Here is a 1,032,106-nt window from a genome sequence, read left to right as displayed (position 1 = left end):
TCCTTGAAGTGGATACAAAGCAAGTGTATTCTACAAACAGTGAAAAATTCCCTTCCCAGGGTAGCATTTCTACACTTCAGAGGAAAAACTAAAAAACAGGTTTTGGTTTATAGACAGAATCCTCTCTGCTTAGTTTATACCCAGGATGTGATATGACAGAAAAACTAGTCTGTGTTTGCCTCAGAGACTTTCTGGCCATTGGATTGTAACCTATTATGTCCCACAAAATATAGATAAGGTGCTTAATGAGAATATGACTGTGGTGCACATCTTTCCTCATGCCTCCTAAATTCTCTTCAGGGTATTTCTGTGAGTGTGGGTCTATAAGAGCTGCAGAGGCTCATGTGTGGCTTTGCTGAGGGCTAATCTGCCTTTGTGACAGAATTATGCTCTAGAGCAGCTGTAGGAAATCTGTGCATTTGCATGGAGAGACAGAGAAAAGTTTGCAGGAGAGCTGTGAAAGCAATGTTTCTGCAGGTTTTATGTTTCAACCCTCAGCACTGAGGATAAAAGTGAGAATTACAATGACTATTTTGTGTGTTACTGAAGTTAATTCAGCATGGATCTCATTTGTCATAAATTGCACGAGTCAGACCTTTCAGGTCTGTATACTTATACATCTAAGTATATAAGGAGTTTTTCAAAAAAATTAATTTGACAGTGATTGTCCAAGTCAAAGCATCACAGATAGGACACCCCTTCACAGGATTTCAAGTGCTTGTTTTTAACAAGCAATTAGAAGATTAGTGTAGTTTCTCTTACAACCTGTGAAAGGAATGTGGTGGATTGTCCCTGTCTGGACACCAGCTGCACATCAAAACTGCTCCATCACTCTATCTACTGCTCTATAACTAATAAGTTTAGTTTATTACCAATCAAATCAGAGTAGCTTAGTAAGAAGTAAAACCAAAATGCCTTTCCCTACCCCTCTGCTCTCCCCAGGCTTTACTTTATTTCTGATTCTCTACCTCCTCCTCTCAGCAGTGCAGGGGATCAGGAATGGAGGCTGGAGTCAATCCATGACATTGTTTCTGACGCTGCTTCCTCCTCTCAGTCTTCCCCTGCTCCAACCCAGGTCCTTCCCAGGGGCTCCAGTTCTTCAGAAACAGACTGCTCCACCTCCAGCCCCTTCCACAGGGGCACCAGTCCTGACAACAAATCTCCTCCAGCATGGAGCCCCATCCCTACACTTCACCAGCCCAGCCATGACCCTGCTCCACTATGGGATTCCCAGGGGATCACAGCCTCCTTTGGACATGCACTTGCTCCACAGTGGATTCCTCCACTGGCTGGAGGTGGATATTTGCTTCACCAAGGGCCTCCACGGGCTGGGCTCTGAGGGACCACTCTGCTTCACCATGACCTTCACCACTGACTGCAGGGTGCCCAGAGTACTCCCTTCTCCTTCTCCTTCTCCACTATAAATTTATAAACATTGAAGCTATAGTCTGACCCACTCCAGGCTTAATTTCCAATGAAATAAGTTGCCCATAAGAGCCTCCTGACAAGATCTTGATCAATGTTAAACAGGGCTCCCTCTGATTGACTGGCATGTATGTAGTCAGTGTTCTTTGCACAGGGTTTGCTGGTCTGTGGAGCCCTTTTCACAACAGGCTCATTTAGGTTTTTTGTCTTTTTTTCAGAGCTGATTTAAGATCTTGTGCTGTTTCTAACTCCGATGCATGCATTCACTCACTTCTCAGCTTTGTACACTGATTCACCTCTTTATATCTTCAGCCTGAACAGCAGACTGAAAAGCTTAACCAGAAGTTTTTTATTTCAGCTTTGTGGTAATTCCATAAGAAGAAGTTCTTGAGCTGTAGCAGGGTGCTTAGGGCAGCTGAATAATTGCACATGGAATTGCTTCTCACTAAAATGCTCTAGTTCCATCTATAGAGATCAAACTGGTCTGACAGGAAAAGTCCCCTTCTCCAATCAAAAAGAATTCTCTTTTGTGCATTATAGGAATTTGTACCTGATGTTAAGCAGTTAAATAGTTTTCTGGTGGTGATATGTGATTGTTACCAGTAGCACAAGGCACATAGTCTGACCCATTGATGCTTGTGATACTAAAGGAGATATTCAGAGCACATACCTTTGTGATCAGAGGTCTTTTCACACCCCTAGCTCTATCTAGGTACTCTCAGCCACCTTCAGTTTATTTATTATCATTTCATTTCACGTCACCCTTCCTTTTCTGACGTGTACTTCTGAGCCTTTCTCCATGCTACTGTTCTCTGATGAGCCCTCTGCCATTACAGCTTCCATTCTGTCTTTCAAAATACTGTCATCAAACCCCTTTTATCACTTTTTTCTTTTTTATGTTCAGGACATGCTACTATCTCAAGTAAATAGAAAAAATAGCATAATCAGGAAAATACTAAGAAAAACATCCTCTATAAAAATCTGTAGATGTCACCGTATTTCCCTTTTCTTTGGAAATTTTACCTCCAGCTGGTGTTCTGTCTTCCTTATCTCCATTACAGGGCACTCAGAGAGGCCAGGGCCTCTCTTTGGTGTGCCAGTAAGACCCCTTGTATATCTGAACCTTGAACTTAGAAAGTGTTTGCCCTCAGCCAGTCCTTTGGGATTTATGGTGTCTTAGATATTCAGTCAGTAATCAAGAGCTTTGCAAGATCAGCAGTGTATAAACAACCAATGCTGTCTGGCCCTCAGCCTCTGTCCCTGCCTAGAAATCAAGAGTTACTTTGTAGGTGTTTTATATGGGATGAAGATGTGAAAACTGTTGATGCCTGAGCCAGTCAGGAGGACAGCAAAGGATGCTTCTAGCATTTTGAGGTTTTCTGTGCTGGTGATGGTGAGCTGCAGTCACAGTCAGAGGAAGTGAATTGTAACAGGAAAGGGTGAAGATGCCCAAGCGTATCTTGTATAACTTCTCTGCTTAGTTCCCTAAGAGAAGAAGATTCATTGTCTCAATTCATTAGCCCATTTCTCCACCTTTTGTAGTATTTAAAGTAATTAGTTAATTTCAGCCAAAGCTGACAGTGGACAGGATGTTCCAAGATGTCCAGTTCTAAAAACTATGATGACGATCAGTGACTGGATAGACAGGCAAGATCCAAATGCATCATACCACTAAAGAAAATTAATTATTCAGTTCTGTCAAATATGAACCCTTAAGAGCAGCAACAGACCATTTAGTAGCTCTAGCTTTGAACTAGTCCTAACTGTGTTGCCACTTACTCATCTCAGCAGGTGTGGAGCATTTGCTGGATCCGGAGGCACCCTGGGAGGCACGACACAGAAAAGCTGCAGTGAGAATATCGAGTGTGGGTGGAGATGCACAGCAGGTGCAGGACGTGGAACCAGCAGGAGCTGGGATCAGCAGCTACCACTGCCTGTAGACAACGGGTAGTGTGTTTGTGATACTTCAACCCTGGAACACTGAAGGAGAAATGCTTTGAAAGAGAAATCTCTTGAAGGAGAAATCCTTTAAAGGAGAAATAGAGTAAGCATAATGTTTCCTTAAATTTCATTGTTGTTACTACCGTTTTTACTGAGATTAAGCATCCTTATGCTTAGGTTTTTCTAATACCTTTGACACAAATCCCTTTGAGAATGAGATCTGAGAGTCCATCAATTAGTGGTGCTGAATTCTGCCTGTCTGGATCTTAATGTAGAATCAAATACTATTCAGCTATATGAGTTAAGCAAGTCTGTAAATGTTCATGATAGTAGGTATTCAAAGTTTGTAATAAATGTTTCACAAGATGTTCCCTTCTGGGCAGTCAGAAATGTATGGAGTAGGGTACACTTTAAAAGGATTGGAAAGTCTTCCTGTCCAGCCATATTTGTTAAATACACAGAACAGATAAGAAAGGGATTTGATAACTTGCAGAACAGCTTTTGCAATATAAGTTTATCTAATCTGTCACAAGTTTATATAACCCTCACTGTCCTGCAACAGAAATGATGCATGAAGTAATTCAGTTTTGCAATTGTTTTCAGAATTCATTAAAGTTAAAAAAAAAAAAAGGGAGAAAAACTGTTAGTGGCTGAGAGTTCTGCTTGCTTTCGTACAACTCAATGAAACTCTACCCTCAATTATCAGTTCAAATGAGTAGTTTGTGCATTTTGCCTCAAAATTAAAATGTTGGATGAGGATGGGACTCTCACTTTGTTTATACCTTGGACTAAAGCTGACTTCACAGATTTCATGTAAAATGAGATTATATAATCTTGTTCAATGGGTTTATTCTCTTGGGATATGGTAAACATTGTTATGATGTACTTTATGAAAAGTACCCTAATAGAATTATGCATAAGGGCATCTTACCATGAGATGTACAGTTTGAGAGTTCAACTCTGGACAAATTTTATATAAAAATTGCTGTATCCTGTGGCTCCGCAGGGCTTACTATGTAAAAGCTATATTCTCTTTTGTTTTTTTCTGTAAGCTCTACTCCATGTCCCCAAATGCTAGGTATCCTCCTCTCTCAAGCTCCCTTAATTAGATTAACGTCGTGCTTTCAACTGAGAATAATTTGTGCTTTTCTCAAAAAGTGTTTTATCTATCATATAATGTGTGATTTTCTTTAAACATAGAAAAGCATTCTCCTTTTTCCAACAGTATCTTCTAGTCTAATACGAAATACAGTTTACAAAGGTTGCCTTAGAAGGGTTCTCTAAATATTTTAATATTATTAATTTTCCCTTCAAAATTAGATTTTTCTGAAAGTCATTTTCATCACATTTATAAAACTTAAAATGACTGGACAATTAACAGTGTTTTAATTAGTACTTGTCCTTTTATAAATGAATCAATTTGTAAACACAATAACATGAGGAACAAACTCTTACAGACTGCTCCCCTTACTCCATTTGTATCTGTAATCATAAACACTGAGGGTCTGCCTTATCATACACATCAATCCACACATGTTGCCACTTACCCAGTGTGCTAATTAGAATGAGCTTTTCCAAGTAAGCAAACTAGTCTGCAGCTTCCAGTATGGATTTCCACTCACAGCACAGGCCAGGAAGCAGCTCACCACTTTGAGAAGGAACACTGGACTAATGACTTTTTGCTTTTAGAACAGCTTTGTAGGGTATTTGCTTTCAATTAACTTTGACATGTCTGACAACATTACCTTGGCAGTTTTAAAATCTCAGATTAAAATGTCAGTTGAATACCAATGCCACTCTTCAAATAAAAGCTTTCTCACTTTATTTAGAAAGGAATGACCAAAATATTTATGTTTATGTCCAATTTTTCTTCTGTTCATTTCATTTTGTTAGGAAACTCAGTGCCATGATGGCATCATGCTGCTCATGTTATTGTGTCATCAGTTTGATGAAGGAAAAAACAGGTGAGCCAACAAAAAGGCATGTATTTGAAATGCATTTTTGCTGATGTTACATTAATTTTAAATAAACATTTTCAGCTTCCATTTGTCACAGGCTGTTATGGTGTGCCAATTCTCTCCTTTCTCTGTTGTGTGAGCATCCTGCTGCTAGCTGACCCTACTAACTCTGCAGGTTTGATAGCAATGACCTGAGGATCATGTGCAGGTTCTGTTTCTAGAGATCTGGTCACATTTTTTCAATAGATCTTATAATTGAAAGGGATGGGATTGTGTTGCAAGACACCATAATATTTACTTGCACTCTTCCATTTATCAATATTCAACTATTTCCTTTTGGCTTTCAGGGTCAGATCATCAAAGAGCTGTAAATCCGAACAGCCTCATCAAACATAATAGAAAAAAAGATTGATTACTCAAGCTTCTGTTTAAATTACAAAGACAATTTTTCAGGGCTACTGCCCTCTGTTTATTCCCTTGACAAACTTTAGTCAATGAAGGGACACATCTTGCTCTCTAATGCAAACAATGACATTGATCATAAGGGAACAAATCTCAAATTAGAGAAATTAAAAAGAATATCAGCCGTAAACTGGTACAAACAGGGATTTTCTTCTTTTTACTTAGCAGCTTTCTTTGCTACCGTGTCTTCAGATAAGAATTGTTGTGTTGGATATTCCTTACTGTGGTAAGGCACTGCAACAGGTTGCCCAGAAAAGTTGTGGATGCCCCATTCCTGGAAATGTTCAAGTTGAGTCTGCATGGGGCTTTGAGTACCCTGGTGTGGTTGTAAGTGTCCCTGCTGATGTCAGGGGGGCTAGAACTAGATGGTCTTTAAGGTCCCTTCCAACCCAAATCATTCTAAAATTCTATGATTCTCTGATACGTTATCTGAAATATAGTATTATGCAGTATTATCTGTATGGTATTCCTCTGCTGAGGTACAGCTGTATCTAGACTGGATTTTTCTTCCCGCCTGTTCTCTTTGCAGTTTTCTAAACTACTCATTTAATGACATGCAAATGCCTGAATGTTTATTGCAGAGGAGGAAATATTTTATTTCAGGGGTCAGGGGATTTTCTTATTTTATTTTGTTGATTCACAATTTCATGTATGCATTAACTAAGAACAAACATTTTATTACCAGTTTGTTCCTTACCTGTTTGTTTATTAATTTTCAATTGATTTTGTATCTCAGAGGTATTTGCTTTGGTTTTATATAAAAGATACAGTGGAGCAATTTTCACATTATTTCAATTTTCTCTGGTCTATCTTTGGAAAAATCAATAAAATGAGGTGAAAATAGGGGCTGTGACTCACTGGCTGATATGCACAGAAAAATGGCACTTTGCAATGCATTTTTTAAACAACTATGTAAAGATTCCATACGGTTTGGTTCGGATTTGCTCTCTCAACAGATCTAAAACCCACAGTGACCACTGACATTGTCAAAGGGAAATTCCATGCAAACCAGAAGCCCACAGTATTTATTGCTGGAGCAGGATGCCACAGTGTCTCTCTTTCAGCTTCACTCTGCATTTCCGTGGGAGGAGTTTTCAGATGTTGCAAGCTGACACTGATATCCAAGATCTGAAAGCCTCCTTATGCTCTGGAAGCTCAGAATTTCTTCTGGCAGGTTTTTGTCCTGCTGCTTTGGGGAAGTTGGGCCTGGGGGCTGCAGGGTGGATTGGTGGTGTCTGCCTGCATCATCAATCCACCTACAGTGCTTTTGGAGCAATGTGTGCTCATTCTAAAAGTCACAGCCATACTTGGGGTGGTTTTAATATTGATGAATTTGCTGCTTTTCTTTCGGTGGGGTGATGAGTAATTTGATTTTCTTTTCCTTCAGTTGATAAAATGAAATGCATATTTTATGGCAAGGCTGTGGGATCCTTTCCAAATTGGTATTTTTCATCACAGCTCATTTTGATCCTATTCAGGAGCATGTTGCTCCTAATAAAACATTGACTTTTTTTGCCAGAGTATTTTCAGTCTTCAAAAAGGCAAATCCATTGGCTCTTGGCCACTTTTTAGCACAGCACTGCTTGCCCTTAGATTGCTATTCTGTATAGCATTGTTATTATCTACCATGATTATTGCTGCTTGGACATGAGACTCACTAGCTCACTATAGATGAGCTGTTTTGAGGGCTGTCTGCTACAGACTAATGTAAGATCTCTGACTTCAAATATTCTGCAGTAGTTAGATGTTTTAACCAAGGTTTTTGTTTTACCTTTCAAAGAACATTATGCTCCAAATATTAATGAACCCTGGATATTTTAACTTCTGCTTTGATGTCTTCAAAAATATTCTCCTTTCTGTTTCTTGATCTTGTTTTGGGCCTCAGAATGACTTTCCTCTTCATTACTCCCTGAGGAGGGTGAATTATTTCTTCATATCTGTCTTGTCCCACAGGCTCTTCCATTCATCAGGAATTCACAGTGGGCTTGTATCTCTTCTCCTTGATCCAACAACTAGACTTCCTGTAATTTCTCAAATTTTGCTTTAACGAAGTTGATTGCCAATCAAGAATGTAAGGACTATAGACTGATTAGACACATGGAGATCAGACCCACAAATACAAGTGTGCTTAAACTGTACTTGTATAATCAAGATATTCTGTGAAAAATCAAGTAGATCTTAGAGCAGCAGTGGCAATTTCTGTGAGAAACATTATATGAGCTGTTAAAAATGCTCCAGAACAGGGTCTGACATAACACAGCAGCTGACCCATCCTGCTCTTGTAACTTTAAAAAGAGATTGTTACCATTTAGGAAATAGAGCAAGAAACAAAAATTAGGTATAGCAAGATATCACAACAAAGACTTTCTGTATTGAATTAGATTCAGCATTAGATTAGATTCTTTGACTCCGGATGCATTTGTACCTGTTTTACTATCTGTAACAGAAGTTTTTTACTCATAGGTCAGGTTGGGATGGATTTTGTTCACATTTTCCCCTAGACTTTCAACATAATTTTAAAACCTGAATTCCATAGCAAAGGACAATATGCCCACATAATTCACTTCTTGGGCTCTTTATTCCCAAACTACAGACCAGCTTTCAAAAGGAGCAGGCATGCAGTTGCACATGTGCAATTATATATATTTATAAATTTAATATGCGCATATATATCCTGTAAGTGCAGGCTGTATTAAAAAATACAGCATTTACTGCTCCACCATTCCTCTCTTTATTCTAGCACATCTAGCATCTTCCACAGAAAAACTATGAATTTTTTAAAATGTCAATTTAAAAAAATGTTGATGATAGAGTACCTGTAGGTAACCATTACTATAACTTACAAAGTTAAAAGAAATTGAGTGACATGGAAAGTAAATGTAAGGTCACTGAAATTATTAGGGTAAGGCACATTGCATAGCCCCTCCAAATTGCAATGCAATGGTGCTGGCAGCCTCACAAGTGCCACCCTGGGCAATAAGATCTTGTGAACAACTTCTATAGAAGGAAATGGTTATGGCAGAAATGTAGCCTCTAGTTCTGACCCATGACACAATAAATTAATTCAAATTGGCACAGGGAAATGAGTTGTTAAAATGTGGGAGGCGTGAACCTGTTATTTTTAAAACAAGACACTGCATTTTATACCCATAACTGCCTCAACAATATCATAATGGTAGGTCACTAACTGTCAAGGGAACGCACAGAAAACAAGAAAAAAGGTGGGAATAGAAGGTTATGCTTTCCTGTTCTGACTGAATTTTTTATAGCCATCTGTGTTGGAAGAAATAATCTAGAGATTCATGGAGGATTGGAACAGGAAAATAATGAAAATACTAATACATTCTGGAAACTACTGAACTGTATCTTTCTGAATGGTCTTTTTATTTCCTGCCTATTTTCCTTCCTGTCTCAAGTTTCTATACTGCAGTAAGTATTTATGCTAATTAAGAGACAGGAATACTTATGTGTCTTTGAATCAAAGAGGATATTTGTGCAATGCAGGATAGGATGCTGTGATTTGTATTGGTTTTCCCTGCTGTAGTTTTACGTAGTTTTATTTTAGCATGATGGAGCCTTGGTTCTGATTTGAGTGCTTAGTGATAGACTGGGCTGAAAGGAGCTTTCAAATAGCATTACTCTTTTGTATAATAAGGGAATATGTCATGTTGACAATTTTGATAGCTCAGCAGGTGTTCCAGTCTCATGCTGTTATGGCAGAGGAAAAAATGCAAGTTAACTGCAGGTTCCCATTGTAACTGGAGTGTGTCTGTGAATTACAGTTAGTCCATAAGGCAACCCTAAATAATTTTGCTTGTGAGAAGAAGTATTTGAATGTTTATTGTCATTTTTCTTCTGTTCTAGTTTGTCATGCTCTTGTGTTTTCCTCTCTGTCACTTCCTGATTACAGAGTTGTTAAAGTAAGTCATGAAGTCTAAGCCTTCATTTCACTGAGTTATGGGGATGTATATACAGATTACAGTCAATATGGAAATTCAATAAAAAAAGCAATTACAGATAAGCATGTCTGCCAGCTTCTGCTTGCAAGCTGTAAATATCTGATCAGAGACTAATTTCATCTAGTGAGTCAAATGCTTTTCTTACAGTTAATCAGTTCAGATAATGTTTTTTGTAGGACAAATCTCACTACCCGAATGGAGGGAGAGAATTATTCCATTTTGACAAGACCTCAAACCTCTGCTTGCCATTTTCTGCTGGGTTTGGCTGGGTTAGAGTTACTTTCTTCATGGTGGCTGGCACGGGGCGGTGTTTAGGATTTATGCTGGACACATGATGATAAAACAGAGATGATTTTGTTATTGCTGAGCAGAGCTTATACAGAGCAAAGGCCTTTCCTGCTTTTGTTTTGCCGTGCTGGCAAGGGGACTGGGGGTGAATGGGAGGCTGGGAGGAGGCACAGCCAGGACAGATGATCCCAGCTGACCAAAGGGACATTCCAGACCATGTGGCATCATGCCCGGTTTACAAAGTGGGGGAAAGAAGTGATGTCTTAAGTTTTAGCTTTCATGTTTTTCAGATTCTGTGCTGCCTAGGGCCACAGTTCTGAGCCCCATATTAAGTGCTAGTAAGCTCTCTCCACAGAGTATGTAGACAAAACAAATCCTTTTCCTGCTGAAGACCATGGACAACTTTCAGGCCCAAAGGCATAAGCAATGATGGACTGAAGGGAGGAACAAGAAGGAGGGGACCTAGCAGCTTGAAGCTGTAATTGGACAATTAAACTCCAATATGCAAATGGACCAGAACTTATAAAAGTGTAAGATCTCATGACTGGTCTGCCATTTTGTGACCATTCTTAGTCCACCCTGGGTGTAGGCCTGGTCAGGCTCCTGTCCTGCCCAAGGTGGATCCTAAAGGCCTTTCAATAAATATCTGCTTTATTCTCTAGCTCTGTCCAGTCTCTGTTTCAGGTAAGCCTTCCCAAGGCATCAGAAGGAGGAACTGGGGGGACACTTGGGGTGATGGTGTTTGTCATCACAAGTCACTCTGATGGGGCCGTGCTCTCCTGGGTATGGCTGAACACCTGCCTGCCCATGGGAAGAACTGAAGGAATTCCTTATTTCTCTTTGGTTGTGTGTGTGGCTTTTTATTTCCCTATTAAACTGTTTTTATCTCAACTTAAATGTTTTATTTTAATTCTCCTCCCAGTTCCATCAGATTGGTTGGGGAGAGGAGGGTTGAGTGAGCTGCTGTGTGGTGCTTAATTTTCAGCTAGGCTTAAACTGTGACATATTTCCAGAGATACTGTAGAAAACTTTATTGCAAGAGCTTAATTCAGCTTTAGCAGTTTTGGTGATCCTACCATCTGCATTGTACTCTATTTCATCTCTATCTGAATTAAAGAAGGTCCTGAACAAGATCATCATCTGTGCATGAGGTTACTAGCAAGGACAAACTCCTAAGACTTTTGGTGCCAGTTCCAGCATTTGAAATCTTTATGTCTTCTTCTTCTGAGCTGAAAGCTCCTTTCCAAGTGTCACTCATGTCCTTGTCACTGCAGCATCTATTGTCAGGGAGCTCAGTTTGGGATTTCTCATGTATTTTGACACATGATATTATATAACCATATCTATGGGTTATGTAATAAATAAAGGGATTATTAAACATGTAGGAGCATGTAAGGGTGTTACCATTCCAAATTATTTAACAACTCACTACATGTTTTTATTAGCAGAATTTACCTAATATTAGTTCCATTATCTTTTAGAAATCCTTATCCTTCAAATACTGAATTTTTATTGATCATATTGCTTACAGCTCATTGTTTGCTTTATTTCAGTTAGGACCTTCATATCCAGTGTTGTCTTGGTTTGGCAAGACAGGTACCTGTCAGGGGAAGTTGGAGCTCTCCTTGGAATGGAGAGTGTAAACCGCCCCCCTCCAAATAATTATAATTTTGAAATTAGGGGCTTTCAAGCTAAAATATGGGAACAGGCATAACAGTTCTTTACTAAGAATATTAAAAATACAAATGCAGTAGTACAAAAAAACAAACAAGCAAACAAACAAAGGTCCTAGAAAACCCTGACAGAGTCAGAGTATGACCTGACACCCTCATCAGGGTGTTGGAAGCAGTCCAAATAAATCTTCCTGGAGTAACCAATGTGGTTCTGTGGAGCAGAGATGATCCTGTAGAAAAAGGGTTGAGTGATGATGAGGTGGGTGTGGTCTTCCTCTGGGAATCCAGTGGAAAAACAGCTAAATTTGTGTTCCTATATATCAGTTTTTATCTTAGAAATGTTTGGCTCTCCCCCCACTGGGTGGAGCATTTCACAATGGGATGATGAAATGTGTCATGTCGTTGGTGAGCTTTAATGGCCCATTAAAAGAAGATATCCTCCCCAGAGGGTGGACAGTGGTGGAAGAGCTAAGAAACACTGCCCCACCTGGTTTTAACAGCTGGCCCATTATCAGAAGGCATCTGCCCCCCTCCCCCCTGGAGTTACAAGAGATAAAGAAAAAACATCTCCCCAACTGCTTTCAACAGATGAAATAGAATACACTTCCTTTTTTGGTTACATAACTCAAGACAAGTGTATAGAATTTGACTGAATGTATAGAAGATAAATCTGAAAAAAACCCACTTATATGTTCTATGACTTTAAACTAAGAAGTGAAACTCAGCAACTAGTTGACCTTTTCTATCCACTTGTAAGGCAAGAAGTTATATTTCTAAGTAAAGATTTGTTTATCAAGGATGAAGTTGAGATTGAGCTCACTTGAAAAGAATAAAACATTTTTGTTTCTTCTTCATCCCACATGTTTATGGCTGGCTGCCTACAGCCAGAAGAATATTTTTTTTCCTTCTGAGCTTTTATTAGATTTGGCAACCAAAGGAATTTAACAGATTTACCATAAAAATTGCTGCCATTTATCAAAGAAGCTGACAACCATCTCTTAATGATATTGATAAGACTACTAAGAGTCACTGACCACCAAATGAAAATCGTGTTCTAGGAAATTACTGGGAAAACTCAAAAGCATGAAAACATTTTCCCTCCACACAGAAAGTCATTGATCAAAGCAAGAAAAGCCCCTATTCCATTTAAATGTATGCAAAGAAAAATAAATGGCTTTTCTTCTTCTTTTTCATTTTTTTTTAATCAGGTAATTTAATGGGTTGTTAGCTGTAAAACTGGCAGAAATGCAAACAGAATACTTTAACAAGTTCTGTGCTTGAAAGTCTCCAGTCAATTTATTGTTATCCTACAAGTCAGAAACCCATCCAAATCAGGACAAGCATTGGATGCTCAATTTGGGCCTTACACTGAAGCCTGCTGGCAGTAATTTATTTTAGCTGGCCCTTATAGAATTACTGACAGAAGGATTCTTTCCTTAGCTGTAACAAACAGAGCCTTTTCAGCAGTATATAGATAAATATATAAAATCCATTTCCTGGCTTGAACAGGATACAGAATCAGTTTTCAAATATTAATGCCTAAATTCTGCACAGATAGGCCAGTGTACAAACTAGGTATGCTTTGAGCACTTAATATAGAGAACTCCAAGTGAAAATTTCATGTACAGATGGTAACGCTGGTGTTTCTGCAACAAATGAATAGTTTCATTAACCAGCACACAAAGTTCATTCAGAAGAAATGAATAATATTTTCTTGATACATGCTACTAATGCTACTAATAGGTTTTCTAAGGGCTAATCTATGTTTAAAATTCAAATTCTCCATCATATGGAGCTATTTGCACCTTCTTGATCTCTGTTTGCCTGAGGAGAACACTGATCACCTCATTCAGGGTTAATGAAGTCAACCCATATAACTGGATTTCTCATGTTTGACAAAATTTTGAGGGGAAAAAAGCCCACTTTATGACAAGTTTTAATTAAAAAAAATCAAGATATATCAGAGCTTTTAGGGATGTATAAATTTCTCGACATCCTATCAGTACTAGTTTTTGCATCCGTTCATCTGTGTCTTGAGGATGTCTTTCTAATCTATGGACAAACTGTAGCTTTCTGGGGAGGGGGGTAAGGGTAGAACCATTAGAGACCAAACAAACAAACAAACAAACAAAAAAACTCCCCAACCCACACAACAAAAAATAACAAGATAATTGACAGGGTATTGTTTTACATTACTGTAAATAGTTTTTGTTCATGATCATTATCCACCTTCAAAACTTTTTCATCCTCCAGATAAGGGTTTTACTACAAGAAATGTTTCAGAAGGAAGACTTCAAATGGTTGTGGGATGTCAGAGTTCAAATGTCTCATGGTTTAGGATGAATGAGTCTTCACTTATAGGTCCCTTTAGGTGCTCATTTCTTCTCTACACAGGAGTTTGTTTCATTGGTCACCATGCTCAAAGTTTCCTTTATCATTATCCTGATCCATTCTTTTTGAAACCACAAACTCATTTCTTGCTGGTTTAACCTTTACAACCCCCTTTACAAGTTTTTCTTTACATAGTCCCTTTCTTTGTCACAGGAAGAAAGGTGTGATTTCTGTGGCTGTGAGTGTTTAGAACCTGATAAAGGTGCAGCAGCATTTTTGTCAAGCTGCTCACAGTCCCTACATCCCAAAAGAGCTGTTCCAACAGCAACCTTTGCCTTTAATTACTTCAAATGCCTGGAGGCTGATATAATATATTAGGCTTATAAACTAGATCAATACAAAGAGCTTCTCGGGGGGTCTGAGGAGCAGAAGATGTGTATAGTCACATCAGTCAAAAATTGTGGCATGAGAATAAAAGAGAGCTTTATGAAAGCTGCCAGTTAAACAGGATGATGCACTGGCTTTCCTAAAAACCACGAGAAGACTAAAATATGTCCTCAATAAAAGGAAAGACAAATCTAGACTTCGAAGGGAGCAGTGCACAATATGCATTTCGTCTTTGACTTTCACAGTGGAAACTGGGGAAGAAGATTGTGTTTTAAAATACTAATTTCCATAAAGTCATAGAAAAAATATGGAAAAGAAAAGAATTTTTCCATGATGAAAGAAAATTGTAACTGAAATTCACACACAGTTACGAATGCAAAAAGTTAATAATCAGTGGACACTGTTCAGAATTCTTTACCAAATTTCATTTATTCATAAATTCAGCCTAAAATACGATGAAGCTAAGAGTCTTTCAAAGTTCTTTTATTGCTCCTGTTTAAATAAGGAAAAGACAAGTAAAACATGTCATGTATATGTGTACAGATATTCAGATGTTTAATTGTAGAGCATAGATTATTGACAATATCTTATTCTTCAAAGAGATTTCTGAAAACAGACAGTTTTGTTAGTATGGATTTGAGGGTTTGCTTGCAAAGGAACCAAAATAAACGGAAGTTGCTTTTTCAAATGTTAATTTTTTAATGTACTTTGGGCACATTTTGAAGTAAAAAAAATCCTTATACTTTTTTTTTTTTTCTTTTTGCTAAAAAATTCGTCTGAAAATTTTTATTAGCCCTACTTGAAAAAATTATTCCCCTATTCATTAGTATTCACTGCTGGCTATTAAAATTTATTGATATTCATCCAACAATTCTATTAATGAAACATCAAAACGAGGAAGCTTGTTCATCTCTCATCCTCAGCCACCACCATGATTTCAGCAAGACTCAGTAGAAACTGGAGCATCAGTTCACACAGAACTTGTAGCAGGGCAGGGTGCAGAGGGGACAGAACTGATCCAAGTGCATGCAGTTGAGCTCTACAACCAGGGCCGTGACAGGAGCATGGTCACTGCCTTGCATGCTAAGGCTGGAGCTTGGAAGGAAAGTATCTGATTCAAGGGCTACTTAACTGGTGAGTTTCCCTAAAAGTGAATTTCTAATTAGAACAGTCAACTATCAATACTTTAAGAACACTGTGTAATTACCAGGTAAAATCAAAGATTTCAGGCATGCCAGAATAATTTGCTAGACAAGAAATTGAGAGAAACTTAAGACTGACCTTGTTTTTATTTCTTTACAATGTCATCTCATTGCTTGAAGCAGGTTTTCCAAATTCAGGAGAGATTATCAATATAGCTGCTACCAGGGATTCCTGTATAAGGTAGTTATTGACTGAGTTTTCTTTCTGATGAATTTGTTGTAGAATTAAAGCTTGAATCTGGAAAAGATTCATGTATATTGACACCAATATTGGCTCTGAGGAATTTTTGCCATGCAGTTTTGAGAGCTACTGCCATCAAGAGGCCCAAGTAATTTGTACTTATTACTAGAAAGTGAATGAAGATCACTTTGTATTCTGGCATTTTGTGTTCACAGAGTGCAATTTTACTAACAGGGCGACCTCTTCAAATTGTGATGTTTATCCACCTTTTCATTCAGTGCACTTCATGTCCGGGGTTGTTTTTTGCAGAGAAACACAAAAAACCAAAAGCAAGATTCATTGAAGGATCTAGATGAAATACAGAGTCCTGGAAAAACACTGTAGTTCCCTGTAAAATATGCAGGAAAAGACTAATGCCTCGGGATATGAGCAGAGCATCCATGCCCCATTGAATGGGATGAACACAAAAATTAAGCACCAAGACTCACACCACTGCTGCCTCTGCTACACAATATCCAGCCAGAGGGATGCCCTGGACTCCGACATGAAGCAAGAGGGCTACATAAAAAGGAATATATGTCAGACATGTTCTTGGATAAACTGTTCTAAGGAAAAGTATCTCCATGTCCCCCCTTAAGGCAAATGATATGTAGCTACTCAGCCACATTATCTTGCAACAAATATGTTACTACAGATTGAGAGGAGCCTGATCTGTGGCTGAATGTGAGGGGCAATCTGGCAACACCTCCTGGGTCTGATCTAGACCTGATCCCATCAGAAACTTAGAGGGTGAGGCATTAGCTGTGCTTAGGGGTAGACAGCAGGATGGTCTGACTGGGGTCATTTTGGAGAGCAGGTTTAGGGATGTGGAGAGCCTTAGTCAGGGAGGTACCCAAGGAGTCAATTTTGTAACTGTATGGTGACTGTCTGGGATGACAATCTATTTTCCACATGCCTTAAATTCCCCTTCTACCTTGTTCCAGGCACTGGTGTGGAATATAAACCCAAGACTTGTGTGTTTTAAGGTTTCAACATCACATCATGCAAGCCAGGACTGGCAAATTGCTGCCATTATCATTCGGAAGATTTTGCTTAATATTTCTTATTGCATTCCCAACTGTGAAGTCAGGAGACATAGCAAGGAATTCAAATGCACTCTTCATCCACCAGAGACACACTCGAGTGAATTACTAATCTCCCTAGACACCTGGAATGCAGATAATGAATTTGTATGTACAGCCTGATCATCCACCAGAGCAAATCAAACCATTCCTCACTCTGCTGTGGCAGGAGGATTTTAAAGCTCCTGTTCTGAAACTCCCCTCTTGCTATTGGCATGGCTGGATCCTCCAGAGCATTAACAGCTGTGCTGCCTTTCAACAGCCTTTCCTTCCAAAAGGGAATAGTGACAAATTCACTAACTCTGGGCTAAGCTGATAAAACATACAGGCATAAATGACAGTCCCAAACCATTCTTCAAATCAGCAACTGACTTACAATTCATGATCTAAAGCCCACAGGCTTGGCTGCAAGAGATTTCTAATTGTTGTAGATTTGGTCAGGCCTTCCAGCTTTGGGCCAGCACTGTGACAGGCTGGGACACCCAGATTTCAGTAAAAGGGGCACTGCAGCAACATCAACATGTACATAAGAGATATCACGTTCCTCTAGGGCTGGCAGCATCCTGCTCTCCTCACACTTTGAGTGATTGCCAGGAGCTTTCTCTGCCTCCAGCAGCAGCCTGGATCTTTGCTGAGATTTGCTCCCACCTGCAGCACACCAGGCTGTCCCCAAACATCCTTGAGTCATGCAGATGCTGTATTTTTGTGTTTATAGAGAAGCAAATTCTGGGGATGGCTAAAGCCATCTCCAGCAAGCACACAGTACTAGAAAGGGATGTTCTAGAAGTCCCTTTTCCTGTGCATGACTAAGTCTGGATGAAGAAGGAGGTGCTGGAAAACACCTGGCCAAAGAGGGGAAAAGTTCATGTTGAGAAGGTGGTGGAAATCTCCCCAGTGTGTTAAGCTTCAGAGTCTGTTGTGTCTGGAGAAACAAACAAGCTCACATCACCAAGAAACTGCTGGTTCCGCACGAGGCCATGAGCACACCTCAGTGTCAGCAGAGACTTGTTTGCACCCACAAGGGCAACGGCTGCTGTGAGCAAACAAAGCCTGCAGGATGATGCACATACATAATAGAAAAAAGCATCTTCTGGAAGTCTTTCCAAAATCTGACCTCAAAGCCACCGGTGTGGCAGTGCAGCCTGTCTCTTCTGAATACAGAGCTGGAGCTGTCTCCCAGCTCTTGCTCCAGCTGGCCAACAGCAACAAATATAAGACTGAATTAGATCACCTCCACCCCCTCTCCTTGAAAACGGAGTTTTCAACAGGGACAATGAGTTGTCCAAACTTTCACGTTTGCTCAGAAAATAGAATGAGGACCACTGCTCACAGTTCTTACCTTGCCTTATTGGTCCACTTTTTTATTGTAGAACACCATACTTGATCCTAACATTTCTTTTTTAACTTTCCAGCAAATTTGGCATCCTGAAATTTTATCACTGCATCACAAATGAAGTATCATATAGTTGAGGTTGTGGACAATCTCCTTAACATTGAAGAGATAAAACTTACAGGTTTCTCTTTTCACTATTTTTTTATATATTCTTTAAACATTTCTTTATGTTTCTTACTACTGATGTGTTCTTTGGCAAGGTGAGAACATTTTGTAGGTTATAAGGCATGTATGAGAACAAGAGAGAGAAGAAACCAGTAGTATTGTGGTTTCCTTATATCTCAAAGAACATAATTTCCTCTGAAACTCAGTCAAGACCCTGAGGGGGTGGAATGAGAGAGACATGATTAATAAATAACTTTAATAAGAATTTTATATTTACCTTTCAAGTAGCCATTAAAGCAGTTCACACAAAAGTACTTTTTAGTCTTCCCTTAAATTACCCATTTTTCCTCTGCTGTACTCCTAGCCCTGAGGTTTGAAAGGACTTTTACAAACCTATGGAAGGAGGGAATGTAGTCAGTTCTAGGGCTCTCTTTGTCCTTTTGCAGGTCCTTGTATTTGCCAAGTATAAACCAACAACTGGCAAACGTGCAAAGACCATCCATCTTCCACTCTGGATAAATCACTTGAAACTAAAGAGTGTTTCTTTGGTTTCCTTTTTTTAAAAAGATCTTACGCTAGCTTTTCTTTTCAAGTGTGTTTTGAACAGGAGGCCATCATTAGGGAATTCTGTATGAGTTTATTTTGTGTTTGTTTATCAGATTTTTTTGTAAGAAACTGCTAATTAATTGCTGATTGATAAAAATTAAATAGTCAGCCAGAATTCCCTGAAGCAGCAAGTAGCAGCTGAATCCAGTGCTTTGGGGAAGAAGCTTTTCCAGGGACTGCAGGTCTAATGAATAGATTGACACAGCAGGTCAATTGCCTCTGCTCATGTGGAATTTCGTTCATTGCTCTAACGCTGCTTAAACTCTGTGAAGGATACAGGTGCCTTCCTGTTATTTCTGTTCTCATCCACTCCAGTAGTTTGCTTCTGAATATGCCAGCATTTTGATGAAAATTTTGATTTTTATGTGATTTGTTTTTGCGGTATAATTTTGATTATTTGGTCCCATTTACGAAATGGGGCTAATGGCAGCCAGTTAAAAATAGCTGATTTCTACACTGTGACAAAAGATCTTCCGGGGGTACAAAGTTCACCTATTAATAAAAGCTTGGTTTGGTTTGGGTTGTTTTGTTTTTTTAATCCTTCTTCCCTCTTCAGTAGAATAAAATTACATTAAGCCATTCCTTTAAGTGGGACTCCATAGAGGTAGAAACCTTTACAAGGACACCTGTCCCTTTAGTGCAGAAATATCTGCCAAATAACATCATGGGCTCAACCTCTTTCTTTTCTGTTTGTGGGAAGTGTTTTGGTTTTTAGGATAACAATGGGAGGCATTGTTATCCTAAAACCTATTCAGCTTTTTATCCTAGATGCTATTCAGCTTTAAAAAATATATTCTGGGGGCACTTTCTTTGCCTCATCTACTTTAAGATTTAAATTCCAAGAGGACCTAATCATGTGCTAAAACCATGTAGGTACTTTGTGAATTAAGATGTAATGATGGATGTATTACATATGTAATTATGTTCTGATTGGATCAGGGCCAAGGTGCGTATGTATTTACTTCCAGATTTTTAAATTAGAGTGGATAAATAAAAGAATGATAAGGCGTGACACTTATTTAGAGGTGTATGGGTGATTTTTTTCCAATTTGGTAACCAGGCAAAAGAATATTTTCTGATGATCTGACCTGAAAAAAACTACTAAACTGTAACTCCTGAAATGGAAAGGTAAACTGTCTCCTACCTTTTTTTTTTTTTTTTTTTTTTTTTTTTTTTTTTTTTTTACTTTCAAATTTAGGCAAAAGTGTCACATCAAGAGAGTAAAAGAAAAAATTTCAATAAGTGTTAAGAAATGCTCCTCAATTGCATTGTAAAGTTATTTTTCTTGTTGACAAAAGATCAAAATATAGCATGAATTTATGAATAATTTTCATAAACTGGTATGGGCATTACTTTTGTAAAAAGTAGTGAAATAAAATTTTTACTACCAGATCCAGCTTTATTTTAAACCTACTCAGTATTTCTCACTACTAATCTTTTTTCAATTATATTATTTTTCTAGAATTTAAGCATTTGAAATTAAATTATTTGAAATTAAGTTTTTAAGCATCTACCACAGACTGAGTATTTTAATTTAATTTCTGTTTACATACTTTGCCCATTTTTTAAGATGCAGGTCAATGTAAAATAGACTATCATGATGACCTAAAAAAAAGGTTGTCATTTTGTTTTAGGTTTGAGTTTTTGTTTATGTTGCTCATTTTAGAGCCAAAAATAGAAACATGGAAAAATAATACAATGGGGATATACCTTTTCTTATCACTGCTCATGTATTTTTTACAGACTAATTATTTACTAAAGTTTGCCAGGTATATTCCCTGGAAAGTAAAATAAATAATAAAGCTAAGGAAGACTTTCTGCGGGGGAGCACATGGCCAGGTACACTTCATTTAGATCCAGAATTTACCATTTGCATCCCAAAATGCATTTATCTGTCAATCTCAGCATCAAAGCTCAGCTGGTGCAAAGGAACTGCCCAATAAAAAGTGAGGAAGAGCCAGAGGTGAGAAGGGCCAGATTGAGGATGACTTTATGGTGTCCATATTTTGCCTTTCCTTGGGAAGAATACAGTTTCCAAGGCTCACTTCTTTCAGGTAGAAGATTTGTGTATAACTTGGTGTCAGAACATCTCTTTCCCTCTTCAGGGCTGGTCCTCAAGGAAGATGGCAATGCATTACTGAAGGTCCATTAGCTCAACCAACAGTGAACCAGAATGTTTCTGGTGGGAAAGATATTCATCAAGAGGATGAAATCATGGGATTTTTTTCAGTTTGCTCCAATGAACAAGCAAAAGATGACATTCCCAGATTTCAGAGCCTGAGATTCCTCAGTACTAAATAGTTACTGTGTTTTTATTTGGTTGGGATTTTTGTCTCTAATAGAATAATTTTTTTTTCAAAACATAGAGAAGTTGTGGAGAAAATTACAGTTTTAGAAATTGCATTATGCATAGTCATTGTGGTGTTTGACTTCAGGACTTCCTCGTATGCTGCCCAGTGTAGAGCTGGTTTGGGAATGAATCTGGAGCTCAGTTGTTTTAGTACACAGACACTGAGCTGAGGATCAGCCAGGTGCCAAAGTGAGAGGAGTCACCATATGCAGAGAACATTGGCCCAGAAACTGGGACCTAGTTCTAATTTACCCACTGATGCTTTGAGTAGTCCTGGACAGATCGGGTAAACCAAAGTTTCCACAGGCTGTCTTTGGGATTGTTTTCTTTTTACCCATTTTCCAGCTGTCTGACTCTGGTTTATAAAAGCATAAATAACAACCACAGCTGGAGTCTCTGCAACTCGTCTTATTTTGAACACATATTCCTGAATAGCACAAAGCTCTCTGGAAATTAAAAGCCTACCTCTTCAAACAGGACATTGAAATTAATAAATATTTATCTTTACTCCTCTGTGCCTAAATTCCCCCTTTTATATTGAGACTAATACCACCTGCCCCTGTTCTCCCTGCCAGATCACACACAGAAGGAAATGAATTATCCTGGTTTGAGAACAGGGCTCAAATCACACCTGCAAAATGCAAAACATATGTTTTACATGCAAAGGAGTTCCTGGCCCTCCCTGTTTTAAAAGATGACAGTTGTTAAACAGGATCGAAATCTGGACAAGTCCAGCTCTTCAGGCTGTAGGGGTGGTTGTCCTGGCAGGTGCTGGATGTTGTTGCTTGAGGTTGTTGAAATTAGAGCAAATCTACTGACTTTGGCCTGGGTTCAGAGAAGAGGTTTCTTTCTAAGGATTTTAATTCTTGTTTAGTGACATGGCTTGATGAATTCCTGTTGGATACACTCTTTAAATCATGTCTTTGATAGTGAATGGTCTAAATAGAGCTGGCTGCAATGGTTCATGGAGAAGAGTTTTTAAGCTGCCTCTGGAGAACATTTGATGTAATGCTTTATTTCATCACCTCCTGCTATGAACCTGTGTGCTGTTGCAAGGACCAAGTAACAAACAGAAAAGGAGTCATTCTGCTGTCCTTAGCAAAGCTGCATGGCACTTCACTCTGAGGATCTAATTATTTTCAGAGTGAAAAAAGGACTAAATAAGGCTCTAGAGAAATACTTTACTTGTTTTAGAATAGAATGATTGCATGTCCATTTTGTTTAATGAGCATACTTTGTAAAGAAGGGTTTGTAAAGATATTTTATCTATCTCACTGGAGGTGAAAATTGCTGGTTAATTTGCAGAACAGATATTTGGGTAACAGCCATGTGATGAGCAATTTTTGTCTTCAGAAAGCTGAAGCTAGTAAAGAGAATTAAAGTTTTACAGAAGTTGCCTCCTTTGTGTTGTGAGGTTGCTCTTATTTAGACCACTCACATGTCAGGGTATATATGACTTGTATTCTCTCATTCTATACTTCTGCTTTCCAAAACAGCTACCCTTGCAGTCTGTAAAGTTAATATCTAATGGCTTGTCTTACTCTCTGCTAATACACAGTAGTGTTCAAGTAGTGCTGAGAGCAAGGATGGAAGGGACCACATCACTTCAGACAGTGTGGACAGAGAAAATAAATTCTGTTGTTGCCAAGCATCAAATGAAGGGAAGCAAATATAGCTGATAGCAGAATGGGGAAAAACATGTGTTCTGTTTCATTACAAGCTCCAGTATAAGAAATATAAAAAAATACACTTTTCTTCCTCTGAAGCATGATGGTTGGCTCTGCATATTAAGTGTATCTCCCTAAAGATTCTGGAAAGGCTTTTTGCAAAATCCAAATAAAAATGGTGCAGACCTAGGATCCTTTTAGATGTGCTATTAAAACTTGTATAATTTTTTTCTGGCCAAAAGAAAACAACTTTCTCTTAACTCTGTAATAGACAAAGGTCGGTTTTGTAGGATCAGATTTATGTGGTAACCATTGTTTTTACCTGAACTACATAATCTAGGAAGTATTCAAACCTACCTTGGGTTTGCCATCCTTCAGGTAGGTGTCAAGGGGATCATGATGCTCTGATAAAATTGATAAGTGGTGTTTGTAAACAAGAGACATGCAGGTGTATTTGCATGTCATATTCACATGCCTCTTATTTTGTACCTTAGTCTTAATCCCCAGCTACTCATGTTGTCTGTACGATTGTGTCCTTTTTCTGTCTGTTTTGGCATGAAGTGAAAGCTCCCTTTGCCAAAGGCCCTTGAGTGAAGGCAAACGAAGACACTAAGGCCTTGTCATCACCTGCAATATGGGCAGTGTCATTTCAGTTTCCTTCTCCTTCTCATCTTTGCTGGTGTTGCCCACTGTAAATAAGCAATGCTGATGGTAACTTTTGGACCACATATCATGCTTGGATCATGTTCTGGACTGGGACCATCTGTAGTTTCTATTAGTAAAAGATCTGTTTTATGCTGCATTTTTTTAGAAGTACACTCTTCAACCCTTGATATGGTAGCTCTTTTCTCATAGGCCTACCTGCAGCATACAGTGCTTGGGATGTTTAATATGCTATAGATTTTATCCTGATGCTTGCTGTTCTGTTTACAATCAGTTCATGACCATCAAAACATGTAATGAAAACATATTCAGATTTTCTGATTGTAACTTTGTGAAATTATTTTTCACATGCTTCAGATGTACTGCATCTGCTCCCTGCAGTTTTACAGTGCAGAGAGCTGCTAATAAAATGTTATTGTTAACAGTTCAGTCACAATATAAAATTATTACAGCTGTTAACCATTTGAAGATGTCTAATAGGTTTTTAATGGGTATTTTGGTACTTAACTTTTAATAGGATTTTTTGTAATGTATTACCTTGTAAAACAAACTGAAATAGAATGTTTTAGTTGTGGATGCTTTGGGTACTAGAATTTTCATCAGTGCTGCTTTGCAGCTACTGTCTTATTCTTTTAGGAGTATTGCTAAGAAGTTTTCCTAGGAAAAAAACCCAAAACCACAGCAACAACAAAATATACAATATTAGCAGTAAAATATCTGATAAAAACCACAAAGCTGCCATATTAGAAGTAACAAAAAGGGCTGGATCTAACACTTAGATTGGTAAGGCCACGTTGTGTCCCTATCTATACTCAGCCAATCAAACCTGGCAGCAGGATTTTGTCTTGTTAATATATCTAACCACTAAAGAAAAGGGCCAAAAATCTTGATTTGACTTTTGTAGCTGCCTGCATGATGTCAGCACTTTAAAAGTGCTCAGGGCCAGCTCCACCATCCTGCTGCTGGGCTGTCCCTCAGCCACCCAGCACATGTGGCACACGTGAGACCAGCCCAGCCCTGCACTGAGCTTGTTGGCCCCTCCAAGGGCAGCTGGGGCTCTGCTGCTGGGCTCTGCTGCTGGGACAGCCAGCTGGAGCCACTTCCTCCTCCTGGATTGTCCCAGTCTGCTGCTTTGTTGTTCAGGTCATACTGCCACGTTTTCTGTGTACCTCTCTGCTGCAGCCTGCACATCTGTTTCAGGTAAGCCATCTGAAAAGCTGTTATTGGTTATCTGCTTTCTGCCCAGGTGGTTGAAAGCTGAGAGATGTGGTGGCATCCTGCATCCACAATTTTTCATTCTGGTGGAATTCAGAATCATTACTTTTCTGGCAAAACGTTTTTCTTTGCATCCCGGTTCGGGCCAGGACAGGGTTAATTTTAACCCTGCCCTGGCTGGAACCAGGGCACTGACATGAATCACTGCACTTACATTCTTTATTTAATCTAAATAAGCACCATAAGTGGAATATTAGGTAAGGGTATCTTAGAAAACAGACAGATGCTCTGAAAATTAGATAAGGGACATGCCTAAAGAAGTTCAGTAATCGAAAGCAAATGTGTCAGATATAAGAGAGTGAAATAACAAAATGGAAAGGAGAAAACCAGGTGTAAATCAGTGAGTGACTTTCATCAGAGTGGGAATTTTTTCATAGGTATTTTCTTGTTGCCTATGCCTGACAGCATGACATAGGCAACGTCTTTGTGCAGCCTAGAAGTCTGAAAAACCTCACTCAGAAATGGAAATCAGAACCTTTTCTTCAAGAATGTAAACAAAACATTTGAAGTTTTGAAATTTGTTTATTTTCTATCCAAAAATATTTAAAGATATTCTTCTTGGATTCCCAAGTAGTTTTGGTTGAGGATAAATCAGTGATTTAGATTTTATTATTTTTAAAAGAAACACAATATCTATACACCTAAGTACATGAAAATTCTAAAGGTATCCAACTCTAGAATTTTTTATAATGCTACTAAATCTGTAAACTTCTTTGAAAATTACTGAAAGAGGAGAAGATTAATCCAGTTGACTTTTATGTCAGCTATGGTCTTGACAACAGAAGCAGCCATAACACAAGGATTGCAGAACAAGTATGGTAGTGAAGAGTGGGTACAGGATAAAAGAATTAGCCTTCCTTTGTGCAATCTCTATAAAAAACTTTCAAATATGATTCTTTGTGTCACCTGGAGATCAGTCTCTCAATGACAATTCTGTACTTCCATTTGACTTTTAAATACACAGTTACATTTTATATTAGTACTATCAGGTAACATAAATTCCATAATGCATTGGAAAACAAATTCCAAAATAAGTTTTCTTATTTCTAAGCAATGTCCCTACATTTTGTCTTAAAGATGATTTGGACCTCCTTTCATTGCAGTAATCCACAGAGATGTGTATTTATGCTGTGTTACCTCATGGCTCGGGGAAGAGATGCAGGCCCATAATGTAAAACTGAAATATATTGCTGTGGGTGGTTTTTAAAGACATTGATTTTTATTCACCATCTGTCACATTGGTTTGCAGCCAATATCCATCAATGAGCTGTGTGATTAATGAGGTATTGAGGAAGCAATAAACAATTTCACAGTTGTTTAACTTGTTGCTTTATTTTTCCTTTTGCATTAGTATTATCATCCTACAGCATCTGTTGTTAATGTTAAGCATAATAAATGTGCTGGATATAGCACACATTGCTATAAATAGTAATACTAACTAACAATACACCACAGACTTCTGAAAATATGAGACAAAACCTCTCTGCCTATAACTTTGCCGATTCTTCCCTCTCCTGAGGCTGTCCCAGAGCCTCATGTGGCTCCTTAGGAGCCAAGGAAAGCCAGCAGCATGTCGTGTACAAACACCTCAGCTCCAGGTCTGGACCCTGCCCTCTGTCTCCAGCTCCAGACAGCTTCAACCCAGCTGTTGGTACCTGACAGGTTATCCAAAATTTGAGCATCTTTGTCTAGTGAAGGTCTTCGGGCACTCCTCAGCAGAAATTTGCTGCTTATTCATAATATTCCAGATTTCTAAATTAATGTTATAAAATGCAAAAACACGGTACTTGAAATATATTTGATATATATTGATATAACAGCAAATAATGATGCAATCTTATTTGAAGTCTTGTTGATAACAGATGATATCCCTATCAAGTATGAATGAATGAATTTTCCATTGTGACTCCATGGGTCATAAATTACAAAATTATCCCCAATTGTCCGGCCCTGTTATTTTCCATAATGCCTTTAGTTTCCACATTGTATAGAGCAATGATCCAACAACAGCAACAATCAAATCAAATACTTCTGTCTTTGGTTGCCTCACCTGCTTTGCACTGCAGATGAATCACACAGATACCTCAGCGCTGCTCAGCAGCTTAAAAAATGTCAGCAAGGCTTTGGAGTTGCCATAATTTGAGGGATTTGGAGAATAACACTTGAAAATGTTTCCAAAGTATATTCAGACTTTGTGAGATTCATAAAAGCAAACAAACCTAAGATGACAGAAAGGTGGGGTTTTTTTGAAAGATGGCCTGTGAACTATCAGAATGTGCATCACTTTCTCAAACTAGAGGTGGAGTTAATCAATTCAGCTCTTTTATAACAATAAGTTTCTGGACTCCAAAATATCCTAAAAAGTTGCAAATCTACTTTCCATGGTATAATGTAGTTTTTATAGGTAAATGAAATATAAGGCTTTTGTGTCTGCAGCTAATGGGAATTTTCACAGTCCATCATATTTAGGAATCATCTTAACAATATGGTTAAGTACTGGCAAGTACTGTTTTTTTTGTCTCATCTCACAGAAAGCAAATGAAAGATTTGTTGTTTTGCATGTGTGCATGGGTCTGTGCTTTTCTGCAGTTCACTAACAAAACTAGATTCTAAAAATTTGATACCTAGAAAAGAATTTGTCTTCATATGATACATATGTTTCATATGGAAAGCCACTAGAGAATGATCTTTTGAGGGGACCGACATTATTGCTAATTGCAATCTGCTCCTTGAATTTTTTGAAAGACGGAAGTCTGCTCCACAGAAATTTCTTTAGAATAAAATTACTGCATTCCAGAAATTTCAAACTCGATAAAATCATGGAGGGCACAGGGAGAAAGTGAATCAGGCACTATTGATTTTCTGGCTTTCTCAGTAAAAGAGCAGGGGACATGAAAGGAAACCAAAAGGAGACCTATTCAAAACACACCTTTGGAAGTTTGGGATGTGAATGGTTCAGGCTGCAGGGTCTTGTGAAGCTAAAAGTTTGCATGGGGTTGTGGGGGACTGGACGAGCCCAGGAAAATCAGCTCCTGTAAAGTTCCTGAATACACAGAAGGCACACTGGTCTTCCAAGCCCTGGGACCCACGACTGTGCTTGGCACATCCAGCATGGTCATGTGCTCTCCTGTGTCTGTGTTCCCCTTCAGCCACTGGCTCTGGGACCCAGCTGGAGAAAGGGTATTGAGCTTCTCAGACCTTCAGAATCATCTGCTGTGGCCTTTCATTCTTGTCTTCTAGTAATTCTAGATTGCGGTGAAAAACAACGATACTGCAAAACTTCCAATATGCTAAAACATGATATGATGCCTTTCTCTTGTATAGAAAAATCTTACATTTTATATAAATGTCTAGATATTGCATATGTAGCCTAGGTTAAACAGCATCTGTATAGATGAATAATAATAGCTTCTAAAATTGCTGTATGAACATAGAAGCATTTCTTTTGATACGTTTAAGAAGTGTCCATTAATTTTACTTAGGTTAACACTGAAATGCAAAAGATTGTATGCTCATAACATTAGGTATGAAATTAAAATTAATATTTAGTTTAGTAATAAGGTAAGAAGAAATGCATAAAGATGACTCTGGTAATTAAAACTTCCAATTATTGTATCAAGCCTTTTCATTCCAAGTAACTTTATTGTACAATGTATTTAAAATTTTATGAAACTGCAGAAATTCTCAATTATTTAGTGTTTGTATGCTTTAAATCAGACCTATTACCAGAGTCATTTTTTTTTTTGTGAAAATCTGTGTTTGGAGGTGTAAAACTGCCTAAGCATGAAACCTACCCTTTGTGTCCATCTTGGAAATGTTGTGGTGTTGTGTTGGGGTTTTTTTCAGTTTTTTTGGGTTTTTTTTCCCAGGGAATATGTGGCAAGAACTTTTCCCAGTTGTGATTCAGGGCAGGGCTCTGAATTGCTTTCTGAATTGCTTCTTGTACCCTCCCCATCCCATCATCCAGTGACTATAGAGGAAATTATTCTCCTAAACCTTGGCACATGGATTAAGTTTTTCATGTGAATATGCCTTTGTGCCATTTTCATGAGTTACTCCACACCATACTTATATATTTCACAGGCTAAATTGGCTGAGGCTCTACTAGTGTAAGTCTGTAAATTATTATAATCAGGATTACTGCTGAAAGGTCCATGAATCCTTCAGAGCAGGACTTTCCAGCTGTGCTTGTTCAATGCCCATCACAATCAGTCCTGATTCTTGCCTGGAATTTTTGGGCACTGTAACAATACAGAAAGTAATGCTAATAGCCTTTGGCTGTTGTCTGCAGATGCTGAACCCAGGAGGAAAGGCTCTGCATGCAGGAAGTACTAAAATACCTCATTTTCCTAGGACAGCAGTGACAGATTGTTGAACTCAAATGTTCCCAGACCAGAAAGGCACAGAAAAATGCTGAAAAAACAGGGGAACAGAAATCAGAAACCAATGTGGCTGAAAGACTTTAGCCAGTTTCTCCTTTCCACTAGGCTGCAAAAAGTACCATCAGCGGTGGGATCCAGGGGACTTTTAGCAGTTTTCTACTATGATGCTGAGAGAAAAGACATTCACACATTTCTTCTATGCTTCATGGAAAAGTGTTTAGTGCTGAATAAGAGTGCTTTCTGTTAAGGCTGTTGCAACAGCTCCTTGCAGTCCTGCTCATTTAAATGTAGCCAGCAGGTAAGAGAATAATCCTTTCTCGGCCCCTTGCTTTCCTTGCCAGGTATGAAAAAAATAGTTAATGATACGTAGAATGACACTTCTGGTTGGATTAGCCAGAACAAACTGCCTCTGTTTCAAACCAATTGGCAGCTTTCATTTCTGGATCAGCAGAGGAAGTTCACCAGCAAGGCTTAGAATGTCAGCTACACAACAGGGGCAAAACACTCAAAAAGGTCAGAGAAAGTTTGCACATTTTTTAAGAGGGATTCAACCATTCTTGTCTCAATAACAGGACAGAAGATGGCTTCATTTTTCTCCAGGTTGTAGTACAAGTACATCAAGTACCTCTTCAAGCACTTAGGATACCTCTTTACTTTTGTAAGGTAGAAACATTTCTCCCCTTTTCATGGCTCTTGCATACCTGTGCTGTTCAGTATCTGCAGGCTGAGTAGCTTTACAAGAATCCACAGGAAAGCAGAAAACTTGCAAGATCAGCCAGCTCTGGGGCACCATACACCGTTCTGTGAGTGAACCCAAAATTCTGAATCACAGCTGTGGCAATAGTAGGTGAATTGCAAATCACTTTCCAGCATCCTGGTTTCACTGTTGTCTTTTAGAAAAGACATCCATTGGTCTCCGGCTTGAGACAGTTATGGAAAACAATGTAACTCACTTTCCAGTGGTTTGTACAAACTTATTTTTCATTGGCCACATTCATTTTCATCATCTCCAACTGTCCATAAATATCCAACCAAAACGAAGTTAGAGCTTCTCTACAAAGCTCAGACAAAACAGCTAAACAATACTTTGATCAACAAAGACTGAAGAATACCATTTCAAAATGTTTTATGCTCTTCAGTTTTTCTTTGTATAATTTTTTGTCAAAATATTTATTTCAAATCTGTTCAAGCAACTTATGAAGTAAAACGGAATCTCCTACTTGGTTACTTTTTTCCTAGAAGTTGTGATTCCAAAATCCTTGGTCTTCCATGGTTTCATGGCTGATTGACATGTTCCAGCTGCTGAACAAACAAAAATCACAACTGCTTCATTCTGTGTGATGCATTTTAATAGGAGCGTATTTTCTGAGGTTGTATGTTGTCTGGAGATATCAATAACATTGTTGGGTGTTAATATAGATCAAGAATCCAGCCATATGTTTTCTTGGTGTTTGTATTTATGGGTCTGATCTCATTTGCTAAATAGTCCAAGAGTAAATCAGTAGCAGATGATATAACTGCAGATCCTGAGTTGCTCTGCCATGTTCATACAAGTGGATGTCTCTGTTCCTGCAAAGACAGAAGCGTGCTCCCCAGCTGGAGACCTTTATGGACCAATGAAAACACCATATTTGATTTTTAAAATGTATATAAGGGACATAGAAAAAATATCCTGGCAACTGAACACCATTGAAATAAAAGCATTTTATTTCTTACAAACAAATCATTGTAAACCTACATCACCAGCTAGTAAACTGAATGAAATATATTTTCCAACTAGATCCTTTTTTTAAAGTATAAATTCTGCCATCTTCTTTCTTTTTAAAGGATGTTTATCTGTTATAGACAAAAAGAGCTGGAAGATTTTTTGCTTTGAAGATATATCCATTTTGTTTGCATGAATCCAAGAACATTTGGATCTTCTCAAGGCTACATCAAAGAGTTTATCATGTTCATGCATCAAAAAAGTAGTGATAGAGATGCACTTTTAAGAGCAAGGCCAGTAGCTTCATTTTTGTCTGTGTACTTGAACATATAAAGGGACTTTCAAAAGGAGGAAAAATTACAAGCAAAGGCAATTTTTCAATTTGTTGCTAAAATGACTTTTCAATTCAACTGAAAATTAAATACATCTATCTAAAATAAAGGATTCTAATTAGGAATAAAAAAATCCGATCAGCATTCTATGATGAAATTGAGCTTTGAAGAAGAGTAAACAATTTTTTTCCTTGAAACATGAAAGCATATTTCATCTTTCTCTTTAAAGAAAACCAAGATTTAATTGTCTCAGTCCAATCCATAGTCTAAAGAGGCCACGTGAGGGCAATCCTAGGATACCCTGCAGTATCTATCAAAGCAACATTATCCCATGTCCTCTGCCAACTCATTGTCTTGTAAAGACCTTTTACCTTTGATGCTTTTGCTTGAGAGGGTTACAGCCACTAATCTCCAAAGCCTCTTTTTTTCCCAAGAGAGACATCACACAAAATTGAGTAAAACATCTTAGAGGGTTTTTTTTTCCTCTCATTTTCCTTTCTCATCCATCATTCTCTTTCAAAGTCCTGTCAGTAGTATTTCCATTAGTGATGGGTTAGTTTGTTGGTTCAGGCAATCACTTTCAGTTTTACTATCTATTGATGTTAATAAGGAAGCATTAAACAATTGATCTCAGTTGACACATGAATACTGAGTGGGCAAGGGTTCTTTCTGACCTCTGTCTCCAATGCCTCATGTTGAGATCTCATGACCTTGACAGCAATGTGGTTGTGAACAAATTCTGCCAACTTCCTCAAAGTCTGAAGGAAATGCAGTCCTGGAAAGCTTGTCTATGTGCTAAAAGTGCTTTCCCAGTCCTTACAGTACTCATACACTGTGTTTGCAAATAGAAATGATAGAATTAAAAATTTGGAATTATTTGTTGGGCTACAATTAAATTACAGGACTTATTTTTGCAGGATATTTCAGTGGCCAAAATTACTAATGTAAGGGTTCTTTTAGTGCTTAGTAAGCACAATAGCTCACATTCTACTTTTAGCTTAGGAACCCCTAATCCACTAGCTGGACATACCTCCATTCTTCTTGTCAATAAGCTACCACTGCTACTCACTGGTGGAGACCTAAAAGCTGAGTAAAATGACCTGTAGTGTGATATTGGTAGGAGAGTTATCCTATCCCTATGTTTATGTCATGATGTCTGTTCATATCATCTCTTTGTTTGTGTGCAGAGATGAAATAATGCTATCATTACCCTCAGATCCACTCTAATGTCCTTTCATATAAGATTAATAAGGATTATTTTAATACACTTTTAGCTAAAGAAATTAATTGAATTACACTGCAAACTACAAAATCTAATACATAGCTAAGTTTCAGCTCTCCAGAGGATTGACTCCACTCTGATTAATGCTATAATTATTCTTGTTTTCCATTTCGTTGGGCACAGAACTTGTCACACATTAGCACAGACATGTAGCGTGGTGATAATTGGAGACAATGCATGAGTCTCAGCTTGTTTCACACTTTCTGCTCCAAATTGAATCTCTTTGTCTCCTCTGGAAAATCTAGATTCAAAGATCTAGTTCTGAAAATCTTGTTACTTACTACAAAGCTGCAGATAAATACCATTATATTCTTCCCGTCTGCATAATTTTTACTAATGGAAAAGTAAAATGCCATTGATGTTTTCGTTTTTCTGATTGTCTTCACTGCATTCTGGTTTCAAGACTGCTACCTGGTCATTATGGTTTGCCAGGCTACAGAAAAGAGCTATGTACAGTCACCCTGGCAGCATACAAGCACTTCTAATTTCTCCATCCCAATTTTGCAGTTTAAGGATATCCTGAGTTTCCCTGGACACTCCGAAGGAGGATTCCAGTGGAGACTGCTCAGCTTATATATGATGCTGTTTTCTGAGGAAGCAGCCTTGCTTTTTTGAGTCTTTTCTGATGCACCACCCCTAATTCTAGACACGACAATACTGCTGGAGCTGTAATTTCTTGACCAAACCTCCAAAACAGAGAAGGTGAAAATGCATACAGGTTGCAGATCAGTCTTTAATTACAAATACTTGATGGGTTTAGATGTTGTGGTCATGCTTACATGTGTTTCTCTGTCTAGTCATGACATACAGTCCTGGCACTGCATTCATGTGAGCACCAAGGGGTCCCCAGGAGCCCCCAGGCATTCACTGCAAGGGGAAAGAAAGTGTCCACATGCTCCAGGACTCCCAAGCAGAGATTACCTGGGAGGAAGGTGGAGTCTCCAAGGTACCTCACTCTCCTCTGTGTCCTGTTTTGGCATGTCATAGTTCCTTTTCTCATTCTGTGTGAAATTCCTGAAGGTAAAACCACAGCCTATTTTTCTGCCTCATAGAGACAAGGCAGTTTAACAGATCCATTTGCAGTGAAACACTGTTGTTAAGAGAATTTGGTACTTCAGCTGAAGCAGGTCTTGGACCTTTTCCACTGTCCTTTAATACATGAGAGTACTTAAGCTGGAGATCAGTCATAACTTCTGCTGGTTCTACACAAAGATCTTCGTCTGTGAGGTCAACTAAAGTGATAGTTTTATACAAGAAGCTCCTTTTAAGTATGCACTGAATTCTCAGCAGGAATTACAGCTTATTATGGAAGGTTAATATCACTTTGAATAGGGAGCTGGATTTGTGTCAAATTACTTGCAGAGTTTCAGACTGCCAAATACCTGTTACACAGGGATGAGCTTCCCTCAAATGCAACATGAGTTTATTTAGAAAAAGAAAAATCATTTGCAAAAACATTTATTAATACAAACCAGAAAAACTTAAAGATGTGATCTATATGTTCCAAGCTAGTAAACTCGGTAGTTATCCATTAGGCTTAAGTGTACCCAAGATAATGGAGAAGAATGCAGTTGCATCTCCATCTGTTTTGTGTGCCTTAGGATTCCACAAAATCTAACTTGGAACATATTTTTGGCACATAGTATTGAGAGTAAATAAAGAATAAAACCACTCCTAGTAATTGCTCGATGTTTGTACCTCCACTCTCTGTCCTAACATTGTTGTCATGGCTGTAGCAAGACACAGTATGAGCACACCCTGCAGGCACCAGTCTGGTAAGAATTACACCAGCTTCATAAACAGTTCAAGGCAGCAGTAAAAAATATGTAGCATTGTATTTGGCCTGAAAGAGTATCATGGTTTAACTGCAGCTGGCAACTAAGCACCAGACATCTGCTTGTTCAATCTTCCCCCAGCCTGTATGGGGGCAAGAAAATTGGGAGGGGAAATGTAAAGAAACTCTTCAGTAGAGAGAAGTTAATAATAATAATAATTATATAAACAAAACCAACAATGACAACAATAACGATGACATTAATTAAAAGGAAAATAGCAGAGATAAATAAAACTCTAGAAAGACAAGTGATGAAAATTAAAATAATTGCTCACCCCCAACTGACTGTTGGAAAGCCTAAGCAACAAACTCCTGAACAACCTTCCCCCTGGCTTTATATACACTGATCATGATGCCATATGGTCTGGATTATCCCTGTGGTCAGTTGGGGTCAGCTGTCCTGGTTGTGTGCCCTCCCAAGTCCTTGAGTACCCCCAGCCTCCTGTCTGGTGGGGTGGTGTGAGAAGCAGAAAAGGCCTCGACTCTGTTAAGAACTGGTCAGCAATAACAAAAGCATCTTTGAATTGACAACATTGTGTTCAGCAGAAATCAAAAACACAACCCCAAAACATCTACTGTGAAGAAAATTACCTGCACCATAGCCAAAACCAGTGCAAATAGTTGCCCAAAAGACTTTAATCAATCCAGCTACATACAACAGAGTTCTTGAGGTCTTGTATTTTTGAAGTCCGAAAATGAACTTCTTATGTGGATTGTAAGCAGTTTTTATTTAGTCATTGAACTTAATTTCATCTTCCATCAAAAACTATCAGCATGAGGAAAAGGCTATTGACCACATTTTACTACCCTCATTCAGGCTGAGTACTGGTTTGTCCCACTGTTTTCCTCATTTGACTTTACTGACCTGCACAAGAAGTAAGCGAATGAGCCCACAGCACTCCTGCACAAGCAGACAGGGTGAGACTCAAAGTCAGGGATAAGTTTACAGCCAGAGTTTTGAGGTATAACATGCTATTTCTTTTTAAGGTCAGGGATTTTTTTAAAATGAGCAGCATTGCAACATCTTAGTACTTTAGAATATGGTCTCACCTTCTCCTTCCCCAGCACAAATAGATTATGAATAAATCAATTGTAAAACATAAACACTGTTCTTTTTCATGCGTGTTTTCCTGTTCTGTTTGTTACACGTAAAGCCCATGGCTCCCACTTAGCTACGCTCATGCAGTGAAGATCGATAATGACATCAATTACCAAAGGACATTTACCCATCCAGAATAAACACATATTTGAACTTTTTTTGGCAAGCACTGTGAGAAGCATCTCTCTTTTAAATTTTCTGTACTCCCCTCTAAAATGTAGATTAATTCTGTGCAAAGATAATGACAAAATTAGTTGAAAAATGCCATTACAAGAATGTTTTACATTATCTAGTGACCCTCGCTCCTTAACTCGGCTCACAGTGATGTGTACAGCAGAGTACAATCCAAAAGAGGAGTTTTCAGACACTAGGACTCTAACTTTTCCTATCTGTTTTAGAAACATGCAAAAATCTTCTCTTGGAGCCTCTAACATCTTAAAGCACCATTTCAAGCCAGTGATAGCTGCTGTGGTCCCTCACTTCCCCCAAGTCACACATACAGAATGATAATCTCTTGTGTTTCTGCCTGCATTTCATATTACCTCCAGGTCCATACAGGGAAAATTCTCCCTGTTTGTCAAGAAAATAGATCTAGGTTATGCTTTCTGTGAAAAAGTGGGAGTGAAAGCAGTGGGAGAACAATGCAGAAGACAGAAGAGCTTTAAATTGTTTTTTGCAGTGGTACAGGTGTGTGTCAAGCCTCAGACATATCGTGACAAAACTAAACCATCCCAGGCTCAAGCATGGCTTTGCTCAGGGCACAGCAATCACTGCATCAGTGCATCAGTGCAGAGTCTGGCTTTAATATTAATTTTAAACTTTTTAAGACCCATGATGGGAAGGTTTTAAAGACCAGCCATGGAAACTTGCTTTAAATTGAATATATAGATTTATGACTAAAAAAATTGCACAGTCACATCACTGGTAATGTATCTTATTTGTTCCTCATTTAACAAAACCTTATAAATTCTAACTTTTCAGGACCAGAGACTTTTTACACTGTTTTATATAAACAATGTCTGAAAGATCAGTATCTGGAAGGCTTCACAAGTTTGGACAAATGCATGAAACCCAGAGTATTTCTATTAGATTTAGTATTTATCCAGAAACAGGTACCCAAGCAAGTAAATCACCTGGTTAGTGTGACACAGTTGTATCCTCTTTTATTTATTTATTTTGAGGGTTGCTCTTCACTCATTACTGCAAATGGGTTAACAAGGGTGACCAAACACCTCCTGTCAGTCCTCTGAAGTCCTCTGTTAATTCCTATCCCTTTTTAAGGCCCTCAGTATGGCAATCCACTTGCTCTTCCCAGCCAAAGTAATTGTGCAACACACTTGTCTAGCCACAGAACATCTGTGAAGAGCAGAATGGAATCTTCCTCACTCATGGAGGAGGGTCTGAGGAACAAATTGCAGTGGTCTGGCTTGTGTTGGTGGTTGATAATTCAGAAGTCATTGCATCGTGACCAAAGCAATCCTGTCTTTCAGATGTAAAATCACACAGGAGTGATTGCTATCCAAAACTGAGGACTGGAAAGAAAGCAGTGGGTTTCAGATTAACAAGCCTCCTCAGGTACCCTGAACATCCTGACTCAGTGACAAGGGAGGCTAAAAGAGCTCTCATTCAGAGGTATTGTCTGAAAAGCTCTGACAACATTTTCCAAGGTGACTGCCAGAAACCTTGAAGGATTTTTCAAGCTAATATATAGATATAAATCTTGGAGACATCTTTTGTGTTCTGTAAATAAATGCAAGAAACCCCTTCTTTCAGAGAGGAAAAACGTAGCTAGCCATTTATTTTTGGGTTTTGGTGGGTTTTTTGTTTCTCTGCTACTTTTTCTCACAGTAGGGTAACTAATGCCTTCTGGTGATCCTGTGGCAATAGCTCTGTGACAACAGCAAGATGATAAAGGTGAAGTCAGACATGGACAGACAAATAGATCCAGCTGCCTTCTCTGCTGTCTCTGTGTGTCACACAGCAGCGTGAGGCATCCCACCTGCCAGCTTACCTTCCCAACAGCATAGGGTTATACAGCATGACCACCCCAGGTCCAAGTCTGTCACTTTTCTAGTCAAAGATACATTGCTTGATCATTTTACACATTTTAAAGCAGCTCTTAGACCATTACATTGACCTTTGTTGACAATATGCAGACACTGGAAGACCAAAATCGAGTGAAAGGACAGAAGGATAGAAAAGACAAGATCCAGGACTGGATCCTCCTCATAACCAGTGATGGGAGAAGTGATGAACAGCTGAGACTCACTGCAGTTTCAGCTGGTGCTTCAACAGCTGAAAAAGTGGTGAAGAGCTCTTGAAAAAGGTGAGATGCTCAACCAGCTGCAATCCTTGTACAGGGGAGGACTGAGAGAATAATTTATTCTGTGGATCCACACCTGTCTTCAGGATACAACCTCTAGGAGCATCCTTCCCCAGATGCCATTCCCTGTTAGGAAATGGTCTGGAGGCAGAGCTGTTCTCTACAGCTTTGGCATTGATCCACACCTCCATGGGGCAGTGGATAAGACTTGCAGGAGGATGGCAGGAGCAGCAACAGGGACACTGTAGGACCAGGTGAGGTATCACACACCATGGTAGATTCTTTGACTGATGAAAAGCTTTCTCTCAAAACTGATTTCAATGTGAAATTCAGTTTTCAGCAAAACAGTAATTTTGTAAGTACTGTGTGTGTTCTGCAGGCAGATTTCATTTCTTTATTGCTTGAAAGAACCACTTAGAAGTTTAAATTTTCATAGCTAAACATATTCCTAGAATCTTACTTTCTGAGTGTTTTAACTGAAAAATATATTTTCCACTAGGAAAAAAAACCCACCCAAATCTATTTTTTCTTCTGTCTACTTAACTTCTATTTTGCAACACAAAAAGTACATTTATTTGCTTTTCAAGGTATGTCTAAGCATAAATAAAATAAATGCAAAATAGGACAAACAGAGTTTACCTTACTTACAAATAAGGCAGTACTTCTGCAAGAAAAAAGTCTTCCTTAGGTCCTATTAAATGCTATAAAATTGCCAACCACTCTGTTACCACTAAAGGTTTGGATCAGTTTTTTTGGCAATACACTTCACATTTTCCCTTAACCTTTAGACATGTGGATTACCCTCTGACTTTTCTTTTCAGAAGTTATTTAGATGCTGGATAGAATGACTGCAGTTTGCTGTTCTAAATGTTTCCATATATAGAAAATGAATCCATCAAGTTCTGATCTGCTTTCTCTCACTGTCTAAATACAAATTGTTTTTAAATTTTTGACTTTTTTTTTACTATCAGGAGTCCCAAGAGTTTTGAAGTCCTTTATCCACAAAGCAGGAATGTATTTCTCTGCACAAGGTGCACAGATGCTGCTGGCCAGGCCCTTGCTGTGAGTTATCAAGGCTTAGAGCACTCAGGCTGTGTTGCAGCAGTTTGGATTTTCAGCAACAGAATGATAAGGAGATCAGCCTGTAATTTTGAAGTATTTCTGTACTGCATAAGTACTTCACCCTTTTCCACAATTTTTCCATATTTACTGCATTGTTTCATAATTTTCCTGCCTCCTACTTTATCTCTTCCTCATTCTGATGCTTCCTTTGGTAGCTCTGCTTTTCCAACTATGCCTACAAATGCCTTCATAAACTTTTTCTCTCTCTTTCATCACAGAGGGCTCCAGGCAGCAGCCAGATCCAATTACAAAGCCAAAGGAAAAATACAGTAAGAGCTCCAATTTTTTCACGTAGGAAATCTAACAGAAATGAAACATCTAACCACAACAGGGCAGAAATATTGCTTGAAACGTGTTGAAACCTGACGCAGTGAAAACAACAGACTAATGCATTCCTTCAGTCTTAAACGCAATCCCAAGATTCAGCTCTAGCACACCACAGCTCTGTGTTCCCCAATTCCCCGTCCCAAAAGTTTAAAATCCTAATGTCTGTACTATGAGCCTTGGTTCACAAACTACACCTCCCTGATCTCAACCTGTAGCTGGCTTGGGGGGAAAAAAACCATCCAAAAAGCTTTTTGTAACTGAAGAGACTTAATCTTCTCTGGTTTCCTATTTTGGGGTGGCAAAGCAGTGTGATACTCTTTGCTATGTGTTGTGTTCTATATTTTGCAGTTATATCATCTGAGAAAATAGAAAAGCAACAATGAAGGCAGCAGTCACACTGCCTCTGATACAGCAAAGAAACAGAAATCCAGCATACTAATAAAAAATTACAAAAATGTGGCACAAGGGAAATACTCTGAAAAACTTTCTCTCTTTGGAGGGAAAGAAAGGTCCTTCAGGAATTTCCCGGTGTGAGCTCCAAGTGGCATCCTGGGAATCAAATTTCCCTCTCTGGCACAGCAAGGGCACATCATGTGCTTTGTCCAGGTTTCCCTTTCAGTGCAATCCATACCAGCATCAGCCCTAGAATAAATCATGGCCTGGTCACTCCATGGAAACATTTTCTTTGAAAGTTAGCACTGCAATTTCACTCCAGCAATTGATACTTGGCTTTGCAACCTGTTCTGGACAACTTTCACCCATAGTTATTGTTCCATCCCTTTTTCATTTTCTGCCCACCCAGCTCCTGCTTTAGCCAGCACCAGGGGGAGTAGAAAAACTTAAAAATTAGGAGAACTCCTCAGTGCCTTTAGATGGCGTTGCAGGCAATGGATGGATGTCCCTTCTTTGCCAGGTCAGCAGCAGGCAGAGCTCAGTCCTGCAGAGGTACAGGGTGGAGTCAGGAATCAAACTGCCTCCCCATAGATCTGGATATTGGGGAAAAAAAAAAACAACAACTGGGTCCTCATGAGGGAAGAAGACATATGGCATCCAATTTTACATCTTTTTTGAAAAACTGAGTTGTATTTTTTGTTGGAAATTTAGGTATCCTTTATATTTTCCATCTTTTTGGGCTTGTTTTTTTCTTTTCTGGGCAGTTTCTCATCAAAGAGTGTCCTCTGCGTCTGTTGTTGTCTTCTCTTGTTTCCTCTAATGGAAAGCTGCTCTGAACTCCCAGCCAAGATGGGGATAATAAAAACCTCCAAATGATCATTCTTTTCCTAGGTGCAGGTGGGAGCTCAGTGTACCAGCACACAGTGTCTGCTAATAATTTTATGGTGTGTGTACTGTATTCACATTTAAAAAGGTGGGATAATAATCTTCAGTGCAGTTTGTGGGATCAGCCCTAAACCTTGGAAAAATAACTATATTTGCACACCTCATAATACTGATTTGATTTGATTATTTTGTTAAATCAGAGCTGCTAACCTTGTGCTGCGCCTGAGCACTTGGACCCTGGATTACCACCAGAAATATAAGAAGAAATAGGAAACATAGAATTCTTAAAGTTAGCCATAAAGCTGGTTTTAAATAACGATAATCTCTAATACTACTTGAATATTATACAAGAACATCTCTGTATTGACTTAAAAAAGAATGCAGGACCAAAGAATACTGGTTCAATACCAGTTTATTCTTGCCATAACACATAGCTGGAAATACAGAGTATTGTTCCATACAAATAGATGGTTTGTAGCATTTTACTGTGGTGTCTGAGTTTCAGCTGGGAGAGAGTCCCAAACTACCACTGTGTTTTGGATTTGGAATGAGAATGGTGTTGATGGCACACTGATGTTTTTGTTTTCTGCTAACTTGTGTTTATTCTGAGTCTTTTTTTGTGTGTGTCTCATGCTCTGCCAGTGAGGAGGTGTGCAAAAGAAATTGGGAGGGAGCATAGCCGGGACAAGGGACCTGAGGTGATCAAAGGGATATTCCATTCCACAGAGAGTCATGCCCAGTACATCAGCTGGGGGAGTTGCCTGAAGTGTGGCGGATCTGAGCTCAGGAAGAGGTACCTGGCATTGGTCAGCGGGTGATGAGATTGCAGTGTGCATCACCTGTTGTTTCTTTTAAAATTACCATTATTATTATTGTAAATCACCATTATTGCTGTATTTTATTTTATTTTCAATTATTATATTGTTCTTATCTCAACATACAAGTTTTGCTTTAAATCTCCTGCCCATTCCACCAGGGTGAGGGAGAGAGGGGGTGAGTGCCTGCATGGTGCTTATTTTCCACCTGGGCTTGAAACCACAACATATGGTTAGATGAGACTACATCAGAAGAAATCTCTTTTTTGCAGATACTTATGGTCTATGGTTCTGTCTCGTGAATGTGATGATTTAAAGTTGTATCATGGTTTGAATTAAGAAAAAAATCTATCATAAAATCATAGTATTAAATACTAGGGAATGTTTACACCTCTCACAACTTTTGTACTGTCTTTCCTGTTAAAGGCATATTTCTCCCTGTCCTGTTTATTTGAGCAAAAATACAACTGTCTTCATTGCACTTTGGTCTCAGTTTTCTTTTACTACTCTTCAAGTCTTTGCTTTGCCTTCACAGGATTGCCAAAGCAGCACCTATGTTTGCAAAACCTGGATGTTTCGGGTGTTGTGCTGCAACTGTACTACTCTTCCCAGCAGCAGTGTTAGTACATGGTCCTCAATCTCCAAAATGGCACAGATGGAATTCCACATTTTGTACTTTAATTTTGCACTCCAAACTCAGTTACGCCATCTGATAAATGTCCAACATACCTCCATTTCAGCTCATATATAATAAATATAGCTTTAGAATAATCTTATTTTTTTTTATTTCTAGTAACAGCAAAATGAAAACAGCTTATTTGTAGAAGATATATTTCTTTTAGAACAGATATTTCATATATAGCCTCACTAAAAGGGATATGATGATAAAAAATACCAACAAGAGGATACTATTGGCTATAAAGATGAGGCAATAAGATGAGGGAGTTTTGGTTTCTATTCTTTTTTCCTTTTATTCTTTCCCAACAGAAGTATCATTACCTGCTTTCATTGTCTTGGAATTCTTTTTAATACCTGTAAATCATGGAAAAGAATTGCCATATTCTTTCCCATGTCCGATAATTCAGTGGCAACATTATCAGCACCTGGTGTTTGGTTGTTCCTGAGCTCCTGATTGCCTCTTGAATCACTTCAAAATTTAATTCTTCCACAAAAAGCTTATGTGTCTGGGAGACAGTTTTTATTCACTATTAAACCTCTCCCTGTAGTGGACACTCCTTGCTCTTCTGTAATTGAGTTTTTTATAATGAAAAGGATTCCTTATTTGTTCTTTATCAGACATAGACATGGTTCATATCCTCTCTTCCATGCACCCTTATAAAATGTGTTTATTTTACTAATCTTCCCAACCTAATTCATCTTTTTCCTCAAGCCATGGAAGTATTGCCTTTCCCCTTGTACTGCTGATTTCATGAGCTTCCCTCTGGCTTTAGAGTGTTTCTCATCCAGAGTTCAATTCTGATTCTGAGGGTTACAAGATTGCTACATGTCAGTCTCAGCTGATTTCCTGCAATCTTTATCAAACCATTATTTTTTAATCTTTTCCTACTATCTGTTCTAATGTTTTCTTTGCCATGTCCTTGCAGGGGTCCCACTTGGTATCAGTTTTCTCATAAACACCCCAAAACTTTTGGAAGACTCCAAACACTTCTAACTTGGGACCAATACTCCTGTCCTTATTCTGGATTCTCCAAAGAGGTTTTATTTTCTTCTGTGTCTCAACTGCTTTGTTAATTTTGCTCAGTTCCTGGTTGGAGCCAATCATTTTCCTGCAATACAGAGAGCTCAGCTGCAGCCAGCTCCCTCTCTCTTCCTGCTGTCTTTAACATTCTCATCTGGACCTCACAAATCTTCGTTCCTTTCCTTAGGGTATCAGTCATCCAGGAAAACACTGGCAATTTAAATAAACTTATCTTTAGTTCTTCAGAGAACCAATCTTGTATTTTATGATCAGTGAGCTTCATCGGAATGACACAAGGATTTCCTGGTGCCTTCCCTTAGACCACAGGCAGGAGAGCAGAGACAACAGCAAACCCAGTGGCTGCTGACAGCAATAGTGTTCACCACTCATCCAGGTCCCATTTCATTCTCTGCAATTACCCCTCCATGCCAAAAATGTGCCAAACTCCCAAATTCAGGAAGTTTGTTTCCTAGTCCTATTTATTTCACAGCTGAGATAATCTAACAGGTCCCTGGTTTATGTAAAGTCAAAATGCTGGATGTTCATATTCTCATGCATTATTTCCACAGCTCAGATTATTCAGCACAAAAAAAAAAAAGAAAAGAAAATCAAGTGGGTACATGAAGCTTTTTGTATTTTTTCCATTTAAATTTTCCTGGTGAAGGGCCCAACAATGTGCACAACAGCCAATTTGCAGGAACAATTTCCTTAGGCTCATCATTATTCTTATGTATATCTGCCCTGGATAACTTTGGGCATACCTGCAGCAATCTAAATATATATATATATATATATATATATATATATATATATATATATAATATGTATATAAAATTGTTACTGGTAAACAAAAGTCTAAGGACTGTTTGAAACACTGACTAGTAAATGCTTTTGCACAAGACTTTGTCCTATTTACTAACCGAAGAATTAATAACTCTGTAACTTAATGTATTAAAATTCTAAACATACAAAAGTCAGCAAAATGTAAATAAGCAAACAATTAAGAAAGCTGAAAGAGGAAGGGCAAGCAAATTTAAAGCAAATATTAAAGAATAACCTCACATTTATTAATTTTGTGTAACCAAAATTCAACTTAAACTGCACCACTTTGGACCTTGTTTAAAGTCAGACTGAGTGTGTGACTCTATGGCTAAATCACATTGAAAGAATTGTGCCCACTTATAAAGCTGGACTTGGATCTTGAAGCTAATGGAAGTCTCCATATTGAGTTTATTAAAGATGATGTTTAACACAAACAGGATGATGATCCTGTTGCACACAGCGGGGCTTCGGAGGAAGCCTCCCAAGGAAGGTGAGTTCCACGTGCCCCGGCAGAGGGGACTGTGATCTCTGTGATCTCAGTACCCAGGAGCTGAAGGTCTTCAACCACTGGGGATTGATCCTGCTGATTCCTCCACAGCTCCCACCAGCCAGGGAAATGCAGGCACACTGCCTCACTGCCTTGTTCTGTGTCCTCACAGAGGGCTACCATGGGTGTCTTAGCAAACTCCTCCACCCTCTCCAAACACGCAAAATACAACAGTTAATAGCCAAGAAAACAAAGGCTTACACTTAAAATCTATGCAGAAAAAACAACAACAACAACAACAAACAAACAAACAAACAACCCCAAAAAACCCCACCACACCAAAAAACAAAAAAAACCCCACACCAAAAAAAACCACAACAACAAAAAACAAACAAACAACAAAAAACAAACAAACAAAAAACCACCACCACCACAAAAAAAAAACAAAAAAAAACCACAAAAAAAACCCAAAAAACAAAATAAACCACAAAAAAAACCCCAAACAAAACCAAAAAAAAACCCCAAAAGCCCGGCTCTGGCCAAAGAACATCACAGGATGAGGCACTCACACGTCAAGGAATGAGGGCAGCAAACACATCATCTCTTGCATTACAGCATTTTACATCAAATCCTGCAAACCACAGAAGCTCTCTGAGCCTCCTTCGGGAGTTGTGGAGTCTGTGGATCTTTCCCATACCCAAACCACCTTCAGCTCTCCCAGAGCAGAGGGTGTCCTTCACTCTTCAGCATCAAAGAAAGCTCTAGGTATTTTTCTAATTTTGCATAACTTTGAGGAAGTCACAGAGAAATAAATACATCCCTGGCTTTATTTATTTCTAGTAATGTTTCTATTTTGCTGTGTATCATTCTTACCCATACACAGGCCTTAAAGAGTAAACACTTTCCTTAAGGCAGAATTAACTAAAAATAAAAGAGGAAAATATTTTTTAAAATACTTTTCTCTAGAGATGGTGATTTCTGAAAGCATTGCCTGCAAGATATAGGAAATATTCACTTTGCATTAGGTCCCACTAGGTTCCTAAGTCATATAAAGTCATACCTGGGAAAATATTCTTTCTGATGAAAATTAATAAACACTATGCCAAGACCTCTTTTTCTCTATTCTACAGACACACAGAAAATTTTATTTCTAGTGGTGAAATACACAATTTTCAAGAAGATATTGAAAGATCAGAAGAAATAAGGCAAATATTTTCACGGCTGTCTCTAATTATGCTTCCAATTTTGTATTTAGCTTTCCAGACTTGAGACTTTAGGATCCTAAAATAGAAACACATTAAACAAAATATGGTCTTTAACATCAATTAAAACACTGCAGTGCTAGAAAATGAGCAGGTTTGGGGTTTTTTCCTCCATTTCCTGAATTGGACAAAAAATTAACTAATATGGTAATATTTGTTTGTTTCAGGCAACATGCAGAAAAAGTGATCTGTTCTTACAACAACTTGGATAAAGTCCAGAATGTCTGATTTCCAGCTCACTGTAACAACACTCCAAAAGGCCAGCTGATTTTGATAAACACTAGTATGTTAATATTTATTTTCCATATAGCCTCATCTGCTGCTCTTTCGATGTCAGAATTATCTCAATGAACTGGAAACATTTTGTTTTGGTGCATAGGCATTAAACAATTCATATTGTTCAATTTCTAAAAATGCCTTTCCTGGTAAGTCAAGCCCAAAGATAACCCTATACACTAAACTTCAGGCCAAAACACTGTGTGTCAGTGCAGCCAGCTCACCAGGAGGTTGTGGGTCCCCTTGTGCTCAGGTGGTAACAGATCCAAGTGTGGTCCAGGCTATCTGCTGGCATAGACAAACCCCTCATTGTGCTCCCCAGCTCCCTCCGCTCCAGCTGTTGTCTGTCTTTTCCATTCAGACTGTAATCTCCTCATTGCAGGGCCCCTCCTTCAGCCCCTCTTTGCCTATTGCCAGGAAGAAGGAATCCCAGTCCCGGGATGGGTCTCTAGGTGCTGCTGTAACACCAGTAATAATAAAAGCTGCTGCAAATATTTTTCCAGATATTAAATCCGTAACAGGACTGCCTGGCATCTGTGGCTCCTCGGAAAGAGATGGACAGAAATGTCATATTTTGTGTTTTCTGTGGTTCTAACACTGCAGGGCTCGTGTCCAACCCATGCCTTGTCCCACCAATGTGACCAGCTTCCCTCACCTGTACTGGGGCGTGAGGAGGATCTGCCTGCCCCAGAACCTGCAGCCCACATTTCAGGACATTAATGCTTTAACCAAACAGAAGCATAGCATGTATCTGCCCCTTTTAGACTAGTATATGAGGAATTTTGTCCAGAATATGGCCTCTTCTTGCACCTATTTCCATTTCTCTGAAACTGTCAGACTCCCTTGAGCTTGCTGTCAGAGGAGAAAAGAAGGAAAGGTTATTTCCATTAACTTGCCACACATTAGTGTCCTCAGCAGTGTCAGCAAGGGCGCTGCACGGTGACCTTGCAAGGGCAGAGTGTGATACACAAACCAGCCACCAATCCCTACGAGAGGAGGCAGGCCAAGTGCCTCCAGGACTGGTTCTAGCTTTGCTTTTAATATGCACACCCAGCACCAGTTAGCACCAGTCTAATACCAGTTAGCTCTAATACTGTTGACATTACAATTGTAAAATTGCTAATACAGCTCAGCTCTGCTTCAAGGAATTCCCTCATGTGATTTTGGGGTTAAAGCAGCAAATTTGTCGAACTTTTTTTTTTTTTTTTTTTTTTTTTTATGTTACGCATATTGTGGAAATAGAGAAACAAAAACAACAGATAGCCAAGTACAGTGAGGGAAAGATACAGTGTGACCCTAAGTGGGCAGAGAAAATAAGATATTTGGCTGCCAGTTATGTGTTTCCTTCTCTCTACCTTTTACTGGAGTTAGACCATCTCACCTGTCTTTGTAGAAGTATTTTGAGAACAGTGGAGTGAAATAGCACATTTCACTACATATTTCAGTACATATAGCTGTGTATTATCAGTACTATAATTGTTTTTATAATTGCTATTTTTATCTACAGTAAAAAACCAGCATTTTGTTTCTTATCTCAGTACGTGCTGATGATGTAATCTAGTAGACTTATTATGATACTGATAAAATGAGACCTTCTGACCCCACTCTGCTTTGATGACTGGTCATTTGGCACCTCCAAATAGCATTGTTCAAAATTATATCAAATGAAAGTCAGTGTTTAATGCTGTTAATCTAAGGAGACAATTTGGAAACAAATAACCACAATACCTCAAAGTGATTATGACTACTGCATACACATAGTAACAGCCAGGCTGAATTCCGCTTGTATAATATGGATGTTCTTGTTCATATAATTAAAATTAAATCAGATTATGGAGATCTTAGGTTCACAGAGAAAATAAAATCACTGTCATGCAAGAAGTGGTCAGTGAAAATCAGTGATAACTAGAGCTACTTACTGCTTCTTCATGTTTAGGGTAGACTGCTGCTGAGAGCCTGCTGGGCAGACTGGAGGTGTTTAAATGCTCTAACGAGCAACGAATTTATAAAAATACCTCTGGAAGGTGAGTCAAAACTCATGATACAAATTTTTATAGCTGTAAGTGGGGCACAAAAAATAAAGAACTAGAAGGCTTTAAAAACAAACAACTACAAAGCGACAAATGAGTGAACAAACAAATAAGGGGAAAAAATGGCCACCCAAAACAAGTGACAGGTTAAGCAAGCAGGGAAGCAAGCATTTTGCTTTTAAATTATTTTGTTCTGATTAAAATACTGGTGGTGATACAACCACCAGAAAACTATTTTTGCAGTCTACACTTCAGTACAATTTCAGGCATTAAAAATCAAAGTGGAAAACAGAAGATTTGTGGGAAAATTTGTAGCTGAGTTCAATTTTGGAGCATTCTTAAGAGCAAGAAAATTGACCTACTGCAACAATTTAGTATTCAGTATATTTTCATGCCTCGCTTCTGGAGAGGAATAGCTACTTTCTGAGAAGAAGTACAGGAAGACTGATGTAAATAATTGCCAGATCATCTGCCCACATATTTTTTGCCAGCTCCTCTACCTTCTCCTACGTTCACCTGCTCAGAGGAACAGCATGATATTTACCTCATTTCCAAAGTTTTTTAAATTTTATGCAGCCAAAAAAATCCAATGGTTTCTAGAATTTCAAGTCCAATTTGAATTGAATTTAGTTCTTGCCTTTTTTAGTATTTTGCAACAGTGAGAGCTAATGGTTTGAAAAGCATTAAACCCATTTCCCTATGTGTGGTTCTTATATATTCTGCCTTGCTTAAATGACCTGTCAGTCTGGTGTTGAGTAAGGCAGGAAACAACCTTTCCTTTGCCCTCTTTGAGGCACTGCCAGGTGTGGAGGTGCTGAGTGCTGCACATTTGTATATCTGTGTGTCCAGCCCAAGCTCTGGCTGCCCTGAAGCCTGGTTTGTCCATTGGTAAGTGATGTTCTCTGCTTGACACTGGCCATGCAGTATCGCCAGAAGCACTGATTTGGTATAAGTGCCAACCTGGTGGGCTCATGCTGCCTCTTCTGGCACACCTTTGGACTCAGCAATCTCTCATTCTCACCCATGGAGAGTAATTCCAGCATGGAATTGGCAGTACCCATGTGCTCAGTTATAAGCCTCAGCATACCAACACTTAGCACCTCCTGACTTGCAAACTACTTTTTTTCTCTGACTTCTTTCATGGAAGCACCCCATTTTCTGCTTAGAGGTTCATCAGTGCTTGCTGCCTCCTTGGCTTTCAATGAGGCTGCCTCCTTGGCTTTCAGTCTGTAAAGGCTGATATTCTCAATGGTTGCAAGGAAGTCTACAAGAAACTGGAGAAGTACTTCGGAGAGACGGTCGGAAAAAAATGCAAATTAGTGTGTTAGTGTGACAAAAAGTGGTCCTACTTTTAGTAACAATTCACTTTTTAGTCTGTGCAACTGGAGATGACACTGCTGTTTCTCATTTTTGATTAACAGAAGAAAATATAATCAGAGTATTTATTCTCTCCATGCATAGTTCTGATTATAAAGAGCTGCAGAAGAAAAGGCAACAAATCAGACCTGTTCAACCCTGTCTGTGACACTGAAAAGCATGTTCATCTACAAGTGTCCATTCTTCTTACCTGTCACTCCAAGGTAGACATCGAGTGCTGGTATTTACTCAGTTCACTGACCCTGGAGAAGCTGCAAAATTTGATAGAAGTCCTTTTCTTCACTGATACCTAAACCTACAGTCAGTCCCAAAACTGGCTATTAATTACAGTGACCAGAGAAGGGACAAGCTCCAAAGACCTGTGCAGGACCTGCTACACTTACAAAGTTGGGTTTGCTATCACACCTACATTTGTGGAAGCTGCTGCAATCTACTCTACAATAATTAATATTTTGGAAGGACAGACTCATAAAAGGTGTTGTCCTGAGGCCTATGCCATGCTCAGAGCTGTACCTATTCAGGAAGCACCTCAACTGCCTTTGAGCTCTCTTTCTTTGGCCTTTAAATCTGTTCACAAAAAAAATGTGCAGCATAATTAACAATTCAGCCTTGGCACAGGCACGGAAGTTGATTAGAATGAACAGCAAAACCATCTGTGTGGTGAGCCAAATAACTTCAGCCCCTCACCTGTTCATGGTAGGGCAGCCCACCTATTTGAATTTCTTTCTCAATGATTTTACTGGCAAATTCTTCATCAATTAAGCCAAGTAATAATAGAATTTTGTAGTGTCATATGCCTAAAGATGCATCAGAAAGCTCAGGAAGTTCATGGATTTTAATGCTTGGTTTTCCTTATTGATTTAATTTTAATTCAATATGAACTGCTTAGCACTCTGTTAAGGGTCTGTGGCAGAGGGAGGGAAGAGAAGCAGTCCCAACTCTGAAAGTGTAGAGGAAGAATGAAGCAGATCAAGAGCTGACACCTTGGATCTGCAGAGGCTGCACTTCAAATTAGTCAAAGGTGCAGACGATGTACTTAGAGAAGAATGCCTAAGTAGAAATTCCTCTGAAGGCTGACCTGTCCTGTTTGGGCCATGTTGGTGAAGGTGTTGACTTTTGTTTCCTGTTTGGGTTATTTTAGCAGGTTACCCGAGGCTCTGAGGTTCTGTCTTTTCCCCATTTAGCAGCATATTTCCTAGTCAGTAGGAACCACCAGGCTCAGTTATAATCTCAGTTACATCTGTGTGTCCCAGCAGGTTCTAGCTAATAAATAAGCCCCAGCACCTTTCCTGCACCAGTGATTCTCCTGAGCACAGGGGATGCTACAGCTGAGGAGAGGCAGAGGAGCAGCTGGAGCAGTGCCAGGCTCTGCAGCCTTGGAGCAGCTGCTGCAGCCATGCAGAGGCTTCACCTTGATGCCAGCAGTGCTGAGAGCCTTTAGAGAGGCACTGAATGTGAAATGGGATTTTCTTGTGTCCCAGGGAGGAAAAAGGTTTTTGCATGAGAGCCAATGAGGGCAGAAACACTCTCAACAACACTCATAACAGAAATGCTGTTTCATGACACCACTTTTCACAGCAAACATGACTTGCTTATTCACTATCACACTCAACCCTTGCTACATGATATACTTTGCACCTTTTGTGATTTCTCTGTCTCTGCAGCTCCTGTACTGGTCCCATTGACTGAAGTGATATAGGTAGTAAAGGGTAATAGCAGTACAATAAACAATGGATATTAATCTCTCATATACTATAAAAGCCTTTTTCCTAACAGGGTGTGGAAAATGAGACAGTGAGGCCCCATCTCTTCACCTAAAGGAACAGATAGTAAATTTAATATCAGAGAAAGAGGAGCTGGAAAGTGAGAAAGATAAAGGAAGCCATAAACCAAATTTTTGCCTTTTATGGATGAAAACATTACAAACCCTGTAGCTTTATTAAGCTCTGGGGCCTACACTATAGAAAATGTTGGTTTAATGTTCACTCATGGCTTTTTTTTGACACAGCATCTTGAAAGGACCATGGCTGATAGGGAGCTGTGGTGATGGGATGCCCAATTGCTACGTGTGGTGTAGGGCTTCAAGGCTGGGTTTCCAGAGGCAAGCTCCAGCACTGGTACTCAACTCCTGGGGGGAGAATTTCAGATGCTCTTTTCCCCACTGCAGCCCCTCTTCTGCTGTAGGATTTCACATAAGGAGAGATGACCAAGACCTTGTGGCTTTTCCTGTTGTGCTATGAACATCCTTGACAAAAGGAAGTGGTTGGTTTGTCTAGACAAATCTCAGGGGATAGAACATGTAAGAGGCCCAGGTTTTTAACCCATTGTGAGGGTTGTGCCCAGCATCAAGTTTAGAATTTTAGTAGCTCAAAGGCTGGAAACTTTTGAGTCTTTGTTCACTTGATATGGCAAATGTTTCTGTAAAACCTGCAGTAAATCTTTACTAAGTGGTCATTTGCTTTAGCAAAGATTTTATAGTAATAGTTCTCTGATAATTCTGTGTTTTCATGATTATTACAACAGAAGGATTCAAACACAGACTCTGTGCATTTACCTCTTTCCTTTCTGTGCTCTGTATCTTTCAGCATCATGCACATGTGAGGAGATTCCCCCACAATGTTATGTCACTGTGCCCTTTCTAAGACTGCTGATTCAGGAGTGTCAGCATCATCTTCTCTTTAAATTTCCATTTATTGTGGACAGTTCCAACAATCTAGGCTGTATATTTCAAAGAATTTTCTGTTTTAAAATATATATTTTCTCTGTATGTGTATATATAATCTATGTTGTATATATATTCACATGTTTCTATTAATACCTAGTTACTTGTAATTGTTGAGAAAATGTCTGCTTTCATAAGAAAATGAGGGATTTCCCTGCCTTTTTGAATTCTAGAAATGTTTCCTCACATTACCATAATGTAAAAAAAGCTGAAAGATCCAGAGGTCATTTAAAAAATAACTTGCTAGACATTATACAGAGAACTAGTGTAGATATTCTTATTATAAAAAGAATCCCTAATTTTCTATGGTCTTGTTTAGTGTTTTAGTGTTTTCATAGCAAAGCAAGGCTAATATCACAATACTTCTAAGTTATTAAAACTGAGTTAATAAATCGTGCTTCAGAGAACTTTCTTTGGAAAAAAGAGAATATTTTTATCAGATTTTTGATTTTAAGGAAATACTGGTTACCATTTTTTGTGGGCTTGTACTTCACCTCTCTATATCTGCATTTCATTGAGAGAAAAAGGCACTGCTACCTGTCTGTCTGATACTGGGAGCAAAACAGTGAATCCATCTCAGAAATTTCTCTGTCTCCTGGATAATAAAACTGCTGTCCCCAGAAGTTTAGGATATTCTCTGTGTCAAGAATGATCTGAAATGTGTCCTCAGGGGTCACACTGGAAGGGAAATACTGCTGATGGAAAATTCCTGCTGAACCAGCTGCAAATATCTCTCTCTCCTCAAAAAATTTTTTGTTCTGACATACCCCAGCTATGGATGAGTCAATCCTAGTAATCCTAGGCCAATTTCCACACCTAGTAATCCTAGGGAAAGAAAAAAAAAAAAAAAAGAAAAACAAACAAACAAAACAAAACAACAACAACAACAAAAAAAAAAAAAAAACAACAACACAAAAAAACCCAAACAAACAAAAAAAACCCAACAAAACCCCACAACTTTGTAATTCCCTATTTAGCTGTGTGGATAACTGTGGAAACAGATGAGAGATGAGCTGGATCTCTGTCTGTGCAGATGCTGAATAAACCTAAGTGCAAGAAGAATATTTTTTGTGCTGGTTTGCCACCAGCAGAGGAGCTGCTGAGATGGAAGTGATGTATGTCCAGCAGTCCCCGAGTGCCACAAAGAGCTCTGGGGTGGACCAAGAGGTTGATGTTCCTGAGGATGAGACCTGAAGTTGCCCCCCAAAAAAACTCAGGCAGAAGATTTAAATCTGGCATGTATTTTCTACACTATTTTCTCATATTTCTAAATGAAAGTGGAGTTTAGGTCTCCCTTGGCTAGAAACAGGGCTGGGATGTGGGTTCCCACTCTACTGAGAAGCTCTCTCATGGCTCAGTCAGCATCTCCTGCACAAGGGGTTCCAGGTCTGACGCTGGCAAAAGGGTGTGCTTAGCTCAGCCAAGTGAGCAGCAGATCAGCTGGAACCCTGAGAGTCACTGCCATGAAACCCAAACTCTCTAGAGGTGAATTCATCCTCCTGGTCACAGCAGGATGTCCCACCAGGACTGCTGCCCATGGTGTCCAGTGCTGTCACCCAGAGGCTGGGGTTCTCAGGAGAATGTGGGCTCTGCCCTGGCTGAGAGACCTTTTCCTGCAGGGCATGGGCTCCCAGGTGCCAGGACCAGCCCCACTGTGCCTGAGCTGCAGACACCCACATCCTCCTGTGCATCTCAGTGTCTTGCAGTTGTCCCCTGCCTTGCAGATCATGGTGAGTTCTTCTCTCTGCTTTCAGAGCTCTTGGTCTTGCTCACTCTCTCCCTCTTTATGAGGGTGTTACCTGGGTGTTTTTTCAGAGTCTCCAGGAGGAGGTTGTTTACAAACATTCTTAATGGCAGCTGTGTCTTGGGACACCCAACAAATGTGAAATGGAACAGAAGAAATAGAAGCGTTCATAGGTTTTGAAAGAAAACAATGTCTTCAGGCAGAGCTCAAGCTAGGCCTGCCAGACAAGGTGCTTCCCAGCATGGAGAAAGTTTTTAGTCTTTGACTCCTGCTCATCAGCAGAGTAACAATCTCCAATTTTACTATGCCTATCAGTTGCTCCCAGTGATTCATCTTCAGTGTGAAAACTTACTGACTATAACTAGAAAAAAGCCCCATGGATTTCCTATATCCATCCAGACAGTGATCTCTGCAGAGAGCATTAGGTGGCTTCTCAAACCTACCTTTTCCTGCTTGAATCTACTTCTTTGAGAGACAGGAGAGCAGCTGAGGAAATAATCCTGGGGACAGAACTTGAAAATAATCTATTTTGTTCTAAAGGTTCAATAGCGGACTAGTCATATGAAAGCCAGGGAATTAGAGCTAATACCCTCACACATCTCTGACTCCCTTGACTCCTGGTGTGCTTTGATGTAAGAGGGAAGAGAATAAGAACCCAGCTACTCTCCATTTCAGTGACGCTATATCTAATCACAAGTAGCACACATTGGAGGCACAGAGAAGCCTTGGGGATATGCTGATCAGTCACCTGGTAAAAGATAATGACTCACACAAGGCTGTACTTGGAGTATTTCTCCTGCTTAGTCTATTGCATGTGCTGAGCATTTCTGTAATACATGTGAGGTCTGATTTCTCTCACTCCCTACAAAGTTTTTCATCTCCCTACAGTGAGTCTGTTCAGAGATTGCTCTTTGCTATGCCTCCTGAATCAAACTGATCTCCTACTACATTTCCTGAACACATACAGCTAAACAGACCACCAGGTAAAGTCAATTTACACAGTGAAACTATTATGAAACTCTGAATCTTGTTATGCAGTAGATGATCATCCTTGTTCCCAAGGGATGGGAGGAAGAATTTTCCCTTTTGTGAACACTGTGAGTAAGTTTGACTGGAAAAATTATCATGGAAATTAAGCCATAATTTGTAGCCCCTGAGATACAATTGGCATCATGTTATCACTTTCAGAATGCTGCACATTGATCTGTATACCTTCCTGTACAATTACTGCATTCTTTTTACAAATCAGGTGTCAATGATAGTTCCCAGAATTCATTAACGATGAAGAAATGATAGCATTTAACAAATCCAGTTTATTAGTCTGGGACCCTACTTTTAAAAACGTAATTTTCTTTTGTCTTCCTTCTCTGATGTGTCCTACCTTCTGCCAGGGACAACCCAACACTCAGGCATTCAGTTTCTCAACCTCTTTCAATATTTATTTCCAGATTAGCACCTCATTCTTGCCCTTCTGCTGTAGGATATGACCTTTATAATTCTACCTTTTGGGGTTTTTTTGGCCAAAGGTCTTCTGGGAAACAGATTGGGATTGATCCGGGTTAAGTTCATAATATTATTAATTTTAAAAAAAGTAGTTCTAATTCCTAGCTTGTTTTCCAGCACCAAGCAGCAGTGCAGATGAAGGGAGCATGTGCTGCAGCAGCAGGAACAAAGCACCTGGGAAGAAGTGAGAGCTCCCACGGTAGAGAAGGGCCAAGAACTTCTTTATCTCTAGGTGCAAAAACTAAAGAGTAGAATCTGGGGTTTGTGCCTGGATTGACAGAGAGAAATTAGTTTTTGCTTTCAGAAATGCAAGAGCCTGGAGTTGTTTCTATAACGAATGAACTGCTTAACTCCAGAGGATGTATAACCCATAGCTAAACATTTCTGATGCAGAGGAGACAGCAGGAAAGACATTTCAGATTTGTTTTTAGGCAGTATTATTTAGGACAAGAGAATAAACTGACCTGTTTTTCATAGAAAGTGTTCCAGAGCTTCTAGTGAAGAACAGGCTTTGTTTGTCTGAGAAAAACAGTATTTTATATTGATTTTCTTAAAATTACTTTCTTTCAATGGTGATGATTATCCATGAGGCTGTACATAATTGTACATGAGGCATGGTAATGAAAAGTTTAACCTTTCATTCAGCATAGTGGATTTACTAAGTCATTTCATCTTTCTAGGAAAGGGGGATGAATTATATGTATTTGTATATATACATTATCTGACATGGAACTGCCAAGCAACTTTTCACCTGCCTAGGAGTTCCACAAAGCTCCTTTGTGTCCATCCTGAAAAATAAATCCTGTTTAGATTTTGATATTTGGCATCAATTTCCCACTAGAATCTTGTTGGTTTTACCTGAAAAGTGCAAAATTCCTAACATTACAAAAATCAGCTTGAGGAGTGATGTCTTTGTTTTGTTATTTTCTTGGTACCTGCAAAAAATAAAATTGCAACTCTATTCTAAAGTCCAGAAAAAATTGCTTTCTTAAGGAAAATTTAATTTGCATATAAAATAGGTTCAACTCATAATTCTGCATGAATTCCAAACAGAAATGGATGCATTTTATTTTAAGCAAGACAATGCTGCTTTTATTTTCCTTTTCCTGAAAAATAACACTATCACTTTGTTTAGAGCAATACTACTGTAGATTATCATCTGACTTTACATAGGACAATTAATTTATAAAATGTAAGCCTTTCTCTTGATAGATTACTGGAACAAGGCTGTATATATCAACAGCTTGAATGCATCTAATAGCAAAAAATCAGTATTGGACGGTGTGAAAGGTGCAGTAAGCTGTGAATTAATGAGTGACCCACAGAAGGCTATGAGAGACTTTCATTTCTCAGTTTTCCTTACCTCAAAGAAATATTACAGAACCCTGCTCATTTGGTTAATGGAAAATTGGCTTAGTGGTTTCCTGATCTACCCCTTTCCCTCCTCTGCTGCTTCCAGCTTGCCTCAGGCTGGTAGTTAAAAGCCCTGTGCAAACACAGAGGTTGGGGCAGGCTGTGGGTGTCAGGAAAAAAAGAGGGAGAGAGGGAGGGAGGTAGAAGAGGCTATCTCAAGGATATGAGGACTATTTCAGCAGCTGAAAATGTTGCACAGAAGACTATGGGAGTGCCAGAAGAGTCTCCAATATCCTGCCCAAAAAAAGACAACCGTAAAACAGGCAAACTCCATCTACCTGCACTACCTCCTCATGAAGTAGAAAGACCCCACAGTAGCTGTTTCTGTCAAGGGGAATTTATTGGACTTCTCAATTTTGCTGTGAGTATATTCAATAATTCTGTAGAAATTGGGGAAAACTTGCAATTTAACTGGGAAAAATGGCAGATTTGTGTCGTGGTTTGAAGGGAAGTGAGTTTTTTTGGAAGTAGTGGGCAAACCAATCAGTCTTTGGGTCTGAGTACTGGCACCTTTGTTGGCCACTAAGAGGTGGACACGCCTCTGAGGACACGAGGGGTTAAAAGCCGGATTTCCCAGCAGGACTCTCTCTTTCCTGCTCTGCTTTCGGAGAGGGAGCGTCTTCTCCTCTCCCCTGCCGGCCTGGCTAGGCCGGGTGGGGGAGGGGAGCAAGGTGGGCCTGGCTGAGCAAGGTGGGCCTCGGGGTGGGGAACAGAGGGAGCTGGAGTGGAGCTGGTCCAGCTTCCATCTAGAATGGAGGGGTGGAGGGAGAACTTTGGAGGTGCCTTCCGTCCCCCTCCCTGTCCCATCCCGTTCCCCCCCCCCTTCCCCCCCCCGGTCTCGTCTCTCTCCTCCCCCCACAGAGAGAAGGTGCCGAGCTGGAGCTGCTTGTGAGACCTGCAGTGCCTGCGATCGCCTGTGCCTGACCTTGGTGGTGGGAGATAAAGCTTTTAACTCTTTCTAAGGCAGAAGAGAGTTATCCCTGGACGCTGTATTCTCATAGTTGGTGGTTTTAGAAGAGAGAGGACAGCCTGGGACCGAGAGGGTAATGTGAGATGAAAAGAAGCCCCTTCGATTGCCGGAATGAAGAGGAGTGGCCTATTGGGCCGGACTTTTCTTGCATAATGATAGCCATAGACGGACCCTGGACCCTTCTGACTATAAATAAGACTGTGTTTGGGTGGATGTTTTTGGCTCAAACCCAGAGACGTTCTGGCCTGCTTCTTGGAGCCCCCGGCCCCAGGGGTAAATGGGGGGGACCTGAGTCCCAAAATGAGAGGATGGCTGGTTTTTGGTACTTGGCCAAAACATCCTTAAAAAGAGCCCTGTTGCAGTGCAGGTCCATGGACGGCAGTGAGAGTGCTGGACATGGAAAGGAGGGTGTCACCCTGGCAGACTCCTCCAGGCAGTGCCATGGGTGACGTGGGAACACGGGATGGTGGACCTGTGTTTCCTGTGGGGGGGGTCTGTGGTGCGAGAGAGACTCCTCTCGTCCTGGATGGAATGTGGATTGTCTGAATTTTAAAGGATGATGATTTGGATTAGGAACCCAGGGTTGTTGAGGGATTAAGCAAGTAGATGAAGGTAATGTGCTGGAGTCAACTGAGTGAGCATGTATGGAATGGAATTGGGGGGAGGAGAAGCCGTGTTTTGGGAGGTTTTCTCTTCTGCTTTTGGGTGGTTGGGTTTTTCTTTCCTTTTCTATTGTCCATTGTTATGTAGTGTAATAAATTGTCTGTCTGCTTCAAGTATTAGGCCTGCTCTGCTCTGTTCTTGACCACATCTCACAGCAGTTCATTAGGTAAAATATACCCTCATGGGTGCATTGGCATTTTGTCTAATGTCAACCCATGACAATTTGTTATAAAACTTTTGGTGATTGAGTGTTTATTTTGGTATTTAAAAAAAAGAAAGAAAACTTCCTTTCCTTTTTGTGTAATATTGGGGGGGAAAAACCCTGCACTTCTGTGATCGACTCACAGGAGCTTACAAAATGAAGAATCAATAAACAGAATAATATCTTTTAAACAAAAACAGCTTCTAGGACTCATTTAACTGCTGAAACATACAAGTTAGGGCAATCATCAGCTAGACATGAGAAGATCAAAATAAATCTCAAATGCAGAGTCTAGGCTCTGCTGCTTATCAAGTAAAGAACCTTTTTGACACATGGTCTCAAGTCTGCTGTTTCTGTGGGCTGAGTTCATATCTCTGATGCCAACTTTCTCCTGTCACAGGCTGTCACATAAGTGAGTGAGTGAGGGACCTGTGCTGAAGATAGGATATGTCATCTCACATCCTCCTTTACACACACAGATGTCTCAGGCTTTTCATTTTTTGACACACAGTAATAATAGTTGCTTTCTGGGTTGTCTTTTCCCTCCTTTGACATGACTGAGTCAGTCTCCTGGGACCAAAGCTCAGCCATAACCTGCAGGAATTGGGCAACTTGGATCAATTCTTTAGGCCTTGAAGGACCTCAATTCAATTCTTTGCTCTTTGCAAAGTGGTGGGGAGGAAGTGGCAGATGACTGGTACACAGTTCATAAAATGAAGGAAGTAACATGTTTTCCCATCTCTTTCATGCTTCAAAAATAAAATTGTTTGTCCTGCCAAACACATAACAAATAACCTTGTTATCTGTGCTTTGCACAAATTGGTGTAGTCAGCTAAAATATATGATTATTTACCTATTTTTCCCCAGGGTTCAATGGGTGTTGTATAGTCAAAGGAAAATTTATTTTCAGGTGTCAATTATCATTGCCAAAAATTTGCATTTGTAAAACTAGAACAAAAGTACTCAGAAGAGGATGTGAAAAAACCCAAAAACATACACATGAAACACCCTGGAGAAGGGGAAAAAGTGAGGGATTTCGTAAAATGTAAGGGACGCTCTGCAAATATTGACCCTGGAAATAACACTGCTTTTGTGATGGGAATATCAGACAGTGGAAAAGAACAGGCTTGCCCATCATGTTATGGCCTACAAGCTCAGGTCGACCTCTGCCCACAAAGCTGTTGTGAAAATGCCAGCAATATAAATGTCCTTTGAGAGACAGGAGCCTGCTGTAAGCACTGTTGAGAAGATGACCTTTAGGAGCAGACAGACACCTCATTTTAAAATTCACTGTTTTGATTTTGAACTGTGACAAATGTTTTTTTGTTTTTTTTTGGTATTGACTCACACTTTTATCCATCTATATGCCAATAAGGCCTTCAGCTTGTCATCTGGATAAAACTAGAGTTTATGCAGCTGGAGTAGTCAGGCTAAAGTTTACCTTAGTGGCATGTTTCTGTCTGCTCTGTGTCAGGGAATGTTTTGTGGTTACTGATTAAAGGTAAATATTCAGTATGAGCATTTGGAATTTGTTTTTTAAATTTTTTTTAATTGTTCACTTTACCATGATTGAAAGTTACTTTCCTTCATGCACACATACCTCTGTGGTATAAAAATTTTGCTGTACATCAGAATTTTAAGCAATGCCCAAGACTCAGTTGGCATCTAACACTGAGTGTTAAGATCTATAGTCTAGTGCAGAGGAAATGCAGACACACAGAAACTATTGCCTAAAGGTAATCACATAAAAAAGGACTGATTTCCACCTTTCCAGTTTAAAACAGCTGTCCCTTTTCCTTTTAAATATTTTCAACTTTCTATAAGGTCTGTGACGATAGAGTATTCACAGACATCCTTATTCTTCTTCTAAATGTCAGGATACTTATTCTAAGAGGTTTGAAGCTGGAGACTGCAATGTGCATAAAATAATTTCTTTTTCAAAAAGGTAAAATATATTTAACTGGAAAAATAGCATCAGCAACCACTGCAGAAAATACATCTTAGGAATACACACACAAAAGCTTATACAGATTATTTATTCAACCAAATAGAAACACCTGGGTTGCATTCGTGATGAAAAACACTGTGGTCATGGAGGTTTCACTGGGAGAGTCTGCTTATCTTATACAGCTATTAAAAAACCTGGGACATTATGTGTGGATACCTCCCTGCCTTGACAAAGTATGGCAGATTTCCATCTACCTGCTTTCTTTCTAGAAAAGATCTAAAAAAGCTAAATTATAGGCTTTTGTAGCTGCATTAGGGATATAAAATTATCCAATAACAATTGCCAGTAAAACACAATAGAGATAAATGCAAGGCTTTCAGGCACTTCAGGCTGTGGGAGGGGGGAAAGGCTCTGGCTCAGTGCTATGAACCTCATTGCTTTGCCAGCCAGTCCTCACCAGATAGGAAGCTCACAGGTTTTCAACAGTTTTCTTTGACTTTTTTATCATCTGTACCTCATCCTGTTGCCAGTGCTGAAGAAGTGACATTTTAAATTTACAAATGAAACCTGAAAAAAAAACCCCTCTAATCCAAGACCTAAAGCTATTCACCTCCTATTTTTTATTTATATATAACTTCCTGGGGCACCAGCATAATTTTTGATTGCTGCTGGCTGCCCTCAGGTACCACATGATTGGACTATGTAAAAACTGGAATAGGGGAGAGTTTCTGCTGTGCTACCAGAGAACTGCCCTGCTACCTGCAGCCATGAAATGATTCCATGAGGAGCAAGTAAGGTATGATGGTGGGGAGAGAGAAGATTAGAAAGGAGACATCTGAGGAAGAAGACAGATGCAAAACAGTTGTTACTGTTTATTTCAAATCCAAATATTTGCTGCTTTCAACACTTCCTGATGCAGTTTTTCCTTATATCTCTGTGATTGCTGATGGGAGGTGACTCAATTTATTCAAGTGAAGGGTGTTTCTTGCAGTAACAGATGAGTGCTTATTAGAGGAAAAAACGGTATTTGATGAAGATGATCTAATTGCAGCCTTTCAGTACCTTAAAGGACCCCACAGGATGGAGAGAGGCTACTTATACTAGAGTAGGTAGTGAGAGGGCTAGGGGAAATAGCTTCAAACTGAGAGTAGGTTTAGATTAAATTTACAGAAGAAATGCTTTGATGTGAGGGTGGTGAGGCACCAGAACAAGATGCTCAAAGAAATTGTGGATACCCCATCCCTGGGAGCATTCAAGGCCAGGTTGGATGGGGCTTTGAGCAGCCTGATCTAGTGAAAGGTGTCCCTGCCAATGGACAGGAGTTGGAACTAGATTATCTTTAAGGTCCTTTCCAACCTGGCCGTTCTACGGCTTCCTCTCCCCAGGCTGGAACAAGGTGGAACTGCCAACACCTTGTGCATTTATAGTCAGCAGGAAAACTAGCAACCCCTCCTAGAAGAGTGCTGAAGGACAGAAAAGGGGACTGGAAGAAGAAGAGAAAGGGAGACTGAATGGGGCACTGTTCAGTGGGACAACTGCCTGGCTTTGTCAAGGGAGCTGAGTTTTCATCCAGGACAGGGAAGACAATTCTGCAGGGAGATGGTGTTGCCCATAAAGCTGCTGCTGCTGCACCCGCTTTGCTTCATCAGCACAAGTGTCCTGAATTTCTTAGCTGTTCTGAGAGTGGGGTTCATGTAATATCTATTCCTCTACATAGTCAGCATTCTTGCTTTGTGTTCCCTTTGTAATGCTGACAGCTGCAAACTGAACGTCTGTTGTTATTCTTGGCACATTTCCTCTTCCTTGAGGCACAACTCACTGTCCTAGAATTCAGAGGCTTTAATGGTCCCTGGTTGGCTTGGTTTTTATTGTGTTTGACGAGGATTTTTTTAAAAAATCACAGAAAACAATCTGAGTGAAAATGATCTTTTCCTGGTAGATTTCATGGTTTTACGAGAAGGGACTGAATCTGAGCAGATGATGATTATTAACACTCTGCTTCAAAAGGGCCAATGTAGCAGGCTACAGACAGGGAGGCAAGGTGCTCACAGAGAAGAATCCCAAAGGGTAAAAATATTTCAGGAGAAATGCTAATTCCTATACAAAGCAATATCAAGGACACAACATAATTCTGTCCTGCTGTGGAATAAAACTGGGAAAATGCCATAGTGGGGAATTAATAAGGACTGGATGAGGCATACCTGGAAAACCAGAAAATCCAAGAAAAGATAAAAAGGAAAACTTTGCTAGTAACTATATTTTGCTAGTAGCTGTAGTTGATTGCCACATGGAGGGGGTGAAATTAATTTCAGAGAAAGCTGCAATAGGTTGTCAAGTAAAACCGATGTAGACTAAAAGCATAAAAAAATTAAATGATGTGCTACATTTTCATCTATATATCTTTTATGAGAAAGGAAGAGAAAATAATCATCAGGAAGAGGATTAAACTGCCTTGAACCTATTAGCTTTCACAAAAATATTAATAGTGCTTGTTATTTAAAGGGTTGAGGAACAATGAGGAGGAAAATCCACACCAAGAGAGGAGAAAGAGCAGATTAAAGACTCTTTAGGTGAGAGGGATATATTAAGACTGAAAGCACACGATGAACATAGCCTTGATTTCTTACAGAACTGGCCAAACTATATGTGCTTGAATAATTATGATTTTTAACAACAACAACAACAACAACAACAACAAAACAAAACAAAACAAAACAAAAAACCAACCAACCAAACAAACAAACAAACAAAAAAAAACAACAAACAAAAAAACCACAAAAAAAACCCCAAAAAAACCCAAAAAAAGGCATTTACCAAAAAATAGTAACTGGAGAAGGAAAAATACTATAAAGAAAACAACTTTTTTTAAAGTGGAAGAAACTGGGATCTAGAGAATTACACCTTAGGCAGCATAGTTTTAGCATCCATAAAGACTAGAAGAAATTACATTTAAATAGTCTTAGAAATTATTTGAAATTTAGAAAATATAAACCTAAAAAGTGAGAAAAATATAATAATTTGGTATACAAAAGAGCTATCTAAATTAGGACATTACTCAACAATATGAAAATATGGTGATTATCTAGGCAGCCTGTGGGGGTAGAGCAAGACAAAAATTCAGTTTAAGTAGATGCAGAGAAGTGTTGAATTTTAGAACAAACTTACAAATGATAAATATGTTTGAGTAGTACCACTGGCAAGATAGGTTGTAGAATTTGCAGTTGCAAAGTCCCCAAAGAAGACAACCATCTGCCTTTTCCTACGTAAAGTTTGCTTTCACAGCTCCCAGCACTGAACTTGGTGGATGAGCAAGTTCCCACAGAGTGCCCATGCAAGGCCAGCTTTGATGGGTTGCCTCTGCCTGTGGCTGCTTAACTTTGAACAGGGAACAGATGTTTCATAGAGAATCTCTCTTAGATTTGAGTTGGCAATACTCAAACAGACCAAGGTCCACTGGGAATTGACTGGACAGAGGTGAGCCTGCAGGGGTTTCTGAATCTGCTCAGAGAAATTACCCTTGCCTGTCCTACATCAGAAATGGCCTGGCACCCCTACAGCCTGCTGTGCATGCCTTGAACTTAGGGACACTCCCAAGGGTGGTTGTTGCACATCAGAGCATCTCCTTTTTGATCCTGAAACACTGCCATCCAAACATACAAGGAGTGTTGCACAGTTCATCTACACAGTTAGAAATGAGACTGATCTAGAGGTTAGGTGAATCAATATATCCTTTAGAAAACATTAAAGAGTTATGATCTCTGACAGGTAAATATTCTTACCATGTATGAAATATAGAGGGTAATGGGTTTATTTTGACCCTGTTAAAAGAGGTGCCTGAGATGCAAGCAGAAAATAATAATTAAACCTTTTCAGCAGATTTATATTAATTTGAGCTCCTCCAAGGGAGGATAAAGCTGTGCAAGAAGTGAGCAGCAGCATGACACATATACAGTGATCAGGTCCATGACAGCCTTGGCTGTCTGGAGAATGTGCTGTTTGTGCACATGAGCAAAAGCTTTATTGGACCACTAGGCAAACTTCCATCTGGAAAATGGCCATGTAAAAGTGGAGATTGGGAGGGAGGAGAGATCTCCCAACACAGCACTTCTGACTGGAAGTGACTGAGCCTCTGACTGTTCAGTAAACCACATATTAAAATCTCTTTTATTAAAAAGGCAAAAATCCTCCTTAAAATAAGGACTTTTTGCTTTTTTTTTTTTCTGGGCAGCTGTTCCAAAACCTCACTAATCTCATGATCCACACCACTTTTGAATTTCTATCCTAAACTGACCATATTTTACTATTTCATTTGTTCTTTTTCTAGCAATGTCATTCAATTTTCATGGTCAGGGAGGAGCCACATCCTGTCTCAAGCCTTATTTTGCTCTATATCTGAGGAAAACAAGTATCCTTCACTTTCAGAGGCATACATAGCATAATAATCCCCGTGGTAATGCTTGAAGGAGCTGGCTGGACAAAAGAAGACTGATGCTGCAGTGTCACTGAAAGGGGTAGAGTGGTGATAGAACTTCTGGGATCATTCAGCTCTTCCTGGAGGATGTTATGAGGTAATTAATACAATAGGAGGGAATTTGGGCTGTGATTAGAGACAGAGTTTGAGTCTTCCCTGATACACTGGGATGAGGGGAGCCATCAGCAGTCCACATTCTGTGGCTGAAATCCCTTCAAGGACTTACTGGCAGGAATTTGATCCAATACCCAAATCCAGAGCAGCAGCTCTGTAATTCTCAGGAAGGATGCAGCGTGGCTTCAGGTCAGTGACTGGCCACCATTATTAACAAAGACAAATCAGTACAGAGGAAAAAGAGCAGTTCTGCCCTGCTCCTAATTCTGCTTTATGTCCTCTCATGGACAGGTAACAGCCAGGGAGAAGTCAGCAAAGAGGTCAGCAAGGGTCATTTCCATGACCCTTGGACTTCTCCTGCAGATAGGGCTTTTCTGTGTCACACTATCTAAATTGCTACAAGAGCTAGGCAGTCCCTTACTACATGATTTTTCATGAAATAATGTCAGTCTTTCTATTACATCTCACTCATAACTCTGACGAAACTAAGATGTTTTCATCTCTATCTCTTGCCAGCAGCAATTTTTACATTTCTGAAACTTTCACATTTGGCTGCTAAAATGCATTCCAAAATCTAGACCTAGATACCCACAAAAATACAGGCTCAGCCACAGAGCTTTGACTTCAGAGGGCTGCAGTCAGTTGATGTCTGAGAAAACAGACCAATTCAGACCAATTTTCTTATCAATGAGCTCTGCATAGAGCAGTCTGATTTCTCTGAACACCTTTCCCAGTACATACAAGACCATTGTTAAAGCAGTGAAAATATTAATCAAAAGACACAGGAAAAATGTTACAGATCTGGGATTTTTAAACCCTCTCTTCAAGCCAAAACTTAAACTTTATCTTAAAAACTGACTATATGTATTTGGACTAAGAGTACCAAGAGATATTTTTCTTATAGGTTGTTTAAATGGAGAGTTAATATGGGGTTTTATTATTTTCTTTTAGCCCTTGGGAAAGAATAACAAAATATATATACATGGAGAGAAGAAGCACAGCAATCTTTGCAGAGAGCAAAAATACAGAAATCTTTGCAGAGACATCATTTTTTCTCTCCATGTGTTTATTTTTGGTGATGTCTTATCTGGGTGACAGAAAACACAAATGACAAACAGCAAAAAGTGCAGAGACTGGCAGTTGTCTGCATGACATATGACAAGGTTTATGTAACCAGCTCTGGCTCATTTCTCAACCCATTATTCCAGAAGTATTACACACTGAACCTGCATGACCAGCATGCATTCAGATCACCTCCAGGGACAGAGCACCAGAGCTGCAAGCCACCAGATCAGGATGGCAGGTCAGGAAGTCAGTCAAATTGTGCTCTTATTCTTTCTGTGTGCTTCCAATTTCTTGTGAATGAGAGGAAAATACAATAATTCTTCAGTAATATGTGAATAAAATGGCATTAAAATTACCATACTCTTACCTGTTATGAGAAAGTAGAAAAGATAGGGGTTTTCCTTAATTTACCTTTTTTTTCATGAAGTAATATGTGTGCATTGCTATAGAACTTATTCCACCAGGGAATATACATAATCATTTCGAAAAGCTGAAAAGGCAGAGGAGAGATCTCGGCTGACCTACCAGAATCATAGTATCATTTAGGCTGGAGAAGACCTTTAAAGTCATTAATTCCACTGTTAACTCAGAATTGCCAGATCTACTACAAATCACAATCTAATAATGCTCCCAAGAAAGCATCCTTGAGATAAAGTATCAACAAAACATTTCCTGTGAAATGCAGTTTGTAGACTGACATCTGAAGAACAAGCTCCCACAATTACGCACTGCAATATTCCAAGGAAGTACTTGGATGTTTGGATAACTACTTGATGAAGAAATGCAAAAATCTGGCTGTATTTCCATCAGAAAGCTGCCTTATTTGGATGCAAATACAGTCCAAGCTGGACCCTGGCTCACAGGATTGTAAATAGCCCAAGTACTGGATCCTGATGGGAAGCAAAATTAGTATCATTCCATCCTTTAATGAATAAAGATGTTCAGGAAAAGCTCCTACATGTTTTGTAGGCAGTTGAAGGGCACACCCTGGTGCACTATGTGCTTTGTCATTCTCAGGCTCAACATAGTGGACACAGCCAAAAGTAGCTTAATGCTGGTCTCGAGGTGAGCCCCCTCTCCATCTTCAGCATAGAATACCTCATTATCTACAGACTATTTCTAGATTTGTACACTGGTGCCAGCACAGATAACAGCTTGAGAGGCTTTAATATTTTCAGATTCTGCTCCCTTAAGCCAGCTGCAGTGTGAAATGCAAATACAAGCTGGGTTAACTGTGTGATCCCTATCTGCATATCTGGCACAGTGGTCAAGGACTGTGGTTCCAAGAGCAGTAGTATTTTCAGATTTGTCCCAGAGCTGTTCAGCATCACTGAGCAGGTGGTGACACCACATTTATAATATTCAATTAGCATTAGCTTTAAACAGCAAGACTCAAGCACATGCCCCGGAAAAGCAAAACAGAATGACTTGCTTCTAAAGTCCAACGGGTCAGAGGAGGGGATTCCACCCCTCTTCTTTCTCCTGATGAGACCCCACGTGAAGAACTGTGTCCAGCTCTGTGGTCATCACCACAGGAGAGCCATGGACCTGTCGGAGTGGGTGTGGAGGAGGGTCACAAAAGAGGTCAGAGGGAAAGACTGAGAGAATTGGAGTTGTTCAGCCTGGAAAAGGCAATGTTCTGAGGTGACCTTACTGCAGCATTTCAATACTTAAAGGGGGGCTTATAAGAGAGATGGAGAAAGACTCTTTTAGCACAGCCTGTTGCAATAACAAAAGAGGTAGTGGGTCTAAAAGATGGTAAATTTAGGCTAGTTTTAGGGAAGAAGATTTTCACAATGAAAGTAATGAGACACTGGAACATGTTGCCCAGAGAAGTTGTGGATGCCTCATCCCTGGAAGAGTTCAAGGTCAGGTTGATCTGGCTGTCCAGAGAAACTTAATCCAGTTGGAAGATATCCCTGATCATTGCAAGACAGTTGGACAAGATAACCTTTACAAGTCCCTTCCAACCCAAACTATTAAATGATTCTGTGATAATGTCTGGGCCTAGAAGAGGTGTCGTATAGGCTTGGCCCACTAAAATTACTTTCCTTTAATAACAAAGGAAAAATCATTTATGTATATTCCCTGTCTTCTGCTCAAATCACTAATACAATAAAAAGTTGCTCTCTTGAATATCAGGCACCCAGTGGAAGAGATCCGAGATTCTCATTTTCTTTCTGCTCTCATTATAATTAAAATAAAACAATTGATCTTCTTCTAGATAACACTTGGACTTGGTTTTCTGCCGTAGTTTTATTGGATTCTTGAAAATTTTTTATCCTACTGTTGTACAGATGAAAATCTATATATGACAATCTTCCAAATTATTAGTATAGACCTCTATGTTTGCCCAAGATTGTGTCTTTTCTGCAGCTGAAATGATATGAAAAATATATGTGTAGAGAAAGCAGTATGAACTGTCAGTCATCTGCTAGGCAGAGAAAGCCCACAGACCTGTGGGCCTGGAAAATACTGTGTGAAGAATGAAATATTAGCTTTTGAGGTGGGGAGGAAGAACAGGTTCTATTTTATTGATGCATTTTCAGGTGCTGACTGATCACTGCTAAGCTTAAGCACATAAACGTCACAGGCACAGGGAAGAGAGTCTAAAACATCCCTGTGAGATTGCCAGCTCTGTATTTCCTCCCAACCATCAAACTCTCCATCAGCCCCTGACGCACAAGTTACTCCCAAATCCCTCCAGGGGTTGAGTAACCACGAGGTGCAGAAAATCTGCCAAGGCAGCTCCTGACACAGAGAGTAAGTACCAGATATATCAACGGGTTTGTACAAATATTTTTAATGTTTCAAAAGATTTTTGAAATTTTTCATGCACTTTCAACATGATGTAGAAGAACTGCATTACGTTATTCTGTGTTCTCTATTGTGGGAACATTGTGAGAACTGAAAAACCAGAGGATTTTCACAGTCTTGCAATTAGCTTACACAGATAGAGGTTTGAAACAGAGTTGAATTTTAGGCCTTGAAATATTTGGAGCATAGAAAGTTTCTGAGATACAAAAAATAGAAAACAAGCAACTATTGTATGATGTAGTGTGTATGTGCAGTGGCTTAAGTAGATGCTTGTAAGCTTTCAGCATTAGCCTATTGGCTAAAAAACCTTTAAAAGGTTTAAAAGTCTTTGTAACAAAAAGAACTTTGGCTTCTGTTGTTATAGCATGAGTTTTACCATCTTTTATGTCTCCACCTTCATTGAGACTGATAATGAAATAAAAAACTCATAAAACACCTCTCAGTTGCCCTATCCCATTACTAGAAATTAGATCCAACACTCTATATACCATTCAGACTTGTCCTTCAACAGATCTTTAATACCACTAGCTGGTGTACCTGCATCTGAGGAGGTGAATGGAACTTCTGGCCACCCCTTGTCATGGATTTTTTTAGATGACAGAATTACTCCAGATTTATGTTTTCTTTAAGGTCAAAAGGTTGTTTCCTTTTCACAGTCCTTTTGCCAGGGAACCAGTTGCTCTCTGCTCACAAATCTTTTGTTCTAGACCTATAAGAGAATTTGAACATCCAAAACAAACCTAGAGAGCTTAGGTCATCAAAAGAATCTTTTCCAAATACCTGGTGGGACTGAGGATGTGGTTCATGCTATAAAATGCTGCTGCAAAATGCTTGTGCAGTCCAGTTCTCTCACACCTAAGTTAGCAAGAACTGGGCTGCAAAAACTGGTGGTTCCTTACAGGCCCCAGTTAACAGAGGACACTCCTAGCAGCTGCCAAACAAGAGCTGTGCTGGCATTGTGGCTATAGATCCTCTGATGTGTATTTAGAAGGTTTTTTTGTGGGAAAAATCACATGAGAGAGAAGAATGACCAGGAGATGCCAGAGGCGAGCCAGAGCTGGAGAAATAATGAGTCATCATAACAACACTGCCAATTCTTTCTCTCCTTGCTGCTTTCTGACACAAAGGGAGCAAGCTCAGCACTCACAGCCCCCAAGAGAGCTGCATTTTGTAGTGGCAGTATTTCCCTCCAACACTGCAATTTTTATTTGGGAAATGGGCACCTCCCTTATTGCCAGTTTAAATGATGACTCTCTTCCAGCTCTGATCCCTTTCCTGAAAAGGTAAAATATTTTCCTCTCATGAGGGGAGCAGCAATGACACCATGACATCTGACAGTCAAAACTCAAGTGAAGAATATAACCTATGTTCTGGATCCCTGCTATTACAGCCAAATGCAGTATATCACTCCCTCAATTCAGTTTTTTTAAAAAATTTATTTTGAAACTAGTAAGGCTTCTCAACCTATTATTGACCTACAATTTCCCAGCAGGAGGCTATTAAGGGTTGAATTTATGCAACAGGAAGCAATCTTTTAATCTCTAGTCAGTCCTTTCAAGAACAAATTAAAATTACTACTGATAAGCCCCATCTTATCTTGATGAAACATTTAGGGATATGGGCAGATAAGTATTTCACCAATAACTATGCTGTAAAATTGTTTGCTTAAGAACTTCTGCTTTTGCTCAGTTTGCTGCAACATCCAAACAAGTTAAGGTTAAAGAATAATTTTGTCTGATTTTGAAATATGCTGCACAATAAATAGCCTTAATTTACAAAAGAGTTGGAATTCAGAGCCTTCTAGAAATTTGAGTGCTTTTAAATTGTCCTGCTTTTTGTTATTCAAAAGCCTGGAAGTGCATTTCTTCACAGATTTTCCTTGTATTGCTTGTAATTTTCTTTGCAGTGTTTTTTTCATGCTTCCTGTGCATCTGAAAGTCTGTCCTCTGGGATACAACCCCTTTACTAGAACAAGATTAACATCTGAAATTGCTCTTTTCCTGGTTCTTGCCCTTTAAGTCCTATTTGTCTGCATCACTGGTGCTGGCTCACAATCCTCCACTTGCAAATCCAAGGGAACGACATTCATCCTGCACTCCAACAAACCCCTGTAAGTGAGTTCAGGAGTGATGCTGTAGGTTCTGCTCACACAGATGGGAGCCTGGGCTCTTCCAAGGTCCATAATGCAGCACCCTCTGGTCCAGAAAGCAAGAGACACAGAACTCAACCCCACGGGCCAACCTTCTCAAACCTTACTTTGGGGGTAAAGCACCCAGCAGGTCACCACTTACCCTACAAACTGAGAGCATACGGCATGGACACTGTGCTATCCAAAAGGACGAAACTGTCATCAGAACCGGTGACAACAGCAAAAGTCCTTCTGTCATCTCTGTCTTGCGTCACTGGTGAAATTCCCAGTTTTCGGTGGTAAAGCAGGGAGTAGCTTTCCCTGCTCGTGGGTTATGGAAATAGATTGTGGATCTGAAAGGTAAGTGGTGCCCAGAGGAGAGTTTGCTGCCAAGGCTTTGCTGACAGGTGCAGGTACACCAACAGCTTCTGTCTGAACTCTGCAGGTGTCCTGCTAATATTCAGAAGTTGCCTGATAGGTTACTTCTGCTTCATTTAGCCTCTTTTAATAGTGAAAATCATTTATCTCTACTTAACATAATTCACAGTCTCTTTAACCTGACAGTGGTAATAGACACTCACCTGGCTAATCTTCATATAAAATTCCCAGTTTAGATTTTATTTATCTTCTATTTGTTCAAAATTTTTTAGGGAACCTGAAGGAAATTTCCACTGAAATGCCCTTGTGAAAGATAAAATGTCATTTCTGAAAGATAAACTACCCTTTTTTCAACTTTCAAACATTCTACATAACTCACATGTGTCATCTAATACAAATGTGATACTGGAATAAACATAGAATAAAAGTTAAAAAGGAATCTAGGCATAAAGTTTGCATCATAGAAAACATCTTTATGTTTGCAAAATAAAAGGAAAAAAAAAAGAAAAATGAAACTTCTCAAATTTCCTCTGAGAAAATGCATTAAAATCCAATCATCTTCACTTTTAAACTTGCCATGAAAAATGTCAACTCTGGGTCAGCTTTGCACCCTCTCCTCTCCTCTCCTCTCCTCTCCTCTCCTCTCCTCTCCTCTCCTCTCCTCTCCTCTCCTCTCCTCTCCTCTCCTCTCCTCTCCTCTCCTCTCCTCTCCTCTCCTCTCCTCTCCTCTCCTCTCCTCTCCTCTCCTCTCCTCTCCTCTCCTCTCCTCGAATCTCCTCTCCTCGAATCTCCTCTCCTCGAATCTCCTCTCCTCGAATCTCCTCTCCTCGAATCTCCTCTCCTCGAATCTCCTCTCCTCTCCTCGAATCTCCTCTCCTCGAATCTCCTCTCCTCGAATCTCCTCTCCTCGAATCTCCTCTCCTCTCCTCGAATCTCCTCTCCTCGAATCTCCTCTCCTCTCCTCCTGTTTCCCTTCCTTTCTTGGATTCCACAACAGAGCTGGTATTTCTCTTATCTCTGTTAGCCTTTCCCACATCTACACACATAATTTCCTCCCCTAACTCCCCCAGTCACCAGCTCCTGGTAGTGCATGTACCCTCCAAGTAATAATTCTTGCTGATCTTGGCAAGCCCTGTTGCTCCTCTGGCTCCTTTGAGTGCTCTCCAGAGCAAAACAGGCTGCAAAGCAACCAGGCTTGTACCAAAGCACTGCCCTATATTCTCTTTGCTATGCTCTTTGTTGCTGTAAAAACCAGTCTGTAAAATGTTATTGTCTATTTTTTCAATAGTGGCCATGAAGTTTATTTAGTTTTATAGAAGAAAACAAGTATTTTAATCTGCTTTTTCTCTTTTGAAAAGGGCTTCAATTTCATATTACCATTTTCCTCTAATTCGCTCCTTAAACTATTAGGATATCACAAAGCAGCACATTGAACCTTCTCCACAGCTCTGCTAGAAGCATTTTTTGGGAGACCAACAAAAAGGAAGCAGAAAAGTGATCCTAGAAATAGTAGGTATAAGAAAGAACTGCCCAAGAATGCTTTGCTGTGTCTTACCAAATAGAAAGTCATTTGACATTCAGCATTTCTGTGTTTGTTTGCCAGGACTCTAGAGTGCTTGGGAGCTCTCACCAGAGCAGGGCACTGCTGTGGGAGGCACCGTGCAAACAAAGGGGGAAAAAAGACACCTGAAAAGCTAAGTCACAGAATAAACCACTTGAGATCTGCACAGATGTAATTGCTGAACTAAAACCACTCATTGTTCTGTCTGATTTTGTCAAAATAAAATTCCAGCTGGTACAGAAGAACGTTTTCCTTCAAGGACAGCAGTGTGTCAAAGTACTAGGCATTAATTCATTTGGCAAAGTACCTGGCTCCTCATAGTCCAGACTGAACTGTGAAATCCAACTATTTATATTAGTATTTTTGCAATGGCTATCAACACAACATTATAAAAGAAACCTGAAAGAAAATTAAGTGTGACAGAAGGGTAGCACTGCTGTGGAAACAAATGTAAGAGTGACATCAAAAGGTTGCAGTGCTTAGTCTTGAGACCAGACTCCTTACAGGACAAATGTGCTACCCTAGCTTGCAGCTATGGCTCTTGGAGGCTGTGGTTTCCTACCTGTCCAGCAGCAATAATGACAAGAAATGAATGCCACTTATATTTGGTAAATATTATTAGGGGTTCCAGGTGAGGTGCAGCACTGAGTATTTAAACAGCTTGGTCTGGTTTGGTGTGGATTACTGCTTATTTCCTTGAGACCCAGAGCTAGAAGTGGGTGCTTAGACATTTCTTGTCCATCAAATGAGAAATTCCTCTTCATTTAGAGGAAGTTTTTGGTAGAAACAGAATCTTTCTTAGCCTTTTCTCCCCTTTTCTTTTTTCCTGCCTTCTTTTGCCTTTCACATGAGGATGCTCTACTCTAACTAGCTTTTTCCTGTAAAAAAGAAGAGATCAGAAAGGTTTCCTACATGCACAAGTGTGTTAGTGGCTGAATGCAAATTTTCTTGAAGGAGAAAACTTCTCAAAAGCCTTGAATCCACAGGTTAACTCTCATTAGTTATTTAAGCCTGTCCATTTGGCAGACACAAATCAAGAATTTAAGCCATTTCCTCTTCTATTTCTTTGTCCTCAGCCTTTAACAGATGACCCATCTGGAGTAAAACCAAAATAGTATCAATGTGTATAAAACAATAAAGAAAGGGTAAAGAAAAGTATTTCCTTCACACCTCCAGGGCAGCCCATAATACACACAACAATGACAGAGTACAGTCTTATACACACTCTGTTTCAGGCAACTTGTGGAGCTTGAGGTATGGAGCAAAACAGAGAAGGGTTTGGAGGTGCAAAAAGGTCTCTAGCAAGATATTTCAGTTTCTGACATTCCTCATCTTCTGAGATAAGCACTGAACCACTTTTTGCCTATGAAACGCTGACCATTATACACACATTCACTATCCATCAGTAGGATTGATGGTGATCTACAATCAGTGTTTTACTGTAGATCAATCATCACTGGGGGTTTTATTCACATGTGTTCAGTTAATCATATGAAAAAACTAGAAACAGTTTGGTTAGATTATACTCATCCTCTGACTCCAGTAAGAACACCATTCTAACTCCATGACCTGATTTCTGTATCAATGAATACATTCACTATTTTACTAAGTTTTGTTTTTAAAAGTCATTTGAAGAAAAAAAAATAATAAGAACATTATTTGGCTATCTTTATGGAGTTATTTGGGAATTAACTTATCATGACAGTATTTCATTTGCCAGAATTCTTTTCTTAGGTATTTTATAATTTCTCTGCCTGACTTTTAAGGGAATACAGCTCAGAGTTAAGTATAATATAAGAAATCACTGAGAAAGTGATTTTTAAATGAATTTTTAAAGGAATTTTAAATGTAATCAGGTTCTTTTACCTCAAAAAATCAAGAATTTTTTATATAGATTTTTTTTTTCAACGGTTAAAATAATTATCTCCACAAAGTGATCTGGACCCATGTAACCTAGTCCTCTAAACGGATTCATTTAAACCTCCCCCCTTCTCACAGCTGACAGAGATTCAGCCTAAAGGTGCTGTAGCTGTGTAAGGTAATTAAAGTCATAACACAAGATGACATCTTTCTTTCCATGGAATCGATCTGGACATACTACCATAAAAAGAGATCTTCAGAGCATGATGAGGAATCCTCAAGTTAACATAGGTGTCCTTACCACAGGGAAATGATAAGCTGAAGTACTTCTTTGGCTATTTCTCTGCATTATGCAATGCCCAGTTAGAATAGATAAGCTAGGATTAATTAGCAGCTGGAGTTATTTAACCTATGAGATTTATTTCATTTGAAAAATGAAGTTAGTTCTCTGGAGGGAACATGCAGTTATTTAGAAATACATGTGAAATATTTAAAGTGAAGTAATTCATCTGGAATGGTGAACATTTAATTTCTGTAATTTAGTCCTAGATTTGTAACTGTATGTTGTTTTATAGTCAATTTCAGGAATTATTTTATTTGACTAGCAATACGCAATAAAAACCTGAGAATGTTGAAAAGAGGCTGGTGCTGGAAAGAGTCTGGTGTGAAGCACAGCTGAAACTGAACCAAGTAAAATCGATAGAATCATGGAGAAAGACTCTCTGCCTAGTTAAAGTCAGAAAGTGGGATGTTGACTGTGACATCGGGGAGTAGGGGAGTCACCTCCTGGAGTCGTGCCCACGAATTACAAGGCTCTTTGCCCTCCATTTGTTTCCCAAAGTCTTACACACTCAAAATGCTTATACATAGGCATAATCCCAGCACCTTCCACTCCCCACTTCATATAAAATTAAGTTAAAAGTCCTTCACTCATGTGCAGTTCTGCTCTTGAATTGGGTCTGTGGTCGAAGGATGAAGTCAGGAAAGTCTTCATCACAATGACTTTTCTACCTTCTTACTGCTGGCAGGCCTTCATGACCTTTTGGCACAATTCAATCCCTCCTGCTTCGTGATCAATTAGAATTGAGTCCAGGTGCAGGTCATGGTTCTATTGGTTTCCATTTGTTATCGTGATGGTCCATCTATTTCATTTCCTTCCATAAACACAACTGAAACAAGAACATAATACCAAGAAATACATCATCTACCTCTAACTTAAGCATCTAATAATCATTAACTTATCTTTTGTTTTTCTTAGTTGTATCCTAATCAATATAAATTGCTTCTAACCCTTGGCTAAAATCTTAACTCTCTAAAATCATGACCCAAACCAGCTGTGACCTACCCCACCAGCAGAGCATGCTGGTGTAACAGTACTGGCTCCAGAAGAGTAACACTGGAGAACCAGCCCAGGAAATTGTTATGAAGAGCAAAATCAAAGGGCACATACAAAAGATTTTGTTCATTTGTGCTCTACAGCTTTCTGCGTTCAAAATTTTGGTCCTCCAGCTAACCCAGAAGATTCTAAATTCTGCAGATACCCACATTTTTTCCTCCAAAGACCTAAGTGAATAAAGATCTTTCAAACATGGTCAGAAGTCAACAAACATCTTTCTCATAACCACCCTGGTGAGATTTACTAAGTTGCCATTCTTTCATGTCTCATAATCATCTAGACACTGGCATTGTTAGAGCACATACAGGAGAAAGCCTTGCATACAAAAGGGCTACGGGAGATGGGAGATGAATCATATGCTGGAATCTGACTGTAAAGCTGGCTTCTTTTCTTTTGAAGAGGCAGAAATTCAGATGGCAAATACTTGAATTTTTCTACAAAATGTTCCCTGCCGCAGGTTTCTGGAATCCAGCTCTCTCATTTTTTTCTATTACACTGGAATATTGTTATGCTTAATAACATCTTTCTCTTTTAATGAATACTGCATGATTGAATAATTTCAACAAGAAAGGTTGGAAGAGATAGTCTGTATTGTGAGGCTAGTGCTTAAGAGGAATGTGTGGGTTTATAATATCTTAGCAGAGGAAAGAACTGACTCTGGGTCTTCACCTCTGTGCAAGGGCTGTAACCATTGGGCTGATGGCTGAAACTGTAGGAACAATATTTTTTAGCACAACCTTCCCTGCAAGGAAGAGCCTAGTGGGGAATTCCTTGCCAGAATGACAGGCCAGTACTCTGCTGAAGCTGAACTGTGTCCCACTGGCCCACTTGAAGACTGTTTTTCACTGGCTACCTTAACTGCTAGCTATGATAGATACCAGTTGTTGTCAGCTAACTTCCCCATGTGCAATTTAGGGGCCTTAAGAATGCCATCAGAGGTGATGGGTTCTGCATTTTAACCATGATGAGAGTGAATAAGTATTCTTGAATTTATTTTTTTCTTTTGGTGAATCATCTTCAGCTAATAATGAGGGTTTTGAACATAGCTGAATCTTTCCTGCACACTTCCAAGCTTCTGCTGGCACCCAGACAAGCATGCATCATGGTATTGGCACCCTGCTCCTGGCAGGAGGCTGGGACATGCGGACTCCCACAGCTGCAACAACCAAGAGTGCTCCAACCCTTGCTTGGCCCATGGCCATAATGTGTTTTTGTCATCTCTCTAGAAGCAATCTAAATCAGCTTCTAAATGTTCCCAGATTTTTTTTCCTCGGGAGAAGAAATCTGGTGGTGACACTGAAAGGCAAGAATCCCACAGGTTTCTCTATGTCAGCCTGTCACAAGGCCCTTCACCCAGAAATATTTCTTTTTTTTCTTAAGCTTTTAGGTGTCCTTTTTACAGCTTGAAATAATGTTTTCTATCAGTTCAGGTAGAATACCCTTATAGATATTTATCTGTTCTGTCCAAGGGTGAGATCTGGGGCTAAATGCTAGAGATAAAAAGGAGATTGAAGTAGCATGCACAGAGATGCAGCTAATACCTCTGAGCAAATGTCATGTTCACAGTACTCAGTGAAATGGCATTAGCCAGAGGAGTGTCTTTTCTCTCGTGTCCTCCCAATCATTCACTGTTGCCTACTCACTTGATATTCTTCCTATCCTCTCATTCTCTCTATTAATGACTCTGTAGCTAGGCAGAGACTTTTCATTGAGCAGGCACACACTTGGCAGAATATCTTCAGGTGGGATATTTACAGACAAGCTTAGATTAAAAAAATATTGCTGGTTCTAATGAAACATTCTCTTTCCTTTTACTTCATTCAAAACAAACATTCAAGAGACTGAAGTGAAGAGGGAGTAAGGAAACCTTCTGCTACCTATAAATCTTTAGGGGATTCCTTGAGATACTCAGTGTAGTTACTTAGAAAGTCAATGGTACATGAAACAAAGAAAATTTAGCTTACATCTGGGAAAAGACTCAGGCAGAAACTTAATATTTATCCAATTCAAAAGAAATCAAAATAATTCAAAACAGTTCTTTGCATTATTAAGCCACTGAGTCACTAATTTCCTCATCAGCAGAAAGGCAGCTCCTATGTAAAAGATGGCAATGAAATCAGAAAATTTGCTGAAAAAGGGGATCACTACTACCATTTCACTAAGGATATGGTACAGGTTTTCAGGAGGCCCATCCAGCTGAACAGTGCTAATTTGTAGCTGCTAAGACTCTTTTCATAGCAATATTGTGACAGCAGTCAATGTGAGCTCTCACATGGAACTGTGATTTTTAAAGCAACTAAGCCTTGTTGAGTGCATGCATTACAGCCTAACAATGCTGTACCTTGCTAAATGATAGGCAAATTGGTCACTCACTATATGGCATTAACAGGTTATGATCAAGGCTCTTGGTTATGAAATATTTATTTCTCCAGAGTGCATATCAGTCAAATTGCCATCACTTGAAAAAAGAAATTTAATTTGTCTAGACAAAAATAACCTCAAAAGCTCTGGGAGCTCTGAAGATAAACTCCTTGATATTTCTAACAGGCTTGAAGAAGAGGAGGAAAAATTTCTGCCTTGGTATAATTAGAATCTTGCCTTTTTGATCCCCATTTTCAAGCTGCTGTTCTTCAGGACCTGGTGAATTTGGGCTTTGGTCACAAGGCATACGTGCCTGTGTGCAAGCAGGAGCTGTAGATGTTGCAGGAAGGGATGTCCTTATCAGGTTTTGGAGAGTGCAAAGCAGGCTTGGGAGGTGGGATCCTGCAGCAGCTGGGGCCAGTGGCTGCCATGCTTATCCAGGTGGGAAATAGCACATTTCAGGGTTCCTGCTATGGAAAGGAAGAATATAGCCCAGCCCAGCACTCTGGAAGGCTTCCAAGTCCTTGCAGGCTGATAGGGAGGCACAACACAGAACGTGTGTGTCTAGCTTGGGAACAGGACAGCTAAATACTTCTGAGGTTCTTGCTGTGTTATAATATGCAGATTTGGTCTCACACAAAACTGTCTTTCCTGAAAGATGATGCAATTTTTACTTTGAAGCAGTTCAGCATTTATGAAGAATCATCTCTGATTTTAATGATCAGTGATATAAATCTACTTTTTAAATTTGATTTTCAAATTGAGTAATATTTTGTATTTTTAAAAACTTCCTAGTCAATCTTATTGAGTATAATTTCCCATTCTGTTTTCCAGTAATTAGTGAAATTAATATCACTTCATTGTGGGGTATGTCACTTCTGTGTAGCCTGGAACCAGAATGGAAAAAGAGGAATTATATGGGGCAGGGTAATGTCTGCTCCATAGGAGAAATTCAGATAGTGTAGTTGTCCTGCAATGCCACATGACTTCTCTGTCCAAATCCAGCCCAGCATGACCCAAATCTTGGTTCTAAGAACACATAAGAGGATCACTTACTCAGCTCAGTGTGAGTAAAAGAAATGCAAAAGAAATGGTACCCCAAGGGCTCAGCTTCACACCACTGTCGCAGCAGGTGCTGGGAAATCTGATAGACATCAGTCTTTTAAAATTAATTTATCCCCCTTCTGAGCTGTTAAAATGTGTTCTCAAAACAATTCCAGGCAATAATGATTTTACAGACAGAAATGTTGTGTTTGTTGAGACTGTAACTTATACCTTTTTGAGGGGTAAAAAGGAAAATGGACAGTCCTCAAGACAATTCAAAGGACTTTTTGAACTCGGAAAGAAATCCTTCTTATGGTAACAAAAGAGTTACTTTAGCATCTTCCTGGTTGTCATTTTTTAAGAACATTTCCTGGTTTAATTGTCATTACTAACTGGTTTTCAGTTTTTTTACCAAATGTGTGTGAAGAATTGCAAAGTACTCTCTATGCGTAGTAAAAGACAGTAAAAAAGCGCTGAGTTACAAGGGGCACAAGAGTATAAAGCAAAATTTTAGGGAAGCAAACTAGTAGAGCAAAGCTAGTATGATTTTCTGAAAGATGCTGTCATCATATTTGGTTGCAGCAGGGCATGCCTGAAATTAAAACTGATGAAGCAAATGGAAATATCAAATTAGCTAAGAATCGGTTCTAAACCCAAATTCTATGACTATTCCCAAGAATTTCAGTTAGAGTATTGTCTCAAAAAAGACTGGAGAGTTAGACTTTCGGCTAATAAAAACATGTGGGATGCTTCTGGGTTAGTTTTACAGAGCATCATAAAATAGTGGGCTATAAAACCAGCAGTGCATAATAACAGCTAACTGCAAACACTCTGCAGGCCAATATTTCTGTTTTAACTTTAGAGAAAAATGTGATTTCAAAAGTGAAGGAAACATCTATGTTTCTTCCAAATACCTCTAACTAGAGAGTATTTTATGTAGCAAACTACATTGGAGACAATAGCTTCTTTCATGCTACAGTAAGATAATAAACCTGAGTTTGAAAAAATAAATGCTTAGTCCTAAGATTATGATTTAGTAGGAATAGTCTATTACCCACATATAGCTTTCTAAAACTACTTTTATGTGATGAAAAAATGTATACAAGGGAATTCATGTTTACACTCCTACATTTCTCGGTATAATTTCTGCTCTATATGTTTGTCTTTTAGATGACAAATTTCACAGACCAGATCTTTTACAAAACATCAAATAAGCTGTTCATCTAAGTAAAAAAGAACAGTATTGTGCAGCAAGGAAAACTGCTGATCAGATTTAACTTTGGAAAATAGCGTGGCTGTTTATGCAGCTTGTAAAAAGTTGGTGAGATTTTATTTTTTGAAACAGTTTTGAGATACAGAAATGGGTCCATTTATGAGAAGAATCCCACTGGTGTCTGCCTATGTCAAATACTGCTACTATAACTTTGCTTTCCATTATACTAGATTTCAAACTTTTGTGTTTAAAGAGAAAGAATCCAAATATTTACAGGAAACAGGAAAATTGTATGCAAGAAGGAAACAAAATATAAAATAAATTTGCATTGACATATGAAACATTTGGCTAAACAAACTAAAAGTATGTCCACCTTTCTTTCTGCAGATGGCCCAGCCTTGCCTTGCTTGTGCTGTGGTCTGGTGTACATGACTGTACTAGTGCTAAAACCAGCTGCCTGTTTGAGAGCTGGTTTTCTTGGCATTAGGTACCAGAATTACCCAAACTGCAGTTTGCCTGCTATCCCAGGCTTTCTGTTCTGTTTTAGAGAAATCAGTTAGGTCCCTTGTGATCCAGCCTGCAAGCAATTTTCACTAACTTTGTGAAATGTCTAACGATACTACAGGACATGGCTTCTCTTTCCTGCTCTGCACAAGGATCATGAAAGGACCTCCCTTGTTCTCAGGGCACTGTGAGTAGAACTGGGAGGCTGTGCCCTGAGGCTTAGCCACGTGCTGGGTACTGACATGTCCCCAGTTTTCCTGTTCATTTCCTAGCTCGTGTGCAGTGTCAAGAAAATGCAGCTTCACAATGTTTTTAAAGTCATGCAGGCCAGCAGCAGCCTTGGTGCTTTCATGCAAGGCCGAGACTGGGCTGGTATCTCCAGGTTCAAAGCCCTGGGAGTGCAGCACAGAGATGGATGATATGGCTCTGCAGGGACCTGGGCAGCTGCAGAAACTGAAGCACTTTCTTTATATTCACTTATCCACTCAGCTTTAGCCCCAGTGCCTCAGATAAAGGGCACCTCTCTGTAGATTAAGCATCTCTGATAAATTTTCATGGTGGACATATAAGCACCCTGAAAGAACTCCCAGGCCTTGCAGTTCTTCATAAGACGTAACACTGGGATTTGTCTGTATTTGTTTGTGACTTCTCAGTCAAATCAACACACCAACTTTTCATCTATCAGGCTTCCAAAACTTCTCATTGATATTAAAATTATGTACGTGCAGGGTATATATGAAATCTCTGACTTGGATTTGTCAAAGCATTACAAAATAAACAAATTTCGTGTTAAGAAATATCAGTCTGTGTGAGACTGTTTAGTAAGAACATACTTCTCCACACTTTTTGTAGGGCAGAAAGGAACAAAGCATTTTGCCTCTTTATGTTCAGGACATTTGGATTTGACTTGATTGCTCTCAGACTTCTTTTACTAAAAGTGATTCATTTGAGAGGCAATTCAATCTTATATAAACAATATTTCATTAAAACTTGATATTTATACTTTTAATTTGTTCCAGACTAGCAGTAAAAGAAAATATTTGGAACTTGGAGATTGCCCAAAGGACCAAAATTTGGGGTTATAACAAGCAGCACTGCTTATCAGGCCTGAATTTCACACACATTGAGTGCTCTGAACTCAAACCAGAACTTCCAAACCAGTTCCTTACTGTGTGGCTTCTATAGGAGAAATTCCATCAGTTCATGGTTTACTCACATATTGGTCATTCTCAACCATCAGTGAGTTTGTGAACCTCCCTGCAGTTTTACTAGCATGACTGGATCCAGATGAACCCAGATCTCTGGCCTTTCCCATAATCTGCTGCAAGACCACCCCGTCAGAGCTTTCTGATTCAGCTGGTGCAGGGAACCAACACAAAAACCATTTCACAACACGAGGGGTGTGTGTATCTTCCCACACTACTCCTCACCCATCCCAGCCACTAACCAAACACTAGGTGTGACAGAAGACATCTTGTCAGCCACAGGTAAATGTGCTAGATCATTCATCTTCCTTGTCTTTGCAGTAGGATTACAGCTGTCCTCCTTTTTCAGTAGTCAGTGGAAGAATTAAGTCTTAGAAACTGGTTGTGTTCCTTACAGATTTCCAAAATAAACAAAATCTTGAGCAACATATCTAGCAACTTAATTCTCTTTTTTGTGTGGAACATCAATATATATATATATATCCAGTTATATTGCAGTCTATGCCAAAAATGTTAGCAAGAAGTGAAGAAGTCAGTAGGAGAAATTGTGTTGGATGAGGACAGGGACTGCTTCACTGCAGCAGTACCTCCATTTGCTAAAGGACTGATCTTGTGGGTGCCATGGCAGAGACATAGAGGGTTACCATGTGCTCATCTCAGTCCCATTTCTCAGATTTAGTGACACAGTAGCAGAGTCAGACATAAGCACAGAGAGAGTAAAAATAACCACTACCTAAGCGCAAAAAATAAGAGATTAAAACCAGCCTGTTTATCCTGGTTGATTTTTCAGAAATATGTAATTGTATCATTATGACTAGAATGGTAATGGTTTTATTTGGTCTGCATTTTAATTGGATGAGAGGCACATAGGAAATTCAGCTTCAGTCCCACCCTCCCCCCTGAAACGATCACCCTTACTTTATACAGCACCATAAAGCCTCTTGATGTGGTATTGCTCCCTTAACTGAGCTGACAGACCCATCTGTCCTTGCAATCTTCACAGTCTGCCTCCATCAACTCTCTTTGCATAGATGAAAGATCAAGTATGCAAATACATATCTATGGCACAAGCCATCAGTTGAGCTTTAGTTCTCATGAAGAGGCTAAACAATAGCACTCAGATCTTTGAACATCTGCATATTTTTAAAGTCAGCTCTGTTCAGTTCAGGACTGCCGCTTAGATACACCTGAAATTTCAACTTTCCTCAAAGAATCTGTTCTTTGTGTCCCAGCCTCAGACCACAAGCTCATTCCATACTGTGCAGCAAGTAAGCTTTGAGATCAAAAATATTTTGGTCTGGGGTCTTACTGGAAGTAAGAAGTAGCAAGTGAAAGGCTGTGTATTGCAGGAATCCAAACTATTCAGTATGTCAACACAGTTTGAAGAGCCACGTGTGCGTCATGTTCTTGTTTGCAAGCTAATTAGATTGCTTGTTTTGAAAGATGGATTAATGAATTAATCACAGGGTGCGGTAGATGTTTTTTCTTGGCATTCTGAGACAGATTTAATATAAAGTGTTTTATTTTTTTCTGTGTATGATTCACTTCAGAACTCAAAAACACATAAAACAGAAATGTGAAAATGATAACTGTGTTAAAAAATGAATGTTATAATCACAGTCATCTTTGGCACAGCAAGTTCTCAGTTATGTTATCTGAAACTGTAGATAGTTCAGCAACCATGGAAAGAGGGAATGATATGGGAGCTTTCTCGTTAAGAAATCAAAGCTGAATGGAGAAGGGTGTGGTTTTGATTGCACAAAATGTCAGACAGGTTTCTGGTTTGCAAATCTAAAAGCAGGAGTGGTTCACATTTTGGTGCTTTCTCATACTGCAGCATTTGTGGAATTTATTTTTTTTTTCTTCATTCAAATCAATTAAATTTTGGCAACTCCTAATATTGCAAAATTCACAGCCCCAAATTTACATTCAAAAGCAGAAGGCAGAGACTGGGATCTGGCTCAGCCTCTGACCATTTCTGGCCACTCGTTTCTGGCCAATTCACCAAGTCAGGCATTTATATGTGCACTTTTCACTTATTTTCCTGTTTTTCAGCTTCCCCATTCAAGACAACTGCCCACCTAATGGGTAGAATTATGCACATCCTTTTCATGGTGATCCAGCCTGCTGAGCACTGCATGGTGAGATCCTGGCCCTTGGCAAGCTGTGTGATTCTGAGCAGGACACTTAGCATGAACTGTGAACCACCTGGTCTTTTAACCACTTTGAAAAGAGGTGGAGCCAGATTTTCAAAGGTATTTACCTTCATTAATAAAGATAGATATAAATGTCCAAGGACAGAGATAAGGTGCCCCAGACAATATTTTAAAAGCTCCTGGGAAATTCTTGGGAACTATATCAACAGGGGTTAGAAAGCTATGCACTTATTAAAATTGCATAAATCAAACCTTTGCAAACGCAAGCTTTGTTTCCTGATCCCTTCTGTTTTCACCTTCAATTATACAAACAGTCCCTGTGCAGATACAGGATTGTGCAGTTCCCTCACCAACAACCTCATTTTTCATTCTTCTTCATTACTAAAACTGAAGAAATGTAAGATACCAAAGCTCAGACTGCAAAATCTGCTTTGCTGGTAAAGGGGACATTGTACACCCCACACACATCCCATAAGGTCATGCACTCAGTCAAGGAAGAGTCCCATATTTTGATTAGGAAAATAAGCATTTTTCTTGAATATTGATTAACTGCTAAATATAAATTTAGCAGAAATAACACACAGGATAACTGAGTCCTAATTATGTTTCAGAGCATGACTATACAAGTGTCTGAAATAGACATTATCAAAGCACAGTGATTGAACAGTACCAATAATCCATACCACTGCTAGGTATGGATTTAGTTATGCATTGCAATTTCTCTTCACACCCTCTTATTGTTTTAAGGCAATAAAATAGAGAAAGCTGTCACAGTCATCCATCACTTCCAAAAATCTCAAAATCATGCTTTAGTGTGTTTTATGGAGCTTTCACTGCTGCTGAGATTTATTGCATTGGCTGGAAAGTAAAATTGTCATTATTTTATGTTTTCAGTTTTCTGATGGTAAAAAACACTACTCTTTAGGATGTTGCCAAGTACAGTGATGCATTTAAAAACTCTATTAATACCCTATGCTCCCACCTGAGAGTCCAGACAGCTGATTTTTTCTTTTGTTTTTTGTAGATTAGCTAGTGTGTGATAGTGCTGCAATATGACCACATGACTATCAAGTTTACAATGTGGTGCTCAAAGAATATAAATCAACAAGTAAAAAACACTACTCTTTAGGATGTTGCCAAGTACAGTGATGCATTTAAAAACTCTATTAATACCCTATGCTCCCACCTGAGAGTCCAGACAGCTGATTTTTTCTTTTGTTTTTTGTAGATTAGCTAGTGTGTGATAGTGCTGCAATATGACCACATGACTATCAAGTTTACAATGTGGTGCTCAAAGAATATAAATCAACATTGGTCCTTGTGATGCCTTAAGTTTTAGCTTTCATCTTTTTCAGACTCTGTGCTGCCTAGGGGTGCAGTTCTGAGCCTCATATTAAGTGCCAGTAAGCTCTCTCCACAGAGTATGTAGACAAAACAAATTCTTTTCCCGCTGAAGACCAAGGACAACTTTCAGGCCCAACAGCATAAATAACAGTGGACTGAAGGGTGGAACAAGAAGGATGAGACCTCACAGACCTCACAGCCTGAAGCTGTAATTGGACAATTAAACCCCAAACTTATAAAAGTGTAAGATCTCGTGACTGGTCCATTGTGTAACCATTCTAAATCTGCCTTGGGTGTAGCCCTAGTCAGGCTCCTGTCCTGCCCAAGGTGGATCCTGGAGGCCTTTCAATAAATATCTACTTTATTCTCTAGCTCTGTCCAGTCTCTGTTTCAGGTCGGCCTTCCTAGGGCATCACTTGGAATAAAATATGCAGCTTTTATCACAGAACATACTGTACAGAATTGACAGGGAGGTGGATTTGCTGGAGGGGGCAGGGAAGGAGGGCTCTGTCACCAGCCTCAGCATCCCAGCAGGCCAGGTCATGTGGTGGGAGCCCCCTGCTACCCTCTGCCCATTGCCACCTCCCCATCCCCACCCCGAGTGATGGACCTAGGGCTGTGTCCCTCCCCAGGCCCTGCTCCTCCTGCTCTGAACCTCTGAGCTCACATTCCCAGCAGTGAACTCCCCTAGCTCTGCACAGCACTGGGACAGATGTCCTCTCCAATCAAAGTGATACTTCTAGCACAGGCTGTGACTTGCACTGGGAACAGGGATTTCTCCACGTAATGGCAATCCTAAGTGCCCTGGGTGCCCAGAAGGGTGGATGGACTCAGTTGTATCTTCAGTTTCTCTGTGATATCCTCATAAAACTTACTTGCATTTCCAGCATTACATTACTCCTCACTTGAGACAGTCACCCACACTCATAGGAAAATTTGGAGTGGAAGGAGCTCAGACCATCTTGTTAATGAGCACAGAGGACATGGCCAGGTCCTGTGGCTCCTGGCTTCTTCAAGAGCATGGTGCAGACAGAGGCTGCTCAGGAGAGCAAAGCAGAAGGAAGTGCAGTGAGTCAAAAAAGGCCCTCCCCTCCTTCTTCCAGACCCGGATTCCTTAGCCAAGGAATGATCATCTCTGCTCAACTTGCAAAAATGTCTCTTGTGATTAGGAGGGAGCATGCAAGAGCTGGGACTATTTTATTTTCTTCTGATCTACCTTTCTCAAGTGCTAAAGGTATGTCCTACCTCTTTTGTCTCCAGAAAGCCATTTGAACTGTTTGTCAGTGGCTTTTCCACAGAGCTGAGGGTTTCAGCAATAAATTGAGTTTGAGGGTATTTTGAGGCTCTGAGATCTGGAGCCTCACCCTCTGCAGCTGAGACTCAGCACACTCCTCCCTAACACTTTATGGGATGAAATCAGAAGACTATTTTGAGAAATCCGATTTCTCAAAACTGAGAAAAAATAAAACCTCAAACTCAAATGCTACTGAGTGCTCACTGTCATATTTAAAGGCATAATTCTGTCTGTTTGGGATAGAAAAACTGCAGGTGTCTGTACAAAAATGAGGCCATAAAGAGCTGGATAATTCTCTATCAGGTCTATTGCCATAGTTTTACAAAGAGCTTCTTTACTGCGTATCTGGAGTTCAAGAGCAGCTTTCCATCTGCATTACTGCAGAGTACAGTCTGTAATCTTTTCTCAGTCTCATATTAAATAAAAAAATAGAAAATTGGAAAACAAAAATGAGGTGGGCACTACTTCAGTGACTCATCTGCTTTTTAGTGTTTGTGGCTTTAAAAAGTTCTATTATCATTAGAATTTATGTGATTCACACTAGAAGGATGCAAAATTGCTTTTATGAAACCAGTTAAGGTACTCATTTTAATTACCGATACTAAAGGGGTACTTAGGTGTCTACTAATGGATAATATATTGGAAAGAAGAGTATCCAAATTATTTGATGAATTTAAACCATATTAAATTTCTCCTTCAATATAAACTGATCTCTAATTATCTGAATATTGTTTAAGATTTTAAAAGAAGCCTTGACAAAAGTGGAAGGAACAAATCCTGATGAAACCTAATCAAGGAAATGCCTTTAATATTAAAACAGATATTTCCCAGTGTTTTTGTAGAATAGGCTTCGTAACAGTTTTAGTTCCAATCCTATTTGAAGACGTATTGGAGTAAAGCAATGAGTTAGTTACCTCACCAGATCAAGCAATCACATCCAGCAACTCTGTGGGCACTGAAATAAAGATTGGAATTTTTTTTTAGCCTTTATTTGCTTGCACCCACTCATGAAAACTGGTGAAGTAAATCTCAGGTAAAGCAGATGCATCTGTTGCTGCAGGGGAATGCTATGCTGTACAAGATCATTTCTGAACTTGAAAGGAGGTTATTGAGGTTATTGAAGTCTGTGGATTCACTCCAACTCTTGTCGAAATCCCTCAGGGTGGCGCAGCGGAAATTGTACAGGCTCCTCATGCTCCAGTGCAGCAGCCTGGATCCATGAGAGAGTGGTAAATACCATTTGTCATCACTGTTTCTCTCATTACTCTTTTCTCCCACTTTTAGAGGAAAAAAAGGGGGGGAGGGGGAAGGGGAAAGCCTTGACAGTTGTGCTGCTTGCTACTGGAGGCTTTTCTATAAAGTGCTCTTTTTCCACATCAGTAAAAATTAAGATTCTCCCTGTTGAAAATTACTGTAATAATGGTGTCCTGGGGTAACTTTATGATGCTGAATTGTATCCCAGTCATCTGTTTATCCCAGAAATAAGTTCTTCCCCAACCAGTTGGGGAGGGGCCGCTTGAATCTACTTTCTAGAGGGACCTCTTTGGAAGTTTCCTCCCAAATTTGCCCTAAACCAGGACAAATTGGCTGTGTGGCATATTTTTCACCCTCTACTCTCTTGACTCTTTAAATAGCTTTTATTAGTATAATCTAATAGTATAATCCAATAGTATAATCTTCTTTATCTTGCTTCCCACGCACAGGAAAAAAATGTCATAGGCAACAGTGTTCTTATGCATTTATTAGATACTATGGTTATCTAATTTTATTACTGCACTTCTCTCTAAGCTTTAAAAAATGTAAACAGGCAATGTCATCTTAGAAAAGCTGCTGCAAACTTCCTGAGTAGTGCCCTATCTCCAAGAAAGCTCACTGAGCAGAACCATTGTAATTCAGCTGGCAGATATAGTAAAATCTTTAACCTGTAGTTTATATATGAAAGCCTTTCATGAGGATCTGACCTGGAAAATAATAAGGCTTAAGATTCCTGTATGCTCACGAGCTCAAAGTTTAGCCCCACCAAGTCAGACAATGTGTTGTGCTTCAAGTTGCAATTGCACTTAAAGCCTTTCATGCAACAGCAGGTAGGCACCTAATGCAGTTTGTCTGAAAGAGCAGCAGTTTTGTCCATGTTTATCTGAAATTACAGTCAGCACTACCAGTACAAGGGGAACCTTCATTAAAAGTGACTTCTTTTATTCCCACATCATAGATACGATGCTCTGCATTTCATAGATTAGTCTTTAACTTGCCTGAACTATCTCTCTTTTAAGAATAGTTCACTCATGAGCTGGGAACACTCATTCTCTGCCACTTATTTGGATATCACAGCACACTATCCACCAGTGGCTAAGGCTTTTACGCTTCTTGTTTACACAGATCACTTTTTAAATATCACTGCTGTTCACTAAGCTGTATATTCTATGATTAACACCTCTTCTCCTCAGCAATTAAGTAATTTAACAGATGACAGACATTACTGTACAGGACCACCAGACACTGAAAAATGAGGCTTACTTCAACAGAAGCATGTATTTCGGTGCTCATTATTGCCAGTGGTAGTCTTTCTTAATAGAAAGATAATGAGGCAGATTTTGTTTTCAATAAAACTGATGTAAATGCATAATAATTCTGGCACACCCACAGTGTGGTTCTTCCAGATTCACACAGTCATAGCTGGACTGTGTTTCTCTAGCAGAACAGAAGTCTTGTCCCTGTCTGGGTCAGAACAGCTGCCCTCAGCCATATGGCTGACTGCAAGCTTCTCTGATCTGAGACACAAGTTTAGAGATTTTTTTTTAACATGGCCCATTGTTTCTAAAAAATGCTTCTTTCTAAAAACAAATTCCATGTTCTCTACCTCCTCAATTGATAAGAAGTGACAGAGAAACAGGAATGCTTCTGGTAATCAGAAATCTGACTTCAGGCATACAAGCTGAATTGTCATTTTGCTACTAAAGTATGGAATTGTGAGAAAGCCCTTTACTGGGGCAAATCACTGTTGAAATGATACGTGGTGAAATTCTGCTTGCCATCATGCATCTTATCAATAAAAAAATTATGTGCTTCCACATGGATTCTTTTCTCTTTTTGACATTTAAAGTTCCATTGAAATATAAAGATGAAGCCAAACTTCTACTCTGGAAATAATTTACAAAGCAAATCCTTGAGTACTGTCACAGACCAATGATGAAGAATCAGTGCAGATTTTAATTTTTACAATTTTATACAGGTTTTTGCAAGATATCACTAAGAAATTATCTGGAATTATGGGTCACAATGACAGTTAAAGAGCAGAGATGTTGCAATGCAGTTTATTCAAATCTGCTTATTCCAGCAACTACTCTTCAGTGGCAGGTATGACTGTCCTGTGCAAATCACTAGTCATGAGTTTCAGTGGCAGCTTGCCTATGCAAACCCAACTGATCATAATCACTGCTTCCCTCCTCTGCAGTAGAAATTTGCACTATGACACACAATACCCAATGCTGTACACTGGCTACTATAATAAAAGTTAATTTGCAAGATGGTATGATGGTATGGGCTGCATTAATTTTCAACATGGCAAAACACTCACAGTTGGCCCAAGCTTGGGCCAGTGTTGTTTCATCAGCAAACTGAGCAAGGAAGTAAGTAATGAATCATATAAAAGGATTTAGATGACAAGTGTTTAGATTAGTCAGTCACAGTAGTCTGAAGGGATATCAGAGTAACCTAAGAACACAAAGCAGAGCAGCACAGTGACAGCTGAAATTTTTTGTAGCTAAAAAAAAAAAAAAGAAAAAAAAAAGAAAAAAAAAAGGCGGGGGGGGGCATTTACCGGGAAATATGGTAAAATTTATGTAATAGGTTAAATAAGGAACTGACAAAAACCAAACTGACAAAAACCTCCATGAGCACTGCCTTTCCCTGCCCAAGAATATTCCATGGCCTACTCACTATGGTACCCTGTGAAAATACTGGTTTACATTAAGTTTGTATATGACACCAAGTAGATAAGGGATTAAAACCCAAGCCTGTGATATTTCACTGAGTACTGTAGCAGCAAGCCCTTAGACTTTAAATTATATTTTTATGCAAGAAAAGAAAGTGCCTGTGGAGCAGCTGCATTACACAGGGTGCTGCAGCGGTCACTGCAGCACCCTGCTCCGTCACGGCAGCTCTTGCTGAGCCCCCGAGTGGTCATGAACAGAGGAGTGCCACATTCTTAGATCCTTTCCAAGACATGAGCAGGGTATTGCATTACTCAAGGCATGTTATGATGTGTGAGAAGGCACCTACTTCTGAGATCAAAACTAGAGTGGAGCTGCTCTCAGATTTGGGGCTTGCTTTAAATCCTAGGTCTACTTTTGTATCCCATCCAAAGATACTCCTATGAAAGTCAAAGACACAGAGAGATAAGGAGTAGTAGTAATTTCTCAAACACGATCCCAAAGGTCATATATATTATATACCACATAGGTGTTGCTAGAAGAGAGCCATCCTTTACAGTTATAAACTGTTTTTAAATTGAACTCTGACTCCCTAAACAGACTGATGTTTTTATAATCAGTGGTCAGAACATGAAATGAATGCAGCCCTAAATGTTAGTGTTAGATATGAAGAAATATTCAGAGGACACTCTGGGCTGCTGCTCTAAACAGCACAGCCAAAGTTCACAACCAACAGGAAGGGATAGAAGCAATGTGCACTGGATCGTGCCCTGGCTCCCCCAGGGAGTTTACACTGGTCCCTTTCTCTTCAAAGGCTGGTTACCAAGAGGTTTGGCATAGGACAAGCATTCAAAACTGTGTCACTAGTTACATGCAATTGTCTGCCACACTGTCCTCATTCACCTGAACTAAGCAAGAGGTGATTAAAATAAAAAGGGATTTTGTGACCAAGAACCAGAAACGGAGCAATAGAAAGACAATGGCAAGCATGGACAACTGCTTTGATCAAAAATACGGCAGTGAGAGAAACATCAGTAAGAAAAACAGATCTTAGACTAGTTTGCTCACCACATTCCCTCCCTGAAGGGATTTAAAGGTTTAAAGCACACACCTGAATTATTCTAACTGAAAGCCAATGTTGTTTCAAACAAATAGCTTGTAACCCACATAAAAGCTATTCAGATAGTGCAGCATCAAACAGGAGACCCAGCAGCAGACAATGAGCTAAACTAAGCACCCCTCTGAGAGCAGCTCTTTCAAGAGAGCCAGCTGAACAACCAAACTGCTGGGGATGAATAACATCAATGCTATTTATTGGCTTTCTTCAAATAAAGACTTCAGTGTAAAGAAAAGATTGAAGAGACAACTAAACTCTGTTAGAGTCATAATTAACAAATTATAGGTTCCATTACACATCTTGGGCTATACAACTCATGCAGGATAATGACAGAACAAGCTTTTTTTTCCACAAAAAAACATTTTTATTAACATTAATTATTAATTTTTATTTAGAAAATATTGTACATGAAATTAACTGAAATTCAGACGTGACTAAAATACAAAATATAAAAGAATGTGCAAAAGTATCACCATAGGCATAACCTACCATAAGAAATACAAAAGTGCCTCAAAAGAGGGATTACTCTTTTGTAGATGAAATTTGCAGAAACTTCTCCTGCTCTGCTTCAACAGCCACTGCATTATCACAAATATCAAGATCCTCTGCAGTAATCAGCACAGCTCCATTAAAATCAGTAAAATTATGCTGATTAATACCATATGAGGATGTGGAATAACTTAGCAAAACTTTCAAATGTCATGAAAAAGAAATGGCTATGTTTTTATTTTAATACTCAACTAGCTTAGTCACTGCCTTTGTCAGAGTGTTTATCAAGGCATCCCTATTCCAAATTCTCTCCTGTGGGATGAGCTGCATTTAAATTTATACTTCTTTCACAGTTATGAAGGCTTCTGAAAGCTTTTGCTATGAACATTAACTGTAAATTACAATCTACTTAAATGATAGGGCCAAAGCATGTAAATGGCAGGACAATAAATCTGTGAACACACTTGTGAAAAGTTCCTTCTCTTTAGCAAGCAAAGGATGCAAAAAAAAAAAACAACTAAAAATCCATGGTAGATTTTCAGCGTTGGACTCTCCTTAGTTATAATAACAGACAATAGATTTTTAAAATTTTAATTGATTTGCAACAGCTGAAATTTTCTCAAGGTAGCAGTAACATTTCCCCATAAAAACATGGAAATATAAACAATTCTTTCCAAAATATTATTGCAGAGACAACAGAGCAGAAGAACTAAACTTATGTTCATTCTTCTATTAAATGCAGTTCCTTATAAAAAAGTAAATTGCATAAAAAATAGGTCTGGAAGACAGAACTATGTCAGTATAAAACTTTGTAAAAAATATCTTACAAAAGAAGAAAGTGGAATCGACAAAATGTTTCAAACATCCAAGTGCACATCAGCTTTAAGATTTCGGGTTATACGTCTGAGATTTTTTAATCAGTTTTCTCACTATTTTTCTGTGGGATACATTTGTTGGCTTGTTGATTCTTGGTTTCTGGCTTCCTGCTAACAAAACAAAGGAAGCAGTTAGGGAAACAGAAAGACAAAACTGTTACTACTTGTAAGTGTTTGGGGTTTTTTATGCTGTTCAAGCAGTTGTCCAATAATAACAAACATACCAGAAACTGTAGAATGTGTTCTGCATTCCCTATTCTCACACTGTAAGATCTCCAGTGTGTTCAGCTTTGGCACTGGAATCCTACTTTGCTGCTTTTTTCCTGAGCAGGCATCAAAGCCTTATCTAGCTGTCCTGCAGTGACAGCAGAATGAAACGAAATACACTGCCCTCTATTAAAAAAACCAAACCCAACAACCAAACAAAAAAAACCCCAGCCTATTCTTACATTTCTCTAAACAGTGGGGCAACAGTTAAAATACAGCCAGTGACTGTGGGAGATGAAAAGATAAAATTATTTGAGTTTCTGCACAAAACTCACAGAAGCTGCAGAGTGGCCTAAGACAGAATTAACTCCAGATGTGCTTTCAAAGGCTGCATGAATTGTGTGAGAGTTATTCAGAAAATAAGTACTGTGCAATCTTGATTGCAAAACTTTGTCTTCATGCTACCTATTTACCAGCACACAGAGCCACTGTGGCCAGTTCCCAATTCCTCTGCTGACACCCCAATGCATTTGCTCTCTTTTCCAATATGAACATTTAAAAATGAAATTAATCACAAACCCTTTCACTCAAAACACTATAGATCAGTTTAACAAACAGTTACATATTTGCACAGGGAAGGTCAACAGAATTCAACTTGGGACTCCAAGAGGTAACAGGAAAGATGGTGAGGAGAAAATTATAGAAGCAGGAGAGGAGGAGTGGCTTAAGTTGCCTGAATTATTTGCCTAATGTTGCTGTGCACTCCCAAGCTATAGAAATGAATACGCACAGCACAACATTAATCAGCACTAATTATGCCCTTAACTTTGGTCTTTGGTCTAAGGCTGTACCAAGCCTTACTAAATTGTGAAATCCACAAGTTGATGAAAAAGCTTGTAACTGATATTTTACATGTGGCTATCTGGTGCTCTAGTTACAAGACAGCATCTCCTACCTCTTTCTTCCTTAATAACAACAACAACAACAGGCTGAGGAAGAGAGAAACCCCAGGTGAATCTGTCTGGGTGTGGGCAGGGGCAGTGTGGAGGTGAGATGCTGAAGAAGCAGTTTCCTTCCTCCTCTTCCAGCACACTCCGCACTGGAGTCTGGCCCTACCACTTCACAGATATTGATGTGAATTAGATAATCACAAGCATCCCAGACAAACTTAACATACTATTAGAGACTCTCTCATAATACAATGAGAGAGACACACTCAGACTTGTCATTCACAGAAATATTACTGTCATGACTAACTGGCAGGCAATATTTTTATTTCAGGGGACTGTGCTCAGGGTACAATTCTTGCCTCAGCCCTGGACTTCCAGCCCAGAACTGAAGAATTGTCTTCCAACATAAGGCTTCTGACAACTTCAATACTGAAGTACTTGGACCTTGTGCATATAAAACATGCACATTTAAAACAAAGCTACTTTTTAGTTTTTCCTTTTTCTTTTTCCTAAAAGTCAATGTACATGCTTGATACAGCCTTAAATATTTTTCCCATTAGTATCAATTTTTAAAATACTGTGTTATTTCTGCTTCCTAAGTGTTCTGGGCAACAACATACAATTATGCTTTTCTCTATCTTTCTCATTTATTGTTCATATCAAATTAATTAAACTAGAGTATTAAAACTTGCAATAGCTGGCATGAATATATGACTGTAAATAAAAGCACAACTGTTTTGATTTAAAAGCACAGCCAATAGCTGGTTTGAATAAAAGCATTAGGAAAAATAAATTATCATTCCAAGCTTTCCCCCCACAGCCAGAGAAACAGCTGACACAGCACAACTGATGAGGCAGAAATCTTTAGTAATGGGGATAGGAAATGTGAGTAGGCAACAGGGAATTCAAGTGGGATGGTAATTTCTGAAAAGGCAAAGGAAAAAAGTAAATTGATTTCACAACGGACTTTAATCCTATTTAAAACTATCCAGAATAAAAGGATATATTAATTAGTGGGCGTGGAGATACTGAACAGTTTAAAGACTGATTCCTTGTGGGCTCTAGAAAGTAGGCTTGGTGTTTTTGTGTGCCCTTCTCTATACTTCATTCAAATGTGGTGTAACCACCTCACATCACAGTGACCTTGCCAGAAGGACTTAGCATTGCATTTCAATTTCCCTGCCCTTGAAAACATAAGAATACAAAATCCAAAAAGCACACCCCTGTAGCAAGCCAAGATGAGTAAAAGAACACTAGGAACACTTGTTACAGGCATGTGGGTGGTTTTAACTGCTTGTGACTGACAAAACACAAAAAAACCCAATCAAGCAATCAAACCCAAACCTGTTACCTTTTCTACAGACATTGTAGCAATCCTTTTCAGTGACAAAGTTGTTGGCGTTGCCACCACAGCCAGTATATCTGAACACTTTACATGACTTAGTCTTGGTGTCATAGTAATAGCGAGGCACAGAAGAGGAACACAATCCTTCATCCTTTGGGCTGTAGCATAGCAAGGGGCCAGCTTGGGGAAAAAAGGACAAAGGAAGAAAAAGAGAGAGAGAGAGAGAGAGAGAGGGAGAGAGAGAAATTATTTAAATGTAATCTCTGTATGAGGCTTCTTAAAATTGACCCCACAATAAATTTTGTGTCTAAACAGCTTTTTCCCCTTGAATTGACACTATTATCAATGACTTCAGAGACTTTCTACATCTTATTCCTGTGAGCTGTGAATTCAAGAAAGCAACAGACCATCCCAGAACACAGTATTATATCCCATAAGTGAAATTCATCTGATTTCCCCATTTGTGGGGCTATACATATGACAGCTAAAATTTTACATACTCTTATTCCATATATAGGAATATAAGAATAATTTCAGTGGAACAACCTCTAAAGAGAGAAAAAAAAAGGATACAACTCTGCTATGATTTTGCCAGCAAATTCTGCTTGCAGCAAAAAGTACAAATCCAACAACTTTCCTCAAAAGCATGTTTCTTTTTGCCTCAACAAAATTTTTCCTGCTGCAGACCCTTTATCAACTCATTGTATGTGCAACAGAAGTAATTCAGCTTTCACCAAAGAAAATGCTGACAGTCTGTCATCAGCCACAAATAAGTGTCATCAAGTACTAATAAAGCTTAGGGCAGTGACAGCTTTTATGCATTCTGGTAGATCTTCAAAGAGCCTATCTTGAACTGGATATTAATCTGTTGCTGACACTAAAACTTAGTTAAAGCCACCTGATCATAATTACCACAATTCTTATTTAAAGCTCAAATGGATAGAGAGTGAAGAATCACATCAGACAAAACACTTTTGTCAGAAGCTGAGCTGTTAAGTGCCAAAAACCTGAGCTGCCTACCACCCTCTCCCAGGCCTGAATTTTAGAAAGGTGTTTCTGCTTTATCTTACACTACCACTTCCTTGAATGTGACTTCCACTATCTCTGACAAATCTGCCTCAACAGAGATCTTCAATCTTAATCTTTCCCTTCAGATACACCTCTACAGCTCTCTAGAAGCCAAGGAATTGGTGGGGTATAGCTGTGGGTGTATTTAAGATCTCAGCATTTTTGTTCTTCCAGCAACAGCTAAGACAACATATTAAAATTGAAGTGGACAATATAAACATCTGCTTTACACAAATCTTCAAAAAGACCACTGTATGGGTACTCAGAGGAAAATATCAAATGAAGTATCACCTTTATATCACTTTCAAACCACCTATTTTATTAAAAATTTGGAACAACCATTACTTTTTTCTGGTAGACAGTGGTCCACACAAGACTGCAAATCTCTGAAGTTGTTGCCATTTCCATAACAGCCACCATAGATGAATTCCTCACACCTCATCGAGCTCAAGTTAAAGGCATATCTTCTTAGATAACTCCTGCAAGGTCCTCCATCAGCCTCCATCCGGCATAACTTGGGCACTTCTGCAGAAAAAATAATTTCATCCTCTGTAAAGCAAACCCTTCATGCTTCACATACAGAACAACATGGTAGTGTAGGCAAAATGGTATTACTTCAGTTGCAGGCAAGCCCCAGTTTGTCCCACCTGCTTTTTACTGGAGGAATCCAATGCATTGATTAGCAAGTAAATGCAATATTAAATCCCATTTAAAATACTAATAGATGAATTCCACACATCATATCTGGGTCAACTACTCTGCATTTTCTGCTTAAAATTGTCATCAGCAAGAAGCCGCAAGAAGCGGGAGAGTCATCAGTTGGACTAGATCATCTTAAAGGTCTTTTCCAACCTACACAATTCTCTATGGTATATCGGGTGGGTGCAAAGCGTCCCGCAAAGCCAAGCAGCCTCCCCGGTGTCCCCTCCAGCCCCGCCACCCCGGAGCCCTCTGCGGCACTGCCCGTGCCTGGACTCACTCTTGATGGTCCAGCAGCTCTTCTCGCAGTCGTCGAAGGTGAGGAAGTTGTTGGCGTTCCCGTAGCAGCCCCCGTAGCTGAACTCCTGGCAGCTCTGCGTGTGCCGGTCGTAGTACCAGCGCCGCACCAGGGCGCGGCAGGGCCCGTCGTCGGGGGGCAGCAGGCAGGCGCGCTGCTTCTCTGCGGAGACACAGCCACCGGGGCTGAGGCCGCCGCGCCGGGGGCGGCCCCGGCCCCGCGGGGACCCACCGAGGGCCCGCTCCTACCTGTGAGGGGGCGCTGGGCCAGCGCGGCGCAGGCCAGCGGCAGCAGCAGCGCGGGCAGCGGCAGGCGGCGGCCGGCGGCCATGGCGGGTCCCGGGAGCGAGCGGCGCTGCCCGCTCCGACGGCAGCGCTTTATATGCACCGAGGCGGCTTCCCCGGGCCGCCTCCTTGCGCAGGTGGTGGGAGGGGAAGGGCTGATTCAGCGGGGCAGGAGGTCGCCGCTGATCCGGCCGTGCCCGGGGCGCGGAAGGCTGCGCGATGCGGGAGTCCGGGGGCGCGGGCAGCCCCGCCCCGCCGCGGGAGCAGCGGGGGCCGGGCGGGCAGCGCGCCGGGGCTGCTCCCCGCAGGGCTGCGCCGCCCAGAGCCGGGGGCCTCCGCCCCGGGGCCGCGGCGACCTGGCTGGGGTCCACCCCCGCCCCACTCACGTTACGGGATGATGCTCACGGAGCGCTTCCTGTAAATCACGGCGAATCCGGGACGGGTCACTTAGCGAAAGCTCCCTCTCTCCCCAAGTCGTCCTCGTCCCCCCCGAGGCCGCTCCCTGTTCGGAAGCTCCGGACGGAGGGTCGCGGAAAATCAAAGGCTGATCCAGCCCGATCGAGTAGAGGCTGCATAGCGAGTGCCGCCGAGACAAACCCGCGGCATTAATTTGCCTCTATTGTGTAAAACGCTGATGAACTTGAGAAAATCGAGGCATCGTCAGAGGGCTTGGATTCTGGGGAAACCCGAGGGGCCGAGTGGATAACATCTCTGGCAGTGCGAGGAGAGGTGGATTTCAGGAAATATCATGACCTGGTTTATTCTGTAGATTTTAGCCCCACCAGGCATTGGGGTGTGATCTGTGGGAGGAGGGGGTGAGCAGCAAACAGCATACTTTCCCTCACTAATCTATTAGACACATTGCATTAATTAGTGTTTACCCCAGATTGAATATAGTAAGAGAGATAAGAGTGGCTGCAAATTAGGTGTGCTCTCCATAGATAACGACACACTAATCTGATCTCCTATTGTTCTTCTCTGCTCCCTTTACAGTGACATTGGGCCTGCAGGCACTGCCCTCGATGGGTCCCAATTCAGGGCCCTGGAAATCTGTGGCCTGCAGGAAAGAAGCCACAGTCTATACGGGCTGTAAGCAAGAGGCACTTCAGAGCACCCTGATTATTTATTTGAACTGACTTTCTCTCCACAGCTTCTCTCCTTTACTTATGTTGTAGAGGATTACAGCCTAGTTTCCTGACATAGTTTTATTTTCCATAAAGGCAAGAAAGAAACAAGTCTAATTCTGAAAGGGTATGAATGGCACCTCTTTCCCTCCTTTTTCAGAACTGCTCATTTTTTCAGAATCTCCAGAAGCTAAAGGATAAGTGAATGCTTTAGTGACAAGAAAATAAACCCTGGTGCAGCTTGAGTCATCGCAATGGGATATATCTGCCATGCTTTAGATTCTTATAACTACAACTGTTACTAATGGGTGTCCTCATTTTTAAGGATTTTGTTCAGCTTATTAGGCAGAGCAGTTATATTAAATCTTATATTGCTACAGATGAAAAGAACCAGCAAACAAAAAAACCACATACTTTTTCTATTTCTAAAAGAAAGGAAAACATTCTCTTTCTAATATTGGGAAACTAAAGTGGTTTTAATATGATGTTCTTTAATATGTTGTCCTAGATTGATGTCCTTTAGTTTTCATCATTTTTTTAGAATTGCAAATAAGGAAATTTAAATGCTTTAAGCAATAGCAACAAAGTGCTATAATGCAAACACCATTTTCGATATTTTCCATTTCTTCTGTATACAGAGACATACAAATCAAAGTCTGAGTTAAAGCCACCTATCCATCAATGATGCTATTTAGCTTCTCCTTGGCTTTAACTTAGATCAGGTAAATATCTGTAAAAATGTATGAAGCACAATAAAAGCTAACACAGCTAGTGGTAGAAACTCCATTACTGACTGCCACCTGCAGAGCTAGTCATATCAGCAGACAGGTCAATGAAAGCTTTCAATTCCAGAGCTATGAATACCAAGTTCTTCCCAGCCTAACCGTGTCAGTGGTGTGCCAGAGCCCACCTGCAGCTCACTCGTGCACCCTGCACCTTTCTCCACCACATCACGTGCTCTCTGCCTCTCCACACCACAGTGTTTCTGCTCCCACCCACAGCCCGGGTCCCCTGAGACACTGGCAGGCCAGCTCCTTCCACCTGTTTTGAGTGGCCCAGGACCAGCAGCTGGTGGGGTTTGGGAATGCAGCTGTCAGTGTAGCTTATGGGAGTGCAGAAAGTGCATACCAGCAGCTGGGGAGGGGGAGATAGTAGCCAAAGGGAGAAGAAGAGAGACTGGTTTTAGTGAACTGGCTAAAGTAAAACGAATACAAGCATACTATAGGATCAGTGCTGGAGAAGATGTAATTCTTACATGCTGCTGACAGCTGTTTACATCTGATGAGTAGGGAGAGGAGGAGAATGGAGTATGTTTAATGGGAAAAAACGGCGGAGGAAAGAGGGAGGGCTAACTGCCTGTAAGGATCTTTGAAGTGGCAGATAACAGAGGGAATGCAAGCCCATTTTAATGGCCTGTAACTATGTTCAGTCTCAGGGGTCCTGAATTCTGCTTCCACTGCTATTGTAGGAAAACAGCTGCTAGGATGAGAGATGCTAGGTGCTGTACAAACATGCATGGAGGGACCACTCTGTTCCTAAAAGCATAGAACCCTATTTGGGATCTAGACCTCAAGACTATGTGCAACCACAGGAGAAGAATTTCCTAACTCCTTGCATCTTCTGAATGCATCAATTCCCTTACATTGAGTACTCCACCTCAACACCTGTCATAACTCCGTGTGTCCGGAGACCCTTGGTGCAAGCCAGGCACAATAACCCTCTTATGCAGAGTTGCAATTCTGCTTTGCAGACATACCGACCAAAAAGTGGCCGTGTCTGGCATTGGTGGGCTGGCCACCTGCTTGGGTACTTTGTATGGGAGTGTTTTTTTCCCCTCTCTAGCCCAGTTCATCTGTGATTGTAATGCACAGGTATTGAGGAATGTACCCATGCACACCACCTTCTTCTGCCTTAGCCGCTGGGCAGAAGAACACATATTCAAGGATGCTGATGGCACAGAGCACGAGTCATTTCTATGGCCTGGAGGTGCATGAGAAGGTGGTGCGGAGAAAGATCTCACCGCTGGGCCAAAAGCCCCAGCCGACCTCGCTGCTCTTGTCCCGCACTGGAGTTGCAGAGGGTGAGGCCGGGGAGGTCAGCACAGGAGGGTCTTCCAGCTCCCGGCTCCTGCTGGGACGGCCGGACCTCCCTGTGCAGCAGGGCCCGTGTCAACGCCCCGGCAGCGGGGCCGGGCCGGGCGGCGGGCTCTAATCCGGTTAGAGGGGATTAGCGTGCAGGTTTAAAGGCCGGAGCGGCGCGGGGAAGGGGTGCAGGCGCGCCGGAGAGGAAGCGGCCGCCGCCGAGCAGCGGGGTAACTCGGACGGCAGCGTGTGAGTGAGCCGGGGGCGGGCCGGGGGCGGCCGTCCCACAGCCCCGCCACCGCCCGGGGGCTCCGGCCCGGCGCCCTCGCTGCCCAGACGTAACCTTTTGTCCTCACTCCCAGTGCGCTTCGGTAGTGTAGACGATGCCAGCCATCAACATCGAGGACCTGAGCGAGAAGGACAAACTGAAAATGGAAGTGGAGCAGCTCCGGAAAGAAGTGAAGCTGGAAAGGCAGCCGGTGAGCGGGCGCGGAGAAGGGGCCCGAAGCTGCCCGGCGGGCGGCGGGGCCGGGTGCGGAGCGGGGAGCAGCGCGCTCCTGCCCGGCGGCGGTGCGGGGGCTCGGGGCGGCCAGGGGCACGGCGGGCGGCGGGGCTGCGGAAGCCGCTCGTCCGAAGAGCCCCGGCTGTTTTGGGACGGCCGCCGTTTGCACCGACGGGTCCTCCGCCGCTGTGGGTCAGGGGCCGCGGACGGCGCTGTCGGCACAGCACCGCTAGCACCGTGCGGGAGCGCCGGTCCTTCCCGGGGGTGACTGTGGAGCCCGGGGAAAGGAGCGCACCACCCCTGGGATAAAGCGCCCCGAGGGGCTGGCACGGGCCTGCTGGCCGCGGCTGTTCCCGGTGGATTTGGCACCCCTTAACTTCCCCTCCCCGTGAGTCCCCGGCGCCCAAGGCCGGCACAAGGCAGCCTTGCCAGGCGAGGGAGGAGCACGTCGCGCTCCGTTCTCCTCTTCTGTAGGCAGAACGCCCTGGGACGTGCTGGTGCTAGGGGAGGTGCTCCGCTGGGAAGCCAGGGACACTACACCGCGGCACTGCCCTGTGCCCTGGGCCGCAGCTGTGCCTCGGCCGCCCCCGCCCCGCTTCCTGTGCTGCGGAGTGCCCGGGCGGAGGGCAGAGCCAGAGCACCGCCCGTGCCGAGCCTGGCCCGCCCAGCCGTGTGCCAGAGAAACGTTAGACATTCACACCGAGCCTTCCTTCCCACGCGTGCTTTCCCCCTAAAGGTTAATGATATTGTACAATTTCTATAGACGGAAGATGTGCAAAACTGATCTTGAGCTACGATGAAACTAATATTATTTTTTCCTTTTTTTTTTTTTAATTTTTTTTTTTTAAATTCTGTATGCCCGCCGAAGCAAATTACACCTAAATAAACGCTTCTCGTTAGGACAAAAAATACATTTATATGTGGGAATCAGTAGCATTAGTCATGTTGATTACATTGAAGATCTAGGTTTTAGCCCACAAAATAGGAACGCCAGAGTTATGCTTTAGCTATGAGTTAGGTATCAGTGATTGTAGATGTTACACTATAATCTAAAGCTCCAGCAGTACTGAGGGCTTGGCATCCAACTAGTATAGATACCTATATCATCTCTCAGAAGGTTCTTAGACAACGGAAATACACTCTGCAGGATGTAAAATTTTTGAAATAATAATAATTAAAAATCTTGTCTACATTTTTGGAATAAACCAAAACCCTGACCACTTAGGAAAATGGATACTTTTCAGTTTTCCTGTACTAAAGCACAGACAGCATGCTCAATTTTACCAGAGCACTGTAACAGAAGTTTCACTGTGAGAATGAAATCTGTGTTGTAATTGCCACAGTCCCCTGTTACCTCTATGGGTGTTATGGGACAGAGAAATGCAGAAACCACATTACTGTTGGTACCAAAATAAAAACATCAGCCAAAATTTTCTTGACCCCCCCCTAACAACTTCACAGAATAAAAAGGAAGTGTCCTTTGGAATGAATAAAAATTTCTAAATGTGTAATTTAAGAGGCTTTTTTTCTTATAAGTGAAAGTGATCCTGGCAGTGCTGACTGAAGTAAAACAAACCCTGGTCCTTCATATACTTTGGTGTGCAACTTTACCATGGTGTTAGGTGCTCCAATTTGAATGAACAAAATTTGCAAGGCACAGAAGAACAAGACACATGTAATGGGATTTGTAGGTCCAGCTTCTTCTTTGCTCTAAGGCAGCTAGATCTTATTTTATGCACTGTTTAATTGGGAATTACATCTGTTCTTTCTGGATGCTTAAAGTTTGATTTTGCACAGGCCATGCTTTGGTTATCTGTGATACAGCAGGTAAATTCATTGGTTCTCTTGTTGTAGTTTTACCTTTGAAATAAAATATAATTAACAGAGGAAGCAAGGGGCCTTAAATTAGAAATACTAGTCACCTAGTGACCTGGCCAGCAGCTGGTTCCTGCTGCTGACTGCACAGCTGTACCACTGCAGGGCCTGCGGGTAGGAAGGGAGGAGGTGGGGACAGGGCAGGAGTGTGTCCTCAGGCATGTCAGGTATTTGAGCACCTAGGGACAGTTTCTGCTGACACAGGGAACAAGAGATGTGTGCGCACAAGGAACTTCAGGAGCCCCAGATGTTCACTTGTGCACTTGTGCACAGGCCCCACAGACACCATTACCACATGTGCTGCATGTGCTCCTGTGTCAGTGAACAGAAACTAAACACATTTCTTCTCCATAGGTGGATTCTATGAGGCTTACTTACATCAGTGCAAGTTTGGTATGAATGCTGTGGGAAGTGTTATGGTCTCATAACACAATAGGCTCTTTTATTAACCATTGTTTGAAATAACCCCAGGTAACCAGTAAATAAATTGTCTTTACTGGTTAGACTCTCATCATTGCTACAGCAGAACTGCAAAGTAAGAATGTACATTACCACTGAATTGCTGAATGTTTGTGAAAAACACATAAAAGCCATAAATACTTTGAAACTGAATTGAAAGTTACTGGCTCTGAAACTATTGACCATAAGGCATGCTGAGGGAGAGTGTGATCTGCAGCTTAATAAAACTAGATTGGCTAATTATGAACACAAGTTTAACTATGCAGCAACTGCTGTTCGGAGTGGTGTTTGAATTCTCAGAGATACTCACAAGTTCTGTTAATGTCGGGCTGTGAAAAGAGAGGAAGGAAGCTGAGTCTGCACGTGCTTAGTGCTCTGTGGGCAGTTAGTTTATGCTTTGGTGGGAAGGTGAATGAGAGAGAATGTAAATTCACGAGTTTCCTCCTCTGATGAACATTTCCCACGGTCATAACGCAGCCACTTTCCTGTCCTTTCCCTCGAGGTGTCCAAATGCTCCGAAGAGATCAAGAACTACATCGAGGAGCGGTCGGGAGAGGACCCGCTGGTGAAGGGGGTTCCCGAGGACAAGAACCCCTTCAAGGAGAAGGGAGGCTGTGTCATCGCTTAGGAGAAGGGACCCCGCGCCTGCCCCTGGAGCAGACATTCCTCCTGTACCCCTAGGGAGTCACTAGCGTGTCCCCACCGCCGCCGGTCCGTGTCGAACGAGCACAGGAGCGGATTTCTTTTTATTTTCTATCTCTCCTTCCAAAAATACAGAAACCCGCGCGAAAGCTGCCGGGCCCCGCGCCGGCCGCTGGGCAGGGCCGGCTGTGCCCGCTCCCGGCGCGGCCGGCCGCTGTCGCTGCGCGGGGCCCGCTCGCCACCCGCTTGTCGGTCGCTTCATGGCTGTTCGCTGGCATTAAAGAAAACCTGCCGTAACCCGAGAGCTGCCTGACTCGCTGCGGGCCGAGAGGAGCGGGAGGAGGGCCGGGGCGGGGCGGGGGCTGCCGGGCGCCCCGGGCTGGCTGCGCCGGCCTTTACCCGGCGGCGGGAGCGGCCATGGCGCTGAGGGGCGGCGGGCGCTGGGCGCGCCTGGGCCGGGCGCTGCGCGGCCGCAGCTCGGGGCCGCGGCAGGCCGGGGACACCCCGCGGCACGCCGGGGACACCCCGCAGCACCGCGACCTGCGGGACGCCCTCCGCAAGGTACCGGGGGGCGGGGAGCCGCGGGGCCATGGGACACCCGGCACCGCCGCCCCGTGCGGGCAGAGGAGCAGGGCAAGGGCAGCGAGCCGACAGAACGGCTCGGGGTGTGCTTAAGTAAGTAAAGCTCCCTGTGCCAACGGCAGAGACGGAAGCGTGTGCCCTGGCTGTGTCCCGCCGGGTGGCAGAGCCCTGCCCGCCGGGTGCTGCCCGGGCCGGAGCGGGCTCGGTGCTGCCGAGCAGAGCCCGCCGGGCACTGCGCCCGAACTAGAGGCGCACGGTGGACACATGATGGGAACCTCCTGCAAAACTAAATCCTAAGTAAAAAGGAAACGGTGTTCTTCTGGTAACGTAGCGTGTAAATTGAATGCCAAATGTCAACCTGCAAGTAAGAGTAGTGCTGGCGAGCTCTGCGTATGCCCGTCGGCGATGTCGGGGTCACCTGTAGGTCTCCGTGTTCTGCTCAGGGCACCTGCCAAGGCCGGAGAATCGGCCGGTTCGGCTGTAGGGAGCCCCGGTGTGGGGCCGAGCAGCGGTGGGAAAGGAACATCCACCTTTACCCTGTGAACCGCTGAGAAAAGTGCTGGAGCGCAGTGCCTTCTCCAAGGGCCAAACAGCGTTATTGTGGCCACCACATGAGAACAAACATACAGTGGGTTCAGGAGAAGGGAATGTAAGGGCTTACCTCACATTGGCCTGCAGGCAAGAGTCCAAATTCTAGCTGGTCGGGCAGTGCTCTGCTGTAGTTTTTTTAAAACAGTATGCTCTGGATTGCCAGATACCGACTTTTTTTACATGAGTTTGGAGCTATGCTGTCCTATCTTTGTGGACACTTAAAAAAATTACTTTCAGAATCTTATATTTCCCTGGATAAACTTATTTTTAATCCAAATTTCACCTCTTCTCCAGTTCACTGTGGACAAACGATAGTGGAGTTAATCCTGAGTCATGCAATGTTTACCTCAGGTTTGGAGTTTTTAGGCAATAACTTTCACATTTCCAGTGTTAAAATGTCCCAAACCCAATGTATTAATCAGGTTTTGTATCACTGAGATGTGTTATCACTGAGCTTTGGGAGAAGGGGGTGCCTCTTCTGTGTCACAGAAAAGAAACCCAAGCAAGAAGGGAAAGAGATGCATAATGTGTCACTTCCTTAATAAATTAATTTCATTACATTCCTGGACTCTTTGCAAAGGAGAAATAAGATGATACAGAAAGAACCAATGGAAGAAGCTGGAAATGAATCGTCCTCTCTCACCTGGATTACTAGTGTAGAATTTGGTAGCTAATACCATTATGTCAAATTTGTGCTGATTCTGTGTGGAGAGAGCCTTCATCTATCTGTGTATCTGCAGAGCTCCTCGCCTGATGAACTTGTTCCCTGGCATGCTGCTCTTCATTACCTGCCCAGGGACAACAACTGCATCAATAAAAAACTAGTGTCCTGAAACACAGAGGACAAGGCCAGACCTTGTGAAGGTGATGATCTGGAAGATTTTAAATCCCCCTTCTTTGTCATGGATAGGTTAAGGCACACATTGTTTTATGTCTCATCTATTTGCAGCTGTGTATTTATTGAGAACAGGGGAAGTAGCTGTATTAGTGTCTGCTAGTACAGTGTTTGCTGCTCTGCTGGGTGACACAATGCCTTTTTTTTTTTTTTTTAAACTTTCCCCTCCCATGTTTTTATGCCTGCCATGCCTGCTGAAGTGCAGATAACAGGATGCTCTACCTTGCTGGGTTCAGTGCAGATAGATACATCATGGGCTAAGAGAGAATGTGATGCTACATTTATCACATAAAGCCCTGTGATGATTATATTGTGGAATAAATCACAGTAGGCAGTATAAACCTGCTTTTTTCATTGTCCTGCATTTAAAAAATGCTTATGTAGCACTTATTTTAGATTTGCTCTGATATTGGAAGAAAAGAAAAATCACTATTTATATCAAATCCAGTCTGAAATTGTTCACACAAAGCTTCTAGCAATCAGTATTTGATTTGGCTTATCTAAAGCCTGTCCCCAATGACTTTAGGATAAATTGAAAAATGTTCCCAAAGTAATTGGGAGAGAATGACCATTCAGTATCTGCAAAACATTTTAAGTATACCTGTTATGTATTCTGGGGCACCCTTTCCAGTAGTTAAATCCAGATGTGAGTACCAGAGAAATCAGAGGCAAGAGCAGAGTAATTCCATGAGTAAGAACTGTGGGTTTTGTTTGTTTGCATTAATTTTATTTTTTAGTATGTTAAGATAACGTACTTTAAATGATCTATAATTTCCCAATTGTTCTGGGCAGGATGAGGAAGAGACTCTTATACTTCCAGGGGGCTGTTTTTAGCAAGGGTATTGAAATAATGCTGTGAGTGGTTTCCTTTACAACTTTATAGGTCACCACCCTTCCTCTTGGAAATTGAAAACGTAACTTTTCCTTAACTTGTTGAACAATGCTTGCAGTACACTGATATCCTACAGCTTGCTCCAGTAGTTTGTATAACTGATTTGAAGAAAAAAGGTTTAACTTATTGTGTGTATGTGTGTCTAACAGTATTCATATACATACAGAATGTATATGGGCTGTCTATTTGTCTTTTTCTCTGACATTAGTAGTAAGAAACTTTGGGAAATGGTGAAATTTGACATATATTTTGCTAGAGTTGCATGTAATATAAATGACATTTCATTTTATGCCCGGCGGTGACTGAGTATAGTTACACTCTGTTGTGTGTCTGTGGGATGAGAATTTCCCTCAGGACAATGAGACTCCACCAAAGGACACTGCTTCTTTGTTTGCCACTCTTGGCTTGTATGTCATGAGTTTCTGTTATTAATATAAATATATATATATATTTGCAGCAGTTAATGTCTCTTCATATTAGAGCATGCAGGATCTGAATTTAATGTCGATACTTCCTTTAACTTTCTGGTAAAATTTCTGTAAATTTTCTGTCAAAAAAATACAGCTCTTTCTGACTACCTGCAAAATAATGAAGGATGACCACTATTAACATTGGAGCACCTTGGAGGGAGCTGGTTTATTTATCAATTTAAGAAGTCATAAACCCCTGCTACAGGATGGTGAAGTTATAGCTTTGTTGGTATTACAAAGAATCATTTAAATGCTACTTTCTGACTAAGTTGGAAGAGAGAAAACATGCAGCTGAATCTGAACAATACATGACTGGTACCTGTAATTTAAAAACCTAATAAATCATACACCTGAGTTAAAAGCTTCAGGAAGAAAACAGTTAGATGTGACACTGGTAAGGCTCACAGATTCTGCACTGACTGCCCTTTTGTCTAAGGGAAGCAAAATGCATTCTCAGATTCTGGGGTATTACAGTACTCTTTTTCATCTTGTGTCTGACAGAAACATCATACAAACATTTAGGGGCTAATTCTCTTGGTGGTGCCAAGAATTTTTGGTAGCAATTTATCAGGGAGGAAATCTTTATAATTGAATTTTGTTGTTGGTTGGAAGAGGTGGCTGGGATACAACACTGTAATATGAGAGACCATCCAGTACACCTACTAGTGCCCTACCAAGAAGTAGGATGAGAGAAAAAAAGAAATGAGCTTCAGCTTATTTAGGCAAGTTCTGCAAAAAGTTTTTTCTCATAATAGAGAAAATGTCGCTTTCTCTACAAATGCTTCAATGTGTAGCAAAAGTGCAATAAAGGCACTTCTGTAATCAGCACTCCTTTTTGTTAGTTGGTGTCAGAGTAGTGCATACATCTGAGATTACTGTTGTTGTGTCCCAACATTGGGGTTTTTCCCTGACACATATCAATGTTAGAAAAAATTTCCACTGTACCTAGTTAGACTTTTCAGTGAACAGTTTTTAGTAGAAGTGTGCCTAGTAGATATTTTTGTGTCTCAGATCTAGCTATTATATTGCTTTATCATTGCCACATTTGATTAGGCAATACCATTATGCAATTATGACAACTAAAATTGTGTTTCAAAAAGCATTTTTTGACTGAGCAAACACCTGGAGTAGATACAAGTTTTGTCTGACTGTTCAGATGTGATGGTGGGGCCAGAGCTCCCTGTCATCCAAAAGGTTTGTCCAAGATCAGTGCCTAGATTGGCACACCACACATTTTTAATCTTGTCAGACTACCCTGGTTTAAAAGCATCTGCCCTCAGATCCTAGGAATAGCTGTACCCTCAGCACTCACTTTTTCACAAATTTTGGGATCCTTCCTTTTCTGCTATATTCTTGGATAGGGCAGTTGAGGGGGTTGTGGTTGTGAGCATGCAGGGACTGCCAAGACACTCACGTCTGCACAGAGGGGATTCATCTTTGCAGCTGTCTTTGGAAAAATGACATAAGGAGGGAGAAGGTGTTGGCTGGGATCGTGTGTATTCCTTCCTAGCTGGAGCTGCCTTCTAGGCTCTCATTCCTCAGGAAGTGGTTGAGCAGGGCTCAGCTCCAGGGTGGCGGGTTGGGTACACATTTTCTTAGTGTAATGATGATGTATGAGCTCTCTGCTTCAGCAATGAGGCTCCCAGATGTGCCAGCAGCTGCATAGGGTGGAGGGCAGCACATGCTTCTGCACTCCCTGGCAAACTTGTAGCATTTTTTAGATTTCAGTAAGTGTTGGCAAAAACTTTGTCATTGATACGGGGTTTGGATTTTTTGGTTTCCCAAAGCAAAAACTGTAGCCAGATGTATGGGACCAAAAGTTAATTAGTATTCAAATTTCTGAACCAGGTTATCAGCCTTGCTTTGTCTGTTAGGTTTGTTGCAAGAATCTGTGTTGAAGTGAAAAGGAAGAAACACAATGATTTAAACAGAAGCATGTCTAGATACTGACAAATTATTAAACCAGGCACAATTGTAGAATAAAGTGCATGCTCTTTTTCCATGGAAAATCAGATTTTGTAAAAATAGATGAGGGCAGGTATGTTTTATTATACAACGAGAGGCTGCCAACTCTTACATTGTAGGGTTTTTGCCTCCACTATTATTTTTTCCTCTGAGGAAGGGAAAATTTCATTTAGTTACTGTTTGTTCCCATATGTGGAGAGCACTGCAGTCTTCGGTACCCAGTGCTGTAGCAGATTGCAGCGTACTTTGTTGCCTGTGGCACAGCTTAATTGAAGGTACAAAAATTAACTGTGGTGCTCTAATTAATCAGTTTTAAGTACATGTATTTCCCATTTCAGCCTTGTGTTTTCCAGCATTAGGAAAATTTTCTGGGTTTTTTCCTTCTATAAGCCTACTCAATACTGGTTTAAAATCCCTTGGAAGCTTCTCTGGAAGGTGAGTTCTGGCCCCAGCTATATGCAACAGCATTGGAGAAATCCACTTTCTTTTTTCTTTTCAGTGATACATTCCAGCTGGCTTTAAGTGTCCTCTTCATCCAGTACGGTTTTTTCTCTGTGTGGGCTACATCTTGTCCTGCAGTCACCAAGTAAAGCCATTGGCTTCTGCACATGAAATGTGCAGTAAAGTTGGGGAGATGAAAGGTTTGAAAAGCTTAAGTCAAAATGATGTATTTTTTGTTCTTTATTTTAATTATCAGGGTATTCTTCTTCTAGAACTTTTTTTCTGCCACAGATTTTTCACAGGGTAATGGCTGTCTACTTTTAAACTCAACTTTTTCAGTTCAACCCCATATCATCATGATATGGCTTGTTTCCAGAAACAGTCTGATGACAGCTCAGAGCATGAAAGTTTCCATATCATCACTGAGACCTAGCCTCAAGTCCCATGTGCAACTCTTGTAGCTGGTCATTTGCCCAAGTGTGTCACATGATATGTTTGGCTGGGTAGCCAACCTGGGATATTGAGCAAGAGGTGCATATTGTACCCAAATACCAAACCTTCTGTATTGAGGGCAAAAGCCTTGTCTGTGAAGCAGAGAAGTGTTTTGGTAGCATCTGGGACATTTGCTATCTTGACAGGACCCCTTGCATAGCAGTGAGTTATATTTTACATAGATCTCCTAGGTGAGCTGCTAACTAATAATAATGTATGTTTTGTAGGAGGAGTGAGGGCTATCCCCTTGTTTCAATTAGTTTGAAAAGAAACACCAAACCAACCAACCAGAAAAAAAAAAAAACAAACCACCCCGAAACAAACAAACAAGACCCCCCAGAAAAAAACAACAAAAAACCCAAACCAACCAACCCGCAAAAACCCATCCACAAAGAAAACAATCCCCAGAAAACGGTCCTGCAAAACTTCCTGAAGACCTTTGCCCTGTGCTAGTGGTGCATCCTGAAAGAGGAAGCAGTAGGCTGCAGCTTCACTCTTTAGATTACTGGAGACCACAGGCAAGCTTGTAATAATGGATTTTGCTTGCCAGAAGAAAGTGCACTAAATAACTTTGTATGAGCAGGCAAGGTTAGCACTGCAGGGAGCATTTTCTGGCTGCTGTGTGGTTAAATCATATTTGTTTAATGGAGTTATTTTTAGCCTGTTGTGGTCTTTTAAGCCACATACTGCCTCTGCTTCTGCACCGCTGTCATCGCAGACTGAATGCTTGCCTCTTCTGCTGGGGCACCGAGCCTGTCAGGCCAGGCTCGCCACCACTGTGCTGGGTGATCCAGGCACATGGGCAGCTCCTGGCTTCTGCTAGGTTCTCCTGGCATGTATGGTGAGGGCTGGAAGCACAGCACTGCCATCCATCCTGTCAGTGCTGGAGGGACTTTATAAATGGAGGAGGGACAGCAGGACATGGTTTTCCCTGCCGCGTGCCATAGACATTCTCATCAGTGAGCTGCTGTGGCAGAGGATCAGTCTTTCCACAGCCTCTCTAGTAGGTAGCAGCTGCAAGCAGCTGACCTGCTTCTTTCACGCATCTATATTATCCCTAGTTCTGTCCAGAATGTGTTTCCACACCTCAGTCTCCTTCCCTGTGCCCTTCTCCTACCTTTCTGAGGAGTATTATTGGGAAACGATTGTCCATCAAACTTTATTTAGGGCTTTGCAAGAGTCTTGAAAAAGTCAAGGAGGGCTGTGACCTCCAAGCCCAGGAGTGAGAAGAAATGAGTAATATATTCTGAAAAACTCATTCAGGTGTGCTGAGGATGCATGCTTTGGGGGAACCAGGATGGAGATCTACATGTGAGAAGTGGGCAACTGCTCTTTGGACTTCGGACTCTTTTCTTTCACGTTTTTCACAGGGTGATGAAATGGATGTCTGCTCTTAAATTGAACTTTTTCAGTTCAACCCCATATCATCATGGAAAACCTTCCCCAGGTCCTCCTGGGGAGCAGCTGAGAAGACCTGCACAGGCTGCACGTGTGGCCAGCCAGGAGCTCGCCAGTGGGGTCTTGGCTGCCTTGCATCCCTGGTTTAGGAGTCCAGGTTTGGCAGCACCCACGTGTAGCCCATGGGTTTGCCCACCTCAGCTTTGCCTTGCATCTTTCTGAAGTACTACCTTGACCCCAGCAGAGTGTTCTACAATGCTGAGTTGCCTCACTGTGCAATCACTGCTGCCTGTGGTTTTGATTGAAACTAAAGAACAAATGTTGTTTCGAAGGCTGTTAGTTATTTGCTTTATTTATTGTTGATATGGAAAGAAAAGGAATCTCTGGTCTATTACCTCCTGTTCTAGTCCTTGTTGTGCTAATGTACCACTCAAGATTTGTCATTAGTGGTTTGTTGTTTATTTATTTGCTTTTTACAGTAAAGATCCTGTTAACTGTGTCATTTTTGGCTATTATAATAATAGAGCTAAGTTCAATTGCTGTAACTTGATTTAAAGGGAAAAAATGCTGCTCCTAACATAATATGGAACAGTTATGTCATAAAATCATAGATTCATAGAATGGTTTGGGTTGGAGAGGACCTTGAATGTCATCTATTTCCAGCCCCCCTGCCATGGGCAGGAACACTGGTCAGTAGATCAGGTTGCTCAAGGCCCCTTTCAACCTGACCTTGAACACTTCAGGGACAAGGCAACCACAACTTCTCTGGGCAACCTGTTCCAGTGTTTTACCACCCTCTGAGGAAAGAATTTCTTCCTAACATCTAATTTAATCTTGTCCCCACAGACTCCATTTAATCTTCTTAATACAAAATACCTTTTTCTTAGACAATTTCTCTTTCTTCTCTAGTAAATTAGTCTAAGCTCAGCTGAGGTATAACTCACAGGAAACTTCAGTAAAAATTTGTGTAATTTTTTAAGAATTCAGTTTATTGTTTCAAAATTCATCCACTTGCTAACAGTGTGCTGAAACTGTACACTGAGCAGTCTTTTAGGGGGTACTTAGAGGAGGTATTGTCTGTAGAACTGGTATGGTTTTTAATTTCTGAATTGCATGATAGAAGGTAAACATACAGGTGAATAATGAAAACTAATCTTTAATTGCTGTGAAGGACATATGTACATACTCTCAGTACCGAAATAATTCAAGTACAGTTTTTACTGTTGTGGAATGCAGTTATTTTAGAATGCAGAATAAAGTGGCAATTGCTAATGTTTCTGGGTAGCTGCTGGTACAATAGTACAAAATTCTGAGCATCAGCATCATATATTTTTGTTATTTTTCTCATTTAAATAATATACTAAGTTTCAGTGGAGAATACTCCAAACTGTGGCAGTGATTTGGGGGGATATTTTCATTGCTCTTTTCTGAAGAGAAATTAAAATTACCTGTTTCTAAAAAAATCTGAATTTATGTCTCTGTCCCCTCTCTAACCCTGCCATGGCATTTCCTTACTCCTGGGCAGGAAGCTACAGGTGCTGTTTTCACAAAACTTTGTCAAGACAGTTTCTAACAAAAACACTTATTTTTCTTACTGTCATTTAACATGAAGTGAATTTGTTGGCTTGATGCATTTCCCACTGGCAAGTATCCAGAGTATTTTTAATAATTCACAGCTGATAACAGCTCTGAGGCCATTTTTTGGAGGCTTCCCAGAGAGCAGCCTGAGCTCCTGCTGGGATGCAGGCTAAACCAAGGCTGCCTCCAGAGCCTAGACCTTTAGGGTTGCATCTTCAGTGGTTGAACAAAGTAGCCTGAGAAAAACACCAGTTCCATACATGAGACTTACTGTGCCCTTGCTGTCAGGAAAATAAGAGTTTTTGTTGTGGTTTACTGGTACTTCAGCAGGTGGGAAAGTTATATGGCTCCTTAATCACTTTACATCCCAAATGCCAATGAAATTCGGCAGGATAGATCAGGTGGAAAGATTTCTTTTGTGGCTGGGAATATTTGTCAGATGGCATCTGTAGTATGCAGTGCTAAATATTTCTACTGATAGAAGTTTTAGATCTTTTTGTAGTTGTTGTCCTAGTGATGGAAGTCCAAATGCTGGCACCCATGATTTCCATGTTTCTCATGATAAAGCATATATAAATAAGCAGACCAGCTGCTCACATACTGCTGAAACCTCACTTGTGTATAATTGCCAAACACTGCATGGATAACTTAAGGTTTAAATTACGGTGCCTACATAATACGTGTCTACAGTTCAAGTGTAAAATATATTTCTAGGGGCACAAACATGAGGAAATTGTTAAAGCCTAAGGAAGGGACAAATCAGATGGTTAAGTACAAAGCATTATTTGACCTGTCTTCAGCAATGTTTTAAGCAAATGTTAAATTTTGTGATCATTCTGTCACTGTTGGCTTGAACCTGTAAAAATACCTCTCCTTGTTCCAGTTAGCCCATCTAGGGAGGGATGACAATACCCAGTAATCAGTGCTGAAGCACCAGCCACTTGAGCAGTACTGCATTTCTCCAGCAGCTTGGCTTATGTTTGTATGTGCTAGTGCAAGGGCAGGTGTTCCCCCAATCCTCTCATGATTATACAATAACATGTGTGATTTTTTGCTAGCCATTTTTGACTGAAGCATAAAAGCTTTGGACAGGGCTTATTTAAATATTTGCAAAAACACACTGAATGGTCCAATAACTAAGAAGAAAATGTGGCTATCAGTATCTGGACTGTGTTTTTATTTTTTTTAAAAAAAGCCATACACAATTTATGGCTTGTGCAGTGAGGTTGTCTTTGGGGATTTTATCATTGTGTCATGCAAGGAAGATCTTGTTTTACTCAGTGTGGCAAACCTCACCTGGTAATGAGTCAGTTCTGTTAAGAAATTTGAGTTTTACTGAAAGGCACAGGAGCAAACCTGCAGAAATCATGGCTTAGTCATTCAGAATCTGCTTAACTTCAAAGGTAGCTTTGTATGTAGGCTGCAAAACACTTGGCCCAGTACCAGCTACAACAAACAAATCTCTGTGTTAGTATACTCACCACATATTTTTGCCAAGATCCATCAAAATACTTGAGTAACTTTTTGTATGTTCTTTCAAGTATTCCTCTGGGTGTTATCCAGTGAGCATTGCCAGATGCTATTACAGCCAAAAAGGTGTTTCACCACCTTCAACATCGAGGGCCAGCATCTTAGGATTTGAGCATATGGTATATGGCAATATAGAAGAGAAACATGAGCTCTCCTAGACAGGGTTCTGCCAAGTATTTTTTTACTATTGGTAGTTAGGGCTGTGTTAATCAATATAACAGAGGGAGAGAGATAATAATTACTGAGTAAGTAGAACATTCAGTATACGATTTTCTCAGAATTTGGTGAGAGAAGTGAAAAAGTGGTATTTTTGTTACCAGCATTTGAAAGAGTAAATGCTTATTTCTGTGGCCAACTGGAAGGCAGAAAGCAGCCATATATGGGCTGAAATTCTCCAAAGAATGTGCAATAAATAGATAGTTTGGAAGAAGGTTCCACAGGGTCTCAAGAACACAGCAGTCTAGGAGGGAGAGGATTCTATTTCCAGCTCAAGAAATAGTTAGCACCACGGGACTTGTTTATTTAGTGGGGAAAGAAGACTAAGAGGAGTAAGTTCTTGAAATAACAAATTCTCTCTTCATGAAACAGCGTACTAGTAAAATCATGGTCACAGGTTGAAGGCATTACCTTTCTATTGGGAACTGGTGTTTGTTTTGGTAGGGTTTAGTTTGGGGGGAGGATGTTTCCCGTTTGGACTCCCTCGTGAGGCTGACTGAGGTGTGTGGTGCCCTTGGCTGCATGGCAGAAGCCGCCTGTGCCAGGGCCTGTTTTGGGCTGCAGAGGTAGCAAGAGGTGGGCACGATCCAGCTGCCTCACAATGAGCTGGTGGGCAGCAAGAACACACCCGCAGGCTGCCCACCTTGCTCCTCTCCCATGGCCATGGAAATCTGGGACTTCGTGGGGTGAAACATCCAGCCCTTGTGCCCTGAAACCTGAAAGTGTTGCTGACTGTAGTGGCTGTACTCCAGGTGTGTTTTCTTGCAAAGGCTGGAAGGGAGCGCTGCAGCCTGGGCAGTGTAAGGACTGCAGTCAGGCAGCGCAGGACACTGACTTTTGGAAGGTGTGCAGCACTAGCAGTAGCACAGTCAAGAGTTGCTCAGGGATTAGATTTGGCAATATTACAAATTTTGGAAGAAGATCTGCTTTTCCAGTACATGTTCTGTCAGACTTGTGGGGAAGTCTAAATACAGACTGGACGTAAATGCCCTGAACAGCACCAACTTCCTTGAGAGTGTTTCAGGCAAAGGGAGAGGAAATGAATCTCTTCTGCTTGACTTTCTTGATCCTCTATGTGGTCATCGAGAACAGATCAACCTTTTTGCCAAGGTTCCTTTGAGGATAATCCCGATTTCCCTTCCTGTCACTTTTTAGAAACTGTATCCAAAAAGGTAACAAATGGGGGAAACACCCATTTTCATGGACCTTGGAGAGGCTTAAATTAGCCCTGATGGCCTGTTTTAGCAGTAATTGCTAAAAGAATTATTTACATTTGCCTCATTACATTTGTTGTAATAGTTGTGAGTGAGTGGAGAATAAGGAAATCCAACAGGAAGTGAGAAAATGAGTGGGCGTACAAATTTTTCCCTGTATATTTTTTTTCTTCTTGAATTACAGTTTTTAGGTATAAGTAGTCAAAAGTTTTTGTGTTGGATGCCTGTGTTTATAACTTGTACAATTTGTTTTCCAAATCTAGATCATTGACAAGGACATTAATCCCTTTGTGGACAAGTGGGAAGAAGAAGGACAGTTCCCAGCACATAAAGTGTTTAAAATCCTGGGACAGGCTGGATTCCTTGGTGTGGATAAGCCAACAGGTAGGCAAGTTTATTACTCCTGACTGTTAATAGTGATAGACTCAACACATTAATTCGCTTTTGCCTCAGGTCAAAGCATGGGTTAGAATTCAGTGCAAAGTTTACTTATATTCCTCAGTCATATACATGCTGGTTACCAACTCTGCAAATACACAAAATAACATTGTAGAGTACTTAAACTGATAGTCTTCTAAATACGAATGCATTTAGCTACATAACCTGTATTTAGCTATATAACCTGTTATTTTAAAACTAGGGAAATGAATATCACTTCAATTTTCAATGTAAAGTCTGTATAATAACTTTTTTTCTGGATCCAGATACGTATAAAATAATCCAGATCTTCATTAAAGAAACCACAATTTGTGGCACTGGAAGTGTTTTAAGATTGGGTTTATTGTACTTCCTGAACATACAACTTCTCCATCATTTCAAGGGATGAGTATGCTGTAATCTTAGGCCATTATCCCCTAGATTGTCTTTAAAATGCACTATTCCAGCCCACAGAAGCCTGAACAGAACAGGAAGCTCATGTCACAGAGCAAGTTTTTGTGTGTCTGTTTATACATGTAGGTGACACAAAAAGTCATTTCTTATTCCAAAAGGATTAGGAAGTATTTCTGCTCTTCAGCTAAGATACACGTTCTGCTATATTTTTTGTTTATATGTAATATAATATATTGTTGTGGTTGGGGGGGGAGGTGAATTTTTCTAAGGGGATGTGGGCAGTCCAATCAGTGATCAGCTTTTCTGCTAGCACTTGGATTGGTCACTCAGAGGTTTAGACACGCCTCTGAGGACACAAAGAGTTAAAAGCAGGAGTCTGGGGGGCTCGGCCTCTTTTCAGATCCTGGTTTCAGCAGAGGGAGGTGTCAGGCCTCCTTCCCCTGCCCGGCCACGAGGCTGGGTGGGGGAGGGGAAACACGTGGTCGGCTCAGGTAAGCCGGAGCCCCCGGGGGGGGGGGGAGAAGAGAAGGGACAGAACTGGAACTGAGCTGCCCCGTCCAGGATGGAGGGGTAGAAAACTGTGGAAGTGCCTTCTGTGTGTGCTCACCCCCCTCCCCCCCAAACTCTGGGAGAAGGTGCTCAGCCACGTGGGGGTTTGAGGAGCCTGGGAGTGCCTCCGCTTGCAGCACCCTGCTGAGAAGAAACTGTTAACCCTTGCTTGGCAGAAAGAAACTTTTCTTAGACATTGATTCTCATGACTAGTGGTTTTCAGAGAGAGGGCAGCGGCCTGGGACCGAGATGATAAAGCATGATTAGAAGGAACTCAATAGAAGAATGAGAGGAGTAGCCTTAGAGCTAAACTTTTCTTGCATAATGTCAGCCATGGACTGAACTTGAGTCTCTTTTAAACATAAACTGCATTTTTAGGTAGATGCAGCTGCCCTTGCTTTTGCTACAGTGACTGGCACTTAAAGAGTTGGAGCGAGCAGAGAAGAGAGGGGGAGGGTGAGGTGGTGCCCTCTGCCCTCAGGGCAGACCTGCTCCTGGAACCCCGGCCCCTGGGTGAAAAGGGGAGAGCTCGGCATGCAGCATCCTTAAAAAGCCCTGTATGTAGTTGTGGCCTATGAGACAGCAGTGAGAGCGCTGGACATAGGAAAAAGAGAGTGTCACCTTAGCAGACTTCTCCAGGCGGTGCTATGGGTGACATGGAAACACATAAGGGGTGGACCCGTGTTTTCTGAGGAACAGTCTGTGGTGCGAGAGAGACTCCTCTCTCCCTTGCTGAATTGAAGATTAGTTTGTTTTTGAGTAGTGATTGTTTGATCTAAAACCCAGGGGTTGGTCTGTGAAGAGTGATGGGTGGGGAGGTAGAAACTGGGAGAAGAAATGTTCTAAGAAGTTTTTATTTCTGTCTCTGTGTGTGTTTAAGAGTATTTCTGTCCCTGTTCTTATGTAATTAATAAAGTTTTAGTGGGTTTTTTTTTTGTTTTCAAGATTTAAGCCTGCTCTGCTCTGTTCCTGATCACATCCCACAGGAGTTGTTAGAGAAAAAACATATATTCATGGGTGCACTAACATCTAGCCAGTGCTAACCCATGACATATATACTTGTTTTCTTTTCAAATGCTACATGTTTAAGTCAGAATCCTCAGTGATTTTTTTTTACCCCCATTTTCCTATATTCAGGGCACCCTGAAGTGTCAGTGTTTGAACAGTTAAAGGCAGATAATTTTCTATATGGAGCAGCTCACACAACCTTAGCTATGCCACACCACATCATGATGTTGTTAAGGCACAGGATTCTGTGCAACAAATCATGTCTTTTTATCACTTAATTTCAGGGGAAATATTCCCTCTTGAAATGAACTCATAGTCTTACATTACAATGTGGAAGGTTGTCCCACAGCTGTTCAGCTGTTAGATCTCAGAGAACTGTTGGGCTGTGATTGTCTGACAAATCCAATTAAGTCTGAGCTGGTATTTCTTTACAGAAATGCTGACAGTTCAAGATTATGCATAAGATCTCTTTACAGGACAAATAGGATTACTGGGGGAGACAGAAAACCACTTCTACTTTCTGCTGTAATTGTTTGATAGGCAGATTTGAATTGCATCTCAGTGGATTTCCTTCACATTGCTGATATTTGTGTTGGTTGTAATAATGGTGCATTGCATGGCTGGCAGATTTCAATTCTTCCTTCTTTTATCATCTCAGGGCATGCACAGGCTTCAGCTGGGGTAAGGAACCTCAGTGCTGAAGATGCTGCACATAAAACATTACAGAGGTGGGAACTTTGTATAGTGCTCACAAAATAGCTGGACAAGAAATAATGGGAGTGAAATCTAGTGAAGAAGGGACTTGTGGAAGTAAAGGTGGCACAGAAGGTTACATGCACTGATTGCACTTGTTATACTTGTGTTTAAGACTATTTTAACTTTGGCTTTGATGTTTGTATCTAGCTGTTAATGTAATATATTTGATCTCTGCAGCAACATTTTATAAAAGATTTTATAACATTTTATAAAAACATTTTATATTTCACCAGTTTTTTATAAACTGGTGAAATTCTCAGCAACCTGTGATCCATGTCAGTTCAGTATTGTTGGGTACAGAAAGTGCACCAGCTCTTTGGAAGACACTGTCTTTGCAGCATTCAGTTGTGTCACCAGATCCAGCTTTGCTCTGTAATGGTGTAGTGCCACCAGGTACATCCTGAAAGTCCTGAAGGTCCTGAAAAATCGTGAAACTTTCTCCTGATCGTAAGTCAAAGTAGGGTGTGTAACAGCACAGTCTCAACTGCACAACTGCAAAGCCTGAAATTCTTTGTCTTCTACGCTTCTACAAAGTGCTTAGGCTTGCTGTATCAGTAGTGTATACTGTAAAATAAAATTAAAAGATCCACCTTTTATACTCTGCTCAGCCACTTCTGTGATTTATTTGCTGTTTGCAGAGGAAGAGAAGTCTTATGACATTTGAAGAAGCCAAGAGCAGCCAGGAGCTTTGGAGGGGTGTTGCAGGAGTTCTGAAGAAGGGAGATTAAATTGAGTTGAGAGCAATTGCAATGCAGAGCACTTGTGAGTTAACAGTCTGCTTTACTTTCTCTTTCACAAACCAAAATTATCATGCTGTATATCTTCAAATCTTGGTCATAAAACTTTTTTTTTTAAAGAACAGTGTTATTTTTAAAGTGAACTTGCTTTAGTAATAGTTGCAGTTTTGAAATACAAGTTTTATTGAACGTGTTTTCCAAGATCATTCTGTGAAGTATGAAGGGTTTTTTCCTGCAGAAATAATTTTGAAGCTTTCTAATTGGGCAGAAATGGGTCACAAACTTGTTATGCTTCGATAAAAGGAAACATCTGTTGGATTTCAGATTTGTTGAAAGTGGACTTTTTTCCTGTGTAAACACCATTCCCTTTATGAACAATGAGCTACTTAATGGGAGTCAGTTTTTTAAAAGAACGTGCCTTACATGTGTCCCTTATCACTGGAAACTTTCTCTTTGTGGAGAACTGATTTGGGGCACTATTTGTATTGCAAAGGCTCCATCAATTCCCACTGTATGCAGTTGTGGGCTACAAACTTGACAAAGCTTTTCCTGTGTATTTTTTTACACTTATTTATACAGTAGTTGATTCAAGTGAGTATTGGCTGTAGTTCAGGATGTTCATTGGAGGTCATGTAAACACTGTGGGTAAAGCTCAGTCATGTACCCATAATTGGAGAATTTTTGAGATCATCAGTAGATTTAACTTACTGTCTAGTCAGTTCTGTGCTGGAGAAAGTCTTCTCTTTGAACCATTTCTCTGCTCTGGTATTCTTTACATGACTTAAAAATAGTGCATGTGTTAGTATTCCTTAGGAAAAAGTTTGTATTCTGTTGCATTGCAAGATTCTTCCTACTAGTAAAATACATGGTGAAAAGTGAACATCATTTATGCATAAAAAATGTCTTTTTGCTCTATGCAAAATGTGTTTCACAAAATTACTTCATTAAGGATATAGAAGAAAAAACCAGCATTCCTATATACTTATTCTTCATTTATGTTTACTGTGTATTTTTCCATAAATTATAAAATTCTGAGTTATTGAGCTACTGCCAGTCCCAAAACTAAGGGCAGAAAATATTAGGGCAGGCAGCAAAAATATTTAACCAGTCTTGGTAGTTTGCCATTGTCTGTTTTGCTAAGGGAAGTGGGCAAGACATATTCTTTGAACTGTTTTATGTACAGATTAAGTGAGATACTGGCTTAAAAGCTGAAAGTATATATGTGGTTATTTGTGAGCTTATGATTTATGAATCAAAGCTTTGGCTGTTGCTAAATTTTAGGATGTGTTGCCAAAAATGCAGGCTCAAAATGTACTGTGTGCCTGCGTATGCCAACGCAGATGATTAAAAGTTGTTTTATCAGCTGATGTAAAAGCACAGGAATCCTGTAAAGGATGGGAGAGGAAGGTTTGTGGGAGGGCAATATCTGCTCTCCTGCATATTCACATGGCATCACTGTGAAACATGAGTGATAACAATGCCTGCTCTGGGTATTTCATTAGTGTTTACACTGGCAGTACTGTAGGAATATTTAGTGGAATGCGTTAGGATCTAGAAATAATTATGACAAGTTTGTCCAAATAGTAGCCTTCATTTATTACTGTCAGACACTTAGCAGTGAACTTAGAAGATGTGTTCTTATATATTTCAGGAAAATTAGGTAACTGTGTTATTATTTGCTCATGGATGAGAAAATGTAGTTCTACACTGTCTGTCCCCTGCCCCTACTGCTGGGACAAATGCCAGATTTGGGACTGGAGAAAGTAGTAATCAGTACCTTCTTGTCACTTCAGACAGAGAAGCATCTAATAAAACAAAAATAATGTCTCAAGTGATTGATTGCACTGCAATTGGAAAATGATACAATACCTTTCCTTCAGAAAGCCTGTTTATTACAGGTCTCTGTGTTGAATGTGGGGAAGGGATATAGATCTATACTATTCTCTGAGATGAATTTTGCATCTTAGAATGATGAATTTTGCTGATGTTTTCTTCAGCAATATACATTTCACTGGTAAAATGAGACCTTGTGAGAGTTTGGGCATGGAGAGTCACTTGAAAAGAGAGCATGGGGTTATATTTTCCCTTTCCTGTAATACTAAGCCTAGTTATTATAGAGAATGAGCATAGCAGGACCTGGGAGGAGTAACAACTGGACAGGAATTTAGTAGTTCAGGTGAAACGGGGTTTGATGATATGTAAGAAAGTAAATGGAAGATGTTCAGGTATTTCTGTGGATAGAACTAGGAGGGATATATTTGTCAGAAGTGAATTGATTTGTCCCAAACCATTTCTGTACAGCAGTAGTGGACCAGCTGCAGTGCTTGTTCTTGGTTTAGTAGATTGAGTTATAGTCAGTTGAATTCACTTCTTGATCTTTTTCCCACTTACAAAAGAGTGCAGTAATAGTTAATAAATAATAGGTGCACTCTAAATGTTTGCAAGAGAAGCCTTTCGTCCATGTTTTCAGGCACTAATGAACCGGTAAATGAGCACTCTCAAGTGTTTATCAGCTATTATTTATACCTGTTTTGCAATCAAGAAATAATTTTGATATGCCTCCAAAAAGCAGTAGACCAAATCAGTCAATGCGTTATATGAATCAGTTTGATGACAAAGTTTATGATGTGTGGCAGGGGTTTGGAGACCTTGATCAGATAAGTATAAGAAATTTCAGGTGCTTATTGGACCCTTTAATCTGGTGAATTGGATTGGAATGTCAGGAAAACAGGGTTTTGTATGTGTATATACACCTGAGTTCTGTGTAGTTGAGACTTCTTTTTCCCTCCTCCACTGTGAGGAGGGAAGAAGAGTTGTGAAATGCTGACTATTCAAGTTCCAACTAGTATCTTGCTAGTGCATGATGAAATGCAGCTGAAAATGGTAAGGGGGAGACAGTTTGTTTGCCACATTTCACAGATTATCAGAAATTTCTGATCAGCCAGGGGAATTAGCACTTGAGCTCAGCTTTGTTTTTTTCCTCAACTGTGCACATGACTTGGGAAATGGCTGTGCTTCTTTTCTTCATGGCTGGTTGGGAAATGCAGTGGTACCTCTGGGAATAGCTTGTTCAGCTATCAATAGCAGCCAGCAGAGAACTGACTTACTGAAGGACACACAGTCTTTGCAGAGGAGATAATCTTCCTTTAAATGTGTTGTTGATAGAGGGATCAGATTAGTTCCTGGGATTCTGCTTTTGTGCTTCAGATAAGGCAAATCCTCACACTTGTGGCTTGTAATGCAGAACACAACAGTACTTCCTGTAGTTCAGGTGTGCTTAGGGGTCAGACTTAGGGGGTTTTCAAGGAGATATATCTGCTAAAAATCTGATGTTCTTGATTTTATAATTGTGAATAAGAGAAGAATGCACACTAAAAAGAACAGTTGAATATATTGAAGAAATATGAAAAAATACAACATCTGAAAAGAATAAGGATTGAGACATTATCAAGTAAGACATACTGTCCAGGAAGTTTTTATTAGAGCAGTCTTGTTTATTCTTTACTTCTGTAGATCAAATAGCAAGACTGTCTCTTGACAAAGCTTGGCCAATGAATGAGCTTATACTAAAATAACCTGGATATTACAAATCTCTTTAATTTACACATAACTGTCTTTTCCCAGTCTCAAGATTCTTGACATCTGTCCTATGCATAAATGACATAGTTTAAAAGCTTTCTGAAAGTATAAATGCATCTCTTACGCTTACATGTCAGTACACTAATTGTGGTGAATTTGGGAAAATTATTTTTGTCAAGTGTAGAATTGATTCAGTTTTTCCCACTCACTTTTGCATTATGAACTGCTGGATGTGAAGGTTGATTTCTTTCATGGGGCTGAAGTGGGAAAGAACATTGTTAAACAGTCACTTTAATGTTGACATGGAAAATCTCTGAAAAGCTGTTGACTTGTCAACACTTGCAGATCCTATTTTACAAATTTTGAATGACATCTGTCTTGAAGAGGGGATTCTAAAAGATTGCAGTAAAAGTTTGTTATTCCTAGTTGTGTTTCTATTCCTAGAATTTGAGCATGATAAGTTGGAGGAGTCCAGACTGTGCAAGCCTGAATATGTGTAGCTAAATGAGGAGAAATGAAAAGAAGAAAAACCAACCAGACAAGAAATAAATATAGTTTTTGTTCTCCTTCTAACATTTCTAATCCCTGGTGACACAGTTCATGCAAAATCTCATTCATCATTATTAATCTAATCCCTGGGGATCTTGCATAAGGCCTTAGTCACTCCAGCATCTGTAAGGAAGTTCAGAGGTCCCTATAACAAAAAAAGTGCCTTTTTATACAACTGAGAAACAGGTCTTGTACCTGCTCAGGGCAGGAGATTTGGAACTAGATGATCTTTATGGTGTCTTCCAGCCCAAACCGTTCTATAATTCTGTAGAAAGGAGGACAGGCAAAGGCTTGGAGCCAGTATTTGTGAATCCGTGTGTGACTTGCTTACAGGATAAGTAGTGCACGCAACACTGAGTATCTTCATATGCTATGCTGTAAAAGACAAAAAGATGTCAGGGAAGGATAGTAACATAAGGAATTTAGCTCCTTGGGGCTCATTATTTCGATAAGGCTAGAGCTGGCCATTTATGGTTTTCTTATTTGATGGACTGGAACAAATGAGTTTGTAGGCAGAGATGCAGAGAACTGAAATGCGTGTTTTAGTCATGCTGTATTGTGGGGAATAGGTGTCATCATCTCACAATAAGCCTGAAAATTCCCTATACCTCATTATTCATCCTGAGTCTTATGTTTATACTGCTTTTAGCTCTACTTTGTATGATTTTTTACTCTCATTTAATACTGATGTGCACATCAGAGAGTGCATGGTATCTTCTACTAAATGAAGTAGGAAGTGAGAAAATTTGTTTTATACCCAAATAATTCTAAAGTCTATTAAACTGGTCTGAGAAGTGTTTGGATCCTACACTCTGGTTTGTTGGTGCAACCCTGTTGACCATCTTTTATAGGGTTTGTCTAAGTAATGCAGTGTATTGTAGATTTGAGATCCAAAAAATAAATCCAGGTACCCTCAGCTTCTCAGTTGATTAAGTTTAAAAAAAAAAAAAAAAAAAGAAGTTTTTGAAGTGCTGATACATTGGAGACAGGAGTGAAGGATGTTTTAAAACTTCAAAACTTGTTCTTCAGTCTGGATCATCTGACCAGTGCAAGACAAATGCTTGCTTCATTTATGGGGAGGCAAATGGGTATTTGGGGCCATCATAACTTGAATTGCATTATTTACTGTGTGCTTTGCTACTCTGAGGGATATGTAAATTCTCAAGTTCCCTGAACCAGAGGCTCAGGTGCATGCAATCATTCTTTCCAGGTGTAATATATACTCCATATGGAAAAGTGATGTTCTCTTCTGTGTAGTACTTTGTAATGACAACCATGATTGTATATACATTGTAAATTTTTGCATATATTGCATTAAAGTATATCTTATTTTATACATAAATTGTATATATACAGAGAGAGAATGAATTCGTGGTTTCTTTTCATTCCATTAAATCATAAAACCATAGAACACCAGTTGTAAGGGACCTCAAGGATCATCTGTTCCAATCTTTCTTCGCAAAAACATGGGCTAGACAAGATAGCCCAGCACTCTGTCCATCTGAATCCTAAAGGTGTCCAGCACTGGGGAATTCTCTGGTGAGACTATTCTAATAGCTGATTGTTCTCACATGGAAACTTTTCCTTTTGTGTATAATTAGAATCTCCCCAGGGGTACCTTGTACCCATTACCACTCACCTCCTTCACGTGATTCCTTTTACAGAGAGTCTCTGTATTTGATCGTCTTTGTGGCTCTTCTCTGAACCTTTTCCAGCCTGCCCACATCTGTTTTGTGTAACAGGAACCAAAACTGAACACAGGCATGGCTGATGAGTGCTGAGTGAATTGGGATAATGGATTCACTCTCTTTGCTGGTGTTGATTGTGCAGTCCGGCATCCTGCTGGTTTTCTGTGCTGCAGCAGGACACCACTCACTCACTGAACTTGTCCACTAGTACCCCCCAGGGGTCTTTCCACAGAGCTATTCCCCAGCCAGATAAATCCCAGGCCTGCTCAGGTAAGATGTTCCCTCTGCAGACCAGCATCACCATGCTGGAAGTTCAGTGTGATAGTCTTAATGGGTTTTGTTTTTCTGGTTTCCTGCATGTTTTAAAAGAATGGTGCAGAGAGCATCTTTTAAGTGAAACACACAGCACTCAGGGCAAACTGGATTGATGTTCACAGGGAAGGGGTGCACAATGCAATGTGAAAACAAAGAATGGGAAAGTAGCAAAACCCTGGGGCTCTGTGGAACAATATCAGTCCTTAGGGGTGGAAGGAGCACTGAGCAGGACTGGTGGGTTGGGTGTGCTGGGCAGAGTTTGTGGCAGTCTTGCTTCTGCAGTGTGATGCCAGTAAAACTGGAGTAGCTGTTTTGGTTATCTTGCAGCTGACCTTGCTGACAGAAACATTAGGAGGAGAGGTGTCAGAAGTTTATTGGGGCAGAGGTTGGAGACCAGGCACAGGATTTGGGAGGAAATGGGAAAGAAGCTGCAAGACAGGGTGAAGATTTGTTTAACACTTTTATTCCAGGTGTGTCTGGTTTCATGCTGTCATTTCAAAGCCATGATCATCTGAAGGAAATACAGTTTCACCCTGTTTGCAGAGGAAAAAAATAGGATAAATGTGTGTCAGTTTAAAAAAAATTGTGAAAAAATTGAAATAAAACTTTATTTTTAAAAATTATTTTCCTTTTATTCACTCAAGAAACCCAATAAATACCTTAATCTTTTAAGGTTTTTTCAGTAACATAAAGAGATGGGAATCTTTTTTGAACACAAATACTTATGAAAAGTATCTGTATTTGAAGTGTGGACCAACTGAGAGAGACAATGTAATAAGGAAAGTGTTCTTCCAATCAGCAGAATTGTACATACACTGAAATTTAATTTAATTTTTCTGTTTTACAGAAAAAGTTTTGAAGTGAGACCTCAATGTCAGGTTTTTTCTGTATTTTTTTTCTGTTTTGTTTTTTAAGCAGCGGCATGGGAGGCCATTTGTGATAAACAAAGTGCTTTGCAGGGCAACGTATTTCCTGAAGAATGTGTCTGTCTGTTCTTTGTACCCTTCCTGGGTGGCCTAGAATAGCTGATTTCTGTTATCTCTGGGGCAGTAGCTCTAGTTTTCCGTGAGTACAGCCCAGCTCTGTGGTCTTGCCTGCCTGGGAGATGCCTTCAGTGCTGGGTGGCAGAGCCAGGAACGTGGTGTGCCTCTGGAGGAGGGCAGGGACTTCTTGTGTGGGGCCTTTGGAGCACCATGACCTGTGTACATGCACTTCCCCTGAGCCTGAGAACTGGCAGGAAAGGGGCACTTGCCCACAGCCTCAGCCCCTTACAAATCAGCTTCACTTGTACAGCTGGAAAGGGAAACAAAGACGGGATTAATGAAAAATTTCCTTGAATGTGTATCACAGGGGAAGGTATTTGAGTTTTTTGTGGCATCATTTTATGCTTTAAAATTCTTTGAAGGTGACTTGAGTCAACATTTCTTCTGGTCCTGTATTGTGTGTCAGATGAAATGAATGGGACTGTTCTCACCCTTGCTTTATTATTCAAGAATAGGGGTCTCTCAACAGAGCATAAGATCAGTGAGTAATAAGCCTTTTGAAAGGATTTTTTGTTTCCTTTTTACATTATGCATAACCTGTGAAACTCATCCCGCAGCAGTCACAAGGAGCAAAGTTTAACAGGAATCCAGAGGCTGTTAAATAAATGTACATATAGTGGCACCATCCACAGTTACTACAGGGAGAGTAATTGTATTTCTGATTATTAGTTGCTCACATAGCAGGTGAATACATCATTTCACAGCTTCTTGTACTCTGTGGCCTCACCAACTCTCCCCTGAACTGCACATCTAGCACTGCTCATGTGCTGGGAGTCTAAGCCTGGCAAAAACATTCACAATACGTATTTTGACTTGTTCAGGATCCTTCCCCAACCCAAGAAAGGATGCCTTTAATTAATTAGTCACAGAACTGTAAAATTTGGAAAAGACGTCTTAGATCACCAAGTCCAACCATTAACCCAGCACTGCCAAGTTAATTTTTGCACTTTTGTCCATCTTTGTGTGTTGGAATGGTTGTGAACGTGATTTTTACAGGTCATTACTATCCATATTTATCTTCTAAATCTTACCAACTGTTTTCAGCCACCTCTGTCTGTGTTTCCCACTGAGCCTCATCTCTTTCTTCTTGTCTTTTTTCACTCTTGAGAGGATTCTGGTGGGTGCTTGTGTAATTTTTCTAACAACTTCTATTTGCTGCTTTTTCTATTTTGACTGACTTTGGAATGACTGAAGGTAATAAAAATATTTTGCAAAAAAAGTAACAAACATTTGGGTTTAAGGAGGGGGGAATCAGCTTTTATGATTAGATATTTTTGATATTAATAAACACCTCAAGGTCCTCAAGACTGATAATATTGAGGCTTTTTAATCAGCATAAATCACCAGCTGTGGATTTATTCTCAAAGTCAATGCCATTTAAGAGAAATTTAGAGACAGACTTTGTGTTGCGTGGAAAGCTTATGAAAGATTAAACTGCATTTTTTCCCCAGGCTAGTAACATGCTGTGTTTCCTTTACCTGGTCTTTTGTTTGTTTTTGCTCAATAATCTTTTTGTGAGTTATCTTTTGGAAGATAAATAGATTACTTTACTCATTCAGCATTTTAATAGGGTTTTGCTTTCCAAGTTTCTCTTCTCATATCTGAGCAGTTTGGGCTGAATCATCCAGTATCACGGAATTCCATGTTTACAGACCAAACCAAAAAGCCTGTGAATCCATTTTTCTGGCTTTTTGGGCTTTGATTGTTTGCTTGTTTTAGGTAGAATAATGAGGGAGAATTTCCCCCCCATCTTTATTTTCCCCCAAGAGCGATAGCATGGGAGCAGTTTGCTCTTCTGTAGCTTGTGTAAAGGCGCTGTTAGTTGAGTTTGTCACTCAAAGCTGGTCAGGAAATTCTTTCCAGTGTGTGCAGATGCTTCCTGTGCACAAGGCTGCTGTCATAATTGGCACATGATTAAAAAAAAAAAAATCACTCAGAGGCTGCTTTTTATTTTGCTTTTAACCAGGTCCTTTGGCACCATGGAGGGAGGTCAGTGACTGTGCTTGGGGTTGTTTGGAAGAACAAAAAGGAACCATGTAAAATTTTTATTTATTTATTTTTAAAGCCTTACCCTAATTCATATTCTGCTCATGGCAGGTTCTGCATTATTTTAAAAAGAGTAGTTATAGCAGCTGATACTTTTAGCAGTGCTGCATTTCAGAGGAGGAGATTTTGGCACCTTTGCATTCTGGGGCACATGTGAGCTGATCACGATGCATCGTCTGACCTCTTTGTGGATTGTATTATTCTTTTACATGCTTCTGCATGGGAAGGGTTGTGTAAGCTGGACGTTCTGGTTGTTCCTGTAAAACCTGTGGGCTGCTGGACCTATAAAGGAAACAATTATGCACTTGCTACCTTTGGACAGGTCTCACCTGGACTCCCTGGCACCACACTAATGAGATGCCTAGATAAACTCGATTCTCTCAAGAGTAAAGGCAGTTTCCTACATTTTCTCCCTGGGTCCTTACAACACAATGTTGGGAATCCCATCCTCAGTCTCTGCCCAGGTTGAAACTATGTGTCACCAGATCCCATAGCCCCAGAGGAGGATGTGGAAAGGGGAGAATGCAAGAGGAAATAAACACCAGGAAGAAAATTCTTTACATACAACTCATTTTGACAGGAAATGTTCTTCTCCTTCCAGCAGAACTTTGTAACCATTTTCAAGACACTAATTTCATTTTATTCCAATTTAGCATTTATTTCTAGCTACTGAGAATACAGTTTCTTCTCTCCTAGAAGATAGATGAACATTTTGGTTTTTGAAAAGTTTGCTTCATCATCAACTTACAGTCACCAGCAGATCTGTAATGCACATGAAAGATGCTATAAATGCTGCTAAAGATGCTGTAAGTTCTGCTGGATGGTGCATTTAAAACTAAAGGAACCCTCAGTTTTGGAGGTGTCCACTGAACACTCTGCAAACTGATTGTGCAAGAACTGGCCTGGCCTGTAAAGTCAGTGCTTTGTCTAATCCATAAGCAGCTCCAGGGATTTCAGAGTATCACCTCTTTGAGTAGGATGAGAATCTGGCCACTGCACAGATTCTGTGGTGCTGCCTGCTAAATTAGGGAAGGGAGGGAAAATGCCTGTTTTCTGTTAGGAAACTGGCAAAACAGCAGAAGATAATGAATTGGACTTTCTCTAAAGATATTTTTCAAGCAGTTTAGTTAGGTGCCTGAAACATAAAACATGCAAATGCAGAGGATTGGAAAAATCTTCCAACTTTGATCTTGCTAAAGGTTTAACAGGTTTTAATTGCTCCCAGGTTTCAGACAATGGACTTCGAAACAATCTAAGATGCAAAAGCTAAAATGACAAGATTATAGGAGATTTTTACCATTGCAGTAACCACTGTCTAGATCTATAGCATAGTATGGTTTCTGCAAGGAAAAATGCACAGCAAAGAGGGAGAGTGGAGAGGAGGACAGATGCTATGGTATACTTTATGCCTGCATGATGGGCACTAAGGAGGCCTCTTCAAGTCTTAGTCATAGTTTCAAGCTGTCTGGGATTTATGCTGAGTACTGTGGATAGGCTGTCCAGCATGGCTTTAAAATATTTTGCCTGGATTTGGGTAGATCTGTGTTCGTGGTGTGCACAGTCTTCCGCTGATGGATTTAATCAGGAGAAACTGAATAGAGAATGGGTATGTGGACATGGCTGGTGGGCCTGGGGGTTGAACCTGCTCCCTCTCCCACCACTCCAGTGAGCACTGTAATTAGCTTGTCTGTGATGGAAGGTGCAAAAAAAACCTCCAGCAGGGACTTTCCCTGTCCTGATGAGAGATGAAGCAGCACATGTGAAGGGTGGTGATCTCTAACAGTGGCTACCATCATCTCCTTTCTTGTCATTTGACTGAAGACACTGGTAGTGCTTGAAAGAAAAAAAATAGTTGATATTTTAACTTTATTTTCCCTTTGTTACACTATTTTATTTATTCAATGGGTAGTTGTGAGCTGTATTCTGTAAATGTCTCCACATGCTGAAGGATCTAATTTTGCATGTGGGAATACAGAATAAACTTTAGAACACAAAAGATTGCATGGAAAGGGGGCATTAATTATACAAAATTACCATCAGAAGGCAGATTATTATACAGAACATTCTTTTTAACATTATGAAGCAGCTTTTAATTTAATACTATGTCTGAACTGACAACACTCAAAAATAATCACAAAGCTTTGGAATTTAATTTCTTGTAAAGGAGTATCCTTAAAGGTAGTTGTTGAAGCATACTAACTAAGTCTTGGGGGAAAGAATATTTAAATATAATCTCTGCTGAATAATAACAAAAGGATTAATTGAAATGATTAATTTCTGGTCATAACAGAGCTTGGTGAGAAAAAGTGCAGTGGAACAATACCAGAGTTCTTCTCTGAGTCCCAAATATCCACAAGTTGTAAAATGAGAGCAGCCCTGCAGAGAACAACACTGCAGTTGGGGGTATTGGTGGATGAAAAGTTGGACATGACTTGGCAAATGTGCACTCGTAGCCCAGAAAGCCAAAAGCGTCCTGGGCTGTATAGAAAGCAGTGTGGCCAGCAGGTCAAGAGAGGCAGGTGATTGTCCCCGTCTCCTCTGTCCTTGTGAGACCCCACCTGCAGTGCTGCATCCAGCTCTGGGGTCCTCAGCACAGGGTAGATTTGAGCCTGCTGGAAGGAGTCCAGAGGAGGGTCATAAAGGTGATCAGGACAGAGCACCTCCCCTGTGAGGAAGGGCTGAGAGGGATGGTGTTGTTCAGCAAAGATTCCAGAGAGACCTCGTTGCAGTCTTTCAGTACCTCAAGGGAGCTTATAAGAAAGGTGGGGACAAGTTCTTCAGCAAGGCCTGTAGTGATAGTACAGGGAGTAGTGGTTTTAAATTAAAAGGGGGTAGATTCAGATTAGATGCAAGGAAAACATCTTTACAATCAAGGTGCTGAAGCCCTAGAACAGGTTGCTCAGAGAGGTGGTAGATGCCCCTTCCATGGAAACATTCAAGGTCAGGTTAGACAGAGATCTGATCTCGTTGAAGGAGTCCATGCTCAGCACAGGAGGGGTTGAACTAGATGACATTTAAAGGTCAAGCCAAAACATTCTATGATTCTATATAGTTAATTTCACAGGCATGCAAATGTAAACAAAAGCTTGCAAGGAAAAGGATTGTCGTTTATCTGATGTATTGTTTAAAAAGAAATAAGAAAATTAGGCAACAATTAAGAGGAAAATCAGAACATAACCTAGGCACTGATTTGTCTGTGGCTAAAGTTGCAAAATGAAATAGGCAGCAATGAGGTAAGACTTGTGTTTTGCAATTATCCCTGGCTTTGGAGCTGCACAAGCCCTTACATGTTTCCTTTTTATCTCTAATTATGGCAGCTTATTTTAAAAGGAAACAAAAAATAAAAAACTGAAAAACCAACCTGCTCCAAGAGCTTACACTTATGGGGTTACTACAGTGAGATGAAAACCCTCACATGGTCATAATTCTTTTTGCTTGTAGCTGGAGGCCACCAGTGTAACTAAGGGTATGATGCTGCGTGGATGGTGGGGGCCCATCTGGAGCCAGGCTTCACAGCTGGGAGATATGGCAAAATCTGGAGCAGAGCCAGAAAATTAACTCTAAATCTGTGAGTCTGGGCAGCTGATGAATGTGGGAGACAGGAGTTTTGGGATCAGGATGGTTTATGCTTGCTCTCGGAAAATCTTGAGGGAGTTACTGTAGATGAACCTTGTGGAGAAGTGTTTACCTCCAGCATCTCCCAACATCTCTGCTCAGCTTTGAACCACCCTTCCCACTCTTGTCTGTGATGTTTTTGAGTCAAGGTTGTTTGGGTTTTTTGTTGTGAGAGTGGTAAATTTCAGAAAAAAAGGGGAATGTTTTAAAAACATAGTAGAAAACGTTCTTGCTTTTCAGGTATCAGGCTGTGAAACCACTTGGCAGGGGTGGTTTTATTTCAGCTGACTGGAGAATCTGAAGAATGCCACAAATGCATTTTTAATGGTCAGCTGCAATTTTAATCATAAGTAACCAAATTGCAACCAATCAGGGCATCATTTACAGTGAAAAATATCTCAATGAGATGAAGTAATTCCAAAGTACAGGGACAGATGAAAATACCCACATTTAACATAGGCTTTAAACTCACCATGTTTGTGAAGCTGGTCAGTAAAATGCACAATCAAAACATTTTTGTATGTGAGATGTGTGTCATCTGGAAAGGACAGAACTGGAAGGATTACAGTCAAGATTGTTTTTAATTTGATCCTCTATTAAAACCTCATGTCAACATGTATCTTGTTCTTGTAACAGCATTTTCAACACTCAGGCTTCTGGCTGAGACTTGGATAATTGAACAGCGTCCCTTTTTCTTGCCTGTGTCTTTTTAGCTGCTATGGGGAAAATATCACCTTTCTTTAATTAACCTCTGTGCAATAAAAGGGCTGAGTGCTAGTTACTGGGTTCTGCCTCTGCTGAACACCAATGAGAACTGGGCACATATTTGTAGTTTTAGTTTTTTTAAAACTGAGATTGTAATGAGAGAAAAGGAATGATGTGGTAAACATGCTCGCTCTTTGTTTGCCTCCTTAGAACATTTTTCCTTGTTGGTTTCTAATAAAGCTTTGAAGCTACCTGGAACTGTGTAACCAGATCAGTCAGTCTGTCTTAGGTGTGTCTCTGCTGCAGCCCTCCCCTGTCTCCCAAAATGATGACCCTGTTGCAAAGCAGAGCAAGGGAGTGATGAGACACTGGTAAGTAGGGCTTGCAGTGATTTTAAAGGCAGCATCCTCACTGACTTTAATGAACCCTGGATTAAAGGGCAGGAGATGTTTAATGCAACTTCTCTCAAGGGAAGCTCCCTGAGCCACCCATGGAAATGTCACCCAGGGGATGGGCAGATGTCACTATGCCCCCTTTCTTGTCCAGAACAGAAGAGGTTTAAAAGTTTGGGCAAAGGAATACCTGTGGTGAAATAACATGCAATGCTACTGGTCTGCAGCAGTGTTCTTTGGAAGCAAGGGGGGGCACTGAAAGCTGGTTTTATGAAGCCGTTTGGTTTTATGAAGCCATTTGGTTTTATGAAGCTGTGTATGAAGCCATGGTTTGAGTTTGTTCCCTAGAAAAACTTCTTACTTTATTAAGTGCTCCAGTTCCTTTAATACTTTGGGGTATTATGAAGCTTAGCCAGATTAATTTGAGGTCCCAAAGATAACCAGTTCCTGAGTGTCTGAGAAAGTCCTTCATGGCTGAGAGGAGAGAGACAAGCATGGGTGCCACCAAGAAAAGAAATGTGGTGTGAGCTGAAGCTGTTCACTCCCTTGGCCCACTGGGGTGGCTGCATTTAGAGCTGCTCACCCAGCACACCCCAGCCTTTTTCCTGGCTGCAGCCCAAGGGCCTGGAGTGGGGAGCTGCTGGTGCAAAGCCTGAGCACAGAACAGGGGGAGCAGAGCACCTGGAGCTCGGACAGGATTTCCCTTTACATGATGACAAAAAATGCCACAATCTAATTATTTTGTGTTTGCTGGGTCACCAGGCAGAGTAGTGATCATCACTGATGCCATTAATATTTATAGAAAAAAATTCCATTCCATCTTCCACTTTCACTGAGGTATTTATCCTCACTGTTTCTCTCTTTGTTGTCAGGTTACCCACCTGATTCATTTTTCATCACTGTACACTTGTGGGCTAATGGAATGTAATATTCAGGTATCTGGGAGAAGAATTACTATGCTGTTTTTGAAGGAGTGCTTTTTTACTATATATTTTGCAGGCTGGTAATAGAGTGTTTTGGTGTTGCTTTGAGATGGTACATTATTATTGTTGAGTGTATTTTTTTTCTTTTGGATATATTATCAAAGCTTGCACTGGTTTGATTTTTCTAAGAAAATCTTTATAAATCCATTTTCAGTAGCTGTGCTTTGCATATTCATGCATTTATACATATTTTACACAGCTTTAATATGTTGAAGAAAAATCAGGGGTCAAGAAGAAGCTCATAGATCCAATTAATGAGTTCTACTAAATGCCCTTAAATCCTTGGTGCATTGGGAGTGGGACACAGAGACAACTCTCCTGATGCTTCTTTTCACTTATTCCTTCAAAATTTAATTAGCATGGCTTACTCACAGTAATTCTCAGTGAGTCTTTAAAGTGTTTAATTTGAAACTAATTAGACCAATTCCCTGACTGTTAATTACCCAGACCTGCAGATGTAGGAATGGTAGTGTGAAGACCTCTGTGTGAAGACCCTGGGTGCAGTTTTAATATCAAGTGTGTGATATAATCTCAGGTGTGACTGAGCAGACTTAGGCAAATCTCTCCAGCTTTCTCTGTACCCCTTGTGTCCTTTGGAAGAGGGAAGAGGGGAGTGACATAACCTCAGTGTTGTGCTTGGTGTTTGTCCTGCAAGGAGAACCAGGCCAGCCCCAAGCAGGGTTGTTCAGTCATGTTGTGTGAGGCATGAGTCAGAGTGGCAAGACACGTAGCTGGTGCAGATATGTGCATACATGTGTGTGTGTGTGAGGGTACATGGATGTTTGTGTGTGCATATGCATGTCTTGACACATCAGAAGCACAGAATGTCTCGAGTTGGAAGGGACCCACAAGTATCACAGGCTTCAGATCCCTGCCCCTCTCAGGACTATCTAAAACTAAACCACATGACTAAGAGCACCATCCAGACATGTATATCTTCCAGTCTTTAAACTGATGAACAGTTTTTATTTTGCCATAATTTTAAAGGGTGAAATAATTGTATTGCTTGTGGTACACAGTATTTTTCTGGGGCTCTTTCCTGACTAGATTTACAGATATGGGAGTCTGTGCAGGAGGTCTCGTTTTTCAGAGGTTCAGCATCCTGAAGTAGACATACTGCTAGTTGGAGATGCTCAGTTGTTAATCAGCAAGTGAAATTTCAGTGAAGCATTACAAACTCTTTAAGTTTTCCATTCCTACTTCTGGGCAGATGGGTATTACTGTAAGCTTGCAATAAATATGTCATACTGAAATTTGTAAACTGGCTAGATTGATTGAAGTGAGGAAGCTTGCTCATGCTTCATAACTCTTATGGTTTTGTGTAAACGTTTCTTAAGCAGTCTCAAATTTTCCTATGGAACATACACCTGAGTCTCTTTGTTACTTCAGTAAAGACGCAGAGGCTCAGATCTCACTCTTAGAGGAATAAAAGGGATTTTTTTTGTTTTGTTTTGGTTTTGTTTTTTTTGTTGTTGTTGGTTTTTTTTTACATTTTCCAAAACAATGCTGTCCATTTTTCCTGCTGGTACCTTGATTCTCACCTGAGACTTTAGTCTTGCATCTTGCTGAGTGTTTGGACATGACTTGTTAGTAGCAGATTTGCAGGTGTAGAAGCATTGCTGTGGTGTTCAAATCCTGCCCAGATCGTTGTTTTCCCTCAGACCTGCAACCCTACCAGGTAGCAAAAGGTGTGGATGGCAGAGCAGAGAGCCTGTCTGAGAAACCACCACGCAGCTGTGGGGTCTGGTCATGCAGCGAAGTACAAATGTGACTTTTCTGTCCATCCTTTGGTCAATGGCAGCAGGAACCCTGCTCCTGCCTGGTTAAAGTCAGGACAGCAGTAACTGATAGGAAAATACCAGCAAGATTTATTTCTGTGTGTTTACAGCTGTTGCTGGTGCAGTGGCAATAGGCATTCCAAATGAATTGCTGCAGGTGCCCTGCATTTTCAGAGACCATCAGCTGCTGTAAATCACAGTCATGCACTGTGGCTTTCATTGTTTGTTCTTCACACTGACATCAAAACCGTGCCTGCTTTCATGCTTGTCTCCCAGCCTCCCATTGCAGGAGGGAATAAAGGAGCAGTGCTGCCTCCTGAAACACACAGGAGATGAAGTGTACCTATTTTCATGAGAATGTTCATGAGGAGCTGCAGACTGAACAACTTGAGTCTGTAGTAGTAAGGATGACTACAGTTTCTGTCACCTTTCATATTTGGATGACAGTAAGATGACTTACTCAAGGTAAAATTGGATCTCCATGCACTTGCTTCCTCTAAATCCCAAGCAGCAATTGAGAATATTCTTAAGTAAGGTATCTTTTACTCCATTATCTATAATTAATGCAGTATACATTATTGGCTAGGAAAGCTGTGGTTAATTTGTTTAAAACTGTAGAAACAACAGAGCCCTTTTCCTGGCACATGGCATGTCTAGTGGCAATTACAAAACCAACCACACAAAAAATAACTTAGATCTGCTTTTAATTTTTTAACTCACTTTAGTTCCCTATGATATTTTTTCCCAAATATAAAATACTGAAAAAATACTATTTTATATGTTGCTGCAGACAAGTAACATATTTTATCTAGTTTAATTTGGTCTGGGTCTTGATTTATTTTTTTTTAGCCATTTGTTCATCAGCTAGAAAGACATTTTTGAGAGCTCTTGTTTGACTGTTGGAATAACTTCACTGTGATGCCGGAATGCTTCTGCCAATAAAAGAACTAAGGTCAGTAAGTAGCACTGAACCATGGTCTGCTGTCAGAATGTTGCAGTTATCCTTTATGTTTGAGCAGAATTTGATCCCATTCTTTGTTTTCCTGTTTCTCTTTGCTACGAGGCTGCTTTTCTTTCTGCATCTGTTTAACATTTGTGTTGCAGAGGTCATCACTATAATTACCAGTGAAAGCTCAAAAAAGGGAGAATCAATCTTTTCTGTTTCAGGGAATTTTCATCTACAACTCTTAGGACAAAAACTAAATTAACTGCGTATTTTTCTAACACTGAGGACAGGTTTGGAATGGAAGCTATTAGCTGGGCATGTCTTGGCCTGAAAGTTTTTGGCAAACTAATGAGGTCAAGGAAGAAATTAAGAAAGCTCAAAAGCATTGATCTGTAGGAACAATTTAGGAGTTCTCTAGTTCAGCTATGGAGTGATTAGAGTCATATGATTAAAGTGTAAGTGTCTGGCATGAAGAAGGAAATTAGGATCTGTTTATGACAGTGGGAGAAAATGATAAATATAGGCTGAAAAACTGCCAGCAAATGAAATGCTGAGATTATCACTTTTCACCAAAATTGGAAACCTTACTGGTGAAGACATACCAGTTGTATTGATGGAGAAGATATGCAGCTGGGACTCAGTCTTCTTGGACTTTCTGTAGAGGTTCTTGGCTTTCTTTCTCATTTCCTCAGGTCTTTAATCATCCTAAAGAGCATCTTTATAGATAAGACAGATATAAATAGGTATCTTTTCAGTGAATAGTGCAAGAGTATGAATAATGAAAAAAAATCAGGTTGGTATTGCTAATAGGCAATTTGTCTTCAGAATCTCTATACATTTGTTCAGAAAAGCTGTTTATTAAACAATTTCAAGCACACTTACAAGTTTGTTTTCTATTAGCAAACAGGCAAAAAGACAATTTCTGACTGCAAATTATTTGCTATACACATTTCAATCACATATATATTTATTTTATAAAAAGTTTTGCTCTATTTCTGTGTAATAAACCTGGCTTATATCATCATTGAAAATAGTGGAAAATGTTAAGTCATTTATCATGCTAATGAGAAAATAATTTCAACTGTAAACAGAAAAAGATAAGTAAGAAAACCATCAGTCTTCAGTTTTCATGCTGCTCCCTCTAGCTTGTTTAGTCACATTGAAGTTACAGAGTGTATGGCATGGAAAGAATTCTAAAGCAAATTTTGGGGAACAAACCATCAAAATTGCTGTCATTTTGTTCATATCTTTTGTTATTCTCCCATATAAAAGACCCAGATGGAGTATTCAACAGACCCATATGGAACTCCTAATTGAGTTTGGGTGTGGGACAGGAGGTTTTCCTACACATCTAATTTGGTGTCGCATTATTCAGAGAGCCCTGTTGGGATTGGTGGCACTTGTGTTAAAGAGTGTGTAAAGTGGCCGTTAAAATTAGAAAAAAAGGTAGCTTTAAAGTGGAAGCATACTTTTGTGCCACAAAGGTTCTTAAAGAGCTGGTGTAAATTTTACAAATTGATTTTGCAAAGTATCCTTCTAATAATTAAAAGTGGGGACTCACTGTGTTGTGCAGGGAGATAGCATAACCAGTGAAGAACACTGTAGTATGATTTAAAACAATCTGCCACTTTTTAGTACCGGTTATTTTGCAACTCTTCAGGCACTTGTGATTGTGTGGCTGAGGAATGGGGAAACAAACAGCCAGAGACAAAATATGCTTAGGCTGGAATAACAGCAGAGCTGCTGGCAGCACCACAGCCATGGCTGCTCCAGGAGCTGGAGATTCTCCTGCTGATGTCTGCTTGCAGATGGGCTCACACTTAGGGATACTCTGTTATCTTCAGTCCTCACAGTGGAACAAGGAAAATGAGAGTCCTCTCTGGTAAAAGGCACAAACCTTTACCTTTGTCTGTTTGGGGCTGCAGTCTCTGTAGAGCTGAGAGCCCTCACCCAGATGTTAGGTTTCTCCTGTACGTGCCCATTTCCCTGGAGGCCACCCTTATACCGGACAAGATTATGGGATGGCAATAAAAAACCTTGGTCTGTTAAAGCTGAGTTCCTCTGAGTGGTGGAGCTGAGTTGTTTCTCCAGTCTCTACCTGCCTCTGAAGAAGCTTTTTCTTACTATGTGCTTTTTCCTTAGGAGGAATCTCCAGTTAAAGCACATACCAAGTTGGTTATGAGGATTCATATTTCCTTCCATCCCTTACTTCATTGAATTAGGTTTAAAAATAAAATACTTTTATTCCTAAACTTCCTTCTCCTTTGTTTTTTGCAATGGTGAGCATCACTCTCCCCAGATGTCTGCCTTCCTTTCCACATGTTTCCCTGAAATTGTTCCTCTATTGTGCTCCTTGTTAATTAATTATACTATTCTGAGCTTCAGGGTTTCTTTTTTTTCTCCTTTGGCTTCTTTGAGACTGTGATAAAATCCCGTAACTTGTGTATCAAGAGACTTAGTCATTATACTTCTGTTAGTTATCTTGCAGCATCTACTTTGTCATGGAGACCAAAAACATCTTTACAATAGTAAATTGCAGGCAATGCACTATTTCTAAATTACTTTGTCCTTGTACACCATCCTCCTCCATGTCTTTTACTAGTTTCGTGAATCCTGCTGTCATCATTAGGGGAAAAAAATTTTCATTTTTTTAGTAAGTAGTAAGGCATTTTAAAAGAAAGTTCATAGTACAATACCAGGGCTTTATTGCCTCACTGGCCATTTATTTTGAAGACATATAAAATGCCTCTGTGCTTGTGCAAGGAGATAAGAAAATGAAGCTAGATGAATGGGTAAATGAAAGATAAGAAGTCCAACTGTGTGGCCTCTCTCTTCCTTAGCAGGAAAGGCCTGATAGCAGGCAGTGCCTTGTATCTCTAAGTGAAATCTGACTATCAAGAAAAGGGGAGGCAGCAAGGCAGTGTGGGCAGCTGAGGGCTTTTTGCTTAGCAATTGGCAGAGCACAGCACTGTTTACAGCAGTTGAGAAACTTAGCAAGAGGTCAGATTAAAAAAAATATAAAGTGAGTCAACAGGGAAACATTAGGAATAATTAAATTCCAATATGATTAGTTTTTATATAACCTTGTTGCAGCACATTCTCCATTGCTGGCAAGCTAAACAAAGAGATTTCCTGATCCAGCTGTAAAATCTGTATGAATTTGGTTTGGATTCTTCCATCTTTTCTGTTTGTAATCAACAAAACAATCAGATCAATAATGCCCATTCATCTTGCTAAGATATTCCAAAAACATCCCAAATGTGGGATAAAGAAGAGAAATCTTCGTTAACACAAGAAACAGGACTGAATGAAGCACAGTGCCCAAAGCTGTATTTACACTGATAAAGACCTTTCATTGAGGAAGAAATTAGGGAGCAGTTTCATCCCAGGTTAGAATGGAAAACACAAACCAGAGAATGGAATTTCTCTGAAGACACATCTTAGCTCTGGAAAGTTGGCATGGAAGGGTCCACTGAGAGATGGAAAAACAAACAAAAATCATATCAAGATTTGTTGTTTGATTACTCAAGCATATTCCTCTTCAAATAAGAGTAACTAGTTTCCTATATGTCTTTGTTCCAAAAGGCATATTTCCACAGTAAATCCTGGTAGTTCTTCTCTTTTCTTTAAAGTTTTAGCCTAAAGTTTTCTGGAAGCTGACACGCTGCACACATCTTTCCAACTGCAGGGCAAGATTAAACAGAATTCCAACAGCACTAACCACTCCAACACAAAGTCAGGAGCAAGCCAAATCTCACAGAGTGAATTGCAATTAAATTGCAAGTGGAAGACGTTTTCCAGTGGTAAAACATTAGTGTGGGTGACCTCAGTCTGCAGCAGCAGAGCTTCCAAACAGCAATTTCCCTAAAATGGTAAAAGGTTGGGGTTTCTTTTGTGGGTTTTTTTGTTTCTTTCCATGGCAATACTTCTAACACGTAAGAAAAAGAAAAGTGCAACAGGAATATGTATCTAGTCTTTCATGTAAACCTTCTTAAAATGAAGAGAATAGTGACATGGTTTGGTTTGAAAATGTAATTGCTAAGGTCTGTCTTTTAGCATGCTATTTAGGTGACTTTGTATTTGCTGCATTTTTCATGTCTTGCTTTAGTTAATTGCTTTCAGTCCGTACTTTATCAGTGCCACTCCAAAATTTAGAAACCAGGATTAGCCACAATGTGAGAGGATTTCGAACAGGAAAAAATTCTTTATTGACACTTGGTGGTATAAGAAAAACAGAAGCTCAGTCGTTACAGTTATACCATGTTTGCATAAATGAGAGCAAAATAAATAAGCTCTTTTTTTTCCTTTGTTTCTGTTTTTGAGACAGAAGATGTGCATTAATCCATGTTTTACTTGTTTTGTGTCACCTGACTTGAAGTGATGAGGCTGTAGCCTAGAAGATGCTGTGATCTTTTCCAGAGAAAAAAACTTATCTTACTTCCCCCTCCCTTTTTTGTTGTTGTTGTGGTGGTGGTTGGTTGGTTTGGTTATTTTTAATGGAAAGAGAATTTCAGCTTTACAAGTGAGAAATTGTTCATGTAAGTTTTCATTGTTTCAATGATGTCTAGCATGGTCTTAAACCTTATTGCTAATTTAGTGTTCAGTATTCAATGAACAATGTATTTGTCCTTTCCTCAACTATTTTAACCATAGAATGAGAGTTGAGCATAAACTGATATCTTTGGTGTAGGCTTTCTCATTCTTTATGGTTCTGTATAATGATGTAGTTGGGAAAAAGGAGGCACAGTCACTGCTGCTTTGCTGCTTAATTTGCTGTTGCCAGAATCACTCAGTTTGGGACTACCTGATGCTGAGAGATGCTATGCACTGGATTAATCATAATGAGTTAGCAAATAGTTCTAGTTCTTAAGGAGGAAAAGGATTTTAATAATGCAGTGCTGAAAGGATGTGCAGTACCTTCAGCACTTGAAGCTTATAAGTTGTAATACATTTATTATAATTTTGTCTGAGACATTGCAGAAGCTTCAGAATGGGTCACATTACAGATGCTTATTGATCACTTTGTTTCTTCATCATCTAGCTCTGCGCTTCAGTCATGCAAACATTGATGCCAAAGCTGCTTTGCACCCTTGAACAGCTGACCTGGCTCTTGTGCAGTTTATAGAGACAGTCTGAGTCAGTGTGGGGTTGATGTCTCTGATGTCTCTGAACGGTACTCAGAGATGCCTGCAGTCCCAGCCACCTCCTGTGTCACATGCTGCCCATAAATGAGGAAACAAATCTAGCCCCGCACCTCTTTAGGGTGCCTCTGAAATACTGGAAAGCTTATCAGCAAGCTCTTTGGAGATGTTGTTTAACAGTAACAAGGAGGTGGTGGAAAATGCTTCACTGTCTGAACAGAAATGTCCAGGAGGTGACACAAAACAAAGGATTCATCAGCACTCTTAGTCAGTGTGGCTGTACAGTGAGCTGTCTAACTGTGATAAAAGGTGTCTATGGTAATAAAATCCTCTTCAGTTCCCTGGCTTACAGGCCTGTGCTGCCCACTGGGGTCTCACGGCCACAGAAACCTGCAGTGATAGATGGATGCAGGTCAAAGTGAGGCAAATAGTTTGTGACTATTGAGTATCCTTCTAAAGTAGTGCCTCTTATGAGATGGAAAATTATGTAACTCAAAAACATGACATCAAAAACATCAAAAGAGCCTTAATATATTAAAATAATTTTCTGTTTGTGTGTTTTGTTTCTGGAGATTCTTACACTCCTTGCCAATAAATTGCATGGGATTTTATTTTTTATTTCAGATGTTTCAGTTATTCATTTAGAAACAGTACACACAACACTGTATCAAACAAAATCACCTAGTGTCTGATGGATGGTTGCAAGTGCTTTAAAAATTCTTTGCAATTAGATGGATCTAATGAAAATTCTATCATACAAGACCAATTAAAAAAATTAGTAATCATACATAGTTTTGACAAAAGCTTTTTCCTGCATGAAAAGGCTACTTTTCTCTCCCCCATCATCCCCACTTATTGTCAACATGAGGATGTGTGGGAGAAATAGGGGAAGCATGATGACTCTGGAAAGTCTGTGTCCCTGGGAGGTGGAAGGTGGAGAGGGCCCCAGCCTCCCTGCTTGGTGTTTTGTGTTGCTTAAGTTTGGGGTTTTTGTTTGGGTTTTGCAGGGTTTTTGTTTGGTTGGTTGGGTTTTTGTTTTGTTTTTTGGCTTTTTCTTTTGCTTGCTCAGGGGTTTTTTTGTTTGGGTTTTTTTTGTTGTTTTGGTTTGGTTTTGGGGGTGTTTTTTGTGTGGTTTGTTTTGCTTTGCTTGTTTGTTTTAATCTGAAAAGAAAGTGTGTTATTGGCTAGATTATTGAGCCATGAAGACAATAATTCTGGTATTTGGCAGTACTGCTAAGATTATTTTTTAAATATCTCCTGGAACAATTTCTTAATTTCTATGAAGAATTTTTTTTTCCCTCAATAAAAATTGTTTTGCTTCTTTTATTTTAAAATATAAATATTTTAAATTTGGTTTCAGGAACATCCCACAACAATACAATACATGTGTTGATTTAATATAATTTGCCTTTCAAAATTTCTTGGAGAATGCAATGAAATTTAATTCCTTTACAAATCTACTATGTGACCACATAGTCAACATGCTATTGCCCTGAGAAGCACATTTATTGCTATGTAACTCTAGAGTGATACTTTGAAAACAACAATTTGAAATAAAATTTGTTTTATGGCTACTTATGAAAAAGTCAATTACTGAGATGAGTAGTGAACCCTTCTTGGGTTCCTGAATGGTCTGTAAATGGGTAATATTCACAAATGGGAGACATCTGACTTTAGTCTTAAGTGTTAAATAGCAAGTGGTGCAAATGCATCCTTACTGTAGACTTTAATTTGCTGTGGCTAAATCTGCATTCTATTTCCACTGTAAAAAATTACAGCTGAACTTTATAGCAAAAGGGTTCTTATACTACTGAGTGCTAATGAATTCTTAGGATCATTAATTATAATTCAGGCAGGATTGGGAATCAAGGAAGGTGACAGGAATATTCTGGGAAGGAGGTTTTGCTATTTTTCAGATCTCGTCTCAGTCTTCCACAGATGCCTTTAGCCAAGTCATTGTTCTCTTTTGCCCTAGGTTATTCTCTGGGTGTGTTATGGACCTCAGCATGTCACCCTGGTAATTAGGCAGTTTGATGTGATTTTAATTGCAAACTGTATTATAATTTTATCTGGTCTGGAGCAGGGTGCTGTTATTCCCCATTGGAACAACCTGCTTTTCATTGGTTTGTGAGCTGATCTGTTACTGATTTCAGAATCAAATCTGTAAGAGGAAAAAGATAATTCTGATCAGTAATACTTTCTGGGAGGAGACAACATTGGGTGATGAAATGCTTCCAGAAATAATATAATACTCTGAGTAGAAGGTTCTTCTGAGGAAAATAATCTGGAGTGGGGAATTTTATTTGTGATATGCTTGCACTGTACTGAAAATCCTTTCGTTTTTGGCCAGTAGCACATACGAGGCACACCCTCCAATGTCAGCATAAATAAAAATAGCAGTGTAGTGTATTTCACACGGCAGATTGCAGTTCAGATTAGAATCCTGTTGTGTCAGCTCTTCTGCAGACAGAGAGGACTAATTTGTTTCATGATATGGTCTGGCTGATGAATCTTAAGGACAAGGATGCACACAGAATCATAGGCAAAAATGAGAACTGAGCCAGATATTTTTAGCTCTAGAACATAGTTGAAAATGTTTATCCACACTCCTTAAACCAAATAAAGGTTGTCAATGAAATTTTTTCTCCATTAAAATTATCAAGAACAGAGAAAGCATGGAAATGTATCAGTTTTACTGAAATACTGACTTTATTGGAGAAAATGATGGGAGCAGCATTGTTCTGATGTTGCAAAAATGCTTTCATTTTTTTCACAGAAGTGGTTTTTATTTTGATATTTCCTTTGTGTATCTTTAGAAAAACCAAAGTCACCTGACAGAAGCATACAATTTAATGTTATAAAAGTACTCATATTTTTTCCTTTTTATTTGAATTTTGTTCCCACTTTGAGATCAAACCCATTGCCTTTCTTGGAAAACTGCAAATTTGGGGTTTGTCTCCAAGAGCTCACCACAATCCATTGCTAAGATCTAGAAATACTCTTTTATTGCTTTGCTTTTGCTGACAGAAAGCAGTTTCAAAACCAGTCAGGTTCCTCAACAATCTCAAATACAGAAGATGGGCTCCTTTGGTTTCTGCTGTACTTGGGAACTGAAAGCTCTGGAGATGCTGCAGCAGCACGATGGGCTGTCCCACAGAGTGACGGGTTGGGAGCTGCCGGAGACGAGGAGCTGTGGAACTGCTGGTCCCAGCTCTGCCCACGCTGAAGGCTGGGTCTGTGTGCAGATGCAGATATGGCCAGCTGAAGAGAATTTATAAACAAAGAAATTACCCAATGACAGAGGTGTGCTCCTAGCTGCAGCATTACTTGATAGATGTCTCTTTAATAATCTGTTGCCCGTGGCTGTGCTGGGACTGTGTTGAGCTGCAGTGTGGCCAGCATTCTAGGATGGCATGTTACGTTTTTCTCAGTATCTGAGCCAACATCTCAAGGACTTAAGAACTCAGCCACTGGAAATTAATTTAGTCCTTTAGGTCTGTGCTGATCAGAAATTCCTGTGAAAACTTCCTGCAGTGCACTTCTGTTCCAAGTTTGGTGCTGCTGAACTAAAACCCCTGTGCTGGCCAGGTCAGCTCAGAGCATGTCCAACATTTATTTCATTATTCACTGCACACATGCTGAAATCCTCTTTTAAAAAAAGTTATTGAAGATTAACATTTTTCAAGTTTCTCCTCCCATGCCCAAAATTTCAATTCTCAAATTATAATTCTATTTGTAGACTGGAATTTTTGGAAAGCACAGTCTAGTAAAATTTATGTCTTTGGGTGTGACATATTAAGTGTCTAAAGTTTTTCATGTCAGACAAATGTGAATTTCCAACAAGCTATTTATTAGCTTGGACTGGAATAAAAGATCTTGTAGGGAAGAAAATTAAACATAGCTTTTAGCTGATAAATATTTAGCCTTTGTATTAAATCTTAGCATAGAAATTTTAATAAGTAGCAAATGTAATAAATCTCTAATCCTTAAATCACCTAGTATTGCTTCTCAGTTTAATTATTTATTTATTGGAACTCAAAAGAAACAGAATGATGTTTTTAATATTGGCTGTATACCCTGATACCTTAAAGAAATGAAAATAATTGGATGCCTTAAAGGAATGAAAGCAGTAAGTCTGCTTTTTGCTCATAGAGTGCTACAAACGTGAGTACTGTCATTCCTTTTCATCCAGCCATTAAACATTCCTTACAGATGTACATAGTTGTATTCAGTCCTATTACTCATCTCTTCTCTCTGTTGTGCTTAAACTGGGGTAGGTTCTTTGAGGTATCTGTCAGTTACCCATTGATAAGTCAATGCCCATTTTCTTTTCCTGTTGACCTATGGATGGTTGAATGTCTGCACAATACTGTCTATTCCTTATAGTTATTATCTACTTGCACAAAACTGCATGTTCCTTACAGTTAGTATCTACTTGTTCATTCACACTTAAGATCCTACTGGAAGAAAATTTGCTGTGATGCGGAGTAACGTGAACTTTTTGTAGGAGTTTGTGGCAGTTCATGTAAGAGGACAAGTCCTGAACAGAGGCACCAGCAGCACATAAAGGTGACATGCCTGCTTCATCCTTGTACAGGGACTAATTAGTACCTGTTCAGCATGAACAAATACATTTCAATACAGCTGAGCACCTGTTCAGACATTTTCTTGGGGGCACATTTTACATGGGGCTGACAGATGCTGAGGATGCATTTTGGTGCCCCTGAGGGCTGATGTACGGTTGTGTCAGGAGGACTGCAGTGGACACACGTGGTGTTGAAGGATTTGATGCAGTGGTGGCCTGATCATCAGAAGGGTGGCCACCTTTAAGCTGAAGAGAGCCAACATTCACTGCTGCATGTGCCTGACTCAGAGAATCCATGAGCAAAGTTCAAGATCACAGCAGGTGGCTGTGCAGGTGACTGGTAGCACTGTGTGTGCTCCATGTACGTAAGGAGGTTGGCAGCTGCTGCTGGTTGACTGATCTCAAGCAGCAGGCAGGTTGCAAAGGTGATATCCTTGAAACACATTCTATGATTTCTTTATGAGCTTGCCCAAAGAGAAGCCCGATGAGAAGTAACATGGCTTTTCCACTGAAGCTCAGGAAGGGTGACATTCAGCCTTTATACTTCTTGACTTCAGTTTTCTATGTCTTCGGTGTTTATTTAATTTCCTTTATACTTCTTGACTTCATTTTTCTATGTGTTTGGTGTCTATTTCATTTTCTTTATGCTGTGGCATTTAGTTTGACTGACATTTTAAAATGTAGAGTAATTGAGATCTGTGCTCTTTAACCTTAAAGAAAAAGCTGTAAGAGGGTCTAACTATTTCAATTAAATTCCAATTTCTTTGGAACAGATGTTGGATCAGAGCTGAGTGGGGGGAAAATAAGCTCCATTTAAAACTCTGGGCAAAATACAACTGAGGAGTCTGTGACCAGGGATTGCTTAAAGTTTTTCTCTGACTTGGAGCTGATGCAATATCTGGTGCCTGGGGCTGTGTGCATTTTGGACCTACTTTTTCCTCTTTTCTCTTTCAGCTACTGCATCTTTTACACTGGTAAGTTTCTTATATTGCCATTTTATTCTATTGTACTGGGCAGCTTAGCTTTTCCTTCCCCATAACATTGTGCACAATTTTGGGGCTTTGTGTGACATTGTTTTTGGAGCTCTGATAACCTTCAAAGTTTTATGCAGATGTGATTACTGACGCAATGTCAGTGGGTGATTCTGCTTAACCACTTAGAAAATGAAGAAAACTTGCACATTTTTGAGGGATGTTTTAGAAATCAGAGGGTAGCAAGTGCAGGTGTTGTCAACTTGGTGATCTAGAATATAGTGCTCTGGCTTTTTAAAGTGTCCTATATAGCTCTGAACCCTTTTGAAGTGTGTCCATGCTGTCCCTAGCTGGGACCAGGTCTGTGTGGTGCATTTATGTGCTCAGTGGCAGGCACTGCCAAGTTCCTCTGTGGTATTTTGTGGCGGTGTTATAGGAAAGTTTTTACCTTTACACTGTGTGAGAAGTTTCTCATTTATTTTGCAGTGTAGGTCTGTCTTAATCTAAAACAGTCCTAGATAGACCCAATCACCTGATTTGTCTCAGTAAATTCAGTTTCTGTGGTGGCAACTGTTCTTCTGCAGCAACTTCTGCAGCAAAAAGGAACAGAATACACTGCAGAATAAAGGACTTTTGCAGGAACACATATTTTTCATTGTTAATTGCTCTTGGGACTGTACTTGTGCTGCTAACCATACGTGCTTGAAAAATAATGAGAAACCAATCCATATTTTTCCTTTTCCAAGGGCTACTGGATCATGAGTGATGCTAAAAGTTTGTCCTTACCGAGGACAAGCAAGACTTAGTAAGTCCTTACCTGTCCTGAAATTTTTGGATAAAGTAGTATCTGTGAGAGAGCAAGCACTGAAGGTGATCACAATCTTTCTAGGATCAACCAAACAAAATCATGAAGCACTATAATTTTTCCTGGTTTGGGACAAACTTTCGTTCAGACTGAGGGAGTTTGGTGTCTCTTACTAAGGTAATCTGTTAAAATGAACCTTGCATCTGTTACAAGGGTCTATTTGTGTCTGGAGGTTTTTTCTGGGTGTTCTATTTTGTTTTGTTTTGATTTTTTTGTGAATTGATCTGGGCGGGGCAGGGGGTGAATAGCCAAAAAATACGTGTCATAATCTCAACAAAAGTGGACTCAAAGTGTTTCTGTTACATTTATTGAGAGGTTTTTTCCTCTACACCCAGCCAGAAGCAAATAACCAAGAGGGCAGGAGGTGTTTTCTGAACTTCATCAGTCTCAACTTTTCAGAATGGGTTTATGGGAAATTGAACAAGACAGAGAGTACATCCGTGGTAATTCTTTAAATTCCTTCAATATAAAGCAGAGGAAAGAAATTATGATATGGATTTCTGTACTGTCCTTCCTGATGACATTTGCAGTTACGTAGCTTCAAGGTTCTTTGTACTTCTCTGGAGCTGAAATTCCTGAACAAAATTTATGACAGGTGAATAAGGTTTGAACACTTAAATTTTGCTTCTGTTGATTTAAAATTGTAGGCTGTAATGAAAACTGGCAAATAGCTTTGTCATCCTTGTGTCAAATATGGTCTGTCAGACCTATCTTCAAACTGGGATTCTATTCATGCTTTATTTGTCTTTCTAGTCACCCAAAATGAGAGTACATACTTGTTTTTTTTCTTGCACTGAGGCAGATGCCAATAGTAGAGGTGATACTGAGTGATTTTCTTTGGTGTAGATACACTTCATCGAAACTTTGGAAACCATGTAAACAAACAAGATAAAATATATAAGCATTTCAAATGGTGTTTTGGATACAGCTGCATTGTGTTATCACCATTCCTTTATCCAGGCTCACTTACATTCTTAGTTCACTCTGAGGAACACCTGTTTCACCTTGCCTCAATTCGGTTACTGACCCTTTTCACCACAGATATTGTCACTCTCACTAACAGCTACTGGATGGGGTTCAGAAGCAAATTCCAAATATAGACACTTGTAAACTCCTACCAATTTTTGATTAGAGACTTCAAGCCTGTCTCATCATGGAACAGAGTCATATTTGAACAGGGATCTTGAACAAGTGGCAAGAAATGCTCTGGTCTTCACAAAAGTGAAAGGATTATATGAAAGACTTCAGCTTCTCATTTGCCTTTATGAGTCCTTTTTCATAGATTTTTCTCTGCCTTTGATCTTCTCAGCAGTGTTCTGTGTTACTTTTTGTTGCAACTGGAGATCATATCTTGCTCTTTTATTTGTAGTTTTGGACATCTTCTGTGCTGTCTGTCCTATAGTCAGAAAGAAAACTCCTGATACCCTAAGTTGTCAGATTTAGTAGAATGTACACTTGCGTCTCTTAAAAACAATGTTTTTTAAGATTCTCTGTGTTCAACTCCACTGCCTCAGTCTATAAACATGACATGTAAAAATTTCCTGCTCAGTGTAAAATAAGAACCTTTTGTGGGTTGGGAGTCTTGAAATAATGCAGTAGTGGTGATTAGTAGAAAAGCAGAGACCAATTTTAAAGGAATAGATTAATATATTGACCATGGTGTGGTGGGTTCACCTTGGCCAGCCACTAACTCACTCCCCCTCTTCAACAGGACAGGGGAGAAAAGACAGTGCCAAGGCCTGGCTGCCGAGGAAAGTGAGGGAGACTGGTCACCAGTTACCACCATGGTAAAAAAGCAGGCTTGGCTGAGGGAAAATAATTTTAATTTCCTGCCAATAAAGTAGGTTTGTGTAGTGAGAAGCAAAATCAAATAAAAACAAGATGTTCTACCATCCTCTTCCCCCTCTTCCCCTTCTTCCCAAGTTCAGCTTCAGTTCTTCACTCCTGACTCACCTACCTCACTCCCCACCCCAAGTGGCGCAGCAGGATGGGGATGGGAGGTTGTAGTCAGTCCATGGCACATCCTCTCTGCTATTTCTTCCTCCTCACACTTTTTCCTTCCTGCAGCTTGGGTCCTGCCCATGGGCTGCAGTGCAGAATCATTATTTATTCACATGTTTCTGTACTCTCTGCTTTGGGCCTTATATTTCAGTTGCTTTGTAAAAGAACCTGAGATCCGAGAATGGATAAGATATTGTGTTAGGCCATTTAACAGCTGGAAGTTGTGCTATTATCAACAAACTGTAACAATTTGAATATAGCTGAGTTGCCTCTTTCTATTTGTTTTCAATTATAAAAGCAATAGTGCATTAGACTTTCTGCCTAGTTTAATCTACTTTGTGCTTTGTTCTTTTAATTTTCTTGCAAATTAAAAATGGTAATGTAGCCAAACAATTCTCTAAAGGTCCCTCATCTCATTTTAAAGTAAAATGAAATATTTACCCCAGAAATGTTTGACATGTGAATATTTAAATATAGTTTGTTATTCTTGATGTGGAATTTTTTTGGTGTGGGTGTTTTCCTGTTTATTTTTTGAGGATTTTTTTAATGTTTGTGTGTGTGTTTGTTTGTATGTTTTGTAACGCAATCAAATCTGGAATTGATTTGGTTTCTTTCATTATGTATTTTTCATCAAAAATTTCACCAAAATTTTCACTTCTGTGTTAGGCATGGTGTTTGCTCTTCTGAATTAAAATTTGATTGACCTATTAGCATTACATCATAATACAGACACTTCCAGGAAGTGGTGTTTGTTGATAAGACTGGCAAATACAAATCTACTACCACCAATATATTGCCTTTTTTGCTATAAGAGTTTTTCCAAAAAGCATAAGTTCTGTTCCAAATAAAAAAATTGAACATTAATTCCATAAAACTTTTACCATTGTGACTGAAGCAGATGGAAATAAGAATAGCTTGGTGGTTTTGTCTCAGATTAAGAACTGAGTCCCATGACATGCAGGGAAATGTGCTCGGGCCAGCTCCAAAATCTCTGGCTGGAGTGCTGGCAGTGGGTTCCACTAGGAACTGAGGAAAAAAGGGAAATTTCTTTGGTGCTTGTAGCCATCACTGCCTGCTAATGCTATGTGTGACAGCACTGGCAGCCTGGCTCGGGGTGGAGGGCCACTTCTCCAAAGAGATTGGACACAACTGTGCTTAGCCCTGGCCTGACTTACCTGAATTACCAGGATTTAACAGCACAGACTGCACTGGCAAATCTGCACCTTGCTCAAGTATTCAGGGCTCAAAATGTCATTCCCTATCATTGTCCATCAAATCACATTTCTCCATGAAACTTCAGCTTCTTGGCTCCTGGAACAGAACTGATGAAAGCTTAAGTGTGGTCTGATTCATGGTTTTACCATTTACTTCTGCCCTTCCTGCCTCCATCTGTGGTTGTGTCATGCATTATCTATCCCCAGATTATAAAATCTTGGGATTTTGTCATCTCCATGCCTGGCTTCCTGCTCTACCTCCAGCTCCCAATGCTTCGTTCTGCTGCTTTACTCCCTTTGGTCAGAAATTCTTTCATTGTTATCCCTCTAAAAGTTGGCCTTTTGCAATATTTTATTTTTAAAGTGTGCTGCTTAGTAATTTATCTCAAATGGGAGCAAGAAGAGTGTGTTATGTGGTAGTATACAATGGATTGTGGTATGGACAAAGAATGTCTCTAAGCTGTGCACTTGGATAAAGTAGCCCTTCTTTGGGTCAGTTTTGTGCTTAGCATTCCTCCTGGGAAGTTACTTTGGATAAATCAAGAAACTAAGGCTTTGATCTGTGAAATTCAAGTGAAAGATGGGAAAATAAATGCCAGGCAGACAAAACTAAAGATAAAATCAGTAATAACAGTAGTTTGGGAATAAAAGTACTGACTAATTTAAAATAAAAAAAATAAAATTCTAATGAAAAGAACTTGTGAGGTGCCAAAACGGAGGTTATCTATTATAATTCTGCTATAAATCCATAACAAATTAACAAAATCTCTCTCATGCAAGATGCCTTTAAATAGTCTTGCCCATACATTCCCTACTTCTCCTCAGAGCATTTATTTATTGATGGGGGTGTGTGAAGGCAAGAAAATTAGATTATCTGTTCTGTTAAAGACATTTCCATATTGCTGTTGTTTCATTGTACTGCTTAAGCTCCAAGTAAGAACTTTTATTTTGTGTATATTTTTAAGAAACATTCTTTTCAAGCAAAAGTTTGGAAAAGAAGCCGTTTTTTAAATTCTGACAGTCTAGATGATTCAGTATGACCTAAGGAGAAATGTGTTTTGGAAACCAAACTTTATGCTTAGTGTTTCCTATTGTGTTTTCCTTTCAGCTGAGAAAGGATGCACAAAGATAGTTTCTGTGGGTTTAGGAAACAGATGATAGCATGCAAAGCCCCATGTTTATATGCACTGTGGTGTTTTGACCTTTATTTAATGGTGTTTTTTTAAAACTTCAGAGCAGGTCAGTGGAGGGGTGTACTCAGTGTTTGAGGTCAGCAAGTGAAAATGGAAGAGGGTCATCTGCCCCTTATTGTGTGTGAGAGGGGTGAGGATTTTTATCTATTAATTTGAAATTTTCTTAGCTGGTCTTCAAAGGAGCTAAAAAAAAAAAAAAGCAACATTATCTAATCAAAGCTGCTCGTCAACTAATGACATCAAGCAGTAACCTTAACCTTCACTTTCTCACCATATTTCCTTTGGACTGTAAGCTATTCAATACTAAAAATTACCTCATCCATCATAGCAATGTAGCCTTTTTCTGTGCTTCACTATGTAGTTGGTTTATCAGCGCTGGGCATGGGAATGAGATGAAGAATAATTGAATTCTTTAATTGAATTTGCAGATTGGACTGTGGTGGGGAGAGGGGGAGCAATGGGCTGTGCTGGCACCAGGCCAGGAGCCCAGGTTGTCAGCTCCCTGTGAGCCAAGAGTGCCTTAATCACTGCATGGAGCAGGTGCCAGGGTGTGGAATAAACGTGTTCAGTACTGTAGTTGTGTCTAACATGAATTTTGAGCTACAGCAATAATTTGGAATGGAAACATGACCCGCATGTGGTCAGGCTCCGTGCTGACTTGACTGCTGTGTCTGAGAAAGTTGACTGCATTGTGTGATGAGAGTGGGTGTCAGGTGTTATCATGGGGAAATAAAAGCACTTATTACCTTGTGGTGTGATTTGTTCATATGACCTTGCTGTTGGAAAGAATAATTTTGCCTTCTGGTATCATTTTCAACAGCATGTCACTTCTTCCTGCTGTTTCCAGTAAAAGTAATGAGGCTACTTAGGATATTCAGAGGTGACCTGACATGCACATAGATAATTAGAGCAGGTGTCATCCTCAATTCAATTCTCAGTGTTGTAGAAAATAATGTGGTATTGCTTTTGTGAACAGGAAGCTGGTAATTGTCAAATACTTAAAAATTAGCAGTTAAATTGCAGTTGGCAAGTCCTTGCAGTAGCAACATCTTTTGTTGTTGTTGTTTTTCTTGTTGCTTATGCCAGTCTAGAATATGAGAATCATAGATTTGTTTTTTTCCTCAGAATATGGCGGCATGGGTTTGGACTTCTCCTATAACATTGCAGTGGCAGAAGAGCTGGGCAGTATCCGTTGTGGAGGTATTCCCATGGCTATTGGAGTGCAAGCTGGCATGGCTACCCCTGCTCTCACAAGGTAATTTTCAGAAAGTTTGGTTTAGCCTAAAACTCAATTCTCATGAGCAGAAAAAAACAATGCTGTGTAGATTCACTTCAGTAATGCCTGAGGAAAGAACCTACTCCCTACTTCTCTCAGATAGTTTGTTTTAGGGAAGAAAATACTTTTTCTTTTTTTTTTTAAACCCTAGAGTTATATTAATTATATGTTAAAACATAAACCTTGTTGAGTAGTAGATGATAAGTTTACAAACACAGAATTTGGATGCCACAACCAATTAAAAAAAAAACTAATTCCAAAATCCAATTTATTCATGTTTGTCTTTTTTCTTATTATCCCAGTTAAGTAGTACTAAGGATGCATTTAGTTGTAATGATTAGGATCAGTCTAATTCAACTTTATAATTTCCTTGCTCTTTTTCCAGCTTTACAAGGTGTCAGTCCTAAACTTGTAGCACATATATCATGCTTCCTAAATGTGCCCATTCTAGACAATTCATCATTTTTCTTTTTCTGATCAGCTATGTCAGTGTTCCCATTTTAATCATTTACTATCATTCAGGCTCCTGCATTTTCATAATCTGATTTGTTGGGTTTTTTCCTCCCTCAATAAAAGTGACAGTTGCCAACTTCTTCATGTAGTAGTTTTGCAGGTATTCTGTGTCATAACAGCAGTTCCTAAAACTAGATGGGGCAGCTGGCTGATCCAGAATTTTGCCTCTGGAATATGGACACACCTAAAATTCTGGAAGATGAGGGTGGGAATTAAATTCTAATAATTACGTTGTAATCAGGAATTTCTCTGCACTAAACAGATATACAAGAAGGGATGTTTTACTCAGAAGAACATTTTAGGGATTTTTTGGTAGTTTTCAGGGGATTGTTGACTTTTTTCCTGAAAATGACTGTAAATCTACTGTAGAGTCTGGAATATAAGCTCTATTTCTTGACATCTGCTTATCCTGCTGTATGTGGGACTTCAGAGGTCTCATCTACAACAATTTTTTCTTAAAGTTTTCTTCTCCTTTGTGTAATGCACCAAAATCTTGCTAAAAGCATGGAGTTCAGTCTGTTGCAACAGTGGTTCAGCTATAGTCCAACTGAGAATAAGAATAGTATTTTATAAGACTTCAGACAGTACTACCTTGCCCCCGTGACAGCCTTTTATTTAAAGAAAATCTGTGGGTAAAAGAAAATGGAATTTTATTCCATTGCAGCATTTTTGCCTCCTGTTTCTCTGTTCTGCTGTAGTAAAACAGTGCAGTTATGCATATTTGTGCTAGTGAAATCCTACAGTGGAAGTTCTTGGAAAATAAGAGTGAAATTGTTGTTAATTTGATGAAATCCTTAATTGGATTTGTATCTGCATTACTGAATTTTTCCTCCACTGCTGAGCCGATTCCACTGGCTATTTATACAGTACAATGCCCCCCACACACAGGTAAAAGTGAAACTTGGTAATGGAAAGAGAAAGCTGGTTGCTACAGGAAATTTTGCCTGCGTGCATCTTTACCTCATGCTGTGTAGTGGGAGGGCCAACTGCTTGTCCTGGGTCATGGATGGGCATCCATGTCCTGGATGGTTTCTTTAAAAGTCTCTGTGCACTGTGGGGATTCTAAACATGCTTTTAGAGATAAGGCATGCTTTGCATCTTGACTGTGCATTGTTGCACAAATCAAACAATAATGTGGGAATCAACCATCAACCCCTAAAAGCCTCTGTAGCTCTTTGCTGGCTTTCGTGACTTTGTGCTTTGTTCAGCATTCATCCAGCACATACTGAGTGTACCCACAAACTAACTCCATGAATGTGATTCCTGTAATCCCCTAAGTGAAGCACTAGGACTTCCTAAATTTAAGAACTAAATGCAAAATGCTTTGTCAGCAGTGATCTGACCTTTGATGGTACGGAACCTAACTTCCTGCCAGGTCTTTCAAAGGCATTCAGATATAATACTTCCCTTGCTTGCTTACATATGGAGGGAGAAAGCAGCTCCCAGCTGAGGCAGTGAATGATATGCATTTCCCAGAGCTTATAGACAAACCTGCAGGGTGTCACATCTGTAGTGATACCAGATCAGTTTAGAGATGCTCATCTCAGCAGTAGGCAGTGAACTTTACTTTTTTTTTTGTTTGCCTGTTGTTTATAGGCAAATAGTAAGGATCATGAAGATTATTTAGTGGGAAGAGAGTGCTTTTCTATGTCATCACTGATTCTTTCTCCATCCTTGTTAACAGCATAGCTGTGAACTGATATCAAAAAAGTTAGTTTTACCATCTGATTTATTGTTTGCTATAAAGGAGAGAAGCTGCAGCTCACAATTAGAACATATAAACAGAGCTGTGTGGATCACAGAAGTGTTACATCTGTGTTTTGCCATGGTTTTACTTTTCTTTTACCCTCTAATTACAAGATTGTATTCCACTGAAATTTTAATCTTTGTTTTCATTACATTCCACCAATGTTAGTCATAATGTATGGAGTAAAAGAGGATGAACCACTTTTCATGCAAAGCAGTGTGTCAGAATCTCACCCTTGGGGCTTTTTTATTACACAGGTTCCACAGGATTCATTGACTATAGACTTGTGTGTGTGTATGGATACCAAATGCATAGAAATATATTTTATAGTGATGCTAAGGCTGCACAGTTAAACACAGAGGAAACTATCCTCTAGGGCATGGCCCCAGGTGGAAAGCAGACATGGTCGAGTCTGTCTCGAGCCAGAGTATGACCTCCTCAAAACCAGTTTTCTAATTCTGGAGCTGTTAAACTGGGAAGAAGTGGTGTTGCATTTGTGAAAACCTGAGATTTTTCTGGGATACCTTTCAGATGGGTAGAATTTTACAGAAGTGACATATTTCTAACACAAAAACTAGCAGCTGAGCAAGAAGCTGCCTGTCTCCTGCTGGGCACAGAGCCCCACCATGTTCCGAAGATAGTGTATCCCAACTTTTTTTTGATTGCAAAAGAACTTCTATAGACACATTTTTGGAAAGAACTGAACTGTTTCCTGGAACTCAAAACAAAGAAAGACATTAAACCAATAATATTATGCTAAGCAAAGTTCTTGCTGTGAAAATCCTTTGTTGAAATGCTAAAGGTTAGCATAGGTTTCAAGCATCAGAAGGCATTGCCAAAAATCACCACTATCTGCTTTCATAATCTGATTTTCCATGTTGTTGGTTGGGTTGTTTGGTTTTTTGTTTTATGTTGGTTTTTTTTTGACAAATGAATGTGCAGGTGGCCATACTTGATCAGGCCCCAAGGAAAATTAAAAAACAAAGTATGTTGCCTAACAGCCATGGGAACTTTGTTCCAGTATGCTGGAGGAAGGAGTAGGCACTCCAGACTTGCTTCTTGTCTTGATTTGGGATTGCTGCTGTGATTTTTCAGCAGGGACAGGACTAGGAATTGAGCTCCTTGTAGAAGTGTCTGCCAGATCCCAGTCTGTTCTCTGGCTACCCCATGTCCTTTGTGCCAGGGTTGGTTGGAGGGAATGACTTAGTCTTACCTTGAATGGCACTGCTCCTGTGGAAGTGCTGGGACAATGTTTTAGAAGGAGAGCCCAGGGAGCCTGAGGAGGTGAGTGGTGATGATGACCTGAGAAGCCTCACAACAAAGAAGAGGCTGAGGAGAAACTTGAGTTTATGGATTCCTGGACACATAAGATATTTCATGACCCAAGGAATTTTTCAGTCGCACAAGAAAGGTTCTTTGAGAGCTAAACTGTGAACTGACCATTCACACTGCAAGAAGAAATCAGTGAATGTTAATTAGGACAAAATCAAGCATGAAATGAGATATAGCATATTTTGAATGGATACAGTCTTCTAAACAATGGGAAAATAGCATGAGCCTCTTAATTGAACTTAAACACAGCCAAGTGAAATTTTTGTGTTAAAATATCACCAACAGTTTGCTGTTTCCCTTTTTATTTTTGTGGACATAAAAGAACAGCCGAGAAGAAGCATTAATGGACTTTACTGTGTGATTTCAATGCAGATGTGAAATATAAATAATTTAAATACAAATATTTGCAGATGGTGGCCATCACATGTCAAAACTTTTCAGTCACCACTAAAGTCTGGCAAAGAGATGGCACAAAATTCAGAAGATAAACAGAGAGCAGGTCCTCCATCATGGCTGGCTGCAGAGTGGTGCAGGAGCATTGAGGGGAATCCTCAGGGGTTAGGTTTATTTAGACCTGGAACTTTTAAAGCAACAGTCATAAAGAGAGGTTTTGGGCATCTAGACCACACATTTCTGTGGGAGTAAGATGCCTGAATACTTTTTAAAATTTCTTTGAAATGATTGTGACTGCACTTCCAGTGAAGACTCTGAATCACAGCTTTGGAGGGTATCTAGTCTATCTTTTGGCTCTGGGACAGCTTTTACTTGTCATAGGAAAATTGATCACTGTGTGTGTAGAACAAAATTTGTAACTAACTTCTGAGGAAAATTACCTTCGTAAGGTTTTAATATCCTTTCTTTTTCATTATGTTGTTGCAGGTTTGGTTCTGATGAGTTGAAAAGACAGTTCCTTGTACCAACTATAGCTGGTGATTTTGTGGCTTGCTTGGGAATCAGTGAAGCTGGAGCTGGGTCAGATGTCGCAAGTAAGTTAACATAGCAAACTGCCAGTTTTAGACAGCCTATGTTTTAATGGAAAGAATCTGTTTTTACTGACCCTTCGCTTTACCCTCTTCTTTGTAAGAAACAAAAGGAAGGAAAGTCTGATGTGGTGAGGGCAAAAAGTAACATTCCAGGAACCTAACATGTATTTCTCATGTACCCAAAACCAATCTATTTTAACATATTTGTCAGGTGAATCAATGGAGTAACCTTGTATAGGCTGAGCACAACAGATTAATGCAGCTTTTATGCTGGCCCCAGTTTTCTTCTAGTGTTGTCCTGCTCTGTCCAGGCTCACCACTGGCAGGAGCACTCCAGCACCTCACCAGATGCACAGCCACCATCAGTCATGCAACTCCAGATGCCCATGAGAGGGGACATAACCTCTTCAGCTGTGCTAGAACTTGACAAAGACCTCTCCACTGAATGGAGCAAACTACACAGCCACTCTGCTCTGAAAGTGATGGCATCACTTTCACAATGATTTCCTCTTGTTCATCCTTACCTCATCTAAGCCCCTCCTGTAATTCCTATGAAGCAAAAAAATCTCTCAGCTGGTGGTTGCCTTATTTAGAGCTACTGAAGAATTTGCAATGTCAGATCTGTTATCTTTATGATTTAGTTACTTTGCATGCAACTGTTTTTCTTGGTTTAGTGCAAGTATATGTTTAGAAACCAGGACAAATGAAACTGTTATTCTGAAGTGCCTGAGGCAGTAGAAAATTTGAAAAATTAAATCAAAACAGATACGGTAGGAAAAGTCTCCTTTGATGATGAATTGTGGACTTCACAGAAAAGGGAATGATAAGTGGCCACTTTTAGAGGTTTAGTTGTTGGACAGAATGTGGCGATGTTGAACACGGGTTCTTACAAATTACAGAGACATCTTCCTACAGACAAACTTACCACGTATGACAAACATATTTTATCTGAGGAGTCCTATATCCATCTCCATGACCAAACTCCTGTTGTTTTTTCAAGGCAAATAGATAAACATCCAGTGCTTGAGCAAGAGTGTAGTAAGTGGATTTCAAGAACATTAATATGGATAATGAAATAATAGGACTAAATCTTTCTGCATAATTTATTGCTGTTTTCCTTTCTGGACTAATTGAATTTATTCAAAAGAAAAATGCCATAATTTTAGTAGACTTGTTAATTAAATGGTACTTATTAATAATACTTAATAATTACAAATAACAAATTTTAAAATATTAAATTTCAATGTTATTTAAACTTACATTATTGCTTGTTATAATTTAAAGATTATTAAGATGTAAATAATAAATCTCATAATAGTAGTAATTTATTTATTTATTAAAGTAATTATAAATTTGAATTTTGCTAATGTAAGAAATACAACATCATCTATTTTTAAAAATGCCTCTCTAGTTTAATTAGATGATTATCAGAAAATTCTAAATAGGAACTTTTTTTTTGGATGCAATGTTCCAGATAATAAGTAACATAAGTATTCCTTCAGCAGCATCTTGTTTATCAGCTAGTTAAAGGGGTACGATACACTTAGATTAAGGCATTTAAAAACCAATTTGGAATCAAAGGCAATTATCTAATGAACTTATGCTGCAGCTTGGAGACACACTGCAGGATGAAATGAAAATACTTTTTCCCCTGTCCTGGAAGATTTGCTCCCTGATATAAATGCCAAATCCAGCTTACAGTGCTTCTGAAGGGCATTTAAATGGACAACTTAGGTATGAGCAACAACAGCTCGTGTTCTGGGTTGCACCAGTTTGCACCATCTCCAGGTGGACCAGCTGTGAAGTAGACTGAGCTGTGTCAAACTGCACTTGGGGCTCCCTTGTGTTGCTCCTGCTGTTGGGATGCTTGTCTCTAAGAGAAGGGACATAGCCTCAGTTCACGTGTGGAGGTTGGGGATGTGCTTCTGTCATGTGAGCCAGTATATTTTAAACAGACACAGAGTAAGATTGACACACAGTAAGGTATCTCTAAAATTTTTTCCTGCAGTTGCAAAATTACTGAAGATGATTTGAACACAGAAGACAAAAACAATGTTTACATGAGAATTGAAACTTGCCTCAAACTAATTTGTTCAGAATTCAACAGAACAAAAAGGACTGTGTATATTAGTCTAATACAACATTCATGTCAGTTTGAAGGAACACCTGTCTGCTTTCAAGTGTAGTTGTTCCATATTGTCCAAGGTAGTGACTGCACCAAAACTAGCACAGAATTGGCTTGAGAAGAAAACAGAACAGTACAGATGGTACAGAGAGTGTCTTTAATTTCAGGATTCTGGTACTACAAAGCATAAACATTTGTGTCTGTTTGAATTATATTGTCTTATTCTATCTCACTCTGATTCCACAATTTATAGAGTGTAGTCTGTGGGGACATCATGGAAAACATGTCCTCTTTCTTCATGTCCAGGTATCTGCAGCTAGTAACACTGTTCATGTCTACTTCTTTATCATAAATATCTTGCTCCATTTTGTCTCAGTGGAATCCAGCCTTTCTGCTTTTCTGGGTTGAGGTTGTCCTTTCTGAGCATAAAACCCCAGAATTTCACATAGTGTCTATAGTGGAAACAAATACATTTCCAGCCCTAGTGGAAGTATTACTCTCCAATGCATGATGTGACACAATACGTTGCAGACTTGTGAATCCTGTCATTAACTGTGGATTGTCTTCCACAGTCACCACTTTGCTATTAAAACATTGCAGGACTTAGCAATCACTTTTATTACTTTGTGTCTGAGTACTTGTACTTGCCATGTTGAATTCCTTTCTTGCTGGGCTATACTTCAGTTGTCTGTTGGTGATGTCTCTCAAGTTTGTGTCACAAACAAATTTAATTAGTTAGATTATTATTATTTTATTAGATTGTTATTATTAATAATTAATATTATTTATCATTAATAATAATTATTAATAATAATAATATCATTTAAAAGATAATTTATGTAAATATTCAGTAAGTTTTGTCCAGAGGCTGATATCCGAGGAGGGGCTTAACTAGTATCCCCCTGCACATCAGAACTTCCTCTTTTAATGTAACCTGATGCAATTTCTGCTTTGCCAAGTTCCTTACGCACACTTCCACTTTTGTCCTAATTCTCATCTTTTCAAATTTTAACTCATAGTTACCTAGTAGTGTCAATTTCACTTGCTTGGGTCGGATAGGATTTTTCTCTAGAAAATCCAATTTCATAATAAATCGGGTTAGATTTGAATAAGATAACCATGGATAAATTGAATTCTCTTTTCTTTCTAAATGTATTTTGAGGCTTTACAGATTGCCAAAACCAGCAATTTCTGTTTTCACTAATTTCAGTTTCTGTACAGTCTTTCTTGTAGGTGTTCTGCTTTGTCAACCATATTGTGAATCTGCCTGTATCTCCTGTGAAATATTTCTTTTTCTGAAGTATTATCTATATGACTCATTTTTTCCCCACCCTCTTTTCATTCCTGTGGCTGAAACAGTTTTGTTTGTCACCATAATCTTCTTTGATTTTGTTGGTTTTCATCTGCAAGATTTAACTTAGTTCAACCTGTTGAAGTACTTATCTTCTGACCTCTAAATTGTAGCTTACTTTCTTGACTAATCTTGTTCATTTCCCGCAAGTCATTTCCTGATTTTTGAAGTGATTATTCATTCAGTTAGACTTGAAGGTATTTCTTTAAAGTTTTGGGTGGTTTTTTTTTCCTAGGCTGATATAGATTCAGATTCAGATATATGTTCTTCATATTTTACTTTAAGGATGTGTATTGCCTATCTTTGACTGTAATACTGACTTTAAAAGTTGATGCCAACCTTACCCTTAGTCAAATCTATTTAGATGCATGGCTGGACTCAAGTGCAGTGGAGAAGAAAATTGAGGCTCAAGTACATGTGATTTGAACAGTGATGTGACCAGTCCTGGTTGCTTATATGGCACCAGCTGTATCATTCACCTCTGGTGATGCCTTGTGCTCTTTTCTAGAAGGGCTCCTCAGAGCATGCTGTGTAAGAGATTGCTAGAGTCAGTGGTGTGGGCCTGTAAAAATGAGTTATGGAGCACCCACTGAAGTAACCTTTCCCCAGAGCTGAGCTCTATCAGGGAAAATAATTAGTCAAATATTCCAAATTATCTTCATAGCCATATTCTTGAGTCCATTGGACCATGTAAATTGTTAAGTAGGTTTTCAAAGCCTGCTATATTTTAACATAAAACTTATGTATTGATTTGATCATCTTTCTTCTAATTAAAGAGAATCAATTCTTCACAAGATCATTTAAAATAGTTGTTTCTCAAGTGTTTGAAGCAAACTGTGAACCATTGAATCTGGAGTACTTGAATTCTCATTAGTAAGGCATTTGTTCTTTAATCTGTATTTGGGTGGCTAGGCCCCTGTGACGCCATGCCTGCAAGAACTATTTACATTTGTGGTAACATCACAGTGCTCATTGTTCCTTTGCAGACCTTCTATGGGATTTCAATCTAATCTTTTCAGTAGCTGTTCCACAACAACGGGATGTGTGATGTAAATCACTGTGTATGCTCCCATCCTTGTCACACCATTTCAGTATGGTCATATTTCTTATTCCAGCTCTTGTGTGTCCTTCTTTTATTATTTAGTCTCCATGTATATGAGTGTCCATTGTCTGTGTCCATGTATTCTGAGTGCCAGTACTTTAGATTACTTAAGCTTCTTGGCATTCATATCAAGTCCTTTGGACAGATTTGCCACAGTCCTTTATTGGGTGAATTCCTCTGTGTCTGCTGGTTTTATCCACATGATTACTTTCTCTTTCCCTTGCTGTTCATCATTATCAGCTAGTATATTCCTTTAACCATAGCTATATCCCATCCTTCCTTATTTTATGCCTTATACAATTTTCTCCCATCATTTTTTTCCTGTGCCTTCATTAACAAGGCTAATTTTCAGCCATGCTGACCTCAGTTCCAGTTTGTCTCCTAAATGAAGATCAGATGCTTGGGTTTGCTTTTGGTTTATGTTTACAGCCCTAGGGAAGAATGTGCATGTCCAGGCTGAGGTGATTGTGTATGAAAATGTCACCAGATGACTTAAACATGCCTGCCCACTGTACTTGGTCTCTGATTCCTACCCTCCAAGTCTATGATCCCCCTTCAGTGGATGGTCTCTTACGGATTTTGTAGTCTTGTTGGATTTACAGGTGCTATTAGGAGTGTGGTAGGGTTCTCTTATACCATCACCTACTTATAGCTGAATATCTTGGAAAGTCTTCATCAACGGGGTTCTTGTTGAAGAAGTTCAATTGCAGGGAAAAGAAGGGCAGCCCTTTGGAAACTGCTGAAGGATAAATAATAACTAATGATTCTCTCTGGCTGCCTGTTGCAGCTGGGGCTCCTTGCAGCATGATGTGAACTGTCACAGATGAAAATAAGGTTGTTTTCTGCCAGGGTGTATAAATAGCAGGTGTTTAGAACTCCTTCATGTCCAGACACTCATTGTGTTCAGACTTGGCCTTTAATAGTTTACCAGCTTTGAACGTATTGCAGCACCGTGGCCAACAGCATGCAGGAAGTGCATGTTGGTTTGTGTTTATGCATTCACAGGCACTGAGGCTTGTGTTTGTTTAAGTCATGACTCTGGAATTAATGGCCTCCTCAGGACTAAGGTGCACAGTAAGAGAAACTCTGATAGATCGCCTCACAGTGAAATGCTTCTGTCCCAAGGTTTTGATCACCACATTTATTCAGGAAGTTTCTCCTCTCATCCACTGGGATGAAGACTCCATCTAAAGGAAGGTGGGAGAAGTGGTCCTGTTTCCCTGGCTTGCCTTCCAAGAGTTGTCCAGACTGGTTTGCCTTATGGCCTGGAAAGGTAATAGGACAGAGGGGTATGAGGGAGAACCAAATTGTTTTCTCTCTGAGAGCAAGGGAGTGATCCTGCCAGTCACACCTGGACCAAAACACCGCTCCTTCACAAGAATAACCCTTCATTTGCTGTGTTCTGAAATAGATATCAAGACAACGGCTGTGAGAAAGGGCGATGAATATGTCATAAATGGTGGCAAGATGTGGATCACGTCCGGGAGCCAGGCAGACTGGATGTGCCTCCTGGCAAACACCAGCGAAGGACCTCCCCACCGAAATAAATCTCTCATATGTCTGCCAATGAACCTGCCTGGTAATAACACAGAACTCTTTGTCTTCTCATTTGATTTCATTGGTGTTTTTGTATGCCTAATGCAAGAAGGAAAGGTGTTTAACCAAAACTATATTTAGAGAAGTTGTTCAGATACATTTTCATGGCAATGATTCATTACCATATGAAAGTAGAAGGATAAAGAGTTTAGAGATTTCCAGTTTGGGAAATACCTCTCAAAACAAGCCCGATGGGCTTGCTGAAGAGAATTGCAGGGAGATTCAGAGTGTTTCATGGGTGTGCTGTGCTAAGGGATCCTTTCACCAGAGCACTACTACCAGTTAAATTACAAAAATATTCTGAGTTAAATGTGGGCTGGAGTGAAAGATTCAGATATCCTGGAAGTAGGGATTTGGTTTTGAATAAGACTAGCAATTCAGGTGAAGACATGGAAGAAATACATCCTGAGCTAAGGGTACCAGTTTCAGTGTCTGTTCCTGAGTAATCTGCAGACCTTGCAGAATGCACAACTGCTGTAGGCTTAAAGAACATCATCCAGAGAGGATGCAGTTAAGATTGTGCTGGTGGGGATCTTTTGCAGATTTGACACCTATTCAAAAGTTTTTAAACCTTTGCAGATTTCACTCATTTTAATATTTTAAAATATGCAACATAATGATTTATGCATTATAAAATATGGAGTATATTTAATATTTCATTTCAAAATTAATGTTTATTTTATGCAAAGAAACAGTTCAACAAAATTTAATATTTATTAAATTTAGAATAGTGTATATTAATGCATTTATATATAAAATATTTATGCACAGGGCTCTTTTGTTCATTTAATTCAGAGTATTTTACACATGAAATATGTGCCATTATTGGCGTTTCACATGTAGGAACACCACCATAGCAGTGAAGTGAAGGTCTGTATGTTCACTTAATGGATTAGGCTGATAACAAAACCCAGGTCTCCAGTTTTGCAAAAGAGGATGGTTCTCAAGGGAGCTTCTCAAGAGAATGTCTTTTAAGTGAATTTCAGCATGGAGTGAGTCAAGCAAGTGAGTTGCCTTGGGAATTGTGAGCTTCTACTACCTCTGCTCATGCAAGAGAGGCTTTGAATGGGAGCTCATGGAAGAGAGACCTGAGCTGCTTCACTAGCTGTGAACTTCATCCTTATTGAGAAGTGATAAGCAAACATGTAACTTGGAGCCAGAATTTCTCTGAATTTCCAGGTAAATTCACTTATCAGTCATTGGCGGATAGATGAATGAAGTCCTTCTTGTGATTTTTCATGAAAGGGTCAGAATGCAAATGCAGTCAGTACTACTTCTCTGAGATCAATCTTCCTAAAACAACAAAGCAGCTGACCCACAGTTGGTGGCAGATAAAATATATAGAAGTTGACTTAGAGGTTTTCAGCTGCTTTGCTTACTCCAAAAAGACATGAGTTGTCATAGCTCTAGGAAAGGGGAGAGGTTAGATCTCACAGCCTACACACAGACCTTCTTTACCTGCATTAAAGATATTTAGAGTAGAAAAATTGCCAGAGACACCTTAAGCTGATTTGCAGAAGGGTAGAAGTCTTCATAGGGATAAAACCTGTGCTCTCCAAAATGCATGTGTATTAATTCTTCTGTGATTATTTGCATATTTACCTCCAAACGGGTCACAGTACCCAGATTGGTGACCTTTTGAAATGAGGTATTAAGACTTTTGATTGTGCTCAGGGGGTGAGTCATATCAGAAGTGAGATTTTTCAGGAAGCTCCATCTGGTTTGATACATCCTAAGGATGTCTGTCTGCTGAAGATTGTGCTCCACGGAGGGCAGCAGACCAAGGCTGTACGGGAAGTGTCTGGAGGACATCACTGAATGATGCACTCTCAAACGTCTGTGGATGTATGTGTGTCAAAGCTCAAAAACAGCTGCAATTGAGAGCAAATGTCTTATGTCTGACTCACCTCTGCAGGCATCAGCCTATATGGCTGGGTAAGGAAGGATCTGTGGTGTATTTTTGCTAAAAATCTAAGTTGCTTTATATTTATATATTGTAGTAGACAAAAAAAGGGAGAAAAAGATTTCAAGTCAGAAAGTGAATTATTTTAATTTCAACAATTGGTAGTTTATTGGATAGACAAAGTAGGATTTGCTTCTTCTAATTTTAGGTATATATACTCTCTAATCTGGGCTAAAGCAAATCACGGTCCAGATTTGAGAGACAGTGCTGAATACATTTCTCATAAAGGAAATTTGGATAACAGCACCATGGATCCACAGTAGATACCCAAATTAGGTGAATACTCCTCATACAATAACAATGTTTTCAAAAGGCAGCTGACTTGTTCATATAATGAAAGAGAATCCAACAAGTTGCAAAGTGTCTGTTTGTATATAGACAAATGGCTTGCAGCCCTGATCTGGTAACTATTTGTCCTCTGGTTTGTCCTCTGAGTCCTCAGATAGCTTTAGAGGAGGTTGCAAGGTGGAGTTAATAAAGAGAAGGGAACCAGAGAAATAGCATGTTTCTTGGATTGCAATTTAAAATGTGTCTGTTTACATTTGTAATGACACTAAATGGTGTCAGGAGAGAGCAACTGCCTTTCTCTCAGGATAGAATATAGGAAATAAAAGAGATTGTCAGAAGGCTGGTGGAATGGGAGAAAATGAAAAATCCAAGGCACTTGGGAAGAACTGCCCAGGCAGAGAAGTAGCAATCCATCTCAGTGATACTGGTGCAAGTAGTTCAAATGCCTCTGTTAGAGTGATTTTAGTAGGTCAGATGCTTGGCCTTTTAAAATTGAGATTTGTGAGTTATTGCGTGTGATTTATTTAATACAGATGAACACCAGGAGTTATCTGGGCCCATAATTTCCACTGCTGCTGGTAATTTTTCATTTAAAGTACCCTTAGGAAGAGAAGGAAGATAGTTAAATGGACATTTTGATGCCCCCCATAGTGGCCAAAGAGATGATTATGTACGATTGTCTCCCACGGTGTAAAGCGTGTGCTAGCCTCAGAAAGGGCATCACATGAGGCTGATGCAGCTTGTTCTCCTTGTGGTGAGAACCGTGAATTAAGAGCAAGTGGAACTGGTAGGGCATGGCAAAGGGGGATGCTGCTGGACCCAGGAAAATTGAACACACGACCCGACCTGGAAGAATTAGAGGTAGAAATCATTTGCACATTTAGCTCCTCTAACCAAGTTTGTAAGAGCTTTCTTCAGTAGTTGTTGCTGTCCGTGGATCTGGGAAGTAAACAGGATTGATTTAGCAATATAATGACCTGGCAGCAGTTGTGCTTTCTTGATGAGAGTCCTTTTAAACTACCCACTAACAAGAGCAGGAAGTGCATCTTCGTAGGGGTTAGGAGCAGTGATTGCATAAAGCCAGTTGGCTTTAGACCATACATGATCTCTGCAACTCTCAAAGAAACTAAATAGCAATATTCCAATGGGAAACAATGTTCCAGATTTCATCTCGCCTTGTAAATTGCTCAGTGTGTGGTTATTTAGCTCTGTTTTTAACATGGAAACAAACCACAAATGCTTTTTTGGCTGACTGAGTACAAATTGCTGGATAATTTTCAATTCGAGAGTCAAAAAATTTTATACAGCTGTCCTGATTTTATTCCTGCATTGATCATATATCAAAGCAAGTCTTCCTAATACATAATCTGTTTACAGATTGGTTGGTGAAGAAAAAAATCTTAAGTGGAACTTGTGGAAGACTATGTGGACCTTGTTCTCCGAGCAGTCTTGGCATTTGTAAATGCTGTCAGTATTTCATCTCTGTGAAGAGGTGAAAATTTCCGTAACCTTATTTAGTGCAGCCAGGGAGAGTAAATTTGAAGGAAATGACTGCCAACTTCTTCTGCCTGCAAAACTAAAGTAATTTTCATATGGCTGAAGGCCTCCTGTGAGTAAAAGTTGAGATATCTGTATTAGTTCAGAAAGAGATGTTCTCTGACAGCTGTGGGGAACAAGAAGATACGAACAAGTACAGAGGGACCACAACAATCTGTGTGGTGACCAACCAGCTTCTACTGAGCCATGCCAGAGAGTAGTAGAGGATTGAAAAAGAATAAAGAGGAAAATAACAACATAATACCTCCTCATCACAAAGCTGGTTGGAATAACATGTACGTGAGTAGTAAAAAGTTTTGGTTTTCTGGCGAAGATACATATGCTCAGTTGGAGAACTATTTTGCTACATATATAGACTTGTCAGATGTAATTAATGTGTTATGCACAAATCCTTATGCCTGGTTGCTGTCCTCCTTTTGCTTTTGAAACATTCTTGAATTTCACCCTGAATATTTGAATTAGCTCCAGATCAACAGGGAGATAAAAGCTGAAGACAGAGAATTGCCATGAGAAAACAGTGGTTAAACTCTCGTGGCACCGTGGTAAGCCATGCTTGCGTCTGAACAACGGCAAGAAATAACTTGTAGCCATGAAAAAACAAACAATGGGAATGGTCCTGCCCAGTGTGATGAGGTAGCTGAACCCTTACTTGGCCAGACCTGAATGAACCAGGCTCATCTTCAACAGACCAGTGCACGTGGGGTCAGAGTCAGTGCTGTGCAGAGAGGTCTGTGGGGAAGCAAACCCTGCTCACAAACATACACAATGAAAACTCAGAGTGATCACTGCACCAGAAAAGCTCAGCTTAGGCTAGGAAGGGGAGGACAAATGAAGAAGGGAAGGAAGAGGATTTCTGTAGGAAATAGGAGGATTTCCAGATTTCCAGGAGGAGAGATACTCATAGCTGCAGCTTAAAAGGTAGCTCTGTTTTTGTCCTTACTGAATATTTGTGTACTGTTTTATAGCAGTGCCGGCGCTCAGCAAATATTGCCAAATTGAATTTCAGCATTTTGTTATAATGCTAGATAAAAATCAAACACAACAAATAAATATTGCATTGTTTGAAGGCCTGTGTGGAGTAAGATTATTACAACTAGTGAATGCTTATTATTTGGGGACGTAATGAAAAGTGGGACTTTTACATTTAAAGTTTCTGATTTGCTGGTTTAATAAAGTGGAAAAACCTTTTAAAATAGGATTTTACTCCAGAATACTGTTACGTTTCTTCTAGAGGTAGGTTACATTGTTGTCTTGGAACATACATTCACATCTGCAGACTTTTCTTTCTGAAAACATTGTACTTCTTCGTAGTGCTTCTGGTTTTTTGTGATCTTTCTCATACGCTTTTCTCTTCAGGCATTCATGTTGCTAAAAAGATAGACAAACTGGGTATGAGGTCATCGGACACAGCTCAGATCTTTTTTGAAGATGTAAGGGTCCCCTGCAAAAACCTCATCGGTGAGGAAGGAAAGGGTTTTACATACCAGATGTTGCAATTCCAAGAAGAGCGCCTGTGGGGAGTAGCCACTGGTAAGTCATCGTTGGCGCTTCTGCAGCCGGGCAGGCACACAGGGATCACTCTTTGCATGACTAACAGCACTTTCCTTGTAACTTGGGATGACCTTTCAGGATCTGTTTTTGAAATCCGTCACAGCCTCGATACAGATGACATTCCCTTTCTGTAGAAAAGCCTGAAGCAGAAAAGATTTTTTTGAGCCATCGCAGAGGCTGTTTTTGCCTTGTTTCTTTTTCTTGATGCTTCTCTGCCGATAAGAAAACATGGCCTCATGTTATGTCTATTACAAATATAGTGCAAAGGCTATCAAAATACTGGCATGAAATAGAAGGATAGTGACTTTTCCTGTAGTACAGTGAGTTATGATGCTTATCATGGATTTTAGAAAATTAACTTATTGGCTGCATAAAGAAGTGGCTCTTGCAGGACGTCAGAGCTTTTTTTTGCAGAACTGTTTTACCTCTGTGCACTTTGGACGTTAGAGGTATAGCACCACACTCCTTTCCCCAAAGTTATGTTTTCACAGTTTGTGTTACTCAGAACTCAGGCTGTACTCAAATCCATGTATTTGGGTTATATGGATTCTGGATATTCCAGGAAACCAGATCCAAGTCTGGATTGTCTATTTTCTGCCTGCAGACTTTCTCCCTACCCCGCAGTGTTCGCTTCTTCAAGTTAAATATGATGTGGTTCACTGTAAGAAGATTGGTCCTCTTTAGATTCCAGGGTTGTCTAAATAATGTCACTGTATTCATGCTCTTGTGCATTCCCTGTCTGTCACTGTCTGTGTGTGCCTGGGGAATTGAGCATTCTAAGAAGTGGTGTTTTGATGCAATGAACAAATAAAAAAGCACTCAGTTATGGGTTCATCCCAGACCAAATACTTTGGAGTTCAAATGCCTTTTAAAAAATTGGGTTTTGAGACGAAGTTCTTAGTTCAGCCTGAGATAAAAAGCACATGTGAGAGTAGTTTTAGCAAAGGGCAGGAGGCTACACTTGCCAAGGATGGCACTGCAGTCTCAGGCAAGCAGGAGTTGTGACCCTAACACTGCTTCTTCTTTAGCTGAGGTATATACAGACTGCAAGGATGTGCATTGTGCATTTTTATGCTCAGTTTGAAGTCTAAATTAAACAAACCATGAGAAGCTCTGCGCTGCAGTGAGACCCCTCCAGGCAGCAGAGTAGCCGGCAGCATTAGTCATGCCCCAGGCAAAAGTGACGCGCACTGACAGCATCACTGCACAACGCCTGGCAGGTTAGATCACTGCTGCTGAAACCACGGGCTGCTTGGTACTGTCCACTCTTGCACAACTGCCTGGATGTCATTGAGCTCTGCCAGGAACTGGAACACCAGGTTTCAATTCTTTTTTTGTCCAAAATAACGCAGCAGGAGCAGGTGAACCCTTGCCCTGGATGAGCAGCCTGGGAAGGGCATCTCTCCTCACCTGCTCTGGCCAGGCAGGGGCCATGAGGGAGGAAGAGTCTAGGAGCTCACCAGGGAGAGGGAGCTTCCTTCTGCAGTGCCTACTGTGTAAACCTTGCTGGGCCCCTTCGGTTTGCTTTTTTTCAGCTATCTGATATAAAATGCATAAAAGCACTGGCAGCAGGGATGAGACCCATGGTTTGGGGCCAAGCTGCAAACTTCAGAGATCAGCAGTTGTGGTAAACAAGCAAAACAGAAACCAGTGTTCAGTGTTCAGAAAGGGAGCCTGGTACTTGATGGGTGCAGTTTGTTGTACCACAGCATCTATCTGGAGCTGTTAACTTCCAGTCCTGCAAATGGTTTCACACATGTTCAATCATGACAGCTCTGCTGAAGGCTCACCTGTGAAACAATTCAAGTGCTTTCAGTAGTTTTGTGATTAGATCTGCATGTTTAATCCTGGTCCTCATGTCTGCCCCTCAGTGGGACAATTCTGTTCCTTCCCAGTTCATGACTGTGACATTGAAAATCATCAGTCTGCTTTTAAATGCTTTAGGGACCAGCCCTGGCATCCTCACTTTCACTGCTTCCTTTAACCTGGAAAAGGCAATTGACTGCCATTCTTGTCTGTTTTTCCTTTCAGGGTGTTATTTTGTTGTGTTTGGGGTTTTTTGTTCTGTTTCTCTTTGTTTGGTGGGGGATTTATGTATTTTTAATTTCAAGTATCACATGCTCTAGACTTCTTTTTGTTTCTTATCTTCCTTGTGGCCAGTATCTTTCTTCACCTTTTTTTCTTTTTTTTCTTTTTAAAATCTATTTTCAATCAAACAGGTTTAAAATACAAATGGAAAACTAACGTCCTGGAATTGCAAAATTTGGTCCCAGGTGTGGTCTCTTCTTCTGAGTGACACATTATCAAAGGCATTGGTCAAAGCCACTGTGTTTCTTGCTTCAAGGAAAGAAAAAAGCTGCCACGTGTCTCCCATGTTGTGACACTTGGTAAACACTGTCCCTTTGAGGACCTGTTGCACCGAACACCGGAAAAGAATGTTGCTATGACAAAAAAAGCAAACAGTTGTTTTGTGAATTGCTTAACTCAGAGACAAAGAGGAGGTTCAGTGTGCGTGTGAGAGCAGAATGGCACTTTTCTAATGACTTCTGCACTTTGCTCCTGTAACTTCAGTTTTATGAGCACCATTGAGTCATGGCCAGTAAGCAGGATGACAGATCCTTTGCATAGGCAACACACCGTCTTAAGAACCAGATTGCTCAGCTTAGAGCTCACTGTGTTTCATTAGAGAGTGATCAGTCACAGCCTAAGAAAAATGTATCAATTTCCTTTTCTTTCGAGAGGAAACATAGCAACAAGACAAAGTGTCTTTACAGTGGGCAGAAATTTCAAGTGGAAGAATATAAGTTGGATGGAGATATGAGGAAAAGATTGTTCTGCCTTTGGCAACTTCAATTGCTTTCACAACTCTCAGCTGTGTGGTGGGCCACACATTCCTTAGGCTGCCCTAGAGTAACATTTCCTGCATGTGCTGTCAGCTGAAACCCATGGGGCTAGGTTTGTCTGAGGATGAAGGGAACATTGTATAAAAGGAAGCAAATACACAGAAAATAAAAGGGGGTTCCCTGTTATGAATGGCATTTCTCTTTGGAAGGAAGAGGAGATGTTCCTGAAAACAGAAATTTATTTTCCTCTCCAGAAAGCCAGCATTTGGGTGACAACACAGTGTGTTAAGGCAGAAGAAATGAGGGCTCTTCTGAAAACTAAGCATTGAAGTTAATTGTATGAAAAAGGAGGGGAAAATATTTAGGTAATGAGAAAAGCTGATCATCCTGTGGAATGTGGAGACATCGTGTGAAAAATGGCGCTCTGTGGAAGGGATGGTGAATAATCATGGCAGGGGGAACTGGTGGGGATGCAGAGTCTACACAGGAGAGCAGTACAGAGATGCAATTTAAAAAGCAGTGGTCTTGAAAACAAGGCAGAAAGGTATGTGGAATCACACCAGGCTCCTCCATGGGACTGTTGTGTGAGTAACTTCCTTCTATGTGGTAGGAAAAGGGATTTCATGGTAGTCCAAGGCTTGGGTTTATTTTACATTTCACATTCAGAGTTTTGTGGTTTAGACTCTACATGCAAATAGATGTGGATATGCATATTTTGAAAAGAGAAAATATGTTCTCAGACAGATAGATTTGTGAAATCATGCCCTGCTGCTTGTCGTAGTAAACCTGGGTCCACATTTGCCAAACAAAACTCTCCACACATTCTGTACCTGCTGTTATCCCAGCTACATTGCAAGAGACTGATAGCTTTGTTGTTCACTTCAAGTCTGGTTTGCCTTGGAAAAGAAACTTTTCCCTTTTTTTTTTCTTAAAATGGGATATGTCTCAGTTTGCACAAAAAGAAGCAGCAAACGAGTTCTGTTTTAAAGCATCATCTGCTGCCTCTCTCACCTGTTTCACAGCAGTACCCTATTTTCATTCTGTTTCCATTAGGAGAATTTTTTTTTTTTTTTTTTAAGTCAATGTGAATGTTTTGTTCTCTGTGCTGGGATCTGATCACAGAATGCAGATGTAATAAGCAGTCTATTTGTGTTCCTTGATCTCAGAATAGGTTTCTGCCTTCTCCCTGAAGGCTTCCTTCAATTTATATTTCTACAGCATTCCTCACCAAGTACACTACACTGTCTGCCTTCAGATTTTTTTCCAGGATTTTAACAAACCTTCAGGACACAGGTAGCATCAAAAGTAGGAATTGCCAGAAGCTTTTGCTAGGGCCCCAAAGGAGACAGTAAGCATAAAATTTACTTCATGTTGGTACTGCTTTCTGTGACTCTCCCTCTTTCCTACCCCCTTCCCTTCCCTCTCCTCCAGGTTTTGGCAGTTTGGGGCTCAAGTGAGATAGATGTCTTCAAGGTACAAGGAGGTACCAGACTCTTCTCAGAATTGAGGCTTCACCCAGACTGAGTGTACAGAACAATTTGCTGTAAAAACCCTGATGTGTTGGTTGTACAATGTGAAAAGAACCCTTTTCAACAAGAAGCTAAACAGATCTGGCTAAAATGGTGTGTGGTTCTGTGCTTTGTTCCTTGCAGCCCTGACACCGATGGAAACTATTATACAAGAAACGATTGACTACACGCGGCAGCGGAAGGTGTTTGGCCAGCCTGTCCTGCACAACCAAACCGTGCACTTCCGCCTGGCCGAGCTGGCAACCGACGTGGAGCTCCTGCGCTCGCTGCTGCACCGCGCCGTGGGTGAGTCCCACAGCTGCTCCCCACATGTGCTCCTCGTCGTGCAAAGAACCTTGGCAGGCCAAAGGAGCACGGGGAGGTGATTTTCAGAGTGACTGCTTGTTTATCTTTTTTTTTTTTTTTTTTTTTTTTTTCTTTCTTTTTTTTTTTTTAGCTCTCTATGTAGAAGGCAACGATGTGACAAAATTTGCTTCCATGGCTAAGCTAAAGGCAGGTCGTCTGACCCGTGAAGTGACTGATAGCTGTCTCCAGTTCTGGGGAGGCATGGGATTCACCAGTGAAGTTCTTGTGAGCAGGTTTTACAGGTAAGGGAGTGATGCAAATACAAAGTGGCTTTAACTGAAATTTAGCCTCTTAAAAGTCCTATTAAACAATCACCTCCTTGAAAAGAGCACCAGCTCCTCACCAGTGTGAATGGTCTTGTTCCGCCTCATAGCAGGTCGCTGAAGTGGCTTGTGGATGCAAGGGCACCCAGTGCAATTAACTTCGGGTAGACATGTGTTGGAACTCACTATTCTTTTGCCGAGTCTTGTCTTTGCATTACAGTTGTGAAGTTTGAACTACCCACACGTTAGCTTAAATGTCAAATGAAAGAGGAAAACTCAGCATTTTCCCTGATGGTCCTCTGGTATCTGCCACCAGAAAAAGAGTAGGAAAAAGCAGGGGTAATTGAGAGTTACCAACCAGTGACTTTCTTTTCTCTTTGCTTTTTGTTTGCTCGTAATCCTGATTACAAGAACAGAACTTAAACCAAAAGCTTTCTTCTCGAATGAAAATCAGCTTGATCTTTTTCCCTGGATATGTGTAAAACAAGTTCCCCACCTGACTTCTGCAGTGGTCTGTTCTGATAGCAGTCTCCACCTGCTTAGTCACACCAGATACCCTGTGAGACATCCAAGAGACGTAATTGCTTCCAGAAAGTCATTAGATCATTAAAATAGTACAGAGGCCTTCTAGCAAATTAATTGAAGTCCCTTCAAATTTTAGTCTCTATCTACTTAAAGCTAAATTCTCCTTAAGGAAACAGTTTTTTGGTATCTGGCCTTAATGTCTTATATTTTGTAGAAGGACCAAAATTGACCTTGGATTCTCTTGAAGTAAGAGCTTTCTGGTCAGCCCTTCCATAGACAATACCTAATCCAAAGTTAGCCATATCAGTGTTTCAGTTAGTTGAAAGTTTTGGTGTAAAGTGAGAGCAGAACACTTGAGAAAATCTGCAAAAGCTTGTTTCTTGTTTGGTAGGTCGAGCTACTTTTTCTATCTTCAATAGCATTTTATGAACAAGAACGCTGTTGCATTAAGTCAAGAGGTCCTCAATATTTTTGACAAATGGACTCCTGAAATTTTCTTACAAAGGTACAGACTGCTTTATGATGGTAGTTTTAAGCCAACTGTCAATATGATGGTTCTCCTCAGTTATTTTTTTCACAGCCTTATTTTAACAGCTAATGGTCTCAGGTGATGGAGATGTTAAGCGCTACTGCAGTAGGCACCCTGAATAAAATGAACACCTGTCTTGCAGCACTTACTGTAAATGTTGTAGTCTATACAGATTAATGTGTACATGCTTTTACATAGCTTTAAGATCTTAGCCCAGTATAGTAGTGCTAACTGTGAGCAGGGCTTTTCTGTGTGGATTCCAGAATGGTTTCCAAGTCACATTTTTCCTTAGAAGAAGTCCAGAGTGTTTCCTGTTGGTGTACACAGTCAGCTGGCTAAAGAAATATATCTTTCTATCTCTAAAAGAAACATTGTTATAAATGAGGCTAAAGACAGTGTGATATTTATACTCTGAATTTTTCTATGAATCAGTAAAATTCCATCATTGAGTAACCAAGGGTCCAGGAAGGGACAAGGAGAGTTTTACCTAAATAAACAATTACACGTTCAAGTCAGAATCTTGTTAATCTGTAACAATAAGCAAAGCAGCAACTTCCCTAAAGCTGTTCTTTTTAGTACAGCAGTCTGAGTAACCATTCACGTCACTGTGATGTTTGTCCAGTAGCAGCAGTATAATTGCACAGCAGGACATCTAGTCCTAATGTACAAACATTTTTGTAGCATAATCTTTATGAAGTTCCCAAAGAAATGCTGGTTAGTCTTCAACACATCAGGCTGTTACTCACTCCTCAAAGAACACACAGCACAACGCATGGTTAGTGCATGGAGTCTCTGAAATTTAGTTATTAGTCAGTTAGAGATCATAAACAGAAACAGCACAAAACTGTTTGCCAACTTACCTTATTCATATCTGTCATTTAATCAGTAACGTTTTAAACTTTGTAGAACAATTGGCATTTCTGAAGTGCCTGTTCTCTAGAAGGCATGAAGAGAGCTGCTTCACCATGCAGGTGTCTATACTGAGTTAATTTTATACGTGTAAATGTCTCAGTTGTACAGAGTCTGAAAAGAAGAATAGGTTAAAAAAAAAAAAAAAAGCTTAGAGCCCAAATATCAAAAGGTTTCATAGAAAAATGCAAGTCAATATAAAACCCATAAAGAATGGACTTTCCAAGTATACCCTAATTGCAGGATTCTGGAGAAGGAAACACTAGCCTGGAGTCATGCTTCTTTCTTTTTCTCTCCCCTGTCTGAAAGGCTTTAAAGACATCATGACTTGGTGAAAATCAATTAGTGAACAAACTTGTCATCTGTATGAAAACCCCAGGTTTATGAGAGATCAGAGGAAAGAAACCTTTTTAGTATCAAGTTTATTGCAATTTTTCAGATTTCATGAGTTTTAAAAAAATTCAGGTAGTGATCCATATATTTTAATAGTAATTATATGTGCTTCAATTGTTATAGGAAGAACTTATATGGTCTTCTTAAAAGAGTTGGGTTTTTTTCAATTGTTACTAACTGCTAAACCATCTCCAACTGCTTCCAGTTCTTACAAGTTTTACTCTTGTGGGCTGTGATGGGAAGAATGCTATAATTTCTTTACTTGCTGCATTGTGAAAGACTCAAAAAAGCAGTAGTGAAAAATACTGGCTGCTCATGTGAAATAGAAGTGTAAGTAGCATTGCAAATGCATAGCTGCAGAAGAAAGAAATTTTCATTTTTCTCCTCAACTGTTGCACAGTTATTGCAATATGAAGGTCTATTTGTAATTGAGGGTAGTTGAAAAAACAAACTTCTGTATAATTATAAGTTGATTTTTTTCATAAGCAATGTATTTCTGTCTAGATTCTTTTTCTTCACATATTTAAAAAGTTCAAACACTTCATTCAGTTTCATTTTTTTGTCATTGTTTGTAGTCTTTCATTCTTTACAAGACATGTCTAAACTTGAGTGAGTCCAGACAATTTGGGAGAGTTTAATCAGTTTTTTTCATTATAGCATTTATAGTTGTACCAAACAAAATGAAACCTATCCAGTTCTGCTGACAAAAACAATTTGCTTTGAAGTCTGTAGCTAACTGCTGAGACAAGACTTAATACCAATTCCTGTCATCTGTGAAACGAAATCAGCAGTTTCCACCTCTTTCTGCAGAGGCTTTGAGACAGATGCCACTTTGACTTTTATGAGTACCTTGAGAAGGAACTTAGGAGATGAAGCACATGGCATCTACCTTTAAGACAGCAAATCAAAGCAGGTAACAGTGATGATTTTAAAGCAGAACTATGCTCTGCTCTCTGCTTTATGCTCAGAGCAGGCCCAGGTGATGCCCATTCCCTCATCTTGGCCTCAGAATGTCCGAGGGGGAAGGGATTGGGTGATGGGAACTGGCAGGTGTGGCTGTGGGCTGTGCCACCCTGGTCAGCCTGCTGCACTGCATGGCACCAGCTCAAACTCTCCTCTCTAGAACAAAGCCTCCTTCAGATTCTGCCTAATTTGGACAGCCTATAGGTAATCTAGCTGAGTCTGAAGATGCAAGAAGTCACAAAATACTAGGCTTGAGGGCTCATCGGTACATTTTTTTGAGAAAATTCTTGCCAGTAATAAAACCTTAAAACAGTTAAAACCTAAAAATCGTTGGTTATGAGAAAAAAAGTGTCAAGGTTTTGTAATCAGGTGCAGTTTGTGCTGAAAAGAAGCAGTGCATAAATGACCTGGGAAGCAGTGCTACTCTGAGCCACGCAAACCTTGGTAAGGATTTACCAATGGCCTTCTAACTATGGAAGTGGAGAGCAGCATCCCGAGGGACCACTGCCATAAAGCCAGGCTAGTGGGGGAAACATGGGCTTATGTCACCAAAACTCGCTTTCTTCCCCATCTGACTGGCATGGATCACTGCCAGAAAAGGGAAAGAAAATTTCTTTAGTTTATCTTGGCAGGAGTTTGAAGATTTGTGTAGACACCTCCATCATAGATAGTGCAGCAGGCTCCTCTCAGACTGTTTGGGAACAGAAGGAGCTTCAATTCAATTCCATATGGTTTTCCAGAGGAAAATGTAGTGTAGAGCAGCTGCCAGAGCAGGCTCAGCTCTCAGCTGTCAGTAGTAAGTGGTACTAGAAGGCACAACTGCAAACACGATCAGATTTTACCAGCTTGAAGCTACAGACAGATTTAGTGTGCCATGAGGGGCATACAGCATATTACAAGATCTAAAATTTTGCTTGTGCTGTGAATGGGTACCTGTCCCTGCTTTATGCATAGGGCAATCACACACAAGGCAGAGCTTACACTGGGATAAGGCCCTGCCCAGCCCCGATTTTCAGGAAAACTGGGACCAAAAGCTTTAGGGGCTGGGTAACAGATATGGCTTAGCTTGTACAAAACAAGGTCCCACTGTCACTCAGGGTGCAGAGGGGTCAACACCAGCCAACAGAGGAATGTTAGACTGCACACTATTTTGGATGACACTATTCAGAAATACATTTTCAGGCTGTAAATTAGAGGGTTCCTGATCATTAGAACAACTTTGTTATCTCATAACCTTCAAATTAGGGTAGTCCAAGATTAAAGGGAGCTTGATTTTTCTCTTTCAAGCAGTGCTTGACATATTTCTAAAGGCTGTATGACATGGCTTCTGTGAAGATGGGAAATATGATTTGACAAAGTGGATGACTTTTTTTTTCCTGTTGCTTCCTAACTAGAAGTTATTCATAACCTGGACTGAGTTTGGTGTTTTCACCCTCCCTCCTAAGTACAGTTTTTAATTTTAACATTGAAGAATTTTTTGCTTTTATTCATTAAAATTTGGATAAATATTTACCATTTATATCTCTTGATTTGGTTAAGTGAAATCTTACAACCTCCAGTGAATATTTCAGACACATGGGATTTCCTGAATGGAAGGAAACTCTTTGCAGGGAATATTTTATAGGGATAGAACACAACAGTTGGATTTCTCTCCTTCCTCAGATTAACTCTCACTCTCTAAAGAAAACAGCTTTCAACAACATTCAACAAGTAGCTAGAGGTTTGGTCCCTCAAAATGGCACCTTTACAAACTGCCTGGTGAGCTGCAGGCTGGTTCCTCATGGTCCTTGGTCAGGGGGAAGCCACCACAGGTTGGTGCTCACCTCAGCAGGGCTGCAGGTAGTTCAGGATGTGCTGCTCTGTCATGTGGCAACAAAAAGGTGATGCAGAAATCAAAAGAAAAATGTTGCTGTGTCAGATCAAAAGCCTTTACAGCAGGCTTACAATGTCTCTTACAATGTCACTTTCAAAGAGAATTAAATTCCAGTATTTATAAATATTGAAATATTTTTGTGCTTTATTAATGATGCATTGTAAAAATAAACTATCAAACCATAAGGATACATTAAATAACTGATATACAAGCTGACTTTACTATGTCCTCTTGTCCAGCTTCCTTACAGAGTTTCTGGCAACATAGCCAATCCCATGGTTTTGTTTTCTTATGACAAAAGCAAGTTTCTGTCCCAGAAGAGGGCTGTTGGATTAAAATTTTTTGAGTCTTTTGTCATCTTAATCTGCTTAAATTAGGGGAAAACCTGTCCTGTCTCCCGAGGAAAGATCAGCATTAGTCACCCGGCTCTAGATTCTGTAAGAAATATTCCTTATCTCACTCATAGAGACAAAAAAAAAATTATCACCAAATTCGTAAAAATACACACAAGCACAAAACATACAAAAGGTGTTCTGATTTTTTGAGATGTGTCTTTATATGTGAGACCTTGACTTGTCTGTCACACACACCACCAAAGCCAGAGTTTACCACTGCCTGTTTATAACTTCATATAAACAAGCCCCATGTGTCCAGGATTCCTGCTGCAGAGAGGGGATTTCTATTGACATCACAGAGGAGTTCTGAGAATTGTTTGCTGTTGCTACAGTGAAGATGCCAAATGCTGAGTGCTGGCAGGGGCTTTTTGCAGCTGGGCAAAGCAAAGACAAAGCTTGACACCACTAAGAACTAGCAACCTAGTTCCAGGCCTGCTGCCTTCAGCAAGGCCCATAGGAAGGTGGGGAATCTTCAGGTTACTAGACTTAGTTTGGAATTGTTCTGGTAGTTTTATTGGTGGTGGGTTTTCTTCTCCAAATGAGGTAAAATATTTGTGAGTAAAATTGCTCGAGGCTGCAGTAGTTAGCACTCTGACTAGCACAGGGAACTTAAGCAAAACTGTAAGAGATTGACTTAGTGATGGTAATGGCAGGATTTAAGTAAGTGTGATTAGAAATATCAGTAAGAATAAGCATTCTTGAAGCAACCACTAACATTTAAAGCACAGAAGCTCTATAGATGATATAAAACTATACTTGAATACTATACCACACTACTTGTAATATTATACTATCTAAAATTAAGGTAGTATATAATACTAATAAGGCTTCTACCAGATCTTACAGAGCCATTAGGAAAACCTGGATTGGTTAAAAATCCTGAATGGAGATTGTATCCTTTCTGTGCAGTTCTCCAGTATCTCGTGTGCTGGTTGACTCTTTTACCGCAGTTAAGCAGATTTAGGTGTTGCAACGCTTTTTGCTGCTGGCCCTGGAACAGCTCCCTCCCCTCCTGCAGTTCAGCTGCAGGCTTAGGCACCTGCAGGTTTGGGACAGGAGCTGCAGGGGCGTTGTGGGGAGCATCCCAGACCAGGAGCCAGGGGATGAGGTGTTCTGCAGGCACGTGGTGTTCGTATGCACTGTGTAAGTAATTCTGGGCAAGCTGTCCAGCAGAGCACCATCAGAACAGCATGCAAATGTTTAAATCCACCCTTTGTATTTCTGCAGGGACTTGAGACTGATGTCAATAGGAGGTGGCACAGACGAAACCATGCTTTCCATCATATGCAAATACATGGATATATTTCCAAGAAAGTGACGCATCTCCACTCTCTCTTGAAAAATAAGAAAGCAAGAGCATGGCTTGTGCTGCACACTGAAGGTGACAAGCAGCCACTACACTTCGAGCAGAAAACAGATCAGTAATTTTGCCATCAAAATGCACATCAAGGTCTTTCACCATTACCACTCTGTGTTTTCCAGTGTCAAATTTTTGTTGATTGGAAGCACCCTGAAAGCTTGCAGCCTTCCTGCATTCCATTTTTTCAGTGGGTTACTTAAGTTTTCCAAGGATGCATGCTAAGCATACAGAAAAGTGTATGTGTTCTTTAAGCAAGCTTCAGCTACACTTTAGAGCATCTAAGCTGACAATAACGAAACAGAAATACATGTGAATGCAAGCTATATAGCTTAATCTCATTTCAAAGTACAGCTTTGCTTTCAAGATGAACAATTATGTCACAAATGATTCCCTGCCCTAATCAAGCCCCAGAACAGTGCCTTTCCTCTCAATTACAGGCACCTACCTTTCACTTTTAGCAAGCAATCATCAAAATGAGCTCTGTCATCTTTGCCAAATCTGTATCAATTAGTCCACTCTGTCCACTCCACTCTGTCATGGAATTTTGGTGATGGGAGTAGTGTTAGATTTTTATTTGCAGAATTCTACAAACAACAGTTAAAGTGTATCCTGAGCTTCTGGAGGCCTGAACTTCAGCAGCAGTGTACCATGTTTTGTGCATAATTATTAAGAAAAATATTAAAAATAAACACATTAAAATAAAAACTGTGCATAATTACTTCAAGTCTTCCTAAAACAGCCACTTAAGCTAGAAGAGGCAGCCAGTATTATTGATTAAAAAAAATAAGAATTGTCCCTTAAATACAGCACCATTTCCAAAAAAATACACTGGTCTTCTACAGTAGAAAAAAATGTATATAAACAACACTAGCTAGGATAATACTACTACTTTATTTGTGAGTTCATAATTGGTTATTAATGGTAACACAGAATCCAGTATTTCTAGAAAAATTTTTCAAAAATTGTAGATACAATTTCAGTGTCTAGGAAACTTAATTTTTTTTGAATGTTAAACTCAGCAATGTAATAGCCTCAATGATTAGAAACTACTTGGTGAACCAAAGCTAAGTCTTCAAAATAAAATATTTTAGTGTGACTGCACCTCCAACAAATGCATCATAATATACTTTAATATAAAATTCAAAGTGTCTGCCATTGTATTTCAGACATTGTGCACTGTAGATTTAGGGACTATCACTAATTGAGGAGTAAACATATTAATGGTAAAAGTTCAGGTGATTCAGTGGAATCATTTCACTTTAAAATACTTTAAATATAAAGAAAACATTTGTACTGTGTCCATATTGGTTGGTCCCAATGATGAAAGGCATTTGCTTAAATGAGTAGATGTATAAACGTGATCTGTCACATTTAAATTAAAAAATAAAAATCCAGTTTTAAGTTACTTCTTGCCAAAACATACAGTTTAAGCTTCTTAAACATTATCAGATCTAACCACAAAATTAATTTCTGAGGGTACCACTATTACACTTGCTAGCTTCAGGCCAGCCTTTTAAAAATCCAAGTAAGATTTCTTTAGAAAGATCCACATACTCTCTGTGCTTTTACAACATAAATTACTATATGCCTGAAACTGGAGCTCTAATTTAGAGCATGGCCCAGAATGAAAAGCAGAATGAAAAAGAAATCCTTGAAATTCTGCAATTACTTCATTTTCAAATAACCATTGTTCTTTGAATTTTTTCAATCAGTTGTAAAAACTATTTTCCCCTACAAAAACCATCCCGCTACACTAGCAGTTTCTGCATATTTACAAATAATCCCCCCAAAACAGGGGATGATGGAAAAACTCTGATACATTAAGAAAACTAAATAACTTCGCATTAATTGTTAATGCAATTTACAACAATTTCACTGTGTTTTATCCACAAAATGTGCCACTTCAAATCACTGTCTTCATTAACTAAGAATACAGTTGAAATTAATCAATGTAAACCAGAGGTAACATGCATCACCTCAGTTTAATAATCCAGTATATTACAAAAAAAACAAATAATGAAAAGAGCATCATGTAGCATAATAGCTTTGTCTGGCTTCCTCTGGAGAGTGTTCTCAATCTGCCCATAGTTGCACCCAAAAGTCCACCCGTAGAGTCAAAATCATTCTCCTACATTAAAAAAAAAAAAAGCAAAGAAAAAAACAAAAAAATTGTTACTCTGAGAAAAGAAATACCCTTACAGCTCACTAAATATAGTTTTCCCTGTTCTTTCAAAGTTTCCAAAACTAAAATTATTTTAGAGGCAAAAATTAACCAGGAAAAAGCTTCACCCATTTAGCCAGTGCTATTTTTACTCCAAGCCAAAGAAAAGTGTAAGCAAAAAAGGCATTTTTGACTCCCTTATTTTTTGCTTCCTTCTTCTATTCTTGAATACAATTAAATATACAAGTGCCTTTTTAATGATACTAGACATTTGCTAATTGAAAACCTATACTCACATCTGAAGCATAAAGACCTTGGTTATGCCCTAAGAGTGTTGTACCTGCACATCTTACCTTTTTGAACAGAAATACTGATACTGCTGACAAATCAGTCACATGTTACAGTCAACAATAAGCTCCCAACATTTTAATACCCATGTCCACACTAAAAGGATGCTTGACATTATTGACTTCTAATCCTGACCCATTTTTAGAGAAAGCTAGTTATTCAATACTTACCATTTCTGATAGCATTTTATTCTGGTTTTTAACTTCTGTTCCGATTTCAATGGAAAGCTATAAAAACCCCAAAAGTATGAAAGATGAGTAATCAGTTAATACATAGATTAGAGAACCCAGTCAAAAATACATGACATGACTAGCATTTCTCTAGTGAAAGCAATACCTGATATTTTCAAAAAACAACATGCACAGTATTCTATCAATAACCCTTAAGGAAATAAAGATTTTTTAGCTGACTGGATGAGTCTGAAGAGTCACAGAAAGTACTCAACCCTCCTCTTCCCCTTTTCCAGCTAATGTCTTATTTGAATTATTGCATGGACTTTTAAAGACTCAAGATCTAGTCAAGTCTGAAGCAGCAATTACCCATTTCCTGGAACAACTGTTAAAACTGCTGGCACACAGCAGAGAACCCTGAGCATTGGTTTGACTCCAAGTGTTGCTGGAGTTGACACTTGTAACCTGCACACAACAGCTCTTTTGCCAAGCTGCTGCTGTGCTATAAACAGGACTTCATTCAGTGAGCTCCTGTAGCCCTTCCCTGCCTTGTGTCACAGAGCAGAAAGGCACTGCAGGACAAGGTGGAAAGCTGCACGGGCCAGGGGGAGCCAGTCACCATTCCATATGCTGGGCAGAAGCCTGAGACAGGCTTCTCAGAAGCTGAAAGCTTTCTCCTCAAGCCAGAAAATGAAGTCAGGTTAGGGCTGGAATCAGGGAGCATGAGACCAGGCAGAGCTGGAGCTGCAACATCACAAGGGTGATGCCAGAAGAGCCTTGGCTTAAAGGAGCTCTGGAGTTAAACAGGGGAAAACTGGCACTGAGCCTGACTCTTAGCAGCTATTCCTCTGTTATCAACAACCTGCTCAACTCCTGGGATGGAGGGAAATGCGCTCCAGGCCTCCATGCTTTGGATTAGCCAAAACCCATTTATTTTCACATGTCAAAACTTGAATCTCATTATCTCGTACTGATGCATTTCAATCAAGAGTGAAACTGATTTTACATGAGGCTTCTTGCAAGATTATGTGAAGGCTATTCCATATGCTGAGATTATCTCACTGCCCTAAAAGATGCAACTCCAGAAAGAACTTGGGGCACCATGAACTGTTCTGTTGACATACACAGATTTTGAAATGTAACATACCACAGCAGGAGACAAGAAATGAAATTTGGTAACAAAGGTCAAAGCTTTTTTTTTTTACCCCTTAACTTGCTCCAAAATCTTATTCTAAACCTGTTTAATTTCTTTTTGAGACTAAACCAATCTTAAGCAACATTATTAGCAGTAAGACTTCAAGTGTGTTCAGGCCTAAAAATTTCACTGGAATGTGCTTTATAAAACTATAAAATTTATAAAATTTAACTTTTAATAACAAAAAATCCACACAACTTTAATTTCAGAGCTGTTTTTCAGTTAGACTTGTTTGAAAGAAGTCCTCAATCTCTGAAAGGAATCAGAATCATCAGAACACCAAACTTTTCCTTCAGGAGATATTAGCATGCTATTTCTAAGAGCTGTTTTCACATTACACATTTTTGACTGCAACTCCCATTCCCCTGCACACACACACACCCATACACAGAGTTAAGAAGTAGAGAAAACTAGAGTGAAGTTGAGCCTAGGAAAAAGGGAAAGGTAGTAGCAAGGCATTTTAAGTCTTTTATTTCTCATTACCCTACTGATCTGACTGTCAATAAATTCATTTCCCCAAGTCGAGTCTGTTTTGCTTATGATGATAATTGGTGAGTGACCTCTTCCTGCCCTTATCTTGATGCATGGACCTTTTATTGTACTTTTTCCTCCCTGTCCATCCAGGAGTGATCAAGCACTTTGGTGGTCACCTGACATCCAACCAGGTGGTTAACACATCCCAGTTTTAAATGTCTAAGTCCGCTGCTCCCCCGACTGCCGTAACTGAGTGCGGTGAGTGTGGCGGTACCACTGCAGTTCAATACGCACCGATTTGATGGCGCTGACTTTAGTACGCAGGCTCTCTGTTAACCTGTCGTTCTCCTCCTCGTACACGCTGTAGCCACTGTTGGTATAGCCATAGCTCCCTGCAGCTGCTGCTTCACCTGCAAACACAACAGGCAGCAGTCAGAGCCAGACAACGCCACTGCAGCAAGTGTTCTGCATCTTCCTGGAACAGAGACTCGCACAAGTTAGCCTTCAATATGCAAATAAAAGAAAAAAAACCCTGAGGAATGGCTGTAATTATTTTTTCCTTGATAGTGTTTTCAGATGAGTTCTATGGAAATCAATCCAGACACTTCATGGAGATGTGAACAAAACATTGAGGCCAATACATGTGGTAAATCAAACTGAAAATAGGAAAGTTGAGATCGTTCTCTGTCAAAGAAAAATATCACTTGATCACACATTTAAAGGGAAACTATGCTATGATCACACGAGTTTCTTTATAAGCAAGACCTTGGAGCAGAAGCCAGGCCTCTGAGCAAAGCACTGCTGTTTCAGTCACCATTCTGCAGTTCTGTTCTCACTCCTGCCTTTCTTTTTGGGTGATGGAGCTTCAGGACTGTCATCCAGACAACTGAGTCAGCCCAGTATGAGGGGCAGAAGGAATGAAAGCTGCTCAGCCCCACACATTCACCTCCTCTGACCTCTGATAAAGATATCCTACAGACAGCAGCTGGACAGCAGCACGGGCACAGGAGAATTGGAGTCATGTCCACTCAAGACAAAAATCAGTCTTAGACCTCCAATCTAAGAATTGAAACCAGTGAAGAGACATAAAGACTAAGAAAGGCAGCTAGAAAAGAACTATTACAAGCTTTATGATAAAGACCCTACTAGATTAATTCAATTAATAATCCAGTTATAACATTAATAAATATTTAAATATAAGTATATATTTTCTTGCCTAGTCAGAATGGCACACTAAAATTGAATGCCTTTTAAATACACTTTAAAGCCTTTTGTGTTTGGGTGGATTTTTTGTTTTTGAGGAAAAAAGGAGAGAAGAGACACCAACCACATTCACGTTGACAGCTCTGTCTCAGGAAGCTTCACTGTATGCTTGGCATAGATAATATTAATATTTTAAAATAGAGCATTACAATTCTATTTTGATATTTTACATTTACCCATTAAGCCATCCTTCAGATCTAAGTAATGAAGATTTTTTCATTTGTACTTGTAAACTGCTACTCTGTAAGTTAAGCTAGACAGATCTTCAACAAGACTGAATCACAGAATCTTCTGAGTTTGAAGGGACCTACAAGGACCATCCAAGCCCAGCTCCTGGGGCTGCACAGGACCATCTTCACGAGTCACACCATGTGCCCGGCAGTGTTGTCCAAATGCTTCTGGAACTCTGTCAGGCTGGTGCTGTGACACTTCCCTGGGGAGCCTGTTCCAATGCCCAACCACCCCCTGGGTGAAGAACTTTTGCCTAAAATCAAACCTAAACTTCCCCTGACACAACTTCAGGCCACTCCCTTGGGTCCTTTCCCTGATCACCAAAGAGATCAGTGCCTGCCCCTCCTCTTCCCCTCACAAGGAAGTTGCAGATTGCAATGAAATGAATGTTTTTATTTCATCACAGTGAGTCAAGAAGCTTTTTAACCCTGACCTAAATTTAAAGTACCAATGCCTAACACAGAAATGTAACTAAAATGTTATGATTTATAGCCTCTGGGTTGTCCTCACTTTGTTGTTGTCTTTTTTCCAAGTGCATCTAACTACAGTGCTTCCTACCAAGTGACAGATGATTTTGATTATAAGTTAATATACCATACAGCTCCATGCCAAAACACCAAAACTGGGTCTCTTAAATGGACTGTGACAATGCAGACATGAACAACTGCCCCAAAGCTCTTCAACAGGCATAGCTGCTTATTTTTATGTCATAGGAAGCACAAGGGAGAAACCTGGCTACAGCTATTCATGGGAAGCACAGAAACTTCAGCGTGGCAGTTCTTTGGGCTGTTCTGCTACACTGCTCACTGACACATAACAGGGACATGACCAAATGTAACTGCAGGCTAAGAGAGAGGTACCAGGTGGCTGGTGATAGCTGCAGAGGTGCTGGTACCCACCTCCTATTTCCAGCCTATTAATTAAAAAATAGTTCTGAAGTGACAGCTAAAATGTCAAGGTAAAGCAGAAAATTTTACTGCAGCTGGCAACAGACATTTTGGTGTTCTGCTTAAACTTCCAGAAGATTTTTTTAAAAGCAGTTTCAGGCTGATCCTTAAGGCACTGTTTGCCAGAGATGGCCTAAAAGCAGGCATGCTCTTTCTTCAGAACTCCTTGCATAAACATCCATCCCCTCTTCAGAAACAGCACACAGCTGGGTGGCCTCCACGCCATCCGAGAGGGAGCTGTCAGTCCGACAAAGTGAAGGACTGAGGACCTACGCACTATCAAATGCCCACTTTTTAATCATAACTATCCTAACAACTCTCTGATTCACTAAGAAGCACTTCCACGATTTGTTTTATTTCATAAAAATACAACTGCACAATACAAATCTGAAGTGTAGGAGTAAATCTAAGGTAGTGTCAGACACACCTGGTTTAGCCCTAAATATTTCCTGGGAGGAAGCCCCAGAAGTCAGTCACACATTTCAGAGATGTAAACATCTCCTAAGCTTTACAGTGCCGTCACAGCACCCACATGGTTGTAGAACATGACGTGGGAGTTCAAAGTTTCCTTCTAGTCATCAACATGACTGCTGGCTGAAAAATGAGGCCTCAGCTGCTCAAAACACTCAGCAGGAACTCTGCAAGGATTTCTCAATTTGCACCAGATTATATCTGTAATAAATATATAATAGTTTCTTGGTTTTTTACTCCCTAAACATGGCATGAAATTATACAGAAGTACTTAAAAAAACCCCAAACTAACAATTTCTGCATTTGGAAAGGACTTGACAGAAGAGCAACAAATCTGCCTATCCATGGGAACACTAACTAGCTCAAACTAACATTTAGGTGTTAGAACAACTAAACAACAGCATAATTAAATGGGGCAAGATGATTTACAAGAGCATGTAGTGACAGGATAAGGGGGATAGGCCCAGACTGAAAAACAGTGGGTTTAAATGCAATATTAGAAAAGAATGTTTAACTGCGAGGGTGGTGAGCCACTGGAACAGGCTGCCCAAAGAAGTAGGGGATGCCCCATCCCTAGAAGTGTTCAAGGCCAGGCTGGATGGGCCTCTGAGCAACCTGGTCTAGACGAAGGTGTCACAGCATGGAGGGGGGTGGATCTAGATGGTCTTTGAAGTCACTTCCACACCAAATCCTGTGATTCTATGATAAAACGCAAACCCCAGCGCTGCTCCAGCCGGGCCAGAAGGAGAGGCAGAGGCAGGGGTGACGGCCTTTCCCAGCCAAAGCTGCCGAGCCCTGCCACAACCCGGCACCCACGGCCACAGCCCCTCACGGCTCCCCCGCCCCGAGCCCTGACAGGCGCCGAGCCCGGCCCGGCCCCGCCGCCGCGCTTACCCAGCCCCGCGCGCCTCATGGCTCTGCCCTAAGCTGCCGCGGGAGGAGCGGGACGAGGAGAAGGATTAAGAGGAGGAGGAGGATGAAGCGGAGGCCGGGAGCGCCGCAGGGACACGGCGGGGCTTGGCGGGGCTTGGCGCGGCGGCCGCGGACCCTTCACCCGCCAGCGCCACGACAGCGCTCCGCGCGCGGCCCGCTGGGTGCGCGCCGGGTGCGCCGGGGCCGCGCGGGGGCTGCTGGGGGCTGTAGTCCCGGCCCAGAGCCGTAACAGAGTGCCACGCCAATTAAACTTACGTGCTGAGAGGAGCTTTTCACTCCTTTTTTCCCCTCCACGGTTTATTTAGAAGTAACAGGCATGGCAGTGCAGCATACAGAAACTTAGACTGGAAACTTGAAGATTACATCATTATTTGAAGGATTTAAATTTTGTTTTTGAAGATAATTTCTCCTTCATTCTTTAACCCCTTGCAATGCTTTAGAACATATGGGTTTTGTCTGCTTATATAAAAGATATGACTCACTCTACACCAGTGAATTTAATTTATTTGCCAGAATGATACCAGAACGATTTATCACTATTCCAATGTAAAGCAAACACAACTGAGTTCGCTCACAGTTTGCTATTTCAAGTGTAGTGTCCACTGGACTAAAGAGGCTGAACTGCCTTTCCAACTACAACAGGCTGCCTTTTCTTTAATTGCTCTGGTGCTTGTGTTCTGGTAGGAACGAGGACCCTCAGTATTGGACCAGCATCTGCTTGCATTGTACGAGGTATACAAACACAGACCACAGCTCCTTCTTCAGTGAGCTTGCAGTACAACAGGAGTCTTCACCTAGGCAGGCAGAGTTGTAGAAGGAAGAATAAAATAGTTCTGGTCAATAAGAAGACCCACGGCATCCTGCTGGCATCCTGCTGACCTCCTGTGTCATTGCTGTTAGACACTCCAAGTCTCCTTTTGTAGTGTCATTGCTGTAAGACACTGCAAGTCTCCTTTTGCGAATAAACCCACAAATAATTGCAGCATTTCTTTTCTCTCCATTTGTGGAAGTGCATTTGAGACCTGAGTCTTGTATCTGTCCGACTTCAGGACAGACACTGAGAAGTTGCCGATTTATTTACTTCTCTGTCACCTCTGGATGCCTGTGTCTCAAACAACATTACAAAGAGTGAAGTTAGTTAATCCTGAAAATGACTGTTTATTTAATTTTTGGTAATTTAAGAAGTTTATCTAAAATTTCAAGTACAGCATCATTTGTACATCTAAAAGAGAAGAGGCCAAGGAGAAGAAACGAGCTGCAGAGCTGTCCCCCGTAGTGCTCACTGTGAAGCTAATCTCCATGGAATTCTGTGTGGAACTCAGCAATTCTTACAGGAATTTGCTAGCTGCCATTATTGATAACCTGAGCCTTGATTTACAGCAGTTCAGGGAAACGCATCAGTTGTTTCAAAGAAGGGGAAAGTGTTGTCACCAGACTGAAGCTCAAATAGGTAGCCCTTTGAGGTAAAACCATCTGAAGTTCACGGACATTTCTTACCTTGCTGGGGCAAAGAGGTCTCTTAAAGGATTGCATGCTTAGAGCAGCAAAATTTGGATGTTGCAAAATTTACAGAAAATTAACAGATTCTGAGAAAACCTACCTCCAGAGTGCTTTAGATTTGAACTAGGGCTCTGTTACGAGCAATGTTCTCATCATCACAATTTTTGAAGAAGGGCTACTGTGACAGTCTATACAAGTAATCAGAGAGTAAAAACTGAAGTTTTTAGGAGGCAATAGGAAATGCCTTTTCATAACAGCTGGCCTGACTCTCTCTCTCTTTGTTAGGTGTAATTTTATTTAGATTTTTGTTTTCATACACCATCCAAGAAAATAATTGCGTTTGGTGACCTTGCTCTATGAAAACATTTGTCTTTACAGTGCTTGCATATTATATGACACCTTTTTTTTCTCACATAACTCATCTTCCATTTTGCAGTAAACATAGATTTATACGTAGCTAGGTAAAATGTATCTCTCAACAAGGATTGTAGTTATAACTCAGGTTTAGGGGCTCATTTTTCATTTTAACTTACATTTTCTGTAAAATAAAATCCGAATTAACCACATATAAGGTGTTCACAACTCACAGTGTATAGATATATAATCTCCTTATGATGTGTAATAACAACTTCAGTCTATATGCAACTTATAAATATCACATATTTAATTCTACAGTTTCTTACAGAAAAGCATGCAAATTATTCTGTCATGATTAATGTTTCAAATCCATTTTAGTCATACTGAATTTATTTTTCTTTCGTACACTGAGGAAAGTTCTGTTGATCTCCTGGCATTACAATAAGGAAATCACGATTCCATCTCACAGCAGAGGCTGGACACAGGGGTCAGCTGGGAGTCATTAATATTCACTGTGTTTATGGTATATTTCCATGGAACAGCTTGTGTTCATGTTAATGATTTCACCGAACAAGCGTGTGAAATAAATACAATTTTCTGCTGATGTGATTAGCTGTACTGCTCTTGGCTTTCTGGCCCATTCCCTGCAGCTCCCTGCATGGAGACCATGCCCTGAGCTCCTCAGCCTTGCAAACCAGCTGTGCATGGGTAGCTAGCAGGTGTGGCTGCAGCTGTTCCATAGCATCTGCGGCTCTTCCTGCCAGGAAGCCTAAATGAGTAGTCAGCAAGTGGTTTTCAATGAGTGTCTCATCAACGTCTTGTTTACCAGTGACAGCATGCAGGAAGACAAAGCACATTAAAAAATTTTAAAAAAAGCCTGCAATCTAACCTGTCTTATCAATGCTTTTACAATTTTTTAATAGTAGCTTGCTACAGGTGTGTCATTGCCAGGGACCCTGCTGAGGCAATGTGCATGTCAGTCTCCTTTTCCCAAAATGTTAATGAAAAATTTACTGCTTAAAAAACCAAAAATTATGTCTTTTATAAGAGGAGCATTCCACATGTCCTACCAACTGTCCTATCAACTGCTACCATTTTTACTGATTCTGTACTGACTTCTACTGGTTTTCTTTACTGACTTAAATTAAACTAGATGCATACATTTATATGGCAAACAGCCCATAGGTTTTATTAGTTTATTACTCCATGACTCCACTGCAAAAGCAATAAAAAAGAAAAAATACCACAGGGAATCTGATTCAAACATCCTGTAAAATCAGTCTTCTAATACACAGCTGAAAACCCATGACTTTTACTAACATGATATAATAATGACATGATTTGAATCAAATTACTAAATAAGTAACAAAAATTTCAGGTTTTTTACATCTTTAAAAACCAAGTTTTTACAGTCTTCATTATTAACTTGCTACTTAAAACAATTATAGCTTGTGAAAACAGCCTGACTTATCACAGGCATCATGAGCAAGTCAAAAAGCAGATATCACATGATATAATGTTTTGTATCAAATAATCAATGTTTTGTTAAGCAGTAAGTTTCAATTATTAAAAAAAACCCTTTGCTAATTAAATTTTGATCCATTGTGCAATTAAATAACAGCTGACATTTCTAAATAAAACTAAAACATTATTGACAGAGAAGCAGCACAAAACGATGGACTCTTTTAATTAGCCTCAATATCTTCAAAAACGAGTAACATCAGCATCTTTCATCAGTATCATTGTCAATTAATATCTTGGTTTGTTCTAAGACTATTTAGCAAATGAGAACACTCAAAATGCTCCTGTTCCAACAAATCCAGCCAAATAATTTAGAACTTTGCTTCTGTGTTGTAAAATGACAAAACTGATAGTGGGCTTAGTATGTCATCATCCTTGTTCTTCCTGGTTGTATGCTCCAAATAATGTTGTCAAGAAAACCAAATACTGTGTAAAACCACACCTTCTGTAAGACTTTAAATGGCTGAAGGAGCCTGCTGTGCATTGCCGCCCAGACTGTCAAGCAAAGAATTAACCATCCAAGTTACCAGGGGAACAGTATGTGCAGTCGTCATTCAAATTCTTTAATGATGAGACCATATGTAAAACACTCCAAGTACCAACAAACCTGATGGTGTCACCCATCATGATGATTCAAAACTTTATTAAACACTGCCAAAGAGAACTGTGGCTGTTTCTGGTCTTAAAGTACTTCCATCATAGCTGGCACCTTCCTTCTGGAATAAGGACTCATTTAATCTCATTTTGTATTCTAACTATTTTTTTAATGATATTAAAATAAGACAGTTATCAAGCATCTGCCAACATAGCCTTTTATTGTTTTCAGAAGAAAACCAAGAAGATATTTACCTGGACAAAATTCTGAGAACTCCTTTAATCTTTTATAAAACCATGTTGCTGGGAATCAGAGAAGTGAGCTTCCTTGAATGTATGAAATTGTATTTATCCCTGCCTAGTCATCCTAAGCCTTTCCATACACAGATTCAAAGGGTCATTAACATTCTGTAGCTATAAAGACTTCCTATCTCATAGGTTTGCATGTGTACAATTACAGGTTGAAAAATCACATAAACCTATAATAAGATTTTACAACTCAGTAAATATGCTTAGAGCAAAATTTCTAGTTTGTATTTATATGAAGCTGTGGCAGAACACATTCCACACTTTTCTTGTTCCTGATTTCAGTATCTTCTCCATTTTACAGTCACAGTAGAAGTCCCTCAGGAAGCTTGGTTTGTCAGACACACATCAGCAGTGAGGAACCACCTGGGGGAAAGAGAAACAATATCTGTAGTTGCATCAGCAGAAAGTGTCTAGTGGGAAAATATCGTATTTTCCACCTTTCCAACACTTTTTAAATTTGTTAACAGTGAAGGCATCTTTCTTCTCACTTTGATATTAGTTGTATTAGGGAAATATTGAGCCTTATATTAGCTCATGCACAATATAATTTAATTATAATCATTATTTACTTCGTTGCAAAATACTGTGATTATTATTCTCTCCTTCAGTTGCTTTTTAGTATCGTAAACTGCTCTGGCTCCTGTTTGATTCTGCAGGAAACACGCCCAGAAATATCTGCTGTATTTTTATAAATTTATTGTCAGTGCTGTTAAATTACACCAAAATAGTGATGTTATGGACACAACAGCTGTCTCCCTCCTAAACTTCATTACGTAGGGCTAGAATCAAAATTTACTGAAGTCATGGAGAATTTTTGTATTGACTTTGGATCAGGCTATAAATTTTTATTAAAAAATCACCTCTGCTGATTCTTTGTCTCCCAAGTAGTGTATACTGTGTAATCTATGAATAATTCCAGTCATGATTTCTTTCTCTAATATTAAGGTTTCGTTTCTGATGTCAGCTTTGCCTGGGTAATAATGTCAGCTGAGTGAGTGATAAGAATTCAGAGCCATGGCAGCAGCCTGAGCATTAATAACTGTAATGTCTAAAGAAGAGACTAATACATTTAAAATAAAAAGTGGAAGTCAAAGTAATTTTTCATTTCAGTAGAAATATATGGGATGAATGGAGCACACAGTCCCAAGCCTCCGTAAGATGCAATTAAACAGTAATTTGGTGATTCGTGTTATGTTTATTTTGACCTTTCAAATATGTGGGAAAGGCTTTCACCAGTCAAAGCAGAGAATTCAATAAAAACAGAGACTTTGAGCACAATGAGTTTCAGTGAAGGGAGCACTATTTTGCAGACTTGCAGAGCATTTTGCTACAGGATATTTTGCATGTCAAATGGAGCAGACATCATGCTTGTTTCTTTGTCCAGCAAGGCAAAAGTGAGAATGTGAATCAAGATTCCTGGATATTGGAGCTAGCTTTGTTTTACCTTTGTGCTTGGCCACTAAAGAATGACTTAAGAAGAAAGAAAAACAAACTAGCACGTATTTCCTTCCTAAGAGAACTCTCTTCAGTTTTCTCACGGGTCAACAAATCATGCACAAACCAGTTTATTTGATGACTAATTAGAGAAGCTAATGCCTGAACATAAATCTGCAAAAGCTCTTGCAAACCACCTGTTTTCCAGAAAGACCATTATAAGCAAATTGCCCATTCAAAGCACCTTTATAAAGGTCATTTTCTTAGACTGTTGCATGGAAGCAGCTGGGTTAATTACCTGTGCTGGACAGAGCACAGTGCTAATGGGACGATGTGACTTCCTGTCCCATGGTGGCTCATTCTGAGTTTTCTTGTGTATTCCTACATAGCATTACACTGGGCCACAAGAATACATATTTAATTTCTGTATTATAATTGTTTGCTTGATGCAGTGTAGTAAACTGGAAGAAAGGGTAACATTGTTCTCCGCAAAAATGCCTCAATGCACTTCTAAAACAAAGCTGGTTTTACCAGCTACTGAAAATCTGAGCACGACATCTAACTTTTAATGAAACTAATAACAAAAATTGCATCATTTTTTATGGCATGGGATCAAAGACTGGCATAATTATAGTGTAGAAAAAATCACTATGTTTCAGAGTTAAAAGTTCATGGTTTTCTGTAAATGTAGCTAAAATCAAACTTAAGTTATATTTTATGCTACACCACGAAGAAAGATTCCATCTCCTGCAGACCATTCACCAACAGAAGCAATATGTACTTGAAAATAACTTGAAAAGTCATCATCACCTGTGTGGTCAAAAAGGACAGGATTTATGAGTTCGAATTAAATGATATTCTATACATCTATGCCACCAGATGCAAACCATGTACATTGACATAAACTGTACTTGGAAACCCACACTTGAACAATCACCACTATCCTCTGATAGTTTAGGGACCATGTTAGGCAAAAGGTCTGGAGATAGGGTTAAAGATTTCTACCCAATTAACTCCAGTTCAAGTGCACAAAACCTGCATCCTATCATGGATGGCTTGAGGTCTGTGGTAGATAAGGAGAGGCGCCGTGGAAGATATTGGGATGTGATGGAAAGGCAGCGGGACTCTTCTTCTTCTTCATCTCTAGAGACAAGCAAATAACATCTCTGTGGTATGTAACCTCTCTTAACTCTAGTAGTTTTCTACTCCTTACTAACTCTAACTAGACTCACCGTCCCCTTATGACATAGTGAAAGCCCCTCGACTATTTAACTCCACGATGTAAAGTAATAAATGCTATTTTGACCATCCACCCTATTGCTGTCAGTGCTTGTCTATGGCCCGAGTGCCCTGGGGGAGGCTGGGTCGCCGTGCTGTCCCCTGAAAACCAGGTCACCCTCCTTCTAGCAGAAAGCAACAGAGATCCACCAGCCCATGCCCAGTGGTGGGCTGCTCCTTGGTTCAGGGTCCGCAGCTGGTGCTTTGTTGTGGATTGAGTCCTGGCTCACAGCTCAAGGTCTGCTGGTCTGCTCTTCTGTCTTTTACTCTCAGTGCTGGCCTTGGCCTGCTGGAACTCCATTCCCTGCTCTTTGACTTGTGACAATTTAAGCAAGTCTCTTAAATACTTTTTCCTTTCCTTTTATGCTTTGCTAAGGAGACCTTATTCAGTTTGTCACTCTTAGTCAACACCATTTGATATGCCTGCTGCTCAGATAATCCTTGAATAATCTGTAATTCTTCACAGCTGAGTAAATATGGGTTGGTATTTATAAATCCTTTTACCTACAATCCAACTATTTAACTGGACCCACTTATCCAAATCTCTTCCCTGAAATACTGAATCAAGGGAAAGAGTCAGGCTGGGGTTTTCTAGAGATTATCTTTACTGGAAGGGTTCAGAAGGGATGGGGAGGACACTAGACACAACAAACTACTCAGAGTGATGTTTCTGAGTTGAATCCAAATGCCTCTGCTGGAAATTCACGGAGTTAAAATACAAATGTTAGTTTGCTAGAGCAGTGCTGAATGTCCATATACTCCACTGGTGTAATAGAAAATGTAGACAGCATATGAATTTCATATTCATGAATCTTTAGTTTTATAGATATTTCTTCTTTAAGTGAGATTGCTAGGATAACCTCAATCATTAAAATAAATGTTATTCAGTATGACTGTCTTTCAAGTTATGTATTCCATATGTGTGTGAAAGCTATGCTTTAGGAATTACTAAATGAAGTATACTAGTACCCCAGTTAGAATTCCTGTTTCCTGACAGGATACATGGTCAGGGATCTGGCTTCAAAAGCTCCTCTGATGGCTTCCTGCTCAGTGATGCCAGCAGGATAAACTTTAGACCACATTCCTCCTTCATAGGTCAGTATAGATCACAGACCACGGCAAAATTAGGGATGATTCTGGCCACATTATCATGTTTTACAAGATAGAGTTTTCTGTATCTTGACAAATCATAACCAACTATAATGTGACTGACTTTATATTAATCACAGAATATCCACCAGGACAGCGCCAAGAGTTACACCACATTCCTGAGAACATTGTCCAAATGCATTGTCCAAATTGCTTCAGGCTTTTTCCAGTTCTTAAAAAATTAGTAACAGAAAGAAGCCTGGAAAAACCAGCAAAACCAGACAGCAAAAGTGGCAGGTATGAGGCCCCTGGTTCTTGTGCCTGGCACATACAGGTCAGCTCCTCCTGTGTCAGATGTCAGACTGGAGGCACTGCTGGTGTGCAGTTGATTTGATGTTAGTATAACATATCCAGCAGGTGCCATGTGTGTGCAAGTCACTGTGTGTGTGCACATGGCACTGAATCCACTATATCCATAGGATATGACTCATGGTCTTTATTCATCACAGGAAACACAAAATATCCTGGGCCAAGTCTCAGAGAAAATCTTGGTGACCTGCCAGGAGAGCAGGTCTGGCTCTAATTTCTAGGTTTCTGCCTCCTAACATGGTGGTAAGTGAGAAGTGGACTCAGTGTGTGCTCACATGCTGCTGCTGAAGAAAGGGCAATATTTCCTCATTTCTTTTGCAGCACAAAGTGCAAACGACAGCTCAGAAAATGTTCCTAGAAAGTGATATACAGGATGGAGAGGGAGGATTATTTGATTCTAAACTTTGAGAATAAATTCTGGGATGGAGCCAAAAACATCTCTGTTCCTCTTTTTCCCTGTCACTAAAATGTTAATTTCTTGCCAAGGATTTTAAGAGGTTTATTTAATCATTTTTACTGATGTGCTCTAATGCCTTGAAGTGTGGCTTAGGAAAGAAAAGTGTTATTCATAGTCAGTGAAAGAATGATGTCCACTATTTCTGTTGCAGTAGAAAGGAAAGAACTGATCTATCATTTTGATTACTTGGGGAGACAGGATTCCTTCCTCAGAGTCAGTGGGAGAGGAATGATCCTTTTTTACATTACAATAGAGTCAGATGACATGGTTCAGCTTGTGTGTTTTATAGAAAGGCAGGACAGCTCTCCTAGATGCCTTGTAACTCTTATGACTCCTGCAGTATGTTATCCTACTGTGAGCACTAAATTTATGCCACATTTTAGCAACAAGGAAGCCATTTGAAGAAAAAATATATAGATGTGAAAATTAAACAGAAATACATGAATATAGCATAGCATATAAAATATGTATTTTATATATGTCTTTATATTTAAGTAGGATTACTTTTTTGCTAGAAATAATGTACATTTGATAAAAGAAGCTATATGCTTTGTTTTGATGTTGTTGCACTGGAATTTCCAGTTTTATGAAAGAAACACAGAATGTGTTTGCAAAATCATGTTCACACACATCACCAAACAGCTATATACAAAGAGCTTTCATGTGAGGCTCTTCAAGATCATGTTTTATTATGGAATAGATACAAATTCTGTGTGTGCACTTACTGGTAATAAAAATCTATTCTTAGGAATTGCATAATTTATGGAGAAAAAACCCATTTTAGGAATTATAAATAAATATTTGATATCAACCACTTTTTAACAGATTCATAAGAATTTTTGAAAATTTGGATGAAGACAGTTAAAAATAAGCAGATTTGTTCTATTATACACTATGAATTGATTTTTTCAAAGTTTTCTCTTGACCTTCCCTGCATCCCCCGCCCAGTGATTGTCACAAAGAGGAAATTCATCTCTCCCTTATGGCACTGCCAGCAGGGAGGGAAACAGCCAGCAGCATTCAGAAGGAACCCTGCACCCTGATGTGCTCACAGGTGCAGAGGTTTTGGCAGAACTGAAGACAGAAGAGCTGCACATTTCTCTGCTGTTTCAGGCTGAACTTCTTCAGCATCAGCTGGTCAGGGTGTTTTTGTTTGGGGGTTGTTTTTTTGGGTGTTTTGTTTTTGTAGTGGTTTTTTAATTGGGTTTTTGTTGTTGTTTTGTTTTGTTTTGTTTTAGCTTGTTTTGTCTTGGTTTTGTTTTTGGTGTTTGGTTTGGTTTGGTTTTTGAGGGGGGGGTTCTTTTTGGGTTTGTTTGTTTGTTTTTGGGGGAGTTGTTTTGTTTTGTGTAGCCTAAAAAGCTTAAAAACTTGCAAAACATCTTTCCCTCCACTGGTGTTTTATTAGGGCTTTTTTCATTAGCCACATGTCTGCAGGACACTTGTGGGAGTTCAACACCAATAAGGCCAGAAACCTTTTCAAATTCAACGACAGTTAGCAAGGGCTTGTGTTCAAATGGATTCAGGGACAGAATGCAGTGTCACTGGGAGACTCCTGGGGTAAGACTCCTCTCCTGGAGAAGTGATGGGGGAGAAGGGAGAGGGACCTCTTTAGACTGGAAGAAAACATGTGGAGGGGTAAAAATTACTTAAAGCCTTGTGCATGATCAGTACAAACACAAAAGCAAGGAAGTTATGCTGTGTAGGAGATGTGCTGAGGGAGCTGAGATATTCTACTGTCCCTACCCATCAGAATTCTCAAAAGAGGTTGAATCCTGCTGGACACTTACACATAAGGGATGTGAATATTGTAGAGAGCTGAAAATGAGAGTATGTTCCTTTAGGGGTGACATTTGCTAAGAGGTTCATTAGATGAGTTGTTACATCTTAACTTTCATGTTCTTCAGTGAACTGTTTTGTACAAAACTGGTTTTCAGGCATCTCTTATATGAACTTTGATAGCAATCAATTCTAGCCAAGGCTTTTAAAGTAGCCCAACTCACTGCCTTCAATCATTTAAGAGCTTTTTTTTTTCTAAGACTCTGGAGACTATTACCTTGAAGTCAAATAAAACTGTTTCCACTGTGAATGATCAGCAAAATAATTAAACCTCTTTCTGGGAGACCATAATGTACCAACAGTTAAGATTTTATTTAACGGAATACTAACAAGGATTTTAAATGACATTTAATGGATTTGAAAAGATTATTTTCTTTCCACAGCTGAATTATTAGTAGGTTTGTACTGAGTTGCAAGGTATCATTATTATTTTTACATCAGTAATGCCTTTCTAACCTCAATTAGCAGAAGATCAGAAGCCATGCTCTGAATCTTTCACTGAAATGCAATTGTCAGCTATGTAAATGACTTTATAAATATGTCCTAAAAATAGAAATGGTTTATGTAAATTAACCTGAACCAGTCTGAAAGATTGGAAGTATAAGAAATAACTCAGTGGTGTTGGGAAGCATTGAAAAGCATAACTTAGAGAATCAGCTGAGTTCCACCAGAGGCAGGAAAGGAGACCTTGCTAACATTTTCAGGAGTGCCAAAGATGGAGAAGGATATCTCTTCTGCTCACCCTTTTCCCTTGTAAAGTATTTTTTTCATTCTCAGAGTGTTTCCTCTTATGTAAAAAGAATCATAATTTCAAATATATTCTCACCAACTGGAAAAACTCTACTACAAATGGAAATAGATTTAAAATTAAGACACTAATGTTTCACACTCTTTAGTGGTAGCTGGCTCTTATAAAGATTTTGAAAGAAATATAAAAAATCTTTGAAACCTTTTACTTTGAATTATTTGAAAGCTGGTAGACTGGCAAAAAGAAATGTAAATCTTTTTCCTTCCTTCAAAAGTCCTGAGTGTTTGCTAATATTTGCCATTTTATCTACTATATTAAAGACTTATCATGAGCATCTCCTCTGAATTTGCTTTAGTCATTGATTTATAATTTCTCTTGTTGTGTCATGTGAGATGTGACTATTCAATGTTTTTCAGTAGGTTTAACTCAGTAAAATCTGCAATTGCTGCTCCTTGGACAGTTTTTAATTAGCCTGTGTTCATACCATTTGCATGGAATTTCTGACCCAAAAGGTATTAAGAAGTATTATTGACCTTAAAGAGCTCAGAAGTTTGATCCTGAAATGAAAACAAATGGCTGAAAGAGGATCCAAAAGAGGACCAGAAAGATGTCTGATGTGAAGCAGGTTCAGGTGTTAGGTTTTAGCTTGTACATATGTAATATTAGAGATGAAAAGATACACCTTCCTCAATTCTAACAGACGCATCTCTCCTCTGTGAGAAATAGTGACTCTGTCCTAGATGCTTTCTTGAAAGATTTACTCATTCCTTTAAACTATTGATTCAGAAAAGCTGAGAATTTTGTTAAATGAATTATAGTTTCTGCCAAGATACATAAAAATAGCAAACTGTAGCTGTTTTAGAAGATGGCAATTACAGTAGCCTTGTTAGGCCAGTGCTGCTTAATAATTATCTTTTCATAAAATATGTTTATCTTCTAACTTTTTTGTTAGCATTTTAAAGAAGTTGTCAGTTCACTGCTAAAATATGTCCTTCAATATGAAAAGTTCCTGGATAAGCAGAGTATTGCATCAAGTACTACAAACTATTTGTAATGTTAAATTTCCCTAAGTATCGAAAATCGGAGGGGACCCCTGGAGGTCAGCTGGTCCAAGCCCATGCTCAGACTCAGCCTGAAGGCTGCCAGGACAATGTCCTGAAGGGTTTTGAATATCTCCAAGGATGGGGATAATGTATCAATTATCTTGTGTCTCTTAATGGCTCTTACAAGCAATCTGAAAGCAGCCTTAGCATTTTTGAGCAAGCCTCAAGGACACTTTTGACTACTTCAGGGCTGTGAAATCTGCAATGATTACACTGCTGTATGGAGGGGTTACCTGAGAGGCTGGGTTGAGATTCCTGGAATCTAAGTGAACACACTGGGGTGGTTTGGTTATGTCTTAAGTTTAATATTCGCCTCCTACCATGTTTCCTATATTTCTTTGGGAGAAATCTGCCGACAAATTTCATAAGCAGTTATATTTTGTATTTGAATTTTCGATTGTATTTCCAGTCCAGCCTTTTTATCAAACACACAGTAGTTTGCTGACAGAATTCACTGCTTCATTGCAAATGCTCCACTTATCACCTGGTTTCTGCTGGGTGCTTTATCTGTTTTTTAGAAAATACTTAATCTGAGACACCAAACAGCTTTCTTAATACTGAGTATGTGTTAGTCAATATGGCAACAAATAGAAAGCTTGCACACATCTATTATACCAGAGAAATCTGGCAATCAAAAACTTATTTAGCAGCAATTTCTGGTAGCATCAAGAAATAACACTGATTGTAGGCCAGAGGATTTCTTCCATGTGAAGAAATAAATAGTCCTTAATACACAATTCTATTGTATATAATTTATTTTCTGCTTTTCTCAAACTTTGTCAGTTGGGTTTGTTGTTTAATAATGGCACATTGAGAGGGGAAATCAGGTTGTTGGGCTGTTTGTTTCTTAGCACAGAACTAGAACACCTTTTCTTTCATTTGACAGATTGGGACTTTTTATACTGTATGTATTGTATCCTAGCAGGGATGTGTCTGTTACTTCTCCCGTAAACACTTGTTTAATTGCCATCTCTTAACTACTACTACTAAAGATCCATGGATCACAAAGATCCTTATGGTCAGTGGAAGTGTTAGAAGTAAAGAACTTGCTGAAAACTTACATATTTTCACAGGCCTCCTACGAAATAAACCGGCAGAACTGGCGCACTACCCCAGTCCAAAGATTAGGGGATGAGGTGGAGTATGCTGTGGTTGTGTCAGCACTGACCATCTAATTTAACTCATTAGGGGTTATGTTCTCAGTTAGTTATGAGTATGCTGGTCTTTGAATTTGCACAAGTGTAATCCCTTGAGCTATCACACACAGAAGGTGTTAGCTAGGTGCTGCAGAATGACACACAAAGCAGGAGATGGCAATCCTGGACCCAGCAGCAGCAGTGAGGGTGCAACAATGACTGCACAGGAACCACAGAGGAGGCTCTGGGAGCAGCTTCTGTGCTCAGAAATAAAGGGCTGCATGTATTCCTATAGCTGTGACTTAGACATTCACGCAGTTTGCAAACCAACATATGCATGGCTGTGTGCACACCAAGTGAAAAGTGCTTCTGGGGCTGCTGTCAGGTCACTCACAAAAAACAAATGGATATCATTTAGTTTGACAAATACATTTAAAATGAGAGAAAAGCCCCAAACCAGTACTTGCAGAAGTAATAATCAAATTTTATTAATAATATTCTGAAGTAGTTTTATGAATGATTAAGGTCAGTATTCCATAAGGAAAAGGCAAAAAATAATTTTTTATGAAAATGAGCACCTCAAAGGTGATATATTTACCAATGGACAGTTGAAAGGTTGTGTAACTACAAGTGTACTAAGAAGGACAAGAGTCCTGAAAAACTACAGACAGAAGTAATTATAAACCTAGATTGTAGTACCCTAGACAGAGAAGTAAAAAGTTAATCTTTTCATCTATGCCGAATAAAGATTTTTTTACTGCTACTAGGTCAAAAAGGAAATACATTGTTTCCTCTGTTAATATTTAATATTTCACTATTTTACACAACAGAAGTATGCATAGATGTGTTCTTAGAGTCCACTAAATATTGGGGTTTTTTTTTCATTTACATTGTGTGGCTTTTCAGTATCTGCTCAGTGTTTGTCCAGTAAATTCAGGAATCATAGCTGATTTATTATTTGCATCTGCTCTGGGCTCAGGCTGCAAATCTCTCCTCTGTGGTTTACTGAACCATTGCAGTATGCTTCTTGGTGTCAGGCTTCCACATGCAAGGGCAATTAATCTGTACTGAAGCAATCTCAGAACATATGAGGAAAGTAGAAGGACATAAGTATTTCATATATGAGTATCTAAGTAAGTGTTTACAAATTATTTTGTCAGAAAGACCACTGCTTTCCTCAGCTGTAAATGTAAATTATACCTTATTTCTCTAGTTTTCACTACTTTTGAGGCCGTTTTCAAATATTTTGTAGAGTGTTAAATGTCTGCTCAGAGTGACCACTGAGTTTACTGCACACAGGGCTGCTTATGCATTATCACACATTGGAGTGTCTGAGTCTGCAGATGCTTGCAAGGCTGGAGCTGCTGTGGGGTGAATTGGTTCATCTGCAGTCCTTGTACAGGGCAGGTTGCAGCTGTGTCTGAAACATCTTGCAGTCCTAACAATTTCCTTCACATTGTATGAATAATGCAAGAAACTGTAGTATTTCTGCAATGCGGTATGAAATAAAACCCAAATGTTTAATTTGGGATATTAAAAAAAAAAAAAAAAAAAAAAAGGAGAAAAGTGTGCCTCTGAAAGAGGGATTTAGACAATATTAACTTTCAAATCCCAAACTGCAATTTCAAGGACCTCTCCACAGCTTCTGTCTCATAATTCACACACTTAAACTCCTATGCCCCCCAGTCCTCTAGACTCTTAAATCCTTCTACTCAGACCCAGAAACATTTCTGCTTGGACAAGGCTGACCTCCTCAGGATATTTCAATTTAGAGATCAGATACATAAGGCTTTTTGTGACTAGCAGCCAATACCCTGATGTGGCTACTTCTTTTGATTGCTATATAGAGTACTTAATCTCATATTACCACTCATAGATTTTATAGTGAATCTAATATCATTTTTTTTCACACCTTTTTGTGTTTTTATCCTTGGAGATATTTACTAGTAAGTGATTTTTTACTAAAATATCATTGCTTCTTCAGTAGTTTGAAATATCAGTTAATATACAACCTCACAAAAAGTTTCCTTCCTCCCACCTTTTTCTTAGCAATTCTTGATGATTTTGAGCAGTTTTTGCTCATGGGCTATAGGTATCATTTTTTGTTTTCTGGCTTGTAATAAGCTGAATAAAATGGGGAATAATCATTATGAAAACAGCAGATTTCAGTTATGAAAAAGTGAGTTGCTTAAAGAGTGAAATCTTAGTCACACTGAAGAAATCCTCTAGATGTAGAAGTCCCCTCATACATAGTCTTCATTCCAGTTTGGGGTGTATACCAGCAACTCACTGTGATAAAAAGTTGGGCTGTCTTGTATGTCTCAGGGTTTGAGAGCTTGTTTAAAAAAAATAGATGCTTTGAATAGTATACAAACAATACTTCAAAGTTTGATTGAAAAAATATCCTAACTAAGATCAACAACTACGTATCTTCTCACAAGTTAGAAATATACTTCACAAAACCAGTACATATTTCTCTCAGACACTAAAAGAGAACAAAATTTACTAATTTGGTTGAATCCACCACATTTTTCCACTTCCTTCTAACCAAATAATGTATTTCAAATTTGACAGCTGTCTATATTATGATCTTGAACACCTTCCAAAATCTGTGGGCACATAATAAATTCTAAGTGAAGTCTGACTCAAGGTTTTTTCCTCTGATAAATGTTTGTACCTCTGGGTACGGGAAGTTCTAAAGGTATGACACTTGTGAAGAAAAATGTGAAAATAGCTATTAAAAGTCATTCTTCATGTAACTATGTTTTTAAAAATCTGCTGTTTAAGCTGCCATATGGGTAGCCTTCACTTTCAAAAGAAATGTCTTATTTTCAGAAACAGAGAGGCATTGAAAAACCTTATAGAGATAGTGCTTTTGTTTTTTTGTCAGATGATTGACTCTAAATGGATAGTACTATTATAGAAACATCCTTGTCTAGATTTAAAATGTTGTAGAAATACCAGATGTTAATAAGAGCTCATTTTTATTTTTAAAGAAAAAAAATATTGTTATTTGATTCAGTTGAGAAACCATTAAAATATAGTCCAGCTTTTGGGAGTTTGAGATTTTGTCTATGTATATGTTTTACGAATCCATAAAATAGCCTGTGCTTTTCCTTTGAGCATTATGGTGCATGCTTGTGATTACTGAGCTTATTCTCTTTCTCATCAATGTGCTTATGATTTCCAAGGTGGGGCTATTAGCAAGTCATTAGGAGCTAATAGCAGGTAAATTAAATACATGCAGAGAGCTACATGGTTCTGCATTCACTTGGAACAGCTGCTCTAGAGAGGAAAAACGCAAGGCTTGAAGAACTCGCAAGAAGTAATATTGTGTAAGTTTAAAAGTACTAAGGTTACTATGCCACCAAACTTCTGTTTGGGCTCCTCAGCAGCTCTGTGATTTGGTCCCTTCCATCCTTACCCCTTCGGTGGTCACAGGCATTTGTGATAATCTGGTGGCTGTGTTGTGATTGCACTTCTTTTGCCACAGGAATGTGTGAGAAGGGGTTGGTCTCCTGACCATCTCCACCTGTCTAAAATTGAGACAGCTGGCTGTGGGTGAGAGATTCCAGGGCTGAAGGTGAAGCCTTAACCCTGTTTTATTTTGTTTTTCTTTCTATATTTTTTTTCCCTCCTGGATGTACTGCTTCCCTCTCTATTAGCAGAAAACAGTATGGGATATAGGACAAATGAGTTGTTGCCAAGTTTCATAACTTGCAGTCTGGACTAGATTTATCTGACTACTAGCTGATGTCAATTCTGACTCTAGGTTCTGGTATAAACAAAAATCACACAAAATCTGGACTCACATTTTCAGTGTTCACAAAGTTCTGTTGTAGCCTGAACTGAAGAGTAGTTTACAGCTTTATAGTCTGATTAATGTCTGCAGTATGTCCAAGTAGCGTGTTGGTGGAATATTATTGACAGTATCTGGTATGAGTTCTATGGATGCAGTAAGTAAAGGCACATAGTGTACAAATCACTTGTTCAGGCCCATTTCAAATGTCACAGGGAAAAAATAGAATAAAATTCAGAAACAGAGAGTTCCCATCTTTTACCAAATAATCTGAATTATCTGTGATTGGGGAAGAAAAACCATCCTCAAACTAAGTATTTTTTTCTGGACTGCTTAAACATACTTTATGCATTCTTTAATAAAACTGAAAGATGTTAATTTTCTATGCTTTCGTATCTTAAGATTCCAGTAAAAAAAAGTGAAGGTGAATACTGAACATAGTGTGAAGAGTTCAACTGAAAGCTTGTTAATGAGGCTTAATTCAGGACATTCTGCTAGCTGCCTTTTCATGAAGTTTTTCTCTCTTCTTTTTAGCTGACAATCCTCCTTCGTTAACCTCAACTAGGTATTAATAAAAAATAAAATGTAGCTTAGAAGTGTACACCCCATGATAATTCAGGCGTGCCGAGGTGTGCCTGCAGGGAGACATACATGCCCTCAGCAAGCAAAGAAGAGATCTGATTTCATTCTCTAATCAAAAATGACTTAGGATCCACTGTGGTTTGGGGCCTAATTAGATGATTGTTAATTGCTTAATGTGTTAAGGAAAAGTTCATGATACATAAGAGAATCTGCTGCTGCTGATTTCAAAACCCATGAGTAATCCTCAAGATTAGCAGTGGGACCATGGGTGACTCAGCTCCATGTAGTGTCTTTAAACACATTAGCAAAGCAAGAAGCTGATGAATTATTTGGGGAGAACTCAAGGGGACAGTGATTTCCTCTGTTGTTAGTCAAAACAGAGCAATAAATGTGGCCTTACTTTGATTTGGTGTTCTGGTATACTGCAGGTTTTCACTGTCTCTATAATCTTCTCCTTCCACATCTGCTTTGTGCTTAGCCTGCCAGCCATCAGCTAGAAAACATGTAGACTCTGGGTCTTGTCAAACCTGAGAGTGGTAATAAAGTACTGGGTACTTTGTAAGTCAAGAGGAACTAAATCAAAGGCAAGTTATGGTTACAGGAAATCCAGGAGGTGTGGCAGAAGTTTGTATTGACCTGGAACCTGAAGAGAGGAAGGGAGAAATCAGACGAGCAGAGCCACTGGTGCAAGTAGGAAATGGTTCTGAAGCCACCTCTGGATACAGACTGGTGTGGGGCAAGCATTGCCACAGTGACATTTAAGGAAGCAGAACAGACAATGTCTTAAAGAGGGAAATTTTCTTTTTTTTTTACATCCTTTTCTCATTTTGGAGGCAGAGATGCAGAAGGGTTTCCAGAACTAAGAGGCAGGAAAAAAATGAGTTGGGATCAAAAAAACTGTTGCCTTATGTAATGGTTGACCTTTTTACCTTGTCTCTAAATAAATTGTAATTATAATCTGACTTATAGAAGAAACAACTGTTCGAAACATAAAATAGCTGAATTCTGGTTTACAGAAATGTCAAAAATTATGCATTTGATGACCTCAAAACATATCTTTCAATGTTTTTATTATTTTACTAGAATTAAATACTTTTAGCAAAGTGCATCATCTTTCATGGGTGCATTTTTGATTTTAAAAATACTTGGAGTTGGAAATAAATAGGTTGCTTTTTCTAAGATCTCAAAGTGTGTTGGAGTATGTGCTACATGTGAAAGACCATGTGTGTCCTTTTGCTACAGAGCTCATAACAAAACACCACTATGTTATTTTCAAATCCAGAGGATCACAGAGACTAATGTTCAAACTGGACTACTTGAAATCAGCATGTACTTAGGTCAGCTCATTTATGTACTGTGCTGAAAATTAATTGTTGTAGGTTTTGTACCAGTATTGGACAGTATGGCCTGTTGCTGACATTGCAGAGCTGGTAAATGGAATTTTTTTATTTTTCTGAAGAATGGTATGTATAGCCTACTGAGCTCCTATGAAGGAAGCAGTGTTTTGCATCTCCATAGTAATTTTTAGTAGTACTTATCTCAATTGTTCGTGTAAACGATTTTGCTGTTTCTTCTGCTGTAATTTCTTCTCAGCATGCACCAATGGAAAATTATAATTTAAGGGTTCCTACTTCAAAAGATACTAATTTTCATAATATTTGGTGTTCAAATATTATGCCAAATATGGAAAATTCTCACCATGAAGGGTTTTACAGCTAACACAGTTACAGCTGCTATTCACAGTTCAGTCCAATCATTATCAGAAACTACAAATCCAAATTCAAGACTTCTCGCAGGTTCCTGTGAGAGCAGAACTTCATCGTGTACTTACCTGCTTCTCACCAACATTCTTGTAGACAACCCTCTACTTGAGCAAATAAGTTCTTGCTTGTTTATCAGCATGGGCTGTGAACCATGTTTTTTTCAATGCTTCCCCCTTCTATGCTAAAGCATCATCTTGCTGTAAGTAATCACCTGGGTTTTCTAGCTTTCTAAAGGTGCCTTGCTTGAAACCTCTATGAAGAAATGATTTTTCATTGTGCTCACCATTCTGTAACAAATGCAACCTCCACTAAAAGTGTTAGGTTAATTGTGCTCTCAGCAGCTGCTTCATCTGAACTGCACTTTCCCAGAGATCACTCTCAGGTTCATTCTATCACCTATGAGACAAAGAAGAGAGAAGTTCAAGAAATGAAGCAGTTCAAATGTCAAAACATATTTTGGCAAGGCAATTGTAACTGATTATTTGCAGAGTTCATGATCACTCTGTGGCCAGCAGTGGAAAAAAGCTACCAAGATTAATAATTTCCTCCGAACTATTCAAGATAAATAATTTGAACGTCTCTGGGAAAATCCCTTGTGGCTGTCTGTTTCAGTAAGATCTCAAAAGAATGGTGCAAGTCTATTTCACCAGAAAGTCCTCAATCTTACTGCCAATTGGGAAAAATCCAATCATATCAGGATAAAGCACCCTTGAGATTCATTAATGGCTGACAAAGCTGTTAGTGTCTGTTTAGAGTAGAAACATCTGGACTGTTTTGGTTTTTCAATGCAAAGCACTGAAAGCAGAGGTAACAGAGTCAGGTGCTCAGCATCTTGGCAAGGTAGTCCCATTAGGAGTGTGCGGAATCACTAATGGCTTACCTTGAGTCAGTAAACACCATTTTATGGTAAAACTATAAAACTTTTTAGTCAACATTATCTAGATATGCGTTCTATTGGTTGCAAAGTACAGGACTTGAAGAGAAGGTCTTGGTAGTCACAAAACTTGAGTCTCCAAAAATGTTTAAAAATACTCCAGATGTAACAGATGAATGAAAAGACGAAAAGGGGATGGGGAACAGGGGTGATCAGTGCAGTATGCAGCAAAATAAATACCCCATAAAGAAAATTCATACTGCATACAAAAGCAGTGCTCTGTTTCCATACCAAATTCTTAAACCTCAGGTGTTCACTGCCCATGAAAGTCATTCCAGTATTTCTAATCCTAGAACTGCTTTATACTACTGGTGTAAGCAGGGCTAGCAGAGGCCACTTAAGGAGCAGACAATGTTACGTAACTGCTCTAAACTAAAATAAAAATTCCCATTGTTGAGCACGAGCTGTGGACCTTGTGCAAATGCAGTGGGTTCTCATGTGGAAGTTTTGACCCCATCAGGAACTAGAAGGATATCGAGTGTCACTCTGCTAGTGGCTTGAAAGATGTCTAATTTGCCTTGCTTTACTGGTCCAACTCTTTCTTGAATTTAAATAGCTGTTTTCTTCCTACTTGCACAGTATAATAACAGAATAGTTGTGATGGCAAATTTAAAGACTAACAGAAGTAGGTTATTTATACTGGAGCACTATTTTATTAGTAAACTCAGCAGAACATATCAAATAGACAGCTGTAGTCCAAAATCCCATATACTCTACTTCAGTCACATCCTGGAGAAGTTGTTTTTCATAGAAATGTTTGTCATAGAATGATGAGTAGTGGCACATTTCACTAGACCAGGTTGTTCAGAGCCCCATCAAAACTGTCCTTGAACACTTCCAGGCATGCAGGACCTGAAACTTCTCTGGGCAACCTGTTCCAGGGTCTTACCACCCTCTCAGTGAAGAATTTCTTTCTAATATCTTTTCTAAATCTACCTTCTCTCAGTTAAAAGTCATTTCTGCTTGTGAATTACCACTACAAGCTCTTGTAGTAAGTTTCTGATTAGTTAGTAATAAAGTCATGATCCTTCATCCTTTCAGTTATGTGCTACAGGTGACAGAATATTTGGGGCGGAGGAAGTTATTGGTTTATTTGTTTTGCTTTGGGGATTTTTCATGCTTTCTGACATGTACCAGCTGAGGCATCTTAGAAATTATATTCTATTCAGAGTCTTAAAGGAAATCATTCAAAAGAAAATTGGTATTTTAATCTTATGCTTCTTACAGAATAGTGAATGTTTGTTTAAGATTCCTCATGGAAATTTAAGCAAATAAATATCTGAAGTGCTCCACAAACAAGAGCAAAGATAACAGGATTTCAGTTGCATGTAGGCAAATTATTTCTGTGCGTAATCCCTGCCTAAATAAATAGGCACTTGAGCATGCAAGTGATAATTATGTATGGTTATGTCTTGTTATCTAGCAAACCGTGTATCTTGCATGAGTAAGTGCATTTTGTGTGGGAGCATATTTGTGTAACCTCTGTAAAGGGCCTTTCCTCAGCCTTCCCTCAGCTCATGGGAGAAGGTTGATTTACCTCATGTTATTGAGTGCTTGGTACTCTCTGCAGCTTTTGCCCTTCTGATTCAATTTGCCTGGTTTTGATAATGAAGTTCCCATTTTTCAATACTTGCTAAAGAGGGGATTTTTCAGTTTTTATTAGGAAGCAGAGAAAAGGCAAAAGGAAGAATCAGAGGTTCAGGTTCTACAAAGCACTGAGGAGTCTCTGTAAGGACTTCTGTCTCTACTCAGGACAGCATCACCCTCCCAGGTCTGCATCCACATTGTAGTCCTGCTTTAATAAATGCTCTTCTCCAGCCTACTACTGGTTGTGAGCAATAACAGCTTCAGTGTATATTCTGCTTGAAGAGCTCTTGCTGTAGCATTTCATTACACGTGGACTGCCTAGATGCTCTGGAGTAATACTAGCCCATGGAATGTTTCCCTTGCACACAATAAAGTATAGGTTCTCAATCATGAAACAGATCCAAAGTTGATCTGTACTGAACTTCTCTCATTTGAAGAAAAAACTTTAATAATGTTAATGTTAATGCTTCTCAACACATAGTTTCAAATGAAATCAAGTGGAGTAACAAGTCCTCAAATAAGTCATAACACATACAGAGTAAAGAAAAGAAAGGAGAAAAGTAGGGAGTGGGCAGGTATGGAACCCACCTGTTCCATAAAGGAACAGGTGATTCTCCTGTTGCATAAAAGGACATCTGATGGTGAGCAGTAGGTGCTAATTCTCACACTTTTAAACCTTTTCTTTCATACTAGGCCAAATCTACTACAGTCAAAGAGTAGCATTAACTGAGTTGTGTTGTCGTACTTCAGCTCTGTGGAGAGGGACTGGAAGTCCTGGTGAACAAGAAGCTGTCCATGATCCAGCAGCACCCCTGTAGCCAAGGAGGACAAAGGTATCCTGGTGTTCACTAGGAAAAACATCAACAACAGGTCAAGGAGGGTGATCCTGCCCCTCTACTCTGCCCCAGTGTGACCACACCTGGAGTGCTGTGTCCAGTTCTGGGCTCCTCGGTAGAAAGGGGGCATTGAGCTCCTGGGACAGGTTGAGCAGCAGGCAACAAAGATGAATAAAGGACAGAAGCATTTAACTTACGAGGAAAGGCTGAAGGAACTGAGTCTGTTCAGCCTCGACAAGAGACAACTGAGACCTCGGCCATGTCTATGTGTATTGGAAGGGAGGGTGTCAAGAGGATGGACCAGGCTCTCTTCTCTGGTGCCAGGCAGGAGGACAAGGGGCAACGGGCAGAAACTGACGCACAGGAAGTTCCACCTGAACATGAGGAAGAACTTTACTGTGCAGGTGACCAGGCACTGGAATAGATTGTCCAGAAATGTTGTAGAGTCTCTCTCAATGGAGATATTCAAGAACAATCTACACAATCCTATGCCATGTGCTCCTGATGTCACTTGAGATGGGGGAGAGGAGGAACACCTTGAAAGGAGCTCCTATTGGCTCTGAAGCAGCATAACTTCCAGATACCTTTCTGTCTTTGACAGGACACGTTCTTCTAATTTATTTATGTAATAATTTGCCTAATTTATCTAATGATTCTAAAGTTCTAGGATCTCTGAAATGCAATTTTTGTCCATTTACAATAGGTAGAAACCAATGTAGACTTGGTAGAAGTTTTTTTACATCGATACTTGGAGTAAGTATAAGTCTTCTTTGACTTTGAGATACTATTTCTGACAGTTTACAATAAATTTCAGAGAAGTTAATGATTATATTCCTGCAGCAATCTCATACTATTTATCTTAGGAAGCATGAGTTTGTAATTTTGAGCCATATAGCCTTTGCGTTATCCATCCAGACTCTGTGCAGCTCTAGGGAATACAAAAATATTGGCCTTTCTATGGTGCCAAGATATAAAAGTATCTAACTGCAAAGCTGAAATAGCATGGATTTAACGGAGAGAAACATCTGAATTGAACTTAATCATATTTTAGACATTGCATTTGACCTGTTACTGTGCTTTATTTTAAACATTCTTCCTAAGTGATGTTTGTATTTCCCTGTAGGGTTTATTCAACCTTAAGTGAGGCTAACAGCACAAAAAGTTTTAAAGATCACTTTTAATCTTTATATAAATGTTTCATTGCTGTTCTATGAAGCCCCCATCCTATGGAAAATATTTCTTCTAACAATAACTTCTAACAATTCAAGATCAAATCCTAGATCGTTATAGCAGGCCTGGAATGAGTGCACAGCTGGAATGTGAACATCACAGAAATGTATATAGTGAAATGTCTGGAGGAGACAGAGGGAGCCAGGAGGCTGCTGCTGGCTTCTCAGCAGCCCACTTTGCATCCAGCCATGCCAGAAACCTGGGCACTGCTCTCTGAAGTTTCTGCTTGAAAATGCATGAGGCCTTGAGACAAGAATTCTTCTCTGTCTCCTGAACACTTTGCTTTACTGCATCACACCAACACCACTTGAATACCGGAGACTGGCACTTCATATTTTGCATCCTAGTAAAATTAATTGTTCCTGTGTTTGATTTCATTTCCTTGACTCCTAACCTCCAAGCAGAACAAGAAAAATTTAATAGTGTTGACTATGTAGGTGGAAAAGGGAGATTTATGTGGGTGGAGAAAGTCTTGAAATGAGCCATTCTTCTGACAGAAAACAAGAAAACACTTATCAAAAAAGTTAGTTCAGTAGTTTAATAAGTATTTACATATACTGCATTATAAAAAAGTTCGTACAGTGGTCAAATATGTCCTGAGTATTAGATTTTTAATTTCCTTTGATGTTTCTTGAGTTGAACTATCCCAAACAAACCTGTAACAACTTCCCCACTGGAATATAATTTCCTTCTGCTGTGTTACAGTTATTATTTCATTTTGCAAAAGAAACATCTAGCTGGAGAATGGGTGGAGGCAGACTGCAATGTATCTTCCAACATTTTGGCCAGTGATACATCTGCCCTGGATATAATTTGAGCACAGTAGAATTTAGAATTATGTCTATGCTGGAACTGAATTATTTGTTTTCCTTGACATCAATTTACTGTGTGATAAAATATGGAGCATAACTGTGCTGGTTTTCTGGATTTTATCTTCTTTATCCTCCAGTGCTTAGTTTCATTTGAAACACAGTTCTGCTACTGATAACCCTGACTGCAAGAAAAGCCTCCCACATACGCCTTTGTGAAGTATGACATCAGCTTTTATTAAAAGTTCAGCTGAGGAGAAAAATCTACTTTTTAGTGGAAACTGAAGGTAGTGTCTGATTTTTCCTTGTTGTTAGTAGCACCACAAACTATGTTAGTCTGGTCTTTCTATAACAATGTTTTGAGTTTTCCAGTAGCTGACAGATGATGCTTTCACCACCCCTTCAGTGCTGGAGCAAAACAGATGCAATTCATCTGTAATGTAAAATCAAATCAATAACACAGACTAATTTGGTTCAGAGTACAGCTGATTAGAATTTTATGCCTTTTCTGCATGAAAATGGTTAAATAGAGAATCTCACTAACAAAGCACTGGGGGTGGGGAAAAATTCTAGATTTATCATTCTTAAAGCTGTAAACTGAGATGTCATCAGGTCCACAGAGGCAGCAGCCCATTCGAAGACATGATGTGAGAAGACCACACCATGCTTTTCTCTTCTTTCTCTTATTAATAAAATATTTATGTATGTTTTCTCCATGTATTCATCCTGCCTGAAAATGGTCCCCCTTGGATCCTGGCCTATCTCGTGAAATATTGTCTTGTGGTGCTATTGCAAATAGGAGTGTTATCCCAGTGAAGAGTTATCCAAGATCTAATGGTTTAGCAGGTACCATTCCCTTAAATATTATTGCATCCACTACCACTGCTATAATCCCTCCCCCATGGTGCAGTTTTCCCTTTCATATTTAAAATGGAATAATCATATTATAAGTATTGTTTCCAAACTTAATTGGCTTAATTTAGTTAGTTTCTCATTAACTCTGCATCAGAACCTTGCTGCAGTACTGACTCTGGTATGCTTCACTTAATTACATTTAATGCAATCTCTTTGTGTCCCCAGAGGCAAAATAATACTGCAGCCAAAGACTCAAAATGAGTACAGAGGGCTGCTTTTGGGCAGGTCTAGAAGAACTGGACTTAAAGCATGTATTGTACCTACTGTTTAGTTCCCTATCTCTCCACTGTACTGCATGACCCCCTAACCTGGGAGCAGGAAGCCAATCCAATTTAATATGAAAAAACAGCTCTTTCCCTCTGGACAGCTAATAACCTGGTTTTGTGTGTGTTTTGGGTTTCCTACTTTCCTTTATGCCTGGTCTTTCTACATTCAAATGCTTGTTTTAGCTGAAAACTTGAGGTTTTTTGGAATATCTGACAAGGAGACATGGTACTGAGCACCTCCACAGAACATGGGGCTGTTCAGTAAAATCTCATTTCCACATTTAAGCGCTGTAATTGTTAATTTTCTGACAGTACTTACCGGAAGAGTCCAATTTATCAGTTTTCTTCCCATTTTCCATAAGCTTAAGTTGAATTCTGCCATTTCAATGAGTTCCTATGTTTACCACTATTACTGTGGCTCCATTTCCTATACAAAAAAAGGTAGTTTTTGTGCCCTGGGAGATATCCTGCTGTTTCCTAGGATACTTTTCACAGAAGATCAGAGATACCTCTTTCTGCAAAAGTAGTATTGCTTATTGCCCACAGGTAGGGTGAAAAGGGCAGAGAGCAACTGGTTTGAGCTGAAGACCTAGGGAAAAGGTGAGGAGCAAAACTGCAGAATCTGATGCTCTGGAAATTTGTGCCCATTTCTCTTTCTATGTCTCCATTTTAAAGCAGTGCCAGGTCATATTTGCCTATTTTTACTGCACAGGTACACACAAACACACACTTCAATAAAAGAGTCCTAAATGGCAAAGTATGTGTTCAAGTTTCACCGCTGGGCATGTTGCAGCAGGAGCTCACTGTGAATGAAGCTCCTCAGGAACAAAGCAATTATGAACAGTGAACAAAATTAGCATTTCCTCAAAACCATGGGACCTCTGCAAGCAGAAGAGATGTCAAGGCTAACTGGGGATGTGACTGGAGGTAAAGGGAGAATACAAATCTGCTCTTCCTGCTGGGCCAGATGCTGAGAGAAGGGTTAAGTTCCCTCTGCTTTGAGGAGTACATGGCTTCCTATCACATCTCACATGTCACTGTCCTCTATTTTTACAGGTGGCTTTCATTAGGTGCTAAAAGCCAACACAGGATTAGGTGAAAATCTGGTTAAAATCCCATTTCATACAGAAGAATCACATATTCCTCTGGATGATTCTGTAGTAGTTCCAGATCTTTTGCCTAAGCTTCAATTAGTATAGCCTTGTAATAGTAAATTTCACCCAGAAATACCAAGGGTTTAATAAAATTAGCTCTGTGGTTGTGTTGTGATGGACTCTAGGGATTTATAATTAAAGCTGATTAAGAATGTTCCAATTAAATTATTTTCTATTGGATTATGCATATTCTGCAGCATTACAATGTTTCCTTTTACTTTGCCCCAGGAGCCCAGGGAGGCTTCATGGAGAAGGCTGCTCTGTGGTGTAGAGCCAGCCTTAGCATTCAAGACACAGCCCTTCCCCAAAGCAGAAAGCCTAAAGTGTCAGCCCAGGAGGATTTGGACAAGGCTGCCAAGGCTGCAGTGTTCTTGGCTGTATGGAAGGAATCCAAAGGCAGTCTCCAGGAAAGAGAGGTCACTGTCATTTTGAATGGCTGAAATTAATCTTTTCAAGCCTCATTCTGTAATGACACTTTGCAACAGTCTTTCTGATGAAAACCTCTTATTTTTTCTTCTGGAATCTCAGACTTGTTTATTCCTGCCAACCCTCCTCTTTTTCTAATACACAGAGGAGTGGAGGCATTATCAGTGTCTTTAGCTTTTCTAAAATCTCCCAGGAAACATAGGAAATAGCCAGCAATAAAGACCAGCAGCTGTTATCACTGCTTTCTGTTATGGTAGGTGTGTAACTCCTGACACTGTCACTTTTAAAAGCCTACCTACCTTTTGCTATGTGCTTAGAAAACTTCTTTTAATAAATGGATGAGATTAGTCAGTAATGATTCTTGAACGGGGTTGTCTTGGATTAACAACCACTTTTCTACTGGGCTTTCTAGTAGGAATGGGGACTTTTAATATGCTAACAAGTGACTTAGAAATACAAGAGTTTGAGCGTATGGAATCTTACCATGCTCCTCCTTCAGAGGGCCATCATGTAATCCTTGCTTTCTTCAGGTTCAGTGGGGTCACTCCTGACCGTGCATCAGCTCTCAGAGTAAGCTGTGCTACTGTGCTGACACTGAGGACTAATTATGGCAAATAACCCCTCAAACTTCTGCTAGAAGCAAGGAACATTCACGCATTTGAAAGTCACTGTACTTGGATGTACTTTAATTATGCTCTATATTTGCATTTTTCAACATCAGCATCTCACTAATATCTCAGTTTATAGATGTTAATCATCTTTTTTTTTTTTTTTATGACCTGTGGCAAGCCAAAATTACAGCTGACTATATTCAGGTGTCTGGGAGCAGGTCCAATAATTATAAAGAATCAGTGCAGCAAGCTCTACTTATAGACATCAATCCAAAATAAATATAGAATATGAAAGAATTATGACTTTGAGAATTGCTGCTTTTAAAACTATCTAGGGAAGCATAATCTAGTGCTCCAGTGATAAGGTAATTCAGGAATATATTGCATGCTATATGGCTAAGATGAAGTCAGAACTTGAAAATCTTTTTTTTTTTTTTTCTTTTTTTTTTTTTTTTTCTTTTTTTTTAAATTAATCGTATTTTTGGAAAGAGAAATCGCCTAAAAGAAATCTTTAAAATAAGCAACATATTTTCGTTTATTTATTTTTAACTTACAAACCAAGATGTATGTGGCTGAATGTGGCTGAATCTCCTTTTTCATAGTCCTTTAAGAAAATATTTCTATGCCATCCTGAGAGAACTTCCACTGTCTTTTATCTGAGAGAAGATTTTAAACAAATTGAAATGGCTTAAAAAGTGTGGGAAGTATTACACAGATGTACAGAGGCAATAGTCAAAGTCATCCCAGTACAGCAATCATGCTTAAAAATATGCTGAATTTTAAGTGGTAACTTAACTGGATTAAGATGAAAACTGGTGTGTGGAGTGAGTTTGGAATGTACAAAGGAATTCCTAACCTCCTTGTACTGTTTGTACTGTAAGACAAAGTCACTGTCCAATTCTCAAAAAAGCAAACATGGAAAAAGAAACACTGTCAGAACTTTCTGCTTTGAGAGTTACTTAGCACAAAATGTTAGAAATCCTTCACCAGTAGGGATTTGGAATACACATTTGTTTTAGCTTTTCACAAAACTCTGGCAACTGGTCGAGGAGTTGCAGTGGAAGCAAAGCATGATGAGTAAAAAAAAATCATAAGGGCAAAGCCTGCCTAATAATATAAATAATTTAAAAGGTTGTTGAGTACATCATTATGTATTTAGGAAACTGGTTTTGTTATTAAAATATACTTTGCAATAATGACTGCAGCATTGCTACAGGAATATATTATCAATAGACTGATGATTAAACATAAAATTAACTTTAAAAAATTTTGGCTATTAAAGAGCAAGATACATCAGAGGATGGAGCAGATTACCAGAATGACATTCACAGTCATCTTCAATGGCAGTTTATGCAAAGACAAACCTATACAGTGTAACAAGGTAAATTGCAGTTTATTCACTGACTAGCTTCAGCAGGGATTTTTTAAATAAAAGTTTATTCAACTTAGATGTTTGGAAGACATCTCTTTTTCAGGCTGTTGGATCTTTGATATTTTCAATGTGCAGAACTGCATAGTAGTCATGGGTTTGCTCTTACAGCTTCAAGTACCTCCTTGACTATTTTTCTTTTAACATTTCCAACAGCTGTTAAAACCATTCAAGGGTTTTCTCTCCTTATTCAGACACTGAGATCAGAATTTCCACCCTGTCGTGTCTTTGGTTGTGTTTTTTGGGTTTTTTTTTTGTTTGGTTGATTGGTTGGTTGTGGTTTTTTTGTTGTTGTTGGTTTTTTGTTGTTGTTGTTGTTGTTGTTTTGTTTTGTTTTGTTTTGTTTTGGGGTTTTTTGGGTTTTTTTGGGATTTTTTTTTTTTTTTTTTTTTTTTTTTTTTATGAAAGGTAATCAGAGTATTTTGAATACCTTCCAGGGAGAAAATTTGGATATTTATGAGAACTCAGACGGAGCTGAGGATGTCCTCTCAGTAAATAAGTGTGGAAGGCTGTAGAGAAAGGAAAGGCACATAGGTTTGAATCAAACACTGTTGTGTTAAGCACAGATCAGCCATCAAGTTTCTTGAGCTCTGAAACTAGGAGTGGCTTTCATCTTGCTTAACTTCAGATATAATACTTTCCATCTAAGCTAATCATGCTAAGTTGGGTTTAGCAAGAATAGTCAAGAAAGGCAATTAGATAAACTCTTAGCACCTACTATGAGATGAGAAAAGTTGAGCCTGGCACTCCAGTGAGGAGGCTGGACTCTCTACTCCACTTCCCGATGTCTTTTGGGCTCAGGTTAATGTAGTCCAATGAATTACTGCCTCATTTTTGCCACCAAGTACAATTAGGCCCTCCCACGTGGCCAAGTTAAAGCTCTAATAATGAGACATTGAAATAGCCGGCTGTCCTGCCTTAGGCTGGTGTCCTCTGTCATTCTGTGAGATTACGCCTGACAAGTCTGATGTCTAAAGGACAGGATATTAGCAAAATAGCCTACTCTGCTGTGAGAGCTGTGACAAGGGAGAGGGATATTTAGATCCCCCTGATGTGTGCTGTGAGACCGACGAGCTGCACACAAATAGCACTCTGCCAGCTTTCTGAGGCATATCCACAGATCATGGCCTGAGCATGTCAACAGCATGTCAGGAGATTCACTGAACCAAAAATGAAGGCTCTGACAACAGTTAAATGTATGCTACAAGTGTATTTCTGTGCTCTTGACTGAAATATTTAAGCTCTGAAATACTGCCTTCTGCTTTCCCTAAGACATCTTGGGCAGCTTTCTCATGTGTCAATTATTATTTAATTTAGTTTTATTTTACTTTGCAGCCTGCGAATGCCTTAGTTTATTACACAGCCTTGTGTAATGTCCTTGGTGTATTGTTATGACTACTTTGCCTCCACCTGTATCTGATAAAAACTGCTATTCCATTGGGTTTTCATTAGGAGGGCAGTTTTTTCTTCTCATACAAGTGTTGGGCATTTGATGCAACAACGGAGAAAACTCGGAAGAGAACATGATGAGAGGCATGATGGTCTTTGTCTGCCACTCTTGGTATGTCAGTTTAAAGCTTTGTTGTATGATAAGGTCACAGCAGAGCTCTGTAACTTTCCATGTAGCATCAGTCATAGGACTAATCAGATTTAACTCCTTGCAATAATAACACATCTGCTGGAAAAATGTCTGACACATTTGTTCTTGTGTAAGACTGAACGGTGTTCCCAGCAACTTATGACCATTTGTTGGGATTTAAGCCCAGATGGAAATTAGGCACCACACAGAGTTCAATAATTAAAGTAACAATTGTAAATTATTATAATAATGATAATGAAAAAGGAAAAGCCAAGTGATGCACAATGCGATCACTCACCACCCACTGACAGGTGCCAGACAGCTCTTCCCAAATCCAGATCGGCTACCCCTCCTGGCAGCTCCTCCCACTTTATATACTAGGCACTTTCTGTGCTGTGGAATATCCCTTTGGTCAGCTTGGGTCACCTGTCCCAGGGATGCTCCCTTCCAGTTTCTTTTGCACCCTTCCTCACTGGCAGAGTATGAGACACAAAAAAAACCCAAAAACAAAACAAAACAAACCCCCCAAACAAAGAAACAAACAAATAAGTCCTTGACTTACTATAAACATGACAGCAAAAAATCAAAACGTTAATGTGTTAGCAACACCATTCTCATTCTACATCCGAAACAGCACAGTAACTAATAGCTAAACAGAAGAAAGTAATTCTACCCTAGCTGAAACCAGGACACTTTTACAGAGTTTTTATTCCCTTCTCTATCAACATAAATACATAAATACATGAATAATTAGTTGAGAAGGAAAAGGATTGTCTCTCTGAGAAGAGACTGGAAAGGCAAACACCTTATGTAGGCTCATTTAAGTCCTGCAGGATGTGAAGACAAATTGGTATGAATGCATAAAAATCTATATGGAAGCTAGAAGCATTTTTGTTTATTAGGGGCTAAATTTTGTTACAAATGTGAAAAACCCTGTCAGGATTAAGGAAGAATGGGAAGACAATGTCACTGTTGTTACCTTATATCAAAGAACTTAAAGGATATGGAGATGATAGCTCTAAAAAAAAAAAGCTTGAGGACACCAAAAAGAGACCATTCCATTTAGGAATAAGCTGTGAGAAGTACATGCTGTACTTTATCACATTAATAGCCTTAACTCACTTCTTACATTTAGACAGTACACATTATGGGTTATTAGTAACAGTAAGTTTAAGGTATCCTTCAGTCAAAAGCAGGACATCTTTTCAGAATTTCTATTTCAAGACCGAGTTCTTGCTGTGCAGAAAAAAAATCTGCTCAGGAAAACTGTTGGCACACTTATTACAAAGTTCATTAATTAAAAACCAAAAAAGTTCATTAATTAAAATCCAAAGTAAATAGAGAAGTGAGCACTTTGTGTCCTCAGATTACCAGCCCTTCTGTCCATGACTCCTGGAGAGAACCACACACTGAGTTATGTAATCTCTACTTTGAAGGCAGAAGTCACAGATGAAAACTTTCCTGTTTAATCAAAGAGTTGGAAGTCACGAAGGGCCTTGGAAGTCTGGAAGCAGGTTTTTTGACTACAGTGATAAATGCCTTTTGGTTCCTAATGTGTCATATTCACAGTTGAATGTAGTTTGATTTCTCTTTGCAGATTTCCAGAGCACAATTTTTGTATTTGTCACTGTCATAGCTTGGGCTCATTATATTGCAATCTAAGACAAGTACATCCTCTGTTTTGGAGGTCTAATTCTTCCCTTCATGGACACTTCTGGTAACTGGGGTTGCCTTGGGAAGAACCAATGGTTTTCTTTTCCATTTACTCCCATCTCTATTAGCCCTGATATTAGTCTGCTTTCTATACCTCTATTTCTCTAGAGAAAAAAAGTCTTATGTGTCCTACCTTGAATAGTACATTTTTCTCAAATAAACCCACACTCATTTCTAATCTTTGCAATTTTCCAGTTGTGCACACATTGAGTATTTTTCCCTTTTGTTGTATTTTCCCCCTTGTGTTCTTCTTGCTGCTTTCATCTTCTACTGGAAATTTTTAAATAGCTTATCATTAGTATTCTCTTGATTGCCTGAGATGTGTTTTTTGTCTTAAGTGACATGGAAATAGTCTCACCTTTTAGAAATGATACTACATAAGAAGGCTAAATGGGGATTTTCCCAATTGTAGCAGACTGGTGTTTTCCTGACTGCTCTTACACCTGCTATTTTACAATTATGAGGAAAAAAAAAATAATGTCCTTCTAGATAATTCCTTTCACTTGAATTATTAAACCTTATGTTGAAAATTATGCAATTTATCTATCAGGCAGTTTTCTTTATGCTGGAGCCCATGAGATGGGCATCAGTGACTTTACATTTCACACTGCATTACTCAAACAAGGGAAGTGTCTCTTGTGAGCAGCTCAACCTTCACGATTTTGCAGCAGTACTTTTAATGCCCAACTGGGTTTTCTATTTCAGTTTTTCCAGGAAATCTTTCCATTCTGAAGTTTTATTCCTGGCTTTATTTTTTCTGACATCTGATTTTATGGTGAGCTCCCCTTGGTGCTCTGGCGGTGACTGCAGCTCTCCAGCTGTCTGCTTCTCCTTTCCTCAGCATCCCATGGAGAGCTTCAGGCACAGCACTTAAGTGTTGCAGGTCAGTAATTTCTTACTACAAGAATTCTGAATGTCCAGTTGTTCCTCAAAGAATAAATAGAAGCTGGTCCCTAGTGCTTCAGGAGAGTTAATTTTTAATGTTTTCCAGTCCCTTCCCTGTTTGTCTCCATTTAAGCTGAGAGGCTTCTGTTCAGAACAAGCTGAGCCAGTCTCTCAGGTGAGACTTTGAGGATCAGTGTTTACCTTTTCATTTGAGAAGTGTTCTTCATTAACACAGTCCTCTGCTTGATTTTTAGTGTTTGGGATTTGGAGGTTTTTTTGCCTAACAAGTGTCGTGGAGTCAGTTATATGTTTTTGCTATCTCTTCAGAGCTCAATTTCAAATATCCATCTTAGTCCACAATTCCACATTTTCCCTGCATGACAGCTTTCAGAAGGGATGTTACATAATGATACATACATGAGGATGTACATGTCTTTTATGCATCCATTATGTTGCCTTTCAATGACGAATTACTGATATAGTGAGGATGTTACTCATACAATAATACCTATTGTAAGAAATTTATATTACATAGAGATTTCAGGTAATAGGTAATACCTAGAGCATTTTTGATACCTGATACCTGTTGCTGAACAATTTCAGCATAAGCGCTGAAGAAAAACATGAAAGATCAGTAATAAGACACCTGCAAGCCAGGTTTATTGGCAGCACTGTAACCTTTATGAGATATCACTGGCATTCTGGGCAGAGATGGTAGTCCTTACTATGTGCTGAACACAATGGGGTTTTACAGCTCATAGGTGTTACCTTAATGAAAGGAGTAAATCAACAAGTTAATTCTTCTATGATGTTATCATTCATCAGTCTCTCTTTACAGAAGGCTCATAGTGGTATTTGTTGTCATCACTAATCTTTGCCTCTGTCTGATGATTCATTGTCTAGCACCATTTTTTTGTCTTTTGTCAGTACATAAATTTTAGGAATGGATGAAAAATTCTGTGATGAATAAAAAGGCTAAATGTACAACAGTTCCCAAACAGCTGTTGAAAAGCACTCATGAAGTGTCTCATAAAATTCTCAGATTATCTTCTGATAATTTCTTTCATCCTTAGGGAAGCCCTTTACATCACATACACAGAGCATTTTGATTCCTTAGCATAGAGCTATGTTATTTTCTCCTTGAGCCCTTGATTTTTTCTTGTTGTGGTCCAGATCAGATTAGATAGAACAGAAAAATATTTGATGATATTCTTGCTCTAAGATCGATCTGCTTCTGAAGTATTCATAGGAACATCATAATGTAAGCATAAATGCACATGAACATTCAGATTTTTTAAAGAAAACTTATCCTAGAAATCTGATGAACTTCAGATTTTCATCTGATAAGCCATAAACAAACAGTAGAAAATCTTTCATATTCAATTTAGGCAACAGTTATAATCCAGTTTATTAGAACTGTAATTGTGTCAGAGGTAGAACTGTGCCATACACATAGATATAAGAGGTGGATGAGGTTCAAGAGCCTCTCAAATGAATTAATTGCCTGTATGTACCATTCAGAGATTTCTTACACATTGAGAAAAATCTACATCTATCCATCAATGGGAAAGGATTAAAAACCATTGAGTAAAATATCAATAGCTAGTAATCACATATACCCCACTCTTAATAAATGTACTTTCCTTGACTATTAGTTAAAATGAAAGAAGTAAGCATTGTGCCATACAAAGATACAATGTATTAAAATGTCATGTAAATGATGTACCTACATACACAATTTTGGGCTTCTTTTCAGCTGGTTTTGGTACTCCATGTTATGTGTGGGTGGCTGACTACAGCCAAACTTCAAATGAGTTTGATAATTCTTGTGTCTATCAGGCAGTCTGTGAAGCAACTATGGTGGGGCTGCTGACTCTGCCTTGAGTTCTCTGTGGGGAATTCCTATTGTCAATAATTCTACTTCTCAGCTTCATTTCTCATTTCTCCTCATTTTCCTTTGAGGTTCTCAGAATGGCAGAAGGAAACACCCAAAAATGATTCAGTAGGTAAGACTGAACAATTAAGCTGTTACTGTATAAAGAGACACCAAAGAAGCCCATCAATCCTTTATCCTAGTGAGATAACACCGTTCATTATGTTGCAAGGGCAATACGGCTCATTGGTCACTCATAGGTACAAGAGATTTCAGACCAAAATCAATTACCACAAAAAATTTGTTAATATTCAAAGGTTTTAAGTGTTTTGTCAAGCTCTTATTTTCTGTGGGTTTTCTGTTGTTCAGAGGTTACAACTGGTAACTATACCTTATAGAGTATCTTTATCTTATCATGTTGTTTTCATTTCATTTTTTCATGTTCCACTAAGTTAAATCAGTGTCCCTAGAAAAGCTTTCTCCTCTCAAAACCAGGGTGTGAAGAAGAGATATATTGTCTCACCAAGCAGTTTCTGATAATCCCCTTTGTTATTTATGCAAAGATGAGTACTCAGAATATTCAAATAGTAGCAACTGGTATCTGTCTTTCCACAGAAGGGCTTATTACTTAATAAGCTTTTTTTACTTTGAAACAACCAAGAAGAAGAAGTATGACAGGATAATGTTAGGTGGCTGAAACCCTTTAAAAATAAAAGAAATATAGTAATCAAATTTTTCTTCCTTGTTTTTTTTATGCAGTTTTATGAACATCATTAAGCTTTTATATCCATTGCAGATATTTTGAAGGGATCACAGCTATTCCCATGAATGTAGTAGATTCTGAGGACACTAAAACATCATGTGTTCTGGAAATACTGAAGTTCTGTTAACTGCAAAGAATGTCATTAGTTTTGTATCTGTGATTCTTGGCAAGCTGTGCTTCCTTATTCACTCCAATGTCAGAAATATCCAAACAATTAAGATATTTAAATAATGAGGAAGTGATGAGAGGAAGGGGGAAAGGAACAGAAAAGAGAACAAGCAAGGATAATAACTCAAAATATGTATCTATGTTAAAAAATTACACAGTGCTCTCTCACTATAACATAATCAGGGAGATTTTCCTGCTTTTAGGAAGGGCTGTCTTTTCACAGATGCAATAATAATTAATACATTTTATTTTCACTCAAAGAGGAAAAATATTTACAAATATATTTTTCATTCTTCTTAGTTATTTAAATATTTTTTCAACGGAAGACCTTTAGTGACTATACAGTGGCTCATTATTTACAAGATTGGTTTACCAAATGTTCCAAGACTATGGAAAGTAGTAGAACCTGGCTAATGAGGAAACCATACTACCAAAGCAGGAAGGGCTATGGAAAGCAGTCATTAGGAAAGGGAACTTCTGTGATAAATATCATAGCTATGTCAGCTAACATACATTTTGAGGTTGTCCAATGGATCTCCAAGGGGTAGTGAAAGCAAAGCTGCTATGGGAACCCTTTATCCCATCATAGAACCTTTAGGTCAAAGTTCATTCAGAGCCCTTTCTTGTTCCTAGAGCTCTGAATTAAGAAGAACTATGTATGGAATAAATTAGCTTCCAGAAGCCTAATGAAGCGTGGCTGTGACTTATTCCTTGATGAAAGATCTGATGGAAACATTGGTTAGAAGCCCTTGGCTATGCCCTGTGCTCCTGTGGCATCTTTCTGCAGAGCAGGGGCTGCTGCAGTCACAGGAGACTGGCCAGCAAAATAACAGTCTTAATACCTTAAAGGGGTGGAGAGAATTTCCAAAAAGTCACACAATGTCCTTTTGTCTGCTCCTTTTTATAAATTTTGTAGGCATTTAATTATCTTTGAGATCTCTGCCTCTTCTGATCAAAACTGGGCAGCAAGCTCAACAAAATATTTATCTAATTTTAATAAAGATATTACAGAGTATTAGGATTCTGGCTTTTGACTCTCTACAGTAAAATAAAACAGAAGTAAATGTGGTCTGAAGTCTCTCTTCAGCCTCTGCATACCTGACTGAGGCAGATAGTCTTATCAGCATGTTGACTGTGTATTTACTGGTCATGTGTCACTGGTGCCTGAAGGCAGTCTCACTTCACTGTAACAGATGATAAAACTTCAATTTTCACTGGACGTGCCCAAACATATCTCTCCTTTTCAAGAATAAATAGTTAATTTCTTCCAAAACAATGAGTGCAAATGTGATTATAGAAGTGCTGATACTGTCCTGAGAGATACAAAGAGTAATAGATTCCTCTGACAGGAGGAATTCTTTGCCGAATTCCTAGATAAATTCCAGGTTTTGGAAAGATTGGTAGCTGCACGTTAATCAATATAGGTATGTACCTCACCATGAGCTTGGATTTAGTGCTCCCTTAAAATTCATTTTGCAAAACCCCTTGAATCAAGAACCTCACTTCTCTTTCTTTCTGCATCACAGGTTGCTCTTGGAGATGACATCTATGACGTTCAGATATGAGGTGAAAATAAATACCATTTGCACATGTGGTTTGCCCTGTCTGCTGGGGACAGCAGGCTTGCAGCTCCAGGCCTATTGTCAGCACAGTGAGGTGGCCGGTCTTGCAGAGATCAGTGGGACTGGCTGGCTCTCCAGCAGTGCCAGATGAATTTGGGTTGGGAGTTCTGCTGCTGATTAAGCCTGTGGCTGTAGCACAAGGACAGAAACGGAACATCCATCCTTTCATAAAGGGACTGGAAATAGCAAAGACTTCAGGTATGAGTAAGAGCAAAAGAAAGTACTAAAACTGCTGGATTTTCTTTGGTGCATAGTTGCAGAAGAAGGACAAGAGATAATGCAGTGGAGAGTAGAAGCAGAGCTTTCGCCAAAAGAAGTCATCGCCTTTATGAAGACCAGGCTCTTTCAACACACTGGTATGCTGGTAAAGTCAGCTGTCCACTGATGCCTATTCTTCTACCATTTGTATTTGCTCTTTTCCCCTTAATGCAATCATTTATACATTTCCTAATCTCCTTTACTCAAAAATGAAAAAACCAGAGCATGTCAGTGTAATAAGAGAGCTGGTGTTATCACCAGCATAGATAGAAAAGGTTCTCTGAGAGTCTCAGGCCCTCTCAGGCAATATGGTTTAACTTCCCTTTATTTAGATCAGGACAGATTCTTCACAGCTGTTAGTCTGTAGCAGCAATTCTATTAATTTCAGAGGGGGTAGATTAATTCTTAGCTGTGCTGAACAATCACATACTTATCTCACTGCACTTAACATTCTTCTTCTTTTGTGTGTTTCACTACGTACAATCCCTCTCGGAGAAAACCGTGCTAGTAATACCACAACACAATTCAATTTGTCATATGCCATCTCCAATTACCAGAGCTTAGCAATCAGTCTGAGGGGTCTAGTTTGGGGATTTTTAGGAGATAGCACAAGGTCAGATACCAGAAGGAATGAAACTGCAGGTTAAAAAGCTGTTGTGAAGAAACCATTCCTGGAAATGTTTGTGTTGAAGATAATCTCATACAAAAGTTAAGACGTAGGGACTGATCTCTCCTAAAATGAACCTGAGATCTTGAAAGGACTTTCTGATTTTATTATACATAGTTATAATTAAGCACATTTCTGAACATTTGATGGCAGGAAAAACCTCTGAAAACATTTAAAATATTTAATATAAAGTTTCTTATACATTGTCTAGATAAGAAATTCCTTTTAATGAAAAGCATCAACTTTTAAACCACACAAACTTAAACCCTTTTCACATCAAGTTTCAAGTCAGTTCTTTCAGAAACTGCAAGAATTGGAGCATGTCTATCCAAATCAGCAATGCTTGGTGTGCTCCTTTGAGACTCCATTTCAAATTACTTTTCTGGACCAGAGTGTGTGCCATGGGCAGAAGAGCCTCAACATCCTGCCTGGGGTTTTTGTGTGTATGTATCTGGCTTATACCACAAAGCTTGTTCTAGAACTGCAGAACTTTTTTAAGGTAAATTAAAAGCTATTATTAAGAGCTATTATTAAAACCTATATTAAAAGCCAAATGATAGCTAGACATATAGATGTGCTCAAAGCCCAGAAAGGCAGGCATGCTGCCATGGTCAGCAGGTTGATGGAAGTGATTCTGCCCCTCCACTCTTCTCTGCTGAGATCCCACCTGCAGTGCTGCATCCAGCTCTGGGATCATCTCTTCTATGAGGAAAGGCTGACAGGGGTGGGGTTGTTCAGTCTGGAGAAGTGAAGGTTGCAGGGTGACCTTATTGCAGCCTTTTGGTACTTAAAGGGGGCTTATAAGGAAGTGGGGACAAACATTTTAGCAGAGCCTGTTGAGAAAGGACAAGAAGTAATGGTTTTAAGCTAAAAAGGGGTAGAGTTAGACTAGCTATAAAGAGATTTTTTTTACAATGCGGGTAGTGAAACACTTGAATGGGTTTCCCAGAGAGGGGGAAATGTTCAATGTCATGTTGGATGAGGCTCTGATCAAACAGATGTAGTTGAAGTTGTCCCAGTACCTTGCAAGGATGTTGGACTAGACAATATTTAAAGGTACCCTTCAAGCTAAACTTTTTTATGGTGCTATGAAATATCATGGATATGAACCACATCTATTTCTATAACAAAAATTTGATTAGATTTCTTGTCTTCTGCAAAAATTCTCACAGCTGTAATTTCATTTCACTTTGGAAGGAGCTGAGTTCCCATTTGCATCATCAAAAGCCTTACTTGATTTCTGATTCCAGCCCAGCACATGCAACCAGCTATCACCATGGTGCAGTGATTGTGCAGCCGACCTGCTTCTATGGAGCAGAGAGTAGCACAATAATTACCCTGAATGACAAAATAATTACCTTCCTATCTCGTATTTAATGACATAACATTAACTGAGGTCTCTTGTCACCCCTAAAAAGACAAATATTGGAATTACCTGTGTTTAATAGATAATATTGACACTTCCCTTTGCTGCATTAGCACTGACAGATTGTCTGTGGCATAACCTAATCTGCTTCTAAATGAGACAAATACTACAAGGCACATGACGTTCAGTGCAATATTTGAGTAACATACATAGCTAAGTTGACTTTAGTGCTTGTAGTAGTCAAGCTGACAGCTTATTTAGGGGATTCCATGCAGATCAGGGCAACAGGCAGGCAAACTTTTACTGCAGACAGACAATGAATATTCAACAAGAATCAACCACACATGAAAGATGTTGTAACAACAGGCCTTTTTAGCAGACACTGTATAAACAACTGAAAAACTCCTTAGGGAAACTGCTTAAAAAACTCCAACATGATGTCCAACAATTAAAAAGTGCCCAAGATGGCAGATGTCACATCTTTAGCACAGATCTGGTGAGTTATCAGTGGTGGTGCTGCTCTGCCTAAAACAGACTTTGCAAATGTGAACCTGGGTTCAAGGACGTATCATGGTTGCAGCAGGACATGCTGAACCCACAGGGAACCACAATCCCAGAGATGACCAGATCCTTCCCCACGTCACACTATATGAATTTGGAGTAAAAATGAAGACTTTTAATTTAGTATTTCATTTGTGGAATTACAATTACTTTGTATTCCATAGCTTTCTGCTATTCCATTTCTCCTATTATTTTTCTAGTAGCCCAAGCTTCTAAATTTAAATCTAAAGGGAATGAACATTAAAAATTAGTTTCTCCTTGAATTTTGCCTTTTCTCACACCCCCCTCACAAGGCACAGCATATTATAATTTGCATGAAGAGAAGAAATAACTTCCCATTCCACATCTCCTTGTCATGACCAGGTCACCAGGTCACCTGTGGGTTCATTTCTCTGGTAATAGAGTTGGATGCAGTAAAACAGCTTTGATAAAAAACCAATAATTTATTTATCTTTTCACGTTTTGAGAAGTTTTCTGTCCTTTACTCTCTCTGCTCATCCAATCCCTTTCATTCAGTCAGTCCTTACAATATCACCTCAAATGTGTTTCTATGCTGCCTTTATTTCATTCTCACTTACCACTGAATACCCACCTCCTCAGCATTCAGTTCAGCCAACACCAATTGTGTCATATCCTCTGGCACATATGATTGGGTTTGCTGTAGCAAAGTAATATTTTTTGGAAGAATACAGAAGACTCAAATTATAAAGCATTTCTGTGGTATGTCTGTGTTGATACAAGGTGAATGAAGACTCACTCCAGAAAAGCACAGTAGTTACCTAACCTGAAAAATACTTCTGCTTTCCCTCTATATTTAAAATACCTACTTTTAGCTATTCTGGTATGCTTTGACACCAGTCACAGAAAAAAAAAATTAAGCAAAGGAAAAAAATAAAATAAATTCTCCAAGATGCCTGATATGAATGATGCTAACTTCAGAACAGCAGCACAAAAATTGGAAAAAGTGTATTGCAAAGGAGATAGCTTGAGAAATTTCTTGCCATCACAGTGCTATACTATTTTAATAGTCTAATGAAAAGAGATCTCCCAGCAGCTTAGCTGCAGTCCCAAGAGAGGGCTGTTGTGAAATGTACCTGCCTTGTAAACCTAATGCTAAGTGAGCCAGGAAATGTCCTGGCCTTTAAATAATGACATGACAAGATACAGGGAATTAAACAGATATAAGGCAGCCAGGTTGAGTTTTCTGCATTTTCACCTGGGATCTTAGAGCAAGAATGGAAACCTTACACAGAATGGTAAAAATGCTGGTTAAAGTTTAGGAGTTTCATCTCAAAAACAACACAAAAAAGATTTTGTTTCTTTAAATTTAGGTAACAAAATTTCCAGACTGTACATATTCATCTAGTTATTACAAAATATTTTTCTTAACAGAGAAGCTGGGGAAACAGTGAACACCATGAAAAAACAACGTTTACACTTTGAAATCAAGCTTATTCTAAGTGCTTGTTTTTCACACACATGGAGATTTTCACTAGCTACCTAGATCTATAGATACAAGATGGAAAGAGCCTGTTTCAAAGTGGCAAATACTGTTCAAGAGACTGGTGAAAAATGCAGGATTCAGTCCTGGAATCAGATATTTGGCATCTGAATGAGGCTCTTCAGCCCTTTCATAGCTCTCATACAAAATCACCGCACTGTAAATTCCTGAAAGACTGTAGTCTTAGGACAAGAATCATAATGAAACTGTCTTATTAGCCAAATCAATATATAGAGATGATTTGAACTTAAATTTTAAAAAATCCTTTAAAATTATCCAGCTTCAGTGAAAATGTGCATTGACATTTAGAAGAGTAAGTTCTTTTTAATCAATATCATATTTACTAATGGTGACAATAGCTTTTGGGGTTACCTTCATTATGTGCAAGCTCATAACTTTTACGTGTAGAGACAAGATTCTCAGGTTTCTGTGTATTACACAGATGTAGATATGAAAAAAACTGTGCTGAAACTTTGAAATTCTTTTGCATTTCTAGTGCTGTAAATTAGACAATTCAGGAAAGAAAAAAAATGAAAGCCTTAAGCCTCTAAACATTTACACAGTAAATGGTTTGGCCATTGATCAAAGCAGCAGAGGTCAAAGGAAGAGCTGCAAGAACGCTGGTGGGTGTGTTAAGGACTGCACTTTTGTTGTGCTCTGACTACTTTTATGCTCTCTCTGAACATCATTAGCAATATAACCTTCTAGACTGAATATTAGGGACTCAGCTGACAGGGTCTGGCTGGAGTACACACAAAAACCAAAGCCTTCAAACCCATAAACCTGCCTACTGGAAACATACATCCAAAAAAAAAAATAAAGGCTTAATTGGCTTGTGGCATATATACAAACCAGCATCTTGGTTATCTGATACAAGCACAGAATATAGACACTCATTTCAGCTACTGCATGACCAGTTTTGACAGTGAATACTTGAGAAAATTGCAGCCCAATATTTGTTTAACAGAAGTTTAAATACCATAATAAATACCATCAGAAGTGTGCATTATTCATCTAGACCTAAACAATGATTTAGAATTTCTTATAAAAGCAAATGTAAACAAAAATACTTTCATAATCTACTGAAATCTCATAAGAATGGAGAGAGTTGTAGCTATATTAATATTGTATATTCATTAACTGAAAGAACAAAACTGACAGCCCTAGAGAGAGATAAATTTCCAATGAATCACTCTTTCAGAATTAAATGTGAAAATTAAAGCAATTAAATTATAAGCCACTGTAGCAGTATGCTTTGCCTGGAATGGGGGAAAAACAACTCAAACAACACTCTGTTTGCAAAGCTGTCAGTGGTGAATGGAGAAGGGGTTGTCTTGCTGCTTCTGGTGCTGAGTAATGCTGAAACCAGCCTGATTCAATTCCAATGTTAAGCTGACATTGAGGGGAAGATGCAGCAGAAGTGGTGAAGGACCTGATAAAGGAACCAACAATTGGTACTGTTGATAACTCATCTAAAAATGCTGAGCTAAGACAACTGGCCCAGAAAAACATGACTGACAGTCAATGACTTTGTACTACAAAAAGTCCCTTGTTAATGGTGCAGTCTTCTAATACACCCCTTCTGGGAGTGTGTGTGGAGATTCTTCCCTTGAGTGGGGATGCTCCTCAAGGTTATTCCTCAAGGCTTGGTGAAGGATTTTCCTATGGTTGGGAGTATGGGTGAGTAGCATCAATCTCTATTTAATAATTGGGTTTTCTAGCCTTAATTGCATCAATGTAACTTCAAAAATAGTGCACTAATTATAGCCACTTAAGCTGTTTACTGAAAGTAGCATCAATCTCTATTTAATAATTGGGTTTTCTAGCCTTAATTGCATCAATGTAACTTCAAAAATAGTGCACTAATTATAGCCACTTAAGCTGTTTACTGAATAATTCTGGTTATGATTTTTTTTAGTCTAGTGATTACCATAATAAAGCATTTATTTTTATATAAATATGTCTGATTTGTCATCCTTAATACTGAAGGACAGAGTTGTATGAAAGACAAATTACAGCTATACAATCCTATATACTCCTTTATACATAAAATGTTGAAAAAGTTTGAGTCTAATGCTTACTTCAGCCACACTTAGACCCCTGTCAGAGAAGGAGTTTAGAATACAGCTTGGAGGGCTTCTTTAATAAACATTGTCTGAAGCTTCTATTTCTGCCTTGACAGGCACCCAAACATATTTCAAGGCTAAAAGTTTCTACCTTGTAGGAATAAAAACAAACTGGCTTGCTGAGAGTGCAAAAAATTTTACTTCACAGTTTCTCAGGTATTTTGTCACCTAGGCTACAGCCTAAAGCTGACTCTCTATAACATCCTCTTCCCTGTGATTAGGTAGAGGCCTTTTCTTTGTCCATCCCTGATAAATCTACAGTAGTTCTACATAAGGCTAAATAACATTAAGAGAAGACGAAGACATTTCTTAAAACCAGATATAAAGAGGTATAATTTTCTTTTGTTCTTCCTTTCCTCCTTATCCATCCTTATAGCCTATCAGATTACTCCCTATTGCCACAGATATTTGTCAAAGTAATTCAGTCAGCCTTTTCTTTGCTTTCCAGTCTGCCTTTGGCACTCACCCCTTACAGACTCCAGACTCTGGAGGCTCCCCTTTTCCCTTAGAGTCTGTGCCATGTCTGTGCCATGAAGTGCAGTAGCAAAAAGGAGGGCTCCGTTTCATAACTGCTGTGCTCAGATTGCTCAGGGAAATGAAGAGTCTGATCTGCTGTGGGAGAAGATGAAAGTAAGAAAAGATGTGTACCACCTCCCTCATTTTGCAAACCGAATATCATCAGCTTAAAAGTGAAAACAAAAATTGAAATAACAAAAAGTGAAAGGTAAATTTATGTTGATATTCACTCTAACATTTCTCTGTAATTAAGCCACAATTGCTACTTAATTGCACTGACCAAACCTTACAATGAAACACAAGTTACTTAGATAAAAGTTATTATAATCTCAGTCACCTAAAAATCAATTAAAAGTTGGTACTAATAAAAGTATTAAAGTTGGTATTAATTAAATGTATTGGTACTGATAGATATTAATTCACATAAATGGAAAACAAACTTTGTGAGTTTCTGCTTTTCTGGGTTTTTTTTCTTTTTGCTTTATAGCTTTGTAGAGGGAAAATAGAACATAACAATATGGAATAATTATTATGAAGTTCTTTACACTTTCATAGCTTGCTCCTTTACTCTTTGCTTGAAAAGAATGTACTATGCTCTCTTCTGGCCCAAGAAAATAAAACTGCCAATTATTATTTATTTCATCCTAGAAACTATTTACCCGACCAATACAGCAATATGTAGTGAAATATAACCTACACTACAACCAAACAACTTCTATATTTACAAATAGAAAATTACCAAGCAAATTTTAAATTGAAGAGATAAGGTAAGAGGTGACATCAATATAAGCACAAGTTTTTAAAGGATTTTCCTCAAACTCAGGATTTTTCCTGCCTGCTTTTGCTCTGCATACTCCCCTGCCAATATAAATAGCAAAAGTAGACGTAAAGGTCAGTCAATATACTGGGGGAGCATCACTGATCTTTCCTTCTACATTTTGCTGTTGCTTGACAAATTGCAAGTGCTGAAAGAAAGAACATGAGTCATTATAAATACCACAGTGCATTCCAGGACATCATTTCATAAACTTTTTGAGTCAAATTAATAGAAAGACTGAAAAAAATCAGCCTATATTTCCTATTGGAATATTGTGATTTAAGCAGCCTTTGGATTAAAATAACACAGAGATGGTTTTGATTAAAACACATTATATGCAGATTTTTCTCCATGTGACATGTGTGGCATATGGAAGCCACATCTGTAAGTCTGGAGACCTACCTATCCTCCACTGAATTCAATGGAATAACTTTTCCCATCTACATCAATGGATTTTGTCTCTATATTTGTTCCTTACAGACCTTGTTTCATAATTGTGAGCTTATATTTTTTCAATATTTACATTTTCTATGCTTCTTTTTCCATTCCACTTTCTGCCTTTGAAATTCTATATGCCATTACTTCCCTGGCTCTACTCTAGAAACCCTTCTCTTGACACATCCTATTATCATGTTTGCTTTTTTCATACATCATATTTATGAGTGTTGATTATCTTTTGATAAACTCATGTAATTTGATCTTTTTCATGTTTGCTGTTCTCAGCTAATAAGCTTCTTCCACCTAGAGCAAAAATTTGTACTCTTAAATTCATGGCATTGCAGGCAGCATTGTTACATTTATAATTTCCATTATTTTTGCATTATGAGTCATCCAATTCCTGCAGAAAGATACTCTGATGTTCTCTGTATTCACAGTATCTTGCACCTTCTGTCATCAGCCAGTTTTGTTCCCTTATTTCTAATGGTCATTGATGAGAACAATAAATGTGCTGGATCACTATAGGATTCTGTCTCACAGACTCAGTTTTTCTCCTTGCTATGCTTTCTGCCTTTATTCCTTGAGGAATGCTAACAGCTGCTTCCTCCAGTCCACCAGTTGCACTTGCTTTTTGTGAGTGGAACCGGCCAGAAGATATCAGAGTCTTGGCTGGGGTGCTCTTCCAGAACCAGGTATCACAGAGACAACTCAGAGACTCGGATTCGACTCCCACGTTTCACATTTTTAGTTCAAGTGAAAGAAAGTGTGTTTATTCCTAGCACTTCTTTTTATTTGCTATCTCTTACTTTTGTTATTATATAATACAAGTGGGTTTTTTTCTTTTTGGCAGTCACAAGCACTGGCTTCATGTAAAGATTGACCTTTACTTCATTACTGACAATAAGCAAGCTCTGAATGTGTATTTGTTAAGCTCATAGATATCCACAGGGGCCTCATACAAAAATAGACTGTGGCTCTGGAAATTACACAGGAAGAAATAAAAAATGTAACCCAAAGTATTTTGATTTCCCTTGCTAATCACCAGGGGGAGGAACCCCTCTCATATCTTCTGGATAGAAAATCAAAGGCAACTCTTCACTTTGTATGTGAGAAGGTCATAAAAGCTGATTAACCCAGTCTGAAAGCTCTAAAATATTCAGGAAAAAAATTAAGACTGGGTGGTAGACTTCACAAAGCACTTCAAAATGGAAAATATAATTATACTTTCATAAATGCCAGTTTTGACAAAACTAATTTCTGGTTGAGAAAAAAATAAAAGCCCAGAACTCTGGAAATGTTCTGGATTTTATCATTCCAGAATGGCATACCTTAAGCTTTCTACTTGAAAACTGTTTTTAAAATTGTTTTTAAAAACATGTCTATTGTAAAATACTGACTATTTATTTTGACAGTTTTTACAGCTTATCTCAATTAGGAAAAGCTGGTTTACAACCAAGTCCAGTTTCCAGTGTCACTGAATCTGTAAACACATACCGAATCTCTTTCTTGTGTGAGGGAGGAACTCATAGAGGTTTTTTTGTTGGTTTTTTTTTTTTTTGTCTCATACCATCAGATGTCTTTTGGTCATCATTCCACTCGAAAACCATTTTCTGAAGCACTTCTGAGGTCTGGACACCAAGGCTGCCTTCAGCAGTCGTATGAGGCTGAGGCTGGAGATCCTTGTGGCTGCTGCTGAGCTTTGGAACCCGTAGTGTCCCACTGGCTTTTCATCTGCCAGCAAAAGAACCAGCTCTCCAAATCTCCTGCTATAACTGTATCCATAAGCACTCCTAACCTGCTTCCACAAGAAATATTTATTGGAAACTGGCAGTAAGGACTGAAAGATCTGAATTTATGACAAAACTGAGGACATTTTAGCACACACTTGCTCTTGTAATGCAGTTATGTAAAGTCAGGGCCTGAACTGTGGCTATAAAACAGCAATATTTAAAGGCATAACTTCATCTGCTCTTCTGTATGAAGAGTTCTTGGTGGAAAGCACAAAGTCACTGCCTGATGCCACTCTGACGAGTGAAAATTGGGTGCAGTCACACTTGGAGGAATTAAATTAAAAAATTGACATGCCACAAGCTTCTACACAGCTAGTAGAAAATAGGCTGTTAGCAGAAAGGACAAGCTGGAGATTATAAAGTCAGTCAAAAGTAAAAATCATTTAAATGGAACTGAAATTGTAGGGGCATCAGAGTATCAGCATTCATAAAAAGCAAATGCTCCTTTCTGAGACAGGTGCTTCCATAAGGAGACACTTTATGATAATGCTATGCTGAATTTAGTGCTCGTCTGCTTTACTGCAGTGCTTGGAACATACATCCTTTTGCTTACCCTAAATTAAAACAGATATTTCGTCTCAGTAATGTTTAATAGGTCCAAATTATTTAACGGAGAAATTAAGATCTGAAATACAAACAGTTTTCTGTTATCAGAAAGGGAAGTTAGGGACTTGCAGTATTGTTTGTTTTAATTTTTGTTGAGGTCAAAATCTATAGCTAAAAATATGCATTCATTGAAGCACAGTTTTGGAACTATGAACTCCTTGTTGGATTTCCATAGCCCACAGCATGCAGGAAATCAGATTAGATAATGGAAAAGTCGCTTTTGAGCTGAGAAAGTCTTAAACCTGTCAGCATTGCTGTACAGTGCCACCTAATGACACAGAGTGGTTCTCATGAGATCCATTCTCAAGGCTCTCATAGTAGTGGGAAGGTCTGCAAGACACCACAGTCAATAGTATATGGATCCTACAGATATCTTTAAAATGTGTATCTCCTCTAAAATGTATGAAAATACAGGTTCTTTACTCAATACTGTTCAGACATACAAGAAAAACGTATGTGCAAAAGGAAAGCTTAGGGATCTACTAAATGCACTCTAAGCTATAAGTGCTTTACTGATCTCTGGCATACTTGTGAAGCTGTATAAGATCTTTGGCAGCAAGGGAAACAGAAAATCCTCTTTAAGATATACAGCATGTTTTAGCTTACAGAAACAAAGGCTTAGGATAGAATATTAGCAAGGATACAGTGTCTGCAGGGGGGAAAAGGCAGATGTTTTATAACATTTGTCTGGGATACTGAAATTAGCTGTATTCAGAGACAGATGCTCTCCATTAAAAATGTGTCAGCCTTTTGGAATTCCTTTATTAACTTTGCTGGGAAATGTGTCACAACATCTAAGAGACTACCTCCAGGCCATAGCAGATAACCAGGATATTTTGCAGATATTTTGATTTGGTGTGACACACAATCAGTTATCAGTACTACCATCACCTAAGAAAACTAATTGACTTCAAAACTTTTGGGGGATAATTTAGTTCCTTACCTTGTTTCCTCTGGGTTCTATAATTTTGTTGACCATGAGAGAATACTTTTGTTGCCAAATTGGTCTTTCTCCAAGGTGTATGCTGTACTGAAATTCGTGCTGAATTGTGATTGCTTCCTTTAGAAAAATGTTTGGGAGTGGTTTCAAGGTTTTTAGTGTTCAGTTGTTCAAGCCTGTTTCTTCTCACAAAGACCATGTCTAAGGAGCAGCTACTGTGACTGCTCTTGCATTGGCGGGCTTCTGTCGCTACACTGTTCTTTTGTATTTTTCATTTCCTGTTTCATGTGTGCTTCTTGATATGAACTTCTTGCATGGCCAGGGTTGTGCACTGGTGTTCTTGCTCGACTCAGGGATGCAGAGCCTCCCATACATGACAACCATGTTGGAAACCCCTGAACTGGTTTCCAAAAACCAGGTGTATCTGCATGATACAGCAGCAGCACCCACCAGCAGCAGCTGCCCTGAGGTCACTATTGCCCTCTTGTGCAGCTTTGTACTGGGGTGTCTTGGTTTGGAAAGACAGGTATCTGTCAGGGAAAACTGGAGTTTCCCTTGGAATGGAGAATGTAAAAACCCCTCCCTCCAAATTATTACAATTTTGCAATTAGGAACTTTCAGGCAGAAATATGAGAATCCAAGCAAACAAAAGTCCTTGAAACCCTGACAGAGTCAGAGATACGACCTGACATCCTGCTGTGAGGGTTGGAAGCAGTCCAAATAAATCTTCCTGGAGTAACAGATGTTGTTCTGTGAAGTAGAGATGATCCTGTAGGAAAAAAGGGGTCCAGTGTTGGTGAGATATGTCTGGTCTTCCTCTGAAAATTCAGTGGAAAACTGGCTAAATTTGTGTTTGGGATTGCTGATTTTATGCTGATGGAAAGGCTTTGGTTCCTCCCACTGAGTGGAGCATCTCACAATGGAATGAGGTGATGTTATCAGTCATGTGAGAGGCCTTAAATGGCCCATTCACAGGGGATGTCCCTCGGAGGAGGATGGGTGGAGGAAGAGATAAGAAGGCACTGCCTTATCTGGTGTTATCAGGTGTCCCATTAACAGAAGGCATTGGCCCTCTTCCACCCCCAGAGTTACAAGAGATAAAGAACAATATCTCCCAACTGGCTTCAACAGATGGAAATAGAATACACATTTTTGGTTACATTTTTCAACCCAAGACGGGGGCCACTTCCAGAGCAGCTTCTTCAGCAGTAGTTGGTCTAGTTTCAGCATGACCTGTGAGCCCCCTCTGTTTCAATCCACGCAGTGATACCCATGTTAGCATTTTGTTGTAACTAGATACCACCTTGAAAACCTTTGAGAGCAAAATATTGTCTGCCAGCTTGTCATCTGATTAAATGGAACTGTTAAACTGTCAAGTTACATGTACTTAGAGGATAATAAGGTGGTAAATCAAGAGGTTAAATGGGTTTGTCAGAAACAAACACAGTCAAATAGGTTCTTTATAGGGTCAATAACTCAGCTGGAACTGTGTCAGTAGCAGACTTTTATGCATTTGGACCTAAAAGGAGCTGCTGGCAATGCAGCAAAGGGATCTGAATTGAACAGTCATAAAAACAGATGCACAGAAAGCAGTTTGTTGCAGAATTTGATGTTGAACTGGAAGACTGCCTCAAGTGAGGCTCCACAAAGGTCCCAACTGGAGTCACAACTGGTTATTTTCATCAGCAGCTTGTATAATGGAATGAAAGCCATGGTTTATAAAGATTTCATCTGGCACCAAATTCTAAGGAGGGCTTGGAAAACAGGCTCAAAAGTCACATGACATGGCTCAAAAGCAGTTAAATGAAATTCAGTGAGGATACATGTGAAGTGCTGTGCTGAGAAAAATAATGCTAATGAAAATCAGCAACTCTTAGAATCAGTTCCATGGATCTATACTGGTCCTCTGTAAAATTTTCCTCAGAAAAATTTTGCCCAAGTAGCTATACAGGTTGACTATGTATTGGCCATGTTGAAACAGGCTGATGCTTGAATTATTTGACACACATGTATACAACATTTTTTTTCCTCTAGAAGGAAACAACAATAAAATGCTCATTCTCAGTGAAGAATGAGGCCATAGCCATTATTTTTTTTTTGACAGTTCAACCAGGTCAGTATTTTGTTAGGTCAGTTTTGACAGAATCTGTGTGAAAATCACACAAGCCAACCATCTCATTTGGTGATCTTCCCCGTCCTTTTTTTTGCTATAATTAGAATAGAATAAAATAATTAAGGTTGGAAAATATCTCCAAGACCTTTGACTTCAACCTTTGATCAAACACCACCATGCCAACTAATCCACAGCACAAAGTAATTTCTTGAACCCTTCTAGGGATGGTGACCCCATCACTTCCCTGGAGAGCCCATTTCAATGCTTGACAAGCCTTTCCATTAAGAAATTCCTCCAACTTGAACCTTTTCTTCAGGCTATATCCTCTTGTCCTATCAAGAGCTGCCTGGGAAAATAGACTGACTCCTATCCTGCTACAGCCATCTTTCAGGTAGATGTAAAGAGAAATAAAGTCTTCCCTGAGCCTCCAGACCAAACAACTCCAGCTCCCTAGATGCCCCTATTTGACTCATTCTCTGGACCGTTCACCAGCTTTGTTGCCATTCTCTGGACACACTCCAGCACCTCAATGTCCTTCTTGAAGTGAGGGTCCAAAACAGCACTAGAGGTGCAGCCTCACCATAGTCAATAGTAGAGGATGATCAGTTCCCTAGTCCCCCTGGCCACATTATTTTTGGTACAGGCCCAGATGGCCTTCTTGGCCACCTAGGCACACTGCTGACTTGTGTTCAGCCACTGTCAGCCAGCACATCCACGTCCTTTTCTGCTGGACCCCTTTCCAGACACTCTGCCCCCAGCCTGCGGTGCTCCATGGGGTTGTTGTGACCCAAGAACATTCTTGCTTTGTTGAAGCTCAGCCTATTGACCCAGACCCTTCTGCAGATCCTTGCTGCCCTCCAGTAAATCCACACTCCCACACAGCTTGGTGTCATCTGCAAACTGACTGGGGGTGCTCTCAAGCCCCTGGTCCAAACCATTAGTGAAGAGATCCAATAGGACTGGCCCCAATACTGAGCCATGGGGAACCCCACTAGTGATCCACCACCACGTGGATGTAACTCCATTCACCACCACCCTCTGGGGCTGGATATCTAGACAGTTTTTAGCCCAGAGTGCACCTGTCCAAGCCATGGGCTGCCAGCTTCTCCAGGGGAATGCTGTGTGAGACTGTAGAGAAGGCTTTACTGAATTACAGATAGATTACATTCACAGGCAATTCTTACTCCCTTTATCACACTGATAATTGCTGCAAAGAAAATAAAAAGGAATTTTAAAAAAATTTAAAAATTAATTATTCACAGTCTTCTATGATTTTTTCCTGTGTTCTTTGACATCCAGGTCTCATGGAAAGTGATTATGTAAATGCCAAAGTTACTCAACAGTATTGGTTATGAATACGTTCTAGCTTCTTAACTTCCTCAGTTATTTCTTACAGTGGTTAGTGAGCCAAACTTGTAACTCCTTATGCATCAACAGAAGTGCTGCCCAAGTGACCAGCACTTCCACAGGCACAGCACCTACCGGGAGCACTAGGATTACACAAGCTCAGCTACATACAAGTAGAAGTGAAGGTTTCAGAACCTGCATTGATTTCACTTTCTGGAGATCACAATGAGGGTACTTCTGGCTGAACTAGAAAACACATGGGAATTTGGTTTATCTGACCTAATTTGGATATGCACTCTAGGGTGCAGAACACTGCACACTTTACTCCAATGAGACCAGTTTGGTCTTGTTGGTTTAAAGGGAATCCAAAATGGCTAGTTCAGACATAGATACTCAAAGCTGGGCAGAGATGAATCCTACCCAGGCAGACCTGGGTTATCTGTGAAATAATCAGAACTCAACTGAAATTTTCAGGTTCAACAATTAAAATATTTAGTCATAAATGGAGTATTTTTTTTAATGATTTAGAATCATTAAATATGGTTCCTACACATAAACTTACATCACTATAAAGATATTGTTACAACCACTGCATCATTTTGGTGAACAATATATAAATTGATGCTTTCATGCATGCTGCACTGTCCTGGGGTGACAGGACATTTTCATGCTTTGTATCCCAAATCGTGTTTTTTTTTCCTGTTCCCATGTGCCCAGTTTGTTTTGTCTATAGCTGAGCCCCTCCCCCGGCTGCTTGCTTTTGGCTTGCTTGCTGCTAGCTTTAGGCTGCTTTGCTGGCTTTGCTCTCTTGCTTTCTGCTTTTTGCTTGCTTTTTGCCATTTTTCTGCTTTTGTGTTTCCCCTTCTTTCCTTCCTCCCTTCCCTGAAGACATCGGACCTGCTTCGGGCCCTGATTCGGGAACATCAAGGGAACACCCCCCGGAGTCTGCACCTGAAAGAAGCTTTGGCACCCTCCCCAGCAGAGACTGCTCACCCTCTCTTGGACTGGTGAAAACATTTCTTGTCATCTCGGACTGTTTTTCTTGTGTTGGGGAGTGTTTTTTCGTTGTTTCTCAATAAACAAGTTTTTTCCACTTTTCCTCTGAGGAAATTCCTCCCGAACCCGATGGTGGGGGAGGGAGTTGTGGGGATTTTCCCCTAAATTTGTCCTAAACTAGGACATGCACAAAGAGTTGCCTCCCTGTTTTAATTGATGAGCTTTTGGTGCATTGATGAACAATCAGCCTTTTTAATATTTACTCTAGCCAAAAAATCTCGAGACATCACCTTGATTTACAAAGAGTGAAACTTCAAAAAGCCCTTTCTATGACTAAACCTTAAGACTTACAGGATACAGTAGCTCCCAAAGCTCCAAAGTTCTCTGTATGGAAAGTGATATGAAGGAAATATTTCATTTGATTTCACAAAAACTTTAAAACCACAGTAGTTTTTAATGACTGGCATTCAGTGGTCATGTTAGGGAGACCCACCATACTTTACATTAGTGAGTTCTCAATTCGTTTGGTAAACTGTTTCATATTATCTTGATTTTAATCTTGATGTAGCCAAATTACTTTGCTGGTATAAACTAAATAATAGTTCTATTGATAGACTAAAATCTGGTGTGAGTGTTTTCCATTGTTTTGTCTTACCTTCCTCTCCTTCTGTGCTTGCTTTTGAATAGAAAATGCCTATACAACCTTTTTATATATTCATTTTTCTTTGAACAGCAGCCAGTCATCATGGAGATTGACACTGTTTCAAGAAACTGTCTGTGGTTATTAATTTGTAAATGATTTTTAAGACAAGTGGAAAAGCTAGATAAACTTAATTTTCTTTGGCATATTGTGGTTTTTTCCACTGGCATATAAATGCTTCTAATCATCAGTTAAAATTGTTCATGCTTTTCATTCCTCTGTAATTACCATTTTCAAAATTAGACGTTAATAAATAAGGTGCAATAAAAGGTTAATGCAACTTTTTTGGTGCATCAGAGTACGTAAAGTCAAGGAGAAGGAAGTCTAGTGGGGCTGTGTCATTTTGTGTGATAGAAGTGGCAAGTGTAATTTCTTTTAGCAACTTTTCTGGTAGAAGATCATTCTGAAAGAAATAAAAGTATTTTCCTTCATATAAACAAGCTATTATTTGAATCAAACCGTCCAACATCATTACTATAAACACAATACAATAGAGTGCCATCTAATTTAACCAACTAATATAGCTAAATTGTGCTCATTTTGGAAATCGTATTGCTGCAGCATAGCTTACTAATTCAAGTTTAATTGCTTTAATTAATAGATTTAAATTTGGAAACATTCAAAGTGAGCGCTGAATCCTTTGAGAATTTTGTCAGTTTACTTCATGAATCTTAGTTATTCAAGACTCACTGAGACCAAACTTTAGTTACTTGTAATTGCCTTTTCCAAGTTCTGGGAGCTTTGCAAATGTCCACTGTAATTACATTCAGCTCAAGAGTGGGGAATAGAGGGGTATGGCAAAGCTACCTGTGCCCTGGAAATGGGACTGATCTTAGCAGACAGAGCCTGTATTCTTGCTTGTAACCATTTGAAGCAGGACCAGCTAATCTCCCACTCCATTCTGGGGTCTGATCAACATCATTACCAGCACCATGAAATAAATGTCCTGAAACCAAAGAGAAATTTTTAATGGGACAGCAAGAGGTCTACAATAATATCAATAAGATCACCACTGTTCCATACTTATTAACTGGGCTTCACAAACAAAAATTATTAAAATTATCTTTCTTGGAGTCCTACCATTTGTGGGAGACAGGAATTGTTGGACCAGACACCTGAATAATTCCCCAAAAAAGCTCAAGTGTCTGTTAAATAACAGCAAGTAAGATAAGTCAAAAATCAAGTGTGGAAAGCACAATAGACACTAGCTAAAGGTGGCTGGTGCTTATTGCCAGCTAGTGAAAGACCTGGCCAATGCCACAACTCTTGCACTTGTGTTGCGAGGTGCATCATCAGGAATGTAAAAGTCTGCCCAAGCACGGGCATTTCCAATGCTGAGTGAGCAGCATATCTCAAAAACTCACTGACAGCATTGGAGATTTTGTCCCATCTGGCTTGTCATCTCTTAGACACTGAGTAAATAATCACCTCCCCAAACCACTTTGACTTTCTTTTTGCCAAAGATTCTGAACTTAGTTACAGAATCACAGGATCACAGAATAAGACAATTTGTAAGGGAACCACAAGGATCATTGAGCACACCTCCTGACATTGCACAGGACTATCCACAGTAATCCACACCAAGTGCCTGACAATGTTGTCTAATTTACTCAATGTCTAAGAGATGACAAGCCAGACTGGACTAAATGTCCAAGAGAGGAATGGAAAGCAGGACACCACTGCAGGAAGTCAAAGAGGTAGCATGTTATTAAAGCAATCAATTTGATATTTTCAAAAAAGAAATAGTCAGTTTATTCCAAAATGAAAAAAGAGCTGCAAGATATTGCTGTTTGGGAAAAAATGGTGCTGGCCTTAAGTTTTGAGTAGGGAAAACTTCTTTGGGTAAGGACTACACTTCTGAAAATCTCTAAATGCTCTTCCTAGAAAAAGAAAAAAAAAATCTGTAAGAAGCTTTCCACACAGATATTGAAACAAGTACTAGGAAACCTGACTGATCTTAATTCTAATGTTTGTAAGAGAAGCTGAGGCCACAAAAGATGGACAAGCAGTTTCCTGTAGTCGCAGAAGGTGCCAGACCCTCAGAGTGATTTTTTTTTTTTTAAATCAACTTCTACTCAAACTGCATTTTGCTATAGAGCCTAAGGAATTCCTAACCTTGCTGATGGCAGGAGTCAGGGACAGCACCTACCCCTTCTAAACTAAATACAAAAGGAATATTTGCACTAGCCCTCCTTGAGGAGATGCAATTGATCTCCAGACAGGTTTATTTAAAACATAAGCAGCTTTTACTGACAAGATATCCTTCCCATTTGCTACAGCAGCAGTTCAAATGAAGAACTCGAAGAAGCTATCAGCTGTCATGGAAGAACTGTAAATAAGATCAAGATCAGAAGCTGTATTAATGAAAAAAAAGGGCTTCTTTCGAGTATGGAAACATAGAGAGCAACAGTCCTTCTGAACCTACTTGCAACGTGACAGTTTATGTACAAAATAACAGGCACTATGCTGAAAGCACAGGTGATCACCACACCACTCTGGTTTTGAGGAATGTTGCAAAACTATGGAGCAGACAAATAATGCTAACAGGAAATAATTTTATTTCTCTACCGTGTGTTTGAATGCACTGGTACAGTATGCATGTGGCTATTTATGCAACCTGTTTAATTAGTCATTTTGGTGATATTTGATTTTCCTGAAACTAAAGTAATCACACAATAAATGAGGCTGGACATATTGTTCCAAATAGATATAAGAGGACACAACTCTATGCTCCTTCCTATTGGCTGTTATAACTCATCATCAAAAGAAATTGTTATGCTGCGGCTTGACCACCTCTTTTTCATGTCCTAGTGGCAAATTGGATTATTATCAAATTTAGCTATTTCAATCAAAGTACATCAGTTGCCATTTCTTAATCTTTAAGATGCAATATTTTAGTAAAAATTATCTTGCTTAAATTCATATTTTATTGCATGTTTTATGATTTCAACCATCACTCTTGATTAAAAAAAAAGTAGGGTTTTTTTAGAACAGTTGCAATTAGCAAGAAAGACCTTGAGATGCATTAACAGTATTAGAACATCTCAATATTCACCAAGTAATACTAAAACAGAAGCAAAAAGGCTGAAAAAGGACAACAAGATTCTCTCCAAAATGTCTTGAATCTGAGGAAATAATATCAGAAAGGAAACTGACTGTAGTTATTGAAAACACAGGGTCCTGAAAATAACATTTGACAAACTTCTTATGCCCCAATGCTTCCTATGCATATAAATCCATTTTCATGAGTCAATAATTAATGGTTAGATAGTAAAGGTTTTAATAATGCAAAAATCCAAGAAGAATAATTGCATTTTTTATTCATAGTGAAAGAGCAGTGTGAGTCATAGAAATAACCTCTGGATGTCTGTAATCCAACCCTCCCACTTAAAGAGAAACTACTGGAAACTAGATCAAGACAGTTGTGGGTTTCTGTAATTATTGCTAATAATTTTTTCTGTCCCCTCATTTTTCCAGTACCATAGGAGAAAATATCACGGCAAAGATCAGATGAGTTAAAGCTCTACAAGACACAACAGACGTGTGTGGAAATGGATTTGTTGATTTGGTCAAGTGCCTTAAACACATGTACAGCTCTTACCAAATAAGCAAATCTGATCCTATTTCAATGCAAAAAAGACAAATATAGCAATTGATTTGTAATGAACAATAATTAATTATCTTTCATCTTTCACTGATGTAGATCAGGATTAACCATGTTATAAAATCAGTATCATTAAATATAGAATTTAGAGTACATCTAATTGTATTCTTTTTTGAAGAGCACATATTTTGTGGTAGAAGCTCTTCTGGATAAAATTCTGAGGTCTATGATGGAAAGTACCATCATCTGTTGGATTAGCATTATCCAGTTTCTCATATTCTTATGGCTTAGTGAAGCTAGAATTACTGGCTTCACTATTCAAATTAGTTTAGATTTGTTTTTATGGAACCATGTCTTTTCCTGAAAAGCTTTCTTCTTCTGCTATGAACCCATTCAAAATCAGATCATATACCTGTGTCTTGCTTTGCATATCCTAGCATCTTATGTCAAGAAAAGAGCTTTTGTCTTGTTAATTTCTGTTAGAAAATTCACATACAAAGGCACACTTCTTCCAAAATAGAACATCACAACATCCCAGCTGCATCACTGGGTCTTGTCTCTATTTAAAACAAAATTTTGATTCATCATCAATTTAAACAGATTGTGGGAAGTCACATTAAAGTGATTAAATCATATGAAATTCTAATTCTGCTATATGATATTGTTAGGGAACTTCAGCTTCCCTAAACTCAGTGATTTCATGCTTGTGCACTCTGGAAAACAATCTCCCTGAAAAAAATCAAAAAGGGTTTGGTTTTTTTTTAATTTATATCCAGTGCAGAGATATGTAGTCATTATATTATTTTTCTAAAAAAAAGGTTGCTAAAATGCAAAGAAGTAAAATGAAGGCTGGCATAACCCTGAAATAAAAAAGGCTCCTAGCTATATTGTGAAGAGAACTGTCAGCTTCACAAAGCCCATGAAATCAATCCTACAAGTTGGAAGTAAATGTTTTTAAGTGAGTAAATGAAAATATGGTCAGGAAATATGGTCCCTTTCATTACTATAAAGAGAAGAGGTAATTCTCACATTAGGCTGGTGTTATCCCACCCCCATCACAGTTTGTATTTCTGCTGACTTTTATTAGACATTAACTGTCAACTCTTGCCTAAATTCTGTCACATTCTAGAAGCTCTGCTATCTTCACACTAATTTTATCCTCTCTTCAAACTAATAAGATTTCCAGGAAACTCCAGACTCAAGAGTGATACTTACAGCAGAAGAGTCAAAAGTTAAGTATTAACCATTAGTCATGAATATTTAATGCAAGTGCTTTTTAAACTATTTTTAATGAGTGAATTCATTAAAGTGTATGCATGGATTGACATTTTACTGATTGAAGGCCACATTTAACTACTACTACTACATTTAACTACTGCGTCGTTTATTTATTTATTTCCTGATAATAAAAGGATAGTCAACCAGCATAAATATTTCCTGTATTCCATAGCTTCCAAGGGTCAGCAGAAGGAAGCTCAGAATAGTACATGTGTGCACGCTGCTCACCAAAATTTTTACTTTTCTTCTTTTTTACCCCTGTAAAGCAGAGCGACCACCTAGTTAACAAATCTATTTACAGAGGTACCTTTCAGGTTAAGCCTCTGAAGAGTGCTTATGCCTGAATATGAATATGCTAGAAGAATCAATGAAGAACTATGCAAATAATGGATCATCTTTAATTAAAGCAGAATAAAAAAAGAAAAGTAAAATTTTATTCAGTGTTCTTGTGCAAAGAAACTTGATTCTATGAACTGTAAAGCAGTTTAAAAAACTTCTTATATTTAAATATTTTCTCAATTCTCTTTCAGTTAGAAGATGTATAAATGTTTTTGGTCAGTTTTGTGGTTTGAAATTCTTTCTCTTTTTTCAATAGTCCAAAGCAGAAACATTAAAAAATGGAGATGATAGAAAGATTTTTTTTACCTCAATTTTCCTAAAAATGATTTTATTCAAGGAAATGTGATTCTACTAAAAGTGGGGGTTTGTGTTGCTGGTTTGGGTTTGGGGATTTTTTGGGTTTTGTTTTTTTCCATGGCAGAGGGAAATATTTTCAGGAAACAATTATGAAAAGATCTGATTAAATGAAATGTTTCTTGCAAGTCCACAAATTTTCCTTTGTAAATAAAAGACGATAGGTCCATTTGCTGTGCAAATACTTCATTGGCTTTGAGTTAATGAGTTCCCTCTGAGATATTCAGCAGGCACAGCTCTGCTTTGTGGGATACCTGGTAAATTTGAGTTTACCCTTTATACGCAGTGTTACCAGTGATGATGGAAGGTGTAGATTAGTGGAGGCACTGAACAGTAGGATTGTATTGCATGTCTGCATAGTTGTGCTGGTTTGGTGTGCCAGTGTCTCTCACACCAGGGAATTCTAACTATTTTACTTCAGAGGATAGCTGTTAACCCTTCACATTTCCTCATTAACCTGTATGAACCCTCTTCAGCCCTTTTGACTGAAGTCACTCTAATGCAAAGATGATCTCACAATTTGCCATTTACTTCCAGTATGATCTACCAGTAAGCTATGAACCAGAATATGCAAATCTGTGCCTACACAGGATTTAGGCAACAGGGCTGAGTCTCAGTCTCAGTTTGTCAAATTGATTGAATACTCAGAAAAAAAATTCCACACCTATTTATTGAAACCAAAATGCAAATTTACTTTCCCACTTAGAACTCTTTGTTCTTGTTTTCAAAAAGTGGATATCTATTTGCATAAATGTTTCCTAAATGAGTCATGAATATTCATGCGTGCATATGCCTCTATCTTGAAGGTTCTTGGGAGGCTGAGGGAGGAGGAAAAATTATTCAGCCTGAGACAAAATAAAATCATGTTGGTCTGGTCATGAGTCAGAATCTTACCAGACAAAAACAGCCAAAATGGTGGTAGGAGATTGTTTGGGAAACTGAAATTTCTTTTATGTGGATCATCATCTTCAGAAAAGTGAAGTTTCTCTGTAATCCTAAACAAAGATAACAACAAATTTAAAGCAGTAAGCTCCCACTTCCAACAATTTTCTTGCTCCTTTCTTTATTAGTCGTATGGAAAAGTTCTGAATACCCATAGAAGGCTTAAAGCTGGCCTTTCTCACACAGCTTTCAGCGTGGCTTCTCCAGAAACCAAAGGAGTATCCCTGGGGACCCACCACCAGTGTGGGGCTGTTCACACGCTCAGGCCTGGGCAGTGGTGGGTGTGAGCAAGCCCTGCTCTGGGAAGCACCTGACCATGCACATGTCTGTGAGATCCACTGAAACTCACAAACTCTTAGATTGCTGCACATCTGAGCTAATTATAGAATCCCAGAATGGCCTGGGACTGAAGGGACTTAAAGACCATCCAGTTCCAACCCCCTTACCATGGGCAGGGACACCTCCCTCTAGAATAAAGTGCTCAGGGTCTCATCCAACCTAGCTTTGAACAATTCCAGGGATGGGGCATCCACAGCTTCTCAGACAAACATGTTTCAGTGCCTCACTGTCGCCCTGGTTTTTCTGAGTTTTTCTAAAGCCTTCTGTTTTGTTCATAAGATGGAGTCAGTCTTTTAGTTTCTGCACAATATTAGGAGCCAGTTTTTCAGTTTCTCACGCTTGGGAACATAAACAAATCTTCTTGTTTCTGTTCACTGTCTTTTGTTTACATATTTACTAGCCTGAAAATAATGTTGGTTGACAGCTGGTCTGGCCAGTGGGGTGAAGGGGTAGTAACCCCAGCAGCCAATCCACAACCAGACACACAAATGAATAAAAGTTAAAGAAATAAACAGGTCACCCTCTATTTGGGGAGCAGCTCTTGCACTGCAGACCTCTTGCCTCTGTGTTGTCATTTCACGTGTTGGTTGACCCACCTCACCACCTTTACAGTAAAGAATTTATTCCTAATATCTAATCTAAACCTACAATCATTCAGTTTGAGTGAATTCTCCCTTGTCCTGTCACAAAATGCTCTTGAAATCTGTAAAGAAGTTGAGTTTCAGTCCATTCATCTGATTCAATTTTCTTTGCCAGTTTATTTTCCACTGGCTTTGTGAGAATGTTAGAAAACATTTAAAAAGTTATAAATAAAAAATGACTGATTTACCAACAGCATACTGACATACTCCAAATTTTTCTTAGTAAACATATTAGAATTGGAAATAAGCAGCTTCTGAAACAGACTATTTTCTTTCCTTGCTGTGAATTAAAAAAAATACATAAAAAAGTAAATTTGGGATTTATCTTTTTTAAAAAAAGAAGCTACATGCCATTACATGAACCTTCTCTAACTTCTCACAAAGAAAATTTTAAATCTATTTCTATATTAAGCATTTCTCTAGGGAGAGATTTGTATGCTGAAGCTTATTAATCATGGATGTCGTGGTGAGGAAAGAAAAAAGGGATACAAGAATTGTACTTGTCTTAGCTATGCCTGGCTTTCATATTACAAATTTTTATTTTTTTACTGAAAAAAAGAAGGAAATTGATCATAAAATTTCATTTTACTTCTTTCCACACAAACAGCTCTAAAGGAAAGGTTACTGTCAACAATGCCTGTAAGTTAATATGTTCCTAAACATTCATTGATCATAGGAATTATTCTGCTGTCAGTATTCATTCTTTGCATACAAGAGCCATCATATTTCAGAATATATTGGGTGCACAGTCCCCTTCTGTTGTTTTGGTGTTTTTTTCTTCTTTATTTTCTCCATGACTGCCCTGGATAAACACAATCTAGAACTTATTTTAATTTATTGTAAATAATTTCCCACTCTTTTCCTTTCCCAGCCATATTAAAGAGAACCCATTTTTTCTTTCTCAGGATATTTGTCTTAGTTGATAGCCAGAGTCCTGCTATGGTCCCATAGGTTTTAGGAGAGAAGAGAGTCTATCAAGAAGAACTGTAGTCAATGTTGGCATATCACTTTCCAGTTTATAAATAAAATTGGTTAAAAACAACTTTGTTTCCCTCTTTTTATGTAAAAGGTAGAAGGATGCTTTTCTCCTTCCTCTGTATTTTGCACAGTGCATAGGAAATTTCTCTATGACTTCAAAGCCTCCAGGAATCTGGAAATACTTGAGGAGAAGACAAAAGAACTATGTAGGGTTTGGCTAGGTAGGAATGGGCTCTGGAGATGCATGTCTGAGATGCATGTGCCTTTCTTTAGCCCATAAACTGGATAGAGCATTTACTAGGATTGAAGGAGGCACAGCTAAGCATAAGGGACTGAACATCCTCTATCCCCAGTATTTAGAAGAACAGAGCAGCATGGGGTCTTAAAGCTAACACTAAACTCTTATGTTGCATTTTGCTTTTGTGTAGCCTCATATGCTTTGAAAATGAGTTTTGGAGAAGTATCTCATTTTTATGTTGCATTTTGATCCCAGCTTATGATTAGAGGCTTAGAAAATGCAGCTACAGCAGAGAGATGCTTGCTAAAATGGCCCAAATCCACTGTAGATGAGCAGAATTTACAAATCTAACAGAGAATTTCCCATCTCTTCTGTGGAATGCTAGAGGAAAAAACCTATGGCAGGATCCTTGGAAACATATTTACAGATTATTTTTATAAGGCTACTAAGTTTTACAGCTGTTTGTTGTTTTTGGTTTGTTTTTGGGTTTTGGTTTTTTTTACATGCTTGTTCCTTTGCGTGTACACACCAGGGCTCCAGGTAGACTGAGGGCTCCCTGGGATGACCTTCTTGAGCCTCCCCACCACAGGTCCAGGGATCTCCCCAGGTCAGAACTGGGTTGCCTTTGGGACCTGAGTGCAGGGGATACATTCAGGGCCATAACAGCACATTTTCAAAAACTTTCTTACAACAAGCTCACTTCAGGCTCCATGGAACAATTTCATAACTAATCTGAAAGAGGGCTGAAACATCTCAGGGCAGCAAGAGCCAGCCAGCCAGGTCCATGGCTTTCTCCTGTAAAGAAAAACCCTATCGACCTTGAAAATACATTTTAAAACTAAGAATTAAAACTGATAAAAATACAGCTCAGGGCACTACACTTATAGGTGTTCCACTCTGGGTCACACTGAAGTTACAAGACTGTGGTGACAGTAACGCCTCTGTATGAATAACCCAAGAAGAGCTTCCTCACAGGAACATTTGGTTAAGTATTTGCAATATATTGTGGTCCAAACCGTACAGGACAGTTATGGCATTGATTTTTGTGAATTATCACCGAACATAGTAAAAACCCCACCAAATTATTTGTCTCACAGATTCCTGCCACATACAAATCAAAGTGGGGCTCTCTGTGCATCGAAGAAGATTGACATTTATAATTTCAGAAGCTTTAGAATGTACTTATGGGTTAGAAGAGTGTAGATATGCAATGAAACCTGTTTGTGTAGCAGTACAGGTTAATAGCCAGGGGCCAGTCACTGCCTGAAAGGAGAGAACTTACACAAGGGCCATGGACTTATTTATATTTCCACAACCTTCATCCTGAATTTTTTCAGGATCCTACAAAACTTCTGTTGGCCTTATCATTTCAAGGGACAGGATTTGTGCCCACATACACACAGATAAAACAACAGTTATCTTCATATCCCACATTCCTCCCAGAGTATCTAAGGAGCCTGGTAAATAAAAAACTAGTGGAAGACAGACTGGTTCCTTGCTTTGGCTGAAAGGTACCCTGCTATCTCCTTCTGTTTGATGACAGCATGTTCCCATTAAAGATGTGCTGCCAGAATTGACTTAGGTATGTGATTCCTGGTGTCCTTCCTCTGCTAGCTCTTCTAGTGCAGGTGAACTTTTAAAAATAACAGAATCTGAAGATGAGACCTTTACTGGAGATTTGCGTTATGGTTGGTAAAGAAAAGGTGGGAAGAAGTAAATACCTTAACTCCAGCACCACACCAGGAAAAGAGATACTTAGACTTTTATCTCTGCTTTTAGGATGTTTTCAAATTTTGTCCAAAGATTTTTAAAGCTGAAATCAGTGGCTTTGTAAGTTTTACAGACTTCTACAATTGATAGATCACAAGGACCATTTTTCCATCAGATGGCAGGTCACTGATAATACCTAGGGAATACTAGAACGGTAAATTTATTATTATAAAGATTGTTGTCCCTAAAGTGAACTGGAACAATAATCAAAGAAAGCAGTCCATTATATGTGCTTATGTTGCAGCATTTGGAAATTTCTCCTCCTTTCCAAATAAAAAATTAAACGTAGATATGCATTCATTACCATACATGTAAACCACCCACTTGGTCTCAGAGGCATTTTGGGACTTAGTTAAATATTTTTTGTCCTTGTTTTTGCAGGCTGCTCAAGTATAAACTACCCCTTTAAAAATATCATTATTCAGCACTAGGAGATGGTGATGCTCCATGGGCACATGGAATTGATTGGAAAAGGTTTTGAGTATCTACCCCAGACACAACTTGTGGTCCCGGATAACAGTTTTCAAATTTTGTCTTTGAAACTGGGCAAATACTTATCTCCTCACAAGAATGCCATTTAGCAAACTTTTTTTTTTCTAATTGTTGATATGATGTTAGGCTTGCTTTCAGACATAATTATTTGATAATGTTGTTGTATGAAAAGTGTCTTTGAACTGTTTGCATCCAGACAAAACACTTTAAAGGAGGAAAATTTCTTTAGAAATTTAATTTTAAAATTTCAGCAATAAGGGGAGGGGTTTTCCCTATAAAAATCTATGGCTAAAACAGATAATAATGCTTTTTCTAAAAATGTAACTTTGGTTAGGAACAAAAGCTGCTGTGTCTATATTGGGTAAAAATTATATGGGAAAAGAGCTGCAGAAACCCAAATCCTTAGTTGAACAGCAAGTGCAGAACATACCAAAAGAAAGAAAGAAGACTTCAAGCAAAGCCAAGAGGGACCTCTGTTGCAGTGATTTAAAACAATAACATTGTTTCAACAGGTATTTATAAAGGTAGAAAGAATCCCCTGACAGGATAAGCACAAAAATACTGTCAGATCTTTTTGGCTATAAGTGAGCAGATAGATGAGCAAAGGGAAGAGCTTAGGGTGGAGCTACTCCTGGTTTGGTCAGTTCTCTTAGAATAATCAGTAGCCAATTGCATCATTCTTACTTTAAATGAGCTTTTCCAAGTGTTTCGACAAAAAAGTGATATCCTTCCATGTTGCTCTTCTCTCCATGGATTTAACTCTTTTTTCTTTGCAGGTCATATTTTAGGTACATTCAAATCTGAAGAGCTTTTCCTTTTGGCACACTTCTTAGGGCAATTTTATAGATGTTTTTATTGAAGCACATTACTTAGCACATTATAAAAATAAAAACACTGAGTAGTATTCCATTCTGTGCAATGCCTTCCCCAATTACATATTCTTTGTATGCAAGGAGAGATTGATCAAAGCTGGACTGAGCCGTTTATTGTTGCTGTTATTTCTTCCTCATTCAGTGAGAGTTAACTTGACAAAATCCAGAAGAGTTCATTTTCTTTAGGTGGTTTGTTGACCACTTCATACTTATACTCTAGCTTGATCTGCGGTTTGCAGGCAGTTTTGCTGTGTATTTTTCATTTCAAAGCCTTGATTGAAACCAAGGTCTTTCTCAAGACATCCACAGTGAACCATTCATGGTTAAGAGTGCAAGTAATTGGGCAATCTGCATTTAAACAGAACTAAATAACCTCCCAAATTTAATAAAGCTTATATATTTTTGACATCTATAAATATATATAAGCTTAATAAAGTTTTAGAAGTTGCATTGGTTTAGTTACTGCAGAGGTTGTGGTATATTCTAGATATTCCATATACCAAATCTGAACATATGGCAAAGCTCTGAAATTCTTAAGTTGATATTTTACTCTGGCTGTGGAAAACGCAAAATAAGACTGCTAGGGGAACTATTAAAACTAAAGAACAGATTTATTCTCTCTTTCAGGATCTCTAGATAGATCTCTCTAGCTTTTTGGTAAGCTAAGGAAATACGTATTGTGTCACAGAATTTATCTCCCAAAGCCTTCATCTTGAATAGAGCCAGAGAGCAACCTCCTGGGAACAGTTTTCCTTTGGGGTGTGTTGAGATGCTGCATTCAAAGCTGTCAGCTGAGAGCTCAGCTGGTGAAGGCTTTTCCAGGAGTATCCCAGGAAGGAGCATTCGGAGGTACCTGCCATATGGAGCAGGAGGCTGAGGCCGAAGAGGTCTGTGTACTGGTGAGGAGAGCTACAGCTGAAAATGAGGCTTTCCCTCACTGCATGAAAAATACCAGGAGAGAAAATTGCTTCAGATGAGGGATTTGGAAGTGTAACAGAAGATCTGAGTGGGATTGTTTGGGCATAAAATTTGAGAACAAATTCAGAGTTCAGTAAAACATCCAAGAGCCAATGTACCATCTGCTCTCTGTAGCTATGTTCCTCCAAGAGAGAATTTGCAGGCCAGAAAGGAAGGAATCCACTTCTTTTGAGGGTCAGCTCTGGGCATTTGGTTATACATCACACCTGTGTGGATTTTTGTGTCCCACTACAGCCCCCTTCCCTCACCTGTGCTCCTCACAGGGGTAGAGAATTCGATTTGCTACCTGTGAGCTTGGTCCCATCTTGAGCAATTAAGTTAAAGTTACACAAGAGTATGAGTGACTGGAGAGATGCTTTCAGGAATTGTCTCAAGTTAACGTGATCTAGGAGCCCTCTCAAAGGCTGCAAACCGATGCCTTCCAGATGGTTTGAATTCCTTGTATGGCCAAACAGATGGTTTAAAAGTTCTTTTAGACAGGACATCATGGAAGAAACAATATTTGGGACTCTACTTCCTTTTAGTTTAACGTAGTTTCAGTCAGTAAGACTGAGGATCTAAATTCAGAAGTTTTCAATTAAGAAAGGAACTCTAGATGCAGACACAGATGTACATGGACATATTAATTTACCAGCTTTACAAGTCTTTACCAGAATTAATACCTTTATAACTTTAAAGTTATTCCACATTTTGGGGACCTTTTTTTCATTATTTTGTTCTCAAGATATAGCTCTCAGAATATTCATTGGTCTATGGCAGATAAAGTTTATAAAGTATAGAAAATGCCGTTACAAACTGATAAACAGTAGAGTAAATAAATGCATTTTCCATAAAACACTCCCTCTTATGACAACATCAGGGACCCTGAATAGTTTTATTAGGTTGTTTTAATAATTTATTATTTTTAAAATCAGAAAATTATGAAAGAAAATATCAATGCTTGTTTAAAGCAAAAGAAGAAGACAATGGAAGGATTTTTTTTAAACTTAAAACCTTAGATAGTAGCTTGTTAGAGAACAATGTCAAATGCTTTGTAATGGAAGCAATTCCCAGAACAAGGACTGTATCCTTTATGATACCATGTTGCTGATTCAGGACACCCATGAATATTACACATCCATTTTGTTCTCTTCATAATCCAAATACAGAAAAGCATTTTCAAATGCAAATTCGTGAAACTTTTTGAGAAAGATAATAGATATCAGAAATCTCACATGAACTACCCCTGTATCGTAAAGATGAGGTAAAAATTTGCACAGAAACTTCAAGAAAATTGTATCTCTTGTATTTATGTTTGCTCATATTCAGTATTTGTCTGTAACTGCAATGTCTAGATCTAGACTTCACAGGTATATTAAAGAAGGTGTTTTTTAATTGCCTAGAAATATTTGCCAAAGCAAATACAGTTATTTTGCACGTACTGTTGTTCTTGCTGCACAAAAGCAGCATCTCAGCATTACTTCAACATTTCTTCAAAACCCTAATTAGAGTAATTTCCTGCAGGCTCCTCAGCATGCTGAGCTTTCCTTGTACCAAATTAGCCACAGAGGTTTTTAGGATGTATAAATTGGAAATCAATGGAAGCTCCTGACCTAATTACTTTCTAAGATATGGACCTGAGAGTTTTCATGGGGGTTCATGACAGGATGTTCATTCTCAGTTTTCTCTGGGTGGATGCCAGTTTTAGAGGCAACACTTCCTTCTACAAACTGTATTTGTTTCAAAATTACAATCATTTACCCTTGTTTCACTCTTATGAGACTTTCCACTATTACCTTATTTCTCTCACCATTTTTCTAACATTTTTTGCTGTGTTATTTAAGTATTTCCACCTCAAAACATCATACCTCAATAGGCCAGAGATAAGCTTTGAAAAATGTGTAAAGCAAATACATTGAATAATTTTTAACATATCATCCAGTTCTTAGATATGTCTTACCTTGAAATAAGATTTTTTTTCTATGAAATATGTGTTTTGGGTGGGGTGCCTAATTCTCCTGTTTAATGCTTGCTGTTATGTCATGAAAACTCTCCCAGAACTGTTTGATCTGCAGAGAGAATTGAGCTAAGCCAGCCTCCACTTTGCTCCTACAGTCCAGGCAAACAGAAATTTGGGAAATGAGAGATGAGTGGAGACCACTGCAGGCACGCTACACAGGGATTGCAAGAGTACCACCCATGGGACACCATGACGTGGCCCATCCTAAACTCTTTTTCAATATGCCTTGGATCTTTACAAAAGCTCTTTCTAAAATCCTGGAGACAAAAGAGGAGTGGAATAATTGTAGGGCACAGATTAGAGATGAAGGCTGAGCACACTGCAAAGTCTTGATGCTCATATGAGGGAAAGAATGAGGGAATGCAAGGTTAGAAAGTTACAAATTGAAACCTTAACCTCCAACTAACACAAGTCAAAATGTGTGCACCTCTTCCACTCTTCCTTGTACCCACATCCCAAGGACCAAGTGTCCTTGTCCACTGTGTCAAGCACTCCCCACAGGTTTACCTGAGGTCCTTGTATTGCTTTTTCTATCCTTCCTGTCCACAAATTGTATAGCAAGTATTAACAATGAATCAATACCAAAACAGAGGAGGAAAGAGTAGAACAGATGAAAGGTCATCACATGGCACATTTTTTCTGTCAAAGATTTTTCTATCAAAAGAAAGTAGAGTTTTGTGAAAAGAGATTTAATTGTTCTATAGTGAGCACTTAAAGCCTTGGAGTGCTTTTACTCCAAGACTGCTCACGGATCCAATAAATCCCAGTTCATCATGCTAATAAAAGCAACAGTGTAAAATAAAGAGGCTTTTAAATATAACAGAATAATTATATCATATTAATAAAGGTTTATTTATCCTAAACAGTTTATCCAATTTTCTGTCAATTGACTCTTAAAGCTCATTTACCTTGAAAAGCTTAAGAGTGGTTGCATGTTTACTGCCTCTGGCCATGCACAGTACAAACTAGCACTTGGTCCTGTGAAGATGAAATATTCCTGCTGCCTTACATACTGCCAGTTTGAACAGAGAGACCAGCTATGACTGTTTGGTTATGATTGGTTTTCAGAAGCTGTTGAAGCATCTTATTTCACCAATTCCAAATCAAATTAGTGTTTAATAAAATTGAGCAGTGCAGCAGAGATTGAAATAAATTGAAAACTATTCCTAGAGTTTTGGCCTCACATAAGATATTGATTGCTTACAAAAAGTCTCATTGTATGCATTAAATCTCATGTAGAAGATACCGAGTGCAGTCTTTACAAAAATAATAAGTTTATTGACTACTTCTGCTTGGCAATCAATTTTAAAAAATGCTTTGCTGAATTCTTTTCCCTCATAGTGATTAAATACAAAAAATACAAAAATATTTTCTTGGGAGAGACAGGATCAAAGGCCAGTGACACTTGTGAAAAGTTTCCTCATCTAAGTGGGCTTTCACAGTCTGTGTTTATATGTGTGTAACTACGATAGTGGTTCTTCCTCTGACAACACCCTGTTAATATTACTGAGAGCTTGCTTGAAGAAAAATCAATGTATTTGTCTCTTGGTGTTTTGCCATGGACATATAATCACTAATCAAGCAGAAACAACCTGCCTCCTTTCAGTGATATGATTGTCTGGTTTCTGCTCTAGGCGGCAAAGAAATACAAATCCTTGATAAATTATAATCTCACTGAATGAAGCAATTTGTTACTGTTTGAGTAGTTACTTCTTTTTATGTAGGTAAATGCAGTTTGAAATGACTGTTTCATCTGACTTTAAATTTCCTCTAGCATTCCCAGTTCATATCCAAACCAGAATTTTTCATGCATTTGCATAAATAACTATTATTCTTCTTTTAATGCCATTACAAATGAGCTTTATAATATTTAATTCCAGCAGAGCCATCTGAAACGATCACATTCAAATCTATTCAGTCTCTTGGTAAAAATAATGGTGGGGTGTTTGGTTTGAATATGGTCAGTATTGTAATTTGTGTGTAAATAAATTCAATGCATTGAATATAGTAAACAGAAAGGGCTCATAAAGAGAAGACCAAATGATTGTATTCCTGTAAAATCTTGTTCTATCAGGAATAAGGTGATTCAATTCTGTCCTATTCAGAAAGATCCATGTTCCCTTTCATACATAATATCTTCAAACATTTCAAACACTTGTAGTATTTATTAGACAGTTATTTATTAGACTGTCTGACACTCTTGAAGCAGCAGGAAAACAGAATGAAACTAAGGAAGGAGCAGTGCACTCACTGCTGCACCCTCACTGAGTGCAGACTGGGCTGGTGAGGAGCTCCTCTGACAGCTGTGTTCAGTGTAGGTGCTCAAGAGCAAGAGCAGGAGGAGAAAAGCCACACCAAAGCTTTGAGACCTCCTGGGAGAGCTGCCAAAAGTCAGTGTGACAGTCCAGCCCACCCACTGATTTGGGAGGGGATGGGGACGAGAGAAGCCCAGAGTAAAACAGGATCTGAGGTCTCACTGTGCAGGGTCTCTTCTCTAGATACATCCCCACACACGGTAATGCAGGACAGTGAGGAAAAGGGATCATTTATCTCTCCTTTTATACAGTCTATTCAGTGCACTGGAGGGCAATAAAACTGCACAGCTACATTGGAAAAAAAAAAAAAAAGAGGGGAAAAAAATCAGAAAGCCATTCATTTCATGGGCAAATTATTCCTTTCAGGATTTTCTTAGGGTTTGGTGGTAAGTTTGGTCCTTACCCTCATCAGGAATCCCACTGGTTATTTGATGTGGATGTTGTGACTCCATGCTCTGGAGAAGGAAGGTGTTTAGGGAGCAAGAAGAAGAACACAGTACCCTTCTACCACTTGCCTGATGGGAAGAAAGGATGAAACCCAGGTAAGAAATATCCACTTTTTCCAGTTCTTGCAGTCGACATAAAAATGGAGGAATGACCAAGTGATTACAAACTTATTAATTCCTTAACCTGTTCTGTCCAGCAAAGACTTTTACTAATGATTGTTTTAAAGAACTCCTCTTTTGCTCATATATCCAAGTGATTTATTAGGAGTGTTCCTTTAACTGTGGAGTCTTGGATATATGTTGAACAGACAAATTCTGAAGCATATATTAATTTCACAGTCAGAAGACTCCAGTGGAAGAAGACATTTTCTAAACAATCAGGTGTTTAATTAGTGCTTCCTAGTGGATTTTTGTACATAAAGATGAGGTTTTGTTTTGTTTTGTTTTGTTTTGTGTTTTGTTTTGTTTTGTTTTGTTTCACAATGAGTGCATTAGGAGGCCAATCTGTAGGAGAGGCACAGAGTTCCCAAAGGCCTTGGCAGCACCATTGGAAAAGTGGGGTTGTGAGGTTGGCTTCTTCCTGAAATTTTCTTCCAGTTCCTTATACCAAAATACATTTTAAATAAATAGTTTATTTCCCCTCTTTGTTTCATTTGGGTTTTTTTGTTTGGTTGGGTTGTTTTATTTTCTTTTGTTTTCTTCACACACAACTTTTGTGGTTATTAAACAGTAAACACCATGAGATTATTTAAATAAAAAGTCACTAACTGCAAGATCTTGAGCTTCTCTTGCAACAGTTCTTTTGATGCTGGATATATTTATTTAAACATTAGGAATTCAAGAAAAAAACACACACATGACAGTACAAATATGGTACAGGGAGGATGAAATTATGTTGCTGAAGAATGTCATATTGAGGGTACCTACAAACAATTTATACAAAGTGAGAGAAATAAAAAGAAGTTTACACAAATAGAAATTAACATATTTACAATAAAATCTTTGCAATAATGTATGCCAGGTATTGTTCCCCACTGGCATAATTATGAAGATGTAGTAGTGCAGACTTCCATGGTAGTTAGCATGTCAGATCAGTCTAGAGCAGATTCACACTTACCACAGCACCTCACAAACTGCTGTAAGTGCATGAGTGCTCTAAACTCCTACTCAGAAAATGATTGAGGTTAATAGTGATCTGTGGTAATTACAGTCTGTGCATGTTTATTACATTTTTTAAGTGGGTATAAGGTACAAATTTAAAGTGAAAAGGAATGAAAAATCGGTATGGTGAAGGAAAAGAAAATCTGACTGCAAAGGCAGATTCTGGTAAACATCCCACTAAGTTACAATATCTGAGCCAGATATTTAATGAGCTGCTTCTTGTTCACCTGGAGTTCATAACTGAAATCCTGCTGCTTTTTTGTATGCTGAACTAATCTTCTTCCATTCCATTGCAGAGGAAAGACAGCAGGCAAAAGACATTGCACTTCATTATTGTAATTGACTGTTCCTTCCCATTATCATTTTCTTTCATTTTTCTAAATAGAAACAATGGAAGAGTTACATAATGGGGGAATTTAGCAAGTATCAGATTAAAGATCAAATTAGCAATTATTTCCTGACATTTTATAAAGCAGGCAACAGCTCCCAAGACATCTGAATTAGATCAATAGGGAGCTATTAAATTGAATGCACAGTTTAGTACATACTTATTAGCAAATTCTGAATGGCTAGCTGAATGGATGATTGTAGCTGTTAATGTACAGCGATTTCAGAATATAAAATACTTTTAATTAAAAATTACATCTTAATGGACCTTGGTAGAAGCACTGATTCACTTCAGAAAAATTATAAAAATGGACATGGCTAGTCTGCAGTTAAGTATTTGCAGTCAGCTTGCCTACAGGCTTTGCTGGAGACTTGGGTATCAGAGAATAATTTGTATGCTAATTTACAATTTCATTTGCTCCTTTGCCACCTCATAATATCAAGGTAGTCTTCACTAATTCATAAAGAATTAATTTCATCTTATCCTGAAAAATTAGCAATGTCTCAAATTCATCACAAAGTAGAGCCTGGCTATCTCCTCACCAACAAAATTATGGAGACTGCATAACAGATTAAGAGTTGTGTAAGCAGAAATAGCAAAACCAGTTATTACCAATATTTTGATTTGGCATTTTGAACTTTTATACTTTAGAATTTCCCACATAAGGTGGTTGCCATGTGCAATATTTAGTTGTACTGATCAGAACACATGCTAAATACATGAATTATTATTAGCTTTAAAAATGAAAGTTAATTAAAAAAACAATTTACTGTATCTCAATATGTGTAGCATATGTCTGCACACTGGAGAATCTAATACCATTTGTGCTTTCAGATCTAATCTAATGTTTGTTTAACAAGGGCAGATCAAAACTCAGAGCACTAACGTCTACAAGCTTTTACTCTTTCAGCCCAGGGAGAGATGAATGGTTTAATACATTAGTATTTTTCTTTTAAAATGCTGAATTTTAGTGCCTATCATGCAAATTCACTCTTTTTTTTCTCTCTTTTTTTCTTTTTTATTTACTGTGTTTTAATGTGTATGTATATATATATTGGGTCCAATAGTTAATCCATCACTGCTGAGTCAATCTGTCAATGCAGATAAAAGAGTAGCATTGGCACATCCATATTATACTCAGTCCCTCTGTGGGACTTCTTTGTGCTCAACACGTCTGCAAAAGTGCCTCTTAGGCACCAAAAATAGTAGACACCAGGCAGTTTTAAAATGCAAACCTATGTCCTATGGTATTATCAGGCCTCTAAAGGGAATATGCTTATTTTCCAGTCTGATTGTTTGCTACCTGTTAGAGAAATGGGATTGCCAGGTTTAAAACCTGGCAGCTTGTGATGTTTTGGGGCAAGGAGACAGAGCTGTGCCCTCTGCCAAGCTGGGGATGCCTCTGCAGGGGTCAGTGATGCTCCTGTTACTGATGCAGCAGGGCTAGAGGAGCTCAGCCTGCCACGATTCAGCACCAAACTGTCCTTGTAGAAATGTCAGTGAGAAAACCGTGCTGGGAAGGAAAGCTACAGCACCTTTACCCACCCACATGTTAATGCCACCACATGTGGTGTGTGCTTTTGTCACCTTACAAGGCTAAGAGGCTGCCCAGACACTTCCCCTCACCCCAGTCAATGTAGAACATCCTTAGGTCACTCTGGACAACCATTTCCATTTCCCCACACATCTGTTCTGCAGCCTTTGTAAAACTATCCGGGAACATTTTAGAATCAGCTGGGATGCATGGTTTATGAAGACACTCCACATGAATGGATTGATAAATCTCTTAAACTTTTGTGCTGCATATGATTGCATGTTATTGAGGGAAATATTTTTTCCTTAACTCAAAATAAATAATTGTAGCTGGAATCTGTAATTGGTCTTATCTGTAAGCTAAGGAGTTGCTATTTGAATGTTTTTTAACTTTGGTAAAAAATTCAAACAGGAATTAGGTGTTATAAGTAACAAAACTGTCCAAGTACCAGACAGGACTGGAGGCTCCTGAGCTCTGAAGAGGTAAGAGACTGTGACAGAGGATGACAATCAAAATACATTTCAGGAAGAACTTTCTTGACACCTGGGTAAGTTTTCGGCCTTTGAGAGTGCTGATCAGTGATGGGAAGTGAATCATTCCCTTCTATTTTCAGTGCTCTGTGGCAGGTTTAGGCAAATTTCTGTGGATTTACAGGTTTTGTTTGATCACATATAATTTCCAAAAATGGTGCTGAATTGAATTTAGTTATTATTACATTATATTTATTATTATAGTAAAAGTTTCTTATGACTTATTTCTGACCAACTTGACCACATATGTACCCAAATTTATTGACAGAATATTCACTGACTTCAGGAGCATCAAAAATGAGCACAGTTCTTTGTTTATATGTGTAGGACAAAGGCAAAAAGTGTGGAAATACTTGCCCTACTAAAATGACTTCTGCTGGTGTCTCTTCATGTGTGACATGCATGACATCTCTAAACAGCTCCCATAAGCAATATTCTAATTTAATGGCCATTCAGTGAAAGTCTCATATGGATCATGTGAGGATAATTAACAAAGGCAGCAGGAATTGATCTTTTACTATTACTACTCTAATATCAATGACAACATTTTTTTACTACCTGTGCTGTAAAGGTGGATGCTTTTGGAGAACATGGCTCATGACATTTAAAATCAAGTGCCAGCTCACAAATTCAAGATAGGTACCGTGCTAATTACCAATGTATTACACAGACAACTGTGTTGCTTTCTGGATGATGACATTTTATCAGATTTCTGTGTATGGCATGTCAATAAATATTACTTCTTCAGACGACTCATGTGATATATATAATCTGATATTTTTACAATTAAAAGAAAATTATGCTCAGGGCATGGTTCATTTTCATTGACAAGATGAAATCTTTCAAAAGATTTTTTTTCCACTTTTATGCAATTACAATCATCAAGCAACATATTACAATGAAAACTGGAAAAGAGGTCACAAAAAGTTATTTGGACAATACAACTTTAAAAGGCATGTCAGTTCCATGTAGATACTAGTAACTTCACAGCAATATCCCTTCAGTTTAAATCTAACCATATACTATAAAAGCTCAATGCAAAATAGCAATCAATATGCTGTGTTTACACAGCGAGAAAACATAGGTATTTTTTCTATAGAAAATAAGTAAATACCAACACCTTTGAAGTCAAGGATTTATTGAAAGTTCATAAGTAACAAAAGTTGGAATTCTGCTAGGGAGTCTTACATCTCATAGAAAAAAATAGCTGTAAAATATGAATTCTAAATAAAAGTAAGTGAATATTTGATAACTAAAATCTGTATTTGCTCTCTTTTCTTCATTTAATCATTTAATTTCAAACTTGTTCTTAGGGTTATTCATGCATTCAAGGAAGTTAGATAAAATCCTGAAAACCTCAGAAGTCTTCAAAAGTGAAAAATAAAGTTATGCTAAATCAGGAAACTTGGAATATCTTGGATTGTTTCAGAAAAATTAGTTATCATATTCAAAAGTATTGTTACTCTGGGTCAAGCCTATCTGCTTGCTTCAATAACCATGCTAATTGCCTCCTGGCAACAGTTTCAAATATGCCCAGTAGTATTTTGACAAATCCTTTTCTTCTTTGGTACCTGGCTTTGTACTTTGAGTTTTTTCCCCAATGTAGCTCCTCTGACTTTGTGAGAATTGTATGTTTTCCATAAATACAGCACAAGCCAGTCCTTTATATCTAAATTTAATTTACTTACTGAAGTTGTTTTATTTCACCTGAGGTATGAAAAAATCAGTAAAGTTTCATGCATCATCACATAGAAAGAAACAGCTGAATACAGCAGGTAAGGCTGATCTTTTTGAAACATTTCTGTCAAAGTATTCTAAATTAACCCAGAGACCAAAGTTCCACCAGTATCCATCAATCACAAGATAAAAATATCTTTATACAGCCTTTGTAATGCACCCTTCCCTCTGAATCATACAGAGAGCAATGGGAACATTGCCCAGTGCCTGGAGCAACATTTTGCTTTTACGCTCTGATATTTACCCCAGCGAATCCATCTGGCATTTTCTTTCCTTACCAAAGAAGGTGCCAAATATTTTGTTAGGAAGAAATCTTGTGTTCTTAAAACTTACAGAAAAAAGGCTGACTTTTGGTCTTTGGCCAGCTTGTGCTGAGTCACACCAGAAGGTTCTTGCTTTAAGTTCTTCAAGCAACTTGGGCCTTGGTGATTTGGGTTTTGCTCTGAGAAACCCAGTGCTGGTTCATGACTCCGTGGAGGGTGTACGGATGTCACTGCAAAGCTGTCCAGGTGCTATAGAGTGCAGAGGGAACACTACATATCTATATCTATATCTATATCTATATCTATATCTATATCTATATCTATATCTATATCTATATCTATATCTATATCTATATCTATATCTATATCTATATCTATATCTATATCTATATCTATATCTATATCTATATCTATATACACACACATATATGGGCCACCACTATTCATGTGCTCAGATATGCTCAGATCTTTGGGAAGAATAGTGTCTCTAAAGCATGACAGCAATGACACTTCAGAAATTATGCTGCCAGTTGGCGCTGAAGCCACACAATTCATGCATGATTGAATGACAAAGAGTCCACAGTCCACAGGTAAACAAGAGGGTAACTGATTTTTCATCAGCTTTCTGTTTGGGAAAATCACAGGGAGGGTATCTTTATAGTTGACCACAAGATTACCAGATTCCCTAGATTTCCAACTACAGCTTTGCTTATCCAGCACTAAAAAGCCAGTCAGAAGATAGACTTGGATGCTGAAAATGGATGCATGATATGTTTTCTGTAATTCTGTTCTACATAATGATATCATTAATACCTACATGTAGTCCTTTCACAGTTGTGCCCTACACAGACATAAGAACACTATTTTCTTTGCTGTTTTATTGCAGTTAAGGTAAAAAGAACATCACTTGCTGCTCAACCTGATGCAAATTAAATACCCATTCTGAACATAATGCCAACTACAGATCAAGTGTTTGCTGGCAGCACTAAAAAAGAACAAACTGTGTGAGAAAACCAAATTAATCAGTCCCATTTAAGGCATGTAATGAATATTCAGACAGGACTTGGGGAGCAAACAATACATGATGCTCCATCCAAGCATGCCTAAGACAAACGGATCCTATCTGCAGGAGAAAGAATTCACCTCGACAGTGGAGGCAACAGAAATCAGTGTAACAATCATTTGTGGAGAACTTTGAGGCAAGGGTTTCTAGGAATAAGGAGAATTGGACAGTGATAGTGCCTGAAGCAATAGTAAAGAAGACCAAAATTAGAAGCACTGAAGACAACTGGATGCTGCTGGAGGCCTCGTGAATCAGCAGACACTGATGTAAGTGCTATCCACAGTGAAGCCCTGTCTACCAGCAGGCGGAGATGCAGCTGGAGATCGTGGAAGAGCTCAGCTGGGGCTTTTGTGGTCATGGAAGAGAGGAAATGGTGCATGCACAACTCCAAAGTTTCTGACCCCCAAAAAAGTTTTCTGAACAATGAGAGCTGATGTGTAAAAATGTGTAACAATTTTTAAAAGATGATGATATAATTAATTGAAACTCAGCATACAAAATATCATCTCATATTCTTGTGCTGCTGTGATAAACGCCAATCACTCGCTTTTTGAAATTTATGAAAATTTAATAAAGAATAAAAATTGGTTACAAAAAAAATTAATACAATAATAAAAGTTCAAAAAGTTTTCAGAGACAGGACAAATAATGAGACAATAAAAGCAAAGAAGGTAGCCCGGGCCACCCAAGACCCCCCCCCCCTTCCAGACAAAGGCTAGAGGGAGAAGGGCCCAGAACAAAGAGAAGTCTTATTTTTTAAGCCTTCAGTTTATGACTATTCATATCTTACGTAAAACGAGTAATTTTCAGCTGTTTCTTGTCACAAAAGTTTTCTGTTAATTAAAAGAACGCATGAGAGCATACATCCTTGAGAAAGTTAGGTTCTGTGGATAAGAGGCCATAAATTCTTCTTCACTAGAAGGTTTAGAGGCCTCTGTAAGGTTTAGGGGCCTCTGTGAATGTTATCTCTGTGCTGAGGAATTTTTCTTCTTGAGCAAAAAAAATATAACACACATACACAGCTTCTATTGTACTATAACTTTTTGTTAATTACAAAACTACATTCACTACATTACTCTAATGTTAATATAGTATAACTTTTCTATCTATCAGATTATATATAGTAAATATCTGCATAGAGCCACACATACAATATGCCTTTTTCACAACTGCAGAAACGCTATTTGAAGAAATATTATTAGAGAAAAATAGCTTATATTTTTTACTTTACGAATGGCATTGCTTCTGTATAAAGTCTAACCTGGTTAGACAACCCAGTGCCATGAAAACCTATTAAAGACTGAAAGCCTGTCAGCCACCTTAAGGGTATTCAAATCTTTCTAATGAATTCCAGTCCTTTTACCTTTATCCTTTTTAGATGGTGCTTTTGGAGCAAGTAATTACAGACTTTCTTGGAAATGCTTACAAAGTAAGAGTCTCCTAAAGGTGAATAAATGTACTGTTCAATTCAAATTAGCATAGAAGGCTATCCGAGAATAAAACTCCCACCCTTAAGCAGGATATTAATTAAGTTTGAATTATCATGACATGTTAAAAAAACAGGGTCTTGAAATGGTTGCAGTAGTCTTTAGTAGTTTCCAGGGATCTGAGCATTGCAGTTTTCCATTCAATGCTCAGTATTTTTATTTGGAAGAATACTGTGAAATGTCTGTATGTGCCATCTGAAGATCATGTCCTTCCACTGCTAATAAATTGTAGTATTTCTGCCATCTTCCTATTAGGAGGCTTTATTATTGCAAAGTAACTGGAATAAAGCTTCCAGGGAGGAGGTAGAAATATTTATATAATCCCATTTCCACTACAATAAATTGGCAATTTATTGTCATATATGACCATTAATGAGGAAAATAAATAAATATATAAATCCCCAAAACAAACTATCATTATTTTGCCTTGTTAGTTACTGCAAAATAAGGAGGCTCTCAAGAAAACAAGGACAGTAATGCATAAATTGTTTTGTGAAGACATGAAAGAGCTTATGTAACTGGATGAAGTATGTGGATTCAGGGAGACATTTAAACAGGAAAATATACAGTGCAGAAAATGCTACCATTTATTGATAACTAATTATGGGCTTGGCTGCTTGACAGGATATTGGAAAGAAATCCGCCAGGAACATTAAAAGCTGGAAGTGATTTTGTAACACAGACATGTATAAAAAAATATTACCCTCATCTATTTCTCAAATATGTGATAAACTTTGGACACATTTCTGAATTATTTGCAGCACTGGTATCTTAGTTCAGACACCTAATCTAGAAAAATCTAAGTTCATGAGATTTCAGCTGACAAAGCATCTTTGTTCTCCTGTATTGTGGTGACACAACTGGCACCTGCCACTGGGGCAAGGCTGTAGCTTGCATTTGCTGGAAGATGGAGAGGTGCAGATTTAGGTGATTTCAGCACAGACTACAAATGTTTGCTGTGCCATTCTAAGCAAATATACTCCTTTCTGGCAGAATGGAGAAAACAGTGAAATTTATTCTATCTTTATCTACTTGGATTGCAAACTCTTCATACCAGGGGACTGCCATTTGGTATTGACATGCAGAAAAACGGCCATCACTTCCCTGATGGCTTTGAGGTGCTATTGTGGTTTATGTCCAGCTGGCAACTCAGCCCCACAGAGCTGCTTGCTCACTCCTCCCCAGGTGGTGTGGGGTACAGAATCAGAAGGGTGAAAGTGAGAAAATTTCTGTTAGGGATAAAAACATTTTAATAGGGAAAACAAAAGCTGTGCATGCAAACAAAGCAAGAAAAACAATTCATCTACTACTTCCCATGGTCAGGCAGAGTATCTGCAATGGAAAGGGTCCATTTATAGCACCAGCACATGGCACAGATGATGCTGGGAATGTTTTCTTCTAAAAGAATTAATACTTATCTGTCAATTAAAGTCAACCAAAGGTCTGCAGTTACACACATGGGCTATTTCATTCCTCAGCTAAACTGAACCCTAGCAAGACCACATCCCAGAGCAGCAGCCTGTACCATGTCTTGTGTTCTTCCTGTTTACAGAGCAGAAAAAATTGAGACAGAAAAGCCTTTAGTCCTATTTTGAATTCAAAGAAAGAGAATTAGTGAAGGTTAAGAGAAGTGATTGCCTACAAAATCCACAAGAGCATTCATCAAAGTGAGGCATCATTCTTATTCTGTTCTTAATGCTTTAATGATTAATTTATGGATATAACTTATTTCCCAGGACTGTCCTCTCTCTCTGCCCATCAGAATTCAGTCTTGTGTTCAAAGAAATTATTTTTCTCTGGAAAAAAAAATCCTCTTTATAGAATAGCAAATACTATTCACACTTCTTTTTAAAATAAAAATGTATAAATGCTAATAATACAATTTGCCACTATTTGGAACTCCATAGCATCAGCATTTTGGGGAAATTTCTTGATAAACACTGCATATATATATTAAACTTATTACTGGGCAAACCATTAATGGATTTTTATCTTGTGTGAAGTTGCAGTTTTTATAGACAAATGGGACTTTGAGCAGATTTGGGCACTTCAGAGAACAAAAGGTGAGTGAGGACTCCTGTTCCTGACTGAGGTGGTACAGAGGAGAGGCTTTGGGTCTTTTCAGGTGGGAAAATGTGGCTGGGCTGCCTACCTGTTTCTCCTGGGAAAATATTATATTTTTAATCTCTGCCACTTGAGAGAATGTGTTACTTATAAAAGATAAGCCATTCACTCCTTAAAAATACTTTGGACGCCTCACAGATGAACTTTCTCAGAGGGGTGTTCCCAATGGTGTCTTTGCTTTGGAAGAGGAGCCATCCATTAGTTCTTCTCAGTGCATTGTTAGCAAGCTCTGATTTTGGAAGTCAAGGGCTGGCATTTCCAGTGTTCAGCATGTGCACATGACTGCTGTAAGTTTATGGCACTGATGTCAACATTCCTTTTTTTTTTTTTTTCACTGATTCTTTCCCACAAAAGCCACAGGACTTTAGATTGGGATGCTGTTCTTTGGGATTTCTGCTAAAGGACATTGTGTGAATATGACAAGCCTTTCAGCCACCCAGACTAGAAGAGTCAGGATGTTGGTGATATTTCGCTTATCCTTTCAAAAGTGCTGACAATTTTTCACATTGTCCTTTCAATACTTTCCAAGATTCAGAGTGGGCTTGGAGAAATCTTATGAGAATCTGTCTCATACGTGTGCTGTATAAATGGAAGGAATTTTGATGAGCACATGAAAAAAAATTGAAATGAGATGAGATATGAATGGTCTTGGGCACAACACTAAGTCAAGAAGAAAGTGGCAATTGGGGCTAAAGAAGAGGAGAGTAAAATTGTTTCAGGACAGAAAAGGGAAAAACTGAGCAAAACAAAATAGTTGACCCAGCAGAGTGCGAACAGTAAAGTGGAAGGGGTTGAAATGAGGAATTCAGCTGAGCTCTTCCCTGTGGGTGGAAATGGACAGGCATACTGAAAATTTTGCACAAAACTTTCTCTTTGGAAGAAAAGAGATAGAATGAGAATAATCAAATACATATTTCTAACATTTAACATTCCTTTCCCAGCTCTCCAGCTGAACTGTAACTCTATTGATTCCTCCCCTAGGATATAATTCAAAATTGAGAGGATGATTTGAATTATTTTCAGTTTCTGTATTTCTACTTGTCTCATTTATATGCTGACTATAGGAAAGCTCTGAATTTTGAACACACTCTTTATTCTATTACCATTTGATCTGAAAAGATAAAATGGCTCATCAGTCCTCTCATAGTCAGTGACTCTAGCTAAGCAAATATTTTAAACTTTATTGTTGTTAATATAAGATTTTCTTTAGGTAATCTGAGCTCAACTACCAAATAGATCTTAAGAACTATGACATACAAAATAAAACTAGAATTCTATAGATGAAGGCAAATGAGACTCATCAATGAATGTTTTCTCTTTTTTTGAACTGCTCAATTGGCATTGCTCATGTAGGTTGAGATATGGACAATTAAGATGCCATGAGATCACTTTCTGCATCACCTGAGGCCCTCTGAATCAGGCCATGTTGATGGGGTATTTTCACCCTAGCCTACCAGGAAACATTTCTAAAAGTAAGGTCGGGCTAATTACGGCTCTTTTCATCTGAGCACGTAAAAACAGCACAGTGCAACACTAATAGCTTATTGTTAGAAGCAGTGGTTTTTCTGTGTGATGTTAGTACTCATCTAAAATAAAAATAAAGGACAATACAAAAACAAAAAGGGAAGAGAACCCTTGCAAAACAATTGGTGAATACAAATACATTCTCAGTCACCTCTGCAATAGCAATAGGTTTTAACGCATTCCAAGGTCTGAAAATCGAGTGTTTTTCAAAAGGGAGCTTTACAACCAACAACCTGGATGGAAAGACTGATCTGTATTTTGACCTGACCTCCATAACTTGATAAGGATTTTGTGTTACAGCAGCAGCGGCAGTAGCCTGATGGCTTTCTTTAGTGTTTTCCTAAAAAATGTAGTTGATGTTTGTTAATGACTTCCTCCCCAGAAGTTTAGGCACACCTTGAGCCAATCAGTATCTTTGCTGAGGGAAATGAAGGTTCCAGTTGCAGATAGGAAAGCAGAAAAATAAAAAGCATTGATACAGTGTAAGTCAGGATCTTACCACTTGTGCATCTTGTTCAGCACATAAACTACACAGCTGCACCCATTGGAAAACATCTAGTAATAAACAGATGTTCACTGCTGAAAAGGTTTAATTTTTTTTAAGAGTTTGGTTTCTATTGTTCTACCATTCTAATCTTCTTTGTTGTGAGATACAAGAAAAACATTCTTCACCATGAGAGTAATTTATCATTGGAAAAGGTTACCCAGAGAAGTTGTGAATTTTCCCTCATCACAAATATAAAATACTTGGATTGACAGGGCCCTAGATAACCTGACCTAAGGGCTCCAGGTGAACCTAAAAGAAGCTCTTGGAGCAGGGGGCAGAGAGAGTGGTAGGATGTTGCCTATGAGGCTGGTCAAGGCCATTAAGGCCTATTGGTGGCCTTGGGCTCCTGACAGATTCTGTAATGTGTGACATTCCTAAGAAAAATCTACCTTTTCAACTGTGAGTAACGTATCAATAAAGATACTGGGTCTTGGGTTTGGATTTTGTGGCAGTGTGTTAATTTAATCGGTTAGGCTTTCTATACTTTTGTACTTGTTGGGTTCCCTGTACCCCACCCCTCGATTGTTCCTTTGTTTAACTCACATGACTCCGGCACCTGTCATGAGGCACACTGTTAGCTGCCTGTCATTTCTCCCGCCTTTGTAAATCCCTCCTATTTTTCCCCTGATTAGTCCAAGCGATGTTCTATTACACCTGTATCCCCTGGCAACCTGCCCCGGTTGGCTGGCAGTGGCTGGCCACCCCCTTTGTCCCCACTCCGAATCCTTCAGACAAAAACCCCCCGCACCCCTCTCCCCCCGAGCAGTTTCGGGCTGAGGAGGTGTTTGCAATAAACCCTCTGTTCGTCTGAAATTGTTTCCTCCTTTCTTCCCACTGCCCGTCGGATCTCCATCGCTCGCATAAGCCCCTGCCAGGCAAAGAACCCACGGGAGTCAGTACTGCTTGTGAGCCTGCAGACTGACCCCATAACACTCTGTCGCTGTGTCTGGGCCAGCGGTGACAGAGCCCGTTGGCTCTCTGTGAGCACACCGACGGAGGATTTAGCCTGAAAACTAGGAAAAAATTATGCAGACATGAATGAACATGAAGTTTTGGGTTTTTTGGTTTGAATTATAACTATATTCTCAAACCAAGCCCCATGCAGTAGTGCCAGTGAATCTTTTACATAGCAAAAAGGAAGACTACCTAGATTCTGCCTTTATTCTGCCCTCAAAACTTTATGTGTTTAGTCAGGATACTTAAATGTAGCACTTCCACCTCTATAATTGACAGAGAGGAAGATGCATCTCTAAAGGAGATTCCAGTCCACCCAAGTTTTGGATGTCCCAAGGTAAGTTTGGAACGCATCCAGGCCGTGTGTCCTGTGTGGATTTCTTCATGTTTTGTGTATGACCCTTAGCTGTCTTTTTGTCAGGTATCAGCTTCCAAACACAGACATTTGAGCAATTGCTGGTGTGTCAATCAACATATCTGATACATAAGGTGGAGACCAGCTGTGTCATGTAGTCATTCTCCTGCTCTCCAGCTGATTCTTGAATTACAGGGCCAAGGCTAAACTAGTCATGTTCTTATTTTATTATCAGTTGCAGTAAGATTACATCTAGTCAGCAATCCCTTCGTGGCGTTCCTTAGCATTTTATGCTTTGCAAACCTAAAGGGAACATCTGGTTACTAATTTAGTTCTGCGTACTTCCATAGCCATTTAAAAACTTCTAAAGTGTACTAGCAACACTAGGGACACTCAGGAATGAATGTTGCCCGAGGGAAAATGTATGTAGTATAGAATCATAGAATATCTTGGGTTGGAAGGGCCCTTTAGAGGTCACCTAGTCCAACCCCACTGCAGTGAGCAGGGGCATTTTAGGCTAGGCCAGGTGCCCCTGAGCCCCACCCAATCTGACTTGTTTCCAGTGTCTAGTAGAGGATCAGGAAAAGATAATAGCAAAATGAACCCAGAACGTGGCAGAAACAATCTCCAGGTAGAATATGTTTGACCATTCTTACATTACAGCCGTAATTTTGTATAAAGTACCTAAACACAAGCTGGACTGACTCGGTGTCTGGTCTAGGGTTAACCTATGGTCAAGCAAAGGGCCTCAATTTAAGGCTTTTAATCTTAAATGCAAGCTGCTTTAGAAGGCAAACCCTAACTTTTCCCCCCTGTATAACACACAGTGTGAATGTGACTTACAATAACTCATAGTGTGATTCTTAAGGTGGTGTCATGCAGGGCCTGGAGCTGGACCTCAATGATCTTTGTGGCTCCCTTCCAACTCAGCACATTTCAGATTGTGTGATTCTAGGACACTAAAAGAGGGTGGGATGTCACTGTTCCTCAGTCTGATGGAATAAGTCTTGGCCCATATCAGCAGATGTCAAGTACAAATATCTGGGACTGCTTTTCTGGTGACAGCCTGGGGTCTAAAGAAGATGATTTGTATAAAGATCAGTGCATAAGGCATCTGTGACACCTCAACTAAATCTTCAGATATCTAAGAGTTTATAAATTTGTCAGGAGATAGTATTCTGAAGCATATTATTCATAGTCAGTGTTCAGAAGTTTAGGAATAGAAAATTACTTGAGAGCGTCAATAAGCTGAAATAATATGAAATTCATATTCTTTCTCAAGTCACTTAGCTTTCTTTTCCATGTTTTGAAAACCCTCAAGCAACCTCTCGTATTCATGTGGGTGTGCATCTCGTGGGCTATAACTGCACTGATTTTTCTTTGGAGTAAGCTGTTGCCTAGAAGCAGTAGAGGAGGAAGATTTGGTGGTTAAGCTTAAAGTTTCTTAGCTGGAGAAGACAGCCCACACCTTACAATTCAGGACCAAGAGAATCCCAGACTTAGTCAGGTAGAAAGAGCTGAGATAAAATGCTATGCTCATTTTGTTTTGTTCCAGAAAACAACACAAGTACATGTGCACATTTAGTAAGCCTCAAACTTAGAAAACACTTGAAAATTTTGAACTGTGTCACAGGGAACACCATAGAGCAGGAAAACCCCCTTAGTTTTAAGTGCAGGGAGGTATGACTTCTACCCAACTGCTGTTGCAACCAGAGGTTGTCCCTGCATCCAGTTTATGTATTTCTAACTAAAGTTTATCCCTGAGGTGGCAACCTGTCCCTAACCAGCGTGTCCCAGACTCCCAAATGTCACATGCACACAGCAAGGCCAGCTGCTCTCTACAGCTCTCTCCAGATCTGCCCCACCACAAGGAGTCCTGGGGGATCTACAGTGATGTTTAGTCAAAGGGTGGTTATCTGAAAGCAGGCAGTAACTACTTCCAGTTAGTATTAAATAATAAAATTATTAATGGTTTGTATTTGCACTGTAGTCATATACCGTCACATCATGAAATAAAGAAGCAATTCCAAACAAGCAGAGGATTTCTGAAAATTATGGAGAAAAAATCAGAACATTTGGAACAAAATACTTGGAGGAAACAAAACCTGAGAAACATTTGGAGAGAGTTTCACTCAATCTAAAGCTTATTTATTTTCCATTTATCCTGAAATTTAAACTCAAATTTAAAAGTTAAGATATTTATTCTGAGTTTTATCATCACCCAGTCAGTTTGGGTGACTTAAAAAAAGAATTTATCAGGTTATCAAAGTTAAAAAAACTGACCCTGAAAAGAAACTTTTTCCCCTTTACTAGCCTAATTCTTTTCCTATTTCAAATCTCCTCTCAGCCTAACCTTTACTTAAAAAATGCTGTTCTTGTGAGTCAGCACACTCTGCTGGTAGACCAAGAGAATGTGACTGACAAAGCAAAAAGATTCCAAAAATAATGCAGGCATGCAATTAAAATTTAACCAGTTGTATATTCCGAGAAAAGGAAACAAATCACAATAATATGCAACCCACAACTCTCAAACACAGCAGAGTTAATTCATTAATACAGTTTGATTCATATCAGTATACCAAAAAGGAGTTGGTTCACAGTCCTAACTCTGCATTGAGGACAACAGCTGTTTCAGAAGGAATTATTTAGAGGACAGAGTGTGCAGTGCTCCAGTGGGCCTAGGTCCAGCTATCATCATTTCATGCTTGAAAAAAAAGAAAGGAGCCTGAAGCATATCTTCAGACCCTGTCCTTGAATGTAGGGGGCTGGGGTCAAGAGAAAACTCCCTGAATCCAGCTGTGACCATGGGGCTCTAGTTCTGCTTCTGATCTCCAGTCTCCTGCACAAGGAAGATTCTTGCCTTTGGGAGCTGATGGCCATTGCTGTTCTTTGTGCTCTGTGTTCAGCAGAGGAGGAGACCTTGGTGCAGTGGAGCACCAACCATTGTCAAACCCACCCAGGAAGAGTTGAGTTTCCCGAATTTACACGATGAAATTCTGGGTAAATATTTGTTATTATCATGATGCTGTGTATTTTAAAAGCTGATAATAGTTTCACAAAGCATTGTCTCTGAAATTGCCAGAGATTTCTATAACGTCACCTTGTGTTTCCTGATTAATTTTGCTGTTTGACCAAGAAGCCCCTGAATCCAAATTTTTTTTTTGTCTTATTTGCTGCTAGATACTATATACTTATGCCACACTTTGCTCTACTTTGGAAAAGCTAATTCAGTGACATTAATCTATACTGAAAATTGTTTTGGAAGAGGCAATAGAGGAAAAGGACAATAACTGGGAATATGAGCTGTGTATGTGTTGTAGATATTCAGAAATTATTTTCTTATGTTATTTATTCTTATGCTTATTCTTTTCTTATGCTATTTTACATTTTGAAATTTATTTGCAATACTCCATCCAGAGAAAACCAAGCAATTCTATTTACTGTGGATATAATAAAACAGTCTCTTATTCGTACATGTCTGTCCTAAGTCCTAGCACACACTCTCTCCGCTTACTTCCTCTCCTTCCCATTTTTCTATGCCCTTCACGACACTTTAGATTCCTCTTCTTGTTTTATTGCTGAACTCAAAACGTGGTGGTGCCCACTCCTACCTGTCCCAAGTGGTGCCTTGAATGCCTGACCAGGCAGTGCACATAAGCCACAGACCTCACATGGCTTTCAAAGTGCAAACAATACCTATTTTCACAAAACCTTTAGGGACAAGATTATCCTACTGCCACAGCTGGTTGGAAACAGCCAGCAGGTTCAAAAATTAAAAAACAAAAAAGAAAAAAGCAGGAGCTGATGGACACACAAATTACTAAAGAACATCCATATTATGCAAGTGGAAATAATGACACAAATTCAAGTTAGTAGACTAGGAATGCTTTCCATCATCAAACGAAAGCAGTATTCTTTTGATTATATTTATTCTGTTAAGATATAAAAGAACTTTGGGCTATGAGAAGGAATTAGCAACTGATTTTAAAATGCAATAACTTTAATGTTGATTTTAAGTGCATGAACCAGTTGTCTAAGCAGCATCAACTTTCAATTATGTTTGGTCCGCAGCCAGCCATTGTAACCATTAACATTTTCCTGTTCAATCACACTGTCTGTAACCAGTCACTAATAAGAATGAATGAGACAAACCTTCCTTGATTTAGTTTCAAGGAAACTGCAGGAGTTCTGTCTCTTGAGAGAATTTCATCTATTCACCACCTGTCTCCTAAATGTGTTTTCTCAATTTTGGAAGACCCAGAAAATCTGCCAGTCTCTTTGCTTGGTTGTTTCTGTTCCTCTCATCAAACTTTGCATTTCTCAGGGGCTTTCCAATTAAATCCTCCTTGTGTATGCAACATATTTCTGCGAGGCAGACCCAGCCTCTTACATCCTGGACTCTGGTGTAAAGCTCCTCTGGAGTGAATAATCTTGGCGTCTGCTGGAACTTGCCCAATGGGTTCAACTACTTCCAGCAGCTGGTCCAGCCAGACAGTGTGGCGACAGTGAGGAGCTGCAGAGCCAGAGGTAACTGCAGAAGTATGTGTGGAGAAAGAGGAATTCCAACTGAAAAGAAAGCAAGGTTACTGCAAAAGGTGATTCTGCTCATAATCGTCCAATAAGCTACAGAGTCTCTTCATCAGTTTCATTCATTGTTAGTACCATTCTGGATTTTTGTTGTTGTTGTTTATATAGATATCTTCTCTCATCTTACACATATCACTTTAGGAGCCAAGAATAGAAGAATACAACAATATTACAGATTTCTGTGCTGGAGAGAGCACCCCTTGCTTGACCGTGGCAATGATTTCTGCTATAATTCAGTCATTTAGGCTTCATCTGGTCCTAATCAGGACCAGAAAACTGTATCATCATGTTTGTACTAAAGTGCCAAATTAACTGCAAAGGTGTCTGTATTGTTAATGTCACAAAGTTTCTCAACTAGATGAAATACTGGAAATAAAACATTGATTGGAAGATGGGTTACTCACCTCTGCTAGGAAAAGCTTACCTTTGAGTGTCACAGCCTCTTGACTCTTCAGTGCAACGGAATAAATAACACCAATACTCAGAAGAGAGGAATGAAGGGAAGAAAGTCATTTTCCCTGATGTACATGACAGCTCCTGGACATGCTAATGGTATTTACATGTACAGAGACAGCTGTATTCCGTGAACTAGAAAACAAATAGGCAAATGTGTATTTACCAAAAAATTCACTAGTACCATTTATCTTATATGCACTGTTTACAAAATGTCAACTATGTTTACATTTTCTTAAGCCATAAGACATAAAATAACAAAGGAAGAATGGAAGATGAAAATTAAGGAAAAAAAATAGCAATCAATGAATTGGAAAAGCCTTAAAAATTTTAGAAAGTAACAAAGAAATGTTACAAAAGAAGCAACCTTGTGCTATGATACGTACCTCTCAGTTAAAGGTGATCCAATGGGGAAATAATTTCCCAGCATTTTGGACAGAATTTTAATTTGTATTGAATGATTTATTGGTATGAAACAAACCATAAAACTATTCTCTGAAACTGTGAAGGTAAAGAACTGCTTCCATCCTACATCTCACTTTCACCTGTTTTAGAGGGGGGGGGAAATAAAAAAAAGAAAAGCAAAACGGAAGGGACTGTTGCTATTCACACCATGCTATATTGCAAACAAAATTAAAAACCAAAGATGTCATAGAGCAATCACACCAATCCTTCACATAGCTTTTTGCCAAATTTGTATTGATAAAGGGAATTCTTATTTTTAGGTTTTTGTTGCCACATACTGACATACATCAGCATGTGAACTAAACTTCTGCAGCAAGTGAATTAAATTGCAGATTTTGTGCTTTCAGAAGAAAGTTGAAGGCAGCTGTTAAAGAAGCTTGAATTATTATAATCCATATCAATTCATATTTGAAGGACTTCTGTTTCCATTACAATGACTTCTAAGAGTTTAATTTCAGCTACATCCTTATTTTGAAATAATCAAAATCTTATTGCAAATATAGTCTTCCTTGAAGTCAGTAATAATTTCAAACATGTGCAGCTTTAATGCTTGCATGTAAATATGCAAGTATAGTAAAATACAGTATGTATATAGTGAAGAGTGACAGCATACATTATTATCAAATGGATGTGATTCCTTCCTGAACAATCACTCTGAAAATAGCATCATTATAGATTATAAAATATCCAGATTATATTGATAGCTATGCACCCTTGATGTCTGTTCTCAAAATTACAAATCTGATCCCATCAGTCAGGGTTCATAGGAAGCTGTGGCATTTCATTTCATACATTCTCCTCTTCCAGTACACCACTCCTCTTCACTTGCTAAGACCCTGTACTGCATCTTAAATTTAATTAGCCATGAAGCTTTTTTAAAGGTAAGACTGAACCTTGCATCTGACAGGTTTTACAACCTTGAACATAAGCCCACATTTCCTCTCTGTGTATCTAGTGAATAATTAGCACACGCTGATCTTCATCAGTATGCTGTAAAGGGTCCCACACTGCCTTCTAATGCTAATATCCCTACATTATAATATGGTACTGTCTGTTTGCCTCTGGCTTTTAATTTCTTTAATAAAATGGTAATGCGTCATGTTTTAATTTTGTGGTTGTATAATTGTCTCAGGATGTGACTAGCAATTTCTTGACTATGATTTTTCATAGCAAAATGTACATTTGCTGAAAACTAAATTGTTTCTGAGAATCCTATAATCTAAAAAAAATGGGGAAAACACCAGAATATAATGTCGTGACCCTTTTTCAAAAGAGAATTCTCACTTTCCTCTTAAAAATTACTTGCTTATACAGCACAGTTGATTTATACTTAAAAAGCCATGTTTTAAGCCTATTGAAACAAGTTGCTTTAATACCAATGATTTGGCCTAAATATAGTTATAGTCAACCATAAAAAACATTTATCTCAGGAGTATCTTCAATTTTTCCTGTTCCAGCTGATGAATGTTAAACCTCAAACACTGCTGAATGGGGAGCCCTCTTTCTCAGTGAGCATTTTTCCTTACATTTCAAGCCTTCTTTGGTGTGTTTAATGTCATCCTTTACCCTTGCTTGCAAAGCCTGCTGTTGTCTTTAGTGTGACTGCCATGTCTGATTGTTGCCATCCTGTGCTTGGATTACAAAAGACTCCTGAATTTTTATCAGCTTGATTTGATGTCCAACCACCACCACCACCACCACTCCTGTTCATTTGACCTCAGCAGAGACCACAGACACCTATGGTCTTCCAGATGCTCTGAGTACTTTTATTTGTATAGATGGCATCACTGGAAGGTGTAACTCTGACTTCTTTTCTAAGTGAACCACATGTGCATGTGAGCCACAGACATTAAAAGCTGTTTTTTTCTCACTGAGTTGCAAGATGGAGCTGTCAGTGTGTGTTCTTCACCAGTGGTTACTGTGGAGCTGGGCTGTACTGCAGGGAGGGCCCGGACACAGAACCACAGGATCACAGAGTGGGTCAGGTTGGAAAGGATCACAGTGGCCCAACCTCCTGGCTCGAACAGGGTCATCCCAGCACACATTGCACAGATTTGTGTCCAGGTAGTTCTTGAATATCTCCAGTGAGGGAGACTCCATGCCCTCTCTGGACTTCCAGTGCTTGGTCACCCACACAGTAAAGCAGTTCACCCTCATATTCAGGAGGAACTTCCTGTGCATCAGTTTCTGCCCATTGCCTCTTGTCCTACTGCTTGACACCATCAAGAAGAGCCTGGTTCATCCTCTTGGCACCCTCCCTTCAGATACTGACAGAATGGATGAGGTCCCCTCTCAGTCATCTCTTCCTTATTCTGAACACATCTTCTCTTGTGAGAAAGATGCTCCAGTCCCTTAATCATCTTTGTAGCTCTTCTCTGGACATGCCCCACACTTCAGGCACAGCCTCACTAAGACTGAGTAGAGGGGCAGGATCACCTCGTTCATCTTGCTAATGCACCCCAGGATACCATTTGCCCTCTTGGCCACAAGGGCATTGCTGGCTCATGGAGAGCCCTTGTTCCACCAGGACACCCTGGTCCTTCTCCACAGAGCTGCTTTCCAGCAGGTCAGCCCCTAGTCTGTGCCTTGGGTACACTGTCTGGAAAAGTTTCAGATCAGGAAGAGGTGAGAAGAGTAACAAGAATATTATCTGCAACACTAAGTAATAGGCTCAGAGGTCTGTCAGAGAAATGTGCCCTGATTTCAGTCTACCTCAGCAAATGCACAAAATCACTCATTGACATAACCCTTGCCTCTTTCCCCAGACTTCACCATGTCCTCTAGCTTATTTTGCCTTTCAGAGTCTCTCTGACTCTGTGTCCTAGTAGCCAAACCTCCACTGTGACTGTTCATGTTGAACATCAAGGAGTAACCTTGAAAAATACAGCGGTAGGAATTGCAAGATTTTGTTACTAATTTAAGTGGATTGATTCAAAAGAAAAATAATCTGCTGGAGAATCAAAGCTGTTCTGACCCGCAAGACCCAAACTCTTCAATGTGAGGTACCTAAGCCTTCCCAAAGCTAGTACTTACTCTATCATCTGCTGTGTGTGTATTAAATTTAACTTTTCCAGTGTGAACTTCCTAAAGCATGACGTCTCATCCCCTGCGACAAAAATCTGAGTGCAAAATCTACAGAAACTTAGAAGTCTGAAATTGCTTACTGCCTCCTCAGGGCACATGTGTGAATGCTTGTTGATTTGAAGAATAGAAGACAAAACGCCATTAGGATACAGCTGACTGATTCTGTAGTCAAAATCTCGTGGTTTACAATGTGCTTATGTTTTCTAAATCAGCATCGCTGTCAGCAAGGAACAGCCATTTCAGCACTCAGTATAATTTAAAGCTGCCAAAGGACTTTTCATTGATGCTGTGGTTTCACTATGCCATTTTTAGGAAGCAGTTTCATTTCTGATTGTCCTTTTTTCCCTTGATTGGGCAGGGCTATTTCTGCTGCACTTAGGAACCCTGGTATTTTTGCTGATGTTTGGGGCTAATGCTTTACAACACAGTTCTCACAAAAATCCAGAGACCAAACCCCATTCCACCTGCAAACTCACCATCTGAAACTGGAAAATATTTTTCTATTTCTAGACCCCTTGCAAGCCTCTCAATTTTCTGTGGAACTGGTGTGAGAAAACCCCCTCAAGTTACCCAAAGGAGAATATTATGGAGGACTGGGCTGCAAATGGACCACCAGGAGACCCCTTTCATTGAGGAGTCTCACCAGGAGACAAGTCACCTTGAGGATTATCATGCTGTTGCCTTCTCAAGCATGAATGGATGATTAATAATTAATTGTGAAATTAAGCATCATCACCACCCTAGTTGTCAAGGCAATGTCTTCATCAGTAATGAGAGAAGTATTCATGGGAGCCCAAAGTTAGGCAGGAAAAGACTCTTGCCTCGGTGTCCCTGCTCAGCCAGTATAGTTAATTGCCGGAAACTCCCTAGCATACCCAATACTCACTAAGAAACCCAAAACAACAACAAAAGCAGTCATCTCCTCCTCCATAAAACATATCCCAACAACTTCAAGGGACAGAACTAAGGACAAAAAGCCTCAAGAAAGCTGAGCATACAAAATGTGCTGACTTTGTTAAAATAGAGCAGAACATGATAGGAACAAAAAACGGCTTCAGTGTGAGTGTAAGGAACTGGCTTATTTAGGGTAGAATCACTGTGAAACCCAAACTCCAAGCTGAAGGCAGGAGAGTAATGTTGGAAGGAGATTAATAAAATGAGACATGATTGCTCTGAGGCTTAGAAGGTGAATAATACATTAGGCAATTAAAAATAAAATTAATCTCACACATGAAACAAGGAAAAGCAGAAAGCCCTGAATGGCACTGAAAGTTAATAACAAAGTTCTCTGAAGTAGTTACATAAAGTTACATGAAGGGGTCAGAGAAGGTCATAAGCAGCCCTGGGAACTTCCATTTCACAAGAACACTTCAGGTTTTCCTAAAACGTTGTCCATCAGTGATGTTGGTGAGATGAAGCAGCAACTAATCCTTGACAAGGATGGCTGTGGTGTGGATGAGCTGGTGGTACATCAACCTGCCTGGGCAGTGGCCAGCACTGGAGCTGCAGAGAGAGGTCACCTGCTGAACACAGCCACAGGATCCACGCCAAACAAGGAGCTTCCTTCTTCTGGCACTGGGCATGGAGGCACTTCTTCTGCTAGGGGCACTTCATGGCTGCATGGCCAGATAAAAGCCCTTCCTGCTTCATTTGAAGCTCCTCATTCCTGGACCCTTACTTCCTCCTCAGTCACATCTGGTCACCTCTCTCTGTGACCCCCCCTATCCAAACCAGACTTTCACATGGTGCTGTTTAAATAGAAGGAAAGAATGGACGGATGTCAGAGAGCTAAGCAGGTGTATAAGCACCCACAGCAGAGAGGAAGGCAACCTGCAGAGGGGGAAAATGCCTGGAGGAGGCAGCAGGTGACTAGGGTGAACCTCTTTCCACCTGCACTTCCAAGGCACCTAGGTAACTAGCTCACTACAATGCCTGCCCAGAGGCTCGCACTGGACTGGTGCTGAACACTCTAAAACAAATAGAGTCCTGCTCCCAAAGTACTTCCAGCTGGAAAAAAATTAATAATCTCCAAAATTCCAAAGCAAAGCTGATGCTTTTAAAATATGTGGCTCAGAACAACGGGGCATTACTTGAGGTCATGATCTAATGATCATTTTTAAACATGGCAGTCACTAGACTTTACCACCTATTTTATGAATACCTAAGTTATTAACACCTGTTCATTACAACTATTTGCTCTTCATGCTCCATTAACAGTATGGATATCTCTCTTTATAGCAAACACATTAATGAAGGATCCTAGCAGGTGCTAGCTCTTCTGGTTCAAATTTCCCCTATATTCTTAGACAAAAATTGTAAAATATTGATATGGGGTGATAACAATTCTGTAACAGAGTGCAGAGGGCCATAGCCTTTTGCATTCCTGACTTCACTTTCACACAGTAGTCCTGCAGGCAACGTTCAGTCTTAGGACATGCAACTGTTATATAAAAAGTACTATTTTTTGTGTACAACTCGTCATTGTAGATGCTGACAGTACACAGCTTGACTTGCTGCTTTCTTCATTACCTGTTTTGTTGCTAGGAAACTTTTGAACAATAGCCAATACACAATTCAGCTTGTTCCTTCAGCGCAGTTGTATGGAAGAGGACCTAGGCTGATCATTGCTTAAACAATGCCCTCCAGTTGTGGGGTTTTTCACAGGGCACTGCTAGAAGCAGGGGATGTGTGCTATACAATAACATTGTGTATGAACAGTTGTCCCAAAGTGGAAGAAGAAGAAAGGCAGGATTCACATCCAGTTTGGATTTTTTGCACAGCAATCTCACTCGTCTGGAGAGTGAAAATGCATCTGCATTGTTCTTGGCCTCTTCATTTGGGCAGCACTATACATTTCATATTTCCATTATCTGGACTACAGTTTGAGGCATGGCTCCAGCCAGAATGACCCCTCCAGGGTGTGACAGTGCCCCTGCTTTGAAGAGCTGATAGTCTGACACTATAGTCTGACTTTTATTGGAAAATTATGCCTTTCTCTCCTTTTACTGACCTACTGAACAGAACTTGCCTGGTGATTAGGGAAGGCAATAAACCACTGCTAACAAGGAGGCTGTCACACTCTGTAGACTGGAGAGCTCTGCATACGAACTCTCAGCTGCAGTGTAATTTCCTAGGGGCACTGCTCCTGTGCTTTCCAGCCTGAGACACCTAAGCTAACAGGAAGATGAGCCTGCTGAAGAGGCAGATCCCCAAGAGTCACGAGGGGGTAACAATCAGGGACATCTTTGTGCCCCTGTTCCTGATTGTGGCCACTGAGAAAGGCAATGGCTTCATTGGAGAATTCACACAAACTCATAAATACAGTTAAATCTATCTTAACCGTTCTGTTCCTCAGATACTGTCAGTGATTTTATTTCATTCCTTCACATTTCCTGTGAAGCTTATTTAAATACTCGATATATGACTTGTGCTGTGAAACAACATTCAAAAATAGCTTTCAAAAAAGGACAGATTTTCTGCCAGGGTCACATATGCAGTGATGGCCCAGAAGCCATAAAGGCAATGTGGTGACACAGAGTTTTACTAAGTACTGCACTCCAGGAAAGTCAAGGAGGAGGGATAAATAAAAACAGGGTTTATCTGTCCCACAGATGTCCACAGGTCCTGAATTTTTTATTCTTCTAACGTTTGAGTGAGCCAGATAATTTCAGAGAGGCAGGATGGTGTGAAGCATTGGTGTGATGATTTGGGAAAGGTTTCCCACCTTTCTCCAGCACAAATCTTCAGACAGGTCAGAGATGTGGTGAACACTAAAGCTGACAATCTCAGCTGTGTGGTACTGCTTATTTTAGAGCAGATTTAGAGTACAGGATGTTTTCTGTCCCCATCTACCCTTTGCTATGCCAGTTCCATTTGACAGAGTTGTGTACCATGTCATTGGAAGTCCTTAACCATGCAGCTCAGAATATCCAAGTTTTTCAGCATCTATCCTGAGGTGCTCACCTATCCACAGAGGCTCTTTAAAATGCTGAGGTTCATTGTAGATGTTGGTTATGGATAAATGTATCCTTTACTTTTTCTGTCTCACTTTTTAATTTCATGCCATCATAACCGTAACATCAATGCTCATCATACATAAATTACATAAACTTTGAAATAGCATCATCAGCAATGTTTCTTTAATGTTCAGTATTTCACTCTGTATACCTTAAATTCTTCTGAAACAGATGTTGGATATTTTTTATGTTTTATGTCTCTGTTTAAATATTCATGTTGCATTGCCCTTTGAATTTGTCATAATTTGTATGTGTCTTCCTCTCAGGGAGTGTAATATTCCATTATCTTAATACATAATATTACCATTACAGCAACATCTCTATAGCAACATAACTTTGCTTCATGCTTTGTAAACCAGTAGTGTTTGCTACAAAACCTTGCAAAGTAAGATAACACAAAGAAAAGGAGGAATGAAACACAAGAATTAACACAAGAACCAGATGCTGAAATCCAGTATTCTAGAGTTAATAATCAGACAAGAAGATGAACACTAACCTTAGGGTATTGGTTTCATTCCATATAAGCTTTTCAAAACTGATTTTTTATTCTGAGTTGAATTTAGAACAAAATAGAAACAGAATTTGGATGAAAAATATATTCTGGCATCAAAAATTAAGATTTTTGTGGATATGAAAACCTGATATTACAGACCAGCTTGTGAAAGTATTTCAAGTGTTTTGCTCTGACTAACCATCCCAGCTAGGTCCGGTGAAGGCAGGGCAGCACAAGTGAGGATGTGCTGTACTATATATATTTATATATACACATATACAGTATAACATACACACACATGCAACAACAGAAGTATTGAATGAAAGGGGTTTTAGTTCAAATTTTGACATGAAGCAGGACCATTGCTAAGATAGGGTAAGATCACTTCCCTCAATCTTCCCTCACCACCACTCTTTTATGCAGTCCATACCAGTACAGAAGTACTCCATAACGGGTCTCACACCCCATTATCTCTGCAGCAAATTAACACTGTCAAGGAAAACATTAAACATTGCAGGCAGTTTCAGAGGACTCGCTTTTAATGGTTCAATAAGTACATCACAGTTTTATGTTCCTCTGTGTTTTGTTTCCTTTCTCTTTGATTTTCTTCTTAGTGGTAAATTGCATTTTCAATGTTACATTTTAATAAGCTGCTTTTTACAAATTAGTAACTTCAGGTTCCTCTGTGTCAGAGAAAAAGACAAAACCACCGAGATAAAACCATAGGTGTTTGAGCTGAATCATTTATTCTGAAGAAGTTTTTTCACCTGCTTGGATTGTTCACATTATATCTTAAAAAAAGGTGACTAGTGTAATGTGGATGTCAATAACAGCAATGGAGAGCACTTGAATGTTCCTTTTCTAAAAGAAACAGAATTTAGTCTTTAAACACAGGCAAATTTTTAATTCTAGCTTTACAAATCTAAAGAAACACTTTGGATGGTTGGTCAGAGAGCAGGATGTGGGGGCTGGGGCATTACTTCCCCCTAAGTTCCATGTGTTAAACATCTGAGACATGAATGGCAACTCTACAGCCTCCTAAATTGTCATCTGGATAACAAATGCTTCCAGTCCTGACTTCTGACATTACTTTGTCAGGATGCTTTATCAGGTTACCCAGGATCTGGGTTCACTAAAACACTTGGTCTCACTGTCACGTGTGGCAACACAGCTGTGTTGGGATGAAAGGCCATGGATGGTCCCAGCTGACAGATTGAAGGGGAGCAGCAATCTTCTTTGAGCAGCAAGACTGAAAAGAGAGGATGAGGCAGCAAGACTCATATCTTTTTTTTAGCTGTAGTTAAGGAAATTTCTTTATATAAGTCATTGCCTTAAATCACTGTCAACATAGTAATTCATTTCCTTCACGTATGAAACATATGATTAAATATCTCACCATTATTTTCTAATTGCTTATTAGAAGGTAAAAATTATGATTCCTTTTTTTAATCCTCCCATTTAATGAACCCTATCATTTTCTCAGTTGCACACGTAATTAGTGTAGCTCGATTTCATCTTGTCCTACAAGAAGATCAAACAAATCACATTCGGCGACATAACTCCTCCATTCCTCCAGAATGGTCTATATATACCTTACTGGAAATAAAATCAATGTAGGACTTATGTGTGAGAAAATAACTGTGTTTATTGCTTTTGTGTGAGAAACTTCAAATCAGTGTGGTCTGGAATATTAAATGCACTGTGCACAGGAGCCCAGACATTATACTAAATGAACAAAACACAATCAGCACATTACATTTCTAACAAAAACTAAGTAACAGCAACTTCCAGTGCAAAAAGACTTAGCATAATGATTTCACTTAAATATGTCAGGAAATGAAAGTGACAACTGAGTGAGTGCAGAAAAAGTCGATGTTTTACAAGGCCACTTTCCAGGGTTGGTTGAGGGCACTGGTGAGGCACATGCACTGCATGGGGTCTCTTCTAGATGGGATTACTGTCCCCTGGAAAGAAAGACAGCATGTCCCTGCTTCTGCTGTGATTCTTGTTAAGTATTCCTAAGGTCTTATTAAATATTCACATTTGAATATGATTGTGAAAACTGTCCTCACCTCAGATACTCCAGTGGTCTCCATATTTAGTGGGGAGATCTACAGGTGAAAATGAGCTGAGCTCCAACCATTGGTACAAAAGTCTTCAAACTATTTAAGCATTTTACTCAAAGTATCACGTGAGACCAGCCCTCACAACATAACCTCCAGAAAGAAGAATGTTTGCTTAATTAGGACCTACATGGATGCTACAAACTGAAGGATACAATTAACTTGTCTATCTTCTCTCAACCTGCATAATTTGTTTCTTTCATATTAAAATGTCTTATGAACTCCAGCTAGTGGCAGACAAAAGTAGAATCATAGAATTGCTTAGAATGGAAAGGACCTCTAAGATCATCAAGCAAACCTAACAGTACCAAGTCCACTAATAATCCATGACTCTAGGTGCCACATTTACACATCTTTGAAATACCTCCAAGGGATAGTGATCCCACTATTTCTCTGAGCAGCTTATTCTGGTGCTTAACAACCCTTCCCATGAAGAATTTTTTCCTAACATCCAATTCAAACCTCCCCTCATGCAACTTGAGGCTATTTCCTCTTGTTTCTGTCACTTATTTCTTGGGACAAGAAACCAACCACTACCTTGCAACAACCTCCTTCATAGCAACAAGGTCACCCTTGAGCTTCCTATTCTCCAGACTAGTTTGTCCAGGAGAAAACTGTGGGAGATGGTGACAAACTTTTACTGAAGTCCAAGTAGACACATACACAGAATTTCCCTCATCCACTAAAATGGTCACTGGGCATAGAAGAACAGATTGGTCAAGCAGGACCTGGCTTTCACAAACCCATGCTGGCTGGCTGATCCCCTACTTCTCCTGCACATGCCATGTGAAGGCACTTGAGATGATCTGCTCCATGACCTTTCCCAGAAAGTCAGGCTGAGAGGCCTGTAGTTTCCTGGATCCTCCTTCTGACCCCTCTTGTGGATGGGTGTCATGGGACCTCCCCAGTTAGCCAGGACTGCTGGTAAATGGTGGAAAATGGCTCAGTGAGCACTTCTGCCAGCATCCTTGGCTGGATCCCATCCAGCTCCATAGACTTCTGTGTGTATCTGCATGTTGCAGCACATCTCTGACCATTTCTCCTCGGATTACGGGAGCTCCACTCTTCTACCCACACATGTCTTTCATTTCATGAAGAGTTGCAGCCACAATTCTGTGTACAGCTGGGCAGTGCTTCTTTCCTCATGACTCAACTTTCAACCCATGGGGTCAGTCCACTCCTGTGCTTTTAGGATTTCCTTCTTGAAGAATGTCCAGCCTTCCAGGACTCTATTTTCATTTCCTTGTGGTTCAAGCAGAGCATATCCTGTATGGGCAAAGGTAAAGTTCTGATAAAAATCAGTCTTCTCAGCCTCAGGAAGGCAGTTAAAAGTAAAACTCACATAGAATTGTATGTGAGCTACATCCAGTCACTTTGGAGTTAAATTTCGCAAGTGATCCAGATTTGAGCATTGTAACTTTAACAGGAGCCTTTCTGATGACTGCATTGCATTCCCCAAAATCCTGAAAGATTTGCATATACACAAAATGATGCATTTTAACAATGTATCTTAAATATCTCAACTGTTTTAAATACGTGTGTTGTACCTGTGAGTTAATCTCATTTTAAATTTTAAGAAAGAGCTATAAACCTCTTCTGAATCACTGTGATGGTGACAATGAGCAATGAATTCTGAACAACCTTGTAGCTAGTCATTTTGAAGTTGCTTTGTTCCTCGCAGCATTATTTTAAAACCCTGGGAAGAGTGCTGCCAGCAGAGTGTGCCATCTTTCCATTCAAGCTGTGTGAAGATGGGTCCCAACCAAAGTTCCATCAGGGTATGTTTGCCTTTAGAAAGTAGAATGCTACCATTCAAGGAAAAATGTGGGAGAACTGTTCATAAAATATAGAAACTAAAAATATTCTCTTATTATTTTGTCGCTGTGCTGTTTTATATGAGACCCTCATTTAATTCACCAATTAAAAGGCATTTATGAAAAATATACTGTGCTTAATGTAGTGTGAGATACACCAGACTCCAATTTTACAGCAGGTTAATGAAGCTCTGAAAAGTAGTGAGATTCTACTGGCAGAAACAACAGAGTACACACAACACATTGAAAAATCAAGAGATATAAGCCAGCTTCATTTGATTTCTGTGAGCACTGTGTTGATTTTTTAAAAAAATATTGCTTTCATTTATACTTATATAAATTACAAAAAATATACACTCTATATTCTATATTCTATATTCTATATTCTATATTCTATATTCTATATTCTATATTCTATATTCTATATTCTATATTATGATGTATTATTGTACTTATATATCCTTATAAAAATTTTCTATTCTTAAATAGAAATATACTTTTTTTTGTATGTTATACTTCTGGAAACATGAAAAGTGAAGAGTGCAAAAAACCCATTTCCAAGCTGCAGAACTGATTTGGGGTGTGTATATAATTATCTAGATGCTCCCAGACTGAAGATCTTCTGTTTCTATTACTCAAAACATCAGAGCCTTTATCAGAACAAGGATTTGGGCATCATCTCAGTCTGAAAAGTTTTTCTTTTCTTTTCTTTTCTTTTCTTTTCTTTTCTTTTCTTTTCTTTTCTTTTCTTTTCTTTTCTTTTCTTTTCTTTTCTTTTCTTTTCTTTTCTTTTCTTTTCTTTTCTTTTCTTTTCTTTTCTTTTCTTTTCTTTTCTTTTCTTTTCTTTTCTTTTCTTTTCTTTTCTTTTCTTTTCTTTTCTTTTCTCCCTTCCCTTCCCTTCCCTTCCCTTCCCTTCCCTTCCCTTCCCTTCCCTTCCCTTCCCTTCCCTTCCCTTCCCTTCCCTTCCCTTCCCTTCCCTTCCCTTCCCTTCCCTTCCCTTCCCTTCCCTTCCCTTCCCTTCCCTTCCCTTCCCTTCCCTTCCCTTCCCTTCCCTTCCCTTCCCTTCCCTTCCCTTCCCTTCCCTTCCCTTCCCTTCCCTTCCCTTCCCTTCCCTTCCCTTCCCTTCCCTTCCCTTCCCTTCCCGCACCTTCCCGCACCTTCCCGCACCTTCCCGCACCTTCCCGCACCTTCCCGCACCTTCCCGCACCTTCCCGCACCTTCCCGCACCTTCCCGCACCTTCCCTCCCCTCCCCTCCCCTCCCCTCCCCTCCCCTCCCCTTCCCTTCCCTTCCCTTCCCTTCCCTTCCCTTCCCTTCCCTTCCCTTCCCTTCCCTTCCCTTCCCTTCCCTTCCCTTCCCTTCCCTTCCCTTCCCTTCCCTTCCCTTCCCTTCCCTTCCCTTCCCTTCCCTTCCCTTCCCTTCCCTTCCCTTCCCTTCCCTTCCCTTCCCTTCCCTTCCCTTCCCTTCCCTTCCCTTCCCTTCCCTTCCCTTCCCTTCCCTTCCCTTCCCTTCCCTTCCCTTCCCTTCCCTTCCCTTCCCTTCCCTTCCCTTCCCTTCCCTTCCCTTCCCTTCCCTTCCCTTCCCTTCCCTCCCCTCCCCTCCCCTCCCCTCCCCTCCCCTCCCCTCCCTTCCCCTCCCCTCCCCTCCCCTCCCCTCCCCTCCTCGAATCTCCTCGAATCTCCTCGAATCTCCTCGAATCTCCTCGAATCTCCTCGAATCTCCTCTCCTCGAATCTCCTCGAATCTCCTCCTTTGAAGTACTTTGATTCAGATGTCCTGGGCCACCCCACACTGATAGCTGTGTCTGGTTCATGGCCTGGTTTCATAAATGTGCCCTAACCATCTAATATTTGACAATGGTGATGCACTACAGGAGGTATAAAGATATAAAACAGTGACTGCTCAATAGAGCCTTCCCTCTTCGAGTGCCTCCGTTCAGACATAAAGAACCATGTAAAAACAGTTTCAAAATGTCGGAGCTCAGCCATTTCATGCCATACCCATTACAGAAATGTCCCTCTTGCCCCCTGCTGCTGCCAGGACCATTTATTCCCAGCAGCTGCTGTCTGGTGTGTTGATGGCCCGCTAGAGTTAGTGAAGGGCAGAGAAGTCAGGGTTTTATCACTAACAATTGCAATGTGATTTTTGTTTCTCAGAGGTCACACTGAGACAAGGGTAGTTATTTTCATGTGACAGGAAGAAGATGGCCATGGTACCTTTCTGTTTCACCTTTTGTTTGTTAAGTATGGGCTGATGTTGGAGACATAATATATGATGTGGGATTTGTCACTACTGCACATGGGTAAAGCTGCAATAAACTAATAAAGGCCATGCACTGATCTAATCCAAAACTATGGGATATGCAAACATCTTCCAAGGGTGGCAATCCATCCCCCTCTAGGTGATTTCAGTGCTTCTTCAAAACCCCCAGAACTTGAAACTAATTTCTACACCCAACTCATGTCTTGACAAAACACCCCAGTCAGCCAATGGTACATACTGTGTCTGTCATCATAAAAGACACTGGTCTACTCTAATTTCAACTCTTAAAAATACTTTAAAGACTAAAAGTCTTTTTAGAACCTCAGTGGAGTGTGACAGGAAGAACTTAGTAGCTTGACTTTTGTGGAATTTTTTATTAGACATTTATTGTCAGTGATTTCTTTTCCTATTGTAATTCTCATTACTATTTTCACACCACTTCAAAATCAAGCTTTCAGCTGTAAATGTGTTGTGGGTGGCTGATTAAATAATCTATTTTTACAGAAATTTTTATAATAAATCCTGAATCTTTATCTTCCAGGTACCAGAGAAGGACCCCCAAAAGACAGAAAAACCCCAAAAGAAAATGTATATCTTAAAAGGATCAGCAAGACAATCATTCAACCACCAACTCACTAATAAAACAAATGCTTTTATTATTATTCATGAAGGAGCAAAAATCCTGCTGTAAATCTGCAGACCTTGGTCTGCATCTCTTAGCATGGATCGAGAGGATAAACCTGCTATTTACAGGAATTAAGAATGGAAGGATCAGGTTTCACTTTATATTTATCCCTTACTTATAATTTAAATGATTGTACATCTCAAATAGACTTGCACAGGCCTTAAATAATGTGTGAACTATCCATGCAAATAATTTGTCCATTAAGTACAAGTGTATTTCCAAATGAGGGATAAATTTCTTTTTGAGTAACAGTTATACTGAGAGTCTTATTAAATAGGGAAAGTGCATAAATATGGTTAAAGTGCCAATACAAATCAGAACTGTAGAGGGGAACTAGGATACCAAACCATGACTTTGAACAGAGACTGAGGCAAAATCTAACCTGGGATTGAGATACACATTTTGTACCAGGCCTTCAGTCTGTGTCAGCCATTCCTACTTTCCTGTAGGTTTAGTCATTTGTGCCAGAACTTGTGCACAGCCATGGCTCAGCAGAGAATTGGTGAGATGACCTATGTGAACAAATATTTTTCCACATGGGATCACCTTGTTCAGAAATTAGATCCAAAGCAAAAAGGAAGCAAACTTCACCCTTTAAATCAAGAATAGATACAAATGCTTTGATGTAGCTGTTAGTGCATTCTGCTGGAAGTTTCTCAGTGATGATTAATAAAGAGAAAAATAAAGACTTCATAATGCTGATGAACACATAAAGAGGATAATATGTATGAAGGTGTTTTTTGTAAGCTCTTAGAGAAACATCCCTCATGTTACATGTAAACTTTAGTGGATATCTCTCAGCTACAAACTAGACATGCAGTACAGACTTCCCATCCAGCTCATGAAGGGTAGCTCATAATCTGTAGATGGAGAGAGCAACCAGGAGGGATGGTTGTTCAGGTATGATTCTGGCAAAAAGCAGAAAATGCCTCTCAAAGTAGAAGGTAACTGAAGTGAGAATGGCCATTAAATGGAGAAATTCATGGTCATTAGGGTAGAAGAAATGAAAGAAAAGTCTGAGTTACAGATTTCAGAAAGGGAAACACCATTAAACTTTAAGGATTTCTTTATAACACCTTCTCTCAATGCTAAAAGAAAAAGTTAGAAGAGAACAAGAATAATAAGTAACTATTACTAAAGGCAGGTGTTAATTATCCAGTTGTGGAGGGGCATAGGAAATATAGTACAAGATCATTTTGACAAAAAAAAATTAACAATTATGGAGTTCAGTTATGAGGCAAAAACAAAACGAAAGGCTGAGTACAGAGTTATAGCACAGCTGCTTGGAAAGGCGAGGAATAGAATGAGCTGCAATTAACACAAAGCATGACAAAAAAAACCCAAATAAACCCAAAACCCAAATAAAGTTAAAGGGAAGAATAAGATAATGATTTTCACTAAGATATTCTTCATTGAAAAGAGCACTATCAAGTAAGGTAGAATAATTTATATGTGGCAGGACAGAAAGACCTCATCTTCAAGTATTTAATATACCTGATTCATCTGGTTCTGATGACTTCATCGCACAATACCTAAAAATTGCTGGATAATTCTCTGCACTGCTAACAATTATTATTAGTTATTCAAGGAGAAATGTAGCGTTCATCAGCATAAAGCATGCTTATCTTAAAAAAAAATGAAAAAGGAAGAGCCAGAGAATCAAAAACCCTGGTATCAAAACTTCCAATAACCCAAAAAAATGCCAGTCATGATCCAACAAACAGTAAATCTCTAGGAAAAAAAAAGACAGAAAAAAAAATCAAAAAACCAACCAAAACCCAAACAAACAAGCAAACCAGGAAACAAATTGCAATCAACATTAATTAATCCACCATCAGACTAGGTAAGAATTGCCTAGATGAAGCTGTTGGAGAGTGAGTGGAAAGTCATCCCCTCAGAGCAACTGTGAATGGTTAGCTCTAAGAAGGGAAGACTGCATTTGAGTGAAGTCCTGCAGAGATCTCTGCTGCATTCAGATATCTTTAATATCATCACTAGTGCTCAGGATCTGAAGACATGACACCTTTGAGAATAGCACCAGTCATTGTGAAGATTGATCAAATCCTTGAAATCTGGAGATAAAGCTCTGGCAAGTCATGGTTCAGGAACAATGAGGTACTTTGTTTGATCCAGAAGAATTAATTGGACAAAAACCAAGATTTTGTCTGCTACACAGAAAAAGAGAAGGGAGATTTTTTAGAAGTGGAAAGCTGAATAAAAATTAAAAACATTAAGGAAATACAAATATAACCCTAAGATGAAACATCTTTGAGCCAGCAAAGAATAAAAGCCATTACCTCTGATCTGCTCAGAGCTGGTAAGGTCTTCTTTGAAGAGCTGAGTGCAGTCTGAGGAACTGTATTTCAAGAAAGATGTGGACCAACTGGACAAAATTCACAGGAGCACAGTGAAAGAGTAAAGGAAAGATTTGGTCTCAAAGTCCATAGTGATGGAACATTGAGCAAGAAAGACTGGGTTTAAAAAAAAATTAAATCCAGTACTAATTCTAGTGAAACCCTGGAAGAAATTCCTTAAAGAGGTAGGGAAATCTTACTTTTATGTCTTCTTGTCTCAATATTCATGCATTTTTCTCAAATACTTACCAAGAATGTCATAGATAGAGCATAGATACAGCTACAGATGACCCTTTGAGATCCCTCCAAGCCCTATATTTCTATGTTTCTAGGTTCTCATCCCTGGACAATTCCTTATAATGCACCTGTTAGAAACCAGCAAATGTTGTATTACTTTCAGTAATTTCTCCATCTTTCTCACTGTCATCGTCAGTTTCCAAAAAAAAAAAAAAAAAAATCCACTGCTAAAATATTTCAAGCTGAATTTCATATGAATCCTTTTCTTTAGCACTACAGACACCATGTGGTGCTGCTGATAACTACACAAACTCTCATAACACTTTGCTGTTAGGAATACATTATGGCAAGATTAAAACTGGTGAAGCTGTGCAGGTATATTTTATGTACATTTCTGCATGTCAGGAAAGGGAATTCTTTCAGCAACCAAGTAAGAGTGGAAAGAGAATCAAAGGTAGGAATCATTGTGTTTGCCAAGAGAGTCAAGTAACTACTGTTTGGGGTTATTCTGAGCTTCATCATTTACATGGCCAGAGGCTCAGTCAGTCCTTTCTTTTACAAAAAGCATTTTTCTATGACATTTAAGTTCTAAAGCCAAAAGAGTTTTACATATATAATTTTCTTAAATGCTTGGAAAAGAACAAAGTCACAGAGGAAAGCTATGTATTTTAACAACAAAAGAGTATTCTACCATTTTCATTGTTGCAAGTGCTTTTAACTCTATCATTATAACTTGATGCTGGATAACATATAGATCTCCATAATATGACTTAAAAACTGGAATAACTCCCTTGATTTGTGTTAAATGATTCATATGTGGAGATGAACAGGAAAATATTCCAGTTACCATATCTGCTGTCACTAGTTCCTTATTTAAATCCCTGTGATTTTCACTAGTCCATTACCTGTGAGACTGATGTTTTGTACTTTGCTAATATTTGTCATATACAGAGGAAAACCATATGCTTCATTCTCATTTATCTCAATTTTATATGATGAAAAGGGAAAAGATGACAAATTTATAAGATAAACAGAAAAACAAACATTAATGGAGACCTTTATGTGTGTGATATTTTTTTCTTCTTGAAGATAGACAGATTGGCTGCCTTTGAAGGTACATTAAGGTACCAGCAGTCACAGCTACAAAAATTGTGTTTGTTTTAAAAAACAGTCTTAGTCATACATCCCAACAGCAGCTGTGTTAATAGGAAAGTTGTGCATTTTAAAGCACAGCAGTTTGGATTTCAGTTCCAGTGAAGCCTGAAGACAGAGAAAAAAAAAATCTCTGCTAGGAAATACTAGTCCAATTGCTTCAAATCTGGCCTTTGGAAGTTTGCTGTCTTGGAAAGTGAAGGAACAGCAGTTCTGAAGGACAAATCTCTTTGTGTTCATTATCTGGTTAATCAGACAGCCTCATCTCACTCGTGGTTTCAATCATTACAGGCTGAAGAGGGCTGTTGCTGTGGCCTTCGGGGCACAGCACTCATAGCACGCCCTCATAGCTCAAAAGGCAAGGTTGCAGCAAGACTGCACACAGGCAACAGCAGGTGTACCCAAACTCCTTTTAGCAGAGCTGCCCTCCTCAAAACACATCCCTGCTCCTTTCTTCCTCCTTCAACAAAGGCTGCAGAGATTTTCCTAAAGTGTCCTAGAGGTCTGACATGAATGGAGGTGTCTGAAATAGTCTAGAAATGCCCCCTGTGCCATGTTACTAAAGGATTCAAGTTATTTGGTCTGGCAGAACATGGCCACTAAAAGGCAAACAGCTCTTTTGCTATAAATTCAGGCTAATTAGAGAGCCTTGGGCATCTAACCCAGCACACCACAAGCTTGTTTTCAGCTTTCATACTTCTGTGACCTTGTTCACATGAACCATGTGAATGCTGGTGCCAGCAGACAAAAGCAGGAGGGCGTGAGAAATCACAGAATCATGGAACTGTTTAGGTCAAAAAAGACCTCTAAGATCATTGAGCTCAACAGTTCAACCAGCACTCCAAGTCCAGCATTAGTCCATGTCCAAGTGCCACATCTACATGTCTTTTAAACACCTCCAGCAATGGGGACTCAGCCACCTCCTTGGGCAGCCTGTTCCAGAGCTTGATAACCTATTTTGAAGAAATATTTCCTAAGATCCATCTAAAACTCTCCTGGTGCAAGCTGAGGCCATTCCCTCTTGTCCTATCATTTGTAAAGTGAGAGAGGAGGCAGACTCCCACCTAATGCAACCCACTTTCAGGTAACTGTAGAGAGCTCTGGGCAGAGAGCAGCTTTACACTGAACAGAAGTGAATGTGGGATCTGGACATTTAACACAGTGTGCCAGAGCATTTGAACCTCTGCAGTGAGCTTACCCTCACAGCCATCATAGACCTATTTGCCTTGAACTATGAGTTTGTGCAATGGCTTTTCCCATGTGGCTGAGCCCCAGTAACTCCTGAACTGGTAACTAATCTCTGCAAGACCTGAAGGAGCAGCAGCTATGTCAGAGCAATAGCTCCTGAAAACACCAGACAAAGCACTTGGAGGAAGAAGGCTTAAATTAGTGACTTCATGGAGGTGTTTACTTCAGGAGAGTAACCAAACAACACAGGAGTTGAAGGCTGCTTTGCTTCCTGCCTGATGAAGGATGTGGAAGAACAGTTGTGGTGTTGGAAGAGGGAGGGCATGGACATAGATCAAGTGAACAGAACACACCTATTCATGTGATGGATGCACACCAGCTCAAAACCAACAGTACATGCACTATCAGTGCTAAGTACAGCAAAACGAAATGTCATAATTTAAGAAATAAAATATGTCACCAGAGAAGTAATTTTTAACTAATAAATACTATTCTTCAAATAAGTTTGTTGTTAATTCTAAAGAAAAATAATTTTGAATGGTTTTGAATGGAAGAGACCTTAAAGATACTTTAGTTCCAATCCCTCCTACATGTGCAGGGACACTTTTCACTAGACCAGGTTACTCAGAGCCTCATCCAACCTCGCCTTAAGCACTTCCAGAGATGGGGCATTCACAACTTCTCTGGGGAGACAGTTCCAGTGCCTCACCACCCTCACAGTAGAGAATATTTTCCTAATATCTAATCTAACCTACTGTCTCTCTCAGCCTAATGCTGTTTCCCCTTGTCCTATAACTATGTGCCTCTCTGAAAAGTCCCTCTTCAGCTCTCTTGTGGGACCTTTTAGGTACTGGAAGGCTGCTTCTAGAATGTCCCCAGAACTTTCTCCTCTCCAGGCTAAAATGCCCCTCTCTCAGCCTGTCTGACAAGCCTCTCCAGCCTTTCTCTGGACTCACTCCAACAGACCCATGCTTTTCTTGTGTTGAGGGCCTCCAGAGCTGTATACAGCTCTGCAGGTGGGGTCTCACAAGAGCAGAGCAGAGAGGCAGAATCGCTTCCCTTGACCTGCTGGCCATTCCTGGGATGCAGTTGACCTTCTGGGCTGCAAGCGCTCACTGACCAGTTGTAATTGAGATTTTGTCCACAGACATCTCCAATTCTTTCTCCTCAGGGATCCAGTCTTGATCCAGTCTCCTCCCAGCCCGTATTTGTGCTTATTGCCCCTCCCCAGGTGCAGGACCTTGCACTTGGCCTTGTTGAACTCCAGGAGACTCACATGAGCCACCTCTCAAGCCCACGAAGGTCCCTCTGGGTGGCAGAGATCCCTTCCCTCCAGGGTGTCAGCCCAACCACACAGCTGGGTGTGGTCAGTGAACACATTGGGTGCTCCCAACCCCACTGTCCACACTGCTCACAAAGATGTTAAACAGTGCCAGTCCCAACAGCAGCGTGGTTGTTGTTGTTGTGCCGGTCCCAACGTGGACTTATTGTTTTTTAACGTTTTTACTTTACATTTTACTGAAGTTACTTTTATTTTCCCCCCTTTTTTCTATGTCTTGAAAAAAAAAAAAAAGTTAATTTTCCTGGCTTTTTTTAGAAAGCACTCTCAAGTTTTTCTGTTAGTCCACACATCACTAAGGGGGTTTAATTCATTTTTGTACTGTAATTAAAGAACATCACCTATGGCTTGCTAAATGTATATAGTGGAGACATTGACAATGTCTACAGTAAGAATATATCACACCTTAATGTGTATCAAACTCTGTTGAGTTTAATACAATATATTTCCTGCCTGTGATTATGGAACACAAACATTTTTACTAAGAAAGAAAATTGTCCTAATCTCAATTAATTAGAGTAAGTTTCCCAGTGCAGGATCATGTGCTGGCATGGTGAAGGTTCAGAAAAGTTCAGTGTCACAAAGCTAAAATAAAAGAATAGACTTTAAATATTCTGGCAAGATTTTAACACTTTAGAAAAATGTTAAAGTATTCCTTACACTGTTCCATAACACACAGGATAAATGTTATGCCTTGCTGTCCTATTTCATGGAGACTCTGTTACAGTAATTCACAGATTTCTTCTCACTTTAGTCTCTCCTATTACCTGTGGGTTTTTAGGACATGTCCAGGCTTTCATTCTGTCAGAGAATCAATACATGAACAGGGCTCACATCTAGTCCACAAAGATGAGGTGCAACTATAGGTGATAAGATAAAAAATACTGCATAAAATTCCTCTTAATTTGAACAAATGTTTGAATTGATATGAAATAAAATATATATTTAGGCTTTGGAAATCTTTTTAATTCCTTTAAAATGAATAATGTTGATGTACAGGTGGAAATACATTTTGAAATATATTTTGGTTTGAATTACTGACATTTTTTTCTATTTTCTCAAATATTATGCCAGTTCTTTTTTCCCTTTTTGGCAGGCTGGACCTTTCTGAGAAACAAAATGCTTTCACAAACTTTTTGGATTGTGCAAAGTCTTCTTGTTTCAGTGAAAAAATATCACCCAAATCAGTTGCTTTGCAGAAGAATGCCCATTAATCAGACTTGTGGGGAGTGTGTTCCTGTTTTCCCTCCCCCTCTCCCTCCCTCCATTGCCTCTAGATGTTCTTTTGAGGAATTTCTTATCTGCAAATCAAAACAGAGCGAACGCCTCTATTTCCTTAAGGCCCTCTGCCTCTTACTTTTCTTTTCAAGTGGGATGAAACAGTCCAGGGATTGTGGCAAGTTACCACAGTTCAGTAAAGCCTTCTGTCCCATTCACCTTTTAAACTCTGGGAATGATCAGGTGTCCAAACATAGAAAGAGACATTTCTGCACTTCTGCTTGGTATCAAGACATAGATGATTATTACATTCTTAGAACAGGAATTATTCCCAAACTTGCTGTCCTCTGCAAAAGCCTGACACTCTGAAGGGCTAAATTTCTATCTGCAAAATAAGAGTGTGAGAGGAAAGGCAGTACCCTGTGGTGGAGGGGAAGAGCAGCAGGATATGCTTAACCCCTGCTGGTGTGGGTGGGAATGAGGTTTGCAGCAAGCACAGCCTTGACACCCTCAGCCCTGCCTCGCAGTTGCAGTCCCGCCCTCATCTTCCCTTTCAGGAGCCCAGCTAGGGCCCAGCCTGCAGTCATCACATGTTCCTCCCATCTCTGCTCCAGCATGTTGGAAATCCCCTCTCCTCCATCCCTCAGCTGATGCAGGAGCATCCTAATTCTCTATTTTGTCACTCCTAAATCCCACGGCAATCCCATGTCTCTCCCACTGGTGTCCGGCTCAGCTTTCTGTCACTGCCCAGGCATCTCAGCTGCTGCTCTCCAAGCCCCTCGTGCAGAGTGGAGCTTGGGCTGTGGTGCCTTATGGTGAATGTATCAAAGATGAAAACTTTGGACTTTCTAAAGACAGATTCTTTTCTCCTTTCCACCCTCGACATCTTTTCTACTTTGCTTTTAAAAAAATAGATGAAAAATAGGGTTAGATTCTCTGTGAATATGTTGAAAAACACAGCTTTCATTTTATTTCGAGCAGAACACCTAAAAAGATCACTCAAAAGTACTTTTCTCATTTTCTCAATTAGAACAGCTGAAAACTGGTTGTGCTGACCTACAGTGTTCAAGTGATATTTGGGTTCTTTCTCAGAAACAGATATTTAGTCCAGCAGGCTGCAGAATGTTATCAGCTGTGTTATACAGATGCAAGGCATTGCTACTGTGGTAGTGCAGGCTGAGAACACTAGATGGGCCCTGTGATCCAGTTCAGAGCCTCCACAGTTTTCTCAGCAAGTACAATCATGCCATATCCTTGCAGCCAAGGGGAAAAAAAACCAATGCTGGCCATCGGAAGTTACCACCCAGAACCACATCAAGAGCTGCACAAGTAACCATGATGGCTTTCTCAGCCTTTATAAGTAGGGAGCTACGTGGCACTCTCAGTCTCCCAAACACGGCAGCGCAGTTCTTCGGAAAGTTCCTCAAAAACAATTGGCCAGAGGTTTTCCCTGAACTTGGATACACCCTATAATACAGAGTGGCAGTTAGACTGAAAAAGACTAGATGAAAAAAGAGAATATAAAAATACAGTAGAGAGGTTTTGAAAGTAATGGTATGTGGGTTTTTTTCCCACTCTCAGCTGAGTAGGTTTGAGGCTGTGGAGCACAAGGCAAGGATTTAATTTAAAAAGCAGCAGTTGCTCAACTTATTTTCAGAATTAAAGCCATGGAATGAATAAAAAAATCTCTTGAGCCTAATTTACTGTACAAATGATCTTTCGGCCATGTTTTCAAGTCAGATTTATTTGCAGAGATCCCACTCAAGGTTTAAAACACTTTTTTTCTGATATCAACTGGTTTTTGCCATGTGGGAAGTCATAAAAGATTGTTATTTTTCAAAGCTATAATCCTTGTAATAATACAACTTCCATTCAAAGTAATTCTTGATCTCAATTGCACTGTATGTTCAGACACTTTCAATGTCTTTCAAGGGTTAATGAGGATTAGGTATCCTAAGTCAACCTTTACTGAAATTTTCCAGAGTTCTGTTAAATGGGTCATCATCAAATTTAACAGAAAAAGTCAGGCAGGAGGAGCCTGGAAAGAGGTGAAAAAGCCTGCTGCCTTGCTACTGTGAAAGCAAAGGGGCCAGGCTGATGTTATTGATGAAAAAACAGGATTGGCTATGAAAGCAAGTGTCCTCCTTCAGCCTACTTGGGAGTGAGGGGAGTCAAAAAATGTAAGGAATTACTTCTATTTCCATGTGGTGTGAGTATCCAAACTCAGGGAGGATGGTGAACAATGCTGTCAGTTCCTGCAACCTGTCCCTCTCCTGTTTTCCTAGCTCTCTGTCAGACACATTCCTCCAGCTTGAAACCAGCCCTACACACTGTAGACACACTGCTGCTCCTCTGCCTGAAAGAGAGGAGGGCTGGGCAGCAGCTCCAGGAGCTGTCTCCAAAATGTTGGATTTCCTCTGGTGCAGACTGTGGCCAGCGTGGATGAATTTGACGTGAGCACTGCAGACAGGGAGAAGTCTCGCCTGGAAAGAGCGAGTGCACCTTCTGCCACGACACCCATAGCCTCACTGACAGTCACCACAGCCATCCCAGAGGGAGCACCTGCATCCCACCCAATGGTGATGGGTACCCTGAACTGTATAAGCACCAAGAATGACTGAGATTTCCTCAGAAACAACAAGAGCATCCCTTTGAACTCGGGAGAGGAGAAATTGCCTTGGTCAGCATTATGTCTTTGAGTCTGGAGAACTGGAAAATATAGGCTATATCCTGCCACCCATTTATGAGCCATCTTCACAAATACTTTCAGTCAGAAAGTATAACCTACAACTGGGATATTTTCTCCAGTTAACAATTTTGGTCATATTACATGCAGCATTTTTTATGTTACAACCCTAAAATTGTGACCTGTTTCTTCCCTAGCCCATGTCACTCTTCCTCTGATTATTTCCTCTCACCCTACCTGAAAGCCTTTTCTGCATAGGACCTTTCCCTACACACTGCTCATGCCTCCTGCCAGCTCACTGTTCTCCTTTGCTAAGGAGTTGTCTGTGACACTTTCCTTCCCTGAATCATGCCACCATCCTCTTACCCTGCTAAGGGTAATTCTTGTCCCTCCAGGTGTGCAGATTTTTGTTGGGTTCTCCCCCCTGCCTTGTCCTAGTCCTGATTGCCCTGGCATGGAACATCTCCAGTTTCTCATCAACATCCAGTGAGCACATCCAGCTGGGAGGCACAGCACTCTGCACACCCTGCGTGAGGATGCTTTGCTTGGTCTGCAGGTTGTATGTTGGGTAGGAGCTTGGGAAGGCCAGGGAGAAGACACTTAAACTGCATATCTCAGGTCCTGTACAAGAATTTCAGGTAGGGCATAGGATAATTAACCATAGTGGAAGCTCAGGTGGTACCTGGCATTTCAGAAAGTACACAAGAGCTGAACCACCATTAATATTTTAGTTGCCAGGTCTTCAGATATTCACATCAAGCCTTTATTCTCTAAATCTACATTTGGCTCTTAAGTACATCACCATTTGCATCAATTTAGGACACAAACACTACCATGGCAAATACACTTTCCCACACATGGTGTCTAAAAAACCATAGATGCCTTTATGAGTCTTTATAGATATTTTTTCTCTGACATGGAAATTGCTAGAATACCATTAATAACAACCAAAAAAGCATTTCTAGGCTAAATGTTAGAGGTTTTGTTCACACACAGTAGAATAGGTGCAGTCTCAAGCATCTTTCCAGAGGTGTTCAGCTCATTGTCTCTCATGAACTTACAAACACACACCATATACTCACAGACACACACATGCAGACACATGCCAACACACTTGATACAAAACTTAGAAGCCACATTTTGGGGACAGAAGCTTCCAATTTAGTCAGACATGACCTCAAATCTGTCTGTATGTAGCTATTAAGTTCTGACATTGTTGTTGCTATGCAGATGACTGCTGGACTTTCATCACCAGGATCTATGAAATGGAGGGAGGAGAAAAGACTGGCTCAGTCATCCAAGGCATCACAGGGCTTGACAAAGACTTTGCAACCTGAGCTTAGATGTTGCCTCCAGCTGTGCACTCCCTCAGGACATTACAGCTGCCAGACCCCCGAAGACACTCACCTGCACCTTTGTATTGCAATGTGCTGGTTTTAAAGGCGTGTTCTTTGTGTCATCTCCCTTTATTTTATCTGGGAATGAATGCATGGATGTTCAACAGGATCCTGTTGAATGCTGAAAGGCCTCATGGTTGTAATACTGTAACACTTGCAGAATGTTATCCAGAGGACCTACAGAGGACCCAGTGCACTAAACCATTCTGTTGGTCCTAACAGATGACCTTTCTCAAGATTACATGGTGTTAAAATCAGTGTATGGTATTGAGAAATGAATTAAAAAATTAGTCTAAGAATCAGCTGACAGGTCCATGTTGAAAATCAGAAGTTTCAAGATACACAAAAATAAACACAAATAAAATTATTCTTCCTGATTTGTGGCAAAAGCTCAACTCAAAACTTATGTAAATAATAATATTCAAAATGCTTCATGACTGCATCCCTGGATTTATACATTAAGAAAAATTAGGCACAGAAAATGCTGGTGTCCTTTTCTTGAATATAGATTACATCCTGTTTTTCCATTCTGACTTGCCCCAAGGCTCACAACAATAAAAAAGTGCAGGTCTTCAGACTGCAAAGCTGTATTTCAGAGTGTAACAGACACCTACAGACTCTGGATCATTTCACCAGTGGTACCCCTCTGTGGGCCAATTTGCTCATTTGTGTTCTTCAACCCTTGCAGGTAAAACTAAAATGGAAGCAAACAGGATCTTCTTCTAAGGAAGAAGAGCTGTGGTCCTGCAAAATAAATACATTTACATGATTTCTTTGACTTCCTAAAGCTGAGAAAAAATGTTATAAAAATAAATGTCCAAATTTGAAGCAGAGCTATTACCAGAAAAGCAATAACAAGAGTTTGGGGATGTAGGTGGATTCTCAGAGTGCTATTAAAGCACAAAGTAAAAAATATTCAGGATAATTTGGGGTTAATGAAAGCCATTAGACTTTACAGGAAAGGAGATGGAAAAGTTTGAATCTCCTAACAGTATCTTCCATTCTGGCACAGTTAGGGAAACTGATTTGCTGGTATCCAATCAAATCTGAGTTGATGCCCCCCTTACCATTGGTTAAGTTTCTTAACTGGATGCTGTGTGAGGCCTTAGCACTGTTCTACAGTCAGAGAGAAAGATGAAGACTCCTACAGAGATACTCTGGCTGACTTCCCAGGAGCAGCTCTGTAATGTAACTAGTCTTCCCCAATACTGGCCTCTGCATTTTTCCAGCATTTTCTCTTCCCTTTCCTTCCACCGCCTACTCCTCTCAGTTTGGGTTCTGTTATCTCGATTATGTGCTCTCTCCCTCTCTTGCTTTCCTCAAGCATCTGTTTAATTATAGCCTTTATTTATCAACTGCACAGGGAGTCTCATCCAGTCCTCCCTCCCCTCTCCTCATAGGAAACTAAGGGGGGTAGGAACTTTGCAAGGACTGGATCCAGTCCTTGCAAAGGTGTGAAAATCCCACTTCCCCAGTAGAAAAGGCATCAGTTGTTTAGAAGGGGAATGCTCCCTGAGGTAGCTTACCCCAGCTGCAAAGAGAAGTGACCTGGGATAAGCATGGAGGAACAGATGCAGGGGAATTGTGGAACAAGAAGTTCACATAATTCCACCAACCATATTGGCTAGGAATATTTTAAGAAAATTAGATGGCCCTAAATCCCAAGGCACCTCCATATTTAAGGAACGAATACTTATTATGCCAGAACAAAATTGGTCCCTAATGAAGATATCGTGTTGGGTTTGCTTTCCCATAAAAAACAAAGCAGCCATAGCAGCTGGGCTGAGTGCTTCTTATTTTCATTGCTGCAAGGATATCCAACAGAGATTTAATGTTTTAAAGTGTCTTTTTTTCCCTCTACCTGCTTTTGCCTGTTCTCAGAATTTCTGAGAAATTTCTGCTGTTATTTGGTAATCACTTTTTTTTCACATATTCTAGTGATATGCACAGTTGTGTCGAAAGGCCCCTGCATATGATAGCTTATTATCAATTCTCTGTGTTACTTGCCAAACCATTACACTGTTCTTCCTTCTTGGCACCTTTTTAAATATTTCACCAACATCCTGGAGACAATAACCCCCACTGTGACAAATCTTCAGCAGGCTGGAGGGCTCTGTTGCTCTTCCACACCACCCCATCACAGATTCATGCCCCAGTGCCCCACAATCATCCACAGTCCACTCCCACTCATACTCTGGTTTTTCCAAGCACGGTTTCCAAGCCCCCTGAGACTCCTATGCACATTACATGCATTTCTTACCCCAGCATGCAGTACATATGTATTTTTTGGTGATGGGACTAAGACAAAAGAACAGATAGTAACAATTAAAAGTGCTTTTAGTGCAACACAACATCTACATAAAAACTTCCACAGTGATTTGTGTGTGTGTTTGTGATTAAGGCCAGGCTGATTCCAAATTTTTCACTTTGGGTGAAGTGAACAATATCAAGCTATGTATCAAATAATCAGTAGAAGATTTTGGCACTGGGATATGATCTGAGTTTTCCAAAAATATTGTCTAAGAGATAAAGGGCTAAAGGAAAAAACATGAAAAACGGTGTTAAGAAAATGCTCCTTCCATACAGTCAAACTGAAATTAACTGAGGCTGAAGATGTGGGAAATCACTGGAGCTTCAGTGTGATTTGAATTAATTTGAATCTTTATTTCTTAAACTCTCTTTCTTTCCCTGGTAAATGCAGAGCTGCAAGAAGAATTACTAGATCTGAGATAGCTTTTTGAAAAGAGAGAAGACTTCTGACGTGTCTTTCTGTGTCCCTTGCCCTGGCCCTGCTCCACAGTGTCCACGTAGTCAGAGGGCTGCACACCAAAGAAAAGAAAGGGGAGGGGGGAGAAGGAAGGATGGACCGAGGGAGGAGCCCAACTAGGCAGTTACTGAGATGCATAATATTTCTTCACCTCATTCTAAGGACAGGAAAATCAGTTCAGGAAAAGCTGCATGAAGCAGGACTCATTCCTCTCAGTCATCTTCACTTCTCTCCAGTCCCAGTTCTAGCAGCGGGCCAGACACCAGCACCAGCATGGCCACAGGCTCTGCTGAGCAATCCCAGCCCCTGGGAGCAAGACAGCCTTGAAGCAGGGGAGGAAGAGGGGATGGATAGCTGGGAAAACAGCTCCAATTTCTGTTTCCAGAGCTGTGGCACTCTTTTTTTTTTTCTTTTTTCTTTTTTTTCTTTTTTTTTTTTCCCTTTGTGACTTGGAAGAATGGTGCTGGCCATACAGCTCCTGCTTCTGGATTATCTTCTCATTCTCATCGTCTGGGGTGATGACTGACTGCAAAGAGCCTCAGGATTTTTATTTTAGTAAAGGAAAAAAGAATGACTGCATCTTGCTGTTGTGACAAAATACATCCTTAGACACACAGCCAGCTCTCTCCTGCCACATGAAACAAAAATATTTGAAAAAATGGAGCACACATAGTTGTAGTTAAAGGAAAAGCTGCAAAAGGAGAAACCTGGAGGGATTCCTTTCTCCCCCAGCTTCCTCAGCCATGTACTCACTTGCAAGTGACTACAGGCTTGCAGCAGAGAGGTGTTTTCATTGGGAAAGGTCCCAGCAGGCTGATTGGGTGGGCCATTGCCCTTTGAATAAATGCCAAATCCAGCAGTCTAGGAAGAAGGAAACTTTTTTTAAAAAAAAAATTCTGCTTCAGTCCTAAACCAACAAAACCTGGAATAGACATCCTGGAGGTAGAATTGTTTGAGTTCAGGCGAGAAAGCAGGTCTCTTTCTACTCCCCTACTCATCTGAACTCTCTTCTTTCCTATTAAAGTCAAAGTTGTTTTGCAGAGGTCTGTTTCTTTTGCATTCAGCAACATTTTTCCCAGTAGAACCTGTACACTGCAAAGTTTCCTAGAGCTTGGCAGCTGCGTATGTGGCACCCATTCCCTCTGCAAGCCTTCTGCCACTGCAGCTCACCTCAAAGCAGCCCTCAGACCTCTCTGCTCTGTGCCTCTTGCAAAGGAATATGAAAAGAAAATATGAGTGGATAAGTAAGCAGCAGCTGGGGAGCCTTAGAATGAAAACACTGACCGCATATTCAAAATGTGGTAAATTGAAACAATTGGCAGAAAAATTATCTGTAACTTAATGATCCAGTCTGATTCTAGATAGTCTCATAGCACAGGAAATGTTCTGGACACTGAATTGACCTGTTTCTGGTGCAGTCATTATTTCTACCTGGAATAGTTTATTTAGGCTACATGGCCTTCCTGCTTCTTGCCTTGTCAATTGATTTTGGTTGGACAGGAAACCACTTAATGGTTCTTCAAGTTCAAGTGTTTGCTATTGAGGATGCATTCTTTTTCCAACATCTTTAAATATAGGCACCTATGGAAAAGAGGCTGTTTCACAGTCATAATCAGTAGGGACTGGCACCCACATAATTATAGGTAGGGACATACACATATTTGTAGGACCATGCAAATACCTAGGACATGCTCTCATAAAAATTGTGTTTCTCCATTGCTTGCTCTTAGCACTTTAGACAAAGGTCATTCTAACTGACAGAACATAGTTGTTGGAATATGGGCCAAAATAACAGAAATAACTGTCATAAAAAATCTGCAAGTTAAGTTCAAGGGTGGCATGTAAACCATATATCCTTATAACCAGGGTCAAGGGACTCAATGTTCAATCCTTCCTTGTGTTGAAGGAGAAAACTGTTCTTAGCCTAGTTTCATGGCATTGGACTAAGAAGTAGCCACTTCTTTGAAGAAGGCAGGCAGAGGAGAAGGAAGCAGAGCTATCATTGTCTTTTACACCTTTTCCAGATCCCCACTAATTTTATTTTCTTTCTATCAGAGAAGCTGGAGGAGAATACTTTGCTCTTAAAGTCTGTTTTAATTAGATTCAACTGTTTTATTTCCATTTCTTTTACTTTCCATCTATTTTTATTGTTCACACAAATCCTCACATAAAGTTCACATAAAATGTTCAATCTTTAAGTTATATTTAAATTATTTGAATGTGTATTCGCTACATGGAGAAAGAGAAAACTGAAAAAATGACATACTGAGATTTTTTTTAAAATGCTGGAAAAATGAGCAAGTCTGCCCTCCTTATCATTATTTGTGACTAATTGCCTGATTTTTTTAATCATGAAAGAAAACTGATATTGCTGCAGAAGTTGTGCAGCAGAGGATTTGGTAGAAATCCTTAGTGTGGACTTGGTGGGTTCATACGATGTACATTCCACATTGGCTGCTGAGGAATTAAAAAGCAGTAACTCCTTAGGGCTTCTGGTGACCCAGCTACAAGAGACTGGTATGATACAGGGGCTGCATAGAAATCAATAGTCCCACCTTGTTGAATGTGTGTGAAGGTGGATGGAGTAAGTGGCACAAGCCCCTTACCCACAGATGGAGAAGGGAAGGTTTGGATGAGAGGGGGCTCCCCAGGCTGCTGCTCTCTGGTGAGTCTAATTGCCACTGTGGTCCGGTGAGATCCGAGCAGACTGACCAGAGCCTATTTGGAATTCCCACTCTATCATTTAGAAGAGCTGTATTTGGCATGCAGAGGCTGAGGCCTGAACTCCTCTGGTCGATCCTAAATAGCTGCTGCCGCTGACAGCCACGTCACGTCTCCTACCTCAGCTTGCATTTTGCAATTTCAGAAAATTCCCTGTCATCTTCATCCCACAGATCATTGCCTTGCTTCAGCAAAGCACTTAGAAAATATTTTCCTTGTAGGTCTGTTTTCATTAGACAAAAGTCACATCTCTAAATTAGATGTTAGCTTGATTTTGCAGTTGTTTTTGCTTTAAAGGCACTGCAGTACCTTCTGTTCTAAACAGCCTACAGTCTAAACTAGGCTAGCATGGAAGACTGACAGTTGTGGAGCTGCTTTAGAAAGAACTGATATGCACAATGAATGTATATACAACAGGAGATGAATGATCCTCCCAGGCTAACATTAAAGTGCTTTTAGAGCTGTGAAATTTGAAGCTCTTGCATAAACTTTCAAAGTGGTCCTTTGCAAAAGGTGGAATTTTCAGTATAGCACACTCAGTTATTCTGGCAGCGTTACACTTTCTATACTTCTGCCAATAGCTGAATTTAATTACTGTTGCATTTGTGGAAATACTTACCAAACTAGAAGAGCTACACATGAATTCCATCAGTTTCATATAAAGTGAAGTAAATGCAGAGATGTTGGCCTATGGAGAGAAAGCGGAGAACTTTAAAACCCAGGTTTGCATAACTGCCTCTAAGTTTCATTTCTTCCCTTCTCCAGTTCAAATGCATTTTAGCATGCACAAAAAAAATGCAAGGAAATTGGAGAAAAGCAAAAAATTGGGGAAAATAAACTCTTCTGTCTATTGCAGTAGAGTCAGAAGTTCTTCCCATGTTGTAAGAGGTGAAGTCAATCGGGTAGAAAAGGGTGCTGAAGTTTTCAAAAGCAACAAGGGTGAGCTGCACCCCCTTCTTACAGTGTCTCCAGCAGTAGTTTTGTGCAAAAAGAGAGCAGGCATCTTGCTCATTCATCTTTAATCCAAATACCAGCTGCATCATCTCATTTTCCCTCCCATTCAGAAGGCGAAATGTCTTGTGCAGAGCTCCACAGTCACAGTCCTACAACCTAAGAGTGAGGCTCCTAAAAACTTCTTTCTGTTAAGGTCATATTTTTATAGATTCCTTTTGTTCTCTGTTCATCTGTCTCCACAGTCTATCCTACAGTTGAGTGCCTAAATTTTTATTGGTCTCCAGGTTTACCCTGTGATTGACACACAGTGATACAGTTGCCACCAGGGAAGGGGATCAGGCAAATAAAAGCATTTTCATTTAATTTTCTTTTCATATTCAGTTGTTAGTGCTCTAAAGAATAGTCACTTGATAAAGAAAAACCTAATGAAAATACATTTCTCTGTGGATTTAGGGTAGGACAGATTGTACTTCCTTGACATCTAAAATGTCAAATAAACTAAGGCAGACTGACAAAACAATTAAAAATATGATTTTCATTGCTGGCTTGAGTTATGCATATTATGGATTGATTATTCAAGGTATTGAGTCAATAGAAACATGGGAAAACTAATTTCTTAACATTGATTTTAACTGGACTTAAATCAACCCTCTAAGCTAGGATTTCATTCTAGAGTGCAACTCAGTCACTCTACAGGAAAATTTAGTCCCCCTGAAGCAATAGAATGTTTTTTTTTTCTTTTTTGCAATGCTACCATTACCTCTTTCTGTAAGAACTTAAAGCTTGTGACTGAAGCAGTAGAATAAAATCACTGAGTGCTAATATCAGTAGATGTGAAAGTGCTTCATGGCAGCAGGAGGATAACAAAGAATTCAAGAGAAGTTTTTGGCACTGCTAGGAAAAGTAGTGACTGTAAATTATTTTATTTTAAATCTGAGATCCATGACAAACAAAACAAAACAAAACAAAACCGGAAACAAACAAACAAAAACCCCAAAACAAAAAAAGGAAGAAAGTAATAGAGAAAAGGCTGTAGTGAGATGGAATAGAAAAATATAGAAGATTGAACTGTTAGTGAAGATACTGCTATGGGAACATATTAATGAAATATTTTGACTGAATGATTTAGGTATTAAAATATTATCTCTAATGTAATGTGATTGATTGTTTAAAACATTTAAGATGACATATAGGTGGGAGGTTGGCAAGCAAATTCTCATTCCTCAGCTGCCAGACAGGAAAAAAAAGATTTCCGCCTTATAATATTGAACAAAATTCTTCTGTTTTCAGAAAGGCTGCAGGTAACTCTAATATAGTTATTCTAATATATATATTATATATATATATCTAATATAGATAATATAGTTAATTTCAATCAGGCTGAATTTTAATGTGTGAAAATTTTACAAACTGTCATTACAAAAAATAATATAGCCTCAGGTTATTATTGTCACTACAGTCACACAGTCTACTGGTAACTACTGGGATGGAAAGAATTCCAAGCATCCCTGACAACTTTTCTTCTTGGTTTTTCCAGTGTTTCTGCTTCCAAATTTCAAGTGAGGCTGACAGCTTTGCGATTCCTTAGCTCTAAAAGTATTGTTATGCAACCATCTATGAAATAAGGTTTATAGAAGAGTTAATATCTTTTATTTGCATAGTAAATATACCATAGTAAATATAGGTTGGGAAATGTTAATTTGATCAATAAGACAACTTGAGGAAAGAAAGATAACTGCTACCTATGAAGAGAGGATGTTACCATGAGATGAAATAGGAGTCTTTTACTGACATATATGGAGCACTGAGAGGAAAATAAAAGGTAATTGTGTATCAATGAACAGTTAATATATGTGAAGCACAAGAAGAAATGTAATGTACTGCAAAGACATTACAACATCTCTACTGGGTTTCTTGAATATGACAGACAACACCCTCACAGACTGCATTTCCCAGTCTTGTCTTTCTAAGAGATTTTTGTAAACCTTCCCATCAGCCCCTCTCAATGATCAGAACTGACAGGTCAAAAATAGATCACCTGTATTTTGAAAATACTCTCCCACTGACTAGTACAAATTCCTGTACTTGCTTTTCTGAGTTTATACTATTTAATGAACAGCACTTTCTTGGTGCCTGTGACAATGCTCTGTAAGGACCTTTAGGGAACCAGACAGGGTACATAATTCTCTAGGGAACTGCACGTGTTTCATCTTTGGGTTTGCCATCAAAGGCATTTTATGTGTGCCATGTTTCCATTGTTAGTGGTACAGAGCCACAGACCGCTGCCCTTTGCAGCACTCAGGTGTGGTAGATACACAGAGGAGTCTCCACTGCTCTTTACTGCAGTCTGACAAAGGAAGGCAGCAGACCCACACAGCAGGGTGCTCACAACCAAATTCAAAACCCATGAATCCCCTTGGATGAGCAAGATCCAGCAGTGTCCATATTTCTTTTTAAAGCGAATTAATGAGGCAGTTTTGCCAGCAACAGAGAATTCCCAGTCACGTGCTAAAGCTAATATTCTTTAATTGTTGTCCACAAGGCCAGCACACCCATCTGACCGTGGGGATAGGAGAAGGTGTGATCTACACAGATCTGTGTCCTAAGTCTAAATGTCTTGGAGCACTTGCAAAGAGCAAAGATCACTTCTGCTACCTCAGATCTGTAACAGTGCCTCTGTTGCAATGGGTTCCTTCAGGAAGAAGTCTCTACACAAAAATTCTTTCTTGAGACTTCTGTTGAATTATAAACCTAGTCTTAAATATGGAGTTTGTCCTGATTTGGCCAATACTGAAAATGAGTTGTACTTTGAAATATAATAATATTTACGTCTACTTTGCAAAAGAAAACAGTTTGCTAAAAACACAAAAAAAAAAGGCTAGAATCATCTCAGCTAATATGGCAACCTGTTGGTGTGCCTCTCCTCCTGTTCATGTGTCTACGGTTCTTGCTTAAGGGGCCCTCATCTCTATATTCCTTCTCTGATGTTCTGGGATAAACACTAAGATCTATTGTCTTTTTTACCAGCTATGACATTCACTTTACAGCTTTTGAATGTGTAGACAATTCTGAAGCCACTACATCTGCAGATGTAGTCCTGTCATAGTTCATGCTCTCATTCTGACTGATGGTGTACTTATAATGTGCTGCAATGAAATGTCAAAATACCAGCCCCAGATGACTGTTTGGATCTCCTATTATAGCTGGAGGTCTAGCTCAGGCACAAATTCCTTTATTGTTGACATCTACCTTTAGAGAAACACACTCTACCCTGGGAATTCCAAATCAGAAAATGTGCTGAGTTTTATATAGGGAAACAGAGCAGGAAGGGATCATCAGGTTCAATGACCCCAAGCTGCCAAACATAAATTACAGTGCAGCAGATTTCTGTTTCAGGAAGATCTGCAGAACAACCACCCCATATGACCCTTTTAAGGAAAGTATTTCTATTAAATTTTCAGGGTTTTTTGTCTGCTGAAAATATCTTTCTCGATGTCGAAACTAATATAGCTGATAAGGATATATGTGATAGTCTGAAAAATAATTCCTCATCTTCATTTAATTGATGAAAATTACTCCTTATTTACCTTGTGAGGCTTTCAAATGGCAGTTCTATCTGCAGTTTAATGTTGTTATGCCAGCTATGGTACTGAAAGAAGACTCATATTCTGAGACTTCTTTATTTGCAACCTAGTTGGATTCATCTTCAGCAATTTCTTCTTGTTGTGTCTCATGGAGTTTCACAAAAGCTGTAGCTCTCCACAAGTCTCTCTGTAATAACAAGTTGCAGGTAATTATTGGTTTCTTGGAATGTACTACCCTCTACTTCAAGTCGTAATTAAAGGAATCAAACTTTGGAACAGTCTCTGGAAATCTGAAAATAAGAGTTTGATTTACAAATGTTAGGGTGGAATGGGAAATGAGTGAGCCAAAATCAGCATACTACATACAATGCTTATTGGCAGTACTCTCAACTGGGCACCCCTTTCGTTTTGGCCACCAAGACTCATCCAAGGGGTCTTGTGTCTATATATATGGGGTGGTGAGAACAACAGCAGGTGCTCTCCAGAAAGAGCAGAGTGCATTTATCATCAAGACAGAAGGATACTGCTTGAAATTACACAAGAGTCTACTGTCAAAGGGAGAATATTACCTTAGGGAAAACAAATTGTTAGAAACTGCCTGGTGCTATACCTGCTCATCAGTGTTGCCCACATACTGCGTACTGAAGTCCACATTTTAAATGAGAATCTGGGGATATGTTTTGTTTAAAGAAGTGGATACCTTCAGGGATGTGAGAAGGTTATGTGAAAGGATAAGGCTTCTGTTGTGCTTCCTGTATCTATGCCGCCTTTATGTTAAATGGCTGATTTCAGAAAACACTCAAAACCTTGCTACCTGACTCCTGGCTAAATCCGGGTTCATCAAGTGTATTTTTAACACTTTTTCCAAAGTTCTTCAGATATGGTCTGTGACTATTTCTTCCTCAGCAAGTGCTAAGTTATATTCAATTCCAATAAAATATTGGCAGCAGTTTTATGGGGTGGTCTGTACAGATCTGGGAAGCTTCACTATGAGATTAGGTGCCATGACAAGATAGGCCTAAAAAATTGAATAGTGCAAATAACCTGGATTGTTCATTTCTTGAGGTTTTGTTGTTTTGTTGAGTTTTTAAAAGTTTTAGTATCACTGTGAAATTTTTGTGCATTCTCAGCAATTAAAAGCATAACCTTCTTAACTAAAAATGGATCAAAGTACTTCTCTAGATACTGATTTACAAGTAAGTCTCTTTCTTCTTTCACCTTAGTCTCACTACTCACTAATTCATTTCTTCTTTTGTGCCACCATCTCTCATTTGTATAGTTGGAAGACATTTTATCAGTTTTTTAGGATCTAACTTATTCATTTTCTGTTTCCCCTTCCACTCCACTCTTCTCAGTACTTTTAGGTTATCTTTGAGGTTCAAATTAGAAATTTTGTGAAATCATGGCTTCCCCAGATCTCTCTCTTGCAGTTTTAAATAAAGTGCTTTAACTTAAAGATTCTTCAGATACATCTCAGGGGTTTTTTTTCCCCTCAAGTTTATTCAGAATATGAAAATCAAGTATTCATTTTTGTCCCTTCCATTTTCCTTCCCTTTCTTTACAGGATAAAAATTACCTTTTTGCATAACTTCTTTTTATGCATAAAGTCTTTTACTAATAACTAGGATGAAATATCCTCTCCTGTGCATCAAGCATCTTCTCATACTCTTTGAATTTCTCTCAATACTTTTCTGTAAAAATATTTTTGCTTAGAAATTTGGGGTTATATTCATAATAGAAACATGCAGAGGAAAAAATTTCTATCACTTTGTCTCAGCATCTTGATTTTCTTTTCCCTTATATCCTTATTTCCTGTGACAGTAGGGAATATTAGGGGCTGATCACTGGCTGATTCCCTAATCTGGCATTTCCTTCTGAAAATGAATGATTTAACAGAGGAAAACAAGAATTTGGGGTGATGGATTCCAATATCCAAGTGTTTGTTTTGACCCTGGGCAAGAATCTGGGTTTTTGTTTCCCACATCACAGGTAAATGTCCAGCTCCACAGAATTATTTTGGATTGCACATCTATTCCTGCATCACTCTTTTGCATTTCTCCTTCCCATTTTTGGTCTGCACACTTTGAAGGGCATGAAGCCCCCTGATTCTTCAGGACTGGAAAAGCAGTCTCCACATCCACTGTGCCTCTTTCCTGACATGAAAATCTCAACTCTGTGAAAAAGTAGTTAACCTAGAGTAATTAATTTATGAACTGGTGACAGAACTGCTGGTTGTATTGGCAAATGGCCATTGTTTCTTGCAGTTTCCATGTCTGACCCCAAGGAATTGGATACCTGCTCAAATGGAGGAAAATGTGTAGTCATTTTCTTCCTTGATCACCGATACCTGATTACAAAGGTCAGGATGATACCATCAAGGCAATACATGTGAAGCTGTTTTAAAGATGTTTTCTATTTCCTAAGAACATATTCCATTTCCTTTCAGAAAGGTCAAAGCACAGAGAATTGGGGAATAAATGAGCACCACACTAATAAGCTTCCTGGAGCTATCATTTACATTAATTACATGTTTTCTCTGCCTCCTTTGGGTATGTTAACAGAAAGATTTCACAGGGAATTTCACCTCTGTGAGTAATTACATGGGTGTTACATGAGAAGGACTAGAAAAGAAAGTTGGAATAAATAAAATCTCTATAGTTAGAGCAGCAAAATGGGAGATGTTTATGGTTTTCTTCTAACATCTGACATCCCCACACCCACCTCAGGCTGTAGGTCTCTTATATCAATGTCTGGAAAACCTAGCACTTTCATCCATTATAACTTAAGTGCTGCTAATGTCTGCTGCTCTTAGAGATTTTACCAAATAACTGAAAACAGATATTCCTAATCTTTTTCTTTGGGAAGCTCCTCCGATCAGAATAATGATCATTGATGTCTGTTTACCTGTGATTGTCCTGGGAGGCTCACCTCCTTCACCCCTTCCCATGCTCTACTCACCTAAGTGACCTCCTGATTTCAGTGGAGCTGATCATGGCAGAGAGGAGTCCAACACTCTGCCTTGCAGAAAGACATCCGGAGTTGGTCCCATGTGGCCAGAGTTAATTTTCTTCCCTGAGTTTTCAGGCTTCTCCCACTGTTGTACCTCTCACATCTCATTCCACTTGGATTCTTTCACTTGCTTTTCGAGCTTTGTTAGAAAATTACAAGAAACGTTACAGAAACTTGTTCTTACAAACCTTTTTCCCAGTGTTATTGCAAGCACTGGGAAATATTGTTTATTTTTTCTGCTGCATGTGCACCTGGTTTCAAGCAAAACCTTTTCAGCCCCAGATGGTCAATTTTTAACACTGCTCACAGCAGGAAGCAATAGTTTGATGGCTGACCCCTTGGTACCATCGCTGTTTCTGTATAAAATTGAGAACTGCCAAACAGAAAGAAAATGCAAGGAGAAGAAAGTGAGACATAAGCAGCTCCAGTGTTCAAAAAAGAAGAGAAGTTGGGGACTGTAAAGTGGAGAGGACTCATCTTAAGCTAAATATATACATTTACATATGGAGATGTCAAGTCCAAAATAATACATAGGTTAATTCCTGTTAGCAACAGTTTACTGACTTGTCTTAAGGCAGTAGGAGGCTGAAAGTACTTGTGCCTCTAACAGAAATCTGATTTTTGCCTGGCAAAATCCCCATATATGATTTTCTTATACTCCTGGAGGAAACTCGGTGAAAAGCAAAATGGTCACCTGTGTTCAGGCACCATCTTTGTGTAGCTGCAGGCACAGGGCAAAGCACAGGCTGGTGGCTTGGCTGGTGCCCACAGGCTCCTGTCCTTCTTCCCTGGGGTTCCTGCCAGGTGAAATGGCAGGAATGGACATCTTCAGATGATTTCCTATTTTCTAGCACACAATTTTAAAGTGTTGTAGGATACAGGAAAATTAATTTCTCCATAAGAAGTATAAAAGTATGCTATGGACTAACAGATAGATTTCAATGCAAAATTTGACATGTATTTATTTGTTCATTTTTGATGTTCTGCAGTAATTTCAGGCAGCTTATGCCTTAGTGGTATAGCATTCTCATAGCTGCAATATTTATATATCCACATGTGCAACACTTCGGTTTGTGTAAGCCTCGTCCAAGTGTTAACAAAGGACCTCACAACACCTCTATGCTCTGCTAGATACTTGTCTGACCACAAACACTTGCAGAATGAGGGGCCAAAGGTCTGGCCAAGTCCACAGGATGCTCCAGTGGCAGAACACAGCCATTACTGACACCAGTTAATGTATGGTTGTTCCAGTTTTTCACTGGTTTCTATCTCTTAGATTGAAGAGCATTAAAAACAATATAACCTCTCTTTTTACAGATAATGTGGAGCACACAAGCTCACCAGTATAGCCCTTAGATCAGTTGAACAACTTACAAACACTGTGTATGAAGATATGAAATAACAGATCTTTTCTTCATGGTCTTTTCAGGTACCAGTAACAGTGTCTAGTAATTCAGCTACTGTCTCCCTGTTTGTGATGGTGAAATGGATCAATTGATGTCTCAGTATGATGTCACTTATCTTGAAAATTGGTTAAGAGAAGTGGGTTCCCATATTTTTGACTGCAGCTGATTCTAACCTTACAGTAGATTAGATTCCCTGCCAGAGACAGTTAAAGATGCAAGAGGGAAAAAAAACGGAGTTTAGGCAGAATAACAAAGCATGAAGTCTTCAGTTTTTTCATCACCAGATATGCTAAGCAGAAGGAGGTCCTATGAGGGGTTTGCAGCTAGTTAGGAAAGGAGGACCCTGGCTATTTTTGCTGCATTCAAGGCATAAATTGGCAGAAGCTATTGGGAGGAGACTGTAACAGCCTGGCCCACAGTGCTGATGTCTGCAGGAGGAAAATGGCTATCCACAGGCAAACAGATCTGTCAGCAGAAGTTCAGCAGGAGATAGATCTTCATTCATAATTTGATTCTGCTAATTCTTTACAGGAATTTGGATTTAATGCCAGATTATGGCCCTTATTTTACAATGCCAGTATAACATTCTGGCAGTTGTTTTTATTTTAAGAAAGAAGTTAGAATGTTCCAGTGAAAACTGTCATAGGAAAAGTAGGCAGAGCAAAAGTAAAGCTTTTGAATGTTCCTAAATACTGCAGGGAACTGTGTTCAGAGGTATTACAGAAGGGTTTATTGGAATTGCCTTCAGGAGGGAAATGGGGGAAAGTTTTCTTGGTTGCATATTCATGAGACTTAAAAATGTTGGGGTTTGATTGGCTCTAAAGTTGTGCTGTGTTTGATTGGCTTAGAAACTGTAACAGGAGAAAAAAAAAGTAGAAATTCCATCCTGCTTTAATCACTGCCCACTCCGAGCTTCCCTAATGACTTCCAGATGCATTCTTTTTATGCTATTGTTTTGGCACAGTTTCCAGACAACTTTTGGGTCTGCTAACAAAAAAAAGAAAAAAAGAAGGAGGAAAAACTCCGCCCTCCCCTCTTTTCTAACAGAAAACAGATTTCACTCTGGTTATATAAATGTGTGATGAGCTGGAGAATTAAAATGCCTGCTGCTTTCTCTCTTCAATCTCCAGGAAAATTTCTGATATAAAGCAAAAGAAAAATACTCCTTGTAGGGAAAAAGTTGAAAGCAGATTCTATAGAATCTATTGATATTTATGTAAATACCATGAAGATGAATAAATTAAAAACATTAACTCTACAAACCCAAACCTCCCCACCACAATGTAATTTTCATGTTGCTGTCTCTGCCCTGTTGAGCTGTCTAAAGCAAATCATCTTGCCTCTTAATGCCTCAGTATCCCCCAATGTGAAATAGAGACATTGGTGCTTAGCCACAGTATCAAAAATTTCTATGATCTACAGATGGAAATCACCTTGTAAGGCAGAGTCAGAACATCCTCTATCACACCTAGGGAGTGACACAAGAGCCATGATGCATTTGCTGAGCTGGAGAGCAAAACAGTAGTCCCCTCTGCAGTGTTGTGTTTGATGCCCATGCAGGACTGCCAAGCATTGTATTTGTAAGGTACCCTGCTCCCTTTGCAAAAAAACAACATATTAGTGCTAAGAACTTCTGTCTCTGAAATCCAGCAAAACTGCCTCCCCCTTAGGCACCTCACCAGCCCTACATTTTCAGAGGCTAAAACTCAGGATGCATTATTCTGTATCTTTTATATATATAATGGAATTCCACCATTCCTCTACTCAGACGTTCTTTCTTCCCCTAACATGTTGTCCACACCAAAATGTCCACCCCTCAAAGCTGCTGTGTCTTCCAGCCCTCCCATCCATGACAAGAGAAGAAGAGATGTTGCTACATCTTGTGAAGAAGATATCCTTTTACCAGTCCTGGACTGCCTCAAGAAATCTGGGGTTTAGGTGCTGAAATTCATTGGCTACCAAAAACCCTGTGGAGTTTCTTCAATGAGCAGGGACAGCTTCAACCTAGATCAGGTTGCTCATCCATCCAATCTGACCTTGAATGGTCCCATGGATGAGGCATCCACCACTCCTCTGGGCAACCTGTTCCAGTGTTCCTTCATTCTCATCATAATAAGTTTCTTCTTTTTATTTAATCTGAATACACCCTCTTTTACTTTACAACTTTACAACCATTTTGCCTTCTCCTATCACTGCAGGCCCTGCTGAAAAGTCTGTCTCCATCTTTCAAACCTCCTTTAAATACTGGAAGGCCACAATAAGGTCATTCCAAACCCTTTTCTTGTCCAGGATGAACAACCCCAACTCTCTCAGCCTTTCCTCACAGGAGAGGTTCCCCAGCCCTCTGATCATCTTGGGGGCCCTGCTCTGAACTCACTCCAACAGGTCCAAGTCCTCCCTGTGCTGGTACCCCAGAGCTGGTGCCGTGTTCCAGGTGGGCTCTCTCTCACCAGGGCAGAGCAGAGGGACAGAACCTCCCTGCCCTGCTGCCCTCGCTGCTTTTGGTGCAGCCCAGGACACGTTTGTCTCTCTGGGCTGTGAGTGCCATGGCTGGGTCATGTCCAGCCTCTCCCCCAGGAGCACCCCCAGCTCCTTCTGGGCAGGGCTGCTCCACATCCATTCACCCCCAGCCTGTAGGGACACTGGGGGTTACCCCAGCCCAGGAGCAGCACCTTGGACTTGGCTTTGTGGGACTTCATGAAGTTCACACTGGACCACTCCTCGAGACACATAACTACCCTGAGAGTAACTACTTTGTGTTTCAGAGGTACTTTGGGCAGTAGTAGACTAGATGGTCTCCAAGCAGCAAGCACTTTTTGAGAATCAACCTTTTCGATTATAAATTCTTGCATAACATTATTTTATGAAAGAGTAAAACCAGATGCTCCTGATAAGCTGGGAGAAGGGGAGTACTTGGGACAGCTGTCTCTAGAAAATTTTCAAAGTGTTGGCAAGAATTAGACTGAGCTAAGGAATTTTCCAACCCAATTTTTGCTTAATTTTAAGACTTATAGTAGAATAGGTGGATCTGTCTGTTATGAGGTACTGAGAAAGAATCCTTTTCAGTATTCAGCACACTAACCAAGTGCAAGTCAGAGACCAATGACTCTCAGCAGGACAACAAAATCAATGGTAACAAAAGCAATTTTGATTTATCCCTTCTTTTTCATCAGTTAATGAGTTTATATTAGGCAGGAGGAGATCTATGACAGTTCTTTATTAAATAAAACTTTACTAATAAAAGCAACATTAAAATTACTTGCATTTATCTGCCATGAGAATATCTAAAATGGTACAGAGAACATTACAAATTTTAATAGATAAGAAAAGAACATTGCCTTCCTCTGCAGCTCCTAGCACCAAACTGAATTTAAAATGAAATCTAGGTGATAGGCACAGATCTTTCATGAGGAATTGGTTTAATAATTCCTTAATCCTAGTAAAATACACTCTTTATTATATTTAAATTATAAGACTTTGAACCTATATTTTACTGTCTCTAACAATATATTAATATCCATGAAGCAAAAACATCCTCTTGGCCTATAGAAATATAAATGAGGATGCACCTTTGGATTCACAATGAAGACAAAGCGTGTCTCTACCAGAACACCAGACATGCCCAGAAGGATTCTGTACACAGAGATGAGCTGTCAGGTACTGGTTCTGGGCCAGAAAACCTTTTTTGTGCACTGTGTTACATACAAGAATTATTTTGGGGCTGATACCTGGAATAGGCACAGTACCTCACAACTGTTGGGCAGAGTATGAGCTGGTGTGGATCAAAAGCAGCCCAGGGGTCATTCTGACAAAAAAAAAAAAAAATTATAGTGACCAAGGAGACTCCCTGATTAATTCCACCACTATGGTCATGATATAGGAATTTTGTGCACATCCAAAACAACACTGGGCAGAAAAGTTTCAGAGAGCTTTGAAGCAAAATCAGAATTTTCACATCAGAAAATCCATACCATGCTCTTTGGTGTGCATAGGTATCAAATCATTTTGGACAGGTGATTCTAAGATTCAGTCTTCTTTGCCAGATTCTTCATTGCTTGATTACCAACATAACTGTTGTCATGAAAAGTTCCCAGCTCTTGCCAAGGTTGTGCAATGCTGGGCTATTTGGGCAGACATTGAAATAACTCTTTTACTAGCAAGTCCATTTAAAATTTAAGAAACTCAATCTATTAAATATAACACAAATATAGGGCTGAGAAATCAAAAAGTCAGTTTAATCTATCTCTTTATTTCTAATCAAGGGCAAATATTTCTAGATGAATGCTGACTCATACTTAGTATCCTTTTAAAACTTCTAAGGACATTATTTCTGGCTCAAGAGGGGCAGTAGGCAATTACCATTAGCAGAAAGTTTTTCCCTAATAGATAATCCAAGATTTTTGTCTTCTGAAGAAGGAAAAAATTGCTTGTTCTGCCTCAAATGAAGTGTGAGCAACCTTTTATATGCTGAAAGAATGCAGATTATATGTCCATTCAATCTTAATTTCTTCAAAATTAGTTTGTTAAACCTCTTCTCTACCTTGTTGAATGACTGCTTGCTCCTTTGCTTGCTCTCACTCTTGGACTCTCCAATTTGTCCCCCATACATCTTAAGGGCAAAAAAAGCTAAGACCTCCTGTGTGTGGAAAAATTCTATTTAACTGCTCACACACAACATCTTTATTAATATATTTCTGAATGACACAGGCAAAGCTGCAAAGAGTCTGTGCCATTGGCTCACACTCAGTTTAACCTCCTTTGTATTCTCCAGATCCTTCTCTGAGGTATCATCCACCTAGATCAACTATTCATCGCATATTTGTGTATCTGTTTGCTTTCCTTCCTAAACTTATTTTGCTAGTGTTTCTTTTTATTGAATTCCATGGGTTTGCTCCCTTTCTCCACATTGTCAAGGTCACTCTGAATCCTAACAATAATGGTTTTCAGCCTGTGCCCCCACTGTGGTGTCACACTTAAATATTTTCCTGTTCTGTTGAAATATGCCCTGAGAATCTCAGGCAGAGCAGAACTCACATACTCTCTTTCAACATTAAAAAAAATGTCCTGAGTCAAACATTTATAATGAAAAACTATTTATAGGACACCATATTTATGATATTGTCTAAGACTGTCCCTCTGCAAGGCTGCCTATCCACACCTAATTTCTAAAACTTGTCTCCAACTTCTTTTTTCTTCACGCTTTTTGAATTCTACCTTGAGTGATTTCTCATGAATAGGGTTCCCCCTCCCTAAAACTGTGAGAATTAAGTGCAGTGACAAAATGTAGACTAGATGTAGAGAGAGAGAAATTTATTTCATGCAGATTTATTTTTGGCAGAGATTCTTGCAAAATTTTTCTTAATGTCTTCACTCCCTATTCATCTGCCCTTTCTTTGGGAGGGGCCTAATGAGAAATCTCATCCCAGAGACAAAAAAGTAACAGCCCCAGGATATGAGTTACCTTTTCACTCATGGCTGGCCTGATACAGCATTGGCAACTGCTGGTTCAAGCAGGAAATTGAATTAATTGACTTTCAGAGATCCCGATCGACATACCTGATGCTGTGAATTGGTACTTGCTACTGCTGGAAAGAGTTTTTCAAAATTTTTCATGTCAAGTTTATTTTTTAATAAGTTTTTCAAATCAGGAAATTTCCCTGATGATTAATCAGTTTTACTGTAAAACTGGGTATTTTAAAACATTTCGGTAATGGTTTTCCTTACAGATTTAAAATATTATTGTTTATCAACCCCCTCCCCCTATGCATCATACTATATACTGAAAGGTTTTTGTAAAAAAGAGCAATTAAAAAAAATTAAATCCTTCCTTTTTTAAGTAAAGTAGGTGTTTTTGGTAAAAATGTTGATCACCAAAACTATCAGAAACAAAAAGCAGTATGAAAAAATTTTCAAGCCAGGCATTTACTAAACTTCCAAAAAGTAGAAAACTCTTCAGCATTCTTTTAATTTAGGAAAAAAAAAAAAAAAAAAAAAAGGCAGCTTAACAACTTATTTTACAATATTGTTCTCTCCCTTTTCATTGGTGATCTCATATTTTCTGAAATCTCAATAATTTAGGGGACTTCTATACATAAATATTAGATTCCCTCCTAGTTTACATGATCTTGAGCCCTGGTGCACCTCCTCCTCAAGATCCAGGGGGCAGTTTAACAAAGCCTATTCCTAGATTTTGCCCAGGCTTTTTGTTCAGCCTGGATATGGTCTGTCATCTGTATCTTCCTGACACGTCATGAGGTGAAACAAGCCAGCTTCTGCTAGCAGAGATTCCCCACAAGATTCTTTTTATCTCACTGTGCACAGATTGTTTGAAGCCCTGCCTCTGTCCTCCATGTGTTCCATGGTTTATTTTTGCACTCTTTTGTTGCAGATATGTGAATCAGCTCCGATTAAGTTAAAAAAATAATGCAGCATACAGGGTTGTGGCAAGGAGCAAGGAAACTTTTTTAGGCATGAAGGAGGGAGGAGGGAAGTTTAGACATTTGCCATTCATTAAAACCAAGGAGAATGTAGCTCAGGCTCCGTGTGCTTCCTGAACAGAAACGCCAGCACTCCTGTGCTTAGCTACAAATTGCTTTTTATTTACTTCAGGAGCTCCGTGACAAACTGCATCCTATTCAAGGTACAGAACTGAGAACTCTCCTCCCCCTTTATGTTATTTCTTTGTGATTTTTCAGAAATATTGGTACCTCCCTAGCATTGGTTTTTACAACCAAGTGTCTTTGTATTTAAAAATGGGAAGCTTCAGAGGGATAGGGGAACTTTTAACCCACAATAATAAAGCACAGGCAGAGAGGAGAGAGCAAAATATCCTTTTGCATGGTGAGAAGGAAAATGTTAAATTCTCTGGTGTTCCAGAGAACAAACCCATAGGATGGAGAAATACCATGGGAAAGAATGCTGACAAAATTTATGCTTGTGGGTTAAAGATGCAAGTGCTTTAACAAGAAAACTAGCAGGTCAGAAAGCGAAGGATTCCCTTCCCCCCTGCTCTGCTTGAATATTTCTTCCAGGGATTTGAGAACTGCAGGATGACGTGGAAAGGGGTAATAAAACCCTTCGAGTCGGGTGTTCCACAGCCTGGCCTCACTCACAGCAGCTCTAGACACTTTAAAATTAAAAGTCCCACAGAATGCATCGTCCTGCCTCCCAGCTTCTCCCCTTTCAGAAAGAGCAGGCAAAAAAGGCTGAAAATTTCCCCAGCAAATGTCTCGATCTTGCAAGCTTTAGTCAGATCATGGCAGCATTCTTTTTAATGTTACTGAGGAACTGCAGTAAACAAAACTCAGATCCTGCGATTTAGCAACTCTCAGCCTCAGTGTCTCAGCCTGTGCCACTACAAAAATTTTCTGTGAAAAGAAAAATGAGAAGAGAAAGTCTTTGTTTTTCTTCCTGACTTCTCAGTTAGTTTCTGAGCGGGTTTTTTTGTTTGTTTGTGTTTGGGGGTTTTTCTGTGCTCTGTGGCTCTTAATTTGGAATTGTTGACTCTCTCCTTGCCCTGACGGTCACAGGAGACGTACAACATGCATACCATATAATTGGGAAGCGGTTCAGGAGGCTGCCACGTCTGTAGGGCTCCGGCGCACAAAAGGAGGCGGAGGTAGCAGGAATACCTTCTACTTGACGAACTTGGAAATTCTGGTGCCACATCAGCAGGAGCAGAGCCCAGCACTGTGCTCTTCAGTCACTGCAGAACTGAAAGGCACCACAGGAGTGATTCAAGGCACAAAACTGCCCAAACGCCTGCTAATATCTGCCCTTCTGCTGCCCCCACATCTCAGCAGGGGATGGTACACACTTTAAACCTCTCATTTACAGCAAAGTCCCTAATTCCATTTAGTATATTAGGAACTTCCTAGCTCCATATCCAAAAGCCTCTCAGTTTGCTTCTCTGGGCATCAGGGAAGAACTGAGGCACAGAGAGACTGAGGATGTATCAAGACCATGCAGTACAATTTCACATCCATGTACCTGACCTGACTTGAGAGTCAAAGCCCAACAGAGAGAGCCAAAGTTGCTCCCAGCCTAAGGAGCCCTAGGTTTGATGGCTTCTGGTTCTAGAGTGAGTTCAGAAATGTCTGTGTGAAGTTGTGACTGCCATGAAGACATCAATGTCATTCTTAGCTAGCTTTGGTTTCACTGTGCTCCCATTCTGAGTGCCAGCACACAGGAAACTCAAGGGGTTTTGTTCTAGGGGTTGGGAGAAGAACTTTGAGCCATGTGTATGAGACATCTTACCTGGGTCCATTTGGTAGTTTTTTAACAGAGTGAGTTCATAAACACTGAAGTGTATTTGCAATTCTATGAATTTTGAAGAGATGATCCAGGAAAAATTCATGACTTTATTAGCAAGGCCAAACAGTGACCACCTGTATGGACACTCCCTGTAGGGATAACAGCACAAGCATGAGCATCTCATTTATCTGCTCAGCCCTTAAAAGTAGAGAAGAAGGAATTAAAGAAAACCTTTGATTCATGCACCTTTTTACACTTATTTCAGATATAAGAGTGTGTGTTCACACAGCCATGGCTCTACCTGTCAGAGCCCAGGGCATCTCTGTGATTGCTCTGGAGGATCTGGAACCCTGGCAGAGGGGTCTGGGACCTGAGCAGGAGGTTTGGAACCTGTACAGGAAGGTTTGGAGTCTGTACAGGGGGGTTGGAAACCTTGGCACAGAGACCAGGAGGAACTACAAGTCTCAAGAGTGTGAAATGAGTAGTAGTTAGTTTATCACAGGTGAAAAAGTAGAATTTGGGGTTACTTAGAATGGAGGATGAAGAGCCAAGATGAGTGAATAAGGGCGTGGACCTGTTCTTCTTCCTTCTTGTTCTTGCCCTCCATCTTCTGCAGTGCCGGGTCACAAGGAATTGGTTTAGAGTAGAGGTGACATGGTTAGCATAGGTGATAGGTATTGCCAATTAATTGTAAATAGAGAACACATTGTGAACAATGGTTGGGCTGGAGGAATGGTACAAAAGGGCTGAGACTTCCCAGCCTGGGGGGAGTCACCACGAGTTCTCTGCCACAGCAGAAACCCTGGCAGAGCACAGAGAGAACTGTGAGATAAGAAAGAATAAACAACCTTGGAAAACCTGAGATGGAGACTCCTGACTCTTCTGCTTCTGGCACGAGAGGTTTCAGAGGGCAAAAGACACTTTATCACCGAGTCTTGGGGACAAGAATCCGAGATCTACCCATCTCAGACATGATGTGTTTGAGGACAGAAGAGCCTGCTGAAGTGTCTGCTGTAAGAATCATCCATGGAACTATCAGAGCTGGCGTCATATGTTGATTATTAAGATTTATCACCATGTGCACTTGATCTGGGATGTTGAAACATGCAGAAAAGAAATAAGGGACATAATGACTTAACAGAGATGATAAAAAGCTTATATTGAGAGAAAAAAAGGAGAAACAAACAGCTGAATTCAGAGAAAAATGTAAGAACTAAGTGAAGTTTCCCCAAAAACTGTTTTAGCTAGACAGAAGTAAGTTGATTTAGATATTTAAAGGTGGGAATTAATGTATTAAAGTACCATTTTTCAAATATTTTGGAAAAGTTTGAAGGGAAACTATACATAAATACAACTACACAGATGAGTGTTCGATCATCTAGAAAATAAATACAATCATGGACTTTTCTCAGTTGGTGTCTGATGTTCAGTTATCTCCTTTGCCTATTCCAAGTGCACTTTTGAATCATGTAAACATAATCTCCTCACATGGGGAACAGAGGCAATTTCCTGTTTTCCAGAATGGATATGACTGAATGATTTACACATTTACCATACACATTCTGTGACTGTGTGAATTGTGGAATGAAATGTGTGCACAAATCCAACTGATGTCTAATCACTCTGTATTATATACTTACTATACACACATCCATGTTTATGTGTTGAACACTGATATGAACTTAGTGCACTGATATCTATTTTATGGCAAAAATCCAAGTGGCATGAGGTGACTGCAGTGTCATAGCAGGACAGCAGCCATCCAACTCTGTTACATTAATACCCCAACTCTGATAGAGACCTACAGGACTTAAATGCCAGGGTAGAGGAAGTGTTTATTTTTCTGGAACCACATCTGGCTCGTTAATGAGCTCCACAGGTGGCTATGCTGGTGGTTTCTAGTCCCTTATGTGGTTAGGCTCTGTGTGTTCAGCTTAAAAAGCCCATCATGTCAATGACTGGCTCATTCAGCCTGAACTATTTTCTTTGGACTTACTGATACTGTGGGATCTGTGCAACCTCAGCAAAGCCTCTCCTGAAGTAGGTGCTTAAAAACACCTCCAGTTCAGACAGGAAAAAGAGATGGTATGTTTGTTTACATAAAGTTTAACACAGGCAAGCTACCATCTGTACAGTCTTTCTGAAACTGTTTATCTGATTTACAAGATTTTTTTCTTAATAAAGAAATAGAACATATTATACATATAAATTAAAAGAGTGTTTTAGGGTCATAAAGTCAAGCACCCAAATTCAAAAATTAGAGTTAAAAATGTGTGGAAAATATTCAAACAAAATGGTATTCTTTTCTCTTCAGAAATATTTTTGGATACTTAACACAGCTCTGGACAGATTGTTTTAGACTAGCTGCAATTTTCTCTAGGAACCTGAAATTTTGATTCACTAATGCAACATTGCCTCACACCATTTTTAGTGCTCCATTTATAATAGTCCATTGTTAGCAATGTATTTCTTCACACTTCCTGATTTTCCCCACTGGAGATTTAAAACCATTTGGAGGTTAAAAAAACCCAAACAAACTAAAAGTCCTGGCTTCTTACTTCTTTCCACCTTTTTACACAATGAGGATGATAAAATGCATTCATAACTCCACTTACGTAGCAGGGATCAAAGAAGCAGAGGTTTGCTCCTTTTCTGGTTCACTGTAGGTCCATCAAATTGGTCCAAAAGTTCACCAAAATAGCCCTTTGGTCTCCTTTCTGCTGATGCTAAGGGAAGTTACTGTGCAGCCCTGTACAGTTAATAGAGCAGGGTCATGTTGGAATAACCTATATTCACCTATAGACAGGGTAAACAACAGGCTTCAGCTGGACCCAGAAACTTTATCACAGGCGTGTAATGAAGTCCACAAGGTCCTCCAATTCCACAGCTGAATAGAGGTCAAAATGCCACATTATCTGTGAAGTGATCTTTCAAAGACAAGGTTAAAGTGTATCATGAGTTTCACAGAAATTGTTTATCAGTTGTTTCTTTCTACTTTAGTACAAACTCACTGTGAGTTTCTAAATTCAGCAGAAATTCTGCTCAACACTAACTCATCTGTATATTTTGTACTTTTTGCACAGTTTATAAATTGCCTGCCTGAAATTACATCAACTAGATTTAAGGCTATTTTGTTCCATTAAGCATAAGAATTATGAGTGCTTCTGATGGTCTGAAGAATGCCTTGCAGCACGACACAAAGAGTAATGGAGTGATTACCTGTGCCTGCAATGAATATAATGGAAATCAGTATAATACAGGTTTAACCTATGGTAAGGGGAACACTGACACATTCTTTTGATCTGTTATATGAAATCCTGGACGTTCTTTGCATGTAGAGATGATCTTTTGTAATGTTCCTCTCTTTTTCAGACCAAACTATCTTCCTTCTTCACTGGGGCAGGGGTGTACCCAGACATTAGAATGCCCAGTGCTGAATCAGAAAAACTAGACTCCAGCTGTCCCAGAACCAGCTGAAGGCAATCCCCATCTCATCAGTCCTCAGGGGCTGGGGTTCCTCCTGCTGGGATGACACATGGAAGAAATACATGAAGTTTTTGAGTGCAAAGACGATGAAGAAAACCTCAGGCTTGGAAAGGGTTGGGCTGGTGGAAGTGAGGAGGCTTGCTAGCCTCTGGATGCAGAGTGTGAGATGTTGTATCACAGGATGTTTCTGCACAGCTGGGAATCCTCCTTGTGCTTTTCTTTCCCCGTTCCAATGAGGCTGCAAGAGCATCCACGCTTGTGTATGTAAAGGCTTTTTGTTGTTGCAGTAGGGAAAGAAAATTCAGGGTGGATATCTACATTCTGAATTGTGGCTCTGATTAACAACTGCCCAGATTAAACTACCTTCAAAGAGTAAACCATTAGCACAGAAACCTTCTCTTCCAAAACGTCAGTTTCCTTCTGAAATATAAAAAAACTGTGGAAGGGTTTGAGTCTCCCACCTTGCAAGCATTTGCTTTGAACACCAACCTATTGGATGAAGGATACAAATTCCTTGTGTGCACACAGCCTGGCAGTACATTAGGTGTTCGCAACATTTATTTCTTAGTTTACTTGACAAATGTAAGATGCAATTTTTTACGTTTCCATTCACTGTAATTGATATGAACAATATTCTGTACAGGTTTCCCAAGCAGCCTTCTTTACCTGGATTTTCCTTACACCTTCCCTCATGTGACTTATTTACAATTCATTAACCTAATTTTTGCAGTATGTTTTACATATTATTAAATGTTATAATTAAAGCTTCTCTAACATATACACAGAATTTTCATGCCTTTGTTCCTATTATAAACCAGACATTATCCAAACAAAACTATTTTACTGTCCTCCTGGCAAAATGAAACCATTTTTCTTTGAAAGAATATATATATATATATATATGCACAGCTCAACAGTAATGATGAATTCAACATTAAAATTTCTCTGTCTTTTCATCCATTTTTTTCACCTGCTCCTGCAATGGCCCTGCTGGTGCATTAGGAGCTCAGAACCTGGCTATCACTGATACCATAGTTCACCCCTACATTACCAGGCTAAAATATTTTCCTGTGGCTTCCATCTTGGTCTTTCTCTCTCTAGTTCAAACTAGTAATAACAATGTAAATGAAGCTTATATATTTTCTTTCTCTCTATCTAAGGCAGAGAAGATAACAGCATCATGAGAACTTGCAAAGAAAGAAGGAAATATTTTTTAAAAAACCAACCAAAAAATACTTTGAGAAAGCAAGCTAAATTAAGCAGGCTGAAACATGGTCCTTCTTTCTATAGGGTTTTGTTTATACATTGAAGCATATCTCTCAGGTTGTGGCATCCAGTTTGCAACAGTTTCTAGGTTAATGAGAAAGTCCTTGCGTGAATTCCAGCTCTAATATGTGACTACTGTTTTATGGCTATGAAATGGAGGAAGGGGTCCCACATTTATATTAACTTTACCCAGCTGGAGGCTCTACAATGCCATTAATCCATAAAGTGAAGCCACTTATGACTGGGGAGCCAAGTGTACTGCTAAGCATTGTGAACTTTTATTTCTGTATGGAGTGAACTCTCACCCCTGCAGAGGATTCTTCATTTCAGAATCTTTAGCTTTGCTCTGAAAGTGGGGTTCCTGGAGGCTGTGAAGGGTCCAGTTGATACAGCTGTACTTTGCTACCCTCTCCGAATTGCAAACCTGAGCGCTCATCACTTCAATTCTAGCAGCACACAAACACTCTGCAGGCACACTTCCTCTTCTCATCCAGACACACTGATGTGTTTGTTCACTGGTCAGCTGCAGGTTGGTATGGAAAATGAACTCACTCAAACAGCATTTTCTTTAACTCATTTCTCATATCAGTTTCAGAAAAGCGATGACCTAGCAGAATTCATGCTGAGAAAAAATCAGTAACCATTTTACAGTAAAAAAAAAATTCTTGCATTTCTGATTTTATCCAATTATTTCAAAACAGCTAAAAAAAGATGTATGTGTAATGTAAAGACAGGTTCGAAATACAGTGCACATAACTAATGAGTATACAGTTGCACATCACTGTATTTCAGCAGAACTCAAAGGATGGTTTCTTTACAATGCAGGTTGTCATGGGAGTCTTTAGTTTGTGTGTGTTCATTTCTAGACATCATCTGAGATGTGGTACCTCAGTAAAGGAATTCCTTTTTTCCCTAAACACCTTATGACCATTTTTCCTACTTAAGATACCTCCTTGCTTCCATAGCTAACTAAAGTAAAATATTTTGAGACATCACAACATGACAATTCTCCTCAAACTACTCACAAACGTGCCACTCAGGTTTGTTTTACTGTTTTTATTCTGCAGTCAAATATAAATTAGAAATGTTTTAAAGCTCTTCTAGTAACAGTTTCCAGAAGGGTAGGAGTGGATGACTACAACACAGCAGACAGAGTCAGGTGCTGGCAAGGGGGTCCATCAAGAGCTGGAAATTCGGCACACATGGAATGAAGTCCAGGGCCCTTCTGGGATGTTCTGTCACAAGCAACAGGAGACAGGTCAGAGGGCTGCATTCTGGGTCCAAAGTTCTTGCAAGACACAAGTTACCCAAGTACACAGGGCCCAAGTACATCCAGAAGGCAGGGCCAGAAGCAGGGCTGAAGAGAGAACACCTACGGCATAATTCAGGTAAGGGCTCATGGCCCAAGGTTGTGCTGAAGGGGGGCTCCTGGAACCGTGGTGAAGCCCCAGGATGAGATTGGTCACCATTCAGGTCTATTAGTGGCCCCAGAGTCCTGAAAAATGCCTTCTTCAGGCTTCTCCTCACTTAATTTGCAATGGCCCCTTGTCTGGTATTATTTTCACCATTTTGAACAATTAGGCACTCCCACTGTGGAAGAGCACTAGGACATTTTTTGTTGGGAACATACCCCACCTGCCTCATTAGCTCCTGCTTTGAATCATCCAATAAGAAACAGAACACAGAATTATCTCAGCCTTCCCACAATATACCCTCTATATGTCCCCTCTGCAGAATAGTACATTCCTCAGGAAATTTTTCAGAAATTTGGAGGCATTTCCTTTTCATTGTGCTATAAACATAGTGAGATAAATGCTCTTTTCTGAGGCAAAACCGGTCTGCAGACCACCAGTGGACACCATTACACTTCCACATGCACAGGGAGCCAACAAGTTCTTCACATTCCTACAATCCACACAGAGATGGGACATACGTGGCAAGTTGGGCACTGTGCTGGTGCCCTGCCCAGGAAGCAAATTTCAGCAGGAAAGATGTTGAATGGTAACTTCAGAGGCTGAATGTCTTGGTTGCAAGCTTAGACTATTTGACAGCCCCTGCAGAACTGTTCTGTAACGGTGAGGAGAAATGGAATAATGAACAAGTGGGCAGCTATGCTCTTTAGATTTTAGTATTAAAGCTGCAGAAGCCACTGTGCACTGTGAGGACTCAGCAGGAAATGCAGCCATGGAAATTCTTGCAGGACTCTCTCTTCACCTTCCTTTCAGACTGAAAAAATATCGCAGGAAAAAAAATTGGGAGGACTTCTGAATCTTCCTAAACTTTCTACTTACTCCTGAAGTTCAAGAAGTAAATGCCACTACACCCGTTCTTATTAAAGAAAGGTTATTTCTTTGGAAAAAATCACAGGAAATCTGATAGAATGATCACAGAGTTGAGACAAGATAATGTACAGTGATCTAGTCTTGATTCATAAGTGAACAATAGGATTCAAACCTTCCATTAAAAATGTACTCTGAAAAGAGTCATTATTTTAGCTTTGGAATAGCCTGGTTTTGCAAAGCAGTACATCACCAGAAATGTGTTTCTTCCTGTTGTGTTTTTTGTTTGATGTTAAGACAAAGTTCCTGGGGTAGGAGGCTGGTAAAGAAAATACATTTCCTTGCTACAAACTGTTAGCAGACAGAGCTTTGCTTTGCTCACTTTAAGTATTTTGCTTTGTTTGGCTTATAACTCTGTTTTTTCTGGAAACCTCTCATTTTTCTTTTGGTCTGCCTTCCAAAACCACAGCGCGCTGAAAAAGAATTCTTACTCTGGTGCTTCTCTGCTTCAAGGAATGCTCACTTTATACATTCCTATATACCTGCATCCTGCATTTTCAGGACTGTATTTATACAAAATAAAATATTTATCCCTCCACATTTTTGCTTTCTTGAAAAGAAAAGGGCAGAAGTTTCAGCCAGTATATGGGGGATGATCCAGCTGGCCTCTCCAGTGGAAATGATTACCACAGAAACATTTGCAGTCACTTAGCTTTGCTCTCCCATGATCCTCAGCGGAAAAGGCTGAAAACAATTCAAAATAAAGGTACTGCCATCTAAACAGAGAAGGCAGAAATGAAAGATAATTTGCAGCAAATGAAGGAGAAGCCTTTCTCACCATTCAGGGTCCATTAGCTGCAAGATTTTACAGCTATTTCAGCAATCCTGTTACAAATGCCTGGAAAATTAGCACGTATGGAGCCTTTATATATTCTGCAGCTCAGCTACAGTCAACCACATCTGTTTCTGGTTTAAATTATACCTCGCTCTGGCAGGGATTCAAAGAGCAGCAGTGGAAGTGAGTCCGGGTCTGGGACTTGACTGGGGTAAACGGATGCAGCTCCACTGAGAGAAGTGCAGCTAAATCCACTAATAACGTGGTGCTACATTTCTGGAGACCTGTATTTCTAGAATTTTCTTCCCTTTCCCTTCCTCTGTGTCCAATCAACTCTTCTGCAGCAGAAAAATAGGATCCCCACCTTAGCCATAGTTTCAGTTCTACAACGGTATGTGAACATCTTTGTAATGCCAAAAAATAAAAGAGAGAACTTAAACCTCATTCAATTCAGAAAATAGTTCATGTTCCTATCAGATTGGTAAGTTTTGCATTTAAGAGAATCTTTTATATATATTTATAAGTACAGAAGCTGGGAATACTATGCCGTATGTGTGTGTGTGTTTGCACATCCATACACATATGTTCATTGTATGTTTGTATGTGTGAAAAGCTTTTCATATAAAAATAACTCAGTAAGCAGAAAATTCCTTGCCAAACAATTTCCTATTCCAGAACAAGGTACATTTTCCCATTTAACTAGGTAACTTCTCATGCTGCAGCATGAATAAACTGAAAAATATGAGAAAATCATGTCTTACATGGCATCAGCATTTTATCTTATGAGAATGATTCTGTAGATTGAGAAATTCCTCATACATTTTGCATTCAAGAATGATGAAATGAGACTGAAGATGCACTAAGGTGCCATCATACACTTTTGTCCTGGAAATCCCAGTTTCACATAAGCTCCCAAATAAGCACAATGGGGTATTTAACTTGTCGAAGAGAGGCAAAATTTGGGTCATATTCTGATGTCCTATGTTTCCTACTAACTGCCTGTAGTAGCACCTATACTAGCAGGTAAAGGAGCAGGGTCTCTTGCCTGGGCCTGTGGGCAAGAGGTGCAACAGATCTGGTCTCCAGGTGGCCAAACTCTCTTGCACCTAAACTTAAGCTAAGCCCTTCCTTTATGATTTGGGACAGACAGCACTGGGTGAAGTAAAAGCACCCTGCAAGTCAGCCCAACAGCAGCTGGCTCTTACAAAGCAGAGGTGTAGCTTTTGGGAGAAGCTACAGCCAGGAATGGAAATGAAATAACTGTAGGCCCACATGTCACTGTTTCTAACCATAGGACAATCCTTCCTCTTCTTCTATTTGTTACCTAAATGACTAGCCAAAGCAGATTGGGAAATATTTAGAAAAATGGTGCTTCCATTTTTACATTCACTGTCAACTACACAAACAGTAAAAATCAGACCTATGGCAACCTGCTTAGAGAACTCTCCAGTAAGTTTCATTTTAAGTCCAACACAGCTTAATGGGTTTCATTGTATGTCAGTTTTATTTAATTCAGGATCTTCATTTTGGTTTTTGTTCCTTTGTTTGCAGCTGGGTTTCTATATTCCTAGGAAGCATTCAAAAAGACTGAAAACTAGTGAACACTGAACAAGAGAAATATTCATTCATCCTAGAAAGAATGGTGAAGTGAACCTATGTTTGGAGAAAATGGAAAGGAAAAGTTCCCAATAACATAATCTTTCATAAAAGAGAAGACCTTAGTACAGGTCAGCTTTGATTAATTTTAATACAAAAGAAGTAGCAAAGGAATAGGAAGGTGACACATTGAGTAGAAGATTTGTATATGTAAAATGAAGGTGGAAAGTTGGTAAGCAGGGATTCCAGTAAGAAATCCCACACTACAATGTAATAATTTTTAGTCTGATTTTTTGTAAATGCAAATTAAGTAATATGAAATAAAGATGAATATTTAAATGGTGAGCTGGTTGAAGCTGAGAACTTATAGCTTGAAAGGGGTAGTTTTGTAGCACAATGTTTGTCTGATGACTTTATGAGGCAAATCAGCTTACTAAACTGCCCAAAAAGAAGGACAAAAATAATAATTAGTGTTTTTCAGCTGGTTTAGTGAACAGAGCTTGTTTATCAAAAGTTAGATGAGAGTTCAACCTGGAAAAAAAGGGGCTACAGAGTCAGGACCACATGGGAATGGAATCACTTTTTTTCAGTTTTTGAAATGTCAGACCAGCTCAGACCATCAGATGCAACTGTAGCATAAGTAGGAACAGTACCAGGTCCTTCAAATAGTTTGTCCTTAAAATCCACCAAGGATTAAGTGGATTAATAAAATTACTAAACCTACCATGCTTCATGCTGTTAATATACAGATACAGATGCCACATGAAAAGGAAACATCACATATAAAGGGGACTATATAGGTGTTATAGAAATAGTAAAGAACTCATTTTTTAGACTTTTATTCGAACAGTTTTGCCCGTTCTCATAACAGAGAAATTCTGTAAAGTCTATCTCACTAGAAGCAATAAAACCCATACCATTTAGCCAGATAGAACACATGGGCACCTACAGGTGAAAGTAGCAACATGCTGCATCAATTGCTTCTAGACTCATCTGTAAATCAAACAAGATGCTTTGGGGGAAAAAAATCACAAAAAATCTTCTACTTCTTTTTTTTCCACTTAAGTGAATAATCTTTAGATCTATGTTGGTTCCATAACTATAAATTTTTAATTTGTCAGTCTGGTAGTGTATTTTTTTTTCTCAAGTCTTAGTGGTGTGTGGAAGTCACTAAGTATAGAGTGAACACATAACCATGAGACATTAATGAAAAAAAATTTAATTATTTACTAGAATCAGAGAAATAATTGACTGGGTTTTTAGGGATTTTTTTTAATTCAGTCTTGCCAGTCAAAAGAATTTTCAGAGAAAAAAAAAAGTTTTTATCCTCCCTATTAAAAAAACTTAAGAAAGTGTCACTCATCTACAAGTATTTTACCATTATATGAAACATCAGCCTCTGTTTAAATCAACACATATAGAACATCTAGTTCTATATGTGTTGATTTAAAAGCTTTTACTAAACTATGGAATATAGAGAAACAATAAACTTCTGGCAGATTGTTTGTGTTTATTTTGCCTTTCGTAGATTAAAATATGGCTTTGATTCAGTGCATGTCTGACCCATGATAAAATATAGGCTGGCCCTTCTGAGGCATCATCACTGCCCAGGAATAGGCAGAAATAGCCAGGGCTAATCTGCACATCTAGCAGCAACTCCCGTGTCAGGAAAGAAAAGTAAAAGTCAACTACTCAGTCCCAAAGGGACGGCCAGCAGAGGTTAAATCCAGGATGTGATTTCAGTGCATTAATCCTGCTACCACATGGGAGGGAAAAAATATCAGTCAAACTTTTTTCCAACTTTTGCCTTATTAGCCAGAGTAGGAAACCCCAACTCATCGTGTTGTGAGCTGTGAATCTTCCCCAGAACCCAGCTCTGCCCAGGCCCTGGGGGAACTTGGCTTCCCAGGTCAAGCACACAGAGTTTGCCATGTGCTGTCTGGGTACTGCAGGCACAGCATCAGAGCACTTGCAGCCTGTTCCAGGGAGAGGCACAGACTGCTTAATTTACTGCAACAGCCTGCTCGATGGGAGCTGTGTGGCTACTGCAAGTATTTCAGGTTCAAACTGTGGAGGGGGAAGGCAGAATGTGGCTTTTCTCCCTTTTTTTTTTTTTTTTTTGAGACCTCACAGTTTTAAGCATAGATCCTGAGAGCTGAACTGCTTGTGGAGCCCAAGAGAAGAAACGTAATGGTGAAGGAATCCTATTGCAGCAGGAGCAGCACTGCCACATGGCCAACCAGCTGGAGAAAATCCTGCCCCTGCTCTCCAGGCCACTCCTTAGCACACAAGTAAACGTGGCTCAGCAGTAAACTCTCCAAACCAGGGCTCCAGTGCTCAGTGGAGGCATTTCCAGGAAACTGCCTAGGGTTGGTAGGCTTTCTTACAGAAGTACTTCCTTGCTTTCTTCCTCTTCTTTGCCTTCATCCTTGCAAGTCCTTTTCTGAGGGACTGGCTGCCAAGGCACTCCAAGACTATGCTGATAGGAATCAGAACCATCTTTTCAAGGTTTATTTCTTTTTAGCATCTGTATCACTAGGTTCATGGGCCAGACAGGTGTTTCTGACTCTGCCTTTCTTTAGAGATTGAAGAACTCTCAGTTCTTCAGCCTGTTTGGTGATAGTTACCTGGAATTTACTCCAGACTAATAAGAGGGCAAAAGGAAACAGCATTACCTGATATACAACACAATTAAAAGGGGAGGCCCATTCAAGCATTTTTCCAAAGTTATTTCCAACAATTCACATCTTCATTCAAGAAGTGTGCACACAAAGAAATTACTCTGAATCAAATGCCAGTGAAGGCTAAAATGGGAGTTTCACTGGATATCATGTTTAAATAAGAGAGAACTGCTAGATGCCACAACCAGAGCCTACACTTGAACCAGTCCTTCCCTGCTGCCTTTCATATATATGTCAGAGTAAGAGATATATTTAGTTCTTTAATGTGTGTGTTTAAAATACTATGAGCCCTGTGGATTTTGCTGAATGATAAGTGGTTATTATGCTGACCAAAGGGTGTGCCCTTCTCTCAGCTTTCAACTTTAGGGTCCAGGTTCTTAAGCTGCAAGTTAACACAAGATTCAGTGCTTGTGAAATGCTGCACAGCTCTGACAAGAGTTAGAGAAGCAGAAGAATGGAAAGGCTTTATTGCCAAAAGTGGGTTCCAGCAAAGCAGGCAATGTCTCTGTGTTGTTATAAGGCCCCTTTCTTTTCAGGTAAGCTCAGCATACTGCTGAGCATTTCTGCTCAGTCTTCCTCAGAGACTAACAGCCCTTTTCTTCTGAAGGGCTGCATGAAAGAAAAGAGTGGTTTAAATACAATTATTTGCAGTCAGGGATGACTATGTCATAATTTTTCATAACACCAGCAGGTTTTTAGCAGCTTCTCTCTCCCTCCTCTCTTTTCATTTTCACCCTCCCCCCTCACTATTTCATAATAGGGGGAATACTCAGCATGAACTTTGCCTGGATACTGAAATTGAGGAGTTGCAAGCAGTTTTAGTAAGAGAAAGGAGGAGGGGGAAATGGCTGCAGCTATAAAGAGCTTTTGGAGGGCTGGAAAGATCCTGTACTTCCCAACAGCTGCACTGCATCAAGGCAAACCACAAAATAGTTTTGCAGCAGCTCCCCAGAGCACAGAGGGAACAAAAGTCAGACAAGGCTGGTTGGGTGTTGGATTTTTTTAATGGTAGAAGACAAGAGGGAGAAGGGGACAGGAAAAAAACTCTAACCTGTGTCAATATGACACCGTGTGTATGATGTGTATGCATCTGTAAATATACAGGTAGCTGGCAGATTGCTCATTGTCATATGTTACCCATTTGCTGTGATTTACATGCTGAGTTTTTAGGGCAGAATGCATGGAGCAGTCAATTGCAGAGTTAAACTACTGATAGAGACAGCTGCAGATGTAAAGGAATATCTAAGGATGTAGATAATTTTGATTCTCCGACTAGTGACACTGAAGAAATTACACTTGGATTACAAATTACTCAAGATTAAAACTAGTATAAATGTCAGATTGTGTCTTTACTCTCTTCCTCTGACTCTCCACAAAAGTATAGACCCTGCTGTAGTAAGAAAAAGATGCACTGATTGTCTGTGACATTGCCTGAAATAATTCAGATACTTCTAATGAGAGGGTTAAGAAAACTAACTCCTCCCAGGACGTGGAAAACTTCAGCTGAAATCATAAGAATGTCTGAGCTGAAGTCCCGTCTCCCTCCCTGCCCCCATTCTTCAGGCTGCTCTATTCTTAAATAAACTATTTGGGTTGGAAAACATTCCTTGCGTGTATTCTGACTCATGATTTCTCTGCTGCTTTAGAACCTTTAAGTGCCAGGCAACTAGACAAAAGTTTCACTCTGCCTAATCTGCTGGGGGAAAAAGGCAACTCCTCAGTTCCTTGAGCACGGGGAGCCCAGTCCAAAGTAAGTCACCACTTTGGGTGCTGGCTGTTACAGGACATGTGGAGAGGAAACATGGGCTCTTTCCTAGATTTCCTGATTGCACTCTCAGACGGATATGAGATGATTCATAGCTGGCTATGAGGAACTCTTGCTTTCCAGCATTTTTTTTAATAGATTTTGGGACCAATCCATCAAAAAGTAGCTTTCAACCAATTCTGAAAGAAAGGCTGACCACTCCATACAGACAGCAACAGAAGACTTTCGGTGTAGCAGGGAGAGTTTTCTTGATATTGAAACCAAAGGCAAAACATAATTTCATGTATGTGTTTACTTACCAAACCATTACATGCAGTACAGATTTAGGTTTTCTCTCTCATAAAGAGAACAACAAACTTCCACAGGTACATAGTTTTAGATGGACACAGGTACAGAACCATACAAACAGTCAAATGAGTTAAGATATAGTTACATATCAACTGTTTATGTCACTGTCTTTATGCATACACTCAAATCATGTCAACTGCAAATTAATATATTTTATTGTACCCCCTAAGAGAGTAGAGATAAAGTAATCTCATCTCATTTTCCCATGTTTGTCACAGATTATTTGTCATGCTCAGAGACAATGATCACAAACCGCCTGTAGGTAGCAATTCACATCTTTGTGCCTTTATTGTATATAAATACTTGTGGAGACAGATAGGGCTCTTTGTTTCTTTTGCCAGCTACAATGACTACAGTATTTTATTCCAAGGGATACTGTATGCTTCATCTGCCATCAAAGGCCATGCAGTATGATAAAGAAATTTTAATATCTCATAACAGTGAAATACAAGATCTTATAGAAAAGGAAGTGAAGAATGTTCTGTATGAGCTAGAGCAAGACAATTCACTTTACCTCCAGGACCTGCAGCTGTCAGTTATCAGCTGTGCAGACCCAGTTGTGTTAAGCAGCTCATAGAGAACAATCCAGAAATGAAGTGGAAAGTGAGGCTCAGTGCACTGCAGTGTTTGTGTCCATTCCCCATCTCTGCCTGCTCCTGCAGCTCCACTCATGATCTGCTGCAGTCTTTCCCACACAGCAAATTGCTCCTTCTTCTCTTGCAGCTGCAACTCCCAGCCCATCAGAAGAGAGGCAGATATTTGGTGCCAGATGAACAGCAGCCATTTCACAAAGCTCCTCACCTTCCCCCTGTCTCTTTTCCATGCTGTCTGAGTGAGCCTAGCTGTTTTCCCACCACACAGAACTCAATTAATTACACACTCACACGCAGTTCAGGAAATGTATGAGAATGTATGTAAGATCACCTAATTATGGGGCAACTCCTGGAACATTTATTTATTTATTATGGGGCCAATCCAGAAGTTATGGACATTACTGAAGTGCTGCTTTCTTTGAAAGGCAGTAATGAAAGCAGGACCAGACCTCCAGAAAGATTATATCACACATACATACATACATATATACAGAAATATGCTTCCCACTTAGAAGCAGAGGGCCTGCCTTAGGTCACCTCCTGACCTTGGCCATTCCCCCTCTAGGTCCCTCTCTGCATCATTTTCCTCCTTTTCTTCCTAAGGTTTCTACCCCTGCATAGAAATGCCAGATATGTTTACATTATGCCTACCCAAGACACATCTGTAAATCTCTGATCAGCCTGATTGTATAGCAGAATAGTTATTGGGTGGTTCTCTGTAAACACACATATTGTTCAAATTAGGGCTTGAAGACAGGGGCTTCCTGTTTGCTCTGGTTCTTTTACAGCCTTACTTCATGAGCAAAGCCTCTGCAAGTGACAACATAATCCTTTTCTGGCAAACTCATTGAGAAATGTATGTAATAATTACAAAAAATAACTAGAGCACAACAACCTTGCTGTATCAAAACTAATGTCTCAGGCCTTCAGAACCATAATCAGCCACAAATTTCTTTAGAATTGACTAATAAAGAGCAGGTCATCAAGACAACATCTTCCAATTAGCATTTTAATGGTCAGACCACCTGTGCAGACACCTTTGTAGCAGGAAGATGGCTGAAAAGCTGAATTATATCCACTATTGTTTTCCAACAGCAAGAATACCTTTTCCCAACCTGGTTGTTATACCAACTCAGTCATAAATAAAGCCTGACATTCTTCTGGGTGGAAGTCTAAATATTCAAGGATCCCATACAACTAACAGGAGTGTACAGGAGATGACTGAAAGATAGCTCTTGAAGTATTAATTACTTGGGGAGATGTAATGCCATGGTGCAGGTAGGGCTGAGTGAACAGACACAACACTAAAGGCTCTGGCTGGTATTAGGGCTCAGCCACAAGGTCTGCTTGTGCCAAGACATTAACATTTCTGTGTCACATGAAATCAAGGCCAGGTTGACTAAAAGAAGAATATTTAGCACCTTTGTTGACCTGCATATCTTCAAAGACTGCATCAGCATGAACCTATTGGCATGCATCACACCTGTGCAAAGCATGTAAATGAGGGCTCTTGTATGCATAATGCAGGGGCAGAAACAAGGACCCAGGAGGTAAACTCTCAAAGGTCACCTGCCAAATCAGTGGCTTCAGGTGATGAAAAATGCCTGTCTTATGGCAAATATCTTATGGCTGCCTTTTAATATAACTTGTATGCAAACACTCCATTTGTTGGAAATCAAGAAATTGTTTCAGAGCTAAATGACCCCTCAAAATAATGAGCTTCTGAGGTCTGTTAAACTGGCAAATGGTGTCTCTAACTGACCTGAGACTGGTGACTGTATTAATGGCCTGGAAACTGAATATTGGTGCATGCAACATCTTTATCATGTAACTCATTAGTTACATTTCTAAGTGAAATTTGATTTAATCATGTAACTCATTAGTTACATTTCTAAGTGAAATTTGATTTCACCAGTAGCCTGGAGCATAATAGGTAGAACAGCAAAATAAGTTAAAAACCAAGAGAGGAAAACTAAGAAACTCATACTGCAGCAAGTGAATGGAAAGGTATTCTTCACTTTTATCTACCTAATTTTGGCAAGGATGTTGAGAATGAGAGCCAAGTGCTGTCATTTTTAGTAGTGTGATTCTTTCACCAGTGAAATTTTCTGGTGTGCTGCAATAGATTCCACCAGGTGTGAATGTAATCATTCTTTGGTTCTGAGTCTGTAATAAATGAGCCCCTGCTCCTGCTCTGACCTTAGCTTAGGAGCACTTGTTACACTGGAGAAGTAAGAACTGAGAACCTGAAATTTGTGTTAAAGTCGGTACAGTTTGATTTTTAATGGACAACCTTGCAACTGTGAAATGCAGCCCTGTATACAAACAAAAGACCTGGAATTCGTTGATAACAAGTTTCCTTTGAAGTCATTGAGGCAGAACTTCTCAGAGCCTGAAATGTTTGACATCAAAGTATATATTTCTTCCTATTTTTGAGATAGTGTTCCAACCTTAGGTTAAAAGAACAGAGAGCAAACTTAAATTTTAAAGACTGAAATGTAACAGTGAAGGAGTAAATTTGCAACATGTTTTCTTCTTTACCAAATGAAACTAAAATACTAATACTTCCCAGGCATTCCCTCTGTATTTTGAGTTAGAGTGGGAAAATCTGTGTGCTTAAATTTTCATGTCAGCTCTTCCATGTTAGTTACTTAGCAATATTTCCTTGTAGAACCCTAAAGCATTGCCCTCAAATCAGTCAGAGAGCTGTTGTTGGAAGAAGTCAATCCAATCCAATGCTCAGTAATCTAGATTCTGTAGACATGATCCTACCTTTCTCAGAGTCCCATGGATATACCTGTCAAGACTTTTCCATTCAATTTTTTTGATAGCAATCTAGGGCATAATCTACTTTTCCCAAGAAAGATCCAGGAGAAAAATATAAATCCACAAACTATATAGGAAACAAAAATTATTTTAAATTCACAGGTTCAGTATTGATAATTTTTTAAAAAAAGAATTAATGGGTTCTATTTACTTATCTGGTTTTATTCTGTGATTCTATGATTCTTGGGGTTATCCTGGGCAAGGCCAAGAGCTGGACTTTGATGATCCTTGTGGGGCACTTCCAGCTCAGGATTTTCCATGTTTCTGTGACTCTATGTTTAAAGAACTCAGCTTTCTTTCAATATTGTGAGTTTTTTTTATTCATAAGTACTTTGGAACCTATCAGGTCAGATCAAAGTGTGTTTAGTGCAGTGTCTTTTCTCTGATAGTGACCAATAAAAGACATTTAAAAACAATAAACATAGGACATGATATTTTATTAAAATAGTCTCACTGCCTTTAGCTTCTTATGGTGCAGGAATTACAAACAACTCTCACTTGCAAATTTGCACTTTGTAGAGTTTCAAGGAGTTCACTGATTTATTGCTTAATATTTCAAATATCCTATTAAAACTTGACATGTGAAAATATCACGCTGTGAAAAATAGTGGTGTACAGCACTACAACAAGGCTGCTTATCATCTCACAAGACTATGGAGAGGCACACCAAGGCAAGGATGAGCAAACTTTTTCAAAGAGAGGAAAATATTGTAGAAGAGAGAATGGAGAGCTGCCACTCTTTATCTATTAGTGGTGTTTACTAACAAGCAAAGTTAATACTAAGAAGGTATTTTTTGCTGAAAAATGTCACAACATTCAACAAAATAGATTCCCATATGAAGCCAAACAGACTTCAGTAAGGAGATACATCCTCTCTACTTGCTTGCCCACTGCATTCCCCTACAACCTTGTAGCCCACTTCAGCAGAACTGAGGGAACAATACACAAAAATATAAAGACTGCAATTTCCATGAAACTGGCAGATTAGCTAGAGGGAAAAGACTAAATTCAGCAATTCCAAGAAGAAAAGGTTTCAGTGTGAGTCCAAACTGGTTTGGTTTGCCAGCTGGCCATTCAGTACAAATCTGCTGGCCTGCTTGTGCTCAGCATGGGCAGGGTGTGCTTTCTGCCCAGCTGATGGCTGCAGAACAGGAAGCTGAGCCTAGTGAGAGCAGCAGGTATAGATGTGAGAAGGAGGGGAGAATCTGAGGATTTTAGGATATTTGCCACATCTGTTCTTCTGAAGGTGTGTGAGACAGTATCACACATAATCCCACACACAGAATATTTGAGCTGGAAGGGACCACAAGGACCATTGAGTCCAGCTCTTAAGTGAAGAACCCGTGACCTTGGCCTGGTTATGAGCACCATGCTCTGGCCAATCTGTTGCAAGGTCTGTGGGTTCCACCCCTCATGCAATCACCCTGGGCTTTTTACAGAACCAAATGCTGTTATAATGAACAATGGCCCATTCAACTGTATTAAGAGCTTTTAAGAAAGCACAATCAGCTTTAAAAACGTTTGTAGGGAGAAACAACACTGTACTGCATGCCATTCATTGATTCCACCACTTAAAAATGAGAATGTTGTGGTGTACAATTTTGGGGAACAGCAACATGATATACTCAGCCAAGCCCTATCTGAGTGATTTCAGCTGCAGGGATTTCACATTTGCCTCTGTGTGACATAAAATTTTGCCTTAAATCCTTGTGCTCAGATGCTATAACATTTCTCCCTAGTCTGCAGCAGTAGATTTATCTTTTCAGTGAATAGGAAAGAGAAAGTTGTGAAAAGGGCATCCAAAACTAATCAACACATAAGATTTCCTGTGCATTCTCCTTCCAGAATAAGGGATTCTAACTCCACATGAAGCAGAAGAGAGGTCTATCTACAGTTGCTGTGGGAGATGAAAGCATTTCAGGATGACAATTGGTGAAAAGTTTTAGTCATGGAAAACTAAAATGATGCCCTGGACTGACTGGGCAATGTTGTTCCTGAATACAACTTAAATCCATATGCTACCTCATTTTTAAAAGTAGAATTTAAATGCACTTGAAAACTACCCGCACTGCCTGTGGGAATTTAGTTGCTTCAGAAGCTAATTTCAGTGCTCTGCACTGCCTGAAACAAGCCTTTACTTGCACTGCTGCTTGTTTTTGACTGTCAGTGTGCATACCAAGTGGCATCCATATAATGAAGGATCAGGTTGAAGGTGCTTCCTTTACTGAGACAGATTTCTTTCCTTTAAATTATGGATTATACACTCTTTGTTGTAGCTGAAAACTACCATTTATTATTATGCTGATTGAAACTCAGGACATGAAGATAACAAAAAGACTGATTCTTTTCCCGCTTGCTGTAAACTGATAGTTGAGGGTTCTTTTGATGGTTTTGGTTTGTTTTTTTAATTCTAATTGTGCAGCAAACTTTTCAGTGGTTAATTTCAAGGCAATGTGCCAATAATTTGGCAGTTCCCTTTAGTATTGCCTGTCTGAATTTGATTGCAATAGTAATTGTATCAAGCAATAATCACAGCTTTATACACCACAACATTCTGTGCAAAGACATCTTCACACAGAACAAACACAACCCATGATCATGTTTTCTCGCTTTCAGTCACTCCACTGATCTCTACCTTTTACATTTTGCAGTGCATTCTTGATTCATGCACTTCTGAGTTCATTCCCAAGCCTGTTGAGAATGTAAAGGAACGGATCTATACTGATCCTCTACAAGTGATATTCATTGCATTTTTGTTTCATCTTGTATAGAAAATTCTGAAAGTCCCCAGGAGGCACTGTAGGTGTCAATTCCATAAAGATGCAATGCAACCTTTTAATGCTGTGATTTGACCCCCATATCAGTAATATTCTAAATAACAGTGGTGCAAACTTGCTATACCAGACCTCATGTCCACATCATGAACTTATTTACAGTGTCTACACACATCCACTAATTTGTGTTCATACAGAGAAATTATTCTCACCAGCACTGTGTTAATTTGCTTTACTAGTATTTGATGAGATTGATGAGCATTTTGAAGGACCATCTGGATTTATTTCATCTCACCTTCTGTTTTAGTTGAGAATTTTGATTTCCTTGAGTCAAAATTGTAAGGCTAGCAAATAGAACAGGGAAAAAACTGAAATTGGATGGCAAAAACTGAAATTAAAAAAAAAAAAAAAAAGAAGAAAAAAAAGGTTAAAAATTCTGTGATATGGGTTAAATATTTGTGAGATATACAACAATAGTGAACATTGGTCTGGCTCTGCTATTACTGCAGTCAGTGTGAGTTTCCATTGTATTACCAGAGTGAGAACAAAATCAGAGCCAGTTTGGAAGGACGTTTATAGCAGACATGCAGACTTATAGCTTTTTTAAATGAATTAGAGATGAAGTCCAAATGATCTTAAAAAAAGTTTTCAAATTAGCTTTCAGATGTAAAGTAAGTTAGCATAATAATAATTTCATTATTTTATTGGATGATTTTCAGTGTTACGGAGCAATAGATTGAGTTGATTATGACATGAAAAGAGGTCAATGTGTCCTGAATTTATTTAAACAAGATAAAATGGTTTAGTTCCAGTAACAACCAGCTGAGTCTTCTATCAATAGGTGAACTAAGCCTATAGGTGAACTAAACTTTGTTTTGACCTCCTCAATCTCTAAATGTGTAACTTTTGAGGAAAAAAAAAAAAAGAAAAGGGACAAAAAAGGAGGAAAATATGATATATACTTTGAATAACTTAAACACCACCCAGAAAGCTCACTGACTGCTGCTGTGGAGGTTTACCCCTTTCCAGAAGAGTAACTTAGACATCTAAGTTTTATTAAAGCACCCTTGAGTCATTCTCTTGTTTGCCTTTACTTAAGCATAATTGAAGAAAATTTTTCATTAATTTGTGTACTGTTCCCTCTAACAACCTCCTGCAAGGGCTGCCTATCAGTGCTCCTTTTTGAGAATTCATGACCATTAATCCTGCTGAGGATAATGGATGATGGTTTATTTCAGACACTAGACAGCCACTGGGGAACAGAAACTAAATGAAGCATCAGCCACAACTGTTCACATAGGACCTGTTTATTTCCCATTAAAATTCAGTTTGCTGGTCTACTTCTCAAAAGCCACTTTAAATGTTTCTAAAAGAACTGTCTTAAAATATCAAAGTATTAGAAGCCAATGGCTATGAGTTCTTTGCAGAAAGAACAATGTTCCTGCTTCTTTAACATTTACTTGCACCCCATGGACTCCCTCTAAATTACGATCCCTGGAGCAGCCAAGTCATGACTGTGCACTTGTGCCATGCTCTCACATCTATGTGTACCTTTAGTGCTATAGAGCAACAGTAGGGCTGGCCACAGGAGCCGCAGCACACCTGGCCCTTCAACACTGGGTACAGAGGACTGCTGGAAGTTCCTTGCAGTATCTTGTCTCTCCTCAGGACTTTTCTGTGAGAGCATAGCACAACCGTTTTTTTACTTGTTTCTTCTTTTTTTTTTTTTTTTTCTTTTTTTTTTTTCTTTTTTTTTTTTTCCCGATTGTTTTATTTTAAAACTATGTAGTCAAGAGGAAAACAGCAAGCATGATACAATGAGTTGCAGTAAGGGAGATACATGGTGCCACTTCCATATTTTCTCCACTAACAATGTACTAGTCTCCTTGTTAATGCAAAACTGTGACTAACCAAGCTAAGGTGTGAAGCCCAGAGTCACAAACAGTTCCATTAAAGATAGCTCTAAGGACACTGACATGGCTACACAGCAAACATCAAGCTAAAACTATCCAAGTTTCAGCATAATTCTGCATGAAATCATAGCGACCCTTATATATCCATAATCTACAAGAGGAAGATTGAAGCCAGATCATGTCACTGAACCAGCCCCCGTACTCATCCCACTGGGAAACTGCTTCCCTTAGGCACGTTTGTTGCTCACCCACTACTGCTGTACAGTGGGGCATGCATCCATCATGTGAACAAATGCGTGAAAGTTTGTGTTGGAACAGACGAAAAGACATGAATAACTTATTTGTACCAACCACAAACACTGTTGGTTTCCCACTCACATCGCCGGGCGGAGAGCTCGGATCTGAGGGCGCACACGCTTGGATGCGTGGCACAGGGATGCTGCTCTCGGTGCTGGCAGTGCCCCTGGGACACAACGCCTGTGCGGTCCCCGCCGAGGCGCACATCCGTGCCCTCTCTCCCAGTCTTTCTGTACGCGTGCCCCCGACGGCAGCTGATAAACAGGGGCTGGATACAGCCCCGGCACCTTCCCCAGGACAGGCTGAGGGCCAGACGACCCTCTCGGCCGCGGGGTGGTCAGGAGGCGGTGCGGGAGCCCTCCCGGGGGCTGTCCCGGCTCTCCGGGGGCTGTCCCGGCTCGCTGCTGTGCCTGGGCACGACCCGCCTGCTCGGCTACCCGCGCCTGGGGGAGGGAAGGGGAGCGAGGACGGGCGCCCTCCGCCCCTTTTCCTCCACGGAGCGGTTCTCCCCACGCTGAGGCGGGGCTCCCATTCGCCTTCGCCGTTCCTCTGCTCGGGACTCCCTTCGGCAGCGGAGGGGCCTGGGCGGGGGCGGCTGCCCGCCCTGGAAGAGCCCCTGGGCGGGGAGGCGGGCTGGCCGCGGCTGCCGCTTGGCCTGGCCAGGGGCACCACGTCAGCCACAGCAGCCGCGGGGCCGCGAGGGGCGACCCCGAGTGACTGCAGCCCGACCCCGGTGCCGGGGAGAGGAACCGCGGGGCGCCGGCCCTCGGGGCGCAGCGCGGGCGGCTCCTCTCACACGCACCTCGCCCCCCTCCCCCGCGAAGGGAGCAGCGTCTGCCGGGCAGACGTGGCAAACAAGCCCGCCAGCTTTCCCTCAGCTGGGTGGGCGGGTGGCCGTGGCGAAGGGCAGCTGCCGGGAATGCCCATCCTCCTCCCCGCGCCCGGAGAGCCCCGTTCGGCCGGCGGGGAGCGGCTGCGGGGCACCCCGGGCTCCCCTCCACACACACACTGCCCGAGCGCCCGCGAAGCCGGCAGGGCAGACTGGCAGAGCTCTGCCCGCGCCCTGGACGGACGGAGATGCTTCCCGGGGAGAGCGAACACGCGAGACGCGAACGGAGGGGCGGCTGCGGGCGGGCTGAGGGGCTGTCGGTGTCTGGGGCACCCGCTGTCCGCGGGGAAACGCCAGGGGCGCGGCACCGGAGTGACCGTGCTAGAGGGGATGGGGTCGCCTTTTTCCTTTGGGGACTACGGAGAGAGGTTGGGCTGGTCCAGCTTCCTCCCGGCTCTCCCGGCATCTTCCCCGCGGGCGGGAGGCGCCGCCGGCCCTGGACAGCTCCCGCTTTGAAGGCCGTCGGGGCGCTGCCAGCCGGCCGCCCGGCGAGGCTCCCGGTTGCCCGGCGAGGCTCCCGGCCGCGCTCCCAGAAAAGCGGGGCGAGAGGGGCGTGGGACGGCTGAGGGAAAAAAAAAGAAAGGGAAAAAAAAAAAAAAAAGGAGACGACGAGTCAGATTTTCCTTCCGAAAGCCTCAGTGTCCACGTCCTCAAAGCATGGAACCAATTTAGCGTCGCCGCCCCCCGCCGCAGCCGCTGCCAGAGCTGCTGTGGAGGGCCGGGGCCGCGGGGCACGTGACGGCCTGGGCGGCGCCGGGACCCTCCTGCGGTATAAGAGCGGCGGAGCGGGGCTGGGGCCATTTAGCGTCCCTGGCAGCAGGTTTCCGCTCAGGTTGGAGTTACTCCTCGAGGCTGTATGCCTGAGTCCCACAGGCGATAGCTAACCAAGCGACTCGGCACCACAAGGAGTCTGCATGTCTGGCAACTAGACATGCTCAGCTTTGTGGATACACGGATTTGGTTGCTGCTCGCAGTAACTTCATACCTAACAACAGGCCAACGTAAGTGCTTTCCGCTTGTTTGTGGCAGGGGTGGTGGCGGGGGTGGCTGTCTGGCTCTGCGCTCTGTGCTTTGTCCCGACGCCCGCCCCACGCAAGGCAGTCTGCAGCGAGTTGCCGCTTCCCAAGCGGTACAGACCAGCTCATAAACTGCCACCGCCGCCCCAGATCAGACTCTAGATTCTTTCTTTATCTCAGAAAACGATGGCAAATGGCCAACGAGGTCCCCTTCTACGGGAAAACAGAAAGAAAGAAAAGAAAAAAAAAAAAGGGTAAATAAAAGGGGAAAAAAAAAAAAAAGGGACCACGTCCCCCCCAGACGGGCTCGTTCCTAGAGGAGGACGCAAAGCCTCACCTCCAGCGCAGATGCTGGGAGGAGATACAGATACAGGCTGGGAGGAGAGTGCTTGTGGCGAGCGGAAGAACCCAGGCTGCACTTTTGTGAGACTCGAGGCTCGCTTTCCGAAGCAGGGAGCCGGGGGAGCGGGAGAGCGGCGACCCATCCATCCTACCCATCCCATCTATCCCTTCCCTCCCTCCCTCCGCGGCTCCAGCGCGGCCGGCCCCCCGCGCGGGGCGCCCCCTGCGGGCCGCTCGCAGCCGGCGCTGCGGGCGGAGCTGCCGCGGCCCCGGGGACGGGGACACCGTGTGGGGCAGGAGGAGGGGGCAGCGAAGGGACAGAGCTCCGCTCTACTGCGGAGAGGGAGCTCCACTCCCCGAGGGCGCCGCGCAGCTCTCCGCCTCTCGCTGGATGAGGATGTAGTGCCCCCTCAGCGAAGCGCGCCCATACACACGCACCCCGCACGCTGCGATGGGAGAGACACCCGCCCTGCCGCTCGCCTGGGGGCGAAGCGGAGCCTTCCTGCAGGGTAGCGCCCTGTGAAGGGCCCCCCGAGCCCCTGGCCACCGTGGCTGTGACCCAGGGTTTGGCCACGTTCCAGAGCGGAGGAGGGAGGGAGCGGCCGTGCGCTGCCCGCTCCTGGCGCTGGGGAAGACCCCGGGATGGTGCCCCGGGTCGCCCTCGCCGGGGCGGGGGCAGCGGCGGGGCCGTTCTGGACGGGCTTCCTGGGAACATCCCCGTATCCCGGTGACGGGAGGCGCTGCGCCTTCGCCAATGATCCGCAGCGGTTCGTGCGGGGCTCCCCGAACCGAGCACCCCGCGCTTCCCGCAGGGAGTTTGGGCAGGCGCCGCTGTCACCGCCACTGCGGGCAGTAATGGCTTTAGTTCTGTGTTGGGTTGTCACAGCCTGACTGTGTGCGCTGCCGCGGAATTCCAGTGCTTTCGGCATCTTAACACTGTTACATCTTTCTGGGCTGCACGAATCATCCGAATTTAGTGTGATCATACACTGCCAAAGTGACACGTTGTGGAAAAACATCCAACAACCTGTTGGTTAGGGGTGATGTTAAATTCCTGGCATTCAAGTGAAATGCGAGACTCTTTTACTATGGTGAGTTTGAGTCAAAATAAATTTTTAATTCCTAGAAATTAAGAAGATCAGAAAAATTGTTTCTCCAACTAATGAAAAAAGCACATACTCACACTTAGCAGTGCATAACATATAGAGATTTGCAGTTTGGTGTTTAATAGCTTCAAACTGTTCCCTGCTACACAGTTTTACAGGAAAATGTGGAAGTAGGGATGTTTGGCTAGAACCTTTCCCCATAAAAAGTGGGATTGGGCCACTGAAATTATCTGAAAATTTCAGATTACTGCTGCAGTTTAGCATCTTCACATGTATCAGTCTGCCTGGGTTTATTAATCTCTTGCATGAACACATATGCGGAAATAAATAGGTGTGGGGGCGTTTCAGTGGAGGTATGTTGAAACTTATTTAGAGAAGGTTTGTAGTTGATATCTGCCTTTTTACTGTATCAGCCATATTACTGGTCTTGATTTAATTAGCAAGTCCATTTTCAATTTGAAATACGTGGCAATTTCACCCATGAGTCTTTCCAGTCTAAGATAACCATCTTAACAGTAAGAAATTATACTAGGAAAATGTTTATTGCGTTAAGGAAATCAACAAAATTGTATTTGGAATTAAAAGCAGCAAATTTAATTTTTAATTGAAAGCAAGTTTAAAACTGGGAACTTGGAAAATATTTTAATCCCTGCTCTAATCTTATCTCTTTTTTTCTTTCCCTTCTCTTTGCAGATGTGAGTCAGGTCAGTATCATTTTTTTATCTAATATGTAACACTCCAATTAACAGGCTAGCCTTCTCTTCTTGTGGCAGTATTACTTTCTCACATTCATTCCCAAGACGGTCAAGGAAAAGTGGTGATTAAATGCTGAAGGCACTGCCTGGAAAGGTACCCACCCCGATTTCACAAGTGGGACGGCCTTTTCGAGAGACTGCCTTCATAGGTGTAGAGGCCGTGAGGAGAGAGTAACGGAGCAGTGCTGCTTGGACTTTGTACCTGGCAGTTTGGATTGGACATGACTCTGCTTTAAAGCCAGTGTTGCACTCTAAATTTCATTGCACATTAGGATTATGGAAGAGCTCAGGTGTGACTTGTTCTTTTTTTAATTCTAATATTTTAGGCTTTAATAGCTATAGAATTGTCAGTCTTCAACACACCATTTTAATATAGTTACATTCATCTCTGCTATATATAACCTCCTAGCCTTCAAAGTAATTTTAAATTATAAGGGCATAGTTAAATATATTGGACTGAGAAAAAGTTAGTTTTGTGAGAAAATGAGTCTAAGTTTATGCATTATTTTAGCTTAAAATATTGGCAGAAATTGTAACTTTTTTTTATTCTCTTCCTTATTTTTTCCAGGCACCTGCAGGGCGCAAGGTAAGCATTTTTATTTTTCTTGTGTGGAAATGAAGATTGCGTGAGGGAGTCTTCTGCAAATTAATATTTTCTTGAATTTTGGATGAAAGTACAATTGACTACTTTGCTTATTTTCAGTGTTCACTGAAAATAGCCGTAGTGCTGAGATTAATAGGTAGGAGGAAAGGAGGGAATGATCAATGCAGCATTTTAACATTAGGGTAAATTCAAATATTGAATTAAAGGTGTTTTACCTGTGAACAGAACTAAGCCTACCAAGACCTAAATGACATCAAAGTATTATTCTTATTTAAACACAGTTCCTTTGTAAAGATTTATGTGGATTGAATAATACAGCAATATCCATACAGGTCTAAAAGGCTAAATAAATTCTATATTATTTCTAAAAGTCACTACTGTTAAATTAGAACTAGTTATTTGGTAGAAACAAACCCCAATTTTGTAAGTAGTTCTGTGGTCAGTGAAGTGACACTTTTAATTCACACAACAATGGCAGTGGTTAAACTATTTGCTGTAGATTATTGTGGACAAAAATACACTGTCTGCAGAAAACAGCTGTTGGACCTGTAGCTGCAGCCTTCTTTTCCTTTTTAATGTACGCTAATTATTCTTAATGTATCTGTTTCCCTGTGTTGTGCTGAAAAGTTTCTGCAGTAACTCACTGAGTGTTATTTTCTTCTGGCAGGGCCCTAGAGGAGACAAAGGGCCACAGGGAGAAAGGGTAAGGAAATTAGATTGACATTTACTTGTGATCTTGGAACAGTAGTTGTTGGAAAGCCAGTAGGAAAAATCTAAGTTTAAGCATTGCTGTGAGATTAAATGATTGTAGCCCTAGAAGCTTGCAAATGAAATTTCATTAAAAAAAGAAACCAACTTACCTATGTACCAGATTCAGCCTAACTACGGTCATTGTTCCTGAGCAGATGTGGTTGAGATCATAGGGCAGCCTAGCTCTTCAAGTGATGATTTGAAAAATGTTTTTCCAGCTGCTCACAGTGGAAATAACGCACAGAAGTACAGAGGGGAAAGTTGACATATAATTGACTTTAATAATAGCTTACCCATACGGTGTATGGGTAAGCTCTCTACATAAAACCTAAATAGACTAAGCCGGTTTTGAAAATAATTCATTATCTGTGCCTCCAAGAATGTTTTGGAAAGGCTCTTTTCTTGGCAGCTGGGCATTTGTTATCTACCTTCTGCTAGCCAAAGTGGATGTTATACTGCTGAAGGGTCTACTGTAAAAGTAACCATAAAAAGGACAGTTGAATAATTTAATTATAATGTTCATTCATATTGCTGATATTTGGTTTTCTGGTTTGCTTCTGCATCATTGCTGCTTTTTGTAAAGTGGTATTCTGAACTTCACATACTTATTTGGGTTGTGTGTAGTTATGTGTCTTTTTTTCATTCATCTGAAAATGAAAATGCCATAGTACTGATGAGGGAGCTCATGAAGATTTCTGAGATCATAGTGTGCTGACAAATGTAATGGAAACTATTAGGAAGACTATATCAGTGTGGTCAATTGGATATTTGGTTTAGGCTGCCACTAACTAAATTTGTTTAATGACATGAGATGCTTTCTTTGTTCTGAAAACAACAAGCCTAATTCTACTCCTTTAGAAATCCATTTATTATGGATTTCATTAAGTACTGAACTGGGTCCAAAAAGTCAACAAATTAAATACCTCACATCAATTGCCATGATGCCAAAACATGACCCGCCTTGTGTACTGAGGATGAAAGAATGTAAGGACAAGCAATACTGAACACAGGTAATTTCAACCTGTTGTAAAAGGAGTTCTGAGAGTGGTAGCAGACGGATGGTATCAAAAATCTGTAGAAGAGCACTGCTTAATTTTAATTGGATTGGCAGTTATACCAGCAAATTGTCTATACTGATTAAAAGCTGGTGTTGGACTTACTCTGGATCCATGTTAACTCATATCAGTAGGGCTGACCTTTTCTAATCCTCAGCTGGTCAAGTTTTAGGCTTTCACTAACAGGATCTGCCAGGCTGTGTGTATCCACATGGGTCATTTGGAGTTCATAGGTCCAAAGTTTGTCACTTAAGATGGAACTTCCCAACTTGGTCATTATGCTTTGGTAGTGTAAATCAAACATTGCCCCTAGAAATCTTCTCAAATACAAAGTTCCAGTACATATCTGATACAAGGTGTTGCAAGGTAACATAAAATCAGACTATTTTCTCAAGTTAAGCATTTGTTGAAACTATTTATAGAAATATATAGCACTGCTGTAGGGTGTGCTGTGGGTGCCTAGTTGTTACTGAAGTTATCACATCAGAGATTTCTTCAGCCACTTCTAATATTCACGGTATAATTCTCTCTTTAACTCTAGGGTCCACCAGGTGCACCAGGCAGAGATGGTGAAGATGGTCCTCCAGGTCCTCCAGGGCCCCCTGGTCCTCCAGGTCTTGGCGGAGTAAGGCATCCAAACTTTCTATTACCAGAACTCATAAGCTGTGCTTTGTGACCAAGATGAAATTTATATTTGCTGGAAAACACTGTTGTTGAATTGAAGAGTGGAAGAAACATTCTCTTGCCAGCCATAAGAAATTGATGATCTCAGTTCTAATGAAATCCTCCTTGTGATGTATATATTCCATGGAAAATTTGGATTCTCTATTCAGCAGGGACTTAGGAAGAAGAGCAAATCAACTCTGTTATGTAGCATTAAACTTACACAGCAATAATGTGTATGGGTTAGGCATCAACTAAAGGAAACCAGTGCTGTTAAGTAGATGGGGAAAAGAAACCTTTGTGATTGGATTCAAGGGACAGCAACTGTATTGGAATAAGTGAAGAAGATGATTCCATAAGCTAAAAATCAATTAAAAGTGCTATAGAATCTTAGAGTGTTACGCTTTAGAAATTTTTCTTTTTATCTGTATTTGTACTGCAGAACTGTAAATGGGCTGTTGTGCACACACTTTGTGCACCAGTGTCCATCATGTATTCTCTGCAGAATGCTGAATTTAACTCTTTGCTGGACATGAAGACATAGTCAGTGTTGTACTGATCAAGTTTAGTAAGTCCTTCTGCATGAAAGAATACTCTTTTGACTTCAGTGTGAATAGCAATACTTTATTTTGCTAGATGCAAATATCAAACTGCTTTCATTATTTTTTTAATATGTTAGTTAAACAATCAAGAAGAGGGAGTTTGTGTTGTGAAAAATCTTTTTCTATCTTGATAGAATATCAAAAATCCATTGCAGTTTTCTGAGGCTGCATGTTCCTTGAACGTTTCTGAAACTGAAGGGCCCACCTCATGCAATAGCTACTCAGGGCTGGTGCATGAATTTTACTTATGCATATTTTCTCACTGCTTTGCCTAACTTCCTTCATTGGAAATCAGGCAGAATAATTTGAGAGTTTCAAGGAAGTTTTCAATTTTAAATGAGAACTGAAATTAACAGTCCTAATTTTCAGTTCACACTATTGAATGCCTATCTATCACTTCTGCAGAGATATTTGGGGATAAAAGGACCTTCCTAGTAAAACCAAGGTTTTTTTGGAAACAAGTGAATAGAAATGTATTTATAGTAGGACTATATTTACTGAATTATATGTGGGCTGCTTTAACAAACAAAAGTAACAAATACTTTATATATAGCAAGTATAACAAAACAGATGATATTTAGATACAAATGTTAATTAAAAATATTTTTTAAAGTAAAGTTTTTAGTATTTTGATTTCAACCTTTTTATTTCCTACAGAACTTCGCTGCTCAGTATGATCCATCTAAAGCAGCAGATTTTGGCCCAGGACCTATGGTAGGTATATGACATAGCATTTGATATCTGACATGAATAATGTGTTTGGGATTTTCCTTTAACTCAAAATCAGCTGCATTAATGGAAAAAAAGTGTTAAAAATGGTGGTTTGATCATATATTGACTCAGACCGGAAACTGATCCTTTAATATAGGATGATGGTAAGTGTTTTAAATAGTCTGAGGACTTGAAATTTGGTCTTGGATCTGTATATTTATCTTGAATATAGCACTGCTGGGTCTTGTGCCTTAACTCTGTTTGTTGACCACACTTTTATGAGTCAATGAATCTCATAATCTGATTTTAGATAACAAATGTACTTTCATATAGTATTACTTTACCCATACTGAGACAGAAGATTGTGTTTTAGGAATGAGTTTAACTGTAAAGCTGTTCTCTAAAGCAGACACAGGCCTAAAAAGTAACTCAGCATCTTGGCTCCAGTTGGTGATGATTTTTTCTGCATGACTGTACAACTCTTTTGGTATCCTTGGATTGCACAGCTTTTTTAGGAAATTGGCCACTGCATCTGGTTCTCAGTATCTGACTGTTGGTACTGTAAGGCTGTTCTGAGGAAGACTCGTTATAGCTTACTGTATACTATGCATAAATGGAATTTAAGGGGTCTGTTGCCACTCCATATGAATTTCTAGCCCTTCCTCATCTTAGCAAATATTTTCAGTACACATAGATAGCAGAATATGGGTTAAATTCACCGCACACACTGACGTCACAGACATCTGATGGGTGAGCAGCAGGATGACAGATGACCAGGATTACTCTGGGTCAAGTGCTTGTCTCCACTTCCAAAAACACTCTAATATTAAATGGATTTTGGAAAATACTTTGGCATCCATTTAGTCATGAAGTACTGGAAAATAGGAGTACCTTGATCAAGTTCTGCCCTCTGTGTCAGATGATTAATCAGAAAACATAGATGAGGACTTATTTGAGATGTCACCATTTCTGTGTTCCAATTTTTGAGTCAGTTAGGTTCATTTGACAGAAACAACAGTAGAATCGACCTATTGTGAGGAAGTTTTAACTTTCACAAATAATACCCAATGGATAGGGAAGGGAAAAGTAGTTATAGAATATCATTTGTGAAGAAATTCACAGAGTTTATGCAGCGCATATGATTCAGACTGTCTAGAAACTATTATTTTCCCTAGAATTACTGCATATTTTCATATCCACGACATTGCTTTAACTTCCATGAGTAAATGCTTGTAATTAATGTACATTTATTCCTCTTAATAAACAGTTTTCAGTCTTATGGGAAAGCTACATCAACCACTGAAAAGATGGCATGTGATTTTAATCTTGTAATGAGAAAATCTAAAATACTTTCTGGGAAAGCTTTAAAACGAATTTAAAACATAATTATTTCTGTTGAAACTTCTCCTAAATCATTTGTTTGAACTATAGAAGTCTAAGTTAAAATTTCAGTTTGCAATATTTGCTTACTTAGTAAAACTTAAGATAACTGTTTAGCAAGAGCACCAGTCTATGGAAATTTTCTTTTTTAGAAGTGATTTTCTCACCCTGTGTTTTCAAGATGTATGTAAATTGTAAATAATGTCAAGGTGAGTATATTAGTGACTAATTTTCCAAGTGATATGAAAATAATTTAATCAACACCAGAAAATAATGAAATATTTAAATAGAAGTAGGTAATTTTTGAAAATAGATGTATACACAATATATGTAAGAGCCTTTCATAATGCCGTATGACCCTCACCTTTAAACTCTGGATATTTCTGTACAGGAAGGGTAGAGGGAAGAATTCAAAAAAGAATGAATGAGTTCACTTGATAACAAGTCAGAAAAGATTAAGAAGATGTATCATAACGTTCTCAGCCATAATTGTACATTTCTAATAATCCCACTGGATTCTGTGCTGGTTCATTGCCATTAGAAGATCTTTTCACTTGGGCTGCATGTACAAATTCATGCAGAGCTCTTAACTTCCTCTAATTTCATTTGAACATTGCACAATGGAAACTGTGATGCTAACCAATATTTTAGGAATGCTGGGAATCAGTGTTATAGATGAGTTTATATAATTGTGATGTTTTTAAAAAGATCTTGTGATTTTTCTCCCCTAGGGTTTAATGGGACCCAGAGGCCCACCTGGAGCATCTGGACCCCCTGTGAGTACAGTCTTCTCTCTTCTACTGACACTGACATACCTGTAAAATTACAAATTATCTTGTGTGGAAACCAATAATATCTCCCTCATTTTCTAGGGTCCTCCTGGTTTCCAAGGCCTTCCTGGTGAGCCTGGTGAACCTGGTCAAACAGTAAGTACAGATCACATGCAGACACTGCTGGCATTAGGAAATGGCACACCAAAGTAGGCTTGTAGTGCTTAGGCCCATTCCTTGTATCTGTATGAACTTCTTTGAATGTTTGGATACCCCTGCTTGATCCTGTTACAGAAACAGAGCTGAACTCTCAGATTCAAGCTCTCTCCACTTGGAATCATAAAGTGCAAAGTCAATTAGGTTCCAATTATGCCCCAACTCAAGTCAGAAAACAGTGAAAAGATGTATATGAAGACTAATGCTTCAAGTAATTCTCAATCTATTCTTAACAGGGTCCCCAGGGCCCTCGTGGTCCCCCTGGTCCCCCAGGAAAGGCTGGTGAAGACGTAAGTGGTTATTAAATGTTTCTCCTCTCTTTTGGGGTGGTGGTTCAACTCTAACAACCAAATTATTGTTAAGCTAAGCATTCTATTGGCCATCTTTTTTATATTGTTAAATAAATAAACCCCCTGAGGTAATTATTTTATGGTACAAGAGGTGGAGTATGCTGGAAATGCACAGAAAATTGGATAACTTCCAAACCACTCCAAATACATTATTTAACTTCCTAAATGCAGGGAAAAGAAAACTTAAAAGTTAAGCATCTCCCTGTATTTATGGAAAAAGAGAAGCTTTGTCAATGCATTTTTTTTTCTTAATGGTTTGTGTTGCCATTTTATAAAAGAAGCTTTCATTCTTAGTGCATCTTTATTGCATTTTTCAGGGTCACCCTGGCAAACCTGGAAGACCTGGTGAGAGGGGTGTTGCTGGCCCTCAGGTGTGTAGTGATCCACTGGATACAATACAAACCAGTCCACTCATCAATGAAACCTAACAACCTTTCTCAATTTCACCACATTAACAGTCCAGTAATATTCCTTATATGGATTAATATATTAATATAAGCCTTATATGGATTAACTTCAGCCTTTACCTGCAGGGATATCATATAGTTATGTTTTTATTTTGTTTCCCTACCCCATTCCCACTGAAGCTAGTAATGAGTAACAGAATTGGCATAGTGAGGAGTTACACTGGAGCAGGTAAGCAGGCCCCTTGGCATAGAAAGTTTAAAAAGCTGTGCTATCACATGGTAATACATGAAATTTCTGAGATTCAGAACTGAAAAAATCAGGCTGATTACTATTAGTCTTGAAACAAGTCTGGTCCTGAGAGGTTAGGATGTGGATTCTATTCCTTACTTGAATGATAATGACCCAAATCTACTTTGTAGTTTTATTGAAAGACGTACTCATCATCTTTCCTTTTAACTGCACTGTATAATATGGGAGACAATCATTCATGTACTGTGTATGTTTTAGGGTGCTCGTGGTTTCCCTGGAACTCCTGGTCTGCCTGGCTTTAAGGGAATTAGGGTGAGTACATATATACTTTTCCCTGAATATTTAGGACTAACATCACTGCATACTGAAGACCCCTGAAAATCCTCTGAAAGTGAAAAGTGCATGAACCTCTTCAAAGTTTTTAATATTGCCTGATATGTAAGAGTAATTATTTCTGAAAAGTCAGAAAAATTTTTGTGGGGGAGGAAGGTTTTATGTTATAAGACTAAGAATTTGCATACAGCCATTTGTGAGAAAATATATATCAATATTTCTTTTTCTACTCAATATAGGGACACAATGGTCTGGATGGTCAAAAGGGACAGCCTGGTACTCCTGGCACCAAGGTAAAGACAAAATCTGAAAATGTAGGATGTATTTGTAGCTCTTCCTAGCAAAAAGACACGTGAAGTCCCATCCAATCTGTCTTCCATGTTGCCATTAAACATTGCCCAGCTGCAATAATCTAGAAGTCAGTGGATCCATCTGGAATAAATGCATGGACTTTGTCATGGGAAAACATTGCTGGGGCCTTAGTCTTGAGCCCTCAATCAAGTTGTAATTAAGTTAGTGCTCTCAGTGAATGAAGGCTGCAGAATTGGGCTCTTAATGATTGGCTATCCAGCAGCACTTCAGACTGATTTTGCTATCTCCGCCCTTCTCTGGATTGTATTCTATATTTGAGTAGGTATTTTTAAAGCACACTAAAATGAAAACATCTAATTTCTCTACGAAACTCCATTGTGTGAGACACAAGGTCAGTGTAAGGTTTCCTGCTAAAAATTTGGACAGATGCAGTGCTTCTCTGAGTTAAGGCTATTTGATCCTCACAGTCTTTTTTTCTTTATATCATCTTCATATTAGTGCACATTTGAACACTAGCCTAAAAAAAACTTTAAAAATATATTTTGAAATATAGTCTAGAAACATCTATGGTAAACTCTGTCTTTTAGTTTTTTCTTCTCCCATTCTGCCTCAGTACCTAATATCAGTGTTCTTGAAAAATTCCCTGTTGCATCATTGTGCTCCAGGAAATCCTGACTGATTCACAGGAGATTTGTATTCACAGGCTTCTAATATAACAATGAAAAACTCAAATACTAATTACCATCTTGCTTGTTTCTAAGAGCTTAGCATTACTTGGTTGTAGGGTTTTTAATTGTAACATAGCATTCTTCAATACCACTGCAGGTTGTTAACCTTCAGAAAAAGTTTAGATGGCAAAGCCTGTCCAGTCATTGGAGATTAAAGCAGATAAAGCACATAAGTAAAGGATGGAACAGTTACTAGTAAGAGTGCTAGAAAATACCAGCGTATTAAATCAAGATTGTTCATAATATAACTCTGCTGAAAGCAGCAATGAAGGCAAAAACTTACTCTCTTGGCAGCATTTAAGACTAGGTGCATTCAGGTATATTCAGGATACAAGTGCTCTAAGACAAATCTTGTCACTGTAGACCAGCCCAGACCTGTTGAGAAGGCTGTTGAGAATAAGTACTGAAGAGACAGGAGCCATGTATTAAAGGCTGTTACTCAAATACTCAGTGTTATTGGTCTTAAGTTAAAAATACCTGAGGCAGACCTTTATGTTAAGCTTTTTGAGAGGACTTTGTTAAGTTATACTAAGGCAAAAGAAAACATCATTCTGCTACTGCTCTAGCTAAAAAACAGCTGCTGATTGATCTGGATGTGTAGTTGACTTCCAGATCCAATCTCTTAAATGAATACAGAGTAAATGTCAGCATAAAGAAAGGGGGTAAAGAAAGCTGAGCAAGTGACACAACTTTCTCTGTCCCTCCTCTTCTAAAAGGATTCCATGTGGTTGTGTTCCAGTATATGCAGGAGCAATTGCAGTCTCTGCACCCTCAGGACTTGATGTGCTATTATTGTACAGTGTGATGCAGAAACATGGACAATGCTGTGTTATAAAATGCTGCAGAAGACACAGACATCCAAGGATCCAGTAGCTGGAAACTTCATACGGTGTTAGACTATCCAAAGCATCCTTTAAGTAACTCAACCCTCTGAACTTTCTCTTTCATAGGGAGAGCCTGGTGCCCCTGGTGAAAATGGTACCCCAGGACAACCTGTAAGTATTCACTGCTGCTGTGGGAAATCAGAATCTGATAGATTTAGTTCAGACAGCATTTTCCTCATTTTTGGTCATTATTGACACTCCAGATACACAGATACTCTAATGAAATAATAATTTGACTTAGCAGAGGAAAAAAAAATCTCTATATATCTATGTTCAATGAAAAGATATACATGAGTTAATTTAATGTTTCTTTCAAGGGTGCTCGTGGTCTCCCCGGTGAAAGAGGAAGAGTAGGTGCTCCTGGACCAGCTGTAAGTGGCTTCCATCTGTCTGTTGTCATGAACCAGCCACTTACTGTGGTTTCCTCTGATGTTCCATTCTCTTTTCAACTATTTATCATGTTCTTTCCTCACAGGGTGCTCGTGGAAGTGATGGCAGCGCTGGCCCCACTGGACCTGCTGTAAGTTTCAGTCTTGCTATTTGACAGCCTGGTTCCATTAGGCTTTGTGCTTCTCTTCCTGTTCCTTGTGCTTCTTTTCCAGGATTTCTTGGGCTTTTAAGAAGTTGAATGTGTTGATGCTTTTTAACATAGTTCTTTGTTTCTTATCAGACCATCACAAAGAGAATTAGTGAAACATAAACCCTTTGGAGACAAAAGTTAAACACATCCATATCAAAGGATCCAAATATTCTCTTCATTGCACTGGTGATTTCATGAGAAGGTTTTCCAGGACATCTTATGGGAAATACCCAGTGCACAGAATTCTCATTTCGGACAGTCTAACAGAATAATTCTCATCCAAAAGCTAAACAGACTTTCTACTTTTTAACAGATGCATACCATCTGGGAAAGGCCAGCAAGATAAAACTCTCCTGGTCTGACTTGTAAACAGTAATTATTCTAATAAGAGCTAATACAATGCAGATTTGTCTGTTTAAAAGGAGTTAGTATTGCCATAATTTACCCCTGACTTCAGTAAACCTCATTTATCTCAGCCACATAAATACAAGGATATAGTTTTGAAACTGTAAAACAAATCTGAAATCCACCAGTACAATAATAATAACAGTTAATTGGGTTTTTTCTTCCTACTTTTAAAAGTTGAGTCTATGATGAAGCTGTACTTGGTTCTGTTTTGCCAAAGTTGATTTTGATACCCCTTGTCACTTCAAGCACCTGTTGTGCTTTAACAGAACAGAATGTGAGCAAGGTTGTGAATTCCTCATAAGTTCTCCCACGTGGAGTATTTAAACTAGGTATAATTGGGCAGTTTAAATTGCAGGCAAATGAAAATCTTACAGCTAAGATCTGATGTAGTAGAACCCAAACATTTTAGCTGAGGACATTCTTGAATGAAGGCACTTGAGTTGCTATAGGAAAAATGTTCTGAAGCTGCCAATTGTGTGGGTTGTTATTCACAATGGGCACAGTGTTGCATTGCCCCAGTGTCTGTGCCAGGCTGAAATTATTTTTCACATATTTAGGTTATGATACCTTAATATTCTTCAAAACTGTTATTAGCACTCATTTTTTTAAACTAAAACAGAAATAATGTTTTATCCTTCTTTCCACCTGAAATTTAAAATGTACAAAAGTCATTGCAATGAAAATTCTGGAAGTTTATGCTTTCAAACATATCCTAAAGGGCATTTGGTCTTTTTTTTCTATGTCTTTTTTTTTTTTTTATCTTTTTTTTTCTTTTTTTTTTTGCTTATGCAAAACTAGTGACAATTCCAGGTACCCCCTTCATAACACAGTAGGTTATAGAATGTCTGAAGCCAGTTCCTCTTTGTCATACCAGCTGACACGTTTTATTACTTTGGATTTATGAGGCAGTTTTATTATAAATACTTCTAATTGAAAGATGTTAGCTCACAAAGTAGTAGATATCAAGTCCCAATATCAATTAATGAGTTGGATTTTTTAATTAGTAAGTGAAGAAAAGCTATCCCTTTTTTATTTGTATGCCTTAAAAATTTAAGGCTACAGATCCATCAGTGTACCTTCTCTTGTAATGTCTGGTACATTGGAAATTTGTCCCAGTGTAATTATAAATCTCACAGCAATAGGTAAATGTAATAGAATCAGTCACTGTGCCTTGCAAAAGCCTGCCTCTGCTCATCCTGTTTGTTCTTTCTCAGGTGTTTGGCCTCAAGGCAAGGTTTTACCAATTCTTGCTTAATTTGCACTGCAAATGATGTTTAAGCATTGACCTGGTTCTTAACCGTTTGTAGTGAGCCAAATCTGTCAGTTTGGAACTGCAAAAGGCAATTAATATGCTGAGGTGGAAATGAGTGGAATAAGTAAATGTGCATTTTTTAAATCTGTTTACTTCAACAAGCGAGATGTTTCGGTTGTCAGTGAATAACTTTACACAACTGCTTCCCTTTCATTTCCCAGGGCCCTATTGGTGCTGCTGGTCCTCCAGGCTTCCCAGGTGCTCCTGGTGCTAAGGTATGAACATCTGCTTCGTGGTGGTACCTTTGATAGTGAAGATGAAATGCACTAACCAGAGTTTCTAGACAGCAAAAAGACCCCCACCCTCTATGAACTAAGAGTGCTTTCTTAGTAGTTAGTCTAGGTGTTCATCCTCATCCTGATCTGTATTTGGAGAACATCAGATATGAATGCTGATTTAAAATACAGCACTTACTTCACAGCTGAAGATTGATACTGAGTAGGTTCAGGAAGACAAGTAACCCTTTTACTGCTTCCTGTGTGGTGCACTTATAGACACCTTCCAAGGGTGACATGAATCATGATAAATAAGCAAAGCAGTTAACATCACTTTACAGAAATAGTGGGGGACAAAGAATCTGCATTTGAGTATTGGGCTACTTCCAGTCTAAGTCCTTGAAGTTACAATGCAGAAATTGCATTAACATTTTTCAGGCTTAGGGCAGTACCATTTTGCTCTTGCAGACTCTAATTTAAATTATTCACTTTATTGCAAACCTTACCATATTTTACCTGGGTAAGTGCCTCAATATTTTGAGTGTCCAAAGAATGACAGAGAATTTGAGAAAGATTGTTGCATGTTCTTCATTTACGAATTTTGCTGATCATTGGCCACAAAATCCATGTCATGCTGTGTATCAGACAAAACTTAATCCACTTTTAGAAGAAAAAAAAAGTATTGTTTTCTAGACATTTTAATTTTAACTGCAGGGAAGATGAGAAAAAATTGAGATCCCATTCTGGTTATTCTTTTCAAAAGGCAAGACTTTTGAAAACCATTAAGTCTTCTCTAATGCAGGTGTAAGCGTGGTGGTAGGATGTAGTTTCAAAAGAGAAAACTGTCTGCATATCCAGGGTGAACTAACTAAACTGCTGAAGAGAATTTGTCATTATATTCAGGTTCTTGTAGTCAACTTAGGGAATATAACCTTCTGAAAATAATAGCAAGAACCATTTTCTTTTTTTGTCCTTTACTCCACTGTGAACACCATCGCATGGCACTCTGATCAGGCATAATTTTGCATCTATGCAAAGGGCACCCGAAAGTGCAAGATAATGGCCAATTAGGTCTCATATACTGTGGCACCTCAGGCAAATTCTGGAGGCACAGGGATGCCAGTGAGACTGGAATTCTAATTCTGATTTTTTTGGTCAACCTTCTGGGTAAGCATCTGTTTTTCCTGTCTTAGCCATTGCCTTAAATGGAGCCTAACTAGACATCCCAGCTTGAGTGCCTTTAAAATCCACTAAAAGCTCTCAGCTGCTTGGTTTCCTAGCCTCTGAAGTGGGGAATAGACAAATATGATTATCTTCATGCCAGGCTGATACAGTGTTTTACTGTGTACACTGATAGAGGGTTCTGTCCTCTCCAACAGGGTGAAATTGGACCTGCTGGTAACGTTGGTCCTACTGGTCCTGCTGGCCCAAGAGGAGAGATTGGACTTCCTGGTTCTAGTGGTCCCGTTGGCCCTCCGGTGAGTAACTTGCCAGGTTTTATCTCTTGTCAGATGTGGGCACTTTTGATTCTGAATTAATCACTTCTGTTAACCTTTTTAACAGGGCAACCCCGGTGCTAATGGTCTTCCAGGGGCTAAAGGTGCAGCTGTAAGTACAACTACACTCACACGTGTTTGCTCTAAAAAAACCCAATCCAGTTAATGCATCAGAAAAGACAATGGGTTCACAATACCTTTTTCCCCCTTCATTGGACAGGGTCTTCCTGGTGTTGCTGGTGCTCCTGGTCTGCCTGGTCCCCGTGGTATTCTTGGTCCTCCTGGCCCTGCTGGTCCTAGTGGTGCTAGAGGACTTGTTGTAAGTGACCTCCTATATTGTATGGATTTGAAAACTGGACACAGTATCCACAGTTGTAAAACATCTCCTCATCCTGGATGATGTTTTTGTTGTAGTGCAGACATTTTTTCTTGATGCACTGTAATTGAACATTGTAGTTAATTTCTGTGTCTCATTACTTGCTTTAGATGCTGACACTTTGCACTCCCTGTGAGTGCAGGGAGTAGTTGGATTCAGTGGTCTTTGTGGGTCCCTTCCAACGCAGAATATTATGTGACTGTGAAGCTCTGTGTTTTCATAGCATTGAGGGATGTTGCAGCAATTTCACAGCTGGGCCCTGAGTGGGTATCCTCAGTAGAGGAACCAGCCCTAAATGTGTCATTTTTCAATACTGTCATTTCTAAGGATCTTTAATATGTTTGGTTTTGTGCCTTTTAAGTCAAAAATACAGTCATGCACATTGACCATTTTTACAATAGAAGGAGGCATGCTATTAGATGATAAAAGAATTTTTTGATTAATGACTAAGCTCTCCAGGTAGTAGAGAGATTTTTGGAACGATGCCTAATTCTGTCATCTCTTTTTGTTTTGGACCCTAGGGTGAACCAGGCCCCGCTGGTGCCAAGGGAGAAAGTGGTATGAAGGGTGAGCCTGTAAGTATGGCAAAAGGTGAAGGCTTTTTCAATCAAAAGCCTGATAATACCTGCAACACAGCATCTGATATCTTCTTTTTCTCTGTTTGTCCAAAATAGGGTGCTGCTGGACCTGCTGGCCCTCCTGGCCCTAGTGGTGAGGAAGGCAAGAGAGGCAGCCCTGGTGAACCTGGCTCTGCTGGTCCCCCAGGCCCTGCTGGTCTGAGAGTAGGTTTTCTTTTCATTTCCAGATGTAAAAGCAAAAGAAAAGTAGAAATCAATCTTGAGTCCCACAGGCAAATTCAATAAATATGAGTAATTAAATTTACATTAATGCTGCTAAGCAGTGATAATTTTCTGTGCTGAGCCTTTTGATTAATTTGGGCCAAACCCATTTTTACTTTGCATTAATGCTTATTTACTATCTTATCCCTGAAGTATTTAGAGATTGCTTTCATTTATCCACTGTGTAATATTTAGTGAATTATCTTTTGACTACTCTTAAAAGTTTGTGATGGGATAATGGGTTCACACATAATGGGGGCAAAAGCCTTCAATTCAGTGTCTTCAAGGGTGCCTAGTAAACTTTTCACTGGTGAGAAAGCCATGCCACGAACTTCAGGAAGCATGTAGCTTTGTGAAGGAAAAGAATTCACAGGAAAATGATAAGGGAAATGGCAGTGCTTCCCCCAGTTTTTTTTTTCTTCCCCCAGAGATAAAGAATTTATGGTCAGTAACTCTCTACAGGCAATGTGGAACTGTGTAGGCCAGGTTGTGGGATCCTAGCTGCTGGCTAGAGCCACTGTTAGTTACAATGAATGCTGAAAATGATACATTTAGAATTTAAACAAAACTACAGGAAGTGAGATTTCTTTTGAAATACCTGTTTACACTGAGGTGTGTGTTCTTAAAGCTGCACTTACCTCAAATTCAGCAGACTTGCTTGGAAGGCTGAAATCTAGTAGGCACGATACATCTCACAGGAACAGATTTATTTCTTTCCCTTTCTTGATTTGTTTTGTGTTGACTTGCAGGGCGTACCTGGATCTCGTGGGCTCCCTGGAGCTGATGGCAGAGCTGGTGTCATGGTAAGACTTTTATCTGGATCGCTATTTCTGAACCACCTTTTATATACAGATGTGTGATGCTTTTTGCTACCTCTGCCTAATTTTATTTATTTCTTTTGGTAGGGACCTGCTGGTAACCGTGGTGCTAGTGGTCCTGTTGGTGCTAAGGGTCCTAGTGGTGATGCTGGCCGTCCTGGTGAGCCTGGTCTTATGGGTCCAAGAGTAAGTTTGAACTCTGTGGATTAAGTTTGAACTACATACAAACAAAATTACTTAAAATTAATGGAAAAAAATATTCAGAAATCCAACTGCAAAAATTCAGTATGTGTTAACCACAGTTAGGGCACTTCCATCACTTAACTAAAAAACCCCATTAGGAACGACTAGGAAGCATCAAAATGTTTATTGAAATTAGTTACTTTTGTTAGGGTAGCATTTGATCACCTTGGGATGGAGCACTGTCCTCTTGTACTGGATACTACATTGACTTTTGTAAGGGATTTCCACTTGTGATTATTTACAGAACATGATCATTATGATCACAGTTTAAGTGTGTGTGTGTGTTCTCTTTAATGAACTCAGAGGAAAGCAGACCCTACTAAAATGATGTGAAATGGCTGATCTCAATTATTTTTTTTAATTATGTAAATGATTTCACTGAAAACAGCTATTCACTTTTAGCGGTGTTGGCTGTAGCCACATTATGTTCATCTCATTACATTTATATTCCTTATTCTTTCTCTTCCTACCTTACCCTGTGAAGTGAAAGTTTGCGATGCACATGGAAGTATTAGGCATCTGCAAACATTGAAACACACTATCTTCCAAAGCAGAGCCTAAATTAGTTTCTCTGAGTAAAACAGATACTTCCCTGTACTGATTTTCAACTGGCATGGGAGCAGAAATCACCGAATTAACAGTCAGTGTGCTTCAGGTGGAAATGTGATAGCACCTACAGTCCTGTTTAAACAGTGTACATTGATAACTTGGCACCTCTGTGTGTGTGCACGCATACATGTAGAAAAAATGGTGATTATGTGTTGGGTGAGTAGGTTTCCTTCTAAAACCATGAAACTTTCTGTTTTTCAGGGTCTCCCAGGTCAGCCTGGAAGCCCAGGCCCTGCTGGCAAGGAAGGTCCTGTTGTAAGTACCTTGCTTTTTATTCTGTTCCCCCATGGCATGGGAAAGAATGAAGTACAATTGTATAAATCAGACATCTCAGCACTGAGCTCTATCACAACTGTGCAAAACCAGCAAGACTTTCTGTTGCATTGTTCATAAGATCAGTGTAAAGCTGTCCATTAATTTCTGGGGGTCTCAGATCAGGCCTGTGTCCTGGAAGGGGAAGAAGAAATACAGAGTTCTACAAAAAGGAGAATGAGGGAGGGATGCATGAGCATGCGATGTATCAACAATGGTGAAAAGTTAAATGACATTTGCTTCCTGTCAGTATATATTTCTCCTAAAGCTGAACTCTAATTAAATTACCTCAGCAATTTAATAGTATGACTGCTTTTTCTAGGGTTTCCCTGGAGCAGATGGTAGAGTTGGGCCAATTGGTCCAGCTGGTAATAGAGGTGAGCCTGGCAACATTGGATTCCCTGGACCAAAAGGTCCCACTGTAAGTACAGTACAGAAACTTTCTATTACTATGAAAGTATTTACAGACTAATCTGTAGGTTCTCAACTCTATCATTAATCCAACACATCTCCCTGTATCCTTCTGTGCTGCTCTCCAGATGGCATCCACTTAGATTCAAGAGTTCTGTTTCAAATTATTTTCTAGTTATCTAAAATATGATTAAAGAAATGAAAAAGCAGTTTAATTAGGGATATTGTTGACATTGAAGTGATTAGAATAATATATGTCTATGTTATGATTTCAGCATGTCCATTTTATCATTTCTGCAAATTCACATCTGTAAAAGTTCTGTCAAGTTTGGCCATTAAACCAGTTCCAGAGCACTGTTATTTATGGAGCACTATCCAAAGCTCACTCAACTTAGAAGAAAAGCTACCAGTGACTTTAGTGGAGCTCTTAACATGTCCCACAGAGGCCACAGATAACAATCATGTCCTGGGCTTGGGTGTTGCTGTACATCCACACACATGCAAACACATAGTGTATTGCAGGATACTACGTGGAGTGCCATAAGTTACGATCTCAAAACATAAAGGCATTCAATGTTGAAAAGAAAAGACATACATTTTTGAGCTAATCTAAGTGCTACCAAAAGACAGATGGAGCTTGTGTGTGTTTTAATTTGGGTTAAAGAAATATTACAGTAAATCTTCTGGCAGTGAGAGTATAAGTTTCTGCTTAGTAGTTTAAACTGAATCTAATGTGAAATGTTGGTTAACTTTTCTATCTTTTTCTTTCAACTTCAGGGTGAACCTGGCAAACCTGGTGAAAAAGGCAATGTTGGTCTTGCTGGCCCACGGGTATGTGGATATATTTTCTTTATCGCCTTCCAGAGGAAAAAAAAAACAACCTAGATTTTCCAAACCTCTGTAATAACATAACATCAGCTTGTGCAAGTATGAATAGATGATGAAATTACAAAAGCCTTTGGGAATGCATTCTTGTTAGCCTCATGTCAGTGGGGGCTATTATTTAAGGGATAAATGAAAACTCCCCTTCTTGGGTATTACTTGGGTGATTAATCATGGGGTGTTATCCTATGAAGAGGAGAAAATTGCACTCCCTGTCCTTAATTCTTGGAGTACAGTGTATGGTTTCTAATTAATCCTGTAAATTTTGAACTTTTTACTGATAGTTGAAGCTTACTAATTCTTCCATTTAAGGGACCCAAAAAACAGTCTGCTGTGAGAAAAATTCTATCAGCAAGGTTTCTATGTTCTGTAATTACAAAAGAAGTTTTCTTAAGTATAAATGTGCTGCAATAACTAAAACAATAATGAGAACTTAAAATTTAAGCATCTTTTAGTACCTCTGGCTGTGAAGTTCTTGCAAGTAAATGGTTAAGTTCAAAATACACTGTCAGAGACTTTTGGTTTTGGCACATAACCATTTAGAGATATTACTCATATCAAATCAAAACTTTGATAATAGCTTTCTACTTGAACATATATAGGGTGCTCCTGGTCCAGAGGGAAACAATGGTGCTCAAGGTCCTCCTGGAGTCACGGTAAGTAACAGCCTCCACACAAATCCAATTTCTGATTTACTTTTCATTAATGGGACTTCCCATTTTAAAATCCACTTCCCTTCTTCTTCCAAGTTAATCACTCGCTTTTCATTGCATCCAGGGCAACCAAGGTGGAAAGGGTGAAACCGGTCCTGCTGGCCCTCCTGGCTTCCAGGTACGTAACTGTGTGCTCTGTTCAATCTTACCTATGGTTCCCAAAGCATGAAGAGCTTCTGCCTTAACCATACTTGTATTCTTATTTCTTTACACTCAGGGTCTGCCAGGTCCCTCGGGTCCTGCTGGAGAGGCTGGTAAACCAGGCGAGAGGGTGAGTGACAGACACAGCACGCCATGGATGGGGCAGGCATTGCATTTGGGCTGTGTTTGCAGTGGCACACGTGGTGAAGCAAGGGCCTGTTGAATCTCTTTGCCAAAACAAAGCCATTAGGGTAGCATGCAAACCTTAATAGTTCCTTTTGCATTGGAACTTGCATCATACTTCCTTTTTAAAAGTTTTGGTATGAAACAGAGAAAAGACAGTCCTTTGCTTTTTGAGCCTGAAGCAGCAATGAAATATGCTTCTTCCCCCACAAGAGACAGTACATGAAAAATATTTTACTTCACATTTCTTCCAAAATCTTCAAGTTTCAATCTAACATAAATTACTCCAATTATGTTTTTGCATGTCAGCTGATTTCAGGGAATGTACAATGGCATCCAGTTGAGGTGGTTCAGTAGTAATTCATGCTCTAGCTGTTGTAGAGTTAGTGTGAGATGTAGTCTGCAAATTGTATCATAATCACCTTTAAGATTTTTAAGTTATATCTGTGTTCCTGTGAAAGAGTTTACATTGCATATAGCTGAAAAAAGAGCTTGTAATTTAAGAACTAACTCTTCAGATGAAAAATAGTATCTAATGTTTACCTTGAGATACTGTGCAGCTGGAGGAAAAGGGCTTATTTCCATGTATGTAATAGACTGTCTGAAAATTTGTCTGAAACTTTTCAAAATGCTGCTGCAATTTGAGAATTTCCATTTGTTGCTAAGAAACAAAGCACAATTTAAGCAAGTAAAATAAATTTTACCACTGTATCTACTGTCTTGTAGGGTCTTCCTGGTGAATTTGGTGTCCCTGGTCCTGCTGGCCCAAGAGTGAGTAACTCATTTGAAACCTGGTACAGATTGTCTTAACAATGTGTTCAGTAATAATAGTAACTAGACACAGTAACTAGTAACACAGACCTTCTTAGCCCAACCATTTCAGTTTTATCCCTTGCTAGCAGCTCCTACCTCCCCAGTACTGTCTTTGAATAAATAGTGGATGGAATTCCGAAACCGGAATAGTCATTAGAAGGTATTGCCTCCCACTTCCCTTTAATTCTGAACTGTTAATAAACATCCTCAAAGAACCTTGTTTGGATGCCCTCCTGCATGGCAGGAAGATCCTATTTATGTAGAGCAAGTAGTAGTTTATAAAGGGCTTAATTAATTATTTGCTTTCCAAATCTGCCTCTAAAGAGATTGCTATTCAACCTACTTCTGTTGCTTCTTCTTTTCTTCTGATTTCCATGTTAAATGTGTCCAGTTAAATTCCCATTCACTCTTATAAGTTATCTCAATCAGTTTAAACAGTGCTTTTGCTCCCTATGTTTTAGTGCCCTGAGTCTGTATCAAAACCCGTCTGCTCTAAGCTCTCGTTTTGCCAATGCATCCAAGCCAAGTTCCCTTTGTCATTGCAGTAGCAGTTACTTTCCTCTGCTCTAGCTTGCCCTAAGCATCACATATCCAGTCCTCAATGTATTTCATCCAGTATTAAAAATTAGGTTTTACTGATGCTTTATACACAAAAGTAACACTTCCTAAAAATACTTCACTGCTTGTGCCAGATCACATTTTCCTTTTACATGTCTGTATCATATTGTTGGCCATTACCTTTTCAGTCATTTTCACCATTGAAACCTCAATTTACAGCAGAATTCTCAGTTTTGGTGCCTAAATAAATGGCCTGGTACTTACACTCCTGAATTTTATCTCTTTGCTGTGACAGCCATCTAGCAGGTTACTCACTTCTTCCTGTGTAGTCTGCCAATCCTTCCTGTTGAAAGCTGCTTCCACCTTTGTGATATCTGCATATTTCTTTTTCTGCCTCTCTGTAATTAACAAAATGTATGAAAAAAAAATTAATTTAGGAAGATCTCTACAATATAAATTAATCTGTTGCATCATTGGTGCCTTCTATCAGTGCGCTGTTCCCCCTTAAATCAGTTCTTTGGCCACATTATAGTTCTTGTGCACATTCCAAATTCTCCAGCATAACTAAAAACTCCATTATACCTTATCAGATTATTCACTGATGGTCCAGCTTGCTCACACTGAGATAATTCGAGGTATCTTTAGTAAAACTAGTGTTTCTATCTTTGATAGATCTATTGTGCATTTAAATCGAGTTTCTGGCTACTTCCATGTCTCCAGATCTATGATTCAGAATTTATCCTTATACTTGTTTTAATGTACAGGTACATTAGTAGGCTTTAGATGTTATCTTTGTTCTCCTGTCATCATGCATTTGCCACTGTAAAAATAATTGTTTGCCAATTACTATCCCTTTAATTTCACTAGAACCCATTATTTGTCCTAAAGCAGAATCTCCATTTGACAATAGGATGCCAGACACTATTAACAGAACAAGCACAGTAGCCAAAATCCATGTTCAAGGAATATTAATATTTAGTTGTCAGCTGTTGTCATGATGCAAAACTTTTTCTTCATTTTGATATTTTTGTGTCAAAAGCTAGAGCCAGTTCTTATGACCAATTTAGTTAACAGCTGCACAGTTCTAATTAAAGGTTTGTTGAGCTCAAAATGCACCACGCTGTCATTGCGCCTACTCAGTGCTTTGAGCTGCAGAACAGTTCAAGGCAGCACTCAGAGCAGCCTGTGTCCTGTAGGGTGAGCGTGGTCCTCCTGGCGAGAGCGGCGCTGTCGGTCCTGCTGGTGCCATTGGAAGCCGTGGTCCCTCCGGCCCACCAGGCCCCGATGGGAACAAGGTATGCCTTTGCCAGCTGCCCTTGCCTTACTGACAAATCCCTGGTGAGTGCAATCCAAAACCTCTCTCCGAGTAGTGAAGTTCCATCCCAGCTAGTCCACACCAATATTAAATGGGTTTATGTTTAGTATTATAGATGATGGGCGGGGAAGCCAGTTTGAATCCAGGTTGTCAGCTGGGTATGCTGTTATTCTGTTTGGAGATAGGATCTGATATTCTGACCAAAATTCATGCACATCTAGTTATACACAGCAAGCTCTTGTGTCTAGTAAGCAATATTTTCCACCAAATATTAGAGCAATAGTAAGTGATCATCTAGCAAATGATGATGTTGGCTTGACACTAAGTGAATCTGGGTCTTAGTTTTCTGGATTTCTGTGGCTAGTCTTTCTGTAGAGTTTAGTTTGGAAAAGGGACCTAAAACCTCAGGAGCCCACAGAATTGGAGAGAGAATGTTCACATCTAGTATCTTCACTACCTGGAAAAGTAAAATACATACAACAGCTCAAGACAGAAATATTACTACTTACACTGTTTGCAACCAAGTAAAATGCTGGGCAGAATAGTAATGATGATTTTGTTCCAATTATGTGAGTGACTTGACCCAGACTTACGTGATATGCTGTTACTGCTAGGGTGAGCCTGGCAATGTTGGTGCTGCTGGTGCTCCTGGTCCTGCTGGCCCTGGTGGAATCCCAGGAGAGAGAGGTGTCGCTGGTGTTCCAGGAGGCAAGGGTGAGAAGGTAAGATGGACAACTGGCTTGTTACTTCATGCATAGGTTTGAGATGCCTAAATTTCATTAACTTGGAAAAACCTGCAGGTTACCCCAATGCAACTTTTATTTACTGTGAAACTGTATTACTCAATAGTCAGCAAGTATTTTTGGTCTAACAGACTGACTGCCTTTTCTAAGGTGCTATGGTAAAACCTTATAAAAAACATTATGTATTGACAGGCAAATTAATGACAAACACTAGGCTCTATTAAGAAAAAAAAGAGAGAACAAAGTGCCGGTCTGATTTCTTGACTCTAGTCATTTTTCTTGTCTGGTGACAAGAAAATGTCACCATGAGATTTCCTATTTTTTGAGTGTTCATATTAAAGTAGAAGTCTTTCACCTTCTCATGCTCTATCAAGTAAACAGGAGATCATGTTTATAAATACTACCATTGTTTTCACATTCTTCTCCAAGGAGAGGAGAGGTTGTGTGACAGTCCTTTTGACCAATGTGGTTGAGAGGTGGGGATTCCACTCTCCAATCCATGGTCACCTTTCAAATAGTATTTAAGAGCATGTAATAAACGAAGGTCGGACTGGCTTTGCCCTGCTTTCTCTCACAACTTCCAAGTCTCTGCGTGGTCGTTTTGAGCGTGGCAAACAGCAACATGAAAATAACTTTTTGTTGTATGAAACATGTGGCATTTTTTGTGTCCTCCTATATGATATCATTGTTTTTAATAAATGTTTTCTTGCTTCATATAGAAAGTATAACATGAACACCCAGAAGAATTTTTACAGATGGATATCTCTTGACCAAAAGAAAAAAATTACATTTGTCTTGTACATGGACATGGTTTTCAATTTCTAATTCCATTCAAAATTCTTGGTAGCTGGGAGATACCAAGAAGGTTTCCCATTACAGAAGCAGGTTTATTCTGAAAAGCATGCCAGTCCCCTTTCCAAACATTCACTTTGCAAGTTAGTACCTACTCAGCAATAGGAAAGAAATAATAATCAACGCTCATTTCTCTAGAAAGCTTAGCATGATAAGTTTTTTGTATGATGTCTAAGTAATGCACAGATACTCAGCAAATAGCTTAAGACTGCTTCCATAGAAACTATTGTGTTCACTACCAATACAGTTTTTCCCACTGTGTGTTCCAGGGTGCCCCAGGTCTGAGAGGTGATATGGGTGCAACAGGAAGAGATGGTGCTCGTGTAAGTGTTGTTCTACTTGACTTTACCTTGCTGCACCTCAGAACTTAAATAACTGAGAAGAGTTTTCAGAACTTGCTTTTCCCACTGTATTGCACTACTGCTTGTATCTGCTCATTTTTGATACAAATCAATGTAATTTTGTTGCCCCTTGTCCAAGGATGATTGAATTCAGAGGGAGAGAGAGAGAAAAGTGATCACTTTTCATGCATCCAAGCAGAGAAATTACATGTGCAGAATATTGCACAGACATTGCAGAACTGTGCAGTGTGACAGTGTCCTCTTTAATTTCATGGGCTCAGCCCAGACAGCTAATTTTAAAGGCAGCCTGCAGAGTTACACAAAACTATCCCTAATTTGAGATTTCAGGTGCCTTTCTTAGAATTCATACTTTGTGAAAGAAAATAACAGAATAGATTTGGTTATATAAAATCATGTATCCCTTATATTGAGAACATCTCAAAGAAAGTTAGTTACCTTTCTCCAGGAGGAAGAAAAAAGCTTATTTAAAGTAGTTGGTCCTACTTGCATTTTGTTTAAAATAGTGTCCTCTCTGTTGGCCTACAGGGTCTCCCTGGTGCTATTGGTGCTCCTGGCCCTGCTGGTGGTGCTGGTGATCGGGTAAGTCAATGAAAAAATGCCTTGTGGATACAGTTTACTCACACATGGATATTAAAGATGAGTTCCATAAAAACCAATTCCATCTTCTTAGTTTACACCAATTCTTTACATTTTCAGAGTCAGGAAGTGAGGGCTGTTGGGACTATTCAGTGAAGCTTGCCATAGGACCCCAAACCTTTGACGAAAAGGTCAGGGAAGAGGATGAACATCTACATGGCAGTGGGTTATACCTGGAGAGGGTTCTGATTCTTGGGCTGAATTTTTCCCAGCTGAGGTTAAACTCCACACCTACTCACACTGTGAGAGGGGATTTTGATACAATGATGAATAACTACACATTAGAATGATACATTACGCTGTCTGAAAATCATTAGAAATTATTAATACAGGATGAATCAAAACCAGTCGCATTCTCTGTACGGGAGACCCAAGGTAACTCACTACATGTATCTGTACTGCAGGAGCATTCCTGTTCTGGCTGCAGTAAGACCATTTCCCAGTGTCAAAATGTTTTGGGCTGTCTTTTAGGGAGAAGGAGGTCCTGCTGGTCCTGCTGGTCCTGCCGGTGCCCGTGGTATCCCTGTAAGTAGCAATTTCTACAATTATTACTGTGTCAAAGACATGATGTTCAGAAAACTGTCCTTTTAAAGGCCATTCCAACCAGTTGTCTCTTCTTTGTCCTCTCTTTAGGGTGAACGTGGTGAGCCTGGTCCTGTAGGTCCCAGTGGATTTGCTGGACCCCCTGTGAGTTTTTTTTGCACTTGCCTCATCTTGATGCCATAACCTTCCTCTATTTCCTCTGCAAGACTTTCAAATCCTCATCTTGTCTGTTTTTCTGCCCATAGGGTGCAGCTGGTCAGCCTGGCGCTAAAGGCGAGCGTGGGCCCAAAGGACCTAAGGGTGAAACTGGACCAACAGGAGCCATTGGCCCAGTCGGTGCTTCTGGACCACCAGTAAGTGAACGGTGTCTTTGTGAAATGCGTGGCTCTCAACTGTGCCACGCAAGCAATGCGTTAGCCTGAAAGCCTTGGATTCAGAAAAGGTAATGTAGGAAAGAAACAAAACTTCAAACTAGGCCTTGAGAAAAGCTACCATGCTGTTTTTCACACATTATGTAAATTTTATCAATCTATTTATGTGAGTCTGGAACTGAAATGAAGAGAAAACAATAACTTATTTTCAACTTGCTGGGAAGATCAGCAAAATCACTCTGTCTTGGACTATTCATGGGGTGTTTGTGGGCAAGTTCTAAGCTGAGGACGTTGACACTTTTCTCTCAAAGACAGGATGTCCTGTCACAATCTGATTTTCAGACTCAGTCACCCAGAAGCATGTGTGCAAATTTGTCCATGCACCTATTTGCACATAGGCTTTTCATGTGCTGACACCTTTATAGCCCAAAGTTGTATAGTGCTTCACATACTGGGGAACTGGTTGAAATTATGCAGAAAGTGAGACCCACATACTTCAAATACTATCAAGTGCTGCAGGATAAGGTGGCTCGGGTTCCTTATTGTATGATTTTAATAGACCAATACCAGGCTCTTGCACTATGTGGCTGTATTACTCACACAGTGAAAACAGAGGACTTGATGATTTTGCCCTGCTTTCACATTTTGACTTCCAGATTTGTTTAGATGCATGTAACAATGAAATTAATCTGAATCATAAATGCCTTATGCAATTTTTCTCGGGCCTTATGATACCGATTTAAAATGTCTGTGAGAATTGAATACCCTATTATCAGGATACGCAGCATGGGTTTGGGCCCAGTCCTGGTGTAAAAATCACCCTTAGCTTTCTCAGTAGTGAGACTGAGCCCTTATTCTAAATAGGAAGCATTAATTGTCTTTGCTTGATTCATCTCTCTTTTTCAATCTTTCCTATTTAGGGTCCTATTGGTGCTGCTGGTCCCGCTGGCCCCCGTGGTGATGCTGGTCCTCCTGTAAGTCTTCAGGCTTTTAGTACTGACATTGTTGCTTTTTATGAAGTTATTGTTTCCTTTAAACCTAGTCTTTGTTTTCAAATTTAGGGCATGACTGGTTTCCCTGGTGCTGCTGGAAGAGTTGGTCCTCCTGGCCCTGCTGTAAGTGATGAAGAATGCTAATGGGAGATAAGTCAGAAGTTGCTTTGCTTAGGGATAATCCTAACTTTTTTTCATTGATGTGAACCATAATTGCACTGGAATAACCTCAGATCCTTATAGAATTGGATGAGAAAAAAAAATCTAATTGTTCAAACTCCCAGAACACAACCCATGCATTTAATTTGTGAGTTTTTATAATCCATCAAGCACCCCTATGCCTCTTGAAGTACCCAGCCATTTCCAAAACTCTGTTTTGATTTGCTTTTGTTCAAATTAATGGCTATGCAATTACTCATAATGGAGTGGAATAATAAGGTCATGTCCAATCTGCAGAAGAATGTTAAGGTTATCCTATGTCTACATTTTCTAAAGTATCTGCAGTTCTAGCCCATCTTGAGTAAGGCAAACTCACTGTGTTTTGGAATGTGAATGTTTTTCAGCAAAAAATTCTTATTCTAGATTGACATTTGTAGATTTTTTTCTTCTTTTCAAAGGTGTTTCCAACCTTTACCAAAAGGCACTTCTTTTCTTAGATACTGTAGATTTAAATAAATTTTAAATCCTGGTATCCAAAGCAAATAATCCTCTTGAATTAGAATATACTGGGTCTTTTTCTCATGGATTTTATAGCTGCAATTAATGTCTCCAATGAAAGACAGATCTGTATTTTCCCACCAAATTTTGCCACTTTCATGTGCCTAAATTAAAAAAAAAAACCAGAAACCAAAAAGCAGTCTAATAATTCTACTGCTTCCAGCTCTCTACTACTAACAAAGCAAGAGAAGCTTCAGAGCAGCTGATGACCTGTTTATTGCAAGGGACTATTTTTCCACATGGCCTTAAAATGTAATTTATCTGTGTTATCCCCAGGTCTATATTGTAATGGTATCATATTCATACTCAATCCTAGGGCATCACTGGTCCCCCTGGTCCTCCTGGCCCAGCTGGCAAAGATGGTCCTCGAGGCCTACGAGGTGATGTTGGACCCGTTGGCCGCACTGGTGAACAAGGTATTGCTGGCCCACCTGGTTTTGCTGGTGAGAAGGGTCCATCTGGAGAGGCTGGTGCTGCTGTAAGTTACTGAGTATCACATCTCATTAATTATGTTTCTCTTCATGTAAATGTTATGACTTCTGAGATACTTTTGGTGTTTGTAAAAGGCTTTTCTACTTTATCAACAAATTTAGCAAAGTTTCTTCTTTAAGTAGAAGTTCCACTGAGACACAAGAAATTGTTTATAGGCATGCTTTACAAACATGCCATAAAAATAAACCCTGGGTCAGGGTTTCCTTTCTTTTTCTCTTGTAGTGAGTTGTATCTTTCTCTAACTACAGAAGAAATTAATATTTAGTCTGAGAAAAGGAAGCACATCTTCTGCTTCGAAATTGATTCTCATGGACAGAAAAAGAAGGAACTTGTGGCTATCTGTTTAGAACAATCTCAATTCATAGCTGCATCAGAAACTCTGATTTGTGGGGATCACAAGGTTAAAGTTGTCTGCCCATAGGTTGACTCAAATTAACTACTTTTGAGTATCTTTAAGCTTTCACATCCAGAATTACTGGCTTTTTTTAGAAGTCATACATATTTCTGTCTTACTGAAGTGAGCACTTGTGTGAAACACAATTTTTACTCAACAAAAAGATGTGTATGTTACATTTATTTTTGTCTATTAATATAAATATTCTTTTCTTCGTGTTATAGGGTCCTCCTGGTACCCCAGGTCCTCAGGGTATTCTTGGTGCTCCTGGTATCCTTGGTCTGCCTGGCTCTCGGGGAGAACGTGGTCTTCCAGGCATCTCTGGAGCAACAGTGAGTATATGATTAGTTAGCTGCTTTAAACAGATAACATGTAATAAAAAGAAAAAAATCCCCCCACACACAAGATCCTGTCTTATGGGAGGGCAGGGAGATGCAGATTATGCTGTTTCCATTGCTGTTGGAAACAGAGGATCTGGACCTACCAGACCTAGCTCAATGGAAGAAATTATGACTTGTTGCAGACAAACCAGAATTATCTGCAAGTGAGCAGATTTCTAATTGTCAGAAATGTTAAGAGGTTTCTAATAGTAACACTTAGAATGAAAGTAACATTTGATATAGATAGGTACATTTCTTGTGTCCTGATTCTTTTTTCCTTCCCAAACTCATTGCAGAGAAATGTTGCTCTTAGATCAAGGCTAAAAGTTCTTTAAGACTGGTTTGTGTTGTATTATAATGTCACATTTTGTTACAACTGTTCCTGTATTAGGGTGAACCTGGTCCCCTGGGTGTTTCTGGTCCTCCTGGTGCCCGTGGTCCCTCTGGTCCTGTGGGTTCTCCTGGTCCAAATGGTGCTCCTGGTGAAGCTGGACGTGATGTAAGCTGTCTTTTATCTTCTTCAGGTTGCTTTTCCTTTATTCTGATCCAAGTACAAGTACTTGGAAAAGTGGAAGGAACTGGAGGCTGTTCTGCTAGCAAAATTGTACAGTGTTTTCAGAGAAAATTATATCAGGATTTTTATAGACATAGATTCCTATGCCCAACTGACAGGCTTTTTAAAACACAAGTTGTGTTTTAAAAACACAGTCTGAAATATATCCTGAAGTCACTCTCAGAATCTTTTCACTTTTTAGTTTAATGCCAAAAAAGATGGAGTGGGAAACATACATATCTTTCATGAAAGTATAAAGATTGTAGCCTTACCAGGGAAGCTTATTTGATAACCTGGAGCATAGTTAATACATTGTTAATACAAATGTTGCAGACAGTTTGTAGGATTTTGAAGAGAACAGAGAATAGTAATTTAAAAATCCCGAACTTTGTGGATTTTTCTGAAGGAAAAGGGGTTTTTTTCTTTAAGATATTTACTATCCTATCTTAATATCATCTTACTCTCACTGAGACACAGTTTGGTGTGAAATGAAAGGTGATGGAATTAAGTAATTTTTTTCATGGTATTTTGATAGGGCAATCCTGGAAATGATGGTCCTCCAGGCCGTGATGGTGCCCCTGGTTTCAAGGTAACTTGTTTCTTTTTCTTGTATTTCATTGTCATGGAAGAAATATTCCAATATGAGTAAGTCAGTAATAACACAATGTGTTTCCTGTTGCATTCCTCTGTTCCCAGGGTGAGCGTGGTGCTCCTGGTAGTCCTGGTCCCAGTGGTGCTCTGGGTGCTCCTGGTCCTCATGGCCAAGTTGGTCCTTCTGGAAAGCCTGGAAACCGTGGTGAACCCGTAAGTCGATGAGATGATGATATACTTTAACTTTCTGGATTAAAGTCTAAGAGGACTAAGACTTGTCTATCATATATGTATATATACAAAGTATATCCCACCTCTAAAATATATAGATAAATACTTTACTTTCTCCAGAGATGTCTTGAGCATGGAACCTTCATTAGAACAATATACAACAGTGGCATGTATTCTCTATTCTTGTTTTAGGGCCCCGCTGGTGTTGTTGGTCCTGCTGGTGCTTTTGGTCCAAGAGGTCTTGCTGTAAGTCTGATTTTTAAACACATTGCCACATTGGTGCAAGAAGAGAAAACATGCTTTATAAATAAAGACTCATAACTGTGATTAAGGGGCCCGAAAAGTAATACTTAAGGACCTCAAAATATTTAGGAACTTAGAATCTCAGTCAGCATTCTCTTTTGTGGGATCAGTCCTGAGGTTTTGAGGATTGGCACTCTTCCTGGATGTGTTAGGGGGATGTCCATTATATACACTGGGATATGGCTTAATGTAGAATATTTACACTTAATTCTTGCTTTGACAGGAGTATGTCCTTGAAGCCTTCTAATATATTCCTTTGACACCTGTATCCCTTCCTAGGGCCCACAAGGTCCGCGTGGTGAGAAAGGTCTGCCTGGTGATAAGGGACCTAGAGGTCTGCCTGGCTTGAAGGGACACAATGGATTGCAGGGTCTTCCTGGTCTTGCTGTAAGTAAATGATTTTCAGGGTTTTGAATAAAAAGAGCAAGAAAACCAAAATGAGGTCACACTAGCAAGGAATTGCATATACACAACACAGCATGTTAATACCACTTATGCCACTCTGCAGCATCTTTTGAATGAAGAGTCATAGTCTCTTCAACATTCAACATTTTTTGTACAAAATGGCAAATTCTAGTATTGGCATTAGAACTGTGACTACTATTAGTTCTCCTGAAGCTCAATTGCATTTGAGTAACAAAGAATTTTTAAAAAAATTTCTGCATTTGTTTTAGTATTATTTCTTATTTTGGCCAGAATTTGTAAAACTTTTATCTCAGAAAAGTTGAAGTAATTTGTGGATTTTCTTCCAATTAAATTTGGGTATCAACTTTAGGAATTCTGACTTTTACTTTAAAGCCTTCTCTGAAGATCAGAAGAAACAATAAAAAGAATTTTATAGGTTATCCCCTTAAATATATCTTGATGCCCCCTCTCTTCCCTTCCCAAACAAGCATTTTATACCCTAACTCCACTAATAAATATCATTAGCCCTAGATTCCCATTCTCTGAGCCCAAATACACATTACATACAGTTTCCTCTTGAATCAAGCAAACACAAATGTGTTCCACTGCTCTTTTTTTGATGACTGTGTATTTTTCCCAATAGGGCCAACATGGTGATCAAGGTCCTCCTGGTAACACTGGCCCTGCTGGCCCAAGGGTATGTGAATTTCAGAATATATTCAAATAACTCCCATTCTCTTTGTGCAATATAAATATATGCTCCCATCCATATGAATCCCTATTTGTATCATTTTTGATGTAATTTTTTTAAACTGTTCAAATTTCCTTTTAGGGTCCACCTGGTCCTTCTGGTCCTCCTGGTAAAGATGGTCGCAATGGTCTCCCTGGACCCATTGGTCCTGCTGGTGTGCGTGGCTCTCATGGTAGCCAAGGTCCTGCTGTGAGTATAATCTTTTTGTTGTTGTTCATTTAACACATTTATGGTATACTGTAAGACTAGTAATTACATCACTTCAGAAGCCTAGCAGTTTAATAATGCACAGAGTTTTATTTCTTAAAAAAAATATTTAATACTAGGGAGATATTTAATAGACCTGAGCTAAAAGGTTTTGTTCACTTCTTATGGCCAGAAAAATGCACAAAGGAGATGTGGTAGTCCTGCTCTTTGCATTTTCCACTGCTTCAACCCATAGCAGTCACCACAGGGCGAGTCCACGTGTGCTGGCTCCAATTAGAGATGAGAGTGCCAGGAGTTAACCAGGACTATGGATGTGTGAAAGCATTTCATTAAAAGCTCCATATCTCTAACTGACTGCTCTTTTGTCTTCTGCTTTTGAAAAACTTCAGGGTCCCCCTGGTCCCCCTGGTCCCCCTGGCCCCCCTGGTCCCAATGGTGGTGGATATGAAGTTGGCTTTGATGCAGAATACTACCGGGCTGATCAGCCTTCTCTCAGACCCAAGGATTATGAAGTTGATGCTACTCTGAAAACACTGAACAACCAAATTGAGACCCTGCTGACCCCAGAAGGCTCCAAAAAGAACCCAGCTCGCACCTGTCGTGACCTCAGACTTAGCCACCCAGAATGGAGCAGCGGTATGTTAGTGCCACATGTTTGCTCTTTCGGCCGCAGGGAGCTCTTGCAGGGCATTTGCTTTCTTCAGTGAAAGGTATCCTTCAGCCACGTGGCAAAAATACTAAACTGACCCATGAAGAAGTTCTTTCTGCCTCCACTGAAAATAGATACAGTTATATCCTGAAAAGCTCTTTGTAGATATTGTTGCACATTATTGCAATCATTTTCCAAAATAATACAAAAATATTTAACCCTTGCATTCAAATACAGTTTCTTATACATTAACAGTCCAAAATATCTGCATCCCACTTATCACCTTAATATTGCACCTAGCTGTGATATTTATGGCCTGAGTTCCTCTATCAGACAAGTGAATGTGAATTGAATGCAAAGTTTATGCTGAGTGAACCATTGTTCACATTTCTTCCCTCAATGGCAGGCTTCTACTGGATTGATCCCAACCAAGGCTGCACTGCAGATGCCATTAGAGTATACTGTGATTTTTCCAATGGTGAGACTTGCATCTATGCCAACCCCGACAATATTCCTGCTAAGAACTGGTATATCAACAAGAACCCCAAGGACAAGAAGCAGCACATATGGTTTGGTGAAACCATCAATGGTGGCAGCCAGGTAAGTGATGTATGGCAGGGTGATTGTTTCCTACGCTGTTTGAAGAGTTCCCAATTCACTGACTCTCAGGAAGCTAGCAGATAAATTAAGTTCTTAGAGGAGAAATATGAAAAAGCCAACTAACTTTTATCTCAAGGGCATAGAGCTCTGATTCTGGTTTAGATCAGTTTGTTAAAAGAACTTCTCAGTATTGTTCCAACTTTTCTTGATGTCTGCAAATGATCAATTCAGCCTGACTAGTGGTTATTGCTACGGGAAGTCTGGTCTGGAATACAATACATATAAAGACAGTCTGGAAAATGTCTGAAAAAACAAGAAAAACATCAATCTCTTAAATTGATATTAGTTCTGTGAAATACATACAACACTATTTCCTAGACAGCTATTTATATTACACATCACAGATTCTGAGTGCATGCCACCATAACATTCAGAATTACTGGTGTAAGTAAAAACCAGAACTACTACTTGCATGTCAGACACTGTCCCAGCAAATTGCAAATACATCACTTTTGTACAGCTAAGGAGATTTAATTACATAATTCTTAAATGAAATTGAGTTGATATTGTGATGTGTCTAAGATGAGATTTCATTTGGATCAGAACAGTCTCCTGTTTCTTGGAGTGGCTAAAAGTAGATGATGTAAAAAGAATATAAGAAAGAAGAAAACATTTGTACTATCCACAGACACTATTATATTAAAGAAGTTTCAAAATCTATCAAAAACAGTTTCATGGTTTTACTGAGACAGGCACTGTTTGTGTGTAGCTGTGCAAACAGTAGAATGCTCTTGTCTCTGAATCCATATGAACTGTTAATACCATATCTTGGAACAGAAGTCTACAGTTTAACTACATCCACTCATGTCTCATCGTCAGTCTACCTCCTACTAGTTTTATTTCGTGCTCTTTAGTTCTGGAGTGGCAATAGAAAAATGATTTCAGACTTGTGATTCTTTGTTTTAAAGTTCCTAGCTGTCATGGTTTAAGCTCAGATAGAAATTAGGTACTACTGCCACTTGCTCAACTCCCTCTCTCTTCCTTTCAATCCACCCTAGTAGAAGGGGGAGGAGAATCGAAGTAAAACTGGCATGCTGAGATAAAGACTGTTTAATAATTGAAAATAAAATACAGTTACAATGGTAAATAATAATGATGATAATAAAAAGGAAAACAACAGGTGATGCACAATGTCATTGCTAACCACCTACTGACTGGTACCAGATCCCCTTGCTTCCTGAACCCAGGTTGGCCACCTTTTTAGGTTACTTCATCCTAGTTTCTGTACTGGCCATGATTCTTTATGGTGTTGAATAGCCCTTTGGTCAGCCCATGTCACTTGTTCTAGCTATGTGCTCCCTCCCAGTTTCTTTTGCCCACTTCCTCACTGGCAGAGCATGAGACACCAAAAAAAAAAAAAAAGAAAAGAAAAAGTAAGCGTCCTTGACCTAGGATATCATGACTTAGCAAAGATCCAAAACATCAGTGTGTTATCAACACCATTACCATTCCAAATCCAAAACACAGCACTGTATCTGCAACTGAGAAGAAATTAACTCTACCCTAGCTGAAACCAGCACACTAAAGCAGCTATCACACATTTTCATTACGAACATGCTCCTTTCCCCAGCAATACAACTGACTGGGTTCCTCTCTGTTTTTCAGTTTGAATACAATAGTGAAGGTGTGACCTCAAAGGATATGGCCACCCAACTCGCCTTCATGCGTCTGCTGGCCAACCACGCTTCCCAGAACATCACCTACCACTGCAAGAACAGCATTGCCTACATGGATGCAGAAACTGGCAACCTGAAAAAGGCTGTTCTGCTGCAGGGATCCAACGACGTTGAACTACGAGCTGAGGGCAACAGCAGATTCACTTTCAGTGTTCTCGAGGATGGCTGCTCTGTAAGTAATGCAGAAACCATGGGCACGGTGACTGCCCAGGCCTAAGCATGTGATAAGCTACAGAGTTGTGCTTTAATTCAGAATCAGATTATTGATCAAACCAGTAAAATTTGCCTGGTGAAGATACATAGCCTACAAACCCAACCATGGTAGATCCTTAACAAGTGGGAAGGAAGAGGTTACAAACAAACCTTGTAATGTACCTATGGCCAAAAAAAAGTTTTAAGAGGAACCAGATCCAAATCCTGTGTGAACAGAAGATTGATAAGAAAATGATGCACAAGCTGTAAGAGGGACAGGACAGGATCTCTAAGTCCTGAAACAATCAGGCAGGGTTCTCTTAGGATCTAACATCAGTGTGAATAATATGGTAGCTTGCATACAGCATCACACAGGACTACAGAAGGTTCAAGTAAATATTTTGTCTGTATTGCAGACCTAAATAGTTAGATGTGGGTATCTGATTTGCAAACAATAGAAGCAAAATTATTATGAAATTATTTCAGAAATCGTCCATTCAGGTGAAGCAATTCTTAATACTGTGAACAATGCAATAACGATTGCAATGAATCTTCCCTTGCAGAGAAAGAACAATGAATGGGGCAAGACAATCATTGAATACAGAACAAATAAGCCATCCCGCTTGCCCATCCTTGACATTGCACCTTTGGATATTGGCGGCGCTGACCAAGAATTCGGTTTGGACATTGGCCCAGTCTGTTTTAAATGAATGAACTAAAATTAACTTAAAGCCTCTCCCAAACTATTCTCTTGTCATTTCCTTTAATAATGAAAGCTGACTCCTTCCATTTCTTCTGTTCATCTACTTGCTTAAACTCTGGGCGAAAGAGAAGGAGAAGAATTGATTGGAGCATTGTGCAATGAAATTTAATACAGCCCCAAATGGACTTGGAAGTCTTTCAAGATTTAACACCTTGTTTTGGGAAATGTCAACCTTTGTAAAGAAAAAAAAAACAAAATAAAAAGTCATGAAAGTTTGCACCACTTGTGGCCTTTGAATATCTTCCACAGAGGAAGTTTAAATCCATGACTTCCAAAGGTTTAAACTACCTCATACACTAAATCAAGAGTGATCCACATCTTTTGTAGGAACTTCTCCATATGATCTGAGGTACTTTCAGTTCCACTCAAAATGTGGTGGTGCTAATTGCATAATTACAAAGCATCTTTCCAATACTTGAACTTTGATGGTGCTAGTAGCATTTAAAGTATTGCTTCTCTGTTTCTTTGAAGTCTGTTCTAAAATTTAGGATGTCCTGTCTCACCCACAGCTTAAGCATGTGGATAATTTTTCTTCCTCTTTGTCTTCTTCCTCCAAAATCAGGTGTTCCTGCTTTCAAATTTCATTTCCATCTCCTACTATGGGTAAAAAAACCCCCATAATTTCTCAAAAAAGAAAGAAAATGTATTTTGTATATGTGAGATGTTTAAATAAATTGTGAAAAAAATTAAATAAAGCATGTCCAGTGTTCCAAAAGAAACTATTTAATGAATTACTTGCTTAGATGCATTGGAGATTCTCACACCCAGATGTTACAATACTGTTAGCACATTGCTATAAAACATTTTGTTAAAGCCTACAACTCTCTTGAGGATGTGATTGTCTACTTGACTCTTCATTTCAACACTAATTTTTGAGAAGTTCTCAAGAAACTGACTCAGTAACTCTGTGCCTCATAGTATGAGAAGTTCAGAAGCAGAAATAATTCCTTCTTTTTTTCCAAATACTAACTAGGATGAATGGCTGCAAGAAGGATCATCTTCTCACTTAAAGGTGGAAGGAAAATGAAGCTTCTGTCTTTCAGCTGAGGACAGAAAGGTCCTGGCTGTTGATAGAGCTGTGCTGGCTGAGGCTGTGCTATAATCAGCAGAACTGTGCCTGTGCACTTTAGAAAGGATGTGCAGAAGTCTATGCCAAGCATCTCAAATTTAGTTGTTTCATCAGGAAGGTCAGGGTTTGTTAGGCCCTTACACAACTGAACAAACTGTATGGGACACAGAACCATATGCTTTTGCTAACCTTAATAATTTACTGTCACACAAACCACCACAAGAAGCAAAGACTTCTTCTCTGAGACCTTTTAGAAGACTGCTGAAAACCCTAAATGAACTGCAGTTCCAACAACCATGTTTTTGTGATTGGGAAGGTGCTTGAGAGACCTCACAGAGATCAATGAAGACAACAGCAAAAGCATGTAAGGCAAAAGGTGAGATGGCCAGGCACAACCCCCAAAGGGAGGCATCAAGAAAATACCCAGAATAAAGTCGGTAACCTGAAGAAAGCACCACTCCAAAGATTAGCAGCTGAGAGTCTGAAGGCAGCTCCAAATGGTGCAAGGGGGAGTAAGCACTAAAATCTATTTCTAAAGACTTTTTTTTGTTCTTGCTTGCAGTAAACTGATTAAGGAAAATAGGACAAATATCAAAATGTGATCTTAAGTATAGCTGCAATGTGCCTGCAGCTGTGTGCTAAATTAGTAAAATAGGAATTTCTGTGATGAAATATAGCCCATTTTTCCTTCACTGAGAAAAACATACTGTAGGTAAATACCTACAGGTAAATACTCATTGGACCATGGTGATTCTTAAAACATTATTATTTTAAGCATTGTTTTATCATTTCAAAATAAGTTTGTTGATGTAAACCAGTAATTCAATATTAGAAAACAGTAAAGACAGATTAACCACAAGACAGGAAGTTCCTTACAAGGACTGAAAAGCTAAAATTTCATCCCTCAGATTATGGAATTCACTAGAAGGTATGCAAAGGTTATTGCTAGGATAGGGAGGTGGACTTTTGTTGCCTGGGAATAAAAAAAAAAACAAATCACAATTAGAGGAACACTGAGTTTAGAAAGGAAACTATACCTATCAAGCACTGTCTCCTTTTGTCATCTGATTTCTCCTTTGCTCTATGTGATCTATTCCATTGCATGTCCTCCTAGGCAGAGAACACTTTCTTTCTATCAGCTCACTGATAATATCCAATTATTCAGATCTTTGACCCAAAAGCAGCCACACTTGGAAATTAAGCCTGGAAAAATACATAGTGTTTACCTCACAAATTCCAGCCTCATCAGCACTGGAAAGATATTCAGTCTGACTTGCAGGTTTTCAGCTTATCAGAACTTACTGCATGATCAAGTATTTCAGTTCTGTTAGTACAATATTGAAGAAACTGTCTTTCAAAGATCATAGCTGAACATGAGAGATAAATAGACAGGGCAGAGAGCCTTTATATTGTCTCATTTTGGGGATATAAGATGTTGAATAAACTTCTGGTAAAGTGATCTTAATTGTTTTGGGGAGTGCTTCTCCTCCCTATGAACATTATCTTTGGAGAGTTTCATTATCAGCAGCAATACATCTAGAGTATTAGCATAAATTAGCTAAAACAATAGATTAAAGTATACTTTTGTAACAGGAAAGACTCTTGGAAGGAAAGGAAAACAGCTGGAGTAACTAAGTGAAACACAAAGCTTGCAGCAAGCCCTGGCTGTACTGTGCCAGAACAGAATTGCTGGAGAGGCTCAGTAAAGCTGGGTAGAGACAACTGACATTTAGTGCTCAGTTGTGATACAATTGTGCAAATCAAAGTAGTGCAGCCTTCACACCATTTTCCTCCCTGGAATCTGTGGGACTGATGACCCTCACCTGTGTGATCAATAAAGATGTTCTGTCTATCAGCTTCTCTTACTCCATCCTCCCAGGAGATGGACAGAGATTAAAAGGCTCCCGTGAGTATCTGTTTCAAATTGTATCTGAACTGACTTCTGGGGTCTCCAGTACAAACACCCCTTTTTGTATCCATGCACAGTTTCCTGTTGCAGCAGGCTCAGCTGGCAGCGCATTGGGCTCTCTGTAGCATGTGCTTTTGCATTAATATGGACTAAGTAAGTAAAAACTAGGGGCAAGGAGAACACATTGATGGAACCAACATGGAGCAAAAAAACTCAAACCATGTAGCACAGTTCTAGAAGGGGTAGTTATAAACACACAGCCCCATAGGGTGAAACACAAGCCACTGCCAATTATCTTCAGGATCTGAGTTTGTCAGTATAAATATGAGTACTGTGCTACAGACAAATATCCTTTAATACTGGTGAGTGACTACACAACATTAACAGACAATATATCTGCACTTCCACTACTCAGGTTTAAGTTGAAGGTTTTGATGTGACTTTTGATTAGTTTTCTTGTAGTGGTTTCAGACAGGATCTCCTAGAATCTGCCCTCCTACCACCCTCTTGATGAAGTGTTTTACAGTATTAGAATCATGTATCAATTCCAATGAGATATTAGCAAGCTTAAATAAAGCTATTAGATGTGAAAACAGAATTAACCCCTAATTCATTTAGCTTTACTTATGCTTTGTTCTGAGCTCATCAGAAATTCACTATTTTTCTATAGGCCTCCCCCATGAATCTCAGATGCATAATGAAAGAAATCTACAGTGCATAAACAAAGAAATTATTGTATGTCTGTATTCTAATGCCGGAACACATTTGTCCTTTCCTGGAAAACATGTGTTTGGATATTACATGAGCAAAATTTTCTACACATGAATGCATGCTTATGTATACACTCCAATTGTTCAGGAAATGATGATTCTCATTAAGGCAAATATAACTATCAAAACAAACAAATACATCATTTGAATATTATTTCGAACACAAGCATTTGAAATACATATAATAAAATCCAATAATTATTATAAATATCTTACTGTGTTCAAGTTACAGAAATTGGACCTTCAGGTGAAATGAAACATTTTCCAGAGGCCAATTCTGAAGACATTAATGAAACAGCAGAGCAGTTCTGCATTTTCATGGGCCTTGTGCACCACCTACTGACTCAAACACTAATTACCAGTCCCTGAAGATGGTTTCTCTAGGGCTTTTATTCCTGAACTCACTGTCATTCACAGAATCACAAAATATTCTAAGTTGAAAGGATCTACATGGATCATCTATTCCAACTCTTAAGCAAATGGCCTGTAGAGGTATCAAACCCACAACCGTGGTATTAGTGGCACCATGCTCTAAGCAACTGAGCTAATCTCAGGGTTGTTGCTGACAGAATCTTCTGTGCCAAGACTATCCTATAGGCTATTTCCTCAAAACATCAGCATCAGAACTCACCGCAAATATGCACTAACATAGGAGAACAGCACTCCTCCAAACAGGAAAGCCCTTGGCAGCAAACTGCAGGCTCACTCAGGGCACAAAAAAGACAATAATTAAATTTATTCTTTTAGTTGTCAGGTTCTGTGAATCTGAAATTATCTTCTCTATGTAGTGGTGTAGAGGACAGGGTTTTTTCTTCATGAAATCCTTCCTCCATAACGACTGTAAGTTTTTCTGGGCAATTTTATCCGAAGGGATTTACCACTACTTTTTGATTAAGGTATTTAACATCTCAAGGTGTAAGTATCTGCTCCCAATATATCCCAGTACATTCTCTACAACAATGTCTAGAGTGTGTGACAAGAGGAATCACCCAAACACAGCCTGACTTAATTTGGGAAAAATGTTTTTCATTACTGTTTCTAGTTAATAATGATCTACCTTCTCATTTATTTTCATCTTTCAGCATTTAACAGTGAATAAGACTAATTCCTCAGTTTGAAAGAACATCCATTGCTATTATGGCTGTCTGTACCTTCCTCTATACCACATTTGCTTTACTGCAGTCACCTAAAATTTCAATTCCTACAGAAGCTGTCCACCGCCAAAATTATTGGTTCCCCAGATTCTGCAATCAAATCCAAAGGACCTCTGCTTATTCTTCTCAGGAAAAGGAAAGAGAGCAAACCACGTGCATGAAGAGCACCTGCCTCACAGTAGGCAAAGAGTAGAATTACAGTTTTACTTCATATCTCTCATCTACTTTAATTCACATATAGATATAAGAGATACAAGACAGGTACAATAGATACAGACAGATACAAGAGGTCCTTTGAATTTTTTCAGTTCCATATGTGATTCTGGAGAACAGTTTCAAATATTTTGTTTCATACAGTTCCTGCAATTTTTGAAGCTATTCTTTTAGTTAGTAGTCTCCAATTTTCTGGAGAGGTTAAGATTTTAGGTTAAGAATTAACCCTATGAGAGGAGCTGGTGGTTTGTGCCTACAGATGACAATGTCCTTGTCTGGCTCCAGGTGAGAGGAACCTGCATTTCATCTCCCTCCTCCTGTGCTGGGATGCCCTCAGCTGCTTTGGAAGTATGAGCAGTCTGACTCTCCTGGAGATTCAGGAACTGCATCACTCAACTCCCTCCCACAAGTTAACCATTAAATATGTATTTTGACAAGTACACCAGGAGCAAACAACACCGCTCTAATAGTTCGCTCATGTTTAAGGCAGTATTTCTCTGGCCCTATAGACAATGATATTACCATCTGCATAGCTTTTACTGCTGTGTGTACATCAGGATCTTATAGATCTCTTTGTTGTAATAAGACTTGAGTATCCATTCCAGGTGTGACACCTTGCTAATAAAATTATGGGCCAAGGACTGACCTATCAATTAACTGAGTTTCTCTCATACCTTCTTTCTAGGTCCATAGCAATGTTCTTACATTCTACTTATTCTCTGCTGCAGAAGCTTAGTCTGAAAAATAATTCTCTATCTTAACTCTATATAAATACTGTGAAAATTTCATATGCAATAACTCGGTAGCTGTTTTCTGTGGGCTTTGTCTGAACAACTCCTTTACCTCTTTTCAACTCACATGAAAATGCACTGGCCAGACACACTATGGAGACTACTTGCATTGATTTCTACTGACTCCTTCATTTGTTTCTTAGTATGCTTATGAAGTTTAACAGATTTTTTTTGGTTGAACTCATGGCCTTTTACAACCCGAAACTCTGATATTTAGGACAGCATGACTTCTAAAAATATATAAATCTTACATTTACTGCTTGATTTGATATGATATGATATGATATGATATGATATGATATGATATGATATGATATGATATGATATGCATCTAGTGTGTTGACAACCAACTGGGATTTGTATTCCATTTCCAAATTTCTTTGCACGTACCATAAAAACAGATCAGTAGAAAGAGAGCTCTGTGAGAGAAGGGTAGGCTCATAAAATAGAATCATAGAATCATTGAACTTTAAAGGGGTGGGAATGGACCTTAAAGTTCATCGGGTTTTGACCACCCCTGGCAGAGGCACCTCTCATTAGACCAGATTACTCAAGGACCTATCCAACCTAGCTCGGAATATGGCTGGAGTTGGGGTATCCACAACCTTCCTGAGCAATGTGTTCCAGTGTCTAACTACCCTTAGTATAAAAAAAAAATTAATCAAATGTCATCTAATACCTAACTTAAATTCTCTCTCTTTCAATTTATACCCATTAATCCTTGTCCTGTGACTACAGCTCCTGAAAAAGAATCCACAAGAAAACTGCTGAAAGATAATGGGTTCCAGGCGTTTCACTGCATATGGATTTGTTCTGGTTTTAGGCTTTAGAGAAAGCCATGCACTGTTAGTTAAACCTTTCAGTTCAAGTATTTTTAAAGCATAAGAAAAAAGAACACATCAAAGAATTAGATCTACCTGCCAGTCATCTGAGCAATTCTGAAAGTGTGCTATGCACAGGAGATATATTGCCAGAAGCAAAAAACAACAGCTCTCCTGTAGATTCCACCTCGTCAGGCTCATACATGAAATTGCTGGAAATGGCACAACTATTCAGTTACCTGTTAATTCCTAAACAACAAATCTTTGCTAAGCCTGAGGTGCACAGTAGCCCATGTTGATATTTTGTGTATATACATGTTTACATTTCAACATCAGAAAATAACACAGATCCTTTAGAGCTCATAAGCAATATAGAGAGTGTCATAGAGACAGACAAAGATGACAGAATAGGGAATGTTGCAATATTCTGCTAAAATGAAACTATTTCTATGTAATTTCAGTTTTAAATAATGATGCATGGAAATATGTCAGTCTGTTAATCCATTGCTGGTTCTTCAGCAAACCAGAGTTTCAGTGAAACTGAGACTAAACAGAGAATTCCAAATTTCTAAAATTCATAGAATGCCTAGGTTTGGAAGGGACTTTCAAGTCATCTGGTTCCAACCCCCTGCCATGGCAGAGGAAAAGGAAGATCACGTCCCTGGGTGGGCTTGAACCACCAACCTTTCGGTTAACAGCCGAACGCGCTTACCGATTGCACCACAGAGACTCCCTTAGCACTGGAATCCTCACAAGAAAAAATAATTTTCCTACCCAAAATAAATTTATGTTCCTAAAAACATTGATTTCAAGTAGCAGGGATATAGTACAGAGATGCTAAAAGAAAACACAGTCATTATATGACATCTGTATTGCTTGCAGCCAGAAGGAATATATGCTGCACAATATTATAATGCCACACAAACACAGCAAAGCTTGGACTGTGGCTGTGTAGGCTTCCAAAGGCTGCACTGTAAAAAACAAAGAATTCTGAATTTCAAGAAAGCACAACAGGGAGCACAAAGGAGAACCAGAAAAAGAAACAATATGATACAAAGTGTTCATGCAAAAAGAAGAACTCAATTTGACAAGGAACTAAGAGTGACTGCCATTTTTCCTCAACCAGGAGTCAAGAAAAGAGAGGGAGGGAAATAGAAAAAGCTTACACCTGCATACCAAAAAACTCATCTAAATCAAACATTCTTAACCCATTACTTTGATGGATACAAAGCTTTGAGAATAAAAATGCAAGCAGCTGAAAGAAAAATAATTTGCATTAGTGAGCTGAGCTGGATCCCAGCACCTTTCTCAGGACTGTGTAGCTGCATAGCAATGACACATCCCAAGATGCAGAAAGGTGCGGCCCCTTGACTGTCCTTAATGAAAGGGGACAGGTGAGTTAAATACTTGCTATTGCCCATTTCCCTCCCCTGCCTTCATCTGATCCATCTTTGTTTCAGACCCACAGAAGCCTGAAATGAAAACACTACTAAGCCTCATGTTAAAGAACAGTGGGTGTATTTATCTTTTAGTGATAAAGCTAAATATGGCCTTTGTACATGTGATTTCATAACTACTTCACTTAATATCAGTCTGATTTTAGTACAGACTATTGAGAAACCATTTTTAAAACTGTTACAAAATTAGAAATCTGCAAAAGCAGTAATTTCTGGTAGAATTTCCAGGATCTTACAGGTTTGAGAGCATATCTGTTTCAGCACTTGGCTACAAATTCAGGACTCAGGCTACACTGCTTTATTGAACAAGTCCACTAAGAAAAAGACTTGCTACACTTTGTACTCCCTCTTCATTAATGCAATCAAATATTTGTAATAGGTGGCTACCATGCATACACATACCACATAGAAACTTGATTGTTAGGGAAAAATTGGTGATCATTATGAGGCTGAAAACGCAGCAATTAAATTGTCTGATGCCATCATTCAGCAGGTACTCAAAAGCTGCCCAGGTAAAAGGTGTATAACAGAAAATGCTACACCACCCAGGAATCCATTGGAAATACAGCTTTATATCTGGAATTACAATTCGAGCAGAGCAATCTGGCAATGCTGCACCACTTAAATTAAGAAGTGATATGGTTAGGGGTATGGCAGATGCTACTAATTAATTAGTCAACACTTAACCCTTAAGTTAATGTAGGGAATATTTTACTTTTTATATAATAAACAGTATGTTCCCTATGAACATATGATCCTTTTCCTTATGAAACTTCAAGATTAGAGGTAAGTGATATTTTTTTCTAGCTCTGGTGCTTATATTTCTTGCTATATATACTTGTGAAAAATTAATTACACTCTTATAAGCATACACAAACTCAAAGGCAAAAATATCACATGAGAATGGCCTACTATTCCTCTGACTGAGAATATTTAAATATCAGCTCTCTGTTACATCTGACTTTATCCTATAGTAGCCACTTTATCTTCTCACATGCTCCCAGTCCTTGTGATTACATTGTGCCTTTGCCTGAGGATAGTAGCCCCAACTCCAGAAGCTACACACGGCTGTAATGCTGAAAACAGGAGAAAGGAGATCTCCTGTGAACTCAGTTTATCAGCAAACTTTTATGTGTGTGCCAGGTTTGACCCACGGCACAAAGTTCTCCTTCCATTTATGCTGAGACTGTCAAGCAAAGTCAGGAAGCATTAAAAGAAGAATTAGCTCATCTAAATTATACCTGTGTAAATGACATTTGTCCAATTTAAATTTATTTTCTAAATTGAACAGAAAGTCACCATTCTTCATGGTAAGTAATTCACCTTATTCTAACTTGCAAGTAAATTACCACCTTACTTGCTCTCTCAGTTGTACAGAGGGAGGGTGATGAGTTTAAAATAGATTGGTTCTCTGTAGTGAGTGGAATTAGGTGGGATGAACCTCTTCATTCCTGACTGTTATTAGATTGACTCATAGAGGAAATAGAGCAGCCAAAGACCACAGCCAAGACCACTGCATCAATCATTAGTGACCATATAAAACACTACAGCTTCTTATGAAAAAAATTAATCCAGTTAACCCAAGGCTACACCTGCAGAAAAAACAAATGTGAAATTCTTCCAGAGGCATTTTACTTTTAATATTCATAGACATTATCCCAGCAGTGTCACATCTCCACTGCCTCTCAAAGGAAACACTTTTCTCTTCTCTGGGTCTTCTCTGTGGCTGCTCTAAGTGTTCCCCTCCCACTGACGGCCCTTAATGCTTCCAGCAGAGCAAGCAGAAAGCCAACAGGAAGCTGTAGCATTTGCAAAACAAAAGCTGAGGTGTGACAGATCAGAAGAGCTAGCAGACTCCTGGTTTACTTCCAGCACACTAAGCAGACACAAAAATAAAGTAGGTAAACAATAAACAAAGCTGCTTCTAGCTAATAATAGTTCATGTCTGGAGCTGGTTTCATAGGGTACTTAGCAATCCCTAATTAACCTTTTCTATCAGGCCTTTTATACATAGTGGTTTTGGTGTGAATTACTTAGGTGTATGTCATGATGCCAAATTCAATTAGCTTGTGAAAAACAAGGAGGAAGCTCTTAAAAATGAGACCACATGCATGCAAACCACTTCCTAACTCACAGCACTTCAGCCAAAAGCTTCTGACTGAAGGAAGGGGATCTCAAGTATCGAACACCTAAGCAATGTCTCCAAAGAAGCAAGGAAGCAAAAACAGATGTCTTGCTCACATCCATATAAATATTTAATATACACAGAGGGATTATCTTAATTAAAATACTCAACCTGCAACAGTATCAGCAAGTACTTGTACAGTCCTAAAACAACACAGTTGAAATCCTCACGTGGAGTTTTCAGGCATTACTGAAGACCAGTGTTAGGTCTTCACGGCAAGTGAGGAATGCCCAGGGACTTCCAGCAGCAGGCAGCAGATCTGAAAGAGCCCTCCAAAAGCTGCAGGACAGAATTACTATTTCTAAGGGCTGTATTTTCTGAGATAGCTATAAACAGAAGTATGGTTGTTTTGATAGCATTTTCGTTTCTGCTGCTCTTTTAGAGAAAGAAGATGATTCAGTCGAAAATCCCTGAAATTCTCCAGAGAGACAACCTTATTGTGGAGACTTGAATTCATTTTTTGATTTTGAGAATAAAATAATTAATTAAATTTCCCTGCTTAAGCATTGCAGCCCCCTAACTGAGAAGCAGAGTCAACACCCCAGGAGCTCTAGCAGCACCCCATGCTTTCTGCATCTACACTGCTTATAGTAACAGCAGCGTTTTGGGTAAGCTTTGAGGAGCTGCACTCATGGTCAGAAATGCACCTTGCAGACTTGCCACATAGCCCTCAAACTTAACACAGTTACATTGCAGAATGAGACAGGCTGAAGTAAATATGTTTTGGCTGGATGAAAAGTCTCACTTGATCACAAACAAATGTTATATAAACAGATGAAGAAGAGTATCTGTGGTCCTCAATGACCGCAGGAAAGATATATTTCATAAGACTGTAAAGAATCATTAATGAGCAACAAAGCAAAAAGCTACAAGATATTCTAGCTAGAGAATAGGTTAAAAAGTGTTTAAGTTGCTTCTTAAAGTGTAAAACGCATCTGAAATGAAGACAAAGAAACTGAAGCACTAACAGGAATATTTTAGCAAATAATAAGGTTTGTTCCCAGTAAGAATGCTTTAAAAATTCTTTGACTTTTTGAATGAGGCATGAGAAAAAAAATACTGAAATCAATGAGAATTTTTCATTTATGGAGTAAAATAATCCCTACTACAACCATAATATGGGGGGGGGAAGGGGGGGTGTTTGGATTTTTGTTGTTGTCATTGTTTTAGTTTGGTTTTGTTGAGGTTTTTCTGGAAAAACATAACCAAGTAACTACCCATCTGTATACTTGGTACCATTTTTCTCTCTCTTTCCCTGGGAGAATAAACCTGAGCACTTTAAAATAGTGAAATGTTTTTATTATTTAAAAAGAATACTGAAAAAGTGAATGAATCAACAGACAGATGTGAATAGCAAAGATGTATAGACTGTATGTTAGCAGATAGTAAAGACATTGGTTGGATAGAAATGGGATATACATTGAATAGACAGTAACAGCACTCATCAGAATAATACTTAGAACTCAAATTTTGTACGTACATTACATTATCTGACTACATACTGCACCCATTTCGTAAGCTTTAAATTTGTTTATACGGTTTATATACGGTTACTGTATTTTGTGGAAATGTCTTTCCCATGACAACCTGACTGGATTCGGAGCCCAGATTTCCTGCCCAAGTCAAGTAGCTGCTTGTGGAGGAGCAGAATTTCCCTTTTGTAAATCTTAGCAAGGTTTGATTTCAGCAATCATTTCATGCATCCCCCAAACCCAGGTAAATCTGTGGTGGTCGGCCTCTTCTCCCAGGCAAATAGCCAGAGGACAGAATCTTGAGATGCACCACAGTAGATTTAGGTTGAACATTGGGAAGAATTTCTTCAGAGAAAAGGTGGTTACGGGCTGCCCGGGTGGTGGTGGAGTCACTATGCCTGGAGGTGTTTTAAGGAAAGACTGCATGTCTTTCCTTAAACTTAGTGACATGGTCCAGCTGGCACGGTGGTGTTCGGTCACAGGTTGGACTCGATGATCCCAGGGCTCTTTCCCAACCTGACTGATTCTATGTCTCTGTGAGTGTGTCGGCTTGCTTGTAGTTACCTGTGTTCGGAGGGAGTGAGCGTCTCCCAGCCAAGAACGACCATTTCCTTGTCAACAGAGGAGTGACAAGGCTTTAAAAATCGCATTAATTGGAACGAAGCTCTCACCGTCCAGTGCCTGTTACGGACCGTGTCCGGCACAGCCCCTCGCCCAGCTCCTCATTCACGGAGCACAGTGCCCAGGGGTCTCCGCCTCGCCCCCTCAGCTGCGGGGCTCGGCCCGAGCGCGGTGGGATCCCGCTGAACCCACAGGAGCCACCGCATCCCCACGGCGCCGCGGGGCGGGAGGCGAACGCTGGGGCCGCCCGCTGGCGGCCGAGGGGAAGCGGCGGCACCGCGAGAGGGGCGCGGCTCCGCCCCGTGGGCCGCAGGGTGTGGGGCTGCTCCCGGCCGCGGCGGCGGGGACGGCGGCAGCGGCGGGGTCCGCTCGGCCGCCGGCGGGGACCCAGTGCTGCCCCGCCGCGCCCGCCCGCCCCATCGCACGCTGTTGTCATGGAGGAGCCAAGATGGCGGCGCTGGCCTACACCGGGGGCAAGCGGGAGATCAACTACTACTTCAGCGTGAGGAGCGCCAAGGCGCTGGCGCTGGGCGCCGTCCTGCTCCTCACCGCCTGCCACGCCGCCTCCCGCCGCTACCGAGGTGAGGGGGCGGCCGCGGGCGCTCCGCGGGGGGCCGCGGCTGCCGGGCAGGGGAGGCGGAGCCCCGGCGGAGCTCGGGAGCCGCGGCCGTGCAGGGAGGGCGGCGGGTCCCTCCGCCGGGGGCAGCCGGGGCGGCGTGGGCAGCGTGTTGCGGCGGGTCGCTGCCTGCCGAGGGACGCGACCCGGGGGAACAGCGGCGGCGGGCCCGGCCTGGGGGTCGCCGCAGGCCCCGCCGGTCGGGCGAGGCCCCGCGGAGCGAGGGGGGCGAGCGAGGCCGGCGGCGCTGGGGCGATGCGGAGCTGCACCGAGAGCGCCGCAGCTCCGCGGGCCCGGCCTGCGGCAGGTGAAGCTGCAGGGGTAGAGGATATCTTCTTCCCTGTCACTTGTTTCCGTAGGGCATGATTAATGGCTAATTACCTGGCAATTAGTGGTTAAAGTCTTAATTGGTACGAGATTTGGTATCTACTGTTTCACTCGTTGAACCATCGCCTCAAACATAACGAAACCAGCCGCTTTGGCGGATGGAGCGAATAAAGAGCTTTGGTTTCACGTGCTGTCGGTGACCGTGGACAGCCCTGGGGACCGAGCGAGCGCAGCTGTGGCTGTGGCTGTGACCGGCCGCGCAGCGCGGTTACGGGGCGCTGGGAGCTCTGCTCCTTCCTCCTCGCTACGCTTGTTTTGGCCCTGAAACAGAGAACCTTGGCGTGATCCGTAAATCTACATGGAGCTACTGAGGGAAATATTTACTTGTTTCTATGTCACGCTAAAAAATGTGGTATGTTTTTGTGGGTAAATCAAAAAGTTGATCTCTAGAGGGGTGACCGCGGCTCTGTTTTGTTGTGGCACAGCTGGTGTCGTGTTTTATCAGTTGGCTGCCAGCATTCATGGGAGACAAGGCTGAGGCAGTTCATTGAGGAAATGGGAAAAGGGGTAGGGGCTTTACGTTTACAATTCCCCAGATTCACCCTCTAGCTGGCATGTCTTTAAGTCTGATAAACTGACTAGTATTAAATTAGAAGACTTGGGAGGATTTACTGAATTCTTGAGTAGCTCAAGCACAAGGTAATTGAACTTGCCAGTTGTGCAGCGTTCCTTAAGGCACAAGAGAGTCACAAATCTAGACAGGAGGAGGTGGAGGTGGCAAATTTTTAAAGAGGGATTGCAAGACTAAGCAAGCGGGGACTGACATATCAAGCAGGTTACAAGGAAAATAAAATATGCATAATTTCAGTATATTCCGGGAAAGTTAATGAGGAAGTGAGTCTTAGATTGGAAATTGGTGAGAATCTGCTGGCCTTTATGTAAGTTGATATGGTCAGTATGGTTGTTACAAACCTTTCAAGTTTTTTCACCTAAGGCTTTTAGTTTCTTGAAGCAATTAAAGGGAAAGGGAAAGTGTTTAAAAGGTAGCAGGACATGGAGATACAGTGAAAGCAGACTTACCAGTCTGGACTTCTATGAACATAAAATGTTCAAAAGAGGAATTTAGAAAAGGAAGGTGGAAAAATTACAGCAGGTGAAGTTTTAGGATAGATATAAGCAGAGGTGCTTTTATCAAAGACATCATTCTGCAACCTGCAGTGATATCAAACATTGACATTCAGCAAATGCCACAATACTTCTGACAAGTAATGAAAATACCAAAGGTTTCCACTGGTAAAGCTCACTGGCACCTCACTTATTCTCAGTGGTGTTGGTCACCCACTCTTAGTAGTGGTATAATAAGACTTAGAAAGTGTGTACAAAAGTGCAACACAAGTGGCAGAAGAATAAAATAACTTCTCTATGAGAAATAATGAACTCAAGTAAAATTCTGTAGCCTGGACAGAAAACTAGTAACTTCTCAATTACCTCAAATGTTAGGAATTATTAGGGGAAGGTAAATTGATTGTTACTGTGCCATAACACAAAAAGTATCAACTGACAAATGAAATTAGGTAATACAGTTTAAATGACAGCAAGGAAGCGCTTTCTTTTACACATGAGACATTTTACACCAAGATTTTTATATCAAAAATATGCCAAAATGGGGTATCCTGCTTTCCAGAGGGTGTATGAGGTAGGGCTGCAAACAGGTTCAAAGTTGCCAGGCTGTGAAAGCCAGGCCATGTCACATACAGGATTGCTGTGTTTGTTGTGCTTTTATACTTTCCCTTTTGTCTGATTGTCACTACATGTAAAGGTTTTAGCTAATTTTGGCCACACCCATGCAACTGCATTACAACAGATAGCAGCCCAGTGTACTAACCAGTCAAACTTGCCTGTATAAAACTTATATATGAAAAAATGCTGAACTGGGGTTGTGGAAGGACAGATTTGTGTTCAGGAAGACTGTTGTATTTAGGGGTTACCTGCATTTTTTTGCGAAAGAGTGTGAATAAAGAGAAGGTACAGACTGTCTTTAATTTGTGAAGAGTTAAGTGAGTTGAATGTTAACATACTGTCTGGTGAAGTTAGTGCTTTGTGTTTTTCAGTTGTTATAATGCAAAGGTACAGTCCTAAACCTTTTTGGAAATAAGAATTTATTTAAAATTTTTCATTGTTAAAATCAATAGTAGTAGACTCTGTTTAAAACTACATTTTTTTACTTGGAGTAATAGAGAAGAATTGAATTTCCAGCTCTTTGAGAGTATGCATTTTAGAGAAAGCTTTGTGAAACTTAGTCTGCTCTGGCACTGAATGAAGACTTTGAGATTTCACAATTTCAATGGAATAACCACAATTTTCAGGAATGATAAATTGGAAGAATGAGCATAATAAAATTCAGAAAAATTATATACTTTGTATAATTATAATGTGTATCTAAGTGAGCATAGAAGTTAATGTGTTAGAAGGATAACTTACACAAAGGAAGTTTAAAAAGAATGGTCTGTGTTTTGTGTATACAGTGACATTTGGAATTCTTTTTCTTAGTTTTGGATTGGTTTTTTGGTTTGGTTTTTTTGTTGTTTGTTTTAAGATCTCATTGATGGTTAAGAGGAAGTTGTGGTGTATTAAAATGAGCATAGTTTTTTGGCTGCTAAAGCTAGAGGTGACCATTTCTGGAGGCACTGTCTGGTCTGCAACCTTCACCTTACTTTCTTGGCTGCTGTGTCAGTTTTGTTTTATTCCCCTGCCTCATCTTCTCCCCTTATTTTGTACTATTATGTTTAAAGGAAGATATCAAATGCCAGTAATGGCCCAAATGAGTTTCAGGAGCTTTCTAATATTGCTCAGGGCAACAGTAAGATAATCAGTACCCGGTGTTGGGGAAGAACACATAACCCCTTAACATGAAATATTGTCTCTGTGTTTGAAATGTATACAGTGTGTCACATTTGGAATGTTACTTCAGTGAAGGTGCTGTAGGATGAAGGATTGATCTATTTATGGGCAATTATTGTGGTGGGAGTGCCATGGAGTACAGAGGACCCAGCTTAGATCATGACCTCAACATAAGGACATCCTGCAGTCCTGAAAACTTGATTGAGAAAGAAGTGATAGTGGCCTACAAATCATGACAGACATAGTCCAGACTGCCTTGTCCCATGGAAGAACCAGGGAATGCCCCAAGTAAATCTAGTAGAAACCATATATCAGATAAAGGCAGATGATTCTTCAAGCATCAGCTCTGGATGTAGAAAACTCTAGAAGGATTCTGTGGGTGCTGAGAACTTGAAGACTGCATGTCCATTTCAGTAAGTCCTTGGAATGAACATAGGAGAATATTAGGCAAGAACATAATGCTTATTTGCTCTCTTCTTGTTCATTTCTGAGTATCTGCTCTTGGCCCCTGTTGAAGGTGGAATACCAGGCTAGACTTACCATTGGTCTGGCCATGAATAACTGTCCTGATTTTCTCACACATCTTTCTCAGCAAGGTAATGGATGTCAGAGGGAGTCTGATTAGTCGTGGATGTTCTTTTACAAAGTTCGCTCTTACGTCACTTTGATACATCTCCTAGTGTCATCATTTGCAAAGTGGAGGACTTCATATCAGTAATAACTCTAAGCTACCTCATTATCAAACTCAGGTTGCTTTTGATTAAATAGTTTTTTATTATTCCTGACAGTTTCATTTTTTATGCAACTTCCTTGAAAGGATCATTTACAGGAATTTGCAAGTTTGAGAATGAGGGAAATTGTGTTGCTTGAAAATCAAAGTATGAGTTGAGCTTAATGAAGTGAAGGTTGCACAGAAAGTGTTCGGTATGGGCAGTGGTACATGGTTTCTATCACAAGCTAGAACAAGTCCCTACCATTTAATTCACAACAATTTCCCTGTTTGTGAGTGCTCGGAAATGCCAAGTATGACAAAAATGTTGGAGAGCAACTTCTCTTGCAGTGAATGGCGTTCTGTTGTGTTCAGTTATTAAGCAGCAGAATCTGACATGGAGTTGGGAAGATAACAGTCACTGATTTCATAACTGAGATATTTGAAATTTAACATGACCTGAAACATCAGCACCTGTAAAGTGATTAATCTTAATAAAACTTACTAACTGGAAAAGATAAATGCAGTTCAGAAGGATCAGCAAATTGATGTGTGTTTGGGCTTTTTTTTTTTTTTTTTTGTGTATTAACCCATATCACCTGTTCTAAGATGACCACATGACCATATGTCTTAAACAGGGAGATGTAACAGACTGTCTTGCAAACCTTGTGATGAGTTTTGTGTTCTATACAAGATGCTGTGCATGGTGATTCTATGTAGAAGATTATTTTATTCAACAGTTGTATTCTTTAATTTCCTGTTAGTGTATTCTGGATAGTAGATAGCTGAGTGGATTGGTGTCTCTTCAAAGGAATGCCATTCTAAGTCACAACATCTTTTTGACAGCAGAAGTGGGATCACTAACATTTTGTGGATGGGGTGGGATTTACAGAGCAGTATTGTATAATGAGTGAGAAGGCAACTTGCAGAAACTTGTGCAAGATGTATTTACAATCAGTTAAATTTGTTTACTGCTGTTGATTATTTCAATTTCTGTTTTTCAAATGTTGTCAAATTATTTTTTGTAATAGCAACAGGACTATGTTTTACATGTCACGTCTCTGAATTCTAATCTTAATATAACATTTTAAAGGTGGTGATACATGTGAATATCTTCTGTCCAGTGGGAGATTTCTTGGAGAAAAAGTATGGCAACCTCACAGTTGTATGATGCATAAGTATAAAAATAGGTAAGGAAACTCACGTCTTCTGTTCATGTGGAAAGAAGAGTTGTTGTTTGACTGCAGCTGTGTAGTTGCAGTGTCATCTATTGTTCACTTGATATCTGATTCTCTAGTCTTTCAAAAATGTACAACATTTATCAGAAAGAAGTCTTTTCCAAGTTGTCCAAGTGACACTTTATCTGTGTGTCTACAGTGTTTACCATGTTTGTGTTTCTGTATAAAAATACAAATGAATGGTGGTGGTGGATGTACTGGCACAAGTTATGGAGAGCCACATGAGGCAGCAGTCTCAGATTGCTGACCTTACGTATCAAATTGCAAGTAAAAATATCCCAAATAAAATTACCAATCACTTTTTTTCACTTCCTAGTAAGAGAACTTTTTTTTCACTTATGCTGTATATTACCATTTTTAAACTACTGTATTTGTAGCACACATAATAAGAAAACCTGCTTAGTTATTTGCCTAATCCCATTAGCAGGAGAGTTCATTTTCAATTCTATGCCAATTTCAATAAACTATTAATTCAGCATGTTTAAAAAAATATCATGCCTTAGAACTGGATATAATGTTTAGAATTATCTATATAGCTCTGTAGATTTTCAGAATACTTCTTTCTAAGATTCAGATTTTCTCTAACATTACTGTGGCTGTTTTATTTTACAGTGAAGCAAAAAATTGCCTCATAGACAAACATGTTGTGTTTATAGGAGATTCTAGAATTCGACAGCTGTTCTATTCGTTCATAAAACTGATAAATCCCCAAGTCAAAGAAGAGGGAATTAAGGTGAGATAGCTTGTTTTGGTGATTGATTTTTTTTGTTTCTTTCTTCTCAATTTACCTCGTAACTCTTGTCTAAACATCAGAAAAGCAAATTATACTGTTTGCTGGCCTAGCTATATGAAAGGAGAAGCACAGAACGGTTTTTTGAACAAGAACAAGATTGGACCACAGTAATTGTTTGAGTACAGATGAGATAATTGTGAATATCAGAAGAGAACTAGGAAGCTCAAGAGAAAGCTTGCGGCAGCCTGGGAATAAATCAATGAAGCTGACTTGTCCCATAGCAATTTATGCTTCGTATTTGGTTTCTTGATGAGAAAATGATTGCTCCTTTGTGTGTTTTTAAATAGTAGTAATTTGTGCCTTCTATTTTGTCATTTAAAATGTCAGTTAAATTGCTGATATAATCTGTTCATAAAAATCCTTGGGGCAATGACAGATTTCCAGGTTTAACTTGAAGCTGAAACTAAAAATAGCTTCAGGTCTTACCTTCTTTTTGATCACTGATGAAGAGCTGTCTGAATTTTATAAAGTGAAGTGTGTAAACTTGTGTTGGAACCATCACAAAACTGCAGCCAGGTGGAAGGAGGAAGAAAGGATTTAGGTGTATTGTTTGTTGAACAGAATGCTGATTTCTTTTGCTGTATGATACTTCTTGGGCACATGTCTTTATAGATGTATGTACATATGTGATGGAAAAGACACCTTTCACTTTCAACAGTACATCAGATTTGTCAATTATTTAGTAATTCTTTTACTTAGAAGTGCAAGCTGGCAGCTTGTCCAGCATGCAGTCACTTCCACCTGTTAAAACAAGATGTTTGATTAATCCAAGAACTCTGGTTTCCCTAGTAAATTTGTTAGGTTGCTCTTGCTGCCCAAAAGTAATGGTGAGATGATAGAATGTAATGGATTAGTTGAGAGTATTTTTTGTAAAGTGTTACTGAAGTTTGAAGAAGAGAAGTACAGTTGTTCTTAAGGACCAGGACTGAAATTAATACTGTATATAATAATTTTAAAGGAGTATTGTGTATGCATATCTGACTCCTTCCTTTCTGGTTTCATACAGTTTTCACTCAGAAAATTTAATAATGCATTCTAGATTTTATTTCTGCCTGAGACCTTTTTCTTTTATTCTTTGATTAAAACTCTGTTGGTTGTTTTGTGTAAAGGAGATGGGCAGATGAAAAGGAAGTCTGGAGAAAGGCAGTGTAAGAAAAGAAAGAGGAAAAGGCGTAAGTTTCTCTTATGTTGGAAGGCTAAATTTAGGAAAGTATTTGATACCTTTGTAACAGAGTGAACAGAAATCATTTCAGACTTTGTTGGCCAGATTGCATCCAGGAAAAATAACTGTTTATTTTAGTAGCTTGTTTTATCAAGAAAGTAACATAAATATTTTGTGTGAGTACACTGACAAGTTTATACAAGAAAAATCCTTTCCACTGAAGATAAATATTGGGTGAGAGCAAGTTAGCACAGATATGTAAATATTTTGTTTTCATTCTGAAAGTTTTTCTTACTTTGTTTTTATTGTTTTGTTTTGGTTTATTTTGACAGCATGGAAATATTCCATTTGAAGATAAATCTGCTTCAATTAAAGTGGTAAGTTTTTATCTAGAGTTAAATTGCAAGCCATAATCATGTTATTTCTTCATATAATGTAATTGGAAATGCCATTGGAGCTGAAAAGTTAAAAGTAGGTTAAGACCATCAACATTCTTTATATGTATTTCACAGATGTTTCACAGTGTATCTTAACAATCTATATTTTAAGAGAATTTGGCATGGAGTACTTGTATTGTGGCTTAGTTTTGGGCATAAGCTCAGGAACAGTGTATAATTTTTGTTAGATTTTACAATTTGGCCTTTCCAAGCATACCTTTTGCCAGGAAGTTTACTCTTTTCGTGCTGTAAAAATATGTATCTGGGTCTTCCTTGGGTTGGTAATTGTAATTGCCATTGAGTTTTCTATGCTATCCCAACAAGTATTCCTTCCACTGATTTTGCGTGAGAAATAAGCACGATGTTGATTATAATGAGGATATTTTAAAAGAAAACAAAGTACTTGAGGCTAGTTTTTCTGAAGGACTCTGTTGTCCTCTGCCCTGGCAATGGAAATGCTGTCCTCAATAGCTTTCTTTGCTTCCCATGACAGCTGTCAGCAGTGCTGGGATTGTGCTAGTCATATATTTGTTTATGCCCTGAAGAAAATTCATTCTCTGTTCACCAAAACCAAAGAAGCAGTGTGTTTGCTGAGTTGTCTGAATGTGGATTTTCAGTACTTGTTTGTGTACATGGTTAAGATTTAGAGTACAGAATAACATTGTAGGGTGTAAGCCCATGGCAATTTAAGCATGATCTGACCTACTCTGTTGGCCCTCACAGTATGTTCCTGTGTTTGTGCTGTAACTAGCACTGGTAAGCTGTGGAGGGGGTTGTTTCAGGATTCAATTCAGCCAAAGAGTTCCTTTGTAGGATTCCTTTTCAATCAGGTCAGATGTGGCTCATCATGTGGTTATATGAATGCTGGAAAAGATGGGGCAGAGCACAAGGCAGGACAAAGGGGCTGATGCAGTGTGGTTTGCGTTGGGCTGGCCTGGCAGGATCACATCTTCAAAACTCCTTAACCACCAAGATTTGAGATGGCAGGTCAGGCCTTTTGGGACATGTCTGGTAGTTAATATCTTCCCAGTCTGCTGCTTCCTTGTTTTGATGCAGTGAAGTTGCTCTTTGACATTATTGGCATGGTAGCTGAATTTCCATATTCAGACTGGCTGTGACCCAATAATCCAAATGTGGAAAATATTTGACCATCAAAAGAGAAAATTACTGGGAACAAGTGGGGAGTTTAATTTTGCCCTTTCTAGTCATCACAGTAACTCTTCTGTCCTTCAGCCACTACAGAGGACTGCATGATTGCTCACAGGTTCCTCAGCCAAATAATGAATTGGCAGTACTCAAGCGAAGTACCAAAATGAAACAATCCAGAGGAGTGGAAGATAGAGATTTCCTCTCTGCTGATAGTGTTTCAGTGTTCTGTTACGAAGTTTCCTCACAATAGTTTCTGCATGTGTAGTCCCTGCCACATGTATTTTTAGCACTATTCAGTAGTGCTGTCCTAAGGAGTAACTAAATGCTAGGAAGTCATGGCTTTCCCTGGGAGGCATGACAGCACTAGTCTAGACTTCTAGATGCAAGTAGAGCACTGCTCCTGGCATCTAAAAGAATGCTGGTAGGTAACGTGTTTAATAGCCATTCTTAGCCAGCAGCATTTGATTTAAACAGCTGATAATTTATGAAGTTGTAAGATAAATTGTTAGATTTTGGTTTTGTTTGAAAATTATGATTTCACGCCATCAGTTATCTGAAGCATTGGAACAAAGAAAACCTGTTGTTAAAAATGTGGAAAACTGAGCAAAAAGCAAGTTTTAATAAGTTATAGATGTGATCTTGCATTATCCCAGATTGCTTTACAAACCCAAGGACATCCCATTTGGCAGACATTACAAATTTACCTTCTTGGTGAAATTTGAACCACTGAACTACAAATAAAAATTGGTTTCTCATGGGGGAAAGGTTTTGTGGGTTAGTTGCCTTCTTCTCCTCTTTTTTAAAATTTGTTTTCTGTTTTCCATGCTGGAGTAAGATGTCAAGATTTTCATGCTAACTATATGGAAATCACACTCTGAGCCAAGTGTTTTTCCTTTATAGTTGAATTGATGGCAATTAGTTAGGGTTTTTTTTGCATTTTTTGGTTTTAGTCTACTGATTGTCTTTTAAGCTTGCTGAGTAACTCTGCCTTTATTTTACAGGATTTTCTGTGGTATCCAGAAGTTAATGGCTCTATGAGGCAACGTATCAAATCTTGGACTGAGGTTTGTTTTAAGAACTATGATATTAATTCAGAGTAGTGAAAAGGGGATGTTTACTGGTGTATATGTTTCTGGGTATCTCCTGGTCTTCCAAGGGTGGTATCACTTGGACCTTAAAAACCCCTAAGCAAACTAGAAAAACCCTACTTCCTAGGAGCAGGTTAATTAATCCTATTAAGAGCTAAAAAAATTTTAGTCTGATTTGGCATTTTACTTCCTCTGTGGCTGCAATGACTCCACTTTAATGTGACCAAATATTTTGATCCTTATGGGTCCATTCCAACTTCAGATACACTATGATTCTATGATTTTGTATATATGTTAATTTGAGTGTTTCAGAGTGAAGGGCAATGGTAATTTGCACATTCAAGAATTTTTAAATTTCATTTGTTTTCAGTATCTCCCTCAGTTAGCATGCTAATTATTTTATGTGTTTTGGTTATGATGCAAGTTGTCATGTTGTTCTGTATGTAACTCTGACAACAAGTAATACATTTGCAGATTGGCCACTAACTTTTTCTTGTTTCTTTCTTTGTTGACCTTTCAATAGCCTGGAGTTATTTAGTAATAACTCACAGTGATTATTTTGCTATCTTGTTGGTCATTCTTGCACAACGCCTTCCATCAGGATAGCTGAAGTTATCATTTGGTTTTCTTTTTCTGTGATTTCTACAGAAATTGAGAGCTGCTGGTTTTACTTGCTGTGCCAGGATAAAACTGGTACTGAGGTGCTCAGGACTGTTTGTTTCCTTGTGCTCTTGTGTTTGAGTACAGTGGCTCTTGTCCTTGTCCTACACAGAACTGCCACACCTCTGGGGTGACAGTGGTCAGGGCAGCAGCTCTAACGGGTGTTTGACAGTGCTGAGACTGAGATAAAAAGTTCAATAGTGTGATCTTGACCTTAGGAGAAGATTTAAAGAGAACTTATGCTGCTATATTGATCAGGATTGTAGGTGCTTATTGGTACTTTGTGCTTTTGTAGATTCTATTACATGAAAATTCAGGTATTTTGCATTTATCAGGTGTATGTTCTCTGTAATACATCTGTAAGCTACTCTTTTGTAGCCATTAGCTGATGGAAAAGTGAGTCACAGTTAATTAAGATATGACTCTTAACAGTGAATATAATTTAAGAATATTTTAAAACTAATTCCTTTTTTGTTTGTTTGTTTCTTAGGGTTCTGTGGCAAAACCTCATATAATTGTAGTAGGAGCTGCCACGGTAAGTTATACATATATGGGGGATTTTAGTAAGGAAGGAAATTCTTGCAGGATAACTTTAATGTTCTCAATTGGATTACACGATCAAGTTGTTAAACACAGTTTGTAGTTAAATATCTATTCTCAATGAATTCGCTGTTACAATAAGTAGTTTCAAAATATCAGATATGCTTTTTTATAGCTCCATTAGCTGTGTGATTACGGTACTCTCTTTTTGTCAGCAATACTGGTTAATAAGCATTAATTTGCTTTAACCTAGCTAATAAAGTGGATTTAGTTAAAAGCATATTATTAATTTTAAAAGTTAAATAAAGTATTTACATGATAACTGAGGTGTATTTTTAATACACCTTTTTCAGTGACAAAATTCTACTTTTGAGCATGGTACAATCTGGATGTCTCTTTCACCACACATATTTCTTTTATATACATATGTATATATATGGGTAAAATTCATAATTTTACATGGATAATTCAACAACTAAAGAAGTTTGAGTTCTGGAATCTTGTTGCACTGGAAGATTCCACCACTGCTCTGCATTGCAGCATCACAGAAAACAGGCCTGACAAGTACCAGAAGAGGTGCCCTAATCCATCAGCTCGCCACCAGGCAGGACATTTCTACCTGTGTTGCACTTGGCAAGAGTCAACCAATTCTTTAAAACTTCCAGAGATGGATTTCAACAGGCCCCCTTAATTGGTTCATTCTAGTAACAAAGTTGAATCAAGCAAATGCTCATCTCATTATTTCCACCTTTAATGTCCCTTACTTCCAAACATTTGGGAACTGGAATTTGGAAAGAATTAGTTGATATATTTTCATACTAGCTGAAATGTAAAGGGAGGGAAAATGTGTTGCATTTAAAACAAAATTCTTCAAAACCAATTTGGTTTAGAGACAGTTGAGGCACTCTACTAATCTGGAAACTTCTGGGCATGCCCATCTGAGGATGAATTCCCTCCATTTTATGAGGAGGTCATGTGTTTATATAGACCTCCACACATTTCCTGAGGCATCAAAAATTCTCCTTTACCTTTGGGCGAACCTCTAAGTTTTCTTCCTGTGTAGGATCTACATAAATATTTGAGCTTTAGGAATTGTAGTAAGCCTAGAATATAGTTTCTCAGTCTGAGACTGTAGCATTTATTACTAGGATGAGTCATTGCATTTCATTTGGAAAATGCCATTATATATGGATAATGTTCTGGCATGCAGAAGGTCAGGTTGCAAAACTACAGGACACTTAGCCAAATAATTCCTTTTATTCGCATGTACACATTAGCCATAGCTTGTTGCCTTTTGTGGACAGCAGGAGATAGAAACTAACAATATGCAGGAGAGACTTTGCTCTTTTTAACACTAGTATATTTATATAAAACATTTAGTATGATATCTAGAGTTGGACAAAAGTAAACATCCCCTATTTTAAGGGGCTTCCAAAAAATAAAAGCTTCAAAAATCAGACACATCAGCAACCTCACCGTAGCTGACACTGGTGTGGTAACCTGCCACTAGATTAAACTGGTGTGTGCTCTTGGACTTTGCTGCATTTTGAAATTTACCTATATCTTTAACTTAGCTCTTGGGTTGGTCATGCTGCTTTGGACTGGACATGTCTGTCTTAAGATCACACTCTGTCTTAAGATGTCAGATGCATAACAGTTTATAAGTAGAAGTAAAGTCTTACAAGCTGGAGGAGCCCCAGTTCATACAGAAGTCAGTTGCTTCTTACTTTGGGAAAAGGAGCTGCTCTGAGAATGTTATTACCATGCTCTGCTTTTAATTTCTGGCTTTCTGTTGTATGGAACGTGCTGCTTTAACTGTCTGATAAATAGTGTTGGTGTTTCAAAAGTAAGTATTTAGGTACTGGGAGAAACTGCTTCTTTTTTTCCAGCATGAGTTCTCAGAGCAGCTATTTGGTTTCATGAAGTATTAATTTCTGTTGAATAATATTTTCAGGAAGTGCATTAATCAGTGTACTTGTCTTATGATGAAATTTTTATGTAGCTATTTAGAGTTAAATAGAGTTTGCTACATTAGGCTAATTGTTCTGGTTTTGCTTTTTTTAGTTTTTACTAAGTCAGTAGAGATACAGTAACACTTTAAAAAATTCTGCATTCATTTTTCATACGGTGTGGGAAATAATTTTCAAAAGTTAGGAGGAATTTTTGTGTGGCTATAGCATTCTCCCAGGTAAATAAAATGGCTCTTGTTTGGTTGATTCTTTGTTTGGTTTTTTTTTTCTTTCGTGGATATCTGCAAAACAGATGGAAATATTGGAACTTGATCAATATTGGAACCACCATCAAGTTTTGTTTGCATGCATCTCTTACTGTAATGAGTTTATGAGTTTTTTTAGAGTGGAATTGACTGAACTGGCCAAGATTTTTCAATAATGAGACTGGCTTTGCAAATTCATTGTTGGATAAAGCCAGGAGACTTTGAATTAAAACATCTGGTGTCATTTAATTTATGAAAAGTCAAATATACACATAAGTTGAATGTTACATACTCTGTATTTAGATGATGTGGTTGAATATAATTATCTGTGTGGACAGCTACTTGGTACAAAAGAATTTTTCTAGCACTTGTGAATAGAAAATTGAAGAAATCTAGCTGTATAGAAATAATAAAAAATAGCTACAAGTGGGGGAAAGGAATCAATTAATTAAGACTCCTCAGTCATACAGGTTCTGAATTTATTTCTTTATTTCTCCAGTGGTCTATCAAGATTCACAATGGCAGCAACGAAGCCCTTGCACAGTATAAAATCAATATCACTTCAATTGCACCTCTTTTGGAAAAATTAGCAATAAGTAGTGATGTTTACTGGGTCTTACAAGGTAAAGTAATGAACAGTAGGTAACAATTTTTAACCTCACTGTCTGTTGAATCATTATGTTGTAGGATAGGGAAAACTTAATCCATTCTGCTTACTTACAGATTGAAAAGAGTGTTGGTTGAACTTCAGTCTCTCCTTTCTTGCAGTCTTAACTAAGCTGATACCTAAATAGCTGCTACTACTGATAGGGATTTCAAAGCTTTAGCAGGAAAAACCTGCCTTATGATTCTAGACCTAAATCTGAATCAACAAATCAACCTCCCATTCCTTTCAAAACCTTGTTTATTTATACCAGAAGTAGTTGGCTGCCAGACTTGTCCCAGCATGGTATTGCTAAGGACCCAGTCCATTTACATAATCTCTGGGCTCTTTAATGGCCCAAGTGGGAGGAGAAGCAGACTGTATAGAGTTGTCAAGACTGTGATTATCCACAAGTAGACATGAGGTACCTAAAGTAAATCAATCTGCATCTCACAGAGTGTGACACAGCAGGAGCTATTCACAGGAACTTAAAGACCTCTGCTGACCTTTTGATCTAGAATCCCATGTCGCTTTCTTTTAAGTTTTCCATAATTTCTGAAGCCTATAAGCAATTAAGTTGACCTTTTTTTCTGTAAAGCTGAGGTTCTGCCGTAAGTTAAACTGGAATCAGCAGGAGTAAGTGGAATCTGTTTATGGCCTATGACTTATCAGAAATGAGGAGCTGTTTTTTTCTACAGAAAAAAAAGAGGGTTTGAGAAAGTTATTTATTGTTTTTTCATATGTCTATTCTCCTGCCTGTCTTCTGCCCTTTCTCCTTTGGAGTCTCTTTTGGGAGATTCCATTGCTGAGAGAAAGCATAAGCAGCTCTGCACTCTGGCATTATGTGCTTTTCCTGGATTCAGAGAAATTAAACAAGCATTCATGTCTGGCCAGAGCTTTCTAACCTACAGCTACATATGCATTAATAGGGAATGGTGATAACAGTATTTCACAATAAACAGCTCTGGTAACTGTAGCAGTCATTTATTCCTTGCTGTACATTTTTTCTGTACAATTAAATAATTGGGACCTGTTAAGTGAAAGTAGCCCATACAACTTGAGCTAAGGAAACTCTTTGATAAGTAGATTATTGTGTTCATTCTTTGTCCTTTCAAATTTAGATCCTGTTTATGAAGACATGCTGAGTGAAAGTCGGAAAATGATCACTAATGAGAAAATAGATGCTTATAATGAAGCAGCTGTTCGTATTCTGAACAGCAGCTCCCGAAATTCCAGAGCTAAAGTTAAAGTGTTCAGCGTATCAAAATTGATAGCACAAGAAACCATCATGAAGTCTGCAGATGGCTTGCATCTCCCTGAATCAAGCAGAGATACAGTAAGTGCTTTTATCACTGGTCAACATTAAAAGTATTAATAGTGAAACAAGATCTGAAGTGAATGATCTGAAACTGCAAACAATATGAATGTAATGAGGATGGCATTCGTAAGGGAATTAATTCAGAAAATTCCAGTGGGTGGGAGTGCAGTCAGTTTTATAGGGATTTAAAAAATACAATAGCAAACACATTTGTGCATAATTATTTTAAAATAGCTATTAATTCACTAGGTCTTTTAGATTCTGCATGCTTTCATGTGTGTGAATGAGTTAAGGGGATAATTACTTGTAAAGCAGTGCTAAGAAGTAAGTCTTAAATTTTCCCCTGTGTATCCAGAAAATTTGGTTTGGTAAGGAGCATGCAGATGATACCAAACACACAGTATAGACCTTCTTGGCTGCATGGAGTGTCTCTGACTTTGTTCTCCTTTACTAACCAAAATGTATATGCATGCAGTGAGCCCCTCTGAGCTTTTCAGCTTGTCATTATTGGGGAAGAGCTCTCCCATCTTGTCCCTTTTGGTTGCTTTGAAGTACTGGATGAACTAAATATCATCTTACCACATGTTTCAGTCTCACTGTCGTGTTTTAGGGACTTATTATTGTGCTCCTTTAGAACCCAACTTTGTGAGCTGTTTTTCATTTGTGACCTTCTACAACCAGTAGAGAGAACCCTCCTGTTCTAAGATAAGCCATTTTTGAAATGGCTCTTTTACCTCTATTATTTTTTTTGGAAAGCCGTTTTACCTCTAGAAGCTCAAGTATTTTTTTGTTTGGAAGAAGTGTTTTGACTGGACTGTTGAATGCAACTGGGTGTATGGTGGGGACTGGAAGATTTTAGTTTTGTAATGATAAGGGAGAATTGCATGTCTTATGTAAGTACATGATGCAGAAGAAAATTTCTTTTGATGGAAATGTTAACTTTTTTGTTAGAAATTAGTTACCAAAACTGCTTATTTTTTTACAGAATGCAATGATCCTTATGAATGTCTACTGCAATAAAATAATGAAACCCATTGATGGCTCCTGCTGCCAGCCTCAGCCTCCTCTCACTCTGATACAGAAGATAGCTTTCTGTTTTTTCACTTTGTCCATTATTGGATATTTAATTATCAGCTTAATTCATCGGAATAATTATCGGAAGAACAAATCATGCACTGATTTGGAAAGTGGAGAGGAGAAGAAACCTGCCATCAGCACACCTAACGTTTCTACCTTAGAGATGCTCTTACACTGCTTTTGCAAACTTGGTCTAATCATGACCTATTTTTATTTATGTGACAGAGCAAATCTTTTTATGAAGGAAAATAAATTTTACACACATTCGTCTTTCTTCATACCAATCGCCTATATCTTGGTTTTGGGGGTATTTTATACTGAAAATACCAAAGAGGTAATGATCACCTTGGCATCCCACTTAAAATGTTATTTCCCGAATTGTATGTAAAATAACTAATTTCTAAGTATTCAGGATTAATTGTTCAAAGTCAGTATAACTCATCTGCAAAAATGTCTTCTCAAGCAGTATAATGTTTGCATAGAATTAGATGCAAAGGCTTTTTGAAGCCATATGGATGTCACCACTTTAGTCATTCTCACTCTCTCAAACTGGAACTGAGCAGAGCTCAGCTAAAAGAGAATTTAAATCACGTTAAATCTGCGCCCACTAGACAAGACTTTTACAGTTGAGTTTTACAGTTGAGACCCATTTACCCATGAAGTGGTTTATTGTTTTGAACTTTTTCTCCTCATTTTGTAGATGTTCCTTGTTCTTTTTGGAATAGCAACACTCTTGTTTTGTTTTGCATTAGACTAAAGTGTTAAATAGAGAACAGACTGATGAATGGAAGGGCTGGATGCAACTTGTTATTTTGATTTATCATATCTCTGGAGCAAGCACTGTAAGTGATTTGAATTTCTTTTGCTTTAGGGGGAATGCAATTTGGGTGTGGTATTTCAAAAGAAAGATAATGTAAATGGGCATCAGAACTGAATAGAATTAATAAATCATGCTATTGTTCCTGTAGTTTTAAACATGGTATTAGCAAAGTTAGTTTTTCTCTCTCAGTGTAGATTTGATTGATAAAAATATTATATACATTACTTGACCAGTGAAAAAAGTGTTTCTTCTGTGTAGAATATGACATTGATTTATTTTTAATTCCTAGCAACTTGAAACTGCTGAAGGTGAGCTTTCAAAGAGCCCTTCATAAGTCTCTCATAGCTAGTAATAGATTATGGCAAGTGTAGGGGAATAAATAGAAAAAAATGATTGTAACATCAGAGGTTAGGACACCAAAAGAGCTTGGTAATAAGCAGGGCAATGTACCACAGTGTTTGTTTTCTTAGTTAAATCTGATTTACTGCGATGCAGAAATAGCATAAAATAGAGGGGGGAAAGGGAAGGCCAAACATTTGCTTGGACATTTATAAAAGGTGCTTTATTTTTCTCAACAGTTTTTGCCTGTGTACATGCACATTCGAGTCCTGGTTGCTGCGTATCTGTTTCAAACAGGTTATGGGCACTTCTCATATTTTTGGATAAAAGGGGACTTTGGTGTATACAGGGTGTGTCAGGTAAGAATATCTACCTACTATTTTTTATTAGTGAATTTGTCAGATAGCATAATATCCATAATAGATCCATACTCTCTAAATAATGTGATATCAGATCGCTTGACCAAGGTTTAAACAATAAAAATGACTGTTGTGTCTATGTAATCTGATCTGTTTAATTGATAGTGTTTATCTAATAAAAACTTAGACCATATAAATGATATTTACGATGTATAAAATGCAAGTATGTACACTCTGAAATATCAAGACAAATGTTTTCTAATAAATAGCAATGGAGATTCTGTTGCAGTAGCAATTTACAGTATATAGCAATATGTACATAATGAGCCAGCTGGGCTTCCAAAGACAGTGTATTGGAGCCTATGTTTATTAATAAGAAAAACTAATTTTCACCATAAAAATACTAGAGAACATATCTGGTTTTGTGGCTTCCCTCCTAAGTTTTGCAGCATATGCTGTAGTACTTTAATGGTTTTTTTTCTAATACCTGCCTTTTATTGCTGTTAAGTCTTACATTGTCCTGTAACCCAGGTCATTGTGCTTATTAACCGTGTGTTTACAGCCTGGTGATGGCATTACTCTGGCTTTAGCTGAGCTAGCCCAGGTAGCTGTGGGGGTGAAGAAAGAGAGCCATTAACAGCATCCAGCAGCTGCAGCACCTGGTCCCCAGCCTAGGAAATAGCCAGATTGGGTTAAGCTTATTTTCACTGCCAAATCTGCCCAAGCAGGCCAGGCTAGGGCAAGTCCAAACCCACATGATCAGCCTGCAGTCCTACACTGCCCTGCTGCTGTTCCCTGTGCTACTTTGTCTGTGTTTCAATTGAAATACAATCACGTAAGGTGTAAAATACACAGATATTTTTGTATGGGGCTAAAGGAACATGTGCTCATCCTTCTCAGCCTTGCCTCCCAGTTTACACATCCTCTGTCTTCTCTCCTCTGACACCTCCCAGGTTTTGTTCCGTCTCAATTTCTTGGTTGTGGTACTGTGCATAGTGATGGACCGACCTTACCAGTTCTACTATTTTGTGCCATTAGTCACTGTCTGGTTTATGATCATTTATGCCACCTTAGCTGTATGGCCTCAGATTGTCCAGAAGAAAGCAAATGGTAAGATGTCTTTTTTTCTTTCTGCTATAAAACATTTGCATGTTACTATAGTGATAATCATACAGAAATGGCATTGTTAGTAGATCTCAGTCTCTTTGTTAGTCAAAATATGCTAAACAGCTGCTCACAGAAATACAGCTTGTCATAGGTGAATTAGGTCAGTCCAAAAATGTAACAGCTGATGACTTAACTCTGCCTTTGGTTGCATTCAGATTGGAATACTTTTTAATAGGTTTTGATCATCAGAAGTAGTTTTAGCAAGAACTGTAATTTTACTGAATGGAAATGAAAACCATGGGTTGCACTGTCTGTGCTTGCTGAGGCTGTGTCTGTCGTGCGCTCGGGGTGCCGTGTGAACAGGGAGGGTCTAAGACTTTCTCATTCTGTGTTGCCAAGGTGTCTGTCCATCTTGAGCACCAGTTCTGCCTTAGCTGGCCAAATAAGAACATGGGGCTTGCTATCCTAGTATCTTAGATTAAGTGAGATATCAGAAGCATGTCTTGTGGTACAAATTTTTTAAATAAAAATTGAAATGAAATCCCAGTTTATGTGTTACAGTTCATTAAAAAGCTGTAAAGCATGTGGTAAATGCTTATTATTTAATTTGCCTAAATTAGAACTAAAACCTTAAGAGCCTTAAATCTTTCTTCCTATTGATGGAAGAATATCCTCATTTTATAGGCTGAAGATATGACAATGAAATATACCAAATATATACCAGGAACAGTTGCTGCAAAAATACACTTAAAGAGTAGTTTTACAAGCTATCTCAAAGGCAAATATCTTCAATTTAATTTTTTTTTCTATGAAGGCACTTCTCTTCCAGAAACAGAGAAATGATTCTTGTGTACTTCAGAGCAATAATGTACTGTGAAACTAGGAAATCTTTCAATGATGACTTTCAGTTGTTTATGATCCTGTTTACAGCTGCCAATTTATATGGCAGGAGGGGGAGATGATCTCTGTTGCAATGCTGAGGCTTGGGTAGAGCTTAATATCAGTTGACAGCTTTGAGAAGTGGTTTCTCAGGTTTGTTTCAACAAGATACTTGTTCTTACTGACCTGCCGCTGAACTTTGGAGTAAAACTGGTATCTCAGAGTTTAATAATATCTAGTCTACTTGTTTCACATGACAAAAGGCAGGATTTTTAATGTATATATTTGTTTACAGTCACCTAAAATAAGGGACTGCCTATGCAGAGTGTTTGGGAAAGCAGAGGTTTTAAAACAGTGTTTCTATGTGAACACCTAAATTCTCTTGTTTATGTATTTTGTTCCTGTCTTAGACATGAGGATTAGTTTAGGCTTAGTAGCTTTTTAATTGCTGTGAATGCTTATTTTAATGGCTTAAAGTAAAATTTAAATGCAGATAGTGATAAAATATTGCTGGTAATATTTGAACATTTATTTATGAATGGATCTATTACACATAGCTACACTAAATACTTGGCAGTTATTATTTAATGTGTCCTGGGGTTTGCTGTTGAAAAATTAATGACAGTATAATGATTAATTTAATTTCTTCCTTAGGGAACTGCCTGTGGCACTTTGGTTTACTGCTGAAACTTATTTGCTTGCTGACATGTATATATTTTCTGTCATATTCTCAGGTTTGTATATCCTGATGATATTTTTCCTTAATGACCTAAGAGTATATTATTACCTGTCTCTGTTTCTGATGTGCTCATAACTTGTATATTTGTTCCAATATCATAAATAAGAAGAAAAAAAAACCCAATGTTTTGATTTCTTCTCAGATTTGAGTTGATGTGGGTGCTGGAAAAATGCACAGCTGTGTGTTTTACTCATTGGTTTGTTGTGTTTGACATATTTTCAATGTACTGTTGTGAAGGTAGTAAATACAAGGGCTATGCTTTGGGTTTGGGGTGGGGTTTTTTAATGTGCTTAGAGTTACTGGGTTTTGCCAGCATATGGGGAGGCATGTGGTGATGTGGTGATAATGAAGTTGTGTGTCTCTTAGAGACCTAGTGTTGGCCTTAATACCACATCAAAAGATTGGTTCTCAGGCTAAATTAGCACCTCCTTGCACACTAGAGTAGTAGAGCTGACAGAAGTCAGGGCAGAGTTTGTCACTCGAGGATTTTACAGGGGAGTTGTGTGGTATTAATCCCTCACTAGTTCTCAGCCTGTTGAACTGTAGTCTTGGAGTGCATATTCTTTATCACAGCCTGTGGAGTGCATATTCTTTATCACAGCCTGTGGAGTGCATATTCTTTATCACAGTCTGTTTGTGGATCTCTCCCTTTGAGGAGCAGTATGAAACGGAAGGCATGCAAATACTTTAAGGGGAGGCAAACTCAAACTCACTCTCCTGTGAAGTTTCTTTTTCTTTTTTTTTTTTTTTTTGTGGGGGGGAAGGCTTCAAAAGAATCCTGTTATTTTTCTAGTGCGATGCAGCTAGTGAAATAAAGGTAGAATAATATTAAACATGTTACTGATTTAAATTTAGTAAATACAGTTGACATCAGTTAATGCCTTTTCCGTGTTTGTCTTTCACAGGGTGCATTTGAAAAGATATTTTCATTTTGGCCATTGTCCAAGTGTTTTGAACTGAATGGGAATGTCTATGAATGGTGGTTTAGGTGGAAGCTGGATCGCTATGTATGTAACATTTACATAAAATTATACTTGTCTTTGAAGTGTATGTTTTAATCTGTGGGAAGAGGGAGGCTTCTTCTCCCTTCTTCCAAAGAAAACAAGAGCTTGTTTGCCCAGTGTTTGATAAAAGACTAAGCTGTACCCACTTCAGTTCTGCAATTGTCTATCAAAACCTTGCTTAAAAGATGGAGGTTGATTAATTTGGTTCTGGATTAAAAAAATGAAGTATAAAGTATCCTAGATCTGTCATTTCTCAAAAATTTTACTGTGAAAATTTAACACCTTAGCACTTCAGGCTGTTGAAATACAAGGAAAACTACTGTGGTAGCTTTCTTAATAATAGTTTTTGGAAGTTGAATCAATTAAGGATGTATTTTTTTAAAGGTAACATTTAAAACATTAAAATCAGGGTCTTGGTGCCCAAACCAGACTATTCTTGTACATATTTTTAAATGTTTTTCTACTGGGAAAGTGCTTTCCTTCCAGTCACTGACCCTGCAGTGTGGGGGAATAGAACAGGGAGACATTGGTGGTTTTCTCTTTCCTTCTTGGAAAGAAGAGGTAAGTGGAGTTTCTAAGGTGGAAGCTGTCATGTGCTAAACTCACCCTTAGCGGGGTCGGTCTCGCGTGTGTCCGTCTGGGGTTCTGGAGGGCTCTGGGTCACAGAGCGTTGTCACACCGGGGCTCCCCGGCAGCAGCACACCCTGCCTGGCATCCCGTGCTCGCTGCTGGGTTGGGTGGTGCTGCTGAGGAGCAGAGCTCACAATAAATGCAGAGGACAAGCACTTCACGGGCCTGAAACAGGCTCGTGTTGCCAGCTGATGAGAACTTGGCATAAGATTGTAAAACACTCTGTTGAAGGATTGTGTCTGTGAGAGAGGGAAGCACTTGTCCTGCTTCTTGAATGTTTTCACCTGCCAGTCTGGGAGAAAGCCAGAGGCTTGTGGTTTCTCCCCAGAGAAAGCCTTTTCAGTGGTGGCATAGATTGCAGAGGGCAGAGTAGGTACTTGAAAGCTTCTTGAAATTTTGTTGTCTTGTATTTAATGCTCTCTGAAACATTAGTCGAAGTTCTTTATTTGTAGATTTTTGAGTTGAGTTAAAAATGCAGTTTATTACTATCTTGTGTAGCAAGTCTGGTTTTGTTTGCTTCCATAAATCTGGGAAAGGACCTTTTCAAACATAGCTTTAAAACTACTTTATCTGGTAGCATTTCTATTAAGAGTTTATACCTGAGGTGTTTGTAAAAGCCGTGAAATATTAATTGCATTCTGTTTTTTACAGGTAGTTTTTCATGGGATGCTGTTTGCTTTTATTTATCTGGCATTGCAGAAACGTCAGATCATATCAGAAGGAAAAGGAGATCCTCTTTTCTCCAACAGAGTTTCAAATGTTTTATTATTTATTTCAATTGTGTCCTTTTTGGTAAGTATCTACTAACGCCTAATATAATCAGTATTGTAAACAAGTTTTCTGAAGTTATTTAGTCAATATTATCTAACAAACCTTGAAAAATCAATCTTTATCTGGAGATATTTCAGCTGGGTTTTTCTGTACAACCCTACCTATCTACTCACTAACATTTTTTTCTGGTCAGTCAGATGTAGATCATTACTCTCAATTCATTTCAGACCTTTAAAAGAAAATTGGATCATAAAAATAACATGGTAGATAACACAGCTCTTATCTCCACACTTGATTGCTTGTTTATTTTTGATTTAAAAAGTTGTATTAATAAGTATTCATCGGGTAAGTATTCATTAGTTGCAAAGAATTTGAGAGAAACACAAAACCAGTCATGTCGGTTTTTTTCTCTTAGTATTCCACATCTTTATGAACCAACTAACCAACTAAAGCAATTCAAAATATCATACTCATTTAATTTTTAAATGTTACATATAATTGCTACACAGTCTGATTTGTTAATATCTTTTAGACCTACTCTATTTGGGCTAGTAGCTGTAAAAACAAGACAGAGTGCAATGAGCTACATCCTTCTGTTTCTGTGGTGCAGGTAATTAGTCCTTTTGAGTACTGTGATAAAGTCTAGTGTATCCTTATTTGAACTTTTTTAAAAATTGTTTTTAAATATATTTGTGCTTTTGCATGGAATGTCAGATATTGAGCTTCATTCCTGTGTCTGAAAGTGAAAAAGAGTTTAACGACATTAGTCAGTTTTTCATTGCCTTTAGGGACTGAAATGACACACTGGGATTGTGGTTTTATCTGGATGTCCTTAGTGTAGGTTTCATATGCACCATTTAAGTCCAAACCCAACTTCTGACTATTTGTGTAGCAGTGGAAAAGAAGCAAGCTGTGGAAGAGAAGGAAGATGTAGAAAGGCAGGAATGTTTGGGAGGTATTAGTGTAGGAAGCAACCTATGAGACCCTGTAGTCGCTTCCAGGCAGAGAAGAGGTGGGCCACAGGGCCATGCATGTGGTTTTCTTAAATTTAAATGTTCCTCTTGCTGTGTCCCCTGCCCCACTATACCCCAGCTGTCTCATTCTGTGCCCTGTTACTTTTCTCATTAATTTGTCCTGCTCTCTTGAGGGGCAGCAAGAGGGACCTAATTTTTAATATTTTTTTGCCTATCTTGACACTCTCTCTATAAAAATTGAGGGTTAACTCAGATTTGTGGCCACCTCTGTTTTAGGCTGGCATGACATAAATGTTTTGTGACCATGCCTAGGAAGCATGTAGTAACATTTGTCAGCATCAAGGCCATGATTCTACTGGAGATGTAAATGTGACCTGCTATGCTGTTAAGAATATGTGTACAGTATTTTTAGTTTCAATACCTAGTTTGTTAAGTATAAACTGGATGTATTTTTGTTTGGTTTATATTTTTATTAGCTTTTAAAGAAATTTTAATGCATGATGCACTTCATTTAGTGTAGTGAAAATGGATACACCTTTTATGTGTTTGTTTAGCTTGTCATCCACAGTCACTTTGTTTTACCTTTTTTTTTGTTTAAACCCCAAAGATTTTAGCTTTCATCCTCATCAGGAACATTCCCGGATATGTCCGATCTGTGTACAGCTCATTCTTCGCCTGGTTTGGCAAAATTTCTTTAGAGGTAAGTAGAATGACCAGAAGTACAGTGAAGCAAAACTCAGAAATGTAAGGTGTGGTTATTATCTAGATAACACTTAGAGAAAACATATACTGGCTTACTAAAAACCATGCTGTCATGTCTGACCTCTTCTAGCGTTATAGCCTTTGTTGCACTTAAAAATCATGGCTGAAATAGCAGCCTCACAGTACCAAACTTAATTTGTGTGCTGTTCTAGGGGATGGGGGGGTTTAAGGTTGTGAGAGTGGGCATGAAATGTTGGAGTATGCTGTGAGGTGAATGCAGGTGGAAGATAAAAATTTAGGCCAGTTGAAGAATTTTCATGAATTATACTTACTAGTATAAGTACACTTAAGAAAGCTTTTTGTGGCTAATAAAGAAATGTACCATTACAAATAAACCCCTCTTTAATGCAAGTGTTACCTTGTTCCATTGAGTGTATATCGTGAAACAGTAGGAATTATCTTGCTTCCCATTTTATTTGCTGTTTAGTGATATTAAATGTGACATTTCATTGTATTACTAAAATATATTTTTAAGAGAAACTCATTGCAGTACAGTGTATATGGAGTACTGGATGTTGTGGGTATTTTAAAGGATCACATTTCACTCTTCCAGTTCCTGGTGGGCTTTAGGTGCTGATCAGGGAGCTGTGCATTCATCAGCAGGTGCAGCATTCTCTCTTATTTGCAGGCCTGTCAGTTCAGGCCCTCACCAGAGAGACAGTAACTGAGGGAGACAGGTTATTTATTCCCTGCTCTCATGGAATGGATCCAATGCTCCCCTGAGCTGGGTTTGGTTAGAGGCCAAGCAAACCCATTTCACTGTGTTTTGTTTTGCAGCAAAGACGTGGAAAACAGCTTCTAACTTAAGCAGAAGTGTGTCAGTTGATGCAATAGTAATAATTACATGGTTTTTTGTAAGTAAAAATATTTACATATATTAGTACTGTTAAACACTTCTTTTTTTTTCTTTTAGCTTTTCATTTGCCAATACCATATTTGGCTGGCAGCAGACACAAAGGGGATCTTGGTGCTCATTCCTGGATATCCAATGTTTAATGTTCTTGTCAGCACTTTCATATTTGTGTGCGTGGCACATGAGATTTCTCAGATCACTAATGACCTAGCACAGATTGTGGTCCCTAAAGATAACTCAACTCTGCTGAAAAGGTTGCTATGCATAGCTGGATTTTTTTCTGGACTACACTTCTTCTCAGCAATGCAAGATCAGTCAAGGCATTAACTTGGAAACTTTCTTCAGGTTTACTTTGTGTCTGCCTGAACAAACATTCTCAACTGGAGGTACAAGAAGACATTTAAATTAAGCGTGTGGAAAATGTATATAGTGGAAATGTACATATTTTGTGTGGAAATCGCCTTCTCGAGTAATCTGAGAAACACGAGTGCACTGTACAGAACTGCATGTGAAACGAGTCTTTTCTACTGGATGTTTGTTGCTGTTTACATATCTGTTGGGATGAGACACGAGGCGCGGCGGGGGCCGGGCGGTACCGCGGGCCCGTGGCGGGACCGGGCCAGCGGGGGCCAGGGCTGTCCCTGGCACGGCCGGAGCTCCGCCGGGCACTGCTGCCCGCACAGCGGCTGGCTGGGAATGAGCGGTTGGGGTGCAAACACAACACTTGTTATACTAAACCCTTTATATGTGGAAGTAAAAAGTAATCATCAGTCCAGTGATTGGAGATCATACACAGCTTTGCATAGTATTTTGTGAGGGGTTTTTAGAAATTTAAGATGTGTTCGGCAAATATGGTGAATTCTGAGATGACATTTTTTTATAGAGAATTTGAGTTTTCTTCCTAAAGTTGTTTGGTTTCTCATAAATTTTTCACTAGTTCATTTAACTGAGTGTAGTTCTGTGTACAGTCCCAGTGAACAAACAAATGAATAATTTTCAGAGACTCAGTTCAAGATGGGAAATTTTTTGAAGACCCTCCAACCTTTTCCAGTGCAATGGAATCCCATCATATCCACTCCATCAGATCTTTGGGAATGGTGATCTTTGACCCTCTCCCTATGTTTGTAGGCGACCTTGAATCAAGTCTCATTAGGGAACTGGTGCCATATTCTGTGCTGTGATAACATTTGCATTTAAGAGAATGCAAGTCAGTCTGTTGGGATCCCGAGGAGGGATTGAGGGGTCAACTTTGTTGCGTGCAGATGGTTGAGTCTCAGAATAACAAGTGAAATGAGATTGGAGCTGTTTGGAGAGAACTTTTTTCCCATCCTTTTCAGCAGTGCCCAATCTTTCTTACTAGTATTTTTCCTTTAGCAAAAACCCTGTCATTGAAAGAAACAGTCCTTTAGTGTGGCAGTGACAAGCTATTGTTTACATTCTACTTATCAATGAAGTTATGGACATTTCTTGGTTGATTGTGGGTTTGGTTCAAGTAATAATTTGACCTCTAGTTGCTTTTTCATTTTATTCTTCTTCTGATGATTTGTTAGCAGTCAAAAACATGAGCGCAATATTATTTTCCAAGCATATGTGCAATTATGTATGATTATGAACAACATGAATCCTAATTTGTACCATGTATATGTCACATGCATGTTTTTGTTCTTATCCCAGGTAAAACATTGAATTCAATCTTGCAGCCATGAATGAAGGCAAAACAAATTTATGAAAATAATTACTTCAATTTTTATTTTTTTGTGTGTGGTGTAGAACAGTTTCAAGAATGACCAGTTAAAAAGAAATCATTCACTTCCCCCAAATTCAGCAGTTTTACTAAGCCTGTCAGCTGTTTTCAGGACACTGGGAAGATACTCAGCTGTGTGTTCTGTGTGCATATTACTTCCAACGCTTGGGAATTTAACCTCATTGATCAATACATTTGAGTGACTGAAGGAAAGGGTGTAGGTGGACACCACAGTGGGCGATAGCAAGCATAATCTTCATCTATGCCAGTATTATGAACAACAGGGAACTGTGAGCTTGAGGGATAATCTTTGTTTTGTTCTTCACAACATAACTATTGTAGATATAACTCTATTTATCTGTTGTACAGACTTGGTTAAAAGATTTATTTTTAATGTTTGAAATAATGCACTTGTTTACTATCACTGTATGTGGGATAAATATATTTTCTTTTCAGGTTATGTAAAATATGAAGTAATTTAAACATGAAATAAACGTGCTGTGGATGCTTATTTTTGTAATGGGAGCAGCATCATTTCAGTAAAAACTCTATTGCGTGTCTGTAGCTGCGCTGCAGTTCAGTGTATCACAGACTAAGGCAGGTGCAGTGCAGGAGGATTGCTCTGCAGTAAATGGCTCTGTCTCCCTGCTCTGAGGAAATTGCAGCTCCCGTAGCCAAAGCCAGCCCGGAGCTCAGGGGCCCTCAGCAGAACTCCACAGCGGAGGCATCGGGTACTTTTCCCTGCCAGGAACTCTGCAGCAGAGCTCTGCAGGAAAGCACAGGAGCTGACTTGGCTTTTCTTTGGGCTGGCAACATCAAGAAACCAGGCCCACCTTTAGGACTTGCTTGAGTTACGGAATTCAGATTCTACTTGAGCTACTTAAATCCCACTCTCAGTAGAAGGGGCTCCTTAAGCAAAGGCAGTACCAATCTCTTCAATCTTGTGAACAATGACAAGATACAAGGAAATGGCCTAAAGTGTCAGGAGGTTCAGGCTGGATATCAGGAAAAGGTTCTTCACCCAGAGGGTGGCTGAAAGGCTCCCCAGGGAAGGGTCACAATAGCAAAGCTGCCAGAGTCCAAGTGTTTGGACAGTGCTCTCGGGCACACGGTGTGAGCCTTGGGGACCCTGTGCAGGGCTGGGAGCTGGACTCGATGGTCTCCATGAGTCCCTTCCCAGCTCAGCACATTCTGTCATTCTGTGATCCCCAAAGCTCCTGATTTTATAATGAGGAGATACATAGTTCAGGTGCCCACATTAGATATTAAGTGCTGCAAATCTCCTCCCTCTCTCCAGTTAGGACATCTGTTTAGTTAACAAACCCTGCACCATCAGCTCCACCCAGGTGTCAGACCCGACCATGCAGCATTGTGGCTGGAACAGTACAAGCTGTAACAATGTTGTTCAGGCACCCTTCTGTACAATAATCAGGCAACAACTTTCACTACTTTTGTGTTTTCCATTTTATTAGATTATACATTTCATGTATGTACAAAGAGATGTGCAGGGCTTTCTGTTTAATTTGGTTTCAACTTAATACAATATCAATTCATATTGCCATCATATAATGTTAAGAGGCTGTGAATTTACTGTCTTAATTATTACTAATTCTTTAGCCATTAAGTGTCTTCAACCAGCTTTATAAATCTATGCTTTCAAAGTAATTGTTTTAATAAGTAAAAATAAATAATTTGTTATTAAACTTACCTCAGATAAATGAAGATTTCAATCATAAAATAGTTCAGATATTCTTAATATCCGAGTGACTTACATAATTAGTTTCTTTCCAAAATAGCTGGAGCCTCCACTGCTACAAACTGATTTTTATGCATATATGTAACAGTTTATTTCCTTAAATATATTGGCACTGTTACATTAATACAAATAAGGTGGGAGCAGCTCTACTGGTAGATCCATTGATTGTCATGTCATCCTGGAGTTACAGAAATTACTATGATCCACACCCAGAACTATTTACAAAGTTTAATCTTACGTTGCATTAAAAATTATTTAAAATCCATTCCATTCATTTTGGTTTCAAAACACTGACCGCTGATACATTTGAAAATAGTAGTATAAACTAATAGCATCCAAATGCTGATTGTACTTGATTTTTTTTACAGCTCGGGTAAGAGGTGAAAATGTTTAATTTACTATAGACCTCAGGTGCAGCTTTGTGATTCACTCTGCACCGATAACCAGCCAAGCTCCTGGAAGGAAGAGGGGCTGTCTCTGAGGAGGCCGAGTGAGTAGTGACGTCTCTTCCCTGACATCTTTGGGATGAGGTAGGAAGGCATGATGGATGCCACTTGGAAAGTGAGTAGGAATGGCTCTTTATTCCACTGTTTCAGCAACTGCCTTTAGTTTCTCAGCTTGAATGCCTGTATCTTGAGCTATCTCTCCTGGCCTAACAACCACCGGCAGGATGTGCTGCCACGGCCTGTGGGCTGTGCTGAGAGTGCAGAGCAGCTTTGCCAGCTGAGACTGAAGCTTTGACACTGTACAAGTAGGAACCACGTACTGAGCACTGCTTATGTACTGTGCTGCCATAGTTACCGTAGTTGGTGCTCAAAATCAGTCTAAAAAGCTGCTCAGGACTTGTTCTATCTGCTGAGATCCTGCAGTCAGGTCTGAGCCTACAAACACATCACTGATGCTTAAAAATTAATGTAAATTAAGGTTCTGTGTTTTGACAGAACTGGGTCATAACTGTAAAAAGAGAAAAGAAAACCACAAAACAAACCAAAACCCACAAAAACAAGAGCAACTATTTTGGTCTTTTTACAAAATGACCTCATTTTACAGATTCCTTTTATCCTCAGTCTTAAATTCCAAAATTACTCAAATTTCTCTTAGCAGAGACTTCAGGAACCTCAGCTAAGGAAATGTAGCCAGCACTTAGCAATTTTAAAGCAGACGCAGTTTTCTGCTTACAATGCAATGTCCTGATGAGCACACAGCTTCTGAAAGAGAAAATATTACAGAAAAAAAAAACAAAGTGTAAGTGTCAGCTTAAAAAAATACCATGCTTTGAGGTAAAACCCCAAGAACTCTTGGTGTCAGCTCTTACAGCTGCAGACCCTGAAGTCCTGTGTGATGTCCTTAAAGATGAAGATTTAAAATTGCATCAGAAATTAATTTAAAATCTGGTGAAAAGTGTCAGTGGATGAGTTATAGTTGTCTATGGAAAACCATGGAAACCCCAGTTCAGATCCTTTTAGCCAAGTCCATCTACTACTCAGCTTTCAGCTGCATGGACAGATGCCTCTCAAAGAAACCACCTCCCAGCACAGTATTCCTTCAGTTAAGTCCTTTCTAAGATGTGAAAATATAATCCCTGGTTTACTGGATACATAATTCTCCCACAACAGTTTGTGCTCCAAAAAGAAAAAAATGTGGAGGATATAAAAAATAAACAGCACTGGGTCTGGTTATTGGGAATATCACAAAAAAAAAATTAAAGAGTGTTTGTCCAGGTATACTGTACCAAATTAAACCCATGCTTATTTGCAGACATTAATTTTTTGCCTACAACAGTTTCTTCTAACATAACCAGATGAATGAATGGACAGATTTTAAATGCTTTATTGCTTTCAAGTTTTGAAATAGCATAATTATCTGGTAAAAGAACAGAAATCCAATTTTTATCATGAGTAGTTTTAGTTATTTTCTCGGGGGGGGGGGGGGGGGTATTCTTTATTTCTTTTTCAAAAATAACTTTGCTCATTATATTTGGTAATCTCTAAAAATTACTGCCTAATAGATGTGCAACACTCTTTCTGAGCCTCATCACCTTGCACAAGTTTTCATGCTTTTATACTGCTGCTTTTGTTGTGCAAATGTTAGGCAATCACATCATCCCATTAACACTCTGAAATCCCTTGAATCTCTGAAGTTCTGATTTCCCTGTTAAAACTTTCAGGAGAGATCACAAGACAGAATAAAGCTTGATATTTAATAAGACATATATATATATGTATACACAGACGTATATATGTGTGTGTATACACATTAAAGATTACTTTCTGAATGTAACAAATATAAAAAGTCATCATTGTTTACAAATTGTCCAAAATGTCCCGAGTACAAAAGGCTACAGTACATCAGTGATGTGGAGGTGATTGTACCCCTGGCACTGACAGCATCAGAACACTGTGGGCATGCACAATGGACACCAGAGAACTCATGCATCGACCAGAACAAAGGAGGAGGGAGACAGTCAGTGTGCTGCTGCCGCCTGTGATTACAGATGGATGGCTTCTGTCAGCTTCCTCTCCTCAGGAATGCCATTTACCTGCAACGAGACCAGAGCTGAGACAGCGCGGGAGAACACGGGAGAACGGCTGGGCTGCGCGGTGAGCACAGCTCTGCACGGCGCTCACCATCCCTGCATCGACAGCCACGGGGAAACACCGCCGGACAGCCGGCAGCAAAGGACAGGACACGGGGCACGACACGGGGCGTGACACGGGACAGGACACGGGACAGGAAACGGGGTGTGACACGGGACAGGACACGGGACAGGACACGGGGCGTGACACGGGGCGTGACACGGGACAGGACACGGGGCGTGACACGGGACAGGACACGGGGCGTGACACGGGACAGGACACGGGACAGGACACGGGGCATGACACGGGACAGGACACGGGGCGTGACATGGGACAGGACACAGGACATGACGACACAGAATGACGCATGACATGACATATGACACAAGACACATGACTTCACATGGTGTGACACATGACATCACATGACACATGATGACACCTGACACATGACATCACTTGACACATGATGTGACACATGACATGGGACAACACATAATGTGACACATGACATCACATGACACATGATGTGACATATGACATGGCACACATGACATGACACATGTCACATGATGACACAACAGGACGTGTCACATGATGAGACATGACAAATGAAATTATGACACATGACATATCACATGATACATGATGACACAACATGTGATACATAACACGACATGTGACACATGACATGACCCATAACATAACAGGACACATTTCACATGACAACACATGTGACATGATGTGATATATGACATGTGACACATGACATGTCATCACATTACATGAAATCACATGCTATCACATGACATTTCATGATATATGACACACAACATTACTACACATGACACAACGTGACACATGACATGACACATGTGACCAATTTCACATTACAACACATAAGGTGACACAACATGACACGTGACACATGACATGACATGATGACACATGACTACACATGACACATAACAACACATGACGTGACACATGACATGACATGACATGCTATCACATGACATTTGATGACACACGACACATGACATGACATTCTTGTGGGAAGGCAGAGGTCTGGGCAAAGCTTGTTTCCCTGAGGATTTCTCTTTCCATTTGGGATCTAACAGACTTCCCAGGAGGGCTGAGGCACAAACAGCAGATGTGTATGTACATGGTGTATGTACATGGTGTATGTACATGGTGTGTGTGCAACAGTCACTCTTTACATATAGGAACACTCTGTGAGCTTTCCACCTAAGCACCTTAACCAGTCCTTGGGAACTGTGCCTGCTGACAGAGACAGTGATAAACCCCAATGGATCTGTTCACACAGGAGAGCAGGAGCAGTTCTCATCAGTGTAAGAAACAGTCGATGTGAGTGGTCATCTCTCACACAATTCCTTCCCAATGAACTTCTAACTTGGTGAAATAGTCAAGCACTACATCAGCTATTAAGTCTGCCTTTTTATATAAGGTTAAAATAAACCTACTCCTTACTGAGGATTCAGAGAGTTCCTGAAGGGAGCAACAGTTATTATGCGTGGTCTACTCTTCAAATTACTAAATAATATCTACTGAAGATTTAAAATAGAAAATTCTTATTCACAGCTGTGAGTGATAGTATGTTAAATTCCCTGGGTATATTGCTGTGAGTTTTCTATACAAAAGGAAGAAAATTAAACAATTAATGTCTTATTCTACAGGTTTGTTGTCCGTAGGTCTGCTGTTTCTGTAAATTTCTTACTTGAACAGATCAATAAAATCAATCGCTAGGTCTGTAATCATGCTACTAAAAAACCATTAGTAGTGCCTGGAATTTGTTTTAAATCCTAACTTTCTAAAAATCCAACATGCTGGCAAACAGGAGTTATGGATATCCTTTCAGAAAAGCTGCAAAAGGCACATGCCATCATTCCATGGCAAGTGCTTGCAGGGTCACCTGCACAGCTGAGCTCCAAAGCAAGGTGTCATTATAAACCAGGGGAAGAGGAGGAAACGCCCTCTGTCCCAAATACATTCCACCACTCGCCCCCCTGGATTTCTGAGAGCTTGTCACAGGCAGCATGTAGGATGAATATGAAAGAACAGTGGTATTCTACAACAATAATGTACTGCAGAAAATACAGACACAGGAGAATTTTTAAGATCTAATTTTAGGGCAGTTTGTCAGCGCGACTCAAAAGTGACAGACGTGTGCTAGCTTGTATTTCATGCCTTTGCAAAAATGCCCCACTGCTGTCACTGTACAGTATTACCAGTGATTTTGAATCTCATTTGCGGCAAGGGAGACTGGAATTCTTGACATGAAACAGTCATAGCAGAAGAGCAGCACTGTGTGACATTTTTATTCTGCCTTCTAAACCGTGTGAGTGAGAAGAGCTGTGCTAAATGTCAACCCAAACCAGTGCTGGAGGCTCTGGACCAAGGCTTTGAATGCCATCCGCCATTTCCAGCACATGTACAGAGAACAACACAAATGGCACAGCTACCAGAACTGCTGTCAGACTTTTTACACCTGTGCTTTTATTTCCACATAACAAAACCCACATGGAGAGAAACATCTATTATATACTTGCCTCAAATCTTTGAAATGTTGTCATACGAAATTCTCCTTTAATCCCCGAAAGCAGTAATGAAGAAGAAGGATTTTGAGTGAAAAGGAAGAGTTGCTTATGTAACTCCTAAGTTAAAACAAATCTTCTGGTTGAAGCTGTAATTTCCATATTATGTTCAAAACATATCGATCTCTCTAGAGTTTTGATTAAATACCTTTTCCAATATTTAAAAATTACACCTGGCCTGTACTTTTTCCCTGTGTGGCTACGGCTGTAGGTTTTTCTCAAACCTGAGATGCTAAGTAGAGAGGACAGTCAGCCTTAGTCCACAGCCTGATAGGTCATTCCTGACCTCAGTCAGTGCAGAAGAGAATGATATCAAAGAGATGACTACAACACAGGAAACCTGAAGCATGGATGTGCCTCACCACAGATTCCCCAGTATCAACACTTCATGTCTGGTAACTGCAATCAAGAGCTCCTTCTTCAAAGCTTAACTAATATTGGTGGAAATTAGGAATTCAGATTTCCTATCAAGTGTCAGAATCCAAACCATGTAACTGCATTTGGGAATCTGGCTGTAGCTTAATGGAATAGAAAATTATTTATATGAGATTTCTAAGTTAGCTGAACCAAATTCCAGCTTCTCATGCAGAGTCCTAATGTAGCATTTCTTCCTTGTTTAATCAATCCCATGCCAAAATTTTCACTGATGTATCAAAAACATTTCTAGAATGACAATTCTGTAATACTTTACCCTATTTGAAATTTATTTCCACTGTCCATAGTCCGTATGCATTTAGACTACTTTTCTCCCCTGATCACTCAATAATTACAGTATTTTCTGAGTACTGACCTGCACTCTGCTGCTGTGGAATCTGAGTCTGATGTGGCAGGTTCCTATAAAAAACCATTTAATATCTTTAATGCTTCCATACAAGTCTGAAATGTATTATGATGAAAGCTCAATGTTTACACTTCATTTCTTTTGCTTATGAAGCAATAATCTTTTTTTCACTATGCAAATACAGATGTCCAAAAGTTAGCCAAGACCATGAAATAAAGACAATTAGTGTTAAAGTAGTTCTTATTATTTCACTTGTCAGCTACATTCAAAGGCTCAGACTTGGTGAAATGCCAGAGGCAACAGGAGTCACCATGGGTTTCTGAAGTTCATCAAAGTTTGGTTTCTGTAAGTGAATATTCCATATTCCATGAACACAGCGAAGGTGACAGCATTTGCAACGTAGTTGTTGGCTGTGGAGTGAATGAATGTGTCAGACCAGTTCACTTACCAAGGCAAAGCTGCATTTCTGTGCTCTGCTGAAGTGTCTATTTTAACAGCTACCACACAGAGGTGTTTTTACAGAAAGAAATTAAGGGTTACAATGTAGGCGAAGCAGATAAATACCCATGTACAACTCCAGAAAGCCTTTGGTACAGGATTTGGCACCCCAGTCATAAAAACTGCTATTCAGAATAAAGAAGAAGCTGTAACAGATGGGGCAGAGCACTTTGCAGCACTTGTACAAGGAATAATTTATACAGGTATCCTTTCTGAAGAATTTAGCTTCTGGACAGAGAGAAGAAAACACTCCTGCAGCATGGATCTACAATGTGAAGGGATTTTAGGACAAGCATGTGAAAATTAGGGCTGAGTTTGAGCTGGCATGGGACCAGTACCACCGGGGCCATGCAGGCCTGCCAGTGGAGGAGGTACCAGCTGGAGCTGGTGTTACACAGCACTGGAAAATGCCAGTCACTTGTGAGACCACTGCCTCAGATCTGCTCAGCCCCAGGCACCTCAACCAAACCCTTCCAGAAACGCCTCTTTACTACAGCTTTATGGACTTGTCTGAATTAGAACATGTGCAAAGCATTGGGTCTGCCTCACTAGTTTCACTAAGTTACTGCTAAAAGAACTCTAAGGAACAGGAATCAACTATTTTTCTGGTTTCTGTCTTGGAAACAGAGTGGCAACAATGGAAACGAGAGAGAGCTATGAGTGTTTTTCTTGGCAAGTTTGCACTTACTATCTGAGTAACAGAGTATGTTCTTCTGTTCAATGTCAACGTTTCAAACACAAACCATGTCTGACAGGTACATGACTAACCACTTACAAAGTCTGGATTTCCTGATATAGAACTACCACCAACCTGGTGGTAGTTTTACACCAGAACCCTAAAGATACAGGTCAAGAGACAGGGTGTGTAAAATAGAACAGTTTTAATTGATTCCTCTGTCAAAAGTAGTTTTTCTCCAAAACATGCAGAAATCTAACTGTTCCAAGCCTCTGCAAGCCTGCAGGCTGAAAGCCAGCCATCTAACTTTGTAACAGAAGGCCTTTTGTCCTGCTGGACATGAAACATCAGAGCATCTTGAGCTAGACAGTCATTACAGAATCCTGCCTGAAATGAACACGTTTCGGAGCACAAGCGCTGGAATCACCACTGGGTCACGCAGCACAGCGAGCATTAGGAAGCAGGAGGGAGTGAGTGCACACTTACTGCTGTGTCTGCATGAGGGGCATGCTGGTGTTGTCGTAGGTGTCGGCGTGCAGCGGCGGGACCAGCTCGCCCGTCACCGGGTGGAACACGGGCAGCGTGGAGAGCGGCCACGCCATCTCCCTGTTCTTGGACATGTCCCGAAGCTCTTTGGTCGATTTCTGTATAGCGCTGTGGTGCACCAGCTGGATGCTGTGTCACAGGGAAAGAACACAGTCAATATGTACTTTCAGTGCTCTAGCAAAACAGAGAAAATTTTGCAATTATTATTATTGTTATTGTACAAGGACTTTAATGCATGCTACAGACTACAGTGCAACAATTACAACCTTCACATAGTTAATAAATAATTGATTTACTTAATTTTTTAAGGCAGTAATTATTCCATTAGATTTTTCTGTCTGAATAGATATTTTTCATAGGATTCAAGACTGTGCAGTTTGTGGCTGATGTTCCATTTATTTGCTGCAGTAAAAGTTTTGGTTAACTCCCGATTCTTGTGGTAGATTCATAAAAGCTTGTGAATTAATTTTAAAACACTACATACTATAGGCACTAGATACCTTCCAGGGTATTTTTTCTCCTGTTCACTGCCTTTAAGAGACCAGTTGGAAAGTCCAATAACCAGGAGTATTAATTGCATATTAACATATTTATTCTAACAGCACTATTTTATTTTGAATTGACAGTCTTTAATTTCAAACCCTTTTTATTCTGGTCTTCTATCCTTGCCAAGACTCTGATTTAAAAGCAGCTTTCACATTTATGAATTAAACCATGACTTAGAGAGAATGAAAGAAGATTATGACACATATGTATGAAGCATGACAAGCTACTGAGAATGAAAATTAAATGGTAAAAGAAAAATAACAGGAAAGAAGACACTTACTCTGGTGTTTGCATGTTTCTCTTTTCCCTAAAAACAAAACAAAATTTATGAATTAAATAATAGCATTGATAGTTGGAACATTAATCTATCTGATGATGAAAACAGTACATGATGTAGAAATGCTGACAAGGTTATTGCTAAACGCAACTTGGCAGCATTTGCAATGGGGTTTATGATGAGGCCTGGATGAGCGCACGTAGAGAGATGTGACAGTGGTGACACACACAGACACACACATTGGGAAATGAAAAATGCAGGTTAAAGAACAAGCTTCTGGCTAAAATAAATTCTGTGACAAAATGAAATTGTAGTTTGTGTAAGAAATGGCAGAAATCACGTTACTTGCTGCTTTCCTTTTATGCGTTTTTCTTTGATAATACGTCTAAATTCAGTTAATCTCCTCAACCAGGTTTATGTTATGAAAGTTAGCTTTTTAGAAATTACTTAATATTCTCCTGAACCAATGATCCTTTATTAGTATTTTATTTGCTGGGGGCATTTTGGAGAGCTGTGCACATGTGGAGATTTTGGGGACTTTTGTGCATATGTTGAGTATTTTAATGCTTTCTAGAACAACTATAGGCCCTACATTGACTTGCTTGGAAATTAGTGCATGTGCTCAAGTGTAAAATAGTTCAGTCTTACAAGCAGACACCTTTTGGCCTGTTTTAAATGTTTATAATGAACTGAATGGAGATAGTCTAACAAATAACCTTCTATGCATTATAATCTTATAAAAATCAAGAGTTACTCATTAGCATGTTAAAGTACTCACACTCCTTCCCGTCGGCAGCACATGATATAAGCAAGTATTAGAAAAAGCACCAGTGCTATTGCCGAGGGCACTGCCAGTGTAATTAGGAAATCCGAGTAATAGTCTCTGCTTTTCAGCGTATCAGAAGGGGGCTTGTATTCTCCACCATCAGGTAATATTCCCTCTCCACGAATCACTTCCTGAAAGGTGGAAACTTGCTTTGTATTGTCAACCTGATACCCAGGAAAAGAAAAGAAAAAGAAAAAAAAAAGACAATGAAATAACAAAGTAACAGAATGTAAAACCAGGCAGGCATTTAACTAACTATAACATATAAAAAGATCCATAATACACATTTTACAAATTCTATACAATTTAATCCAAAGACCTTTTTAAATAATAGAAGCTTACATTTTATGAAGCTTCTTATCAGTGTGATTAAGTGTGATCTCTTTTGAGCCTACTGTAAATACCATGTCTTTTACAGATTAATCTTAGGCATATCTCACACAAACAGTATTTCAGTACAAATTCAGTAAACATTTTTAGTAAACAATCTGATTCTGATTTCTTTTTGATTAATTAATCCATTTCTTACTAGTCTTCTTAAATAACAATATTGTCTTCTCTTGTATACAGGTAGCAAAAATGAAGAGTCACATATCTACAATGTTCTTCCTCCTCCTCCTTCACTGGATGCTTTACATCCAGTGCTCAGAAAATCAAGAGTCATCAACTGAGCGGCCGAGGATTGTCTCTCTCACACAAATTTAATTAACCTCCAAAAGCTACATCCCTGCTCACAATTTTTGTGTGTGTGTGTCTGTACCCAGTGATCCTAGAAATACAAACCTGTTTTGCTGCTAAATTTCCTATTGCTTTTCACTGCCATTCCCAGATGACTTAATTTTCTGCATCTATTTTTTTGTTATCTTCAGTCAGATGTTACTGCCAATCAATCAGTGCTAGCATTAAGAACATTAAGCTCCAGAACATTAATACAAATAAAATATATTTGCTTACATGGTTGACCTTTTGTTTGACTTTTCATTGAGAAATCTTGCAAATGATGGGCACTTCTTTGTCATTTACACTTCAAGTCATAAAATGCTGCATTACAGCTTAGTCAATGAGTGAAGAGATTATTATGAAATTCCAGAAATCCTGCTGAGCCTCAAATGCATGCACACATACACATATATATATGTAAATGTTTGTTAAACAAAAATTAATTGATGTACTCTCTGCTTATTAATTCCAGAGTATCTTTTATGTTAGCTACACTGAGTTCTACCTGGCTGCTTAGCTGAATTTCAAACCCTAACAAGGCACAAAAAATGTACATATTGATGTGACTGACAGAGGTCCATACAGTGTGAGAACAAACTGTCAGAGAGCAGCTTCAAGTGGAGCATTTATTACATTGCCCATCCCGGCAGAATGTGCGACTCCCACACTTAAATCTGCTCTTTGATTGGGTGCTGTCAACACCACCTCATAAATAGTGTGAGGATGAGGATATGATGGCTCTGTTTTCTATCTCTTGTTTAAATTGTGGATATGGGAAACAGAGCTCAACTCCCTCCCAGCCCATAGATGTGGGTAGAATTCCTGTCTCTCAGCTTGCTTTGTAAAAGCAAACTGTGATTAGATAGAGGGAAGCTTGGCTCCCTTTTCCCTTTGATGCACCAGGTTACAGCAGAAAAGCTGCTGGCACCAGTAAACACCCCTAAGATAGTTTAAATTCAGTTACTGTGGCACACCGCCAAAACAAGTGCTGAATTCCAGAAGGGTGTGGATGGCTGCTGCAGAAAATAACACTTCTCTGAAAGCCTGTTCCTGTTACACACCCCAGGGTGATCTCTGCTTTTCTCAAACCAGCATGACAATGCTGTTTCATGATTAGTTTATGAGCCACTGCCACTACCAGGATTTTTTTTCTGAAGAAGTACTCCTAACCAGCTTCTTTTCCTTCTGCATGGGCACTGCTGACTGTTCTGATAGTGCACTATCCCTCTGCTGCTACTTTTAAAATTCATCCTGTTGTCCAAGACTGTTTCTCCAATTTCTCAAGACCTTTCTGAATTCCATCATGTCCTTCAATGGACCTTCAGATCCTTTCACTTTCATGGGGAAGTACAAATTTCATTTAATAAGCACATTCCATCATCCAGCTATTAATGAGGAGTAGCCAGGAATTATTATTAATCCTGCTATGATTATGGCTAACAACCAGCTCTTCACTAGTTCCTAGCTTCATCTAGGCCATGTGCCTGAGCTTGCTTGTGAGACAGTATCAAAAAACCTGACCAAGTAAGAATGACATTTGCTGCTCCACCTCGGTTCTACTTCTTCCTTGTACAAGGAAAGGGAACACTTGACACAATCTGTTCTTGCCAAAGACCAGCTGCCTTCTGCTATATTTCAGGTGCTGTTAAGTATTGCTGTGTACACTCAGGCCTTTTACAATTTTTCAACAGAAAGCCAATAAAAAGCAAATAATCTGGGTATTCTTTTGAAACAAGTATTTTTCAACCTTCTAGAACCTTTCCTAATTTATAGTGTATAGGCAGAAAAGACTGGAAGTTATCCAATCAATTTTGTTATGAATGTATTCATATTATGTATGAATACCTTTCCTTATACTCAGCAAGTTTTTTCCATCCACTGTTTAATATCTCCCTTTCAGCTTCCTCCTGGGTAATGTCTGAGGCACCTCAACAACCATCTAAGTTTATTTTACATACCTTCACCATCATTGCTCAGATTCATCTGCAACATTCTCTTTCAATACTGTATTATTTCTTGATTTTCTTTACGGGAACTGAAAAAAAACCAACCTTAAAAAGTCTATCTGGGAATTATTCTCCTTTCATGGTAAATACTCTAGTGCTTGGTTATAATTTTTATTGCATTTGACTGAGAAAAATGTTCCTATTTATTATTTAAGTAGTCAACATTACTTTCACTCCTTTTTCTATTTAATTTTTAACATTAAATATGTTTTAGACAATTTTCAGGAACAGTTTTTTAATCCATAGTATTAACTGGTCAGTTTAGAATCAGTATCTGAAAAAACATATATGTATGCACAGTTTATAGGGAAGTGTAACCAGCAGCATCAGCATTCTGAATTAATGAACTGCACCTCTCATTGCTTTTAGTTTTTTAAGCCCTGGAATTCTCTGGCCATTTATAGAATTCACTGCTAGTGAAAACAAATACAGTAGTTTCACTGGGGCTCAACTCTAACAGAATTTAGCCTACACAGCAAAATCCTTTCACAATTTTAAGAGTATCTGCCAGGTGGAAAAAGTATCAGTCACAATCAAGTGGAATTGGCAACGTTGTCTGACCAGACTGGCAAAACTCTTCCCTGTACTTCTACAAACATCACTTTTATGCAATAATAAAATAACTCACCAGAGAGATTTTACACCAGTCAATATGGAATTGAGTACGAAATTTTTTATCACAGGTTATTACAGGCTCCATTTCTTGACTGCACCTCAGCTGATTTTGTGGGTTTTCCACTTCTCGTAAACACGAAGAGAAAGGAACATCTGCCCCCACCATCACATACACACTGCAGAAAGAGATGAGTGACAGAGCAGCAGGATGTCTCACAAATCCCCAAAGGACAATGCACTCTTGCAAACATTACTGACGTACACAGCAACATTCAGCTGTTATTTAAAGATTGAAATTACTTTTAAATATCATTTTCCTTCATAGAATACTTTTATCTCTTTAAGTATACAAGTAACATACTGAAATCAAAAGGACTTTCCTAGCTGCTTATTACAACATATTCTGGTATGCTTGTTAATGTTAATGTTTCATTACCATTAGTGGTGCCTATTTCTATGAAGCCAAAGAGCTCCAAGTGTGGCTTCCTCAGGTAAATCAGTACTATTTTTTAATATTGCATTAAAATAGCATCATTTAGTTTTAAGGAAATCTTTAATCCTACTCATCATAGATTTTTTTAGAGTTTCTTCATATGTTTTCAAAATAAACTCACAATGACTAGTTATTACTAAACTTAATAGAGATATGAACATGCTAACCCCCAGCCTCTTCTGAAAGATTCCAGACTGCAGCTAGGCATGGCCAATGAAATTTGCTTCAGAATACTGAAAGCTGAAGATAAACCTAATACTTGATTTAACATTACCATACATAAAGTAAGAGCTACTACACTGATTGTATTATTCATTGCTGTATTTAGGTATATGGAACAGTGCCGTACAATACAGTCTGCTGCACCAGGTTACAATGTACCAATGGATTCTGAAACAGAAATTAGGTCCTGGCTGCCATTTGTCATAGGAGGCATTATCTTACTAAATATTTGAAGTGTAGCCATTTGTATTAAGTGACTCTGCTATTACTCTGGCTAGTACAGAAGTCACTTTCCTTCTTTAGATGTGCTCAGAAACTCAAGAGACACAAAAGGGCTCTGAAAAAGCCAGTATTTTCTGCACACATTTGTATGTTGGACCTTCATCCCTTTCTTTAGCTACTATTTGACTCCAAAATATCTAAAATTATCTAAAAAAACCTAGGCATTTTCACTTTTGCCACGGAAAAGCACTGTCAGAACCATGTTTGAAAAAACGGGCTCCTTACTAGTTTCCAGTTAAATACTGCTCAGAACAGTATTTGTGGTTGCAAATCATAACTGGAGAAAGTCCACTCCAGCAGTTCACAGTCAGTAACCTGAGACACCTTACAACTTTCAGAAGAAAATCAACAGTGCTCCTGAATCACTTAACTAACTCATTTAGTATGAATACAGCTAAAAAAATTACACTGTTACATGCTAATTGCCCTCAGAAATTGAACTTTCTCTGCAATCTCTGCTCTATAATTACTCGCTTCAAAATTTTGAGTTTAATGAATTGGGAATGGTTAAAAACTTGAAAAGTATGCCAAATGACTGTTTAGAAGTAAAACTGAGACTACCAAAAAACACGTATTTACTACCAACTCGTTTATAATTAATGAAATTTATTAGTATTCCTTGGATTATAACATCAATATACACGAACTGTGCCCTGTTGCATCTAACATAATAAACTCATACTATAACTGGGGCTCCGAACATGAGTAAACTTTTCATATCTAATTCCAAAACATAAAACAGCAATTGCAAAGTTTCCAGAAAACTTGAAAAAATATTAGGCTTCTCAGTAACAAAAAGGAAAGTGAAGCAAAACCACCATACTGACACATGCTTACCCCTCTTTCATGTCATTAATGGGAAGTGGAACTCTCCCTCCCCTGTCAAGGGCTGAAGTTATGTTTATAGCATTCAAGCGTTCTGGCTGCCATACATTTTTCACTGCTCCGAGGAAGTCACCAAGAACTTCACTTGCCAGCATTTCTTCTACATTCATATTCCTTATGAAGAACTCCGCTTGATATGGTAAAGGAAAATCTACTCGTGGTGAAAAAGAGTGCTGCATTAAACAAAGGCTCCAGAAATCCAAAAATAAACCTTCAAAATATCTGGACTACTGACTAACGTAACACTACTTAAGACTGATACACCTTTACAAAAATCTTGTGTCTGAATTAGCTAATTTTGAACCTACTGTGATTATATTTAATTCAACAGAGAGTACCATTAGCTGCTACTTGAGCTGAAAACCTTCAGTTATTTATAAAACAACAGGGAGATGAAGAAGCAGACTGGAGGAAAAGAGTCTCAGTTAGTAAAACTTCATTAAACAAATATAATTACATTCATGCCAATTTGGGGGTCCAAACCAATCTGCAGCAACAATGGATTCCAACCTGTGACACTCCAGAATGTAAATGTGATAAAGAGAACTAATTTTAAGGTCCAAATGTCCACATATGCCACAACCTGTTGTCTTCTGATTCTGCCTACACAATTGTTTGTTGTATAAGGCACACACAGAACTAAGAAAACTAAACAACTTGCAGAAAGAGAGTGAAATCCTTTATGTAAGGTTCCTTTAAAAAGACAAAGGAAATTCTGAATTAGAAGCAGTTTATTGAAAAACAAAGATGGAAACATTTTACTCTGAGTGAGGAAGAACAGTCCTGAATGACAGAAATAACCTGGATTAAAAAACCAAAACTAATTACAGCAGGAAAAATTCTCTTACTCCTCCCCTGTGCCCCGTCTTTGAATACCAGAGAACTATTTTACAGTATTTATCTTCAAAAGTAGGAGCCCATGAAAGGGTTTTGCTGATTCAGTTAAAAATACAACAGCTATATTCTGTACATACCTTCTGCTGACATTATATTAATGATCAAATTGTGTCTTGCTGTTTCAAAGGTACGCCTGTTATATGCAGTGATCTAGAGTGAGAAAGGTAAGATTACAAAACAATGCAAAAATGAAAATTATATAAATCAAACATCAGTGCAAGTTAAATTGATAGCTTAGAAATACTTATCGGTTTTTAAGTACTTTGTCTCTTTATTTTGAAACCTATGAATATTCATTCACTAATATAAAATTTGAAAGGTAAGGTCAATTTATTAAATGCAGTATTATCTTCAAGTCAGAATTTTCTTAACTAGTCTATAGCCAAATACAATTAACAAAGGGATATATGTGAAAATAATATATTTTGGTCCTGATAGAAGTGTTCTGCAATACATGTGTATTCTTTCTCTTAAGAACCACCATAAAGACAGATTGGTTTCTCCATTTCCCCACACAGCCTCCAGTCCTCCTCCATCAATACTGTAAGATCTAAATTCATTGATAGCTCCTAGGAAATAAACTACATGGAGAGGTTTTTCAAAGGAAGAAGTCCTGGGATGAGAGGAATTCTCATGTTTGGGACTGCTATTTAGTTTTAGCTGTGGTCCCAGTGAAGTCTCACTCCATGAATGGATTCTAAATAATGCTCCAACACAAGTAATTTTTAAAAAGATCCTGGAATTTGTAAATGTAGAGGAAGTGAAAACTAGGAGCTAGGTGCAACATTTGTGACTCTTATTTTTTGAAACATACACCTTCATAAATAAAATATGCAAGGATACTAATCTAAAAATTACAGTATCTAAGATACCTGAAATGCATGTGGTTACTTCTCAGTAGTGACTGTACTCCAAGGTTGTACTATGATTAAGTGCTCATTCATAAGAAATACAGAACGAGGCTGGATATCAGTATAATTATGTATTATCTTCTCTACCTTTTTTATCCCTGCAAGATGATAAATCTTTCATGAAACAAACTGAAAAAGACTATTTTTTTTCTAATTTTAGACTTCACTCATTTTCAGAGCAAAGGACAGGCAGGGGAGTGAGAGAACTCTGTTGCTTCTCAGTAGAGCCATAAACTACTGTGACACTGACTATTAAATAAATAAAAGTAACAGATGTTGCGCTTCTTTTAAAGGATTTGAATGAAAAGGAGAAATGCTGCAGAGTATCTACTTCAGGTTTGTTTAAGTGGAGGGGGAAAAGCTTACCCAAAACAATCAGATCTTGTTTAACATTACAATTTCATTATAAAATTAACAGAAAATAAATTTGAGATTTCTCTAGTTCTAATTCTGCTAATTTTTCAAAAGCTCGCTTCAACAGCAGTTGAACCACTAGTAGCCAGAAAATCAAATCCCTTGGCCATACAAGCCCTGTACAGGAGCAGGGCAGTACCCACTGTGAGCCTGCACTCCAGCAGTGGGAGCTGCCAGCACAGCTCACGCACCACATCAAGGAATGGCTGAGATTGCCTCTGTCTCAAATATTCATTCAAATACAAACTGTCTTTGCACAGCTTTCAAAGGAGCTTGAGCTCAAGAATGTCACCTGCTCTACTGCAGTGCTATGCAGAATGCCAGGCTCTCCTAATCATGAGGTCTCCTCCAGTTAAGTGACCTCCCCATGACATCCCCTCAGGAATTATAACATGATGGAAGTCATATTCAGACCAGGAATATGCAATCACTCCTCTCAGAGGGCACTAGGAAGAGGATCAAATGCCATCTGCTCATCTCACATACCACAAAATTAATTCAAAAGCCACATCTAAGACTGGAACTGCAAGGAATTAATTTGTACATTAGGCAAGATTTACTTCAAGTATGGCTTGGGGTCATGCTTAGAATGGAAGTCTCGATATAGATCCTAGAATCTAAAAGCACATGCCATTTAAAAACTGCCAATTTCAAATAATGGTTTTTCTCTACATAAAACTAAGCAAAGCCTGCAAGAACTTCTGCACATTGTTAATTCTCAGATGTTATTAGTCCTGCTGAAATCAAAACAGAATCATGTATACAAAATTACGCATGGGTGAAACTATCTGTAGTATAATGTGACATTCAGAGCTGTCATTCTAGAGGAAGAAAAACTACATCAAATGCAATTTAGAAAAAAAATACTCATTGAGAGTTTAAGACAAATATACTGCTGAATATTTGCAGCAAATATAATGCAAATATAATAAGCAGCAAAACGGTTGGAGCAAGCTAATGTGCAGATTTCTTAACCCTGTGAACCACACAGTGTCTGATTCAGTCTGCTGTCCATGAAATGCACAGTAGAAAATAGTCCCTTTTCCCTTTTGAATTGCTGCTCAATGAATAATTAATGGTTTTAAACATTTGAATAGCTAACTCTCAAACCCACGGTTTTGTCATTGTTATACTCATAAGAATTAAATTTACAAACATGCTAACTAAAATAAAACCTATCAATAAACATGAATAATGAACAAGGGGATATTTGATGAAAAATAATTGAAAAAAACCAAACCAATCAAACAAACAAAAACAAACAAGCAAAAAATCCTCCATAACTGCTTATTGACTGAACACTTCCATCTAGTGAGAAAGTCTAACCCATATTTAGGTTGAATGTTACAAAGTTGCAATTCAGTTATTCAAGTACAGTTGTTTACAAAGGTTTTTTTCTCTGTATTTTGAATCAAACTTTAATATGAATAGTAATTAACTATTCAAAAACAAGTGGGAACTTGTTGGCCATTCTGAACTTTACACTCTAAACCAAAATACACATTTCTGAACTTCTGAAAGCAAATACCTCAATGATGGTTGGCTTGCCCACGTTTTCCACAGTGGGTGAGCCATACAGCACTCCATCACTGTATGGTGTCCTTTGTATGTAGCGCAGCCATCCAGGTCTGTCAGGGTAACCCATTAAATTGGTGTTAAATGTTATAGGATCATTACTTATTTCACCTAGATAAGAGAAATTATATTAGAATATTTACAAGAAAATGATGAATGTTTTGATTTTATTTTTTCAACTAGGATGTCTTATTCTGCTTTCACTTGTTTTCTGAACCTTTCTAAGAAGAAAAAGAACAACTAAAATTTGCTAACCTTTACCACATCAGAAATAAGTGAACTATTACTTAGCACTTATAGGTATTAAGCAATTCATACCTGGAAAGTATAACCAACTGCAGACATAATGTGCAGGTACTTCCTAGAGTCTTGGCTAACTGAGTGCTCATGTCCAGTAACTAGTGGGTCTGATTTTTAGAGCTCAGTTCCACCTCAAATTGAAGCATCTTACCTCCTTACAGACAAAAGCACAAAGGTTTCAGTCCTTTAATTCTCCCTCCCAACTTACTTTTATTTATGTTTTTAATGATGGATCTAGGTATTCAGTGTACTCTAAAGATTGGCTGTGTAATCAATAATGTCTGAAAGCTTCTGTTAGCATTAGGATAAACATGCAGGTCTTTGGCACCAACAGCCTGGCAGTGATTTTAATTCAGAGAACAAATTAATTCAAAAAGGGATCAGACATTCCTGTGAACTGGAGCCACTGATGGCCACTAAATAGTGGTCCAGCTGAAGTCTTTAAATGCCCCTCAAGTCAAACCAGTACATTGGTTCTTGTGGCTCTTATTAACACTCTTATAGATATCTGGATATAAATTAGTTTATTTTAGCTTTCGTAAATTACATCTGGCCTGAACACTACCAAATCCTCCCCACCAAGGCAGTGTCCAGCTGAGGCATGGAACTCAAGTCAAATCCATTCTGAGCCTGCACAGACACCTCTGCCCTGCACTCCAGCTCGGCTCTGAGAGGGCAACAGCACTGGAGGACAAGTAGTGAAAGAAGATAACAGCCAGTCTGGCACAGAAAGCAGAAACCGAGCCCAGAGATGGATGAACAGCTCTCATCTCCTCCAGAGAGGGACAAAGAGACCGAGACGTGTTGCTCAAGGGTAACTAGTCTTCAGGTACACATTTACACATCTGGTTGAGTAAAATGAACCAGAACCAGACCAAACCAGTACTTTGGTGTGACACATCTTCCCTCACAATTCTCTCCAGACATCCCAGTAATCTTATCCATTGCATTCAGAATCACAGAATTCAGAATTACAGAATATTCTGAGTTGGAAGGGACCCACAAGGATCATGGAGTCCAACTCTTAAGTGAATGGCACGTACAGAGCTTGAACCCACAATCTGGAATTACTAGCATCCTGCTCTAAACAAATTCCCAGCACCATAGATGATTTGGGGAAAATTCTGAAAGCCACCTGTGAGACACTGTGGTTTGCCCTTCCTTCGTCAAGGTAGGCCACAGTAATGATCCACCTCAGCAGACAAAAATAAAAGTACCGTGACAACACCTCTGAATTTCTGACATAATCACAACTGTCAGTGGGAACAGCAATTTCAACAGGATCTGAAACCAGATTCCTATTGCCTTGGAATCACACAAATGTCAAGAGGCTGCAGCTGTAAGATAATCCATCATTAGTAAAATTTCCAAGTTCCTTCCACCTATGTGCCAAAACTGTGAGAAAACTAGAACAGAGGCAAACTTCACTCTGCCAGTGATCATGACATAAATGAAGACTCAGGTATCCATGCCAGGAAAAACACTCATTTTACAAAGAGAATAAATTTTTAAAACATTTGGGTTTACTCATGTTTACCCAAAATTTAACCAATGCTAACAGAAGCTTATTTTTTCTTTAAAGCAAGTCTTAGTAATAGCACTCTCAAATCAATTCAAAAGCTTATTATTGAAACAGGTTTTGATTATGGGTACACTGTACATAGGTTTTTCCTATTCTTATGGGAAAATAGTTGTATTTATATAAGTTGGATACATTTATTCCTTTTCATTGTTGATAAGCATGTGTGGCTGAATGCTGTCTCTCTTCCCACCCCTATCAGATTGCTTACACATATTCTAACCTGTGGTGACCAATCTTATAGCTTTAGTGTATGGCAAAACCATATTTATAAAATCACAACTCCTTCTGACAAACCAATCTGCTTACTAATATTAAATTGTTCCTAAATATAGGAAGAAGGCTGAAGCCAAAGGGCTGGTTTTTTTTAAATGAAAGAAAACAATATTATGCAGTCTCATATTTTATTTAATCTTTTATTTTGTCTTATACTCTCTTTTACTATATGCTTTCAAATTGCTCCTTCAAATAGCCTGATACCTACTATGTCTGACCAGATAAGTAGCATTTTTAACAGGCATAATTAATAAATTTCCACAATTTCATATTTAATGCAAAAGTGAAAGAATACTTCTTAATTCATATATATATGTGTGTTGATACACCTGCCGAATTAGGTACATTTTTTCCACAATACACAATTATATGCATCTTTTCACAAACGACCAGAAAGTAGAATATTTTACAAGTGTAGGACTACACATTTTATTTGAAGATATTTCAATAGAATTTAAAACCTGTCTTGTTTATCTTGTATGCTGAACCACAAAATACGCTAAATAGACTTCAACTTTTTATAATAATATTTTTTCTGTATTTGCATATAATATGGAAGATCTTAGCATCTCATACCAGGCTTTGGGTATGGAGGAAATTCCCCCTTAAAGTATTCTCTCTCCAAAACATGAACAAACAGAACTCCAGCAGAAGGGTATACATTCCGATCAGAGTGCACCTTAGACAGAATTGTGTACACTGAAAAGCACAAGGAGAGATAAGAGACAGAAAAAAGGTAAAAATGAGACATGCTGTAGGTAACTTCATGCATTTCAACAGCAATGCAGGCATCTGGGAGAAGGAAAACAACAAGTATTAGATACCTTTTAATAACATTTTTAAAAGGTTATACAGATTTAAGGACAGAACACAGAGCAAACCCTCTCTTTATGCGACAGGATCCTTTCCAAGACTGCAATAAACAAAACTGCCTATGTTAAGATTTCAAAAGTTGTATAAGCTCTTTATTTTTATTGTAATTAATAAAAGAGGAATGCTATTGTAATTTTATAGTTGGTTTATTTGTAATATTACATTAATAAAGGTACACTACATGAATTATACAATCATGTTTCCTGGTATTTTACATAAAGAAAGCAACAGAAGAATACAGAGGAACCTTACTGCTCGACAGTTCTCATTCCCCACTGAAGAGAAATGGCAGGTTTTTCAGTTCTTGTGCAGAAAAGGACATAGCAATTCACTTCAGCTGATTTTTATGAGTTCTTCTTAAATCTAGAGTTTCTCGGACCCCCAGGGTAAAATACATCTCAAACTTTGGTTAGAGAGCTCTTTACTGAAGATGTTGGGCTTGTATTGAAGGATGAAACAAAAGGACAAAGGTATTTATAAGCTAGTCAGGTGAAACTGATTCTAAACAAAATAAGTGAAGCCACTGAGGAGGACTGAGATACAAAAACCTAAAGAGAAGTTAATTCACAACAATCAGCAATGTAAAAGCAATAAGGTGTTTTTTATGTAGTACAAAATTCATTGACAAGGACATAGCTTTATAGGTATAACACATTTGATGCAGACCTAAATACATATTTTAATGAATTAGAACAATTAAGAAATCATTACAATAAATTAAATGGATAAGAAGCCATTTGATCAACAAGTTTCAAAATGTAAGTATAAACAGAGAATAGTGATTTAACAGGTGTTTCTCATGGTGTCTTAGTAAGATTGATTGTAGCTTGTATTACTAATTGAATTTTAGTTTAATGCACTGAAAGAATTGATCATCGCTAATAGATTTTATCAGTGAGATGAAGATTACAAAAGTAGTAGATAAAGATGGTAAGCCACAACTAACCACATGGAGCTACCAGCGTTGCTTGCCAAACTAGAAGAAACTTCATGAGGAATCACATCTCCAAAAATAAATTACAGGCCATACAGCACGGAGGTGCTGTCACTGGGAAGACAGACTCCAAAGACCCTTCAGAGTCATTGAAACAAACTCATATGAACAAACTTGTAGGTCCCAGAGGGGCTAATTTCAATTTGGATCAATAGGAAGGACACATTTGAAATGTGGATAAAGCTCATGTAACTTTTTAATGCTAGTGTAATTTTTAAATCCTGGTATAAATTCTCCAGCCTTAAAATTATACCAACTTTCTTACTTGAGCTTAAAAAGGCACCACTAATTAGGCATTAATCACAGGCATTTCAGCCCTCATACCACGTACTCTGAGTGGAATCTCTCTCACCTAATTTTAGATGTCTACAGAAACAACATCCACCACTGAGTTAGTCAGGCTCCTTTTATAGTCACTGGAGAAGAAACAGACACTTCTAGGGGTTGATTTATTTGATTTCTCCTGTAAAATGAGATGAATCATGTCCTAGATTCCAGGCTACACTGACTACATCTCCATGCACTGCAGAGGCATCTGCGAGGAGATGCAGACATCTGTAATGTAGACCTGCACATTTAGTTACATACTCCCCACTCTTCAAGCTTAGTGTTGCAGAATGTATAGCCCTGGATATACTACTGCTCACATTCCACAGCATTTGCTTTTCCCGTATTTGAAAACCACTTTTAACGCAATACTAAACAGAGCCCCTTTCTAATAATTTTATCTTAGTGACAAAATTAAAATTATATGAAATTTGAACTGTTACAATTCTGTGTGGTTAATAAAACAGTTAAAGTAATTTTCATTATGTAGACTTCTGTACAGTAAATTGTTCATTTATTTACTTAAAATTAGTAAATTATTATCCAAAAACCCCTCTGCATTCAATTCTGCGAATAAGCTGTAAACAGCATAAGGAAGTTAACTAATTTCCTTTAAAATATTTTCAAGAAAAGCTGAAAAAGTAACATTAGAACAGAAGAGCTGATAAAAATATGGTGGCTGGCTGAAAGTGCATCAAATACCTAGAAAAGTTCATTTTTCCATTTCTGATGCTTCTCCTCTATAACGAAAATCCATTTCAAACAGGAAGAACAATGAAAAAGTAATGTGTATTTTTCTCCATAAGCAATTCTTTCAGAAAGAAACAAGCATAATAGAAGCAGCAGTTACTGAAAAAACCCATACAACACTTATTTTGTCTGCTATAGGAAACTTATTACCAGCACTAAATGCCTGCTCATTCCTAATAATGAGACATTCCCTGCTGCTGAAATAAGTATGCCAGTAAGGATTTGATGCAGATATGTAACACTGATCTTGGTGGAAGTCTAGAAACATCTCTCAGAAGGAAAAAACCCATAAGCCTGTTTCATCTTATAATGACAAACACATCATAATGACACAAGTATGGTGATTAAGAACTCAAAAGTTCTTGCCCTTCTTGTCAGAGATGCCTTCCTTGTTTTCCCCCAAGAAGTTTCTTCAAAAGCAGAAGGAAAATTATGAGTCTTCAGTCCACTACAGCTATCACAAGCTCTTCAATAATGAAACAAGTGAAATGCTACTTTCTTCACAAGCTTTTAAAACCCAAGATTATTTCCGTGAGACTGAGACTGGAGATGAATGTGTAATCATCTTCTTGGGTGATCTAGGGACAAAACTGGATGTACTTAACAAATAGATACTAATCTAATAGAGCAGGCTGCCAGCTGTGAATTGTCTGGGCAAATTCCCCGTGGTACATAAAAGTCTCAGGGACTGTGAAAAGTTTCTGTAAAACTAATCATGGGAAATTAAAAATCTTCATTACTTAGGATCACATCAGACCCCTGCTGGAATCAGCTACCCTTGACAGCACTCCTTTCCTCTTTCTTGTTTCCAGATCACTTGGAGGACTTTCTGTAGATCCCAGGATCTCCTTATAGGTCTTGAAAACAAGCACAGCCAGGAATTCAGACAAGATTTTATCAGCCTGCATCCCAGAACCTGCTACCAGAAACAGAAAACCCCCATCTCCAGAAATTTCAGAAGTTTCACCATGTTGGTTGCAGTCTCTATGTTGATGATCCTCAGGAAAGAATACACCTGGAAGTTTGGGGTTTTTTTTTTCTGGAAATTTCAATTGGTTTCCTCCCCACTGATGTTCAGCAGATAAAGCACAATCCTAGAAATAATTTGATCTGGAGGTAAATTCAGATTGCCTGCCTAGATGAGCAATCAGTGCAAAGCTTTTTCTCAGCCAGTGTGCTACAGTTTTTGATGTGTACTTGCATAAACGACAGTAAAATAGTCTTTCTACATTCATGTGTGAGAGGACTTTTTAAAATTGTTACAGAGAAGTTACTGTGTTAAGCAAACTGCAGAGGTATCTTCAAGCAACCAGACACGATAAGAAAATGTGCAGTATTAGGTATAAACACAGCCATTATTTCAAGCAAAGCTACAGGAACAGGAAAAGTCAGGGAAGAGTCACAAGAACACACAGGTCTGTGAATATCTGAAGACTGAAGAAATGTGAAGTTTTCCAAATTACCTACCTTAAAATAGCACCCTACTCCTAAAACAAGGACATGACTGGAAAAGCAAGGGTAATATTAAAAGCAGGTTTGCTTGAACCAACAGGGTATTTAAACTTACAACCTAAACTCACCATTCTTCTGAACAGCCTTTATTCTGCTGATAACATAACTGTGGGCTCGCTTAGTCGTCCAGTTAACAGTTCCATTATTGCCATCAGCAGAGCTTAGCAAAAAAGCTTTTCAGAATAAAACAAATGCAAAAAAAATTAGTCAGATCAACAGACTTCCACAAGCCATCTGATCAGATGGGATCAGATACCTTCTACAGCACGTTTTGGTTTTTAGTCAGATTTAGGAACCACAGGTCAAAAACCAGAGGTGCTTGGTTTGAATATATAAATATATAATAACCTTTCTCACAATCACCTTTTTGACACCTATTTAAGTTCACAATAAATGCTTAAACATCTGTAGACACTTCTGCTGACATAATTGTACTGATAACAAAAATGAAGAAGAGCATTCTCTGAAAAATATATTTGCACTGGCACAACCTCACATACAGGCAGAAATATATAAAGTAGCTTTCACTGAAGTAGTGTAATTAGGTCAAAGTAGGAAAAGTAATATAAGCAAGCTTTGCTTTATAATGATGCTTATATAAAGACACATGGGGCTGATTGCCTTGCAGGCATAACCAATAATCAATTTTGAAAAAGAAACCCATTAAAATGTCTGCCTACATCCCACACAACCAGAACACAGCCTGAAATCAGCTGGATACATGCAGCTAAAGGTGGAAGTTCTAAATGCAGTGAGGAGGAAATGACTGCTGGAGACAGAAAGCAGCTGTGGAGCTGACAGAAAGACTCCATCTCACCAGCAGCAGAGGTGCCTGAGAAAGCTCCCTTCTCGCTTCCCACTTTTTCTTCCTGTTCTTCTGTGATGAATAATAGGTATAGCAGCTGGACAGTTACATGCCAGCTGAAAGTGCAGAGGGAAGGAACTGCAGTCATGCTAGGAAAGGGAAAGTGGCCATAATGAATAGGTACTTCTATCGTGAAATGATTTGGGAGTGAGAACTCATGTCAAACGCTGGATCAAAGATGTTTTTGGATTAGCATCTTAATGTCCTTACAAAAACAGCAATACCAGAAACAACAAGGAGCAGTACTTGTGTACAGATGCACCAGTTTGCAGGAAGAAATGAACAATTATTGGAAATCATGCACAGCACATGAAAGAAGCCTAAACATCTGTGGAAACTTCAGACCTGTTACACCAGGCAGCTATTAAATTAGTGATAAGACATTTTCCAAACAGAATTCAGGAGGCCAAACAGAGTTGGCTTAAGTAGTAATAAAGATACACCACACTCAATCTATGCATGTAAGAAAGATATTTATTGATAATTTACAGAAAACATCTAAAACTGAATTCATCTGAGGATGAAGTGTAATTAAATCTGCATTTTTAAGGCATTTTTAATTTTATTTATGTCTTAAATTTAGTAATTTGATTAATGCAGTAATTACCATACCGACACAATATGTTTCTAACAACCTTTTCCCTGCTGAACTGCTTTGCATATATTGCAAGTCTTAATATAATAACATCCTAGGGACTACGAAATTTACTATTGCATAGGACTTTGCGTAAATTTTAGTAATTCTTGAAAAAACCAAGAAATTCCTAAAGAGGTCAAATAAAGTTGTTTCATTATTCTAACAGGATGAGCTGGGCAATCAGAGGCTTGTCAGCTACAAACCAGCACCAGTACCAGATAAATCAATTAATAAAAGATTAGATTATTGAATTATCAAATGGAGAATGGTATTAGAGTTATTACAGTTCTTGTCAAAAATTATCACAGTCCTTATTTAATCCATATTAAGGATTTGATGCATCTTTTCAGACACTTTTGGTGACCCCACAGGTTTTTCCTGATAAAGACAGCAATAATGACATTACCCTTAGCTATACAGCTTCTCACCTAACACTTCGATTGAAAAAGTAGATACTAAATCATTTTAGCATATTGAAATGCAATTTTTAAAAAGGGGGAAAAAAGAAAGACAAGTTTCACAATGTGTTTTTCAATGTAAATGATCAGTAAGTTGGAATGATTTGGGTTCCAAGTTGTGCTAGGTTTGGCTATGTGGATTGAAGAAGTTATTTGTCTGTCTCTCCATGCTATGCTGCATTTCACAGGGCAACTGGAAAAGCAACCTTATGTTGTTTTCAGATCCTAGAGTTTATAGTGTGATGTTTTCATATATATATCACCATTGATTTGATTTTAAATGACAGATGTGAAAAGCATGAGAACAGGGCTCCTAAAAAGTTAATTTGTTATATGAGCTTTCTAGTGGGTCTCACAAAGTTTTGGCACTAGCCTTGTGTAACTGGGGTGCAGTGAAGAAAGGCAGGATAGAGATGAAGATAGGGAGGGAGACAAATAATGATTTGTATGTATCAAATATACTGATAGAATTTGCAGGTAAAAACAAAGGCTAGGAGACTGACAAATACCAGAGATGCAGAATACATTGCATTGTCTGGTAAAAAGGTGATCAGCGATGTGCAGTTCAGTAAAATAAAATGTAACTGCACACCAGGAACAAAGGCAGCAGCACGCCATACACACTGTGAGTACACAATTCAGGGATGCTCAGCTTGGGTAACAACCCAGAGATGTAAGTCAAGTTGAACAGAGCTTTCACCAGAACACTAGCTAGAGCAGCTGACATGTAAACAGCAACATCAAGGAGGAACAGGCAGACTTTATTTTTGTACTTGACACAGATATGATCACTGTGCAAATGCTCTGTCTAGCAGAGCCTTCAAGAAGCAACTGACAACATGAGGAAGGCTCTGGGAAAATCTGAATACGATTAAAGGATGACAAAAGCGACCTTATACTACAGAATGCAGGGATTCAAACTATGCATTTTATCAAAGAGACATTTTAGAATTAATTTAATCAGCCTTGTACTCACGATGAAAAGAATGTTAATAGTGTCAGGCTCTTCAGTCTGTTACACATGTTGCCACAGTTCCAGGAGAACCCACCACTGCCTTCAACAGCAGGAGCAATTCATAGCTCTGTGCCTGGGACTTCAGCATGCCCAGGTGAAACATATCAGTTTTCTCTTCTCTCTCCAATTGTTTTCTTCTAATTATTCTTTAATTATAAATGTGTATGTTATGAATAAAAATCACATTTATATTAATTTAGATTTTTTCCCTTTTAAAAGTATATTTGCATAATATTTAACAGAGAGGATACCCACAAAACTTTCTGACCACGTAACAATCAGAAAAGGACCCAAGTATCATGGACCAACTTCATCTTCCCCATTTCTTTACTGCACTCTGACCTCCACACAGTATCCTGGACCTCTGCCTATCCTCTTATTCCTTCTTTGAAGTAGGATCCCAAGCCCATCTGTCCCACTACTAAAGCAGCACACAGCTACAGCTCTCAAACCTGACTATTTCACCTCTCTCCTACACCTCCACCTTCCCCTAGGACCTGACATAAACACATGCTTGTTACTTTGATGCCACAGACCACAGCCTCGGGCCATGCCTGCACTGCCTCTTACTCTCTTACAGCACAACCCTGCTCTAAAAAGCCACCCTTGCACTCCTCTACTGCATATCCCATCCAGCTCAGTCCTCCCTCCCGCATTCAGAGCTGGAAGTGCAGATCCATACACAGCACAATTTTCTGAAGGACTGCTGAGAACCACACAGCAGATCACGTAGAAACTGACACCACAAGTTGAAGCGAGACATCTGTGAAGGGAGAACTGCCAGGTGCCTGGCCCACAGCTGAAATCAGAGCTTGTAGCCAGGCAGTTACTGGGGATCCTCTCGGGTCCTCACTGGATACTTGCACACTTGTCACCTCATCCATTAAAGGAGGCAGAAGTTGCAGCACTCACCTACTCTCCTGCCTCTTCCAACTTCCATGCACTGTCCTCCTGCCTAATATGCAGTACATGGCAGAAATTTATTTTGAATTAAAGGGGATTCGCTCAGTGGCCATTCATACTGAGACTGGACATTGTCTAACCCTCTTCAACAACAGCTACTGTGTAAGAAACAGGAATTAATTTGTGTTAGTTCTCCATTGCAGATTGTTCAGGTCCCTCTGCATTTCATTTATTCAAAGTGTTTAAAAGTCAAAATCAACCTCAGAAATGTTTCTCTGCTCTATTCTTATTCATCTTTGTTCAGTAGGCAATGGTTTTCCATCTGTTCCCGTGCTATCCACTGATTATTGTAACATCTGAACATTTCTCCTAAATCATTCAAGTAACCAAACAAAGCATTTGTCAGTCTCACTGTTAAACTTCAGCATTTGCATCATGGGAATGAATTCAAATTAACTACTGGGAGAACAAAACTCTCATGATTTATTAACAGTAGCATTTACCCACCACCATTCTCCCTCTACTGCAGGCCTGACAAGAGAACCAAATAATGGTAGCGTTTCCACAAAGGTGAGGAAACATCGTCAGTTCCTGTGGTTCCAGCCCCAGACCCCTGGCGTAACCAAGGGTATGACCAGGCCACCCTGGGGGCCTGCAGTTCCAGGATGTCTCCTACATTTCTATCATCTTTTGATATGAACTATCAGGGTATCCCTGCAATTGCATTCCAGATTTCTGAGGTGGCAATTGTTCTGAAAGACTAAGGAATTCAGAAAAGTCATTGATTTCAATATGCTAAGATCTCTGTCTGCTCAGTAGGAGTTGCTCTTTGTAACTTCTCATTTTCATAGCTTGGACTGTCACTAAAACAACCTACATTTAGAAGACATTTTGGCTGTTTGTGTTGCAATTGTAACAACATTTAGACACAGATTCACGCTCCTATGGAAGTAATCACAACCAGCAACTCCCTCCTTTCCTCTAGAAGTCTGCCAAGGAAGGGACTCTACACTGATAGTGACTCCTGTAAATTTATCACTCTCTATTCAGGAAGAATCCAAAAGCTCTTCATACACTGAAAAAACCAGATACTCTTGTCTGGGTTTGAAATCATTTTTCCTAGTTTGATAGGAAATACTTTAATGAACTCCTAACCAAATCTAAAAACATCAAGGAGCAAAAATAAGCCTCTCTACACTAACACCGAACAGTTACATCTTCTGCTATAAAGCTGACTTCTTATCATCTGGCTTGAGGACCTCTCAGATGTCTCCATGTACTGCCTATAAATAATGTGTTTCTATAATGAAAAGCATATTAATGGAATGGCTACTTTTCCTCTCCTATAATTACTTATTCAAGTAAGTACCTATTGACATTAGATTGTATGTATTGACCTGGCTCAGATTAGCAGTACAGGCAGCATCTCCACAGACATCCAGAGGCTCTGAAGGAAACCTGCTTCTCTGCCCTTGTGATTGCACCCACAACAGGAAAACGGGCAGATGTGCTGTGGTGTTAGTCTGAAAACACCAGACCATCCGTGAAATGTTCTGCCTCCTTGCACGGGGTGCGGTTTAGCAGAGGACTGCTGCCAACAGCACTTCTGCTGTCAACAGCAGGACAAGTGCAGGGATCTGGTTCAGCCTCCTGGATCCCTGCCCCAGCCAGTGATTTCAGAGCTGTTTCCAAAGGGCAGGTCTGCAGCCCTGCTCAATTGGGGCATTCCCAGCACCTCCTCATCATCCAGCAAAAACCAGTGCAAACGATCCCAACCAGCCCAGGGCAGTACATACACTTCAGTGAACTATTTTTGTGGGTTGACTAGTTTTCAGCCAGCCAGATGACCCAATCCACAGTATCACTGTACGAGTTATCCGTCACCAAGGGAAGCAGCAAATAATCCCAGGGGCTGGAGAATGCTTTCTGGCAGCAGAGCAGCCTTCTGAGAAATTAATGTGACCACATAACCACAGCTTGCAAGTGAGAACTAATGAGCTTCTTCCCCACTTTGACCACTTTATAGGGAAAGGAGCTCTACAACTCCCTATTCCTGGAATGAAACAGGGGTTCCAGGGACAACATGGGCACTGACAACTAACTCTATATGCAGAAATACAGGGCAAAACCACTGGCCACAGTGACTCAAACAACGTTTTGACAGCCACTCTCTCTGCAGATACACAATATCGGGGCAATTCATTGCTCTGCCAAACTAATATCACAGACAGCTCTATTAGTGTAATTTAGCAAACTTCTGGGAAGTCTGTTACTATAAAGCTAGAGTCAAAGAACACCTAACTAGCTCCTAGTACAAATGCTTAATCCCATATGTCATTTCTCACAATGAAGTCCCATGTTTTCCTAGCAGTGGAGCATCATCAGCTTGCATTTAAAAGTTGATACCTTTAATTTGAGTATTACACTAGACCTCTAGGAGCAATTGAAATCACTCCTACAACCTTTAAATTCTTAATTCTTGTGGAACCCCTGGATGTTGGAATAATGTTTTACCTCAAGGAGGATAGGAAGAAGGGAGAGGCAGACAACCCTTCTGACTACAGCTATCATCCTCCAGAAAGCCTTTTTTCATACATTTTTAAGAAATGCAAAAAGCATAAGTTTACTTCCTTCTGTAGATCAAGTGCTACAACACAAATAGCAAAAACTAATCCATATTAGTTGAGGACGACTAAAAGAAATCTATTTACAAATCCTGTGCTACTTCTCATATGCCATTTTGTCTGTAAGATGTCTCTTGTCTTAAGTAATGCTGCAGTACTGTAGAGTTTACTTAAGATCAGGATTCAAAAGAATGGATTTTCATGCTGGGCAATGGCTCATGAGCCAGGGGACGAGGTTGGAAGTTCTTTACTTAAAAAGAATGTAGAGGAGCTCAGGTGAGCTTCTAGGACAGCTTCATTCAGATCAGAAACATACTACAAATCTCCACCTTGCTGAAGAATAAATTGTATATAGAGATCTCTTAAAAGAATGTAACTGAACATGCCTCCTTTTTTACATCAGTTTCAAACCACATATTCTTCTGTTTTAACTAATGAAGTCTCACTGAACCAACCTTGGAAAGGTCTACGTGGAAAAGTTACCATGAAAAAACCTTAAGACCTCTTCCCTTACCATGTAGCCTGGAAAGGACTTGTGGATTAAGCTCACAAATCAGTTTCTAGAAGTTCATTTAGTTGACCTTTTCAAAATACATTATTTCAGTTGACAGTGAAAGCGTTTTCTAAAGCTAATTAATTTCCTAGTTGTTACTTGGTTGCTATCCCACAGTCAGTCATGGAGAGGAAGGCGGAAGAGGTAGGAAAAATTTCCATGTAAGGGGAAAGCAGTGTCTGGCATCTAACAAACGAATCCTCATATTGAACAACTTCACACTTAAGTTCTTACCCCATCTTTAATATATCCAGTGCCTCATGTCAATTCTGCTGCCAATAACCTATGACAAGTATGCTCATAAGTAAAAGAAGTACTAGGAGGGTAGCTAGATACTATTCAAGAGGATATGGAGCAGACTGCTTGCAGATAACACATCACTGACCTCTCGGAACTCAAAATAACCCAAATACATTTCTTGCTGTTAACTTACTCCTGGTGTAACAAGTCTCACAAACACAGTCCTGTAGCTGGGCTGCTATTAAGTGTTAGCTGTTGGATGTATTTCATTATGAAGAACCTTGTGGGTGAAAAAAAACCCATGAAAGCTATCCTTTAGGGATAGCTATGAAAGCTATCCTTTGGGGTCCCCTTTTAGGGACCAGGATCAAGACTTTTTCTGAATTCCTAATTCTGGCCCGGTTGGACTAAGTGGTCAAGATGGGAAATAAGGGCGAAGAGGAGCAACGCAGAAGACCCCTCCGTACTCAGAACAGCCCGTCCCTCGCATCAGGCACCAGGTCGAGGGAGCGGAGGAGCGCAGCGGGCCCGGCCCAGTCCCCGGGAGCGGCACCTCCCGCTCCCTCCCGCGGCTCCGAGCCAGGCCTGGCTCCCGCGCCCCGCCGGCAGCCGCGCTCCGGCCTCAGCCGCCGCCCCCGGCTCCCTCAGCCGGGCTCCCTCGGCCGGGCCCCGCCGCGCTCGGGCGCGCCCGCCGTGCCGGGAGGGGCTGTGGCGGTCCCGGGGCGGGGGCGCGCAGGCCGCCATCCCTGCACCGCCTGGGGAGCGTCCTCCGAGAGCCGCCGGAGCCGTGGCACGGGGAGATGCTGGGGCAGCCGGGCCCCCGCACCGACAGGGGCACGCAGCAGCGGGAACGGGGCGCGCAGCCGGAGGGCGAGGCGGGCGGGTCCCGCCGGGAGGGGACGCGAAGCCCGAGCAGAGGGGGCACGGCGGCGCAGGCCGGCCGCTGCCGGCGGGGCCCGCCACCGCTCACCGCGGGGAGACGCGCCGTGACCGACCTGTCAGCAGGAGCGTGGTGAGGGCGCTGTGCGGCCACGGCCCCGCCGCGCAGCACCGCATCGCTCCCCGCTCCTCCGCCTGCTGCTGCCGACACCACCGCCGCCGCATCCTCTACGCCGCCAAGTACCGACACTCCTGCCGCCGCTGCCGCCGCCTCGCCCCGCGGCGGCCGCAGCATCCTCCCCTTCCCGCCCCGCTCCTCCCCGCCCCGCCCCGCCCCGCCCCGGCGGCCGTCTCCAGGCAGCGCGGCCAGGAAATGCCGGGCATGGCGGGAGGAGCGTGCCGCCGCCATGGCGGGGCGGGCGGGAGCGGAGCTGCTCGGTGCGGGCTCCGCGGGGCGCGGTTCCCCTCACGGCGGGGGCAGAGCGGCTGTGGCCGCTGGCGGAGGCGGGCGCTGCCCTGCCCTGCCCCGCGGTGCAGATGTGGCGGGACGAAGCCGTGGTGACCCGGGTGGAAGGGGCAAGGCAGCGGCTGAGGTGCCTCGCCCAGCCCAGCCTAGTCCCGCGCCTTCCTTGGAGACGCGCAGGGGAGGGTGGCATTCCACACCTCCCAGGCTTGCCTGGTGCACAGGAACGTGCTGTGCTCTTGGAAAACATCGTGGCGAAAGCCCTCGCAAAAGCACTTTTTGAACACCTTACCCCATCACACTGGAGGGGGTCCAGCAGAGGGTCACAAACATTATTACGGATCTGCAGCATCTCTCTTATGAGAAGGGACTGCAGGAACTGGGCCTCTTTAGTCTGCAGAAGACTGAGAGGAGATCTCATCAATGCATAAAAATATTTCTAAGGCAGGTGCCAAGAGGATGGTGCCAGCCTCTTTTCAGTGGTGCCAAGTGACAGGATGAGGGGCAAAGACCATAAATTAACACACGAGAAGTTTTACCTCAACACGAGGAAGAACTTCACACTGTGGGCAGCAGAGCACTGGAACACGCTGCACAGGGAGGTTATGGACCCTCCTGGAGACGTTCAAAGCCCACCTGGACACATTCCTGTGTGACCTGCTTTAGGTGATTTTGCCTTGGGGGGAGGTTGGACTGGATGTTCTCCAGAGGTCTCTTCCAATGTTAACAGTTCTGTGATTCTGTGACACCTGCAGCAGGGCAGAACAGGACACCTTGCAGGCTTGCCTGGTGCACACAGATGTGGTGTGCTCTTGGAGGACATCATGGCAGAAGCCCTGCTACTGCAGTTTTCTGAACAACTTAACCTCTTTTAAGCCTATATCCTTACTCCACGCCAAGCTGGTTTGTTTTTTCCAGTGTTCTGCAGCTGTTCCTGCAGCTGGTGGAGTTCTGAGTGGGCTGCCTGGACGGGTTGGTCGGGGCCCCAGCTCCAGGCTCACCTGTGCATGGAGGTTGCATCCAGTTTCGTGTGTCAGGACTGACCACTCATTCCATGCTGTCCCACTGTCTGCATTATGCTTCATGGACTCATTATTGTTTTTTGACTGTCATTTAATGTCTGTGGCATAGCCCAAAAGTTATGGCAGTCTTTGCTGAGCTGTGAAAGCAAATCTCCCTGTGGAGGATGGAAGAATGTTGTCAAATGTTGTTCTTGGCAATGGTGATGTATTTTGAGAGTAGGTGTATGTATATGTCATATATAACCGCTTAAGACACAGTGCTATGTAAATACTGCATTTTCTTTTGGGGAGCTGCTGTCTCTCAGCTTTCTGAATGATTCACGTAAGACTAGTCCCTTGTACTAGAACTATATATTCCACAACGAAAGCCTCATCTCAACAAATGGATCAGTTTTTACTTTTATTTTCTCATTCAAGTGGACTGTCATGTTTGCTATTTGCAAATTGCAGTAAGTCTTCCATTATCCATGAAAATTACCTTTCTTCATTTTGCATACAGTATTTTGATTTCTCATGAAATTTCATAAGCATTTCCACTCTAGCAAGCCAAACATATCTGCAAAAAAGCAATAATAATTGTATGCTTTTGAGAGTTGGAAGAAAGAAATATATTCTGTCTTACTCAAATTATATTGACCTTATGGAACTCTTTATAAGCTGGGGAAAAAAGACAACTGTAGAAGACTTTACCCCATCTGGCTTTAGTCTTGTTACAGCTCCAAATTTCCATTAATCCATCTCATGAAGGGGAACTTTACATAGCAAGAGGCTCTTCAGTATAAATATTCTGCCTGACATTAAAATGCAAAATACTCTGGTGTTTTAGTCAGCCAGCTCATTATCCTAGATAAAGGAGTTTTTTCTTCTCATTCCACAGAGACTTTCAGAATATATTTAAATTTTAATTTGACTACAAAGATATTTAAGAGCACAAATCACACTCCTTCCTTTACCTGCATCTAGAAGTACTCTCCTGTTTCGTGGCACTTTATGATTTTGAGTAGGCCTATTTCCTCTCTGAAATTAATGTGATTTTTTGCTCATTCCCTTAAGCATAGAAAGCCATACAGATGCAGCTGTGCCATAAGAATCTCAGATAGCCAGCTCACCCTATGATGGTAATGTTTAGACTATAAGTCTATATAATATTCTGGTGGCTTTCCAACAATAATTTTTATGCTAGTGAAATGTCTGATTTTTTAAAACATCTCTACTGTCATTGGCTCATTAGTTACTATTTTCTTTCCAAGTATTGCATGTTGAAATTTTATATGCTATAAAACAGTCAACATCACTTTAATGTAGTAGCAGCACTGTAAGTGTTCAGAGCTTTGCCACGTTTGCATAGCAAGAAGGGTCTGTTTAGCTGCAACATGTCTGTAAGATGTTCTGCCTGAGAAGAAAAGGTTATGTGTCACGGACATGGAAAGAAGTGCCACAAAAGCCTGCCTGGTGCCACTGCTTCCTTCCTGGCAGCACTTGTGTGTGAGTGGGTATCTCTGTCTTTTCCCTCAAGTGTGTCTGGAGGCTGGCATTCCAAAGCACCATCAGTGACCCAGCCCTGCAAGACAGACTGACTCACCAGAGAAACTTCAGCTAATGCAGTGCGCTTAAGAATCCACCCTTACACTCCTAAAATGAAGTAACATGGACACAACTTGTTTAAATCAGCCACCAGTGATTTGATATTGATTAGAAATACTCTCTCTGTATTTTTTTCTCCTGTAATTTAATAGACTGCCTATATTGAAATTAATTCAAAGGGAACAGTGATGAGACATTTTTACACTAATTATTCTGTATCCCATATTTACTGCATTTACTTTGGCAAGGAAAAGAGCTGACCTCTAGCAGTACAATAGTTTTTAGCTAAAACATTTTAATTCCAGAGTATAAACCCATCATTTTTCAGCAATGCAAAAATGACAATTTACTGTTTCCCCATGCATTCTGCAGACTTCAAAGGTTTATTTTGTTGTTCAGACACATTAGGAGGCATTCTGATTTCATGCAGAAGGAATACAACAAATCCATTTTTGTCTTTCTTTTAGAGCAGAGATTCTTCCAGCTTGATCTTTATAGGTAATGAATACTTGCTAGTGTTCGGTGTTTCTGGAGATCATCCCACCTAAACAAAAGAAGAAAGGGCAGTCTTTTTTTTTTCCTTCCTTTTTTTAGGCACTCTTGTGAGGAAAATATTTTTATATTGTTGTATAGCTTTCAGTAAGGTTAGCAGCTAGTATACCAAGTCATTATGTAAGACATAAACAGAACAACTGCAATTCTTGTTCCAGTTTGCAAGTCCTGAGGATTTTATAATACCACCTTTCATTACATTCCAAGGATTTTTATTTCTTTTATACTTCTGTCTTTCTAATGTTTTCTTGGAAGCCTTTTGGCATGTTAATGTAGTAATTTGTGACTACAGTACACTATTTGTTTTCATGCAGTGTTTAACTAAATGTTTAATATGCAGCACTGCTACAGCATACCATATACAATAAAAAAAATCTTAAAAAATAGAGGTTTAAGAATTTTGGTATTATGTCAACTGCACCCAACATATACTTATTGAAACAAAGCACATTATTCAAACTTTCAGAGTTGAACAGAAATAGCTTTATGAGCAGTGTTTTTAGCTGGTTTAGCCCATGTATTTTATCTTTTACTAGAATTTTAAAGTGTAAAGAGAAGCTCAAAAGATCAAATTACATAATGTAGTAGTTTTCTCTAGAATCTGGCATCTATTTTGGAAAATACTATCTGTTTGGAGAAAGAAGGTTTTATATATCCAAATATTGAAGTGATAAACAGGAACAAATTTTTAAAAAAACGCAAAAAACTTGGGGGAAACAAGAAGTGCCCTGTAAGTTAAAACAGCCCACAAGTGACTTCAGTTTGCTGAAGCAGCACTTGTATAGCCAGCAGCCCTGTGTGACAGTAACTTTGGCCTTATTTTAGAGGTTATAGTTTCATATGTCTGTGTAGTTCTTGTGGCTTTAAGACATGCTCTACTGCACCTAAAATACTGGTTCTTGTCAACATTATAGCAAGCTTTATACCTTTATATGTACAAATAGCCTGTATTTGCCCCTCTCTCTCTCTTCAGGGCACTGTCAGGTAGCAGTGAGTGAAATAATATTGAGGTATGCTTTTCTTTTATGAAAAACTTCTATTTCAAACATATTTGCTGCTGGGTGCTCACTGATGGCTCATACTATAGTTAAAGAAAAAAAAGTATTGACTGTGGTTTCCATCACAATTTTTCCTGTGGTCAAAGCTTTTAGAGAATATGTTGGTTTAAAGGATTAATTTTGGTATCTGGGATTCAAACTTCTATTCTAGAAAAATAGAAAAATAGCTAGACAGTGGTAAGTTTGATTTTTCTTTCCTTGCTCTGTATTGGGAAAAGCTGCATCCTGTAAAATGGCACAGAGAATAAATACTATACATATAATGATTTATCACAAGGAGAAAAATAGTACCAGAAGCATCATCTGAATCTCTTAAAGTGTCTGTCTGTAGTACTCAGATTATCAGGCTTCTTAGTCTAGTATAAACAGGACAAAATTAACATTTTCCTCATCTTTTCTGTGAGCTCTGCCATTCCTAAACTGCTAGGTTTTAAGTTGGCTTAATTTCTTGTAAATTCTTCATGGAGAAGTTAGTTTGATGACTAAATTAGTTAAAATATTTAAACTAATTATTGTGTCATCATTGTTCAACAATTCTTCCAAAAATTCCTTGTTTCAGCCCTTTATGTAATCCTCAGCAAGATGAATCTCCCCCACCTGGGAAGGTAAGAGTGAGTGTGTGTTCAAAAGCATTTGTGAAATACAATTAGCAGAGTTAATGGCTGAAAAATGAGAGCTTCTAAATTCTGCTAACATGTGTCTTACCAAAGCTATGCACCTTTTGTGGATAATGTAACTAAGATCCTCTGTTCTTTAGAGGTCCTCTGTGTGGAAACAGGAGAATATTTATAGTTTGAATTAACTTTTTTAAAATTTTATTTTTAACAGAGCACAGGCCCTGGAGTGCAGCTGCATGATGATACACTCCCTGGCTACACAGAAATAGCTCAAAAAGAATTATTAAAGAAAACAATAGCCTAGATGAGTGCATTGGCAAATGCACAGTGAGTAAATCCTAATCTCTGGTAAAAATGTCCATCTCTTCTCCCTTGATCAAGTAGTTTATTACAAAATTTACTGGAAAGGGCTGGCATTATCCTAGAACCAGTATTTGTAGCGAAAGCAACTTATTAGCTGTGAAATATAACTAGACTGAAAGCTGCACGTTTTCATTAGGGGTTTCTTGTGCATCATCATAGGTGAGACTGTGTTTATCTGTGAACTTAAGTCTTCCATTGGTGCAATAAATCAGTGGTGTTTGGGAGAAATAGTTCCCATGTCAAGATGGAATCTATGAACGATTTGGGGAATAGAACACACACATACCAGGAACTCTTGCAAGTGTCAAGCCTTGCATGTCAGTGTCGTGTCGGCCAGGTTTCATAACACATAGATCCAGCTTTGCTGGGGATTCTCAGCCCAAAGGAGTGGAAACATGGGCCAACACTGAACAAGGTGTAGTTCCTCCCATGGGAGTAGTCAACACCCAGAGCTTAAGGCAACATCTTTGAAAAAACAAATTAATCATACATCCTAGATGACGAATAAAGGAGGGTGTTGGATTTTTACCTAGAGTAAGATCTTGCCAAGAGTGTGGGAGTTGCAGAAACACCTCAAAAGACCAGAGCAAAAGTTTGTGACAGGTGTGTAACGTGCAGATTTAAGAAAACAGTTTGATGAAAAATAGAATATTTTTAGCCTGAAGGCATGAAATTTGAAAATGATGTTAGGAGGAAGGGCCAAGGTTCACACAGGACAAAGAACAAGTTTCCTCTCTGTTCCAGAACAAGCTTTGCTTGGAAGAACAGTGAAATACTTGTATGTTTTTTTAATAAGTATCACGTGCTCTCCAATGTGTTTGTGTGGGGCATTACCTTATATGGAGAAATCCAGGCTGAAAGTGGTTCTTTGAGGGTAGCAGTTAAGAAAAACTAAAAAAATAAAGAGCATAGCACAGAGTGCAATAATCAGATTTACAACCAAGAGAACATGGAGGCTGGAAGGGTGGAATGCAGCTGTAGTTTCAGGACTGTTGAGTGTGGTTCTGAAGGCGTGCCTTATCTAAACACATCAGAGCTAGTCTTGAGTACTGTGGAGTTCATACAGAGAATCTTAGCCTAGTTTTGTGTCTTGTGTAGATGTGCTTTTGTGAGCTATGTATTGGCTGAGAGCAGCAAACATGAACACTTTTTCCTCAGAGAATAAGTACCAAAGGAGATAGATGCTTTCAGTTTTCAGAAAAAAATGCCACATATAAATAAGGTTGTGCTCAAGGTGGCTGTTATTTAACTGCCATGTCTTCACACATGGAGTGCTTACATCTTTTGGCAAGTAAGACATATTTTGTTTAGGAGAAGCTAATCCTGTATCACTGTTGTGGTGTTTGGCTTTCAAATTAACTAGCAGTTGTCAGATGTCTCAGTTTATGAAATATTACAGATCCTGAGGGAGAAAATGTAACAGAGCATTACTGAATTGCAATGTTTCATCTGGAGAGGTGGAGGACCAGCCAGCTAAAGGCAGGTGATCAGAGAAACTAGAAATTAATCTGGGAAGGAACAGCTTAGACAGGGTCTTGCCCTTTGCGACTCTCATTGACTTCAGAAAGAACTGAAAATTTTGCACCCTGGAAAATTCAATCATTTTAAGTTTGGGTGCCCAAAAAGTTAACGCATTAGGTTTTTTTCTGAACATTCTTGTTTCATTTTCACTTACCAGTCTTGGACAGTTTTTTTCTTTTTAGTTTTCTCTGAGTAAGGTTTCTTTATTTGATGATAGTAAATCATGTGAATGTTAAAATGTCCAAGGTAGATGAAGAGTATAGTTATTGCAGTAGAGTGTAAATGGTACTTTTAGCTCATGATTGAAGGTGGGCAGTACCACTGTGAGCTAGGAAAGCTGTTAAATGTAGGCCTATAATCATAGGGTGGTGGAGAAGAAAGGGGAAATGTGGAAGTCAGAAGTCCTGTGAGATTCAGCTACAGAAGGGGTTTGTGCAGGACCGAAAATTTGGCAAAGCTTTCCTTAATTGTCAGATTTCTGGATCTAGTCCTTTGCATACATGCTGCTGGCACATTCTGCTTCAGATCAGTAGGATTCAATATTCTTCTTTTCAGCTTCTTCAGCAGTAGGAGGAGGAAGGTGATTTCTGACTCTTCTAGGTTTGCTCCTCTGTTTGTCATGAGGAAACAAACTACAGCTTTCTGGCAGCCCACTGTTTTTGCCTTCATGCAAAGTGTTTGGATTATGTGAACCTATATTATTATACACCATTTTTCTGGATTTTTTTAGTGCAAAAAGCTGAGTATTGTAAATTTTTATAAACACATCAGGTTAATAAATCTGACTATGAAACATCATTAGTACCTGACAGTTCTGGCTTCACAAGTCATGCAAAAAATAATCCCCATAATGTTTCCTCAGGTTTTTGTAGAATTTTTTAAGTATTCAGATATTATCTTTCAATAAATCCTAGCTGTCTTTTGATTTGAAGTAGTTGGAAAGCAATGGAATTTAAGTGCAGCATTATTACAGATTTTTAAGCCAAATTGTGGTTGTGATCTGTCATTTCCATAGTTTTTGTATTGTTGGCAAATCTGCATTTTAAATGTAATTGAGTTTCATTGCTCTGAAGTGTTTTTCTGCAAAAGGAAAATCTTCATCTGTGCCATTTTCTCCTGCAAAGCAAATTCTATGCCAAATACAGACCATAGATATAAAACTCTTTGATTTAATATTATAGATTGTATTTGCTGACATTATGAGTTTTCATGTTTTAACCAGAGTCAGACCTCCATTTCCCCAAGCAACTCTGAATTATTTTCAAGATTTGTTTCAAGTCTTTGTTTAGCATGTGTGTATCTTCCTATTTCATCTAAATAGAACTTTTATCTTTAAATCTCTGAGTTGCTTTTCTTCAAATGTTTAAAATGCAACCTTAATCTATGCATACAATTTTACTACAAAAAATTCTAAAGGTTTAAAATAATTTTCCAGTTTTTAATTATGGTTCCTTTGTAAATCTCTTCCTTCTTTAACTCTGCAAGACAGTGTATGCCCTGTATTTCCTTATGTGTATTAAATGTACCCTGCTTTCTCCAAAGGAGGGACTGGGACTGATAAAAAACTGAGTGAGCTGAGCTACCCACAGCAAGGATTTTCTCAGGTTTACCATCTCTCTTCAGAGCAGTGAGAGGTTTTATTGTTTCATATTATTCATTCTTTATGCTTGTGGGCATTTTGTTTGTTAGATAAATAGTTTTTTTCCACTTTTCTCCGAGGAAGGTTTTTTTTCCAGACCGGCTGGGGGGAGGGACTGTTAGGGTTTGCTTTCCAGAGAGACCCTGTTCAGAGATTTCCTCCCAAATTTGCCCTAAACCAGGACATTCAGTAAGGCACAAGTAGCTGAATTTGAAACTACAAGCTTAGTTAAAAATACAAGATAAATGCATATTTTATTGTGAATACACAATTTTATAAAGGTTAAACCACTCCAAATTATCTATCTGGAGAAAAAAATTGAATATTTTCCCTGAAAAAGTAACATTCCATTTTCAGCATGTGCCATCCCTTGAGCTGTAAAGTTGTTGCCACCAGGCAAGCTAATGATACAAGTCCTTTCGTTTAATTAGAGGTTTGTGGATTGGCTTTTATTTGAGAGAGAGAGAGGGAGGGTAGTTTGTATTTTTGGCAATACAAAAAGGCAGGGAAGGAAAGGAAAGGCAGGGAGTTATTTTGCTTTTACAAGGAATAGATGTCCTATATTATGTGAACTAAAGACATGTGTGTTCTTAGCAGTGTCAGAACAAAGACAAAATCTCTGCATGAGAGAACTTACTGTGTAGGAGGATCTTTATAAGGCAGATATGCTGCATTAAGCTAGAAATTGCAGTATTTAATTCCCCATGAAGGTCTAATGTGAGCCTGTCGCACAGGCAGTGTAGAAAGCGGTGTGCAAAAGTTCTCCTTGACTCAGGAGTACTCAAACCCATCTTTCCTTGGGGAAAAAATGCCCAAAGGATGTATGTAGAATAATGGTTTGTATGGTATTGATACATACTGGAAGGAGACAATGGAAATTGGTTGCAGGGGGTAGGATGTGACTTTGCACTAATGGAGTCAGTTTGGAAGTTCCAATACAATTTAAGATTGAAAGAAGAATATGAAAGATCAGAAAGAACAGGATAAGCACAACTGGAAATATTTGCTTGCTAGGATGGAGAAAACTAGTAAGATAATTTTTGTTTTGTAAGAGGGGATGCTTTTGTGAAAGAGTTTGTAGCAATTGTGGGAGTACTGAGTAGGAATTGGGAAAGGCAACTGAGGAGGTAGCAGTAGTTAAGGAACTTCAGCAGACAGGCAGTCAGAACTCAGGCAAAGGTTTCCCCCACAGGAAGTGAGAGAAAGAACTTGCTTGTGTTTCAAGGACATATTATAAAGGGGGAGTCAACAGGGCTTGGCAAAATACTCAGAGACGTGGGAGAGAAGAATGACTACAAAATAATAGATGTGTTGTTCTGATAAACAGGAGGATGCTGGATCTCTGAAAGCACAGAAAAGTGGTTTTGAATGGGGCAGCTGCTGTGAGATTAGAAACACAGTCAGGTATTTAGTTGAACAGAGCGTAATATTCCCTTTGAAATTTCCAGACTGAAATTCCTGATATTTACGTAGGTGTGACAGCAAATTATGGCTTTTAATTGGCATTTCTGTGCCTTTCCTGTTTATGCTTTTGAAACAGGTACAAACAACCTTTGACAATCATGTAACAAAAGTTGGCTTGTACATATGTTTTTGTGGGTGCTGGAAATGCTTTAAGTACAGATATGCTTAAGGGTGACAAGACAGGCCCTGGCTTGCAATAAGAGCTCACATGATCAAATGACTGTTTGACTGACTTCAAGTGTTGGCAGTACGACTGTCACAGTATAACTGAGCTTTGTCTTAAAGCTTTAAATACTGGGACAGGAACATTCATGGAACACAGCAGATTCTCTCTCCGTAAGATCTCAATGATTCACAGACTCCTGTAATTGCTAAAGAAATAAAAACAAGGAAGTTATGTTTAGTTTTACTTCAACTGCCTACTTTGAGTTCAACTAGCCATTATTCATGAGAATATTTAGTGTTATACGGAGCACAAGTGCTGTGAGGAGCAGCTGAGGGAGCTGAAAGTGTTTAGCCTGGAGGAGGCCCAGGGGGAACTTATTGTTCTCTACAAAAACCTGGAAGGAGCTTTAGCCAGCTGAGGGCTGACCTCTGGAGCATCAAGGAATAGGACAAGAGGAAATGGCCTCAGATTGTACCAGGAGAGGTTTAGATTGGACACTGGAAAAAAAGTTCTTCACTTGAAGAGTTGCCAAGCATTGGAACAGACTGCCAGGGAAAGTGGCTGAGTCACCATCCCTGGGGGTATTTAAAAGATGCATGAATGTGGTTCTTGAGGACATAGTTTAGTGCTCGATGTGGTGGTGCTGGGTTAAGGGTTAGACTTGATGAAGTTAAAGGTCTCTTCAAGCCTAAACAATTCTATGATTCTACAACTTGTACCAGAGATGAAAGATTTTATATCACCACCTCCTTTTTAATGTCTGTAACTTGAACTCTGTCTTAAACATTTTAGCAAAGCTTTGGCTTCATGAGTTTATATCACAAAAAGCACCATAAATTATATTCAAAATTTGATTCTGTAGAATAATCTTGACAGAAGTGTGCTGCCAGCTAAGTTATCCTTTGATTTTAAAATGCCATTAAATCTTGAATTGATATCTAGGTTCAAAAGCCTGTTTGATCTGGTTTTTTTCTCCCTTCTACCTTTTTTATGAGAAATTAGACTCTCTTGTAACTACTTAAATGTAAAGATAACTAAGACTATTTAGTGAATAAAATCATGCTTAGATATGAGTTAAAGCTGCTGAAACCAAACCAAAATCCTGCCTGCTTCTTTTCACCCCTTGCATCTTTCCAAAAAATGATAAGATCTAATGCTTGCCAATCCTGTAGTTGCATTATTATAAACTTACAAAGCACAGCAAGGTCCAAAATCAATTCTGCCTCCTTTAGCCCTGTAGATGACTGCTATATATGCACAAAGTAGTTTTTGCATTGTTCCTTCTGAAATTCAAACTCAAAATATTTCCAGCCCATGGCCAAGATATTGCACATTATTAAATGAGTGAGTTCTTCTTGGCAGTCGTCACAGATACTTATTTCTTCTGAAAGAATAGTAAACACTTGTTCTCTCTCTGCATGACTGAATTTCACAACAAAGGAAAAAAGTTCTCCCATTCTCTTTTACTAAAAATTAGCTTCAGATTGTGTAGGAGACTGTACAGCCTTGGTCAGCTTGTTGGGGAATAGAAGTCATTTTTCTCACTGGCATTTTGTAACTTAAGTTATATTGCAAAGACAGGAATTAATTGCTTGGCTGTATAAGTTGTTAATCACAGACTGCAGGAGTTCAGCATTTTCTGTATCACAACAGTCATCCACTGTTACTTCTAACAAGTCTTTTCCTCACCCTAACAGAAGTGTCACAATACTGAAAGCCATTTACAGGAGCACTTAATTACCAGAACTGTTGCAGTTTAGCACTACTTTCAGAGTCCTCAACACAATTTTAGGGTATTCGTGCTACTTCAATTTTATCTAAGTTGCAAAGCATTGAAGGATATTTTAGAAATGCTTAATCCAGATCTTAAGCGAGTTTAACTGCAACTGGAACTCAGTTGAGTGGCTTTTTGTGTTTCATAGCAGCTTTACAGACTGTGATGAGAAAAGTGTTTGTTTTCTCAAAAAGCATTGTCAGTGTGCAAAGAAGTAGATGCACACTGGAATGTCCTCTCAGTTTCCATGAAGAAAGATAGCAACTAGTAAAGCATAATACAGTAACTAAATCATACGAATGATGTGTTATAAGAGATCTTGTATTACTCTTTGTCATTTTGGGGGAAAAACAAAAGATGATATTTTGTTCAGGCCATCTAAATGAACATTTTCAAAGTTAGATTTTTACTGATGAATGTGTAGATTTTTGTCTAGTCAAAAGGACGCCTTTCTGTGAAAACTCAGCTGGCTGAATTCTCTGTCTCCATGCTCACTTTCTAATAAATAGAGAGGCAGGATCACACCAGGCTGAGAAAGTCTCCTGAGGTGAGATGGATGCCTTTCTGATGGTGCTTATCTGTCTTTCCACGAGGTCTCTGACAGTTAAATGGCTAAACTTAAGTGAAAATAATGTCTTCTACAATGAAAACCTTCTTGAATGAGTATCTGAAAATGAAAGTGATAGATAATGTACTCTCTTAAACTTACATCACCAGATGAATTTTTTACTGCTCGCTTTTACGATCGTATCTAGGAGCACTAGGTATGCATAAGGTGCTTGAGGCTGTATAATCGTAGAATAAAAAGCCAGTCTTAACTCTCAGAGTTCACACACTAAATATAAAACAACATGACAGAAGAGTGCAGAAAACAGGAGTAAAAAGGGTAGTGAGAGTGCCTGGATCAGTACTAATCAGGACACATCAACAATCCAATAACAGAGTTTTGCAGACTTTGTAACAAGGGCATTACCATGTGACTTGGAGGCTGATAGGATTGCAACAGTGGTGATGTTTCGGAGGAGAGCCTCTGAGGGAAAAGGATCATGGAGACATATTTATGGGAAGTAAATACATGGTCATTGTGAACTGATGGGAAGCTTAGATCCTAGTTTAGAGCAGGGTTCCAGTGTTTGGCCACCCTCACTGTCAAAAAGTGTTTTCTTATGTGTAAGTGGAATTTCTTATATTTTAATTTGTGTCAATTGCTTTTAACCTGTTACTGGGAACAACTGAAGAGAGCCTGGCTCCATCTTCTTTACACACTCCCATCCAATCTTTGTACACACTGACAAGATGCCCCTGAGCTTTCTGTTCTCCAGTCTGTTCTCCAAGAACAGCCCCAGCTCTCCCAGCCTCCTGTATGAGAGTTGTTTCAGTCACTCGGTCACCTCCATGGCACTTCACTGGAATTGTTCCAGTTTAATGTTTATGTCACACCATGGAGCCAGACCTTGACTCAGTACTGCAGGAGTGTTTTACCATGCTGAGTGGAGGGAGGGGAACCTGTCAACCTGCTGGCAGCATTTTTCTTAATATAGCCCAGAAGTATGCTGGCCATCTTTGCCCACAACCTACAAAGTTTGGCTTGACAGAAGGCAGAGAGATGAAGTAAGAATATAGTGAACTTTTGACAGTATGGTCCCCATGTCATTCATAGTCCAGTTTTATCAGTCACCAGCTGTATCAGGCATATCCACCATGAGGTGTTGGTAAGAAAAGTTGCTTTACAGATGCTATCACTAGAGTGATGCGTATGACTTTTGTATCTTTAAAAGAAAATTTCCATAGGCTCAGGGAGCAACTTCTGTTGAAGCTGAGGATACAAACTGAATCTCATGATTCTGGAAAACAGCTTAATCTGATGTTTTCTGGATCCTGAGCTGGAAAGGAGGCATCTTGGCCAGGAGAGGAATGGCCAGGCTGCCTCTTATCCCATCTCCTGCACACTGGATGAAGGAGAGCAAAGATAACATCTTCTGGAGGAACAATGCAAGTTGCATGATGTGGGGAGAATGGAGTGCAGAGTGGGATGTGGAAGGGAAGGACTAAATAACTCCATAGCAGAAGGAAGATGGGAAAGCTCCTGTGTAAGCCCTGGGCCAGCTCTCATCCAGGATGAGGAGGAAGACACTTTAAAGGAGCATAGGGACAAGGCAGGGGAACTGGGTGGAGATTAAAATAGAAAGCCTTTCATATGTTCCCTTCATATGTAGGTTCAGTGTAATTTCCACAGAAGATGGAAGTGGATTTGGGGTCCTTCACACTGACCTGTGTAGAACCATTATTAAACTTACCTAGATGATGTGACAACTGATGACAAGCATGGAAATTTCTCCTGAAGTGGGATGTTTCAGTGATCAAAACACTTTGAGGTAAAGACTTTCTAGCAGTATAGACAATTTGTTGGATCCAAAATTTCATTCACTAAGCTACTGCTGTTTCCTGACCTCGTGAAATGGCTCTGCATGGGAGCTACACAATGCACATGCAATTCCAAAAGATGGCAACCTTAGGCTTCCAAACTAGGGCCTCTGCTGAACAGCTCTACAGCTCCTCCTAACAGTTCACAGTGGTGAATGTTTGAAAATTGTGTTGTCCAAGACTGAGCTTATTTTTATTCATCTATTCTATTTTTCATCTACTTCTACATATAAGGGAGAATATATGTGATTCCACTGAAAAATGGGCAGCTTCTCAAATGAATTTCTGTGCCTGAAGGAAGGGAAGATTAGGAAATCTTAGATCTACAATCTCTGTTTCAGACTGTGTCTTTGATTATATACTGGAGTGAGGCTCTGCTACCAATCTGTGCCGAAGTTCCTGTGGCACAGCAATAAAGCAGAGAGAGACTGGCAAATAATGAGAAAGGAACTATTTAAGTAGATGAATTTTGGTATACTTGCTCTTGTTTTACAGAATTATTAGATTTTATTCACACAGTCCACTATCTTGTCCATATCAGTGTACTTTTAATAGCAATCACTACCATTGTGAAACTCTGCATAGTTCTGGATAGATACACTCTTGAGACAAGACAAGATAAACAGCTTTCATACCACATTCATTTTCATGCTTTAAGATTCATCTTTTCTCTTGGTTAGTATTTATTTTCTGGCTTGATCTTTGTGTCCAGTTCCTGCCTTTTTTGTGGTTTTGTGTTCACCATGAATCTTACATGTGAATAGTTAATGACAGAAACTTCACAGAGAAATTCATCAAGAAATGCAGTTATTTTCAAAATTTTTATTAAATCAGGTAGTTGCAACTGAAGATGCATTGACAAAACCAAAAAATTCTGATGCTGAAGTCTAAATTCTGTGGTTTTGTGACAAATACTGCTTTTGCATTACAGGATCATTGCTGGATGGAAAATCAAGCATCTTGCTTATTTTCCAAAAGTCATGTTTGGAAACCATCAGCTTGGAAAAGTCTATCTTGGTTTGGCTTAAAGCCAGATTTTGAAATTTCAGCTTTCCTGAAGCAGAAATGTCTTTCTTCAAGCAGCTCTAGCAGCAGGGTCAAAATCTAAGCCCCACTCCATTTTATGCAAAGCTTTTCACTTCAGCAGTCATTCATCCCTCTCCAGTCCAGGGATAAAAAATTCTATCTTTTTTGGTTGTGCCAGTTCCTTATGTTTTGCCCTCCCTTACTTATACTGTGCTGCTGTGAAGGGATAAGTATTGGCCTAAGCTATTACATCATGTATGTAGCAGAACTGGGAGAGAATTTTAAAGGCAGTTTTGCTGCTTTTATGCAAAAATCATGTGCTTTTAGCATTGCCTGCAGGGGTATTCTCCTCTGACTATGTTGGTTCATCATTTTATTTTAACCAACTCAATATTCCAACAGTTTTGTATCACATTCATATTACTCTCCTTGGTTATGATTATTGCTTGCATAGGTAAGATTCCAGACAGGGATCTTATTTCCACAAGGTTTATCCTGTGCTACAACTCTCATTACTGAATGCCTGAGCACCTCAATGTTCAGTACATTTATCTTTGCCAACCCAGTGGAATATAAAGCTTATTTTTTATCTATTTTTAACCAAGGGAAAACAGTGGCTCATAGAGGCTAGAATTTTATCTAGCCTTCAGAGGGAAGAAATAGCAGGCTACTGTGCATAATTTCCAGGTGTTTGGCACCCTCGTTACCTCTGTTAAACAGTAGGGGTGATGGATGTTGCATATGGGGAAGAGTGATCAGAAAGCGTGGGCATTTTCAGCAGGAAGCTGCTCTGAGCCAATTAGCAAGAACAGGGATGTTCCAGGACCACTGCCTCCTTCTGCAGCTTTGGCATTTAGCTCTCTGTGGGCCAGAGGCACCTCCTTCCTTTGGCACTCTGCCTCTACTTCTTTCTAACATCCATCTTGTTTTAAATCTGTATAACTTCTTTCTACAAAACATAATTGGATTCAATTATAAGCATAGGATTTTTTAGAAAATATTGTCATTATTGAATCTACTGCTTTTCATTCCTCAAGGACTAGAATTTAAAACAGTGCTCATACATCTTATAAAATTTTGTATTTAGGTCAACCCTTTTTTCCCCTCCCATTTTTTACTGTAACCTCCTACCTCTGTATTTTTCTGTTGAAGATGCAGGGCCAGTTTATTTCTTGCTCCATCAAACTAACTTATAGTAGAGGTACAGACTCACTGTTTCAAGGGACATGGTAGATAAACTTCTCACAATAGAAATTCATCCATAAATTTAGATACAGCTTATCTCAGAAAAGATTGTTGGACTAATTTCAGCCTAACAGTGTATTCTTTATTTTATGCTGATCACATCGGTCTCTGTTCAGATAAAATATACTTCTTTATGCCAGTATGTTTTTTCCCTAAGAAACCTCATGAACTAAAAATCAACATGGCAAAATACTCATTAATACTTTATTATTTGGCAAAAATTAAACTAGTGGATGATTTGCTGTCTAAGGTCTGGACAAAATTTGAAAATTACTTAAGATTTTCCCCTGCAGAAACCTAATTCTCTCCATAATTATTGTCATTTCTGCTGCACACAAAGCCCCTCTCAAACTTCACTGGGGATCGTTTCCATGGGAACCAGAGAGTGAGAACTGATGAGTCTTGAAGCAGTCAAATAATAATTTTCCTTTTTACCAGTGGGCAAAGACTTACTTCTTCACTGTTTAATGGAAGGCACTAGAGCTTATGTTTTTGAACAAGGGAGGAAAGTAAGACATCTGAAAGGAGACTGTCTGCTTTGTATACCTGAAGGGTTCCTTCTTGCTGTATTGAAAGGGAAAACCACTATGTTCTCCTTGCAATCCTTGTATTCTGCTTGTAGACTCCTGAATGATAGAAAGGGAAACTCTCTGTTAAATCTAAATATTCATAGTCCAGGGAAGGTGTGGAAGGAATAGTGGTCATGAGAAGGTGAGTTAATTATATGTGTGGCAGAGATACAGTCACATCATGAATGCAAAATTTTGGAGGCTATTGAATGATCCTGCAGAAAGCATCCCTGAGGAAGGCTCTCCAGGGGCTGGCATTGGCCTGTCCCCAGAACTGATCTGTGCTGGTTTTTGCACAGTGTTGAGTGCCTGAGTATTAGCTACAAGGGGGGTTGTTTACTGCAATTTCGTGGGAGGGAGAAGAATCCCTCAAGAGTGAGGCAATGAATAAAGTCACTCTGAAGTCTAATGAGGTGCTCTGCTAAACTGGCCATTATTTGGTTGCCATAGTCATAGTAATTTGGATTATTTCCCTGAAATACTGAAAAGGGAACACTGCATTTCATTCCTGTGAGAAAAAAAAAGGAAAAGATAGAAAAATGTCTTCCCTCTTTTAGATCTGTGATATTATTATGAAAGATGACATCCAAAAGGAGAAGAAAGCAGGTTCCACAACTCTTGCAGCCAAGTTGCAGTTCTCTAAAATTGCTGATGCACAGAAAAGACCAGAAGTGTTTCCTTACAGAGAATTAAATTTGGCCAATAAGCTGAGTTTTAATATAGCACAATTTAAACTTGAATGATAGGAAGCTAAATGTCAAAGTATGTGTTTTGAAAATGTATTTTATCTTAAACTAATTTTTATATTCTTTACCATCATTTGGTTTTCCAGTGGTTTTGGGTTTCAGTATTTAATATATGCCTTTGTGTAATTATTATGATCTCCATTTCACAAACCTAAAGACAGAAAAAGGGAAAGTGCACATAGATTATTATCACAGTGCTTGGAATTTTTTTTTCTTTTGCAATTAGTTGAAGTAATAGAACCTGAAGGAGAATATTGTTATTTCTGTATTGTGTAATATATCAGATATAGAAGTGATTAATGATCTAATCCAGCTATTAAATTAAGAAATTCCATTTCTGTCTCTTACCAGTAATTACTGTGCTGTAAACACTGATGGCAGTTACTGTATTGAAAAATGAGGACTCGAAGTCTAAAATATTTTTTCTTAGCTTGTGCATGAGGCTAAGATAAAATAAGATGCCTGCATTAAAAATAGCATGAAAAGGATTTTTCTACATTAAAGATATATTTTAGTGGTCTTCTGAGATAAAATCCCAGGTGTATTACTGGTAATATAGAAGAACACAGGAGGAGGATGGGGTGGCAGATGAAGCACAGTTATGCTCTGTCTTTTGGTCACTTTATTTTGGCCCCCTTAGCCATGCACAAAAAGATCCTGCAAGCCAGAACTGTGCAGTTTAAATGTGCAAAGTAGTGTTCAATTTGTCCTTGAATTCTAACATCAGATTTCCTACTGTGTGTTTTATAATGTCTTCATGTTAAATTACTGCCCTGTACAGCTCTTGTGATCAAAGGTAAATACAAATAAAGACTATTTCATGTTTTTCACGCCTAGAAATGTTTATTTACTTCTTATTGCTTGTGTTTACCCAGTTCTATGCCTGCCTCAACTTTGAGGAGAGAAGAACATCACAAAAATTCTTAATTCCTGTGACCAGGTGACCTAACTGAAGTTATGCTGGGAAAGAGAGTGCTCCTTCTCTTCCCTACAGTCTGTAGAACACGTGTGTTGTGGATGAGGTGTGTTACAGGCCCCCAAATGCTACTATTGGTAGCTGCTTAACGCTGTTCCCTACTGTTCTCTGAGCTGGATCCCCTGCTGACCACAGACAGTAGGCAAGATGATTATTAGAGGAGAAACTGAAGACTATTACCTCTGATGAATCATAAATTTCAATCACTCTTCTGGAGAAAAAGGCATCAGGGCTGCTGCTTATTCTGAAGGTCTGGGCGGTGTGGTGAGGAAGAATGTGATGATATTCATATGGGAGCAGCAGAAATGGTGGTGGTTCCCAAACATCTGATAGGAGACAGTGGAACAAAGGACAGGGCTGACACAAGTGCCATTTCATCACAGCATGCCCCAATCCAAGAGCGCTGTTTCCTGGGAGATGGAACAACACTGTGTGCCTATTAATCACGAGAGAAGCTCTCTGCTGTTCTCACAAGTCCTCCAAGACCTGTCTAACTCGAGTGGGCGAGGATCAGCCCACCCATGACAAACTACTGCAGCTTTATCCTACATACGGTATATTATCAAAAATGTTATGTCTGCTCTGAAAAAAATGTCCAAGTGGGATAAACGTGGGCAATGTTCTAAGACAGTGAGCTTGTCTTCATGAGAAAATTGTACTTAAAATCAAACTTTAAGTTAATTCACTGTTATAAGCTTAACTACAGACCTGCATGAGACACTAATTTTTTGTAAATATTGCTGTCACACTCACTGAAATGAATATCTTGTGCATATTAATGTGCTGCTAACTAAGTTGCTTTGAAATCTCGTCAAATTTACTGTGACTTTCTCCTGTAGCTATGATTATATGCTGTGGTCTTCTTTATATTGAACCTATTTGGTTCCCTCTGTTATTATAAAAATGTAGGTGCTTTAGGAAAGCTTTCAGTGAAGCAACAGGCATCTTCTGCCCTCCCAGGAGAGCCTGTATTTCTAGAGGTTAGAGAAGGACTTGTGTAGTTGTGACTGGAACGTACAGCCATACTCTCCTCAAACTGCATAAGGCAGGCCTCACTGCTGGGATTAATCCAGCAGTTTGAAAGGGTACAAGCCAGAGTTCATGATATAGCTCTTCTCATTGTTGAGAATCTTGGTAGAACAAAGCTAATGGATAATTCACTCTTTTGTAAAGCATCACTTCCAGCAGAAGGCAAAACTATCAGAGCTACATTTTTTTACTTACACATCCAAGGAAAGAAGGAATGTTTTCTTGGTAGGTAAGCTTTTAATTGAAGAAATATAAGCATCAAATACTTTAGAATCACTAAATATCTGTTCACTGTGTGCTTATTCTCTGATATTACGCTTGATCATCACTGATCTACATTTTATAGTGTTTTACTATTTGAAATGCATTATGAGATGAAAAGCTTGAAGGCACTTTTAAAGGTTAGAAAAAACACTATTCAGAATGTCACAAGAGTCATTTAAAAGAAACTTGTTACTGTGACATTCATGTCTAAGATCAATATGCTGGGTTAAGTTTTTATGGTATTAATGGTAGTAATTTTAAATTAAAAAAAGAAAGAAAAGTTTGATTCCCAGGGAAGGGCAGAAGCATGAAAGGAGAATTATTTTAATGACCCAGTGAGGAAATTGTGCCAGCAAAGTCTTTGTTACTTGTTTATGTAGTCTTGTGTAAACCAAAAATATTTTAATTGTTTATTTCAAAGATGCAATGTACGTTTTATGTTGTCTCTTCCAATTATGTGTGTCAAATATATTTTACTTTACAGAAACCTTTGAGGCAATTATTTGATAACTTGGCAGGAAGTAACTTAATGACCACTAAGTAGTCCTCCAAACAAGATGTCTCTATGTCTGCAAGTTGTTAAATTTATGAAAAGTAAACCTAAAAGTGTAAGTACATAAAGCTGAGTAAGAGACAAAAAGAGTGTGTGAAATGTCAAAATAGCTTCAGTTCTACTTTTACAATGGTGAGGAGCAGCTCAAGAATTACAATCCATTTATCATTATTTCCAGCTACTGCTTGAGCTGCTACATTCCTTTTTCACTTCTTAGGCAGATACTACAGTGTGTATGACGTAGCCTGTTTTTACTGCAGAACCATCATCTGTTTGTGTCTGAAATAGTATCAGGTATTCCCTTTACCACACCACTTCTTGAGTTAAACTTACTGAAGTCCCTTTTATAAGCAAAAGAAAGGGCTGCTAGATCAGAAGATCCTAGAGCAACTGGCAAGGAACTTGTTCAGGACCAGGTAAAAGCAGCACCCAAGAAACAGCTATAATTCAGTATGTTGGAGGCATAACCTTCCCCAGGATTGATCTGTTCCTGATTTCACTGAAATTAAAGGCTGTCTTTTCGTCAGTTTTTGTAGCAGAGGAGTTAGACTCACAGGAACTCAGTAGCTGCCCTGGTGAGGCACGAGTTAGGCTGTTGCAGCGTGACTCAAGCAATACTGAGTTAGGCTAAAAGAGGATCTACTCCAATAAGCAGGGTTATGTTTTTGTCCTTGGTAACATGACTGTGACTTACATAGCAATCTGGCAGGGATTTACACTCTGCTCTTTTCAAGAAGCAAAACATCCCCACAATTGGTATTTGGTTTGCATGGCAAGGTTTTGGTAGCAGAGGGCTGCAATTGTGACTTCAATGTGAAGCTGAGAGGAGCTTCTCCGGTATCTGACAGAGCCAATGCCAACTGCCAGGATGGATTCACTGCTGGACAAGGCTGAGCCCATCACTTTTGGTGGCAGAGCCTCTGGGTTAGCAGAGCAGAGCCTCATAATTAGGAAGTGGGGAAAAAATATTAGTGGAGGCAATTGCAGCCAGATAAGACAGGAGTGAGAATGTATGAGAGAAAAGTCCCTGCAGACAGCGAGGCCAGAGAAGGAGGGGGAGGAGGTGCATCAGGCACTGAAGCAGAGATTTATTCCCCTGCAGCCCAGGGTGCAGCCCGTGGTGAGGCAGCTGTGCCCCTGCAGCCCGTGGAGATCCGGAGTGGAGCAGAGATCCACCTGCAGACTGTGGGGGACCCCATGCCAGGGTCTGTTTTGCCCATGACCGTAACTGCTGAGTGATCTCTACCAGCCCTTATTTGGACCCACAAGCCTTTTGTTATATTGTCTCTCTCTTCCAGCTCCAGAGGAAGGCAGTGATAGAGTGGCTTTGGGGTAGCTGGTGTCCAGCCAGGGTCAATCACCAGCACTCCCACAAAAGCTCTCGAAAGACTGAGTTTGGGGCAGTATTTTGGGAGACTTGTACCTCTACAATTCAGGCCTTCCTGGCCTCTCAAAACAATGGCTCCAGGGAGCAATGCTCTGCTGCTTACCCTCCCTCAGTGGCCCTAGGTACCTGTGTACTTAACCCGTGCCTGTGTGTGTGGGTAAAGAGAACAATACTGGGAGCTCTGCTCTGCCTTGTTTGGACAAGCAAAGCTCTAGACTCTGTAGTCAAGGGGGATGGAGATGGCCTTCTCCTTGTTTTCTGTATCTAAACATGGCATTTGAATGTGGGAGGTGCAGAAACCTTTTGCATGCTGCTCTCTGCTCTGTAACCACGTAGAGAAAAGACCGCAGCTTGTGTGCTAGGATAAGATTATGCCCCAGGAAGGGCTGAGTAGTTGTCTTTCTCCTGTGTGTTTATTATGAACTGTGATTGACTCAGCTAAGAAGCAGGGGAAAAGGAGAAAATTTCTACATCTATCTACTGTGAAGAAGGTTATGTCTTCTGTTTTGTTACTGATGGGAGGTGGGGGGTTCAGTATACTGTAGCAATCTACATGGCCACAATCCCCCAGCAGAACACCTGATTTTGGTCTATAACCTTTTCAATCAGTAAGTTTGAAAAGAGTTTAAAAAAATTTAGAATTTTGATCTGGACTTCATTGAATTTGTTTGTATAGGCTTGGCTAAACAATGCAATAAGAACATAAAAATTAGCATCATCACAATAATTTCCTACTGGCTACTATTGGTTAAATATACACAATCAGCTTTCAAAGTGTACATAGAAATAATTATGGTATTAGCCCAATATTTAAGTCTTCTACTTTTTGCTTTTTTAAGAAAATACTACCTCACATTACCTTGTTACTTTATACACATATTTCTGCATGTTTTTGAAATAAAAGAATCAGTTACACCTACATAAGGTACATGTAATAAATTAATAAACAGACCAACTCCCTTCTCAAAAAGCAACACAGAACAAGTGGTACTGCGTGAGACATGAACGACTTTCTAATTAACATGAATTGCTACTATTAGAACATTTTAAGGCAGTATAGCCTGCAACAATTACTCTTTAAAATCAGTCTGTTTTGTGATGAGTTATGTTCAGCTCCCAGAAGGCAAAAAGTTAAATAAACATTGTCATAATCATGCCCAAGATTAGCATGATAATTAAAAAAAAATAGAGTTCTCTTCTGGAGCATCTATTTTTCTTCTCCAATTTTGAGCCTTCCATGAAAAACACAGACTGTTCTCTATGCCTCATCTTTAAAATTTCTTGTGTTACAGATGAATCAGTTAGTGAAAAATTTATGATTCATTCCTAGAAGAAAATTTCTTGAACTTCCCCACCTATGTGGGCTGAGGGTCATACCCCTACTGACTTATGTCCTAGCAAGTTTTCTCATTTCATCAGAAAGAAATTCTTAATTTTCTTTTTGATATTGCATCCACAAGGATCTTGTTATTGAGTTATTGCTGAAATGGAAGGCATGATCAAACTCAAGATTCCTGGCATTGCAGTCTGACTACAAGCACAGCTGGTAAGTATCATGGGTAATCACAAATTCTGTGGTACAAAGTATTACATAGAGTTTTAGGCTGAGAAATACTGTGTATCTGAGTAATGGTATTAATTGCAGATGCTTGGATATTTGATTTCAAGTTTATGCTTTTCAAGCTCACTGCAAATGAAAGGGAAAAGGTGAAATGTTATACAATGCTACATGATCAGTGATTTCCATCAGTGCTGAATCAGATGGTTTACATCTACCAAGGTAGTTTGACAAGGAAGGAGAAAGAATAGAAGTGGGCAGGAGGCTGATTTTTTCAAAGAGCAATGTCACAGAAGTCATTCCTTGCAATTAGATGGTTTGATAGAGCAAAGCCTTCAGTGTAAGAAGGCAGAAAAAAAATAAAGGCCTCAGTTTTGAGATTTTGAATCCTTGAACTTCCTGCTAGCATTGGTTGCCAGACTTCAGACCACAAGGGCAGAAAGAGTGCTACATATAAACGGGAAAAATAGTATAGGCACTTTTTCTAAAACTTACTTGTATGAACAGGCCCATAAAAATTAAGGGGATGAGGGGAGCTGATTAGTTGAACTAAAATGACATTTTAGAGATGCTAAAATGACTTGTCTAGCCTGTCTTTTGATCATAATAAAGTTTTTTTCTTTTTTCTTTAGTAACTTGAGATACAGTGTGCTTGGAAGGATGCTTTACTTACCCTTTTGTATTACTACTGCATCCCAGTTTTACCCAGCATATTAAAAGAAAGATTTAAGTGGTAATATATACATTTATATTTCCCTAAAATATATTTTCCTTCTTTTGCCTTTCTCCCCCACTGTTCAATACATTTCCCCTTTTTTGTTCTATTGCCAACACATAGTTCTGCTGACTATTTAATGAGTTCTCTGTTATAGCAGTACTGAATGCAAGCTTCAGCAAATCTAGTAAAAAGGTAAATAAGAAGTGTTAGGGGCACTTAAGAGTAGTAGGAAGTGCTCTAGATAACAATCAGAAGGCCTGACTAAAAATAATTATTATAGCCTTATGCATGTATTGTCCATATTTCTACCTTTACAGTACAAGTTCAGAGTCCTAAACTTAACTTTCAAACATGTCAGTGCTTTCTGCACTTTAGTAGGTTTGCAGACATTTCCTTTTCCAATGATCAGGATAGCTCAGTATAGTCAGCAGGACATTTGCCATTCTCTTTAGTGATTCACAATGTTACTGAGTGGCCCCTAATTTTTAAACATAATGAATTCAGGAAAGCTGTAGCATAATTTGATGAATTAAGAATCTTCATCCTGATTAAAAACCCCAGGATTTGGTGTCTTGATACAATATAAATTTGTAGTAGTTACAGCAGCAGAATTTCATTCATTGTTTTCTCTTTGCAGTGGAAAAGGTTTTTTCCACATTTTTTTCTGGTAAGTTATCTCAGTAAGTTATCTGTCCTTTTAAACTTAAAACAGGTAATACACTAGCGTGTCCTGTGTTCTCATACTTACATGATTTTTATATTAAGAAGTCATGAGAAGTTTCTTCTTAACAAATGATCCATTCAAGATAATGCCACCATCTGCTGTCCAGGGAGGATGGAGAGCAATGAAAAGGAAAACCAGCAAAATCTCAAAGGTGCAGACTCCCTCCAGCAATCTACAAATCTTCAGGCATCTGGCACAGACTTGGCAGCTTTGTAATTGTGGGAAGTGAAAAATGATCGTAGTTAAACTTACGCCTAGCATTCTCTTATTTTTTAGAAAGATAGTAAAATAGTAATGTGGTACCCGTTTGCAGGCATGCATCTATGTATAGCTTCAGCTGGCCTCCCCAAAGCACTGAAACTGCTGAGAACACCATGCATGGGCGAACTGTAGCGTTAGCGAATTTGGGATTTATTAAACTCCCACTCTCTCAGCTGTTTCGGAAAATTTGGTGCACTGTGTTCTTTTTCCTTCTCTGAATGGCACTGAGCATAACCAGTAGTAGCACCATGAGTTACTACTACCATGTACTATATCAAATATCCACTTTCTTTCTTTCCTTGCAGTGAAATAATGCAAGAATTTCTTTGTTTAATGAGATTAGTCTCTTCACTGCCTGTATATGCTCTTGTAGAGCAGTTGTGCAAAGCTAACTGAGTAAGTTCTCAAGTATAGGATACAAGGAAAATGTTTTCTTGTCCTCCCCCTCTCCCAGCCCAGTTACTTGCCCGTTGTTTCTGGGTTCTTAGTCAGTGCTCTGCTCCGTCTGGGAGGAGCACTGCCATGCAAGCTAATCATTCCCTTGTTGCTCTGCCTGAGCTGTTTCCTTCCTTTTTATTTTTAAAAAACTTCTTTTCCTGTTCCAATTACAGGACAAGCTGGGGTTACTGAAATATAAAGCAAAACTGTTCACTTACATCTGGGATTATTTGGGACTGATTAGGTGGTGTCTCTGCCATACAGCCTACATGAACCAAAGCCAGTGATTTCATGCCTGATAGGCATTACAGTCAAGGCACTGGTAGAACTCCCAAAGATGCCTATATAGATAGAGGCGTGGGCACATGCAGCTAACTGTTCTTTTGTTTCTATCATTTTACTCTCTACCTGAAAATTCCACTACATCCAAAATAGATAAATAATAAGGTTCAAGTCCTTTTTGCTCCTCATGCACTCTTTATGACTTCCCTCTCAGTTCTGACAGGTTGTTGGCAGTTTTGTACCCACCTGTATTTCCCTTCTGCCTCTCCCTGCTACCTGCTATTCCTAAATGTGATTTTTCTTTCACACTGCATGATGTGGAACTAATGCAGACTGCTGGGTAGTAGGTCTAAACTAGTTTAGACCTCTGTAGTCTCACTTCCCTTTATTCACCTTTCAGTCTAGTCCTCTCCCCCTGCCTTCTTTACAGACATTTTTCTTAGATGACAAGATGGTGCTTGGAAGAGAGGTTGGGCATTTGTATGAGATGAATTACGTAGAGCACTGCCACACAACACAGGAAAAACTAGTAACATGACCTCATTACACAGAATTTTCTCATAAATGGAATTTATGTAAAATCCTTGGTAAAACAGTTAAAATTCTGCATCTTATTTCTTCTTGATTCCAGATCCCCTCCTGTTCACTTGTTGTAGACTCTTGATTTTGGTATGTTTGCTTCCACTGAGCTGTGAGGCAGCCTGCTTGCTGTACTTGTGTTTGCTGCCCAGACACCAGCACGTAAAAATATTTAGGTCCAAACCCTATTATCAGCTTGTTTAATAAGTGATCTTGTTCTTCTGCTAAAGTGTGCATGACTCTCCACCTGAATAAATGAAAACACTCTCCCTTAACAGGGGGCACTGGAATAATCCCCCAGGCCCAAGTGCCATTCAACAGATGCTCTTTGGTCTCCTTGTCATTTCACAGTTAAGATAGAAACTACCAAATCAGACATTATTTGTTAAGTGAAAATGAATGGGTGGGCTGGTATGTAAATATACCTTGCCTTGGTAGCAGGAGTGCTGCTTGCCTCTGGTTTCAGCAGAACCTTCTCCTCCTGGTGACCAGGGTCCATTACCAAACCCCACTGTGCAGGTCTAGACAAACACTTGCCAATACAGGTTTACAGCTTCTCATGTTCTTCTAGGACTGCTTCCCTTCTGGGAGAGTGTGCACCTACTTTGTTCTTATCAGCAATGTGTGCTGCATTAGAGTATTCATAACATAATGCAGCTTTCCAGAATGCAGCCCTTTTCTTGAAGGGCGGGAAGTGGAGCTTCCAAAAAGTGGAAGCTTTCATTTTCCAGCCATCTTGTGTGGATTTAGCCATTAACATGGCAGTGACATGACAAGAGGTTTTCTTTGTCTGAAGATGCAGAGTGTACTAGCAGAGCTAGCGGAACACAACCCAGCAGTGCAATAGAGAAGCCCGGTGCTTTTCCCCCCTCTTTTGCCCGCATTTTTCCCCACGGTGTTTCCAGGAGGCTCTGCCGGCGCTGTGCCGGGGCGGCACCGCCTCTTTCCGCCCACAGGAGGCGCCCAAGAGCCGCTGCTGAGCCCCGCGTGGGGCTCGGTGTAAAAACCGCGGGGTTTTTGTGGAACATCCCCGCAGTTCTGTGCCGGACCCGCCATCCAGCACCCGGGCCCCTGGGCTCGCTGTTCTGCTACCCTCGGCTCGATGGTCCTGCCTGTGCTAAACCGGCTGCCTTAGAGGAGCTATTGCTGGGCGTTTTCGTCCTGGACAATGGCCCAGAGCCCTCAAAAGATTTTCTCTTCTGTATCGTGCAATTGCTTGTTCTGTTTCATGCAAACATTCATGTAATCCTTTTCCTCTATAATGCTATACCGATTAACGGGAGTGTTCCTTCCTTTCTTAAACATGGTGTAATTAAATTTGTAGACTTTGATTCATTAATTCATATGTTTTGTGTTTCAACCTGATGGCAATGTTCTCATTTTTCTTTTCAGTGGTGTGATCCCTTCTTGATTTCTCTTTCTCTTACTCGAGGGCTTTAGTGTTAGCACAGAACTAATGTAAGCTGTATTTCTACAGTGACTGCAGCACTGTATTGTTTCTATGCTTTGGCAAAGAACACAGCTTTTCCAAAATAATGGGATATTTTTGGCTGGCCGATGTTCATTTTCTGATGCCATACAGACTACAATATTTAAGTATTTAATGCTTTTATGCACTAAATTAAATTGATTACCAAATCTAGCTTTAAGAGAGAACTTTGACTTGATGGTGCATTAACAAGGCAGTACCTGCAAGATAAGGGAAAAGAAAATCAAAGTACATGACAGGTGACCAAGGTATGGGAAACAATATTTGGGGTTACATTCTATAAGTGACAGACAGCTGTCTTGAGATAAACAGCTGTTTTCTCATTTTTATTTATTCAAATTCTTAGATTTTTGTAAGGGAAAAAGGAGGAACAAATTACACTAATGCAATTGTAACAAGCCTATGTTCATGTTACCAGGAGGGTGTGGAACACAAACTAGTAAAATGCGAACTCCAGTAGAGGCATAAGCATCAGCTTCAGGGTGGAGCAATCCAGACAAATTTTTCCGACTTGGCAATAGATTGCATGCTGCAAAGCAGCAGTGGTGTGCTGTATTTTATGAACTCTGGCCTCTGTTTCTCTCTCCTAGAAATCATCTTCTGCTCCTTCTAGAATGTCAGTATAGGCTCCAAAGTGTCACTGAATTTGAACAGTGAGTTGGAAAACTGAATTTGCTTCAGTTTCCTCCTCTTCTTCATGGCCCAAAATGTTACCTCATTTGCCAAGGTAGTGATTCCCAAACTCAGTAATCAAATTTGCTTTTGTGTTATTGATGTCTTAAGTTTTAGCTTTCTTATTTTCCAGATTCTGTACTGCATCAGTATATAACTCTGAACTTCATATAAAGTGTTAGCAAGTTCTCCTCACAGTGTAGTTAGACAAAACAATCCTTCTCCAGCCGGAGAACCAAGGACACCATTGCAGCTTCAGGCCCAAAAGTATAAACAGCAAATTGAGGAGAGTGATCTGGGAGGATGGGATTTCATAACCTGAAGATGTAATTGGACAATTAACCTCAATATGTAAATGGACTAAACCTTATAAAAGTGTGAAAACTTGTGACCCATTGTCCATCTTGGGTGGAGCACATCAGGCTCTTGTACTGTCCAAGGTGTATACTTTGAAGGCCTTTTAATAAATACCTACTTTATTCCTTTAACACTGTCTTAGCCTCTGTTCTAGGTAGCCTCTCATGGCATCATTACTTACTGACAGTATCAAGTACACTCATAAGCTCTGATCATCAAGTATATTTCTCTCTCCTAGTATAATTCTCTCTCTTCTCCCAGTTTGGCTAACTAAATGAGCTTTAAGAGTAATGATGGATTTTTAATGATTGCACAAGAAATACTCTGGGATAATGCTTTTGCACAGACTGTCAAACCCCATTATTTTCTATCTTCTAGATTCAGACCATAAACAAAACCTACCTTTTTAATAGAAAATTAATGTTACAATACGAAAATATTTCCATGATGAGATAATTATTGAATTATGGTGAGGCTCTCAACTATCTCTTATTTGTGCTCTTCTGGTTTGAAACAGTTGAATTAGTAACATATCCAAGTCTGAATGTTTCCCAATGATGTTGGAAAGTAGAGTTTTCTATACCATGTATCTAAGTATGACACTTACCTGATGAATCAAGGTATGTGACAGGTACCACTCACCTTGGAGGGTCTTACTCACTTCGTCAACTAATCTGTTTTATGGGATGCTTCCTGACAGTTTTCCCACCTAAACAGTTTACCATGAAATAAGTTTTGCCAGGACTGATTCTTAGCAAATCCTAGCAGGTGAAACCGTTTGTCTTTTCCTTTTCCATGAGATCATGTATTTTCTGTAAGTAGCTGCCATCATTCTAGTTAGGCTGGTAACTAACAGTTGCCCATGTTGTGGTGTAAATGCAGAGTTCAATATTGAGGGCTCATGAGGGAAAGTGGTGTGAAATACAGCTCTTTTGACCATTCTTAAGATTTCTAACTTTTAATGAAGGCACAACTACCATTTCAAAGTAAGCAGTTGTACGCAGTGTATAATTCATGTTTTCCCCTCTTGAAAATTTGATTTTATTCTAGCCATAGCTATGCATTTCTTGAATAATTTAAAAGCAGAATGTTTAAGAATGGATGTGAAAATCTCCTCAGAGTAAGTGAGAAAAGGCTATGCTAGTCTTAGTTTAGGCCTTCATATGCTAATATTTGCCTTTCTGATAATCTGCTAGAGTACGCAGTTTTGTTATCCTTAGCAGATTTTCTTCAGATCTTTCAGGACAGAGTTCTTTTTTTGATGCTATTCTTGATCTTTCAAGTAGTTTGACATGTTCTATGTAAAAACAGCACGATCTTCTGAAGTTGCCAAATTAGTTATATTAATGAGCTCCCATTTTTAACTATTAATGGCTTCCTATACAAAAGAATTACACTTAGGCAATCACAGATTGCTCATGTTTGAAACTACAGGTTATCAACCTATTATTATACCTGTTTGTTGTATATTTTAGTCTCTGCCACTCTGGTTCAGGGGAACCCTGACTTGAATGTACCTTATCTGCCAAAATGTAAGTATTTTGTTCAGACCAGATCTTTTTCTTTAAACTGGATTACATAAGAATTCATGGGAGCTGTGAAAAAATAGAACTCAATTCTGTTTATGTTGTGATATGTATAAGGAAGAAAAACTTCCTCCCCACCAATGGTTTGGCAGGATAGCAGAGAGAGGATTTCTTGGCCAAAGATCAGATTAAATAAATAGTTTCCATTTCTACGTGAAGAGATAAATATTATCTTGTAAGATTTGAAAGACAGGAGACAAATGATGGAATGACTTACTTCTTTTGCCTGAGCCATGTAGAAAAACTTGCATTGCTGCTCTGCTGTGCAAATAAATGGCTATCACAAAAACCGAGTGGCTTAAAAGCAGAAAATTACTTGAAACAACCCATCAGTGACATCCAAAGTAAATATAGCAAGTAAAATATTGTAAATAAATATAATTCACACATCTAGAGTAAACAGAAAACCAACTGTTTTCAGTGTTGTGGGACTGCACCAAAACTGGTTTTAAAAGATACTGGGTATAATTTAAAGTCATGCCAATAAGGTTAAACAACTTGGGTCTCTCCCTGCCAGATGTGAGAATTCAGAATCATTTGAATGGAGTTGTTACTGCATTGCAAGTAAAATGACAGTCATATCATATGTAAATACTAAGCTGAACATTTTAAGTTCCCATTGGTTGGGAAATGGAGTAATTCTATAACTCCAGTGAAGTTACTCTGATTTTATACTAACACAGTAAGGAAGCCTTTGGTCTCTTATCTTCTCTAAAGCATGCTGTGCAGCATTTTAATATTGCTCAGGAATTAACAGAAATATCAATCATACTTTAGCAAAGTTTAAAAATACTTTCTAGTCAAACGTATTATCAGAAAAGTACTGAAAATGTGAAAGGACACACAATTCTGATTTTTATAGTTAGATGCATGGCCATGTTCATATATGAAGAGATTGTCTTTAAAAGCAACATAACAATTGAAATAAAATACAATTTATTATCCTAGACATTTTAATAATAATAATATTGTTTTACATTGGCACTGTGTAAATAAGGATGTAGAATGAAAATTTTTAAGTGATTATAATGTAAGTTTGAACAACTTAAATGTCAGCAACCAAAGCTGAATATTTAAATAGGGTCCAATTATCTCTGATAAAGCAGCCAAAATTTCCAGTAGTTTCTGTACACCTTGGCTGTAAAGAACCTGAGGTGGTATTGAAGGAACATGACATTACTTCAAATAATTTGGCATTAGATTCTGTTTCAAAGCTGAACATTTATGTTGTCTACTTACAGCACATTTAAGAAAAACATAAATGTAATATATTATCTGTCATTGTGGAAAACTTGATATTTAATGCGCATTGCTTCTATCAGCATCACTGAGTTGTCTAATTTCTTTACTTTCTACTAAAATATAATATAAAGGTAGTTTGCACTATTCTGCCATGAAATAATACAACTGTTCTCTTGGGTACATTATTTCAGGTGTATTTTATGGGTAAGAAGTGACCATATTGTTTGCACAACTTCTGTTAGAAAATGAATTTAAAGATATTTGTGGCTTACTTATTCAGGTAAGGTAGAGGATATTTTTCTAATTATCTTTATATAATTAGATGTGAATTAGTCTCTTTAAGATTGTCTCAATTGTTTCTTTAACTGTTTAATGTTTGCTTGTGTCCCTTTTTCTGGCTGTGTGTGGGAATTATAAAATTCTTAGGGATACATATATGGTACATGCTAAGGTCTTCAACCACTCCACATTCTTAGCTAAAAATCACAAAGGAAAGAAAATGTTTAAATTTCTGCCTTATGTCGCTATTCTTCAATAACACCTGAAGTTCTGTTAATATATTCTTATATCCAAAAGTCAAGCAGCTCTCTAGGTGCTCCTACAGCTTCATGTCTACAAATCATACCAACAGAAAGCACTGACAGAGAGGCTGGGCCTCAGATTTGTTTTAATATCTGGTGTTTGGAATTTAACAGGTGATGTCCTGCTTAGTTGCAGTATTTTCAGTCCTTGTGCAGTGAGTCACCTGTAGGACTCCTTATTGCAAACAGCTGTGAAAAAGTAATTCCCTCATTCTCCTTTGGAACACGGTCTCGGAAGGGGAGCTTTCTGTGACTACTTTGAAAGCTCAGGGGCTGCCAGTGTTCATTACAGGTCTCATCTGATCTCCTTTTCTCCCTGCGGTGTTGGTGTGCTCTGGCACGGCCTTGCTCAGCCAAGCCCCCTCCTCCCGTGTCCCCAGGAGCCTGAGCGGGGCCGTGCAGGGCACAGGACAGGCCACTGCCCTCACCAGGGGAAATTCTGAACGCCCTGGCTTCTGTGCCTGGCCTCTGGTGTATATATTTATCAAAATGCTGGCTTTCAAGCTATATTAAAAGTTTTATTGTTTGCCTGTCAATATTCATGCTGGTTATTTAAACTTTATAGAAGCGAACAGTTTTGTGCTGCATCCCCTTGGTACAAATTAGGTAGAGACCAATGCCTGTGAACGCTTCAACGGTGTAGGGCATCCATGCTTCCGTCTCATTAAAAGTAATGAATTAAGTTTGTGGAACTATACACCTCATTTTATTTCCAGTCACCACTGTCCTGCTTCTGTATACATATTAATTAGTCTTCAGACTTTGCAGCGTACATCCCCAGGCCATCTTTTGGGTATTTAGGCAGATAGTCTAACGAACTCCGCTTACCAGTTGCTATGTGATTAACAGTCATTACCTTCCCGGATTGCCCATTTTACAAATTACCTAGAGATTTCCTGTTCTGCGATTAACTTTACTTATTACCTTTATAAAAAGCCAAAACATTTTTGTGGCGAACTAGCCCAGATAACAAACAACTAAGACTTTGTGGTTGTGGTTGAGCTCCACAAGGGTGATTGATCCTCCGTCCCTGTCAGCAGCTGCCAGAACCAGCCATGCCCACGGAGCTGTGAGCGGTTTGCCGGAGGTTGTCAGCAGCACGTTCCTCGCTCGGGCAGCCTGGGTGAGTGGATCACCAGCGAGGGAAGGCGCACGCTGGCTCCTGACCCGCAGGGAGTTCTCGGTGCGCCCGGTGCCGCCCGCGCCCCGCGGCTCTCCCGCAGCGGGAGGGAGCGGGGGCTTTCCCGGGCCGCGGGACGCTGCCCCTCCCGCGCGGGGGCGGGCGCGCTGCCTCCTCCGGGGCGGGCGGGTGCCGGGCGGGCCCGGTCCGCGGGGGTCAGGCTGGAAACGAGCGTTCCAGGGGAGGGAAGGAGGGATAAACCGGGCCAGGGGCAGCCAGCGGGACTCGGCGCCGGCGGCGTGGCCGAGGCCGAGCCCGTCCTCCGCCTCTCGTTAGTCACCGCCCGGGGCCGGACCGCAGCGGGCTGGCCGCCTCCCCCGCCCCGCCGGCGGAGCGAACCACTGCGGCTCGCCGAGGAGGTGAGGCACCTGTCACCGGCGGGCGGCGGCGGCGGCGGGCGGCCCCGCGGCGGGCGGCGGCGGCGGCTCGGGGCGCGTCCCGCGGGGTGGCGCGGCGGCCGCGGGGCGGCGGAGGGGCGGGCGGCGGGCGGGAGCGCGGCCGCGGCGGGCACGGCGCCTCATCCTCCCCCGCGCCGCCGCCGCGGGTGTGCGCGCGGAGCCGTGTCCGTGCCCCCGCTGCCGCCGCCGCCGCCGCCGCCGCCTGCAATGGCGTTGAGGCGACGCGGCGGCTGCTGCCTCCTGTCAGGCGGGCAGCGGCCGCTCTGCGCGGAGGAGGCGCGGGGGCAGCGCTGAGTCGGGCGGCCGGGGGAGCCCGTCGCGGCTGTGGGCTGGGTAAGGCAGCGAGCGCGCTCGGCGGGCGGCAGAGGCGCCGGGCTCCGCGGGGAGAAGCGCTGGCACCGGGCTTTTGTTTCACGGGGGCGGCGGGCGCCTGCCCGGGCACTGCCCCGCCGCAAGGTGCTGCCGCCCGAGGCCCCGCGGCTCCGGCCCGCCGGGGCGGCACGGCCGCCCGAGGATGAGCCGCCGCGGGGGCTCCGGCGCTGCCCTCTCGGGTTGAGTTCATTGCCTTCTGCGAGGGCTGCACGGCTCGCCGAGGGTCTCTGCCGTGTGGTCTTTGCAGTCGCCCGTGGCGATCGGCGGGAGCGGAGCGGGAGGTGCGCGGGGACGGGCGCGTCGCTCCCGGTACCGGCACCGTGAGCGCAGCGGCCAGAGTGAGGCGTCCCCGCCTCGGCGGCCGCGGCTGGGCGAGGGCTGGGGAGCAGGAACGGAGTGAAGGGAGAGGAGCTCGGCTCGGGAGACCCCCGTGGTGCCCCTCGCTGGGCTGCGGGGGCCGGGGATGAGCCCCTGGGGCCGGGGCGTGGGAGCGGTCCAGCCGCTGGCCCCGTTTCTGCATCTCCTCGTTGGTACCTCCGGGATCCTCCAGGCGATGAAACCGCTGCCCGTGGCAAGGGGCAACTTTCTCTGACGGGATTTTGGTTCCTTTACCCTGTCAGCTGAGGATGTTAACTTTGGGTGCAGTTTTTTGTATTCCCTCGAGCTGATGTTTAGTTTGCCTTTCTAAGCGTATTATCTTTGATCGTATTTCTACCATTGTGTTTCATGAGAGAGCAAGGATTGTCTTGCAGTGCCTCGTATTTCATGTCACATTGCCTATCCTTTGCATGCATATTTGTGCCATGATACTATACTTGTGAATGGAAAGATACGATTGTTTGTTCTTTCACTATGATGTTGTAGCTTGTAAATTATACAACAGTCAATTTTAAAAAGTTTGTAATGGAAAGTTTTCACATATCTGTGCAGTGTTGGTTTGTATTTTTTTTTTACTAGTTTTTTGTAAACGTGACAGAAAATGCTAAGTGGAAATTGTGGCAGATTTAAAGTACCTGACATGGTTTCAGAAAACCCTCCTTTCTATTGCAGGTTAAATCAGCCCTTTTTCTTGAGAGTCCTCAGTTGTGCTCCTTTGTCAGAATTGACCGTGTGCATGTAGACAATTGCCTCCAGATCTGCCGAGTATGGCCCTGCTGAAGGGCAGTGGCCCCTGAGGAAAACCACTCCTCAAGCAGAATCTCTGCTGTGACAAACTACAAGAGCAGTACCGCAGAAACTATGCAAGCAGGTTTCACGCTCCTGAAGTAAACATGATGAAAACAGAGTCTTCAGGAGAAAGATCCACCCTCCGAAGTGCCTCTCCTCACAGAAATGCTTACAGAACTGAGTTCCAGGCGCTGAAAAGCACCTTTGACAAACCGAAATCAGATGGAGACCAAAAAGCGAAAGAGGAAGGAGAGGCCTCACAGAGCAGGGGAAGGAAATATGGCTCAAATGTCAATAGGATCAAGAACTTATTTATGCAGATGGGCATGGAGCCCACTGAAAGTGCTGGAGTTGCCCCTAAAACCAGGGGAAAGGGTGGCCCTCCATCACCTCAAAGACGAATTAGGCCCAAACAGTTTGTAGAAAAAGCGGATGGTTCAATCGTAAAGTTGGAATCGTCCGTCTCTGAAAGGATAAGTAGATTTGACACTATCCACGATGGTCCTTCCTATTCCAAGTTTACTGAAACTCGGAAGATGTTTGAGCGAAATGCTCATGAAACAGGACATTCAAATCGCTATTCCCCAAAGAAAGAGAAAGTCGTTTCTAATGAACTCTCGGATGAGTGGTGCAGCTCTAAGTCTCACAGAGGCAGCACTGATTCACTGGACAGTCTTAGCCCAAGGACAGAGACTGTCTCTCCAACTGTGAGTCAGCTCAGCGCAGTTTTTGAAAACACTGACTCTCACAATGTAGTCGTAGAAAAGTCAGAAAACAATGAAGAGTACTCTGTAACTGGTCACTATCCATTAAACCTCTCATCTACTGTCACAAATATCTCCTCCCCAGCTGCAAACCTTGAGGGTTTCAGTCCTTTGAAAGAGGCCAGTACGTGGTCTCCCCCAGCCAAACAAAGTACAGGTGTGATGTCTGTTGAGAACTCTCAGCAGACTAACACGCCTTTAGCACCGAGACAGAAAGTGTCCACAGGCACTTCAGCAGGTTCAAAAACAACTGAAGAAATAAAAAAGAGCCCAGAGGCAAGTGCTGATTCTGTTGAGAGTTCTACAACAGGTCAGCAGGATTTGGTTGGTGCGCTTGACAGTGAAAGATCTGTGGAGAGCTGTCTTAGGAGTAAGTCAAAAACAGAGACAGGAGTTTTGGTGCAACAGAAGGAACGGTCGGAACACACAGATCGGCCTGAAGCTGCAGAGTTAACAAGAAATGTAGCTTCAGGTGGTGATTTTGCCACAGATGCCATTTCAGATGCTAATGAGTCCCATTATGATGAGGCAAGTGAGAAAGATGGGCATGAAGACATGAATAATTTTCAGAGTTCCCATGTGTACATGCACTCTGACTACAATGTGTATCGGGTACGATCCAGATATAATTCTGACTGGGGAGAGACAGGTACAGAACAGGATGATTTGGATGACAGTGATGAAAATAACTGTTATGAACCTGATATGGAATATTCTGAAATTAACGGATTGCCAGATGAAGATGAAATCCCAGCCAACCGAAAAATACAGTTTAGCCGGGCTCCAATTAAGGTAAAGTTTCTTATGTTCCTTTTTTTTTTTTGCAATTTGGTTTGTTTTCAAGTGCAGCTTTATTTGAAGGAGATTTTGTCATTTGATCTCGCCTCTAAAAAGATTTCAGAAGGTCTTTTGATACATGTTTTTATTGTAGTCAGCCAGTGAACATAATTTAAAATGAAGTAAGGCGATTGAGCTGTGATGATCTCATGTCATTTCCTAGATTTCTTGGTGACTGACTAAACCAGCAGAATTTGAGAAGGACAGCTGGGCTTGTGAAGTTCAAGAAATTTAACATGTGTGTTTTGACTTCTATGACTGAACTGTAACCATGTTGTGAGATGTCAGTGTGGGTATTTTGTGACTTCTGTGCTGCTTGTTTCATTTCCTTTGAAATCACAGCTTCTTTAGATTGAAAGGCTTTTCCTCAGCTCTCAGCATATTCTGAAAGTACCTGTATTTAAAGACTGTGTCCTGAAGTACAGTGTGATTCTGTAGTAGAGAACTGTTCATACTCCGCATCTCAATTAGTATCATCTTTTCTAGTAGCATTGTCACTTATTTAAAACTTGTAAAGCATTTATATATTTAGAGAGAGAGTATATCTTGGTGCTACAGAAGGATGAAGTCAGTTAACTGTAATACCTAGTGAAGGGTGTGCTTTTTGCAGAGCTGTTATGGTGTGTTTTTAAGTACCTTGAAATTACCACCAAGAATGTAGTTTCCAGTACTTTTCATTTCACGAAGGAATAACTGGTCAATAGCTTTTTTCATTTTGTTGTGCCAGATTTTCACTGCTGAGTCTCAGGGTTAAATTTAAAAGTATTTTCTTTCCAAGATGGTTTTAGTGTGTGTGTGTGGTGGATTGACCCTGGCTGGAGATGCCACGTGTTTCTAATGGACAATTCAAACCCATAGCAATTGTTGCAGAAATGGCTTCTTGAAACAGAAATATGCCATGGAGTACTTGAAATGTAAACATTTTAAAATTGTTTCATTGAAGTTGACTGCTTTCATTGTGGTTTTAGTAATGAAAATTACTAAGTCAGTGAAAGCGGTTCCAGTGTTAAACATGAAGTAATGTGATTTACATAATGTGCATTCACACTGCCTGTGATTTAAAGTAGGGTATGATGTATATTGTATTTTGATCTGGATAAAACAACCAGACTTTCATATCTGTTTATCATGGGGTGGAGGGAAAAGAATGGTCTTTCTTCATGCTTTGAAAAGAGCATTTTTTACACTGAAAGAAAATATTTCAAGACAAGATAATGGGTTTTTCTTTTAATTTTAGTTAGTTAGTGTTTCTATCAGGCTTGCTGAAAAATTCTAAGTATTTTTGTTCCCTATTGATTATTCCCATAATTAAAGTAGCTCGTCTTCTTGAATTCTTGTGGGGGAGATGAAGTGGGGAAACGCTTTGGGTTGCAAAGGATGTTGTCCCCTCCACTGCTTTCCTGCTCAAGCTAATAGACAAGCTGCACTGATAGACAAGACGATGTTCTCTCTTCTGAAACACCTACCTGTTGTTTATGATGGTTCCAACAGATGAGAATCCAGAAAGTGACTCCATTGATTTTATTCTTGAGATGGGTCAGATTTCTGCTGTTTTTGGAAGAGCTAACAGTGACATTTTTACTTCAGTATATTGCTGTTGTCTGGCTGAATCATGCTGTCATGCCAACTACACTAAGAGTATTTTCTCAATTATTTGTATTTTTCTGTTCAAGTTTTTTATGCCATGTTCATTTCAGATTACATATTGTACAGTAATAATAACAGTTTATCAGGAAAATGCTCTAAAAGTAATTTTTGTTTATTACATTCGTCATGGGTTTAAGCATAAAGTGCTCTTAAGCTTATCCAAAGTGAAAGATTAATTGTTTTAATTATTCTATCATCTTTACTGTAGATGGGAAGAAAACAGAATAAAATCTGTGCTGGGAGAGAGTAGTGTAGGAGGGATTGGAAGGTTTGGGAGATCCCCTGCTTTTTGTCCTGGATGCCTCCAGTGCATGCGATCTGTTCGTCATGTGGGGAAGCAGAAGTGAGACCATGTGGAAGGCTGGCCCTAGCAGGAGGAACTGCAGCAAAAGTTGTGGAAAATTAAAAGCTGCCTCTCGAGCTGTCCTCCCTTCTCTTTGCAATTCCTTCGGCAGTGTGAAGCTGTGTGAGCCAGGGCGGGCTGCCAGGGCCATCAGGTCACTGCCAGGGGCCATCGGGTCACTGCCAGGGGCCATCAGGTCACTGCCAGGGCCATCGGGTCACTGCCCGGCCACGCCACCGCAGGCAGGGACCCGGGAGGGGCAGCTGGAGAATGCCCTGGAGGGAACTGAAGGCCCTCGAGTCTCTGGGCTCCTGCTCTCCTCCTCCAGCAGCGCTGCCATGGACACTGCTGCCGGGCTGGGAACTGGCTCTGGCAGGAGGCTTCTGTGCAGCACAGCCATCAGTGAGCAGTGTGGGCAGCAAGGGGCACTTGTGTTCTGTCCCCTCACACAGTGCCAGCGGAGGAACTTACCCAGTCACTCCCTGTGCCCATCTGCTACTCGGGGATGTTGCTTCTGACTGAATAGACAACAACTGTTTAAGGATTTTTGTGTTCTACACAATTTTGTGTGTTAGCGGGCATGACTGGTTTCATTAATACTTAGCTGAATATCATCTCGTGCATGGCATGATTGCAAGAGAGGAAAATACAAAGCAAGACAGGAGTATTTTCTGAACTGTTGGAAACTGATTTGTCTTTATAAAGATAGTGCAATTTGTACTTAACTATTCTGCTAGATACTGGTGTGCAAAGTCCAACTCAAACTCTAGATGTTTAGTGTTGATTTCAGTATTGTACCTTCACTCTCCTCCTACAGGAGAGCTCTGACATAATTGACAAAGTTGGCATTTGAATGTGTGAACTGTGGAATCAGTGGGTAGCTATTGCCATAAAGTCGTTACTTGAACATCTCAAGTTTTAGGTAAAAATCTTTGGACTATTTTTCTGTGTGATTTCTTCAGGCAGACATGTAAGAGACTTTTTTGTAATTCTAAGGGAAATGCTGAGGACTATGAGAAGCAGTGAAGTATAGGCAGAAGGATAAATAAATAAAATCCTACCAAACTGATAGACTGAATTCTGCTTGTCTTCCAAGCAGGAAAATGATTCAGTTATTGAGAAACTCACTATGAAGAGGAAGACTCAAGTCAATGCATGCAGGAAATTCTACTGTGTTACAGTCTGTAATTTTGCTATCACAGATCTCATGCTCCATGGGCCATTTGCTCTGCTCTAGGATTATGGGATATATTTGCTGATTTCATCTCTGTTGAAAGTCCCTTTAGGAGTAGGTGACTGCCCAGAGGCCACTGCAGGCTTGGAGAGTTTCTAGGTATTTGGAGTGTGGTACTGGTGACGTGAGCAGCTGTGTGTGTCTGTGGGAGCTTACATCAGCTTGGTGCTGTTAATGAAAAGGAGTACAAAAGGGCCCAAGAGTGGCAGTGGACAGGAGTGTGTTGCTAAATAAGGGATGTGAACATTTCTGTAGCTGTTCATATGACTGTTTATGTAGTGATATAGAGGCCTTTATCAGCACTGGCCTGCTCATGCGCTGAGGTATTGTGTTTGTGCGCAGGGATAGAACTGAAGCTCTCAGGGCAAGTGTATGAGATGAAAAAGTTAAGTAAATGGGATGAGGAGAAACATACCTTGGTTTTTCCAGGGATACTTTTCTACCAAAGAAACAAAACAACACTCCCCACTCCACCTCTCCCCCATCTTACTGACTTAGTGGTCTTTCATTGGGTTTTGCAGGTTTTCCTGAGAGTTGGGTTATGTACTGCCTCTCAGACATGGTGGACCAATTGGGCAAGGTTTGCCTGTAATGTGGAATTCATTAGCTCGTGGCTTTCCACACCCTAACAAATGGAAATGTATTGATTGTCCAAATCATAAGTTGTTTTTTGAGCCGTGCTTCCTCCATCCTGGATGGAATTAGGATGAAGAGTAATGTTCACCTTTTCTCTTTCCAAGTCCGTAGTTTCTGCTGCCCTGATAGCTGATGGCTGCATCTTCAGTTAGTGCCTGATTTCTGGCACCAGGTACATGTTAAACCATTTAAAGCTGTTAACAGCAATTTGTGTCTCCTGCTGAGCCTCCTTTTGCAACCTTCTGCTCCACTGCCTCTGTCCTACCAGCCAAGGGGTTGGGTACTGTGTGATCAGACCGTATGGCGGACGGCAGGGGACGTGTGGTGCTGCGAGGGGGTTTGGCCCGAGCTGCTGCTGCAGATTTTAGCATTCTGTAAAGCTTCCTTAGGGTGCAGTGGTGAAGGGACATCTCTGCAGACCTCTCTTGAGTTTTGGGCGTAGGTTGGAGAGAGAGTAACATGAAAGGAAGGTATATAGCAAATGGCTCTTCCATCCTGCAGCAAATTCCATATGAAGAGAATGTAATCACCAACACCTGTGCCTCCTATTGTGCTTCCTCTCTGTTGTCATGCAGCATGACTGAATTTTATACCCCATAACACTTCAGTTTTCCAGATCATGTCTTATTCAAATGAACTTCAGGAACTGGAACTTGCACTGTCTCTCTCTCGCCTTTGAAGAAAATTTACAAGTGCTGTGATTATAGTTTAGCATAGAACATAAATGAATTTTGTATTTAACCGTTGCATTGAATTTTTTTTATGAACTACTTTTTTTATACAAACTTATTCTAAAAATCATTTCAAGGAATGAGTCTTTCTTTCAGTTATTCCTTTTTTCTGAGGGGATCTGAAAGACCATTTAGATCCACTCCTCTGCTATGGGCAGGAATTCCTTCCACTAGACCAGGTTGCTCAGTTCCATTCAGTCTGGCCTTGAATTTCCAGAGACAGGATATCCACAGCTTCTCTGGGCAACGTTTTTCAGTGTCTCACCACCCTCACAGTAAAGAGTCTTTTCCCAATATGTAATTTAAACTCACCCTCTTTCAGTTTCATGCTATTCCCCCTTGTCCTGTCACTACAAGCCCTTGTAAAATGTCTCTCTTCATCTTTCTTGTCAGCTTTTTTCTTTTCCAGGCTGAACAATCCCAATTGTTTCTGTCTTTCCTCATAGGAAAAGTGCTCCATCACTCTAATCAACTTAGTGGCCCTGCTCTGGATTTGCTCCAACAGGTCTGTGTCCTTCCTGAGCTGGGGACCCTGAAGCTGGATGCAGTGTTCCAGGTCTCTCTCACCAGAGCAGAGCAGAGGGACAGAATCCCCTGCCCTGCCCTGCTGCCCACACTGCTTTGGATGCAGCCCAGGACACTTTCAGGCTGTGAGTGGATATGGCCGGGTCATGTCCAGCCTCTCATCCACCAGCACTCCCAGGTCATTCTGGGCAGGGCTGCTCCTGATCTCTTCATTCCCCCACCCTATATTGATACCAGGGGTTACCCCAACAAAATGTATTCAGGAATGTAAATAGTGGCAGAGAAAGAATCTGAAACAATCTGGAGCTAATTACATTGGAAATATTTAATCCAAAATATCATTATTCTTTATATACTAGCCATCATAATAAAGTATGCTGAAATAATTTTCAAGTCGTAGTATAAAAAATAAGTATTTCTTTGCCTGATTCAATGCTCAGTAGTGTATTTACCTTTTGTTAAAATGTTGATGAACTTTTTTGGATCATAGGAATCAAAAGAGAAGCTTACCCCTCTGTGGGAGCAGAATTACCTGGGGTTGTGGGGATCACCCCTCCCCTTGCAACACCCATCCACAAGCACTGTACAGTTCAAACTTGTGACTTCTATGTGTGTTTTACTTGAATGAATACGGAGTTGCATTTTAATGATCTCCATGTTTTCCACCCCCAGTGAGCCTGTGATTCTATAAGGTAGTCACAGGGCATGTTAGGACAGTTGTTGTTTAAGGCCAGTGTGGAAGACAGGAGTTGCAGAAAGATCCTGAGGCTTTTCAAGATTTGAAATGGTTATAGAATGTGAGAAATTCATCCCATTTTGAATGGCTTAACTATGAAATCTTACAGAGAGAAAAAAGATGCGTAGCTCCTTCTGAAATCACTGAAAGCATATTTTGATTTCCTTAAATTTGTTTCATTACTTTGGCTCCTGTGTCCATGTAGAAGCCTAGAAGATAAGAGAACTAATAATATGTATCCTCTAACACCGATAGCCTGGTAGCTGAGGAGCCAAACAAGGACTGTTGGTAATAACATTCTGTGAGAAAGATCAGGATGTTTCTGAAGAAGGGGCCATACAGAGGAAGGGCAGCACTTTGCTGAGACTAATGTTCTTGTTTGGGCTCCTGGAGATAAGCACCACCATCCAGCACAAATGGAGGAATGAGGTTGAGAATTCGGCCTGAAATGTTAACCAAAGGCCAACCCAGTCATCAAGACTGGTCATCATTTGGTGGTCATAAGGACCATCAAAGACAGGTAAAGCCCTCCAACCCATTTCCAGAAAGGTCCATGATAGCTAATTGGCATAGAAAGTGTGAAACATATCTCCAGGGTGGGCATAATTTACTAATAAAATTTTGTAGGCACTTGCAGACCCTCTGACATTTGTTGTTCCTTTTGACCAGAGTATCTCTGAATCTTGGGTGCTCACTTTACCATAAGGTTGGGATGTCATAGTCCATGCTTTGTTTAAAATGTTAGGAGTGGATGATAATTTTGGATGAAGCATGAAACTAAGTATTAGGTAGGCTTAGTATCTGACCCCTGTAGTGTTGAATATATCACTGAACTTTTATGCTCATATTCAAATTTCATAAAATGGGCAGCAAGGTGGTACTTAATTTCATTCATCTTGATGTGTGAAGTAGTTTGGCATACAGAGCTATTGGGTAGCTTGGAACATTTCTATTCTGCTGCATAAAATGAACCTGTACTTTTTTTCCAGGTATTGTCAAGAATGGGGAGTTTTACTGACTTTAATAATAAATTGTGTTGTATTGCAAGGATTGTCATGCTAACTTGGATCATTCGTAAAAAATAACAGTGTGAAAAACCAGGTTCTTTGCTCTGGTAATATGCTCTTATGTAAGATCTTTTTATGAAAAGCAGAACCTATTATATGTATTTGTCAAGGAAAGGAATGAGAAGTAAATATTAAGGATTCAAAGACTGGGTGAACTCAGATTACAAATAGTGAAGGGATAAAGCATTTCAGAAGTTACTATTTTGATTCAGTGACTGGGAACAAAGATACCTCACAATTGCTCATAATTCCATTGCATATGGAATTTTGTACTTTCAGACTTTCATGAGTCTTTTGCACACAATTTCAGGTGCAAAATGTCTTTCTTGTATTAAGCATACATGGAATTACTGGACTACAGTAAATGAAATAAAGTTATTTCCCTGTCACAATATTCTGTGAAGTCTTTAACTCTTCTATAAGTCATGATTTCACTACTAATTCTGGGGATCAGCAATTCCTGGGTGCTGTATTTACACGTGTAGTTCTTGAACTAAAAACAAATAATGTTGTTTAAAAAGTGTGTTTCATAAGTATTGGAGGCATTCTAGAAGAACTGTGTGTAGAAATGGAATTTGGGTTAAATAATTTGCATCAGAGGTTTTTGTGGTTTAGATTGAAAGGGGTTTCCAATTAAAGGTTTTGAATTTCAGGAATGCAGACTGAGAAACTGTAGGGAAATGGTTTGAAATTAGCTGAACCAAAGAGCAAAGGGAACTCTTTGATTCAGAATTAGAAAAAGTGTGTAGGATTTTCATCCCAAGAAAAAGCAGACTACACAAGCAGAATGATTGCAGACCTAATCAGAAGAAAAGTCAGCCAAAGAGAACATTATAAGTTAGCCAAGAACTTGGAAGGAGTGGCAGAAGTGGTTGTTGAAAAAATGAAGAATGTCATAGAGTTAAGAGTCTTAAATGTGACTAAGAAGTTGCCAGAAGTCAAGCTGAGTTTGACCTTGTAAAGAAAAATAGTCCAAGTAGTAAAAAGCTATTCATCCATTAAAATTCAACAAGAAAGGAAGGTGGGTGTTATGCAGTGAGTATGAAGTTATGATCAGAGTTATCACCCCCAGTTTATTGTGGGAATTCATACTGTGAAATGAAGAAGAAACCTACTTGTTCCTAGTGCTAGGGTTTTTCTGGGGCTGGGTCAAAGAAGCTGTGTTTTAGAAAATCTTGTAGCAAATATTTCAAAACTAAAATTATCAAAGTAGAGATGGTATTTAACTGCAGAAGAGTAAATTCAATAGCTGTTTTTCAGAAAGTAGAAAAAAGGTGGTTCTGGCTGCCTGAATTTTTTTTTTCCCCATAGCAAAGCAGCAGAGGACATGCTTTAAAGAATCAAAGGCAGAGATACAAATGGCATATGTGTAAATGGAGTTATCAGAGGTAGTATATGCCAGACTAAATTAGGATCTGCCTTTGATAAGATAAAAGACCTTGTTAAAAATTTCAGTAGTTTTGTCTCAGGAAGCTGGAGCGCACCAATGACACTTGCTTTTGACAGAAAGTGAGGAAGCCTTATCATTGCATAGGATTACAGTAAATTGTGGGTGACTGGGAAGACTTGAGTAGTGGGGATGGATTTAGGAGCTAAGAACTTTCACAGTAAACTAGTGACTCATGTGTAGGGGATGACAGCTAAGGAGAAAGCCACTCTGACTTGCTCCTGCATAATGACAGTAGCAACCCATGATGTGATGCAGCTGTGAGGAAGGCAAATGGCATTCTAGATAACACGAAGGAAAATATTTTGGAAGCAGTAGAGAATTATGGGTGTCATTTTATAACTCACCAAGGAGACTTCATCTGGGCCGTGTCTGATGGATTCTGCTTAAGGCAAGTTGGTTTGCAGGAAGAGCTGTAGCAACCTGATGCTCTTATGTGTCTTTTTATTGGTTAAGTCTATCGTAAAACAGGGGCGTTAAGAAACTTATCTTGCTTACTGAGTGATGCACAATGCCTGGAAAGGACCATTATTGGATTTCTGCATTCAAAAGAAAAGGCACCTGAACACTAAGGGGCTGCATTCCACTTTAAAGATGGAATTGAATGTTTTCCAACTAAGATTAAAGAATTTTAATAGCAGGCACTCTTCCTACGTTCCTGATAGACTACTGTGTTGTCTAGTAGTGTCTGTTAATTTTTTTAAGTGTTGCAATTACCTTTAGCTCTATTGAACTTGAAGGCCACAAATAATCTATTAAAAATAGTACCAGAGATTCCTGTAATTAAATGATACAAAGCAATGGATGTTATTCCATGGTATCATTTTTTATATAGAAAGTGTTCTGTTGGGAGAAGCTAATTTTACTCGAGTTACTTACGGGAGTTGATTCAAGAGATCCATCAGTTCACTCAGATAGTTCCATATGATAAAGTTAGTGGAAGGTGTGAATGCAGAATTTATCTCCAAGACTTGTTTGCCTTGTGCTATTGTGCATAAAGCTGCACTTCTTATTCTGTGCACATTTGTAACTTCTGATGTTCCACTCCGCAGTTTCCATCTGCCATAATATTCAGTGAATAATCTCAAGGGCATAAGATGCTGGTTCACATTGAAAGGGTATCTTCCAGTATTCAGTCTATGCTGCCTCTAGACCTGGGGACTTCCATTTGATAAAATTGCTGAATTTCACATTGTTTGAAAGCAATAAACTATAGAGGCTTTTAAAAGTCGTGTTATCAAACTCATGACCTTTCTGATAAAGCATTAGGATTTTTTTATCTAGCTTGTAATCATCTTTACATCTTTATAAGCTTGCAGTCATCTTTAAGATGGATGGTGATATATTTAGGGACTGACATACTCTAGATTCCTTAGATGTGTAGAATCTGACATACCTATTAACTCTGCCATATTAAAAGCCCAAAGACACTTTCTCATTAGTGTTGGCTTGAGTGATTGCCCAGTAGATTTTGTTGTGGATGGACTGTTTAAGTAGAATACTCAAAATACATTAGTGTTTTATTTTTTTGCAAGGGCAAACCAGAGAGAGAACTCATTAATCCAGAGGTTTAGAGCACTTTTGAAAGAAGCTGATAATTTAGCAGTGTGGCAAAGTGCACTAACACAAATGAGAATGTTTCAGTTGACATTTGATAGGAAGAGACTACCAGACCATATAGCTCTTTATTCCCCTTTGCCCAGCCATTTTCCTCTGAAATAGTTGCTCAGTTTTATCTTTTTTAATTTTTTAGTAGGTTGACTAAAAAATGCTTCCTTTATGTTTTGCAAATTTTTTTCATGCTAATATTTAAGTTGAGGGGGAGGGAAATACCATTAAACAGAGGGGCTCTTTTTTTCTTCTTTTTTTTTTTCTTTTTTCTCTTTCTTTCTATGTGGTCAGTGAAGATATCTCCAAGCTTAACAGCTGTAGATCCAGAATGACTGCTGAGACTTACTGTGGTTTGATGATGACACAGTCATTGCCAGTAAGTCTTGACCATTCAAAAGGGGAAGTTGTGCCTAATCAACCTCATAATCATCTACAAAGAAATGAATGGTTTAATAGGTGAGGGGAAAGCAGTGGTCATTGTCTACATTCACTTAAGTAGGCCTTTTGACATAACATATTCATAGAGAAGCTTGTTAAAAACGAGCTAGATGAGCAGACAGTGAGGTGGATTGGAAACTGCCTGAACAGAGAGGTGGGAAGCCACAAACCTCATGAAGTTCAACAGGGAGAGGTGTAAAGTCTTGCACTTGTCCCCATGCACCATTATATTCTGAGAGACCATCCAGGGGGTGGATCCTCTTCACTTTGCAGAAAGGCTCTGGGATGCTGGACAGCATCCAGTCAGCCATGTGCTCGTGTAACAAGGAAGGCTGATTGTATTCTGGGCGGTGTTAGGATGAGTGCTGCCATCAGCTCAAGGGAGGTGATCCCTCCTCAATACCACTGAGGCCACACGGGGAGTTCTGGGCCCTATTCCAGCTTCCCCAGCACAGGAGACTGGAGAAAGTCCAGTGAAGGCCCATTAAGATGATTACAGGTCTGGAGCATCTCTCCTGTGAGGAAAAAGGCTGAGAGAACTGGGACTGCTGAGCCTGGAGAAGTGAAGATTCGGTGGTGGTTAATACTTGAAGGGAGGGTGCAAAGAAAACAGAGCCAGGCTCTTTCCAGTTATGCCCAGTGACGGTGTGGGCATCAGCTGAAGCCACCAGGAGATTCCCTCTGAATATCAGGAAAACCTTTCCCTGTGTGGGTGACTGAGCACTGACACAGATTGCTGGGAAAGCTGTGGATACTCCCTCTTTGGAGATACTCAAAAGCTGTCTGGACATGGCCCTGGGCAAGGAATGCTATGTTTGAGCTGGGGGTTTGGACCAGATCACCTTTGTAGATCCCTTCCAGTTTGAGACATCATGTGGTTCTGTTGCTTCATTCAGATCAGAGAAAAATTATTTTCCTAATAGTGAACTCTGGTAAAGGAAGCAGCTAAATTGCATCCAAGATAAATTCTCTTAATTTTATTATTTGTAAAATACACTAAGTGACCTCTTGTATTATTCACCAGGTTTAAAGATTGCATGGTTTTGCAAATCCAGAGATGGTGCAGCAGCTCCAGTAGGTTTGATGTTATTTAAATCTATATGATTCTTTTAGTATGAGTTCATTGCATAAAGCTTGAATTCTTACTTTGTAATTACAGGTAGTTAAGTTTAAGGATTGCTGCTAGACTTTTAAGGTTTCTTGTTAATGATCTAGGCCCACCACAGCTAGTTGAAACAGCTAAAAAGGGATTTTCAGGGGGTTTTGAGGACATATTTTGTTGTATACATAAGGAGATTGACCTAACCTCTTAAGTAACATTTAATAAGGCAAAAGATTTGGGGAAATATTTAAACAAATATTATGAGTTTAATATTTAGGATGAAGATGAAAAATTTAAAACTGCTTATACAAAAATAAAAGTATTGAGTGTTCATTTGCAGCAAAGCCCACCAACATTTTGCATGTAGCAGTAGCTGAAGTCTGGATTGCTGTTACTGGAGTAAGCCTTGATTGGAATGGGAATGTGATCTGAGTGCCCAGTTGAGGCTAAATACTCAAAAGCTGTGGTTAAACAGATAAATAATCTCACCCTGGGTTGTACACTTTAAGTGAAATCTTTGAATTTCTCATTTTGTAAAATGTACCAAGTTGCTGATTTTGTCTAGTGTATCTAGTTTATCTCTGCAGTAGTGAAGGACAGAGGCCTTTTGGTGGTCTTGAAAAACTTAACTCCCAGAAGAGAGATCACTGTGTGGTCATCTGGAGATGACCAACAGCCATTTCTGAGAGGGGTTAGTGAGAAGTGTTTTGAATACTGCTTTGAAAAAAGGGAATAAAATATAGCGAATAGTATAAATTGTTTTCACTGCTTTGGCTTAAAAGCGGTTCTATTAAAGCAAGCCTCTTGTGCCCATAACATGATTTACTTTATTCATTTTATTTTCCTAGTGCAAAGGGTCACTGGTGTCTCTAAGCCCCAAAGAACCACTGTAGTTAACCTGTTCCATTAGGAGCTCCGAGTTTCTGAATTAGAGAAAGCTGGCTTTAGCTTGAGAGTGCTGTGCTGCTGGGAGCTCAGTCCAGCAGTGAGGGGCTCGGGGGCTTGGCGGGGCTGGTGGGGGAGCAGGGGTGGTCTCAGCCCCCGCTGGGCGATGGGGTGGGAGCGCAGGGTGGGTCAGGGCTGGGTCAGTACCCAGCACTGTGCCCTGGCAGGGTCCTGCTCCAGCTTTTATAAGCGTGGCAGCACTGCACTTGCAGCCTTTAGGACTCAAGGAAACCACAGGGCAGGTTTTTGGCCTTTTTTTAAGAGCTAGCTGCTTCCTGCTGCATCAGTAGTCCTTCATTATAGCATTATCCAAATGATGCAGTTGAACTCTTTCTTCACCATTTTGCCTCGCTTGACTATCTGATGCTACCTGAGCATTGAAGAGATTTTTTGGTTTTAAAATGTAGTTTCTGGGTTTTTTTCTCTTCTTCCTCCTTCCCACCCCCTACCCCCCTTCCTCCTGCATTGATTCTGAACACTTCCATGGCTGCAGTTTTGTGGTGGCCTAGGACAGAATTTCCCCTTCTATCCTCAGTTTGCTTGTTTTCTAGGACTAAATACTTGACATTTTGCCATGTATTAAAAAAATGGAAAGACAACAAAGAAGCTTTTTAAATTAATTAGTTTATAATTTCTTCATTGTTTTATGCAGATCATGTTCATCACTTGAGTCAAGAATTTACTTTGGTACCTTTTCCACCGAGTTTTTGTTGTAGCATTATATATCTATATCTATATCTTATTATATTATATAGATTTTTTTATTGTATTTTATTACATATAATGAGTAAATAATGTGTGAAATATATAGCTTCTTATCCATAGAGGTTCCATCAATGCTTGTCATTCTCTGGTTCTTGTACTCCACAGATTGTTCTGATCTCAGGCTTTGCTTTTGATAGCTTTGCCTCTTTATTGTGTGAGAGACAACAAAATCTAAATGTGCCATATGTTCTGTCACAGTTTTCCTTAAAACTGTGGCTGACACCTGAGAGGAGAAAAAGTGTTTTCTCTGGTCTGTTGTGTAGAGTATCTGCTTCATCTGACCAACTTACAGGCACATCTACTGCCACCACTTTTTATAGGATAGACTTGTACACTTACAAAAATAAGAATTAAAAGAACAAACTTCTATGTGTATGCAGATACTTGACTATATAAAATATTGTAGTGGTAATTCATCAAAATGTTTTGAAAGATACATTTTTGTCTTAAAGACTCTGTAGTTTTTTCTTACATTACAACCATAATGCTCCCAAGGGTTTGGGGCTTGCTTTAGCTGCAAGAATTTTTGCATTGCAAGGTAAACCTGCCAGGAGGATATAGCAAAAGTCTGTTAAAAGTAAGCATGTCATGACTTCTCTGTGGTATTAGGTTTTTTTTTGTTCTCTTTTAAACAGGAGTGGTACTATAATAATGAAATACTAGATGAAATTCTTTGTATTTTATTAGCACTGGAATTCCAAGGTACAACATCACTTGGTGACTTGATGAATAATAGTTGTCATTTAATGACTGGCTAGGATTACTTTGAAACTAAAGGTCAAAATTTTATCTTTTGTCTCACTACTTGAAAAAACCACTAGCAGTAGATGAAAAGAGGGACTGTCCCTCATACCCCTTTCAGACCTCAGATTTTATTACATTTCTAAAGTGAAAAAAATGCAATAAATTATATTTGAAACATCTTTCTTTGAATGAACTGCTTCTGCTTACATCTGTATTTGTATATTTGGTGTAGACATCAGTGTCACCCTCAGAAATAAAATACTTTTGGGACTCCTAGACATTGTGCTGCCCTTCATGATGCTGCTGTCAGGAACTTGATCAGTAAATTAGTTTAGTAGTACTGGTAATGGATTTCCAGGGATTACGCCACTGATTCTGATTCAGAACACTGAGCTTGCATGCAAGAATTCCTGAGTGCCCCTATACTACAGAATGCAAACTATACTACATAAGAATCACAGACAAAGTTGCTGGAAACCATTATTCCAACATCACTGAGTCCTGTGTCATTTGCTGCACCATGTGGAATAAAAAATAAGTGATCAGTGTGTATTTGTAACAGGGCACCTGATAGATGTGATGATGGCACTGACCTAAAGACATTCACAGACACTAATTTTTTTGATCTTACGGTGCATTCAGCAATGTTGAACAGAGTGGACATTAGGAGGGTTGCAGAACAGATAGTGCTTCCTTTTCTCATGGATGTGACAGCAAGTAAACTTAACAGAATGGGAAAGTTTGGAACAGCAGAACTTCAGAGAGTTGTGCAATACACCAAAGTCAAGTGACAATGTTAAAAAGCTTCTCAAATTGAGATGACTTAGGGGAATTTTTCTTAAAACTGGAAGCATGTTTATGATTATCAGAAGGTGAGGCCGAACCATTGCATGAATTGCCAGTGGACTTACCACCTGTGCTAGAAGTCTAGCAGGTGGGACTGTAGGATATTTTTTGGCTAAGATAATAACAATTTCAGGCCTTTATTCTGTGCTTTGATTTTGCTTTCCCAAAGCAACCAGCCCTGGGAGTTGTAGTGTGTTATGCAAGGAGCCTAAAACAGTGCACTGAACATGTAGTCTGCTGTCTAATTATACTAAGTACTGGTGGGATGGTCTCTTCATCCGCTTACAGGAATCGTGTCAGAAAATGTCTGCTTCAGGTAGATCTCTAATGAAGCCATGAACTAATGCTTTGCTGGAAATAGTTTAAATATCTGTTAATATTCAAAGAGATGCAAAGCTGTTTTATTAATAAAAGAAATGACTTACAAATTATGATTCTCAGTACATTGCATGTATAACTAAAAAAATCCTGTAGTTTTTGGCTGACAGTTTATAACAAGTTGCACAGATTCATGGAAGAGGCTGTATTGCCTTCAGTTGAGAGCAGTTTTTTAGTTTAGTTACTAGCCAGTGAGTCTCCTCTGTGTGATCACATCACACCTCTAAGCTGATCAATATTATGTTTAGCTATTTGCTAGCACTAATGAGATTTCTTACTGATCTTGGAGTGCAGTGTACATCATCTCATGAAGGCTAGCAACTTCTCAGATGTGTTGAAAATCTGCAGTAACATTTTAGTAAAAACTTTGGCTGGTCCATACAGTTAATAAAAGAGCACAGAGAAGGAGTAACTGTCTTTGGAGGATGTGCATAGGAAGGGGTCTGGACCTCCATAATTTTCTAGAACAGCATCTACCAAAACAGTTCACTCTAGGTTACATTGTGTTCTTCCATCATTTCAGTTGAACATAGGACCAAAAGAACTGTCTATAGTGGATGATTTTGCATTTCCTGACACTAGAAAGAATACAAGGGCAAACACGACTGTGTGGCTTAATATTTAGATGGTTTCCTTTAGGCACCGAGGATGCAGCTTTGGGATCTGAGATGTGCTGAAAGACTCATTAAAATGAAACTACAAGGAGCTGTTGGATTTAAGAAAAGATTCTTCACAGTAAGGGAATTAAATTTTAACTCCCATGTAGTGGATGAGCATTACAGGCACCTGGCCTTTTATATGGCGATCACTACTGTCATCCTCATCTCCTGGGTAGGCTTTCACAAAGAAAGTTAGATCTTTCTTGGGTTTTTGATCAAATGTGACAGTCGCCTGCCTTCAGAAGGCAACTGTGGGCTTTGAGCCCTGAGTAAAGGAAGCATCTGTTTGCAGCTTTTACTTGGGATTTAAGCTGGAAGAAGTCAAAGAGACTGTACTACTCAATGGATTGATTCTTGACCCTAGGCAGGGCCTTGGTCGGTGTTTGTGCTTAGTTTGTGTTGCACCACCCCATCGCAGCTTCATTTGCCTTTGGATTTTGTGGGGGTGGGGTTAATTGATCAACCTCAGGTTTTTGATTTAGTCTGTACGTAGATACTGTGTTTTCCTTTGACCGACTGATAAGAACGTAAGTACTTTACTGAACTGGAGTGCCCGGTTAGTGATAACATGTATTATTGGTGTCTCAAACCAGAATCCTGTTCTGGATGCTTCTCCATCCTGTTTTCTTCAGTCACAATATCAGTTGGAATCTGTCTTTTATTGTTGTTGTTGTTTTCTCTCCCATTATGCTCTTTGAAAGTGGTGGCTGGGAGGTGAGAAAGGCTAACATTTAACTCCACTACTCTAAAGCAATTTCAGTGTGGAGTATTCCCCCGGGGCTAGGATGAGGGAGAGATAAATAAAACACCAGTGAATAAAGAAGCTAGAATAATTTTAAAACCAGGCTAACCAGGATAGGCTTTCTTATCTGTGTCTTGAAGACAGACAGTCAGGGCCTTATCGAGGTATTCACTTAGTGGTTAGAGTGTCTCTTTGCATAATGAATATAAATGAGCACAACAGATAGTAGGGAGAGAAACAGAGCAAGATGAAATAGTGCTCAGTTATGCAACAGGGATTAGTGGAAGAGGGAGGAGTAGAATTGAGACCTTCAAGTTTTAATGGAAAATAAAAACTGTGAAACAATTTTTGGGGAGTCTTATGATAATGATGAATTGGTGTCACAATACTACAGTTCAGAAGGAAAATACTACTCAGTGTTTACAACGTGCTCGCATACTTACAAGTGAAATCTGAGGAAAGAGCCTGGCCCTGCAGCCCCTGTGCTGGAGCCCTTGCCTCCTGCCTGCACTGCTGCTCTCTTCTCCACCCCTGTGATTTGAGAGAACTTCTGTGTGGTCTTCAGTGTCTCCAAAACTCACTGCCCACTTTATTGTAGCTCTTTACTAGCTGTTAGACCAGGTTTCAGAGATAAGGGAAAGCTAGGTAATGTACTGTGGAGAGGATTGTACCTCACATGTAACTGGCTGACAAGAGTGGGCTTCTTGTCAATAGTATCTTCAGCAGAACTGAAACTGAAATTAATATAGAGGAAGTAAAAGAAAGTGGCTTCAACCCCTGTTTGAGTTCCTAGTGTTTTTGTGGTAGTGCTTTCTTCTCTGCAGCAGTCCAATGTGACTCAATACTTCCTTGAAAATACTATATTTTGTAATGTAATTATATGCTTGGCCAATAGAAGTTGGAAGCAAATTACAGTTCCCAGAATCTGTTCTCCTTTCATTGTTACAATGCTATCAAGTTATGATCTGGAAACTAGAGATTTAAGATGGGGGGACTGTCATGGGGAGTATGTGTATATACTGCTGCAGGCAGCAGTATAAATTAGGTGTACCTGGATTAAAATTAAATAAGATGGGTTGGTACCAAAAGCAGTCTAGTTGTAGCTGTTTGGTGCCCAATAAAAGACTAATTCACTTTACCATTTAGTAATGTATTTTTTCTTATTTTTTATGTGTTAAATAAAATAAGCCAAGTAAATTTTCCTTACTCAGCCTGCCTCTCCAAATGCTAATTGCTGATGGATGGTTACAGAATTTGCTTGTAATTATATACTACTCACAACAAGAGATTGTGAACTTATTTGGTGCTTTCCTAGAATTTTATTTCTGGTAGTTCAAGGATGTAGTTTAGAAAGCTTCCAATTTGAAGACAAAATTATTTTCATGGTTAGATGGAGTATCTAGGATCCTGTGTGCAACTAAATAAATGCCTGTTCTCTATGTATCACTGGATGCAAGTGCAGGTTTCTGGTAAGCTGTTTTTTCAGAATACAGTATTTGAAGAGTCAGAGATTTTTTTTCTTAAATTTTGGAGGTGATGGCTGGTTCACTTTTATGTCCTTCTGTAGAGGCAGCTATATGTTGTTTTATGTCATTTACAGATAGTGGCCTTTTCTTTAGAGGTTTAAGGGATGTTTACACTGCATGTAACATGTTTAAAACATGTTACAGCACATGTGGTGACTCTTCCTGTATTATCCTAAGACTGAGGGTGCTGGGAGGCTTGATGTAGGCATGTTAAGCTGACATAATTATTCCATCCCACTTGAAGTCTTTCAAGTGCCTTATGGGATGATAAGACCTAGAGGGTTTTTTTGTGCTGCTGTATTCCACAGGCTTTGATTTGATTTTTTTTTGCTTTGTTCTACTAAATTGTGGGCAGATGTAGGACAGTAGCATCCTGCTGTTAGTGAGCTACAAAAATTAGCAGCTCTTCCCCAGTGCAGTGAATCTCCGTAGTCAAGCTAAAAGTTCAGGGGTTAGTGTTGCCTTTTTTTTTTCTTTCTCTGTGTGGATATCTTAAGGAAGTATATTCTGTATTGTGTTCTGTGAGTAGTTTTCAGAGGCATTATATAATGTGAAGGATTTTGTCTTTCAATCTGCACAAGCTATTTTTTGCCATTATGTGGAGTTATCTTGCTGCTCTATCAAACTTTTTTTCTGGTACTCCAAATTAAGAAATTAGTGCACAGGAAGCATATGAGAACTTTGTGTGGTCTAGGACTATCTGCACTGAGTGCAAACCTTTTTCAGATTGTTTTCTTACAGAAACTCGCTGGATTTTTGCAGTAGGTAATGGTGTTTCCAGCTGAGAAGCAGCTTACAGGATTGAGCTCTGTAAAGTATTTCAGATATTATGAGCTGGTCTTTCCTCTCTCAGATTTATTCAAAAGCCTTCAGAAATGCTATTTGGAGGACTGAAAAAGAAAACTAAGAGTTTCCCACAATATAGAGTAACAAAAGTGGATCCAAGTGAATCCATTGCATGTCATATGTCACAGTGATGTATTTAACAAATGAAATGAACTACCCAGTCTGGATCTTGACATGAGAACAAATTGCCCTGCATGTGTCCACTCTGTTATGTCCTTGGGCTCTGGCTGTACATCAGGCGTTTCTGCCCCATCTGGGAAATAGCAGATGCTTAGCAGCAACTCAGCATATTTTCCAGAAAGCCTCTCTTCCACCTTCACAGAAGAAAATTGTCTTCTCCCCCCAGTGCTGACTGGGAGTAACTTGCCTATTTTGCATACAAAATATTTTTTTTTCAGTCTTCTTGCGTGCATATATATGAATGCCCTCAGACAGAAATCTTGCCTACAAACGTATATTGGTTGCGTCTTGCCTTGAGTTCAAATTTCAGTGTGGATTGATAATATAAATGGATGTATGTTGTATGTTGTGCAATTTGTGCAGGGAGAAGAAGCAAATAGCACCTAGAAGGCACCATTGAAGGCCAGCTATTTTTATTTCTCTGTGTTATGTTTTAATTTGCTCTTAATTATGGGTTTCTCTGTGGCTGAAACACTTGCATCTTCCAGTTTTCACAGATTTGGTGAATCATGACATCCAGATAAAAGAATTACAAATGTCAAGTACTGTATTTAAGTACTGTATTTAGTGATAATTAGGTTTGCATATAGTAACAATAAACGTAATTTAAATAATAGAAATAATAAATATAAATGATGTATAAATAAGAAATAATAACAATAATAAACACAAATAATTTTTTTTCCTGCACTGTTATCTAACTGTGTTTTTAGAAACGGAATTGCCTAAAGCTCTAAAACCTAAAAAAAAACCCCTTAAAAGGCTTCTCAATTTGTTGAGCTTACCTATTTTCAGTGGCATTTTTAGTGGAACTAAACTGGGGAACCTGTGTAGACCTAAACCCCGTACTTCTGTCATCTGAGTAGTTTTAAACGCTGTCCAGGTTCCCTGTTGCTGCTGGGATCCGTGTCCCTGGTCTCCTGTCCCCACCAGCCGTGCAGAGAAACGTGAGAGGCAGCCTGGGCTGCAGGGGCACTGAGGAGCTTGGTCTGCTCCTGATCGTGGTGTCCAGGGAGCAGCACCATCTCCTCTGGTCCCACACCAGGTGTTCCAGCACTGATCAAGAACTTGCAGTTTAAACATTAGAAACACTGTTCTAATCTATCCTATTTCACTTGTAAAATCAGTGCATTTTAGGCTTTTCTAGTTACATCAGGTTCTCTTCTATATCCATGTGGTACCTCCTAACTGTTTGAGTTATCATCCTGATTGCTTCCCCATGGTTAGCCCAGTTACCTTGGAAACTGCTTCACTCGCGTATCTAATCTCTGAAGTGATGAAATAGTATGTAGTGCTTGCAAATGAATTTGAAGAAAGCTTTCTCCTTTCTTAATTGAAGAATGTTGATCTCTTTGTTCCAAAAGTATTAGAATTTCAGAGGGTTTTTTTCAGGTTCAAATAAAATGTTGTACTTGTTTTTATTTGTAGTCCTTGAAAACCTGGCAAAGAGAATTAACCTTGTACTGTATTTAGAAGAAGAATTAGGTATCTCTTGAAACCAATTGCTTGCAAGCAAAAATTAAAAAAATATGAAGAGGTACAAAGCTGTTTACTAATGGTGAGGTTAATTTATGCAGCTGTTCAGTGTAGAAGCAGCATTTAACTGCTTAGTGATGGCTCAAAAATGTTCCCATGTACAGTTGTGCATAGCTGCTGCTCTGTCACAAAGAGGAGATAAAGTAACAAAAAGGCATTACTTTTGACTTATTACTTTTTTCCATTTAGCTCCTTCTTTAGCTTTCCACATGTAATTGCTGGTATGGTGTTCATCTCCACACTATTAAAGTTTCAATTTTTAACTTATACTGGATACTAGAAGTTGTTTCCAGTTTTGTTATCACAACAAAAACACAGATTTTTCTCATTAAATTCTGAAAATTTATTGTAATGATATCAAGACTTCTTTTTTAAGGCTTTATCTGAGATGTGGAAATTGAATAATTTTATTCTGAAAAAAACCAGAACAGTCTTTTATTTTCAGTGTAAACTTACTTATTAATTATTTCTGGAGATCTTTCCTGAAAATTAAACTATTCATAAGAGAAAGCACAATCTGACACCAGAGTTCATTGTGGTGTCTTTTTTTCTAAGCAGAATTCAATGCTTTTGTTTTTGTTTTGTTTTTCACATTTTGACAGATTATATAGCAAAATCATACATGGTGTTTCATGAATGATTTTTGGAAAGTAATTTAATTTTAAGCATATACTGAATTGTGGTAAAAATACTCTCTTTGCACTGATACCGTAAGTAGTTGATCTACTGTTTCTCATTCATGCATTTTTTTTGTCAGTATGGTCATCTGCTTCTCCCTCTTTTTGACACATTCAGGTCATTGAAGAATTTCCTGAGGGTGCTGAGGGTCTTTATATATTGTAAGATATGTTTATTCCAGAGTTCGGGTAACAAATTTTCATTCTGAAAATTTATGTAGAGTCAAAGAATTCTAGAATTTTTAATAGTTTTTTTTCCCAAAGCTTTATCAAATTTGCAGACTGCTTAATTGGGAGGAAAAACATGAGAGGGAGGTATTTATACACTTAGCTGAAAAGAAATGCAGTTTTTCTTGTTTAGTCTACATACGGTTACGTGCTAAGATTCTAATTTTTAGAGACCAAAGATCTGGGGACAGGATTTTGGAGGGAATTTTGTTAGGGTTTGTGCAATCTGTAGGATATTGATGGCAAGATTCTTTTGCATGGATTCTTTTGTGATGAATCAGGTTTTTTTTCTCCACATACCTCTGGGATAAAATGTGTGTGGATTGTAAGACTTGTACTTTCTATTATGTGAGAAAAAAAACAGGGTGTCTGAAATCAGAAGAAAACATGCCATACTGGAATGATAGATTTTCAGTTGGTGTGGATTTACATTAAAGCAGATTTAACTGTGTTAATTTTTAACTACTGAAATACTGAATATGAATGGTACATTTTCCAGTGTTTTCAAAGCATTTAAAATAAGCAAGAAAGTCATCAGGAGTAGTTAGCATGGGTTCACCAGGGGAAAGTCATGCTCAGGCAGCTGGATGCTGCTAGTGATGAAATGCCTCACTTTGGTAGGTGAGGGGAGGGCAGTGTATCTTGTCCACCTTGACTTCATTAAGGCTTCCAACAGGCTCCTGTAGCATCTTCACAAAGAACCTGACAAAGTGTGGGCTGAAAACTGACTGACTGACTGACTGATTGACTGAACTGAGAGGCACAAAGCTTGGCTGGAGAACGGTAACTAGCAGTGTATTCCAGTGGTTAATACTCCTGTGCAACATCTTCATTAGTGACTGGGATTATGGAGCAGAGTGTACCCTCAGCAAATTCACTGATGGCACAGATCTGGGAAGAGTGACTGATGTGCCAGACAGCCGTGCTGCTGTCCAGAGGGACCTCAACAGGAGAGATGAATGGACAGAAACCTCATGAAGCTTATAAAGACAAGGAAAAATGCTAACTTCTGCATCCATGGTGAACAACCCCATGTAGCAGTTTATGCTGGGGGCTGCCCAGCTGGAAAGCAGCTTTGTAGAAGAGGACCTGGAAAGCCCAGATTTGAATGTGAACCAGTGATGTGTCATTTGTGTGTACCTGAGGAAAAATCTGTTTTACTCTGAGAGTCACTGAATGCTGGTACAGGGTGCCCAGAGAGATTGTGAAGTCTCTGTCTGTGGAGATATTCAAAAGATGACTGGACATGGTCCTGGGCAGCTGGCTCTAGGCAGCTCTGCTTGAGCAGGGAGGTTGGACCAGATGATGTCCAGAGGCCCTACCAACATATATAATTCTGTGAAACTTGTTTTGAGAATTTCTGTAACTTTAGTCTCTATATGTAACAGTGAAGTGGGATTTTTTTCTACCAGTAGATTTGTAAGTTAGATAGCAAATTGGGCAAACAGGGCATGTCCATGTGTAGGTTGAAAACAGAGCAGTCAAGCCAGTGAGAAACTACTGGATAGATATACTCAAGAGCTGAAGAATATTTTCATTAGTGCTGCTGATTAAAAAAGCAACCTTGGAGATAGCTGATTGTGTAAAATTTGGAGGTGTAAACAGTATTAAAAAGTTGACCTTGAAGATTGATTTAACAGCCATGAGTTTACAGTCAGTCAGAAGGGCGGTCACTTTTGGGTTTATGATTGATAATTCCTGGAAATCCTGGAGAAATGAGGAAATCCCTGGATTCTCTGTTAAGTCATACTTAGTACAATTAGTGTACTGAGGCTCTGCAGGCACGTACTAAGCAAGTGGGTATTACAAGAGATACAGTCAGGCATTTCTAGTGAAGTGTTGAAAAAACAGTGTGACTGTTTACAATTCCAGGTCTTGCTTTTAAGAAATTTGCCACTGAAGTGTGGTGATGGACAGAGCTGACAGTTATAGGATCCAAGAAGGCCATGAGTGAATTTAGGATGGAAAGTAGAGGATGGTTTTCAACACCAGACCGGTGTGCCTTGAATCTTCATATGCGGATAGAGGGCATATAAATAGTATTCAGGCAGGCTCCAGTAAATCCATGAAGGAGATTATAAAGTACACTAGAGGAGCAGGGGAATTAGAAGAAACTGCCTGGTTTCTCTGCATGCTGCAATGTCCAAAATGAAATGTCTTTGCTTCTCTCTATGTGCTGAATCCAGTCAGTGGCAGAAGAATTACAACTTGCAGAAGCATGATTTTCCACTTCATTTTGAGCAGGTTTATCACACAAGAGCTGTGGCTTTTTCAAACATGTTAGAACTGACAAACGTGTCAGCTATAAAATGCCACTGATATCAAGTATAGTTCTGCTTGCATAGTGGAGCTCATACTCAACCAAAAAGCTGCAATTGAGCTGTCCTGCTTTCTGTCAGAGTAATCAGTTAAACGAAGAAACACAGAACCTGAGATTTCTGATGTCATTGCAGCAGTGGATGCTGCCTCAGAGTACAGGGCTAAATGCCTCAGTGGACACGTAGGCAGCTTGAATATTTTTGCTACATCCCTTCCCTGTTAGTTTTTTTGGACAAATACACTGTGAGCCATACACAATACATTTCCACTGTGAACAGCTGATTCTCAGCCTCTCCACATCATAGAAAAGCCTGAATAATGAGAAAAAGAAACCCTTTTAATAAAGAAGGAAGTTTTTCTACTTCATTGATATTTAAGAGTTTTCATGTGTTTATGGGGAGAAGTGAATAAAGCATTTCTGAAGTTGATTCAGATGTAAAACTTTCATTTCTGATTGGTTCTGAGCCACCTGATTTTGTATTCTGTATGGAGGTACAGGAAAAAATTTGCCAGATTGTTAATAGCAGTCTATGTCGAGTGTTACCTCAGCAAAGGTAGACATCAGAGAAAAGTAGGTAAAAACTGATGGCAGGCAGTCACCTTAAGGTTTATGGACACTGACAATCTAGCCAGTGACTATATGACTATGACTATAGTCAGTGTAATTAATACAGTCCTAAGGGAGATGTCTGCAATAGATAGGTGAATTACTTTGCAAATTAACCTGTTTATTCTCTACATTGGTTGTGAAGTTTGAGTTAGTTAAAATACTGAGAATTAAAGAAAACTGAACTGCCATGTGACAGGTCATGTGAGATAGACTGCCATTACTCAACAGTTCATAATATTCTCTAAGCCAAATTTTAAGTGCATTAGGGCTCTGTTTTAAGTAAGCTCTTTCTTTGAAGTAGCATTTATAAGTGAAATAAAATTGCAGACCATAGAAACATCTTCTTTCTCCTGGGTTTTTAGATTTATTACCTAGATACTTAAGAGCTCAAAATTAAGGACTTTTCCAGTTATGTCATTAATGATTCTGAGCCTTGGTTTTGGGTCTTAAGTCAGAGCTGTGTTGAAAAGATAGTTTACCTTTTTTCAGTTTTGACCCTACTTACTCATTTCCTAGGTTTTTGTTGGAAGAGTATTTTTCAGCATGTGACCATCTCATTAGTTATCTCAGATATTCACAAGGAAATGGAAGTAATGTTCTGCTGGACTATTCTGAAAGCTGATTACTTTTCAGAACAATCACAACAGTGGGATTATTATACAGAGTATTTAATGGCATTTCTGCACAACTTCAGAACTTCAAGGTAATTGGAACCATTCTGTGGTTTTATTTCAGTAAGGCACCATTCATTGTATTTATTTCAATAAAGCACTAAAGTGGTTGAAAAGTAGTATAAATAAATGTACATTTTAAAATTTAAAAATGGCATTTGAGAAGAATAAGAGAAAAAAAAAGGGCTAAATTAGTGTTAATAATTTGGGAGCAGTTTTCTCTCCAATGTCACAAGCCTTTCACCTCCTAAGTCTTCAGTAAGTTGAAATGGTTTTAATGTGCTTCATGAGTTGGAGAGAGACTTTTTTCTCTTACCAGTATTCCCTACTACATTACCACATACTTGCATTTATTTTACTTCTCTTGCAAAGTGCTGTATGTCTGAATAAATTAAGTAGTGAATTACCATAGAATCATAGAATACCAGGTTTGAAGGGACCTCAAGGATTATCTGGTGCAGCCTTTCTTGGCAAAAGCACAGCCTAGACAAGATGGCCCAGCACCCTGTTCAGCTGGATCTTCAAGGTGTCCAGTGTAGGAGTACCTTGTACCAATTGCCCCTTGGATTTTCCATGTGACTCCTTCTAGAAGGGAGTCTCCAATCTGCATCTTCTTTGTAGTCACCCTTTAAGTACTGGAACATGGTGATAAGGTCTCCACTAAGTCCTGGGGTTTTTTTTTGTCAAAGCTGAACACACCCAGCTCTCTCAGCCACTTTCATAGAACAGGCACCCTGGTCCTTTGGTAATTTTTGTGATCCTTCTCTGGACCCTCTCCAGCCTGTTCACATCTCTTTTTGCGTAGTGAGGACCATGCTTGGACACAGTGTTCCAGGTACGGCCTGACAAATGCTGAGTGGAGTGGAAAAATGACTTTTTTAGTTACAGATGGCTCTCAATAGAGGTAGCACTGACGATGGAAGAAAAAGCAAGAATAAAAGATGCATGAAAGCATAAAGAAAATTCAGTATAAATCCTTTTTTTTGTGTGTGTGCCCCAAAAAACTATGAACTCTGCATATTAGCAGTAAGAGCCATTGAAACTTTCTGGTGTGTGATGTTCATGCCAGCTATTAGTATCATCAATCTAGAGGCAGTCTGGAATGGTCTGTTAATTGCTGGTGGGTTTGTAAAACATCTAGATTGTGCTTCTTCAGCTGTGTCTTCTGGTGGACAGCAGTTTTCTCCTGACAAAGGCCACCTTTGCTTATTGATAGTCTTATTCAAATTTAGTTTCAAAATTATGGAGAATTAATCTTAGAAGGGTGAATCATTTTTGGATCAGTTTTTTAAGTATGTTAGTCTAAGATGATGTCATAAAAGCAACTATTTACTGTGTATCAAAGACTTTATAGCTTTGCTATTTTAACTGTGCCTAATTATATTTTAATTAAATGATACATGGATACATTAAATGATACTAATGATACATTTAATTATAATAAATGATGAATTTAGTGTTTCCTTTCTTTTCTGTGGTAATTTCCTCTTCCACACAAAAAATAATCTGCAGTTATTTTTTGTTAGCCGAACAGAAATGTCCAGGAAATATTGAAACATTCAGTCTTGATGTAAAATATCAGAATGTTGTATTAATTCCAGTTAAAAATGTTTTGAATCAATTTGGGATTAAGTCAGCCTTTTTAGTGTCCCAAGGCAGCTTTAGTTAGTTAGTTCATGTCTTTCTCTTCCATTATGGCTTAGGCTCTGCAGCTGGACTGTATGTATAATACTTCACTGCTGCCAAGTGTGTCCTTCACTGTAGCAAGTCAGGAAGTGGGAAGACCGAAGTGCCACAGCAGATCTTCTGCCAAGGAATATAAATTGCCCATTATGTTTTTGAATTTTACATAAGAATTATTATGTTTAGGTGAAAATCATTTTTTATGGCTGTAGTTTGCATAATCTTCACTAGGGAAATTTTAATATTTATTCCTTTTTCCAGTGCTCAAGATCCAAACACTGTCTAATAGGTAAAACTATTGTTTGTTGACCTCTGTTACTGATTAGGGTTAAACAAAGCTTGTGCTGGACATGCTGCTTTGCTTTCAGGAATGGGCATTGAATGTACACTGGGATGACAAAATGTCAAGCACCAATTTAGGTCTCTTTTGGGAGACCTTCTTGGTGGTGCATCCTTGCCTGTAGTTTTGTGTGTAATTTGTGGAACTCCCTGTGCAGTATACTTCAACAAGCCATATATCCGTGTTCAGTGTCTTCAGTGCTTTTAATTTAAGGAGATATTCCTCAGATTATCTTTCTGACTCCTGCTCTGTGCTTAACATGCCTGTGGATTTGTGTCTCCCCCTGTAAAGGTTTCTCTCCGGTTAGAGTGCCAGTTTCATAGGATTCCAGAGTTTTTAAACCATTAGTTTAGGTTGAATTCTGTCTGTATTTTTGCAGGTACTTTACATTGTACTGACAACATAAAAGACTCAACAGAGCTGGCAGAAGTGACCTGGATTTGTAGATTGAGTGTGTCAGGTTCTTGCTGATGTAACTACATTTGCAGCAATTCAAATATGAACTTTTTATTGCTGTGAGTATTTCTTTTTTCAGATTTTAGCAAAGGACTCAGCTCTCAAATTCAGGTGCTAGCCCGGGGAAAGGCTTCAGTTCATCTGATATTATATATATGAGCTGAACATAACCTGTTTTCCTTACCCTGTAATTTTAGTTCATTCTTCATTCAGGCATTTCACAGTAACTTTTCCTAACAAATTACCTCATTAAATTTAGTAAATGAGACCTGTTCCACTTGGCTGCTTGCACCATTGGTTGTATTAAATAACTAATTAGCTGCACAAACCATTTAATAAAAAAAAATTACACTCTGTGTTCTATAACCCAAACAATCTGACAGTTTCTGTAGCAGCTGTGAGTTGAAAGTAGCTCCAGTCACCAGGAAGACACTATATTTGCTATATGGTAGATTTTAATGGCTTTGTCAATGCAATATTTTGAAGCTGGAAATCCATCAGCATTTTAATATCTGCATATTATTTTACTTCTCTGCAGTTATTTGAAAAACACATTCTATTTTTCAGTTAATAAAAATTATAGCCTCAGTATTTGAATTCTCGTCATTTTGCTCATTTAAGCTTTTGTTTGCATCATTTTCCTGGTGGATTAAGCAAGCAGCTGCTCTTTGATCGTGGCATCTGTGCCCCTTATTTTGACTTGAAATTTCAAAATGTGCAGTTTGTGAAAGCTCTAAGCAAATTGATTTCTTTTGTTTGTCTTATTCAAAAGAAAGCAGTGTGAAGACTATTAAGAGCATTACTGATCTACTGTCAATGTTCTTTCTGTTTCGGATGTGTCATTGTTTTCCCTTTTCCATTCGTGGATGCAGAGCTCTTGGGAACTGACAAGCAGCATGACTACCTGAGAGAAATGGTTGTTTGATTGTCCATTAATGAAAGGGCCTTGGAGTAATTTTGCTAACTGAAATGCCAGTATAGATTGGTCTGATCACTAGCTGAGAGTGACAGAAAATACAGGCACACTGTGATGATGACATTCTTTTGATAATGACAGAAGAAACAAAAAGCAGAAGAAAAATAGCATCCGTCTACACACAGTCAAGTCTTGAGGGTAATGTAAATGAAGACTGTAAGCCAACTGTTATAAATATATATGCCATTACTTGTTGGGTGGGTTTTTTTTAATTTGTTCTAGACTTGTGTCCTACATGGATAGAGTTTGTGGTTTGGCACATCGTACCCCAGAAAAGCAGACAGCAGCAAATTTAGTTGCTGATGCTTGAATTACACAATACACGAGTCACTAGCTTTTAGAATAAGTACTGTAGTTCTAACTAGCTGTTGACATTTAGGCGTTTAAGTTTTCAAACTCCTGGGTTTGGTTTTATTTGCTGTTTATTATTGCCATAAGTTAAAAAAAAAGCTGAATGTTGTAACCTTCATGCCTTTTCCAAAACACTTTGTAACTCATATAGAGACGTAAACAAAAATTAATTATTCTTGGTTCATCCAGCAATGACTGAATTCTACTGGTCTCAAAATTAGTATGAAGAGGATGGTGTCAGTGACCTCTCCATCCTTTTTTTTTCCCTGAAAAGGGAAGAGGAAGGTCTGAAATGACAGATAGAGGTTTCTATTCCTCTTATGTACTTAGGAACAAAATAATTGACAGGTGTTAGGCAACCATTCGACAGCTACCAAGGGCAGAACTGGGGAAGACCCAGGATACCCAGGAGCTAGCAGGGACCAAGCTGACCCACTGGGAAGAAAAGGGTGAGTCAAAAAAATTCTGATTTGTTCTCTGTGTATGTAAACCAAATGTTGCCATTCTTGTTGTATTCAGAGTTTATCTCAGTGGTTACTCCTGTCCCTTGAAACCCTTTTGCTAAGTGTCCAGCATATTTTGCTTCTGTTGCTTCATAGTTCACTGTGTAGCATTTATTAAATGGACATTTTCATTGACAAGTAGAAATTTCTTTATGTTTCTTCCCTTGCCTCTGTTAAGAGAACGGTGCTAATGAGGAGAAGGAGCAGGAAGCATGGCTAACAACCCACAAAACAGAGTATTTAGTTTTATAGTGAAGATTCACATTTGCCCTCTCCATTTCTAACCTTTGATGCCAGTTCAAGTCAAATCAAGCCTGCGCTTATTGACTTGCCAGAGTTTCCTGACGGAAAACATTACTCTTGGCAAATTACAGAACGGCTAGGAGTATCAGACGAAATAATTGACGCTTCACTGCAGTAATATAAATGACCTAAATACCCACTTCTAGTGGAGCCTTTGGGTGTGTTAAAATTTTAGACCTTGTGTAGAGTACAAATTGTGCACAATGTAAAAATGTCACCATAACAAAATGTCTAACAGTCTTTTAAGGAACTCTATTAGTCAAAAATATTCTCAAATAAATACAAAGCCACTGTAATTACTGCTTTGTTGATGGCTAGTAGCATGTCATCTGTGTAACCCCTTTGGAAGAATGTTCACTTTCATCTTTTCAGCATGCTGGCACATCCCCAAGGCTATGAAAAATCGAGAGTCTGGAGATGCAGGAATTAAATGCATTTTCAAATGCTGCTTTTATCACTACATCTTTTGAGTTAATTTTTCTCATTTTTTCTACTTACAATAGCTTATTTTTTTACGTGGTTTCTAAAATGGAATAGCACCTCCTAATTGAAGGGGATTCAGGTTTAACATTTTTCCTTTGCAAAAGTGCTGCCATGGCTTGTTGAGATGTTGAGCACCCACCTCACTTGCTAATTTCCATGGGAGCTGGAAGCGTTCAGCTTTCATGGAAATAGCAGTCAAGATGTCTCAATCAGAGGACTTAAAAGCTGTTGGTCTAAAAATGGAAGGCTGCTTTTGGAAACGCAGTCCTATATTTGAAGTGGGGTTTTTTTTCTGCGTTAATTTGCTCCCTTTTAGTTTGATTCTGAATCAGCTTCACTGAGAGAGGTGGGGCAGGTGTGCGGGTGGGTTTCAGGCATGGGTGCACCAAGGAGAGCACGGAGGATGGGAGAGGAGTTCCAGGGCTGTGCCTGCTTTGCTCTGGTGTCCCCCGCTGTGGCTGATGGCCCTGGCAGTGCACTGGGACTCGGGCTGTGCAGGCTGAGCCACTGCAGACAGGTTCTAGCAGTGGTCTCACATGCAGCAAACCTGAATATAAATAACTGTTTAAGTTGCCATATTTAATATGGTGATGTGTAGAGGTGATATGGGTTTAAATTAGAGGCAGCTTTTGTTTTCTTGGTGAATTGTCCCCATCAGAGCCCCTGTTATGTTAGGACTCATTCTGGTAACAGCATTTACAGGGACGAGCTCCCTGGGCAGATTGACTTTGTCAGTGCAAAGCAATGTTCATTGGGCACCAGAGCCTGGTAATGGTGCAATGGAGTGGCACTTCTTTAAAATCCTGCCTGGTGTTGCTGTAGCAGGCCTGCATGAGATGATCATTTAAGGTAGTTATCAAAAGGAGGATTTCAGTAATGGAGAAGAAAGGCAAGTAAGAGGCTGATGTCCAGGATTTCCTGCTTTTACTTACCAGATTTTCAATTATTAATTGTACAGAAGAGCTACTAGGCAAGAGCACGTGTCTGCTAATTTTGCTTTGGCACTTAAATAATGTATTTAGATGTCATTTGAAATAAAGCAAATTGTAAGTGCTGAAAAGAAAGGAACAAAAGGAGAGTAGTGAATGTGGAATTGAGAAATGTGAGGTTAGTGAGCAAGTTGAGGCCAGGGCAGTTGGTCTGACATAGTAGCCTTCTTTCCTGCTTGAAGGTGCAGTGGAGATAACAGGACTTACACAGCATAATGCTTAGAGCATTTCTGAGTTGTAAACTGCAATGCTAGCCATCTGTCAATTTTGAAGTAATGGAAAAGGATTTTTTTTCCACAAAGGTTTCACATGGTTTTTTTTTTTTCAGTTGCTTCAAGTTTCAGGGTTTTTTCATTCAAACTTTCTATTTTATTTCTAGAATTAATGTATTATTGCATTTTAACTTGGATTTAGAACCTCTCTTGATGCTTGTTTAGCCACACATCGCATGGAAATTCCTATCTCTCATTACTTGTATGGAGTCAAATGTATGCCACTCTAAAGGAATTTTTAATTTGTGTTTCCTCCTGCTCTGCTCAGTCAACCATAATACCTTGGAGAAATACTTTGTCTTGAGGGAAGCAATAAAATTTATGAAATAAAATTGCTATTTGAGATCCATTCCTGAAGGTCATCCCCTCTTACATCTGCCCTCTGTTTGCTGCCATGACAGAGATGTTTATAGATGAAAAGGAGGGTGAAACTCTCTGATTGCATCCTTTCCTTTCCCCACATATCCTATTTAGCAGCCAGTGCCTGAACATTTTAAAGGCCTGCTGTGCAGCATTACTGAAACTGCAGGTCACAACTAACAATTATGCAAGTTAATTACTCTTTCCTCAGTTGTGAAAGGCTTATATAAGGGGTTTCTCTTTAAAACATGTACAATTGCCTTGAAGAAAAAACTGCTGTTATTTGCAGGAGAGCACATTGTATGATAGAAGTCAAAGCAACAGTCTACCCTAAAGCTTGCTCTCAGAGATAGTTGAGCCCAGATCCCTTAAAAATAAAAGTCCTTTAGGGCAGATTCATGCATACTTTGAACTCAGCTGCATGACAAGAAACCGCATTTTCAAACATCTACATTTTATTTCAAGGACCTATGGTATTTGATGTTAAAAAAAAAGAGTTCTTTAGATATCTTCAAGCACAAATCTCCAACCAAAAATAGTATTACATGTGTAGAGCATTTGGGAGTATTACATCCAGAGTAACTTGGAAAATTAAAACCATTCTAATTTGGCTGCTGTGAAGCATCTATTCTAATACAGCACAGATAATTTAAAATACAGTTGTTTCCAGATTCAGTTTTGAAAATTTGAAGTGGTTAAAAAACCCACTAAATTCAGTACAAGACCAGTAATTCCATTCCCTCTGGAGCCAATCTGGTGTGTAACACAGCTCCTTTTGACTTTTACTATCTGTGGGCTTTAATGTAGGTGGAAAACTTGCCACAAAATAATAATCTGATAGTACTCGACATTTTTAAAAAATGGGTTTTTTCCCCCACCATATTTGCAGCCTACACAGTGAAGTTATGTACTTGAATCATGAGAAAATGTAATTTAGGAAAGCAGGAATTTACTGAGTATAAGGTCTCAAATAGCAGAGGGGAATACATTCTCAGTATTGGGCCTTTATGTAAAAGGAAAAAAAATGTTAGTAATCTCTTACTCAGTTATTTCTTGAATATTTGCAAATTCAAATAAAACAGAATGTACTGTGTGGATGTATTTTTCAGTAAAAATCAGTAGGTACCAAATTTACAGATGAAGCAGTATAGAAGTAGAAGCTTTGCTGATCTACAGACAGAAAGGTAATTTTATAACCACTGTTAATAAATGGGATCTAAAATAGGCAGTGGTACAAAATTGGTGTAACACTGTTGGCAGAAAATAAAGTGGTTTTGCTCCCCTCTCTTTAATGACTCCAGTGCTCAAGATATTTTTTAAATGTAAAACAAAACAAGAAGAATCCAGTTTAGAAAAATCCATATGTATTTAAATGTAAGGTCTTAAAACAGTATTTTGAGGGAGAGTGTTTTTTTAAAACAAACAGCATTATTTTTAAAAAGTATCAAGACTTGTTTCTTTGGAGTATCCAGCTGGTTCTGGTTTGGGTTTGCATGTGTTTTAGCTCAGATCCTCCCTTCTTGACTGCTTATGTAAAAAGCTTCAGTTGTTTTATTAAACTTCAGGCTGACTATTCTGTCCATAGGATGCTGGGGATACCCTTAAGCTTGTGCATGGTAAATAGATTTACTGTAGCCATTAGAAAAGTTTATTTAGGTGTAATAGAGAGGAGTCTATGATGATGGTTACTGAATCTGCATGCTTCTGCAGCCCTAGTTTAATGGTACTTTGTCTCATCAGGCCAGCATGCTCACACGCTGTCTTCATGGAATAGTAAATAGCTCTTGAATTATGAGTATATGTAAATAAAAGACTGGGTATAAAATGTTATATTGTGATTTGATTGCTTCAGGGAGTTCAAAGCAACTGCTCTGCTGCAGAGGCTTTGAGAGGTGGAGTGTGTCACTGCCTCTTGCTGCTGTTCCAGCCATGTCTTGAAGGTAACAGGGAGTAAGTTCATTAAATTGATGATTGCTGAAAAACCCTGAGATTTGCCTCTGGTCTTGTGGGAGAAAACGCTGTAAGAAGCAGCTATATAGCTTCAGGTTGCATGTGCCTGTAATTATTACTTAACATCTATCTCTCACCATGATAGCTCCAAAGGGCAGTGACAGCAGCAGTTTTTCCGTCGCTGGTACCAGGGATTTCTGTTAGCAGAAAGTGGGTGCATCTCCCACTACTACTGCTAGTGGTATAGTCTGGCCAAGAATAGAAGGAAACTTTGATAATATTCTGGAGTTTATCTTGGGAACTGAATTTAAAATATTTCATTAAAACTCCTGTTACCATATCTGTTGGGATGTCTTCAAGCTTATTTTCAATTCAGAGTGTTCTAATACAATGAGTTTATTTGAATTTTTGGATTTTTGGGGATATTTCATTATTTCTTCAAGGACACCTTGTTAATTCCTTGGAAGTTTTTAAAAATTATTTTAGACAGCAGAATGCTTTCTGGTTTATATTTCAGCTGCTACATATGCCTAACATCTTTGTCAGTTCTTTGGTTTATTTGAACTGGTATCAAACTAGATAAAAGTTGCATGCAAGAACTGTAAGGCCATGTTTTCTGTCTTGAACCCTCCCTGGAGCTGAGATAGAGTACAGGTTTGAGGACAGATTGGTGACAACTCTTGATGTTAAACAGTGCAGCTGTCATTTGCCAGAAATGATAGTAGACAAGCTACTAGCACTTGCTCTTTTGTCACCTAGAAGTGTTAAAGCAAGCCAGCCTCCAAGAGAGAACTTTCTGGAAAACATGGGAATAGTAACTAAGAAAAGGAGAAGTATATTCGGGATGTCCAGCTCCAAAGCTCCAGCTCAGCAGGAGGAAGTAACTGGAGGTGCTAAAACCAGCAGAGCTCCCTAAACTGCAGTAGATCAGGACCTTGAAAGAGAATTGGCTGTTGGTCAAGCACTGTAATTTCTCCCCTTGTAAAGTCATACTTCTTTCTGAATTGTTGATAACTGATCACACAATTCCACAGTTGCCAGTCTGATAGCAAAGGAAGCAGTGAGAAAAACACAGCTTCAGGAAAGAGAACAGGATCCCACTGGCAGCAGCCAGCAGGTTCCATCAAAGTTGTCTGGCGGCATCACACAAGCCTCAGCCTCATTCTTCTGCAGAAGGAATTCGGGGAAGTTGTTGCATTTTGTTGGTTTCTTGTATGTGTCTTAAGTTTTCAAGAAAGAATATTTCTTGGGGCAGACAATTTTGGAGAAAAGAATTTGGTGTCAGAAGTTCCTCACTGAGTTTGTTTTTGAGGAAAAAAGAGCAAAACCAAGTCAAAGTTGTTCTACTTCATTTTTTTTTTCCAAATTGCCTTGTATTAGCTACAGAGATATTACTGTGTGTTGGTTTAAAAGAAATGAGGTAGCTCTAAATCAAACTTCCATTTAGGAAAAGAAGGCCTTAGCAAACAATGAAAAATGTGTCTAGCTTGGTGTCCCCATGGTTTATGGGAGATAAAGAAGACAAATAGCTGCTAAGCAGAATGCAAAACTAATCCCAAAGAGTGCAGCTATTCATCATTCTTCAGGTTTTACAGCTGGCTTAATAAGTGACAATTCAGATAAATTAAATGAGGTCTTCAGTATTCTGTAAACTTTTGAGAAACACATCCTTTTCTTCTAGAGTATCTATACCTCCAGTAATTAAAAAAGCAAAAATGGATCTGGCTGTTTATTTTTGTCCAAAGTTGCTCTTTTAAATCAAATGAAGGTACATCTTCTGCTCTTTCATTGAAAGAAAATATGCATGAGTTCTTTAAAATGTATATCAGAAGAAGGAAAAGTTCTGAATTTCTGAATTTCTTTAGAAGTACACACAGCCAATTTTAGAATACAAGAGTGACTCTTGATACGAATCACATGCATTTCCCTGGCTTTTGCTGTTTGGCTGGTTCTTAATAACTTTTAGTAGACACTGTAATGATGTACTGCTACCTTGATCTTGATACATTAATTGTTTGAAATGGAAAAATGCTTCAAATGCTATGGATGGCACAGTGGGAAGCAGAAGAAGCTCTTTCACTGACATTTTTCTAAATAACATTTGGAAATTTCCAAGTAACGGTACCATTTTTTTCCACGTGCTGTACTGAAAAGTATATCATGCTCTTCTTCTCCTGCAAAGAAAACGTTCAGGGAGACCTTTAGTGTTGTGAGTTGGTGTTGGTGGATGTGGTGAGGGCAGAGGGGAGGCTGTGAGTGGTGCTGGGATCAGCCAGCATCCAAGAGCTGTGGCACAGCTATCCCGTGATCCAGGTGTGGTCCTGGGATCCACGAGCTGCTGGGATCAAACAGGTAAAATGTTTCCTCCAAGGAGAAGGAGGATTTTTTCTATTCCCTGATACATTTTATTCAGAGATGGAGAAATGAACACAAAGAGCCTGTAGCAGAGAAGCTAGTATCCAAGGAAAGTAATATCAGTCTTTGAAGAGAGGTGAGAGAATTTTGTTGTTGGAAAGCTTCCAAGAATTTTGGGAAATAGTGATTTCAAGAAATAATTCTTAGATATTTACGGGGGAAAAGCGCTAAATGACTCTTTGAGGTCATTTGAAAGAACACTGCTTGAAACAATAAAAGTTTTTCTCTTTTATTTAAGACCGTAGTTGGAACGCTAAGAATTGCATTGAGAAATTAAGGATAGGAAGCATCTACATGCTCATGCACACAGATAGTTTTATATTATACATAAATACCTGGAAGGCACCGTGGAATAAGTGTATATATATGAATTTATTGAAGCATTAAGTGAAACCTAAATAGGAACAATTTGTTATAGCATCCTTTGGGCAAATGTATCTGCTAGTAGAGAACTTTATGCAGTTTATGCTTTAAAACAGGTGGAAAATTGCTGTATAGATCATATAGAGTTCTCTTCATTAAACTCAAGCCTGAATGTTTACTGCTGTTTGTGGAATTCAACCATGATGAATACCTGACTGTTCTGTCCTTGTGGATTTTACATGGAAGTGCATGGAGAGAAAATGTCATTGGAAAATCCAATAGTTATTAATACTTAAATGATACTTAAATAATGTGATCTTGCTTAAATTAAAACTCTCATATGCTCAAGACAAATAATTATATTCACCACAAGGTAAAAATTTATTGCTTTTTGGGGGGAGGGTGGATAGAGAAGGATTTCTCTCAATTTTGTTTAGTACAGGAGAGGAGCTGGAGGCAAGTTATCAGTACAGGAGAAAAATATTTTACATTTTTATTTCTTTGTGTTTTGATATATAAAACTCGCAGTTTGTGTTGCAAAAACTCATCTGTGATTGTCAATGAAGACAAAAATAGCTATGTGAAACAATGTGTGGTTTCAATTTTGACTCCAAGCAAATTTGCCTTTAAAAATATCGGAAGATATTAGTGGTGGTAAGAGGAATGGTGATGTTAGTTTAAGAACCACTTTCATGTGAAAATAACTGTCTAAAACTATCACATGTGTACCAAACAGGATTTAGGAATCACTGGACATTGAAAAAATGGTAAAACCATTTGTGAGCAAAAACTTTGCTGAAAGGCTTAGATACTGTTCAAACTTAACCTTGATATTTATGGTGTAGCTTACGGCAGGTTTTTTTCATTTTAGGCTCTATCTGGGAGCTATTAATTTAGTTGTGAGAAATTGCTTCAAGCTGCAAAGCTGTGATTTTATTTTTTTTAATGCAGTATGTCAAGGTGAAAACCAACAGAAATTGGTTCATCAGGTTCTGAGTTTCAGGAATGTTACAAAAGTCGCTGACATCAGGAAATCTATAAAAGCCTGGTTGCAAGTCAATACAATCCGCCATTAAAAAGATTTTAGTTCAGACCTGTTACAAATAAGCAGATGGTAATTATTTTTAGTTAAAAAATAGGTAGTATACTTTTTAAGATTTCAGCTAAAGCTGTGGAGCAAATGCTGGGCTACAGAAAATGCATTCTAAGGTCAAACTGTGAAGTGCTGCACTGCTTGCTCAGCATAAGAGGGTAACAACTAGGAAAGACAAATGAGCTTTATATTAGTAGTTCAGGAGTCCAGGTAAACTGTTCCAGTGTGCTTTACTTGTGGTTTGGAGTGTCTTGCTATGGACTTGGAAGAGTAGGAACTGATTTTTCTTGCGATTGCTTTATAATCAGCTTTTAACTTGTTCTGAATCAATTTCCCACTGATCACTTACTGTACAGATGGGTGAGTCTTGTAGGAGCATATGGGTTGATCAAAATTTTTTTCCCCTCCTAAAAAATAAATAATGCTTTGCTTGGACTCATTTTCCATATCTGTGCCTTTCCCTGTGATTAGTAAATTTCTGCTTTCTTTAGCTGTGGTTTTCAGCACTAGTGTGTGCTTTATCCTGCCTTCTTGCCCTGTGCAAGAACCAGGAGCGTGTTCAGCACACAGTGTTCATGTTTGCATAGAAATCCCTCATCTTGGTTGCAGTTCCTGCCAGCAGCACAGCCCCCTGCAGTTCCATGCAGAGTTTTCCTTCTGTTAGCCCCACAGCTCTCCTTGCTGTTGCACCAGGATGATGTTCACGTGTTGGCTTTAGTGCAGCCAGTGGAGAATGGCACAATATCCTCCCTGTGTTCATTTGTATACAGTGCTCATGCTGTAAGGAAAGCAAGTGCTTGTTCAGCCATCCCCACTTCTGGGCAGTAGAAAAAGTGAGTCCTTTGTTTGAAGGGTTATATAGTAGTTTAAAAAAAAAAAAAAAAAGCTATTTCAATGGTATTTCCTTTTTTAGGTCTTATTTGTTCAAGAAGATTTCAGTCCTCTCAAAGAGTGGGCTTGGAGCGTGGGAGGTTGCCTTGCCTGCTCCAGAAAGCGGGCTCGGCCTGTCTGCCTGCTGGGCTGGGGCTGCTGCAGCCTCCGCGGGGCTGCGTGGGCTCCCCGCGCTGCCCCTGAGGGGGCTTCTCTTCTCAGCTGAGGGGGGAGATGCTGCAGCCATTGTTCAAATAGGAAAGGCAGCTTCCTACCTGAAAGGATGTGCTGTGAGCACTCCTCCCCTGTAATGTCATATAAGGAGAACAGGAAAATGCAGAATAAAAGAGAAGAGCCGTGAGGAATTCAGCAAGGCTGAGTGGTGGAGAAATGCAGAGTCAGTACAGGTAATGCAGATATGAGATATGGTGCATATGAGGGAAGACTGGAGCAGAAGTGAAGCAAAGCACTTTTCCCAAGGGTCTCTCTTTCTCTGCTCCTTCCACACTAAAATCCAAAGATGTCTTGATAATCTTATTTGCAACTTTAATTGTCAGAAAGAGCCAATTGTAATACTGGTTCACAGCTGGGGTTTAGAAAGACCACTTGAGCTGGATACTCAGTTGTTTTTAACACTGTGTTTAAACAGCCAAGGAAATGGATACCTTCCGGAGGATTGGTATTTTAACTAGAGGTGAGGGGAGTAACCTGAGTGTGAACTCCTGAATGCCACTCACTGCTGCAGTGTTTTGTCTTTTGGATGAGGCTGATTGTATCAAGTCGTATAAGTCAGGTTAACATTGTTCTTCTAAATCCTGTTTACACAAGGGTTTGGATAAATCCATCGTCATCTCTGTGTTGTCATTGTCACTGTTTTTTAGGCATCAGGCAGTGTTGACTCATGAACATAGTCCCAGCTGCAGCATGGCCCCTTAAGGTTTATGCTGTACTATAAAAAGCATTTTCCCTGTTTCTCCAAGTGTGGTGTAGTGCACAGTGTTAGAGTTTCTGAAGCAGATAATACAACTGGTAAGAGGCGTTGTGTAAGACTTCAGTAAGTATTCCAGAAATAGCAATTCTTTTCATGCAAATAGGTCTTCCCAGTGGGACCCTGGAGCTCTGGAGGCACTGCTTGGGTTGCTCTTGCAGATGCTGTTCAGCTGGCATGGCTGGAAGGAGCTGCTCCTTCTCTCCCTTCACTTTGGCAGTCCTTTCAGCTCCTGGGTTTAGAGCTGCAGCTGCATGCTCTTAGCTACCCAGGCAGACCTGAATAAGGCAGACTGAACTCACCTGAATAAGAAGTAACCTTGCAAAAAGAGGAGTTAGTTATTAAAGACCCTTGGAGATTGGTTTACCTGGCACAAAGCAGCAAATTCTTGCTCACTTAGGCTTCTGGATGATTCTTAACATCCAGACCACAACTGCAGAAATCAGGTGGTGTTTCTGCTCTATCTGCCGGAAACACACAAGATCAGATGCTGCCAGTATTAAAATCACAGTCCCTTTCCAGGAAATCTGACTCAGTATCTTTCCGGGCCACCAAATACTATTTAAAGAACAAGCAGATAGGAAAAAGAAAAAGACCAAAGTACTACAGAAATTAACAATGTCCTGAGTTAAAAGTAAAGTTAGCGAACTTCAAGCTGGTTTGCATTAGAGTACAACAGTGATTCTGAAAGCTGTGCTAGAATTCATTCCCTTAAGATGTGTCTGTGGATTTCTTTCCATAAGTGTTTTCTATGTAGTGGATGCTTCTGCAGCATCACATTTTTCTGTTAAGTCTTCAGAAGACAGGAGTGATGTCAGTGTAACTGAAGATGTTAAGGGATTCCTCTGTACAATTTCCTTTTATCTAACTGAGCCTCCTCTACCTCAGAAGATGGTTTGGTAGCTTTAATTGTTCTTTACAGCCTTTCCATGACACCTATAGATTTGACAAAACTATTATTTAGGGAAGTGGAGTCTTGAATGTATCCATTGATGTGTTATCTATGTGGAGAGTCTTGTTTTGTTTTGCTTTTCTGCAGTAACTCCCTCTTTTCGCTAACATCAGATGAGAAGCCACATACAGGATATACAGGAAGCACAAAAAAATAGTTTCTTTTTGTTAGAGATTGCCTTCAGTAAATTGTCACAAGAAGTTTCCATAGTTGCTTTTGCAATGAAGTTTCTACTATCGGTAAGACTCCTAAACTTCAGAACATGACATTTCAATGCATTGTAGGGCATTACCTTGTAAAAAATGCCTTCCAAAAACAGCAACAGAGGTCAAGGCATGCTCCTTTTCTGTGTGTGTTAAGGAAGAGCATTAAATATGTGTGAAATTCATTTAATATTTTCAAATAAGGAAAAAAAGAATCCACTCTGCTTGGGAAAATACAGGACTCGTGAGCATAGCCAAGACCAGATGTATGAGATCTTGAAGGTACATTGTATGGGAAATAAACTCCTCCAAATGGTAACTCTGGTTTTTTTTAACTGGAAATTGATTTTCTAAATTAACTTTTAAGTGTGTTAATCGTATTTCATTGACGTAATGAGAGGTGTGAGATTTGCCTGCACTGAAGTATGCATAGCTCAGAATTGTAATTAATTCAGGAATGGACTTGAGCAGCTCCCAAAGCTGGTATGTTAATTAAAACATTTGAAAAATAAAGACTATTTTAGTGACTGTTTTCTTAGTTTTGCTTCCGAGTGCTAATGTGATTGCTATAATCTAGCGACAGCTGTCACAAAGAATTAATTATTATTTGTCTTTATTCAGTATTTCTAGTGGGTAAGTTTCTTGTTAGTGTAATTACTCATGTTTAGAGATTCCATTTGCCTTCCTGACAAAGATTTAGTGGCATATTTCATTTTGGCAATTTTATATCAATCTTGTATATCTTTACCTGATGTCTTGGTTGTCTTATTGTCACCTTAAATACACATATAGTTCATTGTTAAAGATTTTGAGATGTCTTTGCTGGTTTGCTTCCTTCTGTTGTGTGTTATGCTTCCTTGTTCTTTTTTTATCTACCTTAAAAGCCCAATTATATCCCTTATCCTTCTCTGGCATGTGTTTCTGGTTTTGTAATCTTTTTTTATTTTTTTTTAATGGCCGACAATAGAAGGAAAGAAAATGTGGGGCATGTAGCCTTGCCTCAGCCAGCCAACCCTTCAGCAGTTTTGCAGCACTTACAGTAATTCAGATGTGGGCTGCTTCTAGACATTTTAGCATGTCTGTCAGCCTGGGTAGTGGGATGTTTACTGCGTGACTGTACTGGCTTTAAACAACAATGATTTTAGAAGAAGGGTGGGTAGGAAAAACAGTGACTAGAGCTATGGCACTTGTCAGCTACTTGAGGTTTACTGTGTTCATGGGAGTCATCAGGATTTTATAAATTGGAGCACTCTGCTGAGATACTGAACTGCAGGTGGAAAATTAGAGCCAGTAAAACAACTTTAATGGAACATAATTACCTGCTCTTCTGAGTTAGGGTTTTCATGACTGTAGAAAGCCCTTCATGGTGGCATCATTGGCTTCCTGGAGTCTAGAGGGGGGTCAGGATTACCACCTTGATACAGGCCTTTGGTGCAACAGACACCTGCAGAAGCTTTTTGTTCAGCCTTATGCGCTGCTGCTGCTAAGACTGAGTGGCACATTTATGCAGACCTTTGATTTTGAACCAATTGCTTCCCACTGGAATATGGGTAAGTCTGGCCAGTGTTCAAGGGACTGCAGTCAAGGTCCGTCTCTAGGGTGGCAGCCAGCAGCGTGGCATCCAGACATGTTCCTCAGCAGCATCCCTGACAGGCAGCTGTTCTCCCTGGGTGGATAAAATCATTAAAAGAGAAAAGGCAGAAAGAAATTGGACTGTGGGAAAGGGATGAGGACAGGACAGAGCATTAGGTGAAAATATGGGGAGACTGTGGGTTGTCTTGCTGAAATTGTTCTTCATGATTGTGGCCCTTCCTACTCTGGAGTGTGAGACTGGCAGGATCCTTGCAGTCTGTGAAACAATTTCTCGTTTGGGGGATACCACTCTTTGGTTGTTTTGATATTAAGTGAAATTCTCAATGTGGTTGTTTTGATATTAAGTGAAATTCTCAATGAAGTGCAGTTAATGTGTAGTGTTTATAGCAAGGTTTAGTGGTTCATCACATGAGAGAGGTTTCCTTTTAACTTAGTATTTTTTAAATCACAAACTATTCCATCATTACATCTCTGAGAGATTATCTATTACTGCACTTGAAGAGGAATCAATGGACTTCCTTCTCCATGCTCAAGGGAGAAAAACATTCTGAAGTCGAGGTCTAATTTAGAATAAAGACATTAAAAACAGAAAAAAATTAAGCAAGCTTTTTGTATTGGGAAGTCTCTCACTGACTTGGAACGGAAGCTGAATTAATTCTTAGCAGGGGAGAAAATGTACTTTACAGGTGTCCTGTCTGCCTGTCTTCCCAAATTCTCTTTCATAAGGAGTTTTTCTCTCTCCTTTGGCCATCAGCCATTCTTCTTCCACAGCCTCCCTGCCCAGGAGTACAAGCCCTGTGCTCACTCCACAGTTTGTAAGGATAGGCTTCCTTCTGTGTGAAAGGGCTGGTCATGCATATAGGAGATATTCAGTAAAGTTTTGCTGTCATTCATGTATATGTTACATCAAGTAGAAGCAGTGCCCTTATTTTTGTTTCTCATTGCTGTAATTATTCTGGAAGTCATAACTGGCTATTGCCTTGGATTTAATTGTAATGTGATTTATCCATTTAAAATACCTTGACTTCTGTACTATGTTCACTTCTGTATTATGAATGTTAATTCTGATGTGCAGAGCTCACTATTGTCCCTTAAGAAGAAGAAATAAGACCATGCAGGTTCTCCTTTGCATTCCATATGTTCAAACAATTTTAAAAGAGCTTGGGATGAGCCTGCAACCACAGTGTACCACCTCAGACTACCCTCCCTTTGCTCTGTTAGGAAGCATCCTTGCAATTTTACAAGTTATCCCAGAAGTCCCTTTTATGTTTGTTTGTTTTTTAAAAAACTTTTTGTTGCAAATAACAACTACATTTTTCTGGTCAGGGCACTAGCTGTGTAAATTGGTCTAGCAAGATTATCACAGAACTGAGAGTTTAACAGTGTTATGCTTGCAGTTTTGTTTTCACAGTCATTTACATGTTTGTTGGTGCTCTGGTAGCTGCTTTTATTTTGTCATGATCAGTTCAGCTACAGATCAGGCAGATGTTTTATTTCTTCATACATAGTTATGACTGTGTCCATGCACACAGTTATGCCTATATTTATCTTAGATGAATTTGTTATTTAGATGGTAGCTCCTGTTGTAAGCCTTGAGCCAAGCGTTTCTCATGGTTGTGCAGATGTCCCTTGGTGATGCTCTGCCAGGATGATGTACACAGGATCTATTTCATTGCCTTTAATGAAAACTGTGGGAAAGATTAATTGAATAAAACCACAAATGGCATGCCATTAAACTAGCTGCCACCAATTTACAATAATAGGGTTGGAGGTTTTTTGGTTTTGTAACCTTTTGATCTCTCAAGACTCTATCAGTTAAAATGAGAGTCCCAGGCTACCCTGAATGTTGGAGCAAAATCAGTAGCAACACTACAGGTACAGAAAGGGGGAAGAAAAATAATCCTGCAGTGAACTATAATTTTCAGATGTTAAATATCCCTGGGAAAATATAGCCTTGGGACAACATTTCTCAAGTGTGCCCTAGTATTAGTCATAATTTATTTGAGTTTGAATTTAGAATAAATTAATTTAACATCTCTAAGAACATTTAAGAAAGTTACAAATATTGGCATTTTCATGCATTATTTAAATATGCGCATAGCAATACAGATTACAAAGCATACAGACACTTTAGCCTGCTTTCAGTAATGTTTCATTTTCTTTTTAATAACAAGGTGAACATAAGAATGTATATAAAATTATATAATAAACAGATAAATGAAAATTTATTACATTTGGGTCCTCCAGTAGATTTTAATTGTGATTTTAAAATGTAATTTAAGATGCTTGGTGAATAAAACATTTATAAAGCCAAAACATAAAAGCAGCAAAACATTTGTGGTTTTTTAGCAATAACTATCTCACATATACACAAGGCATCTACATTAATAACCCTGTCTTAAAAGCACATGATGAGTAAGTGTCAACATGATGTAAGTTTGCCCTTGCTTGCTTTCTGGCAGATCACCTGTGCTTAGGTTGTATTTGTGTATTGCAGAAGATATTTATGTACTTGTCTGCAGCTGAAACTTCTGTAACATTTTTATCATGATATCTAAGAAGTTTGCTAGACCTAGGCTTCAAAACCAGATTATCTGATCCTGAAATGGGGGAAATGGGGGATGAGTAAGATCAAAATCAGATTCCTCCTGTATTACTACTGAGAATTTGTTTATATTGTTCGTCTCTTTAAATAATTAAAGGACTCGTGCTAGCTTGAGTATTTTATTTTCAGTTGCAATTCCCAGTAAGATTTTTCATGTAAGCTTGCTTTTCCTCTCACAGGTGAGTTCTTAAAACATTTCTTCATGTCCTGCAGGCAGCACTGACACTCAGCACAGACTTGGGTGAAGGAGAAGGAGTTCAAAGAACAGCTGTTAATCTGTCTAATGAATAAAATCCTTTGTAAGCACCATAACATTTTGAAAGAGAACGAGTTCCTGCATACTCAACAGATCTAGTTACCCTGTGACAATTACAGTGGACTGTTGTAGAGAATGAAAAGTCCTTTAGAGACACTGAAGCATATAATAGTGGACTGGAAGTCGGCTTTAGTTTGTTTCAGTTCAAGGTTAGGTTTTATGGCACGTCTTTCTTCTGCATATGTTCAGCTCTTCTTTTATTTTATAGAGCTTTTATGGAATTTAATTGCATTTGAGCTGACTTTCTGTCCTGCACATCCCTTGTTATTACAAGTCTTAAGCAGACTTTTGGTATGTCTTTGTTTCCTTTAAATGACTGTACTCTGATGTCTGTAGAACTATCCCTCCTCAAAGCTGTGTCTGCCCTGTGAAACTGGGCATGGTGTGAGCTCTGGGGTGCAGTCAGTCCTACTGTTAAATTGCTAGGGTTGGTTATAGATATAGATATAGATATAGATACTGCTATAGATACAGCCTGAAATCTCAGCCCTTCTCTGGGTACCAGCTCTGGTAGTGAACACTGGCATCTCAGATCACCAGCCTATGTTTGCAGGGATTTTTGAGAGCTGAGAGGAAGGGGAAGGGGTTCATGTGTCTGGCCCAGAAAGGGGTATTATATAGAGCAGGATATAATGGAAGCTTTTTGAGAGGTCTCTTAAAGAAGGGACAGTTCACATGACAGCTGATGAAGTGAAAATGAATGGAGGCTGTCCTTTGTCCCATCACTGCCTTTCCTGGCAATCTGGTGTTCAGACAGGAGAGAGACCCCCCAAATCGCTTCCTGTCTCCACCTCTGTCTCTCATCCCAGCCCTGGTGATGGTGTAGGAGCACAGCACTGTCCATGCTGGCTGCAGGGTCAGCACTGGTGCCAGGACTGCAGCACCATGAGAGGCTTGCAGGCTTGCTTCCAGTCTTCTGTTACTCTTTAGCAAAGACAGAATACTATCATAAGTATTCCGAATTTTGGATAAAATGTGAAACTTCCACTAATGGATCTGAATCTTAGTTGCAGCACAAGGACTTCCACTGCACTTTGATTTAGCAACGTATCTGGGACAGAAGGTCACAAGATCCAGAGTAGCAGCTTTAATTAACTCTAATCGAGGTTATTTTTGGTTTTGGTATCTGCTCAGGACAGTAGATACCTCTTTTACGAAAGGAAAGATGTTTTGTTTATTCTTCCAAAATTAGGTTCAGACACACAATAAACGTGGTATGATAACTTTTTTGAAATACACACTTTTTATAGCTTGGCAGAAAAAGCTAGGAATCCTGCAGATAGGAGAATGGATAGATACAGTGTGAGGACCTGTTTTTTTAAAGAGTCTAATGCTTTGTGCTCTGCCTGTGTATTTTGAGAGGAGTTTTTTCTGCACCAGGGGAGTATTTTCCCCAAGCAGTAGTAGTGGAAAAAGCTGTGATAATGCAAAGAGCAGAAATGCCATGCCAAGGGGAAAGTGTAAAGTGTACGAGCACTTAACCAGTCTGTGCTATGCAAAGGACTTTTCATGCCTGAAATACATGCAAATACTGGAAAATTTGGAAAGGTTGCCTTTGCACTTTTGTAGATGCTTTAAGCAGAAAAGTCAGTCTGTAAGACAAAATATTGTTCAGGGACAATCTTAACCAACATGAGATTAAAGAGATTATTCTAAATCTGTTTTTAAAAATGCTGTATAGTGTTTTATTCTGTCCTTTGATTCGATGCCCAATTTCTATTTTATAGTCTTCCCTTTCCTTTGTGCTTCCCCCCACTCCTCCTCCCACTACCCACAGTGACTATCCTTCCTACTCAGGCTGGATAGGGTATTGCTAGCTGGTTTGTTTGTTTGTTTGTGTTTGTTTTTGTTGTTTTTTTTGTGGGGTTTTTTTTGTTTGTTTTTGTTGGTTTGGTTTGGTTTGGTTTGTTTTCTGAGTAATTTTTGGAATAGACCAGTGAAAGAGATTAAAGCTCATGTTTTTCTTATGTGTTTCTTGGGGAAAGTGCATCAGTGGTGATGCAAATAAATGCTTAAAATTTTATGCGAAACACTTGACTCCCCCCCAGGTGTCTCTTGACATCCGCCTGGGATGGCGGTAACCAGCCACAGTAACATTTGAAAAGGCACAGTGTTTCTCTGAGCAGTGATAAAGTATAATGCAGATTATGAGACTGTAGAAGGGTAATGAAGAAGACTGCCGTCAGTCACAACCTCACATATCCCTGCTCTCCCAAACCATCAGGGGAAAAGAGGAAAGAATACCTGCACAGGGTAATTAAGAATAACAGTGACCTGGATTCTTCTCTTCTGTCCTCTCTGTACGTGAAGACACAGAAATAATGTGAGAAAGTCCTTTCCATTTCTTGACAAACCTTGATCTATGGCTTCAACTTGTTACTTGAATCTGTCATAAGGAATAGTGCTAATTAATTATGAGCAATGTATCACTACCCTGTGTTTAAGAAAGGAAGGCAAAACAGACAAACTTTTACTTAGTTACTGTCATTGAGCTTTCAGTCTTTAATATTCCTGCAGTCTACTCATCTGTTAATGTTTAGGAGAGTACCTCCTAAAGAGATTATCCACTTCTTTCTGTTTATAGCTGGATTACAAATCATTAGCAATCTTTAAATTCCTGAGTATAAGGGAGTGCAGTGAGAACTGTGTACACGATATTTGATTCTGTTTGTGGGAAGAACTAAGTTGCTAAGCCACTTAGGTACTCACCAGATGGAGGGAGAGTAGGTTAAACCGTTCCTGATATATTGTAGCCTTTCACTGAACAAATAGGTTCACTTTGAACTGAAGATAGGCTTTTGTTTATTATATGTCTGATTAGATCACAGTAACCTACGGAACACAATTACAAATTTTTCTAGTGCTGATCAGTCTTCTGATTTGGGCAATACTCTGTCTGTAATGTGAAATGTTGTTTGCGAGAATCCCTGATGTGTTTTTTTGAAACATGAAATTCCCACCGTCTCCCATGTTTTTCATTGTCATTTTCAGGTCCATTTAAATAATTACACCACTCACTGAAATTATATTTTCATTCTAGCAATATTTATACAAAACTTAAAAACACATTCCAAATACTCTTTTCTTAAATAGAATTTCCAGCAAAAAGAACCATTCAAATAAAATTTCATGCAAGATAGTCTTTTTATTGGTAGTCCCATTTCTGCGACCTTCGACTTAGAGTAGACGCACTGAATTTTTATATAGGCTTCAGATGTTTCAGAAATAAACCATGAAATCTTGCCCAAGACAGAGTTTGGGTTCCCTGATAGATGTTGTTGAAGAGTTGTGTTTAACTGTTGTTTTTCAGAGCTACTTGCGGGATGCCATTCAAAAAGAGACGAGGTTTTGTGATTAGGAATCCGTCATTACGTTGCATTACAGCTACTGTATCACAATAAGGGATTGTCCAAGGGCTCACAGGAGGAAAAGCAGGTCAAATAATAGCTGATGAGTTCCATTCATTACAGCATTAAATGTTTTTGACAGATGTGAATTTTTAGTCGCTTTAGGACATACTGTTTATCACTGAATGTATTGCAGGAACTATGCATGGAAAGTGGTGCACAGTGGTGGAAAGAAAAAAAATACATGGATAGGTAGGAAGTTTCTTTAAGGAGAAGTAATAACAACATTTATTTTAATGTGAAACTGTTAGAGAGAATTACACTGTTCTGTGCAGAGAATGCCTTTTTTCCCTTCCTTGCAGCCGTTCGTGAAGCTTAAACTTTCTACTTATAGGAGGACTTCCAGTGTTTACAGTATAAAATCGTTTTTCTGGTTGCACCAACGTGATATTTACTATCTGACTGCCTCATCCCCGTCACGATTAAGGTACATAAATATACATATATATATACACACACACAAAGTTTTCTGTTTACTAGCAAATCTGTAACTAGCACTAAAGTGTTAAAAATAAACAGTTTCAGGAGCACTCCCCACTGCAGAAGAGCCAAAATGTTTGTGTGTTTTGAGGCACAGGGCAGAGGGTTGAGCTTTGTGTCAGACTCACCACCCTGACTGCAGGGGCAGGGAAGGAGCTGAAGGGGCAGGGCAGTGGAGAGGTGATAGGGGAGGTTGGAACTGGATGATAAAAACTTGCAGAATGTAATTCTCCTTTACTCCTAGGAAACACTTCAGAAGAGTTTTTTAAAATTGTCAGTTGGGGATTTCTCTTGGTCTTGATAACCAGTGTTTTAGTAAGTGCTTATTACCTGATGAACTGACAAAGAATTTTCCTGTGCCCATGCAAAGGAGCATGGACAGGTGTCACAGCAGATGAGCTTAAAAGGGATGTGAGGACATTTTATCCAGCCTTCACTCAGAGCAGGTGGAGGCAGCCCAATCTGCTCAGGTTTCAACCCATTCCAATTTTGCATCTTCCCAAAGCCAGGGAGATTCTGCCGTCTTTTGGATGCCCTCTTCCCACATTTGAGCATTGTCACATTGAGTCTTTCTTACTCCTAACAAAAGCTTCTCACATGCTGCCTTGTGTCTGTGGCTTCTTGTCCTTTCCCTTGGGGGCCCGGATCCCTCTCTAATCCCTGCTGCAGGGCAGCTGAGGGTGGTGCTGAGCTCTGCCCTTGCCTGCTGTCACCCATGGCATGGTGCAGAGGTAATCCTGTGTGTGGGAGGGCTGGGGTGCTGGGGGACACCGGGCACACGCCTTCCAGCACAGCTGACCTGCTGGCATTCACCGTGCTGCTCACACAGGTCGTTCTTTCCATCTTGGAATCTGTATGGACGTTCTGGGAAGCTCTTCAGATGATCACATTCTGACAAAAAAAACCCTCCAAACAAACAAAACAACTATGAAAAACTCCAACCAAAACTCACCCCCCCCACAGAAAATCAAATGAGTATATCATCTTTTATTTTAGATACATTACTGATTTATTAGCATTTTATCCAAATTTTCCTTCACTTTTAGCTATATTTATATGGCTTATTTAAATATTTAGCAATACATCTAATATATTATTTAGTAATTATTCAGGAAAATATTTTGTAAACATGTCATATATTAATAGTAAATATCAATATAAAATGTTAATGTTTACACATAAAGCATAAATATATAAAATTGAAGTTAAAGCACAAAAATAAACATACCTATACAATTTTGAACTACTCTAGAGATTATTATGAGAAACCTATATTATATGTACATGGATTCAGTATGCTTTTTTTTACAAAGTTTCATTTGTTGAGAGAGATTATTTTTTAAGTATGAGATGATGAATGTAATTGTCCTTCTTCCACTTAACGAATGTACTACTTCATAGGTTATAATGTGAGATAACTGTTGAATGCAAAATCACAGACCAAAATTGGTCAGTGCCATATACAGTTACACAGATTGCCATAGGCTCCTCCCTGGTAAGTGAAGGTGATATGGCATTTTTAAAACATCAAATAAATCAATCAAGTGCATTAGGATTAGGTAATGTCTGATGCCTAAGAAAAGGACACAGATAGTGTGCAACATTAACTTAATCCTGCAGCCTTCTTTTCCTCCATAAAAATGTGTCAAGGGAGATTTATCCAGTTTTACCTTAGAGAAGCATGTTGAGGAATGGATAGTAGAGCTCTGAATTTTTTTCCCACATGAAGGCTATATAACTTTTCTATCCATAACAGGCAATGCTGAGGTTATTTTTCCATAGTGTATGAATGTTTAATTATGTGTGGAAAAAATGTTTTTAGTGAAAGTTAATAAAGATGGAGTAATGTCGTACTAGAAGTATATTTTGAAGAATGCTTGTGTAATAGAGATCATCAGTTTGCTGTGCAGACACATGATGCTTTTTAATTAAAGGATTGCATCACCCTCTGGTTTTTGCCTGTTCTCTTGAAGTCCTTGAATAAGGAATGGGAGTGTAGGGCATAGAGTATATGGGTTGTTTGCTGGTCAGCATTTAAGCTTCTGCTCTCTCAGTGACTTTTGTGAATTAGTTTCCACATACGACTGTGGTAATACTACTGTTTAAATAGTTGAGAAATTGTTTCAGCTGTAATATAGAAATGCATATACAACATATACAGAATATACAAGCACAGTTGCTTAAATGATGATCTGGTAAAAATCTTTTACATTTTGTTGGTTTTGAGAAGCAGAACTGTTTATATTTAAGTTATTCTTTGGTTGCTTTCAAAAGTCTGCATTACGGAATTAAGCCAAGCAGGTTTTCTTACGGCTGTGTGCAATAAATCCACTTGCTAGAGTAAGTAAAAGCAGAATAACAAAGGGGAGGAGTATGTGATTAAAATTCAATTCTCTGGATAGGTATGCAGCTGTTTAATTAAGAGATTATCTGGATAGCTGAAGAACAGAAATAGCATCTGTTCTATATTGAATCAATGAATATTAACTTGTGTTAAAAGAGAAGAGTTTATAAAAAGAAAAGTAGAAGAGGCAAGAGTATGGTCTTGTGTCAGACTGTAGATGAAGAAATCACATGGTTCTTTATAAAAGGCTAACTTTTTCCTCTTATTTATTGACAAAGAGAATGAGCAGTGGCATAGCCTTGTATTATTTATCTTGGTATTAAAAATACAGAAAAGAATTCTTAATTAGAAGTCACTGATAATTTCAGGAGCAGGAGTATTTTTTTTTGTCATGGTCTCGTTGCATGCTTGGGTCATATGGCAAGATGGCAAAAAGGAGTTTGTTGAGATCTTTGTACCTCTCCTGTTTGTGTACAACATTTTTTCCTTCCCTGAAAATCATTGCCTTTTCTTTGCAGTTCATATATTAGCATTTGGGAAATTCATGAGCCAGCAAAGCTCAATTATACCTCAGAGGAGATGTTCCTTGGAAAGAGGTACAGCTATGCCTTATCTGGAAACCTTTGTGGTAGTTTTGATGCTGGTGATGAACCTTTGGAGGAACCTTAGAATTTTCCAATTCAATGTTTACTCAGGATTCCAGAATAAGAAAAAAGCCCTTTCTAGTTTAGCAGGAAGTTTCAGCCTCTGAATATTGGCCTGATTCTGATGCTATTGAAATGAGTTGTGGAAGTCCCTGTGACACTTTGGAAAGCAGCTCTGAGTGCCTTTAAGCTTGCCTTGATGTTAATGGGTTTTCAGAGGATTGAGCTTGTTTCAGTGTGCCTGCATGAGTACAGCGGTACAAGAGTACTTTAGATGGAGGAAAAAAGGATAGTCTGAATGTCTCCTTACACTCTTATTGTTACCTCTGGATAGTTTCTGTATTTTACTCAGCACTTGAGAACCCCAAGGGCCGTAAATACCAGTGATTCAGTGATATTGTGTCAAATACCTGATTCTCATTTTAATTTTTTATGGACAAAGATGAGATAGGCCAGGAATTGTGTGGGTGGAAATCCATATGGACTGAACAGGACTTTTTAAAACAATTGCTTGGTAGTATCACATCTCTCTGACCTATTGTTTCTTCTCATTCAGTTTGTTTCCTTAGTAGATCTGTCTAGGTTGCTTAATGAATAGTCTCATTCATTTAGTTACAGTCTTTTTTTATACTTTTGGCCGGGTAAGCAAAATGAATTGAGAAGAAGCAAAAAGGCAACAAAAGCAGGTAACAGATCTATGAATTCTTGCCTGTTTTACGCATTCCTAGTAACCTTTTTGTCCATTTCCATACCAGTCAGGGTGCTGGTGACATCCTCTGGATACAATTCTGGCCCTTCAGCTAAGCCTGGAGCTCTTAAATATCATCCAGTTTGTCCAGTTTTGCTTTCCCTCAGCAGAAGCTTATTGATTCCAAATTCCTGTTAACTTTTTAATTTAGTATGCACCACTGAAAATTTGCTTTTAAATTTGTTTTTTAAATTTGGACTTTGTTTCTGGTAATTCATTCTTTTGCCTTGTACTTCAAATGGTGCCTTCTTCATAGACACCTCACCTACACCTTGCATCTTCAGGCTGCCTACATTTCTCAGAAGGGATTTGGAGCAACAGGTGAAGTGTTCACTTTGCACAGTGGTTTTTTATGTTTGGGAGGTTCCATAGACCAAAATGGAATATTTCATGATCTGTGTGTATTTGCATGTAGTTTAAGCAGTAGTTTAGGTTACGGCTGAAATATAGGAAGTGAGTATCATCAAACCAAAAATCTGTCAGTGTGCCTTGGTGGCTTCCAAAATCCCATTTCTTTGGAGCTGATTTTTCTTAGTTCACACCAAAACTTACATAACAAAAGTGCCTGACACTTCTAATTTTGTTTTTATCAAAGCTGAACTTACATCAACTCTATATCACGTATGTGTATAATATATGATTATATTACATTCTTTTTAAGTCTTTCTGATGCCATTTTACCTATTTAGGTACTTACAGTCATGGACTTGCAGGGGAATGGAGGTTCTTGGTATGCATGTCCACCTGCCTGCCTGCCTGGTTAACTTTCTGTGCAGCACGAGAGACATTGAGCCCATTGTGTCCCTTTTGGGATGATGGCATGCTTCCTTCCAAAAGAGAAAGACATTGGGCATTAAATTCTGATACATTTGAAGTGTAGCAGCAAGGTTAGATTTGAGGATTTGAGAGCCTTTCTTTGAAAGAAGGAAAGGCTGAGTGTCAGCAGTAAGCCACACTAATAACATGTGTTATGTATTACAATTACTATTCTAATAGTTATTAGGTCATAATGATCTGGCACAAATTTATAACTGCTATTTTACTGCTGAAGTTTTGTAGAACTGGTGGACATCTACTTTCGGAGTTTACTGCCTATATCAGAATTCAGTGATGAAAATACAGTTTACTCTGTTTTCAACTTCCTGTTTTTCCTAGTTTCTCAAATTTGGCTTAAAATTTGATTGAAATCTGAATTTTGGACACTTAAAATAACTCCCAGGAGGGATAGGCAGCTGGCAGCTGCGACCTGTTTTCTGGGGAGCATTGCTTTCCTGCCTGCTCATGATCTGCCAGCCCTTTCCCTCAGGAAGGAGTGCTCTGGGTCTTCAGGGGAGGGGAGGAGTGTCCTTTGGCTCTGTATGTTCTTGATGTGTGCCTTAGTTAAACCATGGCTGTTCCTTGAACCCTCTGTAACCAGAATATCTGAGTAGGGATATATGGGTAACCAGTGAATATTTGGGTAAGATAGCATGTAGCACCTTGGATTTCAAGTAGTGGGGAATATAATTAAAATATACTTTCTTTAGATATAATATTTTATTTATTTTTTTATATTATTAAATATCATATATTTTTCATGCTATTTTTTCTAAAACTACCTATTTTTATTTCATTTATACAGTTTTGACCTAGAATCCAAAGTATGGTTTTTCAGCTGTGTCAGGACATGTCTGATTATTTCGGTCATTTTGCTGTTAGATAATGCTCAGCATTTCTATCTGCCAGACTTTGCTAGACTTACATACTATTTTTCTCAAATTTAATTTCTCTGAGAAGTACTTCTATATCTCACAAAAACCCCACTACTTTTCTTCTTTTGAAGTTGTGATTTTGGCTTTCAGATTTTAAGCTTCATGCAGCAAATTGAGCTGCTACATCCCCTCTGGCCAAAACTGACTAGTGCAGCTGTGATCTTTGCTTTTCTCTGGTACTGAGCCATCCTGCAAAAGGTGTACCCTGTACTGACTGTCTGTGTTCAGTCTCAGTCTCAGCTGGTACCCTGACAGACAGACTGGATCTGTCCTCAGTGGAATTGTGGTGAGGTCAGGCAGAGTTTGGATGACTTACTGCTTGTTTCACAAAAGCACATCACTGGACTGCTGGGATACCCCATCCCACCTGAATAACCAAAGTGCCATCAAAAAATAATGGTAAAAACACAAAGGCGTGCTGTAGGGTTCTCAGCATTTAGGAGACCATTGCAGTAATGCTCTGGAGCAGATTAAATGTACTTTTTTCTTATAAACCTTATTGAAGAGAAACATATGGGACTGAGTCCATGGAGAGTGCCAGTATTCCTCTTACCTTATTAGTCAATACCTGCAATCTGCCAGAGTTGAGGTTTGCATTTCTTTCACTGTAATTTGGTGTTATTTTTTATTTTACCATATTATTAGTAATGGATGCAAGAGTAGTGAAGAGAATAGTTTATTGTAAAGCTACTGGTTGCTTTTACTGCTTGTTGTGTTTTTCATAGCCATTATTTGAGAAGGGCTTTTTCCAGCCTTCACCTTTCTTCTAGCACTTGAGAAGTCTGTACAGGGACTGTCCTGGGTGCATTACATGCACCACATTGGTTTAGTAACAAAGCTCTCTCAAACAAAACTTGAGCCCTTGGTTTTGTATGGTGTGATCATTAGCATTTAATGAACTCCACAAGGCTCATGTCTAAAGCCATGGGGGAGGTGGGATATTGTCATCACTCTGGTGGCACTAAGGTTCTTACACATTAGCAGTGGGCCTTGGAGATGATAGACAGAAGATTTATTTTCTTGTAGCTGTCAGTGACAAGCTCTTATGGTGGTAGGACAGCAGTATGAGGTACCTTCTGTAAGGGAGGGGTAATCTGGATTTAATTATTTTGCATTGCACACAGAGAGATTTTCATCTAGATGGTTATCATGTAGCAGCAGTCTCTTGCTGACTAATTTCTGGTTCCATAAATAAGTCCACAGTTAATTAAGCACTTTTAAAAGGCAAAATTACAACCTTTACATTGTTCTTACTACTCAGTAGAAGCACTTTTATCCCCATCTGTTTTGGCAGAATTCAGTATAAGCTGTAAGACAATTGAAGTTTTGTAGAACAAAGAAAAAACTTGAGTATGAAGAACTACTCTTGTCTCTAAAACTCATTTTGTGTCCACATCAGGGAATCTATTTTGTGCTTCTGGGTTTCAAGCACCTATCCCAGAAAAAGTTCAGAAAAGTCTGCTGATAATAAAATACAAGTTCTTTCCTAAACAGAGACATGATGGCTTTTCCATAAATTTGCCTCTTCTTACTTATAAGTCATAACACTAAGAAACAACAATTACTGTCTGTAGTTTTATTTTGCCTTTTTTATTGAGTAAAACTATGAAATCTATCAGAAATAAAATTAAGCTTAGGGCATGGCGGATGGAGTGTGGTCACTATTTAAAATCTTGAATTTAAGGCACATTTTGACAGTGACCCTTGTTGGTAAGTCAGACTTCTAACCTAAAGGTAAGTAAAGTAGGATTAAATTAATAATGTTTTTATGAGGCTTGCCTGATCAGATAAAATAATTTTTAAAACTTGAGTTGGAGCAATGTCTTGTACCTTTCCAGGTAAACATGCAAGATATATTCAAGTTGTTTCTAATTCAAAGAACTGTCAGACAGTTTTCAGTTAACTATTGTAAGATTACCAGTTTTCTGCATCTCTTTCTGTGACAGTCACCTACTGCTGATGCTCTGTAGGGTACCAAAACCATTTAGACATTAGGGTGAAATTGTCATTTGCAAAGTTAAGTTTTAAAAGGTCTATATTGTCCAGAGTTGTAGTTGCAATTTAAAGCTTGACTGCCTTTTTCTCCTCCAGTATTTTCTGAACTCTTCTCCTTTTTTTATGGTAATTCTGTGCTTCTTGCAATTGGAGTGGTGCTCATACTTCTAGAGATTTTTGAATTCTTAAGAGGCAAGATTTTCCTTTTCCTTTGGAAAAAAAAAGAAAAAAAAAAGTGGAGGGAATCAATTTTATAATTGCCCTATCCTTCTGCCAACACTATGTTACTTGTTCCTGACCCAGCAGGGTTGTCTGCATGGCCCATGTGTGGCTCCTGGGCTCAGCATTCACACCTGAGGGTGGATGGACTCCTGTGCTCAAGCTGCAGGGATGCCTTTGTGCAGCTGCCTTATTCTGGGGCTGATGCACTTGGTCATGAGCAGTGAGCATATTTGGGTAGTTCTCCACGTTCTGGCAGGCACACACTTTTATTGGTTTTACTCTTGAAAAATCTGTGAAAACATTTCTTGCTATCAAGGCTAAAATGGTTGATAGCATCCTTTTGAACACTTTACTGCAAGGAATTGAAAGCTAAAACTTTATCTGATTATAGACAACAGTGTGTTTGTGGTTATTTAGTTTACCAGTTCTATAGAAAAGCCTTTTAAAAATTGTCATTTCATGCTATTTTCCAATTATTTTATTTGCAAGGAAAAGGTGTTCTTTTGTTTAAGATTTTTTTTTTTTTTTTTTTAGAATCTTAGACTGTTTAATCAGTAACAGTAAGGTTAAAATTAAAGTTTGCAAGATTGAAGTTTTACCAGCTTGGCTGTTTTGATGTCCAGCTATATGTTTATTTTCCCACACCACTTGTATCTAACTCCTTCATCCAAGACAGTGGTTTTATTCACCATTGGGTTTTTTTAGGGGTAAAAACCAGCCAGGAGTTGCGTATACTTTGTACTAATTGTCTGTCCTGTAGTTTTCCACTGAATGTTAACATTATCATTTGTATTTTTCTTGACAGTACTAACCTTTTGTTTGTAGGATTAAAGAAGGATTTGCAGGGGCTTCTTTGAATTGTTTTCTGTTTTTCCTTAAGTTTGATCTACAGAGGGTTTATTAGGAACAATAGACATGCCCAAGAAAAGAAGGCTTTTGGTATTGATGGGTATTCTTGAAACCATAGTTACAAAATACTACTTTAGAAGTTGGGCTTCGAAAAAACTTAGATGTGTACATTTTTTTTACTTAGGGATTCATAAAAGTAGCTAAGGCTGTATGTGTAAATCTATTCCAGCAAAGTTTTATAAGATTAGTTTGCTGTCTTGCTGTAGTTTTTCGCAGCTCCTATTTTCAGCAAGAGTCACAACCTTGCCAGTTTCCTTAGACAATGAACACTAGCTAACTGAAAAATATTTAAATGTCACTATTTTGTAGAGATATTTGGTATCTTCTCTTCATTTATTATACTAGAATGGGGTACCCATTAAAATCATGCTAAGATGACTGAAAGGCTTACTGTATTGGCTTTATAGCCTGTCATACACAGATTACACCCATTTTAATCTGCTGTCTGGAGTATGTCCAGCTTCTGCTAAATGGTGTCTGTTTTACTGTTAAAAGAAATGTGCAGCTGTTTGTAGCCAAAATACAGTTACTGTGAGTGACAGCGATACCAGCTGAGTGCTGCAACTTCAGCTGCTGCAGAAACTGAGCTCAGAGATGCCCCTGCTCTCTTCCCTGCATTGACACAACAGACAGAGAGGTTCTTCTGTAGCTTTTATAGTTCTGTGTCACTGCACAGGATAAACAGCACTTTCCCTCCTGACCAGATCTGGACAGAAAGCTATGCCCCATATTTTAGTTTCCCTCACAAAGGCAAAATGTTTGTCTGAAGCAGGTCAGAAAGTTGCATCTGGAAAATAGAAAGCTCAAAGGGCTCAAGTTCTAAAGTTCTAAAGGTCCAGGAGTTTGCCAGCTTCCACATCCATCTCCACTGCTGGCATGTGGCAGGAGCAGCACTGATCTCACATTTAATGCTGTCTGTCTTTGAATCCAGTAACAGAGGTCTTAGGACATGGTACCCTACCTCCACTCTGCCCAAATGCAGTATGCAGGGACTATTAAGGGCAGGCAGACATGTTTGGTCAATCCTAGAACATTAAAACAGGGTGTTTCCATGGGGAAAAAATAGACCAAAACTCTTTAAAAAAAATGCCCAGTCCCAAAATGCACATGTATAAGTGCATCCTCCCAATACCCCACAGCACTGGGTGCTACGCTTTGCATTTGGTTCTCCAAAATTTCAAATCCATCACATATTTGTGTATAGAAAATGTCTGTAATAAATTTGAATTTATGCAGTAAATTTGGGCACAAAGAGTAGAATTGTGTAAAATCTTAAACTCATTGTAGTTTCTCTGGCCATTTCGTTTTTCCACATTACACAGGGTAGAGTGAAAACCAGCTGTAATAGACACTTCCCTTGGGGTTGATGAAGTTGATTTTGCTATTGTTTTCAGGGGGGTAATTTCTTTGTGCCTGATGTCATAGCAAATGTTGAAGTTGAAAAATGTCCAAAAACAGTGTTGAATTGAGTCACTTTAAAAGTGTTTATCTTGAATCCCCACTTTGTGGCATTATTACTGTAGTCTCATCCCAAGCTAGCATTATTTATTCAATACCGGCTTATCCCTGTGATCCGTCGTTTTCTTTGTCTACTCGTTTGGATATACTTAGTGTGTACATTTGTAACCTTCTGTTTCTTGCTGCATTAATACCATTATTTTAAATTGCACTTAGAGCTGGTGTGTTTGAACCATTTATGCCATCAGACCTGGGAACGCCTGTTCTTGGCTTGTGTTAGTCTGTTACCCCACCTACCATATTAGGAGGCATTAGGAAAGCTGAATTCCTCTGGAAATACAGACTGTCTCATTTTTGAAGCATTGGTGTGATTAACTGTAATGTAATACACTTGGTATGAATGCTTAATGGATAAACATTCTTTTGCTTACTCTAGGCAGTTTTACATCTTACTAGGATGCAATTCATTGTACTCAACAGTGTGAATGTGAAACTATCATTAGCAAAAATGCGGTCAGCCAAAATGAATTCTGCCTGCAGGTGCAATTAGGGAATTGGTAGGTCAACAATATGAAATAATTGGGTAGTGGTCTGGCACTGAGAACGTGGCATTACACTTTCTGTTTGAAAGATGTTTACAAAACACAGCAAACCTTTTGCTGTATTACAGAAGCTTTTCTGTTAATCCTCTTAGACACCCGCCTGTTTGTCCATTTTTATACACAAGCAATGGCGTTACCAGGCTGTGTGGCTGCAACACTCCTACCAAGTTAATGCAACACCCCACTGATGGGGTGTCTTTTACACCACTGCATGGTGATGTTAATGTAAATGTAGCAATAGGCTACTAAAGGCTTTAGGTTCCATAAGTGTTTTTGTTACTGTAGAAGAATATCTGCTTGTACTAGAAACTAAATAGATACTCTGTTTAACATGTGCCATCTGAAATTGTGGAAATACGTTTACCCTGTACAGAAGACTGTTTGAAGGGCTATCTGAGTGTCATACTTAGCTATTCTTTGACTCGTAAGCCATGTACTTGTATAATTGTCTGTGTTTAAAGAAGAGTTTATTACATCTCCAGAGTTTTTCTTAGTAGAATATAATAGAATTTCCCCCATTCATCTTAAAACTGTAAGCACTGTGTTTAGTAATCTCATCTCAGTTAAAGGATTCATTAAGAACTTCTCATTAAAAAAAAAATCCTAGCCTCTCGAGATTTTTATGAGAACTTAGATATTGTGAAAAGTGATCTTGGGACAACTTTAGAGATTCATAAGGGCTCCTGCTGTGGTCTGGTGTGAAACTATGTTTGCTTTCTATCCCTTGGTCTGAGGCGAGGCTGTAAAGTCTTCTGGCTTCTGTCACTGGAGATTCTTCTCCCTCTCCCACGCAGCCTTTGCTGTATCTGAAGGAGTATTTGTAAGGTGAGCAATTAGTACCAAATGCCATAGCTCCTGGGAATTAGACAAGGTATGTGAGAGAGTCGTAAAAAACCTTTGGGAAACTTGCAATTTTGCACCCTTAAAAAGCCCAGTAGGATTTGTATTGATGATGTCATATTGAGAAAATCAGATGCCAAGGCAGACTGTTTCCATCTAGCTCGCTCTTCCACCCTTGCTCTATTCTCTGCTTTAAGTGAAGAGATAGATAGCAATGTGTACTATTTATAGCACATTTAAAACAAGTTTTATATATAAGTGTATATAGGGGAATCATATTAGTGTTTGTTCAGTTTATAAAATACTATAATTTTACATTAAAACTCAGGTTGAATGAATTATCTCTTTATAGTTTACACAGCAAATGTTCTGAATATTATCCTTATTTTTATATAGTAAATGGTATTTATATAATAAATATAGTAAATTTTTATATAGTTAATAGTATCCATATTTTTCTTTGAATTATTTTCTTAATATATGTAGCATCTGTAAGGAAATAAAAGGAATTGCTTTTGATTTTTTTTGTGGAGTCATTTTAGTGAATATGCAGGTTATGCACTTTATCCCTGCTGAGATTTATTTTAAATAGAATGTTTTATGTATAGTCAATATTTTGTTTCAAGTGTTGGCCTCTTGAGAACATTTGTGGCATTTTCACTCCGCATTTAGACCTCTTGACTTGTAGGTTGAGAGAGAGTGAGATTGCTGGGAGAAGATAAACTGATTTGTTGATTCATGGCGACTTTGCTACTGTATTAGCAGTCTGTGCTAATTGGTACCAAAACCAGCATTTACTCTTGGCTAGCGTGTGTGTCACACTTAAAGGCAGACAAAAAATAGCACCATCAGTTAGGATGTAGATTGGCAACAGTGCTAGGGTCTGGAGGAAATACTGCAGCAGATTCAGGAATAAGTGTCTAGGGACAGAAATTGGAACTTTGCTTTGTGCTATCTGTTTAAAGTTGTTTGGACACCAGAGTCCAGATTTGAGCCTGTACTGTATTTTAATTAATTTGTCAAACTCTGCTCACTTCCAACATTCTCCTTTGCATGCTTAATTCAATGTTCAAAGACACAATGAATTCTTGAGCATGCTAGTTTGTTACCTTGGCAATAGAGGAAACTGCCAAAAGAGTGATAAAATGTATCTGCTGTCATATTGGAATTCATGTTCTTCTTAAATACTCTTGTTCTGGTTTCTTTTTTTTGTATGGCATGGCTATTGGAGTGGTCTTGGTCAACTGCTTCTTTGTTCTGCTGGATGAAGACACTCTCAAGGTGTAGGCAAATGTTTTTACTTTTCCCTGAAGCAGGAAAAGTCAGCTAAAGACATTGATGTTTGTAGGTCAGTCCCACTGCTGAAAATACTAAGGTGTTAAATTGCAGTACCCACATCTCTAATCTCTCTAGGATCTGTGAAAGTCTGGCAGGAGGGACATTTGGAGGAACCCTGAGCTTAATGGGAATGCAGGATTGTCTCTAGGCTCTTTTCTCTGCAATTCAAACTAGTGTAGTGAAAAACACAAAGCTTTTTTTCTTCACAATTTTTATTCTTTCTATCTAAATAGTGGATAACTGACCAAAAATAGACAGCGGCATTTGCAAAGTACATTTTTGTTGGTAACTTACAGTAATGCAAAGTAGAGTTAAAAAAAAAAAAAAACCAAGAGCAGGCAAAGGGATGAATTACATATGAAGTGTACCTGTGAAGTACACAACACTTATAAAATCTGCTTGGGATTCTTATATGATCAGTAAGACTCAGGGAAGTCACCTCACCAGTCACTTATACCTCCCATTACACTGTTGCATCGAAGCTGCTGCATTAGAAAAACCAACCCACTATCAGAGAAGATTTAGACCAGGTCTGCAAAACTCATCAAAGAGAATTGAGTGAAAACTGTTTAGCCTGTACCATTAATACAAAACAGGACAGTATTGCCATTTCCCATCTGTATTAATGGTTATGACCAAAAAAAAGTGAGGAAGAAAAATCCTCATGGAATTTTAGGTCATTGCTGTATTAAGAAAGAAAAAGGCAGGAATATTCCAATAAGTCTGTTTGTATATCTTTGTCTACTCCAGGTTTCAGTGCACTGTGCTGTTTTACTCACTTACTAAAACAAACACAAGCAGCCGTAGTAGAGGTACAAGTTCCATGAGAGCTGAGATTTTACTCCTCAGTAGCAGGACTTACTTTTACTTGCTAATTACTCTGACCTGTTCTAACTAAGAGCAACAGTATGAAGTTTTTACATGGGGCACGCATCTCATTTACAGCTACAGTGATTATGTGTTATTTTGCTGTGTAGACAAGTAGCAATGTAAATTGTAATAAAACCAGTACATCAGCTGTTGGGGGTTAGATTTGGTTTGTTTTTTTTTTTTTTCTCTTCTCACAGAATTTTTTCCCATAAGTTTCCAAAAGCCTTGATGACTACTTAGTCAGAACAAAAAGAGTGCTTGAGGGATATAGCAGCACGAGGCTACACCTATTGTTTTTGAGTCCCTGGGAGTGTCCCTCAGAGGGGAGAGATGATGAGCTTTGGGAAAGGCAAAAAAGACAGATCTGGGGGAGGGGGAGGCACTCTTGCTCTCAGCGCCGAGGAGGACGGTCAGGCTGCCCTCTGCCTCTGCCTCGTCCTGGGAAATCTATCGTCATCTGCTGTGTACCCGGGAATCCTGAACTCGCTTTCTCCAGCCTCTCCCCCCACCGCCGCTGCTTCTTCGGAGCTTTGAGGTTCCCCTGCTACTCTGTAGCCCTGCACTGCCCAGCCCTGCCGGGACACCCCTGCCTCCAGCTGCCAGTGCAGACCTCATCTCATCCACCAGCCCGGGACTTTTCCTTCCTTCCAGTTCGGCCTCTCGGAGTCCTGCAGGGGCACCCAGATCAAACTGCTCTGGGCTTTTTGTAAAAGAAAGCCCTCAAGGTTCTTGGTTCTGTTTATTATTGATGCTGTAGTTGTTGTTTGTTTGTCGTTTTGTCATATATACTAGTAAAGAACTGTTATTCCTACCCCCATACCTCTGCCTGAAAGCTCCTTTAATTTTCCTTTTAATTGGAATAATTTGGAGGGAGGGGATTTGAATTCTCCATCTCTAGGGAGGTCCTGCCCCTTCCTAGCAGATATCTGTCTTTCAAACCAAGACAATCAGCAATAAAACAAGTACACCTGGATAAATCATAAGTGGATATAAAAAATAATTTTCACTGATTCTAGGAAACTACTTAATGAAAACAAGTGTTTTAAAAAATTCACACCAAAAGTGAGCCAAGTAGCAGGAACAGGGGAGATGATCCATGTGCAGTACCACCTAGGCAATTTTGGTTCCATGTTTTGGCCCAAAACTGCAGTGTATAAAATTTAAGATACTAGTTTCACTGAAAGAAGCCTAACAGAAGAGTCTGGCTGGTTCTTTAAGTACTTATACCATGAGGCAATCACACCCTCATGTCACAGGACTGATGAATGTGTGTGGTTAGCCCATGCATTTAAATGTTTGTGTCGCACCAGGAAATGCCATTGTGGCACGGTTTGGGTTTAGGAGGACGTGCTGCAGTGCACAGAGGTGTATGGATCCAAACTGAGATGTGTTGGCACTGCTGCAGGACAGTGACACTGTGGTTTTCTACTACGAATGGTCTTCATGATGTTCCAACAGGTAGAAAACTTGATAACTTGTTCCGGTTGTCTAAAACAAGAGTACCTAGAGATAATATTTTCCAGTTTGCCTCAGCAAATTGAACAGTTTGTGTGTGTGTCACGGCGACTGCTCCTGGCTTGTCATATGTCTGAAGAGGTATCTCTGGAATGGAGAAGTCTAGGACCCAGATACTTCTAGGATTTTAGAAACGTAAGTCTGCTGTTCAGGTCTCTTTGCCAGAGTTTGAGGACACTTCAAACAGATCTTTCTCCTACAGAGCTTTCTAAGGGAAACCCCAGGCATGGATTTGATGTTAGACATGCGGTTTCTTTCAATATTGCTGATGTCTAATTCCCATCTGTGTCTTGTTCCTGCGATTGCTTCTTGGGAAGATTTGTCTCCTGGATGCTTCCTTGCTGAAGCGTTAGTGACGGCAGATGCCCACGCAGGCTTTAGGGGAGCATGAAGCCAGGAAAGCTGGAGGAAGCCTCCTCACTGACTCACTGCCTTTGACTGTGACAAAGCAACCACTTTGCAGAGAAAAACTTTTTAAAAAAATAGTCACTGATTTCAGAGATTGCCAGAGTTTCTGCTCCTCCCTGAAGCTATGCTGTAGAAAGATTTTAGAGCAGAAGGTAATGGTCAATTTGTGATTTCTTTTCCTCATTTAGCTTCTTCAGCACAGCCAGAGAGGTTATGCTCAGTGCTTCATTATAGATAATCTAAATCTGCTTCCTTGCAGTTTGAATCTATTCCCCTTTGTCCTGTCACTACATCCTCTTGTAAATAGTCTCTCTCCGGCTTTTTTTGTAGACTCCCTTCAAGTGTTGGAAGCCACAGTTATGTCACCCCTAAGCCCTCTGTCTTCCGGGCTGAACAAGCTCAATTCTCTCAGCCTTACATCAGATAGACAAATGTTATGTTGCACAGTCTATAGTATTCAACACTAATATTGTGGTTTATGTAGCACCAAGCTGGTTAGCCCATGGGGAGGATAGCCCATGTGATTCTTTACAGTTATCTACATTCTGACTTGCTTGAAAAAATAAAAAAAACCCCACCTTGTCACTTCCTACTGGTCACTGTTAGCTAAATTCTGTAAATTATTGGTAGTTAACAGCTATGGGAAAACACCCCAAACTTAGTCAACTTTGCTTTTTTTCAAGAATAATCAGCTTTCATCCTTCTGATCTTACTCCTAAAGATGAAGTACTAAAACAGAAATGTAGAGGTTTTTTTCTGAATTGGTCAACAACGTATTTTTATAGTTAGTGACATATCTTCTCTAGCTCGTGCTCTACCAAAGAGAAGCAAATGATCTGTGTGCATATGTGTGATTTCCCTGGGGATGCCACCCAGGGTGCCTAACAATGCTACCTGATTCTTTGATATTACAGTTTGTTACTATATTGGGGCTGGATGAATCGCTGATGACCCCTTTTTCTGTCATTTCAGAGAACATAGAAGTATGTTCTGTTATCAGCAGTTCTTCAGGGTTTGTGTCAACATGTCACCACTGTTGGCTGTTGGCTTTCCACAACTGCTGTTGTAAATCCTAGAAAATGTCACAAGTGAATTCTATGAAACTTTTTTTTTTCTAAATACTTGTAGTGGTAAAATCACAGACAAGGATACTGTGTTAGATTTTCATGAAAAAGATCTTGCTTTATAAGTAATGGCTGATGATGCGACTCCTGGGGATGGTCCTCTACAGGGCACAGAGTTGGACTCTGTCATCCGTGTGGGTCCCCTCCAGCTCAGCATATTATGTGACTCTGACTTTACTGTGCTGGGTACTTGGCCGGAGTGGCAGTAAAACCAAATCTGTCAAATGGCAGGGAATAGGAGAATTCTCATGAGTCTGAAATCCCACGCACACTCTGGGAAACACAACAGCAACAGACGTGGTGAAATAGTTCTACTTAAATCAAGTTAACCATACTTTGAGGAAGAAGTTATAAATGTTTATCTTATTTTTAGTGCAGTAAAATCTTGAGTGACAGTTCTCATGACTACTGAGCAAGCAGTTCATTACTCTGGTGGATAGACTGTTTCACAAAGAAAGAATATTTCCCAGCACAAATTTTCTTTTCTTCAGTTTAACACCCAGAGATTCATTTAATAGAATTAGTCAACCATGAAATGTGATTGCACAAAACGAAATAAATGACATACCAGAATATCCTTCATCTACTTTCCCCAGTCAGGGGGAGACAACTGCCTTGTTGAAGGCAGTGGGCAAAATTATATAACTGGTGTACAAAAGACAGTGAGTTAATGCCAGGTAGGAAACATAGAGCTTTGTGCAAGCAATGATCTACAACCTCAGAGTGCATGTTTAGGTGACGTACTAGGTAACAGTGGCGTGATGTATTTGGAGACGTAATGATAAGTTTTCATCACCAACAGTATATTTAATTTCCTTGTAGTGGGATTATCAAAATACTCCAAAACAGTAAGCACAGTCCAAGAAGCCGTCTCTTCTGTCTAATCTCATTCAAGAAAGATCTTTCCAAACCCAAATTCAGTATATGATTTCATGCTTTCAAGGAAAATTATCCTGAAATATATCCAGTCACTTTGCAACAAATATAAAACTTCTTCCACAATATTCTTGTGCCAGTCATTGAACACAAGGAAAAGAATGGTGACAGTTAACATGACGAAAAGAAATCCAGAAATAAATATACTCATTTTATGACAGTTTTCCCCTATACCTCTCTCAACTTTTCTTTATCTCCAGCAAGCAGTATCTCCCTTTATCTTGATGCAGTTCATCTCTGTTCACACTTGATGGATGGGTCTCTCTCATCATGGTAGTAAATGAGATGATTCAAGCTAAATTCACAGCTGTTGTTTTTTACCTGTAGTTGCTTATTTCAAACCGAAAAGCTTATGGTCAAACCTTAGCTCAGTAATGTTTTACTTGGGTCTCACTCTGTTGGTTGATCCTTATTTTGCTTAATGTCAGCAGGAAAGATGTTGGCCTTGAACATGGAACCCTTAGTGGGTAAAAACTGCTGCCTTTGACACCAAATCACAGAGAACAGAAGCTGACAGGAAGGCTGTAGCACTTTTTCATTGCTGTTGAGTGGACTCTTCCAGGTGTTTTTGTCTATTCTTTATTTAGGCTAGAAATGGTGGCCTTGAATTATGTCTCTGCATTACTTGTTTCTGCATCGCTGTCTTTCCTCCAATCTTATAGATACTAAAGCAGCATAAAAAGTTCAGCAGCACTGGACAGCATTATGTATGTGTCTTATTTTACTTAGGCTTTGCATGGAGTTATGGAGGCTTTCTAGGAGCATAATTTAGTTAAAGCAGCCTTTTTTCTTGCATCATAATGACTAAAAATCAATGTGAGATAGCTTTGTGAATTCTTGTAAAACATTTATCATCTTGGTCTTCATGGAAGAGGAAATGAATTGCTTCACATTGGTGTGAAATACAAGACTTAAAATTCACATTGAGTGACTACTGTCTTTTCTATTTCAGCCACTACTTTATGTAAACTGAGAGGGCTTTTTGGTCGCTTTGCAGTAGCCATAACATAGTTATTAGATTTACAATTGTATTTAAAAGTATTTTTGCATTTCAACTTCAATATATTTACTGATTAAAAGATAGGAATGTATGCTAAGAGCTTTTCAGGAAGGTGAAACCTCAGGTGACAATGACCCGGCTCCTGTCACTGCACTGGGCAGCCAGCTGGTGTGTGTGCCCCATCCATGGACATCGTGACAGAGTCTCCAAGCAGGGCTGTAAAAGAGCAGGCTTCTGGGGAACTTTGGAATATTTGTGTAGCTATGTAGCAGGATGCAGTGTTTCATGTTGTAAGAGGAGCAGTGACAAAGGAAAAATGTGGCCACGCAATGATGTCTTCTGTAGGTTGTCTCTAAAAGAAGAAGATGAAATGTGGAAAGTTGTTTTCCTTTGTTTGAAGTGATGAGTGGGATACATCCATGGGACTGATGCTCTGTAAAATTCATTTATGTATTACCACTAGTAATACATATTCTTTCCTTACTGCCAAGTGCAGACAGTTAAACGAATTAGGCTGGCAAACTCTGATCTCTAAAATATGAAAATAAGCTTTTCCTGACTAATGTTTCTGAATAATCACTGATTAAAGGCCATGTTGAAAGTATGATAGTAAATAGTGTAAATAATATAATCAGGTTAATGCAGCCACTGTTAAATTACTGCTTTAGAGATGAAATATATGCGTAAACCTGGTTAGCTTAAAACAATACCCATGGCTGTGTGTATTGGTGTTCTGAAAAAGTTAATGCATAATATGGAACAGAATCTCTACAATATCCCTAGATGATGTAATAATCTTCAGGCTGAGCTTTGTTTGGATGAATGTGAACTGGAACTTTTTAAGTCCTAAAGACTAATACAGAAACACTTTACACATTATCATTTCAATGTATTTGACTCTGTTAATGTTTATTAATAGTGCATTTTTAATGAGTTAAATTAAGTATTTTAATTATTTATATGGATAGACCAACATAGACATTAAGGATCACCTTTTGAATTTATAGTCAAAAACAATAGAAACTTATACTCAGCTGACTTTTGCAACCATACATGTTCTTCCTTGAATAAAAAAGCACAAATTTAAAAACCTGAAGTTTGAATGAACAGGCAAAATTTGTCTTTTAAAAGCTTTCTCAAACTTTGCAATATCACAGAACAAAAGTAGTAGCTAATTTAATAATTTGGAAGTCTTTTTGGAGTGGGTAGCTGAATGATTTTTGATCTGTTTCCACAGGTTTTCAATACATACTCTAACGAAGACTATGACAGGAGAAATGATGAAGTTGACCCAGTGGCTGCATCAGCTGAATATGAACTTGAGAAGCGTGTGGAAAAGCTGGAGCTCTTCCCAGTTGAACTGGAAAAAGGTATCGTGTCTGTGTGCCATTTCCACTTCCTGTGACAAGTTTGACGAGGTCTACACATGCCTGCAGAGCCTATCTTGAATTTCCATGAATTTGCTGTAGTCACCTTGGCTTTTTGGATTTCAGGAGTTGTTCAGTGAGGAAGTAGAGAAACAGCTCAGGGACAGGCAGTTTTTACCTTCTTAAGAGAATTGGGTTTTGACACTCCATCGTGATCTTATACAGTGTTTGATGTGATATGTTCATTCTTCACTGGAGGAGTAAAAATCTTGTCCGTTGTTCTAAGCTCCTCCTAAGTTTGTAGATGATACTTTTTGTGTGTAATTAAAATGGTAGTCAAATAGGTTTTTAAAAGAAAGCAAAATAATACTATTGTTACTGACACAGAAAGCCAAGAGGAACCAAAGCATGAATGTTTACCTACCAAATAACTGTACAGATAAATGTAAGAAGTTTCTGCTTTCTCTTGCCTTTTTCACAGATGAAGATGGACTTGGCATAAGCATTATTGGAATGGGAGTTGGAGCTGATGCAGGCCTGGAAAAACTGGGAATATTTGTCAAAACAGTAACAGAGGGTGGGACAGCAGAAAGAGATGGCAGGTAAAATAGACTTGGTATTTGGAAATTTTATCAGCAATAGTTACTATAAATTATAATTTTCATAGGAAATACTTGTTTGCTTAATATATGCCATAGTAATCCAAGCTGTAAAGTTTTTAAACTTCATTGGTAAGGTCCAGATACTTGATATGGTTATGAGAAAATGCTAAATTGGTACCATGAGTTTAAACTTCTAAAGAAAAACAGATTTGCCAAATACATGTGTTTGTGACTGCTGAAAATCCAGATGCTTTAGCATTAGTAAGGCTGCTGATTCCAAACTGTGTGTCACTTTTGAAGGTAGTGTAGATTCTAAAGGTGTTGAGCTCCCACCTGTTCTGTTGGCTTCAAGCCAGCTTTAGGTAGGCAATATTTTAAAAAAAGAATTTTGTTCAAGGTTTGATTATTTGGTTTCTCTACATTTGATGTCCTTACAAAGAGATCATGACAGGCTGGATCAGTGGGCTGAGGACATCTGCATGAGGTTTGGTAAGGCAAAGTGGCAGGTCCTGCACTTGTGTCACAGCAGCTCCAGCAGTGCTGCAGGCTGGGGAGGAGCAGCTGGAGAGCTGCTCACCAGAAGAGGACTCGGGTGCTGGCTGACAGGCAGCTGGGTGTCAGCCAGTGTGTGTGCCCAGGTGGCCAAAACAGCCAAAGGCACCTGGCCTGGCTCAGCAGTAGTGTGGGCAGCAGGACCAGGGCAGGGATTGCCCTGTAGCCAGCACTGGTGAGGCCACACCTCCAGTGCTGTGTCCAGCTCTGGGCCTTTCACTGCAAGACAGACACTGAGGTGCTGAGGTGTGACCAAAGAAGGGGAACAAAGCTGGTGAAGGCTCTGGAGCACGTCTTATGAGGAGCAGTTGAGGGAGCTGGGGGTGTTCAGCCTGGAGAAAAGGAGGCTGGGGGGACCTTATCACTCTCTACAACCACCTGAAAGGAGGTTGGAACCAGGTGGGGGTTGGTCCCTTCTGACATCTCAAGTGAAAGGATGAGAGGAAATGGCCTTAAGTTCTGTCATGTGAGGTTCAGATCAGGTATTAGAGTCTTTCACTGAAAAAGGCATTGGAATAAGTTGCCCAGGAAGGTGATGAAGTCGCTGTATAAATGTTGAAGAGGTATCTGGATGTGGCACTTGGGATGTTGTTTAGGAGTGATTGAGCTGCTTAGTTGGTGGCTGGATGGTCTTGGAAGATCTTCTACAACCTTGGTTATTTTGTGATTAAGGAAATAATTAGTGTATCAGAATGTTTAAGCCTTTAATAAATACACTCTTTTGAACTTCACTAATGCAGACTTTATATTACTTTCTATTTCTTGTTTTGGGATAATCTTCTATTCTGGAGTTCAGTTTTCACACTTACGGCACTGAAAGTACATTAATTAAATGGAATAGGAAGCTGTACCATAAATCTTACCCACTAAAGAAGTGAATTGGTGTGTGTAGTCTTATGTGATGCTCATATAAAACTTGCTTGCTTCTAGAATTGCTTATTTGGTATGCACAGGCTAAAGAATTCCTTTTCAACATAAAAAATTTCCTATCATATGGGGCACCGTTATCTATGTATTATACAAAACCTGCCAATCTGTGTATTATACCATACCTGCCAAAACAAATCTCTCCTCATTAAGAGAAAGAAAAATACTTTACTATGTAATCATTTAATAATGAAAAGGATACTTAAATATCTTCCAACCTGTACAATTTTCATTTGTCCCAGTGCTTAACTTTGTAAATTTTCATGTCAATAAAATATTACTTCTGTGCTATGTAAGCAAGTAAATCAACTTATCTTCATTCTCCTTTTCTGATTTTAACCATTAATGTGTTGTTATATTAGTTATAAACAATATGAAAATATTGTTTATAGATAAGAGTAGGAATAAATTTTTAAGACATTGATGCTGTCTTCTAAAAAATATGTTGCAGTAACATGTTCCTTGTTGAACACCTCTAACTTTTCAGCCAGGCAAAAAGTTGTTCTGCTGTGGAAACCCCACGAAAATTTAAATAAAAGACTCTAGAAGGCAGGGGGTTGCAAAGTTTAGGAACCTTGCTCTGAAACTACTGAAGTATATTGTCTTCTAGACTGGGCTTGGAGGTATCTTTACAGATCTTGGCAGTCAGATATCAAGCTGAAGGCCAAGTGCTGATTTATCATGGTCTTAGAAATTACAAAGGGAAATGAAGAATCTGACACCTCAAGATGTCATGACTTTGTCCATGACTTCAAATTCAAGAGAATGTTTTTCTGAAGGGTATGCTTGACCTCCGCTAGAAGGCATTAAGCTCACGACTGGTATTTTTTGTGAAATTCTCTGGTTGAAAATCAGTCACTCACTGCTCCTCTGTCATGATCTGTAATTTCTTTTCATCTCATTATTCACATGTTTGAGTGGGCTACAGAAGTTAATGTTCCATCACAAGTCTCTTCTTTCATTTCCCTAGATGGCATCTGAAAGGAACTTGTCAGCTGAGAAAAAATAATATCTTTCTTTGACCATCCTAATATTTGTGTTGGTTTTCAACTGGCAGAATGTTCAGTCAGCTGAGAAATAGGACTCTGATTTTCTCTCTGAGAGCCTGACTGATCATTCACTTGGGAAAGGGATATATAATCCTCTCAGTCAGGACCAGACAGTTCTGCATAATAAAGTGCATCCACTGTAAAAGATCCTGTTAACTTCATCTTTATGAAAAGCCTACTTAATCATTAACACTGATAGTAAAACAAAGTCTCCTACCACAAAATAAACTATTTCAGCAGTTGCATCACATATTCTGAATAATCGCATAGCAATCTTCAACCAGGTTCTTCTCAAGCTACAATTTAAATAAAACATTACGGTATCTGTAGGATATTTGTTCTATTTTGTATTGAAAGACCTATCAAATTATAATATAAAGTATGTAGCATATAAAATCTCCCATTGGAAATACAAAATCTGTGCAAAGGGGTTTTTCAGTGATTTAACACCACTGGCTTGATTAATGTTGCTGTAGACAAACAGATAGCATTTAATTGTCATATTTAAAGGTTTTGTGTGCCACTATTTAACCAAGGAGGTACTTCAAGATGAATCCAAAGGCAAGCATGTTGATAAGCATTAGAAGAGGTTATTAATAGTGTGAAAAACATTAAATCAATCATTAAACTGAACATGAAAAATAAAATCTTTTCCTGGATCAATCAATCCATAGCTGCTTCTTTTAAATTATTGTGGTGATGAGTCATTCACTTTTTGAACTATTTTGATAGCATTGGGAGCAACAGTTTGAAACATTACGTAGTTCTCAACTTGAACTCTAGAAGTTGTCTCTGCACAAATTAGATTTTTCAGTTTGTCATACAAAGCAATAGTGCAAATAATTTGTTCAGCTTTAGTTCGTTTGCTTCTGTAGTTGCTGCTTCACTGTAATTTGCAAGCAGAGTTTAAAGTCATGAATATTAGAAAATAATTGTCAGAAGAATTACCAATTTTATTAATGATGAAAGCAAAAAAATGTCTATTAATCAGGCTTTGGCAACCTGAGCCTAATTTTTCATTTGTGTTTGAAATTAAATTTCAGAGACAGAGGGGGCCTGGAGCTCCCATTGGAGTAGGCTCTAACAGGAAGGCTGCCCTTCGTATGTTGATATGTATGTATGTTCATATATAATTAAAATATATGTGTATATAGAAAGAAAGGAGTTCTGGAGAACAGTGGCCATTAGAATAAGAGTTGGAAGTTAATTTAGGAGCTATACAAATAAGAAAGAAGGAGATACAAAATATGCTTAAAGGAAAAATAGAATTAGACTGAATCAAAATGGAGCCCCTTGTGAAGTTGCAGGCAACAGTTCTCAGACATTATGTTTCATAGCTGAAATACTCTGCCTGTGTATCTGTATGAACACTGCTAGTCCACTGTGTGATGATGTACAGTGCTGTTGCTGTCACCTAAAAGGAATCTGTTATTCCACCATTTTCAGCCAAGAGGGTGGCAGTTTCCCATTCAGTAGACATCAACTTCTTAAAAGTTCTTTTCCAGGAACTCCTGTGGCCATCTGCCTGCACCCTGTGTTTGCTGAAGTTTAAAAAAAAATGAAGTCAAAATTAAATAAATATTAATGTGGTTGCTATATTTCTCAAATGTTTCAGTGAAAATTGAAATAAAATTCTGAGGTTAAAATGCCTAATATGATTTTCAGTATATGACTTTATATGCCTTTTTCAAGGGAGATCCTGCCCAGAACACAGTGACATTATGTGGTGTGAGGTTGCCAAAGAATAAATAGTGTATTTCTTACTCACCACTGGAGTCCAAAGAACAGAAGATGCTGTTTGAACATATGTAAAACTGCAAAGCATTTCCTCAGACTTGACAGAGAAATTAGTGCTCCAAGTTAAAATGCTTCAGCATTCTGTGAAGCTTCTGTTGTTCTTTGAAAAGAAGTCTTATCACTAATATATCCTAAGATGTTAAATATGTTAATTTAGGTATTTTCATGTAATTTAAATAGGATTTTTTCATAGCTGTTTCTTGGTTGCTCTGTAAACTGTGTTGTTTGGATCAATAGAATCCATGTGAGTACTTGAAAATTGCTTCCTTTGACTAGTTGTGGGTGTGTGTGTTTAGTTTTTATTTTGAAACTTTCAGAGATCGTGCATTTCTAAAGAACAGTATAGCAGTCATCTTCCAAGGATTTGTAATCCAGATGAGCCCAGTGCCTGCTCTAGGGATTGTGTAGCAGTGCTTGCTTTAGATAAGAGCAGCACGGCTTTCATTCTGTCTTTCGTGCATTAAACAGTGTATCAGCTGCAAATTGGTGTTCGGTTTGAAAGGGAGAGTCCTTATTAAAACAGTCCAAGGTTTTTATGATTGTGTGCAGCAAGATCACACACAGGGAATTCATCTTTTTTGATGAAGTTAGATGAAATATCTTAAGAGAGTATGTCACAATTGGATCTGATACACAAGTTCTTTTCTCCACAGATGAGCAGGTTGTTTTAGTTAAATACTACCTTTTTTTTCCATTAGCATGAAATGCCAGAGCTATGTCTTATGCTGTTTTTAAAGATTGGCTTAGGAAAGAGTGATATAAACGCTGTTCAAGTATCTCATTTAATTTAATTCATATGACAAATTCAAGAGTTTGTGTTGCTGTATGTCTATACAAGGAAAGAGACTGGAAAATTAATTGATGATATTAACTGTAATGGTAACTTTGAAGCTGGATTTATGAGATGTCTGTGTGCAAGGAATGATGTGTTTTCCGTATTTACCTCAATCATTTTATGACTGAGCTTTTGTTTAAGGTCAAACTAGAAAGACCTTTCTATGCTAAGTTTTGCTGAAAATTTGCAAGAATTCATACAATTATTTATGCATTTGTGTTTTTCCCCTGCAAGGATCCAAGTGAATGACCAAATTGTGGAAGTTGATGGCATCAGTCTGGTTGGTGTTACACAAAATTTTGCTGCAACTGTTCTTAGAAACACCAAAGAGAAAGTCAGGTGAGTATTTTAGATGGAAAAAAGAAATTTTATTTTAATATTTAAGATTACTTGGCTTCCTTCACAGGCTTTTCAGTTTGCCCAGGTAGAACCAGTGTCTGTGTCTTCTCTCCTTTGATCCCAAGAGAGGGATCAAATACAGTATTACAGTTTCATTTTGGCTTAGGTTTTTAAAATATTACTACCAGGAGAAGCTGAAATTGCAGACAGATGGTGAATGTGCTCTTGATCTCTAGACTAGTAGTTCATGGGCTTCAAGGTGTTGGTACTAGTTGGAGTGATGAAGGTCATGGGTGTTGGTCAGATGGAAACTGCTGCCAGTGATCAATTCCTTGCTGTACCCATGGGGACACTGACCATGTTCATGCTCCAGGGCTGGAGCAGGAGAAGATGAGCACTCCGGTCCCTCAGATGCCACCTCAGCAGAGAGGAGAGAGGAGTATTGGGTGCAGTAGTGATAACAGCTACCAAATTGAGGAAAGTAACCAGTATTAATTAACTGAGCTCCCAGCACCATCTCTGGGTTTCTCTCTGCACCTATATTGTGGTTCACTGAAAGGTGTCCCTCTAAAAACCAATAAGATAATGAACAGACAAAAAATATAAGTATATATATAAGTATACTGTAAGTACACTTCTGAACTTGTGTGAATGTGAGTGCAAAGCTATGAAATGTCATTAATAAGAACATTGTTTCCCTAGAAATGAACTGGTTTGCCATTTAAAACCCTATGCAGTCATATAGTTTTCAACTTGTTAATTTCAGTAAAGATTCAACTCCACAAAATAAATCCAAAAATATCTTTGGCATATTGTAAAAGCAGCAGCCATTCTGTATTCACCTTTTGGTTCTCTTTCAAAATCTTCTCTAGGGAGTACAGCTGAATTCTTTAATTAATGAGTTCAGAGCCGACTCCTTTGAACCATGACTAAACTATGGGTGGTAATATATGCAGACCCGCTCTATGGTGGTGCTGTATGTTGGTGTGCACATTTCCACTGTAATTCCATAGCTGATCCTGCATGACATTGAGAAATAATGCTGGGATGTGGATTCTGCAAAGAATCTTGGGGGTGGTTGATCAATCTTTTATTTGAGAATGGTTATTTAGGAAAAAAATTAGAAACTGTAGTGTAATTATAGGTGAGTATATTTTTGTGTAGCATTTACATTTGACGTTACACCATTACTATTCCTGCAAAGACTCACACATGCTGTGAGTGTTCCTGCTGACTAAACTATGAAAATGAGTATATACTTTATTAGATTTTCTAAAGTTGGGACCTTCAAACATAAAATCCTTATGACAGAAAATAATGTGTTCCTGTGTTTCGGTACACAGAGCAAATGCTATGTGTATGCTGTGTTTGATGTTCTAGTTCAAAAGGAAGAAGGAAAATGGAAAGCACTCAAATAAAACATATGTATTATATACATTTAGAATCAGCTTAGTTTGTGTAATTATTACTGCATAAGTTATAGAATAGAATACTTGCTTCTATGAGAAAATAATGGAGAAAGTAAAAAACAAAATGATTTTCACACAGAACTCCCGCAGTCTTCTCTCAGGAAATAAATTACAGCGAGACTGGTTGCAATCTAGACCCTTGTCACAAAATAGAGAGCTGAAAAAAGTATTTCTTCATTGTTGTTGAGCTTACATTGTCAAGCGTACTGGGTCTCCTGTGCACTGGAATCATTGGCTTCTGACAGGTCCCATTTATCAAAGAGAGATATTTGAGTTCCTGTATTTTTCCTTTTAAGATAAAGATACTAAGTTTTCATGGAAAAAAAATGACCCAGTGTGTTAGTATCAAAACTAGACCAAAAAAAAGCATAAAATAATATTCAGTTAATAATAAATTTTAAATACTGTATGAGTTACAATATAAAATAAGACTAAAATATTAAGAATGGATACATAAAGAGCATACCATATGGTTGGCGGTATGTTATTAATATGTATTTCCAATTAGAGGATAGAAATGGGTAGAATTTGGTGCCACTTCCTTAATTTTTTTTTTTTCATTTTAAACTTAATGGAAAAAACGCTCAGAAAGACTACTTTCTGCTATATGCAAGCCAGCTGAGAAATGCATGATTTTTTTCCCTGGTTTGTGGTAGGCTGGGAGTGAGACTTGACAAGGTAGCCAAGCTTTGTGTGGCACAGGCTCCTGCTTAGCTTCTGGTCCAGTCCTGGATGGTTTTGTTGCCTGATGCTGATTTTGTGCACCTAAAACATTGGGTTTAGTTGCACAAAATTGAAAAATGGTTCCAGAAAGCTGTTTTTTGCAGACAGGTATTTCAGGATGCTTGACATTTTGGCTTCAGTACAGGCTTGAACATTTGCTTGTACAGAAAGTGAGAGCTAATACTGATGAATTTAGATATGAAAGGAAATAAGATATTTTTAACTTCCTGACTGTTTTTCTTCGAATAAGTGACAAAAGAGCCCTGCCTGCTGCTGTTTTGTGGAGAGAACAATTGGTTTCTGACAGATCCTCTTTCCTGCTGTGCTAGGGTTAGGATGGGGAATCCCTCATCTCCATCCTCTTTGGCAGACAGTGACAGCCTCTGCACTTGAACTTCTCCAGAGCATTAAGGGATCACATGGGAGGGTCTGCTGGGGCAAAATGCCTTTCTTGCCCTTAGCTCCTGCCTGCTGGCAGTGCAGGGAACAGTGCAGGGAGCAGTGCAGGAGCAGTGCTCCTGCCCTCTGAGTGCACCATTCCCGTGGCAGCTGCTGTGAATGATCCGTGTCACTGCAGCAGGCAGGGGCAGGGGAAGAGGTTCCTGCTGCATAAACCCCTCCTGCCTTTCCTGCCAGGATGTCCCAGCTGAGCTGCCAGTGTGTAGGCAGGGTACAAGCACACCTCACCTGATCCAAGGCAAGGCAGCTTCACGAATCCTTCCTTCACAGGAGGAATCACGTTCACGCTTACTCGCTTATCTGCTGTTCAATAGTGTCAGCTTGATGGGGTTTATAGAACCGCTTTAATAAGCATAGTTCTCTTTGTTATCATAGCATACAAAATCTGTGCCTTTCTTCTGCCTGGTGTCCTGTACACACAGAGATTTGTGTGCCTTTCACTGGCATTACTTCACTTTTATATCCCACAGCATTATGTATCTGAAGTCGTTTTGTGCTTAATCTAGTCAAAGTGCATGCTGGTTTTTATAGCAAGGGTTATTATATGAGATGAGTTGTAAAGAAAGGGCACTCGTGAATAGAATGACATTAAAGCCACTTTCTTAATTCTGCACCATAAATGCAGTCAATACCTCTTCAGAGAGCTTGCCATGATAGCAATACTTAGTGATTTATTTTTCTCCTTTGAGCCTTCTGAACACTTTGAATGATACTGACAGTGGAAATCGGTGACCTAGAATAGATTTTTGCAATTTTTCTACCAGAAAAAATGTATCCAGACTGTCTGTAGCTGACACAGTAAAGAATTTGTGAAAATGAAGACATGGCTTTTACCTTTTGAACTGTTCTAGGTGAGGCTGAGGGGACATGAAATAAGAACAAACAAGAGCATTGACTATTATTTGATCCATTGTTTGCAGTATTGGATTATCCAGCAGAGTCATCCTACCCCAATGAAAGATCATTGGCTCAACCAATTTGACTTCTACAATGATAATAAATTAAATTATTCTTTCTTATAATGTTTTCTAGAAAGATAATCAGTACCCAGCAGATGTACTCTGGTAGCCTGTGAGGCAAAGGAAAGAGATGGAACTCTTTCATAATCCCAGCTGGCAATCAGCCTCTATTTTTCAGGATGAGAATTAGAGTCCTCGTGACTCTAATCAGGCAAATACAACTATGAATGCTATTTCAATTGATGTAAATATCAAGTCTTCTTTATATTTTGCATAACTGTTTAGTTTACTAATATCTTATATTAGTGGATTTCAGAATGTGATTATATGCAGGAGGGATTTGAAATGTGTGTTGTTTTCAATATTGTTGAGTGTTGCCGCTGCTCCAAGATTAATGGCTCAGAGGGCAGTGCCACACTAATACCACTAATTGTTCTGTGCTTCTTTTGACCCAATTTAGGATGTAATCTATCAGCTTGAAGTTTGCAAGTGGTGTCTGCACTCATAAAAAAACAGGATAAGGAGACAGCTTGACAGTGGGAATCCTGTCCTCTCATGGAGTTTCTCCTGTGTCTCCTGTGTCAATTTTGCTTGCAGTCTCTGCATGGACTGTGATGCTGAGTATCAGAGCTGTTCTTTGAAGCTGCTTGGGTGATGTTAAGCCTTTGTGACCACACTTTCTTCCCCTGTTCATCATAATGAAAGGGGTTTGGGAGACCCTACAGTCTCTGCCAGAGAAAACTCACTCAAAGAGCCGTATGCCACCAGGGAATTTCTTTTTTTTTTTTGAGAAAATCTCGTTCTTTCACAGAAAAACTTTCTCCTTTTATCATACTTGCTGGATACAAAGATTTGTGCTCACACAGCTCTGGGAGAGGCAGGGTTCCAGGAGAGGAGGACATGGTTCTTGGGAGACTTACTGAATTGATGAGGAGAAAAGGTCTTGCATGAGACAATCATCAGAAAATCCCAGTCCTTCGCATGCTGCTTGTATGCTTTTAGCATTATTATTTTTCTCTGAAAAGTTTATTTTAAGGAAGTTAACCAAATTCAGTGTTTTACTGGAAAGGCAAATTTTAAATTCTGTGTTCTCCTTCCGTATCCTGTTGTATGAATGTGACTAAACATTTTCTCCACTTTCCAAACTGTTGCTAGGCACTGAGCGGATGCTCTCGTGGTGCTTTCTGAGTCAGTTCTTGACTTGTTTTAGGGAACAACACAGAACCTTTGCAAAACCTGTTTTGTTTATCATGACTTGTACCACTGTGAAAGTTATTAACTGTATTAATTCTAACCTGCCAATGAGTTTATCTGCTTCTGTTTATTTAAATTCCACTGAAGTGCATCAAAGTCTTTCCATCTTAAATAACTGATTAGCCAGTTTTGCCGTGTCTAATTAATCTTCTAGATCATTAAAGGGTATGTTCTAACAACAGCAATGCAACTATCCAGCCCTCTGGCTTTTTACTATTAACTATTCTCTGTTCTAATAAAGAATAATTTACTGCCATTTTTGTTTTTTCTTATCTGGAAATTTTAATTCAAAGTAGGGTTCTATCTCAACTCCCAAGAAGTTCACAGCCTATTTTTTTTACCTCGTCCTAAACTGAAAATGCAATATTTCATACAGACTTTTACTTTTAAATAGCTCTTATACAAGGGGCAATTAAAGGGTGAAAAGTAAAAATAATTGATTGTTCATTAACATCAACTTGAAATGTCATTTATTCCTTCCTCAGCTAATTCCTCACCCCATCTTGAGCTGATTTTTTTCTGAAAAATACACAGTTTCCAAAAATAGTATTTGCATGCTTGCTGTTAGTTTTGTTTGCCACCACAGCATCTGGAAGGGTAGTTTATACAGTCAGGTCTTTGCAAGAACTAAGACAGAGTAGGGGACAGATGAGGTCTGCCTCAGGACCTAACCAGCAGCAGTATGCCCTGATGGGAGTGCTGCTGTTGACAGTAACACTGAACAGCGTGCCTTTGTTGTGACTCCCTTGTCTAGCTAATAATCTCTTCTCCCAGTGTGCATGCCTGTGCAGATTTTCTTTTGCTCCTTCTGACTTTGCCTGCCTGTGCTCTTGCCCTGTGAAACAGCTGGGTCCTCCAAAATTTACAGGCATTCTCCATAGAGCAGATCCACACTGTGGTAGAGGCAGGACTGCTAATTAATGGGTAATGGGACAGGACCCAAACCAAAGGATCCCACACTCCCTGTCTGCTTCAGAGAGCTGGCTTATGTTATCTGTTTTGTGGCTGTGGGTTGTGGATTTGTTCTTCCTTTCCTTGCCTTTTTCTTTTTCCTTGAATACAAGTGCTGGAGCTGATGAGATAAAAAGAGAAGGGAAGAAAAGCCCTTTGCTCTGCAATTCTGATTGCTGAGCTGGGGCTTCATGCTGGCCTGCTTCAGAAGCCACGTGTGCTTGGTGCACTTTCTGCTCCTTTGATAATCCTGAATTGTGGATCCCGCAGAAACTAAATACGCTGTGTGCCAGAGGAGTGTAAATTTCTCATTTTTAATCCACTGTAGTTATATTAAAGATTCCATAATACATTTTCCTTTTGGTTTCTGCAAAGTACTCCTACAAGCACTGGTAATTGTCCTGTGAGACTACCAGGAGTAGTGTGCTGAACATAACAAATTACTCAAGTCCTCTGACCCCTTAGCATGGGTGAGATAAGATGCATTCATCCCTGCTTAGCTGGTTTATATTCCTTGGCTGTGCCTGTGTAGTAGACAAGCTGTGCCTTGGACTGTTCTTTGTGCTGAGGCCAGCTGGCACCAGAGTGGTCAGTGCTCCTACCCTTAAAGAGTTGTACCTTCCTGAGCAGGCTGGTCATATCCAAATTGTCCATTGGAAACATCCATGCTGACTCCTAGCCTTTTCCAACTCCTGGACTGTGTCTGGGTATTCTTTAGTAGACTATTAGTTAGCTTGGGTCAAACTGTTTCCAAGACTGTTTCAGTGATGTAATATGATTTTAATATGATGACCAGTTATTAGTACTTGGAAAGCATTCCCTGGCACTGTGTAATTTACTGGCATAAGCATAGCCCCTGTGTCTTGAGTTCTTGCTAATTTGAATTTATGACAAATTTTTCTCAAAATACTTGCACCTTTGGACAGGAAATTATATGTTTGAGTGTAAAATATGTAAAGAAATCTTCATTTAAATATTTTGTCTGAATTATAAGCTATTCTTCTAGGTATTGGAGCATGGCTTTTAAAATTAAATATAACCTGAATGAGTAAGGTTCAGTGGGGCTGGACTTCATTAGGAGCAGCTTTTCTTTTCTTTTCCTGGAAAAAGGAACAACTTGACAGGTTTTGAATCAGTTCATCCTCAACTTGCTTGGATCTAAACATTAACTACTAACCCTACAACTGAAATATCATAATATATGTTTATTTAGCTAATTTCTTTACTCCTTCATCCAAGATACTACTTTGTGGAAGCTCCCACATGGTTTTGGTGCACCTTGATTAATGGGATACAACTTCGGGACAGCTGGGCAGAAATACCTGCTGTTCATCCTTGCAGGATAACTCACCAAACTATGTGGATGGTGCTGTAGGAGCATTTAGCTGGACTGTGCTGTGAGGATGGTCTGTCTTGCCTAGAATCTGGATCATGGAATCATCCAGATTAAGGACATGGTCTGAACTCAGAAGCTTACTTGTGACCTATCGGTATTTTCTTCCTGGATTGCTTCCCTGTGGATGCCAGCAAGGGTGAGGGTGAGGGAAGACAGATCTCACCTCAGAAAGCAATCTGGTTTTTTTAGAAACATGGCCTGCTAGCACTTCTGAACAGAGGTGACTGCATTCGGGTATGTTAAAGCACAGATTTACAAACGTGGTTCTTTGAAGTGGCCATTCCCAGAAGAATTGTGTGGTGCTATAGAAAATGCTGATTAAATTATCAGCTGTATTCAAGGAAACCTTTTAAGCAAGGATTGTGTTAAAATACTGTCAGGCTGTCTGGGAAGAGGTGGAATTGATTCTTAACGTGCTCTCTCAGGTGAACAGGGGAATGTAAAGACCAGAACCTGGAGAGGTGCCAAAACACTGAATCCCTTGGCTAATTTTGAAGTACTCTTGAGTAAAGCTAAAGTTTCAGTGAGGCCCTAGACTACAATTGACTTCTGGAGGAATAATTAATCTGAGTGCATTGATATTTATTGTGTGGGTTTTTTACATGACTTCCTAATTGTCTGACTCAATATCCATTTAGTGTTGATAGCAGCACAGTTTATCAGGGACTTCTATCCAAGATGCTCTGGAGAGTCTGCTGAGGCTTTTCTGATGCTTGATCTGTGATTTTGCTGCTCATCCACCAGTACCACTGATACCACTGTTTGCCCAGAAGGCAAATCACGTCCTGGGTCAGCACCAAAAGAGGAATGGCCATCAGGATGAGGAAGGTGGTTCTGCCTCTCTTCTCTGCCTTGTGAGACCCCACCTGCAGTGCTGCATCCAGCTCTGGGGTCCTCAGCACAAGAAGGACGTGGACTTGTTGCTGTGGGTCCAGAGGAGGCCACAGCGTTGATCAGAGGGCTGGAGCACCTCTCCTGGAGTCAGGTTGAGAGTGCTGGAATTGTTCAGCCTGGAGAAGCAAATACTCTCAGGAGATTTTATAGTACCTTCCAGTAGTGAAAGAGGGCTTGTAAAAAAGAGGTAGAGTGACTTTTTACACAGATAGTGATAGGACAAGGGGGATATTATTTCAAACTAAAAGAGGAGAGATTTGTGTTAGATATTGGGAAGTTCTTTACTCATGGGGTTGTGAGGCACTGGAACAGGTTTCTCAGAAAATTTGTGGATGCCTCATCCCTGGAACTGTTGAAGGTCAGGTTGAATGTGGCCCTGAGCAACCTGATTTAGTGGAAAGTGTCTCTGCTCATGGCATAGTCCCTTCCAACCCAAAGTGGTAAGTCAAAGTCCTGCTGTCTGTCTTTAAATTCAGGGTACTTTACTTCACCCTGGGCCTAGGGGCAAGGATAGAGGCTGCAGAACTTCTGCACAACAGTTCATCTTACTGGCAGCTTGATCTCTGGGGTCCTTGGAGGCTCTTCCCAAAGTCTGCTTGTCTGTTCTGGCTTCACACAGCATCCTGCACTAGATATTACACAGATGGCCTCTTAGATGTTTCTTATGTGACCTTAAATAACTTCACACAGTCATTGCCACTTTTGTTCACTGATGGTCGTCACTTCATTATGTTACTTTGGGTGCTGATCTCAAAGGAAAGTTCTTCACTTAGTTTTGGGTCACTTATCACTTATCTCCAGGCAAACCTTTTTTATTTCCCTCCACCAGTCCTCTTGGCTCCAGCTAGCAGCTTTAAAGATTGCTGTGCACATGCCTGTCTCTGATGCAGGGGCAGGCTGGGTGGATTTACTGTCATAAGTTTGCACATGAGGTACATCGGGTAACATGGGATCACAGGATCTTCCACAGCCTGCAGGAATGGGCTGACAGAAGCCTTGTGAGGCAAGAGCTGATGTGATCTGGCATCTGGAGCAGCATCCATGGGCAGCACTGTGAGCTAGAGAGCAGATGAGCAGGCAGCATCCTGGCAAGAGGTGGAAAGAACATCTTCAGCTGAAAGAAAAGAATGTCAGGTGTCTTACTGCTGTCTCAACTACCTTCCATGGATAAACACAGATTGTTCATACTCTTGGTACGAAGGGACAAAATAATGTGCAATGAACAGAAGCTGCAGCAAGGGTAATTCTGATCAAGGCCTTGACAAAGTTGGCCATCTTATCAAGTCAGGGGCTTAGGTTGTACCAGTTTCCTTCCAACTGAAATTATTCAAAGGGTGTTTGTGAGTTTTAGATCATTTCAAGATCAGACCAAGAAGTGTAATGGAAGCTCATAGGCTGTGAACTCCTTATGTGCAGTCAGTGACTTCTGCATTTGAGAGTGCTGTTTGGGAGAGGTTGTTCTTGTTCATTATAACCACATTAATTCCAGTTTGTGCTGCTAAGACTAAACAAAACTGCTTTCTTAACAGGGTTCACACCCCTTCTAGCACTTTGGATTAATTATGTGGCTGTTAACGTAATGGAAGCAGCCAGAGTAAGCAATTGAAGACATCCTGAAATAAATAAGTGGTAGCTGAAACAGCTTCAGACTTTAGGGCTCAGAGGAAAACTATTTTAAAAATCATAGAATGGTTTGGTTTAAAAAACCATAGAATGGTTTTTAAATGACCTTAAAGATCATTTAGTTCCAATCCCTCTGCTGTTGTCAGGGACACCTTCCACTAGACAGGTTACTCAAAGCCCCATCCACACTGGCCTTGAACAGATTCAGGGATGAGGCATCTGGCTGTAAAACCTGAATTAATTCATTTTACTGTACATTTTTATGGACCAAACTGTATTATAGGACAGACTGGAAGATTTTGAATACTGTTAAAGCAACCCCCCCCATTCTTTCTTAGAATGTGTTTGCTGTATTCTTATTTGATTTTTGTTGGTTTTAAGGAAACCATGCTAACCATGGTATTTTTAAACCATGTATTTTTATCTGAGCACTTAATGCCTGAAGTATTTTCAGGAGAAATCATTAACTCATTCCACTAAAAGTGTGTGCTGCAGAACCTCAGTTTCACATCACAAATTTGGTGCTTTTGCAATTTTTTTTACTACCGCTTATTTTCAAAGTGGAAATATTTTTTAATTTAATCAATTTTTATAATAATGTTTATGGTTCCCATAGTTGATAGAAAAACCAATAAATTGTTATAAGAAGCAGAGGTCTGCCGACCCTCTTTTAATAAAAGCTGGATGTATGCAGAAGGCTGTGTATCAGGTGTGCTGTAAAATATTTAAATCCTGGATTGCAGGAGATGTGGGAGTTGCTGCCAATTTCAGTAGAATGTTTTTCTTAACCACCACTACTGTAATTACTTTCCAATTTCTCAAGATACATAATTCTTCTAGATATTCTAAAATCCATTATAGAGTAAAATATTAATTATATTTCTAGCTCAGTCCCTGTTCATTTTAACCACAACCACAAAGAATATTTCACAGTTAGTAACTCAGCTAAATTGCATGTAACTTGAGTGTCAAGGGCAGTTCATGCCCTGCCTCTCTCCTTCTCCTTCCTTCTTTTTTGCGAATTTCAGAAAAAATTGGTAATGACCTGAGATTTGGTCAACAAATCACAACAGTGATGGTTGTATCACAGATTTGCTGGGGTTTGTTTTGCATTTGCTGGCTTTAATAATCAGGGCAATATTATTGTGATGTGATTTAAAGGCTGTAAAATGCTCATTTGTTTCATATCTAAAAACATCACCAGCTTCTCAAATAAAATATTGCTGACAGAATGTATAGTTCTTTCTTATAATACTTCTAGCCCTTCAGACTAATTAATGAAGTCTGAAATGCATGTGATTGATGTTGTTGAGCTAAAGTTATTTGAAATATATAATTAGCCACTTTGTTGAAGTGTATGTATTATGGTTCAGTGACTGATTTTTTGGTCAGTGAATAACAGCCTTATGTCTCTTTCTCATGTTTAAACACTTCAGATTACGATAGTTCTTCTATTTAAAGGTATTCTGTGAATAAACATCTAATTCATGCTTAGAGTTTTAATAACTGCCCCTGCTTTACGGTTTTTAAGTTATTTTTATTCAGCTCTTTCTTTAAAATGTAACTGCATAATTTACGGTTTATCTCAACTATATGCATGGTATTCTTAAGATCATGGAATGTAAAATGACAAAAAGTTTGGTTTATTTTGTAAAACGTGTGATTGCTGGGAACATAGTATTCCATTTCCCAAATTTACAATTCTTTGTCTAGAACTGACATCAGCTATAGACTGAACGCTTCTAAAAATTATTTTTAGGCCTTTTGGATATGTCTCACTGTAAAGTAATAAATTTTTGGAAGATAGAACATTATTAATATACTTCTGTTTTGGTAAACGTTTGCTTTAAACTTTGTCAATGCTTGGAGGCTTTTATTCATACATCATCTTAACAGCTCCAGGTATCACTGAGTAACTTCATTTTTATGTGTGATTCAAGTCTTGAAAATCACATCACTGTGAACTGTAAGTGGCTTTGGCATGAGAAGAAAAATTCAGTTAATAAGGCTTCATATTTTTACATCCTACCTAATTTTGTTTGTCTGTATGAAAATAATATTGTATTACAGTCTAATGTGTCAAAAACCACTTCTAAATTATCAGGAATTACCTGATTTCAGATGCATTATATGTTGTCTATTCTAAGTTTTCAGTGTACATAGACGATTGTATGAAGTATTTTGAGCCTTGTATTTTCCAAGGAAAGTGAATTACCAGGCAGAGGGCCAGAGGGAATCCAATATTTGCATCACACTGTGTGGTTTCATAACTTTACACATTGAGGATCTCCCTCATGTGTTTACAAATGTGGTGCTCTCTCTACTATGTGTAAGTAATAGACTCATGTATAATTTTGCTTAAATTTTTTAAAATATGGGTTTTTTTCCATATTTACTTTTAATTTGTTTTTACATTAGAGGAGACAAACAAGTAACATATATGGGTTAAATCCTTCTTCACTTCCTTTAAGTAATTTCAAAAGTTCATTGTTCCTCCCAGTTGAGTCTGAGAACATGACTAGTTTAGTCTTTGTAATACTTGGCTCTAAAATCAAAATTCAGAGGAAACAGGATCTTTCTGCGAGTCAGTATGCAGAACAGATGAGGTGTAGGGGCCATGAAGAAACATTCTTTTTCTTTCAGCCCAAGGTCTGTATCATTACTGAGAACTAATGTCAAATTTTGTAATAGTGGGATATGAGTGCCAGACTGATCTGTTATGATCAGGATTAAAATGCTGATGTTGTTCCCTTGACTCTCTTCTACTTTCTGCTGTATTTGCTATTGATGTTTTTAAGCTAAGACACTTTCTTGCAAATTATTTTCAGAGCACCTTGTGTCCTTATTTCAAATGGAGTCACTCATTCTCACCTTTCTTACCCTTCTGGAAGTATTTAGTAGGTTGGATATTTTGATGATGTTGAAATAATCTCCAAATTGCAGTCCTTTCTCTAATGCCTGACTTCATAGAATCTGAAAAATTATTTGTCATAGGAAATGGAGCCAGGGTCACCCACTGTTGGGAAGCTGGCTTACACATGGATGACAAATTCCAAGGGATTTTAACAGTGATAGGCAGTACTAATGGAAAAAATTTTCATACTTGGTATATTATGCACATTTCTGCCTCTCATTCAAATAATAAATTCATAATTTGAGCCAAATGTTGTGGAAACAAATAATTTACTATATCCAGGATCTCAGTGTCACCGTATTGTGCTTTTCAGTTCAGCATAATACTTCTTTCATCTGTAATTACCTAATTATCTTTCTAGCCTTGTAAAAAATAATTCTTCAGCTTGACATCTTTAAATTGTGCTTTTGTTCAGTAATTCACAGTGTGTTGGTACTGTGTAATGGGTGTTTATGATTAGTTCTGGAGATAGCCACTTATCTAAATATGGTTATGCCACTGTTCTGGAAAAAAAAAAAGGATTACAATCCAAATCAATTCTGAGTTCTAGTTGATGAAAGCAAGACTGAGAAGCATTCTTGTAAGTCTCAGCTGAGAAAGAGGCATTTCCCTTGTGTTCTGTTAAGCCAAGGAAGTATGTGCCCAGTGTTCTGCAGTAGCTAAGAGTGGAGGAAACGTTACTTAGCAACAGGAGTTCATGAAATAAAAGACAGATTTAAATGCAGCTTTAAATTAAGGAAATAGCGTCTGTCAGATTTTAAAATGTGGAAATAGATTCTGTTTCCTAGACCAGAGCAAGACAAATATAAAAGCTCAGAAATGGAAGATAACTTGTAAGTCAGGGTGGGAAGGAGTTACTCAGTGCATGTTCCATTCACTATAAGCTGCCATAAGTGTGCTGTTGCTCTTACTGTGGATCCATAACTTCTGTACCTTCTGGAAAATACATGGCTCTAAAGGGGATGGGAGTGGTTATACTTTACTGAAGCTTGGAGTGGAGGCTTGTAATGGTCCCTTCTATTTTCCTCTCCTGTCATGTCATCAGACCTGTCATGGTCTGATCACTCCTATTCCTGCACACAGTGCCCTTGTGACAAATCTCATCCACAGAACTCATCTGAAGCAATCAAAACTACACATCTTTGGAGCAAAAGGCTACCCTCTGTACTAGAAATGGCTAAAACCCTAGAACTTCAGTAACCAGTAGGACTAATATTTTTTCACTGATGTTTTGTATAGGTTTGTAATTGGACGAGAAAAACCGGGACAAGTGAGTGAGGTTGCGCAGCTGATTAGCCAAACTCTAGAGCAAGAACGCCGGCAGAGAGAGCTGCTGGAGCAGCATTATGCACAGTATGATGCAGATGATGATGAGGTAACAGACTGTCCAGTGTCTCACTATTTGGTGTTTTCTAATGTTCTGTTTTCTATTCCTAATTCCTTCTTTTTACTCATCACTCAGAGGTCAACTTTTGGACCTTTCCATTACCTTTGCTGATGATTTTCACAGATAGTGATGATGAATCTTAACTGAAGAACAAATTTGTAGAAAAAACTTTTCATAATGGATTTAAAGTATTTGTTTTCTTCCAGAAGAGCAAATACCAAGTTGGTTGATGCTTCTGTAAGCATTCCTCTTCCTTGAGAGCATGTATCTTTCTGAAATAAAGGAGTAAAGTTTGTTTGGTTGTGCACTGAAACATTAAAGTTTTGTGAAAACTGGTAAAGGTTGCCTTCTAACTCTAGAGGGGTTGAGGAAGTTGTTTTATTTTCTAGAAGAATTGATATTCTTCTTAAGTCAGAATATTTTCTGAAATTCTGGGTAAGACCCTTCCTTCCACACACTGTGATTTTATTTCTGTGTGAACAGATATTCCTCAGGATAGAGAATTTGCGTACCTTGTCTGACGTGTATATTAATGCTTACAATTAGTGCCTTATGTCCCAACAAAGGTTTTGAAAGTAACAATTCTGTGCAGTGAAATTTCCATAATTTCTGTCCATTCTCATAAAATTCCTAGTATGCCTAAATACCAAGACATTTGGAAAGATTACTTTGAAAGCTTTTTCAGCGACTACTGCTATCTGTGTTACTCCCTAAATTAACTGCTGGGTTTTGTAACAAACTGCCTCCATATAGCCCAAGCATAGTGTCATCATTTCACATCATCTTGAGTAATATTATTTGAAATGCTAGACTCCATGTATTAGAGTGTTTTCATCCTGGGCTGGTTTTATTGTTTTTGTGTAAGGGAAGAGTAGATAAGAGGACAAAGAGAATTCATTATATGCATTTGTTTCAGGTTAGTTTTTTCTTTTTAGGAAAAAAATACTCTTGCTATAAAATCAGAAGGTACTCAGATTTTGAAACATGCTGTTAAAGTAAGTAGCAATATGTCAGAACAATCAGAAGTGTTCCAACAGACTAAGTAAAAGTCCTGTCTAGCCCCAGTACTATTTTCACTTACTGTAATTTCCGTTGATACTAAGAAGAAAAATATTTCAATGTGTCTTAGAATTAATCCTTTCACAGGGACATACATAACTCATGTAAATAAGAGCTGTACATACATGCATATGTGTGTGTGCCTGTGGGAGACCATGAAGGATAGAAAAATCTATATCCTCTCTGTTCCCTCCTCAAATTATAGAAACATGCAAGTCTTCTAACTTCTCTTTAGTTTAGAATTAAGTTCAAGAGAATTTTCTTGAAGGAATTCTCTTACAATTGCTTCAAAAATGGAACAACTAGCCCTTGGGAAAAGGGACTTCTTACTACTCAACACAGGATGCTGTAGATGTCAGGGCACAAGGACTGTCAGCACCATGTTATAGTGAGCATAGTCTGATCACTTTCATATAGGCAAGAGAGGTGTGTCCTAAATGCCTGACAATCAAATCTTGCTCACAGGGTACTTGCACATAGAGGGGTGTGTGGCTGACCTGTGTGAGTGATTGATGCATTACATCTTTTATCTGTGGGACACATCCACCTGCAAAACATCTCAAATGTTTGTGTTTCTTACCTTCATGCACCACACAGGTGGCATTACTCGAGATCTGGCAATAAAGAAAGTGTTGTTAAACCCATATTGATCAATACTGATCCTGGTAGTACTGCAGGCTTCAGTAAGGATTGTTGCTGTGCAGGTGCTGATGGTGACTTGTCACACAGATGTCACACTGGCCATGCAAGTGTTTCTCAGTATAGTACTGAAAGAGGACAGGGAGGAGTAGGTATGGGTAGGTAACAGATACTTTTTTGTGATGTGTCTTGTTCTTGCAGTTTGTGGTTGCAATCTCATAAGTCCTGCTCACTGCATAAATTTTTCACAAGATACTAAATTCACAAAGTTTTTTCTGTTGGAGGTGCCTTTGGATGATAGAGAGAAAACAAAATTTGGCACATTTTTCCCATAATTAAGAGAGTTAAAGGTATCTTTTCTTATTCTAGCACTACACTGGGGATGGTGACCACCTCTGTGACTATGGCATGATTTTTGGCAATGGCCTTTGGAGTGCAAAGGAGAGTTTTGTGTTGTATGTGAGGAAAGGAGGAAGAAAGGAAAAGACATCTACCAGGGGAGATCCAGATGATCTCATCAATTATCTCTTTTGGAAGGAGAAGGAATTAGGCCTGAGAACAAATGCAGTTCTTAAAACTACATTGGGATCATTGAAGGTCATACCCATTTCCTACCTGATGCCATACTTGGGGCATGGGGTGGTAAACATTTTCAGAATAAATGCTGGGGGTTAGTTGGTAAGGTATGAAATGTAGCATGTTCACTTTCTTAATTAAGAGACTTACCAGAAATAGATTTTATTGAATACCTGCAGTAGTCCTGAATGTTTCTTTGGCCACCTGACTATGCCATCCAGGTCTTCTCCATAACTTGCACCATTCTCAGACAAGTGACAGGATGTAAACTGTGATCTAATGCACATTAATTACAGTTCAAAAACATTTTTTGTCACTACAAGCACTTCTGCTCCATTTACTGTCAAATACAAACATTACTTCTTTGAGTTTACCTTGCTCTTTGTGGACAAGTCTGGCTGGGTTTATATTCTGTCACCAGCCCTGCATTCTTTGGCTGTGGTAAGCAGAGCACCTTTTGGGCAAGAAAATCTTCAGTTTGCACTGCCTGAATGAATATCTATAAGTGTACAAAAACCACTACTACACTTTTGAGTCTGTTTCATCAAAGGAGTAGTGACTCTGACTGCATGGAGTTCAGAAGTATTTGGTTTGCCAGGGTAAGGAGTTTAGCATTGAGGCAGCACAGAATTATACACAAGTTGCTCAGTGTCAGAGCTGTCAAGTGATCCTGTTCATTTTCCTACACAGTAACCTGGATCTCCAGGTACAGTGCTGCATAAATAAACAAGAAAATGATCTTGAGACTGCCAAAATCTGAGGCTCAGAGACTTTACCACAAGGACAGCAATAGCTTTTAAAGTTTTCCAGAGCAGGAAGTCAGTGATTTTGAGTCCTGGAGGCATGGCACATGGCTTGTGTTTGTTAGAGCTGGTTAAATCACAGAAGAGAATGTGTGCCAGCATGTGCAGGTTCTGGTGTTTCATCTTGCTGTGTCACCAGCTGGCTGGATTTCCTCTGTTTTGGAACTTCTGGCAGTCTTCATAGCCCAAGGAGTATGTAGGTATTTTAGAAGGATCCAAGTTCTTTTAAAAAGCTGTATTCTGAGACAGTTTTGATTTCTGCCAGCTAGTGGGCAGTGGACTTGAGTTAGGTACTAAATTTAGAGATGCAGTGTCAGCCTACTATCTTCTCATTCCATTGCCTTGCAGGAATGTTGCCTGACAGCTATTTGTTGGGGAAGATTTACACTAATACATAGTGTTTCTAAAACATACATCATTTACTGTGTAAGTAATACTGAAAACTCATCATTTACTATATAAATGTCCTGCATCCCTGTGTTTCAGAATCTGCTGTTACCATGGGCTGCAGGTCATCACAGGGTTGCAGGGGATGCTTTCAGATTCTCCTTAAGTTTTTGCCTGGAAACATAAAACCCTTGGCAGAACTGATGAACATGAAAAGAAAATGGATATTCACAGTGGAGTCCATACAAAGACTAGCAGGATAAGTGTGCATCAGCTTGCAATTTGTTGTTAAGCTCCCACAAGCCAAGCACTTGAGCCAGCAGTATCAGCTGTTTCTCAAGTGTTACATACAGTAGGCAGCACTGGCATTTTCTAGTGAGTCTGTGCTAATCACAGTAAAGCTGGGAGAATATGTTGCCTCTGGATAGCCTGCTGCACAGTTTGCTCATCACCAGTTTGTCTGGCTTCCTAAAATCCCACATCCTTTTTAATTTGTAGCATCCTGTCAGAAAATAAAACTCAAAGGCTTTGAAGTAGGCACTGTCTTTGTATGTCCTACTTAGTGTGCTAAGTATGACCTGTATCTGTATCCTGAACTGAAACCTTTTGAATTCTCTGTGTTAACATAGTGTTCTGTGCACATAAGTCAAATCCTGACATTTCTTGGAATTTTGTTTTGAACTTGGTATTGTCTTCTTCATGTTCTACAGCAAATGACAGAAGTCACATAAAGCAGATGACCTGTTCCCCAGAAGGCAGCATGGGGTAATGCAAAATGTGAAATGAATAATATATTGCAGGATACTGTTCATTCTGTGGCCACAGACAAGTAGTTTAATGCAAGTGATGTTTTAATCTATTTTAATACCACTAACAGTCGAATTAATATTTTTTGCATTTTAAATTCTCATTCATTATGACATGCTGAGAGCAAAGCAACATGTAGAACCATTGAAGAAAATCTTGACATGTGCAAAAAAAAAAAGGCAATGTACTTGAATGTCTTAACACCCAAAGAGTACATTTGCTGAACCAAATCTTTCAGAGTACATTTTTTCCCACCTCATTAATATGATGCACTCCTGTAAAAGCACTGATTAATACTGTACCATTATGTTTTTCTTCACTCTTTTGAAAGAATTAAGTATAAGCCATCAAAGAAAAAAATTAAATGAAAAGATGGGCTTGAGTCATTTTTATAGTTCTTCAAATGGTGTTCCTTGATTGTCGGAGAATTTCAGCAGGAACAAAAGGCGTAGCTTGATGCAGCCTTTGTTATGGTGATTTGGGGAAGGTCTGTCTGCATTATCCTGGCTGGTGCTGAAGCTCCTTCTTTCTGGTTGGGAGTGTTAGGCACATTTCAGGGATTTACCTCTAAAGGCAGTTAAACAATGCAAGCAACACATTTTCCCTTTAGAAGTGGAAAATTGCAGCTCATGTTGATAATTTCGTGCTATTAGCTGTGATAGCATATAGCAAAATGGAATGGCTAAATTCAGAAGCTATTTCCTTGGATGAGACAAGCTTAAGCCCTAGGTGCTACTGAAATGAGAAGCAGGGTTTTTACGGGGAGGAATTCTGCTCACCAACACAGAATAAGGAGTGTAAGATTTTACTTCAAGAGCATGTAAGTTTTCATTGACTATGGAGTAAAAAATATTATTGCTGTTGTCAGCTAAGGAAACAAAATGTATTGCAGGGAGTCTCAGGGAATTACAATAACAACTCTTACCTCACAGGGCTTTGTTATTTGAAGTAATACAACTCTTTTTCTATGCCTTGTTGCTCCTTGTAAAATAGTGAATTTCATATTCTAGCTAACTGGCACAGTGTCTGAACAACTACCTTCTGTAGTTTCATGTGGAACAAAAGCAGAGAGAATTTTTTCAGGGAAAATATGTTTCATGTAGTTTATAATGTATATTTCCTCAATGTACACATTTGTACTTTTGAAACTGTAATTTGTTTTTCATGTGACTGTAAGATGAAATCTTTTTATTTTGAAGACAGAAGCAAAAGTTCCATTTATTTCTGTTTTCTGTAATGTGTTCTTGTCGTCCTGGTGTCTTGTTTACTTGAGCTGTGCTTTGCTTTGACAGCTGCTTTTATTATTAATTGAAGCAAAAATGACTGTGCTCATTGATACTCATTATGTACAATTTGAACCAAGATTTTCCTTTATGTTCCTTTTTAGCTGCCTGATGTTCCTCTTCAAACACTCTGGCTCCTGAGGCCAGAAGAATATTGTCTGCTCTTGAATTTTTCCCCAGTAATTTACTCCTTCATGTGTGTTCGTTTTTCTTTTTGTATTCAGTACTTCTTCTTAGCTTAAGTCTTTGGAGAAATCAGTTTTAACTAAATTAACCTGTTTTATTCTTTTGCTAAAATTCATAAATGTAATTAGGATTTTGTATTAATATATTCCTTTAAAATGCACATGTAGCTGAGCCAGATCTGTTTTGTTTTACATAAGCGGGCCAGGAGTTTGCTGGTTAATGATCCTGTTTCTGCCTCCTCTTTGCATGCTTCAGAGATTTCCTTGCCACTGCTGATGGACCTGCCAGGATTTTTTAATGCAGAAATTACAGTTGTGTATTACCTTATTGTTTCAGGGAAAATGACTGCGGAATGGAAAGTACATGCACTGTTAGTATTTTGTCCCCACAAAAATTCATTTCTCTGAAATCTCAGTGTGATTGTAAGAGTTAGTCATTCTGCTTCTGGTTGCCCCAGTGGTGTGTGAAGGTGGCCTTACATGTTCCTGGAAAGATCCAGGAGAGTTAGTAGCTAAATTTTCAGTTTAGACAGCTACTGCACAAAGGGACAAGAAAGTAGACAGGGACAAAAAAGTAGAAATAAAGAGTTACTACAAGTGTAGTGTAACAGAAGATTTTTTTTGTGCGTGCATGAGATCTAGACATACAGAATGACAATTTCAGGTGTTGTTTTGTTTAGCTATAACACTTACATGCTTGAAAACTCCAGTGAGATGGACTATGTATTCTTTGCTTCTCTTAAATAAGGAAAGAAGAAGCAAAACCAGCTGTTAGCATTTTTAATAGAAGACTATTGAGTTTCTTAGGCATATATGCTTAGTAGGTATGAAGTATATAATGGTTACTGTTTATTTCATTGGAGAATATGTTACTGTTTATAGAGGCAGCAATAGCTAACCAAAAAAGTGCCTCACTTTACAGTGACTATTTTAAAGTATGGATGTGTTATGTTGGTGACTCACCTTATTTTTAGTAGTTCTTTCAACATCATACAATTTCACTAAACTATTTTATGCTTTCTGTGTGTTTTGTCTTTGTTTTTTAAAACTTCAGTGGTTTAAAAAAGAAGAATGTAGGTTTATCTTTAAAGGTTCCTTTTAACCCAAACCATTCTATGATTTTATGTGCTGTGTGTGTGAAACTGTGCACCTAGAGTCAACATCTTGCATGCACTGCTTTTTAGTTGAGAGAGATTCTATTTGAGATTCACATAAGCCTAAACAACAGCTGAGAAACTGAACTAAGATAGGAAACTGAGGTTTGAACTGTTGTTCAAATATCTGAGTTCTTACTTCTTGTTTTGGAAAGTCCTTTTGTCAAAAAGTGACACTAATAAATACTTTTAGCACTATGGGGAATATACTTCTGATAGTAGTACTATGTTTTTTAATCTCAGGAACTGAAAGCTAATGGAGAAAAGCTTTGAATAATTTTGTCAAAATTTTGGTGGTGTTACTGTATAAACATGAAAAGGACTGTGCTGGTCCCCCCCACCCTTCCTTTTCCACGTATTTATTTAGTCCCAAGCCCAGTAAATCCAGATGTGGTCCTGAGGGAAGTGTTGGCTTTGTGTTTGCATAGTCATCTGCGCAGCCAGCGGGCTGTTTGTGATCTACACGCTGTACTCCAGCTTCCAGGGGGAGCCCGCAGAGCCAAGGTGGGACCATTCACCTTAGGGACAGGGAGAGATGAGCACAGACATGTGCAAAAGACTGAGTAGGCAGCTTGGGTTCAAGATTGCAAGCTTTTTCTTTTCAATAGTATTGTTTTGTTTGTTTGTTCTTGAGATACTTACTGCAGCTTATGATTTTTCAAAATTCTATTTTGTCAGCAGATTGTTTGCATCTCATGGTTTACCAGCCCAAGAAACACCCACATTTGTTGTTCAAACCTAGTTCAAAGCAGTGCCTTATTCAGGGAGAAAATTGAGTAAACTCTGGCTTCAGGCTCTGAACTTGTCTCTGACACTTGGTTTCTTTTTCCTACTGTTGTCTTTCTGTGTGGGTGTGACTTTTCTATCATTGATTTGTTTATAAAGAATAAACCAGTGAGTTTTCAAATTCAGCATGGAATATCACTGGAGAATTACTTCATCCAGATGACTTTACTAACAACTAATCAAGATCCTGTTGGTTGTATTCTGGTTTTTTTTTCTGTTTGGAGAAGATTCCTTGTTAAATCTGAAATAAATTTGGAGAGTTCTTCCAATGGAAAAGAGGCCTCATTTGGAAAAGGATAAAAACATCAAAATACAGAGCAAGTAATGCTTGAGAAATGAGTTATTAGTGCTTAAGACACTGTTTTCTCTCTTAATGTGCTGAAATAATACTGTGGAGTTATATTTTGTCTGGTAGAATTCATCAGTATTGGAGTTAAAGACAAAGATAACCTTTTTTGTATGCAGATTGCTGTGATTGCACAGTATCTTAATTACTCTTTGAATAGTCTCTGCATATTAAGAGGATAACTGGAATTTCTTAAATGCTATAAAATTAAGACAGGGGAATATGCTACAGATGAAGAAGATGAAGACATGGGACCTGTCCTTCCAGGAGGTGACATGGCTATTGAAGTGTTCGATCTCCCTGAAAATGATGACATGTTCTCCCCCAGTGATGTGGACACCAGCAAACTTGCTCACAAATTCAAAGAAGTAAGTTATGTATCAGAAAGTATTCCTGAAATACATCACTGAACCAGATTTTATCTCAGTGTTCAGTGCTTGGGTTTTTTCTCTTGAAAACTGGAGAGGTTATTAGCTTTTTGTATGCTTAGTACTTTGAAATGACTCAAAATGCTTGAAAGAAGTAGAGCTGTCATTTGGAGGTTTTTTGGCATCAGCTTTCAAGTGGTTGTTTTATTGATGAGGGCAATTTATAAATGAACTTTTCAATATAGAAATTACTCTGCCTCAACCCTTAGTTTGACCACACAGACAAAGTGCAAGTTAATTCATCACTATCAGAATCCTGGGGTTTGGGATTGGTGGTTTTTGGTTTGATTTGGTTTGCTTTGGTTTTGTAAGATTCCAATAAAAGGTGATTGGGAAAACCAAACAATAAGTGTTAAATTTCAGTGAAGAGAGACGTGTGAAACTCATCCTGTACCATTACACAGTAACTCATCAGTTACCGCCGTGTCACGTTTGGCCGTGGGTTTACAAACATGCTCTATTGGGGAAGCAGCCCTACATGAAGTTTTTTACCATTTTACCATTTTACCAAAGTTTTACCAAAACCATTCCAAGTTTATGGTTAGGCAGTGGATATAGCATCCACCTGCACTAACTGTGATGTTCATTGTGGTCATTGAATTAATATAATTTCACATACCAAAGTATGGAGGGACATTTCTTCTGTATTTTAGGCTGTGCTTTGATGTGGCTTCTTTTTAAGCTTTCCTGAATTCTCATGCAAATAAAGATATGAAACAGTGGATGTACCTAAGCTTACAGTAATGGGCTGAGTGATGGCAGTAAAGTTTTTTTCTTTTAAACAAAGGAAGAGGGAAGGGTTGAAAGTAGGCAGAACCTCATAGGAGATTTAAGCAGCAGAACCTGGGTCCAGAGAGGAGTTTTAAAATACCAGGATTCCCTTTTTATCCTTCTCCACTTATTCTTTTGTCTTCACTCAAACCAGATATTTTATCTTGTATAAATATATTGTTACCACCCTCTAGTGAGAGTCACGTGTGGAAAGTAATCAGTCAATGAGCAGCCAGGTCTTTCCCTTTTCTGCTGATAGCCCTCGCAGCCATTGGGTGCCTACTGTTACTCATTGTTGGTTCCTGAAAGTTTTTTGCATTACTTACATTATCATTTTCTCACTCTGTATTTTGAGTTTCAGGCTCTTACATGAATTAGCAGAACATTTCACTTCATTTGCTAATACTTTACATCACACATAGAAATACTGTCTCAAAGCAGTGGGAAGATGCTACCATTCTCCATGGGTCAGCGAGTTTTCCAAGGCTATGCAAAACACAGATGCAGTGATGGGCAAGACACTCACCTTTGAATAAATGACCTTTAAATCTGAGCTTGAATACAGTTTCCATAAACCCCGGCTATTGCTATAACTGAGCTTGTCCAGACTAATTTGAAGTTATTTGCAGACCTGTCTTCTGTAATGGCCTTAAAATACTGTTTTAGAGACCAGATGAAGGTCTCTAAAACACTTTGGGATCCTTGACTGTAATTGTAGATGAGAGCCTGAGAAGAAAACATGAAATGCTCCTGCCTAAGAGTGGACTCTTTCAGCAGCCCACACAGTTACTGCTGTTATGAGCACGCCACTTTTGTGTCACTGCTTGTCTTTAAGAGTACACAGCTGCGTTTTGTTGGCTGAGGCCAAGTGAGTACATGTATTTTTCTTGGTATTTGCCCTGAATTCTTTCAACACTAGAGGACTTGTTCATGATCACACTGCACAAGCCCACACAGTGTTTTCTGGAATTGTATTTAAAGAATAACTGTTCTTTCTTGTTCTTACTCCAGAGATTATTGAAAGTATTAGGCAAGTGGGTAGGACATAATCTTTAAGCATAATCGTTTGACCTAATTAGTTGAATTCAGTCTTTGCAACAAAAAATGTGTTCCCATACTCTGCGAGCACTCTTACTTAAAATGCTTTGCTTTTGGAATGAAACTCAGAAGAGAGATGGGCATTCCTGGGTGAATCACTGTACTTCTGAAAGTCTTGTTTTCCTGGCTGTAAAGCAGAAAACATAGGACTGATTTTTCTTAACTGCTTTGACAGAAAGAGCTAGAAACTTTATTTTAGCTGTGATGATTGAAGAGAGACAAGTTCTGTAGGGTGAAGGGACATTTATGTAAGAATCCATTACGTTTTAATGAAATATATGAAGAATGGATTATTATTATATGCAAAAAATATATAATGATTACATAAAAATTGTCATGGAGATTATTAGATTCTATTGCATACTTTCCTTCCCAGTGTACTCCTGATGTTCTTAACATTTGCTAGACTTCCATCCCATTCTACCTTTTACAGTTTTGATGAATTCAATACATTTGCTCTCTGAAAGGTAACTTTTATAACAAGTTTTATTGTTTTGTAGAGAATTAATCACCTTTTCAAGACATACTTGAATAGGAAATGTGCCAAAAATTACTCAAAATGTCTTTGTTAAAGTGAAGCCTTCACAATTTTATATTGATTCATATCCAAAAAATACACAAAACAGTATGTGCTAAGAATTTGTCTGGCATTAAGCAGGACATGGAATAAAGCTTTCTGATCCCCTGTTAGTAAACTTGCTTAAAAAAATTTAGCTATAGAGTCCAGATTTTCTTGCCAAATAGTTGACCTTGCCTGTTGTTTAGTCTAACCTATAAATATGTTAGTATTTCTCATCTATTCTACAAGCATAATTAGTTCCTTTTTTAAAAAGAAGTACATATCCATCTACACATTTTTCTGTTTTAAGCAGAAAAGAGTCTTCTGCCTCAGTGGGATCTGCTGTACCATGTACTGATTCTGTGATCTGACTGGGTGCTCAGTATTCATTTTTTTAACTTAATAACAGAGAGCACAAAAATAACTGTTAAAAACCATCTGTACCTGAGCAGATTGTAATTTATGCAACAATTTGGAATTTATTTGTATGTAATAATCAGCTCTTTAAGTGCTCCTTATGGATTTGTGGGGTTTCGGAATAGATGGGAGTGGACTGTCAGCAGGTAACCTAAGGCTTGAGTCTTGGCTTTTCAATGTCATTATTAAGTCTGAAATGGGAAAATCTAGCTCATCCATTATTCACCTGATTTTATCTCATCCCAGAACAATGTAGCAGAACTAAGCAAAGGGTTGGGCATTTTATAAACACCCTGATGTTTTGAGATGGTTCTTCAATAATTTTTCACTACTAACAGGAATACAATAGGGAGAAAAAAAGAGTTCTCTAATCTCTGAAGATGGTCGATCAGAGGTTGGAATGACTGAGCTCAAAAATTGCAAGTAACCTCTTGCAAATGAGTTACTAAATAAAGTATCTCCTTTTTTTCCTCTAATATATATATAAAAAGGTGTATGTCCTTCTCAGGTTCCTGGCCTGCTAAGTGCAGTAGCTTCACTGGCAGCTTCTTGCCATTACACCAGCTCCAGGGCTGCCAAGTGCCCGTTCCCTGCTGCACTGGCACCTCTCCATCCTGGAGGAGGAGCCCTGCTCCCCTGTGGCACTTCCTCAGGAGCCCCAGGATCCGTGGCTTACCTGTGTTTCTGCAAGTGCTGCAGTCAGGGCCTGGTTTCATTTGAAATGAAAACTTGTATCTGCTCTCACATGAAGCACTTGAGGAGCCGTAACACTTTTCAGTGCAAAGTTAAAAAGTGAGCATAAGTAGCAGATGATCGTGGGGACTGGGAGTTCCTACAGCCTCCTCTGGAGACCATGACCAAGAAATGAGTGTTGGAAAGATTCCTAAATGGAACTGGTGAATCAGTGTCTCCTGTATTCTGTCCAGCATAAATTGAGGAATTCTCCACCTTAAAGGACTAGGTTTATTCAGTAGATTAATTAAGGCTGATTTGCAAACCAAACTGTATCTGAGAGTGTGCATTTCCTATGCCACAAGAAGGGGCATTCAAGGGACTTCATGAAAAGGGAATTTCTAAATTAGCTCAGAATTTCTCAGAGATACTTGTACTGGTCAGCTCAGTGATAGCTCCTGTTATTTTGAAAATTATTCCTATCTTCCAGAAGAAATTTTCCTTTGATTAATTTGAACCTTTTCTTACTAACAGCTGATTCTTTTAAGAGTGTAGCCATTGCTTCACCAGAGATGCTAGTTTCGGTTCAGTACAACAACCTCATATACTCTATTAGCTCAACATAAACTATTCCCAAAAGCTCATGTTGGTCTTGTAAGAGAAGTGACCTGCATGTAAAACATGCTTTTCCGTAACTATTCCTCTATTCATAAATAATGGGCAATGCTTTATCTCCAGTGCAGTGCTGGCTCAGGGTGTAATTCACTTTTTGCCCGTGCCCTCAGCTCGAGTCAGTGATTGAGTGTACGGTTGTGGGGCCTGTCAGTAGTTTATCCGTGCTGCCTGCTTTAGACAGTACAGCAGCAGGGATGGGCGTGCAGGCCAGTATTGGGTACATGTGCGCCATCCCTTCCATTTGGATTTGGGTTATGCTGTTGAAGCTGTGGTTCAGTTTGTACTTCAGAGCATTCCTGGAGCCTGTGAAGAGCAGACCTTTGTGGTAAAACTAAAGGTGCTTCGGGACACTGCCTAATACACCCAGAGTAGTGACTGTTCACAGGAACAGACTGAGGTTGGTTAGGATGGAAGAGATCCCACAGCAGGTGTGCAGGTGGATGTCAGGTCCTCCACACCAACTCTTTCCCTGTGCAGATCCCCTGTTGTTGTGGCTGCTTGGTGATGTAACTACAACCTTTAGCATTCTGCCTGGGCTGTTAATCTGCTTGCAGTCGCTTTGTTGCTTGAATGCTGTTGCTGTTATTTAGTTTCCCAACTGAGATTAGTAAACGCAGCTATTGGTGAAGGATAGCATCACTTTACCTTTCTTCTTGCATGAAATAAATGTGTGGAATCTTCCCTCAAGGTTTTCCTGACTTCTTGAGTTGTTAAATCACTTATTTCCATATTTGCCTATTTGTAATGTGCCTGCTTTAATCAGTGCAGTGGGACTTTCAGCACTGGGATGTATTTCACATTCACATCAGAGGAGAGCAAAGCCCAGCAGGATAACATCTATTTTTTTTAAACATAAGACATTTGGTTTTGCTAAACAGATTGGATGTTCTGATTTGAAATTATGAGTGGTTAGACGGCATCCTATCTTTAATTAGGTTGCACAGACTGAGTCATTTTGCAAGCTAGACATTTTAATTTACAATCTACTGCACTGCAGCACTCTTCGGGGCCTTCTGCTGTGTAATAAGGTATTCAACTTGCAGCACTGGCTTTAAAAATACCGGAGTACTCTCTGTGACTTCACTTGTTTATCTTATATTTTCAATTCTAGTTGCAAATCAAACATGCAGTTACAGAAGCTGAAATTCAGAAGCTGAAGACAAAGGTAAGAATCAATATATGGTTAATACATTTTTTTTCCTTCATGCAAAATCAGATATGAAGACGTATCTTTATGTGGGTGGAGAAGTCAACATCCTTATTAAAGGCTGATAAAGAAGCACAGTGGCTCAGCTAAATCTTCTCTTGGTGTATATTCTTTATTCCAAGTTTCAAGTAAAAATCTTAAGTGCTGCTATTACAGGAAAGTGCCAACTTTTTTTAGCTTCAATTAAACATACGTTTTAAGGGGTATCGTAATGACTAAATGGCAGATTGCTAAAATTTAAAATTTAAATTTTAAATTCTGATGCATTTTTCAAGTTTTAAAATTGTATTTGGATTGAATATTCAAGTTGAAGTTAGTAGGTTTTTTTATTTACCAGTCATGTTAAAGTATCCCTACGCTGCTTTCCATTATCGACATTTAAAAAAACCGATTTCTTTAAAGGTATTTAGTAGAAATTATTTTTTATACAGAAGAAAAATTGTTGTTTCATATTATTGCAATTCTCTTTAAAAGATAAGTCTAGGAAGGAAAAATATTACCAATTTAAAAGAAAACATTATCTCACAATCAGTTGCTAGTTAATAAATTAAATTTGCTATAGCAATAAAAAAGAATTGGGTTTGTTTTGTACTAGGGTAATCTTTATGGGAACCTAACTGATTATTCAATTGTTCAGAAATACTAGGTTTAATAATGACATCCTTCTCTTTGAGTCTGAGGACATTATAAAGGAAATAAAAATAAGAAAAAGAGAAAATTGTCCTTCAGAAAAAGATTTTAGATTATTATTTCTTTCCAGCAGCGTTTGCAATCACTGTGTATTCTGCATAGTGTTTATCAAATCTGCATAAATTACTGTTAAAAAAAATTCAGAGTGTAACTGTTTTCTGTAAGGACAATTTCTGTTGTCCTGTCTCAGTCCAGAAAGTCAAAAATCTTTTCTTCCTCTGCTTTCTAGTTCCAATCTAGCAACTGGAGCCACAGAGTCGATCCCTTGGGATTGTGCCAAGGCCCATTGACTTGATGGCATCAATGTGTGGGTGTAAACATTCATCTGTGCAAATCCATTTGCAAAATTAGGGTTAATGTGCTTTTTAATGTTGGACCTTTTTACCTCATCCTTTCAATAGAGCTGAAGAAAATGTGACTGATTTAGGTATATTACTTATAAAACTGCAAACAAGTTGATTTTTTTGGTGTTTATCATCCGTGATGCTAGCAGAACTGCCTAGAGCAAATTAAAAACTCTTGATAAATAGGGATATTAAGGCATTTTTTGTTCACTAAATTCTAGGAGCTAAATCACACAAGATGTGGTATAATCCTACCCTTATCCAGCACCAAACTCTGAAACCTGCAGGTAGCTTCAGTTAGGAAATAACAACCCTAACAAAAAAACAAACAAAAACAAAAACAAAACAAAACAAAACAAAAAAAACCTGGAAATCAAACTCCCCTTTCCCAAAATAAGAAATGTCATCATTTTCTGAAAGTGTGTGAATGCTTTATAGCACCTGAGTCACATGCACAAAGCAAAATGCATCCCATGTGCTGGCTGATTAACCCTGCAGTTTGCCTGAGTACGCCACTATTGACATTTTTAAATGTCAGCCAGTCAAATAGGTTAGTATAACCCAGAGAAACATAGAAGCTGCACTGGAACACTGAGCAAAAACTTTGCTTGGTTTTATGAGGAAGAATAATACATGGATCAGCCTGTTTTCTTTGTCCTGGAACACTCTTCCCACTACTAGCATATTACTGTCATAGTTACTGATTTGCTGGTTCTCTCTATTTGTGGTGTTTGAATTAATCCTAAACTATCAGGCTGTACTTTGCAGCTTTTTAAGGACTGCATCTCCACTCCTTTGTTCAGCTGCAGGCTGCTGAGAATGAGAAGGTGAGATGGGAATTGGAGAAGACCCAACTCCAGCAGAACATTGAGGAGAATAAGGAAAGGATGATGAAATTAGAGAGTTATTGGATTGAGGCACAAACCCTGTGTCACACAGTGAATGAGCACCTCAAGGAGACGCAAAGCCAGTATCAGGCTCTGGAGAAGAAATACAACAAGGCAAAGAAATTAATCAAGGATTTTCAGCAAAAGTAAGCAGCTACACCAGGCTCAGCAAATGACTTAGTGGCCAGATAGAAAACATTTATGTGATGTATTTTGAAATATAAAATCCACTGTTAAACACCTGTAAGGTAAACACTGTTTTCCACTTTTTTATTCATGAAAACCATGGACTCTTTATTGTTGAAAAATGCTAGTATTCAAGCTCTAGTCATACTGTACCTAAAAAAAGACTTAGTCTGTAATTTTCCAGGTTGGTATGTTTCAGAATTAGGAGATAGCTCAATGTAATTGCAAACAACTAAGAGCAATCACAGTAAAACATTTGATTAGCAAAGTTTGCAGCAATTTATATGGGTATTGTATCACCTGGATTCATTCCTGCTGTGTAGTAATGTAACGTAAAAAAGAATATTGTTTTGTTACATTTTACATTTTATTTTTCTTCTTCTTATAGATGCCAAGAATGTTTGAGCTGAATTGAGCTAACTGATGATTTCCTGGGCCCCTCTGTTTCATGTGGTCCCCTCTCTCTGGTGGCTAGCAAGAATAATAACATCTTACATTTCTATAACAGCTTAAATTCCCCAAACAACTTATTTTTGGCAGCAGCTTTTTTAATTTTTTGGCTGAAATATACTTATTTGAAGAGGAAAACTCAAAGACTTACAGCCATGTCAAGTGATAATAGGGATTGCAGAAATTAATATCCTGTGCCATTAAAAAGGGGTTATATTGTCTATCTTGGAATTTCGTGACTGTTCCAGAACTAGTTTGCATTTGTGTGCTTTCTAGCACAAATTTCTTTGATAGTCAAAATAAAAAGAGATAGGGCAAGTCACTAGAATGAGTTTGGCTAGCTTTCTGTTGACATTCTGCTTTATATCAGTAAAAGATCTAGTCAGTTGTTTTTAAATACCTCAGACACCTTAACTGACCTTACAGATTTCCTTTCGAAAATTCAATTTGTACCTGCAAACTTGCAGGTTGTCCTTTCTGTGAAGGAGCACAGTCATTCATACTCCACTAAAGCAGAGACTTTGCTCTATGTCGTACAATAGAGAACAGCATAAACTAAGCTACATTGTTTTTGTTGTAAACACAGATTAGGAAAGGAAACTAGGTTAACTGGTTTGATTATTAGTAAGAACTGACATTTTTTTCCCAGATAAGTTTCTCATGCCATTTTTATATCATTGCCTACCATACTCACTTAGACTAATTGCTTAGGGTTTCGTCCTGATTGCAGTTTCATAGTTCTTACTAAGTAACTGATAAATTATTTGCGAAGGACAGATTTTTCTGATGACTAGCAAAACATTTTATTTTTTGTTTCACTCTGATTGCTTTGATGACAGCAAATCTTTTTTTTTTTTTCTCTTAAGAGAACTTGACTTCATCAAACGCCAGGAAGCTGAACGAAAGAAAATAGAAGATTTGGAGAAAGCACACCTTGTAGAGGTTCAAGGCTTACAAGCTCGTGTGAGTGCTGTTTACCTTTATATTTGTAGAATGAGTCTGATACTTTGGAAAAATAACATCTCTAATTGGGAGTGTGTATAGGGGTGGATATTGTTGATAATACTGTGTTGTATTTCTTTCAGATACAAGACTTGGAAGCAGAAGTTTTCAGGCTGATGAAGCAAAATGGAAGCCAGGTTAACAATAACAACAACATTTTTGAAAGGCAGACATCTTTTGGAGAAGTTTCTAGAGGAGATCCAGTGGAAAATCTGGATACTAAGCAAGTGACCTGCCTGGATGGTTTAAGTCAAGGTTTGTTTGAACCAAACCATAACTCCTATGAATCACAGAGTCATAGAATAGTTTGGGTTGGAAGTACCTTAAGGATCATTTAGTTCCCATCCCCCTGCCATGGGCAGGGACACCTTTCACTAGACCAGGTTGCTCAAAGCTGCCTCCAACTTGGCCTTGAACACTTCTGTGGATGGAAATGCCACAGCTTCTCTGGGCAGCCTGTTCCAGTGTCTCATCCCCTCACAGTAAAGAATTCCTTCCATACGTCTAACCTAAATTGAACCATTACTCCTTGTCCTGTCATTACAGTTCCTTCCAAAGAATCCCCCTCTGCCTTTCCTGTGGGCCCCTTCAGATGCTGGAAGGTTGCTGTGAGGTCTCTGCACAACCTTTTATTTTCCAGGCTGAACAGCCCCAACTTTCTCAGCCTGTCTTCATGGGAGAGGTGCTGCAGTCCCCTTATCCACATCATGCTCTTCCTGTGGACTTGCTCCAACAGTTCCATGTCCTTCTTAGGCTGGGAGTCCCAGAGCTGGATGCAGCACTCCACGTGGGGTCTCACGAGAGCAGAGGGGCAGAATCACCTCTTTTCACCTGCTGGCCACCCTGCTTTCAATGCAGCCCAGCATTCCTAGAAACCATAATATTACTTATTTCTCTATTGAAACAAAAGCAGTACAGTAAGAAATAAATTAATTTCTAGCAAACACAGAAGTGTTTTATTAAAATTGATATTTAGCAGTCATTTCATGTGTGGATCTCAACAATATTCAAATCAATATGAATCACATTTTTAACAATGTGCATAAAAATATGTGTATAAAAAAGAGCCAGTCCTTGCTGAAATTCTATTAGGTGATATGCAGACCTTTCGCAATTGATTTCCACAAATCTTCACAGACTTTTTTTTTCTGTCAAGTGTTAATTGTAATGAAACCTCTGAACTTCAGAAAAGCACCCAGGATGAAAAGAAAGTCTGTATTTCTGCCATAGAGACTCAGTAAGTGTTATAGAACATTTAATACTTAGAAGTGCTGTTAAAACAAATCCTTTCAGTAGTTTGTTTCAGGAGAGGAAAGTATGTTTTCTTCACCTGACTCAGAAAAATGATGCTTACATGTACTGTTGTAACAATGTCAACACACATCTATGGCTCAAGAGCTAAAATTCAGGAATTTCTGCATGTAAAAAAAGCAAAAAGAAAAATTGTAAAATTCATTCTAAAAAGTTGGAAGTGCTTAGTACAGCATTAAAAATTTGCATGTTAGTGCTTCAAAATTATGTTTTCTAATCGATCCATTTGCATAAAAATTTTCAAAGAGCTGCCTTTTTTCATTCCAAAAATGTTTTCCTGGAGAAATGTTACCAGTGTTAATTATTTCTGAATGTTAAAGAAGATGATCTCTGAATTTAAGCACCCAAGTTTAACCACAGGAATACAAACACAAATTGTTTGCTAGGAAAAATAAATAATCAGCAATGATTTTTTGAAAGCAGAAAAGCATAGTTAGATCTTAGAGTCCAGGCTGCATTTGTGATTTTAACAAGCTGAAAAAACCTTCTTTTTAAAAATAAGGGTATCTTTAAATATGCTGTGGCACTCTGAGTTCCATATACCTTTCCCAGTCAATTCTGCATCACTTTCTGAGGTCTGTGTGAGACTCTAGCACAGTGATACTTGCTCTGCAAAGAGCCTACATCTCTCTATCACTCTCATTTCAACCTTTTAAGAAAGGAACTTGCCATCAACCCCTGGATGTTTGCAGAGGAGCTATAAAGGCCAGGGGTGTTGTCCACGATGTTTTGGAGGTGAGTAGAGTCCCTCTGGGTGCTGTGGGTTGTGCACACTGCCTCTGTGACGTTCACACAGGTGCTCCAGTCTCTTTTCTGGCTCATGTTTGGCAAGTATAATGCGTGCTTCTTGATCAAGCCTCTGCATTAGGTCCCTGGGGTGGGACTACATGTGGACAGCCACATCCCAGAATTTTGTTCAAAGGTTTGCAGGTCTGTCTTCCATCAAAAAATTAGGGTATGTAAAAGTACAATATTTTAATTAAAAGTGTATCAGGGATGTTTGTGTTTCAGTGTGATCTGAGGTGTTTATTACATCCTTGCGTGGTGGGAGACTTGGGAAGAAGCACTGGGTGCAGCTGATGGTTGCCAACATTTGAGCATGACTGTTGCTGCCGGTGCTCTGGCCATGTTCAGTGTTCTGCCAGACTGCGCGACTCCTCAGGCTGTAACACAACCTCACACGGAGCTAAGGGGCTGCCAGGAACATCCTGGAAGTTAAAAAGAGAAAAGCAAAACTGCTGCGGCCTGCATAATTCTTCCTTTGCTTTGCCAGGGAATACTAGACTACGGATTGTGTTTCCTTTACAAATATATGGTTTATTCTGAGAGTCCAGAAGGGCATTGTAGCCTTCTGGTTTAGTGATCACGAGCTGTGTCTGCAGTAGACAGTCAAGTTGTTTACTGACAGGAGTCAGTGGTTTGAAATCTAAACAGTTCAGTGCTGTCAAATACCTGAGAGAGACTTTGACAGCCTCAGACTTTGGTATCTCTGTGCAAGTGCACGTTCAAGCCACTTTGTGGCTCTGCTTTCTGGGTGTCTTTGGATACCCAGGGATGCATCAGTTCACAGAAGGGGATTTTAAATTCTGTCAGCCTGTCTAATGGAAAAACCGTGGGAGTACAGGCGAGCTCTTTCCTGCTTCACAGTGATACTGATACAGTTCATGGAAGATGGAAGAATGTTGGAGTCAAGTGGTTGAATGTCTAATGAAAGAAAGTCTCATTACATTGACTCTGAGAATGAAATAAAAACTATTAGGACTTTTATGTGAGAGATTTTCCAGTCTCTGGATTGGGAGATTACTACAGCATCATGTGGGGTTGTGGGTTTTTGCTGGGAGGTCTGAGGGCCAGCTACTCTGTGAAGAAGAGGGAGCTGTGACTGGGAGTGGCAGCACATGTGGCTGGGGCAGAGACCGTCTGACAGCAGCCCAGCTCCACTGCAACAAAGCAGCTCGAGATGGGGTGGAGGAAGCAGGAAGCTCCAGGCCCAGATGGTCTCTTGCTTTAGGAAGGCCCATATGAGAACTTCTGTGAATACCATTTGCAGTCCTATGTTGATAGTTTGCATAATTTCAGCAGTGAAATGAGGGGACATATGGAAGTGTGTAAACCTGAAAAAACAAATACAAGCAGTTCAAGCCATGACAATGTGTAGTTATCCTGTGGAGTACTTGGGGCAGAAGCATCATTGCAAGTCAGGCAATGCTAATTATTCTGTAGTATCATGTGAAGTAAAATTTAACTCTTACACATCGAAGAAAAGCAAAAATATCTGTAAGATCAGATTTTAATTAATTAGTGTATTCTGCATGCAGTATATAGACAAGTAAATTTATCTAATGGATTATGGTTTTTTACTTTGAGGGTTGAAAAAATTGTTAAAACCATATAAATCTATTCTTTTTCTAGTATAAAATACAAAAACACCTTTAAAAATGTTTTGAGTCTTAGTCACTGCAGCTTTGTAACATTTTAAACTTGCTGCAATACTCAGATTTCATTTGAGTAGATGGTTGATAGCTGAGACAAGTACAGCTATGTTAGTTTCAGCTGTAGAGGGAAGTCATATACAAAGTGTTCAGTATACTTCACTCACAAGACATTCAGGAATCGGGTGTCTTTGAACCCAGGCAAGTAAGATGGTTTCATTGTTCCATTTTTTGTATTAAATGCTTCTCCAGTTTTCATGTATCACACAATGATGTTTATGCCCTGGTGGAGGAGACCTCTCTGCAGGTCAAGCACATGCAACTCCCTCTGAAAGAGTCTAAGTGGATTTGTGTGATCGCGTGTGTAGCAGTGGGAATACTTAGTTGAATTCTTAAATATCTGCAGTTGATTCTTTGCTATGCCCTTGCTGAATCTGTACAGATAAACTTGTTTATGCAAATAACTTTTTTGGGGGACTACAGGAAGTATGAAGGTACAGGTACAAGTAAAATGTGCCTTTTCCAACCTAAATGATTGTATGAGTCTATGCAAATGGGCGCACTTGCAATTCTTTGTACAACAGTTCCTTTTCTTTAAAAATGTAATGAAGGAACCTTCTGTTGAACAGTTTCAAATCATGTTTCCATACAGATTTCAATGAAGCAGTTCCAGAAACAGAGAGACTGGACTCCAAAGCACTGAAGACTCGAGCCCAGCTCTCAGTGAGGAACAAGCGGCAGAGGCCTTCCAGAACGCGGCTGTATGATAGCATCAGTTCAACTGATGGGGAGGACAGCCTGGAACGAAAGGTGAGAAGGACTCTACCCGCTCTTTCAGGATTCCTATGGAGTGCTAGATTGCCCCTGTAAGTCAGTTCATCCTCTGTCATTTTCCTTTTATTGTAGCACAGGCAGTATTTATTCCTCTGTGGCCAGTCTGCTGTGAATGTCCTTGAGTGATGTGCAAGTCCGGTTTCCTTTTGAGTCAGCAAACCTGTTTTTGTGGTTCTGTTGTGTTTTAACTGGAATCCTGGTCTTTTTGATTTACGTGTGCTTTATAATGCAGAGCGGGTCTTTTCATTTATGCAGGAGGTGAAAGGAGCTTGAATTGTGCATTTCTCTATTTGTTACCACAGTTGGTACAATATTTGCTCATTGTTTTGTCCTAATCTGACTTCATCTGAAAGCAAATACCAATAAACTGTGTCTGGTATCAAAGGGTAATGCCTTGAACTGCTACAGAATTTCATACAAATAGAAAGCTAAATAATGAATAAAAGATTTGCATGTTCAAAGTAAATCTTGCTCTGTTTGCTTACTAAGTGGTATAACCTGCTTTATAATCTCTTATACCAACAGCCATCACACAGTTACAGTAGTCCCATGCACATTTCAAAATCACCACTGCCCTTATGCATGAGAGCATCCTCACCAGCATCAGATTCTGGTGCTTCCTCCCTCTCCCCCGTGGCTAGCAGTGCAGCAATCTCACTTGACAACCTAACTGAAAACCAAGAAGAAGGACAGCAGCACAAAGGAGGTGTCCTTCCCCCATGTGCTCGGGGAGACACTCCACTTTCCTCTCCTTCAAAATCTGGGCACAGCTCTGAAGCATCTCCATTGCATCACCCAGCTGGCAGGAATATTTTACAGGATAAAGGTATTACTGTTTCTTTTACAATAAATTGATGCATCATTTTGCTCACTTAACAGCTATCTACTTTATGACCTTTTGTTGTGCAGTAGTACCTTAGCAACTAGAAGGCACTCATCTTGTAATTTCTTTTGCCTAACTGGAAGTCAAAAAATTTAAAATGACCTTGTATGATGGTATAAGAAAAGGACAAAGTTTAAAATGGGATAAGGAACTTATTTTCTTTTTTTGTCTGGCTTTCTTGGAACTCACTGGAAAGAACAGGGGGAAATTGCCATTAAGAAAAATGATGCATTGTGTATTTTAAAAAAAAAACAGTATTTGAACTTGGGACACCTCCATATTAGACACATGCTTAATACAGGGCACTCACTCAAATAATGTGATTTTGGCACTGCTAGATGATTTTTTTGGAAGGTGTGGAAAGGAGTGTAAGGCAAGAACAACAGATTGTAGCTTTTAATTGCTGAGAGGGGCAAAGTCTAGGTTTAATGAGAGGTTAGTGTCAGCAGATTTTTCATTTACCAAAAAAAAAAAGTAATTTCTTGGGGGGATTTGCCTTACTGTTATTAATTGAATTCAGATTCTTGAAATGCTACATGGATAAAAGAGGATGCAATTGTATGTACCTCAGGTATATGTCTCAGATTCCAGTTTATTATAAAAATTAACAATATATGTCACAGAATACTGAGCTGTCCTTTTCAGATGCATTTCAAAGTCATAATTAGCATTTGACACCACTTCAGCATTCTTAGCAATGCACCTTGCATTCTCAAACTGTCACATAAGCTGAAATACATAATAAAAAATTGTTCATAAGTGAGGGCTGTAGGAGGAGGTCTAGATAGATCCATAACAGACTTCAGCTTGTGTCGGAAAAGGCTTGCTACTGATTTAAACCCTGGGGGTTTTTTTCATCTCTATACATGGCTTTCACACAGGTTCATAAAAGACAGCGTAATGACACTTTACTGAATTTAGGATAGCATTTTTACATGAGTTCTGAAATTGCTAGCTGTAACTACGTTAAATTGTTAAGGATTCCAAGTTAAATTCAATATTTGAGTTTTACAAGTAAAAATAAGGGTGTGAGCATAAGATTGTGACTTGACAAACTCAGCTTGAATGTGTGATTGGTTTGTCAGGGAAGTCCTAAATCCTGCATTTCCAACTGATATATGAAAAATACCTTGATTAAAAATTACTGGAAACTAACCTTGTAGTGCAAGGAATAGGGTATTGCATTCCACCCACTGTGTCACTCTTTGCATTTTAGGTTTGAAAAAAAATCTCTGCCTAAATATTGTTGTCATGCTTTCCTCCTGTGACCGTTAAGTAAACAACCAATGCTTTTGGGTGTGTCCAATTCTGCTGTGTAATACATTTGAATTAACTAGAGCAATATAATTTCAAGTGGAAAAATCATATTTAATAAGTCCCACAAAGAAAATAGACATATTAGAGCAGTTGTTTGGCAACAAGTGTTGTAGCAATGCTATTTTAAATGGTTGTTAATTTGGCTGTTAAACTCATACAGCTCAGAAAATAGAGACATTGCATTTGTTTTTTGTGTTCAGGTGGGGTTTCTTAGAGATGGAAAGAGAGCTCCTCTGTGGACACACACATGGCCATGGGTTAGTCTGTCTATAGCAGAAGGGAATATTAGCAAGCTCACGTTTGTCTTCTTTCTCTTAAGAGATCCTGCAGTGTTGTGGGAAGGGCTGAAGTGGCATGAGATTAGTTTCACTGCAAAATGATGAGTTTATAACCACAGCTTTATCAATTGTGATGACTTCATTGTCTTCAGTTCTGCCTGGTTTGTGCAGCAGCATCATCCACCCTTTGACAGGGCAGCGAGGTGACCGCGGTGGGCAGCGCTCACTGACGTGAGGCTGCTGCCAGTGCCCTGTGACCGTGGGCAGGGGGCTGAGGGCCAGTGTCTTCCACATCCATCAGCCACACATGACTGCAGCTTTCAGCTGGGGGCTGGAGGTGGTGGGTTAGACAGATTCTGGGTGATTTATGCTGAGAAACCAGCTCTCCCTTCCCTTCTCTGAGGGACTGCAAGGAGCCAGGGAGGGTGCACCCACCCAGGATGGCCAAAGTCCCCTCCTGCCCAGGCAGGGACCTGTGGCTCTGGTTCTTGGTCACTGCCGTGTGCAAGCATTGAGTACTTCCTGCATCAATACCCTGTAGATTCAGATGCACACCGCCACTGAAGCTGATTTTGAGACCTGGCCTATCCATTCTTCACTATGTCCCATAGCCAGCACAAATATTTTCCTCAGCAAGTCATCAGTATTTAAAGGGCCCTGGCTGGCCCCAGCTGTGTGGGAGGGGGATCATAGAGATGTAAGAGCTCAAACAGAAATTTACCATTCTAAGTAGTTGCTGTGATTCCAGCTGAGCTCTCCAGGCTATTTTTTTCTACTACACCAGCAAAACTTCCATCTACTAAATAGTTTAATTATTTGCCCAACACAAAACCACTGTACTTAATAATTTCTTGACTTCCATTAAGAAGTTTCTCCAAAAATCCCACTACCCCTTGCCCTGAAGCCCCATTTGCCTGTGAATAGCTAGTATTAAAAAAAATACTGCAAGTATTAATTCTTGTGACACTTTTGGCAGTGGTTAAAGGAGAAGTGTGCATTAAAGGTGAAAGAGGAACTGTAAGAGGAAACAGGAAAGAAGTATGTACAGTGTAGGGTTGATGCAGAGTGTGCATTGCCTAAAGTTCTCCTCTACCTCCTTGGGGAATGGATTTCTTCTTTGGAGACTTCATCTTACTCTTGTCATTCTTCTCACTACTTCCTTTCCTTGCATTTTTGGAATGAGATCGCTTGTTAGTTGTTCTTGAAAATATTTTTTTTTCAACAAAGACTTGTGTTGATGGAAATAGTGTGGCTTTTAGTATGAGTATTGCAAAATGCTTATTTGCCTACTTTTCAAAAGCTGTAAGAACCAATTAATTGCACATTAATTTTTTTGCTCAGATGAAAACTTGGGCAGATATTATCTACAAATCAATGCACAAAGTTCTATACACACAATTGACTGTCCTGTGATAGTGCTGTAGTATTTTGGGTTAATTTTGAGTGTTCAATTTAAGTAGCAACCCTAGGAGAAATCCACAAACTGAGCAGTGCTTCCAGTTAAAAGTTGTGTATGTCTGAGGTCATGTTGCAAAAGCCACCAAACCACAAGTGACATGAATGACTGACCTTCATTTGCTTCCTCTAGGGTATTCAGGAACACTCTTTATGGTCAAGAGTCAGTTTGTCTGAATTTTTAAACTACCGTGTGTTTTCTTTTAGCTTCCATATAGATTTCACAGGATGTTTGCCAGACTCAGATTCATTGTTTTGGCTTTATAGATTCTGCAGCCTGTTTCCTCTTTAGGATTTAATAGCATTTGTAGAAGAGATCAAAAATTGATAGATGCCTCAGGGCAAATTTATAAATGAAGTTACTTTTAGGTTTTGGGGGAGGTTGTTGTTTGTTTTTTTAATTCAGAATGATTAAATTTCAGATTACATGTTCAGTTTAACAAAGATGTTCAGGCTAAACTGATTAACTATTTCATAGCATGTCCATCATGAAAGTTAACCTTAGCTCCAAAATTGAAAAAAGAATTTTAGTAGTCAATTTGGAAGTAAAGCATACATACCAAATGAATTCTGTAAAAAATAAATGCAAGCAAACTACTGCTGAGTTTAAAAATGGAGTCACTGGAATTTTTGGCTATAAATACTTTAATTACATATATTTGTTCAGTTTATTACATATTCATTAAAACTCAATCAGTATTAACTTTCTTCTTAAAATAAGATTTTTGTGTATTTTTGAATTCTGAAATGATTTATTTTTATTCCTGTTCACACCATCTTCCTAAAAATGAGAATTCCCCTAATTAAATTGTGTACTCACACATATGTACATGTTTGGGTATCTAATTAGGAAAAGATACACAAAGTGTTTTGGATGGAAAGTACCAGTTAAAATTAATAATGCACATTCTTCCATGTACAAATGTATCCTAGATGGTGCCACAAGTGCTCAGGCAGCAAGAACAGCTAGCCCTACTGTAGGGCATACAGAAAAACTAAAGCGAAAACTTGCAGATCTTGGGTAAGCATTTTGTTATTTGAAATACTTTTTCTTCTTCATTAAAAGAATTGAAAGTAAAATTTCAAAGATGTTTCCTGATGTTTTTAATATTCTTATAGGGCTCCCTTGAGAAGGAGTTCAAGCAAGGGCAAGAAGCGGAAAGAGAAAGAAGCTATTAGGGTGACCTATGGCAGTAGGTATGGGTGAGAGATTGAGGATGTGAGAAACTGTGTGCCAGAAACATTGGAAAAACCTAATCATCCTAGCAGATGGAATATTAATGGAATATTAACAGTCCCACTGACTTCATAAATAAGTGTTGAGCTTTGAGATAACCTGAGCTTACAAATGTAGATTCCTTGGCTCACAAAAGACTAACATAAAATCTAAAGATACTTGGAGGTTTATAATGTCATAGAATCATAGAATTTCTCAATCTGGCAGTGACTCACAAGGATCATCAAGTCCAGCTTGATCACTACTGCTGTTGTGTCCACTAGTGGGATTTGCAGAAATGAATTTTCAGAGCAGCCCTACAAGATGCACCCAGTCAGTTAATAATATCCATGAACCAGAAACCTTGACACAATTCCACTTTTTTTAAGCCCCCAGAGTGAGGTTGAGCAGCAACTGTTCACTGCAGCCTTGCAGCACCCACACTAGGAATGCTTTCAGAAGGGGTTTTTTTCTGAAGATTGAAAAATAGGAAAGTTTCTTAAGTTGAAAAATAGGAAAAATGTTGACTGGATATCACATCACCTACATTATCAACTTCAGGCAAGGAATTGTGAATTCCTTGTGAGATCTGATGAGACAACATCACCAGCGTCAGAACTCTGATTAAATAAATGAATGTTCACAGCGACAGGAGGCAGTCTTCTCTCAAAAGTTAGTGTCAATTTTTACTGAAAGCCTCTCCATACATACCTATGAGTCTGATGAGACCATGGCATGGTACCTGGTTCCAGGTATGAGAGACAAAATAAAGTCAGGAGGGCTGAGCAAACTTACTATGTTCCAAAAGTCTAGAAAGGACATAGCAACTCAAAAACTGTGTACATAAAACAATGCAAAAACCTACATGTAAAAGAATTATTGGAAGAAAGAAAAGTTTGAATGCTATTCAAAAAACATTGTGGTGGAAAATCAGTATGCAGCCATTTGTGCAGTTCTACTGACAGTCTGGTATAAGGAGACCCAGTGACAAGTACATTGTGTAGCTCCATAAAATCAGAAAAGCAAAAGAAACCTTCCTTACTCCCCGAGGCACACTGTGCTGAAGTGCAATGTTCTGTCTCAGCATACATTTTTACATTTGTATTCTGCAAATATCTGGCAGGATCTTCAGTGATCTTAGGCAGCAGTCATCACCTCTCTGCTGGTGTCAGAAAACCTGTCCCAGTGCGTCTGCTCGCAGCTGACATGGAGTCAGTGATACTGCTGGGTTTCCCTAGTGACAGGGAGAGGTTTCTTACAGCCAAATCTCTGCACTTCATGTGGCTGTGAGGCAGCTAGTGCCCTTAGCAGGGTGTTAGATGTCATGCAGCATTTAGATACCAAGCCACAGGTTGGGGGAAATGAATGTATACTAGTTTGTAAGAACTTGAATGGCCCTTATGCCAACACAGGATGTTGCAGATGTTTGTGAGATCTCACAGGTGTCTTCCTTAGAGAGAGCAGATCTCAGTGGAGAGATCAGTTGCTTATTAGTCCATGTGGTAAATCAGTTCTTTGTGTTGTCTATTAATATTTCTTTAATACAGTCCAATATCCAAATTACAGTTGATAAAATTAGAGTTTAATACTGCTTTCAGAGTGGAAATTTGTGAGCATTTGTCATTCTTACTCAGCCTCTGTTAACGGGAGTGTAGCTGTTTCAGCCTAACTTTTTAAACAGCCATTGCCACTTCTTTTTTATTAACTCCAAAGAACTTCCTTCAGAAGAAATTTTCTCTCTACAAGTCCAAAGCTGAATAAGCTCTTTGAAAGAAGATGATGAACAGACAGCATCCTGCTTTAATTATGTCCATTACAGCAACTGATTGATGTAGAATTAATCATGTTGTCAGATGAGTGTTGCATGCATTATTTTGCCATTTCCAGAAGGTAGCACTCAGGATGTGTAAATAAAACCCCAAATTATTTCCTGAAACTACCACTAATGCTACAGATATGAAAAAATACCCCATTTAAGTAAGGAGCATATATTTCCCTGCCTGAAGTTAGGTGATGTGGGCAACAACATTAGTGTTTACTTTCTATGTTCAAGCAAGATTAGAGGATGGGAAGGAAGTGAAGGACTGGGTCAGATGCACCCAGTCAGATAGAAAGGTCAGATTCATTTTTCTTTTAGTTGTTAAATGGAGTAGGATTGTCCTTCTGCTTCCATAGATGGGTGTCTTTTGACAGCCTCACTTTCATCCATACAGAAAAGAGGCTTCACAAAGTATGTGGTCTGGTCATTATGTTAATAATGATTTAGAAGCTGTCCAGAAGGTAGATGTTGAGGGAGATTTACCTACGCCCCACTTCCACATGGCTGCTAAGAGCAGTGGGATTTTAATGCTCTGAAACAGTAATACATATGTTGATGTAAATAATATGATTCTATGACATATGCATAAATTCTTGGAGGCAGACACTTTGCATAATTATTTTTAATTTACATACTGCACTAATGATATATTTAGGAAATAAAATTTAGGCATTTTTGTTTATAAGTGTTACCTTTTTCTGATTACTTACTTCTGCAATCTTTCTTATTACAAAGAGTGAATCTTATGAAGTCCTCTAGGTGTTACTTTCATTTTTCTGTATCAATAGAAATATATAAAAATAACAATATGTTTAATATTTGATTAATTTAAAAGCAAGATAATAGTACTTCTTGTATATGTAGCTGTTGGAACAAAGGAACATCTCCATAGATGGATACAGATGCATCTGATTCATTTTACCTGTCCTCAATATCCAAGCCAGATCTTCTCTGGGAGCCAGGGCCTGCTTGGGTCAGTGCTGAGTCTAATGATTTAATCATGCTGAGATACCACTGGGGCTCAGAAATGCACAAACACAATGTGTGGCTTCTTCACAGGAGCTGGTTCCCATCCCAATGGTGGGAGTGTAGGCATTTTCAGCTGGCATCTGTCTCCATTTGCTGGGTGTATGTTGTCTTAAGAAAGCCTGAGTTAGAAAAAGAATCAAAAGAACACGCTTTTTTTCCTTTGCTGAGAGAGAGATTTCAGGCATGCCCCTACCAGCTGCATGCCACTCTGTTCTTTAGTCACAGCTACAGGGAATGTCACTCTTACAGTTAACTGCCTCTGTGGCATTTTGTGTCTCCTTCTTTTATAATCTAATGCATATTCCTGCTCCTTTCTCCTAAACAGGACTGTCAGAGAGATGCTGCAGAAGTCAGCAAACACTAAATCTTTAGCAGAGCGATCCTCCTCTCTCCCACACTGTGTACCATTCACATGGTATGGAGAGAGCGGCAAGGGATCCAATTCTTCCAGCAACCTGCCGTCGCCCACCAGCTCAACTGAACCTTCCTCTGAAAATTTAAGCCCAGCTAAAAAAGGGTCAAAGGTAGAAAATAAAAACTACCTTATTCCCACTGTGTTGAGTAGCATAATTGGCCTGGTGATTCTGGAAGAAAGAACAGGCCAATATGTGACTACTGCAATAAACAGTGCATGGTGTTCATTGTACGGTAACAGCCCATCCAAACAGAACATCGCTGTCATTGTACCATTCCCTGTTCTACCTTTTGGACTCTGTCTTAATGTGCATTATTCCAGTAAACTAACTGTGGTGTGCTGTACCGTAACAAAAGCAAGTGGTGCCAGTGGAAATTAGCATTTGGATCCACTGAACAAATGCTAGATTTGTGTATTCAGTTATAGATCTTTTCTTCATTTTTCAGGACTGGTAGTGGGAATACCCATGTTCAAATGAGGTGTTTGCAAGTAAAGAAATGCTGTATGCTGTCAGTCATCTGCCTTTTTCCCCCAGTAATGAAATCTGTTTGTCATGCATGCTGGATGTTGGATTTAATTCTCTGTATGAAGATGCTTGAACTGTAAATATGAACTATTGCAATTTAATACATCTGTGTGATTCCTTTCTATGTGCATGAATGTTTCAGCATGATGATTCCTTAAATAACCCTTATTTATAATAACATACTTAGCTTTTTCATGTTTGTTTTCACTTCTGGAAAATATTTTTTTGCCTGTAACTTCTTATGACTTATAGCAGTTGCTTTTTTATATTGGTCTGGTAAAAAGAAGCAGATATGGTTCTCAACTTTGTGTAGGAACATGAATCAGAAATCTCATTTCTCTGTCTTCTACCACCAAATGCATGTTCATAATAGCAGTTTCCACAGGCATTTCTTACTTTTTTCTTGCCAAAAGCTGGTGATACATTATTTCTGCTGTGCACTAGGCAGTGCAAGGTCATAGCTGTTCTTGTGTTACCTGGCAGGGAGAGCAACACAAGCCTTACAGTAGTCCAAATCAGACTGATAGAGAAGACCACCAGTGAAATCTCTGGACAGAAATTATTTGCTTACCTCTTCTCTTTTAGGGGAAAAACATAGGTCCATAAATCCTATTTATAAACTATTATAAACTGTTTAAAAATAGTTTTCAAATGGAGGAAAAAGCACACCATTTTAGATAGTATTAGGTTGAGATTGTGGGGGCTGTCCTAATTATTACCAGGCCTTGCTATCTTGTGGTTTTACTGTAGAAAATTAAATTTGAAAAGCTTAAAGTTATTGTAAAGCTGAATTGTGCACAAAACAGAGGTGGAAGAAAAATAAGAGTACTTAAAAAAGAAAAATATGTTCTTCACACAACAGGAGGTAGAGCTGTTGAACTCCTGGCCTAAGAATGCTGTGTGGGCTAAGGAAGTAGCTAAGGAAGCTGCTCAGATTTTCTTCTCCTCTATAAAGAGCTGGGAAAAACAGAGCAGGAATTCTAAACATAGGTGAGAGAAAAATAATCACAAAAATATTCTTACATTCTCTGTAGAGTTCACTGGCTCTTAAATTAAGAGTTTCTGTAGTGCTATTGAGGCTTTCAAAGCAAAGCATGATACCAACATTTAGTTGGATTTCCAGCAAAACTTAAGAGGCCCAACACTTGATATTTTTGGAAGTCTTCATGTTTTCAGGAAAGACAGGTCAAATACTTGAGGGGGGCAGATAAAAGAATAACTTTTTTTCTGTTGTTTTTATTGTTTCACTTTCTAAAGTGAAGTTCAAAGATTAATTGGATTTAATAGTAATTTCGATGTTAGAGAGCAGAGGTCTCTGTATTGTCAAGAGTGTATTCAAGTTAAATGGAATATCATTATGTTCTTAATCTTTTATATATTTTGTTTTTTTCATTGCTCTCCCTCTCGTGTGAAATACTTGTTAAGTTTTATCTTATTCTAATGGTGGTTTTGTTGTATTCCTGAAAAATATGTGCCTGCTTTTGCTATTATTTGCTGTAAGATGTGACGTGTTCCACTGAGTTGTTAAGAAAAAAACAGGGGTTTATGGTTATTAGTTCAGTAAATAATATTCAATGTCCAAAGATATTTTTTACTTTCAGCTTCAGTTTTTTTAAGGTGTAGGCAAAGAGGGAAGATCCTTTCACTTTTCAAGGAGAATATTTGGGACTCAGAAGTGGATTCGCAGGATATTCTCCTTGCTCTTTCAATAGTTTTCACTTCTCTCTGTTCATTAATTCTCTGTCCTATTCTTTGTGCTACTGCCTGTGCTACGCTTTGCCTGAGTATTTGGAGGACAGTAAATGCTAGTGATAAACCTGCAGAAGCAGTAATTTAGCTCCAGGATGAGAGCCAGCATCTTAAGAGTCTGGAAATTGCTTTTAGACACTTGTTATTCATTGAGGCATTAAGCTGGCAAAGGTGTCTCATGAAGTACAGAGTGGTAAAAATACTGTGCATTCTATAAATAGTCACACTATAAAACTTTAGACTTCCTCATGTGGATTGTGATTGGTTTGGTAAATGATTGAAATCACTCCTGAGCTATGCCAACGTGGAAGACAGAAAGCAAATTTCCTTTTTAGATGCACCTAAACAATAATTTGTTAATTCTTACTCCTCTTTTTCTCCACAGAATTTCACATTCAATGATGACTTCAGTCCCAGCAGCACAAGTTCAGCTGATTTGAGTGGTTTAGGAGCAGAACCTAAAACACCAGGCTTCTCACACTCCTTAGCACTGTCATCAGATGAGGTATGCGGATGAAATTGTTTAATTTGGGAATTAGTTTCCTTAATTTTAATGGAATCTTGCTTGATTACTCAAATAATAAAGGAAAGGTTTTAGGCAGTAGGATTGGAGAAGGAAATTAATCTTGGTTTCTAAATTAAGATTTTTCTTGTTCACAGCTTAATGCCCTACAGTACTGTCATAGGGCGGTGGAATGCAGTTGGTGTCCTGAGAGATGCTATATCCTCATATGTGCCAATACATTTTGTTCTAAATATGTACATATGGACATAGATAAGATATAAATACACTGAACTAGGCCTGAAAGAGGTTTGATACACCAAACATACAGTACAGTTTGGTAAATGTAGTTGAGGTGTAAGGCACCTTCACCTTCCCCAGTTTTTACCCTGGTAGAATGACGTCTACATGCAGTAATTGTGTTTTACTGTACCTGAATGTATGTGTATTGATTATAATGTGTGTGTCTTCATCCACTCTGCATTCTTTGTGCTTGCTTTGCACAGTGGATTTGAAGTCAATCACTCCAAACCAGAGTTTATTCATACAATGTTAAAGTAAAAAGGCATTCCTAACCCTGTAAATTGGTGACATATTTGAGCTGAATATAATGTATTGAAAATAATCTTCTTAAGATACTAGATTTGTAACTCAGTTATGGATGAGGCTGTATGATTTGACAGTAGCTGACAGCACATCCTGTGGAGGCAGGAAACTTGTGCATTTGTTCCTTTACAAACACTCCATAAGAACTTCAGATTTTTCGTGTGAGATTTTAGCCAAATTGTTTTTACTAGAGACGGGGAACTTGAAAATACCTTCTATACCCTTTTTTTGTTATTGTTGTTTTAATGATAGGTAGGTTTTTTATTACTGTCTGCATGGCTTACTTGGGTTTAAAGAATGAGAGTTTGTCTGTGCAACAGTATTTGCCAAACTGCAAGTCTACAAATCCAGCCATTCTTTTGAGGTTGCTTTTATTGCAGGTAATTAAGAGCAAGAATTTATAACAAATGGAGACAGCAGAGAGGTCTGCATATGCTGTGAATTACTGAAAACAGCGAAGTTATCACTTGCACTTTATTAATGTTGCTTGTATCAAGTTTATATCTTGATAACACGTTTAATTATCTTACCATGTTTAATTCCCCCTATATTATGTATTTGATTGTGGCAACGTCCTGTTCTGAGTGGTACTGAATTAAAAGCTTGAAAATCCCTTCATTTTGCGTGTTCAGCTCTCTATTCCTTCTAAAATACCAAGCCTGAGCAGGTCCATAAAAATGAGTGTGTTTTCTCCATCCTCTGCTGTGTGCCAAGTTGCTGTCTCCAGATGAGGCAGTGTGTTCAGCAAGAGCTGCCCTGGAAACCTCCCCAGCCACCCTGGGCAGGGAGAAGGCTGGTGCTGCTCCTCAGCCTTCCACACTGCATTGCTGCAAGCACTCCTCCTCTCTGGCTTCCCTGGGAGCCCCATCAGCGTTTAAAGAAGATGAAAAGATGGAAGGGTGGAGGGAACCCAGTTCTTGCACTTGGTTCTCCTCTAGTTAAGGAGCTTTTGCTTTTGGAAATTGGAGCCATCAGAGAGGTTCCCAGCAGTTTTAGGGTATCAAGACCAGGAACTCCAAAGGGGTTTCACTGATGCAGTGTCAGATCTAGCTGCCACATCATGTGTGTGGTGAGCTTTCAACATAATCTCTTTGGTCCTGGAAATAATTCTTTTTAAAGAAATCTTGTTGGTTTTAAGTAGCCATATCTGTTTGCAAATCTTAGTGCTGCTGTTGCCTGAACTTTTACATGCTGTTACATGTTTGGTATTTCATTTCTATAATGCTTTTCTTTCCCATTTCTTTGTTGCTCCCTCACTCAGAGCCTGGATATGATTGATGATGAGGTGAGATACTAGTGTGCTGTTGTGGTGAATCGCGTGTCCGTCATGTGGCAATGTACTGTCTCTTTTGCAGAGTGACATTTCTTGTCTTGTGGTGTTGTGTGGCAAACACCCTTGTTGGCACAGAGCACACAGATGTCACTGGCTCCTCTTGCCTTGTCTTGAGTTGCCCTCTCCTTGTTGTTGAGAGTTTTCAAGGCCACAGCAAACTGCACTTTTTGTGCTGTACTGGAAGCAGGAGGAGGGTCAGTGTCAAAGCAAATCTACCAGACCAGACATCAGCTATGCTGAGCTCATGCTGGCAATAGAAGAAGAAAAAGATAGAGTCCAGCCCTGACAACTGGACAGCCAGAAGCTGAGAGAGCTCCCAGCATCATCTCAGCTAATGTAAAAGCTGCTCCAACAGCAGACAGCTGCTGCAGCCTGTAGCAGCTGCTTTGCTGACTCCAGCCAGGACAGAACAGCTTTTGTTTCAGGCCCCCCTGGCCTACCCGTGGGTGAAGTGGCAGAGCAGGGGCATGGGTCTGCTCCAGCAGTTGATACCCCACTTGCCCTTTTTGGTGGGGTTTGAGCTCTCACCCAGGGCAGCACAACATGGTGAGAGCAGGGCCAGGGCTGTGGGATCACTGTGTTCCACACCGCTCCTCTGTGTCATCTCGTAAGTCTTCTTCCATAGACAGTGTCGGTCTCACTGGCTGTTTGATATCATCACTTTGAACTCTAGAGTGGTTTTCTGAGAGTTTTATTTTCCCCTCAGTTTTTTTTAATAGTTTAACAAATATTAAAGATCTGTGAATGAGCTCAGGAGGTGGAATGTGCAGTTAATTGCATCCTTTAGAAACCTGCTAATTTGAAGTAAAAAATCTTGTGAGGGATTGAGAGCATACGTGGCAACTGTGCCACCTGGCTATTTCAGTCCCTGCTTGGGTTAAAAGGAATGTCAGTTCCTTTTCCTTCTGTGATTCTATAGATAAAAGACTTTTTGGTTACCTTGTACTCATTTTTAGGTGTCTGGTGAGATACAGGTGTAATATAGCAGTGTGAAATTGTTTTTATTGTAGTGCAAAGACAGTCCAGATACCTGTGCTCTGATGCTGTGGTTTGTGCAGAACAACGTTGCCACTGCTCTGTGCTCCCCTTCAGTAATAATGTGGAACATTTTTGTCACAGATCCTCGACGATGGACAGTCTCCAAAGCACAGCCAGTGTCAGAGTCGTGCTGTTCACGAGTGGAGCGTGCAGCAGGTTTCCCACTGGCTGATGAGCCTGAACCTTGAACAGTACGTTTCTGAATTCAGTGCCCAGAACATTAATGGGGAGCATCTCCTTCAGCTGGATGGCAGTAAGCTCAAGGTAATTGACTGACTGGGCTTCAAGATGAACTATAGTATTTTTTTGTCACTTTACTTCATCTCAAAGGCAGTAAGAATTCATCCAGAAGGCAGCAAATCCTTGTGCATGGAGTCATGATAGGCCAGAATAGTGAACAGAAAGTATAAAGCCACAGCAAACACTTTAAGAAATTCCCATATGCAGTTGGATTCAGAAGCTTCAGAAAAGCGAGGCATTTGCTTTGTGAAAATTCTTGGTGCATATAATGTACCCACATTTGCATGTGCAAATCATACAGCAGTGTGTGAAAGTGGTATTTGCAGGCCCACATTTCTCATCCAGCTCTGTTTTTCAAAGGGCAGTTCTGAGAAGACAGTGGACAGACATGTATCAGAAGTAGCAAGGGAATAATGGATTGATAGGATATGGGAGGCATAAGCTGACATCAGTTGTAATATGTTAGAACTAAATACAGTTTTGGTGGATGAAGTATGCATTGTTTCTTGTAATAAAATATGAGCCTGCTTCAGTCAAAAATACAGGATGGAGTTGCAGGAAGCTCAGTAGATCCAAAAGTCCAAGTTTGGTGTTTTCCTTCTGAATTTTTGGTGGCACTTCACTAACTATAAGTGTCTTTGAAGACTGCAGGTGAACTTTTGACTAAGACATAGCAGTGAGAATTTGGAAGTCGTGTTCTATGTGGATTTAGATAAATTCAATAAAATAGTTTATTTGTCTCATTTGATCAATGAAATCAACATTGGTGGTGGCAATGAGGTCTCATTCTTTAATATTCTAGAAGTGGAAAGCATGAGGTGTAATACTTGCACATCAGTGACGTATCTGAGTTTGTGACAGATGCACTTTGTTGTTACAGTCTTCTAAGGAGAATTATTACTAGAATATGAAAACAAAACACGATAGATTAAACTTTAAGAAATTCTTTAAATTTTGTTTTCCCCACCTCAGGCGCTTGGTATGACATCTTCCCAGGACAGAGCAATCATTAAAAGAAAGCTAAAGGAAATGAAAGCATCCTTGGAGAAGGCTCGCAAAGCTCAAGAGAAAATGGAAAAGCAAAGGGAAAAGCTTCGAAAGAAGGAGCAAGAGCAGCTGCAGAGGAGATCAAAGAAAACAGACAAGTGTTCCTCAGATGCAACAGAGGGCACTAATGAGCAGTGATAAGCAGAAGTGCTGCTGTGTTTGGCAAGTGGAGGCATGTCAAGAAAAGAGAAACTCATATCCACTCTGATAGCTTTCTTGTGCTCCTCACCCCCGATTGTGTACAGAGAGACGGGGCTGTACATAGAATGACTAGGGAAATTCGTATTGTGTCGTTTTCTTCCCGCATATCCAGTTCACGCTCGTTGCTGTTGCCATGTGAAACAATCCCAGCCCCTCAGTTTGTTCTGTTCTTGTTGACAGCTAACAGATTTCATTTTTGTGTGGTGGTGTTTCCTTCCAAACTACTCTTTTGAGCTCTGTGTGTTTGGTCACTTCAGTAACCAGCATGATGCCGAGGAGCATGTCCACTGCTTCACCTCTTCTGAATAGGATGGCCAGTCAATGTGGTTGGGGGACATTTCTTCAGCTGGGTAAAAGGAGTTGTGCTCTGTCTGATAGGATTTGACTTAACTTTCTAACTGGAAGTTCATCTTCTTTACGATGTTTGGATATTCAGTTCAGTCTGCTGGAGTCAGTTTCATCTTGCATCAGTACCTTTAAGCAACACTTCTCTGGAAACTGTACAGTGACTTCTTACACACTGGAGATAAAGACAGGAGAGTCAATATTCTGCCTGGGCCAAGGACAGGAGGTGAAACTCTTTCTGTTAACTGTACAATAGTCAATCCAGGAAGGAGGCAAAGCCTTAATTGGTTATGTGGGTTTACACAGAAATCTGAGGATAACATTTATCCTTTAGATATCTGAGCAAGGATGAATTTCTAACTAGAGCACAGCGTATAAATCTGTATAAATTTTACTGTGCTCTCAGTGTGTAGGCAACTTTCTTGTAGCATACTCCGCTTTGTTTTTCATGTGTTTCGTACAGGAGACTGGGTTTATTTTGTTTCAAGTTGGTTTTTCCCCAGGAAAAACACCACATCTTCAAATTCGTTCTTCAGTCAGTAAGCATTGTGAGAATAAGCTTTGTGCTGTGCTTTTGAAGCTGGTATTGGAAACTGTTACCAAACTTGAGTCTGCTGTAGATTTTCAGTTTTTACAGAAGTGCACTTTAAGAAGAGGAAGATGAGTGATTCTGGTTAAAATTAAATACAGTACATTGCTGTTAAGGTCAATGCTGCCATGGATGTGATGGTTATTTAATCCAAGTTTCCCGTGTTTTAACTGTTTTGATTGATACATTTAAAGAATACCCAACCAAAACGAATTTTTGGGCTTTGGCTGTAGAACGTTTCGATGGCTTAGCAGTGGTCATACTTCAGGGATTTCTGGGGTGTGTGAGGCCATGGATGGAGCCTGGTGTGTAGCTTTGACTGTGACAGAAGCAGTGTATGGTGTCACTGCCTCAACAGCAGTGAGCTGAACTATACAGTATTGCTTCAAAAGAATGGACAATGGGCAGATCTCCACAACAGGAGCTGCAGGCATGAGCTGACTGCTCTACAGCCAAAGCTAACTGTGCATGGTGCAGAAACGCTGCTTCCCACTCGTGCAGCCTGCAAGTGGCAGTCTGCATCTAGCTGCACAAACCCAGGAATTGTTTAAGGTGGTGATGCAAAGTTAGAACCTTCAACTTAAAAAATGCACCAGCCTAGAATTGAAAATCCCTCTGAAGAAAAGTTGTCTTTCAGTTTGGCTTGGCTTCTCTTCTGCTCTGTACTTTATGGCATTCAGATTTCTGTCTGCAAAATTCTCGGAAGCTCAGATTTGGAACACTTAGGGGGCACTGTTAATAGCTACATTTCTTTTGATCTTAATAATGTCTTTGACATGTAAAATGGTCTGTAAACTGAGAGAGCCTGGTTCATTCAAAATTAATACACAACAGATCTACTTAGCATAAGCTTTATTTTTCCTTCCAAATCAAATTTCTACAAGTTTTTGATGTATATTTTATTCAAATCTAAAATTGAAATTGCCATAAAAGATACTTGCTGATATTTCTAAAGGCTTGTGATACTTTTCTTGAGATAAACCACCAGCAACAAAATACACCTACTAACAAAAATTACACATTGCAGTAAATCCTTCTGTGTTCATTCATAGGAGAAAAATTTTACAAATGTTTAACAGCCTCATAAAACTAGCATTCTTAGAGTAAGAGAAGTTACCTGGAAGAAACTGGAAATTTACTATTTTAAATACAATGTTGATAAATGCATTAGATGAAGATTTTCTTTTTAAATTATGTTTACATTGTAGTATTGTTTAAGTGGTTGTATATAATAATCTAAGGTGGTGTCTCTGTTTTATGTTCTTTTTTTATTTAGAAACCAGAGCAGACTGCTTGGCATTATATATTGAGTTTTCATTCTTGCTTCTTAGAACAGTGCCTAGTTAATCTCTTTGTAAATCATGTTTTTACTCTGCAGAATAACTAATTCAACTTAAGTCCTTTAAGCATTCGGGGGATTTTTACTCCTTTGTGATAATGATATTTTGTTATTCTCAGACTAAAAACATCAACAAAAATCTTAACTTTAAAAACCCTAGTGGCTCACATTTGAATTAAAACCACTGAAATGCATTTTGATCAACATGTGAAAACTGAGGAGATGGAACAATGACAAGAGTTTTGCTGTCCTTTCTGTGATAAAAGATTTATGTGGTTCCTTTTATGAAATATGGCAACTCAATCTTGGGAAATGTAGAAATGTCACCAGATAACAGACATGAAACACAGTTTGAAACCTTTCTTGCTGTTCTATAGGACCTTTAAAGTTGTGTTGCAATTTTTTTCCCCTTGTATTGTATTATGACTTATAAGAAACAAAACATGGATGTCTCATTGTTCTTAACTTAAATTTCTGATAAACCAGTACTAAGTCAGACTAATGTGGGGCTAAATGTAACAAGAAGAAACAAATTTACTGTTCTGAATGGCTGGACAGCCTTTCTCATGGTTTGGCTCATTCAGGCATCATGTTGCCTACACTGAGTGTTTATTTGTGGAGCTAAAGCTGGTTTTAGTAGGCTGACTTGCCTGGCCACCATAGAACTGCTGTGCAGGCAGTGTGGTGTTTCCATACCTCAAGACATGTGCTTGTCTCATCACACACCTGGGTGACTGCAGCAGGCTGGCCCAAGTTTTCTCCCTGGTTAGGGTGGTAGGCCAGTTCTGGAAACTCTGGTTCTGCTCATTGCTGCAGTATTGCAAGTTGTGAATATCTAGAGCCTCTAAAAAGGTGAGGAATGGAGAGTTAGGAAAAAGTGGAAGTCTCAAAAATAGAAAATGAAATGTACAAGACTACAGGTTACTTTAGTCCTGAAACCCCTAGTGCTCATACTGAGATTGTGAGGAGAGCAGTGGCTCCTTGTTCTGTTCAAGTCAGCCAAACATACTGACATTAATCACTTCCAGCTTATATCTTCCCATTTCTTCACAGGTGGGTTGCTGCACCCATGCAGCTTCCAGTTGCAAGTCCCTGTTGGGTTTCAGCCTGCCCAAGGAGACCAGGGCTGGGGGGTGAGGGAGGAGCTGTACCCCTCACTGCAATGCACTGGGACTTGCCTGCATTTCACCTGCCACCCTCAGCAGGTCCTGGTGGGGGACTGCTAGGAGTGGAGCCTGTTCAAGATCATGGGTTAGAATTGCACAGCGGAACAGAAGCCAGTAATAAAAAGCTGAATGAGTTAGATGTTTGTATTTCAGTGTATACAAATACTTCTGTATTTCTTCAGCTTCTCAAAATTTTTTTGGAATGGCATTCCTTTGCTATGACTGTAGTCTGCTGCAGGGATACCACAGGAATTGAGCTTTTACTAGGATTACTGAGCAGCTTTCCTCTAAAACTTGCCAGCCCTTAGCTGTCATTGACATTCAAAGGTGCTTGACACTTGAGATCAGGGTTCCTCATACTTTATTGCTTCCATCAAACCCTCCTGTCCTCCTGCGCTGCTACACCTTCACCTCCTGGCCCATGGACTGATAAGAGGTGGGCAGTGTCATTCTTGAGAATTAGTTGTGTTCCACTTCCAAGAGAAGAAAGAGAAAGAAATGCCACTCTTGCACACAGTGCAGAATACTGTTCTACAGTAGTGTGGAAGAGGATCATCATGTAGTTGGATATCAGTATTCTAGCAAGGAAACACGGGTTTTTGTGGTTTTAACCCCAACTTTATTGGAGCGCTTTCAGCAGTTCGTCTCTGAGCAGGATGACAGGTGAAATCCAAGGAGACTTGCCCTCTCACTAGAATGGAGTGTGGGTCATCTGCAGATGGCACAGTCCCTTTTGTTAACCTCCCTGTGGAATTTACTGGACATTTTTCTGTACCTGTGAAACTGATTTGTCAGAGCTGTAATACCTTAGTCATGACATTGAGCCCTCCAAACCCTCAATATAAAATGCGCTTTCTGTTACTAACCAGCTGTACCAACTGGTACTTTTGCTTTTAGCATTGAGTAATGATGTAAAAAATGCACATCTTACAGGAAGGTTTGGTGGTAGTGCCCTGGGCTGCCTGTTTCTCTGGGAAATGTGGATTGTGTTAAGAACAAGCTACAGGGTTTGTGAAACCTGCTGAGTTGGGCAGGTCTCTTCTGCCACAGAGGTGAGGAGGGCTCACAGCTCACGAGATGGGATCCAACCCGGGTAACCCAGGAGCATGGGGCTCCTGGTGGGTTTCCAGTGGAGCCTTGCCACTGCCACCAGTGGAAGTGGATTTGGGCCCTGTCCAGAAGTGTCTGAAGGAAAGGGGGATCTCAGGGCACCAGGCGAAAGGAGTAAGCAGCCCATTTGGAAGAATGCACAATGAACATCTTCTGACTCTATACTTTCCCATACACATTCACTCAACAGCTGTCATATTCCCAGTCACGGTATCTCACTGGTCACTGACAAGTGTTACACATATTGCTAGAAGACCAGGCAGCTAAAAGACTAAAATGCACTGTGCTTACTGTAACAATTGGCTTCTTACATCGTTTCTTTTTATATGGTTAAAGAGATAGTTGTGCTTCAGATTTTTCTCTTTTTCTGTTCTTTTTTTTAAAGAGGTCAAATGTATACGAAATGCATGTTACCCTGAACTTTTTGTTTGTACATCTTGGTGTCTGATCACCTGCATGAAGGACACAGTAGTGCCATGTCTGAGCTTGTTCTCTTGTGCTTGGTTGATATGAACTTCTCTAGATTGTTGAGTTTTCCCTAAGATAACTTTGTTTAATATTTAGTTATTGGGAGACATCAAAAGAAAACATCAAGGTGGCCCTTTGTTTTCTTACAGTTGAAATACAACAACAAAGCCTTGTGGTTTAAAGTTAATTTGTTAGTGTAAATAAATTTCTTGCCAATGAGTATTATTGTTGTTAGACAACGAATGCAATAAAATGAGAAATCCTGAATCTTTATTAGAATTTGTACTGAGTTCTCACTTTTCTGCCCTTTGCTTAGTCATTCCAGAAGAAATAATAAATGTTGAGGACAACTAGACAGCTGCATGGGTCAGGCTAGGGGGTCAGGGGAATATGTACCTTGCCCTGCTTGTTCTTTGCTTCCTTCTGCTCAGCCAAAGATTATTTTGATCCCAGCTCTTGGCCAAATTGGCATGATTCACAAGGCTCCAAGTGGGTCTCGCTTACACTCTGTAACTAAGTAGAAAGAAGTTAAAAAAATATTAAGGAAAAAAAATTATCTTTTTTCTTCATATGCAGTCTTTTGCTGCAGGTTGATGCAAAATTAGGCTGTTTTCACATTGACACTGGTCAGTGTTTGTGTGTTTAAAAGATCTGGATTGGTTTTGTTACATAAAAACATTTTACACTCAAGTGTAGGTTAGGTATAATGGGCATTTTATACATTCGAAGTACAGCAGTTCTTTTACTGAACATGTTTAATATGTCTTTTATTTATTTGATTTTAGTAAAGCATTAAGTTAGGGAAAATCGAAGGGCACAGACTGTGCAATTTGTGTAGTCATTTCAGTGGATTTACATCTGGCAGAATCTAGGCCAAATAGCCGTGCACTTAATCTGTCTAACCCAGTTTGTGTTTCCCAGTGACTGGATCATAAATCTTACCTTCCACTAATACGGCCACCAGCTGCAAGATAAAAAGAACCCTCGACTCATAAAATTATTATTTTAATGAAAATAGATACAGTAAGAAGCTCCGGTTCCACAACTGACATGTGAAATGTGTCTGCTCAGCAGCTCCCTAGGCCTGGAGCCATCTATACATGTGACTTTCTTGTTTGTGCAGGTTGTCTCAGATAGCTGCAGCTGGGTTTTGGAAGTGCCCAGAACTGCTCCAGTCTCTACAGCACGTTAAAGATGATGGGTTATGCCCTCCTCAGGCTTGCAAACCTGGTTTTTCTGTGTGCAGGTTACTTTGTAATTGGGAGGCCAGGCATGAGCCGCATCTTCCACCACCGCTGTGTGCCCTGAGGCTGCCAGGAGGTAGAAGCTGTGCCCAGCATGGCTGTACAACATCTGCTTGCTGTCTGTGTCCTGCCCAGCAGCACCTGAACACTGGCTCCAGTTCCCACCTGGGCACTGCAAGGCTGCGATACCTGTGCAGGAGGTTGGCCGTGGCTTCCTGCCCTCACCTCAGGTCACAGTGGTGTTGTCTGCAGCAGCAGATAGCTGTGATGTCTCTCCTCTCAGATGCTGTAAGAAAAGACAAGGCCCCTCGCTTGCCCGTGGTTCAGTCCGTAGGCAGACCGACGGGAAAATCTTCAGCTCAGGAGTAGTTTAGAACAGGAAAAAAAAATGTCAGTGATGAGGTCAGAGAGTCTTGATTTTCTGAAAGGCCAAAACCAATTAAAAAATAGAAGTCTGACAAGATCCAACAACATGTCGATTTCCTCATTTGAAGATGTTTTAAGCAACAGTGAAATGTGAAAATAATGTTTTGATGGGTTACTTCGGCGCTGCTGAGGGAAGCGGCTCTTGCCCTTCCACAACCAGAGAGTAAATCCAGGACCTGCAGAGTGACTGATCGGTATTTCAGCTGTGTCACCGCCACTGGTGTGTGATGTAACTGTTCAGAACAGAGCACTTCAGAACAAAAAGTGGCACAATCCTAGAATAACCACTTCAGAATGCTAGTGCGAGCCACCGATGGCAAATCTCAAAGGAGCGAACAGCCCAACCTCTTTACTGTGAGAACTCCCTTCAGAGCAGTTCTTTTCGCTTGGGCTCTGGGAATGACTTCTGTTCTTCAAGGCTGAAAATGGATTACAAGTTCCTGTAAGAAAGTACACCACTTAGGAGGGAAGCTGAAAGTGTCCTGCAGGGAGAGAAGTTACTAAGGATGGAGAGGGAAAGGCAGGGTTAGGTAATGCCAAAGCACAGCAAAGGGATGAGACAAAAGCTGCCCTCATTCAGGGCTGGCTCTGCTCTGTGGAAGGGCTGCATGCCATGGACAGCAAGACTGTGATCCAAACAGATGAGTCCTTGTCACCAAAGCCTTCCTGGGCACACAGTGAAGCCCGGGCAGTGCTCAAGTCCCCCGATCAACAGAGCATTTTGGAGAGGAGCTGTAAGCAGTGTGTGCGCAGACCTGCTAATGCAGAGCCACCCCCCAGAGACAAGGCAATGAGCTGTGTGATGAACTGACACCCAAGGGTGCCCTCCAGCCATCACCGACCCCTGCAGCACGTGCTGCTTGGATACAAAACATCACAAATACCAGGGACCACTGTTGGTACGTGGGTGTGTATGAGTTGTCTGCCGTGGCAGCAGAGGGGAACCGCTGGCATTTGGAAGGGCCAACATGGCACTGGCTGTTCTTCAGCCTCACACAACTTCTTGTGCCCAGGGTTGTACCTTACACACAGGGTCTGTGCCAGCGAGCCAGGGGCAGCATGAGGGCTGGGGTGGAGCAGAGGCTTTCCGGGAGCAGGAGGTGATGTGGCAAGACCCACAGGTGCTCAGCTGTGCAGAGGGAGTGGGATGACCCCGTCCTTCCATACAGCAACACAGCCCCAGCCACAAGCCTGGCACTGACCTCCTGTTCATTAGAGCTGTCCCTTCTGCTCAGGAAAGGAGCAGGTACTCTTTTCCTACCAGTGAGTGAAAGCCATTAGGCTTGTTAGAAAGGAAAGGTGCAGAAGCCAAGAGATGTCAGTACACACACTTACTGTTCAGGACCACTGCTCACCCAAACCTCAGCCTGCAGTACTGCCTCTTCTCAGCCAGAACCTCAAAACACAGACAGAGGAGGTTTTGCATATACTCCACATTCTATCTCGGTTTTTGGGCCACTACAGACCAGGTTATTTGGTCTGTCTTAAAGGCAGAAGCACTCCTGTGTTTTCTGGATTATCCACATACTCTTCAGATTAGAGGGGCTGTGGCTGGTGCTGGAGCAGGCGGCAGGAGGGAACAGAAGAGCCAGCTTAGCAATCAGCACCCAGGGACTGGCTCTTTCTCCTCCCATGCCTGCACTTCAGGAGCAGCCAGTCCTTTTCCTCCACAGTGGTGGAAGAACTGAGGTGAGGAAAAGCTGCTGCATGAGCTGAAGGATGCAGAGGGGCTGGTGGCCCTCAGGGATGTCTGTCTGATGGCAGCATTGGGAGGGGCTGCCGAGATGCTGAAAAGGGCCAGTGCAGGCAGGTGCAGGCAGTGCAGTGGCAACCCCAGCAGGAGAGATCCCACATGTAACACAGAGCCTTTAGTTGAATGTCAGCAACTCCCCAAACCTGGAGAGCTGATCTCAAGTGGGAACTCAGAAGGACAGAAAGCGCAGCAGGAGCTGCTCTGAGGGTACGGGCATCTGTGCAAGATGAGCTCACCCCATGAGCTCCAGCTTCAAAGGACAGAGTTCAGTTCATTGCAAATGACTGCCAACATCATCACAAAAACACTAGCTGCAGGAAACCTGGGGGGCTTTTGGCAGTGCAAAATGTCAGTAACTGGTGCCAGGAAAACATGAAGGGCTGCCTGGTGCACAGCGGTGCCACAGGAATCGATGGGTGCTGCGGGAATCCACTCCACACCCGCTGAAGTTAAACACAGAACGTGTGACCACTGCAGAGTGCCCAGAAATGCTCCCTTTGTGGTGACAGACAATAGAACTGCTAATGCACTTCCTGCTGAAGGTGTGCAGGAGATGTTTCCCACTCTTTAACAGAAAAAAAGCTTTTCTAAACTCCCTTTGAAAGACCCAGTAAGAAATCTCTCCAAAGTGATGCCCTACTCTTTTCTCATCGGATTAAAAGAAATTTATGAAACTCAAGTAACATTAGCAAATAGCTTTAAGAGGAAAGGGGAAATAAATGAGACTGAAATAACATTTATTTTCCTTCCAGTTATTTTGGAAGCATCAGGAAAAGCCAACAGGAAGGTTTGGAAGAAAAACCCCTAGCACAATCCCTTGGGAAGGCCCAGGGACAAGAATGCACACCACACTAGTAGTCAGCAATTCTCATTTACAAAATCAGTTTTCTTATGGGGGAAAAAAACAACCAAACAACAAACCAGAAATCCAGCCAACACCTTGTTCAGTGTCTGACAATTTAGTAATTTGCAATCTGAAATTGAACTTCAAAGTTTCCCTGTGTTAACATGGGGTCCTCCCCATTACACAGATAAACTAATTTCTCACCTTCAATTCCATTTCCTTTACTATTGCGTAGAAGTCTCATTTTGGAGAGGAGGGCTAAAATACATTTCCATTACTGTAGTTAACCTTTACTGGAACAGTCTTGTTGTTAGCAGATCTAGCAAAAGCTAAGTGAGTTCCCAAGGAATGAAATCCTTTCCACAGCAGCAGGTCTTGCCCGTGACAAGCTATAGCTCACAGTAGAGAGCTCTGTGGAAGACTGTGCCAATGAGCAGTTTTCCCTCGTAGATGGACGCCACTGAGCTTCCCTGCAGCACAGAGCCATTGTCAGAGTAGACACGTGTCACCACAGGCTCCTCCGAGAGGATGTTCTGGATGCGCAGGACCTGCCAGAGCGGGAGGATACATCCATTGAAACGGTCATAGGGGGAAATGCTCCAGGGATAGGGGGAACATATTAACCTAAACAAATTAGTTAGGATGGCCAGATGCTGATAATTGCACCCATGGGATTCCTGTCAGAGGGCCTTTAGTGAAGAACAGTTCATGAACACTGTTCTGGTTTTCTTTAAAGTTGTCGTGCAACATCTGTAAGGAAGTAAGGCAGTCATCCCCACCATTAGGAACATGCACCTTTTTTTCTAGACTGGGAGTTAGTTAATATCTTCTTATTTTCATGTTTTTCCCAGACAGAGTAAACAACTGCCTAGTACCATAAATCTATTGCTATTGAACATGGTAATTTTGAGCAGTGCCTTACATGGAGCTTCAGACAAGGCTGAAATCAAATGGACAGCAGCCAGGTGTACTCGTGGCCACTATCGCCCTGATGCCAGTACCTCACTGATTTCAGAGAAACAAGAATTACAGTGTTACCTACAGATGAACCACACTTGCACAGATTAATCACTACTGTGGAAACATTTCTGGTCATGCTTTGCACTCAGTCAATTATGTTCAGTTTGGCAAAGAGGTGCTGGCTCGGTAATTAATGCAGTTCATCAGAATCTGTGTGCATGTCCACAGCTGCACAGAAAGTCTGAGGAGTCCAAAGTGATGGAGCTACTGGTTGGAAATTATTAAATTGTTGCCCAAGGATGTGAATAGGTGTTTGTTAGTGAGTATATGCTGGTCAGGGTCTCACTTGAGAGGAGAAACCAGCTTGGTCTTTGTTTTAACAAAGACACTTTGTGCCAGGCACTTTCTATGAGATGCAGTGAAGTTATACCAGCATAATTTGAACAGAATAACTTTCTGGGACAGACATAGCCAAGAGACCAGTGATGTCTCCGAAAAGGCACCTCAGATGCAGGAAGATTTTCAGGATCATAGTAGAACAGCTTCATCCCATTGGGATGACATCCTGTCCAGATGTCTCCAGTGTGAGGGTCAATAGACAAGTTATCAACCAGAGTGTCCAGCTGCAACGTCTATCCAACACAGAGGAAAAGCAAGAAGTTAAATCTATCAGAAATCCTGGAAGCAAACTACAACATATATAACCAACAGGCTTGTCTCATCTGACATAACTTAGACTGATTTTTTTTTAAGAATTACTTCTCCCCCCACTTCTGTTTTTCTTTTCCCCTGGTATGCATCACCCACACCCCTGTGCTGTGAGAAATCTGCTTGCTGCTCTGAGTTTCCCCCATCAGCTTATTCACACCTACACTGTCTGTGGATGCTTTCAGTGCTCTGACCCACACTGCCTGAGGCAGACTTCCACTACAGCTCAACAGCATACCCAAGGATTCCTCCCTGGTTGGTGGTGGGAGGGTGGAAGACCTGAAGGTCTGTAACAGGGTGTGCAGGCACCTCTGCAAACCCACAGCAGGAGCCACCCAGATCAGAGCTTCACAGATGATCATGCTGAAATCTCAAGCATTTATCAAAACTATTCTGTCCAAAATCCACATTTACCTCTTTTTTCTAGAAAAAAGCAGCACCTTACCTTCACATGGGTTAAACTCCAGTTAGCGTGTTTTTCCATGACATAGACACTGTGATCCAATATATCTGCAACATAGATGTACCTTCAAGAGAATGAAAAGCACCCCTTAATGTATATTAGTAAGCAGACACCAAAACCAGACAGTTCCTCCTGTGCAAGCTCACACACGCACAGACATTGCAAGCAGCCACAGGGCACTGAAGCCAACCTGCTGAGGTGCCAGTGCAGCTTCACACTGTGCCAGTTCTTCCATTACGACACTGAAATAAGCCTTGGAACCAGAAAGTCACAATTAGGATTTGGTTTTTTTAGATCACCTGTCCCCACCACAGGACTGGTTGTCCTGGCTCAGTCATACAGATGTAGGACAGTAGAGCAGAAACCCTGCGCCATTAATCCTTGCAAGCAAGACACACAAAAACTCCTGGATCAGCTGGTTAAAAATGCAGCAACTGTTGACCTTATTGCCTGTAAAGTAACACACCATGCAGCAAACACTGCTGCTAAACAGAGACACAAAACTTCTGTGCTACAAACACTCTGCATCACTTGTGTTGCACAGGCAGCAGCTCGCCTTACATGAACCAGTTCAGACCCTTGACCACAGAGGTACCACATGCAGAAATTAGGATCTCCAGATATTTCTGTGTGATCAAACAAAATCTAATGTAAGGAGAAACTTACTTTTTGTCAGGTGAAATGTTAATTCCATTGGCTGAATAAAAGCCAGATGCTACTTCTTTAACTTCTTTTGGACTGTAGTAAACAACGTTTGACCAGGTTAAACCCAAGAACATTTCTAAGATCATCAAGATGAAGTCGGTAAAGTAGTGGTCATTGGTAGCATAAAAGCTGTCTGGTCCCATGGCTACTATATCATTCACACTAAAAAGGAAATAAAGAGATGAAGAAATATATAAAAAATAATTAAACGTGAGGTATGAAGGAGCACATTAGGACTGCCCAGAATACAGTCAGGACATGGTCATCAATACCCATAAAGAGGTTGCAACTATAGATGTACTTCAAGTAGTCACCAAATTATTTAGATCCTTTTTACTTTTATTTTATATGAGCCAGGACTGTGCAGTGCTGAGACCTGAACAGGACCATAGGGCATCAGCTAGAAGTCTAGCTATCTGTCTCTAAGTACAAGGAAATTATTATTATTATTATTATTATTATTATTATTATTATTATTATTATTATTATCATAATTATTATCATCATTATTATCATTATTATTATTATTTCTTTTTCATTACATTCAAGTAGAAAGCAGAGAACAAGTAGGTGTTGTGACAACTTTATCAATCTGGCTGTTCATTTTACAATCATATTGCAGTAGGACAGATGAAAAAACTTTGTGTAAAAAAGAAAAGAAAACCAGAAAAAGCTAAATGAATGGTTATTTTTACAATGTAGGAAATCCAGAGAATAAAATATCTGGAGACTCATATCTGCAATGATCTGAGCATGGGTTACATGAACAAAGCTAATTCATGCCAAGCTAATTCACTGGCATCAATCACAGCAGTGCTTAAGACTAATTTAGTGATCAACTATTAAAAATCTAATTTAGAGAAGAGATTGGAAAAACACTGCTTTTGATTACACAGATAAGAAGTAATCAATAAGAAACAGAGTTGCTGGTTAGAGAGGAAATATCTCAATAATAGCCTAAACCCCCAAATCATCCTACACTGGATTTCAGCAATGCAGCCTGATCTGGGGGAAGACTGTATTTGAGTCCAATACCTTGTCAGAAGGTCATGTCGAATGGTTTTCAGGTGTACAAGAGAATTGTCATCTTCTACAAATTTAAACAATTCTACTGTGCTCTTCTGGTGGGGATGGTTCACAACAAAGAGGTACACGGTGTCGTCTTGAAAAAGAAATGGAAACAGCTGAATTCTGTGCAACAGCCTGTGTGGCTGAGCAGCCCCAACCCTGAGGCAGCCTCGAGTGCAGAGCACATTCTGAGTTTGGTGCATTTGTCTCATGGCTCTGCAGAGGCACAGGGACAAGTACCCATGTTCTGAAAGATGCCTCAGCAACTGGATCCAGCTCTCCAGCTACTGTTCTTCTAGGCTGGCTCTACAAGGAACTGCTGTGTTAACTAGATTTTTGCAATTTCTTCCAACCTCATCCTTACACCCAAGCCACTGGGTTTTGCAATCTGTGAAACAGCCCCAGACAGCTGGAAGAAGGGTTTGTGGCCAAGACAGTTTAGGCTCTTGACTTTGTCTACCACATCCCGTGGGAGAACAGGAGGAGCATCCTTCTGCATTCTATGCAAGGCTGCAGCCCATGGGCCCAGCCCTTCTGCTAGGACCCTACATCAGCCACCGCTGATTTTTCCACCCTTCCCTTAAAGGGTGACTGTATGGGCATGCAGGTAAAGCTGCAGCAATTGTTCTCTTTATATTTGCAGAATTCTAATTGCCCTGCTAAAACCCCCAGTGAAATGACAGGGAAAAAGAAACTTCATTGGTAATCAGAGTCTGACATAGGAGAACATATCTTGGAGAAGAGAACTTGGCTTGGCCAAAGGAGGTTTTGGTAATTTACAGAGATTTGATAATTTACTGTTTTGCCACAGAAGTTTCCATTCTGGGCACCACTAGTCGGTGAAGGATGTATCTCCTCAAAACATTTGAACCCAGCATGAGACAGATGTAAACATAAAATCAATTTTCAGTGGTTTTCAACTTTTACCATGTTCTCTTTCCTTTTAATATCCAGGGCATCTTTCTGTTTCAGACAGACTGAAATTATGTGCAAGTGTGTTTCCTTTAGCAACTGACATTTAGAAAAGAGCAAAACAAAGGTAAAAACCCCAAAACCTTTTTGTCTCCCAGAAAGGACAACCATTGGGGGTGCAGGGCAAGGCTGCAAAGGGATTGCTGATTGTGCTCTCTAGGCTGGTATTTGTCACCATTTCGAGCTCCTTACCTCTGTCTACATAGGTGCTGATCCCATGAGGGTTAAACGATGCCAGATCAAACCCTCGGCTGATTCTCAGTTCCACTGCTCTGGGACTGTCTTCATTCAAATCCATCAAAAATATTTCACCTGGCTTATCTGGAGCAAAGCTCTTTATTCCTGGATATTTCAAGCCCTGTGGAATCCAAACATAAAAATTAATTCCTGGAGAAAAGGTAAACAAGAGCACTACAGGGCTGAAAATGCTGGTGCCTTGAGCGGACCTGCAAGCACACATGAGGATGTCCCTCTGCTCCAGCCTGCTGAGCCGTGAGGGAGGTGGCAGCAGAGCCCCTGGCAGAGGGAGCAGGCTGTGTGGGGACACCAGGAGCTGTGCCCCAGGCACCACGGCCCTGCAGCCACATCTTGTGTGTCTGCAGAGTGACACACTGTGGGACAAACCAGCCCAGCACCACCGCCTGCACCACACACGGTGCAGCTCCAGGAAACAGCAGCAGCTCACGACTCCTGGCATGGGTTTTACAACATTATCATTACCTCAGTGCCCCTGGAGCACATTGATGAGAACATCAGCTTTTGTTTTGGAAAATAATCACCAGCCATCCTAATTGCAAAGAAAAGGTTGAAAACCTATCTCCTAAAGGCTAAAAAAACCAGGAACAGTAAAATCAATACATAAAATTTGATTTTTTTTAAGTTAGGGAAATAACACATCTTTACATGGCAGAGTATTGACATTTCAACATTTCAATGAAGCAGCATGAAAGAATGTCAAGGTTACATGGCCAGTTCAGTCAGTGCAATAGGATACCAGTGTCAGAGCCACCACCACCACTTCTGTGTCAAGAAGCATGCTTGCTCAAACAGAGGGGAAGGACAGCTAAGCCAACACAAAATTGGGCTGTTCTCTGGGAGCTCAGCCTTGTAGAAAAGAGCCCCTCCTGCTGTTTTCACCTATGGCTTCCGCAGATAAGGAAGCAGGCAAGCCACAGCATGGAGAGGTGGCATGGGAACTTACAGAGCTGATGAAAGCCAGTCCATTGGGAAGTATATCGATGTCTTCTGAACCAGCTTCTGCAAAACACAGATAAACAGGGGGTTTCAGGTGGCATTAAGTATTTCCCATTGAAAAAAACTCCTTTTAAGTACAATTGCAGCTCTCATGAATGACCCTTTCTGATATGACCGCACACACTATGAAGTTTGGTGGAAAAGATCACACTGCATTAAAAGTGGTAGCAGAAGACAGCACGTCGAGTTAGGAAATGGTACCGGGGTTCACCTCTTTTGGGGTCCCAGGGGTGCGCCTGCAGTGGCCAGGCACTCTCCATGTGGCCCCAGATGTTGTGAGATGAATCACCAGGTGTGGGATGAATCACCAGCTCCTGAGGATGTGTTCTGCAGCAAGCAATGAGTGTGGGCATGGAGATTTCCAGGGCAGGACCATACCCGTGACTCAGGCCTCTGGCTTGCATAAGGCAGCTGTGGGAATTATGCACACCAATTCTCCTGATTGAGCTGGGAAACTTCACAAAGATGGATTGCCAAATATTTAGTTAAAGCTCTCAAGTGACAGAGAACCTACTACATCTATAACAGCTAAGGGCTTTCATGGTTAGGCCTCACTTTCAGCTACGGGTAATCACTTCCAATATTGCCAGTTCCTGTAGCTTCTGTAATATTTTTCCCTGCTAAGAAAGGAAGATAAAACAAAACCCCTTTAGTAAGAACACTAAAGCAATTTTAGGCTTTCATCAAGCACTCTCCAAAGAGCTATCAGTCCAATGCTGAAGCCCATTTGCCATCCCACATTTCCACCACTCCCCTGAGAAGCCTCCCTTCTCTTCTCCAAATCACCAGCAAAAACAGCATTCCTCACAAAGCCACTTTCCAGATGATGAGGGAAACCACTCAGGAGCATTTGCTTACAGAAAATTCTTCAGCAGGTTTTCTTTGTCAGAGCCATCAACACAAGGTTTTTCCACCCAGCTTGTCCCACGTCTCCACACTCCCTCCTGCTCTGCCATAACCACACGTGTGAGCCTGCATGGGCCACACAATCCCTTGCACCTCAACACCTCCTGCCAAGGAAGCACCTGCAGACTTGAGCTGGGTTTACTGCTTGCTTTTAAGCAACTACTATTTATCCAAGCAGTGGTTTGGCTGGGCTGTAATTTATCCTGGGATCACTGAGAGCCTCTGTGGAGAGAAACCAGAACCCCCAATTCACCGATCCAGAAAAGTTCCTCCCCAGCTCAGCCCTGGGAAGATGCAGTGGCACAACTTTTCACTTCTGGCCAGGGCCAGCTCCTCCTCAGCCTCAGCAAGTTCCTGCTCCATCCCGTGACAGCAATGAGCAGAGTATTCCTGCCTTCTGAAGAACAAAAAGTCTGAAGATGCATTTTGGGAGGAGTCAGCGTTATCCCACCCCTGGGTTTTGGTTCTGAATTTTGACTAACTCAGCCAGGAGACATCATCTGCACTGATGTGTCCAGAGACACTTAGAGCCTGTATTTTCCAATTATTTGAATTTGGGTGCTTTTCTTCTCGGCTCAACTTACAGTCTGGTTTAAGCCACAAACTCCTTTCCTTTGCCCCAGTCTCTCCAACTCTGGGTTAATTTATAAAATGGGGTTAGTGGCAATTCTCCACTTCCCAGGATTGCTGTGAGGCTAATAGCATAAATAAATGCTGAGAGGCTAAATTGCCATGGTGACTGAGCTGGACAGGCAGCGTTTATTGGCAGCACACACTGGCGAGTGAACAAACAGAGTTATAATCATTTATTGCTACTGAATCGGTGAGGCTGCCAAGCAGAAAGATGAGCAGGCTAATTGGGAGCAGACAATTAAAAACGACAAGTTTCCCGTGGAAGGGGCGCACTGAGAGCCCTGCACCCAACTGCTTCAGGAGGAACTGGCCAGCAAAGCACATTTTGGGGCTCCACGGCCAGGTCCCGGAATGTGCCGAAGCGGGCGGTGTCAGAGAGCGGCGGAATGCTGACTCAGCACAGCGCTGCTGATCCAGCAGGACCGAGGAGGGGCTGCAGACAGACAGACACAGCCCAGGAGGGGCTGCAGACACACAGACACACAGCCCAGGAGGGGCTGCAGACAGACAGACACACAGCCCAGGAGGGGCTGCAGACAGACACACAGCCCAGGAGGGGCTGCACACAGGCAGACACACAGCCCAGGAGGGGCTGCACACAGGCAGACACACAGCCCAGGAGGGGCTGCACACAGGCAGACACACAACCCAGGAGGGGCTGCACACAGGCAGACACACAGCCCAGGAGGGGCTGCACACAGGCAGACACACAGCCCAGGAGGGGCTGCACACAGGCAGACACACAGCCCAGGAGGGGCTGCACACAGACACACAGCCCAGGAGGGGCTGCACACAGGCAGACACACAGCCCAGGAGGGGCTGCACACAGGCAGACACACAGCCCAGGAGGGGCTGCACACAGGCAGACACACAGCCCAGGAGGGGCTGCAGACAGACACACAGCCCAGGAGGGGCTGCACACAGGCAGACACACAGCCCAGGAGGGGCTGCAGACAGACACACAACCCAGGAGGGGCTGCACACAGGCAGACACACAGCCCAGGAGGGGCTGCAGACAGACACACAACCCAGGAGGGGCTGCACACAGGCAGACACACAGCCCAGGAGGGGCTGCAGACAGACAGACACACAGCCCAGGAGGGGCTGCACACAGGCAGACACACAGCCCAGGAGGGGCTGCAGACACACAGACACACAGCCCAGGAGGGGCTGCACACAGACAGACAGACACAGCCCAGGAGGGGCTGCAGACACACAGACACACAGTCCAGGAGGGGCTGCAGAGACACAGCAGGGAAGCTCAGGGTCTCTCCTGCAGCCCCGTTTGGGAGGGCTCTGTGCCGCCGCTGCCACTGCTCCAGGGCCCAGGAGCTAGAACTGACTCCTTAGGCATCACTCACACGCACTGTGTTGTTTAACTGTATCACTGAGCCCAGCCTGTCCAAGGGATTATCTGAAGAGGTGGCATTCAAGAAAAATGAAAAGATAGTGTGAAAAATTGCTGCCTACTTTAGAAATGTTGGCCTTTTATTGTTCTTTATTTTATCTTAGTGTGATGTATTCTGCAGGTGTATCTAACGAAAAAACCATCTGGATTTCATGTCCAAAAGTGTGACACAGTTTTGCCCATATCCCACAAATTGTTCCAAGATGCAAGTATTTCTAGCAACTTCTGTAGTAACTTCTTGAACTTTAGGAATTAGTACAGAAGATATGGTTAGTTTATCATAAACCAGTATGATGAAACACCAATAAAACTCAGAAGCTAGTGTTTATTCTACAAATATAGTCTTTCCTACATATTTGTGAATGAGGCTTAGGACAAGCTGCAATTTTTGTTTGCTCAGTGTTTGCATTTGTGCTTATATTGCACAATATTTGAAAAGCAGAATAGATTAAATGCTTTAAAAAGATACAGAAAATATGAAACTCTGCAGAAAGAAAAAGGTCCACTAAAGAAGTCTTCCATTTACTCTGTGTTTGCTGCACTTACTATAGGTCCATCACTTATAATTCATAGACTGTACCAGAGGTCTGTTCTTCTGTGTACAGAATTGATTGTTTAAGATTATTTTGCTCAGATCCAGCTCTGGGACCTATGTCTCATTTGAGAGTTCAGAAGGACTGATTTAAACATGAAAATAAAGACAGACTGTTTATTCAGCTTTACCATAGCATTTTAAAGGAAGAAGGCCCAGGAGGCCAAGATGTCCATGTACAAAGACATCCTTACACAAAGTCACCCACACAAGCAACCTTACATATCCAAGTACAGCAGAACCCCATGTCTGAATAGTACTACCCAGGCAGCATTTATGCTTTAGGGATCCTTGGTCACCCTGAGTCATATAAACCCCTTAGTCACAGCAAATGAGTTTTAGAAGATGTTTGAGTGAACATGCCAACTTTCAAGTTTGCACAATCCTTTGTTACTTTTCTTTCTGCCACACTGGACCTGCTAAACTAATTTTGGGCATTGTTATTTTTCTAATAAATAGCAAACTGCAGAGCAAAGGCAAGGCAAGGTGCAGTTCTCTGTGTGAACGGCCAGTATTAGAGGAGCCAGCAAGAAGGAGAAATGAAGATCTGTAAATGGATCCATGGCCTCTAAGCAGAGACAGGTTCTCAGAAATAACCTAATCCACATGCACCAAACCCAAGATACTGTTCAGAAATGAAACACAACTCTATTTGTCTTCTCCAGGTTTTGTTCTTTCTTCAACAGAACAATCATGTTGCAAAAAAGTCTTAAAAGGGTTGCATTAGTGATATGCTTAAAAAATTACTCAGAAATTATATTAATCACCATCAAACAAGCATCATTCATAGTCTCGTATGAGTATATTACAGCTTAATCTAGAAGACTTGGAAATTTTTTTAATGCAATTTTTTCTGTACCTATTTCCAAGCACAGGAACTTCACATATACACATTCATAGCAGCAATTTGACTTTATAAAGATGTTTGAATCCTGACAAAAGGAAGAAGCAAGATTTATGAAATCAACTCACTGACTCAGCAAGCTCAAAGGCAAGGCTGTAAAAGCTCATCCAATGACTTTTTACACATGAAAAATCCAGACAAATTTCAACATAATTTAAGACATTTCCAAAGATACTAAGGAAGGGAAAATCCTTAGCCATCAAGCCTGCGCTGAGTTTTTTTGGGAGAAAGGGAGACACAAAAAAGCAATCAGTTTCAAAGTTATCAACTTTATAAACTGTTTTTCCCAAATGGAGATAAAAAAACCAAGACAGAAATACTGCTGTGTGCTAAACACATGGCCCAAAGTACAAAGTCAACATTTCAGCCACTCTGTTAAGCCTCTCTACAAACCCGACTAAGATGACAAACATGACCCCTCGCTCTTTGGCACCGCACAGCTGCATTGTGCAACCTCACCGAGCTCCCGCCCGCCACCAGCACCTGCTGGCTCCTAAATATCCCCAAAATGTGGTGCTGAGAGGGACATCCCGGCTGGCATTTAGCAGCCGCTTCTTCGCCTTGTGCCGGCGGCCCTCCCCAAAAGCTTCCACCCTTCCCATCTCCAGGATGTCACCAGCTGACAGCCTGTAGGTACCTGCCCGAAGAGCCAGCACACCCTCATCTGAAAGCCAAATCATTTCCTAAGTGGCTTAGCAAAGGAGAAGTGTTTGCAAGGTGCCCAATTTCAAGAAAAGGAAAAGAAACTAAATGCCGATTTATACCAAAGTAGTTTTTCAGTACCATTTTCTTCCTGCAGTTTCTCCCTATTTCCAAGTCCAAGTAGCAAATGAAAGTCAAAGCAGCACTTTGTTTTTGGGATGAGGCTTGGAAGCTGGCTGCAAGAAGCCTTTACAAAAGAAGGCTGGACAATAGCAATGCACTCAGTTATTTCAAGCACGTACCGATCCCTTTAATGAGCCGGCAGTTCGGGAGGCTCACTGGGGCTACTTCTCGTGAAGCATTGAGTCTGTTCCTGCAAGAGGAAAGAGCAGGGTTAAACAGCACACAGCCAGTTTTAAAACAGGTAACCTTCCCAGTTTTCAGTTTTATTGTCGGCCATATTGCAGCAACAAATCAGCCGTAAAATACTGAATAAGCAAACTCCAGAACCAACAACAGCAACTGCTCCAAATCACTGCAGTGGTTAGACATGACAAGGATTAAGGGATTCTTCTACACTGAGTAACTTCAGAAACTTCATTTTGCTCATGAGCTTCAGCAACAAGCTTTCATGACCCACTGCAGCTCAGACGATAAAATAACATAACCACTCTTTCTTCAGGTTTCAGACACCTAAATATAGAAGCACCCTGCAGTTAGGGCCAACATTTCACACGAGTACAGAGCCATCTTCTACTGCAACCCACTGCCTGTTTTTGGTGACTGGGCCACCAGCAGTTGCACTTTCTTCATTTTTGTCTGCATTGAAAAACAGCAATAGCACTGTTGCAAGGCAGTTGTACTCATTTCCTTGCAACAAGCAGGACTTGGTTTTCAGCAATAACTCTGTCCCCTCCTCTTCTCTCCTGTTAACCACCCCAGGTATTACTCTTCATCAGTGTTTATTTCATTCTAGAATGGGCATGAAATTCCACCTCTGGCTGATACTTCACTGGCAAACAGATACAGACAGGCACACACAAGTTTGTATTTCTCCATTTCTGCCGTGCCAGGTTGTTTGCAAACCTGCAGAATGACACAACCAGGAGGTTTGACCATGCTGGTCCACAGTGACACAAGAAAATATGTTGCATTTCTATGTATTCTGGTGTGCTAGAATATTTCTTCTTTTTTTTTTTCTGCCCGGAAGGAAGCATTTAACCTAACATAGTAACTCCTTTGCAGGACTATCATATGGGTGTGCTGAGGCTATTGCTGCAACCACAGGAAATTCTGAACGCAAAGATCCCATAGCAAAACCTTGCCATGTTTATGTTATAGTTTTAGGCATAAACGTAAACTAAACAGTAGTATCAGTCAGCGATATGAAAAATATGTGATACAGCTGAGCACTGTATGGTATGTCAGTCCTGCATTTTTACCCTCCCAAGCCCTCTCTCCCAGCACAGGAGTACTGACAGAGAATCACGCTGGCTCCCAGCCCAAAACAGCACAGAGGGGAGATCAGCTGTCCCCTTACCCACTGGCATCCCGGCACAGCAAGCCCACCAAACCCTGGAGGGTGCCTCAGGGCAATCCTGCCTGAAGTTTGCCCTGCTGCCTGCTTAGGGCTTTTCCCTTCCCTATTTTCATCAGCTTTTCCCAGGCAGGCTGCAAGCCACCCAGAGCCAAAATCACAGCAGGAACTCAGCCAGCAGCCAGCAAGGGATGATGATATCCCGACAGCATTCCCAGGGAAACACTTCATGGGCTGGAATGAGAGTAATTCAAAAGGACACCGGTCACAAGCCTGCAGCACATATTGAGGCTTTTCCAAAATGTGTCAGTTTATCTAGCTCACACAGCCTCAGCCACGCAGCCAGATGGCCTCGATTGCTAACTGGCCGTACTAAGAATGGTCTGGAATACGGAGGACCTGCAATATGTGCAGGATGCAGCTTCAAAGAAAGCAAGAGGTTTTCTGCTTGGTGCAACTGTAGTGCATGGCACCTTTTCCCTCACAGTTTCTCTTTCCAGTTTCAGTCCTCCACGTGCTGTCCTACTTCATGGGACACAGACCACAGGCCTTCCCTTCCCTTCAGAAGGAAGCCATTGCACATTCAAAGACCTCTCTCTCTTTTAGTTTTCCTCATCTCTAAACTAACCAATCATGAATCTTTTGGAATTTGATTCTGAGGTTTTTTTACTAATTCAGAAAGAACTGCAGAAAGTCTTTGCTGGATTCCTGCCCTCTGAATAGGGGATGAATAAAAGAGACCCTTGGCAAGAGCTAACACCACCCACAGTTTCTCTTCTCAAGACTATGTTAAATTACTTTTAGAGTACTTTGTGATCTGAAGTTGTGTGTTTCCAAACTTGGCAACTGTCTTAAGACTGCTGGTACGTTGCAGTTTGTAGAAAACACAGCACACAGGAAAAACCTGCAGAGAGCTACAGAGACAGGGGGATCCTGTTTCTTCACAGAGATTCTCCTTTTCCAGATTCCTAATGTTTCATTTGTTCATTCAGTTTGGAGGAGAGGTGGAGTCCCCTGCTCTTCACAGCACTTTGAAATGGCTGACCCCTCTAAAGCCTGGGAGTCTCTTCCAGTTCTGCCACCCCAGCTTATGCAGCTCCAGGACAGGAGGGCCCCACTCCCACCGTGGCTACCACCAGTAACTTGGATTTAATGCAGCTGTCATCCATGCCAGATACCAGGGTCCAGGCAGTAAAGCTCTCCTTCTGTAATTACATGCAATTACTATCTAACCAAAGTTCAATTAGCTGGATGTCATTGCTTTGAAATCAGGCATTTGGAGTCCTTGTGAACGTAAGCAAAGTTATAATGACTTAGTCACCTTCCAATACAGTAATTCAGCATCACTTTTGTGACCTGAAAGGACCAGTCACACACCTGGGAGCTTTCAGGACAGCAGCTGCTGTAACACCAGTGTTCATGTTCATACCTCATGGCATGAGCTGTGGGATACAGAGCATGACACGGCTGGGTATTTCAGCTCACAGCAAGCGAGGTCACAACTCTGGATCACCAAAGTCTGTGCTCCACCAGGGGAAACTTCAGACATTAGGGGCTACTGTTATCCAGAGGTCAGCTTTGGTAGAACATAACCCAAGTTTCTGGCAAGCTGATTTGGGGTTACTGTTCGGCAGGTCAGCAGGAGATGAGGTAAATTCACAGCCAGTGCTTTCGGCACATCCCTGTTAATTGCAGGCTCCAAAAAAACAGAGGTACTACCCCCCTGCCCCAGGGCACCTTCTGCCCTTGCCCCCTTGCTCCCAACATCATCCTGGGGAGGATTTCACATCTACTCAGCACAAAGAGCACTTCTGCTGCATAAATGATCCCGAAGTTAGTTTATGCCGAAACCGGATGAAAGGGGCATCACAGCGCGTGTATTTTCTCTGGGAAAACCCCCCTTCCCTGTCTAATGCTGACGGCAATGCCGGTGATGATGATGAAGCACACTTCTCCTGGGGCTGACCCTGCGCTGATGCTAGGGCAGGTGTTCCCTGAGCTGTGCCGAGCCGGGAGCCGCGGTGTCCCCGCTCCAGAGGGCAGCGCCCGCCGCGCCCGCCCGGGGCTCGCCTCAGCCCGTCCCGCCCCGCCGGCCCCCGCAGCCCCGAGGCCCCGCTCACCCACCGAAAGGCCAGCAGCCGCTCCGCCGCCAGGGCTGCCGCTATCCCGACGAGAGCCACCGCCAGCACCTTCCCCATGGCCGCTCCGGCTCCGCCGCGCCCGGCCCGGCCCGTCCCGCCCCCGGGGCCCGGCGCTGCCCCGCCCGCCCCGCCCGCCCGCGGACGGCGGCACCGCCGGGCGCTGCCTCCGGGCACGCTGCGTGCGGCCCCCACGGCAAAGGCGGGTGGACCAAGCTCCGTTAGAAAAAATTTACGCGTTGTACAAAAATAAGGGTGTCAGACCAGGACTGCGCGGTGCGGAATGTTGGGGTACGCCGTGTACACTCTGCTGGGATGTACACGCTAATATGTGTACATGCATACCAAAGTTTCCCCCACAGATGATGTTCCTTCCACTGCCACTCTCTCACCAGTATCTTTTTCCTCTGTGCAGGAGAAGGGCTGCAGAACCCACCTCAGGGCTCCAGGGTTCCTCCATGCATCAATCTGCTTTTGCTTCATCTTCAGTGTTGGCCTTCCCGTGCTTTCTGCTTTTCGGAGGCACACACTTGGCAGGTTAGTGACCTCCCTCAGCAGTAATCTTTCCCTTGCCTGCACAGTGAATGTCCTCACCTGCGCACATTCCTTGTCACTTTTCTGAACGTCTGAGCCATCACTGAAAAGGGCTTTTCTGCTCTTCTGGCCCTTGCCCTCGAGGCCAAGCAGATGCTCCACACTTAGTAGTACTTCAAGTAAAGTGTGTCAGGGAAAAGGAGGGACTCTAAAATACCTTTCCCTCTAAGTTTTGGAATATTCCTTTTCCTTTTTCTGGTCCTTGGTTACTTTGAAATTATAGATAGATGAGGTTTTCTGGGAGGAATGCACGGGGCTGTTGTAACCCAAGTGCAGGATCTGGCACTTGGCTCTTGCTGAACCTCATACCACTGGCCTCAACCCGTGGATCCACTCTGTCCAGATCCCACTCCAGAGCCTTCCTATCCTCCAGCAGATCAACACTCTCATCCAGCTTGGTGTTGCCTTAAAATTACTGAGGGTGCACTAGATCTCCACATCCAGATAAATATATTAAACAGGCCTAGCCCAAATTCTGAGCCCTGGGGAACACCACTCATGACTGGCCACCAGCTGGATTTGACTCCATGCACCACCAATGTCGGGGTCCAGCCATCCAGACAGTTTTTTCACCCAGTGGACAGCGTACCCACACAAACCATGGGCAGTTTCTCCACAAGAATTCTGTGTGAAATGATGTAAAAGGATTTATAAAGTCTAGATAGACACATCACAGCCTTTCCTTCATCCACTAGGCAGGTCACCCTTTCATAGGAGTAGACCAGGTTGGTCAGCCAGGATCTGCCTTTCACAAGCCCATGCTGGCTGGGCCTGATCCCCTGCTTGTCCTGCACATTCCATTTGATGGCACTCAGGATGATCTGCCTCATGATCTTCCCTGGCACTGAGGTCAGGCTGACAGGACTGCATTGCAATACTCCAGTTGTGTCAGTCTCCCCTCTCTGTTTCCATGATGGAAACTGTATCACTTTTTCCTGCTGCACAGTGAATTCCTGCTCCTCCTGTTTGCTGCTGTATGCACTGGTGCAGATGCACTTCATTTGGGCTGCTGTTAGGGTAGAAGCCCTAAGTCCTGCATGACCATTTTCACACACTTCTCTGATTTCTAACACCTCGATGACACCTGCATCTTTGCTGCCACGCGAATCTCCATCCATTTCCTTCCCCCTGCCATTGAGGCAGCAGACTAAAGGAGCATGCTAGCACATCATCCATCCAAAATTTATGTACTGCCTCCACCCCTATCTCTAAATAGACTGGTTTTATCCCCTTTCCCCTCCAAATCTAGTTTAAAGCTCTTCCAATGAGCCTTTCTAACTGGGCAAAGATGTTTGAGATCAGGCATATCCTGTTTATCACAAACAGATCTGCTGTCATGTAGATTTACCCATGATCAAAACTCCCAGATTCTGCTGGTTTCTTATATCAGGTTTCACACCAAGACCACTTTCCTAGCATAGTATTTTTCATTTATTTATTTACACTGCAGTATAATTTGCAAAATCACATACTGCTTACTGTCTGGAACTCAATTTTTAGACAAGATGGGTGAAATTCATCTGATAAAATGTCAATGTCTGCAAGGCAGATGAAGACATCAGAGCTGGTCATAAGATTGCAAGAGTGGCCATACTGTGTCAGATCAAGGGTTCAGCTGAACAGTTAACAAAGGCAGTAAGCATGGGCTTAGGAAGAATAAGGAAATGGGGAGCAAGTTGGATAAATCCCCCAAGTTTCTTTCCTAGCTCTTAATTCTTTGTAGCTCAGTATGATGAGCTTTACCTTTTTAGTAACCCCTAATAGAGTTATCATTCAAATACTTTCCTGTCTTTCTTTGAAGTGAATTGTGCTTTTACCACACTTTTTTCTGGTCCCGAGCCACATAGGCACCCTTTATGGTCACTGCAGGAAAACAGTTACTTTGAGGTAGCAATTCATATAAAAGGTACCTAAAATAGATCAAGAAGTGGACATTTCTCTGCATTCATTGGAAAGGAGCCTACAGTGACTAATTCAAGTGCAGAAATCTGCTCTGCAGATGCCTGAAGGTAGATGGAATGAATCTCCCTTGATGTCTCTGCTTATCAAGCCACCCTTGACTGAAGGAAGGCTCTGGGCTCCTCAGCAGCCTACCTGCCCAGCACATCCCAGCCAGCCCGGGGTCTGCCCACTGGCACTGTCACATCCTCTCTGGCTTTCCCTCTCCAGCACTCCCCTGCTGGCCAAGTGGCTGCAGCAATGCTGGAAGACTCCAGATTGCTTTTTGGTCTGTTGCAAATCCCCCTGTGCTCTTTGCTTTGGGGCACTCAGGAGAGACCTGGGGGTGACCTCCTGCCACACAGCATAATGACTGAAAGCAGGAATGAGTTGGGTGCACGTAATCAGCTGGAGAGGGGTATGTAGCAAGGCTGGTGGTGGAGGAAGTGAGCAGAGCAGGGGGACAAGAAAAGTCTTATGCTAGTTTAGTCATTTAGAATCCTGTACAGTCAATGAAAGAAAAGAAACCCTCAGTAAACGAGTCCAAGGGTGGATTTATTCCATCTGGGAAAGCATGTATGAAGTAGGACAGGTAGCAGTCTGTAGGTGCCTGGGCTTCCTCTCTCCATGTCTCTCATGACTGATTTTAATGGGCCTGCTCACTTAGAAAATAAAAGGGAGCTTTTAAATTACTGAAGGTAAAGGGAAATTTTTCTACTGAAAATTTTGGAAGCCTTAAATCTTTCACTTGTAAAAGATGTGCCCTTTACATGTGCTTCCTTAACTGGTATCATCATCCTTTTTAACAGGTAAGTTACAGAAGCTATGTTCATACAGATTTGGATTTCACAACTATTTCAAAATGCATCATTCTTGAGTCATTAATGAAACACAATATGTTTTGCCAAATAATTTTTTAAAAAGCCAAAACTCTATTTTTATCCAGATTTTACTCTTTTCTACAGTGATGTTAATCTGAAGTAAATCCACTGATATCTGCATCGCTAAAGTTGTTACAATGCGTTTACACTAAAGATTAAAGGTCAGAATATGATTCTAGAGCACTTTGAGAGGGGCTTATCTGGCTAAATACAAAAGCCTACAATGCAGGTGTGATAATATTAAGTGGATCCTTCAGTTCATGGGGGGCGTTGAAGGCCCCAAACTCTGGAGGGCATTGAGGGAAATCCCATCAACAGCTCTTGAGGAGTCAGGCACTGCTCAGTGACCCAGAGCTGCTCTACACATATGAATGAAATCCAGAAGAGGAGATGTGGGTGTGAAGATAAAGAAGAGGTTGCTATAGTTCAACTGTAGAAACAAGCAGAACATGTCAACACAGTGTGGAAAGGTTCAGAGAGAGTCTAATGAGATCTTAAACTGAACTCACTGGTTTTGCTCAATTCAAATCTTAAAATTGGGTTAGTGTAAAGGCCACATCCATCAGATTGCTGCTGACATGCAAGTGATGAGCTAGCTTCAAGTAAAAATAAAAACTGGCAGGCAAGAAAGCTGTTTCCCACAAAACTAGGCAGAAATCGCAAGCAAAGCCTGTGGCTTGCCAACTGAAAGATGAGGGAAAAGACTTCTAAAGCTGCGGATCATGGAAATGACAAGATTCTCTATAAATGCTGTGGCCTAAAACCACTTTAACACTGTTAGTTGATCAAAGGGAAATTGCAGATGGCCTGCTCAAATATCTCAGCAATTTCTTAAACCTTGCATTTTTTAGCCCTGTTAGAGTTAAAAGCCACTTCTCAGCTTCCCATTCAAAAAGTGTGAGCAGAGATTTCTACAGCATCTGGGTCATTGCCACAGAGCAAGGCAAAGTCCCTACTCACACCCTACCACTGCACATCAATACAGTGTCCCCAACCAGTTAGAAAATGTGAGTTCACTACTAGCACCTAATAAAGAGATTGGTATCTCAACACATTCAAGGAGACAGGTACATAGTACCTTTTACAATGAGAAAGGTAAAAACATCCCTGCAGTGACACCAAAGTATACTGATTTTCTCAACTGATGAGGAAAATATATCTCAATGACATCAGCAGATTTGTGGGTGAGGGTTGAAAAGGCTTTTGCAGAAACAGTCTGGCTTTTAGCCTTGTCCTGCCTCAAAGTGAGCAAAAGTCTTTACCTGGCCTTTGTGGAGCTGGGTGAAGATTCCAGTACTGCTAGCCATGAGCAGCCCAGAGGCATCTGCATAAATTTAGGTATCCAGATAAGTTTCTGAGTATATTTTGCTTCTTTCATTATGATGTGAGGTAATGAAAAGGTTCTTAGTGATGACAGGATGTCAGAACATGTCACTGTCAAAAACAGCCTCAAGCTATGTCCTAGCCCAGCTCTTGTTTACTGCCTTTATGCAGCAGTTTTTGTTGCTGCATCTGGAAGCAGTGGCAAAGCAAGCTGCTTTAATTATTTTAGAGGTGGCAGAGTTGCTAAACTGGAGAGATGCCAGGCTAAATCGAAAGTCAGAGAGGTCCTCTCAGGCAATCTGCCCTTTGGTGCTGACAGGGTGCTGGGTGTGCAGGATAGCACTGGTGGTTTTCACTGCACTGCCACAGTTCAGCCCTGTCACAAGCATAAAGACAATAATGCTGTCTATTTTCAGCCAGAAGCATGCTGAGCCAGTAGTGTGCCTTGGCAGTGCAATCCTTCAGCCTTGCAGGTGACATTCTGCTATCGTGGCAGCAAGCTCCTCAAACACTGTGACTGATAATTCAGCTGAGGGAGAGGGCCATGTGGCTTTTGAAAGATTAAAGCTGTGTATAAAAACAAGGAGGTTCCTGACTTCAAAGACAAGTAAAGGAGATCATGTTCCTGTCATTATCACTCCCCTGTACAGTAGCACTCTCAGGCAATACACAACCAATTGCTCGGACACTCAGCCCACTCTATGTGCATTACTTTCATGCACTTGCATATAAAAAACCCCAAAAAGTCAATGTCCTAAATGCTGAGATTTGATCCACTATCAAATATTAACCCCTGCCAAAGATGCTTGCAGTCTTAGGTACACTGGTGTGAGCACTGGTGCATATATCACGTATACCTACTGCACACCGTTGTGTTTTGAGGCAGAAAGTGAAATACAGTCCAACATAACAATATAGGGATATCGTTCATGTGGAATCATAAGCTATTTAACTTTTCTTTTAAGTATAAACTATGAACAGATGATGTGAAAAAGGCTGCAGGACCTAATCCAATGAATACGGAAATCCTTGAGAGCTGCTACATCACAGCCTCTCCTCTGCAAACATGTGCCAAAGAGCAAAGAACGTGGCCTTGGTAGTGCCAGAGCCTTTGTAGCATCCAAAAACAACACCCTCCACCCCCGCCTTCTTCACCCTGCTTTTGTGGAGGAGGTGTCACATGAGTGGCCAAGAGAGAAGGCACCCAAGGGATGTTACAGAGCACTGTCAGATGTAGACATCTATCTCGCTCTCAACCTAATTCAGCTCAAGAGCAGGTTGTACATTAATCTCATTAGGCTCTGATGTACCCTCTAGAAGAAGGTAGACTTTGTCTTTTCTCCCTAATATCATCACAAGGAAAACAAAGTGGAGCTAGAGAGCACACACTACAAATTATTGTGCCCTTGACACCCAGAACCACTGTATTTCTCCTCATCTCCTTGGAGCACCCTGGGTGACTGGTCCCAGCAGCCCTCCAGCAGGTAGACATCTTGAGCATGTGGTATCAAACCCACTAGAATTTGGCTGATAACAGGTTTTAGGAGACACTGCACACAGTTTTTCTGTGGTTCACCTTTTGTTCTAACACGAGCAGAAATTTGAAATTTAAAGGCAAACAGCTGATTTCTATTGTATGATAAGAAAGCAGCAGAGATTATATTTTAAATTTTTGATTAGCAATTTTGAGAGAAGCTCAACATTTCTGATCAAAGTATAGAGGTACACACAGTGCTGACCATGTTCCAATATTTGACCACATTAATTTGACTTATAAGTATCAACAGCATGAACAAGAAATAAGGCTATGTAGCTTCATCTTGCAGCAATCCTACATGGAGCTGTCAAAAGGCTGTACAAAAGGCTTCACTACCACCTGTTAAAACATTCTTATGAACTACTACTAAGCTCTCATCTCAGTAAGTACATTCTGATTTTCTAAATTCTATATCCATGTGAGTGAGTTTGGTGGTTGGGTTTGGTGATTGGGTTTGGTGATTTGGTTTGAGTTTTTTTCCCATTAGCAGCTTCAAAACTTGTTGAATTCATGTTTTCTCATAACATAGTGGCGTAAGTCTACAATTCAATAAAATTGCACATAGCTGGAACTTTCAGCACTTTCCTTTAAAGCCTGGGTGGGGCCTCAGCTGTTGTGTAAAGTGTCTTCATTGACACAACTAAGTGCTATGCAAAGCTCAAAAGAAAATATGGACAGATGAGTGTGCTGGCCCCAGGCTGGCCTAGGGGCTTCTCTGCACAGCAGGTCAGAGCAGCCAGGGCATTTGGGTCTTGCCAGAGAGAAAAAAAGAAAGGGAGACCTCTTAACCCTGACATCCTCAGCTGCACAAGCACCACTGCCAAGTTTTGTGCCAAGAGTATAGCTTAGCTCTGAGTCCTAAAATGCCTAAAGTCACTTGTTTTTTATGGAGATGGCTCAGAGATCGGTCTCCAGTTCCTACATTTTTCCTTCCCCTAGGAGTACACTGGACACTTTCAGGTGCAGATGCCACTAGACTGCTAACACAGTGCCATGGCTGTCTCCCAGGGTCACTAGCAGGCTTTGGGTGTTGGGAGGGAATGGTTTGGGCAAGGAGTTCATTGCTGGGAGCCACAACCCTCCTTCCACCCCTCACATGTCCTGGGGATCACAGGCATCAATGGCCAAACTGGGGCAAACCCAAACATTTAGGCCTCTTCATCCTGGGGTCATTTCCTCTCTTTGAACCACCCTGCTTTGGATACCAACCAGCAGCCACAGAACTGCACATCATCACAGAAATCTTCCTCAAAGGGTTTCCTCAGAGATTCATAGGACTGCAAGAAATGTGGATATTTATGATCATCTTTTGCAGTACCAACTTCCTCAGAGTTTTTACCATGTGAACAGTGGATATCACTTGTAAGAGTAAGTCAGAATTATGTAACTATGGTTTGAGGAAATTTGTCTTCTAGTGGGTCATTTTAAATAAGACCAGAATGTCCTTAGAATGAAAAGTTGGATTTTTTTCTAAAGGGAATTCTCTGTCTTCTTCTGTGGACTCTCCTCCAGGAATCAGGCATATCTGTGTGATGACCAGATCTTCCAGTGCAATTTCCATTGACTCAGAGGTGAGAAATTAGATGGATTAAGAAAAAAAAAAAGTTTGAATTTTAAATTAATAGAAGAAAAACAGTAATGTTCTATTTCTGCATAGTATTTGAAAGCAGTTTCTAACATCACCATGGCACATACCTTATATATTAATTAACTTTTATTTATGCATATTATTACTAAACACGTTCTAAAAAACAACTCACTTATCTAAATATTGATTAAACTACTACCTTTGACAAACATCTATGATTTACTACTAAGAATACTCTCCTACACAGGGTCATTTGTAGCCCTCTTTTATTTGGCTTAATTTACAACGAGATTTATAACACAGATAATATTTGGTTTACTTTACACTTAATTTTTCTGGAGTGTTAATCTGGTTTTTGTTTCCATCTTCAGACAAATTCAGTGAAATTGCACCCTACAACTGTTTCCACAAACTCTTGCAGGAGACAATGTGACAAACTCAAGACTCAGATATTTATGCTGTAAGTATCGATGTTTGGGCAAAGAAGGAAAAGTATTTTCTTGTCTGAGCTGAGCACTGGTGTGCTGTAAGAGTCACATAATCCTCCAAACTATCTCACTCTGGCTTGGGTCTGTCTTTGAATAGTTTTATTTACTTCTCTGTGCCTACCAAGGAAACAAAAGTCTCATCTTGAGAAAGGTGATGGCAAAAGGGAGTAACTAGATCTCCTCTCTACACTTGTCCTTGCTTCGGAAATGTTCTTGTGTCTCTCTCCATGTAAAAAATCTCTCACCAGCCTTAGGTGGAGAGGATACAGCAATGTGCAGGCTCTTTAGCCTGTTCTTCTCTTGGGGAAGTTATATATTTCAATCAAGGATAAAAGCACTACTCTAAGTTACCATTTCTTGGAAGGAAGTACATTATTGACAAGATTTGTGCTGCAACAGAATGATAAGTGAGTTGATTTTTTAAAGGTTTAATTACAAAGAATCTTCTTGAACTATCTTGAAATTGAAGAGTTTTCTCCGAGTGCTTTTGAGTTTAAGATGCAATTCACCACATCTTTGACATGGCTGTATTGATACTAAAAGGTGTCAGACTCCTGGGGCTTTTGATATTTCATGACTTCTTATGTTAGGTCTGGGTAATCTGTTGGCAACAAAGAAAGCCCACAGTGCACAGCACTGTATTCTCCTGTTTCTTACATAATGATTTAAAAGGAAGAGCCAAGTTGTGATCTTTATTTTAAACTTAGTTAAAATGATTTAATTGAGAATATGGTTGGAGAAGGACAGCCTATAAAAAGAATTAAAAATGAGCTAAACGGGGATTTGGCCCAGAGAATGCAGGAGGAAAAAATAAAATGAAGCAAAAATAAAGCCTACATCCAATGCCTAGACAAAGCTACAGAGAAAGTTGTGATTGGTCACTATGGCAACAGATTTTTAAATGGAAATAAAACGCTTTTAATACCGCAGGCACATTTTTCTATACAGATCTAGTAAATTAACTCAGGCTCATTAAAGTGAACATAATTTTACAATACATATTCTATATAATGTTGGAAACAGCAGTACACAGAAAATCAAAATATAAATAGCTATAAGATGTTGATGTTTTTACCATATTACTGGTTCAGTCATTCAGGGGTTCAGGAGGTAAATGGTAACATTGCTTTTTTCTTTCCTCAGGGAATATTTTAATAACTGGTGTAAATCAAGGCAACTGTAAGCTTAAATGAGAAATATTTGCTTTTATTTCCTTGGCTTTTATACTAATGGTCTCCGGGTGGTGAATAAACATATTAAGCTCCATTCCACGATGCAAGAGTTTGTTCATACACCCTCCACTGCACACTGATGGAGATAACACATCAGTGTTATCACCGATAACATCACACAACAGCATCAAAGACAAACCAGCCTTGCATCATTCATGCACATTTTGGATGTCTGTCAGCAAAAGCTGGAATTCCTGCAGTTGGAGCAGGATTTATCCTGTCCACTATCAATAAAACCAGCATCTAAGATGATGTGCATATCCTGTTTTAGACTAACACACCTATATGGTCGCTTGTGCACCTTTGATCTTGACTTGTGGTGCTCAGGGAAGGTGGAGGTCAATACCCCGAATGAGCATGATTAACAGCTTACATTGCCTAGAAATGTAGCGAGCACCCACCGTGTATGAGTGACTGATTTATCAGCAATGGATGGGAAACACAGGTAACAGCAGAGATTGAAAACATTCACCAAAAGCACTGGCACAACCCCGTGGCTGTGGGACGGTTCTGAAGCCGTATCAGAGCCGCACCGTCCCTGCCTCTCTGCTGCCTCCATCCGTGTTTGTGATGCACTGCTTCATTTGCCCTATCTCCTCTTCCCTCTCCACACATTCAGCGGATTCTTCCATATGCTTTATTTCAGCATTGTGTCAAGTCCAGTCCTGCAGAGCAAGAATAGCTAGATTGCCAGGCCAGCAAAGAGCTGGCTCTTTGGTGTCTGTTTAAAGAATACCAGCACTGCTTCTGCTGAAAGTGTTTATATTTTCCTACCTCAGCATTTTGATCCAAGAAAACTGGCATTATGGAGCAGCTTCAGAACTGGAGATCCTTTCACACTTCGGCTGTTTGCCTGTCCTAAAACTCCTGTCACTTTCATCGATATATATTTAATATCAAGGAAGTAATTTAATGTAGGAACCATGTCATAGACACCATCTCAGCTCCCCACAAATGACAGGCAAGGTGAAAGTAGCTGGGAAGAGCCTGATGATAATCTCCCCTCTTCAGCCAGCTGCTGCCAGGGTTCAGCCCCAGCAGGGAGCCTGGCCTGGCAGCAGCAGCCCCACATCAGAGTGGGTGGGAAGATGTCTGCAAGGCACTTTCCATGGGCAAGGAATTAATTTTGCTCTGAAGGAATTCTTGTTTTTAAAAAACAGCCTTCCACAGGCTCCATTTAAACCAACAGTCCATGCCTCACTGCATCAGGAGGGAAGAAGAGGTAAAGATTCACATTCATATTTAAGTTTGGTTGCAAAGTCCTACTGTTTTACATACTGTTGGATACTCAGACATCAAAAATTTTCCACTAAACATAGACAGGCAAGACTTCTCCGTGTCCTAGAAATACTGTCCACTTGATTTTAAATTCTGTGTAAACACAATGGTTTGTGTTTACAACATTCATGCCCTTTGAATCAAAGAAAAGCTTCAAGCATTTTGGCTTGGTAGCTGTGGTATTTCTTTTAAAGGTTTTGTAGAACAAGTGCATTTTGCACATACGTTTTATAGGAGAATAAACTAATAATTATCTTAGTAGTAATTTTTGAAAGACTATTCTTTAATGTAAAATACCCTAAATTTAACAGCTAACATTCCAGAATCAATGGCTAATCCAACCCTGAGCTTCTGAACATGCTAATAAATACACTGATAGCAGGAACTGGATCAATGTGCAGGAATAAAGGAAATGAATCACTTGGGCTGAAGATGGAAAGAGCAGGCATAAAATCCAAAACAAAACCCTTAGAAGAATGGGCTAAGATTTCACCATGAAGACAAGAACCACCATGAGAACAAAATTCTGCATTATTGCCATCAACTTTTGCTTTTGTAACATGTGTACCTTAAGGCTTAAGCACGTCACTTGCTCCGTATTTCTAAATTACTCTTTTTTTACTGAAAACAAAGCTGCAAGTCCCCAGCTCTCCTAGGCACACAGGTGCCCAGTTCCTAGGAACTGCACTTCACTGACTTGGGAAGTTTATGTCTAGATGCCTTTCAGTATCTGAGACTGTTTCCATCCCTTGCAAATGAGAAAAAAAAATGAAATAATATAACAAAGAACAAGTTGAGGATTCAAAATTAATGATACTAAGAAGGTTTCAGGTTAACCAGTCACAGGGGTGAATTTACAGAGATGATTTTTCTCAAAAGTTCATTTACAGCTGAGCACCTGGAGAAGATAGTTTGCACCTGGCAGAGCTAAAGAGCTTTTTTCCTAATAAGAAATAAAACAAGAAACATGGGGATGATTTATGTAATCTTCACACTCAGAGTCAGCATCCTGGAAAAAGAAAATCAGATAAAATATAACTATGGCTAAAGCTGGCAGGAAGATATGCAGCAGTGAAAAAAACTATTAATGTTAGGAAAAAATGTGCTAAATGAATAAGAGAACTGTGGTTAATCCAGTTTGGGAATGGAGAGCTGACAAGAAACAAGGGAGACACTTAGCAACACAAGGGATATGCAAGGTAATATTGCCCATGGAGTGGGCACAGCGTGGCAGATTTGGTCGGATGCTGCAGATGCTGTAAGGGCCAGGGCAAAGTGAGGGGCTGTGATCACTACTGCAACAGTATTTCTACAAGCAGGAGCTGGTCAGAAGAGATCAGAGTGTGGGATTAACTCAAGGATCTGCTTTTTGCTTCAGGCCCACAGATCCAACATTCAGTACATTTCTTTCCCTCCTTGGTATGTAAGAGCAGAACAGAACAGAATGCTTCACAGGGAAGTGTGCTCCTGCTATTGGAGTGACCCCCATTAGCTGGGCACCAACCTTCCTGGCCAGGTGTGCTGGGACACTGCTGCAGGGCAGGTCCCTCTGGAGCTGGGGAGGGGACAACCTCTGTGACATCACCTGCATGGGTGACCCTGCATCTACTGCTGCTCTCTGCACCCCACGGCGCTGCCATGGGAGCAGCGCTGTACAGAACAGGCTGGCTGGGACTGCCAGGGGACTGCCAGGGGACAGGCAGGGCACTGCCAGGGCACTGCCAGGGCACTGCCAGGGCAATGCTGGGATGTTCACCGTCGCAACTTGGAGCAGCCCCATTCCATCTGCATCACCACCCTTCTTTGGGAGCATTTCTCCTTTTGCTGGCTTCCTGCCTGCCCCAGCATAGCATTCAGGATGGTGAGTTTTGCCTCCAATTTCCATTCAAGCTGTTCCCAGCACTGCTGTGAGTTATGTGGCTGCCAGTAGATCACTGCTCTCCATCAGCAAGTGCCAGTGAAGGGGTGCTGGCTCCTCAGGAATCACACTCTGCACAGTCTGCCAGTGCAGCTTTTTTCACTCTCTGCTTAAGCCTTTGTCTTCTAATGAACAGTCCCAGCTCTGATTTTCATTCACACTGCTACGCTACCCATCCTCCTTCTCACAACACCACCCCAATGGTGTTCATGCACTCACCTCGAGGCAGCTGTCCCCTGCTCAGCTCAGCTGCTTGGTGCCCAACGTAATGAAGGACATGACCCACGGAAAGCAGTGGAAATACTTCCCTTGGCTTCAGTGGACTTCAGAATAAGCCTGTGATAGTGCTGATGGAGACGGTCCCCAGCAAGCCAACAAAAGCCAGGGACAGCTGTCCCATCACACGAAGGACTAAGCAGAGTGCACATCAAGAGGTTGTCTGCTCTTGTTTGCTGTGTAATCTTCACACTTGCTTCTTATGACCTGCTGTAACCTGTGAGGTGCAGGTGTTTGTGTGCCTGTGGTTCATCCTGTGCTGTGTGGCACTGCGTAGAGCAGAAGGAGGTATTGTGGGCAGGAGTTGTCTCCCTGGAAAAAATGGGCCTTTGCATTAGCTCTGTAATTTAGACAATCGATCCTAAAAGTGGAAACCACGTTTTTTACTGGATAAAGTATGTGAATGCACAGCACCCATGACAGTGGCCTCAAGTCTAACTTATAAATATTGTAAATACTGTAACTGCCATCTACATTAACCAAGGAACGAGCTATTGTTTCTCAGTACTATGTTTAGAATATTTGGCAGACCTGGGGATTGGATGGGATCGGTGTTGACTTTCAAAATTAAACTGCCACCTTGTGGTACGGTGAGGGAGAAGTCTGCAGGGAATTGTACAGACAACAAAAATACACATGTATAGTAAAAACTGGCCCCTCTTGTTCCCCCCATGTCTTACAGTATTTATGTATTCTTAAATATGTTTTGAATATTCTTCAGGCAAATTAATAAAAATATTTATGTCATGCTTTAAAAAGACTGTCTAACTTCCTGTGACTGTCAATTCAAAACATAGAAACATTTCCTTATTCTTGTGTGTAACTGTACTGAAACCACACATATGAGTAGATTTTTTTCAAGATTAGACCCAAACACTGCTTACAGGAAAACACTAATTACTAAGGTCACCTAGCTATCTATATAGGCTATATACACATATATAATTGTTTCCTTTATCTCTTTTAAACTTAATGATGTTAAGAAAAATTTCAGGGAGAGTCAGAGCAGGGCCACACAAATTGCTGAAGGTGAGCAAGTTGTAATGAATAATCTGGTCTGAGGTGCTGTTCCTTCCTGTGCGTGCTCTTGGACCATGACAAATGTAAGGTAATTTTAATCAGCTTTCTCTTTCACTGTGGGCCAAGCCGCACAAATTACTTCACCTTGCTTGTCAATGAAGAGCAAGCACGATGGATCAGCAGATGTGCAGCAATCTGTTACAGCAATGTTCTTGTGAATGTCAACCTTTGAGCAGCAGAGAGGCACAGAGATGTCCCAGCACAAGTCATTCAGCCAGATTGAACATCCTTGTGTCATATAATACCATTTATGAAAGAACAGATAAAAAGTTAATCGACTCCAAATCAAAAGTGTGCCTGAGGTGGACAATTGATTGCAGCCACATATCAGTGCTTTGTGCATCAATGACTTTCCAAGAATATAGTGGTTTAAAAATAAAGTTGCAGGTAACAAGAAGCCTGTAAGATCTGGAGTTCACATCCTGTTCCTCTCCTTATACCAGAGAAGCATCAACTTTTTTTAAAAGCCTGAAGTCATCCACTACTGAAAGCAACAAAGTAAGCAGGAGGTGGTTCTGCAGGAGGGAAGGTAAAGGTATGAAGACCCTAATCCTGACTCTGCTCTTAGGCCTCAAAAGACACAGATGAGGTGCCTGGGACCTACAGCACCAGGGCAAACCATTTTACTTCCTCTTGTGTCTATTACAACATACATTACCTTGGGGAATTGGTTTTTGTAAAGTATTTTTCATTCAAAACTACATAGGTAGAAGGAACTCACAAATATGAGCTGCTGTCCAGTACCCCCTCTGCTGAGCACAGGTTGTAGGAGGGAGCAGGTGAGCAGCCCCATGGCCAGGGGTCCTGCAGGTGCTGATAGGGCTGCTGAGGAACGTGGCCTCTGGAAAGCCCTCAGGCAGAGAGGCTGCTCTGACTTCTACTGCCACTTGGCTCACATTTCTCCATCAGCCCACTTGGCAGCCAAACTCACAGGAAGGAGAAATATGAAGATTTCTTTATAATGGTGGTTGTGGTGGTGTCTGCTTTGCTGGGGGATTTAAATCAAGGGTAAATAGTGTCCTTCTAGCTATGGTCTCATCCAGCAGCCCAAGTGGGTGCAATTGTGAACCACTTCTAAGTGATGCATAGCAGCAGCTCATGCTAGCTACGTGTGGGTTTTCATCCTCTAACTGCTGTCAGTACAGGGATGGGGCTGGCAAAGACTGCAGGAAAAAGCGGGGAGGGAGCAGTGTTCAGTGGGTGATGGGCTTGTGAGAGAGAAGTTCTGAATTTAGATGAAGGGTGAGCAGGGGAAGAAGAGCCTTTGGACCCATGCAGCCTCCTGTGCTTGCAGCTCAGTTAATTCACACACAAACCCCTTGCAGTATATGAGATCCCCACCCCATAATGTGGCTGTACAGCCCTGCAGCCTCCTTGTCCCAGCATTTCTCCTTCCAAGGAGCACTGCTTGTTGCCCCTGAACTAAACACCAGCAAGCAGAATACTGTCCTGGAGAAGAGTGGGTTACCCCCACACGAAGAGTGCCTGGGAGATTTTTTTAGATGTTTTTTTCCTGAATTGCACTAGTTAAAAGGCATCTGCAGGCAGAGCATCACATCCCATTGAAGCCAATGAATCAGCCATGGCAACTCTGAAAGGAAGTGTGGGTGCTTCTCCAACTGAGAAACAACACCCAGGACCAGTGTCTTTAATATAAGTGTATGGGCAGGACCAGAGGTAATCAGGTGGCAAATGAAGCTCAATGTGCATGAAGTGCATGGAGATAAATCTTATTTTTTTTTAATTGCTAGTGTGTCTGTCCTAGCTTTCATCAAAAGAGCCTGGTGATATCTAAGAGTGGCATTTCGATGCCTGAAATGCTCCTCATATAAATAGAACAAGCAGATCAGCATGACTGAGTGATAAAATTACCTTCTGGTCTTCAGAAACTTCAGCATGCAACTGTGCTCTAGGGACCTCAGTGTGCCCCTCTTCACAGCACAAACAGATACATTTGGAAATGGATTTGGAGGAGACATACAAACAGGGAGAGAACAGAGAGGGGAAAATTACTCGAGCTACAGCTGCAAAGTTGGTGAAAAAAGCTTTTCTTGAAGCCCTGAAATCCAATGACTTTGAAACACTGGAAGAGCTCTTGAGCCAAAAGAAAATAGACGTGGACACAGTGTTTGAAGTCGAAGATGAAAACCTGATTCTGGCATCCTACAAACAAGGTAAATGTGGCAGCATTCACCAGACAGGAAGTAGAGGGGTTTGAGTGATTTGTAAGGAGCTGTGGCCTTTTATCTCTTCTGAAGGTGCAGCATAAGCTGATCCACAGGCAGGACGGTCTCAGTAGGCTCACATGGCCAGGGCCACTGTGGAGGGGAGCTTATCAGCTGTGTGGGCTTGGTGAAGGGCTGGCCAGAGCCCAGCCTGAGCCTCTCTGCTGCAGCTGCAGGAGACTCCAGAAAGAGGAGTCCTTTGCCATTTCCTCGCAGAGAACTCGGGTGCAAAGCCTAGAAAAGACACGTGCAGGCTAAATGGGGTGTATGCATTTCTTGCACTAACCCATTCACTTATACAGTCTATTTAGAAACAGAAAATATCCCCTGCCTTCCATTTTCAATAGAAGCAAAGTGGAACTAAGGAAATCCTGTGGACTTTGAATGTTGCTGAATGGGAGGAGGTTTATTTTTCCAAATAACAGAAAGTGAGGATGTGCTAGTTTATCAAAACAGAAAAATAGTCTGGAAAAAACAACCAGAACAATCAATACAACACATGTTTTGGAGTGTAAAAAACCCAAACCATTTCCCAGCCAGACACTGGAAGAGTTTCCAAAACCTTACAACTTAAAGCAATAAACCAAGTTTGCTCTTTGCTAAAATCAACACACTTCATGACCTACTTGCTAACAGACTCTTTTTGTGTATTTAGAAAGCAGTAATGATCAGTCTCTGCCAGAAGTTAATCATATGTGGAGATAAACACCTCCAGCAGCAGCAGCAGCACAGCAAGTGCACTTCCCCTTCTGTGGCAAAAAGAAGGGACTATCTCACTTCTCTTTTTCTGTGTTTACCCCTTATTTAATGTTTGGTTCCTGCTCTTTTGATTTCTTTAGGGTGAGGATGCTGCAGTCATGATGTACTTCCCTTAGGGACAGTGTATGAACTAAGCCACACTGTGCTGAGTTTATCTTAAAATACATCTTCTTCTGTCCTCAGCAGGCTAAAATGCAATTTGGTTGTAGTTTGAGACTACAGGATGAATGAATAGATTTTTAATCACAGATCATTGGACTGCAATCATTAACTAGTGTCTTTTGAAGGATTCTCTTTGTTTTCCAAAAAGTAGAGAGAGAGGAAAATGCACTCTTACTGCCTAAATCACAGTACTGTATTCACTTTGTCTGAAAGGCAGGAAGCACTTCTATCAACTCTTGTGTAAATTTTACTTTTGTTCTGAATGATAAAGAACTGTGATATGAAAGGGGGATTTCCTCGAGGATGAAGAAGGGAGAAAATTCATCATCCCATCATTCTGACAGTCTGAGCTTTGCCATAGCCCTTAGTGATGAAGTGGAAAAGAGTTGTCATGGGTGACAGGGTGATTTTTCTTTCTCTTCCAAAGAGGCTGAGAGCTCTCAAAGATGCTGGTATTTCTTGCACCATGACTTTTTAATGTTACTAACCAAAGAAACAGGTAAGCTGAATGAGGTCTCCCATGGAGCCCACATCTGCTTTCTGCTCAGTGTCTGTCCCTGTCCCTCTCAGCTTAGAGATGTCAGCAGGTTTGAGCAGAGGACATGGGAGATGCTCCCTGGAGATGTCTGAGCACAGCTCACCTGAAAGGAGCACAGGCAACAGAAATATATTGTATACTCAGGCAGGAAAATTGTGGCTATAAAATGTGATAACTTGGCTTTTAATCATCACTTTCCTGGCAGACCCAGCCCTATGTGGGATAAGCCAGAAGTGCATCACAGCTCATGGGTAGCAAGGGGGAACACCATATGTGCAGTTGGATAGGGAGGGGATTGAAGAAGCTTGCTCTGCTATATGCAGAGACTTTGGGATACAGCCCACCTTCCCTGTGCCAGGTTTGAGGGTGATGAGAAGGTTGCCCTAACAGAGCTGCCAGTGTAACCTGCACAGTCAGCAGGCTGTGTGTCCTCACAGGAGGCTGTCACCCCGCTCGGGGGGCCTCAGGGCTGCTGCTCTTGCCATTTACAGTGTGGGTTCCTTGAGGACTGGCTTTGGCAGTCCCAAAAATTTGGTCCAGAGTAGAAGACATGTTCTGCAGTTTGTTGCCCCTATCTGAAAATACACTTGTAATTTATCTAGGAGGTAAGAAAAATTATAATCCATTTCTCCCTGCCGCCAGCACTTTGTTTCCTTCCTGCTTGTACTTCATGAATACTGTGAAAACTGATATGTATATGACATTAGTGTTGAAAAACTGCATACAACCAGAGACTAAAAAGGAAGATTTGAATTAATTTGACCTCAGTATACATCTCTAATATTTTTTCTGTGTTTTTTACATGATAACAGATTTCAACCAGGCATTTGCCCAAGGAGAAATAGACAAATCAAACCCAGAGAATTTCATAGTCACATTCTAGCTAAGATGTAGGTACTGTATTAAAAAAAAATTAGACTTCTCCTGCCCTTCTGCACATTATTACGATGTTTTACTTTTCTTAAACAAGTGATTATAGTAATCACTTCTGAGACTGTATCTGTGCAGTCATTAAGCATTATAGTCCTAATTTGGGAACAAGCATTTTTGTGTTATTTGGTCTTACACCTCTTTATAAATAAAAAAAAAGAAAAAAAATCATTGTGACATTTTCTGAAAAAAATCCAAACATTTTGCAGTCAAACTTCATGCTAAAGTGTCACTGCTTCTATTTGACTCTTCAGCCTAATTTACATCAGCATTCAGTCTCCTCACTCTGTGCCCCTCAGGGCAGTAGTTGGCAGGAGGTCTCTGACTCAGCTGCAGCCTTACTGCCAGGGGTGATCTATATGTAATGCACCCCTGGAGGTCTGAATCCAGCCCCTGACACCAAGATCCTGCCATCTCCCACACAGAAACAGTAGGATGAGCTGTCTGTTGAGTCACTGTCCTAAATAAATGTTGTTGTCTTATTCCAATGCCACCTTTGTTCAGCTATTGGCAGGCTGAAGATCCCACTTCCCCCATATTTTTTAGCTGGTGGCATTTCAAACTTTCTAAGCATTTTTGTTTTGTTTTGTTTAATCTATATGAGTCAAAAAATAATCTAATATCTTCTTTCACAGTACGTCTACATGGGAATTATCTCTCCAGAAGGCAGGCTATTCAGCACACACAGTAACAGTGCTCAATGAAAATGAAGTCACGCTTGAGAGAACTTTGTATGCACTATGCTGGTGAAATTACAGTAAATTACATTAAAACTCCAACCCTTTCTTCCCCTTCAATTATTCTCAGTAGGTGGATAGTCCAAAGAAAAGTCTTTGCCAAGGCTGGTAACACATTCTTACTTTGTACAGGGTACTGGCTTCCCAGCTACAAATTAAAAATATCCTGGGCAACTGGACTTCATCTAGCTGTGATGTACGGACATCTGGAGAGTCTTCTGGTGCTCCTCAATCACAAAGCTACCATCAACTGCCGGCCCAATGGAAAAGCTGCCATCCACATAGCCTGTGAAATGGCAAATGTTGAGTGCCTGAAGATCCTTTGTAACCATGGAGCTAAGCTGAACTGCTTCTCAATGAGCGGGCAGGCGCCCCTGCACTTCTGCACAACACGAACCTCCATGCCTTGTGCCCAGCAACTGCTTTGGAGAGGTAAGGTAAAGCTCTGGAGAATCTCTCATGGCATGGGCAAAGATGGTGGGCATGGTCTGGCCTTTCTCTTAGGAGGAAATTTCTCAAAGTAGATGTGTATTTATCCCTTCCATTCACAGGTGACTCATGTCTTCATCTCAGACTCCTCACCCTCATCTCTGATCAGGGGAAGTTTCTCCCATTCTGTTTCCTCACCTCATCTATCTTTCCCTTTCCCTGGCCACTGGTCCTTACTCCAAGATTGTTTCCCATTTCAGTGCCTCTAGTGCCCAATCAGTCCAGCAGCAGCAGAGCTCCTCTGAATCAGGGAGTTTCTATTTCTCTTGTTTTTTTTTTCCCCTGTCTTTTTCATCTAGATTTACTATTGAGCTATTTTCACATGAAAGGGCACCCCTCATCTTCTTTCCTGTTCAAATTTCCTGGACCTGAGTAAAATTTTTCCAACCACTTGATTTTGAGATCTGGCCTTGAAAAATGGAATGCAGTTTTTCATACTGTCTTTTCATTTGTCATGGATGCAGCCAAACTCATGCCTAGAGGAAAAAAAGGGTATTATATAATTTTTTTTTTCCCAAAGTAAGATACATTATGGTGCTGGTCATCTGCAACAAATGAGGCTATGAATAGATGTCATTCTTCCATAAATATATTTGTCACACACTATTTCCTGAACAGAACGATACTGACACAGGACACAGTAAAAAACCACGGTTCAAGTCTTTAGATACAGAGAGACTCCCCTATTTATCACACTGTGCCATACTATATGGCAATATAAATGATTTTGGGTTGGTTTTGTTACACGTGTTGTTACTGAAAGCTTTTCCTGAGATGCAGAGCCGAAGTGCAAAGTCCACGCTTTGTGGGCAAGGCAATCTGCAGTCATAAATGAATAACAACATTGCTTTTCTTCTGCTGGAAAGATACATATTATTTTGTTTGGTAGAAAGGAAAATAAATGCTGCCAATTGTATCCTGCCCAAAGCAAACAGTCTTGACAGCAGGAGTTGAATTTGCTAGCACAGAAAACTTAGAAGTCAAATGTACTCTTATGAAACGCAGTACAGGATGAATGCAAGTGAAAGGATGTATTCTGCAGGCTTTCTCCACCCACCCATCAACAACAGCATAATAGTACTTTAAAAGCCACCCTTCCTCCCAAAGCACCCTTTAAACTCCGTATGAGCTGAATGCTGAGACTCCAAATAGAACGGGAAAGGTCTGGAGCAAACCGTGTCAGCTGTGCACATTCACGGAGCAGCACCCCAAGAGCTGAAGCAGGGTTCAGCTGATGTCCCTGCCCCAAAGTTTCCCAGGTGCATCTTTCACTGCCGTCTCCACTCGGTGGTGTCCCTTGGGGTCCCCGGAACACGGCTAGCACTCAGCCCGGTTTAGCAGCATTGCCCCGGGGTGTTCCAGGGCAGTGTCTGTCCCTCTGTCCCGCTCTCCCGGCTGGCCGCTCGGCAGATGGTGCTGTTGCTCCAGCCGCGGCCGCCGTGCGCACGGACCCGCTCGGTCCGCCCCGCTCCGCAGCGCCGCGGGAACGGGACCCGCACCCCCGGGACCCTGGCGATGGGCTCTTTAGCATCATCCACCGAGCTGTTAGAAGATTCTTTTCATCCAGGCTCGCCTTGAAGCGGTGTTGCAGGGAGTGTTTTCAGGGCACAGAGCAGAGCTGCTCTCCGGAGTGGGAGTAATTCTCCCCTATCTATACCGGTTCTCAATTTACAGGAAAAAGCATTTTATGCAGAAAATTGGGCTTGCATGCTGCTCTGAAATGGAATGTTCAGATAAGGTGTTCCAGCCTGGGGCCAGCATATTACATCTGAAATTGTATCTAAGAACATTAAGTTTGTAAGGGTTTCTCTGTAAACTTAACTAATGCAGGATCCATGCTATTTCCATTTACACGTCTTTCATGCCAGTTGCCCACCCTGACCTTTTCCTTGGGAAGAAGGGCCCATACAGAGAGATGGCCAAACAAAAGTTTCCTTGCCTTCATTTCTCCCCATCATCTTTCTTTGGCAGGAGCAAATGTGAACATAAGGACAAACAACAAAGATGAGGAGACTCCTCTGCACGTCGTTGCACGTTTGGGTGTCCCAGAGCTCGTGGCCTTTTATGTGGAACACGGAGCACAGGTAGATGCTCTCAATGCCTACATGGAGACTCCCCTGGCCTGTGCAGCCTACTGGGCCCTTCACTATAAGGATCAGATATACAGCCAGGATCACCACCTCATCTGCCGGATGCTCCTAGACTACAAAGCTGAAGTGAACGCTCGTGATGAGGATTTCAAATCAGCACTCCACAAAGCTGCCTGGAACTGTGATCACGTCCTGCTGCATATGCTGCTGGAGGCAGGAGCAGAAGCAAACATCATGGATGTGAATGGCTGTGCACCCCTACAGTATATCATAAAAGTGACATCTGTGCGCCCAGCTGCTCAGCCAGACATCTGCTACCAGCTGCTGCTGAATCATGGAGCAGCTAGGATATACCCTCTGCAATTCCACAAGGTGAAGGATGTCTTCATACTGTAGGGGCATGGGGAGAGGTGGTGTTTTGAACAAGAATGGGATGAGAGATCCAAACTTCAGGATTTAATGCTATCTGGACTTGCTGGAGTCCTGTCAGTGTGGGCCCAGAATGCCCAGAACATTGTGAGATGACCTACTGTCAGAATGGTATCATTTAACTGAAGTGAAATTACAGTTGCCTGTACCAGAAACCAGACATAGATCTAATTTTTGCTCTTAACCAACCTCTAGAAATGCCAAACTCTAAATGCTGGTTGAGCAGATTCACTTTCTCATTTCAGAGAACCCGCATCCCTTTGTCAAACCTGGCTTCATACAGGTTTAACTGAGTGATATGAAATGCATATTTCATGGTCTCAAAGATGAGAGATGAGACCACTTGATTCAATTTGTCACATCTAACATTTAAAAATCTATTCAAATCTATTCAAAATTAAATGCATTCTCAATAAACCTTTGGATTATTCCCAGGAAATGCAAGAATTAAGGAGAAGTGCTGGGCCTGGACTCATAGCTGATGACCAAAAAAACAAAAGAGAAAAGTATTGCAGGATTCCTCCTGAAAAGTTTTTAAACACTTGCAAAGCCCAAGACACTGACAGAAATACCTATGAGTCTTGTTCTATTAGACAACTAAGTAAGCATGCTGAAGTCAGAACTTATTCTCTCTCATCCAGTACCCTAAGCAAGGGTTTGCAGTTCACCAACTGTATATGTAAATTTTAACAAGCCAAGCAACCAGAAGCCTTTGAATAAAATGTCAAAATTTTAATTGTGCACTCTTGTGCCCAGGATGAGCAGGCTCTGTCTGTAGCAGAACAATGCATAGTCTCCTAGAGGATATTTGAGAGCAAGGTCTGAAGTCTCCTCTTCCTGCACTCTATTGCATGGTCTCTCTTCCACACTATCATTTGCCCATCTGTAAAAACGTAGGATATTTATCCCAGAGGGATGTTCTGCAGTTTTGTTTGTGAAACCTGGAGACTGTGTGGGACAAAACTGGGTGAATGCAATGTTATCCCCTTCATATGAGTGACAATGGACTGGCTTTTTTTGCCGTTGAGCTAAAATTACTGGGCAGAACAGTTGTGTCAGGGGCCTTGTGTGGCTTGAAAGCCTGACTTCTGAACTGTCTCTTCTTCTGGTCATATTGAAAATTTTTCTTTAACAAAGCATTTTTGATTCATTTGATGGGATTTTTTTCTGTTCCTGGGCTGCATGTGCTGAACCAAGAATTTTTGTGCATGGCTTTGCCTGGTGTTGAGTCACTCAACCCAGGTATGAACAAAATTTGGGGGATAAAGCCTACCCCATGTAGACTGCTGTGGAGATCTAAGCCAGCATTTCTGTGTGGTCTTAAACTGGGGATGAGCCTGGGATTTCTTGCTGTGCTTGTACAGAGTGGTGTGGAGGGGCCTTGTGTCTTTTGCATCTCCAGCCTTATCCTCTCCTGATTGTTTGGCTGTGTCTGTCTCAGTTTGCTGTTGTGCAGGGCCAAGCCCCCAGGCTAGCCCCAGCTCCCTGGTGGTACTCATGGTCTCCATGCATCCTGCCTGCAGGTGCTACAAGCCTGTCATTCCCACCCCAGAGCTGTGGAGGTAGTCGTCAACTCCTATGAACACATCAAATCCACATCTAAGTGGAAAGCAGCCATACCTGAGGATGTCTTGGAGGTAAGCTCTCAATGAGTTACAACTGAGTAAAATCCAGGCTTATTATTTGCATAACCCATACCAAACCATAAGAAAGAAAGAACACTTTTGAAAGAGAAGAACATCTCAAATGATGGGGACTTCCTCACTTAATATGTCTCATTTGACAAAAGCATATCACTCACTGAATAAAGACATACTTTTGATGTTTTAATTGTGATGTTATCCTTTAGAGCACCCCCTGTCAGCAGTACAGCAGGAGCTCAGCTGTCCCTGTACTCAGCCAGTGAAAAGGTTCTGGCTGTGATTGGTGTTTCTTCAGATTTTTCAATATGTATATTTATATTTTCTTTTAAGTCAGCAAATATTTTTGAAGTTCCATATTACATGGGTATGACTATGTACCTCTAGGTTCTGTTGCATGGGCCAGATTTCTGTGAACAGGATGACTTAGCTGCAAACGCAAGGGAGAATCTAGATGAAAAGTAAGAGATTAAAGAGGAAAAGATGTAATCAAAAGGCAAAACTGTGGGACAAACTACAAGCTTTGACATAATTATCTCTTTAATTCAAAAATCCTTGCTCCAAATATTCTGGTTGCCCTGAAACACACTTGTGTTTTATTTTTACAGCGGCACCAGGATTTCTATGACTCCTTGTTCACTGTGTGCAGCAATTCACCACGGTCACTGATGCACTTATGCAGGTGTGCCATTCGGGCAATATTGTCAGAAAGGTGCCATCGAGAAGTGCCCTTGCTCTCCATCCCTCTGTCCATGAAGAAGTATCTGCTGCTGGAACCAGAGGGAATCATCTACTGAGGCACCACAGAGCAGGCTCTGGCATCTCCCTTCCCGGATCCAAATGCCTCTGTGGGGTGCCAGAGACCAGGCACAATCCTCACACGGCCCTGTGCATGTGTCCATTTGCTGGCCAGCCTGCAAGCTGGGCTGGCATTTCTTGGCTCTCCTTGGAGCTGCTCTCTTTCCCTACACTGAGAAATCACAGCTGCAGGCTGCAGTTTGCACTGGGGAGGCAGAGCTGGGAAAGCTCCTGCACCAAACACACCCAGGACACACACTGCTTTGTTCAGCCTAGCTTAAACAATGCTGCTGCTTCCTTCAGCACTTACAGCACTGCCTGCTAGATTGCATTAGATTAAATCTGAGCAACCTCTGATACTGTTTCACTATGATTTTCTTCAGCTGTCATTTTGGGAGTAAAAGAAAGGATACTGTCAAAAAATTAAGTCAAAGAAATGCTTTCCCAGAATAAAACAGGCAAACCACTTTGGACTGTGACCACAGACAAGCCTTCAGTATTTCTGTGTTTTCCTGTGCACTGACTCTCAATTCAATGTTAGTTCACTACCTGTCTGTATCTTATAAAGCTTTGTCATAATTATCCTTTATAATTGTAAGAATTTTTTTCCTTTATCAACCACAGTATGTAAACCAGATAGAAACATACAGCCCTGACATTTTTGTATGTTGATACTGAAGCCTGGGTAGCTTTTAGTACACAGTATTTCTGTTTCCACTCTCACTGTGACCAATGATATATTAATATCCCAGTGTCAAGAAAGGCAGGTAAAAAGCACTTGCCCCAGAAACCTGCCCAGCTGTACTTGTACCCATCCCTAATATCTCTCAGAATTATGTTGGACGTGATCTGGGAAGCATACGACCCTTCTCTTCATTGGCTATAAAATAAAATGCTGCTAGCATAGACTATACACCATATTTTTAGCAGCTAAGTGCAGATGCAAGGAATCCCACATTAACCAAAAGGTGTTTCCAAGATAAAGATATGTGCTGTTACAGACCTGCCAGGCCCCCTGATTTGCAATTCCTGTGCTTGTGGACCTGCCAGCACTGGTTTGCTTTGCTTCTAATGAAGCTACCTTCTCTGGTCCAGGAGGATGAAATGCAGAGCAGTGGCAGTTCACACAGCAAGTATCCCACAGCAAGCACAAGTGTATTTCCCTTTTTAGTTTAATGCAGCCCATCTGGGCTGTTCCACTTTTTTTTAGATCCTGACAACTGTGGGCTCTGTAAAAAGAGAGGTAAGCCAGGCCCACCACTGGGAGTCAGTAACTCCTGACTTCTCATTGCATCTCTGACTGTGAAGCTGACAGTCCCTATTGTTATCGTTATCTCCTTGCAAGACAGCCCACAGCACACTAGGCTCTTCCCAGACAAACCAGAGCAGCCAAGCTGTTCAAGTGTCTCTGTGTCTCACAAAGTGGCAACAACAGCATTTGAAGAAATGTGCAGATTGTTTGGTGTTACAAATCACTTACTTTCCTTTCTTCTCAGTTTTCATTAATTAAAGTTTGTACACTGTGTACAAGAATCCAATTCATGGATCTGTTTATGTTTAACCAGACAGCAATGAAGATTGCTATTTAAAAGTTTCCCGTTCCAATAAGGAATTTCAAAGTGAACACAGACCATGAGTAAATGCTTTCTTATGTGGATAAAGCTGTAATATAGATCCCTGTACTTCACCAAGCCAAAAGATTTCCGTACAGCTGCAGAGATGTCTCTGTCAGAGATACTACAGTAATTTACTGGGTAGAATAATCAGCATCTGAGACAGGTTTTCTATAGAAAAATCTGCTTGAGACACTTCCTGGTCAATGGGATCCACTGGATTCTGCACTGCAGAAAAACAGTGAATTTGGAAGGATGAAAAGGCATAGGTCATCTAAAGCCGCTGTTTTTTTAGTGATGCATCTCTGCAAGCCCGGCGTGAGGAAGAGGATTTGCCAGCTGGTCAAGGCAAGAAATGTTGGTTGTTTTCTGAACAGTCTGACAATGGGGCAAGCTGGGCAGTCCAGAAGAGACAGGTGGAGGTAGCTGATATTATTGGAAACCCATCCCCACACTGGCTCCTTCTGCAAGTGAAATTCTGCATCTGGAAATGGGAGGTTCAGGGCAGAACAATAGCAGCGTTTCCTGACCTGTCGTAGCCAGGACTCTCTTGCTGAGAGAGAAGAATAAAGGCTGTCACCAATGTTCCTAAATTCCCTCTGATCCTCTCCCTCTGCAGTGAACATGTTTCATTTTTATTCAGTGGGCACCCAGGCTCACTTCCAAGCTTTGTACCAAGCAGGTGCCAGATTATAGCCATTGTGGTATCTGACAGGGAGCACAGTGGGATCAGGCTGATTATAGCAGTGTGTATTTGCAAGCTGCTAAAAACACTGGAGAACATCACAATCACAGAAAAAAAGACCTGACTGGTGCACTTTAATTGCTTCTGTTGTTGAAGTTAGACCAAGAGTAAGCAAACCTTACTATTTGTTCTTTTTTAACACTTTTTTCCTCTATTATTTTTGTACTCTGTTCCCACACACTGGATGGAGTTGCTCGTGTGAGGTGTGGGAGATAAGATAGATCTAATCTTATTATCTAAATGACAGTAAGATCATAATTTATTAAACTCATGGGATGCACAAAAGAGGGGCAGAGGAAGGATCTCTCCTCTGTGGTGACCAGTGATAGGACCCAAGGGAATGGCCTGAAGTGTCAGGGAGGTTAAAGTTGGGCATTATTAGAAAAATGCTCTTCACCCAGAGGGTGGTTGGGCACGGGAACAGGCTCCCCAGGGAAGTGGTCACAACACCAAGCCTCACAAAGTTCAAGAAGAGTTTGGACAATGACCTCAGGCATTTGGTGTGATTCTTGGAAACGGTCCAATGAAGAGACAGGAGCTGGACTCCACGATCCTTGTGGGTCCCTTCCAATTCAGCATATTCTACAATTCTACAATTCTGTGATTCTGAGATGTCTTGAAATTTCATACTGTCGTGTAATTCCTGATCATGCTTTTGTATTTTCAAAACCATATCAGACTGGATGACTCCACCTGGAAGAGAGACCTCTACATCACAAGTTTGAGCACAACCAGGACCTAAAATGACAGAAAATTCTTTTCAGAGTTGTTTGGTATTCTCTGTGAAATAAATTGCTTTTTTGCCTTTTGGCTTCTTAGTAGAGATGTAGACATGTTTGAAACATTTCCACTGCATTTCAGGGCCTATTAGAATATTTAGAGCACAGTTGAGTTCAGAGAATGAACAATCCTTTCTCATTCCCTTTGGCAGCCCTTTCCCAGAGTTCCCTTAGTGACTTCTCAATGGGTAACAGTGAGATTCTAGGTTTTGGTCTTTGTCCTTTTTAGAAGTTGTATATAAAGAGATGTTCTTAAGCCACATGTATTGTGGACAAAAGAAGTTTCTTATTCTACAACCATAGGGATACTCTGCATGTATGTGGAGACCAGTGCAGCTAGCTGTTCATGGAAATACAGGCATCCTCTTTGTAAAGTGTTCTTGCAATAATTTTAAACTTAGTCCCTGATGTCTGCTGGGTCCACCTTGAATGAAACTCCAATAATTTATGCATGGAGAGTCTGTAGGTGAAACTGAAGTCTAACAGTGTTCAGGACTGGTATTTCCCTTCAAAAGCTTTAAAAGTCTGTTCATACTTGGTCAGCTTTCAGGTACTAGGACAAGGAGTCTAAAAGAGCCTGGATGGTTTATCTCTCCAGCACTGCTGCCTGTCCCGATGGCATAATGCCCGTAAGTGTTTCAGCATCCACGGAATTTTATTTATTCAAAACCAGTCACCATCTTTAAAAGAAAAATTTTCTATCTTTCTATGGGGCAATATCTTACAGCCTATATACCAGTTTTGACAGGATCAAGTTAACTGCTGTGATCATGAATTTATAGAAATCTCCCAGGCTGAGCAAGACTGACTTTTTGTAAAATGTCAGGAATACAAATATTAGGCAGCAGGGGAAAAGGTCTGGTCTGCCATGAAAGGTGGCAGCCTTACTTTTAGCTGCAAGCACTGCTGGATCAATTAAAATGATCACAGGGGCTCAGCTCATTCATATTTAAGGAACGTTCTTTGAAAAACCACTAATGCTTCTGGCAGCAGATTTTGCTCATGGGACAAATACCTTTAAATTAAACATACACGAGTTTGGTCTTTGAGATTGAAGGGAAGATTGAAACAGTCTGGGGTGGTCTAGCTATTATATATCTTCATTAAACTCTCAGAGGACAAAGAGGCATGCCAGGTTTTCAGTACTGGAAGGTTTGCAGGGCTCTTACAGTGCTGCTGTTGTTTTTCTAAAACACTTCAAGACACACATGGGTCAGACACAGCAATATTTCCATTTACTTTCAGGACATGTCAGTAGAATTTCCCTGAAATCCCTGGGGTTTGCTCTTCTATTAAATGACAGTGCAGAACATACTGTTAGCAGAGATGCCAAAGCCTAGCTAGTGCGTGACATCTTAACCTCCCCAAGAGTTATATTAAAGCAGTGGAAAGATCTACCACAGTCTCTGCAGAAAGGCAGGGACCTCTGGCACAGCAGATGAGTGGGTCAGAAAAGATTGCTGTGTGCAGCAACTTTGAAATTAAATCTGTTGGCTGCTCAGAAATTTGTTTCTGACTCTTTCTCCAAATACATCTTAAGCTTCATAGGACACAAAGTGTAGAAGTGACAATGGATAGAATGCATTCCAATGACCTCTGCTTTCAATATACAGTTAACTTTTTTTTTTAAACATGTATCAGCTGTGTGTTGTTCTTCACCTTGCAGAGGTGTCCTAGGGAGTGCTGCTAAATTACAAGTAAGGCATTTGCAATGAGGACAGTGGGCATGTAATGATTTTATACCTCTGACAAACCATCCAGTTCTGGTCTTTCAAGCTGGGGCTGACTGGGGATGCTGGTATCAGCCTTCTGCCCAAGTCTCACCATGCTTAAGCTTTGTTACAGTGCAATTGATGTGGCTGCTTAGGCTGCTGGTACTGCAGTCAGCACTGAATTATTTTATATCAATAGCAACTGTCAGTGGGGAGTTGCACTGCCTCAGTATAGCCATAAGCATGCTGGCTGTTTCTGGGAAGGAAGGGGGTTGAAGCCAGACAGCTCTGGTCAAGGATAGGGGTCTTTACCTATTCCTGATAACCTTACAAAAATTGCTATTGATTAGGATGTAAGGATAAATAGCTGCTAAGGTCTGAGGAAGAAAGTGCAGGAACAAAAGAGCAGGAATACTCACAGAAAGTCTAATTTATAACTTGCTATAAAAGAGGGGACAGAATTGTGTGCCATATAAATATATGGCCATTGGTTTATATAGTATGAAAACACAGGCATTGCTGAAGGACAGGACAGTGCCTGAGCTGGCTACAAGCACACAGCATGCTGGAAAGCTCAGGCAAAATGACATCACTGCAGTCAGGGCAAAGCCATTTCATGGCAAAAAATAATGTATTATTTTAACATTCATGCAGAGTAAAACTGGCCCAAAAGACCCAGTGGCAACAGAGTCCACCAGATTACACCTACCTCCCTAAGGCTGAGCCAACCCTCAGATGAGTCTATCCTGCTGTTTCCAAATTCCCTGTTGGGGGAAATGCATGCCTGTCCTGCATTCAAGGGCACACTGTCAGCCTGTATCCATGGTGAGCACACCTTGTGGTGGCAGCAGCTCTGAACTATGCCTAGCTGGAAATTTGGACTTCAGTATGTCATATGGATCCATTTCTTCCACATCCCTGTCCTCCCTTCACAGTAAATACACAGAACTTCACCGATTCTTTCCTTCCCTTCCTGGCTATATAGCCTCTGACACATGACATAGGGCCTGACCCCCATTGCAACTCTTTCATTACACTCTTTTCTACCAAGGGCAGCTGAGCCACTGCCCCTCTACACCCCTGTGGTTTGCAGGTTTGTGCCATCCTCCACCTCGTCTGGGTTTCCTAACCCACAGCAACTCAGTCATTTACTCAGTCTGCTGGAACTAAACCCTCTCTCCAATGCCCCTCATTGCTATGCTGGGTGGATGAAATCCAAACGCAGGATGGATTTTGTGGGGCAGGCAGTGGGCTTTGCCTTGCTGAACACCAGCTGAGTTGAGCTGTGCTCACACATTTCACCTGCCAGCATGGCAGGAGGTTTCTACCCTGTAATCAGAAGCATGGCAGAGACTCCTTGTTCTGCCAGCTTTCCATGAAATCCTCCAGTGGTGTGGGAGGAAATACAAACCAGTGACCTTGGCTTCTAATGACACCAGGATGTTCTAAAGATCTGAAGTCTATCGGCAAAGCCTCTGTTCACAAAGCCATTTATCTCTGGCAGCTTCTTTCTGCACTGCTGGAGCAGTGGTTTCACCCTTCCCTGGCTGATACAGCTCAGCCTGGAGGATGGAAACAGGCAGATGTGGCAGGGAGCTGTGCAGGGGAGGGGCAGGAGCTCAGTCCATCCCCATGGTGTGGGGGAAGAACTGAGAGAGAAAGGGGAGAACTGGCATTAGAGTTAGAACTGATATTGTAGATTTTCACATGGTGAATACTGAGTGTCTCAATAAACCTGGGAGAGTTGCCATGAACATTTGGAGGTGAAGTTCAACAGCAAATTACAAAAACAAAGAAAGAAATCTAATGTTAAACGAGAGGATTAAACATTGTTTACTTAACAACGTGAATCCACATTTTGAGGGCTGTGAACTATGACTTGTGGTTCTTGAAGCTGACAATGTTATAAACACAAGACTCCATTTGGTCACGATGTTCCTGTGTGTTCTTCCCCCTCAGGCACACCCACAGGCTGTTCCCAGTTCCAAGGGCTCCCAAGCCCCCAGTGCAGAGCAGTGTGCAGTGTGCCCTGTGCACAGCAGCTTTCCACTGCACTGACTGCAAGTTCAAGGCAAACCCAAACATTTTCTCCTGCCCTTCAAGAAACCTTAACAATGGGCAAACACACACATGTACAGCCCCATGCCAGGCAGACTGGTGCCATCAGCAAGCCTGGGTGGAGGCATCCAAGAGATCCTGGTACAGCTGTAGAGAGCTGAATGCTGGAGGTCTCCATAACCCAACTCTCTCCTGCTTTAATTTTCAGCTGATTGAAACTCCACCAAGTACTTGACATGCTGTGCTGCAGTTGTTGTGGTCCCTCTTGCAGGGCACCCCACACAGCACCTCTGTGCTTTAGAGATGTGCTTGAGCTACGCACTTGGTGTCCCTTTAAGCCTTTGACAGGGCTTCCATATCCTGTCTGTGGAAGGTCAAGGAGGAGGACTCCTTTTTTAGCTGACCAGGACACACTATCTGCTGCTGCCTGGCCCTGCTGTGAGCGTGGAAGTGTTTGATATCAAATGGCACTGAGTTCTGAGTTCTGCCCAGCTGCTGGAACTCTCTTGAGCACAGGCAGAGCTGCCCTTTCCAACACAGAGCAGGGGGAAGGCCAGAGAGGCAGCCCTGTCAGCCCTTCACTCTTGGGGACCTGGGTGCATTGTGAGACAGTGGGGAAGTGACTCCGGGCAGGCAGGAGCCAAATGCAGGCACCACCTGAAACAGACCTAAATGTGTGCTGGCTTGGACTTTGACACAGCTCCCTGCAGCAGCCTGGAAAGGGAGAGAGAGCCGTGGCATGGCCAATCTGGGCGGTTCTTGCTGACTCGACATAAACATGTTTTGAAACTTCCAGCGCAGCCAGCAGGGAACACACTGTGCCCGTGGCTTCCCTGCCCCTGGCTCAGGAGCTGCCAGAACAGTGGCCAGAGGCACCACTGCTTCCCCAGGCCTCCAGCACCGGCTGGAGCAGGCTGTGCTGGATATGCAGTCAGAGTTTGTCCTTAGAAGAAAAAAAAAATAAAGAGAAAAAAAAGAGAGAAAATAAGAGGCTGGAAAGCTGTAAGCAGAACAAAAGATCCAGTAGCTAGCAGCAGACAGCAGCCATGCGTTTCCTGAAGGGTATTTTTAAGGTATATAATTATTCACTTCTCATTTACAGTGCTCTTTTGTATCCTTTTATCTAACACTAGTTACCAGTCTGCCCTCTGCTTAAACCAAGCTGTTCATGTCCAAGTGTCTGGAGCTGCACTAACTATGGGAGGCAAGCTTTGCTTTTTTAGGTGCCCGGCCCCAAACAGCTGGAATAATCTTCCAGGTGTATTGAAGCAGGCCCTCACATTGTTTGGGGTTTGGACACTCTTAATCCTTTTTAAAAAAACCTCAGCGGTGTGAAATGAGTACAGGCTGTGGCTAGTCACTGTCGTGTGCCATGAAAGAGTTCTGTCCCTCTCTCTCCAGGCACAGGCAGAACCCCTTTATCTCAGCGGGGCTCTCGGGGGCCAGGGATGCAAGGACAAACCACCTGCTTTGTGGAACAGGGACACACTTACACCTCTTTCACAGTGGTGCCTCTGCACCCAGACTTCTGCAGCGTGTACCAGGTCTCACCTGCCTTGAACAGAAAGAGAGCTGAGAGCTGACTCCCTCTGCTTGGGGGTTCTTGGATCTCAAACTTCTCCAGTATAAGGGCTGTACTGCATTAAGCAAGGAGGATCAGCTGAAGCAAGAGCTGTCAGCCAGTTCAGTGCATTTAAACTGGCCATTTCTGTTCAACATATCTTGAAGGTCTAAATGTCAGTTGTATTCTTTTCTTCCTCTCCTAGCTATGGCTCTTGATTTTAAATTCATCCTGACCAAGTGCCATCTTGCAGATTTCATGGCAGGTAACAGAGTGAGGCCAACCTCTTGTCTGGTTTTGCACTCCAAAGGACTTAAAATTTAGTTTGCTTGCTGTTTTCTAGAGACCTTTAGGGGTGTATGTGTCCCTTCTACAGATCAGCACCTCAAACCATTTTGGCTTTGTCCACCATTCACTGATGTCAACAGGAAGCTTGTCACAGACTTCAGTGGAGGTGGTGTGAAGTCTAAAGGTGAATTATTACTACTTGAATATCTATCATATTGTTTAATATGTTGATCCCACACTATTTTACACTCTTTTATAGATTGAAAAAGAGTTAACATATGTTAAAAACATCACAGAAAAGAACAGGGAATTTGATCAGCAGTTCTCAGACACACTTATAGACAACTCATTGATCCATCATCTATATTTTGTATTCCATACTCACACACTATTAAGATACGATCAACTGAATAACTGCTTTTGAATCTATTATTAAAAGAATACTTCTATAAGTGAACATTTACCATAATTTACACCAATATACTGTTATTCTCCTAGATATGTTTACATCATTTAAAACCCCCAAACATTCCAGTGCAAATATACCTTAAAGAAATGCTGAAAAGCATTTATTTTACTCTTTCATTGTCAACAGCTTTGTTGCAATCTTCTTCTGCTCTTATGAAAAGAAACTGCCCTCCTCTGAAACAGCCCCCTGGTAAGGATAGACCTTTTCCCTCCAAAACTCTCATTTCCTAAGGCAGTGGATATGTTTATTCCTGGGAAGAATTGGGAGGATCCTCAGTTCTTCTCTGCTTTGTTTGACTACTATAGTTCAGATTTAAAGTCAAGACACATCCTTTCTCTTAAGATCAATACTCAGAGGTGAGGAATATCATTCTGCTGCAAAGGAAAAGAACAATGGATAAGGATGGTAACATCTCTTTCTGGAAGCCCTGAGTACTGTACTATAATTTGCAAGGTCTGTCTGCATCAATTTATGGCATTCCAGTGAATAATTTTGCCATTGTTTCAGCTGTTCTTACATGGATGATACCATTCAAAAGACAGAAGCCTGGGAATATGCAGAAGGTGTTATTTTTTTTTTTTTTTCATCAAGTGAACTGACCATCTAGTGGCTTTGAAAAATCATCAAAAGCTTTTTGGAAATGTGACATGTCTCCAAAGGACTGTTCCTATCCCTTGGCTACAGAGAATAAGCTCAGAGCATGCAGAGCCACGCATCAGTAGCAGGAGTAGGAAGAACACAGGAACAAGAGGGCAAGGCCATGGAGGAGAAGCACATGAACAACTTTGTACCAGCAGAAGATTTCTGGATATCTCCATTAATACTATGAATAATGAAAACTTCAGGTGTCCTTGACCAGAGCTTGAAAACGAAGCTTTCTTCATTGTGTATTTATGTAAAACCTGAGGCTGATTAGAAGCAAGGGAAAGTTGTGGGATCAGAAGGTTTTATAACAGGTCCTATCTAAGTAGAAACAAGTGCTCTGTGTCAACACAGTTTTATGCCTGAGCAAACAGCTTCCTGTGGTCTGTGAGGCAATGACACAAACCTGGTAACATCGAGAGTGGTCCAAACCATCTGATCCACTCCTGTGTGAAGGTTGAATTCCACCTGTAATGCCCTTTGTAAGCAGGGGAGTGACTCTGGGACACCAATAGTCTTTGCAATGCATGTTACTAACTCTGCTGCATGCCATGGTGATTGGACGAGATGACAAGTAGCCCTGGCAGTTATTCAAACCTGTTTTCCAGTTAATTTGTTAAAAATCAACCTAGAGTGTTTGTGGGCAGTAAAGCTGCTAGGAAGAGAAAACCACTCTAAAGAATAAACACTACAAAAAAGAGCTTTCAGTGCATCTGATTTCTCTGCATGCCTTATGACATTTAACAATGAACATCAGCTACAGTTAGCTCCTAAGTTCTGTAAAAGATCTGCTCAGCAATTGGTATTTGGTGGTCCCAGGAGTTGTAAGCATGGCTCAGAGCTGTCTGGCAGCACTGCTGCCCTGTGGGGTGCAGAGTGATGAGCCTCATGCTGCCTCCTGCAATCATTTGGCCCTAGGAGCAGTCCCAAACTCAGACAGATCAGCAGTGTCAGTCATCCGCAGCTCCAGGCTGAGGGAGTTTGTGCCAGCAGCCAGCTCATCTGCAATGATCCCACTGGCATTTGCTGCAGAATAAATATTGTCTGGGATTTTCCATTCTATATCCACTCTGGCCAGCAATGACACAGCAGTGATATAATTTTGAACTCTGTATTTCCAGTTTCCCACAACCACACTGAACTAGTAAGAGGACTTGAGTCATTTACCTAAACATAAATATTCACTGGTACTTTAGAAAGCCAGAATTGGCCATACAAGGTATTCGCACGAGACTGGCAGGCATGACAAAGATTTGTGGAAGACCTCTGTCTTCCAGAGTGACAGATGAGAGACAGGAGGAGTACTCCAGCCTTCCTCATACAGGCCTGTGTGTCTATTCTTAGGTAACTGAGTGACCTGGCAGCCAGCTCACAGCTGAAGCCATCTCAGCACAGGTGCCTGGAGGTGTCCCCGTGTCTGGGGTCTCATTACAGCCAGTTGAACTCTGCCACTGGAGACAGGATTGCTATTCAGGCACCAGAAGCAGGTGTCTGCTTCAGAGGGAGCTTTCTGGGGTTCTCTGGATACACTGACACTGGTCATGAGAGGCAGCTGAGAAACCCAGCTCACACCGCAGCACACACACAGAGATGAGTACACAGTGCTGTGATAAGGTGTGGAACTTGGTGTGCTGAATCCCATGCCAAGGTTCTCAGCTTTCAGGCCCAGTCCAGTGATGTGACAGTCTATAGAAAGCCCAACCTATAACAGCAGTGAAAACAAGTGGGGTTTTTTTTTTACTTGATTTTCTTATTTGAGCCTTGCAGACAGGGCAGTATCACATTAACGTAACTTAAAGCATGCCTGTTCTAAACTAGAGACTCTCTGCCACATTCCAGGAGAATGTTCAGCAGCTCAGAATAGTGGGATTGGTGGTCACTCCTCTTGTTGTGTCTTGTGTTTCCTGTATCATGGTTCTGTCTGGATTTTTAATTGGACATGACTCCCAGAAAGGCAGTGAGACTCATTCCTCAAGGCTGTACCCCTCAGCAGGAAATCACACAGCTGCTTTCCTTTCTTTCCTGTTCCTGTTAGGAACTGCAAAGCAAGAGTGACACAGGGAAATTGTACTAATTCTATGTGGGCCAATTTGTTGCACTCTGCTTTGATTTTCTTTCATAGCTGCAGAAGGAATATTGAGGAGAGCTGAGGAGGAGCAGCTCCTGATATTTCATACATATTTTTCTGTTTTTATAAAATCTTACATTATTAAGAGCCCTCATGATATTCTGAAGACCCAGGACCGTGTTCCAGCTGCTTGCTTTGACACCCAGCATTCAAGATTGCAGGGAAGAATTAAGACTGCCTGTGGGTATTTCTGCCCTTTCTTTCCTGTGAGGTGAGTGGAGAGAAGCAGGACTGACTGAAGCTGCCTACCAGCATGTCCTTTCTCTTTGCTGACTGGGAGGAGTAGCAGCACCTAGCCAGGTATGAGTCAGTCATTCTGTCTTGAATGTGTTCAACAGCACAGATGTGAAAAGCCACCTTAGGGACTGTAATGCAGGGTCAGGACATAGGGATTAAAATTGTGTTGTCAGTTCTTGGAAAATACAAACCCAAAGATGTTAGTGCAGAAGTCTGCCCCTTATTCTTCACTATCCCCACTCCTAAAAATTAGCTGAGTGGAGGGTTTATAAACTGCCATGTTCTACCTCCCATTTACCAAAACTGTTGAAGAATTTAAGGGCAGAAAATTCTTTGGTGTTATACCTGATCCTCCATCATTGCTGCTATAAGGAGGGAAAAAATACAACTATTCTTCCAGTCCAGTACTGTTTCTTATCAAAGGTAGCCAAGCTTGTTTTGTAATAATTCTTTGGGAAGGACATTATTGCATGTAAAGGGCAAAGTCTGGCAGATTTAAAAACTTGGTTAAGTGATAGGGAAATGATGATAATGAACAACTGTGTATCAAGGCTCCAGGGAGATTAATCTGGATATGTGCCCAAGGCACCAGTAACACTAACCAGTAATCAGTGTACACTCTTTAGCTAATGATCTGGAAGAGAAAACACAGGTTGCTTTGGCGTGGTTTCTGTTGACATGAGGAACCTGGCTGTGTAAGGTCCCGATCAGGGGGCAAAGGGTGAAAGTGCAACACCTGCTTATCTCCTGTGAAACCAGAATGCTCTTCAGCTGTGGGTAAATGTGCTGATGTCAGTGCCCCCCTGACATGCCAGCAGCAAGCCAGCCCCGCACCATGACCAGGAGCAGATGCACGGCCTCTCTTACCCACTGGGCTTGTGCAGGGGAAGGGAAAAAGCCTCATATTTTGCCTTCTAGACTGCAGGTGCTTGGCTGGGACTGATGGTCTGTGCACAGTGTGCTGCAGAGACCTGGGTCTGCCATGGCTGTGTGCTCAACAGGGGACTGCACAGACAGCAGCTTGGGTCCATCCTGCTGCACTTGGGCATCCCTGCTCCCAAGCCTGCCATGGGCAAGGGATAGAATGCATGTATGTATACTTCTGCTTCAAGAAACCTGATAGGAAATAAGCAAATCCTGTCTGTAGAGACTGCAGCACAGTAAAAATGATGGGAAAACACAATAGGTGTTTTTGTTGTTGGTTTCCTTTTGTTTGCTGTAGTAGTTTATTGAGGTCCCTGGTGTACTTTAGTTCTGGCTTGTTTCTCCCCACACACCTGCCATGCTGGTACATGTCAGAGTGGTACATTTCTGTAATTAAAAAATGCAAAACTGGGATGCCATGTAATCTGCTTCCCTGGCATTACAAGTAAAAAGCCTGAAGAAGTTGAAACCCTCACTGTTAAGGAGGATAAACGCGGTACACAAGGCTGTCACTTTTAGGCTTGCTGCCAGACACCTGCAGTCAGGCTGGTTTTCACCCCTCCTCTTGCAGGTAAAGTATCTACATATATTTTTACAGTTACTCTATCTTCTTAAAATTAAGGAAGATGCAGGACAGCCCTGGGCCAACACAAGTCTGCTAAAACACCAGTTGTACAGGACTGTTGGATCATGATACCATCTATCACTACCATTTCCTTACACACCAGCTATGAAAAGCCAGCTGTCCTATTGCTTCAGAGCTGAAAGACAACCATCCCTTTGGTCTGTGAGAAAACCTTTTGTTAGATATAAACCCAATGATGGATGTCTTTTTTTCTTAGTCAATTTTCATATTCTTTAAAACTGAACAAAAGACAACTATTTTAGAGGGTAGAACATGCACTGATGGAAGATTCCCAATTCTCATCTCAAAATGAATACTGTCCTAATTAACAAGAGTAAGGAAATGGGTAAGGTGATGCACTGATTTTAGGTACTATGTAACTTCTCAACCAATGCACCATTAAGCATAAGCAGATTATTCTTCCAGTGTTTCTGCCCCCTGCTGTATCTGACATGGTATCAAGAGTTTTTCTCAATGCCACTTGATAAGACATAAAATAAAAAGCCCTTGATTGTGCTAGACTTCTTAAAAAAAACCAAAGACACAGACAACCATTTAAAAGATTTTATTATAAAACTATTTCAACATCCACATTCAAGTAAAAGACTTAAAACTACAGCTCTGCTTTCAGAAAAAAAGAAAGTCAGTGAATGCTGGAAAAGGTGCTGTATTATCTAGGTAGGTAGTCGTAATTTGTAATACTACAGAGATTTCATGTGTGTTCCTTGAGTGCTACACAACCTCTGCCTGCATCATGAATGTTCCACAGCTTTGCTCTGCAAGCAGCATCACAAACAACTTTGCAGCACCCACGTGCCTCAGCTGCTTTGAAACAGGAATTACTACCTGGAGCAGCAGCAGCTGTGTCACAGATGTACCATCAGATCATAACTCAGGTTCAAGCATTACTGGATGCAGACAGAAAGGTACAAATTGTATTTACTTGACAACAATGACTACCTAGGTATGTGTTTGTGACCTTGTATTCAATTCAAAAATCCACAAATACTCAATTACTTTATGACAGTGAAAGCAGTGTTTTACACCTATATTCAAAGGTATTTCCTTTTTATCAGCCACTTCATTCACTGAGCTGAACTCAGATGCATGATCTGGTGACTTTTGGTGACTGCAGCTTATTCACCAGGATAAAAACAGCCTAGATGCAGTACTAAAGTCATCATGCTCAGCAGTTATCATTAATACAGCTAAAATTAGTTTTTAAAATAAACGGGGCATATCAAAACACTATTATGTTTTCAATGAGAAATATATCGCAACAGGTCTTCAAGAACACAAAGGTAATTTCCTATTAAAAACCATTTTAGATTCATAGTGGAATATGGAGTAATTTTCTGTCCAAAAGATAGAAATCTCTAATAGAAAACTGTCATACTGAGAAGGATGCTTTACTCTATTTGCAAATTCTTGCAAAGGATCACATAAACAGAAGATAATATGATAATTATTTTTAAAAATTCAAGTAATAGTCTACAGCCCTGATGAACTTTTGACTGGCCAGCTTGGCAACATCCAATAGTTTAGCATCTGTTAAGTTTACCTTGCTTACAAAAGTGAAAACACACAAAGATGGGCAAGGAAGAAGCTTACTGAAAATGGAATATTTTCTGAACAACTCTCTCCCAATGGCACTGTTCCTGTAGGAATTCCCCCTATTTTGCTGTTCATAAAAGCTCTCCTGTAGTTTTCAGTGGTGTTTATATTTTGAAACATTCCCTAAGCTCTTTCCATTGCAATGAACAGTTCTTAGAATAAATTTTTACCACTTCTGAAAAACCTTTTCAACAGACCTTCAGTGCTCACCCACAGCTTTGAGGGTACAGATTCCCTATGTACATCCTTGAGCTGATGTGGTCCAACACAAATTTGAAAAAGACAATTGGCAGATTTTAGTTTCGTGTATCAATCCACTAATCTAACAGCACAACAGCAACAAACCACATAACTGTGTTTTAAAAATACTGTTTTTCACAACATGCTTATACAATACATATCACCCAATCCTTTCTGTTCAACTTACATGTCTGACTTCTTGGAAAACCCTCACTGACTTGGCACACGTTCTCCAGAATACAGGGACATAGGCTAGATGTAACCCTAACGTTAGAGCTCTTGTAACCAAAGAGCTTTCCATTTAGTTACAGTAGCTTTTAAAATTATCCTGATTTTCTTCTTCATTACCTTATACATAGAAGCCATACTTGACTGACTTCCCATGAACAGTTAAACATAAAATATCTAGCAATGTGACTCACAGAGCAAGGCATCATGTAAGAATTATTCCTGGAATAGCTTTTATTTTAAAATGGGACTTCCTTATATGTGGCAAACACTTTCTCCCTGCCTCCCAGGGCTCCCTCTCTTCCAGTCAAGGCTGTACTTGAATGATGTATCTTGCTACAAGACTGCCATGTTAAGTGAATCTTTTCCAAAGGTTACAAATACAACTTTAAAGCATGGATGTTATCTATCTACCTGAGAAGTTCTGTAATAAGATAAACTGCTGATAACTATTCTAACAGAAAAATATGCATCAGCATAACTCGTTTATCAGTCAGTATTCAGAATTCAAGCATTAAACAGGATTTAAAAATTGCACACCTCTACCACACCAAGTCTTTGATCATAGTAAAAAAATAGCTTGATTTTCCTCTATACACAGCTCTTCTTTAAAGACATATGTGCTCCTATTTTCCTCTTATTTTCCTGAAGTCCACAGCAAGGTTTCAGATTCAGTGCATACAGCCTAGGTTTATGATACTTTTATCTTCTGTTTCCTCTGCTAGTCCTGAAACTTGCTTGTTTGAAGGTAGATGAATACTTCCAAATGCTGCTCTTGAAGCCAGCTTGATCCCCTGGGATGTCTCCATACCAGCTTCTCTTCAGGAAGCTGCACTCTGCTTTGCCATATTCTTTGGGTCTTTGCTTGGGACACACCAGTCATCTGCCTCTGTGGTAGCCTGGTAATGCTTGGAAGCTGATTTGTTAAAAACTGGGAGTTTTTCTATTGATTCTGTTGATAAGGCCTAAAAGTCAAGAAGGAACAGGTTACTGTCTCTTAATAATGTCACTTAGCAAAAATTCATTCAGCATGCCTTAAGTGTTAAGCCAATGACACTGTAAAGCAAAGTTATTCACGCAAATGTTTCTACAACAGATAAGGTAGTTTATGTGCTTCAGTATCTACGATTGCTTTGGTAGGGTAATTTGGTAGGACAAATGCAGTAACATCATATCCTATTTATGCATTTTTAATAGATCTTAAGCAGTACCTTCTAACATATTTTCAAGACAGTCCAGGAATGTATGGAAAAGGACTTTGATTTACAAAATTCCAGTGAAAGTTCCAGTGAAAATTTTTCAATAGAAGTGTTACATTTATGCAGCTGAAATGTCTCTTCCTTTCATACTTCTGCTCTGATTTCACTTCAGTGTTTTCAGGTTAGCAAGAGAAATTCAAAGCAAGTTTTTCCCATGATTAGGCACAGAAAGTAGAAAATAACATGTAGTGCTGTTTGCAGGTTTCTTAAAGAAACAGCAGTGCAAGTTGTATGGCCAGTGTTCAAAATTACTGGTATGTGAATCCCACAGAGGGGCTACACAGCAGATGTTGAATAGCACCTTGGCTCCTTAAGGATTTCGTTTAGATGGACTTTCTGGTTTTCACAGTAAAGAAACCAGATCTGTGGCTCACACCTTTACTTCACTGTCTTCAAGTACTTTGTAGTCCATGAACAAGTAGATAACATCTTAACACAATCTGAAAACCAACAGGGCTCTCACTAGTAGTTGTTCAAGTAGGCTAGTTAAAGCCAAGTGACTTTTTTGGTACCAGTTAATAACAGTTACTAAGTCTGTCATTTCTCAAGAAAAAACAAGAGCTACTCATGAGCAGAGAATCTGTTTACCTTAAAATGGTAACAAGTAGTTATCCCACTGCATTAATGTAATCTTTTATTTAACTAGATTTAAATACATACCTTCAAGTAGATGATAGCATCTGTTCCATAACCACATATGGAGTAAAGATTTAGATCTCCTTGAAAGTATTTAGCATACAGACGAGAAATTGGCAAGCCATACCCAAAGCCAGCCTAAAAATAAAGTACAATATAAAACTAATTATTTTTTTCCTAGCTCTAATGGTTTAAAGTTAAATAGCTGGAAAGTCTTCAGATATTTTTAAGCTGTTAAAAAGTCCTTGGCATTTCCTCTTTTCTTAGAAGAAAATGTAAATCTCTAATCAGTTTCATAGAGAATGCTGAAGCTGACCATTAAAAATCCAAAATCACAAGGAAAAGGATCTCCACGGAAAAGGGAGGGTCTATATATATGTCCCACTTTTGCATATTAAATTTCAGTATTTTTCTCTACCTTGTTATTGCTAGTATAGGTTGATTAGTAAAAGGAGCTTGCTACTGGGAGATAAACATCATAATCTACAAGACTGTTCCAGTTGTGCTTGCCTCCAGAAAGGCCTCATGATCTACAGTAAATTTGAGAACTGAGTGGAAAGTGAAGATAAAAGTAAATTAGTATCACTGGAATGCAGGAAGAAAAAAAAAAAGGAGGGTGTTAGAATGAGGTTGGAATGTTCTTCTTTGTTTATGCCTTTAAAAGCATATTTTTATTCACTAAGCTAAATACTAAAATTCTGTTTCAGAAAGTGTAAATTCATACTTAGGGGGTTCAGTAAATATTTTTATACCCCACAAAGCAGCAGGATGGACACAATGCTTCACTGTTAACCCACCAACACTTACAACAACCTAATTGCAACATGAGCATTGAAAGTATCTTACAAGAGGGGTGTTTCGAGCATCATCCACATTTGGCCTTGGTGCAGTGGAATACATGTAGCTGAACAGCTGCTCAATTTTCCTCACTGGAACACCACCTCCTCGGTCAGAGATCTGGTTTGAGAGAGAATGAAGTTAACAACAAGCATGCACTACGAATGGTACTTAAAATGCTGTGATTTGAACACACCTTTCCAACACCCATAAATGTAAACATTTGTTTTGCAGCACATTATTTTCCAACTAGTTAACTAGTTTAACTAGTGATGTGGAGGCTCATATCATCACGAGAATGCTCTTGTGCTCATGCGTAGTGTCTTTGATCTGTTCTCAGAGGCCAGATCTTTTAACAGAACCAGCTAAGCACGTGCAATAACAAAGATTACATTAAGTCCATTGTAGTAAGCCAACAAAATACCTTGATTGCCAGGTCTTCTTTCCCTAGAACAACTATCACTTCAATCGGAGAAAGGGTAGGACTGTTTTCTTGGAATTCAACAGTTGCTCTCATTGAATTCTAGGGAAAAGAAGGTTACCATGATCAGAGATTGCTGAATCCATGCACTTCAAACCATATCCCTTTTACACAGAGGTAAAATTATCCTCTATTCCTATCAGTGCATCGTTTCCAAGGGACACACTTAGCATTTTGGCATAATGGCACCAGAGGAGGTCTCACACCTAGAAGTGTCTAAACATAGCCAAGATGCTTCTGAGTGAAATATTACAATGTTCCTTGCCAACACTAACTCAGGCACTATAAATTAAATAACTCCCTTAAAGTCAACAGGTTTCTGGAGAAGAGCAAAGTTCAGCATTTGCTAAAGGCTGCCAGATTTCCGTATGTTATGTTGGCAGCACTGAAGTTCAGCTGCACCCACTACTCCTAAATACATTGTCTACTCCACAGAAAAGGCAGTGGGGCAAACCTGCAGGTGTATGCTGGAAAAGCAGAAGGCTACTGGTGGTCACAACCCCACATCCCACTTCACCCTCTCAGTTTATACTAACATACCTTAAAGAGCTCAAAAAGCATGTGAAAAAGATGAGATGGAACATATACAATGCTAATTGGTTCTCCTGGAGCTTTTCCTAGAGGAAAGGAAAAATAAAAAACACTTAAAAGGGTGATGACATATGGTATCCAAATTTTACAATGAGCAAGTTGCCAAAACAAACAAAAAAACCAAATCAAGTTCATTTTTTGGTTTTCCCCCCCTTCCAAAACTGGCAAACAGCTTTCTGCATTCATAACAGCGTTTAAATTGCAATTGCCACTTGCTTAGTTTTTTTTTAAATAAACAACTAAAAAAATAAAGTATTTATTCCCCTTTATAAATAAAGGATTTCCAACATTAAACACACTGCAGTCATCAGACACAGGCAGGCAGCTCAGACCAGACCCAGCATTTCAGTCAGCAGCCCCAGTTCATCACTCCAGATATGGAGGTCCTCTCTAGCAACTTATCATATTACTTTCAGTACAGGTTTGTCTGACTTTTCTCAAATTTATAAATGGCAATTCAAAAATGTTGTGTTTAAGATAGACCAACACTTGAGTTCTAACATGGAAGGCTAAATGAGGTGCCTGTAACAGAAAATGAAGAGAAACTAGCCCAACTAGAACTAGATCAACTGGGATGTTCACTAAGACTAAAGAATTGGGAGCCTTTTGACTCAGTAAAAGAAGCAGTTTGGCTACCAATAGGAAGCTCTCATCTTACCGTTCACCTGAGTAAGTTTCAGTTCTGGAGATGTTAAGTAATACTGGTCACACAACATCTTGGAACTTTCGTAAGCATCTGAAATAATGATTCAAATAAATGATATAAAGTATGATATCAAGCAATGTAAAAATTTATTCTAATGCGTAGCAGAGTACAGCTGCTGAGGTGTTACACAATCTAAGACATAGCCAAGGGAATGCATCTCAAGGGAATGATAACACTGTGTGTACTAAAAATCGAGAACAATGGGCAATTACAGAAGCATGAGCAAATCTTTGTACAATTTGAAAATTGTATGGAACTGATGCATCTGTTATCTACCGGTAGGTAGGACCAATCTCAAAATCTAAGACAACTTCAGCTCCTACCTCATCTGTCACTTGCTAGGCCTTTCTCCAACACGTTTTTTTACTGCCACTTTGTACTTTAAATTCTGTCCCCTAAAAGCTCATGCTTTGATAAGACTACTTTCAGCTATTTCAGTTAAAGCCAGTCAGCATCCCCTGAAACAGAAGTTGGTTACCCAGACTGCTTGCAATCAGATATAGACACTGATCAGGAAGAGAAACATGAAGCTCTAAGAATACTCACCATTCACTACTTCGACAACATCACAGCAAGGGTCAATACTTCCAATGTGCCTTGGGTGCCCCGAGCGAGATTTATCATCAAAAAGAAGAGCTGTTTGACATGAGAACAACACAACATTTAATCCCAAATACCATGTTATAAAAAAAGCCCCAAAACTGAGACTAATGCAATGTGATCCCAGCATATAATCACATAAAATACTGAATGTTGTTTATGCCTTTTATGAGTTAAAATGCTATGTACTGTCAGCAAACTATGTTGGCTTTTCTGTAGCTCACATCTAAAGGTTTTTCAGACATAAAGAATGATATCCCTACATATTCCACAGAAGAGTTACTTCAGTTTTTTCTGTAGTCTAGAAAAGAAGTTTCCCCAATACTTTCTTAAGTGATAGATTCAGTTTCTAACTTTTCAGTGTCACACAAGATCATGTGAAGCAGTTCTCCAGCAGTTTTAAGAAGTGTACAAGAAGTTTACATTAACATATTACTCATTAGGTTGAAGTTTCTTCTTGGGTAAAAATTTCTACTTACTGTGTTGGTTCATTAGCATCCGAGTGGAAATACGGCTCATGTAAAAACGATCCAAAAAATACTGGATGTTTTGATTGGTGACAGGATCTACTTTAAAAGTGTCTTTGTATTCAATTACTCCTTGTGCCATTGTAGGAACCACATCATGATGTCTGTTTCGGACTCTAATAAGAGTATCTATAAAGCTAGGTTAAAAAGAGATCTTTTTAGAGCATTATTCTCAGACTACACAGAAGTAAGTCTTGTATAATGTAATTATCTGATCTAGCACCAGCACAGATAAGTGCTTAACAGCCTTAATACTAAAATACAGTCTGTTTTTTCATTCTTTTTAAAGTAATTCCTCATTGACCTAATAGAGAAGTATTTGGCAATTTTAAAACAAAAGGTATAATGAGCCATATCAAATTCAACACCTATTTACTCATTTATTTGAGCAGATGAAAATGTAAGGAAAGGAACAAGATCCCAGGCTGATATCTTGGAAACAAGCAGAGATATGACTTCACAGATAATTTTTTTTATATTTCTCTATCATGACAGTTCAAGGGGCAATATGATCTTGAAATTAGGCTGCAACGGGTCATATTTATTTGCAATACTGCTAAACATGGTCAGAGATTTTGACCACCTTGTTCTAAACATGGTCAGAGATTTTGACAACCTTGTTCTATGTTCAGCTCTTCCTGCTAGATTATCAAATTCAGCTCATCATGGCTGTCAGTCTCAAGTGAATAGATTGTGAAAAGTAGTATGTAAACTAAAAAGTTCAACAAAAAAAAATGAAAAGCTTACTCAGATAAGACTTTTTGGTCATCTGGGCTTTTCTGATTGAACTCAATCAACTCCTTTAGGCTTTGGATGTACCTATTAAATAAGAACACAAGAAATATATGCTATTGAGTTTTATTAATCTAGCAATACGAAAAATACTTTGTCTTGTGCACATCATTAGTCCTAACAAGTCATCTAGGAGTTTTAAGTATCTTTGAAATACCCAAGTTACAGCCAACAATGGACACTTCTTGACTGCCTGAACTCCAGAAGTTTTAAGTCTTGTCTTGTGCCTGCCACCAGAAGGGAATCTAAACCCTCACTTAAGGTATGCAGGATCCCCTTGTAGTTCTTAAGAGATGTATTTCAAAAGAAGATCCAAATGACAATGCCAATGAGGAAGCCACTTAAGCAAAATTTTTCCAAAGCTGATCAGCTCTGGCAGAAGCTAAGTAGCTGAGCTCTTGCACCAACATCTGACAGCCTTGACGCATACGGCAAGGCACAACGGTGCGCTATATTAAGAAGAGTTTCTAGATCTCCCTCTAATACTTCTGCTCTTTATGTCAGCCATCCTGGCAAATGCTGCAAGTGTGCCAGTAAGCAAGGTTAAATCAGATTCAACTACTGTGTCAACTGCAGAGATTATGTTAATTGAATTTCAAACACTTGCTGCACAGTTCAAGGTAATATACTTTGGAATAGAAGCTCTGTTAGTAACTCCATCAGTGGGAGATCAAAACAAGTACACAGCCAGCTTTCCCATCTCAAAATCTGTAATGTTGTGTAGAAACAACACGTTTTCTCCTTTCTTAAAGAAGTAAAATTTGCTCTATTAGCTATTTCAAACTGTTAGCTCCCTGCTTCCCACACCTATTTAAAGATAACAATATAACCATATTGGTTTTCAATTCAATTTTAGTATGCTAGCAAAGGACAGTGTGTAACAGCTTGCAACTCAGATTTGATGAAGGAACTGCATTTCTACTGTGTTTTGTTATGCTTTCTACTATTCAAAAAAATCTGTAACAACAAAGTTCTCAAAGCTGTGTTACTTTGCATGCTGAATTCAAGCAGTTCATACTTACCAGCTTTTTACTAATTTTACTGATGGAGTGCCTAGTAATTTATCAGGAAGAAGATCAATTTCTTTCAGGATGTTTGCAAACCTCACAGGAAGTTCTTGTCGCAAAAATGCAAAAGAAGTCCTCTCACATCCATTATTCGAGCCTATGAATAAATCCAAAATAAGGGTTTTGTTTAAGGAAGTTTCAAGATGTAAATACAGACTGTTGACTTTCCATAAACTTCAGGACTCTATTTCTCTGCAATCATGACGCTTTTACTGGCCAGCTCACCTAGGCGTTAGGTGTTATATATTTGTGCTGAACGCTGTTCACATGACAGTAAGACACAGCGTGCTCCTGGACGGAATATTTGTACAGATTCCATTTAGAGGTGAGACTTAATTGCAATCCCTAAGGAGCACTCCAGCCTCTGTAAACAGGAGGTTGTTCGGGGTGACGTCTGGCAGTATCATGTGCGCACAGCCGCCAGAGGTGCCAAGGCGATAATGGATCTGGGAACAGCGCGTCCGCTCCGCCGGAGGCTCCTCCCGGCTCCGTGTGCGCGGAGTCGAACACGCCCCGCAGCCCATGGCCCTCTTAGCGCCCGCACCCTACGAAACCGCCGAAACTGCCTTGGAGCGCATCTTCAGCTCCGATGGCACTCAGGTCTCCAGCCCCCGGCACCTGGCCGGCGGGGAACTGCGGCGGGGACCGCCGAGGCGACTCCCAGCCGCCGCCAGCAGCCCGGGGCCGGCAGATCCCAGCGGGGCGGGGAACACCCGGCGGGGCCGCTCCCCTCCTCCGCCCTGGCGCTGGGCGGCCGAGCCGGGGGAGCTGAGACTCCAGCGCAGGCTGAGCGCGGACCCCTCCGGGCGGGGATCGCCGCCCCCCGTGTCCCGCAGAGCGCCGCTCCCGCGGCTGCCCCCAGGCTCGCCCCTCCGCGGGGAAACGAGCCTCCGAACCCCGGGCTCACCCCAGCCCCGACCTCCCCCCGCTCCCCCCGACTCTCACCGAAGTCCAGCAACTGCTTGATGGAGAGCGGCGAGGGGGAGAAGCGGGAAAACTGCTCCACCTCCTGCGGCAACCGGCCGCTGCTGCTGCCGGCACTGGCCCCTGCCAGTGGGGCGGCGCTGCGGAGGGCGATCCGGGCGGCCTTCATCGCTGCCGGGGCGGCGGGTGCGTGGCACGTAGGCGATCGGTGAGCGAGCGAGCGAGCGGCCGATCCCCGGCTGCGGGACTGTCGCTGTCCCCTCGCCTGCGGCGGGCCCTCACGTGGCGCCTCTATTTACAATCGCAGGGGGGCGGGGCTCGGGCGGGCCGCGCCCCGCCTGCGCCTCGTGACAGCGCTGGCCGGGCTCCCGTGCCCGCGGGCGCCTCGCCAGGGCTGCCGGGCCGGGCCGGGGGCAGCCGCGGGGCCAGGGCGCTCGGAGCGGCGGGTGCTGCTGCTGCGCCGCCCGCGGTGACCTTGTGCACCGGGCAGGGGCCGGGCGAGGCTGGCAGGGGGCCGTGCCCAGCTGCGAGGGCGCCGTGCTGCTCTCGCCCCTCACGGGCTGCGGGGGCCGGCCGTGCCCGGGCCGGGCACAGGCACACAGTGGGCGCAGGGCTCGGGGGAGCGGGCGGCGCTGCACGGGCCATGGCCCGGCCTGAGGGGCGCGGTGGTGGCCGGGCCGGCTGTGTGTTTGCGCTCATACAGGGGTGCTGGCGGTGCGCGTACTGACAGGGTAGCTCCAGGGTGGGCGCAGAGCCTGCATGGAGGGCAAAGGGAGCAAAATCAGACACCAGCCATCAGGGTTCAGCCATCAGATACCATCAGGGTTCAGGCTGTCGACATGTAGGTCATTGCTGTGACCTGGTTAATAGTGACCAAATACCCGAGGACAGCTGTGCTGGTGACGCACTGGCCCCAGATCAGCATGTGGCCTTTATTTACTGTCACTGGAGCTGACCTAAGGAGGGGCTGACGCAGTGCTCCCAGGGCCAGCTCATCTCCCAGGGTCACGGTCGGTCTGGGAAAAGCCCCCTCACCTTTCCTCTTTGCTGGAAAAGGAGCTTGGATCTCCAGTGCTGCCTGGCCTTTTCCCAATGTGCCAAGCACACTTCACTGAAGGCAGGGTTTGCATCGTGCATTGAAGAATGGAATTAATGTTAGCGGAGGGCTTTCTGAAAACCGAAAACTTGGTCTGTAACAGCAGGAGCCTGTGGCTGTAAAATAATACACAATAATTGTGCCCTAATATTTGCATACAACTCTCCAGTCCAATTTTATATGCGTATATTAACACATACAAACATGTAAACTCTTTTTCAAGGGAAGGAAGATCAAATTTCTCACGAGAAATCTGTGCACTTAGTTTAATAGACAGAGGAAAATACTTAAGCTTGTCATTAGACTTTTTTTTTTAACTTTATTGTATTTTTGTCTTCCTAGTGTATCTGTTATCCCTACTTACGGTTCTACTCCCACTGTACTTTACATTTTATTATTTTATTGCTCCCTGGTTTATTATTTTATTGGGAGAGTTAGTCTGTTATTTTTCCATGAGATATATGCTGGTTTACCAAAGTGATTGAATGTTGACATATGAAATGTGAAATGAAGCAAAACATAGACATCGAATAGCAGCAAATGTAATGACTTTGATTTTTCCTGTCCTCACCAGAAGTTAAAAATTCAAGAATTTGGGATTTGCCTTTGACTCTTTCAACTTGGTTTGCCTGCAAGTTGCAGATGAGTCACAGAAAATATCATACAAAATTTTTTAAACTATGAAATGTGTTTTGTTTTGCTCCACTTTCATCCTGAAGCCACTAATCGGTGACAAGCAGAAACCTCAAAATTAATTCCTTGCAATAAAATCTGGGTCAGGAAGTTCTCTGCAGTAGGTAGTTACTGCAGTTTATAAAGTAACTATTTCTATTCCTACGAGATACTTTATTTAATCTGTTCGTGTGCTGAGCCTGCTTAATATAAGTAACTCGAATATCCTTTGTGAGTAGTTTGAATAGGGAAATACTTTACTAAGAACAATTTCTGTTGTTTGCATTCATTTTCTTTACAGCAACTTGTTTCCTAATTGTTTTCCTGGTAGTTATATGCAGTAAGGTATGAACAAATATCTTACATATTCAGTTTAGCTGTGAACAAAGGTAAAATTGTGGTTGCAGGAAATACAGGAAGCGTGTTACCTTCCCCATTTGTTAAAAGGACGAGGCTCCAGTAACTCAAAACCCAGGTGTTTTTCAAATTAAAAAAAAAAAAACCAACAACAACTTCTACAAGAATTTTACACATCAGCAGCACAACAACTGTTTTTTTTTTTTTTACTCAGATGAGCTTCTAAAAGAAGCATGTCTCCATAATTCAGATTTGCTTCTCGCTCTTTGTGTGATGATTATATGTTACAGGAGGTTCTGAACAACATAAATTTCCATTCTTGCATATATAAACTATATATCTGTGAAGTAATTGTTATGGATGTCCTGAATGTTGACAGCTAAGTTTTAGGCACAAATATAACAATATATGATGATTCATCATCAACCAACCTGCAGGTGAACTAGGCTGTGAAAATTGTAACCACTTCATATAATGCCTCCATCTATCCTATCTTTAGCAGTGCTCTGACTTTATTTCCTCTCCAAACCACCATTTCACCCTCATTCTGAAACGTGACAGTTTTAAGTGCAGGTGTCAGAGAAGGCTGTGAAGGGCAGGGCCAAATTCTGACCTGCAGTATTTATCAGAGCAGATCTCATTTCTGCTGATTAAATATTTTAATTTTCCTCTTCTGAGCTGCCCTGGGGCAAGTTTTGACACGGCAGTAACAATACTTGCAGTTGCTTGGTCACAGTAATGTTTTGCTGACTACGCCTAAGAAAATGGAGCTGCATTAACATTCTGCTTTTTTCCACAGCAGATGGGTCCAGAAGAGTGGAATGAATGGAGCCTGAATTCCTGTCCATTTGTCTCCTAATAGCTCTCCATTGCAATCAGCTGTCTCTCGCCTCTTGTTTCGTGTGTCCTCACCCCTGCCAGAGACACAACGTGCTGTACTTAGGGCAGAGCCGTGTTCCTGATCAGCCAGCATGTGTAATATCTGGCCATGTTGCCAATGTCTAACAGAAGGTATCATGGTTCTTTTTGCCCTACCTTTTTCTCTGAGGGGACAAATGTAAGGCTCTTTTTCCTAACCCAACAAGTGCTGGAGACCCAATAGGATGCACTGGGATGAGTGCTCTCTCTTGACCAGCCACAACAGGTGGGATGACTACTGATGGGGTTGCTGCTCACTAGTAGAATGAATCTGGTTGAGTTTTCCCTCCCTTTTATCCAGTGTGGAGAAAAATTCTAATCTCTTCTCCCTAAACCACCTGCTAGTTTGTACAGAGTTTGTAAGGAGTAGATTATTTATTCAAATTTGGTTAAACTGCTTAGGAGGGACAGTTTGGTGAATAGGTGGACAGGCAACATCATCGAAGTTTTTTCTCTTATGAAACCAAACAAACATTTTCTGCTAGGATCAAAGGCAACTTCTAATTCAGCTTTTGTAAGAAAGGGTAAATGATAACCTAGGAGAAGCAGTAAGTCTGGGTGGAAATTAATGGTAGCACTAGGAAGTTCTGAATGTAAGCGGAAGGAGTAGTCTGGTGACAAGTGCATGAGTTGTATTCACAGCACCTCATGAAATTTCCAGCAGTACCAAGGGCAAATTGCTGGCCTGCCTGCAGATGGGTCTGCATTTATGGAACTGGATTGATACTTTAGCCTACTAATACACTTGTTTTCTAAATATTTATGTGGCCCTTTACATGGAAAAAAAAAAGGACAGAAATAGCATTATAAACAAGGGTCATATCTTCCCGTTCTCATCTTTCTGTCATCTGACGCTGCTGTCGCACAAGCTGTTGAGCTGCTGGAGGCTCCCGGAGGCTCCAGTACAGCCAAAACAGCCAAAGTAGGTGAAAGGTTATGGAGGAGAACACAAACAAGCTGGCATGCCTCTTCAGTAGTTCAGTGAGGGAAAGGTTCTGCAGCTGCTCCAGCACTTACACCATCTCCTGCGGCTGCTCATACCTTGCAAAAGTCAAGAGTACAGTAGCTGGATCATTTTACAATTGGAGCTGTGTCTGGTCAGCAGCCTGCTTGGAGCTGTAAACATGGCAACTCAGTAGCCCTGAACAGGAGACACCCTTTTTCCCTATTCCCTGGCTTTGTTACCTATGTCTGAAATTATCTGTTAACTCCTTTAAAATCGTAGAAAATGAGACTGGATTGTTGGTTTCAAAATCACTTTTCCAAAAAAGTAGATAGGCTTGCACAAGATTAACTGTGGGTGTTTAAACTGGGAGTGTAGAGATAGCCGAGGGAAAAGACTGTTTTGGAGTATAGCTGTACCATTCGGGAAATAAAGCTAGGACTCAAACTGTGATAAAAGTAGGACTCAAAAGTGTTTATCTTGAAATGCTTGTCACAATTCAGAGGACTGCTTACTAAGTAGGGGAATAGTAATCTTCAGCCAAGTACACCATTGCAGAGGAAATAAAGGTAGATTTTCAGGTTGGGCTGGAACTGATCTAATGAAGTACATAGCTAGACACAAAATTATGTCCTTTTCCATTCAGCTGACTACCGTAGCAGTTCTTGTGGAGGAGCATGTGGCATTCTCCATGAGAGCTGCAGATGCAGAGGAAAATAAAGAGGAAAGGTGTCATCAGGACAGCTGCCACTTTGGGCCACGGCTGCCTTTACTGTGAACAGCCCTGCTCTGGAGAAGATCACCTGGGAAAAAGTAGACACCTTGGGAAAAGTCAGGGGAAAAGTTAATGTTACCAAAAGAATGCATCTTTTAAGTCTAAAGTTTCATCTAAACTGTTATATTTTTCTGTAGGAATATGGAAATGGGGTTAGTGGAACAGGATATTTCAAATTAAAAGTTTTGGATGAAACACCTTAGGAAACACCTCACCCTGAGAAGAAGGAGTTCTAGCTTCACCTGCAACCTTTACATGGGTCAGGGGCTTTGAACTGGTACCCATACTGCTTTTGTTTTTCAGAGTAGATCACCCGGGTGACGAGGAGATGTTTTTGCTAAGTTTTCTATCAGATGTGCTTGATACTGTTGACTGTAGCAGGACAATTGGTAAAGTGAATGTGGTGGCTTGGGTTTCTGCTCCAAACTGGAGCCTGAAACTTACTCCAGGTTTTGTTGTAGGCTGATCTTAGAAAGCATTCCCAGTTGTTCCCTCTCAGTATTTCCTTCATCAGATTTAAAAGTGTTTATTTTCTTTTAGTGTCCACATCATATGAACTTGAATGAGAAGTTTAGTCTAGGAAATAGTAAGCCAAGACATAATCTAGAGAAGGGCTCTCTATGGTGTTACCTGACCACTCTTTCAAAAGGCTCATGGTGTCTCTAGAAACAGCTTCTCTCAGTGCTTTGGATTACCCAAGGGAAGTTTGTTTTTGGTTTGCAACATCCTGATTCTTATCACTGAAGTGTGAATTCACAGATACTAATCAGTTGTTCTCATAAAAACTGAGTTTACTTAACATACTCTACAGGGATTGTCTACACAGAAGGTTTGTGGAGTTTTCTTATTTGGTGAAATATATAGCCACAGGCTAAGGTGTGATAATTGCACTTAAATATGAAAATGTAGCTTGTGTATTAAAATATTCCTGATAAAGAGCCAGTACAATAAAAAATGTTGCACTGCACAATTAAAATGCTTTGCCTTTGGGTCAGAGTAAGCGCAAGATGTTTTTGTGCCACGACTAACAGATAATGGGTAAACTGCCAATGCAACATTGCTGGAACATTAACAACAGTTTAAACAAGGGAACTCCCCCTCTCTACATTTATTGTGGCAAAATCTCCTGGTATATTAGACAAAATCCATAGGTTTCTATGCAGCATTAAGTATGTTTTCTTGTTATTGTAATTCTTTTAGTATTATTTATTACTCTATCCACTTTGGTATTTTCAAATTGAATTTTCAATGTAGTGCTTATCTAATAGTCACTGAAATAAAAACCAAAATCATCAGAGCTATGGTGGTACTTTATTTCCAAGATTTCTGTCTACCTGAAGTGACATAAAACCCCACACTATTTTAATATTTCTTCATTTCATTTACTGAAATTACACCAAATTCTAAATTTACTGTGGTGGTTAAATTTATATGCAGGCATTCATGAACAAACATTTCATTTCTATATGGGAAAAGACCCCTAGATATCAAAAAATACTGAAGAAAGAAAGTACTGAAATATTTACCTATTTAAAAGTCAAAAATGCAAGTCTTGATTCCCTATTATCTGGGGCATAGTATCTGGGTACAAATAATCAGCAATAAGTTCCCAGGTATTGTTTTCAAAAAGCCACCTTTGAAAGAAAATATTTTAACATACTCACAGGAGGATACAGTCCGTGAAATAGAGATGAGAAATATCTTGGTCTGTTGTGAGACCAATTGAATTACAAATTTAGTTTGAAAAAAATGTATTAACAAGACGTATTATCACTGCCAGATTCACTAAAATGTGTAAGATGTTCTTTAACACCATATAAGAAGCAGTATAATTTCTTCTTACACACTCTCACAGCTACAGTTGAAGTGAGCGTTGTTAAGCCTTCCATTTTGTGGATACTCATTATGAATACATATTTAAGTAAAGTTGAATACTGGGGCATTTCCTCATTCCCAGAAAGAAATACAAACTTCTTATTCTCTGTTTCAGCAGTACTGGAGAAATGTTTTGAACTTTTAATATTCAGATCAAGAAATAAATCCAAGGTAAACAACCTTGAATATAGTCCAGACAAGAGAAAACTTGGTAATTACCACAAGAGCCCTTGCTAGCTTTCAGCAGGTGCTGAGAGGGAGGCCAGTGCTTTCTCCTGGGTTGGGTTTTGGAGAACCAGTTTTCCTTCTGCTTTTTCTTCCAGATATGCAACATGGAATCCTGAAAACCAGTTCTTTATTTGCAACTTCCTATATGCTTAGGAAAGAAAGATAAGAAACTTATCAAAGAAGCAATGTGGGATTTAATTGGAGTAAGATACTGAAATGGATATTGCATGGAAATGTTGCCATGCTGAAGTAAACAAGTGTATCTGCTTATTTTTATTGGTATTTTGGGCTTACAGCATGCACATCAAATGATGTGCATGCTTATCACCTCTCGTGTATGGAAACAGTTTTTGAATTCGAAGCATTTCTGTTAAAAAAAGTCAAATCAAATCAATGCCAAGAATCCTTGGATGTAATTTTTGCTGAAAATTACCTTCTTCAAGGCCTTGGAGAAAAAACCAGTTATTTAGTAAAATTGAACAAATAAAGACATTTCTATCACATTTCTCTTAGCCAAACCTTCATTACATTTCCCCTCTTTTTGTGAAATACAGGAAGTGGATATGGTATTATTTGCCCTTTTCATGAGAGAGACTCAAGAAAGTGTTGGACTGTATTTTGAGGTACAGTCTGTAGTTTTGTGTGAGCAAATCTGGCTGCTTAATAAAGGCTGCAAGACCTTGCAGGTCTGAGCGATTTCAGTCAGAGTTATGAACCCATAGCACCTTGAGAAATTAGGTGCTAGGTCTGACCAACATGCTGAATTAAACTGTGCTGTTGAAAACATGGGGTAAATTTCTATCTAAAGCCACTCAAAGAGAACAGCTGGAGTATTTTGATTCCAAGAATTTTCTCTTTCAAATAAAAAGGGTGTCTCTATTTAACCATTCCTGGAGAAAAGTATCTAATATTGTACTTTTGAAATATCCAGATAATTCCAGTCCTTTACAGTCAGTTCATGTTTCAAATCTTGTGCCAAATGCTCAAATCCTTGGAGTAGAGAAGACCCAGAGGGGACTCATAAAATTATATAGGAAAGGCACCAATTCACTCGTGCTGAGAAGTAATTTGGTTTGGTTTAGTAACATGTGAAATAGCTCTGTAAAATTATGAACTTTAAGGAAACTGTAAAGAGTGTGATTATTGACATCTGCTGTAGGTGACCTTTATGTGCTGAAAAGATCACAAGGTAGTAAAGACAAAAAAATTACAACCTCCTTTCCTTCTTCTGTCTAATGGTCTGAAATTGAAAAATTGGATCTATTGAACCCCAGTTAAACTTAGGACAGCCAAATAAAACAAGGCTACAACCTGCAACTTGCAGTTTTCCAAGTATGTAATTTATATACTTTAGAGACTAAATGCTGCTGCTCGAGGGAGTTGAGAGTCGCCACTCTCACCTGAACATAAATCATTTCATGTTATTTCCATCCATTCACTACCTCTTCCATTAACTTTCCCCTCTATGGTAAAGAAACATATCCTAGCATTTCAAAGGAATAGATGTACACCTGCAGATCATCCAAAGCTCTTTGTCCTGATTCTTTTCTCAGTGCTGTGATAAGGGCTGTGTGCCTTGCTATCTTTCCTACTTCTCAGTATCTTTTCTGGCTGTTCTTTCTTTGCTGTTTGTGTTAACATAATCTAAGCTTCTGGCAGCTTTACAAAATTTGTACTGGTATTGATCAGCTTGCAGGACATGGCAAATGCCTTCACATCACAGTTGCTGGCATTACAGCACTGTGTAACAGCTAACATTTCTAGTGCATTAGCTGTGCAAATGACCTTTTAGCTCTCCTTAAGAGCAGCTCACAGTTGTCCTGAGTCAGCGTGCCAGCTACCACAATAGTCTGACGGTGGCATTTTAATTGTCCCTCGTCATCTTGATAAGGGACCAAAACGGCAGCAGCATGACACTGGGTATGCCCTATGACACAGATATTACCTGAGTATGCTGGATGCTGGGAAATGCTGAAGGGGGCTCAGACCAGAGCCAGAATAGTATTGCTTTCCTTCATGTAAATATCCCCAAGCAATTCCCCTGTAATCACATCAGCTGAATTATTTTATCCACAGCTCCCTTTGGTCCCTGTCTAACTGTTTTCATTTTAATGAACATGTTTTCCAGAAGTGTACTGAGCAACACAACTAGAATTGAGATATGCAATTGCTTTATTCTTACTTTTTTCTTTTTTTTTTCATTAAGAAAGTTATTAACATTTGCATTTTTTAAAATTTAATTTTATGACTGATACACTGTTTACAGCATGGTCAAAAGGATGTGTTTTCCAGTTCTAGTAAAAGTGTATGGACTGTCTGATCCCAGCTTCTGTGTGTATTTGTACATAACCTTGATTTGGCCTAAGAGAAAGCCTTTATGCTTGCAGAACAGATTTGTTCTGTGTCATGACTGTCATCAGTCGAGTACATCTCAGATTTTCAAATGCTTTTCAAAGTATTTGGGGATCTGACAGCTGTGTCTGAAAATACATTAAGGAGAGGTTGTTTACAGGAAAGGACAGGCTTGGTATGCTCAGTAACTACTGCACTGCTGAAGAGCTAGCTGTAATGTTCTGTACGCAGAGTTCAGACACTAACTCATGAGTGGTTGCATGAGTTAAGTGGGTGATTTTCAGCAGGATGGTGGGAAATCTTATTGCCAGCTGCACATAATAAGTACTATGCATAGCTAATGCAGTGTGAGATACTAGAGGGGATTGCTGGGACATCCTTGAAGTGATGGGTTAACTTCTCAGCCAGAGGGAGGTTGTACATGTGTTATTTCCGGTCACTGGATAGTGTGTGAATGACTGTGAATGAAGTCCTAATCCAACACTCACTGCATTCAGTTAAGTGTTTCCAGTCATTTCATCTGTAGTTTTGAGTGGGAACTGGATCAAACCTCTCTCTGTAAGACTGGAGATAGCAAAAGGCACACTAAAAGGAAAAAATCAGTTTTAGGGTTCATATTTTAAGTTTTAGTAATTTCTAAAGACTTCTAGGGAAGTATTTTTTAAGTCTGATTTGCCCTTTGTGCAGTTTCCTACATTAAGAATAGATTAATTCTGTGAGTTGGTTTTTTTTTTTTTTTCTTATGGCTGTCTAACTTGAGGAAGTCAGTGACCAGGCCACCTTTGTATTAAGGAAAAATAAACCAGACATTCATATTCTTGTTTTGGAAGACTTTTCTCTGTTTCTCTGTGCTTTGTTCTTTCTGGCTAAAATAAGTATTACTTCTGTTTTAAAAGTGCTCTGTCAATGTCATGTCCATCATTGCTCATGGACTGTCAGAGGAAACATGGGATATCTGAATTGAGAGAGACCATCAGGGAGATCTGGTGCCAGCAACCAGGGGGCAGGAAAGGAGGAGGAATTGATAATTCCCCCATGTAAGGACCAACATCTCAGTGCACTCTGTGATCAGGAGGGAAGAGAGGGACACCTAACCCTGGCACTGCCTGTCCTTTCTCCAGAGGTAGTAAGAAAATATTAGAAAGGTAAGATGGAGTTCTGCATGAATTTTTTTCATTGATTGAATGTTGCTTTATGCAGGATCTCAGTGAAAGGAGCCTCCTGCTATTTCAGTCAATTGTTGGGGCCACCATGCTCTGTCAGACAGCTCTTGTGAGCTTCCCAGCCTAGGCATGCCTGACATGTTAGGCAGCCTCACTGAGCCATCCCATCCGTGTCCGTACAGTGTAGACCCCTAAGATGGATATCCCACAGAAGGGTCCTACCACGGCCTTTTCAGCATTCATACCACCACATACAGGACTCTGATTAGCTGTTGCTATTCTGCTAAAGCACCTCATAGCGAATGACTGGGGAGAGCTGATCTTGCTGGGTTTTTTGATACTGAGGAGGGGTAGAAAAGTGAAAGAAAAAGTGGACTTAATACCCATACTCAAGAGTAGTCAAAAGATGAGGCGTGGATTGTGAGTTGCTGCACACTTTATTCCTCACAGGGCATGCAAGCCTTCTGATTTTTTCTGGTCAAAACATCTTTATTTTCCTTACTCCTTCAGATTTTGGATAAATGCTCTAACTATCAGGATGAGCAATGTTTTGGTTTGGTTTTTTTTTTTCCATGACTCAGTGACATATATATTTTTAGAGACTCCCTAGATTTTTTTACAGGTGTAACTCTGTTGTCTACATTAGCCTAAATTCTGAAACTGAGTACTCAGCAGAGAGTCAAATATGGGCTGCTCCTTCAATCCAGACTGCAAAACCTCATGAAACATGGGAAACGTCCCTTAGGCCCTTCAAGGAATTGCATATATTATGTGTTCTATAGCAAGTCTCTAGCTCAAAGCTAAACAAAATTCTTTGAAAGGTTTTCATACCCCACCCTGGACTTTATGTTAGCTCCCAGATCAATACTCTTATCTTTCTGCCCAGTTAATCAACATCTGGAGGGAACAATACACAGATACCATTTGCTGCTGACTGCAGACATCAGGTCTGAAGATCCAAGTCAGTGAAGGCATCTCTCACTGTAAAGTGGTATGCAAAAGGAGCAGAAGCTGAAGATTTTTTAGAAGAAAAAGTGGTCTGAGCAAATAATCACAGAAGAATGAGTCTAAGATGGCTTGACTGCCTCTTTAAAACAATTAGAGGAGAGGACCCAGGTATAGCTGACCTCCCTCTTTGTGCTAACTGAGGAAAGGTCCCTGGGGTATTGTGAGGGTTAGCATCCACACAGGCCAATGGCCACACCTTGAGTTTTGATTGGGGTTTGGCACCTCTCTGCACTTCTGAGTAGGACAGGGAAGACAGCTGATTTGGGGGAAAGGGTGAGGGTGTCTGAATAGAAGACCTTGTGACTTGTCCTTTAGGAAAGTAATTTTTCAGTCAGGTGCACAGAAGCTTCCCCTTTGGCACAGGGGATATTATTGAGGGATGGGGGAGCTCTGCTCAGGTGTGAAGAGACAACAGCAGGCATAGCTGGAGTAAGGGCTGGACTTGGAAGGCACTGAAGGCACTTGGAAGGACTTGGAAGGCACTGAAGGTTCACTGCTTTGTGTGAACCCCTGTGTCAAGGGCTTTACAGATTGGAATGAGGTTGGACTGAGTGTGAAATGCGGGTGGGTCTCAGGTGGGCACTAAATCCTCAGTCCCAGCTCTAGCTGCCCTTGGGCAGTGTTCAGCACTGTGTTGAGAGCCAGTATCCTATGCTGTATATTAGGATGGATAGTGGTGTTAGAATTAGTGTAAGAGTTACAGTTCAGGAGAGTAAAAAGAAAATGGAAAGAAGCTAGGTACCATCATATCCTGTGGGATCTGCTTGGACATGGGCAGGTCTGGTGTTGACAGTGCACTTGAACAACATTTCCATCAATGTACTCAGGTCATGTATTCTCTTGTGGGCACTAGTAACTTTGCTATTTTTGCTTCAAGGGCTATTTCAGATTTATGTTTAGGGACAGAAAGAAACAGTGTGGTTTTATGCTACACATATAATTTAGAGTTCAAATGAGGTTTGATGTCCATACAGAACAATGGTTTGATACTGATTTCTGTGAAAACTTTAGTCCCAAAGTGAACACTAAGATTTTTGAGGATATCAAATTTCCATAAGTACAAACTCACATGACTTCTTCACTTTGGCAAAATACTGGTGAGAACTGACCCTAATTCTGCAGGAAACTTCAGTACAATGCTGCACTAAAGATACAAACTGTGTAGGACAACGAACAAGATAGTATATTAGTATATTATTGTCAACTGCTTTCCAAGCAAACAGGTTGTGAGCATTTGAAGTAAATCTAGACATAATTAGAGCCTGGATAACATCTGCTGCATGACATAAACACAAAGCTACTAGCTCACATAAATAGAAATTTGTTAGTTTAAGGAAGATATGAAAGAGATATAAACATAGCTCGGACAACTTTTAGTTTCTCTGAGAACCATGGCAGTTTAGTTAGGGCACATTAGAAATAGCCTGTTTATGAAAACTAGGCAGCCATGCAGCACTATGGCATTCCTCTTTTACTCTGGCAGACAGAGTAAAATAAATAAAGGAAATGATATTAAATAATTTAATATATATATTAAATATCATCTTGCAACTTGGCACAATAAAATGAGAAATATTTACTGTTGCATGGACCTTTTCTCCTCCTTATGGCTGAATTCATTGAAGACACATTATTTTTCTCATTTGTGAAGTGTCAACATTTTCATAACACATAATTTTTTTCCCACTGTGGAAAAAAGCAATTCCTCATTCACTGGCATTTGTCTGAGAGCTTGGCATGCCTACACGTGACCAAGTATCCACATGCAGCAAGGTTTGTATTTTGGCTCTGAGCAGAGGTGGTAAGGGAAAACATGATATAGGTGTACAGAAATAGGCTGGGTATTTAGGATTCTAATCAAGTTGTCAGATCTAATCTAGGCCTCTGGTAGGGCTAAACCTCTTTTCTCATTCAGCACAGACATTCTGTAATATTCTGGAGGAAAATACTATGGAGTTGAAAACAAAAATTTTCATTTGAATTGAAAATAATTCTTCTGATATTATTCTATACATTCAAGTTTTCTGTCTAAATCAAATAAAGGAAATTATTTTAGAACTGACAAGTGCCTTTTACATGCCCAAGTTGCTGATAGTCCAGCTCAAAGCATCCTAAATGGACAACTAATTGTTCTTTCAGAAAGTAGACTGACACTGCGCAGACAGATACTACTGTATCCCATCTTTGGCATAGTGAAAATATCTGCCAGAGAAAGTGTTGCAAAACAGAAAGGCTTGCTCTTCCTGGCCCAGAAAAAGTATGTGTTCTGCTAGAGTTTGCTCCTCAAATCTTGTGCACTGTGCAAACATAATTTATGTAGCCATTAAAAGAAATTTGTGGTATTCTTGGTAAATAATCAGAGAAAACTTCATAAGTTAATTATATTCTAATAAATGACAGAAAAAGAAAGCAAAATTTTGTAAAACGAAAGTTATTTTGTCTATAAAGCAAAAAAGTTTTGAAATGGGCATTAGACATTAATGAATTTGATCAATTCTGACTATATTCCTTGAGACATTGCACCCCAGCAGATTTCTGTGCCAATGCAGGATGTCGTGACTGCTAATTCAGCCTAGGTTAGATTTGCCTGTGTGGCACTGTCTAAAATCGAGAATGTTTCCTGCCGAGGTCCTGAAATGTTTTCTTATAATGCTGATCCTTTCTTTTGCCTGGTTGCAAAGTCATACTTAAGACACTTATTTATTCCTATTTATTTTTATTCATTTTCAGTGTGTATAGTTGGTCATTTGAATATATATATTGTTAGCTAAAGAATTATTTAGGTGTATTACTTTGAATCATAATTGAAGATTTCTGAGAAAAAATAACAACTTTCCAAGAAAAGTCTTCAGGCTACTACTACCAAAACCAGCCTGTCACAATATTTTTATATATTGCCAACAAACAGTTTTACAGAGTGTAGTAAATCTGTAAGTACTTTGGAGGTTACTCTATTGCAGATTCCAGAAAAATAATCTTTCTTTTTACTGAACATTTTTCCCACTGTTTTCTGTATTATTTGCCATCTCATGTTTCTGACGGTGGCAGTGATGGCTGAAAATCAGGAATCTTATCTATAGCGCACATAATAAAACATAATAGAAAGAGTCCAGTCCCAAGTCCAGTTCCTACACACAAAGAGATCCTCAGATTATGTGGCAAAAGGAATCTTGGGTAGTTCTGGGGATCCTGCACAAAGGACTGCCAAAGCCATGGAAGTCAGTTCATGTCAGCAGAGTAAAACTTATTGCATAACAAGTTCAAGCACAGATTTAGATATTATTTCCTGCAGAATAACAGTGATAACAACACTGTAGAACATAACAAGCCAGAAGGTTCCTGGAGGGTGTTTATGATAACTTCTTCCTTCAAGTCTCCAAGTGATGGAGAAGCCAGTTAGGACAAGTGCACTACTGGACCACATCCTCACCAAGGAGAGACTTGTTGGGGATGTGAAGATCAAAGACAGCCTTGTGTGCAGGTCAGCCTGCAGTGACCATGAGATGGTGGCATTCAGGATCCTAAGGGCAGGGTGGGTGGAAAAACAAGCCCAGAACCCTGGACATCAGGAAAGCAGACTTTGGCCTCTTCAGAGACCTTGAAAACAATGCTGTGGGATGAGACCCTGGAGGAAAGGTGGGGCTAAGAAAGATGATTAATATTAAAAGCTTACCTTCTACACACTCAAGATTGTTCCATCTCAATGAATAAAAACTCAGACAAAAATTTCAAGAGGGCCATGTGAATAAAGAAGTTGCTCCTGGCCATCCACAAACACAAAAAGGATGCAAAGATGGGTAAGCTGTGAGGAATACCTGTGAGAATCACTGTCTGAACATTGAGAGAGGAAGTTTAGGAAGCTAAAACCCAGCTGGATTTGAAACAGACCAGGAGTGACGGAGACAAGAAGAAAGGCTTCTATAAGTACATAGATGACAAAAGGAAGACTAGGGAAAATGTGGGCACCTTGCTCAATGAGGTGGGGCATCTGCCTACACAGGGTATGGAAAAGGTTGAGGTATGGAATGTCTTCTTTGCTTCCATCTTTACTTCAGGAATCCCAGGTCCCAAGGACCAGGAGGAAAGCCTGGATCAAGGAACATGTACCCTTGGTGAAAGAGGATCAGATCAGGGAGTACTTAAGTAAACTGGACATACATGACTCCATGGGCCCTGACAGGATGCTGAGAGCTGGCAGATGTCGTGAAGCCACTTTCAATGATCTGTGATTGTTAATGATGATTGGGATAAGTACCTGATGACTGGAGGAAGGTAAATCTCACTTCTGTCATTCGGAAGGGCAAGAAGGAAGACCCAGGGAACTACGCACTGATCAGCCTCACCCTGATCCCTGAGAGGGTGATGAAACAACTAATCCTGGAAGCCAGTCCCAGGCACATGAACAATAAAAAAAAAAAAAAAAAAAAAAAAAAAAAAAAAAAGAATCACCAGGAGTAGTCAGCATGGCTCGCCTAAGGGGAAGGGCTTGAACAACTTGAGAAACTTGTATGACGAAGTGACTGGCCTGGTAGATGAGGGGAGAGCTGTGAATATTGTTTACCTGGATTCAGTAAGGCCTTTGGCACTGTCTCCCATAAGATCCTTATAAACAAGGTATTGACATATGAGGAAGATGGGTTGAAAACCAGCTGAATGGCCAGGCCCAGGGGGTGGTGATCAGAAATACAAAATCTTTGCTGGACTTCCTTCAAGTATGTCCATGTCTGTCTTCTCCTGGGACCTCAGAACTGGACATAGTACTCCAGGTGTGGCCTCAGCAGTGGTGAGTAGAGCAGAAGGATCACTTCCCTTGATCTGATGGCAGCATTCCTCCTAATGCAGCCCAGGATCCCCGCAGCCTTCCTTACTACACAGGCACATCGCTGGCTTATGTTCAATTTTGGATCTATGAGGACCCCAGATCTACTGCAAAGATGCTTATATGAGTCCTTCAGCATAAAATGGTGAATGGGGCTATTCATCCCCAGATTCAAGACCTGCCCTTTCCCTTAGTGAAGCTCCTAAGCTTCCTGCTCACCCATTCCTGTCATGGTCCCTCTGGATGGCAGCACGACCCTCTGGTATGTCAGCCACCCCGCCCAGCTCTCAGATTTGTGCCATCTGGAAACTTGCAGAGGGTGCACTCTGCCCTGTCATCCAGACCATGATGAAGATTTTGAACAGAATTAGACACAGCCCTGACCCCTGAGGTACCCTGCTGGTTCCTGGCCTCTGACTAGACTCCGTGCCTCACATGTTCAGACAGTTTTCAGTGTGCCTCACTGTGTATGTCTATCCAGGCCATGCTTCACTGGGTTCCCTGTGAGTTTCTGATGAGAGACGGTGTCAAAGGCCTCCCAGCAGTCCAAGTAGACAGTGTCTGCTGCTCCGCCCTTGTCTTGTACTTTCCTTATACTTTGCCTCTAATTTCTATTTGTAACTCCCTCACAAGGCCAGCAGAGCTAAGAGCATCAGTGCAGAGTTTTCAAAACGATGATCTTCTCAAAGGAGGACCAGTTCCACTGGGGTTTTAAAGCCTTTCACTGAGAAGTGAGAGAGCGTAGACAAACTGTCCCTCAGTGCTTGGGGGCCGTGAGCCACAGCTAAGCACGCCTGCGGTCCTGCCGCCCGGGCAGAGCGAATTGTGTCCCTGACACCTAGTGGCAGCACAGTGCTGTGTAGCGATGTGATACTCACATTATTATGATGCTCACACTCTAGGGAGGTGTTTTATTTCCCTTTTCTATGTATTAACCCCCTTTGTACTAATGGGAGATCAAGCATCAATCAATGTCTAAAGTCTTAATGGAAATTCTGATATATAATGAGAAGCCTGAATAAATAGGAGGATTGAGAATACTGAATAACTGTATTGTACTAGCAGGGTATCTAACATGAGTATGTGAACAAATTCAAAATACAGAGTTGAGTAAGGAAACAAAAGTGATGTTCTTGTAATAAGTAATGACTTACTAGGGCTGATTTTCTTATCTTCTATAATTTAGATATAAAACTTAGTTATTAAATAAGTATTTAAATGGGGAAAAATGAATGGTGGCTGTCCCAATCACTCTATCATGTATATGTTCTATCATGGAATATACTCATGCCCTTTCATTCACTCATCATATCTTCCCAAAATTTTGATGGTTAATAAAGCAATGTAAAGGGAAATTATTTTTGCAATAAGAATTAAAGGGATGGGTTCTTGGACTAAGGAAGTATTCATAATCTTAAGTATACACGAACAGAATCTAAGGTTTGTGTGATGGAGAGCAGAATCATCAAGTGGATGAGATGTTGGCTTTTTGGAGACTGGTACTGTGGGGCAGCTCACTCTTCTGAAAGATCCCAGCCACGTCATCTGGAGACTGAACATCCAAGTGCTTCCCATCAATCAACTTGACTGACCCTGACTTATCTGAAAATGGTTATGAAAATGTACTACTTTGACAGAGGTAGGAAAAGCACTTACAGTGTGCACCTCTGTGGGGAGAGATCACAAAACATGGAAGAGGCTGCAGTTTTGGGTAGCAGAACACAGGACTGATATCAATGGCACAAACCTAAGGTTTATGAGGTTCCCAAATGCAGGCCTCTCTCTGACTGTGTCAATGGCCATGCCAAACTGATCTCATACCTCAGGAACCACTTTGTACATAACTCAGCTTATCTTGAAGGAGATGGGGGGATCTGAAATAATTACAGAGGCATGCCAGTGGTCTGTAATGCAAAATCTTCTCCTTCAATATGACACCAGATGGTGATGCTACATATGTGTTTGGTGTTAAGTTTTGCACAATGCACATTACATACACTCTGAGCAAGGGGGATTTTGGCACTGACTTCCATGTAGTCATTGGCTCCTGTACAAAGACAGGAATTCACTTGAATGTTGCATACTTACATGTCTTGTAGAGCTCACTGAAACTTTTTGCAGTTTGTTTCACAGCTTATGTGCATGTCAGAGGTTTAGGGACAAGGCTAGAATACTCCCAAATATTAAAACCCACAAACCCCAAAATACATAGAATTAAAAAATAGAACTATCTTAGCATGGATTGAAATTCATTGAAATGAAGTTTCCAGTTATACATAGAAAAATACTCTTCAGGTAAACCAGGAAGATAAAATCTTTATTAAAAAGTAGAATATCAGCAGTCTTCAGGATAGTCATTTAAAAAAAGGTATGTATATAGGATCAGCCAGTGGACAGCAGAGTATCTGATCATGGGCCAAAAAAATATTTACTGGAGAGAGTTGTGTGTATATTGTCTAGACACATACACAGAACTATTTTTATTTTCATCATAGTCATGTTGAGAAAACCATGCTGAGGGGAGGATACATTCATCTTCCTAGTGTACAGTGTGACATAGGTAATGGTTCCTCTGGTTCAGTTTGACTTTTTCACAGATGCTTACTTTTCTATTAACTCTGTGACACCTTTATGGTAATACCACAAGGGTTTTTTTTTTAGGGGATGTGTTGAAAAGCAGTGCACTTTTATAAATCCATCTACCCTGATTAGTGGCTACAAACACAAAGCTCCATCATCATACTAATGCAATGTAAAGTTAGCAGTGCCCTTTTAGATCTTTATGAGATCTGCTGTGTTTTCTTTTCCTGTGTAACCCTGGAACAGGATTTGCAGGATATGTAATACAATGGGGGCACAATTGCAGCACCTCTGTAACTTTTTACTGCTAAGCTGCTTACAATGCTTTCAACATAATTTCATGTAGTCATCATTTTGCCTTGCTGTAGTTGTATTTATAGCACGTTAATAAAAGCTGCTGGTGGTGAGGAGGATTCTACTTCTGTACTGTGCTGCAAATCCTGACAGTTAATTTTCAAAAACCAAATCCTGCTAATGAGTTACTACTCCTGGATGGTTTTTCAGGGGCATTAGCAATATGTGCCAGACCTGGCAGCTGTGCTGCTGGGAAATGGTGAGATGCAGGAAGCAGATATGGACCGCAGGCAGCTGTCAGGCAATTATGTAAAGCAAGGTATCAAAGAAAACACTGCACAGCAGTTGCTGCCAAGGGAAGAAGGGGCAACACTAGCCATTGACACAGAAATGGGGAGGGTTGCTGAGATATAAGCACACCATGTGAAATACACAGTCCCAAGGCTGCAGCAAAGCCTCTGCCTTGCCATTAGCTGTGACTGCGCAGGAGCAGGCTGTGGCAAGAAGTGAATCTCTCACAATGTGCACTTACACGGTATTTACAATGGATGAGCACAGCTGATGTGTAGTTCATCTGACTAAAAGGTGTCATCCACATTTAGGCTACAGGCATCTCCCAAAGCCACGGCCTGCGTTCAGCCATGCAGCAGGTACCTCCCTCCCCTGCCTATTCAGAGGGAAGCCTGGAGGCATTGAAGGCTGCAGGTGGAGCTGCTCAGTGCTCCAGCATCCCTGAGCTGCTTGCCAAGGTGGCTGCAGGGCAGCTGCTGAGAGACCCCTCTCCCATGTAGCATACATAGCTCCCCTGCAGCAAAAAGACCTTGGAAGCCCATGTTCTTTCCCAGCAGTGAGACCCTCCCCTTGTAACACAAGGTCCCAGAAAGGCCTGTATCACTGCAGAGCTGGAGGGCAGCAGCACTATTAGGGACAGCAGATCTCCAGCCTCAAGTGGAGGATTCCCACACCTCAGCCAATCACTATCTTTTGCCAATAATGTATATTTCAAGAAGAAATATCTTATCTCAGAAACAGCTGGGGTAGGACAGACTCCCAGCAAGGCACAGCAGCTCCTTGGGCAAACACTGCACAAGAGTCAAGACAACACTGACAGATTTGTGAGATGATAGACAATGTTTCATGGGAAAAATCTGATCCTAAGTTCGTGTTGAGGTCCTTCTTTCATGCTTTCCTCAGACTCTTGGCACCATACAAGCAATTAGACTCATGGCAGCTCTGTATCATCCCTTGATGGATGGATAATGCTAAATAGCCCTGCTGTAAGCAGGTCAAACAGTGTGCATGTATGAAATCAGTGCCTGTCTTAGCTACTCCAAAGCACAGCAGCACAGCTCCTCCCTCCTCCACAAGGAAACAACCCTTCCTGGGAGGTCAACAGCATCATGTGGAGCCTCTGAGATGACATAACTCTGGCAAGAACTCCCTTTTCTCCTTGACATTGGGCATCCTGAACAGACAGTTTGGGATTTGTCACATGCCCTGCACTGTGCTCTCATGGTCCCAGAAGGAATGTGAGTCCATGGGTTTTCAGGTGGCATCTGACTGATGTTCCCATCTGCAGCTGCCTGTACATAGATGAATCTGGGATGTGACACAATTGCTGTAGTGAGAGAATAAGTTCATAGGGCAAGAAACAAGTCACTTAACACAACTCTTTGCATCCAGCATGACAGGCAGTAAGATGTCAAAAATAGCACAAGGTGTCTCTGCTAAGGACACCACTGATCACTCATCACTGAGACACCACCCAGCCAATGCACAGTACTTCTCTTCTGACCAGATGATACATTTTCCCTTTCTTTCTGCAGACCATTGCCAGATGTCTCACAGGCTACATGGGAATATGATCTGTGGATAGGGACTAAGATGATTTGGCTGCCACAGAGTCTGACCATTTTTAACAGCCCAGGAGGTAAGAGAGACTTAGGAACACCAATCCCGACCTCCCTTATACTCCCCTTCTCTCCCTAGTCTCCACTGTAGCTCATCACTTCCAGCGTACAACTTTCCAGAAAAAGAACTATTCTTCTAGCATGACCTTGATCTTATCTTCTCAATCAAGTGTTTCATGTTTTCTAAAGATTTCCAATGTACTCCAGAAAACAGAGGACAGCAACTATTCCACAACAAATTGCTGAGGCTATTTGGCACTGCAGAGCAGTGTCGTAACTGTAATTGTTTATGGATATATTCCCCACTGTCAATTATACCTCAGCCCTCAAATAATGATTTCTGTCAAGTTGATGAGCAGAAGGAAAGCCAGCACTCATGTGAGGCCCTGCTGTACTTTATGATCACAGCCCCAGAGGGCAGACAAGTTGCCACTGCTTAGGACCATGAATTTCAGGCAGATATCTCCTTTTTAGGGGAGGTGGAAGTACACTCATAGCATCTTTCCTCCTTCTGTTCCTGTCTCAACATCATCTGGGCTGTACTAGATTGACATCTAAACTTGACATCACAGCAGCATGATCTTTGACATTCACCACCTTTCTCTTTACCACTGAGGGAATGATTGTGCTGTGGCTGCTGTCATTTATTCACAGAGAACCACCCCTGGAGCTACTGTCACCTCAGCTTCTGCAGCAGCTGCCAGACCTTTCCTCCTCAAAAGGCTTAGGGGTGAGTTCCTCTGCTACAATCCAAGTACATAAGGAAGGTGCCACAATCACTTTCAGACCCTCTCAGTTCTTCAGGCCTATAGCTTTTGGACCCTTGCCTCTGTCTTGCAGAGCTGCTTGTTCAGACCCTATCCAGGCCTAAAGTTTATCCCAGGCCCTAACTCTCCCTAATCCCTCTTTACTCTGATTGTCACTGGCTTTATAACCATCTAGTGTACAATTTCCTAAGTAAGCCTTCTGCCTCCATCTCTTCTGCAGTCATCCCCAAACTCCAAGTTAAGAAGAGTGGGGCAGGAGATTTTATTCTCAGTGGATAAGATTCAGTCTTATCCCTGGAACTTCATTCTAGACATGCCTTTTGGTGCAGTCATAGTTCTATCTGGACCGCCTGGAGAGAGCAGGCAGGCAGTCCTTGAGAATGGCACAGGGCATGAAATGTCTACATAATAGGACTTAGTGGAGATGTGTTATCTGTACATACGTGAGAGTGACACAGGCATCCCTCAAAGCAAAAATGTCGGAGTTGTGCTGCCTACCAAGCACAGACATCCCATTTGGACATGGGTGTGTTAAAAATTGTGGGGAAGTCAAGGTGAATCATTGTCATGCACCACAATATCTAAAATGACACTGGATGCTTGCCTACTTTCAGTTCCAAGTCATAATCTCAGTGTCCTGTGAGCTAAGGGATTCCAAATCACTTTACCTACTATATGCCACACATGCAGCAGTGCTCCAGCATGAAGTGAGGACAGATAGCCCTGTTCATGTCATGCTAAGCAGTCCTATTCATTTTGGCTGGGAGAAAGCAGCCTCCTTCCTCTGGACTGAAATGTATAATTGATTTGATTTTCTAAAAGCCTGGGTATGAAGACCACTTGTCTGCTGAATTTTAATTTGCCTTGTCTTGGTGGAACAGTCGGTGCTGCCACATCTCTTCCCTTAGGCTTCCTTGCTACGATGGTTGCCATGTCTGAAAGCTCATAGCATTCAGTAGAAATTTTCCCCAACTCCCTCAGTATTTATTTTTAGATTTCAATGAGAAAAAAACATACTCATCCACAATTCTAGGCAATGACAGCTATTTGGGATCAGAAGCAATGCTGAAATAATCATGCTCACACACTGCAACAATAAATTCCCTTAACCAAACAGCACTTTGAAGCAGTGAAACAAACCTAGCCCAGAACTGCTTTATCAGCTATCCCCTTTTAAGAAGATTAAATTGTTATATTTCTCTCCTGCTGCTTTCATCTTCCCTCTGTGAGTGTCATCCAGGCCTCCAGGCAAGCATAGCTGCTTATCCTTATCTGGAGACTTTAAGTCAGGAAAAGTGAGTGTGAGAGAAAAGAAAAATTACACACATATTTGTCAATAAGCAGTGTGTATGTATGAGAAGAGCATGGTTAAAAAATGGAAGCCATGTCCAGGGCTGGATGCCTCAGGCCCCAGGTTTTCTAACACTGCAGCATAAACTCAGAGCTGGGACACGGCTTGGAAACTTCCATTGTGCACTGACATGTTGATAGCCACTTCTACAAAGATCTAGATCATTACTGTAATTAGCACCTACCATTGTTGTGTCTGTAGGTGGAACATTAGGCTGGAATTTTCTATTAATTCACACCAATTATTCCATCCACTTCATGGTTAAGGCATGATGGAAAAGTGAGCAAAGATGACTGTCATGGGCAGAACAAATTATGAAAAATAAGGGACATTTCAAAGAGACTTTTAGATAAATACTTTCCTTTAGAATCTTCTCTACATAATGCATTTCTACTTCCAGTCATATGAATAATTTGCCATAAGGTTCAATTTGTTGTCAAAAATAGCACTTATCTGCTTTCATACATATTAATAAATTTTCATGATGTATGAAATTCATGCATCACCTTGCATGATTTTGATTTTGGTAAAGCTAATCTTCAAGTTAATATTTGGGAGGTGTCAGGAATCCTATACAGGAGTAGCATTATTTGGTGTTTGCAAAAATGCCAATTGTTGTTGTTTTAAATCAAACGTAAAGGTGTGGACTTCAAACCAAAGGTGGTTTTGGTAAATGAGACAACCTTTTATAAAAAGAGCACAAAGTTTGCTGAGTGCTGCTGGTAATTCTGTAACCTCAGACATTTCTTTTGCTCCCTTCAACAAAACCATTGGGTTCTCAGGAACTTGAAACGGAGGTGAATGGAGACAACTGTGTAGCTTGGTTTTTGAGAAAGCATTTCAGAGTCTGTGTTCCCTAAACTGTCCAGTCCAGCTCCAAGCCCATTTCACTTCCAGGAGCTGTTGCTCAAGCTGTGGAGCTCTCCTTTTGCAGCTTCCTCAGTAATTCAGAACACAACCACAGTAGCAAAGCACAGCAAAACCCTTCAAGACTGAAGTCCTCTCCATGCAGCTGAGGCTGCATGACCATTGCTAGGAGCTTGGGAATGTTCCTCCCAGAACATTCTACTTCCTTCCCAGGTTAGATGCTTTGTTGACATGTTTCCAAGCCCTTCCCAGCACACTGAGTCTTTTCAAACAAAAGGAATTGGTTGCATTACATGGCAAGCACCTGCTATTTACAAAGGCAGTCACAAAATCTCTGGAGCCTTTCTTTCTTGCAGGCCATTTCTATACCTTGGTTAGAAGTGCAAAATCAGAAGCCTGGGCAATTTACGTGTTTTAACAGGCGGAGTCTCAGACGTGAAGTCAAGTTCATGATTCCTATTTCAGATGTACAGAACTGTTGAGTTTTAGGGCTTTTGGTGACAAACTTTTTGGTGACAATATTGTAGGAAAATAAGGAACAAACCAAGAAAAGAGGCTTAGAAAAGAGCCTGTCAGAGCTTCTAAGAGCACACAGTTGCAACATGTTTGGGGAGTAAACCAAATCCAGAACATCATGGAGCTCACCCATCTGCCACAGATCTCCCTTTGCCTTCTACTTGTATACATCATCTCTTATTATTGATGTTTTTTTCTGAGAAAGAATTTATCCTTTTTAAGATATGTGGGTTTTTTTGCTTTATGCGTGTGTTTTGGCAAAGATCTTGGAACTGGCAATCTACCAATATGAAATCAATTGACAGAGGAATTATTAGTGACTGTGTACCAGATATATTTAAAATCTTCATTTGTATTCTCAAGTGTATTGTGGATATTCAGACTTGCAGAAATTTCCACTCAGTGATCTACCTGGAGATCTGACTGATTTCAGCAAACAGTAAACAAAGATCTCCAACACTTTCCCATTAACTTTTTTTTTGACTGAGCAACCACGAAATGCATTTCTTACATGAGTAACTAACTTGTGAAGGAAAGATTCCTGAAGCCAAGTGGAATAGTGCCCTATAGTGACTTCACTGCTGTAGCAGTAAACCTGACTTCAGAAGTGACATTCCTCACTTTTTCTAAAGCTTGCTTTCATCCTATCTTTTGATCCTTTGTTTAAATCACTGCTTTTGAAAAGCTGGAAGGCATTTTGTAACATCCTCTGTTATTTGCCAAGCCTAGGTTATGCCTACCATGCAAAGTGTTTAAAATATGCTGCCATTTCCACTAAGCCTTAGAAATGTCTTCTTTGAAATTAATTTTTAATCTTCAAGTGGCACAGACTTCCTAGAGGGTTTGCTCATTTATTAATGCCCGCCGTGATGGAGTTGCTGGTGCCTAAGGCAGGGAAATGCTATGCACTACTAATTATTACTAATTATTTGTCTTATGTTGTATCATAAACAGTTATTCGTTTGCCAGAGCAACTTATGCCCATCTTCATTAATAACTTAAATGTGAACAACTCTATAAAAAGTAACTTCAAAAAGAAAGCATGTCAAATTGTTTTCCCTTGAACTTTTCCAATCTAGCAATTAACCAACCACATATTAGTCTTGTTAATGTGCACAACAACCTCTACATTTTACCTATGTGTAAGCTAGAAGAGGAGAGACAGGCAAACAATGAATATTTGTAATTGTAAGAATAGCCTTTTTCTACACTATCCATGGTCTGTGATGGGCCTCAAACTTTCCCTTAATCTTTGACTTCTGTTCAGATGACAGCATGGTGACTGTGTGTCCATGTACAACTGACCTCTGCTGCGGGGAAGGCAGCTTGTCAGATGTCTGTAATTGCTGACCAGTTTGCCCTCTGTTCTCATAAATCAACCTGAGGCTACAATAACTACCTTCTGAACTCACAGAATGAGAACATAAAAGTTTTGAAAATAATCTTAAATCTGTGCTACTGCACATTTACCTGATGATTAAGACATACATAATCAGATAATGCTACTTACAGATTTGTGTTTAATTGGAAAATGTAAAATTAGCGGGGTATACTGAAATGACTGGATATTTTTCATTAAAAGGAGTTACAAAGACATTATTTATCATAACTAACTTGTTTTGAAAAGTGAATATAATCATATCTTCTTGGTGTATGAAGATTTTATCCCTGCCTTGTAAAATTAGTGACAACAGAATGTGAATGCCTAAAGCAAGAAATCCACAAAAGTGGTTAGATCTTTTGCTGTGGAGGATTAGAGGAGACAGTGGTGAGAAAGAGGTCAAAGAGGACAGAGCACCAATTATAAGGAAATTTGTTATTCCTTCAGAGAGCTCCTTTACTGAGCTGCTCATAAATTTTTCTTGAGTTCCTGGAGGTTGTTACTTGTAGGAACACCTAACCTAAACTACCCAGGATTGCTTCTCTCCAAATTTCCTTACAACAGTTGATTCTGAAGAGAAATTTGTGGATTTTTTAATATACTACCCTGGCCACTGAAGTTATTTCTGAATTTCTCTGTATGCAATTCCCCATTTTTTAATAATAATTTTACTTTAGCTTTTACATTATATTTGATGTAAAACATAATGTAAACTTAAATTTAAATGTAAATGTAAAATTAAAAACTTTTACATTATGTTTGATGAGAATTTTTAAACAATTTTTCCTTGACACATGCATTTTCATCTTTTATTTTGATGCGTTCAAAAGACTGAATCACCTCTGGCAAATGTGAATATAACTGATATCAAAATTGTATCCCATTGAACTGGGGTTTACAGGATTTTTTAAAGAAACATCTCATGCAGTTATTACTAGAACACAAAATACCATTACATTTTAACAAAAAAATCTAGGGCTTAACAAGCTCTGGAAACCCATTTATGACATATATTAGTATGCCTGGTATCATCATGCAATGTGATATCATGATATGTGTGAGATACCATGCATCATGGTTATATGGATAAGACGGCATGTTAACAATAGCAGGGTCTCATCAGGCCCCATGGAGAACCAGTCTCATCTGTTAATTCAGAAATACTAAATGACTCCGAGGCCTTCTTAATCAGGAATAATTTAAAGCAATCTGCTGAGTTTGCAGGGGATTTGCAAGCGACACACAATTCAAAGTAACATAAACAAACCCTATAACATTCATGTTAAAGCCAAGGCCAACACTCCAACACTTTCAAAAGCAAAAATCAGTTTCTGAAGTTCAATTTTGGGTGTCTGATATTGAACAGACCTTGTTTTAATAAAGTGTTACAAACCAAATGCCCCAAACTCAGAACATTTCAAATTGTACATTTAAAACCACAGGGTTTTGATTTTTTCCACATGCTCCAACCTGCTGAAGCAGAAGATGTTGCTCTTTAAGGACTTCCACAGGAGAGCAAAAGATGAATCTTTCCTGATTTGACTCCAATTAAATTGAGAATCTGTCATTTCATCGCTGTATCCTCACCAGCAATAGAGGCTTTTGCTCCTCTTCAGCATTCTTTGTCTTGTGGCCAGGTGCAGTCTGAGTCTGGCAGGAACTGGAGGTGATGTGAATCCTTTATAGCTTTTCATTGGGCTGGGTAAACCTCACTCTTTCCAGGACAGGTCCTAGACCTTGAAAAATGACAGTGCCTGAAATTAGTGTTTCCCACCCAAATAAAACAAGAGATTAGGCTCCAGGGCCAGGGCTCTGGAGAGTACCTTTCCTGCTCCCTTGGACCAGAGGGACGGACAACAGTGGGTCAGTTGTATGTCCAGGATATCACGTTTTTAAAGAACCGTGGTGCCAAAGGGTACATGTTTTCCTCGTGTGTGGGGCAACATACCTGTGTGCAATAAGGGAGAGGGAAGCTGGGTTATCTCCACTGGAGGCGGGTGCTGTTTTGCAGGAACAGGGACTATCCCCAACAGCTCTGCTCGGCATCCCTCCCCCCGGAGATGGATATGTCAGTGCGTGGAGAGAAGCAGGGGCAGTGCTAGAATTCTGGCCCTCCTGCCTGGTACCTGTCCCCAGGAATAGTGTGAGGAAACAGGGACAAAACAAAACCTCTGCCTTTGGGCAGTCTTGTCCTTATTTAATCATGAAAGCTTGGTTTCGTTCATCTGTTCTGGATCTCTCTCTGTTCTTCCAGAAAGGGACAGGGCTAAGCAGGAGCCTGGTGCCGTGACAGTTCACCAGGCTGCTCCGGGGCTGATGGCCAGGCTGCCTGGGGGTGACGGTGAGGCTGGCCTGAGGGGGACAGCCAAGGCAGCTCAGAGGGTGCTGGCCAAGCCGCTGTGGGCCGCCAGCTGCTGCCGTGAGGGTGGTGGTGGGGATGCTGCCCCGGCTGTCGTGGGATGACGGCTGCTGCCATGTGCTGCTGTCAGGGATGCTGTGGAGGTGGCGGTGGATGCCGTGGGGCTGACGGTGGAGCCGCTGTTGTGCTGACAGCCGGGCAGCCGCCGGCTCGGCTGCTCCTGCTGTGGGGCTGACAGCGAGGGGAGCACGGAGGGGCCCAGCGAGCGAGCGCACTTCAGCCCGGAGTTGCTGGGGGGCCGGGCGGGGACACGGAGCCGGCCCCTCCGCCGCTACCTGCCCCCCGCCCGCCGCGGCCCCGCCCCGGTCCCACGGGCGGCGGCGGGGCTGTCGCCACCGGCCGTGTCGCTACCGGGGCTGTCATTGCCGGGGCTGTCGCTACCGGCGGTGTCGCTACCGGGGCTGTCGCTACCGGGGCTGTCGCTACCGGGGGCGCGCGGGCGGAGGAGGAGGAGGAGGGGGAGGAGGCGGGAGGAGGAAAGCGGCAGCAGCAGCTCTCGGGAGGAGCCTGTCCACCGTGAGACAGCATATTCAGCCGGCGGCGGCGGTGCTGCCGCAGCGGCGGGCGGCAAGGCTCGGCTCGGCTCGGCTCGGCATCGCCCAGCTACTGGCAGCAGCCCTTCGGCCAGCGGGGCACCCCGTGCTGCCGCGGCGGCGAGGGCTCGGTGAGGGCTGCAAGCGCCGGGAGCCGCTTCGCATCTCCCGGGCGCCGGCGGAGGTGAGGCACCCGCGGGGCGGCGGGGCCGGGACGCGGCGGGGCCGTGCCGGAGGGGCGAGGGGGGGCTGCCCTTGGGGCCCGGCGCTGGCGGCGGAGGAGCGGGGCGGGAGTCGTTCCGCGGGATGCGCAGCGGCCGCGGAACCTGGTGCGGCCGCCGGAGGCGCTCCCTGGGCAGGCGGCCCGGTTGGGCGAGCGGGCATCCCCGGCTGGGCGAGCGGGCATCCCGGCTGGGTCACCGGGCATCCCGGCTGGGCGAGCGGGTATCCCCGGCTGGGCGAGCGGGCATCCCGGCTGGGTCACCGGGCATCCCGGCTGGGCGAGCGGGCATCCCGGCTGGGTCACCGGGCATCCCGGCTGGGCGAGCGGGCATCCCGGCTGCTCGCGGGAGCCGGCCGGCGCTCGCCGCGGGTGCGCTCCGGCTGCCGAGCGCCTCGTCTGCGGGAGGATGCGGCGAGCGAGCCTCGCCGGCCTCGGCACCTGCTGCGGTCCCTGGGGCGCCTCTCGGGCCCGGCTGCGAGTGGCGGCCGCAGGCTCCCGGCGGGTGCCTGAGCGCGGAACAGCTTAAAGCAAAAGGGGGTGGTAAAGTTTTTTTATCTGTAATTCTTCGCACAGCGTGAGCGGTAGTGGGTTTATTCAAGTCCAGGACGCCAGCGGACAGTAAATAGATCTTTCCCCCTTCTTAAGGTGGTTTCCTAAAAGGGTGAGAGAAGGAGGGAGTCAGCCAGAGGCCTTTTTTCACTGGTAGTCCAGTGAAATAGATTTTCAAAGGGGTGTTATTACAGTTACATCATCCCGGGAATCCCCCATGGTCAGCAGGGAACATAAAGCCCCAGATTTCCTAGACAAAGCCCCCATTTTATGGACTGAACAAAGTTTGGTTTTCTGTCAATATTGCTATTGACAGAAAGTACAGATTTGAGGTATAAATGCATATAACATAAGGATTCTTGGCAGATCAAGCAATCTAGCCTGCTAATATAGAGAGCATGAGATGGAAGGACCTGACATGAAATTGGCATGTGACTTTGGCACTTGCACCTGGAAATTTATCCTGACATTCAGGGTTTTGTCAGTGCTTTGCTTCTGCATGACGACTTTAAATTCCATTGGAAATTGCACTAAACATCATGAAGCATGGGACTGCAAAACCTGTTTCAGAATGGAAATTCCAGGTCTCAGGACTGCCTGTCTCCAGTGGAAATCCTGTCTCAGGATTGCTCTTATCAGAGCAATCAGGGAATTTAATTTCTGTTACTACCAATGGGGTTTGTTAAAGTGCCTGATTTGTTCTTGCTAAGTTAAGGAGGGGGTTACATGTTTGCTATGCTGATTTTTTTTTTTTTTAATTTTCATTTGAGATGGCATCTCTAGTAACATTTTCCATATTTAGTGAAGGCAGATAAAATTCCTTTTATAATTTCTCTGCAGCATTTTTCTGCAAGAATGGGTTTCTTCAATACAAACCTTGGGGCTGCATCCAGTTCTTCTTCCCATCGGTGTGCTCACTGTGATACCCATCCTCTGATTTATTTTCTTTACCCAAAATCATCTATTTATAGTCCATAAAAACATAAAATGTCTTATCCCTTCTGTACCTTCTCTGTGAACAGATTATTTTGAAGATTGGGACTTGCCATCATCTTCCTTGATAAGTGAGACTACTGAGGGCTGGGTGCATGGAGATCCAAAAGATGATTTAGAGTTAGATTGGTTAGATTTCTCTCAGCTCTAAGCACCTCTGCTTAAAATTAGTCTATCATAAAAATGCACTAACTGTAGTGCTGCCTTATCCACAGTTTAGGAGAGGAATCTGAGGAGTAGCAATAAACCACACCTTATACATGCAGTAATTACTGGAAGTTTGGAAATCTGGTTACTGAAAAAATAGGCAAGGAAATATTCTTTTGTACCCTGCAGATCTTAAATTAAGAAGCTGACCTTCCAGCGCTTTCTATTGAAGGAAGGGCAGCGAGCTGCCCTCCTCTGTGGTGCCTTTCAATGGCTATTTTTTTTTCATTATTGAAATATGTTTGTTTTCCAGTGTATTTTTCCAACTTCAGGTTTCTGGTTCCTGTTATGCCTCCCACAGATAAAAGCTTTAGCTTGCTTTAGCAGCCGTCTTCAGTGTAGGTATTCTAAACAATGCAACAAGAACTTACCTGCCTTATTTTCAAATAAATTAACAGATTCAGTTCCTTGGTCTTCTTTTCTTTTGTAAGACAAGTTTCAAAAGCATTCCTTGCTGCCCTCTGTTTTCCAGCCTGCAAGAAGAGAGAGAGCAAATACTAGATAGAGCTGGTTTCTCTATCTAACAGGCTGTGTTAGAGGTACTACCACTGCAGGATATTGGACAGTGATGTGAAATGGGCTGGAAGGGAAAAAGATAAGGGATTGAAATAGAAAAACATAAGAGTATAGAAAGGCAGTATTGTTTTTGAAAGCTTCATTTACTCCTGGTAGTGAATCAGTTAATCCTGTGATATCTTTCAGCTCCTCAAATTTAACTTCTCACAGAGATTTTAACCATATTTGTGGTCATTCTCTAGGACTACTCAGGCTTATTAACCAGGGTTATGCCTTGAGTGCCCTGTTGAGCTCCTTTGGCTTGGTTTGACCAGCAGCAGAAGTAGTAATTAGGAATCTTTCAGAGTTACCAACACCTAGAGCCAAAATGACTTGCAGCTTGGAGGTGGTTGGTGGGATGTTAACAGAATGATCCTCCTTGTCCTTTCCACGGGCTTTAATTTTCAGAGAAGTTGGTGGGAGGTGACACTGAGCTCCTTTCTGAGGCACATGGGGTAATTCATGTCTGCAGAGATACAGTCTCTGCTTTCTGCAGCCATAGTCAGACCTAATGACCTCTCACTGCAATACTCATCTGTCACAGATTTTTATTTTAGAAACCCTAAATGAAACAAACAATAATGACTCTAGATGTAAACTGTGTTTAAAAGGGATATCTTCCAGCCAAAATACTGATGGAATATGATGGCAAAATGCCCTTAGTACAGATGCAACCTGTGTTAGTCAAACTGTGCTTTTGCCAGTGTAGCTTTATTCTGTTTGTCAGAGCAACAGAAGTCCTGCAGGTGAGTACACACTCACACCACATGAGTCCATATGGGTGCTTGCTTTTCAGATGAGGGCTTGAATGGTCTTCCCCTCTGCTGTTTGTAAGCAGGCAGAAATGGTAATTTGCTAAACAGAGACCATGACAGTCTAAATCTCAGATCGATGCAATATGTCCCTTTGCTACTTGGTAATAATCCATCTAAAAGTCTGCTAGCTCTCCTTCGTTAGAGATGACATTGGGAGCTGTTGTTCACTTGGCCATCTGCAAGCCTCAAAATGAGACAGTATACATGAGCTTGCTCCCCCAATACTGTTCATTTTACATGGCATCATCTTGCCAACTTTTCTGGAAAAATGGCTACTTCCAGGCAGATGGCAGGAGCTGCAGGAAACTGTGAAGCAGACTAATGTGTGAGCCACTAGATCTTACAGATACAAGATGCCTCTGATAATCTGTGACAGGTGATGTACCAGCTCCTCCTGAGCTTAAAACTATACTCCTTCTTTTTTTACTGTGCTTCTTCAGCACTTTTTGTTGTACCTTTTGAGGCAAAAGCATTCTGATGAGTATCTGGGAGTGCAGTGCAGCATGGAGAAGGCACGGAGCAGAAGTGTCTGTCCCTTGAAGCCTTTTGTGGGCAGCACACTGTAACTCCATGCTCAAGTTTAAGGACAGAGATCTCAGCCCCATCACTGCTGACAGTAATGGGAGTTTCTCTCTCACTTCTCTGGTGGTGAACAGAACCTATGGAATGATGGCAGAAGTCAGCTGCCCTCATTGTTTGAAAGCTGTGATACTTCTCCAAATCCTATTGAAGGAAGTGAGAGTTTTGCACTGACTTAACAGAGTTTGTATGAGTCCCTGCCTAACTGCTGCATTGACCTGTGTGCAGGTACCTGTGTTACCTGATGAATAATAGCTGCTTAGATGTCTCCTGTGATTCTTGGCTCTTAATCTTAGACTAAAAGTACATGTTTTATATTTAACACTGCTGCCATGCAAGTCAGTTAATCTGGAGAGACAAGTTATGTCAACCTGAGGAGCAGACCTCCTGGGAGCCCTTCTGGAGCAGTGCAGTTCCCCCTGTGTGTTCCCCATGTGCTTACTGACTGTCTCTGCTTGGCCCTAGAATAATTAATCAATAATTTGATTAAAGGAGAAGACTCATTTATTGCCACTCAGCAGAAAACGATTACAGAAGGAATCTTTTAAGGACCTAAGTTTTTGTTTACAGTGATATATTTTCCTCACATTTCTTTCCCCTCTTGCTATCATTCTTTGAGGCTTACTCTTTTCTCTTTTTCTCAATACTTATCTTAACATCATGTTCCCTCCTTGCTGGCCTTCCCTTCCCCTTTGTTTTCTCTCCCTAGAAGAGAAATTATATTAGTTCCTTGTTCTTTTCTCCCTCCATCTGTGATATGGTAAAAATAATTCCAAATCCTGCTCCTCAGTTATTAATTTTTCACTTCAGCCCAGCAGAAAGATGCAGAGTGTTCTGTGTTCAAACAATGGGGACTTAGAGTAAGGCAAAGACACAGAACTGCCTAGTATGATTAAATATAAGTAAGTAAAATAGAGGATATATTTCTTATCTATTTATATCACTTTGTATCAAGCCTTCCTTGATTCTAATATTTTCAGGCTGAATTTGACAGAAAAAGCTATGCTATGTTAGCAGTGAAACTATGCTGTGTTAGTGTTGAAAGTTAATCACTGAAGGTCTTAGACCACATGCAGGGAAAATATGGATTTCTCTTGCCTTAAACTATTCACCCCTTCCTTTCTGTATCCATTAAAACAGATCTTAGCTTTTAAAGGGCAGAGACAGCTGCATTAAATCCTTACTATTCAAGGCATGCCCTTGTTTCATGGTTTGCACATTAGGCCACCACTATTAGGATCAGAATGGTTACCAGGTCACTTGGTAATTGGGGCAAAAACGTTCCAAATGATTGCTATTATATATTGCCAGAAATTAAAATATTTAATAAAGCAGGGTTACAGGGGGAAAAAAACCCCAACAAACCAACCCAGACTGTTTCTGATGTTTTCTAATATTTGAACCTGTCTGTCCTGGTTTAAAGACTGTTCCACTGACACTGAGCTTTTAAAAGAGTTTCTTCCCACATTCTCACAGCACAAAGTCGGGACACTATCTAAACTCATGTGGCTTATTTCATAATATGTTTATCTTCTCTCAAGTAATATAAAAGATCTGCCATTTTCGTTAATCTCACTATTCAAAGTCACAGAATGTTGTTTCTTTCATCAGTTTGTTTCTAGTTATATTTTGAGCAATTGCTGAACCAGAAGGTGTTTTGTATCATAATTCTGATTTATCTCACATCTTAGCTTGCCCCTAAATGAATTAATTCTTTGTCCTTTTTAGCTCAAACTGCTCGTAGAGCTTTGTCACACGCTTATAGCACTTTGTTACAGGCTATCAACTTCTGCCAGTCTTCATTGCCTAGGAACACAAACTACTTCTGCAAAAACCAGAGAAAAGATAGTTTAGGTTATATATGCCTATGACTGTAAGCTGTGTGGTGCATTAAACAATGAATGGCTTAAAAATCTATAACCTTTTGTAATGAAACAAGAAATTTGACCTAAATCATACCCCCTAGTGTGCAGTTAGCTATTCATGTACATAATCTGCTGCACTTGGCAAAGCCTGTGAATGTTGTATTCTTGCCTTTCACTATCTCCACAGTAGTAATAATAATACAACAAGAATTGTGCTGATGGGATAGGAGGGTATTGTACTGGAGACAAAATAAAAAAAACAGTGATGCCATTCTCTCTTTGTACTGAAAGAGCCCGTGGGAAAACTGTCCCTTTATTTCCCACAATATTTTCTTTTTCACAGAAAGCTGAATAGCAAGAAAATGCAGGAAAGCCTTGTTTCTCAGCCTTTAAGGGCCTCTGAAAATATTTTAAAAACACCTTGTGCAAATTCAGTACTTTGTTTGATAATTATACATTAAAGAGCCTTAGATTTTCACTAATGTTTAAAGCATAGAACTCAAAAGATGACAGTAAATTATATTCTTTGTAAGGGGCTAAGATGGAAAAAACCCTGTGTTTCAGCCTTACTACTGGTGCTGTCCACAGCTTTTCCATCAGCCTTTATATACATAACACTTACTGGGTTTTATTTTTCATTTATCAGTGACTCCGGGGATAGGCAAGTAAAGAACTATAGACTTCTGTACTGACAAACATATGAGTCTTTTTGAACAAAATTATAATAAAATGCAGCAGTAATATTAGTTAATATTAGTATTGATGTTGAAGTCTTTAAATGGAGATCATGCTTCTCAATGATCATTCAGTAAAGTTTAATCAAGTTTAGTTTTTTCCCCAGAAAGTTTCTGATCTCACTAAATCAAGTGATGAATTAGGAGTATGATTAAATTTGGTTACCTCCCATTTTTTGTGTTATTTTTCTTGAGGTACTGTGTATGTGTATATATATATGCGTGTGTGTGTGTATATATATGTGTGTGTGTATATATATGTCCATAAGATTGCTGTGCTTTCTCATATCATATAATGTGCACTTTTGCTAAAGGATTAACTTTAACTATTACCCAATTATTGCTGTGTTCCCTCTGATTCTCTCTTCTGATGCTGCAATGATCTGTAGAGTTTTTAAACTATGTTCTGTTTTTAATCCTCAAGACTACTTGTTGGATCCAGTTTAACAGTTTCATGTGGGTGAAAACCAGACATGGACCATTTCTGATTGTCGTGTGGACCGTCAGTGGTCCAGTATTTTGACAGCCACTAGTAAATGTTGATATATTTTCCAAAACTATCTGTATTGTGTTCCCCCTTTGAAGGAAACTGGTGGTCTCTAATTAATGTCTTGGTCTCAAATTCTGGAGCCAAGGCCCTGGTGTACTGGGCCACGCACTGAGGCTTGCTTCTGGAGGTGTCCTGCAGTGTGCTCCAGGGATGTGATTGCCCCACCATTTAGGATGGAGACTTGTTTGCTTTTGCTGTCAGCCAAGCTTCCTCTCAGTGGAAGCCAGGGCATTTGAGAGATGTGTGTGTGCCTGGGAGAGGGGAATTCATGTGCAGCCAGCCTTGCCTTTGTAGGTGGCTGTGCTTAAAGTGCAGACCATGTCCACATCTTAAAACTGTGATGCATACTTAAATTCCCCAAACTGGAAGTTCTTATGGTGCTCAGCTGCACCTAAACTGACAAAATGGTGTGGAAAGAGGAACTAAAATTGCTGTCCTCAAAAATCAGCTTGGCTGTCATCTAGCTCCTGAAGAGCAAGCAGTCTCTAAAAACTCACTTGTTTTCTATTTTTGGCCTTTTCTGATGTGTTCTTACCCTTGAGCCCCCAGACTCAACAGCCAAGGTGTTGGCTCTGTCTCTCTGAGGCTGCTCCATCTAGTTCACATTCCTCAAGCTCATCTGCCTGAGCGCTCCATGCTGAGCTGCAGCTGACAGCATCTGCTCCTGGTTTTAATGGGACTCAGCTAAAGGAGTCTCAGGTAATTTTTACTTTTGCTTAGAGAGATATTTGCCTTCATCTGTGCTCTGACCAGCATGTCTTCTGCTGGTCAGAGCAGTAAGTTCCTTTCCAGTCTTTCTCACTGAAACTGCTTCACATAAGTCTAAAGTATTAAAGTTTCTTTGGGTGCAGCAGAGCACGGGGGAGAAAGGACTCTTCAGCACCATTCTTCAAATGCTCAGGAAGAAAGAAGAGTCTTTGGCTCCAGATATTAAATACAGCATTGTATTGTAAACTAAACAGTCACTGTGTATAACATAAACTAACCCTGAAACAAAGACTAGAACCCAGGGGCCTCTGTTAGGGATTAATGTTCGCTCTCTTGCATCTGCTTCTTCTGGTCCAATGAATCTTTGCAGAAGAGAAATTAAAAGAAAATAGCTTCAATGATTAAGAATGCAATCTCCATTCCTCCAGTCCTTCTCACTCATTAGCTAACAGACACCCTAGGAATGTGGTTTTCAGTCTTCTCAAGACAAACCCCTCCTCTAACAAACCACAAACAACCCCCAAAACATGTTTCTCCTATTTGGGTGGAACACTTTAACCACAGGAAAGATAAATGGATGGCATAGATTTCTTGATTCTTAGTCCTCTCTCATATTCAAATTCTTTGCATATGTCCTTTAAATTATGCTGTTAGACATCTGCATTTATCATCTTGCCTTGTTATCTGGACAACAAGGATATTTGGCTAAGACAGGATCTGAGCATTCATCTTGCTTTATCAGTACCACCAGATAAGCCCTGGGAAGTACAGAGAGAATGGTAGTGTTGTTTATTCCACTTTTTGAGAACTTTCTGTATATTTCTTAAAGCCAGAGCTCTTCCCTGCTTTCTAAATCTTTTACTGTCTTGACTTCAGAGCTGAAATCAATGTGTAATATTTGTAACCTAGTTACATCCTTACAGACATCAGCAGTAAAGTAAAGCATATTTTGTTATAAGAAAAAAACAGTATCTGGGTAAGTCTTCCAGCAAAACCTGTGTGAAGGCAGCATAGCTTGTTCTTTGATGTCTCTCTGGCAGTTGTCATAACTGGGTTAAGAAGCAGACAGTAGAGCATGCATTTTTCATGTTTGGGTAAATGGCTTTAAGTATCAATTTGCTGGCCATGTAGCACTAGGGTTATCTCAGGAGGAGGGTGGAAAAGTCAGAGGGGTCAGTTTTACCCCCATGTGGAATGAAAGTACAGGTTTTAATGGCTGAAATATTTTCAGGGTGGAGAAAATGAGTTTTTGTTCCACTTCAGGAGACACCAGCAGACATCCTGAAGAAAAATTTGATGTTAACTTTTAGTAAATCATTAAATTTACTGCTGGGAGGCATGTTGGTACTGTTATGATGAACAAGATATTTTGTGTAGGTTTTGAAGAAGTGGTCATATCAATGATAGAAGCAGATATCATTGACATCTGATCATTGTATGAGAAATACCTGCAAAAGAAATTGAAATCAAAGACATGAAAGACAAGGCTCTTGCTTCTCTAGATAAGTGACCTGCAGCTTGAGGTTTAGATTGTTATCTCTTTCACATCATCCATCTCTAAAATCTTACTAACGTACAGCTTGCATTTGGTTGTCTTTTAATGTCAGAAAACACCTTTGAATTATCCTGCTAGGTCACAGAATCATAGAATGACTGAGGTAGAAAGGGACTTTTGAGATTATCTAATTTAAATCCCCGTTCAGTGGATAGAGACACCTTTCACTCAGAGCTCCATCCAACCTGGCATTTAAACACTTTCAGGGATGGGGCATCCACAGCTTCTCTGGGCAGCCTGTTCCAGTGCCTCATCACCCTTACAGTAACAGCTTTTTTCCTAATAGCCAATCTAAACCTACTCTTTTTTCAGTTTGAATCTCTTTCTCTTTGTCCTGTCACTTCATGCTGTTATCAAAAGTCTCTCTCTCTCTTTCTTGTGGTCTCGTTTGAGGTACTAGAAAACTGCAGGTAGGTCACCCAAAAGCCCACTCTCTTCCAGGCTGAACAATCCAAATCTGTCAGCCTTTCCTCAAAGGGGATGTACTCCATCTCTCTAATCAACTTGATGGCCTCCTCTGGACTCACTCCAGCAGGTCCCTGTCCTTCCTGTGCTGTGCCCCCAGGGCTGGATGCAGCCCTGCAGGTGCGGTCTCACTGGAGCACAGCAGAGGGACAGAATCCCCTCCCTGCCCTGCTGCCCACGCTGCTTTTGGTGCAGCCCAGGACACGTTTGACTTTCTGGGCTGTGAGTGCCATGGTTGGGTCATGTCCAGCCTCTCATCCACCAGCAACCCAAAGTCCTTCTGGGCAGGGCTGCTCTTGATCCATTCATCCTGCAATTCCTCTCTGGAGTAAGCTGGGAAAATTGAAAAGATCACAGTAAATTTAAAACACTAAACAGGCATGAGAGAAAGGGATGACAAGAAAGATTTGCTCCATTGACTCTACTCCTGGTGCTAGAAGAATGAGCAGTAGTAGAGTTCTTTTCACATGCTGCTTTGTGAGGAGCCTACAGTTCCGCTGAAACTGAGTTAATTTTGCAGTAGGGCCATTATGGAAGAACAAGAGTGAAAAGATTAAATGGTAATAGATTGTAAGGGATGTGTAACTGAGCAGTTGTGGGTACATGTTTTATACCCTGTCAGCATTAAAATAAATAGACTAGAGATGTACTGACCTGCTGCATAGCAACCAGGAGGAAGCACAGAACCAAATCTCTGGATGCCTGTGATTTGTAAACCTTTACAGAACCAAGTGCAAGACCTTTGCCCATCTGCTAGAAATGTTCAAAAGCTGAAGGATAAAACTGGTACATTCCCTGAAATGTAACACTTGACAACCATTTTTATTTATAGATAAATACACAGATGCAGTGTAAAAAGCCTGACTATTTTGCCTCAAGGTTATGTAGAAAAAACAGTTAGTCTCTCAAATTTTATTTGGTGTTTTCCTGAATTCATCACACACAGGAGATTCCTTTAAATACTGCAGATGCTGAGTTTTTGCAGCTGCAAGTATTTGCTCATTGTTGTGATTTCGTAAACATTGATATGCCCATTTAGCAAAATCATTTATATTATTTGACTGAAGTCAAGTACAAATTCTGATGCGTGATGAAAAGAGGCACTCATGTTTATTTAAAAATTGCTGTTGAGATGCTTCTAGCTCCTCTTGCCCATTTGAAGTGTGTTTCAAACATTATTTTCAAATGAATGCGATAATTGGAATGCATTTATACTAGGCTAGCAACTCCCTCTAGTTTCTTGCAGACCAAAGATGTTTATCTGCTTTGTACAGTTTCATACTTCACATGCACACTTCACAGTTGTGGAAGTCGTAGCTAGATCTCATTGGATTTTTTTTCTATTGTAAAAATATATAATATTGCTAACTGTAGGAAAGATGCTAATTTGTACCAAGTAGAGATAAATATATGCATTATAGAAATGATTTTTTTTCCAGTGGAACACTAGATGTGTCAGAGTTTTAATAGTAATAGTAATAGTACTCTCACTCCATAAACCCATTCTTTTAAACCAAAACCACAGGGTAATATATTTTTCTGTGCAACATCTTTTGGATTTCACGCAAATACATTTTGCAGTTTTGGACTCAAGTAACTGGCTGTTTATGAAGGCATATGAATAATACATGTACACCATCTCTAAATGCTAGATGCTGCCTATTTATTTTAGAGAAGTATATTAATGAATTAATTATTTATAGTTAGGTATATGGTATGACTAATGCCATCTGTAACAGTATTTAATGAACCCCTTTGGTGATTGCAATGGAGATAATAATGGAAAGGGTAACACAGGAAGTCACAAACCAGGAAAGACCTCAAGGCTCATGAAGCGTAAAATTTCAACTCCTTTTGGAAAATTTCTACTCTAGTGCAGCCTGCTGAATGTACAGCGTGTAAAATCCTGCAAACACCAAAAAAATAGTAAAATTTGTAGGCTTTTTTGTTGTGCTACCAGATTTGGAAACTTAGGTTCCTTTTTAGATGAGCTTCATGAAAGCATGCAGGCAAAATGCTATTCCAGCAAATACAAAGAGCAGGCTTGAAGAGAAGGGAGATCTTATATATTGTTTACTTTTTCCACTTAAAAAGTGCATTGTTGTAATTGTCTTTTTATTTTATTTGATATACATTGGACATTTTGGGCTTATTTTTTCCTATATTTAGTCCAACCTATGTATACGTCTTGCAACTCTTTGCACCTGTTCTTCTTACTCTAACTAGTATCAACTTATTGGTACTGAAATTCAAGTAAAACCTTTTTAGATACTTATGGTGGCTGTTTCTGCTGTTAAGTGTTCATATAAATGCTCTGAAAAAATATCTGCTCAAATATTGTGATATTGATCACTGATAAAGACCTTGTAGCTTATAAAGCTAAGGTAAAACTGGCTTGCACTTGTAAAAGTACTTGCATGGCTTTTAGTCCAGTCAAGGATAAAATGCTGTTGTTTGCATGTTTATAGTCTTACTGCTACCATAAATTAAATGGTTGTGAGATGTTACCACATGTGGGATTGAGCATAGTGGACTAGTTTGGCATATGTTGTGTACAGCAGAGAAGTTTATGCAAACATCATTATTATTTTAAGATTAATGTAAATTCCCTTTCAAATATCTTGTTTCATACAGTGACAAGCTAAAAGGAGCATTGTAAGGACAGGATTCTTCTCATCCTGTCTGAGACATTTACAATGGATATTTCTAGAACCTAATATAGATCACCCAGGGCCCTTTATCATCATTAAAGAGGAATTGGTGACTTTGGGGAACGTTTAATCTTAGCTGCTTTTAAACAACTGCTTTAGGAGAAGTGGAATCATGTCCTGGGATACCCAGACTCTTGATTTTACCTGCACTGATGGCAGGGATAGCTCTGCATGTACACTGTGGGCATGCAGGATGCTGTGAGCTAAGCCAGTGGATGGTGAGGTCCCAGCAGGCAGTCCCTGGCAGCCAGTGCTGCAGTGCACAGCCTGGGGTAGCTGCCCTGGGTGTGGTGTGGAAGTGGAGTTAACTGTGTTTCCAAGCCTGAGAGGGGACTCTGGGGCATGTTTAATGCACATGGGGAAAACTGACAACTTGAAATGGAGCACTTCATTTTGTTAAAAGGCATGCCTTGAGGAGCCAGCTCCTTTCTGCAGTATATCAAAGGAAGGAGAATTTTCTCCCAGTACTGGAGTTCAGGCAGGTGCTGTCTCTGCAAGGTCCTGATAACAAGAACCTGTGCCAGTATGTGTGGTAAGCTCTTCTGGAGTGGGAGGACTCTCCCCTTTTAAAACCATGACAATAAACTGGGACAAACAAATAAAAATTGATCTGAGATCTAGGGTTATGCATCTCCCTTAAAGAGGGGAGCCCCAGGCCATGCTATGATAATTATTTCTATACTTACTTGGGATTCTGTGTATTGGTTCCTGTGTGTTCCTTCTCCCACACAGGGGATTTAATTGCTTCAGTACAAAGTGTGCTCCTTAGTGATTCCCTCTGACCAGTGCCTTCTCCCACACTGGAGATTAGTTGTGCATAAGCCTTGGGCTGTCATTCTGCACCACAGAGAATGTTAAAAGTAAATCTCTTTTACTGTTTGCCTTTGTCTCTCTTGGTGTGGCATGCCTTTTGGCACTCAGAATGGCTTTTATTAGGAATTTTCTCCCAGTAATGAACAGTGTTAACTCCGTGGTTAATGCCAAGTGAAGTGATAAGCACATTTACCTCCTTGCTTGCTACCAGCTTGCTGGCATCTGAGAAAGGTGGTTATATACCCTCGGTGTTCAAATTTGTGCTAAAATTGTAAACAGCCAGTCTGCAGGTTGGTAAGCTGTCTGGGGGGCTCAAGCATGACTGTAATATATTCAGGATGAAAGGATATAGCTGAGCTGTGGCAACATTCTTTGAAGGAAATTTCATACATCATCTTTGTTGTGTGTAAGATCTATTTTGTTAAAAATAGAGCTAAGTTATAATAGGATTTGATCACTCTGACTGGAGCATTGTAAAAAAGAGGCCAGGCACTAAACCATTGATGCTTAAATCAGGGGAAAAGCTAGTTGTCTTCCCTGACATTAAGGGAATGAATTTTTCGAAAGCCATTCATTGATAACTGACAAACAGCTTGAAAGGGATGCCAAACCCTCAGGGTTTCTGTCAGTAGCCTTAAAATGCATTTGCATATTTTTTTGCATAGAAACAGGAGCTCTCTCTCAGTTGCCAAACTGCAAAACTAAAAGGATGCAAAAACTCTGTCTAGTCCAAAGGGCTCTGAGGGGTATCTTCATAATCAGAATTCAAATGTGTGCAACAGATTAGGAAAATTACTTCAAATGGGATTTCAACCATATCTAACAGAGACAGGGAAATCCTGAACAGATTGGTAGGCAAAACACTACCTGCCCTGCCATTAAAATGCTTGCTTTTTCCTCTGGACATTTCTCATGTAAAAAATAGCTCACTGATGTCAGCTGATCACACAGATTAATGTTGTTTATGGTGCTACTGCTTAGTTTTCTTGATATCAAACACAATTTCTTTCTGACGGTTTTGATTTTCTCCAATTGATAGCAATCCTGTTATGGATAGGATGAGAGTGATGGAGGAATAAAGAAATGGGGGTCCTCTACATGCAGCCAGTGTATCCAGTGGTCCCGTTGGATGGCAGCTGTCCTTCCTAGCTATACCATTGCGGGTTGAACCAGAGTCTCTTGGCCTTTAAAGGGTGCCTTGCCAGCATGGGCAGCTCTGCTGAAGAGCAGAATCTGTGTCAGTGTGAGCTGGAGTTTGAACTGCTCTTATGCCTGTCCTTTTCATTAAATGGTTTCCTTGTCTGATTCCAAATGTTATCCTAATCTTTCCTTTAAGGAAAGTGCTTCCAAAGAGAACAAAGCATTTGGGGCCGAGATTGTGCTTAATGTGCAGGTGATGTTTTGTTGGCAATATCCTCTGTGTCACAGGCTAACTATGCTCTTATCATCTTGAGGAGGAAGCTGATGTCTGCAGTGAAATTCATGATGGGTGAAAGTGCCATGTAATTTTTAGCAGATAATTTTCCTCTCTGGTCATCCACCCATCCAGGCAGTAATATAAGTAGAGCTCTCATTATACTAACAGAGAGCTGACATTCAGATTTCCCATGCATCAAGTGAACAATAGTCTTCCATTGCGTATGCATGGCACTGGCATTGATCTGATTGATTCTGAGTTGCAGCAGAGGATGGTTATGAGGATATATGGCTGGTGATATGTGAACACAAAGGGCACAGTTAACTCTTCTCATGAATGGCTATATTAGTCAGAACTGTATTTGAGACAAAGTCCTAATAAAAAAATCAGTATTGATAGACTTAGATTACAGTTCATAATGATTATGATGTTAGAAGATCAATAAATAATCTGTGGCTTTAGTTTTAAAGCTGTAGAAAAAGATTGGTATCATATTTTCTGTAGGGATTTGGCTCTATATCTATATAGTATGACTTTTTATTTCCTTACCCTTCATTTTCAAGGCCCATGTACATCAGCATACAGAGACAGATTTAAAAGACAGAGTATTTGTGGCTTTACATCACTATTCTAAAGAAAAGTGGGTTTAAATGGTGGAAGAGGTCTTTCAGTATTTCAGAGGAAATGTTTTTGCCAAGTTTGTGTGGTTGGCATCAAATGAGGAGTGTTAGGCAGGTCTCCTGCCTCTTGGAAAGATGGTCTGAGCACAAGACTGTTGGCAGAACAATGCGCTGCTTCATTAAAGAGAAACTTCGATTTGCTGGGTTGCCTGGTTTCATGCCTTGTTTTCTGCAGCTTCCTGGGGGAATGGCCCAGCTTTCCCTGGAAAGAGTGGAGGAGATTCCTGGGCAGAACAGCTCAGAGCTTGGTGAGAGTGCTTGCTGGAGAGGTGAATGTGAGAGGGATACTGAGACTGAACTGATGGTCTGTGTGGGACTGTGTAGGTGGAACAGGGGATCCCGCCTGGCAGATCTGCAAAGCACCTGCAGAAGCAAATGCTCTCCTCTTTCCATTTTTTTTGCAAGTGAAATTATTACTTACCTAAGAAGTATGGGGCTTTTTGGGAGAGATCTGATTCTGGTACTTGAAATCTATTTGTGGATCTGAGTTCCACAGTCTGGCAGAGTTGCTGAAGATCATGGAAACCAAAATGCTTTAGCTTCACTTTGAAAGCATTAAAACATTATTTTGAACAACAATACATTTGTTTCACAAAGATAATTTTGTAGTAGAGGCTGTCTGAAAATATATTCCACATTTGGTGATATTCTGGTCTAGTTTCTTGAAATGAAAATTGCAAAGAAAATATTCCACTTTGCAATGTCAGTGTAGTCCAAGTGTTTATATAGAAATACATTTTTTGCAATTTTAGAAGCCCTGCTTTTGATATAATTATCTTTTTTTTTCTAGTAAATAGGGTAATCATTCAATTTTCACCTTGATTTCCATATTTTTGTTTCCAGCAGAGTCAAAATGTCAGACAAAAGTGATTTAAAAGCAGAACTTGAGCGCAAAAAACAACGTTTGGCTCAGATGAGAGAAGAAAAGAAACGGAAGGAGGAAGAAAGGAAGAAAAAAGAGGTAAATTTGCAAAACCACCTTTTAGATAGCTCATGCTTGCACAAGGGGGTTGCTGAGGTTTTGACATCTCAGTATTGTATGCCCCAAGGTATCTGTCATGTGGAATGAGATATTCAAACCCACATCAGACTAACCTTAAAATCAAAAAGCTTATTTTTAGTCAAGAATGTTGGGGTGAGAGAATTGCTTTTAAAACCATGGCGCTGTCAAATGACAACAGTTTAGACAACATGATGTGCATGTGTATGGAGAAAGAAAAATTGATTTGCCACAATGCTTTTTCCTCTGTTTGCCTTCAATGGAAAGGGAGTGGAGAGTTGGGAAAGACAGAAAGAGGACTCACGGTTTTTCAAGCCATTACAATCTAAATATGTATTTTTGTACTCTGAAGACTAGTTTGATTACTAGCTAAGGTAACAGATTTACAATTATTATTCTCCAGTAAAGTACAACATAATTGCAGTTGCATTTTTCTGTTCTGGCATGGGTGCATCTTTCAGTCCTGTTAAAGTTTGATTGACATATTAGTTTATTTGTCCTTGACAATATGCATTAGGTTTATCATTAAGGGATTTGTACTTCTTTTTATTCAGTCACTTAGTGGAACAGAGGTGAGAATTGACAGGGAGTGGATATTCATTTTCATGCAAAGTCAGAGAAGCATTAAGTGATTATGCTTCCTTTCCTTCAAATGTCAACACTTACTATAGTTTAAAGCACCTGTTATCCTTTACTAATAACTGGTTTCCTTTTAAACTGACACTTTAATATTGTACATGAATTTCATGGAATTACCGTGGAAATGTGATGTGATCCAAGAAATCAGCATTCCAGCTTTGGCTGTCTTTGTAATCTTTTTTCATTTGAGCCCCGTTGGTGCAGTTACAGCGCATGCCCCAGTGAGGCTCCCGTGCTCTCTGGGGATAGTCTCCATCAGCAGATCTTCAAATGGTGACTTTCAGTGTTCATTGCTAAGGAACTGGAGGGAAGGGGCCAAGCTAATGGCTCGAGGAAGCTATTAGCTCTTTTCTCTTTGTCCCCTGACTCTGTCTTTATGCCTCGTGGAGAACTTGTGGTGGTAGAAACGTTCCCTTGGCCCCGAGAGCCCCATCTGCAGATAATGCTGCCATGCACAATTGTGTAAATGGGCTGCACTCTGCTGCCAGATGGGTCCAGGAGTGAAGGCTGACACTCACAAAGGTGCTTGGCCATTCACACTGGTGCAGGACAGATGTCTACAGCCCTACGTACTGTGAGATAGTTCATGGGAAGAGCTGAGCACAGGAGTATGCCTATAAAATCAATGTTTCCTGGCTGTGTCCGAACTGGAGGACACGGAGATGCTTCTGAATTTCCAGGTTTTCTGTTGTGCCTGCACCAAGATCAACACCAGTCTGAGGAACTGTACAAGTCCTTTTTTCCAACACTCCAATTTCAGCAGAAAGGGCAACCTCATTGTGGGATTCTGGCTAATGCAGGTGCTCCTACTGTTTTTAGATGCCCATAGATCCAAGTGGGAGAGGGCTAATGTCTGGGAGCTCCAAGGAGGCAGAGACAGTTAAGCAGAGAGGCAAGGGTCTTGTGGACCTTTACTAGGGCAAGGGCTGCCAGAGTCCCAGTTTAGAGATATCAGCTCTTTCCTTTGCACCTCTTGGATACTGAAGTTAGTGAGAAAGTATTTCTTTTCCCAACAAGTGCTTGGAACCAAAAGTAGAACCTTAAGCTACATCACTGAAATGCAATGAGATTTTATTCTTGATCCTGAAGTAAGTAGGAAAGGGCCAGTTTTATTCAGGGTAATGACACTTGTTGTTCTGTGGTCAGCTTTTATGTTAATTGAATAAGTTGCACCTAATGAGTGAGAAGCAGAAAATTTCCATCAGTGACCTGTAAAAATTCTTGCAAATATCCTTGCAAATACCAGTTTTATCATCCATTTAGGGAAAAATACTGTTACTGATACATACATTATAAATTACCTAGAAGTATAAAAATTAATTTCAAATTGTACCTAAGCAGTCGTGCATGCAAATATTTCCACACATATAATTGCTGAAGCTGATTATATGTGAAATAATTGCTAGAGTGATTACATATGAAACAAATTTTTCTGTTTTCTTCTGGTTTAACTCAGGCTGATCTACAGCAGAAGAAGGAGCCAGCTCAGGAAGATTCTGACCTAGACCGTAAAAGAAGAGAGACAGAAGCTTTGTTACAGAGCATTGGTATATCCCCAGAACCACCTCTAGGTATTTAAGAGAACCACACTGAAAAGCATTCAGCTCTGCCACAACTAATGCTTTCTTTCTACTAAAGCATGCTTGGCTTTTTTGATTTTTGGCTGTATTAGTGAAGTGAACTCTTCTGTTTGAATGCCTGCCATACCATTCACATATACAAGCTCATGGCATTTTGAGTACTTGTCATTGCCAAAAACATCTGTTTCATTTCTTCAAGAATTTTTTATGAACTTAATGCAGGTTGGTTTTGCATACCAGCAGTGATTTCTTTTCTGATGGACTATTTTGTCTTCTCACTCAAAAATATAAGTGCTGTACTTCATTAGCCCCAAGTTTTGTTTCAAAAATTCAAATTAAGCACTTGTAAGGAAGGAAAAGCATAGTCATGTGGGAACTCCCACTGTGTTTCTTTTAAAATTTAGCAAAACTGGAGAAGGAAAATAAACCCAAATCACAAATAGAAAAACACTTATCAACAGATACTATTGGAGATTTTTGCTCTGGTTTCATGTGCTTGACTTCTTTTTTGGTTTTGATGTTTCAGTTGTAGAACTTGAAGTCTTCAGTTTAAAAATGCATACAATATCTGATTATGGGTTACCTTGAGAGCTGCCTCATTTATTGAATGGTCCTAAAGCAAGAAATCCCCTTCCCCTTCCCCTTCCCCTTCCCCTTCCCCTTCCCCTTCCCCTTCCCCTTCCCCTTCCCCTTCCCCTTCCCCTTCCCCTTCCCCTTCCCCTTCCCCTTCCCCTTCCCCTTCCCCTTCCCCTTCCCCTTCCCCTTGCCCTTCCCCTTCCCCTTCCCTGTCCCCCTTCCCCTCTCTCTCAAATTTGGGATCACTCTCACTGCTTTAGCTGAAGTCTTGGCCTCTCTGGAGCTACCAAGCCTTTTCATTAAGTTCATTTTGACTCAATCTAGGATTTTATCCCTAGTTATTCTTGCCAGTAATATGTAGGAGAAACTTCAAATTTGACAAAATATTGAAGTTTTAGTTTAGGAAAGCACCTTATACAGATGCCTGGGTGCATATGCAAGTAGGTATTGACAATCTGAATTGGAATTTGAATTAATTACTTGCATCAACCAACATTTATTGAGAAAAGTTACTATTTTTACAAGTTATGATAGAGTGACTGAAGCTTTTAGACACCATTTCTCAGAAGAATTGTTTGACAAGTAATGGTTAGGTTATTTTTATGTATAATAAAATATGGTTTTAAAATTATATCATGATGCAAAAATAAGTTCCAAGATAATATCAGATATATTTTAATGTATAACATTTAAAATACTCATTTATATATAAGAATGAGTATATATGTCCTTATCATTTTATTAACCAAACACACATATTCATGTTGCAAGTTACCAATTTTTATCTTAGTTATTTTCTCGTGTTTGATACTGTCAAAAGAACAGGTAAATTCACATGTAAGATGATTTCTTTCAGTTAAAAATAGTATTTTGTTCTCTTTTGTTCCCTTTACTTACACTCACAATTAATATACAAAAGAGGATTTAATTCCACCTTCACACGATGCCAGGTCTCACTGTGAATATGGAATATGTAAACAACCAGACATACCTGTAACCTGCCAAAGGGCTGTCACAACGATGAATTCACTTTTCATGCTGCAGTCATTTCTGTGACAGTCTCTAGGGAGAATCTGCATTAAATGTTTGACCACATGGAAAATCCAAATCTCTTGACAGGTTTGTCATTATACATTGTAAAGCATAACAAAGTATTTTAAAGTTTTACTCTGTTAAATCTATAAAAGGAAATGCACATGATTTAAACCAAATGGAAACTTTGCTTTTGCCTTAAACTCTCTTCTTGTGTTTTATTCAATGTGGCTGCTTTGAAGGATACTTGCTTTAAATCTTGACTGGAGCCATATCTTACTTTTTAATATTTTTGAGAAACCATTTTAAAAGAAATCAGGATATTTGTACTCTTTTATTTATTATTTCTTTGCTGAAGAGCTTTAACTTGGGCTGACCTCGAGCTATGAACTTCCTTTCCTGTTTCAGGAAACAAAACTCCTTTGCATGAAATATGCTTCAAAAGCCCTGGCAAGGCAAAGAGAAAATCATTTCAAGAGCTTGGGCAAATAGTGTCTAAACCAAGGGAAACTTTTCCTTGAGTGTTGAAATCATGTCCCACCCAAAATGGAAATTTTTCTATGACCTACATTACTTATTAAGAAAACAATCACCAAGTAAACTGTGTATTCGCAGCATCTTTGGGAAATGATTTTAACTTAGCTGCATTTCCTTATTTAGCTTTTATTTTTGATGTCATTTCCACACTGCAGCCTTAGAGCATATCTAATGGACACTGGCTTTTGATTTAAATTCAGAATTTGAAAAATATGCTTGTTCTGTTGCCTACTTGACTTTACCGGAAGAGTTCACTTAGTTTTTTGACAAGACATGCCCCTGATATTTCTTCATACCTTTAAAATCTTTTACAAGTCAACTTCAAACCAGACTCAAGAAAACAAGTGCTGTTTTATTTCCACAGATATCTTCTCCATTGATTAGCTGTAGATTCCCATTGGGCTTTCAGTCCTGTCTAAATACATGTCAGTTTTAACACTTCCAGAAGACTTAAAATTCACTTGACTCTCTTCCTTTTCTTTTTCTTTCCTTCCTTATTTGCTTTCACCATTTCAAACTCTCCTACTCATCCATCCACTATCATTTTGGTCCATTGGTTTTGATTTATCTGACACTGCTCTTCATCAGTGCAGTCGCTGCATGTGTTAACATGGGATACCTGTTATTTTCATTATTTAGTCCCAACCCCTATGTCTCCCTCTTCGAAATCAGTGAGCACACCCAGTGACGCAGGCAGCCAGGACTCAGGGGATCTGGGACCCATAGGAAGGTAAGACACAGAGTTAACAGACTTGAGTAAATGTGAGGTTTTGTCACTTTGCTCTTTTGTCTCCATTTTTTCCTTTTCTGCTGTAAGTAAGAACATGCTTTATCAAATGTGTGCTTTCATTTCTGCATTGTCCACTGGGTGTTACCATCCAGTAAGAGTGGTCTCAGATGTGAGGCAAATAAATGCATACAGCAAATGGATCTTAAGCTCTGAGCCTCAAACCTTATAGTGGAAGCAAGAGCTGAATTTACACTTGTAAAATGGCCTGTAGAAAGCTCTCATGCTCTTTGGAAATACACACAAAAAAAAAAAGAGGGAGATGTGCCCAGGGGTAGGGCCTGTTATTCATGTTGAGTTATCTTTGTTCAAATAACTAGTCCCCTTGGAATTCCTCCTCATGTAACACCAGGTTTTCTCAGGTTCCTGTGACTGCTCATTCCAGTGTGTGCCACTGACAGTGGCAGAGAAGAGCTTGGACAGGAACAGGCTGAAACAGCCCATGACCCACTGGCAATTCTGCCTTGGAAACCCTGGATATTGGAGAGTTTCATGCAGAATGGAAGGGAAACAGCTCTGGTCTTGTTGGAAAGTGGAATGTGTGTGAGGGATGGAAACAAGAGTAATCTTCTTATTTTTGTTTCCATGGAGGAAATAAAAGATGAAGTGGCAATCCCCAAATAATTCCTTCTCTGGAATAGAAAAGAAATTGAAATATGAGGATGCTGCTGGTAAAGAAGGGTATGTTCAAGTAAGAAGAGGTGCAAGCAGCTATACTGTATATTTTGAGAAATGTAAAAGATGGATCCTAATAGCTCATTTTGTCTCACACTAATTCAGCATAGAGCTGAGCTGCCAGCTCATCCAAGTCTGTGAGCCAAGACTCTGCTAATGGCTTGAAAGCACAGTGATTGCTCTCTGTAGTTAACAGTGCTCAGTAGACATCATATCATACCTCTCCAGACGTAGACTGTAATGTGACAGAGCTTCAGCTCACCAGATTTCGTGCCACACCAGCCTTCTGCTTACAAAAATCACACTTCCATAAGCAGAGAGTTTGTTGTGTCCCCTTCAGCCAGATGCAGACACTCTCCCTTGCTCTGTGGATGCTGCACAGTTCCTGTTAAATCAGCTCAGCCCTGCTCCCCCTAGAAGAAATTAGGGTTGTTAAGTGAAAGGCCCTAGCTTGTAAGATGTAGCAGTTTAAAACACAGACAAGAGTGCAATTCTGCCTTCATAAGTAAATCAAGTCAATTTCAGCAAGTCAAAGTACTTTGAGTAGAACAAAAATCCTTTTTAAGCCAAGTATAGCCTGCTGTTCAGGATGAAGCTAATTAACACAGTCCTGCATGAAGCTCTGACAAAGCTGGGTGGAGACTTTTAAATTCCTGCTTTTCCTCTGAACCCTAATGGTGTAACCTTTTTGCCATTAAGGTAAAAAAAGGCTCTTGGAAGAATTTATTTGGCTGTTACCCACAGTAGCACTTTGGCTCTGTCTCAGCAGCAAGCAGTGAAAGCACATGACCACGTGTCCTTTCAGAGGAGAATGGAGTTTGTCCTCTTCTTCTGAGCTTGTGACATTCTGCATTGTGGGCTTTCATTCTGGGTCCATTTTCTGGCTTCTTGTGGCCATATTAGGAATTCAGTGGGAATCCTTGCTTGTAGTCTCCCAGTGTGCTTGGCATATTCTCAGGTATTGAAAGGGCTGTGCTGTGCAGGAAGGCTGCTTGCAGATCTTTGCCTGGAGCGATTGGTTTGTGGTAATGGAAATATGGTAATGTCTAGTCCAGGCCCTGGGGAATGTCTGTAACCAGTGAATAGTACTGAGTGGCAATTAGTTGGGTTGGTGTCACTGGGTGCAGGTAGATGTGCTCAGTGTTTGTGTGAACAGGAGCACTCAAGCCTGCATGTGTGATAAAGTGATCAGACTTGGTGAGAAAGATGTCGATAGAACTGTCATCACAGTGGGTAAACAGGACGAAACCATTTCAGCTGTTTTCTCTGAGAGGTGCCCAGACCATGCATCTAACTTATTTGACTGCTGCATATATTATTGCCTGATTATCTGTATGAACAAGGTTATCCTGCTTCATTTTGATCTATTTTTCCATTTCACTTTCTGTGACAGCGGGGGCACTTCTGCTGGATCCGCTGTCGTGCCATTGTGCTTGTTAGATCTTTCCCTTTTGTGTACTAAGCTGAGTTCAGGCTTTAGAGGAGAGCAGATTAGTTTCAAAGCTGCTAATGCCCCAATCTCAGTGATCACAGCTTGTCTGTTGTTGCTGCTGCTAACTGCTGCAGAAATGACAAGCTCACACAGCCTGGCAGAAATCCTGTGGGCAGTCTGATTACTCATTGCTGAAGTCTTCCCAGAGGAAAATGATGGATATTAAAAACAAAAACAAAAACAAAAACTGTAAAGTCACAGATTTTGGCTAGTTACAGGAGAGAGGCTCCATTGAAAGCTTTGAAGAATGCAGATCTTCATATGTTCCCATAACAGGGAACACAGTCTGGTGCAGAACGAGGTTGTGTTCATACTTCTTTGAGTTGTTGGTAATTCTGGTAGTTGTCAGACTTAATCTGTTGGTCCCAATATCACCAAGTATATTTGAGGTATGCTTTGATCAGCAAGCATCTTTGATTTCTTATATAAATGTGAATGTAGTTCAACCAGAAACACAGGTTTATGACATCTGCTTTTTAGGAAAGAAAATTGATAAACTGGAGAGTTTGAACACTGTTAAGTAGTTGTAGTCCTGGAACCACAGATCTCAGTCTTACATTGCAAGATGAAGCTGACTGGTAACTTGCTCACCATAGCATAGGAGCAAAAAGGCTCTTCCAGCAGAAAAAGTGAAAGCAGCAAAGTGTTTGGTATTGAAGCTGGAGAAATATAAAACAGAAAAAATTCAATAGTGAGACAAATGCATTGCTAAAACAGTTTACCTGAAGACTCCATGGGATCTTCCATGACTAGCCATTGCTCATCCAGGATGATGTGCCTGGCAAACAGGCAGATGATAGGTTAAACAATAATTCATTCATAAAAGTTGTACAGCCCTTTTGTTGCACAGGAAGAAAAGCTGCATGGTCACAATAGTCACTTCTGCCATGCAACCTGCAGACCAGTAGTGCTGCTGTCCTTCAGGACCATTGTCCATTATCCCCAGCACAATACCAGGGCAGTGTTGTCTTTTCTCTGATGCCATTCACTCTGTTAGGAGAAGAGATGGAGTGGACTTTGTAATAGCACTAAATTGTGGAACCATTTCTGTATTCTGCATCCCAGGTTTCTAAGGGGTTTTCTTTGCTGCTTAATCTTTAGTACCATTTTGCTGTTTCTCGTAACCTTTTCATCGGGGAAAACATTAGGTTTGAGCAACATTCCAGCTTCCCTCTGAGCCATGACAGCAACCGTAAGAATAAGCAGATCTAGGTGGAAAACTGTCCTAGAAACTGCTGACTGAATGCTTTCAGTTGGACAGGAGAGCCAAATTTTTATTTCTTTGTGGTCATGGGGATAATTTCTGAGTTGGCAGAGGTGTGTTACACTTTGATTCTGGTGCTGCTCTTAGTTGCCAGGCTACACTGAATAACTCATTGGAGCCCAGTTGTTGCTCAGAGAGCAACTTACCTGTCTCCACATTGCTTTGCACATCCCACTTCAGTGTTTTTTTGATGCCTATGTTGCTTGTGCTACACAGATAGGATGGAAAAATTACATAGCCTGAGGAGATGCCCATCTCTGAATAGATGGGTCATTGGGAGGTTTCTTATATGATGTATTCAGACATGATTCATTTTCCATAAGACACAGGATTGCATGGAGATTCTCCTTGGAACAGAGTATGCTTGGCTCTTTCAGGAAAAGTGTTTGGGGGTATGTTTAGTATTTTGTAAGTATTTTGATGACTCCCTGTGTCCTCTTGCCAATGGTTAACTTATACACGCACAGACATGCACAACTGCAATGTAGATTTGAATGCATGTGAAGAAAAGGGCTGAGGTAAAGTATTTTCTGAGAGCTCCTGTGCTGTAGCATAGTGTGAAACACAAATTTACCTCTATTAATATAAAACTCCTTTGTAATAATTGTATGCATCTCCCTGGTGGATACTCTGAACTTTTGCTTCCCTAGTGTGCTAGAGAGGATGCTAACCAATATAATTGAGCCTCCATGAAGCGAGCCCATGGAGGGGTATGTTCTGCCACTCAGCATACCTTAGGCATTCGTAAATCTCATCCTTGCAGCACTCACGGTCATGCATTTTGGGTTTGTGTTGTCTGAGGAAGTGCACAGGGACAAACCTTGTCCAGTGCCTCAGAGCCAGGCAGTGAAGTATGAGGTTTTGTGGGCTGAGCAGTTCCCTGGAAAGACCTCGGATCCTGGCTCAGATAGGATCCATCTGTGCTTTGCACGTAAACCCAGCATAAGACAGCAGAAATACAGCTGTGCTGGGAGGAGGTGCTGCTGTAGCTGGGCAGCTTTCAGGGCTCACACCAGCCTGCAGTGATGTGTGTGCCTGTGTTACCCTCAGGGGGTCCCGTGTTCACCTGGCATGTGCCATGCTGGGAGGAGTTCCACTTGGGGACCAAGGTGTGATTTATCCCTGTGGCCCATTTTGCCCTGTATCCTTCACTGCTCTTATGTATTCCTAGCTGGGAGCATCCTGCATGTTCTCAGCTAGCTTCACTATCCTACAGCAGTAGGTTTGTGCAGTAGCATCTCATTTATTGTGAATTGTGTGTGTGTCTGTGTGTATCCAGTGGAGTCCCACGTGTGCAGCACTTCCCGCTGTGCGTTGGGGAACATGAGAATCCAATTAGGCTTGAGTGTAAGGTTTCCTACCTTCCATCTGCTCAGTGAACTGCACCAGGCTCAGCTGTCTTGGATGTGTAAAGGTTAATGGTTGCCCTTCTTTCTGCAAGAACTTTATCTGTGCTCTTTTACATTCCAACTTGTGTATTTTGCTGTGCATAGGTTTAGGTACCTGATTATTTTGTGGGCTCACATAAAGACAAAGACAGTAATCTTCTGGTGGCTTCTTTCAGAGGACAGTTATTTCAAAATGGTGCCTTATCTGCTGTAAAATAATGTAAGCTGGATTATTTTGTACTATTTCTCTAATAGCCCATTGGACTGTGCTGTGGAATTGTTTGGCTACAGCTACTCATTCTGCAATTATTGTTCTTACCTGGATTAGGGTACAATGTAATACATGGTTTAAATGTTTTCTACCTGATTTATGTTGTTGTTCCTTTGATATCACAGGTTTTGAAATGTTTTATGCACTGAAATTGATTAACTTCTTTCAGTGTGTGAAGTGTACTTGCAGTAAAGCAGGGTTAGCCCTTCTTTGGATGAAGCTCTAAATATTTAATGAAAGTTCCTGTGAGAGTGAGTTTGAGCATTGCATTAGGTAGCAAAGAAAACAAAAAAAATAAGGGAGACTGGATTTCTCAAAGAGGTTTTGTAGCAGTAATATGCTGGAGAAGTTAGATCACTCTGGAATCCTGATTGTCTCATCATCACTAGCTTTTTAATTCTGCATAAAATACATTAAATGAGCAATCCCAGAAATAGAACAGTTGTCTGCAATGCTGGAGCACTTTTCTCTGAGAAGCAGTATCACCTTTGGCTTTGGCTTGTGGCATGATTTTTTGTCTACTGCATCAGTTCATCTTGCAGTCACTGTGACCTCTGAATGTTCCCAGTTGTATTCCAGAGAATATAGTAGCAGCTGTCACGTTAGGTTGGATGTCCTTGCTGATAGAGAGTCAAAAGCATGTCTTCCTCTCTCTCATTCTGTTTTGAAGTTTGCTGACAGTATTAGTCTGCGTTTGTGTATGTTTTCATCAGATGTGATCCTGTGTTCCTTCCATCTACCATGGCCACTTTGAGCCCTTTTGTTATAAAAAGAAATACACTAGGATGTGTTTTCTTTTGATGTGTTAATGTTCACTGCCAGATTGTACTGGCCCTGTTCAGGAAAAAAACAAATATTATTCCAGTCCTTTTGCTCTGCAGCATACTGTTTACTCATTTTTGTATAAATAATAGGTGTTCTGATTTATTTTGCAGCATCTAAATACGCACACCAGTCTTGCGTTAATCCCACATTACTTCATATCTGACTGCCAAACACGAACATTTCATGCTTTACAGATACACAATCAAAAGGAAAGAAATAACTCTGGAGGATCTGGGCACCAAATGAGTCAAACCATGTCAGTATTTTACAGTCTTGTATTTAATCTTGCTCACTGTCAGTCAAAAATGGAAAAAAGTATCTCTAGTGTGTTCTTGCTACATAATATTTAAAATCAGAAAGATACTTTTTGTTTGATGATCTCTCATGAGTACATATACATGTCATCAAAGTGTTTGGGTTCTGTCCTTTTTTGGGTTCTGAAAAATCAGACTTGGCAACTCAGCTTTAATTTTCAAGCAGCTTCTTACCAGAACAGTAACATAACACATCAACAAGCTGAAGAAAGGGTATCAGAATGCCATTTTCCCTTTTAAGTGTCTACTTTGCTGTTTAATTACACAGATAAAGAGGGCAAAAGAAGGTAGATTCTGGTCTCAATTTCATTTTTACAGAAAGGTTGGATTATTGTAGTAGACAACCTTTAATAGTCCATACAGCATATTTCCTATCTTCTCTTCAGCTGCAGAAAACATCTCTCACAGACATTAGCAAAACCACGTTTCTATAAGATCTGCTAAAACCACTGCCAACAGATCAGTATTGCCTTGGGCTTAGCTGCTTTATCATTAAGTAAATGCATTTGGCAGGTTCTGTGCAATGATGCTGCTTCATCACTGCCACTCAGCTTTGAATTACCAGCATTTCATTGTGTTACCCCATTCAGAAATGACAGGGATCCTTCTTCACTTGTTCCAGGACAAGTGAGCCTGTGATGTATTGCCTCAGGAGCAGTAGCTGTAACAGTTAGTAGCAGTGGATTATTTTCTTTATGGTGTTTTTATGTAAGATCAATTTATATGTACAGAATGGTTTCTAAATGGCTGCTTTAGTGGCATACTTATTTCATAAATGGGCTGAGCCAAAGGGAAGTACAGAACAATGTAAAGACTCTAAGGGAGCTACAGGAAAGACTGAGGGAAAATAACTACTTCATGGCAACTTTGCTTGCATGGTGTTTTATTCAGACAAAGAAGGATTGTAACCCTAGGGAATGTTGTGTAGTCTTTCACAGTGCAGAGTCAAAATAAGATTTCTGCTTGGTGGCTAGAGATAAACAGGATTCCCTCTGGGATGCTGTGTTGCCACTCTGTTTTGGTGGCTTTTGGCTTGGTATGGGGTGTGCACCATTACTTGGTAGGACAGAAATCAATAACATGCAGCTGTTATGTTTTTCTCCACTTAATTTACCACAACTCCATTGCCAGGATGGCTTGGCACACGTTTCATTTTACAGTTTCCAGCAGACTCAGAGGCCAAATCAAGCCTTCTTGACCTGAATGGTGACGGCTTCTGTGAAGCAGTGACAGTCTCAGCCTCCTCCCCTTGCCTGGGGGGACCCTGGTTGTCTCTGCTGTCTTTGGCCTAGGAACTATGCTGCTTTTTAAAGAGATGCTGCAATCTTTCACACTTCCCAACATCAACCTGTTTGCAGGATCGTAATGAGTGATTCTGTTGGGATGTTTGTGCATCTTGGCTTGCCCTGCATACGTTAGGATGCAAGGCTGGAGGGTGGCAGATTTCTTACGTTGTTTTCCCTCCTTTTCTCCTTGCACAACAAAAACCACAATCCTTCTCCTTTACATTCAATGAATATTTAGCCCTAGCTATCTAAAGCCTCTCCCTGCCAGCTTTTTGGGTTTTGTTTTGGTTTTTTTTTTAGCCCATAAACAGAAGCAGACACCTTAGGGACTGATATTTGGCAGTTGCTTTCAAGTGTCTGTATATCTGACCTAGAAAGGGAGTGTTTTTTGGTGCGTGCCAGTTACAAAGCCTGAATGGTCCATATTAATTAGAATCATCTGCAATCCTTTTAGCGTGTGAGCCTCTGGCATCATTAAGGATTTTCATGCTTTCCTTCCTAAAGGATTGATAGAGTTCAGTCCTCCAGATCTTTGATTATTTTTCTCATTAGCAAGCATCTCCGTGCTATAAATCAAAGGAGAAGGAAAGATTGCCATTCCCAGGGTGCTTCGTAAAATGCCTTGGAAACCTGAGCCCCAGCTGCATCCAGAAGAAAATAATATTAATGTATAAAGCCCCACTTAACCATTTAGGTTACCATCCAGCTATAGTTAGTTCTCTTTAGTTATTTACAGGCATATCATCATATATTTAATCAGTCAGATGATTTTAGGGACTAAAACACTAATCCTCTTGAAACAAAACAACTTACTTGCTAAGGCCAGCTCAGCTTAAACAGTTCTCTTGAACTGAATTTCATCTTGATTTAATTAAATTGTGTAAGATCACCTCCTATGTTAAACTGTTTAACATAGTTAAACTGGTACAGTTTGTGCTGATTGATGTTTTTTCCTTCTCTAGCCTATTAAAAAGACCTTAGGGAATTTTCATTCACAATTTCATATTTATTTTGTGGAAAAATAAAAAGATTGTATAAGTAACTATTTTGGTAATGCAATTTTAGGATTTTTCTTCAAATATGTGAAGTGGGAAATGCTGCCACTGGTGAGATATTGCTATTTTTTATTTCAAGGAAAAAAACAAGGAGTTTTGAAACAGTCTAAGTATGCCATATAAAATTTTTCATAAGCAGAACCTATGAAAATGAATGGTTTTCCATTTAAAACTGATTTTGATTCATAATTTTTAGATGTACTTATTTACTTTAATATTTCAAACTCAGTAATTTCTGAGTTTTAAAAGTCAGATCATTGGATCATGAGAACTTTGGATATTTTGACTGTTAATGTGAAAAATTTTTGATAACTCTCATACAGTGAGTTCTTGTTGCAACCCTAATTGTAACAAAAGTCTCATCCCCTTTTGGAATGGTTTTACTTTCTCTACCACAAAATAAATTGTAAAAAGGAAGGAAAGCAGTAGCTGTTCTTCCAGCTCTTCTTCTATCTAGTTACTGGATTTTAGTACCAAAGTCAAATGGAAAATTTGCTGAAATCTTTCACCTTCTTCTACAGCTGAATAATACCTGACTTAAAAGTTGTAGATTCCAGCCTTTGTGTTACATCTTTGAGTCCTCTGAAAGGTTATGGATTACCTTTCCTGATTTGGCTATTAAATATTATTTTGACTTTTATGCAATTGTACCCAAATCCCCTTGAAGTTTATGAAAAAACTTTCCTCATATGCATATCCATGGGGTCTGGATCAAAGACTCCTCATGTGAGTACTGCAGTTCCTTTCAAACATTTTCATGAGCTGGTAGCATATAAAATTTCTCCTGCCAAGTTCTTTCTATACATTTGTGATGTACATTGCTGTTCTGTTTTGTTGCACAGACTTACTCTTGGTATAAAAACCAAGATAAAAATAGTGTTTGAAAAAAAGAATTTTCAGGGTTTGCTAAGGGAATAAAACAACTTGTGCCTTGCCCCCGAACCTGTTTTTTATTACTGCACTTTCAAAATGACCATTTTGGGATCTGGCACTCAGAGTAAATCTGTGTCAGTTCTGACTATTTGACCTTCTGTCCTCACAGATCTAGCCTGCTGCCCGCAGTGACCCTCCTGGCAAACCAGCATAAATTTGCAGACTAAGATTTCTGTAGCAATAGGATATTAAGTGTGAGTATGAAATTGCCAGGAGATCTGTAATGCAGACCTGAATCAAAGGACAGACTTCATATATAGCAGATAAATTCAGCAGATTGGATGAATTAAATTTCTGATTTAGTTAGTGGAATTCTGTGAAATGGCAATAAGCAAGGTGTTGGTCCTGTGATATGTCCTTATAATTGCAGGCTTGCTAGAATTGTTCATCCTGATTTAAAAGTCAAATGGTTTTTGAAAACTATTAAATCCATTCTGCAGCATAGTCTTGATTCAAGAAGAATTTTGACATACACATGTGTTTTCAATATGATTTGTCCAAGATTTTTCATAAATATACCTTTAAAAAAAGGTATATTAAGGTAATTTTCATAAATATTCCTTAAACTCATGCCATTCTGAAAAGGGCTCTTATGGTTGCCAGGCAGCTAAAAGATAGTGTGGTGCTCCCAGGGAGGTCAGAGTTGCACTTTTTATTGGTGAAGACTGCAAGTCAGAGGTGTCAGCCTGCTTGGAAGTCTAAGTGCAAACCCAAGCAAAACCTGGCTGTGCTCCAGTAGCAGTGCCCAGCTCCTTGTTCTCTGAATGTATGAAGGCATCTTATTTTATGATGAGCAGGAGCAGCCCAGCTCTGAACACAAGAATGCACAGAGCAGGCAGAGCAGACTCCTGCTCTACGAGCACAAGTGAGCCTCATGTTGAGAGGCACAAATCCTCCCTAACTGCTGATAGCCATCTTTCTTATAGTGTGCTTCAGAAAACAAGTAGCACAAGGAAGGTATTTTCTTTTTGCCAATCCTTTCAAAGTGGAACAGATCTGCAAAAGAGAGCACAGATGGCAGTAGAATAGTGGCTTAGATGCAAACTATCCATTGAGGCAAGTGGTACTTTTCCATCTCTGACTAGTAGCTTTGCATCTTCTTTTTTTTTTTTCTTACATAGTTTGTTTTGGAGACACACCTCAAATGTACAAAAAATATCAGAAAGTGAAAATCACAGTGGAGAGAATTAAAATTATAAAAATGTAGAGTGAAAGGAATAAAAATAAATAGCTTTTGTGTACATATATTTAAACATCTGCAGTAATTTCACATTGACAGTTTCTTAGTTCAGATTTTCTATTTAATCAGCAGCAGGTTAGGAGCTTTGGAGAAACTGACACAAAAAACTAGGTAGAACTCTTTAAAGCAGATAAATAATTATGCAGCCTTAAATTCATTCTGGCAATATTCAGACATTAAAAAAAAGTGGTCTAGATATGTGATAGATTACATATTGAAACTGCAAATTCTACTAGATTGCAATTTGCTGACAATATTTAGTATCATATTGAAAAAATGCATTCATACACATCTTAGCATTTTATTCTGTTGGTGATTTTAAAAAAGGTCTCCTACCTCACAATTTTTGTGTCCGGTATTTTTTAAGGTTGTATGAGTTGGGTGTAACGTGTTTTTCAATGTGCCATCAGTATGAAGGTGCAGAATTCCTAATGTAAGCAATTCTGAATCTTTTGGAAATTGTAATCCAGAGTTAAAATTGTAATTTTAAACACGAGGCCTTACATCAAAGTCAGAAGCAAGAACTGTGTTCTCTGCAGTTTTGGTCTTGTTGGTTTGCTCTTTTTCCTAATTCACTTCTTTTGCTAGTTGCATTTGAAGTTAGAAGAAAAGAAAGCATGAAGCAGACTGAAGCCTGCAGGCTGTCAACCAGCAGTTGGTTGCTCCTTTATATATTTCTTAGCAGATCAAAGTGAGAGTGAACAGCAAAGATACCAACCACCTCTAATACCTATTCACTGGTGGAGCCCTTCATTTAGGTGCCTGAAGATTGTATAAATACCTCCTGCAACATCCAGACCCCCTCGTACCACAGATGGGGAGAATGAGGCTAGTCCCATTCACATCATTTTAGAAATACTGCTCTGGTGAACAAAGGTGCCTGGAGACTTCCTACAGGGTAGGGGAGTCCATATGCTCTGGGTGAGTCTCACCTTCATTTCTGGTCTCTTTGCTTCAGTTTAGTAACAGTCTATGCTCTGCTTAGTGGATTGGCCTTTGATCACGGAAAAACCCTGGCACAGCCTAATCTGTGGAGTCATGGCACAGTCTGCCACTGCATTTTAGGGTTAGGAGGGCATTGCTATTTCCCATGCAAAGGGTCATTTTAGGACACCTGCTGCTGCAGGGGGAGATGCTTGGTTTGGGGCCTGCTACATCTAATGGTGTTTCATTAGGGACACATATAGGGAATCTCAGGGAATCTCAGTTCAGGGGATACCTCAGGTCTCAGTGCACTGTCAGGGCAGTTTTCTCCTGGTTTGGAGAGCACAACAGCTCTTGGGGACAGGACATCCCAGAATATGGTGTTTGCTTTCTCTGGTTCTGCTTGAAGGTGTGATTTGCAGTGCTTCAAAGAGGTGTCTGCCCTGCAAGAAGCCCCTGGGAAAGCAGAGTTTGCTGTTATTCCTGTGAATATCTTTTATTCAAAAGCATGGATTTTCAGGCCTGGCTGCTCTTGACCTGGGAAAGGGGAGTGGGGGGAGGAAAGAAGTCATGCAGAACACATGTTCTGCAGCATCAGCAGAGGAGGGAGGATTTGAGTTTGGCTGCAGGGAGGCAGAGTCAGAACTAAGCTGCCAGTGTGTTACATGTGAAAAGTGTTGGGTTGGGGCACTTACCCAGAGCCAAGTTCTGTTGCTGTATGACCATGGTTACAGACATTAAATATCATTTTATGATGGCAGATTACTAAGTATATATATTGGAACTGATGCCTTACGTGTTTCATACACTACCGCTAAGGCCAGACCCAGAGTTTCTTAAATTAGCTGAGAAGTTCTCATGGATTCCAGACGGGTTTGGATATCAGAATCTATGCTTCATTAATGCATTCTGATGTTGGAATTTTTCCAAAAGGTTTCAAGTGTTTTGTTTTATTTTTAGATTATTTATTTTAGTCTTTTCAACATTTTTAATCTACATAATTGACATTATGCAATCAGAATAAAATCTTCTGGAGGTAAGGTTACACAGAGCATTGTAACATATGGCAGTGCCTGTTTTTCCATGGTAATAATAATAATGCTACAGAAAAGAGAATGCTTCTGTCCAAATTCCTCCCACCTTAAATTTTGCAACTGTTCTCTGTCCTTTTAGAACTGTGCTCTAAATATCTTCTTAATGCTTTGGACTTGAATTCAGAAGAGATAAGTGTTGTTTTACCATCTGATCCTTTAGTAAATATATGCCATCTGGGCCTCTTCCTCTTATTGGTTTCTGTCTTCAGGTTATTAAAAGATGATGTGTCAAAATTATTTGGTATTTCTTCAGTAGTAACAGGTGAAACAGCACCAGCATTAATACTGCCCTAAATCTGAGAAAAAATAGGCTATTGAGATGCCTGCCTAAAGGAAGAGAGTGAAAGCAGATCAGTTTAAAGAGAGGTAACACTTGTACCTTGTCTTCTTAGTGCAACATCTAACAGCTCTCATTGCCTTTGTGCTGCTTTAGAACAATCTGTTATTTAGTAATACATCTTTTGATCCCTCAGTGAGCCAGGGTCAGCTGTTGTGCACTGGACATGTGAAAGGGGGATGGACCATGACACAGGACTATTGTTTGCCACTGTGTGGGAGACTGATACAGCACCCAGCTCTGAAACAATGTTGGGTGGTTCTGATTAAAATGGTGTCAGTGCTGTCTGAGTGGGGGAAATGGGCTGAGCTGGCTTAGCCCTGACTCTGCTGTATAGTGAGTTTCCAGGGGTCCTTGCTGTGCCTGTGTCATTCCCTTCACCCATGGGAGGAGTCTGCAGGACTGGAGACTGCTAGGGAGCACTACTTATACCTGCTTGGTTTACTGCTCATCTCTTTTCCCCATAAAAATATTCAACTAAAATGTTTTGCATGTCTTCTACATAGACCTGTGCCAAAATCCATGGAATCCATTTAGGGGAACATTGACCAACTTGTGCTCTCTGAAAGGTCCAGAGTAGGAACACCTCAGCCTTACTGCCAACTCCTAGGCCATGCCCTTGTCACCAGGGCCTGTGACATTACCTTCTCTGTCTCTGGGTGACTTGAAGTCAAGCCACTGCAATTTTCTTTTATGAAGAAGTGAGAAAGAAAAAAGAGGAGCAACAGCACCTAATCCTTTTCCTCATGAAGAAAAGCCTGGAGGAGGAACCCATACACGAGTTGGAGAAAGATTGGCAGTAGCTTTTCTGCCGAGATCCAGTGGCATTTCAAAATCCCCACTGAGGAGTGCCTGCAGGGAACAAGCGTAGTTACGAGGCTCATCCGTATGATCCAGGAGTGTCATACACAATGTCTGTTCATCACAAACAGATTAGCTTTAATTTTCTAGTCAGGATGACAGCACAGGCTATTCAACATAATTTTTGGGTTGCTAAACCTCAAAGAATCTATTTCTTTCTTTTTTGATGTTATTGCTATAGAAACTGGCTAAATTGCAGGTCCAGATTACATCTTTACTGTTCACTCACTTTCATTTTGATCTGATGACATTCTTCAGGTGCCAGGAGGAGACAAAGGACAAATCAATGGTGTTCCTTGGAACACAGAGTGGCTCCCTGTGCTCTCCAGCCTGTGCTACCTGAGTGTAGCCACTTGTGTCCTGTCTCCCAGAGCAAGAGACTTGAAACCTGAAGATTTGTTACCTGCAGCCTCATTTTGTGTGCTAGCATTGCTCAGCCAAGCTGGAGAGGACAACTCAGCAGATTGCTTCCTCATCTATTTCTCACACCTGTGCACAGTGGAGCACAAACCTGGGAAATGTTTTGCAGATGCATGAAAGCTGTTGAAAACAGATATAATTAGGAGTCAAGGAGAATTGCCATTAAAAGTAGGTATCAGTGTCACAGAGTTGTGAAGGCTGTATGTGAGAATCCAGATAATAAATACTTAAGGGAAGAACATCTCTGTACCTGTCTGCATGTGATGGCCCAAACCATAAGCATTGCTCTTCTCATATTTTTGGGATTTGAGTGTTGACTTAAGTGTGGGAGATCTGTAAATTCATTTTTATCTGAGTACCAGGTAAAGGTGCCTTTTCTTGTGACCTGGCCTGGATTCTTGGGGGTTGGAACACAGGGACCATACTTCTAGAGACCTGTTGCAAGCTCTTGCTTTTATCAAATTAATAAAAATGGTGCTCTTTCTGATGAAATAGCCTTTATCCCCCTACAAATCCTGTAGATTTGAAAGTGAATGTTGGGAGCAGGAAACTGAAATGAGTTATGTGTGTTTTCTTTTAAGAGTTTGGAAGACCTGGACATGAATGCATAAGTAGCCCCTAAGCAGCAGTAAAATTAGAAACTGGTGCTTATATAGCAAGTCCTAATATATGCAACTGATCTTGGTGACATTACAAGAGTAATCTTCACATAGATAGCTTTTTTAATGGAGTATCTATAATGCATTAGTCATTGATGCCTTTCCTTGCATCAGGCATTCAGATCTTATGTCCATTTTCCACTGTACTTACACTGCAGTCAAGTTACAAGGGAAAAATCTGTTCTTTATTGCTGTATTAATTTATCTCTTGACCTTTTATAATACAGTTTAGTTTTGGAGAAGCCTTTCTCTGTCAGTACTAAGTCTTTTATCCTGATAAACATTACTATGGATCATAAGAAGATGAAGGAAATGAGTGCCCTTATGTTGCATGATGAGAAAGAAGCCTTGCATTACAGTTTTTCATTATTTTTGTATGCACAGGATGTTGAGATTGATTCTTTTTCATTCTGAAATGACAAGAGTGCAACACATGCCCTTGTCTGTCTCTCCAGAGAATAAGTTAACACTAGTAATAGAATGGGTGAGTTTAGTAAGGACAGGAGGCAGAATAATTAATTTGCTTTAATAGATCTATTTCTGAACTAATTCAGTAACTTGTTCATTTATATAAGTTGGCAGAGGTTGCTATTGTTGCAGAAAGACTTGTGTATATTGACCACAGCTGATTATATGGCTGGTTTTGGCTGAACCTGGTACTATTATGATCTCTATATCTTCAGAATTTGTACTCAGAAGAAATTGGGGGAGTTTTTAATTTTGACAGCATCTCTTCAAGCAAGAAGACTTGCTTGCTTAGGAAAGGAGCACTTTCCTTTGCTCTAGCCTCTGCTAATGACAGCAATGCATAATCTAGTATTCATACCACAGAAAAGGTGCTCAGGAGCCAATCATGTGTTCCTGGTTCTGTCATGGATTTCAGCAGTTTTCTTGCATATGAGATGTGGCTTCCTGAGACTGGAAAAATAAAGTAAAATTAGAAGACAGGGAAGGAGCAGGTTCTTTGAAAATGTTGGCCTTGATATGTCAGTTTTTACATTTCTAAATTGGAGGATTCTGAATATTTCACAAGACTCCTAAAGGCTCTTGTGAGTGTTTGTGAGGTGTTTTAGAGCTGGTTGCATGGGAAATGGCATGGCAGTTTGAGGAGCAACATCTTCACTTCAGACCACACCTCTGGAACATCTGTACCTTTGGTGGTAGTCTCATCAGACAGCAGTGCATAAGAGATGGTCATAGATCTGATTTTCTCTTTTATTGCCCTCTTCCCCAGGAATTTTATTGGGAGGAAAATAAGATTTTGTTTGTTTGTCCCAGATGCCCTCAGAGTATGTCAGAGCTGGTATCAGAGTGCCATTTGTTGTCATATGCACTCTGTGATGTTCCTGCCCAGAGCAGTGTTGTACAGGATGGATTACTGTCTGGCTCAGGAGTGTGTGAAGGGATAAACTCTGCAGTGGAGTTCATGGCAAGTGCTCAGTCTACCTTATCATAAAAAATAAACTGTTCCTGCAGATTTTACAAATTATTGTGAACCCATCAACCTAAGTTAAAGAGTTAGAATTTTTCATGAAAAAGAAAAAAACCCAGCTCCATGTTTCGTTAATCAATATGTGACAGAAAATCCAGCTTCTTTCCTCTCTTTATCAATTATATGTAATTTTAATATATTGCCTGCCCTGTCTCAGTTTGACATACAAACCTTGTTTGACATATGGTGGCTGTTGCTTGCACCTGGAGGTTGAATATACTACATAGAGCATGTAACTAAGGAGATGGTGTTTTGTTCATCCTTTCAGTTAATTCTGTGTGTTCTTTTTTTCCCTCCCCTTCGTGCTGCACGGCTGATTACCACCCTAGGACCCTGCAATGGGACACAGACCCCTCAGTGCTGCAACTCCAGTCTGACTCTGAACTTGGGTATATGTCAGCTCTTTTTGTTACCATTTCTTTGCAAGAATTATGTTGAAAATGCTTCCTAGTTAGCTGGTTGTATGTGATTTTCATTTGCTTTTTTTGACTCAAAAAGACCATAATTTAAGCTTCCTTTTTTTGGTTTCATAAATAAGAAGCTTCAGCAAAGTTGTCCTTGTAGAAAACCCCCCAACTGTTTAAATAGGCTTATGAAAAGATAACTTGCTATTTCTGTTGCCTGGAACACAATACAAATAACTATTTCATTGCAGATGAAATGTTATTATTGTGGCACATATGTGCATGCATAGTTACATTGATCTTGTTTGTACCTGCTGATTCAGACTGTTCTCCCTGAATCCTTTGCAAGATACTTCCCCCCTCCTTTCTGCTGGCTGTAGTTACGCTGTTTCCACATGCAGTAACAATGTCCCCTTCCCCCTAAGAGCTGTGTATGTGTTTAAAATTGTGCACTGAACTATGATCATAGTCCAAGAATAAGTGCCATCTTAGTTGAGTTCAGGCCTGTGAAGCTTTTTAAAAACTGTAATAGAGCTAAAATGAATATTTTATAGTTTGGGATGGAACTTTTTTACCCCATACAAGTGAAAAAAATAGTTAAGTAATGTAGAAATGCTTGCCTGCAGAAGTATTTAGGATAACCTGTTCCTCTAAAAGGGTGGGTAGCAGTAACTCAAGTTCTTCAGAGCATGAGTCCTGGGTAAAACCAAATCACTACACTGAAAAATTTGATCTACCAGTGAACTTACAGGGTTGCCTGTTTTGAGCCTCCAGGCAAGTGTCTCATGTTTTACTTGTTCATGTGCTACTTCATTCACTATTCTGTGAGAAAAAACAACAACTTCCCTTTAGCTACTGTTTGACAGTACCCCCAGCTGCAGTCAGGTGTGTTGGGTCTATTCACCAGGAAAGATCCAGAAGGAAAGTATCCAGAGAGCTTTCCAAACAGAAATATTTCTCCATATCTAGAGCTCCTAGGAATGTTTGCAGTTTACATGAGTATGACTTCAAATAGCTCACACTTCTGAAACTTTATGTGGGCTGTACCAAAAAATTAGAGTTTATTGAGCTATTTTTAAGCTACAGAAACCTTTTAAAAATCCCAGCTGCCTTTTTTACAGAAGTTTGGATTAAAAGATGAGGATTCCTAGGAGCAAGGTTTCTCAAACAGCTGTGCAAGGCAAGTTCCTTGATCTGACTCATGAAAAGATAACTCTGTATGTAGCTACAAGACTTCAATCATTTACTAGCAGTCAGTGCAAAGACAGAAAAGAAACATGCCAAAGAGCAAATACACAGGTATACATTTTAATGGAAATCCTGTCCCTTTTGAAAGAAATCTGTTTTCAAACCCAAGGCAGAGTTCAACTTTCCTCTAGTCCTGAGACTAGAGCAAAAAAAAAAAACCCCGACAAAACCAATACAAAAGAAATCCTGGAGTCAGCAATTAAATTATGTGTGTCGCAGAACACTTCTAGCAGATACATCTTTCTTATGATACCCATGGACAGAAGGATCCGTTTTAATGCATGGGTTTTAGTCACTATCCTTCTGCTGACATCCCACAGGTAGTTTGGAAAGGAATCCTTCAAAGCTTATGTGCACTCTAAGATGAATATTCCTTGAATTTATGAGAATTGTGAGTACATCAGATGAAAAATGGGGATGGGAAAACAATAGACCATTTAGTGTTGTCCTGAAAAAACCCAGAAACTAGAGCATTACAGCACGTATTTGTTAGAGTCCAGATATTGAAAGGGTGCTCCAGTTGTCCCTGAGTGCTTGGGACCAAAGGCTAGGCCAACTTTTAGTAACGTGAGAACGATTAGAGGTGTTTTGACACAGGCAAACAGCAATCAGTAGGTTACATTCCTTCAGATGAAGAATGACCTCCCAGTCTTCACCTGTAAATACAGGATATGGGTGGGACAAGGCATTTTTACAGGCACCAGCAATTACTGAATTGGAAGTGTTTTAGATGAAGAATTCCATGCATTGTCTCAGCAGTACCGTGGGAAGTAGCTAACTTCTGGGACACAGTGAGCAAAGATGTTGAATCCACCCAACCAGCACTTACATGCAGCTCTCTGTTAGGGTCATGTTCCCCATCCTCAGGCAGTCCAGGAGATATGAAGTGACCTCATGTGAAACTGGTTTAGAGTTAGGTGAGGTTCTAATTAGGTCCAGATTAACACATAATTAATTAGGGATTATACTTAACCAAGACCACTGTCAAGCGACTCTTTCAATGCAAAGGCTTAAGAACCTCAGTAACTGGAAAGAGTAGCCTGGGGCAGCAGGGGACTGGTGACATAGGGAACTCAAACTGACCAGAGATTGCACATCTGGTGCTGAGGGAGGGAAAAGCACAAGAGAGTTTGCTAGGGTGAGATATTTATTAAAGATTGAATTCACAGGGACCGTAAGTTAAAGCAGCTACAAAATGTAAAACTACTAAAATTTTGGTAGCTGAAGAAACTTTTCTACCCCTAGTAATGAGGTAGAAGTTCTTCTGTGGAGATTTTAGATGATTGCAGATTTTGTTCATATTGGTGAAGTCAGAAATGGTTGTAAGGAGGGAGATTTGTTAATTTTTCTTCTTTGAAAAGAAGAAAGACTCAGAGCTACAGCACAGCAACACTTTCTGCTCTAGTGGTTTGTTACACAATACAGCTGATTTGTACTGATTACCTGCTGAATCTAATTGCAGTCAGCTTAATGACAACCCAGGCAGTAAAATAGATTAGAAAAAAATATAGCTGATGCAGCTGAAAAGTTCAGTAGGTATTTTCCAATGGGGACAGTTTCCTTTTGAGACTCCCACTTCCTTTCAGACATCAATCTTAATTGAATACCTAAACCACTGTTAATTAGATTGAAACCCCTATGACTTCTGTTCTTCTTACAATCTGGAAAATGAAGAGGATATGGATAATGTGTAAGAATTTTCTGCATTTCCAAATTTTTCTCTTCACTAATGTGGCAAGTTGAAAAACACTGTGTCCAGGAATTTATTTCACCATAAATGCACAAGCATGCTCACACTTGTTGATTTAGGTAACTGACCTTATTTAGTTCATTTGCTTATTATATTTGCATTCTTTTCTTTGCTGAAAGTTGCCAGTTTTTCCAGTATAAAACACTTCCAAGTGACCATTTATACATCTTCACTCCTTGCAGACAGTCAAATAATATTTAGGAAATAAACTGATTTTTTCCCCTGCTGCCAAGTGAACTGTGCACAACTAAAAATGTTCACGACCATGCTCAGCTGCCTCCCTTCTTGTTCCCTTACCCGCTTACACTTAGTTTGCTTCACTGATTTATTTCATATGGTTTATTTAAAGTTAGGGAAGTAGACAAAATAGAAAGCTATACTTGCCCTGCTCCAGTTGTGTTTTAGCTCTCCTTCAGCCCTTGCATTAGGACTCCACTAATCATAAACCTACTTCAATGCCTCTATTAATGACTCCTGTGGAAGGGAGAATCTCCTTCTTTATGAAAATTACCCACCTTGCCAGTTAAGACTCTGTTATTGCTCCCAGCTGAACATTTGGCTGTCCTAACCCATCCTGGTTTAAACCCACTGTACCCTTTCCACTGCTGTGTATCCCAGGCTGAGGATGAACTCCTTTGAGCAGACAGAACATCACAGTAATGATGGTATGAAAGAGAATTTTGTTGCATGTTAAGAGGGACACAAGCAGGCTATTTCTCTCTCCCATTTGCAGTCCCTCACAGCAGCATGATCTAGAGGTTCAAAAACTTTACTTAATTATGGCAAATGGTTGCCAGGTTAATTTTCTTCCCTGCAATGAGGTACTTCTCATGCGTACTGTGTTGTGTTTCATCTTAACAAACACTGAGGTATTTTTATCCTGTTCATAACAGCAAACATTTGTTCCTGCTGCTGATTTACATTTAACATGCCTAACCTTTTGATGTGTGTTCCACCCTAGACGCAGACTGCACAAACTAGGGGTGTCAAAGATTACCCAGGTTGATTTCTTACCTCGGGAGGTGGTGTCCTACTCCAAGGAGACGCAGACACCTCTGGCCACGCATCAGTCTGAAGGTAAGATTTATGGGGTCTTTTAAAAAAAACATTTCAATAGAAAATTCCCATCTGAGTTAAAGAATGTAATAAAAATAATAGTAAGTTATAACATAGCTGCTTATCATGTATTTTCTGCAAGACAGGTATTGTTTATGTGAATAATGGCTGTTCTGATCAGAATAATTATAAAAATCACTTTAAATGCAGGTGGAACCAAACTGCTTCTGACTTACAATGGGTTTGGTTTAGATAGCAGTTTAATGGGGACATTTTAAAAAATAAATCATTATGAATGTAATTAAAATTGTGCTTTATTCAATTTTTTTATGCTTTCTCAAGGAAGTTATAAATTCTGTGCTTTGTAAAGAGGCAGTGTTGGAAAGTTGCCCTCAGTTGTTTCTTCAGGGTAATTGTGTCCCCCTGCTGTAGGTGATGCTGAGGGAGAAGTTGCAGCTTAGCTCCATATAGTGAAAAAGGAGGTTTGCATACTTTAATGTGGAGCCTTTCTTTCTCTCTGCTGACCTCATGGTGGCATCTGTACTCGTGGAGCTGTTTGTTGTCTGTTTGGCTCTCTTGTTGATAAGTAAATACACAGAGTGGCAGGGAGCTGCTGATCTGCCAGGGTTGTACTGCAGCATGCTGATTGCAGGTCAGTGGTACCATTTAAACTGAATGCAGAACTGTGCATTAGCCTGATATTATATGTGCACTAGAACAAAATGGATAGAAGAGGAAAAACTCATAATAGTCTTGACCATAATTTTTGCTGTTAACAGTGAAGGAAAAACTCATAGCAGTCTTGACCATAATTTTTGCTGTTAACAATGAAGGAAAAACTCATAGCAGTCTTGACCATAATTTTTGCTGTTAACAATGAAGGATCAAAAAAAAGTTCAACAGCTGACTAATTTTCTGCAGAATATAGTGTATAACTTTACCAGGCTTCATTCAGAGAAGAAAAATACTCAGGTAGGTTCAGGAGGTGTGGTAGTGGTAAATCTGTCAAAATACAAGTTACTGTCAGGGAAAATGGAGTGATAAACGTAGCCAGCTTGCCTCTTTTTTTTTTTTTTTTTTTTTTTTTTTTTTTTTTTTTTTTTTTTTTTTTTTTCCTGCAACTGGATTACCAGGTCTGCCTTAGGAAGCAGAAATAGAAACCACTGAACTAGAATGCTCAGATTGTGCTTTTCTGGAGCCCAAGTTTACCCTGGTCACCTGTGGACTGAAATAGTGCCTTCAGACAGCCCTTTTGCTTGGATGGTGCTCCTTGAGCAGCGTGTCCAGAGAGCTTTGCCTGCTCGTAGGGAGAAGCTGTCTCCCTGGGTCATCTCTGCTTGCCTCTCTGTGGGCTGCTGAAGCCTCGAGAAAAATGGGGTTTGTGCCTGAGTCTTTGTCTTCTTTGCTTAAGACCAGTTATTGCTCAAGCCTGGAGCATTATGATGAATTCATTGTTAGATCAGATGGAGAGGGTGTCCTTCCTCTCTGACACATGGTCTTTATCCAGTGCAAGAACCTGTGGATATGGGGAGTTTAGGACATGGCTTTGTGTTTGCCTCCCTCAGACCTGTGACTCCAGCACTCATGAAGTGCTGGAGTCATAGCTCTGCATCTTCTTTCAGTAAGATCTTGCTTTTTGCCCAAGGAGCTCTTCAACTATTATAAAATCCTTTTTTTGCTAGACAAGAGGACAATCTCCTACTCTTCGAGGAGAAAACCCCAAACAGCTGTGTGATGCCATGGAGCCTGGCAGTCAGGACAATGAGCAGACAGGCAGTGTGGTGTGAATTGGTCCTCCCAGCATGGAGGAAAGTCACTTATTCCTCATTGGTGTGAAAGAAGATAAGAGCAAACAGAAAACACAATGCACTTTAAACTGCCTGGGCCAAAACTGTGATGGAAGAGGTCAAATATGTGGGTTTGGTGACTTGATTTGTATCTTTCCTACTCTCTGTCATCACAGCCAAGGAGAAAACATCAAAAATAGTGGTGTTTTACATATTGAAACACAGAGGAAATATCACCCTATCTCTTCCTTCTGAAGTGTGAGGGAGAGAAAGTGTAACTTCTATTTCCTTTCCAATCTGCTGCTGAGGAATTCTCTGCATACAACTTGGATATGATTATGGCTGTGCATCAGTAAAGGAGATTCAGGAAAGTTTGGTTATTCCATTGAGAGGCTATTTAATTAGAAATTCTCCAGGGGGTAAATAAGCACAGTGATTTTGGTCTCCCAGGTCTGATGGAAATGAATTCTCAGGTTTCTGATTTCCCAAGCCTCCTTATGAATGCTGAGTCCTTTATACTGTCAGTCTAAAGATGAACACCAGAGAGAGATTCCTCAGGAGACCAGCTTAGAGAAGCCTCTACAATGTTTCTATGTATTCATGTGATAAAATACAGCCATTATCTTATCAAGATAAATTGTTCAGCCATTACTATGGTTATGGGCTCAGTTATTTAGCATCTGAAGCCTTAGAGTTTGAGAATAGAGTACAAGAAACTTATTTACTTGAATGAGTCAGCATTTGGAATTCACTTTTCACTGCCTGCCTTAAATACTGGAGATGTCAAAATGCAGAATTTTAGGATGAGATCATCCCATCATTCCAGTTTGGAAGACAACAAATGAAGGGTACAGGTGGTTGGAAAGATGGGTGGAAAGAGGACTTTGACTCCATTCAGAGTTCTTCCAGCTTTTTCAAAATATCCTCATCAGGTTTCCTGCATTTGCTTCTCTAGAGAGCAAGGAACTCTGGGGTAATTTAAACCTACTGCAATTCTGGAGCTCAGAGGATATTCTGTCGTAATGGCTATTGCCCGCCAAACCTTCTAAAACTGGGAAAGGAAGGGTTCACCCTGGTAAGTCCATGTGGTGCCAGAGAGACAGATGCTATGTGCACTGAAGTCTCAGCTTGTCAGCTGCTAATTTTAGAAGAAATAGTGTGGCATTATTCTTCACTGTATAAAAAACAGATTAACTCTTCAGAGCAGGTAATTTGCTTTATTTTGGAGGAATAATGACATGTCATTTTCCCCACCAACTCTATTATTTAGGGAGATATGTATATGCATCATTCAATCCTTTGATCACAAGTACCTAATTCTTTTGCTTTATTTAGGTCACAGTCAGCTTCAGCCTTCTTTTTTTTTTTCCTTGCAGGATGACTTCAAAAATACACAGATCTTGGCTTTGGAGCCTAAGAAAAAAACATGCTTTTAGTTCCCCTCTCCTCCTGCTATAATTGAACTTGAATTCAGGTATTTGTAGGCATTGAGAGACATTTTAGTTGTGCTGATTTTCCATTCTGGAATCGATTAAGACCTAGATCATGCCAAATACTTATTGAGAGGCCTCTGGGACACTTCCTTCATTGTGCAGAGGCTCTCACATCACCTCAGGAGTGGCAGCCCCATGTAGCCTTCAATGGTTGAACCCTCCAAAGCACTGCAGACCTGCTATTTTTCTGGCTTTGCTGTCCAGTGTCAGGATTGTTGTTATTCCTCTTTTGTGAAGTAGAAACTACTTCATCAATAAAATGAGATGTTCTCACATTCTGGCTTGACAGACTCTCACTGCAAATAGCTTAGTCAGAAATGCAGTCCTGCAAGAGTAGGTCCTGTGTACAAGATCTGACTTTCTAAAACAATGGAAGTCATGGGCACTTCATCAGTTTATCATCTTCCACAGATGTTTGTTCATGGGGGGAAAACAAATGACCTGCCATACTCACCTCATGGGCAGGGCAACCTCGTCCTACATCACAAATAGAGCCCAGTTCTGGCAAAGGACACAATTGAGACCTGTGATCCATCTGTTTATCTGATGATTTTCAAACACTAAGGGTATTCTGACTATGAGAGTAAAAAATAAGCTTTCTACTCCATCTGGAAGTAGGCTGGAATGAAGTGGCAAAATGAAGGTGGAGCTCCAGAGGCTGGGTTGGGTCCTGCGTGTGTCTTCCAGTGTAATTCTCTGAACTAAGGTTTCTGAAAGTTTCCCTTTTTAAAGCAGTGAGGGAAGAGAGGGGCATTCTGCTCACAGTCAGGCTCATGAGACGCATGAGTTCAGGTATGTGTGTGGTACCAAATGTTAAGTGCCTACTGTAGAGTGAACCAAAATTCTCTAGGTGCCACTGATTGCATTGACTAGTTCTTCCCTGAAAAACTTGGTTAAGAGAGCACTTTATATAGCCATATTGATTTAGGTTTGCTGTTGTTGCGTGAAATGAGTATGTCCAAAAGAGTGATACACTGGCATCATGTGAGGCCTGTGGCTTGCTTCAAGTTTTGGTAATTGGATGAGATGTTATCTCTGACTAGGACTGACCAGCTCCAGTTCTGTGAAAGCAAGTCAGGCCTCTGGAATTTTTTCATTTCCATGATAAAATCCATGGATAAACTTATTTATGCTTCCATTGTCAAGGTCTGAGATTCCCAGATTTAATCAGTGATATCTGTCTCTGTACATGCTTTAGGACACTGTGCAGCAGAGCTCTAGCCCAGCAAACTCTGCCCCAGCCCTGCTGTGCCTTGCCTTGCCTGGCTGTAGCTCAGCTCTAGCTTTGTGAATGCACACTGTACTTTGGAAAGGCCAATCTCAGAACTGAGACCATACTTGAGCTTTTCATGGCAAATCTGGCTGGAGCTTGTGGATCAGAAGCTGGGGTTTAAGTTAAAGAGCTTAATTTGGCTTTTCCCTCCCAGAGAATTGTAAGCTCAGCTCCAGTCTGAAAAGGACAACTCTGGAACCAAGAACAGCTTTGAACACCTCATTTAATGGGAAATGCAGATGCACATTTGTGCATTACCATGCATGCAACATATGTGTCGGGATACATGATATTGTGTAATGGAAATTGGACATCACTAGGGGGAAAGCAAGGACTTTCTGTTGTAAACAAAGGGAGGTGCTGAAAAGCAAAACTAGGATAGAAATCACTATTGAAAGAGAAGATAACCTGAAGATGAATCAGTGTTAAAGGAGAGAGACTTTTTTAAAAGAGATAGAGCCTTAGGATTTGTACTGATGGACACTAATTTTGTAATAATGCATTGTCATTTGTAAAATATTATGCTCCATCCTAAGCGGTACCTGTATCACTAGGTGTTCCTAGTTAGCTATAAAAATCCAGTTTGCCTTTTCTTCTCAGACTGCAGTCCATCAGAGTTGTATCGTGGGTCTCAATAGGTGGCATAAGCACTCTGATTTGATTAAATCAACAAAGCTTAATTTGTACTGTTGTACCAGAGTGTACGAGATTGGATGAGACTGGAATGAAGCAGTGCAAAGACTTGAGGCATTGCATTGTGTAGAAGTCTTTCAGCAATTCGTCTTTCTTCCTGTCACAACTGCATCACCTTTTCTAAATAACAAGGTTTTCAAGGTGGATTTTTTTTTTTTTAATTTAAATGTGACATAAAAATCTTTCAAAGGCATTCAGGCAGCACCCTCTGGTGGCACAGTGGGGAAGCGCCGCGGCTGAGGAGAGCTGGCAGGGAGGGATGCGGGGGTGCGGGGATGAGGGGATGAGGGGATGAGGGGATGCGGGGATGAGGGGGTGCGGGGATGAGGGGATGGGGGGATGAGGGGGTGCGGGGATGAGGGGATGAGGGGATGAGGGGATGAGGGGATGCGGGGATGAGGGGATGCGGGGATGAGGGGGGGCGGGGATGAGGGGATGCGGGGATGAGGGGATGCGGGGATGAGGGGGTGCGGGGATGAGGGGATGAGGGGATGCGAAGATGCGAGGATGAGGGGATGCTGGAGTGACCTGCGGAAAAACACTCGCCTGATCTTTTGTCTGAGGGAAGAGCTATACTTAACAGAAGGCACTTGAGTTGTGTGATTGAGAGGTATGAATGCGTCTGAATGAATGAAGTGCTGATGAAGGAAGTGTGAGAAGAGACCAAGGCATTACACAGAAATTGGGGAGAAAATAGATATTATTTAGAAGTTATTAAAAGCCTTGGAAAATCAGTCATAGGTATTCAGGGCAATAATACACTCGTGAAATCAGGTGCAAACCCTTGTTATTGCCAATCCCTTTTTGAAGTACAATTAGTAAAGTACAATTATACTGTTAAGATACATATATTCCAGAACAGCCACAACAGGCAGCTACCAGGTGTGGTGGGTGTGTATTCTACTCCTAGCAAGCTACAGACTCTGGATGTATGCCTCTGAAGGCTTTCTTCACCACCTGGCTCAGGATAATTTTATGTGGTAGAGAATTAGAATAAGGACTTGGCTTTAGAAATTAGTTTCTCTGGTTTTTGTTGTGCAGAAAAAATTGATTTGACACTTGTAAGAATTTCTTCTTGGAGGAAGAATGAAGAGGCCACAGTCTGGTCATGGATGCTTTGGTGTTTGAGTGCAGAAAGACACATCAATTGTCTGTTCTCCTAAAATATGTAACAGGCTTGGGCTCAAACAGAATTTCTGCAAGTCTCAGTTCAGTTCTAAAAGGTGACTCAACAGTAAATCAATCAGCAGTCACTGCTTCAGTATTTGCTCCCATTCCCTGTTTCGTCTTTCCAGGTTTTCTCTAAAGACTTCTGAAACGGGGCTTTTCTCAAGATGGTTCTCAGATAATCTTATGCAGAGATCCCTTTTAATGCTAAACTGTTTTGAACAAGCAGATCTGACAATTTATTAAGCATCAGTAATTCTCAGGGAGTTATCTACTAAGAAGTGGTTTAACAGAGAGAAGATTGCCTCTGGTCACACACAGTTGGAGGTCTGAAGAAAGAGAACTCTTTAGAGATCTTGGGCGTTTTCTTGATCATGTAACTTGACTCTTTGCAGCTCCTCTGTAATCTCAACAAAATTTTGGGCAGGTCTCCTGAAAACCAGGCACATACACATAGGTGTTTCCTGCTCCAAAGTGTCCCTGACCTTCTGCAGACTCTGGTTGCTTTTGCACAAGGTATCTCTGCATTAAATGCAAGCCAAGAAAGTATATCTGGTTATTCTTTTTGAGGGTGGAGAGAGAACAACAGGCTTGTCACAGCTGAACTATGCCTCCTCTAAACCATTCAGGCAACAAAAGATGAGGAACAAACCGAAGTTGAACTGCCTTCCTGATGAAACAAGGAACCAGTTTTTGGCTTGTGCTGCCTTGGAAGGGAGGGTTGTGCAATTTTGTTCTGTGCATGGAAACAATACTGCTTCAGAGCTTTTGCAGCCATCTCATCTATACCATGCTATACCACCCCTCCTTGCCCCTTCTCGATCTTAATGGGTCGTCCTTGCTCTGTGCTTTTAAACATGTGGATCCCATCCTCTACCCAAGAGATGGGAAGCTCTTCTCTCCTAGAATAATCCAAAAAGCATTGTAGTCAGTCGCCTTGTGTGGAAACCAGCCTGCTCCTTTAGTTGCAGTGGGAAATAATGCAATTGAATGAGATCCTGGTACATCTGGTGTCGCTTGATGGAAAACAAGAGAGCTGATGTTAAGAGCCCTGACCTCAGGCTCCTTTAACTAGCTGCAAGTCATCTCACTGCGCCTTTGACCCATCTCTGTGTCCTGACATCTGAAACTAGCAGTGATCCATGAATTCAGAGAGAAGCCCTGTAACACCTGTATGCAAATTGAATTCTTTGTTGCCTGGAAATGAAAACCTTCCTCTAAGTCTTTCTTCTCTGGAAAAGATCCTGGCCATGTTTTACACACGAACAACTGCTGTATTGAGCTGATTTGTTAAATGTTCCCCTCAAGCAACAAAATATTTCTAAACTTATTTGCAAATATATGACTATTAGTATGTTGCAACTTCAACATGAGAACAAGGAAATTGTCCCATTAATGAACAGCACCATGATTTTCCCACTCAACAGTCAGTGGAATGACAGTGGCCAAATTTTTTCTATTTGCTGTTTTCTAGTATTCCAACTTATCACTTTATGTATAATTTCAGCAGTGTTTGAATATGCTTTCAGTTAGCAATGTGTATGCATATTACAGTGCCCAAATGAGAAGGTTTAGACCTGAAAATGTAAAAAGGGTGAAATTGGGGTTAACAGTGCTTCCAACAGAACAATAAAAACATGCCTTTTTGTTTTCCTGAGAAAAAAAGCATGCTTTTTCCTGCCATCCCTGTAATTCTTTCTTTAGACTAATGGCTGATGCCTATTCAGTATATACAAGAAAACTAATACCCAGCACCTTCTATTATGTATTTAGTAACCTTTGGCAAATTCTGCCTTTGTAACATGGACCAATCTCCACTAGAATTTAAGACAAGATTAAGAAAAAAGTGCATTGCAGAAGTAGCAGTTATTAATCCTCAGTGCTCTAATTAGCACTTAATCTTTCTAATCCTGTAAGTAGATACAAAATCAGGGCTGAAATAGACACAGGCCAGAATGTGGAAAGACCTTTATTAGTGGTGTTAAAAAGATGTACAGAAAACTGCTTGGTTATTTCACACTTCTCAATTTGATCCTTGGCACTTGGACTCTAAGAGATGAAAAAGATTCACGTGCCAAAATCCCCTCCTCTGTTTTAACCCACAGTACTAATGTACTGGGTCAAAAATTACGCAGCTGAAAATTCTCCTGTTCAGCACCTCTCTATCTTCAATTCTATAGCTGAGCCTCAGCCTAAGAAGCTGGCTAATTGTGCCCCTCTACAGCCTCCTTTAATTGGCTCATTTCCATAGGAGAGGCCACCTGCCTGGGATGGAGCAGTGTCAGCTGCTTGCCCTCAGACTAACTGGAGAGGGAGCCAAGTGGCTGGGCTGGGTAGAGTGAGGAATTTGGCACACCCCACATGACTGGCTGCCTTGAAGATGAATGGGGATGCACCCCAAGCTGGGGCTTTGTTCACCAGGTGTGTCCTCACATTCTGACCTGAGCACCTGGCCAGAGTCCTACAGTGGCACCCCAGGGCCCCCTTCTCCCTCCCAGGGGCTGCTCCAAGGTCATGTAAAGCCATGCTATATTTAGTATAATGGCAAACTGTAGACCTAATCTGTATGTAAGACTTGAGAATCCCTGCTCAAAATCAGTAGTAGCTGGATCCTTTCCAGAGGATCCTTTTGCTCACACACACCAAGAGTTACTCTGAAAACTGAAGAAAGGATCTGGATGAAGAAACCTTTAATGAAATGAATATGTCAGTGAAGTAAAAGTCTCAGCATGAATTCCCACTGGCCACTATTAATAGAAGATGGAATTCTCTTTTGCTGCAATACAATAGACTGTCTCCACAAATAATGTCACTTTTCAACCAGACCCTGGCTGTCAGTTGCCCATCTATCTTATTTAAAATAAACTTAGCATGTATTCACTCTGAGCCACAATTACCTCAGATGTATGTCCTAGCCATAAACCTCCAAACCAGCACTCTCTCTTCCTGCAAGCTAATATGCTACTTAAAGCACACAGCAAGTGAAAACATAATCGTTCTTTTTCTGAAACGTGTTGAGCTTGAACCACCAGGCTTCACACTTATTTTAAGTCTATAATTGCATGTTGTTGCTGTGGATACTACTTTTTTTCCTCACCCCAATTGTGTTGTGAAGTTTGCTACATCCAAGCTCAGTATGGGTTCAGCTCCTCTCTGCACCAAGCAGATCTGTGCACTTATGAATAGACTCACTGATCTCAGTTGCAGCTGCTGGGTTTTGAGGACTCTCTCAAAATTCACTGCTTGGTTTGGAGCTGAGCTTCTCTGAAGGTCTTGCCCCAGCTGTACAACTGGAGAAGTTTTTGAAATTTTAACCCTTAATCATGGTTGTTTCATATTTTCTTTTTTGTCATCTCCACTCAGATGTTCACTCTTCCTCTCCTAGACACCAATTACTCACCAACAACACACTCAAAAGAACCACTCATCTGCTGTGAAACACAGAAAGCACTGAAGATCTCGCTTGTGACTGTGATGCAGATTGCATCACAGATAATGTGCAGGTTGAAAACACAACATCTTACACAGTGAGATAGCACAAACTCCTCCTACATGTGTTTGACAGACTTCTTACCTGTGACATGAGACATGCTGGGATTCACATGGGGGGATAACTGAGGCCAAAAGAGTGGAACACAGTCTTGTGAGGGGGATATGGACCCTAGCCCAGACTGTCCTTCAGTCTGTACCCAAGTTTCCAGACCAGTGGAACTAGCTAATTTGGTCCAGATGTGAACTGGGTGTGCTGTAACATTCTCACAGTTCATACTGATCAGGAATGAGCATCTCTCATAATCTGCCTTTTCCTCTTTGCTAGACTGGGTATTGCAGAAAGCTCAGATTCAGGGTTTCCAAGTAGGCAGAGTTCCTAAAACTTAGGCATGTTGACATACATTTTAGGTATCTAAGAGCTGCTGTTTAAGCAAAGATATAATGAATTTACATCTGGTTCTCATTTGTACAATCATGAAAAGGTGTCTAGTGAACAGTGAGCTTCCATTTTCAAGAGTGTCTTGGACAGAGGGTGGAGTGTGCAGGCACAAGTGCACCATGACACTGTGCTTGGGGAACATCTGATCTGCCATTCCTAGCCTGTAACAGGATGGAGGCTGAGAGTGAACAGGAGATGAATCTGGTCTCTCTTTTCTCTTATTGTCTCTCTAGTTTATGGATGGAACTGTGTTTAAAAGTTGCAGATACATTTATATAGTTATTTAAGTATTTATTATTAATGTATTACTTAGCTGTATTATATCTAGATTTTCAGATACTTGTAAATAGACACACAAAGCTCACCGCTACAAAAGCTGACCACTACAAGATCTGACCACTTGCCAAGTGTTACCCTTGGGCTCAGAGCAATGCTGCAAATCTCAGGAGTCTTATCTTTGTCACAGTCTATGTGTGTAATTCAGAGCCAGTCACTAACTGAGTTACAATCAACACAGAGACATAGGCTCATCTCTTCATTTCCCCATAGCCAAGACCACTAAAACTTAAACATGAACTAAGTGAACTCACAACACCCTAATGTACTAGGATTTTTAGCTGTCACAGAGCTGTCTGATCTGGCAGCATGACTAGTGCTAGCACTCAAGCTAACTAGCTGCATCCTTGTTGAGATCCTTCAGTAGTTCAGTGCAATCACATGCAATAGCTCTACCTTGAGTGGCACGGCCTGTTTTTGTAAACTTTCCATACTCAAGAGTGAGACTGAACCTCTCAGACAGCAATTTACCCTATCTACTGTATTTATCATAACACTGGAAAGATTATCTTCTATTTGTGCCTTTCTCCATTGCTTGCAGGACTTAGCCAATACATTCAAATTATAACCTTCAGTTTTAGATGATTGAGTTTATGTAATTCCCATCATTTTGTGATGGGAATATGGGCAAGTGCCTTATGAGGTATTTTACTGTCATCCCCTGAAACAGTTTTGGAACTACTGTTACTGCTATTTCTTTTCTTGAGCTCCTTCATCTCTTAGCTGTTCCCCTCTGAAGATGCTTCTTGGGCTTCTGTGAAAGAAAAGTGAAAAAGCAGGCATTGTATTTTCCTCTGAAACCTATGTAATTGAGGGCAGCACTTTCCCAGCTGATAAAGGCAATAGAATAGAGAAAAAATAGAAAAATTACTTTGCTCTTTTATATCTTCTATTAAGCAGTGTTTTCATACTCTTCCGAGGACTTTATTGTGTAGACTCAATATCACATTTTATGTACTAACATTTATTTTGATACATCAGTCTAGTTTGTGTATTGTGTAGTTCCTCAAATGCATCTTTCTGTCCCATTTTGCTCAAAAGTTTTGCTATACAGTAAAGCCCATCAAATTCCTTCCCCCAAAGAGTGCTGAGCATTGAGTGGATACCTATCTAGATCTAGAAATTATAGCACCATGACTGTGAAATGGACAAAACCATGACTTTGTTTATGAGGTGTAGGATGGGGAATATGTGCTTTCATATCTTCTTGCATCACTTTCATCCTTATCACATAGGTTGTGGGACTGTTCATTTGGCTTGTGATATTTCATGTATTCGAGTGTCTTGAAGAAGCATAAAAAATGAATACCTAACACTTAGGTATTAGCTATGCAGCAGTGAGGATGTTTTCAGATCTAATTACTGAATTAGTTGGTACAAGTTTGTGATTATCCTTAGTGAATCTAGATTAGAAAAGGTTAGTAAAAGTACCTTTTCTGTTTCACAGTTCATCAGCTTGAGATAATTTAGTAACAAAGGCTCATGTTGCAATCAGGGAAAAGACTCCCACTGACTAAAATGGGACCTGGACTGGAACCAAATGAAGTGCTTGCCATGAGCTTAAATAGCTGACATTGTCAGTGACTCATGATGTGAAGCTTTTCAGTACATTGTAGAATCATTTTATTTGTATTTGATTAAATACAAAAGTATTTTTGCTAGGCTTTCCAGCTTTTAAAAACAGTCACAGAAGAGCTGGGCAATCAAATAGCTATCCTCTTTTACCCTGGTTAGCAGGCTTAATCCTGCAAATATTTATGCATGTTCTGTGCTCATCATTAGTCCTCTGACGTATTTGATTGTCTGATATCAGGCATGTATGTGTTTGCAAGAGGGGATCTGGTGCTGTAACTTTCATTTGTTGTGTCTGGTTTTGCTGATGGACTGCAAGTTCTGAAGGGCAGGAAATGTGTTTATCTTTCATACTTATCAGTACAGAATATAGAAAACATGTTATAAAGAAATGCTTATGATGAGAAATGTGTTGATATATCATAGAATAGCTTGGGTTGGAAGGGACTTTTCAATGTCATTTAATCCAACCTCCCTGCAATGAGAAATCTTCAATTAGATCAGATTAGAACCCTGTGCAACCAGACCTTGAATGGTTCCAGGGATGGGGCATCTGCCACCTCCGTGAGCAACCTGCACCAGTTTTATACAACTCTTGTTGTGAAAAAGCTTTTCCTTATATCTTTCAGTTTAAAGCTGTAGCCCCTTGTTTTATTGCAACAGGTCCTACTAAAGATATGTATTACATATACATATATGCATTTTAAGGGGAAAATATGCTTCTTCCCTATAGTACAGGTTAATTCACTTTGGCAACTGCTAAAAATGTGCATTTTATTATTAATACCTTTTATCAATCCAATAAACAATAGAAACAGCAACTCTGCTCCAGTGCTGGCCACATCTTGCAATGATTTATAAATGTCCCGTATTAAAAATAATACAGTTACTCAGACTTTTTCAAAAGGTCCCAGGGTAAGCAAATGCTTTTGTGTTATTATTAGTTTTGACAAACCTGATTGTGTGCTGGCCATTGTTAAAGGGTTCTATCTGCCTCCAAACACAGTGAGAGACAAAGAATTTTTAATGAATTTAATTAAAACTTTATGTGGTTTATGGTGTTCACCTCCAGCTGGTGTGCCATTCTTCTCTGTTGAATGAAGTTTCCTCTAATGCATAATGATGTGTTTTATAAGAGGGATGTTTGAACCCCCTTCCTAGTAGCCCTGAGGTAGTTTCCATGGTATGACACAGTGGTGAAGTTTTTAAAAGCAAGTCTCTTACACTTAAGTGAATTATTTATATGGTTAAATGCACAGGCATGGATGCATAGATATGAATCTTAAAATAAATTTAAGAAATTTTTTTTCCCCCTTGAAACAGTCCTTGTGGGCTAGCTTTTATGACCCATGCTGCCGAGCATTTGTCTGTACAAATGGCACACTGACATGAAAGGGTCTTGTTATTTGACTGCTTCTGTTGGGGGTAAAAGTTGAATGTGTTCTCCTTTGGTTAACACACTGACATCTGTACCAAGCACAAGGTCCTGATATTGATGAGCACTCCTAGTGCTGCTGTAATAAAAATGAACAATAACATGCAGATAGCCTCGTTAGCAAATGTTTCAGTGCATTTTATGAGACATGCTGAGACGCTGCAACAAGCTGGGTCATTCCCATGCCTGGTTAGAGTTAGTGGAATTTTAGTCTTCTGAATCTCTTGTGTGTTAGGGCTTTCACTCAGGGTCTCTACAAAGTGACCTCTGTCCTTTTCCTGCAAGCTGTCCATCAGTATTTCTTCAGTCGAGAAGAAAGCTCTTGCTAGAAGAGATAGGTTCTTCATTTGTTTTAAGCACTTACTTTTCCAAATCTTGAGTCTGGGTGTGGCCAGACTGAAACACAGAACTGTATTTTTGTGGTTCTTTGGATGGTGAGATCTCAGTTGTGCAAGAATCTTGAACAAGTTCCTCAGGGAAGGAATGAATGAAGCAAGATGTCTTGGACCAGAGGAACAGGACTTAGGAGCAACTCACATCTCTACAGGGTGTAGCATGATCCCTAGAGAAGTGTCTGCAGTGGAGGCTGCAGACTTCCAGCGGTTTTGCAGAGACTGGAAAACTGAGATGAATGTTGACAGGCAGCTTCATAAATAATGTGTCATGTTCTAATAGTTGTGAGGAATTGGATAGAAAACTGGTTACAAAATCACCCTGTACCAGCATCACCCTTTTATATCATTGATCAAATAACTGAGGCTGGGAGACTCTTTTATACAATCTCATGGGAAGGTGACTAAAAGAGAAGGCTTTCCAGGAGTATCAGTGCATCAGCTAGAAAACAAATAGTCAATGGTTACCTGGAGATGAGACTGTTCTCTTGGGAGGGGGATCTCAGTGTTGAATCCACCTGTGATCTTTGACAGTTTTCTAAGGTTTAGCCAATAGTAATAACAACAGTAAATCACCATATCTGTTTTTCCCCAAATGATGAAGAAACAAAATGACACTGGAGGGGACCAGACACAAATTAAATCAGAAAAAGTCTTTGGAGAAAATGCTGAAAAATGTGACATTTGCCACTTGGTGGAATGACAAAGAGCTGAAGAGAAATACTGCCTTGTGATAGGCATGAAAAAGAAAGCATGATGATCAGAGAAAGAAGGTGGATAAATACTAGATTGTAAATAGTGAAGAAATGAAAAAGAATTAAATGAAGAAATAATTGGAATAAAGTGGAGGAAGTCCTGAAAACCACAAAGACATATTTGTATTTTCCTCAGAAATTAACAGGAGGCTCCTGGAGGTAACAGAAGGAAAGGGTATGAGGAGCTGACTGTCCTACATGGGAAAAAATCTGACCACAGACTAATGAGTCATCTTGTTTCATTGCTTCTGATTCCAGAGGCTCTGACTGCAGTCTCCAGTGAAGCTTTGTTCGTTAGAGCAAATCAAATAAACTTGTTCTGATAGGCTGCAATGTACCCTTCAGGGAAGGTAGAGCTTCTGTCAACTAACACAGGGAGCTCTTGGACTAACTGTACCAGCAGCTGAGTGTCATGTTCTGTCCCTGGGGGTCTGTTGTCAGCTGGTGGACTAGATTCTGTGCAGTGTAAACCAGAACAACCTACATTTAGTGTGAGCATGAAGGTGGCAATCCGAGAACTACCACGCTATACTTCATGGAAGTTTCTCTGGACATAGGCAGAGCCACATGAAGGGAAGATCACACAGTTGTAACAATGAATAATTTTGTCATACATCGTGGGGGTATGCACTTCAGGATGCAGTATCAGTCAGGACATCAAAGGCTCTGTAACTCACCTCCTGGTAAATCAGTGCTGCTCTTTGCCTTTGGTTAATGTTGTTGAGTGGTCAAGCTATTAGGTGTCAGTCTATATTCCTGCGCTCTCCAGCTCTAAAACAACATTATGTTACCTAGTACCCTTTGTTCCTGCAGTTACTTTTGATAAGCAGTTTTGGGAACAAAGTAAAAGAAACCCCAGAAGGACTAAAGCTTGGGAGTACAAGGGCTGAGTTGTGTACACCCACCACACGCTGTTAGTGTTTCCTCAGCCTGTGAATACTGACAGTCTGACCGTGAACCAATGGGTCCTTTGAAGCAGAAAGGCAGGCCCATAAGGAAGTGTGGAGTCCAGGTGCTGTTTGTAGTCTTACTGTTAAAAAACATAGGAGGAAAGTCAGATGACTGAAACCAAAGATTTTTTCCCATGGTTTGTAGATATGTGGCACAAAGAGGCCAATTAACAAAGGAGAAAGGTGTGCTAGGGTTGGATTTGTAGCAGGTTTTACTGGCACAGAAACAGAGGCATGAAGAGTGAGTGATCTTGGGGTGAAAAAGGAGGCCCTTTTCAGCTCAGTTGAAGTGCAACACTGCCTGCCCCAGCCCTTACGCAGAACAGGGGCATTGTGGAAAACGGTGCGGCTAAGAACATTTTGATAGGAAGTGAATGTAGCCAAGCACACATCCAGTGGTGTGCCATAGGACACATGTCCTTCAAGGTGCAGTTCTAGGTGACCTAAGTGGGAAAGTCCTGGATGATTAAGGCCATTGCTAGGGTTTGGAAGCAGGTCTCTATGTACACATACATCCATAATTGTTAGCAGGACAGCAGTGGGGAACAGAAACAGGAAATCTGTGCCACTTACTATTTTGCCTTTTTAAGGTAGTTATTGAAGCACAAAGTGGTTTTGAGCCAGAGTGGTCATTAGCTGGTATTGTATAAACCTGTCTGTATATACAAATCATAGAATCATGGAATTGTTAAGCTTGGAAAAAATCTCTAGCATCATCAAGTCTAACCATCAGCCCTGTAGGAGCACCATGTTCACCATTAATCTGGGAGTACATAGACTGATGTCATTTTAGGCTGAAATAGGGTGGTTTTGATGAAAAACAGGGACAATTAGTAAGATGCACTATGGATATCCTTAAGTGTTCTTTGGATTGGAAACACTGATTCTGTCAGAATGTAAAAAGAATCTTACAAAGATAAAAACATAATAGAAATAGACATACGAAAATAATGGACATTTAATAAGTCTGCCTGTATTTTTCCTTGTCTCTGGCTTCAGGCCAGATTGTCCATGTGTGGAACATCCTCAAATTCATAACCAAATTATACCATGTTTTCTTCAGAAGAAATGGGAGATTTGGCACCTCTATTTCCCTTAAATGCTTCAAAATCCCTGGATCAAAGCCCACAGAATCTCTCCTAAGGAGAAATCTGAATTTGGATAATTATGCAGGAAGCTATGAGCACTTTCATGTTTTAGCTTCTTTTACTATTTAAGTAGAAGTTAAAATGAAATAAAAAGATGTATCATGTCTTATCTTGACAGGGTTTTTTTCTTTGTTTTGGAATCCAATATTCACAGACATAATGAGAAATTTTATGTAGAGTTAGTTTAAGTCTTTCCCCTAGTAGTCTTTATACTGAAAAGTATTCTCTTTGAAAAGCAAAACTTTATACAAAGCTTGCCAGTATTGTTAAAATGACACACTTTTTGGTGACCTTTGCTAAATCTGCATAAATATTTCTGTCACTTTTGATTATTTCTTTCTCCAGTTTAGAAAGTATTGTGCTATCTGTGTCCATGTGAATAGCAAAACTCGTGAATGTTTCCTTTTCTGAGGGCAAACTTTTCTTTTTCAAACAAGTCCTATACTTGCCCATCCTGAAACAGTCTTCAGATCTACACCCTTTGACTCTCCTGGTGATTTCAGTGAAGGGACAGCAGGAGTTATTTGAGCCAGGAAGCTGTACAGCAGAGGAAATAATTCTCTTGTGAGGGATATAAGTCAGTTATCCACGTAGGATATGTGTCAATCAATGTTTATCTGCTCAACACCCTTCTCTGGTCACTTTGCCTTGAATGGCACTTGACACATCCTACTAACCTTCTGTAGATGTGTGTCATGTAGGCAGCAATAGCAATTCCCTTCTTGGACTCTAGCAGAGAAATGCTTTCTGAATATCTGTTGATAAAACTGAGCTCAAGATACTATTTCAGTGTTCCAAGTCCCCTATATAGCTGGGCTGCTTTACAGCATTGTGCTGGACTATAAATCACATTTACATGAGCTTTAGTGCCCTTCTCCATCCCAGTGCTGTATAAGACAGCTTCAATGTGCCTGAAAGTAAGGCCAGAACAATTTGCATCCATTTGAATGACTTTCTCTCAGTGAGAGCCATTTGAAGCACGATCCCCTAGAGGCAAATTAGCAATGTAGCTTGAGATCTCTGCCCGCTGCCCACCAAGGCCCACCATCCCATTCTCAGACCAGCTTAGTTAGGTTCTGCCTGGCTGCATTCCTGTTTAACCTGCTCTAGGTGTCCCTGCCTTGGAAGGGGAGTTGGATTGGATGGTTTCTAGAGGTTCCTTCCAACCCTCAATATTCTGTGACTGTGATTCTGTGATGAGAAATCTAGACTAGACTTCGTTGGTGTTACATGATACTGCTCAGGGAACACGGAAAAGCACCCATACAACTGAAGGAAACTGTTTGGTGGACTGGGCCTGCAATGTACAGTAAGAACATCAAATAATGTCAGGCTTGGTAGCAAACTCCAGGCTTGCTCTCAGTGCACCACCAATGCATTGCAGTGGTGACTGTTTACAACATGGATTAATGAAAAAAGGCAGTGCATGTAAAATGGTTAAAGTGCTGATTGTTCTGCAGCCTGAGGCTGACTCAGGAAAGGATGGTCTCCTTGTCTTGCTGCTGGGATTGCCTGCTTTGCTGAGGTAGATGTGCATGTGCTCCATGTCATTACTGGCGGTGTGTTCTGGGGTTGTTATAAATACGCTCAGTTTGGGTCAGGATTTAAAAAAAAAATGAAAGTGGTCTCTCTGATTTGTTGTAATGATGGTGTGCTGTCTGCACTGTGTCATTTTCCTTACCCTTGTAGTGGGATAACATGCAATTAGAGACTGATGTCAGCCTGTAAAACTTTGGTGTAAAATTTTGGTTGCACCAAAATACCATACTTCTTAACAAAGCTGGCAGACATGTCCTTTGGCAGCAGCTGCTTGCCATGTGATTTAAAACTTCCTGTCACAATAATTGATGTGTTTTTATTCTTTCCACTTCCTGAAGCCTGATCAGAATTAAAATTGCTGTTGGAATTTCCTGTCAAAGCAACTCATTTATTCGCCGAGCGCTGCACTGACAGTACTTTGATTGGACATTGCCTTCAGCTATTCTCAGGCAGAGAGATTGCTGTGAATTATGCTCCTTGCCCAGGTTTGACTTCCCTGCATGCCACATCTGCAAATATATACAGATTGTCCATCATGTGGTAACCTTGTCCTAATGAAAACGCCACATGTAAAACGTTAGATTTGAATATCAAACTTGGCCACCTGCTGGGGCCCTGGCTTTTGTGTTTATTTAGGAAACCTCTGAATTCTTCAACTGGTTGTCTCACTGTAACTTTCATGTTACCTACCAAAAAGAGCACTGCTATATTTCTACACTGAGAATTTATGCTCATTTTCGTATTTCCTTTAGAAAAAGATAATATTTGTGTGGGTTTTTTCTTTAATTTTCTGCTTCAGTATGCTGCTTGCATTCCTTCCCAGAGGGGGCTGTGTTGTGCTGCCGTGTGGCAGTTCTCAGATGTTCCTGCAAAGTTTGTGAACATCCAGGGTGAAAGATTCTGTGTCAATACAAGTTGTCATTATTTGCAGCATGAGTGCAATGAAGCGGTAGCTCTGTCCATTAGAAGAATAAACTGTTACATTTACTGTTGGATGAATCATTCAGTTGCCCATTTGTAACTTCATTTTCCTGTTAGAGCTGCTTAGAGAACTGCAGGCTATTTTGGGAAGCTGCATAATGGGTAACTATTGGATTGTTCTTCAGTTATATCTGACACAAAGTCATTGTCACGTCAGAGTAGGATAGATATAATGATACTTACTTAACTGCCTTTGTAAAGTGTTTTGATAACCTAGGCTGAAAGGTGCTTACAGTCCTGTGAACTGTTACTATTATTATTAGAGCAAATATAGTATTTTTAAAGTTCTAACCTACATTATTCTGAGGATATATAGTCAGCATCTAAATATTCATGTGCAGGCTCTTTCCCTTGACCAAACTGGGTGCCAAGTACTCTTCCAATATTTTAAGGAAATGCCTGTGACTGCTTTGGTTGTAGTTGTGGTATGAGGCCATAAGTGGCCATCTTTGATTCACTCTCTGCCTGCAGCTGGGAAACAGGTCCCCATCAGACCCTGGCTGGGGTGTAAGCTACTGTTGCACATTTATTAAATCTACCATTTCTCCTGCATAAAAACAAATAAACAACAACAAAAAACACCAGCAAAACTTTTTTCCCAAATAGTTGCCCTGTGAATATACTTGTCTTATATTCACCATGTTTTGGTTTTTTTTGTGGTCAGGAACTTGGACTTTTTACTTAACACACAGACTAGTAAACAGCATGCCCCCTTCAAGCCTCTGCAGTGCCTGTAGGAATAGAACAGTGTCCCTGGGCTGTCCAGCTGAAGAAATGGGAATGCAGATGCAGGTGTTTTATGGTGATGGGAGAGGACAGTTAGAAGAGAGGAGCTGAGAACGATAATGGGGTACAGAGGAACAGAGGTTCAAGGATGGATGGTGGGGGAGCAAAGGAAGGGCCTTGCTTTCAAGACTCGTGCCTATTTCCACCTCACAGGCAAAATGTCAGGTCTTCTTTGTATTCAGGGTCACTCTGCATTTAGATAAATATGCTGTGTAGGAGAAAATATTGAATAATGGTTTTGAAAGAAGATGAAAAAAAAAAAAGATAAAAAGTCTGTAAGAGAAATGTCCAACTGAGGTAGGCAGGAGCATTGGCAGGACTGTGAAGTTTCACTGACCAAATGATATAATCAGGAAAAATGGTAATTTTGTGAAGAAAAGCAGAAGTGAAATCCTACTTGAAAAATAAAATTGGCTCTTACTCTGAAGGTCAGGAGAAGGGTATGACTGCTAATGACTCGTTTTAGTGCAGAATTTAAGAAAGACTCAAGTTATTCAGAGTTGATCATCTGAACAGGGCTGGCTGGATGAAACCTCTTAGTAAGGGGAGGATTACAGGGATCTACATACATGGCTCATGAGACATGGCAGCAGGAGCTCCACTGGCCAGTCCTTAACAGCAGAGGTAAAACCAGGACAGCTGATCAAAGTGAAGGGAAACCTCACATTTAAAGAGTTTCCCCAGGTCACTTACCCTAAGTAGACAGCAATTTCTCTTTGGGAAGTTACAGAGATGAGGCTGCACATTGCAACATGTCCAACAAAAGAGGCTCAAAGTGAGTCCCTGGCTTTGGGCTGGACTCCTGCCTGCAATGCACAGCAAGGGGGGAGCATGGGCAGGCTTCTGAAAAGGAAGGGAAAGCATAGTCAAAGTGAGTTCAGTTCTCCTGATGTGGGTTGTGTTTGGTTTTTTTTTCAGGAGAGAGGCCAGGATAAAGAGAGAAGTATAATAAAAAACACAAACAAATACACTCAGTGTGCTGCTTCTTCAGCTGCCACGTCAGCCCAGCTGAAAATGCCCAGTGTAGGGAGAAGCCAAACCAACAGTGCCGAAGGCTCCAGGAAAGACATAATGCTGACACAACAGTATCTGAGTCCCCAACTGATTTCAATCACTAGATAAATATCAGTTTCAGCCCTAAATGATATTCTCAAGTAATTGTCCAATGCCCAGTTGGGCTGGATTGGTGTTCCTCTGGAACTAGTTCAGGCCAACTTTAACTGCTTGAGACTGCATGGCCAAGAGCAGACTTATGTGCTGGAGCCTGAAATGCCATTAAACAGGCTGTAGTCGAGAGGACAGAATGCCTCATGTGTTTAGTCTAATACACCATGGGACTTGTTTGCTACAGTTACAGTATTAAAGCTGTAATTATAGCCAGTGAACCGCAGATGTACTGTAGCCACAGGGTTTAAATGGGGTGTTACTGCAGCAGAAACCACCCCCAGTAGGTTATAAGTTCAAAGGGTCATTTTTTCCTCTCTGTTTAATCAGATACTCAAGCTTACAGACTTCTTAGTGATCATCATCAGGTATTGAACATCTCAGCCTGTTTTAGATCCCTTTGGTTTGTTTTTAGATTTTTTTTCCTGTTTCAAAAGAAAGATGATAGCTTAATGCTTGCATAGGACCATGCAGTCAGTATTTAGTGCACGGTGCAAACAGAATACCATTTTTATGACGTGCTGGTTAGATAGAAGTATGCCACCCTGCAGCAATACTGGGCTGCAGTTCTCAGTAAATAATGATGTTGATGCTTTGTACTTGAGTCGAGACTGAAAACCACAACAGAAAACATGGATTTTGGCACAGGAAAGAACAAAAAGTAACCTCTTCTAGACAATGCAAGTACAATACATTTGAAGATGGTATTAAAATATGCCCTTTTGTTGATTATTAAATCACAGATTTAGGGGTTCTGACCTTGTTAGCCATTGCATGCTGGCAGTCTTTATGGCACTGGTCTGAACATGAACACACACACCTTTTACTAACACATATAGGTGTCAAGTCTCGATTTGAAGTGACTGAAGAAAAATCAGTCAAAAGTCATTTGCTTTTTCTTCCCTGTGCTTGACAGACAAAATTTCATATTGAACCTAAAAGAGATGATAGCTGAATATTGACTTTCCATTTTAGCAGTGAACATAACAAATTTTTTTTTCTGATTAAGCAGGACTGTAATGGTTACCATGTAGGAAAATATAGGTAATATTAAACTGAAATATGTCTGTCTAGGGATCCATTCATTTCCCCAAAATAGCTAGTTTCTATTTATATATGAATGTCTGTATGTTTATATATATTTAAATGCCCCATTTGCTACACTGGTTTTAGCTTCTTGTTAGCATCACTTCTTGTTAGCATGATGTTCTACAGCACAAGGCAGCTGGAAAAGTGAAACATGTGTTCAAGAATTTATGCAGTGTCTTTCTTTCATTAAGAGAACTAACAATTATAGGAGCATATTATAAGTTAGCAGTGCTAAGCAGTATGTTATAGCCATGTCTGACAGACATGTTGTTTACATTCATATTTTATATTGGTGAAACTGTAGCTTTTTTATCAACATGACATTTTTCAAATGCAATATTTATATCTGTTCTTCCATACAGAGGAAATGTAGTCGTCTAAAAACACGATGTGTTTTAAATCCACTTGTCTTCTTTTCAGTTAGAAAATATTTCCAGTTATTTCCCCAGCAAAATACATAACTCAGCATATTCTGTATTCCAGGCCTTCTATTAATTGATGAGGGGAAAATTTCTCACCTCGTACTAACAATAACCCATCTTATTTTAATATGGCTGAAACCTCTGTGGGTATGTGCAACCCTCCCTTGTTGCCCTTAGCATTTTCTTTGGGCTGCATGCACCATCATTTTGCATGTACTGTCTCTGACAGTGTCAGTGGGAATTGTTCACACCCTACCATTTTTCCCAGAGGAATATCCTTGCCTAAACTGCTTGAACTGTGATCTCTGTGATCCTCAGAGACAGCTAAAAATACAAAATCTTTTCTTACATGTATACCCCAGGGAGATGGTGTGATTATGAGCTCCAAAGTCTAAGTGCACTTCATGTGAAATGAATATATATGTGGCTTGAAAAGACATCTCTGACACTAAAATAAACAAATAAACAAGTAGTTAGTTAATCCATCCAAATATTCTGTCCTTAAAGAAAAGTACCTTGCACACAGTACAATCTAATGCAGTATACAGGAGATTTGGTAACATAAATTACCAGCCTGGATCAAATCTGAGATCCATCCAATATGGTACTTTTATTTTCAACAACATCCAGAGGGAGGTATTTCAGAGAAATGTTTCAGCAGCTCAGAGCAGGCAGAGGTGGATAATTCCTCCCTCTTTTCATCACGCTCAGAAAAGATCTCTCTTCGTAAATTGAGATTGCTTTAAATCCTGAAGCATAAGGTTTCATTTTTGTTCCCATACTCTTCCTTTAAGCATTAACTATTACAAGCCTGGATATTACTACTGTTTCAGTACATGCCTACGCTCTCATAAGACCATAACCCCAGTAACATCCTGTCATAATGAGCTCCAAGGTCCAATTACATGTTGTTTGAAAAAAGTATTTCCTCCTTTCAAGTTTGAGTTTGCTGCTGTTCGGTTGTACAGACTAATCTGTTCTTGTACAGTGCAACAGGAATTTCAAGCTATAGCTTAGCAGCTTTGTGTTGTAGACACACTAGTACCTGAAACATCCTTATCATAAGCCGGCTCTCCAAACATTACAAAGTTTTCTCTTACTCACCAATGGATCAAATCCACGTGGATAAAAGTAGGAAGAGACAAAACGCACCACTTGTAAGGATAGAGTAAGAATGCTAATGCCCAGCAGGGACTATTGACCTGCCCAGAGGTTATTTAGGGGGGCCCTCCTCAAGTCCAGAAGCACCTAGCAAAGACTTCAGTGGATGCTGTTTATCGCTGTCTGAGACAGGCCCTTCTAAGAGCCCAGCTGCAGCCTGATCCCTGAACACCACATCTGTCTTACCCACCTTGCTACGGAGTTCCTTTTTCCTGTTGGTTGCTGGAGCTGCCTGTGTGTGCAGGGACATCTCTAGAGAACAGCAACATAAGAATCTAAAGCGGGATGAGCTGCCTATTTCAGCCTGTTGACCACAAGGAAAGCCCAGATAGCTTGCTTAAACTGGGCTGAGTTCAGGTAGGAGCAAATCCACCTGTGTCAGCAGGCAGCAGCTGTGAAGAACACAGTGGGTCATTGGCCCACGATCACAGGCACATATGACACATCGTCTGGCAGGCTCTGCAGCAGGCAGAGTGTTTGAAAGGTGCTTTGGGAAAGAGAATATATCCGTGAAGCTGGCTATGTGCTTAGTAATCACTTCCCAGTGGTCAAAGTCGTCTGTCACATTTAGATGGTGCAACTAAAACTAGGCAGACCCCTGATTACTTCCTATTTCATGCAATTGCAGCAACATTTCTCTTTTGCTGCGCTTATGTTTCATCAAGGTTTCAAAAAATACTAGGTTGCAAGATAGAAATAACTCCACACAGTTTAGATGTTTATTAATGTGTAATTCAGAGTCTATTTTAGAAGGATTTGTTTGTGTCTGTTGATGATGAGCTGATGTGATCTTTAGATTTTTTTCTCTACATTGGCATGCTTTTTCAAATCCTGGAGAGGAATTTTGTGACTGCGCATATTCCGGAATTTCTGTCAATGATTACACAAAAATTTTTTTTACAGATTTAGTTCTGAAATCGTAAAAAATACAAACAGTACCAAGTGACCATAGCTTGTCATTTTTGTGGGGTTAAGGCAGTTCATTCATTCAAATGGAGAAGGTATGAGCATGCAGACAGGTTGGTAAACTGTCACATTATCTTAAAGGAGATAATCAAATAAAATGGACCCATTCAATATTATTATTGCACTTAAAAGAAAGGTTGAAAATTAGTTAGCAGGAGCTAGCAAAAAAAAAAAAGGCAGTGGCATTGGTGGTTGTATAGCTTTGCAGATTGATTTTCTTTGTAATACACTTTTGGTTCTGCTGTGGAGAGTGATATATTTGTATATTATATTCTCTGCAATAAAATCTCTATTTCTCTAGATGCAGAATTTCCATTTCAGCTCTTCCGCACTTCTTATTTTACCAGAAAATTACAAACTTCTTCTGGATTTGAAAATGACATCATTTTATTAATGAAGTTAATTTTTTACCTAGATGTACAAACTGAACACAATTGATCCATATCCCATTATCCCAATTCTTGGTAAACTTTTTCCTCTATTTTACCCTGGTTTTGCTGTTGCTAGACTCTCAATCATAATTACACTGACTGCATTTTTGTGGAGTTCAGCAGTCAGCTCCTTTGTGTTGCTCATTTAGACCTATAATTTCAGTAACAGTGAGATACAATGGGATTTGAGGAAATGCTTGTGTGGTCAAATGGCTTTGACACATGTACATGACAATGGAGAGCTGTTTCTGGCAAGTGGCTCTGCCAACAGTCCATACCATCAGACCATTACACTGGGCCTGATAGCAATGAAATATAATTCTCTCTGATGAGAATATGAAGGGAAAAAGGACCCACAAATGTCACTCACATTACTCAATGCTCTACTGAATAATGCATGGCTGCCTAGAATACTATGGAGATGGAGATTATAGACGAAAAACGAGAAAGGCAGCACCTCTCCAAGAGGAGCCCAGGGTTCTGGATGGCATCCTGCTAGGACTCAGTGAGATTTAGAGACACTTAAAAAACATGTGATGGGCACTGTGAATGCTACCTTTATAAATTTAGACTGATTGTAATGGCCATAGAAAAGGAGAGTCCTCGTGCATCCAACCCTTGCTATTATAAGTGTCTGTTCTGTTAACTGGTGCTGTTGGGATGTGGAGTACCATGCACTCCCCTGCAGGGAAGGGCTCCCAGAGCCCAGCTCTGAGTAGGTCCCCTTCACTGGGAACGAATGCAGGGCTGGGAGAAAGCTGTTTTCTGAGATGAATTGTAGTTGTTTCCAGCCAGAATCTGGCATTATTTTCTGCCATTAAAATAAAAACAGCTGAATTAGTTTCTGGATACGAATTCTTTTGGTGCACTAAAAATCTCAGCTGTTCCAAGCCAACCATTCTTCTGAGGCCATTATGGAGATACAGCAGAGGAGAAGGTACAATAGATTGATGTTGCATCCCCTCCAGTGAGTTCTTTGGGAGATACTATTAGCTAAAGTAATTTAGAACAGCCCTGAGGCTGCTCTAAGCCATGAAACATGCACACTGGTTCCACGGCTTGGGAGGGTGTGAAGGCATAAGGGTGAGTGAAAGGTATAGACGCATGGCTTAGGACCTGAGCCAAAGTTACTGCAGTCAGGGGAAGTCTTTCTATTGACTTCAAAAGGTTTTGAATCAAGCCCTAAGGAGGAAGGAATTGAAGTCTGACTAGTTGAATTATAATACCAGAAGGATTTAGCTTCTCTTACAGGGTTAAATTTCATCCCTCCTTAGCCGTGAGACAGAAAGAAGTGTGTGAAAAGGGCCAGTTACCCCATTTCTCTGAAAGAACACCTCTCTGAAAATTATCTTACCTATTTTCCTGTGATACTGTTCATGATCATATATTCTTTTGTACACAGTGAAGTAGTTTCACGAAACAAGCTCTTGTCCAGTTTTTCAGATAAAAGGGCTGGATACTCTGTTTATAGGTGTGATTGGTTGAATGAAATCTCTTTTAAACATAGAAAAATAAATGTGAAATTCTGCTGAAAAATTGATAAAGGGGAGTTCAACTTAGTGCTATTAGAAAGAGTTAGAGTTTTGTGGGCATGATATTGATTTGTTTTCATATAAACTAAAAATTGCAGCTGCACATAAGAGCCAGCTTGACTTTCAGTGACCCCCAGGGAATTGTTTCTTTCTCTGCAGAATAAAAGGATGGAAGTCTCTTGCAATCATGTGGTCTTTTTTGTAGGCTCTGTGAGAGTTTGGTTGTATTTCTTTATCTGCAATCAGAAAAAGGCAAAATCATTAAGTGAATGTGTAGGAAAGAAATAGGGTATTATATAAAATTTTCTATGTAAATACAAACAAAATTATTTGTAGGCTCTGGGGTTTTGTTACTTTTTTTTTTTTTTTTTGTCTTTCTTAATTCTGTATGTCCAGTTAGGAAGTTTTTTTAATTAGTGTTCTAAGTAGTCTGTACATATGCAAAGGTGTAGTAAAGATACCAGTAGCAGAGATAGTCTACAAACAGTTGCATAAATTTAAAGTTAGTTATTTGTTTTAAACTTTTGCAGTACCAGTAGCAACTGGCTACTGACAGTTTTTTGTGAAATCAATGTTTTTGCTGTAGCAGCTGAGATTTTTTTTTTAATAGGTTAGTTTATTTCAGCCTGAAAGAAGAGTTAGTTCTTTGTATATGCCATTGAGGGATATTTAAGTGTGCAAGCTTTTTTTTTTTTTAACTGTAAGGTTTTGGGAATGTACTGAATTGGTATATTTTGAAGGGGATAACACGCTAAACCCATCAGTTACATGAAACTGGATTCTGTGTACTGGGTGCTAACAGCAGAAACCCCACACAACATTGGAGCACCAGTTTAACTGTTTCTTGTGGTCTGACACAACTTGGCATGTAGGGCACATGCCTTTGAGACAGACTTTTCATGAGAGTGAACGACATCTCTTTGTAATGTACTCCATGCAAAATCAGCAAAATAGCAGTCTTCAGTTTCATCAGTTATAGACTTCCCAGGCAAAATGGTGTATTTGCACAGAGATGCAAAATGAAAGGACAGAGGAAGTTTAACCACAAACATCTTGATAAGTACACAGACATCATTCTTCTGAGACTGTGCTGTGCTGCAGCGTCGAAGAACCTTGAACGACTGAGCTGGTATGAAAGACGAAACATAAACCTCTACCATTGTGTTTTCATTGTGAATATTGGAACAGCAATACTAATTCTCTCAGGCTGTGCTTTTAGACTGTGAAGGTCAGTGTGCATTGCAGTGGTTGGTTTCATTCTCCTTGCTCTATCAACATGGCAACTGCAGTGCTGCAATTCAAGTAGTTTGCCTTCAGCGACATGAAATGGTGGCAGAGGCAGGACTTGCTGTCCATATCCTTTGGTTTTCCTTTTTTCCAGCTACACCATATTTTCTCTGATAGTATCAGTGGAATGGTAAAAGATCCTGATTTGCAGTAATGTGTAGGGCTTTATCTAGAAAACTGTAAGGAAACAACCAGTAGAGTGTGCTGCTCTCTCATGATGGAACAGAAGAAAATCTTTAGTTGGTTTGCTTAAAACCTCCAGAATATATTTTCTTTTTATTTATTATTCCTTAATGTAGAATTATTCTTGCCAGGTTATGATTTTGATCCCTTTACCATAGCCTTTTCTGGAGTGACACTCAAAAAATCAGCAGGTAAAACAAACTTGAATTGTGTAGAAGACACTGAAAATCCCAAACCAGTACAGGAGGGCAGTGGAGTCAGATTATCTAATTTTTCTTCCAACCTGAAGTTCCTATTTTGAGAGTCCCATTCATGAAGGTCCAACAAGAGTGTTTACATTCCTCCTTTTCCAGCTGACCTTACCAGTTATCCCCTGACCCTGTGTTATGATCTCAAAACATCTGTGTATCCTGGTAACTTCAGTGTTTGAGGGAGGGATAGGGAGGGGGAATTGAGGTTGTACAGAATCTTTCATCACCTTTTGCTTTGGGTTTACAGACTTTGCAGTATTTTTTGTGCCAGAGCATGCATAAGAATATTTATATATTTATATTTAAATAATGATATTTAAATATTTATACGTTATAAATATTTATTTTCTAATTAATTGTTTCTGTCACTTCTATATTATCTTTTACAATGTTGTCAGAAGAGGGTTTTTTTTGTTTGCTTTTTTACAAATAACTTATAAAAAACAGCATTTCTCAATGTGTCCAAACTTTTTCCTTCATGACATTTTCCCACCAACTGGGAATGGAGGTGATGAGCATCCTTTGCAGCTGGTGGGTGCCACTCTTGGCTGGCAGATTAGCTGGCACAAGATGTGTTGTGACAGCATGAGAAATGTCATGCGTTGGCAAATGAACCCATGCCTTCTACCACGCATGCTGCTTTTGGACTGGGAGTTCAAAAGAAGAAAACATGAGTCATGCCTCAGAGTGCATGGGTTTTGCTGCTCACTATAATTTGAATAAGCCTCTATCTTCAATGCAAATATTAGGAGAAAATATTGTAATAGTTCTTAATCTTTATTTCTGGTAAAAAATCAGTAAACAGCAAGATTGTGCTTTACCTTCGTAAGTTCCACAGCATACGCTTCAAAATCTGACTTGTTTTCGGGCTTAATGAGACAGGATCTCTCCAGATTATTATTTTGGCTTTGTATCAAAAAATATTGTCTGTCATTATAACAAGCCTATGCCATTAGTACCATCTTAATTATTTAGTTAGAATTATGAAACTGGAAACATGATTTTTTTTTTTCTGTATTTATTGGCACCAAAAAAAATCAGTCTATCAGAAGAAATTTTATTTTAACATTAACGAGTTGAGGTTTCTGGAAATGATGGGAAAAGTGGCCACAGTTAAAAAAATTGACTCAATAGGTAAAACCGTAGGTGTGTGTGAGATCAAAAGAGAACAGTACTCTGATGTAGACAGGTCTTCGTGGCTTGTATAAACAAGTGCTCCTGTTGTTACTACCTCTGTTGGAGCTGCAGGCATCAAAATGATCACAGAAAACACCATGGAAAAGGCAGATTTAGCAAATGCCTGAGATGACTGAGGGAAGATCACAGCTTTCCTAATGACATTTATTTAACTTCTGCAACCATATATTTAGCAGGATAAGAATGGACTGACTTAAGTCATAATGAGCCTTTGAGGACCTAAATGCATCAGTGCCAGAGGATGTAGCAAAACCAACATGAGTGTTTGTACTGCCTAATACAGGTGCCATTTCTATTAACATATAGGGGAAATACTTCTGGTGTGGTTTCCTGAAAATACTCTAGCCATGGCTACGCACTTAGGAAGTGGACAAGTCAGGCTTTTCCTATATGCTCTGTAGCAGGGAAAGCAAGGCAAAGAAAGTGTGGGCTTCTCTGAAACCATGCTGGCTACACCTATGCTGTGTGTAGGCACATGGGGCTGAGTCATAGAGCACAGCCCTCTTCCCTACCTGTGCTCCTACTATTCATAGTGTGCACTGTGGGACACATCCAGGGATGCTCTGTTACAGGGTTAAGGAAGCTCAGGCTTCCATCTCTTCCACATTCTGGGTCATACACAAGCACATGCTGCAGCATGGATGATGCACAGGCATCTGGCTGCGCAGGGAATTTTGGCATATATGGGAACTCTTGTCCCACAGTTACCCCCCTCCTGCCCTTACTGGTATGTCATACAGGCACTTCTTGCCAGAGACAGAGTTTACACATCTGTGTTTTGACCCCAGTCTTGCACTGAAGCTTTGCCACTGCACCTCCTTCAGACTTTGGGCTAGGAAACTAGTCCAATTCCTTCTGCAAGTATTCATGCAAAATGTTTTTCTTTGTTGCCCATCCTAAGCCCCCTCTCCCACCCCCACGAGAAAAAAAAAAAACAACCAAAACGACCAAACTAAACAAAAGCAAATAAAACCCCAATACCAACCAAAAAAATCCCAAATGTACATGCCACTTTTACTGTGATCCATGGGACCTGCACAACTGACATACTGACATGAGTAGAGGATTCCACGCTTCTTTTATTCGGGATACTGTAAGAAATTACTTTATAAAGCTTTTGCAGATTGCTGTATGTAAGTATGGCTAGAGTTTATACACTAGACAATAGTGCTTAGGAGCTGTGCCTGACATAAAATGTTTTGGTTAAGTAAAATTCCATGATGCAAAAATATATTAGATTCCTAAAAGAAGGTAGAATTTAGTACTGTAAGCTTCAGTCAGAGATCATCTCAAATGCTGGTGTTTTTACAGTGAAGAAGAAAATGGAAAGAGAGTGTGCTTTGTGTGCTTGTCCTTTCCCTGTGTGCCTTTGTAATATAATTACTAGGTAAAAAATGTAACAGCAGAAAAAAAAAATGGCGTGCCTGAATTAAGTACAGCCTGCTGCATGCATGCATAGGAGCAGAGACTTCTGTTAGATTCCTTGTGTCCCTGTGCAGCTTGTGGAGTAGGTGCACGGCTTTTATTCAGCAGCAGAGTCCAGTCCTTGGGGGCATTTACACGAAGACTTGGATTCTGCAATAGATAGCAGTGTACTACAGTCCTTGCTGTATTTCTTACAGACTTTGTGAGAGCAAATGCTCCTGTGGTACATGCTTCCAATTTTTTGTATTGTATTTTTTCCTTGGTGCTTCAGCTTTCTCCTTCATATGGCTTATTCTAGTTTGGAAGAGCAGTATATATTTAGTTTGTTGACAGAGCTATGCTTGAGCAACACTGTCTGGGGTGATAGACTCGAGTTTCCAGAGAATAATCTGAACACCAGCCTCATTATCCCAGATATTGACACAACAGTCACCTATGCCAGACAGAGGAAATATGTCAGATGAAGTGCATGACTGCTACAGCATCATTAAAGTAAGACTAAACAATCTGGAGCACTTCAGAGTTTAGAGAGAAGGGCTATGGCATGTGTCTTACAAGGAAAAAGTAGTTGGATAGTGATCATACAGTGAGAGCTCTGATGTCCTAAGGTGGAAACTGCACTCTCTGCTCAGCAGTCTCTTGCCTCGAGGTGGTCAAGGTCCAGCACACAAAAGAACGTGTGGTTAAATGCGGGTGGCTTTCGGCATCAGTCCAGGCGAGCTCGAACCCGGTGTGTCTGTATGCATAGCAAAACACCTCAACCACTAAACCCTGTGTGTTCTTGTAAACATCTGTCTTATTTATACACACAATACCTGTGCACTCCCAGTGTGTAGGTTTTGTCCATGTGAATCCCAGTGTTTGCATGCCTGAGGGCCAGTGCGTAAAAACTGCACCCACAAAATTACCTGTACCTAAACCAGGATATCTTGGGTTTTTGAAAATGTGACATTTGCTGTTTCAGGGAGGCATTTTGTCCTCAAAAATAAGTGCAAAATTATGTGACTGCAGTGTAATGTAGGTTTTCTAATAAGAGACACATGATACATTTTTTGACCCTTTGGAGACTGTGGAACAATCAATTTTTTGGGAAGTTTATCAAGCTAGGTATAACTAGTGCTCTGACAGCTATCTGAATAGGTTTTTACCTAGGTTTCCCAGCACAGACAATTTACATTTCATCTAGCTTGTGGTTACATTTTCTTTCCCAGGTTTAATCACTAAACACTGGAAATCTTAATTTCATCAAATGCAATCAAAGAATTTTGTATAGTAGCAATTAAAAGTGTAAAACTAGCATTCGAGCTATAGCAAATTAAACAGCTGCATTGGAGTATTTTTAGCATTCATTCCAATCAAAATGCACAAAAGCCTTTTCTTTCTTTGAGGAGTATATGCTGGGTGTAGCTCTGGTTTCCATAATTCAACAACTTCACTGAATATACGCACATACTTTTAAAAATTCAGTTACAGAGAAGCAAGAAATTATATTTTTTCTACCAGGCAAGCCGAGTGAAAAAGTTCAGAGGGCTTGTGCTGACTGAGTTGCTTTTGCAGAAGGGGAGCTTCCAGCTGTAGTTGAAGTGTTTAAATAAGGAAACCAAGAACTACTTTGTTGTTTCTGTTACTTTTACTGTACTTCATGTGTGGCATTGAGTTTTCCATATTGTAAATGCCACACATGAAGCCAGAGGACCTTGTTTCTCATCATTCCTAGCTCCTGCCACGTTGTGGCAGTAGGTCTTTCTATTTATTTTATTTTTTTTACTTTTTTTTTTACTGGAATGCCCTAGCTTTTGTGTGTGTCAGCCAACAGAGTCCTACATAATCAACTATGTAATTAACCAAGAGGTAGTTCTAAGCTTCAAGTACCAACATGTTCAACATCCCTACTCTGTTTAGAGACCGAGTGAAGAAATTTGGAGGAATTTTAGAAGCCTGAGCAATTCTGAGTTGCTCAGCTGTGGGAATTTTCCTGTATTCCCCAAGTCCGGGAGATGTAAGAGAACTCAGCCTTGGTATGCAATGACACCTAGAAATATGGAGAGGGTCATGAGTTTTGTTTTGGTCCAGACCACGTAGGAGTCTTTTAACCAAGCATTTGAGTGCAGGATGTAGATGATATTACGAAGAGACAAAGTGGGTCTGTCCAAGGCATGAGTAGAGAAAGCAGTTTTGTTGTAGGGACTGGGTGGGAAAGGCAGAGTAACTCCGTCAGTGAATGTGCTCATGGAGAAACCAGTACAGCCATGAAGTTTGATGAACTGTGTGGTGGGATCCCAGCTTCTCTTCAGGCTAAGCAGAAACTTGATCACTCAAGTTATTTTGAAACTGCTGGTAACCAAAAAGATCATGGGAGTCAGAGTATGTGAAATAAACTGACACGGTTTCATATCCAGATCTTCCCTCAGATTCTTTGTATATTTTCTTTTCTGAAAAGGAATAAAATAAATGAATACCCTAGCCATTTGTTGGGACAGAGATCCTACTTTATCTAATATATACTTGGGGAACCTACCTCTTGGGGGTTTTGTGTTGCCAGCCATGCGCTCAGAAACAGTATTCTCTTCCATTCTTCTAGCTTCTCTGTCTTCCTCTGTTTCACTCTTTGCTCCATTTGGCTTTTGGTCATTCCTGCTGTTTTACAGATCATCTCCTGTTAATCAAAGCTGTTCTCCCTCCCCCAGTGATTCAGTTTGTTGTTTATCATGAAATGCATTAGCTTAAAGTTAATGAACTTCCACTAGAGCACTTTCCTTTTACTTGCTGCCATGAAGCATCAATCAGTATTACAACAGTAAGTGCTAGTTCAGTGTGGATGACATCTTTAGAAGTAGGGATGCAGCTGAGGAGGTGAAGGGAAGTGGCTATTTAGAGCTCAAGTCATCAATTAAATTACTCAGTGATAAAGTCACTGTCTTGTTCTCCAGTGATGTTCATGTCATGTTGCTGTGTGGGGAGGTGGTGATGCATCATTACACTTTAGTGCTTTGTGATGTCTTATCAGCACTGGAGATATTTTGGGATAGTGCCAATATTCTGCAAGCATTGCAGGCATGAGATGCTATAATGAGCAAGAGAAATAATTACTAAATCACCACTCCCCTTACACTGGGAGCCAGGACTGGAGCTCAGCTTTCTTTTAAACACGTTTCCCAGAGTGACAGAGGCGGCTTCCTTGCTGCTACCAAAACCACATTCTCTGGCTGGCTGGAAAACAAGTTTTCATGTGTCTTTACGCTTGCTTGAGGAAGTGACACTATGTTTTTCACAGCACTTTTGAAACCTTTCAAACAATCCTATAAAAAAAGGAAACTAATGTTGCCTCTTGTTGTGTGCTACTGCTAGCACACTGAGAGTCCTCCAGACCTTGGCGTTGCTGTCTTAGTGTTTGGTCTCTGCCTAAAGATTTACTCTGAAGATTTACTCTGACTTGAAAGGAAAGGATGCAATGTTGTTGACCCTGAGAAGGTTCTGCAGAGGAAGTGTGAATTGGAAAAATATGGACACTCAAAATGGGGAGTAAGCATTTTAAGAAGGGAGGGACTCAAGAGCCTCCAAATTACTTCATAAACTGGCTTGCTCCCTAAAGTCCCTCTGGCATGGAAAGCCTAGAAATTCTCTTAGACTCCTAGCTAGGACAAAATGTCTGTGCGCTGTCAGCCAGTTCTTGCCGTGGCAATGTACAGTGTGTAGTGTTCACCTAAATTCCCATGATTAAACATTTCTCTTGCCCAAGTCTGCTGCTTCTGAGTTTTGTAGGCTCATGTGTTTGTGAACTGTAGCATGTACTGAAAACCATTGTGCTGTTAACAATCAGCATGAAAATGCCATTGTTAGTATATGGAACACATCATTACAGTGGCATTAATTAAAAATACTTATCAATCTACCCGTTGCCAGTGCCTGAAGAGCTTTCTAAGGGATTTCACCAGCAGCACTGTAAATTATTTGTCAATGAATGATGAAAAAATTAGGTTGTTTATACTTCAAGGATATCCTCTTAATAAGCAACTGCCTCCCTGCTGCCCTCCTTAAATTTTTTTCCCTTCAGAAAGGTGTCGAAGGTGGAGTTCCACTGTGGGAGTTAAGATACCATGTTTATATTTCAAAAAGCAAGCTGAAGCCCTTAGAGTTTGTCTCCAGCTGAGAGAAGCACACATTTAGAAATTACAACATTGGTATTGGCTATCTGGAGCTTTAGGAAGTGGCTGAGAGCTGGCAGTCAATTAAAACTGGGCTGGAGTTCAATATAAGAGTTATGCTGCCTGTTTTTGTAGGATCTGTTTGAATCCTGGGCTGTGCTGCAATATGGTTTTGATGTAGAAGTATGTAAAAAGGAAATGTAACCCTTAAGAAGCTGTCTGCATTTTCTGGTACAGACAGGTTGTTCAACATAACTTCAGGGCTATATTTGGTCTGAAAAGTTGCACCCCATGTACTGTAGTGCCAATCCTGATCCCATTTGTTGTGGTGTAAACGTGGAGTAAAGCTGGTAGCTTTGTTCCTTTTAGCAAAGAACTGTGATATATATATTTTGGAGTGTGACTAAGGTATATCTTTCTGTCTGTAGCACAATTCTGGCTTTGGGGTGTGTGCTATGCAGTGGAAGAAATAAGAAATAGTGCTTCTGCTTGACAAGGAGAGATGTAATCCATGTATTCTGTAAGTTAACATGGATGTCTAGTGGTTTGATCCCCAAACTTCCCAGCTGTGATATGGAAGATCTGCCTGTTTGTAGCAAATCTCTCTGCCTGATTTTTTTAAGTAACTAGTTTGTGCAGCTGAATTCACAATTGCCTTCATATAAGGACCTTGAATTTTTTTTTCTTTGTATAACTGTGGCCCCTTTCAGTGGTTAGTGTGCTGTGCTTTACTCACATTGAGCAGCACCCTGAAAGTAATTTGCCACCTTGGCTCAAAGTGAGTGTGGTGTCCAGATCTATTAGTGCTATCGCAGTCACTGTTCACTGGCATAATATTGCTCTTATCAGACAAAGCAGATCAGACTTGTAATCCAGAGACCTCTGGGGTTTCTTTCCTTCTTTTCCTGGTATGGTTTGGGGCTTGTAATAAGAGCGCTTTGGGAGCCTTTGCCGCACTGTTGTGTATGCATGAAAAATACCACCTCCCGGCCCCATGACTTGGAGAACAAGTTTCAAAAAGGAATATTTGCCCTGAGGGTTTTCCCCAAAGACACTGAAACTAATTAAAAGGCTCCCATTAACTTCAAGAAGTTTTGGATCTGATTGCCTGTGTTTTTTGCTTTCGGAGCCTGTAACAGAGGTTTTTGAGCCGTGGTGCAAGGCAGCCTCGCTCCAGTGGTGCTTCTGTTCCCAGCAACTGATGCCCCTTGGAACAGGCCACAAACGTGTAAAACAGATTCACCTCTTTGTAAAACCATTTTCAGATGAAACCATTTAGACTTGCTTTAAAACAAAAGGAAACAATTGTTCCATTTGCTTTAAGGGTTAATTACACTGGCTAACTAGACTGTGCAATACAGAAAGGATCCAGGGATCTTCAGTTTAGGAGTGAAGTCATGCCCCTTACCAGTAGAGAAAAGAATGGTAATTGCCTGCTGTGAGCATGAATGTATTTTGCTGGCTAGCAAAGAAATGGCATTGACAACTGGCAAACCCACTCTGCTGAGGAAAAAATGTATTTTTGAGGCAGGCACACAGCCAGCATTTTCATTTGGGAAGTCTCATAAGTGGAATCAAAACTCTTGCGGAGGTAACATGAAACTGTGCGTTAGAAGGTTGGTTTTTTTAATCCCACATTTAATTCTGTCAACATTTCATGCTGGAATAAGAAAAATATTCCTTAGGTTGGTTTTAGTCAATCCCCCTCATCTTGGTTTCTCCCCCTACCCCAGTTCCTTTCTCCACCCCTCTCCTCAAGACTTCTTTCAGCAACGCATTTGTTTAGAAAGCAGTGGTCCTTAAAAATGGTGATATGGTCTCCTCTGAGAAAAGCTGTGTGAGCAGCACCCAGTGTTGTGAACCTGGCCCTGATGTGGGGATATGTTGACGACTGTGGATTCAAATAGGAAGAGTGGTTTGGTGGACAATTTACAGATCTGGGGAGGAGCAATCTGTCCAGATCATCTGTGGCACACTCGTGTCTTCTGCAGTCCTTTCGGCTGTCACGTAGCAATGGCAGTTTTGAGATGAGGTAAGAGTTGTAAAACCACCATATGATAGGGAAATTCACTTGAGAGGAAAGGGCATTGCTGAGACCTTAAAGATGGGACAAGTCTTACACAGCCTGTCTAATAGTAGTAGGCACAGAGATTACCCGTTTTAGTGCATTTAGGGAGAGAGTCCTAGGGTCATGGCTGTAAATACATTTAGGTCTTATTTAGGTCTAAAATAAGTAGACATTGTAATTGATTATCTACAAACCTCAAGGTGGCCATACTGAGAATTGTTTGGTATTGAGGTCTTCTGAAAAATCTTCTCTACAATATAGATTTGCACCTAATCTTTTTTACTGTAATTAAGAAATGAGAACTTGTGAAATATTAGCCCTCTGCCATTATGCTTAAGGATTTATAAAGAGCTGAAACTTTGGCTCATAAATCTGTATACAGGCACTTAAACAAATAGCCTGGTTACCCAAAGTGCTGAGCACGCAGCCTTTCCGGTTGATTTTCTAGGGTTTGGCCTAAAAAAGGCTTATAGAGCTGAGCTCCCATTCTTTCCTTACCTCCCACTCTTTTCAGTGGTTTAAACTGTGTTCCTCTCTATAGGGCTTCACTTTGCAGTGATGTCTGCTGCGTTTGCTCTATGTCACTTGCAGAGAGAATCACTAAAATTTGTTTTATGGAGAGTTTTAAAATTGCAGGTATACTGCAATTGCCTTATGATGTTGCCCTTTCTGTACCAAAAGCTTCATTTCATCAAAGTTCTTTGACAAACCAATTTTTACCTAAATGTCTGCTACTCTTTATGTCTGTCCTGGCTCACCATGCTTCCATGTACAGCATGTTACTGAAGTATGTTTTTAGTGTTTGTGTATTAGGAATTAGACTAAAGTCACCTTTGTATCTTGTGTACTGTGGTGAACAGCTTTCAGGTAGCAATTGTTTCTTACCATCAGACAGAATTTGATTCATAGAAGTCCTCAAGACTATTTCTTGGTATCATTCATTTCTCCTGTCATTACTCTTCCTAAAAACTCGAAGACTGCTACAAATGTGCCATTGTTTATGATTTAGTTTGGAAAGTCCATTATGTTCAGTCTTCTGGTCTTTGTTGGTACATTTGGTGTGGTTCTTTATCACAAAGAACTTTAACTTATGGCTAATAAAATAGCTATTTGGTGCCATAAGTTTGTAATAGGTCATCTTTTCCCTCTCTCTCTCCCACACACTGCCCCCACCCCCACTTTTTTAAAAAGAATTCACAAATCAGTAAACTTGGTTGTCAAAAAATTGGTTTGTTGGCGGGTTTCGATTTGTTACAGAACAAGTAACATAACAAAGTATAAATGTGCAACAAAAAGTTGTACAAGAATAGAAGAATCTTTGAAACAGGAGCTAGAAAAGGCATTAAAGTCAACTTTAAAAAGTTGTTTGGAGGCAGGAAATAAATGTTGGGGATTTTTCTAGAAGTGATTTGCTGCTGTGCTAAAGTTTTCTGTTCTTACACTTTTGTGATGACATTGCCATGCAAAACAGAGAACAAAATAAAAATTCTTCAGATTCTTAAAAGAGTGAAAAAATCTCAGATGATTCTTCTCACCAGGAAGAAAGAAAAAACAACAAGAATAGAAGATATTTTAATAGTCTGTCTGGATTTCCTCTAAACAAAGATGAAAGCAATTTTGCAGGGATTTCTACTTAGAATGGATTGAGATTTTTTTGCCCTGCATTGTTTTATAGTACTGCCAAAAATGTAGTTGACAGAGGTAAATACTAAAGATAAAATACATTTGTTGTTAATTCTGGGAAATAATTTTTGTCTTTTACAAAAGCATGTATAATAACTTTAATGGGATTGAAAACTGAGGGGCAGACAGAAGTCCTCTATGGATTCAGGGATACACTGCACCTGCCTACCATTTTGTTTGGCCTGGATATAAATAGAGGTCTTTGGACCAAGTTGTCATTAATCTCTCATCTTTCGTTATTATTCAGTAATTTAATCCACAAAATACTTTAAGTGGTATATTATGACCCTTTGATTTCTAAATTATTTTCCTCGTAGATCTTTTTCTTCTTGTGTGTTTATTGCGTTCCTGAGCACATGGAGGAAAGTCTGGGTCTGCTAGTGAGGACAGAGCAGTTTTCCGAACAGAAAACAGTTCACTCTAACTTTTGAATTGTAAAGTACTTCTAAAGGGCTTTTAAACATCAGAGCAGAACTGAGCACGAACAGACATCACAGGACTGAGTCACAGAATCACAGAATCACTTGGTTGGAAGAGACCTTCAAGATCACTGAGTCCAGCCCTAACACCTCAACTAAACCATGGCACCGAGTGCCACATCCAGTCTTTTTTTAAACACATCCAGGGATGGTGACTCCACCACGTCCCTGGGCTGACCATTCCAGTACTTTATCACTGTTCCTGTAAAAAACCTTTTCCTAATATCCAACCGGTATTTCCCTTGGTGCAGCTTGAAACTGTGTCCTCTCTTTCTGTCAGTTGTTGCCTGGGAGATGAGACCGACCCCCTGACTACAGCCACCTTTCAGGGAGTTTTAGAGAGTGATAAGGTCACCCCTGAGTCTCCTTTTCTCCAGGTTGAACACCCCCAGCTCCCTCAGCCATTCCTCACAGGGCTTGTGCTCCAAGCCCTTAACCAGCCTCGTTGCCTCCTCTGGACGCACTCAAGTGTCTCAATGTCCTTCCTGAACTGAGGGGCCAGAGCTGGACACAGCACTCAGTGTCCTTCCTGAACTGAGGGGACACAGCTGGACACAGCACTCAGTGTCCTTCCTGAACTGAGGGGACACAGCTGGACACAGCACTCAATGTCCTTCCTGAACTGAGGGGACACAGCTGGACACAGCACTCAATGTCCTTCCTAAACTGAGGGGACACAGCTGGACACAGCACTCAGTGTCCTTCCTGAACTGAGGGGACACAGCTGGACACAGCACTCAATGTCCTTCCTGAACTGAGGGGACACAGCTGGACACAGCACTCAGTGTCCTTCCTGAACTGAGGGACCCAAACTGGACACAGCACTCAAGCTGTGACCTCACCACTGCCGCACGCAGGGGAAGAATGACGTCTCTGCTCCTGCTGGCCACACCATTCCTGACACAGGCCAGGATGCCCTTGGCCTTCTTGGCCACCAGGGCACACTGCTGGCTCATGTCCAGCTGCTGTCACCAGTACCCCCAAGGTCCCTTTGTGCCTGGGCACTGTCCAGCCACACTGTCCCCAGCCTATAACCTTGCAGGGTGTTATTGTGGCCAAAGTGCAGGACTCGCCACTTGGACCTACTAGACTCCATCCCATTGGACTCTGCCCATCCATCCAACCATTCCAGGTCTCTCTGCAGAGCCCTCCTCCCTTCCAGTACATCAACACATGCTCCCAGTCCTTTAGAAGCAGGTCTGCTCTTTGCCTGGACTTGCACTCACTGAAATTATGAGAGAGGTATGAAAGAGAGCTGTGCTTTGAGTGTGTAAAATAGGCTTCTGGATGAAAATTAAATGTAGAAGGAGGTTCTAGATGTGTTTCATTATTGTAGGGTCTGGAAGAATTACAGAAGTGAAAGAGCAGCTCTTTCCACTCTCCTACTAGATAAAGGTAACTGCAACTGCAGAGAGAGCACACCAGTCTCAGGCTATCAAAAAGGACTGAACAGAGACCTCAGCTACAAACACTGTGAGGGTACCTGTTTGTTCAGAAATGCATTTAGAGATAAAATTAATTTAGAACTTTATTTGTAAATACTGATAATAGGAATGTTCAAATAAAGTCTTGTCTGTCCAAAATTTAAACAGCTCATATGTTTGAAGACCCAGTTAATGTAATTTTTCATCACTTTTCACAGAGTCAAGTAATGCTTGAGGCCAGAAGGGAGCTCAGGAGATAATCTACTCTTCATTTTTCTCTATTACCTTTTGCACTTGAGGAAATCCATGAAAAAAAAATGTGAGCAAGCTGCTAAATACTGCCCTAAGTTAAACCTGCAAGAATGTGGAGATTTGAGAGCAGAGAGATTTTCTTGTATTTCCAATGTACTTTCAGAAAAAAAAATAGATGTTGAAATGAAGTCTTCTAAACTTCGGGACAGTCACCAAAAACAGACTTGCAAAAAACCCCAAACATTTAAAAAGAGTATTAATATGCAATGAAATTTTATAAGAGAGGTGAAATTGACATCTTTGACTATTAAATGTCTCTGCTTAAGAACAGAACTGTTGGCAGCAGGAGTTCAGTCCAAGCTGGGTTGAGGAAGTACTTCTCCCATGTGAACTGGGTGCCCTGTGTCCACAGCTTTATAAATCTTCCATTCTGCTGAAAGATCACTCAAAACAAGTCTCACTATTCTGTGTGTAGACTGTTGAAAATTTCTACCAAGTGAATTTTAGCATTTACATAATTGAAATTGTGATTTTCTTATCAATTTTCATTCCCCTTTACTTGTGTCATTCCCAAAATAGGTGATCAAGTATTACTTTGGTGTTACTCCTCCCAAAAGTCAACTAGTACAACACATGTGATGACTGAGTGTGTTCTTTTCTCAGCCTTATCTCTTGTGATCCTACGTATCTTCTCCTTATGTATATGGATGGCTCTTGGAGCTACCTATCCCCAAAATCAAAGTTCCTGTCACCCAAAGCACACCTTAACTTAGAGAAAGGACATCTTAATGCAGAGAAAGCTTGCTCCTAAAAATTAAAAGTACATTCAAGATCTTGTCCGTTTTTTTGAGATAGCCACCCTATGTGTCAGTACTAGAAACACCTGTCCCTTAGGCCTGGAGAGACTCAGCTCTTCACCCTGTGTCAATGAATCCTGTACTGGAAATAGACTACAGACCACTTTAACAATTGACTTCTTTTGTTTGTTTGCTTTTAGTTAATAGGAAACGCAGAAACATTTTAAACCAAGTTCAAAGGGAACCTTGTCATCTCTATTTCCCCATCCAGGAGAAAAGGGGTAAAATCTGTTTTGAGTTTAGCTATCAATCTAGTAGTAAATTGAATTAAATAAGAAAATGTTTGAAAGCCGAGTTGTATTTCATTCCAACTGCATTGCTGATTCCAATGGGGTGGTGGGAGGGGAATAGGGCTTAAATATTCAGCATTTTCTGATCAAGTATCCCTTGTGCTTCCACCACACCTCCTCTGGAGATAAAACACAAAGCATGTTTGGAACAGCTCATTGCTGCCACGCTGCAAGGCTCCTGTGCCTGTTGTATCAAAGCATAGCCCAAAGCAGGGTGAGTGCTGAGCTGCACCAGTGCTCTGGGCTCCGTGTGTTTGGATGTGCATGTGTGAGCTCGCATGTGCATGTTCAACCTTGTGCAAACATCAAAAGAGCCAGAGCTCGTGCTCTGGATGTGCTACAGTGGACTTCCAAGGCAAGTAAAGGAAAGGAAAAAATGGTTTCCCAAATTGAAAAGCATGCTAGTGAAGGAAAACACCATTTGAAGGAGCAGTGGGCAGAAGGGGAATAATGCTAGTTAGAGTTTTCCAAAGGCAGGGAAAGGAAGCAAGTCTGACCTTTAATTCTGAATTCCATGCGCAGGTTGGGGGGGAAGGGGGAAGTGTACTCAGGCATTTATTTAATGTAAGGATTTTGTACAAATGTCTGTGTCACTAATTTATACAGGATATTCTCCGGTTCTTACAGTGCTAGGCAGGCTCAGCACCACGACAGATATACCAGCTGAAATGAGAAACATGACATGCACAGAAAGGAGGCTGCTATTCACCAACATGTAACAAAAGGAAATAGTGTGAGTAAGCATTTCCATTTCCAGCACATCTGGAAAGTCAAGCATTAATGGCAAAGCTCATCATCCTGATGTGGTCTTCAGGCAGTGGTCCTAGTTCAAAAGCCAGCAGATCTTACCCACATTCCAGGTGCTAAAGACTTTGATTCAGTCTCTCAGACAGCCTTTTGTGTAAGGGCGCAGACCCAAGCTCAGAGCCCTGGTTTCAATTCTCATCTCTGACATTTGGACTATTTCTTTCTATTGTCATGAGGGTTCCCAGTGTGAGCCTCTGCTCAAGGCTGAATGCCTTGTTGCTCCATATTGCCTGGCTGTTGGCTTGCAGTCTGGTACACCTGGGAGCCAGCCCTGGTCCCCAGGTGGAGAAACTCAGTTGGGTGGGAACACATCAGGACACTGATCTGAGCTCCAATGTCACCACTACCAGTAAGTTGGGTGTAATTGGTTGAAACCTCATGGCACAGGAGATACAGGCAGACATCCAGACACAGCTAAATAGGAAAGGATGAACACATCCCAAACTGGGAGTCTGTGAACTGAGAAATGATGAACAGGCAGGACAGACAAAACATTCAGCCAGGTGCTGAAGCATGGACTGGCTTTCATCAAGGTCCAGCGATGGACTGTAATCTTGCTGCAGCAAACACTGCAGGAGGAAGCTGGAGTGGTAACAATACTAATGTGCTGTTGATGAAGCTTAACTTCTCACAATTTGTAAAGAGCTCTGGAGCGCACTATCTGCTAGATTAACCTGCACTGATTTCACATCCATTTATATGGGAAGACATGTATTTTTAACATTAGTTCTGCTGCATGCTTAAATGAGACATGCTTTACAATGTAATTAAGAAACTCTTCGCACAGTTGTCAGCTCACACTTTTCCCACTTTGCTAATGCCTTCAATGCACAAAAGCCATGAAGAAAATCTTTCCGTGACATGATGGCATTACCAGCTCTTTTCAAGTGGGAGGACTGTACTCCTACACAGCAGATTTTCCCTGTGTTGTGGTATTCATGCAGCAAAGAGCTGTACTTCTGAAGGGTTTCTTGTTTAAGCTCTTTCATGCTTCTTGCCTTGGAGACTTCTTTTAGATTTGTAGCCAAGAGGAGGTCAGGAAGTGCTCCGTGCTGCAGCTTCTTTTTCTGTATATGTTTCTATGTGGTTCTCCACAGATCCATGGAACACATTCCCTTCCATCTCTCTCCCTTTCAGAGTAGTTTATGTTTCATTATTTGCAGATGGAAAAATGACAACTTGACAAACAGGGGAGGATCTTTTTATTTAAATCATCATCTTCTTTCAAGCTCCCATGAAGTGTAATGGGGTGATACCGAGAATGCAAAAATCAATTGGATTCTATTTGCCCAATGCATGAAAAATGAACTTCCATGCACATTTCCATGCAAGATTATTTTTAGCTGTCATTCTGCTGATGGAATTTGCCCATCTTCATAACTTTCCAATTTGGCCAAACTACTGATGCATTTACTGATGCCATTACTGCCTTTGGTTTTAGGGGGCTGAGTATGGCTTTATAAAATCTGTATTTTCATCTCTTCTGAACTTCTTCATTGCTAAGCACACAGAATAACAACCAGGGCTAGATTCAATCTTGAAAAAGCCACCAGGAATTTTTAGCAGCCTGAACTGTCCCAACTAACCCAAAACACACAAGCTCTGTTCCCCAGTTTTGTTTATTCTTTTCCTACCATGATTTACAGCCAAAACACACTAGCTGTGCTTGCTCCTCATTTCCCAATCACAAAACCAGAAAAGACTTTGTTGAACTGAGCAACACTGTTAAGCCCTTGTCCAACAGTTTCAGATTCATTTAACCATGAGCACAAATTTAATCAAGTTTCACAAAGATTTGTGTGGGATTCCAGTCATGTTGGTAGGAGCTCTTAAAAGTGGTGGAGTTTGAGGGCAGCATCCTGCCTGCTGCTTGTGCCAAGCTGCTTCTCTTGTACTTCTTTCCCTGCTATTACATTTCAGTTCTGTGGAGGAGAGCACTGAAAGAATGAGGCCAGAACTTACTCAGAGTGATGGGGAAGGATGGAACTCAGGGAACAGTCTGCCTTCAAGTGGAGCAGTCAGCTCATGGAAGCAATGATGGGCACTAGCTGGCATTGCCCAGCCACCCTCCTCCATCTTCCACCTTTGCTGAGCTTCCCATGTAAGAAAGCAGTGCTTCCACTTCCGTCCTTGTGAGCACAGGGTGCTGCCCAGAGTGCTTTCCCACCCAGGTGGCTGATCTCCCCTGTGCCCAGAGCCAGCCTGCTCTGTAGGGCTGTAACTGGAGCAGCAGCGCTGCCAGTACGGCAGTGGGGCTGGCAGAGCTCAGCACAGCAGGTGTTCATGGAAGAGGACCTTTCTGCATCACAGGTCCTTGAGCACAATGAGTGATCTGATCACTGCATTTGCTATTTTGTTTTGCATTTGTGTCCACAGTAAGATTTTAGTACATCCAGAAGTCTCTTTCAGCATCTCTGTTTTCTAGCACAGCAACTGAGCTTGTGTTCATAAAAGGAAGCAATTACTTCATAGCAGCCTGTACTGTCATGAGTCTGTTCTAAGAGCTAGGGGCAAACCCCTAAACCTTCTTGTGTAATTGGAATAGGTGTTTTTACAGAAACTGACGTCGTGGAATCAAAACAAAATGCTTTTTTTGCCTGTGATTTGCTCTGAATCATGGTTGTTACTGCAGTATAAGACAATTCTGCTGTTATCTTCAACCTCTCCCCAAAAATCAAGTTATAAAAAATCCTGTCTAGATTTTAGCCACCTGGTTATAGTTAGTTTCTTATTTTAAAATAGCTTTCAAAATAGATCAGACATTACACTCTTAAAAACAATTTTCCCTGTAGGTATTGAATATCAGACAGGGCTTGTAGTAATAACTGATAGGTATCTAGAATAATCTTCAGTATGAACTGAGACTACAAAGATCTGTCAATCACTGTATTTAACTTTAAACACAGATGATTTGAATTCATGTTAGCAGCATGAGGAAGTCAAAAAGATGGAATGGTGCTGTTGGAGAAAAGATGATAGGATTACCTCTGCTGTTAGCCTTTCCTGCTACTTGTTTGAAATACTAAATCAAGGTGAAGTTTATGAAAAAGGCTACAACAGGGGTTTGTAACTCTTCATTCCTGCTGGGATTTTCCTATTATAAATCTGCTGTCAGAAGTAAGTGCTTTACTTGTGGCTTAATTTTATGCAGGCACAAACACCTTGGCTCAACACATTTTGCCAGAGACAATCTTGACTATCTTAATGCAACAGAGTCCCCATTAACAGGGACCTGTGAAAAGGAAAAATGCACACATGCTCTTTTGTCATTGGTCATTCATAAGCAGCCTGATGAAAACTGAAATAAAACATAAATCCCAAGGTGGTGTGGAGCTGATGTGGAGACATGAGTGTTTCAATCACACAGCTTATGAGAATTATCCATCTTGGAAGAACATTACACTCCACCTTTTGAATGAAGTTTCATTAATGTAGTGGAAAGCTCACAATTTCTATTTGTTCTACTGTGGCTGCTGAATTTAGCACTACCCCCAGTACCCACCCCCAAAACAAACACCTCTGTTGAGGTGATTTTTCCTATTTTATCCAACCATGTAACCGTACAGGCAACTAGGACAATGGTTTCCAAAATGCTGGTCAGACTCGGCTTGTACAATTTTTCTCCATGCAAGAGCCATCAAGATGAATTTGTAGCACTTTTCTGGCTTCTTAATTCATTTGTCCTGTTCATTTTGAGTTCTGCATGCAAATATAAAGCGTTAGGATCAGGCTTCAAAAGCAAAAAATACCTGTTTACTAATTTCCTGTTTGATGTACTGGGCTGTGTTTGAGGTGTGCATCAAGTTTGTTACCACTATCTGTCATCTTGTTCTGAAGACATGGATGTGAAATTTGCCTTCAGGCACTCAGAATTGAAAGCAGGACTTGAAGTTTGTCCCATCTAAAAGAAATTATTAACCTAAAGTCTTAAGAGAGGGAATCTCAGATCACAGGAAGAGACATCTTGTTATTATAATGATGAAAGACATCCTTATCCCCAACCCAGGGTGTGCTTCTATGTTTCTTTAATATCAGATTTTAAAATTGCCACTCAAGTATGGCTGCATCCCTTAGGCAGTGACTGCTTTAAAGTTAGGCCCAGAAGGAATGTCTTCTTCATGCACTGCTGTGAAATTTCAAATTTAAAAATACAATTTTGTACCAGCTTGAAAGAAGTCTCCAATGTACTGACACTCCACATAAAGTAAAATTTTGCCTTATTTTCCAGCCTGGTTACTGCAAACATCTATGTTTTAACAAAACTGAAAACTTTCAATTTTACTTTTGCTTTACCTCATGTCTTGAAGTAGTCTAAAAGTAAAAAATCCAAGAAGTAGGTTTTAATGGAAGGCCCCCAAAAAATCCACTCAGAAAATGTGAGAACAGCTCATTTTAATGTTTCCAGCTCTTCATCTTGGTTTCTTTTTCTTAATTTTCCCACTTCCACAGAGAAAGTGGCACCATTTTACAAAAGACCAAGATTTGATGGAGCTGCACCTTTTTCATGGAATGACTCCAGCATTGCTGGCTTTTGTGATCTGGCTATAGATGGAAGAGTCAACCAGTGAAACATAATGTGCTTTGAATTATCCCAGCAAAACGCTTCGCTTGCAGTAAATTCATTGGCATGTATGCACGTTGTGTTTCCTCAGATCAGGATGACAACCTCATTGCTGCCTGGTTTGTGGCATCCCAAGTTAACACATGTAAATTCACAGCTGTGAGCTATGTTACAGCAGAAGGACACAGAGGCTGAACCCAGCAACTCCTTCCTTTTGTTTTCCTCAAAAGCAAAGAAAAAAAAGCAGAGATGCTTCTTCAAGTAAAGGATCATGAGGCAGCATAACCCACCTTATTTTATCTGCTTTCATATGGTTCTCCTGACTTAATGCTCCTGTCTGTAGCTGAGAACTTCCAAGAGCTTGCAGGAAAGGGACATGGCAGGGTTTTGGGAGAAAAGGAAGGGTTTTAATTTACTGGCAGGCATTGTATGTCACTTCAAAGCATCCATTTTCCAAGAGGGACAGATACAAAGTAGCCACAGAAATGATTTTCCTGACGAGTCTGAACTGTGAAGTGGGGAAAAAAGCAGCATATTCCAGTGAGTGGTTGTGGTGCAGTGTAATCTTCCCATGTGCCCCAGCTGCAGGTGCAGTTTGGATGTCTGAACCTACTGAAGTCTGTTGAGCTTAAGCTCAGAAAAACATACCCGATCCTCCAAATTGCAACAGATAAATATAACAGATAGCAATTGTGAACTTCTGTGATGGGGGTTGGGTTTTGTCCTTTTTTTTTTTTTTTTTTTTTTTTTAAATGTCTTACAACCCAAGTTCTCCGAAATACCTAGAAGTTCATCTGAGAATCCAAATCAGAGGGCATTTCTGTGTCAAACAGGTATCTGCAGGTGGGTAGGGCTCCTGGCGTGCAGAAAACCTCAGACTGCAAGTAGGGGATTTTTGATATCTGTTTTGGGAAGAGCAAATGCCAGGGAGGCTGGAGAGGGGCCAGGAGGAAGGAAGAGGCCTTCCTGGGGGCACAGGAGACTTTGAAGTGTGACCCTGAGCAGAACAGGGGTGGGCAGGGCGGGAGCGGAGGTGAGAGGCAGCCGGGGTGGGCAGAGGGTGCAGGAGCTGTGGAGGCAGGGACGAGAAGGCAGGGGTCAGGGCGGGGGGCGTGTGGGCAGGGGGTTCCCAGCCCTGGGGACAGCAGTGCCCGGAGCTGGGTGCTCTCCCAGCAGGTTACAACAAGCAGCCAGGGGAAACCACAGCTGGTTTGACATAATGAGAGCTGAGCAGCCTCCAAAGCAGCCCTGATCACATGCCTCAGGGGGAGCAGAGGCTGAATATCAGTTTAGAAATCAGGAGATCAGGATTTTATTCTGTCATCTGCAGCTGTTTCAGGAGTGACTTTGGGCAAGAAGCTGATGTGCTTGTGCCCTGGTTTCTCTGCCACCAAAAGGTGTTGCTCGCCTGCATACCCTGCAACTGAGTGTCTAGAAGTGGAAGCTTCTCTTCCAGTGTGGTAGAACAAAAACATTAAATTGAAAATGAAATTAAAGTATGGCAAGTTCAAAACTGTCAGAGGGAATTCCTTTTTCACATACGCTGATGCAAATCATGGCTAGCACTAGTGACTAAGGTGTGACCAGTGGCGTCAGTGGGAAACAGAACTGAGTGGGGTCCGTTTAGTGCCCATAAAAGTAATAAGCATACACTCATCAAGTCCTGACCCAGCGTTTCTTTTGTAGTTTAAAATCTTTTAATAAAGTATTTTTTGCCCGCCTTTTCCTAAGAAAAATCTTGAAATTAATCCTGCTCATGTAAAATGCATTTGCCGTATGACTAATGGTTATTTTTAAAGTGCTGAGAGAAATATATGCATGTGTGTGTCAAGGAGACAATGAGAGGGAGTTTTTGTCTATTTGCTGTGGTAATTGTTTATGAATATAGTTGTTTTTTCCAATTATCCTTTCCAGCTTTAATATATTAGCAGCCTTGTCTCCATTTCTGTAGGTTGAGGTTTGTGTGTAAATGTAGAGATTCATGCTGTCAGATATTTCAAAAGCATATGCTACATCTTAAGTATTGCATTTTATTCATAAAATGCCATAGAATTGAGATGGGGAGATTTGTGGGAAAGGTGGCACAAAAAGTTAAACCGTGGTCATACAAAAAACTGTGTGGCCATTCAGATAATTTCTGGGCCTTGAACTGAACATTTCTTTTATGTTCAAAAACAAAGGAAAAACTTTGAAAGGCCAGAACTCACGCTAATACCTGAAGGAGAAGTTAAACCCAGAGTAAGGGCTGGAGAATTTGACCTAAGGCATATTAGTATGGCTGCATAAGCAGAGATACAGTATGGAAGTGGAGATTTCATTTCTTCTACAGCAGCCAGATTTTGTAATCTTGCTTATGCAAAAACACAGTGGAAAATAGGAGGGGTGGCCAGTGGAGACCAAAGTCATTTGCACTTGGCATAAATTAGTCTATGAGTGAAGTCCCAGTCCCCTGTATGCCAGAAGTACCAATCCCACAGAATTTACTTGGTCTACATGGTACTTAAAATCTTAAGTACCTGGTGCCCAGCAGAGGCAACCACGATTGACCCTTGTTTCAGGTGCAGGCTAAGTGCCAGATACATCATCTGTGTGTGTGTTTAAGGTGAAAGCACCTTTTGTTCTACAATTGTTGCTCATGCCGTAGCTTGTGGGGACTGGTTTTCATTAACACACTTAAGTTTTTGTGATTTAACACTATTGTATGATCTGAGTGTTTGAAAATGACTTGAGCAGGCCCTATCCAGAAGTTTGCCACGTGTCTTAGTGCCCTTTCCCAGGGCAGGAGTAATTTCACACTGCTGGCATGACATGATTTCCTTCAGCAGCACAGCAAGAACAAATCCTCACAGGTTTCAGAGGCTGTGCAAATCTGCATGGTTTAGCAACCCCCTTCTTCATCTACAGAAATAAAGGGTCTCCATCTTTTTCTTCCTCAAGGTTAACCTCAGTTATACTGGAGCAAGATATTTTTAAAGTTATACTATTTGGTTTGGGAGCTAGAGGTCTGTAAATGCTACTGTAAGGCTTCTGCTGTTCAAACATCATTTCATGCTGGCATTTTTATTTGAAGGCCCAACCAAGCAAAGGAAACTTCTGTACTTTTCTTTTTGTGTTACATCTTCCAACTGGAATATTTTCAAGCACAATGGAATTGAACATGAGCTTTGGAGAGGGAAAGAGAGGAGAAAAGGGAGTCACCTAGAAGAGGTGATGAGTCCAGTGGGGTACTTTGCAGTTCAGTTCTCTGGGGACTGAAAAATACTTTCAACCAATGTGATGTTGCAACAGTCCAAAAGAGGAGAGAAAAATCCACGTCTGATCTAGACCAACCAGAAACTAAAAACAAGGGACACTTTGAATTCTTAGACTCTCACCACAACTGAAAACTGTGTTCAGGCCAAGGAACTGGAAAATCAGTTTCTTGGGTTAGAGAAATGCTTCCCTGAAGAGTCAGAAGCAGCTTTCTGTTTTAATTGGTAAAAAAATTATTGTATTCTGAAGCAGTGATCCTAACATTTGAACCAGTGCAAAGGTCTGAAGTCAGGGCTATGAAGAGCTTAGTGAAATGCTACAGTAAAACAATTTTTTTCTGTGACATTTTCTTGCCATTTGGCTCTGTTAGTCTATCATTTGTCACAAAATGGAAAAATAAGATCTGTCTTCATAATGTACCAAAAAGAAATCTGACTGCAAACACAAGTCAGGAAGAGGCATGGGGACAGGAGCTGAGTGGTGTAACCCTAGATCAAGAGATGGTTATGAGAAATCATATACTGGGGACCTCAGAATCCCCTGACCAGGAGTAATTGAATGTGGTAATTGTTAAGGAGAGCTTTGAGAAGAAATGTTGAGTAAAAATTACTTACGGTGTGCTTGTTTTAAGAGGGAAGTGTAGTAAATTTCAGGACAAATTTTTAAGTGGCAATAGCACAGGCACAGCTTATGCTGTAGGCAAAATAAATTTTCTGAACTAAATGACTCCTCTCAGTCAGCCAGGGTAAGTGTTTGTTTTTGGGGTGAAATATGTATTTCCTTCATTGTGCTTGTACAAGGATAGCTGAAGCCTAAGAGGAGGACTCTGGGGATCTGGTTGTAATGGCTGGTAATAACACTTGCCCTTTATAGGATGAGGGGTGAAATCTTGCAAATTTGCATTGCAGAATAGGAGATGAGATCAGAAAACCCCTCTTAGATGTGTCAGAGGTATGGGAGATGTACTTAGTTTTACAAGAATCAAGAAAATTAGGATTTTTCCCTTAGTCTTGCACTTGTAAAACAGATATGTCATTACTAGTCTACTTACTGTGGAAGACATTAGGCTAAATAAATTAATTCCATGGAGAACTGCTCTGCAGTCTTCTGGATTAAAGTTATATATGTGTCAAGCATTATATTATTTTATGTATAAATTTTAGAACAGTATTTTCTTTAAAACTACTCAGTCAGTATACTTGACTCTGGTAAAAGTTGCATGATTCCTACAGCCTGTATTTTACCAATATGCAAAGCTTCTCTTTTGCATAAGAGCACACAGCACTTTGATAACAAAACATGACAAAGGATAACAAAGATAACAAAATCAAGGGAGCGTGAATATGCTAGGCAGTCTGTTCTTGTAGCACTGTGATTTTTTCTTGCTCTTGCAGAACTGCAGTCAAGGAACATACAGACAGACCATTTGCTTCAGAGGATTAAAATCATGTATGTGGAAAGTGAGAGAAGGATGTCATATACTTCTGTTCAAGTTTTATAGGTGCTGTGGCCATAAGATGGTTCCAGAAATTCATTCATCAATTCTATAATTTCTTTTTCCAATATTCTCTTTCCATCTGATGGCCACTGGAAAGCACAACTCATTACACTAGTTCATAAGGACAAGATGGTATGTTGGGAGTGTTCTGAACAGGGATGGTGAACTTCACAGGGATGACCTGGACCTTTTTTATGTTCCTCCAATGCACATTTGAGCATTTTTCTGGGTAGTGAGCAGTAGTACCTTGCATACATATGATTCTTGACTGCAAATATATTTGCAAGCTCCAGCTTTCAGAAATTCTCATCTGAAATTTGTTGCCTGTTTCATGGAGCTTAGGACAAGTTCTGTTCATCTGTGGGGTTTTTTTCTCGTATTGAGGTTTGAGTAGTGTTCCTTTCTTTGGCTAAATGACATACATTTTAGGAGGCAGCTGACTATTGCCAAGAAGAGTGCTAATGCAAGAATATTTCCATCTGAGATGACTAACATGTGCCCAATGTATGTCCAGTCTCACATCCCACTCTGCAAACAAGATCCACTGATGAATTAATTCTCTTCTTGCTTCAAAGGGCAATCAAAAGATGAAAGTGAAAAACTGGATATATTTCAAAAAGTGACATTATATGAAAAATAGGTCATTCAGCTAGATTGCAAATCATAGATTTTCAAAAATGTGGAATGTCAGGCAGTCCTATTTGAAAAAATATGTCCTCCCTTCCTTGTTGCATACTTTGCTAGTGATGGAAAGAACATATTCATAAAGGAAAGACAGTGTTTTAATTCCTACTTTTAACAAGTATTCAACTTGTTTGGTCCAGGCTTATGTCAATATAAATACAATGCATTTGTTCTTGTTCAGTTTGTAGTTCTTTTGTAACAGAAGCAGCAAAGTTATTTTGAGCAGTTGTAAATATAAAACTGATACAGTGGTTTCTGGTATTTCATAGTTGCAAATATGGAGTCTGCTTTTTGTGAAGACACTTGATTTTATTAAATGTGTCATATGCATGGCTGATCTTTCTCATGCACTGAAGGAATGTCAATGCTGATATAAAAACCCGTATAATAACCCACTAGCTTCTCATATATCACTGACTCAGGCAATAAAATATATAATTGTGATGCTAATTAAAGTGTGATTTTAAAGCCGTGTCTTTAACAAAGGGATTGTTTGTACCTACTCAGAATTAAAACCAGAGCTATCAGTCTAATTCAGTATAGCTGTCAATTCTAAAAGCAATACGCAGTAGCTGCAACTCCTTACCTTCGGAGGTGCAAGTCTGAGGAAGTGTAAATCCTCCACTGAAGAAGAATGCACAACGTGCTGCCTGCTGTTTAATTGGTGCTACATGTATTAGCAGAGCAAAGACCTATAACTACATAAATCCCCCCCAAAATCAGCTCTTTAGTAATCTACTTGAGCAGTACCGGTGCTGACTGCCTAAAACTGGCAATCCAAAAATGGCAAAACAGTATTCACCTCAAGAATTAAAACCCTAAGCCAATGTCATGTGTAGTCCTCTCAGATGCAATTATTTATTCTAGTATTCTAGTTTGTCTTGAATGTGCTTGGTATGTTTTTATATGCTGTAAAAATAAATGCAGTGGTTTAAAGCCCTGGAAAGTATAAGTAGGTATTAAATAGTCCAGCACTGCAGAAATGCAGGGTCTGATTTTCTGAGGTCATCTGTGCTCTCTGTGAATATCTGATCCAATTCAGCACATCTGGGCATTTATTCTTCAGTTGCCAGGGAGTTGGCCATGTATTTACAGGGCTTTTCCCTGTACCACCTATTGCAAGTGGTTGTGGTGGCCAAGGCAAAGACCAGGCATAGAGCAGGCTCATTGGAGGTAGTAGTTGGATAACATTTGAAATTTAGTATTCACACACAGATGAAAAAGCCTCAGATTTGTAGGGAGAGGTCATGCTCTTATTAGGGAACTTCTATAGTTGGGAAAAACAGACAAGCTTTTAGACAGACAAAAGACCTCTTCTGGTCTGGAACAGAAGGAGGAGTGTTCAAGCTAAGACCAAGATGAAAACATTTGCTCTACTTTTACTTTGTCAAGCACTGTTCAGAGTGATTGGCCACCTCCTAGAGCCCAGAGTGTCATCAATCACTAAGTTATGAAGAAAAGGTTTTTAGTCCAGTTATCTCAGTTTGTATTAATCCCACATATGGCTCCACCAGCTTCAGTAGACAAACATCATTATCCAAGCATTTAATGATAATTTCCATTGAGGATTTGTTTATTTACAGTAAAAGGCAGGGTGGCCTTAGTGGGCAGGACTCTAGGCTGAACCTCTGAAGCCCACTCTGTCTTCCCTAAGCTGCTGGTCTGCTGTGTGATCTGCAGTGAGTGGGTCTGTCTGTCAGCTTCTGTGCGGTAAATACCAACACTGGCCTCCCTGCAGAGTCCTTTTATATCTACAAAGGAGAAGTGTTGCGTGGCAGTCATACACTTCTTCATTACTAGCTCTTTTTCATGTGGTTCCTTTAATAGACATTTCAGTCCTGATAGTGTTACACCCTGTTCTCCTCTGAACAGGTTGTAACTGCTACTGGTGCTCGTAGCATCTCTGTCAAATGTGACTAGGAGGCTCCTACTACTGTGATGTGAGCAGCTAAGAAGTTATTTCTCTAAACTTCCTAATATTAGATATGCTCTTAACAGGGAAAGGCTATGTATGTTCAGGAACTATACAAATTTCATTTCCCTGGAAAATTACTGCAATCTGAGTGGGCACATGTGGCAATGAATAACTATGTAGATGTTCACAGATTCTCCAGTAAATGTACTGTAAATGCTATCTTTGTCACCTTTAAACAAAACACAAGAAAATGAATGCTGAAGCATTTCCCATTATTCTTAATGTGTGTGTATGTGCAGTCAAATGTACAAATGCATAGCCACTCTTAACACAAAAGAAAATGTATGTACCATGAACATGTGTAAGGATGCATACATTGGCATTAGTGTGCAACATCGATATAAAAATTATGTAAAATAAACATTTAGGTTGCAAGGCCAAGCAACATTGAGTAGTCCAGAATGCAGATTTCTTGGGCATTCTTAATTAGCCCTCTTGAATATGTAGGATGATACAATTTTAATTGCATGATAACATATAGGGCTTTTTTCTGTAACAGATTCCTGCTTCAGCCAGTCAATAGGGGGGCAGTTTTTTAACCTTTCTGCTTTTTATTTTATTCCATTCAGTGCTCTGGTCTCATATCTCATATTAGTGTACATGATCAAAGTATTAGACTGAACACAGAAAAAACATTACTCCACTTCTGAGGTTTAGTTCTGCTGTTGCTTCCCCAACAGCATCTTAATATGCCATAAAGCCTGATCAACATATCTCTGCAAAACATGTATGCAGGGTAAGAATTCTATTTTTTTTACAATATTATTGCCATCTTGCAAAAGCACTTAAGCACAGGGGGAGAAAGGACAAAAATGTCAGAATGACAACTTTCAGTGAAAGCTGAAAGAGGGACCTGCGGGAGCCTTTGCATGTGTAGAATTTCCCTAAGACCTTCTCCACTCGAAGTACAGGGCCAGTTGACTTCAGCTCTCAGCACTTCTGCATTTCAGGCCTCAGGTGTCTCTTGCTGAACACCCAGAAAATGAAGCCAACCACTCAAGAGGGAGGAAATTCCAGAATTATGTCATCATGCCTACACATGGGGAGGGGAAAAGAGCTAATCGTGCCCAGACAATCCAAATTCTGGCATTTGCTAAGATTTTAGCATTTGTCTCACAACCCTGTCATTCTTTTAACTGAGTTTCTGTGTGTACATTTCTCTATAAATAAATAAGGACATCTAAACTGTGTCTAATCTGCTAAAAACTCTTGCACTGCTTTCTCAGTAAAACTAATTGATGTTTGTGCCCTTGGCATGGCATGTGTTTTAATAACCTTTACTTACTTCCATTTATCCCTACTCTGCATTAGAAGCAGGAAAGGGCTGTAGGCAAGCAAATAATTTGACGCCCAAAATCAGGGGGATCAAGGAATTCTAGAAACAGAGATAAATTTGCTTCACTTCAACCTTAAAACCTACTACTAAATATCAAGTTCTAAATTTGCTACGTCATCCCTATCCATTACAAAACTGCAAGTGAAGCATTGAAAAGCATTGCAAGAAGCCTTAAAAATCCCAAACATTTCAGTTGAATATTGGTGTACTTTTTGTTTGCTGCCTGAAAATTTTCTCAATGCCTTCACCTTCTGAAACTTCCCTGCACAAACTGGCAGGTTAGAAACAGGTTAAAAATGGAAGTAGAAATCCATATTTAAACATCTGGTTCCAAGAGTTGGTGCTTTAGGGAATGAAAACTTTTAATGCAAGACTCAAAAAACTTTTGTAGCTGCTGGTTTTATGAGTATCTGCCATAATTCTGTCTGTGTGTATATATCTGTACACATTGTGATCCTATCTGTGTGTGCATGGTACTTGGGGTTAGGAGAGTATTCACTCCCTGCTGCGCCAAGCACTCACACTTCTCACTGTTCTTTGAAACTGGGAGTGCTTCTCTCTTCCATGCATCCCCATCTCCACTAGTGCCACAGACCAATGGCAGAAGGACCTTTTTTTGCCCCTCCTGTGTGTTTACAGCAGGAGAGCTCTTCTCCCTGACTCTCTGCTGACTGTGTTGGATGTTATCTGCCTTTCAGCCAGTGGACAGAGCAATGTATTTACCCTGCCAAACGGAACTCTCCTGGCTTGCTCTCTAAAAGTTCATCCTTAGTCCTTCTGTGTAGGGAAAAGTAGGCATCAAAGGGAGGTATTGTGAGTGCCCTACCTCTTTTCCCCTTCAAGTTCCACGGTCTGACAAATCCCTGATAAAGGAGTGGCATTCATTAGTAGTGCTTTTAATTCTGGAAATGCCTCTTCATCCATGCTGGATTCCTCCTCCCTTTCCAGCTTGAGAAGCACATGGTTATCCCTCCTCCCTGGTGGCTGGGGAGATGAGCTTTCCCTTTCTGCAGTCACTAGCAGTAAGGGGACTGATGGCAGATTTTATGCCAAGATTTCCTTGTTTTCCCAACAGGGAAAAACATATCTATCCATGCTGAGACACTTCCTTACAGTATGTGGCTAAGCCGTGATCTCCATCCAAGATACCACAGAATCACAGAATCACAAGATATTCTGAGTTGGAAGGGACCCCCAAAGATCATTGAGTCCAACTCTTAAGTTAATGGCCCAGATGGCAGCTAGCAACATGTCCTTTCTGGAGTTCTGGGAGAAGTCCTAGGGTAGGCAATGTGGTGGGAATAATATGGTACCTATTACGTTATTGAAAACAAAATACAGCTGTGTGTTCCTGTTGGTTGAATGCAACCTGTCAGCACCACCATCTCACAAGAAGCCAGGACTGATTACAGCCAGCCTTCACAGCAGAAGGTGCCAGTAACCAACCAGCTGGAGAAGCAGGGTATGTTTTCCCCATTAACATGGCAGGTTAGAGCAGGAAGTGTGCCTGGAGAAACACCATGACACGAGGACCTGTATGGTGACAGCAGGTTCTCAGAAAGCCCCAGAGGAAGTGCAGTGTTTCTCCTGATGGCTGAATGCCCCAGGGCCAGGACAACATGTGCTCTCTCATGCCATGGACCAATACAGGGCACCAGTGATGCTTGCTAGGCCTTGGTGGTATGCCAAGCTCCAAAATAACTGCAAAATAGTTCCTCCATAGCCTGTGGCATATCTCTTCCTAGTTGTTAAGTACTCTTAGGACCAGCTCTATTTTCAGTCCTTATAGTTCACAGAATCTAGAAAGCTGTGTGTCTTTATTGTTTCAAGAATGTGAGTGGGTTGGGTGACAGCCCTGGGCACAGGGAAAATGGATCACATTGCTGTAACGAGCTGGTAACAAGTAATGAGGGCCAGGTAGACTCCAAGCCTTTTTGGTGCATCACTATTTTTCCAGCTCTGCTTACATTATGTTCTGAGAAACATCAAGGAATGAATGGTTTGCCCTCCTGAATAAAATGAGAACATGTGAGTGTGGGGAGAGAGGGGGAGGGAGAGATGCATTTGCATAGGTCAGGAAAGGTCATTAAAACATCTGGCAGTAGTAACTGACATGTGTCAAATTTTAGTGTTCATTAAATTTGTATTAATGCAAGAATGATTCCTAAGCTCCAAATGCCACTTTTGGTTGCTGTATTCCCCCAGCTAGGGTGATGACGTTTTGGAACTGTGCCATGCTTGTTTCCTTGCTAGTGGCATCTGACCTGAGGTCAGTTTTCTGTTTAACCTATTTCTGTAGGTCAAAAGACAAATTAATCTGGTGAGAACTGAATTGGAAATGAGGTATCTGGATAGCAGGTGTCCCAGCTGTGGAATAGCTGCCAGGCTGAAAAATGTTTGTCTCTGTCCTCATGCCATCCAAGAAGTCATATCTGAGGTCAGGGAAATACTCAGTTGACATCTGAGATGGGAAGTTATGGGGAGCAGAAGTGGCAGGTGCAGATTATCCTGTGGTCAGGGAGGAAATGTCTGAGAGTGTCACTCTGAGCATAAATGTACACGTTCCATGTGTTGGGCACTTTGCTTTACCTGGGTTTGCTACCAGTTTGTAAAGAAGTCAGAAATTTTCCAGGCCCCTTAAAGAGGAGAATCTCACAAATCTTTTTCTTCCTTTTTTTTTTTTTTTTTTTTTTTTTTTTTTTTTTTTTTTTTTTTTTAGAGGATGAAGACGACGAAGAGATGGTGGAGCCAAAAACACAGGATGACTTAGAGGCAGAAAATCAAGACCAGAAGCAGGAAGTGAAAGAAGGTACTTTAAAATATGAAAAGGATGATGTTAGATGTTTAAAGGACTGGATCCTGCCAGTAGTTACTCTCATAAGTAGTTTCCACTATTGAGAACACTAAAATTGAAACAGTCACCAGTTTTATTGGTTTAAAAGCATATGAGTAGCATAAAAGCAGAAAATTGTATCCCAGAGACCCAGCTGGTCTGAGAAGATTGTGAAAGGCGTGAGACTTGAGCTATTTAGAAGAAGCTACATGTCCTTATAATTTGAAAATGAAGTAGAGATTCTTGGATGCCAGTACTGGTACTAATTTGTCTTCTGGCTCAAATGCCCTGCTTATGTGAAAGATTTAAAATGGGAATGTCAGGCATTCCAGCAGCTCTATAAAGTTCCCTGGTCTTCAGAGGTACTTGGAGGCCATAACTGTCTGCCTGCTTGAGAGGAACAAACTTAAACCTAGTGGTAGTCAGGAATCTTCCAGCAGAAAATAATTTCACGTGAAAAATGTTTTCTGTCAAAATCAAAACATTTTGTGGGAGCTGCCTCAAAGAACTTAAAACCACCCTGAAACCAGATAGGTCCAGCCCTTCTATCCATAATTCTGTATTGAGGTGTCCTGCATGGTTACAAGAGACAAAAACTCAGGTTACTACTTGCTTCTGGTGCAGACAAGAGACACTTGCATAAGTCATGCATGTCAGCATTGGATGTGATAGATATGCTTGGGGTCTCTTTTCCTTTCCTCAGGCTTGTCCTAGCTTTCAAATTAGAAGAAGAATGTGAAATTTGGTCTTCCCCATCTAGAAATTTACTAGGGTATTGGCTGTTCTAGTGTGTCAATGCCTTCAACAGTCAATGCTCACTCCTGTGTTGAATAGGGAAAAAGAACTGAAATAGCAGCAGCTCTAGGGTGGAAAGGAATGGGTTTCTTCTCCAGAATTTCTTATTTTTATATTGCCAGGACTGCTCAAAGTTCTGTTTAGCCTCTTGAAAGGTAATTCTTCCTCTTCAGGCACGGCTTAAGTAATTACTTGCTATGGTGATCATTACCATGATAATTCAGTGAGCTTGGTTTTTACCAAGATAATCTCATTAGGGGAAAGTGGAGCCATTTTACATGGAAACTCATGAAGTCTTCAACTGGGAATGCAGCAGCCCATACTTATTTCTCATCCAGGGGAGACTGGTATCTTTTCATCAGTATCCAAAAAAAAAATTAATCTGGTGCCCACATTTGATATCATCACCCTCTGAAGTGTGTTGCAGTACCAGCCATACAATTTTGATTATAAATTGATCTTTCTTCTCTCTTTGGAGCATCACAGAAATCAACCACACCATAAATTCTGCTCATTCCGTTCATTGGTCGTTAGTTCCTTGTAGAAATGTGGAGAGATAAACTCAGTCCTCCTGCTCCTCATCATTCTGCTTCTCCCACTGGCCCCAGCCACTGGTGCCATGGGCAGAGGGGAGCAGTGGAGACAGCAGGAACAGGAGTCAGGCAAGTCTGCAAAGGCAGAACTGAGGACATGAGCAAGAAATGTGGCAACATAGAAAAACTTCATTTTTCATGAAAATGACTCATCTTTCCAAAGCTGGGAGGCCAACTTACATATTGGCTTTTGCAGTCACTGGACCTAACACAGTATCTCTTTTACTGATGGCAACAGAAATCCATAAAAACTTCTACTACTGCACACCATGCATAAGCACTGTCCGGAGTTGCTGAATGTCCTTGCAGTATTCAACTTCCAGCTTATCCCACACCCATTTATTCCCACAGAAAAGTGATGCTAATACACATGGGGAGAAAGCACAAACTCCTGTAAGAAGAGAAGAAGAAAAAAATCAAAATAGAATCCTGAACTGATATATTCCACTTTTTAAATGGGCTTTCAAGTTAGCATTTTATGTACTTTGCTCACCAGCCACCACTGCCAATATCTTTTATTTCTTTGTTGTGTTTTAGTCAGAGGGCAGTGCTCCCCTTCCCTGCCTAGCAGACCCCCAGTAGTAGTAGATATCTGGGCTGGTTTAGCACTGGTCTCAGGCACACAAACTGCAGGCTGTAAAGCAAGGCACAGCTTGTTTCAGCAGAACCGGCTTTGTGAGGTGCTAACATTTGACTGGGTTCAAGGGAGAAGAAAACAAGCTCATTGCCTGACAGAAAGTGAGCTTGACCTGTAGTATGTGTTGTGATAGATAAAATAGTGGTGTGCTGCTGACAGGCTTTAAATGCTGTGAATCAAATGAAGTCATCATCCCCAAGCTGACATGGAACGGAGTCCCGTTTTTTAGTGTTTGGTGTCATTCTCTCCCTGTTGGCTTTAGCCCTTTTGCCTACAAAATCCCATTTTCCTCTCTGTTGTAATCACCCTTCTCATGTTCTGAGCAACATTCAGAGTTGTAAGCCATCGTTTGTGTTTCATGGAAGTGATTAAAACCATGTTACAAGTCAAACAGGAGTTTAGAAGAACATTTCCTGTCGGTGCTGCGCTCTGTGTGCCTACTCAGAATTAATAGCTTTTCTGCAAATTAGCACATAATGGGTTAAAAGCATGTTTATGTTGGCATTAAGTACTCTGGCTTCTTTTTCTCTGCAAGGCAAGACAATATTTTGCAAACTTTTTAAAGAATCTCTAATAGACATTATAGTGGCGCCATTCACACTGCTATATAGTAGTTAAGGCTGTGTCAGCACTTCCATTATGAATCCTGTTTTTCAGGGATTTATAACCCAGACATAAAAATTTGCTCTGGGCTGAAATTTGGTTTCAGCTCAGGGAGCACATTTTTTAACAGATTAAAAAAAATCAGCATGGCCTTTTTTGAGTTATAGGAGTGTTAAGAAAAAATCCTTGGGAGGAAGAAGTGCAGGGAGAGAAAGGCAGACCATTTTTTCATAAGTATAACTCAAAAATTGGTCGGGATAAAAAATAAAGTTTGGATGCAGTCTGTTCAGTCTCCTCTCCCCAAGCCAACAGGACAAGAGTGCTCTATTTTTATAATGGTATTTTAAGAGGAAACATGATTTTTTTTCTATGTGGTTTATAGGTAGTTCAATTTAACTGTTCAGACCTTTATTGCATGCTTAATTTCCTCATCTTCCCCCCACACACCCCAGAGTTGCTCTGTGGGGTTTGGTGGGATTATTCAGAAGTCGGGGGTGTTTGTAGGTCTGCCCCTGGTTCTGGACATGTCCCAGCATCACTGTAGGGCCCACAGTGCACCTGCACTGGGCAGCCTGTCCGGCATGGCACCTCTTGCAGAACCTCAGTGCCATGGAGGCGTGAAGGGCAGAGGAAAATCTCGAGCCCCCCAGAGTGGAGTGGGAGGTGAAGAACTGACTTGTTGACCACTTGAAGAGTATGAAGTCTTGGGACCACCTTGTGTTCCTTCCGTGGGGCTGCCTGTTGCCAGCCGTGTCTCGGGTGCCTGTTCTCCCCATTGTTTTTGGAAGAAACGAGTGTGGGATACCTGATGGTGAACTGGGCTGGGCTCTGCCTGTTCCCAGCCTCTCCTGACCACATAAACAAGAGACTGATCCCAAACTGTGGCATGAAGTGGGATGGGGTTTTCCACCACCAGAGAGCTCTGGAGCTCCACCTAAAGCTCCTCTTTGTGTCGGTAGAAGCCACATGAACAACGGGACGGGCTAGGTCTTGAAAGTGGGCCTCAACCTGCATTTATCTGAAGCCTTGGCCATATCCACAGAAACTTGCACAAAAGACTGTGATGGGAAAGGCTGGGATGTGCAGCTCCAAAGACCTGCTGTGCCCTGCTCTTGCCCTGGCTCTGTGCATGGGGCTCAGGTGTCCACAGAGCAGGCTGAGCTGGTGGGGATGGTTTCGCTCTCGACAGCTCAGGCATCAGTATTGGAAAAGCAAGACAGGTTGTGGTGAGGTTTGTCATTGCCAGAAATGCCACGGTTTCACTGCCACCAACACCACAGTGAGCTCAGGTGTGCTGCCCCATCCTTACAGCCAGCTCAGGCATGCTCAGGGACGGTGTCCAGCAGGGCCCCTGGTGAAGCACAGGCAGTGGGAACAGCCCTGCCTGGCACTGTATCAAATTTAAGGCTCTTCAACTTGCTACTCCAGAATCAAAAAATCCCTAGATAAAGCTTGAAATCTTCCTTCCTATATTCAGTGATTATGCCATGAAGGGGCTTGCCAGCACAACAAGGACATGACATATATCAAACCATGTATGGCACACAGCAAAGCAGGATATGGCATATATCAAGCCTGACATGAAACTGCAAAGCAAAAGAAAAAGAGAAGGATCACAAGGTATCAGCAGGCAAGGACTGAAAGCTGCTGAGAGCCACTTCACACCTTGCAGTTCTCACCCTGTACCTTTCAGCCATCCTCCATCGTCAGCACATCTGAAGTTTACATGGATTTAAATAGATGCTGAAAGAAATAATACAACTCTAAAAGGGGTTTAAATAATCTCCTTCTGTCTCTCATTATATCTCTGGGTTGATAACAAGGCTGCTTCCTGCTTTTCCTGTTTTTATTAGTTTGCCCTTTCTTTCATTCACTTACTTGTTTTGGTCTTTTTCTTTCACTTTGATATTTTTTTTCTTTAATGGACTTGATTTTCATTTCTCTTGTCAGGTTTTTAGAATTGCTGAGATTCCAGCAATCAATTGCTGGGATTCTTTGTTATATTTTTTTAAATGTGTAGGTTTTTTTTGTTTTGTTTGTTTGTTTGTTTGTTTTGGTTTTTTTTTCTTTATTTTTTTTAACTCTCTTGAGAGAAGATTCAAATCCTGGAACTTCAATATTTTTAAATTTGTTCCTGCACTGTTATCCCAACTGTTTATGTTGTATTGACTACAAACATGCTTCTGCTGAATGAGAACAAGACTGCAGCAATTTTATCTTCATTCCTAATATTCAAAAAGATGTTTTAATATCATTTTTTGTTTCTTTCTATTTTGTCCAAAGGAATTTATGGACAAAGGACCTGATGTGAAAGACAGTATTTCTGAGGATTATGTTAAATCACATGAAATGATAAAATGTTCATATTTTTGTAAATAAGTCTTAAATAAATTGGTTCTTTCACATCATGTTCAGCTATTGTTTCATATTCCAGACCTTCCTGTTCAACCACGACTATATAATATCTTTCATCACAGATACATCTCACAATTTCTTTCCCTGTGGCGTCCTCTGTGCATATATTACTCTGTACAGCAATTTAATTTTAAATGTAGATTCCATTTTGGTTTGTACAGTATTATACACTGTTTTGGGCATGAACACAGGGTTCCTTTGGTGGGTGTTGTTGCCCTCACAGCCCCACTTGCAGAGCAGGCTGCTGGTGCGTGCGGGCTCCCACCCGTGTCTCAGCGGTCCCTGCACAAACGCGATGCCCGGTGGTGCCCTTAGGCAGGACGTGGTGGCTGCACCCTCCATCCTCCTGGCACGAGCTGTGCAGGGCCACAGAGGGCTTCAGCTCCTTCAGGTGGGATCAGAGCACAGGCACAGCAGCTCATCAGGAAGCTACGGGGTCGAAACAAGAGCAAACCGTGGAGCTTTCTTAGCAGGAGCTTTCATTGCACTCCGGGCAATAAGCACGTAACTTTGAACAGTGGTAAACTACACACTGCACTGGGCTTTGTTCAACACAGAAGGTTAGATGTGGTGGGTTTGGGTTTTATGCCAAGGAGAGCAGATACTTGAAGACAAATGCTGTATTCTTATGGGGAATTTCTGGAGATATCGTCACATCACATAGGTCTCTGTGACAAAACAAAACAAAAAAAACACTTTGATCAGCTACTTATATTTCTCAGTTTTCCTTGAAGAGAGCCTGTGTTTCTTGAAAGCTGAGATCAAAGTCACTGCAAGCTCCCAGGTCAGAAGAAAAATTGCAGAAAATTACATAGGTTCTTTTTATTTTATTTGAGGTAATGGACAGACAGGGAGAAGGAACAAGGAGAAAATGGAAAAGTCTCTGAAAGATAAATGGTTAGAAAACCTCCATATTTGAAAGAACAAACCTGTTTGGGTTTTTTTGCTTATGTACTTCATGTATTTACAGTAGTTATAGCAATGTTTTACACTGGAAAAAGTAATGATGTTAACATTCTTGTAAGAAGAGATTGCCTCAAATAAAACTTCAGAGGCAGCCGAATGAAAGAAGAAAATAAGGCTAAAATATGAAGCTTAATATTGCCAGGGGGCATCTGGTGTGTCAGTCAGATGAATGAGGTAAGCTGATTTATGCCCTAAAAACTTTAGCCAAGGTGTTCCTGATGGTTTAATAGACTGCTGGCCTCCCACAGATCTTTGCTAACTGCAAGGGAGATTTTGCTGAGGTAGAACTACAGTCATGTGTGTCTCCACTGCTTGTGAGCACTCCACAGCTCCCAAGTTGTTTCTTTTTTGCCTTTTCCCTTTCTATTGATATTGGGTTGTATTTTCTTTGCAGTTATAGTCAGCAAATGGCCGAGTAATAAATTTATATTTCCAAGCTGTAGAGAGGATTTGATTTAGCAAATAATTTTTACCATTTGGAGCAGTTTAAATTGAGTTTTCCAGTTGCGTTTGCAGTTATTTTCCCCCTCTGTATGCCATTTTGCTGCATTGTCATGCTTGTTGTCTTTGACTCTGGGAAAGCAATGCTTTAGTGGTGACGATGGGATATTGCCACATTACAGGCTTCCTTGCCAGATGAGTTCCCTCAGTGCCAATTACTATTCAGCAGTAGATGCTGCAATAGGTCAAGCTGTACTTTCTGCTAGTCATTCTTTTTCTTTCACATGCATTGCTTCTGTGTAAAGCACTTAGGGGCAAATTGTGCTCCTGCCTTGGTCATTGTCGCTGTGCTACTCTAGGGGACTGTGTGAGGGGGTGCAGGTATTCTCTGGATGTGTGCAGCTCCACAGGGACCACTGACCTGCTGGTAGGAGACATAGGGCCAAGGCCATAGGAGATCATCAAAGGCTTAAGTTTGTAACCTCTAAGCTGCTCTGTCTCCTGAGGGCCAAATTGCTTCTCCACCTTTTGCATTTCTCCTGCCTTCTGTGTTTAGCTCAGGTGTAGTGCAGAGATTTTGTCTTTCAGAGCTAAGGCTTTGACCACTTGAGGCAAACTTGAGACAAAGCGTGGTGATAGCAGCCTCTCCCAACCACAGCAACTCTGAGAGCAGGTGTGCTGAAAACAGGGGGCTGAGTACTGCAGGAGTGATGACCCTGTCACTCCTCCTGCCTGCTGCTTTGCCCTTCCATCTGTTCCTGCCCCGGGGGCTGGTGGTGGCATTGCACCCCATCCAGCTGGGCAATGGAGTGCATGAATCCAATGTGAAGCACAGGAAAATCAGATGGAGAGCAAGGGCCACATCTGCCTGATCACTGAAAGAAGCTGTGTGGCATGGCATAGAAACCAGAAAATCATTTTGAGCTGCAGCTTGAAACGGTGTCACTCACTGTTTAATTAAACATTGAGATATGTGTGACAGGGCTGGGAGTTAAACTTTGCTGTATGGTGGGTGTTCTCTGAACTGCTGAATTCCCTTTTTTGGCTGCTGGTGTTTTAACCCAATATGGCCTACAGAGACTGCAAGGTCATTTTCAGTGGTAAACACCTCAAATCTGCAGTGTAAAGCCAAATGCAGGAGACCTTTGATCGCCTGTTAAACTCTTACATAGAAGTCTCTGTAGTTTTGCAGTAAATCTGTTTATTATATGTTGCTTATGTTCCTAATTAAAATTTGGAACAAAATCTGTCAACAGAGCTGGGAATTTAGGCTAGTTGCTAGGTTGGTTTGGGGTAACTAAAGATATCAATGTCATTTCTTGAAATAAAAGTAATTCTGAAATATAACAAAAATGCACACGTGGGCAAATGCATAATCAATATACAATATTGCCACAATAACCATATGACCCTGATAGTGTACTTGAGAACAGAATTTTGTACTGTAGTAACAGCAGCATCCCAACTTTCATTCCCTCTGACACTCACATTTGAGTTATGATTTACCAACAGGCCATTAAACTGATGGAGATGTTGCATTGGTACATCCCTTAAAGACAGTATTTTTCAAATGAAGGGCCAAATTGGAAATATTGGAAGTAAAGGTTTAGCATCTCTGTGTACATGCAATGAAGCAACTTCATCTTCTGGGAGACATGCTATTCTTACAGCTGCCCAAGACAGCCCCTACCCCTCCTAGGGCAGCTTTGCCCATGGCTCAGTGACATTTGTTGCTCTGGGTCCTAGAATTCCTCTGCAAGGAATAAAGCTGCCTTTAAAAACCTGCTGTTTGGCTGGTTGCTTTCAATTTTGCTGCCTCAGAGAATATCTTTGGTTATTCACTGCATTGCTTCGCAAAAGCTCTGAAGCCAAGGCAGAATTTATCAGTGACACCAAGTAGAAATTGGAAGAATTTAAGGGAGAGATTATGTGACATCTTTTAATATAAAGAACTGCACCATAAGTTAAGAGGATTATTTTATCTTCAGCTCCTCTGACAGGTCCTCTGTTACATAAGTGTTCTGCTTCTTCCAGTAAGGTATTGCCTAAACGTCAGTCACGGCCATTTCCTGAAATAGGAACTCTGAGTTTATTTAATTTGGGGGGTTTAAGTATTTTCCATTTCAGAATAATAAATACATAAGATACAAGATCTCGTCTATGTAAAGGCTACATTCTGGTAATATACAGGAGTAAGTTTAGACATATTAAAAACTTCTTAGTTATGATTTTAAGAGTAAGCTTTGATTTTTCTCCTGACATGGCTACAGCAAGCTTTCATGTCAAAAGAAACCCACTGAAGATGTTGATTCACTGGGAAAGGGGTGAAATGTCATACTCCTAACTACATCTTTTGATTTTCCAAGCTCCTCCTAGAGAACTGACAGAAGAAGAAAAGCAACAAGTTCTCCATTCAGAAGAGTTCCTGATATTTTTTGACCGCACAATACGTGTAATTGAGCGAGCTTTGGCTGAAGATTCTGACATCTTCTTTGACTATAGTGGCAGAGATGTAGAAGAGAAAGATGGGTCAGTTTGGAGGGTTTTTTTGGTTTTGTAAAATAAGTTTTGCAAAGATAATTCCAATAACAGAAAGCCTTAACTTTGAACAAAATGTAACATTTTTATAGTTAAGGAAGCTCATGATGTCTTAATGAAGGCCTGGGTCACTTTGTCATCTGAAGTTATATTGTAAAATAGCTTTGTGCTTTACTGATCTGGTTGGGGTTTGTTTTTTATTTTTTTGTTTGTTTGTTTTGGGGTTTTTTTGTGGGGTTTTGTTTTTGTTTTTTGTTTGTTTTGTTTTGTTTTGTTTGTGTGTATGTGGGGTTTTTTTTTAAATTTGATGTCTTATTCAGCTGGTTTAATTTTTTGTTTCATTTTTGTGATGAAATTTAAAATTCTGGAAAAATAACTGAAACAGATGAATGTGTGTATACACATGTACATGTAGATGTACATTCCAGTGGTATATTTGTGTGTGCTTGTGATATTTTCACAAATTCAAACTAGTGTTGTTTATATTCTACTACTGCCTCAGGCCTGTAGTGGATCCCACTGTACCATGCATTGTGGGGGATGAAAATGATCTCCCAAAGCATTTGCAATCTAAACAGCTAAGACGAGAAGTGACAAGTTTTGTTTTCAGCAATTGGTATGGGAGCAAAAGCAGTAAAACTTGTTAGTGGGAGAGGAAATATTTAGGTTGCAACAGCTATGTATCAGTTGAAGCCTCATGGCAAATCAGTAGCTGTATTGCGTGGAAGTTACTGGAGGTTAACCCAGAATTTGGTCTCTATGGACCAGCTGAGTGCATCAGTGTGGCAGTGCTGGACCAGCACTGAGCCTCAGCCTGTCCTTAAGGTGTCACATAGCATCCACTGTCCCCATTCCTGGGAGGAGGTGCTGTGCCTTTCAGATTTCAGGAGTCAAGAGTGAGAGGGATTTGGTTATAGCTTGGAGGTGAAAGTTCAGAAAAGGGAGAGCTGAGTGCCAGTCAGGTTCATCCTGAGAAACAAAGAGGGCAGGGATGGCCCAGGGTGACCCAGGAGAGTGAGCCAGGCAGTGAGAAATTAAAAAGTGTGGGTTTTGAAACAGATCTAAAATGTGTTCCTTATTGCATCATTTTCAGCCAGACAGTCAGTGAGAGCAATTAAATCAAGGTGGCAGACTTCCCCAGGCTGAGCAGAGATCTGAGAAGTAGTCAAAAACTTCTGCACTGCTTTTCATAGCATTTGAACCCTGGTACTTGAAAACTGGTCACTTTGTTTGAATTCACACAGAGATGTGCAAGCAGGAGCCAACCTTTCCTTTAACCGACAATTCTATGATGAGCACTGGTCAAAGCATCGTGTCGTCACCTGCATGGATTGGTCTCTTCAGGTAAGATGTGAAGCTGGGAAATGTTTCCATATCACTTCCACTTCTCCCCATAAAACTTGTAGACAGCCTCTGTTTTCTCTTCTTTATGCAGAGCAGAATGTTATTTTTGAGATTACAGCAGGGCCCTGTGTGAGTGGAAGCACATTTCTCTGTAAAGAAGAATAGTGGACAATAGTGAAGCTGTCATTTTTTTGTATGTTACTTGGTTTTCAAAATCAGGGTGCTGTGTTAAAACCCTAGGTTAACAAACCTACCAAGATGAAGTCTTTACTTTTCCTCCCCCTTTCACTACTTCAGCCATAAAGGGAAATATTTTTCAGGACAAAAGGTTTTAATTTAAAAGTAACAAAAATTAATTCACTAAATATGTGTAGCTATACACAGAATTATATAAAAATACTAAAAAAAATATTGAGAAATAGAATTAACTTTTCTAATCTACTAAAACTAAAAATGTGAAAGTATCTGAACAATTTGGAGAGATAGAGAAGAAATCTTTCAAAAACTGCTGGGTCCTCTCTTCAGGTGATGGAAGAGGAGGCTGTAGCTGCTCTGGGTCATGCTAAAGCAGCATGCCTGGAATGTACCCAGTTTCTCTGCACTGCAAAGCATTGTCACTGGAAAATAAAATTGATGATAGACCTGCCTAAGCTCTCCAAAACCAATGCAATCACATCAGCAAAGTACAGCAACCAGTTTAATTAGTTACTCTGCTGGGGAGCTGGCATTAGCAGGCATTGTCACAGGTCCTGTTAAATGAATTTGGTTCTGGTTTTACTCCAGCCCCTTGTCCTGTTTCGTCGTTGTTAGCCTGTTCCTAGGTTCTGGCCTGGAGCAAATCATCTGATTTCCCTGGGGAGAGAACCAAGGAGACTGCTCCTAAATCCACCATACAGATATAACAAAACTGCTCCAAGAGGACACTGAGTTCAAAAACGCGAGCACAAGCCAGTCTGCCTACTTGGCCCCAAACCCAGCCCCAGGCGTGCCAGGGGGTCTGCAGAGACCTAGTGCAGCCTGGTGTGGGTAGCAAAGGTGCCACAGATGTAGCTCAGCCCAGTATTAAGAACAAGCTTTGCCTAATCTTAGAAGGAGCAGCTCTTTCTGCACCACATTAGATGTGCACATGAACAGAACAAGTGCTCAAGGTCAAGTACATAAATGATGTGTGCAGGCTGGAGAGTGGCAGTGGATGAGGAGCATGGGGACTTTGAATGCGTGTTTCCCTTGAAATGGCAGCAGAGCTGCTTCCATCCCTCTGGGTACTTCTCAGGCAAGGTGGCAGCTGACTGCACAGAGGAGGTGAAGGCAGCAGAGAGAAGAATCAGGGGTCCCAGTGAGCATGGCTGTAGGCTGAGGAGGTCTGCATGGGGCACAACAGCCAGCTGCAGAGAGGCTTCTTGTAATCGCCAGCTTGCACCCCATGTGTGAAATGAAGGATTTATACCTTTGCTTTCATACAAAATATCAGCCTAGCAACAGGTATGCACTATTGTGATGTGGGTGGCCTTTAAGCACATATGGATTTCCACAGAAATCAAATATAAGCCTGAGGAAACACTTATCTTAGGTTGTTCACTTGTTCAGGGGCTGGAAATTACATGGAATTCTTATCTGATATTTTTCTAACAGGCAGCTCTTACTGTATTCCCAGGGCAGCAAGAAAAAAAGCCGCCTCAGAAGAGCACTGCCAAATGTAATTGTTCAGCCCCTGGGGCTTGAAGGCATGTTCTGCTTCCCACCTCTTTGTTCCAGGGTGGCCCCTCCTGCCTTCCTCTTTGTTAACTCCTCATGCTCAGCTCCCTGGCACCCCAGCAGGGGCTTCTCTGTGTGGGGGGCTTCTGCATGCTGCCCTGCAGTAGCTTAGGAGTATGGAGTTGCCTCTTCTCCTTCCTGCTTTGAGTTGTTGTATCCATGGGACAGGAGCTGGAGGTAGACAGAGGTATTTCACCTAACCACCTCTGCTGCTCACGGGACATGACAGTGTCCACTGTGCCAAAAAATAACTGGAATAATCATGGGAACTGCAGAACACATTGCTCAATTTTCTCCGATAAAACTGCTGCTCAAAACAGCCTGGAGGAAAATAGAAGTTTAATTAAACAAAGGACATTGATGCATTGATTAAACAAATTATTCTGTTCCCAGTCACATGTCGAATATGGTCTCAAACATGTGGGATCATTCATACTGTTCAAGTTAACCCTCTAGCCCCTTGATTCTTTCACAGAGAACAGGAAAATGGCTTAGAGGCTTAAGGATCTTAGGGAAAGGTCCAACAATTGAGAGTAAACACAAAGAGTGATAGCACCTTACTGTCTCCGTGGGAGCTAACTTAGATTGCCTGAAGCCAAGAAAAACATGTCTTGACTCTCAGGCAGCAGCCTTGAATGAGGTTTTGCACAGCACCATTTCCATGGTGTTTTCAGTTTCAGGACACAGCTGTTTCTTTGAGAGTCAAAAAGCCTCATAACGGTGTTACTCAGCAAGGTTTAAACTTTAAACTGTGTTTCTAGTCAAATGCATAAACTCATTGCAAAACCTACCAACAGACCAGCAAGATTTGAGTCAGTGTTTGTTTATGATCAGACGTGCTGCTAACCGTGCTCACTAAACTTCACAAAAGCATGAACCAGCCCCAAAGTGCTTCAAAATTGGTGCTTTGGACCTGGTCACACACCCTGGCTGGTTGCAGTCACGCTGGCAGGAGGGCTTGTTGCTTCTGCCTGCCCACATATCTGCTCTTCGTGACTGCAGGCTCAGCCACTCGCGTGAATGGTCCCCAACCTGTTCAGCCAAAACGTGATTCCCTGTCAAGAGCCTGCTGCACACTCTGCTTACTTGGACATGGGCCAGTGTGGGATGGAAAGGTTCAAAGGAGAGGCAGAGCTTGCTGTTCAGAAGTGGTTGTAAGCTCTGTTGCAGGAGTGAGAGAGGAGAGGGGTGAGATGGATGAGAGCAGTTGAGGGCAGGGCTGGCACAATGTATCCAAGAGAGGTGGTATCTCAAGTGTGGGATTAATTCACCCTCAGGTGTCCCTCAGGGCTTGGTGAGAGAGAGGACATGGTTAGACTACTGCATCCTCTAAATTCCATGCCAGTGAATTGGGTTCTAAGTCGTTTTTACAAGCTGTGGCAGCAGCAAGGGTCTGGAGGGATATAGGTAAAAATCTAGTCAGAGTTTCATTTAAATGGGAAAGGGGTAGGCTACGGTGTCCATGTGTCATTGCTGATTCTGCCACACATGGGTCCAGGCTCATTTGGAGTGATGAAATAGTGAATAGAAAAATCATCAGCACTGTGATACATTATCCATGGAAGTGTACAGAATGGGAAGCAACAGCTGCTGGTAGCAGAAGTTACAACTGGGTGTATTATTTCTTCCAAATGGGTTTTGAGAGCAGAGAGGTTCAGACCCCAATAATAATGATAGAGAGGGTGGTGGTTTGGGATTCTTTTTATTGTTAAAGTGTCTTTGGATCAAATTCACAGCTCCCAGATGAGAATTTCTTTGTCTTACTTCCTTTGAATCTACCAGCTGCACTGTTCTTCTGTAAAGTGGTGGATAGTTTGGCAAGAATTTACCTGGGAAAGACAAAAAGTCTGAGAAATTTTGAGGGAAAGCAATTCTAATTTACAAAAGGAGACTGTAGGTCTTGCAGAACTTGAGCTGGTGACTTGTTGGTCCGCAGAAGCCACCTGCTTTTCTCTGGACATGCCATAATCTCCACTGCCTTATCTCTCTCAATAGGCAAATGTTTAGAGGGAAGGACAGAGGTTACCAGAGATGCCTAGTGTCAAACATGGGAGAGTGAACAACTGGGAGTTACTATTTGGACAGAAAGTAATTGATGGATAAATTTGTGGATAAATTATTACATATGATGTAATATATAGTGCTTTAAAATGATGCAAGGTCATCAAGACAGTGTGAAATTCTGATTTTTCATATATGATATTATGTATATATATATGTGTATATATAAGCAAAGCAAATAAATATGGGTGTTGCATGTCTACTTTTATACAACAGTGGATAATGGGTATACAAAAAAGTGCAGTTCTGATTTTAGAGTGCTCATTGCATCAATCTTAGTGAGTCAGTGGAATTCAAGGTCACCCTGTGCTTTACAAGATGACCTCAGCATCTTGCAAAACTGAGCTTCCACGAAGAAAATGTTTTGTTTGCCATTTGAATCATCAAGAAGGGCTTTCAAGTTGATTCTGTGCATAAGTGAATAAGAGTGCATAATAAAATAAGAAAGAATAATTTTCAGGAATGCTGAAAAAAAGTGAATTTCAGAATAAAAGCAAGTCAACCCTATGGTCATAGTGTTTTTTTATCAAAATCAATTAAGACAGCAGTTTGTCCCTGAAGAGATGTTTAAGGAAATACATTAAAATTATTCAAGCTTTCAAATTTTTCCTCCTCCTTTCTTCTCATTCCCTTTAAAAATATTTTGCTAGTTGTCTTTTCTTAAGAATTACCTGCAGAAAATAGCATTGCCTTTGTGATATTTGCAAATAACTGATAGAGAGCAAGTATCAGGGACTTTAAGGATGTTAGGGATGAGTAAAATGTAAAACCAAAATGAAGCAGAATGATATGATTGAACTAGCATGTATTTTAATTAAAACCAGATATTGCACATTTAGTGTAAATTATTTCTGTCTGCTATGATTTTGTGTAGGTTTTTCATTATTCATGTTATTTCATTTGCCTTTTCTTTTCCATTCTAGTATCCTGAATTAATGGTTGCATCTTATAACAATAATGAAGATGCTCCACATGAGCCTGATGGGGTAGCCTTGGTGTGGAACATGAAGTTCAAGAAAACCACACCAGAATATGTGTTCCATTGTCAGGTAAGGCTGAGGAAGCCATTGATTTTGTGCTAGACAAAACAATTAACTACATGGTGCATCTCCTCACTGTTTATAGGAAAAGGTTAAGGTTAAAATAGGCACTTTTAGTAAGTGTAAAGTGACAGTGTTTTTAGAAGGCAAGCAGCCTTCTCAAACAAAAGCCTGTCAGGGCTGCATGTCATTCTTTGTCTATTTAAAACAGTCCCTAGGAGATTTAGTTCATAAATCCCTCGCACTTATGGAGTAACTGTGGTGTACCACTTCCTCATCCAGGCAGTAACACATGCTTTCCCACCCACGTTAACTTCCTCGCATCCTCTGCACTCAAGCTGCATACCCTTGCCTTGCTTCTGCTCAATATCATTTTTAGCCTTTCAAATTGGGTAGTAAATTTTGCATTTTTGGACATGTGTCTGACTTCCAGCTCGATCAAAATGGTCTCAATTTCAAGAACTACTCCACCAATTCCTTTAGGTCAGTCAGTTTGACTGTGCTTTAGGTCAGCAAAGGTCAGTGTCCATTTAGGTCACTTCACTCAGTGCTACTTTACAATTATGCTGGCTTAGAAGTTTATGGACAATTCAAAAATAGTTGAGTGTTTTATTTCTGTATGTCTGTTTACTACTCTTTTGCCACTGCTTTTGTGTGTGAAATGGCACAGCCTCATATTGACAGAAGTGTTCAGCTCTCTGGCTCTATCTCCATCAAACTGACCAAACTGTGGAACAGGGCTTGGGCCAAGCTTCAAACCTCTTCATTAATATCCCTCTGTGGTAATTAAATGCAGGACAGTGGTATTCAAAAAGCCATATGGAAAAGCTTCAGCAAAGTAAAACTTAACAATCAGAGATTAGTAAAACACAGATAATTCTGTGGTAAAAATTGCTTCTCTTGGAAGGATATGTATTACCTGGCTAATTGTGTAAGCTAAGTGTCATTTTACATTTGAGGACCAAACATCTTTTTGAACTAAGTTTATGTTTGGACTTGGGCACTTTATCAGATGTAACATAGTGGGAGGGAGTTGCTGGAATTGAAGTTGCAGCTTCAACCTGATTAAGTAACCTTTAATTCTGGGCATATTTTTTTAATTTGCTATACTGAAAAACAACTTCACAAGGAGTTTAGGCCTGCAAATATGCCATACAGATTTATATACATATATATAAATATGTATGTGTGTGGTGGGGGGGGGGGGCTGTATATTACCTTTGAAATGAGGACTTGTATTTTCCTGGATATCATATTTGGCAGCCAACGTGTTCTTTCAGACTGCTTAAGGTCTTAGTTCAGGTCCCATGTTCAGATTCTTCTATGATGTACATGCAGCTTAATGTTTTGAACAAAATTTCCAACAGAAGAGATGGCATTTCTAGGAAGGATAATCCTTAAACTACATTGATTTTGCAAGATAATGATCAGATTCAGGGTAGCCCTCCTGTGTACACAGAAGATTGACTAAAGACATAACAATTTGTTCCATTAAAGTTCTATCTAGATAAACTTAAGCAGGAGAGGTATGATTTACTGCATTGAAAGCATTGAGACAGGCTACACTCTCCTACTACATAGGACAAAGTGGTGGCCAGGGATTTGGCATGGCTGAGCTTCTGTCTGTTCCTCACATTGTTGGATGTGCTCACTTTTAGAACTGAAATCTTAAAACCTGTGAATTGAGAAACATATAGGACACTGTGCTTGCACAAGTATCCTGGATTCATTCTCTTTCAGCTAAAGATCAGTTCTGCCCATGGGAAATATTTATTTTCTTTTCAAACTGACCATAGATAATTTGCATTATAAATCCATTATAAGTTGGATCTGTGTTTTGAACCACCATTACAGGGCTTTTGATGTGGAGTATCTTCTGCATATCTTCAGATCAGATGGGAATACCCACATGTGATTAAATGGGGAATCAAAAAGTATGCAGCTTGGTCTCTTGAACACAGGTTTTGTTGTAACTAAATCAGATGGAAAAAAAGAAGAGAGCAGTATCTTAGCTCATAGTCTGGATTTGAGTTCTCTAGATCATCATGATATTCCGTTAGTGGAAACTAACTGTGTGATTAGTCAGCCCCATATCATTTATATTACTATTTTGCTAGAGAAACATTCCCTTATTCAGTCTTGATTCTTTCTCTAGGCCTTCTGAGAGAGAGAGGCCCAATTTTTATTTCACCAAATAAATGACCTTACCACAGTCCAGCCCAACAGCTAGAGATGAACACACACCTTAGTGTTATAGCTAGGTTGCCCAGATATGACAAACACAGTACTTTGAGTATAATAGGCTTCTATTTCCCTTCCCAAAGACTTTCTATAAAAATGCTACAAGATACTGACTAATATACCTTTTCCCTTTCAATTTTTGGGGTTCAGAGAGCAAGACACAAGGAAGTAGAAATTAATTTCAGGTGTGACTGTCAATGAGCTTTTGCAAGCTACTTCTGAGAAGCCAGATCAATAAATAGGTTTATGAAGGTATTTCTGAGAAACTTGTAGGATATTTCACCCCAGGAGTTCTGCTAACATCAATAGAGATAAATGTGTGAAGCATCTCTGGACAGCAGCAGGGAGAACTTCTGAGACCAATTGTGCACATTTGATAAATTCTTGGAGCTAGAACCCTTAATGTTTTCGTGTCTTTCCTAATGTATTATCCAGATGCATACCATGGAATTTCTTCATTTTCTTTACCACTTTCTGAGACTGTTTTTAATCTTACACAGGAGAATGTGAAATGCTGAAAGTTGCCAGAACCAAGTTGTCTATCAGCCATGACAGACAATTATGTACAGATCTACTGGCAAGGATGGTTTTGCCTAACTCCAGTCAGCAAAACATTTTATTTCAGTCCTCAAATGTGAGGGGTGGTGTATTCTGTAAATATGAAATTCTTGCCCAATTTAAATTCATATTAAATTAAATTCATATCCATATTAAATTATTGTCTCATCAATAAAATTTAATTAGTAGTAAATTCCATAGCTCTATAATGTGTTGTGCTACAAATACTGAGTTCAATTTTCATTAATATTCATTAAAGAAAAAAGGAAAACTAGCCAAGTGGACATGCTTACTGATTAATTCATCTGATAGAGACATGTTCTCTATCAGATGCTTTCTAAAATTGTCCTATGGTTTCTACTCTCATCTCCTGTGGAATATTCTTTTCTTCTATGTGTTTTATTTTTTGCCCTTCTTTGGGTTTTTATATTTCTGCTTTATGTGCTGACAGTATTTTAGCTCTGACTCCCAGATTTTTTCCTCTGTAGCTCATCATACATCTCTTTACCACAAGGTTAGCAATAGGAAAACAGGGAAGAATGAAGGATTGGACAATTTGTTCATTTATTTTCCTATGCAAGCAAAAATTGTTTCAGAAGCAAAACTGGAATGGTGATATCATTTACCAAAGGAATGAATGCTCAATGCCTTCCTTGGGCAGTGAGAAATAAATAGAGCATGCAGTTAATACTGCAGACTGCAGATTGGGAATATCTTTGTAGGGAAGAGTCAGGGATGTCCTCTTCCCCCATGCTGGAGCATCACATACTCTTGGTGTAATCCAGAGCATTCCAAAGGCAAGACACATGCCTCTCAGAAGTACTTTATGAAACCAGGCAGATGAGTCATCCCTAGTTGGGTTGTTTTGGCAGAATACAGAGATGGAATGAATTCCAGCAACAACATGGAAATCACATTGACTCTCCCTTGGTTTAGTTGGGAGAATTTTAAGCAGTGGTTCACACTGCTTCTCTCAGCTACTGCTGATTTGTTTTTAGGTAGGGATGACAAAAACAAAAATCCTGTCTCACAGTTATTGATGATCTGACTCAATATGTGCTCAATCCTATATTGATTTCTGCAATACAGGGGGCTGGCCTTGTGTGTGAACATTCCCGTGCCATTGACTGATGGAATAGCAGCAACCATATTTCTCAATAGTTCTGTCTTTTTCAGAAAGTGCTTTTATGTTCTTAATGTGTTTTTTCCCTGAACATACAAATAAAAATTCATTATGAGGGTTATTTGTACTACTCATCATCTCTGCCCCTGATGTTTTTTCTGTTTCATGGTGGTCTGATCTAAGCTTTCTAAGCCAAAGTGACCTGAAGAGTATCTGAAACTTTGAAACAACATATCTGGTCAAGTGAGGCAGATGAGAGCTCCGAGTTTGCAGTAGATGGGCTAGTACATAATAGTCTGAGCTTTATACCCCTTCTTTCAGCAGGGCCTGTTAGCATGTGTACAGCATTGCTCTTCTATCAGATCTCAAAGCTTTTGGGTTTGATTTGCAGAGACAGAAGGCACAAGGAAAAGAAATAATCACTGTATCTAAGGGACTTGAGGGTATTACAAACCATTTCCTTTCTTCTGGAACTGAAGAGGGGTTATTAAACTTGCTTGAGGTATCTGGATCTCAGATTCAAGCATCCATCATTTCAGGAGAAGAGGAGTAGAGGAGGACGACAGCTAAAGATATTAGTTTCTTGCAAATAAACCAAATTGAATGTTACTTTCTGATTTGGAGGATTCTGTATTGTTATTGGAAAGTAAAGAACTTGCTTTACTACACCAAATCTAATGATAACAGAAACCAAAAAATTACGGCATTGACTGTCTTTTGATTTATTATGGATTATTTCCTGATCTACTAATTTCCTCTTTGCCAGCTATGTCTTTTCCAAAGGTCTCAAACGGGCAGTGAGAAGTACAGATCTGACACTTAGAAACAACTACATTCAGTGTATTTTTAAAGAAGAAGAGCACATGTGAAGTAGGTTTTATCTGAGGAAGCAGTAACCATTTAAGGGTTCTTTCAAGGAGTCAGATGGACTTTAAGCATAATCACAAAAATATTTCAGCAGTATATCACTTTCAATAGCTGCAGCTATTTCTGTCCTTTTCCTAAAATGCTATGCAGTCAGATTTACTTGGTTAGTTCCATCTTTTTACTAAACTGTCAGGGTTTTTTTTGTGGGAAAGGGGATTTGTGTTTTCTATTTTAATTTCAAGAAAAGCTGTCCATGCTTGGAAAATATTGGTGGATTGGGTAAAGAAATCAGCTACTCAGCTGCACCACAAAATGTTTCATTCTCCCCTAGCTTTTTTGTAGTGGCTTCCATACACTGCCATTAAGTTATGTGTTTGACCACTCTTCGTTGCTTATCCTGGTGTGGTCTTTCCCTTTTCAACTAAATAGATGGAGTCATAAATGCATATCTTAGAATTAGATGCATTGAGGTAAGTGAAAGGCTATATTTAGTGGCTGATTTTGGCCAGAGTTGCCTTATTTTTTTTCCTGATTTGGTTCCTTTGTTGTTGTCTGCTCTTTCAAAGCCAACATAAATTCCTTCAGATGTGCCTTTTGCTCCAGCAGCCTGCCTTCTAAAGGTGCTGAGCGCCCAAATCCACAAGACTTGTGTGTGGAACAGGCTGAGGCAAAAGCCTGAATGACTAATATCCTCCTTTTCCTCTTGTCCTTGAGTTTCCTTCTCTATGGAAGCCAGACTAGAGGTCAGTGCCTCTAGAGCTTCTAAAGAAAAGCAATACTGCAAGAAGTTTAGGAAAGTCCAGAAAGTATGGTTGGAATATGTAAAAAATGAAGAAAATTTTCTCTTCTAGTTATAATGGTACTTTTCCACAAAAACTTCCTCGCCTTGTTAGCACTAAGTTTCAAGCAAGGATTCAGTTCTTCAGAGACATAAAAGAAGTGAAAGACCCTGAACTCTCTCTAAGCTTCACAAACTTTTCCTAGGTAAAATTGATCCAATAATCCAGCATATCCAATTTGAGAGCTGACTTATCTCTTTTCTCAGTTTCTAGTGAGAGAGGATACCTGTGATCAGTCTTTAATGGGCTGTAAATGTCAGAGAAGACATGTGGTTCTGAGCTGACTGCAAATTTTCCCAAAAAATCCACAAACCCCTTCTTCAGAAAAGAAAGTTTTTTCCAACTGAGTTTCTTCATGACCCTATGATCCTAAACATGAATCATATTCTGCCTTTTTTTGTAGTAGTTCACTGGTAAATGGGCTTCTGAATGCCTGCCTGCGGAGATACTGGGGCAGCTGTCATAGTGGGAATACCTCAGCACCCAGGGTCCCAAATTTGTTGCCGACTTTTGCAACACATACCAAAATGTTGTCAGTCATACCAAGGAGGGCTTCTTCAGAGATAAAGGGGCTGTTTTCTTTTCATTTCAGTTTTGCTTCCTGCTGTGCATCATTGGATGATGATCTTTGGAGGATGATCTTTGTGGAGCTTTGTGGATCTTTGTGGAGCTGTGTAAAGTTCTGCCCTGCCTTTTCTCTGGGGCACTCTGTTGCTCTTACATTTGTGCTTATGGTTATCTGCACACTGTAATAATTAATGCAGATGCTTAATTGTGCCATTTTGAATTACAGTTTGGGGGAAGTTCTAATTCTAACTATATGACTAGGGGAGAGGAAGGGTTTCAGCTACAGCTTGCGATAGAAGGACATATTTACTCTGTTCCTGTTTCAAAACTTTTGAAACCTCTGCCATGGTTCTGTTTGGAATGTGGAAATACAGTTTGTGCCATGAAGATGTCAGTAAGCAAGAGCCCATGTCTTGTCTCTTGGGCTTTTGTTTTAGATTCTTCCCTCTGTTCTCAGCTGATACCAGTTGTGTTTTTTTGCTCCTCCCATTGAAGGTACATAACTTCTAGCCATTGTTGATCAAAAATAACTATCACTTGGCCTAAGATTAGTGCCCCAATACTTGTGGAGAGATCGTGTGTGAGTCAGTAGAAGTTACACTCACACACCTGAAGGCTAAGTGTAGTACTTGGAAAATGGTTTTTGGTGTCTTAGGTGAGAGGAGAGACTTGCATGCAGCAGATTTGTAGAGGGGTACAAAGAGGACCACATGTACAAGCGACAGAGTCTCCTGTCTCCTGTCTCCTGTCAAAGATATTGGTGAGGAGGACAGAAAAGGCACTGAAAATGTGGAAATGTATATTCTGGCTCTGTGTGCCACAAAGTCTTAGCCGGTCCTGAAATCACCAGTCTTGCTTTACTGCTGAAATGCCACAGCTGTTAGTGTGGAATCTACTAGCATCTGCAGTTCAAAGTGAAGTGTGCCGTGTTTTCCACATAGCCCTTCACCTTTCAGTCCTAAAATCTCTTAACCCTGACTTATGTCCATAAAACTCAAATCATTATATTTTTCATACCAAGAGTGGGAGCAGGAAACCCTCTTCCAGGCAAGGTCAGAGAGCAAATACACATCATTATTTAGTCTAAAGGGATGTCACAAAGTTGCATACCTTCCCTTGGGCTTTAACTGTATCTTTTACAGACCCTTAGCAAAGCTGATTTTTCCATGATGACTTGGCTCTCTTGCTGTCTTGTACAGAACCCTGAAGAGTGACACACCCATCAAAGCCAATTTGTATAACAAAATAATTGTATGCCATGTCAGTCTGTGAAATGACTGCTAATACAAAAGGTGGGTGTACTTCCCTTATTATTAATTAACATTCTGAATTATTTGAGGACTGTGTTTATACATACAAAGTCTGCTAGCAGCAGAATGCTCCTTTGCTTACAGCAAGGCTTAACACAGATCATCCTCCTCATTTGAAACTGAGATTTCAATTATGAATCAAGTAATTAGGAAGTGACAACTTTGCCTGTCTTGGATAGAAAATTTCAGGCAGTTCTCACATCTAAGCCTTTTTTGGAGGGGGTAGATGTCATACACTTAAATGATACACTGTCACTACTAGCAATAGCACTGTGCTTTTTGCAAGTGTGAAAATTGACATTTGTGGTGAACCAGCACTTAAAGGTGCTATTTCTCTTCCTAAAGTTCTGTAATCTTACTTTCAGACCAAATATAAAGAATATGTTGGCTACCTGATACAGTGAGCATTCAATTTTATTTTATTTTTTAAGTTTCTTTATTTCACTAATAACTCACATTATACCTTTCTGAATTACTGGCATCTAATACGCTATTTGGAGAAAGCCTAACTTTTGAATTTGCCGAGTTAGACATGCAATATTTTTAAACTTTAGCTAGCTAAGGGGAAAAAAAATCTCAGTCAAAAACTATATTTCATGAGAGAAAATTATAGTGATATTGATGGTTTGCCAAAACCTCAAGCAGTGACAAAATCCACAGTGTCCTGAAAGAGATGCCTTTGCAAAACCATTCCTCTGCAGATGGCTTAGATTATTGATACTTACAAACACGACATTATTCGTTCAACCTGGAATTTTGAAAATCTCTGTTGATAAAAAAATGCAGATTTGTCACACTATCCCAAAATTGCAGAGAAAAAAAATCCTCGAATCCTGCAGTTGTTCCTGGGGTTGTTTTGTCATTTAGAGTTTGCTGATTTGGTTACATTTCAACATACCCTAGTGCAAAAAGGAAGGAAGGGAGAAAAGAACTTTGTTGATATGAACATTACATTTAATGTATTTTTTGTATATTTGAAACTCACAGTGCTAAAAGGGTTTTAGGTGAACAAGAAATGCAGGATCAGATGTGAAATCAATAATTCACTGAGATACTTCCACTGAATTTTTTTCCATAAAGGATGTAAAATACCATGCAGTTCCCTAGCTGCACTGCAAATGATGGACAAACAGCCATAGGCATGACTTTTCTGTTTGGGTTATGTAACTGTTCTCAGTGTAAACTACTTGCCACGAAGAGTACATTTGGTCCAAATTCAAGAAAATTATTTCACCTCATGATTTTTTTCCCTGTGGGAGCTCTATGTGAGGAGTGAAGCCTCTTTTTGTGTTACCTGGCACAAAATATATAACAGTTACTCTTCTAAATTGCTGTAAAAGGCCCCAGAAACCAAGGAATCCATCATTACAGCCCAGGATACAACTGTCCACTGCCTTAAGTCTAAAATCAACAGTTTTCCGCCCTCTGCCCCCATGGCTGGATGACTGACAAGTACTTCCTTAAAAAGAACTTTTGTATATGCACAACATTGATTTAATGATGATTAACACTCCTGGCTTCCCAAAAAGGGAAAGCAGAAGCACGTGCCACGTGGCTGAGATACTGATATTATCCTTGGAAGATGTTTCCCATGGGGCAAAGAGAAAGAAAAGTTAAAGAACATTTATTTTAGCATAAAATGACAAGCAAGTGTCCTACATACAAGAAGCAATATGCTTTTAGCAGTTTGTCATATTGGAGAGATCAGAGTGTTTTCATTATCTCTACAACAAAATGTGCCAGAGTGCATTAGCACCTGTGATTAATTCATTTGATTGCTCTTAGAACATAGTTTAGTATTTTTGTAGCTAAGAAAAATATCAACGCCACTTCAGTTCCATATTGTTCATGAACATATAATAAATCACCAGTCATTAAATGGAGAGAAAACCATATTTAACCTTTAACCTTTACTATGTCATGTTTGCATCTGTAAACAAATAGACTAAGCCAAATTTGGACTGCATAGTGCAGAACTGCTGACATGAGTTTTCTGGGATAAATCCATTCTTCCTGGCAGGATAGAGATTCATTATGAAACGTCCCATCAAGGACTTGGGGGTGTTTGTTGATGAGAAGCTCAACCTGAGCTGGTGATGGGGTCTCCATCCATGGAGACAGTCAAAACGCAGCTACACACAGTCATCAACAACCTGCTCCAGCTGATACTGCTCTGACAAAGGGCTTGGACTAGACAATCTCTAGATGTGGCTCCCAACACTGGCAATTCAGTGAGTCTGTCTCTGACACTTCATACTCATTTTCCCTTCCCTGTCTCTGATATTGATGTGGAAGTCTGCTGGGTTGAAACTGTCTCTACGTCTACAGAGTCTTCCCAGGACCATCTGAACATCAGGGTGTCCTTCTTTCCTCACAGAATGGAGGTCATTTGCTTTCAGAAGGCCTGGATTTAAAAATTGCTGGTTAAGGAAAGCACTTACCTATTTACTTGGCTGTGAGCAGGGTTTGAGTCATTAAAATAATGGAGAACTTAGAATTAATTACAATTAAGCTCATGGACTTCTGAGAAAAGATGGACTTAAGTAAGTTTATCACTTGTTAGGGGCTTTAAAGTGTTCCTGGTTCAATATGTTCAATCTTCTAACTGTGCCTCAGTTCTTATGGCCTTTGCATTTCTTGTGGGGTTTGGACTCAGTGCTACAAACAGCTCTGACTACTACAGCCAGTTTCACAGGCTGAGTTGTAGATAATTGTTCTTGCAGCATCTGTACTGGTTTCTAATTCATCTGTGGCTTCACATAGTTTGGTTGATCAAATGCATTGGTTTGAGGAACTGCTGCCATAGAAACCACAAAACCATCACCACAGCAGGAAAATAAATTGTGTTTCTATTCCTGTTCTCCAGATCTGGAATTTGCTGTCTCTGTGGGCTCTCTAAAGCCTGACTCTGGTATTTCCAGAACTTGCCATCAAGTGATTATCTGTTGTGCTTGCACTGTGAGGAGAAGAGTCCAGGACACCAAAATCCCAGCCTAACCTCAGTCTCTGGGGGATCTCTTCTACTTTTGCATAGTGCTAGATGAGAACACCCCTGGACAGGGACTCTTAAGCCTCCTCCTGAGGCCTGGTCCTAGTTCCAGCAGGAAGAAGATTCTGCCTGGAGAAATGTGCAGGTTAAGACTTAAGTCTTGAGACAAATGGCTGTGGCACTTTATGAGCATGGGGCTGACTGCTAAGTGTACACCTATGTTTTATATCAGATAATATCAGAGAAATAATATTCAGAAGTAATTCAGAAAGAGTGATCAAAATTCCTGGATTTGTCTCTCACAGCCCGGTTCCCCAGGTAATTGCTAGACAGAAGTGGCTTCACCTTCAGAGATTTTTTAGGAGTTGTCTAACCTCAACACTTACAGAAGGCATGATGTTTGCATGGTATTTTGAGTATGTGCCTCTCTAGATCTGATTTCATTTGCAGTGCTTAACATAAAGATGCTTATCTGGCGTTTCTAACCATTGCACCAAGTAAATTTTTCAGGTAATGCTATTAGTCGCTAAATTCTAAAGGCCTTCATCAGACTGAGATGCTTTAGTGGGGATTTTGTTACAAAACCATCAAAGTAGAGTAATCTCTGTGCCACAAAACTTGCAGCTATAGTTAACAGTGGTAGCAGGCAGTGACACCATGGCCCTACATGTATAGCAGCTCTGGTCCAGAAGCCTTTGGCTAATGCAAAGCTGGAATCAGTGAGCTCTGCTGCATGCAAACTGCACGCCAGACTGCCATGCTCAAGCTGACACTTAGCATCTGCTCCAAATTGTGGCCAGCCTGTGGAATGAGTGGGGACAGTAGAAGGTCTCTGTGCTCCACTCACGGACACATGCCCCCAGGCTCCAGGTCTGAAAGGGTGGTGTAGTCCCATCACTTCAAACTTGTCAGTAATTTAATCAAAACCATTAAGAGTGCTTATGAGTAACTGTAGAGTATCATGACCTAAATAAAATGGACAAACCAAGGAAGTGCTTGCTACTCCAACATGCAGGCACATGGACATTAATGGTTTGACCTGGGATCTGATAAGCAGCCAGGTCCTAATCAGAGAAAACAAACATATTTGGGTACTTAGCAGCTAAGTAGTTGGGTGGAAAGAAAACCTTATTTTGATGTGCTGTTGTTATGAAATTACTCCTTATTTCTCCAGGCTTTAATCATCTCATCATCAGTCTAACAAAGACTGTATGATGCTCAGCAAAGACTGTATGCTCAGGCTTGCATGTGTGTGCAGTAATTTCAGTAAATTCAGGGTTACTGAATCTATTGCTGGCTCATGGATAAAGGCATGCAGGATCTCCCTGTATTGAATTTGAGAAGTATTAGGATTATCTGCACTTGCAATACAGCAAGCAGTTTTGCTGCTCTTCTGAGTCACCATGACACCGCTGAATTAATAATAACAGGAAATGCACTTTGCAGAAGGCCTGAAGTGTAGATTCCCTTTTGCAAAGGCAGCTTGTGGATTTTTTCCCGATTATTTTTCTCTTGTAGTTACATGGGCTGAACCTGCAGTTACAGAGATGAAAGCAGAAAGCTCCAGCTTTCTGCTCTATTTGAAATGAAGTCATAAGGCTGGCTGGATATTGCCTTTCTGCAGACTTGGGCAGAGTGCTCTGATTCTACTGCAATACTCAGATGTCAGCACTGAGGTTAGATGTCAGAGCTACCTACCCTGTAAACTCGGCTAAGAAAGACTGCATTTCCTGACATATTCTTTTCCTTATTTTTAAGGACTTAGTACTTTTTCAATAAAAATAAATTTAATTTGTGGCTACATTTCAGCTCCTTTGGTTTGATGGCATAAGTGGAGCAATACCAGCTTTGGATTTAGAGCAGTCGTGTGGCTGAGTCTCTCTGCGCAGCTTTCATGTGGTCTGGTGAGACATTCTTAGAATCCCCAAACATTTTTGAAGATCCTAAACTGGAGACATTCACAATTCTTCTCTCCCTTTCTACCATTAATCCTTCATGTTTTAACAAGCACTGAAGTTAATACAGCCTACACTCTTTCCTGTCACACTGGGCCCCCTCCCTCCTTTCTTTCTCTTGAATAAAGCAATCTGTTCTTTCCCGTCCATACTCCTGTAAATCAAAGGGGTAGATGTCGACACACAGCATAACCAAGTATAAACTTCCTTTTTTTAATTAAACAGAGTTCTGACATTTGGTTTGAAGAAGTGTTTGTTTGGTTCTATTTATTTTTTTTAATATGTGAAGGATGTCAACTGCTTTTATTTTATTTTTAGTAGGGGTGAATTTTGTATGGTACCGCAAATAATCTCTAGCACAAAATCTTTCAGATGTTATTTCATAGTTTAATAGGAAGACAGTTGGAGGGGAGCAGTACAGAAGTCTTGGAATTTGAAGCTTTTAGAATTAAGAGGTTACCTCTTTGATTAAGGTTTTTGTACACATAAATCATTTTTTAACTTCCTTTTCAAATTTAATTTCAAAACCAACTGTAATTCTGTTGCTAATCTCTCTGCTGTATTCTTATTACTACTAATTATACTTAGCAGTTATATGTAACACAGAAATATCCAAATTCACAATAGCAGGTAGTAAAAATAAACAGGACTCTTGGAAGAAACACAGGCTGTATTTCAGTGTACAATATCAGGTATCTCGGTAGCCAGAGCAAACTCACCCTAAAGCTCCCTCTTTCAAGACAACTCACACCTCTTGTGGTGCAAAACCATAGAAAGTTCCCTAAACCAGGGAAAGTGTTCAGATCTGATACTGCCACTTCCTGTGATTATTCTCAGTCCATGACTGGCCACGAAAAAAAAGGGCTTTATTTAATAATTCAGTTGCTGTTTTTTTCTAGATGATAGTTTTAATTCACATTTGTAGTTGAAGTATATCATCCCTATGATGTAGCGGGCCAGATACATGTGTGTATAGCAATGCAGGAATGAAATGGTGTCCTGATTGCCTGGTCAGAAGAAGGCCGGGCAGTTCTCAGAGGGACTGTGAGTGCTTAGACTGTAAATGCTGCTCTTGATGAGCAGGACTGAGAACAAAAGGTTATGAGTAAGTTGCATGTGTACTTCTGGCCTTCCTCTTTATTTATTTATTCCTCAGGAGGGCAGACATAAGTGATCAGTGGTTCAGTTCCTGTTCTTCAGTTCCTATGGATGAAGGGCTATCAGTATGGCACCTTTTCATGGTTTCAGCTATGGAGGAGTACCACAGCTTTGCCCCTCTGCTCTCAGTTCCACAGGCATGGAAAAGGATCTGCCACTTCAGCTAGAGGGCCACCCGTGTCCTGGGAGGCATCAGGCACAGCATCACATCTGGGAAAGGGAGGGGATTGTCCTGCTCTGCTCTGCACTGGGGCAGCCTCACCTTGAATATTGTGTGCAGCTTTGGGTGCCACAGTATAAAAAAAGACATTAAACTGTTAGAGAGTGTCCAAAGAAGGGCAACAAAGATGGTGAAGGGCCTTGAGGGAAAGCTGTATGAGGAGTAGCTGAGGTCACTTGGTCTGTTCAGCCTGGAGGAGACTGAAGGGAGACCTCATTGCAGTTACAACTTTCTCATGAGGGGAAGAGGAGGGGCAGGTCTGTTCTCTGTGATGACCAGTGACAGGACTCAAGGAAATGGCATGAAGCTGCATCAGGAGTGATTTGTGTTGGATATCAGGAGAAGGTTTTTCACTCAGAGGGTGGTTGAGCACTGGAACAAGCTTCCCCAGGAAAATGTCACAGCACCAAGCCTGACAGAGTTCAAGAAGTGTTTGGGTAGGTTCTCAGCACATGGTGATTCTTAATGGGTCCTGTGCAGGAGTTGGACTCGATGATCCTGATGGGTCCCTTCCAACTCAGCATATTCTGTGATTCTATGATTCTGTGATCTCAGCAGTTGGTTTCATTGCTTACAATTGTCTGTGTCAGAGTGACCCACAGCAGCATGCCACTGATGGTAGTGCTTTTTTACATGCATGTGCTCAGCTAGAAAATCCACCCAGGAGCTTCCTGAGAAGCCTGCTGCAATATAACCTGGTCTTCTGGAGCCTAGAAATCCCTGTGAACTCCTGGGATTGCTTCTTCCCACTGACAAAGTATTGTTTTTGAGATACATCTGGTGTCAGGCGTAGGCATATGGCACCAGTATGGCAATGCTGGCTCCGGGGGTGGTTTCCTGCAGAAGAGGTCTGGCTGAAGGCAGTAGTCACTGCCTATTGAGAGTTATTATTATTTAGCACCCAGGTCTGTGTGAACTTGTTTGACTGGTGGCTGGGCAGAGTGCCATGCGAGCGTATGGACATGAGCAGAGACAGCCGAGTCTCCGGGGCCTTACACACATCAGATGTGGGTACTGAGGTCAGGCTGCTCAGCAGGGAGAAGCTAAATGACTGTCTGTCCCAAGCACGTGTACCTGTGGTTGACGGGATATGCCGTCATTAATCCAAATCTGGGCTGTATTAAGCTTCTAAAATAAAAAACAGCTTTGCCAGCCACTTGAAGAGGGCTGGGGGCCTGTTTGGATCAGTGCATTTGTGGGGATGGAGGGAAGGAAGGAGTAGGGAGGCAGAGGCAGCTCCACAGTGCTCCTCCCCACGGGCTGAGGTGAGCTGACCCCCCCACCAAGGCAGAGGGCAAAGGGCTGCCTTCCTCCCCACAGCTGCAGACCTCTCCAAGGGCTGGGCAACACTTTTGTTCCTGAGGCCCAGCCCTCTCTTTGCTGTAACAAGAGCATGGACATCTTATATTTTATTTCTTAATTATGTTTTCAGTGCTGTTCTTGCAGCAGCTGGGAGCAGAAGCTTTAGCATTTGAGAATCAGGATCGCCTGTTTGCCAGGCAAAATACCCAGGTTTACCAGCCCGAGCTCTCTCTCATGGCAGTGCTCCCACATGGAACTAACTCGGGTTTGCTCCTCTGGCCCTTGGAGATATCTGCTCCTCAGAGAGGCGGAGCATGCACAGGGGATGAGGCAGCAACACCAGTACTGTGGCCCCACTATGAGTAGAGCATCTGGGTGGAAGATCACCACGCCAAAAGCACCAGAAATACTTCAGTAAGGCCACTGAGAAAGCTAAGGAGGGACAGAAAAAGCAAAATCCAGTAGGCTGTATTTGCATAGAGGGAGAAAACAGCTGAGCATTAAGCTGAAGTAAGTACTGAAATGATTCACTGCACAGTGCAATTCAGAGATGTGCAGATGACCAGACACTGCGATTTTGCCTGTCGCCTGTGGGTCCCAGCAGTTGTTCAGACAGATGCTTTGTGGCACCCATAAAAATATAGTGCTGGGAATCTCCTAGCCTTAAATGCTGCTTTTCTACTGTGAACGCTAAACTCCCTGTGGAATTGCCTTCTGACATGATTCCTCCTACATTTATTTATGTGCTGTTGCCATATACTGTGAAACTAGCTGCTTTTGTCCTCTGTAACAGGCAACTAAGCACCTACAGTATAAAATATCCCTAACTGAAGAGCTGGGAAGCTTTACCATTGCTATTGGAAAGTGCCGTGAGATCTCCCTAGAAGGGTGTGGCAGAAGTGCAACCAAGGATATGCTGTTATTTTAAAAACCTGACCATGTGCTGGTTCCTCCTCCTTTGAAGTCAGTGGCAAAGCTGTTTCAGAGGAGCAAGACTACTTGAACAGGCAAACAAGAGGCAGCCTGGGGGCAGAAGAGGCTTAGAGGGAATGGTTTCTACTGCTGTCCTTGAGCACAGAGCTGTTCAGACAGACTGGAGACCTGTCAGCCACTCTCTCCCATTAAGACTAAGAAATGAATGCTTTTCAAGTTGTTAAATGAATGGGCTTGATCTCACAGCCCTTACTCATCTGAGTACTCCCATTAATTTTAGGAAAATAATCACAAAATTAAGTGCTATGGAATGGAGTCCTTAAATTGTTAAATTCTAATATTTGACAGAATTTTTTATTGGATAGAAAAATAATGCTGACATAATTAAAAGGATGTGAAGATTTCACCTTTTGAAGATTGCAGGCTGCTTTGGAGCGAGATGTAAAAGTAGAAGCAGTGCAGAGAGCTGAAGCCCGTGTTATGTCTGTAGGTTATTTTTGAACTTTATGAAAAACACACTTTAGCATTTTATATCCTGACCATTCAACTGTATTCTGGCATTCTAAATGCAAAAATATGCTAACCATGAAAGCAGAACTTTTAAAAATACACTGTCCACTTGGCTTCTTTGCCCTGCTTCAGAGTCTCCCAAGTTTGTTTGGGACAAACTTGGGAACTTTGTTGTGGAATAACTGTTTGAATTGGGGTTTCTTAAAATACATGTGGAGCCTTGTAGCTGCTGTGGGGTGTACACAGTGGTGGAGCTGTACTATTTTAAAATCATCTGGCTATTTCACTTCATGTAAGAATATCTGTCAGCTTAGTTATAAGGAATGAGAAGGGTTGATTAAAACAACTCACGAAGCCATTAAACAAAGAGATAAAATGTAGAACATGTGCTGTAGGGTCGTTTTAATTATAAAGTGGGGGAGGATCTGTGGAAACTGGATGGCAGCTGAGTTTTAAACCCCTCCTAATAGCACCTACATCCTGTTCCTTAGGGATGGAGTTTCTTTTCCGTAAAGCTAGGTCCTTTGGAAATGGTGTTTGGAAGCTACCTCTCATGGCTATGACTGACCATAATGGAATTACTGAGTTCAAGCACTTAGATATGGACTAAAATAGGCATTTATGTACACTAGTCATCTAGTCATTGGGTGCTAGGCTATATAACATCAGAGAAATGTATGCAGAAGCATTAGTCAAGAGGGGAAGGTGTAAGATGTCAAATGAAGAGCCATGAGGATCCAGAGAAAGTGAAGAAGAAAAAAAATAATGGCAGCTTTTTTGCATTGTCTTGATTAACTCATTAGGTAAAAAACCCAGTATTAAATATACTGCTGTATGCTATAGGTATGTCTATTAAGTTCACTTAGCACATAATCTGGCTTTAAACAATTGATATCAGGCAGCCACATGAATTCAACAAAAACTGTTTAAACTTCCCATTTTGCTTTATACTTAGTAACCTTAGTTATAAGCATCAAGAGTTAGCATAATTAATTCTAGTCATCAAGAGTTGGCATAATTAATTCTAGCCCTATCAGAAGGTGTTTGAAGTCTCCCACAAGTTCAAATCAGTCTTTAGCCACTAGAAATCATCATGAGGAGCAGTAAGAAGAGGAGACAAACATCTGCCCATGTCAAAGGTTTTACAACCCCATCCACTTCTCCCAGAGATAGGGCCATTACCTAGGTAGACACTGGGTCTAGTTCAGCTTGGCAGCTCCAGTGTTCCTAATTTAACAAACTTTACATAAATGTCTGCCATGCTTTTTATGCAAATGAAATATGGTCATTCAGTTAACCCTTTGTCACTGAGTAAAATGTGTTCCCAGATAGGAGTACCAACACTTCAAAATATCCATTCATTAAAATATAAAAAAAGACTTGCATAAAACAAAGACATAACATCCAGGACCAATTATATAAAAATGGGAAATAATTATTTAAGAAAAGCATGGAAGACTTGAAGGAGCTATTGCTTCTTGCTCTTGGCTGTAGCTTGAAAGTCTGGGGACTGTTCCCTTGAGGCCTTCAGCTGTCTAATGTATTTTAAGGACATTAAAAAGTGGTAGTTGGGACAGATAACAATCTCCATACTGGCTTGTGGGGCACTCTATCAGGTAGCCAGGGTACCCATCACACCAGTCTGGATCCTAAGCGTTCCCAGCTAAAGAAAATATACAAAGATAACTAGTTGCCATTGGGATGAGGAAGAACTCAGCTCTGCTTAAACAGTGTAAAGTGTGGTTCCCTTTGTTCTTAGAAAACCTTGGTAGTAGAAGAATCAGTCATGGATCCAACAATAAGACACAGCTTGTCGTCTGATGCTCTCAAGACAGCACACCTTGAGGTGAACTTCAGAGGGTCTTTCATAGACTTGCCTCAAGCTGCCTGAGTTAAATGTTGAGGAGAAAGAGGGTAAGAGCTCTCCCAGATGGGATATCGTGGGCCAGGATGCCATTCTTTGTTCGGTTCGCATCTGGTTAGTTCAAATTCTCACTTCTGGAAATGAAATTAAGCACGTTACCATCACTGCCATGGAGAGTTATCTCAGGTTTTTAGAATCATGCTCAGACTCATCCTGTATTTTCCCTAGAACATATGTGTTCTAGGGAACATATGCCTATATATTCCCAGTGGAACAACATATTTTAGGGTCAAAGTTAGTTCTTTGGACGTGTCCCGTTGGCTTTAGTAGGATTACTCATGTGCAAGGAGTGTGAGTAAAGTTCATACAGTGATTCCTAAAATACAAAATGCTAATTACAGTATGCTTCCCTAGGGGGAGAATTGAGGATGGCTGACCCTTGTAACCTCTCTCTTCTCTACCTCTCTTTGTCCAGTCCTCCGTGATGTCAGTTTGTTTCGCCCGCTTTCACCCGAACCTGGTCGTCGGTGGAACGTACTCTGGCCAAATTGTCCTGTGGGATAATCGCAGTCACAGGCGCACTCCGGTGCAGAGAACCCCCTTGTCTGCTGCTGCTCACACGGTAAGGGTAAAAAACACCTCTCCTTCTCCTCAGAGGAGATGCTCAGCATGGAAGGGTAGCTGCCTAGCTGTGTTTTCAATACTAGTTGCCACACAGATGAAAACAGAAGTGTGGCCCTTGAAGGGGAAAAAATAGATATGAGACATGAACAACCACCTCTTGTAAGTGCTTAATCATCACACATTGTACAATAAATTCAGGACATTACTCTCCTTTCCAAGGAAGAAGGCAGGATTGAGTACAACACTTGAGTGAGGCACCTATGTGCCAGCACAGTGTCACTGTAATTCTTGTCCCCATTTTAAAGAGGGCCAGACCACTGTGGAAGCTGTATATGTCTCTCAGCCCAATGTGACAGGCAAATTGAGTCATTATTGTTGTCTTGGTGTACACAAATTTCTTCTTTGAACCAGATTAGGCCCCTATGAGGGTCTCATAGTGGATTCCTGTAAGTAGACACTGGTGCCCTTGGAAAGAGTGGGGCAATTTGCTTCTGTTTTCTAATAGAGCAAGATGTAAATCCCTGCCGTGGTCATCTGCTCCAGACAGGGCCACAGGGCCGAGTTTGCACACTGAGGAAGAGTTTGTTTCAATAGAATGATGCAGGAGAGCATTTTGCTGACACACACAGGTACTTGCAGATAATTAATGATAGTGGCAGTGGGCTCTAGTGATGTCCGGAAGATAAATGGGCAGAGCAGTAACACAAAATGCCTGAGAAAGAAGAGACTGGCTGTGATACAAGGGTGATGTCTGTGATAGGACAGTCTCTTACACCTGTACTCACCTGTACTCTCTTACATGAAGTACTCATATTGTGCTGGAGGAAGAGACAAGCCTGTGTTGCCTGCTAAAGTGTCCTCACTCTGCTATGGCACTGACATCCAGTCCATCCTGTACAAACATCTTGTGCATTCTTGAGCTCCCCTCCTCCAGATTCTGAGCTTGGGCAGACTTTTCAGGAGAGATGGAAGGTGCAGTAGCTCATCTTGGGAGTGGACTTAGGGCAATTCCTGAGTGGAAAGTAGAAAGAAGGAAAAAATGCAAAAAAGTGCAGAAAAACACAAATTTTCTGTCACATAAGGGACTGAATTCGACAAAGCACTCTGAGAGATAATAATCTTGTTCTAGCAGAATGAAGGATCAGACGAAGTGATAGTGCTTTTGCAGCTCCAGCTTTTACAATTCTGTAAGTCTAATGTTTGGAATTTGCAGATCAAGGTTCAGCTTTCAGTTGACTGTGACAACATAATCCCTGGAGTTAAAAGACAACTCCAGAAGCCATGCCATGTGAATTACTGCTAAAGACTCAGTATGGGGCCAGTATTATGGTTGCAAGTCTCTTATATTAAAAATTACAGGTGTGCACAGACATGCTTAGTGGGCCAGGCAATGCAAATATTGTTCTGAAAATTTCCACTATCATGAATGTTGATGTAATTATCTAATGATCTGTGCCATGGGTTGCAACTTCAACATTGCTTTTCATTTCCCTAATGTTTTTGCTCATTTTGCCAGTAATGTTGTTCAATCCGCATGAAAAGAAACAGTCTCTTCTGGAAGTGCAATTTAGAGATGTAGCAGACCAGAAAACTAGTGGCAGGAAGCTGACTGTCACTGAAAATTGAACAACTGGGACTCAAAATCTAGTGGAAAAGCAAAGATTAATGGGAAGTAATTTGTTTACACTCAAAAATCATTTAAAGCAAAATTGTACCTCCTGGAATTATATATTAAAGCAGTTTTATTATTGCAATAGAACAATATGTAATGTTTTGCTTTTGAAAAATATAAATAAATTACTTTCAGTTGTGGATGGGCACTTTATGTGCTGTCATGGATTGGTATAAGTAAGTGTTTACACAGTCTAAAATGAGGAAGCATGATGTTTTAAGGAGTGCTCAGATTTTGCAATAAGAGTTGCTTACTTTATATTCATACATAGGAATTATTTACATAAATTATAAATGAGGTCTTGGTTGAAAAAGGCTGGCTTGAGTCTTTGCTGCCGAGAAGAAAAAAATTAAATTAAGACAACACTACATTAGCGATGTTACTTTTTGTACTGCTAGATACGTGAGCTGAATAGTCTTGCTGTATGTGAAAAAAGGATTTTTCTCTTTTCTTTCTCTTGCTTTGTTTATTTGAAACAGATAGATCATGTTGTTTTCCCTGACTTAAACCTTCCTGAAATTTAGTATCACTGATTACTGCCTGGATTCACCAGGAAAGAGAATTCTACCCACAGCTTACTCACTAATTTCCTTTCACACCCACTACACATCTGCACTTGGGACAACAGGAAATTTTAATTAAGACAAAACCTTTTTGCATGATGATTTCATTTCCAAGATAAATAAAAGCAATCTGGCAGCAACCCTTTGAAAGGAAGGAGCCTGTTTAGACTTTCTGTTACATACAGTTGGTTGTCCTTTTCGTCTGCTTTCCTTACATCTATTCATTTCTGCCTCGAATTTTATTGTGCATGAAATTGATGGCTGGTAGCCCTGATTGAAGCCAGGCCTGACACACTGAGGTGCTGCTGGAAATACATGTGACTCACTCTTTCCCCCCCACTAAATATTCTAGATATTCCACTGCTTGCTGTAGCTTCCTCCCACCCACTCTGTCTGTTTGGACTACTGGAGGTCAAAAGCCCATGAAAGAAACAGGTCTATGCTTATTTCACTCATCAGTACGCAGTAATCCCGTTTAGCACGGGGGTCATTAGCTGACACTAAGCAGCAAGAAGGTCCACCATATGAAGGTAATAATGTGAGAACATGTGTGAGGGACCAACGAGGTCCGTTTGATGATCTGGGAGAAACCAGGTACCTGACAATCTTGAAAGAAAAAAATTGGCCTCAAATGGACCTTGTGACTTACTGGTGTGTACAGGTTGCCTCCAAGCACAAGTTACTATTTCAGCAGCAGCTGTTTGGTCCATCTCAGTGTGGGCACAAACACTGTTTGAACAGGTGCTGCACCTTTTGCTCCTGGAGAGGGGACATTTCCTGAGCCCACTCAGGTATCAAACCTGAGTGTGAGCCAGAGCTCTGAGGATTTCTGCCATTCCCCACTGACTGGGTAGGTGACCTGCAGCTGGATCTTGACGTAAGTGGCAGTTCTGCTATTCCTTTCAGCAGGACCAAATGCTACATTTCTAGCACTACATGGAGTTGGCTTAGAAGCTCCCTAGGGACCTCTTGTAAGGTCCCTTGTAAGATTTTGGTCCAAATCTTCTTTAATTAAGCAAAGTATTAGAGAAAAATGATTTTTCTTTCTGGATATGCAGGTCTTCTATTCATTGGCAAACACAGCAGAGGAATTAAATTTTTCTTTGTTTGACTTTTGTATATGTGTAACCCTTAATTTCACACTATCACTTTTACTGGTCAAAGGAAATTAAATCTTATTGTTCAGTCTGACTGATTTTTCACTCTGGAGTTTGCTAAACTTAACCCATCCCTCATATGTCACCATCAAATATCAGATGACACTTTAGGCTCAAAATGTTACCAGGTTCCTTGGAAAAGGAATAGGCCAAGTTTCATTATGCATACTAACTGGAATTCAGCCTCCATGGAACGACTGCTATGGTGAACCAGGTGGAACACCCTAAATTTAGTCACTTCCCACTTAAAAGGACAGATTTTAAAAGGTGTATTGGCCAGTGCTGAAGAACGCTGATGGGCTTGTTCATGTTCTTCAGCTGGAGTACATTTGCAAACATTTAGCATGCAAGCCAAATTCTGACAGAGTGCAAGTTTTATGCAGCTGTTTTCTTCAATAAAGTTTTCATTTTGATTCTGCTTGGACAGTTTTTCCTCTTTCTACTGGTTATTTTCAGTGTCAAAAGCCATCAGTAGAATGATACATGTCCCTGTGGGTGAAATCTCATCCACATAATTCTGTATTTTCACAGCATTACTCAGCTGGGCTGTTTTATTACGAGAAAAATGAAACTTTGAAAACATTTCCACGTCCATAACATACTTCTTAAAATTTAAATGAAAAAGAAACACAAAATCCTCAACAAAACAACTCCTATCTGGCAAAAGCTGAGTCTTATATTTTCCAGGCATTGTGTGACTACTTAATCATTCTTTAAATTAACATATGAGACACTAGAAATTTGTTTGTGAAAACATAAGAATGGCTCTCTGACTTCCAGTGTTTGTTTTCAGCATCCTGTGTATTGTGTGAATGTAGTTGGAACACAGAATGCACACAATCTTATTACTGTCTCTACGGATGGCAAAATGTGCTCCTGGAGCCTGGACATGCTCTCAACTCCACAGGTGGGTCTGTTTTCACCTACACGGGGGGGAGAAACTGTCTTTGGTAGAGCAGGACACCTGCGTAGTGGAACATTGCTCCTAAAAGCTAAAATCTCACATCCTATACAAGCTAAAGCCAATGGATGCACTTGAAAGAGTAAAGCTTGCTTCCAGCAGTCTCTGCTAAGAGCCAAACCCCATTTCCTTTACCACAAATCATGTAATTATTGTAATACGTTAATACATAGGTCAGTTTCAAGTGAAAATGAACTAGTCCATTTTAAAGCACGGTAATTACAGAAGTCGCCTGTGGTATAAATTGCACTTATTCTACAGCATTGTTTAACAAATATGGACTAGATTGCACTGCTGCTGAACACACCCTAGGCACTGCAGGTTTCCAAGGCACAGAGTCAGAAACTCAGAAACTTACTTTGCTCACAGCCTTCAGTAGCCAAAGGAACAAACAATGCAAATCAAAAGTTTTAGAATTAATTCTTTCCCTCTGGAATGTTTGCTACTATTGTCTGTTCCCTCCCCTCCTCTCCTTTGTATCAGAAATGAAAGGAAACACAGGAAAATTGCCCAAACCACTAGTGATTATAATAATGGAAACTAAACAAAGAATCCAATGCTGAAAAAGGTGTACAGAAAGCATCTTTTAAGTGTTATCTTCTGAAGAAGTACATTTTCTATTCCAACACATCACTCATTTTTATACACAATTTCTTAGAAAAAAATTTAATATCATTTTTACTAAGCATCATGGGATCTGATCTTGTTTCAAAATGCTGCATAGAAACTCCCAATAATGATTTCATTAATCATGTACTAATATGTGTGATTGCAATTGAATTATTTGCTTTTCAGTGTTGACAGAAGAGGTGGGACTCCTCTATCCTAACCTCAGCCATCTAAAAGTTGATGTGTCAAGTCTAAGTTAGAAATTTTCTGTACGGTTGAGGCAGAGAGAGACTGGTGCTTCTGGAGCATGACTCATCCTATCCAAGTGTGAAAAGCATTTCAGATATCCACCCTGAGACATGGAATTATCCTATCTTAGGGTGGAAGAGATCTGGAAGTCATCACATCTACTCCTCTACTCAAAGTGAAGCCAACTTCAAAGTTCGACCACGTTGCTTATGTAAGGCAACAGTGTGGGGCTGGTAGTTGTGCCCTGGGACTGCAAGAAATCAATACTCTCCTGCAGTAGAAATGGAGGCATCTAAAATGGCCCAGGCATCTATTTTCAGGCACCCTGATCCCTTCAATATTTTCTCACCTAAACATCAACAAGATAAATCCCACCCCTGCATATTACTGGAATACTAAAGTCTGAAGCACAGATCTGTGAACATCTGAGTTCCAGGCGCTCATCACTCAAATGGAATTTCCCTGCTCCAAAACTGGCTCTCCACAAGGATGGGAACACACCCCACGTTACACTGAAGTTTGGCACATGGCTCATGGTGATCTAGAAAAGGAAGGCACAGGACTTGACGTCAAGCTGCATGCCATAGCTTTAAACTGGGAGGAGTAAAGTGTTGCTGATGTGTGTCAGTCTGAAACTTTCCAAGGACACAGCTCCAGAGCACTTGTGTACAGTCATGGTGTGGGCGCTGGGAGCAGAGTCCACCACAGTCTATGGTCATGTCTCTGCAGAGGCACTAAATGGTGATCTCACCGCAGAAGATTTCAACAAAAATATATGGTCTCTCTCCCATGTTAACAGAATTTCTCTCTCTCGCTCACATGTTTACAGAAATATGGGATGGTCTCCCAATGCATTTTCCATGCCTTGTTTTGCCTTTACAGTAGAACCAAATTTATTTTAAAGAAAAGTATAAACCAAGCAGAAGTATTTATCTGTGGATTTGCATCGCTCTCTTCTCACAGGAGAGCTCTCTCTCTCCCGCTTTCTTTACAGCAAAAAAAACCTTTTGAGAAAAACCGTACAGGCTTTGGCCCTAGAAGAACAGCAGCATAGACTTTTTAAACACAGAGAACATAACCATTTAAATAGCTAAAAATGAAAATTATGAAATCATACAGGCCTCTTGTGGATTCTTGGGTTAGGCCATTTAGGCTGAAAAACTAAAAAGTTGTGCAAAATCTGCTCAAAGCGTACACATCTTGCAACAGCCACAAACTTGCACGGAGATTGTATTTGCAGTTGCAAAAATGGGCATGCTGATTTACTTTAAAATATAGCTACCAAATGAAAACAGAAAACATTCCTGCTGGTTTGTAGCTCGATGATGGAGTCTAGAGGGAGTGTTTATGATTACCTCAGAAAATCCTTGAAAGGCAGTGCTTAGAATGGTGGTAGTGACAGGATCCCAACTTTTAAATTTTGTTCTGCAAAGGGACAAATGACACAGTGCAATAAATGCCTCACATGTGCACAATATTACATGTGCTTCCTGACAACTGATTTCCAGAATGTAAATAGAAGGGTGTTGCATGATTTAATAAAGCCTGAGGCTGGCAAATGTAACCATTAAGGTATTATCTTTAGTTTCTGCCCCATTAGATTTTAAATTCTCACCTGTCATCTGTGGCTGATTTAAGATGACGCAGAAAAGACCAGTGTCTTCCTGCCAGTCTCATATGTGTGACAGACAGCACTGGGGATGGCGGGAGCATCCTGGTTTGTGACATTGCATCTTCTCACATCTTATGTAGAAGCCAAAGTCCTGTGACTGAGTCAAATGATTTAATCTTCTTCTCCTGCTACCCCATGTAATATTTAGAAATCAATTATAAAAACCCAACCCAGACTAACAGAAGGAGGATCCCAGCATAATAACAAAAACCTGTTTTGGTAGGAGAGCATGGAGCTGGTATACAATAAGTCCAAGCCAGTGGCGGTCACAGGAATGGCTTTCCCAACCGGAGATGTCAATAACTTTGTCGTTGGCAGTGAAGAGGGAACAGTCTACACAGCCTGTCGTCATGGAAGGTGAAGTTCAGCATTTTGTACTTGTAAAACATTGTGTACCTGTGCTGATGAGAGATAGCCATGTGTGTGTGGAGAGCGTTCAGTGTTTGTTGCTCTTGGATCAACAATGTCTGTACTGCTCCTGTGACCAGCACAGGAGCTGCTCAACTTTGAGCATCTGTGCTACAGCCTGTTATGCTGGGACGGTTACCCCAGGCTCCCTGGGTAGTTGGTGGGGACCAGTGACTACTCTTAGGTTGACTTCATTTACCTTTTTCAGTCATGTGCCTGAAGAGAAGATGACTGGGCCCTCAGAAATGCCTCTTTCTCTCCCCTGAGATGAGGTGAGATGAGATGAGATGAGATGAGATGAGATGAGATGAGATGAGATGAGATGAGATGAGATGAGATGGATGTTTACACAGCTGTGTACAGGTTTATACACGTAGCTGAGATGCAGGTGTCTATGTCTGTGCAGGTCAAATGAGGACCTAGGAGACACTTCTGTTGCAGGGTAATAAGATGGTAATTTGATTTAAACCAATATCAGATGGTAATCTGCTTCATTTTTTACCATTCTGAGCTCCATCTTCAGTCTCTGCAGGGGATAAATCAGACAAAAGCCACCATGGGCCTGATTCCTTTAAAAACAGGGATGCAGCCCCAGTGTGCCATAGGGTTCTAGAGAATCCTGTGCTCTCTCACATGTGGTGGTCATGCATAACATGACCCAGGCTGTAGTTTGATACTGCAAGTTCCTTGTTTTGCACCCAGCAAACCTGCAGGATGCTAGTGTAGTGCACTCTGTTAGCTTCCAGTAGTAGTTTTGTCTCTGGGAAACTTGAAAGGCTTTTGTAAAGAACAAGCTTTTTCCACTGACAGACTAGGAGCTCATCCCACTGGTAGTTTGCAATGTTCTCTGAATTCATATTTTATCATATTTTGAGTTTATGTTGACCAAAATGACATTGATACAGTGGTTTAAGGTTGTAAGGCTTCTATTACACATCTCCAAAGTTTTGTAAATACTGTTACACATATGTTTTGTTCAATGTTTTTTATTTTAAAATATTTTTATTTTGGCCTGACCACTGGCAGTGTTGCAAAGCTGTGTCTATTTAGGCATATACTGATAGACTGTGTGGCGGCTCATGGTTTGAATGAATCTGAAGCTGCTAAGACGAATGAAGCATGCCCAAGGGCATTTTTCACTTCTGAACTTTCAGACTTGCCTGGTTTGTTCCTCACAACAAGAGGGAGGTGCCAGATCCTCCTTTTGGCATACCTTTTTAGAAACCCTCTACTGACAATTGACAAAAGCTCTTCTGCTCCTGCCTGTCTTTCCTGGAGCTTTTTGCTAACATCCCTGGTTTATTTCCAGAGGCTCCTGTGTCCTTCAGCCCAGCACAATGAAGAGCCATATGTTACTCTGGAAAAAGGTGTGTCAAAGCACAGCAGATACCCAGGATGGTCTCAAAGCTCCCCTTACCCCACTGACTACATGGCAGAGAGCTGGGATAAAATAAGAGATGTCCTTTGAATCCAGCACTGCAGCCCCTGCCCCTGCTCCAGCACCTCCATGCTGCAAGATCTGGCAGGGGAACCTAAGTGAGGCCACCTTGCCCACACAGGAGAGGTGAGGGGACACTGCACCAGCTGGATGAGGGACCCGTTTCCTCCAGCACAGCTCCACATCTCCTTTCAGTGCACTGTACTCACACTGGCACAGGGCTGACAGGCTCATCAGAGCTGTGGCTATTTTTAATGTATATTCTTCCACTCGCAATTTTCCTATAATCTAGCTAAAAGGGTAATTTCATGATTCCCTTTTCTGTGTACACTATGAGACAGCACTGACAACTGATCTGGCATCATTTGCTTCCAGGAAGAAGAAAACTGCACATTCTCTCTTACACAATGTTTAATGTGTACTTCTCCCTCGTAATAGCTATTCCTGCCTCTGGCTGATGAAATGCACATCTCCCCTTGTTCAGAGTAATGACTGTATGATACCTGACCACAGGATCAGTTCCTTCACTTTTTGTGAAAAAGCATTTGCTTCCTAGTGACTCGATTGACCGCTATGAAAAGTTATCTTAGATATTTAAGAGAAAAGGATTGTCCATGATAAGTCATTAACAACTGCATTTTTATTTTAATGGTTATTCCTTGTGATAATGGCTTACTCAGAGGCATAAGTTATAGTATAATTACAATTTAAAATTATTTTATAATTATACAGAAATGTTATTTCAATCTACAGGAGTAGACAAGTGAATATGTACAAGTGAGTATGTACAAGTGAGTAAGGTAAGTCTTCAGAAGTAAGAAAAATTCTCCCTGTGCTCAATTCTGAGCATTAATTTTGCCAACTGGAGTAAACCTCTGCAGGCAAAGGCCTTAGCAGAAGGAGAGAGATTTGCAGGTTAAATAAGACTTTAAAAGGAAACAGGAACCTAACAGTAAAGAAAAGTTATGTTAAATCACTAGGTGGTAAATCACTCTCTGCATGTAAATCTTCCTTTTTCCTGCAGTAAAGCTGGCATTGGTGAAATTTTTGAAGGCCACCAAGGACCTGTCACAGGAATCAATTGTCACATGGCTGTGGGTCCAATAGACTTTTCCCATCTGTTTGTCACATCATCATTTGACTGGACAGTGAAATTGTGGACCACAAAGGTAAGAAATCCAAGCTGGGCTGCAACAAGTAATGCTACTTGAGAAAATGCTGTTGTCAGAAATACATTAATATTGTCTATCAAGTCCTAAGAACCAATTAATTGAAAGGCTGTGGTTAGTATGAGCATAGTGATAGAATTGTAAGTAAAATATATTGGTAGTGTAACCCTCAATCATATTTGCCCTGGAGCATGCCTTGCCCTCTAGTGGGTCTTCATTTCAGTATTAGCCCTAGTGCAGAGCAGTTTCACAAGGCAAGGAGATGAGGATGTCTTGTACTCCCAGCCATCAAACAATCCATTCAGCACTCCCTGTGCAGGCTAAATTGCAAGGCTGATACTATGCACCGTGGTGGTGCAGGAGCAGGAACACTTTCCTCTGAAAAAGCAACAGGAGAAGTGCCTGTACAACTTAGTGCAATCAATATCACTTGTGAAATTCACTGCTGGAGGAGGCTGTGATAGCCAAAAGGTATAAAATGTCCCAATGACATTAGACATTTGAAGCAGTGAGGAAGTAATGTTGGAACTTACATTCATGACCACCTGGGATCTGTTGCTGACTACTCTGTGGCCATCTGCCTGTGACCTCCTTCAGAGAGAGCAGCAGAACAGTAGAAATGTCATAGTTCTGTGAAACTTTGAAAGCCCAACATTCCATGGGACCGACTAAACAGACTAACCTGGTTTCTTGCACAAGCTGAGGAAAACAGGACAATGAGATGTAAAATCCTAATTATATGTCATCTAAATTTATTTTTTCCACACCAGAATAGAGAACTGCCTTCCAAATGTCAGATTTAACCAAATTGGTTTTATGCCTGCATTTGGTTCACATCTTGAGCTGCACCCAGCAGAGTTCCAGTACTGGAAGCTGACCCCAGTCAGGAAGTACCTCAGCACGTGTTCCTTCAAGACATCAGGGCTTGGAGATGCTAGAACAGATGCACAGCAAATGTGAATATGAAAATGATCAGAAGGGCTCATGTGACAGCCTTGTGCTGGAAAAAGCAGCAGTTACCTAGATGATAGCTTGAATCAGCTTCCATAGTAGCTTCCCAATGCTTTTGTTAATGGCCTGATCAGATGTGTGTGCTAATTAACAGGAATCCTTTTCTAATCAGCAGTGACCACAGCTGATGGTTTTGTCTTGAGCATTACATTTCAGGAAACTGGTAACGAGAAAGGTGCACGATTTACATAATTCACATGTAACTATATACATCACAGAGGAGTGCACGTGGGCAGGCTGGAATGGGTCTGGGATGGTTCCTACATGGGAAACATCAGAAAAGGCTGCAGGATAGCCGAGGGATGGACAGCTTAGATATTGGCTCACTGGGGCTAGACAGGCCATTTGGTGTGTGAAACAAGGGTGTCCTGGGCAGTGGTGACTGGGGAGAAGGGAATACTGGAGGGTTGAAGCTGAAGCTGAGTAAGGGGAGAAGAATTTGTGGGGAGTGCAGGGAAGATGAAAGGCAAGTACTGAATTCCAATCACACATGTACAAAAAAGGCTTGGATTGGTGTTTAGCTGTCAGCTTGAGGCTGAATAAGACAAGAAGGGTCTCATTCATCTGCAGCTTAAATGAAATTGCATTAAGGGATAATAAAGCCTGATTTTTATTTTAAACTCTTGGGATTTTAGAAGTTAGTAGTAGCACTAACACAGCACATTCTCGGCACAAAGACACTGCAGATAGTAATACACAGTTATCCTTGTGGAATATTTCAGTGCCAGAATAGTTGGGTCTGATTTTATTCAAGACAATCAGTTTTTAAAGAACCAAACCATTTAAATTTCTGATATCTATCAAGCTGTGGCTCATCTGGCAAGAGGAGCTTCCTGAGAAAGCTGTTTGACCAAGCTGGGTGAGCTATGATGTCCATATGACACAGCACAGCACCGCTCAGAGCTGGAAGCTGCATTGCTGTCTTGGATCACTCACTTTCTTCTGGAGCAGGTTTGAGCAGCAGCAGCCCCAGGCTGCTGCCCTGCCAGCCACTGCCCTGTGAAAACATCCTTAGACACTAGACAAGTTCTTGAATTGCGATGAATGTTTTATTTTTCTCCCCATTCAGCTACATCAGAAGTTTATTTCCGTATTGTCTGAATAATTTTCTTGGCTGGAGCTGCTACATATTTAAGGCTCTCTTTGTTCAGTTCTCATAGTCAAGACTCAGTCAATCAGTGGGCTCTGAAAAAAAACAGTGGATTGATATGAAGTATTAAGTGCCTCTGCTGGCTAACAAGATTTTAGTTGGAAATGGTTTATTCCTTTAGTTTCTTACTTGTAAATTTAATCTCCCTATCAGCATCCAAAGCAGTATTGCTTTCTGCTTCTACCTGCGTTGTCTACTTAATCCTGTGCACATTATCCTCTTTGGTCATGAAATTCAATTCCTTTCTGTTTCACAGATTCAGAGTCAATGTCCAATTGTAAAGTGAACCATAAAAGCTTTGTGTTTATATTGTCTATTGATGTTGTGTAGCATCCTGGGGTGCTTGCAAGAAAGGCACTTTCATTGCAGGCATTTGACTGATGGATTGAAAGCACCATCTCCCTTAAAAACTCTCGCTTGACATTTTATAATGTTTTTGTGGTTAACACATTTTCTAGCTGAAGGCAGTTCAAGCAGGTGACTGAGAATAAGATTTTCACTAGCAGATGAGTGAGCATTTTGTAGATAACATTAATACAAGATTCAGATTATCATCCATCATATTAGCCAAAAATTAGATCCCTGTATGATAGCAAGCAACCAGAAGCAAGAGGAAAAGAAACAGAATTTGCAAAGATAGTTACTTGATAACCACAGCATTACCTGGTTCCTGACAAATTGAATAAGGCAAGTCTTAGATGCAGAGCTGTCAAAGGGAAGTTCCAATGTGAAGTGTCTGTGGAGCTCTGCCCTTAATTAGGTAGTGTCGGTACGACGCTCTGAAGAGGTAAAGTGCTAAGTGGAAATGCTAAGTGTTGCTAATTAATTAAACACTAATCCTCATGAATGAATAGCATGAGGTTAAATAATGAAATGTAAGTATTGTTATTATTACAGCAATTGCTGTTTGGAAAGAAAATTTTTTGATATTGTGTCAAGAGATGGAAGCTGTATTGGAATTGTTAAAACATAGGAAAACACAAGCTGGTTTCAGCTAAACCCTAGAACATGGCTTGTTTGCTGCCAAGGGAGTTTTTAAGGGTCTGGACAGACATGGATTTTGTTAGCTTTTTCATCCTTCACATGCCTTCTTTAGTGCTTATCCTTCCACTGAGGGGAGGTGCTAATGACTAGTTTTCTCCTCTTGCACCTATGCCTAAGTCATGCTCAGACAGGCTGAGATTGGAATAATTGTAACAACATGGCTGTATCCCCATCCATGCTTGTCTCCCTCTGCCTAAGGTTTAAGAAATGGTGGTAATGCCATAATTAGAAGGAGGCTCAGGGGAGAGCAGACTGGTAGTAGGGCCACCATTTAACCATTAGCAGGGTCTAATGGAGCCAAAGGTCATGTGTGCCCTCAGTGAGAGACTACCTATTGTGTGTCTATGCTCAATTTTGCTTTACTAGCACGTCCATCAGTGGTAGTGCCTTCCTTGTCCCTCTCCTTTGTCTTATTTTTCTTATGCTCTTCACATGCTGCTCGTCTCTTCTGGTATGCTGTGCTGTTCCAGTCTGCAGTCTGTTGAGCTTTTTTGAGAAACCACATCTTGAACAGCAAACATTCCCATTTCTGTGCTCTGTGCCTTCACATTCATCTCTGTACCTTGAATATCTTACGTTCATGTGCTTGTTGATAATGTGGGTCAAACAAGTCTCCTCTCAGTCCTCCTGTCTCTTGGAGCAAATTATTCTACTTGTCATACCTTCTTATCAGCATGTAACTGCAGACTCCATTGGTTTTCATTTGGCCTAGAGTTGAACACCATCTCTTCCAAGGTCCAGCTGAAGCCTAGAAAAAAATGCAAAGAAGCATGTGGTCATGGTGGTGATACTATAGGCAGGTACCTCTGCCTTCCCCAGAAGCCTTGCTGATAGGATCTGATTAGATCCATTTAATAGACCAAATTTACTGTGATGGAAAAGGGTGTTGCAGAATGAACCAGAGCATTACTTGATGGTTATCTTTGGGTCATATCTTCTCATATTATAATGTAAGGCATTTTAGGTGACTCTTACTTCATCTGAATTTGGATCCTCCTGGATCTTTTCTTTTGTAGTGCTTTCACACTTTGGTTTCTTGTGCAGCCACTGGAAAGAAGTAACTGTACTGCATACATTAGCCATCTCTTTAGGAGACCACCATTCCTGCCCACCACTGACTGTTCAGGGGTCTGGCAGATGATCAGTTGCTGTAGCTTTTGGTGGCTTTCTTGCATCTGGACAGCCTCAGGCCATATCTAAACTGGCAGATGTGTCAGCACTTTTGAGCTCCCAAGCCTGTCTTCTTATTCTGGTTTCTCCCAAACCACTACCAGGAAGGAATCAGCCTCTTTATCCCCCACCACATACACATACACATATGCACCTTGATTTGCAGCCAGAATCGTATGGAATCCTTTACTACTCCTCCCTCTGACTGATTTTGGTGAGGCTCAAGTGTCTGTCTCAGGGGACAATTTCACTCCTCTTATTGTGGATACCTGACTAGAATGGTCTCCCTCCCTGCTCCATTACCACACAACGCTCCTTCTTTCGTCTTTGATAAAAGCAACTAAAATGATTATTTTGATTAATCACTGTCCAAATGTTAAATTTATCTGATTATAAATGGGAATGACAAAGGGTGATAAAATAGCATGCTAGGATTTCATGGAAATGGTTTCTTGTGGTGTGAGTTCAGGATTTTGAGTTTGGTCCAAAAAAAAGGCAGTGAATGAATTTGCTTCAGAGCACACTTTTTGTCAAAAGGCCAAGCTGACTTGGGGAAGAGGGTGGAGTTGCCTGTTCAGACAGGATTTTTTTAGGTTTTGCCCTTTACCTCTGGAGCCAGAGGTCTGGCTCTCATCCAGCTGTATTTAAAAAAAAAAAAAAAAAAAAAAAAAAAAAAAAAAAAAAAAAAGCATTTTTTAGGTAATTTTAAAGAGCAAAACCAAAGTGAAGTCAGGTGGCTTGAAATCAGTCCCAAGTTCTTCACTTGAAATACTTCTCATGATTTCGGTTTTCTGTGTAGCCATATTTAATAAGTGTTAGGAAAATATTCATCAGCTGGCCAACATACTTAATTTACTCCCATGAAACATGGTGCTTCTTTGCAATATATTTCGTGAAGAATGGCACACACACAAAACAGTAATCTAAAATACTGAGTTCTAAAAAACTCAGTGGGCTAAAATGTATTTCAGAAAACCTTAATATAAATCCAGCTGTTGCAGTGAAAGCTCTATTTGCACATGGAAAGCAGAATTGGATTTCAAGAGCTTATATAATCTGTGCAAAACAAAGTCTTCATTCTTTTTTTCCCTGAAATCAAAATTCCGAACTCCCACTGACAGCTCTGGTGCGGAAATTACTCTGGAGGATCAAGCTCACATGGAATAGTGAAGAATTTCAGGACAATTATCAGTATATAAAGCCCAGGACTTCTTCCCTAATGGAAATTTTCTCCCACCTGCTTCAGGCAGCAATCTCTGCCATGTGAGAGACTTTTGTTATCAGTAAAAAAAAAAAAGGAACAGTGTTCAAAGTCCTACAAGATGAAGTCGTCTTCAATAATAATTAGCCTCAAAATCATTGCTTGCTGACCCATGAAAGCTCTGCGGGCATCCTCGTGGCAGCAGCTACAAATACTAATCTTGAGTGTTTAGCAGACAGTGCTGTACCATCAGGCTGTGTCAGCCATCCTGCAACGCTCCTCGTGCTCCTGCTCCTGGCAGCTGAACTGCAGCAGCAGGGTCGCTTGACAGCCTGGCAATTCACTGAGTACACACGCAATGCTGGGCCGGGTACCCTGCCACGAAGCAGCATTTTCCATTAAAAAGAAAAATTGAATTTTCAGGGGCCTCATACTGAATGTTCCTGTCAGAATCACAGGGGTGGGAAACAACCAAACCACAGCTACATTATCCCACTCCTCTCCTTGCCTTGCAATTTGAGCTAAACTACCTCTCTTTAACAACTTGAGGCCCGAAGCAGGGAGAGCAGTCCCACTGACCCAGAAGAGGGACGTGCAGGACCTCAGTGCATGCTGCAGCCTCTCCTGCATGGCAGGAAAGCACTAGCACACCGACCCAGCTTCTCCCATATCATCTCACTCATTCTCCAGCTCTGCTGCCTTGTCCCATCTGTGTGGTATATAAACAGGGATTGACAACTGGCAGTAGAAGACCAAATCTTTCCTTCAGTGTTTCACTCTGTGTTTCCTCTGACCAGGACTTGGTCATTCTTCCATCAACATGCCTTGCTTATATTTCTCAGCAACTTCCTCAAGAGATTCTCTGAAAAAGAATACAGGAATATAGCAATATAAAGACAGGAGCATGAACTACAGAAACTATGAATCAATTTCCTAGGCAAGGACGGTAAGACTTTCTGTAGTGTTTTGAGTCATATTTAGAAGTAGGTAGAAATTCCAAAAGAAAACAATAGTATTTTCAAAGAAGTCTCTTGACACAAATGCATAGTTAGTAGTTTAGGAAGAAGTGTTGTCCTGCTTAGAGCATGTTTTAAATAAAAGGTGGAAAACTTGATTACCATTTAGTGATGAAGTCAGCAGTCTGAGGAAATACAGAGCAAATGGGAGATATCTGTATAGGCTTTGCCAGTGTTGCTGTCTGCACTTGCCTCTAGCTTGATGTGGATGAATGAAGTAGAGCATATTAAACCTCACAAAGTAGAAACCCATAGGCACAACTCTTGTAATTGTGGAGTAAGAGGGGCTCCAGATTAGGAATTAAACTGGATGATCTAAAATGCAGAAACAAGAATACACCAGCCTGGCCAGAAGGAGCTAGGGACAAAAATGACCTGGGGGGAGCACTGTAAGCCAGTCTGCCTTACATACATTCTGATGTTTTTAAAGTTCACCCATTGCAACCAAATCTTTTAAATCATTTAAATTTACAGTAGGCATCAAGTAATGCACATTTATATCAAACTCACTGAAAACAGTTCCTCAGCTAATATGCAGGGGTTAAGAGGAATGCCATGCTTTCTGCTTTTTTTGTTTGTTTGTTTGGGTTTTTTTTGGTTTTTTTGTTTTTGTTTTTTTTTAACAAATAAAAAAATAAAAATTTTTTTTCCATTGGGTAAGTGGAAAGGCATGGTAGAACTTTTGAAGTAGAGCAGCACAGCCAGAATGTGTTGCACCTCTGCAGCGTACTTAAAGAGTTAAGAAGGATTAACCACATAAGTAGTTTACCTCTCAGTAAAACTAGCTTCCAGGCTATCTTCACAGATTTCAAAAGCTCTGCTGTTTGAATTTTTGATGCTCTTAAAAGACAAGTGCTGTCTGACTTTCCAAGTTCTTTTATTTTTTTCTTCATACCATAGTATTAGACTTAAGATCAGTTCACATTAAAACCGCCTGTGCCAATCATCAAACCTTTTTTCCTTTACTTCCTTCTTTTATACTCACTCATGACGCTTTGACTTTGAAGGAAACCACAAAAATGTAATCATCAGGTTATCTCCAGACTTGGTCTGCTCTCACAGCCCCTTTCCTTTCAGTCTTACCCTTGTCCCCTCCTCCATCCATAATAATTCCCACATGTTTATGCAAAAAATATTGGACTTTCTTTTATTATTGACAATAAGGAAAGGCAACAGTTTCAGCATCTCTGGAAGAACAATAATTTCTAAAAGTGAACAGTTTTCTGCCTTCTTTGTCTGCAACTTTTAGAATGCCAAAGCCCAATCAATGCTACAATACTACAGCACTTCAACAAAAGGGTTGTGAAGAGTGTAGGGATCATTTCCACACTATTTTCTTTCCCCTTGTTGCTACTGAGTCTAAAACTTAAGCCTGTTATCTTGCCCATCAAGTCAGTTTAGACTTGATTCAGTGACTTAGTAGTTATCTGACAGTGAGATGACACAACCTGCAAGTTGGTCATAGCCCAGTGAAATGTTCTTTGAGTCCCAGAGGCTCATCTGCAATCCAGCACTGAAACTGACTGCCAGAAAGAATTTTAAGGCAGGTAAAGGAGTTTTTACTCATGTAACTCAGTTCAGGGTACCTTAGTTAGCCAGTGACATTGGGTGCCTTAAGCTGAACATCCTCCGTTTGCTTTCCCGTGACCATCCTTTGAAGGTCTGGCTAGTCCTGGAAAAGGTGGAGCAGGCCACAGGTTGTGAGCTGTATAGTACTGGGGTCTGTAGGATAATGATACCCTTTGTGCAGAATGCAGACAGGCTTTGCTGAGCCATCAGGGATTTATCTTTAACTCTGATTTATGACATCTAGTTCCTGGGAATACTGTAAATTTTAAAAACTAGCATAAACTGAACTAAGTCCCACAAGTATAGTATCCAAGTAGGAGCTACTGGATAATCCTAGATCACTGTAACTGTTAGAAAACAGATTTGGAAGAAACACGGTAGTAGAGAATTGGCAAAATTCCTTTGGAGGTGGGTCAGTCTGAATGAAAATCAAGGCCTCTTTGACTCCATACAAATGGAGAGAGAACATAGAGTCTTGCAAGAGTAGTAGAGCCTCATACAGAGAAGAGGACTTAACTTCCCACCACAAGAGGTATGGACAAGTAACCCTAAACAGCTAATAGCTGGTATCTCAAGAAAGACACCAATGAAGGGGGAAAGGTCAAAACCAGAGTAAAACCAGATTTGATGAGTATTTGCCTCAATATTCCCAGCAGCTTTTAGTTTCTGCTATACTGTCTGCATGTTTTGAGTTGGCCTGGTTAAGTGAGTGTGAGAAGGGAAACAATGAGCCTGGATTCAGCAAAACACTGAGGTCTCTTTCAGGATAGAGAAGACTGGGCCTGTAAAACACTGAACAAGTTCAGATCCTACCCTGAGCAGAAGTTCCACGAGTTGTGCTCTGTCCCAGTTTCTTTCACATCATCTAGTCAGTGTGACTCTGCAGCACACACTTTAGAGAAAGACAGAAGATTGTACCTTCCCTGTGAGTTATCTCTGCTGAAAGAGATGTCTTTCTTTGACACCATTTTGCAGGTTGTAGTTTTGGGGTTTTTTAAATTAATAAAGACTATTTATAGAATACTTGGTCTCACAGGGACTAAGTTCACAGAATGGTTTGAGTTGAAGGATCTGTAAAGATCATCTCATTCCCAACTCCTATTCCCTGGTTTGTTCAAGGGCCAGAGGAACAGACGCTCTGCTCAGGACCACTCTGGCTCTACTCTTTCCAGGTGCCTGAAAGCCTGAACTCAAGCCTAAACAAACAACATTAGCTTGTTCAGAAAGTTTCTATGCCAAGGACTAATGAATCTGTCATATTTGCCGCACACCTAGAAAAACAAAAAGCTTGAATCAACTTGCAGTACTGCACAACACTGATGGCTGCTGTTAATATGGTGAGAGCCAGAAGTATGGTTTTGGCTTATCATCTTTACAATAGAAAACAATCAAGTAGAAGGAAAGAAGTGGAGAACACAGAGTGTGTGGTGTCACCACACACCTGTACTGCTGAAGGTACAGTTGAGGAAAGTGCTTTTAAGTGGAGCTGACACCCACCAAAATTGTGGCAATGTGTTAAAAAATGCCAATAGTTTTTTCCATGGCTTTTCAGAAGTCAGATGCTAGTTAAAACCTGTGGATACGTATACATTCCTTTATATGGATAATTAGCTACTTTATGTGTGGCGCCTCCTGGATTAAAGGAAATTCTTCTATGCAAATAAGTGGAATAGACTGGTCAAATTTTTATGTGTAAAAAAACCCCGTCTTTTATATAAATGCGTAGAATTTGTTTAGGTGAGCTTCTTATTTCATAGATAAGTCTTACTTCCAAGACAGCCAGCGGGTACTTAAAATGTTCACTCTTCATTGTCCTCTTAAACAATCCCTCTTTACAAACAGTGAGGATAAACGATTGACTTTGATAACATGTTTAAATAAATGAGAAAAAAATCACGTCTTGGAATTGGCTTTTTTGCTTTTTCCACTAAACGCTCAAATCATGTCCTTTTGGAATCAATGGCAAATCTCCATTGATTCTTTAGGGCCGTATTTTTATCGTACACTCTTCTTTTTCAGCAATAAGTAGATTTGGCCCAAGTTTTTTTGAAGATACTGCTTTGAACTATTTCTTCTGTTCTATTGAAAACCAGAGGGGGTTGATATTTAAGAATGAAAGCTCATTGAGTTTAAATTTCAGGTTTTTTTATAATAATAGCCATACGCTAGTTATGGATTGTGTAGGTCTGAAGTTTTGGTAATTTAAAACTGCTTTTAAGTGACCTTTACACGGTTCCACATTTCATCATTTTCTAAAAGCAGTCAGTATCAGTCCTTAGTCATAAATCGTGGCATTACAACATCTGCAGGCCTGGGCCCATAGTAAGGAAGCAGGCTCACAGTAAGGAAGTCCTGTGAACATTTATGCACACACTTAAACTCAGAAATGGAGTCTTCACAATGAAATCAACAGAACTGCTCTCAGACTGGGGTGAAATGTCAACTTTTAAGAGGCCAGTCAGTGTTGGTATTGAAGACAGGACACAAAGCAAGATGGACCTTATGCAGTTGTTGTGTTCTCTGGTTAAACAGTGCAAGAAGACAAGACAGTATGGGAACTACTTTCCCTTTTTTCACTGGCAGCTAGTCAAGCTGGGAGGACAGTGTACTGGGGGCACCGTGAATGTGCAGCTCAGCTCTACTACCACTGCCTGATTTCTGCCATATGAATTCTCCCTGATTTCCCAACAACACTGCAGCTCATCTTGCCTTTTGGCTGGGCTGCTCACAATCCTGCAATTTCTTATTTCTTTGCAGTGCTCCACACCCTATTCTTCTCCATTTATTTGTGTTCATTCCTGAATGAGATCTTTCTCAAAAGCATGTCTGAGATCTTTCTCAAAAGCCGTATTATTCCTGTTGTCACTTTCCCTCTGACTTTCTACCTGGCTGAATATTTCCCGTTATGGTAAAGGCATTTCACTTTTGGTATTTTAGGCTTTTCACCTCAAATCCCAGCACCTTGAAACTGTTTTTATTTTGATAACAGGGAAACAGAGGCACATCAGGTAAAGCTATTTGCTAGACACTGCACAACATGTGTACAGCAAGATATAGATTAGCACCAAATCTCCTGATCCTTCCTTCTAATGCCTTAGTCTTTAAGCATGAAGTGGAAAATAAAGTAACAGAACTGGAAAAAAAGCATTAAAAAAGTGCCACACTCAAGATCAAAACAAGTTTTGATATGCTCACAAAAAGGAAATGCTGATTGAAATCTGCCCTGGATTGATTGATATCTTAATAGGCCCTTAACTTCTGTGGAATCTTGTTACTTCTCCCATGACATTAAATGTTAAAGTGCTGTATGTATGTGCAGCACTTTTCCCATGAATAAGAAAAATACCATCCCTCTAGGAGTTGACCAGATTTTTTTTTTTTTTTTTTTTTTTTTTTTTTTTTTTTTTTTTTTTTTGGTATACTTCTGTCTTCAATGCCCACCAGGATTTAGACACTTGATATATTTGAACCTAAATTAGACGTTTTCAGTGAAAATCCACAGTGCAGCATTGGGAATCCATGTAGCCCTCTCTAAATACTATGTCCTACTTCACAGTTGTAAAGATTCACTTTGAAATATCTCTGCCTCTTCAAAACTGTGGTGTTCATTTGGCCCTAAACGCTGGAAAAACTTTAGCATAGGCATGTAATTCCATTAATACATGTAGGTAACTTCACTGATAATACAGTGAGTAGACACATCTGTGTTTGGACAAAAAGACCTTCTTCCAGAACAAAAATATTTTTGTAGTTTTTTCATTTTCTTTTGCAAAACTCCAGCTTGAGAAAAGAAATTAAAATGTTGTATAAATCTGAAGAAATTAGGTCAAGCTCTAATTTCATTTCATTGTTACACAAAATACTTGCTAGTCTTAAGAAATGGACAAACACCATTAGTCCAGTTACAAAAATTTGAGACCCAATCCTGTAATCAAAGCACCTTTCATTAATTCAAGTAGAGGAAAACCCAGCCTGTGGAATATAAATCCCTATGTATTTTCAGAACGTTTTCAAATTATTAAGTCACGTAATTAAAACTCAGAATGCTTCCAGTATTTTTTGTGATACCTGTGATGGCCAGAAATATTACAGAATTGTTAACAATACAGTGCTGCAACGGCAACACTCCACATCAATCCTCAGAGGCATGGCAGCATGGAGATGGACACCTGTCCCAGGTGCTGACCCTGCTTCCAGCATCCATCCAAGCACCATGGGGTGCAAGAGGACCAAAACCAAAACCAGCAAAAACCTGTCTGTAAGCAGATGTCAAACCGACTGCATTATCGCTTTAAATTAATAACATACAAGAGGAAAGCTATATAATAATTGTGATTATTATAAAAGTCACTCCACTTTTCGGAAAAAAAAAAAAAAAAAAAGAAAGAAAAATAAATAAATAAATATAATAATTAAAAAAAATTTAAAAAAAATAAAATAAAATTTAAAAAAAACCATGGCTATGCATTGAGGGACTCCGGACAATGTTCCCTTTGTAGAATGCACGAGGGTGCATTCCAGAGGGACCTGACCTTGGTGTTCTTCGGGTGCGACCTGGGCGCTCGGACGGCCCGCTCGGGGATGCTGCAGTGCCCGCGGCCGGGGGCGCGCATCCCGCCGGGCCGCGCTCGCCAGGAGGCGGCAGGGAACGGCGGGAGCAGGGAGGCACTGGGGGAGACCCTCGGAGAAGTCCCATTGTTTAGATCTCTGTCACAAGCCATGAGAATACTTAATTTCTTTCCTCTCTGGAGTTTTCATTATCATTCAAATTTCATTTTCCATTAATTGATCGGGGATTAGCGAAGCCATTATGCAAAAAATTAAAGACAAGCCAGATGCGATGAATAATTTATGAGGGACAATTACACTTTATTCCTGGTGTACTTCCTAACTTCTCTGCGACTCCCCGCCTGCTGCAGATGACAGCCTTCCCTGCCTCCCTCGCTCGCTCCCCGCGGGCGCGGGGCCCGGGGCCCTGCGCTGCCGCCGCCCGCCGCTGGGTGTCAGGCGCCGCCCGCGCTGCGCGGGGCCCCGCGGAGGCGCCGCGCTGCTCCGCCGCTCTCACGATCCTTATCGCAGCCTCGGCCGGCGCGCCCGGCTCGGGCGGGAGCCGCGCTCCGTGCCCGCCGCCTCCCGCACCGCCCTCCGCACCCCCTCCCGCCACCGGGGTGCCGGCCGGGAGCGGGAGCGGTCGCTCCCCCCGCCCCGTCATCCGCGCGTCCCACTCCCCTCACACCGGGCATCTCATTTATCCCACCGGACAGTTGTTGCTCCATTAAAGCGCAGTCCCGCCCTTCGCGGAGGACCTTTCATCTGGGGAAGTTTTATGACACTTTGTAAATGTGCAAAGTTTTTAATTAGACTCGCCAGACAGCCCCAGGCAGCACTAGCGCCACGAAGTCTTCATGCCGCTCTCTGCTTTACAGCACAACAAGCCGCTCTACTCCTTTGAAGACAATGCCGACTATGTCTACGATGTCATGTGGTCGCCAGTGCATCCCGCGCTCTTCGCCTGCGTGGACGGGATGGGGCGCCTGGATCTGTGGAACCTGAATAACGACACCGAGGTGAGGCGGCTCGGCGGCGCTGGCAAGGCGCGGGCGGGCGGGCAGCGGGGCGCCGGGCGAGCCCTTAACCCTGTGAGGGCCGCACTGCCCGCCGAGGGCACCCCTCGCCCCCTTCCCCGCCGGGGCTCCGCGGGGCACCGCGCTCCCTCGGGGCGGGGGCAAGCCGGCGTGCGGCGGGGAGGGGAGGGGAGGGCAGGTCCCGCTGCCGGGGGCGCTGCCCGCCCCCCTCCTTCCCTGGCTCCCTCCCTCCCGCCTCCCTCGCTCCCTCCCCTGCGGCGGGGCTGCTGCTCGGTACCTGTCAGGGGCGGGAGGGCCGACTGCGGCACCCCCGGCAGAAAGCCAGCGCAATTAAATGCCGCGGTGCCGGCTCGGGGAGGAGGCTCCTTCCCCTCTGTTATTTCAAAGTGCACTTTTAAAGCGCGCTCGTTCTTCAGGTTTTTTTATCCCCCCAGCCCGTTTCTGGCGCACGATGGACGCTCCAAGCGCCGGGTTAGCGATGCCGGCCCTCACCCAGGGGCTCACACCTTGGCAGCCCGGCCACTCCGCGCCGGCTGCCCGCGGGGACCGGGCTCGTGTTGGACTGCGAGGCTTCCTCTCCCTGTGTACCCATCCTCTGCGCCACGTTCTCTGGGACTGTGACTGGGAAGGCCCGTGCCAGTGCCCCCAGCGTGTCAGAGACAGGCGTGTGCCCCTGCATCTCCCCTCGCGTCCTCCCGTGCAGTCGCTTGGTACCCCGTTTCAGCCTTTCAAAGCACAGGGCATCTCTCTCACATGTTGTTTGGGGCTTCACACTCACCCTTTTTTTGTCTTTAAACTTTGCTATGGAACTTAAAGGTACAAATATAAGTAACAATTAAGATTTATTTTCACCGCTATTAGCTAAATAGTGGTGAGCGTTGGAAAGGAAAGGTTTCACCTTTGAGTTTCACTGGTGAAAAACGATTAATCAGAGTACCGAAGATTTAGACTGATTAACACTGTGCTTTTTTAAAAGTATCTTTCTAAATGTTCCCAACCCGTGGTTTTTTCCTCCTATTATTTCAAATTTTTAAAAACACCAGAGGCTTAAATTGATACTGTTTATTCTGGATTTGAGTTTCACCCAAAAATGATTTTCAGAAAACCTGTCAACACCTGAGTTCAATCTTAGATGGTCAGTAATCAGTTCTCAGCACAAAAATGAAAGTATTTTTACGCACACAAAGTCTTCCATGTTTTTACTTAATGTAATGTAAAAACTTAATGTAATCTAAAATTAAGAACAAACAGACTGTAAGAAAATAAAACGTCACATATTAGCCGGCGAGTTTCTTTTTATGTCCAAAAAAAGAGAAGACGGAAGAGCAAGCGGCAGTATTTTCTGCCATACACCCTATTATTTAATTTACTTTTTTTTAAGATTAGTTGGATCATTAATATACCTTTCACATAAACCTGCTATGTGTTTCAGTCAGAGTAAAATACGGGCGCAGTTTATGGCTTCCAGTGAGTGGTGCTTGCCATAAATAAGCATGGACAGGTAAGAGGAACCAGCACCGGGCACTGCACTGTCAAGGGGAGCAGCGAGGCCTTTTGAAGTGCTCTGAGCAGGAAGCAGGGCAGCCTTTTTAATTAGAGCACATACAGCTGGAGGATATACAGGAGGAGTCTCCTAAGAATTTATTTTGGGAAGGGAGGGACATATCCTTCAGGTGTTCTCATTAATGCAGGCTTGAACACAGAGCATAAAACCCAGCATTTTGAGAAGAAAAAAACCAAACCCTTTCCCCGCAAGTACCAGGGCTGAAATTGAAATCAACTGATGTTTTGCCATTTTACTCAAGGAGACCATAATTTCTTTCCAAAAAATTAGTCTGGACTGCTTGATCCCATTCCCATCAATAATAAGGCCGGACGTAGCAAACCGCTGCATGTTTTCAGTGTGTTTACATGTAAATATATAGGAATATCAGAAAAAAAGAATTAATTTCAAGCTTCATCCTGCTTTTATTCTGCATGCAAGGCCACTCCCTGATTTCACAAATTATTTCTGTTCTGAGAGGTCAAAATCAGCTCTCATGTAAGGATCAGACTGGAATTATTTCCATGGTGTCCAAGCTTTGTGTTTTTATGAGAATCAAATTTGGGTCTCTGGACACAGAAATATGATTTGCTTTCCTTACTGAGCACTGATGAAACAAATAAAAAAATCTGTATAAATGATAAACTGGCAGGTTCTGAATAGATGTGAAGTTTTGTTAAGCAGGAGAAGCAAGAAAAGTAGCTCTGAAAGAGAGAAATGCAAACAGTTCTTCTAAGCATCGTAACTGAAAGTGGTCGTTGTTTGCTTTTATCCTCTATCTGGTAGGTCGCAATTAGCTAATAATTTTCCAGATTTCTGTAATTGATTATGCCGTTTAAGTCTGCACAGCTATTTGCCCAGAAAAACTCCTTGTCAGCACTTCTGCCTTTGTAATAAGAGATCTTGAAACACCTATTTTTTAGATCATTATTACTTTTAGTTGTCAGATATGTGATGTCAAAGTATTTGTGAAGACAGTAGAAAATGACAGGTCTATTGCTGTGTTTAACTGCTAGCTATTGATAAAAATTTCTGTGTATGAACTGGATGTGATTGTTATTAATGAGTCCTGGCTTTGTTTAATTTGGGGAATAAGCCACATTAATATTTAGGTATTATTTTAAAAAGCAATTAAGAAAACACCTGGGTTTAGTTACAATATGCTACCTTCAAATTTTTGAATCGCAATGGAGTTTCCAGTAGTGTTGCTCTCAGTATTTATTGAAAGCATTTTTCCTGAAAGCTAGATGCTTTCTGACCAACTAACTTAGGTCTTTGGACTATACCAAGGATTTAATCAGTATAATAATTATTTTCAAAATCTCATTGCAAAGTTGCAAGTATACTTCATGTTTATTTCTGCATATCAGAAATTATTTTTGTAATAGCAAGGACAATCATCACGTTTTATTTTATATCTGATAAATGCATATAAAAAAAGTTGAAAAGAAAAAAATCCTTACCCACTCCATCATTATTTTATGAACAGAATATTATTTTTATGGAACAATGTAGTGAGGTTTGCAGACAGCTTCAGGATAGCAAAGGCTGGTTTCTTACCTGTGTATCCGTAACGTTTATTTTTTGATCAAGATTGGAGAAAATCTCTTGGTGCTTGATGAGTCTTATGTATAAATTTATGTGAAACTGAGTAACAAAGTCACTTATTTCTTCTGTGTTATATCCTGTTCAGATGTTTCTCAGTTTTATTGCGTGCTGTGTCTTAGCTTTTAAAGTGTGAGGATGGTGTCTGTATCTAGAAACAGGTAACAGATGTATTTGCAAGCAGGTTTTGACACTACATGGGCAATAAAAGTAATAATAAAAAGCTATATTCTTATCATGCAGGTTTTTCTGACTGCATCTTTCTTAATCTGTTACCTGTTAAAATTTCATTTCAAAATTGTTTAAAATCTGACAAGCACCAACTTCAGAGAATTTATAAAGTACTTCAAATATGATTTTAAAAACATAATGCCACCATTATAAATAATCTCTTACCTTGAAATCTAAAATAGGCATGTGTAATTTAAACTATCACTACTGAGAGCAGACAAATCTATTTTAAGATACTATGGTTTGACTATATTTCTCTCCGAATCGCTGGAGAGAAGGATTTTTCTTTGGATTTTTAAAGACTGTTTCAGGATTGCTTTTTATTTTGTTAGATAGCTTTGTGGATTAGTTTGAAAAGCGCATGGGTTGTATCTTGTGTCTGCGGCATTCGTGCTGCTTATTTTTATGTGGAACATTGAAAGAATGCTGTATGAACAACAACAAAAAGTAAACCCCCAAAAACAAAAACCTAAACCAAACCCCAGCTCTACCGTTATGTGTTACAGCCTCCTGAAAGATTTTGTGAAAATTCAGTGCCTTAAATATACACTGTGTATTTGTACATGAAACACATATCTGTGATCTGCAGTTTTCTGAGAAATACAGCTTGTTAGTGGCTTAGTCCTCTAAAATGTGGCATTTAGCTGTTTGAAAAATCCCATCCCCAAATGTTATGAAATTAATTTTGGCTGGATTTTTTTTTTTCCAGAAATCCGTGATCACAGCACTTAAACTTTCTTGTTTTCTACTGTGATTTTTATCATGGATCAATGACTCCATGTCAGCTTACGGCCATTGGCTCTTCTTAGGCAACAGACTCCGGACAAGGAGTTAGTGCAGTGCATGCCAGCTTTTTTGGGTAATACTGCCTTGGACAGGACCAAGGCCTTGCACAATGGGGAGATGAGTCCAGTAGTTATTTGCATTTGAATGACTTCCTAAAGAGGGGGGAGGATGGTATCTGCTTTCTGATTGGTATCCAGCATTATTTCTACTTCATTCACCATTCTGCAAACAAGATCCTCCTGCGTTTCCCATGGGGGGCTCAGGACAACACTGTGCAGCCCTTTGCCGAGGTGATGCTCTAGCTGTGGCAGGATCCTTGTGCCTGAGGTGCCACTTGGTTTGGTGAGGGGGAGCAGGGGTCTCCATGGGGAGTCAGGGGAAGTAGCCCTGCCTCCCGGTGCTTGTCCAGCTGCTGGCGTGGCAGTGCAGCGCTGTGGCTGCTGTAAGGGAGTCCCAGCAGGGCTGCAGGGGCTCGGCCTCCTGCTGCCGCTCATCTGGTGCGACTCAATGAGGGCATTAGGGCTGGGGAGGAGACTGGCATCGGAGCTGCACAATGTTCATTTCAAAATTATTTTTCTCCAGGATCTTTAGACCTGTCTCACAACAAAATGTAACGCTGCAGTCGGAGAACCGAGATGAAGTCAGCAAAATACTGGTTTTGTTAATCTTGCTAGTTTGTCAGGTTTAATATGACCTTCAAGCTGCTTTCTTCCTGCTCCTGCTGCACTGTACTGCCAATGAGGACAGAAGGAGTACCTGTCACTCCTCTCAGGGTGCCTGGACTCCGTTTCTTGTCCAGTCACCTCTTTTTAACCTGGACTGCTCTCCATTCTATGCCCATTTATAGATCCTGGGACACTCCCTTGTCATCTCACAATGTGACCGAAACCATTTCCCACCAGATGGACCTGGTGGAGGAGTTGTTTTTGCAGCTACCCTATCCCATTTGCCTTGACCTAAAAGGCACTGAAACTGGAAGACTGTCATGCCAAGCTACAGGCTCCTTGCTCAGGCGGGTTCTCTCCTATTAAAGGCAGCTGGGTGGAGCATTAGTAGGCTTGCAGGTTACTGTCATTTGTCATGAGGTGACCTAAATCAACTGAGTGATCCACCTATCTGGGACAAACACCCACACAGTTCCTTCCTCCTGCAGCATCTTTTGATGCCCTCATTCCAGCGTAGATGACAAATACTTCTCTTGAGATCATGTTCATTGCTTTATTCATCCCACGCATTAACCAGAATCTTTATGTATTCTTGTGGATCACCTGTTAAGTTGGTTGACTTGGGGCAGGGAGGGGGTTTAGGAATTAGACAGCATCCAGGTGTATTTAAAGCAGAAGTAATGTCCTGGAGCTGTAAAAGACAATTGTGGGAATATATTGTAGGAGTTCCAAAATGTTAGCTCAGCTGTTCTTACTTCTGCCATGTCCTCACTCTAAAGTGATTAGCTCAGGACTTTTCTGATGGAATACATAAGTTTCAACCTCTGCATCTAGCCACAGAGGTGAGTATGGATTCAGAGGATGTGTCAGCATGAATACAGAGATGTGTCTGCTGACCATCAGGTTATCTGGGCCTGAGTCAGAAGCCAGGGCAGGACTGAAGCCAAATCCTGCCCACATTTGGTTCTTGGTCATGTTAGTGACTTTTGAGAAAAAAGATTATTTGGTTTTCCCTGTTTCCAGGGCTAAAGGGGAATACTCTTCATTCCAAGCAATCTCTTCTCTCTTTTTAGCATGTGTGATCAAACAAACAATGAACCCTTTTGCTTTTTTATCTCACCCCAATGAGAGTTGTTTGCTTCTTCCATCAATGCCGAGGGACTTTGACTCGTCGGGGACATTCAAAACTGACCCCTGGGTTTGTAGGCAGTGTGATTTTACTCTCCTTCCTGTTGCTATTGTTTCAACAGGTTCCCACAGCCAGTGTCACCATAGAAGGAGCGTCTGCCCTCAACCGTGTCCGCTGGGCCCAGGCTGGGAAGGAGGTGGCAGTCGGTGATTCAGAAGGCCGCATATGGGTCTATGATGTTGGAGAGGTATCTCCTTTTGGGATTCTTTTGTGGTTTGTTTGGTTTTTGGGGGGTTTTGTGGGGGTTTTTTAAGCTCAACTCCTGGAGACTGCCACATCCAAGTTTAAGAAAGAAATCAGTCTTGTTCTTTCAGTGGAGTCCTCATTGAATCTGGGTTGCCAACAGTGTGTTAGTCGTAAAGCTACCTTGCAAAAGAGTTAACTTGTTAAAGTCTCATGAGATAAGTCTCTTTTGAAAGCTTCTGGTGTTTTTTAAGCTGTTTTTTTTTTAATAATGATCCTGTGGGTACAGTTGGAAAAAGTTAAAGGAACGTGAAGAAAAAATGGAGGTGCAAAAAGAGGCAATGCTGTTCTAAAGTTGATCCTAAAGGGTTCACCTTTTATACTCCAGTATCTCTTATTTTATGACTGCTTATTGCTATATGTTTTGTCAGCATGACATGCACAGAATGCATCTGTTCTTTTGATACTGCTTCATATGTCTGATTATGTGCAAAAGTACTAACAGGAGGAAATGAGAGGTGTCATTTTGAAGGATGGTAGGTGCATGCATGGTAAACTATAGCAGGATGCATATTCTCTGTCTAAGGATGCTCTCCATTCACCCTGCTACATCTTGTAACAAGCATCTAAACTGCAGTGTGTCTGGCAGTGATGAATCTAACTCTTTGTTGATAAATGCAGTATAAAGTGTTCCATCGGCATTGCAATCCCTTGGAACAGTTAAGGGTGAATCTCTGAGCAATCAGCTTTTATGTAGAGAATTTGTTTTCCATCATTATCTGTGATAGGATACTGAGATATTCACCTCTACACAGTAGGGAAACATTATAGAATGCATACAGAATTATCTGTAACTCTCATAAAGTGATTTTATGGCCCACAGCAAAATTGCTTGTGCATGACTCATATTTTTGGATTTCATTCACTAGTGCAGGAGTTGCCCTTCCTCACAAATGTTTGCAGAAACTTCTTGTCATGTTCTTAGCATAATCTCTAAATTGTCCAAGGTTACTGTACTCAGATTTCCACTGTGACACTGGCAGGTCAGCTGTTTTTATTTATTTTTCATTTTTGCATGACTGTTCTGTTTTTTAAGTGATATGACAGGCTGTGGAAATGTCTTTGATGACAGCACAGTCTGATCTGGGCTGAGAGTCTAGACAGGCTGTAGAAATGTCTCTTTTTGCATATCATACACCAAATCATTCATAGGACTGTTTACTCCTGCAAGCTCACCCAGAAGAAAATAGTGTTCTATGCAGAAGTAGCAATACTGAAGTTTTTGACCTTTCCTCTGTATAATAAGATGTCATCTTGCAAAATGAGTCATAGTGTTGCACTCAAATAAAAAAGAAAGACAGGCTTCTATTACTTGAAAAAGAAAACAGAGTCGTTCAACAGTATTGATTTGTGTGAGTCCAGTGCAGTGCTACATAAAAGGGTTCTGCTCCAGGGATGTTGTGTGCCCTGCCCATGCAGAGCCTCAGTGTCTCCAGCTCAGCTCCATATGCGCTTAAGCAAACCCATGGCTGTCTATCCACATGGCTACTGACAGACCATTGCCAATCCTCCTCTTCGTTAATGAATGAAGGAGCTCATTAATTTGTCTCCTGGTTCAGTCAGGCAGTATCAGTCTCTGCAGTAATTCCTGCGTGAAATTTAGGAGAGATCATCTGGGCAGCAGCACTGCTGGGGCTGCTGTGTTGTCAGTGCCTTTTTCTGGTTTAAAAGAGAAGGGTGCTCATATGTTCTCTAGCCCAGCTGTTCTCACTGTAAAGCCTCAAGTGAGATGCAGAACTACTTTGCAGATCAAGAGCTTGGAACCAAGGTATGCACAGTGAGTAGGAGCCTCTTGGGTCATTCAGCTTGTGGGCCAGTCTGTAAAGAGCTCTTTGATGAGAGATTCCATCCTTAGCTGTCCTCAGGCATGACACATGGGGGATTCACAGTGCACGAGCACTTTTGGAAGTGTCTGGTACAGAAACATGGCAGCTTTAAGGATTTTGCTTTACTTCGCTGTCCAGAGACTGGCCAGTTTTTGGCTCAGCTGGGGTCCTCTTTTGACTGTCCTTTTTGTAGGGGTTTGATTCTGGGATCTGACGGGGCTGGTCTGACAGTTTAAAAAGAAAAGTTCTTCTCCTGCCAGCCATCCTTAGCCACATCCCTTGCTGCCCAGTTTTTGTGCAGGTAGCAGTGCTTGTCACCACTCACATTGTACAGAGAGAGATGGATCAGTAGAGAAGTATTCATTTATTTATTTGTTTGTTTTGTTTTCTTCAGGCTGTTTTTCCTCCCTGAACTGACTCATGTGGGAGTAGATGAGTGAGCATGTGGCTGGGGTCAGGGGACTGGGAGCTGGGCTGTACAGCACCCTGCAGCAGCTAACTCTCATATTTGACACAGCACTGTTGCAAATCCTGACACTAAGCTGTGAAAGCTGACCTTTCAGCAACAGCACTCTCCGTCTCCAACAACAGCTTCTGAAAAGGCCTCATCACTGGAAGAACTCATCTCTGCCTGTCTGATAACTCAGTGGCGTCCACTTGTTTGAAGGTGCATCTCCCTGATTTGGGAAGATGGGTGTGATTACTTGCATTAGAAAGTCAGCAGGCCACTTTACAAAGACCCTAAATACACTCACCCAAACCATTAATGCTCCACTTACACTGCACCCTTTTAAAAACCTTTGTTTTCTTGTGACTGCTCCAAATGTCACATTAGATCAGCTGTAAACTCATAAAGCACTGGTTCCATCAGAAGAAAAAAAACACTATATATTTTTATTTTAATACAGCATTGTATCTTTAAATTTCACCTTACTAGATAAACAGTTTTTCTTACCTGATTCTTAGACACCATTGACTCGGTGAATTTTGATCAGAGTAGAAAACATCAGGCTATCAACCATTAACAAAAAAAAATTAAGTGGTAGGAGTTTTTACTTTGATGGATTCATCACAGTTTTAAGGAACTATCCTAGAGAGCAGTAAAGTTTACTGCTGCTATTAACCCGTATGGCATAAAAAGAAAACATGTGACCCAAGTGAAAAACTTAAGGCATAAGACCTAACCTTGCATCCTTAGTGAAGGTAAGGAGTGTGGGATCAGGGTCGTTTTCACTTGTGTAAGAAGTTAGGATTTGGCCCATGTTGATATGTTATCCAGTCATGGTCTTTATGACAACAAGAAATGTCAGAGACATGAAGAACATGGCAGGGTCCATGACCAGGGAGTTAAAAATAGTGGTGACACTTTCAGTTAGGCTATATAGTGTTATCTCCTTTGACTATGTACTTTTAGTTGTTTGATTTTGGCATCGCATCTGAAAATAACTGAACACATTTATTTTCACAGTGAGGGGTCTATTTTCTCCTCTATGCGTGTACTTTATGCCCATTAGCATTAGTGGGAGTTACACACACAGAGTTCCAGTGGAGAGACTTAAACAATCCATACCGATGTGCTCTTGAGGATCAGTAAGCACTGTTTTAAAGAATGTGAATTATAAAATGAAATAAAAACCCAAAGACCCAAAAATCTGATTATTTCAGTGTGATGGGATCTTCCTAAACCTATATAACTTAACTAGTACTTATACATACATACATACATACTTTAGTCTCTGTAAGATCTAAATAGTCAAACTTTTGCTGGCATAGTAGTTGTGATATTATCATTGTGATAGTTTGTATAATATATTTTAGCTTCTGTGGCCTTACAGCTTATTTACTGGGCAGGAGTTTTTCTGTATGGTAGAAGCTGATTTTAACAGAGCATGGACCAATGCCTATAGATTTATTCACATGTTCAGGTGATTGATAGATAGACCTAGCTGCATGTCTGTTTTGCAGATAGATTTTCTAGAAAGCTTGCTCCCATTGTGCACGCTTCAGTGATGTTACACAGTGCCTGCTGTCATAAATATTCTCTAACAACCATGTTTGTTGCTTACCTGGCTTATTGCAAATGCTCTTTGCACCTTTGGTTGTAAAAGAAGCAGCTTCTCATCCGCCTTCTATTATTTCTTTCTTTTTCCCCATTTATCTCTTCCAGGTCATATTCTGCTTGCACTGTGAGTACACAGATAGAAACTGTGAGTCAATGACTTATTATTTGATTCTAATAAAATATAAGCTTGCAGCACAGGATCACAGAAATTGAAACTAATCATAAGGAGACAATGCAGTACATTGTTCTGTTAAAGTGGTTACAGGACAAACTATTGCATCTGTTTGGCAGTCTCTCAGACAGTTAGTTCTAGTCATGCTTTTAAAAGGCAACTACTGTGACAGGTGGACTGGAGAGAAGTAAGAAAATGTCTTTCTCAAGACCATCCAGGAAGGCTGGCTTCACCAACAAAGCAGTTGGGATTCTTTGTACAGTTATTACCTCTGTCCTTGTTTCCTTGCAGTGAAATCAGAATCATATGGATGTTTATGTGACTTTGTTAGGTTTCAGAGTTAACACTGCCTTAAGCCTTTTTAGGGCTGCTGTGTTTGGGTTTTTTGTGTACTTCCCCATTTGCTGCATGATAGGTGTTAATCCCATATCTCATTTTCAAGTACATGACCAGCAAGGGAGGAGCTGGTCACTGCCCTGAAGTATGTGGATGAAGTGGTACAGTGAGGATACCACACTGGTGCCTATAAAATAATTTCCTTTGATTTCAGAAGCCTTTAACAGCTGCTCTGAGATTCTTAGGGTTCTAGACAGAAACAAAAGTATATTTGTGACCAGCTCTCACATTTCAGCATGACTATGGAGTCACTTTTCTGGCTGGAGTGGGGAAGCATTTATACTTTTGTACTCCTGTCTTATGATTGCCGTGTTTCACTATAGATTTTGTATGGAAAACATATCCAGCATCTCTTTCATGCAGATAAAAACTGCTATAGCCCAGAGATAGAAATATGAAGCTAGGTTTTGTGTCACGTAGTTATCCAGGTAGATTTTCCAGTAGGTTTGCTTTTGCCATCATAAAGCTTTTGTAGAGCATATATTGAGTTGGGAAATGTTTTTGACACAAAATCAGAGTTGAGGCTTGCCATAAAAAAAATTATTTTAAAATCTTTGTTGAGTTACAAGTATTCTTGGAACACAGTTAAATGGCTCACGCACATATCATGAAGGCAAATTTGAGCAATAATAAGGGGTTTTGCTTACAACCAAGTTTTATTCAAAAACATTCGAAGATTAAGTAAGACGCAGTAGTTACAACAACATGCACAATCCAGGCATAAAGGATAATTAAATTTCACCATTGATATTTCTGCTAGAGAGGTTGGAACCCTGGCCTCAGAGAACTTTAAAAACATGTTTTAACAAAGCAGAATCTCTTAAGAGTTGTTGGAAAATGTAAAGAACTAAAGTTTTGATTTGCTTCCTCTTTTTCCCCAGTTTTATAAGTTGAAAGATTTTAAAACTGGAAGCAGTTAGAGATGACAAAAAAAATATCAGGAACTTCAGCTTTTTACTTGAATAATGTCTGAAATATTGAGCAGAACAAGCTCCTCGTCCCTCATCATTTCAATTTTGACTGATACAGTCTGTATTCACAAAGGGATTTTTGAAGTAGGTTAAATAAGAACCCCCTAATGAAAAAAACGCACTAGTTTGAAATCAGTCAATTTAATTACTGTGTTTTATGAAGGCCATTACCCATTGCTGATTACTAGGGTGATAAAATCTTTAAGCTTTGGTAGCCTCCATAGGGGGTGAGCTGATCTAAGTAGAGCAAAGTCCAGTCATTATCACCCTAAATACTTGTGTTTCTCATTACAATATTCATTACTTTAGGTTGCTGTGAATGCTTTGAGCTCTTTATGTAAGCACTGGTTTATTCCTCTGTAGAAAAACAATGTTATGCTGATAAGTTAAAACCAAGTGTTTATATACTTCTACAGTTTAAAATGAGGCTTAGCTACATCCATACATAGAAATGCATAAATTTATACCTCTGAGTATAAATTTCCCTATACACACCTATTGCTTGTCAATGAGGTTGTATTAATCTGATAAGAAATGGAAAGGGATATGAGTTACCTTGTTATTTCAGTCTGTTTGGGTACTTAAAGTAGCTGGAATGGAGTCTTATGTTCCTAATAACAATCTTTATTAGGGAAGTACTTTTCAAGAGGGAAAACTGAGCCGTGATCTAATTAATCTGAGTTACCTAAGGCTGGTTGCCGAGGATTGGAGCTCTTTATCTCCAGTGCCAGCCTGGGCCCTTGCACTTCCCTTTCTCTGCCACCTCTTGAGTATCATATGGCATCACTGGCTCTCTGCCCTTCTCAGTCTCCCTCATCATGGGTTTCAGACTTACAAAGCAGCTTCATAAAACTGATGTTGTCTAAAAGATCAAAACTTTGCAAATGCTGTTTGCACCATTGGTTGTAAAAGGAGCAGCCTCTCATCTACCTTCTATTACCTATTTTTCTTTTTTTTTTCCCCCCATTTATCTCGTCCAAGTCATATTCTACTTGCAATATGAGTGCAAAATCCCTTACTCTTATGTATAAAAAGTATTTTATTTTATAACAGAACTCTTGAAATGTGTCAGAGAGGGATGTGGATCTGGGTTATGGGGAGAGGAGAGTAGCCTGTAGAAAGGGACAGAAGAACCTGGTGTAATTGAGCCAGGGAAGCGTGAGCCTGGTGGCAATGTAGATATTTCATGTTCTTGCAGAGTGCTTGGGGCCAGAGGAGGAGATCTAGTGGAGCTGAGGACATGCTGCCACCAGTGCATGTGGCTGCAAACTGGCCGTGTATTTACTGGAGTCAAAAATTAAAAGAATATTTTAACTCTCAGAAGGTTGCAGTCCCAGAGCAGGTAGAGACAGTGGGACAAACATCCTCTCAATGTGGAGCCTGTCCCCAGGATTTTGTGGTGTGCTTGTGTGTGATGCAGAAGGGGTCACACCTGGTGTACAGGGTCACTCTCCTGCCCGTGCCTGGAGATTTGCTTGTTCCTGGCAACAATTTCTTCAGTTTCTCTCTCTACATAAATGGACACAAAATTCTACTTCAGTTTTACTATCTTAATGTTACTTGTTAAAATTAGAGGAGGAAGTGTCAGATTTTGAATGAAAGTACCTTTTTTCTCGTTTGTTGATTAGACAGTGAAATTAAATGGGTATTAGTAAAAACAGACAGAAAGGGTGGGGTTTTTAAAGGGTCATCTTTTAAATTCAGTTGATTCTTTATTCTTAGCTTCCACTTGCTTATGATGAAATATTTCAGTAGTTCTCCAGAGACAGCTTACTAGCTCCCCAGAGAATTTCACGGGGTAAAAAGACATGAGTTTCCAATATGATACAGATATCTTTTAGAAGAATTATTCAACTTCACATCATATGAAATAAAAACCTTGAGAAACCCAGCCAACCAACCAACAAAACTCTGACCCTAGTCCTTTTTATTCATTTACACACTATTTTTAAAGCTGACTTATGTTTCCTTTTCCTTTGCAAAGACCCAGATCCTCCCCCTGCAGAGAGGATCAGAGAGAACAAGCCACATGTGACAGGAGTTAATCATGTAGCTTAATGCACTATTGGAAGGCACTCAGATAAGACGTGATGAGAGCAGCAGAAGAGAATCTGTGAGAGATCATTCCCTTTCTGCACAGTGCAGCCTGCAGGAGGGGGAGAAGGGAGAGCTGTGTGTGACAGTCTTCCTGCTGGTATTTTCCTGCTGGGCTGGGAAGCACTGTCAAGGGCAAGAGAAGAAGAGCAATGGGAAGCCCAGATCGGACATACCCGTCTGTCCACAGGGACATTACTGGGGCTTCACTACTACTTCCTCAGTTACTGCTTCTCCTGGAAACTTGGCAAGAGGCTTAGTTGAAAAGAGAATTTCTAGAATCCAGGCTTTCTATGGTAACTGTAGCTGAGACAGTGGTCTCAGCTTTAGCTGGTCTGCCCCCGTCCTAACCCTAACCCTGGAACACTGTGGGGCAGCACAGCTGTAGTCAATGCATGTTAGTTGTGTTACAGAGTATGTCTTTTAAATATCTAGTTAGTCTCTTGGGTGACATTTCTCTGAAATTTTTTAGCCCCTTTCTGATGTGAAAAGAAATATTACTGAAAAATGTCCACAGCTTTAAGTAACAGAGTGCACGGAAGAGGAAAATTGCCAAGTACAAAATTTAGTTTGAGCTCAGTTTGTGTGCAGCAATTTGCAAATTTCATAGAAATCCGTGACTTATCATTGTGGTGTTAAAACACTTCTGAGACAAGAGCTGCTTTGTATAATTATTTTTTTTCAGGGGGCTTTTGTGGTTTCAACCTGTCACATCCAGTAGCAGTTTTCATTTTGAGAATCCTTAACTATGTTTTCAATCTTTATGGATTGCAGAATAGTCTGTATTTTGAACACGAAAAAAATACTTAATTCGTGACTTGGAAAGTAACAGTTAAAATACAAACTGAGGATAACTCCACGTCTTAATACATCCTATTTTGCAGCTAAAATTCTGTATTTTCTGTTTAATTTAATGTGAAATGTATACTGCAGTGCCTAAAATGATGGAAGAATCTATGTCAGAAATGGAAAAAAAACCCAACAAAATAAAACCTACTGTTATTTTATGATAGATGAGCTCTTGCAGATGATGGGATGTGTACAAAATCTCAGAGAAGGCAGCGACTCTCCTGCTGACTACAATCTTTGAGCAGTTTATAAGCTGTTGTGGTGAGAGTCCATTTGCCAGCTGAGAGATAGAAAGCTGTGGCAGAAATCCTTTATAGTTCCTGTTCTGCCAGGTTTTCTGGCATGAATCATGGCGTGGACATGGACAGCTTGGTCTGGATGGGAAGCAAGCTGAGCTGAGTATGATTTATTTCTTCCCTGAGGCAACAATCCTTCACACAGCTGAACTTCCAGGGAGGCACCTTTGCCAGGGCAGCTACCCCACAGGCTGAAGCTCTGGTGTTCCAAGGGAGAACGATGGGCCCAGTCTTCCAAGCAATGCAGTTGCCAGTAAAAGAAAAAAAAAATAATAGGTCTTGGAAAGAACAGGTCGAGGGCTCCTTACCTTCTAGTTTAGTTCTTTGGTATTTTTAAGCTTCCTTGTGCAATGATGACAACTGATAACATAATTTGGTAAAGGAGGAGTCCTCATCCCTTAGCTCCAAATGTTAAATGTCCTGAAACGCATGTTAAAAATTCCAGGACTTTTCAATGACTTTGAGAAATGACAATTGGAGTAGGGAGGCGAATGGCAGGCAGCATGCCTCACTGTTTTTCTCAATCCACCTGTAAACTGATGGCATTACAGAAGAAGTGGAATGGCAGGAACTGCAAGAACTTTGTTGCTTAGGGCACCACCTCTGTTGAAGCAAAAATGTGAGCTTTCCTCAAGCAAGGCAGATGCTCTTTCTGCTGATTAACTGTATTAAATCTCTTTTGTTTCAGGATGACTGATGATTACTGAATGTTTTATCCTCTGTAGTTGATATCAAGTGCAGCATTTTGATATGTTAATTAAGGGAGACGTAATCTGTTTGATAGCTTGGACATAGTTCCTTCTGGTTAATTCAGGAGAGCCTAAGCCAACTCTGGTTTTAGAGGTGGAACTCTAGCATTGTCTATAATTAAAGATACTTCCTTGTTTTCTATATGCCCTATCAAGTTGTAATCCTTCAGGCTGAAGTTTTCCATAATTGGTGTTTGCTTCTAGCACGGGTTTTGTTGTTTCTTCCTTCTTTTTTTTTTTTTTTTTAAGATTAAAGATAGTACCATAACACAGAATTAATAACATGCTCAAATTGAGGGAGTTAGTCTTAACTTTGACATTTCCTATCTTTGAAGTGTTACAGTCTGCATTCTCAATGTTCTGTTAACATGCATTTATGTGTCACGTATGTATAATTTAGGGGCTATGTTTTATTTTGTTCTCCTGTTAGACTGGCATCCTGATGACTGATGCAGACAAAGAGTACTAAGTTTAGAGAAGAATTAATGGGCATTCAAATGTTCTTTTGGAGGCCCTTTGTATAGCATACCTTTGCACATTACATGTAAATTATTAAAATAACACTATTGTTAGCTTGGTATTCAAAACATAATTTGGCATCAACTGTGTAACAATTCAGAAGTTACTGTTCTCCTTGGAAGAAGAAAGTCAGAGTTCGCTTAAAATTTATTCAGTTTTTGTTTAAGTTGGGAGGTTTTGATACCAGCTAATATTTTGTCTTTTTTTTTTTTTTTTTTTTTTTTTTTTTTTTTTTTTTTTACTAAGGAAGCACTAGTTAAATCAGACCCTGCTGGCGAATTGCAAAGAAATAAATCACAACAGACATTAATCTAGATGAGGGCTAAGTAATTAACTTCATAGAAGGGTGGTGTATATTGTGTCTGTGACACTAGACTGACTGCTGTGCATAGAATAAATGCAGTATTTAGGTTGCCTATGGTATTCCACCCCTTCAATTAAGTAAACAAATATATATAGAGCTACTCTGGAGTGTATCCTTTGTGGTCTAAACACTGTATCTTATTAAAATCATCTGCATGCAGTATGTGGGGTTTGAGTTCCTGCCAGTGGTTTCATCCATTGTTAACAGTGATGCTCGGCTCTCCCAGGAGTTAAATACAGTGGTACTTCAGCTATGTGGAAAGGGTGCTCTTGGTTACTTTGGTGGCCATTTCGTTGCATATTACCTCCCACTTTGTTTCCATCCATGTGTGTGGCATAGGGTGTTGCCTGAAAAAATATAGGCTTTTTCAGGAAATAAAATATCCATATAGGTTGAGAAAAATATCAAAGACAGCCTGTAATTGATTCTGGGGGGCAAGACCAGGGCCAGAATAGGTGTGTTCCTGCCTGCTCTGTGTGTGTTATCAAGATATTTAATATTTACTTTTCCATATCTGTTTTCACCTCAACAATAATGACAAAACATCTGTTGAACTCCAGAAGATAGGATCCGTTCTGAAAGTGGAACTGTAATAGTTTGATATTGTTTGTATTGCAATCCTCATTCTGCAAGTGCTGTCTTTTACCCAGAAAATGAGACCAAGTGATTGTTCTACTTTTTGGAAATGATCAAGTTCAATTATTTGTAGTTTGTCATCATGGAACACATTTTTTACCTACAATGTCATAACTGACATTCATAAACATAAATTCATATGTTAATCCATTGCTCAAAGTATTTGCAGCAGATTTCTTTTCAGCACTTAAAGATACTGTCAATATAGGTTGATAAAAATTTTGATCAGAGAAAATACAGCTAAAACTACATTTGCCTGAAGCAATATTTGGTGATGCTGTTAAATTGAATTGAAGGAATATTAAAATGGTGATAAGACACAAACACAAATAACTTAGTGTGAAATCTGAGATTTTAGTCACTAGTTCACCAGACTTGCTGTTGTCCACAAACTCAGATTAATCTGAGTATTTTCTAAGTTTTAATTAGCTATCTCTTCAAAGAGTGTTTAACTTGCCCTTCTAAATAATTTTAATAGCAACAGGCTATTTTAGAACATTAATTTTTATACAGTTTTATTTTCCCTGCTAGATACAAAATTTTGTGGCATATACAGCTCTGTGAAAGCAGAGACAAGTAAACAGAATTGTCTAAAGTAAGATCACCCTTTGCCTCCATACAGCAACAAACCCAAGTGCAACTAACGAAAGATGCATGTGACTCAGAATGTGTCGGACTTTTTGGAGCACGGTGATTTAGCTCTAAGAAAGCCATCAGTTTTGATCAGAACAAGCTTTTTCTTAACACAAAAATAAGAAAGCATTGTGCTTCTACAAAATGTCTGAATGGGTCACAGGTTTTTGAGCTGGGAACCGCTGTCACTCCTGGAGTGTATCTGGGACCACCATGCCGGCTCGCCTGCGTAATTGAAAACAGCGTGTGGCACTGGGGCGGCGTGGGCCAGCTGCAGCCACAGGCTCTGGCAGATCCTGCCAGCCCTGGTGTAGCTGCTCGTTGTCAGATTCTCCATTTACACCTGTATCCACGGGACTGTGGACAGAAGTGTTGCAGGCCGTGCTGGGTGGAACACTTCACCCCTTCACAGCGACCTCTCAGTCAGTGATGATGCCGAGGAGGTTCTTCCCATGGCTGTTTTTGCTTTGAGGCTTCTGAACTCTAGGTGAAGCCAAAAAAACAGGGACTACTAAACTGGTGACTGGGATCACATAATCATTTCACCAGTGATCAGTGCTGCAGGTTATGAGCTATTGTCTCAGTGACAGGTAAATAAGCCCATGAAGTACAGTCATTAAAAAGAAATGGAACAGATTTGACATAGACAACTGTACTCCCTTTGAGCTTATAGGACACTGGTTCCTCTTGAGGCAGAGGTGGCTGCTGCTGCTGAAATTGCAGTTTGATTCCTTCTCAGGAGAGCCCACTGCCCTCAAAGTAGAGCTGTGATGGACAAGATGAAGGCAGGAAGAGTTTGTCCGCTCCCACCCCAAAGATTTAGAGGCTTCAGGAAAGGCAAGGAGCCAGAAATAAAGTGAAATATCCTCAATGAATAATTCATTGGCTGGAAAGTGGTTTTTTAGGGAAACTGAAGCTATACAGGGATTTGGACAAATTCAGCTGAAACACTCTCAGCCATAAAAAAGATGGATAGAAGGGAAACATACAGAAGTCTTGAAATATGTTGTAGTATCTTGTTTCAGCCATCTGGATAGATTTCTTTAAAAGGCACATTGAAAAATGTGAGGGGTTTTTCTCAAAGTCCTTCTCTCCTTCTCTCCTTCTCTCCTTCTCTCCTTCTCTCCTTCTCTCCTTCTCTCCTTCTCTCCTTCTCTCCTTCTCCCCTTCTCCCCTTCTCCCCTTCTCCCCTTCTCCCCTTCTCCCCTTCTCCCCTTCTCCCCTTCTCCCCTTCTCCCCTTCTCCCCTTCTCCCCTTCTCCCCTTCTCCCCTTCTCCCCTTCTCCCCTTCTCCCCTTCTCCCCTTCTCCCCTTCTCCCCTTCTCCCCTTCTCCCCTTCTCCCCTTCTCCCCTTCTCCCCTTCTCCCCTTCTCCCCTTCTCCCCTTCTCTCCTTCTCCCCTTCTCCCCTTTTCCCTAACTTTAAAGAGCAAGTGTACTAGAATGTGTTCATTTATCTGAAAATGAAATTGATGTTGATTTGTATCTTCAGGCAGTGTTTTTTTGTTCCTTTCCTGCTTGCTGGGGAAGCCCAGTACTGATTGACTCAGAGGACAGCATCAAGACTTGTCTGGTCAGAGCATCTCCTTTTCCTGAGTTTCCTGTCACAGTGCTCAGTGAAGTTGCTAATTGCACAGTTTCTAGGAAAGCACAGAAATACAGCCTGTGTTTGTCAAATCTGTGGTGTATGGCTTGGAAGGTCTGCACACAGAGGAAATCTCTGGCTCCATGAAGGTGGAGGAGGCTGGTTTTGGTGAAGTTCACGTGCCTGGTGCTCCTCAGGGGTGGAGCACTGTGTCTTATGCCTACCAGATGCACACAAACCATTTCCTTGGTCAGTCCTAGTGGGCAGCGGGGCACGTTTTAGGGCAGGAATGCTGACAGGTAAGTGAAGTGCTTGGCTAGAGTGATCTCCCAAGAAACAGACGCTTCAGAAGGTTCAAGGGCTCTGTGGTAGCACTGAGATTCAGGTTGGTTGTGTGCTGCATAAACCATGTAGAATGGTGACACATCAGGAAGATCCTGGCAGCCATTTTTCATAGATAATACTGGTTTTCCTCATTAGAATTACTGTCTGATGCAACCTAAATGTACCATGATGTTAAAGCTAAAGAAGTGTGAGTAATTCAGTCAATTAATTAGGTGTGGGTAGCATTTGCCTTTTATTGTAAAGAGATCAGAGGAAAACACTTAATAGCTTTTATGTTCTTGTTCTGCTCATACCTTAGCATCAGTTCATTCAAATAACCTTCTGACCCAAATAAGTTATTATATTAAATTATTATGCTTTGTTGAACATTTCTACTCTGCATCAACATCATGACATAAAAGTTAACACATGCTGCTTTGTAGTAACCAGAAGTGGACAGAAAAATTGCCACATGAGTGAGAAACACCCAGATTGCTCTAAGCCTCTGCCCTTCCTCCATGGAGTATCTCCTCATTTCTTCCACCTCTGCTCTGATATTTGCAGAAAAAAAAAACATGCAGAAGAGCTGAGAAGGAGATTCCAGAGACAGACCCAGGTCTCCAGCACTTGTAGGTGTCAATGCACCCCGATAAAGGAACTTGAATGGAAAATGACTGGAAGGGGAGCATTAATCCAGAGAAGAATTTGGATTGGAGTTTGCAGATACTTTTGTTTTTATTTGTGGTCTTTTCCTGTATAACTGTTGTGGTTTAGTATTGGGGCCTTTGCAGAAAAAAAGGGGTTTGAGGAATAAAAAACAGTTTTTCCTTTGACTTTATTATTGCCAAAGTTTCCCTCTGCATCCCTGAGGTTTAGTCTACTAACAGTCTATTAGCAGGATTGGCCGATTGGCCCCTTGTTGAAAGCATGATGCAGTGCATGAGATTAAATAAGGTAAAATAAGACAAAGTTGTAAGGTATTATGTTGTATGTGGGCACTGAATATTTTTCCTCTTGCTGCAGATACTGACTTGGGTCATTAATTGCTTTGTGAACTGAGTCACTAGAAATGACCCAGACCCTGCTAACACTGTCAGCTAAAAGTAATGCATGTAATGCATACATTCCTGGGGAAACACTTCAAGTTTGAGATACCAAGTTGTTTTAATAGCCTGGACTTTGATTTTATTGGTCTGTGGCCATGCTGTGGAGTAAAGACAATTAAATTATCTCAATGTCATAAATATGATTAATTTTTTTCTTTAGAATGACATATTTTCTTTTTCAGCCACTTAATACAATGTAATGTTGCTAAAGACTTTACAAGACAAGGAGCAGTGATGCTTTATTAAACTCAGGAAGTCCTTTGCCTAGGATACTGCTCCACTTTAAAGATTTTTCTACTTGAAATCAGTGAGACTCATTTCATTCAAGAGTTTGACAAATGGTAGTACTGTAGACATCAGAAGAAATGAAATCTTTTAGGAGATGCGGCATGAACAGGGACGTTCTTGCACAGCTGATTTGGGTTCCGTCTCTGATAGAAGGATCTCTGCACTGCCCCTTACTACTATACAGAAGCCAGTCTAGGTGTGTGGCTGTGGCCAAACTTGTGCTACAGGTACGTGTGTGCTGGGGCACTGACCTCTCTTCTGGGGCTACAGTTCCTTCTGCTGAGGGATTTTAAAAGAACACAGTGGTCTGTCAAGTATAGGCCATCCCAGATCCATAGCTGTGCATGTGAGCGTGAGAGACAGCTGTCTGAAATGGTTTGCTCTTGTAACTCTGGTCTCCATTCCTGGGAGAAGTACAGGAGAAAAATGGCAGAAGTGGAAGACAAAGAAGGGAATGCTGAGACTGCAGCAATGCCTATATTAACTGGGCTGAGATGGCTTTTTCACAGGTTGCATTTCTTAGTCTGTAGCCTCAGCTAATGCTGACTGTACGATATTTGGTGTTTAAACAGGCAAAACTCCAAACTTGCACACCAGCCCTTCATAATGTAACTCGGTCACTGATATATGTGTAATACATGGGAAGCTTTAAAAAACACACTGTGTTTTCCCCAAAATACTGAATGTAGAGGCAAAGCTAGATAAAAAATAATTTAAAAAACCTGATAATCACCAGTGAGATACGGAGATGTTTAGATCTTGCAAATTTCTATCTCTACAATTAACATTTGCAGAGGTGTATGTGGAGCTTTCACAAGCAGTTAATGTTGGACATATACACAATCTCTTTTTCCAGCTGGGTGATGTAACAGATGCTTTCTTAGTCTCCAGTTCTGTGTATCCAGTCGAGATGTAAGGAGAAGAGAATAATCTGACTGTTTTCCAGTACCATGTACCATATGCCTCCTGGGCACCTATGATCTGCTTGTGCCACAGGGCCATAGCTGACCATCTGCTTGGCACTTCTTGTGGTGTATTAAAAGATCTGAGTCAGTTCAGGTTGAATACTGGGTAGTAGAGACTGGATTAGCTATGGATACCCATTCTTCAGTCCAAAGGCATCCATTTGCTAAGGTGTACAGCAGTTTATTATAGTTTCCTGTAGTTTCCTAAACTGAAACTACACTAGAGACTACAGTAAGAAACTACACTGAAACTATAGCAGAAACACTACTACTAGCCTTCTTCAGTACCAAGCACTGTGTAATGTCTTGAAACAGTTATTCTTTCATATTATATGCAGGACGTGATCACAGTGCTTCAGGAGAGAAGTAAAAACTTGCATGGATCATGTGGATGCTTGTTGCTGTTTTCTGGAATTTGGCTTAATGAAAACAAAGTTAAGAAAAGTGCTTGTTTTGTTTTGGTGTTTCGTTTTGGTTTTTGTTGTTGTTGTTTTTTCTTTTTAATTATCTCAATCCCAGCTTGCATTATCTTCCAGAAATTGCAGTATTGGATCCAGCTGGAAATGACTGTAGTATTATTTTGCCATAGCACTAAAGAACTTTGTCTGGAAGTTCCGCTATTTAGATTACATGTCCTTCTTGAAGCCTAATGTTCAAGAGCTCTTCATTAGAAACATCAATGGTATTAAATGGAAATGGATCTTGCATGATGATATAAAAAAATCAGACTAGTAATGCAGTATCCAGTTGGTGTAACATTTTCATTGTAATGCATTTCCTGTAACTGTGAATTCCTTAACATAGAGGAGGGTAACTAAAATAACACAATATATTTATTTTACTACTTCGAGCTTTCATGAACTTCAGGAAAATAGTTTTAACACAGTATTTTAAAAGCTCTGTTACCTTCTGCACACTGACCTGGGTCCTGGAAGCAAATACACTTGGGCACAGCCTTGCTGACTGCCAATGGCCAGCTTGTGTGTGTCAAGTGAAACGTACGTGTGTGTACATGTAGAGATCAAGGTCTTGCTCTAGTTTGGAAAAATCGGAAATATTTTAACCAAGGGGTAGATTTTGCAGCAACACTACAAAATCAGGCAGACAAAGCCTTTTGCTCTGCCATTGACTAAAGGCTCCTTCTGGCTGGTACTTGAACAGGAGACTGCCAGATGTGCCTTGTGAACGTGGCCACCCTTCCCAGGTACCAGCGCACAGCGGTTTGGTGAGGCACACGCCTTGGTGCGTCCCTGTGCACAGGAGCTTTCCTCAAAGGAGGTGCCTCAGTTCTGGGCCAGAATGAGAACCCGTCCTGCCCCGCCAGTGTCCTAATGAGGTCTCTGCTGTTTGTCCTGCAGCTGGCTGTGCCACACAACGACGAGTGGACGCGCTTCGCCCGGACCCTGGTGGAGATCCGCGCCAACCGGGCCGACAGTGAGGAGGAGGGGGCAGTGGAGCTCTCGGCATAGCGGGAGAGGAGCCAGAACAGCAGCGGGCCCCGCCGAGTGCGCCAGGGCTCGGTGTCAGAGTCAGTCTCGCTGTGGCTTTTGATGCCAGTGTACATGCCAGTATTGCTCAAAGCATTCCATATTAATCACACTGCTTTACACAAGGCTGAAAATATCCAGAGCATTTTCATACTTTATATTTCTGTCTGAAAAGTAAGAAAGAAAAGACAAATCAACCCTTTATGGGTTTAGTTGTTGCCTTTTAACTACTTAGTAGCTGTATTTAATAGCTAGGAAACCCTGGTTAAACTTGTGCTCACATTGCCCTTCTGGCATAGTCCTATTAAATCCATATGAAGCCAGATATGATTATGTGCAGATGTGGTGTGCTTCACTGTATGGGACTGGGCCAAAGACTTTAGATGTGGTGTATCACATGGTGACTTACATTATGAATGGATGTACTATACGAAAGTTGCTGCTCCTTATTTATTGCGGTGTGCTGCATGGAACATATTTATTTGAAAGCATTAAAATAAACGATCCTAAAGCATGTGCATAATGAGAGAACTGCATTGTCTGTGTGCTGCTGTAGAGGTTACATTAAAGTCCACGTAACAATTACAGTGCATCAGTTGTGCTTAAGATGCAAGATCTATAAAGGCTGGCTTGAGTGGATGGAATGAGTTCCCTTTCCTTTTTTTTTAGATGCCTATTATTTCTAGGCATGTTAACTATATTTCAGATACAGTTGGTCACTGATACTTGTCATGCAAGTTAACACTAACAGTCTGACAAGGGGTTGTGGTTCCCAAGTATGACACCAGTATTGCAAATAAAATGTATCAGGCCTGTTCTGTTGCAGTGTGGTTGATCTTTCCTTGCCAGCAGTGCTCAGCATGTTCATTACCCATCACTGGTGAGGCACTGGGCAAAAGTGACTGCCCTGACTCACAGAACACTCATGCAGCTGCTCTGTAAATAGATACCTTTGGCATTGGGACTGCCCAGTAATGGACCTGCGTGGATCAGACCCTGCTACCAGTTTTACATGGGCAAGCACTAATGCATGTCAGCTTCTAGGCTAATTTTTATTCTCCCTCCACCCCTAGCACGCTTACCTGCACACACATGCACATGCAGAGCAGCAGCGTGCTGCCATATGGGCTGAAAGAAAAGAAATAGGAGAGACAAGGCCTCCTCAGACTGTCCTGAGAGACAGGTTGGGACAGGGGACAAAGGAACAGGCTCCTTTATGACTATCTGTTGTGGCTTGAGCAACGAAAGAGAGTCCAGACTGGTCTCATTGAGTGCCGTGGCCCAGATGGATGTTGGTGGTGAGGCTGCTCAATACATCCATGTCACAGCACTGTGCTGAGACAGAGGACAGCTCTGACATCTGGGTTTAGCAGTGATTCACACATGGGGGCATGGAGGTGAACCATTTTAGCAAGAAACACTGCAAGTCTGACAAGAGAGATCTTGTACATCAAGTTTCTAGTCTCGTCGCTGCATAGTGTCTTTGGGCAGTCATGTTGAGGAATGAGCACATCATCTGATCTTTTTTGGAGCTGTGGCCTGATCAGAGCCATTGGGAAGTCTGCACTGCTAAATGAATCCTTTGGAAAAGCTGCATTTTCCTCATCTTCTTGGTGGTTAGAAGCAACTCCCAGTGAAAGTGCATGGGCTACTTTCATCTTCATGGTGGAACCTGCAACTGTCTCCCAGTGCCCATGGAAGTGTCCTGTCACTGGGCTGTGGGGAGCATCTTCTCCCAGAAGGCCTAGTACACAGCAGAGATGTATCAGTCACTTTGGGGTGGCTCCCTGAGATTGCAGCCATTGTTAGAGAACTTTGTGTTCCTGCTGCTCCCCTGGATGCTTTGGGAGTTGTCCTGAAGAACCAGTGTAGCACTTGCAGCACTTCTGTAGCTTAAAAGTGAATGCTAACAAACAGCCAGGTGAGATGACTGTAGAGGAGCAGTTTAGATATAATCTCTGGGGTTTTTTCACCAGTTTTGCCCTGTGTTCAAAAACCGTAAGTGTTGTCTGTGCGATGAGGCAGATGTGCTGCAGAGTGGAAGAGCAGGAGGTTTTTTGAAAACCACTTGGTTTTCAGTGGGTCACAAGACCAGGAACATGTGCACAGGTGGATACACAGCGAAGTACTGCTGTCATGGGAGGCAGAGGTGGGAACTCACTGCCCTCCCACCCAGTGGAGTGGCTGCACATCACAGAGTGTGAGGACACCATCTGAGAGTGCCTGTGGTGTAATGGGAAGGGCGTTCAGCCAATGTCTCACATTCATCATAATCAGTGCAGTGGGAACAGTTGGCAAATTTGCTTCTACTTTTTCCATATTACTATTCAGCTTTTGGAACCTAAGGGGGGTCTGCATGTTCATGTCCAAGTTCTCCCTACTTTATAGCAATAAAAGCTTCTGAAATGGTTTTAAGAGCAACCTCAGAGGACCCTCAGCAGTTGCTGCTGTGTGTGAATCAATATGACCAAAGTCCTTTCTAAATTTTTTTTCGTGTGTGTATGTGTGGTTCAGCAGTACACAGAGGAAACATGAAAAAGATCTGAATTTCCAAAGAAATCGCCAGGTTTGTATATACAGAGCAATAACGTGAAAGAGCCATTTCACACAGCTGAAGCAGATGGAAAAGCACCCAAGAACAAGAGGCATTTACTTCCCTTCTGCTGCTCATGATTATCCTGCAGTGCAGTTTCTGACCTGCCCTTATTGTTGCCCTCCCAGAAATCTCCTACAGTTCTTGTTTGTTTGATTTTCCTGCTGCTAAACAAATAGCTGCATTTCACTGGCTTTCTAAAACAGTCCATATGACAAAAAATGTTACTCAGAATCTACCCAGTAGGGAAATAAATACAAAATTATCCTTTAATTTGAGCAAAACGAAATAATCTCTTGTCTCTTCTGCCTACAAAAGTCCAGAGAACAGAAGGAAGAACATAAAGAGTTCTGTCCTATGCTGTAGCACTGCCAGGATGCTGCCATGACTGCTCTGGGTGTGGAATGGGTCAGAAGACAGCCTGGCTCTTTTAGGGCCATTGCAAGTGAGCTTTCTATGAAGGACATAAACTGTGTGCTCAGACTGAGCTGGAGAGCACATCTGAACCACAGAGGTCAGAAAAAGCAAACCCAACCACAGCAGAAGTAGGCAAGTGGCAAGGAGAGGCTAAATTGAGGTTGAGGATGGAGAACAGGACTGTGAGGTACATGTGGAAGGGACAACTCCTCTATACTTGTTGAAGGAAAGTCCAGAGTCTCCCTTGATTTCAGTGCCAACAATCGGAGCTATGCCAGCACAGGTGAGAGGCAGAGGAATGATGTGGCCAGGGTCATGGGATTTGTTCTGAAAGGAGCTGTGAAAGGACATGGGGAGACATGACAGTGGCATTGGGGGCAGAAGCTGAAGGCATTAGCTGAGAGGTGAAGCAGGATTCTTCACTTTTATCACTTTTACAACATGTACTTTGTTCAAGAGACCCCATGGTAAGAGAGAAAGATGACAGCCACAGTATTATAAAAGAACATGTGCACAGCACTGGCCAACCTGGAATTTGACCAGAACACACAAAACTGAGCATGGGGCTGGAATGCCAGGTCATTGTGTAAATAACAGCACTTGCACCAAGTGGATTTTTGAAAGGTGGAAGTGAAATAGGCTACCTCTGAAGTCTGGGAACACCACAAACATCTACATGGAAAGGCTGTCAGAGCAAGTCTTTGCTACTGAGATTAGACTGCACAGAATTACCTGTAGCTTATTACTTCAAAGAGAAAAAGCAGGTGGGACAAATGGTGCTGGTTTGCAACAATTCAAGAGCTGCAGCTTTTTCCACAGGGTACTCAGCAAATGCTCCATAATAAATTTTTCAAGATGGAAGGTTTTTCCTCCTGGGTCTCAAAACCAATGCTCCAAACATTTGCTACTTCTGAAAACATTGGAGGCCCTACCATGCCCTGGAATATCATCATCTCTCACTACAAATGACAGCCTGCATCTCTAGGGCTATGGCAACAACTAGGAATGGTTCTTTCACACAAGACAGGTGGAAAAAGCTCTGAAGAGTTTCAGCAACTGCAGCTAAAAAGCATGCACAGCAGAAGCCTGGAAACCCCTCTCAGAGCAAAACGGTATCCCACACGGAATGGGATGGCCTCCACTGACCAGTGACAAAGGACGCTCTCCTGTCACCAGGGCAGCTCCAGTCCTAAGGCAGGACTCAGTGCCTAAGGGTGCTATAGAGTAACCACTTGTCCTTGGGAAGCTTACAGGACTGGTTCTCCTTCAAAGTCACAAGCAAAGATACTTCTGAAGAAACACCACCATGTCTGGTACACAGTGTCTGCACAGCCTGGGGTGTGAGGAAGGCCAGGCAATGTAACTACAGGCGCTGGAATGAATCTTGCAAGCGATAGTACAGCTTCCTGGTACAATGAGGAACAGAGCAAGGAGCAGTTAAAATGATTGCTACACTTCAAATGTCATCTCTCTGAAGGGCAACAGACGCTTTGATGACATCCCCATGTTCAGCACTAAGGGAGGCTGCCCAGTCTCACAGCCTGAGTTATCTGCTGCCCACCGTGCAGAAAGCAGAACCACCATAAGGCACATGGTATTAAAGAAACCACTTCATCCCAGGCTGCTTCTGTGTTATTTGATGTGTTTGAAGGTCTCTGGAGACAGTTAAAATACAAATATCTTGAGATTTGTATATTCTCAACCATAAATAACTTACAAATGATCACTATCTCTGGGAATCACCTTCTAGTTTATGTAAAAAAGGCAAATATTTAAACCAAAACCAGGGTCTGAGTTTCGCAGCAGTGTTTAATCAGCAAAGCTGGAGGATTCCTGATGGTCCCTGTGCCACTGGAGAGGATCTCAGCAGCAGGCAGCACGACATGTCTGCACACACAGAGGCAACAGTAGGGTCATTCCAAGCAGGCTGTCCCCTCCTAAGATGACGCAGAGCTGCTTGTCAGGTTCTGTATTTTTAGCAGGTTTAGAAAAACCTGCCCAATTTATTTTTGAAGCCTGTGGTATGTTTGCTCCCAAAAGCATCCCTGCAAACTGTCAATGTTAAGTCAGCTTAAACCCAACCCATTCCCTGGGGAATGAGCAGAAAAGCATCCCGTGGCTTCTGCTGGACTGAGAAACACAAACACGGGGTAACTGCTTCAGGGACACCCCTGCCCCACTCTCAGCCTGACAGCTAACATCACCAGTATTTGACCATTTCTTTTTTCTAGAAGTGCTATCACAGGGAGTAGTTAGAGTGCAGAAAGCAAGTGAGGTTACTTTTTATGCATTTGCATAACTCACCCAGAAACCAAGAGAGAACAAACATTTTCCTCAGGGCGTTTTGTTTGTTTGCTAGGCAATCTGGCAATTCCTTGGCCTGCAAGCTTTTCAGAGCAGGAATGCATCCTTTTGTGTCTGGAGGAAGCCTACTGTGGGCACAGATCTTCCCCAAGATCTCAGGGCAGAGCTGCAGCACGATTTGGAATGTTTTGAACTGGCTTGCAGCCACTAGCTCTTGAACACTTCTGCCCCTGCCTCTGCTGTGTACTGACCCTGAAGAGATGGGCAGAAGGAGAGAACAATCCTCCAGGAAAGTGAATGGCAAAGGGAAAATGCCACCATGGGTGGGGTGGGGGTGTCAGTCCAGCACTGCTCAGAGAGGATGAAGGCTGTGGCCTTCTGAGATGGATCTGCCGCAGAAAAGCTGTGCCTGAGCTTTGTTCTGGGATGGGAGCTTTGCCCTTCATCCCCAGAATAAAGAACAAGTCACAAATACACTGCCAGGCCTGGGAATCAGAGAGCACCAGGAGGCAGAGAAATTGGTTTTGTGGAACGCAAGCAACGAATGGTCTTTATCACATGAGCCAAGAAGTTGTGCAAGCCCTGCAATTCCCAGCTCTTAATTCCTCTTCCGTTCCTGGCTGCAAAGCCCCGCAGTGCTGGGGTTTGGTGTCAGGCAGCAGAGGGACGTGCTCTGGTGGGTGCAGCCTGGGTGTCCCTCTCCAGAATGAGCCAGGAGGAAGCAGCTGCCAACCAAGCCCATCCAGTGGCTGGGCACTTCCTCTCCCGGATCAGGGAGAAGGTGCAGCTCTGCACTCAGACATCTTCCTGGAGCTGCTGACTTTCCACAGAAACCCCTGACATGGTATGTCAGACAAATCTGAGGGATGAAGTATAAAACCAGCTCTTAAAACAGCCCAAAATCTTATGTGTGAAGCACAGGCAGGCTCACAGTGAGAATGTCTTACTTTGTGACATGCTTTAAAAATTTTAAAAATCCTGATGGTTAATTTTGAAGGGTTATTACAAGGGAGAGCTTTTTTCCCCCTATTGCTGAAATGAAGGAGGTGTTGTCTGGGGAAACTCAGACACACAGGGCTGGGAGGAAGCAGCTGCTGTCTGTCAGAGCCCAGTGCAGTCTCTGCACAGTGGTTTAGCCAGAATCTAAGAGGCAGCTGCAGATAAATGTCATCTGCTCCCCTCACCTTCACATGCACAAGTGCTGCTACTCCTATCCCTAAGCTCCATTTCACTAGTAACTTCAAAATACAAGTTAGTCCAAGAGAATAACTTTTCATAATGACTCAAATACAAATGCAAAATCAGAGTGATTTCCATTTCAGTATTTCCACACATTACAGCACAGTGTGATATTGCACAGCAAACTCATTCTTCTGCAGAGACACATCTGTGCAATCCCTCAGTTTACAGCCAAGGCCGAAGGTATCCACCCCTCATCCCCCTCCACACTCCAAGGAGACAAGCAAGGCCAAATTCCTCATCTTAAGAGGTATCATAGAAGACACCCAACAGGACCTTCAAGTGACTAGGTGATCAGGCCACTCATAACTACCAACCTCTCCCCAAAAGTAAAGATCAAAATATCATAGCATCAATCCTGGTTTCTGACTGAGGAAAAAGTTTCTCTTTTTTCCTGAGTGACACCTCCACCAACAGATGTCTTTTCTATGCAGGGGAATTGTAGTGATTTGTTCTCAAGCCGCAGGTGTTTCTATAGCCTACAAGTGTAAGTACGAGCTTCATCTTAAGCTGATTCTATTGCTGAAGTTGAACAAAACGTTTGATGTACTGCACTATTTCCATAACAGAATACCATGTGTGCATCTGTTTGAAAGATTTATTTCTATCTTCATAAATACAGAATTTTCTAAACACTGTGCAAGGCACCAAAAATTAAGTAAAATCTTTTATTTTAATTATTTTAATCTCTTTTGACTCAATGAAGTAAATAAGAATCTGAAACCACCTATTTGCCAATTACAAGCCAGCAGTTAAGGCAGGTACCATTGATACAGTGCATGAATTTTCTATTGCAGTTATTTAAACAAGCAGCGTTTTACTATAGAAGTGCATATACAAACTGAATTCCAAACACCAGCAACCCAAGATAGGCACCTAGTTATGAAATTTCCTTGTATGTGTAGTAGAATGCCAAAAGTTCTGCCATAAAGTGCAAAGACTATGGACAATAACACTTTCTTTTGAGCATTTTGATACCAGTAACATAATACAGCGGCTAAACATTTATAAATGTGGTTTCCATTACAAAAACATGTTCCACATAAAAGCTCCATAATACAATCCAGAAACAGAACTTGTGTGTGTACAGATTTAAGAAGTTGAAGCTGTACTGGCATACTTAGGTACCGGGTATATATTTGCTGACCTCTACAGACACGCACCAAGTTTCAACCCAATTTACATGCACAGTCCAAATCATTCTGCTTTGAGCACCGTGATATCCACTGAGCTTTCCATTTGAGTGACGATGGGTGACATCTGCCCTGGTAATCTGCAACTGAGCATTGCCTGTAAAATGATCTGGTTCACAGCTCTCAGCCAGCCCTCCCCAATAAATGGAACCTAAAATTAGTGTCTTCCCAACACAAGCACATGTCAGATGTGGACAAATACATTCATGGTCCCAAACTTAAAACAACTGGTAAGAATTTCACAGTGATCTGGTTACGGAAGCACAAAGACAAATGATTCCATTTAGGATGAAAATTACCTTAAAACTCAAATGAAGCTAATCTTTTATATGATGAGAAGCTAAAGGAACAAAGTATTAACCAATTAGAAAAGTGGCTCTTTCCCAACTAATAACAAAAACCCTACAGCAATAAACTTAGGGTCCTACTGCTGCAGCAGCCTTTGAGGTAGGTGGCGATGGCTTAAACCGAGGTAGGTAAAGTCCAAACTTGTTTTCAATCCCTGCAAAAGTGGCAACTGCCAATTTATAACCACCAACATGGTCAGGGTTAGGAGCAGGGAGCGTGATCCTAGATTTAGGAACTGTCTCTGATCCAGCTGGTTTTCTGCAAAATAATAAAAATAATAAATTAACTTCCATTGAGTAAAATCAGTATTCACAAAAATCTCCCCCATAAAGTAAATTTAATGAGACATCTGAGTGTACTTCTCTGTAAGTAACTAAATTAAATGCTGCAATGTAAGGAAAAGTATCCTGTTTTAAAACCTTCCAGAAAGTTAGGAGCCTTCATGTTCACTGAGTACGGTCAAATGCAGATAAAATTTGCAGTGTATTAATCAATCCCAGTGTGAGGTAGCAGGGGTTCATAACTCTTTGCTACAGCACACAGCCAGTCTAGGAACATAACAGAGTTTAAGTAATTTTTGTGGTGGCTTTCAAAGTGCTGTCCCCAAAGATCCATAGAGTCCCCAGCTGCTCTGGGATCACGTTAAACAGCTACATGCACATCCACCTGTATTGTCAACAAAGGCAGAAGGCACAGCTGAAGCTCCAGCAAACTAGTTTTGACCTTGGTGACAACTGTATACTTTTCCAGATGTCAGATACCCTGCCTAATCAGGGACATAGCTCCTCCACCAAATAATGAAGACTAATGCAGACTGTATCCTGACCTGGCAGGCATCACATTTTTCCTGCATTTACATCCCCAGCCCATTATTTAGCCTCCCACTGTCTCTGTTTACTCTAACATAAGTCCCCTGCTTGAAACTGTGATATAACATGTGGTAATATCTTGCTATGAAACAGGTACTGGAATATCATCCCAACCTCCACCAGTAAAGTGTGGTTGAAATAATATTTACAAAGCCTTACAACATGTCCTAGCAAGCCCTTGGCTCTGATGTTCTGAGGAGGACCACAACCCAACAGAACCAAGGGTATTTTCAGGATCCCTGGTGTATTCAGACACCACATACTTACACTCCTCCAAAGTCCACATAAAACCATCTCTGCAGTAGCTCGTAAGTCACCAGAGTTACACCAAACTGAGGAGAAGATCGGAATACACGAGCTTGAAAGAAAAGAAGAGAGTTCCTCAGTGACAAATGTCACAATTAGAAATCACTTAGCAATCAAAGCTCTTTACACACCTCCTGCTCCTTTCCAGAGAGCCTTCGGACCTTCTTCCCGCAGGATCTTGACAAAGCAGTCCACAACACCGCTGTAGGTGGTCTGTCCTGCTCGGGCTGCCACCTGCAGCCTTGTTTTGATCACATCTGCAGGGGTGACCAGAGAGGCTGCAGGCATACCTGCACAACACAGAAGTCATCAGGTGGGTACCACTGCCTTGGCACATAGACTACACACCTCGTTTACCCAGAGGGAAGCAGGTCTTTCCTCCTTACATTGGGAGAATCCAGCCACATTTGATTTAAGCAGAACCTGGGAAGGAGAATGAGCAACAAGCAACAAGAGGTTGCTGTTGTGGATGTGTCTTAACCCCCAGAGAGCTTCTCCCAGGGGAACAGCCATACCATTTGCTTCCTGCCAAGCTGGGAGGCACAGACTGGAGTTTCCAGTGCTAATCAGAAACTTGCATAGTTAATAAGCACAAAGCTTTTCGAGGGAAGGTTGATATTTCCCCTTCCTTTTCATTCCTGTCTGTGGTTCCTGGCATCCTGGTGTACATACACTGTGCTAGAACAGGCTGTACACAGACACAAACAGAGGCACAAACACCCCTCATGCAGCAATGTCACCGAGCACCAGATAATGCCATGCATGCTCAGCATCACTTGAATGCTAAGGCTTACAAAAAGGGTCATTCTTCTCATTAGGAATGACAGACTGCTCAGCTGCAAAGCCACAGCTGACATCCTCAGCAGAATATGTGGAGGAAGATTTAAATTTACCCTGGCAGATAATCAACTGAAAGTAAAAAATACCAAATTACCAATGGGTGGTATTTCTAAAATCATTCCTATCCAAACTTGGGGAATGTTTAGAATTGGGGAAGAAATAGAAAAAAAAAAAAAAAAAAAAAAAAAAAAAAAAAAAAAAAAAAAAAAAAAAAAAAAAAAAAGGCAAAGAAAAGCACCAAGATTGTACCCAGAAGACACTGTCTCTTATGGTTTTATTACTTTTTCCATTCTGCATCTGTTCCAAACCAACTTGGTTAGATGTAGATGCATAAATCTCCTTTCATTTTTTTTCCAGCTTAATAATTCTGTAACAAATTTTGTCCAAACCAGCATGGTCTGGCCTCAAGCTCCAGAACACCCTTCCTGCAGACTGCTCCAAGAGATCAAATCATGTCACCAAAAGGAGATTTCCTCCTCCTCTCCTTGTGCCCTCAAAATAACTCATACACTGAGTGTGCACTCAGTGCAAGCATGGGCTGTCTGGTAGGCAAGCTCTAAAACCTGGTCAAGGCTTCTGAACTCCATTAACACTGAAATTCCTGTTTGCTTAGGCTTACCCACACCAGGGTATTGCTCAAGTCTTCAATTTAAAGCCACACTTCTGTCCTTCAAAAGCAAACCAGTGTTTTCAAGAAAACCAAAGAACTTACTTAGGAACAATTCTGCTTACTACACATTGACTTCCATCTCTTTATCACTCACTCCATATTATTGAGGACATTTTGCACTTGAGATACTTAAAATCCTTTCTTTAGGAACTATGTGTACAGGACAAAGGCATTTACAGACAAATCAAAGTTACAGATTGCTGCCAAGAGAAGCTTACAATCAGAATGTGATAAATAGCCCAGCAGGAGCTGAGAAGAATAAAAAGGAGCTAGGAGAGGAGAAGGAACATCATGGAGGCAATGAGCAAACAGAGCAAATTAAGGAGACATCCTGCAGATGATAGATATTGGAGTCATCTCCGAATATGCTACGGCACAACAGGTTGAGACAGCTGAAAACCAGAAGCACACCAAGCTAGATGACACATGTGTTACCTGACCCCAACCCCAATGGAAAGGAAGACAATGTAAGCAGTAAGCAATACCCACTGGCAAAGGACACAGATGCACATCTGAGTGTGGCTGGCTTGAATACCCCGGCACCATGGGCTGTGTGTGGGAAGGGGGAGATTCCCACGTGCACACATGGGAGCCTGATGAGCAGGTGACATGCCTGGCTAGAGAAGAGACATCAGCCCAGAGACCCAAGCCAGCTTTTCAGAAGTGGTGGGTGTTTTGTTCTGTCTTTCCCTTGACCTTCTTTTGACAAAACAGTGGACACATGCATCCTCATCCCGCTTTACATGTACCAAATAAAACAAATTTCTTGTTTTTGTAAACAGTAGAACAAGTGTTGTATCTCTAACACTGTAATTTGCTCATGAGAGTTAACCTAGAATGGGATTCACAGGAAGCACTGGATAAAATTCACATTATAGCTAGATTGGTGAGCCATATCAGCAACAATAAAGACTGCTTCTGTGCCTGAACTTCAAAGGGATGGTTATCTCAGTCTGCAATCACCTGACAATGGCTAGAAAGAGAAAAATAGGAAAATCTAAGAAATTACTTGGCTTAAAAATGCCATCTTATGTTTCAAGTCTGTAAATATGATCTAAAGTTCAAAAATTGTTTTGTTCCACTAAAATGGGTAAAAAATAAGCTGGCTGTAAAAGCTCCTGCTGGAGGGTTTGGAGCCTAGCTTTGGAATGGGGTGGGGGAGGGGAGAGGAGAGGACAAGGGGGTTTTGAGCAGCAGTCACTGGAACACAGCAGGCTTTGCTAATGCCAGCTCAATTCCTTTGGACTAGGAGCTGCTAAATAGAGATCAATATGCTTCAACGTGACAAATCAACCATTCTTAGCTGTTCTCTAAAACCAGATACTGGCTGTAAAAGGACCTTGCTCTCAAAGAGACACAGCCCTGTGTAGGATTTTGACCAAGAAGTTTTCTCAGGGAGGAGAAAGCTTAAAATCAAATGAGAAAACATTGCTAAACCACCTTTCTGTACTGGATTTAGGCCATTCCATCATTTTTCTCACCTGGCAGGTCACAGAGTCTGGCAGGGGCCATGCTGGAGGAAGAACGTGGCTGCAGCTTGGAGAGGCCAAGCAGCCCCCGATAAGCATGGAGGAAATACCAGCTGATTTGAGCCCTCCTGCTTGCTCCACACTCCCCTAAAGGTCCTGCTGCACAAATTTTCAAGCCTATTTGTTTCCTAGGGATGGAACCATGGACACTGCAGGAGCAGGACTCTCCAGCTGCCCCCTCCAGCAGACAGCTACCAAGTGGTGGTCCCCTTTGGGTGTGGACACTGGGTGCTGTGGAGGCACCAGCCATGCAGCAGACACAAGGACAAGCTGAGGCTTACAAAGCCTCTGTCCTTCCCTCAGGCTCTGGCACACTCAAGCTAAATTCACCTGTGACAAGTTAAGCATGTTTGGGCTCTTCTGTCTGCTATGCAACAGACTAAAACAATCAAGTGCTCAGAATCACACTCTGCACCTCTGTTGTATCTGGGTATGTAGGGAATTAGCAACCTGTGGCACTGCAGCAAGTTTTCAAGATATTCTGCTTTGTTTAATATTTGAAAAAATGATAAAGGTAAAATCCTCAAGAAGCCAAGTAACTTCAATGGGATACTGAGGGTAGCAAATACTGTCATGATTTTGCCACCTGTTATATCATTGTGCTTGGAGAGTTGTACTTCTAGTGTGGCTTCTGGACTATAAATACCAAAATTCAAGATTCATTTGATCATAAAGGATTTTATGAATGCCATGGTTTTGTTCATAAATAATTTCAACAAAACATTACCTACCAGTGAGAGACAGCCAAAATAGCACAGTAACTTCACAAGGAATGATGATAAATGATACAAGAACATCAGCAAAAAACTTTCTTTTCCCTTTCTTTTACTTCCTGAATGTTATTATTATACCAGGAACTTACAGTATTGTCAACTCACTCTACAGAATAGTAACTTTGTTTCTGCATAAGGCTGCAAAATACAATATTGTTGCATATAGTCCTTTTGAGCATTTTTTGTTATTGTTGTCACTGCCATAACTATTGTGCTGCCAGAGCAGTATACAGCCATGAAGGAAGAAATCTGGGCACTTACCAGCTATTGATCCAGCCAAGAGCAGATTTCCAGGGCTAACCCTCCCATCTTCATTTGTAAATGAAGCTTTCAAATGAGCATAACAGGGGAAGTAAATGGCAGAGAAGGGGATGTCACGCAGAAAACATGCCTTAGCACCCTGTTTGAAAAAGAGAACAAGTTTTGAGAACGAGCAAATTTACCATGATGAACAATGAATATCAGAAAACAGAGCAATACTACATTTTTTTCATTTTGCTGCAAAGAGCTTACAGAAAAAGCAATTTCTCCCTCAAAATTTTGAGAGATTCATGTATTGCATCCTGCTCAGGAGTGTCTGTGTTGTTTCTTGGTTTAGAAATTTTTGTCACTGTATGTATCTTGTCTACTTGTTCTCCCTCACTCTGAGGTACTGTAGTTATCTGCTGGTAATAGAGAAAATACCATGTGTTTGAGTAAACTCTGAAAATGCCTTTGGAGAGCTTTAAATTGTTGACCTTGCAGCCATGAACCTGTAGTGGGAGTTTGACAAGTTTGTACTTAAAACAGAGTCACAGGATAGGTCTGTCACCTCTCAGTCTCACTTAAAATTAATACTCTGAGGAAAACAGTGCCCAGTCCATGCCTCTATACAGGCACCGTAATTGATAATGCAACATATTGTGAGGGAGTAGGGGGTAACAGCAAGTCTTTTGCAGAACAGTAACAGCATGATTTACTTGTGAATTTTAAAGTTATCTGGGATACAGTTTGTTTCAATAACTTCCATCTCTTACTGTTAAATGTGCCTTGCTATCAATTTGTGGAAGCAGCACAATCAGCCAATGAAGTTACCAGCAACACAGCTGGTTTCAAATCTAAGATGGAAGCAAACAGGAAAGAAAATCTTGGGGTTAGTGGTAATCAATCAAATATTTTTCAAGCAGGGGGAAAACCAAAAAGGCCACTAGGGAAGGTCAACTAAAATAAGGTATCAAATAGTATCCACGCTCCAACAGCAAAAGGGATTTGCAGTCTGCCTTTCCTCAGAATGGAGATCCAGAAGACACCAGAGCCTGCCAGGACTAAGACCAGGAGGAAAGCACAAACAAGAGGTGGCTTGGGAAAATGGGTAAAATCTTTCAAGCTTGAGAAAGAAGTGCTTCATGGGTAAGCCTAAGCCTCTTCTCTTTGAAGCAAGGGTGGAGACCTGGTGGAACTGCTTGAGGTTCATCCACAAACCCTCAGGGGGTGCCCTTGTTACTGTACTTCTCTTGTTCACAGGTCTACCAGCACATGGCTCCGTACCAGACAGTTCATTGGGGACGTGTTAATATCCACATAATTTAATTACATCTAATGATATGCCTGGACACATCTGTAAGCTTAGCTTGTACTATAATACCAGTTAAAATATAGCACTTATCCAAGTTGGATGTTGGTTATCAGAGACAAGAGCTGCAAGGTATCAGAGAAACTGAAGTTGCCTTTCCACCAGGCAAGGCAGGGGAAGGCAGCAGGACGTGTGAAGAGATAACCAGGACCTGCAAGCTGCTTCTCAGGAGAAGCTAGTAAATGCAGTTTGCAGTCAGAGTATGCCTCTGAGAAAATAAAGATTTATCTAAAAAAGACATTCAGTCTTGTAGTCAAGACTTTTCTGTGTGTCACAGACTCGGACACTGAACACAGAGAGCACAACAGGCTCTGCTCCAGGCCCCAGTTCTTCCCATCACACTTTCTCAGCTTATTTCTTGATGTTTTCAAACTGTGTACTGACCACTTCCCCTGACACTCCCTTTGGAGTTTAGTGACTTCTGCTGTTCAGACCCTCTGGCTTCTCACTCAGTTGGATGTCTGATTTATGCTGCCCATCAGTGGTTCTTGGTATGCCTTTCTAGAGACACCAAGCAAAATGCCATCAAGGAACTCAAAAAGCACTGGTGTTGGTGCTGCTCTGCCCCTTATGCTCTACCCTGAGGGCACAGAGAAGGTGAATTTTTCATATTGAACAGACACAAGGATTCTGAACTCTCATGAGCAACAGAAGCCTGTTTAACAATTTACTTTTAATCTTCACATAGACAAGAACAGAGTTTAACCAACTTCTGTGTGAAAAAACCCAACATTTTAAGGATCAAATGTCTGCACTGTATTTACTTCATAGAAAAATTATGAAACTCACTACTGAAGCATTGACAGACTGACATGGTTTCTTCAAAGATTTATTTTTAGAGCATGCTTTTCCTCAGAGGAAATCTCCTCACTGCCTTTGCCCTCAGGGCACATTACTTTTGTTTTCTTTGCAATGTTGTCATTAAACACTGCACACATTTTTTCCTCTGCATTTTTTGCATACCCTGAGATCCTGATACAGTTAACTTACAGAAATCAATAAAATCCAAATGCAAGCAACTCTCAGTTCAACCTGAGCTGCTAATATTCCTCCCCCTTCATTAACAGGCTTTTTTTTCATGGGGCAGAAGTGGCAAATTGTTAATATCACTAATAATATACATTCAGGTTTGCAGAGAGGGAGGGATGTCCATCAACTTAGCTGGCTCAGTGTAAACAAAACCTGGATCAAAACTTGGATCCACTTTAATAATAACCAAGCTTGGCTCTGGTCCAGCATTGCAACAGTCTAAAGTTTCCCCGCATCATTCCGTTCAAAGTCTGGGAAAGCATGTTTAAAAGCAGGCCCCATTTAACGTCAAGTTAATCATCCGCAACCAGCCTCGGCCAATTAGGAAGGCTTAGGGAGACTGGCCACAGTATCTTGAAAAGCAAAAGAAACATTTATTTTACTTCTTGCACCTTTTTGATGTGGACAACGTGCTGAAAGCCAGAGGGAGTTTTAATCAATCCCGAGAAAGCAGAAAGGAGCATCCGCCCGAGTTTATTCTGGCAGCCAAGGTGCAGACCTGCCAGGCATGAAATTGTTGGGAGATCCTACACACCAGGACATGCGCCTTCCCTTCCTCCAGCAACAGCCAGTGGGCTCCCATCTTCAATCTCCTTAATAACCTTAAAGCTCTTAATCTCGGATAGTATCTCACTGCATAAACCAGCTGAGGGAAAAAAAACCTGATTGTCAAAGATTCGGATAAATAAACCCAAGTCAGTGCTGGGGCAGGTTCTTTAGCATGCTAATTCCTGCTTATACCAGCTCTACCTGCAAATAAGGCTCTAAACAAACTATTTCTACTACAAGGGGAGGGTAATTATACTGACAAAGGCACCTCTGTGTCGGGTTGGGCAGAAGGAGCCGGCAGGTCTGGGAGACGCAGGCTTAGCCTAGTCTCCTGCAGTGAATGCACATTGTCTAGTGCAGGGGGAAAAATGCCAGACTGGGGAACCTAGCAGCATTAAAGACAACAGTGGTGCACCTTGTCTGCCAGAGTTATTTAATGCTTCTGGCACCTGTACTTACAGCCACCCCCTCTTTTTCTCTTTTACAGGTTTAGAATTTATTTGGCATGTATAATTGTTATTTTGATCCTATAGCTACAAACAATAGGCAGCATGTCATTTCTTGATCATTTTGCATTCTTCTTGGGTTTTACTACAGATTTAACCCTTTGGAATCAGAGCCCTAACAGCACCTAACAGGTTTTGTAACATTCAGTCAAATATTATTGGTATTTGCTTTCATGGGATGCATTTTTTTCCACTGTAAAATGTCATTGCTTTAAAAGCAACTATAGGTTTTTATTCACATATATTTATACCAACCAAAATATGAAACTGATTTAGAACATCACATTAGGAAATAAAATGCCTATTTCAAATGCTCTACCAGCAATTTCAATTCAGTTTGCAGGAAAAAAAATATAGCTGTTTTAGTTGGAAGAGCATTTTATTTTTGTTAATTTCAAAGGAAATTTCTGAAAAGCAGGTTCTCACATTCTCACAAACAGGCATGGTGGATGCAAAATGTAACTCAAAACTTTTACTACTGTCGTTCATATGTTTATCATCCTGCTGTAAACCCTCAGCTTCATGACATGAAATAGCTCAGCTGTTATCAAAGGAACCAGGTGAGAGCTTGGTACACATCCTGTCACTTGAGATTACACTTTCCAGGTCAACACACCAGAAGCTTGTTTGTGAAGCATTTGGGGGGAAGGGAGAGGAGGGGGAAAAGGAGACTTTTGGAAGCTTTTCTGGCTAGTTTTAGAAATGAAAATTGTATTGGCAATATCAGCCAAAGCACAAATTTGAGCTAAACACCTTGTAGTAATTATAAAAATAAACATTACCACAACCAACATACCCGTTCCTTGAAGAATCATTTACTACTCTATTATTTATTGTCTTCTTGGGATACAGAATAACTTTGTTGTGCAAAATTATGTAGTGGTATTGTCTGTAATGTTGTAAAGCACTATTCAGAATGATTATGTATAAGAGGAGTAACATTTCATTAAACATTTTATGGCAGTTATTATATGGATATGAGTTTCTGTGATGTACGAAATAAGTAGGTGTACTTACAGTGTTTATTTACATGGACACTTTAAAGATGTCTTTCAAAACCAATACTTCAACTGACTTTAACGGGACTTTATTCATATTAAGGTGCAAGCCAGAAGACAGAAAATGTATTATCTAATTGTGGATGATTACTTCAATATTCAGTTGTAACTAAATTAAATAAAATCTATTAAAAATATTGAAAACCAGAAAAGTATCCCTTCCCATTTCTGCCAATACTAATGACATTTTGCATTAGTTTAAGTGGTATTTTCCCTAACTGTGATATGTTGTCTCTAAATTTTTAAGAACAGCTGTCACCTACAGAGTATCTGTAGCTAAAGAATTTACTAGTCACAAGCTTCCATGCCCTGATGCTTTCACAGTAACTATTACTGGGAGAAAGAACACAAACAGAGGAAATAAATTCCCTTTGCAAAAGTGCTGTTATGTGCCTCCACAAAGCAGCATCTAGATTTTGAGAAGTACAGTGTTTTAAAGTATTTATTTACACAAGTAGTTCAGGAATGGATGGAAAAAAATATTTGCTTTCTATCTGTAAAGAACTACAGGGGTTCAACCCAACAGTCAATTTAATGAGTTGTACCTGTCAAATCTTTTTATTGCTGGAATTAACATGCATTTTATTTCTAAGCTGCATATCATTACAGAATGGCTAATATCTGACCATCCAGTGAAGGCACAGCGAGTCTAGGAGGAATTAAATTATGACTGTAAATTATTGCACTTATTACAATCCCAGATCTACTGTTCTTTAGTTCTTTGGCAAGGAAGGGAGGGGAATCCATTATCTGACCCGGACCTCTACGCACTGTGATAGGAATGTTCCCCCAAATAAAAACTTTTAGAGTTACAAAGGTTCACCAAGGACAGTCTCCTCAAAGCATTAGGAAGGTTTATTCCACTGTGCACAAGGCTGAGCGACCAAGTCAGATCACCAGCACAGATGAACTCACGACTGAGCTCAAATGCAGAAAATGAAAGGGAAGCAGAGGTGGGTATGGGCTACCCAGGATATACAGAACCACTGCTTGGGTGTGCAACAATTGAGACAGAAAAGCCAAGGATCAGCTGGAGATCAATCTAGTAAGGGATGTGAAGGGGGAATAAAAAAGATTTCTGTAAGCACATCAGCAGCAAAAAGGCAACTAAATAAATTGGGAGGCTGTTGCACAATGGGGGCAGGAAACTTTGTGACAGAGTACATGGAAAAAGCAGAGAAATTACCTTTGTCTTAACTTTTTACTAGTAAAATCTGTCCCCAGGCCTCTCAGCTCCACAAGCTCACCAGAAAAGTCTGCATTACGTGCAGACAGTGCCATTGGAGCCATCTGCACATACACAATCCTGAGACCAGAACAGACACCTCCAGTGGTGCTGAGACAGCTGGCTGATGATGTTGTGAGGTTACCACCTTGAAAAGCTCAAGTCAGACAAGGGGGTTCTGGAACTAGAACAAACATCACACCCATCTTGAAGAGTGAGAAGGAAGATCTGGGAATCTACAAGATGTCTGGGCACACCTCTGTTCCTGGGAGGTTTATGGAGCAAATGTCCCTGGAAGCCATTTCCAAGCATATGAAGAAAGAGATATTGGAGCATCCAATTTGGATTTACCAAATCACAGCTGACCAACCAGTTTGTGAGACCTGTGGATAAGGGATGGATGTTGTACACCTTGACTAAAGCCTGGTTTTTGAAATGGTCTGTTATCATCTCCCAGAGCTAAACCAGTGGAACATGCACTCTCAGCAGATGATGCTGAATTGGGGAAATAGTTAGTGTGCTATAGTGAGAGACTGCTGTTCAGAGATACCTTCACAGGATGGAGATACAGGCTGAAAGCATCTTTGGAGAAAAAGTCTGGAGGATTCTGTGGCCAAATTAAGTATGGGTCAGTGATGCCTCTTTGAAGTGAAGTCAGACAGCCACACCCTGGGCTACAGTAGCAAGAGTGCAAGGGAAGTGATTATTGCCCTCCATTCAGCAAGGCTGAGACCACATCTGGAGCCCTGTGTCCAGTTCTGGTCTCTCCCACACAAAAGATGCTTTCACGCTGGAGTGAGTTCAGTGCAGGGCCATCAAGCCAGTTGAGTAGTCCATGGCATATGAAAGAGGAACTCAGTGTGCTCAACTCTGAGAAGAGCAGGTTAGGGAGGGACCTTATTTCTCACTTAAAGGAGAGTGCATGGAAAGAAAACTACTCTTGGATGTGCACAGTGGAAGGATCAGAAGCTTGAACATGGCAAATTCAATTAGGCATAAGAAAAGAGGTGTGAGATTTTTTTTTTTATGTTTGCTTTAAATCATGAAGGTGGTCAAATACCTGGTCAGGATGCCCAGGTGACCTGCAGGACTGGCTCTCAACAGAAATTATTCTAACATCAAGACTGATGACAAAATGACTCTAACATCATCTAATTCTAACATCTCTGCAAGTAGAGAAAACATAGAGCAGAGATCTCAGCACAGTACTACTGTGAATTGTTTCTGTCCGTAGCAGTAAAGTGGCACATTAACATGCCAATGAATGACCCAAAAGAATATTATTCTCACTTGGTGCAGAGGGGCACCAAAACTGTGCAATCCAGCTTCTCCGTGATCCTCAAAGGATATTAATTTGGACTAGAATGTGGGGATAATTATGATGATAATCTATGCAAGATTCACTCAGCTGGATGCAAAAAGGGTTTACGTAGCATTTCCTTTGTTAATTTGTTGACATGAGACATAAGATTTATCTGTCTGTGCCTTGGTTTTCTCTGTTAATGCAAGACAGGAGCACTCAAATTACCTATATCAGGGGAGTGTGGGAATTTTATTTAAAATCCACAGGAAGTTCTTCATAGGTAGAAAATAATACAAAATATAAGAATTCAAATAACAAGCAGTACATCTTGTTAAGACATGCAGGAATTTGCTTCATGAAGCTAAGGCTAACTCTTCACATCTTCTGGCTGCACTTATAATTAATACATTCTTCATTGCTGACTACCATGTGGGACTCTTACAGATTTTCACCTGAATTTCAGCATAAACGACTCATGGGAACTAAGCAGAACATGCCAGATGAATCTGTAGTGGTAAGAACAGCTTTCAGGGATGACTTTTCTCTGGACTAGGAAAGGAGAGTTTTCACTGCAATCCTTGCCATGTGGTAAATAAAACTTAAACCAAAAAAGACATTCATTTATTTCACATTAAAATTCCTGAAAGTCTAAAATTCTGCTTTCAACACTTGCAGAAGAAAGTCAATCAGTAAAGTCATGACTAAGACAGACAAATCTTTAAACAGCTGGAATATTTACATGAAGGTCCGTTAAGCCTACAAAGAAATTTCAAGTTTCCCAAATAAAACTATTTTCTAGAATAACTATCTATTCTTGTTCTTCCACAGCAGTACATATGAAGTCATAACTAGATCTCCTAAAGTAAGTACATTAAGGGCTTGTGATACAAGTCTTGTGTCTTGAGACACAAAGCTAAAGCAAAGACTTCAGATGCAAATGAAAGAGTTAAGTGAACAACATGAGAAGTACTGAGACAGTCATAAAATCCTCATTCCTGCTTCTTAGTTAAAGCTAATTTGACTTGTAAAGAGTATGAACATTCCAAACATACCAAGATATTTCATTTCTCATTAGATTCATTATTATTTGATGTCCACTTGGTCATTATACTTACTCAGTTAATTTAGAAGCACCACCAAAGAAGGCAGCACCTACCAAATCTAGTCTCGTCTGAAATTCATTTAAAACCATTGATGTCTCTGGGTAACATTTACTGGGGCTGGTGACTGATGCAATGAGTTATTAAGATCTGCCTGGCCTCACAAACACTGCCAGTTCCAGCACTAGCATTCAGGAGAGGGCTGCTTTTGCCTCCAACACTGCTGTTCCACAAGCACCTCAAGGCAGTTTGAAACTATTCTGAGACAGACTGGCTCCCATGCCACAGCCTTTCCTCCCTTTGACTGGGTACAGCCATCCTGAGAAGCTACAAAATGAGCTGGTCTGGGTTCAAAACAAACTAAGCCCTAAGGAGGAGGAGGCTTTAAGGACTTTCTTGTTCCAGATCATTCCGTGTGAGCACCAATGCTCTGACTGGCACACAGGAAGGGGCAGACAGGATTGCCATTTTCTTTTGGCTGCAGTGCCAAACGTTTGGTAGAAAACAGCACGAACCTGCCCAATTACAGACCTGGCTGGGACTAAGGGTGCCCTTGGACACAAGCCTGGTGACATGGTCTGTGCTCAGTGGGTGCCTGTCATTGCCAGGCTAAATCCTCCAGTTTTGTCAAATCACTCAAGTTTTTGTAGGCAGTGAGTCCTAACGACACACAAAAGGAAGTGAGGAGGAGGGGTTGAGAGAGACAGAAACAGAGACAACAGCTGAGTAAAAACAAACCCAACCCCTTCTGTGGCTTTTCTTTTTCTTTTTTTTTTTTTCTTAGTGTAGGTAAATGGACGTAATAAATGAAGCACTGAAACTGTGTCTTGTGATTAAATGATTGCCCGTTTCAACGCAACCCAGTGCTGTAACTAGCTCGTGTTCATGTGTAGTCCTAATATCCACCAGTATTTACTCTAGTGGACAGAAATAGTTCATGATATAATTCAAAACATTAATGTCATTAGAAAAGGAAAAATGTAGCGAATTCTGCTCAGCCACCAAGAGCAGGTATTCAGGGAGAAAAAAAATCAAAAATTGCTATTTTGTAAACTAGTTCATCACTAGTTCTCACTTTATGTTTTCTTTCTGCTAGTCCAAGTAAAAGTCAGTAGTTGACCTCCATTCCTGCACAGCCTCAGGGAAGCAGACTCCCCACAAAATCCCTGTTTTCAGTTGTAAATGTTAATCTGATCAACAGAGTAATGCCATTTACTAGGAGTTTACACAATAGCCTCAGCTTCAGTAAAACACCTAAAAAATTAGCAAGTCAATTTAAAGGGAAAAACAACTCCCCATTAAATCCTATTCAGACCTGCAACTTCTCTCCAGGCCAAAACATACAGACACGTTCTCCTTCTCCCGGGCAGGCTCCCTCTTTGTAATGTTAACAGGATAATTTAGAAAGACTAGATGCTTAAAAAAGCAGATGGAATTTAAATACTGGGAAGAAGGGGGGGCTCATGGAGTATCTTCAATTTATGGCTGCACTGCTGTAAATAAGAAACAGAGGGATACTGCCTGCTTTACTGGAAATCCTGGGACAGATTAGAAGTAAGCAAGCTTCCTCCCGAGTTGTAGGCTGCAGAGTCTGAAGAAACATCACACCGTGCTCTGCAGTATATGGTATTCATTGCAGTTTTTGTTTCAATACTTGAGTGAACTGGCTATCTCAAAATACTTCAAGATCTTTCATATTCCCCCATATCTAATCTCCTTCTAAAAAGGTAGAAGACATCATAAAAGTATGTTAATCCTTTAAATTACTTGTAGCGCATATCCTATTAGATTTACCATCCACAAGATGTTTTTATTCCTGCTGCCATCATTAAACCTAACTTTACCTCTATGTACTAATGTATCTATGTGAAGACAGCAATATAGCAAGCAGAACTGTAGACTCTGTAGCATATGCTCACAAAGGCAGCCTTTTGTGGTATTATTTGGGGAAATATTTTTCCAAAGAAGCAAGGGGAAGCTTGCTTTAGGAGTTTATTTTTATGCTGGGCTCCCACTGTCTGTATTTCTTCACTATTATTGTGCTGCAATTAATTCCCATCGCCAAATGAATGATGACATCTGGGAAAGTTGCTGAATCAAACACAGAAGAGCAAAAGCAAAGTTCCCAAACTGTAAGCTCTATATCATGTAGCAGATGAAAATAAGCTTATTTTTACAGCAGGCAGAATATGAGGAATCACAAACTAATACTCAATGAACCTTAAACCTACTGAAGTGAGAAAAGAAATATCAGTAAGATTTACAAAACCATATGTGTAAAAAGATGAGACAGTTTCTGCCCTTAATTAAAAATTAAGATACAATATCATATAATAATTTTTCTTTTAAAAAGTAATATTGTGTCCACCTATGAAAGTTTGTGAGAACAATGAAATTATATGTTCATTTCAGGCTTATTTTTAACATTTTTTAAAACATACCTTGTAAAGACCAAAGAAACCTAAGTCCCTTAATACACTGAGGGCACTAACTCGTGGACCAGTAGTAATTTCTCCAGCCACCTGCAATCGAATCTTGACAATTTCCAGTGGATTGGTAAAGATTACTTGAGAACCTCCAGCCTGAAATTAAAAGCAGAAATCAATATATTAACCTGATACATTATTTACAGTGTGCATCCTGTTACATTCAAGATAAGACATTTTCAATCTTGCTGCACTTGGTTAAGCTATTATCAGTCAAGAGTTCTAGTATTAGCACACATCACAAGGCAAGAAAAATCTTCTCCCTCACGAGATGAGTCACCAGGACAAACAGAGAGGAAGCAGGTCAGCCACTGCAGGACACTGCAGTACATCAGACGTCTGTCTCAGACACTAGCGCAATTCTTTTTGCAAGAACACGTTCACCAACACCGAGTTATGCAATACTGACAAACCAAGAACACTATAACATAAGGAATGAAGGAAAAGGAAAAATTAGTAACTAGTAAAGCAGCTGTAATCTGCAGTATATAGAAAGTGAAAACACACTGTTGAAGAGCAGAAATCTGGCAGAAACATTTTCCAATTTTGACATGAGTTCATATAACAAAGAATACATTAATTCCAATAAACACAATTGCAAATATATTGTGCTTTTAAAAATAACCCTATGAACTACCAGTTTCAGTGCCATTAAATGCTGTTTGATTCAAGAGTCTGAGTGCTACATCGTTATTTAGGTACCAGGTATTAAAGAAAATAAGGTCTACAGACTGAAGGATTCTATTAATCAAGAACCACTAAATGTTTTCAATGTGTCAGTCTCCATTTGTTGGAAGATACAACTCAATCAATTCTGAAAGTCTGCTTTAAAACACAACAGTGTCAAGCATTTTGGACTCCCTCTGGTTCTTGTAAAGTTCATAACATTCATCATATGTAACTTAGGGCATAACCCTTCTGCTACACTGACAGATCCTGAGCTAAAAATGTGCAATGAGAAAAATAGATAATGTGAAGATTACCTAAGTGTATTTAAAAAATATTCATTCAAACTCCTTTTGGCTCAAATTCAACAGAAACGTCATTCTAACTTCTGATAAGTATGCAATTCTGTGGTGTGACAGATATGCTCTTCTCCAGGTTCTGAAATCACACAAACTATGCAAAGGGCAACCCTCACCTTCCCTACAGCCAAACAACTGTTTTGTTCTAGAAGGTAATGACTAAAATAAAAGAAGCATTTAAAAGCACTTGCATGTAGTGATGTCTGGTATGTAAATATCATGTGCACATATTTTTAAAATTATCCCAGCGTTAAAAGAATTAATTGTAGCTCAGATTAACTATCATTCAAAATAGAAAATATGCGCAGTAATATGGTTCAAATAATATGCTGAAGAAATGGCAAATCAAACGAACAACTACTCTTGTCTACCACTTGGAGTGAGCATACACAATGTGGTTACAAATTAAAGTCTTTACATAACCCCCAAAATATCCCAAGTGTTTCCTATTTTGACCAGGAAAAGCATACTCTTGTGTAACTCAACTGGTTTTGACTTTCAAATTGGCATAATTTAATTTAACTGCCTTCACCAAACCAGAATCCTGGTATATATAAAAGTGCTATTCTTATTGCCATCAAAAATTAGACTGATAAATTTTTTGCCATATATACTGATTTAAGTTTTGCAATTCAACTGAAACATGTTAAATAAGTAAGCATTCAAAACAAAAAACGCTTTCTTTTACTTGCCTACTCATCTTGCAAAGTCTCAAAATAAATAAAAATAATCCTGGAAAGGTTCTTTGATGAATTGCATATTCCCGTATTTAAAAAATTGGTGTAGGTATTACAATTATTAGACATTCCCACATGCCAACATATATATTTTCTTTTTAAAAATTATAAATTCTGAATTGCAGGTGATAACGTTAATTTGCAAGTTTGTTACACAACAGCCATTCTCTAAATACATTACTTAAAAACTCGTATCAATTGATCTATTAGCAGAATTAAACTACATTCCCTCAGTATGATATTCCTGCAGTTCATTGTGCCATGACTCCATGAGAAACATTCCTTTCATTTTCACTACAGGAAAACCGTATTAAATGTTAAAAGATTACAACAAAATTAAGTATTAGTACAAAATTAGTGTTATTATTACTATTAGTGCACCAAAACATGGAACAATTTAAAAAATCTATAAAAATGTTTATAAGCAAATGCCATTACAAAGAAAGGAAGTAGAAAGATACCTCTGATTTTAAAGGAGAACAAAGGCAAATGATTTCAATACAATATAATTTCAATACAAACAGATGGCAAGTACTTCAGGTGCTAGGACATATAAATGCCTATATTTGCATGTCCTGGACAAGCGCTGACACTTCCAGCACTGGACGTTTGCTGCTCTGGCTAAATCACACAGGACTTCCTTTGCTTCAGCTTGCTATTTCCAAACGTGGATGCCATTATTTACCCACTTCATACAACCAAGCTTGCTACATTCAAAGTTCTAGAAACACTGACTTGCATGCACCAGGCTGTACTGAAAGGACTAAAGGACTGTCGCTGCCCACACAGCAGGTTTGAAGAGAGACACTGGTCATTTCCAGTGAAGTGCTTCCACACGGTTCAGGCACTAGCCCAGAACACCCTGAACAACCTCTGTCATGCTCTGAATTTGATCAAAGATATTCTCCAAAAATCAAATGGCAAATAACTGAACGCGATGAGCCAGACAATACCTGCAGAGGTCTCAGTAGGAGGGTTTCTACCACCTGCCTGCCTTGTGCAGAGGAAGGCTGGTTTATCAGCCTGTGCAGAGGCAGCTCCAGCGGTAACAAGTAGAGTCACCTGGTGGGAAGCTTTGATCATTCTGTTATTTGAGCATCTGTGCTGGTAACTGCAGCTCCTTGCTCTCAAAATGGGGGGGAAGCAAACCGGAGATGGCTACTGTACTCCCTAATGAAATGATTTCTTGCTTATCTAGTACTGGTAACTCCTATTGTGTTATTCATCATCACAGTAATGCAAGCGTCTCATAAATATTAATTTATTTCCTCCCAGAGCTACTGTGAGGAAAGTACAATGAATCTGGTTTCACAAGAAAGGGTTTTGAGGCAGACAGTTTAATTGTATGACCAGTGTGTGTATTTCCCCCCTGCTCAAACATTCACAACTTGTAAGAGTCTCCAGATATCCTCATCTCCAAATCAGGAGCTTGAACCACAATAGCATGGCTTCTGTCTTCTTTCTCAATTTTTGCATAGTGAATGCAATGAAAGAAATCTCATCAATCTGGTTTTTTCCAGTCTTTTCAAGGTACTGGTATAAACTGGTATGGAAAAAAAAAACAACCAGAAACAGACAAAACATACTCAGCACATTGTATCACTGTGTTCATTCATTTTGTCTGGCCAAAAGTTGAAGAATACTGCCTTCTGGTTTGCTAGCTTTTGCAGTCAAAAATGTATTTAATTATAAAATTTTGAAATAAGCTCCCAAAGGGAAGAATTTGAAAACTACTTTTCTTCCCCCACTACACACACTTTTTTGTTTGTTTTTTTTTGGTTTTTTTGGTTTTGTTGTTTTTGTTTGTTTGTTTGTTTGTTTGTTTTTGTCCTGAACAAACACCATTTAAGCTCAGGTTGCTCAAGCTTAATGATTTCTCCACTAAGTGTCAGAAAAATCAAATACATCAACTGTTTAACACAGATGGTTCCCAGTAACACAAATTTTACTGTACTGAAGTTACAAACTTGAATACCCTCAACTCTGAATTCCTTATCACATCTTCCAATCATTTTTTAAACAAATGACCTGACTGAATAAGTAAATCTATTACTTTTCAGTTGTTATCATGTGATTAAAGTAAAAACTACAATTTTGAGTTATTTATAGGTGTAGATAACCAGAGATACTGCATAGATAATTATCTCTAAGGGCCCACAAAGGGCCCATATTATTCTGAAAGAATTTAACATTTGACCTAATCACAAGCACTTATGGTCTTGTTTGATATAGAGCAAGAAAATAAAAGGGAAATATCACTGTCATCCAAGAACAATTCATACACGCATAACTAGAAATCTGCATGCCTTTAACTGTGCTTTAACAATGTCAGCTAGCTATGCACCCATGCACATGTGAATTTTTAAAAATAAGCTGGGGTTTTTTCCCATTTTTGCAGTTCTTCACTCTGCTATTGGTATGGTATCACCCAACACCTCTCGATGGCAGTATAGTCTTGCACAGAAATACACTACTGTCTATCCTGCTACTTTCCTACTATACTGAACAGAAGGAAGAAGCAGAAATAGTTGAGGATTGGTTGGATTTTTTGTCCATGGAGAAATAAAGACCACTCTGTAATTAAAAAAAATCGGTTTAGTAACAACCACTTAACAATACTTCAGTTTAAGAAGTCAAAATGTTTTCTATTTCTTCATGTGTTCAAATCACTCTGCTATAAACTTACTGGAAAATAAACAGATTTTTACCCTCCTCATTACACTGTGAGAAGAAATTCCTGTTCTTTTTAATATAACTGCTTTTTGTGCCCTTATGAGATTAACTAAGAAATGAGCACACCAGACACAAGTCTCCTCGGGCTTTCGCATCTCCATTTGAAAGCTTTGGTGTATGTTCTGAAGAGGATACAGCTTGCAATTAAAGAAGGAAATTTTGTGTTCCCCATTCCAGAAGAAAGTACTAGATTCTTTCCCTTTCAGTGCTACTGACCATCAAATGTTCTTGTTCCTCTAATTAGCCTTATTACCTATTTTAAATTGTAGCCCCTTTCCTGTTCTTCATAACTGCTTTTAGGATCAGCCTAGATATTTTTTCTGCATCCCATCCAACTTATCACATATTCCCTTCTATGGTTTCATGGATGAATAAAGGATTACTGCTTCTATTAGAGTGCTAATGTTTTTCAACAATATCACCCAGGGATAGCAATTACAGCAATTAATGGCAATCATAAAAATACATAAGCAATATATTATACAATTACCAAAAATCAACCTCTGCTAAAGAAACTGTCTACCTTTCGGTTACTTGTTTAATCTACAAAAGACAAGCAATGCAAATTCCAAGATTTTTAGTCAACTGTTTATCATATTCAGTCCTCCTGCATACCATACTCTGTCCCAAGCCCTTAGTCCTTGTCCGCCACCAGATGCAGCTTGTTTTCCTATGCATTTTCTAGCATCCATTCATCCGAATTAAAGTCAAAGTTCCTAAAGTACAGACACTAAATAAAGATTGCTCTTTGTCATTAAAAAAATTAAATTAAAAATGTACCAATGATTTCAAGAATGGAAGAATTACCATCCTCATTGTATAATAAAGGGCAACTAAGGCACAGAACTGTTCAATGATTGACACAAAAGCACATACCAACTCTACAACAGAACAAGGCTTAGAAGCCAGATTTACGGAGTGCCACTGCAGTGCTGCGAACTGAAAGTCGTCTGAAAGTGTTGGTGTTTGTATGGCAGTAGGTCCCAAGAGCATTAGATGAATTATGCCAAACTGCACAGGGAATTTCACTATGGACTCTCCTGTTACCAGAAAAGCTCCCAAGTAACAGACAGCAGTCCAAACTGATTGTTTTTCTTACAGATCTCAAAGGCGACAACCTTAATTTTGCGGTATTGAACATCAAGAGCAAAGCATGCTGGGTTCTCAAAAGCTTGGTTCTATGTTACCTGTTCATTCCATAAAGCCAGACCTCAAAAATCTAGATAAGCCATGTCATGCTATTTTGTGTTCTCTCATTTGTGGTCCTATCCACACAACATTCTGGTAATGCTCTTCAGCAATGGGAGTTCATATAGTAAATACCTTTTCTTCAGATCACGAGATTTCCTGAGCCCTCAATCATCTGCTTTTCACTGCCCTGATCAGCCTATCACAGAACCAGCTTTCATGCTACTCAGGCAGAATTCTGTTTTTCTCTAGCTAATCTTTCTTGTCTTCTGAGGACAGCCTCCCCTTGCTCTGGCTAAGGTTTTACTTTGTGCAACTCAAACAGCGAACACTGCTAGAATCACCATATTGGTAATGTCCAAATGTACATAAAATGTAAAGCAAGCTCTGTCAAATCCTCACATAAAATCCTCACACAAATAGAATTGCAATTAGTCTGAACAGAAGTACATTCCTGCTACTGCATCAGATTTCCAAGACTAAGATACAAGTTGTGTGGATTGTCCTACAATAGAATATTAATGACCTGTCTAAACAGAGACTAAGAGGAGTATGGTTTGTTTATAAGCACTGACCAAGTCTGCAATGGGAAACAAATTAAAATTTGTTTGGATATTTTCCACATTACAGGTAATTCACTTCTCAGAAGCCTAGCCAAAAAATCAAAGTGGAGCCTACTTGATTGGCATTATAAAAGCAATTAACTTACAGACCTGTCAAATCTGTTAACGTTTGGTTCTGTCTGCTCTACTTGTCTATTTTGACTAGCTGTAGAATCATTTAATGATTTACAGACCTTTCAAGTCCTAAGGCATGGTAGCTGTATTAAAACTGTGACCCATTATTTCTTGGTCACATCATAAATTACTGTGACATCATAAATATCTTCCTTTTTCTCACAGAAAGCTAGATTTTAATTCTTGATTTGAGTTTGAGCCTTTGTTTTTGGATTTGGGGTTTTTTTGAACCTTCACTGGTAAACACCGTAATATTTTACTGCCAGTAAAAGAAGAAGTAAAAGGAGAAAGGGATATGTAATAAAATATAATTGTCAAAACAAATCCACGTTTTAAACTGCAGTGTGCATTTACGTAAAACTTTAAAGTCATTATTTCTATATATATTTCATATATAACAGGAGAAAAAAGAATAAGATTCAAATCAAATTAAGTAAGTTTATTGGACAAAAAGGGACTTTTAAAGCATTCAGAATTGTTTGGTTCTGGAATCAGAAAACTATCAACCTAAACACCTACCCACCTTGTTTTACAGTTTGAAAAATTTTCTCTTTTTTTTCAGGGGGAAACAAAATGAAAAGAAAGAGGAGAGGGAAAGCAAAATGGGAAAGTATCTCTAATACGTTATGGAAAAATTCTTATTTGAAAAAAGAAAGTTAAGATTAGATTAACTAATGACAAAGCAAAATTCAAAATGAAGTGAAATCAAGTTCTGCAAAATTTATTACTGATCTGGGGAAAGACCAGCTTAAGTAGGTATGACTGGGTGAAAATGTCAGCAAACTATTATTTTAAAAACATCCAAACCTGCAAACCTAACTTTCCCACCCTCTGGTACAACTTCTTGGACAGGGCTATCATGTTACTGTATGTCACCTTTCCAAACCTCATCATAAGGCTTAAATCTAAAATTAGGTGAAAACTTATCAAAGACAAATAAAACACAACAGTGCTGAGAAACAGTGAGCTTGCAAATGTGAAGTAAAATTGAAGTCTCGAGATCTAGTTGGGAGTTTTTCTTACCAAAATTTTATAATTAATTTAAATTATTTTCAGCATGCTGAAAATAACTACAATTACAGTGGTTCAGAGAACAATACTACACTTTAAAAATACCTAATTAATTACAGTATATTCAGTTACCTTATATTCATTTTGTTAAACAGAATTTAAATCTAATTAATTTATTAAGCAACATCAATTTTATGCACAAAATAAATAGTTTTAAATTTAATCAAGGGAAAAAAGCATGTATGAGGAGATTCTGCAGTTTCCCTTAAAGCAGATGTGAAAGTTGGGCATACATGAGCAGGTAGAACTCCCCTTGAAAGTGATGGATCCCCAAGCACAGGGAGACCTCTGAGAATAAATCTGCTAAGCATACTAGGAACATGTGCTACTTGCTGTCAAAGGGCATTAGAGCAATCATCAAGACAACCATCTTCATTTAACTATCACAATAAACTAGAACAAAACTTTTCTGTGTGAAGTAGTTGTTTGCTCTTTTTTTCCCCCCAGATATACATGCAGGTGGTTTTTTTTCTCTGGTACATATACTGTTTAATTTTACAGTTTAATTTTACCAATAGCTCAGCTTCCCTTGCCAAATATAGTAGAATGTTAACATATTTAGGTTTCATAATAATGAAAGTAAGAATGGCACCTTCAGTCTCTTTTAGTCCACAACTTCCAAATGCCTGAATTTTTGCAAGTACGAGATCTAAATGTAGGAATTGCAGTTTATACACCCTCTGTCTCCACTGCAATACCGAAAATGTAGCTTAGATGTGAACTTTCTTTACTACTCTCTGAAACACAAAATAAATGTTTTAAGTAGCTGAATAAAACTATTTGCACTGGATCTGTTATTTGGCACAATTCATGTGGAATTTCATATCACATTCCTATAAAAAATTAATACTGGGCAGGATTTTGCACTCCATATTAACCGCATCTAGTTTTTATGTTCCACAGCAGAGTTGAGGCTGCCCAAGCAGGTCCAATACATTTTAACCTTATTATGATTCCTATAAAGTCTCTCGAAATATGCCTAAAATTGCCTTGACAATTTAAACAAAAGCAGATATGTATGGGATCTGTAATTGTACTGTGTGCTACATGATTTAAGCTGGCTAATAGTGAGCACACACTGAGCAGCTGGGAAGGAAAAGACTGTGTGCTCAGAAGGAGAAGGGAGAGCAGAAGGAAAGGTTAATAAAGCAAAATGTAGTTCTCTTTTCTTGCTGAAAATTACGCCTCCTACTTACTGGTATCATTGTATTAATATAAGCAGACAAGGCAACATACATTATATAGCAATTTCTTTTTAGTCACGCTATAATCCTTCTGTTTTTCTTAGTGTTCTTTTATGTTTTATATCACTCCTTATTTTGCATATTTGCACCTCCTTCCCATTTACACAAACGTAAATTTTTCATTAAATGTTGAATTGCTTTATGTAAGGTACTAAGCAAAATGACTGTCTCACCTAGAAAGTTAGTATTAAAGGTAATGTCTCAAAACCCCAAATACAGTATTTATGTCACTTTTACAAAGAGAGTTTTCCACGTGTTAATATAACTCAAAAAAATAAGTATACAATGCTGTATTAAAAAAAATCAGGTTACTTTCAACAGATGCCTGTAAGTGAATTAAGATTAAAAAAGCAAGCAGCTTAACTTGGTATGACTTAAAATTATTTTTTATTTAAAATATAAAATCAAGTAAAAGACCATGAAATAAAGCTTCCAGAAATTTCAATATTGCCACTGTAAAAAAAAAATATTTCAAGTTGTACTTACAGTTTACACATCCTTTTATTAAGCAACTCCAAAGGTAAGCTACAGTATTAGCAGAAATCAAACCTAGCATATCTGTGCCCGATTTACTTCAATAAAGTTAAGTCAGCTTTGTAGTTTAGCTGCTCAGCAGATCTTAGCTCTACAGCATCATTACACCGTGCCTTGAAACTGAAGCTTTTTACTAGCCTCATAATGATAAAGACTATATAGGATTTGCATGAGTGATGAGAGTCCAAAATGTGCAGCAGAGATCAGAGTTCATGGTGGGTGTCAGGCATTGTGCAAATCTGAAAGCTACGTGCATTTTTATGGGTAACAAATACTATAGTCATTAGGAAAATTTCTTACAAACAAAGGAGATGGAAATCTTGTGTTAGTAATTTACATAACAGCCTTCCTTAAGTATAAAGGTTATAATTTTAATTATATTCTTGGGGGTCTCAAAAAAAATCCTCAACCAACCTATCGCTTTCATCTTCACGTAATAAAAAGCTATGAAACAGGCTGTTAACTGAATTAAGTGTCACAAGGTCATGAAATAAAAGATCTATTTTCTTCTTTTCTTCTTTCTTTTTTTTAGGAGAGAAAACAGTTTACCAAACAGAAAAAGACTTGTTCAATGAAACAATCAGCTCTAGTTACAAGTGCAAAAGTCAGCCATGTGTACTAATTCACAGTAATTATGATGCAAAGTGAACTCCTTGGAGACCTAAAAGTCAACGCCTGGCAATGGTTGGGCAAACAGCAGAGTGGAGCTACTCAGGTGATACTGACCCCTTCAAAGCCCTTTGTGTTACTGAACAACCCAAACTATCCAAGTATCTGCTTGTCCTTCCTTGCTTAGGTATTATTACTCTACGTATTGACAGGGCTGCTATTTAAAACATTACAAACTAGCATGCATCCCAGCACTAAGCTCTTGCATAAGCAATGAATACACTCCAAGGAAAGAGAAGCACTGAAGAAGAAAAATTTAAATCTGTGTTTGTAACACAATCCCAGCTGAGAATTAGATGTGGAAAAAGGAAAGATGATAGGGCAGGTGTCTCAGAAAATTCATCGTAGTTGGCTTCCCCTTTTTAGACTTTAGCACATCGTGCCCTCCTGTCTTCTTGCCTCCCACATAAGTGATTACTACATTGTGAAATGAGGTAAAAACCCAAGACTGACAATTTTCAAGCATTCAACACTGTCCGTGCTGCTTCCACAGTGAAATCACAGGTTTCACGATGGCTTAAACAGGGACAAAAAGTTAGGCCAATACAATGCTGAAAGCTAGAGAAAAAAGCATATCTTTGGCATCTCATATTTAACACATATATTTACACCATGACAGAAAAATTCACCCCAAAAAACCTAGGCAATGCTGGTAATGAGAGTTTTTGCTGCTAGTCTGAATTGGGTTTAAAATTACAAAAGAACCCAAAGACCACCTGCAGAAGAGACAAGTTGCAACCTATCTACCTGGCACCAAACTATGCCCTTAAGTGGAGCACTACAGTTAAAAGAAAACTCAGGGCACTCTGCCACTGCACGTCTACTGCTACAACTTCATGCAGAATCTCACTGTTAATATAAATTTAGGACAAGCCAACATTTACAGCACATTTAAAATACATCTCAAACCACCTAGCTCTTAAAGCACATCCTTAGTTTACAATGAACTGCTGGCAAAAAGCTTGCTGCAGCATTCTCATGAATGACAGGTCTCTGTAAAGAGTGCTTTTTGTACAGCATTAAAAAATTCACAGCAGTCTGTAAAATAAAAACTCTAGATCAAATGACATTTTAAATGAAAATTTCACTGAATTCTCTATGGCTGCTATGTTCATGAGACTTTTTATTAGTGTAAGGGGCAAACACTTTTTACTCTGCAAGCGCTTTATTGCATTTTTCCTTCATTTACAGCATGCTTTTTATTTAGGGCTTTAGAGACCCACATTCTTCTCTCCCTCCCCTTCTTTTTTTTCTTCCCTGAATGCTCCTAAAGTTACAGAACAAGGGGATCCTACCTGGCAGTCTACAACAGGTCAGTGATCAAACAGAAGGAGCAGTGAGACAGCAGCCAAATCCTGCCCCATCTCCTGAGAATTACAGAAAGCCAGGGCTTCTCAGCCTGCAATGCAACCCAGGCACTGCACCCTGAGGCTGATAATCGCAGTTCACTTTCTGCAAGCACACACAGCACAAATCTCTGCACCTACTGAGATTAAGACGCAAGCATTTTTTTTTTAATGTTGCTGTAGTTTTCGACACAGGTAGAAGCTGCTTGAAAATGTGACCTCATCTGTCTTATGACAGCAGAAACAAAGACAGATTAAAAATACACCAACATTGCTCTGCCCCAGTGATCAAAGCTGTTTGAAATAAACAGTGCTCTTTATCTGTAAAATGCACTGGTCTTTGAACAACTATTCATTTTACCTAAGGTATTTACATTTGCTTGAACAAATCAATACACCAGATACAGTAAGCTGTAATATGAACAGACAGAACTAGACCAAGTAGTGAAGTATGATCATTTATCCAGTAACATGCCAGTTGTTCATTAAGATACTACTTTGTGCAAGGAAAACACTCTTAAAATCTTAGTGGGTTTTAAATACAGCCTACATTCAGGAATGCATTATGCACTAAGTTAACATTACACAGCCTACGTCTGCTACGAACTCAAAGAAGCATGAGCAGTCTTTGCCATTTCAGAAAGCCAGTATCACTGCAAAAAGTGAAAATTAGTGGGTGCAATAACACATCAGGAAAGCAGTGACGTGGTAGAGTGGGTGCCACAAAGCAGTAACTAATTATTAACTTCTGGAAAGGTTAGCATGAATCCTCTTTAGGCCATAAGCTACAGCCAACATGAATAAAGACACGTTCTTTATTAAGGAAACAAACTCTAAACTGTGAGAATTAGAGAGCACAGTTAAAAGGCACGATGCACAGAAACATTTACCCTTTCATCAAGAACGGCTGGCCTATCTAGGAAAGAACTGAGATGCTCTAGGAGAGTCTGCTCTTGAACCGGATCTGTGGTTAAACAGAAGCCTTAGTCCACACAATTAATCTTATAAACTGCACTTTCATGAATATCATATGAAGGAAATGAAAGATACTTACACAGCCACCAGCAAGAATTTCTGCAGCCAGTGGGACAGATCCATCTTTAGTCCTAAACTTATCTCTCACAAAATCATTAACCTTAAAAGACAAACATTTATGAAAGCTGATAAATTAAAAGGTCAGAGAAAACACTCATCAGCTGCAAATTCTGTGCAAATGAAAATGCAAATACATCCACTAAGCTACCAAACTATAAGATATCAAAGAAATCAAAGTCTTAGATTTTATATTAAATATTCTACAGCTATGTTCTTCCTTGTAACAAGGAAATTATTTTTCAACAAATTATTTGCAGCATAATTTGAATACTCATTACTCAAAAAATAAATCATCACTAATAAGGTAATTTTAAAAATCAGAATATTATAAAATACATTAATATCTTAGAAGTGCTCATTATATTAAAAATTTAAATAAAATGTCAAATTAGTATCTGAATGTTCAATACTAAGCTTTAACACAATGGCAATTCAATTAGTAATATTATGTGCTTTTTTTCTTAATGCATACTACTAGCTTTGATGAATACCACCTTATCAGTGAATAAACAATACATTATGATTGGATTATAATAAGAATAATAAAAAAATCTTAAGTACCTTACAAACACTTAAGAAATAACAAAATTACAGAAGTAAAACATTTAGAAAAAACCATCATGCAAACAAGTTCCTTTCTTGCCAACAATTCCCTACATGCTCATATTATCTATCTCCTGTTGCATTGGAATCATAGATAAAGGAACCATGTGGAGACACAAAAACAAAAGCCCTTCAACAAGTAACTATTCTGATTTGCTAAGAAGAGAACCCAAAGGCCTATGCTGCTTACAAACAAGCAGATGACCTGAACAAGTTGAATGAGCTTGTTATATTTTGGAGTGAGTCCAAAAATAGGTTTTCAGTGAGATTGTTAAAATGTACATGTGCACTTCTGGATGAGACTTGCATGCAACTTGTACTGTTCACAAGTCAGATATTAACAGTTGCTAATTGTAATTTGATGCATTTTACAATGTGGAGAAATGTGCAAAATATCCATTTACAAACTTACAGTAAGTTTTATGGCCTTCTCTGGTGCTACTCCTAATAGCTGTGGTAACAGACCTGTAACATGGAAATAGAGAATTCAAGGCATTGAGTAACTTGCTATTAAATAAATCAACATATGTATGTAGAGGCCAGCACCTAGAAACAGGCGATTTTTACAGCAATTTCGTGTTATTATATATAATGAGAGTACTTAAACATTCAGTTTTGAGAACAAACTTTGTGCTACCACTTCAAGTGCTACAACTGTCTATACATAATTGCTTCTTTTTCTTTTTAATTCATACTAGCTCATTTTATGTTTAAACACTAATACAGATTTGCTAAATATGTTTCAGTACTGTCCTAAACTGTGTTTTATCTTCTGCATCTTCACACAAAAATCAAGACTTTCTAATTAATTTTTGTGAGATACACAATGCATCCACTTCAAAAGTCAAAACCTCAGTACCTTTTTCTAGCAGAACCAATGGCATTAGATGGCAGGACCAAAGGGGATAGGAATCACAATAATGTCAAACATTCAAACATGTATGAATGCATTCTTAAGCTCTTTGCCCAGCTAAATCATCAGTTCTTAAAACAAAAGAAGTTAGTTGCTTTCTACCTATGCAGGTATGGAATTTTCTATTTTTTTTTTGTTAGAAGTGATGTGCTACAGAACTGGAAGTGTGAATTTCTGACTCTCAGCTTCACTTGTTTGAAGTGAATGGTCGATATTTTGTAAACATTTGAATGACACAGCCTAAAAATAGGCAAAGCTTACCAACAAAGCCTGAAGCTAGAATGGTATTGCAAGCATGCATCAGCAGAATTAAATTAAGACACCATTCAAAAATGTGAGAAAATCTCCCCAGCTAGAGCTCCTGGTGCAGAGCCCTTTGTTTTAGCAGTTCAGGCAGCACATTTGGGTACTTTCTACAAAGTCTGACATTTTCACCTCTCCATGGTTTTATTTTGTTGAAAAAAACTCCAATTAAGTTTCCACCTCTAAAGGTTAACCTGCTAAAAAGTGTTTTATTAAAGAACTAAATGTCAGAATAACACAGAGAAAAATGCACATGCTCTGGACTAGTATATTCTTCAATCCTGCTACCATCCATCAGCTTTACTGGTTCCTACTGCTGCTCTCAATAAGGAATTGACATTGAAGAAAAGCACCATTTGGTTTGTAGTAGCAGGACACACAACCATATTTATATACTGATGTCTTTATACAACTGCTGTACATATATCTGTAACATTTACCCAAGGTAACTATGCTGCATTATGATCATATGACTGAATATTCAAATAAAAAAATGCATTAGCACTAAATTCATATACAGTTGCTCAAAACCAAAAGAGATTTAACTTCTGAAAAGTTAAATTTCAGAATCTAAGTTTCAAAGAAAGTTTTACTTGTACTGGTGACTTGAAACCAGACCTCAACGAAAAACCATTAAGCTGTTCAGAATTATGTAATTAAATATTACATTATCTGCAGCACAGTGAGGGAAACAAAATAATATAAAATGAACAGGATTTTTTTCATTACAAAATTATCTTTGTAATAGCTATAATATTTACAACTTGCTATAGGACGTGTAGCTTTACATAAACATTATGGCAAATGACATTTTTATCTTCGGAGAAGAAAAAAAATGTTTCATATACTTTAAAAGCACACTACCTAATCTTAAGGTGAATCCAGTAAAATTAAGGAGGTCTGACATAGCAGATATAATTCCAAACACAAAGGTCATTAAATTTAAAATCACACATACATGTATTATTACACCCAAGCTACATATACCATGATGTTCTAGTCATATTTTATTAAATACATCACAGAAAAATACATTCTAAAATATTAAGACATGAAAATTATAAAAGTAGTCCAGGTGATAATCTGCATAAACCTCCAATCTTAGAAACAAAATTATCAGAACAAATCAAATCCATTTTCACTGAACTGATCTGAAAATGGCCTTTTAACCATTTTTCAGCTCCCAAAACTTTGCATTTGTAAACACTGGTAAAAGTAGTAAGAAAAAGAGGTTTAGCTTGGCAGAGGGTTTTTTTTTCCCATCTGGTTCTTTCCTTTTGTGCTCAAATCTGAATGGGACTGTTACGACTCAAAGCTTTCCATAAAACTTCGAGGTAGAGAAAGATTAAATGGAATAGGTAGCAGTTAAAAAAACCCCCAACATCGGAAAAACCCAAGTGAACAACCAAAACTTAGAACATTTTTCTCTTTTCCTGCCTCTACTTCCCACATGATTTATAGTATAAAAGTGCTTTGTAAGTTTAATTACAGACAATACTGTATATATCAACTGCAAGATAGCAAGAGAGACCCTTCATTTGATCTCATACCTATCTCCAAGTGGCACCTGTATGCTATGATCATCAAAATTGAATTTTATTTTCTTTATTGTTTTGGTGGAAGTCCTGAAACACTGTCGAAAAATTTCTAAACATGATAAAGATGCTAAGTTTTGAAAGAAAGAAAGCACATCAAAGGCCCCATATGAAAATGTCATGTTTCTATTTAGGTTATCTTGACACTGTGGGAATTTCTCAGTGTTACTATGCATTAGCAGATGAGCAATATGACATATATACAGATGGAGAACAGGCTTAGAAATGTCTGACAGTGCCTTAAAAATGCATGCCTTTTATAACATCAGAGCACAGCATCTTGCACATAGGCAACCTGCTAGTATGGTACATAGTAAACACATTATTCAATGCCTTTTTTATATCCAAGGGTTTTTAGCAGCAATTACAATGTACCACTTCGTATTTGACACACTGTCATAGAGGGACTCTTAGGGAAGGGGGAGGTGTGTGCAAGACAGAGCAGCAAAAGCTGCATTCAGTTTGCAACACCCTACAAGTCATTTTCTGAAAGCCGTCTAAATACATTGTGAATACACACACAACAGCTCATCCAGCCCAGCTGTACTGATGGCACTGAGAAATGAAAATCTTATTTGGCCAAACTATTTTTTTAGATATTTAACAGTGAAGCTTCAGTTTCACACTGTGTAACGGATGTGATTTTCCCTTCACATTAGGAAAAAACAGTGACTGAAGGTTTTGTTGCTCAGTCTAGATAAAATATTTGAAACCATTAGGGCATCTTATAGGAAGGCAGTAATGGAATACTGCCACATTTTTCCATCACAGGATTCACGCAATAAAGTAGACAATTAATTACCAGTTGCCATTCAAATATAGCTCCCTCAGACTGGAAATGGGGTATTTCCTGAAAATTCTGTGCTTTGACAGAACTTGGGGTACAAGTAGGCTTGAAGTTCCAGTCTATATAAATGGTATTCCATTGCATAATTTGGAAGGAAAGTCTCTGCCATGGTATTTTTGCATCATTAGCATGGGAGTCCATCAGCAATAATGAAGCTGGATGATGAACAAATCATTAAAATCTAAATTAGATGGCATTTGGAGTCACTGCAGGGCTAGAAGCACCATCAACAGAAATAAAACAAACAAGCTCCTGAAAAGTTAATGATCACAGATGACAGTGTCTTCAACAGCATTCCCTATCTTTTCTATCCTCTAGGCAAGTGGCATTAAACATTTTCCAAAACTACATTTTATCTCTGGTACTTAAATTTCCCATGAATCTTCTATCAAGTATGGATGAAATAATCTCTACTGGATGCACTGCTTAAGTCTGTGAAGCATTCTGTGACTCATCAGGTGGACTTCTGATTAAAATTCTATTATGACATGTAGGTGACCTCATCAGTTGGAAGAGACCTTGACAAATCACAGCTTTCAAAATTTTCTTAAATTTGAATGTATAAAAATACCTGCGAGTTTCTAAATATGCATTTCAAGTATAAACATAGAACAGTAAATTACAGGTATATAAGATGAGCATTCTTTTCAGCCATGCTGAGAGACAGATGAAAAATTTATCTCAGATATAAAGTCTTTTAAAAAATGCTAACAACACAGCAATCATATAATGCATATTATAAAGACTCTGCAGAGGTTCATATCATGTTTGTTTGGTTTTTTGTTTTTATTTTTAATCTAAGTGTCTTCTCAGCAGAAACACTGACTATACTTAGAACCAAACTGACATCAAACCAAATTTAGTGCTCTCTATATATCCACAAGATGGTGTAATTTATCCTTATCTGAGATGGTCGTTTAAAACATGGTTTCCAAGTTTGGAAAAAAATAGTGATACAAAAAAGAAAAATCAATTCACTTGTTGGATGGAAATATGAGCCTTTTATTAAAAATATCATCTGAAATGGCTGAGTTCAGAGCAGGGCTTATAATTTCTGTTTGCTTTCTTGAAGTGCATCATGAAAAAGAGACCACTGCTCTAAATGTTTCTAGTACAATTTTTAAAAAGCTTTTGCATCTATTCAGCTAAGGAGTGGTCTGCCAATGATTACTCCCTCTTTCAGTGGGGACAAAACCGCCCACATTGACTTAACCCTGAACAAATCAGTTGAAGAAAGAATTGCAGTGGCCAATGTGTAGCAAAAAGTAATGTGCTCTGTAGTATGTCCTACCTCGTGTAGGATTCTAGACTAAAATAAGATGACTCTTGCCAAATGTTTACTGCATTACATTGGGTAATTACACTAATCCATAAAATGCTCCTTTCAAATCTTGTCCTCTCAAGCTTAACCAGAAACTTCCTTCTGCGTTCAGCTCTTAACTTTCTTCAACATCTTCTTAGAAAGTAAGCAACAGTCTGAATTCACAGAACTGCACAGAGGGAGCTCCAGATTTCTAAGTAGTTTTCTCTATTTGCCTCTTTAAAAAGAGCTAAGTCAGGGTGCTCTTTAAGGAGAGAATTTGTAGAAGCACAGGTCTCAATTTGCCTCTAAAACTATGGTATTCTACTATATAATCCAGAAATTAGATTATTGGACTGGTCTTACAAGTTCAGCTCCACCAAACTGTCTGAGATTTCACTATTATGTACTCCTTGGAAAACTGAAAAGTAGTAAAGACAACGGGGAATGAAAGGACAAGCTATGCTGATGAAGCTTCCTAAGGTTCCCTAAACCTGGCAATGAAAACAATCATTCCAAATTCAGGACAAGAAAATGGAGTTAAGAACATGGATTTATGACATTTCTGAGTTTTTATCTGTTTGTTTGGGTTTTTTCACAAGTGAAAAAAAATCACTGTCCTTCAGAATTTCAGTATGACAGAAGGAGGCAATAGTAGAATTCTGCATATTTATTCTTTCAGGATGCTGGAAGAAGCAGACAAAAATTGCAAGCAATAAATTTGGTTCTTTAGGTAATAACTGGGAATTTTGAAAGATTTTAATTGCTATAACTCCTTACAAAATAAAGACCATGCCAGTACTCTTTATTAAATTATTGTGTCTACTCCAAAAATGGCCTCAAACTCAGTCAGTAATAAGAGAGCCTTCCCATCTCCAATTGTGCTGAAATAATTACAGAGTCTGTATTCTGCAGAAGAGCTACTTAGCCAGCCTCCAGTAACTCAGGTCATGTGTTACAGTGTGCACACCTATCATACCACCTAGCTTTAATGTTGTTTCCCACACTGTTTTATGAACGGTTACTTTTTTTTTAAGGTGCACATAGCTTTGCCAATTCATAACAACATGTTGCCAAAATCCTCTGTTCTTCATTCCTTGCTCAACTGCTTTTAACAATTAATTTCTTTCATTACAATATTCTTATTTTTACAAGTGAAAAGAAATTTCTAAGCAAGCTGGCTAAAAATGAAGTCGGTAATGCAAGTTTCAAATTCTCCCCTATGAATATGTCAGAGGGGGATAAAAGATCTCAATAATTGTGACACTAGAAATATAATTTACTTTAACTCAGTGACAGAGAAGAACTGGAATCTCATACGAGGTTCCTGATTCTTTACAATTCCTGAGTTACCTGAACTGACACCACTGATGCCACAACTGGGACAAGGATAGAACAAAAAACCCCACCATTTAACTTCAGGCACTTATCTAAGATATCCGAAGTGAGGATGATTTACATCCTGAACAGGGTCAGTAGATTTTGGAGTTCTTTCCATTGACTACAAAGGTAGCTTGGAATGGGTAACTTCATAACTTGGGTGTATTGGTTACATATATAAAGCTAAATGGGCTGCAACCCAGTGAATCACTCTGGCTGACTCCCCAGTGATAACCTAAGAAAAGGTACACATAAAACTTGATAAAGATGACTATTTCCAATGATTACTGAAGCAAATGCAACTGGTTCACAGAGACCTTTCTGCCTCAAAATAAACACAACAGAAAGTACTCCAAAGAACAAAAACCCACAGATGATGTAACTTCGTAACAAACAGGACAAAACACTCTTGGCACTAAGCGCTGCTAAGGAAATGAGAACTTTACTAACAATGTACTTTTGCTGTAGGAAATTGCTAATGTTCCCCTATGGCAGATGAGGAGGGGAAGAACAGAGAGGTCCTACAGAAATGTTCTCATTACAGTGAAATTTTAATTATCACGGAATTTGCAAATCCTTCTCCTGTAACACAGAGAAGAAGCAAAACTGAAATCTGAACTAAAAAGACTTAAAAATCCAGTCACATAAAACTCTTAATAGTATCTTATCATTAGTATATAACACCTTATAGACTTACCTCGATAAAGGCCAAAGAAACCTTCATAACGTAGCACTTTCTTGAAGCAATCAAAGCTGTTTTTATACATAAGTTCTCCCACAAAAGAGCCTGTAGAACGCTGGTTTTGCATGCGAGTTTTCACTAAATCAATTGGGTAGACTGCAGTGGCTCCAACAGCTGCAAATAAAATTCAAGATATAAGAAAACATGATTTTGCATTTGCAGTGTTAGTATGTAACTGTTACCTTTCACATTTACATCTAATATATCAGTTATATCTTTTTTCTTCTTGATATATTCTGGATACATTAAACTACCTCTCACAGGTTAATGTGGTTAATTTGGTTTTAACCAAATGCACTTTCCAGTCCTAGCTCATTATTAATTTCATTTTTTTGAAATTTGTTTGGGGACAAATCAGATAGCTACACCATCTGGAAACTTCAACAGCTCATAAATTCCAGAAGTCTTGAAGACCAGATGATCCTTTCCCCTCCAATCTTACAGTCATCCCATCCCTTAGACACAGCTCCAAGGGAAAGTCTGAGAAGCCTTCCACACTTAAATGTGAGGCAGAAGGAGAAGAAGGGCAAAAGGAAAGAAGAAAACATCCAAACAGTGAAGATGAATAATCTTTTGCTCAGCCATGACTAACCTCCAGCAACTGAACCAAGGGCAAACCTGTACGCTGATTCTGCAATCTGGATGAGAACAGGTCGAGACACATCGCCTGAAGCTTTCTGTCAAGGCAGGATTTAAAACAAAAGGAAAGACAAGAAAAATAATCAAAACGTTTCATTTCCCAAGAGAACATTTCATGATCAGACAGATATAAGTATATGGACAAAATTCCACATTACACTGGAGATTTTGTTCTCAATTATTATTTATTTTCCACTGATTTCTAAGCGTCATATAAGGCAACTTCTTCAATCTATATCTTCAGACTGGAATAGCTAAGAAAACAGATTGATACTACAACAAAATTATACAACTCTAAAATCAATGGTCTAAATGTGGTCCAATGAGGGCTTACATATTGCCTCTTAAGTCATTATTTTCTACAGCTAAAAGTAACTCCAGCTTGGAATGTCTTTCTACTGTCACCAAAACCAGGTACACATATTACTTCCCAGGCTACCAAAACAAGCATTCAAGCATTCACACACATTAGCTAAAGGAAAGTAAGGTTCCATACAGTACCCCCATAATTTCATTTTGTTCACAGTCTGTGAGTGCTAGATTCAAACCAATGAAAAATAAATTTCAGAAGTGTTCCAGATTTAAAATTGCTATCTAATGAAAGAAAATAATAAAAAAACAAAAGTTCTGCAGGGGCATTAAGTCTTTCATACTTACTAGCACTTTTTGCAATATGTTCTTTTTATAATACTAGTAAATACAAGTAAATACATACAAGTAAATAAATACAAGTAAAGCAACAAAATAAAAATATGGATGCATTTCCTTGTGTTTACATTTTAGTTGATTCTAATATAGATGGAGTTGACCAGAAATAAACTGAAGCCGAATGTAGCCAAAAATCTTTTCAGTCTCAGCATCAAGTAGCTGACATTAAAAAGGATTTGGGTGGAAAAAAATGAAAAGGTAGGATTCATACAATGGTAAGATTTAAGCAAGTTCATATGTCCTCGCCTCTTAGAACAATGTAAATTGTAGTAGTATAGACAGTGGCCCCACAGCAAAGAGTGAAGAAGCTGCTACTTTCATCACACATTTTTGCCTACGTTTTACTGCCACCTATTATAACTCATGTTACTTGGTACTCAGCCCAATGTAAATGCATTTAACTCCTTTAGGAGTCTTCTAGGAATAGATGGTGAGCTTTCGGGAGCCAACTCATTTGAATTCATCCCAGCATCATCACCATTTAGTCACTGCTCAAACAAACAGAAAACCACCACCCCAGATACTGTCTTGGAGTGGGGGTGGGGGTGTTCACATGCAGGGGAGGGAGGAGAAGAAAAAAGAGAAGCAAAAGAGACGCATGTGTACACACACACACACACAGAGGCCTGGCTTAAGGCCTGGTAGTCCTAAAAATGTAGCCTGGATCAACTCATTGTGGTCAAACTGGCGTCTCTGCACAGACCCAGAGCAGGAAAAAAGAAAACCAACAAAAAACCCTTAGTCTCACAAGACACAAAGTTAAGACTGCCTTAAAATAGAGACAGAAAGAAACAGAAGGGTTAGTTTCACATCTGTCTGTATAGAAACTTGTGTCAATGAAAATATAAAATATGATAAGATAATACAAAAACTAAAAGATCAACAAGTTTGACATTTACAGAACACTCCTATTTCCTTTTTCCCTCAAAACCAAAAAAAAAAGTCCATTTGTGGTTTTACCATTGAAAGTAAATAATCCTTTAGGTTTTGGACATGCAAAGAATATTAATACTTTTTCTGAAACTGTGATGTTAGTCTATACATAAGCTCTCCTATTTTGATATTCAGCAGAGCATAAAGCAAAGCAGAGAACACTGAGAAGCCAGAAATATGCAGATGTGTTCAGAACAAGGGCTTCCATTTCATAGGCTATATGCTGAATTTTACCAACCATATTTGAAGTAGAAAGTCTCTTTTCCTCATTAAAAAGAACACAGAGCAATGGAATCACAAAACATAAACACCTTTACTAGGCATGCATCTAATATTTACTGAATGGCTGGATGACACTCCTATACATTTTATCTTTCCAAAGTAAATTACATTGACCTGTCAAAATGGAGCCTGAGAGAAAGGGGCACAAAGAAGAGATGGAGAGAACATGATACAGGTTAAAAAATAAATTCTAACAAGATGTTTTTTCTCACAGTTATTACAGACCACAAAAGAAAAGCAACTTAAGATGACAACAGGAAGAGGTTTGCTGTCTATCTGCCTGGCACTGGAAACAAGTAACAGCATCATGCTGGCTTCTGTTCTTACCTGCCTCTGAGCCTCAGCCAGGTTGTAGGGCAATGTCCCTTCCTCCAGAGGAGCGATTCTTTCAATATCAGCTAACGTCATGCGTCTGAGGAAATTAATTCACATTAGTGTTTGCTTAGAGGTTGGTTTTCAGATCACTAAAAGTTACCTGCATGTGGCCACTACACCCCACTCTCCTGTTCCCCAATACCACCTCCCACTCCTTTCAAGAAGAAAAGAGGATAGGGAAGAGAGGAAGATAGATAATTCTCTACTTACCCCCGTGGCTCATAAAGATCTGCTAACTGAAACAAGATGTCAACTTCCATGGGTGTAACCTGACCAAATTTCTGGGCTGCCAGAACAAACTCCTCTGCAACAGAATAAAAATACAGAAAATTAAATGAAATCAGACCAGAAGAAACAATCCAGAGCACCCCAAAGCTGCACTGTATTTTAGTATAAAGTAGAAGATGCTGGTTGGGGAGGGTGAAAGGGGAGTAACTTATCCAACACAGAAGTGTTCCTGTCAGTACATAAATGTGTGCTTTAAACGGTCTGTCCTTCATGCAAGTAAGTACAACTCTCTAGTCTTAAAGCTTAGTGCTACCAGCAGGATTTAGGATATTTGACATACGGTATCAATCAGCTGCAGGTCAGAGGGAAAAATATAAAATAAAAAGCAAACAAAGAAAAACCTCCAAAACAGGAGTCAAGAGATGTGGAACTTTTCATGCATAGTCCCAGGAGGCCACATTAATGAAACTCTGGTGTTGCACACGGAATTCTCTATAAAAGTGGTTAGATATAGCAGATAACATCTTGTTCCAAGCTTGTAGATCAGCTTTCTGTGCCGCCAATACAAGTTTATGGAATTCTTCAACTACCCTTGAAGGTCACTTTAATAGGCTGCCAATTTGGCAGGAGTCCTAGGAAGTTTTTTAACTTTTAAATATCTTTACATACTTTCCTCACCCTGCCCCCACCACCAGTTTACTAGGACCTTTTTCTGATTGAAACAAAATGAAAAAGCTGGAGGGTGGACTCCAACAGGACTGTACAATACTGAGTGGCAAACCAAGGAATGGTAACAAGGCAGGCTTCCCCCCATCAACTGATTTAAAAGCATACACATGAGGTCTCTCCCCCCATTTAAATACCCAAGGAAACTTCCAGACTGCAAATATTTCTACCAACCCTTAGTGACTTCCACATCTTTTCTATTTCCAGCCAGAGTACTGTAGATCTTTCTAATGAGCTCCATGTTGTTAAGGAGAGAATTAAATCCATTAAAATAGGAAAAGCTGACCTGATGGGAAGTGGTACCTCCAGCAGCCTACAGTACAGACAGTAAAACAGGAAAAGAGAAAGGAGATCGTTACAAGACTAAAAAATCCTTGAAATAAAAGTTTTCAAACAACGTTCTTTTACAAGAGTGACAGCAGGACAGGCTTGCTTTTTTAAAAAACCTGCAAAATAAAGAACTTTAAACTATGAAGGATTCTTATGTTACTGAAACTAATCATAACCAGAATATAAAACTCTCCCCACCCTACAAACCTAAACAAATACATATGCAGGATTATAACAACATAACCAGTAGTAATTTACAAAGTTCAAGTTTCAGTACCGCTTCAGTTGGAAATGTTTCATAAGTTGGTTTATTTCTAGTAATGAGGAAATCTACTTCTACATGTAAAGCATATTACTATATAGAAGATTTCAACAAAACCAAAACATATTCTGAAAAAGGTCAACTGAAACCTTTAAATTCACAGGCATTTCAAGTCATGGAAAACCAGCAGTAAGCTCTCAGGCTTATATCAGGCAGTCAAACATAATGGGAACAATAAGGTTTGAACAGTTACTCATTTTCAAATGAGAATTGAGCCTAAACTTTCGTTTTAAAGTGGTGTTGGGTCTGGACACAGAAAAATTATTGGATCAATTCACTATTTAATTTATAAGATCAATGATCAAGCAAATTTCTGAAAAAAAAAAAAAAAGAAAAAGGCACAAGCTTGCCAAAATTTAACTAACCTTGAAGGATAATCAAAAATCATACCTGATGTTTTATGAAAGAGCATATGACCCAAGAAGGCTGGTAACAAGATTGTGAGGGACACATGGAAGAAAGCATCAAATCTCATTGTCAGTGCCTAAATCTTCTGGCTATGCTTTTTGCTGCATGCATCTTCTAATATTCTGGTCAGAATTTGCACTCCTGACCACTTCACACATCCCTCTGAAACTCTTCCTTGCAAGTCAAAGCAGAACAGACCTTTAAGCAGATCTCCAAACCTGAATATGGCCAAGCTTTGGGTTATTTGGAATGTGCTGCTATGAGTTCCCAAAATTATAAACTGTGGTCAAAACCAAATGTACCTCTTTTCTTTCTTCAGTGGAATTGCAGAATTGCAGAACTGCAGTATTTAGTTCAGCTTATGCACTCCACACTGAGACAAAACACACAGTCAAGTGTAACAACTAACAGTCAAGATCCAGTAAATGTCCTTGGTTGATGTTCCAGTTCATATATTGTCCCAAGTACTTGGAAATCCCACTCAGGAGCTTAGAATTTACATTACAAAGCAAGTTCTTTGAGCATGATGTCCTAAGTGGGATGCAATGGCATTCAAAAGTATTTGACACAGTCTACTGTGAATGGCTGGAAAAAAGGCAAGCTCTACATTTGTAGGCCATTACTAAGATCCATCTACATTCTTTGTCTTTTGTCTCTGGAAACCAAGAACACTGAGGATATATATTCAGCAGTCAGGGTTTATTTTCGTATGTGTAAATAATAACAGCTAGACTTCAAAACACGCATCCTCAAGCAGGATTACGCACCACGTAGTGGTCAAGGTAGATAAGAAAAGGAATCTCACATCTGTATCCCAGCTCTGCCAGCTGGGATACCAGAACTACTCACAGCTACTAGGCATTCCTCTACAAACGGTGTCAGCATGTGTGGCCGGATAGTGACCATAATGTCCCTGAAGTCCATAGCTGTGACTCTTCCAGACTGAGCATTGTCTCTCTGTACAAAGGCTTGTTTTGCATGTTCTAATTGTATCTCCTGAAAACGAATGGGGAAAAAAAGCAGTTAGGTTCAAAATAATGACCTTAGCAGATCATTTAATGTAAGTATTGCAATCCTACAAGACTCCCATACCTAAAGAAACACTACTACATGTAATCTAATTTTAATTGGCTGTTGTATGTATATTTTATGTAATTTTCAGCCTTTTCTATAGTCTCTATCACTGACCTCAGCACCTAAGACAACATCATGATTTCTTTGCTGTCCGGACATTATGTCATGCCATTCATTTAGCTGAGAAATGGAGAACACATACCAACACACCAGTGCAAATAATCTCCCACTCATTAACAATAAAGTTTTCCATGATGTGCATTATCCAGTTTATTGCATGTGTCACAGCAGGTCAAAATACTTTCTGTAAAAGCACTCACTACTTCCTGAACAAGGACAATGAAACCATCAGAGATTTCAATGTAAACACCTACTAATCTGGAAAGGACTTCCTCAAAGAGCATCCTCATTTAAAACATGAAGTTGTCTACAAAAGACACCAGTAGTTTAATTTAGAACTCCTTGTATCATGACTGAATAAAGATCAGTTCTCAGTATTCCAGTAATAGTAACAGGCATAAACATTGTCTGATACAACCACCTGATAATCTCATTTTGTGATTCAAATGTACTACTGAGAGAAAAGAGGAGTAAAAAAGTATAGAATCTCTAAAAGTTGTATCTTTTCCTACTGTGACCCTTTCTTCTTAAATTTCTGTTAGACTACATGTTTTTTGTCATTTAAAAGGAACAATCCTGCACAGATAGTAACTGAATAGTACCTATGAATAGGTACTATGTTCAGTTCTACAGGTTTGTAAAAAAAAGATGATATAGTTTTTAGCTGATGTAGTTAGATTGCCCAACCTGTATTTTTTAGCTGAATGGAGGAACACAAATCATTTCCATGTATTCCCGTTAAGTTTCAAGGATTACAAAAACTTCTTCACTGGAAAAACAGTGCTTATTCTGAACACATATTTCATATTCAGTTATTCAGAAGATGGAATCGGAGCAAAACTATGTCCACAATACTAAGCAAGTCTTGCAGTGGACCATGACACTATCCATTCCCATTATATTTGCAAATATGTGCCTTAAAATACATACTAATCCAAGACTTGAGCTAGTCAAGAATCACCATCATGAAGTATTCACAGTAAATATGATCTTCTGTAAATTGATATTTGTCTCACTGCAGCATTCAAGAAGAGTGAAGGGCGAAAGGCAAATTCAGATGGAGCAGGATCAGATGTGCCAGAGGCCTGCAGATGTCATCCCTCCCTCCTATTCACTCAGTTCACACTGCCACTCAAACCATGCTCATCTTTTTATTTCAGCCTTCTGACTTTGCCAATTTTGGTCCTAATTTCTAATTATAGCACGGTACCCTGTATGATGAAAACCAAATATATTAGGCAAGGGAGGAAAGGGGTGGGGAGGAAAGACTGATCAATGTTTCACTCCAGAATTAATCTGAAATTTCTTCTTTTGATGGGAAACACTCTTGGGGGTTATAATTTGAAGTGGTACAATTTCAGTTCAGCCACAGTTTCTTTACATTACAGACTCCTATGTTGAAGTGTTACAATTCAGCGATAATACTCACTCTGGCTGAATGCAGCCATGCAAGTTCTTACTTCACTCCAACTGAGACTATAATTTCAACAGAAATTTGGAAGGAAGCAATTTTGGAAGGTTTATGGTGAGATGAGCACAAAAACACAGAAAGACTTTGTCAGCTTGAGGCAGGCAACTACTTGGGAGGCAGAGAGCTCTGCAGAGGAGTTAAGTACAATAAAGCTTGTATCCTAAATACTCATAACCTAGCAGGTAGAATTGTATGAACAAATGAACAAAAATGTTTGCCATTAAATGGAAGCACCACCAAAGAAAACATAAACTGTATTTAGCAGAAGTATTATGTGAGAAACAGTGAATATTGCTTTCTTCTCCTTCCCTCATTCAATGTTTTAACTACTGAAACTGCTGGCAGTGTTTCGTTGGCGGAATCCAGCACTGAAATGCAGTAAAAAAGCCTGGACACCACTTGCAGAAGTCCAATCTGTTCCTGGCTGTGCAGACCCACCAGTGAGTCTGGAGGTATTATAACACTGGTGTGACCTTGGCTGACAGTGATGTCTTAGCCACAGAACAAAGCAGGGCTCGTGCTCCAAAGAGGTCCATCAGGTGCATGTTTCTTGTCATCACTCAGCTAACTGCAAAAAGGCTGCCAGCACTGCAGTTGAGAACAAGCCAAAACACCCCATCCTTCCTTGCTAACATGATTCTTTCCAGTTTTCTTGGTAAACTGGAACCCACTGGAGAGAGTTATCCCACTTGGTTAAACACATTGTCACCATCTTGGTGCTGCCATTTACCCATCTTCTTGTCAGCCAGAAAAGAGCCATTTGGCTGTAGACAGACAGCAAGACAAAACTGTGAATGGGATGATGTCTTCTGAAACTCCCTATTCACACCTCCTCCTTAGTTCAGAAACTAAGTTCCACTACAAAATGGTTTATGCACACTGCACACAGATAAAGAAGACTGACCTCAGAAAGGTAGAGACTTTTTAGGCTAAGGTTATTTTGAGCAGTGCTATGCATTTTCCAGTTACCAAGAAGAAAGAAGCACAAGAATCCTCAGCCACATGACATTCCCAAACCATGACCATGGATGGCAGCAGTATGGCACACAAGAACATGCAGACAATCACATGGCAACAAACAATCTCAGAATTCCAGACAGACCTATAAAGCCTGTCACAAACAAACCAGACACATGGCACTTTTCTAATCACTGCATAGTGCATATCAGTGCAATAAACTCCTTAAAGTGTTTATCTCAAAAGAAAGGCTATCCATTCCTAAGCCTCCATGCCTGAAAGCTGAGACAACTCACAGCATCACTATGTTTCAGAACGAGTTCAGTAGCTACTGGCAATTTATCAGGAAATTCTTTATGAGATGTTTGTAACATATGTTGTGGGTATGCAGCTACTATAAAAGATACCTTAAAAATAAACTGAAAAACAATAAAACAAAGCTGTAGTCTTCAGAGATGTTATCTGACTTGCAATAATTTTATTATTTTATTTATATTTATAAATTTTATTTCAGCCCCACATTATTTTACCTAGACAGATTAAGGTTTAAAGAAATACAGTCCTCATTACTTTGCAATACAAATTACACATCCTAAAGAACCTTCTCCAACCAGACCTTCTGTAAACTTAGATAACATAGAAAACAAGCATCTTCCTTGATGCTGGAAGCCCAGAATTCCCCCAGGTAGAATAAGACTTTGTGAAAAATTAATTTGTACATCATGGCAGGCATGCTGGCACCAGAATTCTAATGAAATTATTTTCTATCTAGAGATTTTACCCCAGCTTTCACTTACAACTCATTAAAAGCTTCTTTACCTTCCACTTAGATAGAAATTTTTGTTTGCATTCCATCCCAATGGATCTACAAGTCATCAGATACAACATCATCTTTGCCACTGAAGTAGATCCCAAGGTTCAATTATGGAGAGCACTACTTCATCTACTAATTTTCGGGGCATAAATAAATTCCCAGACAATGCAGAAATGGTTTTATCAGGTCCACATATGTTAAAATTCATTGTGTGGAATAGATTTTACATGCTAAGAAAGGGACTGATGTTGCTCTTCATAAGGCAGACTTACCACTTAAGTGATAATGTAACATGACCATATCCAAATAGATAAAGATGATGGATATACAGCATAGATAGATGACCTAATTTTAAGCTAGCAAATGAGCAGGGTAAAACAACACACCTTGAGCTCTAGCGTGATGCAAATAGCTTGTTAAGAGCCAAGGAGTTTGGAGGCTATACTTTCAAGCATCTCTGTTACTGCAGACAGAAAAAGTGCTGGCAGGATATAAATATTCAGAATCCTATATAAACACTTAATATTTAAAGCCACAAGAGATCCATCTTGTGCATGGATAAAATATACTCATGTTATTTTCCAACTACCTTAAGCTTTGTCAGAAGTGATAATTAGTCCAAATGCTGCAACAGATAATGATCATGGAACAGGTTTATGTGACATAATAGGACTAAATGTAAAGGAATTTGAATATAGCTAGATTATTCCATTAGAAGTTGCAAATTGCATTGTACTTACAAAGCAGTACCTGAAGCGCCTTACAGAACCATCTGGTCCATGTTAAGTGCAATGTAAAGTGCATTCACACATCAGGAATGCAGAAAGGTAATTTGGTATCCACTGTGGTCTCCTGCTGTCTAAGGTCCAAGGTCTAGACATCAGACCAAAAAAATTGACTCATGCACAGGCAGAATGTCAGAAGGAAAGGCTGAGTACCAAAGGTTACAGAGCTTAAAGGAAGATTTCCATGCCTGTGAACAGTAACTCTCCACTTTGTGTCGAGAGCCATTTCTGTGCCCAAACTTCAGCATCTGTAATACAATGCTGCAAGGCAAGAATCAGCAGGGAAACTTATGTGATTCAAGGATTTACAGTTCTAGAAAGTGGGTAAACAGATGTACCCGATCACTGTGACTGACTGAGCATCCTAATAGATTGTACTGATAACAGGCAGCTTCAGCAGTCTTAGGACAATTAATTTATTTGAAAATCCTTGCTGCCTGCACCAATGCTGAGAGCATCTTCATTAGCAGCATTGGAACTTTTCCTGAGTGCATCTCACCTCTCCGGAGACACCCAGAACTGTCATCCTTATTCTCCTGCTTTATGCTCTTCCTCCCATGTTTCCGACCTATATGGATCATGACCGAAAGGGCTGGCTGCTCCACTGGGACCACTGACATCTTCCAACACAACCAATTATCCCCACAGTATCATCCCATCCAAGAAAGTCCTTTCAGATCAGAGGAACATCCCTCCACAAGAGGAGAAAGCCTACTAGTTAGGACTAATCTCCAGAGTTAGAAAACTCCTGCCTCAGTGCTTGCCTTCCCTAATTCAAATTAAAAACACAAAATAAACCAAAGAAAGGACTCAAATATTCCAAATACCCAGTCTTAACATTACAAGCTCTTTTAGATCCATGACTTCAACCTCTCTCAACAACCCTTACACACTCACTTTTTTTTTTAATGGTGAAAAAGTGTCATATTTTTATTTTGAGTTTTTCTACAGGTTTTCCTCAGGTTGCTAAGCAAATAGACAGATGAGGCAAACAGGACTGGTACTTGGTTAAAACTGTGACTTTAAACCATCAAAATCAGGATACATTTCCGAGGCTTATTCTGTAGTTGGAAGGAGATACCAGAACACATTGCCAGAGGCATTTTTTCCTAATCAAGCAGCACATTTGCTTTTTCATTCAAAAGAGGTACTGATTCCTATTTCTGTCACAAAACTGGTTTATGTCAGCTACTTAGGAGTTACAATAGTCAATACAAAGCCTAAGGGAATACGATTTAATCATGTGATACCTGACGTCCTCTTCATATAAAGTTAATTAGGCTCTGTTCTACAAAGTCAATTTGAAACATTTGTCTCAATAGCATTATCTTAATTATTCCTCATCAAAATGATACCACCTCCTACTGTGAACTAACATACTTGTGTAAACAAGAAAAAAAGAAACCTTGCAGTCTTGAAGCAGGTTCCCATTTTAAAAGTCTCTAGTGTAAATACTAATACAGGCATTAAGTAATCAGGAGGAATACAAATAAGAAACTCTCGTGTTTCACCTCTTTTCCTAATGAAGACTATTTTTAACAGTACTGATGAAACAGAGATATTCGGTTTATCTTTTATTAGCATAATATTTTACCTCCTATAACAAAGTACCCAAAAGTATGAATAGCCAAGAATTCCTTGCAAAAAGTAGTATTTTATTCTTTATATGCTACAGGCAAATGTTCCCTCTCTAAGATAAGCTTAATTCAAAAGAGATCATAAGAGGATCTGTGTGGAAATGGCTTGTAATAAATAATACTGGATATTAGGTCTGAATTAAATATATGTTTGGTAAACATGCTGTTTATAGTCAGAAGTACTTCAATACGAGTCTGGCAAAATGTCCAACACTGTCATTTAACATTCTTTGACTTGTAGATTTAAAAACACAGGAGATTTTCAGACATTCTAGTTTAGGTTTTTAATTTCATGTCGATGTCTACACAACAGTGTAGAAAAAAAATCACCTTCTGCATAAAAATCACCTTCAGGTGCAAAAACAAAGGAAAAAAAACCCAGCTAGCCTGAATCAGCAGTTTTACCAATAGCATATCTTATTTATCAACATACTACACAAGTTCAGCACTCTGAGTGTAAAAGCCTACACTTGGTATGTATCTCAACTTTGCTACCAGTATGGTATTTGGCAAGTTTGCAAATACTTTGATTCTTGCATCCTTCTTATTACTCTTGTCAAACCATCCTGTATCAGACCTACCAGTAAAAATTGAGTGAACTCCGGATACGTGAGGTGTCTTTTTCTATCCTTTCCAAAATGCAGCTGTACGAACTCTGAATTCCAGTTAAATGGAATGTGCTGATGAATCGTGGTCTGGCCAAAAACTTGTTTAGCATCCTCTGAGAAGAAAAGAAAAATGTTCATTTAGTAATAAAAAAAAAACAATAGAGATGAACATATAAACAAGTATGATATTTTGTAACAGGAAAGCAATACTGGTCATATAAATTAGTAACATATTGCAAAGCAAACCTAATGTTTTTTGTTTCCCCAAATCATCACCTTCACAAATAGTTTCTGAAAAATATTTTTATTTGTGAATTTTTATATGCACGGTATTTAATTAAAAGAAATTCAGATATTTCAAGTTTCAAATTCAAAGAAGGGAAGATTAAAAGATGATTTATAAAAAGACGACTAAAGCTAACTGATTTTCAGCATTATCTTTTCAGGTTGCTAACAATGAAAGTTTTGTATCACTATAATTCATGCTTTTGAATTTTTCCCAGAGTTCTCCCCATTCAAATAGATCAACTACAAAAATAAAATTATTCCAAGATCCACTTTTCTAGAGTTACTTATGGAGCACCAACAAGCAGGTCGGGGATGGGGGGAGACATGGCAGGCAGGAATAAAAACTTATCACCAGCTCTATGCAGATTTTAAACCTAAATCTATTCTACAAGGAGGGGGGCAGTGTGACAATTAGGATCACACTTAAATACAAGCTTCATATTTCGTAGACACAACTGGTCAACAGTTTACTACGCACTTGGCAGACTGGTAATACACAGCAGTTTCCATGAAGAAGCAACTATTTCATACACAATCAGTAGTAAGAACCATACATTTCTGCAACTAGATAGCACATACTGTAAGTGATGAAAACAGCAATGAGATCTGAGCAAGGATCTCAAAGGACAGAGCCCACCTCAATGTGAGAGTTTTGTCTCAGCCAAAAAAACAGGGCAGGCATATCCTCTGAAGACAAGCTCAAGGCCAGAGGTTCCCAGCTGCTTTATGCCTTTCTAATTGTTGTATGACTCTTTCAGCAGCTCGAGCCAAGAGCCAGTTCTTGTCTCCTGTGAGCATGGAGAGATGGTTCCCAGAGTCACTCCCTAGCCACAGGCTGGGCCAGGAGCTGGTCTGCTCCCGTCACGCTTTGTGGAACAAAGACCAGGAGTCCAAACCACGAGCTCCTGTCTGTCTCTGCGAGCAGCAGAGCTGTGAGCTAGTTCCCAAGCATGGCTGGTGCCTGGGGTTGAGGAAATCAGCACAGCTTAGTGCTTGCCTGTGTTCAGAACAAGCTGGGAGTCACCTCTCTGGAGCCAGCCTCTGCCTGCCAGGCAGGACTGGGAGCCACCTTCCAGCTCATTCCAGTGCCACAAGCAAAGGTGGGAGCTGACTCCTTGGGGTGATGAAGATGTCAGGAAGAAATGAAGAATAAAGACATAGAAAAAACAGTCAGAAAGAGATGAAAGGGGAAGGTGTCCCACTGCACTGACTCAAAAGCCCTGCAGATGGTATAACCCACAAGAATGTTTTAAAGCAAGAAGGCTTCACAGAGAGAGCAGAAATCAAACTGCAGACCTCTTCCCATCTCACAACACAGTCTGTAGTTTCAGCTTTAAAAACACAGCACCCACTGATCCCAGGAAATCAGTGGTGAAAGAGCAAGTTGGATTAAACTTACAAACAGAAAGACTAACCCCAGTTAACCTCAAATACATAAAATTCATAACTCCAAGTCCTGTTGTGCTTTGAGAATTTTCTCCAAGCACAGTCAATGCCCCCAGGACAGCCCCATTGTTCATTCCTGTCTTAAGCTCCATCACAGCCAGCTTGGATCTTGTCTGCCAGCATTCTCCAGGAGCAAACTTCTGCTCTCAAGGCTGTGGGAGAGAAAATCCATTGGTTCAGGGTGAGGTCCTATCTCTCTACTTGAAGTCTTTCATTTAGAGTGCTTCCCACTGACACAGCTCAAGGCACCTTGCCACATGTCACTGGAGATCACATTTATAAAGTTCCTGCTTTCTGCCAGGCTTTCTTCAAAGAAAGGCAACCGGCATGAAAATGACAGCCTGTCTTGCCTGCATACGAGAGGTTGCATACAAAGGTTGTCTCTTTCCGGCAGTGATCCCTGCTTTTCCAGAGAAATAAAGACATTCACAGAGAAATTAGATGTTTATCTGCTTCCTCTTTCCCTCTCATCCCACATCCAGAATTTCCCTAGAGCAAGCCACTGATACTGTGTGGATGAGATTAGAAATAAATCATCATTTACCAAAAGCTATGTTTGGCTGGACTCCAGATTTGCCTTTGTCAGAGAAAAAAAGGTGCATCCTTACCTGATGCAAGGTAAGAGATAGCAGAAACTTAGCTAGCATGAGTCTCAAATTTGTTTTGATGGGGCAAGGCTCCACACAATTCTTACTTCAAACTGTTAGCATATGAAAGCTGCAGAGTCTCCTTTTACTATGCCCTGTAATTTTATTTTTAATTTACATTAGGCACCTTGAAGGAACAATGTATCCTGCTCCCCCAGCTCTGTGTCCTGTAAACCTTCCTTGGCTGAAGCCCAAAATTAAAATTCCATCTCAAGAAAATGAAACATACAATCATAGAATGGTTTTGTTTGAAAGAGACCTTACAGATCATCCAGCTTCAACCGTGCTGCCATGGGCAGGGACACCCTTCACTGGACCATGTTTCTCAAAGCCTCATCCAACCTGGAACAAATCCAGGAATAAGGCATCTACACCTTCTCTGGGCAAGCTGTTACGGTGTCTCACCACCTCACAGTAAAGGATTTCTTCCATTTATCTAACTTAAAACTACTCTCAGTTTAAAATCATTCCCCCTTGTCCTATCTTGTAGACTCCCTTTAGGTACTGGAAGGCTACAATAAGGTCACTCCAAAGCCTTCTCTTCTTCAGGCTGAACAATACCAATTCTCTCCACTTTTCATCAGAAAAGAGAGAGCTGCTCCATTCCTTTAATCATGGGTTTCCTGCTCTGCTCCAACAGGTCCATGTCCTTTCTGGATGCAGTGTTCCAGGTGGGGTCTCTCTCACCAGGGCAGAGCAGAGGGGCAGAATCCCCTCCCTCACCCTGGTGGCCACGCTGCTTTTAACGCAGCCCAGGACAAGTTTGGCTTTCTGGGCTGCAAGAGCACATTATCAAGACATGTCCAAATAGTCAAGAAGTGAAAAGAATGGTAACTTCAGACTAAATACAATGTTTAATTATTGGCATTACAAAAGGCAAAGGAACACACACCAATGAAAGTGAAAACCTCATCAAGCCAATTAGGAATATAATAAGGTCTCTATCCAGACCATTTGCATTCCCTTGTCTGTTTTAGAGATTAAAGGCCACAAGCATGTCTCAGAAGTTCATGTAAGTACAAGTATCACTCTAAACAGCACAAGTTAAAGATGTGCACTTAATTTTTCCTATGACCTGGAAAACACAGACTACCACATTAGCATAGATACAGTAAGAGAACCCACACAACTCGATCTTTTCACAATCATACTGTATATTGATGTCACTATGACTTGGCAACTATTACCAGATGGTTTTCTGACAGAATGCATGTTGGATTATACAGTGCAGGCAGCTGACTGGAAGATTGCCTACTGTGTTTCTACTGATTCTTTGATGGCATGAGACGTGGTATCCTCTTTGCCACTGCTTTTTACACATACCACATACTTCCTTTTTGCAACCATTTATGGTGCACAAACTCTTATGCCCAGTGAACAGTCTTCTTCCTCTTCCTTCACTAGGTCTCATTCATCTACCACATCACTGACTCAAGTCTCATCTGTAGGCAGATTGCCCAATTCAGACACTAAAAACCATTCATACTACACAAAAATTTGAAGTGTTTTAGCTTGTGATTTAACCATCAAAAGGTATCCAATTATGTACCAGAACTCACTGCAAGTTATTGATCAGTTCTAACAGTGTCATCTTCTAATCACCCAAGTCCAGTATCAAAATAAAAAATGGACAATGAAAAAAATGTAGTTTTGCATTAAACCTGCAGTTGGAAGTTCCACAGCTATCCCCAAGTCACTTAGCTAAACACAGAGAAGCTGAGGTCTGCTTCAGTAGCCAGGAGTTATTATGTCTGTTTAGACTTTTCTTTAAAGGAACCTGTTTCAGATCCACAGAATAATTTGTAATGGAAACGACATCTGGATTTCATGGAGTCCAGCCACCTGTCAAAGAAAGTCCAACCAGAAGAGGATGCTCAGGCCAGATGAGGTTCAAATATCCCCTCATGAATTTCTGATTCAGGACGTCAGAGTAAGGGAACTTTGAAATCCCAGAGTGTCATAATCAGTGGCACGGGGTCTAGTTGGAGGCCTGTCACTAGTGGTGTTCCCCAAGGCTCAATACTGGGCCCAGTTTTAATGAGGAAGTTCCACCTGAACATGAGGAAGAACTTTACTGTGTTCTGAACACTGAAGCAGATTGCCCAGAGAGGCTGTGGAGTCTCCCTCACAGGAGATACTCAAAAACCATCTGGACACCATCCTGTGCCGTGTGGTCTGGGATGACCCTGCCTGAGCAGGAAGGTTGGACCAGATGACCCCCTGTGCTCCCTTCCCAACAGACCCAACCGGCGGTTCTGCGAATGCCTCCAACAACAGATTCCACAACCTCTCTGGGCAACTGTGCTTTGATCCTAAACAAGTATTTTATCAAAATAACTGATAAATGGAAGCTTTAAAATCCAGTTCAGAACACTGTTTAATTGCTTTAGTTTTAAAAAAGCAAAATGTTAATGCTTCAATGTCAAGAGCTGTAACAGCACAAAGTCAATCTAAAGCTAGCAAAAGGTACAACCACTTGTGTGTTTGCATGGTTCAAACCAGAGCTGTCAGAAAGCAAAACAAACAACAGGCTGAAGATTTTAAACACTCATTTTCAGAAATCCATGCTGTCACTTTTATCCACCTTTTAAAAAATTCAACTTTGCAACTCAATTTTAAAATAAATTGCAAGGTTCTGAAACAAATAATTGTTCGTCCCTCCACGGTCTCTAACTAAAAAAATAGCTACCTTGCCATTCGTTTCTGATCACTGCATGAAAGAGTTGTTTTATTTTCCCTCCAGGTGATCTGCCTGCTGATTTACAGTGGGGGTCTTTGGTCCTTTAAGTCCTGGGGACCTTCTTCTCTGCAGTGTACTGATGTGTATGCTTAAATGCTTATTGCACAAACAAGTATGCTGCATTCACATTTTCATTCCTGTGATTCCATTCCATTTTCATTCCTGTGACATTCCATTTCCTGTGATTAAGAAGTAAAATAGAAATAAAGCATACTTTGGAATAACTACAGACATTCTTGATACAACAAGGACCACCAATATTCTCCAAGTGAAATTTGGATTTATAAATTTTAGATTTTAAAAGGAAAGCTCTGAAAGTCATTATTCCACTGTATTTTGTATCTAAGGGAAGTCACTTAACGGAACACACTGATAAAATCTTTACTGGGTATAGTCCATAAGTATCTGACATATTAAATCTGAAATTCTTTCAAACTATTTATTGTGCAAGTATATTTTTCAAATGTATTTTGCAAATATGTTTTTCACACGCTGTCATCATTAAGCTCAGTAAAGTTAACACAGTCTCAACAGAATCTCAAAAATTTCATGATCATCTACAAAAATCCACTGATCTTACAAAATAGTCACAACATTTTTGCAGAAAACCTGTCATCTTCAGCTCTATCCTATATAAAATCTATACATTTTATATATCTTATTACTTTACACAATTAAATTATTTAAACATAGTATCGAAAACGTGTACCAAAGCCCTGGGCCTTGAGAAAAAAAGTATTGTCCTGATAATATTTGTACTAGCAACTTTTGTAAAGAACATGAACTACCTACCTTCCGTAAAGAAGAAAACAATTTTGCTTTGATGAGAGTAGCTGTTTCAATATCATCACTAGGAAATGCCTGCACCTTACCAACCACCTGACCTCAAGTTCAGAGGAGATGAGGACAGAATGATTTCCACAGGCTTTGGTTCTCATTTGAAACAATTCCACATTTACCATAAGCTTCATGATCCTGAGTACACCACCAGGTTCTGCAACTTCTTCCCCATGGCAACTTCCTCCTCATGCACAAGCATGAGGTCTATGGGTCCAGGCATAACACTGCAGGAGGAAGAGCTGGAAGAAACCTCATCTCAGGTCTTAGTCTCTCTTGATGAGGTTTGCTGTAGGGGTGCCTGTATCTCAGTGATCCCAATCCCCTGTTTTAACTTCCCAGCCTCATCTCAGACCTGCCTCATCACTATGGACGTGTCTGGCTGACCCTGGTCACTGTCACCAGACCTGCTTTTCTGTCTGTGCTCAGGTAGGATGGGATTGCACCCCTTCTCAGTGAGATCTGTGCTCAGGAAACAGCCTCTTGGCACCCTCATTCACATCAGAGTTGTCAGTCTGGTGGAGCAGCCAGCTCCTGCTGCTCCCTGCCACAGAAAAATTACAGAATAGTAGAATATTCTGAGTTGGGTGGGATTCACAATGATCACTGAAGTCCATCTCCTGGCCCTGCACAAAGCAACCCCAAGAATCACACCACAAGCCTGAGGACATTGTTCAAACACTTCTGGAACTCTGTCAGTCTTGGTGCTGTGACCACTTCCCTGCAGAGCCTGATCCAGTGCCCAACCCCTCTCTGGGTGAAGAATCTTTTTCTGTTATCTAACCTAAATCTCTCCTAACACAGTTTCATGCCATTCCCTCTGGTCCTATGGTTCTGCAGCTCAGGGCACTGCAATCCACTTAGCCCATCATCCATGTTGAAGACACCAGCAAAGAAACTGTTAAACATCTCTGCCTTATCTATGTCCCTGTTTGTGAGTGACCATTCTCATCATGTAATGAGACAATGTTATTTCTGGACTGTGTTTTGCTATTAGCACATTTAAAAGAAAATTTTTTTGTCCCCCACATTTTTGGCCAGCTTCAACTCCATTTCAGCTTGGGCCACATGAATTTTCTCTGTAGAATGGATTGGACATACACCTTTTTTTGCCTTATCTCCAAAGTAGATCCTTGCTCTGCCAAGCCTGCCTTCTGCCAGGCTGGCTTTACTTATGACATTTTGCAAGAACAATAAACTTGTGTAAAAGCATATGTGTACAGAGACAGGTGCATACGTATATGTTTTTTATATATGTATGTCAGAAATAATCAAGTAATAATTCTATGTATTATCTTGTTTTACCGGAATTGCTGGGATTTATCCAAGATTTAGGTTGGCCTATTTTTGTTTGGCGATTTGTGTTGGACTTTTGGTGGGGTTTTTTTGGTTCTGTTTGTTTGTTTTGTGGGGGGTTTGTTTGTCTTGGTTTTGGTTTTGTTTTGTTTTCTTGGATTTTTATTTACTGTTGTGAACTTCATATTCACAGCTAGTTAGAATTTATTTCCATCCTTGATAATGATGACTTTTATTCTGGAAAAATATGTCAACATCACATCTGTTCAGATAAGATGTGGAACGATAGGCAGTCCAAATACTTGACTGGGTTTTTCATTTATCCCTATTGATGTAGAAGAGGAACAACACTCTGGAAGTACAAGCATTACAATCACCCTCTTCACTTCCCTGCTGCTTTGTTAAGGAAATAGTTGAAATAATTTTATGGTGGCCATGCAGTAAATTGAACAACGTGTTGGAATAATTTCATTACTAAGGACAGCAAAGGAAAGGTACTCACCCCTCCAACTTCCCTCTATAAAGCATTAAGAGCAGGAAGGGCTGTCAGAGCCACCTTTTTCCACAGGTTAGAAGCCCTGAAATAATAAACTAATGCTGTATTTTCATTTCCTCTTAGTTCCTCACAAAACATGGACCACAACCATTTTTGCAATTGTGAATTAAAAAGAAAAAGAAATTAAATTAGGTTACATCTTTAAAATATTACAAGGAAAGTAGAAGAACACTCAAAGTGAAGCTAGCAGAGTAGAAATGGAGCACATCATTTGAAAATCATGGGAGTGTATAACACGACTGAGAAAGGGAGGTGGTTTGAAAAAAGCAGCTCAGGTCAGTGCAATTTATCTGTGATCATCATGTGATATCACTACCATTCTAGAAATGATTCATTCAAAAGAGTGCAAAACCCTGCCTTAGTGCACTTGATCTCTTTAGACTAAGATCAGTTTCACCAGCACCTGAAAAGTGTGGCTGCACATATGTACTTGTATACACACACCTGAAAACCCCCAGAATTCACTTCTTTTGATAACTTTGTGTGTTTATTTTTTCACAGGACTACCTCCTCCAAATCCAGAGAAAATTCCCAAAGACGAAATTTAACTCAGAAAATAAAAAACAAAATTTCAATCAATTTATTTCTTTTGAGCTAGTCCAATTGTGGACTAATGCTGAATTTTGCTGCTTAACATAAGCCAGCGCTGCTTGTGTTTAACCAAAGCTGAATATCAAATTCAATGCTCCATGTGGGCAAATGAAATCATCATTTGGACTCATTTCTGTTATCCCTATCAGGGACATGTAAAAACACAGGACTTTCAGAATCCAGACTGAATCAACACTTTTTTTTTTTTTTTTTACACTGGTAGGGGCTAATTTCACTGTAGTTGTTCAGCAATAAAAATTTACTTCAGAATTCACATCTTTTTTTCCTACAGCAATTTAATATAACAACCAATAAAAGCAAACTCCTAGCTCAAAGAAATAACCCTGAACTTTACACTTTGCTTTCCAGCATAGATTTGAGAGCTCTGTCTTTAAAAGCTATTTTGCTTAGATAGACGATATAAAAAAAATCACTTTCTTATAAAGCATTAACATACATTTTCCCTCACTTAAATATTTCAATTTCAAATACACCACAAAATGTACTCCCACAACAGTACTGTATTAGTATAAAACTATTTTAGTTCAATTAAAATGTCTAATTATCTACCCTCAAACCTATCTAAACTGTAATTTTCACTTTGAGCACTTCCAACATATTCTCAGTTTTGTTTTCTTTTACCAGCTTCTCAAATCAGGTCCTGAATTCCAAATGTTAGGAAAAAATAGTCATTAACTGCTAGGTAACAGCAGATTTTCCAATTTAGAAAACTAAATTACACACACCACAAAAATAAGTCTATTTTGCTATCTGAAATTTTGTATTAAAATCTGCAATAACAAAACACTTCTGTGGCTCTTAGAACCTGATGAAGTTTCTACTTTCTAATCTACCACTCTAGGCCAGTTTGAAAATGGGATGAGGAAAAATCTTAATAAAAAACAAGCTTGAAGTGATATACTGCTCCTGACACGGTTTAAAATATATCTTCTGGTGTGGAAGCTTCTGGTGCCTCCCCAGGTGCTGCCTAGTAATCACGTTGGGCTTTTTTCCCAACAGGATATACAGGTTACCAAAGAGTTACTCCGTTAACCAAAGAGCGACCTCATACAGTTGAAACTGACTCTCAAATTGGCGCGTTCCCACCTTATCTGCACCTTTTTTTTTTTCTTTTTGAGTAGCATGAAGTAGCAGTAGAAAGCACAATATTTTAGCTATCTGAGCATGTAGTATTCTTGAACTGTCCTACCAATTGGAAGCGCTCTCTGTTACCTCTATCTTTTAAAATTGGAGCTATTATAGTCAATTCTGCAAATCTATAGTTGGTCTTCCATAAAAAGAGAATTTTTAACCCACTGAACTGGAACATCTTCCAAGCAGTTCTTCAGATTTTTGATGGGATACCATACAACACACACATGCCAATCTGATATTCCCATGTATCTACATTCAGTTCTTCAGAAAACACCCATATGTCTCTTAAAAAGTTCCAAAAATCAGGGTAGTTCTTTTTGCAATGAAAGCTGATCATTAAAGAAGTGCAATAAAGGTCCACATATATAAAAAAATGGATGCCCTCACAATGTTTTTTCACCTTCAGATAACATACCAACATCTGGAGCCCAACAGTGAGAAGCAAAAGCTTAGAAGAAAAGCTCTTAGAAAATGCATTGGTTAACTTGACACGCCCTCAGGCATTAAGAGAGACTGTACTGTGACAGCCCCAATGGAGTGCCAGCATCCTTAGAGGCAGCCACAGCGGGGCAGAGAAGCAGGAGGCTGGAGTCTCCCACGAAAACTGGTCACTCCTGTTCAGATGTGAACTACAACCAATTTATGGCTAGAAGAAGCAACAAAGGCTCTACAGCAGAGGTGAGATGAAGACCAGCATTGGTAAATAAATGTCTATCAAATGTTGTTAAGTAGACTTCAAAGAAGACCACAACCAAACAGATCCCCCAAAATGTGTGCAGCAAATGATAAAGTCCAGTACCAATCTCAGTTCAGCATGCATTCTCTTTCAGGAGAGAGACACTAGCTACTGAACATAATTCATTGTCCTAGTCAAACTTTTCAACAAGGACAAAGCAGTCTTACAGATTAGTTTCACATTAACGGAAAGGTTATCACACAGAACATACTTGTGGCTTTATGATTCTTCCCAGTCAAGAAGATCCAGGATAAGTTTCAACTTCACAAATCTGCTGAAACTGATGTCTTTTTTATCCTCTTACCTTCCCCCTGCTCTGGTTGTTTGTGCTCTTGTCACTTCTGAAAACTACTAACTCACTTTTATATCTATACAGCATCCAGCTCAACTTGGCCCTAATTTTTGACTGAGATACTCGTGCACTCTGTTACCTGTGCCAAATACTGTATATACCACAAAAAAAAAAAAAAAAAAAAAAAAAAAAAAAAAAAAAAAAAGGCTCTCTCCAAAAGTACTGTCACCCTCAGCAAGTAAGACTCTGGATTCAATGGATTCAAACTTCTTTGAATTCTGCTTCTTCTACTGCAGCTGTATGTAAGGGGGAATAACATGAATTTACCATGGAGTATTACATAATTTGCTTACTTTAAATGTTTTCAGAAATTTTCCAGAATGCAATCCCTTAAAAATATTTCCATTTCAACTGTGGCTATCCATAATTTCAGTTCACTGGCAATAGCCTTACATTTTTTTATTACCTTTCCTGGTCTCATTAGAAGTTAGCAACGAACTGCCAGCACCCTAAGACCTCAAGTTTGAAAAGCACTATGCTCCCTGCGGGCATAAAAAATAAAATTACTCCTCTTGCCCTGAGGAGTAGTAGTAGTAATAATAATAATAATAATAAACACAAACAAACAACAAAACCCTCCAGATCACTTTCACCAAGGTCAACAGCACAACCTGCTAACAAAACCAGACTATCACTTCTATTTTCTCCATACAAGGCAGCTGGGGGATGATGCATGTGTCATGCATAGAGAGCCTGATGGAATGGGGTTTTCTTAGCCTGGAGATGGGAGATCTAAAGCTCTTTGCTGTCTACAGCTCCCCAGCAGGTGAAGGAGATACACAGTGGAAGGACAAGAGGCAATAGATGCAAGCTGGAACACTGGCAATCCCAGCCAGGCCTCAGGAATTTAGTTTTCCACTACAATAGTGATCAAACACTGGGAGATGCTTGCTCATAGAGACTGTAGAGTCTCCAGCCTCAGAGATTATTTAAAACATTGATTAGATATTTCCCCTCCAGCAACTGGCCTTGATGGTGGCACTGCAAGGGTCTGAACCATACGGCAGCCACAGTTCCTTCCAATCTGAATTGTTTGATGATTCTCCAACCATCCCCAACAAAACAACTGAACAAAACCAACAACAAAGAACAGACTGAAACTGAATTTCAGTTCTGAATGATTTCAAAAACTCAACTGCATTTTCTAGACCAAATGAAACCAAACAGTGTAATAGGACAAAGCTTCTCCTAATATTTAGAATTATTCACTTTGTATTCAAACGGGCTCTCTTTTACTTAAGATGCTTGCATCCAAGTCTGCCTGGTTACATAATATTTTAGTTGAAAGAAAAAAATGAAACAAAAACTCACCGAGTTGACATATGTCTAAAAATTAAATTCTCAAAAAATAGTCTGAGAAGACTTCAAAAATTGTTTCAAAGAAATATACTAAGAAGTCTACTTTACATCCTCTTGTAATTAGAACTGGCAATTATTTGTGCAAAGTCCAATATTATACAAATAACAAAAAAAATCAGAGACTAAGAAGATTTTGCATCTGTAATGTTGCCACTGGATCCATCATATCTAGGCAGCTGTCACTTATAAATCAGCAAATGTTTCACTGCATATGTGAAGCTGTGATGTGTAAGCTAACACATCACTAGCTACAACTGGCTTCAAGGCAATTTGTACCAGCAATGGAAGTATCACTGATAAATACTGCAGTTTATCAAGAGTTCAAAGCTTACAGCCACAGCAATTTATTTTGTTGGTTCAGATTTAGCTTTTCATTGCCTTACATGGTGTTCAGTGTACCAGGCTGGGCATCACTAAGCTAGGCGTTGTGCAAGAGATGAAAATAGTTACAGGTTCCATAAGACGAACCAAGTCATACCAGCAATTGCAGTGCAAAGCATAAAACAAATAATCCTCTGTAACAAAAGCAAAAGCTATGTAACACAATCAGAAGCTAATTCTTTGGTCATGAAAGCAACTATGAAACTCCTGTAATCATTTTTTGCATATTAAAAAAGTATCAGGGCATTATCATAGAGGAAAAACCCTGAAGCTCATCACAATACCTGTGGAGCTATTTAAAGCTCTCTTAAGAGCTATGTCTTTTTAGAAAGTTTACAAACAAGTATTCAGGCAATTCAAGTATCAGGTATCAGCAAACAGGAGCACTTGGTAATATGTAACCTTAATTAATGTGTTTATCTAAGAAATGTACTGATATAATTAATAACAGAAGCAGAGACCCACAATAGCTGCTGTCTGCATGCCAATAAAGTCTTGTTTAGAGACAAAAGCAAAATACAATGCTCGAATCTGCAGCTGCTACACTTAACAAACAAAAATTTGGGGGTTGGGTTCCCAATTTCCTTCATGTTTTTGCTGGCTTTAGGGGGAGGTTGTTCTTTGTTGTTTGTAGTTTTGTTGTTGTTGGTTTTTTTTAATTAAAGGACTGACATTTTACAGCATACTCGTATTTCTCAAAGCAGCACAACAGCATCCATTTTGAAACAGCTTCAGATTGAATTAGAGGACCTCCAAAAAAGAAAACCAAAACCATAAAACCACACACTATACCACAGCTCCATTTCATTAAGTACAAGAACAAGAATTTCTGTCTGGTGGGTAATTCTGCTTTAATACAAATCAGAATTAAAATCTTTAAAGCAAGTTCAATAATGGTTGGCAGCACAGACTCAGGCAACCTCAGCTCTTACTGTGTCTTTCCTTACTCCCTTAGCAAAATCAACATGGACAACACTTATTTTGCCCTTTACTAGGGCCTGTGAGAACTGGTATCAGAAAAGGAAAGTTCCAGTTTCCTGGGTTTCACTGCTGTGTTATTTACAGTTCAGAACTGTTAGGTACCATCACATATTTTACCCATCCAAAATTAAAGATGAAAGTTACAATGACGTTGTTTTTAAACACTTTTTTACCCAACCATCTCACCATTTTTAAATGCCATCTAGTAAAGAATTTCAAAGGGCTCTGCTTCTTTAATGAGGCATTAAAATACAGTCATACGACAAAAAAGCAACTCTACTAAGTCTCTTAAACCCCTGGACTTACATTATCAGCTTTTATGTGCCTGTCAACACTCAACAGTAAGAAGCAATGGTTTGCTCTTTGCCTCGAATTTAAAAGCCAGCTAAACTTCCTCTCACTTTCCTGCTGAGAGCTTTAACTCCTTACAAACTGTCAAAGCTTTGACACTTCAGCAGAAAGTAAATCTACAACATGATGCAATGGCCAGGTGTAGTCTCAATCAGCCACTAGCCACTAATTTACTAGTGGCCATTTAATTCACCTCAAAAAGCAATAAACTAGAAATACTTCCCACCCACCCCATGTACCCACACTGCTTGCACATCAGCCCTTTTAAATAGGTAATAGATCTGTCAAAGAACCAGGTACAGTTAACTTGCAAACAAATGAAACATTTAAAGTTGTAGAAATGCCAACATATGGCTAAAATGCAAATCCATTTCCAACCCAGAAGCTAAAGCAAGGGTGCCACATTTTTCAAGAAAAGTAAATGCAAAGTGTTAAATTGGAACTTCTTTACCCAGAACCTTTCTCTGAATATCCACAGCTTGGATTCCACATTCAGTGTAAGAGTTCATTGGCATAAAGCATATTATTAATTCATTTAACAAAGATGCCAAGCCAAGTGCACCTGTGAAAGAGTAAGAGTTGGACAGATTTGCATGGTAAAAAATGTGAAATTCACTGCTGGTAACTATTCTGCTTGGTATAAGCTAAAATATTTATATCATCATTTTAGTGTACAGAAAAACAATGACTGCACAGATGAGCCATGCTGTTTCTTTACAACAATAAAATGAGATACAGACTTAAAATGAGAGCCTTGAGATACTACACCTAACAGAGGTATACTGAAAAATTATCCTTTCCCTATTCTTCTGTTCCTTTCACACTGTAATTCCACAGTATACAAAACCCCTATTTAAGTCTCCTAACCTTGATAAGGACTTGATACCACTCTCATTCAAGTGAATGGAAAAAGATCTCATAATTAGCCTCAAAGATGCATGACTGGGACATTGAGTGGCAAAGTTACAGAATAGTATTTTAAAAATGTATTTATGAAAAGGTTAGGGTCTTTTCATAATAGCAGGAAAATAAAACTCTTTTTTTCTCCTTGTGATAGAAAATAAGGAACTAGCCTTGTCTAAAGGTCAACCATTTCTGCTGAGAATGTACAACATTGAGACAGCTCTTCCATACTCCTCAGTCCAGGCATTTGCTGGGGTAGTAGCCACAAGGTACTACACAGAATTTATAAATACATCTACAGTTTCAAAAAGGGGAGATGAAGGAATTAAACAAAAGCTATCTGAGGTTCTGCCAATGTTGGCATGTCTCCTCTTTCAAATACCTTAAATACAGTCTGCCATGAGATTTTCTCTCATCACTAGAAGGACTTCAATGGACTTCAAATGCCAAACAAATCCTTTGACTCAGTGTGTCAAACCCCAAGGGAAGCATTTGACAGCAGGAAAAATAGGAACAAGAATGCCAAGAGTTAAAAAGTTAAGTCGGACTGATTCAGCATTCAGATCAAACGAATACAGTTCTTCCCAGATTATTAATGAGTGCTCCAAGCTCCGGGGGCTCTGACGCAGACAAGAAACTGCACATCAAGGCATTCCACGAACTCTGGTCTGCCTTCACTAGAACAAAATCCTAGTAAAATATGCATTCTCTCCTGTTTTAAAAGTATGGCATCTCTCACTGCTTCTCTGTCCATATACATACACAAAAATGTTAGGCACAAATTACTTCCTTCATCAAGGTTATAATCTGCAGAATTTTTTTCTGAAAATCTTTTAGCACCTGTAGTAACTTCTGAAATCTGTCACACCCTCAACACACTACCAAAATAATAAAAAACCAAAATAGACACAAGAAGAGACCACGTCTTGTCACCAGACTAAAATTCTAATACAGACTTTTGGAGATGGTAGAAGGCATACAATGATGCTGCAAGCAATGGTTACAGAATCTTGTTAGTTCAACTGGAAAGAGATGGCATACTGAGCATAAGACATGTGTGGGAAATACCAGTAAAAGGCATTGGATGTGAGAAAAATAGATTTTGAAAAGACAAAGAGTCAATGTCATCAAATTTTCTATTTACTTAGAACTGTTTAACAACCAAACAATCTTGATATATAGGAATAACCATGTCCAAATGTGACAGATTAGAAACAGCAATTTTATCCAGTGTAGGTACTCTGCAAAAAAAATTCCCCATACTTTTTCAAGTGCAAGCTCAGTATCAGAAATTAGTGCAAACTGCCAAATTCTGAATCCTTCTTTCAGACTGAATGGCACTTATCAGGCAGGTGAGAGATAGTCCTGCAGATATCAAAAGCCATCTATAGGATATCTAGAAATAAACAGTCCTCTTAATCAAGTTCTAAAATGGCCTGAATGTATCTCATTATCAGTGCAACATCACACTTCCAATGAACAGCTGAATTTTAAAGGGGGAGGGAATGGCAGAGGGCATGTAATAATGAATAATAATGAATTCATTACTGTAAAGTCTCACAGAATACAGTTTTAAGCCTTAAAAGTCAGCCAGCTTGAAATACCGCCAATTTAAACAAAAAAATAATTCAGGATAACGATTTCAAACCCAACATTCACCCAGGTCTTCTGGCAATGTTCTTGCAGTTTTACAAGCATTTCCCACAGTCACCTATCACTGCTAGTCTGGACCTGCACAAGCATGTTGGAAAAAGAGAAGTGACCAGTCCTCCAGGGAAAGCTATGATGACGAGATGACCTTGGCTTCATACAGGCACACATAAATGATTTAAAAAGTACAGACATGAGGTTGCTTGGCATTAGTGTCGTTCTGCTACCCATCACTGTCTCCTACAGTAACAGTAGGGGAAACAGAGTTTGACATAGACAGAGATTTTTACATTAAGAATGCACATTTAAGAATGTCTTACCAAAAGTAACTTCTCCTTTGCCAGTCTTGTCGAACAGCTGAAAGGCTACTATGAACAATGCATCTGGAGCACACAGGACTGATTCGAATGCCACAAACTCCTGAAAGGATATCAACCTAAGGGATGAAGGAAAAAAAACAGCTATGAAACCAACTTGCCAGCAGAAAACTGAAATGCAATATAATGTTGATTATACAAAATAAATAAGACCATAACCAAATGTGTTCAAAATGTATTCAGCAAGGATTAAAAGTTATCCTAAAATGCCCTATCCCCAATGCTGTCAGGAAGTCTTTATATCACTAAACGGAAATGTCTGTTGAACAAGGCATTATTCCTCTGGGCAAGTCACAACAGAACATAAAATAAGCAAAACACTCAGCATGGCTACTCACCTCAGCTTTAATGTCTAACTGAACTGCCCTCTGGGGGAGCCTACCTCCCTCCACTGGCAAGACAGAGCCAATAAAGACATGAGTAACTTCCCTCAAGACTCAGTACTTAGCACTTTTGGAAAGCAAATCCATTCAAGACCTACATGCTGCCACTCACTTCAGAAGGAACCGATCAGAATGTGTTATCCGTTTGCTAGCAACTTATTAGTCATCCATCACAGCCCTCCAGTCCTGCATGTTGAGTCACAAATTTCAATCAGTAGTCTGCATGTTCTTCCTCAGCCCAAGAGCAGTTTATTCAAATTCATCATTACAGCCAGGTTCCTAATGTGCTAGCACAGTAGTAGGGCATAGATAAAAGCAGAGCTGTCCTTCCAGAAGTTAGTTCATAAGCAGAAATACATAATTAGACAACTTGGCATTGTTTCCAGCAGTAGGTTTGATACAGCAAAGACCTTGAACATTCTAATTTCTCTGCATCACCCAAGAGTTCAAATGGAGATCAAACCCCTATTCTTAAAGAGGTAAAGGCCAACTATTCTTCTGTTTTGCTGCTTCTTTAATGTCTAGGCTGTAGAGTTTAAAATCATCTTCAAATATGTGGTAGCAGGGCCTGCTATCAGTCTGGGACAGTTAAGATTGCTGTCTCTCAGGCTGCTTTACGTCAATGTAGCAGGCACATAGCTTTAATGGGTTCATGTGGCAGCAACTAGGGAACAGGGATTATTTCTGAAAAGCACAAAATTGAGTGTATTCAATGTCAACACACATAAACATAGGGGATTTTTTTCAGAAACTAACTATATCCTTAGGATTTTGATCTGAAGTGACACTGCAGCCAGTTCAATGAAAACGTCTACTCACTGTTAGCATTCACTAACAGTGAAGAACTAAGTTTGCATAAGTCAGAAAAGATATTTTTTCATCAAGTTATGATGACCCATGACTATACAGGAATTTCCAGTCACCTGTTTTATGGGAATTCAGAGAATATGCTGAGTTGGAAGGGGCCCATCAGGATCATGGAGTCCAACTCCTAGCCCTGCACAGGACCATACCCAAGAGTCACACCATGTACCTGAGAGGACTGTCCTTCCTGAAATCAGACAGGCTTGGTGCTGTGACTGCTTCCCTGGGAAGCGTGTTCCAATACCCAACCACACTCTGAGTGAAAAACCTCTTCTTAATATCAAACCTAAACCTCCCTGAACTGAGCTTCATGCTGTTTGCTTGAATTCTGACACTGGTCATGAGAGTGAAGGGCTTAGTACTTGCTCCTTCTCTTCCCCTTGTGAGGAAGTTGAAACCACAATGAGATCTCCCTTCAGTCTCCTCTTCTCAAAGCTGAGCAGACCAAGTGACCTCAGCTACTCCTCATACGGCTTCCCCTCAAGGCCCTTCACCATCTTTGTTGCCCTCCTTTGGACACTCTCTAACAGTTTAATGTCTTTTTTGTACTGTGGCACCCAAAGCTGCACACAATATTCAAGGTGAGGCTGCCCCAGTGCAGAGCAGAGCAGGACAATCCCCTCCCTTGCCCGGCTGTCAGTGCCATCACTGATGCCCCCCAGGACACGGGTGGCCCTCGTGGCTGCCAGGGCACTGCTGGCTCAGATTGAATTTTCTGTCAACCAGAACTCCCAGGTGCCTTTCCACAGTGCTGCATTTCAGCCTCTCATTCCCCAGTCTGTCTGTACAGCCAGGGTTGCCCCACCCCAGGTGCAGAGTCTGGCACTTGTTAAACTTCATACAGTTGGTGATTGCCAATCTCCCTATCTTGTTGAGGTGTCTTTGCAGGCTCTCCCTGCTCTTAAGGATATCAGCACTCAGCAAACCTACTTAGTATCCCTATGAGTCCTGCAACAAGGGCTTATGAAGATGTTGAAGAGCACAGGGCCAAGGATGGAGCCCTGCACAACCCCTAGTGACAGGTTGCCAGTCTGATGTCACCCATTCACTGTAACCCTTTGTGCTGTGCCAGCTGAATTCTTTGTGCCCCACCTGTAAGCCAGTCACTCACCCACCATGTAGCAGGACTATTCAGCTGTGTGCTGGACATTTTGTCCAGAAGGACACTATGAGAGACTGTATCATAAGCTTTGCTGAAGTCTAAAAAGATTACATCTACTGGCTTTCCTAGATCAACAGTGCTTGGTGCACATCTGCAGCCAAACACCCAAGGATAACAAGTCAACTTCCATGAGGAACATAAAAACATGAGAAGATGAATAAAAGAGGACTTTTTTTTTAAAAAAGCACAGCACAGAGAAGGCCTAAAAGCTGTTCTACGCTACCTCCCTCAATATACATGCAATAAATAAAAGTAAAAGAAATGTAGAGTATGAAATGGTCTTACAGATAATTAACTCTGGGAGCTTGCCACCGTAAATTATAACATAGTGCAAGAAGTAAATAAAAAGAAACCTCCTCAGGTATTCTTAAGATTAAACTCACAATTAATGATGCCAGCAAACATATAGGAATGCCTTAAGCTTTACTGGCAAAGAAGCCTGTGCCTTGTTACATATGCACATGTTAGCACACGAGCAATCCATCAGTCCTTTAAACTCCTTGGCAGCTCTAGGTACTCCCCACTGTTGGACACAGACTACACAGATACTCAGTCCTTCCGAGGAAGAAAATTTCCATCCCTTCTAAGCCACAAGAAATATTTTCAAAAGTAACATTTTCTTCAATTTTAAACCAATATATCACAAGCTCCTCAGTTTTGTATGCACACATATTTACTGTTACAGTGTGACTTACTGGCTATAAGAGGCTACTATTATTTATTGTTATTGGCTACATTTATTACTGTACCTAACGGAACAGTAAACAGATCCAAAGCACTGAGTTCTGTCCCAAAGATTATAATACATGCACACAGAAAAAAAAACCCAAAAAACACAGTAGGTGATAAGACTCTAGCATAGGACTGTTTGGAATTATAAATGTAAAATCTCTGTCAACATCATTTTGGTAGAGCTGCTTTTTGTGTGAAACAACCTGCACATGCCCTTATCAACAGATAACAATACAGTGATGACAGCACAGAGAAGAAATACAGCACCTATCCCAGAAGAATCCCAGCACCATGTTAAGAACACATTCTATGTTACTAGGCCTGGGTTTGATTAAACCTCCATATATTAACACTGTTACAAGGTTTTATACTAGTAGAAGCTTTTTTTTTCCAGTACTTGGAAGCAACAACCCTCCTAGTAAGTCACAGATAAATGCTTAAAATAACGCTATATCCATTTTTAAAAAAATTATTCATAGAACTAGAAAGATTAAAAGTACAAATTGTGTGGTTCTAGCCAGACTGTTAAAGAAGAGACATTAATATCTGCTGTGCCAGCTGAATTCAAATTAACCCAATTTTTACATGTTAATTAAACCAGCTATTTTCTTCTTATTGTATTTTTGCTCCCTAAGTAGACTAGCCTGCTAGTGATTCCCAACAGATCTATTCTAACAACGACGTATTCATTTACTTCTATTATGACCATACAATACAGTAACTGAGCAGTAATTTTTCAGTCAATTACACGTGTGATTCTTAATGCTTAAAGAAGCTGAAAAAATGTGTACTACATAGCCATATGCTCACTTCTCTATACTGCACAAGGGTAGTTGCCTGGGTAACACGTTTTCTCTCCGGTTTAGCATCACCCTTCTGGGTTTAGCATAACCCTTCAGTGAATATCATTAGGTGTCATTAAACAGCACATGTTAACATGGACTTCAATATACTACTTAGGAGTTATTTCATATACCTAAACAAGTAGCCATTTATGTCACAAAAGCAGAGAAAAACCTAGTGATTTTAACAGCACGAGGAGAAGAAGTTGAAATATTTACGAAATTTTATTTCAGTTTTGAAGATATTCCACCCAAATAAGTCAGTTTTGCTTTATCTTCACATCCTCGTTACCAGAGCCAATACTGCACAATTTATTCAGGAAGGCTGAAATCTTGATATTTTAAAAGCATCCATATACAAGAGCACCAGTCTAAACAGAACAATTGGGTATGGTGCAGCAAAATCACTATTTACTACTCTCTCCTTTCTTCCATGTTCACACCTGTGGTATCTGGACACCCCATAGACATGACATATTCCCACCAGAGAAAGTCTGCATGTAGCCACACAAAGAAAAAAAGCCATCACCTGCTGTAATAATACCTACAAATGCAATGATAAAGAGGTTTGCTTCAGAAATCCATGCAGATGTTTTTACTGTATCAGCAATTTAAGCATGGTAACATAATGGGACACAAATTGAAGCTACATCTATAATTTTTCACTGCAAGTTAGGTAAACTAAGTATAGTGTAAATTGGTGCATTAGAGGATACATTTATATCCAATAATAATGGAAAATACTGGCATTTCCAAGTGTTATTTTTGAATACTTTGTCCTTTCTAAAAATAAAGCACACAGTATTTCTCAGTAAAGTGTTAGTCACTACAGTCCAAACAGAGACGTGCAGTAAATACTTATTTTGTTAGGCAGATGTTTAAAAGTACAACAAAAATCTGAAAAACGATATTACAGTAGGCAGGATGGAAAATGTGTGGCCTGTTGTTGATAAGCCTTTAGAAAGCTACTGTATTTTGGGGAAATTTCTGATCCAACTGAGGACAAATAAAGCCCTTTTTTTTTTTTTTGTTAGCTAAGATTAGGAGTGAGAAGCTTAAGGCCAGGAACCAGGCTCTTCAACTTATTTCATACAAACAACAACCACACAATAGAACACTTATTAAAATCTATGTTATTACCACATGACTACTTTGAAAGGTTTGTCTGGCCATAAGCAAGGAACGTATTTCCTTTTCTTAGAGGAAATTCTTCTTTTCTTTCCTTTTCTTAAAAACATGCCTCCATAAGAGAACAGCAGGAAAGCCTACCATCAAATAAACCTCTGCCCTGGCTTAAGATGGAGGCAAAACTTGCTCCCATGGCAACGGATATTCATTGAACAGAGCACGCCTTAAAAGGTCTTGTACCTTTGTCACAACAGTAGCTCATGTAGACCCTCAAATCCTTACTCTCTGGCAATGCAGGAATTGGGCTAGACTTACATGAGATTTTGTCTACAGTAATCACTGTGAGATTGTATCTAAGAGCTACACTTCTTTTCATTTCACACTCAGAACTTCTTCAGTTCTTGGGTAAGAAACTCTTTGCCCATCTGTATGCCCTGATCATGAGCCAGGCGTTCTCGTGCTGCCTTTCACCTGTGTACTTACCCATTAAAGTACTTACCCATTACATTTGGTACGTATAGCTAACCTGTCACCAAAATCAAAAGGCATTCTAGAAAGTGCTAGGAACATCCCTGGTGGAGGCTCAGACCCTTTTAGTTACAAGTGATCATGCTCACCAGTCATAAACAACAGTTGCTTCTTCAGAGCAAAAGAGGGATCCCAGACAGTGGATAAATGTTTCTGGAAATAACCTAGCAGTATTTTCAGAACTGCACTACTTTAAGTCACTAACACTAACAAAATTAACTTGTCATTGCTCTTGCAAGATACCTTCTATTTTATAATCAAAATAATGCTAAATTACTAAACAGACTCTCATGACCTTAAACATGTGTAAGTCTCTAAACACTGACAAGCCTATTAAAAATGAACATCAACAAAAGCTGGTTTGTGCTTCACTGTAAAACTTGGAGCTCTGCAGTGCCAAGTTGGCAGTATTCAATAGGAGAAGACCAACAGCCTTGTTGCTGTCTTTAGATTTCAGGACAGGAACCAAAAAGCAGCTGACCCTTGCCTCAGATGATTTCTCTGCAAATTACTTTAAACACCACAAGAACAAGGTACAATGAGCCACATGGCAAAAATGCTACAATGCCATGTTAGAGAGATGGATGCTAATCACTTTCCAAACTTTCTCCTTTTTTTACATATTAGCTAAACAGGAAGACAGCCTGAATACCAGAAGAGACTCTCCAAGACACGTTACAAACTGTCACTGCACAATGTGGATTACAGAAACAATCCTTACCCACGGCAGAAAGCAGCAATTAGAAGCCTCAATACTACACCGCAAAACTCTGACAAGATCATGCCAAGTTATGAAATCCCAACTTGTCAACAAGTTCACATAGGCTACAGTTTTACATTTTGTTCTTCCTGACACCAGCTTCTGTTTGTGAGGGAGATCCAAATCACAAGGTATGGATTATGCTCTCAATCTTCTTATTACAAAACAGATTTGAAGCCATGTAATTTGGAAAATGCTGTTTTTGCAGGCATCAAACCAAGGGAAGAAATCTGAGAAATGTTTAATGTTTTCAGTCAAACACTATCTGAAACCATGGCTTTCTAGATGCCATCAATGTTACCAACACAACCTTTTACAGAATTCTTTTACCAGGGCAGTAATCATCACATTAACTCATCTGCAAGGTTTAAGGTGCCCAGCTGCCAAATGCATGAGACTGGCTGAGCAGAAAAGAGAGCACAGCAAGGACTGCAAAACTTCTCAGTTATGCCTGCATCCGTTCCCTAGGAAGACTGCATTCTCTAGTCATGCTTTGTTTATCTCACATTTTACTCTCTGCAACCACTGATATGAGTCATGCCTGAAGTTTTCTGGTTTCTAAAAATGCCACAACTGCACACTTCAAGTCCATAGCTAATTATTCTCAAGTTTCTCTAAAGACACTTTGAAGGGAGGGCTCAACAATTCATATGGGTGAAGAGACAGCTTGCCTGGGCAAGTACCAAAAGCAAAAGCTAGAATTTCATTAAAGTAGGGGGAAGGAAGATGGAAGGGTAACTAATATTGCCTATTGGCAAAGTCGGCCTTTCAAATGCAAACCATGTGCAACCAACTTCACTGCTGCCTTCCCAAGATTGCAGAGTGGCTCCCTAAATACCTTAGGTGCTCCTCCTCCCTCTTGAAGGAAAAACACAGCAGCAAAAAACCTTTCACAGTGCCATGACAAAACAAAGCAGGGACATTTTTTTTCTAGGATCTCTTCCTACACCATCTAAGCTTATTTTGGATTTCTATTTGAATGTGTTTGTGACAGATACATAAAGTAAACGGAGACAGAAAGACTCAGGGAAGGAAAGAAAAGCAGGAGTTAGGGGAGCCAGCCAACAAACATGAAAGGTTCCATGAATTAAAAATACACAGTAGACAGAAAATGGTTAGCACCACTAAATGGTATTTCAGTCGAAAACAACATTTCTACTCTTTTCACTTGAAAGATACTGTATTCCTTTATGGATCTGCAGGGGAAAACAAAACAAAACAAACCAACCCCCCCACTCTTCAAGGATCAGACTGAAAAAATAGCTTTTTTTTTTTAAATGAACAGCAGAAAAAGAAAAAAATAAACCAATCAACTACAAATCCCCCCCAAACCAAAACCACAAAAAACCACTTACCCATCTTTTGTCTGATCCACCACACCTGCAAGGAGCTGTACAGTGCTTGCATTAGGCAAACCATCTCCAATTATCTTCAGATACCGTGTGACAAAGTCATTAGGAGACATGAAAAATTCTCCATTCTTCTCCACACTTGCATACTGTTAAATAAATACAATATTTAGTGCCTCAACACATCCTTCTCCAGGCATTGATTACCACCACCCATTCCCATCATGAGCAGGCCTCTGTTACAACAGGTGACAGTTCTGCTTCAGGGAGCCTACAGCCTAGACTCAAACAGGAAAGAGTAAGAGGGCAGAAATCAAGATGCTGAAGGCTCGGCTTCCCAGAGAACAAATGCGGACATACACTTCTTGGATTATCATGTCAGCAATTTCTCCATAGTGGTCTAGAAATGCTCCATACCAAGGATGTTTTTGAAGTAGAAGAAGAAGCACAAGCACATTTGCAAGCATGTATGTCAAGCTTTGACAGCAGTGCACTGCAGCATATCTTATTTATCTGAAAAGACTTCTTCTTTTAGCCATTCTGCTTCGGGATGAGAAGGCAGGCTTGGTTACACCCGCAAAATGCCAGTGGAGCAAATGATCCTGCAGGAATGTCCACCTGGGGGTGCTGCTTTGAAGAACTCCCCTGCATCACCTCCAGCCATGGCTGGTCCTTAAGGAAAGGAGAATCTACAGACACTCCTCCTTGGCTGAAGTGCTGAAAGGAGGCCAAAGAATAGCATTTGCAGAAAAATGTAACAGCAAAACACGAACTTTGACAGTTCAGCACACTGCAGAAATAAGAGTTCTGACACCTGCCATACATTATCCCTGCTCTATACACGGTTACTAGCATACTGCTCCAGAAAACAGCTCTTGACAGACCCCAGCATATTTGCACCCACAGGAAGCTTCCATGATACAAATAAAAGTAACATTAACATTTCTTGAAGATAATAGCTAAATAAATAAATAAAATTCCCTTTGTTACCACCTCTACCCTCATTCCTAGGTCATCCCTCAAATTTTAAAGTCCTCATTTCCTGAAGAAGGTCAAATTTGAAATCAACCCTAAAGAATGTATTTTAAGAAAAGAAAATGGATAAGGACAATTATTAAGAGGAAAAGAGATCCCAGGCAAGATTTGCAGAACCATGTGTTAGCTTAAAGGGAAACAGGTCTATCTTGTGATAACAAATGTGCACTGAGAAGAGGAAAGAAACTGCTAATTTCTCTCTCTCTTTTTTTTTTTTTTTAAGGCAATGTAGGATGATAAACTATCATTGCAACTCCCCACAGAGCATTATCCACACTAAAGTAATAAATAAATTAGATGCCTATTGCTATTTTGTAGTGTGTTTCAAACACACGCTTTTTTTCACATTACTATGGCTCTGCTAAGGGACAAAAACTGCCAGTTTTCATTTCACACTGGTGCCTGCAGCGTACTGTTATACCTGCTGTAGGCATATAACTCTCAGAGGGATGCCAAAGTGTTACAGTAAGTAGATTGTTTTCTTCTAGTGCTATATAAATACCATTTTCAGGTACAGCACTATCCTCAAGAAACAAGGCTTCGGAGAAGCAAGCCCAAACAAAACATAACTCGCTTTGGTATCCATATATTGGTTAGTGCTAAAGGATTTCTGTTTCAATAGACACTGTAACACATGCTTTCTAGCTGCTACACTGCAAGGAACTTTGAATTGTATACTTTTGTAAGAACTAACAGATCAATTGATTTCAATGTAATCATTTGCAGAAAGACAGAATCCTTCAGAATCCCAGCCTCAGAAACTTTTAACACAGCTGTTATTGAGAAACAAATCAAATAAGTCAGACAGCCCATGCTTCTATATTTCTTTTTTTTCATCCAGGCTTACCCCCTGCTATGGCACTCAATAACAGAAAACAGCACAAGGTTTCAGTGTCCCCCTGTTTCTTGTCATTGTGATTTACTCAAGTGTATTTGAAATCCAATCACGTACTCTACACTACATATAGAAAATGACCTTGAAAAATGTCAGCTTGATCACTTTGACTAAAATCTAATCTCTTAGGGGTTATGTTAGAAGACTTAGAAGAAGTACTCTTGGAAATTATCATAACAAAAAGAAAAAACATCAATTCTATTCGTTTTGGAGGAGCAATATTTAAAAATTGGTTCTTTACAATTTTATTTCCCCCCACTTTGACAATTATACCCACAGAGAATTTGATATTATACAATAGTACTTAATGGCTTTTTGGTAATTTACATACATTTTAGATAGTCAAGTAATAACAAGTTTAACCCCATTTTAAGTAAGATTTGCAAACATTCTATTGGGGATTTGACATACTAAATATGCTAAAAGTTGATTGCAATCCACTGCATTTAAACTGATAGCTTCACATTTATTTCTACACTGTGGGTACCATTCCTACATGGAAATAATATTTTTTAATTCTTAATTGAAGTAGGAAAGAATGGTTGTCAAATTATTTTGTAAGTAAACATTCCATAATCTGCAGAACCAACTGTATTGGCTTTGCCACTTAATCTGGAGAAGCTTAATTAACACTCTGGCTATCACTCATCTGTAGACCATGAAACAACATAACACATTTATTCATCATCTTTCCTTCTTGTGAGTAAGCAGCATGACAATCCTGCATTACACTGAACAAAACGTTTAGGTCATATTTCATTGCTTCACTTTACTGGGATCCCTTCTTTTGAGTGGAAGGGAAAGCAAAAGAGGAAGAAAAAGAAGTCAAGTCAGGTGGCATTTAGTGTACTCAACTATGATCCCTTCAATCCACCAAATCAGAAGGTTACACTGGGAAGGAGCTACAATCTGCAGAAATGCAAGAGAGATGGAGACCCACAGGCAGATAGGAAACAATTTTCACACTATTCTCAGCAAAACAACTAATCAACCTCCCCACTCTCTAACTGGGGACCACCTCATAGCTCAGAAGGGGCCAGGCTTTTCTCTTGAGTGTTTATTTCCTTCCTCAGTGTTACTATCTTCCCAGGTTGATGGTCTACTCCCTGTCTGCCTTTTCTGCTCCTGTGCTCCTGCTCTGTAAGTAGGTTCCTCTGCAAAACCCAGAATCCCTTCTTTTGCAAGACTCTTTTTGCTCTCCTCACAGATACAAGTTCCAGGACTTAAGAAGTTAAATTCTGTCTTTCTCAACTGAAAATCTGATTTCAGAGCTATAAATACTGACAGTATATAATAAAACTATAAATACAGGCAATATACATTGTGACACCTACACATATTGTTAATAATAGCTCACAAGGGACAATGGAAAAAATACCAAGAACTACATGGAGAGTGGGGCATGATGCTGGAGAGCAAAGATGGAAGGAAGAAACTGGAAAGGTGTAAGCTGTCTTAGGCCCTCAACGCTTCCATAGAAGTAATTCAGATACAACAGCTCTCTAATAGCACTGTAGCATCTACCTCATTCTCCAGAACCACAACCACTCTTCAGAATTTTTGTATTCTTTTTTTTTTTTTCTTTTACTACCAGAATATCAAACTTACCCAGTCACTGGATTAATAAATCTTAGGAAGGCTAGAAATAATTATTTAAATTTAGGAAATGAATCAAAGAAAGACAGTTCCACAAAATCACAGAATAGTCTGGATTGGAAAGGACTTTAAAGATCATCTAGTTCCAACCTCCCCACCACAGGCACATACATGTTCCATTAGACAGGTTACTTAATCTGGCCTTGAACACTGGGATGGGGCATTCACACTTCTCTGGGCAAGCTATTCTGAGGATTTACCACCCTCACAGTAAGAGTTTCTTGCTTATTTCCTTAACATAAACCTACTCTCAGTTTAAAGTCGTTCTCCCTTGTCCTATCACTACATGTTCCTGTAAAATGTCTCTCTCCAAATTACTTGTAGGTTCCCTTGATGTACTGAAAGGCTGCAGTAAGATCTCCCTGGAGCCACCCCTTCTCCAGGCTGAACAGTCCCAAATCTCAGTCTGCTTTCATGGCAAAGGTGCTCCAGCACTCTGATTGTCTTTGTGATTGTCTCCTCTGGACTCCAACAGGTTCACATCCTTCTTATGCTGGGAGCCCCAGAGACAGATGTAGCACTACAGGTGAGGTCTCACAAGAACAGAGCAGGGTTGGAGAATCACCTCCCCATTTTCAGCAAAACACTAAAGCACACTTCTCTCCAGTATATAAGCAAGTACAGGAGTCATTTCTTTACTTGCATGCTTTCCATAGCAGACCAACAGAGAAGGAATTTCAGTTAAATAATAAATATGGCCAGCACTTCACAAGATGATCTTCCCAACACTTCTACAAATAGCAGAAGCAGAGATAACCCTAAAGAAGGAAGGATGGCAAGGATGGAAGAAGAAAGTTTACCAAATCATCTAACAGTAACCTGTCTAAACGAACATTTTACCACATATAGGAACAATAGTGAAACTCCTACCACATTCTCTGAACAATGCGGGTTTTTTCTAAGATAGCAATACTTCTTCTGAGTCAATACAATAATCACTCAGGAATATATCTGACTTCATGGTGAGTATTGTTCAATTCTGATAATGGTATTTAAGTCTAACATGGTAATAATACGGTGAATGATTAATGGTTGGAAAAAAACTATCAAGAGTTGTATGCTGCAATAGTAGAGCAAAAGACATGAAAAATTTAAGCAGAGAGAGTAAAATATTTACTTTACACATACCTTCAAAAATATTGTTTTCAACTCAGCTGGATCAGCTCTTTTGGTTAGAGCCACCTGCAAGTAAATACAATTACATTAATATGCATAACTTACAGAAAAGGTGTCAAAGTGTCATTTGAAAACAAGAACACAACAGAATGAGTGATGAAAATAAATGTTCACCTTTAGATAAATTAGGTACTGCTTTAGTTGGTCATGCTCATTTTATCCATTTCACACTTATACAAGGTTATTCAACATTTTTGTTCTGCTTTCCTTATGCAACCCTGCAACTCTTAAACAAGCACACATTAACAAGTCATAAAGACATTGAAGAATCAAATCTCTATAGCATATCTCTCTGCTGGGATTCAGCATTATACTGTTTTTACCATAGAATTTTACACTTCCAGCATCTTTCACATAAAGATTTCAGAGTACCATATGCAGTCTGTAAGTGATAAATAGCAAGAATGAAACATGCAGACTCCAAATTTGTTCAAGAAAGCAGCTCCATAAAAAACTGAATTTCAGTGTAACTATTTGTTTTCTTACTTACACCATTTTAAACTTACAGTGTAGATCTTTTTAATGAGATTAATTCAGAAAACAGAGTATATAGCTTTTTCTGCAGATCAAATTAACAATCTCAAACTAAAATCTAAGTTATATTTATCACCACAAGCCCTAAGTCATTCGACTTTTTCTCAAAACACTGAATCAAAAAATATTCAACCCACTATGGAGTAAGTCCATCAGTATTATCCTGGTTGATACACCACACAATCCTTTTGCTGCTTTTGGCAGTAAGTGGATGTGTCCCCTCAGTCTGTGCCTACTGTAGTTTCCCTTTTGTTCTTCAGGATACTTTGATAAAATCTTGCTTGCTAACATAATAACCTCACTTGACAAGTCAATTCAGAACATCAATCTCTTCCAAATTAAAAAAACAAATACTTTGGAAGCAAACCTGGATTTTCAAAAAACTTGTGAAAATATCTCTGTAATGGGGAATAAATACCCAAAGGACAACACATACAATCTTACCCTCATTTAAGAATTAAACATCAGAAATGCTATCAACAAAACACTCCTTTACTTTCCTAACTTGTTATAGCAATGGTAGACTGTAAAGGCAAATGTGACCACAAGTGCATCTCCAGAAGCATACTGGCCTACTGCAGAAAATGGAAGGAGTCTGTGTAAGTCTGTACAACAGCATTATAGCCTCACATGTACACCTAATGACAAATCTTCAGTAAGTTTGTGTTGTCCCTAGATGGGTAATTTAAAAACTCAAAAAGACAACAGAAAAACCCGCAAAAACATTAAACTACCCCCCTCCCCCCCCAAAAAAACCCCAACCCCCCCCCAAACCAAAAACAAACAAACAAACAAACAAAAACCCACCAAAAAACCCCCCAAAAACAAAAAACAAACAAAACAAACAAACAAACAAACAAACAAACAACCCAAAAAAAACCAACAAGAAACCAAGCCAAAACCCAGAGTATTTTAAGAAAAGTGAATGATTAAGGTTTCTTTAAAAATTCTACAAGTTTTTTTTTAAGGGAAAAACCACACCTATGCTAGGACTCAACTGACAAAGTTCACAGCTGGAGTCCCAATCCTGTGTCTGCACAGAAATCTGTGTGAAAACAGTCACAAAAAAAAAAAGTGTAATTGCGAAGCTAAGAATACAAAAATGCATGTTTTCTAAAATGCAAGCTGTCTTAAATATAATCACCAAGAACAAAGACTTAATGTTGTTTGTAAAAATCTGATAGTCTAGAGCAACTGCAAATTTTGTGGACAGAAAAAAACAGTATTTCTATGTTGCTTCAATCCAGAACCTTCCCCAGGCAAAGGAAAGGCACTTCAAACACCTTTAGCCAGCAAATATAAATCAGCATCACACTTAATCTGTCTTAAAGTTTAAATTTTATACTGTCATAGAAAGTTAAGCCTAAAGAAACTAGAGGAGGAAGAAAAAGGAAAAGATACATGAACTTACACTTATTTTCCTTTAATTTCACTGATATTAACAATTTTGAGAAACTTGGGAGATGTGCTTACAGGCCAGCTGCCATTTTTCAGCCCCCTTTTGATTCTGGGGGAATTTGAGAGGTGTTTTTTACTGTCAATTTCTTCAAACCATACAGTGAAAGACAGGTTGAAGTTGGTTAGGTCAATGAATGCACAGAAGAATTGCAGACTGGCAGACCAAGCAGTGGCTGCATACCACAGCTTTTCTCCATTTCCCATGGTCTACTTCCACATTCCTCCATTTCCCAGCAAACAGGAGAGGAAAGGCATGGTTAACACCGTGTTAATTGGTGCATCCGTGGGACATCTACCAATGCCCATTCTGACAGGTGTATCTGATGCCAACTAAAGAAAAGAGCCTCTATTACATTACTTGAGAACTTCAGGAAGACTGATGTTAATGCAGCCATACAAGTGCTAAAAGAAGTATTTAATTCAGCTTTTCATCCAAACTCAGCTATGGGCAAGGCTGAAGCTGCATACACAGCCACAAAAACTGATCCTGATGACAGGTGTTACTAGAAGATTCCCATTCTAGAAAAGGTCAAAATATCACTTTCCATACCATTCTGTAAATTGTTATGTCAACAGTTGAAGGGCTAAGTAACCTGATGCCAACAAGACTGTGAGCTGACAGGTAGCATGCTTGATGAAAAGTGACCCACAGACGAAATCTGCTTCTCCTCTGTCAGCTCAGGTGATATTTACTGACTCATGTAACTGGGTTCAGGTGATGTGTTTTGTTACTGGAAAGAGTTCTCCATTTTACCTGCATCTTTTCTCCATAAAGATAAAACCAGCTATGAGCTAGCAAGCCTGATACCTCTCTAGTGGCATGAGAAGGCATTTGATAAAGGAGCTCTGAGGGAAATGATGTTATTGCTCTTCATAAAGAAATACTAAATAACAGATGCCAACACTTAAAACAGCAATATCTATTGAATAAGGTCCAGTGAAGAAAGTCTTCCAACAATCAACATTTATTATTAAAAAAACCCAGGAGACAACAAAGTACAGCAACTGAAGTGCAGGACTATAATCAAGTTGGAACACTCTACAGGAAAGACTGGATAATGAATAGAAAATATCAGCAGGGATTTTCATTCCTAAAGCCGACACCTGAAAGTCTTTAGCAACATACTACATGTACATGTGTGTTATAATATATATGAAGAATGAGACAGAACAGGGAATAGAAGAACTGCATTTAAAAATGCTGAGTCCCTCCCATTAGCAGTAACATTCAACAAAGGATGCACAGAGAAAGGGAAAGCTCTGTGAGAGACAGTAACACAGATTTTTCCATTTGCATGCTGGAGCTCATTGTATCTTTAGACTCCCTTGCACCTTGACCTTGATTTCAGCCCATTTTCTCCAGCTGACCTCTTTTGTCCTTACTGACTTATGCTCAACTTACAGAGACATGCATTTTCAGTCTCACTTTCAAGACACATGCATTTTCATTCTCACTTCCATACTCAAAATTAAATGCAGAGTCTTTCCTGAAAAATGTAACTGTACAATACAAGAAAACAGAATCCACTGAGAATCAAAGAAAATAGTATTACATTTTCAACCAACTCTATTAAAATATTCATCACACATGAGGTAGAAGACACAGGTTGTCAAAGAGTGTATCGTATCAAAAGACACAAAAAGACTAATAACATAGTGACTGTTCTTAAGCTCCATCCACTTAAGAACAACAACATAGGTGGGCAAGAAAGAAAAATGGTAGCAGGAAAATCAGATTAAATGTCAATATAGCATTAATCTAATGGCAAAAATATCTGATCTTCTCACCTTTAAAATCACTTGAGTAGCCACAGTCTGAATAAAGTAGAAGGATGATTGTGATCCAGGAATACTTGGAAATTGCTACAATATTCTCAAAAGTTTATTGCAACAACAGTAAGTTGTAAGCAAAGACAGAGAGATAAACATTTCATATTCTTTCTTTCTCTTGGTTTAATCTGAATACAAGTCAGATGTGAAGGAAAAAGTTGACAGGGGTAAGGTTGCCCTCCTACACTTCGATATCTTGAAAATCTCCTGACACCGAGCAGGTAAGATGCTGAACAGCAGTCCTTCTCCAAGCAGAGCCACAGCTGTGGCAGGGCTGACAGTGGTGAGCTTAGTCTGTTTAGTTCTAGAGAACACTATCTACAGACATATATAGGGAAAAGATGTTTGATGAAAGGCTCAACAATTCATCCCAAGCTCTTGTAACTTGTGTTGAAATTAAGATTATTTTTCAGAAGTTCATCCATTCTTAAACACAACAAAAGAATGCAATGTATTTCGTACCACTAACAGACCTAAAATTAAAATTGAAACCTTATGTCTTTTAGGGGTATTCTTTAGTTTCATCACAAGTTATTGAGTCCACCTGTAAGACTCAAACACATGTGGCCCAGTTTATGTAAAAGGTCAGATTAGATCATTGTAATGTTTCCTTCTGGCTAAAAGTATACATATACACTTCAAATGTGCAACTCCAAAGGAGATCAAACTAGGGTTTGACCTTACATTCTTGTTTAAACGAGTGACTGGAATATCGGAAACCAGTTAAAGCATAGTTACTGGCCAAGTTTGAATTCAGACCAGAAACCCATTAATACTGTTCAAGTATTACACTAAAACAACACACCAGTTTTTATTTTAATACAACTAACCTGTTTATGTAGATCAGAATCATCTTTCTTCCATATTTAGACTAATACTAACATAAACAAATGAAGTCATTCTTCTAGCTTAGCAATTCTCCTTAGTTACTTTCAATCATCATACCCATATCCTAAGTTACAAGTGTTCTGCATGTCAGCATCTGTGCAGGACACTGTCTCCTGTTGCAGCTGCCCCAATAAGCATTTTCTGTTAGTCCAACATGCATATTCTCACTTCAGCAAAAGAACTCCCATTCCTTCTGCAGTAAAAGAACTTGACTGTGATCTACAATGGAAAGTGAACTATGCAGAACTTGACATTACAAGAAAGATTCCAAGCAAGATGTGGATCAGCTCACCAAGCAGAGAATCAAGACAACTGCAAGGAGAGCTGGCACTGAATGCAGATCAAAAATCTTCTCAACTAGAAAATACAGTTCAGATGGCATATGGCATATCTGCCCAAAGGCTTAGGGTAAGAAGAACTGCACGAGAAGTTGATAACTACCAAGCAGGTAGGTACAGCCAGTCTGATCAGTCTGAGCACACTCAGCCTTGAGACAAAAACCTTTCTTTTCCAAAAACAGTTCTGATCCTCACAGTCAAACATTACAACTACACTTTGCAAAAGTCTAACCCTACACTAAGCAGCAGTTACTGCATTCCTTTGTTTAGTAACACCTAGCAAAGCTAAGATAAATGAGTGTTATTAACAATAATCAACAGTCTTCTGCAGGATCTCTTCATATCCTACAGACTGGTTCAGCATGAAGAGATACAGAATAATCACTGTTGAAACTAGACAGTTATGCTGAGTCTACCCCACACATTGGTGAAGCAAAAGGAACTGTTAACTAACAAAGACAGCATATCTCAGGCAAAACTATTCGCATCCATCTTCACTCCATCATAATTATAAATCTCTGGGCAATTCCCAGTCTTCTGCACTATGGGAGGTGGAAGCCTCACTTCCTCCAAGTGCATCAAAACTAACAAACTTACTTCATTGTACAATTACCTTCTAGCTTTGATCCTTCAAAGTCCCAGAACAAATGCAGATGGCTTGTTCATAGGATGGTTCTTGCACAGAAGGAGATTCCCAACGAGCCATAGTATTTTTGCACACAAACTGACTGGGGACCAACACACAGTTACTAATTATATACATAGAGGAAAATCCTTGTCCAGTTTGTCCAATACTTCCAAGTAGGTACAGAAACCAAGGTGGGAGTAGTACATATCTTAAGAAAAACTGCTACAAGACTTTCCAAGATGCTATGTAAAAATACATTTAGACTGTGTACTTCTACAATATTTTGTATTTGAAGATCTGGAAAACAAAAGGACAATAAAACTACCCAAATACAACAGTAAAAAATGCCATTGCTCAGCAAAATTATTTAAGTAAAGGAAAAAGCACCATACTGTGGCCAACACAAAGCACTCCAAACTTTAAGCACTTATCAGAAAATAGAGTTAGGAGCAAACTGAACTATTTGTAGTCAGCCTCCAGACTAGGACAAGGATACAATTGCTGTCATTCCTGCAACAAAAATCGATGCACTACACCACAGTAAGAAACTGAACCTGAAACCCAAAACTTTGTTAAAAACTGAAATTTCTTTCACTTTTCATGTTACTATCAGAAAAAGCCCAGTTCTCTAACCACTCTACCTATCTATCACAGTGTACTACCATACTGTGACTGTAACTTCTCCCTCAAAGTAATATTCCCTATTGTCTTATAGCTCGTCTACAACATATTTTTACTCAGATGATCTTCAGGACAGTGATCCAAAGATACACAAGAGAGATGTGTTGTGATGGCCTTAATGCAACGTTAATATGTTCCTGTGTATCTCAGCAAACTAGAGCTCACCACTCACTTGAAGGATGTAATAATTCTCCATAAGCTATATAAAGGATCCTTCAGTTTAAAAGTTTATTTTCAAAGGAGCTGCTGAGAATGGTCAAGTGACATTTTCATTTTTCAAAAATACCCACTCCTGCTCATCCTAGATGGATGAGATTACAGACTTTAATTCTGCTACTTTGCTCTCTGCCTTGCTTCCTTACACCTCTCAGAAACAGAGGCATATCTAAGAACTATGAACCTGATAAAACATAGTTGGTGGCTACCTCAGCCCAGAGTACAGACTTTACCTTTTGATTCTCCCAGGGCATGTTTTGTTACAACAACAATGCTACTGTACAACCAGTGCATTGACCATAAGCTCAAGACATCAACTGCCTCATATTCATCTTTCAAAAGCAGTCACCCTAGTTCCAGCAAGTTGTCTTCTAGAGGCTTACATCTAGTAGAAAAACATTATCTCACCTAAAGAAGCAAAGGATAGGAAAATTCTCTGATGTAACAACTACAGGATTGAAAGCAGTTTCTGAAGAAAGCAAACATAATGAAGGTAATGAATGATACTGTTACCACTCAAAAATTGTAAGGGAGAGTTGGCAGACTATTAGGGCAGCGTGAATCTTACCTGGCACTTAATGTTATTAGCATAAAATATGTATTTAAACCAGGATAAAGCAATGGGTAGGTGACAAGACAAAAGGCCGTTTAACACCACGGTTCTCAGGAGGGGAAGCATCGTCTCAGAGCTGTGCAGAGCAACAGTGAGCTCTGAGAGATCCACCTCGGAATGCAACACACAAGTCAGGAACAAGCCTTTCCAAGGTACCCATGCTCACGGGGCTCAAGGTTCCCAACAGTTCACAGCTTAATGGAGACAATCACTCCTGGTTTCACCTGGCTTCAAGTTTCAGACCCCAAACACAGCCCAAACACTCACTTTCCCCTGCCATAGCACAAAGCAGCTTTAACAGCCTAAAGAGGTGCTCCCACCAAGAAAAGTCACAATCCAAAGATTCAAAACAATGGTATGATGCTGCACTCCCAGGGAACTTCTTCAGAGTCCTCAACTCCACCTGACTTCATACAGTACACACAGAGACCTAAAAAGAGGCATTCCATGCTTTATCTGACACCTTCATGAATTACAGAACTAACAATGGCAAGAACAGATACCCTGAACAATGTTAAAAAAGGTTTCTGCATAATTTTCTCTTACAGATGTCAACACGAGGTCCCAGTGAGTGAGCAAGATTGTTTGCAGCAATAAACAAAACCCTGCTGCCTTTTGAAGAAAGCAGACCTGGAGCCATGCCACATAGGGGTATCAAAACCAGAATGACCTGCTCTTAAATAATTACTAATTCTATAATAATAAAAAGATTGTGTAATTTAGTTATGTTTAATCAGTCCCCATAAACTTGTGTAAATTTATAGGCAACATCTTAAATTGTTGCTAGAGTAATCTGTAATTTGTGACTTCATGCTTGTGAATGAGCAAGTAAAGGAAATGTGCTGGAGAAAAGTTCCTATACATTACATGTCTTGACTAACAATTCCATGACAAGAATTATGTAGAAATAACTGACAGGTAAATATGTTTTGTTTCCATGTTGTGTTTTCTTCTTTGAAGACAGAAGTTCACTCTTCAAGATCCTATTTATAATCAATTCTATCTATTCAGCTCTATTCAAAATGCTATACCTCAGCAGCTCAAAGGGTGAAAAACTGCAAAGGGTGTGGGAGTGGGCATGAATCCTTATGCATGTATGGATCCAATCTACAACCTTAAAAAGAACAAATGACACCTCCATAAAGGAAACAACACCACACACACCAAGTAAAATTATTAAAAGGCTTTAAATGGTGAGACTTGAAGAAAGTCCTGTGGTCAGGACCATTCCCCATAGCTAACAAAAATAACAGGAGCATTCCAGCACATACTTGGGCAAATGGCAACACTTTCCTACTTGAAACAAAAAAAGTATGTTATTTGTTTTTCTTTTTTCTATCCCTACAGCACTCAACCCAGTGGCATATTGGGTCATAGGAAGTATGGCCATGGTCTGTAAAGCTGAGTCACAGTAACTATCCACCTTCCCACATTAACATGCTAATCAGCCTCTGACTGTGGAAAACCTGGACTTTCACGTTAGCAAAGTTTCTCTCCCTTACCTGTCATCTCAAAATACATATGCCAAAATATGTGTTTGCAAACACACTCTCTTCTACCTGTAAACAAGGGTATCACTGTTTGTTCAACTAGCACCATATGGGTTTTCCTTTAAACTTATTACATAATCTCCCTGAAGACAGGGAGTACAAAGTAAAGGCAGTTGAACATTTTATTTCACAATTCCTATCTTCAATATTAACAACAAACAACTGCTTGATGTTTAAATATTAGCAGATTACACAGTTGCCACAGGACACTGTGGTCGTGTGACCTTCATCCTTGCTAAAAATCTGAACTGAAAGGTGAAGCTATCAAAGAGGGTACTTGGAAATAATTTACAGCTTTGTGTGGGAATATAAAATAATCCAGTGAAGATCTATATTGTTTATGCAATGCTTTCACAGTAATTCTAGGGGTTTATCTGCCATTGACTTGCCACACTTCAGTCAAAATTGTTAGAGTTTACAATAACTCTCCATAATTCACCTAAGTTATAAGATACCTGACAACAATAATTAAAATCTTCTCATCTCCTGAAGAAACCACGGAAACATTTTCAGCATTTTAATTACAAACTATTCTGATTTTAGCTTCAATGACTTTGCCTTCCCATCTGTGAGTCTATTTTATCATAGATATTTGCATAAAGCAGTAACTGTTCCATTAAAACATTACATTTACTTCTGCTGCATTGCCCTCTGAGTGCTTTTGTGAGATCACTTGGTTGCAAAGGAAATAATGATGATGATGTCAAACTGAACACTTTGATTTAAAGACAGGAATTTTAAGATAAAATCCTTAAAATTACTTTCAGGAAAGCATTTTTGGCAGAGGGGAGAACAGAATCAAACCATTTTTTTCCCAAGAAAAGCATTTCCATTTGATTTGAGCGCTTTGCAGTCAAACTAAACTCTAAAAATACCAGATTAACACACATAGAGCAGTTTAGGACACTAGAGAAAACCTACACCTTTCTTCTAATGTCTCAGTAACCAGTAGCTCTTCCATTTCCATCCCCTGGACACTCAGGTTGATGTCAGCACCCTGACATCATCAAATGAATTCAGAATAGTATGTCCATCATCCCACACTATCCTACTTTTTAGCTCCAACTGTCAGAACTGCAGCAGAATTCAAAAAAAAACCCTCTTTCTAACCAGTTGATCCAGCCCTTTGAAACACAAAATATTAATGCTTTACCTCAAAAAAAAAAAAAAAAAAAAAAAAAAAAAAAAAAAAAAAAAGGTGGGTGATCAATCAGTGATCACACCTCACGGCTTTCACAATGTGCACTACCCCTGAAAGTCTGCAGTGAACAGAAAAGCCAGGAGATCTCACACTAGTTTGCATTATAGACACCTTTGTTTGATCAAATTGTGGGTCATACATAACACAAAGACCCAGGTTTTCAAAGCTACAAAAGAATTGTAGGAACACATTCTGTATAAAACTTCCTGAAACATTGGAGGAAAACAACTCTATTTGGCAATCTTTCTCTGCGTATTTTGCTAAGGTATTTCTATCATTTTCAAGAGTTCAGTGCTCTCTTCAGTTTCTTCTCTCCCCACACATCCCCAGGAAAAGGGGAAAAGCTGTTTTATTACCTTCAGCTTGTCAAAGGCACACAGAATAAGAAAGTATTTGGTGCTATTTCAATTATACAGGATTTGAATGCTTGCACACTTGAGAATTAAGTATTCTGGTTTGGGTTAATCTCATACATGAGATACCAAATCTATAGGTTATATGTAATTGAAAACTAAAAGCAAATTGCAGGAGTTTTACAGTCATTGAGAGTTTTACACCACTATTTTCTTTATGGAGATAAAAGAGGCTCAAAACTTCTGTAGTATAATCTTCACAATGCAGGTAAGATTGAACCTGCTGCTTCACATCAGGTAATCTTGACAGAAAAGATTCAGACCAAGTGATTGATCTAGGTCTGTGAACAGAGTAAAAGCAATTATATAAAGTTTGTTGTTGCCATGTTTTTCTTCCTTTTGAACAGCATCAACATGGGACTAATTAATGATCTTTAGAAAGTAGTTTCCAGTTAGACTGACACACAATGGCAAGCAGTCTTAGACAGGTGAAGTGACAGGAAGGAGGAAGGCTGACTTGATGTCAGTGACAAAAACTATTTTAATGGAAATGTGAAATTATTCAAAAATTTCTTCTCCTAAACACGTGAAGATTTCTCTAGTCAGATTCAGACTGCACAATGGGCTGAGAGAAGGAATCAAGCAGATGCAGTATTTTTACATACCATGTTTTTCTAATGGCTTTTCATACTCACTGCCTCACTTAAAGGTTTCTTCTGTCAAAGATCTGTTAAATCAGTGATGCCTCACCAAATAGTAGTTGTCAAACATGATAAATAATAACAATAAAATACGTGACCAAGAGGTTTTAGCAGCCAAGGATCCAGGGAAGACTGGAAATAGGTTGTATTTCCAAGGCACAGAAAAATGACAACAGTAATGAAATCTGCTGTTTGTAATTCAGTAATACTAATTTTCAGACCTCTTCTATCCTAAATAAGACCTACATATCAGGTCATGCAATGGATGGATATGACAGGAAAGTCACATAACAAAGGACAGATGATAATTCTGCTATTGCAGAACATATCCTTCAATTAAGTCTTTTAAGTAGGGAGACTCCTGCCCTGCTACTGATACGAGGCAACATCCCAGTCTCTCTCCCACACTAAGAGCACACATCAGACCCCAGACTTGACTAAGCAGATGTAGAGGGCACCTCATGTAAAAGAACTGGGGAAGAGAAAAACAACAACAACAACAAAAAAGCACTACACCATAAACACACACTACTAAGAGGCATTTAGACAGGTTTATTTGAGGTTTTATTTCTCAGTATAGGAAACCATGTGTCTACACATTTGAACACAGATCTTTAAACGAGAGTTGCATGCACAGACATAGAATCTTTGTGTCATGATCCTGTTGACGGCCTCTCATGTTTTGGAGCTCTTACCTGCATTTTGATTAACACCCATCAACCTCTGAAGAAAGATGTAGTCAGTTGACGCTCAAGCTACTCCAACACTGAATAATTTGCTCTAATTTATTCCTTCAAAACTACTCTAATTTACTTTATTTGATGAAGTGGGCACTTTTGATAACTTCCCAGAATTAAATATCCATTGGCTGAGGCAAAAACCCAAAACCCCCCAAAAATGATGATTCTATTGGCTGAGAGAGTGCAAGGAAGTTGGGACAAGAAACAGCAACCAGAATATAAAGACGATTAGAATTTCTTCCTCCTACTAGCTGGATGATTGGCATTTGTTTGAGGATCATCCTTGTGAAAGCATCCTCCCCTATTGACTAAGCACATTTTTAAGCAGTGGGCCAACATCATCAGGAACAAGGTAGAAAAATGTGTGCCCTTCCATATTCTGAAATCTACAGGCATTTTTCCCTGTACACAATGTCAGAATGAAAAACAAAGCACAGCAAGTGCTAGTTAACTTTTTCTCCTCATCTCCTTGCAAAGCCAGCTCTAAAAAGAGACTCCAACCTGCCAGAGAACCTTCTTTGAACCTTCCATTTCCTATTAAGTTTAAACTTATCTTCTCAGATAGAAATGAAGCTTGGCTCCAGGAACAAACATTTTTAAATCCTCAGTGAATAAAGATCAGGTGGTATTCATCTACAGAAACTGAAAAATGTGAAAAGGTAAATACAAAACAGTGCATGGAGCTGGAAAAATCTCTGGTCAATGGTATTGTACATAGCAATCTGAATTCCAGTAAATCAATTTCAATTACGAAGGAAGTACCAACGAGATCACAGTGTCACAAACAGAGAAAGACTAAACTCTGTTGGAGAAACAACACATGAAATTCAAATATATCAAATATCTGTTCTCATTTTTTTCTTAAAGTTTTCAATCTAAGAAATTTGTTCAACTATATAGGAAATACTCAGACTTCGATTCCCACAGTTCCCTCTCTGTGCAGCTCCACAACTGCTCAGGAATGGCATCTTTTGGATTTGCTCAACAGTTATGGTTTTGATATTTCAGAATACTAATTACACAAAAACATCTGAATCACAGAATACGCTGAGTTGAACGGGACCCACAAGGATCATCAAGTCCAACCCCTGCTCCTGCACAGGACCATCCCCAAAAGTCACACCAAGTGCCTGAGGGCATTGTCCAAACACTTCTTGAACTCTCTCAGGTTTGTGCTGTGACACTTCCTTGGGGAGCCTGTTCCAGTGTCCAGCCACCTTCTGGGTGAAGGACATTTTTCTAATACCCAACCTAAACCACCCCTGACACAACTTCAGGTCCTTCTGTTGGGTCCTGTCACTGCTCAACAGAGTAAAGCAATCAGTGTCTGCCCCTCCTCTTCCCCTCAGGAGGAAGCTGCAGACTGTGATGAGGTCTCCCCTCAGTCTCCTTTTCTGAAGGAGGAGGGAAAACAAAGTCTGCTTCTACGTATTTATAAGACTGGCTAATAACTATGGTCATCTAGCTACACAACGTCTTCTTCTGTATTCTAGCTTTCAAATTAAGTTTACTCTTTGCAATTCTTCAATTACCCTAATCATCAAGGCCTTAACAATCATAGTTGTAAAAAGCAAATGTATTACGCTTCTGATAGGTCCCCATAATTGCAAAAATAACCTTTAAAAGCCTTGGAATTTTTCAACTGATGGAATTTTTTTTACAAAAACTAGACATTAAGAGTTACAGGATACATTATCTTCACGTGGGATTGATTCACAGTGGGACCTGAAGACTGGAAAATAATTCAAAAGACTGCACCCTTTCAGTGTAATGCTAATACCCTTAAAGTAAAACTATTCTTTGATATTTCTGTTTTGAAAAGGAGACACAATCAAGTTCCAGCTATATAATTTGTGGCTAATCTCAATATAATCTAACAATAGTTCCACAGATAACTACAACTCTAGGACTATGATTGCCAGCTCACCAAAACTTAGACCTTAGCAGGTGAATATAATTCTGTGTTCTGGCAGCTTCTGTCAGATAATATATGCTGGTCAGAAAGCATTTAATGACCTATAAAATGCTCAGTTTCTAAAGGATTCTTCTTCAAATTACAACGTATCATTAACTATTTGCCTCCCTGATCAGTCTGTTTTGCTGCCAGACAATCCTGTCCCAGATAACCAAAAGAGGTGCTGGAGAACATTCTTTATTAGCTTTCTGCAAAGCACTGCACTTCACAATAAGGTAATCTTACAGGTCTGAATTAATATATGACTGTGTTTCTCTCCACATTACATCAAATTTAATTAACCCAGTTGTACGCCCTGTTAACATCTTTTTCCGTTATTTGCACCTGGTTTTCATCAAAGAGAACGAGTAATAACACAAAGAGCACTACCAGGGCTGGGAGGTGTTCACTTGTCTTAAGGACAGTTTGTGGAGCAAGAATCAGCAGCCTCAGGAGAGGTTACCTGTTCTATTCATTGCAATCACAGCCACCTAAATATTAACAGTATGAATGCCAAAAATGTGAAAAGACTACTGAGATGTGTAAAGAAAATTTGTCACTTAAGAATGGGAACATATTTTAGAGTAACTAAAAACAATTACAAGTTGTGGTAGTACTATTTATTACAATAAACTTAGATTGCCTAAGTTTCCCAAATACGACATCTGGGTTAAAAAACCAAAACCAACCAAAACAAACAAAAAAACATACCAGAAAAAGAAAAAAAGAACGGGAAACCCCCCCCCCCCCAAAAAAAAACCCACCCAAAACCAAAACCACCACACAAAGACAACCCCCAAAAAAGGTCTCAGGTGTTTGTTCCCAGAGCACTCTCCCTCCAGCTCTGGTCCAGAACCTTTGAGATTGGGTCTTCTGCTGTAGGGTTAAACCAATATGATTGATGCTAGAGTGGACTGGCTGGTAGGGAGCAAAACCAAGGGCATGTGGAGGTCATAAAGGCAACAGTAGCCTATACCACAAATGCATGAAACCTCTCTGTAGCTTTGTTTTTCATTTTTACTTTTATACATTTTAATCTGGATAATTCATAAAATGATAGAGTGCTTAACAATTCACATGTATATCAATCATTCAAAAACTACCAATCAAAGGAAAATAAAACACAGATTATTGCATGGCACTCAAGGTTCCTTCATCTTCAGAATCTGTCACCAAAGTCATCCTCCTTTAATTTCCAAAATTTCTGGAGAGTTAAGATTTCGTTTCTCAGAGTTAGAATTTCACCAGCTGCCTCATTCCTACAGACTAAGGCTGCAATCATCTTCTGTGTGTAGTGTTGAGCTAAGGCTGATCAGCACTGTAAGGAAAACACGTAGGGACCAGCTAGGCCAGCCAAGGCAAAATCAACAACAAACTTGTTTAAAGCAAGTGGCATCTACTCCTACACAGTCAGGTCACTCTTGAATACATAAATAAGCCAGAGACACATCTTTTAAAAAAACAAGAGCAACACAACAGGAGAAACCATTTGCAAAGGAAGTCTGATTTTTTACTTCAGCTTACTCAGAAAACTCCTTTTAAAAACATTCCCATCAGTCCAGGTATTAGGCTATAAAGAGAAAGTGGGACAAAATACTTTAAAGAGTTGAGTAGAAATGTTTAAAAGAAAAATTACGACAAAGCTTTCTTGATGTTTCAGTTCCATTCTTTACTTTTCTTCTTTCAATTTAAATTTTTGCCCACTGGCATGTAAATAACTAGTGGGTAATTTAACCAATTAGTTCCATGACAATCTCACAATTTTGCCCATGCAATATTACAGTTACATCCACATGGCTACGTTTTTGCACCATGCCTCCTACCTTTAGGGAAAAATCCCTACAACCTGTATGGCTATCCCAGCACGAACCATGGCTGACAACAGACAAACCACTTACCAAAAGTAAAAAACCCTGCCTTCTCATTTCTCTGCTGAGCAGTGGAAATGCAAAAGTATCTGTAAATGCACAGCAGTAAATAGTCCTATAATGGTCACACTAAACAACCCGTGGCAGGTTTCCAGCTTAAGGTATTTCTGTGCTCAGTGCCATCCACAAAACTCTTTAAACTGCTTTGCTGTGAATCGTATTAGGGAACTGATCTGATGCAAACAAAACAGATTTATATATACTAAAAAAGAAAAAAAAAAAGTGTCACTTTTTGCCCAGTCAGTTATCCACTCCAATTCACCCCTTTACATTACACTACCCTAGTACTGCCACTGAATCATTTTTAGTGAAATCACAACTTCACAACTACTACCAGCTTTTAAAAACTGCAGTGACCTGGCAGTTCAGGAAACAAACAGGTACCTGTCCACATCAACCCAACCTACAGAACAGCTACAACAAGTTCAGCCCTGGCATCAGAGCAGAGAAACAATCAGACCGCTATCAGGAAGGCAAAGAACCAGTCTCAGAGATCAGGTCTAGCCTAGCCTTGGCTTTCAAAAAAGAATCAGTAAGATCCTAAAACTATGGAGGTAGTGATGATACTCAGATTTTAGAAGTATTTTTAAAAGATATGGTTGTGGGCACAAGTCTGCCCATCTCAGTGCACTCTCTACAAATAAAACGTGTATTTGTGTATTTGCCAACTCCACTTTGCTCTGTTGTTGTTATGATTTTTGGACAGCAGAGGGATAACAACATGACTCTCAATATGATGGTGAAAATGAGAGCAAACTTTATTCTTCTAAATTCTACTTTTATAGAGTAGTTCAGTACAAAGAACATGTTGGTTATTAGAGTCTACACCTTATTATAAACATCTTTTGCCAGTAAACGTGTTGGAAAAACACCATCTGCGGATGGTTTCTCACTTCCCAAGGTCTGTTTGAATTCCTCCTTAAGATTTTCCCAGGCTGGGATTAGAAAGTTGCTCACCTGCCTTTTACACAGACACGGGCAGAGCCTGAAGCCTAAATTCAGACCAATTGTCAGTACCACACTCCACCTTTGAGGGTCTGATCCATTAGCACGTTCCACTACCTCTAGTCACAGCATGATGCGAAAACCATTCCATTTCTACAAGCAGAAAGTCACATGCAATTTAAGGTTTTAGGGTTCCAGAAGTTTCACCAAGGTGCACATCCAGAACTGCCACAGTCTTGATTTGAGCATGTATAGACACTTCAGACACGCTGACCAGGCACCCAGCAGCCACACATGCAACACATCTAATGCACACCGGCAGTGAGCACCAGGCAGCAGCCCTCCCAAACTGTGGCAGCTGGAGGCACAGTTCATGCAAAATGCAACAACATTGCTGGCAACATAGAATTCAAATCTTCTTCCCTCCCAGCTGGGTACCCTAATTGCTAGAAACTGAACCAAATTCTGGCCCACACCTCTTGCCCCCAGTCCTTGTGTTGCACTGTAACAAAACAGTGCAATGGCTCTGCCTGAAACAGAGCTGCAAACCTTGCTGTTTAAAAATCCTCCAGGGACTATCCTTCTCTTCATCCCTATTCTTCCAGTTCCCACTAGTTGCCTTAGATGCTCCCTAGTCAGCACACTGGCTGTTTTGGTACCAATTCCTGACACCTCTGGTATGTTTCTTAATTCCAAAGTCAAGTGGGTAGAAAAGTTAGGCATGGAGATGTCAATCTAAAAAACACCAAAAAAAATCATCTCTTTCTGAATTGGTTTTCACATGGCCAGAGTGTAAGGCAGATCTCCAATGAGACTCGAAGAGTGGTCATATTGGTCAGCATAAAAACACTTCCTGCAGGCTGCCTAAGCCTGCCAGACATCATAAATATATGAATCTAGCAGCTGATGTTTAGGGATCTCACATGTATCCAACAAGAGGAATGTGATTAGTCCTGCAACAAGCTGTATTTCTTCTGTTTCTTCTCTAAATGCACATAGTTGGGTGTACATGCAGTTACTTTGCCACTCTCTCTCTCAAATGTTTCTTTTTTTCCTCTTTAGAGGAAAAGAAAAATGCCAACAACCCATTCCTTGTGAGCAATTTCATCCTTTAACACACTGGATTTTGTTCAGGTCAAGTAACATTTTTGGTAAAGAATATAATTGCAATTGCCTGTTTCTAAGATCTTGTAAATAGCATGACATTATTTTAAAAACTTATGAAAAACGCATTTACAGTGTTCCTTTAAGTGTTTTAACACAGCTTCAGCTGAAATTGCTTTATTCCAAAGCAATTGAATACAGAGTATTTTTATAAGGACCTTTTTGTCTCTCTGCAAATGACTGAGATACAGATACTTTCCAGAAAGAGAATGCACTGGAAAATATGCAACCTTACATTTTACTAGCCATAGTTATCTAACACCATAAAACATCAGTTGCTCTGTTCCTGAAGATTAAGTTGTAGCTAAAGCGAAACAGCACGATTCAAGTCAAGTCAGCAGAGTCAGGTAGTGCCTAGGAGGCTTATGCAACTTTAGGTTTGGCACCATACAAACACACAGGCTCTATCCAGTATGGCAAAGCCATTCTACAGCCAAAGCAAAGGCAATTGCATAGATCAAAAGCAAAAATGAAGCTAAAATTCAGCAGGACATTCATGCCATCTTCCAGGAAATAGATATCACATACCTCCTTCTCATATTCCTTGGACAACATAGACAAATAAAATAGATATTGGCCTAAACAAGCTGGTCAGAAGACACATTGTTATCACTCAGGGCTGTAAGCTTGTCTACATTACACTCCAGGAGGAGTGCCCTTAACATGTGGTTTGAGGCACACTTGGAAGAGCTGCTCTAACCTCCTGGGACACAAAGCTGCATAGAAAGAGCAAATTATTTCCCAATGTGATAAATCCAGATAACTTTAAATACTTTTCAGCAAGCATCACAAAAGACAAGGTATACACATAACTGCTGGGTCCAGTAGCCTTCTCCTAGGCTATACACGAAGCAAAGTCACCCTGCAATTTCTCTTACAGGGATACCATAATGGAAAGGAGCAAGTTTCAAAAACTTGCCAAAACCACAGGCAGTTGCGATATGCGATGCCATCAATACCCAACATATTGAAGACATAAAGCAACCTCTTCTACCACCTCCTCTTGCCCCTACCTTGCTCTGATAAGAAAAGGTGGGGTCAGAGAGGAAACAGTAGTACAAAGACACAGGTAAACTCAATGAAGATCTCACTGTAACAAAGCTTCTTTTCAGGGTAACACAATAACTTCTGTAAAAAATCTCACTGTAATAAAGCTTCTTTTCAGGGTAACTCAATGTCCACTGTGAAAGAATGCTGTATGGAATTTTTCCACAGCAGAGCTGCTCCATGAGTCTCTTTCCTGGGATTATTCTTGCCAGTGGGCCCTGTAGCATGCTATGTGTCTTGTGAGACTAGAACTCAAACAGTTCTCCTGAGGGTACACATCATAAGCAAGGATTTATGCAGTAAAAGAAACTAAATGAAATTAAACACATAAATTATGGCAGGCAGGACAGTGGAGTAAATGACTTGGTTTCTCTGCTGTTTGGGCTGCAGTCATCAGTCATGCTACTTTGTACTTAGAAAAGGTTATCTGAAGTTATCAGCACTCATTACAAATTCAATGTCCCTCTATCAGGCAAATTCTGGTCTCTTAAGAAATCAAGATGCAGTAATAAGTCATAAGCAGCATAAATACTTGGGGTTTTTCTGAGGGGAAGGTGGAAAGAAGAGACTTATGATACATACAGTATTTAAGAATTGACATATTTCTGCACAGATCAAAATATAATTACTCATGAGCAAGCACTGCTGGACCTGTACAGTCTAGCAACAGGACTTTCCACATAGTTGTTACATAGTGCTATCACATCCAAAAAATTGCCACTGTACAATTAAGTGGCTTAACACAATTAAATCTATAGTACATAAACTCAGTGGTGCTTCAGGGAAACAGATTGCTCTCTCCTTACTCACCAACCACTTTCCTCTCCAAAACTGATCTGAGTGGCTGGAGCCTGTCCACAATGGACTCCACTCCTTTCATGGACATAGAATCCCTCACCTCTTCTTTTCTGAGGGCTCAACAAATCCATGTCCAATGCAATGCAATTCTTCTCTTCCGTTTTGCTGGAGGAAGGGAAGAATGGCACGACTGAGGGCAAGAAAAGTGAATTTAATCTGTTCCCAGGCACACTCCACACTACTGCTAGCACAGGAGAGACAAGCACAGGAGAAGGAGCTGAGCAAAGAGGCAAAATGGAGCTGTATGATGCACAAAGGGACACACTGGGTGTGCATGGCAGCAAAATAATCAAAGTGGTATGGTTGTGTCAGCATCTAATAGCTTTGGTGTTGTTTGCAATCAGATTTATTTAGAATTGCATTGCCACTGTGCCTGCATTTCAACCACTGCTTACCCAAACCTCACCAATTCTCATCATCCAGGGCAGGCATTGGATCGCTTCTGCAGACAAAAAGGTTTGTAGAGGCAGGGCCAGAGGTATCAATCCCTCACAGAACTCCAGTTAATATAGCTGAGGTGATGTATCTTATAGGACTGGGGTATTCAGTGTGAGATGTCTCACTATAGTAACATCAAGACATACAAGGAGTCTGTGCCTGGGGACTAACAATTTTTGATGTGACAAGGTTTAGGATTTTAAAGGTAGATTTGGCAGCAACCAGAAACAACATTTAATTCCACTGATACAGCTTCCATAATAAACAGTTTCAGAAAAACACAAGAAAAAAGAGAATTTAAAAAAAAAAAGTTAAATACATGAAAATTGCATAACAATTTTTTTACCTTGCATTAAAACTATCCCAAATATAATCACTGGAGTCAGCAACAAATCTCTTTTTGTTACATTATTGATGTGGTTCTGACAGTCGGCATTTGTTCTTCGAAAGACTTACACAAGCACTTAAAATTAAGCATGCAAGCAGTCCCATCGGTACTGCTGTAAGGTTCACACCTTCACTTGAACAGTCATTTTACAACTAGCTTTTTTAGCATGTGATGTTTGTGTTCACTTCGTTCATAAAACAGTAATTTTAAAATAACTTATACATTCTGGGTAGTACGGGCAACCAGTACATGCCTAACAGAGAAAAGTTCACACACGGCACACAAAAAAACCATTTACATTAGATACATTACATTAGAAATATTCCACAGTATTTAAAAATCAACTCCTGTATTATTACTATGCAGTTCATACAATTACTGAGGCTTATTCACATACTATCCATAGCAGAGATAAAGTTTAATGGTCTTCAAGTGCTTCCATGCTAAGCCACTGTTTTTTACAGTTTTCTAGGATTTGATTTATCTACCAAAATTATTTGAGTTTGGAATTTTCATTAACGCAATTTTTAACTGTTTTGAATGTAGCTTAGTGGTTATGAAATATAAAGTTTAAAAATATTATATATACTAGCTCCCATTATAAGTATCAATTTCTGACCTTAAGTTGAACAAAGTAGCACAGTAGCAAAGGCAAAATCAACAGAAAGAAGTCTCACTGAGACATACCTTAGAACCTCCCATTGAAACTATGTTTATATTTTACCAAGCATTAGAACTTTAAAATGACAGCAAGTCACAGTTTGCACATGCATGAGACAACAGCTATGCCCAGAACTCATAGCAGAATAGGGATCAAGGGTAACTGACATTCACTCAACACAAACATTTAATTTTGCTGTAAAATACACACCAGGTGAACAGCAAGGGGCATTAGCTAGACTGGGTAAATTCTCTTTAGAACTATCTGGCTAAAGGGCAGAAAAACAACATTGTGATTGCATCGTTAAACACTCAAAATGAAGAAATAAGCTGGACACACTAAGTAAAACATTAGTGTTTTGTACCTGCATTACCATAAAAGATGTTCCACACAGCCTCTTTTTTTGCACAATGCAGAAAAAGAAGCCAGTACCTAGGATGGTAATTTAGTTACCAATGGGGCAAAAATCTAATCGAAAATCTCACCTCTGGTTTTTACTGGAAATTTGTGTGAATATAATTTACAGTGCAGTTTTCCCAAAACAGTTTCAGAAAATGTTTTCAAAGTTTAAGAAATGACATTAATGTGTAACATACATTGTTTAAAATGTTGTATAAGCTGCAAACATTGAGCTATATACAACAAAGGAAATTAAATAGGGCTGTAGTGCCCATTTCTTGATACCTGAGTGCTTAACTATGCAGCCTTAACAGCATCCCATCTGGATTTTCCTTTTGAGAGACTGAATTCCTAGAGTCTGCTTAAAATGTCAACATTTGAAATCTTGCAAGCAAAGACCAATTACATTCAATCCCAAAGACTCCTATGCCTAAAAGGGTATAATTAAAAAATTAAAGGAAGCGGTCATGCAGGATACCAACAAGGAAAAGGTACTAAAGAAATTTTAGAAAAGGCATTTAACTCACCAGTCCATTGTTTGGCTGAGGTGAAAAAGGCAAACATTACTGAGATGCATCAGTGAGGAAGTTAGAACACAAATCAAGGCCCGTGCCTGCAAGCACATGTGAATAACTTCAGGCCCAGAAGCTCTTGCCCAGAAGCGCAGGCAAAGTTATTCATATGTGTGCTTGCAGAATCTAAGCTCAGATATTAATCTCAAAGTACAAAATGCTACTTACATTTTGCTACCGACCTCAATATAAATGGGAATTCACCTGTGTTTAACTGTTTCAACTGAAGAAGACAAAAACCCCCTTGAAGTCTCACAAGGTCATGTAATTAATCCGTTCTAGCTGCTCCCAGTTCTAGTTTGTTTGTTTGTTGTTTTAAACATAAGTCTCTCAGAGTGTGTTTAGGCTTACAAACCAGAAGTCCTCCTTGAAAGCTATGTGAGGACTGCACACCCTGGGGTACAAAGAGCTGTATCTCTGCCTTGCAATACACTAAGAATGTTTATGACATGACAATTAAGCCATTATTCTTTCTATTGGGTATCTCTCTGCCAAGCCTGATGTAACCTGACATATACAATATTCAATTAAGTGTCTCTTAAAACGCTGAGTCTTTCCAACATACGCTTGTGTAGATTTTGGGGATCTGAACTGTAAGAAATCTAGCTTAAAGAAAACTGACATCACACAAATGTGTAGCATGGAGCACACGTGTCTACCCAATTAGATAAACACTAACTACACAATACAGTGTTTTTAAATGTATGTGACTAGCATAGGTTCAAGTGGATTGTAGATTACAAACCACTGCTTGGAGAAAATAAGTAAAAGGTTCAAAAAGCCAGAGAATAGAAGACTTTTAAGTCTTTAAATACCAATAGTTTGGTAAGATGTAACTGACATGTGTATGGACCAGTGGGCAAACAAAAATTTTTAAAAAGGCTAGACAGGTCAGCTGAGATTCACAAATGGCGAACACAAGATTTGGGGATGACTGTTTCATATACACTAGCAACGAAGAATCAAATATTGCTCAATCCACTAAAACAGCATGCACTTCAGATAACCTAAGTTCTCACTGAGAAAGGTGCTGACCAAAGCAGCTCTGTCATACACTATCTGAAATAAAGGAGCACACAACTCCGGCCACACTGAGCCATGTGCTGCTTTGAGTTTTTTGGGGAAACTTTGATTCCTGATGTTTCCTCAATGTAAGTTTCATCACTGACTTCAATAAAAGAAAGACATGGAGTAATTTTTTTTGAAGTGTCAGTATTCAAATATGAAATTTAATGAAAGTAGTAAGTTTTGAAACATCAACACTACCTCTAATTTTATCTCCCTTTAGATATGGCCTTGAGCCAGCTAATAGCTTTTTTTTTTTCTGGGATGGGAGTATATTATTAGGCAATTAAATAAAATAATTCAATTTGTTTATCTTTCTGATCAGTGAAAAAGCCCAAATAGCAGGTATCCACCTGACAGGAGAGCACTGGTTGGAAAGGATAACCAGATGTGGAAACAGAAGGTAAACAAAGGTACATGGAGAAACGGGGAGAAAAAGCAAAAAGGGACTATCGTGCTAAGGCCTGCAGGCAGGACAGGGCCAACATCTGTGCCCATTCCGGGACCTGCCAGCCGCCGTCCCGGGACCTGCCAGCCGCCGTCCCGGGATGCCGCTGCATCCTCTCGTCCAAACACGTGTGTGTGTCCGCATGTACAACATGTGTGTATCTTTATGCGTCTGTACGTTGTATAAGAAGGTGCACGGCGGGGCTCTCACTGAGGCACCACTGGGCCCAAATGCGCTTGGCAGAGCCGCGGCAGGGCCAGGGCACGGGTGCCCGGAGGGGCAGTGCGGGGCCTCGCCGGGGAGAGCGGCACCGGCACACAGGCACACAGGCACCGACAGCGGCACCGGCACCGACAGGCACCGGCGCCGACAGGCACCGGCTCGGCGGCAGCGGCCGCGGGAGGCGCGGTGCAGTGTCATTCACGCCGACGATGCATCGCAGGGGAGCGCAGGCCCGCTGCTCCCGGCGCGGCAGCCGCGGGTCCCCGCCGCGCTGGCACCCGGCCCCACCGGCCGGGGGGCCGCCCGCTGCCCACCTCCCGCTCCCCCGGGGCCGGCGGCGAGCGCCCGCCGAGCCGCGAGGAGGAGGAGGAGGCGCCACCGTCGGGGTTCGTCAAGGACAGGCCCGAGGTCAAACCCGGCAGCCGCCCCGCCGCGGCCCCTTCCCCGCGGCCGCCCGCCTGCCCGCCGCCGGCGGTGCCTTACCTTGGCAGCCATGCTGTGCCCGGCGCGGCCACCCCTTCCCGTCCCTTCCCTTCCTCCGCTCCCCTCCCTTCCGACCGCGGCACGCAGCTTCCCCGCCTGCGCACCAGCCCGCCAGCGCCGGCCGTCACCGCTCGCTCTCACAGGCGAGCACGGGGCGCCGCCCCCGCCCGGCCCCGCCGCGGCCCCGTGATCGCCCGGCACGGTCCGGACCGGCCCCGCGGGCTCTGCGCCGGGCGCGGGGCGAGGCGGCCGGACATGCGGCCTGGGGCACCGGCGGAGCGCCGGCGTTGCGGGCCAGCACCGCCTCATCCCTGTGAAGGGCCCCGTTGCCCTCCCGGTTCCTCCGCGGTTCCGGCTGGGGGCCCGGCGGGCGCACCGGGACTCCGAGCCCTTGGGCGCCCTGTAGCCTCTCCGCCCGCTGGGGACTGTGGCCGTGTCACCACTGGGAACTCGCGCTGCTGACCCCGGGGAGTGCTCCCGGCGTGTCTGGGGGACACCGGGGCGAGCAGCAGGAGGATGCCAACAGCTTCACATCA

At 40.0% G+C, this 1,032,106-nt stretch overlaps 13 protein-coding genes, 3 long non-coding RNA genes and 1 other non-coding gene across 35 annotated transcripts; 9 read left to right on the top strand and 8 right to left on the bottom strand.

Moving 5' to 3' along the window:
- Positions 1 to 57,335: 57,335 nt before the first annotated feature.
- Positions 57,336 to 58,567, top strand: LOC134563139 (uncharacterized). The gene is made up of 2 exons (XR_010083323.1): positions 57,336 to 57,511; positions 57,683 to 58,567. It is a non-coding gene; the product is annotated as an uncharacterized LOC134563139 (long non-coding RNA).
- A 34,337-nt stretch (positions 58,568 to 92,904) lies between these two features.
- On the bottom strand, positions 92,905 to 99,000 carry TFPI2 (tissue factor pathway inhibitor 2). 2 transcript variants are annotated; one of them, XM_063412177.1, is made up of 5 exons: positions 98,744 to 99,000; positions 98,478 to 98,657; positions 97,844 to 98,023; positions 96,437 to 96,610; positions 92,905 to 94,039 (listed from the first exon to the last, which is right to left on the bottom strand). In XM_063412177.1, exons 1-5 carry the CDS (start codon positions 98,823 to 98,825, stop codon positions 93,936 to 93,938), a joined length of 720 nt encoding a protein of 239 aa, XP_063268247.1. In that variant the 5' UTR covers positions 98,826 to 99,000; the 3' UTR covers positions 92,905 to 93,935. The 2 variants fall into 2 exon arrangements, with proteins under 2 accessions (XP_063268247.1, XP_063268256.1); XM_063412186.1 differs by having other exon boundaries at positions 92,905 to 94,036.
- A 3,071-nt stretch (positions 99,001 to 102,071) lies between these two features.
- Positions 102,072 to 105,764, top strand: LOC134558374 (guanine nucleotide-binding protein G(I)/G(S)/G(O) subunit gamma-11). Of its 2 annotated transcripts, none has more exons than XM_063412156.1 (3): positions 102,072 to 102,233; positions 102,347 to 102,463; positions 105,323 to 105,764. In XM_063412156.1, exons 2-3 carry the CDS (start codon positions 102,368 to 102,370, stop codon positions 105,446 to 105,448), a joined length of 222 nt encoding a protein of 73 aa, XP_063268226.1. In that variant the 5' UTR covers positions 102,072 to 102,233; positions 102,347 to 102,367; the 3' UTR covers positions 105,449 to 105,764. The 2 variants fall into 2 exon arrangements, with proteins under 2 accessions (XP_063268226.1, XP_063268235.1); XM_063412165.1 differs by having other exon boundaries at positions 102,082 to 102,214.
- Positions 105,765 to 105,814: 50 nt separating this feature from the next.
- Positions 105,815 to 185,439, top strand: LOC134558353 (probable acyl-CoA dehydrogenase 6). Of its 2 annotated transcripts, XM_063412118.1 has the most exons (9): positions 105,816 to 106,023; positions 117,990 to 118,110; positions 156,342 to 156,471; positions 160,964 to 161,070; positions 167,057 to 167,224; positions 172,406 to 172,579; positions 177,096 to 177,257; positions 177,409 to 177,559; positions 184,395 to 185,439. In XM_063412118.1, the coding sequence occupies exons 1-9, from the start codon at positions 105,880 to 105,882 to the stop codon at positions 184,483 to 184,485; spliced, it is 1,248 nt and encodes a 415-aa protein (XP_063268188.1). In that variant the 5' UTR covers positions 105,816 to 105,879; the 3' UTR covers positions 184,486 to 185,439. The 2 variants fall into 2 exon arrangements, with proteins under 2 accessions (XP_063268197.1, XP_063268188.1); XM_063412127.1 differs by lacking the exon at positions 172,406 to 172,579 and having other exon boundaries at positions 105,815 to 106,023.
- A 1,051-nt stretch (positions 185,440 to 186,490) lies between these two features.
- On the bottom strand, positions 186,491 to 505,893 carry BET1 (Bet1 golgi vesicular membrane trafficking protein). Of its 2 annotated transcripts, none has more exons than XM_063412136.1 (5): positions 505,882 to 505,893; positions 192,682 to 192,810; positions 189,170 to 189,285; positions 187,207 to 187,263; positions 186,491 to 186,655 (listed from the first exon to the last, which is right to left on the bottom strand). In XM_063412136.1, the coding sequence occupies exons 2-5, from the start codon at positions 192,698 to 192,700 to the stop codon at positions 186,500 to 186,502; spliced, it is 348 nt and encodes a 115-aa protein (XP_063268206.1). In that variant the 5' UTR covers positions 192,701 to 192,810; positions 505,882 to 505,893; the 3' UTR covers positions 186,491 to 186,499. The 2 variants fall into 2 exon arrangements, with proteins under 2 accessions (XP_063268206.1, XP_063268216.1); XM_063412146.1 differs by lacking the exon at positions 505,882 to 505,893 and adding an exon at positions 471,602 to 471,611.
- COL1A2 (collagen type I alpha 2 chain) lies at positions 357,969 to 396,325 on the top strand. Its single transcript, XM_063411991.1, has 52 exons — positions 357,969 to 358,183; positions 360,340 to 360,350; positions 360,970 to 360,987; positions 361,673 to 361,708; positions 363,352 to 363,435; positions 364,733 to 364,789; positions 366,898 to 366,942; positions 367,039 to 367,092; positions 367,389 to 367,442; positions 367,820 to 367,873; positions 368,418 to 368,471; positions 368,732 to 368,785; positions 370,483 to 370,527; positions 370,734 to 370,787; positions 370,892 to 370,936; positions 372,878 to 372,931; positions 374,311 to 374,409; positions 374,495 to 374,539; positions 374,648 to 374,746; positions 375,325 to 375,378; positions 375,478 to 375,585; positions 376,392 to 376,445; positions 376,548 to 376,646; positions 377,514 to 377,567; positions 377,947 to 378,045; positions 378,813 to 378,866; positions 379,520 to 379,573; positions 379,695 to 379,748; positions 379,848 to 379,901; positions 380,681 to 380,725; positions 382,522 to 382,620; positions 383,255 to 383,362; positions 384,505 to 384,558; positions 385,123 to 385,176; positions 385,705 to 385,758; positions 385,867 to 385,920; positions 386,022 to 386,129; positions 387,068 to 387,121; positions 387,209 to 387,262; positions 388,173 to 388,334; positions 388,967 to 389,074; positions 389,514 to 389,621; positions 390,211 to 390,264; positions 390,372 to 390,479; positions 390,690 to 390,743; positions 391,080 to 391,187; positions 391,849 to 391,902; positions 392,038 to 392,145; positions 392,553 to 392,799; positions 393,219 to 393,412; positions 395,078 to 395,320; positions 395,904 to 396,325. Exons 1-52 carry the CDS (start codon positions 358,114 to 358,116, stop codon positions 396,048 to 396,050), a joined length of 4,095 nt encoding a protein of 1,364 aa, XP_063268061.1. The 5' UTR covers positions 357,969 to 358,113; the 3' UTR covers positions 396,051 to 396,325.
- Positions 403,487 to 403,560, bottom strand: TRNAN-GUU (transfer RNA asparagine (anticodon GUU)). Its single transcript has one exon. It is a non-coding gene; the product is annotated as a tRNA-Asn (tRNA).
- CASD1 (CAS1 domain containing 1) lies at positions 408,826 to 440,405 on the top strand. 3 transcript variants are annotated; one of them, XM_063412057.1, is made up of 19 exons: positions 409,212 to 409,488; positions 412,453 to 412,822; positions 414,212 to 414,308; positions 414,969 to 415,089; positions 416,644 to 416,688; positions 418,899 to 418,961; positions 420,136 to 420,180; positions 422,900 to 423,023; positions 424,165 to 424,379; positions 425,347 to 425,772; positions 426,191 to 426,280; positions 426,837 to 426,956; positions 427,910 to 428,066; positions 429,597 to 429,676; positions 430,587 to 430,688; positions 431,967 to 432,107; positions 432,619 to 432,696; positions 433,668 to 433,760; positions 434,736 to 440,405. In XM_063412057.1, exons 3-19 carry the CDS (start codon positions 414,286 to 414,288, stop codon positions 435,000 to 435,002), a joined length of 2,190 nt encoding a protein of 729 aa, XP_063268127.1. In that variant the 5' UTR covers positions 409,212 to 409,488; positions 412,453 to 412,822; positions 414,212 to 414,285; the 3' UTR covers positions 435,003 to 440,405. The 3 variants fall into 3 exon arrangements, with proteins under 3 accessions (XP_063268108.1, XP_063268127.1, XP_063268119.1); XM_063412038.1 differs by lacking the exons at positions 409,212 to 409,488; positions 412,453 to 412,822 and adding an exon at positions 408,826 to 409,146; XM_063412049.1 differs by lacking the exon at positions 412,453 to 412,822.
- On the bottom strand, positions 437,866 to 471,641 carry SGCE (sarcoglycan epsilon). Of its 6 annotated transcripts, none has more exons than XM_063412075.1 (12): positions 471,438 to 471,641; positions 463,216 to 463,320; positions 459,268 to 459,390; positions 456,490 to 456,647; positions 453,714 to 453,786; positions 452,692 to 452,890; positions 450,871 to 451,033; positions 447,469 to 447,680; positions 446,694 to 446,720; positions 445,808 to 445,996; positions 444,157 to 444,200; positions 437,866 to 440,714 (listed from the first exon to the last, which is right to left on the bottom strand). In XM_063412075.1, exons 1-12 carry the CDS (start codon positions 471,544 to 471,546, stop codon positions 440,698 to 440,700), a joined length of 1,419 nt encoding a protein of 472 aa, XP_063268145.1. In that variant the 5' UTR covers positions 471,547 to 471,641; the 3' UTR covers positions 437,866 to 440,697. The 6 variants fall into 6 exon arrangements, with proteins under 6 accessions (XP_063268145.1, XP_063268176.1, XP_063268154.1 ...); XM_063412106.1 differs by having other exon boundaries at positions 437,866 to 439,383; XM_063412069.1 differs by lacking the exon at positions 437,866 to 440,714 and adding an exon at positions 440,721 to 443,356.
- Positions 505,597 to 641,247, top strand: PPP1R9A (protein phosphatase 1 regulatory subunit 9A). 3 transcript variants are annotated; one of them, XM_063412014.1, is made up of 19 exons: positions 505,597 to 505,789; positions 507,251 to 508,923; positions 578,050 to 578,182; positions 578,661 to 578,781; positions 584,176 to 584,280; positions 598,162 to 598,297; positions 606,547 to 606,702; positions 612,066 to 612,119; positions 613,999 to 614,228; positions 615,585 to 615,681; positions 615,804 to 615,975; positions 620,116 to 620,273; positions 620,823 to 621,123; positions 625,164 to 625,251; positions 625,350 to 625,427; positions 628,620 to 628,818; positions 631,370 to 631,489; positions 634,545 to 634,727; positions 635,676 to 641,247. In XM_063412014.1, the coding sequence occupies exons 2-19, from the start codon at positions 507,472 to 507,474 to the stop codon at positions 635,886 to 635,888; spliced, it is 3,996 nt and encodes a 1,331-aa protein (XP_063268084.1). In that variant the 5' UTR covers positions 505,597 to 505,789; positions 507,251 to 507,471; the 3' UTR covers positions 635,889 to 641,247. The 3 variants fall into 3 exon arrangements, with proteins under 3 accessions (XP_063268084.1, XP_063268074.1, XP_063268094.1); XM_063412004.1 differs by lacking the exon at positions 505,597 to 505,789 and adding an exon at positions 505,956 to 506,161; XM_063412024.1 differs by lacking the exons at positions 505,597 to 505,789; positions 620,823 to 621,123; positions 625,164 to 625,251; positions 625,350 to 625,427; positions 628,620 to 628,818 and adding an exon at positions 505,959 to 506,161.
- A 3,919-nt stretch (positions 641,248 to 645,166) lies between these two features.
- On the bottom strand, positions 645,167 to 660,219 carry LOC134563131 (serum paraoxonase/arylesterase 2). The gene is made up of 9 exons (XM_063420937.1): positions 660,112 to 660,219; positions 656,753 to 656,823; positions 651,313 to 651,368; positions 650,304 to 650,469; positions 649,107 to 649,233; positions 648,033 to 648,233; positions 647,349 to 647,430; positions 646,699 to 646,827; positions 645,167 to 645,783 (listed from the first exon to the last, which is right to left on the bottom strand). Exons 1-9 carry the CDS (start codon positions 660,183 to 660,185, stop codon positions 645,625 to 645,627), a joined length of 1,065 nt encoding a protein of 354 aa, XP_063277007.1. The 5' UTR covers positions 660,186 to 660,219; the 3' UTR covers positions 645,167 to 645,624.
- Positions 660,220 to 676,218: 15,999 nt separating this feature from the next.
- ASB4 (ankyrin repeat and SOCS box containing 4) lies at positions 676,219 to 685,054 on the top strand. Its single transcript, XM_063420925.1, has 5 exons — positions 676,219 to 676,432; positions 679,742 to 680,041; positions 682,070 to 682,560; positions 684,141 to 684,254; positions 684,866 to 685,054. The coding sequence occupies exons 1-5, from the start codon at positions 676,219 to 676,221 to the stop codon at positions 685,052 to 685,054; spliced, it is 1,308 nt and encodes a 435-aa protein (XP_063276995.1).
- Positions 685,055 to 699,386: 14,332 nt separating this feature from the next.
- Positions 699,387 to 709,635, bottom strand: PDK4 (pyruvate dehydrogenase kinase 4). The gene is made up of 11 exons (XM_063411978.1): positions 709,360 to 709,635; positions 708,370 to 708,511; positions 707,303 to 707,374; positions 706,508 to 706,692; positions 705,975 to 706,064; positions 705,381 to 705,458; positions 704,672 to 704,748; positions 704,075 to 704,173; positions 703,660 to 703,770; positions 702,838 to 702,951; positions 699,387 to 701,883 (listed from the first exon to the last, which is right to left on the bottom strand). Exons 1-11 carry the CDS (start codon positions 709,505 to 709,507, stop codon positions 701,740 to 701,742), a joined length of 1,260 nt encoding a protein of 419 aa, XP_063268048.1. The 5' UTR covers positions 709,508 to 709,635; the 3' UTR covers positions 699,387 to 701,739.
- A 28,411-nt stretch (positions 709,636 to 738,046) lies between these two features.
- Positions 738,047 to 922,498, top strand: DYNC1I1 (dynein cytoplasmic 1 intermediate chain 1). 5 transcript variants are annotated; one of them, XM_063411939.1, is made up of 17 exons: positions 738,047 to 738,346; positions 754,425 to 754,542; positions 756,677 to 756,791; positions 759,618 to 759,675; positions 776,592 to 776,651; positions 780,626 to 780,741; positions 840,097 to 840,186; positions 849,027 to 849,189; positions 850,443 to 850,542; positions 855,282 to 855,407; positions 874,310 to 874,456; positions 878,644 to 878,757; positions 881,565 to 881,698; positions 884,212 to 884,356; positions 897,944 to 898,084; positions 904,183 to 904,308; positions 921,555 to 922,498. In XM_063411939.1, exons 2-17 carry the CDS (start codon positions 754,435 to 754,437, stop codon positions 921,663 to 921,665), a joined length of 1,854 nt encoding a protein of 617 aa, XP_063268009.1. In that variant the 5' UTR covers positions 738,047 to 738,346; positions 754,425 to 754,434; the 3' UTR covers positions 921,666 to 922,498. The 5 variants fall into 5 exon arrangements, with proteins under 5 accessions (XP_063268009.1, XP_063268000.1, XP_063268021.1 ...); XM_063411930.1 differs by having other exon boundaries at positions 738,048 to 738,346; positions 754,428 to 754,542; positions 759,585 to 759,675; XM_063411921.1 differs by having other exon boundaries at positions 738,049 to 738,346; positions 759,585 to 759,675.
- Positions 780,755 to 784,275, top strand: LOC134558283 (uncharacterized). The gene is made up of 2 exons (XR_010082329.1): positions 780,755 to 783,582; positions 783,884 to 784,275. It is a non-coding gene; the product is annotated as an uncharacterized LOC134558283 (long non-coding RNA).
- On the bottom strand, positions 884,365 to 897,924 carry LOC134558277 (uncharacterized). The gene is made up of 3 exons (XR_010082327.1): positions 897,775 to 897,924; positions 888,224 to 888,309; positions 884,365 to 886,552 (listed from the first exon to the last, which is right to left on the bottom strand). It is a non-coding gene; the product is annotated as an uncharacterized LOC134558277 (long non-coding RNA).
- Positions 922,499 to 928,890: 6,392 nt separating the features above from the next.
- On the bottom strand, positions 928,891 to 1,031,894 carry SLC25A13 (solute carrier family 25 member 13). 2 transcript variants are annotated; one of them, XM_063411909.1, is made up of 19 exons: positions 1,031,571 to 1,031,588; positions 1,029,308 to 1,029,393; positions 1,007,220 to 1,007,273; positions 1,002,512 to 1,002,654; positions 994,701 to 994,816; positions 978,085 to 978,224; positions 971,495 to 971,641; positions 969,760 to 969,898; positions 968,842 to 968,935; positions 968,584 to 968,668; positions 966,287 to 966,371; positions 965,650 to 965,808; positions 959,027 to 959,079; positions 957,971 to 958,051; positions 945,588 to 945,728; positions 935,026 to 935,164; positions 931,084 to 931,242; positions 930,914 to 931,004; positions 928,891 to 930,035 (listed from the first exon to the last, which is right to left on the bottom strand). In XM_063411909.1, exons 4-19 carry the CDS (start codon positions 1,002,619 to 1,002,621, stop codon positions 929,846 to 929,848), a joined length of 1,929 nt encoding a protein of 642 aa, XP_063267979.1. In that variant the 5' UTR covers positions 1,002,622 to 1,002,654; positions 1,007,220 to 1,007,273; positions 1,029,308 to 1,029,393; positions 1,031,571 to 1,031,588; the 3' UTR covers positions 928,891 to 929,845. The 2 variants fall into 2 exon arrangements, with proteins under 2 accessions (XP_063267979.1, XP_063267970.1); XM_063411900.1 differs by lacking the exon at positions 1,029,308 to 1,029,393 and having other exon boundaries at positions 1,031,571 to 1,031,894.
- Between the last annotated feature and the right edge of the window lie 212 nt (positions 1,031,895 to 1,032,106).

Source organism: Prinia subflava, chromosome 1 (genome assembly GCF_021018805.1).
Source record: "Prinia subflava isolate CZ2003 ecotype Zambia chromosome 1, Cam_Psub_1.2, whole genome shotgun sequence".
NCBI classification, from domain to species: domain Eukaryota; kingdom Metazoa; phylum Chordata; class Aves; order Passeriformes; family Cisticolidae; genus Prinia; species Prinia subflava.
The sequence above is the reverse complement of the archived record's forward strand: the minus strand, read 5'-3'. Positions and strand labels throughout refer to the sequence as shown.

Excerpts from the sequence above, each read along its gene's own strand:
- LOC134558353 (XM_063412118.1), top strand. The coding sequence starts at position 105,880 with ATGGCGCTGAGGGGCGGCGGGCGCTGGGCGCGCCTGGGCCGGGCGCTG. Across the intron at positions 156,472-160,963 it reads GCTACCCCTGCTCTCACAAG|GTTTGGTTCTGATGAGTTGA; the intron begins GTAATTTTCAGA and ends ATGTTGTTGCAG. Across the intron at positions 161,071-167,056 it reads AGCTGGGTCAGATGTCGCAA|ATATCAAGACAACGGCTGTG; the intron begins GTAAGTTAACAT and ends GTTCTGAAATAG.
- SGCE (XM_063412106.1), bottom strand. The coding sequence starts at position 471,546 with ATGCGGCGGCGGTGGTGTCGGCAGCAGCAGGCGGAGGAGCGGGGAGCG. Across the intron at positions 452,891-453,713 it reads TAATATAATGTCAGCAGAAG|ATTTTCCTTTACCATATCAA; the intron begins GTATGTACAGAA and ends CACCACGAGTAG. Across the intron at positions 445,997-446,693 it reads AGAAACATGCAAACACCAGA|CATCCAGCTGGTGCACCACA; the intron begins GTAAGTGTCTTC and ends CCTGTGACACAG.
- LOC134558374 (XM_063412156.1), top strand. The coding sequence starts at position 102,368 with ATGCCAGCCATCAACATCGAGGACCTGAGCGAGAAGGACAAACTGAAA. Across the intron at positions 102,464-105,322 it reads TGAAGCTGGAAAGGCAGCCG|GTGTCCAAATGCTCCGAAGA; the intron begins GTGAGCGGGCGC and ends CTTTCCCTCGAG.
- PDK4 (XM_063411978.1), bottom strand. The coding sequence starts at position 709,507 with ATGAAGGCCGCCCGGATCGCCCTCCGCAGCGCCGCCCCACTGGCAGGG. Across the intron at positions 705,459-705,974 it reads TGTTGTCGAAGTAGTGAATG|ATGCTTACGAAAGTTCCAAG; the intron begins GTGAGTATTCTT and ends TCATTATTTCAG. Across the intron at positions 704,749-705,380 it reads GAAACTTACTCAGGTGAACG|GAAAAGCTCCAGGAGAACCA; the intron begins GTAAGATGAGAG and ends CCTTTCCTCTAG.
- SLC25A13 (XM_063411900.1), bottom strand. The coding sequence starts at position 1,031,879 with ATGAGGCGGTGCTGGCCCGCAACGCCGGCGCTCCGCCGGTGCCCCAGG. Across the intron at positions 994,817-1,002,511 it reads GTGGATCAGACAAAAGATGG|GTTGATATCCTTTCAGGAGT; the intron begins GTAAGTGGTTTT and ends TTCATCCCTTAG. Across the intron at positions 969,899-971,494 it reads TAGAGGAATGCCTAGTAGCT|GCTGCTGGAGGTACCACTTC; the intron begins GTGAGTAGTTCT and ends TCTGTACTGTAG.
- DYNC1I1 (XM_063411930.1), top strand. The coding sequence starts at position 754,435 with ATGTCAGACAAAAGTGATTTAAAAGCAGAACTTGAGCGCAAAAAACAA. Across the intron at positions 754,543-756,676 it reads AAGAAAGGAAGAAAAAAGAG|GCTGATCTACAGCAGAAGAA; the intron begins GTAAATTTGCAA and ends GGTTTAACTCAG. Across the intron at positions 855,408-874,309 it reads AATATGTGTTCCATTGTCAG|TCCTCCGTGATGTCAGTTTG; the intron begins GTAAGGCTGAGG and ends CTCTTTGTCCAG.
- PPP1R9A (XM_063412014.1), top strand. The coding sequence starts at position 507,472 with ATGATGAAAACAGAGTCTTCAGGAGAAAGATCCACCCTCCGAAGTGCC. Across the intron at positions 606,703-612,065 it reads TTGCTCACAAATTCAAAGAA|TTGCAAATCAAACATGCAGT; the intron begins GTAAGTTATGTA and ends TTTCAATTCTAG. Across the intron at positions 631,490-634,544 it reads TAGCACTGTCATCAGATGAG|ATCCTCGACGATGGACAGTC; the intron begins GTATGCGGATGA and ends TTTTTGTCACAG.
- TFPI2 (XM_063412177.1), bottom strand. The coding sequence starts at position 98,825 with ATGGCCGCCGGCCGCCGCCTGCCGCTGCCCGCGCTGCTGCTGCCGCTG. Across the intron at positions 98,658-98,743 it reads GGCCCAGCGCCCCCTCACAG|AGAAGCAGCGCGCCTGCCTG; the intron begins GTAGGAGCGGGC and ends GTGTCTCCGCAG. Across the intron at positions 98,024-98,477 it reads GAGCTGCTGGACCATCAAGA|AAGTGCCCAAGTTATGCCGG; the intron begins GTGAGTCCAGGC and ends TTTTTTCTGCAG.
- ASB4 (XM_063420925.1), top strand. The coding sequence starts at position 676,219 with ATGGATTTGGAGGAGACATACAAACAGGGAGAGAACAGAGAGGGGAAA. Across the intron at positions 680,042-682,069 it reads CCAGCAACTGCTTTGGAGAG|GAGCAAATGTGAACATAAGG; the intron begins GTAAGGTAAAGC and ends TTTCTTTGGCAG. Across the intron at positions 684,255-684,865 it reads TACCTGAGGATGTCTTGGAG|CGGCACCAGGATTTCTATGA; the intron begins GTAAGCTCTCAA and ends TTATTTTTACAG.
- COL1A2 (XM_063411991.1), top strand. The coding sequence starts at position 358,114 with ATGCTCAGCTTTGTGGATACACGGATTTGGTTGCTGCTCGCAGTAACT. Across the intron at positions 377,568-377,946 it reads CTGGCAAGGAAGGTCCTGTT|GGTTTCCCTGGAGCAGATGG; the intron begins GTAAGTACCTTG and ends TGCTTTTTCTAG. Across the intron at positions 382,621-383,254 it reads CAGGCCCCGATGGGAACAAG|GGTGAGCCTGGCAATGTTGG; the intron begins GTATGCCTTTGC and ends TGTTACTGCTAG.
- CASD1 (XM_063412038.1), top strand. The coding sequence starts at position 409,014 with ATGGCGGCGCTGGCCTACACCGGGGGCAAGCGGGAGATCAACTACTAC. Across the intron at positions 426,957-427,909 it reads GTGTATACAGGGTGTGTCAG|GTTTTGTTCCGTCTCAATTT; the intron begins GTAAGAATATCT and ends GACACCTCCCAG. Across the intron at positions 428,067-429,596 it reads TGTCCAGAAGAAAGCAAATG|GGAACTGCCTGTGGCACTTT; the intron begins GTAAGATGTCTT and ends TTTCTTCCTTAG.
- LOC134563131 (XM_063420937.1), bottom strand. The coding sequence starts at position 660,185 with ATGGGGAAGGTGCTGGCGGTGGCTCTCGTCGGGATAGCGGCAGCCCTG. Across the intron at positions 647,431-648,032 it reads AACATTTCACCTGACAAAAA|GTACATCTATGTTGCAGATA; the intron begins GTAAGTTTCTCC and ends ATTCTCTTGAAG. Across the intron at positions 646,828-647,348 it reads GGAGTTTAACCCATGTGAAG|ACGTTGCAGCTGGACACTCT; the intron begins GTAAGGTGCTGC and ends TGTGTTGGATAG.
- BET1 (XM_063412136.1), bottom strand. Across the intron at positions 187,264-189,169 it reads AAGTCAGCGCCATCAAATCG|CTTTCCATTGAAATCGGAAC; the intron begins GTGCGTATTGAA and ends GGGTTTTTATAG. Across the intron at positions 186,656-187,206 it reads ATAAAATGCTATCAGAAATG|GAGAATGATTTTGACTCTAC; the intron begins GTAAGTATTGAA and ends TTTTTAATGTAG.